The 975,175-nt window shown below is 39.7% G+C and overlaps 5 protein-coding genes, 5 long non-coding RNA genes, 4 other non-coding genes and 1 pseudogene across 50 annotated transcripts; 6 read left to right on the forward strand and 9 right to left on the reverse strand.

Annotated features, from left to right (window-relative positions):
• The first annotated feature begins 3,128 nt into the window (after positions 1 to 3,128).
• LOC111094310 lies at positions 3,129 to 119,685 on the forward strand. Of its 2 annotated transcripts, none has more exons than XR_005384561.1 (4): positions 3,129 to 3,308; positions 45,751 to 45,936; positions 116,376 to 116,460; positions 117,112 to 119,685. It is a non-coding gene; the product is annotated as an uncharacterized LOC111094310 (long non-coding RNA). The 2 variants fall into 2 exon arrangements; XR_005384562.1 differs by lacking the exon at positions 3,129 to 3,308 and adding an exon at positions 44,252 to 44,558.
• ACVR1 (activin A receptor type 1) lies at positions 114,824 to 241,305 on the reverse strand. Of its 4 annotated transcripts, XM_038584557.1 has the most exons (12): positions 196,049 to 196,824; positions 189,763 to 190,029; positions 184,162 to 184,242; positions 171,432 to 171,505; positions 154,565 to 154,828; positions 152,132 to 152,343; positions 148,702 to 148,801; positions 145,145 to 145,291; positions 138,640 to 138,915; positions 134,106 to 134,303; positions 116,792 to 116,922; positions 114,824 to 116,044 (listed from the first exon to the last, which is right to left on the reverse strand). In XM_038584557.1, exons 4-12 carry the CDS (start codon positions 171,496 to 171,498, stop codon positions 115,910 to 115,912), a joined length of 1,530 nt encoding a protein of 509 aa, XP_038440485.1. In that variant the 5' UTR covers positions 171,499 to 171,505; positions 184,162 to 184,242; positions 189,763 to 190,029; positions 196,049 to 196,824; the 3' UTR covers positions 114,824 to 115,909. The 4 variants fall into 4 exon arrangements, with proteins under 4 accessions (XP_038440485.1, XP_038440483.1, XP_038440482.1 ...); XM_038584555.1 differs by lacking the exons at positions 184,162 to 184,242; positions 196,049 to 196,824 and adding an exon at positions 241,226 to 241,305; XM_038584554.1 differs by lacking the exon at positions 184,162 to 184,242.
• On the forward strand, positions 209,165 to 210,539 carry LOC111094311. Its single transcript, XR_005384563.1, has 3 exons — positions 209,165 to 209,631; positions 209,737 to 209,800; positions 209,883 to 210,539. It is a non-coding gene; the product is annotated as an uncharacterized LOC111094311 (long non-coding RNA).
• Positions 241,306 to 269,144: 27,839 nt separating the features above from the next.
• On the forward strand, positions 269,145 to 278,293 carry LOC119877905. Its single transcript, XM_038585084.1, has 5 exons — positions 269,145 to 269,392; positions 269,964 to 270,078; positions 272,413 to 272,649; positions 275,456 to 275,587; positions 276,661 to 278,293. Exons 1-5 carry the CDS (start codon positions 269,145 to 269,147, stop codon positions 277,198 to 277,200), a joined length of 1,272 nt encoding a protein of 423 aa, XP_038441012.1. The 3' UTR covers positions 277,201 to 278,293.
• Positions 278,294 to 318,426: 40,133 nt separating this feature from the next.
• On the reverse strand, positions 318,427 to 342,273 carry LOC119867792. Its single transcript, XR_005384484.1, has 4 exons — positions 342,157 to 342,273; positions 330,995 to 331,051; positions 329,416 to 329,751; positions 318,427 to 318,531 (listed from the first exon to the last, which is right to left on the reverse strand). It is a non-coding gene; the product is annotated as an uncharacterized LOC119867792 (long non-coding RNA).
• On the reverse strand, positions 325,159 to 325,265 carry LOC119867873. Its single transcript, XR_005384923.1, has one exon. It is a non-coding gene; the product is annotated as a U6 spliceosomal RNA (small nuclear RNA).
• Positions 342,274 to 430,018: 87,745 nt separating the features above from the next.
• On the forward strand, positions 430,019 to 444,971 carry LOC106558297. Its single transcript, XR_005384568.1, has 3 exons — positions 430,019 to 430,223; positions 438,842 to 438,962; positions 444,831 to 444,971. It is a non-coding gene; the product is annotated as an uncharacterized LOC106558297 (transcript).
• CCDC148 (coiled-coil domain containing 148) lies at positions 433,433 to 718,836 on the reverse strand. Of its 18 annotated transcripts, XR_005384565.1 has the most exons (17): positions 650,377 to 650,496; positions 649,266 to 649,387; positions 642,158 to 642,261; positions 636,506 to 636,582; positions 636,148 to 636,299; positions 634,967 to 635,062; positions 634,707 to 634,888; positions 619,010 to 619,148; positions 616,631 to 616,837; positions 560,086 to 560,226; positions 531,551 to 531,669; positions 484,593 to 484,710; positions 482,174 to 482,314; positions 456,415 to 456,579; positions 450,075 to 450,195; positions 449,460 to 449,643; positions 433,433 to 433,643 (listed from the first exon to the last, which is right to left on the reverse strand). XR_005384565.1 is itself a non-coding variant. In XM_038584563.1 (16 exons), exons 3-16 carry the CDS (start codon positions 650,606 to 650,608, stop codon positions 478,378 to 478,380), a joined length of 1,797 nt encoding a protein of 598 aa, XP_038440491.1. In that variant the 5' UTR covers positions 650,609 to 650,610; positions 714,671 to 714,754; positions 718,565 to 718,836; the 3' UTR covers positions 478,230 to 478,377. The 18 variants fall into 18 exon arrangements, 16 of the variants coding, with proteins under 16 accessions (XP_038440491.1, XP_038440489.1, XP_038440490.1 ...); XR_005384564.1 differs by lacking the exon at positions 433,433 to 433,643 and having other exon boundaries at positions 448,586 to 449,643; XM_038584563.1 differs by lacking the exons at positions 433,433 to 433,643; positions 449,460 to 449,643; positions 450,075 to 450,195; positions 456,415 to 456,579; positions 650,377 to 650,496 and adding exons at positions 478,230 to 478,524; positions 650,557 to 650,610; positions 714,671 to 714,754; positions 718,565 to 718,836.
• On the reverse strand, positions 448,331 to 448,437 carry LOC119867866. The gene has a single exon (XR_005384916.1). It is a non-coding gene; the product is annotated as a U6 spliceosomal RNA (small nuclear RNA).
• Positions 451,588 to 465,879, forward strand: LOC102153153. 2 transcript variants are annotated; one of them, XR_005384566.1, is made up of 7 exons: positions 451,588 to 451,892; positions 452,907 to 452,922; positions 453,588 to 453,666; positions 453,745 to 453,857; positions 453,992 to 454,126; positions 456,427 to 456,598; positions 464,959 to 465,879. It is a non-coding gene; the product is annotated as an uncharacterized LOC102153153 (long non-coding RNA). The 2 variants fall into 2 exon arrangements; XR_005384567.1 differs by lacking the exon at positions 452,907 to 452,922.
• On the reverse strand, positions 511,339 to 513,635 carry LOC119867807 (annotated as a pseudogene).
• On the reverse strand, positions 606,130 to 606,993 carry LOC111094306 (TP53-regulated inhibitor of apoptosis 1-like). The gene has a single exon (XM_038584574.1). It carries the CDS (start codon positions 606,991 to 606,993, stop codon positions 606,763 to 606,765), a length of 231 nt encoding a protein of 76 aa, XP_038440502.1. The 3' UTR covers positions 606,130 to 606,762.
• A 403-nt stretch (positions 718,837 to 719,239) lies between the features above and the next one.
• Positions 719,240 to 951,672, forward strand: PKP4 (plakophilin 4). 13 transcript variants are annotated; one of them, XM_038584576.1, is made up of 23 exons: positions 719,240 to 719,367; positions 756,219 to 756,452; positions 791,053 to 791,189; positions 847,299 to 847,411; positions 875,141 to 875,175; positions 892,611 to 892,742; positions 892,855 to 893,045; positions 896,046 to 896,598; positions 902,071 to 902,259; positions 904,813 to 905,032; positions 912,127 to 912,259; positions 913,324 to 913,537; positions 927,621 to 927,804; positions 930,851 to 930,968; positions 932,275 to 932,466; positions 932,671 to 932,844; positions 936,505 to 936,655; positions 940,137 to 940,332; positions 944,279 to 944,363; positions 944,485 to 944,602; positions 947,107 to 947,235; positions 948,878 to 948,951; positions 950,664 to 950,912. In XM_038584576.1, exons 3-23 carry the CDS (start codon positions 791,058 to 791,060, stop codon positions 950,910 to 950,912), a joined length of 3,582 nt encoding a protein of 1,193 aa, XP_038440504.1. In that variant the 5' UTR covers positions 719,240 to 719,367; positions 756,219 to 756,452; positions 791,053 to 791,057. The 13 variants fall into 13 exon arrangements, with proteins under 13 accessions (XP_038440504.1, XP_038440503.1, XP_038440508.1 ...); XM_038584586.1 differs by lacking the exons at positions 719,240 to 719,367; positions 756,219 to 756,452 and adding exons at positions 791,310 to 791,406; positions 856,154 to 856,260 and having other exon boundaries at positions 791,052 to 791,189; XM_038584575.1 differs by lacking the exon at positions 756,219 to 756,452 and having other exon boundaries at positions 719,245 to 719,367.
• On the reverse strand, positions 844,960 to 891,018 carry LOC111094221. 3 transcript variants are annotated; one of them, XR_005384571.1, is made up of 5 exons: positions 890,874 to 891,018; positions 887,816 to 887,993; positions 866,253 to 866,456; positions 866,074 to 866,177; positions 844,960 to 845,308 (listed from the first exon to the last, which is right to left on the reverse strand). It is a non-coding gene; the product is annotated as an uncharacterized LOC111094221 (long non-coding RNA). The 3 variants fall into 3 exon arrangements; XR_005384569.1 differs by lacking the exon at positions 844,960 to 845,308 and adding an exon at positions 862,717 to 862,853; XR_005384570.1 differs by lacking the exon at positions 844,960 to 845,308 and having other exon boundaries at positions 865,814 to 866,177; positions 890,874 to 891,016.
• Positions 951,673 to 955,881: 4,209 nt separating the features above from the next.
• On the reverse strand, positions 955,882 to 959,733 carry LOC119867779. The gene is made up of 3 exons (XR_005384572.1): positions 959,613 to 959,733; positions 958,114 to 958,238; positions 955,882 to 956,372 (listed from the first exon to the last, which is right to left on the reverse strand). It is a non-coding gene; the product is annotated as a translation initiation factor IF-2-like (transcript).
• Between the last annotated feature and the right edge of the window lie 15,442 nt (positions 959,734 to 975,175).

Consider the following 975,175-nt stretch of genomic DNA (forward strand, 5'->3'; position numbering starts at 1 on the left):
TTTTTTGAGTGCGCACAATAAATAACAGATATTTCTAGTACTTACTATATGCTAGAAGTGTGTGCTGATGCTGTCCTACGTTCTTTGCCACACTGGTGTGAGGACAGCTACCATTCCCATTCTTTAGGTGGATAAACTAAGGCTCAGAAGGCTTGCCCTAGTTCATTGTTAAGAGTAAAGTTTTTATTTTTAACTCAAGTATGTCTGACTCTAAAAAGCCCTTCTTTCTCTGGCTAATAGAGATCCAATTAATTTCATGAGAACCAATGAAGGAACTTCATAAAATTGTGTATTTTTGAGATCCTGAAGCTTCTAATTCAGGAGATCTAGGTGGAACTTGGAAAACTGGTAAGGATTGGATTAATGGTATCTATTGTTAGTTGTTAGTTATGCTGCTTCAGTTTTTTTAATAGGACCAAGAACATTAGAGAAGAGGTTATTAATATTCAAAACATTGCATGAATATGCAAATGCGAAACTCTGGGAAACTTGCCATAATCTTGTTCAGATTCTCAATGAGGCCCTCAAACCAAGAAAGTTGAAAACTACTGCATAGAAGCAAACACAAGTAGGTTTGTTGTTGTTGTTGTTTTTAAACGAAGGTTTCTACTCACACCTAAATACATTTTTTTCACCCTTTAAGAATGCTAATACGCTCAGAGCAGGCATGCTTATTTTATATATTGTCGCTCTAACTCTGTAGGTCACAAAATGTCTATGAGTTTTTTGTTGTTCAAATCACAAATACCTTGGACCATTCCATTTTTCCCACTAATGCTCTTCATCTATCCCATAGACCCTTGGAATTTCTAAAGCCCTGGTCATTCAGATTCATAGCCAGTTTTGGGAACAACCAGTATTTACTGACTCTTTGGTGTAACATTAATCTTATTTACTAACTAAAACCTCTTTATTAACTAGCATCAGTTACTGGCCTAAAATAACAAAAATTTTCCTAAATATACCTCAACATGCACGGATACTAGGGCAGTCTTCAAGTAGTTAGGATACATCTTATTACCACAACCACGTTCAGAATTATTGCTTTTGCACACCTTTTACCCCCAAGCTATTTATGAACGTGAATGCCTAATCATTAAGAATGCCATCCTTGATGTGAGATAACATTCATCTCTGTGGCACTAGGATTTGTTCTTTGAATTCATTTCTATGTGTGATAAAGCACACAATGGTGGTTACTTTCTCATCACTCATTATCCCTTTCCTTCTGATTTGTTTGCTTCGGTGTTGATACCCATAGGATGAATTATCATTGGCCCAAGTCACTCTCCTTTGCCAATGATTAGTCTAGTGGTAGACATATAACACACTTCTTTTCATTAGCAAGGAAATTAAATGCAGGCAGTCTCAGTGTTCATTTCATAAATCAGCCTGTCATCAAGAACCAAGGTTCTATGCCATTTTCAAAGCTGCACAAATAACTTATGAACTCAAAAAAAAAAAAAAAAAGATTTAGGTTCCTGCCATACATTGAGCTAGCTCTAATTTAGCATTATTGTTTTCAGTAAAAACAAAACGATTTCTGTCAGCCTCAAAGCTGGAATTATCCCAAGACATTTAATAGATATCTATTAAAACTAATTTTAAAATAATTATTTAAAAATGATTAATTTATCATATATGATATATAGTCTATATCAATTTGTACATATATGATCAAATTAATCAGTTTCCAAAGAGTATGGCTAATATGAAATAATGTCTTAACGCCTAGATAGGAAATACCATAGGCAAGACAAGGAAATTGATGCCAGACACTTCACCAAACAGAACATTCTATATAAAGCTGAAGAGATACACAATTGGTTGCCCCACTGCAATGGTACAATATTCTTTGGTTTCTTCAGACACTTAAGAATCCTGAACAGTTGGTTTAAAAACAAGAACTTCAACAATGTGAAATGCTACAGATAATGTTTAGAAGAGTAATTTATTCTCACTATTCACAATGATTATGACTCAAATACTTGTCATGATTTTAGCAAGGATTTGCAATGCTGGCCATTTTATAAACACAGTGTCATTAAGAGGACATAGCTGGACACGTTTCTCAACACTTCACCTTGGATGACTTTTTTTTAAAGACTGTAGGCAAGCTTGATTCGAATGTATCTAGTAGCTTATGTACATGTTTTACATTATATATTACATGTGAGAAAAAGAATTTGTCGATTCACTCAGTCCAGACTGTTTTGTTGTTGTTCTCATTTTGTTTTTGCTAGAGAACTTTCCCATTACCTAGCATTTACTTTTAAAAGCTCTAGCAAAAAGCCCTCATCTGAGAAAACACACTAGGTATTAGGTGCTTGTGGGTAGGCCAATGCGAGAACTAGGAAACATCTAGTCTGCCATAGAAGAGAATCAATCAAATTGTTGAGATAACAAATTGAGTTCTCCTTCTGGCTCTTCCACTAAGTACTATTATTTTAGGGGCAAACAACTTAATTTATTATGACAACTAACATTTATTTAGTGTTTGGAACATGATAAGAATTTTACCAAGCACTTAAAGTAGGTTTTCTCATTGAACCAACCTATTATCCCTATTAAGGACCCAGTATTCTTGACCTCATTTTCACATCAGAATCTGAAACTCAGAATTTACGTCTAATTTCACAAAGCTAGGAAGTGTTGGAGTCAGAATTTGAACCCAGACAGTCTGATACCAGAAACCTCTTAGTTATAATTACGTGAAAAATATATTGATAAGAGAATTCCTAAGGCACTTTTATGCTTTAACATCTTTTTAATTCATCAAGAAAAGTCTTCAATGCAAATACAATACTACAAGGCTATACATAATAAAAATGGAATAGCTCAATTTAATAAATATTAATTCAGCACTGCAGTTGTACCATATGTTGTTTAGATATATAATCGATAATACACTGCACAGTTACACATATATGAATAAAATATTCAAGATGGGAAAGCTTCCAGTCTTGGAAGCAAATGGCAAGTGTCAACTGATCATTTCAATAATATGAAGCACGTGCTATGATGGGGGTATCCTTAGGATGCTTCTATGAGGAAGCACAAGGCACTTCATCCATTCTGAAATGAAAGAGGAGGCGGGAAAAGTCCTCCTCTGGGAGGCAGATGTCCAAGCTGGGCCTAAGCAGAAAGCCGGAGTCGGCCACGGGGGGCGGCGTGGGCGAGGGAGGCTGCAGAAGGAAGGCCGCAGGCCGGGCCGCCGGGACGCACCGGGAGCAGCGCGGACCCCGCTGGGGTCGCTGGCACCTCGCGTCAGAGGCAGGATGCAGTGGAGGAGGAGGCTGGAGCAGAAGGTGGGTCACACCATGAGGAATCGAAGTATCATTTTAAAAACTACAGATCCGGGAACCCTGGGTGGCGCCTCGGTTTGGCGCCTGCCTTTGGCCCAGGGCGCGATCCTGGGGACCCAGGATTGAATCCCACGTCGGGCTCCTGGTGCATGGAGCCTGCTTCTCCCTCTGCCTGTGTCTCTGCCTCTCTCTCTCTCTCTGTGCGTGACTATCATAAAAAAAAAAAAAAAAAAAAAAAAAAAAATTAAAAACTACAGATCCCCCCCCGGGGGGCACGGTCAGCCGAGAGGCCGCGCGCGTTCTCCACGCCCACCCACGGCCGGGGGCGCCCTCCTGCCCCCGCCGGGTCTCGGGGCGCCGGTCGGCCCGAGGCGGGCTCCACGCGGGCCCCTGGAGGGGCGGGGCGGCGAGGGTGCCCGGGCTCAGGGCGGGGAGCCGCGCCCCTCCCTCGTCCCGGGGAGGCCCGGAAGCCCAGTCTGCCGCCCGGAGCTTACGGCACTGATTTTCACGCACTATATTGTGTAGGTATGTATATTTTTTACTTCCCAGTGTCTAAACATTGGAAAAGGTCGCATATAATCAGGGCTTTTGACTTCTCTCTGGCAGTTAGAAAATCTGCAGCTCTGACCCGCGGCCTCCCTGCCCCGCGTGCGCGCCCCCCTGCGGCCCCCCCCTGCGGCCCCCCTGCGGCCCCCCCTGCGGCCCCCCCTGCGGCCCCCCCTGCGGCCAGCTCGCCCCTGGGGCCCTCCGCCCCTCTGGCCCGCGCGCCCTCCTGCCCGCCCCCGCACGCCCCCGCGGCCGCCCGCCCCCCTGCGGCCCTCCCGCCCCGCCCCGCCCCGACGGCTGAGCACTGCTCTGCACCGCCCGGGCTCGCCTTAACTTTGCTCAGACAGAGAGTGTGGACAGAGAAGACGCAAGTGGAATACTTTTTGGACTCTCATCTTTGTCAGAAGCTGGAAAACAAAGCACACACCGAAGGGGCCAGTCTTGGAGGCAGAACATGCAGGGATGTTAGGGCGTCAGTGTCCTTCCCACGAAATTTCAGGAAAGATTGACGACATCCTTGTGCAATGGCTTTGCCAAACAACTGCTTTAAGTCAGTTTCACAATGTTAATACGACCACGGGAGTTTCATTCCGCCAGCTTTTCTTATATGTTAAAGAGCAAAAGGGCAGCCGGGGTGGCTCAGCGGTTGAGCACCTGCCTTGCGCCCAGGGCGTGAGCCTGGGGTCCCGGGATCGAGCCCCACGCCGGGCTCCCTGCCTAGGGCCTGCCTCTCCCTCTGCCTGTGTCTCTGCCTCTCTGTGTCTCTCATGAATAAATACATAAAATCTTTATAAACAAACAAATCTTTATTTAAAAAAAAAAAAGAGCAAGAGTTGAGCAGAGGGCGGCGCAGAACGCGCTCCGGCGGGCGGTGGGGCCTGCATGCCGCGGGCCGCCCGCCGCCTCCCCACGCCGGCTCCGGCTCCGGCTCCGGCTCCAGCTCCAGCTCCATCGAGGGCCTCGGCGTGATCTTAGAATATGTGCGGTGGGGAAGCCAGTCCTGAATTTAGTTGTCGATGAGCAGTCCTGAGACACTTCCTGATTATTTGTGATCTCATATTTGAATTTCCGATTGTATCCTGAAAATATGAATCATCTCGGGTGAAATTTTGGAAGTAATCATGCTGGTAAACTTCAAAGCAAGCAAGACTAAGGATGACATTGATACGGGGTGGTTGGGTTTTCAAGTTTTAGTTACACGAGTACCTGTGAATACATTCTAGTCATAACCTCGACCAGGGGGCACCTGAGGGGCTGAGTTGGTTGAGCCCCAGAATCTTGGTTTCTGCTGGGGTCCTGATCTCATGGGAGGTGGGATCAAGCCACCCATGGGGCTCAGCGGGAAGCTGCTGCAGGACTCTCTCCCCCTGCCGCTCCCCCCACTCACGCAGCTCTCTCTCTCTCAAATGAATAGGTAAATCTTAAAAAATAAATAGATAAACAGAAAGGCATAGAGAATAAAAAGCGTAACTCTCCTTTACTTCCCCAATGCCCCCTCCCCCATGGATCCCACTCTCATTACCAAAAGCACCCCATGAACGTTTAGGTGTGCCTTTTTCCAAACATTTTTCTACATAATTATATATATGATACCTACTTTTGTCTGAAGGATTTATCATTTATGGAATCACACTACACATTTTGTTCTGCAACTTGCTTATTTATGTAATAAATGTTGGGAAATCTTTCCTCGTCAGTACTTTAACCACATGATTTTTAACCATTTTATAATGTTCCATATCAACTATTCTTTTTCTATTGCTAGATATTTAGATTATTTCCACTTTTCCTTTCTGATGTGGCAATTAATTCCCTTAAGCATATGTCTCAGTGCCCCTATGTGTGTAGAAAAGATATCCAGAAGTGGCATTTGCCGGTTCAAAGTATGTGTATTGCATAATTTTTTGGTACTTCCAAATTACAGTCTACCTGTGACGTACCCATCCTCTTGCCTTGTAAGTATTTTGAGTGTTTATCTATCTGAAGGGCAAAAATATGTCTCTGATTTTGCATTTGAACATTTTTAACATGTTTATTAACCATTTGTAATTGTTAAGATTTCTACTAGGATGCTTTTTCCTTCTTAATTTTCATGAAACCTTAAATATTCAGGCTGATATCTTTTTATGTATATATGTGGCAAGATTTTTTGTCAGGTTGACAGTTGCCTTTTAACTCTGCTTTTGACGTCTATTGAACAGAAATTCTCCACTTTTAAAAATTAAAATCAGTTTATGCTTTCCTCTCTAATATATGAATTTTGTGAATCCCCAGGAAGATTTTTAATATACTCTTCAGGGTTATAAATATACTCTCCTTCAGATTCTATATGTGTTACTCACCAGGCCTACTGATTTGGGTTTGAATCTCATAATTAGGTAAATGTAGTGGACACTGAGCATAAGCAAGGCTCTTCAGGGTCCAGGTGGCAATGTGCAATCAGAAACAGGCCCTTTCTCTATCTTCTAACATAATCCTGCTCTAAAATACTGTGGCTTTGGGAGTGTGGCTTGTCCGGAGACAGCATCTGAGACAAGATGCCCACTCTATGTACCTTTGTCATCACTCAGGCTCCTTTCCAGACCAGCAAAGGCAGCCTTTTCAATGGGACTGTACCTAACAAACTGATTTTAATGGTCATAATGATAATAATATCATTAATTTTTAATAACTATGTTAATAATGATGATAATGATTATCATGCTTAACATTGCCAAGAACTTTCAGTGTAACAGGGATGACATGTATCATCTCATCTCATACTCTCCGAAACCTTATGATGTAAGCATCACTGCTACTATGACCATTAGCATCGACTCATGTTTTCTGAAAGTGCCACAGCTAGTAAATAGCAGAGTCAGAATTTAAATCAAAGTCTGTTTGACTCCAGAAGCTATGATTATTGCCAAGGAATTATCCTGTCTCAAACTTAGATGATTCATGAAATTATCCCTTGAGAATATGCAAAAAACAATTGAGGGAGACTAATAAAGTGGCTAAGGTCCTCAAAACTAGTAAATAGGGGTATGTGTCTTGTAAGTTGAGTGTTCAACCTATAGAAGTAGAATGAAAAATTGATAGAGAAAAAAATAGAATGATCTCCAGAAGCATATAAGATCAAACGTGATTAAAAAAATAATCCATAGAAGTACTAAAAAGATCAGGTGATTTTTCAAATAACTTGGAAGAGGAAATAAACTTTCTAAATGTCAAACAAAATTCAGAAACCACTAAAAATTTTTTGTAAAAATAAGAACTTTCTGCATTGCAAAAATGACCAAAAGCCAAATGACAAATGGTAACTTCGGGGAAAGAATGGGCTAGGAATTTGCAACCAATGTCACTAATAAAAGACCAAAAGCCTTAAACTTATATAACTCAGTAGGAAGAGTCCAATAACCAAACTGAGAAAAAACAGAAGTCAAATATTAATAGAAAATCTTTTTTAAAAATTGGTTCTTAGACACATGAAATATTCCTCAGCCTCACTGATAATTTTTAAAAATAATAAAATGAGGTTATATTTTCATCTACCAGGTTGGCCATGATAAGAGAGAGAGAAGGAGAGAGAGAAAACTTATGCTGGGCAGAGCTGAAGGGAAAATGCATTATGAATACGTGTATTTCTTATACATTGTTGGTTGAAAACTATATTGGTATATCCACTCTACATAGGAAGCTTACAATTTTTAATTTTTTAAAAATAAAATTGCACATACTCTTTGATCCAACAATTCCACACTTAAGTATGATGCTACAAATAAATGATCACTTGTGAAAATGGTATTAATATAAAGATATTCATCGCATTACAATAGCAAAGATGGAAAACAGCTTAATAAGGGATCATATAATATTTAAAAGGATGAGTAAATTTCAATATATCCATATAAAGAAATACTTCAGAATCGGTAAAAAGAAATAAGCAGCTTAAACAGACTACATTTTTATTAACTTAAAAAGCAAAATACAAAGGAGTATATAGATTATGGCAATATTTGTGGGGGGAAATTTTGTATACATCCCCCCTTCCCTGCCACACACACACATAAACACATACAGAGAAAATCTCGGGAAGTAGTCACAAGAACAGGAAGGAAACTGAATGGTTGGGAAATAGGAGTCAGGGTGCAATTATTTTTCACCATATACTCGTATGCATGTTTTGAATTTTGAATCAAATAGAAATAATACCTATTAAGATTTTAATGATGAATGTTATTGGGAAATTTACAAGGATATCTTCAGCAGGAAGTATTTTTATAGAAAAAAGATATTGAAGATGACCTCAATATTTATCAACAAGGAAACGATTTTTTAAGTGGTACATGGAGTGGTCTGCAGTTGTGAAAACATTAATTTAGTCTTTATAAATGTTCACTTTTAAGATTAAAAAACACATACAATCAGTGTAATCTGATCCCAAGGTTTATAAAACAAAAACTGTGTATATGTATGCAAATGCACATATCTAGGTGTGTTCATGAAAGAGGGCCTTAGGCTTTTATACTCTATGGATACCTGAAAAATAGGAGATGGCAGTGTGTAATCACTCCAATTTTTATTCACTTCTGTGTTGTTTGAATTGTATAAGGCCATGTGTTACATTTATTGTTAAGTACGTATAGTCTTACAAATCAAGTCATTGAGACCTTATTTGTAAGTGGAGGATAGAGAAGTCAAGGACCTGGTGGTTATGTAACACCAAGCTATTTTATTATTTTTCTCTGAGTTACCCAAACAGGCATAGTTTCTGCTTCATCTACTCGATATACTCAAACATTAGGAAATACATTTAAATGAGAAATATGTACTTGTTTACAATATGCCAAAGTTTATATGCTAAAATTAACCTACAGTCTACACCTCGACCTCAATAAAAAAGAAGTGTTTGATAAGGAGCTATAAAGGTACTTGATTGGGTTAAAAAAAAAAAGTGAGGTTTCAAATTAAGTTAAGAAAACAGCCTCAATTTTAACTCTGAATTTCTTATGTATTTATTCTTTTGAAGCCCTATGTCAGGCCAATTTACAGATGGTCTGGTAAGCCACAGGAAAATAACCCCACTTAGCTCATGAATCATAAGCAGTTACTCTAAATAGTTATTAATGCAACTTCTCAAGGCATCTGCCTTGCCTCAAGGGAACATTTTACCCATAAGTTTGAATCTTGCTCAAAAGTAAAATGGGTAGATTGATGCCCTGCTTATAACTGAAGCTGCTTCCTAATGAAGTCCTTTGGGTACTTTATAATCTAAATTCTCCACCACAAAGAAGGATTAAAATGACTTCAATTTCATACAGAAATTCTGTTCTGTAATTAACAAAGTTTATACAAAGGCCCACGTTCAACAGAGTTTCACAGTTAAAACCACGGGCACTCTAAAATGCTAGCGGACCTTCACTTTCAGATTTTTTAGAATGCCAGCTACTAATGCGCAGAAAGCATGTTTTCCACATGTTCTTTAGTGTACTTGAATCTTTGGTTGTACTTAACAGATATTAACCAACAATGAGTTTTCCATTTTCAAAAAAAGTCACTTACCTTGCATGTGCCTAAAGAACTAGTCCTGGATGGGAATGAAACCCTCCAAGGACTCAACCGGGTAAATCAAGTTCTGTTCAGTTACTCGAGTACTGTTCCACTTGGTGTCAGGGATGTGGATATTTAACTTTATTGTTTTAGATAGGAAGGATGCATACTCTATGTTTTTGCAACATAACTCAACATGACTCATTTACAAATGACATTAAAGAGAATGGGTGTAGGTAGGGATACCTGGTGACTCAATAGGGTAAGTGATCTCAACTCTTGGTTAAAAAAAGAGAGAGAATGAGTTTAAAAATACTGGACTATAACCCTTCATGATTAAGTACATTGGCAATAAAATGGCTTTCCTAAAGGCTAACTATCGATGATATCCTATGCCATCCATGAAATATCCAGGTTAACAGGGCTTCACGGTAAGCAATGAATGTAAAAATATTCCCAGGGCTCTATTTTGATCAACAGGCTAAGTCACCGCCCCTACCAAACACTTTGTTTATGGAAAGCTTTGGTTTCTTTCTTTTCATCCTCTATGAAATGGACGTTCTGGTGAAGCTTGCATTACCTAGAAAACAGGGACAAATTATAATATTAGAAAGAGTACAGTACTGGAATTAAGGAATGTAAGTTCTAGCCAAAATTCTGTCAAGAACAGGCTGAACTATAAAGGAAAGTCAGTTTTCTACAGTCCTTAGTTCCCTCACTTTATATATAAATAAAGGGCTAACATTAAAATTTCCCTTGGGTCTCACCAGGTCTATAAGGCAATATAGAATCATGTTTAAGAGATTATCCTCAGGGGGATCCCTGGGTGGCTCAGCGGTTTGGAGCCTGCCTTTGGCCCAGGGCGAGATCCTGGGGTCCCTCCCTCCTCCTGTGTCTCTGCCTCTCTCTCTCTCTCTCTCTGTGTCTCTCTCTCATAAATAAATAAATAAATAAATAAATAAATAAATAAATAAAAATCTTTAAGAGATTGTCTTCAGTGATATGTACTGCTTGTGCAAATTTGGGCAGGATCATTAACTTTTTGTGCTTCAATTCCTTATCGGGAAAATCAGGATAATAATAACGTATACTACGTTGGATTATTGGTAGTTGTCCATGAGTTAATATGTGTGTAGAATCTAATCTGCTCCCAAAAATCACGATGGCAAAGATGAAAATGATAATGGTGGTGATGCTGTTAGTGATGACTATGATTTTATGGACTGAACATTATGAGAGAAGGTAAAGTACAAATATTTGGATCAGCTACAAGCTGTACAAAATCCTAAACAATACAAAATATGATTATATATATTAGTCAAAGAAGAAATTCAGTTGAGAAACTCATTTCCCTTTTTAGTCTCTCAAGAACAGAGCCACCGTTCGATAATATTCCTTTATAAAGCCACTCTCAGAAACATTGAGTCCCATATTCCTACACAAAAAGACTCTTCACAAATGAATCAACTAATCCCTGTACCACCTGGAAATGGAAATTCTTAACACCTAGATCATAATCCTTCTGCCCAGATGGCTAGCAGTTTCACCCCTGAATGTAGCTGGCCCATCGGTTCCCTCTGATTCATGGGGCCTCCTTTCTCATTAGTGGAGGCGTTCCCTGGAGGAGCCCAGTCCAGCGACTGACCACATGCAGCCACTTAGGCAAGCCTCCAGGAAGTACTGCTTTGCCAAAAGATGGTGAAACTCTTGCTTGATGTTTTCCGCCTCACATCCATGTCCCTGTGAAACTGGCAGGGGGCGGGGCGGGAGCAGAAGGGGGGTGTATGACTGAAAACCACTCCCCTTTGGTTTACAGAAACTGTAGTTAGTGACTGACTGGAGCCATTATCGATGCACTAGAGCCATGTCAGGGCCCACCAATCAGCGAGCGATGATCGAGCAACACCGTGAAGGATGCAGTTATTTTCAATAAAAAGGATGGTGGTTTTAAAAACAGACTGTTAAACTCAATCACGCTCTTCCTGGGAAAGTCTAATCAAATGTGTTTGTGTTGTTAAACAAATTTTCTATACTGTCTCCCAGTTCAGGGGGACAAAATCAGCCCTCAGCAGAATTATAATAAGTTTTGGGGGAAGTAATCTAATCTCTTCTTTTGTCCATCCAATGCCCAAGGATAAACAAGTTCCTTTTTAAATTTACTGTAAACTGCAAACAGATATCCAATCATGTTAAAATTTTGTGTGAGATTAGAGGAAATTGGCTCAAAGTGAGGGCCTGGATTGTTTTCCTGCAAATAAAGTATATGAGCTTGGTAAATAGACTTAGTGACTTCTATTTCGGATACTTAGAGGTTCATTTTTACTTATTGGATAGATGTTATTTTTCAAAATTTGAGATTCTTGAATTAGTGAGCTAGTGTTGCTAATGAGCACATTTATCATTGCTTTAGAGTCGCTTAGTCATCTCCATGTCTATTATTTCCATCATGAAATAGAAACATTGAAGGAGCAAAGGCTCTGCCAAAGCCACTTCACACAGGTCTTACACATGGGCCATACAGTTAGTAGAGTCCTAATGCCAAGTAAAAGCAGTAAAAGAGATTTAAAAAACAACAACGACTCAAATTTGTAATGAAAAACAAAATCCATATCTTCCAGCTTGGCATACAGCCCCCTGAGGGCTAAAATAGTGACTCATTTACCTTTTTATCCCAACACTGAATACAGTGTCTGGCATATTCTATAGTAGTTGCCTTAATCATTACTTGTTGATAATGAATAAATAAAGGAGGTCTTTTTAACTGACTCCTAACACAAGGCAGCCCAGTGTAATGGCTAGACTATTTACCCATCGTGAGTTTTTTTTCTCATCTGTAAATTGAGTATGATAATATAATACTCAGGAGGGTAATTGTAGGACCTATGCTGACACAGGACCCGGCCCAAAGCAGGTACTGTTTGCTGAACTGGAATCTTAGATACTTTAAAATAAGTTAATAGGCAAAGAGAGAACATGCATGCCATCCGTTCACAGAGTTTGTTTAGATCAGAACAGCTTGCTGCAAAAGAGGAGGTGGACTTTCCCTCAACATGGGGAACATTTATAGGTAGTCTCCGTTCCCTAGTTATGGAGATTGTATTTATCAACAGCAAGGGATTTGCTAAGAACAACTTGCAACAGACCAGAATCTTACATCTGTGTAATTGCTGGCTGAGCTATTGGGCACTGCGTCATTCAGAAACACGATGGGCACAATTGAAATTTGGGTCTGTAAACCCTCTTGGGCCAGCAACCCCAACCCTACTCAGTTAAGAGACTGACTACTTTAATGAATCTATAAGACCAGTTTCATATTTAAGGGCTTAAATATCCATTTTGGAACATCCAAGTCTCTCTTGTTTATCTTTTTTTTTTCTCTTAGACACAATTTTGATTTGATTTTTTTTAAGATTTTATTTATTTATTTATTCATGAGAGACAGAGAGAGAGAGAGAGAGGCAGAGGCAGAGGGAGAAGCAGGCTCCTTGTGGGGACCCTGCTGTGGGACTCAATCCCAGGACCAGGATCACGGCCTGAAGGCAGATGCTCAACCACTGAGCCACCCAGGCATCCCACAATTTTGATTTTAACAGACTCATTTGCCACTGCATCAAGAAAATGGTAAGCTTAGGTAAAGAAAACCATATCAAAATCATTCACATTTATTATTTAATAGCTATAGAAATGGGTTTAGTGTGGGCAGAAAAAGGTGACATCAAAACCATGGTTTCTAAACCAACCCTGTCCCCTATTATGGTGATGAATTGAAAGTGGCTAGGACTACTCTATTCAGGTTTCACAAAATCCAAAGTATGCTTTTATCCAATTAATAAACTAATAAATTTAGAGTGTATAGAGTGTTCCTCTTTTATAAAGGAATCTAAGCCCAAGGTTAGTGAAATAAACATCTTAGCAAAGCAATAGCAACAAAAACAGAGAAACCAACTTTTTATATATTCCTCACTGTGACAAAAGGTTACAGTGATGGAACTGATTAGATTGGTTAAATTTCCCAGGTTGACACACTGGAGCCACTCACCATAACAAGAGAGCACTCTATGTCCTCCAGATTTTATTTTGGATTGTTGGGGAAGGTAAACACATCTCCTGCTCTAAAGAGGAACACCATGTGCTGTTGGAGACATTCCTGGTCTTACTACCTAAATAACTTACAGAATATTCCACAAGTCTTACTGGAATTCATGCAGAAGCATTATTTAATGGTAATCAACTTATTTCTTGTGTTGGAACAAATGCTATCATGCTGTCCCACTGTTCACTATGATTCTCACAGGGTTCCAGGAATTATGCCCAGTGTGATGTCTCAAGAGCAATAGAAAAATAGCTTTGTTTTGCATGACTTTTTTTTTTCATTTTAGAGCCACCATAACAAATTATGGATAGCAAATAACTTTTTTATTTTTTATTTACCAAACCTCTCTCCATCAAAGCTATTAGTACTAACCGCAGCCATGGGGGGATATAAATCAGAAACAGTGAGGTGGACAAACAGAGACTGGGTATTTTGTCATCAACCAAATGGAGTACTGAGGCATGTAATAAAACAGTAACTGCTTTTGACTACAACCACTAATCACCCATAGCCACTCTCAGATTCGAAAACTGCTCAGGGTTGGCCTCTTCCTTGATAGTCAAAGTATGTGGCTGCCTAACGGTATCATTTGAGGAGTACTTCAAGTCTCTCTGACTGATAAATGTCCACCTTGTTAGTTTCTAGAGTTCTAAGACTCTATATTAAGGTTTTATTCATTAGGGTTAAGCCCCATGGCTTGTTAGCATAGTAATATTCCTGAAATCCATAAACAGTAGGCCTTGATCCAAACTCTCCGTATCCATTAGAGGCAATGCCTTCTGAAGAATGACTTCCTTTGGGCTTCTCCTGAGTCTCCCAAAGGCAACTAGATGAGTACTCTCCAACTTTGACATATATACAAATTATCTGGCCATCTTATTAGAATACGGTTTCTGATTCAGTAGGTCTAGGGTTGAGCCCAAGATTTTCTATATTTATAATACATTCCTTGATGCAGCTGCTACTGATCTGTAGACCACACTTGGAGTAGCAAGCTCCTAGACTTTTCCCAAGGTCCCCTAGGCTGGGACACAAGACCAGGGGTCAGCAGGACTTTACTGTAAAGGGACAGATAGTAAATATTTTAGGTTTTGTGTGCTATAGGGTCTTCGCTGCAACCATTCAACTTGGCAGTTATAGCAAGAAAGTATCCATAGACTATATGTAAGTGAGTAGGCGTGGCTATTAATAAAGTATTTGAACAAAACTTTATTTACAAAACCAGGCAGCAGGACAAATCTGGCTCACAGGCTATGGTTTGTGGACCTCTGCTCTAGCCATGCCTAATCAAGGCAAAGAAAAACAATGCAAACAAAAGAGCAACCAGGAAGCAAAACTGTGTGTTTCACTATCCTCATAGAAAATTTGGAGTTACCTTGAGAAGCCTAGCCTTATGCTCTAAACCAATAGGACATGAGAAATGGACATTCAAGAGTACCAAACCACCTACCACTTCACAAGTTTATGTGTAACTTGCCTTGTGCTCATTTTGGGTTGTTCCTAGCAGAATAAGGGATCTAGGACTAAGAAAGAGGCAAGGCAAGTTTATACCCTGTGAGCTCATACCCCTACCACCAGCCTTTTGTTAATACAGGTAAAATCACATAAAAAAAGATTGTTGGCAGCCAAGAGGAGAAAAGGTATTCCTGATGTACCGTGAGGTTCACTGTACAAGCAACACAGAGATGGCCCTCCCTTTTGTCTAAGAGATCTAACCCCTGCCCTCAGAGTTGATGGTGTAGTGGTGGCTTTGCTGTGAGAAGAACCATGAGGGCAGGAATTCTGGAGCTTTGAGCAGTTAACAGGACAAACATATAGCTCCACTGTGACTGCAGAATGAGCGGCTGTTACCCAGGATTGAAAAAGGATGCAAAGAGGCTCAGGAGGAAAGAAGTGTATGGGAGCAAAAGAATCACATATGTCAGAACTGAAAGGCCTTTGGAAAAACAGAGTATAAGTAGGAGATAGTGAGAAATAAGATGAAAAGGTATGCAAAACCCAAATAATAAAAAGTCTTATATATAGCACAACCCTATAATCTATCAACCAAAGCAGAATACATTTGTGAGTGAAAGGAGGGACTGTTAATTATGCTGAAATAACAAGCATAAACTGACACTATTCCAGGAAAGTGGATATATGGTCAGCTTACTTATAAACCATATGAAGGAAAAAATAAACATAAATAAATGATATGAAGGAGATAGGTCTATAAGTGCAATGGGAAGCTGTTAAATATTTAGGGCAAGTGGTGATATGACCGTATTTGTGTCTTAAAAGAATTATTCTGGCCACATTATACCGAAAATGGAGGCAGGACAATCATGAGGCAATTACTACAATATCCATGTGGGAGATATGGTAATCTCAACCAGAGACATGACATTAGGCAGGAAAGAAGTTAATAGAGCCAAGAGCTACTTGGGACTTAGAATCTGTAGCACTTAGAAATGATTAGGTTGGTCACTGGGGGGAGGTGGTAAGGAGAAAGAGAGAAGAGGGCGTCAAGGATGAATTCTTGGTCTCCACTCTGAGCAAATGAATTCATAGTGGTGACATTCAATATTAGTAAGCATAGAAGTCATTATAGATCTGATTATAGATAAGTATGAATGAAGTTTTTGTATATTCTAAGCTTGAGAGGTTGTGGACCATCCCAATGGAAATGTCCAGCAGGCAACTGGCTACATATGTGGACATGAAACACATGAGAAAAGATCAGGGTGGAGATATGATTTGATGATCATCACCTTATAGGTAGTAATTGAAATCATAAATTGTCCATGTAGAATGTGTAGTAAGAGAAGAGAATGTGGCCTCAGACTTAACAGATATGAATTTCACAGGCCCCAAACCAAGGCATGCAAAAAAACACTAACTTCCTTTATTTTGGGAAATATTGCATTACATTTTACCCCCTCTTAGATAAGCATCCTTGGTTGAGTGAATTCCTTTATAATCAGTTGCCATTTATTAAGTGCATGTTCTACAAAAGGCATTGGCATAGCCTGGCACCTAGTAGTCTTCTTATTGTATCTCTGATGCTGACACCCAGACCATGTATTACTCTTTTTTTTAATTTTAATTTGATTAATTAACATATAATGTATCCCTGGTTTCAGAGGTAGAGGTCAGTGATTCATCATTCTTATGTAATACCCAGTATATCAAGTGCCCTCCTTAATGTCTGTCACTCAGTTACCCCAACCCCCCCAGACCCCTCATCTCCAGTGACTCTCAGTTTGTTTCCTATGATTAAGAGTCTCTTATGGTTTATCTCCCTCTCTGATTTCGTCTTGTTTTATGTTTTCCTTTCTTCCCCTATGATCCTCCATTTTGTTTCTTAAATTCCACAGATGGATGAGGTCACATGATAATTCTCGTTCTCGGATTGACTTCTTTCGCTTGGCATAATATCCCCTAGTTCCATCTGGATTCTCTATTCTGTTCCATTGATCTAGTTATGCCAGTACCACTCAGTCTTGATGATTACAGCTTTGTAAAATAGTTTGACGTCAGGAGTTGTGATGCCTCCAGCTTTGGATTTTCTTTTCAACATTCCTTTGACTAAAAAAAAAAATTTTGATTAAAAAAAAGCATTCCTTTGACTATTTGGGGGCTTTTCTGGTTCTGTACAAACTGAAGGATTTTTGGTTCCGATTCTGTGAAATAAGTTGATAGTATTTTGATAGGGATTGCGTTGAATGTATAGATTGCTCTAAGTAGCATAGACATTTTAATAATATTTGTTCTTCCAATCCACGAGCATGGAATGTTTTTCTATTTCTTTGTGTCTTCCTCAATTTCTTTTGTGAGTGTTCTATAGTTTTCTGAGTACAGATCTTTTGCCTCTATGGTTAGGTTTACTCCTAGGTATCTTATGGTTTGGGGTACAATTGTAAATGGGATCAGCTCCTTAAAAACACTTTCTTCTGTCTCATTGCCAGTGTATAGAAATGCAACTGATTTCTGTGCATTGACTTTATACCCCGACACTTTGCTGAATTCCAGTATGAGTTCTAGCAATTTCGGGATGGAGTTGTTTGAATTTTCCAAATACAGTATCATGTTATCTGCAAAGAGTGGGAGTTTGACCTCCTTGCTGATTTGGATGGCTTTCATTTCTTTTTGTTGACTGCTGAGGCTAGGACTTCTAGTACTATGTTGAACAACAGTGGTGATAGTGGACATCCCTGTCATGTTCCTGACTTGAGGGGAAAAGCTCTCAGTTTTTCCCCATTGAGAAGGATACTTGCTGTGGGCTTTTCATATATGGCTTTTATGATATTGTGGTATGTTCCCTCTGTCTCTACACTGTGAAGAGTTTCAACCAAGAAAGGATGCTGCTGTACTTTGTCAAATGCTTTTTCTGCATCTATCGAGAGGATCGTATGCCTCTTGTTTTCTTTTATTAATGTAGTGTATCACATTGATTGATTTGTGGATGTTGAACCACTCTTGCAGTCCAGGAATAAATTCCACTTGGTTGTGGTGAAATTTTAATGTACTGTTGGATTTTATCGGCTAGTATTTTGGTGAGAATTTTGGTATCTATGTTCATCAGTGTGATATTGGTCTGTAATGCTCCTTTTTAGTGGGGTCTTTGTCTAGTTTTAGGCTCATGGTAATGCTGGCTTCAGCATTTAGAAAGAGTTTGGAAGTTGTCTCTCCATTTCTATTTTTTGAAATAGCTTTAGAAGTATAGGTACTCATTCTTCTTGAAATGTTTGGTAGAATCCATCTGGGAAGCTATCTGGCACTGGACTCTTGTTTTGATTACTCCTTCAATTTCCTTGCTGGTTATGAATATGTTCAGGTTTTCCATTTCTTCCTTTGGTAATCTATACATTTCAGTTTTGGTAGTTTCCAGGAATGCATCTATTTCTTCCAGGCTGCCTACTTTGTTGGCATATTGTTGCTCATAATATATTCTTATAATTATTTGTATTTCTTCAGTGATGGTTGTGATTTCTCTTTCATTCGTGATTTTATTTATTTGGGTCCTTTCTCTTTTCTTTTTGATAAGTACGGCCAAGGATTTATCAATCTTATTAATTCTTTCAAAGAACCAGCTCTTAGTCTCATTGATCTGTTCTACTGTTCTTTTTGTTTCTATTTCATTGATTTCTGTTCTAATCTTTATCATTTCTCTTCTCCTGCTGGGTTTAAGCTTTACTTGTTGTTCCTTCAGGTGTAAGGTTAGGTTGTGTATTTGGACCTTTCTTATTTGTTCAGAAAGGCTTGTATTGCTATATCCTTCCCTCTTAAAACTGCCTTTGCTGCATCCCAAAGATTTTGAACAGTTAACTTTTCATTTTCATTTGTTTCCATGAATTTTAAAAATTATTTTATTTCGTGGTTGGTCCATTCATTCTTTGGAAGGATGCTCTTTAGTCTCCATGTATATGAGTTATTTCCAAACTTCCTCTTGTGATTGAGTTCCAGTTTCAGAGCATTGTGGTCTGAAAATACGCAGGAAATTATCCTAATCTTTTGGTACCAGTTGAGACCTAATTTGTGACCCAGGATGTGATCTATTCTGGAGAATGTTCCATGTGCACTCAAGAAGAAAGTGTATTCTGTTGCTTTAGGATGGAATGTTCTGAATACATCTGTGAAGTCCATCTGGTCCAATGTGTCATTCAAAGCTCTTGTTTCCTTGTTGATCTTTTACTTAGATGATCTGTCCATTGCAATAAGTGGGGTGTTAAAGTCCTCTACTATTATTGTATTATTATCAATGTGTTTCTTTAATTTTGTTATTGATTGACTTATATAATTGTTTGCTTCCATGTTAGAGGCATAAATATTTACAACTGTTAGAAATTCTTGTTGGATAGACACTTTAATTATGATATAGTGTCCTTCCTTATCTCTTATAGTCTTTAGTTTAAAATCTAATGTCTGATATAAGGTTTGCCACTCCAGCTTTCTTTTGATGTCCATTAGCATGATAAATGGTTTTCCACCTCCTCACTTATGTATAGAAACACTCACTTTACAGGTAATACAATGGCACTAATTTCATATCTCTCAATAGTTACTCAGAATGTAAATGGGCTAAGTGCTCCAATAAAAAGACACAGGGTAACAGGTTGGATAAAACAGTGAGACCCATTGATATGCTGTCAGCAAGAGTCTCATTTTAGGACCAAAGACACCTCTGTTTTTAAAGTGAGGGGGAGAAAACCATGTCTGATTCTTAGCAATGGACCTAGCCTTGCTCAATCTAGAACCTCTGTTAACAGAGATAGTGATCTAAAATGGTCATTCTTACAGAAGTGAGGCCAAGAATGGGGCCTCTCAGACTGTCCAGACAAACAGGAGGTTTTCTCCCTCCTAACAGTCTGTATTGGAGATCCCTCTTTATCTATTTCCAGAGCAACACAAATGTAATTCCATCCGAGCCCTTGCCTCTCTGTACTGTATCATCTGCTTCCTTGTCATTTTCCCCATGAACTGGAAGTCTTTGATGATAGGAACTATATTTTGTTTGATGTTATGGCCCAAGGCCCAACATAGTGCCTGATGGGTAATAAGATTCCTTAAATATTTGCTGAATTAAGAGAGAATGGGCAAAAAGAAAGATGTTTATATCTTCTTCCCCACTGTTCTTGTTGGTATGTTTTTATTAACCTTTTCCTTTGTTCCTTGTAAGAAAGAATAATTTTGCTAATTAAAGAAGCCTTTGGATTCAGAGTGTGGTGCCTATCCCCTGTATATGTCATAGCATATGGTATCAGGATGTCGGAAACCTATGAATTGGAAAAAAAAACAACTATGTAGAAGAGAAACCCAGTGGACACTAAATATTAAATGGCCCTGAGAAAGAAGCACCTCAAACAACAAAACTACTCCTTTGGTATAGGATCTCATAACAGGGACTCACAAACACATTTCTAGCTTGTGATCTTCACAAGTTGGATAAGATGTCAGTGCTTCAATTTCCTTAATTGTAAAATGAAGGAAGGGGAGAAAGAGGGAGAAAGAGAGAGAGAGAGAAGCAAACCACAAGAGATGAGAACAAACTGAGGGTTGATGGAGGAAGGAAGGTGAGGAATGGGCTACATGAGTAATGGACATTAAGAAGGACACTTGTGATGAGCACTGGGTGTTACACATATGTGATGAATCATTAAATTCTACACCTGAAACCAATTTACACTCTATATTAATTAACTAGAATTTAAGTAAAAAATTAAAATAACAAAATAAAAAATATCAACAAGCTGCATATTTAAAAGCTGTGCATTTTGCTATATGTTAATTAGACCTCAAACTTTTTTAGAAAAAAAAAATTGTCCTTGGTTATCAGAAAGCATTTGGTGGGTAAGAAAACATTTAAATTATATTTTATTGATGAAATAAGCAAATCTCATCACCTGTGATATCCCATATGCTCCTCCCACCTTCATTCATGATTCACACCTGATTAACAAGAAAGCTAAAGTTATAAGGGTCTGGAAATTTATCACACCTGATAAAATAAAATAGCGTCTGAATAATGATATTAATACAGTTTAGTTCTTGGTCTTCAAAAAATAATAATGTAGTTAACATTTATTGAGTGCTCACTGTGTGCTGAGGAATATAGGACTCAGCATGCATTAACTCATTTAATATTTACAATACCCTGAAATATAGGTACTATTTTTTCATATTATAGATTTTTTTAAAACCTGAGACATAGTACATTTTCTAAGTTATATTCAATCTAGGCAGATTGGCTCTAGCACTGAACCTTTTACCACTATACTATATAGTCTCTCAACAAAGATGGCCATTTTCACTGAAATCCACATTTACATAAGGACTATAACATCGTCTTTTTATTGAGAAACATGGGTTTGCTTCTTCCACACTCAGGTCTTCATTGGCCTCTGGTTTGTACCTCCTAAATACACAGTATTTGGCAGTTAAACTAAGGCACACACAGGACATGACACCAAAAACACTAGCAACAAAAGCAAAAATAGGCAAGTGGGACTATATCAAGCTAAAAACCTTCTGTACAGCAAAAGAAATAATCAGCAGAGTGAAAGGCAACTTACAGAATGGGGGGAAATATTTGCAAACCATATATTAGATAAGGAATTAATATCAAAGGACATAAGGCACTCCTAAAACTCAATAGCAAAAGAACAACAGCAACAACAAAATTAATAATCCAATCAAAAAATAGGCAAAGGATTTGAACAGATATTTCTCCAAAGGAGACATACATATGGCTAATGAGAATATGAAAAGATACTCAGCATTACTAATTAATGGGGAAACGCAAATAAAAACCACAATAAGATATCGCATCACAATAGGATGGCTATTATAAAAAAGAAGAAGAAGAAGAAGAAGAAGAAGAAGAAGAAGAAGAAGAAGAAGAAGAAGAAGAAGAAGAAGAAGAAGAAGAAGAAAAGTATTGGTGATGATGTGGAGAAATTGAAATCCTTGCATCCTGTTGGTGGGAAAGCAAAGTAGTCCAGCCACTTCAGGAAACAGTGTGGAGATTTCTCAAGAAGTTAAAAATAGAACTATTATATGATTCAGCAATTCCATTTCTGCATATATATTCAAAAGAATTTGAATTCTGCACTTCCATGTTCATTGAACCATTATTCACAATATCTAAGCTATGGGAACAACTTAAATGTTTATTGATATAGGAGTGGATAAAGAAAATGTGGTCTACACATAGAGTGGAATACTATTCAGCCCTAAAAAGGAAGACAATGCTATCACACGCACCAGCCTGGATGAACCTGGAGGACATTGTGCTAAGTGAAGTAAGCCAGTCACCGAAAGACGCACAGTGCATGTTTATATGGGGTATCTAAAATAGTTAAACTCATAGAAACAGTAGAATGATAGTTGCCAATATCTGTGGGGAAAGGAAAAGGAAGAGATTCTGTACAAAGGGTATAAAGATTTAGTTATGCGAAATGAGTAAGTTCTAGAGATCTGCTGTACAACATAGTGTTTATAGATTACACCATTGTATTGTACTCTTAAAAATGTATTAAGAGAACGGATTTCATGTTCAGTATTCTTACTACAATAATAAAAAAAGAAAGGGAAGCCGTCATTACACAACATATAATTAGATTCATTCCATTTACTCAAAGCTTTATGTCTCGTCCTTCAATGTTCAATAATCTGCTAAACTACAGTAGACAAATTCTCTTTTTTTATCTCATTCTTCCTTTGTTTAACTACTTATCTATAAAGAAGCTCAGAATAAAAACAATAAAGAAGAAAAAAAGTTAAAGCCCACGGTGAATCAGGAGAAAGTATGAAACCAACAGTATTTAGTCAATCCTTAAAAGCCTGTCTCAAATGTCACTTCCTCTGCAAAGTTTTCCCCAAATCCCAAAGCCAGATGAATCTCTCCTTCCTCTCTGTTCTTAAAGTTCTGTGGCTTTGAGCTACATTAACATTTGCCATGGTAAAATATTACATTTCTAAGTCTAAGAGGAAATGAATCATAACCAGCCTTCTATCCCAGAACTTAGCATATATGGCATACAGTGGGTGCCCAATACATATTTGATTGCTGAAGAAATGAAAACACTTTTAGAAGTGCTTGGAAACTTTGTGTTATTTAGTATATAAAGTAGCATCCATAAGTTGATTGTATAGAAACTGAAATTGACAATACATTAAGATTAGGCAATGGTTAGTTATTAATTAGCAGTCTGCTGTAATAGCCCTTGCATTTGTTTGGTTATAAGCAGAAATTCTCTCTGAAAAACAAGTGATTTTTGAAGTCATTGACGTAATTTTTCCAATACATTCCTCCATAAGTTCTTGCAAACTCTACCTCCACCAATTATCTTGAGGAATCTGTTAATATATTTCTCATTTCAATATCTACAGTGCTTGACAGATTAAAGCATTTTATAATTCAGATTTCCTTTTGCATACAGCAATCCAAATATTTGTGGTTAGTTCTTTTTAAAAGCTTATTTTTTTTTAAATTCCAGTATAATTAACATACAGTGTCATATTAGTTTCAGGTGTAAAACTCAGTAATTCAACAATTCTGTATATTACTCCATGCCCATCATGACAAGGGTACTCTTAATCCCCTCTACCTATTGCACCCATCCTCCCACCCACTTCCTCTCTGGCAACCACCAGTCTTCCTTGTAAGAATCTGGGGTTTTCGTTTGTTCGTTTGTTTCTGTTTTTTCTTTGTTCATTTGTTTTGTTTCTTAAATTCCACATATGAGGGAAATCATATGGTATTTGTCTTTCACTAACTGACTTATTTCACTTAACATTTATACCCTGTAGGTCCATCCATGTTGTTGCAAATAGCAATATTTCATTCTCTTATGACTAGGATTCCATTGTATATATGCCACATTTTCTTTACCCACTCATGTATGGATGGACACTTGGGCTAACTCCATATCTTGTCTATTGTAAATAATGTTGCAATTTGAGTTCTGGATATTTCCTTAGACCATTCTACCAAATGCCTCTCAGAGAATTACTGAGGCTGTACGTCTGCTACCATTCTCAGCCCCTGGCTGATATTTGAACCAATTATAACCCTATTTCCTGCACCTTCTGAAACCTCAACACATTCTCAAGACAGTCATTACTAAATAACCGAATAAGCCTAAGCAGTATTTCTAATGACCAAGAGTCATTCTCCCATACCACTGGTCTGCTTTCCAAGCCATGTTTTCCCAATCATTGCCCCACTCACTGTTTCATACATACCCGAACCACCTAATGAATCTGAATCTGAAAACCTAAGCAGTTATCAAGATCTTCCTTGGTCCCAGGCTTTGAAGTTTCCCCACCCTTTGAGTTCTTGTACCTCTCAAGACCTTGGTCTCTAGCCTGAACTCTGAGCCACTTGCATTCTCTCTTCATGAGTATTTTTTCTTATGACATGGCATTCAGAATATTTGGTTCTTCAATTCAAGCTACCAAGGTCTTACACCCTGGACTTCAATAAGCACAATTTCTTGTGCTTGTGAATCTTTAGGAAAAAAAAAAAAAAAAAGAAAGAAAGAAAGAAAGAAAGAAAGAAAGAAAGAAAGAAAGAAAGAAAGAAAGAAAGAAAGAAAGAAAGAAAGAAAAAAGCTCAGAAGATTCCCATGAAATGTGAACAAAAAGTTCAGGAAAGAATTCTCAAGTCTTGCTGAATATAGCTTTTTCATTACCACATTATCATTGTGGGTGCCAAATTGTTAATGGCCATCATATAGGCTGGGTCCCTAAGGAGTAACGTATTCTCAAGGGTGGGTTCTTTGTTGATGGGAAATATCTAAAAGGTATGATAATTCATATCTAAGACATATAATTTTCCTGATTGCAACTCTCCATTCTTTCACTCATGTCCAAGTACTGCAAATCCAACTTACTAAATACGACCTGAAATTCAAGAAACAGTCACATTTGCTTATTGGCATAAATTAATGTGAAATGAGTCTTTTCAGATCTGTAACTTCCTTGACTTTCTGTAACTTTCTTGACTCTTCCTTCGCAGGGCACCTTTTCCTTTCTTTTTAAAAAGATTTATTTACTTATTTACTTATTTACTTATTTATTTATTTATTTATTTATTTATTTATTTATTTATTTATTTGTTTATTTATGAGAGAGACAGAGAGAGAGGCAGAGACACAGGCTGAGGGAGAAGCAGGCTCCCTGCAGGGAGCCCCATGTGGGACTCCATCCCAGAACTCTAGGATCACGCCCTGAGCCGAAGGCAGCCGCTCAACCACTAAACCACCCAGGCATCCCCCCGGGGCACCTTTTCACTGAGAAACTGTTCTTTCCTTATCCCGTGTGATAAAGACTGAAAGTGTCAAAATGGCCAAGTGGTCCTAAGGCACCAGACTCAAGCTCTGCTCCCCATGTTATTAAGCCTCAGCCGTCATCCTCTGTTCATCATGACTGGTCCACAAAGCAGTCACTAAGAGTCCTTCCCAGACATATCCTATATATGGGCACTAAGAATGAAGTTTCTCTAATGTGAAGTGGAAAGCTGTACTAGCCACAGAAGACCCAAGTTGATGACTATAATTCCCACAGAAAGAGATAAATTCCTAATGACATTCCTGATCCATTCTATCCCTGACTTTGTCAATCACATTGGTCAATAGAATTTTTTTTTTCTTAAAACAGTTTCAGTTGGGTTTGGGTTTTGGTCACCAGAAGAAATCTGACTAAAATATATACATATATGAAATGTGTATTATTTATAGGACCTATGATATGCTTAAAATTTGAGAAACTCAAACTATACATTGTAAATATGCTCATTGGAGCTGCCATTATATTCCAACTTGCTGTATCTAAACTACTCTCCTGAGTTCCTAGCACCCAAGACCTAAGTATAAGATAAGAAGGAAAAAGCAAGAACCATCTTAATTGATTCCTCCTCTGGCCTGGTGTCTCCACCTGCCTCCACTTGTCTTCCTACCTCAGTCATATTATTCCTAAAGCTACTAACATCCCTACCACTACATGGTATGTAGCCTCCTACTTTATATTTATATATAATGTTTTTCTCCTTGACTAAATTATAAGATTTTTAAGGAGAGAAAAACATTGTTTCACACTACTTTGAGTCCCCCAAAGCTCAGAGATGAAGGTCTGCCTCAAATTTGTTTTCTTGGGATTTTTTAAATTGCTACGCAAAGTATTAATTTTCCATAGAATATTGCTTTAGTTATTTATTGTGATTCTGGAAGTTTCATTAGAGGCAGCAACTGCAAAGTGATTACTAAAACAGATTCTGAGTGAAAAATAGTTGCTACTATTGATGTGGGCTCAAGCTTACAATTCTGTAGACTCAGCTTCTTCCAACTAAGCACACTCCCTAGTTAAATATTCTAGGCAATTGTCCATTTATTTACTTTTGTGCCAGGAAGCTAGAATAACTTTGCAGAATCAAACATTCTGATGAATGACTTACAGTTAACCTGAAATCTCTTCATGCTCCATTATCATTAAAACATTTTCTGAAATTTCTAAAGTTCCACCTTTTAAAGATAGAACATAATTTTTATCTAATAAAAATTACTACAGTGTCTTAAGGTTATCCTTTGGAACTGCAATTCTCTTTGTCATTTAGAAATAGAAAATGTAGACTGTGGGCTCACATCTCTATCAGAATGTTTATTTTGTTTTATCTAAATTCCTGATAGGTTTATTATGTTGGGATTTGTTTCACCTAGAAGTTGAGTGCAGAGAAAAACAATCAAATCAATTGAAGGATTTGCATATCTATCATACTCTGTTTGAATGGAGTTAAAATTCATGAATGAGGTCTTATTTTATGTACTGTATTAAGTGTACAATCTCTTATAACACCTCAGTAAGCCAGAGTTAACACATGAAACACAAATCTGTTATTATGCTACAAACACACTGTGGATGTAAATTTTTGAAGACACAAGAAACAGTAGAATTGCCTCTAGACTTAATGTGGTCAAAGTTTCTATTTGTTATGGTGGGAGGAAGAGTTAGACTTTCAGGAGTACATTTACTTTCCATGAGAAAGAGATTTGGAAAAGAATACCACAAAGAGAATGGAGAGGAGAGTCCACCCACAAATTTTGGAAGCTGGAAAATGGAAGGATGACATAGCAGACCCAAGAAGCTGTCTTAAGCTGGTAGTGAGGAGAGCAGAAAAGCAACTTAATTAACACTACAGAACCCCCAAAGACTCAGGAAGTACACACTAGGTACCTCTAGAGATGGTATGAAGGAGAGGTTGAAATCAGGCTGGTTGGTTCTAATTCTGTTTAAGAAACAGTTTACTTCCAAGATCCCCTCTCTCTTGGCAGAAGAGAAGAGTTTATTCTCTGGAGAAGGTAAAATAGAGTCTCACTGGGGGACTCTGGACTCAGCTGACAGTGGGTGTCCTAACCTGATTAAAAAACAGATGTGTAAAAGATTGCATATTAAATGTTGTGACTGGGACACCTGGGTGGCTCAGCGGTTGAGCATCTGCCTTCGGCTCGGGGCATGATCCTGAGTCTCAGCGATTGAGTCCCACATCGAGCTCCCTGTGAGGAGCCTGCTTCTGTGAGGATCCTGCTTCTCCCTCTGCATGTGTCTCTGCCCCTCTCTTTCTCTATGTTTCTCATGAATAAATAAATAAAATCTTTTTCTGTGTTTCTCATGAATAAATAAATAAAATCTTTTTAAAAATATTTAAAAAAAATAAATGTTGTGACTCTTAGCCTTTTGCTCCATTTGGATTCTGGAGCATTGGCAGCCTGTCATATACCCTCCAGGTCAAAGATTATAAGAGTTTTCTCCAAGGAATCTGACCAGCCAAAAAGAAAAGTCATCAAGATAATGATATTGGGGGACACGTGGGTGGCTCAGTGGTTGAGCGTCTGCCTTCAGCTCAGGATGTGATCTGGGGGCCTAGGGATGGAGTCCAGCATCAGGCTCCCTACAAGGAGCCTGCTTCTCCCTCTGCCTGTGTCTCTGTCTCTCTGTGTCTCTCATGAATAAATAAACAAAATCTTTTTTAAAAAAGACAATGACAAAAAAAAAAAAAGACAATGACAGTGGAAGCTCTTTAATTAAATGGCTCACCCCATACACAGAGAGCTTTCAACTGATTTCTCAGATCTCCACTCTTACATATAATCAGCAAACACCTGGAAAACAACTCTAACATGAATGCAGAGGTCAAAACTAACAAGAAAAAAATAAAACATAGAGGAAACAAAGAATTCATTCTCATGAAGAAGAAAACTACACATGAGCTATAATTAATATCCAGAGAATTAAAAGACATATGCTGTAACCATTGATATTGAACAGGAACATGTATGTGTGTGCACACGTGTGTGTGTACATATATCCATACTTACATATATTCAGAAACAACAACAATAAAGGTTCTTTGGAAATTTAAATGACAGTAGAAATTAAAAAGCCCAAAGAATCAAAAGGTAGAGTAGAGAAAATTTCTCCAAAAATCAAGCAATATGACACAGTATGGAAATAGGAAGCAAACAAGATTTCAGGAAGAAACCAGATGGTCCAAAATCTGATTAACAGGTGTTCCAGAAAGGGAATACAAAACAGCCAAACAAACGAAAAGAGAGAGAAAGAGAGAGAAAAGAGATAATTATCAAAAAATAATTTTAAGAACTTTTCCAAAACTGAACAACCTAAGTTTCCATACTAAATGGGCTCATGAAAAACTCAGCATGATGAAAGCAAAAGGACATACACTGTATCAGACATCTCTTATGTAATACATCAAATCCTCCTGGTCTCCCTTGTCCCTTGTTTCAGTCACTGTTATAACAACCAGATCTGCCAGGCTCCCACAAGCTTCACATATGTCTCACCTCCAGCCAGCACTGCATGCCTCTTGACTCCTGCCCTGAGGCTTTTCCATTGGCACTAAAGAGTGAGATGCCCCAAAACTCTATTTGACATGCACACATGTACCTACCCTGAAGCTCAGAGCAAACCTTTCACCAGTAAGAAATGGAAACTAATGGATAAACTTCTTTCCTTTCCTTTACCTAAAATGGATGATCCTGAGATGCATTCAATCCAAGAGGACAGCTCCATGATATTAAGCCATTAGCAATTCATCTTCATATTGGCTCTATTTCTTTTCTCCTTCACTCTTCTTGTTTCTCACCGTGACTTCTGGACTTGTAGTACCAGTAAAATAATTGCAAATAAGCTTTTGCTTCAAGTTCACTTTCTGGGAAACCAATATAAAACATACTAAGATACATCATAATGAAATTTTTGAACTCTAGAAATAAAGAAAAATGTCCTAAAGGCTTTTGGAAAGAAAAAAAGTAGGTCACATGCAGAGGACCAAATATTACAACAACAATAAAAGAAAGCTTGAAGAGAGTGAGGCAAAACTTTCCAAGTTCTGAGAAAACGATGTTCCAATATTTGTATCTATAAACAGAGGCCAAAAAAGCCATTTGATAAAATTTAACATTCATTTATGAAAAAAATTTTAGCAAACAAGGAAAAGAGGAAATATTATTAATCAAATAAAAATGTTTATAAAAATAGGGGCACCTGGGTGGGTTAGTTGGTCAAGCATCTACCTTTGGCTCAGGTCATGATCCCGGTATCCTGAAATCAAGCCCCATGTTGGGCTTCCTGCTCTGTGGTGAGTCTGCTTCTCTCTCTAGCTCTACCCATGTTCATGCTTGCTCTCTCTCTCACTCTTTATCAAACAAATAAATAAAATCTTTAAAAATATATTTATAAAAATGTAATTTGCAAATTATCAACCAAAAATCAGGTAAAATAAAGGCAAACAACTTCACAAAAAGCAAACAAATAATAAAATAAAACAAGAATATCTCTCATGTATCTATTCACAGGTAATTACCAGAGGATTTGCTCCACCAAAAATCAGGGGGTAAACTAAGAAGAAAGAAACCCTGGGATACCAGAAACAGGGAACCTAATCTAAGAGACAGGAAAAGGTAACCCTAAGATGATCATAAAAAGAGATATCAGGAAGAAGGTTGCACACAGAGCTCAGATGATAACAAAACCAGCTTAGATCCTCTAGGTTCTAGAAACTCCTTCAATAAGATGGTAGAGATAGAATATCTCAAAGGTTCAAACATAATAAAAGGATAAATACTTAACTAGAGGAAATTTTGGAGATGAAAAAAGCAAGATAGTTATGAACTCCAGGAAAACTAACTTTATTTATTGTATGTAATAAATAAAAATAGCATATTATGTGGTCCAGCTAAAAATACATACTATAATATAATCAAATATTTACACAATCAAAATTATGGTGTGATGATATTGGGAAGATGGAGAATGGGAAAGTTTTATGTATGGAGTAAGGGTGGAGAATAAATAAAAAGCCAAATTTCTGTACTCTCTCATGGAAAGTCAATGTTTAAAATAAGACTAAGGAAATAGCAACCTAAGCAAAATGGAAGTTAACATGAACAATCAACAAGAGGATTGAAAGTAATTGCATTTGGGAGTGAGCAATGGGGTCATGAACAGGTAAGTGCCATTGTTTTGTTTGCTTTATAAAAACAAAGGAAAACTATTTGACTCTTTAAACTGTGCATGTACAAATGTGAGTAAAAATTAAAATTTGGACTTTTTATCCATAAGGAAGGAACAAAGTTTAGACTTACTGTCAGCCCACAATCAACTAGAAAACTGTACAAAATATATAAAACAATAATTCTCAGACTTTGAACAACAGGTAGCACAGGACTGTGATGGATAAGAGATGGGAAGTTAATAAGGAGAACTCTGTGAATGCCTAGGATCTATGCCTGGAAGTAATTTCCAAAAGTCAGTGCAAAAGAAGGAACCTATCAGTTTCATTGGGTAAAGGAGACAGACTTCGGAGTTCAAGGAGGCTGAGGAATTATTTGTGCAGAGAAGAGTAATGAAGAGAAAAAATAAAGTGCATCAGAAATAATCATGGAGTCCTTTTTAATGTTTGGCTAAATATCAATCTGCACAAGCATAAGGCTGTACAAAGAACAACTTCTAAGAGGAGAACAATTGCCAAAGAACTGCAAACAACTCCAGAGTTTACACGACTGGGAATATTTTGAATTAACAATAGAAATTGAAAAGAAAAAGATAGTGGACTTACAGATAATGCAATACAAATTCACCAAAATGAAGCATGAAGAGGATGAAAATTAAAGAAGGAGGAAGATCCTCAATGGCATGCGAAACAGTATCAAAAAATCTAACATAAAATACGTGGGACTGGAATCCCAAGAAGAGTTAAGAAACAAAATGGGGGAGGGGAGACTCTTGAAAATATCATGGCCAACAATTTTTCCAGAATTAAAAAGACTATAAATCAAGTGCCTGGATGGCTCAGTCAGTTAAGCTTCTGACTCTTGATTCACACTGAGGTCATGATCTCAGGGTCATGAAATTGAGCCCTGTGTCATCAGGCTCTGCACTGGGTGTAGAGTCTGCTTAAGATTCTCTCTCTCCCCCTCTGTTTCTCCCACTCCCCACTCACTTTCACTCTCTCTCTCTCTCTCAAAAAAAAAAAAGAAAAAAGAAAAGACTCTAAATCAAGACTGAAGAAGCTTAATGATCCTTATGCAGGACAAGAATAAGGAAAACCACAACACATCATAATCAGAGTGTTAAAAAAAGTAGTAGTAAAAATGAAAATATTACAGGCAGCCAGAGGGAAAAGAAAAGGCAATAATAAAAAGTGGAACAAAGAAAAAACTACAGCAAGTTTTTCATCAGAAACTATGAAAGCCAGAAGTCAATATAATAATATATTTAAGTTCTGGAAGAAAATTTCAATCTAAGCTTTTATACCCAGAAAAAAAAAACCTTTCAAAAATGAAAGCACTTACATATAAATAAAAGCTGTGTGAATGCATAGCCAACAGAACAAAAAATTGCACCAGATGACAACTTAAATAAATAGGACCAGAAATGGTAAATGAGTAGATAAATAGAAAATATATTATTTTCTCATTTCAAGAATATTTTAAATAGCTGTTGAAAATAATAGTGAAAATAATGTATTTGGAGTCTCATAATACATGTAGAAGTAAAATGTATGACAATGATGCCACAGATGAGAGAAGAAAGGAAATAGGTTATACAGTTGTGAAGTCATTCATTATATGTGAAGGCTTTTAAAAAAGATTAATTTATTTATTTTACAGAAAGAGAGAGAGCACACACATGAGCAGTGGGAGGGGCAGAGGGAGAGAGAGAATCCTTGAGCAGACTCCCCACTGAGCACAGAGCCCAACTTGTGCTTGATTCCAGTACTCTGAGATCATGATCTGAGCTGAAATCAAGAGCTCATTGCTCAACTGACCAAGCCACCCAGGCATCCCACATCATATGTGAAATTTTGCATAATTTGGAGATAGGCTGTATTAATTTTAAAATGTATATTGTAAAGCTTAGAAAACACTCTAAGTGGTAAAACAGAAATATACCTAATAAGTCATTAGTGAAAATAAAATGGAAGAACAAGAATAATAAATTATTCTTAAAAAAATAAGACAGGAAAAGAAATAAGCAAGGAATAGGACAGATAAAAAGCAAGTTGCAAGTTGTTAGATTTAACCTCAAATGTATCATTAAGTACACTAAATATAAGTATTTTAAACTCTACAATTATAAGTCAGAGATTGTTGGACAGGATAAAAATGCAAGATTCAACAATAAGCTATCTTCAGCAAATTTACCCTAAACATCAAGACATCACTAGGTTAAATGTCACTAAATTAGAAATCAATAATAAAAATTCCCAAATGTTTAAAAATTATACAATAAATTTATAAGTAACCTATGAACTTAAGAAGAAATTACAGAGAAATTAGAAAGTATTTTGAACTAAATGAGAATGAAAATACACATCAACATTTGTGAGATGTGGTGATACGTAGAGATGTGCTACCCAATAGGGTAGCAGCCACCAGTCACAGGTAGCTATTTACATTTCACTTTTAATTATTTAGAATTGACAAATAAAAATTCATTTCCTCAGTTATAGTAGCCATATTTTAAGCATTCAATAAGCTTTTGAGGCTAATATCCACCTTACTGAACAAATCATAGAACATTTCTGCCATCACAAAAAGATCTATTTGCCAGCATTGTCTTAGAGGAAATGATCAATCATTAGATAATTATTTTGGAGGATAAAATGTCCAAAAACAATTATCTAAATGTAGTCTTTAAGAAACTAGAAACAAAATAAAACTCCAGCAAATTTAACTCAAAGTAGAAAGAAGGAAATAATAAAGATTAAGAGTGGAAATCAATGAAATAGGAAACAAAGAAAAGTCAATGAAATCAAAAGCTGGTAATTTAAAATAATCAAGTAAATTGATAAACCCCTAGATAAACCAAACAAGTAAAAAAAGAGCAGACACAACTTACCAATATCAGAAATGAAAGGGGATTTTACTATAGATTATACAGACATTAAAAGAATAATAAGGGAATATTACGAACAATTTATGTCACTAGATTTGATAAACTGGTGGGGAAAAAATTCCTTGAGGGTCCCCTGGGTGTATCAGTTCATTAATCCTCTGACTCTTGATTTCAGCTCAGGTCATGATCTCAGGGTGGTGAGATCAAGCTCTGCATAGAGCTCTGTGCTGCGTATGGAGCTTGCTAAAGATTCTCTCTCTCCTTCTCCCTCTATCCTTCCCCTTCCCTCTCAAATAAATAAATAAATAATGAAATAATAAAATGTTTTTAAAAATCTGTTTAAACTTCCTTGAAAGACACAAATTATCAAAATAACTCAAGAAGAAATTTTTTAAAATGAATTCCAATTTAAAACCTCTCCAAACAGAAAATATTATTAAATTTAATCAAGCAATATCTAAACAGCAAATGTGGTATCTAAACACTGTAACTAAGTGGCATTATTGCACAAATTCATTTCAGAAATGCATAACATTTTAAATATCAATTGACATAAATACCCAATAACAGAATAAAAGAAACAAACATACAACCATGTCAAAAGATATAAAAACAAACATTTGATAAATGTTAATAACCATTCACAATAAAAATTCGGCAATCTAAAATAGAAAGTTTTTGAGCTAAATAAAAGGCAGCTGTAAACAACCTACAGCTAACTTTTTTTAAAGATTTTATTTATTTATTCATGAGAGACACAGAGAGAAAGGCAGACAGGCAGAGAGAGAGAAGCAGGCTCCCTGCAGGGAGCCCGATGTGGGACTCGATCCTGGGACCCCAGGATCACGCCCTGAGCCAAAGGCAGGTGCTCAACCACTGAGACACCCACGTGTCCCAACCTACAGCTAACTTAATGGCAAGAGATTGAATGCTTTCCCTCTAAGATCAGGAATAAGACAAAATATCATTCTAACTAGTTCTGTTCAATTATTGTGCTAGAGGCCCTAGCCAGTGCAGTAAGGCAAGAAAAATAAATAAAAGCATATGTATTAAAAAAGAAAAAGTAATGTTGTCTTTATTTCCAGATGATATTATTATCTATTTATACATACTAAGAAATGTAATTTTTAAAACTCCTGCAAGTAATAAATAAATTTAGCAATATGTCAACAAACATTAACACACAAGTCAATTATATTTCTATATTCCAGCAATAAACAATTAGCATGTGAAATTTAAAAAAAAATAGTGTAACTTCTAAAGCATTTAGTAGTAATTTTTTCAAGACATATGCATGATATCTACACTAAAACCCAAATTATATCACTAAGAAAAATTAATAGGATCCAGATAAATGAAAAGATATATCATGCTTAGATAGGAAGACTCAATATTTTTATGATGCCAATTTTTCCCAAATATATTCAATGTAATCCCAATGAAAATCACAGCAGGCATTTTTGTTTTTAGAAATTGGCAAGCAGATTCTAAAATTCATATGGAAATGCAATGGACCTAAAGTAGCCAAAAGACTATATTGGGGGAAAAAACCCACAAAGTTTGAAGGCTGATATGCACCTGATTTTAAGACTTACTATAAGACCAAAATAATCAAAGAGAGTTTGCTACTGGTGTATGGGTGAACATATAGATAATGAAACAGATAGAACACGTATATATGGTCAGATGATTTTTGACCAAGGTGCTAAAGTAATTCAGTGGAGAAAAAGAAAGACTTTTCGACAGATGGTACTAGAACTGGGATATCTATGGATAAAAATGAGACTTGTATCGCACATCACATGAAAAAATTAATTTGAAATGGACTATAGGCCTAAATGTGAAACCTAAAAGTGTACTACTTCTAAGGAAAAATATATGAGCATCTTTGTAATGTTGGAGTAGGCAAGGATTTCTTAGGACACAAAGAGCATGATAAAAGAAAAAGTAATGAATTAACCTTCATAAATATTTAAAACTTCTCTTTGAAAAATGAACTAAAGAAAATAATAAGGCAAACCACAAAGTGGGAGAAAATTCACATGTCTACAAAAGGTAGACATCACCCCCCCCCAAAAAAAATGCCAAACTTATACATGTTTAAGAAAACAAACAAAATGGACAAAACATTTTAACAAAACCCTTAGGGAAAAAAAATACACAAAAGGTCCTTAAAGTATGAGACAATGCTTAACATCATTAGTCATCAAGGAAATGCAAATTAAACCACAATGAAATACTTTCACTTCACACCTACTAGGATAGCTAAAATAAAAGACTGACAATGCCGAGTGTTGGAAAGAATGTGGGCAACTGAAACTTGCATACTTTTTAGAGGGAATACAATGTGATATTGGCATGTTCTTATGAAGTTAAACATAAACTTAACATTTGACTGAACAATTCACTGCAGAAGAAATGAAGACGTTTATCCACACAAAGACTTGTACATAAATGTTCATAGCAGATCTATTCATAATAGCCAAAATTTGGAAACAATCAGATGTCTAACATCTGGTAAAAGTATAAAGAAATTATAATACATTCATACTATAAAATAGTGCATAGCAATAAAAAAAGAGCAACTTATTGGTGCACACAACAACACGGACAATCTCAGAAATAATATTTTGAGAGAAAATAAGGCAGAGAGAAAATAATACATTCAGTAGGATTACATTCACATGAAACTTTAGAAAAATCAAATCCAATCTATGGGGATAGAGAACAGATCAATAGTTATTTATGCTTGGATTGCAGGTGAGGATTGACTAGGAAGAGGTACAAAGCAATCTTTTGTGGTGATAGAAATGCTATCTTGAATGTGGTGTAGATTCAAATGTATATACATTTTTCAAAACTAATCACTCAGCACAGTTAAAATGTCTGTATTTTATTGCATGTGATTTATACCTCAACAACATTGATTAAAGGACTAAAAATTTCAAAACGGTGACAAGTGGAGAGACAGAAAAGGAAGAGGGAAAGGAACTTGGGAAGTAAGAGGAAAATTATGGCCAAGTTAGAAAAAGAAAATTGAAGAAAACAAGAGATTAAAATGGAGGGAGTTTCAAATTAGCTCTTACAGGACTCACGGCTATGGGCTTGGTACTTTACTATTTCCTTGAATTCTCACAAAATTCTGTAAGGTATAGATGATCACCTTCGTTTTTTGTTTTTTGTTTTTTGTGGGTTTTTTTTGATATGGAAATTGAGACCCTGAGAACTCATATGCTTTTCCAAATTTTCGTGTTCTGTCAATGCTCCCAAACTCTTCCTATCACATTACTAACATCCTTGGGAAATCAATTTTCATAGGGTCAGCTCTCCAGCTGCCGAGTTGGTTTGCGTGCAGAGTATTTATTAGGGATCAAGTCCTGTGGGAGGCAGAAAGAAGTAGGATTAGGCAAAAAGCGAAGTCAAACTAGAGTGCGGGGCCCCACAATGCCTCCACCACTGCTGGGCGGGGGATGGGGACCAGAGTGTCATGCAAGTCACCCGCCTTTCACTGAAGTGATTTCAAGACAAGAAAGGACGGGAGAAGGAAGGATATCCAGTAACTATAGTACAAAACCAGTTGCTAGTACATAAAACATATGTGCACCATACATGTTTTAACTTCATTTAGAACTCATAACAACCCTTTGAGGTAGATGCCGTTTTCTAATCTGTACTTGATATCATGGAAACTGAGGCAGATATCAATATAACTTCTGGCCTAGGCCACATAGCCACTAACTGCAAATGCTAGCACAGGATCCCACAGTCTGACTCCAGACTCTGTTTACCCAGCCTCAAAAAGACAGCTAGCCCTTGTGAGTGGCATCCTGTAGATATACTTGATCCAGTGCCACCTGGAGTCATATAGCTCCTCCTCAAAAAAAGCTACCCACTGAAGTCTCCAGGTTGCTCTTCCATTTAAAACAAGAACCTTCTGTTGGATACTCTTTCTCCTCAGGCAACTGGTTCTGATACACTTGGCCTTGAAGCCTTCTACAGTAGCTCAAAGCTATGAGGGAAAAAAGTTTTAGTTAAAGCAAAGAGCCACCTTGAGGGAAACTAGAGTGAATTTCCTTTGAATTTGAAATAAAGGGTTTTTGGGTGCTAATACCCTGCCTCCACGAAGCCCAGATTGGTCTGTAACACAATCTGACTCTTGAATACTTAAAAATAGAGATAATTGAACACCCCACGCTGTAATGTGGGGCCTTGAAATTCAGTGCTGAATTCGGTGGTGGGAGTGCTGATTTGCATTAACTTAGTCATGCCCACCTCATCAACTTAGATAACTGATGTTAGGTCCCCAGAGTTTCCTAGGAACCTAAGTGTTCCTAGGAACACATTAGACTAGGAATCAGACTAGGATTTTATTCCAAGTTCTGTATTTAACTAGTTCACTAACATTAGACAATTCACCCAGTTTCTCTGGGCTTCAGGTTCCTTCACCCATAGACTTTGGAGCTTGGATTGTAAGGTCCCTTAGTAGCTAATTCTGCAACTCCAAATAAACAAAAAATTTAACGTATCAGGTTATAATAGGTGCCATAAGGATAAATGAAGCAGGGAAAGGGGAGCCGAGAATGGTGGCATAAAGTACTATTTTAGAAACAGCAACTAGGAAAGATTCTTTGTTAAGATGAATTTTGAACAGAGACAGAGGTAAAGAAGGAGCTAGTTAGCTATAAAGAGGAAGAGTGTTCCAAGCAGAGGGAACAGAACAAACAAAGATCTTGAGATGAGAATATGCTTGGCATATTTATGGAACAGCAGAGAAACCAATGTGCCTGGAGTCAGCAAGGGAAAGAGTAGAATCTGGGATTAGACCTTAGAGGGAGCAGGTTATAAGGTTTTGGAGCTAAAGTAAAGACTTTGACTTTGACTCTGAATGGGATGGGAAGTCCTTGGAGCATAATATTAAGATGATGTAAAAAAAAATTAAGATGATGTGACTTAAGTTTTAGAAGGATCACTCTGGCTGCTCTGTGGACATAGACTAAGTTAAGAGGGCAGGGGTGGAAAGAGAGAAAACAGTTGGGGATCTATAATGATAATCCAGGGAAAAAGTGACGGTTGGTTGGTTGACAGTGGTAGTGAACTGGCAAGAAGTGGTCAGATTCTGAATACATTTCTAAGCTAGAGACTGCATGATGCGTAGTTGAATTGGATGAAGGGGGTTAGAGAAAGAGAAAGAGACAAGGATGACTCCAAGGCCCTGACCTGAACCACGGGTTGAATGAAGTTGCCATTCACTGAACAAGAAGAGGCCACTAGAGTAGTTTAAGCTGACAAGGAGGGGCCAGTATGATCACGTTCGTTGGTCCAAAGGAGCATTCTGTGTGTCATGTAGAGAACAGGTTGGAGGTAGGTGTCAGGTGTCTAGTCAGGAAACTAAGCAGGTAGTCTAGACAAGAGACCCATTAGTGGACCATCCACAAACTCTTTTTTCCTATTTTAACAGCTTCACTTAATACTTATATGTTTATATGGAGGAATATTAGAATAAATAAAACACACCAACCCTGTGACTTCAGGAAATCGCTTAGGAAACAGGGTAATATGGTACCTTAAATTTGATGTAAGAAATATATTTAGTAAATAATGAGATAGTTGGGACTCAGAAATGCAGGCAAATTTGTGATCATGATATGTAGATACTACAGTTTGAAGAAGATACTCTATCACACTGCCTGTTTAAAGCCTTATTGATTAAGTGAGATCCTTTGAGCGAATCCTACCTTGAGATATACACTCAGTCCACGAGCTAAATTATCCCACAATGCTCTGGGAAATTTCCTTTACTTGAACTGCAGCTGTGTCAGTCTGATGTGACCTAGCCACTGAGTATGGCGATGGGACCAGGCAGGAACAGACACTGTCTTCTGGAGTGCCGACTTAGGACAGTGACAGCCAACTAGCTTCTGTGAATGGATTGAATGATAGCCCGTAAGCTCAGGACCTGGGGGTGGTCATCATTTGTTCTGTGATATGGAGAAACAGGGGAAGCTGGCTGCAGTAAGAAGCAGAAGGAAGCAGATACAGGGAGAGGTGCCAGGATAAGACAGACAACTGACAGATTTTCAGCCTCTAGTTCTGGTTCCTTCCCGAGGCCCAGCGGCCTTTCTGCATTGGATCTGAAGGCAGTCTTCTACAGTGACAATTAACACAACTTTTTAATTTAGCTCTCTCAATAGTTTTTCTTACTTGCTAAAAAAGGGTCACACCTAATGGTTATTTTCACACTTAAGAAACAGTGTATTAAAAGCTGTATTTTTGTTTATGACTACCTGTGGGACTTTTAAATTTTCTATATCCAAACATCACTCCAACAAAAGAAAGTTCTAAGTTGTCTAGTTGGGGGCTAGAGGATTCATATGGCTCTAGACTTGTAGAAGCAGTAAAAAGAGGGGTTCTAATGGATGAAGGGAAGCCAACACCGGTTGAGAGAAAAATTAACAGAAGACACAACAATAGTCCCATTTAGGAAGAAGAAAGAATGAGAGAGCCCTAGAAAGACATCAGTGCTGAAGAATTACTTCAAGTGAGAAATTTGATCAAAGTATGTTGTAAAATTAATTTAAAAATCAGAAAACTTCACATAACCATCACTATTTGAATTCCTGCATTGTATGAAAGCATGGGACATCACATCAAATTGGGGAGACTGTTTTCACAGGAAGCAGTGTTTTGATGTTTTTACTTAAAAAAAAAACTATAAGCATAGGGTATTAGATTCCTTCACCTCATCCCTGATGCCACCTATTCCCCTTATCCATGGTGGTTTTCTCTCCTCTACCCTACAAATCTCAGAGGGAAAAAAATGTGTAACTGACAGAAATATTATAAGAGCCCACCAGAGTATAGGAAACTGCCCACAGGTTGCGAAAGGTAAAACACCGTGATCTGTTTCTAGACTGTAGGTAAAACAGTTTATTTTCTTTTGTTTGTTTAATAAGATGAAACAATAGAAATTAGAGAACAATATTAAACAGAATATTCCAGCATTCTCTTACTCAGGTGCTCCTCTCCTAATGCTCCTCTTCTTCTCCTCCTCCTCCTCCTCCTCCTCCTCCTCCTCCTCCTCCTCCTCCTTCTTCTTCTTCTTCTTCTTCTTCTTCTTCTTCTTCTTCTTCTTCTTTCTCTTCTTCTTCTTCTTCTTCTTCTTCTTCTTCTTCTTCTTCTTCTTCTTCTTCTTCTTCTTCTTCTTCTTCTTCTTCCTCCTCCTCCTCCTCTTCTTCTTCTTTTCCTCCTCCTAGTAGAAATGGTAGTAGAGTAATAGTAGAAAGACTAGTAGTAATAGGGGTCGCAGTAGTAGCAGCAACTACACCACCCTACAAGTTCACCACATTACACTTCAAGTACCACTACACGTACAACTACACCAATAAAACTGTTCCCATCATGTATTGTGTCTTTATTTTGTGTGAAGCACTTTATATGAAGAATTTCTAATGTTTCTAATGTTTACAACCATCCTACAAGATGGGTGCTAACTTATTTTACATACAACTCAATTAAATTAATCAACTTTCTTGATATCACAATCAGTGTGATACTGATTTATAATAAGAAATATGTATTTGGTCTTTCCTGGAACAGTGCTTCTAAAATCCTTGGAATTTCCTATAATAAGAGCAATACAGGTGGCTTTTGGAAAGCATGTAAGGACAGAGATTATTGACAGAAAAGCCAACCATGTGACTAAAGGGTTAGAACTCTCAGTCCCTGTCTCAGAACTGCCACCCTCACACATACACCTCCAGGGAGGTGAGAGGGGCCTGGAAAATTTGATCACTAATGACCAATAATTTGGTCAGTTGTGCCTATGTAATGAAAGTCTCCATAAAAACTCAGAAGTATGGATTCAGAGAGCTTCTGGGTTAGAGAAGACATGGAGATGCAGAAAGAATGGCAGCTCAGATGAGGTGTGGAAGCTCTGCACCTTTGCCCATACCTTGCCCTATGCTTCTATTCCTCTGGATGTTCTGTTTTATATTATTTTATAATAAACAAGTAATCTAGGAAGTAAAATGTTTCTCTGTCCTGTGAGCCGCTCTAGCAAATTAATCAACCCAAAGAGGGGTTTGTTGGAACCACCTATCTATGGTCGGTGGGTCAGAAGCACAGGTGGTGACCTGGACTTGGGATTGGATCTGCAGGAAGTGGAGGGCACTTATAGGATGGAGCCCTTAACCTGTGGGATCTGATGCTATCTCCAGGCAGTCAGTGTCAAAAATGAGTTGAATTATAGGACACCCAGCTCTTGTTGGAGAGTTAGGTTGGTGGTGGAGAAAAATCTCACACATCAGAATCTAATTGATGAATACATATTATAGTTAGTGATTAGTAAATACAAGATCATTGGAAACTTTATACCATGCTACTTTAGGTAACATCTACTGTCCAACTAAAATTTTCCACCTTGTGGCCCATTCACTTAGGATAAACTTGCCCTTTGGGTAATAAACAAACCAATTAGGTTTATTTGGTAGAATGTTACAAACTAATTGTTAAGTTATTATTTTTCCCCTAAATAATGTTTTAATAAGATTTTTCATGCCTTAATTTCCAAAAGTGATCAATGAAAGGAATTTTAGTCATTACTATGGCATTGTGTTTGCATCTGTAACACTTCTAAAGTCATGCCAAGTTTGTGGTCATATACACTACTGGCATCAGAATTACTCAGTTGATAGATGGAACATGGAATCTAGAGGTGGGGTCCGCAGATATTTTTTTTCTGCAAAGGACCATATTTTTTTATGAAGGGAGGAGCTTTTTTTTTTTTTTTTTTTTTTTTTTGGCTTTGTGGGCCATACAGTCCCTGTCAAAATTTTAAAATTTTTCTGTCATAACTAATCAATTTCTGTTTTAAGGCAATGGTAACCACACACAAGAGTATAAAATTGGGAGTAGCTATATTCCAATGAAATTTTATAGACATATTTGGCCTGAAGTCCGTAATTTGCCCCCCCCTTATCTAAGTTTGGCCTCATACCAGCTCTGTTGCCATGATGCGGATGGGGGGATCACTTAAACATTATTAACCCTGCTTTCTTCATCCATAAATATGAGGATATTGCTACTATTTCAACTAACTTGAAAATATGAAAAGGAAGAACCAAATTAGATAATTGACATAAAATCACCTTATAAACTGCCTAATAACAGATTGTTTAATAACTAATTCACAAACATTGAGGCTTACCCAACTAATATTGGGCTTCCTGACAAACTACCACCTTTTGTTTTCTTCCATCTCTCCTTCCAGTTCCCTACCTATTTATTGCTGTTCACAGTTCCTCTTATACACACGCACACACACACTCTCACACACATACATACACACACATACCACATGCCTAGAACTATATTCCTACCTGTTCCGACTGTACCCTAGAGCCCCTTTTTCCCACCCATACCCCCAGGCTTGATTTTTGCATGCTCCCTTTCAGCCCATGACTGAGCCAACATGCTTTCTCAAATGAATGATTTATGGATAAATGGCTTGTTCCGAGATGCCCTTAGAGCATCTCACAAGAAAAGTCTAGAAATTCAAGTGGAGTGTGTGATTCTTTGTAGAGTACATTAAATTACTTCTGAGAAACTCACTTATTGCCCAAAACAGCAACCCAGCTCTAGGAAACTAGAAGTTCAGGCTTGGAGGATGCCTGTGAAGCTCCTTGCACACAGAGTTGCATTTGCCGAGTAGAAGCCACTGGCAGTGTGCAAAGGCAGGTGGGCTAGGTGTGCTGAGTCTGGACCCGGCATACCACCTGCCAGTTGCCGAAATGAACAAATTAAAAGAAAGAGTGGATTCATGGCAGCGTTATGCTGGTCAACTGGGAAAGCAAGCAAGCAAGCCAGCCCTGTTTGTAGCATTTAATCAACTTCTATGATGTAAATACTCCCACCACAGATGGTATCGAGCTACCAGTGATTTAAGAACCAGCTCCACAAAATTGCCGAATATTTCACCGTTACTTGTTCCTGGCAGCTCTGGTACATCCCTGACTCCATGACTTAACTATTGAGCAGTTTAGATAAAACAGTTTAGCTCTAATAGTCCCTAGAGGAATGAAAGCCCCCCCCCCAATTTTCTGACCCAGACCAGATTAGTTCAGAGGCAAAGAATTTTCTCCATATCTTGATCTCAAGACAATGTATAGATAATAAGCTCTTCCTCTAAATGAAACAGCGTAACTAATTAATAAGCTATTTCATTTACACAGACACACACACCCCTTAGTATTCTCTTCATGAACTAATGGCTATTTTCTCCCCTAATTATGTACACCATATGTTCCTTTGTAGGTGTTAGGATAATTTTTGACAGAAATGTCACTTGTTGCTATTTAACGTACAGTCCTCAGATAAGCAGCACCACCTTACCTGTAAGTATATTAGAAAGCAGAATTTCAGATTGCACTCCTAATGAATCAAAATTTGCATTTTAACCAGATTTGTTTATGCAAAGTTTGGAAAATGCTGCTCCCTGCCCCATTCAATTTACACCCAGGGGATAGATAAAAACCTTGATGAAATTTGCTATTTATCATGCCACAAAAACAAATACTCAGTCTTGCCCTTTTGCAGTGATGACTTGAAAGATTCTGTATGAACATTTTTTCACTCAGATATAAATATATTCCAAAATTAGTCTTATTTAAAACATGAAAGCAAACTGCCCTTTGCAGAATCATAACAGTGTACTCTTAGGTAACTACCAAAAATAAGGCAAATTAAAAAGATGTTCTTGTCTTGGTTCCAACCTTCCTCTTCAGCCTTATGTCTGTCATTAAATGACAGCTCTGATAGAAGAATAGAGCCCCTCCCCCAAGATGGCCCCATTCTAATCCCCAAAACCTGTGAGTATGTAACTTCAAATGGCAGAAGATACTTTACAGATGGAATTAATTGAGAATTTTGAGATGCGGAGAATCTCCAGGTGTGCCTGATGGAATCACAAGCTTCTTAAAAGAGAGAGACAGAGCCAGGAGAGTCAGAGATGTGACCATAGAAGCAGCCGAAGGAGCGTTGCAGCACCGCAGACCAAGAACTTGTCCTGGAAGCTGAAAAATGGTAAAGCAATTCCTTCCTACAACCTCCAAAAGGAACGTGCTCCTGCCAACACCTCGATTTCAGCGCAGTGAAACTCAGTTTAGACTTCTGATCTCCAGAACTATAAGGTACCAAATTTGTGTTGTTTCAAGTCCTAGATTGGTGACAATTTGTTACAGAAGCAATAGGAAACTAGCGCAAATGCCGTTCTCCCCTTAGACTGTGAGAATTTCAAGGGCATGACTATATCCTCTCTGTATTTTGACTGACTACAGAGCCTAACCAGAAGGTTGTTTGGAGAAGAAATGAGTGAATGAGCTAGTAACTCATTCTCCTACGTTACAGCTAAGTCTCCTCTCATGCTTTCCCTACCTAAAGCGTGTCAGTGGTTTTCCATTATCCTTAAGCCCTTGACAGGACTACAAGGGCTGCATGCCAGACCTCTGCCCTTTGGCCTAGCCTTGCCTCCAGCACTTCCAGCTCTGTCAGCTTTTTTCATGTTTGAATCTCTCGCCTCCCTTTCCAGCTCCTCTGTATTTGGTTAACTTCCATTTCTTCCTTCAGATCTCTCTCAGGCATTACTTCCTGTGGGGAGCTCATCCTTCTTTGCTTAACAGATTTCTTTTATAGCACTTTCTTTTATAGCACTCACTTGCATTTGTAAATATAAAAAGTTCTCCTTCCAACACTAGCTTCTAGCTCTAGGAGAGCAGAGGCCATGTCCACTGTGTATTCCAGTACCTGGCATAAGGTGGGGACCCAGTAGCTTTTGTGTTGAATGAAAAATATTTGTTGAATAAAAAGTATAAAGAACATGTATAAAAGAGAAAATGCCTTAGTGATTTGAGCCTCTAACTCATAAAGAATTATGTGTTAGAAAAACAATTTTAAAAAAAGAATTTTGCAAGTCTCTGTAGTACACAGTATTGTTTTTACATTTTAGTAACTGACCCCAATTTAGAATCCTCTTCACTGAGCTACTGCACATATTTAATGAGACTTAATATATGTCTGTTAAGGGGCTGCTAAATGACTCTCCAAATCGGTTAAGGTCCTTTAATCAACATTTCCTTCTAGAGTTGGTCCATGGAGTCAGTAATATGCTAGAATCTATATCTTCCAAATTTTGTGTTCAGTCATTTTACTTTGGTAGCTTGAAATCTGCCTTGGTGACAGCCTTTATTTACCCCACAGAAATGAGCAAGTGCTTTAAATTGAGGCTCTCTTGATCTTTCCCCTTCTTCTCTCTGTCCACCCCCCACCATCGCCAGTTGTCAAATGTGTGCCTACACACCACTTACCCGGAGTCTTTTCTTTCAGAAGCTTATCATGGTGCCGAGCATGACATATGATGTCTTGAGGCGTTACAGGGAAATTCTACTGCAAGGACACCAACTCTTAGTTAACCATCAGGTCTCTTCGGTCACACTGCATTCTGTCAAGGAACTCCAACCTTCCCACAGTCAACATCAGCTGTGTTTATGTGGCCTTAGGTTCCCCTTAATGGTAAGTGTTTTTCAAATTAAAATACAACACTTTTCCTTGATGAAACTAGGTATCAGAGCTGAGGTCCGGAGGAAGAAAGATGATCAATCCCAAAGACTTACTTTACTTTTACAATTTGTGTATTTCCATCATTTAATATTATAATCTAATAGATGCATGAATATGGGCTCAAGGGATTTAGAACATATAATAAAAACTGTGCTTAAGTATCCCAACCTATATCTCTGAGGCCTCTGGTTTTGATCAAGCAAAAAGCAAATAATTGGCCTACCCCATAAAGGTCTTGCACACTCACAGGGATCTAGATGGGACCCCTGTATGAGCAACCAACTGTGTATAGCTTTAAGTAGCTACCTTCTCTTAAGGTGAAAAGATTCATGTAAGTGGTTTCCAAGGCTTTAGTTTACTAAAGATTCTGATGTCATTTAGTAAATGTTTAATAGGGTGATAAAGTACACAGTCTCTTAACAGCCTGTCAGTGTTCTACACATAGTGGGGTTTTACTAGATGATGGAGAGTGATTTTTAACCAATGTCTTATGTTTCTCTTAGTATCCATTAATATGATAACTACAGTTTTTTTTCTTTGTGTTTTACCATTCCTACCTGGGTTGAAAAATTTACTCTTCTAGCCAAGATATTTTGAATGCTGCTTTAACTCTTAGCAATGGTTAGACACAGAAAAGAGAATTTCATTGTTAATGAATTAAGCGCATGGAGGGAACATTGCACTAGTATGAAGTTAATCAATAGATAAAGGTATAAAGATATGTTTTATGTTTATAGAAGAAACCAAATAGATAAAATTAAAATCAAAAACATTTGTTAATAGTCTCACTTACACTTGAGTTAATTCCACCACTTAAAAAATGGACTGCCAGATGTTTCTAAGTACTTAGAACAAGAAATGATCAATAAACCGATAAATGATTTATTCAGTGCTTTAAGACTGGGATCTTGAACTTGAAGCTACAAAGAAGCTGATGTGGTGTGGCTTTCTCAAAGTAAGTTAGTTGAGCAATGGAAGGAGAAAAAAATGAACTCATTTGCTTAGATATCATTCCATTTTAAAGTAACTCTTTTATCCATTCATCTTTCGATGGACACCGAGGCTCCCTCCACAGTTTGGCTATTGTGGACATTGCTGCTAGAAACATCGGGGTGCAGGTGTCCCGGCGTTTCATTGCATCTGTATCTTTGGGGTAAATCCCCAGCAGTGCAACTGCTGGGTCGTAGGGAAGATCTATTTTTAACTCTTTGAGGAACTTCCACACAGTTTTCCAGAGTGGCTGCAATGGAATATTAGCCATTAGAAACGATAAATACCCACCATTTGCTTTGACGTGGATGGAACTGGAGGGTATGATGCTGAGTGAAATAAATCAATCGGAGAAGGACAAACATTACACGGTCTCATTCATTTGGGGAATATAAAAATTAATGAAAGGGAATAAAGAGAAAGGAGAGAAAAATGAGTGAAAATATCAGTGAGGGTGACAAAACATGAGAGACTCCTAACTCTGGGAAACAAACAAGGGGTGGTGGAAGGGGTGGTGGGCAGGGGGTTGGGGTGACTGGGTGATGGGCACTGAGGGGAGCACTTGGCGGGATGAGCACTGGGTGTTATTCTGTATGTTGGTAAGTTGAACACCAATAAAAAATTTATTATAAATTAAAAAAAATAAAGTTTTAGGAATGTTATTGATAGGTGTATACTTGGCAAGATATTGAAGGGTTGTTTGCTGATAACCATTAGAATTTAAAATTCCATTTCTAAAAATAATGACTTATACAAGTATATAAAAATATACAGATGTGTTCTAAACTTTGTAATTGTAAAACATGAATAGCCTAACTGTCCATTAATAGAAAATCTCTTAAGTAGACTATAGTGGCATCATCAGCTGTTTGAAAAGATAAGATATCCATATTACATTATGCTGTGATAAAGGAGGTTGCATAACAGTTTTTATAATTTTACATAGTGCTTACTTATGCACTGAAAAGTCCAGAATGATATGACAAACTACTAACAGTGAATATATCAAGAGAATAGGATTGGAGAAGGAAGCAAGATTTTCACTTTCTAGTTTATATACTTCTATACCCTTTAGGTTTTATTTTTAATTTTCTACTACAAAGATTAATGTAAAAGTCTTTTACCCTATTTGTGTGTGGACATAGGTTTTCATCTCTTTTGGGAAAATCCATAAGAGTGAAATCGATTGGTTGATACAATCCCATCAGCAATAATTAAGTTTGATGGCATTTGATGTTATTGTTAATGGTATTTTTTTATTTCTATTTCTAGCTGTTTCCTGCTGCTATGTAGAAGTACAACTGATTATTGTAAATTGATCTTGGTAAATTTGTTTTAGTTGCTGTGTAGTCACATTTCTTGGAATTTCCTATCTACATTTATTTCTAGACAACACATGATCATGTAGTTTTTTTAAGGCAAACATTTTAAAATGCATTATGTTAACTAGAATTTAAATAAAAAGTTACAGGATAATATTGGTTTCAGGTGTACAACACAGTAATTCAACGTTTCCATACAACACCCAGTGCTCACGACAAGTACACCCCTTAATCCCCTTCACCTATTTCATTCATCCCTCACCCACCTCCCCCCTGGTAACCATCAGTGTGTTCTCTGTGGTCAAGAGTTGGCTTCTTGGTTTGCCTTACTTTTTCCCCTTTTGCCCATTTGTTTTGTTTCTTAAATTCCACATATACATGAAATCGTATATTGTTTGTCTGACTCTGACCTGACTTATTCTGCTTAGCATAATATTCCCTACCTCCCACCGTGTCCTTACAAATGATAAGACTTCATTCTTTTTATGGTTGAGTAATATTCCATTGGATATACGTACCACGTGTTCTTTTTTTTTTTTTTTTTTTTAGGATTTTATTTATTTATTCATGAGAGAGAGGCAGAGACACAGGCAGAGGGAGAAGCAGGCTCCATGCAGGGAGCCCGACATGGGACTCCATACCCTGGGCTGAAGGCGGCGCTAAACCGCTAGGCCACCCGGGCTGCCCTGTACCACATGTTCTTTATCCACTCATCAGTCAGTGGACACTTGGGCTGTCTCCATAGATTTACTGCTGTAGACAACACTGCTATAAATATCAGGGAACATGCATCCCTTTGAATTAGCATCTTTGTATTCTTTGGTATATACCTAGCAGTGCAATTGCTGGATTGCAGGTAGCTCTATTTTTAACTTTTTGAAGAACCTCCATACTGTTCTTCAGAGTGGCTGCACCAGTTTGCATTCCCACTAACAGTGCAAGAGGGCTCCCCTTATTCCACATCCTTGCCAACACTTGTTTCTTGTGGTGCTGATTTTAGCCATTTTTGACAGGCATGAGGGGATATCTCGCTGTAGTTTTGATTTGTTTTCCCTTGATGAGTGATGTTGAGCAACTTTTCATGTGTCTGTTGGCCTCCTTTTTGTCTTCGTTGGGAAAACGCCTATTGTGCGCATTTTTAATTGGATTATTCCTTTTGGGGATGTTGAGTTTTTAGAAGTTCTTTATATATTTTGGATACCAACCCTTTATTGGACAGATCTTTGCAAATCTCCCCCCATTCCTTAGGTTGCCTTTTAGTTTTGTTGCTTCCTTCACTGTGCAGAAGCTTTTTATTTTGATGAAGTACCAACAGTTTATTCTTGCTTTTGTTTCCCTTGCCTCAGGAGACCTCTCTAGAAAGAAGCTGCTATGGTTGATATCCAAAAGGTTACTGCCTATGTTCTCCTCTAGAATTTTTATGGTTTCAGGTCTCAGATTTAATTTAAGTCTATTTTTAATCTATCTTTGTATTTGGTGTAAGAAAATGGTACATTTTTCTTTTGCATGTTACTGTCCAGTTTTCCCAATATCATTTGTTGAAGAGACTGTCTTTTCCCATTGAATATTCTTTCCTGTTTTGTCAAAGATTAATTGACTATATAGTTGTAGGTACACTTCTGGGTTTTCTATTCTGTTCCACTGATCTGTGTGTCTATTTTTGGGCCTGTACCATACTGTTCTGATCACTACAACTTGGTAATATAACTTACGGTCTGGAATTGTGATGCCTCCAGCTCTGCTTTCCTTTTTCAAGGTTACTTTGATTATTTGCAGTCTCTTGTGGTTCCATACAAATCTTAGGATTGTTTGTTCTAGCTCTGTGAAAAATGCTGTTGCAATTTTGATAAGGGTTGCATTAAATATGATCGTGTAGTTTTATTACTTCCAATCTTTACTTTTTAATTTTTCTTGCATTGAGACCTGGCTGGGATCTTTTATATAGTGTTAAAAGGGATAAAAGGTATGTATGCTCTTGTCTTGTTCAGAATCTTCTTTTTTCTTCTTGTTCAGAATCTTAAGGGAAAAGCAACTTAGTATTTCGCCATCAAGCTGTAGATTCTTTATAGATCCCATGTGTTAGATTGAGAAAATCCCCTGCTACTACTAGTTTACCGAGGGCTTTTATCACAAACGTGTATTAAATTTGTCAAGCACTTTTTCTATTTCTCCTAAAATGATCATGTATATACTTCTTTTACCCATTTAATATGATGAAATACATAGGGGTTTTTTGAAGTACAGTTGACACAAAATTCTATAGTTTCAGGTGTACGACACTTATTTGACATTTATATACAACACAAAATGATCACCACAGTGAGTCTAGTTACCATCTGTTACAGTATTATTGACTACATTCTCTGTGTTCTGCTGTATATCCCTGTGACTTACTTATTTTATAACTGGAAGTTTTTACCTCTTATCTCCTTCACCTATTGCTAAGGCTCCACCCTCCTTCACCCTGGCAACCACTAATATCTTTTCTGTATTTGAGTCTTTGTTTCATTTTTTTCTCAAATGAGATTCTACATAAGGTGAAATCATCCAGTATTTGCCTTTCCCAGTCTGATTTATTTCACATAGCATAATACCCTATAGGTACATCCATGTTATTACAAATGGCAAGATTTCTGTTTTTTTTTTCCTATGGCTGAGCAATATTCCATTGTGTGTATATATACCACCTATTCTATAATGTTATGCCCATCAAAGGACATAGATCGTTTCCATATCTTGGCTATTATAAATATCATTGCAATAAACATAGGGGCTCCTATATCTTTCCAAATTAATATTGTCAGTTTCTTTAGGAAAATATCCAGAAGTGAATTATTGGATCATATGGTAGTTATGTTTTTAGGTTTTTTAGGAACCTCTATACTGTTTTCCATGAGGGTTCCCTTTTCTACACATCCTTACCAATACTTGTTAGTTCTTGTCCTTTTGATACTAGCCATTCTGACAGGTGTGGCGATATCTCCTCGTGATTTTGATTTGTGTTTTCTTAAAGATTAGTGATGCTGAACATCTTTTGATGGGTCCATTGTCCATCTGTATGTCTTCTTTGGAAAAATATCTTTTCAGGTTCTCTGCACATTTTTAATCAGATTGTGTGGGGTTGTTTCATTTTTTTGTTTTGTGTATATAAAGTTGTAGAAATTCTTTACATATTTTATGTAATATGTTAATATAACCCCTTATTGGGATATATCCTTTGCAAATCTCTTCCCCAATTCAGTAGGTTGCCTTCTCATTTGGTTGATGGTTTCCTTCAATGTACAAAAGTTTTTAATTTGGGTGTAGTCCCATAAGTTTGTTTTCACTTTAGTTTTCCTTGTTTGAGGGGACCTATCTAGAAAAATGTTGCCAAAGTTGAAGTCCAAGGAATTACTACTTAGGTTTTCTTCTAGTAGTAGTAGTATTTCAGATGTCACATTTAGGTCCTTAATTCATTTTAAGTTTATTTTTGCATATGATGTGGGGGAGTGATCCAGTTTCATTCATTTGCATGTAACTGTCCATTTTCCCAGCACCACTTACTGAACAGAAGATCTTTTCCCCATTGTATATTCTTGCCTCTTTTTGTTGTAGATTAGTGACCACATTAGTAACTGTGGGTTTACTTCTGGGTACCTTGTTGTGTTCCATTGACCTCTGTCTTCTTGTGTCAGCAGCATACGGTTTTATTATAGCTTTGTAATTTATCTTGAAATCTGGGATTGTGATACCTATAGTTTTGTTCTTAAGATTGCTTTGAGTATTTGAGATCTTCTGTGGTTCCATACAAATCAGGATTATTCTAGTCCTGTGGGCAGTAGGGAGCAGTGGGTGGGAGGGGGGAAGCTGTTGGTACTTTGATAAGGATTGCGTTGAATTTGTAGATTGCTTTGGGTAATATGGGCATTTTAACAATATTCTTCTAATCCATGAGCATTGTACATTTTACCATTTATGTCATACCAAATTTTTTTTCATCAGTTTCAAAGTTTTTATTTTATTTTATTTTTTTATTTATTTTATTTTATTTTATTTTATTTTTTATTTATTTATTTATTTATTTATTTATTTATTTATTTATTTATTTATTTATTTATTTATTTATTTATTTATTTTGATGGGACAGACCAGAGAAGCCCCATATAACTACTGGCGGCTTCTGTAATTAAAAACTTTACTGAAGTAAGGTAGATTCACACGCAGTTATAAGAAGTAACACAGAGATCCTTTGTAAACTTCGCCCAATTTCTCCCAAAGATAACATTCGTGTAACTACAGTAGTGTCACCACCGGGACGTGGATGCTGACCGTCCACTCACCTCCTTCAGACTTGCCGCGTTTCCTGTGCTTATTTGTGTCTGCGTCACTGTGTGTGTCCTAAGTTTTACAAAACGTTTTCATCTGTGTAAGTTTTGGGTCCACCACCTCCACCACCACCACCACCACCACCCTCAAGACACCCAACTGCCCAACACCACGTGGATTCCTCATGCTGGTCTTTTGTAAGTGCACCACCTTACTCTTATTCCTGCAAACTTACCCCCACTGCTAACCCTGCAGCTATTACTTAACGAGGCCTCGGTCTCCAAAACGTCATTTCAAAATGTGTCAATGGAGTCATGCCTTCTCAGAAGTCATTTTCTCAGAGTGCGATTCCTTGTTCTTTTCCATGTCAGTGCGGGCTGCACTCCGTGGTGTGCACCGGTCCGTTTACCGCTCACCCTTTGAAGGACATCCTGCCTGATTACTCCAGTGTCTGGCTGTTATAATACAGCTGCCACAAACGCCCATGTACAGGTTTTTGTGGGGACACAAGTTCTCAGGGAAGAAGTCAGAGGTGACACAACAATGCTGCTTGAGATCTAGGTCAAGCTGTACATGCCGCCAGATGCTGCGCGCACGCACGAGGCGTGTGGGTTCCTGTGAGGTTTCCATCACTTGCTTTACATTGCTAGCCAGTGTGGACGTGTCGGGTATTACACACGATCTCACGTGGAGACTGGAGAGATTATGATTTGGGCGATGGTGTTTTACAAGCATACACTACATAAATGTGAATCATGTTAGTACCGTCTCACAAGTCATGTGATCTCAGGATAGAGCAAGTATCTCCCATTCATCCAGAAATATCCACTTTTTCTTATGAACCAATATTGAGTTTTCTCTCACTTGGTTTCACTGTTGTAGTGATCATATAAGCCGTCAGACTGGAGCTGGACAGAAGCATGAATTGCAGGATATTTATAAATGAAGCTCATCTGGAAGTGAACTCCCTGAATTTTTAGGGTATGTGTCTTTTACCTCAAGTTTATTCCTAGGTATTATATTCTCTTTTGGTGCAATTGTAGATGAATCGTTTTATTTCTTTCTGCCACTTCATTATTAGCATATAGAAATGCAGCAAGTTTCTGTATTTATATCCTATAACTTTACTGAATTCATTTGTTCTCAATTTTTTGGTGGAGTTTTTAAGGTTTCCTATATGTATCATCTGCAAGTAGTGACAGTATTACTTACCAATTTGGACGTCTTTTAGTTCTTGTCTGAACGCTGTGGCTAGGGCTTCTAGTACTATGTTGAATAAGATTGGCAAGAGTAGATATCCCTATCTTGTTCCTGATCTTAGAAAAGTTTTCAGTTTTTCACCATTGAGTAAAAATACAGCCATTATATGTTGAGGCATGTTCCTTCTAAACCCACTTTGAGAGGGTTTTTTTTTTTTTTCTGCCATCTACTTCTTACCTACCATTTGGATGACTCATTTTTCTATTTCTTTTCACTAAGGGTAGGACTTCTAGTACTATATAGAATAAAAGCTAGAGAGAGTGGGCATCCTTGTTGCTGTATAGCTGATAAATATATTTTGGTCATCTAAATGATACATTTGGTTGTCATCCACATGTTCTGAAAATATTTGAGTCATGAAGGTGAGGTGGGTGTCTTGATAGTAATGAAGGTGGCTTTTGGACCCCATTCAAAGGCAGAGGCTTGTTTCCAGGAGGAATAATAATGTGAATATAAGGTTAGAACTTTCAGTCCTCCCCTTCCCCCCCACCTCCAGGGAAGGGTGAAGAGCTGGTGTTTAAATCAACCAATAGCCATTGACGAAGTCAATCATGACAACACAATGAAACCTCCATAAGAACCCAAAAGGACTGGGTTCAGTGAGCTTCTGGTTTGGGGAACATGAAGTAAAAGAGTGAAGAGTAGATCCAACTCTTGGGGAGTTGATTCATTTGATGTATAAGGAAATGCAACCTAATAAGAAAAAGACAAAATATTCTTCCCCATGATTATCTGTAACAGCTAACCTAAAAAGTAAGTGTGCTGGATCAGACCTTGATGAGACCAAGCTCAGATTTCAGTGAGTCTGAGCTTAGGCCATTAGCATCAAATCCCCCTAAAAATGAAAAATCGTACAGGGACAACCGAAAGTACACCAAGGCCTTTTGTCAACAAGACACTTGATGTGGAAGAAGGGCAAAACCAAGAAACTATTGAAAGCAGAGGGTTTAGTGTGAAGGAGTGGTTTCATTTTGTCAGTTAATATCACAGGCTTCCTGAGAAACCTTTATTGAAATGAATTATGAGCACAACCAGTTTGGGGGCTGTGTCTTTGTTTTAAATGCTGCAAAGTACAAGAACATATTTGATGATATGGTTGATAGGTTGATACAGGACCTACATCTCATGAAGGAGCAGTCCCAGATGACTGTATGTTTTATGGACACATAGGAAGTTGTTCTGGAGGGAACAGCCAGCCTGTTGGGCTAGACAAAAGCCATGATTAAATATTTTTATCCTAAGAGGGGCTGTCCAACATGCCCAGTAAATACCAAATGGAATACCCCAGATGAAGCAGCTATGTTCCATATGCTAACCATGTAGGATTGGCTTTATAATGAAGGGGTATTTATCTGTTAGATATGCCAATGAACCAGGTTATGGCAAATGGTGTGATTAAGGAGACCCATGTTGCAGTAGCATACCATGTAACTTTCCTGCTACGAAATTGAAAACGGTTTGAGTAGTATCACATTTGCTATCTCTGCTTCCCTGTATGATTTTTTACTGATATCATAAACCTATAAACATTACAGTAAGAAAATTGGGGGTGGGGATGGACAAAGGGGGACAGTCAAAGGACTGAAGCTAGCAAAGTGAAAGTCTTCAGATTGTTATTGAAAAATAGGGATGAGTAAAGCAGGCATTGATGGAACACTAATAGAGATTGAATAGACCAGTGGGACCTCTGTTGCCCCAACATTACAGGGCCCCAAAAAAGTCTGTTCTATTAATCACTGTTTGGAGGAATTGAAAAAGCCAGAAGGCAAAGATGACAATGAGCTACCTCACCAGCAACCTCTTGGGGCAGTGTTTGGGCAGGCTAATCAAGTAAAGGTCAACAAAAGGGCCAGAGTCCCTTGGCTCAACCCCTCACTGGGAACCCAAAGTCTTTTGCAAATGAGTAGGTAAAATGGCCAAGGGTTGGGAGGTAGAAGGTGATATGGGGGTAGGGGAATGAAGAGGAAGAAAAGATTCCCGGAGTCTTTGATATGGGATTTCCATGGACCATTGTACTAAAATCCATTGGCAAGGTTCTGACATGATCTACAATTAGATTAAGATAAATATAATGGTTGCTAAGGATTATGAAGTTGGAGTGTTTAAGCAAATATTACATAAAGATGTATCTCTCCCACCTGAATGGTTAATTGGCAAAAGTACTCTGGCCAGCAAACACTTCCCCTACATAGTATTTGTAAAACCAAGTCTTGTAGTGACGTTCTAATTGAGGCTACAGTTAGGAATGTAAGAGTTGATGGAATTATGTTAAAAGCTTATAGAAGAATTATGTTTTTAAAAGGCTCTGTATGAAATGGTTGTATCTCTTATCAGATTGTATTATGGGGATGGACATTGTATTTCCCTGGGAAACCTTTCTCCTACCTAGTACTGTAAAACAGGAGGCATGTAAATCTACCCTTCAAGCAATATTAATTGAACATATTAATGGGAACCAATAGGACTGCCTGAGCCCACAGAGTGTAGAGTAGAAGCTGGAGCACTGAAGGGACAAATTTTCTACATAATAGCCCTGTGTGGAACCTAGTCTGGCGCCAGGCCTGTAAGTGCTTTTCAACAATGACTACTGGGACATCGGATGAGAGAAGTGCCCTTTGAGGGGCATTACTGCCTTGGTATTGAATATCATCAACTGAAGCTACCACTATTACTTAAAGACATGAGATACGGGTACTCTGTGTTTCAGGACCAATGCCTAAAATGGTGTTGGAGGGTGCCTGGGTGGCTCAATTGCTTAAGCATCTGCGCTTGGCTCTGGTCATGATCCCAGGATCCTGAGATTGAGCCTCCGTCGGGCTCTCTGCTCAGTGGGGATCTGCTTCTCCCTCTCCCTCTGCCTGCCACCCTACTGACTTGGATGCTCTCTCTCGGTCAAATAAAAAAAAACTAAAAAATAAATTAAAAAAATAAATGGCGCTGGAGGAACACCCTAATACGGACAGCAGTGCCCAGAAGAGTTCCATAATATAGAAATGGCTTATACAAAATCATGCTGCCTGGAAAATGAAAGGAGGGGATACCCCAAAGCAGAGAGCTTCTTTTCCTTTAGGACCAATTTTGGAGCCCCCCGAGAAGCTGCCAGAACTAACTGCCACATGAACAGCACCCTATGAACAGCTCTCCACTGAACAACAAAGAGCTGCTTGGCTTATGGATGGTAGTTTCAAGGTGAATGGACAACATTCTATTTGGAAGGCTACCACTGTCATTGAAGAAGGTAAAAACAAGCTTGGTGGGCCAAACCACATGCTGTTTTAAAAAGTTACTGGAGAACTGAACTGTGGTAAAAGCCCCTATGCTTGAGTTTTTACTGGCTTATGGGATGTGGCCAATGGCTTGGCCATATGTCAGGTGGATGTGCAATGGAAAACTGGGCTATTAAAAGGATTCCCTTGTGGGGCATGGCCCTAAGGAAAACATTCCAGGAATCTAAGGAGCATATAAAGAATATGCTGATGCCCATCAGAAGAAACCCTTCCAGGTTTGGAAGGTGAGTAGAACAAATAAGTAGATGTTCCTGGGGGCCCTCTCGAGATGGCCATCTGGGTCCATGAAATGAGTGGACATGGGGATGCTACAGCATTGCAGAAATGGGCTGAATGTGGGCATAGTCCTCTTGAACCCTCTGAGGCATAAAATGCCAATAAGAATGTTCTCTGTCTCATTTGTTGGCAGATAGGTTGCACATGGCCATGGGGCAGATTCCCTTGCGGAAAGGCCCTGCACATAGCTGGTGAGTCAAATGGAGGCTGGCAGCCTTCACCGGGCTACAGGAGTCCTGACAGGAGTAGACCCTGACTCTAGACCGGGCTTTGCTTTCTCCATGGTAGATGCAAATACTGAGGGTTTGAAAGCACCAGAACGATAGGTGATGGTCTGCTGTCCAATCGGTACAGTTATTTCTTCAGACCATGGGATTCCCTTCCTAGCCCATGATGTCCAACAACGGGAAGAGAGCTGGTCTCCTCCGAGTCCTGTTTGATAGAGAAATGGATACGGCAATTAAAATACTGGCCTTCTATGATGTGTGGGTGATGCGGGGGAGAAGAAGGGCTGAAGGTTTACATGCGTTCGTGACATGTGAGCACGCTGCACAGGAACACGAGTGGGCTCACAGGGGTGGCCCCCTGGATAATTTCTTTCTTTTTTGGGGGGGGCAGATCTGCAGGTGCTGGTATTCTCCTTTCCCCCACGTCACCTCGCCTTCTTTTCCCCTACCTACCTGATGCAGTGGTCATGAGACCAGGACTGCAACTACATGGACCATAAACAGGCATGATTCCTAAGCAAGAAACTGCAACAACACTTTTAACTTTTTTGTCAGAATTCCTAAGGGCCTGAGGGCAGGATGGGCCTTCGCCCCATCCGGCAAAATTGGGATTCACAGTGAATGCAGTTATATTGCCAGATAACCTGCTGGCTCTGTGCAGCCCCACTCTGCGGGATAGGAGTGGACTGAGGGGGCAGCACTTTCTAGACTAGGATTGCTCCTTGCAATCCACACCAGCGTGGTGGCCAACGTCCCTTCCAGAGATGGAAAATTGGGGATGTAAATTGAAAGAAAGAAAAATAGTAGCTGAGGGTGAGGGAATGAAAAGATGCGTTCCAATATTGCATTAACACCTGGGAGGAGACCTGAAGCATGAGAGGATCTTGTCTCTTAGACGGTTTCTCCCTTTCAGGCATCTGGTATAATCGAGCTATTACTGGGACCATTCCCGCTTTTGGAAACCAAAGAGATCAAATCTGAAGGGCCTTACCCTGGGTAACTTTTCATATGATACAGTGCTGGGCTAGATAGTTAATGGTGACTCTGTGAGATTTTAGTCACGGGCTAGTATCTTTTAATTTATGGCTGTATTCCTGTCTGTGTTTGAAGACCAGGGGTTGGACTGTGATGTAAAAAATTATAAGAAAATCATGTTTGGTTATTCCAATGACCAAAATAGATTTATCAGATTTATTGTTTTCATCCACATTTCCTAAAAACCCTTCAGATCCATTTAGGTGATGGGTGTCTTAATAATAATGAAGGTAGCTTTTGGACCCCACTTAGGGTAGGAGTTGGTTGCCAGGAGAACCAACCACAGAATTAGAGGACTGGGACTTTCAGCCCTACTCTTGACCTCCAGGAGAGGGAGAAAGGCTGGAGGCTGACTCAGTCAAGGAGTGTTGGATGATGAAGTCTCCATAAAAACCCAAAAGCTCAGAGAGCTTTCCGAGTTGGTGAATACATTGGAGGTATGAGGAGAGTAAGAGAAATGGCAAAGGCATGGAAGTTTTGTGCCCTTTCCTCATAATTTGCCCTATGCATTTCTTCATCTGGCCAGTGATTCATATACTTTATCACATCCTTTAGTAAACATAAGTGTTTCCTCGAGTTCTTTGAGCCACTATAATAAATTAAAAGAACCTAAGTTGGAAGTCTTGAGAACCTCTGATCTAACCAGTTGGTCAGAAGCATAGGCTACAACTTGGAGCCTGTGACTGATGCCTAAAGTAGGGGATGGGACACAGCCAGGTCGCACCGAAGCCTTATCTTGTGGAATCTGATGTGGTTTGGGGGTAAATAGTGTCAGAATTTGGTTGACATTCTCAGACACTTTGCCGGTGTCTGAGAATTGCTTGGTGTTGTGAGTGAGGGCACCCCCACCCCACGCTGAATTGGGTCTGGTATTTCTAAAAGAGATGGTATCAGAACATTTTCCCATTCCTGATCTTAGAGGAAAGCTTTCAGGTTTTCACCTTTGAGTAAAATGTTGGCTGTGAGCTTCTAAAACGCTGTTATTATGTTGAGTTATATTCCCTCTATATCTACTTTGTTGAATGTGTTTATCATTAATGGATTTTGAATTTTTCCAATGCTTTCTCTGCATCTATTGAGATGATCATATCATTTCTCTTTTATTTTGCTAATGTAGTATACCACAAGGATTAATTGTAGTTATAAAATCATCCTTACACCCATGGAATAAATCCCATGTTATGGTAGTTTATATACCTTTTGATATACTATTGATTCTTCCTTACTCATGCTTTACAGATTTTTTTAATCTATCTTTATCAAGGATACTGGCATATAATTTTCTTTTTGGAATGTTTTTGTCTGTTTTAGTGTCAGGATAATGTTGGCCTCATAGAGTCAGAATTAAAGTGTTTATTCCTTGCAAGTTTTTGGAATAGTTTGAAAATAATAGGTATTAATTTTTCCTTAAATGTTTGGCATAATTCACCAGTGAAGCTACCTCATTCTGGACTTTAGTATGGGAAGATTTTTATTATTGAGTCAATTTCACTAGTAATGAGTCTGTTCAGATTTCCTTTTTTTTTTTTTTTTTTTTTTTTTTCCTGATCCACTCCTGGAAGACTGTGTGTTTCTAGGAATATTTCTATTTCTCGTAGGCTGTCCAATGTGTTGGTATATAATTGTTCATAGTAGTCTCCTATAATCCTTTGTATTTCTCTGGTGTTGGCTATAATTTCTTTAATTTATGATTTTTGAGTCCTCTTTTTCTTGATGAGCCCGGTAAAGGCTTATGCATTTCCTTTCTCTCTTCAAGGAACCAACCCTTAGTGTCATTGATCTTTTCCATTGTTTTTAGTCTCTTTTTCATTTATTTCCACTCTGATCTTTATTTCAGTGGAAAACCACTGAAATGTTTTAAGTTTGTCCCAGTGACTGCTTAGTTGCATGTTGTTTAGCCTGAATGTGTATTTCGATCCTAGTTTTTTTTCTCATAATTGATTTCTAGTGTCATACTGTTGTCATTAGAAAACAATGCTTAATATGCTTTCAGTTTTCTTAAATTTAAATTGTTCTGTGGCCTATTAAGCGATTCATCCTGAAGAATGTTCCATGTACACTTAAATAACATATATTCTGCTGTTTTGGATGGAATGTTCTATAAATATCTGCCAAGTTTGTCCAATCTAATGTTTAAGGCCTACTGATTCCCACCCCCCCCCACCCCCCCCACTGCCTGGATGTCTATCCATTGATGTGAGCAGGGGATTCAAGTCCCCTTCTGTTGTATTTCAATTTCTCCTTTATGTTGGTTAACATTTGCCTTATATATTTATAAGGTGCTCCTTTGTTGGATACACATCATCTATAATTGCTATATCTTGTTGGATTAATCCCTTTATCATTATGTAATGCTCTTCATTGTCTCTTGTTATGGTCTTTGTTTTAACATCTATTTTTTTTTTCATATAAGTATCGCTACTTTGGCTTTCTTCTCGTTTCCATTCACATGGAATATTTTATCACAACCCTTTACTTTCAGTATGTATCTGCCTTTATGTCAAGAGTGAGTCTCTTGAAGGCAGCATATAGATGGGTCTTGGTTTTTTTATCCATCCAGTCACCCTATGTCTTTTGATTGGAGCATTTAGACCATTTACATTTAGGGTAATTGACAGGTATTGCCTATCAATTGCCATTTTGTTAATTGCTTTCTGGTTGTTTTTTATAGTTCTCCCCTGTTCCTTTCTTCTCTTTGCTCTCTTCCCTTATGATTCCATAACTTTCTTTGTGTCATATTTGGAATCCTTTTTCCTTTTGCATATCTATTATAGGTTTTGGTTTGTGGTTATACATAACACCCTAGGTTTGTAGCACTCTTCTAAGTTGATGGTCACTTAAATTTAACACCTTCTAAGAGCACTGTCTTATTTCACACATAGGCACACCACGCATCCACATTTGTGTATTTGATGTCCTATTTTGCATCTTTTTTTTTTTTTTTTGGTGTCTGTATCCCTTAACTAATTATTGTAGACATAATTGATTTTACTACTTTTATCTTTTAACTTTTATACTAGCTGTATAAGTGGCTTCAGTATGTTTTCTTTTGCCAGTGAAATTTTCCTTTTAACACTTTGCATGCCAGAGAGATGGCATGATATATTCAAAATTTCTGCTGAAAAATAAGCTGTTAGCCTTATGGGTGTTCTGTTGTATCTGTCTAGTTGCCTTTCCCCTCCTGGTTTTAAAATTCTCATTTTTAACCTTTTATATTTTGATTATGTATCTTAGTATACACTTATTTGGGTTCCTCTTATTTGGGCCTCTCTGTGACTCCTGGACCTAGATGTCTATTTTCTTCTCCCTGTGAGGGAAGTTTACCTGTTTCTTCAAATATATTTTCTCCCCCTTAAACTCTTTTCATTCTGGGACCCCTATAATGTAGATGTTAGTATATTTGTAGTCCCAGAGGTCCCTTAAAACTTCTTCATTTAAAAATTCTTCTTTTTGCGGATCCCTGGGTGGCTCAGCAGTTCAGCGCCTGCCTTTGGCCCGGGGCGTGATCCTGGAGTCCCGAGATCAGGTCCCACGTAGGGCTTCCAGCGTGGAGCCTGCTTCTCCCCCTGCCTGTGTCTCTGCCTCTCTCTCTTTGTTTATCATGAATAAATAAATAAAATCTTTTTAAAAAATAAATAAAATAAATAAAAATTCTTCTTTGTTTTTGTTGTTTGACTTGGGTGGTTTCTACTAACCTGTCTTTCAGATCACTGATCCATTCTTCTTCATCCTCCTTCTGCTATTGATTTTCTCTATTGTGTTTTTCATTTCAGTTATCATATTATTTAATTCTGATCAGTTCTTTTGTTTTCTATTTCACTGTTGAAGTTCTTGCTGTATTCATCCATTCTACTCCTGAGTTTGTGGAGCATCTTCAGGACCATTAGTTTGTACTCATCAGGTAGATTTCTTATTTCCATTGTATTTAGTTTTTTTGGAGGTTTGGCCTTGTTCTTTTGTTGGTAACATGTTCCTCTGTCTCCTCATTTTGCTTGACTCTATTTGTTTCTATGTGTTAAGTAGATCAGCTATGTCTCCCAGTCTTGAAGGAGTGGCCTTACATAGAAGGAATCCTGTGGAGCTCAGAAGCACAATCCCTCCTGACCATTACAACCAGATACTCCAGGGTACCCCTTGTGTGGCTGCATGCACTCTCCTATCATGACTAGACTGTGACCTGGCTTGGCCTGATGAAAAGTCTAGCTGTGGCTGCTATGGGTGTACTGGTTGGAAGGTCTAGCCCCCATTGTGGCTGACTATAAAGCCCACCCACAAATGTGGGCATGCTGATCAGCAGGCCTGCCCCCCCCACCCCACCCCAGCAGAAGCTACTTTGTGGAGAGCTGTTCCCAGGCACAGCTGTCTGCCAGATGTGGCAGGGTGGAAGTTGCTTTGGGGGGAGTGCACCATTGCCAGCTGATGCCACCCTGCAGGTTGGCAGGGCAAGAGCCACTTTGGAGGGCACTGGTCTGGGCCAACGCTGCCTGGTAGGCCTGAAGGGGTGGGAGGAGTATCTGCTATGGTAGGCCAGTTATGTCAGCACTGGCACCTGCTAGCATGGAGCCAGCTAGGTAGTAGTATGGCAAGAAAAATGGAGTTTTCCAACACTTCTGCTTCTGGAGAAAGTTCCTACAGATTCCTGCCCCTCTGTCACATGCCTTAAAATTTGTTCAAAAATCTCCTTTACATATGGCCCAGGTGCTTTTCAAACTGCCTCTGTACTGGGTTCCTTAGTGAGGGAGTTTTGTATGTGTCCTTTAAGAGTGGATTCTATTTCCTTCAGACCCCCTGCTCTCCTGGAGTTAAGTCTCACTGATTTTTCAAAGTCCCAGATGTGGGAGCTAATTTCAGTACATTTTCCCAGGGTGGGGAATGCCCAATGTGGAGTTTCAACTTCTTGCTCCTCAGGGAGAACCTCTATGCTTATGGTATCTCTCCTACTTGTGGGTCACTACTGCAGGTGTGGATCCCAACACCCTGCTACCATTCTCCACGTGACTTTTTCTTCACATCTTTACCTGTGGGATAGCTGTTATGCTTATCTCCAGGTCATTCTCAGAATTGCTCTATATGTACACTTGACCTTTTGAACAACATGGGATTGAACTACATAGATTCACTTAGAAGATTTTTTTTTTCAAAATATACAGGACTATAAATGTATTTTTTATGGTTTTCTATTTTCTATTGGAGTTCAATTTGCCGACATATAGCATATCACCCAGTGCTCATCCCACTTATGATTTTCTTAGTAAGCATTTCTTTAGCTTTATTATAAGAATGCAGTATATAATCTGAATACAAAATATATTAATCAACTGTCATCAATAAAGCTTCTGGTCAACAGTAGGCTATTAGTAACATTTGGGGGCGAGTCAAAAGTCATACACAGATTTTTGACTATATGGTGGGTAGGTACCTATAACTCCCATATTGTTCAGTGGTCAACTTGGTGCATCTATGGAAGGAAGTTGGCTCAGAATTCTCCTGCTCTGCTATCTTTATTTAGATCTGAAATTGATTGATTTTTGTAATAAGCCAAATTTGTATTCCTAGAATATACTCCACTTTTGATATATGACTGGATTCAAAATATATATTGCTGTATTAATTTAATATTTTATTCTCTCCTCTATTTTACTTAGATATAATTGACATATAATAGTAAAGGTATACAAGATAATTATTTGATACAGGTATGTATCATGAAATGATTACCACAATAAATTTAGTTAACATCCATCACCTCACATTCTTACTGATTTTTTTTTTTTTCTCTTGTGATCAGAATTTTCTAGAGCTACTCTTAATAGAATATTGTATATTTGGAAGTTACTAACTGCAGTAACCATGCTGTATATTACTCTCCTAGAACTTACTAATTTAACTGGTTGTAAACTAATTTAACTGGTTGCCTTTTCAGCGCCTTCACCCAATTCCTCCAACCTCACCTATGACCAACACAGATTAAAGTCTGTTTCTATGAGTTTATTTATAATAAATTTCACATATAAGTGAGATCATATGGTGCTATCTTTTTTGACATATTTCACTTACCACAATGCCCTCAAGGTCTGTTGTCATAAATGACAAGATTCCCCCCCTTTTTTAACAGCCAAATAGTATTCCTCTGTGTGTGTGTGTGTGTGTGTGTATGTGTGTGTGTGTGACATAACTGATTTTTAGCAATTTTTTTTTTATTTTTAGCAATTTGATTTAGCCATACCTTGGGGGATTTTTTTTCTTAGTTTTTATTGGGTTTTGTGTATATTTGGTTGATTAAGTTTTATAGGATTTCACCCACCTCTTTTGATCTCTATGTAGATAGCATTCATCATATTTGGTAAATTTTTAGGTCCCACTCCTTCAAATATTTTCTTCTTTCCCCTCACTTTCTGGAGCCTTTGACTACACCTATGTTAGACCTCTTGATGTTGTCCCCAAATAACTGAAGGAATCTTTTCATATTTTTTCATTTTTTCCTTTTGTTAATTTTTGTTGCTATGTCTTCTGAGTTTAATCACTTTTTTTCTTTCAGGATTTTATTTAAATTCCAGTTAATTAATGTATAGAGTAGTATTAGTTTCAGGGATAGAATTTAGTGTTTCATGACTAGCATATAACACCCTGTGCTCATTACAAATGTATTGACCTTTTGATCTTTCCCCCAATAGTGCACAAGGTTCCTTTTCACGTATATCTTGTCTTTTCAATGACAGCCATCCTGACAAATGTGAGAGGATATCTCATTGCGGTTTTGATTTGCATTTCCCTTGTGATGAATGATGTTGAACACCTTTTTTTCATGGATCACTGAGCCATTTGTCTTTATAAAATGTCTATTCAGTTCCTCTGCCCATTCTTTAATCATTTTTTCCTATTGAGTTTTATGTTTCTTAAATATTTTGGATAGTAACTCCTTAACAGGTATGTGATGGACAAATATTTTCTCCCATTAGGTAGAGTGTCTTTTCACTTTATTGATAGTTTCCTTTGCTGTGCAGAAGCTTTTTAGTTTAATGTGGTCTCGTTTGTTTACTTTTGCTTTTGGTATCAAATCTAAAAAAAAATCACTGGCAAGACACATACCAAGAAACTTACTGCCTGTGTTTCTTTCTAGGAGTTTTATGGTTTCATTCTTGCATACAAGTCTTGAATCCATTTTGAGTTTATTTTTGTGTATAGTGTAAAATAAGGGTCTGGTCTTTCTTTTTGCATGAGTCTGACCAGTTTTGTCAACACCATTTATTAAGGACTTTCCTTTCTCCACTGTATATTCTTGGCATCTTTGTTGTAAATTAATTGAATATCAGTGCATGGGTTTATTTCTGGATTCTCTATTCTGTTCCACGCTCTTTGTGCCTGTTTTTATGACAACACCATACAGTTCAAATTAAGCTTTGTGATACAGTTTGAAATCAGGAAGTATGATGTCGCCAGCTTTTTCCTTTTTCAAGAGTGCTTTGGCTATTCAGGATCTTCTATGGTTCCATACAAATTTTAGAATTCTTTGTTCTATTTCTGTGATATATAATTACTCTAATAATCTGATGGGATTTTGTTAAATCTGTAGATTGCTTTGGGAGCATGGACATTTTAATAATATTCTTTAAATCCATGGATTAATCTCCTTTGCTAAATTCCTAAGTATTATTCATAAGTATTATTCATAAGTATTATTCATAAGTATTTTTGATGCAATTGTAAATGAGATTGTCTCCTTAATTTCTGATAGTGTCATTGTTAGTATACAAAAATGCAACTTATTTTTTGTACGTTAATTCTTGTATTCCACATCTTAACTGAATTCATTGATTAGTTCTCAATGTTTTGTGTGTGTGTGTGTGTGTGTGTAGTCTTTAGAATTTCCTACATGTAATATCCTATCATTTGCAAATGGTGACCGTTTTACTTCTTCCTCTCCAATTTAGATGTTAGTCATAACCCAAACTTGCATTCCTGGATAGCACCCCATTTTTTATATATGTCTGGACTCAAATTCTATATTGCCAGATTTAATTTCTATTATCTTTTTATGAATTCTTGAATCTATTTCCATGAGAAATTTTGGTCTTTGTGGTTAAAGTTTTTTATTATGGCCAAATATTTGGCACATTAAATGTATGGACAGTCTTTATTTTTTAAAGAGTTTGCATAGGATTGGTATTATTTCTTCAAATATTTGATAAATTCATCAGTGATAACATTTGAGCATGAATTTTCTTAACAGTAATGATTTAAAATGCACATTCAATTTATTTAATTCATATAAGGTTTATTAGGTTTTATATTACTTAAACCAATTCATAACTTATTTCAAGAAATTTGCTTACCTTGGTTGCCAAATTTCTTGGCATGAATGTATTCATTTTTCATATCCTTTTGAATGTCTGGAGAATCTCTAGTGTTAACCCTTTTATGCTCCTGATACTGATAATTTGAGTCATTTATGTTTTGACCTTTTAACCAATTATTTACTTTTTACTTACCTTTTAAAAGGCAGATTTTAACTTTTTTGGTTCACTTTTATGTATTTCTGCTTTTATATTTCCTATTATAGACTTAATTGCTTTTCTTTTCCTAACTTCTTGAGGAAGTTTAGATCATTTCAGCTATTTTTCCTAACATAAGCTTTTAATGCTATGAATTTTTCCCTAACCATTATTTCATTTGCATCTCACAAATCTTGATATTTTGTTTGTATTCTCTTCAAAATATTTTCTAATTATCTTGTGATTTCTTCTTTGATCCATTGGTTACTTCAGTGTCTAATTCCTAATTTGGGAAATACTCTAATTTTCTTTTTAATTCTGTGAATGGGGAAATAAAAAACGTAATCTATAGTCCCTTCAATTATTTTTTAATCTACTGAGACTTTTGCGAGGCAGCATAGGCTCTCTTGATGAATGTTCCATCTGCACTTCAAAGGAATGCATATCTTATTGATGAGTGAAGAGTTATAAAAGTTGGGTCAAATTTGTTGATTATTTAAATCACGTAAATCTCTACTTTTTTATAATTACTAAGAATATTGAACTCTCCAACTATAATTATAAATTTGTGATTTTTTTTTTTTTTAGTTTTTCAGCATCTGTCATTAGGTCCATACATATTTATGATATTTCCCTTTTTAAAATACTTTTCTGTCTTGTTGCTAAATTGATCTCCTGTTCCTTTGTAACTCTGGATATTGTCCTTCTCCTGATCACTTTGATATTGCTAAAATTATACCAGGGATCTTCTAATTGGGATTTGAATAATTTCTACGCTTCTATTTTTACTTAATCTGATCTTAGTGAGTTTCTTATAAGCAGTGTAGGATTGGGTAATAAAGACTAGAGCAGCAATCAATGATATATAAGTCAAAAAACCAGTAGAACAGATCAACGAAACTAAGAACTGGTTCTTTGAAAGAATTACTAAGATCGATAAATCCCTAGCCAGACTTATCAAAACGAAAAGAGAAAGGACCCAAATAAAATCATGAATGAAGGAGAAATCAAAACCAACACTGCAGAAATACAATCATAAGAGAATATTATATGCAACTATATGCCAATAAATTAGGCAATCTGGAAGAAGTGGATAAATTCCTAAAAACATATAAACTACAAAAACTGAAACAAGAAGCAAGAGAAAACCTGAACAGATCCATAACCAGCAAGGAAATTGAGGCAGTAATCAAAAATCTCCCAACAAATAAGAGTCCAGGGCCAGATGGCTTCCCAGAGGAATTCTACCAAACATTTCAAGAATTAACACCTACTCTTCTGAATGTGTTCCAGGAAATATAAACAAAAGGAAAACTTCCAAACTCATTCTATGAGGCCAGCATTACCTTGATCCCAAAACACCACACTAAAAAGGAGAATAACTGACCAATATCCCTGATGAACATAGATGCAAAAACTTCTCAATAAGATACTAGCTAATCAAATCCAACAGTACATGAACATGAGTATTTACCATGATCAAGTGGGATTTATTCTTGGGCTGCAGGGGTGGTTCATTATCCACAAATTGATCAGTGCAATATGTTACTTAATGAAAGGAAAAGACCCCTATGGTCCTCAATAGATGCAGAAAAGGCATTTGACAAAATACAGCACTCTCTCCTGATAGAAACCTTCCAACACTTAGGGGTAGAGGGAACTATTGTAAATGAACTGAGTTGCTGGGGGGGGAGATGGGGCAATTAGGTGATGGGCACTAAGAAGGACACTTGATATAATGAGCACTGGCTGTTATATGCAACTAATGAATCACTGAATTCTACCCCTGAAACAAATAATACACTATATATTGACTAAATTGAATATAAATAAAATATAAAAAATAAAGTTTCCTGAATTATATTTTAAAAAAAGCTGTCAGCTTTTGTTTGTCTTAAAAAAGAGCTTTATTCAACTTCATTTTTGAAGGACATTTTCACCAGCTATCTTATTCTAGATTTACACAGTTTTTCTTTCAACACTAAAATTGCCATTCCAATGACTTCCTACTTGCATAGTTTAAATGAAAAGTTGCAGACTGTTGTACATATTGTGGGCTTTCTTAAAATCGACAATATATTTTTCACTGATTTTTAGCAATTTGATTCTATCTCATCTTGGTGTAATTTTCTTAGTTTTTATTGGGTTTTGTGTTTATTTGGTTGCTTAGGTTTTACAGCATTTCTTTCATCTCCTTTGATCTGTGTTCACCATGTCTGGCAAATCTTTAGACCTCATTCTGTCAAATATTTTCTTTCCCCTCACTTTCTGGGACCTTCAACTACACAGATGTGAGACCTCTTGATGTTGGGCCCAAATAACTGACGTATTCTTTTTTTCTTTCATACTTTGTCCTTTTGCCCTTTAATTTTTATTGCTGTCTTCAAAATTTAATCATTTTTTTCTTTCAACATTTTATTTAAATTCAAGTTAGTTAATGTATAGTGTAGTATTAGTTTCAGAGAAAGAATTTCATGATTCAACAGTGGCCTAGAACTCCCTGTGCTCATTACAATAAGTTTACTGACTTTATCTTTTTTGTCTAACCCATTGGCATCCTAGTAAGTAATATTTCCATTTTGTACATTGTCATTTTCACATCTAGTAGTTCAGTTTGATTTTTTATCTTTCATTTCTCTCATTATGTTCATATTTTAAGTCTATGAACATATTAACCATATTTTTAGCTGTCTTAGAATCTTTGCCTCCTATTTCTATCACCTAGAACTGTATTGTCTTTTGTTGTTTGTTTGATTGTTTATGTATTACATTTTCCTGCTTCTCTGCACAATAATTTTGGGCATTTTCATTGTTGAGCAAAGGGTTTTGTTAGATTTCTTACAGGAGTTTTGAACTTTGATCTCAAGAGTATTTAAATTATTTGTGAATGAGTTTGAAAATTCTAGTTGGTGGAGTTTCTTGTCGTTTGGGTCTTATTGGTTTTTGTGTGTGTGTGTGTGTGTGTGTGTGTGTGTGTGTGTGTGTGTGTGTGAGTTGTTTTGTTTTTAGAATAGGCCTGTGAGAGACCTTCTTCTAAGGCTAATTTAATCCTGCTACTAAGGCATAACCCTTCTGATGGTCTACATAGAATTTTTTATGTATTCAACAAGGATTCTTTACCCTAGCTATTGTGAATATGTTCTATTCCTGTTTGAGCATGGGGAATTTTTAACTCCATAGCTCCCCTATGGTTATTTATTCCTTAGGGAAAAGTTCATGAGGCTACACAATAAATTTTAAGCATATGCAAACTGTTATTCAACCAGAGATTTGAGCACACTCCCATAAATATTTATAATATTCTTTGGGACAGAGTTGTGGGGAGGAAGAAATTATGCAAATTCCAGCTGCCTTGGTTTCTCCAATCTGCTCATCCTGGCAATATTGCAGGGATTGTTCATTGTTGTTCCCCACCTCTACATCATTCCTACCTCATTTTTAAGACTTACCTCATTTGGCTTTCAGCTCTTTATAGCAGAAAGCAAGTATCATTATAAAGCTTATCTCATTTGTCTCCCACCTCCTGGGTGTCACACTCCAGTTTTGCCCATTGTGCTGCCTCATGAAAAATATTTCATATATTTCATCCAGTTTTCTAATTATTTATTGTAAGTAGGTAATACTGCACTTTCTTGCACTCAGGTCAGAAGCGGAAGTCTGGATCTTAAGTAAATTTTATTAACATTTAAAAACAATGCCTGGCTGGCTCAGTTGGAAAAGTATGCGACTTGATCTCAGGGGTGTGAGTTAGAGCCCCACATTGGGAGTAGAGATGACTTAAACATTTTTTAAATTTAATTTTAAATCTGTAATTTTAAACTTATAAGTCACTCATTTTAAGAATTGTTAGTTTCCTATGTCCTGCCATAACAAATTGCTACAAATTTATTGGCTCAAAACAACACAATGTATTATCTTACAGTCCTATATGTCAAGAGACAAAGACTAATCTTTTCTTGCTTACAGCATCTAGTATCTAGTGGCCCCCTTCCTCCATCTTCAAAGCCAGAAGCACTGCATCTGTTACACCTTTTTTCCATAGTCCCATTTCCCTATAACTCCTCTCTTCTTCCAACCTCTTCCATTTTTAAAAAACCTCTGTGAGGACACCTGGGTGGCTCAGTGGTTGAGCATCTGCCTTTGGCTCAGGTCATGATCTTGGGGTCCTGGGATCTAGTCCCACATCAGGCTCCCCAGAAGGAGTCTGCTTCTCCCTCTGCCTTTGTCTCTGCCTCTCTCTGTGTGTTTCTCATGAGTAAATAAATAAATAATTTTTTTAAAACCTCTGTGATTATACTGAGTTCACTTGAATGATCCAGAACAATCTCCTTCTTTTAAGCTCAGCTAGTTAGTAAACTTAATTCCACTATATCCTTAATTCCCCTTTTCCATGTATCCTATTTACAGTTCTGGGGACTAGGAGAAGAGCATCCTCAGAGTGCTATTAACTACTTACAGCAAAGGACAAATACACAATCCATCGTATCATCTTCCAATTTTGATACTGGATTTGGCTTAAGACCTAAATCTAAAAAAGTAATTTCTTATATAACATTAAACCCTACTGTTTACAGTCTTAAGAATACCATTGGCAACAGGCTTTCAAAAGCATAAAGTTAATTTCCATTTATATTTTCGTAAACTAGAATGTAAATGAGAAAATGAAAAATTCTGATTTATAGATTTCTAAATGGGTACTTTTTTCTTATAAGTTATAACCCGTACAAATCATAAATAGATGTAGACATGGAGATACTAAGGTACATCTCATTTATGGTTGTTGCAAATTTTACTATAAAGCCATGTACTTATATGAATACACAGCTCCTTTTCTAAGGTATGGGATCTTTGAGGTTTTTTTTTCCTCCAGTTATATTCAGATACAACTGATATACTGTGTTTATAAGTTTAAGGTGATAGGAGTTAATGATTTGACTCATATTGTGAAATGATTACCAAAATACGTCAATTTTGACTATATATTTACTGTTATCAGTGAGTTTTATACTAATTTCTTATGTTTTTATGATAGTTCATATCCTTTTATTTCCATTCAAAGAACTTCCTTTTAGAACTTTTTTGTAAGGGAAATCTAATGGTGATGAACTCTCTCAGCATTTATTCAGGAAAGTGTTTACTTCACTAATTATGAAGGACAACTTTGCTTGGCATAGGCTTCTTGGTTGACAATTTCTTCTTCCCATATTTTGAATGTGTCCTCCCATTCTCTCCTGGCCTGAAATGTTTGTTGAGAAATACACTGATAGTTTTATGGTGGGTTTCTTTTATAGAATTTCTCTCTGCATTCTTGGTATATTAATTTTTTTGTCTTGACTGTTGACAATTTAATTATAATGTGTCTGTGTAGCCCTATTTGGTTTCAACCTATATGGAGTCCTTTGGGGCCTCATGGATCCAGCTATCCCATTCTCCAGGGTTGGCCATTATTAGCCATTAAGTTTAGCCATTATTGCTTAAATATACCTTCTATCTCTGTCATTCTCTTCTTCCAGAATTTCCATAATACATATACTGTTTCTTTCAATTGTGTCTTATAAGTCCTGTAGGCTTTACTTACTCTTTCATTGTTTTTCTTTGTACTGCACTGCCTGGATAATTTCAGATTTCCTCCTTTTAGTTCATTGATTTCACCCCTCTCAGTACTACTCCACCCCGACCCCACCCCCATCTTTTCTTGCTTGGTGAATTCACTTTTGAAGCTCTTGAATGTTCTTCAGCTTGGTTATTATCTTTTTCAGTTCAAGGAGTTCCATTTGTTTTTTTTAATGGTCTCTATTTCTTTGAATTTCTCATTTTTTTCATACATTGCTCTGATTTCTTTTAGTTGTCTGTGTGTTCTTGTTCACTGAACTTAAGAGAATTATTCTGAACTCTTTAAAGCTCATAGATCTCCATTTCTTTAGGGTTAGTCATTGCAGGTTTATTTCCTTTGGTGTCATGCTCCCCTGATTTACTTTCATGATCTTTGATTTCTTACACTGATATTTACACATTTAATTGCATGATCCCCTCTTCCAGAATTTAGTTTTACTTTTCAGAGACTGTTATTTACTTTTCAGAGACTGTTCTTTTCAGAGACTGTTCAGTTTAGCCTTGTAAACATGTCCACTGGTAAAATTCCTGGGCTGATGCAGTTTGCTATTAGGGTCTATTTTGGGCAAAGCCACCGCCTGAGCTCTGAACTTGGGAGAAGTGCCACTAGCTGAGAATTGTATTGGCTTGGTTTCAGTCCCAGGTGAGGCCATAGGATGAGCTCCATGGTTTCCTGGGCTTTCTACCAAGGCTTACTAGATGGCCAGGACCAGGTGTGATACTCAGTAGTAGGTGGGGCTGTGAATTAGCTTCCTTGCCCTGGTGGAACAAGTTTGGGGCTCATGTTTGGGGAAATGAATTTAAGCAACACTGTGCACTGAATTCCCTGGCTAGACAAGCTATGAAGTTTTTGCTCTACAGATGGGGAAAACCACAGTCTATGCTTTCTGCTCAGTAGCCACTGTAAGTAGGGCCAGTGGCTGGTCCTTTTCATTAGGTTGCCTGGACAGACAAGCTGAGGGTGGCCATTCAGTAATGAGTACAACTATAAGTTCATTGCCTTGCCTGAGTGGAGCAAGAGAACCAGCCCCAAGTCTGACTAGTCATCGTCGTCTTTCCCCTTCCCCCTCCTTCTTCTTCCTTCTTTCTTCTTCTTTTTTTTCTTCTTCGTTGTTCTGCCTTGAGCTGACTAGCATTCCCTGGACAAACAGGGCAACCATCTACTCTGTGGATGATCAGCTCTGCCTGCTCTAATCAGCTCATGCACTGGGGCCTGTGCAGCTTAGGTATTCTGGTCCGCCTTTCTCATTAGGTGGGGCAAAGAGTTACACCCAGCAGTGGGGTGGACTTATGCCCAAGAGTAGGGGCAGAGTAGGCTGCAGGGATGGCAAGACTCTTTGTTTGAAGACTCAAATCAGGGAGACCTACATCCTACCAAATTCCCTGATTAGACTATACCACAACTTGGTTCTGCAGATGAGCAAAGCCACTGGCCGAGACTAATACTTGGTCATTGCCAATAGGAATTTGGTCTGCCAAAATTTGAGTGATGGTTATTGCAAGTCTCTCTCCCTTCTACACCACAATCAGATCCCCAGTGATGCAGCCCATAGATTTCCCTGCAATTCCTATGGAGTGAGACCAGAGTAGGGTTCCAAAGAAGTAACCCACAACGCTCTGAGAGCTGAATGTTTACCCTGTGTTCTTTTCCCACTGGAGGAACCATGGGCTCATTGGAGACCTCTAGCTGTGGTACTACCCTTGCCTGGAGGGGGGCAATGCAGTCAGCATATAGCCATCTTTCTTAGCCTATCCTGGTCTCTGTAGTACAAAGGGGCACTTCAGCCTCACCTCTGTGTTCTAGGATTTTCTCAATGGTGTCTCAACTATAAATAGTTGTTGTTCTTGTTGCAAGGGGAGAAAAAACAGGGATGAACTATGCCACCATCTTGTTGATGTCACCCTGGCTTTCACTTGGTTATTTATAATTGTTTTTTATGTATGTCCACTTCTAATCTTATCTTAAATGCAATATTTGCTGTTCAGAATACATTCTGAGGTTTATGTTATCTGGAGGCTATATTAAGTTTTTGCATTAATTGGAAGAAGCTACTAAGGCCTTGGGACCTTGTTGAGCTTTTCTTTTAAAGAAGAAAAAAATCTGACTTTGTTTTTGCAATATTAGATTGCAAGAGTATGAAAAAAAATAAGCCTTTTTGTGTGAGGAGATCTTGGCAGAGAAACTCTCAGCCAAAAGTCAGGATGCTTGTTCCCATCTCTGATTTCTCTCCCCTCCTTCTTCATATTTTGCAACTTCCTCATAAATACTCCTGTGGGGCTGGCTCAGTTTTCTTCCCAAGCCAATTATATGTTTCTGAAAACATAGACATGACAGCCTTTATTTCGTGTTAGCTATTTTTTCCTCAATGAATGTTGTTTATGACCACACCTGGTGCACAAAAGGTGTGGAAGAAACATTCCTAAAAATTAGCAAATGCTTCTCACTCTCCTGAAGATGGTGCCATCTTCCAGGAAATTCTTGACACATTCCATATGAGCTTGTGGTATTCTCAAAATCATGTTTTTTTTCTGTGGAAAAAAAAAAATCCTTTCAGACATTGCTTGTGTTATGGGTCTTGCTCAAAACAATGATTATGAGTATGACTGCAGGCAAAGGGAGTTTCTAGAAAACATTTCCACACATCAGCAGGTTCCCCAACAAGCAACCCAGCAAAAACATTACCTTAAATTCCAGAAAAAAACTCCAAGTTCCATCCTGTCACATGGATGCCACAATAACAAAGCATCACAACTTCTTAGTGATGTCCTATGAACTACCACTTCCCTCAGAGAACAGGTTTAGTGAAAATTTAGTCCAGTGATTAGATTTTCTACACTTCCCCTTTATCCTGGAGTTGTTCTCATCGCTATTTCTCTTCACCTTTGTTCTGTCTCCTTTTAAAATCCTTGCCTCCTCTATTAGCTTAATGATGACTTCATCTGGTTGGGCTCTGTTATGGATATCCTTATAAACTACCATTTGGGGTGCTTATATGTGTGTCTGTGTCTGCGTGCTAACCAAATCATTGTAAAAAAAAGCTGAAATTTTTTTTTTCTTAACTAAAACAGAACTCACTTAAAAATTTGAACCTCAGATTTTCTTGGTGTGGCAGCTTTATACTTTAATGGAAAATTTTATATAACAATACAAATTTCTGACTTATCTCGGAAAACTGGGAGATCTGGCAACATGAGAGGTCATCATTCTTACATGGCAGAAATTGGCTGAAAGTAAATTACAGTTGCCTCCACTGACCGAACCCATACTTTCTAGTTTGTCTCGGTCCTTACCACTGCCTCTTCTATTACCCTTAGCCCGCCCGATGGATTTAAATATAAGAGCCCTAGACTAGATAGTATCGCCAAGTAACACAGGCTCTACAGGAAGGCACAGCGACATTTAGGACACCTCCAGTTTCTGCAATAAAGGGAAGGGAAAAATCTTATGTATCAAGTAGTGCCAAGTGATCCCTGCTATTAAATAGCTTATATTGTATTAGGAGAGAAGCCCAAATAAACTGTCCAGGTACAACAAGACACGTACTAAGACCCAGGAAGAACTTCTTTCTTGTTTGTGATCAGCATTTTTCGACGCCAGCTGACAGCGTGATTTCAGCGGCGACTACAGACTCGGGCGTGGGAACCTGCATTTAGGACACAACTCCAAAAACTGAAGGAGATGGTCAATGCGAGGCAGGAATGGGAATTATCTAAATTCTTCATACATCATTTTTCTCTTCTCTAAATAATACTCTCTTTAGATTGTGGGAATTAAAGGAGTTGAAACAGTAGATGAGCTGACGTTAAGTCCTTAGAGTGCCTTGGAACGAATTAATTTCAAAATATTAATTTTAACAAAACTTTTATAATAACTTTTAAGACAGGGTTCTAAGCTTGGAATTTGATATGGAGATAGTGGTGAGGTGAGGGAGTGTAGGGACAGGAAACCAGGACAGACTCGATTATGAGAACAGGTGGAGAGCTCAGAGACTGCACCTAAACAAAAAGAGACTATAAAGACCTTGCAGCACTAAAAAGCTCGTGGTTCAAGATTCCTGTTTCCCCCTTTTTTTTTCCTAAGATTCTTGCTTCAGTGAGAATACACATTGCATTTTTGCACACCTTTCTTCTTTGAAAGCAAGATGGAACTTCTTGTTTCCTAGCACCTGCTACAAGCTTGCCTCTTAGTAGATCACCAATAAAAGTTTATCGAAACAAGGGTATGAAAGAAGTATATTAGCAATCCAATTTTAAGTCCTCGGTTGTTACCAGAGCTTTAGGAACTGCAGGGCTGAGGCTAGAGATGAGAGTAAAGGAGCCCCATCTGAGAAACTGAGTACCTCTATGGGCTAAGAATGTGATGCCAATTTCAACAACTCCTAAGTACTGAAAAATTTGTGGGTGATTGTATCAACTGTGTATATTGTCCAGCCATTAGCAAAATAAATTTCTTTATATATATCACTTTTTCACACTACCCAATGTGTTCCTCAGGCTAACAATCTTTTCTCAAATTAGGGTCTGTTTAGGAAGAGCCTGATTATTTAAATATGAATAAATTTTCCCTTGGGCAAGGAGGAGATAAACCACTTACAGAAACCAAGAGAGCAGCCACTTTTGTCTTCTCTTTTGTCCTTGTCCCATTCTTGATTGGCAGAGAGGAGAGGCAGGGGCCATTATGTGCCTAAGAGAGACAGTAAGAGGCTAGAGTGAGGCCTTCAGGACAAACAAATCTGCCTGCCTGGGCATCTGGCCCACTGCTGTTGAAAGCCTATTTTTTCTCAAGATAAATGCTTTTGCCCAACAGTGTTGCAACTCTTTTTCAATGCATGCTGCCCTGTGGCATGAACTCTCCCCTTTCTTTAAATGCTGCCAACTTCCTCTCTGGAGCCAATAGCCTGTTTACCCAACATGGCATTAGGGATCAAGAGATCCCAAAAGCTGGGGCTATGGTCCCTAAGTGTGGTCCCTTAGCTCATTTCCCTTGAAAGCCTTATGTGCATAATAGGATTAGTTACCACCAGTTCCCAACTCTGTACAACCCTCTCATTTCCCAAACTCTTTCTGCTATGAGGGAAGAGAAAATTTGGAAATAGTATTCCTAATCAAGAAGCTTTCCAAGAAGAAAGACTGTTTTCTACTTCCTATATTCTCTACAGCTTGAGTAATCCCTGTGTACTCAATTCTCTATCTGATTAGAACCAACCTGTATGCAAATGAGATTGGCAGCTGCCTGATACTGAGGACTCAAGGGCAATGGAAATGTTCCCTAGGCCTCCTCCTCTACTTAAACTGAATTCTAAGAACTTGTATCCCAAACATTAGCACCTATCAGAATTATCTGCAGGGCTTATTAAAACACAGATTGCTGGCTCTACCTAATGCCTCCCCATTCAGTTTCCAATTCTGTAAGTCTGAGGTACTGCCTAATTTGGAGTTCTAATAAGTGGTCAGGTGATGCTAATACCACTGATCTAAGAACCACACTTTGCCACCGTCCTAAGGTATCAACTCAAAATCCAAACTTAATTTTCAAGCACTAGAGAAAATTCATGCTGTGTATTATATGTGTAAAACAGTAACAAGATTTCAGATAAGGTCTTCTGGAAGTGAAGGCCTATACTGTATGAAGAATATTCAGCTGGGTACCGATTGTGCATAAGGAAAGTACACAAAGCTAGAGAAAGAACAGGCTGATCCTTTGATCAGAGGCAATTGTCCTTGGTTTTCACACATTTTTTTAAAAAAAAATAAAATGCCTATTTCTACTGAGGTTGAAAAATTTATGCTTTAGGGGGGCATTGGGCAAAGTACATAGAAGAGTCTTGCCTCAGTAGCAGGAATGACTTTCCCTAGGTGGAGTACAGCTCCAGGCCCACCTAATAAATCTTGAAAGCAAGAACCAAAACGCCTGAATTGCTTTAAAGTAACTTGAACTAAGAACAAAATTTAGAAATATTTAGAAGAATAGAAAAATATCTGGCACCCAGTAATTTTATAGAATTATAAAATTTATATAAAATTCACAATGTCTGGCACCTAATAAAAGATTAGCAGGGTTGTAAAGAAGAAACAAAATATGACCTATAGAAAAAAACCAATGAATGGAAACTGTCCGAGTTGACATGGATGTTAAAATTAGAAGACATGCACATGAAGCAGTCATTAGAACTGTATCCCATATAGGCAAAACTTGAGTGACATGAAAATATTTTTAAAACACTCAGATTAAAAAAAAAAAACTCAGAATGAACAAGAATTCTAGAAGTAAAAAACTACAATAAGTGAAATGAAAAACATTTACATGAGATTAATATCAAATTGGACATTGCAGAAGAAAAGATTGGTGAATTTAGTGTAATAGAAACTTTCTAAAATAAACCCTAGAAAGAAAACTACTAAAAAATAGCATCAGTGAACTATGGAGCAATTTTAGGTGGCCTAATACATAATTAAAATCCCCAAAGGGAAGGAGAAGAGGATACGGAACTGAAAAAAAATTTTAGTTGAAGAGCTGTTTTTTCCAAACCTTTTTTTTTTTTTTTTTTTTTTTTTTTTTTAAGATTTTTACTCATGAGAGACACAGTGAGAGTGAGGCAGAGACACAGGCAGAGGGAGAAGCAGGCTTCCCTCAGGGAATCCAATGTGGGACTCAATGTGGGACTCAATCCCTTACCCTCACACCTGGGACCAGGCCTGAGCCAAAGGCAGATGCTCTACTGCTGAGCCACTCAGGCATCCCTATTTTTTCCAAACTTAATAAATGATATATTCAGATTCGAGGAGCTCAACAAATGCCAAGAAGAAAAATGAAAAAAAGAAAAAACCACTAAGGCACATCATAATCAAATGCTCAAAAACAATTAGTAAAGATCTATTAAAAGCAATGAGAAGGGCAGGAAAACAGTTTTAGTATATATGTGGGTTTTTTAAAAAAAATTTATTTTATTCATTAAAGACACTGAGAGAGAAGAGAGAGCGAGAGAGAGAGAGAGAGAGAGAGAGAGAGAGAGAGAGAGAGAGGCAGGCTCCATGCAGGGAGCCGGACGTGGGACTCGATTCTAGGTCTCCTGGATCACACCCTGGGTGGAAGGCAGCGCTAAACTGCTGGGCCACCCGGGCTGCCATGTGTTCTTTATTTTGGGCTTAACTAAGGCCATACTTGATCATATCTGGCCAGCCATAATTTAAATACTTCTATATTATACATCGTGACACTGATAATATGCACCATGAAGAAAACCTTAGGAAAAAAATTTTGAAGTACAGTGAGCTAAATAGTATATGTGTATATTCTAAAAATACATAGTAAGCATTGATTATAATGCCAAAATGTAGAAGCAACCCAAGTGCACATCAACAGATAGATTGATGAATGTGGTGTATTGATGACTACAGCTGTGTAGTAGAACTTGAAGTCAGGAATTGTGATAATTCCAGTTTCATTTTTCTTTTTCAAGATTGCTTTGACTCTTCAGGGTCTCTTTTTGGTTCCGTACAAATTTTAGGATTGTTTGTTCTAGTTCTGTGAAAAATGCTGTTAGTATTTTGATTCGGATTGCGTTAAATGTGTAGATTGCTTTGGGTAGTATACACATTTTAACAATGTTTGTTCTTCCAATCTGTGAGTATGAAATGTCTTTCCAATTCTTTGTTCATCTCCAGTTTCTTTCATCAGTGTTTTATAGTTTAGAGAGTACACGTCTTTAACCTCCTTGGTTGAGCTTAATCCTATGTATTTTATTTTTGGTGCAACTGTAAATGGGATCATTTTAACTTCTCTTTCTGCCGCTTGATTATTAATCTATAGAAGTGCAACAGATTTCTGTATATTGGTGGGGTTTTTTTTTTTTTTGTATCCTCTAACCTTACTGAGTTTAGTTCTAATAGTTTTTGATGGAGCCTTTAGGGTTTCTATATATAGTGTTGTATCATGTGCAAATAGAGTTTTACTTCTTCCTTACCAATTGGATGCCTTTTATTTCTTTTGTTGTCTATTGCTGTGGATAGGACTTCCAGTACCATGTTGAGTAAAAGTGGTAAAAGTAGACATCTTTGTCTTATTCCTGACCTTCGGGAAAAAATTCTATTTTTCTCCATTGAATGTGATGTCTGCCGTGGTGTTTTTCATATAAACCTTTATAAATGTTAAGGTATGTTCCCTCCAAACCTACTTTATTGAGAACTTTTATCATGAATAGATGTTGTGGGACGCCTGGGTAGCTCAGCAGTTAAGCGTCTGTCTTTGGCTCAGGGCATGATCCTGGGGTCCCAGGATCAAGTCCTGCATCAGGCACCTTACATGGAGCCTGCTTCTCCCTCTGCCTGTGTCTCTGCCTCTCTCTCCCCCCGGCACCCTCTCTCTCTCTGAAATAAATAAATAAATTCTTCTTAAAAAAAAAAAAACAAAAATAAATTCAAAATGAATTAAAGACCTAAGTATGATACCTGAAATCATAAAAATCCTGGAAAGCACAGGCAGCAATATCTCTGACAGTGGTCATAGCAACATTCTTCTAGATATGTCTCCCGAAGCAAGGGAAACAAAAGCAAAAATAAACTATTGGGACTACCTCAAAATAAAAAGCTTCTGCATAGCAAAGGGAACAGGCAACAAAACTAAAAGACAACCTACTGAATGGGAGAAGATATTTGCAAATAATATATCTAAAAAAGGGTTAGTATCCAAAATATATAAAGAACTGATAAAACTGAACACCAAAAATTCAAATAATCCAGTTAAAAAATAGGCAGAAGACATAAACAGACATTTGTCCAAAGAAGACATACAGATAGCCAACAAATACATGAAAAGATGCTCAGCATCACTCCTTAGAGAAATGGAAATCAAAACTACAATGAGCTATTATTACCTGACACCTGTAAGAATGGCTAAAATCAACAACACAAGAAACAACAGATGTTGGTGAGATATGGAGAAAGGAAAACCCTCTTGCACTGTTCATGGGATTGCAAACTGGTGCAACCACTGTGGAAAACAGCATGGAGGTTCCTCAAAATATTAAAAATAGAATGACCCTACAACCCAGTAATTACACTACTATTTACCCAAAGAATATGATCCCTATATCCCTAATTCAAAGGGATATACTCACCCTTATGTTTATTGCAGCACTATTTATAATAGCGACACTATGGAAGCATCCAAGTATCCATCAATAGATAAATAAAGAAGATACGGTGTGTGTGTGTGTGTGTGTACACAGTGGAGTATTCAGCCATAAAAAAGAATGAAATCTTGCCATATTCAACAATAAGGATGGATCTAGAGAGTAAAATGCTATGCAAAATAAGTCTAAGAAAGACAAATACCATATGACTTCATGCATATGTGGAACTTAAGAAACAAAACAAATGAACAAAGGGGAGAAAAAAAGATACACCAAGAAACAGACTCTTAACTACACAGAACAAACAGATAGTCACCAGACAGAAGGTTAGTGGGAGGATGGATGAAATAGGTGAAGGGAATTAAGGAATGCACTTGTGTTGCTGAGCATTGAGTAATACGCTATTGGATCATTATACTGTACGTCTAAAACCAATATAGCACTATGTTACTACACTAGGATTAATATCCTAAAAACATTTTTAAAAATATTTAAATGTGGTACACACATTAAATATTATTGTATTAAAAATGAAGTTAAGAAATTAGATCTCAAATACATGCATTTATTGATATAATCTTTCTTAAAACTGCTTTTGCTGCAAGCCACAAGATTTGGTATGTTGTATTTTCACTTTTATTTGTTTTAAGATAATATTTTGCTTTGACTTCTTCCTTGCCTTATACACTGTTTGGAGGTGTACTTTGTAGATCTTGTTGATTTCTAGCTTCATATCATTGTGGTCAAAAAAGATAGTTGGTATGATTTCAATGTTCTTAAGTTTGCTAAGATTGGTGTTTTTGTCATATCATATGACCTGTTCCACAGAAGGATGTATATCCACTTGAAGAATGTGTATTCTGCTGCTGGTAAATATCCTGTGTATGTCTGTTAACTTCATTTGTTCTAAGGTATGGTTCAATTTTAACATTCTAATTGATTTTTGTCTGAATTATCGCTGTAGTGTTGTCTATTTCTCCTTTAAGATGTTAGTATTTGCTTAATGTACATCAGTACTAGTGTGTTGGGAGCATATATATTTACATTTATTAGATGACCTTGATTTGGCCCATTTATCATTGTATTATGTCCTTCATTGTCTCTTTGTACCATTTTGGCTCAAAGTCTATTTTCAAGTAGATTTGCTACTTTGGTTATGTTATACTCTTGGTTTCTACTTCATCCCTTCACTTTGTGCCTATGTGTGTCCTGCGAGCTGAAATGAGTCTTCTGTAGGCAACATATAGTTGGGTCTTATTTTTATCCATGTAGAAGGGGAAAAAAAGCCAGAGGTATTATACTTCCTGGTTTCAAACTATACTACAAAGCCATAATAATAAAAACAGTATGGTACTATCAAAAGAACCCCTATAGGTCTATGTGTCCAGGATTCCAGAACTAACTGTTAGCACATATAGTTAATTCATATTTGACAAGGGAGTTAAAAACACTAAATGGAGAATGGCTAGACTCTTCAACAAAAGGTGCTGGGAAAACTGGAGAAATGCATGCAATGAAATTGGACTCCTACCTCACACCACTTATAAAAATTAACCTGAAATAGATCAAGGGCTTAAACATACAACCTGGCACCATAAAACTAAAAGAAAACATAAGAACCAAGCTCCTCAACATTGGTCTTAGCAATGATTTTTTTGGACATGACACAAAAAGCATAAACAACACAAGCAAAAATCATAGCTGTGACTACCTCAAACTCAAAATCTCCTGAACAGCAAGTGAAACAACTGACAAAACGAAAAAAACTGCAAACCATATTTTGGATAAGGGGTTAATATACAAAATATACTTAAAAATCAAGAAATCTGGGAAAATGCTGTATGTAGATAAATGTCTGCCTAATTTAGGGAGGACATCAAAATGGCCAAAGGACATCTGAAAGGATGCTCAACATCACTAATCATCAGGAAATGCAAATCAAAACTGCAATGAGCTATCACCTCACAGCTGGTAGCCAGAAGACAGACAGTAGGTGCTGCTGAGAATGTGGTGGAAAGGAAACCCCTATACACTGTCAATGGGAATATAATTCGTTCCAACCAGTAGGAAAATAATGTGATGTTTCCCCCAAGTAATTAAAAACAGAATTAACTATAGCCAAGCAATTGCACAATTAGGTCTTTACCCAAAGGATACAAAATTGCTGATTCAAAGGGGCACAAGCACCCCAATGTTTATAGCACCATTAAAAGAAATAGCCAAATGATGGAAAGAACACAAATGTCCATCAGCTGGTGAATGGATAAAGAAGCAGTGGTGTATACATACAATGGAATATTACTCAGCCATCAAAAAGAATGAAATCTTGCCATTTACAACAATGTGGATAGAAATGGAGTGGATTACACTAAGCGAAATAAGTCAGAGAAAGACAGGTACTGTAGGATATCACTTACACGGAATTTAAGAGTGTCAACTCAAAAACAAACCCAGTAAAATGGTGGTTCCTAAAAGATGGGGGTATGGTAATAAAGTTGATGTTGTTTTAAAGTATAAACTTGCAAGTAAGCCGCAGCAAATCTACTGTGTGGTAGGTACGATGACAATATTGTACTGTAATTATATAATGTAAATAGCACTACAGCAACAATCATATTACAATATATAAATGTATCAAAGTAACACATTATACATCTTTTTTTTAACATCTTATTTTTTATTTTTTTAAATTTTTATTTATTTATGATAGTCACAGAGAGAGAGGCAGAGACACAGGCAGAGGGAGAAGCAGGCTCCATGCACCGGGAGCCCGATGTGTGGGATTCGATCCTGGGTCTCCAGGATCGCGCCCTGGGCCAAAGGCAGGCGCTAAACCGCTGCACCACCCAGGGATCCCCACATTATACATCTTAACTCTAAACAGTATTATATCTCAACTATATCCATTTTTAAATGTGTTATCATAATTAGAAATAGCAAAATTAATGTAAACTGAAAAATTGCAATGCAAAAAGAAAATAAAGGAAATTCTGACATATGCTACAACATGAATTGACCTTAAGGCTATTGTGCTAAGTTAAATAAGCCAGTTAAAGCATACTGGATGATTCCATGTATGATGTACCTAGAGGAGTCAAATTCATAGAGACCTATCAGTGGTGGTGGCCAGGGACTACGGGAAAGGGAAGGGAGTGGGAGGTTGTCTAATAGGTATGGTTTCAGCTTAACAAGACAAGAAGATTCCTAGAAAATCAGTTGTACAACAACTGTACTTAACACTACTGCACTTTACACTTAAATATGGTGAAGAGGGTAAATTTTATGTTATGAACATTTTGCCACAACTTTTAAAAAAGAATGAAATTCTGATACATGGAATAACAGGGATGAACCTTGAGAACACACTAAATGAAATAAGCTAGCCCTAATAAGACAAATATCACATAATCTCTATGTGATACATAGTATAGTCAGACTCATACAGAAAGAAAGAATAACAGCTAAGGGTTACCAGGGACTGGAAAAAGGGTAGAATGAGAAGAATTGTTTTTAAGATTTTATTTATTTATTCATGAGAGACACAGAGAGAGAGAGAGGCAGAGATACAGGCAGAGGGAGAAGCAGGCTCCATGCAGGGAGCCTAATGCGGGACTTGATCCTGGAACTCCAGGATCATGCCCTGGGCCGAAGGCAGGCACTAAACCACTGAGCCACCCAGGGATCCCAGAAGAATTATTATTTAATGGGTAGAGAGTTTGGAATAATTCTAGAAATGGATAATGGTAGCTTCCCAGCACTATGAATGTGCTTTATGCTGCTGAATTATACATTTTAAAAGAGTAAAAATGTTGTTTTATGTTGTATACATTGTATCACAATAAAAAGGAAAGCATGTGATCTGAAATTTTCCCTTTTTTAATAAAAATGGAGCTTATAATAGAAAACACTTAAGTGTTACATATTTTATATACACTGATTCTTAATTTCACATGTTGATTTGTACACAGGGTTCACGTTTTAAATTTATTAAATTCTTATCCCCAATGCCAATTTTTCCCTTCCTCAGGAGGTAGATGATAAGTTGCACCTATTAGCATTTCCTCCTTTTTAAATTACAGCTCCAAAACACATTTGGGGCTTGTTCCTAAGATGTGCCTACCTTTGCATATGATTAGCTTGAGATTATACAACTTGTTGCTACAGTGTTTATAGATAGATACAAGGGCAGAAGAATATCATAGGAAGGAAGCTTTAAGATGTAAGATGCTTTGCCAACAAAGGCTTAAGAGTATAAGCACTTTCCATTAAAGTTTGAGCAAGAATGTGAGAGCCAAGTGTATTCTTTTCCTTTTAATGATATATTTGTCATCTGTGGCTATAACAGCTGGAAACTGAAGTCTGAGGGGAAAGAATTTTTTAACGATAAATACAATTAGCAAACCCCAAGAAGGCAATTGCTTTCCTGAAGGCAGTTGCCTACACAAAGATCTTCTGGATGCTTCATGACCCTGACCACCAGATCAAGTACCACTGAGTCCTCCACAGGTCTAAGTGCAATCATAGTTCTTATAAGAACAAAACAAAAACTCTGAAAACTGCTATACTACTAAGAAAAAAAGGAGGTACCCCCCCCAACAGGTATAAAAAAACGTGATTTCATGAATTCTAATGGTCTTCAAAGAGTGCATTTTTCCCTTCACAGTGGGTTAATAAAGAGCATCTTATCAAATCAAATGGATTGGCTACAATTATGTAGTAGATCTGGCTTTATGATGGCCTGAGTTTTTTTATGCTATGCGTGAGAGGCATGGCAGTAGTTAAGGGTTCCTTAGACTGAAAATGTCCATATGTTAGATTTCTGTATTTTATAGGCCCCTCTGTCACAAGAGCCTCAAAGTACTATCTGTGGAGTCTGGCTGCCTCTTCTGCAACATCAGGCCCCAAACTGAACTCAGAAGGTACTCTATCAATACCCAGTTATGTGGGATTTTCCCCTGAAGTTCTCTAGCTCATTTCAAGTCATTAAGCATGAGCCATTGATGATGGGGTTCTTGCTAACTGCATCTCATGGGCATGTTTAAACTCCCTGTACCTGTCCTCACATTTCCGTCCCTCTAATAAGCCTCTGAGTCTCTATGTGTATTTGTTTTGACCTCTTTGTTCTTTAGGTTGCTCCATGCGGTGGTTCATTCAGGGCACTGCTCAAAAGGCACTTCTTGACCTGTCATTGTCAGTGTGTGCTGTTGTATTGAGGTAAATAAAACACGAGTTGATGGAAATTTTTAAAAATCTACCATTGGGTGATGAAAGATTGATGTCAGTAATTTCAGTCTGGGCTCAGTTCCTGACTAGATTGGTGAACGCTTAAGGATTATTTTCTCCAAACCTCAATTCTAAGTTTCTATAAGGATAGAGATCACCTGCTGCTTCAAACACCTGAGAGGATGGCAATGTTAATGTCAGTTTCTGAAGAGTTTTCAACCCATTTAGGGGGGTAAAAAAGACCCTTCTTGCCATGCGAGTGATTAATGAAATGTTAACACTGAGAAAGTCTTTTAAGTAGATTGTTTCTCCTCTAACCTTTTCATTTACTGAACGGAAGACTTGAAGAGAAGTCAAGTGCAATCTGGCAGTGAGGTACCTGAGCTTGGACCTCCTGATTCACTGCCCAGGGCTACTTTCCTGCCAGTCGTTCCAAAATGAGTATGAATGGCAACAAGTCCCTGAATCACTAAGACAATGTGAAAAATTACAAACTTACCATCAGAGAATCCATGTTTTGGCTCCTTACCACCAAAGAACCCTGCTATGGAGCTAAGTTTTTAATTACCGCCTCCTCCTAGCTGCCTGGGATCTGAGTTAGTGAGCCCAGTGATGACAATGAGAAAATGAATCTCCAAAAGATGAGACTCCAGGATCCATACATCCCAGGGGTGTCTCACATGATACGCTGGGTGCGGGAAGAAATCTCTGTGTATATGTATATGCTCCACGATATCTAGAGAAGATATTGTAAGTGTTATGAATAGTAGCTCAAGGGTGGTACTGGCAGCATCACATGGGTTACAAATCAGAAGAGTGGAGAGGCACCTGTGTGGTTCAGTTGCTCAAGCATCTGCCTTGGGCTTCAGTCATGATCTTGGGGGTCCTGGGATCGAGCCCCGTGTCAGGCTCCCAGCTCGGCAGCGAGTCTGCTTCTCCCTCTCCATCTGCTTGTGCTCTTACCCTCTCTTTCTCTCTCTCAACAACAACCAAAAAGCGTGGAGAAAGCCCATGTAGATAAGCCAACAGAGCACCACCGCTCCCCTCTCTGCCAAGCATTTGTTTGCTTTCAATGTATTAAAATGAATTGTTTTTTTTTTTAATTCATCTAGTTAACATCTAGTGTAGTATTGGTTTCAGGAGTAGAATGTAGTGATCATCACTTACATGTAACACCCAGTGCTCATCGCAATAAGTGCCCACCTTAATACCATCACTCAGCCCATCCCCACCACCACCTCCCCTGCAGCAACCCTCAGTTTGTTCTAACTATAGAGTCTCCTATGGTTGGTTTTTGCCTTATTTTTCCTTTCTTTCCACTATGTTCATCTGTTTTGTTTCTTAAATTCTACATGTAAGTGGGATAATATGATATTTGTCTTTCTCTGACTTACTTCAGTTAGCATAATACGCTCCAGTTCTATCCACGTTGTTGCAAATGGCAAGATTTCATTCTCTTTGACGGCCAAATAATATTCCATTGTACGTATATACCACCACTTCTTTACCCATTCATCAGTTGTTGGGCATTGGCTCTTTCCATCATTTGGCTATTGCTGACAGTGTGCTATAAACATCGGGGTGCTGTGCCCCTTCAAATCAGCACTTTTGTATCCTTTGGATAAATACATAGCAGTACAGTTGCTGGATTATAGGGTAGCTCTATTTTTAACCCTTTGAGGAACCTCCATACTTTTTTTCAGAGTGGCTGCCTCAGCTTGCATTCCCACCAACCTTTCTCCACATTCTTTCCAACATCTATTGTTTTCGGAGTTGTTGATTTTAACCATTCTAAGAGGTGTGAGGTGGTATTTCATTTTGACTTTGATTTGTATTTCCCTGACAACGAGTGATATTGAGCATTTTTTCATGTGTCTGTTGGCCATTTGTATGTCGTCTTTGGAGAAATATCTGTTCATGTCTTCTTCCTATTTCCTAATAGATTATTTATTTTGGGGCTTTTGATTTTGAGGATTTCTTTATAGATTCTGTATACTAGCCCTTTACCCAATATGTCATTTCCAAGTATCTTCTGCCTTTCTGTCAGTTGTCTTTTGGTTTTTTAATTGTTTCCTTCACTGTGCAGAAAAGTTTTATCTTAATGAAGTCCCAATAATTCATGTTTGCTTTTGTTTCCCATGCCTTCAGAGACACGTCTAGTAGAAAGTTGCTGTGGCCCAGGTCAAGGAGGTTGCTGCCTCTTTTCTTCTCTAGGATTTTGATGGTTTCCTGTTTTACATTTAGGTCTTTCATCCATTTTGAATTTGTTTTTGTGTATGGTATAAGAAAGCAGTCCAGTTTTCCCAGCACCAGTTGTTGAAGAGATGTCTTTGAAATGATTTATTCTTAATGTTAGGTGAATTTGTGAATTACGTATCTACTTTAAGCCAAACTAATTCCTAGGAAATGACAATTTAAAGGGAATTGTACAAGGAAACTTCAGGTTAAATGTTATAATGAAACCAAAAGCAAACAAATAAAAAATATTAGCAAAGATAACTCTTATCCAGTTCTTAATGTAGCTGGTGCATAACTTTTACTATCAGGTAAAAACATGATTATCAAATAATGTTTTGGCTAACTTTTTTAATCTTAAGACTCAAATATGGATTCACACATACTATTGTTAATGAACAATAATAAAACAATTATAGAAATTGATATAACTAAAATAATAAACTTTCTTAGTTGGCTTTCTAGTATCTTACTCTTAAATATGAATAGACAGTCAAGGACCTTCAGACAATTAAGGGATTGTTCTAGTGGAAAACACATAAACTTGAATAAGAATTAGGAAAAAACAGAAATGAAGGAGTTAGAGAAAACTTAATCTATAACATTCTCCAAAGGATAGGAGAATTCTACTTCCTGCATGAAGAAGAGTCTTTAAAAAGGTGCTTTCACAACTTCAGGATATTAAAAGATTGTGAACAAAAGAAATATGAAACATACCTTATGAAATCTATAATAAAAATATTAAAAATGGAAAACTGTAATAAATATTGGAAGCCAAAACTGATAGTGCTAAAATATTAAGAAATACTAATTGCTATTATTTGAGAGTTTACCATATACCAGGTGCTATTCTAAGTACTATCTAGGTACTAACTTAATCGTCACAACAAGCCTATAAGATGGGTACTACTATCTCCATTTTATAGAGGAAGAAAATAAAGCATCAAGAAGTAAAGTGACTTGGTCAAAATTGGACAGCTACTAAATAATAGGACTAAGTAGGATTAAGATTGAAGTGGATTTGTGTAGAGTCTATTTTCAGATCTTCATGCTAAGGCAAGTACAACAATCTGGAAAACAGAAGTTTTTTTAACGAGCAAACTAGCTAAGTAGGTCCAACATTCAAATAGCTTCAGATAGAAATGTGGGGACAAAGATCATATTCTAGAAATTCTGAGAAAAATAATCTGATTACCACAAAGACTGGTAATCAATACATGATACTTGCAACATCAATAGAAAAAGCTGGATGATATCATAACACCCTTAAAACTTAAAGAAAAAAATTAAAACATTGAATTCTACACCCAGGCAAACTCTTAATTAGGTGATACAGTAGAATAGATGCTTTCAGACCTGAAAGCTCTCCAAACATTTACTAAACACACTCAGAAATTTATTGAAAGATGCGCTTCAACAGAACAAAGGAATAAATGCTAAAGATACTAAGAACCAAGATTCCTACACAAGAATGAGCCTGCGGAAATTCATAGATAATTGTATGGGAGACCCCAGTGGATAGCTGTAACAGGTTTAGACAGCAGCCAGTTCAGACTGGTACAGAGGGACAGAGACTCCAGGGGTTTATGTTTGGGAGAAAATATTTTAGGTGAATGAACTGGGAGGATATTAACACAGAGGTAGCCTGTTTGGTCAGGAGTTATATAGTACATTAAAAACTAAACAGATGTGAAAAGAAAATCACCTCAAAGAAACCGAAGACTCATATAGGAAAGGAAATGTAATCATTGGTGAATAATATTTTGTTGATGACAAAATAAACAGTGGACATTGAGTCGACACAAAATTATATGCTGTACAAATCTGAGGAAAGGAGTTTTGCCTGTTTTGTTCATCACTGCTTTTTTTCTTGGCAGTCAGAGGTAGGATGAGGGTGAGGGAAAAGCTGGTAAGAGAAATGCTCATCTTCCATAGAAGCTGATAATATATACAACTAAAAAAATGGAAGGAAAATTATATTTAGAACAAGGCAAAAATCAGAAGAGACGGTTTTAGAAGTAATGGTTGCTGTTGTGGGATGGGAAAATGGGAAATAACAAAAGATTGCTACTATTCTAGTTTTATTGAGACCGAACACAGCACTGGAGACATTTCAGTTGTACAGCAAAGTGATTGAATTATACATATTGATAGTGATTACCACATAAGTCAACATGCATTATCTCAAATGGATACAAAAGGGAAAAAACCAAAAAGGAAAATAAGCCTTGTGATGAGAACTAGGATTTAGTCTCTCAACCACCTTTAAAGATACCAGATGGAAGTGTTCACTGCAGTCATCCTGTTCTTTGTTCCTATTACTTTATCTTATAACTGGAAGTTTGTACCTTTTAATCACTTTCATCCAATTTGCACTCTCCCAAACCCAGCCTAGGGAAATCAAAATCTTTTTCAATGAGGTTGCTTTGTGCATGTGTAAGATTGAACATGTAAGTGAGATAATACTTTGTATTTCTCTGCCTTACACATTTTACTTAGTGTAGAACGATCAGGGTCCATCTAGGTTGTTGCAAATGGAAGGATTTCCTTTTAGTGACTGCATAATATTGGTGTGTATGTGTGTGTACATATATACATATGTATGTAGAGGCATTAAAGGGACGTGTAGGTGGTTTTTATCTCATGGCTATTGTAAACAGTGCTCTTATGAAAAAGGCAGCGCCACTAGCTCTTTGACAGGACGCTTATATTTAGATATATTCGCAGAAGAGGAATTGAAAAATTATATGGTAGTTCTACTTTTAATTTTTGGAGGAACCTCAATACTGCTTTTTTTTTTTCTCAATACTGCTTTTTAAAGTGGCTGTACAACTTTGTTTCCACTAACAGTGCATAAGGGATCTCTTCTTTCCAAAGCTGCGCTGTATGTTACCTCTTCTCTCTTTAACACTATCAATTCTAACAGATATGAGGTTATATTTCATTGTGGTTTTGATTTGCATACCCCTAGTGATTAGTAGTGCTGAGCATCATCTCATGTACCTATTGGCCATTCATAGATCTCCTTTATAGAAGTATATATCCAGGGCCTATTGCATAATTTTAAAATTAAACTATATATATATATATATATATATATATATATATATATATATATAAATTTTTATTTTTATTTATATATATATATAAATTTTACTTTTAGGTGTATTTGCGTAGTGAGATGAAAACTACCAAGTTATGCTCACCTAAAGTGGAGCTACAATCTGGTACAAGACAACACTATTTAAACACCATTGGCTACATTACCTATGTTGTACCTTTCAAGCCCATGACATGACTGAAAGCTTCTGTCTCTCACTCTCCAGCACTCCTCGTGCCCATCAACTAGACCCTCCATGCAGGCCAATATCAACTCATTCTCTGTATTTATGGAGCTGGGCAGCTTTTTGTTTTTAGTTTATTCATTTGATTGTGAAATTCTGCATATAAATGAATTATATGATACTGGATATTTCCCTTCTAGCTCCTTTCACTTAGCATAATACCCTATCTATCCATCCATTTTCTTGCAAACGGCAAGATTTCATCCTTCATTTTATGGCTGAGAAATAATCCATTTGTGTGTGTGTGTGTGTGTGTGTATCACATTTTCTTATCCGTTCATCTATTAATGGATATTTGGGTTCCTTCCATACCTTGGCTCTTATAAATAATGCAATAAGCATGGGATGATGTTTACATATCTTTTGGAATTGGTGTATTTGTTTTCTTTGGGTATGACCGAGTGGTGGAATTACCAGATCATATATTATTATATATTATTTCTATTTTTAATTTTTTGAAGAAACTCCATACTGTTTTCTACTGTGGTTGCACCAATTTACATTCCCACCAATAGTACATGACCACTCTTTTTTCTCCACATCCTTTCCAACACTTGTTAGCTCTTGTCTTTTTGATATTAGCAATTCTGTGTGAAGTGATAACTCACTGTGGTTTTGATTTACATTTCCCTGAGGATTAGTGAAATTGAGCATATTTTCATGTGTCTAACAGTCCTCTGGATGTCTTTTTGGGAAAAACTTCTCTTCCGGTCCCCTCCCCTTTTTTTACCTGGATTGTTCTTTTACCATTGAGTTCTTTTAGCAAGCTCTTTATCTGTTTTAGATATTAACCCTTTATCAGATACTTCATTTGCAAATATTGTCCACCATTCACTGGGTTGGTGTGTTTGGTTGATGGTTGCCTTTACCATGCAAAAACTTTTAATTTTGGTGTAGCCACATTAAGTTTGTTTTTGTTTCTAATCCCCTTGCCTGAAGGAGCATATCCATAAATATGCTGCTAAGGACAATGGCCAAGAGATTACTGCCTCTACTCCTTTTAGGAGTTTTATGGTTTCAGATGTCATACTGAGGTCTTTAATCCACCTTGAGTTTATTTTTGGGTATGGTGTAACAAAGGGATTCAGTTGTGTTTCTTTTGCATGTAGCTGACTGGTTTTCCCTGAAGCATTTATTGGAGGGAAAAAGCCATTTTACTTTTGTATATTCTTGCCTCATTTGTCATAGATTAACTGACCATTTAGGAGAAGGTTGATTTCTGGGCTCGCTCTTCTGTTCCACTGATCTATGTGTCTGTTTTTGTGCCAGTAGCATACTGTTTGATTTCTACAGCTTTGTAGTATATCATGAAATTTGGGATTACAGTACCTCCAGCTTTGTTCTTTCTGAAGATTGCTTTGGCTATTTGTGCTCATTTGTGATTCCATTCAAATTTGGGGAGGATATGATCTAGTTCTGTGAAAAGTGCTATTGGTACTTTGATATGGATTGCACTGATTCTGTAGATTGCTTTGTGGAGTAGCGATCTTAACAATACTAATTCTTCCAATCCATGAGCATAGCATACTTTTCCATTTGCTTTCGGTAGTCCTCAACATCTCTCATCAATGTTTTATAGTTTTCAGAATATAGTTCTTTCACTTCTTTGGTTAAGTTTATTCCTAGATATTTTATTCTTTTGTGGTACTATTGTAAATGGAGTTCTTTGCTTAACTTCTCTATTATTTCATTATTAGTGTACAGAAATGCAACTGGTTTCTGTATATTAATTTTGAATCCTGCAACCTAACTAAATTCATCTATCTATTCTAATCATTTTTTGTGGTGTCTTTAGGATTTCCTAGGTATAATATCATGCTATCCGCAAATAGTGATGGTGCTGAGAGTGGACATCCTTGTCTTGTTCCTTATAGAGGAGTAGATGTCATTTTTTCACCAGTAAAGATGATGGTAGCTGTGGGGTTTCCATATATGGCCTTCATTATCTTCAGGTATGTTCCCACTAAACACACGTCATTGAGAGTTTTTATCATGGATGTTGAATTTTGTCAAACACTTCTGCATCTATTGAGATAGCCATATGGCTTTTATCCTTTCCCTTGTTGATGTGATATATCACATTGATTGACTAGCAAATATTGGATCATCCTTGTACCCCTGGAATAAATTTTACTTGATTACCATGAATGATTTTTTTAAAATACTGTTGAATTCAGTTTGCTAATATTTAGTTAGGGATTTTTGCATCTATGTTCATCAGATATATTGGCCTGTAGTTCTCCTTTTTTGTACTGTCGAGTTTTCGTATCAGGGTAACTCTGGCCTCATAGAATAAATATGGGAATTTCCCTTCTGTTTTTTGGACTCATCTGAAAAGAAGAGGTATTAAATCTTTTTAAAATAATTGGTAGATCTAACCTGTGAAGCCATCTGGTCCTGGACTTTGGTTTGTTGGGAATTTTTTTATTACTGATTCAATCTCATTGTTAGCAATTGCTCTGTTCAGATTTTCTATTTCTACCTGGTTCAGTTGTAGAAGATGGCAGGTTTCTGGGAATGTGTTCATTTCTTCTAAGTTGTCCAATTGGTTGGCATAAAACATTTCATAATGTTCTCTGATAATCCTTTGTGTTTCTGTGGTGTCAGTAGTTATTTCTTCTGTATCCTTGATTTATTTTAGTTCTCTCCCCTCCCACCACTACTCCTCTTTCCCTTCCTTTGCTTCTTTTTTCTTTAATGAGTCTGCTAAAGTTTTTATCAATTTTGGTTATTTTTTCAAAGAACTAGCTCTTAGTTTCACTGATTTTTTTTGTTTGTTTTGTATTTTTAGTCTCAATTTCATTTGTTTCTGCTCTATAATCTTTATTATTTTCTTCCTTCTTCTGGCTTGGGCTTTGCTTGTTCTTTTTCTAGCTCCTTTATGTAAAGTTAGCATGTATATTTGAGATTTTTCTTGTTTTTGAGGTAGGCCTGTATTGCTATAAATTTCCCTTTTATAGCTGCTTTTTTCTTCCCAAAGATTGGAGGCCATTGTCTTTTCATTTTCACTTGTCTCCATGTATTTTTGCATTTCCTCTTTAATTTCTTAGTGGCCCATTGGTTCTTTGGGAGCATGTTGTTTAGCCTCCATGTTATTTGTGTTCTTATCAGATCTATTCTTGTAATTGAAATGTCATTTCATACCATTGTGCTTGAACAAAAGTTGCTTAATATGATTTCAATTTTCTTAACTTTCTTGAGACTTGTTTTGTGGCCTAACACGTGACTTATCCTGGAGAATGTTTCAGGTGCATCTTGAAAAGAATGTGTACTCTATTGTTTTGGCCTGGAATGTTCTGCATATAGGTTAGGTCCATCTGGCCTAATACATTGCCCAAAGCCGTTGTTTCCATGTTGATTTCCTACCTGGATGATCTATCCATCAGTGTAAGTGGGGTGCTTAAGTTACCTGACATTGTATTACTGTCAATTTTTCCCCTTATGTCTGTTAATATTTGCTTTATGTAATGAGATGCTCCAATACTGGATGCATAGATATTGTTATATCCTCCTGTTGGATTGATCCTTTCTCATTATATTATGTAGCACCCTTCTTTGTCTCCTGCTACTCTTTGTTTTAAAGTCTGTTTTGTGTGGTAGAAGTATCGCTCCCCCAGCTCATTTTCAGCTTCTGTTTGCATGGAATATCTTTTCTACCCCTTCACTTTCTATGTGTGTCTTTAGTTTGGAAACGAGTCCCCTGTAGTCAACATATATACAGGACTTGCTTTTTCATCCATTTGGTCACCCTATGTCTTTTGATTGAAGCATTTAGATCATTTACATTTAAAATGATTGTTGACAGATGTGTCCTCCCTTGCCATTTTATTCATTGCTTTCTGTTTTTTTTTTTTTTTTTTTTTTTTTTTTTTTTTGTAATTCTTCTCTGTTCCTTTCTTTTTTTCTTGCTCTCTTTCCTTATGATTGATGACTTTTAGTGTTATACTTGGCTTCCTTTTTATTTTGGATGTGCCTATTATAGGTGCTTGGTTTGTGGTTAGCATGAGGTTCATATCCAGCCTCCTAAGTATACAGTAGTCTATATTAAGTTGATGGTCACTTAAATTCAAATACATTCTAAGAGAACTTCATTTTTACTCTTCTCCTTCACATTTTCTGTGTAGGTTGTCATATTTTACATGTTCATTTTGTGAGCACCCATCACCAATCTTTTAGATATAACTGATTTTACTATTTTTGTGTATCTATATTCATACTAGTTTTATTAAGTGATTATTCTACCTTTACTGTGTGCTTGCTTTTCCTCATAATTTTTTTTCCTTTCATAATTTTCTTGTCAGTTTATGCTAACTTTTTATGTTTTTAATGATGTTAATTAGCATCTTTTTACTTTTATGCACAGAACCTCCCTTAGCATTTCTTATAATGTAAGTCTAGTGGTGATGAACTTCCTCTGATTTTGGTGATTCAGAAAGTATTTATCCATTTCTGAAGGACAGCTTTGCTGAGTATAGGACTCTCAGTTAACAGGGTTTCCCCCTCCCATTCAATATTATGGCTATGTCATCTCATTCTTGGAGGGCCTGAAAAGTTCCCATTGAGAAAACTGTTGATTGTTATTAAGGTTCCCTTGTATGTAACTTACCTCTTTTCTTTTGTTGCTTTCCAAATTCTTTGACTTTTTACAACTTAATTATGTCTCTGTGTAGCCATATTCAGGTTCTACCTATTTGGTATCCTTTGTGCTTCATGTATCTAGATATTCATTTCTCTTCCCGGGGTAAGTTTTTAGCCATTGTTGCTTTAAATATATTTTCTAACACTTTCCTCTCTGGAATTTCCATTATATAGCTGTTATTTCACTTGAGTACCAGAGGCTTTCTTCACTGTTTTTTGTTTGGTTGGTTTTGGTTTGCATTTGTTTTTTCTCCTCTGGACAATTTCCAATGTCCTGTATTCTAGGTTACTGGTTCTTTCTTCTGCATGTTCTAGTCTGCTTTTAGAGATCTATTGAGTTCTTCCCTTTGGTCACTGTATTTTTCAGCTCTAGGGTTTGTTTCTTTTTATGTTTTCTATTTCTTTGTTGAATTTTTCTTTTTGTTCATGCATAGGTTTAATTTTGTTTAGCTGTCTGTTTGTTTTGACAAGTTACTAAACTTCTTTAAGAGAATTATTCTGAATTCTTTATCTAACAGCTCATATGCCTCCATTTCTTGTAGGGTAAGTTTTGGGAAATTGATTCGTTTCCTTTAGTGGTGTCATTTTACCTAATGTTTCATGATCCTTGATTCTTCAGATTGGTACCTGTACATTTTAATAAGTGGTCTCCTCTTCCACATTTTATAGGTTCATTTTGGCAGAGATGGTTCTTCACAATTCAGCTCAGTTTGGGTTTCTGGATGTGTCTGCCAGTAATTTTGGGGCAGGTGGGGCCCACCTTTGGATGAAGCCACTGCCCTTATTCTAGGCTGAGGGTGGGAGTAGATATTAACAGGTAGATAACTGCTGGCTTGGCCACCTGCATAAGTGAGACTGTACGATGGACTCGTGTTTGCCTGGGTTCTCTGGTTAGGCTTAACAGACAGTCATGACTAGGTACCATCTGTAGTAGGTGGGCTATGAATAAGCTCCTCCATCTTGGCAGAGCAGCAGGATGCACCCCGGGGTCTGCATAGCTCATTGTTTGGGGACTTAAATTAGGCAAGACTATGCATTGAATTCATTGGCCAAACAGGGCCACCAATTTACTGTACAGATGGGAAAAGCCACAGGCAGTGTTCCATTCAAGTGCCATTGTAAGCAGGACTTGTTGGATGGGATATCAGCTTTCTGGGATTTTCTTTAGGTTCCTGGCTGAAAGATGTATTCAGCAATGGGCAGGGCTGTGAATGAGTTTCCATACTTGGGTGTAGTGGGTGGACAAGCTCCAAGGCCAGTAAGTCTCTTTATTTGTGGTCTTGACTCAAGACAACACTTCTCCCAAACCCAAGCTCCTGGCCAAACAGACCCCCTTGCATTATTCTTTAGACTATTAGCTCAGCCTGCATGCCCTCTGCTTGAGAATATAGGCTATACAACTTCTAGGTGTTCTAGTTCACCTCTTTGGTCAGCAATGCCCAAAAGCTACGTTCAGCAATGGACTGGGTTTGACTCCACTCTCCTGCCTGACCGAGTCAGACTGGGCTCCAGCTACCTGCCAGCTATCCTCTTTGTTGGAGAACCTGAATCATGCAGACCCATACACCACCACATTCTCTGGTTAGACTGTGTCACCAGCTTCATCCTGCAGATGGCAAACCACAGGTAGGGACGACTGCTTGGGCATTGCATGAAGGAACTCAGTCTGCTAGATCTGAATGTTTATTGTCATCATGCTTCCAGCATTCAGATTCCCAGTGATCAACCCATAGATCCTCCTGCAATCCCTAAGGTGAACCAAAGCGGGGACTCCAAAAAAATAAAGTGATCCATAATGCTGAGGAAGCTAGATTCCTACCCTGAGCCCTCTTTTCCCCAAGAAACCATAAGTTTGGTAAAGACCTGTCTGTGTGCTGTGCCAGCCTGGAGGTGGGGGTGGTATAGTCATCACGTAGCCATTTCTCTTACCCTTCCAATGTACTTTGTCTTCGTATCTGTGGTGCAGTAAGTACTCCAGCCTCACTTTGTCTTCTAGAATTCTGAGTCGTGTCCAGTCCATGAACAGCTTTTAGTTGTTTTTAGAATATCAGGAACACCTATGCCATCATCTTGGTGATGTCATCCCCAATTGCTACTTTTTATTATAAACCTTGTAGAATCATCAACTTTTTTATATAATGACATGCATAGCTTAGGAAAAAAATAAAAGTATAAGTTCACTAAAATAATTATTAGTCATCCACTAAGTCTCATTAATTAGCTGACAAACCAAGTTTCTCAAACCAGCACAAAATTGTCATTTCTTTAACAGTCTGTAATACATCCTCAATAAAAAGATGTTAAATACAGAAAATAATGAGCACTTGAGCACTACTCAAGGTAACATCATTAAAAATTTTTGTATAATCTGATTTTTTTTCTAGGTATTTTTTTCTAACAACTTAGTTCATAACCCACCGTGGTAATTTGTGCCTCATGTTCATTTCTAAAAATATTAGAACTAAACAGGAGGAAAAAATCATTTGGGAAGAAAAAAAAAAAGTCAACCTCTCACTACTCATAATGTGGCAATTCAGTATGTATACTCAACTGAAAAGAAAGTCAATGACATCATTTTCATGCAAAAAAGTAGAAAAAATGAGTAATTTAAGAAGCAGCCGTGCATGGTATATTAAGAGCAAAGTACTGGAATCAGTCTACCTGGGTTTAAATCCTGCTTTACTGCTTCCTGGTTGTGGAATAGACACAGTCACAACTGCTCTAAACTTCAGTTTCTCTGTCAAATAAAAATTATGATAATGTCTACCCACTACTCTTGCTATAAGTACATATAAAACAGCACAGTACCAAGCACTCAGTAGTGAATGCTCAGTAAATGTTGATTATTATTACTTAAGTTATTATGACTAATAACCATCCAGAGCATGAAACTCACACTACAAAAAAATATACCAGACAGGATAAACAAAGGGCTCTTATAAAACCTTACACAACAGGTTATCGGTGTGAGAGGAAGGACAGGAGGGAAGCCTCTACTCTCTGGAGAGGCTTAGTAGACACTCAATGTTTGTTAAATAATGAATTGTGGACACACTTTAATGGCAAATCTTAGCACTTCTGGAGTGGCTTGGTGATATTATGACTTTGGGATTAAGAAAAGGTTGTCTGGGTAGGATAACAGCTATTTGAGGGTGATTCAGCAGGTGGAAACTATCAAAATCAGCGTGCAGGAATAAACTCAGAATAGAAGTCTTGCGTGGCACCACGCCTCCTGAAATATGTGAATTAATAAGGTTTTGAAAAACTGTATTGGGTGTCTGAGAGAGGGAGAAGATAAAGCAGGAAGCTTTGAAAAGAAAGCTTGGGAGCGATAGAAGTGTTCAATGATAATACAGATCTCTTGTAATTGAGAGAATCCTTAAAGGCATTCCAATTTAAGGGGAGATATTGTCATTTATTTTGGAATCGGGGTGGAAAAAAACCAGAACAGCTCCTCTGTATAGAAGTGAATATTCCAGGGGGAAAAGATTAGTTCAAGACGTGTGTTATTTGATCTTCCTGTGGAATACAAACACGGTAAGAAATCCGTAAACACAGGCCAAATGACTTTCCTCTTCTTGGTCTTTCTTCTAGGGAGATATATAAACTGGTGGGGGGCCGGGGTAGGCATCAAGGAATCACCAGGGTAACAGAGCTCTGGCCTCAAAATTTAAGAATCCAATCTTAGTTCTGCTACTGATTAGCTAGACAGTCACACTTTATTGCCTCAAGTTTCTGATCTGTAAATCGGGGTTGTAACAACCTCAAAAAATGTCAGTTTAGTCAGGGCATAGAGACCACACCAGACTTCTGTTTTTCAGTAGAGAGACTAATCAACTAGGTATAAAAATTATTAATAGGGTATAACTAAAGAGGCCAAGAATACACATTAAAGTATGGCCAAGGAAACAACTATCAGAGCACCTCCACCCCAAAGGGTAGAGCAATAAAGGGAAGAGAGCAGAATTGTTAGAATTTAAAGGTTTAAGAGGGAGGACCACAGAGCTGACATTCAGCTCTCAGAAGAGGTGGTGCTGTATTTAGAGGTGGGCCCCAATGCAGCGAAGACTCTACACCCTGACAAGTGAATGCTTGAGGGTTAGTTCATATCTTGAGGTGGGGGCACAATAAAACAACTTCTGCAAATATTAGAACAACCGCAAACTGGATTCACCTGCTTACTATACTAGAAGGGCCTGCCCCTGCTGGAACCATGTGGACAGAATAGGAAGCATGCTGGAAGGGGCAAGTCCCCTCTTTCTCCTCTGGCCTTTCAGTTTCCCTTTCATGCCTCTCCCTCCCACGGCAGAGCCACGCTGCGTGCTCCCAGCCCCACCATCACAAGGTGCTATATAAAGGATAGGTTTGGGGGCACCTGGGTGGCTCAGTGGTTGAACATCTGCCTTCAGTTTAGGCCGTGATCCCAGGGTCCCAAGATCGAGTCCCACTTCACGGGGAGCCAGCTTCTCCCTCTGCCTATGTCTCTGTCTCTCTGTGTCTCTCATGAGTAAATAAATAAAATCTTTAAAAAATAAAAATAAATAAAAGGATAGGCTTTCAACTGGAAGAGAACTGCTTCACACCCAGTACAATGCCCACAAGAGAGAGAGAAAACAGCCTGCCTGCCTGTCTTTTCTTACAGGTCCTTTGAAATAGGACATCTCCATTATACTAGAAGACAGCTGGGTAGGGGACCTAAGGAGGTGAGCAAGTCAAATATGCCCTCATCCAGAGCTTTCAATAGTATCTGCGCAGCTTGGAGAATGTGACTCCACGCAAGAGAAGGTAGAAGAGTTTGCTTTGGAGGACTGCAGTGTAGCCTGAAACAGTTTACGGTGGTCTTAGAGTCAAAAGGTCTAGTCCTGACTCACCAGCAAAACTCTTTGGACCTCAGTTTCCTTACTAGATACCAAGGTAGTGTGATTCTATGTAAACTTGGCTTTTTAGAGGGGCTAGTGTGTTTTGTTGTCTTCTTACCCATTCCCTGGCCTCTTTATAAACATAAATCTTAAATTGTGATTAGGTTTCAAGATCAGCAAATAAGGGGGGGGGGGGATGTCATATGTGGTCAAACCTGCCTTGAAATATGCCATTTGGGGGTGCCTGGATGGCTCAGTCTGTTAAGCATCTGCCTTTGTCTCAAGTCATGATCAAAGGGTCTTGGAATCAAGTTCTGACTTGGGCTCCCTATTCAGTGGGGAGTCTGCTTCTCCCTCTGCTCTTGCCCCCATTCATTCTCTTTCTCTCAAATAAATAAAATCTTTTTAAAAATATGCCATTTCGAAACCTACATATAACCTATCATCAACGCAGCCAGATTATCCTCCAGAGTTGGAACAACTTTCTCAAAAGATGAGTACCAGATGAAGTTGTTAGATTGTTAAAGGCTCATGTTGTATAAAAAATAACATGGATCACAAAATGCTAGACTCCAACTCAGCCAGCACATGGGAACTGAAATCTATATATACATCTTAGAACTTGTTCTCACATGTGTTCTACAGTCCCTGAGAATGGCAAGAGCTATTTAAACAGTAGCATTTACTCCACCCTTTCTTTGTTTTTTTGTGTTTTTTTTTTTTTGAAATATGTGTACAACACCCACCAGAATGACTAAAATGAAAAAAAAAAAAAAGTACTATTGGTGTTATAGGACAACCAGTACTCTCCTACATGGCTGGTAGGAATTTATATTGAACAATCCCTTTTGGAAAATGGTTTGGTAATGTTTACTAAACCTAAATCTGTGCCAAATCTTATAATCTAGTGATTCCCCCTTGCATACATACCTACCAGCATTCATACTGTATAATTCTATAAGTTCAATAAGTGAATATAATCTATGCTGTTAGGAGTCAGGATAGTAGTTACTCTGAGGGATTGATGAGGGAGACAGGAGCAGAAGGGAGGCTTCTAGGGTGCTGCTAATGTTTTGCTTTTTTAATTGAAATACATTTGACATATACATTGCATAAATTTAATGTGTACAGCATGTTATTTTGTTACATTGTATACTGTAAAATGATTGCCACTTCTATCACATTACATAATTATCTTTTTAGTGGTTGGAATAATTAAATTCTAGTCTCTTAGCAAGTTTGTTGCTTATAATGCAATATTGTTGTCTATATTCATTATACTGTGCATCACATTTCTAGGGCTTATTTACTACTACTAAGTTTTCACACTTAAACATCTGTCTTATCCCTCCATTCCTTGGTAACGACCATTTCACTCTGTTGTTACAAGTTTCATTTTTTTTAGTTTGCGCATATAAGTGATATCATGCAATACTTGTTTTTCTCTAACTTATCTCACTTAGCATATTTTACTCAAGGATAATTCATGTTGCAAATGGCAAAATATCCTCCTTTCTCATGGATGAAATTTATTCATGTATGTATTCAGGAATTTATATACCTAATTTTCTTTATTAATTCATCTATTGATGGGCACTTAGGTCATTTTTATATCTTGGCTATTGTGAATAATGCTGTAATAAGCATGGGAGTAGCTCTTCAAAATCCTGTTTCCATTTGCTTTAAACATTTACCTGGAAGTGAAACTACTAGATCATATGGTAGATCTATCTTTAAATATTTGAGGAAGCCCCATATTGTTTCCCATAGAGGTTGAGCCGATTTGTATTCCCACCTACAGCTTTATAGGGTTCCCTTTCCTTCCACATTCTGGCCAGCACTTGTTACCACTTGTCTTCTTGAGAATAGTCATTCTAATAGGTGGGAGTATCTCACTGTGCTTTCGATTGAATTTCCTTGATGATTAGAAATGTTGAGTATCTTTTCATGTACCTGTTGGCCATTTGGCTACATTCTTTGGAAAAATATCTATTTAGATCTGCCCATTTTATATTTGGACTTTTTGTTGATACTGATTTGTATGATTTTTTAAAATATATTTTGGATCAATATTAACCCCTTGTCCAATATATGACTTGCAAAAATGTCTTCTCATTCTGTATGCTCCCTTTTCATTTTGTTAACTGTTCAACCTGTGCAGAAACTTGTTTGATGGAGTCCCACTTGATTTATGCTTTTTTTGTTTCTGCTTTTTGTGTCATATCCAAAAAATCATTGCCAAGACTAATGTCAAGGACTTTCTTCTCTGTTTCTTTTTAGGAATTTTATAAGATTAAGTCTTTGATCCATTTAGAGTTGATTTTAGTGAGTAGTGTAACATAGGGGTCTTATGTCATTGTTCTGCATATTTTTCCAACACTATCTGTTGAAATAACTATCCATTCCCCACTGAATATTCTTGGCTCCATTCTCATCTGAGTTGACCAGATATGCAGAGGTTTAATTCTGAGCTACTCTCTTCTGTTGGTCTAGGTGTCTACTTTTATGCCAGTATCATACTGTTCTTATGATTATAGCTTTGTAGTATAGTTTGAAGTAATTAAATGTGATTCTTCCACCTTTACTCTTTCTTCAGAATTGCTTTGACTATCAGGGTCTTTTGTTCCTTACAAATTTTAGAATTTAAAAAAAAAAAATTTCTGTAAAGAGTGCCATTGATATTTGGTGGGTATTTTATTAAATCCATAGATGGCTTTTAGGAGTATGGACACTTTAACAATAATAATTCTTCCAGTCCAGTAACATGGACTTTTTGAGTCCATGGGAATGGACTCAAACATTTGAGTCATGTTTGATTCCCTTCAGCAAAGTCTTGTAGTTTTTATTGCACGCATCTTTAGCTTTCTTGGTTAAATCTATTCCTAAATACCTCATTGTTTTTGATGCTATTGTAAATGGGATCGTTTCATTTAATGAGGAAACATCTGAAAAAGAAATAGTGTATAGAAATGCAACTGATTTCTGTATGTTGATTTTGTTTCCTGCAGCTTTACTGAAATTGTTAATTAGTTCCAACAGTCTTTTGGTTGAGTCTTCAGATTTTCTGTATTTAAAATTACATCATCTGGAAATAGCATCAGCTTAACTTTTTCCTTCTGATTTGAATGCCTTTTATTTCTTGGTCTTGCCTAATTTCTGTAGCAAAGACTTCCAGTGCTATATTGAATAGAAGTGGTGAGACTGGGCACCTTTGAAAAACTTTCAATTTTTTTCCCATGGAGTATGATGCAGTTGTGGGCTTCTTGTAAGGACTTTTCTATGGTGAAAGATGTTCCTTCTGTTGAAAGTTGATATCATGACAGTATTTTGTTGTATGCATTTTCTGCCTCTATTCAGATGATCGTGTATTTTTTAGCTTTCATTTAATTAACATGTCTTAAATTTATTGATTTGCATATGTTGAACCATCCTTGTGTCTAAAGGATAAATCCCACTTGGTCATGATGTATAATCCTTTTGATGTGTTCTTGAATTTGGTTTGCTAATATTTTGTTGAAACTTTTGCATCTATATTCATCAGGGATATCGGTCTACAGTTTTCTTATGGCGTCTTTATTTGGTTTTGGTATCAGGGTAACGCTGGCCTTGTAGAAGGAGTTTAGAAGTATTTCCTTCTCCTCAAATTTTTGGAGGGCTTGAGACTGATTAGTGTTAATTCTTCTTTAAATGTCTGGTAGAAATCACCAGCAAAAGCTGTCAGGTCTGGGCTTTTTTTCTTTTGGGAGCTTTTTGATTACTTATTCAATCTCTTCACTTGTTAATGAGCTGTTCAGATTTTCTATTTCTTCATGGTTCAGTCTTGTTAGGTTGTGTGGCTCTAGAAATGTATCAATTTCTTCTAGATTATCTTTGTTGGCATATAATTTTGCAAATGTCTCTTGTGATTCTAAGTATTTCTGTGGTATCTGCTGTAATGTCTCCTCTTTCACTTCTAATTTTATTCATCTTACCTTTTATTCTTAGTCAATTTTATCCTTTTGAAGAACTAGCTCTCAATTTCATTCTTTATTATTTTTTTGGTCTGTTTCATTTATTTTTGCTGTAATCCTTATTTCCTTCCTTCTAACTGGGCCTAATTTGTCCCTCTTTCTCTAGTTGCTTGAAGTTTAAAGTTTGGTTGTTGGAGATATTTCTAATTTCTTCATATATGCACTTGTCACCATAAACTTTCTGCTCAGAACTGTTTTTGCTGCATTACATAAGTTTTGATATGTTGTATATCCATTTTCATTTGTTTTGAATAATTTGTCTCCCTTTTGATTTCTTTTTGACCCATTGGTTGTTCAGTATGTGGTGTTTACAAATATATTTCCCACATATTTGTGTATTTTCTAGCTTTCCTCTTGATTATTGCTAGTTTATACCATTGAAATCAAACCAACTACCTTCTCTGACCACGATCTTCTTAGATGTGCTGAGATTTGTTTTGTCTTTTGTCATATGATCCGCCATAGAGAATATTCTGTGCACATTTGAAAAGAAAGTATATTTTGGTTACTAATGGACAGAATGTTCTATAAATGTCTGCTAAGTTCTAACATTACCTTATTGATTGGGTGACCTATCTATTGCCAAAAGTGGGGTATTGAGCCACACTTCAAAACAAATGAACTTGAGTCCCCTACATTATTGTATGGTTGATCAATTCCTCCTTTTCAATCCTAATTTGCTTAATATATTTTGGTGCTCCAGTGTTGGGTGTGTATATATTTATGGTTGCTATATATTCTTCATGTATTGACCCTTTTATCATTATATAATGACTTTATCTCTTGTAACTGTTTTTTGGTTTTGGCTTGAAGTTTACTTTGTCTGATAAAAGTATGGCTATTCTTGCTTTCTTTTTGTTTTCACTTGCGTGGAATACACCCTTCCATCTCTTCATTTTGAGCATATGTGTGTCTTTAGAGATAAAATCAGTTACCCTGTAGGCAGGGTTGGGCTTTTTTCTTAAGAAAGAAATCTGGCACACCTGGGTGGCTCAGTGGTTGAGCTTCTGCCTTCCGCTAGGGCAGGATCCTGGAGTCCTGGGATCAAGTCCTGCATCAGGCTCCTCGCAGAGAGCCTGCTTCTCCCTCTGCCTGTGTCTCTGTCTCTCTCTTTCTTGTTCTGTCATAAATAAATAAATAAATAAAATCTTAAAAAAAAAAATCCCTCTAGTGACTTTGTGCCTTTTGATTGGTGAATTCAATCCATTTACATTTGGAGTGATTATCAATATGTAAGGAATTATTATTGACACATTATTTTTTTCCTTCTGATTATTTTGTAGCTCCTTTTCCCTCCCCCTTCTGTTTCTGCTTGCCTTTGAGCACATCACAGGGAAAACCACCAATTTACAATTTCCCCCTTATGATTTGTGATTCTTTTCTAGATTTTTGCTTTGTGGTTACCGTGAGGCTTACATAAAACATCTTGCATATAAAATGGCTTTTATGCCGATAGCAACCTATCTTCATTCACCTGTAAATTTTCCACTTTTACTTCTCCCTTTATATTTTTGATGCTACAATTAGAATATAAAGGTTAAAATAAGGAGGATTAACAAATTCACAGCATAAAAAGAAGTAAATTGTTTAACACCATTAATATAGTTTTCTAATGTTTACCTTCACCAGAATTTTCTGTATTTCATGCTTTTTGTTGCTAATTAGAATCTTCTCATTTTTTTCTTGCAAGGCAAGTCTAGTGGTGGTGAACTCCCCCAGCTTTTATTTATCTGGCAAAGACACCCTTGAGATATGAAGGGAGTTTCCCAAAGTGTTCTTTGCTGGCATTTTATATCTTTCGACACTTTGAATATTTCATTTTACTCTCTCCTGGCCTGTAGAGTTTCTGCTGAAAAAGTCTACTTCCTTCCCCCTGCCCCCAGAAGGTCTCTTTGCATGGAGATAATAGAGTATTCCACTAGTGTTGTCCACCTGTATGTCCAATTCCTTCCCCAGGTTTAAGAAGTTCTCAGATATTATTTCCTTAAAATCTGCCCCTCTTGTCCTCCTCTTCCTTTTTCTCTTCCTCTTCTTTTTTGAAAAATGGCATTTTTGTTTACAACTCTTTAGTTCAATTAACCTTCTGAACTTCTACAACAGTTTTATTTCCTTCTACTTTTTGGCTGTGTATTCTCTGACCATCTTTTCATATGGTAACAATTTTACAATATTTCCCCTATAGAATGTAAAGAATAATTCAGTCTTTTACCAGACTGATTGACATTCTTTAGATCGTAATTTTACTTTTTATATCTTTTAAGTTTTTAAATTCCAATTGGTTAATATACAGTGTTAAATTGATTTTAGGTATGCAATATAGTAATTTAACACTTCCATATATCACCATTACAAAAAATGCACTCCTTAACCATCATCACCAATTTCACCCATCCCCTCCTGGAACCATCAGTTTGTTCTCTACAGTTAAGCATCTGTTTCTGGTTTGCTTCCCTTTACTTATTTGTTGTTTCTTAAATTCCACAAGTGAGTGAAATCATATGGTATTTGTCATTCTCTGACTTATTTTGCTTAGTATAATAATCTCTAGCTCCACTCATGTTGTTGGAAATGGCAATATTTCATTCTTTTTTATGACGAATATTACGCTGAATATGTATATAGCACATCTTCTTTATCACCAGTTGATGGATACTTGGGCTGTTTCCATAGTTTGGGTGTTGTAGATAATGCTGCGATAAACATGGCAGGGGATATATCACTTTGAATTAGTACTTTTGTATTCTTCGGATAAATATGTAGTGGTGCAACTTCTGAATTGTCAGTAGTTCTATTTTTTAATTTTTTGAGGAACCGCCGTACCATTTTCCATAGGAGCTGCACAAGTTGCATTCCTAACAGTGTGAGACAGTTGATTCCGCTTTCCCCACATCCTCACCAACACATACTGTTCCTTGTGTTATTGATTTTAGCCATTCTGACAGGTGTAAGAGGGTATCTCCGTAGTTTTGATTTGTATTTCCCTGATGATGAGTGATGTTGAGCATCTTTTCATGGGTCTGTTGCCCATCTCTAGGTCTTCTTTGGAAAAATGTTCATGTCTGCCCATTTTTAATTGGATTATTCATTTGGGAAGGAGTGTTGAGTTTTATAAGTCCTTCATATATTTTTGGATACTAACCTGCTATGAGATGTGTCATTAGCAGATATGTAATCTCCAATTCCATAGGTTGCTTTTTAGTTTTATTGTCTCTTTCATTGTGCAGATGCTTTTTTTATGAAGTTCCAATAATTTATTTTTGCTTTTGTTGCCCTTGCCTCAGAAGACCTATCCAGAAAGACATTGCTAGGGCTGATGTCAGTGAAATTACTGCCTGTGCTTTCTTCTAGAATTTTTATCGTTTCAGGTCTCACATTTAGGTCTTTAATCCATTTTGAGTCTATTTTTGTGTATGGTGTAAGAAAATGGTCCAGTTTAATTCTTTTGCATGTTGTTGTCCAGTTTTCCCAATACCATTTCTTGAAGAGACTGTCTTTTTCCCATTGGATATTCTTTCCTGTTTTGTCAAAACTTAACTAAGCATTTAATTACGGGTTTATTTCTGGATTTTCTTTTTTGTTCCATTGATCTACCTGTTTTTTTTGTGTCAGTACCATAGTGCTATATGTTTTGATCACTGTAGCTTTGTGGGTTTTTTTTTTTTTTTTTTTATTAATGAAAGATACGGGGAGGGGTGTGTGTGTGTGGCTGAGACACAGGCAGAGGGAGAAGCAGGCTCCACACAGGGAGCCCGACATGGGACTCGATCTGAGGTCTCCAGGACCAGGACCTGGGCTGAGGGTGGTGCTAAACTGCTGAGCCACCGGGACTGCCCTCACTACAGCTTTGTAATATAACTTGAAGTCTGGAGTAGTGGTGTCTATAGTTTTGCTTTTCTTTTGCAAGGTTGCTTTGGCTATTCAGAGTCATCATGGTTCCATACAAATTTTAGGATTATTTGTTCTAGCTCCATGAAAAGTGCTATTGATATTTTGATTGGGATTACATTAAATGTGAAGATTGCTTTGGATAGTATAGACATTTTAACAATATTTGTTCTTCCAATCCATGAGTATAAAATATTTTCCATTTCTTTGTATCATCTTCTGTTTCTTTCATCAGTGTTTTATAGTTTCCACACCATAGGTCTTTCACCTCTTTGGTTAAATTTATTTCTAAGTATCTTGTTTTTGGTGCAATTGTAAATGGGATTGAGTCCTTAATTTCTCTTTCTGCTGCTTCATTATTGATGTATAGAAATGCAACAGATTTCTGTATGTTGATTTTGTATCCTGCAATTTCACTGTTTTTATGATAAACATAAATGGATGTTCTACTTTGTCAGATGCTTTTTCTGCATCTACTGAAATGATATGGTTCTTATCCTTTTAGTAATGTGGTGTATCACACTGATTGATTTTATGAATATTGAAACACCGTGTTTCAATATTCATAAATCCTGACAACTCAGGAATAAATCCCTTTGATTATGGTGAATGATTCTCTTAAAGTATTGCTGCTAGTTTATTAATTTTTGCATCCATGTTCATCAGGGTATTAGCCCGGAGTTTTCTTTTTTAGTGGTCTTTATCTGGATTTGGTGTCAGGGTAATGCTGGCCTCATGAATGCATTTGGAAGTTTTTCCTTCCTTTTCTATTTTTTGGAGTAATTTGAGAAAAATTAGGTATTAACTCTTCTTTAAATGTTTGGTAGAATTCACCTATGAAGCTGTCTGGCCCTAGACTTTTGTTTGCTGGGATTTTTTTTTTATTATTAGTTATTTAATTTCTTTGCTGGTTAGTAGTCTGTTCAAGTTTTCTATTTCTTCCTGTTTCAGTTTTAGAAGATTGTATCTTTCTAGGAATCTATCCATTCTTCTAGGTTATCCAATTAGTTGGCATATAGCTTTTCACAATATTCTCTTATAACTTTATTTCTGTGGTGTTGGTTGTTATGTCTCCTCTCTCATTTGTGATTTTATTTATTTGGATACTTTCTCTTTTCTTTCTGGTAGAAACCTGCCTCCTGCCTGGAGGTTTATCGATTTCATTAATTTTTTTCAAAAAACCGGCTCTTGGTCTCATTGATCTGTTCTATTGTGTATCTTTTAGTTTCTTTGTCATTTATTTTGGCTTTAATATTTATTATTTCCTTCCTTCTGTCAGCTGTAGACTTCATTTGTTCATTTATTTGAGATTGTCCTTGCTTCTTGCTATATGCTTCCCTCTTAGGACCACTTTTGCTACATCCCAAAAGTGTTTGACCGCAAGTGCCGTTGCGGTCATAGATGAGTGATACTGTGTTTTCATTTTCATTTGTTTCCATGTATTTTTGTAATTTTATTATCTGGTTGACCTATTCATTTCTTAGTAGCATGTTGTTTAACCTCCATATATTTGTGCTCTCTCCAAATTTTTCCTTGTGGCTGACTTCTAGTTTCATAGCATTGTGGTTAGAAAAGGTGCATGGTAGGATATATTTTAATTGGTTGAGGCCTGAGTTGTGACCTAATATGTGATCTATTCTGGAGAGTGTTCCATATGCACTTGAAAAGAATATGTATTCTGTTTTAGGATGAAATGTTCTAAAAATATGTTAAGTCTATTTGATTTTTCTCATTGAATCTAATAGCAACCATAGGATTTCTTCACTTTTAAAAAAATCTTAGTTCTCGTTTCAAGCCACCTATTTTCTTTCATCTGGTCTATCCTGTTACCTATGCTCTCTAATGCCATCTTTATCTCATTCATTGAATTCTTCATCTCCGTAACTTGTTTGAAATTTTTTTTAAAAAGAACTAATGTCTTTGGTAAAGAACTATTTAATTTATTTCTGAGTTCATTGAACTGCCTGAGTTTTCTTGTAGCTTGAATTTCTTCATAATGGCTATTCTCAATTCTATGTCAGATCACTATATTCTGTGCCTTTGAATTTGGTTGAAGAATTATCATTTTTTAGTAATACTGTATTTCCTTGATTTTTTTGTGTGTGTGTTTGCTACTTCAAATGCAAAAGCAGAGGTGCATATCCTTTCTTTAGTAAAGAATTTGTTCACTTCAGCTGTTATAATTCAAAATGCTGACAATTAAAAGCGTTTCTTTTGTGTCTCCGAGGTGATCCTAGAGCTCATGTGTTTGGTTCTCCCCTGGGGGCTAGAGACTGCACTCAGCAGCACCCAAAGGGAGCTGAAAGAAGGATCAGGGAGGCGTGGGTTTAGCATCTGGGGCTTTGCAGGTGCCCATGACTGATAGAGGCATTCTCCAGTGTGGGACTCCAAGAGGTCCATAGGTGGACCTCCTGCCAAAAGCCAGAAGTGGACAGCAGGAAACATTTCTTCAACACTCTTTGGTATCTTTGTTGGCCTCTTTTCCTTTTCTTTCTTTCATCTCAGTCATGGAGATCTCTCCTCCGAAGATCAGGGTCCTACTGGAAAGAAATTGGTCACTTCAGCTGCAACCCCTACAGGAGGGCAGCCATTTTTGCTTTCCATTTCTTCTAGCAGCAAGGTAGCCAATGCTGCTGACAAAAACCAGTATATTGCCATGTTGCCCTGGAGAGAGGGGCACCTGGGTTCCTATATAACTGTACCCCAACAGTCAAATATGGATGATGGTCCTGTAAGACCAAAGAAATGACCAGGAGATAGTGAGTGAAACACAGATTTACTGGGGAAACTTAAAGGGAGTCCAGGACTGGCTGACTGGAAAAGCATCCACTGCTAGAATCTGCGTGAAGCAACCAGCCTAGCAACTATCTGTAGCTCTTCTCCTCCTAGCAGGCCAGCATTCTAAGATCAAGGTCTGCCACCCAGACATTCTTTGTTACAAAGAAGATGCTCCGGGTTGGCCATTCCCAGAGCCCCTGACTTTGAATGCTAAACAACACGTTCTTCTGTATCTTCTGCTTAATGGGAATATAGAAGGAGAATGGGATCTGTATATTCTCAAGATAGTGATTAACAGGGGCAATCAGGATGTGCTTATATAAACCAGCCATCTAGCATGTATAGTTCCTCTTTCTCCTCTGCCTCCAACCTCCTCCTTGTCCCACTGGAGGACATGCTGGGATCTTCCATCAGGCTGGCTTAGACCGCTACAAATTCTCTGTCTCCTGTGAGTGTCCACCCAGTTGTGTACTCTCCAGGTTCCCCTTTCCCCCCCAATCATAGCAAGGGGAGAGGGATAGGCTCACTGACGCCCTTGGGTCCACAGTCTCTTCCAAGATCCTATCCACCTACTTTCAGATGCATGGGTGTATAGAAATTTCCCAGGTGTCCTGGTATAATGTGCAGAGGCACTTTTGTTTGATTTACATCTAACTGGACATCAATAACCAAAGATAAGAATAAAAAGGATTCATACCACCATAATGCTGATGCTGACTTCATTCTAGAGAAATCAAGGTTGTGCTTCTTGATCTGAGTGCTGTTTCCATGAAAGTAACAAATTTACAAATTTTTATAAACAACAAAAAATTTAAACATGCATCAAGCTCTACAGTTGGACATAGGTATACTTATATATGCAGGACTTCAATAAAAGTTAAATGTGATTCTATTCTACTTTAGGGTATACAACCAAAAGAAATGAAAGCAAGAAATCCGAGATACACACCCATGTTAATTGCAGTATTATTCACAACAAGAATAAGGTGGAAGCAACCCAATTCTCCATGAACAGATAAACAAAATGCTGCATAAATGTAACACTGGAATATAATGAGCCATAAAAAGAAGGAAATTCTGGTACATGCTATACCAAGGGTGAACCTTAAGGACATTAAACTAAGTGAAATAAGCCAGTCTCACAAATACTGTATAATTCCACTCCTATGATACCTCATTCAAGTAGTCAAATTGTAGAGAAGGAAAGTAGAATGATGGTTGCCAGGGACTGTGAGCAGTGAGGAATGGGGAACTATTGCTTAACAGGTAGAATGTTTCAGTTTTGCAAGATGAAACAAGTTCTGTGGATGGAATAGTAGAAATGGCAGCAAAAGTGTAAATGTACTTAACCACCTTTAAATGGACAATCCAATGGTATTAACACATTTTACCAGTGTTTTTTGAGTTAATATACACCCTTTAAGTAAACATATCTTAATGATGTTATCAACTTACCTCTGATGAACATTCCAAAAATTCACCCCTCTTCTCTTAACTGGGCTATTTTAAATCTTACCTTTCAAATCTGTTGAACACAAGAAGTAAAAAGGCCAACAGCAGACCCTTGCCAAGGAGTAAGGTGAGACATATCGATTTCCACTTATGCAGGACCACATACTAAAAATTGCTTGGATATCATTCCTTCTTTATACTCAAAACCCTCATGAAAGGAAAACGGATCAAACAGGTCTATCACCCTCACTTCACAGTGGGGGCATGGACCAAGAAAAAATAATCACAACCAAAAAAAAAATTCAAATTTTTGGATTCCATTTTCGAGCTGGATATCATCCTCATAGGACCCTCAAAAGATTGTTAGTAGATGTGAAAAGCAAATTTGATTTACAAATTCACATTATGCTCCTATTGTTTCCATAATAATATGCATTCTAGAATATAGATTTTTTTAATATGATAAAAAAAATTCACTTTGACTTGAAAACCTTTTATTTAATTTATACAAATAACTACTAAATACAAAAAGTAGATTAAAACAAAATAGTTATTTTTTTTCTGGCAGAGTTTAAATGCACATAATGGATAATTCCGAAGAAAATGCATTTTCCCCACAGCGTTCAGGACTAAAATTCTACTGAAATCTTTGCTTCTAAATCAGTAATATATTCGGTGGTGTCACATGGGTAATGGCTAAATACATTTCTGCATATGAACTGAAAAAAGTTACAGTCTACACACATACAAATGTGAAGCACTTAAAATGTGAATTTAACTGATAATAAAAGAAAAATGTCCATTTCAGAGTATAGTGTTAAAAACATTTCAGTAATAAAATCATAAGACCACATAAAAATAAGCTTTAACATATGCGCGAAGCAGTTTTGTAAAAACTGCTAAGTGCACAAGTAATAAATAATTTGCAAAGTTGTGTATAAACAATTCCTAATGTTTCAGCATCATTGTAAACATCAGCACATGTGTAAAATGCAGCAAAGTCTGACATTACATTTTGTTTTGCCAAATTGAATTCCTATTATCCAAAGACAGACCAGTGGAGTACGCAGCCAACGTTTTGGCAAGTTGGGTCTTTAAAATTAAGAGTAACAGTGCAAGTAAGGAATGCAAAGAATTCCTAGTGCAATAAAGAAGAGAAGCACAGGCAATATTGCTGATAAAAATTCACCACCTCCTTGAGTTTCCCATGGGGAGAGTCTAGGAGACCTGTGAAAGATATGCAAAGCCACTGTCTTAATGCCCAGATCTCTTTTAGGATTTCTCTGTGTTCCTCCAGTTCCCCTACCTTTGCAACAGTGTCTGTCCGACATTAGTCTCTGCAGTGTGAACAGTTTGTGAAATGCCCAGGTCACAGTCATTGAGCGAGGTTAGGGTGGTTTTGGTGTCTCCCCAACACACGGCTGGGTAGGATGTCTGCCTTGGCAAAGCAGCCATTTGCGGAGGGAGACAGATGGATTCTGTTCTGACAACCAGTCAGGCCAGCATTAGGTCCCAGCTGGACAATGACAACGTCAAATCTTCCTTCTTGACTCCATGAAAATGTCAACAGTCAGTTTTCAATTTGTCTAGGGAATTATCAATTTTGGTCAAAGTCTTTTTGATACGCAGAGCTGTGAGTCTTGCAGATGGATTCTGATACCAGCATTCTTTCATCAGCTTAGCCAGAGAGGTTAATGTCTGAGGAGAGAAAGAACAAAGACCACAGTGAAAAAAGTGGCTTTTTAGGGGCCCAGAAACTTGGCAGATGTTGCATCAACAGATTTTGCAGAACTCTGCAGGTATTGGGAAGTCAGTAAGGTTACTTACTGTCATGTTCTTTAAACAAATAATCAAGGCCTTGACCACTGAAAAGGAGTCACTCTGGCCTTTGGACTCGTAATGCTACCAGCTGACTTTATGAGGTAAATTACACAGGATGGACCTCCTGAGGTCTTTTGGGTGCTAAAAGAGATAATGCTACCCCACAGTCCATGACTTCTGCAGATGGTGTCATATCCTGGTATTTCAGGTTTGCTGCTACTAAAGAGAAGCAAGAAGAGCCTTCAGTTGAACAACTTCTGATGGGAATTGGAGATATGTAGAGATGGAAAGAGGTTAGTCTTTTGTTTTACCTGTGAAACTGCAGCCCTAGGTCTAGTGGCATAGTCTTGAGTCTCCTGACTCCTAGAGCTAGTCAACAGTAGAAATTCTTGTGAATATTGTCATTTATTAGCAAGATCGGAGAACTTCACTCTTTCGATGAGACTATTTTGTAAGGGAGACCATTTTGTGAACCTACTTAACTAGGTCCAGGGCCCCTCTACATAGGGCAGGAAGCAACGGGCAGGGCAGATCACTCAGAAGCAACGTTATCTGCTCACCCTTGAGTTTCACCCTAGTAAAAAGGGGAAGACAGCTCGGAAACTAGGAAACTGGTGTGCTTACCGGGTCTGAGAACCACCTATTGGGTATGTTTGGCCTCTGTTGATCCACACAGACCACCTTTCTCATATCTTCAAAACTTGGGTCATTGGGGACCACATCGTAAAATGGTGGCTTGTAATCCTCCACAATACCTGCACACACGGACAAGAATTAGGTTGGTTAGCAAGAGCGCGGAGGTTTTCCCCAGGCCTTTATTGTTATCACAGATTATAATGTGACAGGAGAAGGACTGAACATCTTCCTCACTTCAAGGTAATTCTGAAAGCAACACAGTAAGTGGAGAACACAGTAATAATTATTCTTCCTCCAAATCTCTGCAGGAATTACGTTAGAAGAAAATGTGGCTACTACTCACGTAATTACACTTACTGACAAATGCTCCGTAATACCCAAAATGTAATTGAGGGCAAAATTCCTTTGATGATCAAAAAGTGACAACATTCTGGTACAAGATGGCGACCCAGGAAGACCCTGAACTCCTCCTTCATGGATACACCAGATCTATATCTATTTATAAAGCAGTTCCTCCTGAAGAAGAACGGGCGGCTGAATGAACAGCTTCTGTACAACAAAAGACCATAGAGAGAATGGCAAAAACATAGAGACATGGTAATGATGGGAACCCCCACCCTCAACACTGTGGAACTGCAGTAGTTCACTGAGGGGCCGTGAACAGGTTTGTCTACCTGGGGCACAGAAAAAATGCTGCAGTTCAAAAGACCAACTAGTATAAAAGATTAGCCCTTACAACTGCCACCGAATGGCAGGGGAACTGCTACGAGTCTCTCAGTCAGGGGCTGGTGAACACCACTGCTAGGTAGCCTTGATAGTGCAGACAAGAGCAGGGTCTGAGCACCACAGCTGGCCTACTGCCTCAGTGAGCCCCAGGTCCATGTCCCAACCAGCCCCAGCCATCCACCAAGGCAGCCACTTGCAGCACACACTAAGACGCTCCCTGTCAGTGCTCACTATGGCTCCAGTCACCTTGTCAAGGTGACAGAGATACAAACTACCCAGGAACACTCCAGACCCACATCACTTCAGCTCCAAACAACTTGCCAGGGTACCACCAGTTTGTAGGGCCCTGGGACCCACAGCCTGCACCTAACCCAACAGGTTTCTCCTTCATGTAGCACCTCCACATAACCTGGCCTGTGCAACACTTCAGCTCCATTTGCCCTGCCAGGATTCCCTCTGCACAGAGCACCCTGGGATAACGTAGCTGACAGCTATTTCAGCTGTCCTGAAAGGATACCCTCTATGTAGGAGAGGGTCCCACAGCTGGCACACTCTGACAGGAGAGCCCCAGACTTCTCAGTGCCCAATTCAGCTCTGGCCATCCAGTCAAGGCAGCCCCAGCACCCCCAGCTCACATCAGCCATAGCTCCAGCCAGCTAACCAAAGTCACCAGGCATAGTCTCACAGTTGGGAAAACCACAAAAAAGACCATCCCTTCAAGTTTAGAATGAGCTTCTCTGCCTAATTCACAGAAACACTGAAAGCCACGCAAAGTGAAGAGATGAAGGAATATGCTCCAAAAGAAGGAATAAGATAATAGAAAAAGAAGTAAATGAAATAGAAATAAGCAATCTACTTCTACTAAAGAGTTCAAAGGGACAGTCATAAAGATGCTACCAGACTGGAGAGGAGAGTAGATAAACTCAGAAATAATTTCAATAAAGAAATAAAAAAACATAAAGAAGCAATCAGAATTGAAGACACAATAACTGAAATGAAATATACACTGGAGGGAATCAATTGTAGATTAGAGGATGCAGAAGAATCAATGATCTACTGGAGAGCAATCCAAGGTAATGGAAAGCATCCAAGCCGAACAGGAAAACAGAAGAAAAAATTTAAATATAAGGATAAACTAAGGCATCTCTTAGACAACATCAAAAAAAAAAAAAAAATCTGCATTATATGGGTCCCAGAAGGAAACAGAAAAGGGGCAGAAAATTTACTTGAAGAAATAATAGCTGAAAACTTTCCTAATCTAGGAAAAAAAAATAGACTTTTATGTCCAGAAGCACCAAAAGTCCTGAACAAAATGGAAACCAAGGTAGCCCACACCATGACAAATAATAATTAAAGCGTCAAAGAATAAAGGTAAGGACAGAAGCAAATAGTCACATACAGAGAAAACCCCAAAAGGCTGTCAGCTGATTATACAGCAGGAACTTTGTATATAACATGTCACTCCTTTCTGGCCTGCAAAATGCTGAAAGGAAAAAAACCTAAAGCCAAGAATATCTCTCCTTAAATTCTAGATGATAATCTTTCCGGGTAAAGAGTTCCCCAAACAAAAGTTAAAGGAGTTCATCACCACGAAGAAATGTTAATAGGACTTCTTTAAAGTGGAAAAGGAAAAGACTCCAAAAGTAGAAGAAAATTATGAAAGGAAAAAAAAAATTCATGAATTAAAAGTAAACACTTAAAAGCTAATATGAAGGGATCCCTGGGTGGCGCAGCGGTTTGGCGCCTGCCTTTGGCCCAGGGCGCGATCCTGGAGACCCGGGATCGAATCCCACATCAGGCTCCTGGTGCATGGAGCCTGCTTCTCCCTCTGCCTGTCTCTGCCTCTCTCTCTCTGGGACTATCATAAATAGATAAAAATTAAAAAAAAAAAAAAAAAAAAAAAGCTAATATGAAGGTTAAAAGACAACAGTAGTAAAATCATCTATACCTAAAAACTAGGTTACAGGGCATCATAAAATAAAAATGTAAAATCTGACAACATACAAAATGAGGAGAATAAAGCTCTTTAAGAATGTGTTCAAATTTAAATGGCCATCAACTTAATACAGACTGCTATATACTTAAGATGTTATATATAAATCTTATGGTAAACACAAAATGAAACCCTATAATAGATACACAAAAAAGAGAAAGCCAGGTAATGACTCTTTAAAAAGTCATCAGTTGGGATCCCTGGGTGGCTCAGCGGTTTGGCGCCTGCCTTTGGCCCAGGGCGTGACACTGGGGTCCCAGGATCAAGTCCCACGTCGGGCTCCCTGCATGGAGCCTGCTTTTCCCTCTGCCTGTGTCTCTGCCTCTCTCTCTCTCTGTGTCTCTCATGAATAAATAAAATCTTAAAAAAAAAAATAAAAGTCATCAGTGATAAGGGAAGACCAAAAAGAAGAACTACAGAAATCAGAAAGCAATGAGCAAAATGGCACCACAGGGTACATACCTATCACAACTATTTCAAATGTAAATGTTAATCTAAATGTGCCAATCCAAAAACTTAGAGTGACAGAATGGATCAAAAAAGCAAGTCCCACCTACAGGAGTTGCCTGTAAGAGACTCACTTCTGACCCACTGAAAGTGAAGGGATAGAAAGAGATTCCATGCAAATAGAAGCCAAAAAAACCCACAAAAACCAGGGAAGCAATAGTTATCAGACTAAATAGATTAAAACAAAGACTGTAACAACAGACAAAGAAAAGCATTTCATAATGATAGAAGGTTCAATCCAACAAGAGCATATAGCAATCGTAAATATCTATACACCCAACACTGGAGCATCTAAATACATAAAGCAAATATTAACAGCCAAAAGGGAGAAATTGACAGTAATATGCCAATAGTACAGGACCTTACCACCCCACTTACATCAAAGGGTAGACCATCCAAGCAGAAATCAACAAGGGCACAGTGACTTTGAATGACACATTCAAACACACGGACTTAACAGGTATATATAAAATATTCCATCCAAACGCAATGGAATACACACATTCTTTTCAAGTGCACATGAAACATTTTCTAGGACAGATAAAATGTCAGCCTACAGATCTCAATAAATTTAAGTAGAATGAAATCCTACCAAGCATCTTTTCCGAACACAACAGTATTAAACTAAAAACCAATTCTAAAAAAAAAAAAATCTGGAAAAAACAAAAACATGTGGAGGCCAAGCAACATACTACTAAAGAATGAATGGACCAACAAAGACATCAAAGAGGAGATACAAAAACACATGGAGAGAAACGAAAATGAAAATGCAATGGTCCCAAATCTTTGGGACACAGCAAAAACTATTCTAGAGGGAAGTTTATAGCAATACAGGCCTACCTCAAGAAACTAGAAAAATCGCAATCTAACCATATACCAAAAGGAACTAGAAAAAGAATAAACCCAAAGTTAGTGGAAAGAAGAAAATAGTGATGATCAAGGCAGAAGCAGAAAAATTAAAAACAGGGAAAGAAACGAACAGAAAATATCAATGAAACCAAGAGCTGGTTCTCTGAAATATCAAGAATATTAATAACCCTTGAGCCAGACTCACCAAGAAAAAGAGAGGGCCCAAATAAAAAAATTAGAAGTGAAAGAAGAAAAGTAAAAACAGAACACAGAAATAATCCCTCCCATTGGTAGAATGCAAACAATACGAAATATTCATTTCTTCATTCTGTGGGCAATGAGCAATCTCAGACTGCCAGACAGTTGCCTGCTTGATGGCTCTATTATTTACTCAGATTGAAGGCGCAAAAGAAAATGTAGAGAAAGACCGTCATTTGGGAAGACAGAAGAATGGCTGATAAGCATGAACTCTCTTCTTACCCCCAGGCAAAGATGAAAGCAGTTAATTTTGGCTTAGCGTGGCTTCCAATGTCTGAGAAACTCTTTTTCCCCAGAAAAATTACTCTTCCTTGTGAAAGAAATTGATGTAATTCTACAAATAGAGAAATTTTAAACTTCATCACTTAGAATTAGAAAATTGATTCTTCTCCTTAAAGAGAAGAAACTAAGAAATCCATTTTTCTTCTATCATCAAAGGCTTCAACAATGACACTGGGGGACTGTTTGGTTTATTGCCATCTTCCTTTCTCCATGTAACTTTCTTTTATTCCCAAATACTTAATAGGTTGTTTGGGGAAAAGAAAAAAAAATTGAATTATAACTTTTCTCACAGCCTTCTAATTCCTCTGGATCACCTGAAAAACTTCAATCCCCTTGTCATTGATCAAAGAAATTAAGTTACTTAACTGCAAGAATCCATTTCACAAATCCCAGATAAATACACACCATTTATGAAAAGATTAGCCATGAAAAGCAACATGTTAAAGAAACTGCATGGATCTTCTGAAACTTCATTGATTTGACTAAGTTGATTTATACTATATTCCATGTTCAGTAATGTAAAAGTAAATTTCTAGTTGTGTTTGTTTAAATAACTTACCCACATTGCATAACTGTAATCATAAAGTATATTAGTGAATGGATTAAAACCTTTCCTGGTAAAACACAAACCACTGCTTTTAGGAGATATGTGACACCTCATCTCAAAGGCCTTATCTGCTTTCATGAGGATCCAAAGAAACTTTTAAACAAAAATACTTCCTTCTAATACTAAGACATACCACACAAAATACAACTGGACATGGATGTATAAGATCATGTATACCTTTTTCAAGGACCACATGAACTTACAGGATATATAATATTTAGTAGCCTCCTTTAATTTCTTAGAATTTAATATAATGACGTTCCCTGTTCACATTCACTTAGCCAGTTATTTGGGATCATTGGCCTGGCTAGCTTGGGAAGGGCTAAGTGGGCATTATCTCTAGAAATGCAAAAGAAAAAGGCAAGGGTGGATTTTTAAAACACGAGATCTAGTGATCACCAGCAACAAATTTCACTGTACGAAGCTGACGTTCTCCCTCCTGTTTGTATTTCCCATCCTTTAATCTCATTAACTGCCCCCATGTTTTAACAAAAGGAATCAAATTCAAAAAGAAAGACCATCTAATTGATTATGCTTGGGATTTAGTCACACCTCTCTTTCTTCAATCTCTGGTCAATTGCTAATGATTTCCATCTTACTCTGGAGAAGCATGACCAGTGCCAGATAAATCTGAGATTAAAGTTTAGCAGTCATGTGGAACCTGCTCTAGTCAAAGAAAGCACTTATTTCAATCAATATAAAGTACATTAGGTACCTACTATGTGCGGAGCACCGTATCAAATGTTGAGGATAACAGAAGCGTAAGACGTGCTCTTGTCAAGGAACTCAAAATCCGTGGAAGACAGGGACAAGCCCTTCTTTCCTCAGATAATGGAAATCGTATAAAAAAAGAACCTCAGAAGTGCTTTTTACCCCACTACTATATTTGCCTTTGAAAATATATTTTTGTGTGCGAGTTCCTAAACCAGCACGTACAGTTTAAGGATCAGGATGGCTACTGAGTCAGAGGTCGTGCTTGGCACTGGGGATGCAAAAAATAAAAAAGATGCAGTGCTGGTAATAAGTCCCAGAAGAGCAAACAGAGAATATGACAAATTACAAACTAGGCATTCGAGGTAAGAACAGCGAGAAGGTGCAGGGATGTGGTGCTCAGCAAGTCTTAAAGAGAAACAAACAAACAGCTGGGTGCTTTAAGTACCAGACACATCCGGGTTTCCTAGAAGTAGAAGTAAGCTTTCTCGGAGCTAGGGCTTGAGCTGACTTAGAAAGATAAGGAGTTCGCAAGGCCAAGAAGAGGACAGGGATGAGAAACACCAGCAGGGGGAAGGGGAGGAGGGGTTACAAATGATCCTCACTTGTAAAGAGGGAGGGGAACTCCCTGGGGCTGAAATCAGGTGCTCACGAGGGTCGGTCGAGGGTCGAGGGTCGAGGGTCAGCAGAGAGAGAGGGCAAGGGCACTGAAATGATGATATGTGGTCAAGGCAGGAAGTTACTTTGAACTGTTCCTATTTGTGCCAGAAAGCTGGGGATCCAGGCAAAAAAGTGAACGCTTAGGTTCTTTAAAGACAGCACTCAATGAACAACTGCCAAATTATGAGCCAGCAGAGAGGACAGCAGGAAAAGTGACTAAAAATGCGCAGGACTCTGAGTGCCAGCTGAGTGGTGCACACGACAAAGGGTGCAGGAGCACAGGGGAAGAGGAGCTCTTCACAGTAGTCAGGGAAGGACGACATGAGCCAGGCCCGGCTTTCCCATGAAAGGTGGCCAGCGTGACTCAAAAGGCCACGAGAAAGGAATCAGATATTATTCATAACCTACTCCCCCACAACTCTTGGCATATGTATCTGATTTATACAATAATTTTTCCCCCTGGGCATATGTCTATTTGGAACTTTTCTATTCTCTGGTGCAAATATAGCTTTACCAACCAATATCCGTACCATTAGTTTGCTGCATGGTCCTGAGTCAACCCCTTAATTACCGTGCCTTAGTTCCAACACCTCCAAGTACACAGCACACAAAGCTGACGCACAGATCAAAAAGACAGAGCTCCAAAAAACATGAAATGCCAGAGCTGCATTTCAGACCACTCTCTGGAGAGAAAGCCTTCTCTGTGGTCCTCCCCACCAAAGCCTTAGACCGGGGTACCATCTCCTCCCCCTTTGACAGCTTTATCTGGGTCATACATGTATGTCTGCTTCGAATCCTCCCCTGCTAGCCATCTACCATAGCCCATGGCCCCTTGCTAAATCTTTAGGAGAAAACCAAGGGAAAAGCTCATTATGTCTCCACGAGCTTGTGCTCATTCCCCCCATGGCCCTCCTGGGCATCAGCCAACTGTGTGCCTTGCAGTCTAGCCAGAGGGCACCTGTACCATTCCCCACAGTGCTTCCGCTTGCACAGGGTACCACCTGTCATCATCGCCGGATTTTATTTCTCATTCCCAAATAAACATCCACCCAGGCTAGTCCAACCGACTAGGTCCTTTCATCTCATTTATGACTCCGTTCATGCTTTCTATCTTCTGAGAAGACCCTCCCATCTCACTGCCACAATTCCAAGCCCCTAGATGGAGTTCAGTGTCTTCCCTATACCTCCCTATAAACCTCAACCAGAGTTGCTACTAAAGAAACATTGAGGAGATAAATGACAATGTCTTTGTTCCACTGCTTCCCAGAGCCTAAAGGAATACCTAGTATCTGTATACATACTATTTGAGTGAATGTTGATTGTATGTCCACAATCCTTTATCCAAAGTCCTTTGAGTTGGATGTGTTTGCAGAATTTGAAATTTTTTTTTTTAATTTGAAATTTTTTATACTTTACAAAGGCAGTAAGAGGCCTACACCCTATTTATGTGACACCCTAGCGGAGTCTGAAGGATACCCCACAACTAAACACACTTCTGTAGTGAAACACATGAATAATGGGATAAATAAAAGCTATAAATAGACCCAATTCAAGTAAAGTCTGACTGCTAAATGAGTTCAGGTGTTCTGTCAAGTAAGTGAAGAACGGTTTGGATTCTCAAGTTTGGGGATTTCTCAGTCACAGATCAGGGATCATAGACCTGCCTATACTTTGAATAATCTGAAGGTAAGGAGAAGAGAGATCATGGGATGTTGGAACCACATAGATTACATCACAGTCCTGTTTTCCTTCACAAGAGAAACACTGAGGACCACAGAGGAAAACTTACTTGTCCAAATTCACAGGTAATTAATGACAAAGCTAATAACAACATCCGATTGCCCTGTTTATGTTCTAGAATTCTTCCCAACAAGACACAATGAAATATGCTCCACTCTGCATTAATCTCATGTCACAACATGTTAATTTCATGGTCTTTCTTCACATCCTCAACATGGGTAGTCCCCGTGATAGTCAGCTCTCAGGGACGGAGAATACAGTCCCTCACACCTACAGCCATATAGAGAGCTACTGTTACCAGTTAACGCCTACAGAAATTCTGAAATCTTTCAGAGGTTAGACCTTTACAACTGAAGTCATTTTAGTAAGAGAAAGAATGGTTTATGTTTGGCTTCTGAGAGAACTTTAAGATAATACACTGTTTCCTTCAAGAGTGGCATGTGAGAAAATTTGAAGTAGTTCATGGACAAAACTTTTTCATCTTCACAGCCAATATCCTATTCAATGGTGAAAAGCTGAGAGCTTTTCCTCTAAGATCTGAAAAAAGACCAGGATGTGCACTCTCGCCACTTTTACTCAGTATGATACTGAAAGTTCTAGCCACAGCAATCAGACAAAAAAAAATTAGAAAAGAAATAAATGGCATCCAAACTGGTAAGAAAGTAGTAAAACTGTCACTATTTTTAGATGACAAACTACTATACATAGAAAGTCCTAGACTCCTCCAAAAAATTATTAGAACGAATGAATTCAGTACAATGATAAAACACAGAATTAATACACAGAAATGTGTTGTATTTCTCTGTACTAATAATGAAGTAACAGAAATTAAGAAAACAATCCCATTTACAGTTACACCAAAATGAATAAAATACCTAGGAATAAACTTCCCCAAGGAGGTAATAGACTTGTACTCTGAGAACTATAAAGCACTGCAGAAAGGAATTGAAGATGGCACAAACAAATGAAAAGATCTATCATAACCGGAAGGATACTGTGAAAATGTCCACACTATCAAATCAATCTACAGATTCAATACAATCTTCATCAAAATAACAATGGCATTTTTCACAGAACCAGAATACATAATCCTAAAATTCATGTTGAGCCACAGAAGACTCTGAAGAGCCAAAGCAATCTTGAGAAAGAAGAAGCTGGAGGTATCACAATCCCAGATTTTAAGACCTACTACAAAGCTATAATAATCAAAACAGTATGATATCAGAGTAAAAACAGACACATAGATAAATGAAACAGAATAGAGAGCCAGAAAGAAACACACATACTTATATGATTATTAATCAAAAACAAAGGAGGCAAAACTATACCATGGGAAAAAGACTTCAATAAATGGTTCTGGGAAAACTGGGCCACTTTCTCATACCACAGACAAAAATAAATGCAAAACAAACTCAAGACCTAAATGTGAGACCTGAAACCACAGAACCTCCTAGAAGGTAACACTGGTAGTAATCTCCTGGACATCAGCCATAACAACATTTTTCTAGATATGTCATTAGGCACTAAAAACAAAAGGAAAATGAACCTTTGGGACTAGTCCAAAATAAGTTTTGCACAGTGAAGGAAACCACAACAAAATGAAAAGGGAATCCAGTGAATGGGAGAAGATATTTGCAAATTTTATGCCCAATAAGGAGTTAATACCCAAAACATAAAGAATTTAGGTAACTCAACACCAAAAAGTAAAAACAATCTAACTAAAAATGGGCAGAAGACATGAATAGACATTTTTCCATAGATGACATACAAATGGCCAACAGACACATGACAGGATGCTCAACATCACTAATCATCAGGGAAATGCAAATCAAAACCACAATGAGGCATCACCTGATACATGTCAGAATGGCTAGTATCAAAAAGACAAGAAATAACAGGTGCTGGTGAGGATGTAGAGAAAAACCCTCACACACTATTGGTAGGAATGTAAATTGGTACAACCACTGTGGAAAACAGAATGGATGTTCCTCAAGAAAAGTTAAAAGAGAAATGCCATTCAATACAGTAATTCCACTACTGGGTATTTACCCAAAGACAATGAAAATACTAATTCAAAAAGATATATGCACACGTATAGTTATTGCAGCATTATTTACAGTAGTCAAGATACTGAAGCAGTCCACATGCCCATCAACAGATGAATGAATAAAGATAATGTGTGTGTTACACACACATGCACATGCATACTATGTACACATGCAATGGACTATCACTTGTTCATAAAAATGAAAGAGACTTCACCATTTGCAACAACATGGATGGACGAAGAGGGTATCATGCTAAGTGAAATAAGTCAGAGAAAGAGAAATACCATATGAATTTACTTACTATGGAATCTTAAAAAAAAACAAACAAACAAAAACAAATGAACAAAAAGAAATGGACGAGAGGGGAGGGGCAGCTGGGGAGATGGGCAAAATGGGTGAAGAAGAGGTATAAGCTTCCAATTATGGAATGAGTAAGTCAGGGGAATGAAAGGTACGGCACAGGGAATATGGTCAGTGGTATTGTAATAGTGTTGTATGGTGACGGTCACTACAACTGTGTGGGCACAGCATAATGTAGAGACTTCTCGAATCACTATGTTGTACATCTGAAACTAATGTAACATGGTGTGTCAACTAGGCCTCGATAAACTAAGTTGGAAAAAACCCAAGTTAAAGAAAACATTAATAATGGTGCTAGTACCACTTGGATATGGAAAAAATCATGAAGGTAGTATGTGTATAAATGAATTTAGTCTCAGCAGAAAGAATGTCTTTCTGTGAACTCTGTTCTTCAAAATTCAAAAAGGTATATCCGATATTTGTGTAACTTCACTTAACATTCGTAACAGGAAGACTTTAAACATTTTTGTGCCATGGCCCACATCAGACATTACTGATAGATAAATGGATGCAGCTGCTCATGGCAGAGGTGACAACAGTGCAGGAAGTTCTGGTCCCCCTGGGTCCTGTCTCACTGCTGGAGGTTTCAGAGAACAGGTATCTCAGTCACTTCTATAATCTAACACAACAGACTTACCCCAGGCAAGTACTCCTTTCTGACATAGTAAGGGAATTGGAAGCACAGCTCTATTCCCTGCTAGGTAGGATACATGTGTAGCATGTCCTCATCCCTCCACTCCTACTGCAATGCATATGGAACCATGCACCTCACTCAAGCCAAGACTGACTCTATTCTCAGAGATCTGTGTTAAAATTATAAACATAATTTCTATTATTGAGATTCTCATTAACGTAACATAGCAAACGGTTTATATATTATTATGTAGTCAGGCCCCACTAAAAAAAAAAAAAATACATTAATACCACAGTTGTCAGAGGGAAGGACAAAAAGCCTAGGAGAGATACACAGCCATCCTCTAAACTGAGCTCTGAACAAGAGGTCTCTGGTCTGGCATAGTGCCAACACCTGGAGAGAGAGGTTCTACTAGAGTTTGAAACAGCTGACAGCTACATGGGTCTCATATGGGAGGAAGAAGGTCTTGCTCACTGAATGCTGGGCTGTTACAAGGTTTAAGACCCTAATACTTGGGGATCCCTGGGTGGCACAGCGGTTTGGCGCCTGCCTTTGGCCCAGGGCACGATCCTGGAGACCCGGGATCGAATCCCATGTCGGGCTCCCAGTGCATGGAGCCTGCTTCTCCCTCTGCCTGTCTCTGCCTCTTTCTCTCTCTCTGTGTGTGACTATCATAAAAAGAAAAAAAAAAGACCCTAATACTTGAACAGCACCCAATAATGGTCAGCCAGATTCAGGTTATTTTGTCATGAAGTCAGTTGACTACCCTCCTCTAGTCTGGATCTCTAAATTCTGGAAATCAGTAGGAAAATATCCTTCTTTCCCCCTCCACCTCCATATTCCTGTCCCCAGCCACTTAACTAAAGGCTAATAAAACAAAACAAAACAAAACAAAAAAACACCTGAAAGAAATTAATGAATATGAAAGAAAATTTCCCTAATGTTATGACTCTTCCCTTTGTTCAAACCTTAATATAATACACACTAGTGACATAAAATCATGAAACAGTGGATATTAACTTGCTCCAGGAAATAAAAGTTGTCAGGTTTCCATACACAAGGCCATTGTGCTTAGGAATTGAAGTGTATGCAGTTCCCTGGTAAGCCCAAGGATTACTTAGAAGTAGTTTATGTTTGACACACATCCTTTGGAAAACCTACTCTAACAAATATTTCCTAGTCCTCACCCCGTAAAAGATGCAGCTAAGCCAGCAAGGATTTTTCTATGATTATGTTTTAACACTGGAAGCCATCACAAAATAAGCAAAGCTAGAAACAGCGAAACAAGAGTGTGTCCACCCAGTCCTCCGGTGGGAAGTGAAGAGGGAAACAAATGTTAGTATCTGAATGAAGGATCAGCATAAGGAGAGGTGAAGGAAGGCCAACTGAGAAGCACACGAGCGGCCTCCAGCACTCATTGCCAATGAACAGTAAATACCCGTGGCTCTGTTACTGAACACTTACTACACGCCAGTCACACGAGGTGCCCAACACACGCTATCTCACTTCATCATCAGAACTCTAAAGTAAAATACTATTACCACCAATATTTTTTTAATGATGGAATTGATGGAAGTGATCAAATCAGGGAGTACGATCACAGAGCCTGAGACGTGAAGGAGTACACTGTACTGCCTGGAAGGGCCCATGAGCAGCAGCACACAGCTGCACAGAGGGCTAATTCACATCAGCTTCTGTGCGCAGTGCTCCGGCCCCGAGGAAAGCCACAGCAAGGACGGAGAAAAACATGTCCCAACAAGGTATTTTTTTAGCAACCAAACATAACAAAGGAACAGTATCTACCCTAACTTCTAAATGTATTTGCCTATACAATCTGAGTATGCTGCCTTTTTCAAAATTTCTAGAGTACTGATGATAGTGAAGTGTACCTGTCACATAAATGACAAACTGACACTAAGTTGCAATGAAACATAGGTAGACTGTGAGCTTCATGAAGGTGAACAGGGCTCATGCTGCTTAGGTGATGCAATATAGGTCCAAGAAGCGCTGGTTTTTAAATCCATGAGCAGATGACCACAGTCTGAGAACAACACAACTACAGTTTCTGCATATAGACATCCTAACAAGGTATAACACTGACAGCTGAGGCTCCAGAGAAAGGACTTCTATCCTGGAGAGGGGACATACTATGGGAGACGCTTGGGAGGGGCGACTAGAGGTCTTCTATCAGACCAAGGCTAAACAGTGCAAGGTCCACCCATGTAAGTTCTCTCCTCACACCACAATGAAGACCAGACACAAATATGTCCACAGAACTATCAAAAGAGGAAAAGAATACTGCCAGAGAAGTAGCAAAAATCTAAAAAGAAAGGCCAGGGACTAGATACAAGACTCTTTAAGAAATGAACCCCTCTTAAGCTTGCAGGAGGGAACGTCACCTAAAGCAAATCATCGGAAACAAATCATGGCATCCTGTTTGGACAGACTGTCAGCATCCTGGAGGCAGCCGATTTCCCCGCCTGGGAGGACTCACTGATGCCATTTCAATGTGAAATCTCAAGAGTATAGTCCCTGACCCGAGAGGAGTGTGGCAATCACCTGCGGCCCCGTTAGAAAAGGAGGTTCTCCATTCTGACCTCCTAAATCAGAAATTCTGGGGCAGCGGGCCAAGCATTCTGTATTTCTGGACTAATCTGACATATACTCAGGTGAAGAACTATTGATCCAGACAAACCTCTTCCTTTGGTTGACACAGAATTCACACAGGTAAGTTGAGAAAACCATTTTCCTTCTCACCAATTCCAAATTCAGTGTCAACCTAAACCTAAGAAGTAAATTCCGGAAGACACTACTGAGAAGTTTTCAGATGTGCAAATGGACTTAATTCTCATTTCCTGTACAGAAACAGCATGAAGTTCATTATTAGCAGCAAATAAATGTTCCATTCCAATGAAAATACTAAATGCAACATATTTTTATACTCATGGTTCACTAGAGGATCATATTGCTCCAGAACTATCTGGTCATCAATTTTTATCATGGACTCAGAAACTCAAAGGACGCATAATTATAATGACCTTCCTAAGATAAGATATTCATATATTTAAATGAGGTACATTTTATATGCAATAATTTCAAAAATATATATTCTTTTAATGACAGTTCCTAAAGCTGGTAAGAAAGGGAAATAGGTACATCACACCCTGGGGTGAGCAGGATATTGTAAATTAGTACAACTCTTATGAAAAGCAATTTGGCAATATGTGTCAAGCCATAAAAACCTCCACACTCTTTGACCTATCAGGTCTACTTGTTTTCAGATTAAGAATTAATTCCCCCAATGAAAAAGTTATGTGAACAAAGGTACCTACTACAGGCCCCAAATGGAAGAGATGGGATGTCTGAAATATGAGGATGGCTAATAAAAACATCATGTGACTACGTAAAATAAAAACAGACTATGTAACGTTAAAAGACACACTTGAAAGTAGAAGATGATACAGAAGAGTATCTCTACTGTGATTACAACTGAGGCAAAAACATATGCAGGGGTGCACCCAGGAGAAGTGGGAAGGCTCGCGGAAGTTAGAACATAAGGGCAAAATTTCTCTTCTCTCTACTCATTTCTGTTTTGGTGTAGTGATGACTGAAATATTAATAATAACCCTGAAGGGTTCAAACCTATTCTGAGTCCAGATAAAGTGATTTCCATTTGTGCGCGTGCGCATGCCTGTGACCATTCATGCAAGGAGGAGGACCACGGGGAGAAGGGGAAAATATCAAATTAGTCACTGCCAAGGGACAGTAACTGACTTAAAATGAGACACAACATACCGTTACCTCCCACTAAAACTCAAACCACACCACGGAAGAGAAGTTCAACCCACAGAATTTTAGAAACCACAGCCACCTCAATGATGACGTAACAGGAAGTCAATCAACCAATCAAACAGCCAAAAGTAGTCTCTCTTCCTCTACTCTTTATGATATTTTTCGGCGAAATAACATTAAACATGGGACAGGTGATACAAACTACCATTTGTTGAGCTCAATTTTAAACTGAGGACTCTAATTTCAAATGGACTCCTCTATTAAGTGCAACTGATCTTTCAGAGCCACTTGGGTTTATGCCTGTGACACAGTGAATGTGCCTGCAACACGAATTCTTACAAAGCCCAAATCCCACGTTTGTGCCAAGCTCGGCTTTCATCATGCAGGCTTGCTTGGAGCTGCTCCAGCACAGCCGCCGCTGGACTACTACCATCCTGGCCTCGGGGTATTAGTTTCCTCTTCATTTGGGGCAAGTTCTGTGTTGCATGGTTCATTATGACGCCAATCCTCCTCTAAATTGTTTGTTAAAATGAACAAATTAAAATCAGATTTTCAGTTCCAAGATGCTCAAGGATTATTGGGGAGGGGGTGAGTAAATGGAAGCCAATGTGCAATTCCAGGCAAAGTTCAGAAATTCATAAATCAGCAAAACAATCTCCCTGTTGCAGATAATTCTCAAGGCACTTGATGGCACAAAGTGCTAGTCAGTAAGCTCCCAATGATTGAGAAACAATTACCAAGAAAATGTTCATGACTCCATCAGAAGAAGGAAAAGAAAAAGAAAATTAAAAGAACGGTCAGGTAACAACGCATGTATGTTGACATTTAATCTAAAACATTGCTTTTAACGAACTCTCTAAGGGTATGGGAGCCAGATGCACTCTGCTGTCAGAGAAAAAGAAAGGGAAAAACAACATGAGCTACCACGAAGGCATGCCAATTTGAATTACTGCACACGAAAGCTATGGTAAATTACCCACTTTCCTCAAAGAACTTCCTATTCTCTGGCTATGTTTTTCAGGAAAATTATGATTGCCCCAAGAATCTCAATCCTTGAGAATTCACACGTTATTTCTTTCATACTTCAAGTCCAGGATTCCAACGAGTCCTAGGAGTGGAAAATATCTTTTGAAAATAATATATTCATCTAAATATATGGCATTTTCTTATTTTTCTGGAACAATTTCAGACATGTCCTCTGAAAGGAGACTTCCGGTTGAGAAGACAGAAGTTTATTTAGGTGATGGGAGAGGGTCTGCTGTAACATCCACTTTGTGGGTAGATGCGGGCATGTTCAATTTAAAACAACAGTATCCTCAATGCTTTCACAATACAGTGTGCTTCCAGTAAAGTTCAACAATGTGTTTGTGGCTGACGTGAATATATGAAAGTCAAGAGTAAGAGTTTACCGTAGGGGTCACAGGTTAACAATGACTGACCTATGCTTCTCTAACTGCTAAGATAACACTATTTCATAAAACTTGCTTATAAGAGGACCCGCATTAGCCTACTCTGGCCTTCCCGAATTTAAACTTGACTAATTCAGAAGGTACAGCCTGCTTCTTACAAAGAGGTGAATTCTGAGTGGGCAACCTGATTCTTTTCTCAATAACCTAAATTTAAGAAGTAAAAATATCTAAAATAACAAAATTCACCCTTAGATTTACTTGAGCATTCTTCTCATCTTAAATCTCACTTGTGAGAAGAACAAAGGAGGAGCGAGGGTGGGAGGAAGGGCAGGAGAGGAAGATGAAGAAATGAGGGAACGAAATATGGACCAATCAAAAGAAAAGCCAAAGAATAACTAGTCTTTTCCAAAAATACCCTTTTTTTTTTAAGTGTTTATTGGGGGCTTATACTCAAGCACCAGGGAGGCGGCGCCAGGAGCAGATGTCCCAGCCCAAAATATTCTTCTTTTTCAACCATCATTTCCTCTTGTGTAGCTAAAATATAATGCCATTACATTCCACCTACTAGCCATAAATCAAATATAGATGCTGATAGCTTGATGTATGATTCAAGGAATAAGTATGATTCATGGAACAATGTAGATTTAAATATTTCCCTTGCCCTTTTAAAGACAGCAGAATCAGGAGGACTCGGAGAGGATCTACTACGTTAGATCAGATACTTACCGTTGCTTACCATACGCCTGGCCACTTCCCACAAGACAAGACCAAAGGCCCAAATATCAACTCTCTTGTAAGAATCGAAACAGTCCACCTGGATGGTTTCATCTAGAACTTCAGGAGCCATGTAGCGTTTGGTGCCCACACGGGGGTTGTTCCCCACATCGAGCTGATTGGTACTCTGGGAATGCATGACTGCCAGGCCTACAGGGAAGAAGACAACAGGGTGGGTCAGGTCACTTGCTTTCTCACAGAGGGTTGCTGAAGAATGTCTACACTGACCCCAGTCAGAGGCGCCCTCTTGTGGTATTCGTGGTCACTGTGCCACTGCCCCCAAGTCATTGGTCTCTTGTAGGGGTGATGTCTGTGACAACAGCAAAAAGATCTAATGCCAGAAACATTCTGATGCCATCAGGTGAACACATGAGCCTCTGAAACAATAAGATCTGGATGAATAATAAGCCAAGGCACCGCACCAAACTGGTATGAGGCCAGCATTTCAAGTCCACAGGATAATAGACTCACAGCGGGACCCCCAAGGGTCTCCTTGAGAAGTGAAGCTCTCACGGTCTACCACAGCTCCCAACAGTGCACAAACTCAAATTCCTCACGCTGCGAGGCCCAGAATTTGAGGTAATACACCAATACTTCGGCAGCAGACTGCCACAGGTACCGCTCCAATCCCTTCAGGACGAGCTGCGCACCTGAGAAACCAACTCTGACCAGACCCACAGGCCTTTCTCTGCAGTCAGGCGGGCGGACAGCATTAAATGAGATTCAAAGCACAACTCTCATGCTAAACAGCTCTGAAGCACTTTCTGAAACCATGACTCATATCAGAATTCCTCAGTTAGAGAGACCTGGCATTCCTCGCAGACCGGGAGGGTTAGGCAGATAGACGCGTGATTCATTTGAGAATGAAATTACTTTGTGATGTATATGCTGACCAACTCAAAACGATTCCGTTAACACTCAGAATAATGAAAAGCGCCAAAGTGGAACAAGCAGCCTCTGTAAACCTTTGCAACCCAATGATCCTTTGAGGCTCCCTCAAGCCTTCTACGGAGAATGCTTCTCCTCCCGCTCCATGGCTTTAAATGTGTGGGAAGAGGACTCCTTATCATGCCAGGGAGATGGCACATGGTATCACACCCTTAATAATTAGCAGCGAAATCAGCAACTGCATTCACTGAATCAGTCTGGTTCCTCTTTCCCTGATTTTTATCATCAACTCCAAGATTCTATGGCCACTGTGAACATCTCCTGAAACACATACACCTCTCTACCCTTTCCAGCACCAAAGAAGTCAAAAATAACAGAATATGAAAAGGTGCAGCTTAAATAGATCATGGCAATACTAGCTGTGGTGGTTTAAAAATATGTCCACAAGTTCTTTGAAACTTCTCCCTTCAGGAGGTGAAGCTCAATTCCCCTTGACTTGAGTGTGGGCTGAACTATCAAACAGAACACGGCCGATCTTCAAAATTAGGACACCAACGACATCATGGCTTCCTCTCCGTTCTCTCAGTTCTCTTGTGTTATGAGGACACTCATGCAGCCCCGTGGAGAGGTCCCCCTGACAAAGAACCGAAGCCTCCTGCCAATAACCATGTGAGTGGAGCCATCCCTGACGAAGCCCTCAGACACTTGCAGCCCTAATCGACAGCTTGACTGTAACCCCCACAAGATCCTGAGCCAGAACCAGAGAGCTAAGTCATTCCAAGACTGATGACCCTCAGATGATTACGTGAGATAACAAACTTGTGTTATTTTAAGCTGCTAAGTTTTAGGAACAATGTGTCACCCAGTAATTGATAATTATCCCACTATCTAAAGACACAAAACATCCAAATGCAATGTATAAACCTTGGCTGAGTTCTTGTTTGAGAAAACTAGAAAAATATGAAAATGGATGTCCAACGATATTAAAGAATTATCAATTATTTTAGGTGAGAGAAACTGTGATTATGCAGGAGACACATTTTGAAGTATTTAGGAGTAACATGGTGTGATGTCTGCAACTTGTTTCAAATGTATGAGCAAAGACAGATGCACAGCTACATATAGATGAAGCAAATATGGCAAAATTTTAACAACTGTTGAATCTAGGTGTTGTGAATATGAATGATCATTATGCTTAGTATTCTTTAAGCCTTTCCGTATGTTTGATTTTTTTTAATAATAAACAGAAAAATAAATAGAATACTGGTATTTTTGCAGTATCAATAACAGAACATGATTTCTGGGACGCCTGGATGGCTCAGCGGTTTGGCACCTGCCTTTGGCCCAGGGTGTGATCCTGGAGTAGTGGGATCAAGTCCCATGTTGGGCTCCCCGCAGGGAGCCTCCTTTTCTGTGTCTTTGCCTCTCTCTCTCTCTCTCATGAATAAATAAAATCTTTAAAACTAAATAAAAAATAAATAGAACATGATTTCTAATGAGTGATCCTTAATTTCTGGGTGTGAAGTGAAAAATTACACACAAATGATGCTCTTATAGGAGCTGTCTTCTATACCAAGGAACCACTCCCTGAATAATAACACCTTAACAAAGATTTTTGTACAAATCCATGTATCTAATTGGAAGGCTACAGGCTAAAAGAAAGATAAATGAATAAATAATTAGTTGGACTTAATGAAAAACACCTCTGACTCCCTATCAAGTGCCATAACCAAATTTAACAGCTTCCTAATTTTCCATCTCCCCTAGACCACTGGACTATAACAGCAGCTACCATCTGAATGTTTATTATTTGCCAAGCAAGTATAATAATTTCTGAATTTTGTAAGAACCATGTGAGGTACATAATAATTGATTTTTTAGTAACATGAACAATACTTCAACACAGCGTTACAAACATTTGAAACAATACAGAAGTACAGTGCACAGTGTGAAACGCTAAAGTGTTCCTTGCTTAGCTCCCCATCCTTACATCAAGTTATAAGCAGTGTTGTACTTTAGGCAGGTAAATAGATAAAATATCTACATAGATATATGGGGAAGATAAAGGGGAAAGCCAGGATTCAAGTCCAAATCACCCTGCTCCACAGCCATGGCATGGCCATAAAAGTCCCCTAACCACAACTAAAACTGCCCACGAAGAGCTTTGGAGCCATACCCTTTCAATGCCATCCCAAATATTTCTCTTCTCACACTTGCAAAACTGTGTAAAAATAATACTCAGCATGAATGCAAAGACTTTAAGGAAATTCAAAAGAAATAAATTTTTCTGACATGTAAACTCTTTTGTGTTTAAAATAAGAATTGAATTTTATCATTTATATGAAAGAGCTAATACTGTTCAAACCTTTATCAGCCTAACAATAACTACAATGATATCAATATAATATAAACCATTTTTTTTTTTTTTTTGTTTTTTTTTTTTTTTAATATAAACCATTTTTTAATCAAATTGAGTGAGGACTCTCAATAGTCCACTGAAATGAATAACCAATATTACAATTCAGTTCTCATTAGCATAATTATTCAGCCAATACCCAAGTTGAATATGGTTTTATATACAATGTCACTATAAATGAAAAGAATCTTATTTATAATGCAATTAAAGTTACACTGAGCATTACCCTAACACCGCAGGAATGAGATATCTCAACAGGGGAAATTATAAATTGGTTTAGGAATTATTTTCCTCTTTCTTGACTGATAATTTTACCATGATTACAGAAAAACAACTTTAGAAGCCATTTTTAAGATGAACTCATTCCATAGGTTACTTTTTTTAAAAGATTTTATCTACTTATTTGAGAGAGAGAGTGAACAGGAGGTAGAAGGAGAGAGAATTTGAAGCAGACTCCACACTGCATGCAGAGCCTGATGCAGGGCTCGACCTCACAAGCCTGAGCTCATGACCTAAGCTGAAACCAAGAGTCAGACACTTAACTGACCAAGCTGCCCAGGAGACCCTCATTCCATAAGTTATTTATCTGTGTACCTATTCTGTGTAAAGGTTTGTGAAACCAGAATGCTACAGACTATTGGTTGCCTCTAAGGGTGAGGCTGGCCAGGAACTGACTAAATGAGCAGTTCACTTGGGAGTGACTTTCCAAGGTAATGTGAAGGTCTGAATTTCGATGGAGATTTAGATTTTACAGCATTTGTCAAAACTGTGAGAACGTATTACTTAGATTTGTTCATTTCTCGTGAAATTGAAATTTCACCTGGAGAGAGAGAAGTAAACAAATAATAGACTCACTCTAGTGAGTGACACAATATACAGATGCTGAAGTCTTTAGAAGAGCTCTCTTGTCTGCAGTTTACTTGGGAACATATCAATGATTAAAGATGGACGGATGAGTGGAAATGGATGGGTATGTGACAGAGCTTAAGAACAGTAAACTGTTGATGGGAGAATCTAGGCAGTGGGTACCCAGCTATTCACTGGGAAGTTCTTTCAATTTGCCTGCATGCTTGAAATTCTTCACAAGATGTTCGGGGAGGGGGCATAGATGTAACCTAGCTAAACAATGGAATCCAACAAAAGTTAAAAACTAAATAAAAAAATATTTTTTAAAAAATTTACCCAAATCTGCTATGCAACACTGTCCATTCTTCTTAACCAGGATGTTTTTGCTCTTTAAATCTCGATGAGCAATGGCTGGCTTTCCTTGGGTCCCAAATATCTCTATGTGCAAATGTGCAAGACCACTAGCTATGGACAGCACTATTCGCAGGCAGCTAACAGTATCCAGAGTAGTAAGCTGAAGATAGTCGTACAACGATCCCATTTCATGATAATGTGTGATTAACCACAACTGGGTACTGGAGTGTCTTGATGTCATGTCTGAAGCAATAAAACCTGGAGAGAGCAAGAACAAAAGGAGCAGACATGTAAGAATTTCACGTTATAACTTATAGTATACAGAAATAGTGACCCACACAATAGATACCACCTATAACCAAAAACAATCAAACTAACCAACTACCATGAAAGGAGGTTTACAGAGGTGTCAACAGAAAAACATAATACTATTAATACTACCATAAAAGGTACTGCCAATGAATAGGAAAGTTCCATATTCATTTTCATTATAAATAATCCTTTTAAAAAGAGTTTACTTTGCATTACAATTTGGATAGGAATAATATCTTTGTGTTCATCCATAATAATAGTATCAAACTCTTTATCATGCTCATATTCCAAGCACAGATTATTCATCAACCACTCAAAAAGAATAAAAAAACAGAACCTAAACACCTATGTTCTAGTATTGACTCTGCCTGTGATTTGCTGTGTAATCCTGAGCAAGCATTTAGGTTCTCTGGATTATCTGTGCTCAAATATAAGATAAAGGATAAGTTTTATTAAATGACTGACTACTCATCAAATAAAAAAGAAGCCAAATACAGTAAGAATCTGTGATGCTCTTTGTCATCACACAGGAAAACCAAGGGGATAGCGTCTGTCGGCTAGAACAAAAGACTGATATAGGAAGGGAAAATTATAGTATAACGTAATGAATATAATGAAAAGTACTGTTAGATCCGCAAAAGGCAGTGTGAGTCCAGAACAGGGAATCCTAATGATTCAGACTAGATGTTACAACAGGTTTCCATTGAGAAGTGATAAAACTGAAGCGGTCTTGCAAAGAAGTGAGACTTGAGAGATGCCAGTAAAGAGGTAGGAAGAGATTTTTCTAGACATTCTAAGGGGACCCTAGAGCAAACTGAATGAATTCTAGAACTTCCTAACCTACAAAATAAATTATGATGTGTGTGCTTGCCTTTCCTGCCATAGATGTGCTCTCCAGACCCTTGCTTGCACATTCGCTCTCCATTTGTGTGTATATAAATACACACACACACACACACACACACACCCCTAATGGGCACACAGGTGGTGACCTCTGGTCTTTATAAATTAAAGAATATTTTTTTAAAAAGACAGATGTGGCTTGGGCAGGATTAAAGGACTTTTCTGTAAAAAAAAAAAAAAAAAAAAAAAAAAAAAAAACAGAAATATGCGGAACATGCCTCACGCTTGCAGAGCCGGATACACAATTTGTGCCACTTTCACACATATTTTCTCCTAGGATTTTTCTCAATACACCAGTAACACAGATCTCATTATACTCAGTTTATAAATAATAAAATTGCTGCTAAGAATAAAATAAAATAAAATAAAATAAAATAAAATAAAATAAAATAAAATAAAATAAAATAAAATAAAATAAAATAAAATTGCTGCTAAGAGATGTCAAATTACATATCTATTAAGTTGTTGCTGACCTCAAGTTTGGTGCCAGCTACCTGGGCACACCATACCTTGTACAGGAAATTCTGGGAACAAAGAAAGGTCCCCTATTTGATCGTCATCATCATCAACAATAGAAGCAGCTAGTAATTACTGGGACTAACACGGTGCCAGGCAGAGTTCTGCACACTCCACATGTAATTGTCCAACACTCACTGGAAGGAGGCAGAGGATATCGCTGGCACAAAGGCTAGTAATGGTCCCCAACAGTCTGCTCTAGCACCCATACTCTTACCCACTATGCCAGACTGCCCCCAAACAAGCTGACTTCTAGGAGAAAGACAATTTGACACTGAATCTACTGCACATCTGTAAAGTGAACAAAGTGATGTTTCCACACTTTGATCCCCTACCTCTCTCTCCTTGCCCTCTGCGCCCCTTCCCCTGGGCAGTCTCCATCTCTCACTCCTTCCCTCTCTCCAGTCTGTCTCTGTGGCCCCGCAGCGATTTCTCCTGGAGCCCTTCACTGGCCACAATATGAATAATCAAACTGTGTATTTAGATATTTACTGTTACTAAAGAAAATGTTTCTGCTTTATTATTTTAAACCAAAGGCTATTAATCATTAATGACTTTCAAAAATAAATATCCTAAACTATAAGTACCACTCGAAAGGAATCAAATTACTGTTGTGTATTTAATGTCACCTCTACTGATTTCTCTGCCCAAGGGAAAGCAGCCTCTGATTAAATAAATAGATAAATAAATAACAAATAAATATTTATTCTCTCACCTTCCCTAAGCCTCTTAAAGTCTCAGAGAAGGATTTTTGTCTGTCCCGTTAATTATGCTCTAGATCTTCCAGAAAAAGGACTTTTAAAAAGGCAGGATTTTTTTTTTAACTGTTTATCTCCCAAGCATGAATTACAGAACTACATTTGTTTCAAAATGCTAGGGCATTTTTATGAAATTTCTCCATTTTCAGTCAAAGCACTGTACTGGTAGTGAACGCTGAACAGGTCCTTAGAAGCTGGGATGCTGGCATGGCCACTGGACGTGTTCATAATGGGGAGGGAAGGTGATTAGAGCAAAGGCTTCTTATTTAACAGCCAAGGTCATCCTCCCAGCCTCCTCAGGAAAGAAAACAAACCCCAAAATCTTAAGCAAGGTCATCAGTGGCCCTTGCGAGCCTCTTCCAGCGAACCTTCTCCTCCAGGAACCAGGCAGCTACAGCAGCTGAGGACTGAGGCCACCTCACAGTGGGGCACGGGGGTCCAACCCTGGGGACCCACATGAGCTCTCCCATTGCCCAGCTGGGTGATCTCACACAAGTCCTATGAAAGGTCCTCCTTGGCTTCCTCGTTTGTAAGATAAGGATAACGTCATGAGCAATCTCAAAGGGGTACTGTGAGAACAGAAGAGTAATTATAGGTACAGTGCTTCCCACCATGCCCAACCCAGGAAGTATCAAGAATAGCCGACTACTATTACATTCAGAAGAGCTCAGGGTTCAATTAAAACCACAACAATTCTGCAACATCATATCTTCTGTGGGTAACTTCCTTTACTTCCACGTGGTCTCAAGAAAGTCTGATTAAACGGTTAGGCATTACCTCTGAAGAGCCCGGGGCAGTTCTAGAGATGGAAGGCGGTAATGGCTGCACGATGTGAATGCACATGTGTCACTGCACTGTCCACTTAACATGATTAAACACTAAACTTTGTATCTTAGTGTAATTTTTTTAAAAGAGCCTAAGATGAGACTTTGGAATAAAATTCTCACACTAACTCAACTCCCTTGGTCTTAGTAATGAGGACAAGAATACTCCAAAACATGTAACTTTGGCCCAGAGTCACAGAGTGGGCCTGTTCGAGGCGCTGAGAGTAGAAACCAGTTTCTCAAATCCCCCGACCACTCTTCCTGCCACCACACAGCACAGCCACCCATTACCCCCTTGTCTGCTGAATTCTATACCAGAGCAGAAGGAAGAGTCAAAAGCCAACCTAGTCCCTGGAAAGATATTGCTGCAAAGGAGATAAAGAGTGAGTGTGCAGAGTTTTGTATGTATGCGTGTGTGACTGATTCATTCTGAGGGGCCAGAGTTAGCAATTCTCAACGGTGGAAGGGACATCATCATCCAACACTCGATACAATATGCTCCTTTGATAGAAAAAGAAAAGATCACAGAAAATCTTGAGGTCTCTATATCCAGAAAACTGGTAAAGCAAGGAAAGGACTTTAACCAAATTTAGCCCCCCCCCCAAAAAAAGTGTGGTGCATTTCTGTAAGCTTTCTTAAAGTTAAAAGAACTACACAGTAAAATCAGTCCATATAGCTCTAAGTATGATGACGGTGGAAAGACCTCATGAGTACAGAATTTCCCTGGATCACCAAGTAATAAGAAATGAACAATGTTTTGCTCTATGTGGTCACACTAAAGGAACCTCACCTCTCACATGAATCATATCGCAAAGGTGACTTTCAAATTCCTCTTATGATTACATCCAGTTTAACAGATATGTACTAAGCACCTAGCATGTGCAGGGTACTGTCCTTAGCACGTGAGAGCAAAACCAATGGAAGTGATCCTTGTCCTTGGCATACAAGGGAATGATATCACAATTCATTTAACTCAAGGGCACTGATAAAGTGACTATTTGCATAGCCCAGCAATATCTAGCCCATTTTGTTCAATGAACCTGTGAGCCCATAAGAGGGGTGCCTGAACATGCCCTTCTATTCATGTACTCAGACCCCGCATACTTCTTAACAGTATGTGCACCTGCCCAGTAAGAGTAATTCCACTGCCTAGGGACGCCTGGGTGGCTCAGTGGTTGAGCGTCTGCCTTCAGCTCAGGACGTGATCCCGAGGTCCTGGGATCAAGTCCCGCATCAGGCTCCCCATAGAGAGCCTGCTTCTCCCTCTCCTATGTCTCTGCCTCTCTCTGTGTCTCTCATGAATAAATAAATAAATAAAATATTTTTTCTTTTTAAAGAGTAATTCCACTGTCTAAAGAGTACTCCTGATACATCATGGCTTCTAACACAACTGACACTCTATCCGTTACTCCCCTCTCTATTCCAGTGTCAGAGGCAAAAGTGGGACATTTAAGGATAATTTTGACTGTGGATGAATCTTTACCTCATCCTCTTATTACAGAATCACAGAAGCAATTCCACTAGCTAACCACAACACAGAGTACAGAACTGTGGTTAAGAGACACACTGCCCAGTAGGATTCTCAGCTTTGCGATTTAACCTGATGGGTGATGCTAACCTCCCCACCCTGGTTACCTCATCAGTTAAAACTAGAAAAACAAGAGTACCTACCCACTTATGATTGTGGGGAAGCCAAAATGAGAAAATGCACATGAAGCACTTAAAGCAGCGCTTGCTGCACAGTAACGAGTCATTGTTGTTACACATGTGCATCTAACTGTGACACACGGTAGTGTGTGATCAGAGTTACAGCACAGCTGCAAAGTAGGGAGTGCAGAAAAGCACAGGTAAACCCACTGGGAGAGACTAGACGGGAACTGCGACATTTTGATGGAAGGAAGGGTGGTTGGAGTATAGGGTGTGGATCGTGGGTGATCAAGACTGTGAACAAAGGCACAGACACTGGAATGCTCACAGCGATCCCAAGTAATGGTAAATATCAGAAGTGGCTGCCATCTAGGGATATTTGTAGAGAAAGTCTGAGCCTCCTTGGGACCCCAACATATAAGGAGTCTGGAATGCCAGGCCCAGAAGGCACAAATGTGACAAGCAATGGAGGAGTCATCAAAGATACTTTGAGGAGTACCCAGCTACCCAGTGAAAGATAACTCAGTGTAGCAAGATGGACTGGAAATGGGAGACCAACAGCAATGATATGAGTAAGGGGGGCTGGGTGACAGCTGGGGCCCCACAGTAAGGCAAGGGGAGGAGACAACAGCAGAAACACACAAGTCTAAGATGGAACACACCGCCACACTGTTAAGGCAAAACTTGAGACAACTGTCAAAGCGTTCCTGGTAGACAACCTGACTCGGGTTTCATACTAAATTGGCAATAATGGAATCGAAATAAGTCATGGCCAGGGCCTTCTGATAAGCCAAATCTCATCCAATAGCCATGAAGAGGCCAGCACTATCCTAGGGAGTCAATTTCTCTATAAACTTTATATCCCCTATTTAAAAAGCACTCTGAGCAGCACTCAGCATACATGTATTGGTATAAACACACTGAGAGAAACTTTCCAAAAACAGAGAAGTCAAGGAATATTCTCATCCCTTATACCTCCTTAGCAGTATTTCGATGGGCTCTTCACATATTTCACAAATGGTTCTAAGCTTTAGTTTCCAAATTAAAATGGATGCTAAATCCCTCTGTAAATCTGGGCTTTAAAAACCATGCCTAGTTTGAGGGAACGTGCATTTAATTACGATGTCCCTGGGAGCTGTGAATCTCTAGGAAATCGTCCAAAGAGCTTTCTTAGTTTGATTCAATAAATATTCAAAAAGGGTGCGGTAAGTAGAACAACGGATGAAGCCTTGAAGTGAACAATATGGGGTAAATTTTTGTTGCTTAAATAACAACCTACAGAATAAGAATTAGCAATAATGATTTCATTTTCATCATCCAGAGAATCTTCAAACTTAGCTTCTTTGCAGATTTAAACAAGAAATTAGTGTTAAAAGAAAATTAAACATGATATAAATGCTGATGATTCCTATTATCGCTTTTCAGGGGGAGACTTGCAGATTCTCATACACCAAATCTGAGAGGGCAAAGGTAGGCAATTATTTCTTTCTAGATAAAATTAATGAGTGGGATTATCTTTGTACTTACCTAAAATATTTTCATGCCTCAGCATCACAGTGTTGTACAATTCTGTTTCCCTGAACCACGACTTCTCATCCCGGGAGGAGAAGATCTTCACAGCAACGTTCTCCCCTTGCCAGCTGCCCCTCCACACCTCACCATACCTGCCTTTCCCTGGGGGAAGCAACACAGAGGTGACATGGAACGGCAGGACAGGAGACATAGCCAGGACATAGCCTGCAGCTCTTCCCCCCCACCCCCCCATTGTTTACTCAGGGGAAAAAACTTAATCTGGGGATCTAAATATCACAGCTTACCTGTGAAGACATACAGAAAGGTGTGGAACCTGCCCCTCCCAACCACCCACTGTCATAACAAATCCAACACCCCCAGTATCTACACTGTACAATTAGCTGCTAATTACGAGGCTTACAGTTAAATTCTTCTATCAAAGGTCATGAAACATATGATTTTTAAAAGGACATAAAAGTTAGTAAAACGAAGAAAATAATACAGAGTATTAGGTTACAATGTGCTGAAAGCCAAAAGAAAAAAGGAAAGAAAAAGCACATGTGGCTACATTGAATAGCTTACTGGATCCCTTCCCTTCGCACAAGATCAAAGCGGACATTTTCTTGAGGAGTCCAAATTTGTGAATTTACATATGCATTTATGTTTTTCATAAGGGAGACTATTAGGTTTGAGATCTGCATTCTGAAGAATCCCCCAAAATACACACAAATACACAAGTACACACACACACACACACACAACAGTGCTGTGGAGGAGACCGACAAGCAGCCACTACCTTCCCTAAAGGATTTCTGGGCAGAGGATATATTTCAAAAGAGGATTTGCAGAGTCTTAAGACATAATCCCAGCACAGTTCTGATTCCTGACATTGGTCATGGGAATTTGCTTGTTAGCCCCTGTGATGCCAGAAGTGGGCCACATTGAAAGGGCCGCTTGGAGAAAGCATTTCCCAAAATGTGACTGGTTTGTGACCTGGCTCTTTGGGGCACAAGCCCCGTCCTGCAGCAGCAACACAACTCTCAGCCTGTCAACAACATGCTCCCTCTTCCATTCTTCTCCTTAATTACAGGTAGGGGTGATCAGGGAGGCTGGGGGGAGGAGGAGGTAATTACCATGAGACCGTGAGGATCAACTCGGGGGCTATAATCAGGGTAAAGACACACACGGCACCTAGAGAAGGCTGCAGCGGGAGACAGACCTTGCAGGGCTTTCTACCAGGCAAGGGTTGCTGGGAGTCACAGCTCGTAACAAGCAGCTGCAGCACCACCTGCGCACACGGGAATACAGCTCTTTGCTGAAAAACGAAGCCACGAGAACCCAAGAACCCAAACGTGGAGAAAGAAAGCATGCTTATCCAGGGGGTTATGTCCTGACATAGAATGAAAATGACACAATCAACACTCCCTCGTGATAAACAATGTCCTTGTGAAATACCAATGACTAATCCAAAAGGATGGTAAATGTGGCCAGTAAGTCATCACTGTGGGCTGCCGTCAGGTCGCAAAAATGGTATTTAGAGCAGGACTCATTTTAATACAGTCACAGCAATTGCCCAGCATTTGGAGTTCAAGACGAAGGCTAGTGCTAAGGTACTACAAAACAGGCTGCTAAAAAACAGTATGCTGATCTTTTCCTGCCTTTGGTGAAATTCTTTATTTGTCATTTGTCCTCATAGTCTTATTGGGAAGGAGAGAAAAAAATGTCCCAGAGAATTGTATACATTACTATAAAGTAGCCTTAAATCCTTTTAAAAGAAAGAAAGAAAGAAAGAAAGAAAGAAAGAAAGAAAGAAAGAAAGAAAGAAAGAAAGAAAGAAAGAAAGAAAGAAAGAAAGAAAGAAAGAAAGAAAGAAAGAAAGAAAGAAAGAAAGAAAGAAAGAAAACAGAGATGGATGTCAGGGTAAGCAGACATTTAAAATAGAAACCTACTTCAGTGGCTTTCAAATGCTTTTAAGTTGTCAAGTGCTTTTTAGAAATGCAACCTTATTCAAAAGTTCCTAAAAACAGAAGCAGAACTGCCCAAAAGTACAGGCCATGGAGCCCCCCACAGGAATCGCTAAGGTATCTGAAATTTGGGGGGTTCACAAATCACTATCTGGTAACAACTGATCTAGTCCAACTTCCCATTTTGAACCCAAAATGGCAACATACTATCCAAGCAGTTCTTCACATACATTTTTATTCAAGGCTGCATGCGTGAACACTAACTTTATAAGCTACTGAAATGGCATTGCTTTTATGAAAGTCTTTAGCACTAAACCAACAAAATGCTATAACTGAATTTATACTATTTCCGAAAATGCTCAAGAATATCTACACTAGCAGAAACAGTATGTGTTTTTAAACGGTGCAATACTGTTTTGCCCTTTGGACTCTGGGGTCGGTCTCTGAAAACTGATACTGACATTGGCTGCTCTGTGAATGGTGAGTGGCCACGGGACAGGGGGGTAGGGGTAAGCAAGACAGGTAAATGTCGCCTGTCACCGCCTTCTCACTCCTACCCAAATACCCCCGTTCATAATCAAACTGCATGTTAGGCAGCACAAGAGGACAGCCCTGGTTGTGTGTGATGAGCGTATTTGGGGCTTTTCTATTTGTATCTTCCCTGCTCACAGTCCACTGTGCAAGAGAAGCATGAAGTGTGGTTCCCAAAAATTACTGACACCTACCACATGACTCATAAATACCTACCAAATACAAGTAAAACTAATAAAACTCAGGACTCCCCCCCACCAAAAAAGGCATTTTGCACCATCTTCGTAGAGGGCAAATCAGCAATTTACAAACAAGCCATAAAAATGTCACAAATTTTGACCCAGGATACTCCAACTCCTGGGAATTTTTTCTGAGCACTCAAAAGAAAGATGCAATACGTGCAGAAGCTTTCTTGAGTGGTAGCGTTAAAATGAAACAGTCATTCAAGGGACCATAGTTACACTATCTTTTAAAATATTTGTGATGTGTATAGATATGTGGAAATGTGTACGAGCTTAAAACTGAAAGAAGCAACACAAATTGTATACACATTCTAATTGCATCTATATATAAACATGTTCCTAGATGGGGAAAATATGAGACCACAGAGAGAGATTGCTCTTGTTTAAACAAAGCAATTATAAAGGTAGCTTTGATAAATTTATCTCATTATTTTTAAAGACAGTGGGAGAGTGAGCGGGCTTGGAGGATTGCCATAAGCAAGTGTATTGTCCAAACGCCCACTCACCTCACATCACTCAATGCCTGCAGCCAGGAGCAGCCATGCTAATTCATTTCTCATGCCTTCCCATCATCCCAAAGGGTCTACTTGCAACTAAAAGCTTTTGACTAGCCATTCTTCAGACTAACTAGCGATGGACTCCTTTGACAAGAATTCCAACAACTTGAGGTGCTCCAACTCAAGTCACAGAGAACAGATACATGGCCACAGCATCTCCTGTTATTTCACAAGCAACAGGCAATGCAAGGCAGATTTTCCAAGTTCTGTCCTGCTTCTAGAGCCACTTAGCTAACATTGCATACAACCCACAAAGAGGAGGAAAAAAAAAAAATTACCGACACACTCCAACAGTGTGATCTGACGAGCCACTGTTCTTTGTACCAGAAAAGGGAGACCAGAGCCACTTCCTGATGTACACGAATGATCCAATAAATCCTGTGGTTCAAAACAAGGAGAAAAAGAAACTCCTGAGAAACAGTTCCAGTTTAGAGTATGAGCATGCATATCACTTTAACTTGCATGGAGACGGCGATCCTGGGCCTGGGGCCCATTTGTGTGTATGAGAGCCCCACTGGAGGAAGAACTGGTATTCTTAGGAAAACCAGATGCTAGCCCTTTCCCAAACATATGATAGGTTTTCCTGAGGGATAAGTAGTCTTTTCTTGCATCTAGAGTTTTAGAATACAAAATATACATTGAAAAAAAATATATATATATATATAAAAGCTGAGTGGACAAAGTCAAAGATGCAAATTAGAAAGTCCAAGAAGCAGGGCTGAGCACACGGGAAAGCAGCCAAATGAGGGACCGGCGGGGCAAAAAGAGGGAAGGGTCTTCAAACCCAAGGCCTGGGCATAACCAACCATGTTCTGCTCTGCTCCTAAGTATCTATGAAAGGATTCACTTTGGTTGACAGGCTAACTAAGGAACTCTAACAGGAACAAACAAATTAGGAACAAGGAACAAACAAGTCTCTAATGTTGTTTCTCTTGTAAAGACTCCAATGGCCACGTGGGTCATCTAGCTGGTACACTCAAGCAGAGAGGGGCCCCGGGATGGAGGTACCCTTTAGGTAAGTGAGGAACAAAAGGATCACAAAGGCTAACCCTCAGTGTCATTTCCGGATGTGAATTATTCACAAATGAGAGAGGGAAAAAAATAAAACTTTCATACAAAACATAAAACCATGCCCAAAACCTACTTCTGAAAATGAACATATTGTGCAAAAAAATCCTCAATTAGTTCATTCCTAAGTTTTCCCTTTTTATCCTCAGTGCAAGCCGAGGAGTAGACATCTCTTTGTATGGAATGGACTATTTGGAATACACCATATTATGCCCATGGAGGTAAGTTTGCAGCAATGTTGAGCTAACATTCCCCAAAGCTCATTCTTTCCCAACATGTTAGCTGGCCTGTTCAAGCAATACATTGATTTGTCTGAATTTCGTCTTCTTTTACTTACTCTGAGCACCACTGTGAAGTACTGTTGATCAGCAAAATTACCAAAATCTGAACATCCAAAGGAAGATATTTAGAATCCTTAAAAACCACAAAATGGATAATCAACAAGAAATTGAATGTAGATGAAGTAGTTTCACATCTCCCTAACCATCTCTTTTGCTGTTCTTTTTTCTCTTTATTCATTCAATTTTTTTGAGAGAATAATTCTGAAAATTAAACAAATGCGTTTTTTCATAATGTATAATCGTGATTTTAAATCTAGTTCGTAGACTTAAGGCAAGGCAGTGGCATCCACCAAAGACTAACCAACCTCTACTTCAACTCCTGGGTCCCAAGGCTTATTTTCCAAGTTAGGAAGCTGTTCAGTAAGTCAGGCTTTGCTGAACCACATAAGTGAACATAAATAAGCAAGTATAGAGACCGATAACGACAACTTGCTGTAAACAGTGTTCTTCACTGTGCTACTGTTACCGCGATACCCTGTCCTCAGACACCACGCAGTTGAGAAGACGATTTTAGCACATGCTCCCATTCCTCTTCCAAACTCAGAGAAGCTACATAAACAGTGATTTACGCTAGATAGTCCTGTCCTTGTCCATCGTGGTTAACGGTCCTGGGGAGCCAAGTGCTGACTAAACTACTTAAGAATCTTGCTTTGCTAAAGCTTTGTCAGGATTCAGCTTCATCTCTTGCTACTGACTCCAGAAACTCAGTTACTCTTCCTTGATGTTTGAAGCAAACTTCTGAGCACATTGCTAACGAAAAACTGTATTTCTTCACTTTGGGAAACAGACTGTCCTCACCTCCTCTTTTCCCCAGTTCTGCTATCCCGTAATCCAAATACGTAGGTGAAAGGAAGCCAATGAGATACTCTCCCGCCCTTCTTTGACTGGTGGCCCGATGACCGGGAAGGCAGGAGGGTGGGATATTTCCCAGCCTGAATCAGCCACCACCAAATGTCTTAACAACTCGCCAAGGTTGGTCCAAGAATTGCCCTTGAGCTACAAACACTGGTAAGGGCGTGTCTCCTCCAGCACAGAGGAAGCTTAGCTGCGACCTACCACACATTTGGAAGCTTGTTGTCTAGCAGAACAAGACTTAACACGAGATGGTCTTAAGGGATGCGTGGCCATGGCCATGACATAAAATAACACCAGATCATGTCAGAAAGGTACAACCTCGATGGTCTTCCATCAAATTATGACAAGGAAAGTCTTTAGTATCAGCATGTTTTTAACACCTAGCACACACTAATCTTCACCTTTTCCAGAGGAGGCATCAGACTCAGCATAGTACCACTTCAGAACTTCTCTCTTCTGCATTTTATGGTAACCTATTTATAGCAAGTGGCTCCCTTAAAGTTTCTTTGAAAATAACACTGGACAATTTTTAAAGGTAAAAAGTGTTCATGTGATTTCATCATTTAAAAACATGCAAAAGAACAACTTTAAAAACTGGTGTCTAACCCTGAGCTGTCCACGAAGGTAGCTACTGGCCACATGTTGTTGACTTTTAGCAAATTAAATGTAGTTACACTGAACTGGTATATGCTGTGAGTGTAAAATATACACCAGATTTTAAAAACTTAGCTTAAAAAAAAAAAAGAAATTAAGAAAGACATCACATTCATGATTCTTTATGGTTAATGATTATATGTTGAAAGGGTAATAACCATATATATTAGGTCAAATATGTTGTTAAAATTAATATCACCTATGGTGGGAGGTTTTTAAACTTTTTTTTTTGAGTGGCCACTAGGAAATTTAAAATTATATATGTGGCACATGTATTTCTATTGGATAGCACTGATTTAACAAATGACTACCCTCCACCAGGGGGCAGCACGGGAGCGTGAAAAGTTTAATAGCTGCTTTTTTGGATGTCAAGTTTTAAAGTCTTAAATTACAGGGTGTTAAAATAATCTAGAAGGGAAAGTGATTTTAATATTAAGCAAAGGTGCTTTTTTTGAAGGCACTTTCATTGCTAAAAATAGGGTAACTGAGTTACTCCAAGCTCCCCCCAAAATTAGAGGCAACCATTCTCTGTACCTTTTCCCTTACTCCCCAAGAGAAAAATAACTACCAAGAATCTATTAAAATAAATCCCCTCCCTCATTGAACATAAACATGTGTCTAAAATAAATGTGCTCACATAGGGGAGACTAAACAGGTGCCAACATGTGACCAGTGGTATGTGTGCACGTTGTCCAGCCACCAGCTCCTGGTTAGCATTTCAGGGTGGAAATAAGAAAGCATGTTTAGCCATCTTTGTCATGCTTGGGATTCCCTGGGGTCACAAACTCACTGCTAGAGTGCTGTCTCCAACATTGGTGGTGATGAGCCCTTCGATGGTGCCGTACTCCACATCTCTGGGATTGAGGCGTTCTTGATTGCGCCTTTTAAATTTTCGGAGAGCGACTCCCAGTAGGCAAGCTAGAAGGCATACTGCAAATACTACGGACAGAATAATGAGGCCGACCTCCAAGTGGAAATTCTGTGTTTCAGGAAAGGATTTCCCTGGAGATGAGGGAGAAAAGGGCAATTGGTGGTAAGGATCACGGTTTACTTATTATTTAGCATAACCAATACCTGACAAGTAGCTCCTGAGCCTGACCACACGGTCTCACAAGTCACAAACTGTTAAAAACTGAAATACTTCCCAATGCCTGGCCAGTGGCCTGGTCATTTGAACCATTATTCATTTAGGCACAACCAGAGTTTGAAAAAAATCCACTGAGAACCAACCATATAATTCACATACGTATGCATAAGCACTTTCAAAATATGAAGTACTACACAAATCTCTGGCTCTACTGTTACTAATGCAGACTTGATCTGTACAAATGTTTTATCCTTAGCCCTTCTAGACAGAGATGATGATGTAATATTCCTATGAGAAAGTGCTATCTGAGTTAAAAACAAATTACCCAATCTGTGGTCTCTCTCCTCAGTGTATCTTGGATGTCTACCACTGAATTCTCATTGATCTTTTCACATCACGATTTCTGCCTAGGAACCCATTCATTCATCTGTTCTTTTACTCACTTATTCAATATTCACTCACTTGAAACCCGCATTCACTGATTCACTCACTCGCCTAATCACTCATTCACCCCCTCGCTCGGCATTATCACATTACCCATTCAAACATCCCTGCATTCACTTCAACACTTGCATACCACTCTGGCAAATACAAAGACTTGCTACTTGCCTAGCGATCTAAATAAAAAAAATTCCTTGGTTGGATAGTAATAGTTCATAACTGAAAGGTCTCCAAACAATAATCATCTCTGAATGTCTAACCTCTAACGACATGGTGTCACCAAGCCCTGTTTTTCCCCACATAGGCCTTTTCCACATCCCTGCCTCCTTCCACAATCCAAGCACAAGCCTGACATCCTTTTTACATTTCTTTTAACTTTCCAAATCCAAATTAATCAACGACTTGGCACATAATACTCCACGGTACGTGTCATTTGTACAAAAAAGTGTAAAACTAATTATATACAACATTAAATTATAAATATGGTGTCTCCCTAATTGAATTAGAAATTCCTTAAGTAAAGAAAATAAATTTTCTATTACAACTCAGTCTTGCAGATTGTGCTGCAGATTAGGAACTTTCCGCACTATAGGTCTTACTTTTGCGTGAGTGCAGATATTTCTTCATGTCCATCCCCTCCAATAATTACAATTTAATTCACAAAGGTTAAGAGTAAAGTTTATTCCATCTGGGACTCTTTTAGTTTTAGCCATTTAAATACTTAATCTCTCTTTTAAATACCTTCTTTTATTATTCAATGATATTTGCATATCAGAATTAACATATGCCTTAAGGTCATCACCATAACTGAAACACTGCAAAGCATAATCTTGTATCAGTTTTTTTCCTTTTTCTTTTTTTCATTTTTCTGTCTCTTCTGCCTAGTTGACATTTCTGGCAGTGGACAATCCTAGTAGCCTTTTCACTCCACTTTTTTGGTCTGTTTATTCTTTTGCGAGGCCAAAATTAAGTAATTATGCCTATTAAAATGTTCTATAGGTTAAGAGAATTAACTTTGGCTTGGAGTGGGTCTACAAACACCAAGGAACATTAATATTTGTAGTGACTTTGAGGCAGCAAATTAGGGCTCATTTTATGGGGAAATGGTTTTAGAGGAAGACTGATTTCCATAGATATGGAATCCATCTAATACAACACAGATTCCACATAAACTACAAGGTTCATGTGAAATCTTACCCAGCTTCAAGCTTCAGTGATGGTTCACTGGGAAATCAGATATGGGAACAAAGGTCAGCGAGGCTTTGTTTCTTTCCTCATGAGGAAGGAAACATATTCCACTCAGCCACCAGAGTCTTCCGTCCCATTTTCCTTCCCACACACCCAATATAGAGATGAGTATTTACCAAGCAGAACTGTTTCAGAAGTTATGACATCATGGTTCCTTGATGGAAAAAGGAGCTATTCACATGCTCATGATCTAGTCAGCCAAGCAAGCCGTCTCTCCCAGATGGCCATTACCTTGCTCACTTACCCAAAGGTATTTATCCTCCTTTTAGACTCCAAAAGGCCATGCCTTTTCCTTCCTCACCTAGAGCTACCTTTCTCTGTCACCCATGGCCTCTAGTTCAAAAAGTAGGAAGAAAGCCTTGTGACTACTTCCATCTTTAACCCCCAGAGAATAAGAACAGCACCAACAGAAACCCTTGATCTAGCAATAGAAAAGTCAACGGGAACCTTTAGTGGGCAGCTGGGCCGTGATGTTCCTGTTACACCAGTCCCCTTGGCAGCACTCCACAGCTTGGCCAGGTGATGGCGGGGTCTTACAGGTCATCTTCCCCTGCTCGTAGACCTGGAAGCAGCCTTTCTGGTAGACATGGAAGCCATCGTTTATGCTCAATGAGGAAAAGCACTGCTGGCCTTCACAATGGTCCTCGTTCCCACAGGAGAGGCCTTCACACACACACATGTAAAGTTTGGGGTTTACCTTGGGCTTCTCATCTGCAAAGGAGCAAGACGAAGCAAAAAAAAATATCACTCTGTAGGTTTTACTCTCATTAGGGGAACAAGACAGTTTCTCCAAGACCATTTCAACACATTTACCAAATAGAAAGTCAGGCCAAGCATCATCACTAGCCGTGAGGTGCACATTTTGTTATCTCATACCTTTCACTTGATCAACCAACCACCAAATAACCATCACCTTTCAATATATGAGTACATTTATACAAGCTGTGTACTCTTTTAGATCATACCAGGCCAAAGAATGGTTATCATATACCCTCAAGGCTTCTGACATTGAACTTCCCCCACTGTGGTTTTCACATTATCTTCAGCCTGATGGGCTCTCATCCCAATTTTCTTGCATCAAAATAAAATATTATTCCAGAACATAATGTTCATCACCTTTATTTTATAGGATTTTTTTAAAGGCTCCTAAATACATGGCAATTGTTAATACCAGTCCCTGCTAACTCCATACTAATCCATCAACTAGTAATACAAGGGATGCTGGTGTTCCTGCCATTGTCTATAATATATCAGTATAATCAAGGGTTCCCAAGGATACAGCCTATAATTACAAATATCTCTTACCAATATTTGCAGCTAGATGCCTAATTTTTCAATAGGAGTAACACTGAAGTTCTCATGTTGAGTACAATGGAAATTCTTGGCGGCTTACACATTTTTTAATGGCAAAAAAAATTGGCACCGATCATTAAAGACGAGGGTACAAGAAGACAAAGAGAACAGAACAATGTTTTAACAGTAAGGTAACAGGTAGGACCACGGGAACAGTCCACACCTAGTAGGTCCAAGGTATGAGAGAAAGAGGCAGAAACGTATCATCCATCAGTGAAGCCTAATCAGACCGCCTAATTAACTTCTTCAGGAAACACTTATTTGTGATCTAATTTTTCAAACTGCTCTGCTCTTTCTTTTCCCTTCCCTTGTGAGGATGATCAGTTCATACTTGCTGGTCCCAACAGTTTGCACTAGTAGGGAAGGAAAGTGAAGATAGAATGTAAACAGCCAAGTCCTAGAGGTTCTGAAGCAACGCTCACATTAAAAAAAATTCAGCTTTTAGAAGCTCCCTCCGAAGGTCTATGGCACAGACTGACTGCCTTCTAATTCTTGAACCCCCTGTAGCAGGTCTGTGAGATAACTGCTTCTTTCTTAAAATAACAGGTTGGGTGGCTGTGCTTTCAAGAGGAGACCTTAAGGTAAGGTCTTTGAAAATGTCAAGTTCATTTACACAGATTTGTGTGGGTGTGTGTAGAGACGTGGGTTATCTCAAAAAGAGAAAAGTGTTCTTAATCTTTCTTCTTCCCTCTTCAAAGAAGTGAAAAATAGTTCACTACCCACTGTAATGTGGGTGCCTCATCCCACAGAGTAAGTGCACGCAGACACACAGACACAAGCCTTCTATTTATAATTGACTTGCTAGTTCTTTTGAAAACCACAAGGGGCTCATCCAAGAGCAAAGACATGCCTGAAAGCAGAAAATCCAAAATAGCCGCTGACAGTATATGTATGTCACCAGTCTCACCCCCGAGAATCAAGAGCCTCAGACATTTTTAATGAGTAAAAATTTTAATGAGCCAAAAGATAGTCTTTATTTTCCCTGCCTAGAGAAACTCCAGCACCAATCTATTTCTATGAGGATGAGAAACATATATATCTGTTGACATAATCCCGCAAAAAGTTTACACTTGCCAAAAGTGAGTTGAAAGATAATATTTCTAGGGAGTCTAGACTCTTCGCCACTCTTGAATGGCACAAAATTGGGCTGAGGGTTGCCAACTATGCTGCCCAACAGGTGATGATTCTTTGGAGGAAAATGGATAGGCAGGGTAAAAGGGAGAGAGAGTTAATGGTGTCATGTTGATTTGTTTGTGATCTACAGCAGGGAATTTAAAATACCGTATTTTAAAACTGTGCAAGAATGCATGTGTGAAAATTTGAAACACGAACATATATTTTAAAATCCTAAATATTTTCAAAGGTCATAGATATCCAAAGACACACACTAACACCTTATTATTAAAGAGGTTGTGTCTCCTGACACTGGGTTGGGGCTGACCAGTCAGTGTAAGGATGAAGGGGTAAAATGAAAATAAGGTAAGAGAGTAGCTGTTTGTGGACTGATAATGGACCAACGAGTGTGGATCCCTTAACTGGCTGTGCCTACGGTCCAGCAGGAGCAACAACAAACTGGTAACGCCAGACAACAGAGACCTCGCTCATCACTGATCCTATGGAAATAGTCCAGTTACAAAAGAATTGAGGACACCTTGTGGTTATAATTTAAAATGTCAAATTTAAATTAAAAAATAAGATAACGATAATTCACGTGCTCTCCGACTGAACATTGCTTTTTAAAATTAGAGCCCTTGGGGTGCCTGGCTGGCTCAGTGGTGGAACGTGCAACTCTTGATCTTGGGGTCACGAGTTCAAGCCCCAAGTAGGGGGTAGAGCCCCCTTAAAAATAAATAAATAAATAAATAAATAAATAAATAAATAAATAAATAAATAAATAGCTAGCCAGAGTCCAAACTGAACCCCTGCTCCACAGATAGAAGGTGTGGACTGCCCTTCCTAGGTCCCTATCTTTTGACAGGATGTGGGGACAGTCTGACAGATGTTTGGAATGTAACTGAAAGAATTTTGCCAGCACTGAGCACCTTCAAGTAAATACCATCTTCAGTAAAAGTCAACTCACCACACCCAACTATGCAGCACACACCGGCATCGCGGGTCATAAACTGTAATCAGAGCTTATCCTGGGGGGATCATAAACTAAGTCAAAGGGATTCATTCATTTATTAAACACTCTCCTTGAATCTTTATATTCTTCCCCTAGTTGTATACAGATGGCCACGAGTTGACTACTTTTAAATAGGTCATTCTTTTTAAGGTGTCAAAAACTAGAGTTTTCATATCCTCACCTCCACAATCCAGAAAAAGAAAAAAGGAGGAGAAAGATGGTTATTAATGATATGTGATATTAAATTAATCTCTGCTCTGAGGGCCCATGAGCTCAGTCCAGGGGTTAGCTAATGGGAAAAATACAAAACCTTCACCAGCTTCACTTCCAATTTTGCTTCTCACCAACATTCAACCTTCCTAATTTGTACATTTCCATATAACTAATTAGCAGAGCCCTTCATGAATCGATTTTTTTATATACCACCAAAGTTGAATGAAGACCCCCAATTCTAAGTATATCAGAATGACCACACGCAGCACACACATGCCTGCAGGCACACACACACTCATGAACTGCCACTTTGGCAGTTTCATTCGACATGTGTGGATTAGTCGAAGAGATGCCAGAAAGATTTCTGAGCTGGGATTACTAAGTCAACCAAGAAGGTTAAAAGCAAGGTGGTAACATTTTCAGATCTTAATATCCACAATTCTAAGAGCACACAGCAGGCCCCAAAATGGCTGTGACTCACTCTTTTAGTCTGATCAAAAATTTAGGAATAACCATAACATGTGTGGGCCTGTGATACTTTATTTGGAGTGGGGCTGGGGGGTACACAGGATGCAAGAATTATCACAAAATCCCTTGTAGGGCCCGGAGTAGGAGTGTAATCTCTCAGACAGTGATGTGAATTCAGTACGTACTGAGGTACACCGAGGCCTGGACAGTCACCTTCTGTGACTTTCGACAACACAAACAGGAAGCGCCGTATCTGACATGAAGTATTTTACACTTGCCTGTGCAAATAACTAGGAAGTGCCCTGGCAGAAAGCAGCAAGTCTACTCCACCTAATTGACACTCATTTAAATAATTCAGTAATTTAAATGTCAAGCCAGAGGTATTCCCTCTCTGTGAAGCTCACCCACATTGTTTGTTCTAAGAGGCACCTCCCAGTATTACTCAGTGTTATGGCTGGCACCGTGTGCCCTCTGTATCACCAGAACCAAGTCCCTGTGAACAGACTGGGAGGAGCGGGGAGTCCTCCACTCCCAGCCAGTCCTGGGAGGACTGGGGGCTGGCGCTACAACCAGAGGCACGGGCTCAGAATCTCAAATCTTTTAAAAGATCTTTCTTGTTCTGGGCGATGCTCTGCTCACTTCTGGACACAACTGCTCTCATCACCTAACCATAGACCGTCACAAGAAAAGGCAGAGCAAAGAGCACTGTGGACTTTTTAAGAATGTCCACAGTTTCACATCACCCTGTAGCTCAGAGTAAAAGTATTCACATCAAGGTTTTAGGGGGGACTTGAGAAATCTCAGCACAACACTATGGGCTCATCATCCACATTCTTAGTCATGTACTCCAGAACACTTGAAAGCATTTAAGCTGATTATCAATCTAAATGGTGCACAAAACCTCATATTTCCCACTAAAGTCTGACACAAAAGACAAATGAGAAAATGCCACAAGTAAACCAGCCTGCAGCCATGACCCCAGAGATCAGCAAAAGGAACAGACTTGAATTTCTCAGAAACTCACCGCAAAGCAGCACAAGTAACAATGTGGTGACTACACTACTACACTATTCTTACAAAAGTCATATAGCTCAGAACCTGATAGGCTAAAAAGGGAACCCCAAACATCCCTGGACTCCTTCCAACAGTATAAATGATTCATTCATTTGAAATGACAGCTTCTATTAGGCTTATTAGATGGGGGGGGGGGGGGGGGGCAGGGGGGAGTCCTTCCATGGCCTCCTAATCCATGAGTGCAGCTTGGCACTTCTCCAGAATCAGAAAGCATTTGAGATCTCTGGCATTAAACAAAGGCTCAGGGATGGATTTTGCAATGCCAGGTATCACTGCCAGAAGCCTGCTCCTAAGACAGAAACACAAAGGTCAGTCTGGAACGCCCAGGGAAGGGCATTTGATGGTCTGACAAGAAGGCAAGCTATATGCTTGGGAAGACAATACCCCAAGAGTCTAAATGCTCTCATAAAACACCCAGACAGGGAACCCAAATCACTGCTTTTTTGGGTTTGTTTGTTTGTTTTCTGATCAGAGAAACCCATACCCTGCAAAGTTGTAAAGCCAAGAAGAAAACATATTCCAGGAGTTAAGAAAGATCGAATAGGATCACATATACATTAGAATAACAACAACAGAACATGATTTCATGATTCCCAAGATTTCGAAAATGACAATAGCTACAAATATGTCCTATCCTCCAGCATTCTGGAACTGAGTAGATGGCATCCCCATTGAGATGTAGTCCTCTCTGCCTTCCATGATTGTTGAAATGGGTTAATGTGGCCACAAGTCCTGGTAGAGCTGATCCCCACCTCTTTAGGCTGCCCTCACCACGCCTCCGTTGTCAGAAGGCCTCTCTTGCTCCAGGATGTCAGGTCCTTTAGGTACAGAATTTCCCCCACAGGTAAAGCTTATTAGCTCCCTCCCTGCCGACTCCCCATTTATGTATTCACACTCACTTCCCCCTTGGAGAAACCTTTGTTAATACCCTCAAATTTCAAGTAAGACCCACCTGCATATACTCACATGCGTGTATCTGTCTGGCTACTGAATGAGCATGTCTTTCCTCTCGACTAGGAGCACCATGAGGGTAGGAACTAAGCCTATTCCGCCCACTGGTATATACCTGCCCCCCCCCCCCCCCACCTGCCTCAGTAATTGACAGGAGTACCAGCCTGATGAATATTTGCTTCAGAATGAATTCACAGAAAGGATTTAGAGGTGGGAAGAGACATGATACTGGTTTTCAGAGCAGACTGAGCCTATAAAGTCTTTAAATGTCAGCAGAGATCTTAAGGCAAGGCTTAGTCACTGAGCCAGCATGTCTGTGCAAACCACTTTTTCGTAGAGGAGCTCACCATGGCGTCACATCTGTTCACCTACTCCGGCTTACAAGTGTAGAAAATTAATACTTGTTGTGGTGCAGTAGGTGTTCTGTTTGCCTGTTTGTCTGTTGCAAGAAAGAGGTAAAAATACAAAAGTCCCTAAAAACAAGACATTATTTAATACATTAATAGAACAGCAGGGCTTTCAGGGATGGTCCTTCCTTAGATGGTTGATGTGAGGACTCTGGGCTACTACGATGCTCAGGTGACCAGAACGATCAATACAAAGTAAGCGCCTTGACTCCAGCCACGTGAGGGGGGTCATGCAGGACTTGCCTGCTCGGCAGTGAAAAAGATGCCCCTGGTTTTTGCTGCCACTTTTCTCCTCTCGGTGAAAGTAATGGCGTTTTCAGCAGGGAGTGGGGAAGAGTGAATTACATCATTTTCCCTTCCTTGCTTTGCTCAAGGTGATAAGGATTCCCAAGTCATCCTGCATTTGAACTGCTGAAGCTGAGAGGGGAAAAAAAAAGTGCCATCTGTTTATTTTGTGTCTGGGCTGACTCCTTGTCTCTGAAATAATCCCTGTAAATTAAGCCCTATTGCAGCAACCACACCTTCCATTTCAAAGCCAAAAACTTGGTCTGTGTTTAAGTGACTAACAAGTGAAAGAACATTGTCGGGTATTGACCTAAGACAATATCGGTCTGTCTTTTCCATGCTTTTTATGATTCCCAGAACGTAGCAAAGACACGGCTTTCACACTTGCACCATGTCTATGAAGCAACTCTTTAATAGGGGGAAAATAATGACCCCTTTCTTCATCGTGTCTTCAAACTTCTTGAATCTCTGCTTCAGAGAAAGAAATGATTACAAGGCCTAATGGGAATTACCTACTAAGGAATTCTTTTAAAGACCAGAAAACATCCCCACCCCATATACGGACAGTGCCCGGGTCTGAGCAAAGTTCCACTTACAGGAAGAGTAACAGTACCACAGTCTGGGGGTGAAGAGAAAAAGACCGGGTGCATTTCAGGAGGGACGCCTGTGTGGCTCAGTAGGTTAAGTGTCTGCCTTCGGCTCAGATCATGATGCCAGGGGTCCTGGGATCGAGTCCTGCAGCGGGCTCTTTTCACAGCAGGGAGCCTGTCACTCCTTCTGCTTAGACTCTCGCGCTCACTCTCACTCTCTCTCGCTCTCTCTCTGACAAATAAATAAATAAAATCTTTTTTTAAAATAACCAATTCAGAGAAGCCATTCCTTGTTTAGACTTGAAGAGAACCAGCGATATAGTCCCATCTAGCCAATGTTGAGACTGGAAGGTCTGTTCACAGTGTGGGAAGACGTGTGCCTGACTCATGTGGTTGTCTCTCAACGCTCCACCGGCTAACTGGGGAGCACGTGGCTTACTCCAGTGAAGGTTTCCTAGCCAGGCTCTGTATTGAAAATTCTGGTGGTAGGAAACCTCAACCAAGGGCTCTACGTGGGATAGGACAGTGGAGAAAGAACTACAGGGCGGCTTCGGCACCAAGCTCCCACCTCTATTTGCCCTTCTGTGCCCTACCAGTGACTGGGCCTTCAAGGTTGCCAATCTTGGCTCTACGTACCAGCAGCAAACCACCACCACACCCCACAGCCTTTCTGGAAGCTTTCAAACCACAGAGATAAATCCCTCAGAAGATGGGCAGGGCTACAATTTGTTGAACAACAGTCTTAGAATGCCAGCCTCCAGGCATCGCAGCACCCAAAGCCAAAGGTAAAAATGTCCAGAATTAGTTAAATTCCTCCCCTCTAGCTCCCTACCGTACCCCACCCCAGGAAAACCACAGAGGGATCAAGGTGCTCTCTAGACTATTTTCTGTCCAGCCTGGATGGAGCCCAAGAGATCTGGATATCCAAGGGTAGAAAACTGGGGCAATGATCAGGCCTCTGATACTGCTACTTCTCTATCCCCGGATTTCCCAATTCATGCCCTAAGGCCCTACCAGGTCCAGAAGGCTATGCAAGGTTCATTACGAGAGGAATCCCATGCCTTCAATCCCATGAATTGGGACTGAATTCCAACCTTTAACTTGATCTTTGCTTTGTATATCTTCTTTCTCCTATCAATCTAATTAATATGGTCCATAAGAATGCACTAATTCCCAAATTCAACACTTAAGAAGATTGGCTTATTAGTCATAGACTAAAGGATCCTACTGTCACCATGACATAGTTGAGTCTGGGTCATTGTGAGCTTATTCTTTTTTACCCCTGAGCCTGCAGAAAAGGCTCCAGGTACCTACACTCAAGGTAGAAACCAAGCATTTTTTGAGAGTGCTGTGACCCAGAGCTGGTTTTGCAAACACTCGTTCCCTCCCCCATCCCACCCCCCAATCTCTATGGCACAGCACACTGATCCTACTTCCACAATCATCTCGGACCTTGGCAGAAGAAAGGCAGCTAAATCTGAGATGTGTCACGAGGCCACTGGCTGGGGAGCAAGAATATCTAAACACACACTAAGGTGAAAGCAACAGGCCAGAGTTTCCACAGACTCCCACTGGCTCCTGTAGCTGCAGAGCACTGACAGCCTAAAGATAACCCAAGTATCTACGAAGGGTCACTTTTAAATAGTAGCTGTAATACCACCAGTCATTTCAGAAGTATTTCCTTCCAGAGCCCGCTTCCATCCACACTGACATGCCAACTGTGCCCAACAACGGCAAGCCCGCTGAAGAGATGAAAGCCCAGAAGGAAATGGAAGGAGTCCCAAGGGGGAAGAGAGCCCTGTAACATGCTGTGATTCTATTCCATGCCCACATTTGGACCACTGAGCAAGAATCATTTAGCAAAGAGACACTGGGTAGAAGTGATCTAGTGACAGTCATGGGCGATTAAAGGGCAGATAGAAAACCAAACCAAACAGTTTAACTCAAGGTCTCCCCATCCTAAAACTGAGCCAGTACAAACCACGGATATCTACCTTCCAGGAGTTTTTCAGGAAAGCTATTACCTCCACGAGAAAACATCTACCTCTCAGTCTCCTGGACCACAGCGTGGCTGGGCAAAGAGCACCGTAAGGAGTCTTCAGCTCGTACTGTACGTCCTACAGCCCCTGTGACCAGCCACCAGCTGGTCAGAAGTGCCAAAGGGAACTGCTCAGAAGAGGCTGCTACCTCTTTTCGTCCTCTTAAGCCAAGGTCACGGGTCCCAAGACCTTCCTAGGAACCACTGAAGTCCACTCAGCCCCCCACCGACCCACCAAAGTGAGTCCTCACTGTCCTAAATGGCAGTCGGCCAGGGGCTGGTGTACAAGGGACAGGTGCTCCGTGGGCTATTTTCAGTTGCTATCGGCTCAATCGGGAGCCGCACATGCTCCGTATGCAGGCCAGTCTGGGTTGCATTTCAAACTCCAGGCAGCCAAGAGACACACACCTTGCCCAGCTGCCAGGGAGCCAGCTGCCCGGTGCTCCTCCCAAGACGGGAGCAATGAAGACAGTGTAACCTGGCCAGCCGACATGCCAGCGAGCAAGCCCTACCTCGCATGTCACTGCCTGGGTTATTCTGAGCCGGGCTTATTGACACTCCATGGCAACACAGGAACAAAGGGCCAGCAAGAGGGATTTAAATGTCCTGCAAAAGTTGCTAGAAAAGTCAGCAGCTCAGGCTTCTGTTTTCATAATAATAAGAGTAGCTGCTGAATTATTATTAGATTATTATTTGGCTCTCCAGTTATTGTTATTTGTGAACAATAATCACCAAGGTCCCCTCTCGGAGCTACGGTTTTGTTTTCGTTTTGTTGCCACCCTTATGTTGCTATAGTTGGGACAGCTCCAAAAATACAACCGGCGGGCCTGTGCACCACCCCAGCAGCCCGGCACGGCTGGTTTGCCTCATCCGCTTACCGCTTGCCATACCCTGTGGTCCATGTCCACCATACAACTCTGAAAACACACCAACTGCCCCTCTTTCACCTTTTGGTAGCCCTCACTGCCCCCAGGATAGGAGGCAACCAGCTCAGGACGGCAGGACGGCCAGACCAGCAGGACCTTTAGTCCTAACCCATCCCCCTTCTTACGGCTGCCCTGGCCAGACTGGGACGGCCCAGGTGGTGTCCTCCAACCCCAGCCACCGCTTCTCTGGGGGAGGCCCTTCCCCACGCACCAAGTCTTTCCCAGTGCTTCCTCCGCTGCATTATGTGTCGATCCTGCTGGGCTCTGGCTCCCTGGCCCGTGGTCCCCAATCCCAGCCCAGGAGGATAGGAGGCCCTTCCTGTTGCGCCCTGGCACCGGCAAAACCCTGGCGTTGGGCAGCTAGACGGGGCTCCCTGACAACGCGACGCTCCCGCCCCGCCGACACCACAGCGCCCACCAGCTCCCCCTGCTCACCCAGGGGTACCGCGGGGCTACAGCGGTTTCTCCTCCCAAACCCACAATAAAGTCTTTGAAAGGGGGATCCCTGGGTGGCGCAGCGGTTTGGCGCCTGCCTTTGGCCCAGGGCGCGATCCTGGAGACCTGGGATCGAATCCCACGTCGGGCTCCCGGTGCATGGAGCCTGCTTCTCCCTCTGCCTCTCTCTCTCTCTCTCTCTCTCTCTCTCTGCAACTATCATAAATAAATTTAAAAAAAAATTTAAAAAAAAAAAAAAAAAGTCTTTGAAAGACGCGCTGCTGCCATCCCCTCAGGCCAGGCCAGTCGTCCCAGGGACTGCATCACACTGGCTGTGCCCGCGGCCCACGGGACAAGCCGCTCACTGCCAAGTGCCCCTGGAGCACCCACGGCCAGGCCTGCCGCAGGAGTGACGCTGCCCAGGGCAGGCCCCCCACGGCCAGCCACCCGCCACCGCCACCGGCCGCCCGCGGTCTCCATCGCCACTGCGGGCACAGCCCGGCCGGCCAGGTGACCCACACACACTGACACCGGGCGGAGTGGGGAGATGCCCGGCGTGTGTCCTGAGAAAGGCTGGGGCCTGCCCCCTTCAGAGGACACCCCTCGACCAGCAACCCCATCTGCCCGCCAAACGTCACCGTGCTCTGCACGACTGACACTGTGAGGCCCCAGGGCCAGGGCCAAGCCCCAGAGAAGCCACGACTGCCTGACCCCACACGGCACCTGGCACCACACCGCCACGGAACCCCAGTCTCTGGGGGTGGCCTCAAGGTGCCCTGGGGTGGCTCAGCGGGGGCTCAGTGGGGGGCAAGGGCCGCAGAGGCCTACACAGGGTCACCACCGGTTACAGGGGGGTGTTCACTCTGTCCTGTTTGGGGGGATCGTCACCTCCTCCTTCCCAAGAGCAATTTCCCTGCACCTCCTACCCCCGTCTCCCTCCCCGCCCCAGGCTCACACCCATGTCCCCGCATGTCCCGCTCGCGGAGCCCGGAGGCCGCCAAGCAGGGAGCAGCGCTGCGGCCTCAGCGCCCGGTTGCGGGGCACACACCTGCACCTCAGTCTCCCCGTCAGACCACCGGGGACCAGTGGGGGTAGGCTTCATGACCTTGTGGAAAACACACGAGGTCCGAGCCAGCGCTGCTGCAGGCCCCAACCGGCAGCGGCCGGGGCACTCACCCAGGGTGGCAGAGGTCACCGGGCCGCGAGCTCGGGAACACAGCACGGGCACCTTCTCTAACCACTGGGCCACTACCCGAGCTCGGGGACACACTGTGGACGCCTTCTCTGAACCGCTGGGCCACCACCCATTCCTGGGTCAGGAAATCGATTTAGTGGTTCAAGACCAGACCAGGTCTCTCGCTTTCTTTTTAAACAAAATAAAGCCAAATAGAATGGGGGGGGGGGGGGGGAGTAACATGGGAGTACATTAAACACCTTAAGAGTGACTACTGTGTTTTTCATGACTTTTTTTGTTTCAGATGCGTGTGGGTCCGACTCTAAAATTTTTCTCACTGTGAGTCACAGTGAAAAGTTTGAAAGTCACCCCGCCCTGGGTCTTACATGATCTTGGAACTGACAGGAGTTCTGAGTAATTATGACGACTGCGTATAATCATTATCCATGGAAGCTCGCCTGAGGTCACGCTGGGCTGCAGAAGGAAGTGCGAGGCCGCTTAACAGCGTTCGGGGAATTGCAAAGTCATTTTTTATTGTGTCTTGTTTTTCGTGGTGGTTATTTCTTCCCAAGAGCAAAAGTTGCATATATGACACACCTACAAATCTCCTGCTTCACTAGTCGTTCCATAAAGAGAAGATGGGATCCATCTTCTCCTTCTTGAGACCCATCTTCATGAAAGAGAAGCCTAGAAGCAACTGCACTGCCCTCTCACTGCTGACCACAAGGAAATCATTTATCGAGCGTAGGTCTTAGATTTTTCATATCTGTTCAATATTTGACTTAGATTGAATTTTTAGATTCTCCACACCCTACTGACACTACCCATCTCTCATATAAATGCACTGAATGTGAATGTTTTAAAATGTCCACTGGGGGGGGGGGGGGGGGCTGGTGTGGCTTTAGTTTAACTAACCACTGCCAAAACAAACGTTCCCCAAGAAGTAAAAGCTAAATGGAAGCTTTGTCATAGTTCACCTTACATCAACTAATACACCACCATCCTGTTAGATAAGAAAATCTGACAACAAAGAAGCAGTATCTTCAAAGGGTGCAGCTCCATCAGATATTTACAGTTTAGGTCCTAGTAGTGAGCAGCCAATAGCTCGGTATTTCTCATCTCTCTCCCCAAAGAGTCTCTCATTTGATGATGTGTTGGTAAAAAGATTTTATTCTGAACAAAAGGGACAAATTATAGGAATGAGAAATGAGAGCAACAAATTTAATAGAGACATTTCTCTTACATTCATTCATTCAACCCCTTCAAGAACTTCCTGAATCTTCAATAATGAGAAATTCAAAGAAAGGCTTATTCTATTCTTCTCCCACAGTGGCAAAGAGGGGCACCTTTGTGGACCCTAACAAAAAGTCTATTGAAGTTAGCCCCTTCCTTCCCTCATTGGGTAATTGGGGTGGAAAGTCTGAGTGGTGGTGGTTTTGGAAAGAGTAAAATCAAGTCAGCCCACAAAATAATTTAGAACTTGGCCATCTTCTCTAGGACAGGCCAAAATCTCTTACAACAAAACTCTGCACAAGGCCAGCCCTCATTGCTACAATCAAATCAAACTATGGCTCGTAAATTTGATAAAATGTGGGTCATCTTAGCTTAGAAATATTTCTGAAGCTATATTCCATTTTAAGTATTTGTGTCATGGACGTCACCTGCAAATGCTCTCAGGGACAAAGGGGAAGCCAAACATGGACGTTCTGAAACAAAAATGGACTTCTCCCCAGTGGCGTAACAGCAATATTAGAGCATGATTAGTTTTATTAATGGGAAGGGAAAGGAAGGATATACGGATAATTAGGACTCAAGTGCTCTTCTCAGTAAGAGCAAATAAAACTCTTGCTGCAGCTAGAATTGTGTATATATAATGAACATGAAAAATGAATATTGGTGTGAAAGAGGAGAAATAAAAAAACACAAACCCAGGTGAAGGAGCCTGATCATTTGCTATTACAAGCTCTCATCTCAGCTCTCAGACTGGACTGAGCTGGATTCTAGATGCACCAGACATAATGTGGATGTGGATATAGCTAATTTAAGGTACCCCCTGCCAAAAGAAGCCAAATTTTGAAGAGGATGGATAATGATTGAAACTCTTGAACACCATCTCTTAAAGTATGTGGTACCTTTTGTTGGCTGTGTAACCTCAAGCAGGAGTTTTAAACAATTCAAAGGCTCATCTCCCAAAAGCCTATCTCATTAGGGTAATCATGAGGATTTCAGGAAATGATGCATATGATTTAGGAGACAAAGGGGAAGAAGTCTTGCTTGCTTTTATTTTTTATTTTTTCCAACTAACTAAAAAGAGTGCATTACTCAACAAAATATACTGGAACAAAATCTCTGTGACTTTCTTATTTGTGCCCCGATAATACCACTTAGCTTCACTGAAGCATAATCAATAAGGTGCCATAACTACCCTGCAAACATCAAACATGGGCTACTTTCTTTTAAACTTGGTAGTCTAAAGGTCTGCACTAGACCATCTTTGGGGCTAGTATAAAGATTTTAGTTGTCTACCCTATTATTTACCTCTTTTGTTTAAGTATTTCACATTTGCTCTATGACTAATGTTGAATATATTAGAGTGTATTACAATTAGGGATTCTCAGTGTTTTTTTTTTTTTTAATTCCTAGTAAATATACAAAAACAAAGAGTCTTTTCATAGAATATGCTATTGACAGTTACCAAGGAGTTGAGTCATGGAGGGAAGACGGGACTACGGCAACTGTTATTATGATTAGAGTACTCTAGGCTGTAGCACTCTGGATATTCTGGTTTAAGGGGGAAAAAAATAGTTATTGCAAGTAGAGGATGATGTGTCCTTTTCCTTCCTTGTAAACATGCTAGTGGTGGTGGTATATTAAACAGCAAAACTTTAGTGGCAATCCATTTCCACTTCAGCCAGACTGACTTGCTTCATTACATAATCTTCACTGTGACATTAGAGGGTCATTTGCTGGATTCTTTGCGCAGCTTAAGAGCTAAAAGCAGGAAAAAACAACCAATGGCATGGTTGTTAATATTGATTCATAAATGTCCTTTTCCCCTTCTCTCCTCTCCATTCTTTCTCAACTTCTCCATCTCTATTTGTACCACATTTCCACCTCAATTTGTCATCCATTCTCTTTCTTTTCAATCATGCCCACAACCACAGCTCCACCCACGATATCAAATGAAACCAAATGGAACTGCTTAATATCACACAGAACTGGTACCCTACCTAGGGAAGGGAATGGAATTTGGAGAGACTTTATTCCGCCACATTCTGTAGATTTTTTTCTACTTATCATAGTGCTTATCGATTACACAGAGAAGGAAAAATCCTAGAAACCTGTCTGTTTTATCTCCAGATAATGTCAAATGTTCCTTGGGGAGTAAAATAAACCCCAGGTGAGAACCACTATTAACCCATCAAATTTTTCCAACTCAATTCTTATTAATTCCTACAACTTAGACCCAATCCCTCCTCTGGTTTAAACACCTCTAATTCTTTTAGGGATCTTTATTTTATATCTTCTTGGCACTAAAAGATTACAGCATTATTGAAATGTTTTTTAACAAAACTGCTTAGAGCAAAATCTAGACTGTGGATACCTAAATTGGTTATAATAGCACTATCCAATAGAAACTCAGTGTAAAGCCAATTACGTAATATTACGTCATGTAATATTATTAGATAGCATAATAGAAAACCCAGATGACCTTGGGTACAGCAATAACTTTCTAGAGGCACAATCCATGAAAGAAATAATTAATAAGCTGGACTTTCTTAAAATTAAAAACTTCTGCTCTGTGAAAGACAACGAAAGAGAGTAAGAGGGCGAGTCACAATGGGAGAAAGTATGTGCAAAAGACACATGTTTATTCAAAATATACGAAGAACCCTTAAAGCTCAAAAATAAGGAAACGCACAACCTGATTAACAAAAGGGTCAAAGATCTTAATAGACACCTCACCAAAAAAGACATATAGATAAGCATATGAATATGCAAATAAGCATATGAAAAAATGCTCCATATATCAGATGTCATCAGGAAAATGTAAACTAAAACAGCAATGAGACACCACTACACACCTATCAGAGTGGCTAAAACCCAAAACACTGACAACATCACGTGCTGGTGAGATTGTGAAGCAACAGGAGCTCTCATTCATTGTTGGTGGAAATGCAAATGGTCCAGCCCCTTAGGAAGATAATTTAGAAGTTTCTTACAAAACTAAACATACTGTACTATAACAGCCAGTAATCACAAGCCTTAGTGTTTACCCAAAGGAGATGAAAACTGAAGTCCACAGACAACCTGCACATGGATGTTTATAGCAACTTTATTCATAATTGCCAAAACCTGGAAGCATCCAATATGTTCCTTCAATAGGTCAATGGATAAATTGTGGTACATCCAGACAATGAAATATTATTCAGTGCTAAAAGAACTGAGCCATCAATGCATGAAAAGACATGGAGAAAACTTAAATGCCTATTAATAAATGAAAGCCAATCTAAAAAGACTACATACTTCATGATTCCAACTATCTGACTTTCTAGGAAACACAAAACTATAGAGGCAGTAGAAAGATCAGTGGTTGCTATGGTAAGGAGGGTGGAGGGAAGGGATGAACACGTGGAGCACAGAGAATTTTTAGGACAATAAGATACTCTGAATGATACTATAACGGTGGATACATGTCATCATACACCTGTCCAAACCCACAGAATACACAACACCCAGAGTGAACCCTAATGCAAACTACGGACTTGGGTGATAATGATGTGTCAATGTAGGTCCATCAATTATAATAAATGTACCACTTTGGTGGGGGATGTTGGTAACGGGAGAGGTTCTACATGTGTGGGGGCAAAGGGTATGAAAACTCTCTGTACCTTCCTCTCAATTTTGCTGTGAACCAAAAACATGACTTTAAAAAAGGAGTCTTGGGGCACCTGGGGGGCTCAGTTGGTTGAGCATCTGCCTTCAGCTCAGGTCATGATCCCAGGGTCCTGGGATGGAACGCTGCACTGGGCTCCCTGCTCAGCGGGGCACCTGCTTCTCCCTCTGACTTCCTGTTCATGCTGTCTCGCTGTTTCTGTCTCTCCCTTTCAAATAAATAAAACCTTTAAAAAAATAAAATTAAATAAATAAAGTCTTCACAAAGGGGGAGAACGGAGGAGTACTGAATGTGATAAGATTAAGAACAAACTTGTTTACAGACAGCCAGTCAATCCGCAGGAACTTAGCCTACTCCATATAGCTGGGAGCCACTTACCTTCCATACTAGGGGAAGGGAAGGCGATCATCATTAGCACAGGAAGCATCATCACTCCATCTACCATTGTACGACTGTGGAGGAAAAATAAGAACTATAAGTACAACAAAAAACTTAACTGCAGGATGACAAATTAAATTAAGCATACTATCTTCAAACTGCCATTCAAGGCCTTTCTTACAAATCCCCCTCACATATGTCGCCTTATTTCTTGCTAAATTTAAACATATACCCTTTACATAGATCTAAGCAAACGATCTTAAGGAGTCAATCAGATTTATCTCCTACTGGTGGCCACTCTAAGGTGATGACCCTTTCACAGAGAACTCAATAGGGACGTGGAAAATTCTCAGCTATAAGGCTAAGCATTCTCAAAGAATTTTAAGTTTGGAATTTTATCTGAGCCTATGAAATGCAAAATTGGCACTAAATTTAAAAACTCTGAGAAGCATGAATAAACTGTTGTAGCATCATGTTAAAGATTAAGTGACTGAATAATTCAAGCCAAATTACTGCGTTTGAACCTTACTTCTCCTTTAAAAGAACTAGAAGTGGAGTATCATCACACAGCCCAAAATGGGAATAACAAGGACAACCAAAAAAAAAAAAAAAAAAAACCCAAAAAACAAAAACACCTACAAAAAGTGAAACACAGAATGGTTATCTGGGTACAGAATGGCAGTCAGTGTATCGGTTGTTCACCCTTGTGATCCCATGGCTGACTGGGAGCCACAGCTGGCTGCCACTCCCAGTGTCAAGAGGGAGGGTTGTACCACACATCGCTAACCCAGGAAAGGATCCGAAGGTCAAAGATCAAAATCTGAAGTATGGTTTCTATTGAATTCTTTATCACTTTCACACCAAATGTTTTGATAAAAAAAAAATCATTAAACCAAACCACCGTAAGTCAGCGGCTGTATGTACTGCAAGTTGCATCTGATAAAAAATGTTTTAATCGAATAGAGCAATAAATAACTTGAGCCTTTGTTTGGTGTGTTCTCAGTTCCTAAGACTGTCTAGTTCAGGAAGTGTCTTCTAGAAAGAGTAGGAGTTACTAAAAAGGTGGACATGGTTTGCTTAGAGTACAGCCATGTACTATACTTTTGAGGGTCGATTTAAAAATGTTATGAGGGGCACCTGGGTGGCTCAGTGGCTGAGCGTCTGCCTTTGGCTCTGGGCGTGATTCCAAGGTCCTGAGATCGAGTCTCACATCAAGCTCCCCACAGAGAGCCTGCTTCTCCCTCTTTGTCTCTGGCTTTCTCTGTGTGTCTCTTATGAATGAATGAATGAATAAATTCTTTAAAAAATAAAAAATGAAATAAAATAAAATGTTATGAAACAAGCCCTTCCCAAATTGCAAGTGTTCTAAAGCCATTAAAGAAACTACAGATTGGATATATTATTAATGAAAGCACCTGAAAGAATAAGAAAATGGTGGAGCTGGTTATCTCTGTTCCTAGTGGTTCTTTGTTGATCACTTCATTAAGGGGGAAAAAAAGCAATTAACATTCACTTCAATCTGACAGGAAGCACGATCCCCAAATTCAAAATTAAAAAATACTTCAGGGGCACCTGGATGGCTGGGTTGGTTGGGTAACCAACTCATGATTTCAGCTCTGGTCATAATCTCATGGGTCATGGGACAAGCCTCTTGACCAATGTGCTCCATGCTCAGCATGGAGTCTGCTAGAGATTTTCCCTATCCCCCTCCTCACTCTCTCTCAATAAATATATCGGGGTGCCTGGGTGGCTCAGTCAGAGTCTGACTCTTGATTTCAGCTCAGATCAGGATCTCAGGGTCCTGAAATCAAGCCCCATGTTGGGCTCTGCACTCAGCATGTAGTCTCCTTATCCCTCTACTGCTCCCCCTGCTCATGCTCTCTCTCTCTCATAAGTAAATAAAATCCTCTTTAAAATATTTGAAAAATGATGTGCATCCAGTATCATAAACAATTAACATTATCCTAAATGACTTGAGATTCTCATTAATAATAATACAATAATAATGGTGTCATCACCATTTACAATACCTTAAATATTTCATCTTCAATCTTTTTTATATTTCCGTTTTATGTATGTCTTATCATACATGATTTTTATTTTAGATGAAACTTGTAACCAACATACATACTAAGAGTGCATGCTTAAAAAGCTTTTTAATGATGGGATATGTCATCAAAAGCCTTTGAAAATCACTGGACTATATTGTTCTTATCATTGAATTCCCAGTTCTTCTCTCCTTCCTTCCTTCAACCCCTATTAAGGGTTTACTATGTAGTAGATGTTAGAAACTTAAAATGGGGAACCCTGGGTGGCGCAGCGGTTTGGCGCCTGCCTTTGTCCCAGGGCGCGATTCTGGAGACCCGGGATCGAATCCCACGTCGGGCTCCCGGTGCATGGAGCCTGCTTATGTCTCTGCCTCTCTCTCTCTCTCTCTCTCTGTGACTATCATAAATTAAAAAAAAAAAAAAAAAGAAACTTAAAATGATAAAGATAACACAAACACGGTCCTTACTATCACAAACCTTACAAGATCTATGGTGGTAATCAAATAATCATCCAAACGATTAGATAATTAAAAAACAAATTAAGTATCAGTTATAAAGAAACATGTTAAATAAGACCAGTAACAAAATAACTTGAGATTTTCTGGAGGACAGAAGAACTTCCCTGGGAAGGTTATACCTAAATAGGGAGAAACAAGAGGAGTAGAAGGTACCAGAAAAAGGGTAAGAGTGTGTGAGCGTGCATGCATGTGTGCATCCGTGTTTGTGTGTGTTGGGGTGGGTAGCACCCTGTGGCAGAGGGTGGCATTTAAGGAAAAAGGCACAGCTTCTTAGCTTCCACAAAGGCCCTGCGACCCAGGGAAGCCTGATGTCCTGTGGATTTATGACATATTTCAGAAGTAAAGAAAAAAGCAAGGACAGGTCACAGACAGCCTAGACAGAGGAGGTAAAGAGGGTGGAGAGACCTAAAAAGACTGGAGGAGTAGGCCAGGGGCAGAACCCCAGTAAGCTACAATAAGCCCAGGCAAGCCTTCTGCTCACCTCTCGCCACTCCCTGCCAACCAATCACCTTTCGCTGGGTTCTCACAGCTGTTCCCTAACGGTGCATTTTCCCAGGCACTCTGACCAGCCAGCTTCCTAGCTTTGCATACATAATGCTCCTCAAGATTGGGCCCTTTTTTCACAGTCCAACCTGGCTAATTCCTATTCATCCTTCAAGTCTCTGATATTACTTCCTTCTAGACTGTCCTTGCCTAAACCTTCATATGCCCTCATTACACGCTCACATACCACTGTTAATTTTCATTCACAGCACTTATCATAATTAATAATTATGTATTCATACCTGTCTGTGCTTTTGAACATCTGTCTCCTCACTAGACTGTAGATTCCATGGTAGCCAATTCTATAGTTTATTTTATTAATCACTACCAAGTAGATGCACATTTAATATTGTTAAATTCAAAATTTCCCTGAATTAATCAGCTCAAGTTTAAATTCTAAAGAATTAGCAATCGCTCCCATGTTCCAACACACAAGCACATACACACCTGCAAAGAAATTGTAGGATTAAAATATTTATCATCTCTGGGACTTTAATCTCTACAATTTAGCTCAAGTACTAATAAAAGTCAGCAGTTAATAAGCTTCAAGCTTCAAGATCAAGAATCCTTTCACTATTGGGGAAAAGGAAAAAAAAAAAAAGAAAAAAAAACTGAAAGACAGTCACCAGCGGCATTTTTTCCTGTCATAAAGCCAACAAAAGCCCATGCCCCAAAAGATATTTTAACAGATTATTATCATGCAAGCAAAATTAAAACATTGATGTAGGCTCATAAATGGAAAACAGGAAAAAGAAGTTATAAATTCAGTCCCCCAAACCAGTCTGTTCATAAGATAACTCAAATCTGTCAAAAAAAATCTTTGGAAAAGTGTATCAGCATCACTACTAGTTGCCATTTTGTTCAGTGTCTGCAGTGTCTCTGCTGATGAGGTAATTCAGCTATTAAAAATACTATCTCCAAAGGAAAGGGAAAAAAGAATGTAGAAAGGAGAATGTTCTGGAACAAATTTCCTGGTCATATTTTAATTATGAAAAAAAAAAAAAACTAATGCTAATAAAGTCCCAATTGAAGCTCCAAGGGTCTATTCCCAATTTTAAAATACACTATAAAGAAAATGTTGTTTTTAAAGGTAAATTTTCATGGGGAAAAATTAGAGAGGAAGACAAACCATGAAAGACTCCTAACTCTAGGAAACAAACAAAGAGTTGCAGAAGAGGAGGAGAGTAGGGGGATAGGGTGACTAAGTGACGGGCACAAAGGAGGGCACTTGATGTGATAAGCACTGGATATTATACTATATGTTGGCAGACTGAATTTAAATTAAATATTTTTTAAATAAACGTTAATTTTCAACTATCTTGCTCTGAAGTATTTTTGGTTAAAAGTTTCAGATATAGGTTGGCAAAAAAGAGGGACTGGTGGTGGAAAAAAGAGTAGCAATAAATCAATAGTTCGGGGAATGACTTACACCAGTAGTTTTCCCACTTTTTGGTCTCAAAATAACTTTTAGTCTTATAAAATATTGAGGACCCTAAGCAGCTTCTCAATGTGAGCCACACCTATCAATATTTACTCTATTAGAAATTAAAACTGGAGAAAGGGATCCCTGGGTGGCGCAGTGGTTTAGCGCCTGCCTTTGGCCCAGGGCGCGATCCTGGAGACCCAGGATTGAATCCCACATCGGGCTCCTGGTGCATGGAGCCTGCTTCTCCATCTGCCTATGTCTCTACCTCTCTCTGTGTGTGTGTGTGTGTGTGACTATCATAAATAAATAAAAAATAAAAAATAAACTGGAGAAATGTTTAATATTGCATTTGTTTTAAAACAATAAACATATTACCCTGTTTTATAGATTTAAAAACTATTATTTTCTCCCCCAAAAAAGTAGTATTTTAGAAAAGTGCCATCATTTTCCATTTCTGCAAATCTCTATATGTTTAGCTTAGTAGAGAGCAACTGGATTCTTTTTTTTTTTTTTTTAAGATTTTATTTATTCATGAGAGACATGGAGAGAGAGGGAGAGAAGCAGAGATACAGGCAGAGGGAGAAGCAGGCTCCATGCAGGGAGCCCGACGTGGGACTCGATCCCGGGACTCCAGGATCGCTCCTTGGGCCGAAGACAGGCACTAAACCACTGAGCCACCCAGGGATCCCCGAGCAACTGGATTCTCATATATGAGAAGCTGCATTACATCTGGTCGAAGTGTGTATAGAAAATACAGCCTCACAGATATATGTCATTAGAAGAAGGACCTCACGGAACTACTGAGAAAATCATGGAAATTCCATGGGATTCTGGACATTCTGAAAACTATTGCCTTACTCTTTATATGACCGTTCCTCCTACCATACCAGATAATCAGATGGCACCTGATATTTTAGGTTGCACATTTACCTGATACATGACAAAAATACTACTGTTCTACAGGTTTAGAAATCTTATTAACTTCTCTAACATCAAAGAAGTCAACAAGTCTAATAGACAAGGAAGAAGGCATTAGACATTTTTTTAATGTAGGAATAATACTTTATGTACACAACCAAGTATTTCTTAAATAAGACTTAACCCTATGATAAAAAGGTTCTCAACTGTTCAACTACTTTAGGTTGAACCAAAATCTTTATGCAATGTTCTACAGTCAAAATGCCTAACTGAAAAACCATAGGCTACAGGGATTACAGTCTCTTATCTGAAGGGGTCAGAGTATAATAAATTCTTGCCTCCAGTATACACCATCTCCTTTCTGTTCTTGGATAAAGCCTTCTAACCCTAGTAATTGATCTGTTTTTTCTTCAGACACAAGGAAAATAGCTATTCAGAAAAAAGGTTAAAGACCTCCCATCTTAACTAAGGCACCCTCTTTAAGTCAGCACCATCTCTTGCAATGTTTCAGGACTACTCCCTTGGGAGATAGAACAGTCCCATGATATTCTACTACAAAAAGGTGTATCATCAGGGCAGAACAGAACCGCTTTCCAAATCCCATGGTACTTTTTAACTCCTTTTATAGACCAGACTGATATCCAGTTAAAGAGCCACAATTTAGCTCAGTTTCTAACATGTGTGGGCTTGAGACCAAGTTTGGCACTTCTTTTGCTCATCACAATTTTACAGCTGGATAAAAACCACAGATACATTGCAACACATTACCCCTACTGCTAAGAAATCAGAAAATATTTCGGTATTGGTCACAGAATAATCAAGAGTATAATATACTTCTGTATTCAATTTTTGGAACTCATATTAAGCAATCTAGTTGATAATCCACTATTTGAATAAAAGAGATTTCTAAAACCTAGACTACAATGTTGAAGATGAAGGAAAAATTGTAAGATGAATTAAGATTCTTTCCCATCAGAAAATTCTACAAAGTGTTCATTGTCTGGACAGCCTAAATTCATTTAGCTTGTCCATTTGTTCAACACATAATCTACTGAGTACTTATTCAATAGAGACTTTCTTGATACTCTCTTCAATTCAACTTCTAACGATATCTAAGTTAGAAAGAATCTTAAAAGACCAGGTTAGAGAACCCTGGTATCTCAGTCAGTTGGGTGTCCAGCTCTTGATTTTGGCTCAGGTCATGATCTCAGTGTCCTGGGATTAGCCCCATATCAGGTTCCACACTCAGTGGGGAGTCTGCTTGAGGGTTCTCTCTCCCTCTGCCCCTCCCTCTGCTCACGCACAATAAATAAATAAATAGGCCAAGTTGTATAGCCACCCCCTCCCAATTTTGAATGACTTTTACACCATCTACATGAAGTTGCCTGCTCATCATTGGTGAGGGCTGTCAGTACTTTTCCGGTTTTCTTCTTTATATTTCCATATGGTCTATGCTATGCCTTCCATAAGGAAAACAAATTCATTCTCTTTAATATAAAAGGTAAAGGCAAAGCAGGAAAAGGACTGAGAGCAATTCTGTTAATTATCCGTCAACATTACATCATTATCACCCAGCAGCAGTGGTACATACTAACCAGCCAGATACTGTGCTTAGAGATCACATGCATTATCTCATTCCGTCTCCCCACAAAATACTCTAAAATAATACTCACATTTATCCCATTTTTCACATAAGAAAATGGGTGGGTCAAAGGAACTTGCTCAAGGACACAAGGTTAAGCTCAAGACCATCTGATCAGAGTTCAGGTCTTATTCAACCACCATCCCTAACCTTCGTTAAACCAGCCAGCCACAGACTAGCAACCTGCTTTTACCATACTTAATATTTTATCCAAACTTCAACACATTCTGTGCTTTAACCATTTTGATTTTCCTCTTAGAAAATAATCTTTACTCATGATTATTTGGGCCACCTTTCAATCATGCCCTCTTTCCATCCCTCTAACCTCAAAATTAATTTCATATGTTCTGCAACCTGATCCCTGAAAAAAACGATCTTGATAGGACAGGAAAACCAAGAGACACCTGGGTGGCTCAGCGGTTGAGCATCTGCCTTTTTTTTTTTTTTTTAAGATTTATTTATTTATTTATTTATGAGAGAGAGAGAGAGAGAGAGAGAGGTGCAGAGACACAGGAGAGAGAAGCAGGCTCCATGCCAGAAGCCCGATGTGGGACTCAATCCCGGGACTCCAGGATCGCGCCCTGGGCCAAAGGCAGGCGCTAAACCGCTGAACCACCCAGGGATCCCCGAGCATCTGCCTTTGGTCCAGAGGTGATCCTGGTCCCTGGATCAAGTCCCACATCAGGCTCCCTGCGAGGAGCCTGCTTCTCCCTCCGCCTATATCTCTGCCTCTCTCTGTGTGTCTCTCATGAATAAATAAATTAGATCTTTAAGAAAAGGGGGGGGGGTGCGGAAGGAAAACCAAGCCACTCTGATATTGTTCATCAAGTGGTTTCTACCTCCCATCCCTCATCCCACTCCGTGGTCCTCTTGTAGCTCATATCTCAAAATAAAAAGAGGAATTAGTGTAAGTTGGGTACATTTGGGGAAAAGATCTATAAGACAAATTCTAAGATATAAAACTTTGAGGGAAGGTATCCTTAAAACAACCACCCCCAAGGAGGACAAAAATCATCCATTATATATCAACAATTCTCTTCCTTCTATGCTCAACAAGCAGAGAGAGAACCCCAGGGCAGCTTGCTCCAAACTCCAGCTACCTGGGCCTGTGGCATGGGTGAAAAGAGACAGGAGCTGTCAGTTACAGCTTGGGGGAAGAAAAGGCTAAACCAAAGCCATCATACCATATAAGTCAGGGTCTTTTCTCCAGTTCACAAATGACCTGTGAAATATTTTTAACACCACACTGTGTCTGAACTGGCAATGTGTAAGTTGCCAGGACTTGGTTTTATATAGACTTCACTGCTGCTGGAGGGTTTCTGGAGGGGTGTTACTTTCAGAATATTAGCATGTAATTTGATCTTCCGCGATAGATGAATACAAATAGCTTCTTGGACAAGTCCTATAGAACTGAAACCCAGCCCCTGGATCAGTTCATCCTGTAGTTAGAGGAAATAATTACAGATTATTTCAGGAAAGAAAGGGTTTTGACTGAAAGAGTTACACTACAAACATTCCAGCTGTGACAGATGGACCCAAGATAAGGCCTGGAAAGGAGGGGAAAAGAACAATATAATCTGTAAGGGGTGGGGGTAGAGGGGACATGAGGCTTAATTGAATGAAAACAAGTGAAAGGTTTAATTTAGGCTAGTATGTAAGAACCAAAGAACCCCCGGTACATTTATTTTAATTGTTGTATACAGGACAAAACTGACTTTACCGCACCCCTATGGATAACAACTAAGCAAAGCTTCTGAGATTCTGATGTTTTGATCACCCACTGCATTGCATGCTTTACTATCTAAAGACTAGGTTTTATTTCAACATGCTTGACTAGATGGAAACTGTCCCTCATTTTCCACTTCTTTCCCTCTGTATCAAATAGCCATGCCTCTCCTGCTTTGTTTCAACTGATAGGACCCCATCATCTCCCAGCTGTTTTGTTATATTCTCCTCAGAAACTCAGGGCTCATGCCTCTCCCTCCAGTTCACAAAGTGTGGCTGGAACAGTATTTTTGTTTTAGCCTAGTGATAGGAAGGACCCTGGTATTCCCCACCCCCATAACTCATGGATGCCTAACTACGGAGTCCATCTAAGATCCCACTGCCTCCCTAAGTCTTCAGGCAATGGCAGCCTTGGCCCTGTCTTCTCCTTTCTAACTATGCCCGAGGTTTCCCCTTTCACTTATAGTGCAGAACTTCCTACCCCTCCCGTTACCAGACGAATGATGTTTCAGGCTCCTACATCGGACACAACGGTCTCAATTCTAAGACCAGTATGATTAACCTATAGTAATTAAAAGGTGGGAGGCAGTGGGGGCAGGGGGATGTAAAATAAAAAAGATGTCAGCACCAGGAAGGTATCTCTCTCTCTCCTTCTCTCTTTTTTGTTTGTTAATTTTGTTAATGGGAGAAAGTAGAGCATACTTCTGTGGAAGTATTAAAAAAAAAAAAAAAGCCCACCCTTTGTACACTAGCTTGACCAAAGCCTTCCTTCGCATCCACACTACCTACACACTCAAGCCCATTCCTGTCTCAGACTTCCCCATCCCTACCCTGCATTATATTACCCTGACGTATCTTCCTCATAGCACTTAACGCCATAAAATTTGTTGCTGATTTATTAGTTCATTGATTTTTATTGTTTCCCCCTCTCCCACTCCTCCATCCCCACACATCAAAATATAAGCAGCACGAAAGTAAAAATTCTTCCTAGCTCGTGGCTACCTCGCCATGTCTGGCACATACTAGGCTCTCCACATAAACTAAAACACATTAACTTCTTAGTCTATGCTCCCCTTGGGTTTAGGTAGGGAGAAGGAGGTGAGGTTTAAGGAACTGTATACAGGCTGGCAAGGAAATGACTGGGGAAGGGGAGTGCTCCTCATCATCAACTTAATATAGTAGCAACCAGGTATTTGAGATAAATTAAAAGATATCATTTGTAACTTGGATTTCAGTTTTCAAGGGTGTCATCCAAGAGAAGCCGCCAAACCAAAAGACGGCTGGCAGACTCCGGGTATACCAGACAACTCCCTGGTGGACAATATCCCATTTGGAAAGGACTGCTTGGATCTCTAGTTGCAGACACCAGCTGATATGCCCAGAGCCATCCCCAGTGACCTCTGAGACAGCTTCTGTAGCTTGAAAATACATCTTCTACAAGTCAGAAATTGACATATTATCTCCTCCTCCAACCCCCAGTCTTCTAACAGTTATTGATGCTATTTGGAAAGCCATGCTTCCATGCCTATTAATAACCTTCAGAAAGAACCCCAAGGAAGTGTCAAGAGAAAAACAGATCTGGCTGGTGGAAGCCAAAGATTCAATCAGAGTTACAATTAGCAATTAATATATTTGAACAAAAAGAAAGTTGTAACATCTTCTGTATCATATGTTATCTGTCCAGGAGGCTTAAAACAAAACATTTCGCCAATGAATTCAAGAAACGTTCAACCAAGAACACTGGTCTTTACAGAGAGGAACACTTTTAAGAGGCCCCTTTATCTATTTAAATAGACCAGCACCAGCTACTAACTTTATCTACACATCAGTGATCCCAGGGAATTTTGCCTACAAGGTGGGTATCATTAAACCTCTATAGTTATTTATTTACCCCTTTATAAAGTTTCTTCAGGTGACACCTCAAGGAGCCCCGATATCAATCTCCTCTAAAATAACGGAGTAACGAATTAACTCTTTCCAAAGACTTTTCTCGGTGGTCGGTCTTTCTCCTCCCTCCTTCCCGACTAGATTAATGGAAGTGATTAATGGAATTCTCTCACAATTTCGCTTGAAATATGCTTTTGCCAGTCGAGCAGCTAGAGCAGAATCAGATAATTGTGGTATGACTCAACAAATGCACAGCTGTTCATTTAAATATATCCATCAAAAGTATAAATATGATCATGAGAAAGAAAATGAACTGTGTACACAGGGTCAGTGTACAAGTTGAAAGAGTTAGCACCGAAGTAACCACAAGAGAAAACACGGGGAAGGGGAGACGGAGCTAGGAAGGACTCCACAAACTGGCTAGAAAAAGACCAGAAAAACCAATGTAACTGAAAAACCACTCACCCAACCCAAACACTCACTGGCCTAAATAAGAAATTAATGGCAAATTAAAAGTAAAAATAAGTGTGCTCTACTCTGCGGGGAGAAAGAAATGGAATCTAGGAGAGCCTACAAGGCAGAAATGAAGAACCCAATCTGGTATTAAAAACAAAACAGGGATCCCTGGGTGGCGCAGCGGTTTGGCGCCTGCCTTTGGCCCAGGGCGCGATCCTGGAGACCCGGGATCGAATCCCACGTCGGGCTCCTGGTGCATGGAGCCTGCTTCTCCCTCTGCCTGTGTCTCTGCGCCTCTCTCTCTCTCTGTGTGACTATCATAAATAAATAAAAATTAAAAAAAAAAAAAAAAAAAAAAACAAAGGCGTTAAGGCCGAGGAAAACAGGAGGAACAGGATTCTCACCTCAGTCCTCTCTCCACAACCTCCAAAGACTGATTATGAAATCCTGCAATGTGGGAATCCCTCCAATAGTCCCAAAGCAAGTAACTGAAAAATACTGCCCCAGACCAGGCAACATTTTTGAGAGGCTCTGTGTACATGAGGGGGCCCCCTGAACACAAGGGAAAGGAAACCAAGAGGAGGAAAACAGAGGATGTGAAGAGGAGCCAAGGGAGCACTGATAAAGAGAAAAAAGTGCCTCGGGGGCCCTGAAGACCTTTTTCCTTCCTTGTTCCTCAGGGATGGGTCCCAAAGGCCCATCAGAACTTGAGAAGCAAAGGCATTGAAAAGACATGGGTGCCTCTCCTCTTTTAATACGTAATTCAAGATAACAACAAATGAGTATCTAATAATCCATGATGATGATTTCCAAGCTTTCCCTGAACTATCAAAAATCAAGTTCTTGCCAAAAAATAATCTCTCCGGGAGTGGGGGGCCCATGCTTAGCCTGACTACTCAGTCATCTTGCCGGAGAACCATTCACGGTCTCCATATTTACAGGCAAACCCCTCTCATATTCTATAAGCGACAGCTATTACAACAACCGCCCTGCCTCCTGCCTCAGCCCCTAGTCCTCCCACAGCTACCCTCCTTCCAGAAAACGTTCTGGAAAGAGCAATCTAGAGAGCTCCTTCCACATCCTCCCTCTCCTCCATCCAGTCCATCACCAAATACCTCTTTGTAACCCCACCTTATCCTTCGGGTCTATAAGGGAGCTTCTTCAAAATATGGATTCTCAAGCTTCAACCCCAGAGATTTTGATTCGGTTGACCTGAGAGGAGGCCTAGGAACCCCCGAGCCCACAGCAATTCAGGTGGTGCTGAGGATGCCGAGGGCGGGCTCACTTGCCCATTCTGCAGCGTGGTGTGCAGGAGCCCTTCTGTTCCCAGGCTCCTCCCTGGCTAGGATGCAGAGGCTCTCCTCTCTCTGGATCTTTACTTTTATGGTTTGGACTTTCTCAGTTTCCTTAGATGGGGTTTTCCCCTTCTGCCACCCATCCCTTAAATCTTAGTTTTCCTCAGGGCCTCACATCTCAGCTCCCTCTTCTCATTCAAGATGGTACCCAACTCCTTAGCTTCAAGGCCGCTGAGCAGAGACTTGAATTATCACGTGGAGAATGGAATCACCTGTTCTTTACTCATATCGACCCCTCCTCCACGCCACTGAATCCTGATGACAGTCTCCAACCGTATGTCCTTGTCTTTTCACTGTTTAAAAAATTAATTTAAAAAAAACTGTATTATGTATATTTCAAATTACATAGAAACTGAAAACTATTAAAAACCCTATTTTTGACCTCCCAGTTTTAATTATAAGCACCATCCCACTACCCAGTTTCAAAAATAAGCCATCTTATTTCCTCTAGTCTGCCCATTTTCTTCCTGAGGTATTTTAATGAGAATCCCAGATGTCACATCATTTCACCCACAAAATTCTCTCACGAATAAAGACTTTTTCTAAATACAACTATAAAATCAACATCTCACCTAACAAAATTAAAAGTATTCCTCCTCCAAATATCATCTAAAAGCTAATCAGTGTTTAAATTTGCCCAATTTTCAACTATAAACATCCCCCGCACCCCCCCCCCCAACACCCGCCCAAAAAAAATTGCAGGGAGAATGGGAACAGCATACCAATAAGAAGTTGTTTTCATTGCTTTTCAGTTATTATAACGAGTGGTTCAGTGTTAGGATTGTGGCAGTATTGAGAATACTCTGTGTATAATGTGGCAGAAAGCAAACGAGTTACTGTGGTACATTCAAATTCTATCATCTCCTGCTGTTCCGGAGAACCACAATGTTCCATGTGAAATAAAGGTAATATAGAAAAGGTTAAGTAAGAACCTTAGCAACAGAATTTGAATTGGAAGTATCAGTATGAATTCATGAAGTATTTTATATGTAGTTATCCTCTGTCCACTAAAAGGCCTAGAAACAATGACCTACCCAGGAACAAGTATTCTTGGTGCCCAGAGAGTGGTGTTAAAACACTGCTTCTCACTAAAAGAAAAAGAATAAGCTGAATTGAACTATGAGGTTGCAATCACCAAGTCCAGCCAGTAGGAAATTAGAGGTCACATGGATGGGTTCTTCAACAGATAAACCTTAAGGAAAGGAAAGGGGTTGCAGGGGGAACCTGAGGTTTAAGAGGCTTAAAAAAACATAAAAAGATGTGCAAGACTAAAGTACAGTGGCTAGGTATGCACACATGGGTGATAAAACCATAAAGAAAGGCAACAGAGCAATTACGACGAAAATCAAGAAAGCAGTGACTTCTGGAGGGGGAGAGAGGCTATGTCTGGCATGGGACATGCCAGCGGCTCGAGGGAGACTGCTAATACTCTGTCTCCTGATCTGTGGGGTAGTCACAAAAAATATTCATCCTATAATAATTAAATTATGTATGCTTTGTATGGACATCTGTGTCTGTGTCTTATTTTACAATATAAAGATAAAAAGAAGATAAAAACAGAATGTGTGCTGTTAAAAAAAAAGGTGCAGACTAACATTCGCTCACACACACACACACACACACACACAGGAAGTAACAACAGCACTGCATATAATGTATATACGCAAAAATCTGCCCAGATTTATGTCACAAATAAGTTTTTGTAATAAACTTCTGAAATATCGACTATTTTTTATCTCCAAAGGAGAACTGTTTTTTCAAGTTCCAAGTTTATCCATTTTTAATAGAGAAATAGGCATCAGTTACCTAGTCATAATTGGAAATCAAGTATTAAATAAAATTAACACAATATCTCATAAGTTGGTGCTTTTTCTCTTACTTCAAATACATAAGTTTGATGGGTCAAGAATATAGAAAGATTGTAGAGTCCAGATAATGTTTCCCAAACACTGCATAACATTATCATCAAACAAGAAAAATTAACATCACAAAGATGTGAGCACTCGAAAAGTATCTATACGTATAACACAACCCCAATCATAATATTAGCAGGCTTTCTTCTTAGAGAAGAGGGGGTGGTGACTAGATAGGAGTATTTTAAAGTTCATATGTTTTTTAAAAACCTCACACATGAAAACAGACCTGAGTATTCTTTAAAATGGAACTTTAAAATTCTGTTAAAGGAAACAAAATATGAAAATTTTGCAAAATGGAACTATCCCCATCACAAGGAAAAACACAAATAAGCTCCAAGGGTTAAAAAAAACTGTGATCCTGGCACACACTTGGGCAGAGAGATCAATGAAACTAAATGGATATCCCAGAAATAGACCAAAGTGTCTACAAGAATGTATATATAATACAAAAGAAATCAAAGGAGAAAAGCTGGGACTACTCAGTAAAATTGGAATAACTAGCCAATGTGACAGAGACCACTAATTTTCCACTAAATATTCCTTCTTGGCTGCTTCTTGGGTGCATGCTGACCTGCAGAGATTGCACTCCCCACTCTCCCTTGCAGCTAGATGTGCCCCCAAGACTAAGTTCCCACCAGTGGAAGTAGAAGTGGTGTGTGTGCAACTTCTGATCACCTACCCTGGACTTTCTCCTTTGTCCTTCCCACTGAGGGAGCCCAGATATGTTGCAAACCATCTATGACCATGCAGATAACTACAGTGACAAGCGAACAGAAGGAACATGAGTCTCAATGCCTAGTGGAAATGGGAGGTTCTGCTGACCTGGTTTGCTCACATGGGGACAGTTAAGTGAGAAAAAAATCAACTTCTATGTTCTTTGAACCACAGCATATCCCTTGGTTACAGCCACTCAGCATTATCCTAATTAACAGAGCACCTAGAGAAAAATTAAGTTGGATTCATACCTAACATTCCGGATGGATCAAAGATTTAAACCTAAAAACCAAACCACACGACATACAAGGAACCGTGAGATAGGTTTTTTAGCTTAGAAATGGAAAAGGTCTTTTAACTGTGATACAAAATCCTGAAGCCACAGAAAGTTTATCTATTTAGCTCTACAAATCCTTTTGAACATCTGTTATTGACTGTCTCTTCCACTACAATGTAAGCTCCATGGAACAAGAATTAGGATGGGTTTTCTTCACTGTTAAATATACTGCTACCTAGAACAAGTGCCTAATACGTAAGAGGCATTCAGTAAGTATCTATTGAATGAACTGGTAAATTTAAGTATATAAATTTTAAAATAATCTGCACAGCAAAATAATATTTTTGTACAAATGATAACATATAAATATCACTTATCATATTCAATTTTATTAATGCATAGGAGCCTCCTTTGAACTGATAATAGAAAGATCAATAACCCAATGGGAAAAGAGCCAAAGGACACAAACACAGGGGGAACACAACAGGAAATACAAATGGTCTTTAAAATTATGAAAAGAGGGACGCCTAGGTGGCTCTGCGGTTGAGCGTCTGCCTTCAGCCCAGGGTGTGATCCTGGGTCCAGGATCGAGTCCCAAATCGGGCTCCCTGCAAGGAGCCTGCCTCTCTCTCTGACTTCCTCTCTCTCTCATGAATAAATAAATAAATCTTTAAAATAAAATAAAACTATGAAAAGATTCTCAATGTCAATGAAAATAAAAACGCAAACTAAAGCTACATTAAACCGTCATTTCTCACCTATCGATTTGGCAAAGAAAAACACCTTGACAATCACCCTGTGATCAGCAAGGGTATGAAGAAGCAGCGTTCTCATCCACTGCTGTTGAAATCTAAAACTTCACAAACTCAATGAACTGAGTAAGTTGTCAATAAATTTCTACCAAATTTAAAATGTGTGCACCTTTTGATATACAGCAATTCTACTATTAGAAAAGGATCCTACAAATATGCTCATGAACATGTTTGAAACACTATTTGTACAAGTTTATATTCCCTAGAGCCTTGTTCATAATAATAAACAATAGACTAGAAGTGATCTAGACCGCCACCAACATGGCACTGGGTTAAATAAATTACAGCAAATGTCCACCGTGGGATAATAGGCATCCACTAAAAAAGAATGCAGTATTAATATGGAAGATCTTCCAAGAAATATTTTCTCAGTGAAAAAAAGGTACAAAACAGTATAAATTGTTATCATCTGGGTTATAACACACACATCCACACACACACACACACACGAAACTGCAATAATCTATAGGTTATGTGCTGATATAATATATATGCCCTGAAACCTCTGAAAGAATACACAAAAAATTAGTAACAACAGTTGCCTCTAGGAAAAACAACTGGGCACTTGGGAGATGGGAAGGACTAAAACTTATTTTTTCGCTCTTTCGTAGCTTTTTAATCTTACAAACACTGCTTATATCACCTTCCTAAAAATAAATATTTTATAAAGGAACAACAATACAAATATTCATCCCCAATCCCAGATATCTGAAAACTTCTCTGGCGATTCTCACTGTCACACACACTAGGGAACCACTGACTGAACAATTTTAACCCTGTTTCATAATTAAGAATTGCAGGGTTAGCAATTAACAAACCCCATCATCTCCTCCTCCATCAAACAAATACATATGCAAAAAAAGTCAGTCTCTTAACTCCATCCCTGTTATTCATTACTTCCTCTTAAAGCTAATTCAACCTCATGCCACCTTAAATGGGCATGAAAATCTCTCAAAATTCTCCAGGGATGGTAAGCCAGAACCAACAACTATACTAATATATTAACACAGCCTAGTGCCAAAGAAGTTCCTTCCAGACACCCAGAAGATGAAAATTTGACATAACTGACACCTCGGCAAGAGCCCAAAGCTGTGCATCATCTGCCTTGGAAATAGAAACTCACATCATTAAGCTAAAAAGTTCCAACGTCAACAGTCGTGGCTTTTGTTTTCTCCCTAATGGGAAAGGTCTCCCCCCTTGAATCCCCCTTTAAATTATAGGCTAACCCCTCACTTGAGGACTGGTTATTATGTTACAGCCTTATAAAGAACACTAAGCAGTCATTATTCAGACTGAGATTCTGCTTAAAAGGGAAAATGTCCGCAACTTATCAAATGGAAGGAAAAAGTAAGCCATAAAACAAAATGTGTACTCACGGTCTTCAATTTTTAAACATAATGAATATATATATTTTATTTGCAATACGGTAAGATTTGTAGGTGGAAAGTATGTGTTCCAAATTATTAGTTGTGTGTCAAAGACCAAAGGCAGGGAGGAAATACCGTTTATGTCTGTACTTTATACTGTTTTGTACTATTTGAAATTAAATAATCAAGGGGCACCTGGGTGGCTCAGCCCGTTAACCCCTATAGCCTGGGGTTGTGATCTCAGGGTCCTGCCATCAAGCCTGCTTCACGCTCAGTCTGGACTCTGCTTCTCTCCCTCTGCCCCTGCCCCTGCTCCAGCTTGTTCGCTCTCTCTAGCTCGTTCTCTCTCTTTCAGAAATAAATAAAATCTTTGAAGGAAAAAAAGAAAAAAGAAAAGTGGCTCTATAGGGGGGAAAAGAATAGCAAAAGTATTTTACACTTAGGGAAATATTTATAGTATTTGAATAAACTGGTCAATGGTAAAGAATAACTAAGCAGCTCCACCCAAAAAAAAAAAAAAGAGAGAGAGAGAGAGAGAGAGTGAGTGAAAGAAGAGGGGGAAGAGAGAGAGAGGGAGGGAGAGAGAGAGGGAGGGAGAGAGAGAGGGAGAGAGAGAAGCCCACCTCCAAGGCAATGCAAGACCTAAAAACACTCAGGCCAGGGTCCTACCCTTCTCATACTGGATTCGTATAAACCAACAAAATCATCACTGTGGCTAAGAATTTACCGTGTAGATTTGATCTCTGCCAAAGAGCATTAAAAGAGGTGATTTGTTGCAACGGCTCTGGGGCCGCAGTGGCAGCTGCTCGGGCGCGGGCAGGCTGACTCAGCTCCCTTGGGCCTGGCGCCGCATCATGCCTTCCCACGGCGGGTCCCGGCTCCCGCAGGCCGAGGTCACGGGTCCCGGGCACGGAGACGGGGGGCTGGGAGGCTGGCAGGCGCTCCGGGAACCAGGAGAAGCTCTCCAGCAGTTCTGCTCGCAGGCGGCTCAGGGCTGCAGAGGGGAAGAAGGAGGAAAACCAGCTAAGAAGAAAATTCTGCAGGTGTGAATGGGCTGGAGCCACTGGACAACTGGGGCCACAAAACTGATGCCAATCTGCCACTGAAGCGAATATGGAAGGGTTGACAAACAATGACATGTGGTACATTGAGGTCACAGATCCATGCTGGCCTTCAAATACTTTTCTATGGGGCACCTGGGTGGCTCAGCAGTTGAGTGCCTGCCTTTGGCCCAGGGCAGGATCCTGGAGTCCCAGGATGGAGTCACACATGGGGCTCCCCGCAGGGAGCCTGCTTCTCCCTCTGCCTGTGTCTCTGCCTCTCTCTGTGTGTTTCTCATGAATAAATAAATAAATAAAATCTTTAAAATATTTTTTTTCTAAATGACACACAACTCAGTAAGCTCTGCAGTTGGTAAATTTCAAAAGCAAGTTCCTTCAAAGCTATATACCACGGACTCCAGCCAATTACAAAAACAACCCCAAAACAGGCTTTGCATATATTAATTATATATACTTGGTTAAAAACAGAATAGTCCAACAGTACACAAGTATAGAACGAAAGTCTCTCTCCAGAACCTCCCCCACCCCTCCTCCTCCTAGAGACAACCCCTTGTACCAGAGGAACCAGTTTCTTGTGTATCCCACCCAGAAATGATCTGGTTTAGGTCCACTTTCAACCATCATTCTCAGTTGTAGATAGAACTAGTTCAAAGGCTCATAAAACAATGGTGGGGAAGGAGCACCAAGCGGAAGGGAAGGGGCCCTAGATAACTAACAAAAAAACAAAAAGCCACCCCAGCTCCCCTTTCCTTTAGGAAGACTTTAAAAACACCGACATTTGCCAAAGGAAGAGGAAATTTTTATTAGAATCAAACTTTTCCACTCAAATAAATCAACGAAACACTGAAGAACTTACTCCGTTCAAAAAGCAGCACTTTTTTTAACCTCGAGGAACATTTTGCCAAGAAAACGTTCATGTAAATACATTTAAGCAGAAAACAAACCCAACAACAACATCCCTAAATAATTATTTGGAAGAAAAATCACAACCCTGACATTCAAGGGTAATGCTTCATAAATAATATTAAACCTTTCCTTGCTTCAGTTTAAATGAAGGCTCGTAATCAATTTGAAAAGACAGTCTAGACATGTAAAAGGTACACTAAAAATAAGACAATAATATCCCTATCCCTCCTCCTACAAAAAAGGTCAACCAGAAATTTCACATTTGCAGCAATTGTTTAGTGAAATTAGAGAGGAATAATCCACTTCTAGAGTGGACATCCTTAAAAACAAACTCGTTAACTAATACGCAGCATCTACGACCTTGAGTTTCAGAATGGACTGCTGGAATCCTGGTATTCTCTGAGATGCTGGGGCCAGACCCACTGGGTGGCTTCACACTGAAGCTGCCTTCCCCTTTGCCACAAACCATGTTTTATCAGGGGACCACTGTGAAGCTGTCCTGCCTCGGGCTTACCATGTCTTTAAGTTACAGGTACTCGTTGGGAGGGAGCTTTAGATCGTATGGAAATAAGGAAACACTGGTGCATATTTTTCTGATTCTTTCAAAAAAAAAGAATCATCAGAAAAACTGTCAGAGTTTGACTACTTAATTACAAAGGTGCTTGTATTTCCTTTCCAACTTCCAGCCCTACCTATTACCTTCACTGCGTGGAATTCCTTCAACCCATGCTCTCCTGCCTCTCTGTTTAGCCTTCTCTCTAACGATCCTTATATTTTCCAGATCTTTCCATTCTGACTCCTCTGGTATTTATATTCTATATGACTCAACCTGGCACTTAATCCTCTGTCTTGAACTAGACAAAATTGGTTTGTCTCAAAACCAATTTAAAACTAGGAAAGAATCACATACTATCCTTCTGCTGTATCATTTCTTCCCAGTACCTAACATATAGCTGGTGCTCTCGAGTTACTGGATAAAACTCAAGTCTTCAAATTAGACATAATTTAATATTTGTTTTGGAATTCATCAGGTTCTCAAATAACCCATGGATTGAAGTCAAAACTGTGGTGTACTACGAGGAAGAACAGGTTGGCAAAAAAGGAGCCAAAGTGGAAAGCGAATTCCAGATACTTAACTCTTCAAATGTTCTACACAGGACACCCATCTCCCCACAAATACACTTCATGCCAATAGCCAAGCTTGGCAGATCCTGAAAGGTAGTGGAAAGCGGTTATGTTCAAAACCCCAAGAATGGTTAAAAAAATTAAAAAACAAACCAAAACAAAAGAGACGTGTGCCAATTAAAATCAGTGCTGTAAAATAAATATCTATGTAGCAAACTCCAGCATTTAGTCACAAAACTTTCATTGAGCTGAGTTTTTTTCTAAAATCTTAGCCGACTCCTTTGTTTGGCTTATTGTATTGAGGTTTGATTATTGGCAGCAAATCACGCTGTACAAAAATCTGACCCTTCATAAAGGTTACAGGCACATTCCTCTGAAGTGGTGGAGAGTAAGGGTAAGGAAGAGCGAAAAAGAGGAAAAAAAAATAGTTCTTACTCCAAGTGTAGGTTTAACATGGCAGTATGGTTTTCTTTAATCCAATTTAAAAGAACGTGCATAGTTTCTTAAAAGCTATTGTAATATGATGGGACCTGAGTACCAGGCAAGCATAAAAGGTACTTAAAATCAAACAAGTTCTTGGCAGTCAACATAGCAGCTAAGCAACAGGAAGAAAAAAAAAATTCAGGGCAAGTTTTCTCAACTATTTAATTATAACTGCATCCTTGGCCTCTAGAAATTGTAGCTTCCAACTACTGCAAACTTCAAGACAGCACCCTTTGTATGGAGACGGATGGATGTTCATTACACTTATTGTAGCCATCATTTTACAAGATACACAAATATGGAATCATTGTGTTGTATACCTGAAACTAAGATATCGTTATATGCTGATTATACTTCAAGAAAAAAAGAAAAAAACCTCATCCCATATCTTCCCTGTTTATCCACCCAGCCGCATAACCCAAATAAACCATGGTGAATCTTGCTGTAAAATTACTGCAATTACTTTAAGAAGCAGCATATGGTTGCAAGAACATGGACTTAGGAAAGAGCCAAACCCAGTTTTTCAACCTACTTAATATGATCTTCCACATATCACTGAACCTCTGTGAGTCTGTTTCCTTTCCCATGAATTAGGGTATAAGTGCCTTCCACCTTTGATGGTTACTAACAATGCCAGCTATCATTCAGTGAGCCTTTAGTTCCTGAACTGTGCTAACCACAAACTTGCATCATTTGATTCAATCCTAAGAGCACAAAAATTGAGAGGAAGGTACAATTATTCCCATTTGAAAGATAAGAAAACAATGTTAGAGAGATGACGTAACACTGCCCAAGATCACACTTTTTTAATAAGCGGAAAAAACAAGAATCAATTCAAGTTTTGCTGACTCCAAAATCTATGTTCTTAATTGCCAATAAGTAAAATTGCATCTTGACAGTTTGTAAGAACTGAACTCAACGCTCATAGTAAATATTCTTAGTTCCCTTTCCTGTTTTCTACTTCTCAGAATAATAGGAGTGCAAAAGCACTGTGGGAGGAAAAGCATAAAGCACGCCAATCCCAAACAATAACACAAATCATCTACAAATCACACTACAAATGTCCTCTTGTTCTGGCTCTAAAATAATATTCGCTATGACAAGCAAATAAATGTCGAGTATCCTTGAAGAATAACCTATTCCAGACACTCGAATATGTGAGAAAGGCAGGTATGATAGTTTAGTAATTCTGGAGAAAGGCAATGGGGATATCAGCTGGTTCCCAAGATCCCCAATCTCCCAGTGGAACAAAACTAGGCCACACGCCCCAGACAACTGATAAACTCGGGGGACACCGTGGAGCAGAAAAAACAGGGAAAGCCATACAAAGCTGAGAAAAAGATAAATGGTGACAAAACCGAGAAGTAGGGAGGAGCAGATCCCCTTCTCTGGGGGGTTTCCAAGTTCTCAAACAGATATTAATCTTTGGATTTAGGGATGAGAGATGTGAATTTCCAGGAATTTCTCCAGAATTCTCCCAATTATAGCTATTCTTAAAATACTTCCAAATATTCTTTACTCCCTCTTATGAGGATATCTTTTTTAAAATGTCACATAAGTAAGAAATAATGGTATTTACAAAGAATTGTAGCCTATAACAAATACTCAAACGCTAGAAAATGCCAGTGAACATTATTGGGTAGTATGCCAAGAGCTGGCCAAATCCAGCCCGCAGTCTGTTTTGGTAAATAAATGTTTTATTGGAACACAGCCCCACTTGTTCATTTTACGTATAGTCCATGGCTGCTTTCACGCTAAAACAGCAGAGCCGATGGCTTTGTCAGAGTCCATATGCCTTGCAAAGCCTAAAATATTTACTATCTGGCCCTTCAGAGAAAAAGTTTGTTGACCCTTGCAATAACTTGCATTTGAATCTTATGAGGAGGGTTTTAACAGCACTGCATAAAATCACATGTTGAAATTGCCATTTTATAGACTTCTCCTGCTTCAGAAACGTATTTCTTGGAATACCACGCGCAGGCTTTGTATACAATATGCTATGTATATAAACTTATTTTATTTGCAAGGATGACTCACCAGTAGCAGCAGACAGGGCCACAAACACATATTTATAACATAGCAACAGCTACACGCAATCACAACCAATTCTTTCCTCTGTACGCCGACCCAGTCCTGGCTCTGGGAAATGTCATTCTTAGCCTCCACTCCACAGGCTAGGGTGCAACTTGACATCCGCGGATTCCTTCTATCTACCCAGTGTTCATGGTTTCATTCTCACAGGAGAAGTCCACACATTTTCCCATTTACCTGATTTCTTGACCGATTGCTTTGGGGATCTGGAAAGACACAAATTTCCCAAGAAATCCTGGGCAGGAACCCTGCCATGGAAATAACTATTCTCTTCAAGTGTATAGACAGACACTGAGTAGAGATCAACCCCCCTGGCCTTGTAAGGAACAGAAGAAAAAGAGTTGAGGACAGGAGGCAGAAAGTGGGAAAAACAAAGTCTTCAGGATGTTTTCAGGCAAAGATTAAGGTCTGTCTCAAAGTCTGGAGAGAAAAGCAACCAAAGTGGAGATAAGATGAGGATGAAAATTCCTAATGCTATGGCCTCAGTGATAGGTTTAAGGCCCAAATATCAAAGCACCTTTCTCCTTCCAGAATTTAAGTGCTAATTTGGCTGAGATGAGAGATATTCACTGTGAATTATGACAGGAGTGAGTGTAATGAAGCACCAAACTATTCCTGAATATAACCTGCTTATAGTTTATAGTCTCAAACACCCTCATCTGAAGTGCCTGGATGGCCCACCAAAATCCCATTTATCCATCTGTCCAGCCAAAGATTCATTTATTTGTGCCACGAATACAAAGCATAAGGACCAAGGGTAAAACGCAAGGGAACAAAAGCCGTGGTATGCAGCAGCACCAAAAGGGTTCCAGGCTTAAATCAAAGGGTCCTGGGTCGAATCCCAGCCCTGCCAATCATGTAATCTTGGGCCAACTGTCTGAGCCTCAGTCTCTCACAGGCAAAATGGCCATCATGACTTCCTTGCAGAGTTGCCACATGTGAAGTCCACAGCATATGGTGGGTGCTAATAAATGGTAGCTATTATCATAAACAATATTAATGGAGCAGGTATAAGAAGAGGAGACAGTGATGAAGACAGAGAATCACACGGGTTGACATTATGTCGAGTCATTTGAAAATGTTATAATTTGACCATTTTGACTCATAAAAATAGCAATTTTTAAATAAATATTATAAAGGGCTCTGTAAGGAAGCCTGAAAGGAGACAGCATGAAAGACTAATACCCCATCCTCATTCCCCAACTGGTGGCAGCTTAGAAGAAATCCAGACACCAGATGGGAAGGCTGCAGACTAAAATAGAATACCCCTTAGTCAACTCCTCACTAGAGAGGAGGTGTGACTTCAGGGAAGAGAAGAGTCAACAAAAGACAGACAAACACACACACCTCACTCCTAGGTAGCCCACGTAACTCTCTGCTTCTCTCTTTCCTTCGCCGTTTCTGCCCTGTCCTTTCCTTTCATTACTGCTGTCCCGAGGCAAAGCCCAGTGGTGTCTTATTAACTAGTTTGGGAAGGAAATGGCATTTCTGCTCAGCTGATGTTACCAATTACACAGCAAGCCTTTGGTAGGCCTTGTAGGGCAGCTGGTAGCTCAATAAAGAAATCCAATGGATTTGGGGTGCCTGGCTGGCTCAGTCAGTTAAATAGCCGACTCTTGATTTCAGCTCAGGTCTTGATCTCACAGTCGAGAGATTGAGCCCATGCTGGATGTGGAGCCTACAAAAAAAAAAAAAAAAAAAGAAAGAAAGAAAAAAGAAATCCAATGGATCTGTTGCATTTTCCCTGTTATTTTTAATATCTTCCCTAATTAACCACAGGTGTTAATTTTTTCAAGTCCTGTTAACCCTCACCCAGCTAATGAGTCTGTGGTTGATCAATGTCATCATGTCAGTTCCTGGATGAGATCCGAGTTTCAAGCCACCCCACTCGCCCAAACCCAAGTAGCTCTATTCCAGCTATCTCTAAATCTCCAAAGGGTTCTAGGTGAGAAATCAGAACACCTAGTGTACAGAGGGATGAATAACAGAAAGAGGTAAGAATGGAGGAACATGTCATTTCTTCCACCCTCCCAAAACAGAATTAGACTTCCCAGGTAATTAGATTGCCTTTCTCAAGTCTGTTGGGTCAGCTTTCATGAAGGTAAATCCAATTCCTGCAGGACATCGGCAATCCCCATCCCCATGTTTCATCTGTTGTCTCAAAGCAATGTGGCAATCCTTGATGATTACCTTCACACAGAAAACTATGGAGGCTTTCATCAGCTGATGATCTCAAAGCACTTTTACAAGAGTTCGAGTTCGCAGGGATGCCTCCCACGTGGGCCAGAACCAGATTTTCTGGTTTTCTAATGGGGTGTCTGGCATTTTGTTTCTCCTGAACTTCACTCTGGAGTTCCTGTGTTATATGCTCACTAGATTGACATTAGCAAAGCTTCAACAGGGAAGCTTCTTGGAAGCAGGGACTCTGTGTGTCCAATATCCTGCTGGATCTCCACAACCTGGTCTAGCATCACACCAGACCGATTTAAATGTTTGTGGAATGAATGAAGCTTAAAACTAGAAAACATCTAAAGCATTGATAATTTCAAGCTCATAAACTTACTAAAGAAAACTTCTCTCTCACTAAATGGTTAAGTGTCTACCCTAGACTTTAATTTAAAACAGTACAAAATGCGCTAAATACTCTTGAGTGGGACAGACCAACACACACACACAAAATAAACATATAAAATATTGTAGAAAAACTACTGTTTCATAAAAGCAGTCTTAACTTTAGAATGGTAGTAAGTTTTCTTAATACATTTATTAACTAAACAGCTCCAAACTTAAGGTTAAGTTTTTCAAAATTGTATCTACAGAAATTTCCAGAAACACTGATAGGACTACAAAACCAGGGTACCAAAATAAATGAAGAGAGAACTAAAGCTTTTAAAAACCATTCTTCCAAAGCCCTCTTGAAAATATTTATGTCAACTACCAACCTAAATAAAATTTTTACCAGATCACTCTCCCTAATTAAGGTTTACCAAGAATAAACGGAATAAAAAGCAACCAACATTCTTTGTCTGTTTGGCTTAATAGATTATTTGCCCATAGGCATACTGGCATTTCTGAGGCTAGGAGGGGGAAAATGTTTGCCCCGTGCGCAGAAAGAACAAAGTAACAAAAAAAAAAAGACCCAGTAAAGTTTTAAAAAATTAAAGTGAGCAACATTTTTATGGCTTTCTTTTTTTGTTGTGACTGTATGCATACGTGTACGTATACCACATAGTCATAATTACGTCAGGCGAGCTATGCACTTTATAAGCAGTTGCCAGTCCTATAATGAGTCATCTGAAAAACTAACCTGCAACTTCTTAAAGAGAAACACAGCCAGCCACTTAATTATCTTCTAGTTTTATAATAATTGGGAACATCCCTTCCATACTAGTCAACAAATACTTGCTGACTGATGAACAGTGAGATTAATTTGAAGATGAAAATCAAGAATCCAGGTACCTCGGTCTACCAGAGACTGAGCAGCCTTGAACATTATACTTCTTCCAACTCTGTTCCATCATGCTGATGGGATTATTGCAGTCATCAATGTATGGTGGAGAAAACACTGAAGTGAGGAGCTAGACATCCCTATGCCACAGCTGTGTGGCACTGGCAAGTCACTTATCCTCTCTAGCATCCATTCTCCCTAATAATACATTGAGAATGGTGGCCCAAGTTGCTATGTTTCCCTCCAGCTCAAAAATTCTGTTTAGATATTTCTTTTACAATCGCTAGCAGGATTCCTCAAGAATTATGCCAAAGAGAAAGGCTATGTCTTTAATTAAAAATGGTTTTCCAGGGATCCCTGGGTGGCGCAGCGGTTTGGCGCCTGCCTTTGGCCCGGGGCGCGATCCTGGAGACCCGGGATCGAATCCCACATCGGGCTCCCGGTGCATGGAGCCTGCTTCTCCCTCTGCCTGTGTCTCTGCCTCATTCTCTCTCTCTCTCTGTGACTATCACAAATAAATAAAAAAAAAAAAAAAAAAAATGGTTTTCCAATCTACCCCTGTACTGAGATGGCACACAACCCACTCATTAAAAAAAAAAAAAAGTAAAAATAACATTTTTCATTTAATTTAGCCAATTGGTTCTTAACTCATACACGTTTGCTTTTAATTTAATTTGCTTACCAATAATATGTTTGCCAACTGAAGGATAATTGAGTAAGAAAATGCACAAAAAGAAGTAGAACAGTAGGGGGGGTATCTATCAAGAAGTTTCTCAAGAGGCATGAGAATATTCCCTGTTCCCAGGACAAGGAATCAAGATAAACAAAACTAAAGTCATCAAGTCCTCTTCACCCACCACTCCAAACCTGCCAGTCTTCCTTTATGTCGTATCTCATGCAATCGAACCACCAATGAACCCTGATGACACAGTTGGAAACTGAGAGGTTCACCTTAAAAACCCCACCATTGCCTTTGTCTCAGCTCCGATGATCTCCAACCAGCAATATTTCCAACCGCTTCTTTGGTGATCTCCTCTGGGTACCTGCCAACAGTTCAATCAATACCACTGAGCTCTTTCCTCTGCTTAACCATCAATGGCTCTCCTAAGCATGAGCAGATTCTTGATTTCCATGACCTGGCCTGTGTCCTCTCCAACCTCATTCAGTCATCACCCTACAAGTACTCTGACCCTAACTGTGCCATATAGCATCCTGAAGACACCACAATCTTATTCACCTCCTGCCTTTACCCTTGTCCCCACGAAATGTCTTTTTTCCATCTGTCAAATCCCTATGGTTCAGGATCAGGTCACCAATCACCCCTGATAGAAGCCTTCCCTGAAGCCCCCATGCCTACACCCTGTCTGGAGTAAATGCACCATCTGTTGTTCCAAAACTTAATTTCCATGGCACCTAAAAAGTACATTTTTTTTTTAATTTCAATGCTTAGTGAGTCTGTGATTCCTTAAAGATAAGGAGCATTTTTTTTCATCTCTAAAACATCAAGGACAGTCTTATAAACAATAGGTCCTTAATAAATGTTGATGGATGAATGGGTGAACCCTGATAATGGATGCAAAGCATAAGATGGATTCTCCAAAGGAAAAACGAACAATAAAAATTGAGAAATAATTATGCTAATGGAAAAAAAGAGGTAGGCCTACCAGAATCCACTTTTAGTGTTGTCATGGCTTTTAATTCAAGGCAAAAAAAAAAAAAAAAAAAAAAAACCCTCCTCAAATTCTAAATTATAGAAACTAAGAGAGAACTACAGTGTTTCTTATTTCATACAAAAAGATAATGGGACGATCCCTGGGTGGCTCAGTAGTGGTTTAACGCCTGCCTTCGGCCCAGGGTGTGATCCTGGAGTCCTGGGATCAAGTCCCATGTCAGGCTCCCTGCATGGAGCCTGCTTCTCCCTCTGCCTGTGTTGCTGCCTTTCTGTGTGTCTCTCATGAATAAATAAATAAAATCTTTAAAAAAAGAAAAAAAAAAAAAAGACAATGGGTAAGCTAAACATATACACCAAGCCATAGTTTCCCACTGACTTATGTACATACACAGGGAACTATTCCCTACTCCAACACTTTAGAACATCATATTTTCTAAATTATATATATAAAAAAGTAACTTGAAAATTGCAGTTGAATACTATGATAACACTGTAATACTATCAGAAACTGAGATGCGGTCAGTAAAATGTAAGAAGACGCTTCATCTTATAAGAAAAACATGCATTTTTTATCCCCGAAAATTCTTCCCAAGGTGGTCCCTTAGAGCCAAGCCCCTGTACAATTCCCAAAGCTAGCCTTTCACTCCCTGGCCTCCTTTCAGATGTCTCCAGTCAAGGAGCTGGGGGCCAGAGTTGGCAAAAGAGGAGTTCTTCTTACCATGACAGTGCTATCTTCTTAATGGTTATTCCACATCTCACTGCTCATTCCCTACCCCCTCAGCCCCAATCTTTTTATACCACAGAGCAGGAAGAAAAAAACATACATAAACTGCTATATAATGTAACTGAGCTTAATTTAATGACAGAAAGAAGGCAACAGAAAGGAGGAAATGGTCAAAGTTGAATATTAAAGAAAAGAGAAGGAAGATCCAAGGAATACTTGCCTATTAGTAGTACTCACTGGCTGGGCTTACTTTAAGTTTACGCATGAAATTGCTTAATGCATGAGTCATTTTAAATCAAGACTGTATTGATTCATTTAATATGTTCAAGCAAACCTGCAATGTAGAAGACCTAGAAGTCGGGAGATGCAGATGATTCTCCAATCCAAAGAATGGGTGTGGCATATATATTCTAGAAAAACCAAAGACATAATAAAGTATGTGTTTGGAAAAGAAAATTTTTTTTAAGATTTTTTTTTTCTTTATGAGAGAAAGAAAGAAAGAGAAAGTCTGAGTGAGAACATGAGCATGGGAGAGCAGAGGGAGAGGAAGAAGCAGGCTCCCCACTGAGCAGGACCCCTGGACCTGATGACCACACATAAAGGTAGATGCTGAACTGACTGAGCCACCCAGGTGCCCCTGGAAAAAATTTAAATCCTGTCGAGAAGGTGAGATAATTTATCAAAATTGAACACAGGTTTTAAAAAAAATAACAAGTTTAGAATGTACTATTCCAAAGGCTTCTGTGACACAGTCAACAAACACTGGTGCCCACTGGGGGGCTGGTCCAAGAGCTCAGCTTCTACCCTCACCCAGTGCACTGGATGACTGGGAGCCCGACCTTCAGCTTCTACCTCAATGATCTTAGCTGTAAAATCAGTCTTATATGCTGATGGTTTCTTTTTGGGGTGATGAAAATGGCCTAACATTGGATAGGTGACAGGTATACCACTCTGTGGATTTATTCAAAGCCACTGAATTGCACACCATGAAAGGGAGGGATGTTACAGTATATGAACTAACTCAACAAAACCATTTTGAAAAAAAAAAAAATTAGTCTGAAAACTCTTAGGACTTTTCTATAAAGCTTAAGAACCTGAGTAAGTGTATCCTGTGCTATTTACAATGTAGACATATTGTGTCTCCCAACTCATTTTTATGGACAGAGCTGAAGCTCTGGAATCCCACCGTTCAGTTTGGGAACTGAACCTAAGTCTGTCATTTCCTAGGCTCCGGAATCTTGAGCATGTTACTGTCTGAGTCGTAGTCCTCACCTACCTAACAGATGAGCAGACCAAATCTGCTCAAACTGATGCTAACTGGCAGAAAATTAAAACAGAAGGGGCTCTCAGAAAGGCCATGCCAGCTGTACAGAGAAAACTAAAGGGAAGACACAGAAGCAGAAAAGATATGGCAAGCGAAGAGTAGAGACTGAGGCCAGCCTACCTCGATTAAGGCAAATCCCTCTGGATTCCTCTTTTGGGTTCCAAGGATGCTTTGGGGTCAGACCGATATGGGGTAGGAGGGTAAGAGAGGTCTGCTCCCAGAAGCATGTGCTGCTATTATTATCAGACTACATTACGTATGACACCTAAATTTCTGGATCCCTTACCCAAGTAATTTTTATTTGAGGAACCACAAAACAGATTTTCTATACTTTTAATCACCTCAAGAGTCATTAAGCATTCAGTCCACTAATGGAATTATTTGGACTGCCATTAATTAGAACACATAGTTTTGCACCAGGATTCATTTTTTGTAGATTAATTCTATATAATAAAACATGCCTGAAGTTGATTGTGTTAGCAGCAGACTTTTCATCGCAAGCCTCAAGATTCCACACCTGTGATTTAATTTACATCAGCACAAGTTGAAACATCAGCTTTTCGATCATTTGTGATATCGCAACTCTTAAGAAACAACTTACCCGACAATGAATACAAACAATCTATATTTACCATCAATAACCCAAATTCCCAACTGGGCCAGAATTTGTAATGTGAAATTCATTCCTCATAGTGGTTTTAATAACACCATTCTCACTTAAAAGGGGCTCTATGTGATCAAGTAACTGACCCCTTCAACATATATACTGTGTATCTATTTGGGTACATGTGTATGTACACATGTGCGCGCGTGGGCGCGCACACACACACACACACACACATTTTAAAACATACCAACATTATGCTGCACAGGTTTCTACCCTGGAAAAACAAGAGCTAAGGAGGACTAGCGACAGTCGTCAGCTCTGCCCTCACCCAGGCAGTAGAAGCTTCAGAGCAAACTAAATTGTCACACTCCAAGACCCCGGAGGGACCCACAGGGTCACAAAGTAGTCTCCCCGCCACGCACAGAAGCACTGAGTGGCGACTGCTGTCTGCAGGCGCCGCACAGTGAGCTGAATACCACGGCGTGGAGAATTCCTTCAGGAAGACGATGGGACCAGGAAAGCCCAACCCGGGATTCACAGGAAATAAAACACGAGCGACCGCCTGTTTACCATCCGCACTGTCAACAATTCTGAGAAAACTCGTGCTTGAGCTTCAGGTCACTAAACCCTCATCCATTTTATAAATATTTGTCTCCCTGATTTGGATTTTTTTTTACTTTTTTAGATCCCAGAGGGAAATGACAATGTCCTAGAAGTTTTAGGATGGCTTATTTTGTAAAATCGGCAGGAAGGAAAAGGCTGGCTTCTGCTAGCTCTAATTCTGAAAGCAATAAGTATTGAGGGAGGAAACTCCTAGGTAATCATTTTTTTAATAAAATTTTAGTTGTTTCATGAGCAGCGTTTTTGTTGGTTCTACCAGCATTGCGGTGCAGTCAGGTTTAAGACAACACGCTCTAGCATAAACTCGACAGAGTCTCCGAGAACTCACGACCAAAATTTAAACTGTTTAGCAAAACACTGAGATGTCCTTCCATCATTTTTCACTTCAGATGTAGGAAGAATAGATCAAATACATGTTTAGAAACTCTTTTAAATATAATTTTGTAGGAAGTTCTCTAGCTTGCACGCGCGCACACACACAAAATGCTTTCACTTCTACTTCAGAGTTATACTCAACTTCTAATGCCTTTGGCAAAGGCAAGATCCAATATGTAAGGTAATTAAGGGGAAAAAAAGGCAAATAAATATGAATATTCCACAGAAGTAGTATGCCAGGTTTGGAAAAAGCTTCCAAAACTTCTGTATATGAATATGTTCTCTTTCTAAAGGGAGAGAGTGGTTTGCAACTATAGGGTTTTTTGGTACATCAAACATCAAGAATGTAAGTATCTCACACCCACATGTGTCATTTCTCAAATACAGTATGATTTATGGATACATATTGTATGAACATACATTTAATCCAGATTTAAAATGCGACTGCAACCTTTAATGCAGGTCCTATTATGTTTCATAGGAAATGACCAGCACTCCATACCCTACCCCAGTCATACCTTCTTCTTCCCCTACTTGTAGCTAAAACTTAGAATTAAGACAAGGGGCCTACGTTAGAACCGAGGCCCGGCAATTCGCTATCTTATAGCCTTAGGGGCATTAATTTAGTGGGCCACATTTCCTCAAACTATATAATTAAGATTAAAAAAAAAAAAAAGTTGTGCCTGCCTCAGAGTTATTAGAAGGACTAGAAGAGTGAAAATATGTAAAGCACTGAGAACAGAACCTGACATACATGTACCATTAAAGAGTAAGCCACTATTGCTGATGCTGTTGTTACTACTACAACCATTATTTTAACTTTTGTGATACTCATTTCCTTCCTTTTCTTTTTTTTTTTTAAGATTTTATTTATTTATTCATTCATAGAGATGCAGAGAGAGAGAGAGTAGCAGAAACACAGGCAGAGGGAGAAGCAGGCTCCATGCAGAGAGCCCGACGTGGGACTCGATCCAGGGTCTCCAGGATCACACCCTGGGCCGCAGGCGGCGCTAAACCGCTGCGCCACCGAATCTGTCTCCTTCCTTTTCTTTTCTTTTTTTTTTTTTTTCTCTCCTTCCTTTTCTTAATAGTTCTTACCTTTTAACAACTAAAAACTATAGTTACTTTGGCTTGTCTTTGAATTCCCTTCTTTTCTCACTCTAGAAGACATAACAGAAGCCGTAGGGGAGTGTGGTGCTGAATCTGCTCTAAAGTATGTCAAAACTCCTTTACCTCAAATAAATAATAAACGACCTGTGATACTCACAATGGACTGCCATCTAGCTCTGCCCACGGCAGAACTGAAAATCAATGGTAAATGCAAAGATCCCTTAACCAGTAGGGCTTATTGACAGACTCAAGAAAAAACTTCACACTGATAACGACTTTGCAGATTCTATCCTTCAAGGGTTATCTAGGGAGGAGAAAACTGAACGCAAATCACCACCAACCAACCAGCCAATGACACCTTTAACTTAATATACAGTGCTAGGGATGTCTGGGTGGTTCAGCCGTTGAGCGTTCAGGGCATGATCCTGGGATCCCGGGATCGAGTCCCACATGGGCTCCCTGCATGGAGCCTGCTTCTCCCTCTGCCTGTGTCTCTGCCTCTCTCTCTCTCTCTCTCTGTCTCTCATGAATAAATAAATTAAAAATCTTAAATAAAATAAAAACAAATAAAAAATAATAATAAAAAGTGTTTATCAAAAACACTATGGAGCCATTTATACAATAATATCTAAAAATGAAAACCAAAGAGTTCACATCTGGAACTCACCCAAGTCCTTTTTTTTTTTTTTTTTTTTTAAGATTTCATGTATTTATTTGACAGAAAAAGAGCATGCCCCCCCGCTGAGCAGGGAGCCCAAGGCGGGGCTCGATTCCAAGACTCTGAGATCATGACCTGAGCCAAAAGTAGACACTTAATGGACTGAGCCATCCAGGCACCCCACTCAAGTCCTTCAAAGATATAAAGTTAACATGGTTGTGGCCTGATATTTAGAAAAAGACAAGGTGGCACAATAGTGTAAATGTCCTATTTTAAGGGCCATTCAATCAATATTAATTGAATATTAATCATTGAGGAATCCTATTTCCTCAGAACAGTATCTCTAGTTTGCCATCTAAATAAAAATTATACTAGGAAAGGCCACATACCTTTTTTTAAAAAATGCCTATCATAGAAGTTTTACATAAAGGACACAGTTTGTCCATGAACCTCATTTTGCCATCCTTAGTCGCAAGAGAAAAGAGACCATGCTTGAGATGCTATGGCCACTGGCCCCTTGCCATGGCCTGGAAGTGGCCTGGGAGGGAGAAGTCTGTAGCCAGAATCCGTGAGACCACTATAATCCGCATGGAGCTTCCAAAAGGGAAGGAAACCAGATTGCACCTAAAATCAGATCTGCATCTCCTAACCCTGGCATGGTGCCTGACACAGGGCTTGCACACAAGGGAGTGGGACTGTCTCTCCTCTGCCACAGAGCCTTCCAGGTGCCCCCACGCCCCACCACCAGCATTCTGCTGGGTCTAGATACAGAGCTCCCCACGCTCAAATATCTGTTCTCTTCCCGTCACGTACCAGATATCAAAAAGTCAAAGTAACTTAGATTATAAACTTACAGGAAACAGACCATACTAGGGCACTGGATCACCTCTCTTTTGAATTCCCTGAACTGCTTTTCTACACCACTCAAATAGCATTTCTTTTCTTTCTCTTCTCTGGAGACGGTCAGAGCTCACCTTGTCTTGAGTCCTGAAACAGTAAGTTCCTAAAGTGAGGTCTCCTGCATACAGCCTTGCCTGCATGGCCTAGGGTCGGAGGAGAGGCTTTACTCAGAGAATGGGCTCAGAAGGCACAGAGAGCATGATTGGGACTAAACCAACCTTCGCCACTCTCCAAAACAAGGTACCTTGGGGGAAAACAATTTTTTTTTTTTTTTGCTACTAATTTTGGACATGGAAATTCAAAGATGTTTGAATTTTTTGGGGGGGGGAGGACTACAGCATTACCTCAGTGACAAGTGACTATTCTCCTGCTTCCTAAGCAGGTCTATCAAACTTTAAGGCTAGTAACCCTTGGATACACTTTATATAAATTAACAATTTCTATTGTCAAAAACTCAAACTAAGCCAGACAAATAGGCTTGGAAACTACCAGCCAACTTCGTTCTGTGAGTAACCATTAAGTTTTAATCAGATGTGGTCCAATTTCTGGAACAGCGAGCATGAAGAAGGGATCATCAAGGAAAATGGGCAAAAGTGGAGGCAGGAGGAAAGGGAGGAGGATGAGGACCAGGAGGAGGAGGAGGAGGAGGAGGACAAGGAGCAGACGGGAGGAGGAAGGAGGAGAACAAAAGAACCGCCCCCCAAGCCAGTCATGTAAGGCAGACTCTTGACTGAATACTTCTGCCCCTCTCTGCAGCTGTTGTCTCCTGCAGTTGGCATGAAGCGCTGCCAGTCTGGGACCGGCTTCCAGTGAGGACAGCATTGTTTTATTGGCTACTTAGGCAGTGCACACACCATTAATGGAGTTTTTATCTCTCCATTTTCCTGTCAGTACAGAACCAGCCAGTCTGACTCTGTTATTATCATTAAGAAAGCTTTTTTTCTCCCCCCCTCCCCACACACATCTTTAATCCAAACAACATCTGGGAACTTCAGCCTCTATCATATAAAAGGGAAACAGATTTAGAGGTGGGGGTGGGGGGGTGAGACAGTTGCATCCACACTGAACAACAACCAAATTCCAACAGCCAAACTTCTCTGGAGCCACTCAGTATCTCCAAAGTGCTCTTCACTTCAAAAAGGCAAAGGTATTTCCCACTGCATTGTTTTAAACGCCCTCTGGACCTTTGCTACATGAAAATAATATCATTTTGACATGTAGCTTTTGTAAAAAAAAAAAAAAGGGGGGGGGTGAGGGGGAGTTTATTGCTGCTTCCTTGGGGAGCAAGTTCCATTGTGAAACCAAAGTCAGGAATAATATTTAGGGAATGCCTGGGTGGCTCAGCGGTTGAACGGCTGCCTTCAGTCCAGGGCGTGATCCTGGAGGCCCAGGATCGAGTCCCACGTCGGGCTCCTGACGCATGGAACCTGCTTCTCCTTCTGCCTGTGTCTCTGCCTCTCTTTCTCTCTGTGTCTCTCATGAGTAAATAAATAAAATCTTCAAAAAAAAAAAAAAAGGAATAATATTTAAAAGAGGATTTTTAGAACACTGTATTTCTTTTTCAAAAATGAAAAAAAAAAAAGACCCTTCATGACACATACCAAGCAAGTACATCTCTAGTGTACAAACTAATAGGAAAAAACTGGCGCCATTAAACCCAGAAAATATGTCCCCTTGTAACAGACAGCTGTCTCCTCTGTAGTTTAAATGTGCTTTTTGCTTAGATCACTCCGTGAGTCATGGAATCAATACAGGAAAATGCACAGAGCCAGCCACACTGCAGATTCACGCGGCAGAGCAGGTTCAAGCCACAGGGCTCCGCTGTCCCGGTCCTGCCTCTGGCATCTGCACCGGTGGGGGTGCGGGGTCGGGGGCCAGGGGTTCACCCTACTCCATGCCTCAACATGCCTCAGGGGGTCCCCAATGCTGATCTTTTCATCCAATTCCTTCTACATAAGTAGAAACTAAAAGTTACAGACCTCAAAAACGCAGTTGTCAGGCAATCCCTCTTGCTCTGCGCCCCTGTCCTTTCCAAGTTTTCTAGAATGCACCAATAACAACTATACTTAGAAGGGATTTACTTCCCCAGAAATGCCCATCACCAAACAGAAGGCACAATCAGAACGTTTTGGAAAAGCCAAGATGTGAGAGTCAGCAAAGATTAATAGTTTATTTTTAATTTATCTTTTTGTTTCATTCAGCAAAAAAGAGGGGGAAATCACTGGCTGTCTGCGCCACAGGCTCCTGCTCACTGGAAGCTTTGCCTTAGAGCCCCTTGCAGTCTGTTGTTAATGACGGTCTCAGTAACCTGATCCTCCCACAGTGGGAGACTTGAGTAAGCACTGGCCTCTCTCTGCTCTCGCCTTTCCATTGTCCCACCCCGCAGGGCCAGCTGTTTCTGACAGCCAAATTGCTGCGTGCTAAGCAATGAATGCTGTCAGAGAAGGAATTTTCATTTCTATAATGCATAGGCCTCCGTGGACAAATTATACAGCTTATGGTGCTGGCTGCAGGATGCTGCTCCAGGCTTGAAGTCCTGCCAAAATGCAGCCTTTCCTCCCATCTCCCCAGCCCCTAGCTGACGAGACAGTCACTCAAAATGAATCTGAATGGCCAGAGAGAAACCGAACACGTGCTTTCAGGGACAAACAAAACATATGTCAAGAAGAGCTGTCCAGCTACGATCTTCGATTTAATGGCATACAGTGAAAGCTAATTGAGCTAATGTCACACTGTAGAGCCACCTAGCATGGCATCCATTAAGACCTCCTGTAATTTGACACCCTGCAGTGAGCATCCCTGGGGCATCAGCAAAATCACTGGCCCTCTGCTTCTAAGGGATGTCAGACTTACCTAGAAACCATACCAAGAACTTATGGCTTCCTGAAAACCAACGTCGTAACCATCAAGCAACAACCCAGGAGGTTCCGTAACAGTACTCTCTCATGGTAACAAAGGCTCCTCGTAGTGATGCACGGAATTCTTTTGGAGGAACTGTCTGCCTCCCCAACACCACCCCCACTTCCAGCAACAACCCCTTGACCTGGGTTGGAGCTACGCCCCTTTCTTTCCTGAGTGCTGGGGGTAGAGGGACTAGACCAATCGACACACTGCATTCCATTGGGGGATGTGACCTTGGCTGGTCCAGTCAGAGTGACTCCTGGAATTCTGCCGGAACTGCTAGAAGAGAAAGTCTGATTTTCTCATTATACTCGAACCTGAGAGAATATGCCACAGCCATTTTACTACCATGGATGGAGAATCTGACTAAGATTGGAGGCGGCAAAGAAAGAATTAGAGGGAAAATAACAGGGTCCCAGGGACACCTGCTTGAATCCTGGGTCAACCCAGATCTAAAACCTGCCCTACTCTAGGCTCCTGAGGATGGCAACCCTCGTATTCTCATCTTACTAAGGCCAGTCTGGGCTTTCTGTCACTTGCAAATGCAAATTAACAGATGAACCATCATTCCATCCTAAGAACACCCACCGGTTAGCACAAACACATATGTTATACCTTACCATGTAAGCAAGAAAAAGTTTTTGTATTTTTGGTTGTTTCCTGTGAGAACTTACTCTTTCACTTTTCCCTTCTAGTTCTTATACCCTAACGGGAGCCAAAATATGCAAAGCATCACCCTGATTTTGCCCCTTCGGCACAGTGAGTATAAATCTGCAACCTGAATTCAAGGAGAGTGGAGAAAACTAAATGCATGACCTGCACTTTCTTTTTGGTGTCTTAGATCTAAACATGACCTGGCCCATGTGGCACAGAGGAAGCGGAGCCTGGCTAGCAAGGGTCCACCAGCACTGTATCGACGATGCCATCTCAGAGAAAGGCCAGGAAATCATCGGAGCCCTGACCAGAGGATGGAGGGGGACACCTGCTCTTCCGTAGGGGTTCAGGTCAGCCAAAGCACAAGCACCTGCAGGCTGCAAGCCGCCAAGGCCATCACGCGCGCCACATCCTGCAGCCACCCGCTTTATCATTAACTACTGTCTGGCCAACAAGGGCAGGGTTCGGTTCAAGAACACCGGGAACTTTAAGGCAGGAGGCAGATCCAGAACCATGGTGGGCTCACAGCCACTCACTACAACTATAAATATCCTCCTGGCTGCCGGCCTGACAGCAACCACAATTCCTGCTCCCTTGTTGGTAATAGCACTGCAGGCCTTCTCCACCTCCATCCCCCCCCACCCCCCGCCAGAAATTCAGCACAACCAGCAGCAGCAAAAATTATGAAATGTGTGCATGAGCTTACTCAATCCCCAGGCAAGCCTTGTTTCCCCACCCTCCTCTCATCTGTACCTGACTCCTGGGCCCCAAAGATTAAAATGAGACTTTAAAGTTGAAACTCATATGATTAAGATCTCAGTTTGGCGCTTAGAAAATACTGTGGGAAAAGGGTCAAAATCACGAAAGATGGGAGAGAGGCAGGAAGGAACAAGATCAGCCCACTCTCATCCCCTTTGCATCATGATGATCATTAGGTTTGAATCCCAGGCCCCAAGAGTCATTCTTTTATTGGAAGATATGAAGGAGCAGGGTGCCCTGACTCTTCCCTCTCTGGTGCAGAACGCAGCACAGGAAGCCCACTAAAACTGCTTAGACAGGGAAATCATGTAAATGAATGACGCACTTGTCTTGCTGTTTCTCAAGGACAATAAAAAAAAAAAAATCCAAAATTCTCAAGACTGATTTAGGCTTGATGGTTGAAGATCCACCCAAAACCTAAATCAGAGCTCTCCCTTGTACTTTACGAGGGATCATTCTAGGGAAATATCTTCTGTTACAGCCCCCATGGAAGCACAGAAACCACAATGATCCAAATGCTGAGGAAGACCCTGGATAAGATCTTTTGTACCATTTCATCGTCCATACCTGGCACGACCCATAGAGCTGGCATCTCAACATGCCATGCCCCTAGGATGCATGGCTCTCTCTTCCAAACAACTTCTTGACCCGAAGGAAAGGCCAGTCCAGGAAAAAGCCAGCACAAAGTACGGAGGGTATTCTGAACCCTACACCAAGTTCACTGCCTTGCCCCATGCACTTGACCAATCTGTCCTGAGCGCCTACAAGCAGCCAGGGACTGTGTTCAACTCTGGACACATACGAGCAAATGTGACCAAGTTCCTACCCTCATGCAGTTTCCATTCAGGCAGAAAACTCCACATGGAAGGACCTTCACGCATCTAACCACATGTCTTCTGCTTAAGGACCTAAATCTGAGAGTTTCCCTCCATTAGAAGAACACATGCCCCTTTATATAAGGAATTCTTCATCTCATGAACCAAATAACTCTGGAAAAAGTCTTAGCCACTCACAAAAACAAAGTTCAGCATCAGATGATGGCCCAATTTACCCAATTTCTACCACTTTATGCCCCTTCCTTCTTTTTCTCCCTGAAATGATCTGATACACAGAGGGACTTATAAGGAAAATCATTTTAATCCAAAAATGTTGCCTCTCGGCAAGGGTCTGTTCCAAGGCTCATCTACTATGGTTTCTTTTTTCGCCCTGAAAATCAGTGAGGCAGTGTATGAACTGAAGCTTTCCTAGTACAAAAAACAACGTATTTAATCACATCTCTATTATATAAACCAAGTGATACAGAATAAAGCTCTCAGACTTTAACAGTCACAAGATTACTCCTAAAAATATGAATTTAACACTCATTGAACCATATTCTGTAGTCTACCCTCCCACTGACTTTGGAGGCAGAGGCCTTGGACTAAAGAAAAGTATAACTTTACAAAGCTAGCATGATACATGCCTCCATTCAGTAATAGTAAGCGTATTTTTATCCCTGCCATTTTTCTATCTTTCTACAAACAAACCAAATAAAGAACCTGGGCAAATAAAGAACCATACGGCCAGATTATAAGGACTGACATATTCAACACAGCATTACCCAACACACACTGGTCTGTGTCGTAAATCCTGCAAGTTAGGATCTTACTGCAGGGGACTTGGAAACATTGCTCGATACCACTAGAATCCCGGTTTTCCCCTGCAAGGTGAATAACAATAGCAGCCACAAGTTTTTGAACATTTCTCAGGGTACCCAGATAGTGCCAGATTTGCATGTACATTATCACTTGATCCCCCCAACATGGATAAAGACGCAACAGGAATTATGATCTCCATTTTACAGACGACAAAACTCAAGGAAGCTATAAGTAATGTCACAGCTGGAAAGTGACAGAATGAAATTCAGATCCACACTTGCCTGAAAGCATCAGGCATTCTTACCCATCCCATTAAAGTCTCTGCGTCATTGGGGGGGCACCTGGGTGGCTCAGTCGGTTAAGCAACAGACTCTTCATCTCTGGCCAGGTCACGATCTCAGGGTTGGGAGATGGAACCTGGTCAGGATCTGTGCTCCGTGTTTAGCGCAGAGTCTGCTTGTCGCTCTCCCTCTACACATCCATCCCCTTCCCACCCCCACTGTCCATGCATGCATGCACTCTCTGCCTCTGTTTCTCTTTCAAATAAATAAATAAAATCTGTTTTTTTTAATTTTTATTTATTTATGATAGTCACACACAGAGAGAGAGAAAGTGAGAGGCAGAGTCACAGGCAGAGGGAGAAGCAGGCTCCATGCACCGGGAGCCCGACATGGGATTCGATCCCAGGTCTCCAGGATCGCGCCCTGGGCCAAAGGCAGGCGCTAAACTGCTGCGCCACCCAGGGATCCCTAAAATCTGTTTTTTTTAAAAAGTCTCTGCATCACAGGGGAGGATCAGCAAGCACCTTAGGGAGCACCCTTGCCACAGACACTGCCACCACAAGCAATGGCTACATTTCACAGCCTCGAGCAGATATATCAGGATTCACAGATATAATAAAACTCCAAGTGAAGATATAACCACCTTGAAAACACCAAAAAAGGCTGAAAATCAGTCACCTTCAAATGCTTAGGACAAAAAAAAAATCAGCTTAAAGTTTAATAGGGTTGTACAGCCAGCATCCATTCAAAGTAAGACTGAGACTGAAGAAAAAAAGGTATTATCAGATAACCTTGAAATTACGCCCAATGAAGAAAATAGTGGGGAAGGCAGCTGTGTTTGTGGGGCAGGCCAAGGAGACCGAGCCTGTAGCCTGGATGACATGGCGAGGCTGGCCTTTGGGGGCAGCCAGGCGGAGTCGGTGCACTCCACTGTGCTCAGGGAGACCGAGGGGCGGCACCTCGGTCTGGGAAGAATCCACTGGAAAGGGTTCCGGTGAAGCCTAAGATTTCCAAGAGACCAGGTAAGACAAATTCCAGACAGTGATGGATCTGCCAGCCAAGTGGCCTCGGAGCTTCACCTGGCAGGGCTCCGAACGCACCATCCCCACCGGGCCTGCCCTGCCCCGCGGATTCCTCCGTTGTTTCAGAGCTGCCCCCCTCCCGACTACTCACTGGACATTTCTGAGATGTAAAAAGCTCCCCACACAACGTACCAGAAATTAATAAACCAAAAACACTGAGAAAGATGACTTGCTATATTTCAAAATAGCACCCTGACAATCACCATGCCAGGATGCTTACATGCTTCTGTTTTATTCAAAAAAAAAAAAAAGCAAAAAAAACTCCTCTTTATCATTTCTTAAGCTCCCTGCCAGGAGCTAAGGGTTGCTTGGCAAAAGAAACCTTCTTGCCTCCAAGGGCAGGAATTATCCATTAAAGCACAAAATAACAGGACAAAGATGGGGGGTTCCAAGTCTAAAGTTATGTCACTAATGTCAAGAGGTCAAGGAAATAAACCACAACTGCTGGCTGAGATATGTCATGGGTTGAATGGGGAGATACACCTCCCAAAAGGTGTATCCACATCCTAATTCCTAGAACTTGTGAATGTGACTTTATTTGGAAAAAGGGTCTTTGCAGATATCATTAAATTAAGCATCTTGAGATGAGAATGTCCTGGATTACTCAGGTGGGGCCTAACTCCAACAAGTGTCCTTCTAAGAGGCACAGAGAGTCATGGAGAGAAGGGAAGGCCATGTGCAGATGGAGCAGAGGCTGGAGATATGTAGCCACAAACTAAGAATCGCTTGGAGCACCAGAAAGCAGAGCAGGGAAGGATCCCCACATAGGGACATCAGAGAAGCATAGCCAGGCCCGACATCCTGATTTCAGACTTCTGGTCTCCTCAACTGTGTAGGAATAAAATTCTGGAGTTTGAAACCATCAAGACCGTGGCAATTTGTTCTGGAAGCCTAGGAAATGAACACAGAAGGTGAGGAAAATGCTGCTCAGGGAAGAGGCCTTGCAGGAATGGTACAGGACACCCTGGGCAGGAGGAGGAGGATGGCCCAGGGCACCATGGGCACTGAAAGCAGAGAGCCAGTGGTAGTGGAAGCACAATGAGGAAATGCATGCTGCTGCACTAGAGACCAGAGAGAGAAGCCTGAATGTAGAACATGCTGGAGAAAGCAAGTGGAATGTCGATCTAGGTCATGTTAATTTTATTAGTTAATAGGGGAGTCACCAAAGACATCTGAGCCAGGGAATAAAATGTGCAATGGAGTGTTCAAGGAAAAGTAACTTAATGTGAAAAAGGAGAATGAACTAAAAGCAACTATCCAACAGACTTTCTTGTTGTGAAGAAGGATTCTTTGAGGAACAGAAACCAAGTGTCCACGTCCTAATCCCCAGAATCTGTGGACGTTACCTTCTATGACAAAGGAACTCAGCAGATGTGATTAAACTAAAGATCTTGAGATGGGGAGATCATCCTGGATTATCCGGCTGGCCTTAAATGTAATCACAAGTGTCCTGTTAAGAGGAAGGCAGAGGGAGGCTCAACTACAGTGAGAAAGTGGTGTGACAACAGAAAGACTGAAGGAATATGCTGTGAAGACAGAGGAAAGGAGACACAAGCCAAAGGAAAGAGACTCTTCTCTCAGAGCCTCCAGAACTCTAAGAGAACACCATTTGTGTTGTTTCAAGATACTAAGTTTGTCATGACTTTTTACAGTGGCAATCCCAAACTAAGTTTTATGCTTTCTCCTCTGAAATTCAGATAAAACTTCTGAATTCCTCTGGAAGTGATTCTTCATTGTTCTTCCCCTTGGCTCACCTATGCTGGTCCTGTCTTATTCTTCAAAAATTCATATTCAACATTCTCCATCTTAACACTTCCTAACTCAATTGCTTTAGACCTTCATACACTTTAAAATTCAACATTATTACCTATATATGCCATAGGATTCAGAAGATAGAATCTACTAATTTACTCACCCACTCACCCACCTTGTTCCAGAAAGGATTTAAGAATAAATCTCTTTCTGGGACATCTGGGTAGCATAGTCAGTTGGCCATCTGACGCTGATCTTGGCTCAGGTCATGATCTCAAAATTGTGGGATGGAGCCCCAAGTTAGGGCTCTGTGCTCAGCGCAGAGTCCGCTTGAGATTCTCTCCCTTTGCCTCTCCCTGACCCCGTGCGTGCACATGCTTTCTCATTCTCTCTCTCTCTCTCTCTCTGGAATAAATAAATAAATCGTTATTTAAAAAAAAAGAATAAGCTCTGGGATGATAGAAATGTTTTCTATCTTCATCTGCATGATGCCTTACATGGATGAAATCAGATGTCAACATTCACTGAGCTGTTTGCTAGGGATGTGTGCATTTTACAATATGTGTGCTATACCTCCATAAAAACATAAAAGAGGAAAAGGAATTATCTAATTTCACCTCTTCTCCTCTTGAGGACAGAAGACTAGGCTTAAAGTCTCCAAAAGAGAAGAGAAAGCAATAGGTCACATTGGAACAGTGAGGTTTATTATAAAAAGAGGCTAGATAAGTGAAGAAAAGCTTGAGCATAAACGATGGAGTATACAAGGTCCTCAGAAGAGATCTGCAGATTAGCCTTTAGAAAAAAAACCATCAGGGGCACTTGAGTGGCTCAGTCAGTTAAGCAACTCTTGATTTCAGCTCAGGTTTTGATCTCAGGGTCCTGAGATAGAGCCCCGCCTCAGGCTCTGCACCCAACAGGGGGTCTGCTTGATATTCTCTCTCCCTCTGCCCCTCCCCCAGTATGTGTGCTCACATATGTGCACACACGCACACGCTCACTCTCTCTCCCTCTAAAATAATCTTTTTCAGAAAAGATTATTAAAAATATCAAAAGCAATAAATCTAAAAAGGGAAGGAAAGAAGGCAGGAAGGGAGGGAAGGATGGAATTAGAATACCAAGAGTTTAGAAGGCAGTTGAACAGTCTTTCAAGCTTTTTGACCCCAAATGTAGTAAAAAATATCTTACATTTCAACCCATTACATACATACATATGTAAAACCAAAACAAAAATCTCATGAGGCAATTCTTACTCTTGCAATACATGAGTTTTTATTCGAAATTCTATTCCCTTTTATTTCTAATGTTGGGTGTGACTCACTAAATTGATCTAGTAATAGATTAAAACTCACAGTTTGTAAAAACAGTAAGGCATGGGTAGCAGGGATTAAACTGGACAGGAAGAAGATAGTATCAAAAAGCTACTCTCCTCTAATGTTATGCTATGGGGAGAAAAGTTCATAAGTCTTACTTTTCAACAGAAAGCCAGTTTAAAAAAAAATCTTTGAAACAATCTGTATTAAAAGGAAAGTTTTTAATTTTCTCATTAAAATTTTCTACTTAACCACTGCCAAGTCCCAACCCATCTGGGTCCCAAATTTGAGACTCAGTTCGATACTGAATGTACAATCAAGGACTGTATCTGCTTAGATTACGCAAAGGTAAACAAGATATGGTCCTTACCTTCAAAGAGTTTATAATCTACGAATAAAGAAAAAAAATAATGAAGCACTTAAAGGACGGAGACACTGATTTTCACCAGAGAATGGGATATGGCAAAGGCGCATGGTAAAAGAAATGGCATTTGAACTGGGGTGGGAAGAGAGAGTGGAGGGGGGGAGGGAGAGATGGGGGGACAGCAGCTGACAGAGAAAATTAGACACAGTACAGAGGAAGGCGGCTAACAGTAGGCTGTGGTAGATTTAAAACATGGCCCCAAGATTCACTGGCCCTCTTCCCACCAAGGCGCAGGCACTACATCCCCTCCCCTTGAATCTGGGCTATGTGACTGTGTGAGCGATAGAATATGGTGGAAGTGACACTGTAACAGTTGCCAGGAACAATCCTCAGGAAACTAGAAGCTTCCATTTCCTGTTTCCTGTGACACCTGCTCTTGGAACTCCGCCGCCATGCTCTGAGGAAGCTCAGAGAGACCACATGTAGGCGTTTTAGCTGACAGACAGCATCACCCACCAGACATGTGAGTGAATGAGACTTCAGGTGATTACAGCCCCCAAACTTCAAACATTCTCAACTAAGACACCAGACACAGTAAAATAGAGACACACTGTCCTTGCTGTGCACTGTTCAAATCCAGATTCGCTAAACTATGATCATAACAAAATGCTTGGAATTTTATACCACCACATTTGGGATGATTTATTGTGCAGCAACAGACTGAATGAAACAGCACAGCCAAGAGTATGAGAGGTCGTGGTATAAGACAACCATGGGAAAGAGTCTAAAGGAAGATGCCACACATCTTAAAAGTCAACCTACACAGTTTAAAACTTCTTCTAAATGCAACAGTGAGTAGTTGATGGGTTAAGGGTCAAGGAAATTATATAACTGGATTAGGAAGATTACATTAGCAGCACCACATGCAAGGGATTTCCAGCAAGCTCAGAGAAACACTTGAGGTAGATATAACAATCCTGAGTGTAGCTCTCATAACATTCCCCATTTTACAAATGAAGTACTTGAGGGAAAGATAATCTAGAACACTCCAGCATCTAATCCAGTAATGAATCCCATTGGCTCAATCTTCAAAGCATTTCCTGATTCCAATCAACCTCTTCTCATGCTTCCAAGCCTGGTTGAAGCCATCACTCTCTCATTTAGACCAGTGCTGATCCAACTGAATTTACCATCTAGAATGGATCAAAACTGATGTAAGAAATCCTGTCCAGTGAGTTGAGTCCACTGATCACATGTCAATCGCGGCAACATCAAATTGCCTTAACAGTTTCTAAACTCTTAATCATAATTTCTGAACCTACCACATTTTAGATCAGGATCAAGTAGTTTTGGGAACAAGCACTATGGATTATTCCCTACGGACATCAACCTTTGGGATCTGAGAAGCAGCAATTGGGATTCCTGGGAATTCTTGAAATCACAAGCTATTTTAAAACATTCCCAATATTCTTCACTCTTTACTATTACGAATATATTTTTAAATGTTTAATAAGGAATGTTAAGCTTGGTAGTACTTACAAAACTGAAGCATATAAGAGTAAGCAAACACTAGAAAATGACAACAAATATGTAGCATTTGAATAGGTTAGTAGCACTATGCAGAATCACATGTCAAAATTACCAATTTAAGGATTTATTTTGCTTCCAAAACTTATTATCACTACCCACAGGGTTTTTATTTAAAAAATACTCTACATAAAAATTTATTAATATTTATTTGCAAAATGACTCATTGTTAGCAACAGACAGGGCAACGAATATACCATACATGGATAATCTGGCAATAGCAACAGGCAAGTCTGACTGGTTAAATCTTGGCTACTTCTCTCCTTGGTGCTCTTCTTCTGATTCCCAGAATAGTCAAACTTAACCTTCTACTCCATGTGTCAGTGTTTCCTGCTCTGGCTTTCAACTTGAAGTCAGTCAATTCCATACACCCGAGAACTTCTGTAGACTGTGGCTAGTGGCCACCTTATTGGATAATGAAAGTATTCAGAACTTTAGAGAACAAATGAGCAAAGGGAAAGAGAGAGAGAAACCAAGAAATTGGTTAATTATAGAGAACACCCTGCTGGTTTCCAGAACGGAGGTGGGGGGCGGGGAATGGGTGAAATAAGTGATGGGGAGTAAGGAGCACACTTGTGATGAGCACTGGGTGATGTAAAGAAGTGCTGAATCACTATATGGTACACCTGAAACCACTGTAACATGGTATGTTAACTAACTGGAATTAAAATGAAAAAACTGGGAGAAGAAATGTGTGGGAAATATCAGAAAGGGAGACAGAACATAAAGACTCCTAACTCTGGGAAACGAACTGGGGGTGGTGGAAGGGGAGGAGGGCGGGGGTGGGAGTGAGTTGGGGATGGGCACTGAGGGGGACACTTGACGGGATGAGCACTGGGTGTTATTCTGTATGTTGGTAAATTGAACACCAATAAAAATTATTTTATAAATAAATAAATAAATAAATAAATAAATAAATAAAATGAAAAAACTGTTTAAAAAAGAATCTTAAGAGGATGGAAATTAAAAGAGAGAGAAACAATCTATCTCAGAAAATTCCAGAATTTGGTGGAAAAGGTACAAAGAAGCCAGTAAAAAACTAAGTCAGAAAGGATTAAATAATCAATAAAAGCTCTAAAAAATTTAAACAAGGGGAAAATGTTAACAGACTATAGAGACACAGACCAAAGTCCTGGGCAAGATTTGAGAATGGATTTTAAACATTTAGCAGATGATAATCCCTGGGGACCCCAATACTAAGAGCAGGTCATATAAGATTAACCTAATTTCCTGTTTCAATAAGACTCTGAAACTGTGAGTTCAAGGAAACACACACTTCTAGATTTTGGCAAGGCATCTGTCTGACAAAGGCTCTTACGAAATACCTGTGGTCAAGATGGACAAAAAGATAAGCAGATGTATCTGTAGGTTAGTGCACTCAAAGGATGCATTAGGGAATCCAAAATGTTCAAGGTTATTGCCACATGTAAGAAATGACAAACTGAAAATTACTCCAGGTAAAGGTAAGGTCTTCTATTTAGTGAAGGGAAAAAAAAAAAAAAAACAGCACAAGTGGACACGTGGAATTGGAGGGAACCAGGATGTAGCAGCAGCACCTAGATATGAGGCAGCTATGACAGAACAGGATACTTTTTGAGATTCCTGTTGGTAGTCACCTCACCTAAGTAGGACTACGTGGCTGTCGGAATTACGGCAGTTTGGGCTGCACCGCGCAAGCATGGAAGTCAAAAAAATCGGAAGACAGAAAATCCAGTCAGATGTACCGCAATGCAATCCACTCTAAACACCGACCTTTAAAGACTTTCAAGCAGGCAAAGACACGCGCAACAGGCGGGCAAGACCACAGAAGCTCCAGAAACATCGCGCTCAGATAAGAGTGGGGGCGGGGGGGGGGGCGGCCCCTGGGTGGCGCAGCGGTTTGGCGCCTGCCTTGGCCCAGGGCGCGATCCTGGGGACCGGGGATCGAGTCCCACGTCGGGCTCCCTGCGTGGAGCCTGCTTCTCCCTCTGCCTGTGTCTCTGCCTCTCTCTCTCTCTCTCACTGCGTGCCTATCATAAATTAAAAAAAAAAAAAAAAAAATTTAAGAGTATGGGGGGGAAGGACAGTTCTAATCACGTAACTACAGTATTCTTCCCGATTTCTTATAGCTAAAAAGAGAACTATGGCCGAAGGATCAACAGAAGCTGCACTTTATTATAGGTGAAAACAAACAATCCGTGAAAAGACACAGTGTCTACAGGTAGAATGGGCACCTCCCGGCGCTGCATCCCTAACCCTGCAGAGGTCCTAACCCTGCAGAGGCGCCGCGGCCGAGGGCTCGCAGAGGGTACAAGGCAGGGCGGCCCGGGGCGCTGGACAGAGCCCCCCGCGCCTCCCCCACGCAGGGGCCCCTGAGGAGGCCACAGTCGGCCCTGAGGGCCCGCCTGGCGCTTCAGAAGCAGTGAGCGGGAGCAACTCGGAGGAATGGGGAGAAAGGGAATGTTCTGTCTCAAAGACCATGACAAGGGGCTTAAGCGGCAGCAATGAACGCAGACTCCTCTTTTTTGGAAACGCTTCCTCAGAAAGCAGCCCATGGAAGCTACAGCGCTCAAAACGCACTCGGGCCGGGGCGGCCTCAGCCTACGTCTGAGCCCAAGGCAAATGCCAACAGAGGAGGAAGCGGAGGAGGGAGGGAAAGGGCAGAAGAAGACACAAAGCAAGGCCTTGGGAGGGAGACCAGGCCCGGCCGGGAAGCCTCTGGGGCAGCGGAGGCGCCGCGGGCACGGCTAAGCCGCTTCACACGAACACACACTGTCCTGAGGTCACCGTCGCACGTGGCCGGCGCAGCGCACCCTGAGCCTCTGAGCGCAGTGGTTCCCCGCGAGCCCAGTTTCCTCATCGCCCAAATAACCAGGAGAGCCTGGGGGCCCCTCAGGAGGCCGGACCGAAGCGCCGCAGGCCGCGCCGCTCTTGGAGGCTCAAGCACCGCCGCCCGGTCCCTGAGGGCCCGTCCCGGGGCCACACGGCCGCCCTCACGCGTCCTCGCGGGGCACGGGGCCAGGCGGGCGGCGCCTCAGGACGGGGCCAACACCCGGGGCCTCGCCCTCCCCGCCTCGCGCTACTCCCCTGGGGCCCGGACGCCACGTCAGGTACCGGCGGCCTCCGCCTCACGCAGACCTTGCACCTTGCGAGCTCCTGCCGTGAGGGCGGAGCGAGCGCGCCAACCGGACCTCAGATTGCGTCGGGGAGACCCTGCCCCCGGCCCGGGGCCCCTCTCCGGGCCGCACGCACCGACCGCCGACAACTTACCATCACGGGGCTCTGGGTCACGGCGTCGTGGCAGCCCCGGGCAGGCGGGGCGGGTGTGGTAGATACTTCCCCACTTAGGGCATTGTCAACTCACAGTGCGTTCCTCAGGACCTGCCCTACCCTAAGCTCGGGGGGCCTGTACCGGGGTCCCCGGGGGCCCAGGGGCTGAGCGCCGCCTTCGGCCCGGGCCTGGTCCTGGGGTCCGGGATCGAGTCCCGCCTCGCGCTCCCTGCACGGAGCCTGCTTCTCCCTCCGCCTGTGTCTCTGCCTCTCTCTCTCCGTCCGTCTCTCTCATGAATAAATAAATAAAATCTTAAAAAAAAAAAAAAAAAAAAGGAAGCTCTGTACCATCACACTGGGGGGTCAGAGTTTCAACACACGAATTTGGGGGGACACCCACATTTCAGTCCATTGCCTAAATGAACAAATAAAATTATTAAAGATTATCTTCAAAACTGCTGCCAGTGAATGCTCCGAAATCTAAGTGGCCTCGGACCCCTTTCCTACCCAAAGTTCCCTAACAGGTTTGGGAGTAGCTCTGACTTGTGCAGCACAGAATAAGGAGTCCTCACAGCGTGGCCTCCAGCCGCCTCTCGGGCCTCAGGCCACATCAATCCCCTCAGGAACCCTACGCCATAAGCCACACGCGCTGGGGTCGCGCGGGCACCACGCTCTGCTCCTGCCTCGTAGCTGCCTGCGGCCGTTCGCCAGGTTAGGATAGGCTGCCCTGCCGGCCAGGCCATTTGTACTTATTTTTCAAGTGTGCACTTAGTACCTCCTTGGGCCAGAGACTTCCCCACATCCTTCCCCCGCGGCGGGTCGGGCGCTCCTCCTCCGGACCCGCCGCTACGGCTCCTGCACGCTTCTGTGCGGGCTGCGCGGGCCCCTCCGGACTGTGGCCGCCCACGCAGGGGTCGCGCTCCCAGGCCGCGAATACTCCTGAGGCGGGGAGCAGCGCTCTGGGATCAGCACGGGGCCTACCACGCACCTGTACCGAGTAAGTAAATATTTTTTTTAAAAAGAACAGATAAAAACATGAATCAAAATAGACCATCAATGGATCATAAAAGTTTGAAAGAAGAAAGATGACGGAAGCCCTTTTTGTTGTTATTCCTAACAGTTCGCATCCACCTTCCACAGACATGGCTCTACTCAGAAACTCACACAAAGCTTCGGTGATGATCTCGATCACCAGCGAACTGGAACACGGCACAGAAACCACCGGAAGGCCAAGAGCAAAGCCAGCGGGAAAGAACGACGGCGCTTGGCACAGGAGCGGCGCACAACGCACAGCAGAGGCTGCTTCTCCGTAAAACAAACTTGACGCTCCTCCCTTGGGTTTCCCGCCTTTTGGTCCTTCCGGTCAAAGCCGCCGCACAACTGACAGGCCCCTCACCAAAGCAAGGCCCGGCCCATCCATTCAGGCGGGCACATGGCCCTCTCAGGGCTGAACTGGCTAAAGCCCCTTCCCTAAGAGGACAACTCACGTGCACCTCACTCACTGAGCAGCAGGGACACACACACACGCACACACACACACACGCGCGCACACACGCGAGCCCGCAGGCGGCCCCAAGTACGGCGGGTGCCCGCGCCAGCAGGCCCTGCGGTCTGACGGAGGAGCCCTGTGGGTCTGTGCTCCAGCAGGAGGGAGGCGACAGCCAGTGGCGGGCACGACCTTCCGCTCTGACTCACAGTCGGCCTCTCTCTCCTCTCAAGAGAAACAAGCTCCTAACGGCGCATTTTCTGATGACCAAACAGCAACTCATCTGCCTAAATTTCCTCAGTGACTAAAGAGTCCCTCGCTTCACGCTGAACCAGTAGCTTGAAATTTTAACATAAATACAAAAAAGGGACTCAAAATTTTATGCCTCTTCCTCAATCCGCTGCAGTCTTAAAAAATAATGTATCTGGGGGCGTCGCGGTGGCTCAGTGGTTGGGCGTTGGCCCATGATCGCAGGGTGCTGGGATGGAGCCCCGCATCCCCCATCAGGCCCCCTGCTCAGCGGGGAGTCTGCTTCTCCCTCTTCCACTGCCCCTCCCCCAGATCATTCATTCTCTCTCTATCCCTCTCTCAAAGAAATAAATAAAATCTTTTTTAAAAAGTAAAAAATCAAAAAATTAAATAGAAGACATTTTAATGTGGTCTGAAGTGCAACTGCTTGGACGGGACCCTACAAAAGAGCTTACACCCTACCATCTCTTCGCAGAAGTAGAAACAAAGTGCTATAACGTGCTTTTGGCCCGTGGCTATAATTAAGCTTGAAAAAGACCTTCTTCAGTTTCTCCTCTAAGACATCATCAGATTAGAATCACTCCTGTCTCGTCCTCACCTCGCCTCCATGGGCTCCTTCAAAAGTGTCTGACATCCTTCCAGTTCCCCCAAGCGACTCCCTGCTTTCAACTTTTCACAGCTCACTCAAAACCTCTCCTCTCTTGTCCTAAAACTTGCTGATTCCATTTCTTCATTCTCTTTCATCATTCCCTTTCCCCAAAACCTAACATCGTATCTTTAACGACTCACAAGGAAAAAAAAAAGTCATTTTAAAAACATTGATGGGCAGCCCGGGGTGGGGGGGCTCAGCGGTTTAGCGTCGCCTTCAGCCCAGCGTGTGATCCTGGAGTCCCGGGATCCAGTCCCACATCGGGCTCCCTGCATGGAGCCTGCGTCTCCCTCTGCCTGTGTCTCTGCCTCGCTCTCTCTCTCCCTGTGTCTCTCATGAATAAATAAATAAAATCTTAAAAAAAAAAAAAATTGATAATGGTCCCTTGTGATAAAATGGAAAAAGTGTGATACAAAACAGCATCTCCCTTATTCAAAACAGTATTTATTGAGTGCCCACTACGTGCCCTGTAAGGACTACAAAACAAGACCAGCTCTCCTGAACTGCGAACGTGGTTAGAGAGGCTGACCCACCTTCACACCACTCTTCACAGCCCATCAGGGAACCTCAGACATAAAGGAAAGCCTCTCTGAAGTCCAGAAAGCTTTGGGCCTCTTCCACTAAGAGGACTTCTGGTATTAAAATATGAAGAAATGCCAAAACAGAGTGACAAAAACCGTGTATGTATTCAATGTTTACAAGCCATGCCAGGCAGTATTATTGGGCTGGTCTCAAGATAATTACATGGTTCAGTAATGAGACACAAGTTCAAAGTAACATGACCCATGATGCCTTCGTTCAATCCTGTTGTTATGTTTCTGAGGCCCTGTCATTCAAAAGTAATGTCAAGACCAGTGTGAGGTACCTCGTGAGTGGGAAGTTTGGGCCAACAGGCCTCCTGCCCACTACCACCTCCCAGCCCTCTTTACAGTAATGGGTGAAGGAGTCGATAAACAGCAGGAGCCACTGAGGGCAGCAAGTTCTGCCCTCAAAGAACTTACAGACTAATTGGAGGAAAAGGGGGGGGGGGTGACACTCTCCATCCCCACTCATTCCAGAATGTGATGGAAGAAGCATGGTGCCAGGACACCAGGATTCCAACCCCGCCCGATCACTAAGTCATCAATCGTGGGCAAGTCCTCCTCAATATATTAAACCTCAGAGCTCTTATTCTTCTTCCCTGTAAAACAGAAGAATTCTTTTCTCAGCCCTGCCTTCTGTACAAAGGTTACTGCAGCTCACATAAGATGGGGTGTTGCTTTGGGAAACTGCAAACCCTCCACAAACGTGAACTACAAAGGAACAAAGGTGGCATGCTCAATCACATGTGGCCGTATCATCAACATTAAAAAAAAAAAAGTCTAATGACATTTATAAACATATAAATTCAGAATTTGACATTGTTGTGTCCAGGGAATAGTAAAAGAAGGAGAGAAAATGTGAATGGTACGATTTGAAAGTTAAAGCGATTTTATGGAACCCCAGAGAGCTCTGGCAATTTGTCTGTGAATATCTGAATATTCGTTATGATCTTTGTGCCTTGTTGAAATAACTTCCATGAGTAACCAGAGGATGACTACTTCCCAAACAAACCCAGATTTATTCCCTAAGGTCCCATACGATCCCAGGCTTTTTCTTCAGTTAAAACTAGCTCTAGCAAGTCTCTTCCCTCTGGACCCGCTGTTATCTTGTGTCCTCCCTCATGCCAAATTTACACAAACATGACTAATGACGTCCTGAATAACCGAAACAAACTGCCCTCTGGAGCTCTTATCTATCTGGTTCACAGGACTACCTTCTTTAGGGTGAGTGCAGGAAGACACACTCTCCCGAGCATCCCTCCTACTCCTGGGGCCGTTCCCAGACTCTCCCCCCCACCCCAGGGCCTTCTCCCCGCACCCATCCTGGGCCCTGGCTGCAGACCACCCTCAACCCTGTCCCCAGGCAAGCTGATTCCCCACCTGGGACTTCACTGCCATAAGGACCTGGACAGGCTCTCATTTGTTTCCAGCCCAGCCCTTTCTAACTGCTCTTTTCTTCTAACAGGCCATTGGTCAACTCCCCCAGGATGTCCCAAGGCCTTTCAAACAGGGCTCGTAAATTCAGCCCTTCACCTTCCTGCATTCTTTACCCCTCCCTATCCTGTTACGGGATCACATCTATAACCAATGTAGCCAGAGACTCTCCTCCTGCTACCAAACCACACCGATCAGGATCAGATCAGTTTTCCACATCTCAACACCTCACTCCCCTCGACGGCTCTGAAACCTCCACCATCTTCTCCAGCCACATTTGTCACCACTGCTTGGCCAGTCTGGGATCCCCAGCCTCCACACAAGTGTTTCCCAAAGTGTGGAACACGTACTACTGGTGGTCCCCCAACATGATGCTAGATCAAGTTCTAGAACCTTTTTTTCTTTGATGATTAATGCTTCTCTTCTAGAATAGAAATTAAATTAATTCAATGAAATTAAAATCAACTCTTAAGGTGCATATCAATACTGCATTTTCAGTGATAGTTGTTTTGAACGAGCTTTCACGCCCCTAATCTAGGGGGCTATAAAAAAATCCCACGCCAGGGTATATCCAGACCAATTAAATCACAACCCGGTAGGGTGGGAATGAGCGCTGGGTTTGGAAATCCCTCTGGTGCTTCAAATGTGCAAGTAAATTTGGGTATTATCCCATTAGAATGAGCCTAAAATAGGTATTTAAGGTCAAAGATTGAGCCCATCTAAAGAAAATGAAGTAATTAGTCACAGGCACAGAACACGAATAGGAAGGGTACCCAACTCACCTTGTCTGCCCACAACTTCAGCACGGAACGTCTAGCAACCCTACAATGGCCCTCATTCTCTGGCAACCCCAGAGAGTTGGTCACCCTGAGTAAGGCAATGTCTCAAGTGTGGGAATAAGTGCTAGCATTTCCCAAAATGTGTTCTGCAAAATGCTATCCACCCTCCCCAGGGTGTTAACAAAGGGGTCCACGGTGTAATAACCTCAAAGACTAGGGATATCCGGGCTATCCCAGGGTAAGTGATAAGGGGTCCCTCAAAGCCAATTCTCAGAACTTTCAATTTACTATGAAAATTTATACTGGCAGAGAGAAGAGTGTAATGTCCTGCATTTTTCAAACTTACTTAAGGACTTCTTTTGTGGTGCACTTTTTGATTTCAGTTTCAAGAAACTTCTTCGAACATCCTGCCTCACTTCCAGATAACTTGGGGAAAAGATAAATCTGTTAAAGTTATTTTTCATTATCAATCCCATGTTTGAAAACAAAAGTCCAGGCTCCTTAGCAGGCAGTCTCCTTCCCCAGCTCTCGTGCTTGTTTCTCTAACTTCTAGAAGCATTCAAGTCACCTGGGGATCCTGTTGCAACACTGATTCTAGTTCAGAACTGGGTGGCCCTGACACTCCCCATTTCTGGAGAGGCCAGTGCCCCAGTGGTGCCACTCCTGCTGAACCAAGCACCAAACTTTTGAGGAGCAGAGCTCTGGTAACACTTGGTTCTGAAGGATGCTGTCTTTCCTAAAAGCCTCTGTGCCTCAAAGGCCCCTTTCTCACCTGCTACCTTCTTCCTCAACCTTCAAGATGCTCAAGAATATCCTTCTGAAAAGAGGACTTCAGATGCCCCCTCGAATAAAACTGCACACCCCGTCTTCAGGTTCAGAGTCCCATTCTGGTGTTTGCTCTGTTGTAATCTGGCTATTTATTTTTCTGCCTCTCCCAAGCTGAGCCCTCCGACAGCCATTCTGTCTATATACGTTCAGTGCCTGGCACATAGTAGCTACTCAACAAATCTATAGGGAGAGAAGGAATAGCCAAACAGAGGAGATAATATATGAACTTGGTCTAGGGAGACCTTTAGAAAGTAAGGTTGTCATGCAGAATCAAGTTTGTCGGTTCGGAGTTTCGTGGTTGGAGACCTTAGGCAAGAGAAAGAAGCAGAATCTAAGCTAACGCTGCAGAGAATCAAATCATAAATGAAGAGCATCACCTATTCTTTATACTATACAAAAAAATTAAATTCTCAGTTTTCCTGAAATGAAAACTAAATCCAGATAATCTTCTGATTAACATTTAACAGACAAAAATCACCAGGCACAGTGGGAAATAAAACACCATTTGACCTCTAAATCTGTGTTCATCTACTTCACAAAGATTCCTTCTGACAATTCTAAGTTTAAACAAACCTTTGTGCAGAGTGCTCCAGCAGGTTTAATGTAGTCACAGCTGTCAAAATCATGGGCAATGTATCATACTTAAGAGAGCATTTGAAAATGTGTCAATAATTATAATTAGACACTTGTACCAGATCTAATATACTTTCACTACCCTTTAACTTCATCTGATGTAAAATTAAAACCAGTTTCTTAAAAGTGCAACTCTCAGATCATAATTTAATTCTAAAGTAGATATAAAACCTGTCACACTACAGAGATACAGTACATTTTACTCAAGAGGAGAAAAGGCCACGGTGTTGTAATACATCATTTTAGGTAAGGTGACCACCTTTAATGCTGAAAGGGTAAAATACATTCCTGAGGTGACATAATCTTCCAATATTTACTTCACCCGTTTGTATTTAAAGATCTTTTTCTTCAAAATTATGCATGACCCACAGCTCAAAGACAGTAACTGTTAACAGGCCCATTTCCTACCAGCCTTTTTTTCCCCTCCATGTCCATATGTGTGTGTGTATATATACACATACACACACACACACGTATATACATATATATATATACACATACGTATATACATACATATATATGTCTGGAATTGTACTATTTTCTGTTTACTTACACTTATGGAATTACATAGAATTTATGGGTATGGAACTGGATAGTTTTTGTGTCCTGCTTTTTCTACTTAATGTTGTTTTGTATACAACAGCCTGTCCTATTCATCCCCCACATTTCTGCATGCCCACTATGGATAAAGCAGCATACCAAGCATAGGACACACATGCACACTCAGAGTACCAAACAGTCTTGGCTCTTGGTACTTACCCCACAGATATATACAGAAAAGAAGAAAGGATCTAACTAGATGGAATAGCCAACAAAACCCTCTTTTGAGAAGGTTACTTTGAAGGTGAGATCTGTTCCTGAAGACTCATGAGATAAAAAATTTTGATGACTATATAATGTTCCATTTCGTGAATAAAAATGTATTTTTATGTACCTAACATATGTAAAGGTTATATGTATAGGTTATTAAAGAACATTTAAGTGTTTTGTTTTGTTTTGCTACTCTACAGCTAGATGAATACATTTGTATATTTAAAGAGCTTTAGTAAGTAATTTTTTTTTTTTTTATGAGTAACCAAGGGCTCAAAATCTTTTCCAGGAAAATTACATTTATATTGGCAGCCCAAAATTTTTAAGTCTTTGAAATAAAAAATCTAAGTATGTTGCTTAATTCTGGGGGAGCCAATTTCTAAAGAAAAAAATGCAGCATGGGAAAAAACATGAATTTTATATTAAATTTTATTTACTTGAGTTTGAATTTTTAAATACATCTAATTTGGTAACGCCAGGAAACCCAACCATTTTATTAAGCTACACCAGCTAAATACCTCAAAATTTGCAACAATCCCCTAACATATCTTCTTCATATTATAAAAACTTTGAACGATCAAAAGCAGCCCACTCTGGTAGGCTCCAAAATCATAAATAAAATTTTGCTGTTTTTTAAAAACTGTCTATCATATGCTTATTGCTTTTTTAAAAAGCTATTACAAAAATAAAACTTTTTCCCTAAGTCTAAAAATCCATTGCCTCTATTCTTGATCAATAATAAAAAGCTGACTATACAAGTTTCTTGGTCACTAAATGCCTACTTACCACTCACCATATTTTTTCTAAAGATAATCAGCCATATAAGCTCTGCTTTTAACATAAAGCACAAACCAGACACAGTGCTTTAAAACAATCAAAGTAAAGCTGTGGTTAGCAAGGCTTCCAAAGCCCAGGGTTCTTCAGTCTCAAACTTACACAGGAAAAAAAAAAAAAAATCATCAGGTTCCATTTACTGGAAGTACTAAAAAGCAGGCAGACTGAAAGATAATCAACAAATTATTAAACTTCAGAAATAGCTGAATCTATGCTCTTTCCAAAGATGAAGAAAGTACCATGAAGAAAAAAGTCAAGAAAGTGACTTTCTTGGGCCACAAAATTGATTTACACCAGAGAACAGATTCCTGCTTGAGTCTCACGCATTGCTTTGTCATTTCCACCACGTCACTTTGCTTCATTACAACAACTCAAAAATCGAATTCTTGGTACAACCTATACTATAATTTAAAATGTAAATACCGGGATCCCTGGGTGGCGCAGTGGTTTGGCGCCTGCCTTTGGCCCAGGGCGTGATCCTGGAGACCCGGGATCGAATCCCACGTTGGGCTCCTGGTGCATGGAGCCTGCTTCTCCCTCTGCCTGTGTCTCTGCCTCTCTCTTTCTCTCTCTCTCTCTCTCTCTCTGTGTGACTATCATAAATAAATAAATAAATAAATTTTTTTTTTAAATGTAAATACCCAGGGCAGCCTGGGTGGCTCAGTGGTTTAGCGCTACCTTCAGCCCAGGGTGTGATCCTGGAGACCCAGGATCGATTCCCACATCGGGCTCCCTGCATGGCGCCTGCTTCTCCCTCTGCCTGTGTCTCTGCCTCTCTCTCTCTTTCTCTCTCATGAATAAGTAAAATCTTAAAAAAAAAAAAAAAAAAGAAAAAAGTAAATATCCTTAGATTCAGTAATTCCAGTCCTTGATATTTACAGCCAGCTACAGGAGACAGACAGATCTACATAGTAGCATATGTAAAGAGTCACTGCCACACTGTAACACATAATGTCACCTAAAATAAGTAAAAGACTACTTACATAAATTATAATACACCTACACGAAGGAATTACCTTTCAAAAGAATAAGAGAATTGTTCATACCAATAGGAAAAGATTTCCAAGAAAAATTCAGTGAAAAAAGTCAGGTAAAGAACCCAAATTGTACGATATACTATATTTATAAGAAAAACACATTAGTATGTGTTTGTAAATATAAAAATGATCCCTGGAAGGATACACAATCAGTTTTAATGATGGTTTTTCTCTAGGAAGGTAAAGAAAAAGCTGGAAGACAAAAGTTACCTTCCCTATACACCCTTCCTATACTTCAAATCTTCTACTGAGCACATGTAACACCACATATTGTCTTTAAAACATAAACTATCGTAAAAAATAAAAATATCTGGTTATTAAGAAAAAAAGAAAAAAATTATGGGAATCCACATCAATGTACTCACGTAATGAAATAAAGCTATGAATTAGAAATAAAAACACCAATTTGGGTTTGTTTTTGTTTAAGTCATGTGGCCCAAAAAGGAGACTGTAATGTCTGAGACAAAAGCATGAAAACGATAGAACACTGTAAGTTAACTATACTGGAATTAAAATCAAAAACTTAATTTAAAAAAAAAAAAAAGTATGAGAACAAAAGAAATTCCCTCCTGGAAGATTTTCATGCTCAAAGGCCACATCTGGGAAAGATTCACTCCACCTGTGCCTAGAATGTCCTAAAACAATAAGACCTTCAGGGATCACAAGGGGAACCAAGTGGGAGAAGGAGAACAGCTAGCTGATTAAGTAACAATGTGTTGGAGGGAATCCTAAACAAACAAGCCAAGATAAGACGAAGAAAAAAAAACTCATCTGTAATTTAAAAAGGACATTCCATTCTAAACTGGCTAAAAGAATAAATCTCAAAACAAATCATTCGCTCCTGGCACTGTTTTCCCCATCTCACAGGGCTAGAGTAACCACTTTTTCTGTCACCTGTGATGAAAGAAGAAAGAAAAAAAGGGAAAAAAGAAAAGAAAAGAAAAGAAAAGAAAAGAAAAGAAAAGAAAAGAAAAGAAAAGAAAAGAAAAGAAAAGAAAAGAGAGAAAGAGAGAGAAAGAGAGAGAAAAGAAAGAAAAAGAAAGGAAAGAAAGGAAAGAAAGGAAAGAAAGGAAGAAAGAGAAAGAAAGAAAGAAAGAAAGAAAGAAAGAAAGAAAGAAAGAAAGAAAGAAAGAAAGAAAGAAAGAGAAATCGTTAGGGTTCCTTTCACTTAATTTAGGCTCAGTGCAATAGGGCATAAACCTAAATTGCAGGTGTCAGCCATCAAACAGTATATGTGCCTTTGATTCTATGAGCAGATGTTTATCAGGCCCCATGGTCAAAAGTTGAAGACTGTAACGGTATTCCTTTATTAGGATAAACATTTGATTTATTTGCAAGATAAGGTGCTTGACCCAAAAAAGTCAATAAGAGACTTTGAGCTGTTTGTGTAGCTGGTTCATTTTATCATTCAGACCTCAGCCCATTTCTTCCTAGTTCCAAAAGGGACCTTTCTCCCCCAGATCCAAGTGCCCTCAGATGGCATTCTGTGACACAGATCGAATCCCCAGAGCTCCAAACCCTTATCTGCTGGGTCTAGGGCCGTGTTTCCAACTCCTCACAAGCCTCCAGGAAGCCCTCTTCTCTATGCTAACTCCAGAAGCGGAAACCCAATACCATGCCCTGCTCCAGACCAGCTCTTAACCTTTCGTTTTAAGATCAACACCATGCTCTGGGCCATCCAAGTTCCCCAGGTCAGATGCTTCTGCCTCTCACTTGCTCCTTCCCTTCTTCACAAAAATGATTTGTGCACCTTACAGCTTCTCCGGCAAGAGGCCCAAACCCGGATTCCATCCGCTCGTTTCCCTCAGCTCCTGGGCACCCACCCTCACCCCTCAGGGCGGCGACAGAGAAGCCTACCCACCAGGGGACCCACCCAGAGGCCCACAGGGACAGCGCGATGCCGGCCTCGGGCCTGGGAGGTCAGGTCCCCGCAGAGGCCTGGGCCCCGAGCTGCCAGGCCTGCAGGTTCGCAGAAGAACGTGCAGAGTTGAACATTTTACGGGAAATACCCCCAAGTTTAAACGACAGCAACTACTTCAACAATGAGAAGGAAAAACTGTCTTACGTTCGGGATCACACGGGACAGAACTCTGAGGGGTGCTGGGCCTGGGGCCACCGGTTTTCAAAGTCTGCGTTCGAGCAAGTGCCTTTGGGGTGGACAGCGTGGGTGCAAGTTCAGGCAAGTTTTGGAACAATAACTGTGTCGGGTCACCTCCGACATCTTCCATCACCCCTCTGAAGCCTCGGTTTCTCCTGCTGTAAAATGGGGGTAGGAGAGTAGGTCGGTCAGCAGGGGTGAGCCTCAGGGGAGAGCACACAGGGAGGGCGCCTGAGCAGGCCTCCCCACGGCCACGGGCTCACGGACGCTCTTTTAGAACCAAGTCTAAAATTTTGAGCCCGGCACTCAAAGTAAACCAAAATTTGGCTCTCAGCCTCCGTTTCCACGTTCTTCCACGGCGCAAACCCCACCGTACTCTACACGGTCACACCATGTCACCCGGCTGGTCGCTCCAGGCGCTGCCACATAGCCCAGCAAAACGTGACAGGACGGGCCAGCGTGTGCAACAGAAGGCGGCGCCGCACCGACCGTCCTACCCAGCTCCGCTCCAGAGCCCGAGTCAGCTCTGCCTTCCAGCCAGCCCAGGTCCCGCTGCCTCCCCGAGGAGCTGCACCTCAAGGCACGCAGCCCAATTCCAGGGGCAACAAATACGTGCAAATGCGTTTATACAACTTGGCCCTTAAACGAAAGCCAGCCACCTCATAGGCACTCGCCCGTTCCCTGCTTGGGCAGGGTGCCTAGTCCACATCTGTACGATGCTCAAAACGGTACCATCAAAGTGGTACCTTCTTCCAAGGCCAGCCTGTCACTTCCACAAGTGTTATTTGCTCCTTATCCCTCTGTGTCTCCCGACCAAGATACTTGGCCTCCTGCCATTTATAGTTAGATGTCCGATTCTTCAGTCTTCCTCTTAGTGGCCTCTTACTCCAGTGCAGCCTAAGATCAACTTAATTTTACTGTCCTTTCCATGCCCAGCCCCAAGTCCGGGAGGCCTTGATAAATGCTCAACAAATGAAGGAAGAAGAAAAGGGGAAACGATGGAGGAGCAGCAGCAAGGCAGGAAGGGATTTTAATGATAATGACAATGACAGCTACGAGGACTGCAGTCACCAATTCAGCTCTTACATCTTTCGATGCAAAGAGCTGGCCCCTACTAGCCTTGTTTTGTGTTTTGGAACAATAACTGTATCGGGTCACCTCGCCTACTTCTTGCCCATTCTCCTTTCGGTGCAGGTGACCTAAAAAGGGACTCCTGCTATCCCCTCATTACTGACGGCCACCATCCCATTTCAAGTATAATCTAAATAAACAGGGATCTAAGTGGCTCCTGCCCCCAGTTTAAATTAATTAGGCCCACCTTCGATGCCGATTAGGATCAAGACGAGCATGTACTTTTGGAGCTGATCCAAAGCACATATTAGTCACTTTAATCTGATATACAGAAACAAGCAAAGACCCCCTACACAGAGAAGAAAAAACAATGGGTGGGGGAATGGTGGGAGAGCAGAAGGGCACGGACCATCTGTAGAATAATTGAGACTCAACAAAAAGAAAAACAAAATTCTCATCCAGATTAGCAAATGTCCAATAAACAAATTAAGGCTGATTTCCACAATATCTCGAATAGTTGTGGGTTTTTTTTTTTTCCAAACTGCTAGTTAGAACCTATTAGCAAGTTGTGAAATCAATTTAGTAAACAGAAACCAGAATTAAAAAAAAAAAAAAGACTAGAAATTAGGAAGCATTGCTATATTGTGTTGTAAAAATTGTAATTCAGCTTTATTTTCAATATGCATGTGTGTATGTGTGTGTACTCAGTCATGATGTAAAATGTATTGCTGCGAGTAAAAAATGTTTTTAAAACACTGAAATAGAACATTTATGTTTATATAATCTCCAGGGACTGAGATTTTCCATTTTTTACTAGGGCCACACTCATAAAGTAAGAGAATATTTGTTCTTGCCACCTGTTGTGCACAACAGTTCAGTTCCTCAAGTTCAAAAACATCTAAAAAAAATATATCACTTGGCACACTTGTCCCTTACCATTTTCCTTATTCTCAAAAGGAAGATAAAGGTTACTCCAGATAACCACCTACACTTTTCCCTCCTACTGGTTGTCCTATGTATATATTTCTATCTTGTGTTAAGTCCCTGACATCAAGTTACGAGTCCAAAAGCTTCAGCTTCCTTAGTGGTACTCACTTATAAGTGAGTATTAAAGTATAACTTATAAGTATTAACCTATAACTTAAGGAGAGTGATCCATCAGGCACATTATGTTTTCACGAAGAGTACCCCACCACTCACCAGTAGCTACAATAGAGGAAGTTTGGCTTAAAATATCTCAACTCATCCCCTCTACACCAGAATGCCTTTTCTCAAGTTCTTTTTATTGCACATCTTTCTCAGTATCCAGTCTCTTCAAATTCCAAGTACCATCCCACACATCTAATATCCAGCTTTGTCTCAGACCACTCCTATGTTCCTTTATCTCCTCTGTACATTTCCCATCAAACTCAAGGTTATTTTTAGAAGTTCAATCAATAATTCTTCCATGATTGCTTTAAAAAGAAAAAAGAAAAACTGGAGCAATCTTGTTTTCTCTGTGTTACAATTTTTTTTAAGTAAGCTCTACATCCAATGTGGGACTTGAACTCATGACCCCAAGGATCAAGAGCAGCATGCTCTACCAATTCAGCTAGCCAGGCACCCCAGAGCGATCTTATTTTCAATGTCATCCATGCTGAGTGGAGGCTAGTGAGGACCCATCCTAGCTTTCACAGACGAGCAAGGCACCCAGCTACCAAGCATTCAAGCAGAAAAGGTCGACATGGCATGCCCACTCAAATCGGCCCTTAAAAACCTATCAAAAGAGAAGTTCACTCTGGAATCTCTCCATTTTCCAAAGAGGTCATCCATATTCCACCTCCACGGGAGTGTTGCCTACCATACTGTTTTCACTGTCAACTGTTTGTGAACATATGCAACAGGACAAAGTCAGTGTGAAGGAGTCAACTCACCAAGAGTCCCAGCCATGCACTCAGTATCACAGGATTCCATGCTCTGTAGGATATTAAATATGAGTTGAGATATTCCTCCCCAAAAAAGGTTTTGCCCTTAGACCCAAAAACAATAGGAAGCATTAAGTTTAAAAGAATTCAATAAATGCTTGTTGAATCCACTATGTTACAACACCAAGCTCTTATGTCTTTCATCCCTTCTTCCCAAACTTATGCTTAAGGACTTCTGTGTCTGGTATCCTCTGCTTTCAGGCTGCCTCCCTGACTCCCTAGAGTACTGGGCTTGTCTGCTTCTCTAATACGCAATCATACAGTCATTCTCTCGACAATTAAAAAACCACCTACTGACTGTGTAGTCGGGGCCAGGCACTGGGTTAGGTACAAAACATAGACCAAAGAATAAGACACAGTCCTTGCCCTCAAAGAGCCCAGTGAGAGAATTCTGAAAGGTCTGAAGTTGGTGAAGGAGAATGAATGGTGTCAAACAAATAGACGGAGGGGTGAATAACTTGAAGTCTCTGCCCTCAAAAAGATCAATCAGTACAGAATGAGTAGTAAAGATGATAAAATGCTAGGAAAATGCCAAAAGGCGAAATCCAGGACGCATTCCTGCACCGAGATTACCCAGAGCCCTGAGGATTTGGCCGTCCCCAAAAGTGGGGGGAAGGGCAACGCAAAAAGACCGACTCCAAGGCTTGGCCTCCATGATGAGAAAGTGCTGAAACTATGAGGACACCTGAGAGAAGAACCATGAGGATACCTATGCTGAAGGGGACCCCCTGAGCTGGCCCCATTGTCCAAAGATCAAACCCCACCTATGGCATGAACCTCCACAAAATCTGGAAAAACTAAAATTCAGAGTCACTTTCCTGATCGCAGAAATAAAGGCCAAGTACCCAGAGCAAACAATGAAGCAACCCGAATGGGCAAAGTGGAATGTTGGTCAGAGACTGAAACCCAAAAATCAAACAAATGAGTAGTGGTGGCTCTGGAAAACAAACTCTCATGGATCACAGAAGAGTCTTTAGACATATAAACAAGCTCAGATTTCCCTAAATGCATTTGAGAGCACAGGAATATTATTCAACTGGGCAGTTGGTTTGAATATTGGGGACAGGGAAGTATCTGTTTCAACTTCAAAAAGGAAGCTGCTGGGGGTCGTTAGTTAATTTGGGGAGCGTGAATGCAAACAGAACCACCTCCCATCTGAACCAAAGGCCACGGTTTGCCAACCACACCATCTTCGGGAAGCTCTTTCAAAAGGAGTCTTTGATTTGAATGCCCTTCCCAACAGACAAATCCTGCTTAAACTAGCAGGGCAAGGAAGAGCAGTCTAGGGCCAACCAACTGCTAAAAAAGAAGAGGTAAACCTTCCACTTGGTTCTTCGGAGAGCTGCAACTGGCCACAGAAAGAAACACAAAGTTCTCACTCCCGGAGATCAAAGAAGGCATTTTGTACCAGGAAACCGAATTCAAATTCTCATTTCCAGGAATAAAGCCACAGTGCCCAATATTTGCTTGGGAAAGTAAAACAGGAGACCATGTGGACTCCAACTAAAATCTCTGATGGCTTCACTTCTCAGCCTCGCCAGTTTAACGCTGTTAACATCTTACCCAGGCTTTGCTTTAACTTAAATCCCAGCTTCCCAGCCTGAATGGTCACACGTGCCCACTGGATAAAAATGAAAGCACTGTAACACTTCATGACAGCGTTTTCTGACCCATCCTGAGTACTAGATGTATGCGACGAGGTGAGGCTGACAAGTGCCAGCTTCCGCTCAGCCCTAGCCTCCCCTAACCACAGTCAGGAGAAACCACTGCAGCCCACGCTCTGATGTTGGTCACAGTATTGAAACGAGAGTGGAAGCAGGAGAATACAGAAAAGGGGGACATACCTCAATCTCCTTCAGGTATGACAACAATCAACTTGCTTTAAAATTATCACCTGGGGTCTTATCAATCAGCCAACAGCATTTGCGTGCCTACTTCGCACAGGCACCGAGCTGTCTACAGTCATCATAGTGCAGGGAAATATTCCCCAAGTAGTCATTATGTTAATAGTCATGTGTTTAATTTTCTTTATCTTTTTACCAAAAAATATGTATCATGTATGTAGGTTAGAAAGTCTAAAAATAAAATCAGCACCCTTGAACCCACCACCCAACCCAAAACCCCAGAAGGTCATCAATGCTCTATCATCTACCTACTTCTTCCTCCCTGAACCTCCCCAGGTCCCTGCAAAATACACACACACACACACACACACACACACACACACACGGTAATCATTTAATCATTGTCCTGAATCTGGGGTTTTATTATGAGTACAAATGCATCTTTATGATTACATCCTATTACTAACAAGGGAGTTGGCTTTCCAAATAAGGCAATGATATATTGGTTCTTCTTAAAAGATGACATCTTTTAAGTTTTTCTAAGGGCAATCACCACTTTAAAGAAAAACACTAAATAATTAATAGACTGAAACTTAGCCATAACAAACTCCTGAAGACAGTGTATGAGTGAATGAAATTTGTCAAACACTGGCCAAAAGGGGCTGAGGACACGCGTTCCAGAGTCCCACAAACTCCTGGTTCAAATCCTGACTCCACTGAGGACTAGCTCTACATACAACTAGGGCAACTACTCAATTTCAGGAAGCCTCAATTCCTCATCATAAGAGTGAAATAATAATAAAACATGTGGTTGCTGTGAAAATGTAATGAAAAATGCATGTGAAGAGCTGAGCACTGTGCCTAGCACATATCCGGTGCTCCCCAACATATCTGTCACCAAATTCATTCAAACATATCAAAGGGTTTTTGCTACCATTAACAGTGTACTTCTCCCCAGTGTCTAACAAGTTGTACATTAGACCCCTTCACATAAAGATAAATCAAGATGCAGAGATCCAATAGCAGAACAAGCATAGAGGACTGTTCCCAGTCCCAGCTCCTCTTTGTCTAAAGTACTTTTTGCGCACACGCACGCGCGCACACACACACACACACACACACACACATTGATTCAATCTTCACCTCATGACCTTGAATAACAGGATCATTTTTCAAGCGCATCCCTGCCCTGTCCCTTCCTCCCCCATAAGGCTGGACTACTTGATCCAACAACCCTACCTAGAAGTCTATCATGATTCTCACAGTATTGGTTCAGTGCAATCTAAGGTAAGTCATAGTCTCCACTGCTTCAATCACTGTTAGCTGTTTGGTGGACAGAGGCAGAAAATTTGGTAAATCACTACTGTGAAAAAAATCATTACAATGCTATTAATGGCATTAAGGTCCCCACTTCTGAAATTAATTACATTCCTGAAGAAGGCAAACTCCTCCATCTCAAAGCAGCATCCTTAATATTCTTTTAAATTACTCAGAGATAACAAGAAATTCACTCGGATTCAAATGATCACTCTCTTCCACGGTACAAAAGTTGTAACACCACTACCTAAATCGAGTTTTACTTATAACCCGCTCTCTCCATTTCAAGAAAAATTCACCCGAACTCCAGAAAAGGAGGGTATGAACCCATTCTAGCCCCCCTCCCAGCTCTTGAGTTTTGCCATTTATCCAGAATTTACTGCAACATCATTCACCACCTTCTGAGTGTTTGCGTGCATGTGGGGTGAAGCAGAAATGCTATTAACCCACCACACAATTCCGTCGATTTAAGACCCACACATTGCAGCTTCAAAAGACTTCCTTTTTGGTTTTTGTTTTGTGTGTTTAGTTCCAGGCCAGAAAACAGAAACGACTGCATCACAAAACAAAGTGATTAGGTCTTAGGAGCCAGGTGATCCAAGTCCCGTCCAGGCCTAGGACAACCTCTTGACCCCTCTGTCCCCACCAGCTAAACAGGGGAGGCCCCTATTTCAATACCAAAGCATACTGTAAAGCTGGATGGCGAGGCCAGTGTCTGAGGTCAGCACAAGTCTAGTGTCTGCTGGCTGCCCAAGCCCGGGCCCCCAGCCAGCCACCCACCTCCAGAGACAAGTGCCAAGACATACTATAGTGTTTCCATTTAAGGCCTGCCACTTGGATCAGCCCATCTCTGAAATTTCTTAACACCACCTTTCCAGGAAGAATTTTTTTGGGGGAAAAGGGAGGTGGTGTCTATTTTTTGCCACCGCCTTCCCTTGGGCTGTCAGAGCAGTCTGCATCTCTGGGACAGGATTCTTTAAAACCACTGGGTTATATCTAAGTCTCAATTAGACGGCCTCTTCTCAAAAACAATACAAACTGTGCATGAGGCCAGTCCTCTTTCCCATCCCCTACTTGCCATCACTCCTAGTCTCCTCTCTCTCCATCTCTCTGAAACAGACACACACACACAAAAGAAAGCCCAACAAAACGAACAAATCCACTGATTACTCTGCTACCACCTTCCAAAAGCCAAATTAAGCACAACTTTTTAACCATGACTTTCCTCCCGCAGTGTGTTTTCCTCCCTCGGTAGCTTCCTCTGCAGCTTCTCCCCCAGGCAGGGAGCGTTCAAAACTCCGGGGAAAGGGAGCTGCGGGCGCGGGGGGAGGGGAGCCACGTCTGGCGCGGGCCGGACAGACCGACGGCGGCCTAGAGCCCGGGGCGAGCGGGGCGGCCCCGGCCCCGGCCCCTGCGCGGCGCCCCCGCCCGGCCTCCAGCCTCGCTGCCGGGTTACGGCGGTGAGCGAAGGGCTTTAAACTTGGCAAAGTCTCGTGCAACATCTGTAACCACATTCGCCTTCTGGGGATCGGGAGACGAATCCCACATTCCTGGCTTTGAAGCTTTTTGAAACTGCAGCTCGGAAGCCCGGGGGGCGGGCGGGAGTTCAGCGGAGTTTACTGGCTGCGTCTCCGCAGAAAATTCCTCCTGGAAGCGCCCGGCGTTCGGCGGCGGGGCCGACGCGGCCGGGAGCGGAGACGCGGCCCCGACGGAGCGGCCCCGGGCAGGACGGCCGGGCTCCAAGGCGCTGGCCCCGCCGGCGGGGAGGCTGCGGGGAGGAGGCACCGGGGGCGCCCGCGAGGCCCCCGCCGCCCGCCCGCCGCCCGCCGCCCGCCGCCCGCCGCCCCGGCCCGGCCCCGCCGCCCCCGCCCCGCCCGCCCGCCGCCCGCCCTCACCTCTGGTCCCGCCGCGGCCGGGCTGAGCCGGGAGGCGGGGAGCGAGCCCTCCGGGCGCTGCGGGGCGGCGCGGGCGGGCGGGCGAGCCCGGAACTCGGCGGCGGCGGCGGCGGCGGCGGCGGGGCCGGGGCGCTCCTGCCCTCGGGCCGGCGCGCTGGCTGGGGCTGGGGGCAGCCCGGCGGCGGCGGCGGCGGCCACCGGGGAAGAGCCGGGGAGGGAGGGAGGGAGGGGAGGCGGGGGAGGAGGAGGAGGAGGAGGAGGAGGAAGGGGAGGGGGCGGCGGGATAAACTTCCCGAGGCGCGGGGGCGCGGGCGGGGCGCGGCCGGGGAGGCGGCGGGCGGCGGGGAGGCGGGGAGGCGGCCCCGGAGTAGGAAAGTTCCCGGGCGCGGAGGGGAGGCTGCGGCGGCGGCGGCGGCGGCGGCGGCGGCGGCGGCGGCGGCTGCGAAGAGCAGGAGCCGGAGCGGGAGGAGCGGGAGCGGCGGGAGGAGGAGGAGGAGGAAGTGGCTGCGGAGCGCTCGGCCAATGGGTGTCTGGAGCTGTGATTAACCAGGCAGCAACACATCATTTCCTCCCGGCGCGGATCCAGGAGCCGGGAGGGAGAGGGAGGCGGCGGGGCGGGGCCGGGCCCGCGCCCCCTGCAGGCGCCCGGCCGGGGGCGAGCCCGCCGAGCCCGCCCCGCCGCCCCCGCCCCCGCCCCGCCGGCCCCGCCGCCCCCGCCGCCCCCGCCGCCCCCGCCGGGCCGAGGACGCCGCGAGCGCCGGGCGCGGGGTCCTGGGAGGCGGGGCGGCGGCGGCCAGGCCGGAGCGGGGCCGGGCGGAGAGGCGGGCGGGCGGGCGCGCAGGTAGGCGCGGGGGGGCGGCGGGACGGCTCCCGGGGCGCGGGGGGCGCGGGCGGCGGGGCTCGGCGTGCGCCTCCGAATCCCCTTCCACGTTGCTCACTTCCCCGCGAGGTCCGGGGTTATGCAAGAGCTTGCCATCCTCGCAGTCGGCCTCCTTAGCGATAAAAATGAGCGGGGGACGGGGGAGGGGGCTTCTGCGGCGATCTGGCCCCGTCCTAGGCGCCAGGGCAGCTTACTGCGGAAAGGAAGGAACATTCCCCGCCGCACGGAGGCTGACAACCTCGGTCCTTGGATACGCGAAAACACTCCAGTGTGCTAATATTATCCAGAGCATCAAAAAGGCATGCGGGGATCAAATTTTGCATGGTGCCTGCTGAGTGCAAGGAAAGCACCAAGCCATTTCCTCTGCCCTCTAGAAGCTTATAATGTACAGTCCTATCACAAAGCAGAGTAAGAGCCTGAAACCAATAAATGGGGATACCATAAAGTATTTTTATCTCTACAGGTTCATTCATGCAGCAGGCATTTATTGGGTGACTGCAGTGCTGCAAAAGGTTGCAAAGGAAATGGAAGATCTGGTCCCTGCAGGTCAGGAGTTTACAATCCAATTAGGAACGTAAGGCACATATACGTGAGACAGCTAGGAAATAACCCCCAGGTGTTACATAAGCAATAGGTTGGAGAAGTCGGGGGGGGGGGGGGGGGGGGGGCGTTTTTTCGCAAGGGGACTCCGTACCTGCACGCTTGCTTGCCGAGAATCGGGAGAGGAAACTCCAGGTCAATCAAGCAAAAATGCCTACGTGTACCCCTGCTCTGTAAAACAGTACAACGGGGATCTCCGTGTCACTTGGCTGAAGCTCCGCCACTTAGAAACTGTATGACCTTGGGCATGTCTCTAACCTCTGGGGAGGGAATAAAGCCTGTCTCCAGGTTCGTCGTGGGGTTCAAACGAGATGACCCTTACTTGAAAGCCCGTCAAGGTGCTGTGTGAATGTTCCTCAGTCCCGTACATTTACAGAGTCCTCATTTTACCAGCCTCTTCTTGGTAACCTTCCCAGTCCTCCCTAGGCCGTAAGCTCCCTGAGGGCAGGGACCAGGTTGGCTGTGTTCACGTGTATCATCATGCCCAGCAGACTGGAACACGTGGGTGCCCAATAGACGTTTGCTGAGTAAGTGGATAAATGAACCAATGAATCCTGTTATGCTTTTAACTGTTGTATCCGTACCTTCAGTAGTGGCCTTGTGTGACTTTGTCAACACAAAACCCCCTAACCCAACCTCCCTGGGACTACCTTGCATTCCAGGAGACTATCTGGGAGGATTCTAGGTAGTTCTTGTGGCCTTGTAATATAAATTGATGATTGCACATGCATGCATGTATGTGTAAAGCAGGAGGATACACATGGATACAGCCTGTCACACAAGCCCTGTCCAAACAAGGATACAGCCCAGATACAGTCCTTTGGCTTGGACACCTTGATCCAGGGTCATTCAACCTTGGTACTGTTGGCATCTTTGGCTGGATAATTGCTGTGAGATGTGCCCTGTGCAATGTAAGGTGTGTTGCAGCACCCTTGACCTCTGTCCATTAGATGCTAATAGGATGCCTTCTCTCCACAGTTGTGAGGTTTAAAAAAAAACGCCTCCAGAGGTTGCTAAATGTCCTGTGGGAGCAAAATCTCCCCCTGCTGAGAACCAGTGCCTTACCCCACTGTCTAATCCACTGATTTAACTCTGGTGGAGAAATCATACATGTAAAGTAACTCGAAAGAAATACATCTTCTGTTATTCCAAGATTCTTAGATCTCTTCCATCATATGTTTCCAGGAGCACGACTCTTGTTAATTAATTGCCTGCTGCATTGTGAATTGGCATCTCTTCTGTTTTCTGCGTATCCTCCTCCTTTACACCCAGATCAACATGTTCATTTCTAAAAGTCAACAGCTTTCAACAACTATTAGGAAACAGAGTCTTGAGCAACCTAAGGGTCCTGTATAATATTTTCCTATAAAATTTGGAGAATTCATTCCATAAAATTTTGCAGAAAGCTTCCCACTTGTAATTAAGCTCTTAGACCTACCACCGCCTCTCTGCACTCAAATTGTAAGTAATACAGAATATAAATTGTGATTTTTAGAAATTATTGCATTTAAAATATTTAAGGAGCTACTTTGAGTGATTTTCTTTCATCTTGAAGCCATTTCTTTCTGGTTTTAGAAAGAGTTTCCCTTTCCTAGCAGTATAGAGAACATGGCTTATTAAAACCTATAAAGCAAAAATCAGCTTAGTTATACGTATCAACTTCCAGAAGCAAGTTCTAGAAGAATATTAGGATGTTTTAGAGCTGGTGTTGATGAGAATCCTGACGGTTGATGTGCTGCAGTTCAATTGTTTAAGGTTTCTTGAAGAAAAATAAAGATTAATGGTTGAAGGAATGAACTAATTCTGACAAGTCCGTTCCTTCAGTACAGGCATGTAGAAGCAACCAAAACAAACCCTCCTCCTAGCAGGCAACAAGACTGTGTTTGTAAGGTGAACAGACATTTTTGTTCAGCAAGACAATGTCATCTGTCTCATTAAATAAAGTTATTTGAAACATTGCTTTTATAGTCTTATTCATATTTCGTTTGGGCTTTACAGTTGTGTAATGGTTATGAGCATATGGAGATTAGTTTACATCTAGTTTAGTGATTATTCACACTTACGTTGAGCCTTGAAGATGAGGTAGGCATCCAAACTGCTTAGAAAAAGGGCAAAGTTTGAGGGTTGGATGTGGTTTATGGGAAAGCAATTTTCTGTTCTGTTAGACTGAAAATAGGACACATACTCCAGGGATCCCCAGGTTCTCTATGAAATCCATGAAATTTGTGTTTTTGCTTCAATTACAATATTTTTAAAAGAAATTAGTATCATGTTAAACTAATATGATGCATATTCTGGATCATATGAATATCACCTAGCCATGATCCCACTACCCAGTTTTGCTATGTACCTGTAGGACTATGCAGTTTATCTAAATGGTATCTTAATAAAAATAATTGAAGTCATCACTGAAGGTGTGTGGGAATTGTCTTCCCTTTAGAGGTGTCTACATATTACTCAAGTGTAAGAAATACTGATCCAGCTGCATCATTAACTATTCTTGGAGAATGATGAATTTATTGAATGATAATAATCTGGAATTTATTCCTAATCCTGAGGCCATAAGAAGCCATAATTATATTCCAAAGATGGAAGTGACTGGATCAGAATAGTAGGAGGTGGAAGAGAAAATCATAACCTGTAAGGGTCACTAAAAATCCTATCAGGCCTGGCACACTTGCCCCAAAAAGTAAACATTTAACCAGTCAGGACAGACATTTGTTTATCTTCCAGTTAAACTTTCCCAGGTGTATGAATGACTCATTAATTGTTCATTTCATACAAGACCTTATTGGCCATCTACCATATTCAGAGAACTGTGGGAGCTGCCCCGGGAGTCCTCAAACTGCCTACAGTTACTTCCCACTGGGAAAGTTAATCCAGACACTCCTAGCACAGCAGGTTACATGCAAACCAGTGTGCGACTCCCAGCCAACCATATGATAAAAGAGGCTTTACAAAACCATTGCAGAAAGGAAAGATTATTCATTAAACAGTGTTGAGGCACTTGGGAAAAAATCCTGTTAGTGCTCCCTCTCACACCATTCCTGAAAATATTTTCAGAAGGAACAAGCATTAAATATTTTTTTAATTATAAATTAACTCGAAGCAAATATAGGTAGATACCTATCTTTGGATGGGAGAAGGACTCTGTTAAGTAAAAGCTATGGAAAAAATAAATACAATTGGCTGACCTGACTATGTAAAAATTGTTCCCTAATTTTTTTTTTTTTTTTTTTTAGGAAACAAAAAAAAAAAAAAGGGGGGAAAAGCAAAGTAGTGAATCCAGCTACCTACAACCTATATGCAAAGGGTTAAAATCTTTAATATATAAAAAACTTGAATGAATCAACAAAATGTACTGTTTAACAGAAAGTTGGTTAGATGTTATGAATAGGCAAAAATAAAAATAAAATTATATATGAACATTATGAAAAAAGTTTAAAATTCAAAAAAAGGGCATGCAAACAAAACAGATAAAGTATTTCAGGGACACCTGGGTAGCTGAGCGGTTGAGTGTCTGCCTTTGGCATGATCCCAGGATCCGCGATCGAGTCCCACATCGGGCTCCCCGCAAGGAGCCTGCTTCTCCCTTGGCCTGTGTCTCTGCCTCATTCTCTCTGTCTCTCATGAATAAGTAAATAAAATCTTAAAAAAAAAAATATTTCAGGTAATGTGTCAGCAAATGAACAAATTCTTGGTTAAGACTGACTATAAAGGACACTCCGTTGCTGTCGAGAGTGTAAATGGGAAAACAACTTGATGATAATTAGATGCCAATGTATCAAACCCCTTAAAAATATGTATACCTTTTGACACTTTAATCCCACTTCAGGAATTTATGCTATGAAAATAATCATCAATCACTCAAAGATGTAAAAAAAAATCACTCAAAGATGTATATAAAATGATAATCATCTAGTAATTTTGGAAATGGCAGCAATAAAGCATAAGCTGAAAAAAAAGAATATAAAGCTAATATTCTAATTCAGTAACCCTTATAAACACATGAATCCCTCATGTTCACATGTACACTAAGATAAAAAACTAGAAGAAAATATTCCCAGAGGTACAGTCATTATTATCTCTGGATCATGGATATGGTTGACTTATATTTCCTTCTTTACACCAGTCTATGTGTTCCAACTTCTCTATACCATATTACTCTTATAAGCAGAAACTTTAAAAAACATTATAAAAGTAGAGCTAGAAGGCACCTGCCTGGCTCAACCAGTAGAGCATGTGACTCTTGATCTCAGTTCAAGCCCCACTTGGGCCTAGAAATTACTTAAAAATTAATTAATGAATTAATATAAAAGTAGAAATGCACATATTTGAAAAAGGTCTGACAATTATAGAACAAAACCTAACCGGTGAAGATTGCATATGAATTTATATTTGTGAAATGGGAGGTAGGGTGTAGAGAATGGGATTCAAATGTATCATTTTTGTGCTCTTGCAGGTAGGTCCATTTCTTTCAGAAAATCGTTTCCCAGAGGGCTCACAGCCTTATCTTTTTGCCTGCATCTCAGTCTGTGACCCATTTCCTTGAAACCTTGAGGGCTAGATGCTCATCAGGACTGTCCGTGGTCCTGCTCACATTCTGAAGCTGCTTGAGTTTCTAATTTACTTAACTATGGTTAATTTCGCTGCGTTGTGGAGATGTGGGTTTTAAAAGCTGGTCCTGTGGATGAATGCCCTGAGGACTATCAAATTAATTTCTTCCTCAAATTAAACAAATATATTTCAAATATAATTGTGTAGTTCTTGGTAGAATCCAACATCACAGAGGCTTTTCATTTTTAGGGAACATTCTTTTGCCTGATTGGTCCCTCTGAGCATTGGCATCATGAAGACATTTTCATGGATAAGAAATCAAATTAATTTTCCAAGTCCTAGTGTAGCTCCACTCTACAAATATCTAAAATCTAAAGGCTTCCTTTTTATTAACCTACTTTTGTTTAATGAAACTCCAGAGATCAGCTGCTAAGGTTAATTACATATAGCAGAGAACTAGCTGTGTGACCTTAGGCAGGTACCTTCAGATTGTAGAGCCTAGCTTCTCCTTACGTGTAGTAAGGTAAGGGGCGGGTTGCATTTTGGAGGTCTCTTAGTTTTGAAACTCCACGACTTGAGTTGGAATTCCTAAAGAAGCTTATCTGAAGTTGCTGGTGCTGCATTTGACATTTCTGGAGGTGGAGAGCTTAAGACTTCTAGGAAATGATGATCAAGGTGAGGGGAATCAAAGGACCATGTGGAGAAATGTCACAGAGAGGACTGAGCCTGGCCCGACCATGCAGGTCTCAGAAGGACTGTGCAAGGGAGGAGATTAAAGGGGTTTAGCAAGGGAGTGAGTGACAAGTTTGCCTAACACCACCTATCATTACACCGAGATATCTAGATTCCTTCATCAACAAGACTTTCCCCCGATGATTATTTTGTTTAAAAAAGAGAGATGCAAAATATGGAAGTGCAAAAAGATATATTGTATAATGAAAAATACATTCCAGGGACTCCTGGATGGCTCAGTGGTTGAGAGTTGGCCTCTGGCTCAGGTCGTGATCCCGGGGTTCCTGGGATCAAGTCTCACATTGGGCTCCCTGAATGGAGCCTGCTTCTCCCTCTGCCTGTGTCTCTGCCTCTATCTGTTTGTCTCTCATGAATAAATAAAATCTTAAAAAAAAAAAAAAAGTAAATTCCAGAACTACCCACTTCCCATTCACCAACTTCTCTGTCCTTGATGCCAACTTCTCTGTACCCTTACAGAAATGCAGTAGACATATGAAATTATACCCATATTCCCTTCTGCTTTAACCAACTGAGCCACCCAGGTGCCCCTGATTATACTTTCTGATTACAAAGTTACACATTTATAATTAAAAATATTTTTCAAATGGGGACACCTGGGTGGCTCAGTCAGTTAAGTGTCCGACTCTTGATCTTGGCTCAAGTCTAGATCCAGCCCCATGTCAGACTCTGTGCTGGATGTAGAGCCTGCTTAAGATTGTGTCTCTCCCACACTCTCTTCCTGTGCCCCTCCCATCTGCTCCCCATCTCTCTCTCTCTAAAAAAAAAAAAAAATCAATATGTTTCAAATGACATACATGGCGTGATCTGAGTTTTATTCTTTAAGCAAGTATGTATGATGCACAGAAATGAGTTAATAAGGCTATGCACCAAGATACGGGCAGTGGAAATCTTGGGATGGTAGCAAGTAATCTTTTTGTTTGTTTTAAAGATTTTATTTATTTATTTATTCATGAGAGACCCAGAGAGAGAGGCAGGGACACAGGCAGAGGGAGAAGCAGGCTCCTCGCAGGGAGCCCGATGCGGGACTCGATCCCTGGCCCAGGATCACGCCCTGAGCAGAAGGCAGACACTCAACCACTGACCCACTCAGGTGTCCCTCTTTTTGGTTTTTATAGCAGCTTTATTGAGAAATTATTCACATACCATACAATTCACCCATTTAAAGTGTACAATTCAATGATTTTTAGTGTATTCACAGAGCTATGCAAACATCACTACAATTAATTTTAAAACATTTTCCTCATCCCCAAAAGAAACCCTGTACACATCCCCATATTTATACTTTTTATTCTTGTGTTGTATTTCCAAAACATTTTACAGCGACTGTTACTTTTATAATAAAAAAATCAATTAGAAAATATTAAAATAATGCAATATTCACAATAAAAGCCTACAGAGGAAATACAGAAAAGTATTTCAAAGAAGGTAAAATCACTTAATTTATTATTTCCAGTATAAATAGATAAAATATTTTGGATAATTTTCTCTTGGTCTTTTCTATGCATATTCATATATTTTATATAAGTACACATCATTTTCTTTTACTCTTCTTGCTATATTACAAGCATTTTCCTAGGTCATTAGATATTCTCTGAGAGTATGATTTTTTGACTGATTTAAACCCCTGAATATACCACAAATTTTGACAGCATCTCATTGTTTCCTAGGATAGATTCCTAAGAGTAAGAATCTAGGTCATATTTCCAACTGCTAGGTGCTTTGAACTGTTTCCAGTGGCTTGTCCAGCTCCCCACACTCTTTACCATTTCAGTTAGGATCCTCCCTATCATCCTTGCCAACGTGGAAATTTTAAAATTTTTGTTTTAATTTGCATTTGTGTGGTTGCTGCTAAATTAGTACCTTGCTCATAAATATATCAACTGTTTGTATTTTTCTAATCTTCTCTTCAGTTAATGCCCTTTACCCATTGTTCCATTGGAATGTTAGTGTTATATTTATTGATAAGAATATAAAGAGCTTTCTTTTTTTCTTTCCTGCTGAGCACTAAGAAGGTAGAAATTCCAATCTACAAACAACTTTTAAAGATTAACTTGGTTTCTAGTCATTGTTTCCCACATCTCTGTAGTGGAGCTGGCTGCCTTTCTTTAGGGGGACTCTTCGTTTTTCATGCACTGAAGAAAGTGCTGGGGATGCAGTAGGGACCAGTCTGTGAAGTTCCTCATATTTCGATAAAATGGTTGTTTGCCAATTTCAGTCTGAAGTTCCCCAAAATAGGGGCATCTGACTGGCTCAGTCAGTTGGGCGTCTGATTTCGTCTGGGTCCTGACCCCTGCATCAGGCTCCCTGATCAGCAGAGAGTCTGCTTCTCCCTCACCCTCGCCCCTCCCCCTGCTAATGCTTGTGCTCTCACACTTGCGTGCAGGTGCTGCCCCCCCCCACCCCATGGATAAGTAAAATATTTAAATCTTTTTTTTTAAGATTTTATTTATTTATTCATAGAGACAGAGAGAGAGAGAGGGAGAGAGAGAGAGAGAGGCAGAGACACAGGCAGAGGGAGAAGCAGGCTCCACGCAGGTTGCCCGACGTGGGACTCGATCCCAGGTCTCCAGGATCACGCCCTGGACTGAAGGCGGCGCTAAACCGCTGAGCAATCCAGGCTGCCCTAAAATCTTTAAAAAGTAAAAATAAAAACAAAATAAAGCTCCTAAAAATATACTTACCAGCAATAAAATTAAAACTGCCTTAATAAGCTTTGATTTTCCCACGTAGCCAGACAGGTTGTGTTCAACCAAATTCATCCATCCCTATACAGGAGGACATCAATGCTGGGAAAACAGTGCCAGGGTGTGGAAGGTGCACCCAAGTCTCTCTTCACTTTTCTCTCTGACGAGCAGGAGTGTTTATGCCCATGAACAGTCTGAAGTTTAACTCTCAGTTCTCCTAGTGTTCCACCACAGAGCACCAAGGGTTGTCAGAGCCCCGAGTTTCTAACACACATCCCATCTGGAAGAAAGGGAGTAAATGTATCCCTCTCTAAACAGGTAAAGGTGTTCTACTGATCATATCTAAGAAACTGGAATTTCAAAATGTGAATTTTGAAAAAGTTTGAATCTCTTCATAATGGAAAGGACCTTGGAAAATAAAAGAAATACACAAACAGCAAGGAAAAACTGTTGATGACAGTGCTTATTAGATACAAAATAGCCAGTTAAGATTTTGATTTAAGTGGGAGAAAAAAAAGAGGCGGGGAACCTGGGTGGCTCAGTCCTTTGAGGTCGTGTTCCCAAGGGTCATGGGATGGAGCCCAGCTCTGGGGCTCCTTGCTCAGTGGGAAGTCTGCTTCTGCCTCTCCCCGTGCCCCTCCTCCCTGCTTGTGCTCACTCTCTCTTTTTCTCTCAGATAGATAATAAAATCGTTTTAAAAAATAAAATACATTTAAAAAGAGGAAAAAGGCAACTTTTTTTTTAATGATTTTATTTATTTATTTATTTATTCACGAGAGACACAGAGAGAGATAGAGGCAGAGGGAGAAGCAGGCTCCATGCAGGGAGACCAACGTGGGACTCGATCTTGGGTCTCCAGGGTCAGGCCCTGGACTGAAAGCGGCGCTAAACCGCTGAGCCACCAGGGCTGCCCTGAAAAAGGCAATTTATTGTTCCTGGTGAACACACAGAAACCTCATATGGAGCAGAGATGAGCTTTTGATTTAGACAAGCTTACTCTATTGCGGCTAAAGGTTGGGGTTCCCTCTTGACAAATCAAGTGTAGATTTGTTGACAAATCTGTTCTGTTCATCAGAACTTCTACTGTGAATTGTCTGCTTCTACTTGATTTTTCAGTTATGTATGAGGCATCTGTAAAATTTAATAACCAGAATACAGCCTTAATTCAATATTATTTGATTTTAAAAATCAAAACAAAAATGGCTTTAGATTTTTACAGCCATCACTACTCAGCCTTTGAAATAGAATGATGGAGTTTTCTTTTTGGAAGAAAATCTAGAAATAATTTAATACAGCCTCCATTTTTTCTTTTTCTTTTTTTTTTTTTTTTGGATTTCATGATATTAGTGTTTCTTTTTTTTCTGTGACGATTTTATTTATTTATTTATTTATTTATTTTAAGGAGAGAGAGAGAGAGAGAGACAATGCTTGCCCACATGCACCAGCTGGCAGAGGGGCAGAGGGGGAGGGAGAAGAAGAGGGAAAGAAACCCAAGCAGACTCTGCATGGAGTGTGAGTCAACTTGAGGCTCCATCTCATGACCCTGATATGACCAGAGCAGAATCCAAGAGTCAGATGTTTAACCGAATGAGCCACCCAGGTGCCCCATATTTGTGTTTCTTTTTAATGAAAAGTCTCAAACATAAGCAAAAAGAGAAAGAAACAGAATAAGGGACCCCCACATACCTATGAGCTCGTTGAGCAATGACCAAGATAAGTCTGGACATGTTGCCATCCCACCCCATCCCACCCCACCCCCTGCCCCCCAGCCTGACTTTTGGAAATTGTTTAAAAGTAAACTTGAGCCATTGTGTCCTTCCATTCCTCCGGATTTCAGCAAGCAGCTCTAAAACATAAGGACATTTTCTTACCCAGCCATAATGGCATTATCAAACCTAACAAAATCAATGATTACTCAGTACATTCAATTCCCAGTTCAGATTCTAATTGCATAGATTTTCTCAGAGAAGTCTTTTATCACATCAGAACCCGGACAATGACTATGTAGATCATTTGGTCCTTTGGCCTTTTGTGAAATCTTGAATTCTGATATTAGTCCTTCCCCCTCCCCCAACTCCACTCAGTGTTGTTGGCGGTGCTGGTGATGATGCCATTGATTTCGTGAAACCAGCTCAGTGGGCTTCACCTCCATTTTTCTTTCTAACTGTTGAAGAATACAGGCTTGGATGACTTGAGGGAATTCCCCCAGAAGAGGTAGTTAACCAATACGGAGTAGAATCTCCTAATCCCATTCTATCACACCTTTTCCCATGTCCTGTTGCCGTGCCATAGTTTTACAACATCTCTGATAATAGGGTTCTGGTGATTCAGAAAACGTTAGGAAGAGTTTAAAATTTAAATTAAAAAAAAAAAATTTTAAATTCTATTTACATTAGGAACATTTTTAAAAATATTTTTTTGTTGTTGTTTATTAATGAGGGACACAGAGAGAGGGAGAAGCAGAGACACAGGCAGAGGGAGAAGCAGGGTTCCCCCTAGGAGCCCGATGCAGGACTCGATCCCAGGCCCCAGGATCCCGCTCTGGGCCAAAGGGAGCAGCTCAACTGCTGAGCCACCCAGGTGTCCCTACATTGGGAACATTTTAAACTCAATCTCTTCCATGTCTGTTTACATTTAAAACTCCTAGTTATTTTCTAAAAGTTAGTCAGGATTTAGAATCTGCAGCTTGCTTTTCCCTAATACCTGGCCTGTCAAAGTTACTTCAGAAATGGTATTTTCTGAAAATATGCCAAAATGAATTCAGAAACTCAAGTTTCCAAAAACAAAACATCTCCTAGCAGACTGATAAAGAATACTACTGCTTTCCCTGAGAATGGGAAGCAAAACTACTCCAACAAGATTGTACAGACACATATACCAGATATTAGAATCAGGCATTGAAAACTTAGAAAACCTCCAAGACAAACCGACTTACCATAACCTCTTTTAGTTAAGCAGGGCTTATATTTTTCTATCAGTGATAAAATGAGTTCATGGAATGAAGTGTAGTCGTTGGTACTTTGTATGCTCCCAGGAAGCATGAAGGTGGAGAGGACGCTGGGGAATCCAGGGCAGAGAACACATCTTTCCTCATCCATTTCTTAGAGCCTCCAGAGAAGATGGAGAGAAGAAACAAAACCTTCAATCTATTTCAGTGGCTCTGGCTTTGTCGTTTTCTTTAAATTTTTTTTTTTTTTTTTTTTTTATTTATGATAGTCACAGAGAGAGAGAGAGAGGCAGAGACACAGGCAGAGGGAGAAGCAGGCTCCATGCACCGGGAGCCTGATGTGGGATTCGATCCCCGGTCTCCAGGATCGTGCCCTGGGCCAAAGGCAGGCGCCAAACCACTGCGCCACCGTTTTCAACAAGTCAACCAACAGATCATTTCTTTAAAACCAGTTTTAGCTATTAGAGACTTAGTTGCATATGCCCCATGCATTCCTTCTGTGTTCTAGAATTCTGATTAGGAATTGTTGCCTTCCAACACCACAACTTCCTCACATAAAAATGAAAAACTCGTGGCTACATGTTCTCCTCAGTCCCTTTTAGCCTGCTAAAACTAGGGGGCACCTACTACTTTCTGAAATCTGTTTATTTCAGCCCTTAAATGTATCTGAACAGAGATTTTAAAATATTACTTGTTACAGTGGAACGGATTCTGCATGGTTGCTGCTGAGTCTTTTCTTTTCTTTTTCTTTCCTTTTTTTTTTTTTTAGAAAGGAGAAAAAACCACATTGTTTTGAAAAAACATGTTTTTAAAATAATTTTATAGATTGCAGATTTTGTAAATGATCATGTTAATTGTTGGGAGGGGGTTCCCAACCTTGTTAATGTCCCCTTAGCATTAGGCTTTTGTTCCCCAGCCTTGAATATGTCATTTTCTCCCACAGACTGCATTTCTAGGGGTATAATTGCTGTCTCCATGTAAAAGACAACTCATGTGCATAAATTTCCACTCACTGAAACAAGACTCTGCCTCCCCTAATTTTAATGCAGATGTGATCCAGGGGGTAGAGTTACACTTACTTCCCCAAGCAAAATGAAACAGATTACACATTAAATATTGTCTTTGGAACCAGGTGCACAGAAACAACCAATTACCTAGACAGCTCATCAAGTCCTGATATGTTTACCACATTGTTTTTTGTTTTCTCTTTAAACATTTGGTGAATTATTCTGAGGCTTTCATTTCTCTATAATGAACAGAATATGCGTATTAATAAAGGCCCCTTTTGTGTGATTCACTAACAGTTGACTCATAAAAGCCTTTAAAACCATGTCTGAAAGTTTCTGAACTGAACTTGGGTTCCCGTGAAGACAAAGCCTTCTTACTACAAAGAGGCTATAATGCTTCTGGTTCATCTTCTTTGCTAAATAATGGGTTATCCAAAAATGACTTACAAGGGGAAGGGGTCCGAAGTCGCAAAAAAGAGCGATGAAGAGGGCACTTCTGTTCCCCCTTTAGATATTTTGAGTTGCTCATACTTAACAGTATCCATATTATCAAGTTTTGGTCACTGCTCATTATAGCCTCTTGAATCTTTGTGGGTATCATTATTTCTTTGGGGTTTTTAATCAATGGCAAATGCTGATGAATTCAAGGGCTCTTTCAAGACCTTGTTCCTGTTATTCCAAGAGACTTCCCACTTCTTGAGGAGGGGCTGTTTTAGATTTCCACAAAGTCATTAACCTCCTGAAGAATGCGAAGAATAAATAGAATGGGATGGTGCCAACTCTTGGGAAGGTGGAGGCAGGGCGCCCTGTAGGGGGCCCTCCTGACAGCCCACTGAGGGGAGGGAGGGCTGGGGGAGAGGGAAGAGGACGCTGTTGTTGGAAATCTTACAGAAAGCTGCAGGGGCGAATGGCCTAGAGATGGACCATCTGCTGGTTGAGTGGTGACACGGCGCTAACGGACTGAAGAGGAGCCCAGCTTTTAACCGTGCATCCTCTGAGCTTTCCCTGGAAGTTAGGGGGAGCTCTAAGCAACGTAGGTGAAAGTAGGCAACAGAAAAAATTCCCTATGTGTATGTATGTGACCAGGTTGCAGAAACTGAGTGTAAATTTTACGTTTTTCATTTTATTAATTAAACAATTTGAGACATTTTAGAGAAGATGAAACTTACAGGTGTGGAAATTGAAAAAACCCTCAAAATAGGGAGAATGCTGCACGTTACTCTCATATATTAGGGTCACATTGGAAGTTGGTACAAGGAGGGCATTTGACCTTTTATTGCAAAATTACAAATGCGGACACCCTATGACCTTGCAATTCCAATCTAGGAATACTTCCTCACCCAACTGTGAAATGATGTATGTACAAAATTTTCATTGCAGCAAAAGTAAAGGGTTGAAAACAACCTAAATGTCATCTGTAGGATACTGAGTCCCTCAATTATGGTATATTCGTACAATGCGACACTAAGCAGCTTTTCTTTAACAAAATAACAAAGTTCTTCATATATTGATATGATTGAGCTCCTCAATAGGGTGGTAAGTGAGGGGAAAAAAGCAAAGTTGGGGAAATTGAATTATAAGCTATCATTTGAGTTAAAAAGGAGAAATATACATCTAAATTGGCTAATGTAATTGGACAAAGATTCTCGAAGACAGTGGGGGGTGAGTGAGAATGGAAACAACAGAAAGGCAGGGGAAGATATTTCACTACTTTGAACAGGTAAAAGTGGAAAGTTTTGATGAAAAAATTGCTAGGTCTAGAGTGAGGCAGTCCTAGTTCCACGTAGGGGTTCTAACACTTTCTAACTATAAACTCGGGTTCCTTAGCAGAAAGTAGAGAGAATAATACTACCTGTCTCAGGAGGGAGCTGAAGAGAGTAAACAGGGACACACACAAAGCGAGGGGTAGAGGTGGTACAGTTCCCCGGGACATGTTCCATAAGTGCCAGGTGTTTCCACTACTACTATTAACATCACTGCCACCTTTCTCCCAAATCGCTGGGTATTTGGGCAAAAGGGAATTATGGAAATGATTACTAACACAGAACATTTTCAGCTCCAAAGGAGTCTGTCGTAGGAATCATTTGTAGACCACCTCTCTGTATTTGGCATTCTTCTCTGCACAACTAACAAAGAAAGGCCTTCTCCTGAGCTTCCCACCATGCACATCTCTTTCTAAGTTCCATCATAAACTTGTTTGCCTGCCTTGGGGCAGGTGCTTTTCTCTGGGCCAGGCAGTGATGGCCACACCATAAATGTCAGCTCTCCCAAGTACCACCACATTGTTGGATTGGGAAGGGCCAGATCCCAAGGAAAGAGGAAGAACTCTCAAGATAGCTGTTTTTGTAGTGTTTCTGATTTTAAAGGTGGGGGCAGGGGTGGAGGGAGAGGAAAGAGAGTGGATATTTTCTGTACTACCTCCGTGAGTTCAGGCAGCAGCCTGGGTGGTTTTGCCCTAGGCAGGCAGTGATGGAAGCTGGTGTTCCTCTCAGAAATATAGGTAAGGCTTAGAGGCTCAAATGCTGACCAAAGAAGTTCAGAAAGCAAAGAAGGAGGTCGCCAAGCAAATGGACCCAACCTTGAATTTATGAACTTGAAATCTCCAAGTCCATGGATAAACTCCAAGTGGCCCCCAAAACCCACAAATTATAAACAGGAGTTGATTTGTATATGAGAATATATATTTTTCTGGTGAAATCCATAACTTTCACCAGATTCTCAAAGAGGGCTATGATCTCAAAATGATGACAAGCCCCCACTAGACAGATGATGACAGAGTGCTGTGACCCAAGGAGTATGATTCATCCAACATGGGTAACCTGAGGCTCATACAATACGGCTTTTCCAAAAAAAAAAAAACCAGAAAGAAAGAATAAAAGAGCCACTGCTCTGCTATCGTTGCTTTCTAAGCCACCATTCTTGTACTTCTGCTTCCGTTTTGCCATATTCACTTTTAGTATTATTACTGAACATTCTTCCTTAAATTTGTTCACTTTTAAACTTAAGAGCCTAGTTTAGGCTCATCCTATGGGGGGAAAAAAAACTCTGGGAAATTGTGGGTATATTGTACCATTTGCAGGATTTTTTCCCCTAAAGTCTATTAGAAGAAATCTATTACATTTAAAATGTAAACTGATGCAACAATGTTTGTATCCTTTCCAAAAGCATTCACTACATGCACAGAGGTGGGCTCGTGGCACTTCGGAAACCCCTGTCTCCACGTATTCTAAAATTCACAACACAGAGTCCACTTTATAGAGAAGGAAGCCGAGGCGTGAGGCAATTAACGTACCTTCTTAGAGATTCCAAGCAAAAGGTGGAAAACCTTGAAGTCAGGTCCTGGGCAATACTGTATCTGCTAATGACTTGGCCACGTTGTCTATCCTATTGCTATGCAGCCGGTTTAGAGAGATTTTTAAATGCTCTCACGTTTCCCCACTGCCACATGAGGGGACCAACTAGGCTAGAGTACAAACTTGCTCGATTTAATACTCTGGTAATGATCCCAGTAACTGAGGAGGTGGGGGGAAAGCCAGTGAGTTTCTTTCTGCTGAAATTCCATCTCATTTTTATTTCTCTTAATGTTGTTTTTTTGAATCCCAAGTTCCAAAACCTGTCCCCTATTATGCAGTGCAAACGAGAACAGATGGGGAAAAGTTATGTTGGAAAGGGCTTTGGAGGGCCACCGAGAAGGGAAATATGACTACTCAATGTGTCACACACCAACTTGCAGCTGCCACCAGTCCTTCCACACGATGCACCGCGTATGGAACCAGCCCGTGGCGCTCAGAAGGCGCAGGCAGGCTGCAGGAAGGGAGCGCAATTAGGGAACAGTCGCTTGACTTGTGTTTCCTTGAAAATATGAATAAAGAGCAGAGCAGCGGCACAGCCAGTGAAACAGAAATCAGTCCAAAGGCCAGCCTGGAAAATGGGTTGCTGTACCCCTGAGTTTCTCGAATGTTAACCCATAACTGGCTTGATCCCCACCTTTTTGTAGCCAAGAGTTGCCTCAGAGGCTCTCAAAGTCACCACTCAGCTCTTCTCTGTCTAGGAATTACCCTTCTGGAAAGGTCACATGAGCCCACGTGCACGATGTGGCTTCCGACAAGGATTTTTCAGGACTCGCACAGTGCTGACGAGTTCACTGAACAGTTCAAGGGCCAGGCGGCTGGTCTGGTGTCAAGGGGCAGGTGTGCCAGGGACTAGCTGTGAGACCTTGGGCAAGTCACCTAGCTTCTCTGAGACTGGGGGCCTGCAGCTGGGAAACAGAGATCACCTGACTTACTTTTGAGGGTTTCAGTGTTCGAAGTAATGTATGTAAATTCCTGGTACAGGAGCATTGTTCAATATATAACAACTATTACTGCTGTGATAATCAAGAAAATTAGCATAGAAAATGCATAGCCCTGAGAATCCATGTTGAAAGTAATTATCATGGCTTACATTATGTTATTCAAAGGGTGATTCGGGTCATACAGATGGTATCAGTGAACAAATCTTCATGTTGTAAAAAAGTTGTGTTAAGTCCTGCGGAGATTTCCTCTGAAATCATGCCTGTCTTTGCAGAGTAAGTACACAAGAACTTCATGTCATGGAACACACTTTTCCTTCCCAGGGAGGCTCAGCCATTACCTAGGTCAAAGTACCTGTGGGAGGGTGTTCGAATGCAGTTCTCTGAGCCCACCCCACACCCTATTTTCAACATCTTTAAGGTATGGAGTTCAGGGATCCTCATTTTGAATAAAAACGATGGGGACCCTTAAGCCCAGAACCCCCTTCCTGAAGACATAGGGACAATGATCATTCTCATTGTGAGTCGTTTCCACCTGCCTTCCCTCTCTCACCACACACAGCCAGGCCCAGAAATGCGGCAACTGCTCACGGGGCAGGGGTTTGGGTAGTTCTAGCTTCTGTTCTCTTGTTTTGCACAGTATTTAGTTAATCCTGGTCTCTTCATATTCTCTTAATCCACAGGAAACATTAGCTTGGTTAGAGTTTGTCCTAAGAGGATGGCCATGCACCCCACTTTGCCCGGGGCAGCCCTCAGTAGCCCAGCATAGTTATTAATAGCACTTCTTTTCATTATCAAAAGTGTCCCAGTTTGTACGAGTAATTATATCATTCATTACCTGAGGTCTAGAGGAACTTTGATTAGCACATGTAGGACATGAATGAGGGCTGGCAAAATGTGTAACACATGCGACTCACTAGCAGAGGAGAGACACACCTCAATACCATCGGCAACAACGAGGAGGTACATCAGGCTGAAGTGACCTAGGGAGGATCAAAGAAAACTGTACTTTTTCAAGTTATTCCAAAAATTGGCGTTGGGAAAAGAAGGGTACGCAGCAACTAGGGATTCTAGACTGGTTGGTAGCTCCCCTCTCACCCAAGCGGCTGGGCAAGAAATGGATCTTGGCACCATATAGAGTTAGATATTCTCTACCTTTCTGTTTACTGGTTGTGACCCTGGGCAAGTTATTCAAAATCCCTGAACCTCACTTTACTCACGTGTAAAAAAGATAATAAAGGTTACTTTAGTTGTGAGGATTTAATAAAACATGTGTATAAAGCCACTGGCTCAGTGGGTAGTGCTCCATGACAGTGGTTCTGCCATTATTCTTTCCATCAGGGCCACGGCGTTGCAGTTCTACCAAAGACACAGGACTTCTAAAATAACAAGTCCTTTCAAGAGGAGTCGTGAAGGTGCTGTAGAAATGGGAATAGATTCCAGGGTATAAAAACTTTTTCTATCTTCTTTCTATTTTTCTTTCTTTCCTTTTTGTGGCAAACTCAAAGTCACACTCTTTTGGATGGAAAAAAAAAGTCAAAGGCCAGGGGCACCTGGGTGGCTCAGTTGGTTAAGTGACCAATTCATGATTTCTTCTCAGACCATGATCTCAGGGTCATGGGATGGAGCCCTGCATCGAGCCCCACGCCTGGCTTCACGCTCAGAGGGAGTCTGCTTAAGATTCTTTCACCTTCTCCCTCTGCCCCTCCCTTCCCTCATGCTCTCTCTCTCTCTCTCTCTCTCTCTCCCCCTCTGGAATAAATAAATCTTTTAAAACAAGTAAAAGGCTAATGAGATAAGTAGTGACTGAAGATGGATCAAGAAAAGCATAATTATAATCCCAGGTGAGAAAGGAAGGAAGGAAGGAAGGAAGGAAGGAAGGAAGGAAGGAAGGAAAAGAAAGAGAGAAAAACAGGTGATGGATTATGATCTCTAGCCAGCAAAACCTGAGTAGCATTTGACCTGAGAACTTCCATAAGAATGCTGCAAGTTTTTTGGGAGGATGGGGGGCGTAGTCCATCCTATGTTCCCAGGCTTCTGTTCATCTAACTGATGCCTTGCAGCCATCCAGACTGCTGTTTGGGTGGGCGGGATGGAGAAATACTATTCTGTTAAAACTAAGAGCTTCGAAGTGGAGACAAACACAATCTGGTAGTATTACAGAGGCATTATCCACCCTGATGACTCATTCTCTTTGGCTCCCACACAGCAGAAGCAAGAAGTAACATCAGTGACCTTGAAGATGTTGGCCAAGTATAGATCTAGCCCGAAGGCCTGATTTTTCAAATGAACACGTCTGTGTGTGTGTGTGTGTGTGTGTGTGTGTAGAGAGAGAGAGGTAGAAGGAGGCAGAGGATGGGGAATTCACGTTAAAGAGTAAGAATGTATGGAGAACAATTCTAAAGGCCCAATATAAAAACTCTTAATGCTTAGACAGCAAACAACTAAATAACAAGTACTTAAAAGGAAATAATCTCATGAGTAGGTCTCAGTTCGATGCTTTGAAAAGGTGGCTCAGTGTGGGAACATTTAAATTAAGCATTCTAACCTAGGAGTTGAATATGAATCCAGTCCCTATTCGTGGGCTCAGATCTCTCTCATTATTTCCATTCATCATGACTCCATGAATCCAGTTTGCTTAGAGTAATGTTTTCTATGTTCCAAGCCACACACGGCTCTATGCTCAGAGCCTACAAACAATTCAAACAGATGCAGTCCCCAGGTCTTTGACAACATGCAATGGAAAGCAGACAATAGTAAAAGGGTGCATCGGAACATACAGATGTACAGGCAGCTGCACAAATGGCAAGCAGAGTCATGGCCTTAGACCAGATGGTCCTTATGGTCCCGTAAAAAAAAATAATCAACATGGAACCCAGTAATCGTTTTGAGTTGGTAGAGACAGTTCTTGGAATTTTACATTGAAGTCTCAAAGAAAATAAAAGCAAAACCGTAAAGTTATTTGAAGCTAATATAAAAAATAGAGAACTGCAGTTGAAGCACTAAATAGAATAGAAAGGGTTTCTAGCTAAGGGGTGTGCAACACAGAAAAGCCAGGAGGTGATAGGAAGCATGGCATTATAAACCTGGAAGAGACTCAGACAGATCACCATGTTTGTATGAACAAACAAAAGGATTGGATTGGAAGGGTTGTAAATGATGGCTTAAAAATAGACTTGAGACAACTGGCCTCACATAGCTTGTTCTTGGCGTAAGTTTTCAAAGGTTTATGATTATGTTTTGAGTCATAATTTTCCCACGGTGTTTCTACTTTACGTAAAATTTTTACTTTTCATAGGTGCATATAAGTTACAGGAAGTAAGGTACAATTTGCTCAAAATTAAACAAACAAAAAAAACCCTTAAGATCTTTTTCCTGCGATGAGCAGAAGCCCAATTCAACATAGCCTAAGGACAAAGGAGACTTCAGTATAAGAAAATTCATGTGTTTCCCAGATCCAAGAACTGGAATCCAGGTGGGTCTCATAAACCCCTGGAGCCACACTTCAATACCGTGATCATTCTCTATCTTTTGTCTTTGTTTCTCCATCCATCTGCTTCATTCTCTCTTCGTGCTGTCTGCTAACCTGTTTGCGGTGCTCATGAGTACACACAGGAAATACACTGCCAAAAGGCCACAAGTTCACGTTTCTTCCACTTCAAAAAGCAGGAAGATGGAGCTTGACTCTTTTAGTCTAATTCCAAATTCCTGAATAAAAGCTAACTTTGGGTCAGGTAGTTATTGCTGAATAACTGTGGCCACAGAGTTGTACTGTATTACTTTGCCCCCCTCATATCCATGCTTGTTTAGGTGTAAGGAGACAGTGCCTCGAAAAGGATGGTACTGGGACACCAGGGTCACAGGATCGAGTCCCACATGGGGCTCCCCGCAGGGAGCCTGCTTCTCCCTCGGCCTGTGTCTCTGCCTCTCTCTCTGTGTCTCTCATGAATAAATATTTTCTTTTTAAAAGAAAAGGATGGTACTGTTTAGACACAAGGTATTGGAGTATCAAGATGCTTTGGCTATAAGGAAACGGATATTTCTTATCTCATATTACAAAAAGTCTTGTCTAAAATTTGGAGAATCTGAGATCCAAGACAATTCAACTCAACCAGTTTTCCTTGAGTACTTACTATGTGCCAGGACTGTTTTAGGTGCTGGAGATATTTGAATGAATAAAGTAGACAAAAATCTCTGTCTTCAGGGAGCTTATGTTCTACGATTGGTTAGTTTTGTGACTCAATAGTATTGACAAGTTTCCAAGGGTTTTTGTTTAAAAAAAAAAAAAAAAAAAAAAACCTCTTATCAAACCAGCATGTCAGCTATAAACATTTCTGACAAGAAGAATCAAACTGAGGAACACAAAGTTTTTGGAATTCACCTGAAGTCATACAACTACTAAATGAAGGAGTGATGAGCCCAGATGCTTACCCCGCCTGTGGTGCTGCTCCTTGCCCAAGGCCTGGAGAGGAGCCCAGCCTCCCTGAAGCACAGGGCTACCTGACTCCTGTACAAAATTGGGGTCTAACCTCCAGGAATAGATGGTGGATGGCTTCAGGAGGGGGAGCTAGGGTGATTTCTACAGCCTGCTGCATTGAGACTTCTTGGGTCAAACGCTTCTCTAAGTCTCAGGATTGACCACTTTACTTTTAGTCAGGTTTACTCAAGGTCAAGTTTAGCAGGTTGGTGGGAGAGAACCTGAGGTAGCTCACGCAGGATCAAGGTGCCCGTGGGTCAAGCTTTCTATTTGCAAAGGCAGTGATGAGCACAGAAAGATGGGGGCTGGTCAACAAGCACTTTTCCTCAACTGCAGAATAGTCAGTTTGACAGGCAGAAAGCATACAAACGCTGGAATTTAGAGGCTCTGGGCATCAGTCTCTACAATAGAATGGCCAGAAAGTTCTTAAGGTGTGTAGGGCATCCTTTTGGCAGAGGCTGATGAAAACTATCACCACTTGACTTTACCCAAGAGAGGAGCTTCTGCATCTCAAGTTCCCAACATTGGTGTAGGTGGAAACGAGGGCATTCTGGGGGGTGGGGGTGGGGGGGTGGAAAGCAAGTATTTAAACAGAATTTAGGTAAACTTCAATAATATAGAAGGAAGGGGAATCATAGATAATTACTTCTATGAATAAAAACTGGAGATGTAACATCCTATAGAAAGAAAACAATAATAAGCCTTCTATTGAGATAAGGAAATAATCAGAAATGCTGATTAATACACAGAACAGAGTTCAATTGTATTTGCAATATTTTACTTTAGGTACTGAGAGGTGGGTACATGGATACATGTTATATTATTCTCTATGCTTTCCCTTTTTTTCTGAGAAAAAAATATTTTTTAATATTTATTCATGAGAGACACAGAGACCCAGGCAGAGGGAGAAGCAGGCTCCCTGTGGGGAGCCCGATGCGGGACTGGATCCTGGAACCCCAGGATCGCATCCTGAACCAAAGGCAGACGCTCAACCGCTGAGCCTCCCAGGTACCCCTGAAATATTAAATTAAAAAATATTTTAAAACATGAAATATTAGATTAAAAAATAAATTTGGTATCATTCTGGTTTTTTTTGGGAATCTGCCATTTGAGATTTCATGAGTTGTCATTAGTGAGAGGGGTGGAGAAAAGAATCTGAGTTCTGAAGTCCTCTTCCTTCCAGAAAGAAGGACAAGACCTTGGGTTCCTGATTTCAGATTGTCCACAATATTCCTCACATCTTTGCAAGTCACCGGGTTGCTTTTCCCTCCGGGTCCCTTGCCCCCTTGCAATTTTTCCCTTCGTATTGGAAACTCAGTTGCCTCCTAAAATTTGCCACTGCCCCAGTTGTACCAAGGAGTGGGTGTAGTAGAAATTCAATATCCACTGCTATGTGTCATGTTCCTGAGTCAACTTTGCTTTTCAAAAACACAATATGTTATTAAACAAAATCTTTCCTCTGCTCTGAACAACAGACTAGCAGTTGGGGAGATATATATATATATATATATATATATATATATATATATATATATATATATTTAAGAAAATAGTATACATGTTTAGTCCACTCAGAGGCTAATCACTTGCCAGGGTTTATTGAAAGTTGCTAGGGTGGTTCCCCCCCACCCCCAATACCAGTTTTTGAGTCACATAATGGCAACATTTTGCTATAAAAATGCTAACTTCTCTTCTGTTGTGCTTCTGCTGTTATTCAAAAACAGCCAAATGGATGTTATTGAAATCCGGTCCCAAAAAAGGTTGAAATTGCTCCCCAGCTGGGCCTGAGACCCTGTGTGCCAAATTTCAGCCTAAAGAGAATTCTTATATTTGAGTCACTGTGAGCAGCTGAAAATACGAGGTTTGGGGTGGAAATGCTAACAGACTCTTAACTATCATTTTGCAAACCATGTGATTATAACACAATGCAAACCTCCTCTGGAGCAAGTCTCTGGCAAAAGCAACAGAAACAAGATGTCTGGGCCTAAAGTTCTGCCTTTACAAGCTTCTGCTGGGCCAGCAGGAAGCAGGGGAGGCTGGCGATGACATGGCCGACATTTCTGTTCTTGCGGAGGTTAAAAGATGGGTCCAGTTGGTGAATTTTCGTTAAAGAACAGAAGTATGTGCAGCTCATTCCTTTACAGGGCTCCTTGGAACATGGGTTTATGGTCACCCTTGCTTGTTCTGGAAGTGTTATCGCCAACACAGTGCTTGGTTCCAACCAGACACGAATTGTTTGCCACCTCTAGTCCCATTGGCTTAGTCACACTCGCTCCCATTCCAACTTGGCAAAAATGCCTGCACTGCTTGGCCACTTGCTTCTATCATCTGGCATTTAAATGTGGGCTGAATCTCTCCTCAGTAACGTCCAGGGCCACAAAGATGCTTTAGTTCCAGGCTTCGAACACATGTTCCAGGCGGCGGGTGCCCAAATGTAGGTAGAGTTTCCATAGGCCAGTCCATTCATGGACCCTTCAAATGACGAGAGGTGGTTAGAGCTTCTTGAGGACAGGCCCCCGGAGTACTGTTTCTAGAAGGGTCCTCATCACACTCCGTGCAACGCTCAGCCCTCTCTAGGGGCTGAGAGAGAGCTTTGTCCCCAAAAGCCTGGTCAGAATGCGGTTAATCCGTTTCGGCCACTTGGCAGCCAGTCTACTTTGGGCAGGACACTTCACTACACTTAGCCTCAGTACCTTCGTCTATAAAATGGGGATGGCACCTGCCTTCTATCCACTTGTAAGGATCATAGAATGCAAGAGTGTTTCCTAAATTGCAATGCACTATACACATTTTTGGCAGTGTTATTATCTCCAGAATCTCATTATAGCTGCAGAATTCTAATCTGAGTTAAAACTGTGGTTGAAGCCAATAGGAATGGATTTAGAAGATCTGCTCCTATTAGAAATAGCGGGCCACAGGGGCGCCTGGCTGGCTTAGTTGGTGGAGCATGTGACTCTTGATCTTGGAGTTGTGGGTTCGAGCCCCACGTTGGGTGTAGAGATTACTCAAAAATAAAATCTTAAAAAGAAAGAAAGAAAGAAAGAAAGAAAGAAAGAAAGAAAGAAAGAAAGAAAGAAAGAAAGAAAGGACTAGCAGGGCACAGTTCGAAGAATGAATATGTGTTTATCAGATATCTCCTAGGTGCTCAATTCTCTGTAGAGGCTAACAAGGATGTACAGAAAGAGAAGACGCGATTCTAAACTTTAAGAAGAATATAATTTAGCAGGAAGCAAAATATCTGATAATTAAGTGATAAATACTTTAAATACAGGATCAGTTTAGAAGTGGAGAGAAGGAACGAAGGCTAGACAAAAAGAGGTGGTTTCCCGGCCCAGGTGGTGTGGTAGGTCCTATTGTTTGTCTTTATCAAGATCCCTTCTTCAGGGGGTTTGATCTTCACCCTCCATGTGGTTTGACTGGGTTTGCCAGTCACAAGAGGACGTGATTATAGTGCAACGCAAACCCCCTCTGGAGCAACCATCCGGCTAAATATGGGCATATGCCCCAGGCTTGGCTACTGCCCAATCCCATCCCTCTAGCTAGAATGCCACTTGATTCAAATCAGGCCAATGAAAAATCTACCCTCCCCCACAAGGTATTATAAATGAAAGAGACGGGGGAAAGTTCTTTCTTGTGGGTTTTGCTTAAGAGGGGATGATGTAACTTTGGAGTTTTCTGCAGCTCCTTCAGTCTAGACGGATAGGGTGAGAAGGAGAGAGTAAGTCCAAGGCAGAGTGCAGTGCAGACCAGGCATGAGAAGAGGGAACCTCAAAGCACTGCTTGGGTTCCTGGCATCCTTGGGACAAGTTCTTCCATTCTTCTGAAGCCAGACTTCAATCTTGCGCCCACAGAAGTTTGGTTTAGATTTTCTTCCATTTGAACCAAGAGTCCCAGCTCTTATAGGGTGGGATTTGTGTTTAAATTATGTGTTTAAAAATGGATAGGATTTGGATATTGTCAGGGAAGGAGGCAGAGTGTTCTGGGCAAGGTCCACACGTGAATGTGGAATGAGCATGGTATGTTTGGGGAATCTGAGAAAATCAGGCTAGGTGGAGCAAAGGAAATGGGTCTAGAGTATAAACAGGGGGATTATTAAGGGAGAGGCCAGTTTGTGACTTTTTGCAAATTAGATAAGAGTTGAGGTTTGATTGGGAGGAAATCGTTCCTAAAAATAAACCAAAAAACCCTGCAATCTGTTTTTTTTTTTAAGATTTAATTTATTTATTCATGAGAGACACAGGGAGAGAGAGAGAGAGGCAGAGACACAGGCAGAGGGAGAAGCAGCCTCCCTGCAGGCAGTCTGATGCGGGAATCAATCCCAGGACCCCGGGATCACACCCTGAGTCAAAGGCAGGCACTTAACCGCTGAGCCACCCAGGTGCCCCTCCTGCAATCTGTTTTAAGGCAAAAATTAAAGTCTGCTCTATTGGTCTCCTTGGGCTGCCACTACAAACTACTGCATGCAGACTGAGTGGCTTCAACTACAGACATTTCCTTTGTCATAGTTGTGTCAGCTCAACGTCCATGACCAAGGTGTCAGCGAATCTGGTTTCTGGTGAGAGGTGTCTGGCTTGCAGATGGCCATCTTCTTGCTGTGTGTTCACAGGGCTTTTCTTCTGGGCGTGGTTGGAAGGAGAGCACTCTGGTGTCTCTTCCCCTTCTTATAAGAACATCAGTTTTATCAGAGCAGGGCCTCACCCTCATGATCCCATTTGACCTTGATTTCCTTCTTACAGACTCGCTCTCCAAATACAGTCGCATTGGGGGTTGAGACTTCACATATGATTTTTAGGGGAATTCAGTCCATAACATCTTTCAAAACTAAGACTAGGAGAAGATGAGGTTAATGAGACTCTGATACACTGTCATTGGCAGAGTAAATCTAAGGAGAGAAATCAGGTAAAATCTAGTCATGTTGAAAACATGCATGACCAAGATCCAGAAATCTATTCTGAGATTTAGAGTCTTTTGTACCATGAAACACATTCAGAAATGATTCTTATAGCATTGTTTTTAAGGGTCAAAAAACTCTGGCTAACCCGACCCCTACATGCCGCTCTCCTAAATGTCCATCAAAAGGGACAATAAATTTTAGTGCATTTATACAATCTTCAGCCCCATATGGCACTAAAGGTAAAAAATCCTAGAAATATGTGTATCAACATGAATAAATCTCAAATATAATGGTGATGAGGGAAAAAAATCAAGTTGCCCAACATATAGAGCAGTGTAACAAATCAGTGGCGTGTTGGAGCCTGCTCATACCTATTGGGCTCATCTCTTCCCAACTCCTTGTTCACTGACATCAGGTGGTAGCTTGAAATTGGCTGCGGTGGGAATACTTACACTGTTGTAATTGGCAGGAGCTTTAATCAAGTCTTTTATTTATTTTGAAATTTTTCTCCTTCCTTGGAGATCCAGTTGTTAAGCATTTACCAGGATACCAATGAAATAACATTTTTATAAATAGTAAAATATTTAAAACAGCACAGTATATCAAGGTAATCATATAAAGACAGAATTTGGTATGATAAGCACCACATTCAAGACAGCGATTACTTCTTGAGAAGAAGGGTCAGGATGTGATAGGGGAGTGATACACAAAGGCTTCAACTGATCTTAAAATGTTTTATTTCTTAAACTGAGGAGCAGGTGTATGAGTGTTTGTTAATTTATATTTTATACTTTGGGTTTTTTGGAAACATTTAGTAAGTCAGTGCGATATGGAAGCCAGTCTTCTCATGCAGCAGTGTTACACGGGCACGATGGGGGAGGCACCAGACTCGGTCTCTGTCTTTGCACCATTCTGCTGGTTCAGCAGTGATGGGACATCTGTGGCTCTCAGATTTGGCCACTGGGGCATGGGGGAGGCTCCAGATGAATCTGTAGTATCTCTGGGGCTGCACACAGGTGCCACATTTGATTCTGAAGTCCCAAGACGAAGAGGGAATAAATACCAGCACAAGAAGAGGTGAGATAATCTGAGGGAAATCTTCAGGTGGTTAGCAGGCTAGCGTGATCATTCCCAGATAGACGCCCCTTCAACTCTGGCTAACCCGACCCCTACGTGCCGCCTAACACACAGGGCAGCATATTCACATTATGTGTCACAAACAGAATTTTTTTTTTTTTTTGGTATGGGTGCTTGTTCCTAGTCAACTTGGGTCATAAGGGAATTCAGATTCTCCTAGAAAGGGGCATATCTTGGAGATGTTAGGGCAGATTTACAGCAAACTGGTTGGGAGATGCCAGGAGGGGATGACGCCATTCCTAGGGGAAAGACCTTTTTGCCTTTCTATTTGGATTTATGGCATATTTTCATTCCTAGGTGAGGTGGACTATAGTGTTCTATTTTAGTTACAGCCCCCTTCCCCTTGCAAGCAAGTCAATAGGCTGGTCTGGATTTTGGACCTCTACCCGACCTCCTTTCCTCCCCTTCACATTTAGCCATACTCAACAGTTTGCTAAACACACCATGCTGTTTTCTCTGCCTAGAATCTACTACCCCACTCTCACCCCCACAGTCCTTCTCTTTCTTTAAGCTCCTGCGTGAAGACTTTCCTCCCCACCTTCCACAGGAGCAGCATTTCTCTCTATCTCCTGTGGGCACCCCTCCTCCTAAGACACGGCTTCCGCATTCTCTGTACACTCGGAGTGGTACTCACTGCTCATCTACCCACCTCCTCTGCTGTAGCACTGAGCACCTTCATGGCAAGGACTCTGTGTTATTTTACTTTCTACCGTCAGGGCCTAGCATCCTCTCTTTTCTCTTTAAAATGATCTATGAACATGAACACCCCTGCAGAATCCAGCTGTAGGCAAGGAAGCCAGGCAAGGGCGGTGGGGCGTACCAAAGACAAGGAAACAGACACTAGCGGGCACAAAAGGCATGACTCCATGCATTTGTGAAACTTCAGCTGACTTTGTGCAGTTAGTGGAAAATAAACCAGAAATACACAAAGGCTGGAAGTGCAGAGAAGGCGGGGTCAGGGCTGACCAAGCTCCTGGTGCTTCTTCCTTCCCTTCAGCCGTGACCCCCTTCTCCTCCTTTTCTTGTGCCTCGTTAACCTGGTCTGGAATCTCCAGAACCGTTGTCAACAGCTAGTTATTCCATGTGTGTTATGCCCTGAATCCTGTTCTGAATACAACGCTAGTAGGTTCCACTAATTAATTAAATTGTACTTCATAGACTTGGAGTCAGGGCTCTTGAATACAAGATGCAAATTTATGCAACATATGCAAATCACTCATGTTCTCAAATTCCATGAACAAAATCTGGTAGCCTTGAGATAAAAAAGCCCCTGCCAAGCATCATCTCTTCTAATTATTTCTTAATTCTCCCCCCACCCTCCACCCCTTAGCACTGAACTAACACTTTCAGGCTTGGCAGAAACTGGTAGAAATACAATGAGTGTTGGTTATAAACAGGAAGTTCCTTAAGGGCAAAGACCCTCTAATCTACTTGATGGTCTCTGGTGGCTCCTAATTTACTGTTGAGCACACACAGCCTTGCACAAGGCACACCATCAACAGTCTTAACTACTAAATTCTGGATAATTCGGATGAACAAAAGTTGAGAGCCCTGTTTATAAAACGTGGCACAAAAATCTAGGAACAAGGAAATGATGACCTGTACAGTCTAATACATGTGGTTACATAAATTCAAATTAATTAAAATTAAAATTAAATAAAAACTGAAAAATTCCATTTTCAGAATAGCCACGTTTCGGGCGTCCGATAGCTACACATGGCTAGTGATTTTCTTGTTGGTCAGCGCAGACACAGTCCATTTCTATGATCACCGACAGTTGTATTGGACAGTGCTGATCTAGACTTTGCCACTCAAAGTCTGGTCCTGGGGCCAGCAGTATGGCATCACGCGGGAGCTTATTGGAAGTGATGAATCTCAGGCCCTAACCCAGATCTGCTGCAGCAGAATCCACATTTTAATAAATTCCTAGTTCATTCACGTGCATATCAGAGTGAGGCACATTGGTCTAGAGCTAAAACAGAGATCGGTGGCTCTCAGATTTTAGCATGCATCAGAATCGTCTAGGGGGATTATTAAAGCCAGATTGCTGGGCATCGATATGTGAGTTTCTGATTCAGTAGGTATGCTAGAGTCCTGCCGTAACAAATTACCCCAAGCTGGCTGGCTTAAGACAAAAAAAAAAAAAAAAAAGTCTATTATCTCTCTCAATTCTGGAGGCCAGAAGTCTGAGATCAAGGTGTTGGCAAGGCCATAGCCCCTCTGAAAACTTCCTTAGGTAAAGAAGAATGCTTTCCTGCCTCTTCCTAGCTTCTGGTGGTTTGCTGGCAGTCTTTGGTGATTCTTGGCTTGAGGCTGCATAGCTCCAACCTCTGCCTCCACCAGCATATGGTGCTTGCCTCTTGGATCTGTGGCTCTGGGTCTGTCTCTTCTTCTTAAAAGGACACCAGTCATATTGCATTAAGGGCCCACTCTACTTATGGTGTCCTCTTATGTAACTAATTTCATTTGTAATGATCTTGTTTCACGTTCTGGTGTCCTAGGGGTTAAAACTTCAACATAGCTTCGTGGGGGGCGGGGGGGGGGGTGCTCGATGTAATCCATCCCAGGAGTTCTGGGATGGGACCTGATAAATGGCATTTGTAACAACTTCCCTGGTCACCTTGATGTCACTCCAGGGACCACACTTTGAAGACCAGAGGTCTAAAGTATCTACAAAATGGGACTACGTGGGACTACAAATTGGATTATACTATAGAAATAACTGTGTTCAAGATTCTATTTTAAAGCATACATGAAAGATCGTCATCCAGTCTGCGTGTGAATACTTCCAATGACAGGGTTCTCATTACCAGCAGAGCAGCCTTCTCCACAGCTATTCCTGTGAAAATTCACACCCTTTGAACTTTCTAAATATCTGATATATCTAGATATATCTAGATATCTGATGGCAGCTGAATGTCTCAAGCCCTTACCCTGTCTACATTCCCTCCGTTTGACAGAACTCTCAGGCGCCTCAAGGTTCTGGCTTGCTCCCGACGGCACGCTTGCTAAGGCGCATAGGGGTGCTGATCACGCCTCCCACTGAGTATAAATTAGAAATAGACACTGGAATTGAACAGATAAAGATCAAAAGGTCAGCTTTATTTCCAGCAAATGTATGTTGGAGAGTAGACCTCGGACCTCGACTGCAGTCAGCCTTCCTCACAGCCCCCACCTACTGGGATTCATCTGACACGGTCTGATCCGGAGAAGCGGGACGACTGAACCCACCCCACTCTGCAAGGCTCTGAGGGTAAGAGTGGCAGTTATTACCACACGAAGAAAGGCTCCACCACTCGAAGACAGGTTTTCCTTCTTTTTTTTTTTTTTTTTTTTTTTTTAAGACAGGTTTTCCTAAAAGAGAAATGAAAACTACATCGCTTCTCTTGCCCCAAACCCACCCATCGAAGGAGACAGCCTTCCTCCCTGGTTGCCAACTGGCCACCCACTCCTGCTACTTTCCCCCTTTCAAACATATTCCCAAAGTTCTTTATAAAAGCCCTCCTCTCCCATGGTGCCCAAATGTCTCTGGAAGTTGACTCCATTCTCAGCTCAAGCCAATCATAGTACCTCTAATCCCCTTGCAAGTGATGGGTTCTGCAGCTCAGGCTTCAGCCAGTTGTTCACGGCATTGTTCTAGAGCCTGCTGTAGGACCAGGGATGGGCACATGACTCCAACTAGTCTAATGAGGATGAACGAGAACTTTCATGCAATGGTTGGAAAAGAGATTCATTTTTTCTTTTTTAAGATTTTATTTATTTATTCATGAAACACACACACACACACATACAGAGGCAGCGACACAGGCCGAGGGAGAAGCAGGCTCCAGGCAGGAAGCCCCATGCGGGACTCGACCCCGGGTTTCCAGGATCATGCCCTGAGTTGAAGGGAGGCGCTCAACTGCTGAGCCACCCAGGTGTCCCAGAAAGGGGATTTTCTAATGAGGAAGTATTTTGTTCCAGGACTAATGGTAGGTCTCTTCTAACCACAAGGAGACTCAGTCTGAAGAAAAAAGCCCCCACCTGGAGGCTGGAGGAGTTCAAAGAGCAGAGAAATAGATCTTCAGCTCCAATCATAGCATGTTGGCTCTATCTTTGTTTTTTGTTTTTTTGTTTTTTAATTATAAAAAACCCAAACCCAAGTTTCCGTATTGTTTAAGCTAGGTATATCAGTGTTTCTGTCATTTCCAGATAAAATGTTTCTTCCCAATAAAATATGCAAATATTGTTCCCATGAGCTAGTGAACATTGCCTCACGGAAACTTAGAGAAATAGGACTGCGTCTCCACCCGCCAATGCTCTATTTTAATTCATTAATGCTGCTTTTAAAGTATATGCCCTTCACTGGACAGATTACTCCAGACACTGCGCTGCTGCCAAGTCCCAGATCCCATCACAGTACCTTCCACAGAATGTACTCTAAGGAATCACCTATTGAACAAATGCACCTGGAGACCGCATCAACATTTTCAGCAGACACATAATAGTTGTCATATTAAGTTCAGATAAACTAAAAGCTCTAGAACATTTTTTATATGAATTGATGTCAAAGCTGTCCGTCTCCACCCTGTATCTGAGCAATTGCATTGTGTATGGAGTTTGCTTTTGAACATTTTTACCTAAATAAAGGCCTTGATACTTCTTGCTCGTCAATTATATCTAGGAGATTCCAGCTCAGTTGAGATAATTTTTAATTGTGGTTTCATCATTTGTCATGTCAGCTATTCTTCCTAGTTCAGTGTCAACTTCAAAAAGATAGACGTTCCTTCTCTATCTTCGTATGAATCAAATATCTTGTCTTGTGGAGCCACCCCCATAAACGACAATTCCTCTAAGATTTCTGTGGCTATCAAATGGCACTTGGATCTCCTCCAGTCCCAGGAAATGTAATTCCCAAGGTCCAGAGACTTGAATTCATAAAAACCAAACAGATGAACTCTTACCAAATCTTGTCTCTTGAGAAAATTCAAACCATAGCAATTGTCACTCTAAGTTGTCAACTGTCTACGAGACATTCAGAGATCCATGGTCGGTAACAATTTGTTACTTTGCTGGCCATCTGGCTCTGGCCCACTCTCGTAATGGTAAGTGGCATCGGTTTGCCTACTGGTGACAGCCTAGTCATCTGCCCAACATCCCCATCTCAACTGTGTGTTCTGTACGTGCTCTAACTCATCGTGGTGACTACAACTGCTCTGTCTTTATGAAAAAGATGCTTTAAAAAAGTGGTTTCTTATTGTTAGGATAGAAGTAAAAAAAAAAAAAAACTAAAGAAAAGATTGCATTCTTGAGTTTAAAAGTTTATAATGGTCTTGAATCAAATGTCTCATAATGCCAGTGAACTCATGTACGTTGGTGGCATGATGGTTTATTGAAATATTGATTTGTGTTGTGCTCTCTGTATTTTTCTTCTTTCATTTCAAGAGGGTAGTTGGGCCATTGGTTGGCTGAATCAGAAGCTGTTTCAGAATAACTTTGTTTCCTGTCTTCTGGGCAAAGCTGAGCACATTGAAAGGGTTACGCCAGGAGTCCTAGAGAGAGGTCAGAGAGGACAGAGGCCGTCCCCAGACAGAGGAGGGGTAGGATTTGATGTGTCCGTGGGGCCGGCTCCCGGAGAAGCGGCAGGGCCCCCGGGGTGGGGTGGATTCTGGAAGCCAGCAGCTGCCGCCGGACCATGTGGACTGAACAGGGAGAACAGCAGAATCCTGTGGCCTGAAAATTAGATATTTTGGAAAAGGTTGCTAAATTGTGTCGGTGTCTATTTGCCCTCTCCTTCCCGGGGACCCGGGCCCACCCCCGGCCCCGCCAGGGTCCTGCCGGCCAAGCGGAGCCGAGGTGTCCCGGCCGCCTCTGGGTGCCGCCTGAGTCAGGCAGGAGGCGAGGGGCTGCGAAGCCGAGGGGGGGGGGGGAGGGCCCGGGAGGGGGGAGGGGAGGGGGAGGGGGAGGGGCCCAGCCGCCCCGGGCTTCCCGGCCGGATGGCCACGTCGGGCTTCGGAGCCGAAGGGACGAGGTGCGGGAGGCGCGGTGGCCGGGGGCGCCTGGCTTCCCCAACCGCGCTGCCTGCAACGGCGCGACGTCCTGGGCTCAGCCTCTCGTCCCGACCCCGCATCGGAGCCCCGTCGGGTCCTGGAGGAGGTGGGCACCAGGCGCTTGGCCCTCCCGACACACAGGGGTGCCCCGGCCTCCGCCCCGGCCTCCTGGCCTCTGCCCCCGCCCCGGCCTCCACCCCGGCCTCCACCTCTGTCCCTGGCTTCTGCCCCGGCCTCCCCCCTCCGACCTCCCGGCCTCCCCGCTCCGACCTCCCAGCCTCCTCCACCCTGGCCCCCCGGCCTCTGCCCCGGCCTCCACCTCTGTCCCTGGCCTCTGCCCCGGCCTCCCCCCTACGACCTCCCAGCCTCCTCCACCCTGGCCCCCCGGCCTCTACCTCTGTCCCTGGCCTCTGCCGCGGCCTCCCCCCTCCGACCTCCCGGCCTCCTCCGCCCCAGCCTCCTGGCCTCTGCCCCCGCCCTGCCCTCCCGGCCTCCACCCTGGCCCCCCGGCCTCCGCCCCGGCTTCCACCTCTGTCCCCGGCCTCTGCCGCGGCCTCCCCCCTCCGACCTCCCGGCCTCCGCCCCCGCCTCCCGGCCCTTGCCCTCCCGGAGTGTGGGCCCGAGCCTGAGAGCTTCCGCCTTGCTCTCAGGGCCCGCGCTCCCCCCGCGGCTAACGGGCTCCAAATGTCCCTCGGCCGCCGGCCCTGGAGGGCGCCGGGGCCGGGGGTGGGGGGGGTGGAGGGGGACAGCGCCGCCCCGAGGCCCCGCGGCCGGCCCAGGAGCAACTGCCGGGCCCTGTTGAGCGCCCCCCGCTCCTCCCTTCCCACGGAAGCTGCTCTCGGTTCACCGCGAGGGATGAAGAGCTTCTCAAGGGCGAGGCAGAGCACGCCTCGGAGGGCTCCAGCCCAGCTGCCCCGGAGCCTGCTGGGGGGACACGCGGGGGGAAGCCCTGGGGGGACACGTGGCCGGGGGGGGGGGGAAGCCCTGGGCGCGGCCTCCTCTCCTGGGGAGACACGGAGGCAGGAGGCGGCCTTGGACTCCGGCTCAACCCCCGGGCCTCACACCTGGCTCCTGGCCCCGGAGCCTCCCAAGGGGTCGGGGCGTGCCCCCCCCCCCCCCCCCCCCCCGTCGGGGTTTGCCTGCTGCCGTAGGTTTCTCACATCTACTTCCTCCAAACAGGAAACAATCTGCTTGGTTCGCCTCCAGGAGCCCGAGGGGAGGGGCCGCCTTTGTGTCCTCTCCTGTCTCCGTCAAGCCATATGCAACTGGCAGCCGCCACGCTCCTCCCCGGGGGAAGAGGAGAAGCAGCGCCGGATTCCTGCATGGAAGGGCCCATGCGGGGGCACCGGGGGCCTGGACTCCCACCCCGGGGAGCTGGGCTCAGGCCGCCCCTCGCGCCTCCCTGCCCCGAGGCTGCGAGGGGACAGGGGCACGGGCCTCGGAGGCACCTGGGGAGGATGCCCCATCCCAGGTGGCACCCTGGGCTCCTCAGTGACCCGAGCGCTTGGCAAGACCCGCTCTCTAATTTCTTTCAAGAGCAGAAAACGGTGCTGCCGGGTGACGGAAGAGACGAGCCGACGGAGCGGAGGGTTCAGGAGGCCTGAGATGACTCTCCAGTGTCCCCTCCCGTTAAGCTTCTCCGAGAGACAAGGGGCAGGGAATGAAAACGAGCCCATGGTTCCGGCAGCTTGGGGAGTGAAAGGCCAGACCACCTGCTGAGAGGAGACCAAAACATGGACTAATTTCATGCAAAGAATGCCTAAAAGAAACATTTTCATTAGGATGCACCTTGCACCACCGAGGTACAGGGCTTACCGAGACACACGGCAGGGGCAGGACGGGTTTTTAAAGGCAACGGGACAGCCGGAAAAACAAAGACCTGGGCCTAAGGGCAAAGAGACTGCAGATGAACGCGTATAATAAGGTTATACTGAGACCGAGATGGGGCCACCAATTAGGCCCCGAGCTTCCAGCAGGCCAAAGCAGAAAGGGAAATATTATGTTACCAAATGTATATCTTTCATGAGGAACCCCCTACTGCTACCAGTTCCTCATCCTTTTTTATCATAAGATTCATAAGCATGGATAATTATCTTCAGGAAGAGAATACTTAGGGAGTTTCACTACGGCCTCTTTCAAGTATTTGATGGGCTGCCAAGTACAAAAAGGAAAGATTGCTTTGGGTAATTCCAAACCACAAAACTAGAATCAATGAGTGTAAGTTAAAGGGAACAGATTTTGGTTAAAAATAAAGAACTTTCTAACAATTAGAGTTGTCCATAAATGGAATGAGCTGTCTGGCAAAGAAGTGAGCTCCCTGTTACTGGAAGTGATCAAACAGAGGCTGGCTAACCATCTGTTAAGGATAAAAAGGATTTGTACATAATGAGAGAATTATGCAACAACATAATACAAGGCTCTTCATGACAGTTTTATTTATAATAGTAGGAAAGAAAATAGAATCAACCTAAATGTCCAACAATAGGGGATTAGATTATTATGGTACTCTTATCTGATTTATTTTATTTTATTTTTTACAGATTTTACAGATGTTAAAAATCAATAAAATGATGACATGGGAAATGCTTAGAATCTATTACTAGGTGGAAAAAAAAAACAGGCGACTGTAGCGTATATATCGTGATGCCATTTTGTAAAAAATATTTGTGTTTGGACAAATAACACTAAAAAGTACATAGGTGAAAACATTAATGGTGATTACCATTAGTGTTTGAATTATGGGTGATTTTTCTCCTCTGGGCTTCTCAGGGTTTTCCTGGTTTTCTATGTTGAGCACTTACTACTTATGTAACTAGAAAAAAAAAAAAAGTAAGAAGAAAAAAACTCCAAAGAGTGTCTTATTAATTAGTAGCTTCAACTAGATGATCTCTATAGTTTTTCAAACCAAGAGTCTATGATTTTTTTTTGAGTCTATGATTTTTATTTTAAATTTAAGTTGGTTGTTTTTCCTCATAAAATAACTTATCTTTCTAAAAGATTTTAATCAGGGGGCCCCTAGATGGCTCAGGAGTGTCTGCCTTTGGCTCAGGTCATGATCCCAGGGTCCTGGGATCTGAGCCCCTTCTGGGCTCCCTGCTGAACAGGGAGCTCTCCTCCCGGTGGGTGATCCTCCCAGTTGATGCTCCGTCTACTAGTTGGTGCTCTCTCTCACTATCCCTGTCCCTATCTCTGTCTCTCTCTCTCTCTCTCTCTCTCAATTAAATAAATAAAATATTTTTTAAAAAATATTTTAATCAAATATAAACACCCTCCCGCCAAAGAAATGTTGGCTAAAACCATAAAGTTTTTGATATAATCGAATGTATTTCTGATTGCTATGGCCATTTTCATCTGAAGTCTCTTTTGAAAATACATGGGATATAAATTTAAAAATCCACACGGTAGAGTAGAAAGAGCTTACAAATTAGAATCAGATACCTCTGGTTCTCAAATTTTGACTCCACTACATATCAGCCTTAATTTACTCAACTTTAATATGGGATAAAAATTATAATAATAATAATAGCTAAGATTTGTAAAAGATTCACTATGTGCCAGACACTGGTTAAGTGCTTTACATGCAATGGAATCCTCAATAAAGTCCTCTGAGGTGAATTCTCTATTTTTCAGATGATAAAATGAAAACACCGAGAATTTCCATGGCTTGCCAAGATGAGGCAGCTCTAAATGATGGAGTAAAAATTCAACCTCTGGCAGTTTAACCTTAGGAACCACGGTGTTAACCACTGTACGGTACTGCCTTGCAGCGTTGTGGAAGGACTAGTTAGTTGAACGTACCCAAAGTGCCTAGCAGAAAAGCAGGCCATCGGTATGTTAAGTTTCTCCCTCAACTTTTCCATAGCTATTTGGCCCCAGAAAGTCTTCTGATTATCTTCTCCAAGAATGCATTCAACGAACACACTGGAGAAATGAGGCTATGTGGTAGGTAGTCTTACAACAAGTTCGTTATCAATGGCATTCATGTCAAACTCAGAGATATTAGAAATCATGTCCCACAGGATTCCATTCTGGGACTGATTCTTTAATATTTCATCAATGATTTACATGGATAGAACAGAAAATAAGCTCCTAAAGCTGACAGATGATACATGCTGTTAGCAGATGACACCCATCGTCAGTTAGGAGGGCTAGCATCCAGGACAGGATTAGAATTCCAAATGGTCTGGCAAGATGGAGAAGAGGTGGAGGCAAAAAGAATGAACTTCATTAGCAACTAGCACAGAGTAATACATTTATTAAGAGGGAAAACGTTATATCGGCATAGCAAGGGCAGTGACTAACAATGAAGAATTGTTGCTGGAAAGAGTTAATGGTTAAAGTAGCTCACAAGCTGGAAACGAGACAGAGGAAGTCAAGGATGATTCTGGAAATGCAGCGAAAAAATAAGATTGTTGGAGTAAATCGATTTACCATTATATACCATATTTTAAACACTCTTTTGAGTTCTGTATTTTTTCCCTCAACATAGTTCTGGACAGTTTGGAAAAGGCATACAAAAAAACAAAAGAAATCTTTGCAATTACAAAACACAACCTGAAGGCATAGTGAAGAAACTGAGATCTTTCAGTTGAGGAAGGCAAGTCCATTGCTGACAATTCGTTTAAAAATTGCTTACTGAGCAGCATCTATGTGCCAGCTTTTGTGCTGGGTGCTGGGAGACAGAGAGAATCAAGATGTGGTTTTTGACCTTGAGAAGCTCAGAGACAGGAGGATAATCACTCCTAAGTTTATAAAGACTGTTATTTAAAACTCTGATATTTGTGTCATTCCTGCCTAATTCCTATGTATCTCTCTCTCTCTTCTTTTTTTTTTTTTTTTTGATTCCCTCTTCCTTCCTTCATTTCCTCTTCTTTTTCTTTTCCTTCCCTTCTCTAGATGTTAGGTCTGTGATTGGAGCCCACTAGCATGGCAGGTTAGTTAGGTATATTCCATAGGGTCCCATCTGAGACTTGGCCAGGATACTAAGCCTTCTTTTCTTAACATTTCAAAATATTTCTATAAACTTATCTTTCAACCTCCAACACTTCCAATAAAATTGCAGGTGATGGAACAAGGCTGGGAGAGAGAAAAATAGGTTTCCGGATACAAAATAAGGCAGTTTGGCTGGAAAAGATGCTAGAGTAGATATATTATGAATATTATAATATTAAGGAATTTGAACTTTCTCTTACTGATGACAGGAAGTCAGTAAAGTTCAGTGAAAGTGTGTGAGAAAGGGACTAACAAGATCAATGTGGGTTTTAGGAAGAGTAAACCTATGTGGCAGACAGAATGGATTGTTAGGGGACAGGCTGGAGGAGGGGTCATGTTAGAAGGTGGTTATTAAGCAATAAACAATGACCAGAGTTAGACAGTAGAGTTAAAAGAGGCAGAAGACGGGATCCCTGGGTGGTGCAGCGGTTTAGCACCTGCCTTTGGCCCAGGGCGCGATCCTGGAGACCCGGGATCGAATCCCACGTCGGTCTCCCGGTGCATGGAGCCTGCTTCTCCCTCTGCCTGTGTCTCTGTCTCTCTCTCCCTCTCTCTCTCTGTGACTATCATAAAATTAAAAAAAAAAAAAAAAAGAGGCAGAAGACAGGTGGATATGAGAGACCCTGTAAAAGAAAAGTCAATAAGATTTGATGTCAAAGTAAATACGAGCATCGAGGGAGGGGGAAGAATGGAAAACAACCCCTGGATGGTAGATAAGGAGTTTGGGAAATGAAAAATGTACCAAAGTGTGGCAGTGGGAAGGTGAAGATGGTTTGTGGCAAGGGCGTCATGATGGGTTCAGGGCCAGAAAGGTTGTATTTGTGTCGATGGAATATATAAATAAAAACCATATATCCAACAGGGAACTAGGAATAGATTTTCTAGAAGATCATCCTCACAGAGGTAATAATGTGTTTTGGACACCTCCACCTGTATATCCCACTGATACATCACACTCTGCATGCCTAAGACTAAGCTCTACTGTCATTCACAAACACAAATTTTAATTTGTGTTTCTCCTCCGGGTTAATTATGCTTTTAAACACCCAGGCTGCCAAACTCAGAGTCATCTCTGGCACCTTTCTTTCCCACCCACCAGCTCCCACAAGCAACTAGCCACTAAAACAATTGTATCTAAGAGCAAAATACGTTGTATGTCAATTCCTAGTGCCATAGTTAACGCTCACGTGATTTTCTTAACAATCACACAGTTTATAACAAATTTTCTTGTCACGTGAGTCTGTATTTTTCCACTGGCTACAGAATGAAATTCAGTCTTCCAGGAATGAACATACCTGTCCAGCCTAATCACTGAGAATATCTATACATACCCAACCTAAGAGTCGCATCAGCTTCCTTGCCTTTCTTTAATGATGTCAGGGATTTTTATGCCTGGTGTGCCTTTATTGATGATGTTCCATTATTTTGGGATAATTTTCTCTACTTAAGAAGAATATTTCTGAAGTTCTGAGTCCCATCCTAATCCCATTATGAGGGCTTCTCTGACCTCCTGTTGCTTGTCTTACTTCACTCATGTTGCTATTTTTTTGGAAAGCAAGAGCCTGAACCAGGGAGGTGGAAGTTGACATGGGAGGAAGCAAACGATGTAATACAAGTCTAAGCAAAGGATAGATGCACACAGAGAAGGGAGAAGTTCAAGATGAAATGACAGTCTTGGCCAGACCTGGATAGCTGGAGAGAATTACCATGAAAAAAAAGAAAAAAGAAAATAAAAGAAGAAAGGAGGAAGGAAAGTTAATTTGGCTTTGAGCATGTTTGGGTTGAGAAACCAGCAATGAACCCAAGTCAAGCCTTACAGAAATGAAAAGGGTAGTTGAGGCTAAAGAAAACTATTTGTAATTTATATGCAAAGAGATAATACCAGATGTGAGGGGGAATAAAGGAATAGAAGAGTCTGTTAGGGAAGATGTTGGTCTGAGGCTAGAGCTATAAACATGTTACCAGAGTTCCAGCCAAGATGGAGACTTAGGAAGACCCTGAACTCACTTCCTCCATGGACACACCAAGTCTACACCAGTTTATAGGGCAATTCTTTCTGAAGAAGAAGATAGAGAAAAAAAGAGAACAAATAGAGAATGAATGGCAAGAGAGACAGAGACAGCGAAACAAAGGGAAACCCCACCTGCCCACATGGTGACCTATAGTCGGGAGAGATAGTACTGAAGAACCGTGAGCAGATTCATCTGTGCTAGGGCACAGAAAAAAAAAAAGCTATGGTTTAAAAGGGCAACTGGAATATAAAGGGACCATCACTAGAAATCTGCCAAACAGCCAGAGAACTGCTGGAACTCTTTCCAGGTCAGAGGTGCTGGTGAGTGCCATGGTTTACATTTGGCCTCTACATTAATAGTGCAGACAGGTTCCAGGCACCATAGCCAGCCTGCCAATTCAGTGGGCCCCAGGCCCCTAACCCACATCAGCCTCAAATGCCCTAGGGCACAGGAAAAAAAGAAGTGGTTTATTTTTATTTTTTAGAAGATTGTATTTATTTATTTATGAGAGACACAGAGAGAGGCAGAGGCATAGGCAGAGGGGGAAGCAGGCCCCTGGCAGGGAGCCTGATGCAGGACTCAATCCCAGGACCCTGGAGCCACAACCTGAGCCAAAGGCAGATGCTCAACCACTGAGCCACCCAGGTTCCCAAAAGGTGTGGTTTCAAAGAACAACTAGAACACAGAACTAAGCCTAGAGCCCTGCCAAATGGTAATTCAGATTCAGCTGCCCTACCAGGCCACCCCTGCAGGAAGCACCCTGGGATGTCCCCACTTGCTCCCACTTCAGCTTCAGCTGTCATCCCAGGGTACCCTCAACTCAGAGAACCCACTTGAGCTCCAGCCATCCCACCAGGGCAGGCCCCTCACAGTGCCCCAGCATACTGAGCCAGCCAGCCCCAGCACCAGCCAGCCTGCCAAAGTCATTTGGCACACATAGTTTACATAGGGGATGATCATACACAAGGTCATGTTCTTAGGAGAAGTAGCTGTTCCATTCACAGAAACAAACAGAAAGTTGAGCAAGATGAGACAGAGATATATACTCCAGATGAAAAAACAAGACAGACCCTCAGAAATAGAACTAAATGAGATAGTAATAAGCAATCTACCTGATAAGGAGTTCAAAGTAAAAACCATGAAGATGCTCATCAGACTGGAGAGAAAAGTGGATGAACTCAGTGAGGACTTCAATAAAGAGATAGAAAGCATGAAAAAGAACCAAGGAGAGTTGAAGAATGCAATAACTGAAATGAAAACTACACGAGAGGGATCAACAGTAGATTAGAGGATGCAGAAGAACAGACCAGCAATCTGGAGGATGGGGCAATGGAAAGCCCTCAAGCTGAACAGCAAAAAGAAAAAGAATTTTTAAAAATGAGAATAGGTTAAGGGACATCTTGGACAACATCAAGTGAACAAATACTTGCATTATAGGGATCCCAGAAGGAGAAGATAAGGAGGCAGAAAACTTATTTGAAGAAATGATACCTGAAACCTTCTCTAACCTGGGGAAGGAAGTAGACATCCAGGTTCAGGGAGCACAGGGAGTTCCAAACAAGATGAACCCAAGGTCCACACCATGACACATAATAATTAAAATGTCAAAGATCCAAAACAAAAATGCCAACTCCACGCTTAAAAGTATGATATTAAAACCTGTGAGGGTAGGCATCAAAATCAGCATTAAACCACAAGCCCTCTGTGTGACCTTATGCTTACTAAAGTTTTTAAAGAGCTGCTTGATATTAGAATGACAGATTTTAAATTCCTTAAGGTCGCTGAATGTGCGCGCCAATATATAATTAAGTGTGTGTATGTATGGTGGGGGTGTGGAGTGATGGTGGAGTATGAAGAGTGCTGAAGTTTGACAGACCTGGTAGTCTGGGAATTGGTTAGGAAAACAGTTTTCTTGAAGGTGGAGAGTATGGCGATCAGATAGGATGACAGAGAGGAGGTGTGTGAGCAAACCCTGGCGACAGCGATGTCTTATATGAATGGGTGCTTGATGGCTGTGGTTCACTATGTAATTCCTGCTGTGAAACTCTGTTATGCTGATAGTTTTCAAAAACTATTGTGAGAAATAAACTAGATAGGCAAACATCTAAAGTATAACATGTATTTATGTTTGACCAATTCCTAAAAGATAAAAGTTGGTATTTTTAGGAGTATGGTATTTTAAAGCCCAAATATCACATGACTCATTATTTTGGATAACCTTTATCACTACTAATCACCCTCAAACCAAGTTATGTAACTTTAGCTTAATAAGCTACCACTACCAAGTTAAACAATATTAATAACTAGCAATTTACCTCATTTCTTAGTTTGAGTACACATTAGTCTTAGAAATTCTCTCTTCAGAAAGATAAGCTTAAAATATAGACAATATATAGTGAAAGCTTTGTACTCTATAAAAAATTGCCATCAGTTGTAAAGCTGTCTTTTTTTTTTTTTTTAAGATTTATTTATGATAGGCATAGAGAGAGAGGGGCAGAGACACAGGAGGAGGGAGAAGCAGGCTTCATGCCAGGAGCCTGATGTGGGACTTGATCATGGGACTCCAGGATCGTGCCCTGGGCCAAAGGCAGGTACTAAACCGCTGAGCCACCCAGGGATCCCCTGTAAAGCTGTCTATTAAAGAGAATGTTTATGAGGAAAGAAGAGAAATAATGAACACCCGTGTCACCCTCAAATACTTCATGCCTTTTGTGATTCCCTCCCTCTCATTCCTCTTCACCCTCCACTTGGTTCCAGGTGACTACTGAGTCTGCTTTGGTCATTGTCAATTAGATTACATTTTCTGGAATTTTATATAAATGGAATCATACAGTATGCATGTGCTCTTGTTTTTGTCTGACTTCTTTCACTCAGTATTTTGAGATTTCTGCAGGCTGTGGTGTTCGTAAATAGTTCATCCATTTTTATTGTTGAGTTGTATTCCATTGTGTGACCATACATTTATGTTAACACACCTACCGATGGACATGTTAATTGTTTCCAGTTTTTGGCTGTTACAAATAAAGTTGCTATGAACATTAAAACGCACACACACACACACACACACACACACACGTTACTCGTTTCTAAGATGAGAGGAGGAATTCAGTGTAGTAAAAGAGCCAGACAAAGACTGGCCACTGTGGTGAACTTACATATTTTAGTTTTCCTAAAACTAAAAACATAAATTTTTTTATGTCTTTAAACTTTTATGGGAACCTTCCAATCTGAGATGTTCTATTTGTGATTTGAGTAAACTGCCAATTCTCTGCTCAATTGGGTCCCTTTTGATTACAAATTTTGAAAATTAGTCATTTTCCTTTCAAAAGAGGTATTACATTCTTACATGAGAGTATCTAACTGAAAACAACCACCAAAGATCAGGCCATAGAATTTAAAGAGAAATGAGTTAGTAGGGTCTGTTTTCACACGATCTACTAACATATTGGGGGGGGGGGGGGCTGGACTAATATGTGTTAAAATGGATTCAATTTGACCAAATTACAGCTTTTGAAAGAACCTTTCTTTAGCACAGGCATTCTTTGTTGTTTTTAGAGGAATTTATTGAAATAAAAATATTGTAAAAATACATGCTTGTTGTATCCAAATAATAATAATAAATAATCCAAATTAGCCATAAATATAGAAGTAAATATGAAAGTCTCATCATAATAAGCAAGTTGGCCTATACCTTTATAGACTTTTCTGAATACATACATAATCATATATACCTATATCTTTTTCTGCATGTGACTTGTCCAACTTCTATCATCTCATTCCCCCTAAAAATAACAACCTATAACAATTAACAATTACATTAATAAAGATTACACTTCTGCAGGATGCTCACACACATTACATTTCCCAAGTGTTATATTCTGATCCTTACTCTGAGTGGCAAAAATAGAGAGGGTGGGATTATTGGTGTCATTTATGCAAAATCTCAAAGCTACCTGTGCTGAAGAAATTGTACTGGACTTGGGTCCTCCCTACCAAACAACATGTATCTTTCCTACATTACACGGTTCCCCACAGTGGGATTTCCAATCCAGGTCTTCTCAGCCTCAGCTAAAATATCCTACAGAGTATGTCAGCTCAAATCTTGAAATAGATATCATTTTGAACATCACCATGTAGTTGCTTAGTAGTTTTCCTTAGATAGAAAAAGAGTGGCCTTCTAAGTTTGATCTACCAAGATTTGGAGTACATCTTGATGTGATGACAATGGAGCAGACAATGAAAACTCTACAGGACCCCGCACGGATGTTTCTATATGGTTTTTTAAAAATATTTTATTTATTTATTTATTTATTTATTTATTTATTTATTTATTTATTTATTTATTTATTTATGAGAGACCCAGAGAGAGAAGCAGAGAGACACAGACAGAGGGAGAAGCAGGCTCCATGTAGGGAGCCCAATGTGGGACTTGATCCCCAGACTCTGGGATCATGCCCTGAGCCAAAGGCAGACGCTTAACTGCTGAGCCACCCAGGCGTCCCTGATGTTTCTGTATGTAATCCAGCTTTAGCCAGAAGTATTTCTGGCAATGGGCACATCCACCATTGAACAAAACAAAACAAGACAATGGGCCCAGAGTGGAGTCACTTATGCTAAGTCCAACATCACCAAATTGAGACTTAATTATAGTTTCAGCTTCCCCAGAAATGGACTCTTAAACCAGTCAATCAGGAATCACCAGATCAGCACTAGTTAGGGTATAGTGCCGGAGAGAGCTCCATCCTCTAAAGAAAAGTAAACATGCAATAACCAACCCACTTTTTTTGCCTAGTAAAAACTGGCAAAAAACACCTGCTTCCCTCAGCCTGTAAAAGGTTATCATTTTGTACAGCTCCATGGAGCGCCATCCTGTCTGCTAGATTGGATGTTGCTTGATTTGAATTTATTTTTTGCCCAAATAAACTCTTAAAATTGTTCATATGCCTGAGTTTATCTGTTAACAGTTGTAGTGAAGGGAAGAGATGCAGGAGGTAGTGTAGGGGAAAGAGCACTAGTATATTTCATTTCTGAGAAACACATTTTTCCCCACATCTTAGTGCTTAGAAATAAGCATTCATCTTACAAATCCATGAATCTTTGATTTAGTAAAGAGCACTAAATGGGGACTCACTGAAACTAGACCCTTGTCTAAATTCTGGTATTTCCCCATCTTGGGAAGGTCATTTGACTCCCCGATGTTGTGAACAAGAGGTGACATATATGTAAAGCTCACTACAGGCTACACGGGAGTTGCTCTTAATGATAACTAACATTTATGGAGGGTTTACCCTATTCCAGTTACTGTTCTTAACACAGTGAGAGGATTTTCTCATTTAATCCTCATAGCAAACCTCTTAGGAAAGTCCTATAAATATCCCAGTTTTAGAGATGAGCAAAGTGAGATTTAGAAAGTTCAAATGAATATAGCTATAGGTTAAAACTGGTAAGTGGTAGAGCTGGGAGTTGAACAAGGTAGTACGAGGCCAGAGGCTCCCCCACTAACCCCAATACTATTGACCTACTTGCTAGCTATGAGTTCACATCATTGTCCTTTTATTTTGCTTCTTCCTATTCCCTTCCTCCATGGTTTACTAGCTGATCTTGATTTATTATAAACTCAGATGCCTTCAGGATTATAAATGTAGAACTGGTGAGGGGCAGTAAATGTTAGAGATGGGAAACAATATGATTCTCAGCCTACAGGGGCGCACACACATGCGCACGCGCACACACACACACCGCATACCACACACCACACTGACTTTTGGATTACCTTTTGCACACACAAACACACAGATTAAACAACACATCAAATTAAACTGAGAATTGGACTGGCTTTTTAAAAGTAATACAAATTAGATTTATTAGGGATCCTTGGAGTGTCCCCCAAAATGTCTTGATTTCAGCTACCGGTGTGAGACCTTCCATTAAGTCTGCAAGTACTACTATGTATTCCAGGTGGAGGATAGCAACACCTGCAAAAACTTCAATAAAGCTAAAGGAGATACTGAAATGGAGAAGAAAGTAACCCAGAGTGGATCTATAATTTCCTAAAGAGGAGGTCTCCAGAGTGACAGTTTTATTGAGCACTTCCTATCAAGTAACACGTCCTTTCTTTCTTTCATGCATCTTTACTTTATAGAATTTCTAAGAAGGACTAGAGGGTCCTGTTTTACAGATTGCCCAATTAAGGCTCTAGGGGGTGAGCGAAGCTTTTTTTTTTTTTTTTTTGTAACGATTTTATTTATTCATTCATGAGAGATACAGAGAGAGAGAGGCAGAAACACAGGCAGAGGGAGAAGCAGGCTCCCTGCTGGGAGCGTGATTCAGGATTCGATTTGGGGACCCCAGGATCGCACCTGGGCTGAAGGCAGGCACTCAACCACTAAGCCACCCAGGCGTCCCCACCCAAGTCTTTTGAAGGCTCAGCTTTTCCAGTACACTCTGTGGTCAGAGGGTGTATGTATCATGTATCACGAAGCCCCTCAGTTCTTTCCAAAACCCTGAATGTGATTTTGTTCATAGTTTTATGTTCTCTGTCTTAAAGAGAGTCCTCCAAGCTGTCTAACATCAGGCTCCCCCCAAAACACAGATCCATGCTGTAGGGGAGGCAAAGGCTGTGCTAAGAGGTATCTTGAGCAAGGTACCCTCTGACTCCAGCTCCCTCCCAGGCAAAGAGAAAGCTGCAAACCCCAGGATCCCTGGCCCGCCCCAGGACTGTGGACTGTAGGCCTCCTGTAGTTCTCCTGGGGGGCCCTCCAGGAGAAGCATCTAACTCTCCCCCACTGGTCCACCAGGCAGAGACAATGATGACTATATTTCTGCAGCTCCAGTTTTTCTATTAATTGCAGTTGCCCCCAGCCTGCAGGAAATGAGATGCCCAAAGGAAGGGGGAGCGGATCTCTTCCAGACCTCTACAACTCTCAGATTATACTAAACCAGTAGCAAAAACCCTCGTTAGCATTTGAAAGGGAAGGCAATCGTATTACTAAGCCTCACTCTACCGCCTCCAGACTTTTCTCAGCCAGAGAACAAAGGGAAAAAAGCAAACACCACTTCACACTCTTATTCATTGGAGGTTAAAAGAGACCTCCCAGCACACAAAAGTCCCTGGGAGGGTCAGCTTGGGAGTGCACTGAGGAGGGCACGGGGGACGCGCTGTGCACCGGCTGGGCGGCTGCTCCTGGTGTTGGCCCAGTCCGGGGTGCAGCCGTCAGAATTGGGTGTTCTCATCCCCAGGTAGCTTGCTGGTGGCTGAAGTATATACTTCCTTGGCTTTCTTCGGTGTTTTCCAGATTCTGAATTCCAGTTGAACTAGGAAGGCAGGGCCCCCTGGGCTGGGCCAAGTCCCTGGGACAGTCATTCCTTCACTGTCATTGAGTCAGCAACCACTCATTGGGTACATAGCAAGCGCTGCAGCGAGGCAAGAGCTGAGGCCCTGTCTTAGAGCCTCCATTCAATGGGGGGGGAGGGGGGCTGACATGAAGCACACTCTCCATTTTTTAGGTGTGACTGTGACAACTGTCTGAAGGAGCACAGTGGGCAAAGAGTGGCTAACGCGACAGTGGCTGACCTCACTGGAGGAGAGGGGGCTTCTTTGAGCAAGTGAAAGTGGGAGTCAGCTGTGTGCCAGGGCAGTTGAGATCATGCTGCGTATTGCAGGCAAAAAGTCCCTGACTTGGGAAAAATCTGGCCGGGCACAGGAACTGGAAGACTAAATGTGGCTGGAGCCCAGAGGGCAGGCCAGAATGGGGCTGGAGATTTGGCAGGAGGGGAACTTCCATCGGGCTTTGTATTCTGTAGGCTTTTGCTTCCGTCTCCAAAGCAAGGAGGAGTGGTGGAGGGAACTAGTTATAAGATTTGATAAGTGACTTACGAGGTTTGTAGTGTCAGGAAAGAGTTTTAGGAGACAAGAGACTAATTTAGGAAGACCAACTAATAAGCTATATCAAAAGCCAAAATTAAGGGGCCACCTGGGTGGCTCAGTTGGTTAAGTGTCTGCCTTCAGCACAGGTCGTGATCCTGGGTCCTGGGATGGAGTCCCAAGAGGGGCTCCTTGCTTAGTGGAAAGCCTACTTCTCCCTCTCCATCTGTTGCTCTTTCTGCTTGTTCTCTCTCCCTCTCCCTCTCTCTGTCAAATAACAAACAAATAAATAATCTTTGAAAAAAATAAGTCAAGATAAGAATTCTCAAATTTTAATGAATTGCCTGGGAATACTATTAAAATGCAGATTCAGATCCGGAGGGTCTGCGGTGGGGCCTGAGACCTGCATTTATAAACCAGGTGCCCAGGTGCTGGTCTGTGCCACAAACGTTCTACTAGGAATTTTAGATTAAGGCACTTGTAATGCAGATGAAGAAAAGCCGAGGAACTTGAGAGGAGAGCCATCGTGTGGGAAGTCTCACGGGTCTCTGACTTGGGCAACTCCAGAGGAATTGCATTCATGGAGACAGGATGCACCAGACAAGAAAGAGCCGGTTTGGGTGGCAGGTGAGGAGCTCAGTTCTGGACGTGCTGAGTTTGATATGTCTTAGGAATCTCTAAAGAGGCTGTGTTACATATGAATCTGAAGCTCAAGAAAGAAGGGGAAGCTGGAGTTACAAATTTAGGAGCTATCAATATGGAAATGGTAAATGAAACTATGAAAATGGATGCTATCGGCCTAGGGAGAGGGAATGCAGCAGGTGGCCCAGACGGCAGTCTGACCTGCCGGCCATCTGTTGTCCTAAGTATCTCGGGAAGAGCGGAGGCCCAAGGTGAAGCAAGTATTTAACAACTGAGTGGCGAGGAGAAGCCAGAACGAGGATCAGAGAAGAAACTGTGAAAGATGAAAGAAAAACCATGTTGTTATCCAACGGCCATTGGCTTTCTTTCTTGCTGACAACAGCTCTGAGAGGTGGGGATGGCTCGAGATGGCGAAGGCCAGCCTTCCAGGGCCCTGAGTCGCGCTGGGACCTAACCTCATCACCTCTGCCGGAGGCTGGACCAGCAGGGGCTCCGACCAAGGGGAGGAAAGCGCAGGCTCTGAGTGGCATCCAGGGAGGCCTTTTGCCTCCTCTAAACAAGGACGGGGAGGAGAGGAGCTTCAGGGCCCTGCGGCACATCCTGCCCGCTGTGAGCTCAGACCTGGTGTCAGAGCAGCGTCAGGCACCTGGGGCTGCGAGCACAGGACATGAGGGTGAAAACTCAACAGCTAAGGACGGTGACATTGAAAACGATGCAGGACACAGGTGAGCTGCTCATCAGCCCCCCAGGAGCCACCTCCTCCTACTGTTTTCATTAGGTGAGATGATAAATGCTCCTGCTGGCTGAGCCACAGTTAGGGGACTCTATCACTTGCAGCTGAATGGATCTCCAGCCGTTGACTAGTGTATATTGTGTAGTGTAGACCGGGAGTTAGTTAGACACGGTTCAGATAAATATGGCGTTTCACTGCCGACGGTTTGTGTGTCTCCTCATCTGCAAAATGGAGATAATAGTGGTATCTCCCCTGAGAACCCTCCTATACTGTTGGTGGGAGTGCAAATTAGCAAAACTACTTTGTGATTTGGCAGGATTTACTGAAGCTGAAAATGCATGAAGCCTAAGGCCCAGCCATTCTACTTCTAGGTAAATCTTTGAGAGATTCTTGCCCAGTGCGTTGGGAGACATATATGACATTATTCATTGAAGCCCTCTTTGTGGTAGGAAGGAATTAAGGACAGTGTAGCTATCCACTGGCAAATACATAGGTGAACTATAGTGTATCAATATGATAGTGTACCATGGAGCAGTTTAAACAGATGAACTAGCTCTCTCTATATATATCAACATGGATGGATCTCAGAAACATAATGCTGAATAAAAAAAGCAAATTGCAGAGTTAGACATGCAGTATGATCCATTTATATATATTTTAAAAGCAGACACTACACTACATATTTTTGTGGATCTGTAAGTCTATGGAGAATAGATTGGAACAACATACATTAGATACACTCGGGAATGAGGGATAAAGAAGATAAGAAAAAAATAGGGGTCATGTCTAGACAGATGATTATATCATGCCAGTCACGGGAAAGAATGACTGACTGAATCAATTCAGTTCTGTGCATCTGCAGCTCAACCTTAGAAACAAAATAAAACCAAACAAAACATAATAGTATTGCTCTTCTAGGATTAAATGACATAATCGCTCAGTGGCTCATAGTAAGGGCTTAACAAATGGTGGTCATCATCATTATTATTATGCCCACTTGCTGTGCTCTGCCTTTTTGCTTTCTATAGGCTCTTTCTATTAGAACAGTCTTAGAAAGTTGGAGAATTTGGTTGGGTGCTGCTCTCTGGACCTAAATTCCCAATTCCCATTTATTGGGTTATTTATGAGGGTTATAACAGCAAAAGGCTTGGTTTGGGTCAGGTCTCGATGTGCATGAAGGCTACTCTAATAGATTAAAAAAAAGTGCCATAAAGCATACACAGTGGTAGCCCCAACCTCCCAGTGTCCCAAATAACCACAGAGAGGGGAACACATTGCTCTTGTGAATCCTTGCATTTTGCACACGTAGCTTCCTTTATCAGAACTAGATCGAGCAGGGCAGCCCCGGTGGTGCAGCGGTTTAGTGCTGCCTGCAGCCTGGGGTGTGATCCTGGGGACCCGGGATCGAGTCCCACATCGGGCTTCCTGCATGGAGCCTGCTTCTCTCTCAGCCTGTGTCTCTGCCTCTCTCTTTGCTCTCTCTGAATGAATGAATAAATAAATCTTAAAAAAAAAAAAAAGAACTAGATCGAGCAAAACAAGAAATTTATTGGTACATGTGAAAACTGCGAATTTCAAGAAAAAGAACTGGCTTCGACTTTTTCACCTGAATTGGGGGAAATTTTCGCTGCCCTGTACCTACCTGCAGCAGCCACTTCCACAGCTGAGATTTCTGTTGCTTGCAATGTTCATGTCCAGGTCCCAGTTTTTGAACCAGTTCCACAAGCAACTGAAAGAAGCCCTGATTCACATAGGTGGAAGAAGGAACTTAGTGGAAGCCTACCCTTTAGGTCACAGAATTAAAGGAAATGCTAAGAGCCGGGTCTTGGGAAGAGAGGGAAAGAAAGAAACTATAGGATCTTATTAAGGAATACATCTTTGTTTAGCCATGCCACAGGAACAGTACAGCTCCACCTACCTCGAGTCCCTCTGTATTTCTCCTTCAACAAAGAGTCTGAGTGGAGTAGTCTTACGGGGTGCCTCGTGACTGACAGTCCTATTAGGACTCCACAGAATTGGGAAGGAGTAGTCCCCTAAAAGATAAGCTCCTTCCAATAGGAGGGGAAGGGTGCTGGCCGAGCAAAAACAACAAATGTCTACTATACAGTTAAATGTTGTTTGCATGTAAGTGGGAATTTCAAAGGTCACAGATGGAAAGATAACGTCATTATCAGCTTGTTTAGTGACTTGGGGAGCTTAATTTCACGATTCTCTCTTTCATACTGGCAAAGCGGGATTCATGACACATATTCATTTCTTATGTCCCCAAATGTAAGTCTCAATAAATTAATAATAACCCTGAGTTGGAAAGGGTCTCAGAGCCTTAAGGGAGGGATTCTCAGTCTTGCCTTGGTTGCACATTAAAATCACCTGAGACACTATTTTAAAATGCACACCCCCAGAGATCCTGATTTAATTGGTTTGGGAGCGAAAGTTTAGGCATTAGTCCCCCCTTTTTGGCATCAATATATTTAAAAAGTGTCGGGATCCCTGGGTGGTGCAGCGGTTTGGCGCCTGCCTTTGGCCCAGGGCGCGATCCTGGAGACCCGGGATCGAATCCCACGTCGGGCTCCCTGCATGGAGCCTGCTTCTCCCTCTGCCTGTGTCTCTGCCTCTCTCTCTCTCTCTCTCTGTGACTATCATAAATAAGTAAAAAATTAAAAAAAAAAAAAAAAAGTGTCCCAGGTAGCATGCCTGGGTGGCTCAATCAGTTAAGCATCAGACTCTTGATTTCAGCTCAGGTCATGACCTCGGGGTCCTGAGATCGAGCCCTGCATCGGGCTCCATGTTGGGCGTGGAGCCTGCTTAAGAGTCTCTCTCTCCCTCTCCCTCTGCCCCTCCCATTCACACTCTCTTTCTTTAAAATAAATAAATAAAACATTTTAGAAAGAAATAAATGGAAAGTCCCCCAGGTCATTCTAATATGCAGCCGAGGTTGAGAAGCCCTGGTGGTTTGCTCTCGCTCCACTGTCCTTCGGAAAGTCCCTCTGTATCTCTGAAAGGTGACTGTCAGCTTGTTTGAATGATTCCAGGGAGGGGAGTATCTTAGTCTGTTCAGGCTGTGATAACAAAACACTATAGGCTAGGTGGCTTAACAGAAAGTGATTTTCTCACAGTTCTGGGAACTGGGAAGTCCAAGATCAAAGTTCTAGCCCGGCTCAGTTCCTGGTGAGAGCTCCCTTCTGCCTTGCAGAGAGCTGCCTCTTCCCTGTGTCCCTCCCATGAAGAAGTGGGAACAAGCTCTCTGGTGCCTCTTCTAACAAGGATACTAATCCCATTGGGTCGGGGCTTCACCTTTCTAACCTCACTTAACCTAAATTGCTTCAATAAAGGCCCTATTTACACATACAGTCACCTTGGGGTGGCCCCAGGTACCCCACCATCGTGATGGCCACAGGAAGCAGAACAGCACGTCAGAACGTGTACACTGTCCCCCCGGACACGGTCATTGGTCTAGCTTGTCTTCTGGCAGCTGATCTGTGAAGGGCCAGTCCGAAGCACCATGGATGCAGGGAGAAAAAGAGTTCTCCTTGCTGTAGCTGGCTGTTGCTGATGCTGGCAGCCACCCTCGTCCTCACACGGAGGGGGTCTGCCTGCAAGTGAAATGACCGTAGAGGGAAGGAGAGCATGAAGATGAAGAGCGAGAGAGACCAGCCCCATGGCACCGTGTCTAGGTTTGCTGACGGCTGTTTCTCCCTTAGGTGACCCTTTCCCTTGAGTCAATAAATACTGTGTGGGAGATCCCTGGGTGGCTCAGCAGTTTAGCACCTGCCTTTGGCCCAGGGCGTGATCCTGGAGTCCCTGGATCGAGTCCCACATTGGGCTCCCCGCGTGGAGCCTGCTTCTCCCTCCTCCTGTGTCTCTGCCCCCCTCTCTCTCTCTATCATAAACAAACAAACAAACAAAAACAAATAAATCTTAAAAAAATACTGTGTGGTATAAGCTTCTTAGAGTTGAGTTTTTACTTCTTGCAACCACACTTTAAGCTATAAAATGTGTTCATTTTGTCCAACACCACACTCAATACTTGCTCACAAAATATGCACCAAATGAATGAGCAGAGAGAGTTCTCACTGTACATTTACTTTCCTGGGTCTCAAAATTGACTGAAATACCACAGCTCTTGCTGGAACTTCATGCAGAAACTGCTTTGGAATCTGTTTTTGATTCCTGGGCTGCAGCAGATGCTGGGATGGGAATAGTGGTTGAGAATCCAGGATTTGGAAGCACCTGGGTGGTGCAGTCAGTTAAGTGACTGACTCTTGGTTTTGGCTCAGGTCGTGATTTCAGGGTTGTGAGATTAAGTCCTGCTTCGGGTTCCACGCTGAGTGCAGAGTCTGCTTGGGACTCTCTCTCTCTCTCTCTCTCTTTCTCCCTCTGCCCCTCTCCCCTGCGCTCTCACTTTCTTTCTCTGAAATATATAAATAAATCTTTTTTTTTTTTTTAAGAAAAGAATCCATGGTTTGGGTTGGCCAGAATTGCGTTCAAACTATAGTTTTACAGGTACAAAACTGTAAACTCTCTGAGGCTCAATTCTTTCTCATTTTTTAAATGAAGTAACATTATTTATGAAGCAACTGTCACTTTGGTTTGTTCCATTCCTCACGCTCACTCTTTTTGTCCCCCATAACTCACGCTTCCCTAAACATGCTCCTCTTGCCTAAGGTGGGCATTTGTCTCAGGCAGGGCCAACAATAGTGCCTTTATTTCAGCAGAGTCAAATTAAACTCTGCTTGGAATTCAAATTGTGAGTGAAAACCCACAGAGGGCGAAGGCAGTTTAGGTAGAGTCAGCTGATGATGATAGTGCCATAGACTGAGAAGAGAATCAAGAACTGGGACTGAGTCCCTGGTAACCTTTCTGTTTTTTTTTTTTTTTTTTTTTTTTTAAAGAATTTGTTTATTTATTCATGAGAGACACTGAGAGAGAGAGAGAGAGACAGACAGACAAACAGACAGACAGGCAGGGGGAGAAGCAGGCTCTCTGCAGGGAGCCCGATGTGAGACTCCATCCCAGGACTCCAGGATCACGCCCTGGGCCAAAGGCAGGCACTAAACTGCTGAGCCACCCAGGGATCCCCTTTTCTGTCTTTTCTAACACCGTTTGTGCAGCTCTTCTGACTCATGAGCCAGTCCAGAGGTCTTCTGATAAATCATTTTTTGGTTATGTAGGATACAACCAAAGAGTCATAGTCAGTCAATCCACCACTTCAAAGTTAGCTCTGATAATTAAATAAGATAATACATGTGAGGTAATTCAGTCAGTACCGGGGATACAATAAATGCGTAATAAATGTTAACTAGTACTCCAGTTTGACTTCCTGATTGGTTGGTGAAGCCTCTGTTGGTTAAACAAATAAATTCCTATTTATTACCCAGAAGTCAGCTCTCTGGAGTTTCCCATGTGAGAAGCAGTTTGACTATGACCTGGAGCCTACATACCAGTGTCTACTCTTATACCTTCAGTGATTCCGATGCAGTAACTCAGGGGTGGGAAAGTCCAATTTGAAGCCACCAATTATTTTCTCTACCTGTGGTGTCTTGATCCACATGGTGGTTTTCTTCTCATTGGCAGATACATGGAATTCCCCTTGTTTCTCAGTATTGGGTCTAGGAGCAGATTGGTCTTTGAAAAGATGGAGTCCCTCAAAGTGATTTCATATGTATTAGGTGTTTAAAACCAGTCTCTCTGTAGCAGGCTGAATAATAGACCTCAAAGATGCCAGGTCCTAATTCCTGGAATCTATAAATGTTAACTCATAAGGAAGGAAGGAAGGGTCTTTGCAGATGTGACTTAGTTAAGGATCTTGAGATGGAGATTATCCTAGATTACATAAATGCTGCTACAACGTCCTTAGGAGAGAGGCAGAGGGAGATTACACACACACACACAGAGGAGAGGGCCAATGTGAAGATAGCAGAATTGGAGAGATGTGGCCACAAGCCAAGACCTACTGACAGCCACCAGAAACTGGAAGAGTCCAGGAAGGGATTCTGCTCTCGAGCCTCCAGAGGGAGTGTGGTGCTGCCGATGCTTTGATTTCTGCGTAGTGACACCGATTTCGGATTTCTGGCCTGTAGAACTGTGAGAGAATAAAATTCTGTTGTTTGAAGCCACCAAATTTGTGATAATTTGTTACAGCAGCTGAAGGAAATGAATACACCATCCTAAATACATTTGTCAAATGTATTGAAAATATGTCTAACCAAAAGCTGTAAGAGAAACTTTATTCTGCTTATATAAATTATTGGCCCTTTCCATTCTGCTAACTTGCCAAAAAGCTGAGAAATGTTCTTTTTTTTTTTTTTTTTTGAAGTAAGCTCTGCACACAATGTGGGGCTTGATCCCACAACCCCAAGATCAAGAGTTGCATGTGCTACCAACTGAGCCAGCCAGATACCCCTAAGAAAAGTTGTTAGGGCAAAGATTCAGCTCCTCCTGCGGTATCATGTACAAACGGCCCCCAAATGAATCACCTTTCTTTAACAGGCACACAGGTTGCCCTGCTTCTGATGCAGTTTCCACTGGCTCCGGATCTCACTTGCAAAGTCCATCGGCCCCTTCTGAAAAGGAATGAAAGAGTAGGGCTGACCACAGATAAGCCCTTTCCCCTCACTTCTCCAGGAGCAAGAGACTGGTTCATCACACAATGGCCTTCAGACATCCCTTCTCTTCCCGTGGGGTGGGGTCAAGTGAGGTCAAACCTCTTGGGAGAAAATCAAGAGCATTGCTAAAGATGTTCTTCTTTCATTTCTCTCTCTCTCTCTTTCATTTCTTCTCCCTCTGTGGCAATGATCATTTTAATTTTTCTAGTACTTTAAAATATTGCCCAAATGTTTGTAGTAAAAATTCAGACAACAGAGAAGAATGTATAGCAAATAGTTCAGGTTCCTCTCTCCACATCTTCCCATTTTACTCCCTTCCATATATGTGACTACTGTTAAAAGTTTGATGTTTCCCTCCAGAAATTTCTTTAAATGCTTGTGTACTCCGTTAGCATGTGCCTGCCCATTTGTGTGTGCTTGTACGCATGTTGAACCAGAGTCCTTTTGGGGTTTTCTGTTTGTTTAAAATTGATATCCATAATGGGAAAAGGTTAAATGCTAAATCAAAGCAACTCTGTTATGCAAAGATTAGGGTCACGGTTAAAAAAAAATAGAACACTGACACTCAAGCTGGGGACATTTGGGTAGATGCTGTTTAAGATTTTGAACCCTTGACTTCTTTGAATCCTCCTGGCTTACAGATTACAGGAGTGACCACCCATCTCCATTAAAAGCTAGCACTCTTTCCTTGCTTGAAGACAATGCAGAGGTGTTTCTTTGCAGGGCAGAATGTGCCTTCTTTATGATCTGCTCCACCCCCCCCCCCCCCCACCGCCCCTGCCATTTTTCCCTCTGGTCATTGGGCCTCTAGCTAGGGTTAAGTTCCAACGTAACATAGCTGGGGACATGGTGGGCCTGATAAGGAAGGAAAGAGATTCTTACCTAAAGGAGTTATAAGACTTAATTAGAATGCATTGGTAGTAGCTGAGGGAACATTATAGGGACTGGATTCTGAGCTGCTCCATCAAGGCTAGAACAATGTATTGGATAGAGGAGAGTTTATTGACTTGTAGACACTTCCTAAAATATAACATTTAACAGCCTGCCAAGGATCTGAGCAAATAGTGTGAATTCACCAGTAGTATAGGTCCTGGAAGCATGGGAAAAAATGATAGCTCAGGCTAAATGAAGGTGAAATGTCAAAATTGCTGTGGTAGACAGTAGGGAAAGGGATTAAATGCCCAGGGAAATGGGCATGCTCAAAGAGATATATATGTAAGGCTGAAAGAGACACCAGATGATTATGAAAGGACTATTGGATACGTCATTGTCAAGGTCATAAGTGATGCACTCGTGAGACGGGTAATAGCACTACTAAAAAGTTCAGTGAGGAAACTCCTTTTTAAGACCGAGTTGACAGTGGGCAAGGCCGTTACAGAATTAGGCTCAATAATAGCAATAGCGTTGTTAGGACTCCAGAGCAGGAGAGAGTAGGTAGTGCCACTTAACTGCCAGAAGGAAGAGGGATGTAATTTTCTTTTTTTTTTTTAATATTTTTTTTTTAAATTTTTATTTATTTATGATAGTTACAGAGAGAGAGAGAGGCAGAGACACAGGCAGAGGGAGAAGCAGGCTCCATGCACCGGGAGCCCGATGTGGGATTCGATCCTGGGTCTCCAGGATCACGCCCTGGGCCAAAGGCAGGCGCCAAACCGCTGCGCCACCCAGGGATGGGATGTAATTTTCTTAATGAGTGGCAGAGTCATAGGGTAGCTAAGGGGTCCTGATCTGCAGAGAGTAATAGAGATGGTTAATGGAGCACAGTATGCCATGGGGCAAAAGAGATGGGCACCCAACAAGGGTACAACTCAGCTTATTCCGTTGGAAGAAATAAAAGATGGATGACTGCTAGATGGCAGGCAATTAAATGCTTTGATTTCTTGCTCTGCTCCTGGACCTGAATTGGTTTTCTGGTACAGAACCCGTTGACTGAGAAATCCCAAACATTTTGGAGACTGTGGGAAACAAAGGTCTGAGATAATATGGATATTCAGAGATCCAATGTATCATCGTGGTCTTTCTTTTAGAGTGGAGGCTCATGGAATCTTGACCAAGGTTCTGTTTACAGTGAACCTACTAGATCTATTGATCCACCCAGCAGTCATCTTCATCATCTCTGAGTGTATAATTGAGATTGACCTATGCACTTGTTGGTGCAACTCCAACTTTGGGTTCTCAGCCTTTGGAGTATGCGCTTTCATGGTGGAGAAGCCCCCCAAAATACTTTATCACCCCCTGTCCCCCACCAACCCTGGTCCCATCCAAGAACCAAAACCAGTATCACCACCCCAGCTAGGGAGATGACAAAAGTTAAGGATATGAAAGATGTAGGAATGGGGGACTCTATCATATCTCCATGTAATTTGTCAATCTGTCCCCCAGAAGAAGATGGATCTTGGAAAATGATAGCTTACTGCAAACGTAAACAAACTCTCTCCTTAATTGTAGCCACAGTACTGGATATGATGAATATATTTGCTAGAGGAAAATAGCATGGCTTCAGGTACATGATACATGGTGATTGACTGGGCAAACGTATTCTTTTATATTCTGGCAAAAATTGGCATCAGGAACAGTTTGTATTTACAGAGAGTGGATAATAATACATATTTACAGGTTTTCCCAAATCTATGTTAATTCTATGCTTTCTATAAGAATATAGGGCAAAGTGATCTGGACCATCCGGATGTCTCATAGAACTTCATATTGATCCATTACATCAACAATATTAGGCTAATTGGAGCTGATGAATAAGAATGGTTAATAGACTGGAAGACTTAGTAAGACACACACACTCCATGTGAGATAAGCTCTATCAAGAATAAGAATTCTGACACATAAATAAAATTTTTGTAGTCCTGTCGTCAGTGGTATGCCAGGGCATTCCTCCCAAAGTAACAGACAGATCATCGTACCTTGACTTCCCTCTGCAGAGTGGGAACTCCTATCTGCGATAGGTTGCTCTCAGTTCTAGAGACAGCATATTCCACACCAGAGAATACTTATCTAGCTCACATGCCAGGTGACAAGAAATGATGCCAGCTCTCTGTAGGTGCTAGCACAGAAAGGAGTTCTTCAGCAAATCCAAGCTGCAGTGCAAGCAGCCTTGCTGCTTGAGCCACACAGCCCTGCAGGTGTCATGGTATTAGAGGTAAGAGGCAGGACAAGATGCAATGTGGCGGCCCTGGTTTATGGCGAGCGCCAGCAGAATAGTGGCAAAGACTCCCGAGATTCTGGCCCAAGGAGCATTATATACTTAAACAAATAAACAAAAACTTCAGGCCCGCTAATGGACATTGGTACAGATGGAATGCCATGAGACACTAAATGACCATGCTTCCAGAACTGCCCATCAAGAGCTGGGTTCATATAAGGTTGCTTGAATCCCATAACAGTTTGTTGTAAGATGAGCAGGAGCTCATGCATGAGAAGGACGAGAGAGCAAAACCAAGCTGCAGAAGCCAGTAGCCCATGACCTTCACCACTGTGCACCAGCACCTCGCCCTCACCACACTATGATCATATCGGGAATCTCTTATCCTCAGCTGACGGAAGAGCAAAATCTACAAGCTCGGTTTACAAATAGAACAGCTTAGTATGCCGGTGCGTAAAAATGGAAGCAGCTGCACTGCAGCCTCATTCGGAAGTGGCTTTGAAAGACACTAGTTAGTGAAGGAGAATCCTCCTAATGGGCAGAGGTTTGGGCGATGCACCTGTTTACCCACTTTGTGCCCAAGAGTGGCCCGAGGTTTCAATAGATCCAGATTCACGGGCTGGCACAGAACAGAGCAAGGAGGTAGATGAGCATGACGGCAGTGGGAACAAAGTATGAAAATCTTTGCGTTGTACACTAATGCTCACCAGAGAGCGGCAAGCAGGCAGGAAGATCTAAATGGCCAAGTAGACACAACTGCTCCATCAGTCTCTGTCACCAGCTATTTCAGTGCTGGCTCAAGGGGTCCATGAATACAGTGGCCCTGGGGGAGAGAAGGATGCGATAGTTGGGTCCAACAGCTCACCAAGGCTGACTGAATTGTTGCTGTCATCAGATGCCCAGGGGGCATCAGAACACACCAATGCTGAGCCCCTGATACAGTGTTGTTCCTCAAGGACACCATTGGTGACAACTACGTCGAGTCCCTTCTATCCTGGAAAGGCCAGAGTCTTGTTCTAACAAGAAGAAACACATATTCTGGGAGCAGGTTTGCTTCCTGCCTGCAAGGCCTCGGTACCGCAACTATCCAAGGACTTACGGAATATTTTATCTCCGAGGAAGGACCCTAGATTACATTGCACCAGAGCAGGGAGCTTATTTTACTACACAAGATGGTGTGGGAGGGGAGCCCGACTGGCTCAGTTGGTAGAGTGTGTGACTCTTGATCTCAGAGTCATGATTTCGCTCCTCCTGTTGGGCATAGAGATTACTTAATAAAGTAACATTTTTTTTTTTAAAGAGGACTTATGGGAGTGGACCTATGATGATTGGGCCGACTGGTCATACCACATACAATACCAATCAGAAGCCACCTGCCTGATAGAGCATTAAAATGGTCTTTTGAGTACACAGTTGAGATGCTAGCTTAGACACAACCTTTTGTGAGAAAAGGCATCTACCTTCCAGAAGATGGAATCCAAGAATATTTATGTGACACTGTATCCCTGGGTAAGATTAATACATAGATCTGGTAACTGAGGGATGGAAATAGGAGTGATCTCAATTACTATGTCTCGCAATGATCCGCTGGGGAGTTTGTCCTTTTTGTCCCCATAATTCTAGACTCTGTAAGGTTAGAGGTTCTGGTTTCCAGAGGGGCACACTTTTGCCAGGAGACCTAGCAAGTGTCCCATTGAAATACAGACTGCGATTGCCACTACAAGTGCTGCTAGACACTCGAGTTTCCTCGTGTCCAGGGACTGGCAAACAATGAAAGGAGGCACCGTCTTGGAAAGGTAACGGGACCTTCATCTTCAAGGGGCAGTAGAGGTGCTTTTATAGAAGGGATGAGTATGGGTGGCATCCAGATAGTCAGTACACTTGAGTGTGTTTTTGTACTCCTTTGCTCAATTGTGATGATAAATGGACACGTCAGCAACCCTGGCCTCAAGAGGGCGTGGTGTCCAGGGACGAACAATGCCCCTCGGGTATGGGAGGATGGGTAACACCAGTAGATAATCAACAGAAGTAGTGCTGAGGGAAGAGGAATCCAGAATGGATATTGGAGGAGAAAGATGATGAGTGTCATGGTCCTAAGACCAGTTCTAGTGGTAGGGACTACAATTTGTCCCACTAACCTTTCCCTTCTAAGTTTCTTTTGGAAAGAGGGACATTAGAATCCTGGAAGAATAACTCTCCAAATATATACATATATGTTCTGGAGTGGCACTTAGGGGAGACGAGAATGGACACGGATGTGAGCTACAACGATCCCCTTCAAGGAAAAACTTTCCTTGAAGCTGTTCCGTCAGCTTCTTCAGACTTCATCTCATCCCTTGCTCGGGAACACACCGTTTGCAGGGTATCCTACATCCAATGCCTTGTCACTTGAGGGTGTAAAGGCCTAGCTGTATACTGTGGAACAACTTTGATATGTGTGTTCCGGAGTTCCCAGTGAAGTTAGTTAAGACTTTGCTAGAACCACATCATAGTTCAGCTTCTCCCTCTACTCAATCACACTTCCTTGCCCTGCTTTCCATGAATGTCGACTTTTAACAACTAGGCTTCTTATTACACTTTACCTCAGACTTTGCTTCCGGGGCTCAACCTATAATAGGGGTTAACCCTATTCCGAAGATGTGAGGAGAGTGTCCTCAAAGCGACACCACCTGGAATGGGACGCGCGAGCTGATCAGCTGAGGAAAGCATTTATGCGAAGTGGGAATCACAGCAGCATTCGGAGATTTCCTACACAGTGGAATTAATGAAACAAGTAAATATGAATTAATTCACTAATGAAAATAAAAGAGAAAGGGTTTTATAAAAAGTTTCTGGGTCAGAGAATTCTCCAGGTCAGGCAAAGAGGTTTCAAGGGAAGATAAAAGAAGACATTTAAAAAAAAGATTTTATTTATTTATTCATGGGAGACACACACACAGAGGCAGAGACCCAGGCGGAGGGAGGCGCAGGCTCCACGCAGGGCCCCCGACGGGGACTCGACCCCGGGTCTCCGGGATCACGCCCCGGGCCGAAGGCAGACGCTCCCCGCACCTCCCTTCAACCGCTGGGCCCCCGGGGCCTCTGAAGACAACATTCCTGCTTCCTGGTGTCACCTGCCCCTGGAGCCTGAGTAGGTTCTGGCAATCCTCCGTTGGCGGTCACTCCTGTTTATCCGACGGGTGGGGAGCTGGATGTAGCGGGGGTATCGCCGTGGGTCCAAGAAGACCTTTATTCTGGGGACAGTGTAGCCGGTCAGCAGGACCCCCAGGGCTCTCCGCCGTGATACCTCCGCCCCCCCCCCCGCCCTCCCCGCCCCTCCGCGGGCGCCGCACGGCGGCTTCGGGACCAAGCGCGCGGGCTCGGGCGCCTCGGGCTTGAGCAGGGCCTGAACCCCGGCCCCCGCGGCGCCCTGCGGCAGCGAAGCGTGACGGTGCTCGGGGCCGAGGGCTTGGGGCGGCCCCGGGACCCCTCGCCAACCCCGACCCCCAGGTCAGTACTTGAAAGTCGGTGGAAGCCGTTTTCTCAGGTCGGAACAGGGGGTGTAACTGCAGCAAAGACGGGGTGCGGGCTGGATGCGGTCGGGGCGCGCCCGGGGCGGCTCCGAGTCTTCATGCGCACGCGCCAATCCGACTAAAGACCCGACGCGGCCGCGTGTGTGCGGGGCGGGGGGTGGGGGGGTGCGGCTGCGGGGGCCCCCGGGGCGGGGGGAGGTGCGGCTGCGGGGCCCCGGGGCGGGGGGGGGGGTGCGGCTGCGGGGCCCCCGGGGCGGGGGGAGGTGCGGCTGCGGGGCCTCGGGGCGGGGAGGCGGGGTGCGGCTGCGGGACCCCGGGGCTGGGGCGGGTGCGGCTGCGGGGCCCCCGAGGCGGGGGGAGGTGCGGCTGCGGGGCCTCGGGGCGGGGGGGCGAGGTGCGGCTGCGGGGCCCCGGGGCGGGGCGGGTCGGGGCCGCGCTGGTGCTAAGGGCGCACGTAGCGGTCAGGTGTGCGTTAGGTGCGGGTCCGTGGGGCGCCTGCGGGCGGGTGGGCTGGGGCCGTGACTGCAGGGTGCGGGCATCGCGCCCACCCGTCGCCTGCCGCCCCCGCCGTGCTCCTGCCTCCGTCAGATACAGAAGGAAGAGCTTCGGGGCGGCCCGGGGCGCAGCAGGTCAGAGCCGCCTTGGGCCCAGGGCCTGATCCTGGAGACCCGGGGTCGAGGCCCACGTCGGGCTCCCTGCCTGGGGCCTGCTTCTCCCTCTGCCTGGGTCTCTGCCTCTCTCTCTCTCTCTTGCTCTCTCTCTCTCTGTCACGAATAAATGGATAAAATCTTAAAAAAAAATCTTCAAAATAAGTAAACACTGTCTTCCACTCTGGGGACCCCGGGCTCCTTGAGGAGCGGCTGACGCCTTGCGGAGAGCGGAGAGCGGCGCCCGTTTGCGGAGGGCCCTGAAGGCTCAGGCGCGGGGGCCCGGGGGCGGGGGGCGGGGGGGGGGCGGGCCTCGGGTCCCCCAGCCTGCGGGCCCCCAGGCGCCGTTGCCTCCCAGCTGAGGAGGCCTGAGCTTAGGGAGCCTCGGTGCTGTCGCGAATTCCCTGCCGCTTGCCTCGATTTGACCAACAGGGCTCCCCTCCGGGACCTTCCCGGCAGCCGCCGTCGGCCCAGGGAGCTCAGGCCCTTCTGGACGCCCGTCGCGGGCGGCTCGGCCTCGTCTTGGCACTTAGCTCCTTAGGGACACACGTCCCGGTAGGCTCTGAGCTATTTGATTTCAGAGACTGGATTTTGCTGATCTCTGCATTCCTCGCGCTAAGTCCCGTACCTGCAACAGAGTAATTACCCATTTAAGGGCTTTTGCGTGGGCACGTTTGAGTTGAACCGAACCAATAAAGGAATCACAGCTGGTAGCAACGTAAACTGCCGGGCTCATCCCATTACCGGGACCGGGACCGGGAGTGTCCACGTCGGGGAGGGTTAAAAGGGAAACGGTAACACAGATGCCGCCAGCCAGGGAATAGCTACAGAAACTATGATACAGTCATACTATGGAATAGTCCACGCTGATTTAAAAAAAGAGACGGCCCTGTATGTACTGAAACAAAAATCTACGAAATATATTAAGATTTTTTTTAAAGGGGGATCCCTGGGTGGCTCAGCGGTTTAGCGCCTGCCTTCGGCCCAGGGCGCGATCCTAGAGTCCCGGGATCGAGTCCCGCGTCGGGCTCCCCGCGTGGAGCCTGCTTCTCCCTCTGCCTGTGTCTCTGCCTCTCTCTCTAGATCTATCATGAATAAATAAATAAATCTTTAAAAAAATAAAGAAAAATATTTTTTAAAAGAACATTGAGATTGAGGATAATACCTGTATTTGCAAGTATGCGTGTGTATACTTATGTGGGCACATGTATACGTATATGACTGTGTAGTAAGCGTGTGTATTCCTTTTTTAAAAAAAGATTTTATGTATTTACTCATGAGAGACACAGAGAGAGAGAGAGAGAGAGAGAGAGAGAGGCAGAGACACAGGTAGAGGGAGAAGCAGGCTCCACGCAGGGAGCCTGACGTGGGCCTCGATCCCAGGTCTCCAGGATCACACCCCGGGGCAGAAGGCAGGCGCTAAACCGCTGGGCCACCCAGGGATCCCTGTTTATTCCTTTTTGTGACAGAGTCTGCTGTTTTCCCACCCATTGGCCTTTCTACCTTCTTCCTTGCAACAATATGTCGAATCCCAGGGCATGAATTCTATATGATTGGTCTAAACCATCATGGCAATTCCAATTCTCTTTGACTGTAGTTGGTCTAGAGGCATGTCACCAAGTTGTGCTCTGTTGAGAACTTTAGGAAATCATTATGTTCCAGGAGAAAGGTATGAAAAGAAAGTCTTTTGCCCACTCCTACTCCCTTCCTGTGTAGGTGTTACTCAAAGCTGATGTGTGAGACTTTTATGCTTGGAGTTCCAGCAGCCACTCTAGGACCACCATGGGAGACCTGGCTGACATACTGATGATGGCCCAGGAAAAGATGGGAAAAGCCTAGATCCTTGACTTCACCATGGGCTTCCAGAACAAGTAGGGACCACCTACTTCCATTTTGCTCTCAATTGAGGAAGAACTGTCCTAATAGTTGTTAATATTGGTTAATTTTTCTGTTCTTTACAGCCAAAATTATCCTATTTGCTATGTGCTATTACTATTTCACAGTGATACTATTTGAGCATTCCCTTTTGCGTTCTTTGTTTTTTAAGATTAAAATTTTTTTTTAAGATTTAAAAAATTTATTCATGAGAGACACACACGGAGAGAGACAGACATAGGCAGAGAGAGAAGCAGGCTCCATGCAGGGAGCCTGATGTGGGACTAGGTCCTGGGACTTTAGGGTCACGCCCTGAACTGAAGACAGATGCCCAACCGCTGAGCCACCCAGGCATTCTTAATTACAAAATGTATAATACATATATTCTTGTTCTCTTCAATTTCCTACCTTTCTGCCTTGTATTTCATCCACATATCTTCCACAAGTTTTCTTACTTTAGCTTTGGACCATCTCCATAAGCATAATAAGAAAGAGTCCACGTTGCCAAAGCCTTGTTGGATTCCCAGTAAAACCAGACCTATCTCTGTTTCCCTTTACTTTCCACCTGAAATTTCGGATAGCTTTATGGGTCCAGTGAATACCTGGGATTTTTTCATCCTCTTGTGGATATTTATTACGGACAAATAATCATAGATATAAAACTACGATGAATTGAAGTATGGTGACTTTCAGACGTTTGATCAAGGTTTTGGTGAGTCCAAGAGTCACATTGTATTTGAAATCTCTCATCTGATTCCAATAATTTGCTTAAATAAAGATGTATCTGGTAGTGCCAGATGGAAAGATCTCAATATGGGGAAAGAATCCTTCACCTAACAGGTATGGGAGAGCGGGTGTTGAATGAGTGGGGATGATAGATAGAGCCATAGGAGACCAAGTACCATTGGCTAATCAGGACATGTATGTATGTATGTATGTATGTATGTATGTATGTATTTATTTATTTATTTATTTATTTATTTATTTATAATCAGGACATTTTAAAGTCATAATAAGAGGTGCAGGTGCCTGGATGGCTCAGTTAGTTAAGCCTCCAACTCTTGGTTTTGGCTCAGGTCCAGACCTCAGGGTCCTGAGATCGAGCCCCTCATCAAGCTCCGTGCTCCACAGGGAGTTGCTTGAGAGTCTGTCTCCCCTCTGCCCCTCCCCACCACTTGCGCGCTCTCTCTCTCTCTCTCTCTCTCTCTCCTCCCTTCAAAACAAATAAATAAATATTGAAAGTCATAATAAGAGGTGAACATTGACTCCTTTCATAAATACTTTGTTATATTCAAGAAGTCAGGCTAGAACTTCAGGGAGCAGAGTCCCCACCTTGTCAATTAATATTTTTATGACCTTTGAAATTTTCCTTCCTTCCTTCTTACTTACAGAGTGGGATACCAGGATTGTTGTGAGGCCCAAAGGAAATTATGCATGTGAAATTACTTGAAAAAGAAAATTCGATGGGAGATGTTCACATGGAAATGTTAGCCACTTTCTTTTTTAAGTTATTAAGCTCCAAGAAGGAGAGAGATCTTTCTGACCATAAACAGATATTCTCATCTTCCTTCCCTTTTCCCCAACATACAAAATGTGTATACATTAGTGAATTAAAACTTATTTGGCCTCAGGAGTCAGAAATTTGGATTTGCGTTTTGGCTGTTAATGCTTACTCAGTTTTGCATGATCTTAGACAAGTCACACTTCTGTCAGTCTTTTACTATGTGTAAGGCAGGGGGTCCTCCTTACTTGTGCTCTTCCTTCAAAGGAAAGATGTCACACTTCAGTAGAAATAAATCCAAACTCTTGGAAATATTATCTCACAACCCTTCTCAGGAGACACCAGGAATGGGGCCAGTTGGTAGACGGGCAGGCACTTCTAAGTGATGTGAGTCAAATGGCCACAGGGCATAAACTCAGATACTTAAAATCTGCTGATAGGGGTGCCTGGGTGGCTCAGTCCATGAAACATCTGGTTCTTGAGTTTGGCTCAGGTTATGATCCCAAGGCCATGAGATCGAGTCCCACATTGGACTCCAGGATCAGTGGGGAGTCTGCATGAGATTCTCTCCCCCTCTTCCTCTGCCCCTCCCCTCTACTCTAAAATAAATAAATAAATCTTAAAACCTACTGGCAGAGAATCCTTGATGAGGGTCAAGTTTTCCAAACAACCAGAAGTTTTCTTTGTCTTCAGACATTTTCTTGTCATCCTAGTAAAAAAGTGTTAAATATCACTTAACGATTTCCTAAACAATGGAATTATTAAACCCAATTATTTCTTTTTTTTAAGATTTTATTTATTTATTCATGAGAGACACAGAGAGAGAGAGAGAGAGAGATGCAGAGACACAGGCAGAGGGAGAAGCAGGCTCCATGCAGGGAGCCCGATGTGGGACTTGATCCTGGGTCTCCAAGATCACGCCCTGGACTGAAGATGGCGCTAAACCGCTAAGCCACTGGGGCTGCCCCCAATTATTTCTTTTAAGTGTACAATACAATGATTTAACAATTGTATATATTACTTAGTACTTATCACTCTAATTGTACTCTTTATCCCTTTCACCTATTTCTTGTTTTTTTTTTTTTTTCTAAGATTTTATTTATTCATGGGAGACACAGAGAAAGGGAGACAGGTAGAGACACAGGCAGAGGGAGAAGCAGGCTCCATGCAAGGAGCCCGATGTGGGACTCGATCCCAGGTCTCCAGGATCACACCCTGTGCCAAAGGCAGACGCTAAACTGCTGAGCCACCCAGGGATCCCCTCTTTCACCTATACCCTCACCTCCCCTCTAGCAACCACTAGCTTGTTCTCTATATTTAATAGTGTTGTATTATCTTTTTTCTTTCTTTGTTTTTCTTTGTTAAATTCCACATATGATTGAAATCATATGGTATTTGTCTTTCTCTCACGTATTTCACTTAGCATTATATTTTAGAGATCCATTCATGTTGCCTCAAATAGCGTGATCTCATCCTTTTTCATGGCTGAGTAATATTCTATTCTCTATATAGCATATATAAAATGAAATGTTTTATATATAACATATATATGATATATATAAACGAGATACATATAATATCTTCTTTATCCATTCATCTATTGATGAACACCTGGGTTGCTTCTATATCTTGGCTATTACAAATAATACTATAATAAACATAGGGGTGCATATGTCTTTTTGAATTGGCACTTTCATTTTCTTTGGGTCAATATCCAGTGGCAGAGTTACTAGATCATACGGTCTTTCCATTTTTAATTTGCCATCTATATGTCTTTTTTGGAAAAAATATTTATTCTTGTCCTCTGCCCATTTTTAAATTGGATTATTTGATTTTTGTGATATTGAGTTGCATAATATTTTGGCTATTAACCCCTTATTGGACATATCATTTGCAACTATCTTCTGTTCAGTAGGTTGCTTTTTGTTTTGCTGATGGTTACCTTTGTTATGCTAAAGCTTTTAACTTTGGTGTAGTCTCAATAGCTTAATTTTGCTTTTGTTTCACTTGCCAGATAAGACTTTTCTTATAATGTTTTTATCTGGTTTTAGTATCAGGGTAATGTTGGCCTTGTAGAATGAATTTGGAATCTTTCTTTCCTCTATTTTTTAGAATAGTTTGAGAAGAAAAAGTATTAACACTTCTTTAAATGTTTGGTAGAATTGACCTATGCAACCATCTGGTCCTGGACTTAGGTTTGCTTGGGGCGTTTTGCTTATTGATGAAATATCGTTGCTAGTAATTAATCTGTTCAAATTTTCTATTTCTTCTTGATTCAGGAATATAACCATATATGAAGAGACATTTCTCCAAAGAAGACATCCAGATGGCCAATAGATACATGAAAAGATGCTCAACATCATTCATCATCAGGGAAATTCAAATCAAAACCACAATGAGATAACACCTCACACCTGTTAGAATGGCTAAAATCAAAAACATAAGGAACAATAAATATTGGTGAGAATGTAGAGAAAAAGAATCCTCTTGCATTATGCTTAGGAATGCAAGCTAGTGTAGCCACTGTGGAAAACTGTCGAAGGTTCTTCAAAAAGTTAAAAACCAGGTGGCACAGTTGGTTAAGTGTCCCACTCTTGGATCAGGTCATGATCACTAGGTCTTGAGAATGAGTTCTGCATTGGACTCTAAGTTCAGTAAAGAGTCTGCTGGAGTTTCTCTCTCTCTCTCTCTCCCTCTGACCTTCCCCACCCTTTCTCTCAAATAAATAAATCAATCTTAAAAAAAAAAAATAGAACTATCCTACCACCAAGTAATCACACTTGGTAGTAAATATTCCCCAAATACAAAAACACTAATTCAAAGGGATATGTGCACTCCTATGTTTATGGCAGCATTATTTATGATAGCCAAATTATGGAAGCAGCCCACATGTCTATCAATAGATGAATGGATAAAGATGTTGGTACATATACACAATGGAACATTATTCAGCCATAAAAAAAGAATGAAACCAAAAAAAAAAAAAAAAAAAAAAGAATGAAACCTTGCCATTTGCAACAACATGGATGGAGCTTGAGAGAATAATGCTAAATGAAATAAGTCAGTCAGAGAAAGACAAATACCATATGATTTCACTCTTTTGTGGCAATTAAGAAACAAAAGAAATGAACAAAGGAAAAAAAGGGAAAAATAGAGACCAGGAAACAGACTCTTAACTGTAAGAGAACAAACTGAAACTTACCAGAGGGGAGGCCGGAGGGGGAGTGGGTGAAATAGGTGGTGGAGATTAAGGATTCATTTGTGATGAGTACCAGGTATTGTATGGAAGTGTTGAATCACTGTATTGTACAACAGAAACTAATATAACACTGCATGTTAACTATAATGGAATTAAAATTTTAAAAATAATAAAATAAATTTTAAAAAAGGAATATAACCACAAAATAACAACCTAATAATTATAAGTATTTATGCACTCAACATGGGAGCACCCAAATACATAAAACAACTATTAACAGATATAACAGAAGAATTTTTTAAAAAGATTTTATTTATTTATTCATGAGAGACACAGAGAGAATGGCGGAGACACAGGCAGAGGGAGAAGCAGGCTCCACGCAGGGAGCCCGATGTGGGACTTAATCCCAAAACCCGGGATGACGCCCTGAGCTGAAGGCAGATGCTCAACTGCTAAGCCACCCAGGAGTCCCTAAAGGAAAAAATTAATAGTAGTATAATAATAGTAGGAGATTTGAACACCCAACTTACATCAATGGATAGATTGTTCAGACAAAAAATCAACAAGGAAACAGTGGCTTCATCTTTTTAGAAAATATTATTTTATTTTATTTTTTGAGAGAGGAAGAGAGAGTGCAAGCAGGGGATGGGGAGGGGCAGAGAGAGAGAGAGAGAGAGAGAGAGAGAGAGAGAATCTCAAGGAGGCTTCATGCTCAGTGTAGAGCCGGACTCGGGGCTCAATCTCATACCTCTGAAATCATGACCTGAGCTGAAATGAAGAGTCAGACATTTAACCAACTGAGCCTCCCAGGCACCCCGGAAACAGTGGCTTTGAATGACACATTGGACCAGATGGATATAGCAGATATATTCAGAAAATTCCATCCAAAAACAGTGTAATACACATTCTTTTCAAGTGCACATGGAACATTCTCCAGAATAGATCACATGTTAGGCCACAATACAAATCTCAACAAATTCAAAAAGATTAAAATCATGTCATGCATCTCTTCTGATCACAACTGTGTGAAACTAGAAATCAATCATAAGACAAAGTCTGGAAAGAACACAAATACACAGAGGCTAAATAACATGCTACTAAACAGTGAATGAGTCGGGACGCCTGGGTGGCTCAGTGGTTGAGCATCTGCCTTTGGTTCAGGGCGTGATCCTGGAGTTCTGGGATTGAGTCCCACATTGGGCTCCCTGTAGGGAGCCTGCTTCTCCCTCTGCCTCTGTCTCTGCCTCTCTCTCTCTCTCTGTGTGTCTCATGAATACATGAATAAAATCTTAAAAAAAAAAGACATTAAAAAAAAGAATGAGTCAACTAAGAAGTCAAAGAGTAGATAAAAAAAATAGATGGGGAGAAGTGAAAATGAAAACGCCGTGGTCCAAAATCTTTGGGATGCAGCAAAAGCTGTTATAAGAGGGGAGATTAATACAAAACAGGCCTGCCTCAAGAAGCAAAAAAAATCTCCAACAACCCAGTCTTACACCCAAAGGAGCTAGAAAAATAACAAAGCCCAAAGTTAGTGGAAGGAAGGAAATAATAAAGATGAAGGCAAAGTAAATGAAATAGAAACTAAAAAAACAATAGAACAGACCAATGAAACTAGTAGCTGGTTCTTTGAAAAGATCAACAAAATTGATGAACCTTTAGCCAGAGTTATCAGAGAGAGAGAGAGAGAGAGAGAGAGAGAGAGGACTCAAATAAATAAAATCAGAAATGGAGGAGAAATAACTGACATAACAGAAATACAAAGGATTATAAGAGAATATTATGAAAAATTATATGCAACAAACCAGACAATCTAGAAGAAATGGATGAATTCCTAGAAATATATAACCTTCAAAAATAGAATCAGGAAGAAAACCAGCAATGGTTAATTCTAAAAGCCCAACTCGGGGATCCCTGGGTGGCGCAGCTGTTTAGCACCTGCCTTTGGCCCAGGGCGCGATCCTGGAGACCCGGGATCGAATCCCACGTCAGGCTCCCGGTGCATGGAGCCTGCTTCTCCCTCTGCCTATGTCTCTGCCTCTCTCTCTCTCTCTCTCTGTGTGACTATCATAAATAAATAAAATAAAATAAAAAATAAAAGCCCAACTCCCTTTCCTTAAAAATTATTATTTTTTCTTTATTTGAGCCAGAGCAAAAGAGATCACAGAGGAGAGAGAGAAGCAGACTCCCCACTGGGCATGGAGGCCGATGTGGGGCTCGACCCCAGGACCCTGAGATCAGAACCTGAGCGGAAGACCAACTCTTTTTTTTTTTTTTTTTTGAAAGACAAACTCTTAATCAACTGAGCCACTGAGCCACACAGGCACCACCCAACTCCCTTTTTATTGATAGATATTTTATAACCTGCTTATAATTCTGTCATTAAATACATAGCTTAAATAATTTTTTTTTAAAGATTTTATTTATTTATCTATGAGAGAGGCAGAGACACAGGCAGAGGGAGAAGCAGGCTCCCTGTAAGGAGCCCAATATGGGACTTGATTCCGGATGCCAGGATCACGACTTGAGCCGAAGGCAGATGCTCGACCACTGAGCCACCCACATGTCCCTTAAATAAATGTTTAAATAAATATAACCGACATATGTATATAATTTCCAAAAAAGCAACACAGTGCTTAATTATAAATACAAAAGGGTAATAAAAGCAAAGTTGTTTATAATTAAAAAGTATTTACTGCAATATGTAAATGTCTAGGTGTAACTAGTAGACATGACAACACAGTGAGAGGTTTGCATCTATAGATAGAATCATTGTAAATGAGACCACAGTAAATGTTGACTGATAGAAATGTGCTATACTGGAGACTCAAAAACTATGTGCAGCATTGCCACTCACGATGTGATTTTCCTAAATGTTGAATAACATTTATGGTAAATTTCTAACAAAATATTCCTAGAAAATGGAAATCTATTAAATGTGTGCAGAAGATATTTGGTATTTATTTGTAGAATGGAGTTAGGTTCTAAGTCTAGATAGTTAAAAACCCACTTTCACCTAGATATATGTCTTGGTGGGTCTCAGAAAGGAAGCAGGAGAGGAGACAATTCTTACTGCATGAGACTGCACCATGCACTTTAAGAAGTGTTATATTTCCAGTACCAATCCACTAAATACTAGTAGCTCCCGTTATTTTGATATTACAAAAACCTTGCAACAAATGTCTGTAATGCTTTCAAATAGTAATATCATGCTTATTGCAAACTTCTGCTATAAGCACTATCTGGCACTCAGTGTGTGTTTAATTCCTGTTTATTGATGGGATGGATGAGTGAATGTATAAATATTATCCTTCAAAAAATAACTTTAGCTTCTGATGACAAGTAACAAAGAACTCAGCTAACTCTACTTTAGACAAATTAGGGTTTATGACTTCTTTTTTAACAAAGAAGTTTAGAATTAGGCCACTTAGTTTTGGTGCCACAGATCATAATGTTGTCATTGTCTATGGTTCCTATTTTCCTTCCATTTTGCCACTTGGCAAATCTGTTCTTTTATCAACTCATGAATTAAAGATCACCACAGCACCTCTGCATCTTATATGTGTATTCAAAGCAGAAAAAGGGAAGGAAGAAGAAAGGATCATTACTAGCATTGCTAGTAAATTTTCTTTTTTATCCTATTGGCCAGAACTGTGTCACATAGCTAGTGCTGGTGGCAAGGGAAGCTATGATCCTCCCGCTGAAAGTAATATTCTCATATAAAATGTAAAACACACAAAAAAAGAAACAAAATCTTCCAGATACATCACTGAGCTGCCAAGAAGTAAAGATTCTAAGGATCTAAAAAGTCAAGTGAACATAGAACCCCTAGTAGGTAAGGAAGTACTAGGCATGGCTTTTGCCTTGGACAAATGTGTCAAACCCCGGTGGTGTTGTGTCAAACCCCGGTGGTGTTGTTATTTCACTTCTTAGGTTTTACAGGAAGTGGGGGTTGGGGACAGATGATAACATTTAAGGCCCGCCCAATGTATGAAGTCTAATAGACTCTGACTCAAAGTTGGAAAATGAAAAGGCAAGGCACTGACTGGTAGAAAATATTCATAAAACTTTGTAGTCAGAATAAATAAAAACTACAAATCAGCATCAAAAAGAAAAATAATTGAATATTTTAAAAGGACAAAGGTATTGAAAAGACCCTTCAGAAAAAACAATACACTTACAGCCAATAAGCACATAGAAAGATACTCAACATCCTTAGTCATCAGAGAAATGCAAATTTAAACTATCCTACATCTATTAGAAGAGTTAAAATTTGAAAAAATTAACCAAACCAAATGTTAGTGAGAATATAGAGCAATTAGAACTCTCATACACTGCTGATTGGAATATAAAATATACAAATATTTTGGAAACCATTGGGCAGTGCCTTACAATGTTAAACATACACTTACTATATATCCAAGAGAAAGGAAAACATATATCTACACAAAAGCTTGTACTTGTGGGGCACCTGGGTGATACAGTTATTAAGGAATCAACTCTTGGTTTCAGCTCAGGTCATGATCTCAGGTCGTGAGATTGAGCCCTGGTTGGCTCCACACTCAATGTGGATTCATTTAGGACTCTCCTTTCTTCTGCTCTTCCTCCACATCCTCTTTCCCTCTGCATCTAAAATAAATTAAATAAATAAATAAATAAATAAATAAATAAATAAATAAATCTTAAAAAAAAAAACCAAAATCTTATTCTTGAATGTTCATAGCCACATTATTAGTAATAACCAAGATGTAGAAACAACTCAAATGCCCATCAATTGATGAATGGCATATCACAAAATGTGGTATATCCATATGCTGGAATATTATTCAGCCATGAAAAAGAAGCTGCTGATACATGCTACAACATGGATAAACTTTGAAAACATTATGCTAGGTGAAAAGAAGCCAGACCCAAAAGCCACATACTGTATGGTACTATTATATGGCATATGTCCAGAATAAGCAAATCCATACAAAGAGAAAGTAGATTAGAGATTGTTAGGTGCTGGGAGGGGGAAAAGGGAGATAACTTTCAATAGGTATTAGGTTTCTTTTTGGAGTGATGAAAATGTGGAATTGGATAGTGGTGATGCTTGAACAAGTATACTAAAAATCATTGAATTGTACACCTTAAATTGGTGGAGTGTATGATATGTGAGTTATATTCAATGATGCTGTTATAAAAAAGAACAACAAAATATATATAAGGATCAATGGCATTTCCATCATCCCAAGATTACCAGTGCCATCATCTTGGTGCATAGACTTTTAAACTCATTTCCATGCATCATATGTACTTTTTAAAGAATAAAAATTAGGTCATACCATGCAAAAAAAAGTATTTTTGACTACAACATATAATTTTAGATTTATAAAGTGATGTCAGACTGGAAGGTGACTATCTTCTTCCTGGCTCTTTGCAGGGGAAACCCATTCTTTCACCTCTAAGTAGGATGTTAGCTGTAGATGCCTTTTATCAGGTTGAGGAAGTTTCTTTCCATTCCTAATTTCCTAAGTGTGTTTTATCATGAAAAGGTGTTGAATTTTATACAATGCTTTTGCTGCATCTATTGAGATGATCACACAAGTTTATTCCCCTTTATTCTATTCTTATTATTCTATAATACATTATATTACACAGATTGAGTTTTATATGTTGAAATAATTTTTTGCCCCCATCATAAATCTCACTTGGTAAGGTATAAAATCTTTTTATATGTTTTGCCTAATTTAGTTTATCATTATTTGATTGAGGAGTTTTGATTCTATATTTACAAGGATATAAATCTGAAGTTTTCTTTTCTGATGTCTTTGTCTTGCTTTAATATCAGGGAGATACTGGCCTCAAAATATAAATTAGGAACTGTTCTCTCCTCTCTTATTATCTGCAAAAGTTAATAATGGCATTACTTCTTCTTTAAATGTTTGGTAGAAGTTACCAGTGAGACCATAAAGTCCTGGGCTTTTCTTTGCTGAAAGTTTGTTGATTACTAACTTAAGCTATGTACTTGCTACGTGTCTTTTCAAAATCTCTATTTCTTCATCAATTAACTTTGGTTGTTTCTATGTTTCTAGGAATTTGCCCATTCCATTCAGGTTCTCTACTTTGTTGGCCTATAATTGTTCACTGTATGCCTTATGTCTTAGCCATCTCAGGCTGCTATAACAAAATACTGCAGACTGGGTGGTTTAAACATCAGAAATTTATTTTATGGTTCTGGAGGCTGTAGAGTCCAGGGTCCTGATTTGGATCCTGGTAAGAGCTCTCTTCTTGGCTTACAGACAGCCACCTTCCCATTATGCTGTCACATGGTCTTTCTTCAGTGCACGCACATGTCGAAAGAGAGAAAGAGAGAAGGAGATCTTACTTTCTTCCTCTTCTTCTATGGTCATTAATTCCTTCATGAGAGCCCTATCCTCATGATTTAATCTAATCTAATTACCTTCCAAAGGTCCCATCTCCACATCCTATCCACCTTGCGGCCAGGGCTTCAACATACGAATTTTGGAAGGGGGGACACAAACATTTAGTCCATGATATTCCACCCTGGGCTCCCTCAAATTCATGTTTTCTCACACGCAAAATGTATTCTTATCTATTCCAACAGCCTGAAACATCTTAACTTGCTCTAGCATCAACTCTAAAGTCCAAAGTCTCATTTAAATATCTAAATCACACATAGTGGAACTCAAGTATGATTCATCTGGAGACAAATTCCTCTCCAGCTGTAAACCTGTGAAACCAGACAAATTATGTGCTTCCAAAATACAATGGTGGGACAGGAAGAAAGGAAGAAATACGATATAAGGAAAGGGTAATGGGTCCTAAGCAAGTCTAAAACCCAGAAGTGAGTTCCATTAAGGCTTGAGATTACTGTCTTTAGTTTGATGCTCAACCTTTAGGACCATTAAAGCAGAGATCTTGCCTCTGAGGCTTTGTTGGACTGGGGTTGTGCCCGAAAGACTGCCAGTCTCACTCCCAAGGCACCTCAGGGTAGCCCTGGCCCACAGCCCTGCAGGATGGTTCCAGTCCCCAGACCCCTATCAGAGGCCATCTGATCTTTTGAAACCAAGTGATGGCTCTGATGATCTCTGAACCACTTTTGGGTCATTTTGTCTTTTACTTAAAGAATAGCACATGTCCTAGCCTAATAGCACTATCATCCAGTCTTGTGAATTTATCATAAAGACCCATGGCCTTTCTTTACTTTGTCTCATTTCCATTCTCTTCAGTTCAAACTGGTAGTACTTCTCTTTGTATAACCCCATAAACTCCTTATCAAGAGATAGTCCAGAGGCACCTGGGTGGCTCTGTGGTTGAGTGTCTGCCTTTGGCTCAGGTTGCAATCTCAGGGTCCTGGGATTGAGTCTTGCATCAGAATCCCCATGGGGAGCCTGCTTCTCCCTCTGCCTGTGTCTCTGTCTCTCTGTGTCTCTCATGAATAAATAAATAAATTCCAAAAAAAAAAAAAAAGATAGTCCAGTCATACCCATGGTGTTCTCTTTAATACATGTGATCTAATTTTTTGTAATATGGACAAGTGGAGAGTTTTTCAAATCTCCAAATTCAGATTCCTTTTTGCTTAATAATTCCTTCTTCAATTCATTCCTCTCTTGTATTTTAGTATATGTGCTGCCGAAGCGAGCACTCTCTCTTGTATTTTAATATGAGGAGTCAGGAGGAACCAAGACATGCCTTCAAAACTTTGCTTAGAAATCTTTTCAGCTAATCCCAGATTTCAAGATATACTACAAAGTGGTAGTAATCAAAACAGTGTGGTACTGGAACAAAAATAGACACATACACCAATGAAACAATAGAAAGCTCAGAAATAAACCCATGATTATATGGCCAATTAATCTATGACAAAGGAGGTAAGAATATAGCATGGGGGAAAAGACAGTCTCTTCCATTAAATTGTGTTGGGAAAACTGGATAGCTACATGTATAAGAATGAAACTGAACCATTTTCTCACACTATACACAAAAATAAACTCAAAATGGATCAAAGCCCTACATGTGAGACAGGAAACCATAAAAATCTTAGAAGGAAACATGGATGGTAATTTCTTTGGCATTGACTTTAGCAACTTTTTCAAGACATATCTCCTCAGTCAAGAGAAGCAAAAACAAAAATTAACTATTGGGACTACACCAAAATAAAAAGATTTTACATGGCAAAGAAAAGCATTAACAAAACAAAAAGGCTACCTACTGAAAAGGAGATATTTGCAAATGATATATTTGATAAAGGGTTATTATCCAAAATATATAAAGAACTTGTATAATGCAACACCAAAAAAATCCCAAATAATCCAATTTAAAAGAGGCAGAGGACATGAATAGACATTTTTTCTGAAGGACATCAGATACCCAACAGGTGCATGAAAAGATGCTCAACATCACTCATCCTCAGGGAAATGCAAGTCAAAACCACAATGAAATATCACCATACACACCTGTCAGAATGCCAAAAATTGAAAAAGGAAAGAAATAACAAGTGTTGGCAAGGATATGGAGAAAAAGGGACAGTCTTGTGCTGTTGGTGGCAATACAAACTGCTGCAGCCACTGTGGAAAACAGTATGGAGGTTCCTCAAATATTTAAAATGGAGACACCATTTGATCTAGTAAACTCCACCACTGGGTATTTACCCAAAGCAAATGAAAATGCCAATTCAAAAAGATATATGCACCCCTATGTTTACTGCAACATTCTTACAATACCCAAAATATGGAAGCAACCCAGGTGTCCATTGATAGATGAATGGATGAAGAAGAAATGGTCTACATAAACAATGGAATATTATTCAGCCTTAAAAAAGAATGAGATCTTGCCATTTGCAACAACATGGATGGATCTAGAGGTTATGATGCTAACTGAAATTAGTCAGAGAACCACAAATAACATGACTTCACTTATACATGGAATCTAAAAAATAAAAACAAATGAATAAACAAACAAAAATCAGAAATGCTGCCATAAATACAGAGAACAAACTGATGGCTGCCGGAGGGGAGAAGGGTGGGATGGGCCAAATGAGTGAAGGGGAGGCGGAGTACAGGCTTCCACTTATAGAATGAATAAGTCATGAGGATGAAAGGCACAGCATAGGGAATATAGTCAATGATATTGTAATTGCATTGTATGTTGACAGATGGTTGCTACATTTGTGGAGAGCGCTGCATAACGTATAGACTTGTCGAATTTACTGTGCTGTACACCTGAAACTAACATAGTATTGTGTGTCAAAATTTTATTTTGAAGAAAAATAAATACAAAAAACACAAAATAAAATATATTAAAAAACCTTTTAAACTAAATATCTAGTTTCATAACTCACAAATTCTACTTTCCATAAAACACTAGGACACAAACAATTCAGCCAAATTCTTTGCCATTTTATAACAAGGACTTCTTTTCCCCCCAGTTTCCAAAAACATGTTCTTCATTTCCATCTGAGATTTCACAAATGGCCTTTCATGTCCATATTCCTACCAATATTCTATTCATGATTCTTTAAGTCTTTTTCAAGAAGATGGAGCTTTCTCTCTGAAAAAAAAAAAAAAAAAAAAAAAAAAAAGGGTGCCTGGGTGGCTCAGGTCATGATCCTAGGGTCCTAGGTTGGAGCCCCAAATCGGGATCCCTGCTCAGCGGGGGAGCCTGCTTCTCCCTTTCCCTCTGTGACTCCTCCTGTTTATGCTCTTTCTCAATCTGTCAAATCAATCAATCAATCAATCAATCAAACATCTTTTTTTTAAAAAAAAGAGAGAGAGAAGATGGAGTTTTCTCTTCAGCCCTCCTCTTCTTTCTGAGCTCTTACTAGAGTCTCCCTTAATGTCCATATGTCTGGCATGCACCTCCATACTCTTTTAGGTTCTTTCCATTATCTAGTTCCAAAGCCACTTCACAGGTTTAGATATTTGTTACAGCGGTGCTTACCAAATCTGTCTTAACTCAGGCTGCCATAATAAAATGCTATAGACTGAATGGCTTTAACCACAGAAACGTATTTTACATAGTTCTGGAGGTTGGAAAGTCCAAAACCAAAGTGCCAGCTAATTTGGTTCCTGGCGAGAGCTCTCCTTCTGGCTTACAGAGAGCCACCTTCTCATGGTCCTCGCTTGGTCATTCCTTGGTCGTTGCATTTGGGACAGGCGTGCGGTGGGGGAAGAGGGGTAAGGGGAAGAGAGGAGAATCTTTCTCTTCTTCTAACTTCACTAATCTCCTTGTGAGAGCCCCACCCTGATGACATAACCCAGCCTGAATTATCTCCCCAAGGCACCATTTTAAACCCCATCACATTGATTGTTAGAACTTCAAGGTATGAATTTTAAGGGACATGAACCTTCAGTCCACAACACCTTATAATCTTTTTTTTTTTTTTTCCTGTAAGTTTGGTAGATATGTCTTTTGCTGGTGATTTTAGCAAGTTCAGTCCTTTTTTTGTTTTGTTTTTTTGTTTTTTGTTTTTTGCTTGATTAGGCTAGCTAAAGATTTGTCAATTTTATTAATCTGTTCAATGAAGCAGCTTTTGATTTTTTTGATTTTTCTCTATTCTTTCTCTAATATCTATTTCATTTATTTCCCTCCTTCTGTTTGTTCTGGATTTAGTTTGCTCTCATTTTTCTAGTTCCTTAAGGCGGAATGTTACGTTATTGATTGGATTTTTTTTTTTTTTAATATGAGCAATTACAGCTATAAAGTTCCTCCTAGGGATCCCTGGGTGGCGCAGCGGTTTAGCGCCTGCCTTTGGCCCAGGGCGCGATCCTGGAGACCTGGGATCGAATCCCACGTTGGGCTCCCGGTGCATGGAGCCTGCTTCTCCCTCTGCCTATGTCTCTGCCTCTCTCTCTCTCTCTCTGTGACTATCATAAATAAATAAAAATAAAAAAAAAAACTTAAAAAAAGTTCCTTCTAGGCACTATTTTCACTATATCCCTAAGATTTGGCATGTTGTGTTTTCATGTTCATTCATCTCGAAGTATTTTCTAATTTCTTTTGTGATTTCTTTTTTGAATCTGTGATTATTTATGATTGTGTTTAATTTCCATTTGAAGTGGTGCTTGAATGCTGAGTCGGTTAAGCATCAGCCTTTGGCTCAGGTCATGATCTCAGGATCCTGGGATTGAGCCCCATGTCTGGCTCCCTGCTCAGCGGGGAGCCTGCTTCTCCTTCTGTCCCTCCTCCTGCTGTGTGCTCTCTTGTTCTCTCTCTAATAAATAAAAAAAAATATTTTTAAGAAATATCTATTTGTAAATTTGTCTCATTTCCTTCTGTTAGTAATTCCTAATTTTATTCATTGTAGATGGAGAATATACTTCACATGATTTCAATCTTTTGAAATTTATTGATGCTTGTTTCATGGCCGTTATAACATATGTTCTATCCTGGTAAATGTTTCACATGTACTTGAGAAGAATGTGTACTCTGTAGTTGTTGAATGGAGAGTTCTATAGATCCTTGTTAGCTAAATTATAGTGTTGTTTGAGTTTTCTCTTTGCTTGGTGACTTTTTATCTGGTTCTATCATTACGGAAAGTGAGATATTGAAATCTCCAATATTATAGTTGAATTGACCATTTTTCCCTTCAATTCTGATACTTTTTGCTTCATAAATTTGGTATATATATATATATATGTCTATAGTTAGATCTTCTTGATGAATTAACTGTATTTTTATCAAATGCCCTTCTTAGTCTCTGGTACTAATTTTTGTTCTAAGATCTGCTTTGTCTGGTATTAAAGTAGCCATTCTAGGTCTCTTCTTGTTGTTGTTTACCTAGTATATCTCTTCCCATACTTGACTTTCAACTTCTTTGTATCTTGGAATCTAAAATGTGTCTCTTACAGACAGCATATAGTTGGATTTGGAGTTTTTGTTTTGTTTTGTTTTAATTTGTTCTGTAAATTTCTGCACTTCAGTTCAATCCCTTTCCATATAATGAAATTTCTGATAAGGTCATGTTTACATTGGCCATTTTCCTATTTGTTTTCTACATGTCTTTTTTTTTTTTTTTCTTTTGATCCTTTCTCCATTACTGCTTTTATTTTAAAAGGTTATTTTCTAATGAACTCTTTTAATTTCCTTATTTCTCTTACTGTAGTTTTTTTAAAGGTTTATTTATTTTAGAGGGAGAGAGAGAGAGGAGAGGGAGGGGCAGAGGGAGAGAACATTCAAGCAGGCTCTCCAGTGAGCATGGAGCCCAAACATAGGGCTCAATCTCATGATTCACGAGATCATGACCTGAGCCAAAACCAAGAGTCAGTGCTTTAACAGACTGAGCCACCCAGGCACCCCTCTTACTATATATACTCTTTTAAGATTTCATTTATTTATTTGAGAGAGAGAGAGAAAGAGAAAGAGAAAGAGAAAGAGAGAGAGAGAGAGAGAGAGAGAGAGCATGAATGGGGAGAGAAGCAGAGGGAGAGGGAAAAGTAGACTCCTCAGCAATCAGGGAGTCTGACAAAGGACTCAATCCCATGACCCCAGGATCATGACCTGAGCCGAAGGCAGATGCTGAACTAACTGAGCCACCCAGGTGCCCCATTATATTTTTTGAGTCATTGTCTTAGTGGTTGCTATGAAGGCTCAATTAACATTTTAATTCATAACAAGCCAGTTCAGATTAATATCAATTTAATTATAATAGTATGTAAAAACTTTGTCCCTCTAGGACTCCTCCCCCTTCATTTGTGCTGTTATTGTCATGTAAATTACATCTTTTTTTTATGATTTTATTTATTTATTCATGACAGACACAGAGAGGGTGAGAGGCAGAGACACAGGCAGAGGGAGAAGCAGGCTCCATGCAGGGAGCCTGACATGGGACTCGATCCCGGATCTCCAGGATCACACCCTGGGCCGAAGGCAGTGTGAAACTGCTGGGCCACTGGAGCTGCCCTAAATTACATCTTTATAGATTGCATGCCCATAAACACAGAAAATATAAAGAATGCTTTACACATTTATAAGTTATCCTTGCTCAGGGGCCATTCTAGTCTTTTTTGTATTGTTCCAATTTTAGTATATATGCTGCCAAATTGAGCGCAACATAATCTAATATTAGCTTTAAAAATGACTCTGGCTTCACGGTGAAAAACAAATTAAAGAAGAGGCCAGTCTGGAAGTGAGATGACTAGATAAAAAATGCTGAAATATATCAGGTAAAAGATGATAGTGGACTATCTAGAGTTCAGTACCAAAAAATTGGAGAACAGATGTAGTCAACAAATTTCAAAGATATTAAGAAGATAATATTAACTAGCCTTGGCAACTGGATGTATAGTCGAGCAAAAGGAAAGAGTCAAAATGACTAATTATCTGTATCATGTAACTAAGAGAATTATGGTACTATTCACAGAGAAAGATAACATTGAAATAGAGGCTTTGGGAAAAAATACAATGAGCTCAATTTTAGACTTAAAATTTATGATGCTTGTAGGATATTTAAATGAAAATAGGAGATGTTCAGTAAAGATGGGATATCTAGTTTTGTTTTTTGTTTTTTTTTTTAATTTTTTTTTTTTTTTTTTTTTTATTTATGATAGGCACACAGTGAGAGAGAGAGAGGCAGAGACACAGGCAGAGGGAGAAGCAGGCTCCATGCACCGGGAGCCCGATGTGGGATTCGATCCTGGGTCTCCAGGATCGCGCCCTGGGCCAAAGGCAGGCGCCAAACCGCTGCGCCACCCAGGGATCCCGGATATCTAGTTTTGAAACTTAAGTGAGCAATATGAGCTGTGCATAAAGATTTGAGAGTGATTAATATGTAGATAGTAATGAAAGTCTTGAGAGTTTATTAGAATGTCCAATAAGAATATATAAAGTGATAATAAAAGGGGACCAAGGTTGGAATCCTAAGGAATAGTAATATTTTGAGTTTGAAGAAATGAAGACGATTCATCACAAGAAAGTGAGAATAGCTTTAGAAGTATTGAGAAGATCAGAAGAGCGTGTTGTCATGGAAGTTGAAAGAAGAGAATATTTTAAGAATTGAGATGTCACATAAAATAAGGAATGTATTGTTTTCATTGGATTTGCAATAAGGAAAACCATTAATTACAGCAGTACATTAAAGATAGCTGCAAATCCTTTGATTTAATCTGTTGGTGGGAGGAATAGCAATTGTCCTCTTCAGTCTGGACTGTATTTGGCTTGTATTGACCAATAAAATGCGGCAGAAGTCTGACTGTTTAACTTCTGAGACTGGACAGCTCCTACTTTCACAAACTTAAAACATTCCCTCTTAAAACTCAGCTTTCATGCTGTGGGAAGCCCACATATGGAGGAACCATGAGAAGAAGGACTCACTTCCAGCTAAGCTCCCAACCTAGAGCTACCACCACCTGCCCGCCATGTGAATGAGCCATAGTAGATGTTCTAGTCCAGTCAAGCCTCCAGATGACCACAGCTCCACCCAATGCCACGCAGAAAAAAAATGTTTTAAGTGACCAAGTTTGGGTGGCAGCTTGTTACTTAGCAATCGATAATTTTATATTTATTACTATTTTTTAACATTTTTTAAACATTTAAACATTTTATAACATTTTAAACATTTTAAACATTTAAACATTTTTTAAAGATTAAAGATTTATAACACAATGTTCTGTTAAGGTATTGCAGGTATAAATTACCATGGATTGAAGAGTGACTTGAAGGCATCTGGGTGGTTCAGTGGTTGAGTGTCTGCCTTTGGTTCAGGTCGTGATCCTCGTGTCCCGGGATCCAGCCCCGCATCAGGTTCCCCACAGGGAGCCTGCGTCTCCCTCTGCCTATGTCTCTGCCTCTCTCTCTGTGTCTCTCACAAATAAATAAATAAAATCTTAAAAAAAAAGAGTGACTCGAAGAATAGGAACTGGAGACAACTATTTTAGTAAGTCGATTACGAAAGAGAAAAGCTATTTAGAGTAGTATATATAAGAAAGTTTGAATTTGACAAAGGTATTGTTAGCTTTTAATATGAAAAGTTTACTTTTTTTTAATTTAGTTTTTTTTGAGAGAGCATGTGCACATGTGAGTGGTGTGGGGGAGGGGCAAAGGGAGAGGGAGGGAAAGAGAATCTCCAGCAAACTCCTTGCTGAATGCAGAGCTTGATGCTGGGTTTGATCTCACTGCCCTGAGATCATGACCTGAGCTGAAATCAACAGTCAGATGCTTAACCAACTGAGCCACGGAGGTACTCCTTCAATGTGAAAAATTTAAATGGTATTTAAGAAGGTGCATCCCTGTGCCACAGTAGCAATAGTAATATACCTATAAGACAAAAGGAAATACTTAGAAGTATGGTTCTCCAGTGACTTAGTAGAGAGGTCCTTTCCACAGAAAACGTTGAAGAAACAGAAGAGAGATGGGTTAGCTGATAGAGAAAGGTTCTGAGGAAATGAGAGAAAATGTTATCTTTTTCAGAGCCCTGCCTCCCCACCCCCCTCCACCGGCTGCAGCCCCCTCAGGAAGGATCTGATTAGTCTCCTTGCACAGGATCCATTATAGAGTCCCTGAGAGGTGGACTCTCATGTCCTGACTCCTTGGCACTCACCGTTTGCATAGCTGCTTTTAGCTCAAGCACTAATCCTTTTCTAATAATCTGTGGTTAGGGTCTTAGGTTGTATTAGTTAGAATACTATATTTTGGGCCACAGGTAACTGAACATATATTTCAAAGTGGCTGAAATATAAATCTGGAGTTTGATGATTAGTTAACTCAGCAGCTCAACTGCATCATCAAGGGCCCAGGTTCTTTCCAATATTTTGCTCAGTCATCCTCACTCAGACTTTTGTCTCCTTCTCTTAGGTTGGCTCCTGTAATTGTCTCAAGATGACTGCTGTAGTCCCAGGGCTTATACTCAGAAGTTCATGTCATGGGACAGAAACAGGCGTTTTCTCCTTGCATGTTCCTTTCTCATAAGTCACATAGCAGATTTCCCTTCTAAGGTTAGAATCTCATAATATGGGGCACCTGGGTGGCTCAGTTGGTTAAGCATCTGCCTTTGGCTCAGGTGATGATCCTGGGGTCCTGAGATTGAGCCCCATGTCAGGCTCCCAGCTCAGTGGGGAGTCTGCTTCTCCCTCTGCTCCTCCCCCCTGCTCATGTTCTTTCTCTCGTTCATTCTCTCTCTCAAATAAGTAAATAAAATCTTAAAAAAAAAAGAATCTCATTATGCATGCAGTCAATTGCAAGGATGATTTTAGATAGGCTATTTATATTTTTTTTAAACGATTTTATTTGTTTATTCATGAGACACACACACAGAGAGGCAGAGACCTAGACAGAGGGAGACATTCAACTGCTGAGAACCCAGGTGTCCCTATACTTTCTGAGCTTCAGTTTTCACATCTGTAAAATGGGTAGTATGGTACCTACCTTAAGATTATTGTAAGGAATAAAAGAGAGTATTCTCTTAAGTACATGGCACATTGCTTGGCTCACAGAGCCTCCTTTCTTCTATTCTATCCTCCATGCTGTGTTTAGAGTTTATTTTCTAAGAAGCAAACTTGAGATTCTCTTCCCATTTAAAGGACCATAACTGGCTTCAAATAAACTTGATTTGTCTTTTGGTGCTGGGGTCTACTTTTCTAAAAACACTTAGAAGAGTGGAAAAAATTGAGTGCGTATTAGAAAATAAAATGGCTAATGGGTGAGTAATAGTATCTGCCACACGGGACTACCAGTATACGAGAAACTCTTCTGGTTGCCTTGACTCGGGGGGTGTGAGGATTCCCATGTGCTGGGTAGAAACTGAGATGTCAGAATTTCCTTTTTGGGGTAAAGGGTGGGAATCCAGAGCACAGATGGAGTACAGGTTCTGTTATATGTGTTTGGGTGACAAAGTGGATGAACACTCAGCCTGATTTATTCTTATCCCAACTATATCCCTCATAGAATGGCCCTGGGCTCCACTACAGCCCTGCATCTGAGCCAGAATAATAAATCATAAAGTTCCTTAGGCTCCAAAGAGGGTGCTAACATGAATACTGAGTAGTATTCGTGTTATCACGTTACAAAGTAAAAAAAAAAAAAGCAATGCATTCTTACATGCAGTGTGCTTTCTCTAGAAACAATTAGATTTGCCATCTAGACTCTCCTTTCGCTTATCTCAATAGACACAGTGCCATCTACTGAAACTAAAGCACCAATAGCCATGACACCCCGAGGGATTCCCAGGAGAGCCCCCCTCTCTGTGGGCTCCCTAGCGCACCCACCTCCCAGATGGACCGAGGCAGTAGGCGGAATCCACAGGCTGTTCTCCTGTCACAAACTGTAATGCATCTGTTCCTGGTGCTTTCTGAGAGCAGCAAGAGGAAGACGTCCCTGTAGGGACCTGGGGAGCCGGCCAGAGACGTCAGGGGTCCGTGAAAGCTCCTTTAGGCCAGCTTCTCCCCTACGTCTCGCCAGGTGGAAAGTGAAGCTGGCCTGTACGGACGAGGCACGCTTTTCTCTTACAGCAGAACAGGGATTGTGACATGTTTTTCTTTGGGTGATTATGGTAGGTTTCTTCCCATGTGATAGCGTAGCAACGTATTCAAGTCTTTAGTTTTCTGTGAAATTCGTAGTGGGTAGAAGAGAGAAGAGATTAAGAACAGGATCCAGGAGCATTATCAGGACCCCTAGGTTTTGGGGGTTTGTGGGTAACCTAGGTTGCCATGAAAATTCATTCGTGCCCAATTTCGCATTCTAGTTAATTGCATTCTCTCCAGATTGCAGTGTCTCTTGGTTTCAGAAATGGAGAAATGGAGAAACAAAAGGAAGATTGTTGCTTACATTTAGCCACCACCGTCAGCAATAAAATAGGAAATGGAACTCTTTAAAATGCACAGCCTTCTGTAGGACACACTCAACTCTTGTCCTCTGTCCCTCACTCTACCATTCCTCCTCGCGAGGAATCCTGGCTCCGTGTGCTCGTAGCCCTTCAACGACCATCTATCATTTAAAGTTCTGCTTTGAATTGATTCTGATTTGGCTTTTTGTAGTCAGAGCTGGCATTCCTTCCCTTCACCCCTCCAAATCTGGCCCCATTTTCTGCTGCACTTGCTGCTCATTCTTTCTGTTTGCTTCTTATTAGATTTTCCAAAGCAAAACTTCCCACAGTTAAGTTTGTGGTCCGGCAATTTATCATGAATATTCTTAAAATCGCCTCATTAAAAGAGGCATTTGAAGCTGAAACTTAAGTGTCTGTTACCATGGTAACCAACAACAACTATTTAGAACTGCCTGCCTAAGAGGTAAGGGTTGCTGTTGGCGGAAGATTGAAGGTAGGCAACTAATGACTAGTGGGCAGGGAAGACAGACAAGGAAGGAAGAGAAAGACCTATAGAGCATGATGTGGAATTCTGAACCCCAAATTATATATCCTTCTACGCAACAGGCAAATCAAGTTGGTACAAGGCTCCCAAATTTTCCACATCACACAATTCAGGAAATTTGGAGATAGGAAGTCCTTTTCACCATCAGGTTCCTGAGGGGAGTTTGATTCAAAGTTTACAACCTGAAACTTATGGAATCATGTGTTACCTGTTCTTGAGCCAATCACTTACCTCTCTCTGCCTCAACTTACCATTTTTTTTTAAATGGGCAAAAACATTCTCTATGTCACCATGTTATATGAATATCAGTGAGGCAATAGAAGTGAAGCCTTTTTGCAAACAAAGTGCTGCATCCATGCAGACAAAGACCCATGTTTTGAGTCTACAACTGTTCTCTAGAAGTTCTTCTGGATTACCACCAGTCAACCTTTCTCAAAGAAAAGACAATTTCTCCAACAGTAAGCAGTGTCAAACTAACCTTATCGATTGCTTTTTCCAAGCCAGGACTCTCTAGGTTTTCCATTATTCACCAGGCCTGTAAAAGAATATCTTGAACTATTAGGCATGTCTTGAACTGCTACAAAAGTGGTTATAAAAAAAAGGTATATTTGATAAATAATGAAGGTTACAAAGAGTACAAATTACATTCTTTCATTTTCTGTTTTCTTGCCTTTCCAGTTGCAGTTTGGGGCAAAATGTTAAAGACACAGTCGAGAGTGGCAAGCATTGTACTTAAAAAGAGAAATGTCAGGTCAGGGAATATATATGGGAAATGTAGGAAGATTTACATTTAAAAAGTAGTTAAATGCTTGGGAGTCTTTTCTATGTATTGCTTTCTTGGCTGAATCAATAGGATTAGACAAATATGACAAACGGGAAAATACATCTTGATGAACAACATATGGAGGGATACAGTCATATAAAGAAGAAAATACTGCACAGTGTTGACATTCTTAGGACCACAAGAGAGCGGCAACACTTGGGTGGGGTCTTGGTAGGAATTCTTATGGAACATAATAACTAGGAACATATGGAGAAGGGTTGAGTTATAAATGTGAATGAATACAGTAAATCTGCCAGATTCTAGTACTTCTTGGGCATTGCCCACTTTTGTTGTTTCTCTTATTAGCACAACTGTCATCAGCATAAATAATAGAAATTTTAGTGAATTTTTGATGACTCATCTGTGTGCCAGCATGAAGGATCTGGGATAGGCAAAGCTCCTTCTCATTCTCTAGGTGGTCATAAATTGTCAATCTACTGCTTCAGGTGTTCTAATTTCTCCTTCCTACCGAGTAGAAAAACCAAACTTTCCCAGGGATGGGTGGGGTGTGAAGGATTTCCCTGAATGTTGAAAATAGTCAGGTGCTCAAATCAGAATGGGTTCACCTTCAGGGATGACTTGGTGGCTCAACTGGTTGAGTGTCTGGCTCTTGATTTTGGCTCAGGTCTTAATCTCATGGTTGTGAGTTTGAGCCCTGCCTTGTGCTCTGGGCTCAGCAGGAGTCTGCTGAAGATTTTCTCCCTCTCCCTCTGCCCCTTCCCCCCGACTGTGCACGTATGTATGTGTGTGTGCGTGCATGGGTGCATGTGCACTTTCTCTCTCTCTCTCTCTCTCTCTAAAAGAAATCAATAAATCTTAAAAAAAAAAAAAGAAAGAACGAGTTCACCATCAGAGATGTCTTGCACATGTTTTGAGAAAGAATAGACAAAACAATTCCACACAAAATCGTTAGTTTTATGATTGTTCATGAGAAATGTCCAAAAACATACTTCTTACTGTTTATGTTTCAGACCTTATAAATCATGAAATGTAGTTTCAAATTGTAGTGTAAGACCTATAGAGTAACACGGGTATTGCTGTTAGCTGTAAATACAGTTCTTTATTATGGTTACAGCTTGCTCTTCCTAAAATAAAACTCAGCATTTGCTGAATTTAAGTTTAGCTTGGCTTACTTCTCTGCCAAACAGAATATAAGTATACCGGATACAATACTACGTTAGCTTTCTTTTCAACATCAACCTCAAATCTGAATGTTCTTATTGTTTATTATTAAACTGCCATGCAAAAAGAAAAAAGGGCAAATTTAAGGGCAAAATCTTTGGCATCGAATAGACTTAGTTCAAATCTTGACAACGCTGCTTAGTTGATTGTTAATCCTTACTTTATCTGTAAAAATTGGGTGACAAAAATGCTTATCTCATAGGGTAATTATGAAGTTTAAAGGAGCTAATGAATGTAGACTGTCCTGGGGTGTTTGTACAGCTTCGATAAATAATACTCATTTTCCCCACCCAAGTTCTGAACCAATTAAGAAATCGACAAGAGGAGGGCAGACAGGAGACGTTGTCATCGAAAAAGCTGACATCGGTGAGCATGGGCTTCCTGACACTGAACACTGAAATAAACAGACTTACCACTTGGTCACAAGCAGTCCTAGACAATAGGTCTCCCACTGGGAAAAGGTATTTGCTACTAAGCTTACAGCATGCCTGAGATCAATTGAGAACACATGCTCCCTGTGAAAAGATTTGCTACAGAGAGAAGAGGCTGGATTAGAAGTACCTAGTTTCTTCCAAGCTCCCTAATGAGATAAATCACTCCTCCCCTGGGGGAGGGTGGAAGGTATCCAGGTGTGTTACAGATCATGGGGCTCTTCTCATGGGAAGAAACATCAGGAGCGGAGAATTAGCATTCCCGGCAACTGAATGCTTAGCACAGCATCTGGCACAAAGAAACATTTATTTTATATGTTATAGGATAAACTGAGGCATACAAAAAATTTTAAGAGTTTACTTGAGCAAAAACTGATTCACATGGGGCAGCCTCCTGGCAAGCGGGAAAAAAGGAGATCCAAGGAACTGTACAAAATGACTTATTGGCAGAAGGGAGCAGGAACAAGGAAGTTCCACAAGGCAAAAGAAGAGGGTTGGTTATTGTAAGGTCACTTCCCATTAAGGGATGACCTATCAGGCATATTACCTCCCTTAGTGCTGACCAGGCGAATCCTGACTGACTGGTTTGAGATTCCATTTCTGGGAAAGTTGAGCCTAATTAAGTCCCAGCTTGGTGATGTAAGCAAGTATGATGTTAGCATAAGCCTTTTGGGACTGATGTCCTGTTTTTAACATGTCATTTATGCCTATTATAATTATTGATCCTTAATGAATAGTGAAAATACAAATTATATTTCGGATGTTGGTACATGTGAGAGAGCGATAGGTGGCACGTCTAGAGAAGTGGGTAAAACCTGGTAGCAAAGATCTTCGTATGCCATAATGTGCATCTTTGTTATGTTTTGTAGACAGTGGGTAACCAAAAATAATTTTAAGTTGGGGAGAGACCCTCAAGCTAACGTTTTAGCCTATGATTTCTAACTGCATGCTACCGGATGGAGGAGACAGCCTCTACCAGCCAGGCACTATGTTATGTACACGTAATGATCTCTCTCAATTGTCACAACAATCTTGAGAATGCTGCTGTACTCTCATTACTCTGATCTTACAGATGAGAAAGCTAAAGCTTTAAAAGGTTAAGTGACTTCCTCAAGATACTCGCTCAGGTTGTCAATGGAAAACCTAGAATTTCATCTCATGCCTACCTGACCCCAAGACTGAGCTCTCACGTACATTCCCACCAGACTCCATGCTTAGAAGGGTCCCCTTCTTGCTTTAATGCTCTGCTGTCACCATCTTGAAATTCTTACAACTTTTAGAATCACAGGCCCCCCATTTTCATTTTGCCCTGGGTCCCTTAAATTATGTAGCCAGTCCTGCCATGACGTCTTTCCTTTCCACTGCTCTAGTCACCACTTTCATCAAATCTGGAGGATTCTGCACAAGTGAAACCCCTCTTTCAGTCAAAGAAACATGGAAAATTAATTCTACTATAGGTAGAATATAAATATGTGGACAATTATATATGGATGTTTTAGCACTTATACATATAAATATCCACAATTCAGAGCCACATCTCTATCACCAAATAATCCTTTCTCCACCAGAATTTCTTTGGTTCCTGAGCACCTCCCCAGTGCTACATGTGGGAGCCAGGCCAAGAAATGGTGAGGACAAGGTCTGAGGTTTAGTAGGGGGTAAATACATTCATGTCTAAGCACATGTGTCTGGTCATATTCCAAGTTCAAGTCCAAATTAATTTAGGATTATCTTTTTGATGTTTTCCATATTTCAGCTCCCATCAGTTGGCACAAATAATTAAGGATGATGGAACACATCCTGGCACAATTTCGTGACTTTTTTGAAGCTATAGGACCACTGAAGGGCAGGCAGCTATTATAGAAGATGAAGAAGGATATTTCAGAAGAGCATGCTATGTGAATAGCGCTATACAGATGCTCATTTTCAATCACATTATTTAATCATGGATTCATATAGTCTTTGAAGTAGTTGGCTATTCTTAATATCTTTTTGAAGAAAGAACTTTTTTAACATTAGAGAAAAATAAGAAAATACAAAAAGAAAGACTCTAGGAAAATTATTCTAAGTCCTTCCATATTTTTTTCATATGCACCCACAGATACACACACACACACACACACACACACACACACAGAGTTACAAAATTGAAAATAATGGGCACATGGTTTGGAACCTGAATTTTTTTATACTTAATGTACTGGGTATTAATAATTTTGAAAAAAACCTCAATGGTTTTCTTGGGCATTTTAATTATTTCCCTTATTTTTTATTCTTATTTTTTGCCATAAAGACCATTGTAAAAGAAATCTGATTATTTTCTTAGGCTAAAGTAAAATATCTTATTCAAAACACATGTTAATTTTTGAGGCCCTTGATATATATCGCTAGATTGCTCTACAGATTGACTTTACCAATACGTAAGCATGGTTTAGTGTGAGAATGCCTGTTCACATTAAACCTCTCTTTAAAGTTTGGCTCTCAATTTAGTTTTCTTCTAACTACTTGTCAACCCAAGGTACATCCTGTGAACCCTAGGAGAGCAGAAGATGCTCAGCCACTATACCACATTCCTCTCTCCCTTGGACAGAAGAGCTTTTCTTCATGATTTTACTATAACTTTGGCTATGACTTTATTTACCATCGCCCTGGTTAGGAGACATCGCTAGTTTCTAAATATACTTTTTTTTTTTTTTTAAAGCTAGGTTCTATTTTTCTCTGAGCTTTTCTTGCTAAATGATTTTATGATTAATTGATTTTCTCACATGATGCCCTAGAGCTTGTTTACCTGCTATCAAATAAGTGGAACTTTCCAATCTGAAGTCATTAGACCTGTTGTTGCATATTGTTGCCTAATTTTGAGCTCCTAAAAATGACTTTTAATGAGTATTATAGTCTAAAGAAAATAATTCTTCCAATGAATTCTAAACCTTTGATAGCCATTTTGATGCTTGAGTTGTGTTCTTTGGGGCTTTTCATGGCTATTAAGTCCTTCTAGAGCCTTCTAGAATTCAGCAGAAAAGAAGCAGCCTGAAAACCAACATTATGGGTAAGCTCAGACATTGCTTATAGGAACTTGCACACTTTTCCAGATCCTAGGTTTGCTTTACTGGAGGCCATACGATCAGGGCTCATATCAATAAGAAGTTTAGTAGGGAATTGTTAAAAAGAAATCCTGTCTAGGGGCACCTGAGTGGCTCAGTGGATTAAGCAACCAGCTCTTGATTTCTGCTCAGGTCATGATCTCAGGGTTGTGAGATAGAGCTCTGCACTGGGCTCTGAGCTAGGCATGTAGCTTCCTTAGGATTCTCTCTCTCCCTCTGCACCACCGTGTTTCTCTCCCTCTTGAGAAAGAAAGAAAGAAAACTTCTCTACCCAGAAATTGAGTAAGTACTATTAGGGCAATATGACATGCTTTGAATGATAAACTGCATTTTGCAGAGACATGTATTCAGTCCTACTAATAAAGTAATCATAATTCCTGTTTCCATCTCAATATTTTTCAGTCAGCCAAAGCCCCCAAAGAATAATAACACCAACTTGACCTTTAACTTTTAACCGCAGCAGTGAGTCTTCACACCACTCCAATAGCAGAGGCTGAAGGAAGGGCTGCAAGCAAGAGTCCTTCCCTCTTGTTCTCCCATTACATCTCTTTGGAATTGTACTCTAAGCCTGAAGGGTGATTTGTCTGCCTGTAACCTAAGGGGACTACTCTGATTATTAGGTCAAATAGGAAGGTAAACTAGAGAGCTCATCAGAGAATCAGGAAAACATATTTGGGACACCACAAATATTTGTTTCTGTCCCTCCTACTTTTGTTTTGCTGCCAGGCACTCTACTTGGAAAATCCTTGCTCATATTTTTTCTTATGGGGTTATCATTTTATAATACACTATTGAACATGTGTAAAGATCCCCACAGTTTTAGGTAGCTAAAATTGGACTTCAACATTCTTTGAGAACCCTGTTGCTCAATAGAAGACAAGACTAAGGACTAGAAATAGCTATTTTTAAATTATTAGCAAATTCTGGTTTCTCTAGAGGTAAAAGTTTGAATTCTCTTTTCAGTACACATTTTCCCTCTACTTCCACTCCTTAATTTCCAGATTTCTGTCTATTGGCTATGGGGGAAATGCCATGATGTCGTGGTCTCTGATTCAAAGCATATAATATACCTGGTAGGACAGGACTTCCATTTTTTTAGACTGTTGTCTCTCAAAAAACTCCATAACTGGGCAGCCCGGGTGGCTCAGCAGTTTAGCTACACCTTCGGCCTGGGGTGTGACCCTGGGGACCTGGGATCAAGTCCCACGTCAGCTCTTGCATGGAGCCTGCTTCTCCCTCTGCCTGTGTCTTTGCTTCTCTCTCTCTCTCTCTCTCTCTCTCTCTCTCTCTCTGTGTGTGTGTCTCATGAATAAATAAATAAAATCTTTTAAAACAACAACACCACCATAACTGAGTCTTCAGTAAGCCATTCTAGCCCTCAAATAGCCCAGCCATTTCTGAGAAGTGGGCCTGTGGTAAGACCATGTAATTCCATGAGCATTTAGTCCATTGTTGTACTTCCTTAGCTGGGAAAATCCTGGAATAACCTCACCTGGGGCAGATATCTTGAAAGGGGGTGTCCATTCTCCACAAGACTTACCACAACCATGTAACGATGGACCTATGGATTGAGTCAGATCTCAGCATGTTCCATGGAGATGGATAAACCTTATGATCCAGGAGGAAATAATTTACACCCCAAAAGAATTTCAAGACTTTGGGGCACCTTGGTGGCTTGGTTGGTTAAGTGGCTGTCTTCCGCTCAGGTCATGATCTCAGGGTCCCAGGATTAAGCCCCATATCCTGCTCCCTGCTCTGTGGGGAGTCTGCTTCTCCCTCTCCCTCTGTCTTCCTCTGCCTTGAGCTCATGAGTGTATTTGTTTTCTCTCTCAAATAAATAAAATCTTAAAAAAAAAAAAGATTTTCAAGATATTTCGAAAATGTATATCAATAGAAACTGGGGAACATTTGTGTATTCCAAAGGCATTTATCCAAATGTAGTAGATTGAATTGAACTTATTGACATACGTACACTTCCTAGAGATTCTGGATTTAATGTGTTAGTTCATGAAGCTGGAGGTGGTTCTAACATCTTTCTTGGTTGATCAATTAGAGCTTGGACTCAGTGCTGACCTACATTTCATGAGATGACATGTCAAAACTTCGTTGGCATCATGTGGAGGAGGAAATGCACAGGCTTAGGGGATAAGAATGTTGGACTGGATTTATCACATGCAAGTTGCGTACCATCCCCCCACCTTGTTCCATGAAGGCCCCTTCATTAAGCCATTGAGAAATAAATTAATGAAGGGAACAACTGCATCTTTGGATGCTCTTATTTGAACACCAGGTATGAATTGTTGGGGATGCTGTTACTGATTATGAAGTGCCTTGGTATGGCTTCTTCATTTGTTTTTTATTTTTATTTTTTTTTTATTTTTTTTTTTATTTATGATAGTTACAGAGAGAGAGAGAGGCAGAGACACAGGCAGAGGGAGAAGCAGGCTCCATGCACTGGGAGCCCGATGTGGGACTCGATCCCGGGTCTCCAGGATCGCGCCCCGGGCCAAAGGCAGGCGCCAAACCGCTGCGCCACCCAGGGATCCCCTTCATTTGTTTTTTAAATTAGGGTTTATTAAGTTTTTTGGATCTGGATATTTCTGTTTTCTCAACAAATTTGGAATAACTCCAGCCATTACTTTTTCAAACAATTTTTTCTGTCTCCTATTCTCTTTTCCTTTGGCGTACTACAATTACATGGATAGTAAATCATTGGAGGTTGTCCCACAGTTCACTGGTGCCCTGTTGATTTTTTTTCTAGTCGTTTTTCTTTTTTTTTAAAGATTTTTTTTTTTTTATTTTTTTTTTTATTTATTTTATTTACTTATGATAGTCACAGAGAGAGAGAGAGAGAGGCAGAGACACAGGTAGAGGGAGAAGCAGGCTCCATACACCGGGAGCCCGATGTGGGATTCGATCCCGGGTCTCCAGGATCATGCCCTGGGCCAAAGGCAGGCGCCAAACCGCTGCGCCACCCAGGGATCCCCGTTTTTCTTTTTAAGTTTCATTCTGAATGTTTCTATTGACATGTCTTTGAATTTACTAATGCTTTATTCTACAGCACCTGATCTGATTTTAATCCCATCCTGTATACTTTTTACTTCAGGCATTGTATGTTTTAACTCTAGAAGTTTGATTTGGGCCTTTTTTTTTTTAAAGATTTTATTTATTTATTTGAGAGAGAGAGAGAAGAGGGGAGGGGCAGAAGGAGAGGGAGGCTCCCAAGCAGACTCCCTGCTGAGCACAGAGCTCAATGCTGGGCTCAACCCCATGACCCTAAGATCGTGAAGTGAGATGAAATCAAGAGTCAGATGCCTAACCAACTGAGCCACCCAGGTACCCCTCCATTGGGATCTTTTTTATACCACTCTATTTCTTTCTCTAATACACTTTTGGTTCTCTCTACTTTCTTGAACATGAGGATTATAATTATAATTCCCTTAACTACTTAGTTCTAATATCTGTGTCATTCTGGGTCAATTTTAATTTAATTTAATTTAATTTTATCTTATTTTGTTTTGTTTTAATTGCAGTGTAGTTAGGACACAGTGCTATATTAGTTTCAGGTGTACATTATAGTGATTTCAAAATTCCATACATCACCCAGTGCTCACCACAAGTGCCCTCCTTAGTCCTCATCACCTATTTTACCAATCCCTCCACCCACTTTCCCTTTGGGAACCATCAGTTTGATCTCTTACAGTGAAGAATCTGTTTTCTTGTTTTTTTTTTTTTTCTCTCTCTCTTTTTTTCCCTTTTGCTCATTTGTTTTGTTAAATGACATGTAGGAGTAAAATCATATGGTATTTGTCTTTCTCTGACTGACTTATTTCACTTAATATTAAACTCTCTAGCTCCAGTGTGTCTGGCTGGCTCAGGCAGTAGAGCATGCAGCTCTTGATTATGGGGTTATGAGTTCAAGCTTCATAATGGTTGTAGAGATTACCTGAAAATAAAATCTTAAAAAATATATACTCCCTAGCTCCATCCATGTTGTTGCAGATGGCAAGATTTCATTCTTTTTATGGCTGAATAATATTCTGCTGTGTATACGTGTGTGTGTGTGTGTGTGTGTGTGTGTGTGTATCACATCTTCCCTTCCATAATTTGGCTATTGTAAAGAATGCTGCTATAAACATAGGGGTGCATGTATCCCTTTGAATTAGTGTTTTTGTTTTTGGGGGTAAATACCCAGTGGTATGATCACTGTATCTTAGGGTAGTTCTATTTTTTAACTTTTTGAGGAATCTCAGCTTTCTACAGTGGCTGCACCAGTTTGTATTCCCACAGGAGGGTTCCTTTATTTCCACATACTTGCCAATACTTGTTGTTTCTTGTGTTGTTGGGTTTAGTCATTCTGACAGGTATGAAGTGATATCTCATTGTGGTTTTGACTTCATTCACCTGATGATGAATGATGTGGAGCATCTTTTCATGTGTCTGTTGGCCATCTGTATGTCTTCTTTAGAGAAAAATCTGTTCATGTTTTCTGCCCATTTTTAATCATATTGTTTTTTTTTTTTTTTGATGTTGAGTTGTATAAGTTCTTTACATATTTTGGATACTAACACTTTATCAGCTATGTCATTTGCAAATATCTTCTCCCATTCAGTGGGTTGTCTTTTAGTTTTGTTGATTGTTACTTCTGCTGTGCAGAAGCTTTTAATTTTGATGTAGTCCCAATAGTTTATTTTTTCTTTTGTTTCTTTTGCCTTCGGACATCCAGAAAAATGTTGTTATGGCCAATGTCAGAGAAATTGCTGACATATGCTCTCTTGTAGCATTTTTATGGTTTCCAGTCTCACATTCATGTTTTTAATGTATTTTCAATTTATTTTTGTGTATGGTGTAAGAAAGTAGTCCGGCTTCATTCTTTTGCATGTAGCTGTTTCAGCGTCATTTGTTGGAAAGATTGTCTTTTTCCCATTGCCTATTCTTGCCTCCTTTATTGAAGATTAATTGGCAATATAATTTTGGGCTTTCTATTCTGTTCTATTGATTTATGTGTCTATTTTTGTGCCAGTGCTATACTGTTTTGATTATTACAGCTTTGTAATATAGCTTAAAGTCTGGATTTGTGATATTTTCAGTTTTGTTTTCCTTTTTCAAGATCGTTTTGAATATTCAAGGTCTTTTGTGATTCCATACAAATCTTAGGATTGTTTTTTCTAGTTCTGTGAAAAAGGTTTTGGTATTTTGATAGGGATATTCTGAGTACTGATATTTCTGAGTACTCTACCTGGTGTCTCATGTATTATAAGACTTTTTTTCATTCAGGTTTATGAGGTCACCAACTATTTCTGGATATATGTGAGTTCTTAAGATTGTTTCACCTGCTTCATCTGAGTCTTTCCCCAACCTTGGATGGTTTCCTCACATGCATGTGTTGATCACTGTTGAGCTGAAGGAGTTCTTACTTAGAAATTGTATTTATAGGATATCATTATATTTTTATATAAATATTACATTTGTGGGATACTTTTAATGATAAATAAGAAATTCAACTTAGATTAAGCAAAAAGGATTATAATAATTCAGATTAAGATAAAAAAGCATTTATTGACTCATTAAGAAAAATCTAGGGATAAAACCCACTTGAGGACAGCGGATGCAGGAGCAAATGAGGTCTTTTATCTTCTGCTCACTTTTGCTCTTTCTCCAGCTATCTCTTGTCTCTGTCTCTCTTTGTACAATATCATATGATTTCTTACCAGAGAAAGCTTTTCCAAGCAGATGGAAAGACGGCCCCAGTCAGTAGCAGCTTACATAATCATCCTGCTAATTCTTTCCCTAAGTCATATATCAAATTACCAAATCTCAAGGAAGACTTAATGGCCTGTTGGGTACATGTGCATGGGAAGTGGGTTGTTCTAACTGGCAAAGGCAGAGTTAGCCCTGAAACATGTAAAATGAAGTCCTTTCAGGAACTTTTGTTAAGAAGATATCGAGGGATGGATATTGGGTAGACAAAACAGCAGTGATCCCTAGCTCTAGTTTATTCATCTGCAAAATGATCTAAAATGTGATAATGTCTTAAGAGTTTAGCGCAGTATCTGGCCTGTAACAAAGGCACAGTACATCTTATGTTACTATGACTAACCTGAGCTTGGTATCTCCAGATGTCAGTGAATTTATTTGCTTCTCTGCATCCCTAATTTTCAGTGAAGAAGTTTCTCCTTTGTCTCTCTGGGTCAAGAGTGACTTAAATTCCTGCCTGTGGACCCCGGTTTCCAGGTAACTGGGTTCCTGATCCATTGTAATTTCTCAAATACACTTGTTTCTGCCTTGCTTATGCAGAGATCTTGTGTAAGTGTCAAATTAGTGGCAGGAAGCAGACAGTCCACTGGAATTGGGTAATTTGAAGAGAGTTTAATAAAGAGATTATTAACAAAGGTGTTGGCAGGTTATAGGGAAATCAGGAGGGTAATTCAGGAATCTGGGCTAGCCGAAGGGTACTCTTATGCTCCCAACTGGAAGGGACAAAGGACAGAATGGCAATTAGAACCAGAGACAGAGTGAGCACCTGTCAGGACTGGGATATTTAGCCAGCCTGTGGTGACCCCACAGACAGGGAGCTGGTGAATAAACAACCCGACCTCCACCTTTCCCTGGTCCCCAGTGCTCCCCGTGAGGTGAGTCCAACAGGCAGCCATAGGACTGGGGCCTGCTGTTACGGTCCAAGAGGCCAGCCTCCTGCGTGTGTCACAGACAGGGGCGGCAAGGGCTCGAGGGTAGACTGGAACCTGCCCCATATCCTAGATCTTGGACCCAGTTTGGCTATTTCTCCCTAGGTTTGTGCATCCTGTTGGATGATCTCCCGGGCCGTTTGGATTCAGAGTTCTGTCCTATCCTCAGAACTATTCCTGGTGGTATTCACAAAACCTTTGCACATCCAGGATCTCTCGGGTCCTGAGCGAGGGAACCCCGCACTTCCATAACCAGGAACGGGGAAATGGATGGAAGCCACCGCCTGGCATTCAAGGAAGCAAAATGCCATTCAAGGAATCTCCTGCCAGGAGGCTCAGTTCTTCAGCGGGGAGCGAAATCCAGCCAGTTCTTGGAAGGGGCAGTTTCAGTGGCTGCCAGGAGAGACCCTGCGTCAAGGAGGGCGCTGTGACCGCGTGTGGATTCACTCGGGCTTGGAAGGTCCGCTCCGCGTCTCCCGCGGACCCTCACTCACCTCATCTTCAGTGTCTTTGGAGAGGAGGCCCCCTGGGGCTGGGGCAGGGGAATACGAAGGGGGGACAGTGACCGTAGGAGAGAGGGAGGCGGCCGAGGGCGAACAGGTGGCGGGGAAACCCCGGATCTCAGTGCCGCGGGGCCGCGAGGAGAGGGCCCTGGACGGGCCGCGAGGGGCTTGTACCAGGCGGGGCTGCAGCTCGACGGCGGGGCCCGCGGGGCGGGGGGGGGGCGCGGGGGGGCGCGGGGTGGGGGACGAGGGGGCGGGGAGGGCCGCGGGGGGGTGGGGCGAGCCGGGCCTGGCCTTGGGCCCTCGGAAGCCCTCGCGGGGAGCCCCGGGCACAGCCGTCCAGGCCCGCGTGTTCCGGATTTATTAGCTAATATCCCAAAAGAAAACTCACAGCCCAAGCGCCCCCGGGCTTAAGTGCATGTTTATTTTCACAGCCTTTGTCTGCCGGAGATCAGCACTCTGTCGCTGTGTTGCTATTGTGAGGATGGAAAAAATAGAACCATGTTAATGTTGTGCTGTTTGCATTTCCCGACAGTTAAGGAGCAGCCCATTATTAGCTGGTAACGCTGTTGTGACATCAGTGGTGACTCTGCTGCTTGAGATTCAGCTCATGAAATATTTTCCTCCCTGGTGCAATTATTTTTCTTTCTTTCTTCTTTCTTTCTTTCTTTCTTTCTTTCTTTCTTTCTTTCTTTCTTTCTTTCTTTCTCTTTCTTCTTTCTTTTTTTTTCTTTGTCTTTCTTTCTTTCCTCTCTTTTTCTTTCTTTCTTTCCTTCTTTTTCTTCTTTCACCTTTGATGTTTCATTTTCATGCAAATGAGTGGCTGAACGGCCATCCATGCTTCTAGTCTTTTCAAGAATTGATGACCAGAGATGCTAACGTGTCAGACTTAATCCAATTTCAAAACATTAGATCCCCAGACACCACTTACTTTTATTTATTTATTTATTTATTTATTTATTTATTTACTTACTTACTTATGATAGTCACAGAGAGAGAGAGAGAGGCAGAGACATAGGCAGAGGGAGAAGCAGGCTCCATGCCAGGAGCCCGACGTGGGATTCGATCCCAGGTCTCCAGGATCGCGCCCTGGGCCAAAGGCAGGCGCCAAACCGCTGCGCCACCCAAGGATCCCCAACACCACTTACATCTATCTATCTATCTATCTATCCATCCATCCATCTATTCATGAGTGACACAGAGAGAGGCAGAGGCAGAGACAGAGAGAAGCAGGCTCCCTATGCGGCACCTGAGGTGGGACTCGATCCCAGGGCCCCAGGGATCGTGCTCTGAGCCCAAGGCAGATGCCCAACCACTGAGCCACCCGGGAAACAAGGACGCCACTTTCTCAGGGTCTTTCCATCAATGGACAAGGGAGCTGTCGCTGCCACGCTGGCATGAGTTGGGGCGGCGGTGGCGGTGGGTAGAGCGAGGAGAACCTGGCACGGAGGAAGGAGAGTGTCTGTGCTCTGTTCTGGCACAGGTGTCAGAGCCTGAGCGGGGCGAGGCTGTCCCAGGATGGGGTGGGAGGGGGTGCGGGAGTGGCTTGGAGACTGGTGGACAGTCCTGACACGTTAGCATCTCTGGTCATCAATCCTTGAAAAGACTAGAAGGGCGGATGGCCATTCAGCCACTCATTTGCATGACAATGAAACATGAAAGGTGAAAGAAGAGAAGGAAGGAAGGAAGGAAGGAAGGAAGGAAGGAAGGAAGGAAGGAAGGAAGGAAGGAAGAAAGAAAGAAGAAAGAAAGAAAGAAAGAAAGAAAGAAAGAAAGAAAGAAAGAAAGAAAGAAAGAAAGAAAGAAAGAAAGAAGAAAGAAAGAAGAAAAAGAAAAATCAGAAGGACACCCTGCCGGGGGTGGGGCCTGTGAAGGCAACAGGAAGGAGACTGGTCATTCGAAGGGGGAGTGGACCCAATACAGAATATATTGAGGACAATTGGAGTCAGCCTTCTCCTTATTGGAGAAGAGAAATACACATAAAAATAGGGGTGCCTGGCTGACCCAGTCAGAAGAGCAAGCGACTCGATCTCAGGGTGCTGAGTTCGAGCCCATGTTGGGCGTAGAGATTACTAAGAATAAATAAATAAACTTTTAAAAAAGAGAGAAAAATAAAACTCTAATTATAGAAATTATAGGCGTTCATAGATCTCATGGTTCGTATGATCTCAATGTATGGAGATACAGAAGTAAATGTAGACATAAAATATGCATATATGTTTTTGTGTGCTTTTCATGTTGTAACTTCCTCTAATTTGAGGTTGTTTCAAAATAAAAGCTAGAAAGCTGTTACTATTGGATGGTAGTACTATTTAAAATAGAGATAAGGGGATCCCTGGGTGGCGCAGCGGTTTGGCGCCTGCCTTTGGCCCAGGGCGCGATCCTGGAGGCCCGGGATCGAATCCCACGTCGGGCTCCCGGTGCATGGAGCCTGCTTCTCCCTCTGCCTGTGTCTCTGCGCCTCTCTCTCTCTCTCTGTGACTATCATAAAAAAAAAAAAAAAAAAAAAAAAAAAAAAAAAAAAAAAAAATTAAAATAGAGATAAGATGCTAACAGCATTTGACTGTTAAAAGAATTAAGTGATATAATTCATGGAGTGGGTATAAGATAGTACCTGGCACATAGTGAGCTCTCAGTAACTATTATTATAATTCCTGGGATAAAAGCATGTCATGAACACTATTCTGCATCTCATTTTTGTTTTCACTAAAAATACATCTTGGAAATCTTTTCATAACAGAACATACCTGTTTTTTAAAATTCATAAACCTAGCTTGTGTTCTTTACTATATTACTTTTATAATTAGAAAACAACAACAACAAAAAAAACCAATAATTGTGGGGGGATAATCTGCCTTAGTATGTCATCTGCCGATGACTCATAATTTAATTAATTCTTGTTGCTAATGGAAACCTCTGGTTGAACAAGGCGTAGTTGTATTTTAATAGCAGTTCTTTAGTAGAAAGAATAAGAAAAACATATCCAACACCAAATCCACAAACACATGGATATTTACACTAATTTTTCCTACTTTTGCACAGCTCTCAATCAAAAGCATTGGGTGATTAAACCAGCTGTCAAAATTCACTTCTTTATTCATTTTTTTTCAATGTATGGACAAGTCCCTACTTGAAAATTGCTCTGACCAGGTACCTTTGCTGCGTTAGGGGGGCAGCAGTGAATCACACAGACTCCCCACCCCCACAGGGCTCTCTTATTCTAGCGATGGGGAGAAAGATAATGAGCAAACACCCAGTCTTATATGATACATCAGTTAGTGATAAATTAAACATTAGATCAGCCCCTTTCCTTCATGAAGAAAGGTAATTTGGTAATTTTTAAAAGTTTATGCCTTACTAATCATTTGACTTTTAGTAACCTTTGGAGCTTCTGTTTCCATATATCAAAAATAAAGATAATAATATTTATCTTATAAGATGGTTGTAATCAAATATGTTAAATGCCTGGCATAAAGCCAGCCCTTAGCTGGTACTTGATAAACAGAAGCAATTATTATATGTAAGTTATACAATTTTGGGTTCTTGCTTTTGCGACTAAGATAAGGAGTGTTGCTTTGACTTATAGAGAAGCTGTTTCCTTCCCTGGGTTTGGTGTGTCACTGATAGATCCCCAGAACTTACCAACCTGTTCCTACATAATTAGTCACATTTCCTTTACTGTCTTTTCACACTTCTCCCTCGTAGGGATAGGAAGTCCATAATTCTATTGGGTCACCTTCCAGAAGGGATCCCAAGAAATTGGTCATGGTTTCTTGTCACTTACCCAGGAGTCCACACTTTGAATGGACATTTTGGCACTGTCCTATCATTAGGATTTTTAGGCATCTCTTCTTGGAAGCCAGGACTTACACTAAAATCTTCAAAGCATCAAGTTTAGATTTGGCCTTGTAAAATATGCTGAATACTTAGGTCTACATCCCAAGAACATTGAAGAAATGGAAAGGTTTTAGGAAGAGAATGACTTGACTTCACTTACATTTTAAGAATTCCCAGGTTGCTCTCTAAAGAAAGGAGTAGAAGAGCCAGGAGAAGAAGCAGGAAGACTGGGGCTGCTGTAAGCCAGGTGGAAAATGTGGAAGTTGAATTGGAGTGGGAGCAAGGACTAGGAAGGAGCATGGGCTTGGCATTTGGTCTGTTTGAAGCCAGGATAGATAGTACTTGCTGATGGATTTTATGTAGCAGTGGGAAGGAATAGGGGAATTTGTAGTTTAAACATTTGGGCTGGGACACCTGGGTGGCTCAGCGGTTGAGTGTCTGCCTTTGGCTCAGGGTGTAATCCCAGGGTCCCAGGATCGAGTCCCACAGTGGGCTCCCTGTATGGAGCCTGCTTCTCCCTCTGCCTGTGTCTCTGCCTCTCTCTATGTGTCTCTCATGAATAAATAAAATCTTAAAAAGTTTTTTTTGGGTAAATTTATTTTTTATTTGAGAGAGAGAGAGTGCATGTGCAAGGAGGGATGGTCAGAGGGAGAGAGAGAATCTCAAGCAGACTCCCTACTGAGCAGGTGTCCATTGCCTCTGGGCTTCATTTCATAACCCTGAGATTGTGACCTGAGCCAAAATGAAGAGTGAGATGCTTAACCTACTGAGCCACACAGGTGCCCCAAAACATTTGAGTAAATTTATATGGCTGTGCTATTTATTAAATATGGGGAAAACCTATGGCATCTAATAAAACCCTCCCAAGTGCCAAAGGAATCCCAAATTGAGTGCTTGACACTGCAGGGACCACGAGTACACTGAGGTTCACAGCTGGCCTGAAACAAACCTCTGGGTCCCAGCCTAGTCCCCAGAGGCCTCTGCATGGCCAGGACCAGCCCAAAGCCTCCAGTGCAAAGTGTCCAGGCCTCTGCAAGCTTCTGTCCCATGCCTAACCCGGTAATGCCCACAGAGCTAAGCACTTTCTCTCTCTTCTAGTCCAATGCAGTTCTATCTTCCAACTCAGGGTAATTAAGGTTGGGAAAAACCATCCACCACACGGACAACGTTCTCAGCTTCACTGTCCAGTCAAGGCAATCAGCAAGACACCCCAAAGTACATTTCACATAGACCGGGTCCTTCAATAAGTACAATAAATGGGGGGAGAGTCCAGTTTATAAAATTCTATGGCCAGAAAAAGAACTACTGAATTCTTTAAGAAAAAAATCTAGTTAAAAATGTCTGTAATTCCCATAGGAAGCACAACACTTCACATCTTGCAGACTGTAGCATCTGTACTTAGATGTCTGGAACCTCACCATCTTCTCCAAAAACAAGAGAGAGAGGTGCTTGCTTCACAGTTTTGGAAATAAGGGGGCCATTCGCATAAATAAAAAATGATGGTAACTTCCAATTGTAAAAAATGATGGTAACTTGGCAAACAAGCTAAAAACTAATTTCCAGTGGATGCCCTACCACGTGTGCCATTTCCATTCTTTTTTTCTTTTTAAAAGATTTTATTTATTTATTTATTTTGAGAGAGAGAGAGAGAGAAGAGGGAGGAGCAGAGGGAGAGGGACAAACAGATTCTGTACTGAGTGCAGAGCTGATGCAGAGTCAGTCTCACAATCCAGAGATCATGACCTGAGCAGAAACCAAGAGTTGGATGCCCAACTGACTGAGCCACCCGGGAGCCCGCCATTTCCATTTTTATTTAATATATGCGCTTGTAAGATAACTGGGTCTTGATCAGATATGACACTAGGTTTTCCTTCCAGAGCAGCTACTACAAATGACTGGATTCCAAGGTATCTTTAAGACACGGTGGGGATAGGTGGACATCCCTAGTGGGAAGATTTAAGTGTACAAGACTTTTGGAACCAAAAAAGCTATCAGCTCAACTCAAAGAGTCGTCAGGAAAGTCCTCACCCTCCTGGCTCCCTTTGCTTTGCTTCCCTCATCCCCCAGACTTGGACTTCTCTGAGGCACCCATTCATTTCCTTCTCTGAGGCTGGCACTCAATTCCACTTTGCCAGCCTCTCTGGCAGCAGCAGCAGTAAATTATAATGGCTCGCAACATTTGTTAAGCCCTTTCTGTATACCGTTAGGCAATGTGCCAAACACTTTACATGCATCATCTTACGACCTTGTAAGAATTCTGCAAGGTGGTAATATAATATCATTATGCTCACTTTATACACAAAAAGCACCAAGTCTCAGAGATTAAGTCCCTTGCCTGAGGTGACACTGTTGGTAGAGTGTCAGAAGTCAGGTTTTTGTGACTTCAAAGCCTGAGCTCTTTCCTCTTTGCATTCAGCCCTTTATTGCTCCCTTTCCTTGTTTCTCCTGGCTCGTGCTTCCTGTTACCAGCCTCGCTATTCAGCTGGCTTCCTCGCAACAGATTGATCTTGCCCAGTGCCCGGGTGTCCTGAGGGTTCCCTGGCAACCACCCGCTCTTGAGGTCCTCGGCTCACCAGTGTCTTTGCAAAGTGCTCTCTGCCGCCCCCACCTGGCAAGCCTTAGCACGACTAGAGGGCCTTGGACAACACCTTGGCTAGGAAGAGCATCACTTTCTCACACACTCTATTTTCATTAATCAGATGCCTACGTGTCACCATTTAAATCAAAATCAATTGTCAAGATTAGGATCTAAGAATCCATTTAAGGTCTCAAAAACGGATTAGAAAGAATGTAAATTTAACTTTAATTGGATACACAGGTCCTCAAAAAAAAGTTAATGGGAAATAAGGACATTTCAAATTCAAAATTCTTTGAGGCTTTTCCTAGAAATGAGAAATTATAATTAAAAAAAAACACTGTGTCTCTTTAACATGATTTCTTGCTTATAAATATGTTTGTTTGTGAAATTTGCTGGAGCGTTTCGGGCATGCCAGTCAAAAGTGTAAATTGACTGATTTGAGGTCATTGCTTCTTCAGCTTATTAGAAACAAGCCCGTGGGAGATTAGTCATGATCTCTTGGAGCACTATATTGCTTGCTTGACCCTGTTGTGTGCCGGGTATGCAGTAGGTGTTCAGCAAATGTTAGTGAATTATAAGGAGTATCTAAATAGCTTTTATAAGTTACAGAGGAGTGGAGAAGAATATTATTTAACTTGGGTTAACGCTAAAATTTTCCCTGACTCCACAGTTGTTTGGAGGGCTTTTTCAAGAAGATACTGTACTTGTACGATGAAATGGGTGCCCTGTTCCTCCAAAGTTAATGACTTTCTCAAGCATTTGGCTTTCTTGCCATACGCTTAGCACCATTATTTCTAGGCCAATCAATAGGCACAATTCCAAGATTAAGAGCAATTTGGATCATTATTCTCCTTTCATCACATATTCATTATTTTCTGTTTGAATAAGACCTGTAATCAGTGTTATTTACCAATCTTTACAGTGAAACTTTAAACCACTGATTGTTCCTGTCTTTGCAGGTATTAAATGCCATTTCAAATATCCTTTCAATAATTTTGTAATAGCTAATGAAGTCCATTTTTCCAGATTTTTCAGTCCGCTGAAGGAGCATTGAACCCCCCAGGAGTCTTTAAAAAGTATGTGTTGTTTAATTGGTGGCAGCTGTTCCTTAGAAAGTTACCCAAGTATATAAAAGTGTTTTTTTCCCCTGTTTAATAGCTTCGTTTTTTTTTTTTTTATCATGGTTTAAGTTATCCTTGAAATATATATGGAATACATATGAAGGTCCCCTGAAGTTTTTTGATATTGAAATTTTTCAGATACTATTAATTCCAACATATGCAAGACATTATAAGACAGTACCCTTTAATTTTGGATTTAATTACTAAAACTTAAATAAGTATATTCTCTTGGTACCCTGGATAGATTTCTTCAAGGCAAGTTAGTAGTTTATTGTGGTTAATTCTAAAACGTGTACATTCTGTGTTACTTGAATGCAACATTTTTCCTGCCTTGTCCTTGAATTCTTTCCAAAAATCATTAAGCATTGGATACATACAGCAATAGCAGATTTGCTTAAATGTCACTATTAATCCAGTTTATAACCTCCAACATTTTGTATGAAGAATTTTGGAAAGAAAGCCTCACATAGACATCTAATGTCCAGAATAAGCAGAGCCAAATATAATGATTTTACAGTTGAAGGATAGCCAAGATGCACATTTTCTGAGTGTGGTTTTACTGAGAGGCTGTGTGCAGATGAAATATGGCTTTTAAGAACATAATCTTCATGGAAAAGGTCTTTCTTGTCATAGCACTGGGCTGACTTTCAAGCCAAGGTCAAAGTACTTGCTGCAGGCCTATTTTTAGGTTTTCCATTTCTCAACAGGACGTTCTCGGTTTTGAGTTAGTGCAGCACAGACTGCACGGTGCTGGCGAGGAGGAGGGTGGCCTGGTCCCTGCGGCTTCCCAAGGCTTCTGTCCCTGCTTCGTGCATCTCCCAGGTCCTGGGTGGACTGGCTCTCTCCAGCTGGGCGCCCCGCCTGGCCCCCTGGCCCCACCAATCTGTGTCCTCTCTGAGAAGGCAAAGGCACACTGGGGCTCTCCTGCTTTTGTCTCTTGGATTTTTCTGAGAGTGGAAACGTTACGTAATCCTTATTAACCAAGAGCTGTCTAGATCGTCAAACTGTAAACCTGCAGGGAATGGAAGTAGTGAGGTCACCTGATTTCACCAAGACGGAGGTGGAAGGAGGTGGAAGGAGGCCGGGACACAAGAGCATGTTGCTAGAGGGTGTCAAATGCCATTCATTTGTTTCTGAAATTGAATACAAGGGCCTGGAAGTCTGTAACAAAAAAACAGATCAATGCATTTCCATTTTCTAGTATGGTTTTCTTTTTTTATTTACTTTATTTTATTTTATTTTTAAAGATAGTTTTAATTAATTAATTAATTAATTAATTAATTTATTTATGAATGAGAGACAGAGAGAGAGAGAGAGAGGCAGAGACACAGGCAAAGGGAGAAGCAGGCTCCATGCAGGGAGCAGGACGTGGTACTCGATCCCGGGTCTCCAGGATCAGGCCCTGGGCTGAAGGCAGCGCTGAACCACTGAGCCACCAGGGCTGCCTGTCTAGTATGGTTTTCACTGAAAGAGTCTGGGGAAGGAAGCTGAATGGACAGTGAAAAGAGCAGTGAGCCACCTGGATGGCCACAGAATCTCTGAAAGGAAGACGTCTGATGGAGTGATCATGTATTTTCTCCCACAAAAGGAATCAGTAGGTTGTGTCTTAAGGAGCACTTCCTAAATTTGTTACAAGCAGCGCTTTGATTTTACAGAAAGTTTAGAAGTGTGTGCATTCACAAAACATTTTCTTTCTTCTCTTTTAGTGAGGGAAGATTGAAATGTTCCATTCTGGATGTTGGAGACTATTGCTTCCCCTCTCCGGCCCCATAAAATTTTACTTTCATTGCGTAACAGCCCCATCTTGTGGTTATTTGCAAACTTTCCATTAAATACATGTTGCATTTTCACAGTTACGGGCATAAGTGGGATCCACTCTTTTAATTTGCCCCCTAGGCTGGATGACATTAAGCAGGAACGAGGAAGGAGCGCACATCGATTCAGTTAGAAGCCCACAGACCGGAGAGAGCACATAGTCAGCTTCAGTGAATGGGGGTTGAGTTGCTGTCGGGTGAAGGGACAGTAGTGCTGAGAGCCAAGAGGAAATGCGATGATGTCCCTGGGGGGAGGCACCATCAGCTGCCTCCTTATCTTGCCAAATTGTTTGACCTAGTACCTACCAGCTTCCCTCACCCCAGGGGGCTCGCTTCTCCGCCTCAGTATCCCTGCCACCTAACCCGAGCCTTGCAAAGCCCGGCGCTGCCCTTGGGGAGGACTCAGGTTTGGGTTTGGGTGGTGGAAGCACAGCGAGATCTAGCTTCTGAAGAGCTGGAAGGGAATGGCTCATGTAACCAAACAGCCAGAGGAACAGAGGAAGCGGCCAACTAGGGAGATCTGAAACCGGGATTTGAACGCCAGCAGGACTCTTTCTCCAGCTTGTGTATCTGAATATCTCTGCTTATTGCTCCATTTTCTTTTTTTTTATTTTTTATTTTTATTTTTTATTTTTTTATTTATTTATGGTAGTCACACAGAGAGAGAGAGAGAGAGAGAGAGGCAGAGACATAGGCAGAGGGAGAAGCAGGCTCCATGCACTGGGAGCCCGACGTGGGATTCGATCCCGGGTCTCCAGGATCGCGCCCTGGGCCAAAGGCAGGCACTAAACCGCTGCTCCACCCAGGGATCCCTATTGCTCCATTTTCTACTCTGCTTCTTAGGTGGCTCATCGCAGCTTCCAGGCCCAGATCTTCACAGCTCCCTAAACGGAGGGAAGAGGGGCCCCTGGGGGCTCAGTGGTCAAGCAAGTGCCTTTGGCTCAGGCCACATGGGGTCCCGGGGTCCTGGGTTCAAGTCTGGCAGCAGGCTCCCTGCGGGGAGGCAGCTTCTCCCTCTGCCTGTGTGTCTCTGCCTCTCTCTCTGGGTCTCCCATGAATAAAGAAATAAAATCTTAAAAAAATTAAATATAATGGAGGGAGGAAGCTCTTTTTTCCCAGAGAGTTTTGGAAAAAGCCAGGGAAGAAGCCTGACCTGGGGAAGAATAGGACCACACTTTGGCCAATTGCAATGGCCCAGTGAGATACACCGACTGATCTACCAAGCTCGGGTAATTGGCCACAGCTCAGCCGATCACTGTGGAGAGGATGTAGGGTCCTGGGAAATGATGGAACACCGAACTGGAGGGGGAGGGGAGGGGCAGTTTCTCTAAAGAAGGAGGGGAGCAGGTAGCTCAACACCCTTACCTGCAGCAGATTCTCTCCTGCCCTGTTCTGTCTCTATCATGTCACCCAATAACTATTTGCTCAATGAATGACAGATTCACTACATGAGTAGAAGACTGCAGGGTAGGCATTAATTGGTACTGGGGCAGGGTGACAGGCGTGTTGGCTATTTTCTGGAACTGTAGAAACCACACATTTTCTTCCTTATTAAGCCTTGCAGCCTTTCCCCATTGTTGGCTTTGGTCATGTATGTGCTTTCTTCGTCAGAGCTTAAACCCAGAATCCTGGCTTTTTTCTCTACTGGATTCAGTGAATACCTTCTTTATCCTTTGCATGTTTTGTCCTTAGTTCTGACGTTGGGGTCACCTTCACTTTTCTGAGCATTCCTTGCCACATAGAATAATAATAAAAAAAAAACAATAAAAAATAAAATAAAATGACAGAAGGAAGTTTCATAACAAATTGTTTTCCCTTTTAAGATATTTAAAGATGTGCCCAATCAAAAGGAGCTTTCCCCCCCATGATAATGCTTTGGTTTTATTTAAATACTGAAACAAGTTTGGTTGCTAAAATAACTTAAGTTTACTTTCGCTTTTTCTGTAACATTTTGTTTTGGTCATTTTTTGGGGGGTCTTTATAATATTTTATTGTATTTTTTTTCCATGACTGTGTAACTATTACCTTGTTCTTGGAATTTTAGTTATTAGCAATTTTTATTATTATTAATAACATTGTGATGAATTCCCTCGAGATCTTTAACCATGTGTTTGATTTTCCTTAGAGTTTCCTAAAAATGGGATTGTTAAAGTATATAAATATTTTTATTAAAAATGTATTTCATTTTTCCTTTGTTATAGCAGGTTTGAAAAATGCTAAAGATACATGCGAGAAAATACATATAATTCTTAATAAACTCATTACTCAGAGATAGCAACTATTATAATTTTATTGGATATTTATTTCATGTATACATTTACTTTAAATAAGAGTAATTATAAAGATACTTTATTTTTTTAAAAGATTTTATTTATTTATTTGAGAGAGAGAGAGAGAGAGAGAGAGAGAGAGAGGGAGAGAGAGAAGCAGACTCCCTGCTGAGTAGGGAGCCCCTGCAGGGCTGGATCCCAGGATCCTGAGATCGTGACCTGAGCCACCCAGGAGCCCCCAAAGATACTGTAACCACAGGGGCACCCGGGTGGCTCAGCGGTTAAGCGTCTGCCTTCGGCTCAGGGTGTGATCCCGGGATCGAGTCCCTCATCCGGGTCCCTGCGTGGAGCCTGCCTCTCCCTCTATGTCTCTGCCTCTCTCTCTGTGTCTCTTACGAATAAATAAGTAAATAAAATCTTTTTCAAAAAGGTACTTTAGTAATATCTATTCACCCAGCAAGAATTCACATTTTTCACATTATTAATAATTTTTAATGGTCCACTTTTAAGAAAATATTATTTATTTATTTATTCATGAGAGACACAGAGAGAGGGGCCGAGACCCAGGCAGAGGAGGAGCAGGCCCCACGCAGGAGCCCGACGCGGCCTGGATCCCGGGCCCCGGGTCACGCCCTGGGCCCCGCGGCGTCCCTAAGGGCCGGTGACGCCATCCTCTGAGATGGACGGACACTGATCCGTCGGAACGCCCCGTCGGACGCTTGCATTGCTTCCCGTTTGCTCCTTTCACCTTGGGGTAAACCTCGGAGCAGGTGCGCACGCGGCCGCGAGCCGCGGTCCTGGGCGCACGGGCGGGCTCAACGCCTGGGCTCCGGGGGCCCCGCGCCGCGTCCCGGGCTCCGCAGCCGCAGCCGCAGGGAGCGGCGGGCGCCGGGGCGGGAGGGCCCGGGCGGGCTGCGGGGTCGGGGCGGCTCCGCGCCTGCCCTCCTGGGGCGCACCGAGAGCGAGCGTCGCCGCGGCTGCTGGCGCCGCGTGACTTGGCGGCCCCTCGGGACCCGCGTGGGCTGCGGGACACGGGCACGGGCGCAGGGTCCCGGGGCGGGGGCGCCTGGCGACGGGGAGCGGGCGGCCCCCGCGGGCCTGCAGGGCTCTGCGCACGCGCACACTCGGGGTCCGCCCGCAGCACGTGGCGCGAGGGAGCCCAGGCCGCGGCTCGGTTCTCTGCGGCTTGCGGGGAGCGTCGTGGGGCCGCCGTGCGCTCGGCCTGAGCGCCCCCCCACCCCCCAAGGCCCCGAGCAGGAGCCGCGGGACGAGCCGCCCACCTGCTGTTCGGAGCTGCCCTGTGTGGCGGGTCCTTCCACTTAGGGAAGCGCGCAGCGCACTTGGCTGCAGCCCCCCCACCCCCACGAGCTCGAGGGGCCCGGGCTGCGGCCCTGAGCCCAGCGCTGACCCGGCCCTGGCCCCGGGGACCCCGCCTCGCCTGGAGCCGGCCCGGGGCTGGGGGGGTGGTCCGCGGTGGCAGCCGGTCTCCCGGACCAGAGGGGAAAGCGGGGCCCAGCAGGGGAAGGCTGGGCCCACCCGCCCCCGTCCTGGGGCCCTGGTGCGCTCTGGGGAATGGGCCTCGGGGCTGCCTGGAGCCGGCGGGGGTCCAGGCTTGCTCGGGGCTTGCTCTGGGAAGCCAGGGGTTCCCTAAGTGTCCCCCCCCCCCGCCCCCCCGCCGCACTCCATCCCTTCGTCAAAGGACAGTGAATCCGGGCTTTCTTCCCCTTTAATAGCAGAAAAGAAATGTGTCTCTGGTAGTAAACGTTCCCTTTACCGCACAGCTCTATTTCACCAGGGCTGTGGTCACTACATTGTTGCCGTGTGGCACCAAGCCGAGAGACGTGCGCCTCGTAGCATTTGCTCCTGACGGTCCAGTCATCCTCTGTTCTCCAAACCACAAAAGCAGCCCCGTCCAGAAGCAATCGCACCAAGTCCATCCCCAAATGCCCAAACCATTGAGTTTCCGAGGGAAATTTGGTTGCCAATGAGCTGTTGGGTCACCACTTCTTTGGAAAACCATGCTTGTACTCCAAAAGGATCCTAGGCTCTGGGGCCATACAGAGTTTCAGAATGAAACTTGATTTGTAGGAGGCGGAAATCTTGGGCGGGCAACAGGATGGATCATGAGAGCACCTGCCTTCCTATCCTGTAAGGAATCTTCTGGCCATCATTGAATTCCTCTTGGTTATGGTCATTTAAAACAAAATGAAAAAAATTTTTAGATGACTTTTTTTTTTTAATGTTAGTTGAGAAAAGATTTTTAATCAGTCCTTTCCACGAAGACCATCTTTGAGTGTCTCCAGCATACATTGAGCACCTTGGAGGGATCACGTGTTCTCTTAAAGACCTTACCTTGTGCAAAGGTTGATGGGCAACCTATGCTACCAAAACAATTCTTGTGAACCAGATAGTGCTGTGAGTTGTATACCACTGGTGTGTTTCTGCTATTTTATTTTTGAAAATTAAGTTTAATAAACAAATGCTGTAGGTCTAGGTCTGGATGACCCCAGCCCATCCCTTCTTCCTGTGGAATTTGAACTTGAAATTAGCTCAGGCAGCTTTGATGATTGCTAGGCCTCATCTGTAACCCTGGAGGGAGCCCAAGGATTTCTCAATTAATTATGTGCTGAGAGGGACCCCTTCCCTCCTCACCTCACAAGCTGAATCAGGTGGGTGATGGTTCAGGCATAAGTCCAATCCTCTTCAATTTTTCCCTCTGCACGGAAAGGAGAGCCGAAGAAGAATGAGTGACTAGACTTTGTAACTGCTCATTACGGGGCCATTCATTACACTTTTTAGTATGCAGTATGTTAATAAGCCAAGATATTATGGCAGAGGGTCCATAACTAATCTACTGTAATAAATAAGAGTAATGGCCATGGTACCAGTATATTCTATGGATATAATGTGCTGCTGGCAAAGTGTGACATTTTAAATAAACTTTATTCTTGAGGTATTTAAAAAAACATAAAGGCAGTAATGAAATATAGAGCACAACATTAGTTGACACAGCAATTCCTGCCTCCCAAGACCCTGCTAAATAACCAGAGTTTAAATCTTCATCTTGAAATACACAGCTCGTCTATGATTTTAAGTGAGTTGTAAAACTTTTATGGAGTGTGCCCTAACTTTATTTAAAAAATATTCTCCACTTTTATTGTAAAGGTGACCCAGAAGTACCTTGTGAATAATAGAACAACATATTTAAGCGATTAAATTCACCTCTCCAGACAATACCTGAGCCTTTGTGGTACTTCTGTCTCTTCCAGAAGGAAGTGAGAACAGGGAGGAATCTTGAATTAACAGTTTACCCCGAACACACTGATTTTTAACTCCAGAAGGGACAGAGCTGTACCTCAAATGGGCAAACTTCAAACTTCTGCCATCAGGTTGAAATTAGGATTCAAAAGCTAACACCACTTATTGTAGAAAGTCACAGAAAGTCAAATATTTGTATACCTGAGTGTTGAAATCACCAAAAGTTCATACCCCCCACACCTGGTTTTGAGCTGTTGTTTTTGGACTTTCAAAAGCTGGCTTAGGCCTGTGGGATGAGTTCATTCCCATATATGGAGAAGTAATTTTAAGTCCAAAAACTAATTAAGATACTCAAGTGCTTTTTATTTACTGCCAGTTTCATCACTGAGTTGCAATCTCCTAATTACATCAAACTCCTGTACAGTTCTCTGTAAAGAACAAACCGTTCATTTTCTACTTTCTTTGGTTTTTCTTCTTAAGCTTACAGTCTTTGAAGATACTTGCTGTCTATTAAATATATATATTATGTCTGTGGGTATTTATATACATACACACAGAAGGGTCTTGAGCCTAACAGTGTGTGCGGCCTCGTGTGGCTATGGCAATGGCTCACCAAAAATGAGGAAGCGAGGATTCGTCTCTTTATTTCTTCTTTTTTTCACTGAATCACATACAATAACTAGACTGTGTCATAACCAATAAAAAGCACTTAGCAAGTAGTTTCTTTTCTGTGGTGCCACATTGAACATTATTCAAATGACACGGGTTTTAGTCACTGCAAGTTCTGCTTTCTGTAAATTCCATCAAACATCCACTTCAAAAAATATTTGCAGGAAGGCAATTATTACAGAGTCTTGTGAAGACCACTTGGAGTTCATGAACACTGTCTATTGGAGTGTTTATAGAGGGCAGGGAACATGATGGCGCTGGGCCTTTTTTCCTCCATAGGACTCCCCTGTGTGAGCATTCGCTGCCTTTTTATCAGTGCTCGGTGGCACCTCTGTTCTCTCTCTGTCTCCACTTCCAGCCCCAGCTTCGAAGGGAAGAAGTCAAGGAGAGGCGCAGCAAGGCTCAGGTATGGCTGTCGCCCATGTGTCTTTGGGGAACGTGTGCTGCTAAGCCTGGCGGCCTGGAGCGAAGGTGGGCAGTGTGGACACATGTCTTGTATTTCAGGTAAGGTTAGGTAAGCGGTAGGTCTGTACTGGGGAAAGTCTTAGTGGGAGGGAAAAGGTTATCTTTTCCATGTTGCCAATACTCTTCCATTCCTTTTTTTTTTCTTAAGGTTTTTTTAAAAGAATTTATTCATGAGAGACACACACACCGAGAGAGAGAGAGAGAGAGAGAGAGAGAGAGAGAGAGAGAGAGAGAGGAAGAGTCACAGGCAGAGGGAGAAGCAGGCTCCCGCTGGGGAGCCCTATGCAGGACTCAACCCCAGGGCCCTGGGATCATGACCTGAGCCAAAGGCAGACATTCACCCAGGTGTCCCTAGACTGCTCCATTCCTAGCTTACTTGCCAGAGGAGGAAGAGAGTAGAGGAGTGGCAAGAAGTAGAGAAGAGGCCAGCAGGTGGGGTTTATAGGGAGGGAGGCATGAGTGGGGAAGAGCGGAGGAAGCTGGAGGGATGCCAGGAGCTGGTGCTGGGGAAGGGGTCTGGGAGTAGGGTGGGAATGGAGGAGTGGAGGTTGAGGCTCCACTGGGTGGTGGGGAAGGGGAATGCCGGGACGCCTACCTTCCTGAGAGGCTACTTTCCTCTCGCATGGTCCCACCACTGCCCATACTGCTCTGATGTCTCCTGTTACAGCCTGCAAAGTCAAGCCATCATTTTGCTTTTAAAAATTATTGAGGGACCTGTGTGGATTCTTTCTCAATAATTTTTGTATCCTCCAAAGTGGAAGGAAATCAAATCCTCTAAAGCACACACGAGTTTTGTCTTACAAACAAAATGTGTATTTCATTTTACAAATATCTTGGTGGCTTTCAATTTATGTGTACACCAGGATAACTATTTTGAAAATCATTTCAAAGGGCCAGTATTCAGGAGCTTTTAGGTGTGATGGATCTGTCTCCTGAAGGTGGTTACACGAATCTATACATATGTTAAAATTCGTGGAACTATATGCCAAAAAAAAAAAAAAAAAAAATCAATGATTTAAAAAGTAAAATAAAATACAGTATTTTACTGCCCCAAGAAAAGCCCAGCTCCATTGTAAGATCCAAGGTCTCTGTCTTTTTGTCTTTCTTTCCGTAATTAGCCTAAAGGCTAATGTGGCTGTTGAGAAGAGACTAGATTAACTCTAAAGGTCTAGACTCGCTCTCTACAAACATTAATGCATCCAATTAAACAACACTTACCAGACACTTGCTGTGGAATTCCCAAAAGGCCACTTTCCTGGAGGAGTGGGTGTTTTGTTTTCCCCCTCAGATGTTCGGCTAGAGCAAAGTTCAGGAAATCTGTGCTCTCCTTCTGACTTGACATCACACTTTTCTTGAACTTCACTGGTCCTCCTCTGCAGAATGGGCTTGATTCCTTTCCTCTCCTTAGAAAGGTTGGTATGAGGAAGTGGAGTCCTGGGAGTGAGCTGTGTGAATTGCGCTGTGCAACACAAGTGTGGGCTTTCTTAGGACCAGCTCCATGTACACTCACGTCCAAAGACCAGACAGCAGGGCTGAGGTAGCATCTCTGTTCTTTTGCTGAAAAGGAGAAACAGAAAAGGGTTTGGTTTTCCCTGTGCCCCAGGATACTGTAAGTGTCCTCCGGAGCATCTGCTAGATGGCACCCCCGATGCCCTGATGTTCTAGGAAGAAGGGAGGATGCAGCAGGGAATAATGTCCAGAGAGCTAGAGAAGCCCACTGGGGCAGCGACGAAAAAGACTCCAGGCACAGAGCTGAGGTTCAGATGGCACGCTCCTGAACTGTCTGCGTATAATTGGCATCCATTCCGATTGGTCAGTGGCCACACTCCACTGATGGTCGCTGATGTTGAACATAACCACCGCTGGGCAGGGACCACTGAGGCAGCATAAACAAGTGGGGCAGCTTACTGTAAGAATTTCAAGGCCCTCTTGGTTCAATTTTTCCCCCCAGCTTTTCAAAGAACATGAATACAGGGAAATATTTCATGACAGTGGGAAAAGCATTTCAGTGCAGCAGAAATTGGAAGTGAATGCATGGATGCGTGGCCGCAGAGCGAGTGAAGACTGATGATAACTGTGGCCAATTATGTGTAAAAAGGACAGCTGCTAGCTGGCTATAGACTAGGGGTTCTTAACCTTTACAGGGCCATCAGCCCCTTTGGCAGTCTGGGGAAATCTCTAGATCCCTTCTCAAGATGAGGTTTTTAAATGAAATAATATATGTAAGATTATAAAGGATACTATTATTTCAAAATACAGGGATCTCATCGGTCAAGTTTTTAAAAGCAATTGTACCCGTGTAGAAATATGGGCGGTGTGGTGCCAAATATTTTGATGTTTTAAGAGAAGCCGAGTGCCAAATTTTTAAATGAAGCTTTCTGAGTTTTAAGTGTCAACATGACATTCTTCAAACATTAAGCCAGTCTACCTCAGCAACATGTCTGGGTTGGGTTGGCTGCTGGCCACCATTTCGAAACCTCTGTGTTAGATGTTGTAGGAGACTCTGCACAAAAGGAATGGTGACAATAACACATGATGTCAACAGGTAAGAGTGGGAACAGTATCATAGCCAAACCAAGGAAAGCCTAACACTTAGCCATTGGTCCGATGGAAGAGTACAAAATATGGCAGAAAAGATGTATGTATCCCATGTGCTTGGATTCAAGTTCATAACAAGGTTAGTCATTATTTTTCTTCCTTTGTGATTTTAATTTTAGCATCCCACCTTCCACTGCGATTTCCCACTGAGATACTTAGATTTTGTTGTAAGTTTGGATTTGGAATTTAAGGTTTTTAATTTGCTTTCATCACTTCTTTCCACTGTTAGAAAATGGATTCTTTTTTCTTTTTTTTTTACCCTGATAGGAAAGAGGGGAGAGCTAGTCGGATGCTGTCAGTATAGAAAGGTAATACAGGAGTAGACACCAAAGGAAAAACAGAGAGGAAGGTTGTTATTTCAATGAGAATTTCTTACAATAATAATATCTAGAAAGGATTTTTGCTTGGTTGGAACTTAACTGAAATTAGGTAAGATCAGATAATTATATTTTAATATAATTAGAAAATACATTGATCTCTCAAAAGAGTTATGGAACCCATATATATTTACTTATAAATGGGTCCCCACATTCCAATAAATGGAAGCCATACCATGAGGCCAGTGAGTTATTTTTTCAAATGAAGTCAAGGTAGTATATAGGAATGACCTTTCCCAAATCAGTGGCTTCTAAATTTTTTGACTACCCCATGTAGAAGAGAAGTATATTTTATATCATTGTATGTGTGTGATTATATATATGTATACACATACAAATATTTATATAAAACAAAAGCTCCATAAAACAGTACTTGCTCTTGCCAAGAGATGTGTTTTCTAATTCTATTCCGCTCTATTTCATTTTAAAATGTTGGTCTGCGGCATCCCGGGTGGCTCAGCGGTTTAGCGCCGCCTTCAGCCCAGGGCGTGATCCTGGAGACCCGGGATCGAGTCCCATGTCAGGCTCCCGGCATGGAGCCTGCTTCTCCCTCTGCCTGTGTCTTTGCCTCTCTCTCTCTCTCTCTGTCTCTCATGAATAAATAAATAAAATCTTTTAAAAAAATGTTGGTCTGAATCCACTAATTGATTTCAAAACCTTCTAATGGCCTGTGACTTGCACTTTGATAAGCAGTGTTAGCATAAGTCACCATGTTTCTTCCATCCTCCGGGGTCCATTGGGTCTGGATCCGGTCCTTCTTTCTTCATCCAGGCTTGTTGAAGATTAGGTGTGTGGCTTCTGTATAATAATCCATTTCCATCTTCTTAATTCTTTAATTTACTCATTTTTTCATTTTTAGTTTCATTTATTCGATAACATATTTCTTGAATATTCACTATGTGGTAGACACAGGTCTTACATACAGGGCACCAGGAGTGTAAATTGATTATAATGTCATGTATTAAGAACTGAGCCAGGTAGTGTATGCACAGGTAGTGATGGAATCGCGGAGAAGTGGCACCTGCTGGTGGTGAGTTTGAAAGGATAAGGATGGGCTGGATAAGGTCTGACTAGACAGTCGCTTGCAGGCATCTGAGTGCCCTCTAAAATAAGCTCCCTGGTAGGAAGTGAGTCCATACACCTGAGGCCGGGGCATAGGCGTTGGCATGGGTAGGGAGTCTGGGATGACAGGGTGAGCTGAAGTCTTTGGCTTATAGCAGGGGGAGGGGAGAGGAAGTGATGAGATAATGGGGTTTTGGGAAAGTTTGGAGGTCTCTCGGCCTGGTGCTAAGTTTTTCTCCCACAAAGAGGTGACATTGCAAAAGTGTGTTATTTTCATGTTGACAGAAGGATCTCGTCTTTCACCATGATACTCCCAGAGAATGGATTCCTGCAAACTAGTAAAACCTAGTCCTGAGCTTGGAATGAACAAGAACTCTCAAGATCACTCCTCATGAAGAGCCCCTTCTTCCTCTGAAAGTTCAAAATGACAAGAGATTCAGTTAGAGCTGGAAGAAAATTCAGTAATGGTCCTCCAACCACTCCCATTTTGTAGAGGACAACTGAACCCAAAGACCCACCCACGTCCACAGAGCTAGTCAGTAGGAGAGTCAGGCCCGGAAGCCGGTCTTCTGCGACATGCCCCAGCCTGGGCCCCACCCCCGTAACTACCTGACGAGGAGCTTCTGGAGGGTTGGCCCCAAGGAGCAGGGCAGCCTCTCCTTTGCCTCCTTGCCTTTTGCTGCTTCCTGTGCAAGCCCAGGGAGGCACCTGCACACGTGGGCCACTCTTTTGGTAGATGACAGCTTCTTGTTTAGAGGGTCAGCTGCCGTCACAGCTCACTGCAGTCTTTATGGCGTCTTTCTTGTTCCAGCAGCAAACATTCTGGCCGGCAGGAACTTTGGAAACTTACTGCATCGGTGTCTTGAGCTCTGTTCAGCTCCAAATTCCCTCTGTCCCAGCGCCTGAGGGAAACTCCTCAGGGTCAAACCCAGTTTATTTGGGAGGCCTCTGTCTAATTTCTTCTTTGTGTAGACAAAAATGCAGCATTAACAATTTAGTGTGTGCAAAAGTCACCTAGTGAACTTGTTAAAAATGCTAATCCCACAACCTGTCCCCAGACATTCCAGGTCTTAGGTCGTGCTGTACGTGAGCCTTTTAAATATCTTCTTCAGGATGGGGATACACGAATCCCCGTAGGGCACATTTAGAAAAAAAAATACCAGAGGACAAGCATAGAGGATTAGAAGAAAATGGAGAGCTGGGCTCCCCTGAAGTTATTTCCTCTCTTGGCTGAGGTGAAGTTAGAAGACCAAAAAGGCCTCCTTCAACGAAACCACTGAGGCCACTTAGATTAGCCTCCTTTCCCCAAACTGCCAAGAAATCTACACAAATTGGCCCACAAAGAAGCAGGCTTGGGACGTGAGCTGCCCAGGGAAAGGGGACAGTAGGCGCCCTTCGCTGTGGGGGGCGGTGGGCCCCAAGCCCAGGACAGAGCGGCGCCGGCTGGTCACAGGTCCCACAGTGGCCACAAGGTGGCGATCTTCTGCATCCATTTGAAAACGCTCTGCGCGTTCTCCTCAGGTTTAGCTTATTTTCAGTATTAAATACATCATTAGTTTCAGAAGGACGCATTAATTTTAAAAGGATGCAAGGAGAAACGGTTTAACAGGCAAGCCTTCAAACTCGCATTTCAATCAAATACTGACATACTCTAGATGGAAGAATTTAGTCAGATTTCCACATCAAACCCCAGAAAGTTGATAAAAATCTGTTTGAGAAAAGGCTGTAGTCTTTGCAAAATGAAAAATGTCACTCAAAGAAAGTGTCTTAAAAGCTTTCTGAGAAGTTGGGTTTTTTTTTTTTTGAGAACTAGCAGGTCATTAAGAAATAAAAAAAGCATCATGTGGTAAAACTTCCTTTATCTTGGTCTGCAGTCAGGATCAGAAAAGAGAGAGAGAGAGAGAGAGAGAGAGAGAGAGAGAGAGAGAGAGAGAGAAGCTCTGGATAAACATAGTACCAGGGCAGTTCTGAACAAAAGTGACAGCGGAGCTGTGGCTTGGCTGGTGCAGACCTGAGTTACTCCCAGTGACACCCCCACCCCCCACCCAGGCCTCCTGGGAGGTGCAGCTGCAGGTGAGGAAGCCAGTGGGCCGAGAGCAGAGAGACGCTGTGAGGCACCACAGCACAACTCCAAGCCCACAGCGCGGCCTCAGACTACTGGAAGGGCGAGGCATCGGCAAGGTTGCACGCTGGGCCTGGGAGCTCAGGCACAGAGAGGCCTGGGGTTGGGTTTACAGTGAGAGCAAGACCACATTCCTCAGGGATAGGCCGAAAAAGATGGCAAAGGCCTCAGAGCCACTGGAGCATGCAGGGGACAGGGTGGCTGGTCACCTCGTGGGCTTTGGGCCATAGGTGTCCGTGTCTGTGCACACTTAGCAGGGAGCAGCCCTTGGCCGCAGCCTCACAATGAGGATGTCCCTGACACATTTGAATGTCGGAACAATGTGTCTAGGAGGTTAGGCAGGAGGAGAGCGTGAAGGGATAAAAACTCACTTTTCAAGGGCACATGGGAAAGGTGGCCTCACAACCTATCCTCTCATTTTAGCTTCTCCTGGAAGAAGAAACCCTGGAAGGCAAGAGGACATCACTGCCGGAGGTACAAAGGGCTGCCAGGACTACAGGGTGGCAAGGAGATAGACAGGCCTCCGTAGATGGGCCTTCCTTGCTCTCACTTTTCCTCATGTTTTCCCATTGCGCTCATGGTCAGGTTAGGACATGGTTGGAAGGGGAAAACTCTCATGAAGAGGAATGGCTGAAGGGACCGTTTTCCTAGGAATTTGGAGAGTGCAAGAGAGATGCCTGAGAGGTTGCCTTTTTTCTCTTTTCTTTACAACGTGGGGCTGGGGCAAAGGCCTTGAGGTCCTGGTTGTTTTAAGGGACAGCCATCCTTTGGTTATCCTCTGTTCAGGCCCACTCACCGCAGGGAAAATCAGCGAGAGCTTTGGCAGAGAGGTTAGACATTCTCTGCAGAGCTAGTGTGTCTGCAGGACAGTGTCCCATGAGAACCTTCCCTTTGCTGCTAGGCAGCTGATGGAGAGGCTTCTAGAGCTGAGGAGAGGGATATTTAAGAGACATTCCCTCGGTAAGACCGTTTTCCCACTGCATTATCTGTGGATCTAGGGAGATGGGCCTCTCGAAGCTGGGCCCATGGAAAGAGCTCAAATCTTGCCGTCATGAGACCTTGGGCCACGAGTAATGTCAAATACTGTAGGTGATTTAAGGATAAGCAGTTTTATTTAATGACCCTCGAAATGAAAACCATATCCCCTAGCCAGTGTGATAAATGCCTTACCTTTGGGGTACACGACTCACTGACCTGGGCTGATTTACTTACACTCGGGCAATCAGCTCGTAGAGGCAGGAATGGAGAAACATGGAAGTTGGTTTTAAGAAGTAAGGTTTTGAGTTTTTGTTTGTTGGGGTTTTCCTTGGATGGCAGATTTCATGTTTGGAGATGACGTTTCTGATCTACAATGAGGAGGGATGGTGCTTAGAGCTTATTTTCTGAGGAATGGGAATGGATTTGCATAGATTTGTCCTCTTCAGTCTCTGCATAACTGCATAATCGTGCAGGCAGTCAGCTTGACCCAAAGAAAGGGAGGAGAGCTCGCGGGCTGGCACAGGGGTTGGACTCCTGATGTGGGTCTCCTGGGCCTAGAGCTTAGGGCTGCTCCTCTACCTGCTTCTACCCCCCTCATTACACGTGACACCCTCACCTGCAAGATGGTCACCTGGACATGAATTTTGCCTTCATCAAGACATCTTTGTAAGTATGAACAGTTACATCATAAAATAAGAAATAAAGACAAGTTCCCTCCAAATATTTAGAAATATTAAACTAATAAACTAAATGCATTGTTCTCAGATCAAAGCAGCTGTTTCTAACTAATTGAGAGAGTTTCTTGTAATTAGATTTCTTTTAAAGATTTGCTTAAAAAAATAATGTTTCCTTTAGAAGCAGATGCTGTGTTGACTGGTAGTCAAATTACCAGAATCTTAGACATTTTAATATCACTTTAGATAATTAGCTGCGTTGCATTAATTTCCAACTACTGTGCCTTTGAGTTCTGTCTGGCAGCCATGTGGGTATTAGTCTCACAGGAAACTTGCTGAATGGCCAAAATGTTGGATGCCTTGGCAAGGCCGCAGAATTACAATATATAGTGTGCTCCTTGCTGTAAGTGGAGTAGTGTGTAATTTATTGTCCAAACTTTAGAGAATAAAATGAGGCACAATTAATAATCACTCCAGGAAAACAGATATAAACTGGGATTTCCTTGCCTATAAGGCAAGGTTTTTCCTTCAAAGTTATTTCACAGAAAGATGGAAGGTACAGCTATAATTATAAAGGTTATTCAGGTTCTCATGAAGTTATTCATATTTCAGGTCAAGCTCCCTTTTTTGTTGTTGTGAACTGGAAAATACTCTTTAGGCAAGACATCCTGAAATGATTCCACCACTGTTAGTTTTGCATTTCTGTAGGGATCAACTAATGGAAATCAGGTTTAAAAAGGAGGGATAGAAATTTGACACAGATTTACTAATTATTCCTGCTGGATTTTGCAAACAGTTCTAAAAGCAAAACGGTAAAATGGGTGGGCTGTCAACCTATAGGATAAATGGAAATTCCTATTGTTATGAAAATGTATGGGTTAGAAGAAATTTTTCAGCAACACCATCAAGCATGATTTTTAAAAGTACTATATGTCAAACAACGGAAGCGTGATGATATGTGCTCTGGATGACTCCGCAAAAGATAAAAAAAAATTGGCCATTGTGATGAAGGACACAATGAAAACAGAAAATGTGTATGGAGACTGAATGTATAAGAGTGGGCAAAATGCTAAATGAAGCATTATTTTATGTAATACCTGATATTTAATATCAGTATATAGTTTATTTAACAAATTAAATATTATGATTAGACACTTGAGTATTTTATTCATATCCCCAAAAGTTTATGTATGCAAATTGGCCAAAAACTTCCCTTTGGATTTTCTTAGGGGAATCACTTTATATTTGGAGTCAGCTTACATCCAGGCATATGTTGTAATCACCACGTGGGTTTCTGTTCTGTGTAGGTTTGTAGCAATAGGCTCTTGGAATTTAAGAGGGGGTGGATAAGGGAGGGGTCCCCCTGACTTCCTGACTGGTCAGAAAATTCATCAGGACTCCAGGTGATAGAGCAAAACATTGAGTTTGTGAGCTTTGTCTTTTTTAATCCTTTTTTTTTTTTTTTTTTTTTGTCTTTTTAAATCCTAAATCCAGTTGCTGTCTTTCAAAATACCACCATGCAGGGGGTAGGGGATTATGAATATGAGCAGGTCCTAAGATTAGTAGGTGACCAGCAGGGTCTCTGCAAGCTAAGTCTCTCAAGGCTACACTGAATGGCTCAGGGGCAGTTCCTTTCAATCACATGCTCTAAGAAGCCTCAGTCATGGACCCTTGGGTCCCTAACTTAGTTTGGTGTTAAGTACGTTTATCAAAGACCAGCCACTGTATGGCTCTGGAAAGAAGAGTGTGTCGTCCTGGTCTCTTCAGGCCTCCTGGGAGCTTAGAGTCTAGCTGGGGACAGGGGGGTGATAAGATGCACTCTTGGGATAACCAGCTCTGCAACTTCAGGCGAATCCCTTAAACCTCCTGATGGAGTTAGAGGAGTTTTCTTAGAAATGTTAACATCAATGATGTTAACAATGAAATGTTAACATCAATGGTATAGAAAATGAACACCTCCGAAATAAAAAGAAACAAGATCAGCGTGGCTGGGGTGATTGGGAAATCCTCTGATGTCTTAGGTCTTCATGATAAAAAGAAATTAGGCTTCCCTTCTCCATTTACTATGGGCTTAGTTCTACAGATCTTGGAGTAGAAGTACACTGAGGGTCAGGGAGGAGAGTTCACTTAGTTAAACCTATACAGATACATAAAAGGCCCTTAAGAACCAGAGAAAATAGTCTAGCCTCCCAAACCCTAACTTAAGGTATTACTCGGTAGAGTGAGTGGCTTGGGGAAAAAGAAATCATGTGATCCTGGTGATGACTCCATTCTCTTGATTGGTCCTCTAAGGGAACTTCAGAGATTTCGAGGTGCTGAGAGCAGGCTTAGGGATGAGAGAGGAGTGTAGAGATGGGGAGCCAGGGTATTGGAGCACCTCCAGGACTGCTAAGGTACTTGGTTGATCTGGCTGTTTTCTAAGGAAGATCTGGAGAGTCAGCCAGCGTCGGTTGGGGAGGCTTGCGGCTCTGATTCTCTTCCTTTTCCAACTTGCTCTAGTTACCTCTGTGGTTGGGAGCACATTGCTGGATAACCAGGTACATGAACTTCTTTGTAGAACTCACACAAACCACAACTATGCCATCAAAAGGCTGTGAGATAAAATTGAGAAGATGGATTCCATGTCTGTTGCAATCCAGGTGGTTCTAATTCCTACACTTTTGGTTTTCTTTAAAATTGGAATCCCTTGGTTGGGTAAAATACTTCCTTGCTTTCTTTAAAAAGAATTTCTTTCTTGTTTTAAGCAAAGATCATTGCAATCTGGTTCTGTTCAAGATCATCATGGTTAACATAAAAAAAAAAATCTCCTTCAGTGGGGTGCCTGGGTGGTCCAGTGGGTTGAGCTTCTGACTCTTGATTTTGGCTCAGGTCGGCTCAGGTCATGACCGTAAGGTCATGGGATTGAGGCCTGCATTGGGCTCCATACTCAGCATGGAGTCTGCTTGAAACTCTCTCCCTCTGCTCTTCTCCCCTCCTCTTTGAAATGAGTAAATAAGTTAAAAACAAAACCCAAAACACCCCAAGCCTCCCTCAAGTGCCTTCTTCCCTTTGTTTTGGGCTCATCACTCAGAATGCACATTTTCAATAGCCAAGTATTGTATTTAGTTCCAGGCAGCACATTTCATGAGGGATATCAGAAACCAGAAAGTTCCCAGGAGAGAGGGATACTTTAGGATCTGGAAACTATGACAAATGAAGACCAGAAAAGAGAACTGAGGATCTCGTCTGGAGAAACAAATCTCAACCTAAAAATTGAGAGCTGGTGCTGCCCGTTAATGCAAAAGTGGGACTAGATATCGCTCATTTTAGCTTTAATAAAACTTGGGGCTAGTCAACTTTGGAATGGGCCGGGATGAAGTCACGAAGTCATGAGAAATGTCCTTGGAAAGATGAAGTAGGCCTCTTTCAGGGGTGCCACATCTGGGACGCCTTGCTGTGTAAGGCTCTGAGTTTAAATCGGGGATACAGGTGATGTATTACAGAGTGCCTACCTTGGCAGTGCCTACTGTCTTCCAGAAGAAATGACGTCTAAATAAAACTACAAGTTAACAGTGTAGGAAGTGCATACCACGGACTAGGGACATACTGACAGATGCAGGACGGCCAGGAATCGGCAGACGCAGAGGGCTTCATTAGGAGGTGGGATATAGGATGGTTGTGAAATGTGGCTGAGATTCAGATAAGTGCTTGGGGAGGTTCTAGGGGTGCAGCTGGGGCTCCAGGAAGACTGTAAACAAAGGGCTGGGCTGGAACCCTGAGGATGCCTAGAACCAGGAGGAGGGTCTGTGAGGGGAGGACTCATAGGGATCGGAGATAGCTGGAAAGGCCACGTTCTGGAAATCCTTGAACTCTAGGTTGTTGGAGTAAATTCTCTGCTGGTACCTGAGTTGCTGAATAGCGATGTCTTTCATACTTGACAGGCAGTGTTGGCCTCTTTGTGAAGCACCTCGAGAGAAGACAAATGTTAGGGTAGAAAGCAACTACTAGCATGGCGTTTTCCTGACCTCTTTCATCAGTGGAGTCTCTAGCCTTAACAGGCTTTTAAGGGAAATAGTACATTCTTTCGGCATTTGCCCGTATTAGCCTGCCCACCCCTAAACCCTCAGAGCCCTCTGTATAATTACCCCCAGGAGGCCAGAGGTCATTTAGAATGGCAAGTGTAGGCAACACCCAGCTATTAGAACTCAAATTTCAGAGCTCTCCCTAAATTCTGGCCTGAAGCCTTTTGGAGATGGCAGGGGGCCCCAAAGGTGGGGAGCCTTTGAGGTTGGTATTTCCTGCCTGCAATGAAGGCGTGTGGTTTCTGAGGTTGGCATGGGTAGGCTGTGTTACTGTAGGGAGGGGTGCGGGTCCACTTCAGGGAGGCTCTGTCTCCTAAGCACTGGCTGCAGCCCTACTCTTGGCCCCTCTACTTCCTCAGAGGCACATATTTGTCTGTTCTCCCTTTTCCTGCATTTATTTAGCTACACTCCTAGGAAGTGTAGGAAGCTCAGAGGAGACTCAGGGCTGCTCCTGTGACCTGCTACCCCAGATGGGAGGGGTGTTCCAGACAGGGAGTGCTAAAGGGCAGCTGTTCCAGAACGGTTCTTCCAGTGAGTCTACAGGAAGCCATCCAGCTAGCCAGTGCTTCTCTGGTTTCCTGAGACAAGGAGAAGCTGGGAGGTGGGCAACACAGTCGTTGGTCTGCATGTGGGGCCTTTGCTTGGCAATAACCACCTTTCTCTGTATAAGAGCTGCCCCACTTGTTCTCATGGAGGGGCCCCAGAAGCCCCTCAGCAGCTTTGGCATTAGGCTATCCGAGGTTTAAAAAATGCTACCATCAGGATGGATTCACTGGATTTTAGAATAATTCTCACTCCGGGGTTCTCTTTAAAAATGTAATTTCACCAGATACAATAAAATTAGTCTATTGGGTCACTCCTTCCTAGTAAGAGGAGTGCATTGCCCTGGAGGCATTAGGAGTTGGAGAAGGCAGCCAAAGGCAGCTAAATATTTCGAATGGAGAGAACAGATAATACCAAGGGCCCTTTTACTTCCTTTAGGATTTGCCATGGGCCAACACAGACCCAGTTGAGCAGCATCTCTTGGCTCTGGGTAAGCTTCTCAGAGCCCAGGGTAAGGCTCTATACTCTAAAATGGATGCTTCTGAAGCCCTGTTTTATGTTCACTTTTCCCAGCAGCAAAGCACACGGGAACCCAGAGCTTAACCGTGATCTCTAATTCCACCCTTTCACCCCCGACCTGCTCTGTCTGGTGTCCTTGCGTTCATTTTCACCATCAGGGTCTTGTCTTTGAAGTTGGCTGGAGAGTCTTAAGTCTGTTTTTGGTGGGAAGGGGGCTCGTTTTCACTGAGCAGACCCAGCACTCATGAGGGCGTGGCAAGCTCTCCATTCCTACTCCAGGCCAGAAGCCAATGACCTGGGACCATCGCATGCACAGCAAAAAAACTTCTGCTCAAATGCTTTCCAGAGAGAACCGTCCAGCAGGTGTCAGTAAGTTCTAAGATGTGCAGTGAGCCTGGCTTGACGATCAAGTGTGCTCTTTTCCAAATCGGCTTAGCTTTCAAGGACTTCATAGGGGGATGGGACCCACCAAAGGGCCACGAGTAGTGGAGTTCCCAAACAGGAGAGCGAGGAGGGGAAATAGAAATGCCTTTCCTCACAGAGAAGAACTGAGATTTGTCGTGCGGCTGAGGATTCTAGAAGTCTGGCTGTGGAGCCCAGGCTGAGAAATGCATGCTGATTGACGAGGAAGAGATCCCAAGGCCCAGACAGCAGTTCATGCTGTCTTTTTTCACTGCCCCGGGGCACGTCCAATCTTACCTGGAGGCAGCCTGTTCAAACTAACCTCAGGTTTCTGGTTCTACTTGAATGAGGCCTGACCTGAGGTCATTGTGAAGAGCCCAGGCCCTGTCAGTTGGCCCAGGGGACTCCATTCTACACTAAAATGACCCTCCACCACATAAAATTGTGCACATTGGAAACCCAGGAGCCACTATAGCTTGAATGGGGGCCCTGTTTCTGGCTTAGCATCAGACCAGGCTCCAGGAGACATGAGGCAGAGGTGTGGAAAAGTCTTTACTTCTCCATATCCTCTTTGTTTGATCAGCATTTACTGAAAGACTGCTGTTCTCAGAGTTAGTGCTAGAAACTGTGGAGGATACGGAGAGATGCAATGTCAAGTGCCTGAGTTTAAGGGGATCGGTGTCCTGAAGTGGACTCCGGATTTACAATCATTGTCCATCAACTACTATCCTGTCCCTATTGTGCTGGTTCCAATTAGAGGAGCCCCTCCCCCAGCTTATAGAATCTTAATAGAGCGATCAATTAGGCATCATACCCTACTACTACTGGGGTGGGATTGTGACCTAACCTGGATGATCAGTCTACACTGACATAACTACAGGAGGTTCTCTTACAGCTAAAGGAAATGAAACTAATCCATAGATTGACGATATTTGAGCTGTCAAACTGTTTAACACTATATAAAAAACAGCGTGAAGTTTCCCAGAGAAAGGATTGACTGATCCAGAGATGTTCTTGTTTTACATGGGATGTAGTTGTTCAAATATACTGAAATTGGGTTTCCTCCGATAATCAGCGGATATCATCATAAGCTACTGGAACAGGGGATGTCTAGGAAGTTGATTTTCTCACTAAACTTAGATTAATGAGTTCTGAAGGACCAGGATTGTGTCAAATAGTTGGCCAGTAGTTTTTGAGCCCTTGGAGATGCTCTGACATGTGAGTCGGTTGGCCAGTGGGAGAAGGAACCTGAACATGGACCTTGAAGGAAACCAGGCTCAGTTTGAAAAGTAAAAGTGCCCATTTAAAAAAGGCAAAATACCAGCTTTGCTTCTTTATCCTGAGATATTAGATACATCATCATCAGAGAATGGCCAGGAAAAGTGCTTGCTGAGTTTCCTAAGCCATTCTCCAAGATTCATAGTGTCACACATTCTGTTATTAAAGTGATATTTTGTGTTTTACAGTTTTCCCTGTCAAAGTCTAACCTAAAGTCTTTCCACTTGAGCCTGAAAGGAAAGGGGGTGGCAACAAGTCCATTCACTACTGCTCTAGCCCCATGTGCTAAGCAGAGACATCACGTGTTCCTGCCAAGGCCAGGGATGGTCTTATAATTGACCTTAGTACAAAGCTGTCCGCCTTAGCATTCATTATGAATCCATTAGCGTTGGCCTACTGTACACCACACAAGATGAAAGCTGCTTTCCAGCATAAACTGTACCCAGTGATACATGTTTATGTAAAGACCATGAGCAGAAATTTTGCTAGCTCTTATCTGTTCATAAGCTGGTGTAAGGCTCAGAGAAAGACACAACTTCAAAATCAATCAACTATAGATTGTGACAGTGATGCTGTGAATATAAATGTTTATGGAAAGGCAAATGAAGATAAGACCAGTTGCTTCTAAGTACTCGACACGTCAGTTTCCTGTCCCTGTGGGCAGAAGATAAATATTCAATGAATGAGGCAAAGAATGGTGATCAGTTGAAAGGGGTACAAAGTTTCACATTTCCAGATGTGTTTTGCTTCACACTGACAGATCCCAGACAGTCAAGGAGACCCAAGGTCATCTGCGTGTGCTTTAAAGAAAAAAGTGACACAGCTTCCAACCAAACACTGGTCAGTCTCAAGCCTGCACTGGGTTGGGAAAGTTTCTGATCTTCAAGCTCATTTTGTTTCCTAAAATCTCAGATTCATTCTCACCTTACAGAGTCAGCCACAGTCTTTAACCTGACATAGAGGAAGGAAATGCAACAATCCCCATAAGGGGGGCATATTAGTTTCCTAGAGCTATTATAATAAGGTGCTACAAACTGCGTGGCTTAATGCAATCAATAGAAGTTTAATCTCAGAGTTCTGAAGGCTAGAATTTCAAAATCAAGGTGTCAGCAAGGTTAGTTCCTTCTGAGGGCCTTGAGAGACCATTTATCCACTGCCTTTCTCCCAGCTTCTAGTGACTGGCAATCTCTGGCATCCCTTAACTTGCAGATACATCTCTCTAAACCTCACGTCCATCTTCACATTGGTGTTCATTCTCTGTCTTCATATGACCATCTCCTTATAAAGACACCAGGAATATTGGATTAGGGGCTCTCCCTACTCCAGGGTGACCTACCTCATCTTAATTATACTTGCAACAACTCTATTTCCAAATAGAGTCACATTATGTGGTACTACAGGTTAGGACTTTGACATATATATGGAGAGAGAGAGAGAGAGAGAGAGAGAGAGAGAATTTTATGGGGCATAAGGGGAAACAATCCAACCCATAATAGGGAATGAGGAATTATCTGACCCTGTCAAATAATGAATGTTGCCAAAGCATATATGGTAACATCTTAGATAGTTTTGATTTGTGGTGGCAGGCCCAGGGGGCCTTTGAAACTTGGGGATCCGATAATGTATCCGCAATGGATAGAAGTGTTTGTTTCATTGTCTTTCCATCTCAGCTCTGATTAGAATGTCCACTGTCACCTAAAAGAGAAATTTCTATATCCCATCATGAATTTTCAGATCCATCTTATTTTTTGTTTCCCAAATTTGAAGATGTCAGGAACACATCCTTTGGTATTTGTGTCAATAATACGAGCTTTCTGTTTTGGTTCAGGTGGCTTCTCTCCCCAGAGCTTTCTACCTGCCAGATTTTCAATATAGCTTCAATACATGTAGAAACAGAAAAACTATCCCACAGAGGCTAAAGTAATATGAAGCTGATTTGTTAAAAAGTGTGTCTATAGGATAAGTGGATCCTCAAATAGTCGATCTCAAAGAACTAGGTCGATAACGCCTCATTATTGAATGAGGACAACCAAAGTAATGCTATTTGGTAGCATGCATTTGCTAGTTGTTTATAACTTCTCACTGGGCAGATGCTGGAATGATATATTTTGTATCATGCAGCAACAGTAGACAAACAGCTAATATTTCTTTTTCTAGTTCAGTTATTCATATCTCAGCACTGCTGTAGAAAGGAGTCATCTCGCTCCTTTTACCGCAGAAAAAGGAGTTCATACTACTCTTCGCCACTGAATTGGAATATCCTGTGGCTAATGCAAAACCACACTAGAAGAGAATTTTTTACTTTCCGCTTTCTGACCTCCCCAAAGATATCACTGTCAAGTATAGGCATTAAAAACTCTATTGAGGGTTCTTATAAAGATAATAGGGATAAAGAGAGGGCTGTATGTGTCCAACACTTGGACTATATATAACTTTATCCCCGGGGACCAGGTCAGCAGGACTAGTGCATACGTGGTCTATACCATAGGTTCCACTGGGCATCTGTAATTTCCCCTGGGGAGGAAATGCCTTCCCTTGAGAGCCATGGGGTTCTGCATACTGCACTGAGGAGATCTAATCCATTTTGGCTGGTTGCACTGAGATACTCTCTGTTCCCAATTAAATCAATTATCTGGGTAATCTTCATAACTAGCGGCAGAAGACTTGAGCTGTCAGGACTGGCTGTAGCAAAAATATTTGGGCATGTGGGTTAAGCCACAGTTGTTCTGTGGGTGTCTGAGGCTGGGGCAGGGAAGTGGGCTGAGTGCACACTGGGGCCAGCTTTCTCAGTTATTGTTGGGCTCTAACTAAACAGCAGAAAGGGCTTTTGCCTGGAAGTCAGGACGTAGTGTTCTCACTCCATCTCTGGCACATTAAGCGAGCTTCTTCACCTCAGAGTAAACTTACCTTTACATTTACAAAATGAAAGGGTGAAGCCAGACGGTTTTTGTTAGTTTTTACAAAGCAAATGCTGAATATCAGGCACTGTAGTAAGCATTATTTCATTTAACCCTTACAACCAATCTCTTATGAGAAATGAGGCCCAGAGATGATAAGTAACTTGTCCAACGTCACACAGCTAGTAATTTTTGATGATCAGAACACCCCTAAGTTCCTTTCTGACTATAATTTTAATGGCTATTCCTGGAGAAGTCAAGTGGAAGATCCTGTGTCCCAATAAAGACTTAAGTTCACTTAGATTCTTGCTCCTCAAAGTCCATGGACCAATCACATAGGCATCCCCTGCAATTTTTTTGGAAATTTGGAATCTCAGATCCCATTCCAGATTTGTGAATTGGAACTTGCATTTTTAATCAGATAACAAGTTGATTCCTATGCCTATTAAAGCTTGAGGGACACTGATCTAACTAAGGCTGACCAAAGGCCAAATTGAGACCATTCAAGGGATTTCTGTTTCCGGTCACCTCTGGTAAGCATTGAAGGCTCTATACTAAGGGGCCAAGAGAGGGGTGCTATGTCTTCCTTCCTGCAGCACCAAGCCATCTGCCCCGGGCAAGGATCTGTGTTTCTTCTTGGACTTTGTACCCAAGTCATATACTCCTGACTGTTGGCTTCACTCCCAAAAGGAAGCTTTCCGTAGCCAGAGGAGATCTTTGTATCTTTGGGGGCTGACTGCAGTGGGAAGGCCATCATCAATGGATTAACATATGTTCAAGATGAAATTCTCCAATGTCCTTTTGCAGGCGGGAGAAATTGCTCTTCTCACTTTCCCACTGGCTTCCCTCCTTTATTTAACAATGACTCCACACAAAAGCTTTCTATGGAAAGATAATTGGATTTCTAACTCTATTTGTTCAAAACTCACTTAACATTATAATGGCCCCAGTTATATTGTTTGTATCAACTCATCAGTAGTAAAGTACCAACTTCTGAATAAATATGTAGATTTTTGTACATACATCCAGCATTACTAAAGCAGGAAAGGAAAAGGAAATGAGAAATAGAAATCCATTAATAAAAACAGATACCAGGTACCTTGCTGCACTAGGCTTAAACATGCTGGATAAGTTAGATTTTCAACGTCTGAGTGCTATTTTTATCTTACCTATGTATGCATTTGCTTAGTGTTTAATCACTGTGGAACTTCTGGCAAACGGGTCACTGAAGAAGAGTATAGCCTGCTGTATTCAGCACTGAAGTGCCAATTTACCTCAATCTAAAAAGAATTAAACACACACTTTAACAGTGATTATCCCTCCCTCAGCATGGGGGTGCAACAGAACCTTGGTTTCCTGAATATCCTAGAGGTTTTCCTTTAACATCTTTAGGCCAAAGCAGAATGTATGTGTGTGCGCGCTTGCGTGTATTTCTAGGGCTTTCACTATGTAGTTGGACCAAGATTTTTTTCACCTTTCAAGTACACATAACAAGGCCTTTTTTCCATGTTTTTTCTTCACTGTTCTTTCCCCTGGACAAGGAAGAGGCTACCACTCAATAAATGAAACAAAGGGCAGAGTGTATCATCCGCTAGGCCCAAACCAATGATGTTCATAAGACATCATCCTCCAGAAGAAAGCACGTGGCTGCTCTTACGTGGGGGTCTGGGGAGGCTTGGCGCTCCGACAAGTGGGAGTAGTTGGGGTCGGCCAAGGGGAAGCAGCACTAAAGTGTGGCTGCTGCTGATGGGTTGGGTTTCAGAAGCCTCATTATGGATTCAGAGTTGTCATTAACTAATTGGGAAGGGTTAAAACTGAATCGGGTGGTTACTTCTTGAAGATCAACTAGCCTTCAGTCTTTCCTTGTTGAATTTGGAGTCTAGACACTCTCTATGTTCACCTCCTGTCCCCACCTGCCACCTCAGGCAGCCCGTGTACTCACCGTTGTACGAACTATTAAGGAATATATTTATGAGTCCACTGAATCTTAAAGTGCCATGCCTTGGCACTCTTCCCTAGGGAGAATAGGAAACACACGGCCCATGTGTGCACCCTCCCCTTCCAGGCCTGCTCAAAGCTCATGCCACTCTGCCACAGAGCCCACATTAAGACTTTGACTGCATTCTAGCAGCCTCTACTCATTAAGTGAGATTGCCAACTGAAGGAAGACGATTGCCATCTTTCATGGAGGAAGGCTGTCATCCCTGCTCTTGAACAACTTTGTAAATTTTTAAAAAAAGATTGTATTTATTTATTCATGAGAGACACAGAGAGAGGCAGAGACACAGGCAGAGGGATAAGCAGGATCTGGGTGGGGAGCTCAATGAGGGACTCCATCTCAGGACCCCAGCATCGCACCCTGAGCCAAAGGTAGACACTCAACCACTAGCACCCAGGTGCCCCAACCTTGTAAAATTTAATTATCCTGTGCCTTCTACTTTTCAATAAACCAGCTGAGGAGAGTTCCAGGCAATTTTCCTCAGAAAATGTAATGTGTTATGCAATGCATGGTTGTCCTATAACTGTTAAGGGCAGAGATCCTGAGTGTCACAATGTGGAATAGATCTATTCCTGCCTGAGAGGGCACGGTAGTGCGTCAGATAAGAGCACCAAGACAGATAAACACGTGGATTCTAATTCTAGCTGAAAAGTTTACCAGCTCTGGGACATTGGACAATCTTTTAAACCTCTCTGAGACTTACTTTCCTCTCTTGTAAAATAGGGATAAAGCACATAGGATTCTTGTAAAGATTAGGTGAGAGGAACACATAAGACACTTAGGACGGTACTTGGTAGACTGTAAGTGCTCAAAATGTTGGTGATAGCATAATTTGCTATTTTATCTGTAAAGAAATCCTGGACATGGGAGTCAGAAGGTCTGAATTTGAATTTAGCTAATATTACTAGCCCTGTGGCCAACAGTCACTAAAATTAGAACACTTGCAATGCCTACGTAATTGAAGCTGATGTGTACTAACTTTGTGGCACTGTTCAAATCACCCTTCCAGGGCCTCGACTATCTTCTCTGTACAATGGTGATAATAACTACTCAGTCTAAGAGATAAGGTGGCTGTCAGTATTAAATGAAATAATATCCATGACTTGATAAAGAACCATGGGTGGCACTCGTTTCTTGAGAATAATCGAGATTATTTAAAGAATAAAGGGGAAATAACTTAAACCAGGAACCAAAATTCCTCCATAAATAGTATTTTTAAAGTACTGGTTGAATTTTATTGTTAAAAATGAAATACATAGGGGCACTTGGGTGGCACAGTCGATTGAGTGATCTCTTCTTGGTTTCTGTTCAGGTCGTGATCTCAGAGTCCTGAGATTGAGCCCCATGTTCAGTGTGGAGTCTGCTTAAGATTTTCTCTCCTTCTCCCTCTGCTTCTTCCCTGACATCTCTCTCTCTCTCTCTCCACCCCCAAATAAATAAATCTTTAAAAAATGAAATGTATAAAAATAAGTTAGCTTATATTTTCCAAAATTTTATAGTTGTAATTATTTAGTAATCTTTAGAATTATAAAATGCATCTGATGTTCATTTTATTGGCTTAACTTGACAGACAAAACGTTTAGTCATCTTTTTCTTCACATTTGACTTTTGCTACACACTTATTGAAAGGGTCATATTTTGCAAAAATATTAAAGGACTTCACTCATTCTCCCAAGGGTCTCTTTTAATTCTGATATTTAAATGACTCTCTTTTGAAGCTCAAATTGTGTCCTCATCCAAGTCAGATGAAAGCCCGCATCGTTTGCAGGATATGCAATTTCACTTTGTTGCAATCAATTTGCATTTGATTTGCATTGTATTATTGACCACATGGGAGTGTCCGACAAAGATCTTGATACCATATGTGAGGGTAGACACCAGCTTAATGGGAAGTTATGATTAAATAGGAACTAATTATAAAAGTGGTCAGTTAATTAGTGAATCTTCTTCTGTCCTGAGAACTTTTGCTTCCTCACCAAATCTTGGCACTGCATAGATGTAGTTAATGAGTCTCCCTGTTCCCATTAAGACTGTATATGATCCATTTCCCAAGAATTTGATTTGGGATCAAATTCTTAAGAATCAGACTGTATTTCAAATGCCCTCAGATGGGAGATTCTATTTTAAGGCATCCTTTGATGTTTCTCAAGTAAAACGAAAAAGCTACCTAATCCCTGACTTAATCTTACTTTTCACAAATCTGAATTTCCAGGAATCACATTTTCTTAGAGCAGAGTGCATCCACATGGCTTCAGCAAGTTGGCGAGGGTGGGGGTGGGGGTGGGGGTGGGGGGGGTGGGATAAGTGTTGTTGCCTCAGTTTTCTCTCTGCAGGGAAGGGGCGAGGCCCAAGACCATTTTGAAGTAGGTGCAGGTGGACCAGGTATAGAAATAAATTCCCTACTTGCAAGGAAAGAGTGAACGCCCATGTGGAGCACCTTTCCCCTTCCCGGCTGCCCGACCAGTAGACGACTGGGGAACAGGACATAAGCAGGCGAGGGAAGCATGGCCCCATCTTTCCTCAGCACCTCCTGACCCTGTTACATCCCTTGACGTGTCTGGAAGGAGAAGCGTCCGGTGTTCGTCATGATCATAAAAGCCACCCTTTCCCCCATTTTTAAAAAAAGATTTTATTTATTTATTCATGAGAGACACAGGCAGAGGAAGAAGCAGGCTCCCTGGGGGGGAGCCTGATGCAGAACTCGATCCCAGGACCCCAGGATCACGACCTGAGCTGAAGGCAGACGCTCAACCACAGATCCACCCAGGTGTACCCCCACCCCCGCCTGTTTCCCCAATTTTGAACCAAACTCTCCTATCCTGTGGGATAAGCAGTGAGTATGGTTGAGATCAAACCGGATTTCATGGTGCTTTTGTTAGATTTCCTAAACAGGCAGCTGTGGGCGAAAATTTAAACAAACAACAGGTCTTTTAAGGGGATCCTGAAATGATCTTGTCATTGTTGACTGTGTTGCTCCCAGGCTGCAGTCTGACCTTAGTATGACAAGAAGCTTGCCCTCTGAAGAACCGGGAGGGCCTTTTGAACAGGCTTTGTTCTTTTCTTTCTCCCAAGGAGGACAGTGGGGTGGGTAGAGAAGGAGACAGAGGGAGAGACAGGGGAAAGTTGGGGGCAGGTGGTGAGGCAGAGGCTCTGGAGAAAATGCTCCGCTCCCGGGAGAAGGGAGGCGCCATATTGCTTGTTGGGAGGACGCCTGCGAGGATGTGGGTCTCCACCCGCTACCCCCACCCCTGGCAAGTTCTCCCACAGTAAAGTGGCCGCGGCTGAAACTTCTCCTGCCAGGCCTGGGTCTGTGAAGCTCCCACACATTATCCACGAAGACCCAAGCCAAATGTTGACAGTCTCCAAGCCTCACTTCACTACATCTTCAGGCAGTCCTAAATGCTTGTAGCTTCTCGTTTAGAGGAGGGGAGAGAGATCCCCTTGGGAGACTGCCTTTGAAGTCCTAAGCTCTAATGTTTAAAATCTGTTAGCAAACCACACATTTCTCCGCTCTCTCTGGAGCAGCTGGCTTCTCTCCAAATAAAGCACAGGGCTGCTGAGCATTCTAATGGGAGATCTTCGGGCTCTCCTTTAAACACTGCTCATAAGCCCCAGCTGCAGAGCGGTTGGCCTGAGACCACCTCCTACGGGCCGCAGTCCTGCTTATAAAGTCCTTTGGGACTGGTGTCTGGAAGGTGGACTTGGGACCATTGTGCGATCCCGACATTGCAAAACGGCGTCAGGTGGTGGCCAAGGCCCTGGGACATCAGAAGTCAGGCCTAGAAGATCAGCAGAGGGAAAGTTGAGGCCTCCATGAGGCATTAGATGGCTCCAACCTTCTGTGGATGGCACCTTAGCTGTGTGGGGGCTCACAGAACTTTCGCAGGAAGAAAGAAGAAACACAGCACCTAACCTCAGGAGAGTCTCAGTAAACCTTAGATGTAAAGGTCATGTTGTTCATATCTGAAAAATGGTGACTCAACTGGTTCGGGGGAGATGAGAAGTACCACTCCAGGGTCTGCTGTGTGCCCGCATGGGAGGGCCCAGAGGGCCCAGATGGCACCATCTGGCCATATGGGTGCTTGTCCTCTCGCTGGGGAGATGGATGAGGACAACTCACGTCAGAAGGAGGCATTCTCTGGCGATGATATGCCATACCAACTGAAAGGCCAGCGTCTGGAGTCCAGTTTCTTAGCATGAATCCCCCTGCGTCCCCCCACCCCGTGTACAATCTCAGTAGGGCCGAAGCTTGTTAAGGTTGTACCATAGTGCCCACCTCACAGGGATGCTGGGCATTTCAAGTGAGCAATCCCTGCGAGCCCATGGCAGGTGCTCAGTAAACATCAGCTCTTGACATTATCCATTACTCAAAGATGGACTATAACTAGGCTCTAAGTGGCGGAGTATGCCAGAGGGTGACCCACAGTTCGGAGAAGCAGAAGATACGTGGCTGTGAAGTAGGCCTGGAAAAATGGGCTGGATTTAACCTCTCAGAGGAGAGGGGCAAAAAACAGGACATGCAAAGGGCATGAGAGGAAGGCCCAGACAGCGGTGTCTATTGGGTCTATTGGGTCTAGACAGTCTATCGGGTGCCAGACTGGACTGGGGCTGAGCAAAGAAAGCACTGGGATTCGTTTACAAGGGCAGAGACAACCAGCGGGCTGGGGCAAATCGGACTGGCTAGGACAGGGAGGAGGGAGAGATGGAACTTCTCTGAGCAGGAGTGCCTGTGGTGATGGTGGAGTTTTAGGACTAGAATAACAGGACAGCAGAGAGCCTGGGGTCAGGCTGGCCAGCTAGGGTGCCGTAGGGGTGTATCGGGGGGTGCAATGACTGGTGGCATCTGGGGCTGGGTGGAGGGCTGCATTCGAAAGACCTTTGCAGGAAATAAGAAATGGGACTTGGCGACACTCACCTGGACGGTGGACACATTGTAGAATGTGAAGCCTTCGCTGAAAGCTTTCCTTCAGTCAGATATCTTGGCTTAAAGGAACAGAAATGCACTCAAGTTAAATGAAATGATTAAAAATCCGTACACAAGCACAAGGATTCGGGAGAAGCTAGACAAGCAAACTAACAAAAGGAGGCCTCAGGGAGACGCTAAGTGGAGAGTCTTCTCTAACCTAAATGGCTCCAGTGAAATGTTTGTGTTTTTGGGCTCTACCGATAACAGGCTTAATTTTGCTCCAAGTGTGTGCATCCATCTCAGTTTCTCACTTCTGACCCCCTCCCTCACCCTTGACAATTATATTTTGTAGTCCCTATAGTGTAACAGGGATACTATTTGCAAACTAATATGTTTTATTCCCCTCTTCAATCATCTTCTTTGTAGCTTTCCATCTCCGAGGCTCCACCGTGAAATCTTTTATTCTTTGAGAAAAGAGTAGTTTTGAAAACTGGGCTAGGGTGAGAAAAGCTTTTCTAAATGCCTTCAGAAATTCAGGAACTGACCTTGTTTGGGTCAGATCATAGAACTCCTCGCAGGGCCTGGAGATATCTTTTCCATCTAATCTAGCCAAGTCCCAAGGCTTGACTAGCACTGGTAGAGGGATCACAGGGTGCAGGTGAAGTGAGGGGAAAGCCATCCTCTGCAGGACCGAGGGAGAAGGGAGAGAGGCAGAGTTGAAGGAAAGGAGATTTCAGACACCTGTTTTGTTCTTCTTCTTATCTCCCACAGTTGCCTCAAGGCCAAATTTGAAGGGCAGCGGGTAGCTTTTGGACCATCTAGGTAATGCGGAGTGTTCAATAGCATGAAGATCCTGCTCCGCTCTTGCCCAGGACACCAGAAGGCCATCACTTCCACATTAGCTCTGGGACAGCTTCATCAAAGTGAACCCGGTGGTGCCTCCTGTTGCTTTAGTGTTTTCCAACTGCTTTTGGTGTTTCAGTGGTGTGGATTCAACACAGAGGAAAGAGTTCAGGGAGCTCTCTTTCTGAGCAAGAGTGTTTTGATGCTGTGACAAATGAATGGGAGTCACAGGCCTTTCACATGAGCAGGAGCAGAGGGAGGCCACAGGATAGGGAGGGCCACCAGCCATAGTCAGAGCTGCACGAGACAGGATGGCAGGTGATACCACCTGCCAGTGGCAGTGGTGTGTGTCAGCAGGGCCAGCTGTGGGGATGAGAAGAGACAAAGGATATCGCATGGCTTTTAGGGCTCTTCCCCATTTGCCCCATAGACTCAGATGCCATACTGAAATAGAGAAAAGAAAGAAATAAAATTCTAACACACTTCGTAATACCTAAAGAAATGTCAAAATTATTACTTCCAGCCAAGAATTGGGCTAAGGTGTTCTGCTTTATTTTGCTTTGTCCCTTTGTTACCAGTCAATGGGGCCTCAAGAAGATTAAAGAAGCTATAAATCAAATGAGGAAACCACATTTTCTCCAATGCTGTGGAATTATACTTCAAATAAATTTATAACCTTACCATGAGGGTGTCTGCTTGCTCATAGTTTCCACTTGAATATGGTCCATCATGATTTCCCAGCCAACTCCCAATTGCTCTCTAAATCAGTATTTACAATTTCATTTCTTACTAAGTGTCTCATTTGCCCACCATTTGTTAGTTTAAGGACCCCCCCCCCCCCCCCGGGCAGAGAACCTGCTTTGGACCAGATCATCCCTTTGAGCCAGATTGTACATTGGGCTCTGACGTTTGTGTCAGGAAATGGGAGACAGCTGTACATAGGGAAGTTCCAGGAAAGCATCTGAGGTACAGAAAGTAATAGCTTAGTGAATTCTTTACTATTTCACCTATGATTCAAGTCATAACCAAAGGAAAAGTTGGAAAAATAAAGGCATAAAAATGTTCTGTCTCAAAGACACGTTCCTTCCTCTGTGTCTTGCCAGTAGACCTTTGTAGTTGTGATTGAGTTTCTCCCCTACCAGAAATAAGTGTAGGGTGTCCTGTAAATTTCACCTTCTTCTCCCACATGGGGAACCGAGGATCCGTCCATTCTTTTTATTTATATATTTATTTACATATTCCAGTTCCTCAGATATTACAGTTAATATAATTTTGCCATTATATAAGTAGAATATGATTTTTCAAAGAATTCAAATATATTGGAACAGACGAACTAAAATCACGTATCGCATGCCCAAACACACTATTCTTATTTGAAGATCTGAAGATAATTCAGCATTTTGCAGTATCTCTGGGTTATAATTATGAAAGTCAGTTATCATTGTTCTTTATATGTGCATCTGAGAGAGTTTTGGCTAACAGTCTATGTCAGTTTATAATTCTTTCTCATGTTGGCATTTATTCCAAATTTCATTCTATCCAAAAGCAACTTTGAGGTGTCCTGTGGTGTATTTCCTCCCTTGTGAACATCTTTGTCAGGAGCTCCACATGTTCACACAGCAGGGATGTTGAGGATCATTTAAAGAGAATCAATCGTAAAACCCAGTCCAGGTGATACATACTTCATCATGAGCTCGGGGCTGGTGAGCTAATGAGAAGGCCACATGGTGACCGAGGGGTGTTTGGATATAGAGAGAGCTGCTGGTTTGTTTACTCATTAGCCTAATATCAGCATAAGTTTAAACTTGCCTTTTCTGAAATTTGTGTGTCAGTGGCAAGAGCAACATGCCAATATGAGGATTTGGTAGCTGGCATCAGTTTTAACCTGGGTATTATCACCTACTCACAGCCATGAGACCAATAGAAATGGACAGCCACAGAAAGTCTCTCTTATTTTTTCTAATTTAGTGCCATTCCTTAGTGTCATGTGGAAATAACATTCACTTCAATATCAGCTGTAATTGTTAAAAAAATAGGTTAAGATAGAGCAAAATTATAAACAAATGTACCTTCAATTATATTTGGAAGTAGGGAACAGCTGATCATCCTAATCCCATGCCCTTGTGGCTCATCTACTAATTTACTTTTATTCAACCAATATTTAGTGAACAGTTACTATATGCCAGGCTTTTTGTAAATTGCTGGAGCACAGATCTCCTCAGCTAGCTTTCCTCCCACCTCAGCCCTGGTATATTTGGGTATTTACTTGTTTTGTGGGATGTCCACTTCCAGGTCAGCTTAAAATCTGAAGAGAGAAGAGGTATGCAGGGTAAACAGTCTTGAGTAGCATTTGGTCAAGGGGAGATGAAAGGGTGAGGGCCTGAGAATCCATAGCTAGCTACTCAACCAGGGATAGATTAAGGGGTGAGGTGTCTGGGCTTCTGTCCCCAGCCACCTAATTGAGAAGGGGCACTCAGCATTACAGGACATCAAATAGGAAAGAACACAGGTTTTTGCAGCAACTGTTCTCAGACGTTGCCCTTCTCGTTTGGAAGGAATACATGGACAAGTGGGATGGGCTGGGCAGGAGCATTGTGAGACCATCCCCTGGGAAGGCTTTGGAAATAGTGAATGTTAAAGAGTGGTATTATTATTATTATTTAGAGAGAGAGAGAGAGAGAGAGAGAGCGACATAGAGGAAGGTTAGGAGGGAGAGAGAATGTTAGGCAGGTTCCACTGAGTATAGAACCTGATGAGGGGCTTGATCCCACAACCCTGAGATCATGACCTGAACCGAAATTAAGAGTCAGGGACTTAACCCTGACTGAGCCCCAAGAGTGGGGTGCCCCAAGAGTATTCTTGTGTTGCTGAGTAGTGGGTGTGGTCCCAGCCAGAGGTGAGCTGCTCAGGAATATAAGAGAGTTGAGGGAGGCCCTGGGTGGCTCAGTTGGTTAAGAGGCTGTCTCTTGGTTTCAGCTTGGGTCATGATCTCAGAGTTGTGGGACTGAGCCCCGTGTTGGGCTCTGCTCTCCACAGGGAGTCTGCTTGAGTCTCTCTCTCCCTTTGCCCCTCCCCCCTTCTCTTACTCTATCTAAAATAAAATTAATAAATCTTAAAAAAAAAGAAAAGACACTGAGGACCCCCCTCCTGTGTCTTCCCTCTCGGTTTCCCCTGATGTAACACATAGTCTGTCCTCTAAGCCAGGCAAGTACTTGAGTATTGGTTTAAAGGGGTGGCCGTTACTAGCTGTCCAAATTCCTGATTCCATGTTTAGCCATACTCTTCTAGTTTCTCTGGGACCTAAACCATTTGAGTGCTTTGAAAGGACATCAGAAAGCAGCATGAGGGCCTGAAGGGTGTTTGGAAATCGAGGTGAACTCCCATCCAATTTCAAGCCCTGCTCCTCTCCCAGCTAAGCCATGCAGGCTCTTTCAAGATGTGAGGTGAGTGAATATGTCCTCGGTCATTGCTCTTTTCCTCTGTAGCCCCCGCCGCCTTCAGGCACCAGTGCTATTGGAGTGCGCCCTGACACTTTAGGTCTCCCCGGTGGCTCCAGACACTCTGCTTGCCCACCTGCATCACAACTTAATTGTGAAGTGTTCAACACCCTTGGAGCTTCACCAGTGACTTTTACCATAGTATCATATTTCAAAATAGTAGTTGATTATGGCTCCATGTTGAACTTCTTCCCCAGAAGAAGACACCTTTTAACAGAGGTTAAAAGTAAAGTGTGAGAGAGAGACAGTGTATTTCAGAGGAATGCATGTGGCATGGTAGGCTGTGGGGACAGATAGTGATTTAGAGGCTTGTGCTGCCTGATAGTGTACCCCGGAAACCACAGCTCCTGTGGTATGAAAACTTCCCCATCCATGACTCGACCCTGCTCTCTTTCTTTGTCCTCAGCAGATCAGTTCCAAGTTATTTTCAGGTGCCATGCAAACCGGAGGACACCAGGTCTTATTATGTCTTTTCCCCATTTTCCTTTCTAAATTTCCTCATCCATCTGTGACTCAGCATTTCTTAGTAGCAGAGAAGAATTTTTCAGCCCCTTTTCATCTCAGGGTGTGACACAGTCGTGAGTTTTCTCTCTACTGTGAACAACAGGTGCATGGAAATCGTAGTTGGAGAGAACAGGCTGTAGCGATCAGACTCTGCAGGAAGTAGGGGCACCGAGCACTCCAACAGAGTCCTGTACTTGGGATCTAAAACCATTTCAAAAATCAGTCTGTACTAGAACAATCATCAGCTTTCATTTGGAAAGAAGTTTGTGTTTTTCATTAGTTTCTTATGATTATGTATTAGAATTCAAATGTATTTGTTTTAAGGCCTAAATCCTGTGGACAGTTTTTACCTGAAAGAGACTTGAACAAAATGGCTCAAATAAAGAAATTTAGCTGAAAAGACTTTTGAGGAGTAGACACTTTTATGCGCTGAGGCTCTCCATGAGCATATTCTGACATAGACCATCTCCTCAGACAGGGAACATAGTATTTTCTCGAATCTGCATTTTGAAGGAACTTGTGAAACTGTTAGCAACTCCTTGTTAAAAGCCTAGAGGCAAAGCCTTCAAGTGAAGACTAGGAAGTAAACAGTTTGGCTCCAATTTATTTATGTGGGTTACTTGCCTAAGTTTTTTTTCCCCTTCATGCTACTTTACTCTGTCCTTGTTTTCTGATGAGATAATTGATGAACACTGCATTGACTCCAACCAGAAAATTCCAGTCTCTAAAAGAGATCTTAGAGTAAGAAGGACCTGGCATTTACTGAGTGAGCAAAGAGGACAAAAATTCTATTATTCAAGAAATTTTTTAAGATGACATTTTATTTGCTGCTATCATATGTGAATATGGAATTTGGAAAAGGGTGGCAGTCAGAGCAGATAGTATTACTGGTCGTGAGCTATTAAAATTCATCGGGGAACACTCTAAGGAATATATGCGTGGAATATCCTTCATTTTATAGCAACCTGAGTTGATTAATTGATTTTTTTTCCTATGGAATTTATAAACCAAGGAGGATTGCTTAATATTTAAATCAACTTTAATGATGAGTGAAATTCCTCAGTCAGATGCTAGAAAAGAAGGAGCTTGGGGACAGAATCCACTTGGGCTATGCTGAAGGCATATTGAGGAATATGAATTGAATGTGAACTATCAGAGGAAATGATTAAAATGAATTAACAAATAGTGCTTGGGGAGAAAACAGTTACTACTCTTTACCAAGGACAGTGCTTTACACATACAACATTTTATTGAGTCTAGGAGGACACTGTTATTCCCATTTCATGGGCCTGAAGTATAGGTACAATGAAATGTAAGTATATGACCCAGTGGTCCTGGCCCATACTTCTTCTAACAAGAAATCATGTGTTCTTTTTTCTAACCCACAAGACCTTCCATGGAAATGTCCTGCCATTCTGCAGTGGATAATTCATCTTCTAGCTACAGAAATATAGGGATAGGGTTAAGGTTGCCAGATTTAGCAAATACAAACATAGGAGGTCCCAAATATTGTATGGGACAATTTTTTCCACTTAAAAGTTACCTTAATTGTGGTAAGATACATGTAACATAAAATTTGCCATACTAAAAAATTGTTGTTTATCTGAAATTAAAAGATAACTGATGTCCTATATTTTATCTGGCAATGTTATGTAGGGGACATGGGGGATTGTGAGCATTTGCCGAAAGGGAGGAACCTGAAGGAAAAAGCAGGCAAGAAATTGGAACCCAACAGTGAACCCCTAGAGTCCAATGAACAGCAAGGAATCTTCCTAAGGAAAAAAAGATGCACCTTACTGAGTCCATTTGCACAGGAAGCTGTGGGAGAAAGTATGATGACAGAGACACCAGAATGTGGTAAGCTTGGAAAAAGTTCACTTGTGGTAAGTAAACATTCAATAAACCGTGGCAGAATTAAGGGCTGCTGTTATCGAGAATGGACTCACTTCTTTGTCTAGAATAAGACCGACCATATTACCCCTGATGGCTCATCCTCTGGATACCAACCGTACCCATTCATTGTAGAGGTGTGGAGCTACTAAGTTAAGAGCACAAACTTTGGAATGATACTAGCTGCCATTATTATCTCCATCACTTTGATCAGGTTATAAAAAGTCCGTGGGCTCCAATGCTTTTATTTGTGTAATAGAGTTGATATTACTCTCTTTAAAATCTATTTTTACTCAATAAACAGCAGAAGTGGCTTTTCTTCATCACCACCACCACCACCACCACCATCATCATCTAGAATGGGAATTGGTAAACATTTTCTGTAAAGCCTCAGATGGCAAATATTTTAGGTGTGATGGACCATAATGTCCCTGTCACAGTTACTCAACTCTGCTATTGTAGTGAGAAAGCAGCCACAAACAATATAACGGATACGGCTGTGGCTGTGTTCCAGTGAAACTTCATTTATGAAAACAGGCGTTGGGTCAGATTTGGCCTGTGGGCCGCAGTGTGCCAATTCCTGATTTAAAGCAGGGTCCTCAGTCTCCTCCCAAATCTCATTATCATGAGGAGGGAAGGAAAGAGGTGCTTCAGGAACTGCTGGATAAATAGGAATTTATCTGTCAGGACATCAGCTCTATGTGGTGAATGGCAAGTGTGGTGAATGGCAAGTGTGTGTGTGTGTGTGTGTGTGTCTGTGATCTTATATTTTTACAGCAGTTTTAAGTTCACAGCAAAAATGAGGAGAAGCTAAAGAGATTTCCCATATGTTCCCTGCACCACTCATGCATCACCTCCCCCTTACCAGCATCCCTCACCAGAGTGGCACATGTGTTAAAATTGGCGAACCTACTGACTCATCGTAATATCATAACAGCCCAAAGTCCGTAGTTTGCATTAGGGTTCACTCTTGGTGTTGTGTATTCTGTGGGTTTGGACAGGTGTATGATGACATGTACCCATCATCATGGTATCATACAGAGTATCTTCACTGCCCTAAAAAGTCTCTGTGCTCCACCTGTTCATTCTGCCCCACAAACCCTGACCCCTGGAAACTACTGATCTTTTCACTCTCTCTATAGCTTTGCTTTTTCCAGAATGTCATGTAGTTAGAATCATATAGTATATGTAGCCTTTTCAGATTGGTTTCTTTTGCTTAGTTGTATGTATTTAAGGTTTCTCTATATCTTTTCGTGGCTTCATAGCTTATTTTTATTTTTATTTTTTTATTTTTTTTTCATAGCTTATTTTTAATGCTAAATAATATTCCATTGTTTGGATGCACCACAATTAATTAATCCACTCACCTACTGAAGGACCTTTCAGTTGCTTCCAATTTTTTTGGCAGTTATGAATAAATAAAGCTACCATAAACATCCATGTGCAGGTTTTTGTGTGGACATAAGTGTTCAGCTCCTTCGGGTAAACAGCAAGGAGTATGATTGCAGATCGTATAGTAAGAGTATGTTTAGTTTTGTAAGGAACTGCCAAACCGTCTTCCAAGGAGGCTGTACCATTTTGCATTCTCACCAGCAATGAATGAGAGTTCCTGTTGCTCCATATCCTCATCAGCATTTGGTGTTGTCAGTGTTCTGGATTTTGGCCATTCTATTAAGTGTAGAAAATCTCATTGCTGTTTTAATTTGGATTTCACTGATAACATATGATGGGAAACATCTTTACATATGCTTATTTGCTACCTCTATATCTTCTTTGGTGAAGTATCAAGGTTTTTGGCCCATTTCTTAATGGGATTGTTTTGTTATTGTTCAATTTTAAGTTTCTTTGATATTTTGATGGACAGTCCTTTATTAGATATGTCTTTTGCAAATATTTATTCCCAGTGCCCTGCCTTTTGAGAAGGCCTGATGTGGAGGAGTAAGGAAGAAACATGTACGCTCTCTGTCAAAAAACTCTAAGGAAAAAGTTGAATTTTATGTATTTTGTGATAATATGTAACACGTACTGGATGCTTATTGTGTGCCAGCAACTCTGTTAAGCATTTTATACACATTATCTTGTTTAGTATAGCTCAAGCTCTAAAAAGAACAGGTAGTATAACTATCTCTACTTTGCAGATGAAGAAACTGAGATTTGGAAAGATTCACAGGATCACACAGTTAGCCAGAGTTCAAATTCAAGCAGTCTTACTCCAGTGTCTGGATGCTCGACTCCTATACCATAATCCTAGTGCCTTGTCCTGGGCCTGGTTCAGTACCATTCTAGAATCAGTTGTAGAAGGAGCAAATGAGTGGGTGAATCTATGAAGCTGTAGATCACATCCTTCCAGGAAATTTGAAGCATTTTACGCACAAGTTGTTGAACTCATTGCCATTCCTTTTGAAGCCCAAGGGATTTATCCACTCTAAGTCAAATGTGGAGAGCTTGGCATAGACAGATTAAGGTCTTCTTAACTGGAGGTAGAAACAAGTAGTGAAGAAAGTAATAGGGAATAACACCCTATTATTATTCCAAAGAAGGTGTTTTGTTTACTAGGTGGTATCTGCTGTAAGCATTTGCACAATTTCACTGTGACTTACAAGCAAAATATTAGTAGCTATGTTGAGTAAAGATCTGTACATGTAGGAAAGTCACCAAAGGGAAAAATGCAGATTTGCAAATGATTAATAAGGTTTTACTTTATTTTTTCATGGTGTTGTTTTGTTTTCTTGAAGAAGAGAATTCTTAGAATGTCTGGGAAGGAAATTCAATATTGTATTTCTCTGTGTGTTTGCAGAATTGTGGGGTCTGCATATTGAGGTTCCTGATAACATGGGATCATGCTGAAATTGCTGTAGTGGGCCATGAAGAAGAGTGAGGTGATCAAAAATGTAAAAACTATTCCCAACCCAATGACTTGTGGGAGTCCAGTGTGTGCTAGGGGTGCTTGGGGGATAGGCTCTGCCTGCGGCTTTTTTGAAGCCTTCTCCAGAAACATTGCCACTTGTATTTCTGTTGCCTGCTTTCATCCCCATAGGCAATGAATTTCACATTATAGTGAGCTAAGAATTTTGTCCATTAACAATTATTTTAATTGTGGTAAAATACATGTAATGTAAAAATTTCCATCTTAATAATTTTTTAAAGATTTTATTTATTTATTCATGCGAGACACAGAGAGAGAGGCAGAGACATAAGCAGGGGGAGAGGCAGGCTCCTTGCAGGGAGCCTAATGTGGGACTTGATCCCTGACCTGGGATCATGCCCTGAGCTGAAAGCAGACACTCAATCACTGAGCCATGCAGATGCCCTATTTATTTATTTATTTATTTATTTATTTATTTATTTATTTATTTATTTAATGTTAGAGAGAGAAAGAGACAGAGAGCATGAGTTGGGAGAGGGGCAGAGAGAGAGGAAGCGTGAAAGAGTTCCAAGTGGACTTCACACTGAGCTCAGAGCCCAATGCAGGGCTTGATCTCACAACCTGGAGATCATGACCTGCGCTGAAACCAAGAGTCAGACACTCAACCAACTGAGTCACCCAGGTGCCCTCCATCTTAATAATTTTTAAATGTACAGCTTAGTGGCATTAAGAGCAGTCATAGTGTTGTACAACTATCACCACCATCCATCTCCAGCACAGTTTTCATCTTGAAAAATTGAAATTCTACTTATTCAATAACTGCCCAATCCCACCTCCTCTCGATCCCTGGCAACCACCGTTCTACTTTCTGTTTCTATGCATGCACGTGACTACTCTTTTTTTTTTTTTTTTTTTTTGCACGTGACTACTCTAAGTACCTTGTGTAAGTGGAATTATGCAATTGTTGCTTTCTTGCATCTGGCTTGTTTTCTTTAGTCCCATGTCCTCAATGTTCATCCATGTTGCAGCAAGTGTCAGAGGGTCGTTCCTTTTTAAGGCTGAATAACAGTCCCTTGTATGTATGCACCACATTTTGCTTATCCACTTATCTGTCAAGGTACATGTGGGTGGCTTCTGTCTGTTGGCTACTGTGAATAATGCTTCTATGAACATGAGTTGAGCTAATGATTTCTTAACTTTTTTTTTGAGTATAGTTGACACACAATGTTCCATTAGTTTGGGGTGTGTATTATAGTGATTCAATTTCTCTGTGTGTTACGCTGTGTTCACCACAAATGAAGCTACCATGTGTCACCATACAACACAATTACAGTATCATTGACTCTATTCCCTAGGCTGTGCCTTTTATTCCCATGACCTCTTCATTTCCTAGCTGAAAGCCTGTATCTCCCACTCTCCTTCACTCATTTTCCCACTCCCTTCCTTCTGGCAACCATCATGAGCTCATAAATTTTACATAACACTGTGCTAAGCTCTGTATAGAGGAAATGCAGAGACAACTCTCTTGGAGTTTCTGTTTTATTTGTTTTTTTATTTTTCATTTTTATTTATTTATTTTAAGTAGGCTCCATGCCTGGTAGGGCCCAACATGGGGCCCAAACTCATGACTCTGGGATCAAGACTTTAATGAGATCAAAAGTCAGATGCTTGGAATCCCTGGGTGGCTCAGCGGTTTGGCACCTGCCTTCAGCCTCCAGCCCAGGGCGTGATCCTGGAGTCCCGGGATTGAGTCCCACATGAGGCTTCCTGCATGGAGCCTGCTTCTCCTTCTGCCTGTGTCTCTGCCTCTCTTTCTCTGTCTCTGTCTCTCATGAATAAATAAATAAAATCTTAAAAAAAAAAGTCAGATGTTTAACTGACTGAGTCACCCAGGCACCCCTAGGAGTTTCTTTTTTAAAATAACATCACATTTAGCCAGCAAATATAATACCTAACTCTTAACTCTTTCATTTATTTGACATTTATTGAGAGCTTACTATGCACTCTTGTGTACTAAAGAATTTGGCCTTGCCAACGAGAAGTTCTAGCCTTTGCCTTTGACTTCTGGGAGGTAATCTCTGAGCCTTTGGAAAGTTATGCCTAGTAGGAGAGCTTTGTTTGCTTGGGGCCTTTAGGTCATACTAGACGTCTAACAATGTATTCAATCTAACAGTGTATTTATAGTGAGGGCTGCCTGCATTCATTAAACCTTAGGATGGGACTGACCAGACCAGGAAGATTAATAGTGTGGCCTAGGGTCAAGGAGTGAGGGCAATCTTGGAGACTTTATCTCTAACTTTGTACTTGGTCTAACTCCTTATACCTAGGTGTTGTGTTAGGCACTGAGTGTATCCTATTAGATACAATACAGCTTCCTCAAAGCAAGGGAAAGGAGAAGTTAGATTTCCAAGTGCTGAGGACAGACTGTTGGAAGTGCTGAGGCATGAAATAGCATGGTACATTTCAGAAATGGCAAGCAGTTTGGCATAACTGGTCTTATTTTGCTTTCCCATATTTTTCTGTCTTGGTGGATGACATCTCCATCTATCCAGCTAGTCAAACCAGAAGTCTAGAAGTCTTTAACTTCATGATGTATCCCATTAATTTGACTTTCTATACCTCTCAAGTATCTACTCCCCATCTCCTTTACCACTGCTACCACCACGTGGTCTACACTACCATCAACCTCCATCTGGATTCCTGCAATAGTCATCTAACTAGTATGCAAGATCCACCTCACCTCTGTCAATCCAGTCTCTACACTGTAGCCAGAGTAATATTTTAAAAGTACAAATTTGATGATGATGTTACTTATTCCACCACACAAACATTTAATCTTTTATGGTTTCTCATTGTTATTAGGGAAAGACCAAATCCTTGGTCTGGTTTCAAGATCCTGTAGGGTCTGGGCTCCAATTTCCTTCTCCAGCCCCTTTCTACATAAAATCACTTCACCCCACCTCACTCAGGAAGATGATAGGAAGAACAGATGTGTAGGCACAATACCCATGAAAAAAGGGAGAAAGGATGTTGCCCAGATCAAGCAAAGATTTCCTGACTAGTGGTCAGAGAAGTGAAGGAGGAGAGATAAGTATAGGGATATAAATGAAGAGGACAGGGGTGCCTGGGTGGCTCAATGGTTTAGCGCCTGCCTTTGGCTCAGGTTGTGATCCTGGGGTCCTGGGATTGAGTCCCACATTGGGCTCCCTGCAGGGAGCCTGCTTCTCCCTCTGCCTATGGCTCTGCCTCTCTCTCTCTCTCTCTGTGTCTCTCATGAATAAATAAATAAAATCTTAAAAAAATAAATGAAGGGGACAAGTACAGAGGGTCCCAAAGTCAGCTGGGGTTATCAAAGCAAATGGCCCTGTTATTAAGTGAGCTGTTGATTATCAGTCATTGAGGAGATCTTCAATAAACAAAAAAGAAAACCCTGGCTAGTGGTGAGATCATAGATTCCCTCCAAAAGGCCAAGCAAGATGGGAAAACACACGAGAGGGAAACTTTGCACTTACCGAATTTGCTGCCTAGCTCTAGCGATTTAGTGAACTTGACCATCAGGTAACAAATCTGGTGTTCTCAGCCAGCGTCATATTGGACACAAAGCCTATCGATATTTCAATCATAAGGCTATTTGATTGATGGTTAGGATAACTGTGAATTCCTTGGGCTTCTCTTGAGTGTTTTCCCATGTGAGGTCATGTTTTAACATAAGCGATATATCATATCTAGGCAGCAAGGCATGACCAAACTTGAGCACCTGGCTGACACAGAGACAGGTTTTAGTGACTGACTTTGACTATGGTGAGCAACGGGCAAATGTAGACAAACCTCTTTGAGGGAGGCTTTACACAGAGTACAGATTTTTTAGTTCAAATGTTGGCTATTTACTTGGTATGTAACTTGAGGTATCTTATTCAATAAGTTAGCTGTGAAATGCAAGTAAAAAATTCAATAGCTGTGAAATGCAAGTAAAAAAGTTCTACTTCAAAAGATAATTGTGGGCAAAAACAAAACAAACGAACAAAGGAAGAAAAGAAAGAGACAAACCAAGAAACAGACTCTTAACTATAGAGAACAAACTGATGGTTACCAGAAGGGAAGTGGGGGGGAGAATGGGTGAAATAGAGGATGGGGAGTAAGAAGTGCATTTATCATTATAAACACTGAGCAATATATGGAATTGTTGAATCACTGTATTGCATGCCTTAAACTGATATAACACTATATGTTAACTCTACTGGAGTAAAAATAAGAAACTTAATAAAAAATAAAAATGAGAAATTAAGATGTAAAAAAAGATAATTGTGGGGGTAAATGAAATAAAACATTTGTAACATCTTCAGTAGAGTATCTGGCACACAGAGATCTGGAGAGGGCACACCCCACTTTCTGTAGCCATCTTCCTAACATGGCTTCCTCTTTCTCCTCCATTCTTTTTCTTTCCCTCTTTTCTCCCTTTCGTGTCTTTGTCTGATACCCTAGTTGTTCATGGCTCCTAAATTCAGCCTTCTATTCAGGCCTCTCATCCCACAGTTGTCCCAAACCAAAATAGCTTCTTGCTTGTTAACATTCATCAAAGCTCTATTTCCTGAAGTTCTGACCTCAGCCAGATGTTAAGGAAAAAGCACTTTGATTAGTTGGTTAAAGTAGTTCATTACAAAGTGTAAATAGTTTATAGACATTAATACATTAATTAGTACATGTCACTAATACATGTTATTTTGTTCAAGCATATCTCTGGTGTGTGTGTGTGTGTGTGTGTGTGTGTGTGTGTGTGTGTGTCTAGGGACTCTCCCATTACTTGTGTCCAACCTGAGGCTGTACAGCATAGGTGATTAGGAGAGTAGGCTCTGGAATTAGTCTGCTAATGAATCATATCCAGACTCAGTGTCATATTAACTATGTGACCTTATGCAAGTTACTTAGGCTTTCCACATATTAGCCTCTTTATCTATACAATAAGTCTAATAAAATTGCAAGGTGAAATGAGATTATTCATACAACATACTTTGAAGAGTGCCTGGTGCACCATAAGTTCCCCAGTAAGTGTTAGTCATCGTGATAGTTGATCATCAGGCCAGTCATCCCTACATCATCCCACCTCTGCTTTGAATCTCAGAGAAAGTGGGACTCAATTTGATACTTCCTGCTCAAAAGTTTCCTAGTGATAAGAAGAGCTTCTCCTTTTGCTTTGTCCATGACCAGAGAGCAAAATTCCAGGAACTCAGCATCTAAGCATAAAGTCATTTCAAGGTTTGTGTGATGGACAAGGATTCAAGGGTAATTAGGTTCAGATGAGGTCATGAGAGTGGAGACCTCATGACGTTAAGTGCCCTTATAAGAAGAGACCCCAGAGAGTGCCCTCTCTTTCTTTTCCTGCCACGTGAGGACATCACTAAAAGGTGCCATCTGCACCCAGGAGGAGGGTCCTCACCTGGAATCAGCCATGCTGTCACCCTGATCTCAGACCTCCAGCCTCTAGAACTGTAAGAAGATAAATGTCTATTGCCTAAGCCACCCAGGCTGTGGTATTCTGTTACGGCAGCTCAAGCAGACTAATACACTTTGAGTGATAAGAAGATCTTATAATCATCCAAGTATAAAATGTCACAACTTTTCCGTGCCCTGGTAGAAACTTACTAATAAAGCTAAGACTTTGCTCATTGACCTGTGATCTTGTTCGCTACGCTAATGATAGTCACGAGCTAAAACCCCCGTCGGGTGTCTTTTAGATGAATCACAAAATTGTTGTCCGAGTTGGATAAGAACTTCGGAGTCATTGATTTACCTTCTTGTGTGGTGGGTGAGGTAATGAGGCCTAGAGGGGGTAGGAGCTTCGGCAGGAGCCGCACAGTGGGGGTCCGGCTCTCTCCCTCCGAGGCCTCTCCTCTCCACACAAGCCCATGGTACACATCATCAGTCACAGGAAGCCCTGGTGAGGCTGTAGAGACGAATTAGCTCAAGCCAGAGCTCCTAGGGCGTGCAAAGATTTCCTTTCCTGCTCTTCATGTGCACAGGAGGAAACACCGGGCAGCAGTGTTAACCGTTTACCTGCTCTCTAACTCAGAGATGCAGAGGGACTGGGGCTTGTTTCTTATAATAGGTCTAAGCTTCCTCTTGAGCCCCATCCCACCCCTCAGTGTGGGAGATGGGGTGACAGGGAGTGGTGTATTTGGGACAGTGGGTCGTGACACCTATATTTGCTATCAAACAGTATGGCTGCCTCTTCCACTTAGTCTCTTTTAGATCATTTGGCTTATTTGGGTTTATTATTCCAGTTTCTCCCCCCACCCCCACGCTCCTTCTCAAAATGGAGCACACCTTAAGTCAGTCTGTGCAAATCTGTGCGCTGTTCTGCGGTGCTAAGTCTGGTCCTTGGCTGGTGTCTGCTGAGTTGCCCCTGGACCTGCATCATCACCTTTGGGTGCAAGATCAGGTAATTTGGCCCTATCTCAGGGCTTCACAAGCCTGCCAGTTCTTTCTGTGGCTCCTGTCCCTTCTCTGAAGCACATGGGAGCTTTGGATCCTCTGGACCAGGGATGGGCCCGCTGTGGCCCTCTGGCCAAAGCCTGTTTTTGTAGATAAAGTTTTATTGGAACATGGTCACGCTCATTCATTTTCACACAGACTATGGCTGCTTTCGTGCCAGTATTGAGTAGTTGTGAATAAGACCGCGTGGTTCACAATGCCAAAAATGTTACTATCGGGCTCTTTAGAGAAAATGTTTGCTGGCCACTGGTCTAGATCACTAGAGCTGTCCAATAGGGCTTCCTACAATGTTGGGGCCGCTTCTTATCTGTGCTTCTCAGTACAGTGGCCAACAGCTGCATACAGTTATTGAGCACTTGAAATGTGACTAGTACAACCAAGGAATCATATTCAAGTTTTATTTAAGTTTGATAACTTAAAAATTTAATTTAAATAGCCTTATGTGTCTGGTGGCTACTATGTTGGACAGTGCAGCTGTAGACACTCCGAACAGGCCCTGGGAGCCAGGAGTTCTGCCTCAGGATCTGCCCCAGCCACTCCCGGGGTATATGTTCCTACTGAAGGCTTTTCACCAGGTGTACACAGCTTTCCTCAGGGAGTGGGGAGAAATAGGCCATTAGTCCCTGAGGTTCCAGATTCCTTCATTTCTATCAGATATCCTATAGAGTACCACCCACCCATGCTCTAGGTTTTGCCCCAGAGAAAGGTTGCAAAGAGCACTCTAACTCTCTTCCATGGCCCCTGGGTCCAGGAGGGCAGGTGTTTCCTCCTTTGTCCCGTGGCTGAGACTTCCCTTCAGTAAGGGAACTGCTCTGTCTTCCAAGTCCCCGAGATCACATTTGTTCTCTTGCCTTCCCAGGGCCATCTGATGGATGAGGTGCAGAGGAAGAAGCCAGCCTCACTATAATAGAGGGCCATCATGGCGGCACTTGAAAATACTGTTCTTAAAGGGCTGCTACATTAACTTGATTTATGTGAGGCTAGAAGCTTGACTGTGCTCAGGTCCAACACACATTTGTTGCGTACCTGATGTTTCAAGACCTCAACCCATTGCTAGAAAAAACCCTATCTGCTTTTCTCCCTTGGCTTTTTCTCTTCCACACTCCTAAACTGACAAATACAGTTTCACCACCATCCCTTTGAATCTGCTTCAACAGTTTTAGAGGAAATACCTGCAATATAAGCATAGTCTTTTCTTGAATAATCAACATATATGATCTTGAATAATCAATTATTAACTTTCCTGGAATGCCTTTCCTGATCCCGTCCCTTAAGGCCTCATCACTCGCCCACCTGTGGCAGCGCCCCCAATCCTTTCCCTGCTTCGCTGTTGTCCACTGCACTCATCATCACCTGCCAAACTCTGTGATTACCTGGCTCACTAACTTCCTGTCTCCCTGCTTAGCATATGGCTATAGTCTCTGGTTCACAACTGTATTCCTAGAACACAGAATACTGCCTGAGAGAAGGTAGGCACTCCAATATTTTTTAAAATTTTCATTCCAAAATAGTTAACATATAGCGTTACATTTGCTTCTGGTGTAAAATATAGTGGTTCAATGATCCTGTAGATTACTCTGTACTCACCAGGACAAGTGCACCCCTTAATTCCCATCACCAATATATTTCACTCACCCATCTACCCACCTCCTCTCCGGTAACCATCAGTGTGTTCTTACAATTAAGAGTCTTTTTGTTTGTTTGTTTGTCTCTTTTTCTCTTTGTTCATTTGTTTTGTTCTTGAATTCTACGTCATGAGTACAATCATATGGTATTTGTCTTTCTCTTATGGACTTATTTTTCTTAGCATTATACTCTCTAGCTCCATCCATGTTGTTCCAAATGGCAAGATTTCATTCTTTTTGATGGCTGAGTGATATTCTATACTACATCTTTTTGATTGTCCTAATTTTATTTTATTTTTTAGAATTTTATATAAATTCAATTAATCAACATATAGTGTATTACCTTTCAGAGGTAGAGGTGAATGATTCATCAGTCTTATATAATACCCAGTGTTCACTATATCATTAAGGAGGGCTCCTTAATGTCCATCATCCAGTTACCCTATCCCCCCATCCCTCTCCCCTCCAGCAACCCTCAGTTCATTTCCTATTTTTTAAAAAATATTTATTTATTTATTTATTTATTTATTTATTTATTTATTTATTTATTTGACACATGGAGAGAGAGGCAGAGACAGAGGCAGAGGGAGAAGCCAGCTCCTCATAGGGAGCTTGATGTGGGACTCGATCCCTGACCTGGGATCACGCCCTGAGCTGAAGGCAAATGCTCAACCCCTGAGCCACCTAGGCGTCCCACTTTGTTTCCTATTTATTAATTAAGAGTCTCTTATGGTTTGTCTCCCTCTCTTATTTCACCTTGTTTTATTTTTTCCTCTCTTCCCCTATGATCCTCTGTTTTGTTTCTTAAATTCCATGTATGAGTAAGTCATTCTCTGATTGACTTCTTTTGCTTAGCATAATTACCCTTTAGTTCCATCCACATCATTGCAAATGGCAAGATTTCTCTTTTTTTTCCATGGCTGAGTAGTATTTCATGCCATATATATATATATATATATATATATATATATATATATATATATATATCTCACATCTTCTTCATCCATTCATCTGTTTATGGACATCTGGGCTCTTTCCACATTGCTGCTATAAACATCGGGCTGCAGGTGCCCCTTTGGATTACTACAATTGTTATCTTTGGGGCAAATATCCAGTAGTGAAATTGCTAGGTCATAGGATAGCTCTATTTTCCACTTTTTGGGGAACTTTCATACTGTTTTCCAGAGTGGCTGCACCAGCTTGCATTCCCACCAACAGTGCATGAAGATTCCCCTTTCACTGAATCCTCGCCAACATCTGTCATTTCTGACTTGTTAATTTTAGCCATTCTGACTGGTGTGAGGTGGGATCTCATTGTGGTCTTGATTTGTATTTCCCTGATGCTGAGTGATGTTGAGTATTTTTTCATGTGTCTGTTGGCCATTTGTAGGTCTTCTCTGGAGAAACCACTATTCATGTCTTCTGCCCATTTCTTGATTGGATTATTTGTTCTTTGGGTGTTGAGTTTGGTAAGTTCTTTATAGATTTTGGATAGTAGCCCTTTATCTGATATGTCATTTGCAAATATCTTCTCCCATTCTGTCAGTTGTCTTTTGGTTTTCTCAACTGTTTGCTGTGCAAAGCTTCTTATCTTGATGAAGTCCCAATAGTTCATTTTTGCCTGTTTCCCTTGCCGTTGGAGGCATGTCTAGAAAGAAGTTGCTGCCTGTTTCTTCTCTAGGAAGAAGAACAGATTTTGATAGATTCTTGTCTCACATTTAGGTTTTTCATCCATTTTGAGTCTATTTTTGTGTATAGTGTGAGGAAATGGCCCACTTTCATTCTTCTGCATGTGGCTGTCCAATTTTCCAAATACCATTTGTTGAAGAGACTTTTTTCCATTGGACATTCTTTCCTGCTTCATAAAAAATTATGTGACCATAGACATGAGGGTCCATTTCTGGCCTCTCTGTTCCATTTATCTGTGTGTCTGTGTTTGTGTCAGTACCATACTGTCTTGATGATCACAGCTTTGTAATAGAGCTTAAAATCTGGAATTGTGATGCCACCAGTTTTAGTTTTAGTTTAGTTTTCTTTTTCAACATTCCTTTGACTATTCAGAGGGCTTTTCTGCTTCCAAACAAATTTTAGGATTATTTGTTCCGTCTTTGTGAAAAAAGTTGCTGGTATTTTGATAGAGATTTCATTGAATGCATAGATTGCTCTAGGTAGCAAAGACATTTTAACAATATTTGTTCTTCCAATGAGCATAGAACATTTTTCCATTTCTTTTTTGTCTTCCTCAGTTTCTTTCATGAGTGTTCTATAGTTTTGTGAGCACAGATCTTTTGCCTCTTTGGTTTACCTAGGTTTATTCCTAGGTATCTTATGGTTTTGGATGCTATGCTACATCTTCTTTACCCATTCATCTATTGATGGATACTTGGGCTGCCTCCATAATTTGGCTATTATAAATACTGCTGCAATAAACATAGGGGTCCATGTATCCCTTTGGATTAGTAATTTTGTATTTTTGGGGTAAATACAGTAATGCAATTACTGGAATGTAAGGTGTTCTATTTTTAACTCTTTGAGGACTCTCCATACTATTTTCCAGAGTAGATGTACCAGTTTGCATTCCCACCAACAGTGCTCAAGAGTTCCTTTTTCTCCACATCGTCACCAACACTTGTTGTTTCTTAAGTTTTTGATTTTAGCCATTCTGACAGGTGTAAGGTGATATCTCGTTATGGTTTTGATTTGCATTCCCCTGATGATGAGTGATGTTAAGCATCTTTTCATGGGTCTGTTGGCCATCTAAATGTCTTCTTTGGAGAAATGTCTGTTCATGTCTTCTGCCATTTTTAAATTGAGTTAGTTATTTTTGGCATTGAGCTGTATAAGGTCTTTATGTATTTTGGATACTAGCACTTACTGGGCATATCATTTGCAAGTATCTTCTCCCATTCAGCAGCTTGTCTTTTAGTTTTGTTAACTGTTTCTTTTGCTATGCAGAAGCTTTTTATTTTGATGTAGTCCCAATAGTTTACTTTTGCTTTTGTTTGCCTCAGGAGACATAACTAGAAAAATGTTGCTTAAAAAAGAAATGTTGCTAAAGCCCATGTCAGAGACTGCCTGTGTTCTCTTCTAGGATTTTTATGGTTTCAGGTCTCACATTAATGCCCTCAGTCCACTTTGAGTTTATTTTTGCATTTGGCATAAGAAAGTGGTCAGTTCATTCTTTTGCATGTAGCTCTCCAGTTTTCCCAATGCCATTTGTTGAAGAGATGGTCTTTTTCTCATTGCATTTTCTTGTCTCCATTGTCAAATGTTAATTGACCATATAATTGTGAGTTTATTTCTGGGCTCTTTATTCTGTTCCATTGATTTATATGTCTATTTCGTACATTGATTAATTTTGAATGAATAAAAACATGGGATTATACCTCATAGTATGACTTTGGTATTTTATTTTTTATTTAAAGGTTGTATTTATTTATTCATGAGAGAAACAGAGAGAGAGAGAGAGGCAGAGACATAGACAGAGGGAGAAACAGGCTCCATGCAGGGAGCCCGACGTGGGACTCGATTCCGGGTCTCCAGGATCCTGCCCTGGGCTGAAGGTGGGTTAAACCACTGAGCCACCTGAGTTGCCCCTGACTTTGGTATTTTAAAATGAATTAAACTCCTTCCCTTCTGGGAGTAAAGATAGTAAAGGCCAAGGGGGATGAAGACTACAGAGATCTTTCTTTACTGGAGGAGCAAAAATTGTAAAAGAACATGGAATCCCACTCACATCATGGGTTAAAAAAACAAAACTTTGGCAAGTTAAATGATGACTCATTGCTGGCAAAGAAGATGTAAACCCACCTGCTCTGTTTCCAAAATTCTAATTTTTCAACCATTCTTTACTTAATTATAAATACTGCAATGCAGATTAACTTCTAAAATTCATATTTACATAAAATTACCAACTTCTGGAGGTGTCTGTTCTTTTATAATAAAATAATGAGGTTGTGGAGATTACTTCAGTTTCTATTTGGAATTAACTAGAACATTTTCTGAATTATATTTCACCTAACATCTTTAAGCTTCAATGTATCCTAAATTAGGCCTCTTTCTTAGAAAATAAAAGGGTACTAGCAAATAAAATTTCTGGAGATTTATTTTAAATTAAATAATGTGTGTAAAAGCATATCATTAACCATGAAGTGTTCTGCATTAGTAAGACGCTGCTACTATCGTCATCATCAGCAATCTCGGGAAAATTTTGTAATACGGTTTCCTTTCTCACCCTGCCAAGAGTGTGAAATTATTTGGGATTAGAAATTGCCTAATGCTTAGATACTTAATGAAAGTAGCATATATTTCCCATTCTGGTGAAGTGATAGGAATCTGTACAACCTCATCACATGGAGAGTGATAGCTTTGAAAACACAGGACAAGAGAAAAGGGGGGAATCAATGGAATTGTTTTTGAGTAGTAATTATAGATTGTGAGGTGCTGATCTGGTTGTCAGGGATTGTGAGTGAGATTTTACATGAGGGCACACTTAATATCAGGGTAGTTAACCCAAAGAAAAACAAGTCTTGATAAGCCCCTGGGTCTTTTCTTGCCAGAGGATTACCTGAACACGTTTCTTCTAACAATCTCCTGATTTTAGGTAAATGAGCAAAATCTATGCAACTTACGCAGCCCAAATCCAGTGCAAGTGTTTGAGAAAAATCACTATTTAAGATAGGTTTATTTATTACCTCCACTTTGCCTTTTGTTTGAATATGACAGAGATGGGAGCAGAGGAAGGAGTAGCTAGTTTAAGCAGGCTGTTTCATTTCTCTGAGCCATGGTTTTCTCATCTGTAAGATGAAGCAGATAGATGGTCAGGGATCACAGATGATCACAGGGACCTGGTGTGTATTTGTATGAAGCCTGCTTGCTGCAGCTAAGGTACTAGGGAGTTCCTGAGAATTTGGTAAACCAGAAGGCCTTCCTTAAGGGATTCACAGTCAAAATGCTGTATGAGTTCTAGCTATCTTGGGGTGGAGTCTTTTGGGTTTTCTATGTAGAGTATCATGTCATCGGTGAAGAGGGAGATTTTGACTTCTTCTTTGCCAATTTGAATGCCTTTTATTTCTTTTTGTTGCCTGATTTCTGAGGCTAGGACTTCTAGTACTATGTTGAATAGCAGTGGCGAGAGTGGACATCCCTGTCTTGTTCCTGATCTTAGGGGAAAGGCTCCCAGTGCTTCCCCATTGAGAATGATGTTTGCTGTGGGCTTTTCATAGATGGCTTTTAAGATGCTGAGGAATGTTCCCTCTATCCCTACACTCTGAAGAGTTTTGATCAGGAATGGATGCTGTATTTTGTCAAATGCTTTCTCTGCATCTATTGAGAGGATCATATGGTTCTTGGTTTTTCTCTTGCTGATCTGATCAATCACATTGATTGTTTTACGAGTGTTGAACCAGCCTTGCATCCCGGGGATAAATCCCACTTGGTCATGGTGAATAATCTTCTTAATGTATTGTTGGATCCTATTGGCTACTATCTTGTTGAGAATTTTTGCATCCATGTTCATCAGGGATATTAGTCTCTAATTCTCCTTTTTGGTGGGGTCTTTGTCTGGTTTTGGAATTAAGGTGATGCTGGCCTCATAGAACGAGTTTGGAAGTACTCCATCTCTTTCTATCTTTCTGAACAGCTTTAGTAGAATAGGTACGGTTTCTTCTTTAAACGTTTGATAGAATTCCCCAGGGAAGCCATCTGGCCCTGGACTTTTGTGTCTTGGGAGGTTCTTGATGACTGCTTCAATTTCCTCCCTGGTTATTGGCCTGTTCGGGTTTTCTATTTCTTCCTGTTCCAATTTTGGTAGTTTGTGGTTTTCCAGAAATGTGTCCATTTCTTCTAGATTGCCTAATTTATTGGCATATAGCTGCTCATAATATGTTTTTAAAATCGTTTGTATTTCTTTGGTGTTGGTGGTGATCTTTCTCATTCATGATTTTATTAATTTGAGTCTTTTCTCTCTTCTTTTTAATAAGGCTGGCTAATGGTTTATCTATCTTATTAATTCTCTCAAAGAACCAACTCCTGTTGGTTGATCTGTTCCACAGTTCTTCTGGTCTCTATTTCATTGAGTTCTGCTAGAATCTTTATTAACTCTCTTCTTCTGCTGGGTGTAGGATCTATTTGCTATTTTTCCCCAGCTCCTTTAGGTGCAAGTTTAGCTTTTGTATTTGAGTTCTTTCCAGTTTTTGGATGGATGCTTGTATTGCGATGTGTTTCCCCCTCAGGACTGCTTTTGCTGTATCCCAAAGATTTTGAATGGTTGTATCTTCATTCTCATTAGTTTCCATGAATCTTTTGAATTCTTCTCTAATTTCCTGGTTGACCCTTTCATCGTTCAGCAGGATGGTCCTTAACCTCCACGTGTTTGAAATCCTTCCAAACTTCTTGTGATTTAGTTCTAGTTTCAAAGCATTATGGCCTGAAAATATGCAGGGGACGATCCCAATCTTTTGGTATCGGTTAAGACCCGATTTGTGACCCAGTATGTGGTCTATTCCAGAGAAGGCTCCATGTGCACTTGAGAAGAATGTGTATTCAATTGCATTTGGATGCAAAGTTCTATAAACATCTGTGAAATCCATCTGGTCCAGTGTATCATTTAAAGCTCTTGTTTCTTTGGAGATGTTGCGCTTAGAAAACCTGTCAATTGTAGAAAGTGCTACATTTAAGTCACCAAGTATAAGTGTATTATTATCTCAGTATGTCTTAACTTTGGTTATTAATTGATTGATATACTTGGCAGCTCCCACATTCGGGGCCTAAATATTGATGATTGTTAAGTATTGGGACTTCATCAAGATAAGAAACTTTTGCACAGCAAAAGAAACAGTCAGCAAAACTATAAGACAACCTGCAGAATGGGAGAAGATATTTGCAAATGACCTATCAGATAAAGGGCTAGTATCTAAGATCTATAAAGAACTTATGAAACTCAACAGCAAAGAAACAACAAATCCAATCATGAAATGGGCAAAAAACATGAACAGAAATCTCACAGAGGAAGACATAGACATGGCCAACAAGCACATGAGAACATGCTCCGCATCACTGGCCATCAGGGAAATACAAATCAAAACCACAATGAGATACCACCTCACACCAGTGAGAATGGGGAAGAATAACAAGGCAGGAAACAGCAAATGTTGGAGAGGATGTGGAGAAAGGGGAACCCTCTGCACTGTTGGTGGGAATGTGAACTGGTGCAGCCACTCTGGAAAACTGTGTGGAGGTTCCTCAAAGAGTTAAAAATAGACCTGCCCTACGACCCAGCAATTGCACTGCTGGGGATTTACCCCAAAGATACAGATGCAGTGAAATGCTGGGACACCTGCACCCCTATGTTTATAGCAGCAATGTCCACAATAGCCAAACTGTGGAATGAGCCTCAGTGTCCATCGACAGATGAATGGATAAAGAAGATGTGGTCTACATATACAATGGAATATTACTCAGCCACTAGAAACGACAAATACCCACCATTTGCTTCGACATAGATGGAACTGGAGGGTATTAGGCTGAGTGAAATAAGTCAATAAGAGAAGGACAAACATTATATGGTCTCATTCATTTGGGAAATATAAAGAATAGTGAAAGGGAATAAAGGGGAAAGGGGAAAAATGTGTGGGAAATATCATAAAGGGAGACAGAACATGAGAGACCCCTAACTCTGGGAAATGAACAAGGGGTGGTAGAAAAGGAGGTGGGGGTGACTGGGTGATGGGCACTGAGGGGGCACTTGATGGGATGAGCACTGGGTGTTATGCTGTATGTTGGCAAATTGAACTCCAATAAAAAATAAATAAATACAAATGTTTAAATTCTTTCCTGTCCTGGTTTGGTGGGCAAGCCTCTGGCTGGCTGCCCCTGGAGTGAGTGATTGCTAAGATGCAAGAAGTCATGTTCCACCAGCCTATATCTTTTCTTGTAGGAGAGTGCTTTTAATGTCCACCTGTGCAAGTTGTTATTGCATCTAGGTTTAAATGTGCCCTTTTTGCCTGCTCTGTGAAAACTAAGCTGGGCCGTTTATTTTTTTTAAAGATTCACTTATTTATTTTAGAAATAATGAGAGAGAGAGAGCATGAGAGAGAGGAAGGACAGAGAGAGGGGGAGAGAGAGAGTCTCCAGCAGACTCACCACTGAGCACAGAGCCTGATGCAGGGCTCAATCCACAACCCTAAGATTAGCAACCAAGCTGAAATCAAGAGTTGGATGCTCAAGTGACGGAGCCACCCAGGTGCTCCCAAGATGGGCCTTTAGATAGTTTTCTTATGTCAGGTGGCATGAGGTTAAGCTATGCTAGTAGGTGGTGCTGGAGAAAGATTATAGAAGAAAGAAGTTTACTTCTTGATTCTAGTGAACTCTCTTGGTGGGCTCCCTCTGTGCAAGCAGCTTCTCCAGTGTCCATGCCTGTAGATGCATATCCTCTCTAGCTCTTGGCTTTTGTAGCACGGGTGACTCCTCAAGCATTTGACTCCTGCATTGCGTGCAGCTACTGTAGTGCAGTGACTTCTTCAGTGCCCACTTTTACATGGAGAGTGATTTCTCAAGCATCTGGATTCTGCACCATAGCCATTTCCCCAACGTCCAGTTCCTATAGGGTGTGAAGCTTCTCCAGCACTCAGCTTCTACAGCATGGGTGACTTCTTAAGCATCTCTCTACTGTAGTGCATATAACTTCTCTACACCTGGCTCCTGGATGTCTTTGGTCACGTTAGTAGCAGAATACTTCTGACAAGACACCTCCCTGTAAACAGCTTTTCCCAACACCCTAGAGGGAGGATTTCCAGCAAGTTCCACTGGTTTAGCATCACAGCGACTTTTCTGACAATCTGTGAGCCATAGTCATGCACTCCAACAAGATCTGGATTTTAGCCTTAGGTAGAAGAGGTCTTTCTTGGGTGCTCTATCTCAGCCCTAAGTGTAGCACCTGACCTTATAGCTGCTGTTTCTATATTTGTTAGAGTTCTCTTCATTTCTTAGTAGCTAATCTCTTGTGACTTCTTAGATTTAAGAATTATTTATAGTAAATTGTCCCTTGTTTAAATTACTGTGTGGTTTCTGTCTCGTGAATGGACCCAAACTGAACTATCCTGGAGGTCTCAGTAGCTCTCCCATTTATGTTGGTGTCATTCAGATGGGGCATCCCTACCCATTCCAGGTAAGACACTTCTATCTATCTCTTTCTAGAAATTAGACATGCCTTACAATATATGCTTAGGTCTCTTGTCTTGAGTGAAGACTCTAACCTCATTTAATAGATAAGATCTCTGAGAACAAGAAAACTTACATAATTTCTTTATGATCATGAAGCCAGTTAATTATGGAGGTGGCACCAGAACCCATGGCCTGACTCCCATTCTGGTGCTCCTTCCTTTCTGCCCCAGTGACATTATTCACCAAAAATATTGATTAAGCAACTATTCGCACATAACTAAATTTGTAAGTTTTAATTAAAATTTGAAAAATTGATCCAATATCCTTCTTAAGTAGAAGGGCTGGGGGAAGTGTGGAATTTAGGATCAGAGAGACAGGGGCTATTCACCACTTGCAGGAAGTAGGGAAAATGGATGAACATTGTTGTAAAAAGGAAATATCTATATTAAACATTTGTTGTAAAGAAGAAACAAAATAACATACACAAATCACTTGTCATCATTAGACACATTTAGGGAAGCCAGACAACTGAAAAAGCACTTAAATCATGCTGAATCCATTTCATTTCACACAATTCTTTTCCTTGCTTGCTCATTTCTTTCATGTATATTTTACTTTATTTATTTTTTAAAAGATTATGAAAGGGTATGATTTTACTTATACTGACACAGGTATATGATTTTACACTAAGATAAAACTAAAGAAGCTAAACATGTCTTCAAGAGACAGGGTGCTTTTTGCAACAGTATATGTTATAAAGCTTCATTTTCTCCCTCATCCCCCAACTTCATTGAGGTAAAATTGACAAAGAAAAATTGTATATATTCATGGTGTACAACTTGATGTGATATAAGTATACACTGTGAAAAATTACCACAATTAAACTGATTAACACAATTATTGCCTCACAGAACTATCACTTTCTTTTGTTCTCTCCTTTTTTGTGTGTGGTGAAAAACACATAAGATTTACCTTTTTAGCAAATACCAAGTATACAATATAGTATTGTTGCTATAATGATATTGTTGCACATTGATCTTCAGAGCTTATTCACCTGGCATAATTAAGACTTTGTACCCCTTGACCAGACCAACCTTCTCTCTCTCCCCAGCCTCTGGCAACTACCATTCTACTCTCCCATCTATGAGACTGACTATTTTAGATTCCACATATAAGTGAGATCCTGTCATATTTGTCTTTCTGTGCCTGACTTATCTCAGCATAATGTCCTTTAGGTTCATCCATGTTGACACACGTGGCAGGATTACTTCATTTTTAAGGCCTAATAATATTCCGGTGTATATATATGTACCACATTTTCCTCCTGCATTCATCTGTTGACAGATACTGAGGGTGTTTCCATATCTTGGCTATTGTGAATAATGCTGACATGAACATAGGAGTACAAATATCTCTTCCAGGTCCTGATTATATTTCCTTTGGATATATACCCAGAATTCCATGCATATTTTAAGAAAAATAGTTTTTAAAAGGCTTTCCCAATTTTTTATCCTTTGTTTGTAACTATTTCTGCCCTCAAATAATGAGTGTACATCTAGCAAAGAATGGTCAAATTAATTAGAGTGAGTCACAATCATTGAGAGAGGGTGAGCTACATGCTACCTGATTCATTGCTCCTTCATGGAATCAAGGTGGGTAAGTGTAAAGTTAACTGCATTCAGACAAATATATCACAGGAATCACTTTTCTGTCTGTCAGGCACTATTTGCAGAGATATCTGGGCCATTCAGTGTCATCACCACCTGTGGTTGAAGTCTGATTCTCTAGGGCAGACGCCTGCTTAGGTACAATACAGCCACATCAACATGCCTGGCCTCAGCCCCATGACTCTCCCCTTTTGAAGCATTCTTATTTGACAAAGAGATTTGGATTCCATAAACCACACATCATTTCACATTTCTCTAGTTGCATGTTCCACAATTTGTAAAAAAAAAAAAAGGGGGGGGGCATAATAAGATAATAGGTGGTATTAAGGTAGAAATTGTCATCCTTTATTAAGTGCTTATTATAATCCAGGTGTTTAATATATATTTTCTCATTTTGTCTTCCCAACACTCCTGCGTGGTAATTACTATTATTTCCATTTTACACAAAACAACCAAACTAACTAGAGTTTGAAAAGATGATGAGCTTGCCCAATAATACATGGATCCACTTGACATAAAAAAAAAATTATCTTGGGGATCCCTGGGTGGCTCAGCGGTTTAGGGCCTGCCTTCAGCCCAGGGCATGGTCCTGGAGTCCCGGGATCGAGTCCCACATCAGGCTCCCTGCATGGAGCCTGTTTCTCCCTCTGCCTATGTCTTTGCCTCTCTCTCTCTCTCTCTCTCTCATGAATAAATAAATAAAATCTTATAAAAAGAATTATCTTTTCAGTACACCATATTGCCTTGGTAGGTGCAATTTGTTAGTCTACCATTATGAAACAAAACACCATTCATATACTGTGATAGAATTGTGCTTACTTTTTCCTTCTGCGTTCAGAGCCAAGAATATGGCTTTTCTCTGAATACAATGACTTTCCATTTATCCACACACTGATTATACTCAAGAACAATGCATCATTTGGTTTGTTGTTGGTCTATTTTTATAAATCTTGGTGTTCTACTCTCTTCAAGCTTATTAAAGCCATAGTTCTCTGTCCTAGCTAGCTTGACTTAAGTCAAAACTTGCCAAATTTTGCAAATTTTTTCCCCCTGCTTTGAAAAAGAATTGTGATGCTTGTACCAAAATCCCAGCCCCTGCCTTTTGTTTCCCAGGCTATGTCCTCATTGGTCTGTGAATGAAGAAGGGATTAAGGCAAAGAATTAGGGTATTTGAATCAGGGTGGAATATCTATATGGTCCTGTTTCCCTGCCCCTTCTCTCACCCTAAGAATGGAGAAGGAGCCAGGCTCTGACAGGAAGAGAGGGAAAATGTCCATGAATGTGAGTTGTTAGGAAACCACATGTAGCATTTTGAAAGTATTTATTTAAAGGCATGTATTTAAAATTTTTCGAAGAAAATTTAGTATTAAAAATAGTGAGCAATGCCTGTGTCCTATTCTAAATGTTGATTTGCAGTGTTGTCACACCTCAAATGAGTTAGAGACATAAGAATCAAGCATTACCAGGAAAATAAAGGAATAGATATATTCTTATAAAGTAAATCATAGAATATAGCAGAATTATGTGAAATGCTAGTATTGGGGAAAAAAAGAACACAAGTCCAAAAGCTGCTTGTGTCAGTTCTTTAGTGCTTAATAGAAACAGGCCATTTTTAGTGCTTAACAAAAATCAATCCTATTTTAAGAAAAACTTGTGGCCCTGAATTATATACTCTGTACTGAGCCATGTTTTTCTTTCACCTGAGGACTCAGTTGAAAAAATCTCCAGTTTTTATAGTATTATCTTTGCTTATTAAACAAAGCATGTGCAAGCAACATGGAAAAATGAGCCACAGCGACATGTCTCTGAAAGTAAACAAGATTAGTACTGCATAAATGTTAATGAGTGCCCTTTAAGGAATAAAAGGGCTAACCCTAAACTGCAGAAATGAAGACCATCAGCTCATGAGCTGATGCTATCACAGCATAGTGAGGATCAATCTTGGAAGAGACCCTTACGATGCCAAGGTACACGGGTTTTGCAGGATGCACACACGTGGTCCTGGCTGACCAGAGGTGGGACTTGGACCTGAAACCCCTGCCTTAAGTTGAGACCTTGGAAATTCTGTACCTAAATATTCTAATGACCCGTCTTGAAATGCAAAGGAATTTTGTTTTGTCAGCAAATGTCGATACAAATGCAGTTTCTAGTGAGAGACAAAGTATGACGTGTGGTTGTACCTGGTGCTGAAATCCTTGAATAGGAAATTTATATAAGCCTGGTGCTAGACTAGGGCTACCCTTGGAGCTCCTGGTAGGAACAAATACAAAACCACTGTCTAGGGACACCTGGGTGGCTCACTGGTTGAGCATCTGCCTTTGGATCAGGTTGTGATCCTGGAGTCCTACTATCGAGTCCCACATGGGGCTCCCTGTGGGGAGTCTGCTTCTCTCTCTGCCTGTCCCTGCCTCTCTCTGTGTGTCTCTCATGAATAAATAAATAAAATCTTTAAAAAAACAAAAAAAATCACAAACCACTGCCTAGGGATACTTTCATAAACCGGTGTGTATTAGGCTCATAGAAAATGGCTCAAAAATAAAATTTATAGGTAAAACTCAGAAACAATCCCTTATGAGGGAAAACAACAGACACAACAAACAGGAAGATTTGCACCTCCAAGGACTTGAGAGAATTAAGCAGTCTGAAAGAAGCTATAAAATAGCTCTGTTTAAAATGATCAAATAAACAAAAAGGTGAGATATAAATATATGGAAACAACAGGACACAACTTAAAAAGAATAGGCAAAGTTGAAAAATTACAATTAGAATATCTATGCATGGAAAACCACTCAGCGGAAGAGACATCTCAGAAGATGGTGTAGCTGGTATATGTTGCCACAGTAATGCTATGGCCTAGGACTTGAATGATTCACAATAAGCGTATGGTGCCCATGTGCCTGGGGTCAGCTGGGGCTGGCAAGGTGGCTCTGCTATCCTTGGCTGGGTCTACTTTTGAGGCATTAACTGGCTGTTGGCAGACCTAGGCTGGCCTCAGTTGGAGTTCCTGGGGTGACTGGGCTCTGATTTTCATGCTTTTCATCCTCCAGCAGACTAGAGTGTGCATGTTCTTATGGCAGTGATGGAGGTGCAGGGGCAGGAACAGCTGGCATGCTGCCTCATTTGTTTGATCAAAATAGTGACATGGCTAAGCCTGGTTAAGAGGCAGGGTAGGTCACTCCACTCGTGGTGAAAGGGAGGTCACGGAAGAGGGTGCAGATTCGGGAGACAGGAGGAATGGAGGATGTTGCTATAGGAGATAGTAATTGGGTGAAAAAGCTAGTTTAAGGACACCTACCGAGAGAATGAGTGAAGAGAGACCTGAGAAAATTTCTCAGTTCGTAGCAGACAAGTCAAGAGATAGAATATATGAACAAGGTAAGACATTGGGACGGACTGAGATGGCCCAACATATATCTAATCGGAGTGCCAGAGAAGACAGTGCATTCAAGGAAGAAATAGTGAGAAGTTTAGAGTCTATAACAGATCTGCTGTCTCTAATTTGGAAGCACAATGAGTCCTGAGAACTTTATTTTTTTCAAATGACACCTAAAATATACTTTAGAAAACTTGAGACTATAAAGAGAAAATTCAAAAGACAACAGAAAGAATAGTCAGGGAACTTACTAAGATAAAACAAGTAAATGAAAGCAAAATTTTCATTAGCAACAACAGGTACCAGAAGACAACAAACTAATACCCTCTGAGTGCTGGGGGAAAATAACCATCCATCCAGAACTTCATCCTCCTAAATAGTCACTCTAAAATGAGGGCAAAAATAAAGACATTTTTCAGATAAAATCCATGCTGAAGAACTATTATGTAATGTGTTTTAAATGAAAGAAATGAAACTCAGAAGGAAGGAATAGAGATGAGAAGCAACAGGAATCAAAGACATGGATAATTTAAAGTATTATTAACTGCAAATAAAACAGTAACCATAATAATGACTAATGGGGGTGGAGAGGCATGAAAACAGGATGCAGGAACTAGGATTAGAGTTCTAAGTCCTTGTGTTATTCAGAAGAGTAGAGGTATTAGTTAAACATAAATTTTATTAAGTCAGGTATGCTTGTTAAAATGTAAGAATAACCATTAACAGAACAAACATAGAATATATAACTTCAAAAACAACACAGAGAAATGGAGTCTACAGATAACCTATTCGACAGAAGGCAAGAACAAGTGAAAAGACGTACTGTCTGTCTGTCTCTCCGTAAACACACACATACAGAAACACAAAATAAGGCAAGAAATGAATTACAATATATCAGCGATCACAGTATTTGTAAATGCATTAACTCAGGTATAAAATTCTTAACCTTGGAACCCCTGGGTGGCTCAGTTGGTTAAGCGTCTGCATTCGGCTCAGGTCATGATCCCAGGGTCCTGGGATGGAACCCCTCATCGGGCTCCCTGCTGAGCAGGGAGCCTGCTTCTCCCACTGCCCCTCACCCTACTTGTGCTCTCTCACTCTCACTCTTTCTCAAATAAATAAATGAAATCTTTAAGGAAAAAAGGAAAATGTTTAACCTCACTAATAATTAGGGAAATATAAAATGAAGCAAAGAAACACCATTTTAGGACTGCCACCTTGTTAAAAGAATTATGGTTAATAAATAACACCTGATTTATTGCCAAGGCTATTGGGAAACGGGGCACATTATACACTATTGACGCAAGTATGACTTGGTAAAACTACTTTGTAGGGCCGTGTAACAACAGCTGGTGAAATTGAACATGTACAAACATATGACCAGAATTAGAGCTCATGTGCATACACAAGCAGATATTCGTAAGGAATCCAGAGAGAAAAATTGGAAGCAGCCTAAGAAAAAGGTAAGCTGTAAAGAATATTTATATAGTACATACACTCTCTCACGTTGTCTCTCCCCCCCCCCACCCCGTAGCTTATATTACCACACACACACACATGAGCACAGGCAGGTTTAAGGTACAGATATACATGTAACTCGCTCATGTAGATATAAACACATAATAAAAGTTTAAAATGTGCCCTAGAACAATATCCACCAACTTATCCTGCCTCTGGATAGAAAACAAAAGTAATGCAAAGGTAAGGAAGGTGGAAATCATTTTAATGGGTTCTTTAAAAAAAATTGTATTAAATGTGGCAAATATTAGTAATTGGTAAATTTGTGTATTAACTACACGGGCATCTGTTATAGCTGCACGCTTTTACATGATTGAAATGTTTCATAATGAAAACTTCAAGGAAATACTGAGAGAAAAACCGACAATCATCACAATAGAAAATGAGATGCAAAGCCAAGGTGAAGTGTTCAAAAAAATCACTTTAGAAAAATCATGACATTTCCAAGGATGGCATTAATAGAAATGTGAATGTGACCATGATGATGTACTCAAGATTTTCTACTGCTTTAGAAAAAATGTGAGTTCAACTCAGTGTATTGCACTTAGTAGGTTAGGAGAGTTACCCATGGAACACGCTGTTCGCTGGCACTCAGCTAAACCCAAATTAGAATCACTCAGCTTTGAAATTTCATGACTTTCTGGGCCTGGAATTCATCACCTCCACGATGTATTAGCATTATTTTCCCATCTGGGCCTTCTTGGGCAGCAGCAGTAATAACCTTGGATTTTGTTAGAAGTTTGGGCTGCACCTGCCTTGAGTTTCAAGGCAAATAGCGTCCTCTCTCATTTCAGGGTGAGATCTGTCAAACTCACAGAGCTTCTTTTCAACTGAAAGTCTGATTTCCTGATGAACTTCACTTTCCAGGTGGGGCATTTTCTTTTTTGAAAAGTAAACTCTACACCCAATATGGGGCTCGAACTCACAACTCTGAGGTTAAGGGTCACATGCTCTGCCAGCTGAGCCAGCCAGACACCCCACAGGTGGCGCATTTTCATCTGGGGCTGTGAAACAAACTCGGGGCTTTAATCTCCAAGGCCTCAAATCTCCATAATGGGCAAGCCACAGGGAGCTAAGAGCCTCTCAGGCCCAGGGCCTTTTAACTCCCTTTATAGAAACTGCTCAGGAGCACACAGAACTGGCTACAGGTAGGGTGTTAAATTGGACCAAACTTTTTTTATGGCTGAATAATATCCCATTGCATATACACCACATGCAAGAGGGTTCCTTTTAATCTACATCCTTGCAACACTCGTGGTTTCTTAAGTTTTTGAGTTTAGCCATTCTGACAGGTGTGAGGCGATATCTCCTTATGGTTTTGATTTTCATTTCCCTGATGATGAGTGATGTTGAGCATCTTTTCATGTGTCTGTTGGTCATCTGGATGTCCTCTTTGGAGAAATGTCTGTTCATGTCTTCTGCCCATTTTTAATTGGATTATTTGGGAGGCGCTTGGTGTTGAGTTATATCAGTTTTTTATATATTTTGTATACTAACTCTTATTGGACATATCACTTGCTAATATCTTCTCCCATTCAGTAGGTTGTCTTTTAGTTTTGTTCATTGTTTCCTTTGCTGTGCAGAAGCCTTTTATTTTGATGTAGTCTCAATAGTTTATTTTTGCTTTTGTTTCCCTTGCCTCAGGAGACATATCTAGAAAGGCATTGTTTTGGCCAATGTCAGAGAAATTACTGCCTATACTCTCTTCTAGGATTTTTATGCTTTCAGATCTCACATTAGGTCCCTAATCCATTTTGAGTTCATTTTGGTGTATGGTGTAAAAAAGTGGTCCAATTTCAATCTTTTGCATGTTGCTGTCCAGGTTTCCCAACACTATTTGTTGAAGAGACTGTCTTCTTCCCATTGCATATTCTTGTCTCCTTTGTCAAAGATTAATTGACCATATAGTCATAGGTTTATTTCCAGGCTCTCTATTGTGTTTCAAAGAGCAGTTATTTTCTTACAGAAAATCTCAACTTTATAAAGATTCCAGATGTCAGAGCTCTGTGGGTCCTGGAAAATATGTCATTTTTAATGTATTTCTAATCTCATACACAATTACTGAACTTTCAAAACCTAACTAGAGTAACTCTAGTATCCCATGGGACTGAACACAGGAGCCTCGGTCCTCTGCAAGGACTGGGGGATGCTGGCATCCACTCCGTGGTCTCAGTGTGGGTCAGTCTCCACTAGAATCCCCTTCAAGGGACCCCGCTCATGGCAAAGGCTTCATCCACTGCCCCTCTGCATGGCCCCATCTAGAAGAGGATCATATAGTTCAAGTACAGAATTCTAACAGAACTGTAGAGGGATAAGTACTCCAAAGAACAATATAAATACTGGTATTCCTGGCCTATGTGCCAACGCTTTAATTCTTATTGCTTAGAAGTGTTATGGAGATAGTGGCTTTGAAACATATTACCAAGCTCTTCTTTCCTTTCTGGGCACAAGACCATTTTCATAGTCCATATTCCTATCTACTTGCTGAGGTAGGTTGTACCTCGGGGAATTAGGACTTTTTTTTTAGGATTTTACTTATTTATGAGAGTGAGCAAGCAAGCATGAGCAGGGGGAGGGGCAGAGGGAGAGGGAGAAGCAGACTCCCCTCTGAGCAGGGAGCCCCATGTGGGGCTCGATCCCAGGACCCGAGATCATAATCTGAGCCAAAGGTAGATGCTTAACCAACTGAGCCACCCAGGTGCCTTGACTTAGGAGTCTTTTCACAGGAAGTCTGAGTCCCTAAGGAGGCAGTGTGAGGAACAATAAGATTTTAAGAATATTTGTTTTCATTAACTGTTAGAAGCTAGGTCCTGTGAACTTGAAGATGGGGATTTCCAGAAGCCAGGGAAATTTCAGTTTATGATACAAGGGTATTTTACTTTGGTCAGGTAGAAAAGATACAAAGAGGACCTCATCTCCCTGTGATGAGAAAGGTGGGCTTGGAAGCAGGGAGAAGTAGGGCAAGATGTTCAGACAGGGTTCCTGGCCATCATCTACCCCTGGGGATGAAATTCAAGGGAGACAGTACCATATAAGTATCCAGTTAGGCATAGGTCAGCCTGAGACCACAGGAGCAGGAAGTGTGCATTCTTCGATGAAGCCTGGGAGAGATTGCAAGTCTATAGGAAAATCTCCATCTAGCATGGTGTGGGGCTCCAAGTGGGCAGAGAGGAATCGAGAGAGACAGCTCAAGACAACACCAAAGCCTACATCTAGCATGCAGAGTACTCTCGCAAGGAAGCAGAAGTTCTCAGAAGCCAGTGGGCTGTCAGGGGCCTCAGGACTAAACGAAGAGGCCACCAGAAAAGGGAGCTTTGAGACAAATAGGCCTCAGACTTCAGAGGTGGGTGCCAGCATCATGTTCCATGTGCCAGATGGGCCCAGCTACATTTCCGTCACCCCATTCAGAGACCTATAGACCAACCCAAATAGCTATAGGTTCTTCCCCAGAACACAACGGATAGAGCCTGACCTGCCACCTCCCAGTGGAGCCAAAAGATGGGGACCTAAGAACATGGATCCCAGAGCCCTGATCTTCCTTCCTGTCAAGTAACCAAGTAAGCCTCTCCCCACCCATCCCATTCAGTGTGCGTCATCTCACATGGGAGCGGTGGGCAGAGGGAGGAAAACATGTACTTGAAAGAGATCAAGCCATTTAAATGAGACTGTCTAAAGCAAAGACCTGGGACACCTGGCTGGCTCGGTGGTCAAGAGTCTGCCTTTGGCTCAGGGCATGATCCTAGGGTCCTGGGATCGAGTCCCACATCCCTGCAGGGAGCCTGCTTCTCTTTCTACCTATGTCTCTGCCTCTGTCTCTCATGAATAAACAAAATCTTAAAAAAAAAAAAAAAAGCTTAAAAAGTAAAGCAAAGACATGAAGATGTTCTTGATTGGCAAGTTTAAAGTCACCATGCCTTGCCCTAACTTTCAGGATGGTGGGCATATTGGGAAAGATTGGATGGCTAATAGAAAATAAGATACATTTTCCTGTACATATGAGTAAAAATGTCAGGTTGCAACATGTCTATTCCATAAAGGAAACAATTGTGTGTTTTTTAATACCTCCCCTCTTCATTAAAGGATTTGAGGCAGCTGCAATCTATGTATTGGAGAGTAAACACTTAAGGAAAGATCCAAAGTTTCAATGAGCTTTAGTTATTAGGTATGAAGAAGAGAATATAATGCTGTATGTTAACTATACGAGAATTAAAAATAAAAATAGAATGTTGAATCACTTAGTACAAGTGATTCAACATACAGGTTTGCATGAGCAGTGTGGTAACTTGTATCTTTTCTATTTATGGAATGTCAATATTTTTGTGGAAGAAATCAGAGAAGCAAGAGCTCTCTTAATCATACCTGTAGCTCCAGCACTTTCTAGATTTCCTGGAGCGCAGTGTGTGCTCAGTAAATATTTGTTCAATGAATAAATGAAAAAATACACTGCTTAGCATCAGAATGGATAACTTAAAACATTCGTGAGCTCTTTCAAGCCATGGATGGTAGCATGGGCCAAATGGTGGAGCAGAGGAAACTGGGGTGCCAGGAGGTAGGCATTACCCCAAAGAGTTACCCCATCGTCACCATGAAAGACCAGCTTCAGAGAGAGGGACAAAAGAAAGGAGTAGAGGTGGGGCTTTGCTGTGCATTGCCACCCCTGTCTCTCACAGGGTGTGTGTGTGTGTGTGTGTGTGCGTGATTGTTTCCTGGGCAAGAGTGCTTGTTGCAGCCTTAGGAGAACTATAGGATCCTTTGTAGGCACCTCGTGGAGAGGCACTCTCAAGACAGACTCTGGGCCCAGAGCAGAAGGGGTTGGTCGGGAGAAAGGAAAAGAGCACCAAGCATGGCCTCAGGGAGGCAGGCCCAGCCTAAAGGTGGGACAGTGGTTGTTCTAAAATTAGACTCAACTTCTAAACTTTGTTCCATTAAACTTACAATGTGTGATGAATTAAGAAATATTTTTATAAGCCCTGCAATGTCTTGTGATGTAATTCGACTATATTCTTTATTAAAAGAGTTAAGATGCCAATTTGTTAAGTATAAAATTTTTTTATTAAAGATTTTATTTATCTATGTGAGAGAGAGAGAGATAGTGAGAGAGAGCATGGGCAGTGGGGCGAGGGAGAAGCAGGCTCTCACGTGGAGCTCGATCCCAGGACCCCGGGACCATGACCTGAGCTGAGGGCAGATGCTTAACCGACTGAGCACCCAGGGCCCCCATTAAGTGTAAACTTTTAATGCATGACTACCACCACCCTATTTTGGCCTTTCTTTATTTTTTAAAATGCCAGAATTTTAAAAGCTGAAAGCCACCATGCCCTGTCGGAGATGTTCTGCTGCCTATAAGTGGAAGCAGAAGCACATACTGCTACAAAAGGCTCCCTAAGTGAGACGCTTGCTCTATCACCTCTGTGCATCTCACACACTGGCCCCTGGGCCCTGAGCACAGGCCGCTCGTATTCACCCCTGACCCCCAGGAATAGTTTTTGGGACTACATCTTTCCTCAACACACAGCCCAGGAATCACATCCTCCCAGAAGGGCCTGCCCCTCCCTGACACTCACCGCCCCCCCCCCCCCCCCCCCGCCACTGGGCTCAAGGCCTCACTGAAGGGTTTCCATAGATCCTGTCATATTCTTTACTGCTCATCTCTCTTCTCTCCAGAGTGTAAATACCTTTAGGGCAGAGGCCACCCATCTCATCCTCTTTATGTCCTCAGAATTCAGCACAGGGGCTGGCATGAGGTAGCTGCCCAGGCCTCAGAGCACGTTTCTGGGAGCCCCAATTCCTAGCCATGCTCCTCCCCAGAATGGTAGGAGCACTGTTGTCGGGGGTGGGGATGGTCCTACGTCTACACAAGTACATCTCACCGATTAAGCAGAAAGCATAATGATCTTGGAGAGAGACCCAAGGTCATCCGGCTGCACACTGGGACTGATTTCTTTTCTCCAACACTAAAGAGACAGGGGCAAAATCGAGCCAGATAGAGCATTGTCATGGGAGTGAGAATAGGAGAATGCTGGCACCGCGGAGCCAGCCGGAGGGAAGTAAAGGCCTTTGTCCGGGGCCGGGCCCTGTGAAGCGTGGATCTGGCAGAGCCGACGCAGGCCCACCGACCTCGAGGCTGTGCCGGGTCACAGGGCTTTGCCTGGCATGCGGCCTTCATTTACAAAAGGCCCAGTGCTGGCCCTTGGTTGCCCCGTGCAGCCTGTGCACCTGCTTTCTACAAACGAAAGCTTTGCCCTTTGCCATTCAAGTGGTTGGCCTTTTGCAACACAAAAAATTAATACCATCCAGGAACAAGCTACCATAAGAGTAGGATGGAGTCTGGGAAGATTGAAAACTAGGGAAAATCATTTAAGTCCAGCTAGAAGACATTAATCAGTACTCTGCTTTCAAGGATTCCACAAAGCTATTGTGCAATTCACCCCAATGATGTCCACTTGCCTTAATGTCCTGGGGTCTTGTTCTATGGGGCCCATGAATCTTGGCTGGCACGACCTGGCACTACTGGTGATGGAGACCATGGCTGACGGGATTTGCACTGGAAACAGGCTTGTTAATTAGTCTAATGAAGTCACAGGAGTCATTAATTAGCTAACACGTATCTAATTAGCTCGCAGTGTCGCCTGTCAGAGCCAGGGGTAAATGCCAGACCGGAATTCGGTGGTCCTCCTCATTATCCCCTAAAATAAATTGAGACATGCAGCATGGAATACCAGGTAAAGGGTGGAGATGCCCTGGTGGTGAGTGGGCATGCTGCAGCTCCCACACTCAGGTGGAGCAGTGGGAGGTGGTGGGTCACCAGGTGGGACACGGATGTATCATTGTAAACTACCAACAGGTACTTCTGTCTCAAGTCACAGAAGCAACACCCCTGTTCAGGCTTATGTTGCCTCAAGGTTGTTATGACCCATGCGAAGATCAGTTTCTTCGAGGACTTCTGAGTACTTTGGGCAAAGTTACACACATCTATTTGGTGGTGGCAGCGGCAAGGTTTAGGCTGCTACTACGTTAGTTCTCCAGTCGCTTTCTGTCTCATTCTGTAAGCTCTGTTAGCTGGGCAAGTTGGACTGAAGGAGCCCAGCATGGAATTTGAGGAGTTTTTCCAGAGTGACTATCACCACAAAGAGGAGCATCCTCAACATGGAGATCCCAGGTAGGATATGAACACTTGATTATTGACTGTCGTGCACATTCTTAGAAATCCGTTCACAGTATGCAGTGCTTTGTATTTGCTGTTGTTTGGGCACTTATGGACATTTTGAACTCTGATTTGCTTGAAAGTGATGAGACTAATGTTCTCAAAGCTCTTACCAGCATAGGATTTTTTTTTTCCAGCATAGGATTTTAAGTATCATAGTTGATTGCCATGAAATCTGAGGCAAAAAAGGATCGAGATGAATTTCCTCTAAAATCTTTTAGATTTTCTATTCCTAAAGTATAAAGTGAGAAGCAGCAGCAAGGTAGTATATTCATGGATTTCTTTTTTTTGTTTTTGAAACAGTGAGAGAGAGCTCATGTGCATGTGCGAGCATGCAAGCTATGGCGGAGGGGCATAGGGAGAGAGAGAGAGAGAGAGAGAGAGAGAGAGAATCTTAAGCAGCCTGATGGAGCCCGATGCGGGGCTCGATCTCGCAACCCTGAGATCATGACCTGAGCTGAAATCAAGAGTTGGATGCTTAAATCCACTGAGCCACCCAGGTGCCCTAGGAATTCACAGATTTCTTAACACTGTGTTTTCTAAAACTATTGGACTATAGTTCATTTTTCTACCTGGATTAACCTCTGGCAGGTAGTTCACTGGATTTTAGCTAGGATTTAGCTAAGTGAAGAGCCCCTGGGAAATGGATTGTGTTTAATTATCAGAACTTCCATGTGATTTTGAATGGGCAAAGTTCACATGAAGTCCTGACTTTGAATGTTCTCCTCACTTCTGTTTATAAAGAATGAGACCAAGTTGGGGAGAGGTAGGGATGGGGGGTAAGAAAATGAAATGTTTGGAAAGGGAGACATTTTTGGGACACATTTTTGAGATAACCCAGTGGAGTTGCTATGGAAATCAATGGAGAACTCATATCCATGTATAGTTGTCTCAAAATAAATAAGTCAGTATGCTACACCAGACCCACACTGGGACTAAGCCAGATGTGAGAGAAAGGCTCACTGGTTAACAGTTGACAAGCTAACCAACTTGGTCAAGAAGACAGGATGCCACACTTTCAAAGAGAGCCTATCACCTTGGGGAAGTGCTTTTCTGAGAGCTGGATTGGAGTATAAAAGGCCATGTCAGGGAGGATATTTTTGAATTGATAAGGGACTTTAGAATGCGGAGGGAAAAGCTCCATTAGCAATTTTAGAAGAAAACATAGCTTATAAGGGAGGGTATCATTCTAACTTGGAGCTGAACTACTATGATTTCATCTATAATTTAATAGCAAATCACAATATTTTTCTTTTCTGACATCAACTTAAAAATGATGTAGTAAAAACTATGGCTTCAAATTTACTTGCTCAGAATAAACCCACAAAATCTGACAGGAATACATATGTCGAGTGAGTAATTTTGATTTTTTATTTGTTCTGATGAGATGGATATTCTTTGGATTTTATATTAAGTGTTATAAGATGGACCTCTGCAGTTATGGTTCTTAAATTTATTTATTTATTTATTTATTTATTTATTTATTTATTTATTTATTTTCTTAAATTTAGAGATAATACAGTTGGAACACAGCTCATAATACAAAACAGAATAAAAACAATTCACGTTTGCTTCCCAATGGCATTTTCATTTCTTGGTTCTTTATGGTATTTGGCTCATCTAAGAAAGTGGAGGAGTCTATCAATTATATCTCACTTAAAAAAAAAAAAGAAAATAGGACAGAAAAAAGTGTCATAAAAAACATGCAAAGGTTTAACCAACCTGCATGAGTGAACAAACTCAAAGTTCAGCCTGGGATTCAGCCTTTAATTCCAGGACCCTGGGCTGAACCTAAGAAATAATTAAAGGAGCTTCCCAATGCCTAAAGGAGATTTAACTGTGTTGCAGCCTATTATGAAGTGATTTCATGTGCTTTGTGATGGACTTTACATAGAATTCACTTCTAAAATATCATGTATGTTATTCATCTCAGGGGTAGACATAAATCTGCCAAAGCTGTCTACAAATTTAGCTCCAATTCTTGCCCCAGGTTCACAGAACATAATAGAGCATTAATCTTCATGAGGCTTAAGGAATTCTTGCGAGTTCCCTCTGATTTGCTGAGAGTTGTGTGAAACCTCTTGCTAACGGCCTTTATCATGTCAGCATTTCAGAAAATGCTCCACTTACTCATCCCAAACAGAGGTAGCCTCCTAGGTGTTCATTTCTTTAGGGAAGCCAAAGAGAGGGATAGGAAATATTATGAAGATGAAAGCAAGGGTAAAATGAAAGACTTCTCAGCCAGCACTTTCCTTTGGTTACCAATATTTAAAACTGACCATTCTGTGTAACTTCTCATGGTTTGCTATAAGACTTTATTCCTAATCCCACCTTTGACCCATGTTTTAGGAAAAGAAAATACAAAACAAGATTGAGGAGGAAGTGGTAAAAGCAATTCTACTCAGTAAAAATATATTTTAGAAAGATCAAAGTAGGGGTACCTGGGTGGCTCGGTCAGTTAAGTGTCTGCCTTCAGCTCAGGTCATGAGCCCAGGGTCCTGGAATCGAGCCTCACGTTCGGCTCCTTGCTCAGTAGGGGAGTCTCTCTCTCTCTCTCTCTCTCTAATAAATAAATAAAATCTTTAAAAAAGGAAAGGTCAAAGTACTACCGTTGCCAGATTCATACTGGGTGGAATTTGGTGGGATACCCAAACGAGTCTTTCCTTTGATCATTAATAAAGTGATCATCTTAGGAGTGCCTCTTGGTGAGCTCAATGGGATAAAAATCTTCTATGGATGTGTCCTCCAATAACTGACCAAGGGATTATCAGACATTGGGGCAGACATCAAGGAAAACTAAAGAGCAAAGTAAATGGTTGGCTGGCTTGAGAATTCTTGCTTCTTGAAGATAGGAAACACAGAGTAGATGGGTGATTTTAAAAATACCAAAGCCCAGATCTCCTTGACCAACTGAATCAGAATTTCTGGGGTTGGGGGCCCAGGTATCAATACCTTTTAAAGCACCCCAGGTGACTCTGAAATGTTGTTGGAGTTTAGAATCACCAGAGAAGATGAATGATTCCTCTTTTATAGAATAATGATTCATAGATTCTATTGGGAAATCTCTAGATAGTGAAAGCAGTTTTGTGGAGTAAAGCAGAAATTGTAAAAGTTGGAAGAGAAAGTGGATGGCAGTGTTCCTCAAACTTTGATGTGCATGAGAACAGCAGAAGAGCTGGTTAAAATCAGATTTTGATTTGGTAGATCTAGGGTGGGGATTGAGATTTTACATTTCTGACTCAATACCCAGGCAATGCAGCTGCTGCTGCTGGTTCATTGACCACACTTTGTGTAACAAGAGACTATGGGTAAATGTCCTCTTGCCCTTCACCAAGAGAAGAAAGGAGGTGTCCTTTTGCCTTGAGGCTTTGAGGCTTATTCTGAAATAGGAGAGTGTACTAACATCATGGAATGCTTTATTTTTGAAACCAGCTATGATCCACTAACTAATTAAGAATCTGTTACCCTAAATGTTTTTGAGGAGGAAGTTAATAGTACTTCTGTTCCACTTCCTGAACAGTTAAATTTAATTCAACAAATAGAATTTGTTAAGACTTAGGGATTAAAAAAAGATATATGAGACAGCTTGTATGAGGGAATTCACAATCTTTCTGGGGAAACAGAAAATTAACATGTAAAATGCTAAATCAGTGCTCTAGGAGCACAGCGGGGAGGAATCTGTATTGACCAGGGAGGAAAGATTCTTGGAAAAGCCTTCATGGAGGAGGTGATATTTGAATATGAGGTTGAAGAACAAGTAGGATTCTAATACGTGAAAAAAGGAAGGGAAGGGGAAGGATGCTTCAGGAACAAAGGCGTAAAGCAGGGGTTCCTAACTTTGGCTGCACATCAGACCATCTGGGAAGATCTAAAAAGTACTTTCAGAATCTAAATTAATTGGGGCCTGAGAACCAGTATGTTAAAAAGCTCCCTGGTGATTTTAATGGGCAATTAGGTTGAGGATCACTGGAAATATATAAAGATACTGGCTTTTTGTTAAGATTTTTTGAGGTATTTGGAGGAAAATGGGAGGAATGCAGAGCAAAGAGGTCCCAGATGGTTCTTGGCAAAGATGGCTTGACCCACTGCAGTGTAGGGAAGAAAACTTGTTATCACTAATAATTAAGGCAGTATATAATTATTACTGAAATAACCGAAGGCTGTGAATGATGTGCTTCATAAATATGGATTAAATTGAATTAAGGTCATTCCCATAGCAGCAGTCAGCTCCCTGTCTTGCATACATGGCTGACATTGTTTTCCTGAGAGAGGAGAAGGGCTAGTGGCCCAGCTAGCACCACTGTGCTGGAGGCCTGGGCTGGGCCAGTGGCCACCAGGGAGGAAAGGAGGTAGATTTAGCACAGGCGATAGAGGGAGTCCTCCATGGCAGTTCTCCTCAAAGCATGCTGCTTGGGCCAGCAAAATCAGCACCGATGAGGAGCTTATCAGAAATGCAAATTCTGACACATACACCCCCAACCTGTTGAATCATAACTTCTGGAAGAGGAGCCCACGAAGAATCCAGTAATTTTTACGTCAGCTAAATTTTGAGAAGCACTGAGCTACAGGGCTGAGGGACTACAGGACTCACAGATGACATGAACTTATACACAGAATTTCTATACACATAAGTTCTATGTATAGAACCCCATGGAAACCCAAGAAGGAGGCAAAGAAGTGGAGATGGAGAGTCAGGAGTGAGAAATGCCCCTCGGCAGGGCGTATGGAAGAATTGCCATGGGATCATCAAGCTGCCAGTTCAGGATGCACTGCTCATGGAGTGGGGGAGGGGACAGGAGGACTGGCGGCCATGGCAAGGCTAGGATGGATGCTGCGGCGTGCTGGGCCATCACAACCAGGGTCAGCCCGAGTGAACAGGTCACCACTGAACACACTGGGTGACGGAGTGATGGGCTAGCCCCCTGAGTGGCTATAGTCCTTTCTTTCTGGCAAGCCTGCTTTCCTTTGCTAAAATTTCCCATATTCTCTCCTGGGAATCTGGTGGAAAAATGCTGCTGGACAAATATTTTCTATATTAGAATGTCCTTCTTTTTCTCTTACCTTCTGTTTTTCAGTTTCACTTACCTTATGACAATAATTTTGTATTATGCTGTCACATGTTTGCTAAACTGAGGTCTTTGAGTCTCTAAGCTCTTTAGCCCTCATGTCTTCTTCATGCTTTTTCTTGAGCATTCCTTTTCTTGATAAACTCTAAATCCTGTTTCTACAGAACTTTGTGCCCATTCATTCTTTCTTTGCCCCTGTTATAACCAAATCCAGTCTCTCTGGTTCCTTCTCAGCTCTATGCTTCTACCCCATTTCATTTATTTCCTACTTAAATCTTCCAATGGCACAAAGATCATTTCCAAGTTGATAAAACTAAAGACCTCTTGTTGTTCAGGTAGGATAATGCTATTTACAAATATCAGTGGCTTCTGGGGTACCTGGGTGGCTCAGTCGCTTAGGTGTCTGACTCTTGATTTTGGCTCAGGTTGTGATCTCGGGGCTGTGGGATAGAGCACCATGTTGGGCTCTGGGCTTACCACAGAGTTTGCTTGAGATTCTCTGTCCCTCTGCCTCTCCCCCTCCTTGCTGGGTCTCTCTCTCTATTTCTCAAATAAGTAAATAAAATCTTAAAAAAAAAATCAGTGGCTTCTTGCTCAATCTAAAATAGTGATGTCTACCCTGCAGCCATTTGAGATCCAGGGACTTCCATCTCCTGCATTTTGGCCAGAAGGCAAAGGATTGGGTGAGATACTAGAAGATAAGTGTGTCATTTCCACCGACATATCATTGGCCAGAACTCAGTCAGATGACTTCACCTTACTGCAGGGAAGTTGGAACTGTGGTCTAGCAGTGGAAAAAGAATTGGCATTTGATGAACGCACTTTGCCACACCCTACTTTCTCAAGGTCAGTCTCTTTACAGCTGCTATCTTTCAGATTCTTCATGTGAGAGTTGTAATAATGAGAGCTAACAGAGTTAGTCTCTGTTTCGTGTACATCAGGTATGTCACAGACATTATCTCAGGCCTTATGGCAATCTTGCAAAGCAATTATTTTCATTCTACCCATTTTTACAGATGAGGAATCTAACAAACCAAAATAAAGTAACTTACCCCAGAACCCAGGCAGTCTGCTTCCAGACCCCAGTAGCTTATATTATACAGTCCCCCTGCAAAGAAAGAAAATGACCACTAGGGCCTGACAAAATTGGAGAAATGACTGTTCTGTAATCTACTGGTTGTATAACCTTGCATGAGTTTCTCAGCGTCTGTAAGCCTTGGCCTCATCATTTGTAAATTGCATTATTAATATTACTTACTTAATAGAATGATTATAATATTAAAATGTAACCTACTAGCAATGCTTGGGGATGTAAGGCTAAAACTATTTCTAACTTTAGGAAAAACAACTGAGTTTCCTCTGCTGCCGTTTCTTCTTATTTTCCTAAGAGAAAGTTTATACCTTTGGCTAGAGAAATGTCAGAGATCCCAATAGGAATCAAGCTATGTTCATACTCTGAAACCATTTAGAATGTACACATCATGAACAATCGTCTCCATCCCAACAAGACATAAAGTTTCCTAAACTAAATTGAATACAAATACGATTATTTGGCTGCTCTGGTCCCTAGAGATAAATACATTTTTATTGACAATACTGCTGGGTATTCGGAATTCGTTATGATGTTAGTGAACTTAACATCTACATTCAGAGCTGAACCTCATTAATTCTCATTTTATTAAATCATACACTAAATCAACAAAACTAACAATACTATCTTATTCCACTTCTTGAAAGTAACCATTATCCAATATTTCCTATTATTAAGATTTGTGTTATTTCATAAGAAATATTATGAGAAAATTGTTTATGTAAGACTGCTAGGAAAATTGTACTTCTGTATTATTTATTTTATCATATATATTTAAATATAAGAGCAACTCCTGTTGCTTATTTTAAAATTGAGAAAATACAAACAAGAACCAAACACACCTAAAATATACCCCTGACTATTTAAACACAGATACCATCAATTTATTTTCTTTTCTCTCAATTGTTTTTAATAAATATTTTAAACAGTTGGAATTATATAACTTTGCATTCTGCATTTTTCACTTAACTTTATGTCGTTAACATCTCCCCATATTACAACATTTTCTTTGAAACATGTGTATGAATGTCAAGTGGCTGTACCATCCACTCTCTAGTCTATGTTGATTTTTATGTTGAAGTATTTTCTATGATAAACAGCACTCAAATGGATATTTTTATAACTAAAGATTTTCCCCACTTACTTAGGATGATTCATAGAAATGGTCAAGGGAATAAACTTTTTAAAGAACTTTTGTTTTCCAAAAATCTGCACCTATTCATAGTACTGCCAGTAGGAAGTTGTGTGGTTTTCTTTTTTCTTCTCGGTTATTGTTATTATTTTTATTTATTTTGTACTTATTGACGTATAGTGACACACAGTGTACATTAGTTCCAAGTGTAGTACAACATCATGTTTCAACAAGTCTATAGGTTATGCTGTGCTCACAGCACATGAGAATTGTGTGAGAACTATCTGTGAGAATTGTGCAGTGTTCATCTGACTTTTATTCACTTCTTTAGTAGAAGGGAGCAAAAGTCAAAGTTCTTACATTCACTATCTTGCTAAAGCTTCAAATTAGGTCTTGTAGGTGAATTTAGCAGGTATTAATTTCCTCCATAAAACAAGGTAATTGTTCTGAAAGGTTAAAGGAGGTAAATAAGTTACATCATATAGTGGCAAAGCTAGGGCTGGGGCCAAGATCCTCTAAGTCCCATTTCCAGACTTCTTGCCCACTCTACTGGGTATACTCTGAGTCATAGTAACTGAGAACAGTCCATTAAATGGGAAGGGGTATTGAAGAAAAGGAAGAGGTTAGCTAGAGGAAGAAATAGGAGAAGAAAAGAAGATGAAGGAAGAAAGGGAGGGAAGGAAGGAGGGGGGAGGAAGAGAAGAAATAAATCTGTAATGTTCATTAATATTGGTGCTAAATTGCTTCCTTTCCTCCCATCTCTCCAAGGGCATCTGTGATAGGCATAACACAACTGGTAAATAAAAAAGCTGGGATTAAACCTTAAGTTTCTCTGATGAAAAAGGTCATGGCTCTTTCTCTATTTGAAAGAAGAAAGTACTCTACTTTGATATTCTAAAGGTAGTTTCTGGGAAGCCATTGGGATGGAAAGCTTTATTTTAGACATGAAAATTATGAGACTCACCCCCTCCACACACACACACAGTTGTCTCGTCTTTGCTACAATTCCAGGAATCAGACCTTTACCTTTCTACCCAAATAGATTTTCATTATCACTTATTCTCACACTTAGTCATAACCACTATCCAACTTTATAAACTTACATCTACTTGGTTATGGATGGACCTTTTCTGTAGATTGTCTTTTGGACAAAACAAAAATGAAAACATGCTGTATGGTCCCACCAGAGAACAACTCTTATTGAGTGGGTCATTTTGATGGCTAGGAGGCAAAAAGTGTGTGTGTGTGTGTGTGTGTGTGTGTGTGTGTGTGTGTGTGTGCGGTGTGGCTTGGGGAAGTATAGTCTGATATGATCAGAATTGGCTGTTTAACCTCTAGCAGGATTCTTTAGAGGTAGCAGGTAAAGTCAAGTCTGTTTTACACACACAGAAGGTTTTCTCAGAAACTTGCCTTCTTCCAGCCACATTTTTATCTTTGAAAGAGAACATGCCAGGTTCAATCTCGACTCCCTTGAATTCCTTCAATCTTCTTCTAGCTAAGAAGAGAGGATAAAATGCATCAGTATCTGAAAATTTAGCCTTGTCTTCATAAAGATGATAATCATTATTAATAGTATTATCTACAAAGGAAAGGAGAACTCTGGGTGTATAAAATTTAAACCTCAAAGTTTCTAATAAACATTCTTTTGTCCTTCATTTCCTTGCTTACTAGATTTTAAAAGGGGTTGCTAGCTGCTGCTGAAAAATATTACTTGCTTAACACAATGTAAATTTATTTCTCACTCTCATAGATAAAAAGTAAATGTTCCTGGTGGCTTTCCCCCCAACTAGTGATTCAGGGACCCAGGCTCCTTCCATCTGGTTGTTCTGTCACCTTCAAGGAGAGGCTTAGGAAGTTTCCCTGGGTGTCAATACTCATTCAGCAGACAGAAGAAGTCAATCTATTAGAGCACCAGTGGGAGATTTCTATAGGCTAGGATGGAAGTGGTACTCATCAAATTTGTTCACATTCTAGTTGCTGGAATTCAGGCATATGGCTTCATCCAACTGGAAAGGAGGCTGAGAAGTTGAATTGAGTTGTGTGCCTGGAAAGAAGGGAGATAGCTCTGGTGAATAGCTTAATCAGTTTTTATCAAACTGACTAGAAATAGGACCAGATTAATGCAACATGGACAACATGGCAAAGTTAAGTCCTTTAAGACACTGAGTAGGGGCGCCTGGGTGGCTCAGTTGGTTGTCTGCCTTCAGCTTAGGTCCTCAGGTCATGATCCCTGGGTCCTGAGATGGAGCCCCATGTGGGACTTCTTGCTCAGTGGGGAGCCTGCTTCTTCCTCTCCCTCTGCCTGCCACTCCCTCTGCTTGTGCACTCATTTTCTCTGTCAAATAAATAAAATCTTAAAAAAAAAAAGACACTGGGTATATTTGAAAGTGAGTTCATTCTGGTAGTCATTACTCAAAGTCCATAACATATTTTTGTAATTCTTCAGAAGGACTCCTTCCCGATTTATTTCCTCTTTGATAAAACCAGGAAAAATGATAATTTTGCTTAGGACATAAATCACAGAAGGTGCCACTTAAGGTCAATGTTGATTGGTGGTCTTCAGCCATATTTTACTTCTCATTAAAGCAGGCAGACTGAAAATTGTGTCTAGAGGTGATATTTAGTAAGTCTGAGTTAGGAATAAGTCCTCAAGAATGAAAATGTTTCTGTCTGTACATATTATCTTTGTGTCTCCAGAAACATTCAGAAATTCCTGTTGATTACAGCAGTATCTATAGTTCAAAGAAGAATTCAAACCACAAGCTATTCTAACATCTGTTTTGGTTATATGGTCAATCTGAAGAGTTGTAATTTATATTCACTGGCACCACATAATGAAGTTATTTTCAAACTACTGTATTTTGTAAAAAGAAAACAACAACAAAAATGACCTCTTTGTACTTAGATGTTGAGCCGAGTCCTAACTCTCCATACCAACAGAAGGAAAAAAGTCATGAGTTATGAATAATAACTTAAGACTCACCTTAGACCACAATCTTACCCTCTTTGCTACCCAGCCTTTATGGCTAACTTTCATTGCAGTTCATTACCAACCTTAGGCCCATCAGAGAAACCCGTAACAGGGCACTGAAAAGACAATAAGAGGGTAGAAGACTAGCAGAGGCCTTGGATAAAAGGATAATTATATCCTATAGTTGAAAATGAATGTGGAACAGGAATTATTGTTAAATGGAAACAGAACGCATCATATAATCAGACCACCCAATAGTCCTAGTAAATCTTTTGTGAATGAGGGGACCTACTCTGTAACCTCAGTTAGGTGTTTCCTTGGACAGATAGTCTTCATCGCTGGGAGGAAGCTCACCAGCAGTCCTTCTGATCCTGTGCCTAATGCTGCCCACACTGGTTAGGCGCCACCAACTGCCTTTTCCTTACTGGATTCCAACCAGCTTCATTTGTACTAAATTCTACAAGTACAGCAACAATAAGCAAGCTCAAAAGCAAGGCCAGGAAATTGCTACGTGATGTGAAAACTAGTAGTTGCCATTTGTTGGACACTTGGAAGTTACCTGGCTTTGTGCAATGTCCTCTGCCATATTGGATCCCATTTTATCCTTACCAAAACCCCCCAAAGGGTTCTGCATTTTTCTATCTTGGTGACAATGATCTGAAGCACATGGAGATTATGTACGTAACACTAAGCAAGTCACTAATCAGCGATAGGGTTGGGGTGCAAAGCCAGGTTTATCTAACCTCGGAGGGCAGGCCCTGAAACACTACATCCGTTGCCTTCCCCCTCTGACTTGGACCTTCTTTAGACTCTGTGCTCCTCACTGCTTAGCTCAGATTTCCAAGGGGCACCAAGCCCTTAGCTCAGATTTCCAAGGTGCCAAGGGGCACCTCTTCTGGTGCCCTTGTATGGGCAACTTCCCGGGGTCTCTGACATCTGCTACTGCTCATCTACTCCACTGCTGGCCCGGCCGCCCGCACTGTTAGGCTGCTACCCCCCTCCCTCTGGCCTCCGCCTCACCCATCCCCGAGGCGGGCTGCACCCCGATAGACCACTGCACACGCAACCACCAGACAGTTTCATCACCACATGGTTATTAGATTCGACACCCTTGACTACAGCACCTATAATTTCAGAGACGTTAAAATGTGAATAAAACTAAGACAAAAACAAATCATTGGAATTGATGAAATATCATAGTGAGATTTCCAGTCTACAACGATATGCTTATTTCACGAGAATTTCTTCTGAAGGAGAAGTTGGAAACTCTTGGTGTGATTTCTTTAAAGATTTAAGCTAACATAGCACATTTTACAATAAAGACTTATGTTGGGGACTGTGGAATGAGAAGACACATCTAAAACTCACTGTTCTTTTTTTTCTCCCCTCATGTTACTTATATTCCACATCCATGGTAAGCATATGGCCTGCTAATGCCCCCAACTGAACTGTCTGTAGCAAGTCAAGATGCTGGCTGGTGTTCACTGTAAACAAAATCACCAGGAAACACCTACCTGAGCAAAATCATCACTTACTTTGATTTGGTGATTATCTTTTTCTTTACTGATTAAGTACATCAAACTTGGAGTCAGGTTGCCTTATTTACAGGTCAGTGACACAAGTTAGCTAACTCATGAACATGACCCCTAGCATCTCTGGGCACCCACAAGGAAATTACTGAAAAAATAAAATAAAAACATTAAAGTTGAAAGCTGACCCTTGGTGCTTATACCACTTATAAGGTGGAGGTGTTTATTTTTATTCAGTTTGTCTGTGTTGGTGGGAGCCCGGGCACAATGAAAGAGTTTGCAGCGTTTATGCCCAAGAGGCTGGGATTGGAGGAAGAGGGAGAGGACCTAAAGGACGTCTGAGCTGGAATGGACAGATGCTGCGTGCCCAGAACCGGTGCTGTGTCCTCCCCCGGCCTAGGTCCTCAGTGGCTGCCCTCTGTAGTCCTCACAGGCTAGCAGAAAAAGGTGCAAAATCCTGAACACAGAGTTCTTTCTCCTCGCCTGCTTTGCATTTTCACACAAGCAAATTAAGAGCCCAGCTGTGGCATTCATTGTTGGAAGAAGTCCTAGGGGCAGGACATGGCTTTGGGGTCACTTTAGTTGAGTTTGTTAGCTATCACTTAGCTATTCAAGTTAGGGGGGACAAACCCCTCAAAACACACCTCCTCTCTTTAGTTTATTACTGATTAAGCCACCAGCAATTTTCTCTCTTCTCCCCCTTATCCAGCTCTGGGAATGTTGTATTCCGAAACAATAGCTCCATGTTGTCGTGTGTCTGGACGTGGGAGCCCTCCCAAGGGGCCCAGGCCGGGGTGGGGGGTGTCCATGCAGAGTTGTGACACTTCTGAGGAGCTGGTGCCATGCAGGCCCTGCACTGGGGAAGAGCCCTCATCTGTCAAGCACCTCATGGCACCTGTGATGGACTGATGGTGACCGGGGCGGGAGGCCTGGGCAGCGGAGGTGGGCTCCCCTCTGGGCCAGGAAGACCTTACACCTGCTTTTGGGGCTCAGATGGAAAAATCCATTCATTTAACCATTTGCTCATTCAACTATTACAGAACGTCTGCCTTAGAAGGAAACTGAATATTCTCCGATCTCGGCAGGTTTTGTTTTACTAAACCTGTTTTTGCTTGACTTTTAGACTACGACTGTTTATGCACAGTAAATGGGTAAGAACAATAAAGTGACATTTATATAAATGTGAAACTATCATAGACAAGCAGTAAAGCTTCCGAGTAAGAAATAAAAACAGCACTGGACTGATCCGCTGTCCTGTCTGGGAAAAAGACCTGAAACATGTGTCATGGCCAGGGCTCGGCCCATTAAAAGCAGCCTCCACTGGGCAGACAGAGGATTTCCAATGGGGACCCCTTCTTTAAAAATTCCTTCTCTCCAACAGCTGCTGAGGGTGTGTGTGTGTGTGTGTGTGTGTGTGTGTGTGTGTGTGAGAGAGAGAGAGAGAGAAGAGAGAGAGAGAGACTTTAGCAGGAATACATTAGCCCATTTGTCATTTTATCATCATGTTGCATAATAAGTGATAATCATAAACCTATCAAATATCTGATTTAGAAGGAACCTAATAGATCAAATAATAGTTCCTTCTTTTAATTTATAGTTGAGGAGAATGAGATTTAGAGAGTCTACCCATTAGTGGCAGAGCCAGTGCCAAAGCCCAGGCTTGTTAATCTTGGACATGCAAATTAATACAGGTTTGATTCATGTCTCCAGGAGGCTTACAATGCATTTGGAAGCCAGGACCTGTTCAATGGGAACCAAAAATGGCAACCTAGGGGTTCAGACTTTCCATAGTTTAATACTCTTGATGGCGAGAGAGGGGGAACTCAGCTGAGCACACGATGGTCAGGTTGCAATAGTTTCCCAGATACGTTAATGAGAGAACTAGTGGCAGGTATCACCTCATTGCCAAGATGCTTCTGGTGCTTTTCCACACACACAGTCTTTGTACCCAAGAGGAGAACACACTGAAGAACACGTTTGACTCTCGATTGTTAGGCACGAAATAGCCACCGATTCAAAACTCAGCTCCAGCTGCTACCAATTCCAGCACAGAGGATCTTTCTGGAGAGTTATTAGAACATACTGTAGCCACCAGGAGTCACTAAACGCTCTTACCTTTGGGGACCCCTATTTCTGGTGACATTGATTTTATTGTAGCAAATGCTGAGGAAAATACGGGCTGTGGTCATGAAGTACGGCGACATAGGCTCACTGCGCCCTGAAGGCCCAGGGGCGGTGTAGGCCGCTCCTCTACCCTCCCTCAGCCCACGCCGAGTTAGCAGCAAACGCATGAGCACGACGAAGCGGATTTACTATTCCATTTAGTACGTGGAAGAGGACAAATGACACGACAGCCAAATTTATATTTCCTCGGAATCAAGTCAGTCTCGCGAAAGGCTCTTTTCCAGAGGCTCACCGCGAAGAGCCCAGCAGGGCGAGGAGAAAGGCCGAGCCCCGACCCCAGGACGCCTCCCCGTCCCCATCTTCCGCTCTTGACAATGAGCGAGCTCCGTGTAACGGGCGGGGACACGGCTCTGTCTGGTCCTCACAGATGGACACATCTATCAGCGTGTCAGGTAGGCGTCAGTTAGAGCTGACTTACGTTTTCCTCAGCTTTGGCAAAGTCATAATGATTATGTAAATTTATCTGAGGGCTGCTAACTTGTAATGAAGGAAGAAAATATGTCCTGCTCGTGTACCAGTTTGCAGGATGTATAATGACTTTCTCTTTTCTCTCGACAGCATGGCCCTGGCAGTCCCTCCACTTCTAGAATGCTTATGCTCCACGAGCTCATCCAATTAGAGCACCAGGCCTGGTGCTGTGAAGTCACCGCTATCAGAATCGGTACCTGGAGGAGAATAGGTGAGACGGGCTGATTTCTATCATCAGATCCAAGTGACTGCTCCAGACAGGGAGCTGCCAAAGTACAGCAGCATGCTCCGGGCCCAGCAGATACCCAGATGGGCTAGAGAGTGTCAGGAGGCTGGGCCTGAGGAAATTTAAAGAAATTTAAATGAAAGAAAACTAAATCTAGTGGAATATTTCCTTTTTGTCTTCCTCCTTTTTTGTCCTCCATGGAAACCTGGTGTGAGAGATCACACTGCGTCTTGCCCAGATGGACTTAGGTAGTCTTACGGGGGAGGCTGAAAGAATTGCTAGCGAATATGCATGAGGATAAGTATAAGTTTTGGAGATAAGTATGAGTAAATGTTGAGGCTGAGGAATTTTGTAAGTGACAGAAACAAGTGCTTTGAAGGAAAAATTAATCACTAAGATTTGCCTTGTTTGTCAGCTAAGGAAGCAGATTTCAGAGCTTTTAGGAAAACATTGTTTTAGCTCATGTCAGTGACTACAGCCCTTTTCCTGACTGGCTCTTTTCCTCATCAACACACCAGAAGAGATCAGGCTGGGCTTTTGGGGAAGGGCCAGGTGAGGTTTCCTAAGGTTTGGCCAGGGCCCCTCCTCCTCCCTTCTTCCTTCTTCCTCAGCCGGTCAGGGGCTGTGCCTCTGCTTCCATCTTGGGTTGACACCAAGTTCTGAGGAAATCTCCTTATTTTCCAATCTTTTCTCCAGGAGCACACCGTGTGAGGAGGCGATTTTACTATGTCACCAAATTCAAATATAGACAGGACATCCTAACTGAGAAGGTTTGGTTGACAGAGTGACTGGATTGCATGGGAATTGTCAGAAGGCCTGTGACTCTGCTCTCAGAATTACACAGTAATTCTGGAGTAAGTTTGGACCTTAGCAAACTTCAGACAAAGACCTAGAGAAGTGATTTGTCCAGTTGCACAGAGCCACAGGTGGCTAAGCCATGCTTCACCAGAAACAGACATGTTCACAAAGATTATGCTCTTTCCACTGCTGTGGTACAGGGCAAAGTCAAGCCATGGCCCTCACAGGTGGGATAGAGAACATCTGTGGATGGCCATTCAGAAAGAGAAGGACAATGTTAGCAAACACTGTTAAATCAGGCACCCTTCCGGACTGTTGTTCATCCAATGTTACTCCAAATAACCAGTATTATGTAACAGTGCATTTGGAGATGAAATGGGTAATATTGTTATTAAGATTGCTTACAATTTGCGGTTGTGAGATACAAGGATCTGCTTGCATAGCCCACGCCCATGCAATGTACCATCCTTGCCGCTGTGGCTGCCACTTGATATGAACAAGTGTCCAGCATGAGCAAGGCACTCTGCTGACCACCCAGCTCATGGTCATGGATTCTAGTTCTTTAATTCTGTAACATGATACATCCGGTCCACAGGCAGTACCAGTATCACAATGAACGTCTGTGAATGGTGGGAAATGAAACCACCGTGCTGTTGTGTATACTTTCATTTCGAAGTTTTATCCTCACTAAGAACACTTTACCTATTGGTAGGATGCAAATGTTTGTCTTGTTTTAAGCAGCATTGCATTCAGAGATGAAGGAGGTAAAACTCATTCCTGTGCTGATGTTCCCACTCCTTAGATGAGCCAACGAAACTTGATGAGGATAAAATACCCAATTAAATGGTACTTTGACCTTTGAGTGACTCTGACCAAGACGTAAATGTTCTAACATATCTAAATTTTAGGATGGCATGTGAATAATATCATTTTTAAAAAAAGATTTTATTTATTTGTGAGAGACACAGAGAGAAGCAGAGACACAGGCACAGGGAGAAGCAGGCTTGCTCTGGGAGCCTGATGCAGGACTCAATCCTGGGATTCCAGGATCACGAGCTGAGCCAAAGGCAGACACTCAACGACTGAGCCACCCAGGCATCTCCTCCCTTTTTTATTTTTTATAAGATAATATCACTTTTGATGCCCACATTTTCAAATTCCTTCTCAATCACTTTCCTGTTTCTAGGATATTATGTATAATTCAAGGAACCTTTTGTTTTACTTATTTATTTTATTTTATTTGTTTTACTTATTTTAAAAGTGTCTGACCCACCAAGCTCTTTCATCGGAGCCCACTGTGGGTCTCTCCCTGTACCTTCTAAATTAATCCCATGTTGATCAATTTTGGAATTCATAAAAACCCAGAAGGTTATGGCTGTGCTCTGTGGCACGGTGAGATAAGCTTCTGTAAAGGGCCAAATAGTAATTATTTTAGGCTTTGCAGATCGTATGATTTGTTGCAACATCTCAACTCTGCCATTGTAGTGTGTAAGCAACCAGAGGTAATGTATATGTAAATGAATAAATGTGGCTGTGTTGCAATAAAACTTTATTTATAAAGACAGAATTGAATTTGGCCCATGGATTGTAGTTTGCAGATCTCTGCTCTATGGCATCTCTATGGAAGCATTCACTCATCCAACAAATTTTTATTGAGTACCTATAATGTAATAGGCAAAATGCTAGGCTTGCAGGGACAACGGTAAACAGACATTGCTCTTATCTTTATAGAGCTCACGTGTTATCCGGGCAATAGACAGACAATGAGTGAGGATGATAAACTAAGGATGATAAATGTTAAGACACAGAGAGTCTAGGGCACTATTGGTATATGTCCCCTTATCCAGGCTCTAAACAGAAATCAGAATGGATCAAAAATTAGATCCAAAGCTGGGCTGGGGAAATTTAACATAACCTATCCATGTTGCCTCAACACGGATTTTTCCCCCATTTCCCCCCCATCTTCCCCCATCATTTTTCCCCCTCCATGGATGCAGATGTTTTGAAAGAAGTGACTTACTTGCACACCTGAAGAATGAGTTGGAGGTAGTCTGATGAAAGACTATGGGGGAGGACAAGAGAGCATTCCAGGCGGGGAGAGTAAGAGTTGGCATAAAATGGTTTCTCGAGTCCCTAAGTCTTGAGTTCCTGAGTTCCATGAACAAGCCAGGCTTTGCGGCAATGGAAGGTCAGCCAAGAGGCCTAATTTACATGAGGTGGGGGTGGGGTGGGGGAATGATGTGACAAGAATCAGAAGGAAGAGAGGATAGAGATGCACAGAAATTACAGTAATCAAGGAGTTGCAGAGAAGATTAAATATCAAGCAGTCACATCACTTTATGAAAGCTACTTGCTGGCAGGCTCATTTGGTTTATTCCTGACCTAATTTACTCAAATTTGAGCCTGAAGGCCGATCCTAATTTGCATGTCCAAGAGTCATGTTTGTCTTGAAATCTAAACCTGATCACATTGTAAATGCGAATCTGGAAAGACAGCAAATGTAAATGCCTGTTCTGAATGTGATCATTTAATTGCATTTGGAAAAGAAAATAATGTAAAAGATGAAAATAGGGAGAATCATTAGCAACCAGCACTAATTAATGTTGGCAGAATAGATTACATATTGCATGTCAAAAGTAAACTCTAAGTGACATTCTTCCGTAAGCACTTTTGGAATCCCACATTGCAGCACTGCACCGGGTCGGGTGTACCAGCAGATGCGGCCGACTGCTTCCCGGAGCCCCAGTTTGAGTAGGTCACGTTGGACAACATCACCACCTGAAGTACTAAGCTTGACAAGGAACTGGCTGAGGAGCACCTCAGCTGTGGGAATTCCCACTTCCCAGCCCCCATCAGACATGTGATGTGTACCTAGGATTTTTATAAAGGTGACAAGAAGTTATAAACTGAGAGAGGGACAGAAAATTGTCAGTAACTCTTTGTTATTCAAAGCCATAATTTATATTAAAAACTCTGCTTTAGAAAGTTAAATAGTTGGGGATTAAAAAAAAAAAGAACTGAAACAGCCTTTTTAACTTATTAGAGCGTAGGACTGTAAGGACATAATAAGCAGCAGAGAAACATCCATAATGAATTTATATTGAGAGTGGGTTTAATCCTCCAAGAAAAAATCAAATACTAAAATACAATTAGCCATGTTAGCAAAATCTTATCTCTGTTTATGCCTTTAATTTAAATTGGTGACTCTGGGAAAAGAGGAAATGCTGATTATATGTTTCTGCCATTTTGTTTTGCCAAATGTACCTCAGAAAGGATCTGGTACCCAGGGAAGAATGGGGACCCAGAAACAGGGACAATTATTTAATTATTTGGGAGAGGGAGAAATCTAAAGGGATGGGTGGTCTCAGAAATTTTTTTTTTTTAATCTCTCAACCATGAAGGGTCCCCAAATTAGGTTTAGGGACAAACTGAAGGTGATTGCCAAGTAGTAGCTCTTGCTACTACTTGGTGAGGGAGGGGCCAGGGGAAAACACGCTCAGAGGCAGACCTTGCTCATTCCCGAAGAAAGAACCTAAGCAAGATTGCTACTGTTCCTTAAAGGGCCTTCTAGAAATCTTGTGGTGTTGTTGTGTTTGTGTATGTTCATCAAACTATCTCATTTTAAATTAGGTTTCTTTTCTTTTCCCTTGGATCAAACTTAGGGTATGATATAGAATTTTTTAAAAATTATGTATGGAGACAGGTTATACTATCTGTAAATGTTACTTCAGATTAGTAGAAGTGGTGTCAGTATGTATGTGTCATAAAATAGGAGGCATGTTGTGTCTGATAGGGTGGAGACTCTGTCATAGGCCCCTGGCTGCTTCGCGGGGAGGGTCATCGATAGGTTTCAGCCAGAGCCTGTAAATGGCAGCCTGTTGGAGCTGACGTTTTCTTTGGCCTGCACGGGTATTTTTTTTTAATGTGAATTATTTTGCCAACATTGAACATTTCTGGAGGTTTCGCATGAAAGTCCAGATTTTTGGCATCTTGAGATAACATAACATAAAAAATATAAAATAATCTATGCATGGCAGCCCTGGCAAGGCCCAGCCCAGAGCCAGGCTCCATTTGCTGAAGGTGAGGCAAGGCTGATCCATTCAGACCACGCAGACCTCATCGATGTTACCTGCTTGGCTTCTGGGACATCAGGGTTTGCATTGGCTCAAGTAACACCGTAGTAGAGGTGTTGGCAGACAGCAGGGAAGAGGGAGAAACAAGGAGAAGCAGACAGCCCGGGTGGAAGTAGTGTGTAAGAGGAATGGAATGGGAGGAAAAAAGGAGAAAGGAAGCCAAGATGGAGGCTGTGTGAATAATGGATGGTGACAGAGTGCATGGCCTCCCTGCTTCAAGCCCCCCCTTAATTGGGAGCAGTACACACACGGTGGAGGAGGCACAATAGCATCAGGCTTTTCCAATTCCTTCTGGCTTCACTAGTTGGCACAGGTGAAATTAAGTGCTAAATGAACACTGAGAGCGGCCTAGAAGGGAAAAAGGGATCACAGAAGGGTGGCATGCTGCCTGAGACACGTGGGGCCGGGAAGAAGGTGGATGAGTATTGGTTGTATACAGCTAGCACCGTCCTAATGGACATGGGGAGCTACAATGTCCGAACCCCCCTTCCTGATCCACAAGTAGCTTCAGGAGACTTGAGGCTGCCTGCTGCTTCTCCGCCAGCGCCCGTCCCTGAACCATCACCCAGTCACGGAAGCAACCTGAGATTTTCCTCAAAGGGTAGATCTCCTAGCAATCCTCGAGGTTATGCTGTCCCAGTCCAGTGCTAGCTGCTGTGGCCACTCAAGGATTACTTGCCCCAGAGCTGGAGTGCTCAACACCATGGAGACTCCTCTCTACAAGAGACTCTTGAGCCAGGCACAGCCTTGCCCCAGGCCCCTCGATAGGAGGATTCAGATGGCTGGGTTTATCCTATCAGGAGCGCAGACCCAAGCACTAGAGGTAGCCATAGAGCGCTTGGGTCCCCAACAAGCCCCTTAGTAATACTACTGTCACGCTGGTAGGACGTCAAGTTGCTACATGTTCTCCATTCTCTTTCAGGCCAGGGTTGACTAGATGGAACACTGTGGTCCTCTTCCAGAGAAGAAAAGTTACAGCGCTTGAAGAGAGCATATAAAGCCAGTGTTAGAAATACTGAAATGGAATCAACAGTGTTCGTGCCTGAGTGTAGATTTTGTGGTCTTAAAGGTAAGCTATTCATGAAAACCTCAGGTCCAATTCTTTTTCATGCAGTTATTTTCACTTTATAGGAGAAGAAAAAAGAATCCAACCATATATTACTTGGGGCTGAAGGCATGCCTTGTGATTGTTTATAATATGATAATGTCTTGTGGGAGGGCAGGACATTATTCTCACTATGAGATGAGAAAACCAAGCCTCAAGAGTCAAAAGTGAGTTGCCCAAAGTCATGAAGGTTATGTAGTCAAGACTTGACAGCAAGTTCTACTTTTTTGATCCTGGCAGTGGCTGCTATTTTCTGTTACAATTCAATTTATCAAGATATGAAACAAAATATTCCCAAGACAGTTTATCAAAGGACAAAACATTAGTGGAGTAGTATGTTTTTAAAGTTAATTTACATGCATTTTTGCTTTTCCCAGCTTTTTATTTTGAAAAATTTTCAGAATTCAGAAAAATTTAAAAATAGAATACCTGTGTGCACTTTACCAAGATAAAACAATTTTTAATATTTTGCCACATTTATGAATGCTTCCTAAATATTTATATACACCTATTATATGTATATATATTTATACTGGCATGTGTAAATTTAAGTATCTATACATCTATTTGCTCTTTTTCCTGATTCATTTATAAATGAATTGCAAACATGCCACTTAACTCTTGTACCTCAGCATCATTTCCTTTTTTTTTTTTTTTTAAAGATTTTATTTTTATTTACTCATGAGAGAGAGAGAGAGGCAGAGGGAGAAGCAGGCTCCATGCAGGGAGCCTAACGTGGGACTCGATCCCGGGTCTCCAGGATCAGGCCCTCGGCTGAAGGCGGCACTAAACCGCTGAGCCCCCCGGGCTGCCCCTCAGCATCATTTCCTAAGGATAAAGATACTCTCCTAATAACCAAAATACCATTATCAAACCAAAAACAAAACAAAAGAAACTAAGGAAAGTAAAAACAGCTTCATAACATCACTTAATACCTATTCCATATTTAAATTTCCCTAGTTTTCCTAAAGTACCTTTTATAGATTTTTTTCTTACTCAACATCAAAATAATGTCATACATTATATTACTTGGCTGTTATATCTCTGTACTTTTTACGTCTAGAATAGTCCCTCTACTTTTCTTTTTTTCCTATGACAATGGATTTTTTTTTTTTAAAGAGTCAAGGCTGTTATCTTGTTGAATATACCATGTTCTAGATTTGTCTGTGTGTTTCATCAGAGGTTCACTTGTTCATCTATACTGCAGATTTCCTGTAAGTGGAAGTGAAGTCCAGTGGCCTCCCTCAATCAGCTACATGCCAAGAATACTTTATGGCAATGTAAGCTTTTGATCGCACTGCCTCAGGGAGATGTAACATGAAGATGTCTCACTATTAGTAATTTAAAATTGGATTACATGGTTTAAGGGGTAACTGCTATTGTTTTCCACTGAAAAGTTAAAATTTTCCCTTTGCCTGGAATAAAAGAATCTCTGCAGGACACTTTGGCACTGCGTCAACACCGTGTAACCCAACCATCTTCTACCAATTATTTTAGCATGGGCTGCAAAATGGCTATTTTTATTTTTTTTATTTTATTATTTTATTTTATTATTATTTTTTTAAATGGCGATTTGTAATTCCATCATTCCCCCTATGTTTAATATCTGGCATTCTTAAGAAAAGTTTTTCTTTCTCACACTTCTCTTTCTTTTGGTAGTGGGGGGTGTAGTTATTTATGGCTTTCTGGATTTTGTTCAAATCAATGTGTTGTAAAGGGTTTCTGTCATTGTTTTTGATACTCAAATTATCCCAGTATTGACCAGGAAGAGCTCCTTCTAGTGTACTCTGTTGTCCTTTTGACATAATCCTTTCAACTCTTGAGAATTTTCTTGCTTTCAAACACAACAGGATTCTCAGGCACAGCTTGGGCTTTCCTTGCCTCGGGTCTGGAATGAGCCATTTCTCCAAGAAGCTCTAGTTCCTTTTGGTGGAGAATGGTAACAAGAAATCAAATATGGGTGTGCCATGCATTTTAATTTTTGGTGAAATTATTCCAATAGATTTATCTCAATTATTATCTTCTTAAATAAAGGAATTTCTTTTTAAATTAATTTATTCATTTTAGAGAGAGAGAGAGAGGACACACCCATGAGGGAGGGGTTGGGGAAGAGGGGGAGAGAGAATCTCAAGCAGACTCCCCATCGAGTACAGAACCCAATGCTGGGCTTGATCCTAGGACCCTAAGATCATGATCTGAGCCAAAGTCAAGAGTCAGACACTCAACCAGCTGAGACACCCAGGCCCCAAGAAGGACTTTCTTCTGTGCACCAAATAATGGCCTGAGTGCCCAGGATTTAGTAGAGGACAACACAGACAGTCTCTGCCTCTGTGGTGTCTAATGAGGGAGACAAACAACAGCAAAGAGTAATGTGTAGTAACAGTAATATGTTGAATGCTGAAGAGTGCTATGGCAAAAATTGCAGCAGGGAGAGGGAACATGGACAAACAAGTTGGGGAGTAAAACCATAATTTTAAATTGCATGGTCAGGGAAGGGTGCATGGAGAAGGTACTATTCAGGACAATGGCACATGGATATCTGGGGAAGAGCCTGGGACATGCAGATCAAAGGCTGCCAGGCAGGAGCACACAAGCTATGTTATAGGAACAAGGCCAGTGTGACTGGAGGAGAGAGAGCAGTGCAGAGTGGGAGGAGCTAGTGGGTGCAGATTGTGTGGTCACTGTGAGAACTGTGACTTTCACTCTGAGGGACATGGGCAGCCATTGGAGGGCTGTGAATAGAGAAGTGACCAGATCTGACTTGCATTTTAACAGGAGCACACTGACTACTGACATGGGGAAAGCCTACTGGGGGGTTCGAAGCAGAAGCAGGGAGAGGGGTAGGAGGGTAGAACAGTGGTCCAGGGGGAGACGATGGACCAGGGTGATAGTAGTGGAGGGAGTAAGAAGTAGTCAGATGCAAGGTACATTTTGAAGGCATATCCAACAAGATTTGTTGACAGTTTTTATGTGGATTTTGAAAGAAGACAAGAGTTAAGAATAACTTTGGGTTTGGTCCTGAACAACGAGTAGGATGAAGTTAACATAATTGGATTGGAGAAAATTAGGGTTAGTAGACATCAAACGGAGGCTAAGTAAGCAGGTGGACTTATGAACCTAGAGTTTAGATGAGAAGTTTGGGTTGGAGAAGCAAAATGTAAGTTGACAACATATAAATAGCATTTATTTTATTTATTTTATTTATTTTATTTATTTTATTTATTTTATTTATTTTATTTATTTTATTTTATTTTATTCAATTTGCCAACATATAACATAACACTCATTGCTCATCTCATCGTACACCCTCCTTAATGAAAAATATGGAGTGTTTCACAAATTTGCGTGTCATCCTTACACAGGGGCCATGCTAATCTCCTCTGTATTGTTCTAATTTTAGTACATGTGCTGCCGAAGAGAGCACTATATGTGGCATTTAAAGCCATGCAGTGGGGACACCTGGGTGGCTCAGCAGTTGAACATCTGCCTTTGACTCAGGGTGTGATCCTGGGGTCCGGGATCGAGTCCCACATCCGGCTCCTGCATGGAGCCTGCTTCTCCCTCTGCCTGTGTCTCTGCCTCTCTCTCTCTCTGTCTCTCATGAATAAATAAATAACATCTTAAAAAAAATAAAGGCATGCAGTGGATGAGATAACAAAGCAAATAAGTCTAGAAGCAGATGAGAAAAAGTCTTTGGTTAGATCTGAAAGCTAGGGGAGGTGAGGGAGATCCAGCCAGGACCAAGGAGGAGGGGCCAGTGGGATGGGCAGTACACCTGGAGAGTCTAGTGTCCTGGTCCCTAGAAACCTCCAAAGAAGTCAATAATTACAGCATGTTAATGTGTCTTTTAAACACAGGTAGAATTTTAATTCCAATATTTGACCTTATAGTCAATCAGCTTCAATATATAAAACCACAAACAAAATATATGGGGTAACATTTCTAAAAAGACATTTTAGAAAGAAGTTATAGTTCCTAAGAGATTAATTGCAAAACCACTGTGCCTAATACTCCCATCTCTCAGAATACAGCACACGCAGATCCCCGCAGTATGTGGGGGACGAGTGCAAATGCACCGCACCCTCTTTAGAAGGTCAGCAGTAACGCCCTTTTGTCTCCACAAGCTAGTGAGGGTAAGAGCCACAGGCGGGGGCCAGACGACCAGGAAACCACCACCAGGTGATGATGGTTAATGGCTTCACTTATACATAACTTTTTTTCTTAAAGATTTTACTTATTCATCCCCAAGACCCACAGAGAGAGGCAGAGACACAGGCAGAGGGAGAAGCAGGCCCCCGCGGGACTCGATCCCTGGACCTGGGGAGCACGGCCAGAGCCCAAGGCGGACGCCCAACCACTGAGGCACCCAGGCGCCCCCCCATACATGACTTTTTATGTAACAAGGGTCTCTAGAAGCCATTGTACTACCTCAAAGGAGTGACTCACTGAATTTGGACTGATGCGAAGTCGATCTTCCTGCCTCCCCCTGGGACAAGGAGGACAACCTTGTGTCCACGTGGATGGCCGCTTCCGATCTCTGTGATGAGCATCAGCTCTCGCCACAAATCTCACTTCACCAGGAAGACTTCCTTGTATGATGACCTCGACTCACCCACTGTACTTCATTTCCCTGAAGCACATTGACCACACTATAAATTAGATTTCTAGTTTCTTTACGTATTAAGATATGTATTATTTTACAGATATTAATGAGTGGAGGTACATACTGAGCATCTCTCTCCATTAGCACTGTAAGCACCGTAAGAACAGAGACCTTGTTTGTGGTTTTCTTGCTGTTTCTCCAGCACTGAGGCTAGGACCTGCCATAGGGGCGGTCCAGACGTATTTGCCACATCAATAAACGAATGAATGAAAGCAATGGCCATTAACTCTCATTTACCATGAAAAATGGCTACAGCAAATTCCTCTGGTTCTCTCATTCCCCGGCCCCACTAATGACTTGGAATTCCTAAAGGCCCTTAGAGCATCTCGAACTGTCCAAATGGGAAAAGGTAAAGCCTTAGAGGCAGGCCTTCCTTCGCTGTGAGGCGCATGCCCTACCTCTGCTGGATCTCCAGCCCCTGGACCCTTTTGTGCAATAGGTGTACAATAGGTGTACAAGCTGCTCGAAGTGTGGCCACGGACACCCGGACGTCGCTGTTGTTATGCTGATCTCGTTATCCTGAAAAAGAACAGCGGAAATCCAATGTTGCTTTAACAAAGATTACAGCAAAGGGAAATAGTGGCATTCACAGAATCATTCTCCACTGGAAGGCTAAACCTTCAGAATAATGTAAATCCACTGTATAATGCGGCATGAATGAATTCATCTATGGTTCTGTAATCTGCATACATCTGTCCCTCCCTTAAAGCAGAATGTACTTTAATTAAAGCCCTAACACTCTGATTAAAGATGATAATCCTTTTGCACTGTGAACTTGTGATAAGTATGTTCAATTTGTATCCATTTAAAAGACAGTTGCTGCCTTTTGACCCAAGCTTGCTTCCATGGCTGTCTGTGAAACCTAATATTTATCTAAGATTAAGTTCTGCTTAAATCCTCTTCTCTGTCTTTAGCTGTTTGCAGCACTCACAGTGTGGGTTTTTTTGTTTTTTTGTGGTTTTTTTTTGGGGGGGGGGGGTAAAGGAAGAAACCAGTGTTATTTCTTTTGACAGATGCTGGTAACTTTGGGGATATAGTCGATCTTCATAATATTATTTTATTACAATTCAATGAAAAGGAGCAGAATCTTGATTTTAATTCAATTTTATATTCTTCTGCTGGTCCCAGCCATGAAGGATAGTGGGCTCTGGGAACTGCACAGAGATCACTGATAAAGTAGATATTACAGCGATTAAAGATTACATCTGGTCTAGAGCTGGAGTATTTCTTAACTGCAAAATGGAGAAAAACAGGGTTTTAAAATATTATTACACAAAGTATGAGGCAACCAATTGCAGTTCTCTTCACCCTCCCAAGAGACAAACTGTGGCTCAGAGAGGTTCAATAACTTTCCCAATTCTCCCAGTTAACAAGCAGCTGAGCTGGGATTGGAACCCAGCTCTGATTCGAGACCCTTTTGCTCCACACTCTGCTACGTCATCCCAGCAGCTCCCCATGGATACACAAGGTTCATAGTCTGTTCAGAACAGCAACGACAACAAAAATGCAAATTTCCCTATTTTAAAGGCTGTGAGCAGATAGCTGTTCTACTTTGCCAAGAAAATCAGTCAGTGTATCCAGGAAATTAGGCATCAGTGGCAGGTAAATCATTTATTACTTTTACAAAAACTAGATTTTTAAAAATTGCTTCTGTGTTAGTTTTTACATACTTTTAATCAATTTGAGCCTCTATAGTTTTATTTAATTTATTCTAGTTCTCCTCTCCTACCCTCTATCCAACTCTCCCCCCTCCCACCATACCAATACATTCGCGTATAAGGGGATCATTTAGGGTCAATGACTCAACCATTTGCCTGGTTGGTATTGCTTGTGACCTGTTTTGCCCTCACTGTGACCCCAGTGAGTATTCCTGGGTGTCCCTCCTGGAGTCTCCCACCCGCAGCATATCAGGTACCATCCTCTACCCATCCTGATGCCTCTGTAGTTGGGGTCCAGCATCCAGCAGACACTCAAATACTCAAGGCTGCAGGTGGACCTCTTGGAGATGACAGCATGGTCCTCACACTGACAAGATGATGGGAAGCACATAAGCTGAGGGTGTGGACTTGGGACACGCCTCTGAGATCCAACTTGCTCCCATCTAGAGGGTGAAATGAGGCAACCTGCCTAAGGAAACCACTAGACAGAGAAAAACAGATGGACGAGAACCGAGATTTCCTGTCTCCTGATCTTCACTCTCTCCACTATTCCATAAGGTGAAAAGAATAACATTTATCTATTAACAGGTTACTTATATTCTTTTTTTTTTTGAATAGGTATTAGCAGCAGCTTTCTTTTTTAAAAAATATTTTATTTATTCATGAGAGACACACAGAGAGAGAGGCAGAGACACAGGCAGGGGGAGAGGAAGGCTCCTTGTGGGACTCAGGTTCCCTGATGTGGGACTGGATCCTGGATCCCGGGATCACGGCCTGAGCCGAAGGCAGTTAGATGCTCAACCCCTGAGCCACCCAGGCGTCCCAGCAGCAGCTTTCAATAAAGGATGAATGTTTAATGTAATTTAAGCAAAAGTAAAGAGAATTGAGGCATATATTTAAGGAAGTAGGTGAGCAGTTCTCAGTATGAAAGAGGCCACAAGGGAATACAGTACTAAATCTAAATACTTAGATTTAGATCTGAGTTTCCTGGAGGCCAAGTTGAAAATGGAAAGACGTCTGGGTTATATAGCACTCATCATCTAATAAAAGAAATATTCAAGGTTTATCATAAAAGCTTCATCCAAACGTTAAGCTTGAGTGAAGTTGTCAGCTATATTATAAGAGATAGTGTCTTCAATAAACTTTTATAAGTGATATGTGGCAATTCTTGATAGAATTCATTCTAAGTCTTGGTTCTGTCTAAAATCAGCATTTCTTTGGGAACCTAAAGCACTAGGGTTCAGATATGTTGTTGTAACTTGATTTGACTCAGGATAAAGTTTAAAGTCTTAAAAGCAAATGTGCTCAAATATCAATGTGAAAATAATTTACTGGTAAGGTTTTCTTTTTTAATGATATAAATCTATATTTTATTTTATTTTTTTTTAAGGACAATGATGACCGTTTTTAATGATTCTTGTTCAAAACATTGCTGATCCCCTCATGTTTGCTCCTCCAGGTTGAAGGAAACTTTGTCTCTAGAGATATCTGTAACTTACAGAACTTTTATGAAATGTTGTTTTGTAAACAAATTAAAATATTTATCTTTTCTCCCTACCTGTAACCCTCCAGAGTCCAGAAACTCTCAGTGAGTATTCTTTCTTTTATAGCAATTGTAAATCATCTGCGTAGATTGGGTGGGAATCTGTATTGTAACCAGATACCATTGGAAGGATTGGTGTGTATTATTTCTTTTTTTTTTCTTTTCTAATGTAGACTCACTGCCCTCTCTCACCCTCATCCTTCATTGTCTAGGCCTAAGAATCTGTATTATTAACAAACACTGGGGGCACCTGGGTGGCTCAGTTGGTTAAACCTCTTACTCTTGGTTTCAGCTCAGGTCATGATCTCAGGGTCATGAGATTGGCCCCTGTGTCGGGCTCTGCACTCAGCATGGAGTCTGCTTGAGATTTTCTGCCTCTGCCTCTCCCTCACCCTCTCCCTCTGCCCCTCCTCCTGCTCACACTCAATTTCTCTCTCTAAAATAAGTAAATTAACAAAATCTTTAAAAATACAAAAAAACAAAAAATAAGCTCTGGTTCTGATCCAGGTGGCCAGTGGGGCACATTTGAAGAAATACCAATCTAGAAGAAAATTATTCCTATGTTCCTTAGCTTTGATCCGCCTCTTTGAATATAAATTTTCCCCACTTGGTTTTGATTAGCAGCCAATAGCCTGAAATTGATGTTTCAGGGAAGACAGAGGAAATACATAGGCTCTGGGTTGTTGAGCCTCCTATGCTTTGTATTCCAGGCATACACGAAGTAAAGATGGGGTCTGCTTAATGAACTCAAAGCTTGAGGAGTGAAGGGGGCCATGAAAAAGGTTGAGGGTAAGTGAAGGAAGAGCAGTCATAAGGGCCAGCCTGGAAACTCCAAAGCTGATCTTTGCTGCTTTGCTATTTTCCAAGGCCCAGTCCTGCCTGGCTTCTGCAGTGCACAGAGGCAATCTGTGCCTCACCTCGCTGTCTCTGCCTATGGTTTATGCAAAGCCCTTCCGAGAAGTCCATTCTGAATCAGAGAGGTAGGGCTAAAGTGGGGGTCCACTGGGGTCTGCGGATTCCTAAGGATTCATGGTGGATTTCAGGGGCCCTGAACTCCCTGAAATCATACATGAATATTTTGTGTGTATGTGTATATGTGTATTTTTGTGAAAAGAGTTTCCAGTTACAACTTTCATCAGATGCTCAAAGGGATTAGAAAGGATCCCAAAGAATGGAGAATCGCTACAAATTCCTGGTGCAGCAGAGCTCCATGTTCACGTTGGTGTGTTCCATCATGCTGCAGCCTCAGGTCAGTTAGCTGACAACCTCCTTGGTGACAGCTAGGTCACCAAGTCTCTCTATATAGGAGCCACTCTCCCTGCCCAATCTGAGGATTATGGTAGCAAAGCTGTCAGCCTTAATTTTGACAAATTGTTTTGGGTAATTAGTCCCTTTTAATTGCTCATGGAAATAGTAATTTTAGGTGACAAGATTATTATATGCTGCTTGTTAATGGGTCCTCCAGGGTCAAGAAAACACCTCTGGGATTGCTATGACCTGTTCTCTTCCATCTTTGGCATTCCCCCTTGAAATCACCAGAAAAGACGTTTAGTAAAGTCAGTTCCCACTCTGTGAAAGGTACAGAGCACGAGTTTCCTTTTATCCATTTGCCAAGTGAAGGATTAGAGGAGGACTTTCAACTTTTCCCTGCTACTCACTGCCAGCCGATGCCAGGCTTCACAGACTAGCTGATCATTAACTCGAAGGGCTGAGGAAGTTTCTGGCCCTTCTCTTTGCTTATTTACCCATTCAACCAAGTTGCTTTACAAGCGAGTGAGTTTTAAATAAATAGAGTCCTAGGTGATAAAATATTTGGCTCTCAGCTCAAGTTGAGTATTTTCATTGCTTTTCACTTCACTGAACAGGAGGGTCGGTCTGACCAGTAGGTCAGGGCAGATCCAGGTAATGGTTCACCATGTGCCTGCTCAGGGGAGCAGTGGATGGAAGGCAGAGAACTCTTCTTGGCACTTTAGGAGGCTGGGAATTGACTGCCTGTTTACTAACTGTGTCATTCTGGGCCAGTTGTTTGACCTCCTTAAGCCCTCATTTCATCATCTGTCAAAGGGGATAAAAATAATAGCTAGCTCATAGTTCAACCGTAAGGACTAAATGATATCATAAATACCCAGCATATAACACGAACTGAAGCAAACAAAAAAGATAGCATCTATTATCATTACAGTCCATTTCTCCTTCCGAAATCCAGATCTTATTAAGAAGTCTGAATTAGTGGGGAGGTAAAAAAAAACCCACAAATATTACATTCATACCCAACTTATCTCCATGTCTTCCAAGCTTGTTAAGGTAGGCACACCTAATCCCATGTATACTGAAATGTATAACGATCTAAAATGATGCAGATGAAGGGCACCTGGCTGGCTTAGCTAGTGAGCATGTGACTCTTGATCTTGAGGTCATGAGTTCAAGCCCCAAGGTTGGCATAGAGCTTACTTACAAAAAATAAAATGATGCATATGAAGATAGAAATGACCACATTGCTATCTATTCAAGGCAGTTAACACGGATTTCAGTGTGCATAACCACGTTCCCTGAAATCAAATATTTCTTGTGAAACTGACAATAAAAGAATTTGCAGAGGACCCAATTTTTCTCTCTGGTTTTTCTTGATGGAAAAAACCCAAAGACACTACCTTCATGGTGACTTTTCTTTTTTTAAAGATTTTATTTATTTATTCATGAAATACACAGAGGAGAGAGAGAGGCAGAGACACAGGCAGAGGGAGAAGCAGGCTCCATGCAGGGAGCCCGACGTGGGACTCAATCCCGAGACTCCAGGATCACGCCCTGGGCCGAAGGCAGGCACTAAACTGCTGAGCCACCCAGGGATTCCCCAGGGTGACTTTTCAAAACAGTTTCTTTTTTAGAAAAATATGTTTGTTCTTCTCCCCTGGTTTCATATTTATCTTAAAAATTTTATTCCTAGTCTTTAGAAACTAAATTTTAACAAATTTGCTCCTTCACAGAGCTGGTTCTTAGGTTTATGCATTTCATTTCATATTTTCCTGATCAAATTTCATAAGGGTCAGGGATCACACTTATGGGTATTTCCTGATGTCTGCAATCATACCTCTTTCTCTATTTACTCTTCAGCAAGGGCTGCAGCAGGCAAACTCAAATATTGCATGACAGAGTAAAATGTCATCTCAAGAGTAATGGCTAGCTCTCCAGTAATACCCTCAAGTAAGAAGCTCCTGCTCTAAGAACTGGCAATAGGATAGAGAGCTGGAGCTTTGTGTGTCTAGGATGGCAAAGATCTCTCCTTTTCTTGTCCTGAACACTAAGCTTCCCCAAGCCTTAAAAAAGGGAAGGGAGAGTGCTTAAAATGATCCCAGCTAACTTATTTAGATAGAGGCTTGCTGGAGTCTCCAGAAATATGAATTATACGGAAGGCTAGAGGGTTCAGCAGTTTGCATCTATGTAACGGAAAATAACACAAAGCACATATGCTATGGAGATTGGAATATTTGTCTGGTTTCTACACAAAAGATAAACCCACTTATTCAGTAGTGATATTACCTGCTCTTCTAGCTCCTGTGATCCACATGACACATCTTGACCAGATCAGCTTGCCCCATGTATTCCGATGGAATGCCAGCAACGGCCTCAGCCTCTAATCTCCAACTTCCAACAGCAGCTTGGATTTCATGGCCAGATATCAGAACTGTGCAGCCCAATCCTTCCCTGAAAATTTGCAGTTCAGGTTGTAATGTTGAAATCATATATTATTTGTGACATTTTTATATAGTTCTTATCCATGTGCTAAAAGAGTAATAGAGAGTGGTTTTATAAAACCCCTTTCTCTTGAAAAATGAATTTGTTGTAAAGGAATTTAATACTTAACATTAAATTAAATTAAATTAAAATTTCATCTTGGAATAAGTTAGCTAAGTTAGTCTAATAATTAAAATTTTAGAACTCCTGGATTGTAACATTTGGAGTTTCATATGCAGCATTAATTAAGCTCACATCAAAATAGATTAGCCACTTGTAGATACAGTTACCAGTCACTCTGTTTCTGGAACCAATCCAGAAATGTTGGAACATTGTCAGGCACTTACTAGGTGTTGGACAAGTGACAGAAATTGATGATGCACATTTAGAATATCTACAGAAAAGAAAGTGTCAGTGTAAAGTAGGTGTATATGAGAAAGCCGCCCTCCAGGAAATTTGACCATACTTTTCTACCACCTGCATGATTTCAGTGTACCATAGAATAGGATTAGAGGCCTATTTCTGCCTATGTTCATGATTTTATCATGGAACATAACAATTCTAGACCACACATTTATAGTCAGATGCAAAAAAGGATCCTGATTTTTTTCAGAACTCACAAATGACTAAATTGCCTTCTAGCATTTTTCTTGTCTTTTGAGGAAATGTTCTGAGGAGGCTATATTTTTAAATCTCATTTCAATAATCACCCAATAGGCTGAGGAATTAGTAACAAGTGAGTTTAGACTTGAGTTCAAGATGTAAAAATCATCCTTTTGTGTGACTGTGCTCTGGTGGAGTTACTGCCTCCTGGGGGGTTTCTAAAGCCGTGTGCTTGGAAGTTGGGAAGCAGGGGTGGGTGGTGGGTGGAGGATGGCTGACATGCTTGTGTAGTGTGTAATGTTGTGTGCAGATATTTATATGGTTGTGGCTCAAATAAAGTTTAAGTCCAACTATAATAAAGGTTCTTTGCATCCTGAAACCACTGCCACATGAGTGAGGCGCAGGGTGGGGTTCCCTGTTGGTGGTCAACAGGGTCTAGTCTGGTTGAGTCTGAAGGGGCCTGCTTCTGCTTAGAAAATGATCTTATATTTTAATCAGTGACAATAGACAACTCCCTGAGAGGTGCATCCATTTGAGGACTTCTTTTGACAGTAGATATGCTTGAAATATGATTTTTAAGGTACCCCAATAACTGACCATCAAATACACAGATCAGAGCTAAAAGTAATGTAGAATAACACTGCAGTCACTAGTGAGGTTTTCACTTTGTTTCATATCCTTTTTAGACCACGTGGAACATTTCATAATGTTCTCCATAAGACTCTCAGCTCCTGGAAAATCTCCTTTATTTTCCTTTTTATGGGAGAAGAAGAGGTTATGAAAGAGGGAGAAGAATGAAATAATTGTAGTTAATCATCCTCTCAGTTCCTGATTAGGAGTGTGTATGTGCCTGCCCACCTAAGTTTGTAAATGTGTATTTTCCCCACTAGTTATTTCCCATCTCAGAAAATGGTATCAGCCGAACAAACCAGAAACCTAGTTTTTAAAAAAATATTTTATTTATTTATTCATGAGAGACACACAGAGAGAGGGAGAGACACAGGCAGAGGGAGAAGCAGGCTCCCTGCGGGGAGCCCAATGTGGGACTCGATCCCAGGACCCTGGAATCACAACCTGAGCCAAAGGCAGATGCTCAACCACTGAGCCACGCAGGGGCCCCTCTTTGGTGATTCTGTCTCCTTCCAGTCAATCACCAAATCCTGTTAATTGATTTTCCTAAATATTTCTTCAGTTCCCTTCAAACTAGGGTTACACTAGGAAGATACCAATTTGTTCTAATTCCTATATTATGTTGAGAACATTCATCATTTTTCATGAACTTGGGTTATGACCTCCCAGCTTGGCTTCATTTGAAAGACCATGTCTCCCATCTACCCACAGACTGCCATGGAGTAGTCCTCTGTAGGTAATCTGCTCACCCGTGCCTGCCCTATGTTGGGGTATTGGCTTTCACTTCACTAATTCCACCTTTCCCACTCATTTCATCTTGCCCTCCTTAAGCACTCTGCAAGAATCAGGCTCAAAAAACTCTCTCCTGGTTATTCCTAAGTATGGCTGTTTGTGTACAATTTTTAATATGTTTGTTCCTTTGTTCATTCATTCATTATAAATACATATCCCTCCTTCTTCCCTAAAATAATTAGAGTAGAGACAGGTTATAAGGATAATACGAGCACATCAAAATAGTATAGATTAAAATAAGTGGGAAAAATAGGGAAGTGTGAAGGGAGGGGACATCACTGGCACAGAGCCTGGAGCTGATCCCAAGATGCATAGATGATGCATCCCATACAGTCTATTCTGTATAGAGCCTGGAAGATGGCAGGCCCTAAACTGGCTTTGGGCTAGCTAGCACTGCTCCTTAACGAGAAAAGTTTAGTGTCTCTAAGATAAAATGTGAACTAATAATTAGGAGAAGAACAACTAGTCCCGATTCTAAGAGGTCACACTGTGTGGTATGGTGAGGAGCAGGGGCCCTGGAGCAGATGGCCTGGGCATGGGAGGTGGGGTGAGTGGTGGTCAGCAGTGGTACACATTAGGATCACCAGGGAAGCCTTTAAAAAACATCATCTGGGGCCCTTCCTCAGGACAACTAAGTACGAATCTCTGGGAATGGGACTGGGAAGCCCTATTTAAAAAATTTCCCCTGATGATTTGCTGCCAAGGTCAATGATTTAGAAGGATGGAAAGTCTGTGAATATGACAGGACATTCCTCCCGGAGAACTTCTACAAATCTTTAGGTGTGTCTCCCCTGGAATAGTTCTATAAAGATCAAGCTCTTTCATTTGAGTCTCAATGTCAGGAACAGTGTGTATACACACACACACAGACACAGACACACATATTTTAATTGAAGTATAATTGACAAATAAAACTATATATTTACAGTGTACAGGGTGATATTTGATATACATATACATTGTGAAATGATTAACACAATCAAGTGAATTGACACCATCCACTACCTTACATAGTCCCCCCCCTTTTTTTTTTTTTACAATAGTCAAGATATGGAAAGAAATCCTAAGTGTTGATCAATGAATGAATAAAGAGAATGTGGCATATGCACACAATAGACTATTATTCACCCATAAAAAGGATGAAATCCTGTCATTTTTAACAACAGGGATAAAACTGGAGGGCATCATGCTAGGTAAAATAAACCAGACAAAGAAAGACAAATACTGCATACTAATACTTATATGTGGAATAGTTAAACAAAAAGAAGTCAAGCTCCTAGACACAAAGAATAGAATGGTGGCTACCAGGGGCTAGGGTGAGGGAAATACAGATATGTTGGTTAAATTGATCTGAGGATACAAATTTTAGCTACAAGATGAATATACTCTGGGAATCACAGCGTGGTGATTATATTCAATAATGCTATATTACATACTTGAAATTTGCTATAAGAGTAAACCTTAAGTACCCTTACCACGGAATAAAATTTTTTAAGAGAAATTTTTTATCCCTTCTGAAATGTATGTGTTGAATTTCTGATCCTTAGCGTGGCTGTATTTGGAGATGGGACCTGTAAGAAATTATGAAGGTAAAGGAGATCATAGGGTGGGGCCTTGATTGGCTAGCAGTAGTGTACTTATAAGAAGGGACTCTAGAGAGCTCACTCCAGAATTGTGAGAAAATAGATTTCTGTTGCTTAAGCAACCTAATATTTTGTCAGCTTGAGCTGATTAAGACATGATTTATATGTATATAATTGTACATATATGAATTATATATGTGTGTGTATATGTGTAATTTATGTGTATAACTCATTCACTCTTAGAATATACCAGGCACAGTGCAACTGTGTGTGTGTGTGTGTGTAGTATATAATGATATATATACAAAAATAAACACCAACAAAGCCATCATAGATAGATGATAGATGGATAGATATAGATAAAAGCTAATGTATAGCTAACTGCCTGTCAACTTAATCTTGCCCAAATGTTGTTCTTAACCAACCTTTCAGAGTAATATGTGTATATTATTCAATGTAATGTGCTATGTGAATTCATTAACAACCATGAGCAGCTCGTTAGTTCCATGTTTCACTTCTAAGCAATAACAAACTCAGTAATTGACACACTTAAATGCTTAGTAAAACTAAATCTTTGGTCCAAAATACACCAAATAACCTCCTGGCTTATTTGTATAGAATGTTATTTAGTGCTTTGTACCCTGTAGATCCTTAACAAGGGCTATAAACCATCAAGCTCAGGGATTATAACAAAGTCAGCTTGAATTTTATTTCCATCTCTTAAAAATATAGCTCTTAACATTTGGGACTCATTTTGGAGATTGTTGATAAAATCTATGGGCCCATTCTGCAGGAGAAGGCACATCACACATATATTCCCAAATTTGTATTAAATTTCATGGATCCAGACACTTGCCTCTGGCTGTTCATGGCAGGATACCTCGTGTCCCCCATTCCAGACTTCCTGTAGGTGGCCCTTGCCATATTTCTGTCCTCTCCAGGTTCTGGCAATTGCTCCCCCCTATCCAGCTGTTCCCAGCTCACTATCCTTTCTTGTTCCTACATCCTGACCGCTCCCTTTGTAAATAGTAATTCTTCCAGTACCTCGGTTCCATTGTGCCACCTGATTCCTGGAATACAGCCTCCAAAATATATCTGGGGACCCCAAACCATTTTGAAAAACATGGACTTACAACTCCATTCCACATGAAGATCTTTCAGTTACTTTTTTTTTTTTTTACTGCAAAACAGAAGTTAGTTTTTTTCTTAACTGGTGGAACACTTTTTAAAAGATAATCTTCTATACAAGGATATTTACTCTTACATGTAAAAATTCTCATGGAATTACCAGGGCTTATAGCTTGAGAAACATGGTGCTTGACTTATTTTCTTAACTGGCTGCTGGGCATCACATGTATGAAAGAATTGAAAGCTTGAGTAAAAGACAGATAAATGGCCTCTGTTGCTTGCCTCTAAGCTACGGTCTCGTCATCCTGTCATGGAAGGAAATTAAAATTGTCTGACACATATTGAGTTTCATAAAGCCACACTGTTCCTCTATGGGATCCTGTGTGCCTGTAGAAGTCAGTACCACAAGTAGGTTTTTTGAGGATTTGATCTACAATCTTCATTGGGAATTAGAGCTAAGTAAATTCATATTTAGTTATCAGGGTCTCTCTTTGTCCCTTTTAAAAAATAAAAGAACTATATAAATGTTTCTTTCCTCAGTCCTTCAGGACTTTTTCTATCTTCAGAGAATCCAAAAATAATATTCAGTTCCTCCTAAGATGAATAACTGAAATACTTGTAATTTGCAACCTGCTTAATTATTAACTCCTCAACTGTTCTATTTCTGGTTTGCTTTTTTATTCTCCCCAAATAGGTATTGCTCAATCCAGAATCAATTTATAATTTGTTTTTCTAAGCACTGAGCATGACAGTTTTCACTAGCAAACAAAAGCCCACCTTTAAACCACTTTTCCCCCCAAAACTTTAAACTTGATTTAAATATTATTTTTTATAAGTATAAAAATCATCAAAGAACCTAGAAACCAATATTACATATTTTGTAGAGGATTAGTAAAGAATTAGCCACAAAAGGCAGTAATTTAGGATTGTGCCTATTTTTTCTAAATTTCTTAGAAAAGCTGTTACTCTACAGTAGCTTATAATCATTACCATCATGAAACACTGTAGACATTCCAGAGTTAGAGAAACCATCTGAGTAATGTGATTTTTTCTCCATGCCCTATCAGAATAAGATGAATGAATTATTTAAGATTTAGGTTTTTCTGGGACACCTGGGTGGCTCAGTGGTTGACAGTCTGCCTTGGGCTCAGGGTGTGATCCTGGGGTCCTAGGATTGTGTCCCACATCAGGCTCCCTGCAGGGAAACTGCTTCTCCCTCTCCCTGTCTCTGCCTCTCTCTCTGTCTCTCACAAATAAATAAATAAAATCTTTAAAAAAAGAAAAAAAGATTTAGGTTCTTCTTTTTCATATCACTTTATTTTTCTTCTGAGTTTAAGATCCTTTGCATTTACATGTCTTCCCAACATGGCAAATAACAAAAACTAATGAAGAGGCAAACAAAATGCTAGTTATGTTTTACTTACTCTGGGTAAATAATCAGCAGTGGAAACTAGTCCACTACTTAGATATATTTCCTACACTTCACTGTCCTGCCTTCCTCTTTCTTCCACTGGGCCTCTGGAGAAGTCACCTCTTAGAGAGCTGGTTCCATGATTGATTTAAGGTTGCAACACCATGGATCTACTCTAAGTCAACAAGCAAATGATAGAAAAAAATGTATTTATAAAGAACTTATTTTGTGCAAGTCACAGTGATAGGTGTTATAGGAGAGCAAAACACAGTAATTTCCTTAAATGACGTATAACCTACTAAGTTTGAGGCACTAAGACAAATGGGTGCATAGTTATAATTCAAAAGATAATCTGATAGACTCCAAAAGAGACATAGAAATAAAAGTGTTTGGGGAGTCAACAGAGGCAATGATCATATGGAGTGGAAAGGATTTGAAAGGGGTTCTTGGACAAGGTGGATATTTGAGACAAGCTTTATTTAAGAGCCACAATTTGAAAGAGTCTTTGGGAAGGGTATTTTCATCAAAAATAAAACCATGAAATAAGACAGAAAGAAAATAATAGGACATGGCTATTCTAGTCATATCCTATTTGGCTGAAAAGGTAACTTTTGTGGAACCCTACAAGTCAGGTTAAGGAGATCAGGCCTTGAGCCTAGGCAAAGGGAGGTGGCTGAGAGGCATAAAGTAGGACTGATGAGGAGGCTGTTGGAGGTAAATGGGAGGAGGGGGAGGAAGGTAGAGATAAGTGCCCATAGCAAGAAACTGCATCTGGGTGTGAATGACCAAGACTTGACCGCTACCTTCCAGAATATCAAGGTTGCGGGGAGGGCAGAGATGGATTAGAGACAAGTTGAACCTGCCAAAGACATCATTTTCTTGTTAGACTAGTCAGCTCCCCTACTTGTGAAGGTCACTGCCTTCACATTTTCACCTAATAAGTTAAGCAGCTTACATATTTCAGAATAAAAATTCCCTTTTCATGTGAAGATGATGTGTTTCCAAAGTCTTTCTTTTGCTAAAAGGCAAAGGAAAGTTCAAGCATAACAGAGCCAGGAGCAGCAGCTATGGAAGAGAATGGCATCTAAAGGAAGAGATGTCGGCCATGGTCTCAGTATTTGTGCAGATAAAACACTTTCTGGCTTTGTGACTAATAAAAAATTAGCTTTCCCAGAAAGAAAAAAATGTATGAATTCAATGTTAAAATGTAAGGACTCAATGAAATTCTGACACATTGTACAACATGGATAAAAACCTTGAAAACATTATGCTAGGTGGAGTACGCCAGACACAAAAAGGCAAATATTGCATGATTTTTCTTATTTGAGATACCTAGAGTAGTCAAATTTATAGAGAAAGAAAGTAGAATAGTGGTTACCAAGGGCTGATGGAAAGAAGACAAGGGAGTTATTGTTTAATGGGTACAGTTTCAGTTCGGGATGATGAGAAGGTTCTGGAGACGGATGGTGGTGATGGTTGCACAGAAATGTGAATGTACATAACACCACTGAATTGGATACTCGAAAAAAGGTTACAGTGTCAAATGTTATGGCATGTATATTTTACTACAATTTTTTAAAGAGCAAAGGTCTTAAAAAAAAAAAGAGCAAAGGTCTATTTTGTGTTTCTATGATGCCAAATTCCAGTTCACTAATTTTTAGAGAGAAAGTTCACACTCTGATCTGATAGGATCATGCCCGCAGGTTGGCCTTTCTACACGGACCTCTGTTCTATAGGAGAAGTCATGGTCTCTAAGAAGTTTGCATGGGGAATTAGGAATCAGAGCAAAAGGAGTTGGGTATGGTAGTGGCTACCAGAAGAGAGATTGGCCTAACATTCTTGTCCTCAATGTAGAAATATATCTGCCAAGGAGGTCTGAATCTTTGCATTAGCCAGTCTGAGTACTCTTCCTCAAGATAGTGTAGCCAACCAAGGTTATTTTTCAAAGCACAGTTCATCATAGTCACAAATGCAGTGAGAAAATATGATGAACACATCAATAGCTATCAGAAAGAATGATTAAATCTAAAATACTCACTAGAGAGAAAAGGAGTGACATCCGGGAATATTTCTACAGGATCAAAGTCTGATTTTAAAGTGAAATTTTCCTGTATCAACCCAATATGCATTGCCCTTGGCATAAATGCTTTGGTGTCTCAGTGACAGTAGAAGACCAATTAATAAGGCTGTTTATCTTTGCAGGTTGACATAGCACATACGGGACTCTGTAGGATTGAAATATGCTACCAAAGAAGGAAAGAACATGATGTGAAGTGGAAGAAGCTGATAAGAAAAAAATGAGAAGAAATGTTGAGAGGGAAGGGAGACTAGCAAGGAAGGAAAGCAGTTGTGAAATAATGTTATGAGAAGGAAGAGGTCTATTAGGGTTCTGCAAGATGGAGAGCTAACATATCCCCAAGGTGCTGGAAACAGCTGCAAAAGCTGTATGAAATAGTTTTAGAAGAGAATTAAAATATGCTTTAAAAAGAAAATTTAAAGTCAGAGTGGTGACCTGAGTGGATACCTGTCTATCTGGAGGCTAGGATTTAAAGTTCATGTAGGCATAAGCCTCATTTTGGGTGAGGCAAGGTGTTGGAACTAAGATCCCCAAAATCTAAGGCCCTCAGATCCAAAAAACACATATTTCCCCAAGTAATCCAAATTCCATGCTTGATCCTTATTCAGACTTGGAGCTTAAATTTATATCATATTCCAGGAAGCCTCACTTAAAAATATAAACAGAAAATTCGGTCAGGAAATTGATGCCCTGGCACTCCTTGCATAAGTAAATGCAAAACCCACACAGGAGAACACAGACACACCTAGGTGGCAAGGGATCCTCACAAAATGACAAGACTTACTGAAGATGAGCCCATGATAAAAAAGTCATAGAATAGCAAGTAACAATTTTTGTGTGAGGTACAGGCAGTGGACACAAGATACGGGAGGATTAGACCCAATAATGTGAGTTACTAGAATGGAACTTAGAAAGTAACAACCAGGGGCACCTGGGTGGCTCAGTGGTTGAGCGTCTGCCTTTGGCTCAGGTCATGATCCTGGGGTCCTGGGGTCGAGTCCCACATTGGGCTCCCCGCAGGGAGCCTACTTCTCCCTCTGCCTGTGTCTCTCCCTCTCTCTGTGTGTCTCTCATGAATAAATAAATAAAATCTTAAAAAAAATAACCACCAAAGAAAAGATCTTTAACATTATTAAAGCTATCACAGAAGTAATTAAAACACAGGAATGAGAAATGGAAAAAGACAAGGCCACTTTGAATAATGTTGATGCTGCTGCTGCTAATAATAGTACTAATAATAGTGCTAATAATAGTACTAATAATAGTGCTAATAATAGTATGAGGTATTAGTACTTTTCCATTTTATAGAAAACGCAGCATGACATCATCACCTCCCAGAAGCCCCTTCTCCTAATATCAACACTGTGGGTTTGGATTTTAACACATGACTTTGTGGGGGGTGAGGGGGTGGGGGAATGGATAGGCACAAATTTTCAGTCTATATTCTAGAGTACAGGGTCTTAACCACTACACCAAACCAAAGAGCAAATTTTATTTCCAAATGAAATTCCAGATTCCAAAAACTTTCAAGATTTCAAAATTACAAAAGTGAAAAAACTTATAAAGAAAACTCAGTGAATGAATTAAACAGCAGATTAAGCACAGGTGAAGAAAGAATAAGTGTAAAACAACTGAAAAAAAAATCTGAAAATATAGCACAGAAAGAAAAAAAGATGGAAAATATAAAAGCAAGAGTAAGAAATATGAGAATAAAATGAAAAGAACCAACATATTTCTAACAGAAGGTTGTAGTAGGAGAGGGTAGAGAGAACAATAAGTAGGCAATATTTAAAAATGTAATGACAGAAATTTCCAGAATTGGTGAAAGATATGAATGTTCAAGAAGTGCAGTGTAAGTAAAGGTAAATCACATGAGGACATTTTTTAGTGAAACTAAGAAAACTAAGAAAATATCAAAAGCAAGCAAAAAAAAAAAAAAGAGTGGGATTCCCTATAAATAATTAGATTAATAGCACATATCTCAATAGCAGCCATAAATTCTAGAAGATTCTTTATCTGAAAGATAATATCTTCCGAGTCCTGAGGAAAGATTTTTTAACCCTGAGTTTTATACTCAGGTAGAACATCCTTCAAGCACAAGAACAAAATAAAAATCCTACACTTAGATTCTTGCTGAAAGAACTAATTAAAGGATGTAGTTCCAGGGAAAAAATGAACTCAGAAGAATGTGTAGGATACAAGGAGCAATGGTGAGCAAAGAGACTGGAAAACATTGAGAAATCAATTTAGGGAATTAAACAGTGCTAGGTAACATTAAATGGAAAACTGAAATGTGATCAATTGAAGGTCCTCAATGCTCCCATCACCAGGGAGGAGAAGAAAGATATTTGGAACAGTGTTAGAGTTCACTAAGTTACTTGCGTGTATTAAAACATGAGGGCTTTATCAAAAGAATTGAGATTGAATGTTGAATTTTCAAATAATTAGAGGGGGAAAAATAAAGGAAAATTTGATTACAGTAGTAGAAGGAAAAAAGGAGAAGAAAGAGAAAGAATAGAAATAGCATGGGAAAGTGGGAACAAACATAAGGTGATGGAAATAAACGTAACAGTGCTCACAGGAAGTACGAATGAACTCCTTGGTCCATGAGACTGAGAAGTAAAGCCAAATCCAGCTATATTCCATATATGGGAGAACTTCTGAAACTTAATGACATAGAAGGTTGACATTAATGAGACAGGAAAAAAAATGTCAGATTTATATTTCCAACAGGATGGAGAAGTAGGTATAAGAAAACCCTCTGCCACCCCAAAACACCTAGATCTGCATAGATCGCTAAAGGACACTTTCAAATGTTTTATTAAACTCACAAGAAAATAGGGGAAATTCTTATAAGACAGAAGCAGCAAAGAGGAAGCCCGGACCACAGAAGCAGATGAACACAAACACAGAAACTGGAGCCGCTCTGGATCCGGGGTCAGCGGCTCCAGCTCAGGGGTCAGCGGCTCCAGCTCAGGGGTCAGCGGCTCCAGCTCCGGGTCAGCGGCTCTAGATCGGGGGTCCGCGGCTGTAGGTCGGGGGTCAGCAGCTCTAGATCAGGGGTCCGCAGCTCTAGCCTCGGAGCCAAGCCCAGCCTGCCCTCCGTGTTGTCAAGCGTTAGCGAACCGGGCCAGGCCCGGCGTTCACATGCTGTCTCTGGCTCCCCGTGCAGAACTGAGTGGTTTAGACAGAAATCATATGACCCGAAAACGCTGAACTATATCTATCCCTCTAGAGGAAAAGTTTGCTGACCCTTGCTCCCGGGGTCCAGAGACCTGAGGATTCATGGCTGCCGGGGTTGGCGTGAGGTGAGGAGTGAGAGCGGGAGCCCAGGCCTCCCGTCTGAGCACCGTGAGGACGATTACGTGGAGACTCCTCCAAAAGACACCATCGAAATGAATCTCCTCTCTGTAAAGGGGGAGTTGAGGGGACATCTGACTGTTTGCAAAGGGTGCAGGCCAGGAAACCTGTCAGCGCGCTGGGCGTTACTCTGAGGCTGGTGCTCATTGCCCACCAGGCCCCCCAGGCCCACCAGGCCCCCCAGGCCCACCAGGCCCGCCGGCCCCCCAGGCACGGAAGCCCACCAGGCCCACCAGGCCCCTCAGGCCCCCCAGGCCCGGAGGCCCACCAGGCCCACCAGGCCCCTCAGGCCCCCCAGGCCCACCAGGCCCACCAGGCCACCACAAAAGCAGCCGGCTGGCTCCGAGGTCCACTTCCACCGGTGTTTTCTCTGCATCTGCCAGCTGTATTCTAAAGAAGGTGTTACCAGCATTTCCTCTCTGTTGCTTCTGTGCATTTTAAAAAAACAGTTTATTTATTTGAGAGAGAGAGAGGGAGAGAGCGAGTGAGCAGGGGGAGGAGCAGGGGCAGAGGGAGAAGCAGGCTCCCTGCTGAGTGGGGAGCCCTATACAGGGCTGGATCCTGGGACCTCGACCATGACCTGAGCCGAAGGCAGGTGCTTAACTGACTGAGCCACCCAGGTGCCCCATTTCTGTACATTTTTTCATTCGCTGTGGAAGACTGACTAGTCTCAAGGGAATAGTTTCATCCTTCAGGGCCTGACAGGGCTGGCGGCTGCCTGCAGGCAGAGGACACATTGGGTTCTCTCCCAAAAGCAGGCCACTACGACATCATGGCACGACTACCTTGGGGCAAGCCACCCGTGGCCGGTGGGAGACCTCCTGTGGAAGCCAGGGCCTGTGATCCCATCTCATATATTAGTCCTTTATTTCTCTGCTCATAACCCCCCTTTAATCTCCACACCATCAATAAATCTTGTCACTCACTGCAGGCTGATCACAGCTATTAGGGTGCGGAATTAAGGAAATTTCCTGTTTTTATGCTTGTAGCCAAGCTTAGAGAGAGAACAGCAACTGCCCCTGGAAGGCCAAATGTGAGATGGCAAAAGATGGTCTTCAGAGCACGGGGCTGTGGTTGGAGCCACAGGACTGGCTAAGATGACGGGCTGCCACCAGGACACGTTTGTGTGACATGTAGCCATTGCCAGAAACCTGGAGAGCAGTAGCAGGTGAAGATACAAGCTGACGGTTATGGCAAGACTATTGATATATAAAAAAGAGGTGAAACTTTATAGTCACTAGCTGGGAAGTCATTTGGTACTTGAATAAATCTTAGGAAACGAGGTTCTATAGGATAGACAGATGGAAACAATGGCTCCAGGTAGCAGCCCTCACAGAGGATTCACATCTTCATAAATGCTTCACTACTGAAAGGGATTCAGCATCCATTGCAGATAATGAGAGATCACTGAAGGACACGGCGATTGCTGGGGGACTTCCCAGCACCTCTTAAATCACATTACTATGATACATTTGATTCCATATCCAGGTAAAAACCCAAAGAAGAGTCGCCACTACCTGACTTGCGGTTATGTCCCGTCATTTTCAGCTGAGGCCCAACATAGTTCTAGATATCTGGGACAACAGAAGGATGGCCAGGTTGGTATATCCTGAGAGTGGAGGCAGTAGTGTTCGGGGCTCAGAGGCCAGGTTACCTGCCTCTAAATCTAGGTTCTGATGAGATTAGGAAGACAAGCCACCTTACTGTACCTATTTCCCCATTAAGGGCAGCCTGGGTGGCTCAGCAGTTGAGTGCCTGCCTTTAGCCCAGAGCATGATTCTGGAGTCCTGAGATCGAGTCCCACGGCGGGTTCCCCGCAGGGAGCCTGCTTCTCCCTCTGCCTGTGTCTCTGCCTCTCTCTGTGTGTCTCTCATGAATGAATGAATGAATGAATGAATGAATAAATAAATAAATTCTATTAAAAATATATTTCCCCATTAAGTAAGAGGGCTAATGTTAGTGCGTAGCTCATAGACCTGTTGCTGATCAAATGACTTCATACACGTAAAGCCCCTAGAAGAGTGTCTGGGGTGTGGTTAGTGCTCAGTGCACGTCGGCTGATCTACTAGGTGTTCAGGCAAAGGCCTGAACAGAGTCAAGTCCGGGATCTGTTGTTCAAGAGCTTAGATTCAGGTGTCGGTGTCTGAGCAACGAACCCCCTTAAAGCAATAAGGTGCTGCCATGTCTCATGATTCCGTGGGAGAGTGGCCTCAGAGGAGCGGTTTTCCTGTGGCTCTCACTGGGGTTTCTTGTATGGCCACAGCCATACGGTGGCTGGGGCTGGAGTCACTTGGAGACCGGAACCTACTGGAGTGTCCCAGATGCCTTCTTCCCTCCGCGTGTGGTGCTTTAGTGCTTGTCGCCTGGCGTCTCTCTCCACGGAGCCTCCCATCCTCCCCCCAGCTCCCCCAGTCCCCGTGTGGCCTCCCTTCCAGCAGGGGCTGACTTCTCGCACCGTCTTTCTCCTCAGAACACCACAGCAGCAGCTGCCCAGGCCTTCCCTCGCGCTTAGGTCCAGGGCTGGCACGGTGTCCCAGGGGAGACAGCAGTCACAAGGTCACCTAGAGCCAGGGCGGAGGGAAGGGACTGCAGGCTCACTGGTATGGTCTCACGGGGCTTTGCAGAGGGGAAAGGAGCGATGCCTTCAGTTCCATTTTCCCCCTCATTTGACAAGGATCAGACTCCACTCCTCTTTATTTTCACATCACCTCACACCTAACTGATCATAAATGGTTCTCCCCAGTCCCAGTCTTCTCCCCACTTTCATCCAGCCTGTACCAACTCTCATGTTAGCCTTCCAGAAGCACAGTCTTTGTTTCCATGCCCAAGAAAGGTTAACTATTTAGTACTGTCTACATGATAAAGTGTGGACACCTTAGGCTGTTATTCAAAGGTCCACGGGCTTGTGTCTGAGAAGATGAGGTTGGGGATAGGTTGGAGAATGCCGGAAGCTAAACTCACATCCCAATAATTACTGCCTTCTAGCTTTATCAAGCCTAACAGGTGCACAAACAACACAAAGGAAACATATGAATAATGTATCATTTCTTTTCATCATGAGAACAGACCACAGAGGCGACAAGGGTCAGCAGCCTGCAGGGATGAAGAAACGGCCAGATTTTAACAAAAGGGCACCTGGAAATTCATTCCTTCCTCCTGGGAAGGGTCTCATTATCACCCCAAAGCAAACTGCTACCTTGTAAAGCCACTCAGCAAGCCACATCACCTAGGACAGTCATCTATGCCCAATGTCGGAGTTCTGGGTCCCAATATTCTTGTGGCACTATTTTCCTGTGCCTGTGCTATAGGTTATGCAGTTGCCTCTATTTATACCTGTGTAGGAGATTAGGGGGGTTTCATTTCTCCAGGAGGGAAGTTTGGGTCCTAGTCAACGACAGAATTCCTCTGCGATGGTTTCCCAACTTCATGTTTTAACTTCAGACTTATCTGTGCGCCACACAATGTTACTATAACACTCCCTTTTGCCCCTTGACACAAACCTTTGCAGCCATTCATACCGGTCTACCCTCTGTTTCTCCACTTCCTAGTCCTTTCTCATCTCTCTGCGTAAGATAGGAAGGGACCGCAGGGAAATAATGGAGAAAACTCAAGCTGTTCCAATGTCCCACAAGCCATGAAGGTAGCAAGAAGGATAAGAAGGTCTTGTTCTTTAGCCCTATCATATTTACTGCCTTTTACTTATATTTTTTTCTTAAATATAGATGTTTTATTTCCTCAGCCATATGATGAACATGTTCTAGGAAAAGAAGGGATTTATTTTATTAATTTTTAAGGATTTATTTATTATAAATCAGAGGGAGAGGACAGAGAGAATCTTAAGCAGACTCCACAGAGACTGACATGTGGCTCAACCCCACGACCCTGAGATCATGACGTGAGCTGAAATCAAGAGTCAGATGCTTAACCAACCATGCCACTCAGGCACCCTAAGAAGGGCTTTATTTTAGACTATGTCTTTCTACCTTATATATTTATATTTATTCAGAGCAGCAATATAAATAATTATCTGCTAGTTGATTATCCCATATAAAGACAAAGTTCTTACAGTTCACCTATCCATCCATCAACCCATTCTGTCATTGAGTCAATAATCATTTACTGACTGCTATGCACCTCAAATCTCTGCCGGGTGGTGCCCATCACAGGGCAGTTTATGCAGGTTCTGGAACTCTTAGATTCCTCAGCATCTGATACATAGAACCAAATAAAATATTCAGCTTTAACATTATAAAAATAAGGGGATGAAATTATGAAAATAGTACAAGCTCATGGTAAACATTAAAACAGCATAGGAGGGCATAAGGGCAAAAGTAAGACTCCGGTTGCCACTCCACACAAACTTCCTATTCTAATAGCCTAAAAGTAATAGTTGCTGAAGGATTCTCCTCTATCCTTCAGAAATTTGTATCTTTTTTTACAAAAATATCATTCTATATGTATTTTTCTGTTGTTGTCCACATCTCTCATCTATACAATGTATTTTGGTTATTTTTTCATATAAGGTCATGTAACTCTCCTTGTTCTTTTTTTTTTTTAACAGTTTTATTGAGGAGGGGCACCTGGGTATCCCAATCGGTTAAGCATCTGACTTTGGCTCAGGTCATGATCTCAGGGTCCTGGGATCAAGCCCCGCATCAGGCTCCTTGCTCAGACAAGAGTCTGCTTGTCCATCTCCCTCTGCCCCTTACCCACTTATGCTCTCTCTCTCTCTCTCAAATAAATAAATACATACATACATACATAAATACATAAAATCTTTAAAAAAAAGAATCCACCCAGTTTCATTGAAGGGCACCTGGGTGGCTCAGTTGGTTAAGTATTTGACTCTTGATTTCAGCTCAGGTCACGATTCTCAGGGCTGCACGATTGAGCCTACATCACTGGGCTCCACACTAGACAAGGAGCCTGTGTAAGACTCTCTCCCTCTCTGCCCTCTCCCCAACTTGCTCACTCTGTCTCTCAACAAAACGAAACAGTTTTATTGAGCTATAATTCATATACCATGCAATCACCTATTTAAAAGTATATTATTCAGGGGTGCCTGGGTAGCTCAGTGGGTTAAGTGTTGGACTTTTGATTTCAGCTCAGGTCATGATCTCAGGGTCCTCGGATGGAGCTGCATCCCAAGCCTGTGTGGGCTCTGGGCTCAGCAGGGAGTCTGCTTGAGGATTTTCTCTCTCCCTCTGCAAACCCTCCCATACCCCCCCACTGCTGCTCATGCTCTCTCTCTAAAATAAAGAAATAAATTTCTAGAAAAATAGTGTATCATTCAATGATTTTTAGAATATTCAGAGCTGTGCAGCCACCACCATAATCCTCATTCATTCTTCTTAATTGTTGCAGAGATTTTGTTTTATCTTATGCCACAATCTCAGTAAATATTTGTTGAATGAATTTAAACAGATTTGGATTGAAAAAGTGGGGGAAAAAGAAAATTAGAAACATAAAAATAAAAAGCTCCAAGGCTTCTGCTAGTCCTTTAAGACAGTTTTAAACAACTATGTCATAGTGATATAACAATATAAATGAAAAAATATTCTTTTCACATTATCTGAATCTTTTCTTTCCAAATAGCAGAGTCCTAATCCATGTGTACATAAATTCATTTTGCATTGTGCTGGATTTCCTTTAGCAAGTCAATTATTTTTGCTTTCAAGTAATGTTTTATTTCATTTTATAAGCTTAAAAACAAATATTACTTCCAATAATCTTCCAAATTAAGTTAGCTTATAATATTTCAACAGTAACAGGACAATTTTTCCAGCATTTGCTTCATATGTACTGTGAAGGTAAGCGTTTCAGATTAATACAATATTTATAAAACGTCTAAAGAAATGTAAGCAAATTGTTTTTGAAATTATTTATAAATATTAGGAGCTTTAAGCATATGTGGTGCTAAGTAATATTGACATGTCTGGGAAAATGTGCAAAACAGAGGGAAATAACACAACTACTCTTTCCCCACACTTACGTTCCCACATACAAAATAATACGTTCTGAGTGGGAAAAAAAGGCACTTGGTAAATTAGTAAGGCCTCCAGTGACATTAAAACATGCCCTTAAATCCAAACCTGAATCAAGCTAAGAATGAAAAATTTAGACTCAAATGCTGTTGAAGATAGGAAAGAAAAGAACACAGGCTCTTGTTCGTGTAAAAAGAGGAATTGTTGTCTCTACAGAATGTTGGAAAACATCTTTCTGGAGATTTTAAAAACATGACAAGAACACGACAGATATGATGCCACATTCCTCTCTAAGGATTGAGATTTGATTCCATGAGGCCATACAGCTCATGGATTCTATTATTATAATCCAGGCCACACTGAGGCTCAAAGTGCAATATTCATTGTTCCTAAACGCTTCGTGTCTAAATTCCTGAAAGCTCTCCCCTTCAGGACGGCTCTGGTGCTCAGCAGTAATCTAGCAAGTGCTCAACTTCAAATGCATCAGCAAGCATATACCATTTTTCCAAAAACAAATCGATCAGATGTCAGAAACAGAATTCTCAGATCTTTTTCTCTCCTTAAACTTAATCATTCCCGGGATTTGACGGAGATCTGAAGAATTCTCTATCTTAGATTCTTCAGGCAAACAGTCTTGATCTTAAAAAGTTTCTAATTTCTCCAAGTTTCCTTAAAAATGTCTCTTACCTTTCGAATGACTTTATACTTTGCCCCTGTGTCTTGGACTTAAAATCTAGCACAGGTAAGGAGATAATGGATCTGTTTTAATGAGGGCAAAATAAAACCCAAGAAAATACAGTCTCCATAAAAAATATCCAAATATATACCAGGCATAGGAAGCTCCAGCCTCTTCATGCTTTTTAAAAACACTGTACAGGACTTTGAATACGGGGAATTGGCTGAACTCTTTGAAAGTAGTTTTTACTTGGCCCACCCTCAGAGTGAAAATCATTGTTGTGAAAAACAGTCCTCAGGAGTTAAGGTGACCAAAAAGACGCCTGAAATGTTCTCTTCTTCCTACTTTCTGAAGAGAGGGGAGAGGGTAATAGAGAGGACAGATTACAGAGTCAGAGAAATTATCAGCGGAGGGAATGAGACTGTGCATGGTGCATCAGAAACCGCAAAAGATCAGTGTATTCCTGCAGCCATGGTAGCAAACTAACTTAAGGCAGTTTACATAGAAAAGCAATTTATTAAAGAGTGTTAGGTATTTCTGGTACACCAGAGAGTCTGTCTTTGAGGTTATCCAACTAGGGAAGATGCTCAACCTTTATTAGGAAGCTTCCTCAGGAGCCCCACTGCTGCTCTGGTAGTTCCAGCTCTACTTGCCTCACCTACCCTGAATGCTAGATACTAACAGCTATGCACCTATTACCTCCTAAGCTTGAAAGCCCCCACTGCCAGCCTTGCCAGAAAATGGATTCTTGCCTTCTCACATAGCTCTCTTATAACAAAATCTCAAATAGGTGCATTTGATTGCCATAGAACATATCATGAGAATGGGGAAAATTAAGCAGTTAGCTTCTACTCTGGGAGATGGGTACATGATGTGAGATAATCCCCAAATGTGAGAATGGTGTGGCTGGGAAGCTACAAAGCATGGTACGTTATCTTCCATTGGAAGAATGGTTCCAGTTATAGAAGCCAGAAAATCAGCAGGTCTTGATAGACTAGATATTACAAGTGAGGGAGAGGGGGTAGTATGAGTGACTCTCAGATTTCAGGTGTGCATATGTGGTGGATGGTGGCGCCATACTAAGTTGGGATGGGCATGTTTAGTGCAAGAAAGGCCATTGGGGTCAAGGATTCAGTTTGGGGGGATTCTGGGAAGACAATAGCAGAAGTGTCATATTTTTTAATCTCCTCAAAGCAGCCTATGAAAAGAAACCAAAAATAGAACAATAAAGCCAAACACTCATGGGGATAATCTTCAACAGTAGGCAACAAGGTGCTTATTTCCATCTACTACAAAATATGAACGGATGAGGAGTAACCGCTGACAGCTCTAAGACCTGCTTGTCCCAACACCTTTGCAGGACAGAGGGAAACAAGAGACATCAGATGGACTAGAGAACCCAAAAGAGCCAAGTATCCTCAATGGAAACTTCAGAAACCCGAGAAGGGTTTTACATTCTAAAAATGAGTGAGCACACCGTTTGCGGTGAGCTCTGAAGGGGCCCCAGAAGTCTGTCCCATCAGGTCCCAAGTCGTCAAAACTTACTTCTAGGACAAAGTTCTATCATGATGAGAAAATGCTGCAAGGAGAATGCAAATTGAGCACCACAGGAACAGTAGAGTCAAAGGAAATAGCAGGTCAAGATAAAATTACGGGAGGACACAGCTCCAGAAAGTAAGTTGCGAGATCTTTCGAACATTGTACAAATACAGCGAAAGAGAGAACTAGAACTGTGAGTTTAGAAGGATTATCTGGAGCCACACATATTTCTAGAAGTTAAGGAAAACCAAGGAAAGAATGATCTTAATCTTAATGTGAACAAAACGATTAAGAAGCAGAGTAATGTCTCTACAGAAAAGGAATGAACACTAGAGAGACGTTACCACAGTATGTCTTGCCAGAGAGAGAGGATGTGCTCTGACACAGCAGGGCTCTCATAGCTTATGGTCTGAAGCTTTGCATCAAATAGAGGACCCACAAAGGAGCACTGTGACTGTGGGAGACAACCTCAAGATAGTTGCCAAGGCTCACTGCCCTGAGTCTTGTTAAGGGTTCTTTCTCTTATGAGATGTGATGGTGCAAAAGGATGAACTGGGAGGGCATTTAGTGAATTGCAGATATAGGTAAGGGGTTTTGCCCATGGACATTTTTGTGAAAGTTTATTCTAATGAGCTGGGTTCACTATATTTTTTATTCCCACCATGTTGAGAATAATCACGAAGCCAAATATTCCACCAGTCAGACTGATCTTTGTCTTTTTTTACATTTTCCAGCAGCTGCAACCTCCTGGGTAGGAAATGGCAGGGACTTGCAGTGGAGAGAAAAGACTTCTGCAGTGGAGGTAGACTTCTGAATAGTAATAACAGCAACTTTCAACAACACTGACTTGTTATTCTGATTAAATAATCAAAATTTTTAAATAGTAAGAAATACATACTTGAGGGTTTTTTTTTTTTCAAAAGATTTTGAGAGAAAGACATGAGTGCATATGCACACACAATTGAGGAGGTGAAGAGGGGGAGAGGGAGAAGCAGACTCCCCAGAGCAGGGAGCCCAACCTGGGGCTTGATTCAAGGACTCTGAGATTGCAACCTACAGACTGAGTCACCTAGGCGCCTCTATGCTTGGGTTTTATTTATTTATTTTATCTAGTGCGCCTGGGTGGCACAGTTGGTTGAATGACTGACTCTTGATTTCCACTCAGGTCATGATCTCGGGGTGGTGGGGTCAAGATCCATGCAGTGAGCTCTGCGCTCATTGGGGAGTCTGCTTGAGATTCACTCTCTCTCTAAAAGTAGATAAATCCTTTTAAAAAATGCTCCTTATCTATAATACTATCTAGATATTAAATAGATAATTTGGAATTTTTGTTAGCATTTATAGATTTTAAAATATTCCTTCTAAGCAACCACACAAACACATTTTTTTCCCTAGCCAAAACACATATTCCCATGCTTGAAATGCTGTTTCTAATTTCTAATTTATTTTTACAGGCTAATTTGCAAAATGAAATTGTTTGGATGATTGGTTTGCAGTAAACATGGTATACCAAATTGGTTTCTAAATTTAGAGAAAGGTTGAATCTCCTCTTATAATAATCAAGAAATAATAAAAGTATTAATGATAATGGAGCTTCCATAATTAAAAAGTCAAATTCTGAAATAAGCAGAAATGAACTTTAGCAGGTAGTAGCAACATAAATTATAATTCTTGCAAATGGTTATTTTGAGCTCTTTTCATGGGATAATGCAATCTCCAATATGCAATTTACTAAATGATAATACATGTATCATATGTGTCATAATTATGTTCATAGTCTTGTTGAATTTAGTACTATTAGGCATAACAAAGACATAGGAAATAGTACATGAGAGTCTAAGAGTCATAAAACAAAGTTGTTTTAATGAACGCCTTGATTTCTATGTCTGATATTTAAAAAATTTTTAAAAAGTAGTAATTGTTATCCATAGAAATGTTTTCAAAGACAAATCTTGTTTATATATAATAGGATTTGCAGATGAACTCTAGATTTTAAATATAGTAGACTCCATGTCCTTTCTTGGAGGTTTTTGAGGGTTGATTTTTGGTAAGATCTCTTTGGCATAAAATGTTTTATGAAGTCCAGCTTCTCGAAGTGCTAACTCAAAACGGAGTCTAGGGTCAGAAATTATCTGTGGAAATAAAATACATTTAAATAAGTGGCAATTCAAACTAATTAAATTTTACCATTTAGTTCTATATTTCCTCAAGATGTTTAACTTATTTTTTTCTGGGTAGATGACTAGATGAGAATAAACTTGGTGTACACTGTGACTATATTATTGGTTTGCCTTTTTTTTTTTTTTTAAACTGAAAATGTCCAGGGGCACCTGGGTGGCTCAGTCGGTTAAGTGGCCAACTCTTAATTTTGGCTCAGGTCATGATCTCAGGGTCCTGAGATAGAGCCCTGAGTTAGGCTCACACTCAGCCAGGGAGTCTGCTTGTGGATTCTCCCTCCCTTTCTTTTCCCCTCCCCCAGGCTCATTCACATGCTCTGTTTCTCTCTCTCTCTCTCTCTCTCTCTCTCAAATAAATAAATCTTAAAAGATAAGGTCCAAATCTTTTTTTTTTTTTAGCATTTTTTTTAAAAGATTTTATTTATTTATTCATAGAGACAGAGAGAGAGGCAGAGACAGAGGCAGAGGGAGAAGCAGGCTCCATGCAGAGAGCCCGATGTGGGACTGGATCTAGAGTCCCCAGGATCACACCCTGGGCTGCAGGCGGTGCTAAACCGCTGCACCACCGGGGCTGCCTGTAAAGGTCCAAATCTTGATATCATTTTCCAGTGCATCTGTGGTTTCCAATATAATGTGTAGGGAATATCATACTAGATTAGTCAAAATAGGACACCTTGAAATTATTAAAAAAGGGGTAAAAAAAGCTCACTTTCAGTACTATCATTGATTCAAAATTGATAGCTAGAATTAGAAAATACAATCATTGATTAAACCACAACCTTGTGCATTGGTCTTTAAACATTCTAATTTCTCCATCATTCAGTAATATGTAAGTTATGTTTAAACGCATGGCCCCTACTTTAAAAACAAAAATCAATCGAGTTCTCCTTCCAAGCCTGAGATTTCTATTTCAAGCAGAATTAGAAAATGTTTCCACCAATGTGATCCTAAATGGGAATCGAAATATGAATAGCTCAGTTTCTATTTTCATTTATAGCCAATTGGAACTTATTCTTCTTCCCCTCCTTCTATGAATGTTAAATGTCAACAGACATTATTTGCAATGATAAGGTAGCCACATATTGATTTTAGCTAATGGGACATTTTATGTGGACTTGAAGTCCCCCCCTCCCCGCCCCAGAGGATAGGATAATAAGCTGTTGAATGCAGCCCCTCCTTCAAGAAACTCTTAAACTATTTGGGGTCATAAGAAAGTATGCAGATAACTACAGCTCATGGCACATGTGACTGATGTTCCAAGAATAGAATACAGAGGTACATCTCCTGGTGCGGGTGAGACTAGGATGATCTCGGGTAAGGCGGAGCACTTGAGCTAACTATAAAGCCCACCCTATTCTTCTATGAAGCAGAGTGGGGAGGAAAAGAGATGGAGCAGAAAAGGAAGTCACATGCACATTCAGAGGTCAAATAGGTCAACTTGGGAGCAGGGCAGTTTGGGTAGAATGCTGGAGTGACAGTCTACTACAATTGTCTACACAGGAAGTAATAAATGCTAAACTTGACTGGTCGCAAGGAAGAGAGAACCGTCAGAAACACTATGAAGAGAAGAGTCAAGTGATGAGGTACAGGAATGAGAGGCAGTGATGCGTACAAGTCAAAAATATGACAGAGATTTGTGTCTGAGAAGCAACATATATTTGAGCCTTAGACCTAATTTCTCCTCTTCTGGCTATAGTCTCTGTGCTCACTTCCAATGATTTATGCCCCACCTGTGTGCTCCCTAATTATGTCCTGGACTCACCTGTCTTCTCTCACCTTCTGGTTCATAAGGTTTAAAATGTCTCATTATACTATTTGTAAAATAGAGATCAAATGAAATGGAGACCTCTTTCGAAAACTGACCTCCATTTCCCCAATTTACCTCCCCAGAAGCAGCCCATCAGTTTCTTGTGAATGTGTCCTAGACATCTTCACCCTAAACCTGACAGGAACAAAACAAACTCTCTCCCTAAGTCTGTTTTTCACTTCTGTTTTCTTATATGGTTAATGGCAGCCACACCTAATGATTATAATTTACTGAATTACTTCAAGGTGTCAGGCAATAGCCTAGGCAATTGACATTTATTATCCTAATCCTCATAAGAACCTTACAAATTATTATTTTACAGATGAAGTAAACAAGACATAAAGATGTTAATAGCTTACACCAGTTCACACAGCCAGTAGATAGCAGATGTGGGTTTGAATCCAAAATGCAGGCTCTCCTCAGTGTCACTTGCTGCCTTGCTTAGGATCATTACTCCCTCCTCCCAGCCAGGGCCATCCGTGACCACCCCCCCCCCCCACCTCCCACTTTCAGGAGAGGGGCACCACCTGAAAAGGATCTGACCCCTGCCACCAAACCCACCAATTTGCTGTCCAGGACACGTGGCTAAAACACGCCTGATTGTATAATTCACCTGCTTCTGAGTTGCCTGTGCTCTCAGGATAATATCTCCGCAGGCAAGAGTTACTGTACTTTTTGGTCTGACCCTACCCTGTTCCCAATTTCACCTACCAGCACCCACCCTTGCCACGTGCCTTACACTGGAGACACGTCAGTAAGGGCCCCTTTCCACCCTCTTCTGCTTGGTGAAACCCTTATTGCCTTAGCCCAGGTACCCGAGAGCTTTCCAATTTCTGACTTCGACTCTTGGCCAACCCCAGCTGCCCTGCTCACTTCTCCAACAAAACAATGCATCTTGCTTGAGGAGGCAGCCCTGGCGACGTTGCAGTGCCAGATACAGTATACGTTCCATACATATTTGTCCAATTAGTAAATGAGTTGTTCAAGAAGAGGCACACTCAATTTGTTAGTAAGTGAACAAAGTTTCTTACTTTTTAATTAAATATTTAGCTTCTCTCCTTAGATCTGTAAAATTAAACTAGGGAGAACTTTCTCCCTTAATTTCAGCATTGACTATGTTTTAGTGTGTTTATAAATGTGAACTCAGTTTCTGAAATTAAACTTTTTATTTGCAATTTTCAAAAAAAAAAAATTCAGTGACATCCATTCATCTGTCCTCCTTCCCTGCCTTCCATCCGTCCATCCAAAAAGACTTTAAAATCCCTTCTCAGTAACAGGAACAGACTAAGAGGAGTCAGAAGTTCCTAGAAATGGTTAAATGACGCCTTAATACTTTTCCACAGAAAATGTTTTATCATTAGCTCTATTATCTTCATTTTAATTTCTGAAAGCTTCCCTCTGCTTTGTCTTATCAGTATCATCAGTTGTTGCTTTAATGGGATTTACATTATGAATTTAAACAAATTCTGAATGATAAACATTTAAACAATAAAATATGGTATTAAGACAACCTAAGTTTTAAAAATTATTTTTAACATAAAAATGTAAATTTAAAAAATAATTTTCAATGACAGATTCCTAATACCTTCAGATAAACTGTCCCATGGTCACCTATCAACTATTTTATAACATTAAGAATTGGGCAGTAATTGTGTGCTATCATTTAGCAGTAAAAATTATGCTAATCTATGTGGCATTCAAATGTAAATCTTGAAAATAATCTGAAACCCAAAACACTTCCATAAATCTTAACATCATGATGGCTTTTGCATCAATCATACTAATTCCCATAATTACCTGGTGTTCATTGTATGTATTCAGTGTAAAGAGCGGCTTTTGAAGAATAAATTCTTCTTCAATTCCAATACCCATCCTTGCTTTTGATGCCGCTGTGTCTGACATCATTCTAACAGGGTCAAACTGAGCAACAATAGCAACCTAAAAGAAGAAAAAGCATGGCTACTTCGATTAAGATACAAGCTTCCTACATCTGGGGAACCCTGTTAATGTTTAATGTCCATTAAAGATAAAACATCTTTAATAAAATTTCCTAAGGACAGGCAGACAGAACAGTGAAGCAGGCCAATCCTAGAGATCCTTTTTTTTTTTTTTTTCAATCCTAGAGATCCACAAAGGAGTTAATGGTTTAAAAACAGAGCGTATTAAAAGGCCATGATATTTATTGTTTGCTACTGACTGAATAATTATAGTTATTATTAAATTTATAATTAAATTTAGATAAAAATTTATCTATCTGGTACTAAGTCACAGGAGATCTGATATAGAAAACCTACACATTGACTTTAAAAGTAAAAAATATTAATGTTTAACCGCTAGCAACTTATGGCCATGGTAACAACCCCACAAAGCTTTTCAGAAAGTTTAATCTGATCAAGCTCAGTCTCAAATATATTACTCATGCCTACAGTTGAGTTGTGTTGGCATTACTGGGCAAGATGGGTGAATCCTATTAAGTAACTAGAGTTCCAGGGACTGTTGTAAACCATTGACACCCTTCTACTGAAAAACTACAGAGTCATTTTAACCTAACTGACCTTGTCCTTTATGATAATTGAAATCATTCAAACCTGTATCCTAATGAAAAGCCACTAATTTTGTAAATTATATGCACCATTAGTAACACCTGCCTGTTAATTCCTAAAGTCAAGAATTAACATTAAGAAAATGGCATTTTTAATGCCATTTAGAAACTGTAATGACATAACTGGGGGTTGAACATACTTTAATTATTATAGGTTTCCTAGTCAAAATGTCTTATACTGGTTCTAAACACTGATTACAGGTAATGGGCACCGATATTTCCTCTCTCAAAGAGTTCACAGATGGAAAGAATTCTAGTCATAGGGACTCTGTAAGCTATAAAAGTTACACTGTGATCAAGAATGTGTTTAGTAATAGTGACATTAAAGTTTTGTCCCCAGAAGGCCATGGTATGTAATTATTTGCTAATGATTGAATAATTTAAATTTTGTTGAATCTAGGATGACAAGGACTTACATTCCTACACTTTGAATTTATTTCTGTCATCTATTTTGTCGAAGAAGATGATATAACAGTTGTATGCATTTACATTTCTTCTAAATTATGCCATTTAACTAGACCTCCTTGGTTTGAATCCAGTCTGACAGTTAATAGCTGTGTGACTTTGGGGAACCCCTGTGCCTCCCCAGTTTACTCTTCTATAAAATAATATTGCTATAAAATAGAAATAACACATATCATGGGGTTGTTGTAGGTATTAAATGGGATAAAACCTAAGAGCATTCAGAATAGTGCTTTATACTTAGTATTTTTTAAAAAAATGTGAACACATTGCTACAAACCTCTGAGGCAGCTACTATTCTTATTCTCATTGTTCAGGGGAGGAAATGAGCTTAGGGAAATTAAGTAAAAGATCTAAGTTTCCTCTGCTAATAGGAGCAAACCAGGTTGTACCAGGTTTGACAGACACCAGAGGCCAAGTTCTTATCCGAGATTCCATGTTGCCTTCACTGACATGGATGGGAAATCAGAGAGTCATTTCCTGTCAGCCAGAAAATGGTGTCAATGGATTTTGGAGCTTATGAGTTGAATTAATCACTTCCAGATCAAATCTCTGAAAAATTATCAAGTAAAACTATTTTAATCACATTTCTCAAATTCTTATATTCCTGCTTTTGCCATCTACTGTCCACTTTAAAAACTTTGGTCTACTTTCTACGAGGCAAAGCAATGGGAGGCTCTAATTCTCTCACAAAAAAATAGTACTTTTAAAAAGTGGTTTTTCACGTGTTTGCTGATTGTAGGGTATTTCCAAACAGAGGTTTCTATCCCCAAAGAGGATTACCTGGCTCTAGCTCCACCAGGTTTTTTGAGACCATAAAATCCTTCTGGTAGATGCAAAGTTCCACTCCTGTAAATGGAAACTCTTCAGCTAATAAACTAGAGGAAATATGAATGCATTTACATCTTGGGAGAGCTAAAAAAAAAAAAAAATCTTGGGAGAGCTTTTTGAAAGGTGCTGATAAAATTATTTTAATATACTAAGAAACTGGAAACTGTTCAACATGAATCTAATTGTTCCCAGGAATGAAGACCGGTGTCCCAATTTGGCAAAGTTACATTTTATAATCACAGATGTTGTGAACTAAGCCTGCTAATAATGTTATTAAGGACACTTACAAACCACCCATGAAACTTTCCAAATTAAAAACACCTGTTTCCTCAGGGCTTCTAGCCGCCTCTCTCTCTCCTCTTCTTCATGTGCTTCTTGAAGGGCCACTTCTTTTTTCTCCACCAAACGCTTTTCCAGTAATTTTTGTCTATATTTCACCCTTTAAAAATAAATCACAAAGAAGTTGGGAAAATAATTATGGAAATTATATGAATAGGAGCACAGGGGCAGAAAGCATGTTGGGGGCGACATCATGGGCATAGTTTATTTTTACTTGTTTTTGGTTGATGTCTCACATCCACACGATAAAATGCAGTGGTATAAAATGCAATCTACACTAATTCGAATAGCCAGAGGACTGCAGATCATGAGGCAGGAAAACACAGAGTAAAATCCAATAAATCCAATCCATCTCTTTCTTCCCTAGAATCATTGTATTGACTCTCAAACTGTCTGTCGCCTGCCACAGTTGCAGCTCATTCAACCCAACTGATGACAGTCTCACTCTTTGATTATTCCAGCAGTTTTCTGAAGACGAGTTTTAACACAATTTGAGATGTTAAAAGGGCTGTTACCAGTTAAATACACTTGCTTTTAGAAAGAATAGTAAATAAAATACTATATTAATATGCCCAAAAGGTCTCAATTACTAGAACTTAAACCAAACTTTATATTATCACTCATTTTGTCAAGAATGCCTTCGGGGGTAGGGGGGCGTGTGTGCATGTGTATGAAGTTTAAAAATTGCACTTAGACTGTAGATGGCAGCAAAAACATGATTTTCCCATAGCATTGTTTCCATTCTTTTTAAACTCAGCAGGTACCAAAGCAGAGCACATTTCAATACCTCCAAACTCATTCGGTCCTCTTCTGCTGTTTTTAGACAGCCTCCCTTCCTATCTTTTTGCCCAAGCCACTCTTCTATTGAATTATAGAGAGGAGATTTATCTTTTCTAAAAGAGTAAGCACTTGGGTTCTCAAGGGAATAGGAGGCCATTGCCTGTCTTCCATTATTGATGGTTTAGATTTAACTTTCTTCAAGACATCAGTCACAAATGTGCTTTGCCCTTAGTGCGCCTACCTGGATTTTCCACAGAGGTACCTTCACTAAAACCTTTTAATTCTGGATCTTGAGGTTTATTTACTGAGGTAGGTGTTCACTATGCATCAAGTCCATTGGTAAGTGCTTTATGGGTTTTAACTCATTTAGGCTTCACCACGACCGGATGTTGGGGTACTATAATTGACCCTATTTTAAAGGCAAGGAAATGGAAGTATAGACTGATGATATAACTTGCCCATGTTCTCACGCCCAGCAAGTGGCAGAGCCGGAGATCAAACCCAGGCAGACTGACCCCAGATCTCACGCCAACCCTGACCTTCCCAGCTCCCTGCAATTAGCCACTAAGCTCTTCTCTCTTCCCTCCTTGATTGCTCCCCTCACCTCACTGACATGAATACTTACTGTGTGCTTACCCTGTGCTAGATATTATAAGCACATTGAGAGAAAGATAGCCCTTAGAAGTTTGTAGTTTAATAGAAAGACAAAAAACAAAACAAAAACAAGCCTAAGAACTAATCAAGGTATACAGTGCCTTCAGAGAGGTATAAACAAAGTCCACTAGGATTGACTGGGTTGTGGGAAAAACGGAGCAGATTCAACAAGAGCTTTGTGGAGGAGGCAGCATGTGAGCGGGGGCTCAAGGATTAGCATTTGGAGAGATGTGGTGGTGGAGGGGAGGCTGGCCTTCCTGGCAAACAGTGCCAGAGAAGTGGGACTCAAGAAGCACACTCAAAAAAAAAAAAAAAAAAAAAAAAAAAAAAAAAAAAAAGAAGCACACTCATACTCAGGCACCTGCAAATGTACGGTTGGCATCTAACAGTGGGCAGCTTTTTAAAAGATTTTATTTATTCATGAGACATAGAGAGAGGCAGAGACACAGGCAGAGGGAGAAGCAGGCTCCATGCAGGGAGCCCGATGTGGGACTCGATCCCCTGACCGGTATCACGCCCTGGGCCAAAGGCAGATGCTCAACCGCTGAACCACCCAGGTGTCCCAAGAGTGGGCAACTTTTAAGTTTTGCCCCTTGGGCAACTAGCTTGCCTTGCTGGTCACAGTTCTGAGAAGGGAAGAGGCCAAGGGGGCTAGAACAGAGTGAGTGAGGCACTTGAATCTGTGTCATTTGAACAGAGTGAGTGAATGAAAGACAAGCCCAGGGAAGTATCAGCAGGCTGAGCCCAGCAGTCACCTGGCTCCTTCAGGAAGATTTGCTCTTGGGGAGGAAAAGAATCTTTAAAACTAGGCTGCTCCTGAGGCTGACAGTAAGCAGCACAGGAGAGAAAGGAGGAGGGAAGCATGAAGTAGACGCTCAGAGTACAAAACCCACAATGGGCTTGAGTGGGAGAATCCTGAACTCCTCTCCTGGCCGTGGCTGTCCTCCTCCTCATCTGTGCTATCAGGAGTCCGTCATATACATGGGTTAAAGAAGACCTAGACCAGATCGCTTCCTTTCCTCCAAGGCCTCCACATCATGGAAACCTATTTCTCATTCTCTCCACTTCCACTAAGGCATGACACAACCTCCCTAATGAGGTTCTACTCGATTTATGTACTGAGTACAAGCTAAGTACACTACTGTGAAGGTTCAATTAAAAGATACCCTGGGATTTTATAACTACCATATGCTAATTCTCAGAACCTTTGAAAAGTTTCTATTCCTTTGGGATATATAGGTTGCTTTGTCTGCAACTAAGTTTTGTCTCCTGTGGAAGAGTAATACTCGATCCAGTTAGGGGAGCTTGACTAGTGAGGAAGAAGTTGCAAATCAGAGTCAGGCATTTAAACCTGTGTCTGAAGAAGCCCAGCTCACCCTTTACTCTGAGGCCCACTCACACATGCAACAAATGTTTACCAAGCACCTGCTCTGCATCTACCGCTGTTGCAGGCATTGGAGGTACAGTTTCAACACAGGAGACATGGTCTGTCCTCACAGAACTGACAATCTAGCGGGGATACATAGACCCAGCCAATTCTGTGAAAGGGTGGCCGTTGCTCTGAAGAGGCAATGGGACAGAGGCCTTGGGAGAAGCACTTTGCAGGCTTGGGGCATTCATTCAAGGAAGCATCCAAGAGAAAGTGCTCTAAATTTCAGACTTGAAAAACAGAGGGGGAGAGAATAAAAAGAATGTTCCAGGCTGAGAAAAATAGCATATGAAGTCCTAGAGGTGAGAGAGCACAATATTTTTGAAGAACTGAAAAATATTTGGAATGTCCAAGAGTGACGAGTTCCAAGAGCTAAGGCTAGAGAGACCAGAGGCCAGACTGGGGCTTTGCAATCATGAGGGCTTTGATAAGGGAAACGTGGTGATCCGAAAAACCTCTCCAACTCCTAACTCTGGGAAACAAAGGGTTGCAGAAGGGGAGGTGACATAGTCTCGACATAGACCAGCCTTTACAGATCTGGGCTGAAGACATAGACAGGGGGATCTTTATCAACAGCACAGAATCTCTCAGGGGGTTGGGGTAACTAGGTGACCGGCATTAAGGAGGGCACATGACGAGATGAGCACTGGGTATTAGACTATATGTTGGCAAACTGAATTTAAATATTAAAAAAAGGAAAAATATCTTCTCTTATATGGATATGGATTGTAAAGAGTCAAGACCAGGGAGGGGTATCCACATGCAAGTTGATGGTTTCCTAACCTAGGGAACTGGTAGGAGGTAAATATTGAGGAGATACTGAAGAAGACATAGATTTAAATTTTATGTAGGAAATAGAAAAAAATGGAATAATTTTTTTACAGGAGAGCAGAAGAAATAGAGAAATGAGTTAAGTTTTCCTTCTTGCATAATGAGCGACGGTGTCCCTCACTACAACTGGGAACTTAGAAAAACAGGGAAAAGAAAGAAATTAGGTTCAGTCTTGACATAGACCAGCCTTTACAGATCTGGGCTGAAGATGTAGACGGGGGATCTTTATCAACAGCACGGAATTGAGGCCATGGAGCAGATGGAATCAATCAGGAAGAGAGTGTAGAGCAATACGAAAAGTAGGTCTAGGAGTGATTGCCAAGGAAACATTTCAGAAAGGGACAGAAGAGGAAACCATTGAGGAGACTGAGGAAAAATGGTGCCAAAGCAGTGAAAGAAAATGACATTAACAATGTCAAATGCTACAGGAAAATCTCACATAACACCAAATGGTCACTGGACTAAATAGGGGGGAGTCATTGGTGATCTTGGCAAGAGCAGTTGGGAGAAAGGTGGCTGAACAACTCGTGGAGCAGACTAGGAGGAGGTGGAGGTGGATGAGGGAGTGGAGACAAGCCCTTCAGCAAGACTGGGGCCCCTGTAGGGAGGAGAGAGACGGGGGCACTGCGGGGAGCGTGCAGCTGATCACACTTGTGTTGGCTCCAAAGTGATGATCAAGATCCCTCTGGCCACCTCTGGGATTTGCCACGAAAAGTTTAAGCAAACAGGCAACACACTCAAACTCTTCATTTATACGGATGCTAGAGTTTAAACTCAAATAACAATTCCCTTTAAAGGGGGAACTCTCGGTGCCTCTTTCTTCTCTCAGTCTGGATAGAAACTTTTCTTTGCCTAAAGAGAAGTGATGCAGAAAAACTCCTGGGAGAAAGCCAAATACTCACATATTCATGGGGAAAGAAAATAGCAACACAGTAAAGTCAATCATTTGGAAAATTTTCCACATAAATACCTTTAGCTATTTGAGGTAGCAGATTTTCTCCAAATTAAACTGTTGCTATGAAAGTCAATGTCAGGAAGTGGCTAAGCTCAATAGTCTTTAAGTTGTGCACAGAATTCCCAAACAGGAGTCCTAGGTCTATCTCTCAGTCCATTTTATTCTCTCAGAGTCTACAGAAGTGGGAAGTGTGGCAAAATGGGCATTTTCAACTTCTCGTGGGGGAGGAGAAGCATCGTATGGTTCAAAAGCAACAGCTGCTGCAGAATCAGGCTCGGCATTAACAATAATCTGGAAAGGATTTTGTTTAAGCCTCCAGGCCTGAGTGTAGTTGAAGGTACAGGGAGCTTTCATGTCGAAAGGGAGAGTTTAGGTACCTTTAGGAGACTCTTTATTGTGTACTGCACTCTAAGAGATGAATGGACAAAAGCAAATGGCTTGGAAGCACCTGGAACTTTAGTAGCAGGGTCTCTTCAGTAAAACTTCAGTGAAAACTGGACAAAATATTAAGTACTGAACCTTGACCTCCCCCCTGTCTGTAGCCGCAGGTAATTTCAATCTAAATAAACCTACAGCAACCAAGGGGGTTGATAGCTGATAGTGGCAGGATCTGCAACTTAAAACAACATCAGAAGCTTAGGCAGTAAATAAAACAACATAAAGGGATCCCTGGGTGGCGCAGCGGTTTAGTGCCTGCCTTTGGCCCAGGACGCAATCCTGGAGACCCAGGATCGAATCCCACGTCGGGCTCCCTGCATGGAGCCTTGCTTCTCCCTCTGCCTATGTCTCTGCCTCTCTCTCTCTCTGTGTGTGTGACTATCATAAATAAATAAATTAATTAAAAAAATTAAAAAAATAAAACAACATAAGGACACCTCTTAATTAGGATACTGGAACCAGTATTGAACTCCCCCCAGAATTGTTTCAGGAAAGTGATTTGCCCTACTGAGTTAAAGGCAGTTTATATGCAAACTTGCTACTTGGGGTTGAGGTCACGTGGCTCACTCACTATTGAACAAGAACTCAGTCAACAGGCACCTGCAGGAGGAGCTGCTGCCAGAGGCTTTGGAGCGGCAGCCTGGTGAGCCTGTTCCTGCCTGTTGGGAAATCCATTTTTGGCTCAAGCCCACTCAGAAAGCCATTCTGCCCACCAAGTGGAGAGAAACCCCTCTCCTGGCCATGGGGTACTCCACCAGGGAAGAATCACAGATAGAAACACAGGCAGGCCAGGGGGCAGCACCTATCAAGAGTGGAAGGGGTGGGTAAGGGGAGAAAGGGAAGCCAGCCCAGAGAAAAGAAGGAAAAGAATGTAACTGGATGCTTCTAATAATATGAGCAATGAGATTAGACTCAGTGGGGAGCCCGGCTAAGGGCACAAGCAGGTGCCAATTTCTACAAATGGAATATGAATCCTGATACAAGGCAGTGACATCCTGGTACGGACAGGCATGGGGCAAAAACAAAGAGGATTCATAGTGTATCCACAGGACCAAGAGATGAACCCTTGCCAGCCCCAAACAGAGACTCTTCTTCCAGTTCAGAGCATTTCCTGGTCCCTTTGTGAGGTGTAAAGGCAAATTCCAATTGGAACTCTAGTCTTTAATTGATTCAGTTGGTCAACATATGGTTATTTGAGCACCTACTATGTGCCAAGCACTGTCCCCTGTGCTTAGGATATAACAGGGAAAAGATAAAACTAGACAAAAAAGATCCCCACCCTCTTAACTCTTACAGTATTTGTGGTTTGTCATAGGCTGCCTAAACTAACATTCTAATAAAATACGATTGTTCTTATTTAACTTATCACAAAGCCCTAAATTAGCCTCTTATATTGCTATAGAATAATGGTTTTCAACTATGACAGTCACTAGAATCACTAAAACTTATAAAAAGTTCTGATGCCAACCAAGGTCCCAAGCCAAACTAATTACATCAGAATCTGGGGTTGTGCTGTTGGGGCTCAAGCACTGGTGTTTTGTAAAAAGGTCCCCCAGGTGATTCTACTGTGCAGTCAGGCCTGAGAGCCAACACCCTTGGCCCACCGGTTCCCTAAGTTGAGCTAAGATCAGAACCACATGGAGGGCTTGTTAAAGCTCAGGTCACTCGCCCACCTCCAGGGTTTTTGATTCAATAGGAATGAAGCGGGGCCTGAAAATTTCCATTTATAAGACATTTCCAGATGATGCTGACTCTGCTGGTGTGAGGCCTACACCTTGAGAAGTAGAGTATAGATAAATATTCAGGTTAGAAGTTAGAAGGTTAGAAGGCCTCTGCCTGATTATTGTCACCAAGACAAAACCAGGAACAAATTACTACCCAGACAGGGCTTATTTCTGTTTGCAGGGGCCAAATAGCACACTTATATGCCTCCGGACTGACCCAAACTAGAAATTCCTGCTTTGGTGATACTGACTCTCAAGGGCAGCATCCTGCAACCTCACCTCCCCCTCCATGACCCTACCGCACACAAATGACGGGTTTCCCCAACCACAGTGGCCTCTCAGGCTCGGGTCAGTGTCAGCGACGAGCAGTTGCAAGAATGGCTGCTACTAAACCAATTTCTTTCTCCCCAATGGACGAAGTGCGGGTGTATCCTGATGACAGTTGAAGACTGCAGGCTACTGGACATATTTAAAGGGTATACTCAGAAAAATCAAAGAAGGAAGAAATAACTTGAAAATATTTCAGCCTTAAAAAGGAAGTATGAGACATTTCCTTTGGGAATAATTCTTGTAGCTCCAAGGGGGTGGATATTTTTCATACTGCAAGTGAAAACCCACAAATGAGAGTGAAGTACATTTTCCTGTTTGTGGCGACCAATTTCAACCTAGCGTCTGACTTCCCTTGAGTTAGAAACACAGACACATAAACAGCTGCGAAACAAGGACTTAAACCTGACAATCTAGAGTTGAACAGGATCACATGTGGGGAGAGGGCCACTGAAAGACTGTTGCAAATATCCTATAAGCTCCTTCCCCATATTAGTGCAGAAAGACATTTCTACCACAATTTGTCCCCCTTCTTCTTGTTAAATTTTATCTCTTTCCTTCTAGATTTCAGTTATCCTTTTATACCCTTAAAATTTGCCTAGAATACTGCTTTCTAATAGCATTTCCAGAGGTGCACCATTAATAAAGAATTAAGAATAATAAACATCTTTTTTAAGATCATGCACTAGCAAGAGTAAACAGCTTATTCCTGTGACCAAGCTTGGAGCTCGGCATCATCTAGAACCGCTTCCTGCCAGCATTTCAAACTGAAGAATTCTGTTCCGACTCCGATGTCTAAGGCCACCACATACACTGATGAAGACTATAGAACTCCACGCGTGGATTGCCTGCTAACTGCCTGTACTTTTTGTGTTCTCATCACTTATCCTTACTCAGCCTGCTACTTTAGCTCATCAGGCTCTCCATTTTTCTATGATCTATTTAAACTGTGTTCTGTGTGCCAGACGCGGAGCTAGATCTTCCCTCGTGAAGTTTGCTGTCCTACTTCTCCTCTCCCCTCCCCGCCAGGCTGTGAGGCACAGTCAGACTCCCTTTACCTCATTCCCTCTCCAGCTATGGATCCCCGGGTCTGTGTTTGTGAGGGTGTTATCACTAGTATCCTCTCATTGTCTTCTTTTCTTTCCACATATGCCCTGCAATTCCCAGCCCTGATCCTTTGCTGAATTTATTATGTATTTATAAAGTTGAACTTTACCTGGTCATTCAGCACTCCTCCAGATTAATTTTATTTACACCAGCTGCTTAAGATTCTCCCCCTTAGCAGAGAACCTCATCTCCTACTTTACTGGAAAGGCCATAAGCATTCATTTCCCCAATGTGCTTTGCCCACATCCAATTTTGTCAAGACTCATTCATATTTATCCTCTGCTTTTTAAGAAAAGTATGTATTCATGAGAGACACAGAGAGGCAGAGACATAGGCAGAAGGAGAAGCAGGCTCCTCTTGGGGATCCCGACCCGGGACTCGATCCCATGACCCTGGGATCATACCCTGAGATGGAGACAGATGCTCAACCCTGAGCCACCCAGACGTCCCTATCCTTTGCTTCTTAAATCTGGGCTTTTGTGCCATCAGCCTATTTGGTTCTAGGCTCTTGCTCCAGAAATGAATTTCTTCCTGTATTTCTTCAGTCTCTTTCTCATGGTCCTTTCCTTTATGGTTCTTTTTCCTCTACTTGCAAACTTCTTCAAAGGGGAAAAAAAATGTGCCTCTTATCTGAATCTCTTTTCAGCTGCCATCCTCTTCTTCATTTTCCCTTCACTGCAAAAATTTTTAAAAGAATAAGACATACTTTTGACATTAGTTCTTCACTACTCTTTTAATCCAAAACCCATGCAGTCTGGCTTCAGCCTCCTGCACTCTCTGGAAACTACTCTCCCCAGTGTCACCAGGGACTCCGGATTGTACACCTAGATTCTTTTAGAGCTTCTCTCTACTTAACCTGTCTGCATTGCCTGGGACTAGTGACCACCTCCTTGAAATGCACATCCTACCTCTCTGCTTTTCCTCTCTCTCTTTTAATGGCTCCTCTTCACCTGTCCACCCAGGGTCCCAACATGAATCCTCTTCTTAACTTACAAACTTCTTTTGGGAAATCTGACTCCAGCTACAATCAAGGCATCAGTGTCTGTAGCCTCTGCCTCCTTCAAACCCCCAAATACTCTGATCTTTTATTTTTTTCTTTATGTAAATTCAAAATTGGTTTCAGATAAATCTCTCAAGTGTAACTACATCATACTGATAGTTAAATACAGAGAGCATCTGCTTTACTGGGCATCTGAGGTTGGCGGCATAATTTTTTCACACAAAAAAAATCTTGGGAACAAACCTAATGACACATGCCTATGAGAAGTCCGGAATGTCTCCCCGCATCCTTGTAGACACGAGCCACCCTGGTACCATGGAGAGGGCCAATATTCCATCTCGTCTGTTACTTTAGGTTTGTTCTAATTCAAAGGCAGAGATTAAGTTCCCATTGCTTGATACCTTATAACACAGCTGCAACAATTTTAACCTGAAATACTTATAGCAGGGTTAATTTCAACTACTTAAACATCACAGAATGTATAACTTTGAACAATATGACTCCTTGGAGCCAAGAAAATCTTTCATATCATTAACTGTCTGAGGTCACAACATTTGGGATTATTAGCTACTAATCATTTTATAAATCAGGAGAGGTCTTCCAAATATAATAATTTTATTAGAAGAGTTGTTGTTTTAATTTTATTCCTGCTTTTTGGCAGTAATCGGATACTAGGGCTAACTGCCTATTATGGCCAAATCTAGGTTTTAATAATTAGACCACATTGTGGTAGACATCTGTCTTTTTTTCTTTTTTTAATCTTCTAGCATCAACCTAGTAACAATCAAACCCTTTCAAACTGCCTTTCCTCATTCCTTCTAGGTCTGTTGAAACCTTTAATCAGAGAATCCTCCCCCTGCCTTTCCTGGTGACTAGATATGGTTATAATAGCAGTTACAAATATGGCCACAGTGACTGGCCCTCAGCTTCAGCTGAGCCAATCAGAATCTCTCCTGGGGATTTATAAATGGCTATTGAAGAAGAAAAGCTTTCTTTTCTCCCTGATGTCACTAAGCTAAAATAATGTAATTAAACCTGGAGCTGTTCAAGCCATGTCTCTTTTCCCCCCAGTCTCCCCAGCCCAGGCATATGAGGAAGTCCATATCCATGCACAAATAGATAAGAGTAAAAAAGTAGGAAGGGAGTGAGAGGAACCTACAGATGTCACTTGAGTACCTGAGGCAAGACCCACTCCTAGATTCCCATTCGGGTGACTCAATCTATTCTCCTTAAGCTAGTTTGAGTTAGTTTTCTCTCAGTTGCTTCTGAGGAGTCCTGACCAATAAACATATCATCTATGTATAAGGGAATACTTATTTATCTGTACAGACTCTGGAACAGGAGGGCATGTACCACTCTGTTCCAAGTGATAATCAGTTCATTTCCCAAATTGATGGCCCATGGAATGTTAATAATCCCACAGGATGTTAACATGTGTGCCATGGATAATGTGCTGGGTGGTCAAGGAAGCCTGATAAAGATAAACAAAGTGAATAGGTTCCTTTATAGGAGGATCTCTCAGAATACTTATTAGAATACGGTGATACATGCATTATGAATTTTCAGAAAGGAGACTAGTGTGCTAATTTCCCCCAAATTATCTGATAATAGAAGCTTTTTTCTAATAGAGTTTAGTTTGGGAAATGTTACTTGCCTTCCACTGAACAAGCAGAGATATTCAAGTAAGCATTTTAACTAATAGGCATAAACACAGATATACTTATTTGTACTACAGTTATTTGTTTCCATGTGCTGTTTGTGTTAGACTACATTTCCTGAGTACATTGGCTATGGCTTAATTGCCTTTGTATCCATAACAACTAGCATAGTGCCTAAAACAGAAGGCAATATTCATTATAGACCAAGAAAGACAAGATAAATGATAAATTTTAAAAGTCATGGCAAACATTCAATCAAATTTTCTAAAGTATAGGTAAATAACAGGACATTAGAGTTGATAATATAAAAAATTAAAAATAAGTTGAATACACACTCTTGTTAAGCCTGTCTAATCAGTGGGTATTCCTTTGTAAGATCTGTAATCATTTGAGGAGTTGAAAGAGAAGTAAGAGAAGTTGAAACACCGGAGAACAAATCAGGTATCTAGTTCCTTTGATCAGTCAGGAACCATGGATGCTAAAAGGCAGACTTAATTGTGACATCCATGACACAGACCTGCTAGTCCTGTGATTTCGGATAGGCAGCAGAGGCAGGAATGACTTGTTTGCTTTTAGGAATTATTTATGATGATCTGAAATTTAATAGTCTACCCACACAGAGCAGCATTTATTTGCCTAATTGCCTTCATACATTCATTTATTCAACATATTAAGTGCCACATATGTAAATATGTAAAAGTCATAATCATATCAAGTCACATAAGAAAAGCCCAGAGCAACTAGAAACACCAATAATGTAGATGAAAAGATATATTTGAATCCATTCGGGAGCTTGCCACTTGCCATCACTGGAGTTCACTAAGAAGAGACATCTGGGGGCACCCGGATGGCTCAGTGGTTCAGCTTCTGCCTTTGGCTCAGATCATGAGTGATTCCAAGGTCCTGGGATCAAGTCCTGCATCAGTATCCCTGCAGGGAGCCAGCTTCCCCTCTCTCTGTGTCTCTGCAGCTCTCTCTGTGTCTCTCATGAATAAATAAATAAAATCTTTAAAAAACAAAACATCTGTCATTCGACACTAATTGGGTAATTTGCACAGTGACTCTTGAACTCACAAATGGTTTATGGTAGATAAAGTTTAATGTCACAGGTAATATGGATTGCATTTTAAAAATCTTCAAGGATCTATCCAATCATTTTATCAGTTTTATAAGAAGAGAACTCATGTTGAGGGTTTACCTCACAATATTAGCTTTCTTTAAATTATGTTTCCACTTTGGCTCGTACAGAAAAAGAAATAAAGGTAAGAAGGTGACAAGCACAGATATTTAGTTTTATTGGATTTTTTCCTGAAGAATCTTGTAAGATACATATAATTTCTGATAACCCTAGTTTCAAGAAGAGTGTTTTCAGAATAATCACAACTGAAAGAAGCATTGTGTTAGAATGAAATTTTAAAAAGCCTAACTAATGAAATACACCACTGGGTTATCAAGTTATAATAATTCAGTTTGGTTTTGCCTATTTTCAACTTCTGACTTTTATTGGTCCTATATTTCCAGAGACAGACTCCTGTGTCATTTTGATTGAACTGGTTTCTGTCCTCCAGGAATCCTGATGGAATGGCACAGAGAACAAAAGAAACCACAGTCCTCTCCCTCAAACAAATGCTTTAAGTAAATAGGATTAATAAAACTTGCCTTCTCTAATATTGTTTGAAAATCCCCCTTACATTCTCTTTCCTCCTTGCCAGGTCCCTCAGAACTTCTGTAGACAGCAAACATCAAAAGGACCAAAGATTTTTATAGTGATTCAACCGCCCACAGCAATGAAGTAAACCCTGATTTTCTTTCAGCCTAGGAAATGATCAGCAAAGAGGCTTCACAAACAGCCTCTTTAACATTTGAAGTTTAAAAAAAAAAATCAGTGTAGCAGAACGGTTACTTTCATAAACACCTTTGGGGCTTTGTTTTTTTTCTCTCCTCTCTTTTTTTTTTTTTTTTAAGTACCCTGCTAATCCCCCCTCTGCAAACATTATAGAATATTTACTTTACCATGACTTTTTGGTTAGGCATTTTAAATATGCTTTTAAAAAAACAAAAGATAAAAATATATTTCATTTTGGGCATGACTTTCCTCGTGCTTCTTTCCTTGGCTCCCTTAGGTGCTGATCTACTCCCCGTCTTGCCTGGAGTTCCTGCACGACTTCCTGCCCAGTCACGCCTCTCTTAGTCTCCCTTCAGCCCCAGAATTCAGCCTTTGGGGCTGAACTCTGAAATCACTGGGCGTTTTCTTTCTTTAGAGGCAGATCCCTCCACAAAGCAGGGCACCCTGCAATCCGGCCGGGTGAGCGCTGCGGTTGGGATCTGGGGGGAGGGCGCATCCCCAGGGCCAGCTCCCTGAGCTCCCAGGCCTGTACTGCGGTTTGTCCAGGTGAGACGCTGAAGCTCCTGTTCCAGAAAGGCTATTGCTTGAGGCCAAGGGAGAGATGTGTGGTTTTCCTCGGGGCTCAAGCAGATAAACAAGGGGGGTGCTCAGCGGTTTAGCGCCGCCTTCAGCCCAGGGCGAGACCCCAGATGCCTGGGATCAAGTCCCACGTAGGGCTGCCCGCATGGAGCCTGCTTCTCCCTCTGCCTGTGTCTCTGCCCCCCCTCCCCCGTGTGACTCTCATGAATAAATAAAAATCTTTGAAAAAAATTTACAAATAATACCCACAGGGGATGCCTGGGTGGCTCAGTCGGTTAAGCATCTACCTTTGGCACAGGTCGTGATCCCAGGGTGCTGGGATCTAGCCTCTAGTTGGGCTCCCTGCTCAGTGGGGAGTCTGCTTCTCCCTCTTCCTCTACTCGTCCTGGCCCTGCTCATACTCTTTCTCTCTCAAATAAATAAATAAACTCTTAAAAAAAAAAAAAAAAAACCTACATCACCAACCCTCAGCCTCACTTTTAAAGGATATATATTTTTTCTCAGCACTATTTAGGTACAGGCAGAAATAAATCTACAAAAACTCTGTATTTTCCTTTCTTATATTAAGCTAAAGATATCCACATCCATGTTCCTTGGGACCTCTCTGAGTGCAGAAATGGAGAAATGCCTAGAGGAGAGTCATGGACCAGAGAAGTAAAGTGGGTAAACAAAAGCACACAATTTGCACAATTTAATAGAATATCAGAATTATAGTTAAATCCCAAGCTTGGGGAGCAGCATGGGAAGCAGCTGGGGAAGGGTGGACAGAATAGAAGTAGGACCGAACTTCCTAAATAAGTTGTTGGTATAAACAAAACAGGTAAATTAACTTTTACGAAGTCCTACTTAAAAAAAGTTACCATGGGGATCCCGGGGTGGCGCAGCGGTTTGGCGCCTGCCTTTGGCCCAGGGCGCGATCCTGGAGACCCGGGGTCGAATCCCATGTCGGGCTCCTGGTGCATGGAACCTGCTTCTACCTCTGCCTGTGTCTCTGCCTCTCTCTCTCACTCTCTCTGTGTCTATCATTAAAAAAAAAAAAAAAAGTTACCATGGCCAAGCATTGGCCTCTCTAGAGCAGGAGATGGGTTGTCGCTGTTCACATTTTGCACAGCATGTAAAGCAACAGCACGAGAGCTTCCTTAGGGAGAAGAGCTCTCTCTAGTCACAAGACCTTCTTAGTTATCAAGCTCACAAAAGAAACAGACCCAGCTCTCTCAGGCACCTTATTATGACCCCCAAACAGTAAGCCCACAGGAAAATCCACTTAGTCCAAGTTAAACTAATGAAAGGGGCATTGATCTTGCTCCTCAAAGGTAGATTATTTACCCAAACTCAAGTCATTGGGTGATCCAATGGCCTGGGTAGCAAAAGAAAGTGATTTTATTTTGCCTAAAAGCTATAAGCTGAATGTCCTCAGAATTCTAACTTTTTTTTTTTTTTACATAAGGAATTACTTTGTGGTAAGGAAACAAAATTGATAAAACTGGAAAAATATTCTCTTTAAACAAAAATGAAATATGGCTGCCCCAAATGACTAGCACAACGGCCAAGAGTTACATTCTTTCTTCAAATACTAACACTACATGTACACATCCTTCAACCTAACTTTTTTTTAAAATTGAAGTATAGTTGACACTCGATGTTACATTCATTTCTGGTGTGCAACATAGTGATTTGACAAGTCCATATGTTATGCTGTGCTCTCCACAAGCATAGCTACAACTGTCACCACACAACACTATTTCCACACCATTGACTATATTCCCTATGCTGTATCTTTTATCTCTGTGGCTTATTCTATAAATGGAGGCCTGTATCTCCTATGCCCTTTCACCTGTTTTGCCCATTCCCCCTCCCTCTGGCAACCATCAGTGTGTTCTCTGTATTTACACGAAATTCTAATTTCTTAGAGATATAGCCAACCTTGTCACATATATGAAAGGCAACTCACATTTTCTCTCCAGGTAACTCTAAATTTCAATCTTTATTGTCCTCTCCCAGATGTCACAACTCCTCCTGCCAGATTCCCCATTATTTCAAGAGACAAGAATATTCCCTAAGGCCTCCTTTTAAATATACATCTTTCTGAGATCATGTTTCTGGTTTCCCTGAAGATTGTCACATCAATAAATCTGTCTTCTGCCTGGATCCTCAGTTTTGAAAATAATTTTATCACCTTAGCTAGGTACAGCCGACATTTCTCTCTTATATGTATTCTTCAATCCAAACAGAAGGATTGCACCATTTGAAGGCATAAAAACATTTATATGTAGACCTTGGCATAATTGTAGATGCAGATGAGACTTTCTGCAAATAGGCCAATTGCCAAACCCAGACCACAGGAAGACCCTATCTGAACCTGGCCCAACATAAAATCAGTTAAGTCCATTATGTGGAAGCCTTAGGAAAGTATGGTTTATGGAGCAATAGCCTGAGACATCATAAGGATTAACTTGCTCCCAGTATTAAAAAAAAAAAAGAAAAGAAAAAAAAGGCATCAAAAGCCTTGCTCCTTTAGAAACATTTAGAGCTTTCAAGCCCACACACACTCAGATAGTACTGATAATTCTCTCTCTGTTTGTAGGATTTGGAAGAGCTACAAAGAATAAAGAGCCACAATATTTTGACAAAGTATGATGTATTCTTCTCTTTAGGTATGTTTGTTAGAAAACCTGGACTTTTCCCCTTCAATTAATAAAATATCATAAGTATAAGAAGCTTTGAATATATAAAGACTTTCCAGGAATACAACAGATAAATACACATACTTGTTATATATAAAGCACTGATATTTTAAAAATCACCTAGTTGTATAAAACCACAGTTTTCAAGGTACTCTCACATACATTATTGTGAAAGATTCAGTATAAAACATTTTATTCAACTAATATCTAAACAGCATTACTCACTTTTTCCACTTCTGAGTACATGAGAGAGGCCATCAGCAATTAATTTTTAAAAATTTAATTAGGATTTATATCCTACCTGTTCCCAAACAAGATTGAAATGATGCAGAATATTAAACCCAAGGTAAAATGGCAACATTAAAAATCAAAGAACATAGAAAACCAAGTAAAAGAAGTAGATGTTTCCAAGCAATTGCAACAAGTTGTGACACTGGGGGCCGTGAACGTGAACTTGCCTCTCACAGGAGTTAGCCTTTGCTCACCAGCAGGGCGGGGGTTGGGAGTGGGGAGTGGGGGGTGGGATGCTGAAACACTGGGCTACTTAACAATATGTTTCCAGAACCATCTGACCATCAGGGCCTCTGGATTAATTATACTCCTGTATTTCTCAGAAAGTGATTGGTAAACCAACTGAAATGGGATTTTCAGTGATGCTTATTTTTAGAATGCATATTCCTGGGCTTAGCCTAAGATCACTGGTGGCAGGATTCTGGGATTATATTTTCACATACCCACTAGGTTCTATTTTTGCTCTGTAAATTTGGAAACCACTGCTTTTCTGGGATTAGTGCCTGTGATGTGGGAATAATAGAAAACTCAGGACCAGGAAGACAGAAAATAAGGAATGCCTGGGTGGCTCAGTCAGATAAGTGTAAAACTCTTGATTTTCTCAGGCCATGATCTCTGGGTTGTGAGATCATGCAGGCATGGAGCCTCCTTGGGATTCTCTTCCTCTTCCTCTGTTCCACTGCACCCCCCTCCCGACTCTCTCTCTCTTAAAAAAAAAAAAAAAAGTAGAAAATTGTTCTGTTCTGGTTCTCTATCTCTTGGATACTGCTTTTTGCCCTCCGATTTTTGCCCTGTGCTCATAGTACTTTCAAATGCCTGGTCCATTGACAGCTTAATGTTTTTCTTTGGATGTTCCCATATACTTGGCCTCTTCTAACTATAGTATTCTCCTTCCAACTTCCCATCCCATCCCCTAAAATTGTTGTCTGTTGGCCATTTGTAGGTCTTCCCTGGAGAAATATCTGTTCATGTCTTCTGCCCATTTCTTGATTGTATTATTTGTTCTTTGGGTGTTGAGTTTGGTAAGTTCTCTATAGATCTTGGATGCTAGCCCTTTATCTGATATGTCATTTGCAAATATCTTCTCCCATTCTGTTGGTTGTCTTTTGGTTTTGTCAACTGTTTCTTTTGCTGTACGAAAGCTTCTTATCTTGGTGAAGTTCCAATAGTTCATTTTTGCCTTTGTTTCCCTTGCCTTTGGAGATGTGTCTAGCAAGAAGTTGCTGCAGCCAAGGTCAAAGAGGTTGCTGCCTGTGTTCTTCTCTTGGATCTTGATGGATCCCTGTCTCACATTTAGGTCTTTTATCCATTTTGAGTTTATTTTTGTGTGTGGTGTGAGGAAATGGTCCAGTTTCATTCTTCTGCATGTGGCTGTCTAATTTTCCAAAAGCCATTTGTTGAAGAGACTATCTTTTCCATTGGACATTCTTTCCTGCTTTGTCAAAGATTTTGTTCATAGAGTTGAGGGTCCATTTTTGGGTTCTCTATTCTGTTCCATTGATCTAGTTTCTGATTTTGTGCCAGTACCACACTGTCTTGATGATTACAGCTTTGTAATAGAGCTTGAAGTATAGCTAAAATGTCTGTGCTACCTAGAGCAATCCATACATTCAATGCAATCCTTTTCAAAATACCATCCACTGGTTGGTGGAAAAAATAATCCTAAAAATTGTATGGAATGAGAAAAGACCCCAAATAGCCAAAGGAATGTTGAAAAAGAAAAACCAAAACTGGTGGCATCACAATTTCAGCATCTCTTTTATAGCTCTGCACAGCTACAATCTCTCCTTGTCTTGCTTGGGATTAATTTACTCCAGCACTGTTTAGGGGAACATGTAAGATACTCCCTTCATAGCTTCTGGCCATCAATAACCAAATATGGACCTATGTAGGAGGAATTATCTGTTCTCTGCTCTTTAATGTTATTTCCAGTTAATGGGCCTTATTGGATTATTCTCTATATTTGAGGTACATATCTTATGTTTTCCCTACTCTCCAAATGCTCTCACATTCTACTACTCTTGCTATCTTCCACTTTAGCTCCATATATTCCCTGGCTTATGTTATCTCCTCATGTGCCTCCTGTATTTGACCATTCACCTGAAGGTACATTCAACATCCTGACTAAACTTAAAGTTTATGGTCCTAATTTCTGCAGTATAATGATCAATCCTCCAGTCATACATCTGGGAATTCATCATCATTCAACACCCATTTAGTCCCAAGGTTTTGCTGCTCTTGTTCCCTGTGAATTTTTGCCTTTTCTCTTATAATTTAGGATTTTACTCTGCTCTCCCCACTATGCCCCACCCCTGACTTTTATTAGGATTGTTAAGACTGTTGTCAAAAATATTTGCTCCATCTTTAAGAAATATCTTTGTCCCTAGCTCAAAACTTCTCTTAGATCATGTACAGCATGTCCTGAGAGTTATCTATGTTTGACTCTGCTTCCTAAGCTCCCAGTGTTAATAAGAGCATTAGATGAAAACACCCCCTCCGTACCCAGCTCCTTCAGTCTTACACTAAAGACTTCCAAGTTTCTAGAAAACCTTCTACTTTTCTTCGAACTGACCAGACAAGCCAGAACAAGGGCAAGTGTCTGCTGGGTGCATGGGGTTTAGGACGTCACTTCAGATTTTGGGGAGAATTCACAAGAAGGCCGGACAGCTAATATGGCACAGCAGGTCTGCATACAGGCAATTCCATAGCAATCCACAAGAAATCACAATTATCTCTTCACGGGACCTAAGTCCTATTATTGCTTTCATCTGCTGGGGTGACTGTGCCCCTTAGTCAAGTGCCAAAGCTGTCTCATACCAGCTGGAGGGTGACAACTGCTAAATGTTTAGGACTTTTGCAAGCTAGTTCTTTAATATAGCCATTAATAAACATTAACTTATATTAACTTACAATGAAATAAATCGTATTTAAAAACAAAGGGAACATGGCTAACAGACATGTGAAAAGATGATCAGTATCACTCCTCAAGGAAATGCAAATCAAAACTATAATGAGATATCACCTCACATCTGTCAGAATGGCTAAAATAAAAACCTGAGAAATAACAAATGGTGGTGAGGATGTGGAGAAAGGGGAACACTTGTGCACTGTTGGTGTGAATGCAAATTGATGCAGCTACTGTGGAAAACAATATGGAGGTTCCTCAAAAAAGTTAAAAACAGAAGTACTCTGCATTCCAGTAATCGCACTACTGGTATTTACCCTAAAAATACAAAAACATTAATTCAAAGGGATATATGCACCCCTATGTTCATTGCAGCACTATTTACAATAGCAAGCTATGGAAGCAGACCAGGTGTCAATCAATAGATGAATGGATATGGAAGATGTGGTATATATGCAATAGAATATAATTCAGCCATAAAAAAAGAATGAATTCTTGCCATTTGCATCAACATGGTTGGAGCTAGAGAGTATAATGCTAAGTGAAATAAGTCAGAGAAAGGCAAATACCATAAGAATTCACTCACATGTGGAATTTAAGGAACAAAACAAATGAACAAAAGAAAGAAAAAAAGAGACGCAAACCAAGGAACAGACTCTCAACTAGAGAGAACAAACTGATGGTTACCAGAGGGGAGCTGGGTGGGGGAATGGGTGAAATAGGTTAGGGGGATTAAGGAGAGCACTTGTCATGTTGAACACTAAATAATGGATAGAATTGTTGAAGCACTATATTGTACACCTGAAACTGAAATAACACTCTATGTTAACTATACTGGAATTAAAGTTAAAAACTTATTACAAAACCAAAAAGTCAATAAAAAATAAAAACAAAGGTGGCAATAAAAATTCATCACTTCCTAATTATTTTACTATTATCTGTGCTCTTGGGGTTATTTACATCTGTTGTATCTGTACAATAGAAATAATATATAATGGCATACAACCACACATGTCCTCTCAATTCTGTGTTAAGTCACATCAAGTTGGTTGAAGTAAGCCATGGTGAAAGTATGTACACCAGAGAAAACAGCAAATGCTACAAATCAGGGCTTATCCCATCCCTTCCTTCAACCCCTAGAAAGCTGTTGAATACTGACCAGTACATTATTACTGTGAATCCACTTAGTATTAAAATGGAAAAATACAAAGGTACAGTATAGTTAGTGAAATTTCCCTACTTTAATTCACACTTTTCCATTTCTTCCAACCTGCTTTTCTTTCAAAGTGTTCCAACCTCTCCCAAGTCAAAACATGTGGAAGCATAACCTATATCAAACAACTGACCTGAATAGTGTTCATATTATTACTTTATTAATTGGCTCTCCTAAGATGAAGAGCCAATTAATAAGACTAAGACTTCATCTCCTAAGATGAAGTCAGAAATTCCTTTATATAAAGGAATCTGATTTTTCTGTTCAAAATCCCTTCTCCTTTACCTACATTGTCCCCAGATCCTTTTCTGCACATGTGTGTTTGTACCTGTGTTTGTGCATATCCATTTGCTCTATGTATAGTTACTTCTTAATAGCTAACTTGAACTTCAAATAACTACAGTTAAAGCTCAACTCTGTATCTAGGAAGACACTAGAAAGGGAGATCATTAAATGCCTTAGAATCAATACTTGAATTCTTAAGAGGGAATTCAGGAGGAGATCAGCAAATGTTATTAAAGGATCAGGAACTGACTCAAGAAAATATAAAGAAAGTAAGACTCCTTATATGGCAATGATAAGGCTAATGGGAAACTGAAAGTGATCTTAGAGAATGACTGGGAATTTTATACAGAGGAGTCATTGTTCTGGGTTTCCACTTAGGATAAGTTAAGAGAGATTTAACTTACAGCACTTCATAGAAAGAACTTGAGAAGAATTCAGCAAGAGAAAATTATCTTAAGGGGTTATTTCCCCCTAAAGTTCTTTTTAATCAGCCATTTTAATCAATGTTTCCACAGAAGCTTAATTCAGAGGTAGAGAGTCTTATTACTAAAAAGTCACTCAAAAACGCAATCAATGGAAGATGGGATGTCTGGATTTTCCCCAAAAGTAGATATGGACTTTAGCTTTCTAAATATTCTCAGATGTTCTAAGCTCACCTGAAGATCATATTTACTGAGGCTTCCTCGAATAGGTGGGTACGTATACATAAGGGATGAGGATATAAATACCAAAGACACATAATACCAAATCAGATTAAAAAAAACCTTCATTCTGAGACTCAGTTTCTCAACAAGATCCCTTTGTGGGAAGGCATGGGAGGGCCTTAAATAAACAAATTCCCCTAATAACCTACCATTTGTGTGTCTAATCCCATTTTGAACCCATTTACGCATTAAGTGCAACCTCCCAAGGTAGTTACTTCCCTGTTGTTTTTTTCTTCTAGTATTTGGGGATTTGTTAAATCCTATGCATATATTAAAACCCTTTTGGGATCCCTGGGTGGCGCAGCGGTTTGGCGCCTGCCTTTGGCCCAGGGCACGATCCTGGAGACCCGGGATCGAATCCCACATCGGGCTCCCGGTGCATGGAGCCTGCTTCTCCCTCTGCCTGTGTCTCTGCCTCTCTCTCTCTCTGTGTGACTATCATAAATAAAAAAAATAAAAATAAAAAATAAAAAATTATAATAAAACCCTTTTGATGGGGATCCCTGGGTGGTTCAGCGGTTTAGTGCCTGCCTTCGGCCCAGGGCATGATCCTGGAGTCCCGGGATCGAGTCCCACATTGAGCTCCCTTCATGGAGCTTGCTTGTGTCTGCCTCTCTCACTCTCTGTGTCTCTCATGAATAAATAAATAAAATCTTTTAAAAAATCCTTTTGAAAATAAAAAGGCTATAAATCACTAAATGTATTAATTAACTGCATTAATTATAATTAATAAATTAAAAGTCAGAATTTACCCTACTCGGGACACCTGGGTGGCTCAACGGTTGAGCGTCTGCCTTCAGCTCAGGGCGTGATCCTGGAGTCCTGGGATCGAGTCCTGCATTGGGCTTCCTGCACAGAGCCTCCTTCTCCCTCTGCCTGTGTCTCTGCCTCTCTCTCTGTGTCTCCCATGAATAAAGTCTTAAAAAAAAAAAAAAAGAATTTACCCCATTCAATCCCTATGAGATGTAAGACTTCCAATGACTTCCATAATTTGGCCTCCACTTATCTATTCAATCTCTTCTCTTACCACCATTTCCCCAGCCCACTCCAAACCCTATGCTTCAATGGTACCAAATCATTGCCAGTTCCTTTAAATTGCATGGGTATTTGGCAGAAAGATATTTCCCATTTCTGGAAGATGTTTCCTTCTACCGTGAAGACTTCCTGACTCCCCCTGACCCCTCCTACCTGGTTTAGGTACTGCTTCTGTTTGTTCCTGTTGTACTTGTGCTTGCCCTCACCAAGAGTATCTGAATTCCCCATCAGACTGTCAGGTCCTTGGAAACAGGAACTGTCCTTTTTGTTCATCTCTCTATCCAACGTAGCAAGCATTCAGTTATAATTGTTAAACTCATAAATTAGAAAGGTTAATAGACTTAAAATAACATCACCACTACATTCCATACTTGAGGCTCAGTATATCAACTCTGGCCTTCTATACAGAATGGGATGATTTCATGGTCAATATAGTCACCACTTTCTGAATTTCATTAGGAATCATGCAGTCTCCCAAATGCAAGTTTATGATGATTTTATACACATATCAAGTCAGTTTTTGCTTTCTTTCCTAGTAGTGTCTGGGATTTCATTCAATTTTTTGGCTTATATCTTCATGCAATGTTTGTGGTGGCATCAAGGTCTATTTTATAGGTCGGAAAAGATCATTTATAACTATCATCCTATAAGGATGGTTTGTAGGATAAAAAAGGCAGAAACAGTGAACTGCATTTAAATTTATCTTGTTTGATTTTGTATATTACTGGTAGCACGTAATTCAGCCCTTTGTTAAACAAAATTGAAAAGCCACTGTGAAGTTCAAAAACATCTCCTCCTCTAAGGAACAAAAGCAGGAGAAACTTTCATTGTAATGAGGGAAATTAAACCTTGATTTTGAAATAGCTTTGTCCTCACAAAGATGAGTTATTAAGAGAGGAAACCAAGAGTGGAAAGATAAAGGCAGAGATGATCAGACTAGTAAAGATTAGTTGAATGTACGGAAGTCTGCTCTAAAGCTGTGTATAGGCTTTACTGGGAGAATTAGAAGAGTGTCATGGTGGTGAGGTGTGAATTGGGGAAAAATAAAATCCTGATCTATAAGAAATATTACTTGGCTTTATTTGCTCAAAAGCATATGATACTTTAAGCTTGGAAACTTTTAAATAGTTTCAATTAAAAAGATATGTTGATGTTGATTTAAAACCAGTTTTCAGCTGATGTTATTCTTAAGTTATTTCTCTATAACAGAACTTAGGAGTTTTAAATGACATTTTCTGAAATAAATTGAGATTTTAATTCCAAGTCATGTCTCACAGGAAAATTGCAGGTGAATAGGAAGGTCACCTTATTATAATTATTAGTAAAAATATAGTTATCTGCTTAGATTGTTATCAGGAACAAGCAAAGTTTTCTTTCCCTTTGGGAATAAAAGGGGTCAGTGATACAAACCTCCTGTTTGTGACTGATAATTAAAGATTGGTGATTAAAGCATAGGCACTTTTTTTCTGCCTCTCTTGCTCTTCATAAACTTGCTTTCTTAATGATTTTAATCAAAAGTTTACAGAAAAATAGGATTGATTTTATGTCATGAGATTGAAAAGCAACCCAGGAGGCTTGAGATACTCTCAAACAAGTCATTCTGGTCATGATTACAAATCATTCTGATGGAGGAGAGAGGATAATCAAATGATCCTGTACATTGGTCCAAAAAATAATCTACACAAGAACAGGGTGTGGAGACAGGATTTAGTGGCACCGTGTTTAAAAAGGATGGTTGTTATCTAAATCCATACACTCAAACAGGTTTTTATGTCTCACTAATTTATTTTAGTCTAAATAGTCAACAGTTCCATCATGTTTTTAGCCATGATATTGACTTTTTTGAAGCATTTAAAGTTGTAAATAGCATATCCATCATTTTGGGTTTGTCTGATTATTTCCTCTTGGTATCTAATGCTTTCCCTTCATTCCTCTTCCCCCTAACTTTCCTTTAAGTTTCAAACAAGGTGTTAACCAACAATATACAACTCAGAGGCCAAATCCAATCCTCCATTTTATTTTTGTAAATAAAGCTTTATTGGAACAGAGCCACACCCATTAGCTTACATATTGTCTATCACTGCTTTCCTAGGGCAGGGTTGAGCAATGCTGAGGAGACCATATGGCCCACAAAGCCTAAAATAATTATAATCTGTCTCTTTTTAAAAAATCTTTGCCAATTCCTATACTGGAAAATTGTTTAAATTGAGATAAAGTATTTTTGGCACAAAGGTGATGTATTTCATATTGCATCCTCTCAGGATGCACAATGTCAGGTTGTTAGTCCACTACTAGTGATGTTGTTTGTTTACTTAAAGCGGTGATAGCCAGATCTCCCCAATGTATAGGCATGTTTTTTTCCCTCTTTTCATTTAGTAAATAATTCATGAAGAGATACTTTGGTTCTGTAAATATTCTGTTTATCATATAAAAATATTCCATCTAAAGACTTTATTATCTACTGATGGTCTTTACCTGAAATAATTATTACATTGGCGATTGAAAAGTGCCAGCTTCTAAATCTATTAGGTCTTCAACATTTATGAGATGACAAAATGATAATTTCTTTGCTCCAAATGTAGAATCAGCCATTTTCTTCTCAGTTAATCCTGATTCTTTTAGGTGAAAATGATATTTAGAAATCAATATCTAAATTGATGTAGGTGCTAGCCTGTATGATTTAGTACCTGGAGTGTATGGCCCATAGGCTGAAATATTTATTATCTAGCCTTTTACAGAAAAAGCATACTGACTCCAGGTATAGGGAAATAGCAGAAGGGAGGGCCATTACATACCCTAGTCCTGTTAACATTAAAATGTTCCTTTAAACGTTTTGTCCTACCACAAATGTAAAATATTTCAAGGTCACAATACCAATGTTCTCACTAATAGTAAACCACTGAGTGAAGTTTAAGATTTCTTCCCAGTACTTTTCCCCTTAAAATTCATCCGACTGGGATCCCTGGGTGGCGCAGCGGTTTGGCACCCGCCTTTGGCCCAGGGCGCAATCCTGGAGACCCAGGATCGAATCCCACGTCGGGCTCCCGGTGCATGGAGCCTGCTTCTCCTTCTGCCTGTGTCTCTGCCTCTCTCTCTCTCTCTCTCTGTGACTATCATAAATAAATAAAAATTTTAAAAAAATTTAAAAAAAAGAAAAAAAATTCATTCTTCGACGGAGGATGTATAGAGGCCAAGTTTCTTTTCTTTTCTTTTTTTTTTTTGAGGCCTCGTTTAACTAATATTTTCCTTCCTGTGGTTATATTAGTTGGGAGGGGGCTATAAAAACATTTAAATGATAATTAAGGAAATTAGAATATGGAGTCGATACTAGATGACATTATAGAATTTTTGTTCATTTTCTTAGCTATCCTAATGGTATTGTGGTTAAGTAGGTGATTGTCCTTATTAGCTAAATCATGCCAAAATATTTAGTGGTAAGATTTCATGTCTGCAATGTTCTTTTTTTTTTTTTATGTTTCAGTTTTTTAGAAAACCTAGATTTATTTGTTAAGCTATTACAAAGACAGGACAATTATCATCTGTAGTACTCTGAGGACTTCATCCCAATTTCACTGGTTGTTATGGAAACCAACCTAAGAGGTTAGAAATTAAAGGATATAAACCTGAGGTTATAACAAAACAGACTGGTGACATGTGGCAAAAGGCATTAAAGGCTAATCAGCAGCACTTGTGTTAGTGATAGTATATGTGGCTAAGATATTTCCCAAGAGGCTCCCTAAAGACACTTACCCCTCTGGAGAATGAGCAGCGGTCGGGATTTCTCTGAGATTTTTTTTTTTTTCTTTTTAAGGGGTAAGGGAAGGCCTAGCCTCTAAAGGGGGTAGATATTATACTCCACCTCCCTCTTCCCATCCAGCCTACCTACACTTTCAAGTGCCTGTGTATTCTCACCGTGTGGCCTGCCAGGTTACGGAAGATGCACGTAGTGAAGGTAGGAACTATAGGCCTACTCAGAGGGCACCTATATACAGAGAGTTTTAAGGTAGATGATAAACTACAAATACCCTCTTAGTTCATTCACCTTTGTTAATAAAGGTCATAGTTTCTTCGGTGACAAGTTTTTAATCTCTGTATAGTCTGTCTCATAAAAGAACTGGTTTAGGTAAATTTTGGAGAAGGAAAAAGACTTTTATCAACACTTACTCCACAGTAGAAGAGGCACCAAGTTCTTTTCTACAGCGAGGAGTAGAATCTCACAGCAGCATGAATCATTCTCAGTGACCACAATCTGCATCCCCGAACTATCCAGCAACTGTTGGAAGCTACCTCCATCCCACCTCATAGTCTCTTGTTGACTCTTCTGTCCAGACTCCAGCCATGTTACACTGGCTGCTCAGCCTGAGAAAGCCTGTGTTCTAGACTCTTCAATGTGGCCGGGCCTGCTGCTGCTAATTGGGATAATCCTTCTTCATGGGTATAAAATGTAGGGATGTCTGCCCACCCTTGTTCATGTGCTTCTGCATCCTATTCTTCTCCATCCTCGTCAGATGGTTATCTGAATCTTCATCCTCAGGATCTGGAGGCAAAGTTGGGCGTTCACACATTGCAGTGAACATTGCTGATTTATCACTAGGCACAAATCTAAGTTCAGCAATAGGTTCAACATTATCATCATTGTCTTATTCTTCAGCAACAGATACTTTTGATTCTTCCTCAAATTTGGCATTTACCATAACATGCAAATACTCACATGGATAGGCATCTAGGTGTCTGGACACTGTGCAAACTAATGGTGGCATATTCCATTGAGAATCCTAATCTAGGGCCATCTAACCAAGGAAGGTGGCTCTCAGTAATGTAAGAGGTGCCAAGATGCCAAAGGCCTTGCTGTTCAGCCCAGCCTTGATATCTGGCTGCTGCTGCCGGAGCCCCTCAGTTGAGCATGGCAGCAGGAAACTTTGGAGGAAGCTCACTGAAGCAGGAAGCACAGAAACACAGGCCTGGAGAGAGAACCAAAGCATAGCAACTCCACCACTTGCCTGAAACTTTTATTTTTTTATTTTATTTTATTTTATTTTATTTTATTTTATTTTTATTTATTTTATTTATTTTATTTATTTTATTTATTTTATTTATTTTATTTTATTTTATTTTATTTTTAAAAAAGATTTTATTTATTCATGAGAGACACAGAGAGAGGCAGAGACACAGGCAGAGGGAGAAGCAGGCTCCCTATGGGGAGCCTGATGTGGGACTCAACCCCAGGACCCCGGGATCATGACCCAAACCAAAGGCAGGTGTTCAACCACTGAGCCACCCAGGTACCCCTGCAACTTTCTTTTAAATAGTATGGTAGACCACAGTGTATGGGCGGGGTGGAGAGAAAGAGGGAAGAGAGCAAGAATACAAATAAAGGAAATAGGGCATAATACTTAAAGTTAGTATATCTGGGTAGAAATTCTTTGTACAATTTTTGCAGTTCTTCCTTAAACTTGAAATTTTATCAAAGTTGGGAGATAGAGGAAAAAGAGAGAGATGATTGTGAGTTCAATAAAGATTTTAAAAAGTGATCCATATACACATGCACCAATACTTTGTCTCCTTGGGCAAAATTAATTAACATACATGTTCTGCGGAAGAACCTTTTCTTGTGCTCTGCTTTGGCTGAGGGTCAGAGCATACCTAGAGCTCTAATTACTTTAATGTGAAAGGGAACTGACAAAAAAGAATGACGCCGTCGATTGAATAGAATTGTCAGGTTTTCTAGCTTTCCTTAAGATTCCAGTTCAATTTATCTAGAGGCTAGTTATGGATAGAACCCAAATACATAAGGATATTTTACACAAAGCCACAGAATTGATGCGCTCCCCTTCTACCATCCCACTAACCTGGAGTCAGCAAACGTTTTCTTTAGAGGGTGAGATAATAAATATTTCAGGCCTGTTGCTGTGCTCATACAGTCACAGTATGTCCCATGGTCATTGTTACACTGACACTGTGGGCCATACAGCTGCTGTACGTGTCACACTATATGTGCCATTGTGGCCTACAAAAGCAGCCATAGACAAATGAACGAACATGGTTGTGTTCAAATAAAACATTTCTTATGGGCACAGAAATTTAAATTTCACGCAGTTTTCACATAATGTGATTTCTTTTTTTCCTAGGCATTTAAAAATGTAAATATTCTTGGCTTACAGACAATACAAAAAATAGACAGAATGGTAGGTATGGTTCAACCTAGAAAACAAAAGGGAAGAACTTACAATTGCACCTTTGTGCAGGCTGTGTTTTAGCTGCCTCACTTGGCTCTGGTGAAGGAAAGGGGCTCCTCTGAATGGCCTGACAAGGCTAAACAGCTCTATGCTTTTAAATCCACTGAGCAGATACTAAGTCTGTTCCCAGACCTCTGAGATTCAAAAGGTCCGTTAGCTGCCCTAAATAGGAAGGTTTGTTCTAAGTTAGTAATCAGTATAATCGGGAGGAGTCAGTCATCATGTAGGTAAATAACAACTAGAATCTTGGTCTATCAGCTTGGAACTAGAGAGGTTTCTCATTCACTTCCTTCTGCAAGTGAAGGCACCTTATCCACTGTCTTTTTAACCTGGGGCTTTACCATGACCGATTGATCACATGTTAATACCTCTGTGCAATCAAATTAGTTTGCTTGTAGATGTAAATTTGTCTTACTTAAATAAATGTATTTAGATACTGACACAAATAGCGTCCTAAGTAATGGTTTTTATTTATAATAATCTCTATCCTTTGATAATATTGCCATAGTGACCTTGAACCATGATATGTGCTGAACCATGGTGGGCCCCTTTGGCCAGAGAGGGTTTTCCCCTATGCCTCTCCTTCATTGCAAATGACAAATGATTTGAAAACCTACCTCTCCAAAAAGAGCTTATGAAAAGAAAGGGCTTATAGGGATAGAGATGGAGATGGGGAAAGAGAAATACATAACTATCCTCAGTATTTAAATGGTTGTCAAGAGAAGGAAGGTTCAGTCTTGTTCCACTTGCTCTCAAGCAATAGAAGAAGGATTAATGCGTGGAAGCTGATAAGAAAGAGCTGGGCTTACTACCAAAAAATATAGAAATAACAAGAGGAAAAGAGAAAAATTCAATAGCTGTCCAAAGATGAAATGGACTGCCCTGGAAGACAGAAAGTTTAGTGTCTGGAGATACACACATACCTAGGATGTATGACCACTAAGTGGAGAGGTAGTAGAAAAGATTCAAAAATTGAAATCATTGAACTAGGTAACTTTAAGATCTATGACATTTAACACTTAGGCCTGACACTTTTGAGATGGCATTCTTAAGAAAAAAAGAGGCAGGGATCCCTGGGTGGCGCAGCGGTTTAGTGCCTGCCTTTGGCTCAGGGCGGGATCCTGGAGACCCGGGATCAAATCCCACGTCGGGCTCCCGGTGCATGGAGCCTGCTTCTCCCTCTGCCTGTGTCTCTGCCTCTCTCTCTCTCTCTCTCTGACTATCATAAATAAATAAATTAATTTAAAAAAAAAAGAAAAAGAAAAAAAAGAGGCAAAGATAAATAATCATAAGAGTGAGGTAATTCCTTATTCCTCTAGTTTAACCACAGCAAAGACAAACGTGGCTCATTCACCCACAACAAATTCAGGCCTTACCACTTTATTCTAGCTGTATGCATTCTCCCATTTAATGGATGTTTATTGAGATTGTGTGTTACTCTACAATTGCTAAATATGAGAACATTGTGGTGTAGACACAGATTTTGTTCTCATAAAATTAAAAATTTATTGGAAAAAATAAAAATCTAACAAGTAATTATAATTAAAATATGGGTGTTGAGATTGTGCAGATGTAGGACATTGTGCTGGTCTTTAAACATGATGACAGGGGCACCTGGGTGGCTCAGTGGGTTAAGCGTCTGCTTTCAGCTCAGGTTATGATCCTGGGTGAGGGTTAGTGGGATGGGCCTGGGATCCAGCCCCATGTCCAGCTTCCTGCTCAGAGCAGAGTCTGTTCTCCCTCTTGCTCTGCTCCTCCCCTCACTTGTGCATGCTCTCTCTCTCAAACAAATAAATAAAATCTTAGGGGAAAAAAAAACATGATGACAAATTATTTGATACTTCCTCTTTTTAAGAATTTGGAGCTAAACTCCCTTTACCTGAATCTGGTTAGGCTTATAACTACTTTGACCAACAGGTAAAATAGAAGTAACACTATGTGATTTCTAGGTCATATGGCTTCTGCCTTGCTTATTGGAAGATGAGTTTCTGGAGCCCTGTGGTACCTTGTAGGAAGTCCAGCTGCTCTGAGCCCACTGTGCTTTGAAGGAGTCAAGCTTCAGACAGAGACCATGTGGAGCCCCAGAGCTCCTGCTTCTCCTAAATTTCTAGTCAACCCAGTCCAATGAAAAGAGGAAGTCATCAAATTATTCCAGCTCCAGGCATTCAAGCCACTCCTAGCCATTGATGTCTTCAAAGGTCTGATAGTCCAGACATCATGGAGCAGAGATAAGCCATCCTCTGTGGGACTTGTCTAAACTCCTAACCCAATGAATCCAAAGCACAATAATAACATCATTTTTGTCCCATGCCAACAAGCTATGGGATGGTTTGTCACCACATTTCATCACAACAGGTCTACGAGAACATGTATTAAGACCTAACCTTGTTTAGGGGCCAGAGAAGGCCTCCGAGGAAGTCACATTTGAGCAGAGACATGAAGGAGTAAGAATTAGCTGTGAGAGTGTTCTCAAAAGATGCAGTCTGAAGAGCCAGTGGAGGCAAGTAAAATACTGGGGCCCTTCAGGAGCTGGTAGTGTTTAGGAGTCTAAAGAGGAGTCGGATGGGCAAGAGTCAGGTGGGAGGGGCGCCAGGGTGGCTCAGTGGTTGAGCATCTGCCTTTGGCTCTGGTTGTAATCCCAGGGTCCCCGGATCAAGTCCCTCATCAGGCTCCACACAAGGGAGCCTGGTTCTCTCTCTGCCTATGTCTCTGCTTCTGTGTTTCTAATGAATAAATAAATAAAATCTTAAAAAAGAAAATCAGTCAGGTGGGAGGTAAAAGATGAAGTAGAGTCTGACCATGGTCATCTCATAAGCAATATTATGGCATCTGAACTTTATCAGAAGTGTGAAGATGAACCACTGAAGAGTTTTTTGTATCAGAATCACATGACTGGATGTGTTTGCATTGCAGGCAAGGATGAAATAGTGAGAGTTATAGCTTTAATTCTGGTGAGAGATAACAGTAGACTGATGAGGATAGCAATAGAGACCAATATTCAAAAGGTAAATTCATGGGATTTCAGAAGCCTTTGGCTGCTGAAATGGGGAGTGAGAGAGGGAGGAGTCACCTGACTGGGCAGCAGGGTGAGTGGTAGTTTCCTTTACCCAAAAGGAAATAGTAGAAGAAGAACAGATTAGAAGGGTTGATGAATAGCTTCCTCTGAGGCATGGAGAATTTGAAGTGCCAGAGAGACATCCATGTGGCAGTCAGGAGACAGTTGGTTAAACATTATAGGTAAGGAGGAGAGTATGCAGAGGAACTAATATTGGAGTATTTTAATCCAGGTACTTTATAGATAGTATTTCCTTTAATTCTGATAACAACCATGTGGGACCTGCCTAAGATCAGAGAGACAGAAAGTATAGGGTCGAAATTTCAAGATAGATCTTCTTACTCCAGTTCAAAGTAAAAGACCTGTACTATTTTCCACTTATAAAAATCACAGTGCGGGCTGATAGCCTTTGGATTTGGAAAGCAGCAAAATCAGCATTTGGGAATGCCTCTCCAGTCAGTCTAGTGGGTGACCTGGAAAGCTACAGTTTGAAAAGGGACCAGAGACAAAGAAAGCTATCCAACTGATCTAAGCCACAGTGGAGACAGCAGTGCCGCTTGGCCCTATGGCATCACAGATTCCCTGATGTATTCTGGAGGGTCAGAATGTTCCATAGAGCTTGTCTAATACCCTCAGGACTGGATAGCACACTCAGGTCTTCTTTGCAGGGTTTTCTTTTAAGAACCAGCTCTTGGTTCACTAATGGACGCTGACAATCATTATGATGACTAGCATTTGTCAAGCAGGCGCAATGTGGTAGGCTTTGTGGTGAGTGCTCCCATGTTCTAATTTATTTATTTCTCAGAACAACCTTATAAGATAGTATTATTTTTTTAATCTACCTTTTATAGACTAGTGTAGCTACCAATTGGACTATTGACTTTAAGACACCAGGTGACAATAAGACTCCAGGTATTCATAATGAGCTGGATGTTATCTGAGCCACCTGGCCATAAAGCTGGGAGTGACTAGCAACATGGACTAATGAAATGAAAGTAGATTGAGCTTGACCATGAGCATGACCGGAAGACACAGATAATTTTTATGAACAGGTGGCTCACCTTCCACACTGACATCACTCCTTCAACCCACACATATGGCCCAAGGGGCATTCTCAATAACTAGCTGACTGGAGAAGAAAAAAAAATGAGCCAGTTTTATAGCCAGGTCTATACATATCCTGGCCCCAGACAGATGTAAACTGCTATGATGAGTAGCTCTGCTCTGAAATCTCCCTGAAAGATGGTAGAGAGAAGAGAAATTTTCCAAGTGGGTATAATTTCAAGAAGACTATCTTAATGTTCACTTTACTTGAGGCAAAGGATTAGGTAACTGCCACACATTAGGTACTTGAATATTCTTTTTTAATTTTATTTATTTATTCATGAGAGATACACAGAGAGAGGCAGAGACACGGGCAGAGGGAGAAGCAGGCTCCATGCAGGGAGCCCGATGTGGGACTCGATCCTGGGTCTCCAGGATCACGCCCTGGGCCCAAGGCAGGCGCTCAACCGCTGAGCCACCCAGGCGTCCTGGTACTTGAATATTTTTAAGTAAATGAATAAATGATGGATTAATAACAATTTGTAGGTGGTAGTTAATAGTTTGGCCAGCTGATTAGGGACATTGAAGGAATATGATTGGAGGATTTGTGACAGGAAGAGTCAGAGAGATTATGTGTGTGGGAAAGTTCCCCTAATGGAACTGGTTCAGAGTGTGGGAATAATATATGGGTGATTTTAAAGAATTAGATGGAAGAGATGATCTGCTATATGTGTGTCAGTCTTCTTCTCTAACAAATTAATACTTGTTCAGTGGGCTCATGGTAAAATTCTCCCACTGGTGGGAACAAAAGTTATACATTGCTCTGTTACATGAATTTACCCTCATCAAGGCTGATCCGATTTTGTCAAGGGCAAAATACAGCAGGGATTTAGACAGTGTTAACTCGTTACAACGTTATATCACACTCATTCCATCAGGGGAAAGGCAAAAAGAATTTGGATTTTCTTTCCCTGTACACCATGTTTGCACCATTTGTGCACTGTTGTTGCATTCTACAAGATGATGCTTCTTCCTAAGGAACTCCCTAACTGTGTAAGATGTAGGGAAATGGGCTGAAGCCCCCATGCTGCTGTCCTTATAAAACAAAGAAATGGCCTATTGAAGACTTAGATATATCATGAGCTGTGAGATAGTATTTTGTGAGGTTGGGTGTTATTTTACAGGAGGCGGTTTTGCTCTCAAGTAGTGGCTAATATATTATCCCGTTTCTCCACACAGCCAGATCATATAGAGTGGGAATGGTGCTTTTCACTATTAACCCTAAAGACCCATTTGCAAAATCTCTTTTTCCCCATCCCTGAGACTCTAGTCTCTGCTGGTTTTAACTTCTTTTTTTTTTTTTTTTTTTTTTTTTTTTTTTTTTTTTGTTAATATTTTTTTTTTTATTGGTGTTCAATTTACTAACATACAGAATAATACCCAGTGCCCGTCACCCATTCACTCCCACCCCCCGCCCTCCTCCCCTTCTACCACCCCTAGTTCGTTTCCCAGAGTTAGCAGTCTTTACGTTCTGTCTCCCTTTCTGATATTTCCCACACATTTCTTCTCCCTTCCCTTATTTTCCCTTTCACTATTATTTATATTCCCCAAATGAATGAGAACATATAATGTTTGTCCTTCTCCGACTGACTTACTTCACTCAGCATAATACCCTCCAGTTCCATCCACGTTGAAGCAAATGGTGGGTATTTGTCATTTCTAATAGCTGAGTAATATTCCATTGTATACATAAACCACATCTTCTTTATCCATTCATCTTTCGTTGGACACCGAGGCTCCTTCCACAGTTTGGCTATAGTGGCCATTGCTGCTAGAAACATCGGGGTGCAGGTGTCCCGGCGTTTCATTGCATTTGTATCTTTGGGGTAAATCCAGGCAGGGGCACAGCAGCTCCCCCAACTGCTAACACCTGAAAATCAGCACAACAGGCCCCTCCCCCAGAACACCAGCTAGATGGTTTTAACTTCTAATACTGCCAGCGGGAGGATAACAATGGTTACATTGAAATGGGAGCTGATGTAAATATTTGCCTTTGGGGGTTTATCATACCAGTTAGTAAACAAGTAGAAAAGGAGGTTCTACTTGTGGAACAGTTGACATCAGAGGTGGAACAGTTGACATTTGGAACAGTTGACATCAGAAGGAAATAGGACTGCTGTCATTTAACAACAGAGGCAGGAAGAAGTAGGTGACCTCTAAGGAACTCCTAGGATATCTTCTGGCATTGCATGGTCAATAGTAAAAGTCACCATACATAAGCCGGTATAGGTCAACCCATTAGGTAAAGAACTTCACCCAGCCAAGATGCTGGCTGAAAGCAAAGAGCAAATGTAATGCATAATAGAAAAGAAAAATTATAAATAAATTTGAATTATGATTTTCACCACATACACACATATACATACATACATACATTTATAAATACAGATCTTCCTCGACTTAATAAACATCTTAATAAACCCATCGTAAGTTGAAAATATTGTCATTTGAAAATGTCAATAACACACCTGACCTGCCATACATCGTAGCTTAGCCTAGCCTACTGTGAGTGTGCTCAAAACACTTCCATTAGACTACAGTTGAGCAAAGTTATCTAAAACAAAGCCTATTTTATAATAAAGTGTGGAATATCTCATGTAATTTATTAAATACTGTGCTAAAAGTGAAAAAAGGAATGGTTGTATGGGTATAAGTGTACCGATTGTTTACCCTTGTGTGGCTAACTGGAAACTGCAGCTTGCTGCCACTGCCCACTCTCAGGAGAGAGTATCACACTGCATATCAATAGCCCAGGAAAAGATCCAAATCCAAAATTCATTATATATAATTTATATATATATATATGTATATATATATACATATATATACACACACACGCATACACACACACTAATTTTCTGTCTGCTTTCTTCACCTCTCTTTTCCTTCCAATTTTACATAAGGCATGTTTATTGGTAGTAATCTAATATTTAGTCCATAAGTCATGGAATATTGGGATGGATCATAATAGAACCAGAGAACAAAAAAGCAAAAAGACATCATTTAGAGATCTTCAATTTAGAGCTAGACAAAATGTAATACATGAGACTTCGAGTTGATTCCCTTTAAGATGAGGTAAGCATGTTTTGAGTTGTAAAAGGTAAAATTACTGTGTTTGGTGGAAGGAAATTTATTGGCAATGTGGTATGAAAAGAAGGGTATGTTGATTTTTGCCAACTCTAACTGTGGACTATAAGAGACATCTTTTTAATCTTTCTTTCCTTTTCTCAGCTTCTGAGTCCTTCTTTTGAAGAAATTTCCCCTGTAAAGCGATGTCCGATACTTGCTTTCCCACCTTGGCAGCTGGCTCATGAGCATGTGATCTGAGTTCGGCCCATCAGCTGCCTCACTTCGAAGCCAGTAATGCAAAGAGGCAGGGCCTGTGGAGACACCGTGAAGGCTACTGGTGGCAGCAGTGTGCCAGGAGTGTGACTAAAAGCAGCACTGCCAACTGGGACATCTGGAGTCCAGAAATGGCAGAGGAGGAGGTGCAAACTGTGGCATCTAATGGACTGTGGCTGGACTTGCTGGGATGAGTCTGTGCAGGGAGTTGGAGTACAGTCTTGCCTCTTATTATCTTTCCAGCCTCTGTTATTCCCAGACATTTTCTAAGCTCAGTTCTGCAAATGATTCTGTAAGCTACCCTAATATGAAATGTTTTTATTGCAAAATCCAAGCAGAAATGATTTAGTTGTTTGTAAACTAGAACCCTAGTTAATACAAGGAGGCTAGGCTGGATGCTTTCCCAGCTCTAAAACTACATGACCCTATCAAACTCATATTAAAATACATAAAGTAAGAAAATAACCTAGATCATAAACACGTTCCTTTCACTAAGTAGTTACTATTTAATATCATCTGATAGCTGTGTGTGTGTGTGTGTGTGTGTGTGTGTGTGTGTGTGTGTGTTCCTTACAGGAGTAGTGCCAAGCAAGGAAGGGAAGGGTAAACAAGTGCTTGAAGCTATATTGTATCCTCATAGTGGTATTTTGAGGAGGTTACCATTACATTTCTCCCAGCCTGTGGCTTTATACATCCTTCATCTAACCATGCTTGCCAAGTTTCTGCCTGCCTAGCCCTGCAGCTTTAGAAAATCTTCCTAGAGTTTATGCCTAATAGGTCAGTGTGTCATTACCGGAAAGTGCTTAGTAAAACTCCCTTGCTAAGGAGTTGGTGATTAAAAACCTTTGTAACCTAAACAGTGGTTGCCTCTACTTCACTCAAAAGACCATGTGGGGCATCGGAGAACAAGCATCCCTTTGCTGTAGAAAAGACATAGCAAATCATTTGCCTCTCCATATTGGTATAAATGTTGAAATGATAGCATCTGTGGTCACTTCATTGACACATACATATGAAGGACAAATAGTGATGGGTACTAAAGGGAACCAATAATGCACATTTGTATAAAAATGTATTATAACAGGTTTCTGAATATTGCCAACCCTCAACCAAACACATACCTGCTGACATTCCATTTTATGTCCTAAACAAGTAACTGCAACAGACAGATCAATGTGGCATTTGGTAGAAATCCAGTAGCTTTTTTAATGAGCAAAGATTTCTAAAATCAAAAATCAAAGTTGTAAACAATAAATTAAAGCAGCCCAAACTCCTAAACAAATGGTACTCTCTGATTGCTATGGTTTGGAAAGGATCATAGATCTGAAGCTGGACCTGCCTACCTCAGGAGATAAATCATCATCCAAGACCTCTACAATGACCCTTAGCTGAGCCATCTATGCCCAGCTGGTGCTCCGTCTGCCCACTGGCACAAGATTGCTTATTTATATTCATATTAAAATTACTGTACATTACTTTGTTCATAAACTTCTAAGCCTCCCTCTGTCAACTATGCTTGTTCAGCTAAAATGCATTTAAGAACTATTACAATAGTCCTTAACAATACAATATTACAATTAAGTCCAAATAATTTTTATTCATTCTCCAATATATGAAAATACACACAATCACACACATACATGCCATAGTTAGTTATATTATACTGATGAGCATGTTCATTTTTAAAAAGATTTTATTTATTCATGAGAGACACAGAGAGAGAGGCAGAGACACAGGCAGAGGGAGAACAGGCTCTCTCAGGGAGTCCGAAGTGGGACTCGATCCTAGGATCCCAGGGTCACAACCTGAGCCAAAGGCAGATGCTCAACACTGAGTCACCCAGGTGCCCCTGATGAGCAGGTTCTAAGTATTATTATTTTTAGACAGAATTGCCTCTATGGGTTGGAAGAATGGTTTTTTGGTTACCAGTGGGGTCTATTTCAGTCTTTTACATTAATGCTAATTTGTGAAACATTTCTAATATCATTTAAAAGACAAAGCAAACAGTCTTAGTAAGAACTATATTTGTTTAATGTCTCACAGTGATCCTTGGTCGACATTATTTGGAACATCCACTTGGAATGGGGATTTGGTTGACAGAGATTTAATGAACAAGAGCATCCTACTAATTTTGGGAAATCTCTTGCTGAGAAGCAAAAACATAACAAATGCTGGTAAAGTTTCTGTTGAAGTCACTCTAATAAACATACTCTTTAAAAATCACAGATTAGACTGTGAACCCACTTTAAATGCCCTTAATGTCTTCCAATACAACATGCTGAATTTTGTATATTGTTAAGAAAAGGCATGGAAAATAGAAACATCTGGTTTTACTACTTAGAAAATGCAATAATTGTCAATTTCCTGCTGTTGGCAAGCACCCCAAAACACACACTAGATTTGTTAACAAAGGCAATTTAGTGTTAGGAAGGCAGCTGGCTCTAGTTTCTTCCTTCCCAAATGGTCATCACCATCTTAAACTTCAAATATGTACTGTGTTGCAACATAGAAAAACTCCCTTCTTTCAGAAACAATAACTAAAAACTAGTGTTTGTTATTACACAAAGCATTACTTTCTCCATTAAACACCCAGGCACCTGTATGCACACACACATACACACCTGCTTAGAGAGAAACCTGCAAGATTTTTGCTTACAGAGGATTCTTGAATTGATAAAATCCTCCATGAATATAAAGTTTCACCTCCATAACTTCCCTGGACTATTTCAATGAAGGAATAGCATCAGAATTTAAAAATTCAGGGCACATCTACAAAGGATGGGATCTTCTCAAGAACCCAGTAGATGATTTGGGTCCATACTTCAAAAAATAGAAAAAGAAGTCCTGTATACTGGTCCTCAAACTTCACTGCACTTTAGAATCCCCTGAAGATATTAAAAAAATGGTTGGGACCAAGATCCCATTGCTACAGATTCTGATTTAATTGATTTGGGGCCTGGCCTGGGCATTAGGACTTTCAAATACTCCCCAGGTGATGCTGTTGTAATCAAGAATGCAACCAAGAATGCAAAGTGCTCTAGGATTATATTAGCATTGACCAAAGAAGTTCTTACATCTTTACCTTCCAGTTGTTGGTCATGCTGGCTTCATTCAGGCATCTGGTTATGAAATGCTAGCCAGAGGAGCTACTTAGCCAAGAAAGTCTGTTTTAGAAATCTTTAAATTACCTTTTAGAGCATACAGTTAAAATTTTAAATATGTTAAAGTTATTACAAAGGAGGTAAGTGGGAAAGGCAGGCTTTTTATTAAATTACAAAGAACAACAGTGAATATAAATAAGTGAAATGTCACAATTACATCCATCCTTGTAAAAATAACAGTTGGCAAATACAGAGGAAGGAGAGTCTACGTTAGCTGCGCTTCAGAGAGCTGAGCTTCAGAAAAGTTAGAGACTGAACATTTTAACAAGCATTTACAAAATGTCATCATGACAAGAGGAGAGAGGGCCCTCTGCATGGAAGAATGATCTAATTTCTGCATATTTACTCTGCAACTTTCAATGGTAATGGGAAGCAATGATGCTTTCTGCTCTTCCCTGTGCATATCTGACGTAAAGAATGCTCAATAAAGGGGTACCTGGCTGGCTCAGTCAGAAGAGCATGTGAATCTTGATTTCAGGGATTTGAGTTCCAGCCCCATGTTGGGTGTAGAGATTACTTAAAAATAAAACCTTAGGGGTGCCTGGGTAGCTCAGGTGGTTAAGCATCTGACTTGATTTTGGCTCAGGTCATGATCTCAGGGTCGTAAGATCACACCCAGTGTCAGGCTTTGTGCTGTTAGATGTGGACCCTGCTTAAAATTCTCTCTCTCCCTCTGCTCCTCCCCATGCTCATTCACATGCATACGTGTGCTATCTCTCTCTCTCTCAAATAAACAAATACATCTTTTAAAAAAATCCAATTCCACCTGTCACTTTTTACATCTTTAAGTGTGGCTACAAGAAAATTTTAAATTGTATGTTTGATTGGCATAATATTTCTATTGGATAGTACTGCCTATACCCTGGAGAGATAGAAGGATGAGATGAAATTGAACAGGGTAATGAGGACCCTGAACAGTGTTAGAATCTGTAGGTTATCCAGTCATTCCATCATTCCATCGGAGACTGGAGTTGGTGTTTTACACGCCCCCCCCCCCCCCCCCCCCGCCAAATGAAGAGAGATAATCCAAAATGAGATCATTTTGAAATGAAAGAGCCTGAGATACTTTTATTTTTTTATTTTTAAAGATCTTATTTATTTAATCATGTGAGAGAGATAGAGAGGCAGAGACACAGGCAGAGGGAGAAGCAGGCTCCAAGCAGGGAGCCCGACGTGGGACTCGATCCCGTCTCCAGGATCATGCCCTGGGCTGAAGGCGGCGCTAAACCACTGAGCCACCCGGGCTGCTACTTGAGATACTTTTAATGGAAAAGTTTTCATCTTTGTTCACTACCCTGGATGATGGGGTCTCATTGAGAAGTTGAGATCAGTTATTATTCTTCACACATTTGGGAATGATGTGAGTAAATACTTCACCTCAATACAAAGTAAAGTCTTTTATAGAGTTGATATCATACTTTTATGTAAATTTTGAACCCTGCTTGGTTAATCATCCTGTATACATTAATCTCTTACCAACATGAAGAAACATATATTGTCCTAGCAAAACAGATCTAAAAAGTAATACTGAAATGGAATACCATTTGGAAATAAAAAGGAAAAAAACAATACTTGCTATAACATGGATGAGCCTCAAAAACATTATGCTAAGGAAAAGAACTCAGATGCATTACATTTATATAAAATGTCCAGAAAAGGCAAATCTATTGAGGCAGAAATAGATTAGTGGTTATTTGGGACTTGGGAGTAGGATCAGGAATTAATGGAAATGGGTGTGAGTGATTTTTCTGGGATGATATAAATGATGTAAAACTAGACTATAGCAATGGTTGTACAACTACACAAATTTACTAAAAATTATTGTACACTGAAAACAAGAGAGTTTGTAATATATAAGTTCTTCAATAAAGAGGGTTTTTTAATGTTAAAAGCAGTAAGATTAATAGATTTCTATAGAGTATTCTAAATTTTTGTACATTATTATGAAAAGATGTGGAAAATAGACAAGTAGAAAAAATTGAAAACTATAAGTAACCTTGCCTTTGGCAAATACCCCAATATCTACCAATTTATTGTTAGGACATCAAAAATGAGATGTAAACTATTTAGAAATTAGATAATGAAACGCTATTTCAAAACTTGTAGAATGCAGCTAAAGAGACAGGGAAAAAAGGAATCTATAGCTAAATATATTTATTAGAAAATAAGAGATTGAGAACAAACTAACTAAATCTTTCAACCTAAGAGGATAGAAATAGCTCAATAATATTCAAGACCATGTTTCTTTCTCTGTCTTACCTCAAACTCTACTCCTAATGAAACAAGTCCTCATATTTTACCTAATCTAAATACTTGATGGACATTTGTCACCTCTGTGTCCCTTCCTAGTTCATACACTTTTCCTCACACAGCTACTAAAGAAAATCTAGAATTCGCTTCTTGGTCATCAATTTCTACTTATTCCAAAATAATTTTGAAGCCTTCACCAGAAAAAATCCTATGAAATCTTTTGAAGAAGCTGAGAGAAGACTTGAACTGGAGAGCTATTCCAGAAGGATGATCCTAGATTAGAGATTAAGTTTGGTATGTATTCTTTAACAAAATTTCAATGCAAACAATCAACAGAATTTTTTAAAATGAAATTTGACATAAGAAAAAGATATTTTTGAAAAGAATAATGAGTGAACACTTGCTCTATCAAATAGCAAAACAGATTAATTAAAACAGCACAGTATCAATGTAGAAATATAAATATAGATCAGTCTTTATTTAATCTAATCGAGAGTCCATATGGATATGAAAGTATAATTAGAAGTATAATACATAATAAAGGTGGCATTTCAACTTAGTGAGTTAGGATGAATCATTAAATAATTGATGTTGAGAGAGTTGGCTATCAATTTAAACCAAAAAATGAAAGTCAGACACTTAGCTCATAGCATTCTTGGAAATAAAGTCCAGATGGCTAAATTTTAGAAGAAATGTGGATAATACTTACTATTTTCAAAGAATTAGGTACATTTATTTGCAGAGATGCTACATATAATTTTAAAGTTTGTGTTTTGCAAACGTGATGCTGGACCAGTATTATAAACAGGGAATGAGTCCACTTTTGCTGCTGCTTGTCAAGCTGACTGCTATGGTTCAGAAAGGGGTCTTTTCCTAATTTGTCTATTCAGGTAGAGAATCTGTGCAGTTTGCCATTAAAACAGAGCACCTTTTCTAATTGGCACAAAAATCTTAAATGCTAGCAGTAATCAAAAAATAGTTAATAATAAATAGGTAAACTTATAGATACATAAATGCTTTTATAAACACAAATGGTTTTTATAAATTGAACATGTCCCTCTAAAATTCATATGTTGAAGTCCTAATACCCAATGTGATGGTGTTTGGAGATGAGGTCTTTGGGAAATAATTAAATTTAGATGAGGTCATGAGGGTAGACCCTCATGACGGGATTAATGTCCTTGTGAGACAAGACATCAGAGAGCTACTGTCTCTCTCTACCTACGGACACAAAGCAAGAAAACAGTTGTCTAAAAGCCAGAAAGAATTCTCCCCAGAAAGTCACCATGCTGGCGTGTTGATCGTGGACTTTTAGTCTCCAGAATTGTGAGAAAATAAATTTCTGTTGTTTAAACCACCAGTCTATAGTATTTTGTTATGTCAGCTGGAGTTAATACAATAGTATTATATTATAAAATGTATTGGGTTTTTTTTTGTTTTTGTTTTTAAACTCATTTTTTATATAGGTACATATAGAATGTATGCATATATATCAGTAGATAACTGATAACAGAAAGGACTTCAAGAGAAGACATTATATGACAGTAGTGATCAACGGGCACTTTAGCTTGAACCTCGTGTTTTATTTTTAATAAAATGTCTCGTTATTACATGTTTTATCTAAAATGTTAAAATGCTTAAATATTTTGAGAAAAAAATTATTAGGAAGTATCTTATGTTTTAAAAATTTCAATTGATAGTAATCACTTATAGTTAATGTGTGCTACATTCAGTACTTCTTTAATCCTTGCAACACCCCTATAAAGTAGACACTAGATATGCCTTTACTGTACAGATAAAGAAATTTAAGCACAGGGAAGTTGAACAACTTACCCCAAAGTCATATAGTTATAAAGTATGGAGCCAGGATTCTAATGTCGACAACCTGATTAAAGAACCTTCCCTCTTAACTTCTCTGACATGTTCAGAAAGAGAACAGAGCTTAGGAAATCAGGAGGTTAGTGGAAACTTTGGCAAAGACAACGTCAATAAAATAAAATAATTCTTAACTATGGGAAACAGAGGGTTGCTGGAGGGGAACTGGGTGGGAGGATGGGGTAACTGGGTGATGGACATTAAGGAGGGCACATGATGTGATGAGCACTGAGTGTTATGTGCAAGTGCCGAATCACTAAACCTTACCTCTGAAACTAATAATACACTATATATTAAATTTAACTAAAAACATTTTTAAATGAGGGTGAAACACAGATTATAACTGAGAAGACATAATTAATAAATAAAATGAATCACTATATCTTTTTATGCTGAACCACATAAAACTGCCAATGCTTAACCATTTCTGACCTGCAGAAATGGAATTTTCTTACAGTTTGACCTAATATGTTTGGTAATTTATGGATATTGTTTTCAAGAAACTTAGAATTCAAAAATAGAAAAAGAAAATGAACAACAGAAGTTTTTAAACCCTCAAGGCCATAGGTGTGTGTTTTTAACAGATCTAGAAACTGTCTCAAGCTTTTATTCTGATGCGAAAATATGTGCCTTCAGTTAAAAAATTAAATATGAGATTTGTGAACTGTATTTAGTAGTAGAGAAAAAAATACCTAGCCAGATTTCTTAGTGTCAGGGTGGTTATTAGAGAACAGAACTTCTGGTTCTTGCCAGAAGCAAAAGCTACCAGTAGTTTTTACATGTTGAACTCCATCTCCCTAAGTCACAGAATGAGGACAATGCTTTCATTTACAACATTATCCAACATTTTCAGGAAACAATTTTTTGATACATTATATTATCCTGATGTTTTAATGAACTTCTCCACTGATTTCCCACTGGCATGCAAATATTAGGCTCATAACTATCCAAGTCTACACGTCACATGAGTTGAACCTACAGATCATAGACCCCTAAAAGTTGATAGCTCATTTAGCCCTCAGAAACGATCCAGTTCAATTTTACAAAGAACAAGGTAGAACTTCATAGAAGTTAAACGAATGGCTTTGGCCAAGTCATACACTATTCAATGAACATTTAAGACTAAAACCCTGGTCCCCTGATTTCTAGTACTTAGTACTCTTTTTGCTATGTGTGACATGCCTATTTTTTCCTGTTATGTAATGCAGATTAATCTGATTTTCCTTTTCTTCTTTTCAACTGGAGTTCTGAGTCAGCTAATCTTGATAATTATTGGAACAGGAAGCAAAAGACTGAAATGGCTCTGTAATCAAAGAAACTCCCTGGCTCTGAGGGGGAGATTCTATTAGAAGCATGCCTGCTAGATGCTGGGACCTCACATCTGTTCTGTTATTCCCACCCCCTTTAATTCCTATGGCTCTCTCTTGTTTTTCCAGCATAGCTTCAGACTACCTAACCAGCCTTTGGCCTCCACCATTGTCTTGTTCTTTAGTGGGATTTTTTGTCTCTGACTCATGGCATGACCTATTTGCTGGTATCCACCTTATCTTAGTTTGTGCTTGTTTGGCTGGTTTCTCATTGGCTGTTTTACCTCTTAGCCTTGAGCCTTGGCTTTTCTGTATTCTCAGTTTTCTCCATAACAGATTAAACTGAACTCTAAAATTCTGAGATATCTCAAAAATGACGTAAATTTCATCCAGAAAATCTTTAGGAATTGTCTGGCATCTACATGGAACTTCAGATTTACTCTGCAAACTTGGTGACTGGAGTTTGAGATAACTCCCATGGGTCACAAAGGAAGCTTCCTATATGTAAGTGAACCTCGTTGTATAAAATGGTTATATTTTCCAATATAAGTCTAAGGGGTAATTTTCATTATTTATTTTTTAAAAAGATTTATTTATGTATTTGAGAGAGAGAGTGGGGAAGGGGCAGAGGGAGAGAGAATATCCAAGCAGATCCCAAAAAGGGACTCAATCTCATGAACCATGAGATCAAGACCTGAGTTGAAACCAAGAGTCAGAAGCCCAACTGACTGAGCCACCCAAGCACCCCTATGAGGTAATTTTTAAATAAACTTTATTTTTAGAGCAGTTTTAGGTTCACAGCAAAATTTAGTAGAAACTACAGAGTTCCAGGCAAGTTTTTTACACTAACAGTAAAGTTACTGTGACCCCCTTTGTGAAACCAAAGAGCTATTCTTAATTTATCTCTTGTTAAAATCTACTCAGAAGCCAGTTATCAATTTATTATCTCATAACTCCAAACCTACCCTTCATTGCCTACTCTATGAAAGTAGAGCTACACCCTGTGACTATTTCTCCCTTTCAGCTGGCACAATGTTATGTCAGAAAGGGGTTCTGGAAAGATGGTGATGGAAGAAGTGGCCTTCTTTCCTGTTTCTGGTGTACTCCTTCTTGCTTCTACCATATGGCTGCCTGCTGCATGTGTGGGGTACACCCAGTGGCACCTGTACCCATGGAGTTCCAATGGCACTCAATGATCAGCTTCCCATCAAATTTCAGAGGCACTCCCATGGTCAGATTCCCACTGAGTTTTGCAGGCCTCCCAGTGGTTGACTTCTAGCTTTGGCCTCCTATACTCAAGCAGGGTGTTTCCTGCTTGCCCAGTGACTATGAACATATGTTGGTTGAGCCCATCTAAGAACTTCACTATGCAGTGAACCCCAACTGTGTCTTCTACAATGAGGTTTGAATCCCAACCATGGAGTGTGTGTGGGGGGGGACACTTCCACATTTGTTTCTGCTATGGGAACCTTCGTTCAGCCCTGGGATTTTCTTTAAAGTTCTCTTTATCTCTTTATATAACAGAAGTTTTCTATTAGAATTAGTAATTCTTTATCTTAAATTTTCCCTATTCAAATTACTATGTTGTCTCTGTCTCCTCACTGACCCTGATTGATACAGTAAACTTGGAAAAGTAATTTTAAATTCTCAGGGTACTCATTCATAAAATCAGGACACTGGGTTAGTTGATCTCAAATGTCCTTTTCAGCTTTAAAATTACACCATTCCAAGAAATCCTCTGTGTTTTTCTATATAGGGTGCATTCTAAGTATACTAGAACGAATTACATACAGGTATAATTGTGTACTGCCTTCCCCAGCCATCCTCACAGTAAATGGGTCTCCCTTCTTAACTGAATAATGGTTTCCTCCTTCTAGGTCAACATATTCAGTCACAGCAGCAGCCAATATCATTTCATGCACACAGTGGGCAATCAAACACTATGAAATTGTCTCTGAGGGTTTTAACTAGGAAGCTATCTAAGGAACTAAATGGCAAGCTAGAGATTTGTGTATGAATATAAGACTGAAATGCATTATAAATATCATTTTATCTATTTGTGAATATAAATATTGTAAGAACACATTAAGTATAGAAAAATCCTCCCTCTGCTACTGGTTACCCTACCATCTCCATCACTATGCAATTTAAGATTTTTCTTTTACCTTTCTCGGTCTTTCACTGATTGTTCAGCCATTAATTTCTTCAGTTCTTCCAGGCGCTGAAGATCTCTCATTTCCATTTCTTGCCACTTCTGCTCTTTTTTAGCCCAGTATTTTCTTATCTATTGTATAAATGATACACAGAATTTAAATTAACAACTGATAAGTCAAAATCAGGTGAAAAGTAATGAGAAAATATTCACTGGTTCATATAGCCAATATTGAATTTAAATGGCACTTTATCTTTTTCATTTCTTAGATCTGGCCACAGTATGTTGACAACAGAAAAAAAAATAAATGAAAACGTGAAGGTACATGTCCTGAGAAACTGCATGGTTTAACAATTTCTGAGGTGGAAACATAACTTATGCTGAGATCTAAAGTTTAAATCTAGGGCTAAAATAATTGACTTTCAGGGAACCACAATAGAAGCATGTTATTGTCTCTAAAGTATATGATCTACCTGTTACTCAAGAATATTTTTATCCCCTTATGGTAATGCAGTCTTTAACAAATATAGCTTTAAACCTATTTTTACTTTAAAAGCATGAGTTTATTTATGCTAATGGACAGCAGGATGTTGAAAGCTTTATGCTTCTGGGGAAGTGGCAGGAGATAGGTGGGAGGAAGGAGGAGAAGAAAAATTAGCAGAGTTGTGATATATAGTAGTTCTGACTTATGTGGTAAAATAAAGGACAAATTTATCCAGCTCAAAAAGGGTGAGAGCATTGTTCTTACTGGCCCTGATTTACTTCTGTTCTCTGAAAATGGAGGCAGACTGAGGAAACTGAAAGTACACATAGGGATTTTCAAGGGGATGAAACCATTATTCAAGGTCCCCTAGTGATGGGACAGTTGAAGTCAACCACTCTGGTTTGCCATGTTGTGTGTGACCCAAGAGACTGGATCTTGCTGGTAAAGAAAAGAGCAGAGCACCTCCATGGTGAATGATAGTGAGTAGCTGCCAGCAGAAGCTCTGTGTGGGGGACAGGTTAGCTTCACCCACAATGTGACATTGTCTCTTTTAAGAAGTAAATATGAGGGTGCCTGGGTGGCTCAGTTGGTTAAGCATCTGCCTTCAGCTCAGGTCATGATCCCAGGGACCTGTGATCGAGTCCCGCATTGGGCTCCATGCCCGGTGGAGAGCCTGCTTCTTTCTCTGCTTCTATTTCTCTCTCCCTCTCTCTCTTTCTGTCTCTCACGAATAAATAAATAAAAATTTTTTAAAAAGTGAATATGAAAAGCTAAGTGCTTTCAGACTTTCCCTAGCAAACATGGTCTCTGACCCCTGGGAGAACTAAAAGAAGCATCCCGAGCAACATGGCCACAGGCGTCGCAACTCCAACACCAGCAACCACAATGGAGACATCCACTCAGTGCTTAGTGAATAGATGAATAGACGCACAGTAATTTCACTCCAGACATCATGGAGATGTGGATTTAGGAAGAATGGAGACGAAGCTAGAAAGGTAGCAGAACCAAAGATGGGAAGTGAAAGGAGAGGGTAGGAGAGACAGACATAGGAAACACTGACAAGGTATGTTTCGGAGCCCTAACGGATAAATGCCGCAGCATTCTATCAGTGCCAGATATGGAAATGTTAACATGGTTATATCTTCTTCCTCAGGGGGTTTAAGTGGTCTTTTTTATGCTTTATGCTTTTCAGTGTTACTTTATTGTTTTACAATGAATATGTATTTCTTTTGTAATCAGAGAAAACCAACTTCAAAACTAAATGTTTAAAAAAAAAAAGCAGATATTAAAGAGCATTTTCCTCTGGGCTCCAACAGACCAACAATGCTCATTTACACTGGGTGTTGGCGTTGGACGGAAGTCAGTGGTCCTTTTGTCAACATCCTTTGACTACAAGCAGACCAACCCCAGGTTGCTGGTGTCTTCAGATTGCAGACATCATTTGGCCTGCTATCCTCTGCAGGCTCTAGAAGTAAGTCATACCTGAGGCATTTGTCATCTTTGGATCAATCATTTCCATTCCCAATTCTCTGCCATCTTCAGACATTGCTAGAGTGTGAGCCTCCCTCTCCATCTTTCTCTCTCTTTCTCCCTCTGACTCTTCCTCTCCCCCTCTTCTCTCTCTCCCCTTCTTTCTTACTTCCTCCCCCATCTCTCTCCCTCCCTCCTCTTATGTGAGCACAATTTATTCTCTCTCAGTGCTTTCTACTGGGCTCTCTGAAACTCCTGTATCATTATACATTTTGACTGTTTTGACTGCAATTCTCTTGAGTAAAGGATGATTATCTTCTGATTCCCCATGTGCCAGGAGGCTGGGGAATGGTTTGGGCATTTTCCTCTTTGTTCACTGCTGCTTTACACTCCAATGATATTCCTCTCATGTACAATGCTTTCTTCCTTCTGTGTTAACTGTATCTGGCTATATCACTTTCTACCTGTCCTTATCACTGGCATGTGTGGACTTCCAGGTCATTCACAGATATTCATCAAGAATTCAGATATGCGGGTCACAGCCACATAGGACTCATTGTCCAAAACAACTCTTTCCACTTTCCTACACAACTTCAGCATCTGCCTGAATGCCCTCCAATCTATTAATCTCACAGTTTCATGATTTCCTCCATTCCAGGGAGCCACCTCTTCCTCCAGGATCCTATTGTCATCAAGCACATTTCAGTTCCAATTCTGAAATTTTCAATTATAACCATCGATTCTATGACCCGAAACTACCCACTCCTTTTCTAACATCCTCTGTGTTCTGGTTGCATAATTTTATTCCTCTAGTAGAGCCCTCATCACAAGGCTTTGCTAATTAATATGCTTGTTTCTCTCTCCCACCAGACTTCAGAAAGTGGGATGTATTTATCTGGCATTTCCAACATCGACTAAAGGGTCTAGACCATAGTATATACCTAATAAACATTTGATTGATGAATGAATCACACAATTGTAGAAACTGGCACCAAACTTATGGTTTCAACTGAATCTTCATTGACAATCAGCGTTTCTTTTTTTTTTTTCTTTTTTCTTTCTTTTTTTTTTTTTTTTTAGCATTTCTTTTATGAACTCCTGGTTAATGCCTCTTAATTTCTCATGTCTGTATTCTAAAACCTGTTTACTATGTTAAGTTCCATATTTGCCTCTCCTTCTTCACTTTTATCAGGGGAAATGGAATCTCTAAATGATATTTTCCATGATGCCCTGCCCCTCAGAAGAAGAGATGCCTTTCTTTTGTTAAAGACTTATCCCTTTTGGGCTCTAGATCCTACTCCCCAATTCCATCTTCTTCATAACCTTTCTCCATCATCTACCTCTCTCCCTTGTACCTTCAAACTCTTGGTCTGTACTGCTTCCTTTTCCTCACATGGAAATATATACAGGTCTCACACATTTACAAAAATTTAAAAACTTTCTTTAGATCCCCAAGACTATACTTTCATTGTTCCCTTTTCAGTCAAGCATCTTAGAATACTTTTCTTCAACTTCACATCTCCCGTTTTACTCCTCACCCATGACATTCCTACCACTGCCTTCCCTCCAAATTCAGTACTCTCACCAGTGATGTCCAAATGAGCAAACTAAATGATCCTTTTCAATCCTTATTTTACATAATGTGTTTGTGTATTTAATTCTGTCAACCCTTATCTATAGTCTTAAGATATTACTGACTTTGGCATTCATTTGTTCAACAAATATTTATTGAACACAAGCTTTAAGCCAGATACTGTGCTATGTACTTGGAGTATGATGCTTAAAGAGAAATAAGGCCTCTATTTCACAGAGCTGCGACTCTCTAGAAAGAGAGAACGAATAAACATGTAAATGAAAATGAACAGAATATTACATCTCAAGTTCTAAGAAGGAAATAATTATAGAAATGATTTAGAAAAATTGGGGTAGAATTTTCATTAAGAAGGCATATTTTTGTAATGACACTTGAATTAAAACTTGAAAGATGATTGTGAGACAACTACAGGAAGAGATGGAGGGTGATCACCACAGGAAGTGGGAGCTCTAGGTCCAATAGCATTGAGTGGGAAAGACCTTGTGCATTTTTAAGACAGAGAAGAAGCCAGTACAGCTAGAGCATGTGGTATGAGTTAAGAATGAAGGTGAGATTGAGAAGCTAGCTGGGAGCTAAGTGGTAGGTGAGGATTTAGGTCTAGAAACAAGGAAAAGCTATTAGAGAGCTTAAAGCAGGGAGTGACATGATCTGACTTACATTTTTTTAAAAGTAGCTCTGGATATTGAGTGAAGAATGGATAGTAGAGGAACAAAGGAGAAACAAGGGGACCAGATAGAAGAATAAGGTAAAAATGATCACTTGGATCAGGAAATGAAGGGAAGTGTTCAGACCTGAGAAGGTTCTTGAGTGGAATCAAATTGTTCACTGAGGAATTAGATATGAAGATTGAAGAAAAAGGGAATCAAGGATGATTCCTAGCTTTTTGCTAGAGCAGTTGGTTGAATGATGGTACCAATAACTGGGATGGAAGATTGGAAGAGTAACAGGTTTGGGAAAGAAAGACAACCAGGAGCTCAGTAGAATATTAAACAGTTGATGTGATTGCAAGACCTTGAAGTGGAGATTCCAAATAAGCATACATCCGTACAGCTGGGTGGCTGAGGGTCAGTTCAGGGCTGGAGATCTAAATTAAGGAAATATCTATTTACAATGGTATTTGATGCCACAGGATTAGTAGAGATGTCCAGGGTGAGAACATAAATAGAAGAAAAAGGTGGCCATGTACTTTCATTCCTATCTGCCTTTTGTAAACTTTCTTAACTAGATCTATTGCCTTTCCCTCTTCTACCTGTCAGTTTTACTCTATCCTTATCATCAGGATAAATACTATCTCCTCCTTGACTCATCCTCTGAACCCTCTAGGAAAAAATCTTAGCTCTATCCTTGGCACACCGATGACCCTTGGTGAAGATCTGTTACTCTCCCTTCTTTGTCCTGCCTTGAGTTCCTGGATTCTTTTTCATGAGGCTCTGCCACTGCATTATTACTGATATATTTCGTCTTTCCTACACAGCTGGCATGGTCTGCCCTGCCTGTAGCCTGCTGAATCGCTCCTGTCCATCCTTTAAGATGCAATTGTAGCATTACTCTCTCAGCCTTTCTCTTTCTCCCTCTCTTCCAGACATAGGCGTACCTTCTAAGGCACTATTTAGGTATCCTTAGTGTAGCACTTTCCATATTGGTCTGCATTATTCATCTTGGTATTGTGGTACCTTGTATCATGTCTGACACAGGGCTTAATTGATTAGGTGAGTGGAAGCTTCTTCTGGTCTCTCATCCGAGAATAACAAAGTTGTGGATGGGAACAGGGCCAGCAGTTTTATTTGCAGGATGGTAAAGTCTGAACTAAGCACTTCCCTAAGGACAGTTCCATTCACTTTTTGTCAATTAATAGGAGCAGGAACTATGTGTCAAGAATTATTGGCTTTGAATGCCTCAAGCTAAAGTTAAGGCTAAGGATATTTAGCTAGCCCTTTGGGACATTTGTTGAGACACAGATTTCAAACACCCTGCTTTTCACTTTTTGAGTGATCCTTGTAACATTCCAATGATAGGGAAATCAGGCCCTAATTATGCCCCTATTTCTTCTTCTTATCTATGATTCATATTGGATGTTCCCCTTCCATAGTCCTACATTTTGCTCATTTTGATGAAGTTAAGCCAGTAAAAGTGTAAATAAACCAAATAATTTTTCTGTAACATAATGCTATGCTAACTTTTCAAAGAGCGGAGATCATTTTTATATCCTACTTTACCTTTCTAATCTTCCAAACAATATTTCTCCTATTAAAAACTCCACTAGGAAACAATGTTTACAGCATTGTAGTACCTCAGAGTTTATTCTAAAAAACTTGGACTGATAGTACATAGCCATTAAATTATATTTTTCACTCCTTCAGTCCAAGAATTATTATAATTTAGCATGAAATAAGAATTTTTTTACACATAGAAAGCAAAAAGTTAGGACTAAAACATTATGGAAGGAAGACAGTTTGGTTTCTGATTTGAAGCAATCTGTGTGATGTTGAATCCTTGAACAAATAAGCTTCTATACCTTGCTTCCAGGTCATTATTTCAAAGGTTTTAGTGACTCATGCAGAAGGAGGTCATAATTCTTAACTAGATACATTCCCTGCAATCAATTTGACAAGCATCTATATTTCATCATATAATTCTTTCACACGTTTGTGTGAATTTCTGAAAGGTAAAGAACATTCCTTACAGTATAGTATTTATTTGTATCTAGTATTGCCTCTTGCAAATGAGAAATACATGATAAACCTCTGCTAAATGAATCCAGAGAGAAATTATATGGAAAAGCAACATTGCACACAATACTTTTCTTATTTCAACTTATATAAATCCAAAACTATTAATAAAGCATCCAATTAGACAATAACAATAGACAATAAACAATCAGCAGTCCACCCCCTAAGTCATGTAGGGGTGGAAGTGCATTTAATTTCAAAAGAGCCTGGGGGGCTTGGTATTTCTCTAAGTCAGATTGTCCATGAAAGTCAGATTAAAGATCTTTTTTTTCTTCCAAAGATGGAAACTTTGTCACCTCTATCCTCAAAACCTTTCAGCCAACATTATCTCTTCTATACTCTGTGGTACAGACAGCTCTGTGGGCTTAAACCCAGGAAGCTTCTGATAAAAATTTGGCCCCCAAAGAATTACTTTGCATGGCATTCTTTATGCAAATATTTTGAACTCTCTATATGGGCAAGAAATCAAAATAGAAAGTCAAATTTGCAACCATCCTGCCTAGTTATTTGAATAGATCTCCTTTCAGTTCACAATTCAGACTATTTGTATCACAGCCCCTTATCAGTGCCCTAAACTTGAATATTTTTGCCACCAATCTCCAACTTGATGAACAAGTACATCCACCATTGGTAAGAGGGTAGGTTGTCATACACTTTCTGAAGAATAAATAAGAAAACCACTCGCAAAAGCCTTAAGGATTAAGAAACAAAGTTTAAGAGGGCCTGGGTGGCTCAGTTCTTGAGCATCTGCTTTTGGCTCAGGTCGTGATCTTGGGGTATTTGGATCAAGTCCCGCATCAGGCTCCCTGCAGGGAGCCTGCTTCTCCTCTGCCTATATCTCTGCCTCTCTCTGTGTCTCTCATGAATACATAAATAAAATCCTAAAAAAGAAAAAAAAGAAAAGAAACAAAGTTTAAGAATTAAAAAGTAGGGACATATGCAAAGATTTGGGTATCGGTATGTTTATTACAGCCTTAAAATGGCAAAAAGTTGAAAATAATTTAACATTCCAAAATAAGAAATTGATTAAATGCAACATTTCCCATAATGAAATACTATATAAACTCTAAAAATTATGTGGTAGGAAAACAGGAGAAAATATACAATTTATTGATAAATTTTAAAAAATAGGTTAAAAATATTATATGCAGTATGATTCCAGCTAAGTTAAACGTATATATATCCCCATGTATATAGAAAAAGGAATATAAGGACACTGTTAATAATTTTCTTTTGGTGCTGGTTTAGGAATTGGGGTATATCATATTATATTTTGAGTGCTTGTTTGTATCAACAAAGGACAAAAATACTTTACAATTAAAGTATGTTTTTTAAGTCTGGCCAAGAAAAATCAATAGTTAGAAGGAATATCTAAGGGACACGACTATTATTCATTCCTGAAGTTTCCAAACTCTATTTCTATACCAAGTCAGATGACAAGAATATTGCATATCCTTGTACAATAACATTTTCACTTTTTATCACTTTGCATGCAGCATTTTCACTTTCTAGAGAAAGTTTCATAGGACTACGGTTTAATTTTATATCATAGGCCTTATAAAGGTTGATGCAATATCATATGAGGATTGATTTAGATTCTTCTGTAAAGCAGTTCTACTAAAAATGCTATTCACTGCATGGTTTGCCTCCCTCCCCCAGTACATGCTGTCAGCTCCTGATGTGCTGGGATGTTGTCTATTATTAGCAAATAAGAGCTAAATGCTTCCTTTTAACTTTAACCATGTTCAATTACAGCACCCCTTTTTAGTCTTGGTTTGCTGACATAACTATATTCCCATCCTCTTAATTTTTTGTCTTACATTCTCTTACTAATTTTCTATTTTAATGATTCTTAATAGGAAACAGATGGCACACTCAAAATTAGAATAAATCAAGAATATAATAAGGGGACAATTGACAAAGGAGGGTTGGAATTCAGGGCAATCATAAGACATCATGCAATAGCTGGGCTGCTTTATCACCCATTGACCAGAGTCAGAGAAAGCTGTGTGAGGAGGGCCACCTGACAGGAGCTGAGAACTCTGGTGGAGGACGCAGCTGGTCATCACAACTCTGCAGGGCTAGGAGCTGGGGAAACAACTCTCCCAACATCAGTCTCCTTTCTCATCCCCACCTCCAGTGTACCATTTTGGCTGAATCTAACCAGAACCCAGAGGGCAAGGGAGCTATACAAGACAACTCCCTGGGCTACAGGAAAGAATAGAGAGTAGATATGACCCAAGGGGGAGATGTCCAGCACAATAGTACTAATGCCTCTTACTATAATTTGCTTGGAAGTAGGTGATGTCTATATGCATAAATAAGTAACATGAATCTCTTTTAGGTGGTGTTCACTTACAAGAGCATTTTTCCATAGCAGAGCTGTCTACTTGAATTGGCAATAGCTGTTTTCTGCTGTGATGTAGTCTTATGTCCTTAGAACAATGATGAGCCAAGAAAGTATTCTGGGGTAAACACATTAGTTATCTCCCTCCTAATTGAAATGCCAGGTGGATTAAAAAATAACTGTCATGTCTTCTTTAGAAGTAAGGTCTATTTTCAGTATGAGCATTGAAATACTACATAATGATCGTGTCATATGTTGATATTGCTAAAATGAATTTGTCTGTAATCTTGTTTAATTTCTCTCTTTTCACTATTCATTAGGAAGGGAGTATATATACCAAGGATGTTGTATTTCACAGCCTGAGGTGTCACAGAGAGTAAAAAGTGAAAAGTAATCAAACCTCAGAGTCATTCAATCATAACTTCTTAGAGCTAAGGTGATTTTAGCGATCATTTATTCCAAACACCTCATTTTACATTTGAGGACGCAAACCCTCAGAGGCTGCATAACTTGCCCAAGGTCATACACCTTGTTAGGGCCTCCTAGCTTGGCATATTCTCCTCTATATCTCAGATTTAAAGTACAGTTGTATACTGCTTGTTCGTTATATTCGTTCATTCAACTAATATTTGTTGAGTGCCTTGTGCCAGGCACTGGAGATAAAACAATAAAAATAGACAAACCCCTCTTTTGTTATGGGCCTTACATTCTAGAAGAGAAAGAGAAAACAGCCAATAAATAAGCAGATGGGTGGCAGGTGGAATGATAAATGCTAAGAAAAAAATACAGTAGGGTAAATGGACAGAGTGACAGGAAAGGAGGATGCTATTTGAAGTTTGGTCATTGAAGTTGAACTTTCTCTCTGATAACATGATACTGCAGTGGGATCCTGAATGAAGTGAGAGGGTGAGTTATACAGACATCTGGTAGGACAGTATTCCAGGCGGTGGGAATAGACAAAGCAGAAGCCTACGGGGACCTGTACCAGGGTCTTGGAAGAGGAAGAAGTAGGCTGGTATGGCTTGTGCAGGATGAGTGAGGGCAAAAGTGGCAGGATATAAGATGTAACAGACAACAGATTATAGGAACTGACATAATCTGACATGAATTTTAAAAACATTTCTCTGACTGCTGTGTGGAAAATAGCCAGGAGAAGGAGAATGGGAATGGAAAAGGTGGAGGAAGAGAAATTTAAGGGATGGAGATGTTATTATAATAACTCTGACTTAAAAGGTAGAACCTTTTATTTATGACGATAGGTGAGGGTATTGGTAGGAGATGTGCAGGGGAAAAGTAAGAGTCAAAGATAATACCAAGGCTTTTGGCTAGAGCATTGGGATAATAGGTTTCCATTTTTTGAGAAAAAAAAAAAAACTGGAGAAGGAGTAGGTCTGCAGGGAAAAACAAGAATACATTTTGGGCATACTAGATTTGAGGCAGTGGGGTGTGTGAATTTGGAGTTCAGGAGAGAGGCATAGACCAGGATCTTAATTGTATTTGTCAGCCTATAAATGACATCTAAATAATACCGCATTGATTGAGATCACCTAGGAAGTGTATATGCTTAGAGGATGGAGCCCCCAGGGCACTCCCAGGCCAAGAAATTAGAATGATGAGGAGGATCCATCCAAATTTATTGGAAGGAGAAACCAGTCAGGTCAAAAACAAAGGGAGATAAAAGCAGAGAGAGAGAATGGCTTCCTGGGAACCAAGTGTCAAGTTTTCCAAGGAGGAGGTGGTGATCACTTCCATCTTAATAGTTCAAGTAAAGTGAGGACTGAGATCTCCTGGAATGAACAAGATGAAGATCAATGATGACCTTGGTAAGCACAGCTTTGCTAGAGTGGAGGGACAAAATTGCCCATGAGAGAATGAGTAGAAAGAAGTTGGAGATAATGTGTAGGCCATAGAATGGTACATTTTCTACAGGAGGGTGCCTGGGGTCAAGGGAGAGTATTTTTAAAACAGAAGTCATAATGGCATGATTTGTAGGTTAATAGAAAAGATCTAGAAGAGAAGAGACAAGGGGTGGTGGGAGAGAGATTGAGATGACCTTGAATAGGAGAGAGGGGATGGGATGTAGCACATAAATGAAGGGGCTGGCCTTAGGAGTACAGATACTTTATGCATTGTAAAAGGGAAGGTGGGTAATGGGTACAAATTCTAATTGGTTGGTAGATGTGATATTGGAAGCCTGTGGAGATCCTATTCTTGCTAAATGAGATATTGATAGATAAAAAAAATCACATCAAAATCATTATTTTCTTCAGTCTACTCACCAAGAGAACAATGAAGGTGGCGTTTCTTAATCCATTCATAACACATCTTACACTTGACACTTCAACTATGATCAAACTATAATGGTATATGTAAGTGATGAATCACCAAATTCTACACCTGGAACTAATATTGTACCGTGTGCTAGCTAGCTGGAATTTAAATAAAAACTTGGGGAACAAAATCTATAATTGTGTGGTTTCTTATAAATTTCTCTCCCAAGGAGAGAAATCCTCAGGGAATATTAAGAAGAGTAAAGCGACAGACACAGTGAAACTGTTTGCACCCATAGAACAACAAATACTCCCTAGTAGGCAGACTACTAAAGAGTTTTAAAATTATCAGTTTCCAAAAAAAAAAAAATTATTAGTTTCCTGTCTATTTAACAATTTTGAACTAAACTAGGACGGGACCAAAGCCATGAAAATGACCCTAAATAGTTTAAAACTGAGCTTTCTCAAAATTGGTTAATCACAAAATTAACAGCAAACCGCAATCACAATGGTGCACAGCATAGCGTAGTGTTTAGAATCATGGACTGTGGAGTTAGGCTTCTTGGGTTCAAATTCTGAATCTCTTTATGGCAGTATGACTTTGGGGAAATTCTGTATCTTCTATGTGTCTCATTTTTTTCCTTGATAAAATGAAGATCATATTAATACCCAACCCTTAGGGTTGTTGAGAAGATTAAATGAACACAGAATAGTGCCTTGCATGAAGCAAGCACTCTATAAATGTCTGTTAATTAAATCAAATCACTATGAATAATCCAGAGCTAGGAAGAAAATATAGCCAAAAATTAATACCTGGAATTAATTTAAAAAAATTTTTTTGAAAACTGCCTATTGGAAAATCTCTTACAAGGAAACATGTATCTGATTCTTGATGACCCAGGCTGCTATTTTCCCGTCTCCATCTGACTTTTTCTTAAAACTGCGCCCTGACAAAGAGTAGGAAGATTCTCTCACCAACTTTTGTTTTTACTTTTTAAAGAGAAGCCCTAGTAGAAAACTCCACTATTTCCCTAAGTTTTATTGAGAAATAATTGGCATACATCCTTGTATAAGTTTAAGGCATACTGTATGATGGTTTGTTTTGTATGATGTAGTGTAGGATGATTACCAAAATAGGTCCAACTAACATCCAATTTCTCATATAGATACAATAAAAACAAACAAAGAAGAAAAGAATAAGGGAAAAAATTTTTTCTCCTTGTGATGAGAATTCTTAAGATTTACTCTCGTAACTTTCTATACAGCAGTGTTAGCTATGGTCACCATATTGTGCAATTAATACCTGTTATGCATTTATCTTATAACTGGAAGTTTGTACCATTGGACAATCTTACTCTACTTTTCCCTCCTGTCACCCTCTCTCTTGTGATCATAGTCCAATCTTTTTTTCAGAGTTTTTTTTTTTTTAAGATCGCACACATAAGTGAGATCACATAGTATTTGCCTTTCTCTGATTTCACTTAGCATAATTACTTTCTCTGACTACACTTAGCATAATGATTTCACTTTCTCTTATTTTTTTAGCATAATGCATTCAAGGTCTATCCATGTTGTTGCAAATGGTATATTTCCTCAGTTTTAATGGCTGAATAATATTCCATTATATATATACATGTACATAAACCATGACTTCTTCATTCACCCATTGATGGATACTTAGGTTGTTCCCATGTCTTGATTACTGCAAATAATGCTGCTTTGAATATGGGGGTGCAGATAACTTTTTGAGTTAGTGTTTTTCCTACCTTTGGATATAGTCCCAAAAGTGGAATTGCTGGATTATATGATAGTTCTATTTTAATTTTTTGAGGATCCTCCCTACTGTTTCCCATACGGCTGTACCAATTCATAATCTTACCAATAGTGCACAAAGTTTCCCTTTTTCCCACATCCATGCCAGTGTTTGCTACCTCTTGTCTTTTTGATGATGGCCATTATAAAGATCATTAGGTGATAACTCATTGTGGTTTTAATTTGTATTCCCTAATGACTAGTGATGTTGAGCATCTTTTCATGTACCTGTGGCCTTTTATATGCCTTCTTCATAGAAATGTCTATTCAGATCCTTTAAAAATGCCTAATTTTTAAATTGGGTTGTTTTTGTTTTTACTGTTAAGTTTTATGAATTCCTTATGTATTTTGGTTATTAACCCCTTCTCAGATATATGTTTTGCAAATACTTTTTCCTATTGCATACATTGTCTTCTCATTTTATTGGTGGTTTCTTTTGATTGCAGAAGCTTTTTAGTTTGATGTAGTCCCACTTGTTTATTTTTTATTATGTTGCTTGTTATTCAGGTATCATTCCTAAAATCCACGTCAAGGAGCTTTGCTCCTATGCTTCCTTGTAGGAGTTTTACAGTTTCAGATCCTATTTTTAATTCTTCAACCCATTTTGAGTTAATTTTTGTGAGTGGTATAATATATGGTTCCAGTTTCATTCTTTACATGTGAATATCCAGTTATCCCAGTTACATTTATTGAAGAGACTCTCTTTTCTTCAGTGAGTATTCATGACTCTCTTATCAAGTATTAACTGACCATAAAGAGTTGGGTTTATTTCTGGGCTTTCTATTTTGTTCCATTAGTCTATTTGTCTATTTTTTATGCCAGTACTATACTGTTTTGATGACTATAGTTATAATATAGCTTGACATTAAGAAGTATGATACCTCCTGCTTTGTTCTTTCTTAGGATTTCCTTGGCTCTTCAGAGTCTTCTGTGGTTCCATATACATTTCAGGAGAGTTTTTTCTACTTCTGTAAAAAAATGCCATTGGATTTTTGATAGTGATTGCACTGAATTTATAGATGACTTTCAGTAGCATTGACATATCAACAATATTGCTTCTTCTAACCCATGAACACGGGATACCTTTCCATTTAATTGAGTCTTCTTCAATTTCTTTCATTAGTGTCTTGTAGTTTTTAGCATGAAGATATTTCACTTCCTTATTTAAATTTGTTGAGTATTTTATTGTTTTTGATGCTTTTGATGCTACTATAATGGGATTGATTTCTTTGTTTTTAAAAATTTTATTTTTTACTGATCAGAAATGCTATTGATTTTTGTATGTTAATTTTGTATCCTGCAACTTTACTAAATTTACTGATTAAACAGTTTTTGGTTGAGTCTCTAGGATTTTCTATATATAAAATGTCATCTGCAAATAGAGACAATTTTACTTCCACCCTTCTAATCCTGATACCCCTCCCTCCCCCCTCCCTTCCTTCCTTCCTTCCTTCCTTCCTTCCTTCCTTCCTTCCTTCCTTCCTTCCTTCCTTCCTTCTCTTTCATTGCCTGATTGCTCTAGCTAGGATGTCCAGTACTATGTTGAATAGAAGTGTAAGAACGGGAATCCTATGCTGTTCCTGATGTTAGAAAAGCTTTCATCCTTTCACCCACTAAGTATGATGCCAACAATGAGCTTGGCTTATATGGCCTTTATTGTGTTGGGATATGTTCTCTCTATGCCTGATTAAGAGTTTTTATTAGGGGTGTCTGGATGGCTCAGTTGATTAGCATCTGCCTTCGGTTCAGGTCATGATCCCAGGGTCCTGTGATCAAGTCCCAATATCAGGTTCCCTGCTCAGCAGGGAGTCTGCTTCTCCCTGCCCCTTACTTGTTCTTTCTTTCTCTGTCAAATAAATAAGTAAAATCTTTAAAAAGAGAGTTTTTATCATGCATGAATGAATGGATTTTGCTGAATGCTTTTCATGCATCCTTTGAGGTGATCATATAATCCTTTTCTTTCATTCTATTAATGTGATGTATCACATTGGTTAATTTGCATATGCTAAACATCTTTGCATCCCAGAAATAAATCCCACTTGATCATGGTGAATGATACTTTTAACATGTTGCTAAATTTAGTTTACTAGTATTTTATTGAGAATTTTGTCATCATCAGTAATTCATCAGGGATTGACCTACAGTTTTCTTTTCTAGTAGTGTCCTTTTCTGATTTAGGAATCAGGCCTTGAAAAATGAATTTTGAATTTTCCCTCCTCTTCAATTTTTTGGGAAAAGTTTGAGACGGTTTGGTATTAATTGTTCTTTAAATGTTTACTGAAATTCAACAGTGAAGCCACCTAGTTCTGAGCTTTTCTTTATTGGAAGATATTTTATTCCTGATTTAAAATCTCACTAGTAATTAGTCTATCCAGATTTACTATTTCTTTCTGATTCAATATTGGTCATTCATATATTTCTAAGAATTTTCTCATTTCTCCTAAGTTGTCCAGTTTTTTGGCATGTAAATGTTCATAGTAGCCTCTGAAGGTCCTTTTCTCATCTGTGGTTTCAGTTGTAATATCTCTTTACTCATTTATAATTTTGTTGATTTGGGTCTTTTTTTTCTTTAGTTAGTCTATTTAAGGGGTTTGTCAGTTTTGTTTGTCTTTTCAAAGAACTAACTCTTAGTTTGTTAATTTTTCTATTCTCTATTACATTTATTATGCTCTAATCTTTACTATTTCCTTTCTTCTGCTAATTTGGGCTCATTTTGTTTTTCTAGTTGCTTGAGGTATAGAGTTAGGTTGTTTTCTTGGGCTATTTCTTCTTAATGTAGGCACTTACTGCTATGAACTTCCCTCTAAAAACAGCTTTTGCTATGTCCCGTAAGTTCTGGCTTGGTAAGTTTCCATTTTCATTTGTTTCAAGAAACATTATTTCTTCTTTAATTTCTTCTTTGAGCCATTAGTTATTCAAGAGAGCATTGTTTAATATCCATGTGTTTATGAATTTTCCAGTTTTCCTCTTGTTATTGATTTCTAATTTCATGCCATTGTGGTCAGAGAAGACACTTGGTACAATTTTAGCCTTGTTATATTTGCTAAGACTTGTTTTGTGGCCTAATATAAGGTACATCTTAGAAAATGTTCCATGTGCATTTAAGAATGTGTATTCTGTTGTTGGCTAGAACGTTTTGTATGTCTGTTAGTTCCATTTGGTCTACAGTATTGTTCAGATCCACTGTTTCCTTATTGATTCTCCATTTGGAAATCTATCCATTGTTTAGACTATTAAAGTGCCCAACTATTATTGTATTACTGTTTATTTCCCCCTTTTAGCTCTGTTAGTTTTTGCTTTACATATTTAGGTGCTCCAATGTTGGGTGCATAAATCTTTACAGTTATATCATCTTCATGTCTTAAAACTTTTATCATTAAATAATGATCTTCTTTATATATTTTTACTATTTTTAGTTTAAAGTCTATTTTATCTGATGTAAGCATAGCTACTTTTGGAATTTTGCTTTGTTTAGTTTTTTGTTGTGGATTGGTTGGTTGGCTTTGGTTACCATTTGTTTGAAACATCTCTATCCATCCCTTGACTTTCAGTCTATGTCTGTCTTTAAGACTAAAGAGAGTGTCTTTGCAAGCAGCATATTGTTGGGTCTGGGGTTTTGGTTTTTTTATTAAGTCCATTCAGCCATTGTATGTTTTTTGATTGGGGAATTTAATCTGTTTACATTTAAAGTAATTTTTGATAGGTAAGAACTTATTATTGCCATTTTGTTAATTGTTTTCTGTTTATTTTGTAGATCCATTTTTCCTTGTTTCTTATCTGTCATTTCTTTTAAGTTTTGATATCTTTTGGTATTGATATACTTTGACTTCTTTATCATATTTTTTTGGTAATTACTACAAGATTTTCCTTTGTGGTTACCATAAGGTTTACCAAAAAATATATTAAAGTATATAACAACTTCACTTCAATAGAATATATTTTACACATTTACTTCTTTTCCCCTTTCATATTTTAGGTTATTGCTGTTACAATTGACATGTGTTTTCTTTGCATTGTGTAATAAAAGATCATTGTATTGATTATTTTTTCCATGTTCTTTTTTTTAACTCATAAACTAGAATTGTGAGTTATGTACCACTATTACCATATTGCAGAATCTAACAATGACTATATATTTACCATTACCAGTGAAATTTATGCTATTTTGTGTTTTTATGATGTTAATTAGCATTCTTTCACTCCCACTCAAGAACTCTCTTTAGTATTTCTTGTAAGGCAAGTGTTGTAGTAATGAATTTCCTCAGCTTTTGTTGTTTGGGAATCTTTACTCTTCCTTCATTTCTGAAGGACAGTACCACTGAGTATAAAATTCTTGATTGACAGTTTTCTTTCAATTTAATTGGACTTCAATTTGCCAACATATAAAATAACACCCAGGGCTCATCCTGCCAAGTACCCCTCTCAGTGCCCATCACCCAGTCACCCCAACCCCCCCCCCCCTCCCTTTCTACTACCCCTTGTTCATTTCCCAGAGTTAGGTGTCTCCCATGTTTTGTCACCCTCACTGATATTTTCACTCATTTTCTCTCCTTTCCCCTTTATTCCCCCTCATTAATTTTTATATTCCCCAAATGAATGAGACCATATAATGTTTGTCCTTCTCCGATTGACTTATTTCACTCAGCATAATGCTCTGCATCACTGGCCATCAGGAAAACACAAATCAAAACCACAATGAGATACCACCTCACACCAGTGAGAATGGTGAAAATTAACAAGACAGAAAATAACAAATGTTGGAGAGGATGTGGAGAAAGGGGAACCCTCTTGCACTGTTGGTGGGAATGTGAACTGGTGCAGCCACTCTGGAAAACTGTGTGGAGGTTCCTTAAAGAGTTAAAAATAGAACTGCCCTATGACCCATCAATTGCACTGCTGGGGATTTACCCCAAAGATACAGATGCAGTGAAACGCCGGTACACCTGTACCCCGATGTTTATAGCAGCAATGTCCACAATAGCCAAACTGTGGAAGGAGTCTTGGTGTCCATTGAAAGATGAATGGATAAAGAAGCTGTGGTCTATGTATACAATGGAATATTTCTCAGCCATTACAAACGACAAATACCCACCATTTTCCATTTTCTTTCAATTTTTTGAATGTTATCATTCAATTGTCTCCTGGCCTAAAATATTTGTGCTGAAAAATCTACTGATGCTCTTATAGGGGTCTCCTTATATGTAACTTTTTTTTTTTTATACTGCTCTTAAAATTCATCTTAATGTAGCCCTATTTGGTTCAATCTATTTGGGGTCTTTTGGTATTCATGGATCTGAATGTTCATTTCTCTCCTAAGATTTGAGAAGTTTTTAACCATTATTGCTTTAAATATATTTTCTGTCCTTTTCTTTTTCTATTTTCATTCTGAAATTCCTATGTGAATTATTATATTATTATTAATTATAATTATTATAAGTGTAATTATTCTTACTCTTTTTTCTTTTTCTCCTCTAAGTTTTCTAATGTCTTATCCTCTCAGTTGCTGAATCTTTCTTCTGCATGGTTGAGTCTACTTCTGAAACTCTGTTGAATTTTTCAGTTCAGTTAAGTTCAACTTAAAGATCCCTTTTTGTTTGGTTTGGTTTGGGTTTGTTTTTTTTGTTGTTGTTGATGGTTGCCATATCCTTGTTGAACTTCTCATTTTGTTTATGTACTGTTTTCCTAATTTTGTTTAGTTGTCTACATTTTCTTGCACTTCACTAAACTTCCTTAAAAGGATTATTCTGAATTTCTTTTTTTTTTAAGATTTTATTTATTTATCCATGAGACACACCCAGAGAGAGAGAGGCAGAGACACAGGCCAAGGGAGAAGCAGGCTCCAAGCAGGGAGCCTGACATGGGACTCGATCCCAGGTCCCCAAGATCACACCCAGGGCCAAATGTGGTGCTAAACCGCTGAACCACCAGGGCTGCCCATATTCTGAATTTCTTTGAGAGTTCATAGATCTCACTATCTTTAGGGTAAGTTATAAGAATTTTATTAGTTCCTTTTGGTGGTATCATATTTATCTGATTCCTTATGTTGGCTTCTGTGCATTTTAGTCATGGAGCTCCTCTTACAGACTTTACAGGTATGCTTTGGCAGGAACAGTTCTTCACCAGTAGGCTCAGTTTGGGTTTCTGGGTGTGTCTGCTGGTAATGTCTTTGGGTAGGTGGGGCTTACTGTTATGGCCTATTTTGGGGTGAGGGAAATATTCAAGCTCTGAGGACAGGGATGGGGATATGCCATTGACTGAGAACATTTAAATAGGACTGCTAGCTTGGTTCTCTATACAAGTGAAGCTATAGGATGGGCTCCACAGTTGTTTGAATTCTCTGGTCAGGCTTACTAGATGGTTGGGACTGGATATGATATTCAGTAATAGATGGAGCTATGAATTAGACTCCCTGCACTGTCAGAACAGCAGGACATGGCCCAAGGTCTGTTCTACTCACTGTCTGGGAAACCAAATCAGGCCTGACTGTGCACTGAATTCCCTGGTCAGGTGAGGCCACCAGTTTGCTCTGCAGATGAGGGAAGCCATAGGCTGTGCTCTCTGTTCAAGTGCCACTATGTGAAGGGCTGTTGAATCATCTATGCAACTTCTCAGGTGCTCTGGTTAAGTTCCCTAGCTGGACAGGTTAAAGGTTATATTCACCAATAAGCAGGGTGATGAATTAAATCCCCTGCCCTGGCAGAATGGAAGAGCAGCTCTAAAACTGCTTTTGTGTGTTGTCTTAATGAAGCCAACCTCCACCCCAAGTTCCCTGACTACTGCCTTTGCTCTGTAAACTATCAGCTCTGCTGCCCTTCTCTCAACTTGAGTACCACTGGACCACACAGCTTTCAGGGTATTTTTACCTCTGGTCAGATGAGGCTGGATGACACTCTCCACAGTAGGTAGGCCTGTGTCTCAGCTCCCTTGCCTGAATATGAAGGAAGGGATGCTCCTGGCTACACTCAAATTCCCAAACAGGATCTCTACTGGAGAAGGTCCGGGACCTATCCTCAGACTTGTCAATGAATTATTCCCCCTACCTATGCATAGCATAGGAAGCTTCCATGCCCTGTGGCTTTGCTCTGGGGGCTATCAGTTTTGTCCACTCACCTTTTAATTTAAGTGTCACTGGACCACACAGCTCCAAGAAACTGTTACAACCCCTTCTGGTTAAAGGGGACTGGATGGCACTTTCCACAGTGGGTGAGGCTATGACTCAGCACCTTGACTGGACATGGGCAAACTAGGCTCCAGGGTGGGCAAAACTCCTATCTGAGGATCCAAATTAGGCAGATCTGCACCCACAACTTGGTGCCGCAGATGAGCAAAACTACTCTTGTGATTACTATTTGGACATTGTGGGTACAAACTCAGTTTGCCAAGATCTGTGTGCTGGTTGTTGCAAGCCCCACCTTCAGCCTTCTCCATTACAGATCCCTAATAGCTGGGCCCCTGCAGATTGCCCTGCAATCCCTGTTGTATGAGAGAAGAGGAGGGGCTCCCACAAAGTGATTCAAAATGCTAGGGGAAGCTGGTCATCGCCCCTGGCCTTTTTCCACTGGAGGAACTGGAGGCTCAAGGGAGACCTCTTTGTGTGATGCTGGGTGGAGGATTAATGCAGTGTCAATGTGTAGCCCCTTTTCTTACTCTTCTCATGCAGTATGTGATGTCTGGTACAGGGGCCAGCTTCAGCCTCACCCCCATGTTCTAGAATTCTCCCAGTGCTGTCTTGCTCTTGAAGAGATGTTAGTTCTTTATCTGAGTGGGAATGAAATCAAGAATGACTTATGTCACCATCCTGGTGACATCACCTAGAGATGTTAATTTTTAAATACAGTTGAAACTAGAAAAGTGAGCTGCTTGGACTACCATCCTACCTTCATGTCACCTGTTGATTGATAATTGTGCATTTGAATGTACATTCAGTCTCATATTGAAATGTTAGAATCAGTTAATTAATAAGCTTAAGTTAATGTCCATTTCTAAACTTTAATAACAAAATCAGGAACATTATGAATATTTTAAAATTATATGATCTTTGATTTCTTTTGGATAATTAAACCTCCCATATTACATTAATTTCTTTACTTAATATTATTCAGAGGGCCAATATTAAAAATTCAGAAAATAATAAACTGAACCCAATTTATTTGGAGTCATTTTTACAAAAAATATACATTCACTATCTTCTTCTTCTAACTATTATAATATCCTGATAGTTACTTTACTCATTAGGTTTTATAGCTCCCTCATTTGTGGTATTTCATCAGACTCTCAAACAAAAAGACCAATAATTAAAAGACAATCACCCCTTTTCACAAGAGTGCAACTTTACACTTCTGGGAGTTAGTAATTGAGAGAACTGGGAGGTAGTTCAACAGACTGGGCCTTAGCCAGATGGTGCTACTTTGGCTTTAGTGGCAGGTGGTTCCTTTAAAGAGAGGATGTTTGCAAGTGAGAAATTTAAGTGGGTGTATATTAAAGCAGAGATCAAACTGGAGTTCAGAGAGTTTCAAAGACATATTTTTAAGGTCCAAGGCATCAATCAGAATTTTTATATTCTATATTCTCCATTTTATGAAAATGTAAAAAAGTGCTCTAAGCTCATTTTAGATCACCTGAGTGTCATGGCATTACTATGCTGCTGAGTGCTGCCATAATGTTTTTTGTAAGTTCACAGTTCAGTTGGTCCCTAGTGATACATTAAATACATTTACAATATTTATATCTTAAGTCATTTTAGCCTCAGTGGGATCCAGTTATCTCTCTTTTACACACACACACACACACACACACACACACACACACACACGTGTGCATGTGTGCTGTTCCTTTAACCAAGGGATGTTGTCCAGGTAGTGTTCTTATCTTAAAGGCTCTTTAAGCCTTTATCCCACTACCTAAATCCTCAAATCTATATCACCTTCCCTCTGCAATAGCAGAGAATTCACTGGAAATGAAAGGCAAGCAGTCACAGGCATTTGAAAGAAATTGCATAGGACAGTTCTATGTCCTGCAGTTCAGGGCACAAATGCATACAGTAGCAATTAAAAGCCTAAACAAAAACAAAAAAAATTAATAGAGAGTTGGTGAACCTTATTGGAGTCAGGCAGGGCAAAATGTTCATACACTAAGGCCTGAACTTTGATCAATTATAGCAAAACTAATAACTTATTGGCATAAGAGGATTCACACTAGGAAGCAATCAGGCTAGCATGGGCCATCATGAGGATAGATACCAAAGTATGGTTTGCTGATACAGGACCAGGAAATAAGAGAAGAGGAGATCCCGACATGAATGAAGGCAAAGGCGCTATCCTAAACTCCTTAAGCTATCAGTACCACTGAGAGAACTGGGAAAGTCACACTGTAATTATGTGTGTGCATATGTACATACACAAGTATATCCATTTGTAAATACTGTGTATATATGCATAAATACTTAATTTACTTATGTAGTCATAATTTAATTGTAAACTCCATGTAGTCCATTTTGTATTTTTAATTTTTCTCTATTTAATTTTTCTTTTTGGTCTACTCATAAAATTTAAAGCTAAAAGAAACCCTTTTGTATTATTAGTAAGAGCTTCTACTAACCTAACCAAGAATTACATATTATCTTCGTGGTGGAGCAGGTAAACACAGCCCTTTAAAAAGATACCAGAGTGGTACCTGGGCGACTCAGTTGGTTAAGTGTCCAACTTTTGATCTCAGCTCAGGTCTTGATCTAAGGGTCATGAGTTTAGGCTTGACATTGGACTCCATGCTGAGTGTGGAGCCTACATAGATAGATAGATAGATAGATAGATAGATAGATACCAGAAAAGGGGCAATTTCTGTTTGAGTAGGGTGACCTCTTAGAATTGCATGAAGGATTGTGTATAATGTGTCTCACATTGAAGACACTTGGTACACACTTATTGAATAAATGAATAAACCCATGGATAAACGATTATCCTATTTGGACCTTTAGTGACCCCCTTGGGTTTATACACAGTTTTACTGTCAATATATCCTACTGAGAGCTGATACAACTATTCTATGTATAATAAGGTGGTGAGAAGTGAGGAGTAATTTTACCTGAGCCTAGATGGGTGGGTTTGGTCTAGTGGTGGAAGTATTAGAAATGCCAAGTCTCTGAGTAGTTTTATCAGCCTGTTTCCTGCCATGAGAATTTTGGGAGGTCCATGAGCTTCCTTTCATTTCGTATTCACTCTGTCCTTTTCAGTCCAAGCTGGCAGTATTTCTGATAAAATTTTCTCAAGAACCAAGTGAACCTTTGCAGATTTTATGGGGATTTCACTCCATTAGACAAAAGCCACACAACCACAGGTCTTTTTGAGATAATCCTTTCTCTCTCTCTCTCTTGGTTTTCTATTGAAGTGGCTGAGAGAAATCACTCTTAAACTTCCAGAGTCTCTCTAATTTGAAATCTATGAGAAGCACTCTTAATCTCTTGGAAGGGTCTTTTATATGACTGAATACTCTGACCCTGTGCTCTTTGCAAGGCTATAACAAAGGGCTGTATATTCACACTTTCAGCCTTTTCTGTATGGCATGATGATGGCAATAATCTCTTAACTCTGGAGCTGTTTGCCACTTAGATAGGCTGAGAATTTCCCAGAGCATCAAATCTCTTCTTTTTACTATAAGTAGCAATAAACCCTAGTGGCATCTTCAACACTTTGGAAATCTTATAGCTCATCACATATGAAGTTCATTACTCAGGAATGTTCTCCACCTAACTGCAGCACAGAATTAATTCCTTAGGCTCCTTGTCACCACCTAGCAGTGACCCTCCTTTCCCCAGTTTTCAAGAGTATGTTCATCTCTTCCTTCTGAGACTCAGCAGCCACATCTTTAACATCCATATTTTTACTAAATCAGTTCAAGGCATTCTAGTCTTTTTCCTATTATGTTCCTAAAATTCTTCCTGCTTCTTCTCACTTCCCAATTCCAAAGCTACTTCCACATTTTCAGGTATTTGTTATGGCAACAATTCACTTCTAGATACCAAAAACTGTACTAGTTTTTTAATTGCTCTGTAACAAATTACCACAAATTTAGCAGTTTAAAACAACACTCAACTCAGAAGTCCGACATGGTGTACCTGGCTCTCTGCCCATGACATCACCAGAATGAAATCAAGGTGCTGACAAAACTGAGTTCTAATATGGAAGCTTTAGAGGAAATTATGCTTCCAAGCTTATTCTTGTTTTTGGCAGAATTCAGTTCCTTACAGTTGCAGAACCATAGGTTACAGGTTCCCATTTCCCTTCTGGCTATCGTCCAGGGCCACTCTCAGCCAGTAGAGTCTACACACATTCCTTGCCATGTGACTTCCTCATCTTCAAGCCAAACTATTGAGTCATGGCTTTTTCATGCTTTAAATCTCTGATGACCCCTCTTGTGGGTCATCAGCCAAAGAAAACTCTGTACTTTTAAAAGACCCATGTGATTAGGCCAAGCTCTTACAGGTAATCTCCCTTTCTCGGGGTTATCTGTGCCATATAACATAACCTAACCCACAGAAGTTATAGTCCTGGTGATTATATAGGATATGTATCCCAGGAGGGCAGGAAATTTTGGGGCTCATCTTAGAAGCCTGCCTATCACAGGTGTTATTCATTAGCCCCCTTTAAGTCCCAACAATCCTGAAGAAGTAGAGTTTATAGTCTGGGAATTCATTTTTTTATCATTCTCTATGTCTACCTCCCCACCCCCACCATTCTTAGCTCTTTAGATCAGTACATTATTAGATTAAGAAACACTGGGTAAAAAAAAAAAGAAGAAGAAGAAAGAAAAAGAAACCTGGGTAAGGGATTTCATGATAAATTGTTCTCATAGGAACCCACAGATTCCCACACTGAGAGAATAGCTTTGATCTGAATTGAAAAGATACTCTGTATTCCCTCCTAAACACAGAGCTTCTTGAATCTTCTGGAAAGCAGTACTGTTCTAGCCTTCTAGCCTGCATTCTGTTTATGATAGCCTACCTTCTTTTATTTTAGACTTTCTGCTCTCCTCTGATTATCTGTGGAAGAATATAATTCTGAGTATTTGCTATATCACCTGAGGACAAGGGGGACCACCTAAATGCCAAGGTTCTACTGAAGTCTGGGTCTATTGATATTTACTGATATGATGTCACTTGAGGTTAAGAGATCACAAAATGATAGATTTCTCCCCAGAAACATCTCTGAGGTAAGACTGAAGGTCACATGGCTGATGGGCCATGGCTGGTGAAGTTATTCTGACTTTCCTGATAATGCTTCCCATCTCTTAGCTGTACAACATGGAGGCTTCAGTGCTGGATTAAGAATTAGTAAAACTGGGAGAAAATTTGTAACATGCTAGAGCAAGGAAGGAATATGTCTCCTTTTAATGTAAGCCTTGCTTGAAGTCTCTATTTTGGGAGTGAGGCTGTAACTATCTTTGCTTTGACCCCATAGAACTCCAGGCATCAAGCAGCAAAAAACCTCCTAAAACTCTGTGATGCAGAATAGTTTTTATATTGTTCAAGCCATCCAAAATCTACATCTAGTGAAAGGCTGGTACTGGGACCAATATTACATATCAGGCATTTTAAGGTTCACCTAGCACAGTAGTTTTGTTTCTTACAATAGCTTCTAGGGTTGGTTTATGGGAAGACATTATCTTTTGCTTTTATCATGACAATAATTTCAAAAGTGGAGAGATGCTTCTGAAATATTGCCATTATCACCAAACAGCCTATGAATCAAAACTTACCTTGAGTCTTGAGATAAAACTATGAAAACTGTGAATGCTATATTCAACTCAAGTTTTAAAGCACAGAAGAAAAAATGATCTAATAATTTAAAGGTCAATTTGAAAAGAGTTGGGCATCTACCAGGGTAAACCTTGGCACTAGATACAAATTAAAATGTTATTCCAGCAAAAAGACAGTGTCATTCCCTAAAAGATAAACTGCTGAGAAGAAGAATTAGGAAAAAGATTATTTGTTATTCAGAAATCCTTAGGTGGGGTTTTATACATGGAATAGTTTCTCTATCTCTACACCTGCTAACTTATAAGAAGAGAAGTCCAGGCAGGTGAAACAGTAGATGAGGAAAAACAGAGCACCAGCTGACAAAGCAATCAGTCTCAAGTCAGGGGGAGCTTCTGACTTGAGAAACTATAAGTGTGTTTCTGTCAAACTGCTGTTAAACACCAAAGAACTAAAATTGTTTCTAGCATAGAAAATAGAACAAAGAGAGTCTGGATTAGTAGTACATATAAAGGTAGCCAGAACTTTGGTCAGTTTGTCTGAGTTGACATAGAAATTTTGGATAAACTATAACACAACAGCACACAAACACACAGAGTCCCCAGTCCTGAAGATAAAGATGGAACTCAAAGTCAGAGCAGTAAGGAGCCAAAACCAAAGGACCCTGAGCAGAACTGGGCCAGATACAGACCTGAGGAGCTGGTGGCTGGGTCTTTAATATTAGCTGTGAGATTTGTGTACATGAGAGCTGAAATCGTGCCACCTAAAAAGAGTAAAAAGTCCTGTAAGACTTGTCCGTATACAAAATGGGAACAAGACACACCAGGACCACTCCCCGGAAAAGTGACATGAGAGCTAACTTTCTGCTTGGGACCAGAGGGAAAAAGGGATCATGAGCAGATCCCAGGCTGGTGCTGTGCGTGAGTGCTAGATGAGCACCCTCTGAAAGGTCCCAGAATAGGTTCCCAATCTCACAGGTAACCCACGTGGTCCTGGGCCAGTAAAATGTATAGGGCCCTAAGCAGAAGTGAACAAAACTCTCCATAAGGATGCTCTTACTGGGACGCCTGGGTGGCTCAGTGGTTGAGCGTCTGCCTTAGGCTCAGGGCATGATCCTGGAATGCCAGGATCGAGTCTCACATGGGCTCCCAGCATGGAGCCTGCTTCTCCCTCTGCCTGTGTCTCTGCCTCTATCTCTGTGTCTCCCATGAATAAATAAATAAAGTCTTAAAAAAAAAAAAGATGCTCTCACTATCGGGTAACGGTTCATAAAGGAAAACACAATTCAAAAAAGGAAAAAAGTTTAATAACTTTGATTATTTGATCATTTTAAATTTCTGTGAAACTCCAGACACTATAAACCAAATTTAAAGGCAGAGGACCATTGAAAGAAAATATATGGAACCCATATAACTGACAACGAGAAATAGTATCCAGAATTTATAAAGAACTTCTACAGATTAATAAAGAAGAGACAAACAAAAAGTATTAATTGGCAATGCACCGAGGAAGAAAATGCCCAATGAACACGAGGGGATTTTTAATCTCACAAGTGATCAGATGAATCCAATTTAAAATACTAAGAGGGGGAGGAATGCCTGGGTGGCTCAGCGGCTTAGTGCCTGCCTTCAACTCAGGGTGTGATCCTGGAGTTCCGGGATCGAGTCCCACATTGGGCTCCCTGCACAGAGCCTGCTTCTCCCTTTGCCTGTGTCTCTGTCTCTCATGAAGAAATAAACAAAATCTTTTAAAAAATAAAATAAAACACTAGGATACTGTTCACATTCATCAGATTGGCAAAAGTCAAAAAGAAGATAATATTTTTTTTAAGAAGATAATATTTTTATAATATTCTTATAAACTAAAAAAAAAAACTCTTATAAAATTGAAAGCATACAAATCATATCACATAGTAATTCTCTTCCTCAGTGTACCATAGAGAAAGCCAGGCACACATGCCCAGTCCACATGAACAAGGCAGCTGCTACAGCACGAACAAGAACAAAACTTTAGAAATGTAGTGTCAATCACTAAGAGAAGTGACGAATGGCAGCCTACTTCTCTAATGAACCAGTCTATAGCAGGGAAGGCTATAGCAGAGAAGGGCTGAACTATGTCTCCTGCTTATTCACATAGCTCTATCTCAAAAATATAAGGTTGAATGAAGAAGTACATGCCTCAGAGTGATATGAGAGTAATCACGAAAAAAATTCAAAAGTCACAAACCATACCTTAAAAGATGTCAAAAGCAATAGATGGCCAGAAAAGATAGGAATAAAATTTATAATTGAGTCTGACTTTGAGGAGGTAAGAAGTGGTACTGAGTAAATCCTCAAGAGAGGACTTCAACTTTATCTGTAAAATAAATCTGATAAAGAATTAAAAACATTAACAATTTCAGTGCTAGGTGATGAGTACTAATGTGTTCATTTTATCCATTTTTGTGGTGTAACAAACACAAGTAACTAAATAAATATCCCAGATATATTTTTAAAATCCTGCCTCAAATTCACTTTTTTTCCCACAGTTTCAGCAATCATTAAAGCTGTTTATAAGTGTTGTGACTAATATTTTGAAAAGTGGGAAGCAAACATTTGCTCAAAAGTAGAGTGATGCATTTGTATCAGCAAATGAAAAACAAACACTCTAACAAGTCAAGAAGTAAATTCTTGAAGAGGCCTTTTGGTATTCCATGAATTGCTCTGACTCTGGTACAATGTATTTTATCAGCAAAGACATCTCTTGACAGTCAGTTGCTCCACTGCAGTCAACCAAAATGCTATCCCAGTATCCTCTTATCTTTCCAAGTCCCTACTTAGTACAAGACTTGACAAGTCATAAATCCCATCCTTTCTTTACCTACCACATTTCTTCTAATTAAAAGTACCTGTGCTCCTGCAGGTCAGTAAAGTGGATTCTCCTCCATGTCCACAAATCTTTGAAGCTTAAACGAACTGAAGCAAGACGCCACTAGAACCTTATGAATCTTTCTAAGAACTGCCTCTGATGATTCCATGCCAAACACCAAGATCAGTCAAAGCTGAATCAGACAACTAAGCATTCGTTCACACATTCACAGCAACAGATTTCATACTTTCTTTTTCTTCTCTGCTCTTTGTAACAATTCTTTCTCCTTCCATAGCTTCTCTTTCTCCTCCTCCTTTTCTCTTCTTCTGGCAGAAATTTCCATTTCCAGTCTTGCTATCTCTTCCTGGTGAGCTCTCCATTGAAGAACCTGAAATAAATGGAAATTCATTCCAATAACTATACCCACTCAAGTGATTTTGCAGACATAATAAGACTACATTCTATATCAAGCAAAGGTTTTCCAAATACACATTAAAATTCTGTGTGCATATGACTGATATGTGCATGATATATATGCAAGATGTGTGTATTAGTGATAAGATGAGAAAGCAACTTTAAAATCATCTCATTCAGGGATTTTTCATTTAGATTCATGGCCTGAGACCCTAAAGAGTCTGTGAATTGACTTCAAAAAAATCTATGAATTCTCATAAACAGTATGTAAAAATTTTTGTTTTTGCATAGGTGTTTTTCTGTAACAACAGTTCTAGTTTCTGGTCAACAGTTTTCAAAAATTCTCAAATGATACTAAGCTCCTAAATAATTTAAGAACCACTGTTATATTTCATCCTTCCTATATTATAAGTGAGGGAAATGAGCCTGAATAAAGGTGAAGAAAAATTTTAAGACATTTAAAAGAACTTTCTGGGTACTGACAGGTATTATTGGTAGAAGCAAAACTGGTTCTGTACTTCTAAACGACACCGGGCAATATGTAAATAAATATATATCACAATATAAAATGTGCATAGCCTTTGACTCACAACCACATTTTGGGGAAGTTATTCAAAGATGATCAATTAGATAAGTGCACAAAAATATATCCACAGGAATGTTCACTATAGTGCTTAAATAGAAAAATTAGAAAGAGCCTAAGTGTCTGGCAACAGGAGGTAGCTTAAATTAATTATGGTACCCTCATGTAATGACTTCCATTGAAAAAGAATAGTCTATAACTATATTCACTGACATTAAAAATGTCTACAACATATTATTAGATGAAAAAAAGCACATGCTTTTACATGTAGTATGCATACATTAGTAGTATGATCTCCTTAATATAAAATATCATCTCTGTATGTATACATAGGAAAAGACTTGGAAGGAAGTTTACCAAAATAATAATACTGATTATCTCCTTATCTCTGAATACCATCATTTCATGAAAGTTTTCATTTTTCAAAGTTTGTTTTCTAAAAATATACTTTCCCCTATTTATCAAAATAATCAAGAGGGGTGCCTGGGTGGCTCAAGCCCAACTCTTGATTACAGCTCAAGTCATGATCTCAGGGTTGTGAGATGGAACCTTGAGAGGGGCTCCATGCTCAGTGAGGAGTCTGCTTTTCTCCCCCTTCCTCTCCCCATCCCTTTGCTCACATGTACTCTCTTTCCCTAAAATAAATAAATCTTCAAAAAAAAAAAAAAATAATCAAGGGGGCAGCCCAGGTAGCTCAGCGGTTTAGCGCCACCTTCAGCTCAGGGTGTGATCCTGGAGACCTGGGATCAAGTCCTGCATCGGGCTCCCTGTATTGAGCCTGCTTCTCCCTCTGCCTGTGTCTCTGCCTCTCTCTTTGTTTCTGGAATAAATAAATAAAATCTTTAAAAAAAATAACCAAGGAAATTCAGACTCTTGGTTTTCAGACACACCTAGGTTTCTCCATCTGCTGCATATCCTGGCCATTATATTTACATTCTTCTTTGGAAGCCCATTCCTAGAATAAGATCATATGCTTTCTATCCTGATCTCCCACTCCCAAACCATTCCTTCCTATAAACCATCTTCCATCTGTAACGTACTGTATTAAAATCAAGTGTTCTATCAAGTGCTGCTAGTGATGCTGCTACATCATGTTGGCCTGTTGACCATCTTTTCCCAATTAAAGCTCTTTACTTCCTGCCCCACAACATTGTTCTCTCTGCTTCTCCACCGATGGATAGCACTCTCTTCTTTTCCTGTTCTCTGTGTCCACTCTCCATCCTCAACTCTACTGCTATCCTTTTTTTTTTTTTTTTCCGAGAGAGAGAGCATGAGTGGGGTGTGAGAGAGCAGAGGGAGAGAAAGGGAAACAATCTTTTTTTAAAATTTTTTTAAAAAAATTTTTATTTATTTATGATAGTCACACAGAGAGAGAGAGGCAGAGACATAGGCAGAGGGAGAAGCAGGCTCTATGCACCGGGAGCCCGATGTGGGATTCGATCCCGGGTCTCCAGGATCACACCCTAGGCCAAAGGCAGGCACTAAACCGCTGCGCCACCCAGGGTTCCTGAAAGGGAAACAATCTTAAGCAGACTCCATGCTGGGCATGGAGCCCAACGTGGGGCTCAATCTCCTGACCCTGAGACCCTAAGCTGAATCCATGAGTCTGATGGTCGACCGACTGAGTCACCCAGCTGCCCCTATTGCTACACTTTTTCTTTGACCTCAGCCACTCTATACTTATTATGTGTGTCTCCTATGAGTTAACCTATCCTTCTCTGTGTTTGACTAAAATGTACAGTATCAGCTTTGTCTTTTTGCCTACAATCCTATCCTAAAAAATGCTTAAAGCCTTTACTATTTGCATGTGCACCCAAAATACAGTATTTTTAAAAATTAAATTCAACATCTTTAGCTCCACCACAGCTTCACAAGCCCTGTGCACCTGCTTCTTCTTTCAAATATCCTGGGTTGTCCTATGGAACCACAAGCAGTTTGTATTTTTTTATTACTGTATATACCTATCAAAATAACTAATTCTTTACATTTTATATCTGACTTGGGCTACCTTATATTTCTTAAGATTAGATGAGTTTTACTTATGACAAATCAATTTCTAAAGTATTGAATTTCCCTAGGCCACTTCACAGTAGGTTCCTAGATCACCCAAAGTCTATCTGCTAAATATATTGAGAAAAATACCAGAGTTCATGATGTGATGCCAATTTATCCCAATAGAACCTAAGTAATTTAGTTTTCTTACAATCAGTGTCCCATTTTAACTTAACTAAGTGTAATCTCGCATTATGTGAATATGTGGCTATTTTTGTTCTTAGCCTCATGGTATGGTCCAAACTATTGTCCTACCTGGAACACCCTCAGTTTCCCCCTATTTCATAGAATGCTCCTTGGGTCAGTACATGTCCCACATCTCCCATGAAACATTCTTCAACCCATGATCATTTTTCTTATTTCACTTACTAAACCATAGCTGCTCTCTAATCATTTTGAGCATAATGTTTAATTTTTATTTACAAGAGGGTCCATGATACACATGTATTTTGTCTTCCTCATACCATCTAGCAGAGTACTAACACATCATAGATGCTCAATAATTACCTTCTATTTAATTTACCAAAACAGACCTTTTTAAACAAAACCTAATAAATGAAGAAGAAATCAAGGCATTAGAATATACCATTTTGTAACATCTAATTAAACAAGGATCATAAATTCTTGTTTATGATCATCAATAGCTACTAAACACTTCACGTTAATAGCAGATGGGAAACTTTGTACTGGAAAAATCAGGCTGGTAACAACTGAACACACTGAACAAACAGATATTTTGGCTTCCTGATGGAAATATACAACCTTCCTTGAAGTATTCCTACCAAAAACTAAAAATGAATATCATCAAATCTCTAGACCTATCTATCAGGTTACAGGAAATTCAGCTAATGGAGAAATATATTAAACAATAGTATAGGGATACAATCAGCAAAACTAAAATTTGAAAAACTTTTTAAAAAAATATTTTATTTATTTTTTCATGAGAGAGAGAGTGAGAGAGAGAGAGGCAGATACACAGGCAGAGGGAGAAGCAGGTTCCATGCAGGGAGCCTGATGGTGGGACTCCATCCCAGGACTCCAGGATCATGCCTTGGGCTGAAGGCAGGTGCTAAACCACTGAGCCACCAGGGGATCCCCTAAAATTTGAAAAACTTTAAAGGAATTTAACAATTACAAGAAAAAAGGAAGGAGAACTATGGATTAAGAGATTTAAGAAACATATCAATTAGATGCAATATGTAGATTATATTTGGCTTTTATTTGAGTAAAATTAATGAAAAAATAAATTACAAAAAAATGTTTTAATATTGATTAATTAGTTGATACTATTAAGAAAATATTGTTGAAATTTTTAGGTATGATTTTAATATAGTTATGCTTTTTTATTTTTATTATTTACTTTTTAAAAGATCTATCCATTTATTTATCTTAGAGAAAGAGGAGAGGGGCAAACACGCTGAGTGTGGAGTCCAACCAGGGGCCCAGCCCCACAACCCCAAGATCATGATCTGAACTGAAATTAAGAGTTGGAAGCTCAACTGACTGAGCCACCCAAGCACCCCTAGTTATGCTTCTTTAAAGAGTCTTTTTGATTTTAGAGATATATATCAAAATATTAATAGATCAAATTGTATGATGTCTGGGGATTTGCTCACTCTTACCCAATGGTCATAGGTAATTGTACAGATGAGACAAATTTGACTAATGAATTGATAACTGTTGACATTGAGTGATAATAGACTTGTTTATGTTTAAATTTTTCCACACTAAAAACCTTGTAAAAATAAATAAACCATAAAATATAATGTATGTCCAAAGAGTTTTATGTAATAAAATATTGTAGTCTCAAGGTTCTCACACAGTAGAAAGGGAGATTTGAGACACACTCAACTAACGAAAAGAAAAGTAGCATACATTTAGCCTTTCTGAGTACTAAGACTATTTTTATAAATTTCAATAGAAAGAAGCTTGGATTTTAGAACTACTCTTCTTAAGACTAACTTACGGGAATTATCATTGAATAACCATTACATATGTGATATAATATTTAATGAAGCCTGCACATAAGCAAATATCTATAACTGGAAAAGATTCCTATTTCTAAAGACAAGTATAGCAAAATAATAATAATAATAATAATAATAATAATAATACCACCAATAAAACTAAGGCAACCCATTTTACCCATCAATTTAGCCAATTTACCCTTCCTTGTCATTTGCGAATCTAAATGATGTTTCTTACGTTCTCCAGAAAAAATATTATGGTAGTTTTTTAACTGGTTAAGTTCATATTAAATCTACATAAGTAAAAACTGTGCCATAAGAGGCTATGGTAGATTTTTAAAATATTTATTTATGATAGACAGAGAGAAAGAGAGAGGCAGAGACACAGACAGAGGGAGAAGCAGGCTCCATGCAGGGAGCCCGACGCGGGACTCCATCCCGGGACCCCAGGATCGTGCCCTGGGCCAAAGGCAGGCGCTAAACCGCTGTTCCACGCAGGGATTCCCATGTGGTAGATTTTTAAATGGGACAAACACTCTGAAGAATTGTAAAATAAAAGGAAGTTCAGTAACCAAAAGCCAATGGGTTAAGATGTCAAGCAACAGATGTATGTATGAAATTCTGGGGAAAAGACTCTTGAGCAAGTCAGCATCAACCTTTAGAAACTCAATTACTGGGGCAGCCCGGGTAGCTCAGTGGTTTAGTGTCTGCCTTCAGCTCAAAAAAAAAAAAAAATTTATTTACTTATTTGTGAGAGACACAGAGAGAGAGGCAGAGACACAGGCAGAGGGAGAAGCAGGCTCCATGCAGGGAGCCCGACGTGGGACTCTATCCTGGGTCTCCAGGATCAGGCCCTGGGCTGAAGGCGGCGCTAAACCGCTGAGCCACCTGGGCTGCCCAATAAAATCGTTTTTTTGTTGTTGTTGTTTTTTGTTTTTTGTTTGTTTTTAAAAGAAAAGAAACTAAATTGCTCCACTTAATGGAATCACAAGAATGGTCAGGGACCCTTAGAGTTTGCTTGAAATCAATAACTCACAATATCATCTGTAATTATAACCATACTCAAAAATAAAAAGTAAAGAGTAAAAGAAGAGAAGGTTGTTGGAGTAGCATTATATCCTAAGCAGCTAGAGTTGTGAGATCTTAACAAGAAACCGGCTCTGCAGCAATCGGTTTCCAGGCAGTAAGGTAAACCGGGCTTTTCAGAATGCACAATGGACACGGTGAAGAATCTGGTGGGAAAAGGGTGTCATTGAAAAAAAAATCCTTATCCCATGGATCCCCAGAGGCAGTCATGGGATTTTGATGGCTCCCATGTGGAGAGAATGATACCCAATTATTGTATTTTTGAGATGCCCAAGAATAAGAAAGCTGGCAGGTGGGCAAAGGAATCAATATTATCACAATAGGCTAAAGTATAGAAGACTTTGGAGCAAACAGTGAGTAAAAGGAAGAATAGTCCAGAAGAACATTTTAGTGGTTTTATTTTAAAGGGTTTGTTAATTATATAGCTTTAAATAGAGCATGTGAGCATAACTGTTCAGCAACTGTGCAGCAATAATAACCACGCAAGAACATTACCACAGTGGCAGTCAGGAGCATGTTGTAAGGAGAGCATTATTTAGATTATTAACTACAGGACATTTTTCCAGGTCTTTAGTTAATACTTTAATGTTCCTGCCAAAGGTACAGTCTGAATGAAACCTTAACCTAACAAAGAACAAATGGAGTTTAAAATGTTCATCTATTGCAAATAATAAAGCATTTAAGATAAAAATGGTTAGTAGCATTACATGTATTCTTTGCTTGAAATTAATAAACACATATATTCTCAGAGTAAATAAAGTACTAGAAAAACAAAAAACAAAGCCCATCAAAACTTCAAAGGTAATAATGGAAATTAACATCAAGGTAACAATATTAACACAATTTTACAACAAAGGTGAGTACATGAAAAATTCTATGATAAGTGGCAATGTGGTATAAAGGAAATGAATACTGAACTGTTGGTCAGAACACCTGCTTTTTTTTGTCTTATCTCTGCCAATAACCAATAATATTGTTACTTTGAACAAATGGCTAACCGTTTTCTTTCATGTGAAAGGGGAGGACTGGATCAGATGACTTCTATGATTTCTGCAAGTTATATTATCCTTATTCGATGTTATATTTTCCTTATATGGAGAGATCACAGTATATGATATGCTCTACAATTTTCTTCTACAAGCAAAAACGAATCGCAATGAGAAAATCAGTATTTTATAGGCCGGTTAAATAATAGACAATTGAATATTAATATAGAATTCTATCATTCATGTTTATGGAAACATTGTGTCATGTGTGTTGCCTTATACAGGAAAAGTTCTGTCTGGCCAATACCTATAACCAGCAACAATAATATTTTAAAAACTGCCATTTATGAGGACTTCTTGTGTGCCAGGCCCCTGCTACACAAAGGCAGTGAACACATGGTATGATGTAATCTTGGAAACAAGCAAGTTCTCTTTTTCACACTTCACGTGGCTGACTTCTACTTACACTTTTTCATGTCTAAGCTTAGAGATCATTTGCTCCAGGAAGCTTTCCCCAACTCACCATGTCTATGTTAGGTGCCTTTTCTAATTCCCTAGCACACTGTCCCTCTCTTTTATTACAACATTCATTAAACCATTTACCTGTACTTCCCACTTGGCTATGAACTCCTTAAGGGCAAGGACCAAATTGGTCTTATCCATAACCTTTCTACCGAGCCTATCATGGTATTTGGTACTTAATAAAGTTTCAAGAAATACTTGGGATATGCACAGAGAAGGCTCTGAGGTTTGCTTGGCAATTAGGTTGACATTTCCCCTTCCCTGCCACACTGGACTGGTCTTTAGAAAGAAAAGGCACCCCCCACCCCTACCATACACCACACATGCTACCATATTCTGACTCCTCCACAGGAGACTTCTGATTCTTGATTTCCCCAGTCCTAGTTGTTTCCATGCCCCCTAGGCTCCATCTCTGCTTGTCTCGACAGTGAAAAAACATCCAGAAAACGTTGTCAGGATTTTCAATAACTAATTCACATTGCTAGCAATATTAGAGGACACGTGCAAAGAAGTGGCAAGCTCTCTGTCTTCTCCTTCAATATTCCTATAAGTTTCTAGATTCAGTTGAGCTGAGTAAACTTCGAGTTTTCATTTTATTAAGTCTTAAACAGTCTGATAATTCCATCAAATTCTTTCCAGTTGTTCCACTATTTATCAATGTTACTTAAGCTTTTTAATCTCCTGTGTTTCATTCATGTTTAAACTTCATTCACATCATTACAGTACCTGTGGTATTGCCTATCTTACTTAAAGCTTTCTATTCTCTCCTTGGCATTTTTACTTAGCAGAAAAATTTGTTTTTTTCCTTTGGTTTCACAACTATCCCTTGGTTTCTTGGTTGAATCTGTAAGTGCATGTTTTATCACCTCACTTTGATAACCACTTTCCATTTTCTGTGGCTTTTTGTTAGTCTTTCTCAGAATCTCAAAGATTATTCACTATTATCTTGACTGTTTCATGTCCTTTACTTTTCTAATAAAGTCTTGCAAAGTTTCATTTAATTGGGTCCTATAGGGTCTTAACTTTAGTGTGAAATAAAACTTATGGAGAAAGAAGCAAACTAAATGTCAGTAAGCAGAAAACTACCAAAAGATATATTTTTTTCCATAAGAGGTGAAATCTACAAATCTATCACTCTGTTTTATATATGAAGCTGACAAAGCCAAATTGTATAATATTGTCAGAAAATTGTCAGGAAATCACTTGCCTGCTGGCTATGAGATCCAGGGGAATCCTTTCCTATTTGTAGGCCTCACATCCTCATTGAAAAAATGAGGAGGACTAGTTCAGTTTTTTAAATGAGGGCCACAACTCATTAGTAGATAATGAAATTGATTTTGTGGATGGGAACTAGTGTTTTCTTATGAAAGAAAACAGAACGGAAAATATCAGAGTGCATTTCATGTCATTATAGTAATGCCGTTGCAAGAAATTTTTGTTTCCATTTGTGTGTGTGTATGTGTGTGTGATCTAAAATACATTTCTCATTGTAGGCCATGGTCAAAGAAGCTCGAAAAATACAGCAGGAAGTTCTCTATAATCTCTTCCAATGCTAAAATTCTATGACTCTGTAATATAAAGAGCAAAGCTATTGTGTTGCCGTCATTAAGCCACAGTCCCTATTCCTTCTGTAATCAACCCAGAAGCGTGGTATAGATGAGAGAACCCAGGTTTTGAAATCATAAGCCAGAGCTTGAATACTTACCCCTGTAACTTATTAATGGCATTCTGTGGGGTACACTGCATAACCACCTAGAACTACAGACTAACAAAAAAGGGAGTAAGAGTGATGCACGCCTTACAAGACTGCTGTGCAAACACCATCAGTTTATACAAGCCAGAAACTCATTCTGCTTGTCCCTGACACTCTATTTATAATCAATTGCTAAGTCCTGCTGACTGTACCTCTGTCTCTCAGACCCATTCACTTCTCTCCATCTTCACAGCCCCCATCCTAATCTACAAGGATGCATCTGGCACCCACTCTTAGTTCATTCCATGCCCACATCCCCATCTCACTGCCTACGCTTGCAATGGTTTCCGTTGTTTCCAACTATGGACCCTAAGACCTCCGGGATTTGGCCCTGCCTATATCTGCACCCCAACTCATTACCTCCTACCAATAATAGACTCATCCTCTGGGGTCCAGGTGCACCTGGCCATCCTACAAATCCCTGAACAGGCCACATTGCCTCCAGCTATGTGGATATTGTACATGCTATTTCCTTTGCTTGGAATGTTCTTCCCTTCCTCCTTGCCTCCCCCACACCTTTTCCAAATCAATCCTTACACAGTTCCAATGCTGTCAGTGAAGCCTTATCCACCCGCCCTACAGGAGGTTAAGCCCCCCAGCTGCATCCTCCCATAACAGTTTTACTTTGCCTTCAAGATATTTCTCATAGTTTAAAAGGAGGTATCCAGTGCTGGGATTACATGACCACCATCTGCTTCCCCACCAGACTGTGATCTCCACAAGAATAGGGACCCTATCCAATTGGCTCCTCATTATATCTTCAGTGCCTTACACACCACCTGACACCTACTAGATGCTCAATAAATAAGGTTGAATGGATGAATAATGGAATAAGAAAGCAGCTACACAAATGTTAACTATGTTCTTAGATTGCTGCAATTGCTTTCCAGTTGACTTTCCTGACTTCAGTGTCACTTTGATTTAACCCATTTTGTACACATTTGTCTATTGGATGACTTCTTACATATCTCTTTGCCTCCTGCTCTGCTCAAGATTTGAATAGTAGGGTCTTTGCATTGGCTATCATTTCAAGTGGTTTTATAACTATTTATTTGGACACCACCTTATTCATTTGAATAATTCCTTATTCAAAAGGAGGATTCAATCCTTAAAGGTAAATTTGGACTTGAACCTATATGGCCTAATTTCCTATTACTCCCCAGAGCAGACAGGCCAGGCCTTTCTCCTTCTCCTCTGCCCCTTTCTCTCCCCACTACTCTTACACACTCATGCTTATCTCTGTCGCAGGCCTTTGCCTAGAAAGCCCTTACTCCTGTTCACCTATCCTTCAGGGTCATTCAGGGCCTCTTCATAACGATTTCACGCAATATTTGCTATCCCTCCCTCTGATCTGTACTCATGAATAGTTGTCTAAAATAGATACTATCCAGTCACTCTCTAACCTATCTTGATTTATTTTCATTTCACTTATCACTAGATAAAAATATATTATCCTAAGAGTTTTCAACCCAAGGAGAAAATTTTTTCCTTTCTTTTTATTGTTAGATACATTTAGATACATTGTAGATCATGAGATGGTGGATATTAATTAAACCTATTGTGGCTATCATTTCACAATACATGTAAATCAAATCATCAAGTTGTATGCCTTAAACTTATATGGTGATATACCAATTATTTCTTAATAAAATCGAAAAAAAATTATTATTAATTTATTTTCTTGTCTGTGTTTCTCACTAAACTTTAAGCTCCATGGTAACAGGGACTTGGCCTTATTTATCCCCTGCTCTATCCTCATTCCTGGAACAGTGACTTACTCAGGGTTAGGTGCTCTATGATTATTTCTTGGGTGGATGAATTAGTGTCCAAAACTCAGATTATAAATTTTATACTTGATTAGGCCGTAAAGCTCAGATCCAAATAAGTACCATCTAGCATGTCACTTCCGCGAGTCCATACTTAAGGTAGGAAAACTCAGGCTGACCAATTCCTTCTATGCGGCATAATTCCTTCCACGTATCCCCGGTCTCCCTCTGCTCTCTGCCCTTTTATTAACAAGATACGCTGAAGTCATTAAGATCTCACACCGCTTGTGGGACCTGAACTCGGCTTTGAACTTTCACAAGAAAGAAGGAGGATTAGGCTGTAAAACAACGGAAGACTTGAGAATACATTAAGACTAGTTTAGGGGAGGGAGGAGCCAAAGTGGCGGAGGAGCAGGAGACCTTCGTGTCCTCTGGTCCCGGGAATTCAGCTGGGGAGCTATCAAATAGGGCCCCCGGGTGGCCCAGCGGTTTAGCGCCGCCTGCGGCCCGGGGCGTGACCCGGGGTCCCGGGATCGAGTCCCCCGTCGGGCTCCCCGCATGGAGCCTGCTTCTCCCTCTACCTGTGTCTCTGCCTCTCGCTCTGTGTCTCTCATGAATAAATAAATAAAATCTTTAAAAAAAATGCTGAACACCCAGGAATTCAACCAGTGACCTAAGGAGAGAATAGCTGGGAGTCCACGGAGAGAAGTGACCCCTCTCCGCAAGGTGGGAGGCACCGGAGGGTGGATGCGAGGGGACACCTGGGGGAGGGAGCCCTGGGGGAGGGACACCTGGGGGAGGGAGCCCTGGGGGAGGGAGCCCTGGGGGAGGGACACCTGGGGAGGGACACCTGGGGGAGGGGCCCTGGGGAGGGACACCTGGGGGAGGAGCCCCTGGGGAGGGACACCTGGGGGAGGGAGCCCTGGGGGAGGGACACCTGGGGGAGGGACACCTGGGGGAGGGAGCCCTGGGGGAGGGACACCTGGGGGAGGGACACCTGAGGGAGGGGCCCTGGGGGAGGGACACCTGAGGGAGGGGCCCTGGGGGAGGGAGCCCTGGGGGAGGGCCGGCACAGCTGACAGGTGCTGGGCGGGGCGGGAGTGGCCCAGGAGGAAGGTGAGGGCGCCGCCTGCGGTCAGCGCGCCCCGCGGGGCCCTGGCCCTGGGCCGGGGCTGCGGGGCGGGACCGGGGGTCCTGGGCGGGGTCTCCGCAGAACCCGCGGAACCCCCTCCTCCCCGGCGGGCGTGGCCTGGCGCGGGCCGCGGGGGTCTGCAGGGCTCGGGCTCCGTGGGGTGGGCGGGGGGACACGGCCGCCGGGGGGCGGGGGACCCCGAGGGCGACAGGGCCCCGGGCGCCGGGCGGGGGGCGGGAGCGACGGGCTGCGGTTCCCCGCGTGGGGCCGCGGCTCTCGCTCCAGAGCTCCGGGCGGGACCGGGAGCCGCCACGTCCGCCCGCAGGCTGGGAGCAGGGGAAGGGCCGCCGGGAACAGCGGCCGCCGAGGCATCCCAGCGCCCTGCGCCGCGCGGCCCCCGGCAGGTGGACGGCCCCCCGCAAGCCCGCGCCGAGCAGCAGGTGGGCTCCCCGCTTGCGACCGCGAAACCCCAGCGCCGGGGGGGACACCCAACTCCCGGGGCTCCCCACGATCCTATAGTCCCGCCATTCAGGAATTCAACAAATGTCTTATTTTATCAACTCTTTTTTAAAATCTTTTTTTAAAAGATTTTACTTATTTATTCATGAGAGACACACACACACACACAGAGACAGAGACACAGGCAGAGGGAGAAGCAGACTCCATGGAGGGAGCCCGACCTGGGACTCGATCCCGGGTCTCCAGGATCACGCCCTGGGCTAAAGGCGGCGCTAAACCGCTGAGCCACCCGGGCTGCCCTAAAAATCCTTTTTAATTTTCATTTTTATAGTTAGTTACATTATATCCTTTTCATTGTATTTGATTTTATTTTTGAATGTATATATACGTCTCTCTTTACAATTTTGAAATGTAGTTTCTTCTAACATATTGACCAAAATATACTCAGGATATATTGTATTCTTCTGTTCACCTGTTTTTATTACTTTTTCCCTTGTTTTTAAATTTTCATCTTTATAGTTACATTCTATCACTTTAATGTATTTAATTTCATTTTTGTACATATACAAGTTTTTCTTTCTTTAAAATTTTGGGATCTGATTTTCTAACGAACAGACCAAAATACACCTAGAATGGTGTATGATGGATCTGACCTCCTCGCCTGTTTGATTATATTCTCTTTTAAAAAAAAAAAAAATTCGGTTTTGGGTCTCTTCTGATTTGTTTAGTGAATATTTCTCTGGGGTCATTGTTGTCATTTCAGTATTTTGTTCTCTTGTTCATCTATTATTCTCTGAATAGAATGACAAGACAGAAAAACTTACCTCAAAAAAGAGGACTAGAGGGGCACCTGGGTGGCTCAGTAGGTTAAGCATCTGCCTTCAGCTCAGGCCATGATCCCTGGGTCCTGGGATCAAGTCCTGAATCAGGCTCTTTGTTCAGCTGGGAGTCTGGTTCTCTGTACCCCCCCTCCCCGCCCCATTCATGCTGTCTCTTACTCTCTCTCTCTCCTTTCCTCTCCCTCCTTCTCTCAAATAAATGAATAAACTCTTAAAAAACAGAGTGAGAACAAGAGGCAGTATTGACTGCCAGGGGCCTAATTACTATGAACATAAGTAGTATGTCATAATTAGAGTTCAGAATAATGATAAAGTTACTAGCTCGATCTGAAAAAAGCATAGAAGACACTAGAGAATCCCTTTCTAGAGAAATAAAAGAACTAAAATCTACTCAGGTTGAAATAAAAAAGACTATTAATGAGATGCAATAAAAAATGGAGGCTCCAACTGCTAGGATAAATGAGGCAGAAGAGAGCATTAGTGACCTAGAAGACAAAATGATGGAGAATAAAGAAGCTGAGAAACAGAGATAAATAACTATTATATCACAAGGGGAGAACTCAAGAGATAAGTGATACTTTAAAGCAAAACAATATTAAAATAATTGGGATTCCAGAAGAAGAAGAGAAAGGGGGGCAGAAGGTATATAGTAGCAAATTATAGTGGAGAACTTCTCTAATCTGGGGAAGGAAATAGGCATCTAAGTCCAAAAGTCACAAAGAACTCCCCCCCCCTTAAAAGCATAAAAATAGGTCAATACCCTGACATTTAATAGTGAAACTTGCAAATCTTAGACAAAGAGAAAATCCTGAAAGCTGTTCAGGACAAGGGGTCCATATCCTATAAGGGTAGAAACATTAGACTGGCAGCAAACCAATTCACAGAGACCTGGCAAGCCAGAAAGGACTGGCATCATATATTCAGGGTACTAAATGAGAAAAATATGTAGCCAAGAATACTTCATCCAGCTAGGATGTCATTCAAAATAGAGAAATAAAAAGTTTCCTGGACAAACAGAAACTAAAAGAATTCGTGATTATTAAACCAGTCCTGCAAGAAATATCAGAAGGGATCCTTTAAGAGAAAGCCCAAAAGTAACATAGACCAGAAAGGAAGAGACAATATACAGAAACAGTGACTTTACAGTTAACACAATGGCACTAAATTCATATCTTTCCATAATTACTCTTACTCTGAATGTAAATGGGCTAAATGCCCCAATCAAAAGACACAGGATATCATACTGGATAAAAAAAAGCAAGACCCATTGCTGTGCTATCTGCAAGAGACTCGTTTTAGACCCAAAGACTCCTCCAGGTTGAAAGTGAGGGGGTGGAAAACCATTTATCATGCTAATGGACATCAAAAGAAAGCTGGGGTGGCAATCATACAAATTAGATTTTAAACCAAAGACTGTAATAAGAGATGAGGAAGGACACTATATCATAATTAAAGGGTCTATCCAACAAAAAGATCCAATAATTGTAAATATTTATGACCCTAACATGGGAGCTGCCAATTATATAAATCAATTAATAACAAAATTTTAAAAACATATTGATAATAATACAGTAATAGTAGACTTTAACACCTCACTCATAGCAATGGACAGATTATCTAATCAATAAGGAAACAAAGGCTTTGAATGACACAATGGACCAGATGGACTTCACAGATATAGTCAGAGCAACAGAATACACATTTTTCTGGAATGCACATGGAGATTCTCCAGAATAGATCACATACTGGGTCACAAATCAGGTCTCAACCGGTACCAAAAGATTGAGATCATTCCCTGCATATTTTCAGACCATAATGCTTTAAAGCTGGAACTCAATCACAAGAGAAAATTTGGAAAGAACTCAAATACAAGGAGACTAAAAAGTATCCTACTAAAGAATGAATGGGTAAACCAGAAAATTAAAGAAGAATTTTAAAAATTCATAGAAACAAATGAAAATGAAAACACAACTGTTTAAAACCTTTGGGATGCAGCAAAGGTGGTCCTAAGAGAGAAGTAGATATACTTAATATTTTTTGATATACTATATCAAAAAGAAAAGAGAAAGGTCCCAAATAAATAAAATGAATGAAAGAGGAGAGATCACAACAAACACTGAAGAAATATAATTATAACAACATATTATGAGCAACTATATGCCAACAAATTAGGCAATATGGAAGAAATGGATGCATTCTTAGATGTATATGAACTACCAAAACTGAAACAGGAAGATATTGAAAACCGGAACAGATCCATAACCAGCAAGGAAATCGAAGCAGTAATCAAAAATCTCCCAACAAACGAGTCCAGGGGATAGATGGCTTCCTAAGGGAATTTTAGCAAGCATTTAAAGAAGAATTTCTCCCTCTGCCTATGTCTCTGCCTCTCTCTTTCTGTGTCTCTCATTAATAAATAAAATCTTAAAAAAAAAAATTGGATGCCTAGGTGGCTCTAGCAGTTGAGCCTCTGCCTTTGGCTTGGGCCTGATCCTGGAGTTCCAGGATCGAGTCCCACAGTGGGCTTCCTGCATGGAGCTTGCTTCCTCATTGGCCAATGTCTCTGCTTCTCTCTCTGTGTGTCTCTCATAAATAAATAAATAACATGTTTTAAAAAATAAAGAAGAATCAATACCTATCCCTCTAAAGCTGTTTCAAAAAATAGAAATGGAAGGAAAACTTCCAAACTCATTCTATGAGGCCAGCATTAGCTTTCCCAAAACCAAAGACCCCACCAAAAAGGAGAATTACAGACTAAAATAGCTGATGAACATGGATGCCAAAATTCTCACCAAGTTACTAGCCAATAGGATCCAACAGTACACTCAAAGGATTATTTACCATCACTAAGTGGGATTTATTCCTGGGCTGCTAAGGTGGTTTGACATGCACAAATCAATGTGATACACTACCTTAATAAAAGAAAGGGCAAGAACCATTTGATCCGATCAATATATGCCAAAAACATTTGATGAAGTACAGCATCCTCTCTTGATCAAAACTCTGCACAGTACAGGGATAGAGAGAACATATCTCAATACTGCAGAAGCCATCTATGAATAGCCCACAGCAAATATCATTCTCAATGTGGAAAAACTCTCAGTTTTTCTCCTAAAGTCAGGAATGTGGCAGGGATGTCCACTATCACCACTGTTGTTCAACATAGTACTAGAAGTCCTAGCCTCAGCAATAAGACAATGAAAAGAAATAAAAAGCATTCAAATTGGCAAAGAAGTCAAACTCTCATTGTTTGCAGATGACGTGATACTCCATGGAAAACCCAAAAAACTCCACTCCAAAATTGCAAGAAATTATACAGGAATTCAGCAAAAGTGGCAGGATATAAAATCAATGTACAGAAGTCATTTGCATTTCTATACACTAACAATGAGACAGAAGAAAGAGAATTTAAGGAGTTGATCCCATTACAATTACACCCAAAACCATTTAAGATACCTAGGAATAAACCTAACTGAAGAATCAAGGGATCTGTACTCAGAAAACTATAGAACATGCACTAAAGGAATTGAGAATGACACAAAGAAATGGAAAAACATTCCAGGCTCATGGATTGGAAGAAAAAATATTGTTAAAATGCAATCTATATATTTGGTGAAATCTCTATCAAAATACCATCAACTTTTTTCACAGAGCTGGAACAAATAATCCCCAAATTTCTGTGGAAGCAGAAAAGACCCTAAATAGTGAAAGGAATATTGAAAAAGAAAACCAAAGCTTGTAGCATCACAACTCTGGACTTCAAACTATATTACAAAGCTGTAATCATCAAGACAGTGTGGCTGGCACAAAAACAGACGCATAGATCAATGGAACAGAATAGAGAACCCAGAAATGCACCCTCAACTCTATGGTCAACTAATCTTTGACAAAGCAGGAAAGAATGTCCAATGGAAAAAAAAGACAGTCTCTTCAACAAATGGCATTAGGAAAATTGGACGATCACATGCAGAAGAATGAAACTACCATTTCTTCACACCACACACAGAAATAAACTCAAAATGGATGAAAGACCTAAATGTGAGACAGGGATCCATCAAGATCCAAGAGAAGAACACAGGCAGCAACCTCTTTGACCTTGGCTGCAGCAACTTCTTGCTAGACACATCTCCAAAGGCAAGGGAAACAAAGGCAAAAATGAACTATTGGGTGAACTATCTTCACCAAGATAAGAAGCTTTCGTACAGCAAAAGAAACAGTTGACAAAACCAAAAGACAACTGACAGAATGGGAGAAGATATTTGCAAATGACACATCAGATAAAGGGCTAGTATGCAAGATCTATAAAGATTGTTGTTTTCATCTACTGATTGGTATTTCTAATTGCTCTAAGCTTTTCTTTTTTTTAAATTTAAAAAAAAATTATTTATGAGAGACACAGAGAGAGAGAGGCACAGACACAGACAGAGAGAGAAGCAGGTTCCATGCAGGGAGCCAACATGGGACTCGATCCCAGGTCTCCAAGATCACAAGGCGATGCCAAACCACCAAGCCACCCAGGCTGCCCACTCTGGGCTTTTCTTATGTGACTTGAAATGATTATGATTTTCACATATTTACATATGTGGCACATAATATGTTGAATGTATGAAGGCAATTAGGCAAATAAATGCTGATCTGCGTGGGTAGCCTGTTAAATTTCAGATCATCATAAATAATTCCTAAAAGCCAACAAGTCATTCCTGCCTCTGCTGCCTCTCCAAAATCACAGGACTAGCGGTCTGTGTCATGGATGTCACAGGAAAGTCTGCCATTTAGCATCCATGGTTCCTGATTGATCAAAGGAACTAGATACCTGATTTGTTCTCCAGTGTTTCAACTTCTCTTACTTCTCTTTCAACTCCTCAAATGATTACAGATCTTTTTTTTTTTAAAGATTTAAAAAAAATTATTTATGATAGTCACACAGAGAGAGAGAGGCAGAGACACAGGCAGAGGGAGAAGCAGGCTCCATGCACTGGGAGCCCGACGTGGGATTCGATCTCGGGTCTCCAGGACCGCGCTCCAGGCCAAAGGCAGGCGCCAAACCACTGCGCCACCCAGGGATCCCTGATTACAGATCTTACAAAGGAATACCCACTGATTAGACAGGCTTAACAAGAGTGTGTATTCAACTTATTTTAATTTTTTATATTGTCAACTCTAATGTTCTGTTATTTACCTATACTTTAGAAAATTTGATTGAATGTTTGCCATGACTTTCAAAATTTTATTCATCATTTATTTTGTCTTTCATTTCTTGGTCTATAATGAATATTACCTTCTGTTTTAGGCACTATGCTAGGATACAAAGGCAATTAAGCCATAGCCAATGTACTCAAGAAATGTAGTCTAACACAAACAGCACATGGAAACAAATAACTGTAGTACAAATAAGTATATCTGTGTTTATGCCTATGGTTAAAATGCTTACTTGAATGTCTCTGCTTTCAGTGGAAGGCAAATAACATTTCCCAAACTAAATTCTATTAGAAAAAAGCTTCTATTATCAGATAATTTGGGGGAAATTAGCACACTAGTTTCCTTTCTGAAAATTCATAATGCATGTATCACCGTATGTCTTTTCATTTAAAAATTTTTGCAGTGAAGGGAAAATGAAGAAGAGGATGGCAGCTGAAAAGAGATTCAGATAAGAGACCCATTTTTTCCCCATTTGAAGAAGTTTGCAAGTAGAGGAAAAAGAACCATAAAGGAAAAAGGACCATGAGAGAGAGACTGAAGAAATACAGGAAGAAATTCATTTCTGGAGCAAGAGCCTAGAACCAAGTAGGCTGATGGCATAAAAGGCATCTTAAAAATACGGCATCTTAAAAAGGTTTAAGAAGCAAAGGATAGGGATGCCTGGGTGGCTCGGGTGGAGCATCTGTCTCCATCTCAGGGTATGATCCCAGGGTCATGGGATCAAGTCCCACGTTGGGATCCCCAAGAGGAGCCTGCTTCTCCTGTCTATGTCTCTGTCTCTCATGAATAAATGAATTTTTTTAAAAAGTAAAGGATAAATATGAATGAGTCTTGACAAAACTGGATGTGGGCAAAGCACGTTGGGGAAATGAATGCTTATGGCCTTTCCAGTAAAGTAGGAGATGAGGTTCTCTGCTAAGGGGGAGAATCTTAAGCAGCTGGTGTAAATAAAATTAATCTGGAGGAGTGCTGAATGACCAGGTAAAGTTCAACTTTATAAATACATAATAAATTCAGCAAAGGATCAGGGCTGGGAATTGCAGGGCATATGTGGAAAGAAAAGAAGACAATGAGAGGATACTAGTGATAACACCCTCACAAACACAGACCCGGGGATCCATAGCTGGAGAGGGAATGAGGTAAAGGGAGTCTGACTGTGCCTCACAGCCTGGCGGGGAGGGGAGAGGAGAAGTAGGACAGCAAACTTCACGAGGGAAGATCTAGCTCCGTGTCTGGCACACAGAACACAGTTTAAATAGATCATAGAAAAATGGAGAGCCTGATGAGCTAAAGTAGCAGGCTGAGTAAGGATAAGTGAGGAGAACACAAAAAGTACAGGCAGTTAGCAGGCAATCCACGCGTGGAGTTCTATAGTCTTCATCAGTGTATGTGGTGGCCTTAGACATCGGAGTCGGAACAGAATTCTTCAGTTTAAAATGTTGGCAGGAAGCGGTTCTAGATGATGCCGAGCTCCAAGCTTGGTCACAGGAATAAGCTGTTTAGACTTGCTAGTGCATGATCTTAAAAAAGACGTTTATTATTCCTAATTCTTTATTAACGGTGCACCTCTGGAAATGCTATTAGAAAGCAGTATTCTAGGCAAATTTTAAGGGTATAAAAGGATAACTGAAATCTAGAAGGAAAGAGATAAAATTTAACAAGAAGAAGGGGGACAAATTGTGGTAGAAATGTCTTTCTGCACTAATATGGGGAAGGAGCTTATAGGATATTTGCAACAGTCTTTCAGTGGCCCTCTCCCCACATGTGATCCTGTTCAACTCTAGATTGTCAGGTTTAAGTCCTTGTTTCGCAGCTGTTTATGTGTCTGTGTTTCTAACTCAAGGGAAGTCAGACGCTAGGTTGAAATTGGTCGCCACAAACAGGAAAATGTACTTCACTCTCATTTGTGGGTTTTCACTTGCAGTATGAAAAATATCCACCCCCTTGGAGCTACAAGAATTATTCCCAAAGGAAATGTCTCATACTTCCTTTTTAAGGCTGAAATATTTTCAAGTTATTTCTTCCTTCTTTGACTTTTCTGAGTATACCCTTTAAATATGTCCAGTAGCCTGCAGTCTTCAACTGTCATCAGGATACACCCGCACTTCGTCCATTGGGGAGAAAGAAATTGGTTTAGTAGCAGCCATTCTTGCAACTGCTCGTCGCTGACACTGACCCGAGCCTGAGAGGCCTCTGTTTTGGGGGGAACCCGTCATTTGTGTGCGGTAGGGTCATGGAGGGGGAGGTGAGGTTGCAGGATGCTGCCCTTGAGAGTCAGTATCACCAAAGCAGGAATTTCTAGTTTGGGTCAGTCCGGAGGCATATAAGTGTGCTATTTGGCCCCTGCAAACAGAAATAAGCCCTGTCTGGGTAGTAATTTGTTCCTGGTTTTGTCTTGGTGACAATAATCAGGCAGAGGACTTCTAACTTTCTAACTTCTAACCTATAGTATTTATCTATACTCTACTTCTCAAGGTATAGGCCTCACACCAGCAGAATCAGCATCATCTGGAAATGTCTTATAAACTGAAATTTTCAGGCCCCACTTCATTCCTATTGAAATAAAAACCCTGGAGGTGGGCGAGTGACCTGAGCTTTAACAAGCCCTCCATGTGGTTCTGATCTTAGCTCAACTTAGGGAACCGGTGGGCCAAGGGTGTTGGCTCTCAGGCCTGGCTGCACAGTAGAATCATCTGGGGGACTTTTTTACAAAACACCAGTGCTTGAGCCCCAACAGCACAACCCCAGATTCTGACGTAATTAGTTTGGCTTGGGACCTTGGTTGGCATCAGAACTTTTATATAGTACTAAACCATCAAAAAATGAAATATTGCCACTTGTAATGATGTGGATGGAACTAGATGGTATTACGCTAAGTGAAATAAGTCAATCAGAGAAAGACAATTATATGTTCTCACTCGTAGGTAGAATTTAAGAAGCAAAACAGAGGTTCATAGCAGAAGAGAGGAAAAAATAAAACAAGACAATCAGAGAGAGCAACAACCCAAAAGAGACTCTTAATCATATGGAAACAAACTGACGGCTGCTAGAGGGGGAGACGGGGAGGGGATGAAGTAACTGGGTGATGGACATTAAGGGGGGCACATGATGTAATGAACTCTGGGTATTGTATAAGATTGATGAATCACTGACCTTTACTTCTGAAACTAATAATATATATATAAATTCATTGAATTTAAATTAAAAATAAGAAAAAAGTAAAATGGAGCTAGAGGAATTGTTTAATTTCTTCATGAGTGAAGATATAAAATCCAGTGCTCTTCACATATTACTGGTAGGAACATAAAACACTACTGCTACTTTGGAAAATAGCACCTCCTCAAAAGTTTAAATATAGATATACAATGTGACATAGCAACTCTACCGCTACTCATATATCCAAGAGAAATAAATATATAGTCACAGAAAAACTTGTATCTGAATGTTCATGGCAACACTATTAGTAATAGCCAGAAAGCAGCAACATCTCAAGTGTCCATCAACTGATAAATGGATAAACAAAATGTGATATATTCCAATGGTATGGAATATTACTAGTCAATAAAAAGGAAGGAAGTAATGGTTCATGCTACATGGATGAACCTTGAAAATATTATGCTAATCGAAAGAAGCCAATCACAGAAAACCATATACTCTATGATTCCATTTATACAAAATGTGCAATATAGGCAAATCCATAAGAGACAGAAAGGTTACTGGTGGCTGGGGTAGACAGGAATGATGAGTGACTGCTAAATGTATGGGGAGACTGAGTCCAGTCACAGAGCTGTGATTAAAGCAGTCATATCTATGTAATAATGAAACCTTGATAAAAACTCTGAAGAGGTTCAGAGAGCTTCCTGGTTGGTGAATTTATGAATGTACTGAGAAGGTGGCACAAGCTCCAGACTTTCCCATTTCAGACCTGGCTTTATGTGTCTCTTCTATTTGGCTGATCCTGAGTTGCATCCCTTATAATAAAACAGTAGTTAAAAGTTAAAAAAAAAAAAAAAAAGGCTACTTTAGGGTATATATGATGAAGGTCTTGAGAAAGATTAGGCATATATATGAGCTTAGCTATCTTCTCCCAGTGGATAAAGAATACTGACTTATTCTCCTTTTAATCTCCCCCAGAAATTATCTCTGCCTGAACCACAGTAAATATTTATTATGTGTATGTTTAACATGATTTAGCACTTTATTATCTTACATAAAAAGGTTTTGTTTATATAACCACAAAACTGTCAGAAGAAAACAAAAAACATGAAAGCTCCTTCATATCTGCTTTGGAAATGATATTTTTGACACAAAAGCAAAGGCAACAAAACAAAAACAAAAACAAGTAAGACTATGTCAAACTAAAAAGCTTCTGCATAGCAAAGGAAACCATCAACAAAACAATCTACCAAATGGGAGAAAATATTTGTAAATTATATATCTGATAAGAGATCAATATCCAAAGTACATAAAGAACTCCTACAACTCAATAGAAAAAAACAATTAAAAATGGGCAGAGGATCTGAATAGATATTTTTCCAAAGAAGACATACAAATGGCAAATAGGTACATGAAAAAATGCTTAACACCACTAATCATCAGAGAAATGCAAATCAAAACCACAACGAGATCTCATCTCACACCTATTTAAAAAGCTATCATCAAAAAGACAAGAAATAACAAGTGTTGGCAAGGATGCAGAGAGAAGGGGAATCCTTGTGTACTATTGTTGGGAATGTAAATTGGCACAGCCACTATGAAAACAGTATAAAATATTAAAAATAGAAATACCATATGACCCAGCAATTCTGTGTCTGGGTGCTTATTTAAAGGAAATGAAATCACTATTTTGAAAAGACATCTGTAATCCCATGTTCATTGTAGCATTATTTATAATAGCCAAGACTTGTGAAAAATCTATCAATGGATGAATGGATAAAGAAAAGGTGTCTTATACACATATATGTAAATATGCATATATATCGTATATACATATATGTCATATATATACATATTTTTAAATATATAAATATTATTCAGCCATAAAAAGAAGAGAGGACCTGAGGGTATTATGCTAAGTAAAATAAGTCAGAGAAAGACATACTGTATGATCTCACTTACATGTGGAATCTAAAACAAACGAACTCATAGATGCAAAGAAAAGATTTGTGGTTGCCAGAGGTGGAGAGGTTGAGGTGAAATAAGTGAAGAGAGTCAAAAAGTACAAAGTTTCAGTGATAAATAAGTCCTGGGTATGTAGGTATGCAGAATGGTGAGTATGGTTAACAACACTGTATTTTATATTTGAAAGTTGCCGAGAGAGTAAATCTTAAAAGTTCTTACCACAAGAAAAAATAAATAACAAATATGTGTGGTGATGGATGGTACCTAAATTTCTTGTGTTAATCATTTAATGCAATGTATATGTATTTTAAATCATTATGTTGCACGTCTAAAACCAATACAATGTTATAGGTCAATTATATTTCATTTTTTAGAGGAAAAAAGGTTTTGTTTATTAACCATTTCAAATGCATATCTCACTTTCAAACTAGATTATATACCACTTATATTCTGAGATCAAGGTTTATGCAGTTTTTGTAATCCATAAAATCCACTACAGTACAAACTCATAGAAGGTACTCTATGAAATACATTATAAAGATATCTGTGACCTAAAAAAAAAAAAAAAAAAGATATCTGTGACCTTTTAAAAAATATTTATTTATTTATTTATTTATTTATTTATTTATTTATTTATTTTAGAGAGAGTGCTCGCATGTGTGAGTGGGGAGAGGGGCAGAGGGAGAGAATCTTCAAGTAGACTCCCTGCTAAGCACGGAGCCTGACAAAGCTGCATTCGAGGACCCATGAGATCATAACCTGAGTTAAAGCCAAGAGTTGGATGCTTAACCCACTGAGCCCTCCAGGTGGTCCAAAGATATCTGTGATGTTACATATATCCTATAAGAAAGTTGAGACAACTTTCTGCTGAGCAGTAATTGTAGTTTGGAATCAGGGATTTTCCATATCGCCACCAACCCCAGAATGATTTCACTTTTTATTCTGCAATTCTGAGCTTTCTTAACTTGGGCTCTGGTTAAAAATAAAATACAAATAAAATTTGCCTAATAAGGCATTTGCTTAATTAATGAAAGTGAAAGGGACTTCTGAAAAGAGGAGTTATTTAGAATCCTCTCCTGTATTCAGGATGCTATAACGTCTAGAGGGAGAAAGTGGAAGATGTGTATTATAAAATGTAAGTAAGCATTATTAAACTATTCTTAAATGCACAAGTTTACACTAGCATAGTCATATACCTCACAGCTCTGATATTTCCCTCAGAGTTATTATTTTAATGAACAGAACCTCAAGAGAAATGCTCATAGATCATTAATCACTGGAATAGGGTTTTTTTTTTATGAGAATAAGATAATTTTGGAGTTACGATATGGAGCCCACTGCTGAGAACAAAAATTAAGGAAAATGATTATAGAGTGTGATAAAAGTGATTACAGTTTATGGATTTCCTAACTCTTAGGACCTGAACAGGAAGCCTACAATGAGAACATTGTTTTCCCCCATCAGCTCAGTTCTTTTTAGATATAGCACAGAATCAACAATAGATAATTCACAGAACTTGGCAGTACTTTTAATCTCTTCACACAAACTCATTATATCTTACCTATATGGGGGCCAAGAAGAGAAGTCAAGCAGAGATCACAGAAAGATTAACTGGGAAAAATCATAAAAGAAAGTGACTTCCATTATCATCAGCAGAATCCCCTTCACTTGGGATGTTATTTGGCAATAAATATTTCAAACTAGATAGTGGATGTTGATATATGCATATTGCCTGAATGCCTTCCTGCAGAAAGTACAGTCAGAACATATCAGGGAAAAAAAAAGCAATATCTTCTTATGAGTAAAAAAAGCAGAAGGAAAACAGGAGGATTGAGGCAGACTAAAGTTAAAATACAAAATTAAGGTGCCATTATACCTATGCACAGGAACCTCACCCAGATTATCCTCCAAAATGCTAATGCAAGTTACACACAATAATTCCTCGAATAGTCACAAGATGATAAATCCTGTTGTCTTGAACTTTTTCCAAATAGATACTAAAGAAGAAACAGGATGCTATACTGATACTACAATATGTTCATGGAAATGGGAAATCTTATTCCATTCCATAAAGTCTTAGTAAACCTCTAAAATGAATGTTCTGAGCAGATAAACACTAGAACAATGTACATTATTTTGAATTCATTTATTTTATGTTCAAGATTTAACCAGTTTTACTTCTAAACGACAATTACACTGAAGCTCATTTACATATTCCTCTACCTTCCCCAAACTTCTAATTACTTATTCTGCATATGTTTCTCAGAGGAATAGCTATGACCTCTTACATAAAATTCTATACTACTCAGCCAAGGAGACAAGTCTGTCCTAATCCATAAAAACATATTAAATAGAACATATAAAGCATGATGGTGTGAATCTAATTGGCACTTAAACTAAAAAATTCAGAAATTTGAATTTGGTCTTTCAAGTCTACATTCTATCACAAGTTACCTGCTTATAGGTAATTGCTCCCAGTTAGGAAAAAAAAGATCCTATCTGTCACAACAGAGCTAATGCTACTTACTGATAATTCTGTTCATCATTATTTGCAAATGTCTTGGGGATTTTTTACATTTAAAACAAATTTGCCTTTTATAAGAGTCAGATGAGTTATGGCAATCCAGATTTCTCATATGTGTGATTCCTCTATGTCATGCACATTACATGAATCACATAGAAAGAGGCTCTAATCCTTGAATAATATTATCATTAGCATTTAAATTGATGTATTCCATGACATTAACAAGAAAACATCTCTAACTTATAATTGAATAAAAGCACATTTTAAAGAGTAACATGTCAGAACTAATAATGCCGATTGTCCATCTTCACTGGCTGGCTGGACCCACCCCCTGAATGTTCCCTCTGTGTTCCCAGGGTCTCCTTTTGGTTCTTTCCTTTTGACTCAACCCAGTGGAACTCCAGTACCATGAACATGCTCACAGCTCCCAAACTCATGGCTCCAGATCCATATACACAACTACCTGAAGGATAACCTACAGCCCTCTAAAAGTAATGCATTCAAAAAAAGAATTACTATTCTTCCCTCAGAACCTATATTCCCTATCTAGGTTGATGGCATCATAGATAACCTTGTTGTCCAAGTCACTCCAGACTCCTTTCTTTCCTTACACCTCACATCCTGTCCCCCAAATCCACCTTAACATGTCGAAGATTCTTTTATCTCATCTCCAGGACCAAAGATACTATGTTCAGTCAAACTTTCATCATCTTTTTCTTATATCATGAGAATTATTTCCTAGGTGGGATTCCCACTTTTGATTTAGCCCATGTCGATCCATCCTCCACATCATGTCTGAGTAATCCTTTTATAATGAAAAATCTGATTGTATTACTCCTCTGCCTCAAGGCTTTCAATGGTTCACCACTATCTCTAGCAGAGGCACAAGTTCAAACATCTATTGGGGCCAGGCAAGTATTGAGTTAGTAAAGAGGGGGTGGGATAAGATACCAGGTGGTGGCTAGGGCTGTACCCGGATGTATAGGCACATGCCTATCCAAAAGATACTGAAAGGAGGCAGTTGCTTTTGACCAGCTAGTTGTTGTCACATAGAAATGTAGGTCCTGGGACACCAGACATTCCAATTTTTCAAGAGATGCTGGAAGTCTGAAGTTTTATGGCCATTTGCCTAAATTATAATGTTGAAAATACACCTACTTTCTTAAAAACAAACATATGAAGACCTAATTTAAAACTTAGGCTATCAGTTTCAATCTCTCATCTACTAGATAAAATTCAACTCTTAGCATGACATACTAAATACCTCACTATCTGTCAGAGAACATTCCTTTCTTCACCCTCCATGCTCCACTCAAACAAACTACATGCCATACTTCTTTAGCCTCCCATGGCTTTAAACAGCCTTTCTACTTCTGAAACACCCTGCTACCCCTACTCACTTCTTATTTTAAAAGAAAATTGTTATTTATGCTTCCAGACTGAGCTCAAGCACTCTTTCTCTGTAGAGCCTTCCCAGACATAGCTACAGTAAGACAATCACTTTGTCCTTGGTGTCACTACCATTCTAAAACATACACTTAGGGCCCCTGGGGGGAAGGGGGGTTCAGTTGGTTAAGCGTCTGCCTTCAGCTCAGGCCATAATCCTGGAGTTCTGGAACAAGTCCTGAGTCCAGCTCCCTGCAGAGCATAGAGCCTGCTTCTCTCTCTCCCTCTGCTCCTCCATCCCACTTGTTCTCTCTCTCTCTCTCTCTCTCTCTTTGAAATAAATAAATAAAATCTTTTAAAATATACACTTATTACAAAATTAATCACAGTTTGAAATTAGTTATTTTAAAGTTGTTTCTCCTATCAGATAATGGAGCTCTTTTAAGGCAAGGACTTGTTCAGCTTTTTACATCTATTCACAGCCTACAGCCTGTTATTGAATATATAATACTTTTGGAAAGAAATAAGACTTCAGTGACTATGCCATTTTTCCAAGTTATAATAAAGTATTAACAGTAGGAAAACAGAGACCTTCACTCCTGTCTGAAAGAATTTAACTCTGCTTTCATATAAATATAACAACTTTAGCTTTAATTGAAAAATGCTGACAATCTGTCTCTTCTCTCAGGCTGGTCAGTCCTTCACACATGTGCAGTAGCTTCAGTCCTGTTTTCTGAGTCTATAATTCTGCCTTTTCCAGAATGTTGTACAAAAGGAATTACACAGCATGTAGTCTATTGGGTTTGGCTTCTTCACTTATCATAATGCATTTGAAATTCAACCATGTGGTTGCACGTTTCAGAAGCCGATTCCTTTGTATTACTGAGTATTCCATTGTATGGATGCACCACAGATTGTTTATCCACTCACTAGTTGTAGGACATTTGGATTGCTTCCAGTTTTTTGGTGGTTATAATTAAGCTGCTATAAACATTTGCTGCAGGTTTTTGTATAAACATAAGTTTCATTTCATTTGCATAAACACCCAGTAGGATCAGTGAGTCATATGGTAAGTGTATGTTTAACTTTATCAGAAATTGCCAAACTGTTTTTCCAAACTGGCTGTACCCATCTGCATTTCCATCAGCACTATAAAGAGTTCCAGTTGCTTCACAACCTCTTTAGGTCTTGATGTTGTCAGATTTAGGGATGGTGAACTTTTTGAGGGGAGGAATGATTAGAACCATCCTATCTGAAGCGTAGTAGTGTCTCATTGTTGTTTCAATTCACCTGCCCTCTCATAAATCATTTTATCTTTACTCTCACATATTAGCTAATACATCAGACATCTCTACGTCCCACCTCACATCTTCTTAGCCAACTTTTTAACTGTAGCTGTTGTTGTGGAAACCAGCTGCTCACAGGTATGACCTGAAAGCAACTCAATTCCACCTCATTTGCACCATGGATCTTTCACTTTCTGCCCCACAGCTTCTCTGTCCCCACCCCTCATCTGAAATACACGCAAAAACCTTCTCATTCTGATGCATGCATAAACATAGAAATGTAAGAAAATGTATACTCCATTGGGCAACTTTTGACCAAATGTGGATGGCAGCTGGTGAATACATACTCCTTCCTTTGGAAGAATGGTTCCATCTCGATAGCACCTCAAAGGATGCCAAGTGAGAATGCACAGACTGAACATTGTGCTGCCCGCAGCGGTGGTCAGCAAAATAATGTATCTTAGCAATGGCTTTCCCTCTTTCTTTGTTTGACTCTTTTGAAGCCCCTACTTTTCTTCCTTGAGGTTATTTTCCAAAATAACTCTCTGTAAGAAACACAAGAACAACACTTTTTTTTTTTCTCTTTGGTGGGTACTATTTTTAGGCATGTCTTCAAGCCTAAATCAAGCACAAGATCACTAAGTTATATGATTAAATGGTTGGACTTTTAATACTTAAATATGTCTCTTTGATTAGAATTTCCAGGAGATATGTGAAGATAGTATTTCAGATTTACTGAAAACAATAAAACATTAATGTCAACTTGCTAAACATTAATATTTAACTTTTATTTTAAATTTGTAAATTTACATTGTTTTACTTTATTTACTTGCACATTTTGTGACAGAGCCTCATGGAAATAATGAAAAACAACTGAGGCAGCTTATTTAGATGTGGTTTCTTATGGAAGGGTGATGTTACTGGTACAAGAGTTCACATCAGGTCTGGAAAGAGGACATGAGTGACAGTGACCCTTGTGTCATTTAAGACAGAAGCAAATAGCAAAGGAAGGTTTTACTTTATTTTGTATTAGTACACAGTCTTTGATCCTGATAACTCTGGCCACTAAAAGCATAGTCAAGTGGCTCAGATAAATCTTATGCTTAGAAGTGTTCACATGGGAACTAATTTATAGGTAAACTTGAGATCTTACCAAGGTTTGTATTATTATCATTGCCTTTGACAACAGATAACTATTTTTCTGGTTGCCCATACAAAAGTAGCTTTTGTTAGCAAGCAAAAGAAAGCTAGTCTATTCATAAGGTTAGATCTCTAAATTTTCTTGATGACAATACAAGTATAACTCAAAGCTTTTTGGCATAGATCTTTCTGGCACACATACATTGTGTGTGTGTGTGTGTGTGTGTGTGTGTGTGTGTGTGTGTGTGTGTGTTGATTATATCTACAAGCACTCTTTGTGTGGGAGTTTTTTTCCAATTATAGAAAGTATTCTTAGTATCCTCATAAGAGGTAGAAGCTACATACTAGTAGACAGAAGCCACATATGTGTACTCTATTAGAAGATAGCCCGTGAATTTCATTCACAGTGTTTAGGCTTCATAGATGAATTCTGAAGGAAAAGCTCCTGGGAAAAATGAGCAATTTGGGTGTTATGTGATTCCAGATTAAAAAATGCATAAGAGAAAATTATACAAATAACTGCCTAGGATTTACAGTAATCAAGCATTGTAAATATTTACAACATACTCTTTGTGAAACTGACCTATCCTGTCTCACCATAATCATCACCACCTTCTCTTTCACTAACTAATGGAATTAATGATGCAGATTTTTACAGTTAATAAGCTATTTTGAGGGTTTTATATGTACTCTTTTAAACTTTTCAGATAATAATTCACCAGTATATGAGTGACTTGCAACATATCTATTTTATTAGAAAATGTTGACTGCAAAAAAAAAAAAAGAAAAGAAAGAAAGTTGACCGCTGATTATATTTATTTAGGAGTACAACTATGATTTAAACAACATACCTTATAACCGAACTTAGTGATTTTGCCATGAAAGTAAATTGCTCTTCTCTTTTCTCTGTTATTCTAAGACACTTCAGATTGGAAATTTCAGGCCTCTTACCTCCTCTTTGTCTCCCTATAGTAAATTAAGTTATACTAATTCATCCTTTGTGTTATGGGAGTCTTTTTTTCTGTTCCCTCTCCTCCTATTCAAGCCCAAAAGACTAGGCCGATGCTCGGTCAGGATCTATCAGGACCAATTATAAGTGAGTTCTAAGACAAAAAAATTACCTGACAAGCTTAAATACAGCACTCCAAGAGGTTTTCATAAGAAGATGTATAGTGGGAATTTCTATAGTGGGAAAGCACAAAGAGCTGTAGCTCAGCTTCAGACTTATGAATGATCATGGAACAAGTCCCAGGGACAAGTAGAGCATATGCTAGAGGTGGAGACAAACATACGGGTCCTAAATCCAAGTTAGTCTCCTTTAGAGGAGGAGGCTCCTTCTTAAAAACAAAAAAAAAGATTGTATTTATTTATTCATGAGAGACACACAGAGAGAGGCAGAGACATATGTAGAGGGAGAAGCAGGCTCCCTGCAGGGAGCCCGATGCAGGATTCGATCCCAGGACCCCAGGATCACACCCTGATCCAAAGGCAGATGCTCAAGCACTGTGCCACCCAGTGCCTCAGGAGAAGACATTCATAACTCCTTCTGCATCTCTGGTTTATGGAAGGTAAAGTATAGTTCTTGGATGAACAGATAAAGCATCCTTGAACAAAAGTCAAGAAGAAAAAGAATGCAACTACTTCAATGCTTTGGCAATTCTTATCTTTGACACAGAGAAGAAAAAGAGGAAACTCTATAATGCCTTACCTCTCCATCAAGTATGAAACCCTCCCCAAGTAGAGTAGATTCAGACCTTCCGATGTCACTGCAGAAGCCTCGTCCAGAGTATAGAATGCTAGTACTGCACAGGCATGAAGGCGTGGGGCTTACTGCAGAGGACAGGACACTGAATGCAAGTCTGACGTGGGGAATCAATCTTCCTGGGGTACTGAGTCAAGGTTCAAGAAAAGCTTGCCTAGAATCAAACATACCAACCCCTACATCTCTGCTTATTCACTGGGGGGAAAATGAATTAATGAAACCCAGCACATATCTCTGTCTGGGGCCTGAAAACCTTGTCTCCCAAATTGAAGCCTTAGAGACAAATGAAGTAGATTAATTTTTCTTCTAATTGGAGATTATGTATTTGGAAGGGGCCAGAGAATGTGAGAAGTAAATAGCTGGCTCTGAACAAAGAACCAAGGAAAGATTTGCTTTCTCCACCACAAAGTAGGATTCTGGATCAGCAAACCCCTACGTGAGCATTCCATAAAGATAAGGAAGAAAATATAGGTGGGAGTCATACAGACCTGACATAGAAGATGTTGAACTGAGAGGAGATGAAGATGGGTAAGAAGTGTACATCATGGCGATGACAGGCATGATATACAGAGAGCAGCAGTAAGGAGGTATTTGATGATTATCAATAGCAAATGACAGTGTATCCAGTCCCAGTAGTAAATAACAATGTCCTCAGACTTCTTCAACCTGTGACTACAAATAATGTCATGTTAGCATTCGTGTACGAATTCTACTGCCTCCTTATGCTCACCTCCTCCATGGGACTTCAGCCCACTGTAAAGTGCTCCCAAGTACTTCTAGAAATTAACAGAGGGTATATTAACAAGCAAATGTCTGCTGGACATTTGCCTCTTTCTTAGACGTCAGGGAGGATCGGCCATCTCTCCTCTCATCCACTAAGTCTGCAGCTCTTACAAGGGATTCCCTTGCAAGTCATCTCCTGGTGCCGGCAAAGCCACCAAATCCTAGGGAAGTGCTAACGAGCCCTGCATTCCCTAGTCTCTTTATACCGCAGGGGTCTAGGCTCCTCACAGAAATGCATCATGTTCATTACTCCCTGCTTCAAGGGACTCAGATGCCATGCCGTTCCCTAACATCATCTCTCATCCATTTGTCTCAGGCACCGAATACCCAAATAGAGATACATGGCATGAGATTATATAATGGTTAAGTTTGGAAGGATCTATCTTGTTCCTCTGTACTCCCAGCAAAATACTACACTCCCTTGGAGAGGACTCCAGCCTTAACCACTGACTTTCTCACAGAAGGGGAGAGTGTTTTCTCTGCAGTTTCCTTGCCCTTGCTTTGGGCTCAGAGCTTAAGGTTGCTGAACTCCATGGCTATGGTCCAGGATAGCGGTTACTCCAATATAGAGATGACCCCCAATTCATAAAGTCTTGCGTGGGACTTCAACATTTTACTGGAATATCCCTAAATGTTATGAGCCTCTGCATACAAGTGAAGTCCCCCTGGTCTAGGCTCTGGCTATTCAACATGTGGTCCATGGACTTGCAGCATAGGCATCACCTGGGGGGGCTCATTAGAAAAGCATAATTTCCAACTCCATCCTAGAATGTGCAGTTTGAGGAGACCTCCAGGTGATTTATGTTTACATTCAAGTATGAAAAGATAGTGTTACAGACTATATCATTAAATATTACCATTTTAGAAAATTACGTCACTGATAGCAACACTGTTCATGAATGAGTCATGAATACATACATCTGTATCCACCTACATCTGCAGCCTTCACAGTCACTGTGATTCTACATATAGATGCAAGTATCTGACGATTGTATCTTCTTTTTTTTTAAGATTTTATTTATTTATTCATGAGAGACAGAGAGAGAGGCAGAGACACAGGCAGAGGGAGAAGCAGGCTCCATGCAGGGAGCCCGATGCAGGACTAGATCCAGGATCACGCCCTGAGCCAAAGGCAGATGCCCAACCACTGAGCCACCCAGGTGCCCCTGACCATTGTGTCTTTTGGTGGTGTGACACCCACACATTTACACACTGAAATACATATTATTTTATACCAAATTATTTTATTTTACTTCCTTTTCGCATTATTGTTTGGGCATTTTATTTATTTCATTTTCAAGTTATTTATTTCATTTTCAAGTTATGTATGTAGGCTGACTGTATTTTCTGTGTATTTCATTTTAGGACATTGAGATTTCATAGAACAGTTTTTGCAAATAGAGGGCATTGTGTCTGAGGGCATTGACGACCACTGCCCAGGTCCATGGGAAGACATTCACAAGTTTTAAGCAGGGAAGTAACATGGATAGACATTTTGCTCCAAGTAAATTATTCTGTTGGTTGTTTGGAGGATATATTCAGGTCCATAAGGCTGGTGTTGGAGGAATCAATTTGGGAAACTATTACTGCAGTCCAAGAGAGTCAGGAGTGGCCATAGCCCAGAAGAAAAACTTGGACAAGGAGGATTCTCAGAAGCAAGGATGGGAGAATTCCAAGAAGAAAGAGGTAAGTCAATAGAGTCAAATGGAGTTATATGAATTTATTTAAATTGGTAGCTAGGTGGCCATAAAATGTTCATAAGGCCAGGAAAAACAAGGCCAACTCACTTTGCCATGGCATGAATATTTAAGGAAACTGACATAGAAAAGGAGAAAGAGGAAGGAAGACTTGCTTTTCTCAGAGCAGCATTTTCCCATTTATTCCTATCTCCCTGCAAGTGACCCTGTAGTCTTTAGGAAATGGCAGTAGTAAGACTGCAGAATTAATTCTAGTCTCAAATCAAATGCCACATATGTCACTTCTGACAGACCCATTTTTTTGACTCAATGTCCTTATCTGGGGCTTAGGGGTAATAATTTGTCTTCTCTCTTAAGATAACTTTGATGGCAGAAATATACATGTCAAAGTATTTTGAAAAATTAAGGAAGATAACTAAATCGTGATTGCTATATTGTTCAGATTTCGACAATATAATAGGTTTCCATTCAGAGCATCAGTATGCATGAGTGGGAGCCACACCACTCACTTCTAGGTAGTAATTAGGTTTTCCTTTCTCAAAAAAGAAAGAACTTTCTGATATTAATAATTCTCTATGGCTTCATACTAGGGAATTTATGTGAACAAAGGGGCCTAACAGTTCTGTGGCTTTTTGGAGTCTCTATCTTTTTTTAAAAAAATTCCTGTCAGCCTAGTTTTATAATCAAAGTACATTCTTTGGAGACCTTTGGTGACAGCTGGAAGTCGGAGTTGCAGTTCGTTATATTTATTCAAGTATTTTGTAAAAGATTCTTGATGGGGAAATTTTAAATTGAAAAAATTCTCTGGAGAAATTATTATTACTTTGAAAAAGCATAAGTAGTCATGATGACTTTGAAAAGGTACATATTAGGGTGAGCGTTTTTCCTGCAATGTAAGTTCCAGACAGAATCACCCATGTACATCATCAGCAGTCCTTGTTAGTATCCAAAGAAGTTTATGGCTTGAGCATATATTCACTTTAAAATCTAAGTATAACTATTATACCTATAAATTCCTGACAAGCTTTCTTTTTCTAGAGAAAGAGAAAGATGCCTAATGTCTCCAAAAAAATTATTTAGTTAAAAGGATTACTGTAAAATGGCAATATTTAGTTGTAAATTATTTATATAACTTGAATTTTTTTCAAGAATCTTATCAGACAGAGTGAGGCATTTCCTGGGTTTGTGTTCAAAATTACTTAATTGTACCTTGAGCCAACTTTAAGATTGAGTATGAAGGATTACATTAGGTGAGATGCAGCTCCATTCACACACACAAAATGGCATTTCCATTATCATTGAGAAGAGTTTTTTCAGCCATATGAAACACTGTGAACTAAGCAGGCATCCAATATGGTCATTTATACATGGATAATCATAGTTCTGGATCAGACTTTGAAAAGGTCTCTTGCACCTAACTCTGGGAAATGAACAAGGGGTAGTGGAAAGGGAAGTGGGCAGGGGGTTGGGGTGACCGGGTGATGGGCACTGAGGGGAGCACTTGGCGGGATGAGCACTGGGTGTTATGCTATATGTTGACAAATTGAACTCCAATTTTAAAAAAAGAAAAAAAATGAAAAGGTCTCTTGGATTAAACCCCATTATTTTAAATTTGTTCATAGATGCTCTGTTAATATGACAAATGGGAAAAGTATGATGCTTCATACTAATTATCAGCCTATAAACAGAAATTCGAACCTATGTATCTAATACTAGAAATTCACTCAAAGATGCAAATTCACAGCAGAGATATTAAAATTGCATATTAAACGCAAATCCTAGAATTTTAAAACTGGAGATAATTTAGTACAACTTTTGTCTTTGAGAGACAAAAAAATTGAAGCCTGAGAATATTAGGTCATATCTTTTCTAGATTACTTATGAGCTTGTTAAACAAGTTTACTTAACCCCTCTAAGCTTCTGTTTCCTTGTTCATAAAATAGAGAAAATTAAAGATCTAACTTACTGTGTTATAGTAAGTATTAAATGAGATCATGTATGTAAATCATGTGGCATAGTCTCTAAATTGTAGTAAATGTTTCATAAATGTTAGTTTTTATTTTCCTTGTTTGTGAGTCAGAGAAAAAAATTATAACATCAGCTTAATTTGGAACATTTGGTAGGTGTGAATTGTTAAGTATCAAGAATGACCATCATCACCTCAAAGAAGTGTAGGACATGTTAGAGTGGCTCTCCAACTCCTCAAAAGACTTTTTGCATGAAATAGTCAATCCTGCTGTGATGAGTCATTTAGGTTGTGCACTACCCAATTTTAATTATTGTGCATGTCACCACCCCTTGAGTTGTGCTCTATATTTACTTTGCACAACTAACATGTAGTAGCCCTGGGAATAGTTTTCAATAACGAAGGTCTTAACACATTCACAATACTCGATTGTGATCTATAATTGGACTTAAGGTATCTGTTGTAATTAGTCCTAACAATTTTTTTAATTTTAAAAAGATTTTATTTATTTATTTATTTATGAGAGAGAGAGAGAGAGATCACAGAGGCAAAGGAGACAGAGAAGTAGATTTGCTGCTGAGCAGAGAGCCTGATGTGGGACTCAATACCAGGACCCTGAGATCATAACCCGAGCCAAAGGCAGATGCTTAACCAACTGAGCCACCCAGGTGTCCTATAATTTTTTATTTTTAAGAGAATTTTTTTGGATTCTAGTTTCTGCCCTGGAGATAGATAAAAATGTTTTACACAAAATACAAAAGCATTAACCATGAAAGAAGTTGATAAATTTATTATTACTTAAAAATTAAAAACTCTTTTATGTAGTAAGTTATTACTCAGACAATGAAAATGAGAGTTACAGAGTGGGAAAATATATCTGAAGCACATATAACCCACAAAGAGTTTATACCCAAAATATTTAGTGAACAAGTATAAACCAATAAGAAAACGACAGACGGCCCAATAGAAAAAAGATGAGCAAAAGATTTGAACAGGCAATTCTACAAGAAGAAATAAAAAGTGTAGTAGTACCTTACAAAGTTGTAAATACACATATTCTATGACCCAGCAATCCACTCTTTAGTATTCTTCACAGAAATGTAGTACCAGGGAACATGTGTAAAAATGTTCATAGCAACATGGTTCCAAAAAGCTCTAAATGTGTAAATGGCTCAAATGTCATCATTAGCAAAATGGATTGATAAACTGTGGTATACCACAGCCACACACAACAACAAAATATAGAGGAAAAGATGCTATGCACAATACAAGAACATACTATTTGATTCTATTCACAAAAGTTGAAACACAGGCAAAACTAGTTTGTGTTGTTCAGGGATGCATATCCAGTGGTGAAAGCAGAGAAATGATTCTCACAAAAATTTGCTTATACAATTCAGAGGCTGAGGGCTGATGTTAGGGTAGAGCCTGAGGGGGAAAGTATGGGTCGAGGCTCAAAGAAATGGACTAAGAGAAGCACACAGCCAGGGACTGGGGTGAGGCAGAAGTCTTGGAGAGGAGGGGGGAAGAATTACATGGTGTGTGATAGACCTGGAAGGACAAATAAGATGCAGATATGGAAGATGAGGTGAGTCACAGAGGAAAGGGAGCTGAAGCACAGCAGCAGGCCAAGGAGGGGATAAACTGGGGTCACCACAACAAGCTAGGGAAGAAGGAGGCTACCAGCTGGCAAGAAATGGGCACAGGCATATACGGTTGTTGTTATATATTAACATTTCATACTATCATCTCAAGCCTGGCTGACTGCAAAAGCCTCCAAATGGGTCAGCCATCTTCTTCCCTTGCCCCTCTAGCCTATTCCCAAATCAATAGCCAGGGGGATCCTGTTAAACTGTTTATGTCAGATCATGTCACTCCTTGTTCACTATAGCCAAGTATTCTCACTTCTGTTCCTCAACTATAGTAGGCAGTCTTGGCACTTGCTACTCCCTTTGACAGATTTGTCTGTTACCTTTCCTCTAGATAAATAGCTTTCTCTCTCAACTCTTTCAGGTTTTTACTCAACTGTTTTCTTCTAAGGCCTTTCAATGACAATCCATCTAAATATTCAACAGCACACATACCCCAGTTTGTATCACTCTCTCACTAATACTTACTACTCTCTTGCACTATATATTCTACTTATTTACCTTGGTAGGCATTGTGACTTTTATTAGAATGTAAGTACTGACATATATACAAGGGTTGATATTTATGAATCTTTTTCATGTTTGACTCCCTAGTACTTAGAAGAATGCCAGTATATACTCAGCTTAATATTTGTAAAATGAATGAACAAAGAATAAATAAACAAATCCATCCATCTAGTAATGAAAGCTAGAAACCTGGGCACCTTTTGTTCTTTCATTTCCATCATTCAGTCTTGTCCATTTAATTTTCTAAATATCCCTCTACCCCTTCCTTTCCATCTCTATTTCCATCGCTCTAGTTCAAACCACTGTCATCTTTCACCCAGACTATGACAATACATAACTGACTTCCCTCCACTCCCCTAGTCTATGTCCCATAAAGTCCATCCTCCCCGAAACTGTCAGATTGATCTTAAAATATGTCGATATTCTGCTAAAACCCTTCGATGGCTTCTCATCACATACAGTGATTACAACTCCAGCTCCTTGACATTGCACATTCCTGTAAGATCTAGCACACACTTACCTTTCTAGCCTTCCTCTCATTACTCTCTGGAACACAATTTACAATCAGGAAACACCAAAATGCTTTTGTACACTAATATATTTTTTATCTATGGGAGACTGTCTCAGTCTCGGGTTTAGAATGTCTTCCCACTTCTCACTTTACCATAATAATAAACACCATTCTTTAGGATTTAGTTCAAATGCTTGCCACTTCCAGGGTTTACTATTGTTGCCCCCTATGCCCCCCATACCCTCCTCCATTATCCCATAATTTTCATATGTACTCTCCTATGACCTCACACTCCATAATAACTATATTTATACACCATTGTCTTCTACTGGAATCTAAGATCTTTGTGTGCATCTTAGTCATCTCTGTATGCCTAGTGCTCATATTAGTGCTTGGCATAGGCAGGTGCTCAAAAAATATTTGGTGATTGAGTAAATGAGTGAGTTGTGCTATACATAAAAGTAATTTTTATAATAATCACTAAGGAAATTGGTAACAAGCAACTTGTGTCGCTTTCAAATACTCAAGCATTCAACATATGTCTTTTACAAATTTCATCTTTTGTGAAAGTAAAGAAATAGGCACAGAGCCCAGAAGAATCACTTTTAACATGTCTCTTATGGTTCTTTCATGCCCAGAAATTTGATTCTCTTTATTATAAATGCCTCAGGCACCAACAGATCATTTTTCTCATTTTTTGTTCAACTGTATCCCTTCGCTACTCTGCCTCTCTCACCCACAAAAAAGAACTTCCAGTGAACCACTATAACCAAACATAACATTTGTTATAATAAGACAATATAGGAGAAACTCAATATACATTATTTTAGACATTTGCAAAATGGGGATTTTCTCAAATAGTCCTCAGTGAAAATAGGCTAACAGGAATTCACTGGATAAGATTCAGCTTCGTAACAAGAGACAAGCAATCATTATGTTCAGAGAACTAAGTGCTCCATTAGGTAGAAATATACCTATATACCATAGACATCACAACAGAGATTTCCTTTAACAACTAACATATTTAATTTCTTCATTATTACCTAGAGAGGTCTATGAAGATACATGGCACATTAAAAAGATGCCCTCATCTGTCCGTTTATCAACTGTTAATCCTAAACTTGAAATTCTTTTGATAAAAGATTTCCTGTTCCATCTAGAGCTAAGAGCAAGGAACCAGGACTAGATTTCTCTACCCAATTATCCTCTCATTCACTGCTTAAAGTTTCCCAGTCAAACAATGCCAGGGTAAAAGGGCAAACTATAAAAGGCATACAGATCTGCCCTCTGAGTTTCTAGTTGGAGAAAAGTATATATAGTAGCCAGAATAAGCTTTATAGTTATGAAAACTACGGAGATTGTCTCAAAAAGACTTGGATGAGTTAATACCACAATACCATACCATACCGTTTGATTTTAAAATGCAAAATATTGGGGCTTCTGCGTGGCTCAGCTGGTTAAGCATCTGCCTTGGGCTCAGGTCATGATCCCAGGATCCTGGGATTGAGCCCCACATGGAGCTCCCTGCTCAGTGGGGAGCCTTCTTTTCCCTCTCCCCCTACCCTTTCCCCCTGCTTGTGCTTGCTCTCTCTTTCTCTCTCTCTCTCTCATGCTCGCTCTCAAATAAATAAATAAGATGTAAAAAATTTTTAACATTGAAAAAAACATAAAAGCCATATGTGAACAATATGAAATACAAGCAGATTATCAGAGAATATAAATGGATAAACAGGATTCTTCTCCTTGCACTTTTATTTTTATTTTTTTTAAACATATACTTGAGTATAAGTTGGGAATTTTTTTTTAAGATTTTATTTATTTATTCATGAGAGACACAAAGAGAGAGAGGGAGAGAGAGAGAGAGAGAGAGAGAGAGAGGCAGAGACATAGGCAGAGGGAGAAGCAAGCTCCATGCAGGGAGCCTAATGTGGGACTTGATCCTGGGTCTCCAGGATCACGCCCTGAACCAACAACGGCACTAAACCGCTGAGCCATCCGGGTTGCCCCCCCTAGCACTTTTTAAAAATAAAGTCAATTTTATACAAATACAACTTATTCAAGGGTATATAAAATCAATATTGGGCTTTTTGAGTACCTATTATGGATTGTAACTGATGTTAGGCATTAGTGATATAAAGATGAATAAAAAAATGTATCTTTCACTTGTTGTTTAGAGTCCAGCAACAGATATACAAACATTAAGTTCAGATGGAATAAATGTAATGTGGAAGGGGAACATGGGGAGAATAATGTGGAGTGGGGGAGGAAGAGCACATATGCCTACTGCAATACATGTAAAAATTAGATCTCCAGAGACAGTTGCACTATTAATATACCATTATATATAATGTAAAAAGACCCAGCACCCCTTATACTTACCTATATATTAGGATGTGCCTGCCATAAGAAACTACTAATATTCAACCTTTTCTGACCTACAAAAACAGCAATTTGATATGATTTAACCTGTGAGTTTCAGGACAAAGTTTCATGTATTTGTTATACTAATATTTGGTCATCCCATATCAAGGGCAGGGTGAAGAGGCATGGAAAGAAGAGTAAATGGCACCAAAGGGATGAGAGAAGCTTACTATAGAGAGAAACTGACTATAGTCATCGTTTAACCAAATCTATTTTTTTCCAGAGTTTTCCCCTAAAAGACAATAGACAGCTCTTCAAGAGAATGATGTGTCTCTGAGGGTCCTGTGTTTGTTCTTACAGATAATAAGCTTTTGTGAGAATGTCTGAAGCAGAAGTAGAGTCTTAAGGAGGCAGGGACCCCAAATCCCTTGCTGATAACTCATATCCATAGTCTGCTGTTTTTTATCCCTCTTATTTATTCTCCCCTTTTTTCATAGTACTGACCTCTTAACTAGGGTGGGACATAAATCACCTGAAACAGACCACATTGTTCACATTGCAGTCATGTATGGCAGGTATTAATAAGTGCTTCATGAGAAGCTAAGTGGAATCAGGGTGCAATTTCTGGAAAGTTAACTTGAAGCGAAGTGGCCTTCTCTGGCCTTCTTTTCCTCTTCCTGCTGATTAGGAAAGTCCCCCATTCCCCAGTTCCTATAGTTTTTTCTTTGCAAGAAGATTGTATAAATGAAACTACACACTATGTCACCTTTTGCATCTGGTATTTTTCACTTAGCATAATACCTTTGAGATTTGTCCATGTTGTTGCATATTTCAGTACGTATTACTTTAATTGCTAAGTAATAGTCCATTGTATGGAAGTATCATAGTTTATTATCCCTTCCTCAGTTGAGGGCATTGGAGTCTTGGAGTTGCTTCCAGTTTTAGCAATGACAAAGCTGCTGCACACGTTCACTTACAGGTTTTTGTGTGAACACAGGTTTCCATTTTAAATAAGTAAACATCTAGGAGTAGGACTGCTGCAGGACTCGATCCCAGGGAATGTGGTAAGTGTATATTTAATAGCATGAGGAACTGTAGAAATGTTTTATGAAGTGACGCTATCAGTTTGCATCCCCCCAGCAATGTGTGAGATTCAAGTTGTCCCACATCTTTGTCAATATTTGGCATGGTCAGATTTTTTATTAGACTTTTTAATAGATATATAGCGATAGCCATTGTTGTTTTAATTTGGATTTCTCTGGTGACTAATGGCATTGAATATCTTTTCATGTCATATTTGCCAAATATCTTTTTTGTGAAGTGACTGTTCTTTTTTTATTGAGTTGTTTACTTATTATTAAGTTTTGAAAATTCTTCATTAACTCTGATGTGAGCCCTTTATGATATATGTAATTTGCAAATATTTTCTCCTAGTGGGAGGTCTGTCTTTTTATTGTCTTCACAGTGTCTTAAGTTCTTTATTTTTCTAAAGATTTATTTATTTGAGAGAGAGAGAGAGAATGTGAGCAGAGGAAGGGGCAGAGGGAGAGTAAGAGAGAAGCAGACTCCTTGTTGAGCATAGAGTCCAACAGGGTAGGGGGGCAATCTTACCACCCTGAGACCATGACCTGAGCCAAAATCAAGAGTCAGACACCGAAGCAACTGAGCCACCTGGGAACCTCAAAGGTTCTTAATTTTGAGAAAATCCAATTTATCAACATTTTTTCTAGGGATATTGCATTTGATGTGAAGAAATCTTCCCTATCCAAGGTCAAAAAGATTTTATCTTTTACTTTTTCATGTTTTATAGTTTTCAGTTTTACATTTAGATCAATGATCCATTTTGAGTTAATTTTTGCATAAGAGTACAGGTATGTATCAAGGTTCATTTCTTTTTGCATCCGGATTTCAATGGCTCCCACACCATTTGTTCGTGAGACTACTCTTTCTACATTGAAATGACTTTGTATCTTTGTTGAAAATCAATTAAGCATAGATATGTGGGTGTATTTCTGGAGTCCCCCTTCTGTTAAATGAGACACACTTAAAATTTTCTTAATGTATGTACATATATATATTTATGTATGTATGTATGTATTTTAAAGACTTTATTTATTTATTTATTTGAGAGAGAGAATGCACGACAGTGAATAAGCACAAGCGGGATGAGGAGCAGAGGGAGAAGCAAAGGGAGAAGCAGGTTCCCTGCAGGTAGCCCAATGTGGGACTCGATCCCAGGACCCCTGAATCATGACCTGAGCCAAAGGCAGATGCTCAACCACTGAGCCACCCAGGCGTCCTTATGCATTACTTTTAATAGGAATTTCTAAAAGGCTGGATTTCGTAACCCCAAGTTGCGGCTTCTTCTCTTAAATTACCCAGTCCTTGTGATTATTTTGCCTAAAGTTATAATGCATAAACTCACTCTAAAATGCAAACATACAATATATGTCACAACAAGTATCCTCATTTGTAAAACATCTTATGAGATGTATTTTAAAGAACATTGAAAAGTACAGCCTCTTTAGACTTTATTAAATAGACCTCAATGCAGACAAATATGCTTTTTAAAACTAAGACATTTTAAGAGTAGGGCTAGTTTGACTATTTTACTTGGAACTAATACATTGATTCATCAAGTCCCCAAGCCCTGTGGAATTTCAATTAGCTACCTGCCAAGAGCCACAGATAGCATAATATAGCTGTATAGAGGAAATACCATCTGCTTCTGTGAACAAAAATCACTCTAGTATTGATGCCTATGGTTCCTCAGGGCTCCCTTGATTCTGCCAATATCATACTCATGGTTAACCACAGAGGACTTCTCTGTGAATGTCCCCAACTGCAGAGACTACCTTGATTCTGCCAATATCATACTCATGGTTAACCACAGAGGACTTCTCTGTGAATGTCCCCAACTGCAGAGACTATAGGGAAACCAGTAATGCAAGGGATTCATCAATAACACTGATTATGCCGATGGTGCACGGCACAGTTGACCACACTAAGACATTCATAAACAAATGCCCTAAATTGGCAGAAACTACTGAATCTTGATAGTTCCTGTGATAAACTAGACATCTAAGTTTTTCCAATTATATTGTTTTTTTTCTTTTCTGATCAAGGAAGCATGTAATGTGAGCATCATTAATGCCCAAGAAGAAACTTCCTTATCTCCCATTACCAAGGAAAAACTCCCTGAGATGATATCAGATATATAAATAGAAATTAATTGCAACTATGGAAATTGATAGATTGTTATCATGTGGTGAAATTAACTTTTCCTTTTGTCATCTAGTCACTCAAGCCATGTGACTTATGGGTAAGCTTTTATTGGCCACCTCTCTTTTAAGATGATCCTATATAGAGTCTTGTGTACCTATAGAAGCAATTCTAGCTTGAACCAGGTAAGTGCTGGGTCATTATTGATTCTGACTTCTGTTCATCTTAGCCTGCAGTCAGCAAGCAGACAAGTGAGAATAGCATAGCAGAACCCAGACATCATCTATCTGGGTTTGAGTTATTAGGTGCATACATCAGAATCCACCCTACTTAGTTCAAGAAGGAAAGTGTGAATTGCAGGGAACTTCACGTCTTTGGAAGGGTCAGAGAAGCAAGGTCTAGACTAAGCTTCCAGTAATAACATCTAGAACCACATAACACAGACCTGATCAGGTCATATTGACTCTGGCATGACTGGAAAGTTGCTGCCATCATGACTGATCCCAGGACATGCTGCTTTTGCTGTTGTTCACACCAACAAGATGTATCTCCATGCCATATCTGTCTCTTCACATAACTCTCTTTCCCTTCACCTTTTGTTTCAGTAGTTTGATTACCATGTGCCTCAGTATTATTTTCTTTGCATTTATCCATCTTGGGGTTTGCTAAACTTCTTGAAAATATACACAGATGTTATTCATCAAATTTGTGAAGTTCTTGGATATTGTTTCTTCAATACTGCCTGTATTTCATTCTCTCTCTCCTCTTCCTGGGCTTTAATTACATGTATATTAAACCTGTTTGCTATATTCCATATCTCTCTTATGCTCTCTATTCTGCTTTTCATTTTATTATTTTCTCTTTATGTGCTTCAGTTTGAATATTTTCTGTTAACCTGTCTTTAAGTTCATTAATTCTGTCTTCTGCTATGTCTAATCTGCTTTTAAAGCTCATCCAAAGTGAAATGAGTCAATCAGAGAAGGACAAACATTATATGTTCTCATTCATTTGGGGAATATAGATAATAGTGAAAAGGAATAGAAGGGAAGGGAGAAGAAATGGGTAGGAAATATCAGAAAGAGAGACAGAATATAAAGACTCCTAACTCTAGGAAACGAACTAGAGGTGGTGGAATGGGAGGAGGGCAGGGGGTGGGGGTGACTGGGTGATGGGCACTGAGGGGGCCACTTGACAGGATGAGCACTGGGTGTTATTCTGTATGTTGGCAAATTGAACACCAATAAAAAATAAATTTATTATAAAAAAAAGAAAAATTGGAAAAAAATAAAGCTCATCCAAGGAGTTCTTAATTTCAGGTATTATATTTCATATTTCTAGAATGTATTTTTTCGGTCTTTTTTAAAAAACTAAATGTTACAATTAATTCCATCTTCATGATTACAGATATTGCAAGGCTAGGTGGGTACACAAGGCAAATAAAACAAACTCTTGTCCCATTTAACCAGATGCAGCATTTTGGCAGTTTTATGATAATATAGGTAGACCTAAATAATTGACTTGGGCTGAAAGCTGGGAATAGCAAATCTCTGCAATTTAGGATCTTCTTCCATTGTTACTCCAAGGATCTTAATTCCTAGGAGCTCTGAAAGGTGTGTACTGCGACATTCTTCAAGCTTTCACACCTTAATCAGAAATCTGACACCTTTTCTTAAGGTAAGGAACTCTTAAGGCTGTCTTCCTCTTGGCTAACCCAGTCCACCAGCAATCTTAAAAGTTGTTATATAAAAATAAAACCATGTCCCAAGCATTGATTAGAACCATTGTGCTGGGATCCCTTTTCAGAGCCTTAGCTCCCTGAGAGAAAAGACAGATCCTAACCAGTTGCTTCCATAATAATAATAATAACCCTGATACAATCTACCTAATGTCCTTTGAAGCAAACTCAAGAGGTCAGGCAACCCTGATCATCCTGACAAGTTTAATCAGTATTTACACACAAAGGATATTTAAAGCTGATCCTAGACCAAGTATTGCAACCATAATCCCAAGAAATCATTCAGTTTTAGCAGGTGAAGTTCCAGCAAGATGCCACAGCACAAGTGAGAAATCATCTCAAAGCAAAGAGTGATGGTTCATCATCTTTTACAAGTGAGAGGAAATCAAGGAGAAAAGAAAACTCCCTTCTGAACTCCTCATCAATTCAATGGCTATTTTCACAGCCTTAATTGATGAAATCCAGTGTCCTCAATTTCCTGATTGGAGGAGTCAATTTTCAAGGTGACTGTCAAGTTCAAGAAGAGCTTTCAGGCTTTTCTTTGCCATGGCCCATGAGTTCCAGTCCTTCAATGGGAATCTCCTTCTCCTTTATTGCTTTCTGAACACACTGCTGAGAGTGCTTGAAGAGGTCGGTGCACGGATCTCTGGAGCCGTCCCCCTTAAGGAACTTCTCCGCAAACCAGGAATTGAAGCACTGGTTGTACTCACGCTTCATGTCGGTGCAGGCCTCCCCTACGCTATTCATGGCAGCGGAGGCCTTTTTTATTGGTCTTTTAACTACAATGTCTATATCATTTCTGAGTCTGTTTTATTCCTTGATTATCTTTCAGTTACTTTTCCTGTTTCTTTGAATGTTTAGCTATTTTTACTATGTGAATATAGGGCTCAACTTCAATTTTTTTTTTCATTTCAAGAATTTTATCTATGCACTTTATGTCCAATGCCTACAAACAGGTTCTTAAAAAATATTTTGTTCAGTTTTTATAGTTGTTTACCATTTTCAACTATTCTTTATCACTGAAATTGGACCTCAAAAAACTTCCTACTTTTAATGAAAGTACCATTTACCATCTGATTTGTGAAACCTAAGTCCAAGTCTGTTCTCCATCAGCAAAGGAGCCTGAAATCTGTGAAGAGGGGACTTTGCAAATGGAGTTAATGCTATGAGAAACTATCAAAATGTGAAAAGCATGTCCAAATAATATTTATTCAAAAAAGAATCTTCTACCCTATTACTATCTGATTCTGTAACTACTATGGCTTCTTGATAGGTAAGCAATCAGCTAGAGGTGGGATAAGGAACACAAAAGTAAGATGAAGTGGAGAAGAGTAGAAGACTGCCTGGTAGCTTTATTCATGCCTAAAATGTACCTCGGTTTTATAGATTACCAGGTTTTATTTTTAAAGCCACATTTGAGAACAGGCACCCTGATGTTTATAGCAGCATTACCAACAATAGCCAAACTATGGAGAGAGCCCAAATGTCCATTAACTGATGAATGGATAAAGAAGATGTGATACACACACACACACACACACACACACACACACACACACACAGGAATAGCAATAAGTCAGTGAGAGAAAGACAATTATCATATGATCTCACTCATCTGTGGAATTTAAGAAAGAAAACAGATGAATATATGGGAGGTGGGGGAGAGAGAGAGGAAAATCAACCATAAGAGACACTTAACAATAGAGAACAAACTGAGGGTTGACGGAGGGAGGTGGGTGGGGGGAATGGGATATATGGATGAAATGCATTAAGGAGGCATTTTTTATGATGAGCACTGGGTGTTGCCTGTTACTGATGCATCACTGAATTCTACTCCAGAAACCAATATTGCACTATATATTAACTAAGTAAAATTTTAATAAAATAAAATAAAAATAAATAAAAACCATGTTTGAGATTTCAGCATATTCAATATTGACAATTAAGACTTATACGTTACTTCTTAATGATTTTGCATATCCACGTACCTGTTTCTACAGCTAGCTTTCTCATAAATAAGGTAGAAAGAAGATAGTGAAAATAGTACTATATCAGGAGGTATTGAGAAAAAAGAGGGGGAAAATGCCTACGGCTTATTATATACTTCATTTCAGCAAAAGTTACTGAGTACCTACTATATTCCAAGCATTAAAAATCTGTGACAGTTGCAGGGAATGGTGGATTGGGATGGGAGGTGAAGGCATAGAGGAGTTGGAGGAAGTTTATGTTACTCAAGATGAATAAGATGAGGTTCCTGCTTACATTTGTGTAGGAGACAGAGATTGTCCAGTGTGCCATAATCACTGTCAAATCAGGGTTATGTACAAGGAGTGATTGAATCTGACCAAGGACTCAAGAAATCTGCTACAGAAGCTTCTGCTACCTTCTGTAGCAGGTAATTTAAGCTGAATCTTGAAAACGAGTGAGACTTAGCCAGATGAAGCAAAGTAGGAGCGATATTCCAGGCAAAATCAATAATAGCAGGAACAAATGAAGAGTAAGGAAACAAAATGTTGTATGGTGCAATGGCAGAGGTAGAGGGGGAGTGGGTTACAAAGGGTTTTACATTTCTAAATAGTAAAGTGCGAGGTTTAAGAAAGGAGGCTGGAAAGTGAGTTGGGGCCCATGTTAGACCTAGAAAGCTATGCCAAGAAGTTTGGCCATTATCATAAACAAAGGGTGTCACTAAGGAGTTGTCATCATGGGAGACCATAACCCTAATTGCATTTTAGATAGAGCATTCTCCCTATCTAAAATTCAGAAGGGCAAGATGTGCATAGCCATTAGAGCATGATTGCAACAGTCCAGGGACAATGCCCAGGGCCCAGTGATAGGAAAGAAGGGGTAGAAAGTTAAGAGATAAAATGTCCAAAGTTGGTAAATGGCTATGGGGGTGAGGAAGGGAGAAGAGGAAGCTAAGATAAGATTCAAGAAAAGAGTGCAAATTTACTGGAGGGAAACAAAAATTCCTATTTTGGACACAGGCTTTGAGATAATCAGTATGTAGCTGGATAAATGACATTCAAGAGAGAGAGGCTCAGAGATGGGAAAAAAGATTTGAGAGTAACTAGCATATAAAATAGGTAAAAACATAAGTGGGGTTAGGAACCTGTGAAGTAATGAGAGAAGGGCAATGAGCAAGGACAATAAATTTGAGGATACCAGGGTTTTAGGATTGTGCAGGCAATGACAGATGCACAGGCAGACTAAGATATGGCAAACAGATAATATTTTAGAAACCGAAATAATACTTTAGAACAGTGCTTGGTCAACAGTGAGAAATGGTCTACCAGCATAAGGATGGAAGAGCACTGACAGGATTAGATAATTGGAAGGTCACTGGTGACTTTGGGGAGAGAAGAGAATCTTGGTAGAGTAGAGAGGTCAGAAGTCCTGAGAAAATATAGATTATTCTTTCAAATGGTTGATTTCAAAGAAAGGGATAGAGATTAGAGACTTCCCAGAAGCTAGAGGATAACTTGGAGTCAAGGGAAGTTTTGATTTGAATAAGAAAGACTTAACCATATTTATAGGCTGGGAAAAATGCAGAATAAGAAAGAAAAATCATAATAAAAGGAGATAATCAGTAGAACCACGTTCCTAAAGTGGTTTAAAAGGTTTAGAAAAGGTTTAGAGTCCCAAACACTGCGGGAAGGACTGGATAGGAGTATGCAGAAGGCATCACGTCTTGGAGGAAAGCAGGGGACTAGCATAGAATGGGGTAGGAATTCAGGACCTATCTCACACTCCATGACTTCATTTTATTTTGTTTTATTTATTTTATTTACTTATTCATGAGAGACACAGAGAAAGAGGCAGAGACATAGGCAGAGGGAGAAGCAGGCTCCCTGCAGGGAGCCTGATGCAGGACTCAATTCCAGGACCTCAGGATCATGACCTGAGCCACTGAGTCACCCAGGCGTCCCTCCATGACTTCATTTTAGTGATAAAGTAGAGGTGGGTTGTCTCCTGGGGGCTGGAGGGGGAGGGTATATGGCATCAGGTTAAGTATTTATTTAAAGGACATATGACTTTTGAAACAGTCATATGAGGAATAGGGGAGAAATGGTGAGCTAAGGACAGGACTAAGGCCTCCCATGTGGGATTGAGAGTCCAAGTGAAGCTGAATTTTCCTTAATAGCACTTGGCCACCCAGCATGGATGCAGAGAAAGTCAACTGTAAGACAGATCTGGGAATGAAGTTCCCCAGCCATGGTGTAGACAAGCAGGCAAAAAAATCAAGGGCACAGCTAACTGAGTGGTTAGGCTGGATGCTGGGGAGGGGCTGGTAGTCCAAGAGACCTTCAGGGATCAAAGAGCAAGGAGCAGGAGAATGAGAGCTCTACTTCTCTGCTTTCTTCTCACCACTCTGGTGAGAGGCCTCTACTTGCTACAGCATTCATTATGGATAGAAAAACCAAAATAAAACAGAGAAGGAGAAAACGAGAAAACTCATTATTTCAAAATTCCTTTAACACTTTTCTTAAAAGGTACAAATCATCTAAATCATCCCCCAAAAGCCTTTTTAAATTCCAAGACTAGGAACAAAATTATGGTTAAATGTTTAATTAATGTTTATTATAGCTAGCATGCTAGTTTTAGAAGGTCAAATTTATGATACAATAAAGTAATATTTTTCACATTTTGTGGGTCTATTTTATAGTGCATTGGGGCTCCTCACAGTATAATAAATATCTTCTATTATTTTGTAAGATTCTTGTATGCAAAGCTGTACAGGGCTGAGATAATATTGAATTTCAAGTCAAATTAGCTGGCATGAACATGAGGCAAGTCACTTTATCTTTCAGGACTTCAGCTTTTAGAGTTGTAAAATGAAGGATGGGGATAAATCTCCAAGTTTCCTTCCAGGATAAAAAAAAAAAGAGCATAATTTAGTATTTTAAATTACTATAGAACTGATAGGACTACTCCTTTTCTTTTATGATAGACTTTTGTTTCAAGCTATAATTTATTGAACCTCAGTCCTTGATCACGAACACATACTCCATGATAACACCATCTCTATGGGAAATTGAATCCAATTGAATCCATTTTGCATCACAATCTACTCTATGTTCCACCATTCTCTGCTCACATTTATTCTTTGGAAGCTTCATCTTCAAAAGTTCAGAGAGACTTTTTTCACCACCTTGTGACCATGGGTCTCTAAGGAGAGGCCATATTACATTGCTTCCAAAAACCAAGCCTCTGATTTCCATGGGTGGGTACTCTGCAGCAACGCCTGCACATCTTGGATTTGTCACTGAGGATAATATGATAAAATGCCTATAGAGTATCTATTAGAATGCTTGAGATGTGGGAACACTCCATAGAGTATACCCAATACACTGAACAGCATGATACACGGGAAATCATCAAAACACAGCATTATTCTTGTCCCATTTAGGTATTTCTCCTGCTGCTCAGTGAAAACTAAGCAGAAACCATGACTCACTCCTGGGTTACAAAGGGTCCTAAAGTCACTTTAAGACACAAAGTACAGCCTTGATTCAAAATTAAATTGCCCAGTTCCAAGAAATGAATCAACTCTTCCCTCTTTATTCATATGATGACATCTTTCATTCCCCAGACGCTTAGACCATCAGAGTCCATGGGTAGAAAGGAAAAGGGGAAAACTGCTTAGTGATCCTGGATGGCTCAGTGGTCTGCTCAGGGCATGATTCCAGAGTTCTGGGATGGAGTCCCACACCTGGCTCCCTGCATGGAGCCTGCTTCTCCCTCTGCCTATGTCTGCTTCTGTGTGTGTGTGTGTGTGTGTGTGTGTGTGTGTGTCTCATGAATAAACAAATAACACCTTTAAAAAAAAAAGGAGGGGGTAGATATATATAGGAGAGGCCAGCAGAATTCTCATTAGACTGGTGACTGGTGCTGTCCCAAGTTAACCTGGCAGGTGGCTAATGCTGGCAGGTGGCTAATGCTGACTCTTGCCTTCCTACCAGTTTTGTTGCCTTGATTCCTAGCTGGGAAACATTTCTGGGAACATACCCCTGATGTGGGTCATTTACATTTTCCTTTGTCTAGGTGCTTCTCTTCCACCTATCAGGTTCTGATTTATTGCTATTCCACCCCTACTTCTGGGGGGGGGGGTCCCCCTTCCCATTGGCAGGAGTCCTGTTGGGCAGAAAAATCTCAGGCAGGCTGCCTTTGAAAGTGACCTTGTGCTACTAGGTAATGATTTCTTAAGTAGGGCACATAAAAGATTGATAAATAGTATTTCGTGAGGACCTTCCAGGTTCCATTTAGAATATAAGAAGCTGGAAAGAATGTCATCTCCCACTTTAAGCACAAGGAAAAGCTGCATCAGAACTTTTCTCAAACCCATCAGAGAGCCGAGGTCACAGGCAAATAAACCGGAGATTTAAAGAAAGGCAGATGTTTCCAAGGAGACAGGCAATATGGAAACTTGCTTACTTGAGACAGAGCATCTGGGAAAGACAAGGCCACCACAGAAGTGGGTAACAACACTTTGTAATTAGTCAATGAATTTTTACAATTTCCTGCTGTTGTAGAGCCTGAGAGTGTAGAACCCATGGAAGTTTCAGAGACAGGGGAATTTACATGCCCTTACAGGTTTTTCTTTATAGAAAGCTCATAACAAAGATCAAGGTCAGGGGAGAAGAGCAGATGAAGCCTCTAAGGTCTAACAGATAAGAACAAAAGCCCTACGTGAGTGGCAACTCTTGCTTTGGGCTCAGGTTGTGATCTCAAGATCATGAGATCAGGACCCCCACCCAGTGTCAGGCTCTACATTCAGTGGAGAGTCTGCTTGAGATTCTCTCCCTCTGCCCTTCCCCCTAACCCCCCCCCTCCAAAACAAATAAATGAAATCTTTTAAAAAGAAAAAAAAAAAGAACAAAAGTCCTACAGAACAAAATCTGTTGGGGGTAGTGAGCGGTGTCAAGCAGCAAACCCACCAGGGCATAGTGTAGACCCATTACAGCTGGGGGGAAAAAACAAAAACAAACAAAAACAAAAAACAAAGACACCCTCCTCTTCTAGGGGAGGGGGAGGAAGCTCTCTCCCACACAAGAACCCCCAAGACAGGAGGCACAGTTTGTCTACCATGGGGAGGAGAACAAGATCACTGAGCAGGTTCTAGCCCCAAGACCAAGTGACAACAATCCTGCCTGAGACTGAGGCTGAACCAAGAAAGCAGAATGCCTCTTGCCTTATTAGATAGATACAGGCCAGCAAGTGTCTAATAAGAATCTTCTGAAGGGGAAGGAACAACAGGAGCAAGGCTCTCTGAGGCACAGGCTCCCAGGGAAAGCCGAACCCTATGTCCACCATAAGCTATGCAATACTAATTGCCAATAACTGAAAATAGCTGGTGAATGGATAAACTGTGATTAACCCCAATCATGGCATACTACTCAGCAATAAAAAGGAACTATTGATACACATAACAATGTGACTAGATCTCAAATGCATCATGCTAAGCGAAAAAAGCCAGACCCAGAAGTCCACACACTGTATAGTTACCTTTATATAACATTCTAGAACAGCCAAAAGTATAGGAACAGAGATCAGTAGTTGCCAAAGGCCAAAGGTGGGTATGGGGTTGAATACAAAGGGGCATGAAAGATTTCTTTTTTTTTTTTTTTGGCATGAAAGATTTCTTAAGGGTGATGAAGCAGTCTATATTTTGCTTGTGGTGGTAGTTAACATGTCATGCATTTGTCAAAATTCATGGAACTATACACTAATTAAAAAGGGTGATTTTACTGCATATAATTTATATCTCAGACATTTAAATTTTAAAAAAAGAATTTCGTTAAAATTAAGAACTTTATCAAAAGACACCATTAACAAAGTGAAAAGTCACAGAAAGAAAGGAAATAGAACTTGCATACAGAATATATAAATACACAAATGAATAAGAAAAAACAGACAACCCAATAGAAAAATGGGCAAAAGTCTTGAGTGGACATTTCACAGGAGCTGATATCCAAACGGTCAATATGCACAAGAAAAGACACTCCTATGAAAAAACATTCATCAGGACACTGGGGTGGCTCAGTGGTTGAGCGTCTGCCTTTGGCTCAGGTTGTGATCCCAAGATCCTGGGATGGAGTCCCGCATTTGGCTCCTCTTAGGGAGCCTGCTCTCCCTCTGCCTGTGTCTCTGCCTCTCTCCTCTATGTCTTTCATGAATAAATACATAAAATCTTTAAAAGAAACAAACAAAGAAAACAAAGAAAGAAACAAAGAAAAGACAATTCATCATCTATCCTAAATGTATATGAAAACCTTGTTGAGGTACCACTACACATACATTAGATGAGCTAAGAGTAAAGACTGGCAACCAACCAATGTTGGTTAGGACATGAAGCAATTGAAATTTGTGCTGCAAATTTGTGTAACCTCTTTGGAAAACTATTTGGCAGTGTTTACAAAAGCTAAACATACCTGATCCAGCCATCCCACTCTCAAGTATAAATCCTATAGAAATGAGTGCATATGTCCACCATAAGACATGTTCAAGAGTGTTTCTAGCACCATTATCATAAGAACAAAAACCCGGAAATAACACAAATTTCTATTAACAGGGTAATATATAAGCAAATTGTGGTATATGTCTACAATGAAATACTACCCAGCAACAAAGAAAAACAAATAATTGCAACATGCAACAAGAATGAAACTCACAGAAATGACAAGTCAAGGAAGTACAAGAGTATATACTGTATGATTTGAATTATATGAAATTTATGAATAAGTAAAACTAATTTATGGTGATGAATTCAGAATAGAGGTTATGGGTGCAGGTAATATATACTGAGAAGAGGCATGAGGGAAACTGAGCTTCAGGAAACGTTCTATATTTTCTTTTTTGTTGTTGTTTTTTATTTTTTTAGATTTTATTTATTTATTTATTCATGAGAGACACAGAGAGGGAGAGGCAGAGACACAGACAGAGGGAGAAGCAGGCTCCTTGCAGGGAGCCCGATGTGGGACTCGATCTCGGGACTCCAGGATCACATCCTGAGCTGAAGGCAGATGCTTAACTGCTGAGCCACCCAGGAGTCCCCGTCCTATATTTTCATCTCAGTGGTTTTTACATGAGGCAATATATGTCTGTAAAATTTCATTCAGTCACACACTTATGTTCTCTGCTCTTTACTGCATGTTTACCTCAATACAATACAATAAGAAGAAAATACCCCCACAGCACAGTGGAAAGGCTAATGATAATGTGCACAAATTGAATATCAACAAGACTAAGGAGTATATAAAGACTTGTCCTAGTCTCTGACCCTAGTGTGTTTTCTTATCAGCTGCAGACGAAGAAATGTGCCTTAGCTCTATAGCCCATTGTAGATAGATCAGGCTTGGATGCAGCCTCTCTCCCTTCTAGGGCCCAAGCTTATGCAATGCCCAATATAATATCTTTTTGTTTAAAGCACTGCAGAGCAGGCATTTTCCTCTAATGTTTTAAGAGATATTTGTTTTTATACACTATTAATTGCTGTAGTATAACTATTAACTGCAGGTTATTTTTTTTCTACCACTAGAATAAAATTTCTTGTTGCACTATCATTCTCCTACCATGTCATTTACCAATAAGTAAAGATTTGTGTGCTTTACTGTATGTGATGCTGTACCTCCATAAAATCGGTTTTTAATGGTCCTGCCAACACTCCTAGGGAGGCTACATCCATCGACATAGGGCCTCCAGGACTCATGCACTGGCGACCAGTCTGGGGAATGCAGTTATTTGCAACATAGCAGCCATCCTTGTTTTCAAGTCTGCCACAGAAGCAGCTCCTCTAGTTCCCTGTGAGCATCAGACACTGATCCTCAAGCCCCAACTGCAGGGCTTCCCCATTAAACTTTCCAAGTCAAACTGGAGGCCGCTCACTGGAGCTATAGAAGAGGAATAACCCATCCACTCCACCTTTTGCTTTGCCCATCGGGCTCTTCCCAACATATCTCTTCACAAATCCTCTCCCCTCTTCGTAAATGTACCCTTTTTTTTTTTTTTTTACATCTTTAATGTGAATGAGAGGTCCAAGAGTGTGGGAGCCAGAATCAGACTTCACTTTATAGCTACTTTCTGCTTTTTCATCCAGCACCTTTCCCTGGTGTGCAGCATTTGTGGTTTACGTTGGGTATCTCTCAATCCAGACTTACATACTGACCTCCTGTTGCAGGAATTTCCACTTGAACCATATTAAATTGTTGATTGTTGACTACTGTTGATCTACAAGAATTGCAATTTCATATGGTTCAAACTAACAGTTTTATTCAAAATAAAAATTTTAGAGAAACCAAACTTTAGGTTGGGTTTGAGCAAAAGGGAAAAAGGGTTCTTAAATGAACACCAGGGCAAACCCTGAAACACCATCAGCAGAGCATCTCACCTTGGCTTTCAGATGAGCACACAGTTCCTGTTGCTTTCTTCTGTCCTTAGCCAAAGTACCCTCTATTGCATGTGCTGCGCAGGCCTCCGCAAGGGTCAGCACAGCCTTCTGGATAAAGTCTCTCCTGTTCTTATTCCAATTTGATATCAGGATCCTTCGCTGCTCCCTAGCAAAGCGATATTGATCACAATATTTCTCATGCTCCACCTGAAAAGATAACAGATGGCAGACACTTATTATGAAACTGAGCCTATGCTTTATGTCATTGTTATTAAAATGAATTATAATCAATGATTTAGAAAAACTGGGGACAAACATCTTAATTGTGAATGTAGTAACCAGGACCAGGTACCAGTCTGAAAGTTATGAGCTGATGGTTAACTGGTGACTAAGGACCAGTTATTTAATGTTTGTAAGTCCTTAGTTTCCTTGTATAGGGTGGACTCTCACTAGGCAGTCCTAAAACAACTTCCACATCTACACAGCAATGAAACTATTCACAAAAAGCATTATTTCCCCTGTATATAATTTCAAAAATGTTCTATCTTTAAATCAGTTGGGATATTTTAACAATTACTTCAAGTGCTTCACCTAGACACATGCCAATAAAAGTATATTCCTATCATAATTCTTAAAACCTCAGTTTGCCCTTGATTACTGAAATATTCAGGTGATAGGATGTCTAAATTTAAAGGAATTACAGCAATTATGTTAGCTTTTCCCATCCTGCAGTCCTGATGGACATGGACAGTCTAACATGGGTACTGGTAGTTCCTGCTGGCAGTAAATCTCAACCATGAGAGATCTCAGAGTCTTGAGGGGAAGAACAGGAATGGAGATTGCCTGAGCAGTTTGAAAAATCTTTGTAGGTGATTCTGAGATGCTCCTTATATAAAGTTGTGTCTCCTGAAATTGAGAGCCATTGACCTACATAATTCTTTATTTTGCCAGTTTAGACCACATCTCTGAATTTAATATATTATTTAACCCCTAAGTGGAGTGACAAAAGAATCTAGCAAGCAAGATAAGGTTGTCCTAAAACAATAATTTAGTTATGGTTAATTAGGTACAGGATGAAACAGGCTATGGATTCACTTAGACCAAATATCAGTTACTAAAATATGTTCTGGAAACTTCTGAGCTTTGTTTCCAAAAGCTAAAAATATACTTAAAATCTGTCAAACACTAAGAAAGGAAGCATACACCATGCAGAAATGAATACTAATCAACCTAATGTAAGAAGTGAGTATAAAAATCTTTATCATGTCAATAGCAGGTAAATACAAAAACTTACAAAGTTAAAAATGACAGCTGGTTACAGAAATAAATAGAACCAACGGGGAATAAAAATAATGATCCAATTTAATAAATTAAGACTTTAAAAATCTAGAGTGAATTATTTATTACATAACATGTTTTTTACATAACAGGTATCTACAACAAAATAAAGATCAGAATTAAATAATTGTTGGCGGGGGAATGGGGGTAGGAGAGAATGGTCATCTGGATAAGTGACCTTTGCTTAAGTTTCTTTATCTGTAAAATAGGATAAAAATAGTACTCTTTCATCCACTGTTATACGTCTTATAGGAGCTTACACATGACTGCTATAAGGTAAATTCTACTTGCTTAATTTTAAATAATTACAGAAGTGCAGAGTATGTGATAATATTTTGTAGCGTGGCCCATTTAAAAGTTAAGAGTTCACATGTGTTTGTTTGCATATGTGTCAAGGTGAGTTATGGTAAAGTTAATTGGTGACATGGTAACTTTTGTTTACTTGTCTTTGTGGCCTTATGAACTAAAGAATGAAACAATAATTTCCCAGGACTTTCTTGGGGAAATTTCATTCATGACTCTGAGCTCTAATTTGGGGCATTTGTGTTTCGGACTCACCAAAGGGGATCAAGTGGAATCACTGTTGTGGGGATGACATAGGTAAGCGCCAGCCCCCAAGGCAAGTGCTGGCTTCCCCATGACCAGAAGGGCTCAGATGTGACAGGCTCTGTGGATAGATGAGCTGTCACCACTTTCAAGACCCAGAGATTCCAGAATCTTTGAAGATGAGCAGGTGAATGCACAGGCACCCAGAGGCCAAACACTGGTAGAGGAACCCAGGAGATCACAGTAAAGATCTTGGTGCAAGCAAGCATGGAAGAGAATAAATATTGCTTAAAGGGTTTTCCACCTTCTTATGGACCATAGGATTTGACAAATGAGAGACTTTCAACCTATAACTCTGTTATTTGCTAGAGTGTAGGAAAAAAATAATTTAAAAAATGTATATATATTTTAAATTTATATCTAAAAATATAAATTTTGCCTAGTAATTACTGACCACCAGAATTATTTAATTTGCTGTTATAGTCCAGCACTCACCAAATCATGCCTAGATTTGTGAGGAAAATATCTTTGTAACATGTTCAGATACAGAGTCCTTCTGCCACAGAGATCTCCAGGATACTGATCCAAAACAGCCTGGTAAATCCAGTGGTCTTCTTCACTTAACTGGAAATTTCTGGAAGCAATAAAAAAGTCATAACATATTGTTAAGCAACCATGGAGTTACAGAGAATTCAAACTGCTCAAGCTACTAACAAATGGTACAGATTACATAAAATGAAGCCTGGTGTTTGTTTATTTGTTTATTTTAAATACATTAGCCAAATTAAATGTTTGCTATAGAAAAGGTTCTAAATTCTAATCCTTTATTGGTCTTGCCACAAATTCCAGGCATTATTTCAAGAAGTTTGCCAAGTGACATAATATTTTAAAAATATTTATTCTATCCTTCCTATGATAATATTTTTTAAATCATGGCCAATGAGAGAAATAAATGAACATGGGGAAATAAATTATTGAGACATACAGAATAAAAAGAATTTTTATTCCTGGAGGAAAGCACAAATGTAGACAGCTAAATGAACAATTACACAAAGGAAATTAAGGCCTGAGGAAAGCACTTATTTAAAGTTTCACTTTAAAATAAGTCTAAAATTGTCATTTACTTTACCCTTTCAACTTCTCACTATGGAATTAAGACTAGATAATATTAGTGAGAAGATTACCAGTGGTATTAAATTTCAGATCACTAAAGAAATAATTTATAAATAGGAACAACTCTTCAAGGCCCTACCTAAAAACATGTCCACCCTACACCAAAAATGCCTTTATCATTTCAGGAAACTCCTAGGCACTGGCCTGGTTTGTGTTCTACATAAGGTTTTAGCAAAGCCCTGTGCAGAGTGGAAAGGTTGCAATATCAGCTTGAAGTATAAACGGAATTAATGTCTCTTTATCATTCTGGGTTTATTTGCATATTATTATTCCTGCTTAATAAATTGGAATAATCAAATACAGATGCAATCAGAGAGAATATTATTAGCAACAAGTATTTCTTTGATCCAAGATGGAGACTTGCTATTGTTTATTTCTACTATATCAATGATCTTCTACTTTGAAGTTAATTGTGCAATTCAAAGAATTTCTCATATGTCTTCTATGCCCTTGAAAAATATTTGACAACTTAAAATAGAATAAAAAGCTCTTTAAATCAGTGATACTAATGGGAATTCCACCGTCCTCATACAAGGTTACCTAGTTTTTGTAAAGCATTTCATTATTCCAGTAAGTAGCAAGAAAGAAAAAATTCTCTTTCAAAGAAGATAATCTTTACTAACAGCTCTATAATGGGAAGAAAAAAGAGGGTTGGAGGTGCTCTGCTAGGAAGCATACTCCACACTTCTGTATGACCCAATAATCTATGGCAGAGAAATACTTTGAGAGGAGTTGTTTCATTGAACACACCAAGTGTATTGGTTCTGTCTGAATCAGTTATGAATGCATAGACAGTCGAAGCCTTCTGCAAACAAAGCATTTAAAATAGGGGTATGAACCTGCAGAAATTCTTGCCTGAGTGTACTTGGCATTTAAAATACTCTCAAGTCTAGGGCGCCTGGGTGGCTCAGTCAGTTAAGTTTCTACCTTCAGCTTGGGTCATGATCTTAGGGTCCTGGTGTTGAGCCTCGAGTCAGCCTACCTGCTCAGCGGGGAGCCTGCTTCTCCCTTTCCTTCTGCCCCCCACCTCATCCCACTCCATCCCACCCCCCGCTTGTGCTCTCTCTCTCTCAGATAGAGAAATAAAAATCTTTAAAAAAACGAAACAAAACACCACCCTCAAGTCTTCACGGATAATACCTAAGCTCCTCTCTTGAACTCATTTTCATTCATGATAACAAAAATGTATTTTAATAGCAGTTAGCCACATAAATTCTCTTTTACTGCACCACAAGTAACAAAAAAAAAAAAAAATTGACCTGAAGTCCATGTCTTCATTCATACTTTTAAAGTGTTTCCTAATCAAAGGGACTTGAACATGGTTTGACTTTCCACCTTTATTTGATTATAAATGTGGATGTATGTAGTAGGGTGTGTGCTGAGGAGGGGAAAGTAACAGAATCAAGGTCCAATAAATTGTCCAATCTCTTAAGTTGTCATTCATCTATACAGTGGATGCTGTTGTGTTATGCCATATCTCCCTTATTGGCTCAAAGTCCCATCACCAAAATGCTGATAATTCACAGATGTACCTCCATTCACTGGAGAATTGTCCTGGACCAAATGGGAACTGCCTCACCCAAAATGTTTCTCTCCTACCTGTTTTTGAAGGCCAGCTGCAACCAATGTTTGGCTGACATTGGGTATAGAACCGCCAGCTCACTTACCTCCTGATGGAACTAATCCCATGATACCATTCATGCTCTAGAGTTTCACTGTGGGAGCAAACTGCAGCCCATTTCCACTGAGATCACCTCCATACATAGACATTTTCCTCTCCTCTTTCCTTCTTCCCCTTACCATCCTTCTGAGAGTATTTCCCAACAAATCACTTGTTTTTACCATTTCTGTCTCAGCTTTTCTTCTACAGAACCTGACCTAAGATGATCTCTAAACTGTCTTACCTATAATTTTCAAAGATAGTTTTAATCCTTTGGTAAATGGAGAAGTACTTCTAAGTTAATTGCTTTGATGATCTTTCATATTGAATGGTGGTACAAGATTGCGGCTACACTCAAAAAGAAAGTATAAATGGCAAACATTTACAAAAATGCTTTTCAAATAAAAGCACACATTAAGCAGTGTACATTGCTATAAATAAATGCAACAGCAGGAGAATTTGTGGCACTGAGTGCATTTTAATGTATTGTGTGAATGTATTAATTAGGTGCCATTTTAGCGACAACATCAAAACCACTTAAACATATGAAATGATAATACAACATCAAAACTATTTCAAAGCAAGCATGCTACAAATGATCACATCCATTTTGCTCTTCTTATTGATTTTAGAAACCTCACATCTCAACAGCTTTTTCCAATTACCACAATTACACAAATTGTAAGTCATTTTTCTAGAATACATGGAATAGAAACAAAAAACATACTTAAAATGATACATAAATACTCACAATGTTATTATTTTAGAGTATTTATAGCAGTTTCCAGAGCCACAGGCCTAAATTTTGAGGCAAATATTCACACTGGCAATAGATAATGGCACCGTCATACATCATCTCCATTAGGATGCTGTTTGCAAGGGAGAAAGCTCCCACCATTATATATACACTGAGTCTTCTGGATAGTAAAAATCTAAAGGAATATTCAAACATAATAGCCTCTTCACAATAACAAAGTAGCTGTTTCCTACTTGGCCCCTAAAATAAAATCAAATTTAATAAATCTGTATTTCTAAATTCCAATCTGAAAATTTATCTTTACTAATCGTCTTTTCATTGTACAGGAAAATCTATATAAAAAGCTAAGCTATATAGAATAACTAAGGTTAGCTTTTACCTTCCAAAGTTCCTGTTTTACCTTCCAAAGTTTTCTGTTTAATTGCTTTGCTAGTGATTCCAATAACAGAAGTAGCTAAATTATGCAGCTATTGAAAACTATTCTGATCACTTATCCAGATTTCTAAATTTGAAAAGTGACTCTATAATTTTAAAAAGTTTAAAGAAGGCTTTAAAATTATCCTAAACTTCTGCAATTTTTAAATTATCTTTAGACAAAAAAAAAAATCCTTGGCAGGTCTGTGCAATTTCTTTTCTTTTTGTCCACCCAAATTTTCTAATTTAAAATGTTTCATAATTTTCATCTTTATAATAGCACAAGATTTTATAGTTTCCAGGCTTCCTGGGCACTTCTAATACTTCAGGGAATTCCAGACTCTAAAAATGTGAAGTATCTACCATTCAATCTCCACCCACCCCCCCATCCCTGCCCCATAATGAAGTCCCATGATATAATTTTATCATGATATCCCAGGATGTGAGACAAAATAGGTAATTTAGAAAAGGAGAATGTCAGCTGTGAGAATCAAACTACACCAGGGTTGATAAGTCTCCCTAATTCTACCCGTTTGGATCATCCAAAAATCCTAAACTGACTCACAATTAAATGAACTACTAGTTTTCTTCTTAGTCATGCTTAAGTCACTTCCTTAACATTCTGGTTCCATCAAAATACATTTGTGGTGGAGGAGAGGCAGAGAGGTAGCCAATGATGGCAAACAAGGTACATGAGGCTAACAAAGTATTTTAATAGCAGATATAAGTCTATGAAACTAAACGTGGTGTTCACAAATGGCTGAAAATTGTTTTATACTTTTCTCAGAGTGAAGGGAGTTTTCCAGCAAAATGGTAGCACCTCCTTAAGCTGCCTGATACATCCAACAGCTAGCTCGAGATTGGCAACTGGCCATAGTGAATCTAGCCTAGAGAAAAATTCTTAACTCTTCTAGTATAACAGTGGCAGGAGACATCTAGTGCTTCTCACCACTAAGAAGCAGGATTGGTTCACTGATGGATTAATGTGAATAAAAAATAGTTCTGATGTAATCGGCTTATTTGGCTACACTGGGTCTGACCTTCTAGGAAATACAACTTGATTCTACATTTTAATGTTGTCTTTCCGACTCAGACTCAAACACTGAATCTAATCAGCCTGGTTCCTGAAACTGTCTCCTCACTCCACCCCACTCCCTTTATTCAAATATAAATCTATCTTTGATTTTTAGCCTGGTTTACAGGGGGCTCCCCAGCCTTACACTTATTTCTGACCAACAGAATCTCCTCCTTGGGTTTTGTTTGAGTAAGTACATTTCTTTCCAGGAAATCTATTCTCACTTAGTAGTTCTCACCTTCAGGGTCCCAAGCTCCACCCAGTCTGCCTACTGAGGTGGGAGCTGATGGCTAGAATAAAGTAGGCTCTCAGAAGTATGACCTTTGCTTCTCAGCCTTTTGGCTAAAATGAAATGTAGAAGCATGGCCAAAATCCACTGAATTAAAGAATGAACAACAAAATTGCCCATAGGATAAAGCAAGAACTTGCATCAGCATCCAAAGCCATAGTCTTTGAGAGGTGACAGGAAAGTAAAACTATGGCAGAGTTCTAAAATTGATGACTCCAGAATTTTTCATAGAAAGGTTTAGGGGTATGAATCTGTCCAGAAGAGGAGGTTTAGTGACTTATTTGGAAGTTGTAATTGCTATTTACGTAGCAAGTACAGTGTTTTTTCTTAGATGGGGGAGGGTGGTAATAGTTGTCATAGAAAGCTTGATTTTTTTTTTTACTACCATGTGTATTTTTTAGAAGTGGAGTAGCTGGGTTGATGGCAAGACTCCTAAACCACCTTATCCCTACATCCATCTACACAATTTTAAGAGGCAATATAACTCCTAGTGGAAGTTTTGAGATCAGGGGATAAAACAGCCTGTTAAAAGTAAAATATAATAGCTCAACCACTCCATGTGTTGGGTTTTAAATAATTATATTCATCATAAGAAGTATAAGGAAAAGGTAATTGTAGCAAACATTGCCCCTACTCCTGCTTCTGCCCACCAGAATCCTAATTTTATTCAAGATCTACCTTCTTCCATAGGGCGCCCTCTCCAGGGAAGGTGAGCACCATCCCCATCCCTGAGATTGAATCTTGATTGATTTAATCCATTAACAATTATCTATTTACAAGCATCCTGTTCTTCTGGTCAGTGTTTGGTATAAGCATGGATGAAAGACCCAATTCTGGCCAATGAAATGTAAAGAGAAGTCTTCTAAGGCAAAGTTTTCCTAGCTTACAAGGAAGAAATGGTCCTTTTCTGCCTCTGAATATTATGGTGGGAACTGCTGCAGGAAGCATCTAACTTGTAGGAAGGCAGGGCACAGAATGCAGAAAACCCAGACTTCACTGTGCTTGGACTTCTCTACTTCTGCACTTTTTGGGAAATAAGAAAAGAAATCTCCTTATTGCTTAAGTGGTATTGACTTGTGTTGAGATTTTCTTACTTATAGCCAAAGATACCCTATTTGATAGCTAACTGACGGAAAGAAAAAATGACTTTTTAAATATGGCATCCTAATATTGCTTTGGAAGGAAAGTGCTATGAAGGATATAGAGATTAAAGAGATGCAGATCCAATATGTCCAGAGACCACTATCTACGGTAACATTCCTCAGATGATTAGCAACTGTCAGGTGTTCAACATCAAGGGCCATTTTTAAGACAAAAACCCAAAACTAAACATAACCAACTCAAACTCAAATGTATAGAATCAGTAAAGACAAGATCATGGGATCCCTGGGTGGCGCAGCGGTTTAGCTCCTGCCTTTGGCCCAGGGTGCGACCCTGGAGACCCGGAATCGAGTCCCACGTCAGGCTCCCGGTGCATGGAGCCTGCTTCTCCCTCTGCCTATGTCTCTGCCTCTCTCTCTCTGTGTGTGACTATCATAAATAAATAAAAATAAAAAAAAAGACAAGATCATCTACGAGCATGTTATATGCTCCATTTTTAAAATTCTGCTGATCCAGAATTTGCAACCATGTTACTATTTTATTTTTCATTTTGAGGAAGTAAGAATATTTTTAAGTGCAATAAAGTTGAAGTGAATAAAGTTACCTGTACAGACATTAAGACTCAGTTTTAAGAATAGTAAAACTGGTCTACTTCTTTGGGATGGCATGAGGAAAAATTCAATTAACCATTGAGGGCTTTTGAAATTTTATTTACTTATTTATTTTTTAAGTAGGCTCCATGCCCAAAGTGGGGCTTGAACTCACAACCCTAGGATCAAGAGTAACATGCTGTTATGACTGAGCTAGCCAGGTGCCTCAGGCTTTTGAAATTTTAAATGCCACATAAAAATAGGAGAATATCACTTCAAATCAACTGTCAGTAATCACTAAAAAATTATAAGAATTGATTAGTACTGACAGTCCTCTTTCTCAGTTTATTATTTTTTAGACATTATCAATATTCAACTTTATTTTCTTGCATAGGCACTAATATGGCAGATAGACATAAGTCTGAGCATGTTGATTATAATTTCTTACATTACTGGTTCTTCATAGCCTCAGTTCTAATGATATGGTTTCCTCAAAGGATTGGGCCTCAAGGTATAAGGAATATGCTACACATATTTTATTATTTTAATAATAAATTCTATCTGTATTAACCAGGTTAAAATAACATATGTCAATTTTCCTGGGCACAAATCTTTCAACCTGCTGTTTCCATTTTCTCCAATCTGATTTACTCAGGATTAATTTGATTTCACATCCAGCAAAGAAGAGAAACCTCTCATAAATGACTCCCACTCCTTCATCCTGCAAAACCCAGATTTTTCAGTCTTCAAAAGTATTAAAAATGTAGCTTCAGACAACACTACACTGTGTAGTTTCTAGCTGAAACAATTATATCAAGAAGGCAGATACGGGCTGCAGTGATTTTAACAATAAGGATGGTTGAATCTAGAAACTTATAGCCACTATTCTTATATTTTCACAGACATATTTAAACAAACATCTGAGTAATTATACAAGCTGAATTATTAATTAATCAAGCAAACTTTAAGATTAGCTTTTGGGGTACACTACAGAAACTGCATCCATTTTTTTCCCTTGATAAAATGCATTCCACCTTAGCCAAAAGAACTTAAAATATACTTCATTCCCATAACAAACCAAAAGAAGGTTGAACAATTGTCAAATATGGCTTTTAGTTCAAGAGTCATAAAGTAATTAAGTATTTTCAATGACATATTTAAGAGAAAGCTGTTAAATATATGTGACAAAAATAAATCATAGTCTACAATCATGGCTTCTCTCTAGCAAAAATTGCGAAGTCAGATTGGACAAACCATGTTGGAATATGCCAAGAGAAAATGAGAGTTACCGTAACCTAGGATGCTGTACAAGTGGGTCATATAACCAATGTGACTAAGTAAACATGCTAATGTTCAAATAATTATGTTCCTAATTCTGAGCACTTCTCCCCTTAGGGAAGCAGAGGAGAGCATGTCTCAACCTTGACATACAACCAGCCCAGATCAGACATGTAGAACATGAGATTGGACATCCCCAGGCACTGAAATTTTCTAAAATTTCCAAGACTACATTCTCAGAAAAGAATCCCACCTGGTAATTAAGGCCCCGATGTTTTAACTTGTTGTAACATCATCAAGTAAGTAAGTATCAGTTATTCTGTTCCTTTCCCTCTCTTTCCTCTATCTTGTATTTATCAAGCAACACCCTCATGTGTAAATATTTGTTTATTAAAAACATTTTAAAGAAAATTACATGAAGCCACTCACTGTTTATTGAGTGCTGGCTTCTGATGCTGGCTCTTATCTTTTTCATCTTTTTTTGCCAATTCTGTTGGCAAAACTTTCACATAAAGATAGTGACAGAGCTATGCTACGTAAATAAGTATTGAAAAAGAGAGAGAAAGAGCATATGAGCAAGACACTGGTGATATTCACACATGATTGCAAAATCCAATGAAGCCCAAAAGATGAGCCAAACAATGGAAAGTCTGCTGGTCAATGTATAAATTTTCTACTTTTCTGGAGAGCAATATAGCAATACTCTTAAAAACGTTAGAATTTTTCAGTCCTTTTGACTCAGCAATTCACTTCCAGAAATTCATGTTAAGTGAATATCATGGGATTACTCAAAATACAGCAACAGAGTTATTTGTTCCAAGGTTTTTAAACTTTTTTTTTTTTTTTTTTTTAATTTTTATTCATTTATGATAGTCACAGAGAGAGAGAGAGAGGTGCAGAGACACAGACAGAGGGAGAAGCAGGCTCCATGCACCAGGAGCCCGACGTGGGATTCGATCCCGGGTCTCCAGGATCGCGCCCTGGGCCAAAGGCAGGCGCCAAACCGCTGCGCCACCCAGGGATCCCTGTTCCAAGGTTTTTAAACAAATATCAAAATGAATCCAAAACCAGGAAATGGGTTGAATTTATCTGGTACAACCACATATTGTAATATCATGCATATAATAAAAAATATGTTGTAAAGGAATATTTAATACAGCAACCTAAAACATAGGTTAGTAAACATTGATTGGAAAAATGAATAATATTGGACTTCATTCACAAACAGGAAAAACAATGAGTACGTGTAGAGTATGTTTCCATTTTTATAAACAATATACATATAACTTAAATATATAAAAATGCTACCAGAGACTATCTCTTAGTGTTGGGAACCTAAGACTAACTTTCACTTCTCTTTGCTTGTCTTGATTTTTAAAAAAAATTTCTGTAATAAATGTAATTATTTCTGTATTAAGATAAAATATATATATAAGGAAACATGTATATAAGGCAACCAAACAGTTATCTTGAAATTTACTAACAAGTAACTTCACAGAGTAAATTAAAATAATTTAATTGAAACTACAGGCCTTGATAATGTACACACAGAGGGCAAAATTGTTATAATCATTGTGAATTTTAAATAGTACTCAGATTCTGATCTCATAAAATAATAGGATAATAATTATGAATCAATATTTAAAATTTAATATACCTATCAAGCAATAAAGTAGAAATTATTTGTTATCTCTCTATAGCTTTTGCTGCATATTGGCTTCAGATCTGACATAGCTAAATGGAGCATCAGACAATTATGTCTCATCTATATGATTAATTCATCCAAATATTAGGAAATTAAAGCCACAATCTCATCTGAGTCTAAAACAAGCAATTAAACTTGTCTTCATGTTACTAATGAAATACAGGCTAAATAGAATCTAAATAGCTTTATACATATTGAATAAAGAAATAGGTTCAACTGTAGTCAGATTTAAAATATATGTAAGTTAGAGTAGAAGACAACATTCTTTAAAGCTGTGCTATCCAAGACAGTAGCCACAAGCCACATGTGACTATTCAGGACTTAACACATAGCTAGTCCCAATTAAGGTGTGCTGCAAGGGTTATCTGCAGACCAGATTTCAAAGACTTCATGTGAAAATGGAATGTATTGTATCTCAATAATTTTAAAATATTGATTATATATTAAAATTATAATGTTTTGAAGTATTGAGTTAAATGAAATATACTATTAAAATAAATTTCATCTTTTAAGGAATATTTTAACATGGCTACTTAAAAAATTTTAAATTATCATTATATGAGGTTCAAATCTGTGGGTCGCGTCATACTTCTATTCAACAGCACTGATCTAGTAATCAACGCATGACCAACACAACTGATATATGTACATGCTTGAAGTGGTATAGTGTGAGGGAAAAGCTGTCAATTCAGATGAGCAGAAGAAACTCATTCCTGTTCAACTATCTGCTACCTCAGAAACTTTGGAGAAATTCTTCACTTTCCACTTAGCTGCAGTTTCTTCATCTGTAAAGTCATTTTTTAAATGGGCTGTATTGAGGATTAAAATGGCATATACCTGTCATGTCATTTAACAGTCATTAAATATCAACAGTATCCCCTTCACTCTTTAGATTTAAAAAAATCTGTGTTTTTGTTTTACAAAAACAACAGGTATGCCAAATTATGTATAATTTTACCTCCTGGAGATAACTGTTGTTATTGCTTGTTTAGATAAACTTCCAGTCTTTTTTCTGTAGCTTTATAAATGTAGATGTAACACTTTCAGAAGGAAAAGGAAAAAAAAGAGAATCCACTATTTTTCAGACTAATTTCTAATTGCATAGCAACTTATTGCAGTTATTTGTACCATTATAAATTGTTTAATATAATTATTAATGAAAGTGGATATATCATAATTAATGGAGATAATCCTCTAATTGTTGGCTATTTTGTCACCTTAAGGATTTTGCTATCACGAATGAAAGGAAAAAAACAATGTTGAATATCCTTGAAGCCAACTATTTATTTCACATCTATGATTGTTTTCTTTAAGATTATTTCTAAACAATTACTCACCTTTATAAAAATTTTTGATGACATAGTGTCAGATTGCTTTCCAAAAGAATTTATATACCATTCATGTATGAAAATGCCCATTTCTTCTATATTTTCAACTTTGGATAATTTTTTATGTTTTACCATCTTATAGGTAAAAATCCGAGTATTTTTAAAAAATGTAAATAATAGTGAAAGGGAATATAAGGGAAGGGGGAAGAAATGTGTGGGAAATATCAGAAAGGGAGACAGAACGTAAAGACTGCTAACTCTGGGAAACGAACTAGGGGTGTTGGAAGGGGAGGAGGGCGGGGGGTGGGAGTGAATGGGTGACGGGCACTGGGGGTTATTCTGTATGTTAGTAAATTGAACACCAATAAAAAAAATGTTTATTGCTTTGATGAGTAGAAAGGTTTTCATAAATTTCTTTGTCATCTGTATTTGGAATTCCTACCCAGAGTTCCATGGACTGCCACTATGACATCTATTCACCTCTCAGTACCCGCACCATGTACTGTGTGTCTCTACCTGTTACTGGGGTAGATGAACTATCTGTTTGTTCCTCTATTTGTGTACCAAATCCCATTATTGGATTATTCTTATCAGTATCAAACAGAGTAATATTTCCCCCATTTTAAGCAAAACAAAAGACAAATCAACAACATAAAAGTCTGGCCCTACTTTCTTGCTCTCATTTACAAAGAACTTCTCAGAAGAGCTGGTCTATACTCATTGTCTTCAATTCTCTCCTCCCATTCACTTAAATCAAACCCAATTGGGCATCTGTTCCCACTTCTTCAATGAAAATGGTTATCAATGACTCAACAGTTGCTTATCATCTCGAGCAAACAGTCCATTATCAGCCATATTTATTTGACTTAGCAGCATTTATTCAGTGATCATCCCTCCTCAACTCACACTGCTGACCACTTCTTCTCCATTTGCCTTCCAGGACAGTATAGTTCCTTGGTTTTCTTCATATCTAATAGACCTTTCCTCAGCATACAGTATTGGGTTACCCCTCTCCTTGCTGATGCTTTAATGCCAGCAGACCTAGGGATCCATCTTTGATCTCTCCTTTGTCTCTTCACTCACTATTTTGGCGATCACACCCATTTTCATGGTGATGACTCACCAATACGAATCTCCAGCTCAGATCTCTCTCCTGGACTCCAAAGTCATATAACTGACTTCCTTCCCAGAATCTGTACTTGGATATCTGACAGGAACTCAAACCCATGTCTAAACCGAAACATCTGGTCTTCCACATAGCACAACCCTACTTTTCTTATAGTCTTCCCCATCTCAGTTGATGGTAACTACATCTTCCCAGTTGCTCAACCTCAAAAATTTTGATTATTCTTTTGTTACTCTTTTTCACATGCCTTTTGAACTCTTCAGCAGATGCTGTTGGTTCTACCTTTAAAATATGTTCAAAAGCTGGCTATTTCATAACACCCCCACTTCCTGATCCAGGCCACCATTATCTCCCACCTAGGTTACTTTAGTAACCTCCTAAGTGTTCAATCTTTTCTTGTCCCTCTCTACCTCCATCTTAAACACAGCAACTCCCAAAGTGATCCTGCTAAAACACGTTAGGTCTTGTTATTCCACACTGCTCTCACACTTTTACTTCCAATAGTTTCCCATGTCAGAGTAACATCTAGTTGCTGTAGCTCAGGGGAAATAAGGTTACTGACTGGTACAAACTCCCATCCAGAGCCTACCTTTGGATATGGGGATAGAGTCTTTCCAACCCAAACCAATGAGCTGCTACAAAATAGAAGGAATTAAAATAAATGTTGGGGTTAACCATGCATCCACTGCCTTTAGCCCAATGAAAATGTTATAATTTAAAAATGTCCCCTCAATATTTCAACTTTCTTATGTCATAGCACCACACATCTGTTTAAAATAAGCATCCACTCACTTGTGTAGGTATGTACATATATGTACACAATCTATATGAATTCTCATAAGGCCTAATAGCTAGAAGCAAAATGGGAAATGGCCATATCAACATAGTGGCAGACACTGGCAATCTATAAGTCCAATTAATATTATAGCTAAACATATCATTCATTTTGCGAATTAGAATAGTACATTTATGTGACTTACTGCCCAGCAGTCACAGATTGCTGATGCCAACCACCTCTGTATTTATTCAAAATAGTCCATTTACTCTTTTTTTCTCCTCAAAGAAAGTACTCCTGAAAACTCAATTTTATTGATGCTTCATCATTCATTACAAGCATTTTTATAAAATAGTCTCTTCAGTTAATGTTTACATGTAGTTCTTATTTGGTCGGGATACATGTGTATATATGTTGCTTCCCCTAAATATTCTAAGCCTTCTAAATGGCAAGGACATATTCTAGTCTAGTCTGTCTACTGGTGCCCCTACCAAGGAGTTTAGCAGAAATCACTCTATGTTAAGGATTACTCAATAAACATTCACCAAGTAAAAATATCAGTAATTATATAAAATTTATTTTGGACAATTACATGTGGCAAGCAGACTTTAAACTAGAACTTATGAACCTATATTTCTCCAGAGTGGATTCCTACTGCTCCCATAACATGCCTTGCCACTCTCACCTTCATTGTTTTCACCTTTAATTCAACTCAACTGAACAATTATTTATTTGAAAGCTACTATGTGCCAGGATGTGCTAGGTGCTAAGGTTCTGCTAGGTGTTAAGGATACAAATATTGCTAATAAATTATTTTGTCTTCAAGGGGTTTACAGTCTAATCATTTAATATCCCTTCTTAGAATGTCCTCCCTGCTTCCTTTCTGCCTTTTTCTAATTCTACTCAATCTTTAAACTCTGTAGTGAACTTTACTTCCTCCACTAAGCTTTCTTAAGCTATTTTTCCCTCAGTGTGTCTTCCCACTGCAGAAATCTTAGCATGTAATATATTTTCATCTTATTCTCTATTTAACCTTCAGTAATGACAATGGAACTGTGAATCTCAACTTTTTCTGAGTGGTACAGCACTGTACAAAGGAAGAGCAGAAACTGAGTTCACATGACAAGGGAAGTAGGAAAATGAGCTGTGAAGGATAGGTCTTAGTGGAAAGTATCCACTTAGGCTACCAAGGCAAACTTGTCCATGTTTAGGAGCTACTAACTCAGAAACACCAGTCTCAGCCAGATTTCCTAGTGGGCCAAGACGCATCTGGGAGGAAAGGTAATAGGGCAGTCAGCATGCTTAAAAAGGAAGAAGTCAAATTTACCTAGCCACAAGCAGCCTGATTATAATCCATTCCCCAGAAAAACAAAAGAATAAAATTTTAAAAAACATCTCCTTCTTACTTGATAAGCTCTAAAATCTCTTCAACAAGGTTGGGATGGGGAAGGAGAGAGGATGTTTATTTTACAATTAAAGACTTCAACTAAGTTCATGGTTGAGTTAGCATTTCATTGTGACTGAGTTTCAATTAAAGTGTAATTAATTAATCGATCCGCACATATAAATGATATATTATTAATTTCTTTTCTGAGCTTTACTGCAAGGTAAAGGGATGGAAAAAAAGAAGGCAGAGAGACAAGGGAGGACCGGGGCTCTTATAAGCCTAAAAAGTGTCTGCCCAAGAACACGTGACAATCCCCACAGAAATGTAAGAAAAAGTGTGGGTCAGGAAAGATTCAGGCTTCATCTGAGATTGCCTCTCCAAGTATGTGAAGACAAGTAGAAGCTGTACCCAGAGGCTATTAAAGTAAAGAACTCTACTTAGTAGGATTTAAGGTTTTCCTTGTTGTTATTTCTTAACACTAGCAATTTCATATAAAGGAGTTTCATTTATAGGCAATTCATTAAGAAATGTAAGGAATTCAAAATATTTATTTATTTTTATTCAAAATATTTATTATTTTAATATTTTATTCAAAATATTATATTAGCTTCAATATAATAGAATTTATATTTTGAAAAAGAGGAAAACTATTGAAGGGACAGATTTATAGTAAATTAAAGTAAACCTTTTACTAAATTCCTTACATTTTTTTAAACTCCTTACATTTCTTAAAAAAAAAATCCTTACATTTCTTAGTGAATTGCCTATAAATGAAACTCCTTTACATGAAATTGGCTTCAATATTGGCTTCAATATAATAGAATAAAAGGCATATTTTCCTATGAAATATTCCTCAGAAATTCATATATGAAACACATACATGAGGTAAGCTAATGATCTAACCTACAGTGGCATTTCTGGCTTTGTTCACTTATTTAATTAAAAGATGACCCCGCCAAAACTGAATTTTAAATCCCCTAATGTTGTATTTGACATTCAGAAGAGGACTTGTCATTTTCAGGATATATCCAAAAGTCCATTTTCTAAAAAAAATTTAATATGTTTTTAAAAATTTATAAAACATATTTTGTGTTTGCTCTAGAACAAAATCACAGTGGATTATAGGTAACATAATTCCATGGACACATTTTCCATTGAAACCAACTATTACTAGTAATGATTTATAAATTTCCACTAAAGAAGAGTTTCACATCTTAAAATAAAAATTCATAGTTGCTGAAAATTCATGCTTGAAAACTATTTCTTAATTATGTAGGAAAGAGCTCCGTGAGGGGCATATTTTCATCATGTTTCAATTTTATAAAAATCTTTAAAAATAGTGTTCAGGAAAATTATTTTGGAGGAAAGAGAACCCTAATTAAACAAATAATCAATCTAAACATTTATTGATTGACTATATTCTAACCACATAGTAGCTATGAAAACAGTAAATCAGAAGTATAGTAACCCTTAATACAAAAATAAAAATTTAGTGGCAAAAATCTACATAATTCAAGTAGTTTTATCTTATCACCTGGATATGTCTTCTAACTGCAAATCAAACTCTTGAAGTTTCTTTTTATATTTCTCTGTAAAGTTAAAGAACTCATGAAGAATTGAAGATTTCAAATCAGGGTATGGGCATTCCAATGTTTCTAATTCCATGGGCAGTTCACTAAGCAGGTTACTTCTTTCTTCTGAAGAATAATCTAGTATCTGAAAAAAATTAAATGACTGTTTTATTTAACACAAGTGACAGATTGATAAACAAATTACTATATGCATCACACTTACCTTCATATTCCAGTCTGAAAGATAGTTTTCTATTTTCTGTTGCTCCAGACTAAGTCTTTCAAAGACAGCTTTCAATTGTTTCTTCACGAAATCAACCTATAGGATATAGATAAGAGAAAGTCTTTTTGAGGACATGTGGAAAAGGGTTCAAGAGATGCCATAGCCAAGCAGTGTTTATCAGAGGGAGCTTCCAGAAACATATACTAAAAATGGGCCTAGGAAGTATGTATAGTGGAGTCATAGCCACTCTGCACCCTCATTTGGATTTTGTTTGTGGTAAGGCAGAGAGCTTACCAGATTATCTCCGGTTCAATCACCCCTTCCTCCCCTTGCATCCTTGCCTCCAATCCCCAGCTGGGCATGAGATTTTTAATGCCTTTTAAAAATATATATTATTTATGAAAGCAATATAACAACACTACAGAATAACTGAAAAATAGTAAGAAAAACCACCTAGAAGCATACATCTAGTGCCACTATGACTATGGAGCTTTTGCTGTAGCTGGGGGAGGTAGCCAATAAAGTAATAAAAAAAATAGATAAGACAATTATCAAGAAGAGGTAAGTGACATAAAAACAGGGTAATGTAATAGAGAATGACTATAGCTTCTCTCATGTGGGTGATCAGGATAGGCCTCTCAAGGGAGAAGACCTTTAAGCTAAGACCTATGTGACAAAAAGTGCCATCAGTGAGACAGATAAAACAGGTGATACAAAGGCCTTGAGATGAGAAGGAGTCTGGCACGTGTGAGGAATAGATGGGAGGCCAGCCCTAATGTGACAAGGCCCAGGGGAAGGTGAGAGTGTCAGGTAGGAGAGGAGGTTTGAGAAAGAGACGGCCAGGTGTATAGGGAAGAATTATGGGCCAGCAGGAGCCTTGAGGGGATCTCCCAGGTTGATGAATGATCTCTCTGCACTGAGAGTAGAATTCCAAAATGCACTGTGAAGAGGGGCAAGAATGAGTGCAGATGCAGGAAGACTATTCATGGCCATTGTAACTTTTCAGGAGAGAGATAAGCATGCTTGGATAGATTCAGGGGTATGTTTAAGATATTGAAGAGATAGAATTTTCTATGTCTTCTATTTAAAGACAAGGCACACATTTGTTTCTGACATCAAATGGTTCTAGTTGGGACCAAAATGAAATATTACATTAATAGAAGTAAAGGTAATATACTGACCTCTTCCAGTACTTTCACTGCATTAAGCTCAATATGTGAGTATGAGTGCTGTGAAATATGATGCTGTCTGTATTTTAGATCTGTTCTCAACTGCTGAATAGGATTTATCACATTTTTAAGATACATGCACCATTGTTCTGATAACTCTTGTTCTATGGAGAAACGAAATTAAATCCAAGTAATACATTATTATTTTAAGTTTCTTTAAGAACAGGTCCTTAGAGCACAGATTTAGCTTTGGATTCCTTTAGAAAAAAGCAAGCAGTTAATAGTAAGAAAACATAAAGTGAGTGGCCCACTTTCATCTTCAAAACAAAACTTCCCTTTAAATATAGGATCAAAAAGGAAAACAACTTACCAAAATTTATAAGGTCAGACAGACATTCATTTCCAATGTTCTTGAGAAAAGATTTTATTTCAGATTCCATTTTACATCTGAAATAGACATTTCCTCCATCAATTTTTAAAAAAATAATCATAAACATATATAGATTTTAAAAACATGTAGCAGTAGAAATTTAATCTAATGTGGTCCCATTCACCTGTTCATTTATGCAGACCATATACTAAATTCCTAATGTGGGTTGGACACTTGCCAGACACTGAGATAGAAAGAAGCATAATGAACACTTCAGGCAGAAGTAACAGCATGAGCAAAGGCAAGCATGTGGCACATCCTAGCATTGCTTCACATGGAAAGAGCTTAGGGCACTGGGAAGCCACTGAGGGATATTAAGCTGACCTCACCTGCTTCAGAAAGATTCCCAAGGCAGCAAATGGAGGGTGGGCTGGAAGGAAAGGTGGTCAATAAAAATAGAAAATGAAGAGGAGGGGATCAGGTAAAGCTGGACCAACGAGGTGTTATTTCAAAAGTTAAGAGATGATGAGGTCCTGAACTAGGGAAATGGGAGTAAAAGTATGTTTTATTTTTATACACTAATATAAGTAATAAATCTTAATGACTTTTTGTCATATTATTTAAATATGGTCATTTTTAGAATAAAACCATAACCAGCTCTAAGTGGACAACCAAAAACATTGTAGTCTATCCCTTGCTTATAGCAGATTTAATTAAATATTAGAGGAGTTTTGATGTATCATGATTGTTAAAATATAATATTAGAAATGCCATAAAATAGGGGCCTCTGCATGGCTTAATTGGTTAAGTGTCTGCCTTCAGCTCAGGTCATGACCCCCAGGTCCTGGGATAGAGCCCTGCATGGGCTCCCTGCTCAGCGGGGAGTCTGCTTCTCCTTCCCCCTGCTCTTGTGCTCTTGTTCTCTCTATCCCTCTCAAATAAATAAATAAAATCTTTTAAAAAATGAAATAATATAAAATAAGAAAATAGCATAAATTGCAACACTTTAATACAATGATTATTTTAATTTTTGCATATAAGTCCTTGTCTACATGCTTGTATATCTTAAATGACTATAATTATGGCATATTTACCATTTTATGCTGTGGTTTTTCAATAACACTTTAAGATATGTCTAAATAATTCCCACAATTACCATTCATTTTAATGACTGCACAGGATTCTATTTTATATATGTGCCACCATCTTCTAAGCCAACTCACTTACCTGGGAAAGAGGTTTTATTTGTATCTGTAAAGGACGGGTGTTATTGTAGATGAAACTTCACTATCTACTTTTTTAATATACAGTTTTTTGCCAGAAATATATTTGAAACTGTTACATGGGAGGATAGGTGCATAATAGTGGAAAAAAACACAGAAATTATTTCATGGTTGAATTGTTTAAACAAAAACAGTACTTCTCAAACATCTAGCCAGATCCCTTATATTTCATCACCAAGAAAACCATAGTAAAACATTCAAGCCAACTGGAGAACTGGGTTTGTTCATACAGGAGACCAACCTGCTACTTGCCTGTAATAATTCTAATAAGTTCCATCTTGGCTTCCTAGATGGACACCCAATCCATCTGCCAAGACTAGGCTTTTTCTCTGATTGTTCTACTTTCCTGACAAAATCCAAAACCATTTTACCATGCCCTCACGAACCATGAGACTCTGAAACTAGCTGTGAATATAGGCTAACATTTCCCAGATTGTGTTGTAGAAGACAATAATGTCAATGAGATGCTGGAGTTGGGGGGAATGACATGTTTCTACAGTACAGGATTTCTCAAAAACTTGATTATGCTAAAGTACACTGAGGTTATCCAAAAAGGGTAGGAAACATATTTTCTAATTTATAGGAACATGAAATTCATTATTCTTAATGGAGTATCTTGAAGAATATTTCTGTTTTGTAGAGCATGGTTTAAGAAATATAAAAATTGTGGTCTAGGGTGCCTGAGTGGCTCAGTCGATTAAGTGTCTGACTCTTTCAACTCAGGTCATAGGATTGAACCCCATGTCAGGCTCTGTGCGCAGCATGGACTTGGCTTAAGATTCTCTAACCCTCCACCTCTGTTCCTCCCCCTAATATAAAGAAATAAACCTTTAAAAGATAAGAGCATTAAAAATGGTAACTGGAGAAAAGAATCCTGCCCTATTCATCACTGACATGCTAGACCAGGTCCTGGATGTTCTCCAAGTTGGAACTTTGTATCACATACAATGTCCTCCCCATCCAAAGAGTGAATAAATGTAAGGCAGCTCTCCGTGCCCAAATTTGCCAATTTAAGTACCTCCTAATGTTATTTGGCCTAGCCTCTGTTACCAACAAATTTGATGGTACTACAAAAAAGCCTCCTGAGTTTTTGTGAGACCATTTGCCAAGATGATATGTTAACCTATTTCCTAGGTCAGCCTAGTTGCAATGCAACCACCTGCAAGGTAAACCAGCCTGGTGATGGGTGTTATTGAAATCTCAGAGTCTACTGTCATACAGGTCCTCATCCTTCCAGGATGGTGCCAAAGTTAGGTATAGACTCCGTCTCCTCAGAATATCAAACATCCCCAGAGCTGCCTGAGATTTCTAGAATAACCATTTAGTTACAAATTTGGATAGAGTAAGCAAAACATGGGGCACAAGAATGGTAGAGTCAGAAACCATAAGCAAATAATAAGCAAAAGGACATGGATCACAAAATGCAGAGCAAGAGAATATGTTAAAGTTCCATAATGGAACTAACAGCCAGGAGACCTGTAGAAAATTAGGTACCAGAGCAGGCTAAAGGTCAGTCAAAGCTCTATCCCTCCCGCAGGGAAGGAATTCAGCAGGTCAGACAGCTTGGTTCCTTACACTTGGCTATTTGATCCACTTCTCACTTGAAAGAGTCTCACTTGAAAGAGTGAGCCTACTAGAGGCAGAGAAGGGAGGAGTCTCACAACCAGCAGCGAGGGAGGGCACTCAGGAGCTCAGCTTAGAGCGTCCTCGGAGGCTCTGAGTTGCACAGTATGAATACTGGTGTCAATTTTATCTTTAAGGATGCATGCACAGACATTTAATGGTTGTTGGCAAAACCCCATGATATCCTCTGTTAAAAGGAGATATTTTCAAAATCATATTTTAAAACTAAAACTGTGAGCAAGAGACTGCATGTATTTCTAACAGAGATTTGGTTATAAAGCATCCCTTGTAGGAATCATCATAGAAGTAGTGAAGCTTACAAATAAATCCTCCAAATTGTATGATTCAACAATACTGATTAAAATAAAAATTGTAAAAAAAATAAAATAAAATAAAATAAAAAAATAAAATAAAATAAAATAAAAATTGTAATTCTTTACCACATGGCCAATACAAATAATTCCCGCCTTAGCCTCTAAAATCAGTCATTTTGAAACAGGGAAGCAAGTGCCCCTGTGAGAGTATATCAAGTTCTCCGAGGGATGTAGTTTGAGAAAGAATACTAAATACTAAATGTAATTTTATAAGTTTAAATATTAAATTTTATAAATTTAAATATTATATATTTTAAATAATATATACTTGGAAATTTTATGTGTCTAGTTTCTTTAGGACAGATTTCAAAGAATTAAAGTTCAGCAAAAAAATATTTTTTTTCTAGCAAGATCAGACCAATTAGACCTTTGGGTGATATGAATGGAACTCTGTGGGGGGAAAAAAGCTTCTCAACTCCAAGTTCATGGAACACAGGAGTTAAAGGCAAGTACTCCAATGCCACCTTCACATAAACTAGCTGATTTGCCTTCTGTTAATAACTTTAATCCTCTGAAACTCACAATTGTCACCTGTAAAATGGGGATAGCATTGATACCTACTCTGTAGGGTTGCCGTAAGGACTTAATGAAATAAAGCATATAAATTATTTATCATATTACCTGTCACACACTAAATAACCCAACAAAAGTTCAATGTCATTGTAGTCCCCTACCTTCCGTGGGCCTGAGATTCTCAAATGGACTCTCTTACAGTTAGGCATAAAAATATTTTACTTTTAATTTTCTATTAAAAGAGAGTACAGGGGCACCTGGGGAGATTAATTGGTTAAGTGGCTGCCTTCAGCTCAGGTTGTGATCTTGGGGTCCTGGGATTGAGCCCCACATCAGGCTCCCTGCTCAGTGGGCAGTCTGTTTCTCCCTCCTCTCTCTGTCCCTCACTCAACTCTCTCTCTCTTTCAATGAATAAATTTTTTTAAAAAATATTTTTTTAAAAAAGGGGGTATAGGTTTTTCTTTTTTTCTTTTTTTCTTTTTTTTTTGTGGTGAGAGTATATATTTTTAAAGGTTAGAGTCAAACTCTCGATTTTCTGGTGGTCTCTAAATTCTTCACAAATCCAACCACTTCTCTAACTTTTTCTCCTTTCACTACTAGTTTTTAATTTCACTGAAAACATCTTGAAATGAGTCTATTTTCTAGACTAACACAGAAAATTATCTTAGAATTCTTCTTTTTTGCCCAGTTTTCAGTCCTTCTAAGTTTCAAGACATTAAGAGTATTGCTTGAAAGCTTCTCCCTTTCATTGCCTTTGTGTCATTCCAGGTCACCCAGAACTATTTTCTATATGATATGTATATACCTCTTTTATCTAGCTCTAGTTATGCAAATTTTGAAAAAAAAATTTCTAATGAGCTTAATCATACTCTCCATAAAAGGTGACTTTTTGAGAGAGAGTCTGATTTGTTTTTATAGCAGCATGGTAACAAAGTCTATGTCATTTTGTTTTTCGATATTTTAAGTTATACAATGATGTAAAACTATTTCCAATCATGAACCTTTTAGTTCACAGGTATGAAAATCTTGCAAGAATAAGAAACTCCTATTAATTTGAAAAGTACCTACATCAAAAGCAAAGCTAATGATCTTTGAAAATTTGACTTAGAATAAGATCACAAAATGATCTAGTTTGATATAAAACATGTGATTAAAAATATACATTTTTAAAACCATACTTAATAAATACCACTATCATTAAAACTAGTATATATCCCAAATGGAGGAGAAACACTTCTGTCTTCTCTTTTTGCTCTGACCTTTGAAAGAGATTTACTTTTCAGATAAGAATTAAGAACAAGGATAAAATCATGATTTTGTTACTTCATCTTGAAACAAGGGCTGGAAATAATAACAAAAGTAAAAGATGCAAACTGACCAAGCTAGTCATGATGCAGCTACATCTAGAAAGCAGTCAACAACTTGAACCCCTTCATTTGTTCATTTATTCATTCAGTGAAAGCATTTCTATTTCTCCTCCTATGAATCCTGTGATGAAAAGATGGAATTGATGGGATGTTGGCCCTTGTTTGCCACTTCATAGGGATGACAAACATGGAAACAAGCAGGATAATTCAATGTGCTAAGGGCAACATGAATAATTACAAGTGTGACAGATTGTGTAGAAGAGTAAATGATCAGCACATAGAGAAAATTATCTATTTTTCCTAAGGAAAGCAAAGGCCATATTAATGTCTTCACTAGATTCCAAATTAAATTGAGGAAGTGAAGGAATTTTAATTTGACTTACGAACTGTGTTTTTATTTTAATAGTTTAATTAACATGGAAGTCCTAGAACATCTAAATAGATGTAACTCTTAGCAAGTCTCATCTTATAGAGATTTCCCTCAGTTCTTACCTGACATCAGTTAGCCTTTGATGCTCCTGCCACCACACTTGCTTGTGTTGTTTTATTAGTGTTTGTTCCTTAGATATCTTTGAAATCTGCACTGCTTTTCTGATCTAGATTTAGAGGAACAAAAAAGGAGCTATTCCAATGTTTTCTAAATGTGTTTTCCACAACGAAATTGTTTAAGTTAAATATTTATCCTTTTTTAATCGTATCAGTGCAACACAAAATCCACCTTAAAATAAGTAATTCATTAGACAAAAAGCAGGAAGGTGAAAGAGAAAATGATTTGGAATACCATCCAATTTAAGTTGTTTTTAAAGTATTTATGAAAAGAAAGGTGAAGTAATTCTATTCTCCTTACATACAATAAAAAATACCTTAGTTCATATTCATATAGTCTCAGAAAATTTTTCAAAAGCTTTCCATATATTTTCTCATCTTTTTCATACATCTCCCCGGCCAGGCATTATGGGCATCATTATTCCCATTTGACATATGAGGACACTGAGGATCAGAGAGGTTAAAAAACCTGGTCAAAATCATAAAGCTCATAAACACCAGAAATACATAGAACCTTGGTATTCAGGTTGGCTTTTATATGATCCTTCAGCAGAGGATGGGGAAAAGTCATTGGATAAGTTATTAGAAATCCTGGGCTTTAGTCTCAACTTCAGGACCTGCTAGAAATATGACCTTGAACATGCAATTTTAATTTTCAACTCCATGACTTCATAAATAAAGTCTTTAAAAATTTAGGCAAATATTTTTAAAATTTAGGCAAATATTTATTTGAAGGAAATTAACAAAGAAATAGTGGGAAAAAAATCACATAACCTTGAAACCCACATTTTTAACTAGATGTAAGTTTTTCCCAAATTTTATGGCTTTTAAAAAAAATGTAGCATGTAATTAGTGCTTTGGGGTTTGTTGGCGAGTTGTATCAGGCCTGGGTCAGCTTGCCTCGACATCCATTCTTGGCCATCTCCCTGGTCTGCTCCATATCACAGAGCAGCCTTTATTTCCCAGACAACCCAATTCACTGGCTGCCAGCTGGTTTCAGCCAAAGGGAAATACTGGTTGTAGGAGATTGAAGGGAGGGAGGAAAGGAGAAGCCAAAGGATTACTCTGCCTGCCTTCTCTCCTCTCAGACTGGTCTCCAGGAGCATCTGCATCTTCTCCATTGCTCTAACTATTCCTGACGGTTACACTACAGTTCCAACAATTTCTGAGTAAACTCAACCCACAGAATTTTGTACAGCCCTGCTTTTTATAATGTCCCTCTGACCCTTTTTATAATGTCCCTAAGCATGGCAGTGACTTCTGCTGTTGTTAACCTCTGTATTGCTTCATGGCAACCCGGTTTGGCTTCTCAGCTCTACACCTGTGTAGCCAACCATTTCCTGCATTTAAAACCCCTCTACTCAAAAAAAAAAAAAAAAAAAAAGATCCTTCTACTCTAAATCCTCAATGTCTGTTTACTGGTTACATTGATATGCATGTGTTCATTGAATTCACATATTCCATATTAATACTTCTAAACATCTACAAAAGTGCTACTCTCAAATCAGAAGTTTGATGAAATATGCATATTTTATTTTTTCTGGGTTACTAGAATACTTAGTACACAGAAAGCCTTAACAGATCAATGCCAAAGATATAAAAACTTCAGAAGACAAGTCCTAAAAAGACTCTTCATAATGCATGCTATTTTGAGCTGTCATTCACTGATTGCTTTAACCTTGAGTTTATCTTTCCACTGTTCTGGTTACTGATTCAAAATTAGGGATATAAGAAAACAAAAACACGGAGTCAAAGTCAAATTTTTCCCTCAGGAGGTCTTAAGAATGCCGTAATTATGAAAAATACATTTAAATAAGAACAGGACACTGCATAAAAACATTCAGCAATCCTTATCCTAACCTACTGAAAACATACTGTCCATAGTCCATAGTGTTTCTAAAATCTGACACTCTAATGTTTGCTTTAAGAATGTCTGAAACCCATTCCAACTACTTGCCACCTACAGCCTCTAAAGTTTGTTGCAGCAGACGCAACTTTTAAAATTAGATTTCTCTGACATATTTGGTCCATGTTGTACAAAAAAATTAAAACACATTGGTGAAAGATGTAGACACATTTTTACAGCTTAAAAAAATCAATGCTGTTGCTTTGAGCCCAGGGAAAGACCAATTAAATAGACTATAAAAGTCAGAATAAAGCTACTATTTTTCACTAGACACTTCCAATATTTTAAAGAACATCTTGATTTTTTGTAAGTTCACTCATTGACTCCACTTCTATCCTCAGGCCAAAAATGAAGAAACATAAAGTCTTAAAAGAACAAAAAGATTTAGAGTTGTATCTTTATCAATAGATTTCTAGGTGATTCCAATTCATTTTGCTAGGCAATAAGCCATATGAAATCAATATTGAAGGTGCATGATGATTTATGCAGAATACTGGTGAATTAAAAATAGCAAAAATAATAAATTCATTAAGGAATAAGAAACTAGAGGTTTTCTATGTGGTTTCTTGTGAGATCCAAGATGATAAGACTCTATATAAACATCTTGATATGCCATGAAAGCCCTTTGGGCCAGATGACCCATCTTTAAATATTGGCAACAGTAACTAGTGGACCACTTGAGTGTTGGTACATATGTACATACATTTGTCAAGATTCATTGAGATATATACTTCAGATCTGTGCACTTAACTATGTGTGAGTCATACTTCAATAAAGGTAAAAGAACAGTTAAATACATAAAGAACTGTTAACCTAAATAAAAAGAAAAAACTCAACTACGCTAAGATGCAATTCCTCATCTATCAGGCTAGCAAAACCTCAGATGTGTTACAAAACACTCTGTGAGGCTATAGGGAAACATATTCTTTCTTATGTTGCTGGTGGGAATGCAAAGTGGTACAGCCTCCCACAGAGGGGAATCTGGAGGTGTATAGCAAAATTTCATATGGATTTACCCTCTGACCTAGCAATCTTACTCACATAAATCTATCTGAACACTATACCAACAAAAGTATAAAAAATAAATGAACAAAACTATTCACTGCAGCACTATCTGTAATGGAAAAAGACTGTAGTACAAAATTCCATCAATAAGTGATCCTGCCAAAATAAATTGAACCCAAATCTGACCAAGTTTCCAGATATAACTACCAATTTACTAGAAATACAAGAGACAGAAAAACATGTTAAATGACACCACCAGGATGTAGTCAGCAAAATCCAGAATGTTAGAAAGTAAAGAAGACAAACAATACAATTTCTTCAAAAAATAAATTATACAAACAAAAGAAGATAGAGGAGGAGACCTAAAAAAATAAAAATTAATTGTAATATATTGACCTTACTTAGATACTGATCTGAACAAACTTTAAGTAAAAAAATTGAAGACATCATGGAAATTTAACACACTGGATCTTTGAAATTAAGAAATTATTAGTACTCTAATGGTAATGGTATTGTAGGATGTGGGGTGGGGCTGTTTAGCCCTAATCTTTTAGAGATACATGCTGTAATATTTATGGTTAAATATGATGCCAGGGCACCTGGGTGGCTCAGTGGTTGAGTATCTGCCTTTGGCTCAGTTGTGATCCCAGGGTCCTAGGATGGAGTTCCACATCAGGCTCCCCACAGGGAGCCTGCTTCTCCCTTTGCCTGTGTCTCTGACTCCCTCTGTATCTCTCATGAATATATAAATGAAATCTTTAAAAATATATATTATGATGCCTGATATTTGCTTCAAAATAACCTGGCACAGGGGAAAGTTGTGGTAGAGAGTATAGAAATATAGAGAAAACAATAGCCAAGAGCTGATCATAGTCAAGGCTGAGTAAATTACATAGAGATTAACCATTCACTCTAATTTTGCATGTGCTTACAATTTCCCATAATGTTTTAGAAAAAAGAATTAGTAGACAGATACTTAAACACCAAGAAATATTCATTTTTGGTAAGCAAAGCAATTCAAAAAAATAATTATAAAGATCTCTTTAATACTTAAATTAGAAATGAATACTTAACATATAATATACCAAAAACTGGTCTGTTTCTGGCCCAAATCTACTATTTGGCTTCAGGTTCAATCTGAGCCTGTGAAAGACTAGATCATTCTATGTTCACATCAGTGTCTTATCTAGCAGCCCAGAACTCGTGCATGATCGGTGACATTGACACATCTGATCAATATAACAATATCAGTAATAGAAACTAGGCAAGTCATCTGAATTTACTGTTAATTAATAATTATTAGAAGAAATTAATAATCATTATTAGTTAAATGTTATTAATTATTAATAATTAAGTGTTAACATTCTATCATTCAGTTTAAGTATGCTTACATTTAATATTGCCAGGGTATACTGCTGTAATAATTAACAATGATTGTTAAAGCTGTTAATTTCCTGTGCTCCTTAATTAGGAAAAAAAAAGTAGGAAATGAACCGATCTTTAATACAAGTATTGAAAGAATGTATGAACTATATAGCATTAAGAATAAAATATATTTTTCATGAGCCAATGCATATTTCATAAAAATAAAAACAATATAAGAGTAACAAAGATGATATTATAATCATAATCCTAGTTAGTGTAGATTGATTGATATATATATATCAGCATTCATAACATTAAAAAAAATAAACTGTAAGAATTATATTTCAATTCCATTTAAGCCACAAATCTTTCAAAGAAAAGTCTTATTTGGAAATTGTTCACATTTTGTAAGAGTCAATTAAAAGCAAAATGTCAACTTGCCATCTTTAAATGAGAAGGAAAGGTCAAAAGTCATGTAAAACAACATTCCCAATACATCTTTCTTAATCCAGCTATACTAAAAAATGAAAACTATAGAAAGAAAGAAGAAAGTATTAGAAAATGATGAGGTATCCGGGACACATTTTGTTCTCACTAACCAAAATTCAAAACAACATATACTATAAAAATGCTTTAGCAGGACAATTCTTCATCATTATGAATCTATGGAGACTAAAAATGGAAGCAAAAAGCTTATCGAAATGATTGCTACAGACTGTGAGCCATTTTCGGTAGTTGAAGACAAGGGATTTTTTTAGATTTGCCAAGCTATAAATCCCAGGTACAGTTATTTCCAGAAAGTATGTAACTAAAAAGCTTCTTCCTGAATTATATTCTATGAACAAAAAAGTTACTGATGTTATTTAAAATATCAGTTGAAAGAGATCATCTGTTTAATCTCACAAATATGTAACACATGAACCAGAGAAGCAATCTAGTAGCAGACAAGGCTGAGAAATTACTGCCCTTGTACTTAATATCAAAAAATGAAAGCCACATCAATAATTAAAATTTTTAAGCATATTTATTCTTTGATAGTGATTCTATTACCATAGAGAAATTCACTGTGACCAAGCACTGATTTTTGATACTCAACTATTCCACATTCAGCTAAAAAAAAAATTTTTTTTTGGTATATGATGGATGGATAAACAGATATAGAGATGATAGTTAAGATATATGTATACATATATAAATATATATGTACATATTTCAATACTGACAGGGTATAGAGAAAGTGTCTGTGGTGGTATCTTTATTAGAATAACACTTTGGGAAAGAACTTTTAAAAAAATGCATATTTTTTGGCCCAAACATTCCAATCATGGGAATTTATCCTATGTATGATTTCCAATATTGTAAAATTGGAGACAATCCAAATATCCAAAACTCAGGATGTGATAAGGCATGTATCTTTTTCTATTTGAAGTACTCATCACGCTTGCTTTTGCTTAATTTTTATCAGCCTTGAGATCCCAATTCCAATGTCATTGCCTCAAAAAAGCCTTCCCACTCAACTAGGATCAAATCCTGTTAGTATACATCAGACAGCATATCTATTATTTGATAAACACTGACTTTCCTCCTCCTCCTCTCCTGCAAACAATATATGCCATGAAGCTAGGGAATGCATTTTGCTCACTATTGTATCATCGAGCCATGTGATAAATATTTATTGATGAGAGTAATTAAATATTATATAATAAATATCATAAAGACTACGTGGTAAATTGTTAGAGAGAAAGTACACAGGATTTCATGTCTATGTTTATCATGGGAGAAAATAAAATATGTGTGTATATGTTTATATCTCTAAATATGTATGTGTGCATATATACGTTATACATACAATGGGTCAGAATAGAAGTCAGAAACATGAAAATAGTTTCATTAGGATAATAATTATATAAGTGATTTTCCCATAAAATTTCTTTCAATGTTCTGAAAATACCAAATTCTTTCAAAGTCATATCTGAACAGAATAAATAATGCCCTTTATAAGAGGCCTCCTTAATTTGAGGGGATATATCTCACTGATAGACAGTCATTTATTTGTAATAGGTACAAAATGTGCTTTGGAATCATGTTTGCCTTTTTAAAAAGATATTAACCATAAAAAAGCATGCAAAACTAATGCAACACAAAAATATTAAATGGAAGTGAAAATTTGTAAACTACTTAATATGTCACTTTGCCAAATCAGATTTTTAATGCAACCGAGCAATGATAATGTTGTTTGTAAGATGCACAAAGAGAGAAAGATATTGCATGAGTAATACTAAATCATTATTGGTCCTAAAATACTGTGCACACTTACAAATAAACCCCTTTCAAATTTAGTCCAGGTTCACCTTTTCTGAGATCAAGGCAAAAAAAGAGAATTGTAGAAAAAAAAGGCACCTGAGGGCATATTTATATCATATTGCAAAAGGAGCCTTAAATCAGATGATAATCCATGGCTGGCATTTATTTGCAATTCTTATTTTTCAGAGTAAGTTAGAAATTGCTGAATGTTAATAAAATGGCTATCTTTCTAAAAGTAAAGACCTCAGGATTGTTAGGACCATTAACTGAGGAATGCATATAAACTATACAGCACAGTGTCCCAGAGCACTCAATAAACATTAGCTGCTATTCACTATTAACAATAGTGAATAGTGGAAGATTCTAAAAACTATTTAGAATGTCATTTAATTTCACATTTACATTGTAAACATCATTTTACTTTCTGGAAACACAATTTTCCAAAACTAGAAAACACACATACACACTTCTAACCTTAGGCTCTATAGAGGCAGACGCTAATTTTTTTGCTTCTGTTAATGCATGCAACTGTTGATAGTCTACTGGTTTATACTTGATGCTTCTCATTCCATTTTTCATTTGGAACACCAGATTATCTGTTTTTCATCAAAAACAGAAAATGACAAAAAATAGTATCATATTATTGGAAGTCTAAATATAGTTATGGCAACATTTTGACTGCAGGTCTTATTTTTAAATATTTTTAAGCAAAACCAAGAAATAATATTACAACATTCATATTATATTTGAAACTCTAGCTCTAGAAACTTTAAAAATAATTACCTCTATATACTTTGCATAAAATGACTTCTAACAGAACATAAAGGGAATATTTCCATTTAAGTAAGTATATTGAGAATTTCAGAAAATTATAATGCCAAGATAGAAAGCGTGACCATTCTTTTTATTTAAAAAGTTTTAGGCATCAACCGTGAATATTTAAGTATCATCTTATTATAAATTAAGTTAAGTAGATTTTTAAGTCATAGTTGTATTTTTTTTTTTTAAGATTTTTATTTATTTATTCATGAGAGACACAGAGAGAGGCAGAGACACAGGCAGAGGGAGAAGCAGGCTCCATGCAGGGAGCCTGACCTGGGACTGGATCCTGGGTCTCCAGGACCACACCCTGGGCTGAAGGTGGCGCTAAACCGCTGAGCCACCTGGGCTGCCTCATAGTTGTATTTCTAACAGAAAAATTGAAAATATTTCAATTAAACTTGAAAAAAGGTTGAAACTGAGAGCTAAAAAACTTAATAGGTCAAATAAGAATAAAATGATATAAAATGATCAGGTAAGCATTATCCATTCAAATACATAAAATGTCCTAGTTTAGTATGATATTCACTGTTCTGATCAAGTAAAACATAAGTAGAAGGTACTCAAAGACCAAGTAGATTAAGTATAATAATCTGAGTAATTCAAGCAAAAAATAAAATAAAATAAAATAAAATTTAGCCCCAATTATACGAATACTTATTCTGTGCCATATAAAGTAATTGAGACTAAGTATATCATGGATCACATAACTTTAAGTAGACTCTAAATGATTGAGGACAAGCACAGTAAAGGAAAGTATGGTTACCTTGACCACTATTGAAGAAGATTAAAGCATGCATTGTAAGGCAACTGGAGACATCTTCAGTATGACCAAACAATGAGCTTTCCAATAAAATTTTGAAAATCAACATTCCAACTTTACATCATGCATAATCCACAATAAGTCATAGAACACATTTGGAAGTAGGAAAAATACCTAAAATACCGTTTTTCTGAACTGCCATGAATGGTTGGTCTCTTTTATTCAAGTCCTCCATATCTGTCAAAAAAAAAAAAAAAAAGCTAAAATTTCACACTGTTATTTTCCAAATGTTTTTAAAGATGTGTTAATCATTGTGTTTTTTTAAAACAAAGCCCAGGACTGAGTGCCTTAACTCTTTGTATTTACTAAAATTTGCTTCTCTGAGTTTTAGAAGCTGCCTTCCATTAGTTTTTTCCCTCTATGCTTTTCCTGTTCTTGGTGTCTCCTTCCAACCTCTGAAATTTTAATCTCCTTTTCTTGGATTGTATCAGTGACCAATAAATATTTTGTGATTTAAAAATTGTGTAAGTTTTATCTTGAGTTCCTAGGAGGAAAAAAACTACATAAATTAAAGAATAAAGTCAAGTAACTCACTACTACCATTAAACCAATCAGCCTTTGTGGCTGACTTCTAGAAAGCACTCAACGCACAGCTGCCCCTTCTTTCAGAGCTGGACTCAGTTTCAGAGAGTAGCCTTGTCCTAAGGTATATCATGGCTGGGGCAGCCTGTACCCAATGACTAAGCAAGGAGGGACTATAAATCCTACCAGTTTGGGCCCAATGTGGGTCATTCTGATGGACAATATTTCATCCAAAGCTCCCTGCGGGGTTGACCCAGACTTTGTTGGACCTGCATTGAAACTGACTTTTTCATCTGCTCAATCCTGCTTCTTCCTTCTTCCTTTCATGGGTATGGATCTCTAATGAATTTCCACCCCAAGCTCTGTCTCAGCATCTCCTTCCTGAGAACCCAACCTGCAGTAGCACAAAACTAAGTTAACATATTTTTAGGGTGCCTCCAGGGCAACAGATTGGTCAAGTGGTGCTTTAAGTAACTGTAACATTTTTCATAAATTTTTGTTCCATATCCACTAGATTGAACTACTCATGTCTAGTGACTTTTGCAGTAGCTTAAGTCTTCTTAAAGGGAAGAGAAAGCACAAGTTCATGACTTTTGGAAACTCTCTCTCATCCCATTCCTTTCCTCCCATGATAATTTATATCTGTCTTCACATCTGCATGTTTACTGGCTCAAAGTCTGTCTTCCTCCACAGACTGGTGGCCTATGTGTGTCTTACTTCTGATTGCATTCCCAGTGCCTAGCACAAGTAGTAAATGTTCAATAAATATTATTTGATAAAATGGATGAAAGATAGCTGAAGATAGCTTGATGTGTTCTAGCCTCGAGAAGGGCTGCAATACCAATTCCTTAGTCTGTACTACAGCTTCCCTCTCCCAACAATAAATTTTCACTTTTCAAAAGTCTGACTTAATTCTGTAGTCTACAGGCAGAAATGGCAAATTTACATGCCTTAGAAGGTCATCAGGTCAATGAAAGAGTTACAAGGTACACAACCACAGGGAATGCAGAAATGAGATGAAATGAAAAATTAAAGAGCATTTCATGCCCACAGATAATCAAATACATTTTTTTTTCTTTTTATTAACAAAGGTATTCCACAAATAAAGCCAGTATCCAAAACAAATGGTTGCTACATTCAGCAGCCAGTTCATGAGTTCTGTTCTCATCTCCATTCCCACCTGGAATTTGTCTGAGCTTGCTATCTCTTCTTGGAGAGACCTTGTCAGTTCCCTCATTGATTACCTTTAGGTTTTCCTCAGATTTAGGATTCATTTTGGGGGAATTTAGTTTGCAAGACTGAGGTCCTGAAACAAAGTGGGGTTTTGCAGACTTCCTTTAGGTTACCTTGGTCTAACATTGCTTAGATTCTCAGATTTTCTGAGGAAAGTCAGGACTTCCACACAACATTTCTCACTATTTCTACATGATTCAAATAAGAAACTTATAATAGAATACATTCTGGAAATCAAAATTGCAAACAAAAACTACTCTGTCTTCATGAACTTGAAATCTAGTTTGGTTGCAACTCTATAGAAGACCAAGCAAAAACACTTCTTGACCTAAATTTTTTAATATTTATATATAAGTCATAAATAATTACACTTATCTTTCAGGGATGTTGAGGATCCCTGAACTAAATAATTGTTAAACTGAAATAGTATAAAATTGACAATTGTAGTTTTCTAATATTGGAGAATTAGATAGGCATTAGATTTAGAATCTGAAAAGTTCACATATAATTTAGTCTAACTTCTCATTTTAACGTATAAGATGATTGCAGCCCAGAAAAATGACCAAGATCACAGAAAACTTCAAGACCAAAATCTCATATTAATAATACAAAAATCTCTGAAAATGAAGATGTATATCATAAGCAATATAGTGGCCAAATCCAATCTGAGCTGAAATCATTTGGCAGCAAATTTGACCCAAATCAAAGTTCATTTTATTTAATGTGGACATTCATACATTTGTCCAAAAATGTTAATGTGTTTAATTTTGGGGTGCTACCCAGATATCATCAGTTTTAAGTAATGTAGGGCATATGCTCTATATCACATTTTTTTAAAAAAATCTGAAAAATCAAAACTACATATCAAAACTACATCTGGCACCACAGCCTTCTGATAAGATATTATGAAACTGTACTAAAACAAACAATCCCTGATTCCCAAACAAGCATATGTCATCTAGGCCATTTCAATTTTATGCTTACTAGTGAACTTCAAAGTGGCTACTTCAGCCTAGAGTTAAAATGCTTTTGGCTGAGTAACGGCTATTTGAACAGAATTTTCCATGTTAAATAATTTTAAAGCACTTAGTTCTAAAAATTATTCCATGTTCACATTATGTGACATTTTAGAAATCGCTTATGAGTATTATCAAAATGTTAGACCTTTTAGATCTACTCAATTACTGAAAATATTTTAAAATAATATATTTTTATGAGAAGTTTCTTATGGTTTAGGAAGACTGTTTTGATATATAATGTAACGATAGCTTTGCAGTAGCTAGAGGATTGGATAAAGATTTTAATATAAGGTTAATTTTTACAGATTTGATAGAGAATCTAAACTTAAAAAACTACATGACCTCAACTGGTCTCTATGGGGTAGTTAAGCAAGAAGGACTTCTCTAGAGATGAGAAAAAATAGCAAAGAGATCATTTATATAACAAGGCAATCTTTTTACAGTGATAAAATTTGTATTATTCTCTTTCCTAAGAAAATCTCTTTTAATACACCAAGGAAGACAATGTCAGTTGTACTTAGGCTTAGAATCGTACAGCACATAGCTGGTTTGTTAGCTCTAAACTGCCTGACTGTGTAGACATGTACATTAGCCAATCACCCCATGAAGGGAAGTTTTCAGAAGTGTCAGGAGTTTTGCTAGGTCAATTAGGGTGAGAACAACATCAATATGAAAAAATATCTTGGGTGTAACATCATATTATAACCTTTTTTCATATGAAAGATCTCCTTTCAAATGTGACTTCAAATACTACAGCCAAAGTCTGATTTAAGCAATACTTTTCTAATATGCAGTATTCTCTTTTTAATTCTAAGTAGAATGGTGCCCATTACTTCCATTGTGAAGCATTATACATTGTTGTTGGTATAAGGTAAAAATATTGTCCTGGAAAAATTAATGGAACCAAAGCAAACCTATTAAAGTTTAACAAAAATAAAGTGTTCAGTTACATAATAAATATTTCACAACCAATTCAAACATAATGGGGGAAGCTCTCACTCAAAAGAGCAACTACAACAGAACAAACAAAAACAAAATATCTGGGAATAAACTGTACAAGAAGTGTGTAGGATTCATACTCTAAAAAAAACCCAAAAAAGTTTGCTAAAGGAAACAAGACTTAGATAAAGAAAATCAATTCTGATTCTGTGGACCAAATATTTAACAGTGGCAATTTGGGGATAGTAGGATTATAGTTGATTTTGATTTAGAAATTCTGTTCAAACAAAAAGAGAAAAAATATTTTTTACAGGAAAAGAAATACATTTTAAAAAATACTAAGCAGGGGCAATAATTATTTCACTATATATTAGGGGAAATGATGCCACAGTTTCCGTATTTTGCCAGTCAGAAAAGAAACTGGATTTCATGACACCAAGAATCCTTTAAGTTGTGAACTTGTATATATAATTTTCCACGCTAATATTGAACTGACTTATTTCTCCTCTTCTATTAAAAAACAGGATATGCTAAATACATTTGTAGAATTTTGTAGAATTTGAAAACATTACCATTAAAATATTAACAAGTTCGTTTTTTAATGCTATATGTGGAATAAATATATTAAACTATCCTTTCAATTATAAAAGTACTGGTTAAATAATATGAAACTGTATAGAAAAATATAAGGTAAAAATTAAAATTTCCAGCCCTACTTAGCCCTAATACTCCAAATTTTTTAGCCCTGGCAGTCATTTTCAATGTTTTATTGTATATTCTTTCAAAGATTTTCTATGCACATGAAAGTACATGTGTATATTATGATATATGCAATTATGCATATATCATATGCAATTATGATATATGGACAGTTCTACAAGTTGTTTTTCATCTATAACTTATCTTTCCACATCATTCTATTTATATGTCTAAAGATATGTACAGACATATGCATGTGTCTAAAGGTATATATAGACATATCTTTAATGGCTGTTAAATAACTAATTCACATACATATCACTATTTTTAACCAGTACAAGAATTCAAGAATGAAATTTTTCAAAAAATACTTTACCCTTCTACAGCATAATAAAATCCAGAAGCAGAAAAAGGAAATCTATAAAATTTCTGCCCTTTTTCTAATTCATATAAATTTGCTTATGAAGCAAATTCTATATAAACTCACCCTTTATGAATATCCCTTTCTTTATTTCTATAATAGCTCAAGGAGGGAATCTATTTAGATTCCCTCAACTTCACTAATGAAAATGATATAAATAAAAATTTACTTTTCCTATATGCTTTTCCAATAAAAGTCTGGGGAGCAAAGTCAAGTAGAAAGAACAGAATTAATCAAGGCAAGCAACCCACAAGTTTCTGAGGGACTTCAGAGTTCCACAGAGAGTAGAAGTAACTTCAGTAGAGCCTCTCATGCCCTTGTTTCTGCTACATCCTCAAAGCTGTTCTCATCATTTCAAAAACACAAGAGAAGTTGCATGTGTACCTAGTTTAAAGCAGTACATAGTAAAAACAAAGAGTGGGGAGAAGAGGGAAATATCAAGAAGAGGGAATAGATAAATTCACAAAACTCATATTGATAGACTCAGAAATTCTAACCAGAAGCCATGACTGGCGATTTTAAGCTCTGCAAAACAACATTGGGAAATTAAATAATTATTTATGAAGAAATATTACTTTATCCCTAATTTTCTCCCTAAATGTGCAAGCCATAAAAGAAGAGTATTAAAAGTGATCCTCTGTTGTGAAAAGACTCACCACTTGCCCTTTCTGACTTGCAATTTTGGACATGCTTAAACTGGACACTTCGTCAACCTTCTTCTGACACCATCTGGGAATCCAGTTCCTCATCCTATACACCTGGACTTGAAGTTAGAGGCTTGTCTGCTTCCTCCTGGTCCTTTTAACTTCTAACTTCTCCATCAGTAGAAGAGCATCATGAAATTCAGCCCCTCCAAATCTTTTGTTTAGATTTTTGCAGTAGCATTTTATCTGTTCTCTGGCCCTGGCTGCCGTCACGCAAGTGCCTGAATAAGCGATGTCTCAAAAACCCAAATATTTCTAATCCCCCAAATGTTTTCTCATGGCCTTCCAGGATGAGGTTCAAATTCTGCATACCAGGACCTTTTATTTTTTTAAAGATTTTACTTATTTATTCATAAGAGAGACAGAGAGAGAGAGGCAGAGACACAGGCAGAGGGAGAAGCAGGCTCCATGCAGGGAGTCTGATATGGGACTTGATCCCAGGACTCCAGGGTCATGCTGAAGGCAGACACTAAACCACTGAGCCACCCAGGGATCCCCACTAGGACCTTTTAAATCTAGCTCTTCTCTTTTAGCCCCTTCCTTACCCATTACCCATTACCCCACATGCGCGTTACACTCCAGCATTCCTAAAACATTTGCAGATCTCAGAATACTCACAGCACATCTGCTATGGTAGGCAGAACAACGGCCTACCAAGGATGTCCTCATCCTAATCCTCAGAACCTGTGAATAAATGTTATGTGGCTAAAGAGAATTAAGGTTGTAGCTAATTGGCTAACTTTAGCTATGGAAATTACTCATGTGGGCCCAATGTAATCACAAGAGTCCTGGAAAGAGAAGGCAGGTGTGTCATAGAGAAGGAGATGGGAGTGAAAAGCAGAGGTCAGAGAGAAGATAGTTTTGAAGATGCTATTCTGCTAGCTTTGAAGATAGGGACCAGACTCAAAGAATGTAGGCAATTCCAAAAAGCTGGAAAGAGCAAGGAAATGGATTCTCCTTAGAACCTCCAGAAGGCATGCAGCCCTGCTGGAACCTTTATTTATTTATTTACTTATTTATTTATTTATATTTATTTTTTTGGAACCTTGATTTAAACCCAATGAGACCTACTATGGATCTATGACCTCCAAAATTATAAGATAATAAATTTACGTTGCTGAAGCCATGAAATTTGTGGTAATTTGTTATTTAGCAATAGGAAATTGACAGTGCTCTTTCATACCTCCCTACCTTTGCATATGCTGTTACCTATGGTTGGAATGCCTTTCTCAACTCCTGCTTCTCTGGCTAATGCCTACGTACTTTTCAGTCTCGTTTTAAGCATCTTACTAGAGTTTCTCTAAATCCAGGTACAGATTATTTGAATCCTTTCTTGTGCTACAATTATACTTTTGTAAATCTGCTGATGCAATTATTCCTTTGTTTAGTGTTAATGGAACATCTATAACAGACCAGACTAAGGAATATGGATTTATTCAGGCTCTGCAGAGAGACCTGCCCTGAGTATCTCATCTTTAGTAGCCCCCTTAATCCCCAGTCACTCTTTATTCCTCAACCTAATCATTTCCCTTCATAGCACTTCTCACTATGTAGCATTATGCTATGGACTCGTTCATTTATTTGCTTATTGTTCACATCTACAACTAGGATGTATGCTCTAGAAAAGCAAGTCCTTTGGCTGATTATCTCTATTTCTCTTGAGTGCCTAAGATAGTGTGTATTATATACTAGACATTCAACAGATATTTGCTGAAAAAGCACCAGGTGATTGCATTACAGGTCATGTCCAGGCCCTAGGCATGGTACTATTAGAGGCAAACTCATAGTTTCCCTTCCTCTTTCCCAATTTTTAAAATCTAGGCTTGCTTGTAGGAAATGAAAATTATTATCAAAAACAAACTCCAAATCAAAATAGGCAGTGCACTGAGGCATATGCCAATAAGTAAGAAAGGAGAAACACCCCCACTTGACCTTGGTGAGTTTCAGCACTGACAGTAATGTAAGTTCCTGTTAATTACAGTTGGAGGTGCCCCTTGACCAGCTATTCAGCTGCCAGTCACAGCACATAACACATCTGTGTCATCTTACCTCTTCAAGAGTTTGAGGATAAGAAGGACATTTCTTGCATAGTACACACAGATTACCTGGCTTTATCTCCAATATATATTGTTCAATGAAAAAAGCAAGTTGCACCATGATACCATTACATAAACATGCAAAGACACCAAAAAAACGTTATGCATATTACACACACACTCCCCCATACATGCATCCTACAAAGGACAAAAGTCTAAAGGATATACAAATAGATCAAACTAGGGAGGATACTGCAACTGGAGGTTAGTTTTAAAGGGGACTCTATCTGTAATGAAATCTTGGCTTTTTTACAAAGAGAATGTATATATGTATACTTATGTAAATAAAAACAGCAAACATTACCTCCCAAGGTCTTATTTCTAAATAATTATATTATCTATTGTAGAATAAATACAATTATATTTGAGTTTATAAGGGATTATCCAGTAGGTTCTGTCGGTGAGAGCCCCACAGCCTACTAACCCGACCACGCCCATTTCTGAACCTCCTGAACTTGGACTCCTCCAAAGGACCTTTATCCTCCCAAGTTGTGACAACTCTGTGAAGCCAGGCCTGAAATACCCGGTTAACTTTATCTTTAGTTTTGAATATAATCTTTCTTTTTTTTTTTGAGAGAGAGAGAGAGAGAATGAGAGTGAATATGCACAAGCAGGGGGTAGGGAGGGGCGGAGGGAGAGGGAGAGAGAGAGAATCTGAAGGTCCAGCATGGAGTCTGAGGTGGGGCTTAATCTCAGGACCCTGAGATCATGACCTGAGCTGAAACCAAGAGTTGGATGCTTAACCAACTGAGCCACCCAGGTGTCCCAATCAAATAATTTTATACAAATTTGTTGTGCCTTATACAAGAAATTTCTTCTGACATCTTCTTTAACTAAATGATTCAAAACACAATATTTTAAAATTTTACTTAATGGTCACAAATGCACTATTCATTCTTTTGATTGTAATTTTGTTCACTAAAGGAAAACTATTAACATCAAGGCCACAAGCAAGGTTAGAGAGTTCAACAACTAAATCGAACTTTTCACTATCCCACTATGACTGCTGAGGAAATTCTATCACCTTCATTTTAAAACTATGGCAGATATAACTAGGTGTCAATATCTATTCCCCCGTTTTTCCTTCCTAGCAGAATCCAATTTTTTTCAGGATTAAAAGATTGGCCTTCCTTGATATCCCTGAGACTCAAAGTGACCGTGTGACACAGTTCCAGCCAATGTGACCTAAGCAGAGGTCTTCTGGGAATTTGAGTACAAGATTTGTTTTTTTCATATGAGCACTGGTCCTTTTTCCCTGTTCTTCCTCATTTCTTCTTACCTGGAAATGTGGATGTGAAACTGGACATGGATAGGCCATCTGTGACTATGTAGTGAGTATTAGGATGAAAGATATATACTAAGTATCGCACAGAAGAAAGCCAAAAGGAGCTCAGCACACTGATGATATCAAGAATCTGCTATACCAGCTGTGGACTACTTCTCTCTGGGCTTGTTATGAGAGAAATAAATCCCAAGCTTCTACAAGCAGTTTCTGTAACTTTCAGTCAAACAAAATTCCCAATTGATACACAATGGGAAAATATGAAGCACCCAGAAAGTTTTGATGCTTTTCCACATAAAGCAGAATAAAAATTCTTCTAGAAAAGAACCCATCAATACAGCACAGGATAAAATACTAGAAAATATTATTGTGGTTGCTTTTCAATAATAGCATGAGAAAATCACAGCTAGAAAAATTTTCTGTTTGAAAACTCCAATAGAGTTTCATTTGCAGTGTAGGTGGTTCTGGAAGGGGAAAGAAAAACATCTTAAGAAACTTAATTTCACCATCAAAAATAACACAGAAGAATGTATCTGTGGGGTTCAATACTCTAAAATAAATAGTTTTTCCACAAAGGATCAACTATATGAGGAGAAATAAATCGGGTTTTAAAATTTTTTAATAAAAAGTAACAATTAGCCACTCTTAACAATAAAGACTATAGCACTCTGTTAAATGACAGTGCTTGGAACACAGTAGCACTAATACATTTTGAATGAATGAAATATAACGAGTAGGAAATATTTATTTTTGTGTGTAAGAGAAAGATCTGTAGGTGAAGATGTGAAGAAATTAAAGGAAAAGATTAAAGGAATTAAGATAAAGTTTAGAAGAGGAAAGAAAGTGTGAAGAAAAAGAAAATTAAAAAGAACAAAGAGAGAAAGAAAAATGTGCTCATTTCCTATTTCTACTTTCTAGTTCCCTTAAGTTTGGCCAAAAACAGACAGCATCTTCCTCCCTATAAAGGCAAACTCACAGTTTTGATCAGCTACACTGAAGTGGCTAGAAGTTTTACTGCAGAGGAGGTAGAGAAGGTAATTTTCAAACACAAAGGTGGGCCCTAAGGCAGGTGTGGTGGGATTTCCATTGGCAGGAGGCAACTAATTCAGGAAGAGCAGCTGCACTCTGAAGGAGACGGAAAATCTATCTGATGTAAGCAGATAGGCTGAATGCAGAAAGGGTAGTGAGAGATGTCACTCTTGTCTCAATTTTTGTTTCAATCTAATTCTTCACCCAGAAAAAGGGGAAGGAAATCCTCCACTATCTTCTATTTCATGTACTCCTTCCACAGGGATCCATATTCTCTGAATAAAGTTGGAAGTCCTTGTATGAAAAATCTCAATAATATCTTATGAAAATCTCAAAAATATCTTAGAAGAAAAATAAATTTCTCTCCTTTAACAAAAAAGTGAAAGAAGAGTTCTTTCTGCCTGGGATGGTGTGAAAGGAGGGTAAGGGGGAAGGTGGTGGGAGGCCAATTGTCATGTAACACAAGGACAAACCATAAGAATTTGGCTGCACGTGGATTTTCCACTTGGCTTTAAAAACACCATCAGAATAATTTGTTCTAAAATATAATGGTCAATAATACATAAAATAGCCACTAACTACTTGTCAGTGGCAATTGAAGACATGAGATGCAAGAAATATCCATGCAATGGGAGATTTTAAAAACCTGCTCCTGTAGAAAACATTGCCAACAACATGGATTTGTTTAAAATTTAATTGATATGAGAACACTACATTCTCAAAACTAAGATACACCTTAACTCTAAAGCAGTGTTGGGCTTTGGAATGAGACTACAGAAGAATGAGTTCCAGCACACTATTTTTAAATTATGGAACTCTCTCAGCAAATGACTTAAATGATAAAAAAGACCTAATATTGTAAATGTCAACTCCTTCAAATTAATTTATATACTTCAATTGAAATCCTAAGAGCGGAGGTGGGCGGGGGGTTGGGTGACGGGCACTGAGGGGGGCACTTGATGGGATGAGCACTGGGTGATATGCTATATGTTGGCAAATTGAACTCCAGTAAAAAAAAAAAAAAAAAAAAATCCTAGGAGATTTTTTGGTAGAAATTGGCAAGCTGATTTAAAATGTGTATAGAAATGCAAAGGACAAAGGATAGCCAAGGAAATCTTGAAGAAGAGAACAAAGCTGGAGGATTTATAGTATTATATATCATGATCCATTATGAAACTGTAGTAATTAAGACAATGTGTTATTGGCACAAGGATGGACAACTAGGCCAATGAATAGTACAGAGGGGCAAGAAACAGATCCATGCATAAATGGTCACCTGATTTATAAGTTACACTGAGTAACACTGCAGTTTGCAAAAAACAGTCTTCAAAAAATGGTTTGGAGATAGCTGGATGTCCATATGGAAAAAATGAATCTTGACCCCCTACTTCCTAACATTCACAAAAATCAATTCCAGATGTATTAAAGATCTAAATGTGAAAGATTTTAAAAATGAAACTTTTAGAAGATTACATAGGACAACATATTCATGACCTTGGAGTTGGCAAAGATTTCTTAAACAATTCACCAAAAAAGCTAATCATAAATGGAAAATGTAGTAAGTTGGGAAATACTAAAATTAAGAACTTCTGTTCATCCAAATACACCATTAAGGGAGTAAAAAGGCAATGCAGAATGGGAAAATATATTTGTAATATACATATTCAACAAAAGACTTGTATCCAGAATTTAGATGTATTTAAATGCCTACAAATTAATAAGGAAAAGTCAGGGAACCCAATAGAAACTAGGGCAGACTCCACAAAAAAAAAAAAAAAAAAAAAAAAAAAAGTCTCCAAATGGCCAATAAACATATTAAAAGGATTCAATTTTATTCATTAGGAAAATCCAATTTATTTTTTTAAGGATTTTATTCATTTATTTGAGAAAAAGAGCATGAGTGGGGGAGCAGCAGAGGGAGAGAAACAAGTAGACTCCCCACTGAGTGTAACACCATCTTGGGGCTCGATCCTACAACCCAGAGCCAAAACCCGGAGTCATATGAGCTGTGTTATAGTTAAACACCTATTGCATGGAAAGATAGGTATTAGCTTCCTCACATTGCTGTAGGTTAAACAAGGTTTCTGGCAGCTCCTTAGGGAGCCCCAGCATGTTTCCTAGAGTGTGAGGTCGCCCTTTGGCAAGACAGGGTCACCTGAAAAGGGAGAAAACATTCCTTGACAACATCTCTCTGGTATGCCTCTTTGCCAAAGCAACAAGGGCATCCTGAAGAGGAAGACTCTGCATTTTCTCCTCTGCTTTTTTCTTTTCTTTTTAAAGATTTCATTTACTTATTCATGAGAGACACAGAGAGAGGCAGAGACACAGCAGAGGGAGAAGCAGGCTCCCGCAGGGAGGAGCCTGGGATCACTAAAGGAGCCAAAGGCAGACGTTCAACCACTGAACCACCCAGGCATCTCTCTCCCTTGCTTTTCTGTACTGCTGCCTTACCCAAGTCCTTAAATTGCAAAAAGTGTGGCCTTGCCTCTTATTCCTAATGTATAGCTCCCTTTATGCTAAATGGGTTAAATTATACTCTCAGCTTAGATTCTATATACTCAGAAATAAAAATTATACTCATTTTTATTTGGTTTTAGCTATAATGAGAGGCATCCAGGAGTAAGAAATACGTATGAATTGAGGTAAAAGGGGAACAGAATTTACCACTTATTGAGAGAGCATCTGTAATACTTTATACACTATAAAATAGCTGCTATCAGTCCCATTTTACAGGTTAGAAAACTGAGGCTCAGAGAGGTTAAATAAGTTGTTCAAGGACATGCTTTTAGGAAATGGTTAAAATAGGTTTTAAAGCCACTGACTTCTTTTTACCAGTCCAGTGATTCCTGGTGATTTCTTAGGCTTCATTCTTTCATTCATTCATTTTAAAGCTCGCTAAGAAATGTCAATGATTAGCCCAGGTTAAGACCTACTGTAGTACATATCACTGCTTCCCTAAACCTGAAAGCAAATTAGCCATATACAATATGATTACAGCGCAGATTATTTTTTTTTCATGAGCTTTCATCAGCTCCAGCCTCTCAGAATTTTACTCTCAAATTAGGAGATAATGCTTTTAACTGGGGCATCCAGATATCACCATAAATTCAGATTGAAACAATTTTTCCCCTTGCTCTCTCAACCCAAAGACAAATACTCCGAATTCCATGTTTAGAACTAGCATCTTACCATAAGCCCCAAACCCAAGGACAGTTTCTTCTACCTCTTTCTATTACACAATTCTTGATAAAAAGTCAACCTAGGTCCCTAAAGTCACCAGGTGTCCATTTTTTCTTCAGGGACTCCCCCAACCCCACCCTTCCCAGATTCCTTCCCACATATTCTATTATCCCTCATGTTCTCAGGACTGGTCACTATGCATTCACCTTCATTTACTTTTAGCTTACGTTCATCCTTAGCTCTAACAGTCTGCCCCACTCCCATTCTAGTTTTTGCTAATCTATCTCTGGTAATCAACTCAAATCCATTGTTATAACTGAGCATCCTTGCAGGGAACAAAAAAGTATGTAAGAATACATATATGGTTAAGTTCTGTGTCCTTTTGAAATCGTCCTTTGAGTACTTCCTTGTCTTCTGGAATAACATATTTTCCAGTGTCATCTTGTGCTTTACTTGTCACAGTCCTGGAATCAGCTATTTTTTCCAAGGAGCTCTGGTTTTTTGGAGGATGGTATTTAGAAGTCAAAATCTGGACATTAGATGTACTCATGGCTATTGGGATGTCACTCCTCCCTGATCCTCCCTATGAGCAAAGCTAGAAATACACACACACACATATACACAACCCTCTATATTTACTTCTATCTCTATTTCTTCTTAAAAATTAGGTAGATAGTGCCACCTGGGTAGCTCAGTGATTGAGCATATGCCTTTGGCTCAGGCTGTGATCTCAGGGTCTTGGGATCAAGTCCTGCATCAGGCACCCTGCAGGGAGCCTGCTTCTCCCTCTGCCTATGTCTTTGCCTCTCTCTGTGTGTCTCTCATGAATAAATAAATAAAATCTTTTTAAAAAATCAGATAGATAGATAGATAGATAGATAGATAAAGAGACTATACGATGCACACTGATATGTCCAACTGCAATACAACAGCATGAAATTCATTCTCATTTTCTCCCTTTCTACATTTGTAACTCATTCTAATAGTAAGAAACCCAGCCCCTGTTATGCTTTATATTTTTTTTAACTCATCAACACTCCGTATATAACCAACCTCTCATCTCTGATGACAGCATTCCTCCTCTACACCAACTCTCTCTTCAATCCATTTGAGTTCCAACAATCCACAGCAATACCTTACCACTACCACATAAGCTCCAATATCCCAATGCAGACTAGAACCTTCTAAATAGATTTTTTCCTCACTCTGACTCCCCATCTGTCCTGCAGCCCTCTGCATGGACATTGCTTCCCCTCTGAGTTTCAAAACTTCATGTGATGTATATATTCACACTCTACTCACCCCACTTGAGCTCTAACACATTACACTGGATTACCCCCATTCATAGGTACTTCCTCAGCTTCACTTGAGTTCTGACACCCTCATGGGCTGCCCTTGCACATAAATGCAGTCCTTATCTTGGTTGATCTCTGACATCAGCACTGGTCAGGCCTCCCAAATGAATCCTCTCTTCCCCTGTTCTGGACTCCAATGCCATGTCCTGAGCCACTGACGTTCCTTCCTCTGCTAGTACAGAGACCAGTCTTGTTCTGCCCCTTCTAATGGCTTCAGAACTGATCATTCAGGAAGGGAAGAAAAAAAAGAAGAAATTGGGTAGAGGAAACATTGCTGTCTTCCTAAATAGGTAATGTACCTCAACAGAAATTCTCTACTTTATTCTTACTACAATTTGACAGTTTGCTATTGACAACTCTAAAAATATCTGATATACAAATGAATTTATCCTATAAACAGTGACACTCTTAAAATAGGAATCAGTCAGTGGAGCATCTGCATGACTTAGTTGGTTTAGCATCTGACTCTTGATTTTGGATCAGGTTATGATCTCAGGGTTGTGAGACTGAGCCCCACTTTAGGCTCTGCACTCAACAGAGTCTACTTGTCCCTTTCTCTCTGCTCCTCCCATCACTTGCTCTAACTCAAATAAATAAATGAATGAAATCTTTAAAAAAAATAGGAATGAGTCAACATTTTCTGCATTTTCTGAAGTCACTTTATTCTAAGAAATTAAAGTTTATAATCCTTAAATTAATGAAAGTAATTATCTTTTAGTGATTAGAAGGATGGGTAACCAAGGACAAAAAAAGAGAATAATATCCATTTTTCCTTCCAGAGAAGGAAAATATCATACTATTCAAGAGTGTGAGCTCCCAAGAGTGATCCCTGGGTGGCGCAGCGGTTTGGTGCCTGCCTTTGGCCCAGGGCGCAATCCTGGAAACCCGGGATCGAATCCCACATCAGGCTCCCTGCATGGAGCCTGCTTCTCCCTCTGCCTGTGTCTCTGCCTCTCTGTCTCTCTCTGTGTGACTATCATGAATAAATAAATAAAATCTTAAAAAAAAAAAAAAGATTGTGAGCTCCAGAGCTAGAATATTAGGTTCAAAATGAACTCTGAGGCCTTTGGCAAATTCCTTAATTCTTTTATGCCTCAGTTTTCCCAACTGTAAAAAGAGGATAACAGTGGTACTTCTTAGAGTTGTGAGGACTATGGCAGATAATATACAACAATTCCTTAGAAGAGCATCTGGCATCAAAAATATCATAAAATATTACTTATTAATGTTATTACAAGGGTACTCCCAAATACTTGAAAATGTGTCCATAGGGTTTGATTCTTAGACCCTGATTTGAACAATATATTAAAATGTAGACTCTGAAACTTAGGTCTTAGCACTTATGTATCAAAAATCCATGAACATACTAAAGAGGGCACTTGATGGGACTAATACTGGGTGTTATACTATATGTTGGCAAATTGAATTTAAATAAAAATAAATTAATAAAAAAATAAAAATACATTTTGCTTAAAAAAAATATCCATGAACACAAAGATAGGCACCAAATTTTATGAATGGATTTAAGACTGTATATTTATCTTCTTCCCTTAAAGACTGTGTTTGAATTAAAAACATAAAAATTTAAATTTTCACAGAAAACTTCTAAATCTCCTAGCATATGTTGGTGATCTCTAGTGTGGCAAAAATTCCTTAGAACATAATATATTTTCATTCTCTCTATAACTTGAGGTAATATAAACAAAGATGAAATAGCCCTTTTAATGAATTTTAGTTTAGTTTAAATAGGCAGGACTTGTTTCAATTATTCTAAATAAGAATCACCTGAAACAAACTAACCGGAAAAAAAGAGAAAGAAGAAAGTTTATGTATGATGGACTCTGCACTAATCAACTGCAGAACATGATAAGATTATGATGCACTTAATTGAGCAGATCCTAGATCAACTCCAGTTTTCAACCATAGTCTCTTATGGCCAAGATCATTACTCTTTCAAAAACATTTATCCACATCACATCTTCATGAGCTCATTAATGTAAAACTGTTTTTTTTTTTCATTTAAAAATAATTTGACCAAAGAGATAAGTGTAGAATGCTCTGTAGGACTACTGCCCTAACTAGGTTCATTCTGCTCTCTGACTTTATTAGTAATTATTTTCTCAAGATTTAAAATGTATTTCCAGAACAAGTTTCTCACATTTTCTAAATTCAGTGCAAAAGTTTAAATGAAATAGTGAAGATGAAATATCCTGCTCTAAAAAATGGCTGGCACCTCCTTGGTCATAGTCAAATAATGTCATCGTCAAACCTTGACTCAGGTTAGGCTCTGCTCATGATAAAGGAACTTTAACTGTCCAGAAATAGACAGCAAACACTGTATTGTTCATTCTCATGCTTCAATATGCATGTAGCTCTTTACTAATCAAGGTCATTCCTGAGCACTTTTTCAGAGAAAATTCTAGTTGTCTGAGGATTGAAGGTGTCCCACTTTACAAAAGAAGTTATTTTAAGAACTTCTACCCTATTTACATGCTGCTTGGGAGTACAGTGGATATAAAATAACTGCCCTTTGTCCTTAAGTGAAAACCTTTTAAAAGCAGCAGAAAGATTTAATACAGCTATGGTGTGTGTACTTTTGAAACTTGTACATTATATGGCTCAGTTCCTCCCAGATAGAAAGCTGGAAGGGGATTCCCTGGCCAGGGAGTCTTCACTCAAAACAGGAGGATAGAAAGACTCAAACACGTATTAAGCCCAAGGAACAGAAAATCTCAGAGCCAAACATGCCAGGAGGAGAGTTAATAAAGAGGGAAAGACAAGGCAGGGACATCCAAGTTCACAATGAGGAAAATGATGCTGAGGAAAAGCACTTGGGGATGAAATCAGAAGAGTTAAGGAAAGAGTGGTGGGATTACGAATTAATTGCTTAGAGCAAAAATTTTCAGACACTTTTCAATAGCCAAACTCTTTTGTAAACAAAATTCCTTTTCCAAGATTTTAAACTTAAAGCCAAAGAAAGCTTGAAGTTGGTCTTTATCCATGACTAAAGTTCTAAAACATAAAGCTTAACAGCTGTCACAAACCATGTTTCCCACTAAAAGAAACCAGTCTGCAGTGAGCACGTATGAAGCCAGTGTGCTGAGAGATGGAGGTGATGAATTTTTCTGAGGCAAACACTGAATCTTGCCCTTGGCTTCATTTGTTCTAGCTTTGTTGGTATATCTGAGCAAATGTTTTTTGGTTTTGTTGTGCTTAAGCTATATTGCATTGTAACTAAGAATCCTGACAAATATGCTCAGGCCTTGTAAAGATTTGGCAGAAAGTAATTTACTCTGTCCAGAATCCCTCAGCATCTCCACAGAGCACCAAGGTTCTCCAGATCCGAAACTGAAAGTCACAGCTCTAATAACTATTATTTGAGACTTGTCTTTCTGTACAGAAATGGGTTTAATATGTGGCTGGTGTCAGGGATGAAACAACACATATTTCATTCATTCATTCAACACATATTTATTGGATTCCTGTTAAGTGCTAGGCACCATCCGGTGCCCCTGGTCCACTACAGTAGATGAAAGAGACATGCTCCCTGCCTTCATGGTACTTACTAATGGCCTGATGTGCTCAAGGGCAATGAATTACAGAAGGCAAGCTCTCCTGGCTATTGATGGTTGCTACTCTTTCATAATAATGCAATGAAAAACATTAGTGCTCAAATGAATTGTCTGTATTTATCATGAACATTTAATTAAAAAATCAATATTATTTGTGAAATGCCTATATCACTAGTCCTAAGACATGCTAGCTCAGCTTATAACTGCCATAAAATCTCACAGAACATTTAATCAAGGTGACATAAATGAATTAAACATTTGCCACAAAGTAATGAGGCTTTATTTTATACTAGTTATTGAAACTATTTTGCTCTTTTAAAATACTGAGAAAATATCTTTCTTTACTTCTGAAAACATGTTAATTGCTAGCCCATATTGCTTTCCTTAGCACTTAATATGATTACTTATGCATAGAAATGGTTGAAGAATCCTTCTATTACAAACCAAGATCTCCTAAGGATAACTAATTCTTAAACAGTAAAACAATTAAGTCCTAAGGTGAGATTTTTGGTGTAGTATCATGACATGAATTTGAAAGGTTTTTGCCACTATTTTGAAAGACAAGCCTGGGTTTGTAGGGTTACGCAAGTATAGCTGTAATCATTCATCAGAAGATACTTTTGGGACTGTGACCAACTAGAGACAAATAAAATCGTTCAGGAATGCAGGTGAGTGTTTCAAAGTTCCACAAAGTTTCCACAGTCACAGAGGCACAAGTGGAAGGTGTGAGAGGACAAGACCTGGATGAGAATCTGAGCAATGGGATTCAGTTTTAAGATAAAACCACAAGGAGAATGATCCCAGATTCGTTCCTTTAACTGGCAGTCTCTCTTTCCCCATGAGACAGGAAGTGCTGACCTCACCAGACATATCACATTGCAGGGTCATAATTTCGCTGCATGTACTCAGATATAAATTCACTTCCTGCATCTGAGTCATCTGATTTTTTCATCTTGGTTTCTCACCTCTAGTTTGAGGTTGTACCAGTACCAGTTTTAAAAAAGAGAAATGATTTGGGTTTCTCTGCAGAGCATTCACCTTCTGTATTGATCCTTCCATTGATTTACTCCCTCACTCAATATTTTCTGAGCATATACTGTGTTTCAGTTGCTGTGCTAGGTGCTGGAGCTACAAAGATGAGCAAGACATAGTCTCTATCCTCCAATAGCTTTGAGCATATGGTCTCTAAACTCATGATAGTGCTCTCTAAACTTTTCAAATCCATATTCAAATCCATATTCTTAATAACATTTTTATTATGTTCTGTCAATAACAGAGATTTACTATTTGTAAATTATTACAACTATTACAGGTTATTACTATTATTCTATTCCTTTCATCTAATATCTCAGGGCAAAATAAACCCTTAGGATAATGTTCTTAGATAGCAACAGTCGATATAAATCTATTTTTAAATTTTTAAAAATTTTTTCTTTTTAAGGATTTTATTTATTTATTTGAGAAGGACAGAAAGAGAGAGAGAATGCCAGAGAGAGAATGCCAGAGAGAGTGTATGGGAGAGGGACAGAGGGAGAGGGAGAAGCAGACTCTCCACTGAGAAGGGAGCCTGGTACAGGGCATGATCCCAGGACCTGGGGATCATGACCTGAGCGAAAGGCAGATGCTTAACTGACTGACCCACCCAGGTGCCCCCTATTTATTTTTTTAAAAGACTTATTTATTTGAGAGAGACAGCACGCAAGCAGGAGGAGGGGGAGAGGGAAAGAGAATCCTCAAGCTGACTCTGCTCTGAGTGCACAACAAGGGCCCTGAGCCGAAATCAAGAGCTGGCTACTCAACCAACCAAGCCACCCAGGTGCCCCGATGTAAATATATATTTTAAGTGATCTTAGTAATTTAAATCTTCTTCCAAACACAATCAGGGTGCTACTGTTATTGGGTTTACTTATAATGGGTTTAATAGCAGGGCCACTGCATATTGCTGCATCCAGTCACATGCCATAATGCTGCCTGGGAAATCCTCATAGAGGTATAGAGAAGTCAGCTCTGATATTTTCTTGTTACTTGTTATACCTACATTATACATATCATTAATAATCCAGGGATTTTGTAGGAATATATTTAAGGCATTTGTCCATTTTATAAAGGTTAATTTTGATTTTAAAAAATGTTAATGTAGGGTAGCCCGGGTGGGTCAGTGGTTTAGCGCCGCCTTCAGCCCAGGGCGTGATCCTGGAGACTCGGGATCGAGTCCCATGTCGGGCTCCCTGCATGGAGCCTGCTTCTCCCTCTGCCTGTGTCTTTCCCTCTCTCTCTATCTCTCTCTGTCTCTCATGAATAAATAAAATCTTAAAAAAATTTTTTTAAAAATGTTAATGTAATGTGTAAAAAACCATATAAAAGTAATTTATAACATTTCAGAATATGCTGAATATGAGAAAATGAGAGCAAACTTGGCATAATGGGGGAACTGAGCGTAAGTACCAGGATGCATCCATGCATTAAAGATAAGAAAAATTTCCTCAGATTTGAAATAAATATAAAAAGAAGATCTAACATTGCCTTCCTGCACTCTCCAGCAATGGATCAACCTGTGCTCCACCTGGAAGAACACTGGTCTGCAGGGTGAGACAAAGATGCTGACATCTGAGATACCAGAGCACAAAGGGCAGATAACCTCATTTCACTTGAGATGGAAGAACAAGGTGGACAAAGGTAGGGCTGGTGACGTGTAAAGTGAATCCTAAAGAACAGTAAGGTGGTTTCATCATATATAGGAAGAGAGAAGGCCTTAGAAGACATGGCTATTGAAATCAGGGAGCACAAGAGCAGGATATGTTTGGAGGAGTACCAGCAGGCAATTATGCGTACCTACAGGTGAGGGGGCCAACTGGGCAGCCTCAGATATAGGCAGAGAAATAATGGATGAGAAGAGGATTGACAGAAATCTGCTGGTGCCAAGAACACTGATGACTTCAATTTAGAAAAGGGCAGCCAAAATTAAATAGATGAGCTGATGAGAGAGCAGATCACAGAGGTGGATAGGTTTTTAAAGAGAAATCATCGAGGAGCATGTCATATTAAAAGACATGGCTGTAGAGCAGCTCTCTTGGTAACTAAATAAATGGCCCTTATCTCCTGGAATATCACAGAGAATAGAGCAGTTATCCAGAAGAGCCTTTCCTAGTACCAGCTATCCGTGAGTTAGACAAATGGAATAATTACATAATACATTTGATTTTAAAGGATATCATGATCATTTTGCCTTTAATGGCCAAAGAGCTTTCTGAATTCTTTGCCTCTGATATTCCTCTTTGTAGCCTCGTTACTCTTCAAAAACTCTAAGGGACTCTGGGCTTGACCAGTGAGAGGTGTGTAGGTTCAAACAGCCAAGTGAGTCCTTATCAATTAACTGCTTTCCACTTACAATCACTGTCTACCAGTTTTGAATTTATTTATGAAAAGTAAAGCTTAGCTATTATACATTAATATATGCATACATTCAAACACCACTCTTTTTTTTAGAGAGAGAGATTTTATCTATTTATTCATGAGAGACACAGAGAGAGAGGCAGAGACATAGGCAGAGAGAGAAGCAGGCTCCCTAAGGGGAGCCTGATGCGGAACTCAATCCCAGAGCCCGGGGATCAGGACCAGAGCCAAAGGCAAATGCTCAACACTGCCCCATTCAAGCACTACTCTTATTAGGTGAAATTGTATCACATTAAATACCTTAAATATCTTACAGTTTTGTCAATTATTCCTTAACAAAGCTGGAAAAAATATTACTCTTCTATTCCCAGAAAACGCAAACTTATACAGAAAGACAATATACTAGCAGAGGCCGGGAGGGCCCAGGACAGCAAGGACGCTCCTGCCCCAGCTGAGCAGATCAGCGGCCCCGCCCCGGAGCCCCCAGGCCCTGCAGACGGAGTTCCTGCAGGAGCTGAATCCAGGTTTCCAGAGCTGCCCGGCCACTGGGGCTGTTCCTCCTGCGGCCTCACGGGGTAAACAGCCCCCACTGAGCCCTGCACCAGGCAGGGGCACAGCAGCTCCCCCAACTGCTGACACCTGAAAATCAGCACAACAGGCCCCTCCCCCAGAACACCAGCTAGACTGACAACTTCCAGGAGAAGCCAAGGGACTTAAAGAACACAGAATCAGAAGATACTCCCCTGTGGTTCTTTTTTTTTTTTTTTTTTTTTTGGTTTTTTTTTTTGTTTGTTTTGTTTTGTTTTTTTTGTTTGTTTGTTTTGTTTTGTTTTGCTTTTTGATTTGTTTCCTTCCCCCACCCCCCCTTTTTTTTCTCCTTTCTTTTTCTTTCTTTTTCTTCTTTTTTTTTCTTTCGTTTTTTTTTCTCTTCCCCTTTTTTTTCTCTTTCTCTTTTCTTTCCTTCTTTCTCTCCTCTCTTTTTCTCTTTTTCCCAATACAACTTGCTTTTGGCCACTCTGCACTGAGCAAAATGACTAGAAGGAAAACCTCACCTCAAAAGAAAGAATCAGAAACAGTCCTCTCTCCCACAGAGTTACAAAATCTGGATTACAATTCAATGTCAGAAAGCCAATTCAGAAGCACTATTATACAGCTACTGGTGGCTCTAGAAAAAAGTATAAAGGACTCAAGAGACTTCATGACTGCAGAATTTAGAGCTAATCAGGCAGAAATTAAAAATCAATTGAATGAGATGCAATCCAAACTAGAAGTCCTAACGACGAGGGTTAACGAGGTGGAAGAACGAGTGAGTGACATAGAAGACAAGTTGATAGCAAAGAGGGAAACTGAGGAAAAAAGAGACAAACAATTAAAAGACCATGAAGATAGATTAAGGGAAATAAACGACAGCCTGAGGAAGAAAAACCTACGTTTAATTGGGGTTCCCGAGGGCGCCGAAAGGGACAGAGGGCCAGAATATGTATTTGAACAAATTCTAGCTGAAAACTTTCCTAATCTGGGAAGGGAAACAGGCATTCAGATCCAGGAAATAGAGAGATCCCCCCCTAAAATCAATAAAAACCGTTCAACACCTCGACATTTAATTGTGAAGCTTGCAAATTCCAAAGATAAGGAGAAGATCCTTAAAGCAGCAAGAGACAAGAAATCCCTGACTTTTATGGGGAGGAGTATTAGGGTAACAGCAGACCTCTCCACAGAGACCTGGCAGGCCAGAAAGGGCTGGCAGGATATATTCAGGGTCCTAAATGAGAAGAACATGCAACCAAGAATACTTTATCCAGCAAGGCTCTCATTCAAAATGGAAGGAGAGATAAAGAGCTTCCAAGACAGGCAGCAACTAAAAGAATATGTGACCTCCAAACCAGCTCTGCAAGAAATTTTAAGGGGGACTCTTAAAATTCCCCTTTAAGAAGAAGTTCAGTGGAACAGTCCACAAAAACAAAGACTGAATAGATATCATGATGACACTAAACTCATATCTCTCAATAGTAACTCTGAATGTGAACGGGCTTAATGACCCCATCAAAAGGCGCAGGGTTTCAGACTGGATAAAAAAGCAGGACCCATCTATTTGCTGTCTACAAGAGACTCATTTTAGACAGAAGGACACCTACAGCCTGAAAATAAAAGGTTGGAGAACCATTTACCATTCGAATGGTCCTCAAAAGAAAGCAGGGGTAGCCATCCTTATATCAGATAAACTAAAATTTACCCCAAAGACTGTAGTGAGAGATGAAGAGGGACACTATATCATACTTAAAGGATCTATTCAACAAGAGGACTTAACAATCCTCAATATATATGCTCCGAATGTGGGAGCTGCCAAATATATAAATCAATTATTAACCAAAGTGAAGAAATACTTAGATAATAATACACTTATACTTGGTGACTTCAATCTAGCTCTTTCTATACTCGATAGGTCTTCTAAGCACAACATCTCCAAAGAAACGAGAGCTTTAAATGATACACTGGACCAGATGGATTTCACAGATATCTACAGAACTTTACATCCAAACTCAACTGAATACACATTCTTCTCAAGCGCACATGGAACTTTCTCCAGAATAGACCACATATTGGGACACAAATCGGGTCTGAACCGATACCAAAAGATTGGGATTGTCCCCTGCATATTCTCGGACCATAATGCCTTGAAATTAGAACTAAATCACAACAAGAAGTTTGGAAGGACCTCAAACACGTGGAGGTTAAGGACCATCCTGCTAAAAGATAAAAGGGTCAACCAGGAAATTAAGGAAGAATTAAAAAGATTCATGGAAACTAATGAGAATGAAGATACAACCGTTCAAAATCTTTGGGATGCAGCAAAAGCAGTCCTAAGGGGGAAATACATCGCAATACAAGCATCCATTCAAAAACTGGAAAGAACTCAAATACAAAAGCTAACCTTACACATAAAGGAGCTAGAGAAAAAACAGCAAATAGATCCTACACCCAAGAGAAGAAGGGAGTTAATAAAGATTCGAGCAGAACTCAACGAAATCGAGACCAGAAGAACTGTGGAACAGATCAACAGAACCAGGAGTTGGTTCTTTGAAAGAATTAATAAGATAGATAAACCATTAGCCACCCTTATTAAAAAGAAGAGAGAGAAGACTCAAATTAATAAAATCATGAATGAGAAAGGAGAGATCACTACCACCACCAAGGAAATACAAACGATTTTAAAAACATATTATGAACAGCTATACGCCAATAAATTAAGCAATCTAGAAGAAATGGACGCATTCCTGGAAAGCCACAAACTACCAAAACTGGAACAGGAAGAAATAGAAAACCTGAACAGGCCAATAACCAGGGAGGAAATTGAAGCAGTCATCAAAAACCTCCCAAGACACAAGAGTCCAGGGCCAGATGGCTTCCCAGGAGAATTTTATCAAACGTTTAAAGAAGAAATCATACCTATTCTCCTAAAGCTGTTTGGAAAGATAGAAAGAGATGGAGTACTTCCAAATTCGTTCTATGAAGCCAGCATCACCTTAATTCCAAAGCCAGACAAAGACCCCGCCAAAAAGGAGAATTACAGACCAATATCCCTGATGAACATGGATGCAAAAATTCTCAACAAGATACTGGCCAATAGGATCCAACAGTACATTAAGAAAATTATTCACCATGACCAAGTAGGATTTATCCCTGGGACACAAGGCTGGTTCAACACCCGTAAAACAATCAATGTGATTCATCATATCAGCAAGAGAAAAACCAAGAACCATATGATCCTCTCATTGGATGCAGAGAAAGCATTTGACAAAATACAGCATCCATTCCTGATCAAAACTCTTCAGAGTATAGGGATAGAGGGAACATTCCTCGACATCTTAAAAGCCATCTACGAAAAGCCCACAGCAAATATCATTCTCAATGGGGAAGCACTGGGAGCCTTTCCCCTAAGATCAGGAACAAGACAGGGATGTCCACTCTCACCACTGCTATTCAACATAGTACTGGAAGTCCTAGCCTCAGCAATCAGACAACAAAAAGACATTAAAGGCATTCAAATTGGCAAAGAAGAAGTCAAACTCTCCCTCTTCGCCGATGACATGATACTCTACATAGAAAACCCAAAAGTCTCCACCCCAAGATTGCTAGAACTCATACAGCAATTCGGTAGCGTGGCAGGATACAAAATCAATGCCCAGAAGTCAGTGGCATTTCTATACACTAACAATGAGACTGAAGAAAGAGAAATTAAGGAGTCAATCCCATTTACAATTGCACCCAAAAGCATAAGATACCTAGGAATAAACCTCACCAAAGATGTAAAGGATCTATACCCTCAAAACTATAGAACACTTCTGAAAGAAATTGAGGAAGACACAAAGAGATGGAAAAATATTCCATGCTCATGGATTGGCAGAATTAATATTGTGAAAATGTCAATGTTACCCAGGGCAATATACACGTTTAATGCAATCCCTATCAAAATACCATGGACTTTCTTCAGAGAGTTAGAACAAATTATTTTAAGATTTGTGTGGAATCAGAAAAGACCCCGAATAGCCAGGGGAATTTTAAAAAAGAAAACCATATCTGGGGGCATCACAATGCCAGATTTCAGGTTGTACTACAAAGCTGTGGTCATCAAGACAGTGTGGTACTGGCACAAAAACAGACACATAGATCAGTGGAACAGAATAGAGAATCCAGAAGTGGACCCTGAACTTTATGGGCAACTAATATTCGATAAAGGAGGAAAGACTATCCATTGGAAGAAAGACAGTCTCTTCAATAAATGGTGCTGGGAAAATTGGACATCCACATGCAGAAGAATGAAACTAGACCACTCTCTTTCACCATACACAAAGATAAACTCAAAATGGATGAAAGATCTAAATGTGAGACAAGATTCCATCAAAATCCTAGAGAAGAACACAGGCAACACCCTTTTTGAACTCGGCCATAGTAACTTCTTGCAAGATACATCCACGAAGACAAAAGAAACAAAAGCAAAAATGAACTATTGGGACTTCATCAAGATAAGAAGCTTTTGCACAGCAAAGGATACAGTCAACAAAACTCAAAGACAACCTACAGAATGGGAGAAGATATTTGCAAATGACATATCAGATAAAGGGCTAGTTTCCAAGATCTATAAAGAACTTATTAAACTCAACACCAAAGAAACAAACAATCCAATCATGAAATGGGCAAAAGACATGAACAGAAATCTCACAGAGGAAGACATAGACATGGCCAACATGCATATGAGAAAATGTTCTGCATCACTTGCCATCAGGGAAATACAAATCAAAACTACAATGAGATACCACCTCACACCAGTGAGAATGGGGAAAATTAACAAGGCAGGAAACAACAAATGTTGGAGAGGATGCGGAGAAAAGGGAACCCTCTTACACTGTTGGTGGGAATGTGAACTGGTGCAGCCACTCTGGAAAACTGTGTGGAGGTTCCTCAAACAGTTAAAAATATACCTGCCCTACGACCCAGCAATTGCACTGTTGGGGATTTACCCCAAAGATACAGATGCAATGAAACGCCGGGACACCTGCACCCCGATGTTTATAGCAGCAATGGCCACGATAGCCAAACTGTGGAAGGAGCCTCGGTGTCCAACGAAAGATGAATGGATAAAGAAGATGTGGTTTATGTATACAATGGAATATTACTCAGCTATTAGAAATGACAAATACCCACCATTTGCTTCAACGTGGATGGAACTGGAGGGTATTATGCTGAGTGAAGTAAGTCAGTCGGAGAAGGACAAACATTATATGTTCTCATTCATTTGGGGAATATAAATAATAGTGAAAGGGAATATAAGGGAAGGGAGAAGAAATGTGTGGGAAATATCAGAAAGGGAGACAGAACGTAAAGACTGCTAACTCTGGGAAACGAACTAGGGGTGGTAGAAGGGGAGGAGGGCGGGGGGTGGGAGTGAATGGGTGACGGGCACTGGGTGTTATTCTGTATGTTAGTAAATTGAACACCAATAAAAAATAAATTAAAAAAAAAAAGAATGTTTTTAAGCAAAAAAAAAAAAAAAAGAAAGACAATATACTATATAGTTGAGGCAAAGCAGCAATTACCACTTAACAAATAACCAGGAAATTCAGTTGGGGATTCCAGGTTGCATTTGAACCACAATAAAAGGATAAAAATATTTCATAACTGGTTTCCCAAATGAAAGAAAAGGGAAAGAAAACAGAACTCTTCTGGGATTGCTAAAAAGGAGAAAGGATTCATACTGGAAGGAAGCATGAGAAAATTCTACAAGAATTGGCATGCTAAATATTAAGGGGATGTTTGGGGCAAAGCTGTCTAATAAATAACAGTCAGTCAGAGAACAGGTGTCAGGGAATTCTTAGCATCAAATCTCCCTGACTTCTTTCAACCCTTCTCACTCTTGCAAGCAGAAGGGAAAAAAGTCTGAGGAAACTCCATGCTCCAGGACTAGGGAGAGAGAGAAAAACTAACAAGGACTTTGAGAGCCAGCTCCTCTGCTGCTCCTTTTCATGTGTCCTACACCCTCACCCAGAGTCCCTCTCATTAAAGTCATTCCCGATTTAGCTCATAAGCAGTAAAACTTGCCCACCTATTCTTACACACCTTGACAGCTAAGAATGAAAGTTTCCATTTACTGTACTTCCATAACATAACTCTGTTGTTTGCTCTTCTTCTAAAATGAGTTATCTTATTATAAAAAATTCAAATAGTACATAAAATGTCCATCATAATCCTATCCCTTAGAAACAGCCATTTTGTGATTATTTCTTCAGCTTTGTTTTCTCTTTCATTATTCATTGGGTCTGTTCCTTAATCTGAACAATAACCAAAAAACCCACAATTTTTTAAAGATTATATTTTTATTTTAGAAGTATAAAAGATGTTCAAAATATTTTCAAAGCAAAAATTCTGTGTTCTTTTTTTTAACTTAGTTGAGTACAGTTGACACAGAATATTACATTAGTTTCTGGTGCACAATCGAGTGATTCAACTTCTTTATATGTTATGCTATGCTCACCACAAATATAAAAATGCTGCATTCTTGTAGTATGAATGTAATAGAATAAAAAGCACAAAGCAATAATATGGTCTCATCTGTTTGAGGGGATAGCCCTAAAGTAAAGTGGCTAACAAACTTCCCTGCCAGAAGCCTAGCCCTGACACTAGGGGCCTGTCTCAAGTCACACTACACAGTCCCTCCACCAAAACATTGACCCATACCTCAGAATAGACCCTTCTTCTCCCTTGTGTTCTAGGAAAATCCCATGATCTCAGCTGGTTGTTTGAAGAATATTTTCTGCTTAATTTCATGTTAACATGTGAATGAAAGAAAGGTTGCTTAAGCAGGGGCCTTCCCAGGAGAATGCTTGTTAACACAAAAGAATCTCTATAGGCTAGAATTTCAAGGTGTGTGATAAGGTGAAATGGAAGAATTTCTGGTAGTGTGCAAAGATAATTTTGATTCAAAGAACTATCCCCCACTGAAACTGAAAACCACATGGAAAGACTGTCCCACATGCTTGAGTTCCAGCATAATGCTCATCTCATTGGAATATTACACTATAAAGACAGGAGAGCCGAGAGTAGCAAGATGAAGGGCTTTGGACATAGGTACATGTGGATTCAAACCCACACTGCCCCTAGCTGGAGGAATGCCTTTGGTGTGATGTTGTTGCTCTTACCATTGAACTTTCCAGACTTATTTCATCACCAGTGAAGCAGGATTGTTTTGGACAATAAAATGAATAAAAGAGCATATATAAAATGTTTGGCACACAGTAGGTACACAAGAATAGGAGTTACTGTTCTTTATGATGTTTCTTTCAGTCTCTATACAACATGTGCTAAACTGGGATTTTTCCAGTCTTCTGTTAAGCGATTGTTGATGGAGTGGCCAAGGATGGTCCAACTACTGGCCAAATGGGAACAATACATCTCTTATTGTACTGTACATTGAAATGATTAGAATGTTGCCAAATTTTTCCCCTAAGAGAGGTCACAAACCAAGCTAAATTTGGCCCACAGATATAATTATTTCAACCTTCACAGTACTGTTTAGGTTTCTTATCTGAGTTAGTTGCCAGCATTTCATGATCAGGAAATACAACACAAAATCTATATTTCCATCTTTTTTTTTTTTAAATCATGTTTCTGGGAGGCCTGAGTGACTTAGTCAGTTAAGCATCTTACTCTTGGTTTTGGCTCAAGTCCTGATCTCAGGGTCCTGGGATCAAGCCCCACACTGGGCTATGTGTTCAGCGGGGAGTCTGCTTGAGATTCTCTGCCTTTGCCCCTCTCTCCATTTGTGTGTTGTCTCTCTCTCTCTCAGATAAATAAATAAATCTTTAAAAATTCATGTTTCAAAGCTTATTCCTTAATGAAAACAATGGCTGGAGTAAGTAGCCACTAGCTTTTTTAGGTAGAACATAGGCTCTCCTTACCATGCTTATAGCACCCCAACATGGTGGAAGAATGTCAATTGCCATTTGTCATCTGGCTTGCACTGCTGCCTTGCTAACTCCGGGCTTTCCCCACTAATTTTCATTTCTGGCCTAGTTCCTATGGGCATTTGAGTTAGTGACCTCTGCCATAAAAGCTGATGAACACATTCCACAATACATAGCAGTATATTCAGGTTCCAAAATCCGATAATCTGGGTTTGAATACTCATTCTCCAGATTACTATGTGACCTCAGGTAAGTTACTTTACTCTCAGAGCTTCAATTTCTTTAACTCTGCAAGAGAAAGAGTAACTGGCTCATCTGACAAGATCATTGTGAGGTTTAAGTAATGTAACACATATGGAGAACTTTTCACGATATTTGGCTATAAATGTCAACTACCACAGTGACAACAATGACAAGGACAATGTTGATGATGCTGTTACTATGACTCTCACCATTACTGCTAGTAGTAATTGTACCACTACAATTATACTAGTGTTCACAAACACACTTCTGGGCTTTCTTCATTCACATTTCTGTTTTCTCAAGCTAGAAACTGAAATTATTTAGAAAGTCCTAGGGAACATGGAGCCTTTCAAAAGATGGGAAAGAGCAATTTCTTTTTTTCAAGATTTTAATTCATTTATTTTTGCAAGAGAAAAAATGATCATAAGCAGGGGGAGAAACAGAGGGAGAAGCAGACTCCCCACTGAGCAGGAAGCCTGAGGTGGGGCTCAATCCCAGGACCCTGGGATCATGACCTGAGCCAAAGGCAGATGCCTAACTGACTGAGCCACCCAAGTGCGTGAAAGAGTAGTTTCTATCTGGTGCTGTGCATGAGCACATTGAAAATGGCTGTGGGAAGAAAGGAGAGAGCTTCTAATCTCAAAGGCAGTGAGATCACCAGCCAGCCAGACTCATGATCAAGCCCAGGTGAAAAAGGCAAGAATCTGGTGCAAAATCCCAGTTTAAAGTATGTTTTAGGGCAGCCCGGGTGGCTCAGCGGTTTAGCGCTGCCTTGGGCCCAGGGTGTGATCGTGGAGACCCGGGATCGAGTCCCATGTCGGGCTCCCTGCATGGAGCCTGCTCCTCCCTCTGCCTGTGTCTCTGCCTCTCTCTCTCTGTGTGTGTGTCTCATGAGTAAATAAATAAAATCTTAAAAAAAAAAAAAGTATGTTTTAGAAAAGCCAACCAAGTAGCCATACCAGAAAGGGAAGATAGGACCTCTAAAGTCTTGAGCTAGAAAGCTTTAGAGGGGCAAGGGAGATACACAAAAGTTGGAACTGACCCAGGGAAGACAAACCTTTCCCTCTGAGGAAGAGGTACTGGGGCAGAGCAATGGAGGAAAGGAAGAGAACACAGCAAGAGAACCAAAGACAAGACTAGAAGAGAAGGGAGATCACGTAGACAGTGCAAATCCCACCATGTGTGATGACACATAATCTGAAATTACTTCTCTTTAGGGCCTCCACAAAGTGGAGAAAAATAACTAGGCTGTACACCTAAAGTACCTAATAGCCCCAAGGCGGGATTTTCATCATCAACACAACAACTACCATCCATCTTGTGCAAAGTACTTTCATGTTTATCATTTGATCCAAGACTAGCTATATGAAGTCCTATACTCTTATTTTACAGATGAATAGTGAAGAAGAGATTAAGTCAATTGCTTAAAGGCAGAAAACCAGTAAATGGTGATGATTGCTAGAGCTTAATTCTTCTGAAACCAATTACTTTGCACTGCTCACTGCACAGTCTTCAGAAATTGCATTTTGATCACTGTGTAGTTTCCAGGTTTGGTTTTTTCCTTTATAATTTTCCTAATCTGCCTAAGGAAGTTTGTTTTATTATTGTTTATTTGTTTGTTTGTTTGTTTGTTTGAATGCAGGTAAGACTTGGTTGAATACAGAAGAGAAAGGTCAGGAAAAAGATATGTCAAAGCCTGGACCAGCATGCCTAAGGAGATCAGTTTCTCTGGGATGTCAGGCATAGGGTCACCAACAGTCCCAGCAACAGATTAGGATAACCCAATTTTCCTACCATCACCCAGCTCCAGACCAAAGAAGTTGGAGATTACAATGTAATAACATCCCCATAAGGGGATTTATAGTAACTTCATCCAAAATATCTTTATCCTCCCAATGGATAGGTTAATCTTGTATTATTCTAGTCAGAATGAAGATTTTAGTCAAGAAGAGACTTTAAAAATTGTAGGAAAATGTAACTCAAAGGAATATTCTCTGCCAGGATTTGGAACTTCCCTGTTTAGATAGTATAAGTTTGCCAAGGACTTTCCAGTTAATATTATGCTTTCAACAATGATTAGAAAGTAAAATGTATTATCTCAAACTGGACTAATATTTTTTTGCAGGTCATGTGATTTTGCCTTAAAAGATTTTTCCAGAGCTGAGAATAGAACATGTCTCTAAGGCTCCTAGTCCAGGGAACTAAACAATGTGGTTTCCTCACTTTTAAATGGTCTGTTTTGAAATGAGCACATCTCAACACTTCATCAAGCTAAGAAAAGAAACAAAAGGAAAGAAATAGTCTCTTAGGCCAGGAAAAGCTGAGATCGGTTTGAAGATGCAGAAGCTGAAGTTACCTGTAAGGCTGCCAAACTAAACTGAATCAATTGATTCAATTTTTTAAAATCAAACAAAACTCCACACAAATCTATTTTTCATCTTCTTCTGGCCCAAACTCTGCCTTTCAAAATTAGACAAAATGCCTGTTAAATCCATTGATACACAATAGATTGGGAGATGTTGATATTTTGTAAGATAGGGATTTAAGAATCCAGTTTTTAAGTTTGTAAAATGGGGCTTTCAAACAAGGTGTGCATGTGTGTGCGCGCACACACACACACGCACACATTCACATGCCACACCTGCATATACCTTCTCTCCAGAAGGCATAAAGATACTCATTTCAACCACTGAGGGAAAGCACCTGCAACACATATAAAATATCTATTACATCACCCATTAAAGTGTGTATTTTTAGAGCCACTGTGACCTTTATGTGAACTGAACAATAAGCTGTTCACAAACCTGACAGAGAGCAGCTTTTCCAAAGTAAAACAGTGAACCACTGTCCCTAATGCACCCATCAAACTAAACAATTAAATGGCATCTAGCACAAAATTTAAAAAGCCATTGTAACAAAACACTGCCAAGATTATTGGTCCTATTTCAAAAAAAAAAGAAAAATCATTGTTTTGTTCTGGCATTTATTTTAAAAAAAAGAAAAAGAACTAATTTATTTATCAGATAAATGTCTTGAATAAATTTAAGTCCCAGCAATTCAAGCTGCCAAACTAATTTGAGTGCTGGTAGCCACAGGCTAATCCTAATAACACTCTCATAACAAATAGTTATTGGCTGGATGAATACAACTCCTAGTTCCTGGGTTACTAGTTGCATGACCTTAGGTAAATTACTTAACATCTTAGTTCCCATTGTCTTTTCTAATACAAGTATCATAATAACAGTTGCCTATTGGAAGTTACACTATATGCAGTTATAAATGAAATCATATGTGAAGAGTTTAGCACAGTGCCTGATATAGAGCAGATGCCCAATAAAGGATAGCCATTATTACAATTGAGAAGTCTCATAGAGTGATTATGTAATTTCTTATTCAAACCAAGACACTTTTGAGATTGACAGGGAGCTCTATTAGCAATATAGTGCTAGGGATGGAAAGTCAATCTAATCATTGTATAGCACAGTCTGGTAGCATGGAATATAGACTAGGAGCAAAGTTTTAGTGATAAGCAACATGAATATAAAATTGCATTAGTAAAGAAGAATGCCTAGCTACCTACCTATGAACAGGAAAGACTCAAGTTAATTAAAAATTTCCAATCTTGTGCAGCAGAATGGATGGAACTAGAAAGTATAATACCAAGTGAAATAAGTCAGTCAGAAAGACAAACACCATATGATTTCACTCATATGTGGAATTCAAGAAACAAAACAAGCAAAGGGGAAAAAAGAGAGAAACCAAGAAACAGATTCTTAAATAAAGAGGACAAATTGGTGGTTATCAGAGGGGAGGTAGGTGGAGGAATGGGGGAAATAGGTGATGGAGATTAAGGAGTGTACTTGTTGTGATGAGCATCAGATGATGTGTGGAGCCATACAATTACTATATTATATATATATATACACCTGAAACTAATATAACACTGTATGTTAATAATACTGAAATTAAAAATGAAAACTTAATAAAAATAAATAAAAATCTGCAGTTTTATAATTAGCTGATGATAACCAGAGACAACTGTCAATATCAAAAATTTTTTTAGCATTCTAAATTTAAACAGGTCAAACCCTTTTGCACCACTTTACACAACACTTTGAACTTAAGAGTTTTTAACATTTGCATTTATCACAAAACATTTTTAGCCATTTTTAAGTCTATATATATCTTCCCATGTGGTGTTTTTAGCATAGCTTTTATGCTAAAAATTAAACTAAGGTTTAAATTATGGAAGAAATAGCACAGCAATTATCCAAATAATCAAACCAGAAAGGCAGTAACCTGGATAGTGCACCAAAATATTCCAGTCACTAAAGAGGACAAGTTTCCTCTCTGACATCCTTAATTCAAGCATTGTGCTTCTAGCAAATTAGTCAATCAATTTGGAAATTTATAGAAGTACAATCCATAAATGTTTACTTAAAATCATCCTGTTAATTTTGATAATTTTATAGAGATTTTTGTGAATGTGTATGTAGATGATTTCATCAGCCCTCTTTAAAAGAAAAGGTAAATTACCAAATGACAAATGAGTTAGTAGCAATATTAAAAGGACATTATGGGGGATCCCTGGGTGGTGCAGCGGTTTAGCGCCTGCCTTTGGCCCAGGGCACGATCCTGGGGACCCGGGATTGAATCCCACGTCGGGCTCCTGGTGCATGGAGCCTGCTTCTCCCTCTGCCTGTGTCTCTGCCTCTCTCTCTCTCACTGTGTGCCTATCATAAATAAATAAAAATTTTAAAAAAAAGGACATTATGGGAATTTGTATGGAACTACCAAAAGGTTCCGAATAGACAAAGCAATCTTGAGAAAGAACAAAACTGGAGGTATCACAATCTCAGTTTTCAAGATAGATTACAAAGCTGTAGTAATCAAAACAGTATGGCATTGACACAAAAATAGACACACAGATCAATCGAACAGAATTGAGAGCCCAGAAGTAAACCCATACTTATATGGTCAATTAATTTATGACAAATGAGGTGAGAATATATAATAGAGGAAAGACAAGCTTTTCAATAAATGGCATTGGGAAAACTAGACAAAATTTACATTCAAAAGAATGAAACTAGACCATTTTCTTACACCATGCACAAAAATAAACTCAAAATGGATTAAAGACCTAAATATGAGACTTGAAACCATAAAACTCCTAGAAGAGAACACAGGCAGTTATTTCTTTGACATCAGCCTTAACATTTTTCTAGATGTCTCCTGAAGCAAGGGAAACAAAACAAACTGTTCAGATTACCCTAAAATAAAAAGCTTTTGTACAGCCAAGAAACCATCAGTGATCTACTGAATGGAAGATATTTGCAAATGATATATCCAATAAGAAATTAATATGCAAAATGTATAGAGAACTTTTTTTTACAGCTCAGCACCAAAAGAACTAACAACCTAATTTTAAAAAATGGGCAGAGCACCTGAAGACATTTTACCAAAGAAGTCATCCAGATGGCCAACACACATGTGAAAAGATGCTCAACATCACTTATCATCAGGGAAATGCAAATCAAAACCACCATGAGATATCACTTTACATCAGTTAGAATGGTGTAAATGACAAGAAATAACAAGTGTTGGTGAGGATGTGGAGAAAAAGGAACTCTCATGCACTGCTGGTGGGAATATAAACTGGTACAGCTACTCTGGAAAACAGTATGGAGGTTCCTCAAAAATTAAAAATAGAAATACCACATGATCCAGGAATTCCTCCACTAGGTATTTATACAAAGGAAATGAAAACACTAATTCATAAAGATATAAGTACCTCTATACTTATTGCAGCATTATTTACAACAGCCAAGATATGGAAGCAACCCAAGTGTCTATTAATAAATGAATGGATAAAGCAGATAAAGTATATATATATGTGTACACACACACACACACACATATATATATATATATATTGACAGACACTGAAACATTGCTCATCCGTATAAAAGGATAAGACCTCACCATTTGCAACAACATGGATGGACCTAGAAGGTTTTTTGCTAATTGAAGTAAGTCAGGCTGAGAAAGACAAATACCATATAATCTCACTTGTATGTGGAATTTAAAAAACAAAACAGGGATGTCTGGCTGGCTCAGTCAGTAAAGTGTTTGACTCTTGATCTCGGGGGTTGTGAGTTTGATTCCCACATCAGATATAGATATTACTAAAAAAAAAAGATACATCAGTAAAAAAAGATAAAAAAGAAAATGTGTGAGAGGTTTTTCAAATTTAATAATTTGATTTAACAAGCTAGTAGTATAAGATATCAATATTGGGTAGCTTGGGTGGCTCAGCAGTTTGGCGCCATCTTCGGCCCAGGGCATGATCCTGGAGACCTGGGATCAGGTCCCGCATCGGGCTCCCTGCATGAAGCTTGCTTCTACCTCTGCCTATGTCTCTGCCTCTCTCTCTCTCTGTGTCTCCCATAAATAAATAGGTAAAATCTTTAAAATATGTATATATATATATATATATATATACCAATATTTTAGGGACATTTATCTGGCTCAGTCAATAGAGCATTAGACTCTTGATCTCAAATCATGACTGTAAGCCGCACGATGGGGGTAGAATTTACTTTAAAAAATTAATAAAATAAAATTAAAAAATATATCAATATTCTGAATAAACAATATATAATGTAATTTTCCTTCTTAGCAAAAATAAATGAACACATTTAAAAAAAATTTTGAAAAGGGGCATTATGGAAAGAGTTTTTAAATTTTGCCTATTTTTGAGGCACAGCTGGGTGGCTCAGTTGGGTAAGTATCTGCCTTGGGGTGAGGTCATGAATCCAGGCAGCATCCTGGGATCGAGCTCCCCAAGGAGCCTCTTTCTCCTCTCCCTCTACCTGCCATTTCTCCTGCTTGTGCTCTCTCTGCAAATAAATAAATAAAATCTTTTAAAAAATAAAATAAATTTTATCTATTTTTGAGAGAATAGGAGAAAAACAAGAATGCATATTTGTGTTTTCTTGTGTATTCATTAAGGAACACAGAAAAGATTAAGAAGAAACTACTAAAAATGATTATGTACAAGGCAGGAGAAATAGGGGAACCAGGAATGGAATGATGGTTGGATTTCTCCTTGCATACATTCTGACATCATTTTAATTTTTGAACCATATCAAGTATTAAAAAAAAGAATTTTAAAACTGTCTATTTTAAAAAGTAAAAAGCCTTTTTATTTAAAGTAAAAAGTTTTAAAGAGACCATTTTGAATCTACAAACAATGAAATGGAATTTAAACACTGAGGAAGAAAAAATACCTCCCTAGCTCTTACAACTATAAATTTTATTAGTCATGACAGATGATTAGTAAGTCTAATTAAAGAAAATAGTCCAGCCTTATAAGGATAATCCATATAAAGACAATAAACACACAGACACAATTCACATTTCATCAGCAATATTTTATTATCCAGATTTTCAGTGACTTTGCAAAAGGAAATAGAAGCAGAGGAAAAATTGAAGAAAATATTGTAAATATGAGCAAAATATTTTAAACAATCATTAGCATGAATAAAATGTTAGATGTTTAGTTAATTAGCATTAAACATTAAATTAACAGTTTAGTAAGATTGAATCGTGTTTTCTAAAATTCCTCAGGCAAGTTAATGACTGCCTTATTTACATATTTCATATTTTGTTGTAGTAGACAATAGGCATTATTTACAATATTTGAACTTATTGGATAGTATTTTTTGGATAGTATATTTTTGGATATTGTAATAGTTCAAAGTAAATCATACGGAAGAATAGCTAGGATTCACGAATATATGATGCATGTATATGAATTGTGTCTGAATATGTGTATGTGCATATTTTATAAGGTATATATGAATTTGATGACTTATGAAATGATTTTGATGATTATTTGTAAAAACATAAAAATTATAACTAGCTTTTGAATGTGAGAGCAATCTGGCCTAAACATCTGCCTCTTTATTGATTGTCAGGGGTTCTGTGTGATGTCACTGGCTAGACCAGCACTTCACTTCCCCACTGATTTCTCAGTGTAATCTGTCCCAAGCCAGCCTGATCTGTGACCTTGCTACCCTGATTCACATTTCATCAGCCAGTTTGAATCCTAGAAACAAATCACAATGCTGTAGAAGCGCTGGCTGAGACCTGAAATGTCTTTACACAGTTATGAAGGCTCTACTGCCCAAAGCCTAAGGAGAAACTCAGTTCTTTGTAACAGGGCTGACACATAGGGTTGGGCAGGCAGTTCACTACACAAGTGGTTCTGGCCATGAAGAGATATGGTGTCTGAAGTCTCGACTGTGCTTGCTGGCTTGGCCGCATGCCGTGGTATGGACTGCACGTCTGTTTCTAATTTACACAGAAGTGTCCTGTGGGCTAGTATAAGCCCTGAGTTAAAATCTGACATACAGGTGAGAGACAGGCCCTTTTGTATTTGTTTTCTCTGATACTCTTCCCCTCACAGTGAGGCCTAAAACACTACAATGTACACTTTCAGAAAGTCATTTTAAAGTACACCCTCGAGATTACAGCCAGGTAGGCAGATTACATTTGCAGTGTATGGATGAGCCCACTTTCGTCTAGTTTAATATAAGTGTGTTTTCTTTCCTGAACTTCTCTGTCTCACTCCCCTCTTGCTCTTCCCTTCTCTTCTCCCCCCCCCCCCCACTCAGTATTTCTCTATCTCTCCCCCTCAACCTCATCCCTAAGACCTTGAAGAAAACAAGATACTTTCTGCCTGCGTTTTTGATACAATGCTCAAATTTGGGTTGAAACAGTTCTCTCTAAAGCCATCTGCCACCCAAGCTGTTTGCATCCTTTATTGAATTCTCATTTCTAAAACTAGGGAGGAATCAAGAGCCCCATGCTGCCAGCTTCCTCTAAATTCACCCCTTTGACTCCAGACTGCCCTATGGTTTTCATTGCTGGTTTCAGGTTACCTCAGCTTTCCCCCCAGGCATCTTCTTTTTGATCACAAGGTCTATTGGGAGTCACTCAGTCTCAAGGTATCCATTCCTCTTTCATTCCACCAACAGACTGTCAACTTTTGCTCTTTACATAAATAGCATCCCCCAAATATACAACTGTATCAAAACACATGAATCTTTTAAAAGGACGTGGTAAGCAAAAGAAGTACAATGACAATATATGTCCTATTCAACTGTAAAGAGAGAGATATGCAATCAGGGTAGCAACACAGTTATTAAAGTTTTGGCTATATGGCATCTGACAGAGTTTTTCTAAAGACATCTAGATGTAGAGGAAAATTTAAAATAAAGTGGGTTTGGGACGCCTGGGTGGCTCAGTGGTTGAGCGTCTGCCTTTGGCTCAGGGCATGATCCCGAGGTTCCGGGATTGAGTCCTGCATTGGGCTCACTGCGAGGAGCCTGCTTCTCCCTCTGCCTATGTCTCTGCCATTCTCTTTGTGTCTCTCATGAATAAATAAAATTTAAAAAAAAAATAAAACAAAGTGGGTCCAACTAAAGAACAGACCTTAAATTGGCCTATGGTTGGAGTCCATTATTTATATGTCAGGGTTAGTAAAAACCTTCTAATTAGATGCAAAATTTTTGTGTGTTAATTTTCCTGGGGAGAGATTACACAGATTTCATCAACTTCTCAGAGGGAATCTGTGACCCAAATAAGCTTAAAATATTGAAGGAGAGTCAGTGACTGAAATATCAAAAGAACCTCAAAGTAATTGATGAAATTAACTAATATTTAGCCAATTTTAAGTGCAAATATCAAATTCTATGTGTAAATATTAAAATGGCCTCATTATTGGTGGGAGTATATTAAAGGTCCAGATAAGCTTTTTAAGCCCATTCAAATTACTTCATACACGATCAAGAAAATGTGAAAGTATTCTTTAAAGTAGCATTTCCTAAACTTCTGTGATTATGTGAGTCACTTGGGGTGCTTATAATTAAAAAAGAAGAAGTCTTTGGTCCCACATCATAAACACTGAATCAGAATTTAGAAGGGAGGGGCCTAGGAATTTTTTATTCAAGTTTTTTTTAAGAGTAGAATTAGATTCACAGAAAAATTAAAAGGTACAGAGATTTTCCATACACTCCCTGCCCCCCAAACATACAAACAAGTCATTATTAATACCCACCATTATCAATATCCCCAACCAGAAAGGTGCATTTGTTACAATCCATGAACCTACATTGATATATCATCAGCCTTCAAAGTCCATAGCTCACCTGAAGTTCACTCTTGGTATTGTACATTCTATGGGTTTGGACAAAGGTATAATGACAGAGTAGTTTCACTGCCCCCCAAAATCATCTGTGCTCTGTCTATTCATCCCTTCCCTCTGGAAATTTTTTTCAAGTGCCTCTGGTGATTCTTATCAACAGGAAGCATTTTATGGAAATTTTCCAAAGCTGCTATCAATTAATGTCCTTGTTAATTACACAAAACCAAATGGACAAAAAAAACAAAAAAAAAACAAAAACCTGCAAACCTATGCCCTACTTTTTAAAAAGTATCATTTATTTAAAGTTAGATTACTTTCTTTATGAAATTTTGAATACAAATGATTAATAAATTATAATAGTTTAAAACATTTTCACCTCTATAATAATACAAGAAGTATTAATTTGGTAATCTGGATACAAAGGTTTTTCTACCCAATTTTTCCAAACCAGGTACTACAGTACACTTGCTGAAATATTTAGAAAGCTTCATGCATGTGAGTCTAGGAATTTGATGAACTATCATGCCTAAAGTATTTTTTTTTAAGATTTTATTTATTTATTCATGAGAGACACACACAGAGAGAGAAAGGCAGAGACACAGGCAGAGGCAGAAGCAGGCTCCACGCAGGGAACCTGACGTGGGACTCATCCCAGGTCTCCAGGATCACACCCCAGGCTGCAGGCAGCGCCAAACCACTGCGCCACAGGGGCTGCCCAACTATCATCCTAAAGTATTAAGAAATTACAAAAGGAATCTTAGTATAAAAAGCAAAAAGTTAAAAGAAGCAGCAGGGGGCCAAGTATTCTCTTTCAAACATATTATTTCATTAAACTAATAGTTTATTCACAAATGGAATGTTTTTCTAATGTATTATAAATCACCCCAGGGAGGTTATTTATAATGGTCACTCTAACGGGCTAGCCCAGCTAGTTTATTCTATAGTGCCAACTTTATTAATTAAAAAAAAAATACCAGAAGGAAATTTCTTTTTAATTTATTTAATTTTTAAAAGTAATGCAATCAATTCAATTTCACAAATATTTGTTTAATATATACTATAAGCCTGGCTCTTGGCTAGCTGCTAAAGATAAAGCTATCCTGTTCTAGATATATTTTTTATTTTTATCCTGCTTTTTAAAATTTTAGGTAAACTAAAACAGAGGTTGACAAACTTTTTCTGCAAGAGGTCAGATAATAAATATTTTATGCTTTGTGGCCCATATAGTATCTGTTGTAACTATTCAACTCCACTAAGTCGCATGAAAGCAGCCAATATATAATCTAAAAAGCATCATTCCAATAAAACTTTATTCACACAAACAGGCTGCTGGCCAGATTTGGCCCTTGGGCTTTTGTTTGCCAACCACTAGACTTAATAATTTGTGAATGCTTATTTAACCTTTCAAATCTTACTTAACCTTTTATCGTACCTGCCTTACTTAAAATGCTTATGCCAGGAATAGTGAAAAGCAGGTATATCAAGGAGATAGGTAATTAAAGAATTACAGAAAACATAGGCTGAGAAAAATCAAGGAGGTTGTTAAAAGAGGAAAGGCAGTGTCACCTAAATAGAAAATGATTCATCAAGAAAGGTAAAGACCTAGAATGCAAGTATGAAAACTTTGATAACATCTGTGTAATAATGGCAGGAATAATAGTATTATACTATAGAATAATCCACTTCTACGCAAAATCACCTCTATAGCTCTAACTTGCTTTAAAAGGCAGAGGATTAAAGAATTGGGCATAAAATTAAAAATGTAATGCATATTCATTTTCTAAATTAAAAATACAAATAAGCACACACAAAAAATATTGTATCTCCTCAAATGCTATCAACTCAGAGATACTACTTTTCAACTGAATAATTTTCAAATGTGTTAAAAGAGCTCACTTTTCAAAGGATCATTCTGTAGCTTGAAGAATCAGTGCTTCAGGTATTCATTCACTCTTAAAGTTCACGTTTTAGATTGCCCAATCTGCTCAAGAGGGCATACTGCAGTGCTCGGCACTCAAGGGTCTATCACCATAGGAATAGTGTGTGCCAGACATTGTATGAGGAGCTTTCTGGAGATCATCTTACTGAATCCTCCCCACAATCCAAGGAAGCAGGCACTGTTACTATGTCTGTGTTAGAAATGAGCAATCTGAAGTACAAAGAAGTAATTTGCTCTTGGTCAAGTAGCTAATTAGTGGCAGAACCATACTATGAACCCAGGAATTTTGTCTCTAACATCCATACTCTGAATCTATAGTGCTTCCCCTAAGGAAAAATAAGTACATACACAGCACATCATATATCCTACCATCAGTATTTCTGACACTAGTTGCTTTGATTGTGATAAACATAAATATGAAAAGTATGAATGTTTCTGCCACTCATGAAGAAATGATGGGGACAATGCCACAATTTTCAGTGATTTGATAACTCCTTTTATTGACTTGTAGTAATAAATCTGAGTCTGTTGTTCAGTTGCTGAGGGCCACAATTTATTATTTTTATTTTTACTTTTAATTTTAATGCCACTGTGGTTAACATACAATGTTATATTATTTGTAGGTATACAATATAGTCATTCAATAATTCCATATATTGCTTACTGCTCATCAAGATAAATGTACTCTTAATTCTCAACACCTATTTCAACCATCTCTCTATCTACCTCTCCTCTGGTAACCATCAGTTCCCTACAGTTGAGTGTTTTTTGGTTTGTCTCTTTTTTCCCCTTTGTTCATTTGTTCTGTTTTTTAAATTCCACGTGAGTGAAATCATACGGTATTTTTCTTTCTGTGCTTGCCTTATTTCATTTAGCTTTATGCTCTCTAGATCCATCCACATTACTGGAAGTGCCAAGATTTCATTCTTTTTTATGGCTGAATAATATTCTGCTGTATATATATCACATCTTCTCTGTCCATGAATCTATGGATGGACATGGGCTGCTTTCATAATTTGGCTATTGTAAATAATGCTACAATAAACATAAGGGTGTATGTATCCCTTTTAATTAGCATTTTCATATTCTTTGGGTAAATACCCAGTAGTGAGGTTACTTGATCTTATAGGAGTTCTATTTTTTATTTTTAGGGAAACCTCCATACTGTTCTCCACAGTGGCTACACCAGTTTCCATTCTTTGAGGGCCACAACAGAATCAGATAGGTGTCAGAACAGTCAGTGGTTCAGAACTTTTGGGGGGGAACCTACCCTCTTTGCAAATATGACAGAAGCCATAGATGCTTTTTTCCCAAGGGAATGCATGTAAGCCTAGTGTGATGGTCCTGGAAATGCACCACTCAATCTCCTTCCAGAGAACTGTTGCCAGGAGCAGAGTTGACAGACAGCCCAGCTGTGGCCCCTTTGGATCGATGATAGCATTCACAGCAAAACCACACTTCCCCTGGGGCTGCTTGGAGCCAATAACTAAGCATAGCAGGACACTAGTGCCAGTACCTTTCTGCTGGACACAAGATACTTCAAATTAGCAGTTTTTCCATGGGGATTTCCCCATCAGCCTTGCTGACGTTTTCTTGGAACTGTACTGATGTTTGAGATTTTCTACCCAATATTCCTTCCCTTTTTCCCTTCACAAATGTCAGACCCACCTTGTGGTCTCATTGCTACCTATTCCTGCTCCCTCTCTTTTATCCTCCATTGGCATTTTCCTATAAATTGTCTAAACCTGTCTTGATGTCTATTTCTTGGAAGAGCTGAAATCATATTCACAAGCATGTAAAATGTGCAACTTTCCAGAGGGTTAATAGAACCTTGCAGCCCGTTTGTGCATTCCTTGGAGTATAAGAATACCAGGTTAGAAAACCAATACAGATGGTACAATGAAAGTCATATGAAAAATAGATACTAATTCAACATCTGCATTATTCTGTTCTTATAAGAATGTGGCCAATGATTTTTTTAAAACCCTGTGAAATCCTAAATCAAAAAGGTTCCTATATACTGGTTAAATTATGGTAATTTACTATTTTTTTTAAAAATCTATATTATGCTGAGTGAAGTAAGTCAATCAGAGAAGGACAATTATCATATGGTTTCACTCATATGGGGAATATAAGAAATAGTGAAAGGGATTATAAGGGAAAGGAGGGGAAATAAGTGGGAAAAATTAGAGAGGGAGACAAACCATGAGAGACTCCTAACTGGGAAACAAAGAAGGGGTTGTGGAGGTGGGCAGGGATTGGGGTAACTGGGTGACAGGCACTGAGGAGCTTGATGGGAATGAGCACTAGGTGTTACATATATGTTGGCAAATCGAACTTCAATAAAACAAAAACAAAATGAAAAAAAAATCTAATGGAAAAAAGAAGAGCCATGGAAATGCCATAAATTTGAAAACCTTTGAATATTTTGTTTGAGTGTTTTCTTAAAAACTGGTTTCTGTAAAGAACACTGGACTCTGCAATACTGAAGCCTGAGCTCAAATCCTAGTCTGCCTGGGCTTGCTGAGTTTTCTCCTGCAAGTCAACCTTTCTGGGCTACCATTTCCTTATTTCTAAAATGAAGAGGTTTGACTACAGAATTCCTAAGGAACTCATCAACTTAAAATATCATGATAATATATATTTCAATTAATAAGTTGTTCCAGGGAGATAAAGTCAGTTTAAATATAATAATATCAATAATGTTATTTCAGAAGAAACTGATGGTAACTTTTTATCTGTATCCTCACGATCTGGCCCTACTTCTTTTTCTAGTATTATGAACTGTGTCCTAGCAACACCTTCTTTCTGATACCTCCCAAGATCATTCTTGTCTCTAGGTCTCTTGCATCTGTTTGGAGAGTAGTTCTTGTAACTTTTCAAATTGATGGCTCCTTCTCATAGTTCAGGCCTTGGTTCAAATGTCACCTCCCCCCAAAAGACTTTATATGACCATCCTGTCCAAAATAAACCTCCCAAACCCTTCCCAAGTCTTGTTATTAGAAAAGCCTGTATATTTTCTTATCAGCAGTTACCATCACTTGTTTGGTTGTCCATTTCTCCCCACTAGAATAGAATCTCTATGGGGAATACATTTTGTCTGTCTTGTTTAACATTATATCTCCTAGAATGATGCCTGGCATGTAAGAAGCTCTCAATAAATGTCACATGAATGAACAACTTAGCAACTGAATAAATGCACCCTTAGAGAAAACATACATTATAACCTTTAAGAGAATGAAAGGAATTATAAAAATCATAGCTCATTCAATTTTCCAGAGTCATATAAAAGTAGAATATAAACTTGGCTCTCTGTGTTGTTTTTCACAACTAGGAAAGATTATACCCCAAATGTGAGCCAGAAGTAGCATTAGTTTTAGCTTTCAGCTAGGTATTTCTGCAGAAGGTCAATAGAATTATATGCTGATCAATATCAAGATGATGTTCTAACTAATTGAGCAAAAAGGCTTAAATTACTTAGCTTTTAATATTTGGAAACAAGCAAGTATCAAAATAATTCTATTGATTTTCAAAGAATTGAAAATCACAATACCATATAATAAAGTTATGAAATAGCTCTATGAAAATTTAATCATTATAGAAATGTTATATTAAGAATGAGTCATAGAAATGTAAAGAAAACATTTTTCACAAGAAAATCCTTTAAGTGAATTTGATATTATAAAGTATAAGGAGCAGACAAAATTGAAGTGAATTCTCAATTTTCCATGATATAATCAGGAATTGGCTCATGAAGAGGTAGCAGATTTAAATGGTATAGGTTTTGGAGCTTTGTAAATCCTGGCCCTGACACCAAATGGCTTTCAGTAGCTCACTTAATTTTTAATTTGTAAAATCATACTACTAATGCATGTTGCATTATTAGTAATAAATGTTTCAAAGATTCATGATACTGAACATGGGATTAGGAACATATGAGATAATAAATGGTAGCTAAGCTGGACAATGAAAAGGCACTAGCAATTTAAGTCCCTGGTGCTCTAGAGTATGTGCGTGTGAGAGAGGAGAGAAATGTCAGAACTACTTCTTTAAGCCCATTTCCCTCACTAGAAACTAGCTACCTTTGCCTTCTTTGTGAAAATATACAATATGTAGAGTTGAAATTTGACTGAAATATTTTGAAAGTAGGCCTTTTTCTCCTCTCTAGAGATATGAATGGCAAACAGCAACCATGAGGTGAATCTTTCAGCCATATTTTTAAAAAGAAAAAAAAAATTTTGCCCTCATAATAAAAGTTTACTTGAAATTAAATTCCTCTATGCTATTATTTTCAATGAAATATGAATCTCATTTTTTAGAGACTATAAATAAACTGTCATTCAGAATATATGAAATGATGCATATTAGGCAATAATTCATAAAGTGGTCAACAAATTTTCATTTAGGATCTATCATGCTCATGATTCTATAAAAATAAAAAGGCAATCATTGACTTGTTCATTCAACAAATATTTATGTAGTGCCTAGTGCTGAAGACGTGAAGCTTATTTCCACTGGGGACAAAGAGGCAGTGGCATAATTAGTTTTATACAATTATACACAAAGTGCATGTTTAAAGGTAAAGGAAGGCTTTCTTGAAGAGGTGACAGGAGCTAAAAGTCTATAGATAAATAAGAATTAACCCAGAGAAAGGTATGATTTGAATGTGAAAAAGTACATTCCAGATGTGACATCTCCCAAGAACTGAAAGAAAGCCACTGTGGCTGGATAAGAGTAAGGGTCTTATGGTGAGGGAAAAAGAGAAGTAGACAAGGGCCCTTTAGACCTCACTTAAGATTAGGGTCTTTATGTAAAATCAGTATGAATCCATTGAAATGATTTAAGGAAGAAGGTGACATGTGTAGATCTGCATTCTGGAAGATACCACTTTAGCCTGAGGTATTGGGTGGATAGTTAGAGGGCATATACAGAGGCCAGTTAAGGGACTGTTACAGTAGTAAAGGTGAGAGGCAATGTTTAGCTTGAGCTAATTCAATGGCAATCATGAGAAAAGGATGGAGTCAAAACAATTTAAGAGATAAAACGAGCAAGACTTGCTGATAAAGAGGCTACACAGAGACATAGCTAGGGATGGCAGAAGAATAAGGGAAAGGAAGCTAAGATCTCTCCCTGGTTCTGACCAGCACAACTGGATTGGGTACAGGTATAAAGTACTGAAGTATGAAACACTGGAAATGGGTCAGGTTTGGGGGCAGGGGTCTGTGCAGGTGAAAGGATCACAAGATAGACTGATCAAAAAACAGGAAGATACAAATTATCAATATCAGAAATGAAAGAAGGGCCATCACTACAAACTATACACACCTTGAAAGCATAAACAGGGAATATATTATAAACAACTTTATACCAAGAAATTCAATAACATAGATGGAATGTACAAATTCCTGAAGGTTATAAATTATCAAAGATTACTGAAGAAAAGAAAACATGAATAGCCTTTTATTTATTAAATTAATCGCATTAGTTGTTTAAAAAAAAACAAAAACCCAAGACCTCTTGTAGGTCAAAATTCCAGGGCCAGACCATTCTACTGGTAAATTCTATTAATCTTTTAAGGAATAAATAATGTTACTCCTAACCCAACTCCTTCTGACATTAAAGGAGAAGGGAACACAGCCCAACATTTAAAAGGTTGGCATTACTCTAATACCAGAACGAAAAATGAAATTATAGGAAAAGACAACTAAAGACCAATATTCCTCAAGAACAAAAACAGAAAACTCCTTTATAAGAGAGCATATCGAATCCAAAAATATATGTAAAGAACAGTACATTGACCCAGTGGTGTTCATCCTAGGAATGTAGTTATTGGTTTAATATTTGAATATCAATCAATTAAATTAAAGATATTAACAAAATAAAGCAGAAAAACCATTTGATCATCTTCAGATGCAGATATATTTGACTACATTTAACATTACCTCATTACTGAAATTTTCAACAAACTTTGATACAAAGAAACTTCCTTAACTTGATAAAGGGCATTTGTAAGAAACTGACAATTATAATCATACTGTATGGTAAAAGAATGCTTTTCATTTTCAATCAGAAACAAAGCAATGATGTATACCTTGACAGCTCCTAGTCAACACTGTTCTGGTCTTCCCAAGTACAGATGAAGAAAGAAAAATGACATAAAATGCTGAGACTTTGGAACTATAACCACTATCTTTATTCAAAGACAGCATACTGTGCCTATAGAAAATACCAAGTAATATACAAAAACAAAACAAAACAAAACAACAACACCATCTACTGAAACCATATGAGTTTAACTAAGTCATGGGATATAAGAACAATATACAATATTCAATTGTATTTCCACAATATTCAACTGTATTTCTACCATTCAATGAATGGTTGGAAAATGAAATTTAAAATACCATTTAAAATAGCATCAAAACTATGAACTACTTAGGAATATATAACAAAATACTTTGAAGACCTCTATCTTAAAAATTGTAATATATCTCCAAGAGACATTCAAGAAAATCTAAATTAAAAAAAGAGTATACTATACTCATGGATCAAAAACTTGATGTTATTGTCAGCTTTTCCCATAGTAATATCAAAAGTAATGCCATCTCAATAAGCTTCCCAGCTGGCTTCTTTAAAAAATAGAACTTGACAAGCTGATTTTAAAATTTATCCAGAAAAGGAAAAATGACTTTTTAAAGATTTTATTTATTTATTTATTAGAGGGAGAGAATGCACACAAGTAGAGGGGAGGGGCAGAGGCAGAGGGAGAAGGAGAAACAGACTCTCCACTGGGCAGGGAGACACAGGGCTCAATCCCAGGACCCTGAGATGATGACCTGAGCCAAAAGCAGACACTTATCCAACTGAACCACCCAGGTGCCCCCCAGCCAAAAGAATTTTGGAAAGGAACAACAAATTATCTCATCTTAAGACAATATAAAAAGTACAAATATCAAGACATTGGGGTTTTAGCAGAAGTATAGACATACAGAACAATAAAACAAAAGAAAGCCTAGAAATAAAATCAAGGGATCCCTGGGTGGCGCAGCGGTTTGGCGCCTGCCTTTGGCCCAGGGTGCGATCCTGGAGATCCAGGATCGAATCCCACGTCGGGCTCCCGGTGCATAGAGCCTGCTTCTCCCTCTGCCTGTGTCTCTGCCTCACTCTCTCTCTCTCCCTCTCTCTCTCTCTCTGTGTGTGACTATCATAAAAAAAAAGAAATAAATAAAATCAACAAATAAATATAGTCAGTTGGTCTTTTAAATTGTGGTAAGATATATACAACATAAAATTTACTATTTTTGAGTGTGCAGTTCAGTGGCATTAAGGACATTCCCATTGTTGTGCAACTATCACCACCATTCATCTCCATAATTTTCTCACTTCCCAAACTGTATCTCCATATTCATTTAACACTGACTCCCCATTGCCCTCCCCTCTGGCCTCTAGGAATCACCATTCTACTTCCTGTCTCTATAAATTTGACTACTCTGGGACCATACAATATTTTTCCTTTTGTGACTGGCTTATTTCACTTACTGTAATGTCTTCAAGATTCATCCATGTTGTTGGGGCACCTGGGTGACTCTGTGGTTGAGTGTCTGCCTTTGGCTCAAGTCATGATCCCAGGGTCCTGGGATTGAATTCTGTGCATTGGGCTCCCCATTGAGAGTCTGCTTGTCCCTCTGCCTATGTCTCTGCCTCTCTATGTGTGTCTCTCATGAATAAATACATAAATAATAAATCTTTTAAAAAAATTCATCCATGTTGTAGTATGTGTCAGAATTTCCTTCCTTTTAAAGGCTGAATAATATTCCATCGTATGTATATAACACATTTTATTTATTCATCCATCCATCCATAGACACAGGTTGCTTCCACCTTTGGCTATTCTGAATAACACTGCTGTCAACATGGGTGTACAAATAACTGTTTTGAGTCCTTCCTTTCAACTCTTTTGGATATATAACTACCAGTGAAATGCTGGGCCATATGGAAAGTCTATATTTATTTTTTGAGAAATGGACATATTGTTTTCCATTTTATTTCCTACCAGCAATACATAGGAGTTTTAATTTCTCCATATTATTGTCAATACTTGTTATTTTGGGGTTTGCTTATTTTTATCTCTTTAATAATGGCCAACCAATGGATGTAAAGTGATAGCTCATTGCAGTTTTATGTTCAGGTGATTTTAACAATTGTATGCTGATAAATTCAGTGCTGACAGGATGGCCTTTTTAACAAATGGTGCTGGATAGCTACTGAAAAAAAAATGAAAGTCAAACCTTGTTTTATACCATATAATGAAATTAACGTAACAGGTAAAATTATAAAACTTCTAGGAGAAAACAGACATAAACCTTCATCACTTTGGAGTAGGCGATGAATGTTCAGATTAGACAGCAAAGCCCAACCATAAATGAAAAAATTGATACAGTGGACTTAATCAAAATTAAAACTTTTGCTCTTCAAAAGACACTGTTTAGGAACTTAAATTGCAAGCAAAACACTAGGAGAAAATATCTGTGATACATATATCTTACAAAGAACCTAAATCTAGACTATATAACAACCTTATAACTCAATAAGATAACCCAATTTAAAAAGGCAAATTATTTGAACAGATAATTCACAATACAAGATGTACACATGCCCAATAAGCACATGAAAGGATGTTCAACATCTTTAGTCACCAGAGAAATGCAAATTTAGATCACAATAAGATACCACTACACATATTTGAATAGTTAAAATTGAAAATATTGACAGTACCAAGTATTGACTAGAATATAAAGCAACTGGAACTTCATACATTGCTGATAGGTATATAAAATGGTATAGCTACTTTGGAAAACTTTGGCAGTTTCTTCAATAGTTAAATTTACCATAAGACCCAGGAGTTCCAGAGAAATATAAATGTATGCCTATGCAAAGACTTGTATACAAATGTTCATAGTAGCTTATTTATAATAACCACTGAAACAATTCAAATGTCCATCAATAGGTAGATGAATAAACCAATTGTAGTAAATATATATAATACAACGCTCAGCAATAAAAAGGAATGAACTAATGATACACACAATATGGCTGCATCTTAAATTGCTATACTGAGTGAAAGAAGTCAGACACAAAAGAGTACATGTTATATAATTCCATTTAAATGAAATAAATCTAATGTATAATAACAAAAAGCAGATCACTTGTTGCCTGGCAAGGGATAGTTAGGAAAATTTTCAAGTGATAGAAATTATTCTATTAGTGCTTATGTGGATGATTGATCTGTCAATACTCATCAAACCATACTCTTAAAATAAATACATTTTGTTTTATGCAAATTATATCTTAACAAAGTTGATTTTAAAATAATACGAATCATCTCCATCCTCATGTTCAATATTGAAAGAGAGAAGAAACATGAAACAGGAAAATAAATAAATAAAAACCTATCAGGAAATTGGATGCTTTGGTAATTGGAAACTCAACTCTGAGTCTTCCATGTAATACAGTGCATATAAATCCAGACTCCAGAATTAGACTCAAGCTGGTTCAAATCCCAGCATATGCCACTTAGTAGCTGAGTAATTTTGGGCAAGTAACTTATCTGTGCCATAATTTACTATGAAGTGAAGATAATAATAGTATACCTACCTCGTATATTTCTTACAGAGACTAAATGAAATATACATGAAGTGCTTAGCACTGTGTCAGGTAACAGTAAATGCTATGTGTTAGATATTATGGTGCAAATAAAAATGACTACAAATCTACTTCATACTGCTTGTATCTGAATGGTTTTTATCTGACAGATGTTCCATATTCTAGTAAAAAGAAAATGCAACATGCTTAACAGTGAAAACCACCTCCTATGAGCTATATAAGCAGACCGCCCAAAGATTTCATGGAAAGAAAACTTGGAACAAAATCTGAAGTACTATTATAATCCTGAGGTGAGTAGATTAGCATATAGCCCCAAGTCTGAACAAATTAAACATCTCTTTTAAACTTCTCTTACACGGATCCTAATAAAAAATGGGATTTGGAGGCACCTGGGTGGCTCAGTTTGTTAAGCGTCTGCCTTTGGCTTGGGTCATGATCCCAGAGTCCTGGAATTGAGTTCCATATCAGACTCCCTGCTCCTCGGGGGGAACCTGCTTCTCCTTTTCCCTCTGCCTATCACTCCCCTTGTTTGTGCTTGCTCTCCCCCGCACCGTCAAATAAATAAATAAAATCTAAAAAAACAAAATTATTTAAAAATGGGATTTTGATTTCTTGAGCTATCAATTGGCCAAATTAAACTGTGAAAAATCTAAATGTACAATACATAAGAAGCAAATGAAGAGATTCTCGGAACTAATTATATTACCCAAAACATTTCTAAACTAAATATCACACCAAAAATCTAAGATAAATCAGAAATACCTGATTATAAGGTTGCAAACTAAGCATAGAATTTAGTTACCTTATACATCCTGGAACATCTACTGATTTTTTTTTTTAATTTAAATTCAATTAGCCAACATATAGTGCATCACTAGTTTCAGATATAGTGTTCAATAATTTATCAGTTGCATATAACACCCAGGGCTCATCACATCATGTGCCCTCCTTAATGCCCATCATCCAATTTATTTTTTTAATGTAATTATAGCTTCTTTTTACTAGTAGGAGTGGTAATAATATAAATTTTTATTGTGATAAAATATATATAAAATTTACCATTTATCCATTCTTTCCAGTTTCTTGAAATATCTGACATACAATGTTGTATTAGTTTTACGTCTATAACATGATGATTTGATATATGCACTTATTGTGAAATGATTACCACTGTATTAGTTTAGTTAATATCTATTAAGTCACATAGTAATTTTTTGTGTGTGTATGACAACTTTCAAGATCTACTTTCTTAGCAACTTTCAAATACACAATATAATATTTTAAACTTTAGTCACCATTTTATACAGTACATCCCCAGGACTTACTTATAACTGAAAGCTGGTACCTTTTGAACTCTTCACTCATTTCACTTTCCTCCCTTGCTTCTGGCGACCACCAATCTGTTTTCTGTATCTGTGGATTCTGGCTTTCTATTTTTATTTATTTATTCATGAGAGACACACACAGAGAGAGGCAGAAACATAGGCAGAGGGAGAAGCAGGCTCCCTGCAAGGAGCCCGATGCAGAACTCAATCCCAGGACCCTGGGATCACGACCTGAGCCAAAGGCGGATGCTCAACCACTGAGCCACCCAGGTGTCCCTCATTCTGGCTTTTTAAATTCCACATATAGATGAGAATCATACAGTATTTATCTTCTATTGTCTGCCTTTTTCACTCAGCATTAATGCCCTCAAGGTCCACCCATGTTGTCTCAAATGGCAGGATTTCCTTCTTTTTTTATGGCTGAATAATAGTTCAGCATGTGTGTATCTGCATGTTTGTGAGTGTGTGTGTGTGTATTACAATATCTTTATCCAATGCTTAGGTTGTTTCCATATCTTGACTATTGTATATAATGCTGCAATGAACTTGGAGGCTGCAGATATCTTTTCGAGACAGTGATTTTTCCCCCCTTTGGATAGATAGCAAAATGTGGAATTGTTGAATTGTATGGTAACTTTACTTTTAAGTTTTTGAGGAAATGCCATACTGTTTTCCACAATAGCTGTACCAATTTACATTCCCACCCAATGCACAAGGGTTCTCTTTTCTCCATGTTCTTACCAATGTTTATCTCATGTCTTCATGATGACAGACATTCTGACAGGTGTGAGGTGATATCTCATCGTGGTTTTGATTTATATTTCTCTGATTGATTAGTGATGTTGAGCACCTTTTCATGTTTGTGCTGCCCATTTGTATATCTTCTTTGGAAAAATATCTATTTAGCTCCTCTGTTCATTTTTTAATCTATTTTTTTGTTGTTACTGAGTTGTATATACAGTTTCTTACGTGATCATGTGATGTGACTTTTTCTCTTATTTTAGTATTTGAAATAAAAATATGCTGAGGATATTTTATTAAAAGGCATATTTTTTTGTCAAGTGACATCTTATGACGTCACTTCTAATTTCTACTTTTGTTGATATATTTTTTTGAGCTTCAAAAATAATATTTGTGACCTGACAAAGTACATGTACTAATAACATTTTCCTTCTTTCCTAGAAAACCATGAGGAAAAGTAAAGTATTCATTGATTTATCCAGATTCAATATCTTCCATGTTCCATCAGGCATGTGCAGGATTACAATTTTCTAAACACTATACAACTTTGGCTTCTCACCAGTCAAAATTATCTCTTGTTTTTTTTTTTTACATGACATATTTGTCATGCTAGCTCTACAGAACATTATGTATAATGGACTCCTTAATCAAAATGGATAAGCCCCTCCCCATTTAAAAAGCTCATGTGGTTGAATATTGAGGTGGAAAATATTGTACCCAAATGAGAATCTTGCTATTAGATTTGGCTGCCTTTTTCTTATCAAAAGAGCAGTTATATTTTTAAAACCTGCTTTGATAGAATAGAAAGAGAGCCCCATTATCAAAAACAAAGATTTGTTAAAGGTAGTATTGAAAATAAATAATTGGCTTTTGTTCATGAATGGCTAAATCTATTTTGTGGTTTAAAGAGCTAAGAACAGATTGCTTCCCTTAGACTGTTAGCAAAGAAATGTTTTCATCAATTAACATTCTTTGCTAAGAACAGTTTTTTCCAGTGCTATTTCTCAAATGGAGCATTACATAAATAGAGCTGCCCAAAGGACAATTCTTGGGCTTTTTTCTTTAATGTTTTAGAGTATAATAATTATGGCATGCCAGTTCAAAATGCTGGCAGAAAACAAAACAAAAAAAAAATCACATTTCAAACAGATAATTTACTTGGAGGAAAAAGTTGCCATTAGGTAGCCATTCCTGCAAATTAGATAAAAGGTACATCATCCACAAATTGTGCCAGTCTTCCTCTTCATCATGCTTTTGCCCAATATTTACATCCCAGTAGGATGAAAAGTAAAGGGCATTTATAGAATGGGTGCAATAATCATGAACATTTGTTGAGCAAGTTCTTACAAGTCAGGCACTATTCTAAACGCTTTATCCATTTTGATTCATTTAAGCCTCACAGTGATGTTTGGGTAACACTGTTGTTCCTGCTTTGCAGAATAGGAAATTGAGAAAAGGATCATACAGCTAGTGGGTGGTAAAGACCAGATGCATACCCAGGCTCTGGAGCCCATGCCCCTAACCTCTCTATTCTCCCTATCAGTGATGGGAGACCACTCACAGGCAGTGCTCCTGCAGAAGTGGACCTCTGTCATGCTTTTTTTAGTAGACAGCTACTCCCAAAGGGGAAGAAAAGGGGAAGGTCCTAGAAGGAGAGAAAAGAAGGCAAGATACAAGTGGGAGTTAAAGGGAGAGGCAGCTTATTGAATCAAGAAAAAGAAAGAAGCGTATTCAAAGGCAGTTTATGGGAACATGAGAACAAAGAGGGTGATGGAAACAGACTTAAGCGCTGAAGCAAAGTGATAAACGTTTGTGGTAAATTTCCTTCAAGAAAATAAAGAAAACAAAGCCAAGATTTAGAATGAGATCATGCAGCATTTTATTTTATATACAAATTAACCTAAGCCCAGAAAAGATTTGAGTTTGACTGATACATTTTATAGATCAGTAAACACAGGCCAGAGAGATTAAATGACTTGTCTAAGACATGAAGAAGCAGATAGCATACATAGGCAAGGCTAGAACCCAACCAGATCTTCTAACTTTGAGCTCCGTGCTCTTCCACCAGCTCTATCAGCTTTTAAAACACAGAGGTGGTGGTCAATAGTTTTTGACTCAATTTCAGAACCATAAAAAATAATTATAGAGTATACATGTTGAAGATTAGACACAAAATACCTCAAGTTATCATCTTCTCAAGAGTCAAATAGCATTGTAGAAGAGCAATGTAGATAAAGTAGTCATTTCTAAATGCAAGGAAGAGAATTCTTGGCATAAATTCCTATTTTTTTTTTACCTCTAATGTTTTTCCCTTAAAAATTTTTAAATTGAAATTATTTCAGCTTTAAAAAATTTAATCGTATATGTATATATGGCAAAGAGTGAAATGAATCATATTAATTTCTTCTTTACTAGAGAGACTGAAAAGGTTGGATAGAAAAAGAATCTTAGGTGGCAGTTACATAGCCAGTTTAGATACTGGTTTGTCATCCCTAAAGTTCTTTCCAGCTTGAAAATTCTATACTTTTAGAAAATTGGTAATTGAAATAAACATTAGATGAAAATATTATAATTTAAGTATATTTGACCCTAAGATTATGATACATCACCTAACATAAGCCTCTGAGAAAATTGCTTATAGTAGCTTCCTAAGAGGTAGATTAATGAGTTAATAAAATGCCAGTGGTTGTTATCCATGGCATTTCAGACACGATAATTGATTAAAAACCTTTTTTACCTATTGAGAAATAGAGGGAAGAAAGCTAAAAGGAAAGGTGAAGTAAAGGAGAAATGAGGAAAATTTTTCTTATATAATCTCTTAGATACCAAAGACCCTGGTATTTATAGTACAGTACTATATGCATACGAAAAGCCAGTAAGATTAAATATTTCACATTTTTTTAAGTTTAAAAGTTAATGAGTAATGTTTGTGAGAATGGAGAAGTATATTATGAGTCATTTTCACTAATATGGGGCAGTCAGTGGAAAAATTAATGAGTTTTCCAGAGCCAAATAGTAAATCATTGAAAGCCTAGTGTTTTGAAATCAGGTTTTCTATTGACTGTAGAAATGAATTAATTCGGGTGTGGGTGGAATTTTTTTCTTATCTCAAATTCTCTACTTTATGGCAATTTCCTTGCCTTCTTTCCACTATATTTTGTTATATATGTCTCACTTTCACATCATTTGGCTATGTCAAAAGAATAATCTTCTCAGTACCACTTGGGACTTCATTGATCTCTCTCAAGTTGGATCACAGTTATGATTAGGGACTCTGATGATGTTAGAAATTCAAATGTGACTTGTTAGAGGTAAATGATCTAACTGATCTTCAAGACAAAGAGAACACTGAAAAGTTAGAGTGCAGTCTTCGAAAGATTTATTTCTACCACTTGAGGTAGATAGAAGAGAAAAACAAAAACTGATAGAAACAAACCTAACAAAAGGGAAAAACAGTCTCAATCACATACGTCTATTACTAAATGTAATTATAAATTGTTTAAATGTCATACTGTGTTAATATTATATAAATTATAAAACACAAATATAGGACACTCCATAAGTACAAAAAAGATGTATTAAATATATAGTATGATTTTTTTTAATGATTTATTTATTTGAGGTGGGGAAGGGCAGCGGGAAAGGGAGAAACCAAAGCAGACCCCCAGTGAGCATGGCGCTGAACATGGGGCTAACTACAGGGCTGGATCTCACAACTCTGAATCATGACCCCAGCTGAAACCAAGAGTCAAATGCTCAACCCACTGAGTCACTACTCAGGGGCCCCTATAGTATTGATAATTTAAATAAAATTTTTTAAAGGTTTATTTATTTATTTATGATAGACATAAGGAGAGAGGCAGAGACACAGGAGGAGAGAGAAGCAGGCTCCATGCCGGGAGCCCGATGTGGGACTCGATCCCGGGACTCCAGGATCGCACCCTGGGCCAAAGGCAGGCACTAAACCACTGAGCCAACCAGGGATCCCCAATTTAAATAAATTTTAATGACACTTTTTTGATGGAAAATACTGCATTACCTTGAAAATCATGGTTTCATACCCAGTCATGGAAGGATTCAAGTTTAAAATCAGCTTATTCCCATATTTGGCTGTAAGGGCTATAAAAGCTAAAATAGATACCACAAAAAGATATGGAAGAAATACAAAGTTGGCTTCATGTACTCAATTATGACACTCAAATTTCAACTCCAACCAAGAGTTATAGTAAGGTTGTAATTTAGCCTTTTTCTCTAACAAATTTCTGACTTCCCTATCAATCAGTTTTCCCTGAAAGTTTTCTTGTTTTCTTTAATGTTTAACAAATAGCATCTCAATCCACTGAAATGCTATTTGGAAAATTTTCAATCATGTTAGAAAATTGTTTCCAAATTTACTAAGTATTCATATATGAGAGTTTTAATATTATATGCTTTTATCACTTTTGAAGTTTTTGTTTGTAATAGCTTTATTGAGACATAATTTACATTCCATGAAGATACATGCATTATAAGCATACAATGTGATTATTTTTAATAAATGTATAATTGTGCAACCATCACCACCATTCAGTTCTAGAGTATTTCCATCACATGAAAATCTTCCGTCATAGCCACTTGCATTCAATCTACACATCCAGCTCAATGCAATCACTAATTTGCTTTTCATCTCTACATTTTTTTCCTTTTTGGAAGTGTCATACAAATGGTATCATGTAATATGTGGCCTTGGGGTGCCTGGGTAGCTCAATCTGACTCTTGGTCTTGGCTCAAGTCATGATCTCAGGGCTGTGAGATCGAGCCCCTGGTCAGGTGGGGTGCTCAGCCCCCAGAGTCTGCTTGAGATTCCTTAGCCTCTTCCCTCTCCCTCTGCTCCTCCCTCCAATCAAGCTCTGTCTCTAAGATAAATAAATAAATAAAATCATGTAGCCTTTTGTGGCTCTTTCTTTTTGGCATTATATACTGCATGTTTATCCATGTTGTAGAAAGAGTCAATAGTTCATTATTTTTGTTGTTGAATAGTATTCCATTGTGCCACGTTTTATCTGACCATTAATTGATAGACATTTTGATTATTTTGGGGTTTTTTTTGGTTACTATGAATATACTGATATTATGATGTAAACATCTTTGTGTGGACATGTGTTTTTATTTCTTCAGTAGAAATCTAGAAGAAGAATTACTGAGTTATATGGTAAGTTTATACTCATATTTTAAAGAAACTGTTAAATGATTTTTCAGAGTGGGTATATCAATCAGCAATTTATGATAGTTCTAGTATTCCACATCCTTGCCATCACTTAGTATTATCAATCTTTTTTTTTTAAAGATTTTATTTATTTATGAATGAGAGAGAGAGAGAGAGGCAGAGACACAGGCAGAGGGAGAAGCAGGCTCCATGCAGGGAGCCTGATGTGGGACTTGATCCCGGGTCTCCAGGATCAGGCCCTGGGCTGAAGGTGGTGCTAAACCACTGAGCCACCTGGGCTGCCCTGTATTAATCAATCTTTACCTTATACCCATTCTAGTGGTTGTGTAGTTATATTGTGGTTTTAATGTCCATTTCCCTTATGATTAATTATGTTGAATATCTTTTCTTGTGATGATTAACCATTTGCATAACATTTTGGTGAAATGTCTATCCAAATATTTTGCACATTTTATTTTTTTTATTTTTATTTTATTTTTTTAAATTTTTATTTATTTATTTATGATAGTCACACACAGAGAGAGAGGCAGAGACACAGACAGAGGGAGAAGCAGGCTCCATGCACCGGGAGCCCGACATGGGATTCGATCCCGGGTCTCCAGGATCGCGCCCTGGGCCAAAGGCAGGCGCCAAACCGCTGCGCCACCCAGGGATCCCTATTTTGCACATTTTAAAATGGAGTTCTTTGCCTTCTTACTTTTGATGTTTAGAAATTCAATATATATTCTAGATAAAAGTCCTTCCTCAGATTATGATTGGAAAATATTCTTTCCCCAGGCACCTGGCTGGCTCAGTTGGAAGGTATGTGACTCCTGTTCTTAGGGTCGAGTTTGAGACTGATATTGGGTGTAGAGATTACAAATAAATAAATAAATAAATAAATAAATGTAGAAACCTAAAAAAATATTTTGAAAGACAAAACTTTTATTTAAAAAAAAAACCCTTATTTTTATTTAAGTCCAATTTATCAATTTCCTCCTTTATGGATCATGATGTGGTATCGTAGCCAAGAAATTTTTGTCTGAAGCAAGTCACAGAAATCTTGTACTATGTTTTCTTCTAGAAGTGTCAAAATTTTATTAAGATTTTATTTTTAAATTATGTCTAAACCCAACATGAGGCTTGAACCCATGACTCAGAGATCAAGAGACCTAGCTCTTCCAATGGGGAGCTAGCCAGGCACCCCAGAAGTCTTATGGTTTTAGTTTTTAGGTCTATGATGCATAATGAGTTAATCTTTCTGTGTGTTGTAAGGTAAGAGGATAAATTCATTATTTTGCATATGGATGGATGTCAAATGTATTTCTTGAAGAGACAGCCCATTCCCTATTGAACTACCTTGGCATCTTTTTTTTTTTTTTTTTTTTTTTTTAAGATTTTATTTATTTATTTATGAGAGACACACAGAGACAGAGAGGCAAAGACAGAGGCAGAGGCAGAAGCAGGCTCCATGCAGGAAGCCCGATGTGGGACCCAATCCTGGGTCTCCAGGATCACGCCCCGGGCTGAAGGCAGCACCAAACCACTGAACCACTGGGGCTGCCCTACCTTGGCATCTTTAATGGAAATCAATTGACCATAAATGTAAGGACTTATTTCTGTACCTTCTATTCTATTTCATTGATCTACATGGCTATAATTATGCCAATACTAGTTAATAAATTTTGAAATTGGATATTGTAATTCTTCATACTCTGTTGGGTTTTGTTTGTTTCTTTCTTTTTTGATATTCTTGTTTCTATGTATGTGCTTCTTAAAGATTTTATTTATTTGACAGAAAGAGTACAAACAGGGAAAGTAGCAGAGGGAGAGGAAGAAGCAGACTCCCCGCTGAGCAGTGAGCCCAAAGCAGGGCTAGATCCCAGGATCTCAGAATCATGAACTGAGCCTTAGGTAGACACTTAAATCTCTGTATGTGCATTTAGGACTGGCTTCTCGATTTCTACATAAAGTGTTTGTTTGGATTTTGTAGACAACTAATCTAGGGATCACACTGAATCTACAGGTCAGAGTTCTTATACTTTTCTAAAATATATTCCTATGTATCATATTCTTTCTCATGTCATTATTAATGGAATTGTTTTCTCAAGTTTATTTTTAAATTGCTAATTTCTAGTATATAAAAATGCCACTGATTTTTACATAGTGATCTTACATCTTGTGACCTTGTTACATTCATTACTTCTAGCATTATTTTTATTGTATATTCTTCAGACTTCTCTATGTATACAATCATGTCATCTGTAACTATAGCTTTAAATTTCCCTTTCCAATTTATATGCCTTTAATTTTTCTTTCCTTATTATAATGGCTAACCTCTAGAACAATGTCAAATAAAAAAGATAAGAGTATATATCATTTTATTCTCAATCTTAATGGAAAATATTCAGTATTTTACCATAAATGTGGTGATAGCTGCAGGTTTTTCATAGATGCACTCCATTACATCAAGGAAGTGCCCCTCTATAGCTATTTCGTGGGACATCTATATCATGAATGGTGTTGTATCTTGTCAATTGCCTTTTCTTCATCTATTTTCATCATTTTTCCTTATTTTTAAAAGCTATTAAATAACAGAAAAAATATGGCATTTCTTGATTTGTGGTTCCTGACAAGATAATGTACCAGCCAGTGCTGTTGACTTGTCCACCTAGGCCAGTCCAAGATGCACAGAAGTTGTAACCAGCTGTGTGGAAGCCCTGTGATGAGTTAGCTGACCTGGTATGTAAAAGAAACAAGGGTCTAGGAATGGGAAGGGTCAGGTGCCATGGTGGGAGGATAGGCTATATAAGGAGTGCTCTTATGTGTGATTTATGTTCTCTCTCCTACTATTCTAATCAGCTTACTGCCACCTTTATGAAGCAGACAGTTCTGGAGTTAAGAAACGAATGAAGTTATATTTTCACAGAATTTACCTAAGGAAAATAACTTCAAATCTAGTACTTTACACAACATTTTGGTATGATGACATTTGATGTCCCAGGGTTGGCACTGAGTCTAGAGCATACTTTACAAATGGAGACTATTGACTTTTCAAGTGCCCTGCATCTGACAGCCTTCTTTTGCTTTGGGCTTCACTCTAAGTTGGCAGCTATATGGATTCTATCAGTAATTACTTCTAACATAGATCCATTAATGAGGACTGTCACCTTAATTTTTGACAGATCATTTTGCTTAGTATAGAATTCTTGATTCATAGATTTTTTTTTTTTTCTTTCAGCACTTCAAATCTGTTCTTCCATTGTTTTCTGGCTAATTTGTTTCTGATGAGAAGTCACCTGTTAATTTTATTGTGGTTTCCTTATATTATAATGAGTCATTATTCTCTTATTGCTTTAAAATTTCCTTGTCTTTGTCTTCTAACGTCTTGTCTTTGTCATGTTTTCATGTTTGATGATGATATATCTAGTTTTGGTTCTTATGTTTATTCCACTCCGGACTTACTGAGTTTCATTGATCTCTACATTAAATTTTTTTATACAATTCAGGAAGTGTTAGAAGTTGCTGCTTCTTCAAATATTTTTAATATATCCTTCTATTCCTCTTTTCTTTTTTTTTTTAATTTTTATTTATTTATGATAGTCACAGAGAGAGAGAGAGAGGCAGAGACATAGGCAGAGGGAGAAGCAGGCTCCATGCCCCAGGAGCCCGACGTGGGATTCGATCCCGGGTCTCCAGGATTGCACCCTGGGCCAAGGGCAGGCACTAAACCACTGCGCCACCCAGGGATTCCCTATTCCTCTTTTCTTTGTGTATTCCTAGCTATCTCAAGTTTCTGGGGCTCTGTTCATTTTTCTTTAAACTTTTTTTTCTTTCTGTTCCTCAGATTGGATAGTTTCCATTTCTTTTTTATCGTTTCTACTTCTTTATTGAGAGTCTCTATTTGTCGAGTCAATTTACTTTAAGGTTTTTAAATATATTTATGGTAGCTGTTTTGGATTAGTTGTCTATAAAATCCAATGAGTGGGACCACTCAGCACGTCCATTGGCTACTTATTCTTCTGAATTTGGGATATGCTTTCCTGTTTTTTTGTTTTGTTTTTTGTTTTGCAAGTCTCAAAATTTTTGGTTGAAAACTGAATTTTAGCTAAATATTATTGCAATATTGGATCATGTCTAGTTTTCCTCCTGAAAGTTTTTTTTTTTTTTTTTTTTTTGATTGCTAGAAATTAGGCTTTAGGATTTGTTTCTTCTGAGCTGTGGGGCACTGATAACTCTGGTAAATTTTCCTATCCCATTTTTATTTTTAAACCTAATTTCTAAAAAGTTAATATACATATATATATAATAAATATACATTCTAATATTTTCTTCCTACACCAGTGGCATGGAAAATGATTCTACCTTGAAAAAGCAATCATATTGCTCATCTTCTTAAAGTTCTTCTCTTGCTCCCAATTTCACAGGAAGAGAACTAAGTTGAAGAATAAAAGGCTTTGATTGGGGAGTGGGGAGGAATAGACACCACACTAAATAAAGCTCTTTTACTCAAATGAGACTGGCAATACTTGGAACTAGACAGATCATTCATTTTTTTATAGCTTGACAGTTTTAGACTATTACTCTTCATAGTTCAATAAGAGGTCATAATACGTGCTCTGTTTTCTTGTCATATACTATATTATTGTCATGAAACCTTATTATAAGAAACAGAGCCTCATTAAAGGCAAAACAGGAAAAGTATGTATTGGGGTGACTATAACAAACAGCTCATGGAATACTAAAAAATGAAGTGTATTCTGGCTTTGTGAGGAGAATAGGAAAAACATCAGGGCCATGGCAGCAGTTCTCTCTGGCTCACTTGTTCTCTCAATTCTCAATTTCTAGGAGATGAATCTGATTGGCAGTATTATAGGTTATGGTCAATGGTCTGCAATGAATTGGTTAATTTTGAGTCAGGTCTCCCCTAGTTAATACAATGGCCAGATGCTAGGTCTGAAGCTTGCAGGGCTGCATACTTCAAGTGTTTTGTATATGGGTACTTGGAAACATGTCTATTACACTCACCAGATGTTGGATGCCCTTATGATGTTATAAAGTTGTTACATTCTCATGACTCCACCGTGTTCCAAAAAACAGAGCAAATGGATGCTTTAGATGAAAAGAACAAAGCACAGAATTTTAACTCTGAATATGATAACTTTATGCCAAAGCACATACAGCCGGTCCTTCTCACATTGGTCTCTCACTCATAGAGGTGTAGGGATAGGTCCTCTTAGATGTAAGATCTAACTAAGGCTTTTCTCTCTTGGGAGGCTGCATGGCGGAAACCTATACTCTGCTCTGCCATATGTTATCTCAATTTTCTACTTTGATATTCTAGTCTCGTCTTTTTGTAAGTACTTCTCAACCTCACTGATTCTATGCTTTCAAACTTAGAAGTCAAATTCTTCCAAGGACTAAAAAAGGATTAATGAGTGTTGGCTTTTCTTAGTAGAGGAGACAGTTTAGTAGTCCAAGGCACTATGGAGGATACAGTCATGACTATTCATGTATCCTACCTTCAAGGAGAGAAGGCTCACACAAATGACTACACCATAGGGTAGAGAGTATTAAATGCCACCCTCTCCAGAGGTGTGGGTAAGGTCGGGAAATTTTCAGAAAAAGCTTCAGAGGTAACTATTGGGCTGTGCCTCTATTCAGAGAATGGTCTGGAGGTGGGACACAGGTCGGGAACTCTGAGCAGAACGATTATTAAGCTTTAGCAGCCATTCTCAGGACCAGTTTATTCCAGGGCTCTCTTTCCCTCACTTGCCACCAGCTTTTGTTTTAACATTCCTTTTTAAAACAAACAAAATGGGCAGTCCTGGTGGCTCAGGGGTTTAGCGCCCCCTTCAGCCCAGGGTGTGATCCTGAAGACCCAGGATCGAGTCCCACGTTGGGCTTCCTGCATGGAGCCTGCTTTGTCTCTGCCTCTCTCTCTCTGTGTCTCTCATGAATACATAAAATAAAATCTTTAAGAAAAATTAAAAATAAAAACAAACAAAACAAGCAACTATCAATTAGTGTGTTTTTTGGAATTCTTGTATTCTCCCACCTTCTCCATAGGCTTCTAAGAATGAGAAAGGAGGCAGTGTTTCTGCTCTCCCCCTTTTCCTTGTGGCCTCTGCTATTATTTTTCAGGAATACTAATCATTATGAATTATTATGAAAACGACAAACATTGGAACATTACAAAGCATTCATAATCATGAAAGGTTCTGATCGCCTTCTTTCTAAGATGGTAACCAAAAAAAACATCCCTTTGACTTCTGCTGTTTACTTCTGTTCTAGAAGGTGGTGCTCACCAAAATTTGTAAGTCTTTTGAACTTTGCCCTAGGTCCCACAATCAGCCTCAGCAGAGCCCCCACTTCCGATGTCTACTTCTCAGAGTTAGACCCACCTACCAAGGTGGTAGGATAGCAGGTTATATGCTTCCTCTTCTCAGGTTGTTCATTTGCATTTATATGGAACCTCAGAGTGGGAGACAATGGTTTCTACCCATCACTGGAAATCTGGAATTAAGGCATTGCAATTTGCAAATAAAAGGCCCTTTTGTAGGAGAGAACTTTACTAGTAAAATGAGTTAGGATTTTGAGGAGACAGTGCACAACAACTTTCAGAATTTTTTTATCGAAGGTTACAAAATAAAAGCCTTAAGAAATTCCTTCCAGGCTCTTTTTTGGTGTAAAGAGAAGCCAAAAGATAGAGAGGGAGGTAGACTGGAAGGAGTGTGGTTTCACAAAGGGTCAGATATATGTCTCCCATCCAACTTCTAACCAGGCCCAACCCTGCTTAGCTTCCAAGATCAGTCGAGATCAGGCGCGTTCAGGGTGGTATGGCGGTAGACAGGGCCAGATATATGTAAGGAAGGTGTAGAGAAAAAAAATTTTGAGAAGAAAATAACATATAATCTAAGAGAGAAATTATAATCAATGGAGGGGAATCTTGAGGTGGGAACATGGCCCACGTTTAGGAGTAGAAATGGAGTATGAGTTTAGAACAGAGAGTGGCACCCCTCCTCGATCAGGACTGAAGTAAGTGATCAGGTGTAAAAACTGAGACAGGTTTAGGAAAGTTAAATAGAGAAACCTCATGATGGATGCCTCCATCAAGTACGTGGCAAGATCATTTCCAGAACTAGAAGAAGACAAAGTACAGTGGGGGCTGGAAGAGAGCAGAACTAGGACAGGTTTGGGAGAAGTGCCCTGGATAATCACCCTCCTGATGAGGAAAGGAATTTAGAGAATCAGTGAAGACCCAGCCAAGTCTGGATAGCATAGACTTATACTGGAACAAAGTGATTTCTTGGTCTTATCCAGGAATGCTTGTTAGTACAGGAGCAGGTTCAAAAGAAATCTTTCAGCTGTGTATAAGAATTACGAAAAATAATAATGATGATGTCAAATGGCAACATTTTAGGGGACTTTATTCATGGTAGATTCCAGTAACATCTTAATTATTATAAACATGAAATACACACTATCAAAATATTCATCACGCATGTGATCTGAGAAAAATACAAAAGGATCATTGGAGTAAAAAAGAATTAATTCTTGCTTTTTTCTTTCCATGCTAGCCTAAGGCAAGAATAAAGGAAATATCAGTGTTGTTCATTCCATTAGGCACATCTTCTATTCATTCAGTGTTATTAAATATTTTTTAAAAACAAATCCTTGGCATCTTCTTAGAACATTAAAAAATAAGTCATAAAAACTTGCATTTTACTTTTTCTGTTCTCCAAAAACAAACACACACACACAAAAGCCAGAAATGAAAAGCATGATGAGCAAACTTCCATGATGGCAAGACATGAGACAGGCACGCACTAAGGTCTCCGCTGCTTCCCTCCCAATTCTGGAAAGAGTTAGGAGGATTTCTGTATAGGATCACCAACAAAGTTTAAATTTTACTACAAATTCTAAGAGATGTTTTTCCAATCAATGCACCATATTAACAAGTCTTACCTATTTTTGTAATTTTCAATTATAGTAAGACAAAAACTAATAGCAAAGCATATTATTCAACTTAAAATTCAGGACAGTGGTTAGACATAATGTAGCTTGCACACACATTCATTTGTTTCTCACAATAAATATTTATAATTTCCAAAATCCTATCAGCTTTTTCACAAAATATGGTCCCTCTACTTGAGGGGTGGTAGCACAAACATGGTCTTCTTATGTCTTACTGACATGCCAAAATCACCAAAATAAGGAACTTAAGAATGTCAGTGGCTACATGACAGAGCAGTATCATGCTTAAAGCCTAATATTTTCACGTCGAGTCACCTGAATAGCCAGTATCTAAATATGAAAGTTGTTTACATGAAACAACTGTTTTGACAAACTAGCACAAAGTGACTAAATGAAAGCAAAGAACTTGTGATTAAAGCTCAAGATCTTTCTGTGTACTGATTGCACGTCTCAGTTCACTTAACAAATTCGAGGTAAACTGGAAAATACCCAGAAAACAGCATCTATCAACTGTAATCTATTCCCTCCGCTCTCTGAGATCATCAAAAGGCATGGAGAACTGACTTTGTCACCTGTCTTTCCCCACCCTGTAGACTCTTAGGGGAAAGAGCGTGCACCTGCCAGGCTCCCGGAGCAGAATGTACACACAGGTGGGTCTTTAATAAATATCCTTCCATGGAGAGATTAGAGGTTTGCTTGGAGAAGCGGGGAACACGCTATCTTACGTGACGACTCACTGTCAGCCTGCTTCCTTGCCAAAATATCATTCAAAGGAAATCTTGTTTGAGTCTCCTTCAGGTGGGGCTTTAAGTTTTTAGACCCAACATTTTGAGGCAAGGTCTGCCTCAGGGACAGAGGGGTGCTTGGATGCAGACCAAGTAGAATTCAGGTGGGTCAGTGACGTCAGGAAGAAGCAGCGAGTTAATGGGTAGGGTGCAAACTCACCTGGAGTAGCCGAAGCTGCACACAGGTCAAAGGTCAAAGGTCAAAGTCTCGGGGGCTCCCGGAGGCAAGACGAGCGAAATGCCCACTCCTAGGCTCTCCAGGGTTCCTACAAAGGCTCAGCGGTCGCCGCCTTGGAGGTGAGGCGAGGAACGAACCCTACGTGCACAGCTGGGCTTGACAGGAAGCCGAAGCCCCAGCTGCCTCGGGTTCCCGAGCCTGCTCCCGGGAACCCACGCACCTCCTCCCTGCGCCCCCGCCCGCCCCCAAACCCCAGGCACCTTCAGCCTCCCTCCCCGCCTGCTTCGGGCCCTCTCGCTCTTAACAGCATCGGTCTCTATGGCGACCTGAAACCGCGGCTCTCATTGGCCCGTTCAACGTGAGGGCCGGGCCAATGGGGAGGGCCGGCCTGCCGCGCCCGGCCAATGGGCTGCGCGGGGGGGCGGGGCGGGGACGGCGGCGTGCTGACGTTCCCGGGAGCCCGGGGCGGGCTGGGCGCGCGCGCTGGCGGCCGGGCGGGCGGCGGCGGCGGCCTCTGGGCAGCAGAGGGGGCTCCGGCGCTGAGTCCGGGTCGACGCCGGCCGCGCAGGCGGCGCCATGGGCACCGGCTAGAGGGGCCCGCGGGCCGCCGCCGCCGCGGGGGTGGTGGGAGAGCCGCTCCGGGGGCGGGGGCGGGCGGGGGAGGGGGGGCGGGCCGCCGCTGGGCCGCGGCACTTTTCTAATTTCCTCGGGTGCCGCAGCGGCGACCCCTCTGCGCGGATGTCCCCGGGCCCGCGAGCGACGGCGGGCGCAGCCTAACCGGGAAAGTAAGTGTGCGGGTCCGGGGGGCGGGCTCGGGGGTGTGTGGGGGGGGGCGGCGCGCCGCTCCGGGCCCCAGACCCAGACCCAGACCCAGACCCCGGCCCCAGACCCCGGCGCCCGCGCCCGAGCCCAAGCCCGAGCCCGAGCCCGCGCCGGCCGTGCGGGGCGCGGGGGTCGGCGCCTCCCTCCCTCCTGCCGCTCGCTGCGTCCCAGCGCCCCGCGGCCGCCCGGCTTCCCCGCCCCGCCGCGTGCTCCTGCCCGCACTCGCCTGCCGGCGCCCCTCCCCCCGGCGGCGCACAAGTTTCCCCCGCATTGCTCTCCCCGGAGCCCCCCGCCCCGCGCCGGACGCCGCGCCGGAGCCCCCCGGACGGCTGCCCGCGCCGGGCCCGCGCCCCCCAGCGCTCGGGGCGGCGCGTCGGGCCCTCCGGCCGCTCTCCTGCCTCCCACGCCCGGGTTGCCTGCCCCGGTTGCCTGCCCCGGTTGCCCCCGAGCCCCGCGCTCCCGCCGGGCTGCCCGCCGCCCTGGCCGGCGCGCCCCGCGCCCTCGGCGGCGCAGCCCCCGCTCCACCCGTCGCGGCCCCCAGCCCGGGGCTTCCCCGGTGCCGCCCTGCGCCTGCCAGGAGTTGAAGCGGAGCTGCGGCACCCCCAGCCCGGGCGGCTCCGGGGTCCCCCCCCCGCCCCCGGCCGGGAAGCGAGGGCTGGAGCGGCGGGGCCGGGATCGGCGCGGCTGAGTGCGACAGCGGCGGGCGCGGGCAGGGGAGGCGCCGCGGCCGCCCGGGGCGCAGCGATAGGCAGGTGTGTGTGTCCGGGGGAAGGGGGGGCGCGCAGCGGGCTCGTCGGCTGGCGACAGATTGTGCAGGAATGCGAGGAATGCACCAGGGGCATAGTCCGGGCGGCCCGCCGCCGCTGCACTAGCGCCTTCCCGGCCCGGCTCCCGCCGCGCAGCCCGAGGTCGCCGGAGCATCCTCGGAGCTGGTGAGCGAAGCTGCGCTCCCCCGCGCCCGGCTCCCCGCGCCTCGCTCCCCCGCTCCCGGCTCCCGGCTCCCGGCTCCCCGCGCCTCGCTCCCCCGCTCCCGGCTCCCCGCGCCTCGCTCCTCGCTCCCTGCGGCAGACGGCGGCGGAGGGGAAGCGCGGCGGCTGTGTCGGGCTTCCGCTAGCCTCTAGCCTGGGTTTTGCTGCATTGGTCTCCAGGACCGGGGTTTTGAGGCGGAGGGTGGTGTAGCCAAGGTTATTCATCATTGCACAAGGTTCTTGGCAAGTTTGGTTTGCAAGGTTTGAATAGAGCCTGGTTTTTACGAGGGTTTTTTGAAAGCCTGCAGGAAAGGTGCCCAAGGTTCTTGGAGTAGTGAGCTTGCAGCCAACGCATTTTAGCTCTAGCAAAAATGTCTGTTAATGCTCATGGGTAGGCATGTGTTGCAAGAGAACTCGAATGCATCACTTTGCTATCATAAGAATTGTAATTTTTTTCTCGTCATGCTGGGTTGTGTTTAGACCTCTTATAATACATGATGAATAGAAACAGAGAAGCAGTGTTTGGTCAGCGATGGGACAGATAGAACTGTCTGGTACAGCTAAATTCGGGGCGTGTCAGTTACCACTGGAAGTAACACGGGGACAACACAATCATGTATATTTCAAGATGTAATTTATTAGTTGAGGTCGTCGTTCTTTTTGTTACCGAGTTTGACTGAAAAACATAAATAGAACCCTCCAACTTTTAAAGAATTGTAGTCATGTATAAAAATCATAATGATGCATATATATTTTTTGGTCGAATTTTATTTTCTTTAATGCAGAAAAGCAGATTTTTGACAGTGCTTTTCTAGAATTGGACTTAGATTATTTTATTTTAAAAGGGGAAGTAGAAGACAGCTTCTCTTCTTGAATGCAGTATATTGCTATAGAAGTATCTTCTTGTGCCTGTGAAACAGTTATGGAAATGGTAACATGAAAATGAGAACAACTGAGGTCCAAAATAACATTTCTGGATGTTGAAAAGCATACTATGTGTGCCTTTCTTTGACACAGTTTGCTCTGGAGGTTGAGTTTACTATAAGCCTCTCCACACTTGGTTATTTTGTATCAGATTCAGGAAAATAATAAGTTGATTGTCTAGCTGTCTTCCAATACCTACTTTGTGTGGAGCAAATGCATTGAATAGTATAAGATGAGAACCTTTTAGTTAGGACTCAACAGAAAGGAAAGATAGAAGGGGGGAAATAAAACCCAAAACTTTGCACCTGGAAACGTTGCGTCTTTTGCCTGCTACATTGTTTTTTAGGTATGTCCTTAATCTGTGGATCTTTTAATTTAGAGGCTTAACTCTAAATTAGTAACACTGTATTGGATATTGGGACGTGTTTATAGATGCCAACAGGAAACTTGTTATGTAACAATATCATATTACAACAGAGTAGAGCACCTGCTTATTTGATTTGATGTGAAGATTAGAAAGTAAAAGCACTTTCAGTTTCTCTGCTACATTAGAAATTGAAACAACTGGTCTAAGTGTATAGGTTATGTATATACATGATTGGCTGTACAAATAGTTTTACTTGCTTCAAGTAAAGGTAGGCTTTTAGTTAGAAATATATTTTAGTTGTTATAGATATTTGAAGGGAAGTTTCAAAAATAGTGATCATTCACAATCAATAACTGTGTTTTGGCCAAAGTCTATTCCCTCACCAACCCCCACTATTACATAAGAAGAAGGTGCTGCATTTCACATATTGTATGTTACCACATATTGTATGTTATGCTGAAGATTCCAAAGATTGTGGAACTAAGTGTCTAGTTACCTTAATTCTTACCTACGCTATTTTGAAGGGAGATAGTGGAATAGGATAGTGATGGAAAGCATAAGAGAAGGTAAGCAGAAAATAGGAGCAGCTGGCATTCATCCAGAAAAAAAAATGTTAATGCTGCATTTACAAGCTGAATGAGCCAAATCTACTTTTGTAATTCTGATATATTTTGACTTAAAAAAACTATTCCCAAACTCAATTTAATAAAGACTTTAGCAGTTGTATGACCTTGAGTATTTGAATTAAGTGTATATTAAGTCAGAATTGCAGTCTTTTTCCTTTACTATACAAATTGGGAAAGTAAATTTAAAACTTTTAAATTCACTTAAAAAATTCAGTTATTGATAATTTAAAAATTGAATTATTTCCTTATTGTTGGTTAAGAATTGATTTGAATAGAGAATTTTTATATCCTAGAAGATGCAAATCACTTGGGAAGTCCAGTCTCTCACCTGACCAATCCAAAATATTAAGATATTTTGATAATGCTCTATAATCTATTGTTTGTTTTTCTATTTCAATCAAAAGATAAATCCCTAATTTGCTTAATTCTAAAATGGAATCATAATAATGAAGTCATATCTTCATTATTAACTGAAAGATAAAAGGTTATTCTAGGGTTATTCTAGGGCATTAACATTCATGGAATTGTATGTCACTTTGGGAAGTTGCCTTCACGCCTTCAGTGTACTGGGAGATAATTACTTCTTAAGTGTTAAATGGTTTTGTAGTGCCTTTCCTGCACTGAAGGTGGAGGAAGAATCTGATACAGAACACCAGTGGACTGGTTATGTTTGGAAAATTAGGTAACTATTTCATGCCCAAACTGTAACTACATATAGTTGCAGCGAGAGAGAGAGAGAGAGAGAGAGAGAGAGAAAGTAAAACTTTAAGCATAACTGGATGTAAGGCTTCATAAACTACCGGTAAGTGGTGATAGCAATCAACAGGTCAATTTGACACCCAGCTGTGAGAAAAACACACTTCTTTTAGGATAAGGAGATAACGACCCTAGCTCACAAAGATCAATAATTCATGTGCTTGCTGGTTTCAGTTGAGAAGTTGTATGACATTCAAATGTTGCTTACATTATCACTTTAATAATTCAGTGGAACTATCTTCATCTTTTGGGGACTATGTTATAACTAAGTTGAGGATATTAAATGATGGTGCTCTTCAGTTTGCTGCAGGCATTCTGTTTGTCATTCGTCTAAGTTTTCTTTTTATAATTTAGATTTACTTTTATTTGGTACACTAATATATGTTAGCTACATTCTTGATCATTTTATTATTCATAGTCTTGATAATATAGTTTATTGTGATTAATACATAATGATTCACTGCAGATGATAAAATGTCATTAGATTGTAAATGTTTAATACTATAAAATATATAAATTAAAACATGGAAATGTCTGAATTATTTTAAGTCATGTCATTGTGAAACATTTTTCTTGAACTGAAAAATGCCTCCCAATTGGGTAGATGCCAGTCCCTCAGACAGATAATATATCATATAGCCCTCATAAAGTCTAGAACTACCAAATGAGAGGTGGAGAGGGAGAGGGCAAGTGAATCAATAACCCTCTTTCTTCAACAGCCAAGACATGTTTGACTTCTATAATTATTGTCTATGTTAAATATAAATTTAAATATAAATTTAAGGGAGTTGTAAATATGCAAGGAAGTCTATTCTGTTCTTACCTAATATGGATTCTCTCCCTTACCTCCCTCCCCCCAAAACACACACACCACCACCCAATGCATCTGTCTGTTTGGAGAGGCAGAGAAAGTTCCACTTTCCACTTTATATAGAATTTGGTGCTTAGTATTCCAAGTTGAATTTAGAGTGGATGGAAGTTTTTGTCATAAAAATGGCATTATATATGAAACTTAGGTAAAATGTGTAGTTGAAGAGGGGTTATCAAAGTACTCTATAGAATTTGGGGGCCTGGCCTGTTTTTCATAGACACCCACAACTGACTTACAAATAGACTTTTAAAACATTGAGTAAGTGGTGTCTGAAATTCTAGGCCATTGTAAGCTCTCTCTTAAATTGCAAACATGAGGGGGAGGTGAAAAGCACCCTAGTCCAGAAATTAGGAGATCTAAATCTTATGGCGATAAACCATTTAAGAACATTCAGGTTTATAGCCTCCTCCTTTTGAAAATGCAGTGTTTGGATTGCATTGATCTTAGATACATTTCAGCTCAAGATTTCCAAAGTCCTCAGTATTTTTTTTTTGTTGTTCTTTTGTTTTCTATGAAAAGGTTTCCTAAGCATTCGTTTATTTACTCAGTCCTGTTTCTCCTTCTATTGCAAATCATATCAGCAAGGAAGTTGAGGTTCTCTTTTGAGACTTTTGAATTTCCATCATGCTCATCTTAAATTGTTTTGTTTTCCTTTTTTAAAGATACCATTTTGGGGAGGTGAGGAGAAAAGGTATACAATGTTTTCAAGGTCTTGGCCATCTACCCTCACCCCTCATCCAGGATTCACCGTGGTAGTTTAGGCCAGAAAAAGTCCCTGGGCTTTCACCTTGACACCAAGTGAAATACATAAAAAGTGTCATTAAGGAAGTGAGTGAGGTATTTGGTTAGTAGCCAGACTGTCATAGGTGAGTTCTGTTTGCTAAGTCTGTGATTTGGTAAATTATTTATCTCTCTGGATCTTGTTTTACTCATTTATAAAACAAAGTAATAAAAATATCTACTTCAAATGGTGGTTGTGAGGATTAAATGAGTTAATACATGTTAAACACTGGAAGCTCCAGGGCAGCCAATACCTTTAAGTCATTATTTTTGAATTGTGATGTTTAATGATACTTTCTTTTTTTAGGATTTATTTATTTATTTTTAGAGAGGGGAGAATGAAGGAGAGGGAGATAGAGAATCTCAAGCAGACTCCCCACTCGCACAGAGCCCAAGGCCAGGCTGGATTCCAGGACCCTAAAATCATGACCTGAGCCTAAAGGAAGAGTCAGACACTCAACCAAATTGAGCCACCCAGGTGGCCCCTTAATAATATTTAATATTTTTGTAGCATCTACCATATATTGGGCAAATTATTGACTTGCTTTCACCTTAGTCAACATAATTATGAATCTAAACACTATTTCAGGAAAGAAATAAACTACTAAAGAGAAATTATGAGCTTGGTAATTTGCAAGAGATTGCCCATAAGGAAGAGAATCCAGCAAAATAAATCAAAGAAGGGCCCTTTTAAAATAGGGAACTTAATACTTTTTTTCAGGTAGGCAATACGTAGAGGCATGTAAAACACCACTATCCAATGCATGTAAAAAGTTTGGTTAAACATTTCTTAATACACTCATGTTTAAAAGGTAAAGTCTGGTAGCATTATATTGCAGGGGTCAGAGTGAAAATACTTGCAAAATGTAAAACGTATATTTTAAATATGTATATAACTATGGCATTTGTAATTCTAGTCATTTTATGCAATGTCTTGCTTGTCAATACATGAAGAAAGTGCTAGTGTTAATCATTTATGAGCTAATATGCAGATTGTAAGTTAACTCTTTAAGCTGCCTTTTCTGTCCAGAATTGATCACCCTTGAAATTGGTAGGAAACTGCCAAAGCAAGAAGGACTAGAAGAGAAGTTTGGAAGATAATTGATGTAATAAACCCAACAGTCAGACAAATGATTTAAGAGATATGAAGAGTCTCTAGTTCTAGACCTAGCTGTACTACTAAGCTGTGTGTGTCCCATGAGTAAGTCATTTAACTCCTGGGCTCTAGTTTTCTCATGTGTAAAATGAGGGAGTTGGACTAGATGCTCTCTAGAGCCCTACTACTTATATTTCACTACTCTTAGAGTATTACACATTCCAGTCCATTTCATTATTTTCCCTCAGCAGTAATGGAGACCATCTTCTCAAGAGTTTATTACAATTTACTCTTTGGGATAAGGGGAGAAACTTGAAGTTGTATACCTGAAATACTCATAAAAATGTGTTGTGGCTAGACAGGTATTTGACCCCATACTGGCTGAATTAGTAGCTAACCTCTTGTATTTGTTTGTTAAGTCAGTCTCCTGTGTACTTTTGAGGCTTAGCCTCTAATTGAGACTAAATTTTCTGGAAGTGGGATAAAAATAGAAGGGGATTTAGGTAGTGGTTAGAGGGACTAGTCTTGTTAAAATGAGAAAAACACCTACCATTTGCTTTGGTTTGATTTGTTCTCAAAGAAATTAACTGAGACAGAGTTGTTCCTCTGAAAGCATCTTGCTTTTCCATAAATACTTTATGTGTGTGGCCTAAGAACTCACTAATTTGTATATCATTATAGAATATAGGTATCTTTCATTTAGTTCTAATCTTTGCACATAGACAATGTACCATTGTTCACAAACTGGTGGATCTCGACAGAATGATACTGTACTTGATTGAATTTGTGCTCCCGGGCTCGAGGGTCTCCCTTTTTGCTTTTTTTTAAACAATTGAAAACTCCATTGAGGAGAGCTGCTCTAGATCCTGCTCCCCTACAAAGGGGAGAAAAAAAATCCTTATAGAACTTATAAATGTATATGTTCCCCATAAATAGTAGTTTAAAAATAATTGGGATTGACTGTTTTTCTTTGCTAATCCAATAAGTACATTATTTTCAAAAGGAGAGTCAGTTATACTACTAATGCATGCAATATTAAATTAATTTTCAATGTCATGATCAAAGTAAACACTTGAATAGGCTTTTCAGCTTCCATACCTTCACGAAAATTAGAAACACTCACGTAAAATGGAAACCAGTAATAACCACTTTGAAGTGAAGTGCATCATATTTTCTGACACCTGTACCCTAGATTGAATAGGAAAAAAGTACTGATCTAGTTAGAAGTAACTTGTTATTCCTGAGTACCACCAGGAGTCCAAGCAAGGGGACTGAACACAATTAGTGCTTCATTTATTTACTGGAGCCCTACTGTGTGTGAAGTATTGTGTTCTGTTTTGGAAACCTCTTATTTAAAAAGATACAGGATTCATTTTCACTCCATTCAAGCAACTTTCATTAGTCCCCTACTCTGTATCTTCAGACTTTGCTAGGCCTCATGGCCAAATAATGATTTCCCCCAGGAGTTTTACAGTCTGTGTTGGATTCAGTATTGAGAGTCTCCATCTTTAAGGAATCTGTGATTGATTTTACAATGTAGTTGGGAAAGATAAGATACATGAACTGGTAAAAAGGTGTCCTAGAAAACTTTGGTTTATAAATAAACATGCAGATTTTTTCTGTGTTAGGAATGAGCTGTAAAATGACTTTGTATTAACTAGGTTTTAGCTAAATCTCCTTTTTAGGTATGTGTTACTTGATAGGTGCTGCATTAACCACTGTCAGTGACTTTCTTTGGAAGAAAAGACCTTCATCTGAAAAAGTGCTCCCTTGCCAATAATAGAGCTTTCAGAAAATATTTTAATCATGAACCTGATTATTTTAGTTATATTTCTTGGAATACTTTACCACATAGCCTATATAAAATAATTGATTACAGTGAAAATGAATTATTTATGAAATACCATAATTCTTCAAGACTTGCATTTTAAGGAAGTTCTTACTTTCGTACAGTAGTACTTTGGTTTATTGTGCTTTGTGTTCTTTATTCTTTATGCAATTTGTGTGCCTTTATAAGTCCAAACTTATTATCTATTATTGAAAATATTCCCTTCCGTTGGTATGAATAAACAGAAGAATGTTTTGAAAATCTCTTGTGACATCTGCTAGAATAAATAGTCTCATTGAATCTTACCTTGAATTTCAGACTGATGCACTGATGGGAATTTTCCACTTATTGTCAATTTGTCAATGACTGAATAAGCAGAAAAGTCAGTTTTTCTTAAAGCACTGAAAAAAGAATCAGAAAACTCAGTTGGACTTGCACAAGAACTGCTATTATTTTGAGACCTGTGACAAAAAACTCATCTGTTAAATGTCTAATTCATACTGTCAGCAGATGAAAAATATATGTTGGTCTGAAATCTTTGGACAGTATATTGGCAGGTGTCAGTCTTCAGAAATATTGTTTGTGGGTCATTTGTTTGGAGCTCTGAACACAGTTTTCCACAGAAGCAACATAAATCCAGAAATTCACCATCCTAAATGTAACTGGAATGTATTAGTTCCAGGGTCCCATCCTCTTCCTTTTCCTTTGAGCTATTCAGCAGCAGGGACTTTGTCTTTTTGTGTGACTCTAGTCTTTCTAGATACCTTATATGAATAAATTAGTTTTTAAAAAAAATATTTTTATTTGGGCATAGCTGACACACAATATTACATTAGTTTCAGTTGTACACCATGGTGATTCAACTTGTCTATATGTTATGCTATGCTGACCTCAAATGTAGCTATGATCTGTCACCATGCTATGCTATTGTAGTATCACGGACTTTATTCCGTATGCGGTGCCTTTTGTTCCCATGATTTAACTCATTCCATAACTGGGAGCCTGTATCTCCCTCTCTCCTTCACTCTTGTTGCCCATTGCCCCCCTCCTTTCTGGCAACCATCGGTGTGTTCTCTGTATTTATAGGTCTGATTCTGCTCTTTGTTTCTTCTTCTTCTTCTTCCTTCTCTTCTTTTTCTTCCTCCTCCTCCTCTTTTCCCTCTTCCTCCTCCTCCTCCTTTGATTCTATATAGGAGTGAAATCATGGTCTTTGTCTCCGTCTGACTTCTTTCACTCAACATGATACCTCTAGATGGATCCGTGTTTCTGCAAATGGCAAGATCTCATCCTTTTTTAAGACTATGAAATATGTCACATATATCACATCTGCTTTATCCATTCATCTATTGATAGACACTTGGATTGCTTCCATATCTTGGCTGTTGTAAATAATGCTGCAGTGAGCATAGAGGTGCATATATCTATGAAGTAGTGTTTTCATTTCCTTTGTATAAATACCTAGTGGAGGAACTCCTGGATCATGTGGTATTTCTAATTTTTGAGAAACCTCCATACTGTTGTCCACAGCAGCTGTACCAACTTACATTCCCACCAACAGTGCTTGAGAGTTCTTTTTTCTCTACATCCTCACCAATACTTGTTATTTCTTGTCATTCTGATGTTAGCCATTCTAACTGGTGTAAGGTGATAATCTCATTGTGATTTTGATTTGCATTTCCCTGATGCTGAGTGATGTTGAGCATCTTTTCACATGTCTGTTGGCCATCTGGATGACTTCTTTGGAAAAGATCTATTGAGATACTCTGCCCTTTTTTTTTTTTTAAATCAGATTGGTTTTTTTTGGTGTTGAGTTGTATGAGTTTATATATTTTGGACATTAACCCCTTATGAGATATATCTTTTGCAAATGTCTTTTCCCATGAATGAATGAGTTTTAAATTACAATTTTTTTTTAAGATTTTTATTTATTTATTCATGAGAGACACGCAGAGAGAGAGAGAGAGAGGCAGAGACATAGGCAGAGGGAGAAGCAGGCTCCATGGAGGGAGCCCGATGCGGGATTCGATCCCTGGTCCCCAGGATCATGCCCTGGGCTGAAGGCGGCGCTAACCGGTGAGCCACCCGGGCTGCCCAAATTACAATTTTGAAATACCTTCACCTACTACTCTTGGGTAAACAAGAGTTTATGCAATCCTCTTTCCTTTTATAAACTGTCTTAGACCCTCAGAACTGTTTATCACGCATATTTCAATGGGAAAAGTGCATTTGCTTTTTAAAAATTACCTTTGTAATACAACTTTCTAGGTAAATAATTCATTATGGCAAATTCCTTATTAAAAACCATCAATTAGAAGATTTGTAAGAGATTTATAAGAGATTGATTCATATTCATATTAATTGCCTGGATTATAACCATAGTGACATGAATTTTTACATAGTGCTCTTTCTCAAACTATTCATATGCAGCCATCAAAGCACCAAGACCAGCTTGGTCAGGCTTTGGCAGTATGACTTTGGGCAAACTTTCCATCTTTTGTGAATTAATAATAACTTTTACATACTGAACTTATGAATTGAGGTCAAAAGTATATGTAATTTAAAAAGTATATGTAATTTTAAACGTGAAGTTTTTCAAAGGAAAAAATATTACTAAAAAAAATTACTAAAATGGTATAATTCATGCTATAAAACTACATAAACATTAAAAGTATTAAAACGGATTTCATAGCTTGTTTTAGCCCAGTGGGAGCCACAAACTTTTGTTTGATTTAAATAGTGTAGTTAGAAATACTCTTATACATTTTGGTGGTGCTTCCCCCAACTTGAAGTAATCACAGTGGTAAAATTTGAATAAATAATAATTTAAAATTAAGTTTTATTTGTGAGATTATTATGAATTTACATGTGGTTTTAAGAAACAGTAAGGAGATCCTGTATACCCTTAACCTAGTTTACCCCAGTAGTAACATTTCGTAGAACTATAGTACAGTGTCACAACCAGGATACTGACATGGATACAATCACAATACAGAACATTTTCATCACTACAAGCATCCCCCATGTTGCCGTTTTACAGCCAGGCCCTTACTTCTCTTTCACTCACACCCCCTCCTTAATGTCTAGCGACAACTAATTGTCCTCCATTTTTATAACTTGTCATTTTAAGAATGTTATATACATAGAATAATATAGTATGTAACTTGGGGGTTTTTTTGCTTATTTTTTGTTTTTACTCTGCAAAGTTCTTTAGAGATTCATTCAGGTTGTTACATGTATGAGTATCTCTTCTGTTTTATTGCTTTGTAGTACATAATATGATGTACCACAATTTGTTTAATCATTCACCTGTGGAGGACATCTGGGTCATTTTTAATTTATAATAATTTTCAGTTTACAAATATAGCTGCTATAAATGTCTGTGTCCAGCTTTCTATGTTACCATAAGCTTAGATTTCTTTGAGGGAGATATCCAGGAATGCAAGTGCTGGATTGAGTTACAATTTTTTTTTAAGATTTTATTTTTAAGTAATCTCTACACCCAACATGGGGCTCAAATTCACAACCCTGAGATCACAAGTCACAATCTCCACTGACTGAGCCAATCAGGTGCCCCGAATTATAATTTTTTTTAAAGCTTTCTGTAATTATACATTGAAATACATCAAAACTCAGTAATTTAAAAGGTAAATTATAAAAGCATCTATAAAATATACAGACAGCTTGTTTATTAAATATATATAAATTATTTTGTTACTGATTATTTGTTGCTGAATAAACTCCTATGAGTTTATTTTATTTTTAGGAAAACTCCATTCATTTTAAGTGGAAATCATGAAGTTGCTTTGTAGCAACTTCAGTGTTTCTGTTTTTCTGTTTTGTTTTAAGGAGCAGGTGTATTCAATTTCTGATAATACTATTTTTAAATGCAGTTTTTAACATTGAATTTTTTTCTGAATTTCATCTATGTAGGATGTGAGTAATCATAGGTAATATTCCTTCAAAAAAGATGTTTTTTTGTGTACCATTCCAACAGGCAGAGTAGATATACAGTGAGGACAGCAGTATCCTTGTGTGATTGGAATTGATCCAGTTCTCAGGTAGAAGATAATAAGCATACCTGATATTTTTAAAGGCAGGGATTCTTTCTTTACTAGAAAAGAAGACATGTTTTTTTAAAGCACAATTCTCTTACTTTCTCCCCTTTTTTTCCCACTGTCTGCTTTTTGCATAATTATATACAGTTTCTGCCAGAGAAAAATGTTGAAATTGTGTCTGGCCCAAATAAAGTCTTTACTATTGATAATTTGATTTTTTGAATTAATGTCCTTTCTACCTGGAATGTCAAATATGTTTCCTTTTTAAAAAATACTACCAGATAATTTAATTAGTTTTATATAATTTTCTGTATTATATATTTAGTTTAATATTTTTATCAATGCTTTTAGCATTCAGAGTCTTCTGATATCATAGCTGGGAACATAACTAATGACCACTATCAGTCCTAAAATACAACTTCTACAGTACCATTTTTTTAACACTGTGCTTTTTTAAAGCTTTGATCCTTTCTCTGTATTTGAACGGAATAACCTCAGTGCCCTTTAATTTCCCAGTATGATCTTCCCAACAATTTGTATATTTCCCGAAGGTTTTTCTCTAGGTAACTAGTATGCCCTTCTCTGCCGAGTGACCCCGTGGTTTTCTTTCTTCGAGGTCTCAGTGACCCTTCCTTAGTGAAGCCACCTTTGGCCCTTTGTTTCTTACCACTTTGCGAATAACTGCTACAAACATGTGTTATGTTGTGTTCGAGTGGTTTCTGTGTCTCTTCATGGCTATGTTGTAAGCTCTGATCAGGTTGGAGCTGTGTCACAGCCATCATTGTAGCTCTCACCTAGCAGTGTGCCTGCTGTTCATTATACACCAGATGCCTGCTTTGGGTAATGAACAATTAAATACTTTGTTTACAACCTTAGTTGTCCCTGTCTCCCCTAACTTTCAGTAACTCCCAGTTGTTTACCCTACAGTATGGCTTCAAACCCCTTAGCCTGCCTACCATTTAAGTCCCTTTACAATAATTACTCTCCTTCCCGAACCTTCCACATCAGCAAAACTAGTTTCTACTCACTGTTCCTTTCCTTCCTGCATCCTACATTTAAGTCTTTCTTTGTCCTCAAAGACCTAGTTCAAATATTGCCTTGTGTGGGTGACTTTTTAGGATCACTCTGGATGACCATCCTCTCTCCAAACGTTTTTACTTGTGCTCTGGCTTTTAATAATAAACTCTCCATGATGGTTTTTCTCTTGTTATATTTGATTGTTAATCTCTACCTATTAACTTTTCTCTTGTCTCCTTCTCCCAAGTAGATTATAATCCCTTGAGGGAAGGGTTCTTGTCTTGCACATTTGCTACCCAAGTGACACTTTTCAAGTAGAGGTGGTGCCTGTGGTGGTGTTGCCAGGCAGACTTATCCTCTAATTTAGGCATACCGAAATGTCCATGAAAAGGCAGTCTCTCATTTGTCCTTTCATTAATAGTTATGTGCATAGCACCTACCATGTAGCAATCTTTAGTATATGCCCCTTAGGTATATTAGTGACCTCAGTAGCCAAATAAGCTACTTATTTTGATGGCTGATTGTGAAATAAGCTGTATTAAGTGAAATTTTGCTTCTCTAAGTTACTGCCGTCACATTGAAAAGAGTGAAACCTATGGCTAAGAAAACAGACTTACCTCTTGAAATTTTTGTTTAACAACAAAAAGACTATCTACTTCTGAAGCTACAGAGTTGGGATGTTCACTATAGTAGCTACTGACCTCATGGGCTATTTAAATTTTTTAATTAAAAATCTAGTTTCTTATACTCACTGGCCACATTTTAACTGCTGGATAAATACACATGACAAGTAGCTATTATTATTATAATAGGCAGAAACAGAATGTTTCTGTCATTGCAAAAAATTCTGTTGGAACTTATATAGAGTGTAACTGGGACCAGTTATAAAAAAAGAACATTGTAGATGCTTTTACAGTAACAAAGCAAAATAGTCTAGCTTTATAGTCTTCAGAGCACTTATATTAATACTCATTTAATCTTTTTAATAACTGTAAAATAGGTGATATGCTACCTTCATTTCACGTGCAAGGAAATTGTGAGCATCACAGTGAGGAATAAAAAGAATAACTCTTAAAGGGCATCAAAATATACTTTTAGTTTGTGGTTCAGTTCTTCATACTGAAACATAGTTGTTATTTAGTAGTAAATATTTGATTAATGAATTATGGAAAACATTTGATGTACATGACTGTATGTTATTTTTGCTTTCACTTAAAATCTCACCAAGTTAAAAAAAATCTTGATTGTCTTTTGAAATTTTCAAGAGAGCTCAGTGAATTCTAGTCAATAACCATTTTCTTCTGAGGCTCTGTGCTAGGCATGAGGAGGGATGTGGAAATGATGCAGAAAAGGTCTTATCCTTTGTTAATGTTCTACACTAAGGATATTAGCTCTTAGAAGTGATACTATAGTAGCATTTGAGCCTCAGAGATTCCAGAAATGTCATTATTGATTAAACAAAGGCTTGATTGTCTTCACTTATGTAGCAATTTCAAGTCCACCGGAGCCTTTTACTCTCCTCCATTTTATCTGTACGCTGAGACCTAGAGGGGTGGCAAAGGTATAAAAGGCAAAGAACTTATTTTTGGGAAGCTTGTATTAAAACTCTCTCCATAATTCTAAGGATAAAAGAAGGAAAACAGTTGTGCCATTTGTAGTTTTGCTTTGGAAATTTTAAATTAAAATTGCCTGGAACACTTAGAAATTTGGGTATATGGAATAAGTCAACCTACATGCAAAATATAGTATTATATTCATTTAGTATATAGACTGAGCCCTTGCTTCATAGTCATCTGGAAGTTAAAGCAGAGTCCCCCTTCTCTTGTTTCTTCCTTTAATGCTGACTTAAGACCCAGACATTTCTTTTTTTTTTTTTAATTTTTTCAATTTTAATTTAAAATTTTTTAAAATTTAAATTCAAATAATTAACATATAGTGTATTATTAGTTTCAGAGGTAGACTTCAATGATTCATCAGTTGTAACACTCTGCTCATTACATCACATGCCCATCATCCAGTTACCTCATCCCCCAACCCCCAAAGACCCATACATTTCATCTGATTTTAAATGTCCATAAATTAACTTCAAAGCAAAAATGCTGACATACAATTTGATTTGCTTTAAATTGATATATAACTGGGCAGCTCGGGTGGCTCAGTGGTTTAGTGCCATCTTCGGCCCTGGGGCATGATCCTGGAGACCCAGGATCCAGTCCCACGTCAGGTTCACAGGATGGAGACTGCTTCTCTCTCTGCCTGTGTCTCTGACTGTCTCTCTCAAGAGTAAATAAATAAAAATCTTTTAAAAAAATGATATATCTTAACATTTCATGTTTTTAATGTTTAACATATAACAAATCTATGCGATACAGACTGTGGTTTTATTTTTCACTGCTTTTATTTTTTATTTATTTATTTTTTCCACTGCTTTTAAAAAACAAGGTGATTGTCCCTCCTCACATGAACACGTAGGCTGTAACTAGTATCCAGGCCACCTCCCTCTTCTGTCTGACTCGGTTTGATTGTAAAGACATGAGAGCTGATAGAGTCCATCTGAAGATAGTTTTTCATTCACTTTTTCTGAGTTCATTGTAACTTTCGGTTTTGAATTAAGCTGCTTAAAGCTTTTTGGAGCAGAGAAAAGAGCTGAGGAAGAATGCATTTTCATTCTGTATCTTTTAGAAACCATTTGATAAGCTATGTTTAAGTTTTGGCTATCTTGTAGAATAAGCCTGAATAATTTAAGCATGTTTAATTTTTCAATAATCAGAAGTGTTTAAATGCTTTTGTTAAGTTTAATGCAGTAACTTAAATGGAACTACTTTTCAATGACTAGTGCTGCTTTTCTTTGAAAGAATGCTTAGTTCAGTAAATGGCAGTTAATAGAAGGAAATTATCCTGATTTTGTAGCTGTGAATAAGATTGGAGAAATATTAAAATAGGCATTCATTGATATTTAGGTTGGATACTACTGCTTATGTCAAATCAACTAAATGAAGAGATGAATCTTACTTCCAGTATGTCTCCTCTCATATGTGTGATGAGCTTCTGTTACTGCAGTGATGTGCACAATTTGAAATAAAGCACAGTTCTTCGTGTCAGCACTTGAAGGCTTTTTTTTTTGACAACAAGCAAAATGTTAGACATTTCAGTGTGAATAGCTCTCATGATCCAGAAAATACGAGCAGACAATTTAATTGTTCTTGACTGTAAAAATTAAATCTGATACTAAATTTAATCCAGGAATCTATTCATGTAGGATTTTTCCCTTATTTTAAACAAAAATTAAACTTGCATGTCTAAGCAACTACATTGATGTAACATTCAGAAGAAAATCCATGCTAAGTGATTTATAACCCATCTTTACTCACCCGTTATTATTAATCATACCATCTTTAAAACTTTCCTTCCAGGAAGCCCACTCTTGGGCCATTATTATTTCTTCTTGATCTCTAAGGCTCTGAAAAATTCCTCTGTCCTGGGTGTTCAAGTAGTGTTTGTTGAAAGGGGCTTAGACTCGGCCTGGGACTTAGGGTAGGACCAGAGTGTGAAGCTCTGTTAGAAACAAGCATAGTGTCTTGAAGTTAGGCTGCTCATAAAATAGGATGATTTAGTTATACTGACAAATTCCTAGCTGCAATGGGCTTTCAACCAAATGTCCTGAGAAAGACAGGCTTTTTGCCCTTCCCTCAGCAGTTTGAGGCTTTGTTCCATAGTAAAGCTGAGAAAGGATGATCTAGGCAAGCTTTCGTGCCTTTCCCACCGCAGCTGCTGTTTCCGTGAATCAGGCTTGCACCCACTGGGAGGCTGTCTGAGGACTCTTATGTTGGCCCCTGGGGAGGTTCATGTAGAAGAACCTGAGTGTGTATTTGCCACCTGTCAGTGGCCCTGCAGGATTCTGTGTTCTCTTGCTTGCCCACATTCAGGCTTTACCAATTTGCTAAAAATTCTAACTCATTTCTTACTGGCATTCAGCAGCATCTGCCCAGGTAAGCCAGTCTGTCCTTCAGGGTGCCTTTCATCCTTTAATTCCAGGTTAGTTGTTTTTACTGAGGTTTCAGCTCTCTGGTGGATTGGAAGAAAATTGTGAATTAGCAGATTGTGTGGTATTTTTGTTGGTGCCATCAGGGTGAGATCTCTGTTCTTCCTTCCTCTCTCCTGGAAAAAATGTTACAAGTACTTTTATAGCTGCTTTGTAGAAGATAATCTTCCTACTTGAAATGCCGAGAACCCATGCCCTATTTTTTTAATCATTTTATTGGAGCTTTTTCATTTTTTGATAGCCTGTGGTCCATGTCCCTACTAAGTAGTGGACTAAATGTCATGAAATTGACTTTGTTCTTATTTTAACCTTTAGCACCCAGCAGAGTACCTGGCACAGAGTAGGCACTCTGTGTTTGTAGACATTGGAGTAGCATTTTAACTTAAGTAAGTGCATTTTTCTTATTCTTTTTTTTTTAAGATTTTATTTATTTATTCATGAGAGACACAGAGAGAGAGAGGCAGAGACACAGGCAGAGGGAGAAGCAGGCTCCATGCAGGGAGCCCAATGTGGGACTCGATCCCGGGTCTCCAGAATCACACCCCAGGCTGCAGGCGGCGCTAAACCGCTGCGCCACCAGGGCTGCCCCTTATTATTCTTAATAGTGGCAGCATATTCTGTGTCCTGCCCACATCCCGTGGAACTCCCCATCAGTTCAGTGTCTCCTGACCCCACAGTTTCCTAGCCCCAAGCCCCTGGGACATTGTGCTTGAAGGCCTTCTCTGCGTCCAACATGGGGTCAAAGTGAGAAGTGCCAGGAGGTCCTTACCTGTAGGAGCCCTAGCAGCCTTCAACCATTAAGGAACAGGAGCTAGGCCAGTAACCTCTTACATGAAGTATCTCTGAAGCCTGCCCTCTGTAGACTTCAGAGTTCCCAGCAACCATGTGATCTCCTTGCTCACAGCACTAACCTGCTCATGCTATGCATGTTCTATTGATGTCCTTCTCTGGCCTGTCTCACTTGTCCACTTCCCAAGTCAGTTATTGTACTTAAATCCTTGGTGTCTCATTCTGGGGAAGTTCAATTCACTGCTTATGTTCTGTTTTCTGATTATGAAAGTGATCCATACTTTCATAGAAAAATCTTTAAATGCAGAGAAGCACGAAAGAAGAAAGTAAAATCCACCTATATTTTCTTGTACCCAGAGGTGACACTGTTGCCATTTTGTTGTGAATAATCAAATTCCTTTTTCAAATTTATGGTGATATTAAAGTTAAGCCACAGATACCATGATCCATACTCACTCGAGGGTAGCACTGCTGTCAAGGTTAATGCTTACAGAATCAGACTTTTTTTTTTTTTTTAAGATTTTATTTATTTATTCATGAGATACACAGAGAGACAGAGAGGCAGAGACACAGGCAGAGGGAGAAGCAGGCTTCCTGTAGGGAGCCCGATGTGGGACTCCATCCCGGGGCTGCAGGATCACGCCCTGGGCCAAAGACAGGTGCTAAACTGCTGAGCCACCCAGGCATCCCTGTCAGTGCATTTTAAAAAAGATTTTATTTATTTATTCATGGGAGACACAGAGGCAGAGACACAGGCAGAGAGAGAAGCAGGCTCCCTGCAGGAGCCCGACTCTAGACTCGATCTCAGGACCCCAGGGTCATGCCCTGGGCCGAAGGCAGGTGCTCAACTGCTGAGCCTCCCAGGTGTCCCTTAGAATCAAAGACTTTTAAGACCAAGGAAGGCGGTTAAGAAATCACCACATGCGGTCCCTTCCTTTTCCGGGTAGATGACCCGAGTTCTGGAGAGGTGGTCAGTCAGGTTCGTGTGTGTGCCTGGATCGGGAAGCCTAGGTGTTCTCCTCAAGTATTTGTGTCTGTGTTTATCTGCCTGGTCGTCCTTTGTCAGAATAGTCTTTGCAGACGAGGCCTCCCAGGCTCCTAATGAGGCCTTCCTGTGACAGCTGCTAGTTTGTTCTCTGTGTGCCATATCCCTCCTTTACTTCTTCAGGTAGTTAGCTTGCTGCTCCAGTGTGGTCACCTTGCCTTAGCTTAACTGTGGCGGAGTTATTTGGGAGACTAAACTTCAGCTTGAGTTGCAGGAAACAGTGGCTGGGGTGTACCATCTTCGGAATCTATGTTAATGATATCATTTTTGTTATCCAGTTTGCCAGACAGTTCTAAGTTATAAAGCAGAAAAACAGTGAGACCTAAGCCTTGGCCTGAAGCCCAGCCAGACACCATGTTAGTAACCCAAAATTATTAGCCAGGTCATAAAAGATACGTTGACCTTAATGAGAGTTAACATCTCTTTTCTGTCATTTCATGGATTAATTTCATGCATTTAATTATGATTATTTTTTTTTGTTTTTAAGATTTTATTATTCAGGAGAGACAGAGACAGAGAGAGAGAGGCAGAGACACAGGCAGAGGGAGAAGCAGGCTCCATGCAGGGAGCCCGACATGGGACTCAATCCCAGGACTCCAGGATCACGCCCTGAGCCAAACGCAGTGGCTCAACCACTGAGCCACCCAGGCGTCCTTAATTTTGATTCTATGTTTTAGTTTCTAGGAGTTCTTTTTTTAGCTTTCTATAGTGATTGCTACATTATGCTGTTAAATTTTAGGAAGTACTGAAGAAAAAATGAAGAAAAAAACATGTACATGAAAGTGGTATGGAATACACATGTGGCCTCAGATTTTACATTCAAATGTTTTCAAAAAGTGGAATCAAGCTACTTGCATATTCAAAATATACCCTTTTCTTTTTTTTTTAATTTATTTTTATTTTTTATTTATGATAGTCACACAGAGAGAGAGAGAAAGAGAGAGGCAGAGACACAGGCAGAAGGAGAAGCAGGCTCCATGCACCGGGAGCCCGACGTGGGATTCGATCCCGGGTCTCCAGGATCGCGCCCTGGGCCAAGGGCAGGCGCCAAACTGCTGTGCCACCCAGGGATCCCAAAATATACCCTTTTCTAAAAAGTAAATACAGGGTACACAGTTTCCAGAATAACTCACGTGTTCAGTGTAAGATGAATCAAGTAGTATTGATCCCTAGATCATTCATTCTCACTGGGTTACCAAAACATTTAAGTGGCCCTTGTATCTGTTCTTGGGCTTATCTTGATGTAATAGCCTAGCCAAGAACATCTTTCTGCTTCATGAGATAGCTGGCTGCAGTACATAAAACTTTGACCTACTAGTACATTGTGATGATACTATTTACTGTTTATTGATAAGGGACCCTTAGCTAAATCTTAGGTTCTAGAAGTTACAGAGAAGAAATTAGTGAGGTGGCAGTGACTGATATGCTAAATTTGCATCAGGATTTGTCTTCTAGGGCAGCCGGGGTGGCTCAGTGGTTTAGCATCGCCTTCAGCCCAGGTCCTGATCCTGGAGACCTGGGATCAAGGCCCACGTCGGGCTCCCTGCATGGAGCCTCCTTCTCCCTCTGCCTGTGTCTCAGCCTCTCTCTCTCTCTCTCTCTCTCTCTCTCTCTCATGAATAAAGAAATCTTTAAAAAGAAAAAAAAAAAAAAGGATTTGTCTTCTACTCATGTAGTTCAATTAATTTGTTGCTTCAAGTATCATATCTTATGGTCATTTTATTTAAATCTAAGAATTAAATTCAGAGTTGGGGGGGAAGGCCTATCTATGCTATCTAGCTAGCCAATTTAAAAATAATCTCTTAAGTGGCATGGTCAAACCCTTCCATAATAGTATTAGTGGGATACAAAAAATTCAGTTCTGTGAAATGTGGAGTTGGATCAGTGCAAGGTTAATGAGGTCACCAAAGTAAGCCTGCCTACAAAGCTAGCCAAGCACAAATTGTGGGAGTTTGAGTGTCAATTTAGTTAATATAGAAGTTTTTTGTGTTGTCCTGATTTGTATAGTTGTGAGGCACTTATCAGAAGATTTTTGCTTTAACTTGTTCATTACATAAAGCCTTTCTTTCATAGGTTCTAGACTTGTTCCTATCCTGCATTTGTTGGTGAACAAAAAGAAATTCAGGATAGGGAGCAATTGGTATTCACTAGTCATTGTAGCAAGTACGGCAGTAAAACCATCATCAGTAATTACAGAAATCTTAAGTGCTTGGTTAGATATCTCTTATTTTGGAACACTGGCAATGGCCAAATATTTAGGTCTAGAGTATGAACCTGACTCTTGGTTTGGCCAGAACTTGTCTCAGACCTTTAGATGTCTACATGAACAGCTCTGTGCCTCATACAGAAAACACACATGGAAGCTCAATGCACTATGTGAGCTTTTAATCTACAGTCAGCCTCCACTAGTGTACCAAGGAAAGGAAGAGAACTTGTTGACAGCAAATAGATGATGGGCCCAGTTGTTTCAAGGCCACAGAAAACTTTCTCAAGCTTCAGGTCCAGGGTGATTACATAGCAGCATCTTGAGCAGGGTACCATGTTTCCCATTAGCTAATTTAAATGAGAATTTAGGACTTTAATCCTCCTCTCCCCTCCTCAAAAATTTAAAAACAGGAATGATCTAGGCCAACTCAGCTGGAGGTGTGCTTTTTACAAATAAAGAACTGGAAGAAAATCATGCCAAAGTGAATGAACTACTTGAGTGCAGCAGAAATATCAGCTCTTATAACCCTGAAATATTAATTATGGCCTGATTTTTGGAAGCCAAGCAGTAAGGGATGACATTGTAAAGAAAAGTGAAGTAGCAGTTTTATAGCAAGGATCCCTAAAATTCTATTGTCATATTGATCAACTGAGATTCGACTGAGGTTCGATTTCCTGGTAATAGTTTCCTGATTAAAAATGGCTAGAACTCCATGCTGGCTAAGCCATAGGGACTGGCTTCTAAGGTATGCAAATAAATAATCTAATAACTATGATAATGCTTCATATATGTAACAGATAAGCCAGGGACAAAGTTTATTCTCTCAGCTCTTGTGTTCTAGAGAGAAATTTCTGGTTCAGGCTGAAAACATTTCCAGTGTTCTAAAATAGACTGGCAAAAGTTAGAGATCTTAAATTTGCAGTTTTGTTTCTGAAAGGGTGTGGCTTGGAATTTAACTCATGCTAGCTACAAGATGTGAGGTCATTGAATAAAGAGGAATTTTAACTTTTTCCCAGATTCTAAAAAGTCATTATTTAGATTGCTTTGAGTTTTTTTTTAATTAGAAGTATTAAAAAAAAAATTCTGCACCTTAAAAGTAATCACATTATGTTGTATACATTGTTTCTCCTTTCAGTGAGTTAGAATATTTTAAGATGCCATGGTCACAAGCTGATAACTTGCTATGACTTTGACTTTCAAAGTTTAATAAACACTTTGGACCATGCTGACAATGTGGTCTTTAAATTCTTTGTACTAAGAGATAGTCACATATTTCAGAAGTATTGTGCCAACTACAATACTAATCAAGATGAAGATGAATGGCATCATCAGCAAGTGTGTGTCATCTGCCTGCTGTCCACTGCTCTTCCTTGGCATTATTTCATCTTTTTCTGTTAAATAGCTTTGTAAATATTTTTTATTGAATCACCTAAGTTATTAGTAATGGCTTAAACCTCAGTCAACATGGTGAAACACAAAATATGAATTATCTACATAATACTTTGGTAGTTGTACAAAAATATAGTTTGAAGTATAATAGGTGAAGGGGGGTCAACAGATACCAATTTTCTAGTTATAAATAAGTCATGGGAATGTAGTGTACAGAATGTTGGCTATGGTTAATACTACTACATTACATATTTGAAAGTTGCTAAGAGTAGATCTTAAAACTTCTTTATCACAAGAGAAATAATTTGTGACTGTGGTAATAACTGTTAGCTAGATTTACTGTGGTGATCATTTCCCGATGTATAAAAATATCAAGCCCATTATACTGTATACCTAAAACTAATATAATGTTATATATCAATTATACCTCAAAAAAAAGAAACCCATAATTTGAGCTTTTGGGGTAAATGAAACTGGCAGTCGCTAATAATAATGAGGCTTTTTGTTTAAGGTTTTTATGGAATATTTCAAGTACAGAGAATAATGGAATGAATACTCATGAAACTAGCATTTAAACTTAAATCTTGTTTTGCCAGTTTTGCTTAAGGTCTGAAGTTGGTGTGTGTCCTTTTCATTATGTTTTAATTTTACTATGTACATTTTATAAATATGACCAGGCTTTTAGATGCTAAAAATCTTTGTTATGGTTATATGATTAGAGTTATAGTAAATTAAACCTATTAAGTACTTCAGTCGAAGTACTTGCATTCTTTTTCTAGGCTGGGCTGCCGCCAAGCCAGCCCTCTCCAAGAAGTTTCTATTATTTTTGTTTTTCCATTAGTAGGAGTTACTTAAACAACATTAATTTTTTTTCAGCACTCCAGCAATTTAGATGTTAAATGTTAGGTAACTTTTAAATGCAGCATAATTTTTAAAATGTCAGGGATCCCTGGGTGGCTCAGTGGTTTAGCGGCTGCCTTCGCTCAGGGCAAGATCCTGGAGTACTGGGATCGAGTCCCACATCAGGCTCCTGGCATGGAGTCTGCTTCTCTCTCTGCCTGTGTCTCTGTCTCTCTCTGTCTCTCTCTGTCTCTCTGCCTTTCATGAGAAAATAAAATCTTAAAAAAATAAAATAATTTTTCCTTGATATATTCATTTTTAAGCTTCTGTAAGCAGTTTGACATTTTTACACTGAAATTGAGAATCTTGGTATATTTATAAATTTGGAAAAGAATTCAACTAATATCACATAATCACAGAAAAACTTTATTAACCTGCAATAGGCAGTAATTTGGTTTTTTAAAATGACAGCTGAGTAAGAGTTTGTAAGTATTAATTACTCTGTGATTCAGTAATCTCTTACTATATGACCCAGGAAAGCAACCCTTTTTCCAAGTCATGAATGAAATAAAATGCATTTTTAAAGCATTTGTGCTTTCTCTTTTGGATCTATGCAGATTTTGTACTTCTCTGTTCTTACTTGCTTTATTCTTTACGCTTAATTTCTCTTTGTATCTTTAAGGAGAGAAATTTAGCCCATTTCTTATGTTTCCTTGCCTTAATTTTGAAATCCAGGGCTTGCCCGTAATGTGGCTCCAGTTTTGCCTTCAGTTCTAGTGTCAGCCACGGCTGCCCGTATGACTTAAATCTTCACCTTACATATCCATCCTTTGTCAGCTGAGGAGGATGTCAGAAAGAGGGCCACTCAGTCTTTCTTCTCAGACTAAAGTGTAGAATTCAGTGTTTTTTAGTACATTCACATAGTTACATGGTCATCATTACTCTTTCTTCAGAACATTGCATCACCTCCAAAATAAGCCCTGTACATGCAAAGCAGTCCCCTGTTTCCTTTTCCCTCTAGTCCCTGGAAACTACAAATTTACTTTGTGGATTTACCTATTCTGGACATGTCACATAAATAGAATCATACAAAATGTGGCTTTTGTCGTTTTGTCTACATCTTTTACTTGGCATAATATTTTCAAGATTCATCCATATTGTAGTATGAATTAGTACTTCATCCCTTTTTATAACTGAATATTCTTTTGGATGTATCTACCACATTTTGCTTATCCATTTATCAGGTGATGCTCATGTGAGTTGTTTTCTTTCTTTCTTTTCTTTTCTTTTTTTTTTTTTTTTTTTTGACTATTAAGAAAATGCTACTGTGAACATTTGTCAGGCTCCATGCTGGATGTGGAGCCTGCTTAAGATTCTCTCCCTCACCCTCTCCCTCTGCCCCTCCACTCCCCCTCACCCCTCCATGTGTGTGCATGCATTCTCTTAAATAATTAAAAAGAATAACTTTATTTCTCTTAAATAATTAAAAATATTTAGTAGCTTTTCTCTATCCAGTGTGAAAATAGTAAATATTCATAACTAGGTCCTGAAATTTAGGCATTAAAAAGTCTCTTGGCCCATCTCCAAGTTACCAGTGAAGCTATCTGCTCACTAGTATGTGCTTACAAAAATCAGTATTTTGAATTGGGGAAATTACTAGCTTTTAAAAAGTTGAAGTAAGTGTTGGGAACCTATAATAAGTTCTGTTTTATCCAGTTCTCATGGTAGAGTTAGTTTTTTGTCCTCAGTTACTTGTTCTATTCTTTGTTAATACAGTCTTCTCAAAGGCTCCTCCCTAACTGATCTCTGTTATTTCATATAAATTTCGTGTGTTGGTAGAGCCACCTGGAGATTAATTAGCTCTGGCTGGACATTAATGATAAAATATGTAATATGTTACAAAGACTCTTAATGTGGCATGTTGGAGAGAAAGTAATGTTTTGTGCATTGAGATGGTGTTTGGGGAACCTACCATCTAGAAGAGTGATTTTTGTTTGTTTTATTGTTGGTTATATTTTGAAACTTTTTAAAGCCCTTAACATTAAAAATACTAATAGTTTTTATTAAAGTTAATTATTGTTTTTAACTCTTGAATTTATTAATATTTTTAAGACCAACGGACTTCAGAATTATGTTGTCCTCTAATAATATGTATAAAAAATAAAATTAGAAGAGAAATTAACAGATAATCTGAAAAGTGTTGCTTTTCATCAGTTCTGCAAAGTATTTTAAAGCTAGTAAAATTTATTGTCCATTAATTTGAGCTTTGTTTTCTCATCTTTTGTCAATCTGACCGATGAATCTGTATAAGGTATATGTGAACATTAAAAAGTTAACCATAACAGCATGAATAATTACATATTTTTTCCAGATCTTTTGATCCTGGGCTAATTACATCAGTTTTACTACTTGCCTCTGAGAATTGAGACATTGAAGTTCTGTTGTTTGAACTACCCATTGCAGTTTTGATTTAGTAAATATGTTAGAGATGGTTTGTGGTTCAAGGTTAGTGTTTCTTAATATGTATGTTGTTTATTCTTAGGAAGAATTCCTTCCTTTGACAGTCACATGTGCATATATGCCTTTCTCAAGGAAGACTTTACCTAATGAGGCCACTGGTGTTTTTTTTTTATTTTTATTTTTTTCAAAAATTTATTTATTAGAGAGAGAGAGCAAGCGCAAGCTGGGGGAGGGCAAAGGGAGAGAGAATCCCAAGCAGACTCCCCTCTGAGCACAGAGTCCTATGTGGGGCTCAGTCTCCGGCCTCTGAGATCATGACCTAGTCCAAAATCAGGAGTCAGACACCTAACAGTGTCTTAACACTTAACACTTAACTGAGCCATCCAGGCACCCCCCCATGAACGTATTTGAAATGTAGTTACAGGTGAGAGATAAACAGAAGATTACCTGGTTCTATAAACACTGCTAATAAGTGGGGTGCCAGCACAGCCACACGCAGAATTGTTAGAAGGGAGTAGTTAATAGTAGGAATGTTCTGCAAGGGGCAGTCAGAATGAAAGATACTACTAGGATATTATTACTAAACCGTCCAGTTTGGCATACTGAAATCTCACCTCAGTGTACCCCACTTGTTGTCCCCAAGTGCCAGATCTTTGAAAAGAAAAAAAAAAAAAAGAAGAAAAAAATCAGTGCCATTCGAATAGGTCACTTTTCTCTTTCCATGACTTACACCATTGCTCTATGATAAAGATTGAAAGCCTGACCAGATCCTACCAGGCCTTGTATGACCTGCCTTCCTCTCTATGCAGAGGTTCCAAACTGGCACAAGTCCAGATTTCCAACTTCTCTTCAAAATAATGATCTTTGCATATTGAGTGCTTACATATGACAGGAACCATTTTAAGCATTTTATGTGAATTAATTCTTTTAATCCTTACAACCACCCTACAAGCAAGGTATTATTAGCTGTGTTTTACAGAAGAGAACATAGAAACGGCAACAGTGTAAAGTATGTCATATAGTCAAACATGGCTAGGAAGTGACAGAGCTGGAATTTTAGTCCACACCCCTTCATCCTAGACCCGATACTCATCACACCTTACTTTGCTGAGATAGGCTTTCAGTGTGACTCATATCACCGCCATTGATAATTTCACATTTATTTGTAGAATGATTTGATTGAAGTCTCTTTTTCCTACAAGACTACAAGTTCCATGAAAGAGGAATTCATGTCCTTTCCCCTTTTACCATTGTTTTTAGAGCTCATTACAAGCATCGTACTAGGTGGCCCATGTATATTTGTCAAATGAATAAATGAACATGATTTGATGTGACCCATCAGTAAGCTTGAACAGGAGACTAACCTCTTCTGTAAGCAAAATTATCTAATTCTTTAGTTCATTATCATCTGTAAAATCAGAAAATGATCTTGAAATGTCTACAAAGCATGTTGAATTCTAATACAAAAAATGTGTAAGTTCGTAATGGCCAAAGCTTGTTTTTGTAGTTTTGTTTTGATCACAAGTAATGAGAATAGGTATTAGTTTATGCTCAGTTACATCCATCTGGGACGCCTGGGTGGTTCAGGGGTTGAGCGTCTGCCTTTGGCCCAGGGCGTGATCCGGAGATCTGGGATCGAGTCCCGTATCAAGCTCCCTGCAGCGAGCGTGCTTCTCCCTCTGCCTGTGTCTCTGCCTCTCTCTCTCTCTCTCTCTCTCTGTCTCTCATAAATAAATAAATAAATCTTTAAAAACATCCGTCAGTAATCAAAATATATTAGTAAATGTAATCTAAGATTATGTTTATAGTAAATTATTTCAATTTATTTAAAACATGACAGCATATTTTGTTACAGAAAGAAAATGTACATCTTAAGTCCCATTGAATTTTTTATTTTAAGATTTTATTTACTTGAGAGGGACAGAGAGAGATGAGCAAGAGCACAAGAGCAGGGGGAGGGAGAAGCAGATTCCCCACTGAGCAGGGAGCCCAAAATGGAGCTCCTCCATTCCAGGACCCTGGGATCATGACCTGAGCTGAAGGCAGCTGTTTGACCAACTGAGCCACCCAGCACTCCCAAATTTTTAATTCCTAATTGAATCTATGTAATCACTAGTGGTGGAGTTCAAATTAAAAGAATTACAAAAATGGAATTTGATAAGGAAAATTGTATTTGGTAACATTTAATTTATAATCACAGTGAAATTATTTTGGAGATGCTTGGCAGCTCAATTTCTAAATTCTTATTTTTGTGATAGGCTATAATTAAACTAGTTTCTATTTGAATATGTAGATATGATATAAGAAAATTTTATTAAGTTTGAAATGTGGAGAAAAAATTGTCATAAAAAGTAGAATTTTTTTCTTTGAAGTTATTATTAATAAATCATGATGAAGTCGAGAAACTTAAGCAATATATGGCCAAACCTTTTCCATTGTATCAAATCTGACCCTTTTTGAAACCTAATGCTTCATGGCAGTGTAGAACTGCGTTTTAGGTAAAACAGAACACTTAAAGGACAAAGTTTTAAATGACTGTGTGAAACCCTGCAGCTTTCTGAGCAGTGTTTCAGTTTACTAAGAGTTGTGGAAGGTCAAATAAAATGTAGGATTTAGAACCAAGTGTCCCATATTCCAAACCCAGCTCTTCTTGGCTAACCCATAAAGCAGAGAATTGGTTAAAGCACAACAAACTAGTACTTGCTACATGGCAAACATAAACACTTGAAAGATGTACCCCAAGTATCACTAGCAGCACATTGTCCTGAACTATAGAATAATAGCGATTGAGAGTTAGTGTTTTTGCTTGGGATGGTTCCTCTGGAGCATGAACAGCTCAAGGCTAGATCATAGATAGTAAAATGTTTGATTCTAGTGACTTTCTTTTTAAGTTGAATAAGCCTATTTGGGGACTGGCCATTTTAGCCATGGCTCTGCCTGTGAAGCATGGCTATTGTCAGAATTAAGGTTAATGTTTTAAACACAAAGTATATTCCATGTAACTTATATGTAACTTCAAGTACCTGTTTCCATCCCTGAGATGTATTCTTTATGAAATGTTACATCAACATTATACATTATATAAAGTATAACTATAAACAAGGGAAGGATAGAGAACATAGGAAAGTTCTGTGGCTCATGGGCCAAAGCATGGAGTTCATCCTTTAGCAGTGATTTCAGCACTAGCCTGTCAACTTTGTGTGATACTTAAAAACAATTGCAAGTGCCATAGGCCTTAAGGGCATACATAAACAGGACATTTTCAACTGGCGCAAAGCCCTTTTAAAATTGCATTTGTGACACACCTAGGTGGCTCAAGTGGTTAAGCATCTGACTCTTAGTTTCAGCTCAGGTCATGATCTCAGAGTCATGGAAATGAGCTCTGTGTTGGGCTCCACATTCATCGTGGATCTGCTTCAGATCCTCTCTCCCTCTCCCTCTGCTCCTGCCCCTGCACACTTGCTCATGCTCTCTCTCTCCAATAAATAATTTTTAAAAATAAAATTGCATTTGTATAAACCATACAATACTTATGTATATTTTCTAATTTACCAGTTGTCATAACTATAATCTTTGGAAATATGTCTTAACTATAATCTTGGGAAATAATAATAATATACATGTTTTAAACACCAGGAAACAGACAAGAAAGATCTTTGACTTGCCTAGGCTCCTGTAACTAGTAAGTAATAGACGCAGAATCTAAACCTTAGTTTTCTGTTGTAGAGATAAAAAGCCTCTCTAACCATGCTGATCTCTGAGTTATCAATTTGGGCTATGTCGTATGTAGAAAGAACCCATCAATTTAGAGTTTTGGTTTGTTCGGGTATAATGTTTAGATAATTATTCACATTAAATTTTAATAGACTTAGGGATCCCTGGGTGGTTCAGTGGTTTAGCTCCTGCTTTCGGCCTACGGCGTGATCCTGGAGTCCCAGGATCGAGTCCCACATCAGGCTCCCTGCATGGAGCCTGCTTCTCCCTCTTCCTGTGTCTGCCTCTCTCTCTGTCTCTCATGAATAAATAAATAAAATCTTTAAAAAAAAATTAATAGACTTGTGAAAGAACGTAAACTTTAGAATAGTTTCTACGGGGGTGCCTCGGTGGCTCAGTCAGTTGAGCAACCAGCTCTTGGTTTCAGCTCAGGTCATGATCCTCGGGGTCCTGGGATTGAGTCCTGCATCTGGCTCTGCATTAAGCAGGGAGTCTGCTCAAGAGTCCGCCCCTCCCTCACGCTCTACCCTTCCACCCACTCCTGTTCATGCTCTCTCTCTCTGTGAAATAAATAATAAAATTTAAAAAATAATCCACACTTTTTTCTTTTTAAAATTTTTTAAAGATTTATTTATTTGGAGGGGGAGGGGCAGTGGTAGAAAATCTTCAAGCAGACCCCCTGCTGAGCACTGAGCCCCATGAGATCATGATCTGAGACAAAACCAAGAGTCAAACACTTAACTAACTGAGCCACCCAGGCACCCCCCCACACACACATTTTTCTTTATATTGTTTCAATTGCTCAATAAGGACATTGTACTCTACTACTGCCACACATAGCCCTGGCTCCTAGGGACTTCGTGAAGTTGAATGAATGAATGAATGAAGTGAATGATTGAAAGAAAAATAAAGATTTGGCAGATATTTGTGTCTTATAAGAGCAGCTCTTTTGGGAATAAATATGGTGGTGAAATATAACATTGCAAAATAAGTAGAGAACTCCTGATAGGTGCCTAAATCATAAGAGGAAATGCTGATTTGTTTCTCCCGTTATGGAATGATTCACTTCTGAATTCTTCCAGAGGATCAGACCATATTCTATGTAGACCTTCCATTTTTTTCAATTTCTTCCCTATTTACCCACAACTTTATCACTGCCACCTACTAAGTTATTTCTAACCATTGTCTGTGTGATCCTACAGATTTCTTTACACATGCACTACAAATCAAATTTTACATTCTAATAAAACCAAATTATAAAAATTTGGGGGAGGAAGAGGTTTAAGATGCAGATAGGATATAAACTTCAAAAATGTATAAAGGGGGCAGCCTGGGTGGCTCAGTGGTTTGGCGCCGCCCTCAACCCAGGGCATGATCCTGGAGTCCCTGGATCAAGTCCCACATCGGGCTCCCTGCATGGAGCCTGCTTCTCCCTCTGCCTGTGTCTCTGCCCCTCTCTCTCTCTCTCTCTCTCTCTCTCTCTCTCTCTGTGTCTCATGAATAAGTAAATAAAATCTTTTAAAAAATGTAGAAAGGCTAAATTTAACAAATAATTTGTGTGCTAGGAACCACATCCTCTTTAAACTCTAGCACATGCTATCCCTGCTAGAATCCCTTTGCTTTCTTCTCCTCATTCCCCACAGAGATGAATCTTCATTTGGTCTTACTCTGACTACTGAGGCTTTTCCGGTGATGGTGCCTTGCTGAATTCACCCAATCTACTGTTTTTTTTTTTTTTTTTTCCTATATTGCTTATATTTTCCCACTACTTATAAAGAATGTGAGGAAGCATTCACAAAGAAAAAGAGGTCATCCCCAACCCTTTCTTGACTCTGGTACTCACTTATCTCCTCTCACTTATATCCAGGTATAAGTATATGGCAATATGTGGTAGACAGTTCTTAAGATAGCCTTCAGTGATGTGGAATGCATGCCTTTGTGTAATCCCCCTAGAGCATGGCCTGAATTTATTATTCAGTTCTTATGAATAGAATATTCCTTAGCATGATGGAATGTCACTACCAAGAACAGCAGAGTTACCAGTATCATAATTCTTGATACCTTCGGTGAAAGAACTTCCAATCCACTCCTGAGTCAGGGAAAGAACAAGGCCTGCGACTACTTAAAAAGAGCTATCCAAAAGGTTATCTAGAAATATATAGGAGCAGGTGAGAGAGGCACTAGGCCTTCAAGAGTAGGCTTGTCTTCATTTCTGTGGACTACCTTAGTGGTCTGGGAAAGGCATTATTACATCTCTCTGAGCTACTATTTTTTCCTTTCTTCAGTTGGAGGGAGTTAAACTTGAGGGTTTTGATAAATCTCTTCAGTTCACATTCTGTACACCCAGAAATGTAACATTTTTCTTTTTGATAAGGAGGTTTCATTTAAACAAAAAGTCCCATCCAGGTAGAGTGAACTTTTTTCCTTCAGAAACCATGTCGTGCATATGAAATTTATGTGTACTGTCTTAAAACTTCTGATATTATTTCACCAGATATTAGCTTATCCAGGCCTCTCATTTTTGAGTTACTATTTATAGTAACTTCTTAGAGTTATACCTTTTATAGCTATGAAGGAAGTTTTAATGTGGTCACACTATCTTAATCTTTTTCAGCTTGTGTTCCTGACCAACAGGTTTCTAAAACTAAAAATTACTTGCTAGGGGGAAATGATGTGTCTCTGTCTTTGCTGCATGTATTTTGTTCCTCTTGTGGATTTAATATGGCATGCCTGAAATCATCTTCTATCCTCTAAAATGTTCCTGGTATCTAATGATGGCACTCAAAATGCAGATATGGGGTTCCCTAACCCTTTGGCTTCCTGCCTTAGCTGGATGCTGGCAGATGGCTTTTTGCTAAGAGCCCTCTTTTTAGAGTCCCTTCCCGCTCAAGTCTAAGGTTTATTAACCCTTTTCAGAGTATAAGAAACTAAATTCCACCCATATAACATAGCCGTATGTTATTCATATGGTTTACAAAATTTTCTTGCCACTTGGAATCTGTGGAAATAATTTTTAAAGCTACGTCTATCAAAGAAGACAAGAAGTATGTATGTTAAAAATATAATTGTGTCCAGCAAAAGTTTAAGAAGATATAGTAGGAGGGCATTGAGATGAGTGGGGTCTGGCTTTCACAGGTCTGGCTCTCATGCCAAAACCCTTGTCACACCCCTGCCACCTCCTTTAAGAAAGCAACTAGGACTATAAATCCTGTTTCTTTAGCTGCTGGTCATTAAGGATTAACAGGAGAAACTATTCTCAAATTTTTATTTGAGATAAAATATTTATTCTCAAATATTTTTATTTATTTTTAGTTTATTCAAATTATATTTTTAAATGGACAAATTAGAGATAGTAGATTAAAGAGTTAGATTTATTTAAAATATTGTCAGTCAATTTAAAGATGTGCAAATCATTAATACCAGATGGCATCTACCTAGGATATTTGAGAGGATCTAGGACATTAATTGATCACCTTTCTTTCCTTCTAGGCTACTAGTACCTCTGTGATAACAGACACGGTTACCAATCCAAATTTTAAAAACTCTGGAGAGAGAGCAAATGTGATAATACAAGGAAAAACACGGGGTACCTGGGTTGCTCAGCTCAGTTGGTTAAGTGGCTGCCTTCAGCTCCTGTCATGATCCTAGGGTTCTGGGATGGAGCTCATTCATTGAGTTCCCTGCCCAATGGGGAGTTTGCTTCTCTCTCTCCCTCTGCCTCCTCCCCCTGCTCATGCTCTTTCTCTCTCAAGTAAATAAAATCTTTAAAAACAAACACACACACACAAACGAGGGAGGGGCACCTGGGTCATTCAGTGGTTGAGTTTCTGCTTTTGGCTCAGTCATGATCCCTGGGATCAAGTCCTTCATCAGGCTCCCTGCAGGGAGTCTGCTTCTCCCTCTGCCTGTGTTTCTGCCTCTCTCCTCTCTCATGAATGAATAAATAAAATCTAAAAACAAAAACAAGGGAAAACATAATAGCATTTTTTGAGGAGATTAAAACATAGTATTTTTTGTAGATCTTCAAAAAACTTGTAACAAATTCTGTTCTTTTTTCTCCACACCCAGTGTGGAGCTTGACCTCATGACCCTGAGATCAAGAGTTACATGCCCTACCCACTGAGCCCAGCCAGGTGCCCCCAAATTTCTGCTTTTAATGGCTATAAAAGTTGCCGTTGGGCGTTAAGTGGCGATAATAGCTGATGTGTCCTAGATGGCTGAAATTTGGAAATGGGTGATAACAAGTTGGAATACTGAAACATTTTCCCTGGAGAAAGAAGTGCAAATAGCAGTGTTCTCTAGGAACCCATGCAGGGAATGGTTTTCAACACCTGTCTAATCTGTTTTGAAGAGGGCTTGAAGTTTTGGGTTTTTAGTAGTGGACACCCTAGAAGAATAGTGAAACTGCTTTCATTTGTTGTTTTCACTTTTATTTGTTCTCCCTACTTTGTTTGCATTGCTAATTTTTATTTAGTAGTAATTGGACTGAAGTGAGGGTTGAGTTGTTCATACATTTCAGTTGGTGATACTTTGTCATCATTGGACTGGGCCAAGCCAGTGTTTTATTTATTCCCTGTTATCTATCTCCTACATATACCACCCCCCACACACACTACCACAGGCACTTATGTGTTTAGTGTGGGGGTTTTTTATTGTATGTACTCTCTTATAATATATATTTTATATTATGTAAATTGTTACATAAATGGTATTATTCTCATTTAGTTTATATTTTCACTCAGCAATTTCATTTAAAGAGCTGTCCCTGGGCCTGTGTGAATATTCATTCACTTGTTGGTTTTTTTTTAAGATTTTGTTTATTTATTTGAGAGAGAGAGGGAGAAAGAGAGAGATAGTGATAGAGATAGCAAGAGAGAGCAAAGATGGGAAGAGAGAGAGAAGCAGGGTCCCCACCGAGCAGGGAGTCAAGATGCTGGGCTTGATACCAGGACCCCTGGATCATGACCTAAGTTGAAGGCAGATGCTTAACTGACTGAGCCACCCAGGTGCCCCAGCTTGTTGGTTCTGACTGCAGCTGAGTATTTTATGATACACATTCATCTAATTTTACCTCTCTACTTCTTCACTGATAGGGATGTAGCTTGCTTCCACCTCCACACCATCACAAAGTGAGATCCAAATCCCCTGGAATCTGCATGATGATTTGTTTTGGAACTATGCAGATCACTCTGTCATAGACTATAAGTACATTTAATCGGCATTGGCAGCGCCTGATGGTCCCTGGGATGGCTGCATCCATCTATATATCCCCACACCACACCAACATGTGGTACAGCTTTCTAACTTTTGCCAGTCTATCAGATATAAAATACCTATTTCCCTACTTGTGAACCTCATCATCTATTCATCTACTTGACTTTTTGGATATCCTCTTCTATAATTTTTTTTATTAGTAGATTTGTTGGGGCTCCTAACTTCTTATGTTGATTTGAGGGATATTGTCATATTCCGGATATTAGTCCCCTATCAGGGTATTGCAAAATTCTGCTAATCTCTCATCTGACTGTATACTTTATCCTTTGAAAAGAAATACTTAAAATACACTATCAAAATGGGGGGTGGTTCATTTTATTCTTTTTGTTTTGCCTTATGACAAGTAGGTACTGAGTTCTTCCCTACTCCTGGGCTTCAAAGATGTTTTCCAACATTTTCTTCTTTTATACTTTTTTTTTTTTTTTTTACATTTCACTATTAAGCTTTCCTTCCTCTGGAGTCCACATCGTGTCATGGCCCTGATTAAAAGCCTTCATAGTAAAGCCAGAACCCACAGAGGGCATATGAAGCCCCTCAGCATTTATCTCATACCTTTTCTCCCATTCAGATGTGCCCACACTGCCTCTTATTCACCTTTGTACTACAAGTACACAAAATCTGATGTTTTCTAAAACATTCTGTAGCAGAAAAGTGAGCATTGTGACATAATTCAGAAGTATTTTCCCTATTTAATTTAAAACCTTAGAAAGGGACATTTCTTTGGTTAATTTTTTTTAACAGAAATACTTCTATTTAAACTATAGAAGGTAGTACATTCCAATTATTTCAGGAGTCAAGCAGTATAGAATTGTACAAAGCATTAAATGAAAAATTCTGAACACCAACCCTTTTGAACTTTTCTCTTTGGAGGCTAGAGGGCCAGGGAGGGATGTCAAGAATTCTAATGCCCAGGCCATGTTCCAGACCAAATAAACCAGAATCGCTGGGGGTGGGACCCAGGTGTTGGTATTTTTAATAGCTCCCTAGGTGATTCTAATAAGTAGCCAGTGTTAGATGTACAGCAGTTCTTACAATACTTTAAAAAATCAAAATGGCTTATACCAAACGTATTGTTCAGCATCCTGCTTTTTTTCAGAAGAATTTGCTAAGTGAGATTTAAAACTCTACCTTCAGTTTAAAATTTAACTATAATTTATGAAGAATTCTGTTAATTTTGAACATGTTCTCAAGTATGCCGGCCTTGTTAATCAACTTGTACAGCATTATAGAGTAACTATTTTATTTTTTAAAGATTTTATTTATTTGAGAGAGAAAGAGAGCATGAGTGGGGGGGGGGGGGGGTTGGGGCAAAGGGAGAGAGAGAAGCAGACTCCCTGCTGAGCAGGGAGTGGGACTCGACCCGGGACCCCGGGATCATGACCTGAGCCCAGGCAGATGCATAGCCGCTGAGCCACCCAGGCGTCCATTGGGTAGCTATTTTAAAGTGGTCGAGTATCCTTGTGAATAATGGTAACTTTTGGCTTATACATTAGTGATAGTGTGAAGTTCTTCCCTTTTAACATTAGAATTCAGAGTTGTCAGCATCCATGATGGATGGCCAGAGCCCTTTTGGGTTCTTTGTTTTTATTGGGCCAAATGGCAGAATGTAATCGGGCACTGAGTAGGAACTAAGGTGTATAAAAATTAAAAGCCAAAATAATAATAATATAATAATAATAATTTACTCAAAGTTTTTTTTTTTTTTTTTTTGGTTTTTTTGGTTTGTTTGTTTGTTTTATACTGCGATATCTTTTCTCTTATCCTCAGTAACTTCCTTTCCACCGCCTTCTCTTCAACAAGTCTCCCCGGATTTCAGCAGCCTGACGCCTGCCCTCGTGCCTCCACCTCCTGCGAGCGGGCCTGCGCTCCGGTACCTTCCACGGCCCGGGGCCCAATGCTGCCCCCTCTTGCTCCGGCTCCTCTCTCTGCTCAGCTTGGGAAGATTCTCTTCTCCTCACTGAAGTTTATTCTGCTTCATCTTGCCCGGCAGGGCAGCATTCGGTACTAGTGACTTCCCGCTCCCTGGGGACATGTCTTGTCTTCCTCCCTTACCTCTTAGGATACTTTGTTTTTCTGTGTCTCCTTTTATCTTTTCGACTCCTATTTCTTTTTCTTTTTTAAGATTTTATTCATTTGAAAGAGTACAGGGTAGGGGTTTGGCTAGTAGGGGGCACGGTAGGGGCAGAGGGAGGGAGAGGAAGGGCAAATCTTAAGCAGACTCTCTGCTGAGCAAGGAGCCTGACCTCGGGCTCCATCCCAGGAGCCCCAAATCGAGATCATGATCTGAGCCTAAATCAAGATTCTGCCGCTTAACCGAGTGAGCCACCCAAGTGCCCCTCCAACTCCTATTTCTTAGTTCCATTTTCTGCTATTTGCCTCCCATTTGCTTAAGTTACCTTTCTTCCTTCTTAAAAAAACTTTCTATATGTTTGCAGTAAAAAATATGGAAACATTTTAAAAGACTATCAGAAATCTTACTGTTTAAAAATAACCTTTTGGTTTTGATTCTTTATGAAAAATAGGATCATGCATACTGCATATGCAGTCTTTATAAATGATCTTTATTTTCTCCCTACCTAATAACATATATTTACTAAACTCTTTGTTTTTAATGTTGGTTTCTGTTTGAACTTTTAAAAATTCTTTTATCAGTTATGTATATAGTTCAATAATATTGAAAGGCATATAATAAATTAGAGTAATCCTCTTGCCTTGTTCTTTTCCCCAGAGGCATATGCTTTCAATTATTTTAGCTACTTTTCCTGATATTTATCTCTTCATTTCTAAATAACGTGGTTATACCATTTCTTGAATAATATAAGACGTTATCTACTTACTTTTTTTAAATGTAAGTGAAAATTTATACCTTATACCTCTTTACCCTCTTTCCATTTTTCTAATACTGATAAATTACAAGTATTTAAAATAAAATCACTATTCATTGTTTACATTATTTACACTGTGTAAATGTCATCCATCAGTGAGCCCAATAGTCTTTTTCTTTTTCTTTTTTTTTATTTTATTCATTTATTCATGAGAGACACAGAGCAAGAGAGAGAGGCAGAGATACAGGCAGAGGGGAAGCAGGCTCCATTCAGGGAGCCCGACGTGGGACTCGATCCTGGGTCTCCAGGATCAGGCCCTTGGCTGAGGGCAAGCACCAAACCGCTGAGCCACCCAGGAATCCCCAGTGTTTTTCTTTCTGGAGAAGTATTTATCCTCCAGTGGAAATGCTTTCCTCATTTTCCATTTCCTTACTTTTTTTTTTTTAATCTTTTTTTTTTAAGATTTTATTTATTTATTCATAGAGACAGAGAGAGAGAGAGAGAGAGAGAGAGAGAGGCAGAGGCACAGGCAGAGGGAGAAGCAGGCTCCATGCAGAGAGCCTGACGTGGGACTCGATCCAGGGTCTCCAGGATCATGCCCTGGGCTGCAGGCGGCGCTAAACCGCTGCACCACCGGGGCTGCCCCGTTTCCTTACTTTGGTTTTGATTTATGGCTGAATCTTTCCACACCCTTCTTTAGTCTCTTAGTACCATTTTCCATATGGCAGTCAGTCTAGCAGATATGTGAGTTTCACTGTTTTCTTTTGACCCACAGTCTTTGGGCCAACCCTATCTTCCTGCTCCAGACTGGGTTGGTTGCCCTCTAGGCTTGCTTCACAATTGAATGTCATTGCACCTGAGTAACCCTCATCAAGGGCGTGAAGGGATCTCTGACACTCCTGCATGTCAAGGGATAAATTCAACTATATAATGAGGTTAGCAAATCTGGAGACTTGTGAAGGTCTCAGAAGGTCTCTAGTCCCTATAGATGTCAAGCACTTAATGCTGACAGTGAGCAATGGTTGACCCTGGTCTTATGATTTGTATGTGCCGGCTCATTGGTCAGCACACTTCCTGATGTTTCATTCGAGGTCTGACCATTGATTTCCTCCTTCCTTTTCCCCTTTCCTTGCCCCTTGAGATCCCTTCTCTCAATCTTATTTCATTCTTCCATGTGATTATTGATTGCGCTGCCAACATTTTTTTGGTCTTTTGGGAAGAAGAGAATGGAATTCAGGGGTGCAAGATTTATTTAAAATAAGTCTGACATTTTCAGACTTCAGGAAGTAGGCACACTCTTGCCATTATAAAAATTGGATCATTTTCTTTTTAAAATTTAGGAACTTTAAACGATTCCCTGATGAAGAGGGAAAAGCTGTTTGCACTCAGCATATTTCTCATTATACTTCAACTCAAGATACTCGTCTATTATACTACTTTAGGCATTTGCTCTGTTTTCAGCACTCTAGGACAAGAGGTTATATATTTCCATTATGTGCATCCTGAAAATCATTTCATCTCAGCACTAAAATTGTTTTTTCAAATTGTAGAGGAGGAAATGAGTTCTGTTTAAAACAAAAAAGATATCTTAGTAGCAAAAACTGTAACCTTTATACAATCTTACCTAAAGTTCACTTGAAATATCAACTGTGCCAAAAATACTCTGTGAACTAGAAAGTTCCTTGCAATACTTTAAATAAGTGACTTAAAAAATACCTTACAGAGTGCTTGGTGGCTTAGTTGGTTAAGCAGCCATCTCTGAATTTCAGTTCATGTCATGATCTCAGGGTCCTGAGATTGAGCCCTGCATAGAGCTCTGTGCTCAGTGAGGAATCTGCTTGAGGATTTATTCTCTCTTTCTCTCACTTTCCCCCCTCTGTCCCTCTCTCCCTTCCCCTCTTCCCCCTGCCCTTCAGCTCACTCAGACTCACTCTCTCTCCTTAAGATACACAAATCTTTTAAAATATATATATATATCTTAGTTATTTGAAATCAGATGAAATTATGAATCTGATAAGTCTGAAGTGATGATTAATAACATTAAGGATGGTTTCCTATAGAATAAAATATTTAAACTAGGCAATCACAGATAGTAAAAACACTTTAAAACATCATAGCAGATTACTTTCGTTACTTCATTTTTTAATTTATATTTTTAAATAAATTTTCTAAACAAAACCGCAAAGACTTTTTTGAGGTACTAAATATTCTCATTATAGATATAATGCATTTAATATTTCTTATAATTTGTAAGTAAACAGTTATGATTTTTTAAAGCAAGTAGAAGTTTTAGTTTTGCTATTTGCTTGTCCATTAAATTTAAACAAATATTTAAACTGCTTTGAACCTGTTTCCTTATCAGTGATGTCAAAATAATTCCTACCTTTAGGGGTTTTTGTGTTTTTGTTTTTGTTTTTTAACTGAATGAGATGAAATAAATAGCCGTTATTTTGTTTTAAGTTCTGCCGTTTTAGTTGTAACTATTAAACCAAATGGTATCATTTTTTTCAAACTCACAAAGACTGGCAATAATGAATAGAACCTTGTACAGATGAGGCTCACTGAGTTGAGCTCACGTTGCTGCAAGTGTTCTGGAAAGGAAATTGGTACTAAGCATCAGTAGCCTTAAAAAAGTACATTTGGTCCATGACTTCTAATGTGCTGAAAGGCAATAATCACTCAAAAGGACAAAGATTGTTTTCTGCTGAGTTGTTTAGAGTATTAAAAACTATAAATCTAAATATTAAGTTAATACATCATATAATAGACTTCTGTATAGCCATTAAAGATAGACACATTTTTTTTGAGAGAGATGTTTGTATTTTTAACCTTTCATTATGGTAAGTGGATATCAGTTTGAACATATTTTTTAACTGACTACAGGACTGGCTAACTTTTGCTATTCTGTGTTGGGCTATCTTTGCATTTATGCATTTTTGAATGCCCTTCCTTTTTCCCTGGCTCTTTGCCTAGTTTAAAGTTCCTAGTTGTCTTCCCTCTTGTCTACTTTTTCAACTCCTCTTTAGTTTCTTTGCTTTTGCTTGCCCAATGCTAGATATAAGGCACATGGAGAAAATAAGTGCTGGGTGAGGAAAAGCTACCTTCTCTTAAAAAAAAAAAAATCCAATTCTTTACATTGTGGTTTTAAAAATGGTCTCTCAGTTTTACTGGAAACTTAAGAGCTTAGGAGACAGGTAGACCTGGGCTTGAATCCAGACTGTTTCATTTGCTAGGTGTGTGACCTTAGGGCAAGTTATTTAACTTCTCGCTTCTGTATTTTCAACAGTTATGAACCAGGGTTAACTTGTGCCTCGGTTTTGTCTTGAAGATTAAATGAATTGTATGTAAAGTGCTCATTATGATTTGACTTATGGGAAGTGTTCAATAGATTGTTGCTGATGTTGCTATTATAACATTAACTTTTCAGAGATGGAGACCAGACACCTTATTTCAAGTGCTATGTCAGTGTTTAAAATGCCAATAAATATTGCCTATTTGGTGTGTAGTCAAAAGCCCAAAAAACAAATAAACAAAAGTTTTGGGTTATAGTACTCAAAAGTTCATCTGATGTTTTACATTTGAATATTGTATAAACTTAGATGTGGAGTGTGGCAGAAAAGGATTATGGGGAAGGAGAAAAAAAAAGTCTTAGCTCTCACCTAATTTAAAAAAAAAAAAGAATGAATGACTGCCTTGAGGCAATGTGAGGATGGGCAAAAAGGGGAGAGGGAGAAGATTCTAAATTGTGCAGCTTTTCACACATTTTTAAATGAATGTGAATATAAAATTAGAAGGTGTAGGTGATTTGAGATGGACAAAAAACCTCCTCAGATATAAAAAAACATTTTTACAGTCTTCACTACATTCTCGTGATAGATTCTGTATATGTTACTAGTTTTTACCTAGTGTTCCAGAAATGTTAATTGTGTTGTGAATAGTAATTTTGTTTCTTGGGCTGCATTTTTCTTTTCAGCATTAATTTAGTGGTAAAAATCATTGGGAATCTGGTTTATTATGTTGATATTGGCCATATAGCCATCTCCTCCAGGATACTTCTTTAATATCTGGGGATACTGCACGGATAAGCCGTGGAAATAGGTTGATAGGGCAGTCTTAGGCTGTTCTGGAACTTACTCTGCTTTGCTTTGCTCTTAAATATACTCTTGCTCCTTTTGTTCAGATAATGCTGTTGCCCCTGTGCCAGCAGTAGAAGGGCTGTAAATGGATTTTTCATTAGAGGTAGGAAAGTTGGGGAGATCCAGTTGCTCTGCCTCTCCTGACCACTTGACTTTCCACAGCACAGCTGGTGATGGTAACATCATAGCCTGTGGCTACAGAAAAGAGCAGAGCTGCCTGCCCATGGATTGAGCCCATGGGGCTAGTGCATCAGCTCAGTGCTCTGGAATCCAAAAGTATGTAAGCATGTACAATAAGAACTGTAAAATTACCTTACATGAAAGGGTGCCTTCAGGGGTACAAAGTAACAATCACTTTAGATTTCCTACATGTTTGAGCAGTTTATAGTAGTGGTTAAGAGAGAAGCCTTTGGAAACTTCATTTTAAATGCATATGACCAAATGATCTATTGGGCTTTTTTAAAAATTAGAAAATGAGCCCCTTTTACATCAGCACTGTAGATGTGTACGTTGCCTGAGGATGCCTAACTGCCAACCCAAACAGGCATCGGTCCAGCCCGCCACCCCCAACCTTAATGCACAGCAGGCCCAGCAGCCTCCTGCTGAGCAACCTGCCCTGTCCGGTCCCCACCTTCTGTCGTGAAACATGCTGTTGACCCACCTTGCTCAGTTTCTGAGCTTGTTCTTGGGAGAAATTCATTCCTTGTGACCCAGTTGTATCTCTAGCTCTAGAGAAATCATAACACCACTGAATTTTGACCAGATTTTTTTTTTTTAAAAGATGTATTTATTTGAAAGAGAGAGAGGCAGAGGAAGAGGGAGAGAGAAACTTAGGCAGACTCCCCACAGACCTCAGAGCCTGATGCAGGGCTCAATCTCACAACCCTTAGATCATCACCTAAGCTGAAACCAACAGTCTGACTCTTAATTGACTGTGCCACCCAAGTGCCCCTGGCTAGGTAATATTTATTTAACACATATCTTCATTTAAGTTAGAATAGCAGAGGTCAGCGTTCTGATAATTCTAAAGGATAGTTGGTCATTTGTCCACTAGCCTAAAGGAAAATTTATATTTGTGTGGTGACAGAGCAGAGCATCATTGACCCCTACTACAGCTTGAAAGCTCAGTGGCCTGACTTCATGGCATTGTGTTCTAAATCATGCCATTGTCTTAATACTTGTTCTTCAACTACTTAGTTACAAATGAGGTTAATTATTTCTGGAAAAAAATTTGGTAATGCATGAACCAAGTTAAAAAATGCCCTTGCCCATATATTTGTCTAGTTTTCTTGAATAAAATGAAGGATATCTGAACATAAAAAGTATAGAGATTCAGAGTTTAAAGTACAGAATGCATGAATTGATCAAAGTCTCACCTCTCCAGACTTGAGTTTGCAATTTATGATTCTATTATTATGCATCTAGTATATATCAGGAGTCAGATGCTAATCTTACAGAAATGTTAGTACAAATTATTAAACTAATGCTAGAGAAAGTAGTTGTGAAAGTCATCTTCCATAGTAAGTTGTTGGCACTTGTAGGGTTAGTATATAAGGTAATTTAGTATGTTTTACATTCATGAATAATCAGGGCAGACTACTTTTGCATGTTTGTTTCCTGATTATTCTATTTTTAGCACTTCTATCATTTCTCTTTCTACTGCAAGAAGCTGGAACATTCTAACCGCAGTGCGGTGCACACACCCATAGCGCAGTGGCAAACTTGAAGGCCCTGGTAAACTCAGTTGCTTCTTTAGAGAAAGCAATCATCCTGATAAACTGCCAATGATGACAAGCTAGTTGATTATACCAGTCAAGGTTTGTTACTAAGCATGCAGAAATTTTTATTTTTGCCTTACAAATAATGTTTTTGTTTTTGATAAACGTGTATAGTAGAAAAATAAAGATAACCCTTTCTTTTTTTAAATATTTCATTTATTTATTCACAAGAGACACAGAGAGAGAGAGAGAGAGAGAGGCAGAGACACAGGCAGAGGGAGAAGCAGGCTCCATTCAGGGAGCCTGATGTGAGCCTCGATCCCAGGACTCCAGGATCATGCCCTGGTCCGAAGGCAGGCGCTAAACCAATGAGCCACCCAGGGATCCCAAGATAACCCTTTCTTATTAAAACGTGAGTTCATAAAGAAAAAGGCACAAAAGGCTTCCCTGTTCATAGATATTTTCCTTCCCCAAGCAACAGAAACAACAGTCCTTATTTAACTTAGCAGCATAAGCCTGCAAGTGGTATTGGCCTCCATTTTCTCCCCACACATGTGTCTCCTAAGCAATCTCTGGCTTACTTCAATCATGGAGACCGTGATAGCGTGTATGCAATTGAACCAGCTTTCCTGTGTTGTTGACCTAGGGCCCCCCTGGGTTGTGGAACTACTCTTGTAGAGTTGGCCACTTTGGGCCTTGAATCTGGCTGAGCAAAAGCAATTTGTAGCAGCTGATGAAGCTGTGGATCTCGATTAGGTCCTTTCTGGTTTTCTGCTGGCCTCCCTCAGAGTGACCCATCAGGTCTACAAACCTGGTGTGTCCAAACTGAGAGTCCTTATTGGCTCTGCCTCTCGTGTTCTCTAGTTTCATCATGGTACCAGACAAAACCGTAGTTCATGCTTGAATTGTCTTTTTCTGCTGCCCCCATGTCCAGTCAGCTATCTTTGTTTGATTGACTTGTGTAAGATTTCTCAAACCTGTAGTCTGTCCAATTCCCACTTGTATTTTTCTTCCTACCTGAATTGTTAGGATATGCTCCCAATAAGGCCTCCTGCCCTCTCTTCTTCCCAGCCAGCCTAACATAGTAGCTAAAGTGATCTTCCTGAGATATGAAAGTGATATCATTCTCCTGCTTGAATATTTTGTTGGAGTCCTGCTGCGCATCACACAGGGTCAGGCTTCTTAGCCTCGCCTAGTAAGACCAACAGCCATCCATGTGTTTCCCAGGATTTATCACTGTCTCCCTTCAGGGACTCTTGTCATTCAGCTGAACCCCAGTGATCCTCAGATCTATACATATCCTGCAGTATACCACCTCCATTCTTTCTGACCATGCATTCCACTCTCCCTTGAGTTTCTCCTTCCCATTTTTTACTCAGTGTCTAAGGGCTGTGTACCCTTCAAAGTCCTGCTCAAGTATTTCTTCCACAAAGATATTTCCGATCACTAGCACCTCCTTCTTCCTGCCTGTATGTGTGCATATACACCATTGCCCCTTTATTTATACCTCTTTTAATTACCTCAGGTACTTTTTGACAATGTGTTTATAGCCATATATCCTGTTTCCTTTTTTTTTTTTTTTAACTTATTTATCCATGAGACACACACACAGAGAGAGAGAGAGAGAGAGGCAGAGACAGGCAGAGGGAGAAGCCGGCTCCATGCGGGGAGCCTGACCTGGGAATTGATCCCCGGTCTCCAGGATCACGCCCTGGGCTGAAGGCGGTGCTAAACCGCTGAGCCACCTGGGCTGCCCTGTTTACTTCTGAACTTACTTTGAGGTTAGAATTAGCTTCTGATTCACTCTTGTATTCTCCTTGGTGCTGAGCATGGTGCCACACACATCCATAAGTGAATCCACAGATCTTGATTTTTAAGATTCCTGCTTATCTGTGTTTTGTTCTCTACAAATTGCCTTTGATATTTGGTAATATTTATAAAGTTGTGTAGGAAGTAATGTTAAGAAAACTTATCCTTGACCATTTATAAGAGAATTTGATTGACATTCCTTTGTTTTAAGCAATTTTATGAGGACTTTGTGGTAACATTTATTATACTCTATTTATAAGTGGGGAGAGACAGCCTTATAATAGGAGGATGGAGAGATCTACTTGTTTATACTTTGGAGTAAAATTCTACCAGTCAATTTGATAAGATATTAAATGTATTTTTAAATATTTCTAATAAACCATGGGAGTTTGTGTATTGGTGAAGAAGTCATGAGGATTGACTACCATGGGAAATGACTTCCATTCTTCTGTTAATTAGAAAAGATTTCCTATAAGAGAGAATCTTTTAGACTTTCCAATATTAGAAAGAAATTCAGAGATGTAGGTATCTGGGAGAAGACATGGACTAATGTAAAGGTATTTATATTCTGAGTTACCGTGACAACTGTGCCTTTAGGAGCCATCCTCAGCAGCTCTGCTCCAGGCAGAATGAATACCAGAGAGCTACGACAGATTCCGAATCACCTTGCCCAGTGTCCTTGCTTTTACTGGGCTGCTGGAGGCTGCCTCTAACTAGGAGCCATTTTGTAGAACTATTGCTTTGTCTGAAACCTGGCAAAATATAGCATGGCTGCTAGACCTAGGCACAGATGGGTTTTAGATTGAACTTGGTGAGGACAACAAGCATCTTCAAAACTCCCTAAGGAAGGGTCCAGGCTCAGCAGCAATCTGGGAACACTGTAATCCCTGGGGCGGGCTTCCCTATTCTACTGCAGCAGACCCTGGGGCCTGGTGGGCTGTGGCCTCAAGTGGGCTATGTGACTTCAGAGATGTGTTATTAAAAAGGCTAACATTACCAGTGATAATGTCTCATTTAATAAAGCGAAACAACCATAAACCCAATGTTTATTGTTGCCTTGCAACTCTGCCCTTCTAGGTATCCACTGATGTCACTTAAAATGAGCCACTTTATTTCTAATTGCTACATGCCAGTTTGGTTTATGTGCTTCTGTTTCTCAGCATTCCACAGATGCCACATTACTCAAAGCTGCACTTTAGTGCATCTTCACAGATTTCTCCCTCCCTGCCCTGCACAGCCTCCCTGCTTGAGGTTCTCATGTAGCAGCTGCTTGCATACCCTGCTGATACCCATCCACTGCACATGTCCAGACAACTGAGCTAAATTGGAGTGAGCATGGCTTCAATGCTGGTGAACTGGCTATGCTCCAGGACTTTGCCACTATGTCTTGTCATCTGATACTGTTTTGTTAAAGAGGCAGATTTAAATACCCGAGTGAGGGCACAGCCAAGTTTATAGTTGTGTGAAAGGTGCATGATTATTATTTAAGTCTCTGTTAAAATGTATGGTTTTGATTCATTCTCATACTGTCTTCTTAGCACATGCACAATATCACCATGCAGATGTAAGATTTTCTCACCTAAAACAGGTTGTGACTTTGATCTTCTTACTTTTCAGTCCTTCGTATCTTTAGAACTACCAGATATGTTGATGTTGGTTCCTGGAAATAAGGTACTGGACTCCTTATTAGTGACCTCCAGGTCCATTAGAATCCAGATTCCTGCCTTGTAGCTTAGGGTCCATCTGAACTCTGGTTCTATTTCTTCTGAGATTGGTATCTTCCTATTCCTAGTGTGGGAGCTCCCCAGAAAGCTTTCAGAGAAGCTAGAGCCCAAGCTAGTGCCCTGGGCTGGAAACCTTAAGTTTCAATCATCTCTCAAGCCCCTTTGAACTTTAAAATTCTGTTACAAAATGCCTCACCTTTAGTTCCTAGTTCTGCACTTTGCCTGCCGTCTTACTTATCCCCAAGTCCCATCTGGTCTGTAGCTGAAGTGTCTTCTCTTCACCCCTCCCCTTTAGCACCTCCTTTCCTGTTCACCTTTGAGGTGAATCTCTACAGTTGCCTGTAGCTGACCTCCCACCACCAGACTTCTGCTCCCTCAGCCCAGGTAGTCTCATGGCAAACAAAAAGCATTTCCAATGCAACACTACCCTTGAGATTCACTTGGTGCAGTTGGAGACATTGGTTCACAAAGTTGTGTTAAGTCACCTGCTGATAGGTGCTGATGGTGATACAGAATGTTTATGTGTGATATAGTGTCTACAGTGTGTTAGAAATAGTTTTTGTAAGAATAAAAGTAGACATTCATAAAAGCAAGAATAGTAAGCTCTCCCTGTTTTAAAATAAACTTTTGGCACAAATCCTTGAGACTTTCTGCTCCGTGGTCTTCTATTTATATGTTTAAGAATGCTGTGGGAATTCTTGGTAAGAAGTGTTAAAGATTTTAGGGCCATCTTCTACCTCTCTTAGCTTTGCTATCCACATCTGTTTTGCATAAATCCAGTTAGAACCTCCCCTCATAGGAATTCTTTAGCCTAATTAAAACTTTGAGCCATAACACATATGAAGGAATTGGAAAAACTCCTGGAAGCGACATTTGTCAGATGAAATAAGCAATATCCAAATTGTTAACTGTACTTGTATGCTTCTGATGTTTCATAGATGCATGTCGTCTCATGTAGAAGATATGTTGAGAGGAATTTCAGTGATGCTTTAATTTGTTTCATATTTAATTTAATTGGTAGCCAACTCTAATCTAACACTTTAGCTTCAGATGCCATTGATTCTCCTTTTACCTCTAATTTCCTCCTCCCGTGATTCAAAAGTACTGTGATAACATATAAATAAATGCAATGCAATGGTTTGACTAAGAGAATTCACTACTAAAAATGAATCCCATAAGTAACTTCATGAAGAATGTTTTTGTAAAATGAAATTCTATTTTCATATATATATACAAACATTTTATCTTATATTTTCTTACTGGGGATGCACTCGTAAGTTTTTTAAATTGTGCTTTTAAGATCTTACATTATTGAAATTTTATGTTAAAAATTTGAACACTCCAAGCATTTTAAATATCTAATTTTTAATTGAATATTTTAGCAGCTTGGGGCATCTGGGTGGCTCAGTCAGTTAAGTGTCCTTGATTTCTGCTCAGGTCACCATCTCAGAGTCGTGAGATCAAGTGCCCTATAACGGGCATGAAGCCTGCTTAAGATTCTCTGTCCCAACATTATATGGTCTCATTCATTTGGGGAATATAAAAAATAATGAAAGGGAATAAAGGGGAAAGAAGAGAAAATGAGTGAGAATATCAGTGAGGATGACAGAACATGAGAGACTCCCAACTCTGGGAAATGACAAGGGGTGGTGGAAAGGGAGGTGGGGGGGGGGCGGAATGGGGTGACTGGGTGATGGGCACTGAGGGGGCACTTGACGGGATGAGCACTGGGTGATATGCTATATGTTGGCAAATTGAACTCCAGTAAAAAAATAATTAAAAAAAGATTCTCTGTCCCTTTCCCCCTGCCTATTCCCTCCCACTCACATGTTCTCTCTTAAAAAAAAAAAAAAAAATTTAACAGCTGGGCAAAGTTTATACTTTACTTGGAACAATTTTTTAATTTCAAGCCCAATAAATAATTTCTGAGTTATTGACTTATCTAAAAGTTCAACATTGATTCTATAGTTAAGAAATTGTGTTCTTTAACATTTTATTGTAAAATTTTCTATAAATATAAACCCAAACTGTATTTTTTATCTTTATAGAGTTATGAAAACACTGTTTTATTATGTTACTTCTGATTTGTTATTTTGGCACAGTGATTCTCAACCTTTCATGTGTGTGTCTGAAACACCTGGAGCAATTGTCAAAAACAGTGACTGTGATCTCCTCCCAGGAACTCTGATCCAGTAGGTCTAGGTCTTTGCTGAACCTGCTGGACTGTTTACTCAGAACCACTGGTTAGGAATTCTAGTAAAGAGTGATCTTTATGATTTTCAAATATAATGAGTCTGAAACACAGAAAATGTAAGAAAGTTTCACCAGAGATCTCATGGTTTGTAATTATATTTAAGACTTGGAGCCTGACACAGGGCTCCATCTCATGACCCTGAGATCATGACCTGAGCTGAAATCAAAAGTCAGTCACTTAGCTGACCACCTGTGTGTCCCTAAGATGCTTTTTAGCCATATTCCTTTTCTTGCTGTTCCTAAGATACTGCATTCCACATATTTGGATTTAAATATATGTAGTGCTGACAGTATGACTGCTATTACTTGGTAAATTACCAAATGTACATTTGCTAGTTTTCTTTAATTTGAGAAGTGGCGATTTACAGCATTGCAGTGACTTTTAAGCTGTTAACTTTGCATCAGTGTTAGAAAGTCAATATAAATAGGTTTTTATAAAGCACATGGCCCAGTGCCTCATACACAGTAGATGCTCAGTAAATATTGGAATGGGCAATGAATGTACATGCAGCCCGTTTTCTTCCACCATAACAAGAGTTACTCCTTGAAAACTTGGCTGATCCAGCTTTGAATATCTGAGACTTATCTGGTGCATTGACTTTACCATTTTTGCCATCTTTGCTTCTTATGCTTATATTCCTAAGAGATGATTATCTCACTGTTAATTTAGCTCTTCTAGTAAGAGTGGGAGACAAGTTAAAACATAAAACTAAGCCCTCACTTTTCTCTTAAATGTTAGTAAAACTTACTAAAACAGGTAGTGTTAAAGTTCCTTTGGGGATGATTTAGGTTCATTAATCAGGTTTATTCTTCTAAATACATTTTTTTTAAATTTATTTATTTATTTATTTATTTACGATAGTCACACTCAGAGAGAGAGAGAGGCAGAGACACAGGCAGAGAGAGAAGCAGGCTCCATGCACCGGGAGCCTGACGTGGGATTCGATCCCGGGTCTCCAGGATCGCGCCCTGAGCCAAAGGCAGGCGCCAAACCGCTGCGCCACCCAGGGATCCCCTAAATACATTTTTTTAAAAAAACTTTATTAGCTAACCTGGAATATAAGTGACAGCAAGTTAGATGCTATTTTTGTCTTTCTTACAAGTACACAGGAATTTCCAGTTCTTTATTCTGACCAAATTTATTATAATTCCCAAAATATTAAATATATTGAATATCTAATGTTATATTTTCTAACAATTTCAATGATGTTTTTAGCTTTTTTGATGGCTGTGCTATTGATTATAACATACGAAGAGTCACTGTAGACTGCTAAACTCCTGCTCATACCAGTGTTCACAAACATGATTCTTTCCATGAGAAAATGGACAGAAGAGCTTAATAGTGTCTTCAAGTTGAAATTAAGAGAAAGCTCCATTCCTGTCCTGGCTCTGATGCCATAACATCATGGACTCTACCTCATAAAACATTTGCTTTAAAAAAAAAAGATTTACTTATTAGAGAAAGAGAGAGCATGTGCACATGCACACACATCTGAGGGGGCGGGGGACTGGGAGGTAGAGGAGAAGCAGAGATTCTCAAGCAGGCTCAGTGCTGACCATGGAGCCTGATGTGGGGCTCCATCTCACAACCTGGAGATCATGACCTGAACTGAAATCAAGAGTCGGACCCTTAACTAACTGAGCCACCCAAGTACCCCCTCATAAAGTATTTCTGTACTGCTCCTCCTTAGTTCATAAGGATATTATAAGAATGAATTGGGTAACTATTTTGAATGGCTTTAGATACTGGGAAGAAAGGTATTCCATAAACCATACAGATTTAGGAAAACAATGAATTCAGCTGTGGACATGATGAATTTGAGGGTCTGGAAGGACACACCTGTTGATGGCCAAGAAACATGAAAATTGAAACTGAACTCATGGCTACAGAATTGTTTTTAGTGGTTACAGGAGGCTCATCCTTCAACTGCTAGTGCAAGCAGTCCTCATTCTGAAGCATTAAAACATTTGGAAAACAATAAATCCCAACTTTTTCTCTCATAGCTATACTGCAGATTTTGAAATTTAAAAAGGTTGCATAGCATTAAGAAAGTACTTTTGAGTCAGATGGTAGCTCACTCGTGTTCCTTTTAGGACTGCATTGCTTTGGTTGCATCCTGCAATTGAAAGAACGCTGCCTTGTGAACCAGCAGATGCATTATTAGCTAGACCTTGGGTAGGTTGTCTCCTGGCTCAGAGCCTCCCGTCACCTCTCTAAAGTGCCATTCTCGATGATGGTTTCTTCAGAGGAGCAGCCTGACCAGTTGTGGCAGAGGAGATAAAGAAGGTCCAGGAAGAGTAGCTCCTGCTTTTATTGTTTTATGTATTGGTATTACTTTTGGAGTTTATTTAGAGAAAGGGGTTAAGAAAATAAGAAATTTGAAAAACTTATCTTGTTGATGATCTTCAAGGTCCTTCCTGTCTCTAGAGTTGTGTGAGGCTGTTTTTATTAGTCCTCAAGTATAAGTTGCTACCACAGAAGTTAGCCCCAGTGTTTGGTGTCTGTTGGTGATCTCCAGCATTTCTGACCAAAGTGCTTCTTGACTAATCTTGTATTTGGTTAAATGGCTTCCTTAGAGTTTGTTGCTACTCTGTTTAATACTATTTTGTGATTTTTGAAATCTGATCGATTCGACATAATTATCTCTTCAAAATTTATACTTATGTCTATTTTTTCACTATTAGTAAAATTTTATAAATTAGAATATTATAATTATCTGAAGAGAATAGGAAAGAAACATTAGAGTGGAACTTTCCCCTGTTCTGTCTGACTAAAATGCTTTTATGAACTGTTGCCAAGAAATTCCTGTAGATATAATTTCGCCTTGTATACTCTTAGGATGGATGGGCCAGCCAACGCTGGTAAAAATATTTTGGCTAGGGAAGATAAATCAAAAGCGGTTAATAAAAGAATGGCTAAGTGGTTTCCAAAAGAACCATATTTAGTTAATGGTTTTCTTCATGGTTGCACTCACTTTTGAAGACCTGGTCTTGGGAGTTGCTGTTGCTACTTTGTCTCTCTTGGTTGACAGTACAGAATTACAGAAAGTCAGAGGTGAGAAATGGTCAGTGATTCCCCTGGTCAACCTAAAGCCTATTCCATCCAGCCATAGGCTGTTTTGTACTTGGTTTTGCTTTGAAAGCCGAGATGACATGCCAGTCACTTGGACGTTTTCATATTTTGTACGTTTCTCATGACATATATTTTGCAGTGGTGCACATATGTTGATCCATAAATGATTGGTATGACATACTGAATCGGAATAATGAATTCAAGTCTAGAGAGAGACCTGTGTATTTCTCAGTGTTTCTTTCCATGTGACTGACAACTGTGAAGGTACAAAGATGACTTCATGTTGTTAACGTAGTGGCTTTGTTGTGATGTAATTTCAGTAGCTGTTCCTGGCAGCTGTTAGTCAACAGTAAATTGAAAGCCAGCTGGTTTAGATATCACAGTGGTGAAGCTCTACAGAGGTCTGTGAGACTGGGACTCAGTTATGGCAATGTGAGACTGTCCCAGCCGACTCTCAGTTGTGTTTCATCTGTTGCTTTCCCAGCTCTATCTCTTGCCTGTCTTACTCCATTTGAAAAACTCCACTTTCTTCAAAAGGTAAATTGCAGGCCTTGATAGGACAGACTTTGGGCTTCTTGACAGTAAACACTGATTTTCAGTTTGTTTGTTTTTTCAAGATTTTATTTATTCATGAACGACATGGAGAGAGGCAGAGACACAGGCAGAGGAAGAAGCAAGCTCCCTGCAGGGAGCCTAATGTGGAACTGGATCCCGGATCCCGGGACTGCAGGATCACGCCCTGTGTCAAAGGCAGATGCTCAACTGCTGAGCCACTCAGGCGTCCTTGTTTTTCAGTTCTTTCGTGACCATCAGATTATTAAAGTTAATGTTGATGTCTTGCTCAAACTTCTTTTGTTTTTTTCACAGATACCAAAAGAGCAGAGGAAATGTATTAAGCAATCGATAAGAAAGTGATGCTTAGGGTCACGGAATTTCTTAGGCTACTACTTGAAAAAGCTCTCTCAATCTTTATTGCCAGTTGAATGCAGGGTAATGTGAACACAGTGCTCTCCGTGGTGATCTTTTGTCCATGATTTAAAAATTCCTGGATCCATCCCCAGTAGTGGACTTTCTTCACCTCTGCTCATTGTGGCTCTACTACAAGGTGCCTGCTGCCTTTCTCCTTTCATAGACATGTGCATTTCCCCACCCAAAGAGTACTCTGTCCCTTAGACATTCCATTGAAAACACGGAAAACAGAAATGAAGATGCCAGTGAGAGAAGATTAGAAACCACTTCAAGTCCTAGGCACTTCCAACTCCCACTGACAGTTCTTGCATGTGTTTTAATAGTTTACAATTGATATATAGGTAGGAAATTGATAGTGAGAGATCTGCTACTTTCAGAGTAGTAGTAGTGACTTAGAAAGAAGAGAGAATTGTTAGGCTATAAGATAAGCAGATTGCCTTTTCAGTGTCTTTTTCTACTCCATCAAAGTGACAGCTTGCTCCATCTTCATCAAACGTTAAATTAAATGTCTAATTTATCATAATACCTCTGATGTTCAAACTTATATATGTTGCTGTAATTCTTACAGGTTGTGAGGGTATGTGCTTCCATTTAGACAGATGGTATTTTTGACACAGCCATTATACTCCTGCTAGGCTGATTGGACATCAAAATTTTATATTCACACTATTACCTTAATTGTAGAGAGATTCTGGGGTGGCTGTGGAAAGTCATCTAACATGTGGTCTTCTTTGCACTGCCAAGGTTCTAAATATTTATCAATCATTATTTATTTATACTCGGTAATGCCATACTTTATTGGTGAATGTTCTACTTTTCAGAGGGCATTAGGTAGGTTCTCTGCAGTATCTAAAAGAAATATGAGCATATCCCTGTCAACCTGTCAGTGAACTTCAAATCACTATTTATGATCTTCAGATTAATAAAAGCAAGTCTTCCTGCTACCCCTACCCCCCAAATTAAAATGACATTAAAATGCATCTAGGACACAGTATTTTAAATTCAAAATGCTTATGTTTTGAGACTTGGTTATGTCACATTAATTTAGATTCTGAATTTGTGATCAGTTTGATAAACTAAAGTTACCTTTACATTCTGAAAAAATGAAATATTAAGCAAAAAAAAAAGTAAAATTTTAAGAGATGTAGATATAGTTCCTCTTTGAGGCATCCTGTCACATTGTTTTAGTATCACTAAATGCTGCTTTGGTCCGCTCATTAAATCAGGGCACAGATACCTTTATTTTTAATAGTGGCAATAAGAAACATGTTTTTATAATATGGAATAATCTAATTATTTCATTTTCCTGCCCATTTAATCTGAACAGGTAATGTTTTAGTATATGGAGACATCAGGACTTTGATAACAGCTTTCTAGATTATTGCAGGGATCAGAATTAAGAAATACCAGAGTGAACACATCGTGACACGGGATGAGTTATCTCCTGCTAGTGGAATGTAGCATTCTTGAGTTGTGGTTATTCTTCCTAAATTCTTCCTTTAAGGAAGTCAAAACTCTCACCTAAAAAGAAACAAGTTACCTAACTAGGAAGATAGAAAATGAAATCTGATTCGTTTTGACATTTTTAGTGCCAGCTACTGAACAAAGAACTTCTTTAAGGAAGTTCATTGTTCAGGGGTTCTTTTGCTTTGAATAGGAGCCATCTAATTTATTAAACATTTTTCTGCAAGTGCAGTAGTACAAGCCAGTTTCTGTTTTCAACTCCTCACATAGTAAAACCAGTTCTGTCAGGAGGCATTGTATGCAGTGCCCCAGCACACATACTACGTACCAGAGAAAATACAGATATATATACACTTAACTCTAAATAGGTGAGGGCATTTTAAGGAACAGATACAAGTGGGTGAAAATGAGCACTGTGTGTTGTTAAGACTCTAACTAGATTAGTTGGACTAGAGAGATGAGTCATCCAAAAAAAAAAAACAGTTGCAGAACACATTAAGGAATGCCTTCTTAAGGGTGAGGCACTTACAAAGTATGTGTGCAGGAGGAAGAAATGGTTCGGTGAAGCAGAGGCAGGGAGCTTGGTTTACACTTGCTTGTGGAGTTATAAGGACAGAGGTGGAGGGGCTGTGTTCTGGAAGCAGCAAGAAACAGGACTGGACCTCTGCTGGGGAGGGGGAGGCAGGAGGGCTGAGTTGAAGGCTTGGAAATCCTCACCCACAGAGGGATGTGTTGAGAAGGAGCTGCTGTTAATAAGGATACCCACAGTGTGGGGACAAGCAGACACAGAGGGCCCCCTTCCAAATTTCCACCTAACTTTGGCCTCTGAGTTTTTTTTTTTTAAGATTTATTTTTATTTATTTATGATAGACATGGGGGGAGGCAGAGACACAGGCAGAGGGAGAAGCAGGCTCCATGCCAGGAGCCCGATGCGGGACTCGATCCCGAGACTCCAGGATCGCGCCCTGGGCCAAAGGCAGGCACGAAACCGCTGAGCCACCCAGGGATCCCCTGGCCTCTGAGTTTTGTAGTGATCTGTACTGATATATCTGCCCCATCATTGTCTTAGAGTTCTTCATTCCTCAAGGTCCAGCACAATTCCTGTTGTCCCTTGGGAGCCAGATCTGTAAGCCTCAGTGAGTTGAGGAAGGAGAGCCCTAAGAGAAATGTAGGGGAGAAGGAACATTCAAAGGTCTGTAAGACCCATGTTAGAGTCCTGCTGTGTCACCTGCCCCACAGAACCTTTTCTCAAATCCTTTAAATTGAAGGTCTTTATTTTTCTCACACATACTGTATTAGGTTGATCAAAAGTATACTTTTCGGTTAAGATACACAATTTGATTTGAATGCTAAAACTTACCAGTACCTCCAAACAAATAAATGTTTGGAAGAAATTAGCAAGTTGAAGAATTTGATGTAACTTTGAACAATTTAATGTATTATTTATCTGATGAATAACTTTTGCTCAGTTAACTGTGTCACCCGATTGAATTTCCTTCTGGAAATCTGATAGTGAGACGTGAGGAAGACAGACACACTGAAACCAGTTAGGAAGACATTTTCAAAGTGAAACTTCCATTGCAGTTTTATATTTGTTCAAGTTTTCAAACCAGAACACTTATTTACCTTTCCTGTGACTAAGACACACCATTTAAATTTTACACATGAAATAGGAGAATATGTAAACACAAGCTAGCCAATAATAGATACCTACTCTGAATCAGCCCCACTGAGTGTTTCAAAAATCCTGAATAAAACATAAAAATTTTTATAGTCATAAAAATGGGGGTAGGATTAAAGCCAGTAGAAATGGTATGGTATAAATTATAAAACACAAAACACTGTGAATTCTAATGATAGGCTTTATTTTAAAATGTATAAAACAGACATAATTGCCTAGGTGCTTTCTAGATATGTGTGGAATACTGAGTCATATTATCCTGGTTCTTGTTTTAAAATTGTTTGCCCTTCAAATAATGCACTTCTTTTAAAGCAAATTTTAAAACAGATTACTAGACATAAATGATATCTCAGAATTAAGGTAAGCTTCTGCAAAAGTTGACTTAAACTAATGAATGTTGAAAGAATCTAGTTTAATTAACATGCATATGTTGGAGTTGCAATGCATAGGCATTGCAAATGCACAGCAGTGGTAGAGATTTGTGGAACAGTTGGCATGGAAAACATTCCTAGGCAGCTCTGTAAGTACATAGCTGTTTTCATCCTGTTGTAGAGTGACTAACAGATGTATATTACTCATGGTGACTAACCTTTTTATTTATGTGAGTTTTGTGTCACCCTTTCTTAAATTTCTGAATTATAACGAGTCACTAGTCAGCTAGATTGTTGTCTAGAGAGAATGAGATAGTGGTAGAAATGAGGCTTCCCCTAAATCACACCAGAGCTTTGAAGTCACTGTAGTCCTGAGCCTGGCCTCAGTTTTTTTGGTTCTAAGAAGGAAGACTAAATATAAACCAGAGTGCTAATTTGTTAATTCATAATTATGAAAATGTCCATGTTTACCAGACAGACTTTCTTCTGGCCATCAGGGTTTCTGGGTGGAAAGAGAGTTTCAAGAGAGAATTCATTTCAGGACTGTTGTCCCTCATAGATATAGAAGAGCTCATATTTTTCACTTCCCCAGGCAGAGCCAGGATCTAGGTTTTCCCTTCCTGGGATTCATAATGACTGTTCCCTTCTCCAGTTTTGATGGTAATAACACATGATGGGTCACAATCACATTCTCATTCTGGGCCGGATGTTAGGATCCTTTCCTTGATTATTTTATAAAGTTATTTAGAAAAATGAATTTACTGATTCTTAGTTTATTTCTGCCCATATCTAATCTTACCCTTATTTTATTGAGTTTTCTAAATCTCCTGGGAGCGGCTCTATTTTCTTTCTCTCTAGATTTTGAGGATCATCTCCCTGTAGCATCTAAGTGTGCCCTGTGAGGATATTGAAGCCAAGAGGATAGTGATACTCGAGGACTTCTTTGTAGTCTCCTTAAACAGATCACCTGGACAATGAAGGACAAGTTTTCCCAGGATTACATTTATCATTGTATTCCCAGAGACTTGGGCACATTATGGAAAGAAGACTTGTTTTCCCTTACAGGTCCTGCATGGCATGTGGTGGTGGTGGTGGTGGTGGTGGTGGGGTAGTGTTGTTGTTCTTCTTCTTCTTCTTTCTTCTCCTTCTTCTTCTTCTTCTTCTTTTCTTCTTTTTTTTTTTTTTTTTTTTGGCATATGTTCTTCTTGAAGTCTTCTTTGGTGAAGTTGCTCCATTCCCCGCAGTTGCTTTCTAGCTCCTCACGGGGCTTTCCAGATGTTTTCCCACTACTACAAGTTGACACCATCTAGCTTCTACTCTCTTCTGCTGCTCCTCCTCCTTGGTATCTGAGTCCAGGTTATATTCCCACCTTCGCTGGTGCAGAGTGCATCTCTTCCCTGCCTTCGTGGTTCCTTCATCTTCTCATCTCCAGAATTTTCTCCCCTGTTTTCTCCACCCCCCAGGTTAGACCATCAGCATTCTCTGCACACAGCACATTGGGCTGTTTTCTACCTCTCTGTCTCTACAGTAACTGTCATCTTCCCCGATGATCCTCCTACTGGTGGACCTTTTATGCATCTTTACTGTTGGAGTCATTTCGTTCATCACACTGTTTTTATTCCTTTCTTTCCTGCTAGACTGTGAGCTCCTTCAGCATCTTGATGGTTCTGAAATCTAACACTACCTAGCATGTAAATGTTACTTCAATGGGAACACAATATGCTGCCACTCTTTCCCTCTATTTTTTTTTTAAGAATGTATTTATTTATTTGTGAAAGACACACAGAGAGAGGCAGAGACCTAGAGGGAGAAGCAGGCTCCTTGCAAGGAGATTGATGTGGGACTCGATCCCTGGACCCAGGATCATGCCCTGAGCTGAAGACAGATGCTCAACCACTGAGCCACCCAAGCGTCCCACCCCTGAGCTACCCAGGCAACCCTCTTTCCCTCTGTTTAATTCTTTCACTGAACAAACTGTTGAACACGTACTATGTTTCAGGCGCTGAGAATACAGTGTTGATCCAGATGAAAATAGCCCCTGCTCTCACTGAACTTAGAGTGCATGGTTGAGGGATATAGAACACTGATTCAGAACAGTGGTTCACTGATGCGCCATCTGTAATCAACAAAATTCTAGAAACTTTGTAATGGTTGGTATTTTTTCCTATGCTTTCTTCAGAAAGATGTTTGGAGATGTTAAGTGTGAAAATGTGTTTGTCTTCTTGGAAACAAACTACGGCATTAAACATACAGAATCTAAACTGAATAAATGAGACTAAAAGATAATTATCAGTTTTCTAACTTCAAGTTGCTGAAGACAGGGACAGAAAGAAAGGATTGTTTATAATTATTAATCTCCTGTACTTTATTTTGGATGCCTAAAATTTTCCCTTTTACACTAAAGAGCTGCTTACAAAGTTGGAAATCATTAGATGCATCATTGCTTAAATCAGCATTATTAAAAGTGACTTTAAACATGTATAAAATCAGTATTTTTTGAGACTCTCATTCAAAACTATCAGCTTTTCTTTCTCATCTGGGCTTTCAGTGAGAAATCTTATAGATTAACATCTGTCCCAAACTGGACACCTTAAGCAAATTGTTATAACCTAGATGGAGAGTTGATCTCTACAACCAAAGTACCAGTATACATTCTGTTTCCATGTAAGTATTCATGAGGCAAGCATTAAAAATATAATTAAAAGTCACACCTGGCCTGGAGTGGGCCAGGTTCTTTTTCTGGAAAATCATTTATTCCTTCATTTAGAAACTAAGTTTTCCAAGAAACTGGTACCCAACTTACAGCCAAAACACAATTTTGTGGTTAATTTTGTTGGCAGGAATCTTTATTAAAAAGACTTAAATTTTTTCTTTCTCATTTTCTTAAGAGTACTTAATGAATGTTTTTCTTTTAATAAACTGACATTACTGGAAAAGCTGGGGAGAGCCCAATTTTAATTGTAAAGGTTGGAGCAATACCTCTTTTTAGCTACATTTGCCCATTAATAATGATTATTGTGGAAGTTCTCAAAGTATTAATAGGTGACCCTTAAAAAGCGTAGGGGTCAAACAAATATGCGATACTAAGATGAGATTAAACAGGTTCATTTACTTTAAGATTTCTCAGAGTTTTTAAATGGCTCTATACTATTGCTTAAACTTGAAGGTATGTATAGTAGGGATCTTATTCATAGGAAGATTCTGATTCAGTAGGTCTCAGGGCCTAAAATTCTGCATTTCTTACAAGCTCTAATGGGCTGCCATTAGGCAGTGTAACTGGTCCACAGATCACCTGTTAGAACACAAGGTTTTTAGGGATCTTCAAGAGGAAGCAGGCTCTGTAGTATTTCCCACATGTATAATCATAGGAACCTTGTTTTTGACATACTAGAAATTATCTAGGCAGCATACTTTTGAGAATTTTAAATTTTAAATGGAATCTTTCAAATTACAAATGAATGTATAATTTAAATAGAAGTCTAATGCAGAACTTCTAAGAAATCTAATACAGAACTAGATTATTATCAGCTAGACAGCTTAGTATAAATCCCAAGACACTGAAAAGTCATTTAGCTAGTCCATGTAAAAAGAAAAATCAATATAATGAACTAAAAACACAACCACTGCATAAGATAGCAGATTGTTACTAGGTTGTATACTTTTTATTTTTAATAGACCTTATAAATATTATTAAATGCCCAAGTCCTTAATTAAACAATTTTACATTATTTTTATTGCCTCTAGTAATTCACTTATAAATTACCATATTTCTGAATTCTCATATGTACTGTTAGTGATTTCATTAGTTTCTAATCTTTGTTAATGCTAGCATTTGATATGAAAAACTAATGATAAAAACAAATCTTTTATTTAAACAGCTTGAGATTTGATATGGCTTAAATATTCTTAATTGCAAATGATGTGAAACAATAGTCTAGGGAGGTTTTTGAGAAATCTATTGGACCTAAAGCAAAGTTTTAAATGTAAATAAAAGCTTAATAAAATTAATTAATACATTATAGGTGGGCTTTTCCCCACATGGGTCCTGCTGCACCTGGAATAGTGTCCCCATTTATTCATGCCTTTCGAAACCCTACTTTGAACACCTGCCTTCCATGTTCGAGCTCTTACTGCCTTCTTGATCTCAAGCTGCATTTTATTGTAATTGCTTTTTCATTTGTCTTCCCTTTTATGCTGTAAATTGGATTGGAGGTCAGGGTCTTACTCATCATTAAACTCGTCAATAACATCTAGCTTATAGTGTAGTACATAATAAATGGAAGATCAGTAATACTTTAAATTATATCTTATAATTCGGCATGAAAATTTTAATTTTTTAATCTTATGATTCTTAAAAATAATGTAAGTTAAATATTTTCCCCTGCCCTCATTAATGGCTGTATTAGTTTCACTTGCTCATCATGTAATAACAAGTCATCTTAAATCTCTGTGGCTTAGACAATGGTTTTTTTAAATTTCTCACAAGTCTTGGTTGGCAGGGAGGTTCTTCTGCTGATCTTGCCTGGGCTCACTCATGCAGTAAGCTGGAGACTTGGTCAGGGCAAGGCTTTCCAAGATGACCTGGGTTACATGTTCTCAGGTATTGGCCATAAGGGCTGGGAGTGCTGAGCCTCTGTCTCCATGGCATCTCTTAATCCTGAGCTCTTTCACAGCATAGTGATTTCAAGATTCCAGAAGAAGCTGCAAGGTCTTTTAAACCTCAAAGGTTGCACAAGATCTACATTGGCCACATTTTGTGAGTCCCAGGAGGCCAGCCCCACATTCAAGTGTTGAGCAGTGGTTCTTCCTCTTCCTTAGGGGAGCAGCAAAGGCACACTCACCTGCTATGTGTTTCTTCTCACTAGGTTAAATAAGAACATCAGTACAATTTGATTTTCTTCAGCTTCTCACCCCTCTCATGTTGATATCATGGGGAGTTTATTTAGACTTTAATCTTCATTTGTCTGAATTACTTGCTTAGCACTGTTTGTTGTGTTCTAATCCTTCTATTATATATGTTATTTGGTTGCAGAACTTCTTTTAAAGATTGTTGAAGCCAAACTTTCCCTAGTACCAGTACTATTACTAGTAGATAAACATAACCTTGGACTAGTCTCAAGTCTCCAAATGTCTTTTACCTTTTTCATCTTTTTTTCTTATTTTTTAAATTTTTGAATTATTTTGATCATTCTTATGCAATACCTTTTTTCTAAAGTAATCCTTCCACCCACTTGGGACTCAACTCACAACCCCAAGATTAAGAGTCACATGCTCAATAGACTGAGCCAGTCAGGCACCCCTCTTATGAAATACTCTTTAAAAAAAAAAAATTATTTATTTATTTTAGAGAGAGAGAATGCACCTGTTTGCACCTGCTTGCACCTGCTCATGCTTTAGGGGAAGAGGGAGAGGGAGAGAGAAACTCAAGTGGACTCTATTCAGGTCTTGATCTTACAACCTGAACTGAAACCAAGAGTCCTACGCCTAACTGAGCCACCAAGGCACCCCAGAAATATTCTTTATAGAAAAAAAATTGTTCTGCTATTTATTTCATTGATTGAGATTTTTTATTTATGTCATAACTTTTTTATTTCAAGGTCTCTGGCTGTTTCTCCTTCATGCACACAGCTTTCAATTTAAAAACAGCATTGTTCAGGGGCACCTGGGTGGCTCGGTCAGTTAAGTGTCCAGCTCTTGATTTCAACTCAGGTCATTATCTGAGGATTGTGAGATCGAGCCCAATTGTGGAGCCTGCTTAAGATTCTCTCTTCTTGGGACACCTGGGTGACTCAGCTGTTGAGCGTCTGCCTTCACCCCAGGGCATGATCCTGGTCCAGGGATTGAGTCCCACATCAGGCTTCTTGCATGGAGCCTGCTTCTCCCTCTGCGTGTGTCTCTGCCTCTCTCTCTCTCTCTCTGTGTCTCTCATGAATGAATAAATAAAATCTTTAGAAAAAAAAAAAAAAAGATTCTCTCTCCCTTTCCCACTGCACCCCACCCCCGCAATAAATAAATAAGTAAAGCTTCGTCTAATGTTATTTCTACATACTCCACTTTTCTTGCTTAGAGAATCAGTCCCTTTCAGACATCAGTAGTTGACCAGGGCCCTACTCTTTCTGGATCGACTTCTTTGCCTGTAGCAACTGTTTGAACATGTACAGGACAAGGGCAGACCAGCCAGCTGCACTAGTTCTACTCTTGATCATCTGATCTTGACCCTGACTGAAGAACCTAGAATCTGGTATCTGAGTAGCCTGAGCCTGCATCCTGCCCCCCGCCCCGTGTGCTCCAAAGCAGGCCCTCTTCTGTTTGGTACTATGGGGGTTTTTTTGTTGTTTTTTTGTTTTTTGTTTTTTTGGTGCTATGGTTTTTTACCATAGGTTTACAGTCTTATTTTTCTGACTTCACACTAAAGCCATTTTCTAAATTTCTAGACTGATTTTCTTATCTTGAAAAATGCCTTTTCTGTAATTTTGTGGTGTTTTGAGTTGGAAAAGAGAAGAAATGTGTGCTCATCATGCCTTTTGATCCAGTCATCACACCTCAGCTTTATTCTTTTTTAAGGATTTTATTTATTTATTTATGAGAGACACAGAGAGGCAGAGACATAGGCAGAGGGAGGAACAGAGGGAGAAGCAGGCTCCCCACAGGGAGCATGATGCAAGACTTGATCCCTGGACCCTGGGATCAAGACCTGAGCCAAAGACAGACACTCAACCACTGAGCCACTCAGGCATCCCTCTTTTTATTAACTCTTAACATTCCAGGCTTCTCCTTTTTCCTCATCTGTGTGTTGTAACCAATCCCAGATCCTACAAGGTGAGCCTGTAGAACTTTCCAAAAAGAGATTTCCATTTCTCCTTCTTTGCTGTTTGTAACAAATAAGATACTTTTGGGATTTATTAACAGTTTTTCAGTGTTTCCCTATGTTACAGGAACCATGTCCACACTTTGCACACTCCAAGGAGCATCATTCATATAGAATACAATGTGAACTGCTGCCTATAGGTATGAACAGAGTTGACCCTGATGTTACATATTAACTGTGGGTTTTGTTCTCAGAAACTATTAGTGAATGGTAAATGGGGTTGCAGATATTTTATTTTGTGATGTAAGCCCCTTTTTTATTGAAATAAATACCTTCAAGACACTTATGAGTTATAAAATTTAGTGTAGGTTTTTTTAGTGTAGTTTTATAACCAGAAGTAAACCATAGTATTTAAGCTGTTATACACTATTGCATCCTATTTATAAATACTCAAGTTTTTCTATTTATAGATCACATCTAATAATAATTTATCGGGGATCCCTGGGTGGTTCAGCTGTTTAGCACCTGCCTTTGGTCCAGGGCATGATCCTGGAGTCCCGGGGTCGAGTCCCACATTGGGCTCCCTGCATGGAGCCTGCTTCTCCCTCTGCCTGTGTCTCTGCCTCTCTCTCTCGCTCTGTGTCTCTCATGAATAAATAAATAAAATCTTAAAAAAAAAAGAATTTATCATGTTCTGCATTTATATTTTTCCTTTTTCATGAGAAAAACTATAGAAGAGTGCAAAAAATGCATATACAGCTAAAAAACATTAAAAACCAAAAATATCCATTGATAATTACCCATACCAGTCCAGCACTCCAAAAGTTCTTAGTGTCCCCTCTGAAATCTCCCCACAGAGGAGATTCTACTCCTTGTAGAAGTAACCACTCCTCTGACACTCCTCTGACTTTTTTTTTTAATGACTATTAAATGACTTTAATAGTCATTTCCCTGGTGCCTACAAATGCATCCTTAATAAAGTTTTATCTTGCCTATTTTTTAAACTTTACTGACCTGGAATTCTACTGTTTGTATTCTTTTGTGACTTCCTTTATTCAACAATATTCTTGTGAGAGTCATTCTTGTTGTATAGTGCTGTTGTTTACTTGTGTTGTTATGGATGAAACACGATGTGTGACTGCACAATTTATTTACCCATTTTACTGTTAATTGTCATATAGCTTGTTTGTGTTTCAGAGCTTCCACAGAGTGCTGCCATGACCTTATTTCTGTGACTCTCCAGATGTTTGTGTGCGGGAATGTCTCTAATCGGGACTGGAATTACTGGCCTATAGAATATATTTATCAGGAGCTTAACTAGGTATAGGTAGATGTCAAAATGTATTCCCAAGTGATGGCTCCTTTACATACCGATCAGCAGCCTATGATATTTACCAGTGTTCTATATCTTCACCAAAATTTGGTATTGAAAAATGTTTTGTCATTCTGAGGTTTGTTTCATTGATATCTCATTGTAGTATGGATTTGCATTTTTCTAGTTACTAGTTGTCTAGTTTTGGCCATCTAGATATCCTCACCTCTGAAAAGCCTATTTACACCTTTTGCATTTTTTTTTATATCAGGTTATCTTGCACTGATCTTTTGGTTGTAAAAATAAATCCAGAAGCCAAAACACTTAACTGCTATATATAGTTTATTCTCTAGAATTACTATGCTGTTTGGCATATATATCTCTTCTAAACAAATTCTTGCCAAGAAGTTTAAATTTTTTGGATGAACTGTCTGATTAGAAGTTTAGTATGTAACTATCTGTAAGCTTCCTAAAGAGTTGCAGATTTTAGAAATGCTTCTTACTTCTAGGATATTTTAAAACTCTAACTGTGAAAAGTTCATCTAGTACTCCTTTTAGAATTCTAGAATAGATTCCATATGGTCCTGAAGGTGTTTAACTTCTGAAGCATATTCCTGATTTCCCAGTACCTCATTCTTCTATAGTTCCAGTTTTGTTATAAGTAAAGCAAAGAAACTTGTCTTTGTTACATAGGATGCTCAGTGATTTTTTTTCTGTTTATTGTTAGAGTATTTTGTTCATCTAATGCTTATTCAAAAATATTTATTATCCTATATTATTAATATCTTAGTTTAAATCAAATTTGAATATTTGTGCATTTTGAAATGGTTGTCCTTAGTCATCCATAGCATTTTCTGAGTGTTGAAAATGAAGTCATGAGATATGTTATAGTTCAAAACACTATGCAAAAGAGAGAAAAAAAATATATGGATTCCAGTTTATATCACTGGATAAAATGAAACAAAGTATATTTAGTATACTTTGGCCAAAAAATCGTCAGTAAGGACAATAGAAATGAGTAAATAGAGGAAAATACAGTATGTAGTTGATCTTGTATCCCAGAGAGATTTATCACAGAGATAATTTTGTGGATTGGTATCATCTGTGGTAAAAGTGATTATAGATACTGAGTCATAGGTTTTGTGCATGTACATTACATGCATAGCTGTTTGTTGCATCCATACCCTGCATTTATTACATCCACAGCCTCAAGATTCAGTATTCACTCTTGAATGTATATGGCCTGCAACCTTGGGCAGGACAATTTCCCGTTATTCAGTGATAGTTCACTCTAAGATTGAGATACACACACATACACAATTATACTACAGTTGCACATAAAAACTTCTTTGTCTTCAATAAAGATTATAGTGAAAGTACATAGTCTGCCTTCCAAAAAGTATTTTTACAAGGCACAAAAGAATGCAGTTCAACAGAATGATAAAAATAGACCTGGGCAAAGAGGAAATTTAGTATAAGTAAAGCCTGGGATGAAATGAGAAGATACTTGTAAGAGTTGGTCATATATTCATCTCAGCTTTGTATAGCCAAACAGAGAAACAGCACTAAGATTTCTGCTGTCCATGATGCCTTCAGGAAAAGCACAGCTTCCTAAGCTCCAGGTGCCTTTTTACAGATAGCGGTGATATGATAGACAGCATTATGAAAACTGAAGAACACTCACATCAATTCAGAATGTAGAAATTGTCTTATCTTAGTGTCTGCCTCAGACGCTTGAATGTTTGCTTCAAAAGGAAAGACCTTCCTGAACTTGCTTTCACTGTTCCAACCTTTAATTTTAATTAAAAAGAATACAACCATTAGCCAAATTTGATTAAAAGTATAAAGACAGTAATAATAAAAGCAAATACGAGTTTGTTACAAAACTGTTAGTTTTTGATCTATAGCTCTTTGGATCAGAACCTAAAATGTCTAACTTTGTTTGTTAATAGCAGTCCAGTAGAAGTTTATAGACATCTGCTTGTCTGCATAGTCCTTCTCTTCTTGAGGTCAAACTTACTCTTCTTGTTCCATTAACCGCCCTTCCTGTGTCCCCCCCCCCCCCATCCCACCTCCCATTAAGGTCTGAGCTCATAAGGAGTAGGAGGTGTCATTCATTTTGTCCCCATTCCTGTGACTGATAGAAATAACTGAATCCCTTCACCATCCTGCTCATCCCCTCCTGAAGGGATACATTTGTATCTGTTCCTGTATGTGTACATCTGTAACTGGATGTGGACATGTCCCAAGGAGCCTGAAGATGAGGTGTACACTCACACGTCCCTCTCTCCTATCATCTTAAGTACCGATAACAATACAGTATAAAATCACCTTGACTTAGGGGCAGCTTTGTCTCCTGCATGGTTCACTCATTCTGCTCTTAACCTGAAGTGCCTAAATCTTTTCCCCAGTGTGCTGCTAAGCTAACCTCAATATAAGACCCCACATTTATTCCTGTTGTTTTTATCTCATAGAGGCAGCTCATTACAGCAGTATAGCAATGTTTTTTATATTTTAATTTATTATATGAATTCAATATTCATTGTCATTGAAGAATTTGAGCATGCCTTTGTATTCTTTACATTATAGCTAAAGTTTTTGGTTAAGATTGGGTCAAGATCAGAGTTCTCTGGCATTACATTGGAAACCTTTATAGAATGATCTGTTTCCTTCAGCTATTTACAGACTGTGAGAGTCAGCAGTTGCCCTGTACCAGACCCATTTCTCCGCTGATTATAATATCATGGGGACTTCTACTATACACGCCTCACTGGAGTCTAGACACACTGCATTTCCATGGTTACGCTGCCAAAGACAGAAATTAGAACAGCTTAACGTGACTTTTCTTTGGTGTGCCCCTTTCTGGTTCTCACAGATCATCTCTTGGATAAAATCCTTATAAGAATCTCACCTAAGATCTATGTCTAGCTCTCTAGTTTCTGATGTGAAGAGAGTCTACTTTCTTCTTTTCAAAAACAGCAGTGGCATTTTCCTGCTTCCAGTTTCCTGGCACCTCTATCATTCCCTGTGATTCTCCAGAGAGCCCCCCAAATGGTTCAGTTTTCTAAGGTCCGTGGAATGTGATTGTCCAGATCAGGCAAGCTGAGGTCATTGAAGGAAGCATAAGGCCTTATTTCTCATGGTCCCTTTGCTATATAAGCACTCATTGTTTTTTGGTGTTTTATTTTGTTTTTTTCCTTTGCTAATGGGAAATAGCAAAATCCTGTGACTCTAGTTTTAGCTTGATTCCTATGACTCCTTAAATTGTTATGAGGACTACAAGAAAGTGGCTAGAAGACCTTACTAAGTTTAGAACTTGTCAGTACTGTGACATCCCTCCTCTGCCCATTGTTGGTTATGTTATTTGAGGGCTGTTCCAAGAAATGAGGGGCTGCGAAGTGTCTCACCCTCAGGCATGCATGGGCACCGTGGTCATTCTTCAGCCCAGCAGTGTTAGCAATTGTCTGCAATGCCTTTCAGTCTTTGAGGAATCAGAGAATAAAAAACATCATCCCTGCCTATGAAAATCTCTCCTGCCAGGTACTAGTTTCTTTTACAAATTCCTAAGTGCTTCACAGCCTCTACCTGTCAACTTTGGTGGTGTTATACCATCGCTTGCATCTTGCTGTACATGGCCCTGATCTGATTGATATTTTGCTGCCTCAGCTAGATGATGAGGCACTAACGGTCAGTGACTCTGCTTTATGCCCACACCTCTTATCCCCCTGCACATTATGCGGGCAGAGTGGTATTCGGAAAATGGTCATCTGATATTGATCCTGGACAGTAGGAATCATCAAAATAACATTGTGAAATTAAAGTGTGGTATACCTACAGTGATGTAATAGAATTACAATAATACAATTATATATTTCAGTAAAGCTCCTCCTATTTATATAAAGAATTAATAATTACTTCCCCAGTGATATTTGTATTTTCTCCTTTTCTCAAATTCTTTTTGTTCACTGAATTTATGTTTCTCTTTTCCTTACACATTGGTATTTCATGATATTATACTCTTGACATTTAAAATTTTTGATTCTTGGCATTATTTGTTTCACTGTTGCGTAGTAACATTTTTGTTCTTTGCCACCATCTGCTTATTTTAAGGTGTGTAGTTTTTCAGTGGCATAGAATACTTTCATATCTTTACTTGCCTTAAATATTAATCTAGGATTTTTATGTGAGGCATTTTTTTTCTTCACAGACTTCATCTCGTTTCTAGTGAGCACCCAATAAATTAAAAAATGGTACATTTTATTCGGTTGATGATATTTTAAGTATATTTTATATCTCAGTAAGCTTACCACATAATACTGAAAAATAAAGATTCCCATAAAATCCTTCCATTTTGTTGTAGAAAGTATTAGTAAGCCCTTTTTTAAGGGGGAAAGTAGGACTCAACAAAGTGGTAACTTGTTTTGGGGCACTTAGGTTTTGATCCTAGACCCACTTATCTAAGACTAAATGAAGTTCCTCTTCTACTCATACCTTCTCCTTGCAGGTGAGCTCCATCTAAGCTTGGGTACCATAAAAATGAAAAATAGAGAATTCATGTGCTAGAATAGGTATATGGGCTCTTAATGAAGCTGGCATTAGGGAAAATGTACAAATTCATCATGTTCACTGCCCATTTTGGACTATTAATATGCAAGAATATAGCAACTACTGTTAGAAGCCTGGAACCTAAACCCTCCTTCACTAATGTGAAAGTCAGAAGAGTGAGGATGATAGATGGAGAGAGGTCCGGTGGTATACATATCTTCCCCTGTCTTACAGATGGTGATTTTAGAAATAGCAAGCTGATACTGAAATTTAGGAGAATGGGGGGAAAATCCTCAGATCATACTATGGAATTGAACATTGTAGAAGTTGATTTTAAAAAATCAAAATATAACTATAGAGTAATAGGAGAAAACTATGAAGAACATCAAGAATAGTATTTATGATCTGATATATCCATATGTGAGTATACAGAGTAACACATTGAACAAATAAGGTCTCATAAGCATCATAGCACGTGGTGAGATTAGCTTGATGACTGCAGTGAGACAGGGAGAAGTTGGTCAGTCCTTCATTTGTATATTCATTTATTCAGCAAACATGGATTGAATACCTATTACATATGCCAGGCACTAGGCTAGTCTCATAGATGATAGACTGCTCTCAAGGAAACAAACTGCTGTGTAAACTAGTTATTAAAATATTTACAAAAAAAAATATTTACAACATCTTAGGTAGGAATCTTTTCCCAATCTTCCAAATTTATGAAAAGTCCATATCAGGTCACTGGTCTAGCAGACACACCATTCTCGGTGTGTTATCTTAGGAGAGGCGCTCTATTACTTGCTTAGGACTCATTCGTCTTTCACAAGTTGCAGGCCTGAAAAATAGACCCTCTTTTTAAACACCATCTCCATAGCCATTGTCATTTTTGGGTAATCAGATTCTTCTAAGGAAACCACGTTAGCTATAATACTCCATCAAAGATATCCTTATTCTGGTTATTAATGCCTTCCGTTTCTTTTAAATACAGGAGACTTTTGTTTATTTTCAAGCCCAAGTTTTAAACCTTTTTTTCCCTGTTGCATAAGCCTCTTCTGTAACTGGTAAAGCCTTTGTGTATTTGTAAACGTCCTCTTGTATGTATACTTTACAAACTGGCCCCTGTTGCAGTCTAGAGGATTTATTATTATTTGTTTCATGATATGATCATATTTACTTACTGTTTTTTTTTTAAGATTTTATTTATTTATTCTTGGGAGACACACAGAGAGGCAGAGACACAGGCAGAGGGAGAAGCAGGCTCCAAGCAGGTCCCCCACAAGGAGCCTGATGTGGGACTCTATTCCAGGACCCCGGGATCACGCCCTGAGCCAAAGGCAGACACTCAACTGCTGAGCCACCCAGGCATCCCTACTTACTTTTTTCGATTTAAAAAATCAGCAAATCAACAAGCTTCTAATGGCTTTCTTGTCCTTGGTACATTTTTAACTAAGAGCCTTCCCCCACAACACTTTTATGTCATTTTTTTGCTATGATGTTGTTCATACATTTTCTTAGTATGTATTTTATTATTACTATTACTATTATTATCATTTCAGTGTTTAATCATACTAGCTGTATGTTTGGTCTTAGATGTTATATTTTAAAAATCAGATAGCTAGGATACCTGGGTGGCTCAGTAGTTGAGAGTCTCCCTTTGGCTCAGCGCATGATCCTGGGGTCAGGGATCGAGTCTCACATCAGGCTCCTTGTGGGGAACCTGCTTCTCCCTCTGCCTGTGTCTCTCATGAAGAAATAAATAAAATCCTTAAAAAAAAAAAATCAGATTGCTGTGAGGAGTTGTGTGTGTAGAAGTGTAGTATTTCCTAGGAGCCATCTGCAGATCCTGTCCCTGTCTGTTCCTGCATAGGAGCCCAGGAGCAGGTGTTAACTCTTTGCCTGCTTGTTTGCAGGAGGAATGCCCGCTCCCGAGCAGGCCTCACTGGTGGAGGAGGGGCAACCGCAGACCTGCCAGGAAGCTGCCTCCACTGGCCCAGGCATGGAACCCGAGACCACAGCCACCACTATTCTAGCTTCCGTGAAGGAGCAGGTACCTCCTCTTAGTGGAATGTGCAATCAATTATTTCTTCAATGCCTTTAAAAATTAATCTTTGGTTGTGTTTTAAATTTGTCTAACGTCCTTGATGCCTTCACGTTTTTTAATTATAAGGTGTTTACATCCCTGAGTACATTGGGATGACTGGCACGTAGAGCCGCTCCAGGTGCCAGTCAGAATCGGAACATGCAGGATACTTGTGCGTCTGCAAGTAAGGACAATATCGATGGTGATTGGTGTCTCTGTCTCTCCCACATTGCAGAGTGTGTGCATGCACGCAAGCCTTGTAAAGCATATTTTACACTGCTGACTTCTCTATCAGGACTCTGGCAACTTGAGGCCTGTAGTATCTTAGAGATGTTGAACATTTTAACATTGTAACATAGGTATTCTGTAGGGTTGTCTCTGTGATTTTTGGATAAAGGCTGTATTTGTTGTGTTTGTCTGAATCAAAATATATTCATTTTGTGAGCTAGTGTTCTAAAACTTGTCAAACTGTGCCAGTTTGCTTCAATGTCATGTTTATGTTGACTTTTCTTAAGGTACTTAATACCTTGTATCCTTCACATACAAGTAGCCTTCTAAATTAGATCTTATCAGTTGTGCTGAGAGAAATTGGAATGCCTGAATTTAATTTCTTTAGACTTAAAAGCTTAATAAGGTGAATGTAAGTTTAAAGCTCCAGGGATAGTTTTCTTTTCTGCCCCCTCCCTCAAAAACAAAACCAAACAAATGAAGAGGTGTTCTATGAGAGTTTTTCTGTTGGAAATAAGTTAATAATACATTTTTTTTGACCTTATGATTAAACCACTGGTTCTTTTTTTCTCAAGAATTACAAACTTAAGTGTATATTTGCTGGAATATCCTTTCAGAAATCAGTATCAGCAATTCAGATGACTAATGATGAGAGTAAAGAAATATTTCATACCTCATTATTCTACTGTTTGCTGTAACTTAAAGCTAAACATGCAGAATAAAAAAATACTCCAGAATGATATTTGACATTAGAGCTATGTTTTCAAGAAAAATTATTTCATAGCTTACTCTAATAGCAAGATATATTTTCCTTCCCCCACTGAAACTTGAAGTTTCCAAAACATTCCACAAACTAAAAATTTGAGAAAACACACAAAAAAATTATAGTCAGGATTGTTTTCGTTTTCTACCAAATTATAGATTATCCAAGCTTTTCTCACCTCTGAGGTGAGAAAATGAGGAAGAAAGGACTCTTTTCTTACTGTACTTCATAGTTGTAGAGATTTGACCCAAGGAGCTGTAAAATGAGACTGATTTATTTGGAGCTCTTAGCATATTTTGCATTTTAGTGAAACATGATGGTAAATTTATCAAAATGCCCAGAACTGACGTAAAGCTAGAAACTGTGTTCAGTAAACACAGCTACAGGAACTTTGCATTTGTACCTTGAAACCAGATGATACCTTACATGTTGAAGAAAATTGGAAAACTATCATGATTTTGGCACTGGAATTCCTTGACAGTCTCAAATGACTTCAACATTCTGTCTTTTGGGATAAATAGTGTTCTGAATGAGTATGTGCTGGGAAATAGCATGAAAGGTTCCTGTTTCTGAAGATAGCCTAAAGAATGCAGGTATTTGATATTTATGAGAATTACCATATATATCCCAAATTATTTAGTTAGTGGGAGGATAAACTCTACTCTGATACTCCTGTTCTAAGAATTTGAATCCATTAATATGTTTGCAGTTTTCATGCTTAATTTCTTTTAAAATTGTTTATCAGTGCTCAGTACTAAGCATTTCGTTTAACCCAAGACACCATATCCATCTCTTGTTCCAAAATAGTCACCTGATTTTAAATAGCCAACTTGAGCTTCTGTAGAACTTTTGTGCTGCCATGCAAGATCCTCTAATTTCTTTATAGTTGGGGTAGAAATTTCCTTTTTTGGGGGGGAGGAGGGGGTAGAAATTTCGTAGGGCTTTCCTGAAATGGCACTCCCTATCATCTGCCCAATGAGACAGCACAGAAAAGTCAGGAATAAAAAGCTAGTTAGTATTCACCTTATATATTTGATTTGAAAATAATCAGAATGTGACATTCTTAATTGTATTAGGCCCAAGTGAAATAGTTAATGTCCTTGATCATGTCTTATGTCAAAAGAATAATCTTCTGGGTGGGATATATAATTTTTTTTTAAGTTTCACTACAATCTAATGTTCACAGCCATGGAGTGAAAACATGAACTGCTCTGACCTCAAAGAAAAGACCTTGTTTGATGGCAGCCATGTCTCAGGAAGGATGTTTTATTGGGGTGCAGAAAGAAGAGACGTTTAGTGCAACTGAGTAGATAGCCTGGGTTCCTATCCTGCACGTACTACTTTCTGTGTAATCTTAGGAAGATTACTTAACCTCTCTGTTCCTTCGTTTCTCATCCATCTGTAAATTGGTGACAATGGTAGTTATTGAGGATATTAAATTAACCATTATAAAATGCTTACAGTGATGATTGACACTTAGTAAATGCTCACAGTAAAGGTTAATGTTATTATTTTTTTTAAGATTTTATTTATTTATTCATAAGAGACACAGAGAGAGAGGCAGAAACATAGGCAGAGAAGCAGGCTCCCTCCAGGCTCCCTCCCAATCCAAGACTCATTCCTAGGCCCCAGGATCATGATCTGAGCCGAAGGCAGACGCTCAACCACTGAGCCACCCAAGTGCCCCCCAAAGGTCTAATATTACTATTTTAATCGGCATTTCTACCTAAGAAGAAAAGGCTTCTCTTAGGAGGAACTGGTATTTTTGTTTTTAAGTATATATGGGGATTCCGTGAGCCTTCTTTGGACATTGATATGAAGATAAAACAACTTTGTCAAGGTTGAGCTATGTTTATGCTATGACAGTATTTTAATTCTACATGGCATTCAACTTTCAAACCTTCACCTTGCTGGTCTCACAAATTAGAACAGTTTTATGTATGTATTATAAGAAATCAAGCATGTAAAAATAAATTTCACCAGCATGCTGATTTAGTGCAACCCAAACATGATGTCAAAGCACTTAAAGAATTGGAAAATAATGTCTTTTAACACACACCTGAATTTTGAGAGGAAAAGTTTGGGTTCTTCTTGAGTAAAGCAGTCTCATTAGCAAAGCATTAGTCTGTTAATATCTGAAATTGGATTTTGGGTGTCAAACCACAATTATATCTTACTCTACTAGGCCACACTTTCCTTAGGATCCCAAAGACAGAAGCTGTTCCTTATTCCTTGACAAAATGTTGACATTCACATTCTCTCTCTTTTGTAAAGTGATAACCTTCTATGTTGATGTTAGTTACTTAAGTGCATACCTGCCCAGTGACAGAAAAAAATCCTTGCTCTTTGGCAGATAGAAAGAAGGAGCCTACTTGTGTTCGAGCATTGTCTCTTTGTGAAGCCACTTGTACCCCAGCTGAAGTCAGATCTCTTCTCCTCTTTAGCACTTTATAACAGTGCTTTGACTCTTATTGTATGCTCCCTTGGATTATATGATCAGCTACCTGATGACAGAGCCATGTTTCATACATTGTTTCATGCATATGTTACAGGCTTCTCCTCTAGAGCCTTTAATAATATTAGACTTGCAATAAACGATTGCTCAGGAAGGGTGTGGATGAATAATACTGGCTCTCAGGTTACTTCGTAACCAACCTAACTGTTTTGTGAAGATAATAGGACCTGTAGCCACATTCATAGAACATTACTGAGCAAGAGGAGCTCACAGATAGCACTGAGAAATGGAGCTACTCAGCCATATATTCTTATCCTTAAGACAATTTGAATGGAATGTATCCATATTGACCTAGGAATTAAATCTGATCTCTACATGGAGCAAACTAAAATTTTATTTGCTATTAGTTGTCAAATAATGACATAGATGTTATGAATTTCACCTCCCATCTGTCCAACTTAGCTGAAAATTAAGTGTGCAGAAAGGAGGACGTGGTTTATCTTGGTGATGTCACAAAATATCCACCAGCATAATATTTACCAAGTGATAGAAGTAACCCCTGAGGAAATCTCTTCAAGGATCATGCTTTAAGAGAACTAAAAATCATCCCATGGGAATAACAAAATAATGTGATCTTTGAATTCAAATCTGAAATTACATGAAGTGCCAATTAAACATAAGCCACTACTTGGCTATAATCAGAATCAGCATTGGTCAGGTTCTCCTGTTCAGCTCAATTCCAAATAAAGATCCAGGAGTCCATGATGAATACAGATATTGGAAACAAGAAATATTTTTGTGTATCGCAATAGTTTTCAAGTATCTGGCCAATTTAAGAATGGTCTGGGATCCCTGGGTGGCGCAGGGGTTTGGCGCCTGCCTTTGGCCCAAGGCGCGATCCTGGAGACCTGGGATCGAATCCCACATCAGACTCCCGGTGCATGGAGCCTGCTTCTCCCTCTGCCTGCGTCTCTGCCTCTCTCTCTTTCTCTCTCTGTGACTATCATAAATAAATAAACATTTAAAAAAAAAAAATAAGAATGGTCTGTGCCTAGCTTAGTATCTTACATGTAGTAAGACAAAGAAATACGGCCAAATGTGCCCTCAAAGGGCCCTGCTTCCTTTGAAATCCTTAGACTTAAATGATTGAGTTCTCCTTGAAGTGGTTGGTAAATATTTGGATGCAGTAGAATTGGAATTTGATAAGACACTGGCTACTCATCCAGAGCTCTGCCACTAGCCCTGCAACTTAGATGTGGCAGTGTGCTACCTTCATAGGTACAAAGAGCCAAGGGCTGAGTATAGGACCTTACCATCAACTGGTAGAGTATATTGTAGTTTTGTTTTGTTTTAAGGATTCTATCTATTTATTCATGAGAGACACAAAGAGGGGCAGAGACACAGACAGAAGGAGAAGCAGGCTCCCTGCAGGGAGCCCAGTGTGGGACCTGATCCCTGGACCCAGGGTCACGCCCTGAGCCCAAGGCAGACACTCAACCACTGAGCCACCAGGTGTCCCGATATTGTAGTTTCTATAACTGATAGGATGTAATCAGGATTGTAGAAACACTCTTTGAAAGACTATATGGCCTATCATAGGGTTAAAAAGCATATTTCATGGCTCTATGTAGGATGCAAGTTGGTTTGTATTCTGCAGAATCACACATAATATTTATTACAGTCTTTTATCTTGTCATAAAATAGCTTGCATAATTGAAATCTCTATTTGAACTTGGCCATAGTCAGGCACTCTCCCATTCAGCTGTTCCCTCAAAAACCGCACTCTCATATTTTTGGTTTCTGATTTAAGAAGTTTGGAAATGACATTTAAGGTCTAGGCCAATCTAGGTAGCATGAAATCGTAAGCACAGAAGAACAGATTTGGTAAAACATGCTCATTTTATGTATGCTTTTCTTACTCTGGTGAAATCCTGAATTAGGTACTAATTGTTATTTTTGATGAGTGAAAATTGCATTGTTCTTTACTGGTGAGGCTCTCAGAAGCCTCAAGACAATATTTTCTGACTTCAGTGAAAATTTCAATTCTACCTTCGGTGTATCTGTATTAACTTAAGTGATATTTAAATATCAAAGGCTGAAAGGAGAGTCATTAAAGATCCTTAATTTTTAAAGATAGAATAAGGAACTTTGGAGCCAACTGTGCCCTATTGATATCACTTCATTTTTACGTGGATATGTTAGCTTCAGTAATTACACACCCTTCCTGTATGGCGGAATGCCCAGAACTGAACAAATTCCAGTGCAATTATTTACTTTATTCCTCTGAAACTGAAACAACTCAACTGTTGTGCACCTGCCTTTGCAGCTTCCTTTTATTTGGCCCCTAAGTTTATTTACAATGAAATCATTCTCTGACACACCTCAACCACATGCAGAAGACGGAATTTTTATTTGAACTGTAAACAAGCATAGTTTTTTGCTTAGCTAAAAGCACTGTAAGTACAATGCCTAAAACTTCACATTTTTCCCGTTAGTAACTTAATCATTTTCCTACTGGTAACTGAATTATCCTGGGAGTTGTAATTACTGTGTAACATATAATGAAGTCTTCCATGCCTGAACTGCATCATCAAACACAAGGTAAGATTGGATCTTTTCTTAGCGATTTCTGTAGGATCATCAAGTTTTACAGCTATACCTCCTTAATATTATGGAAATGTGGTTCAACATGAGGTATGAGGTCAAGTGGCAGAGCTCTTATGACACTATTTGGCTGTATTCAAAAATTCTGAATCCTGCCACTCGGTTTTCAGATCAGTCCTCTTAAGTTGTGTGTGCTGTGGTTAGAATATAACGTTTCTCTTCCGTGTGTTGATGGTGAGGGTATCTTCCATTTCAGGTATCTCTGTGGTTAAGGAATACAACAGAATATGGCCAACAGGTTTATTCAGGATGTGAATGTATGCAAAAAAAATTGCCCGTCAACAAAAAATTAGACTGCCAATTTAGCTAGCAACAAGTTTATACACTTTGTGATAGCTTGATAAATGATCAGCTGGACCTGTTCACAAAGTTGCCCAGTCTTACATGTCCCAGGAGTACATCCTGAATAACTAAGTATTTGTTCTGTTTGATTCAGTTGGAGACATCTTAGGTTTGTTCAGACTTTAGTTTTTTAAGTTTTGTTTTGTTTTGTTTTGTTTTGTTTTGTTTTGAAGAGCTCTTAAATCCTAGGAATTTGAACAGACTCCGTCTGGCTTTTCACACATAGCTAGATCACATATGCAAGCATGAAATATATAGTAGGTGCCCAAAAATATTTATTGGTTTAATGAAATGGGAATGTAAAAATGCTTACAACTCCCTGTAAGTTAGCTTTAGTGATTGCTTTTAACTAAATAAAAAAATGTCGATTGAAAGCCTACTGTGAGCCAAGCACTCTGTCCAGGAAAGGGAGGGGAAGGATAGTAAGGAGGCCTAAGAAGATGATCTGTAGATGATCTCTTCTGATTCACTCAGAAGAATGAGAGGCACAGACCATATTTATACTTCTATATGAAGTAATTGGTACAGTATGAATATTCATTAATGGAACCACAAAATCCAACAATTTGTGCTTTTGCTCCTTTTTTAAAGCAGGCTATAGATGTGTATTATATCAGTTTTATGTAAATTTGCTAACTTAGGCATTTTTAACTTCAATTTTTACCGTCGAATTAGCATTACCTTTCTGTTTACATTTGAAAGTAATAGAGTATTTTTCCTTTATTAACACTGAAAGTTAAGCCTGACTTTGTATACTTAAAATGATAATTTCCTTTTCAGTTGAATAACAATTCCTGTTCAGAGTTAAATTATGAATATATGAAAAATTTTTTCCCCTGTACATGCAAACCTTATGCTATTAATGTTGAAATGAGTGACTGCTGAGTTGGTGAGATTAAATGGGTGACAGGATCGTTCAGCACTGAATTCTCTGCACTGTGTGATTGTTTTTCTTTTTAGAATCATTTCTGGAGAGAAGAATATGTTAGAAACATTCTTTTTCCCTCAGGTCTAACCCTGCAGTTAATCCATAGCTATAGCAAAACAGTCTGTCTTCATGTGCAAGTGCTCTCAATTTCTCAATTGCCATTTTTGTTACTTCTGCAGAAATGGGCCCATATGGTCTTACTGTGTCTGTTTATATATTATGAATATATTGTTTCCAAAGTGATCAGATATGCTTGTACGTCAGCAAAGTAATTTAGGTTATGATTATTTCACTCTAGACATTCCTAAGTTTTTTTTTTTTTCAAGTAGTTCAAAGACAGATCTTTGTCTTAGCTTATAGAGTCTTAAGAGTTTTTATGTACTCAAACCTTAATACAGGGGTTGCATGTAATAGAAATAGTCTGCAAACACATTGAAAGACCACATTTAAAAAAAAAAAAAAAAGAAAGACCACATTTTTGAAACCTGAAGATAAATGTATGTTATCCAATTAAACTCTATATAAGTCATATTTCAGATATGAATGTGGCTATCATTAATTGATAGATAATTGATAGATAATTAATTGAAAGATAGTTTTCTTAGAATTGAAATCTCTTGGCTCTTGAAAGAAAATGTAATTTTCCTTTAAAAATTGGAGTTCAAAAAAAAATTGGAGTTCAAGGCATTTTTCAATGTATAGGCTCTTTAATTTATGTTTTAATTTGCATACTTTTACATAGGAAAATTGCTAAAGAGCAGCATAACATCAGAAAAGTATTCATCATATGGTATCATCCTCTGTAATGGAAATATATCTGATTTGCAAGTTCTTCTAAAATCATTCCTAAACCCTAAATAAAGATAAACCTCCTTAGCTTACTATTAAGGCTTACTATTTCCTTTGTACTTAGCATATGTGCATTCTGTTATTCCTGTAGAAATTCCTTTCCATCATAAAGTTGATGTAAACTATCAGTTTTCCTCTTTGCAAATATTTTCATAAATTGTTTTATTTAAAAAATAGCCTGCCTTGCACTTGGCACCTCCTTTTTTTCATTCATGACCTTAGGTGCCTCCTATGTTTCCTGCTTGAAAACCATAACTGCTATAAGGGGAGAAGCTTGTTGGAGTATTCCCATTGCCCTGTTTTCTCATTTGTTTCTTAATAAGGTGAATATTGTTTCCTTTACATAATGGAAGCGCTTCACAGCAGGATCTTGATTTTTCTCTTATTTCAGTTAGCAAAGTATAATGAAAAATGAAAAAGTGAATTCTTATTAAATTATTTTGTAGAGAAATGTATCTTAGTAATTGCTACTGTTGGCATTATTTTAAGTTGATTGATGAGAAGATTTGATGGTCTGTAGGTAAGAATAGGAAGATTTAGATTTGTATAACTAATGCATACTGAACAGAATGCTGTTATATGTGGCTTATTTGATTTGCAGCACAGAATAAAGAAAACATATTTTACTGATGTGAAACTATTTTATTTGGTTGAATTTTTTTTAAATTTCTGAACTCTTGATAAAACTTTTTGATTTCCCATTAAAACTATGAAGATATTCACCCTATTCTCAGAGTTCTCCTCTTGTAAGGCCAGTAGAACAGCATTGAAAAGAATAGTCAGTGAATTATCTATGCCAGTTCTGCCTTTATGATCATATAGACTGACCCAACATCGGTTTAGGGGGTTTGCTGCTTTTTAGTACAGCCAGACTGCTGTTTTCTTCTCTTCCTATCATCATCACTGCTAACACTACCACTACTGGAAACAAATGAAAACTTTAGAAAAGATTTTGTCATACAGGTAGAATGTAAGAATCAGTGAACTCTGTGGAATAGAAATCTATTAGGAAACTAATAGCTAACATTATAATTTATCATGTGCCAGGCATTGTGCTAAATGCTACATATGGAGGATCTCCAATGTTCTTTATCCCAACTTCATAAGTTAATGCTTTGAAAATCTCCATTTTTTGGCCACAGAACTCTGGTCCAAATTTCTTTATTCCATGCATTTTTGTACCTTATTAGACTTGGTGGGAAAATATATAGTCTTAAGTGATACAGGTAAATAGTTTCAGTAAATTTTTTTAATCCTTAAATTAGCCATGGCATTTTCTGTTGCTTTTAAGTAAAAATCCTGAATTATTTAGATAGTTGTTACTATTGCCCCTACTTAAAGGGAAACTGAAACTCAGGAAAGTTGATTAACTTGCCCAAACTTATGCAGTTAATAAGCAGGGAATCTGGGATTCGTATTCAGGCAGTTAGGTTACAGAGATGCTTACTAGGCAATTAAAATCTGCAGTGGAAGCAATAAAGAGAAGAATGGATACAGAGGAAAAGTGAATCACTGACAGTCACAAGATTAGTTGAGAAGTTATCTTGGAATATAAAGGAAAAGAACAAAAAAGGATATGATAAATGTTACTAGACATGGAGGATATGGAAAATAAATCTAACATAAGCATTGTGAATGTTCTCAAGAAAGATTTTATAGTAGCTAGAACAAAGACAATGCTTAATTTTAAAACATTTTTTCTAAGCTGAAAGTAAAGCTGTGAATGTCCAGATTTGAAGGGGTCATCACATTCCAGGCATCACCTATGAGACCAGTCTAGGAATAACCTTGACAAAATTTTATATTTACAAAGATACAGGAGAAACACCTACAAGAAGCTATATAAAAGAAATAATTTATCTGCAAAAGATAAAATCAGACTGAGAACTAGCTTTGTTGAAGCAGTAGATATAAGAAGAACATAGAGCAATGTGTTCAGAGTGTTGAAGGAAAAATGCTTTTAATCCAGGAGTTTTACACCCAGCTAAATTGTCTAATATGTGAAGGATTAAAAAGATATTCTCAGATATTCAGGCTCTCATGAGATATAGTCACCTTTGTACCTTGGTATCCTTTCTGGTAATTAAAGATGTGTTTTCTTCAGAGAGTAACTGAATTTAAGACTCACAAATGAGAAATTCATGTTATAAAATAACTAGTGCATCTTTCTTTATTAAGACTCCAAACCAAGACTCCAAACAACCCTTGATTAAGACTCCAAATCAAGACTTGTTACATGTTATCAATTAGATTTTGCAGTTATTCTCTTGTGCTCACCTGCTGCCTGTGGTCCACAAGCTACATACTCCTTGGATGGATGGATGGATGGATGGATGGATGGATGGATGGATGGATGGATACATACATACATATGCTATTCTGGTGACTGCCATTTTTGGCCATTGTTACTATTCTGATTCACTTTTGATAATAGTAGCTAAGCTGCTTACATGTTTAGACAGTCCACAGGGAGAATACCCAGTCAGTGCAGAGTTCAAGGAATTCAGTGGCATTTTTCATTGTCTCAGCACTTAACAATGTTTTACAACCTGTAAACTTATATTGAATGACTTGAGTCATGGTTTATTGGCTTATTGAATTTGTAAAGACAAAAAAGAGAGAGAAATCTGCAGTTTGAGCTGGAAACAAATTCCTATTCTTATCATATTTCTTGGGCCTATTAAGTAGTATTTTAATTGTACTTAAAATATCAACGTTAGTAATATGATCTTAGTTATGTTGATATATACTCACTTAGCAAAGGTCTTGTAAGGAAATTCCCAAAGGTGTTCTGGACTACAAAGGATAGGATTTGTATCCTTAGCACCAAACAAGGTAAGCAACAGAAGTTGAGTGGATACCTGTTGAATGTGTGAATAAAATAAATGTAATCTGTGTAGAGTAATTACAAATGAGTAAGGAACAAGGGGAGTATTTGATATTAACATAATTGACAACAAAAGGAGTATAAATGACCAATATGCACATGAAATAATTTTCTCAACTCACTAGTAATCAGAAATATGAATTAAAATAATGGGAATATATCTGCTTTATGTTGCCAACTATTAAAGATAAAACAGTGCAAGTGTTGTGATGTTGGCAATTTCATGTAGTTTTGGTCGGAGTAAATTGACATAACCATTTTGGAAAGCACTTTAATAATCTGTGGTAAAGGCCTTAAAACTGGTTCTATCTTTGGTTCAGTAATTCTGATTCTGGAGATCCAGTCTAAAGAAATATTTACTGTTAACACAAAGATATTAATTATAGTGATGTTTCTAATATCTAAAAATTGACAACCTAATTGCCCAATATGAGTAGAATGATTACATCATAGTATATGTATATGATGGAGTTTGCACAGCCATTAAAATCACATTTTTAAAGAATATTTGATGACCTGCAGGGTGTTCATAATACAAATGAAAACATAAGTTATCTATGTGTGTAGAATCTTGTTATAGAAATACGTATGTATATATGCACATGTGCACTCAATAATACAGGAGGTACTCGTAAGTAGATACGCTTTTCCCTTTGAATTTTCCAAATTTCTTATAAAACACATGTAGTGCTTAATAAAAATTCTAAAGTCACAAAATAATATGACCTAGGAAGGAGGAAGCCTTTATAAAAATGACAATAAAAAGTTACTATAGATTATGGTTGACAGAGAAGGAAAGAACAGACATTTTTATAGGTTGTAAGATGTGGAAAACTTGTCAGATCAATCATATTTGAAATGGAAAATTTTGCATGATTGTCAGTTTTCAGATCCAGAACAGTATCAAGGCAGTGGTTACTAAGCTCAGGAGCTCCCACTTCTACCCCTGGCTATGTTGTGTAACTTTGAACTTTGAGTGAAAGCTCCTGTGTCCTAATAATGTCTTTAAGTCTTATTAAAATAGTAAGTACTCAACAAACATTCACTACAATTGAGATGATAAAAAAGTTATGGAAGCAACATATTCTAGCCCAGGGCCACTTAGGAGGGTCCTGGATCCAGAATGAGGTATACTCAACAGGGTGGTCATAGGCTAAGACTTGACCCATGGAAGGAGTTCCTAGCAAAGGACCAGTCAGGGGTTACGTGCTGAAGGGCCCTTATGTCATGCTGACAAAACTAATGGGAGGGGTCAGTGTCTGTCTGGATCCGCGGAGATATGTGTTGTATCATCTTAAAATAATTTTGCAAATTCAACTATTTGCAGCTATCTTTAGAGTAATTTTAGGAATGTCATTAAGAAATTCCTTAGATGGGGGATCCCTGGGTGGCTCAGCAGTTTAGCACTGCCTTCAGCCCAGGGCGTGATCCCGGAGTCCCGGGATCGAGTCCCACATCAGGCTTCCTGCACGGAGCCAGCTTCTCCCTCTGCCTCTGTCTCTGCCTCTCTCTCTCTCTGTGTCTCTCATGAATAAATAAATAAAATCTTAAAAAAAAAAAAAAAAGAAATTCCATGGGTACATCTTTACTAGTTGCCTCGGAGGGAATTCTACCGAGTGTCATTAAGTAAAAGAAGGAAGATGCAGAGAGGTGTAATAAATACCCATGTTTTTGGACTGCCCCCCTCCAGGATATAAATTCCAAGGATGCTTTCCACTGTATTTCCAGAGCTTAGAATAGTGTCTGGTACTGATCAGCTCTCAAGACTTGTAGAATACATACTTGTTGAAAATGTTTGAATGTTTGTGGAAAAGAAGTAGGAAACAAGACACAAATACACTAGGCACATCAGACTCACATTAATTACCTAGGAAAGGTGAGGGAGTAACTAAGTACCCCTGCCCAAAAAGCAGTGTAGGAAGGGCATTTCCGGAGTAAATAGTCTCTTCCTGACATGTTTATGATAGGTTTTACCTGATTATCTTTTCCTCGCTATTAGAAAAATCAGTTCTGGAGAAAATCAGTAGTCAAAAGAGATTGTTCAGAAATGGGTTTGTTTTCCAGAGTAATAGTGGTCCTTGATCTTAATCAAAACCACACTACACTTAGGGTTCTTCTGCACATGCAGATAGATATACAGTTGACTCCAACCCCACAGCCTAGTGACAGCAGACTGACTATATCTTGAAGTGATGTCACACGTTTTTGTGGGGGGTGGAGATCATCTGTACTGATGTGACTATGTTTCCTAGCTTTTAAATGCTTCTAGCTATATTTCATTGAAAATGTAGCTTTGGTGAGTCATGTCTAAAACCGAAGAAATACTGTGCTTTTACAGAGAAGTTGAGAATTTGTCACTGCTCTGGTCTCGCCTTCCATAACCTGAATGCGGTCCAAAGCCACTTTCCATCACTTGGGCTGATATATTTGACCTGGCAAACTCAGGCTGGTGTACCCCAAATGTTCTCTCATGATATATTCCTACACAAAAAGGTAAATGTAGTAATTAGGACTGTCTTATTTTATGACTAGAACTATGCAAAAAAATATGGAGCCATACCTAGTATAATTCTTGTGTCTGGAAAATAACCCAATTTCAGAGTTGTCTTTCCCAGGCAGACTAGAAATGCACAAAAAATGAGTAGACTGGCCACAAAATATTGCAAAGCACAAGATCCAGTTTGTTATTCTGTGGTTATTTTAGCTAGCATTTCGACTGCCCTGAATAAGTTTTTAAACATCTCGAGGAAACCATGTTTCATTACAAGTACCTTGACAGCTCCAAAAAAATGTCAAATGGCCACCTGAGAGCCCAGGACAGGGAGTAGGTAAGGGGTAACAGCAAGGAGAACCGAGCTCCCATTACCTTCAGTTGGATGATTTGGAAGGTGCTCCTGGGTAGGCTGATCATGATCAGCCTATCAACTAGAGCATCCTCCCAGCCTACCTGCCAGCCCACCCCTAGCATCCTCTAGAAGAGGCACACAGAGCCCTGGGAGCTTCAGTTTGTCCTAAGGACATATGTTTAAATGAGGTTACCCTCATTATTTATGGTAATAATCTGGTAATCCTAACTCAGTGAACTCTTAATAGAATTTCACTGTACTCTTCTAAAGATTTGTTTATTTTTTTAAGATTTTATTTATTTATTCACGAGAGACACAGAGAGAGGCAGAGACACAGGCAGAGGGAGGAGCAGGCTCCCTGCAGGGAGCACGATGTGGTACTCCATCCCAGTACCCTGGGATCATGCCCGGAGCCAAAGGCAGACAGACGTTCAACCACTGAGCCACCCAGGTGTCCCAAGATTTCAGTTGTTTTAGAATTCCTCTAGGAATTGGTGGGAAGAATGTAGGTATTGATGTCCAACCAACCTGGCTTCAAATCCAGACTCCCACAAATAATTTTATGATATTGGGCAGACATCCTTAACCTCTCATAGTCTGTTTCCTCCTCTGTAAAATTACAGTAATAATGTATAGGTTGTTGATTGTATATTTAAAATGCGGATAATGGTGGGTACTTAATAGATGGTCAAGTCCCTCCTTAGAAGCAGAGCTATCTCAGGTGTTTCATGAATAATGACACTTTCTCTTTTGGGGAGTTTTTAGTGATAAAGCTGACATTCAAATCTAATTGCTCTTGAAATTGTTATAGCAAAATGAAGCCTCTCACCCAGTGTGGAGTATTATTTACTCTGTTGCTCTTTATTTCCTGCAGAGCATTACATTTATTTTCCATCTTTATCTACCAGAAATTTTTAACTCCCAATCTTCCAGTTTTGTTTGGTGAGTTGAGAAAATCCCCATTTTTTTTTTTTTGTTAGAATCTGCCTTAAGACTCTTCTTTACCTGAAATAAATTTGACATTTTGTAGTCTAAAATGATGTGATATGGTTATTGCACAAGAGCTCTCTGTTGGATCTGAGGAGCCATTAATTGTTTTGAGAATATGAGCTGTGACTGGGTAGAGGCAGTAAGTTCTGATTCACAGTGCAGGATGATGTGCTCAAGCAATCTGGTGTGCTCCATCATAACATCGTCACAGAGAGATGGCTAATGTTCTATTTTGAATCCCTTAAAGAAGATTCCCAGCCTATCCTATCAAAAAGAATCCAGGAATTAATTTCCTGAAAGCTTTTAATATTTTCTATTTTTTAATACTAGATCCCAAGTGCTCTGTTGAGACACATTATGTTCAGTAAGTCTTTGTCTATAAGACATATACACAATTCCTATCAAACAGATGGCAGAGATAAGAAAAGTTAAAACATTACAAATAAAATGAATACCAAACTCTGATTGGACACAGCAGTGCTGACTTGTGTTTCTTACTGAGGGCTAAAGAATAGTGCTCCAGTGCTATGGCATTTATTATCTATACACCAAGCACAAATTATTGACGGTTCTTAACCATCATTAATATTTATTGAGTACTAATGTGCATGTTAAGTACTTTGTACATATCATCTCACATAATCCTCACAACCATCCTATGATAAGTCTGTTGCTATTGTTATTCCTGGTTTACAGATGAGGAAGGTGAGTCATAAAAGAGCTTGTGGAACACAGGTCCTCCAGAATGTTAATACCATCATCCACAGTAGAATCCTTTGTTCCTAGAATGGGACCTGCTGCATAATAGGTACTGATTTTGTTTGATGACCAAACTTGCTTATGTTCACAGTCTGGTTAGAATCCAGAGACTGACAAAAGGTTCAGTTCCAGGAGACTGACCATAAAGCCTACAGCTTGAACTTACTTCATTATTCTGCTCCTCTCCTCCTTCAGTCAGCCCTGTATTAGACTGAAATAGAGACCATGATCCCAGCCCATTGATCACCATCCAGTGAAGATGCTCAAAACCCAATAAAGGTGTTCAGAATAGCCTCTGCTAAGCTTTAGAACAGGAGTTGAGGCAGGTACGCACTAACAGTCAGCTCTGTCATAAATATGTATTCACTGGGCTTCAGGTTTACCTGATAATATAATGAGACAACATAATAGTGTGTCCTAAACAAGATAGAAATATAATCTCTCTCATGAAACGTTACAGAGAGTAGCAGTCCAGAGTTAGCCAAGACAACATTGCCACACAGTTGCCTTCTCTGGGTCTGAGTTAGCTGCCAGTCTCATTAGGACCTGGCTGGTAAGTAGGGGTAAAGAACCAGGGGGAACGTACATTCCCTTTGGAGAACACGATCTAGACAAGGCTTGGTCTTAAGAGCAAGCAGCCCCAAAAGCTGGGAATGCATGCTCCAGTTGAGCAACAATGGGATCATCGAAAATAATTATTAACAACTGTCAGTCTCCCTGGGAATAGGGTGGGTGCCCTGGCACCTGGGCCTTGTTGGCTCCTCACTCTTTCAACCTGCCTTACTGTACCCTTAGACTCGGCTGTGCTGTACTAGATGTTTCATGGTAGGTCCATAAAGGACCAGAATCAGTCATTACATTGATTTTTATATTTCTTGGAAGATGATTTTGTTTTTCTATTTAACATTTGTAACAAAGAGTAGCTATGAAGAATAGACTAAAACTTTGTTCCCTTGTGTTCTCAGTAAACTTTTAATATGCTTCAAGTTTGTTTCTCCTGTAAATACTGCTTAAATTTTTAAAAATCCTCATATTGAATTTTTCATGATATTGCCATTCTTGTAAAATGATAATAGAAATTAATTTTTTTTAAAATCTCATTTTAAGCTTTTCACGTGTAGGAGAGGAAAAAGTTTTTCCTTTTTTTGGTGAAGGTTACTCTAGCTGGCTTAGGAATTAAACTGACCTGAGACAGATTAATAGGAAAAAAACCCAAAGTTTTATTACATGTATGTGGAGGCCCAATAATGAAATTGAGACCCAAAAAAATGACCAAGGCAGGCAGGTTTTAGACATTTTAGAAAAAGAGATGTTAAGTAGTGAGGAATTGGCAGGATAAAGAAGGCAGATGCTTAGGAACCTTAATTAGTAAGGAATTCAAAGTGAAATTTGGGCTGATGTAGTAGTGGTAGTTCAGTAGAAAAGTAACAAGGTTTATTTCTATAGCCTTTATAGCTTTAAAGTCCCTGTCTCTGGTCATTTTTCTTCTTGGAACAGGGTGGCACTTTTCATATGGAAGACATGTTTCCTGTTTCAGGAAGCAGAGTCTGAGTATCCTTGCACTGTTTCCCAAGTAGCTTCAATTCAGAATGATCACTATGCACATTTTGCCCTGGGCTACTATACATGCTGTTATCTTGAAAAATAGTAATGTAAATTGCTGAATGTGCCCTCTGTGATAATCAATGTTGCTATGAGATCCTAAATGTTTTGTATCTGTTTCTTTACTTCCATTCCTTGCTTTTGGAAAAATCATTATATTACCACAGCGTTTTAAATTTAAGTATTTTTTATAATACGATCAGGTTTCTCTCCAGAGAACTCGAGTCTCACATTATATTTGTAAGTACGTTGAATGTACTTCCCTCATTACTCAATAATTCCCTCATTACTCAAAAACTTTTTCCTTTACAATTTATTTCCTTTTTCCAATTTATAATTGGAAATGAGTAAATTTCAAAGTATAATCTCAAATAAAGCAAATTGCTTTTAAGAAAACAAGACATTGTTTAATTCAAACATTTTAATCCATAAGAGTAAGAAAATTATCTATTTTATTCAACTTCTTATTCCCAGTACCTAGAATAGTGCCTGGTACATGGTAAATACAGTACTCAAATATTTGTTGACCAAATCATATTTAACTTTTTAAAGTTTCCCATTTAAAAAAATAAAAAAAAATAAAGTTTCCCATTTTTAATCTATATGCCCCAAACTGTAACATAAAACACATAAAATATCTTGAATAGCAACTACCCCCCCAAATACTCAGTATGTCCACATACTGCACTCATGCGTACACATACACCCCAGTTATGCACGTACCCATGCATTTATTTAAATGTCAGGCTACTGGCAAATTCAGCCCTTTGAAACATACTAAAAATTACAATTAAAATGTCTCTCAATAACTACATGGATCCTATATTTTACTCTTTAGCCCTTCAACTTCATTCATTCTAATTTAAAGTATTTAATTTGGTTATCTTTGTATTTTTGTAGAATATGTTTTAGATATGCAAATTTGGGTAAAGGATGGGGGGAGGGGTGATGAGAGGGACCAAATGTCAGGAACAGAAAGAGTGGAGATCAAAATTAGAAGGGGAACAGTGGTAGCACCAGCTGACATTTCTAAGTCAAGAAAGGAGACAGCAGCTTACAGGCATGTCCAGTGATTAATAATGTCTTCATCTTGTGAGTGTTCATAGTGATGCTCTTAATTATCAAGAAAAGTGTGTATGTTCTATATATCCTATTTAACAAGTTAGGGAAAAGTATAATACCTTAGGAATATTTGAAATTAGAAAATAAATTGGCATTAGAAGGATAAGCTTTGGATACCCAGAAGTTTTAATCCTGTCAACAGCTTTTTAATCAAAGATGACAGAGAAATGAAAAATGATTACATAGTACAAAGGATCCAAATAAACAGTTTTTCAAAAGAATGCATTAGGAAGCCATAACTAGGGAAAAACTCCACTGAAGGACTAGATTAGTTCTACCCATCTGGTTATCCTCACCAATAGGCAGGGTAAGATTTTTATGAGAGAAATATAATTAGTGCTTACTAAGCACTTACTATGGGTCAGATGCTGTGCAAGTGCATACCTTAATTCCCCATGGCCCTGGGATGCCTGGGTGGCTCAGCAGTTGAGTGTCTACTTTCGTTCGGTTCAGGACATGATCCCAAAATCACCGGATCGAGTCCCATATTGAACTCGGATCGAGCTCCATGCTGCTTGCATGGAGCCTCCTTCTCCCTCTGCCTGTGTCTCTGCCTCTTTCTGTCTCTCTCATGAATAAGTAAATAAAATCTTTAAAAAAAGAAATTCCCCATGACCCTGTAATTTAAGCATTATAGGGATTATTTCATTTTAAATATGAAGAAACTGAGTGTAAACGGGTTGAGTTGCTGCTAACGGTCACACAATTCATAAGCATTTAACAGACATCTTCCCCTGTCCCTCCACTCCCATTCCACCACCGGTTGCTGAGCTTTTGTTTCTTGTCCAGGGTTCAGGAGAGCCACATTTAGTTGAAACATAACCACTTTGTAGTTGTGTGACCCAAGCCAGACCATGAAGTGTTCCCAAGCCTTAGTCTGTTGAATGATGGGGATAAGAGTAATTAGTTGACTGCCTACTGCAGAGGGCATTATGAGACTCATGAGAATAAAAGTATGTAGAAATCCTCCAAGCTGTAAAAATTATTGTTCTAAAACTTTGTTATGATATCCTTATAGTCCACAAAATGACAAAGTTACTTCCATTTAGGAAGTAGTATAATATAGCATTGTGGACTAAGAAATAATGGGTAATTTAGGCCTCAAATATTTTCAAGTTAGAAATCTTAATTTGGTTCTCCCTACCATAAACACTCTCCTATTCTACTTTCACCACCACTACCCTTAATTAAAAAAAAAAAAAAAAAGTCCTGGTTATATTTGTTTCATTCCATTGATATGTAGGCTGCATAAAGGAGACAGTGACAGCAATGAAGAATTTGCTTTGATTGGTGATTCCTTTTGCTCTGATTAGTGAATGTGGTTTGAATTGAACATGCCACCAGAAGGCAAAAGGTCCTGTATTCACATGCAGTCATCCATCCAACTCAGTATATACACATCTATTTTCCATATATAACTAAATGTCAGACAAGTGCACATTCATCATCTGTTGGAACTTCAGAACAGCAGAAACCATGTCATGAGAAAGCCCTCATTGCCTGCAAGTGGAAAGAGGGAATGGTAACTTTTAAGGAAGTTGGAGCTTAGTGATTGAAATTCAGCTGTCCGACTAGGCTCCTTCTGCCCTCAGGGCTTTTCATTCAGAGGACCAGGATCTAGTTCTGTCCTATGTACATGAATACACAGTATGATTGGGCACCTAGAGTTCTGAAATTTGTAGTCTTCAGTTGAGAGCATGAAAGAGAGCTGACTTAGCTTTCACATTTATTCAGGAGCCACAGGACACAAGACAGTTGAGAATTACTTCTGATCTGCTCTTTGTTTCCTCTGGAGGAAACCCTTATTCTCCCTTTGGGGGCTTGGCTTCCTCGCCAGGCGCCTGGGCCTCCTCACCCTCGCCCTGTATTCCCTCACTTTAACAGCTGTTTCCTTTTCCTGCTTCCACAGTTTTGTCCTTTTTGCTCTTCCTCCAACTCTCCAACAGCGTTGTTTCCTATTGTTTGTTCAAAGAAAGGGAGGTAGAGAAGAGTTTTTAAAATTTGAGGTTCGGGTGAATCTGTTCTTTTAAGTTGAAAACTGATAGTTGGCAAGTGCCCTTGTTACACGTTGCAGAGCACTGATAAAATCTCATGAGTTTAACATCACAACTATTATGAAGTCTAAGCGTATTCAGGGTTAGGATTTTCCTAATTATACCTGCATTCAGTTTACAGCCTTCATACTTACTTAAACCCACCTCCAATAGTTCATCATCATATCTGAGAGCAACTAGAGCTATTCATTTATATATATTTGTGTGTGTGTGTATTTACTAGCTAGGATCATGTTTGATTCAAACCTGATACTGTAGCTTTTCCTGTCTTTAACTGTTAATGAAATTTTGTAAGTGCATTGCATGATTTAATTAATGTTTATAAAAATTCTTTGAAGGTAAAATCTCTCCATGAATGTCAAGAATTATGATTGCTTTCTTCATGTAATTCCCAGGACTCAATTTATAGTTTCTCACATGATCAATCAAGAAAGGTTTATATGTAATACTTTTGACAGTATTTCAACTTAAAAGCATATTTTTGGTTGAGGTGGATGCTGGATTATTCTTGCTGCTTTTAATCCTGAAAAAAATGAACTGTGTAAACTCAGATTAAATTGATATCTCTTCAGTCCTTTATACTGGAATACCTTTTGACGTTTGAATACTACCCATCAAACTTTCCGCATTAGACTGTCAGATTACTTATTAGTTATATACTGAATTTGTGTCACTATTCTGGGATTTATTTGAACTAAATTTTATTTTAGAAGAGAATTCTGTGATACTCTAAATGGTATTAAATAAAATGAATAATGAGATTCAAATATCTGTCTTTTTAGATTCCTTTGCTATGTGAAGTTTTTGAATTTTGTTTTTGGTTTGTTTATTTTTTGAGATGAGGGGAGAGGGCGAGAGAGACTCTTAAGCAGGCTTCACGCCCAGCACAGAGCCCAATTTGGGGCCTCATATCAGGCCTCTGAGATCATGACCTAAGCCAAAATCAAGACTCGGACACTCAATCTACTGAGCCACCCAGGCATGCCTCCTGCCCAGTTTATTTTTTGATATAATTTTGTTCAAACATCGTTTTTCGGGCAGCCCCAGTGGCGCAGCAGTTTAGCGCCGCCTGCAGCCCATGGCGTGAGCCTAGAGACCCTGGATTGAGTCCCACGTCGGGCTCTCTGCATGGAGCCTGCTTCTCCCTCTTCCTGTGTCTCTGCCTCTCATTCTCTCTCTGTGTCTCTATGAATAAATAAATAAAATCTTAAAAAAAAAAAAAAAAACATCGTTTTTCTCCAGATTTTTGTTTTATTCTCCTTGAAAGATTGTAAGAACTGTCTCTTTTATCACTATATTCAGAGAACCCTGCAAATAAGAAATGCTTAGGTAAAGATGGTTAGATGGAAACAGTCAGCACTGCACATTTAAACTTGATACTTTTGAAGTCTTCTTTACTATGTAGTCATAAAATACTTGGAAATTTTGTCGAACTTAGTATAAGAGGAAAGGAAAGTGAAATTTTGGGGGGAATAAATAGGTGCATAGATAGGGCATGGGCCAAAGAGCCACGCAGTAGACAGCCTAAATGAAGTATTATATTTAACCTAATTTCACTTTTGAAAAAAGGATTCCCTTTAAGGCAGTGCAGCTTGGTGGATAGAAGATAGGCATAGAAAAACATCATGGGGAGCAGGAGGGGGAAACAGATAATAAATAAAACGCAATGGAGTACAATTTATGGATAAATGGTATAAAAATAGGTCTGAACAGAAATGGAGAAATGCAATAATGGCTGAAAAAAATCAAAATTGTGATGGTTAAGGGTAAGAAACGAGTTGGAATCACAAAGCACAAGGCCTAGAGTAAGACATGGACTGCTTTTATTTAATTATTTATTAATGTTCATTCTGTCACTGTACATTGAGTAATTTTAGAAAAGACATGTGACTTCTTAGCATTCCAACTTCCCTACTGACAAGTGACTGACCCAGGATGATATGGCATGGCAGTTCAGAGAATAGCCTTTGGAGTTTGGCCAATCATGAACTTTGAACTCATTTTTAAATGGTAAGTATTATATCAGGGTAGTAAGTTATATATAGCAAGTATGTTTCAGGAATTTGATCTAGAGAAGTGCTTATAAAATGCAGATTTGTATTTCTTTGCATATTTTATTTTATTTTTAAAAGATTTTATTTATTTATTCATGAGAGTGTGTACACAGAGAGAAAGAGAGGCAGAGACACAGGCAGAGGGAGAAGCAGGCTCCTCGCAGGGAGCCCAACATGGGACTCGATCCTGGATCTCCAGGGTCACGCCCTGGGCCAAAGGTGGCACTAAACTGCTGAGCCACCCGGGCTCCCCTCCTTGCATATTTTAAAGAAGACAGATTATTAAAGAACTTCAAATATATCTAAACTTTTGAATAGTACATGCAACATTACTCTTAAAGCAAAATCAGCAAACATTACAAGAAAACCACAAATCACTATCTCAGATAAATATAAATGCAAAAGTCTTTTTCAAAATATTAAGTCCAATCCAACAATATGTAAAAACTTAATCTGTGGGGCTCCAGGGTAGCTCAGTCAGTTAAACATCTACCTTCGGCTCAGGTCATGGTCCCAGGGCCCTGGGATCAAGCCCCATGTGGGGCTGCCTGCTTCTCCCTGTCCTCCCCACTTGTGCTCTCTCTCGCTATGTCTCTCTGTCTCTGTCTTTCTCAAGTAAATAAATGAAATCTTTAAAAAACACACACACAATCCATTATGACCAAGTGTGGTTTATACCAAGAATGCAAGGTTGGCTTAGGATTTGAAACCTAAGCAATGTAATTCACCACGTTAATAGAAGGATGGAGAAAACCTGTGTTATTATCTCAATAGATAAGAAAAAACATTTGATAAAATTTGACACTCAATTATAATGAAGTCTTTCAACAAATTAAGATAAAATGTAAATGTGGAAAAACTAAAATTTAATGATGAAACACTAACGACTTTCCCTTTTAAGATTTTAGCCAGTCGGGGATCCCTGGGTGGCGCAGCGGTTTAGCGCCTGCCTTTGGCCCAGGGCGCGATCCTGGAGACCCGGGATCAAATCCCACGTCGGGCTCCTGGTGCATGGAGCCTGCTTCTCCCTCTGCCTGTGTCTCTGCCTCTCTCTCTCTCTCTCTGTGACCAAGAGAAAGAAAGGAAGGAAGAAAGGAAAAGAGAAAGAAAGAGAGAGAGAGAGAAAGAAAAGAAAAGGAAGGAAGGAAGGAAACTAGCAAATCTTAAAAAACAAAAACAAACAAAAAAAAAAAGATTTTAGCCAGTGTAGTAAGGCAAGAAAAAGAAATAAGAGACACATAGATAGGAAAACAAAAGTAAAACTTTTTTTCCCCCAGAAGTCCTGATTTTGTATGTATAAACTCCGAAGAATGAGAGTCAGCAAATTATAGCCAAATTTGGTCTGTCACCTATTTTTGCATGACCTGTGCCTAAGGTGGCTATTACATTTTTTTTGCTGGTGCGGGTATAAAATGGATACAACCATGTTGGAAAACACGTTGGCAGTTTGTTATAAAATTACTTATATGCTTATCATATGACCTAGCAGTTCTTCTGGGTGTGACCCAAGAATGAATGATATATGTCCACACAAAAACTTGTGTGTGAATGTCCATAGCACCATTCTTTACAGTACTACCAAATTAAGATTTTATCAGTAGGTGAATAAATAAGCAAAGTATCTTATGTTCATACTGCTCAACAACAAAAAAAGAAATCACAAACAACATGGGTAAAGTCTCAAAAATATGCTGAGTTAAAGAATTCAGACGTAAAGTACATTGTGCATTATTACATTTACATAAAATTTTAGAACAGAGAAAATTAATCTATAATGATAGCAAATCACAATTGCCAGGGAGCAGTACCACAAAGGAGTTAAGGCAGTGTTTAGAGGGTGACGGAATTCAATGTTATTTGAATTGTGGTTCATTGTTGTGTACATATAGTAAAACCCATCAAACTACACCTTTAAAATGAATGTGTTTTATTGTATGTAAGTTATATTTCAACAGAGTTGGCTTTAAAGGTAAAAAAGTAGGGCAGCCCCGGTGGCCCAGCGGTTTGGCTCCGCCTTCGACCTAGGGTATGATCCTGGAGACCTGGGATCGAGTCCCACGTCAGGCTCCCTACATGGAGCCTGCTTCTCCCTCTACCTGTGTCTCTGCCTCTCTCTCTCTCTCTCTCTCTCTGTTCATGAATAAATAAAAAAATAAAAATAAAGGTAAAAAATATTAATCTTTTTTATTTTTTATTAGTATTTTTTTAAAGATTTTATTTATTCATTAATGAGAGACCCAGAAAGAGAGGCAGAGACATAGGCAGAGGGAGAAACAGGCTCCATGTAGGGAGCCTGACATGGGACTCGATCCTGGGACTCCAGGATCACACCCTGAGCTGAAGACAGTCATTTAACTGCTGAGCCACCCAGGGATCCCTATTAACCATTTTTAAAATCCCACATGACTTAGCTTAAACTAGACACTGAACTTCACAAGGCACAGATCCTTTGGTAGACTTTTTTTTTTTTTTTTTTTTTTAAACCTCCAACATGCAGCTTGGTACCAGGCACCCAATAAATATTTTTGAGCAAATGCTTGAGTGAAAGATAGGAGCAAGGTGACATAATAGGCTAGGACTAGAAGAACAGAGTTCAAGTCTAGCAGAGGCTGGGTGAAGCTTTTGGATATAAAATTTTTGTTTTAGATTTGTTCATCCTAACATTTATTTTTCTATTGGAGAGGAGTGTTTGCAATGTAATCTGCAATGGCTGAAATCATAGATAAAGTCTTTTAGATGGCAGACAGGGATTCAGACGATTAACTGTGGAGTACTATATATAAGAAACGATTTTATTGAAATAACGTAAAGAAGCTTGTGTTGTAGTTTTAATCAAATCAAGCCTGACTCATCCATTTGAGGGCAAGATTACGGAAATAACAACTTATGTGCTTCAGGAGTATTTTAAGTATGAAACAGTTATATTCATATTTACTTAGGAAGAAACAGAATTGGTGGATAAGTAAAACTTTAACCCTGTGGGAAAATTTAATATTTGTATTTGGCTTCTCTGTGTTAGCGCTAAAGAAATTGCTTTAGGTTATACAACTCCATAAATGTTACATTTCTAGTATTACCAGAAGGGTATTTTTTAAAGGGGAGAATCGTGTTTTATTTTACATCTGAAAAATAAACTTGAATCAGTGTATTCTGCTTTTTAATCCTTTAAAATGTTATTGTAGTACTTTTCTGGAGTTTTAGGAGAAAATTCTCAGTGGCCTCACACCTACATCCTTGTAAGGGCTGAGTGGTTTGGTTGAAGTTATCCATATTTCAATCTTTTATATTTTTTACTGTAAAAACTCACTGACTCATCTTTGCTTATCATGAAGTATTCACCTATTTGGTTTCATAGGCTTGTTTGGATCAACGAATGTGGTTAATCTAGGGAATGCATCATTGTGTTTTACCTAAAACACCCATGTCTTGTAACTGAACATAGATGTGTCCTTGGAAAGAGAAGAAAATTAACCCCACCCCAACCTCATTCATTTATCTGTAATTTTCCTATGCAGTGTTTGTAGTCATTTGGTACTTAATACTTAACCAAACCTAGTATTTTGACAGATGGGACTGTTTCCTTCTGGTGGAGGGTCTTAGTGGGGTTGGTCCAGCCTTCCTCTCGCAGCCTTACTTGAAGGTAGTAAAAACCAGATCCAGATTTCTTGGAGTGTGGTTGATAGACTGTCTTCCTCAGAATCATCCATTATGTTTGCTTGTGAAAAATTAATCCTAAAATGATAGAACTGGGGTGGTGGTTGCACAACTGACAGTCACCACAGTAGTAATTGTTTCAGGCAAGGATCACCAGTGGCTGTGAAAACTAGTAGGTAAGTATGAGAAGCAGGGTATTATTTACATGATCTGTTTACATTGTCTCAAATTATCTCCTCACAAGATATTATTAATTACCAAGAAAAATTAAGAGCAGAACAGTGGAGAAACCTGGCACAGACCATCTAAACCCAGTGATGGAAGTCCAAACCAACCTTGATGGGACAAATCAGCCTATGCATTTGCCCTCCCCCTTAGTTTCACATGCATATAGATGAATTTGAATAAGCTAAAATTTGTCTTTCCTCTGGTCCTTCCTGTGTATAAAATGTCCAAACCAGTATCTGTAGACCATGATTTCCAACATGGAACAAAAACTGTGGTTACCCTTCAGACTATGCTACATGCCATTATATTTCAATGCTCTGATGTATTTTTACACCTTGAAAGCATATAGACCTCTTTGGTCTTACCTAGCTAGGTGTATTTGCTTAGCTATTTGCCTCTCTGTACAAATACCTGTTTTAATGTTTCAAATAGTATTATTTTTTGGTTCCCAGATGGAGCTCTTGGAAGGAACACAGCCCAAAAATAGCCATACAGACTAGCCATACAGACCTATATTGGATTTGTTAAGGCTAATTGGCAGTATATTCCTATATTGCTGTAAGACCTCCATGTCTCCCAGGATATATTATTCATCACCAATACTTGATCCATTTCCTTGATGAACTTACTATGCAAACATCAGTGCTTTCATTGGTCTAGTGTTTAGTGTGAGATTCTGCAGTCACCAACAGCTCTCTGTTCCTAGAAGGGTGGAGGCCAGTGTCCTCTCCCCCTGTGAGTGGCCCTGCATATAAGATTTTGACAGAATCACCAGAGACTAGCTCAAACAGGTAGAAAACAACTTTTTATCCTCCTATAAAATTTGTTTTACACAGACTAATTGGGAATTGAAAACAAACAAATTTTTTACCCTTCCTTTTAACATATTACTAAGCAAAGGAAGAAGTTGGAGATTGACTTAGGTACATAGCTCAGTATTTTATTTTATTTTTTTTTAAGATTTTATTTATTCATTCATGAGAGACACAAAGAGACCCAGAGACACAGGCAGAGGGAGAAGCAGGCTCCCTGCAGGGAGCCCAATGTGAGACTCGATCCCAGGACCCCAGGATCACGCTCTGGACTGAAGGCAGATGCTCAACCGCTGAGCCGCCCTGGGATCCCCATAACCCAGTATTTTAATCTTTTGTGTTAACTAGTTTGGAAAGAGTAATTAATATTCCAGTGCCTATGTTTGCATTTATTAACAAAATTTAAAAACTTTTCCTGATTTAAATGTAACACTTTTATCGAAGATCTAGTAGCTTATTTTGATGAAGCTTATTTTCTCTCAATCATTTCTTTAAAAGTTGTATGAATTTATAGAAAAAAAATATCGCAGTTGTGAAAAATACTTATGAGTATGCCTAATATATATGGTTATGGTTTTTTAAAGAGTTCTAAAATGATTCAACATAATGTAAGTGATATTTTACTTCAGAGCAGCATAGCTTCAACATTTTGGAGGAGAAGACACAAGAAGGATCAGGTACAATGAGGACCGAAACCTCACTCTCTAGAAGCCCTCTTTGTGGCACTGTTCCAAAGTTGTATTTATAGATCTCTCAGGAAAAAATTATTCTATAGCCCAGGAGAAGTTAAATTGGACAATCTATTAATGAGGGGAAATGTTGCCTAAAACATACTGTGCATCAAGGTGTATTAGTGAGTAAATCTCAGCAGTATTGCCAGAAACATGAGAAAGCAGCGTCTGGGTGGCTTAGCCTGTCATGCGTCTGCCTTTGGCTCAGGTGATGATCCCAGGGTCCTGGGGTCAAGCCTCGCATTGGGCTCCCTGCTCAATAGGAAGTCTGCTTCTTCCTCTCCCTCTGCTTCTCCCCTGGCTTGTGCTCTCTCTCTCAAATGAGTAAATAAAATCTTGAAAGAAAGAGAGAGAGGAAGGAAGGAAGGAATGGGAGGGAGGGATACCTGTACATTAAAATGTTGTACCTTAATAGAAAATAGATGTGGTTCCTGTTTTTAAGGCAAGTTTACTGAGGTCTTATTTACATGCAATGGAATATACCTTTTCGGTGAGTAGTTCTAAGACTTTTGACAAATGAATACAGCCGTGGAGTCACAATCAAAATATAGACCATTTCCATCACTCCAGAAAATGTTCTATAGAAGGTTTTCCAAAAGGTGATTGAAGCCTTTGGACAAGCACAGTGTGATACAACAAGCACTTGCCACCATAGCTGTGACTGATAGGGTGATCTCCAGTCCTCTTTGGCTGCAGTGTCTGCAAGGGTGTCAGTTTGGGATCTTTTCAGTGTAAGAACTTTTGTAGTTAGGCTCATAAAGTCTGTCTGCTTCTCAGTCAGACCCAACTGAGAATTTCTGGCACTCTGTGTTCCAATGAAAACCAGTGTTTGAAATTGCTCTTACCACTGAAGTCTGCAGCTGTGAATTTTTAAGTTTATGCAGGACTGGGCTTTTATATTTTACGCATTTGACATTTATTGTTGTTTTGTTAGTTTAGGTTTGCAAAATAAGTAATTAAGAGAAGGCTTATAAACTTCTGGGAAACAAATGGTATGCCCTACCAGGGAGCTCACAGGCTAAGCAACCTGGCTTTTTAACCACATGAATAGCAGAGAAAACAGATTAGATTGCTTTGCTGCTTATTTATGCTTCTTTACATCAAAAATACAACTATATGCTCAAAGTGATCTGCATGAATCTGTTTTTGTGAATAACATTTTACAAATGCAATTACTTGGTGATCATTATTCCTTTCACTATTAAGTATTAATGGCCATTCTCTAACATACCTCTGGTTTGCCTGCTAGCTTAAATGGGAAAGAAAAATATCCTTTTTTAGTGTAGAAATTTGTACCAGTCCTGTGACCTTTGGGTTAACTTTACCAAAGCAATTAAAACTGTTAATAAGGACACAGTTTTTATTTGCCAGTTAACAGCTCTAGAGGGAAAATCCCAAACTGTTTGCTTGTAGGTTAGAGAAAAAGCATTAATTTGTTTAGCACTACCAGTGCTTCTCTAAATCTTACCTTCTTTCCTATAGCAGTAAATATGGTTAGGGAACCAATTTCTTGGCTGTGAAGCCACTCTTTCGACAACTGATCAAATTAGCAAAGACTAGTTGCCTGCTCTTCTACCATAACCATCTCAGCCAGTATTCTCCCATCTGTTATTTGATCACCATTGGCTCTTCTTTATCCCAAAGAGTCGATGTATAACCTAAATAAGTTTTAAAAGAGAGATGTCAACCACTTATTTAGCCACTCCTTAAGTGGAGAAAACATTTTCCTAAAGAGTACTTTCCTGAAATAAAGGCATATCTCTTCCTAAAATCTTTTGACTCTCTGCAGAAGTTTTTTTTTTTTTAATCTTTGCAACTATTTATATTTGCTAATTTACCAATGCTTACTCTATTTAGCTGTACTATCAGCCTCATTTTAAAATTATGTTTGCAAAGTTAATTGCAGTTATCTGTAAATGGAAAAATCAGAATAAGTATTTCACATTAACATAATAGCTTTAGAAAAGTAATTTTTGCAGCTTTTTATTGCAATATTAAGTAACAAATGGTCACTTTGAAAGAGCCAAAATTAATGTGCTTTTCTTCTATAATGTGAGTGTGGTGAGCAAAATAATGCTCCCCTCTCCAAAGATATGAGGTCTTAATACCTGTAGCCTGTAAATATTACTTTATTTGGAGAAGAAATATTTACAGATATAATTAAGGGCCTTGAGAGTAGGAGATTATCCTAAGTTATCCAGGTCAGCTCTAAAATGCCTTCAAACAGTCCATGGAAGAGAGAGACAGAGGGTGATTTGACACATACTCAGAGGAGAAGGCAATGTAAAGATGTGGAGACAGAAATTACAGTGGTGTGGCCACAAGTCCAATAAGCCACCAAGCACCAGAAGCTATAAGGGAACATATTCTTCCCTTCATCTTCTGGAATGAGTATATCCCAATTTACAACCTTGATTTCAGCCAAAGCCAAGTGAAACTAATATCAAGTTTCTGATCTCTGGAACTGTAACAATATAAACTTCTGTTGTTATAATATACCTGATTTGTGATGATTTCTTCCACACCAGGTTTGGTTGTAGGAGTTGAGATGCTGATGTAATGCTGATGTAAAAATGTGGAAGTAGCTTTGGAATTTACAATAGGTAGACCCTAGAAGAATTTTAAGGGATACAGTAGAAAAGGCCCAAACTGCCTTAAACACACTTGTGGTAGAAAGATGGACTTTGAAAGATGGACTTTGTAGGTGTGTCTGGTGACAGCTCAGGGGAAATGAGGAAGATGTAGTTGGAAACTAGAAGAAAAGTGATCCTTTTTATATAGTGGGAGAAAACTTAGCTAAATTGTCTACACAGTTGTGTGGAAAGCATATAAGCAATGAACTTAGATATTTAGCCAAACAGACTTCCAGCCAGAATGCTGAATATACAGCCTGGTTTCTTAGGGTTTGTGGTGAAATGTAAGAAGAAAGATAGAAATTGAGGGAAAAACTCTCAGGGCAAAAATGAGCTGCAACTTGATGGTTTGGAAAATTTCCAGTCTATCCAGATTGCAATCAACACTAAAATTAGGAAATGTATTGTTGGGAAAGTGTGCTCTGGAGAGAAGGCCAAAGGTGTAACTGGACAGTCTTTAGTGCTGACAGAATGAGATGTATGACTCTTAGATGCCCTCAGCCATCTCAACAGGAAATAGGGATGGAGATGGGATTTTCCAAGAAAGATCTATGGAGGACCCTCTTGTTTAATGGCATAGATACACAGGAGATCCACATGGTTTTTGAGAATATCAAATTAGCAGAAACCATGACAGCTTGACTGAAAGGGACAGAGACAGGATGAAATGTAGGAAGGCTGTGGGACTTTCAAAATTCTATAGGCAGAAAACAGCCTTTATAAAATACTCAGATGCAAATATGTGCTACCCTTTAAAAGAAAAAAAGGAAAATATGATTCCAAGTGTAGAGCTTCAAGCCATGGAATATTACTTTCAGGCCTTGAAACCTTGCCCCACTGGATTTTAAAATTACTTGAGCTGCATGACTTCCATTTTCTACCTTGTGAAGTTGGGGATGTCATAGCTTTTATCCTATGCCTGCTTTACCATCTTATTTTGGAAGCAGATAACTTGCCTTCTAGTTTCACAGATCAACAGATAGTGAAGAATTGTGCCCCAGGATGGATCATACTCAGATCTCACCCATACCTAATTTAGATGTTTAGATGATGAGATTTGGGATTTTGAGCTGATGAGGTTTACATGAGACTCGGTTTTTCTGGTTGATGTTATTTATAATGGGCTTAGATTTAGGATTATGTTGGGATGGGGTCCACATATTTTGCACATGGGACAGACACAAATCTTTGACTGCCAAAGGATAGACTGTGGTAGGCATGATAATGCTGTGGTCCATATCCCACCAACCCCTCCCCCCAAAGATATCAAGTTCTGATTCCTGGACCTGTAAATGTTCCTTTATTTGGAAAAATGTCTTTACAGATATGATTAAGTATCTTGCGATGGGGAAATTTTCCTGACTTAGACAGGTTGAAGCCTAACTGCCATCACAAGTGTCCATGTAAGAGAGAGGCAGAGGGGGAGTTAACACATAGAAGATAGTATGAAAGTAGAGGCAGATAGATAGTGGCGTAATGAGACCACAAACCAAGGAAGATATGAGAGGCAAAGAATGGGTTCTCCTCTGGAGACCCCCACAGGTATTGTGGCCCTGTGGGCACCTTAATTTTGACCTGCTGAAATTGATCTTTAAGTGCTGGCCTTTAGAATGGTGATAATAAAGTTTTGTTGTTTTAAGGCATCAGGTTTATGGTAATTTGTTAAAAAAGACAGAAGAGACTAATACAATGACCCTTATATATTTGGCCCTTAGTAAAATTTTCCATTTCAATTTGATCTATCCCAGGTTATTACTAAGAATTATCTAACATTTTGAGGAAATACTTTTTTTTAAGATTTTATCTGTTTAGAGAGAAAAAGTGCATGCACATGAACAGGAGGAGGGGCAGAGGAAGAGTGAGAGAGGATCTCAAGCAGACACCATGCTGAGCACAGAGCCCAACTCCTGGCTCTATCCTACCATGCTGAGATCATGACCTGCGCTGAAATCAGGAGTCGTCAGACACTGAATCGACTGAACCACCGAGGTGCCCCTCGAGAAAATACTTGATTGTACTTTTAGATGTTTTTTCCCCTTTTTGTCAAAAAAGAATTTAGTAATTTCTCAGCTTTATTGATTTTTTAAAATGTGATGCTTGGTTTTGAGCTATATATATATATATCTTAGAATGTTTACTCATTTTTGTAGGAATTCTTCGTTATTCTTCTTATATCTTGGGGAGAAGTAATTTTTAAGTGTTACCTTGATTTATATTTATCTTATGAGTATTTCAGATACTAGGATAAAAGAAGAGCTTTAAAAGATATTGAAATTATTTTAGCTGTTTTAATCAGAAGTGGACTTCAGTTATTAAAATTTAAAATGATTGTAATTAAATGGCAGTGTTAGGCAATAGTTTGAAGTCTAAAAATATATTGACAAATAACTATACATTTATCTTTCAACCTGTGTTTGGTAGAACGAATACTGGTAAAAATACAGTGAGAAAGAAAAATCTAAAATGCATGCTCCCTACCCTCATGGAGCTTATATATACTTGAAACTCAGATTCAGCAATTCTAATCATTAGAATCTATACTGTTATTTAATGATGGTTCCATTCCCAATTTTCTTTTCTTGTTTTTGATCATGTTGGGATTATAATCTCAGGGGAGAAGGCACACATTAAACAAATAAACTCAAAAAAAAGTACATATATAAATTGATTTTTGAGAAGTATTGTAAATGAAAAGGATGGATATTATAGGAGAATATCTAGGGGGAACGTACTTTTAATGGATGTTCAGGTAAGGCCTTTTTCAAAGAGGTAGCATTGAAGCTACAAAATGAAGAATGAATATTCTTATCCTCATGTTTCCCACTGCTTCCTTTATGCTAGTTAGGAAAGCTCCTTGAACTAGAAGAAGACCCATGGGCTTCCGTCATCAAAATACGTCCAGAATCCAGCTACTCTATTTCCATTATCCAGTCACTCCATGGTCCACACACCACCCTCGTCAAACTGCAGCCTAGACTTGTGCGGAAGCCTCCTAACGTGTCCTCCTGTTTCTACCCTTTCCTGTATAGTCTAGTCTCAACAGAGGGAAAAAATTAAAATGGATGCTATCACCCTCCTGGCCAAATTTTTTCTAACAATTTCCCATTCTTGGTATAGAAGCTAAATGTCTTTACAAGGACCTCCAAACACCTCCATGATCAGACCCATGGTTTCTCCTCTTTCTCACTTGCTGCTTCAGATACACAGGTTCCTCAGTGAACCCATGCCAAGTGCATTTCATGGCCTTTGCACTTGTCCTTCCTGCTGCTTGGAATACTTTTACTTCATTTATGCCTGCTTTGTTGTTGTTGTTTTTTCCACTTCTTTCTAATTGTGATGCATTTGGTAATCACTGAAGGATAGTGTCTGTGTACAATAAGCAAAATTTGGAAACAGAAAGGAGTTGCTGGCTGAGGTTGCCATGTAAGAATATTTAGAGTAGGGTTTTCTTTTGGCTCCAAAGTCCAGGAGTCTGCAGATATGACCTGATGATGCTGTGGATCAGGATCTACTTAACGCTCAGGCTGTGACTACCTGCACACTGGATATAAGATCTGTCACACCAGGAACAGATGACTGCCAATTCACCCACTGAGGCCTACGACCATTTAAAACCTGGAGCACCTACCATACCTGTACCTGAAGCTAAGAGAGCTGTACTCAGTTATGTACATCCCTTTCTCCCAACAATCCACAAGTTCCTGCCCTGTACTTCTAGAGATATTAAGGGACTCATCTTTCACATGTCACTTTTCTTTGATTCATCACCAGATGTACACTTCTGTCTGGTTATCCTGTCAGATGCCAATCTCCCATCTCCATCTTTCTCTTTATTCTCTTGCCCAGTCTAACCCCCATCCTCCCTCTCAAACTCTTCTGGGTTCTCTGGAACCTCTGCTCTATGGCCAGCCACTAACCCCACATTCTCAACCTCCTCTTATCATCCCTTCCCCAATTCTTGCCTTTAATAGTGGTCTAGCTGTCCCCTGAAGGGACTCCGTATACTCTAAAATTCACCCTACAGACATCTGATTATTCTCTTAACCTCTGAGGTTCTCAAACTCAGGAAATAGGATCATTTTTCTCCTAGATCCCCAGTCATTTACATATATGCACCCTGCACAAGTCCCTGCTCCTTTGAGATTTCACGCCTGACTCTGTCACCCTTTCCTTCTCATTACTGTCATTAAACAGCCTTCTGGTTATTCAGCCTCAGTCATTGAAGATTCAACTCTCAGTTCATAGCAACTTCTCCAGTTCACCTCTGCTGTGCATCTCTAGGTGACTTCAGTATCCACCCAGACATCCCATCCAGTCTCTGGTAAAGCAGTCCCTTGGCATGCTTCTAAAAGTGACCTTTTCCTTTGTATTCCTAGACCAGATCCCACTGTCCTCTAGCTCACTCCCAGAAATAATTTATCATCTTCATTAAAGGTTCCTTTTCATTGGTCTTGCCTTAACCAACTCTACTCTTGATACACCAACCTCACACAGTCCAACAATAGGGAAGGTAGCAAAAATCAGATTGCCATATCTACAGGAACAGTAAAAAAATGTTAAGTGGCAAATCAATAAGGATCCACTATGTAATCCTTGCAGCATTGCATGTTTTCATTGTATTTTGGTCTATTTTTTATTTTGTTTGAAATAACTAGTCTGAATATTCTAATTATATGTATAGATGCTAATGAAATTATCTCTTCAGAGCCGTGTCTAATCAGTTAAATATACGTACATGTTTATTTAGTGAAATGATCATTTCTAGTTGTGTTTAAGGTACTTCTCAGTTTTCTAAAAGATAAAATGCAACATCAGCAAAAATGGAAGAAATAATTAACTTATATCAATTTTCTGTAGACTCTGGGTGCTTATAAAGTATTGAGGTTTGAGATTGGCCACTTCTTTCTTCTCTAGAGCCTGTCTGATATATTTGTAATTGTGAACCAGCTGTCCTCCTGCCCAGCAGTTTTCTGGGACACCACCTTTCCCAAACAGCAGGTGTATATTAAGGACATGTAAACTGATTTGAATAATAGAGCAAAATGCAATTAGAAAGGTAAATCTGCCACAGAAACATTATACCATGCATTGCAAAACCAAATGTAAATAATTTGGATTAGATTCACACCATTGGGTGTCTCTAGTAGCCTAAATAACAGAATTGGTTGTACAAAATAATACGTCATGAATGCACTTCAGTCCTTTGATTTGAATGTTTGTAAAATGTTTTACTCTGTCTCTAGCACCCTTTACAGCCAACTGCAAGACAAGTTAGTTAAATGTGTTCTATTTGGACATGAAGATGGATGGGAATAATTCACACTCCTCTAGATTTGCTTTGAGTTGATTTTCTGATGGTTATGATGGATCTTGTCCATCCCATCTGTATCTTCACCTGGTCTTAATTTGATCATGACCTTATTTGTAGGGTGGCTGGCATTCTGTGATAATACACAGACATAAACTGTTTTTTTTTTCTCTGCAGCCTACTTTTTTGTTATCGATGTACTCTCCTAGCTAAGCCACATAGGCTCAGTAAAATCTACTATGAGACTGAGGTGGTTTTAATGTCAGATTGTTTCTTCTATAATTATTTTGGCCACTGTTTACCTAACTCAAGGTACTTTAATACTCTTGATCAAATTCTAAGAACAGTACATTTATATCCTGTCATAATAACAATAAAACATTAAACAAATATTTATGAACCAGAATAAGAATTCAGTATTTGCCTGTGATAAAGGGTAATGCCTTATTTATCACATTACTACACTGTGACATTGGCAAGTTCTGAAATAGTTTAAAGATGTCTCTCTTATTTTCCAAATAAAAGGGAAGTAGGCTGTGTGCAATTAAACACATATCAGTGTGAATGTATGTGTGAAAAATATCTTCACACAGGGTAGTTTATTCTTTAAAGTTCCTTCAATACACTAATGACATACAATTTAGTTTAACAGCTCGGTGTGTTGTAATCAAGAGTGTGAATAGGCAATCAAATACTTCTGTGAAACTCTCCCCAAAGAATTCATAGCAAGCCTGTTGCTATGGTGCATTCTCACCTGGGACTTGTTTAGCTTCTTTCTCAATCAGATATATTGACAATAATGAGCTAAAAAACAAAAATCCTCATAGAAAATTCAGAGAGAGAAATCCAGATAGATAGATGAAGCAAGGCGGCTCTTCTTGTTCTACTTGCACTTAGGAGTTTTTATCTATGATCCCAAGAGTCTCAAGATCCACTGAAGACATTACTGTCTCAAAGTGAGCTGGATGTCATAGAAGTCACTGTTTATCAAATGGAAACCATGGAGAAGATCATCTCTGAAAAGTGCAAACTAGATTTTCTCCATCCGCAACTGCTTCCCTGGAACTTTAGAAACTGTTTGTTGTTTGAGACCATCAAACTATTCAGACTATTCAGTAGTGCCATTTTAAATATTTTTTTTTAATTTTTATTTATTTATGATAGTCACAGAGAGAGAGAGAGAGAGAGAGAGAGGCAGAGACACAGGCAGAGGGAGAAGCAAGCTCCATGCACCGGGAGCCCGACGTGGGATTCGATCCCGGGTCTTCAGGATCGCGCCCTGGGCCAAAGGCAGGCGCCAAACCGCTGCGCCACCCAGGGATCCCAGTAGTGCCATTTTATTTAGATAATGCCAAAAAAGAGCTTGTGAGTTGCAGTTATTAAATTGAAGGAGATGATCACATTAGAGTTAAATAACAAGCGAGGTGGTGAGACCTTTGATGGATTATTTAGGCTCATACTGTTTTTTTCAGAGATTGTTATCTTCCCCTCTCCACCTTGAAATCAATTTCATTGCTACACTGTGTAGGTCATGGTGTGAGGCTGAAAGACAGTGAAGAGCACTGACTCTGGAGTCACACCTCTTACCTTCATATCCCTACCCTGCCATCTACCAGGTGTATGACCTTAGACACTCATGATCTGCATCTCAAAAATGAAAATAATAATACATACCTCGTGGAGTGGTTGTAGAAATTAAATAAGGTGCTTATTAGCACATAGAGATCATTGTTTGGGTATGGGTTGTACTCACCACTTATAATATGCAGAGAAAGCATTAGTACAGTAGCTAGTTCATAGTTAGTGCCTATTAGATAATAGCCAATAATCCTAGTGTCATTATAACTCCTTAAAATGAATCTGTGCCAGATACAGTCTCTTTATAAACATAGGAGGAAATATAAGGAAATGGTTAAAATTTGATGTAATTCAGTCATAAAAATTTTTAGTCATGTGAATGAGATGGGATAGGGAGCCAGAAAACATTGCAAGCCATCCTTTATACTGTCCTAGAGCTACAAGGTTGCTGGATCTAGAGTCATCAGCCCTATAGCCTTTGCAATGAAAGTGTCACTGTTGTTAAATTCAATCCATTCGGCCAAATATGTTCTGTTCTAAAACACTGTTGTTCAGACCAACTTAGTATATACTACTGAGAAAATGCTGATTTGCCAAATCATGTATTTTTACCTACTGTTTGATGTTCCTGACACTCATTACCCAATGCTATTATAATGTTTCAGTTTAATTATATATACATTATTTTAAAAGATAATGTCACAGATATTGATTTAAATTGACAATTTAGGGTTAGATTCAAGGAAAGCGAGTAGTAGCCATAGCCTGCCTATGGTGATCTTCTCCAGAGCCCTCACATTCACTGTGCTGGTCGGTTCAGGTTTCCTACAGCAGACTGTGTTATCCTTTCTGTCCGATGGAAGCCAGTCTCCATATCCTTGCTCACATACACACACAGGCATGGTCCCAGGACCTAATGCTGATGGCACCTCTGAGGCAGGTGCAGGCCAGCATGCTGGCCTCGGTTTACCTGAGCCTACAGCCTTGGACAGGAACACTGCTGACCATTTGCACCAAGCAGTCAGTTCAGAAGAAGCATCCTCTTGACAAATCAACTTCTTGCTTTTAGGAGAAAAGACAAATAATTCAGCTTGATATTTTTATGTCTGTCCGTTAGAGATATGAGCTTTTGGCATGAAAATGACTGGCGAAAGGACACCTGGGTGGCTCTGGGTCTGGACTGGAGATGAAGCCCCGTGTCTGACTCTTTGCTCAGCTTCCCCTTCCTCTTCCCCTCTCCCTTGATCCCTCCCCAGCTTAAGCACTTGCTCTCTTTTTCTCTCTAAAATAAAAAAATGAACCTTAAAAGAAAAATAAAATTACTGGCTGAGATACCCTCAGAAAACTGCTATTTTCAAGTATGTTTATAAAGATGGACATAAGGAAGGAATTCTTTTTTTAGAAGTTTGAGATTTAATTGACATATAACATTAGTTTCAGGTATACAACATAATGAGTGTATTGCAAAATGCTCACCATAGTAGTCTAGTTAAGGAATTTCTTAATGGCATAAGATGATAGAGAAGATATTGAATAAAGGCTTTATGCCTTAACTCAGTATCTGAATATTAAAGAACAACTCCATTTATTTACCCACCATCCCCATACTGGTTTTTGGCATTGATATTTTGATATCTGCAAGCTGGCTATATAAAGAAATTATGCGTTTTAATTTTGTGAGAGTCATGAGAGCCCCTAAATTTGCTAAAATTGCTTGTTCTAAAATTTAAGAAATAGAAAATAGGGCATATGATAGTAGCATATGCTCTTCTCTAAGTCATTTGTTATGAAAGGTGCTTCAGCCACTGCTTTCTTCTTGTGATTTTGTATATAAAATTGGATCCTCTTAAATGAAGATTAAGAAGAAAGAACAAAAAAAATGACGAAGCAGAGCTATTGAGAACAGAATATGATCAGATGATGAAAGAAAGATGAATTATTAACTGAGTGGTATAACATCATATAATGCTAACAACTTAGTTAAAATGGAATCCAAGACATCTATCTATTGTCCAAATTGCTTCATTTTTTCTTCTACTTAGAAATTGAAAATACATTCCCAAATTTTTGGCAAGTAATCCTCAGAGGAGAACATGGTGCATTTTTTAAATGTATATTTTTACTTTATAATGGCTAATTCTTTAAAAACAGCTTGACAGTTTTCACAGCATTTAGCATCTTATTCATATACTCATAACCAGCTCCTATGTGATGTGGGTGTTATCCCCATTTAACAGATGATTAAACTGGGGTTTATAAATGTTAAAGTGATTGGTCCAATATTATACAGCTAGTAAGTGATAGAGCCTAGATTCAGATGTAGGTTGGACTCCAAATCCTATAATCCTTCCATCTTTGTTTCTGAAATCATATGCCTTTAAAGAAGCTTACAAGCCTTTAAACTAGGGTCTAAAAAAAAAATAAAAAATAAATAAAAATAAACTCTAGGGTCTGGGTTGGCAAGCTGTGGTCCATAGGCCAAATCTGGCCCTCCACCTGTTTTTTGTTTGTTTATAGCTTACAAGTAAAGAATTTGTTTTTACATTTTTTAGCAGTTTAAAAATAATCAGAAGAATATTTTGTGACACTTGAAAATTAGATGAAGTTCAAATTTCAATGTCCATAAATAAAAATAACCACACTCATTTTATGTTACTTTCCATGGCTGCTGTCGTACTACCAAGACAGTGGTGGCTAGTTGTGACAGAGACCTAGCTTACAGTCCACAAAGCCTAAAATATTACTATCTAGCCCCCCCCCCCCACTTTTTTTTTTTTTTTTTTTTTTTTAGATTTATTTGAGAGAGGGAGAGCTTGGGGAGGGGAAGAGGGATAGGGAGAATCCTGAAGAGACTCCCCACTGAGAAAGGTGCCCCATGTAGGGCTCTGTCCTAAGATCATGACCTGAGCTGAATGAAACCAAGTCAGCCTCTCAACCGACTGAGCCACTCAGGAGTCACTATCGACCCCTTTATAGAAACTCCTGCTCTAGGATATTAGTACCAAAATCTGTGATTAGTAAAAGTTTTTTGTGGAACATGAAAATTCCTTAAAGCTTTCATGCACCTTAGATCTTTTGATGGTCCCAACAGCTAGTGAGGCAGATGGTGTTTGCCTTCTTGTACCAGGCAACCAGGAAATGGATGCCAAGTCACATGGTCTCATCAGCACCACACAGCTTTCCATGTTCACTAGCTTTCTAGGTACTTAATTTTATTTGGCATCCTGAAGTAGGGGTTTATTTTGATATTTCAGCTTGAATGTTATAATCCGATTTCTCATTGTCATAAAAAGAAACTTCATGTCAGATTTTGTCCATTCTGCTCCTTTGGCTCCCACACAGACCTCCTAGGGCCTATTGTGAAACTCATGCATTCATACTCTCTCTGTTTCTCTCCTTCCCCCTCTTCCTCCTGGCTCTCTCTTCCTTTCTTCCCACCATAGTGCCTGTCACGTAGTAGGCACTCAAAGTTTAAATGAATGAATGTTTAACCAAGTCAGTCTTTTAAATTACAGAAGGAAAAGCTGTAATACTAGTTTTATCCTTGTAGATAAAGCCTTTCACTACTGAATTTTGTGAAAGTTAATAGGATCTTGACAAAAGAAACTAGTAGAAAAAAATACAAATGTGAACTTCAAGATTTTTTTTGTGAAATTTGACTTAAATTTGATGTAGAATTCGGGGTTTTTAAAAATATATAGTAGCAGCCCAAGTATCCATCAATATAAACAAAAGGTGGTATAAACCTACAATAGAACATTATTTAGCCCTAAGTAGAAAAGAAATTCTGATGAATGCTGTAACATAGATGAAACTTTAAAACATTGTATTAAATGATACAAGCCAGTCACAAAGAACAAGTATGATTCCACCCAAGTAAGATACCTAGAGTAGTCCAATTCATAGAGACAGAAAATGAAAAAGTTATCAGGGGCTGGTTAGAGGGAAGAATTAGAAGTTATTATTTAATAGTTACAAGATTTCAGTTTGGGAAGACAGAAAAGTTCTGGGTGTGGGTGGAGGTGATAGTTGCACAACAGTGTGAATATACTTAATGCCACTGAACTGCACACTTAAAAATTGTTAAAATGATAAATTTTTATACTATCTATATACTATAATATTATAATAAAAATACTATATAATCAGCTACTTTAAAAAGCCATTTAGAATACCTATCGATTACATAATACAATAAAATGATTACTCTTTCAAACTACTAAAATTCTTAGTAAAATTTTACTATTTAGTAAATGAAAAATTTACTATTTAGTAAATGAAAAATTTACCATTTAGTATATAATACCTTAAATGATTTGGCCCTAAAGTTATTTAAAGTGTAAAGTGTAGCATCCTCTTTCATGTTTTATTCCAAAAATTATGTTGACATAGAGGATTGATAAGAAAAATCATGTAAATTTGATTTTATGGCTACACTGAGAATAAATTGCTCTTTTCTTCCTTATTAGCAGTTTATGGAAGAAAATTAATTAAAACCATAGTACAAAAAAAAAAAAACAAAAAAACCACAAAACCATAGTACAAGCTGAGAAAAGCACCTTTCCAAAGGTACCAGTTCTTTATTGAAGAGTCCTGTGGAGTTTTCAAGAGAAATATATTCCGTGGAATCCGTTAGATCAGTCAATTCATTATACAGCATATATTTTCAAATAAGATAATTATTATTGTTGTCATGTATTTCATGCCCTTCATGAAAACTAATTCTTAAACATTGCCTTCTTTAATAGGTGAAAATTGGAACATTTAACTAATTGTGAAAATTAGCATCTTGGTGTGGTTTTACATGAATAGACAACTCTTATTCTATTTTATTTATACAAATAATTACAAATGAATGCCCAAGCTAAGAAATTAAATATCCAAAGAAATTAAATATTCAAAAAAAGTATAAAATTAAAAGTAAGCCATCCTATAAATGTAGGTTTCCCTTTCACAACCATTAATACTTTCCTCGAAATTAAGTTTCTTGAGCATATGTCAAGAAAAAATTTTTCTGCATACTCTAGCAAAAAAAAAAAATTTGTCTTTTTAAAAACAAGTGTGTGGCTCTACTTTCCTGAATAATCTTTCTTGGAGATTATTCCACATTAATGCATGTGGATTTACTTCAGTCCTTTCTAGCAATTGCATGCAGTTCTGTTAATATAGATGTATGTAATATATTTAATCAATTCCTCATTGATAGGTGTTAGATTGTTTCCAGTTTTATTTGATTGGTTGGTCTGTGTACTTTTCCAAGTATATCCAGAATTTCAGCCTTTGAGCTGGTGGACCAATAGGTTGTGGCATTTTTAAGTTTTTTTAGATATTCTTAAATTATCCTCTCAGAGTTTGCACCAATTCACATTCTCACAGCACCTTTTCTCCACACCCTTACCAGTGCTGTGCACTGTGAAATCTGCCAAGTCCTGTTACTCATTGTTAAAATGGGACTAAAATGGGCACTTACAGGTCATCAGAATATTATTGAACCCCTTAGAGTACCTTGATAGCTTCAAAAAAGTAAATATAACTGTTCTCCTTTCACTCAGAACACCATTTTCAGAACATAGTTAAACAGGATCTGCCCTGATAGTATTCAAACAATACTCCATTTTTCCCTCTCTCCCTTTCTTTTTCTTTTTCTTTTCCTTTTCTGATTTATTTTACAAACAGTGAGTGAGCAGAGGGTGGGGCAGAGGGAGAGGGAAAGAGACTCTTTTTTTTTTTTTTTTTTTTTTTTATGATAGTCACACACAGAGAGAGAGAGAGAGAGAGAGAGAGAGAGGCAGAGACACAGGCAGAGGGAGAAGCAGGCTCCATGCACCGGGAGCCCGACATGGGATTCGATCCCGGGTCTCCAGGATCGCGCCCTGGGCCAAAGGCAGGCGCTAAACCACTGCACCACCCAGGGATCCCATGGAAAGAGACTCTTAAGCACACTCCATGCTGAGCATGAAGCCTGACACAGGACTCCATCCCACAAACCTGAGATCATGAAATGAACTGAAATCAAGAGCAGGACACTCAACCAGGCCCCCAGGCCCCCAACAATACTTTATTTCTTTAGCGCTCTTTTCTTTCTTAATTTTCTGAATTAGATTTTAATTAAAGAAGTCCTATGCTAGTTGTAAAAATGAAATAATGTAGAGAGATAAAATAAAAACGTAAATAATCTCTCAGTCCCTTTCTCAATCATCCCCTCCTAAAGTTACAAATTTTACTGACCTGCTGCATTTCGATCACACTTTTCTTCCTGCTCAAACTCATGGAGTATCTTTTATTTTATTATTTTAGTGTGTTTTACTCAGTTCCCCAATTGGCTTTTTCTCTTAATCATGTGTAGTGGTTTTTCTGAGGGAGCAGATAAAGGTTCAGCTTATTCTTTTTAATAACTACAGATTAGTCATTATATGTAGTGTGGAGATTCCGTAGTTTGTTAAAGTATTGCCATGTAGATGGACGTTCAAATTGTTTCTTACAGTGCTGCACTTAATATTTCATATATATGGTTGCTTTTATTTCTGTAGGGTAGATATCCAGGAGTTGAATTGCAAAGTCATGGGGAATATGTATTTTTAATTTTAGTAGATGTTATCTGGTTGTTTTCCAAAAGGGTTGTAGCAAATCACACTAACATGGCTCTTCCCCAGCCCTGGATGTTACCACTTTTTAAAATGTTTGCTTACATGGGGGCACCTCGGTGGTTCAGTGGGTTGGCCTCTGACTCTTGGTTTTGCCTGGGACCATGATCTCATGGGCGGTGGGATCAAGCCCCCTGTAGGGCTCTGCACTCAACATAGAGTCTCCTTGAAGATTCTCTCCCTCTGCCCCTCACCTCACTTGCACTCACATGTGCATGCATTCGATCTCTCAGAAGAAATAAATCTTTTTCTTTAAGTATTTGCTAATATGATGAAAATGACATCTCATTGTTTTTTGATTTTCTCCTTATGAATGAAATGAGCAACTTTGTCTAATATTTTAATTAGCATTTACGTTTCATCTTAGGCCATTTGTTTTGTTTTGGGTTTTGCTTTTTTTGGTTTTTTTTTTTGGTTTTTTTTGTTTGTTTTGTTTTTTTTTTTTTAGATTTTATTTATTCATGAGAGATACACAGAGAGGCAGAGGAAGAAGCAGGATCCATGCAGGGAGCCCAGTGTGAGACTCGATCCTGGGACTCCGAGATTACACCTTGAACCAAAGGCAGACTCTCAACCACTGAGCCACCCAGGCATCCCTGGCTGCTTGTTTGATACCCTTTGCCTATTTTATTGTATATTTTGTAAAATTTGTTTATATGAAATTTTAAATGTCTGTTATGTGTTACAAATATTATTTCTCTCTTTTCTGGTCATGTTGACTTTGCATGATATTCTGGCATATGAAGTTTTATTTTTATGTAGTTAAATATGCCTATTTTATCCCTTATGATTTCAGGGTTGCTTGTCTTATGGAGGGCTCTATCATCCTAAGGTTATAAACATATTTTCCTAGTTCATCTTTACATAATTGGGAGTTTTTCTTATTGATTATAGGACTTGTATATGTGCGTGTGTTGCAGGCACATGTGATTCCAAGATAGTAATCTAGCTTTGTTTTCTCTAATTATACCAGCAGTTCTTTTCTCATTGAATGAAATTCTACCTTTGTCATAATTAGGAAGTTCCCACATATACTAGCATCTGGCTCTTTAATTCTGATTACATTCCAGGGCTTTATTTGATTTGGGAAGAAAGTTTTGAAACAGGAAAACCTATTACAGTTCTAAATACAACTACAGGAACAGAAAAGGAAACAACCTCAATTTTTTCAGTTTCCTATAATGGAAGGAGCAAGAATTTAACATTCCATTCTTGTTCTTCACTTATTAATTATATCACCTTGAGCAAGTCCTTTATTTTGCCTCTCCCAACATAAGGTTGCTCAACTCAATAGTGGCCTATACTTTTATAAGGATTAGAGAAGATATGTAGAGTGCCTGACCCACAGTTGGCATTCTTCAGTGATACATAGCATATAATGTGTTATGATTTAATAAATAAGGAAGTAAGATACTTATATCAAGTTGTACCTTTTCTAAACTTAAACAGATACATTTCTTCACAAGTATATGTTATTATATACAAAGAAAAAATTCTTTTTTTAAGAAAAAGAATTCTAAATATGGTAATTTAATTATTCTTTCAGATAAATATATTAATCTGAACAATAAAAATAACATATTCAAATCTGGCACTTTTTTCCTAAAAACATTTCTTGTTTATTTTTTCCTAATGAGAGCCACAGAGACTTAACACAATTAAAAAGCAACAGCATGTAACTTTTTTTTTAGGTAAGTGGGGGAAATACAGCTATTAAAGGTAACAAAAAGTAAGTGAAAATTGTGTTTATAAATGGAAGGAGCAGGATGTTTGAGGAGGAAGCAGGAGAGGCAGAGAAAGAGAGATGTTGAGATAGGAAGACGAGGAGGCACATTGTAGACCTGGAGACAGCAGCAGGCATGAGTCTGGATGCAGACTCATGTTGGCCTCAGCCTGTGGCCAGACATGCCCTAGCTCTTTCCTAAGGCTTTCATGCTCTTTGCAGGTTAGATGTATCCTATAGTTATCAGTAATACAGTGATTTTCTTAACCTCATTTCTCAAGAATCCCAGGACAAGTTAGGGAGGTTTCAGAAGGAAAGATCATGTTAGCGGAGCCATATGAATAAAATGTAAAACTAAAAAGTTTAGAAAGCAGAAAAAGTTGATCACCTCTTACACCTCTTGAGCCAGGTAACAAGCCTTCACAGGGAACCATTTATTGGTTAGGGCCCAACCATTAAATATACATTTTAGTTCTACTAATTACTCACACACTTTAGCCATAAAATATTTGCAAAACAGAAAGAACAGCTATAAACTAAGCTTAGTAATGAAAAAAAGTATCATCATAAGAAAAGATCTACCTACACTGCTTGTTGTTTCCTTTTCCCATTACATTTCATTAAGTTACTAACCAAATCTTAAATTAATCATTCTTTAAATTAGCCTTATTCCCTAGTGCTATTTATTAGACCTACCAAAGAAAGGAAGATTAAATTTAGCCTCGTTTTTGTTCCTTTTACCGTTTTTATGGTTTTTGCTATGCTTGCTATAACTAGTCCACGTGGAGGAAGTGGAAGATTGGTCATTTATTTTTCTCAGTTTTCCATTTCAGGAAATAATGATTTATTTCCATTATTATCATCTTCTGTGCAATTAACTCTCAAATGAGCAACTCACATTACGTGATATGCATCATTGGTCTTACTAATTTTGAAATATTTATATACTAGAAAACCAGATAAATTGTTAATGTTAAGTCATTATTATCTTTCATAATTTCTTAATGAATTTTAAAGTATTGGCTAACAGAATTTTCAAGGTATTATATTTTAAAGAAAAATTTCCTTGTGCTTTTGACATTTCGATTCTACCAAATAACTACCTGGTTGGAAAAATGACAGCAACAGTTATTGTCACCTGCAGTTGACACTGGCTCCGGGTATCAATTTTCCATGTTGCCTCCCTTTCTCAATATTTTACTACTAGGACTTCTCCAAGTATACATAATTTTAAGCACTAGTGAGAAACTCCTCATTTCCTCAGAGCCAAGGTAGGAAGCTCAAGAGATCAGAGAATTCAGCTGGTGGACAAAGGTGTAAGAATGAGGTGGCAGGGGGGTGGGGTGTAAGCAGTGGCATAAGTCATATTAATGGTAGTAAACCACAGTGCCACTGAAATTATGTACACATCATTTATTTTTAAAAACAAAACCTTGGGGTATCCCTGGGTGGCTCAACAGTTAAGCGCCACCTTCAACCCGGGGCCTGATCTTGGAGTCCCAGGATCGAGTCCCACGTCAGGATCCCTGCAGGAGCTCCCTGCTTCTCCCTCTGCCTGTGTCTCTGCCTCCCTGTGTGTTTCTCATGAATAAATAAATAAAACCTTAAAAAAAAAAAACCTTAATTTGCCCATGTCACCATGAAAAGAGGAAATTCCTGCTAGAACTAATTTGTTAAAAGAGTAGTCAACAAAATTATGGGAAACCGAGGTTCTAGTCCCAGCTCTGCCCCCAAATATCCCTAAACTTTAAATAAAAGTAGAACATATTCTGTACCACTGATGACCTATATTTTTTTTTGATGACCTATATTTTAAGGACATGATCATTATTGTATTCAAAATGCTTTAAGAGCATAAAAAAGGATCAGCCATAATATATCAAGTCTGTTTCTGATACAAATACTCAGGAATTAATTAGTTTAAAGGTTTATACAATAAATTATAACATACAAATAAAATGTACTGTATGAAATCCAACCTGCATGAATTAGCAGGGTTTTCTTGTTTTGCTTTTGCAGAGAGCTAGAAGGATACTGAGATGAATGAAATAGATTCCAATTCTTTAAGAAGAATCAAGCTTAGTATTGAGCACATGTAATGGGCCAAGCACTTGTCCAAGGGCTAGATAAAGGGCTCTAGGCATTTAGGGGAGGGTAACATTTCAGGGTTATGAAACATGAGAAAAAGCTTTGAGCAGTATGTATAGGAAAATCATTAATAGTTCAGTCTAGTTACATGAAGGAGAGTGATAGGAAACAAAAAAAAAGTATTTGGCTGGAGGGGAGAAGGAGGGCACACTACCCTTGGTCTTAAGATACAACTCCGTTGACTTCATAAGTTATGTTATGGGTGGGGCAGGCAGGTCATGGTGCACAATGGTTAACACTATGAAATTAGGAATCAGGTTGATTTGATTTCATATTCTGGTTTTGAATGACCTAAGGCAAGTCAGCCCTCTATGGGATGAGGGCAACCCTGACTACTTTGCTGGCTGAATGGGGGAGTTAACCAAATAGTGCGTTTAAAGCACTTGGCAGAGAGCCTGGAGCCCAGATAGCTCTCAGTAGAAGATTAAGATTATTGATGATTAGAATTGTGCTTTCAACAGATATAGCAGGAAAAAATGTTAAAAGGCAAGGCCTTTGACCACCATGGTTGGAGGAAGACTGAGAGAGGGGTTACTGCTGGAGTCCAAAGTTAATGTGAGCCCAAATTAGTGGGGAATGGCAGGAATCGGAAGAGAATGGACCCAACCTATGTCAGAGAAGCGGAGTAACAGGATTTTGGAAAGCATTTATCATGAGAAGTATAGGGAGTAAGAGAAAGGAAGGAAATGGTGCAAACACTTATGATTTGAGCCTGGGTAAGAGGGGAAGGGTGGCTCCATTAGGACACTGGTCCTTGAAAATCTGCATGCATGAGAATCTCCTGGAGGAATTGTTCAAGTACAGATGGCTAGGCCCCACCCCTTCTGATCCAAAGAAGTTTCCAGGTAGTATGGGTGCTAATGCTGCTGGTTCAGAGCACACACTTTGAGAACCACTGCAGTAGAGGAAAAACACAAGAGGCCAAGTGGAGGACACATCTTTAGGTATAGTCACTTAGCCAAACACTGAATCTGATTAAAGATAGTGAATTTGTGTATCAGCAGTATGTATGGACCAGTGTGATGGTCAGATTGCCAAGTGAGACACTGAAGGGGCAATGGCAATGAGTTACCATTAAGGAGACAGTTGTTTCAAAGCCATTAGTTGTGCTATTGAAAATGCTTGGACTTTTACCTTGAGTTCTCATCTGCATCTGGTTTGAGGCAAAAAGCTTTCCTTGTAGGTTTTAATGTAAACCTATCTTCCTTTATTTTGACTTCTAATAAAGGAGCTTTGGTGACAGCATTCCAAATATGAGACCTAAGCTTTGGGATAAAAATTTAGAGCATCTGGTAAACTTTGCTGTTTTCTCTCTGCTTCATTAAAATTGAAGAATAAGAAAGATATCAAGGCTAGAACCTGGTATAATCCTGTGTGTTTTGGTGGGAAGATAAAACAATAAATATTTTAATGTTGCTCATCCTTATTGGAATGTTAACTAGTATAATGAAAAATTAGACTGGCAATTTTATCTTGTATTTTTCTTTTATCTTAAGCAAGATCTAAATATAAGCAATGGGCTAGTGTCAGGCAACTAGTCTAGCAGAGGTATCCTAATCAGGTGTACCCTTCATATCTTCAGAGTGGGATGAGGTCAACAGTTTCCATTTGAAGGTTAACCCTTTGTGGTGCCCTGCCTTTTGTAAATATTGTCTGGACACAAGTAATTAAAATTTTGTTTTCCAGTGTATAAAATACATTACTTCAGCCATCTCTAATTATAATAAATGAGCTTTATTTTTCAGTATTGCCTAAGTCATGTTCTGCAGGACAGTATTTTTTTTTTCTTGAGATTTTAATAGTTATTCCTTGGAAAAGAAAAAGTGTGCTTAGTTTCAGTAAATCAAAGAATTGCTAGGTTATACAAAGGTAAGCTGATTTCCTATGGATAGACTTCTCAGAATTTTGAATATGCTAGTGTTGCCATGAATACCTAAGATTTAGAAACTTCTGGGCAGCATTTCCCAAACCTTGTTGACCTGGAATCTCTTCCTTTCAGGGCAAATTTTATGAGACACTAATGTTCTCGGAACACAGTTTAGGAAAGGCAGTATTATTTAATTCTTTTTAATTTTGAGTTTCCTTTTAGCAAAGGGAGCTAGCCAGTGCAAAGGAGATGGATATGTTATGCCTAGCATTTCTATAATTATGTACGATTTAGGGACTGCCAAGTAGACCTTATAATGATTTGTCAGTTATTAAACTGTTATAGGAAGTCAGGACGTGGGACGCCTGGGTGGCTCAGTGGTTGAGTGTCTGCCTTCAGCTCAGAGCGTGATCCCAGACGCCCGGGATCAAGTCCCACATTGGACTCCCTGCATGGAGCCTGCTTCTCCTTCTGCCTATACCTCTGCCTCTTTCTCTGTGTTTCTCATGAATAAATGAATAAAATCTTTAAAAAAAAAATTAGAAACTCATGACAGTTAATCTCCTCTACATTACTGACTTGGTAATTTTGAGGCTGAGAAGTTCAAGGACCCTTTAAAAATGTGGCTCCTTTGCTTTTAGTACCAGCCTAGATTAAAGAACAGCATTCAGGATGTTTTTGAGGCTTTCTTATTTGCTCTTAAATAATAATTTTTAAAATAGTTCCCTAGGCTTGGCTCAAGACTCTCGAAGGTATGATTATGACCATAATTTGCTCATATTTTGAACATGAGAAAGAGGGAAAAAAGGCTATAGTATGTCCTGAGAGCGAGAGCAGGACCTATCCAGCACAAACCTATATGTACTTTAAAAATCTAACATATTATTTGGTGATAGTCTCTTAGTGATACAAAACTCTTTCTTTCAGCATACTAAGGCAGAAAAGTAAAAAATTTTTTGGAAGATTTTTAAACAAAATTGATTGAAATAAAAATGCTTTCTTGCTTAGCCACTGATTGCACCACTAATAACCATGTCCATTTTCTTCTTTCAGTATAACCAGTATTCAGGACTTTCCTGCTGAGATTTATGGGCATGGCATGTTACCCCCGTGTTGTACATATTCTGATGTGAAATGATTTTTAGTACGCCGATGAACCTCTTTAAAAATTATTATGTATTTTAATTTATATTAAGAAAATTATAAAAAGCCTTAGAAAAGAAATTATAAAAAGCATTAATAACTGAAATATTGTGTTTTCAAAATAAGTCAATTTAAAGAAAAATAGTTGGCAAAAGATAGTATAGGTCAAAGGGGAAGAAACAGAGATTGATAAGAAGGGAAAAAGGTAGAGATTTCACTTCCAGTGAGCATCAGAAACAGATGGATATGTTAAAGAACCAACTAGAAGTCTCAGAAATGGAAAATATTATCATTAGAAAACAAGTAAAATCAATGAGAAAAACCCTTAATAGGGCACACAGAGAAACAATGAATTGAAGGTAATACTGAGAAATTTCCCCTGAATATAGCTCTGAGAAATTAAGAGAGAATATGAAAAATTTGTTTAAACTCTCGTCCTTTCCCTGAAGGAAATAAATATGCTGAGTAAAATGTTTGCATTTTTTTAAAAGCAGGGCTAAGCTGGAAAGAAAATAAAGAATTCACAGAGATCAAAACTGAAATGAAAGTGGGAAGTGAGTAAGCAGTGAGTAAACCTTTTACCTTGAAGGTACCTGTCCAATCTAGGTGAGCTTGAGCATGCCATTTGATAGCTACATGCTACGTGCTATTTGAGGGCTGTCCAAAGTGGGGATTCTAATGGGAAATCCCTTGCCCAAAGCTAAAACTTGGCCAAACTACATTAGTAGAAGGGTAATAAGAAACCTATCCCACAGAAGACGACAAGCCTGGGTGCTGGAAGTAGGGAAACATCCTTCCCCTGAGAATTTATGATACTTAAGATTTTCAAAAATCCGAATAGCCAACAAACATACAAGAAGATGTTGGCTATCAGGGAAATACAAATTAAAACAAATGCAAGGTAGGTTCCCATATTTATCAGATTACCAAAAAGAGAACTGGGGATTTAAGCCCCCAAATGCAAATTGATGTCCATGAGAAATGTGGAGAAACTGGAACTCTCTCATATACTGCTAGCTGGAATATAAATTGGTACAACTGCTTGGGAAAATAACTGTGGCAGTCATTATCCAGTATCTCACAGAATTTAAAAATTAAGAGTGAGAGAAAATTTCTTTCTTTACAGAAAAGGAGACCAAAAAACAATACTATCATAGGTTGAGTTCTCATTGAGATGGAGTTTGGGGTGCAGAGTATTAATTGCAAATTGACACCTGTGGAGGAGAAGGGAAGGAAAAGCAGGATTGGGTGGAGTTCAAATAAAATACTCTGCAGACTGGCCCAGCCCCCAGCCGGGGGGAAGGGTTGGGAAGCAGGGGAGCAAATCTGGGCTCTGCCTTTGTACACCCACCTCCATCAGTGTCTGGCTGCAACCTGCCCAGCGGGCTTGTCCTTGAACCAGGCAGTTTTCTGCAGCTGAGTCACCCCTGAAGTGACTGATAGCAGAGGCAGCAAGTCCTGCCTCAGGCTCCCTGTCCAGCTCGGTCCACCATACAAAGCATGAAAATTAAGCTTTGTTTTCTTCTATTCCCTTGGCTCGCTGTCAGAGAATATTTATCAATGTATTTACTGAGAGATGAGGTAAACATAAAGAAAAGCTTTCAAACACATGCGAACAGACTTCATTTTATAGCATATTAGTAGCCTTGACTTCCTTTCTAAGTTTGTTTATGGTCTTGTGTGCCAGAATTTAAGAGGAAGTTGTCATATGCTAAATCATTGGCAAATGCTTTTAATATTATTTTCCTCGTTGACTCAAAGGAGAACAAATACTGGGTCCCCTTATAATTCAGATGCCCAGTTTTGGATACTGATTTCAGGATTAGCCTTCACAATGTAAGTTCAGATGATAAAATATGAAGTTTAAAGTTATAGGTGGTATCTGTGTGGTCATCTTAATGAGTGTTATTTTAGAAATGATGAGGTGTGTTTTTATATGACTGTGTAATAAATACTGTCTTCATCAGGCAGTCTAAGAAGCTGGAAGAGACAGAATTGTCAAATATTTATATCCTGCTCCCCCATCTTGGTGCTAGTCCCATACGGCTGTTCAATTTATATTCTATAGGTGTAATATTAATAATTTTGCAACAAAGCACACATACGTTCTACTTGTAAATATTCACAGGTATTAGGTAACCTTTACAAATTTCGTGCTTTATATCTTCCTGATGTTCTGGTTTCAGGACTTTAGTGACATCCTGCTTATGAAAAGTGTGAACAAATAATGGGCAGAATGATTCTGATAAAAGTAGCTGGTGATGTCCAATATTCTAAGTCCATGGCCAGTAGTGATATAATGTGAACTTTACTCAGTAAAATGAGTATGAATGAGTATGAAATGTATGAATGTTGAAGTAATCACCCAACTTTTTTTTTTTGGTTTTATTTATTTATTTATTTATTTGAGAGAGAGAGAGAGAAAGCAGAGGCAGCGGGAGAGGAGGGGCAGAAGGAAAAGCAGGCTCTCCACTGAGCAGTGAGCCTTATACAGAGCTCCATGCCAGGACCAGGCTCTGTCCCAGGATCCTGGGATCATGACCTGAGTTGAAGGCAGATGCTTCACCGACTGAGCCACCCAGGCACCCTAGAATCACTCAACTTTTAAATGAAAAATGTCGTTACATCATGGGTACATAGGTTCTCCTATCAACTCAGCTACTGTAAATGGTTTCTGTAGTTGCTTCAGTCAAGATTTCTAGTTGCAAGAAACAGAGACTGACATGACTAATTAGCAGAAAAAAAAGCATTTATTAAGCAAGTATTTGTGAATTCCCACATTTTGTTGCAAGAGCTGGAGAACAAACCTTGAGATTTAAATTCCAGAAACAGTGCCACAAAATTGGTTAGAAAAAGAAACCACCTATACTGCTACCAAGCATCAACTTAGCAGTTTGTGTGGAGGCCATATCTGTATTAGGAACTTGATCTTGACGTCTGTTGGAGGGATTGCAGCAAGAAGGTGAAAGAGAGAAAATAAGCTTCCTGTTTTCTGATGTCAGAGTCTTAGCTTCAGCATCTCAGTCGCAGTCTGACATCTTCTTGGCAGAGCCAAAGTCACCATATCCCTGCTTCTGAGGAAAGGAATTATGGGACAATAAGTTCCAGTTTCTGCCTTCAAGGGGGAAATTTCCCGATTACTTCCTTGAAAGGATGCTTAAAAGGTCATAGGCAGCCAGAACATAATAAAAATCCACTGAAATGGAATTTTTTGTATGAATGAAAATTTTTTTTATGTTCTAATTTGAAATATACTTTAATCCTACCCTGGTAACTTTTGGCCATCCCAAAATGAAGAAAACACAGCAGCCCTCCATCCCTAGTAGCCACTGAACTCAGAACACAAAGGTAATGTGATGGCTCTGAGAATATATTTGAATTCACAGATGGTCCCTTTCTGGCCCAGCATGATACAAGCAACCAGTCTTCCGGGATTGAGTGTATAACAAACAATTGAGTAAAATTATTGAAAGAATGGAAGTGTGTCACAAGAAATATGATGCTGTTTAAGGGCAAAGAAAGACCAAATGTGAGATAAGCATAATACTATTTGCTCTTAAAATCAATTATCTTAGCCTAATACTGAATGTTGCACAGTTAATATCTATCAAGTCTTTCGTTGGTAAACATTTTTTTTCTCCCGTTGGTAAGCATTTATCAAGAACAGAGGTCTAGGAAATGTTAAGCAGGGGCAGGCAGCGTCCCACTTTGATCATATTGTACAGCATTACTGAGCCAACTATTATTCATTCAGGCCATGCCCTATATACGCACACCACCTGGGCTCATTAGAAAAGTATTCTCAGTATCAGAAAGCATTAAGGAGTTCAGGGACTGTATCTTAAAAATTATTCTAAGAATAGTTTGTAGAATTTACAGAGCCAGTATTGTCAAGTAATAAATAGCATGTTTGCCTGACTCCACAGGGAGCTAATACACTTCAATTAAATTGATTTCAATTTTGGCAAACAAATAGCACATATTGTCATAAATAATATTTAAGATAGTTTTATTTCTGACTAGTTTCTAGGTTTAGGGTTCATATGCGTGGTATTTTTGACTTAGCAGTCATTTTCCAATTAAACTACTTAGAGTTCATCATTTACTTTGAGTAGATTTGTAAGGAGATGATATGGTACAGGGGAGCTTGAGGTATTATTGAGGTGTTACTTGTGGCTTAAAGCCTTTGCAGTATACTTCATTTGATCTATAGATGTTTTATAGCATAGCATACTTCCTATGCTAAAATTAAAATTAAAATCTTGTTGAGATAATAATGAGATAAGTACAAATAAAGTTAAAATCTTGTTGAGATAACAATGAGATAAGTACAAATAAAGTTAAAGCATCTTCTATGATAGAATTTCCTTGCCTTCATAATGCAGCATAGAATGAATAAGATAATTTCTTTAGACCTCACAGCTTTTAAATACAATTTTAAATTCTATATTATGGCTCAGACTTCATTTTTTTCTCCCCTTCACAATGACACATGAACAATGAACATGTTATTTCCTAACAATAGAAAATTTTTTTGTTTATATTGCAGATAAATATAGCAAGACTTTTTCTGTAGGGTAGGAATGATTTTTTTTTCTTAATGATTAAAAGGCTCTGTGTGAAATATGATAAAGTGATCTCATCATGGGAATTTACATTTTTTCAGTATAGTCGGAAGAACATAAAAATTAGCTCTTGAGGCTGAAGAGCTTACGTTGGTTGGTGGGCACCTGATGTAGACACATCAAGGATTCTGCAGACCTTATATTTAATACAGCACTGTAGCAGAAGTACTATTTGCAAACCTCAGAAGAACAAACAAAGCAAATATCTATTTTTCCCATATCAAGCAAAGGCTAATATGCTAGTGCCTTTAAGTTTGAAAAAGGTACGTATGAATCAGTAGGTTATGTAGGTCAATAATTCCACCGAAAACTTTTTAATTTCACAAAGCCACACCATATATAGTGCTGTGTAATGGGTATGTTCCTGTTTCCTATGACATACATTCATGTATATATCTGTCTTGGCACCTTATATGCCTTTTATTTCCTTGAATCACAGGAGCTTCAGTTTCAGCGACTCACCCGAGAACTGGAAGTGGAAAGGCAGATCGTTGCCAGTCAGCTAGAAAGATGTAGGCTTGGAGCAGAATCACCGAGTATCGCCAGCACCAGGTACAGAGCTGATGGCTCTATCTTTTTACATGCTTTCATGTTACATGCCTTATTAAGTTTTCCTGGGTGCAGCAAATGATTCTGTTGGTGTTGTCAACTGTTAACTTGCCTTTCTGAATTTGACACCAAAAATGTCAATTTATTCAAATTTGAGAAACCTCTTGCAATATTGATTATCATTCATCCTGTGCTTGAAGTATTTTTTATGGCATTGGGAAGTTTCTGTATGCTACCTTTAGAAATTTTATTTCTCATATGTAGACATAGTAAATGATATTTTTCACATCATTTACTACTATGTTTTGATGTTTTTCAAATCATTAATTACTAATAACATTTAAGCAGCTTTTAAAAATGTCTTCAGTTGACCTTGAGTTTTTCTAGAACTCTGTAAAAATGCTATACAAAGTAATTACTATATGAAATAATTCAGTATATTCACATACTAAATTCAAAACCAATATATTACTGAAAAAAACTATATTTAATCAGAATTATTGTTTTGTGTTAAAATAGCCTCTTAAGTTATTTAAAAACATTATTATTATAAAAAATTACTGCCATGTTACCAAATGGTGAAATCACTGCTGATCCTATTTGTGGATTTCTTTCTTGTTAATTACATATTCTAGTAAAGCCAACCATAAAATATCTTCTATTGCTTGCATTTTTAAGTTTGGTTTCTTTACTACTGTGTAAGTATGTGCCAACAGTAACTTGTCTCTTAAGTCATTTCTAACATTAGTATTGTTCTGCTTGTCAGTATTGCCTATTACTCTTAGCCAAGAAAGTCTTCTTAGTGAATAGAGTGCTGTCTGTAGTTCCTCCTTCCTGGCTAATTATTGCTATGGATTTAAAAATATTAGGCTAATAAGTTGTGTTCTTGTGAATGTTTTCATCTCTGACCCTTAAGAGTTGTGCATATTGATGTGTTATTAAGACATAAAGTATTCAAATAAGATTAATAAAACTTCTAAAACACAAATATCAAGCTATGTGATCATTTTTTAGTTATCCAAGCAGGTTTTTTTTTTTTTAATAGGAAGGGAAATTGTAAGCAAAGAGTAAAAATGTACATCAAATATTTCTAACTCTGGCTTTGTACTTAATGAAATAATTTATCAAGGAAGTTAAAATTGTTAAAATCAATTTTAATTCTATTCAGTATTTTTATTCAATATATTTTTTAAAAAACTATCTCTATCTTTAGCACCAAAAAGAAAACTCAATACTATGATATTGTATAGTTCCAAAGACATAGACCAACAGATTTAAAAATATATAATTTTACACTAACAGAAAATTTAATTCAACACTTAACGAATTCAGTTAGGACTTTTATTCTGGCAATTTGGCTAATTAAACTAACATAGAAATTCTCTTGATAAACCCCTAGAAATACTTGATATATTGATAAAATAAGTCTAATAGAGAGGAAAATCTCCAGGTACTAGAAATAGGAAAGAAACTCAAAGGCAGAGCCAGAAGCATTTGAGCTAACTCTGGAGGAGACCTAGGGACGATCAACTCCTCCCCCCTTGAAAGCACTAGTCTTAGATTTAATACCCATGCACATGTGAACTTAAGATTACTATATTAAGCTCTGACCCTCAGTTGGCTGCACCCATGGGTAAACTCCAAACCACATGTGGGTTTGGAGCTCCAATGTAATTCTTCATGTTGTTCAGGATCCCCATCTGGGAAACTGGCATCACTAAGGATGAGCTCACAATCAGATATTATAAAACTTGAGTAAAAAAAAACTCAACAATGAGTGAGAATCAATTGGCAGAAGAAGACAATTTAAAACTTCAAGAACATGCTATTCTTGGAGAAAGTCTGATTAGGTGTGTACAGGATAACAGACACAAGGATGTTCATTATAATATTATTTGCAAAAGTAAAATATGAGAAAGAAAGTATCCATCAGGATGAAAATGGGAAATAAACTGGGTAAGTGGACTCAAGAACAGTTAAAATGAAGTAATTAGATTACATGTATGAACATGAACATCTTTGCAAAACAGACCTTTTTAAAAGATTTTCTTTACTTATCTGAGAGTGAGAGAGCATGAGCAGAGAGAGGGGCAACGGGAGTGGCTTCCCACTAAGCAGGGAGCCCAACACAGGGCTCGATCCCAGGACCCTGAGATCATGACCTGTGCTGAAGGCAGGTGCTTAACTGACTGAGCCACCCAGGAGCCCTGCAAAACAGACTTCTGAGTGAAAACCACAAATTGCAAAAGAATAAATATAGGAGGATATAATTATGAATACTTTAAAAATATATGTAGCAGCCCTGCATAATTTTTAAACAGTGTTTGATAGTGTTCACAGATATATGCATGTGTAGTAAAAGTATAAAAAATATTTTGGAATGACACCAATTTAAGATAGTGGTACCTCTAGGAAGAAAGGGAAGAGGAAGCTATCAGTAATTAGGCTTTAGCCAAGTCTGTAACATGTTATTTAAAATTGGCATCTAAAGCAAATATGACACAATAGTAACATTTGTTAAATGAGGGGGGTGGTTGATATGTGCGTGGCTATTAGATTATTTTCTGCACCTTAATTTTTAAAATCTTAAATAATTTTAATTGAATTAGCTAATTCCATAGGTTTAAAAAAGTAAAAATACATGTTATATAACATTTACTCTGAGTGATTTTGGTGTTTTGTCACTGGATCTCAGGGCCTAGTGTGATGTGTGACATGTCACTGGGCTTGGTCAGTGACTTTTGTCTAAATGGATGGTTCTGCAGCAAGGGAAGCCGGGTTGACCAGAGAACAGGGGAAAGCATGCACAGAGGTAGATGGGATTCCTCACTGTGGTTGTATTGAAGCACACCAAGAGGTTCAGGTACCTAGGATGTGTCCTAAAAGGACCTAATGACTTGTGAAGTTGGAAGGGTACAGCTGGCATCTGGTTGTGGAGAACTGGGGACAAATGTGATGATAAGTAACCTTCATGAGGTCTTAAAAGAGACCCATTGAAAGTTATTTTTGGAAGTGGTTGTCTGGTAGTGTAGTCCATGGGTCAGAATGAGAGCAGCAGGCCAGGGATCTATTATGGAATATTAGGGTTATGAGAAAAGCTGGTTTTGTCATTCAGTGAACAGTGTTAAGAATCTTAAAAGTTCCATTTTGCTTGCCCTACTCACATCTCACATTGGATTCTCATGTATTCTCAATGCCCCCAACATAATGTTAACACTTCCTCACAGCCTTTCCCTAGTTTCTCTGGGAAGGTCATTTCTCTTCATCTGAACTCAAAACTGTTCATGCATTTGTCAGCTCTCCCAGGAGATGGTAAGGCCCACCTCATCCCCACAGCCCTGGCACAGTGCCTGGTGCTCAGCAGGCAGGCACCCAGACAAATACTCATCGAATGAATAATGAACTTCAATGAAGTCTCGTGTGTTTTAAGCTCATCAAATAAGAATGCTTCACCATGAGGTTTTCTATTTGGCATCTTTGGATATCTGTCTGCCCTTTCTCCGTATCTGTTCTCTTTCAGTGTGCTTCTCAGTGGACCTCAAGAAGACTATTGACACAGTTACTTTGTTCTGTGACCACCAGGTTTTACACACTAGCAAGAAGCCCATTAGATAACAGTGTTAGTGAAGAGGGAGCATAGGTTTTTGTCACTTGAGAGATCCTTCTTGTGTCTTCTAGTCCCCACCAATTGTCAGTCTTAGAACAAGAATCTAAAGATAAGGAAAAACAGAAATTAACTCTCATTCCCAAGCCCTCTTTCCTGTCAGCCATTTCTGATTTGCTCAAAGGAAATTAAAAGCAGGACTACTGCTTATGACAGAATTCTTGAAGCTCCATGAATGAAACTTCCTTTGGATTCAGGTCATTCTTACATGAATTGAGTTTAGTTAGCAAAACGGGGATTTGATAACTAGTTATCTCTCATATTGTTTTATTTAGACCCTGTGTCCGAGTTGGTAAGGTGATCTGTAAGGTTTTCTTAGGTTTCCTCATCCAATGATGACATTATAAAAACCCAAAAGGAGATGAAAAGTACAATTTTTTTTACTTTTTCTGTTGTTCAAAGCATTTGCTTTTATTGGCCTTACCCCGTGAATAAGAAGGAGGCTGTGGCATGAGGTCCTATTTAATAAATGATTCTTATATTGTGCTGAATAATATACCATAGAGCCCTCTCCCAAAGGAGTGCCTCTAAAACTGAGCAGTTTGTTTCCCTCACACTGGTAGTACCATAGGTGAATTTTTATTCATTTTATTATTTTTTTTAAGATTTTATTTATTCATGAGACAGAGATTGAGAGAGAGAGAGAGAGAGAGAGAGAGAGAGAGAGAGGGAGGGAGGCAGAGACACAGGCAGAGGGAGAAGCAGGCTCCATGTGGGGCGCCCGACGTGGGACTCGATCCCAGGTCTCCAGGATCAGGCCCTGGGCTGAAGGCGGCGCTAAACTGCTGAGCCACCCAGGCTGCCCCATAGGTGAATTTTTAACCCATGCCATGAGATGTTGTTCTTCATTTCTAGGTGGAGAAACTAAGCCTCTGCTTTTTATTTAGAAAGTGTCCTCAAATGTGAACAGTTGCCATTGGCAATTTGTTTGCCATATGCCTTGTTGAGAACTTAAAAGCAAAAATCATTAAAAATCATTTTAAAATCTTAATGATTAAAGTAATTGCTTAGTTTTTCTATTAATGCCTCTTTGGAACTCTGGTTCTAAACAAGGTTAATAAAAACCCCATTTCTGATTTGATTTCTCATTTGCTTTATTTACTACAAAAAAGCACTAATAACCCAAGCAATATCAACATATAATGATCCTTAATCTACAGTTGATGGTGCTAATATCCTAAGATGAAATGTCAAGCCAAAAATAATCATTATAACTTTGAAAAACCTGAAGGTGAGTTATGAGATTAGTTAATAGAGAAGTTTATCTATGTATTTAATGTTTCCCCTCATCGAAGGTAGGCTATGGAAATACTTAATAAGGAACTTATAACTTTTCTCTATTAATACTAAATATACTTCTTTTATGTACTTAATATTCACTTCATTTAAAGTAGGCTGTGGGATCAGTTAATAGAGAACAGAAGATACTACTTTTCTTCATTTGTTTGGAGTATACTTATAGTTATCTATGTATTTAATATTTTGCTTCATTCCAAAATTATTTGAAATATTTCTTAAAATACAAAAATCAAAAACAGAGTGAGGAAATTAGAGCAAATGGAAGATAATGATTAGAACCATAAGATGAGACCAAGGTTAAAATAGTATAAAAATGTATGTTGCTAACATTCCATGACATTTGCTAAAAGTAAGGGAGCCATTTTGGCTCTGAGTATATAGATTTAGCGTATATACATGGGTGGGCTAATTTCAGGTCCTTCAAGCAGGCAGTGTGCCGTGATGACTGTTTCTGTCTGCCATGCTTTTTATTATGGTCATGGGTAACAACGGGTGCTGAGACGTGAGGTGTCCTGTATTACAGGTCACTGTGCAACTACCTGGTGTGCATGTCTTAACCAAGGGACCTGGCCCTCATGCGATGCTAAGGTGTGTACAGCTCATCTCAGGAGAATCTCAGCACAGTTAACTCAGAGGGACATTTGCCCTTTAAATCTCTTGCCTCCCATGGGCTAAGCAACATCCTTCAAATCCAAATCTGACGAGCATGGACTTTATTCTTTTTCTCATTGCAACATCATCAGTGGGGTTTCTTTCTGACATTAGTCTAGGTTAGATTTCAAGCGATAGGGTGACAGTAGACAGTCCCTGTAGCCCACTGTGAGGGGCCCAGCTCCTCACCCTGAGATTTCCCCTGCCCACCTCCACTCCCAAGGGCAAAGGAATGGGCAGGGGTGGCCACAGCTGAATTCTTCCTCTGTTTTGGGGTCTGGGTTTTGTTTTGTTTTTTACTGACTGTGGAGTTAAATAATGCTCATTTTAGACAATTTGTAAAATTCAAATAAGTATAAAGAGAAAAACCCATAATTCTACCATTCAGAGATAACCATTTTGTTTTCAAGTCACACTTACTGAAGTGTAGTTTACTTACAGTAAAATTCACCCTTTGTCACATACAGTTTTCTGATTTTTGAGATTTTTGGCATGTGGTTGTATAACCACCACCACATAGAACATTTCCACTAACCCCACAAAAGAGGCAATCACTTTTATGTTTCGTTCTCTTCAATTTATTTTTTTAAGTTTGAGGTAATTCCCCCTGGCTAACCTTTTGTCTTGTTCCTAAAGTCCCACTTTGACATGCCAGACCTAACTTTTAATGGCTCCCACTTGCCTGAGGAATTCCCAACGGGACAAAAAGTTTGAGGCTGAACCAGTGACCTAGGGATGCTAATTCAGCAGTGGTTGGAGATCATTACAGCCTCCCAGTGGCAAACAGCACAGTGTGGGTGGAAGACTTGGCCAGAGGAAATACTACAGGGCAGATCAGCCTTCAAGTGTACAAGGTGTGGCCTGCGTTTCACGTAAGCAGAGAAATTACAAGTAGTGCAACTTGGTGGGTAAAAAAACTTGGAAGGAGAAGAAAATGTAATTTGAATTGAAAAGTCAGTAAATGAAAATATGATCATCTTCAACTTAATGAAACTATTTCTGAGATTCTATTATACAGAATTTCAAAATTATCCCTGGTTGCAGATTTGGAATCTTGCCATTCATTGCCCAGAAACAAAGTTTCTAGACAAGTTGTAGATGGTGAAAGAAAAAGCTTACTTCTTCAGGGCACATAAATTGGTTCTACAAATTTTATCTTGTAAATCATAGTTTCTCCACTTATTAAGAGGAAACACTAAGTTTTCATGTACGTTGAAATAAAAAAAAAAGATTCTTAAAAAATGGAACTTTTAGTATTTGTAGGAAACATTAATTAATGGCAACTTTTGGAATCAAAATACAATTTTAAGTTTTCATTTTAATTTGTGTACATTGTCTGCATTTGGAAACAGTTGGTCCCTTCACATTGCCTGTCCTTTAACTGACTACTACTGATGCTGGAAGTTAGTCTAGACTGAGAAGAATTCTGTCCATATCAGCTGAATAAGGGGGAAAATGGGTGACAATATTGAAATTAAATAACTTTACACTCTTCCCAAGATTATCGCTCCCTTTCAGTTAGTTTGAAGCCCTGCTAAAATAGAATTCTTTATGGTTTCAAAAAGGTCATACAATCTTGACAAATAGTCTTCTTATCGCCACTTAAGAAAAGAACTGTGTTATTTTTTAATGAAAAGATTTTATTCCCCACTGCCATTCACATATTTTTTTTACACTTTATAGGGTCATCTGCTAGTGCCCATCAGGCTTCCATTGATACTATTAAAAATTCTAAAAATATTTTAGGCTGACAGTAGCAGAAAAGGCTTTTTCATGGTTCAGGTCTTTTCTTCAGTGAATATTTTTAAGTCATTGTGAAATAAACCTCCTCAAATGATACATTTTTAAAAAATGAAGTCTTTGGAAAGATGGAATGTTTATGCCTTGACAGTTTATTACTTATTTAATGTACCACTTAGGAAGATGCTTGATAAAGTTCTGTCCATTTGACCTCCAGAGCTCTCACCAGACAAAACCCAAATTTTAAAATAATAGTTTTATTGAGATATATTTCACATACCATAAAATGCATACTTTTAAAGTGTACAGTTCAGTATTTTTAGTGTATTCACAGCATTGTTCAGCTCTTACTCTGTTCCATGTCAGACCATTTTTGTCACCCTAAAAAAGAAGCCCTCTACCCATTAGCACTCCTTTACCATTCTCCCCTCTCCACAGCCCGTGGAAACTGTTTGTCTCCTTTCTGTCTCTGTGGATTGATCCTTTGGACATTTTCTACATACGGTATCAGACAATCTATGGCCTTTTGTAACTTGGCTTCTTTCACTGAGCATGTTTTTAGGGTTTACCCATGTTACAAGCATGTATCTGTTCTTCATTCCTTTTTATTTCCAAATAATTATTCCATTGTATGGATAAACCAACTTTTATTTATTCATAATAAACAAACATCTTATAGACATTAGGGCTATTTCTACTTTTTAACTATTGTAAACAATGCTATGTCTCAGGTATCAAGAGGATAAGATCCCAGGAGGTTTGCTTTAGGTGTTCTTAGTCTGGGGGTCATGGAGAGACACAGGGAGTGATAGAAGTTTTCCTTAGCCTCTTCACCCATCCTCCTACTCCCCCCAAGAACTTGCCTTCTTTCCTTTTTCCTCTGCTTTCTGTTATGGTAAATCTCTGTATCCTGCTGAGCTACTCAGAGCTACTGGTCTGCGTTCAGTTACTTTCAGTACCTAGTAGCTAAAGCTATTTGGGAGTCCTGTAATACTCGTCGGAATATAGTTCACCAATTTCCATTCCTAAGTATTGCCCTTTGGTCACTAGTGTCTCTCTTAATGGTCAAACAAATAAAAGTTCTCAGATATCATTTCTAATGGAGATCAAATGAGGAATAAATTATTTGATATTTGAATGTAATTATCAGAAACTCTCTTGAGGATCTGTGCAATGAATATTTATTAAATGGATGCTCTTACGAGCAAATTTAGTAACACTGAATTTTTATGATGCAACTCCTATTGTAAACACAGTACCACATCTGAAAGATATATAAATGAGTCTATGTCTGACCTGCAGCTCTACAGAAGTCATTTATCTTGAGCAGTTTACTTAAGCACAGTTCTTCCAGAAGGCATTTTAATTACTGCTTCTCATTGCCATTCCAGTCACAAGCCAATTTCATCTGGGACATACAAATCCAAGTGGCAAGTGTTTCTGCTGATTTGAATTAAACTTGTCTAACTAGGTCTTCTGCAGGGCATGTGAGCCCAAGGTAATTCAACCAATATTACATTAAACTAACCTATTTTAACCTAAGAATGTTACCATTGAGAATGTGGATTTAAGACAAATAGTTGTCATAAGTAATAGTCTTTATGGATATAGAACATTATACAATAAAATGTGTTAATCATAGCAAATATTTCAAAATGAATTGCCTATTTCTTAGACTGAACATTTAAAAATGTTAATTGCATGATATCGTTAGAAGGAACCACAAAAAGAGATCAAGTTTATAGTTTGCATCAGTTTCATATTATCTTAAGACTATTTCAATGTATTTGGTTAAATATGGAGGCAGCCCAACTATAATAATTTTCCTAATTAATGAAGAGGAAAATGCTTTTTAAAATTCAGAGGCCTCTGCTTCTAAAATATATGTATCATGCCATTATTTAATTGTCTTTTAAAGCACCATTTTAATTAAAATAACAGTATTTCATTTTCTGTAATTTTTCATAGTTCACATTCTATAATTACTATTTTCAAGATATGTAACAGCAATAAATTATTCAGTCAATACAGAAATTACATTACCAGCCCCCACTCTTAGTCATTAGGTTTTTTTAACTATGTGTATATATTGATGAATTACAAAGTAATTTAAATAGACCATATCATATATTTCAAGATGCTTCCTGAAAAAAAAATTACCTTTACTGTTTCATAAGAATTAATAATTCCTTTAATCACGTATCTTCTATTTACTGTCATTTTGGGTTTTATCTGCATTTTTTAATCTTTAAGAAATGTTGGAAATAGTAAGCACAAAGAATAATATAACAAAAGCTCAAGTACTTATATCCCATAACTGAATATTGTTGATAATTCATCATATTGGCTTTTATTTAAAATATCTTTATAATGCAAGCCCTCCTTGCTCCCATTCTGTCTTCCCAATAGCTGACCACAAGTATATAGTTTAGTTTACTTTGTGTACTTTTATATCATTATTCATCCTTGGCCAATATTTTGTGTTCCTTTTTTAACCTACACAAAATGGTATAGTGTGTATATCATTGTGCACTCAGTATTTTTCTACTCTGTATTTAAAATCTATCCATGTTGATGTGTGTAGATCTAGTTTATGTTTTTAGCTGCTGTTATATATATTTCATAGAATAATCAATTGTTTGGCCATTTCCTTATTGAAAAACATTTTACTTCCACTTTTCAACACTATAAATAATGCAGTTGTAACCATTTTTGAACCTCTATCTTGGTTTATACATACAAGATTATGGAAAATACATCATTATAAGTTGAATATTTGGGTCATAATAAATATTTCAATATTTCTAGATCTTCCTGAATTGTTTCCTGAAGTATCTCAACAATTGTACCCTCTCAAGCAGTATGTGGAAAAGTTCCAGGGTGTGTGTGGGGGGGGGTGTCTGTCTGTCTCCCCCTCTCTCTCTTCGTCTTTTTTTTTTTTTGCCAACATTTAAGATTATGCAGGCTCTTTATGCCAATCTAATGTTATCTCATTTTATGTTACATTTTCTTGATGACTAATGTGTTTGAATATTTTTGTGTCTTTATGATCCATTTGAGCTTCCTCTTATTCATATTCTTTGCCCTTTTTTTTTTTAAGATTTTCTTTCTTCCTTTCTTTGAGAGAGAGAGCAGTGAAGTAAAGTGAAGGGATCAGAGGGAGAGGGACAAGCAGACTCTGCACCGAGTGTGGAGCCCAGCAGGGGACTCGATCCCACAACTCTGAGATCATGACCTGAGTCAAAATCAAGAGTCGGACACTTAACCAACTGAGCCACCCAGGCACCCCTCTTTGCCCACTCTTTAATGAGTAATTTGGCTTATTGTCTTTGGTTCTATCATTAGTTTTTTTGCACTGAAATAGCTCTGGGATGTATATGTTAAAATAACACAGGTCATGGTGTATTGTAGCACTAAAAGTACACAATGTTAATCCATTTTTAGAATACAAGTTCTTTAGTATCATTACAAGTACATAGAAGATACAACCTGTATATATTATATATAGTAATAGATACCTAATTTCCAGATCTGCAGTTGAGGGAAGGTAAAAGCCCAAGCATAATACTAACATTACTTTCTATTTCCAAATTTCCTTTTGTGATTTTGCATTTATTTATATATTTTTTGCAAATATTTATGCTGTCTTCTCTAAACCCACTCAGTAAATACGTATACCTTTGCTATATTGTAGAGATACAAAGATATTAAAGCCTGGAAATTTCCAGTCTAGCAGAAGGGACCATTTTGTAACTAACATAATATGACAAATATGCTTAGTAGCAGCCTAAAATATATGTTTATATTTTATTATTTCTAATTTTATGAAGAGCTCCATGGTGATCAGATTATACTGTCCTAGCTCTGTGCCAGAAGACTTTACCTGTGTCGTGGATTGTCATATCCTTAGCTTAAAATACTTTATAGTATTGAGGACCTAATCCATAATAGAAACCTGTGCTAACAGATGTTTTATACCCATTATCTTCTTAACTGTTAAACAGTATTTCCTTGTTGGTGTTGTGTGTTTAATTTGCTTTGATTTACTCATTACTGTACATCTGAATTTATCATTAGGATGATATTGTCCCCTAAAGATAGTATATTCTATTGGTTTTTCCAGTGGGATGTCAATAAATGGTTTGAGAAGACTTAAGCCTCCCACTTATATCCACTATACCAATCTAAATAGACACAACCTATATAAAATGGTGTTTAACATACAAAGACAATTCTAAAACCCCTAGCCACTAGCTCCATCTCCACTACCACTATTTTGCCTCTCCTTTATGGAAACTGCTGTGGCTTCTATTTATATTCTTGGTTGATCACAAACATTTTTAAAGAAATCATGTAGACATTAATTCAAAAATTCTAGAAAACAGTCTTGAAAAATATATTTCCCACTAATGTGCTTTCTGAAGTTCATTATTTTAGGGGGAAAGTTTACCATTTCTTCATCTAATCATTTTAATCTCCATGATGAAATAAAAGGAAGTTAGTATTAAGTTCACATTCTCATTACCATTTGGTAGGTTAAGGACATGGAGTGGAAAGGCTGATGAAAATATAATGAGATGTTTCTTTAACCCTTCAGAGAACTGCTACTTTATCTAGGTCTAAACCAATGATGTATGGAAAAGAAAATAGAAAATATGATTAGCTACCTAAAAGTGAGTGCCATCCATTAGTGCATTTTCAGCAGTTAATCAGCTCGCCCTAAAAATGAACATGGCTTGTCTGCCAGGGTGGGGAGGGGAGGCACCCGACAAGTTTGCCAGACTTTGTAGTGACGGAATTTTTATTATGGCTTTCCTCCCTGAGGCTTCACAATCTACTTAATAACAAATCAGTCTAATTTGTTTGTTGCATGGATTTTTCTATTGTTTCTCCACTATTAAATAGGGGGGAAAACACTCTAAAACTGGAGAGGAAAAAAGCCTGTCGGCTATATTTTCACAGCTAAAAAAAAATTATATTAAATAATCATGCATTTTAACCACTGTCATGGAGTTTAGATATAACATTTGGTATGCATTAATAGACCTTATCCAAGGAGGAATGTCTTTAGGTTATATGAGTGTGTTTATTTCTTTTAGCTTTTTCTTTATTGCAAAAGAACAAGTAACAGTTATTCTAAGGCCCTGTGATGTGTTGTTTCTGCTTGAGAACAAGTCAGTTAAAGGTTGATCTACCCCCACCTTTCGTTATAGTATCAATACTGGAGTTATTTGAGCCACAGAGGAAATTCAAATGAAATTATCAACCATAATACAAGAACCCAAGTGCTTAGGAAGGACAAAGCATAGATCTACATCTATTTTCTCAGTGGCATTTACAAAGTACTTCCCAGTAAAAACTTACTTGTAAATAGTGAGTAAAGCAGTGCTATATTTCTATGAACATAAATACAAATACATAGGTAGAAATTATATTATTGACAGTAGTACATATGTCTAGAAGTTAAAATATGAGTGAATTTTGCAACCACCAATGAAATAATTAATGTATCTAGATAAGTAATCATCAACAGCAGCTAAAATCATTAGCTGAAGAGATGATGGGAAACCTTACACTAAATGCATCAGGCTGAAGGCATCTGAACCCATCGATCTATCTTATGTTAATACTGCAAATCAAGAGGGGATCCCTGGGTGGCTCAGCAGTTTAGTGCCTGCCTTTGGCCCAGGGCGTGATCCTGGAGTCCCGAGATCGAGTCCCACATCAGGCTCCCTGCATGGAGCCTGCTTCTGCCTCTGCCTGTATCTCTGCTTTTCTCTCTCTCTCTCTCTCTCTCTGTATCTCTCATGAAGAAATAAATAAAGTCTTTAAAAAAAAATACTGCAAAACAAGAGACGGTCAAAATTTATATTATCCTGATGTGATGCAGTGGATGTACATGATGTCACTTGTGACGAATTCTTGCCCAGGAATTGCTAGTCATCTAGATATAAATACCAAGTCATAGGAAATACGAAGCCAAAGGAACATGTTAAATGACAGTGTGCTGATGCATTAGTCAGATCCAGTCTGTTGGGCAAATGAAATAATTTCAAACAGGGAGGAAAAAAATTAAGAGAGAGGGAAGATGAAACTAGACATCATTAACATCATTAAGAGAGATGTTTAGAGACTAGTAACCAGATACAGCAAGTGGACCTTGATTTGGTTAGACTCAAACAAACCATCTGTTTTTAAACATTGAAATAGGGAATTTGAACACTGACTAGATATTTGTTGTTGATATTAAGCATTTTACTTTTAGGGGCACCTGAGTGGCTCAGTCAGTTAAGCATCTGCCTTTGGCTCCAGGGTCCTGGAATCCAGCCCCATTTTGGGCTCCCTCCCTGCTCAGTGGGGAGCCTGTTTCTCTCCACCTGCCTCTCCCCCAGCTCATGCTGTCTTTTGCTGTTTCTCACATTCTCGTCTCTCAAATAAATAAAATCTAAAGGGAAAAAAAAAGAATTTTACTTCTAATATTTTAGGTATGCTACTGTTATTGTGATTCTGATCTTTTTAAAGTTTCTATATTTAGAGGTACATCTTATTACTGAAGTGATAAGATGTCTGAGCCTTGCTTCGATATAATCTAGTAATCCAGAGAACGTAGTAAGTGAAGGTATAGATGAAATAAATGTGACTACATGTTCCTTTTCTTGTTGAAGCTGCGTAATGAATACATAAGGGATTTAATATACTGTTCTCTTTTTTTACATATGTGTGTTTTAAATATTGTATAACAAAAAGTTTTTTAAATGCTAAGTGATTCAGCTCTTTATTTTCTGACTGAAATTATGTTTAAAATTTGTTTCCTTTTTATAAAATTGGGATGATTCTACATCTTATCTGAGTGGTGGATGTTCTCTTTAATTGTTTAAATAAAGACTATTTAAGTTGCATAGACTGTGAATCTATAGAGCGCTCCGCACACTTCATGCCGCTGTTTCCATCAATAAAGTTGGCTCACTATGGCAATGCATGGGAAGGAGGAGTAAAAGGGAAAAAGAAAGATAAAGCTGATCAACCACTTCTTCTGTCATGTTGCCAACCATTGTTATTCTTTTCATTCATAGCTCTCAAAAGGAAAATGCTGGCCATTAAAGCTAGGAATTTAACACAGTCTTGCCCACATACTTGCCCTGTCTCTTTGCCATGAGGGTGCTTATTCAGCCACTGAACATTGTGTATGGAACATTCCATATCCAGAATACTGTTTTAAGAGCTTTACCCTGACCCTCCATTATCATGATAGTCCTTGCTTCCATTTGTTCTAATAGGCTTTTTTCTTTTTCATTCCCCTAATTTGGTAGTTTGGAAACCCTGTGCACTGATGTGTGGGGGATAAAAGAGAAGGAAACGAGGGTAAGAGAGGGGATAGATGTGTGACAAACTGGGGATCCATGAGAGCTTCCAGAAGATTTTAAAGCATCCTAGAACCATTTTCCTAAGTTCCATAGGTCTTACTACATAGACACGTAACATATGCTATGCCAAATGTTGACTGTATCCTTGTGTCCATTCTTTTTCCAGAACAATTATTGCTGATCCTCGCTCTGTACTCTATCCCACATGTGAATTCATTCTTCCTTCAGCGCTAAAACAGCGATTTATGGTGCTTGTCCGTGAATTAAAAACTGAAAATGCTGTTACAGTGAGAAACACCATTTTTTTCAAAAAACAGATTTAAGAGATATGCTCTTTCTTTCCACACTTACAATAGGAATAATTTTTTTTTTGAAAATTAAAGAAACTTTACTGTTTATAAAAATTTTTAAATAAACATATTGGGTAATCAACGGAAAGAAAGTAAATAGCATTCTTTAGACATATGCCAAATTTGATAGTGTCTTTATATGAGTATAAAGAATTGTATGTGAATAAATCATTTGCTTTTTTTTTTTTAATATTTTATTTATTTATTCATTCATGAGCGACAGAGAGAGACAGAGACACAGGCAGAGGGAGAAGCAGGCTCCATGCAGAGAGCCCGACTTGGGACTCGATCCTGGGTCTCCAGGATCACACCCTGGGCTGAAGGTGGCGCTGAACTGCTGAGCCACCCGGGCTGCCCAATCCTTTGCTTTTGAATGCCTAAAAAGGATAAGTAATCAGCGGAGTACATGTTTAATAAAAAAAAAATTGAGGCTTATAATAACTTAAAACTCCTTGTAAGTAAATTTTTACATAGGCTTCTCAAAACATTTAAATTCTAAAGTAAAAAAATGAAATTGTATGCATCATAAACAAAGCTATTTATAATGACAAATTTTAATGGGTTTGGATGCCAGTCAGTGTATCTCACTACAGATCTCTACAGTTTTATCCCATGTTCACTCTGCTCAATCTCATGCAAAACCAGTAGAAAAAACAGGACCCTTTTCCTGCTCCCTACCAGTGCCAGCTTCTTAGAAAATATACATGATTTAAATTGTTTTACACATTTCTTTTTTTTTTTTTAAGATTTTTATTTATTTATTCATGAAAGATAGAGAGAAAGGCAGAAACATAGGCAGAGGGAGAAGCAGGCTCCCAGCAGGGAGCCTGATGTGGAACTCCATCCCGAGACCGCAGATCCCACCCTGAGCCAGGGGCAGGTGCTCAACCGCTGAGCCACCCAGGTGTCCCATCCCGTTTTACACATTTCTAAAGAGAGTATATTTGTGTGTACTCTTTCTTTTTTTATTTTAAATCTTTAAAAATGATTTTCATTTCTGTTTTTTCACCTTTAGAGGGGCTTTGGAAGAAAATAAGCGACAGAAACAGCAAATTTTAGATCATAGATACAATTTGCAATAGCCCATCTATTCCAAGACTGACCTTTTGCCTAACTAGGACCCTAAGTTATGACAGAGTACTTAGGGAAGAGAGCCTGGTGTTGTAGTTAGCCATTCTACTATTGTCATCTAACTTGCTTTCACTCTTTCAAATGTCAACTGAAATGTTAGAAAACCCTTCTATTCTGACTTCTACTTTTACTGGTTGGAACACCTGTCATGGGCTGGGCTTAAACAGAAATCATGCTTCCTGTATAATTTATGAGGATACCAGAGGGAACTGTTTGTTTCATTTTTGTGTAGTACTACATCCTTTTTGATCTTCCCCTTCCCATATGGTCTTTTGGATCTTTTATTCATAGATTTAAAGCACTAACACAAAATGCTTTTGTCAGAGAATATTTAACATCTTCTAAAATGTGTTTACCTCCAGTCCCTATGAAAGTTACTTGAATTGTGAAAAGGACTAGTATTTCCTGTTCCTTTAATCTTTTTGCTTTGTATTAGGTACATAATTCTCTCTTTAGGAGACTGGTTGGAATACTATTTATTTATATCTTACCTTTTCCTGGAATTCATTTTATACAGCTGTTATAGAATCCAAAAATATGCATGGGCAGAGTAGCATAGGGAAAAGTGGAATGAGAATTAAGAAAACAAGGGTGAGAGCCCATAGAGCCAGTAATGAGACCAAAAATGTTCATGATGGTGGCTGGTTATACATCTTACTTTAGCCTTGCTAACAGCCAATGGAAACCAAGACTTTGCTGTCCCTTCACTCATGATATTTTAAAGACTAAAATTGTAAAGCATATTCTGAGAGCATGGGTAGTTTTTCCAGGTAAAATGTCACTGAGAGGGAATGTATGCGTCAGACCATAAGCCTTCAATCTTTTCCACCTTGCATGAGGTGTTGGTCTGCCCTTCCACGGCCACCTTGTTTGCACCTTCTGTTAGTCATGCAAGTGACTGGGTGTCAATTGCAGATGGGTCAGCCCAAATCCATCTGCATGAGTGAAAGGTGAATCAGGGCTCCTGTCCTGGTACTGACAGGTTGGGGACAACTACATCTTAAACGAAGCACATCATTTAAGTGCCCTTTCTTTTCTCTAACCTCAGTATCACTTTCAGATCATATGAACAATTATGAAAAGAGATTCTTTACCCTGTCTCACTTGTTATGACTTGCTTAGTCCAAATTATAGGTATATACTATTTCAGGGGCAATTGAGAGCCATAACACACAAGAACAGTAATAAGTTATCATTATGAGCATGTTGTCATGGTTTCCCTTTTCCTGACTCCTGAGTTCAAGTGGTCTTCTTTTAGGAAGAAGGCATCAGTTTCCATCTAATAGAGATTTGTCCAGGGTCTGATACCGTAGTAAAAAAACACAGAATAGAACCTCAGTCCTAGAAAAAAATCATAAATTTAGAGGAAGAGTTTTTGTTTTTCTTGGGATTAATTGTGAATAGACAATAAATAAATTTGGAAGAGATTTTTTTTAATATTTTTTTTTGTTTATTAATGAGAGACGCGGGGGGGTGGGCGGGACAGAGACACAGGCAGAGGGAGAAGCAGGCTCCATGCAGGGAGCCCAATGTGGGACTCGATCCTGGATCTCCAGGATCAGGCCCTGGGCTGAAGGCGGCGCTAAACCACTGAGCCACCCGGGCTGCCCTGGAAGAGATCTTTTTTTTTTTTTTTTTTAAGATTTTTATTTATTTATTCATAGACATAGAGAAAGAGAGGCAGAGACACAGGCAGAGGGAGAAGCAGGCTCCATGCAGGGAGCCCGACGTGGGACTCGATCCCGGGTCCCCAGGACCACACCCCAGGCTACAGGCGGCACCAAACTGCTGCGCCACCAGGGCTGCCCCCTGGAAGAGATCTTAAAAGTAGTTAGATACCAAGAAGGATTGCTTTCTGAGTATTATTACTAAGATATCGTTATTGCCTGTAGACTAGTGATTTTTCAAACTAGAGTCCTCAGAGCCCCGTAAGAACAATAATGTAGTAGATGGACATAGCTTTTTGCCTTCTGCCTCCTCACCTCTGCTTCAGCCAGGCAAAGCAGTTCACTTTCATTATCTGTCCTACATATTAGCCTTCCTACTTTTGACTTACTGAAATAGCGTAGTGGAGGAATGTAGAGCTATCCGCTCCCATCTTGGGCTGAATAATCATTAAGTATTATAGTTTAATTTTTTCTAAGTGCTCTGGTTCTGGTGGTAGGACGGAGCAGAAGTCTCTTTAATGTAAAGGATCTATTTCCCAGTTTGTTTACTTTTGTTTGTTTGTTTGTTTGTTTGTTTGTTTGTTTAGAGAGGGAAGGGGGAGGGAAAAAGAATTTTAAGCAGACTCCATCCCCAGCCCCAAGTTCATGACCGGAGGAGCTAAAATCAGGAGTCAGATGCTTAACCTACTGAGCCACCCATGCACCTCTATCCTAGTTAATTATCTAAGTAAAAGTGAGAGATGAGATCCTTGTTTCCCAAATACAGGAAAAATTAAACTAGTTAGAAACTAACAGTTACCTTTTAGTAGGTGGTATGTGTTCTTGGAACATCAGAAGCTGGCTTGTACATTAGAAGGGTCTTGATTCCATCGCAGTCTTCTGGACCCCCCACTTTTCACCCTGCTAATTATGAGTGTAAAATAAGTTCAAGAACATTCTTGTTAAGGGTCACAGTAAGAAAAAATTTGACCTACTTACATGGTGAATGTTTTTAAGAGTTGGGACTTCCAGGTTCCTGGTTAGCTCAGTCTGTTAAGTGTCTGCCTTCAGCTCAGGTCCTGATCCCAGGGTCCTGGAATCAACCCCTGTGTTGGGCTCCCTGCTCAGTGGACATTCTGCTTCTCTCTCTGGCCCTCCTCCTACTCTCGTTTACTCTTTCTCTCACAAATAAATAAATAAAATCTGGGGGAAAAAAAAAAAAAGACTTGGGACTTCCACAGACATTATATTCAACAAGTAGCATTCTCAAGCACTCAAGAAAGCTAAAGCACAGAATGAGCTCTACCTACCTAAGAGCTCACAAGAAACTAGAATATTTTGTAAATGTATTGGGAGAAATAGAACAAAATTTTAAATATACTAATTTTAAAGGATGTCAAAATGATACTAATGAGAAATAAAAAGACTTAAAGTATATTATGATATTGGGGCACAGGGTGGCTCAGTCAGTTAACTGGCTGACTCTTGATTTTGGCTCAGGTCATGGTCTCAGGGTCATGAGATGAGCCCTGTGGTGGCTCTTTTGCTCAGCAAGGAGTCTGCTTAAGATATTTTCTCTCTCTCTTTCTCTCTCTCTCAAATAAATAAATAAACAAACCTTACAAACAAACCTTTTTAAAAGTATGTTATTATATTATCTCCATATCACAATTGAATATTTAATTATAATTAATGAAGATATAGAAATTTGTGTTCAACAGAATGGTTACTCATTTAAGGGCGTTTAAATTTATCTTGTAACATTACCAGGTAGAGACTAAAATTTAACAGTCATTAGTAGTTATTTTGCTAGATTCCTAGGGTAGAAAATCCTAGGTGCATAATAGGAAACATGGAGTGACCTGGGAACTCTGGAGCCCAGAGTCCAAATCTAAGAAGATTATGATGCATTTCATTAAAAAGCAATTTGTAATGCCTAGAGGATAACAAGGTGCTAAGTAATTGCAGTATGAATTCATTGCCAAAAAATAAAAACCCAAACAAACCATTTTTCTTTTTAACTGAGAAATGGACCTTGGAATCAATTAACAAGTAGACTTATAAATCTGAGAGCAATGGATTATAAAGGAAATTATAGCAAACTAGTTAGTCACCAGAAGTTTTCACAATGGATTTAGAATCCAGAAGACCTACACACTTATTAATAGAATAACTCCAATTAATAGAATAATAAAGCCCACCAATAACAAGTGAAAAAGTTGAAAGGTAATTTTAAAATGAGCAAATCACAAATTGGAAATAAGACAGTAATGAGTTGGTAGAAAAAAAGAAATGCTGTTTAGAATTTATTTGAGCTACTGAGATTTCATCTGTAAACATGTGGTATTCTTAAATTCAAGAGTTAACATATACAGAAGAAATACAGAACTTTTCGGGTGCTTGGCGAGCTCAGTTGGTTAAGCATCTGCCTTCGGCTCAGGTCATGATCCTGGGGCCCTGGGATTGAATTCTGCATTGGGCTCCCTGCTCTGCAGGGAGTCTGCTTCTCCCTCTGCCTGCCATTTCCCCTGCTTGTGCTCTCTCTTTCTCTGTGTCAAATAAATAAATAAAATCTTTAAAAAATACAAAACTTTTGTATGGAACTCAGAACTTAAGGTCAGAACTCAAAATAGTAAAACTAACAGTAAAAATAGTTAATGAACATATGATTAATGAGTGTTCATCTGTTAATTATCTCCTTTCAGTAAAGGAAGATCACCTAAGAATCATTTTAAAAACATAGTGAAAGAATATGTTGTAATAGTGAAATAAATAGATCATGTAATGCTCCTAAATTGGGATGGTTTAAACAACCATTTCAAGACATTGTCATAACACAGAAGGGAGAAATGTTCATCTTACTTGGACATGTAGAATATTAATGTTGGTGGTCTCCCAAACTGGCTGATTCCCAACTCTTCACAATTTTTGAGCTGTGGGAATTGAAGCGAACTCTAGAATATGGCAATATATTTCATACTGCTACATATCTCTCCCAGTGGAGCCTTCACATTCAAATTTCTACCTGAGTGGTCCCAATACTAATGTACTTTCTCTTGATAGGTGAGTAGGAGAGCTAGATCTTGTTTTTTGTTTTAAGACAAATGTTTCACACTTTGGGTTGTGATACATATGTAAATGCTTCTTCCATCAAACACTGCTGGGCCCATCGGAGTTTTCTCACTTTAAGTACAGCCTCCTGAAAATCTCTTGATACCTTCATGACTTTGGGCATGTGATCCAGTGAGGGTACCACACAAGTACTGTATTAAGTATTTATAAGACAGTTTAAGCACTGGAAGACATGGTTTTTGTGTCTTTTCACTATTACCACCCACCCTATAATAATGTCTTGCACTCAGTAGGTAATTAACTGGATTCATGTTATATGTACAATAAACATCTTTTTTTATAAGATGTAGAAAAAGCCACATTGGGGGCTAAGGCATGGTAGAATCTGACACCTTCATAAAATGATTGAAACAATTTCTAAAATTACATAGGAATTGCCTTGAAAAGAACAACCCAAAGAGTTAAGATGAATATCAGGTATCATTTATTTATCATCCTACTCACTACTAGTTATAAACATAGAATTAAAACACAGTCTTGGGGCACTTGGGTGGCTCAATGGTTGAGCATCTGCCTTCAGCTCAAGTCATGATCCTGGGGTCCTGGGATCAAGTTCCACATCAGGCTTCCCACAGAGAGCCTGCTTCTCCCCCTGCCTGTGCCTCTGCCTCTCTCTCTCTGTGTCTCTCATGAATAAGTAAATAATCTTTAAAAAAAATACACAATCTTTATCCTCAAGAAGATGGTCATAGTTTGAAATAGTAAGCAACCATTGCAATTAAAATCATATGAAAAGTCAAAAGTTGAAATGGGTTATTGGGCACATTCTTGACATACAAGAGGAAGTAATCAAATGTCATTGAGTTAATTATTTTATTGTTGTTGTTGAGTTAATTCTAGAAGGATAGATCACCAGGGAGAATGTGCTGTTAGGGTACATAGTCTAGACAGTGACACATGCTCATGTTCTTCATAAATAAAAATTTCTAAAATAATTCAGTCCAGTGATTCCTCTCCATTAATAGAAGTGAAATTTGTTATTGACTATGCTTACTTTTTTAACTATTAATGAGGGTTCTTTATATACATATATATGTATGAGTAGGTATAAAATTTCTTAACACAGTGATTTTTTTTTCTATTCCCCTTCTCCCATTTTGTCCATCCCGCACTTCCCTCCCCTCTGGCAACCATCAGTTTGTTCTTCAGATTTTTGGGTCTGTTTCTTTTTGTTTTTTTTAGATTCCACATATAAGTTAAATCGTATAGTATTTGTCTTTCTCAGATTTATTTCACATAGCATAATACCCTGTCGGTCACAAATGGCAAGCCCTCTCCTTTTTTTCCTTATGGTTAAGTAATATTCCTTTGTGTATTTTTACACCACATTTTCTTTATCCATTCATCTCTTGATGGACACTTGGGCTGCTTTCATATTTTGGCTATTGTAAATAATGCTGCGATAAATATAGGGGTACATATATATCTTCAAATTAGTGTTTTCATTTTCTTTGGGTAAATACCCAGGAGTGGAATTACTGAGTTGTATGTTAGTTCTATTAATTTTTTGAGGAACCTCCATCCTGTTTTCCACAATGGCTGTACCAATTTACATCCCCACCAATAGTGCCTGAGGGTTACTTTTCCACCTCTTCACCAACACTTGTTATTTAGTGTCGTAGTCTCCTGTTTTTTCGCCTCTGCTTCCGCCTCCTCTTCTTCTGTTCTTGCCCATCTTTAATTAGATTATTTGGGGGAGGGAGGTTGGTTTTGAGTTGTATATGTTCTCTCTATATTTTGCATATTAGTCCCTTAGCAGATAAATATCATTTGCAGATTATCTCCTTCCTTTCAGTAGGTTGCCATTTTGTTTTGTTGATAGTTCCCTTTACTGTTAATACAGAGATTTTTTTTTTCAATAAAGCAGTAAGTTTTATAGTTTGACTGTGTTCTACTCTCAAGCTGTGGCCTGGTTTTCTTTTCAAAAGAGAAATAACTCTTGGGTTCTGTTCAATTCAGTGTGTCTTGTAGGAGAGTAAAGGTAGTAGCCTGCCCCTGTTACTAATAGAAAGAACCCCATCTAGACCCAGAAGAGAGGGAAAGGGCATAGTAACACTACCATGTGGCTTCATCAAATTCTCCACTGCCCCATTAACTACTGCTTACCTACTAGTGTCCACTAATGCAGGCTAGCCCACATCAGACACAGTAGAATCAGAAGGAAATTGAGAACAAACTTATGTAGACCATTTTTCAAAAATACTCTTAAGTGATACATAGTAAAGGTAAACTTTATTAGAGTGTTTAATTTCATGGGTATATAACAAACATATTGTAACATGGTACCTGCGTATGCCATTCTAGAATTTTGGTAATTCTGAGTTTCAAGACTGTGTTTCTATACATTCTATCCCCAAAGTAGCATTGGAAGCATGAAGCAGCATAGCCTATGAGGGAACCTCAAGAACTAGAAGTTCCTAGAATGTAGGTTTGTGTGGAAAAGGGCAGACTAGAAGGAACCAGGTGGCAGAGGGCTGTCCGAGGCATACTAAGATGTTTGAATTGTTCCTCTGTGGATCTCTTCTCATTAGCATCATAAGAATGATGTTGGACCTAAGGATTGGAAAAATCACTATAGTGGCAGCATGGAAGAAAACCTGAGAAAGTGAGAAATTCAAAGCCAGGAAAATAGGTAAGGAAAGTCTGAAAGGATGGTCCAGCCAAAAGACACTGCGAAGGTGAAGGCCTGAACTGTCTGTGCTAGTAGGGATGAATTCAAAAGATACATGTTTTAAGTGACTGCCATGGGCCAGATACTACCTTAGTTTCTGGAAGTCCATCTGTGAATGAGGCAGATTTTTCTGTCCTCATGGATCTTGCCTCAGTAGTGCATGGAAAACAATAAAATGACTCCCATGTTCTTCAGTTTGAGTGACTAGGTGGTCATAATTAAATGGGAGTTGGTTTGCAGGGAAAAGAGTTTCAATATGTTGAATACAAAGTGTGTTATATCCAGTATGCAGTTGGAAGTACAGCTCGGGAGTTAAAGCCTGAGGTTTTGGCTCTTTGCAGAGGACCTATTTGTACTTTTCAGTCATAACACTTCATTTTATGATAACATCAGTCAAGGCTTTTGGTTGCAAATAAAATCCTCTCTGGCTTGTGTAAGCACAATAGGATTACTAAGAGTTTTTGGGTATCAACTTGGTGGAATCTCTAGGAAGGCCAGACGACCTGATTCTGAATCAGGGTATCCAGAAACAGTGCCCGCTGCCACCGCTGGGTCCGCTGTAGGTGTCTTCCCCAACCCCCGCCCCTCACCTGGCTTCTTACAGACCCTCAGTCACTGACCGGCCCTCCCTGCAGAGGAGTATGAACAGGCTCATTCTCTGCCTTGGGGGACAATCTCAAACTGCAGGGTTTTGAAGACACTGCATAGCCATACACGTCTAGCAAACATTTTTGCCTCCATTTATGTCTTTGAGATGAAAAATAAACTATTTAATCTCAGAAGTTTGTAGAATTTTACAATGGTTTACTACAAATCTTTTTGTAACATTGTGGTGAAGGTATGGTGTCTTCCTTAAAAGAAAACTAATACTGTTCACATTAATTTATTAATTTGCTGATGAACTTGCTTTTAAGGGTTCACTGTATGACTAGACAGTCCCAAACTTATGAATGGATTTCATTCTAGAAGGTTGTTGATAATTAAGTTATTAGAAATTGTGAATGCATCTTTCCACTGAAAGTTATTGTGGATGATTCAGTTCTTGTATTTTAAAATGTGTTTTACATTCCAGCGGAAGCTCCTAGAACACAAGCTACTTGGCATCTTCAGAGAAGAAGTGAAAGGGAATGGGATGGCATCATTTGTGGGCACAGTGCCTGTAGACACATTGTAGACAGTCAATTAAACTGGGGAAGTGTTTCTAGGATTAGATGGTTGGAGAGAAGAAGGGAAGAAAGGGAGAATAAGCCTGTTGCTAATAAGGAACTACCTCTAATTGTTCTAATAAAAGCAGGTTACATTAAGTGACTTATAACAGCATTTCAAAATTGCACGTATTTATTGTCTGATCCCCAAATCCCAGAGTGGTAAACAATTTGAGAATCATTTAAAGTGAATGCTTCAAGAAAATGGACTGTTCTGAATAACACGTAGTGACCAGTTATAACACAGAATTGTAAGATTAGTGTGAAGTAATTGGGCTGAATATACAGTCTTCAAAAAATACCATGGAACTTTTAGCTTATATTTAATCCTAGTATTAGCTTATTTTCCTAATGATTTTCATCTTTTACCTAACTAAGAGTATAGAAAAATATTAATTGAGGCTTTCATTGCCTTTACCTAGGATTGGCTGCTTGTGTTTTGATGATCAAAGGCCTTTTCAGCAGTAAAGATGCTGTTTGCCTAATTGAGGCTACTGGAATTTCCTACCTAGAGTGAAGTTAAATAGTTGACCTGCTTGAGCCCAAGTAATAAAATTTTATATACATCTGATCATTCAGAACAATTGAGAACTCTTGTGAGTGCCTGAGTGGCTCAGTCAATGAAGCATCTGCCTTCAGCTCAGGTCATGATCTTAGGGTCCTGGGATCAAGCCCCACATCAGGCTCTCTGCTCAGCGGGGAATCTGCTTCTCTCTCTCCTTCTGCCACTGTGCCCCGCTTGGGCTTGCTTGCTCTCTCTGTCTCTCAAATAAATTAATAAGAAATAATATTTTTAAAAACATTTCAATAAAAAAGAAGAACTTGATATTACTTCTACACGGTTTGTTGCAACAACATATATTAAGCACCTGCTATGTGTGAGGCAGTATGGCAAGGTCCTGACATAAAAAGATGAGTGAAAGAGCCACAACATTTGCCCAATTTGAGCAATAGACATGAATTATATTCTGTGACCTATGAGTATAAAAGATCTTGTAAAGGTATTTCATTAAAAATTTATGTAAGTTTCAAACTCAGAAGATAATTTTCAAGATATTCCCACATAACCTGAGGTATATTAAACATTTCTGGGTGGCAGTTTAGTTTATCACGTATTCTAATAGTGACAGACAATATTAACATTTTGATAGGAAAACAGTTGAGTAATATCAACATCAGTATTTAGAAAACTAATTTAGGTGATCAAATGAAATAAAAACACATTCAAGAGAAGTTGAAATTCAGTGTAAGAAACCACTTTTAGAGTCACAGAATGTGATAAGCCACTCAAGAGCAAGACAACAAATGTGCCCTTATTGGTATTTGACCAAATTTGCATCTTTTCCTGACCCATCAGAGCCTCCTGCAATCAGTTAGGAGTCCATCAGATAAAGGAACATCAGCGAAGTGCTAAGGATTTGCATTAACTGATTGACTGTTCACTGGGAGCATGCCCCCCTTGCTTGGAACTAGTTCAAGGTCCTGGAATGTGAACTGCTGTGCCTCTGACAGAGGAAAAGCAAATTACATATGAGTTGAAGTTCAGGGAGCTCTTACTGAATCTGGAGTTACATTAACCACTTAATGAATTGGGGAAATATCAGGGGGTTAACAAGAACTTAAAACTATAGCACTGAAAGCAATTTTCCCTTCTGTTCCAACTCCTTTATTTTATAGTGTTTTCTTACACCCAAAGTCACACAACTTTTCCTTAAATTTAATAAATATTCCAAAAAAGATGTCAATATCTGCTGTTTTTCTGATTTCAAAAAAGTACAAATGTTTAAGAAGGAAAAGAAAAAAAAAACTTCTAGTTGTACCCCACAGAAATAATTTAGTTTTTATTTTTCCAGACTTTTTTCTGGGCATATTGTGGGTGTGTGTGTACATGTGTAATGCAAAAACAGGATCATAAGCCATTCTGCTATATATATAGTAGTGGGAAGCCCTGACTTTGGAATCAGGCCATTGTGGGTATGAATCTCAGCAATTCTGTTTAATAGCAAAGACTTTGGCCAGTTTCTTTACCTGTTAAATAAGGATGATAATGTGTCTATTCATATGGTTGTTGTGAATAATATAAAGGGGATAATTTATGTGAAGTATTTCATTAAACAAATACTTAATAATCTAGCCTCATGTTCTCTTGTTCCTATGTCTACCACACTGTCCCTGTAGCACCATGATTCCTTCCCTGTATTGGGGGAGGGGGGGCATACAGCGCAGGGGGGCAGGGATGAACATGTATGCTTTTATGTACAAATTTATTAGAATTTAAATTTATTAAACTCTATAAGAGACGTGTATAGCTAAAATATTCTCCTGGATTTTCAAACCTTGTATTTTTGATAGAAGGGTTTGTTATATGATTTAAGTTTTATAAGGTAGCTTGCAATTCAAACTAACCCCCTTAACTTCTGTGTCTATTAAACAATTTCTAGGGCTTCTTTTGAAAATGACTAAAAAGTTCATAACCATCTTTTGTGTCCTTTTTAATGTGTTGTATTCAGTGTATACATATATGTCTTGTGTATCATGTAGATGGTCTTTTTAATGTGTTTTCATATTAATTATCAAAAAAAACCATGAATATCATGCATAATTGTTATTTTATTTGTCTTATCCAAGGAGAATCTTTTATCACTTTATAATTTGCCTTAATTTTCAAGTAGAAATATAGTTTTGTCCTAAATTGATATGGAAAGTTAAATAGTGCCTAAAAATTAACTTAGTTAGAAGAGTAGCTTTAAATTTTGAGATTTTTATACTTTCATGTAATAAAATGTGAAAATTAAATGTTTATGTACAAAATAAGCCCACAGTTAAATTTTATGACAAAGGAAGTAAATGTTCCTTTTTTTTCCTCCCTTTTTCTCTAGCTCAACTGAGAAGTCATTTCCTTGGAGATCAACAGGTATGAGTTTTTATCATATAAAAAACTCCTTTTTATATCTTGCACACACAAGAGTGGTTTCATAGCCTGCTTTCTCAATTTACTGCCTTTTGGTGAAATAAGCCAAGCAAAGCCTTTACTAGTTACAATATTGAGCTACTTTGCTTTGATGTACTTAATCTGATTGATTTTTTGAACATCATTGAATAGGTTTGTATATGTTAGTTATAAAGAAAGTTAAAGCATTGGACATCAACATATCAGTACTATAATCATGAGACACTTTTAATATCAGCATATATTATCTGAATATTTTCTTTTCTATTATAAGAAAGTACAGCAATGCCCTCACAAAAGTTACTGCATCATCTGGATAAGTTGACTAATTGTTTATATAAATCAAGGTCTTTCCTTTCATAATATTTCCCACACTCAAGAGTTGCCAGAAACATTCATATTCTTTATGTATCCAGATGTAAAATATGTGGTAGCTTCTAATATTAGTCCAGAAGCTTCTAATGTAATCTCCTTAACTTTTTACCCCAAATTCATTTCATATAAAGGATGAATTACATTAAGGAGACTGTCTGCCACATTCATAAATATTTGATGTCTTCATACTCAATGTTCATTCATTAAATGATTGCTGTGCATGTACATCATGGACCCAGTACTATATACATGTGATGGGCACAACAAGTACACATTCGTGCACTCCACATGGCATTTATAATGTGAAGGATGATGTCATCAATATATAAATGGTAGAATAAGCCTTGATATCTAAATACTTTGACCACTTTTTAAAGATTTTATTTATTTATGAGAGACACACACAGAGAGAGGCAGAGACCCAGGCAGAAGGAGAAGCAGGCTCCATGCAGGGAGCCGGCCTTGGGACTTGATCCCGGGTCTCCAGGATCACACCCTGGGCTGAAGGTGGCACTAAACCACTGAGCCACCCGGGCTGCCCTACTTTGACCATTTTTAAACGAGTTTTGAACTTGAATAAAATTCAAAAATCACCAAGTGCCTGGTATCCTAGTTTACCAGAAACTGGTACCAGAATTCTAGATTATTCACAGTGCATTCAAGGCACTCTGCTATTTTACAAAGAAGCTATTCCCAAGAATTTGTTGTTTATTCAAACCATAGATTAGGTAAAGACATATGAAAAGCTACTTAACAATAAGATTAGCAGTAGTTTAATATAAGGAAAATCATGCCATGAAATAATATGCAGTTAGATTCCAGAAATATATTATGTGGGAAGTATTGTTGTAAATGGACAGCCTATTTCTGAGATCGCTTTGCAAGAAGATGGGCCTGGAGCCTAGAACTTGACGGGTGGCCAGGGTCTGGAGAGCTCTTTGTCATTGTGCAGTAGAAGAGACAGAAATATCACATCCAAACATTTAAAACTCTTTGAGGAGATGATAAAATATGCAAAGTCTGGATAGCCACTTTGGGTCAAATTATAGATATCTGTAAATACAACTCTAAATTGAACTCTCCTGCAGGTCAAGGGGAGCCACTGAAAATCCTTTGACCAAAAACTCACCTGATTTAAGTATTCCTCAGGAGAAGCAGCAAAACTGTGAATTATTAAAAAGTGATTTGAAAAATTTAAAGAAAAATGCAAAGAACACAATAGTGCATTTGGTACTTGGTTATGGCAGAAATTTACATTTGATATAAAATTTGATAAATTCTTCTGTAAGTTTGTCTTTAATAGTGCATCATTAATTTAGTTCCAGAAATATTTCTTGAGAGCCTTAAACAGTTGTCTGGCACATAGTTGTTAATGTTTAAAACAAATATCCTTGTCCTCTTATATGCTTCAAGTCTAGCTGAGTTGTGTATACTCGAAATTGGGAGGGAGGAGAGCTCTAAAGGGAAACTACAGGTATATATCAATTTATTGAGGTCTATTTCTAGCCATTCAGGTTGTTTCTAATTTTTTACCAATATAAATAGCATTTTGGTAAACATCCCTGTATTTAAATTTTATCTGCACCTTCGATTTACCTTTAGCTAGACTTCTAGAAAATAAAATATCATTTAGAGTATATGAATATTTTAAGGCTCTTGATACATGTATTCAGGTTACTTTCCTGAAAAGATTGTATGATTTCTCCCTCCCTTTAGGTATGTAACATTGATCCTCTTGTACTTCTTCATTTGATATCATCATTTATATCTCTATCTACAGAATATTAACATCTCCTATATACTGCTCTCTTCTCTTGAAGTGGCAGTGTTTGATAGGCAAGAGCTCTTTGCAGCCCAAGGATGATAGCTCTGTCAGTCAGGTGGAGAATACCCAGCCCATGTCAGGTAGTTCCATATGAGGAATTTGATGCTCAAGTGAGGATTGCAGGGTTTGGGAGGATTAAACAGCATGCTGAAACACTCAAGAGACTGACCATTGCCCAAAGCCACTATCATTTCAGGACCGAAGGTGCAAAGGGTTAGGTGGTTTTGTTTTTAAACTGGAATACTGGTGGGGGGTGTGGCAGGGTGAGATTTCCAGCACTAGCTGGAACCAGGAAGGAGATAAAGCCAAGCCAGAAATACTGCCTAGAGCAGAGCTGGAGAACATCTGGCTGAACAGAACTGGAACATGCAATTGGTGGTTTCTCACTACCAAAAGCCAGCCAGGCACAGTGTCTAACTATGTTGATTTACATAGAGAGAGGATGAACTTAGATTAGGAAGGACATATAATAGAAAATGAAATATTGGATCCTTGATGTCCTTTTCTGCCTCCTCTCCCCTCTGGTACATTTACTCAAGTTCAGTCGTTTCACCCCCCCTTTCATGATTTACTAATGAGTTAAATAAAGATAAAATGTGTGTGTGTGTGTGTGTGTGTGTGTTGTCCAAGTAGCTCCCCAAATACCTTAGTGCTAGGGAAGTACAACTCCAGTAATTGATCTGTTTCCACCACAGCTACATTGATAAGTCACATCTAATAACTCTGCTTCATCCTTTACTTTTGTCAGAATACACTCTTATCCAAACTCTTATTCAAACCTGGCAGCTGTTACATTTACTTACCCTTTTTTTTCTTTGGGGGGAATAGGAGTGTATGAATTTTCAGCCGCTGCAATCACAACTGCTATTTACTTCACTTTGTATTATTTAACTGTATTAACGTTACTTGTGTGTTTTCTTAAATTTGCCTACTTTTCAGCCATACTTATGACATTTAAGCTGTAACTATGGCAATAAGCTAGCTACAAAGATAAGGAGAGAACATTGAAATTTGTATGCATGAAAGAGTAAAATCTGATTTGTTTTATGTTTCTTTTTCTAAGTAGTTATAGATGTCTTTAGAAGTTGGAATGTAAGTAAATAATGGCATAAAACGGCAGTTTTGCTGCTACTTTTGCTGTAAAGCTTAACTATTATCTTCTCTTTACCAATTGTATGCAGAGATACTAAACATGAAAGTCATCTCACCTTTAGAATTTGGCATTTCTGACCAGAATAAGGAGCAGGAGTGGCTTAAAAGTAAAATATATATTATATTTATATGTTATAAATAAGTACATATATAATATAAATATATATATCAGACCGAAGACCTTTTAGGTAAGTCTTCGGTCTAGCCCGTGTTTAGCTAGATTTTGACAAAGGAACATCTTTATTGAATTTCCTTGGTTTCTTAAATAAGAAAGGATTACATGAGAAGATTTAGGGTTGAAAGTCTCTTATTGTTCCTCATTTTTCTTTAACATTTTGAACATTTTCTTAAAGACAATTTCTCTGCCTTTATATGTATACTAGAAATTTGACTTGAAAAGCTTGGCTCTTTAAAAGCTTTTTAGCATTCAGGTAAATTGTTAGCAGGGCAGTGGTTTGATCACTACCTGGGAGAGATCCCTGCCTACTCAGGTATTTTCAGGATGGTACATTCTGTTGAAATGCCAAAAACTGAGGCCAGCTGCTGAATTTTGTTTCTAAATAGCTAACATACTGCAGAGGCATTTTCTAAGGAAGAACTCAGGGTGCTCTAGGCAGAAAAGATTTCCACTGCTTCATGATTCAGTTCAGGAGAATCCCTTTGCTCCTTTGCTTGAGTTGATTAGTTGATCTGATTAGTTGGTTGGTCTGTCAGTCATTCAGTTAATTTTTGTATGAGGGTTAGTAGGCTGTTTGAAAGAGAAAAGCCAAAGCTTTTTGAGTTTGGTGCTCAAAGAGATGACTTCCCAAAGCATAAGGAACAACATCCACTCTACAAAACACTTCTGTGTTTTCTGGCTTGTTGGGAATGAGTCTTTAAGGAGAAGCTTCCCCTGAAGAAATACAGTTGTTTTGAAGCATTTATGCTTTATTGTTATCTCACTTTATTGTTCCCCCTCTCTTCATTGTTTTGTGTTTTTTAGTTTACCAGCATTTCATATCTGCTCCCTAAAAACATAAAATGCACGTCCTTTTGTCTTTTGTGAAGAGAGCTTATCATTTTCTGTGTTGGCTTTGTCTCTTCCTTAGCCTTACATTTCTTATAACCTTGCATTTGTGGGACTTTTTATGTATGTTCTGCTAAAAAGGAGGAAGAAATGTTATCTTAGTGTTCCAGTTTTGCATCATTCACATCTTCATACTTCTTAAAAACATAGATATTTGTACCATCTCTTACGTTCTACCAAAATTTGAGGTAGCTTTTGAAAACACATAGAATAAAATAGAAGATAAACACCATAATCATGAAAATATATAATAGAATTATAGGTAAAGGCCTGAGGAAAATGAGAATGCAAATATATGCACATGTAATTATAATTCTTCATGATGGAAAATATTATATAGAGTAGCTTTTAAAGAAAAGAAAAAAGGAAAGAAAAAACCTTGGGCTCACATCTCTTTTACAAAAAAGCAAAAAAGCACACCAATTCACTCAACAAAACAAAACAAAACAAAACAAAAACAACACCATACATAGTGTGTGTTACCCACCAGAAAGAAGTTATTGAAGCCATAAATTGAGTTCTTTTGTTAGAGTGTTCATTGGTTGTTACTTAAATCCTCCAGCCACATCCTGTAAAGTGAATTGTGCCACAAGTCACAACTTCACAGTTTTTCTGTTCCAGGAAAAAAAAATTACTAGAGACTAAGCAGTTTCCAGTTTTAGTACTTATGTGTAAAATGAGAGGAGGGGAGCAGCATGACATCAGCCTGAGAATCCTTCCCTCTTCACCTCCAGCCCTGTCCCCCCTTCCCTGCAGATGAAGAGAAGGAGCCTCCTTCTGAACCTGAGTGCACTGTCTCTTCCCACAGGCCAAAGAACAGGCTCACTTGCACTTGAGAGAAACAGTCACAAGAGCAGATTTTAATGTATATTAAGTAACTGATTGCAAATTACTACGCCTAAGAAAGTAAAGAAGGCAAAAGGAAAAAAAAAAAAAAAAAAAAAGCAGCAGCAGCCAAAAGATCAGAGTCTTTCCTAAAGCAACGAGTTAGCAAAGGACACAGGAGAATGAAAGTAAGGGGAATTTTCTGGTTGACCTAGAAGGTATTTAAGGGGTAAAGAAACTTGGTTGGGTCTTTTACAGTAAGTAAAGAGAAGGAGAGAAAATAGTAATGACTTCATATAGTTGAAATAGTTGATGTTTGATAATAAATATGAAAGGAATGAAAAAGATTGTGGTAAAATAGGAGTTTTAAACTGATACGATTATTTAACTTCACAGTGCTACATCCATTTACTGTGGAATATGTACTGAAGTGCCACAATTTTCACATACTGTCCATTTAAATCATTATGGTTTGGTATGTCCTGACAGTAGTAGTTCATGTATACTACAAAATTTAAGACTTTAAGGGTTAGGTTTTGCATTTTGTTTATATATTTAAATTTTGTTCCTAAAATGAATGAACACAACTTTCTTCCACTGTGTTGGGTTTAAAAAATATATAAAAAACACGTAAATAAGGAAGATAAAAGATAAATGAGAGACTAGTCCTGAGTCAATTTATCTTTCTTTTTTCCTCCAGCTGGAGTAAGTAATTTACAACACAAAAAAGCATCAGCATATCATGAGATAAGACGCAAACTTAAATGGGAACACTTTATGCCTCAGTAGAAATGTACTGGATTTATAAAAGAGATAGAATAGGAAGCTGTGTTATACATGTTCATAAATAGGATATTAGATTAGCAATCATGTATAAAGGACCATCATCTTATTGAGGATTTGGGGTGTTATGATTTATTGTGGCTTATAAATTGCACAAATGATAATTTCATCACACATTCATTCCTTCCTGTTTCTCTTCTAAATAACAGGAGGATGTGACTTTCTGTGAAAACTGGCCAAGTTTTTCCTCCCTCATTATTTCAGGCCTTTTGAGCAACATAGTCATGATAGTCTCCTTACCACAGCTGTAGCACCGTAGCTTTCCGATCGCCACTGTAAAGGTTCTCTTCACTTTTTAATGTTTTATTACTAAAGGCCTTCTCTTATATTTTACAAAAATTAAGTCCAAAAGAACTTGGAGTAAAGGTAAAAATTTCCTTCATTCCCACATCTTTCCACACCATGGCCATTGCTACACACACACCTGTACACACACACCCACACACACATATACGCACCTTTGAGCTTGTTTTGTTAATTCAGTGAGAACATATTATGCATTATCCTATGCTTAAGTTTTTTTCCTTAAAAGCATTATAAAACACGTTTTTATTAATATGTAAAGATCTGCCTCTTTTTTAATGGCTCAGTAGAAGAAAATTTACTGATAATAATATTGATAATAAGCAGTCCCTTATTGGTAAATATTTTTATTCTTTCCAATTTTTTCCTTTGACAAACAATGGTAAAAGTTTTCTCTGCACATGAGTGTCTTTGTCGATAACATTTTTTTTTAAAGTGGAACTGCCTGGTCAAGAGTATAGACAGGGGCTTTTTTTGGCAAATATTCTCAAGTTGCCCACCAGAAATGCTTAACAATATGTGGGAGGGGGTGAGACTTTTCCTCTGCCTTCTTACATTAAGTGACTGGTTGGGGTGGGGACAGTGAATTTAACTGACAAGAGTTAAATTAATAAGAGAATAATCACAAAGTATTCATCTACACAGAGGAAGTCACAAAAGTAGTTTACCTAAATGGATAAAGTTAGGAGTTATTTACCTAAATGGAGTAGAGGAAGTAGGCAGAAACGTCTTCTGTGGGGAAAAACAAATGGGTTTCTAGGGGAACAAATGGATATAAGAAATTTTGTTTTAATGTTTATTAATGCAGGTGCAAGTGGTCCTCCTGTTTTTTTCCTTCATGCCATAAATCTCCCCCAGAGGGTATCTGTGGCAGCCTCACCCCCAGAAATTTCTGCTTTTAGTGAAATAAGGGATGTTCCAAGAAGGCTTCTTTCTACATCTGTTGAATCTCAAATGTCTTTAGTTTAAAATAACCTGCATGCCAACTGTCAGAGTCCGAGTGGGTCCCTGCAAATACATATTCCTACCTATACCAGCTGCTATGTTTGTCTATGCTTATGATGTTGCCAGGGGATAGGAGTGTACATTTTCATGAATATATAAAATTTGAATGAGTTATTAGACTTCTAAAAGGCCATTTATTTCCAGTTGCCCTGTATCATAAGCTTTATGGACAGATTAAACAGTAAAATCACTTAATGAAATAATTCTTAAATATTCATTAAATCAAACGTCACGTGAAGACCAGCATGCCACCAACCATCCTTAAATTTGGTTAGTTCTTACAGAAGTTGGAGGTCAACCTGCTCTTGGGATTTGATAAGATTGGCATGTTTCTTGTCCTTCTTTACTTTTCATATCTGGCTCAAAATGATCACATACATTTTTCTGTTGGCAAAAGTGCAACAACCACTAGCAGAACAAGCAAAATACAAACTTTTTATCACCATTGGAGGTAATTCAAGTATGAGCATCTTGTTCCAGAGGCTCCCAACTTCACTGTACATTCAGACAGCCAGCAGGGCTGTTCAGGTTTGAGGCTCAAACCAGGCATCCACGGTGTTTGAAGGCCCCCTGATGATCCCAACACTGCAGTCTGAGAAGACTGCCTTACTCATTAGTAAATTAATTTAATTACAGGTAATTAAAAAGAAGAATTAAAAGTTTATCCTGCCAGTCCTGTACAGATTATATTTTAGGATAACCAAATAACCCTGGCCATGAATAGCTACTGAAAGATATCTAAAATATACCAAAGGAATTCCTGCTGATAAATGTAGAAAGAACAATAAAATTTGAAAAATCACCGATTTGCATCCTCTAATGAAATAACTGATTCAAGCAAAGATTGTCAGTGTATGCAAAAAAAAAAAAAAAAAAAAACCCTCTGTATTTTCGATCCTGGCTGCACATTAGAATCACCTTGGGAGTTTTTAAACTCCTTCAGACCACAGTTTAGGCAGATTAAATTGGAATCTCTGGGCGTGGGACTCCGTCAGCAATAGTTTCTAAATTCACACCCACCTCGCTACCCCAGGCGATTGCCGTGTTCATCCAACATTGGGAACCATTGCATTAGGAGAGAGGTTGATGATGAACTTGAAAATACGGAATGATCAGGCTGTCACTGCTTGAATTGACTGACTGATTTTAAAAGTTGTAAAAGTCCTAATACATCATGATGTAAAAACTACACCGCGCCATCCGTATAGTATTCTAACCACAAAAGTTTGACCTGAAAGCTTCTAGCTCTAACTTTCTGCTTGAAAGACATACAAAGGTTAGAGGATATATAAATGCCACCATGAGAAACCCCCACACTCATTCAGAATGTGGAGCATTCAGAGTTTATTGCTGTGGTTCCCCCAGAGACCCAAGAACATGAAAATGAGGGTATGGGAGCCCCTTTTTAACGTACTAAATAGCAATCATGGTCCCAGCACCATCAGTAAATCTTATTTCAGCCTGACTAGCACAAGCCAACTAAAGAAAAATTTTTCAGATGTCAGGAAAATTTGACTATGAACTCATTATATGGTATGATGGAATAAATGTAGTTTTTTGAAATCCTTGTTTTACAGAACCACATATGGAAGTATTTACAGTCAAAATGATCTGATATGAAGGGTCTGTTTTATAATTCTAGAACAGAAGAAAGGAAAAAGATAAAATGGAACATAAAAAGTATGGCATAATGTTGTAACTATTAAATTGGGAAGGTGGTTAATTATACTACTCTTTCTTTTTTTTAAAGATTGACTTATTTATTTATTTTAGAGAGAGGGAAAGAGTCCCAAGCAGACTCCATGCTGAGCATGGAGCCTGACGTGGACTCAATCCCACCACTCTGAGATCATGAACCTGAGCCAAAATCAAGAGTCGGGCACCCCTTCTCTCCCTACTTTTATGTTTGAAAACTTTAATTTTAAAACACTTAAATATAAATTCTCTAGACAAAGGGGTCAGCATATTGGGTAAAATAGTACATCAGAGTGACACATGTTAAAGCCAAACTGCCAGTGTGAGCCATGACACATGACAGTTTCCCAGCCAGTAGATGTTATTTCATGCATATTTACATATGGGCAGGATTTTGTTAAATGATTCTTGATTGAAGCTGAATTACCTATAAATGTGCTAGCCTTTCTGCTAGTTTAGAACTATACATTTATTGCTGTGTTTGTGCAAGTTCTAGGTAGTTTCACTGTACACATCTTAGCTGCAGACACTTTCATAGCATAACTAATTCACCATAAGGCAGCTGTGCTATAAAAGATAAAAAATCATGAAAAATAAAAGGGGGACATTCATTCAAAGGACTTAATGAAATAAGAAAAATGAGTAGCAAAATGTAGAAGGCTAATGCAAAATATTTGAATACATTCAAAATGTGTAATGTAGAATCACAGCAATACTGTTTTTATTTTGTGGATTGTACCTAAGCATTTGTCTTCAAAGTCTTTTGTTTTTTTTTTCTTTTGTTTTTTTCAGTCTTTTGTTGATAGCATTATTAACTTTTGCTTGTTGATGTGTCTCCTCATTTGACATCACACTTTCTCTTTTTTCTTTGTTAGGAGAAACATCAGATTTCAAATATTAGGATGCATCTTTGAAACTGAAATTTTGTGTTGTGCTGTGATAAGCCTTCTACACAGTTGTTTGTTCTTGGCATATTGTCATATATCCATTGATAGATGTTCCAAAGTTCTTTGGGAAATGTGTGTTCAAAACTCTGCATCACTATATAGACCTTTATGAGGGCTAAGCTTTATGTAATATAAGAATAGAAGTACTGCATCACTGAAGAAAAGAAACCAAACTCAACCAGTTTGTTGTTTGGGTTTTTGGGGTTTTTTTAATCTTTTATGACAAGATCGCTTTATCGCCAATTAGTTTCTAAATATTCCTACACCATTTACACATACTATATGGGGATGTATATAATACATTCCCCAAAGACTTAAATACAGTGAATTAGGACTTTTTTTTTTCTAGAGAGAGAGAGAGAGAGAGAGCATGCTCATGGGGTAAGGGGTAGAGGGAGAGGCAGAGAGAGAGAATCTTAAGCAGGCTCTATAATCAGCACAGAGCCCGACACGGGGGCTCAATCTCATAAATCTGAGATCATGACCTGAGCTGAAATCTAGCTTAACCAGCTAAGCCACCCAAGGAGTTAGGACTTTGTATTAAAATCATATATCCAGTTTCAGACCCTAACATTTTATGTTTCATATAAACATGTTAAATAAATATTTACGTGTTCTCATACTTTTAGTGATATGTGAACAATTATTCTATTAACTACCTAACATAAAATAGAACTTTTTATAATAAATTTATTTTTTATTGGTGTTCAATTTACCAACATACAGAATAACACCCAGTGCTCATCCTGTCAAGTGCCCCCCTCAGTGCCCGTCACCCATTCACCCCCACCCCCCGCCCTCCTCCCCTTCCACCACCCCTAGTTCGTTTCCCAGAGTTAGGAGTCTTTATGTTCTGTCTCCCTTTCTGATATTTCCTACACATTTCTTTTCCCTTCCCTTATATTCCCTTTCAAAAATAGAAATTATCTATTTTAGTTTAAAAGCTCCTCTTTTTCCATTACCACCTCCTCAACATACAGAGCCACACTTCCTCAGTTTACAGTTGTTGCTTTGGGAAATGTCAGAAAGACTACCATCTCTAACCCCATATTTCATTCTTATGCCAAAGTTACCCTGCATTTCACTCTATCTTGATAATCTACCAAAAAAGATAACCCAATAGAAGATTATAGGAAAACCTGGTTTCAGAAGACCTATCTATTCCTTTTGATAGGAATATCATCCTACACCTACATATTTTTATGTGTTTTTGTTTTTGTTTTTGTTTTAAGTTTTCTTGGGATGCCTGGGTGGCTCCATCCGTTAAGCATCTGCCTTCAGCTTAGGTTATGATCCCAGGGAACTGGGATCCAGTCAGGCTGCCTTCTTGGCTGGGAGTCTGCTTGTCCTTCTCCCTCTGCCCCGTGCCTCTCCCTACTCCTTGCTCATGCTTTCTCTCAGATAAATAAATAAAACCTTTGGGGAAAAAAAAGGGTTTTGGTTGTTTCGTTTTGAGGGTTTTTGTTTCATTTTAACAGAGGGGATCTATCTTATATCTCCTACTATCAAATATACCCATTTCTATATTTGGTAACATTTTTTTCCCTAAAAGGAATAAAGTTTATCTTTGAAAAAATAGTTGAATGATTTTTGAGCACTAGTTTTTTTTTTTTAATATCACAGCAAGTCCTTTATTCTTTTTTCAGCTTTCTCTGTAAGAAGCAAGAGACCCATGGCCTTTTATGGGTGTTGGAAACTTGACATGTGTGATCCATTTCTTTTCATTTTTATAGTTCTAAACTCCTTGTTTTTCTAGTTTTCCTCTTACAGATATAAATTCTGTATGGTAAGTAGGACACCTGTATTTTAATTCATGCCTAGACTAAAAATACTTGATAAATACCCATTTTAATATGACTATTTGCAGAAAGACCTTTTTTTCCTAACAATTATTTTTAATCATTTTGTATTCCTGAACAGAATTCAGGAATTTTAAATATTTATGAACAAGAAATCTCTCTGGCGACATATAAAACTATAAAATAGTTTTTAGATTTGCATTAGAGAAATTAAATAAAGTGCTTTATACCAGCTTATACAGAAACTAAGTTTCCTGAAACCACAAAATTGAATCCAGGAAGATGAGCTTTTGTGGTAGATTTCAAGGCAGCCTAATTGATGTTTAGAGCAAAGTTTAAAATGAACTAGAAGATACTTCATTAATGGTTTCCATTTTCCAAGACTTTTCGCTCATCATTTTCTAGATGAGTAAAATTTTTAGAGCTACTGTCTTAATATTTAAAAGATAGCATAAGACCCAAGAATCTAGATATACTCAAAGAGAACCAGACTAGAAATAGTTTCAGTAAACAAGATCGTCTGCCCGTTATCTCAAGTTTTTATTTCCATTAATACCCAGCTTAGAAGGATATCATATGTATACAGTAATCTGGATTTGAGTAAATACTCCAGGTATCTGTAATATTCTTAAGATATCAGTCAATGTCCAGCCGTGTCTTCTGTGGATCAAAGAATGTTTTTATGATTCCTGTTTCTGTCACCCTATTCACATTTCCGCTCTGCAACAGTATTTCCAGATTATCTTATTTCCTCTGATAATAGGGTTACCTGCTGTAGAAGTGAATCATGTACATTGAAGAAGTTACTGAAGAGATGAAGTCTTTTCAAGGCCATCATCCGTATCCTCTTCCAGAATTTGGTCTAGAGCTTTTCTTCTTAGCCATATAAGGCACTGGAATATATCTGTAGCTTTGTGAAATGTAGATTCCTTCCTGAACCTGCAGCCCTACAGGAAGCCAGAGTACCATAAGCCATTCAGGAAGTTGAGTCCCCATAAGATAAAATGTTCTACTCATATTTTCATGAAGTGATGCCACTCAGAGTATGAAAGCCTAACCTTGACTCACAGGCCAGAGTTGGAAGAAAAGTGAGATACTCCGTTCCCTTAACTGTCAAAGACAGCATCATCTGCCGTAACACTGCATTCTGTTACCGTCCCAGGAGTCCTGCCAAAATTCACATTGCACTATCTTTTATGTAAGGGCAAACCTTAAAACACCATAGCAACTCAAACAAGCACAAACAAGGAGACTCTAGCAAAAAATTATAGTATGCTGGACTGTGAAAGACTAGCTACAGAGTTGTATATACCAAAAATCTCCTTACTGATCTCTAAGTTCCTGTTTCCATGGTGATTTTACACATAGTACAGACCTCCATTTCATATACCATAAACAGTTAGACACAGATTAACAAAGCAGAGGAATTTCAGTAATTTCAAGTTCTTTGGAAAGACCTTAGCCTTTTTCCTGAGCATATTTTTATGCACACTTGGTGTGTATTTGGGAGGTATATCATAATACACTTTGTACTTTATCTTTCACTGTGAGCTTAATGGTGGATAATAATGAGATTTACATAACCCTACAGCATAATTGTCCCTTACTCACTAGTATTTTCTTAGCTACAGTCTTCTACTTTTTCTAATTATTTTCCTTGTTTAGGTGATATTGGGGCACTCAGATGAAATGTAACAGGCAAGAAGGACCATGTTTCCAATAATCTCCCATTCATAAACACAAATGGAGATTATTTCATTCTACCTTGAAGTTTGTCCAAGTTCCATATTTTTAGACATGCATTTTCATGGAAGATGCTAATTTGATGTTTGAAAATACTCCATAAGATATTTCTGATGTCCCACAAAACATGTTTGTGGAAAAAGTAACATGTTCTTCAGCACACAGATGAAAGAAGTAGCATTAACATTCTGTTTGCCATTTTGTTCATCAAAATGTCTCAATTTCATGTTCTCATTGCATTAAATCACAACATGCCAAATATTTAATTCTAGTTTATAGCAGTGATTGTGAAGTGATCCCATCCTGTAAGGCTCTGTGGTTTCTCTGGTAAATGTGACTAGTGTCTTCTTTCATTCCTCATAGCACATTTTTGAAAGACAATCATTTTAAAGTAAGACTGCATAAATAACAATAGGTGATCATCTCAAACCTTAATCCTACTACAATAAGAATGCCTTCTACAGTAATTAGGAATTGGGTCTTACCATAGGTAGAGACTATCTGTGTATAATTTATGTGTGTGCATGTAATTTGGGAATTACAAGTTTTCAAGGCAACAGTAAATAATAGTAAAACAATTTGAAAATAATTTAACTTTCTTTCAATGATTGAGAAGAAATGTTGGTATCTTTTTGTCTTTGCAGATATACATTACCATTGGGCTTCATTATAGAGTAGAAAAATGACTGAAGACCTCCTTGATAGTTAAGAAGTGGTTGCTTTATAGTTTGTATTAGATTAATCTCACTTATCAACTTTTTAAAACTCAAACTTTCATATTTACTTAAAGATAGGGGCACCTGGGTAGCTTGGTTGGTGGAGTGGCAGCTCATGATCTTGGGGTTGTGGGTTTTAGCCCCATGTTGGGTGTAAAGATTACTTAAATTCTTTTTAAATCTTTAAAAAAATAAACTTTGATCCTGCTATCTATGCTCAGTTATTTAAATCTACAAATTGGATTTGGAGGACATAGGAATGTAGTATTTTAGTCTTCACATCACTATCTTACTCTCTTTTTCTGCATACTATGTTTTTGAAGCTTTGTGTTTAAGAGTATAAGAAACAGTGGTGCCCGGCTTGGTTAAGGAGGATCCAGCTCTTGATTTTGGCTCAGGTCATGATCTCAGGGTCATAGGATCAAGCCCCACATAGGGCTGTGCAATCAGCAGGAAGTCTGCTTGAGATTCTCTCCCTCTCCCTCCATCTTTCCTCTTACTCTCTCTCAAATAAATAAATAAATCTTTAAAGGTATAGGAAACAAGTACTAACATTTAGAGAGGATTTATGGTTGTATTATTTTCAGGGTAATTTTTAAAATTTTGTTTGGGTTTTTTGTTTTGTTTTGTTTTGAGATACTAAGTCTGTTTTTATTATTAGGATGACCAGTATGGAATCCTATATCTCACAGTTTGTGCTTGCTCTGTTTAAGATTATTTATTTTAAATAGCTTCTCTTAAAGAAGAGTTTAAATAAGCACAACTGTCACATGATTTGTGAGAAAATATCCTACTGGATGAGGAGACACAATTGCTGAGGTTACAGATTTTTAGGGTGCCTCTTTCTATTTAAATACTAGCTCCTAATAGTTTAAAACAAACAAACAAAAAAAGGCGTACATGGAACTCTAATGGGTTTCAGTTTCCATGGTGATAAGTTTTCAGCTCCTGACACTGCATGCCACCTAGTGTTTCCAAGGCAAAAGCTTTGATGTATTGGTGTCCCACGTTTTATCTTGTACTAAAGCTGAAGCTGAGAACTATCTGAACCTCCTTTTCTTTTAAAAAATGCTACATTTTCCATGTATGAGAAGTCGTGGAGCTACCACGGGGGTGCTGCCGTATCTACAGAAAGTTGTCGTTTCCCATTTGATGTTTGAGAGCTCCATTTTGGATGAAGCCATGGTGGACTGCGGCACAGCCTGCTCTCTGCCGTCCTCGGTGTCACTATTCGCAAGCACACCAATTCCTTGCACAACTCTTCTAGCCTAGCTAACTACGTATTTTAGTTAGTCCTTGATAAAATTCCATCCCGAAGTGCTATGTAAGAATGTATAGAACCCTAGAAACTCCTACCAGAAGACTTACAGATGAAGCAGATCACTCTCCAGGATTATTCAGCCTGCCAGAGCCTCAGATCACGTTTCCATGTGTACCCGGGAAACCATAGACAATCTGTAATCTGTATTGAAATTCCAAACTTAAGAATTCAGAACTGCCTCAGAACTCCACCACCTAGAAGTGTACTGTCAAATAATAAATCAGGAGACAGATCGTTAAAAATCTATATTAAGAATGTCAGCGAATCTTTCTGGAGGCTAGGAAACAAAACCTTGGATTGAATTTGGCATCAAGCTAAAAATTTAGAATGCAGTTGGGCTCCCAGCTCTCCTATAAACTTTATATTCACTTTCCAAACTAGCTTGATCAGCAATGCTTACAAGTTTTACTTTGCTTTACATAGATAAACTTTACTGAGTATAATAAAGCCATAGCACAATGCCAGGCGTGAATCAGCACTCAATAAAGAAGCTGCTCTTCTTACTGCGAATTTGTTTGTTAGATATTACTGGTCACCGACTGCACACAGTCTACATGTCCTGGGCACTTAGGAGATACCAGTAAGCAGACCAGACCAAACTCCCTGCTCGCCCTGTTCCTACACTCTAATGGAGAGAGAGTTCAAGTGTAGGATAGAAGGGACACACTTTACCTCCCTTGGGAAATTTTTCCTAAGCTCCTTTCCCCCAGGTGCTCCCTGTGTCCCACACACACACGCGTATCTTTTCACATAGCTGCTTTCTTAGGGCCATAATAGTTAAAGGAAGAAAGTTAGAAAGGAAAGACAAATGAGAACACTGAAATCCTTAGGATTGTACCTTGGACCAGAATGTGATAGACTTCATGTAAATCTTTAAAGAGAGAGTGAAGCAGTGTTCTTGAAAATGTTTGTTAGCAATCTGAGGGTTAAATTTGAGGAAAGAGACTTCTGAAGATAATCAGAACGTGGGCAAATATATTTTGAAAGTACTAGAGAAAAGAGGTCACGTTTGAATGGAAATGGGGAGACGCAGTATGATTTACACCACTTCAATTTACGGCATACAAAATGGAAGTAGGAATAGAGAAGGAGAGAAATAGTTTTAAGATCAAGATGACAAAATGATACTGTTGAAAGTAAGAGATAATGGGAGAGATGGATTTGGCTAGAGGAAACGAGGATAAGGTTTAGATTTGTCTATATTGATTCAGAAAAAAACTAAAAATAAGGAAAGGAAATGGATAAAAAATTAAAGTTTCCATCATTTGTAATTCTGTAGACAATGTACAGAGTTCCATTGATTTTATATAACATGAAGTATAACATAAAAACCTAGCTCTGCCTTCAGAGGTTTCATTACCAAGCTCAATAATATAAACATGCAAGTTTTTATTTCAAACATTTGGAGGTATGGAGGATCTTTTATTAAACATGTGACCACCATTCTTACTCAGAGTCTTCCTCTTGGAGGAAGTCACCCGAGAAGTGAATCTTCCAAGGAGGAACAAAGTCAGTTTTCAGATTTTAATTTTGTATAACATGTAAGTTAACTTGGGGTGGTAATCAGGATAGACAATTGCCATAAAATTTAGAAAAATATGTTAATAAAATGAGTCTATTGAACACTTTCGTGTAGAAAAGAGTCTAAATGATTGTGCAGTTTACAATGAAAATAGTTTTGTATTGACTTAAATTATAAGAAGTTACAAATATCTGAACCTTTTTAGCAAGTTTTAATGTAATACTGTCATTAGATTTAGCTGATTAAATTTATCTTCTTACAGATGTGCCAAATACTGGTGTAAACAAACCTAGAGTTTCTGACGCTGTCCATCCCAACAACTATCTCATCAGGACAGAGCCAGAACAGGGGACCCTCTATTCACCAGAACAGACATCTCTCCATGAAAGTGAGGGTCTGTTGTATTATCTTTTAAGTATTGGATTTGCTTTTAATTTGTGTGCTATTTGAAAATGAGCATCAGAAGTGTAAAATAAAGATATTTTCTGCTGGTTTCATTCCTGCAGGATCATTGGGTAACTCAAGAAGTTCAACACAAATGAATTCTTATTCTGACAGTGGATACCAGGAAGCAGCAAGTTTCCACAATAGCCAGAATTTGAGTAAAGCAGATAATAGACCCCAGCATTCATTCATAGGATCAACTAATAACCATTTGGTGAGGAACTCAAGAGCTGAAGGACAAACACTGGTTCAGGTAAGGCAAGCACATCAAGATCCTTGTGAGGAAATACCCTCCTAACTGAATACCTGTTATAAATATTCTTTATTAGAAATAAAACCAATACTTACTTACATTTTTATTTTATAGAATGGGCAAAGTAGCAAAATCATTTTAACACTTTTCAGGTCTGTGATACTAAAAAAAAACTTGTAGGAATTATTTAGGAGCTCATATTAATGAATTCTGATAAATTTCAATACAAGAGAATAATTCTCCTAGAAGAAGCAAGTTTGGCATAAAAGGAAGAGTCCAGGGCAGGAGTGTGAGAAAACTGGGTAGAATATTGTAATCCCATAGGGATGTGCGTTCCTAAAAATACTAGAGCTCCAGTATGTTCTAAAGAGTCCTAGAGGCCTAAGCACTATTCCAACACCTGAATAAAATGGGACTGGCCCCTTCTAACCAAAGATTTTTGCCTTCACCTGTGGAATTATTCCCTGAAATCCCATTTCTTTGTTAAAATGTGGATATTCTTGCCTATAGAAAGGTATCATGTACAAGTGTAGCCATTCTGTTAAGTTAGGATTTTCTAACTTGTGGGTCAAAAAAAGAGATGGCCTGTGTACGTTTTTATAAAAACTCATTAGCTCCTCACTCATTGCCACTTCATTCCCATCAGTCCACTAACATGTGCCAGAATTAATGGAAGCAGGGTGGCAGTAACCAGTGGGGATAACAGTCTGTCCAAGTACCCCAGTGGTTTCTCTGGAGCTAAAAAATGGCAAGATCATCAAAGAAGTTAGGCAGACACTAATCCTCCCATAATGTAATAGAGGAAGCCCTGCGTATAACACTGCAGTGGGCCAGGCTTCCCTGCACCAAAGGAGAAACACAGGAGGACTTTGAAACTTCGGCTCAACAATTTAGGAGAAATTCTTAAGTAATGAAAAATAGTTCTGTATTAAGCAAAAATATAGTGCATGAATTTTTAAGCCAAGCTGCACCCCTAGTCCTTAGAGTATACATTTGTTCCTTTGCCATTAGGGATGGTTTGATAGGAAAGTTTGAGAAGCTTTGGACTAGGTACTTACAGGAGTTTATCCACTTGGGTGAATTTTTATGTCAGCTGGCTTGAAGTCACACTTTAGAATAATAATTATCTTAACTAGAAAAATTGTCTTAACTAGAGAAATTGTCTTTTCTCCCTAAAAGTGGGGTACTTGGTACTTACCTCTTTTTTTTTTTTTTTTTTTAACTTACAGTAAGTTTATTTTGTTCCTAGAGCTGAAGAATTAGGTTGCAAGGGGGTCTCTAAAACTCGATTTGCATGTAGTCTGGGCAACACGTTTCTAGCTTTTGGACCAAGTATCCCATTTTGGTAGGAAACCGCTCATATGTGAGATCTTCTTCACTTATTTTTAGCACTATTTCTAAACCCCAAGCACAGATTTTAATTTTCCAACTGTCTACTAATTTGCAAACTCCCTCTTTCTTGCCTTGTTGTTTATTTACAATTGCTTTCCTACCCCAGATCTTCTCTCCATGGCTGTTGCCTTCCTAGAATTGTTGAGTTTGAACACACTTGAGGTGTCAGAGCAGGTGTGTCAGCTAGTTCACTTGCTTATGATGCATGGAGACAAAGCATTCTTTCCCTTAACGACATCTAAGAGTCTATAAAATCCTTGCCTTATTCCTGTTTCCTTAGAGCCCCAGCTAAAAGTGAAAGGGAGTTGGTGGGAACTGTACTCCAGCAGCCTGGTCTTGGGCTTGGAATTCAGTGCCCTACTGTCTCATCCTATGCCTGTTCCTCTCAGGCCAGTGCCCCCGTCCAGCCCCCATCCCTCATTGTTGTGCTGCATTACAAAAGGCATCTGAGACCTAGTGCTTGCAGGAGTGAGTCTACAGATTCATAGAAGGACCAGCCATGGCAGAAATGTTCTTCATTTCCCATTCTGGTCTTTTCCAGCTGGCTAGTGAAGAACCCACCAGAGACTTTGAGCATTTTCCTTGCTGCAACAGATTTTGGGGTACTTTTTTGCATCTCTCTAAATCCACCAGCTAAAGATAAGAGCTTATAGTTCAAAAGGCGGTAGAAAGAAATGGACAAAATCACTAGGAGCCACACTTGAGCTACAGGAAGAAATTTGGCTAGAGCACCTGTGCAACCAGGCTGTCCCTTGACAGTAGATTCACCAAGGAGAGCTTTGGACCCCAGGCCCTATCCAAACATTCATTTATTCCACATTGAAAGAACACATTCCTTTTGTTAATGGGGCCAACCCATAAAGATGAATTAATTATAGACACTCCTCTAGTCACATTTAGATTGATGCATTCAAATACTGTTTTGTTTTGTTTTACATAAATGCAGTACCTTGGCCAAACACACAGTGTTATATTAGTTTTAGGTATACCATATAGCAATTCAACAATTCTGTATATTACTCAGTGCTCATCACCGTGTTTTCATAATTCCCTTTATCTATTTCATCCACCCTCCTACCCACCTTCCCTCTGACAACCACTAGTTTGTTCTCTATATTTAAAAGTCTGTTTTTTTTCTTCCTTGGTCTCTTTTTTTCTTTGTTTCTTCATTTGTTTTGGTTCTTAAATTCCACATATGAGTGAAATCGTATGGTATTTGTCTTTCTCTGTCTGACTTATTTCACTTAGCATTATGTCCTTTAGATCCACCCATGTTGTTGCAGATGTCAATACAACATTTTATCCATTGTGAAAAATGCATAGGCAGGAGGGTAAAAAAAATAAAGGTGAAAGAAAAATGAATATTAAGTATCTTTGGATCTCTCTTTACTGGTTGATTTAGTATTCTGAAGGGGAAAAGGTAGAGGTTAAACTACCAAAAGAAGGTAGGCCAAGAAAAGCACAGTAAGAACAAATACCCAGCTCTAAAGCATAAAAAGGAAAGGACAGTGAATTCAGTCTTTAGTGAGCTATGTGCATTTTTTTCTGTAATGACAGTGGACACAAAACCCTGGATAAACCCGTTCTCTTTTTTCCCCCTTTCATCAGCCATCAGTAGCCAATCGGGCCATGAGAAGAGTTAGTTCAGTTCCATCTAGAGCACAGTCTCCTTCTTATGTTATCAGCACAGGCGTGTCTCCTTCAAGGGGGTCACTGAGAACTTCTCTGGGTAGTGGATTTGGCTCTCCGTCAGTGACCGACCCCCGACCACTGAACCCCAGTGCATATTCCTCCACTACCTTACCTGCTCAGCGGGCAGCCTCTCCGTACTCTGCACAGAGACCCGCCTCCCCTACAGCTGTGCGACGGATTGGGTCAGTCACCTCCCGGCAGACCTCCAATCCCAACGGACCAACCCCACAGTACCAAACGACCGCCAGAGTAGGGTCCCCACTGACTCTGATGGATGCACAAACTCGAGTAGCTTCCCCATCCCAAGGCCAGGTGGGGTCGTCATCCCCCAAACGCTCAGGGATGACCGCTGTACCACAACATCTGGGACCTTCGCTGCAAAGGACTGCTCACGACATGGAACAATATGGACAGCAGCAGTATGAAATTTACGAAAGAATGGTTCCACCTCGGCCAGACAGCCTGACAGGTGAGTGCAAGTGACAGCACGACATAAAGCCGGATGAGGAAATCTTGTGCGTGATCGTCACTGAAACAGAGCATGATAACATGGGAAAGCTTATGTTTTTATCTCAGACTTTACACTGCTAACTTCACACTGACTTGTCTTTCAGGCTCTATAATTCTTAGTGCATGAAACTATATACATTTATATCAACCAAAAACCTCCCCCTCCCAACATTGGGTACAAAAAGTATGTTTTTGCATTTTAGAAGCACTGGTTGTAATTCTAGGCTGTTTATCCAGTTTTGTTTTTGTTTTTTAGTGAAAGATTTTTCACTAGATAAGCTTACTCATATCCAAACCCCTAAATGATGTTAAAAGATGGCATCAGAATATCTCTTTAAATATTTAGCTTTTTTAAAAGAAAAGCTATAATGGTATAGAATATGGATTTTTCTCACCTACTGCCTTGATTTTAGCTTCCTATTGGGAAATTCACAAAGCTCTTATGATTACCTTCAAATGCGACTCAGATTAAATCAGAAAGACACCAGCAAGGTGCCTGATACTATAGCCATTTCCTTCAGGGTAGTTTCATGGAGGATTTCCCACATAATGTATAGACATAGTTCTTTTTATCAAAATGAAGTTTATCTTTAGTTAGTGTTTTAAGTTGCATTTTAAAGTAAGTTGCATTTTTCCCCATTTTATACACAATGGGGAAAAAATTAAAACTATGTAAGAAAATGTGAAATGAGAAATGAAAAATCTCAGGCTCCTCGACCCTTAACCAGTCCCACTCATCAGTGGAGGGTTCTGTGTTTACATATATAAGTTCATATATTACATACAAATGTGCACACATTGTGTTTTATACTGATGGGAATTCTGTTATATATTTATATATATTAAATACCTTATACATATGTAAATATGTGTAATATATATATCTTCTTTTTTTAATATGTCTAAGAGCTCCATTCTGTCAAGAGATGCCTATGACCCCCATTTTTATAGATAAAATTCCTTTTATCTCTACTTTATTAATGGACATTTGGGTTGTTTTTTCATTTTTAGATAGTAGAGACAACCATGCAATATATATAGTTAGTTCTATTTTGTTCTTGCATATTTTGCACTACTCAGATAACTATGGGATTCATTTCTTTAAGTAAAATTGCTAAGTCAAAATATATGTGTATTTGTTCTTAAATATTGTCATACCTCCTGCCTTCCAGGAAAGTTGCATAAATTTCTATTTCCACCACTAGTTTTGAGCCTATGTATTCTCCTAGACCTTCACTAGCACTGCACATTGTCAGAGTGCTTCGTCTTTGCCAGTGTGGTAGGTTAAAAGCTGCATCTCATTGTTTTAAATGCCCTTTATTGAGTTATGACTAAGATTGAAGATTGTACATGTTTATCAGCCATTCTGTTTCTTTTCTGCAAACCACAAGTGTAGGATTTTTTACTTTGTTTTTGGTATTTCTTATTTATACGAGTTTGTATTATTTTGTATAGTAACATTAATACCTTTTCCTATGGCTTCTGAGAAAGATAAAGCCTTTATGAGATTTTCTAGTTGAATAATTTTGCATGAAGAATTAAAATTGAACTAGAACTTGAGCTCAGATAAAGTACTAGTGGAGAAACCACCTTTTTTTCATTCAATCATCAGAGGAGAGCACTTGGCTTAGATATTTTCTAGCATGCCTCTGAAAGTCTGCAGCAAAGTGAGGTAGGAATCATTTATGAAATTCTGTCTCCCAAGGAAACCTTGAAAGATAAATCGTTCTGAGAATTTCTGTATTCCCCCCTGTGTATGTATAGAACAGCTATGCAGAAATCTATGTTTGCAGTAGAGTGAAGTAGAAACCGAGGAAAGGAAGTGAGCACATAAATTACTGTCTATGTTTAACCCCAAGACGGATGGTCTCCTTTGGTTTAAAACGCCTGCCTTCTGACATTGCAGGTAAAATTAGACTGTTTCACGGGGGGAGAAAAGCAGACCTAGACTATCACAGATTTTTTTTTTCCCTAGTCGACTACAGTCTTCAAAAGAAGCAAAGAGTTTCCTTATAAAGGTTCTAGAAAAAAAAAAATGAAAACTAAAAATAAAAAAAATTAAATAAATAAATAAATAAATAAATAAATAAATAAAGTTCTAGAGAAGCTTTGCTTCTCATCATCTACCTGCCCACTTATTCTGAATGTGGGTCCTATTTTGTGAATTCCTTTCTTTTATTCTTACTTTGGAAAGTGTTGTGCTTGTCACGATATTTACTATGGTTCTTGACTTCAGAGGATTAATAACCTTCTAATTGATAAGCCTGAAGCAATATTTTATAATAGATTCAGACACTTGCATATTTGTTTATAATAATTTAAGTGATGATATAATATGTGTATAAATTACTTCCTACAACAGAAAAATATGCCTGCTCTAAAATATTCATTTTAGTAAAATCAGAGCATGTCAGGAAAAGTTTCGAGAATACAAAGAATACCATTTGGGAGATAAATTTATGTCTATTTCCAGTGTCTTAAATATAAAGATTTTAAATCACAGAGTATATGTCACTGTAATAGGTAAACTGATATGTATTTGTGGTATTGCAAATAGAAACTATTGGTTAGGTAAATAATATTGTGGAAGATCAGTCTTTTCCATTATTTGGAGGGAGAGAGAAGGCTATTAAAAATAAATTTGTGTGAATACTTCTGGAAAAATTATTTCTAATAATAGTTAAAGAAGAAATTATTTGTCTTCCAATTTAAAAGATACCTAAGTTATAGTGGATTTTCTACACATAATCATTTTAGTTATTCTATAGAAGCAATGCAATTTTGTGATTCTTTTTAAATGTAAATGTATAGGACATTTGAGTTTTATTTGTGTGTGTACACGAACAGGTGAACAAAGATAGTAACCATCGCTGTTTTGTTATTCAGAAAGATTTCTAAAATCAAAAAGTACTATATTTCACTCTAATTCTAAGGCTTTTATTTTCCATTATCGTATGCCACATATAGTAATTTCATCTCACTAATAATCTTAAAACAAGTGAATATTTGCTGGATGCTTTTTAGAGTTAACAACAACCTCATTTTGTTACCTTTCCCATGAAATTATAGTAAATATTTACAAATACTTAAAAATCATATCATACCTCATAGTTGCCAGCAAAGAATCTACCAGATGCTTGCACCGTGAGATTGTAACATTCTGAGAATGATGCAGAAGGCTTTGTTCTTATTTCACATTACCAGGGAGGGTAGTGGGGCCATGGGAGCTCAGGCAATTTCAAGAGCATCCGGGGCTTGGCTTGCCTACAGTGTTGAGTGATTTACAGAATCCCACAGCAAATCACAAGTATTTGTGGCTCTATGGAGTGTCAAAATAGCACCTTGTATTGAAAAGATTGCCAAGGACCAGGTGTATTTAACTGCCCACTTTATATCACCATTAACAAAAACAATGTCTGCACCTTTCTTCAGAATACTCATGGATTCCGTAAAGCAATGGAGCTTTCCTCTGCTAAGAACGAGAAATTTTTTTAAAGATTTTATTTATTTATTTATGAGAGACACAGAGAGAGAGGCAGAGACACAGGCAGAGGGAGAAGAAGGCTCCCTGCAGGGAGCCTGACCTGGGACTCGATCCTGGGTCTCCAGGATCTGGCCCTGGGCTGAAGGCAGCGCTAAACCGCTGAGCAACCGGGGCTGCCCCAGAACAAGAAATCTACAAGTGAATAAAAAGTTGGAATCTCCAAATGAGAACTTTACAGTAACAATCCTAATACCATCTTTAGAGTTACGTTGGCTTCCACGTACCCCTGGTGGGCTAACTTTGCCCCTTAATTCTGTGCTCTTTGAGGGCTCTGCCAGGTTCAAGACCTCTCACGCCATGTCTCCTTGAACCTTGAGGATTAGCTGTAGCCAGTGTTGTGTGTTCCTTCTCAGCCCTACAAATAAGTAGTTCTCTGATGGAGACAAATCACATTTCCTTTTGGGCTCTCAGTTTCCTTGGTTTTGAAATGAGGTTTGGCCAGATAATCCCAATTGTATGATTGTTTAAGCCCATGATCTTGTAAGTGGAGAGCCAGTAGCTAAAACCTGTATTGGTCCATTTAGTTTCTTTCCATGTCACATTGCTGTCCAGGGTAGGTAATAATCATTCATCCCAGAAGTTCTGCGTATTGGGACGCCTGGGTGGCTCAGTGGATGAGCTTCTACCTTCAGCTCAGGAAGTGATCCTGGAGTTCCAGGATTGAGTCCTGTGTTGGGCTCCCTGCAGGGAGCCTGCTTCTCCCTCTGACTGTGTCTCTGCCTCGCTCTCTGTATCTCTCATGAATAAATAAATTAAATATTTTTTTTAAAAAGGAAATTCTGCATATTAAACTTTCTTCCCACTCCTCACAAGCAACATTATCATTCATGTTCAGGCCCATTTGCCTTTAGGTATCATGTGATTAACTGAGCTAATAGGAGGTGAATGATCCTATCTTTTTGTAATTAGTTACTGTGTTAATTATTTGCAGTCATTTTAAAAGCAAGTAAATGCTAACTTCAGATACGTTTGTGCTTTCTTTTGCTCATATTTAGAACATAACTTTAATGTTCTTACCAAGTGACAGATTTTACTTACTGATGATGATAAATCACAAACTTCTGAGCATCATAATACAGACTGTTACCAATTCAATTTCTTTAATATTTGGGTTTGAACTGTGTACTTTTTTTTATCACAAGTCCAATCTGTAAACTTCCATTATTAACAGTTTGAATGAAAGAATTTTTCAAATGATTTAATATTAATGTACTAACTTTATGCTTTTCTTTTGTACTAGAAAGAAGGTAAACCAGAATCTAGTATGTGGGTTCCTGCCAAAACAACTATGTTTAAAAAGCAGAGAAAAATACAAAGCCAACAAATAGTAAAACAATACCTCATAATAATAAATGTTATTGGTCCACTGATAATAGTCTAATTTTATAACAGAAAATTTCATGTTTTCCTGTAAAAATCATGAGTGAGTTGAAAGACATATTTCTAAAGTGTTCTTAAACATTAGCCTTTACTAAACACTGTTATGTAGACATTGTCTTAGATGTTGAGATTTAAGAGGTGTGGGACATGGTGGGCCCTGCTGCAAGAGCTGGTAGTCCAGTCCTGCAGAGCAGCAAAGAGAATGGTATAAACCAGTGTTCTTATGTTTGAACAAGGGAAATTGTGTAACAGTAGAAGAGGGCATTCTCTTTTCTGTCACCGCGATAAAATAGCTTACCGTTGGGGAATGAATTTCAGAGTATCAAACCATCTAATAACTTATTTTTTCTTAGAAAATTTACCTTTATCTGGCATCCTCTTGTAAAACTCAGTAGGTTTGGTGTTTAGACTTAACATTTGGTCCTATTGGTAAGGTCCTATTAATAAGGCTTTTAACCTCACCAGAATTTTCTCAATTTCTTAATGATGTGATTTTCCCTCCTCTAGGCTTACGAAGTTCCTATGCTAGTCAGCACAGCCAGCTTGGGCAAGACCTTCGTTCGGCTGTGTCTCCCGACCTGCACATCACTCCGATATATGAGGGGAGGACCTATTACAGCCCAGTGTACCGCAGCCCAAACCACGGGACTGTGGAGCTCCAAGGATCACAGACAGCGTTGTACCGCACAGGTTCAGGTGGGCCTCGGCACCATTCAGCTCGTTTCCCAAATGCACAGGCCCAAGAGCAGAAGTTCTTCTTGAGATTGGATGCTCTGGTAGTAAGAAATCACAGTGCCCATTTGATTGTCAGATGAGCAGCTGTGACAGCCAATAGATAAGCAATAGCACAAGTTCGTATTGTACCTGTTTATAAGTGACATATTTTTTACCTTAGTTTAATCTAATCAATGAACATATTAATTGGGATCCCTGGGTGGCACAGTGGTTTAGCGCCTGCCTTTGGCCCAGGGCACGATCCTGGAGACCCGGGATCGAATCCCACTTCGGGCTCCCGGTGCATGGAGCCTGCTTCTCCCTCTGCCTGTGTCTCCGCCTCTCTCTCTCTCTCTCTCTCTCTCTCTCTCTCTCTCTGACTATCATAAATAAATAAAAATTTAAAAAAAAAATGAACGTAGTAATTATACTGTTGATTCACAAATAAGTTTGTAGAGCTACGAATCTGACTCTCCTTGGATTTGAAATATATCGGATATAGAAAGGAAAACCTTTGTTGGGATGTTCCTTTGTGCTTTTGTTTCCTGGAACGTGTATGTAGAGAAGATCCCTTGATAAGTTATTTGCCTATCTTTAATTTAGCATCTGTGCAGCCCAAGTACATTTCGTATTACTCCTTTTTAGATACTAGATTTCCCCTGAACGTCTAAGTGTAGAATGTGAAATATATATTCCTCATGATGGACTCAGTCTGGGACAGAATACAGTAATTGTATTTATAAAAATATGGAGCTAGTACATCACACCCTTGCATCCCCACTGTCACTTTTATACCACACCATAGTGGCTGGTAGAGCAGAAGCTATAGCCTATGGCCACATGACCCGTCAGATTATACTGCAGGTCTGGCTCATGGAATCCCAAGAGGCCCCCTTTTTTTTAAAAAAAGAGATCATACAGGGGATCCCTGGGTGGCGCAGCGGTTTGGCGCCTGCCTTTGGCCCAGGGCGCGATCCTGGAGACCCGGGATCTAATCCCACATCGGGCTCCCGGTGCATGGAGCCTGCTTCTCCCTCTGCCTGTGTCTCTGCCTCTCTCTCTTTCTCTCTCTGTGACTATCATAAATAAATAAAAAAAAAATTTTTTTTTTAAATTAAAAAAAGAGATCATACAGAGGTGCCTGGGTGGCTCAGTTGGTTGAGCATCCCACTCTTGGTTTCAGCTCAGGTCATGATCTCAGGGTTGTGGGATCAAGCCCTGTGTCAGGCTCTGGGCTCAGTGCAGAGTCTACTGGAAATTAACTCCCCCTGCTCGCTCGCTCTCTCTTTATCTCTTTCTCAAATAAATAAATAAATAAAATCTTTTTTAAAAAAAAGAGAGATAGTAAGATTTATTAACATGCCCACAGTGGTAACCCCACAAAGGCATAGCTCTAGCAGACGTACCTCCCAGAACACTAGGAGGGAAGAGACTATCTGAATTGATTCTTTGCCAGAAACTGATGGTTTGGTCCACTGCAGGATTTTTCTTCTAATAGAACGTACCAATTTTTAATAAATATGAATGAAGAACTATTGCACGTGTTACATGCTGTAAATTGAGGAATTTTTTAAGATCTGATTGGCTTTATTAACTGATTCATGATTCATCATCCTATCTAACAAATGGAAAGGAACTCCTAAGGAATTTCTTTCATAGGATTAAGAAAATGATGTTAATAAAATCATTTAATTGTGGGAAGAATATGTTTGCAGTCATTGGAGAGATACCTTCTGCAATAATTAAGAAAAAACTATTATATACAGCATATGGTACCTTTATACATAGCATGATGCAAAAATTTAAGGGAGTAGCCACAGAAGAATTTGCTATATCAGTCTTCTTTCTTAAGAAATAAATTTTCCAATATTACCAAAGTTCAAAGGTCTATAAATAAAATACATATCAAAATAACCTGTTACACTACGTGTTCGAAGTTTGATGATCTCAATTATCTACAGATTTGAATAATTGTTTTTATTGCTAAAATGAAATTATGACATTTTACCATTTATTTCTCAAATTAATTCCTTTTCCTATATTTACCTTTCACTTTTGTTACTAAATCTTAATAAGTAAGATCAATCATGTAAGCAGATCTATAGTTTTATTTTTGCTCTTTTCAAATAATAAAATTGACACAGTCTTTGTGTATATTAAAAACTTAAGTGCCAGGACGCCTGGGTGGCTCAGTGGTTGAGCATCTGCCTTCGGTTCACGGCGTGATCCTGGAAACTGAGGATCAAGTCCCACATCGGGCTCCCTGCATGGAGCCTACTTCTCCCTCTGCCTATGCCTCTGCCTCTCTCTCCCTTTCTGTCTCATAAATAGATAAAGTCTTAAAAAAACAACTTAAGTGCCTTTTTTAGCACTAATGAGCTAGATTGGTAAAATCTAAATTGTTAGTATTGGTAACATTAAGCAATTTATGTAATTGTTAAAAACTGTAATCCTTAAAATTAAAAATAGTTTTACTTTGAAAAGTATCACCTTGTAGAGAATATACTAATCATTTTTTAAATGTTGACTTTCTAGTAGGTGTTGGAAATCTGCAAAGGACATCCAGCCAACGAAGCACCCTTACATACCAAAGAAATAATTATGCTCTGAACACAACAGCTACCTACGCGGAGCCCTACAGGCCAATACAATACCGAGTGCAAGAGTGCAATTATAACAGGCTTCAGCATGCAGCGCCAGCTGATGATGGCACCACGAGATCCCCATCAATAGACAGCATTCAGAAAGACCCCAGGCAAGTACTGGTTATGAGTCTCCAGAATGCTACAGTATCACGAGCATCAACCGTCCCTTTATTCTGTTTGTTTGTTTTTTTTCAAGTTGCCAAGTCTATTATAGTATCAGTTAACTCCTTATCTCTAGTATCTCCGGTTGTATTTTAGCACTGTAGGTCATTGAGGTTCATTTCATGATAGATTCCTTCTTTCAATGCTTTAATAGTAAGTTAGAGAATGCACAAGTCTGTGTAAGTATCTGCAGCGTTCATCACTGACCTGCTTCACCAAAACAACTCCCTGGGATAGCCTTCTTGGTCTGAATTATACGAAAGATTTTAAAGGATCATTTTACCCCTTTCCCTTTATCCTGACTGACTCATTAGATGAGGGCCTCAGAAAAAAATGTATGGTGATTTAAACTGGAAAAAATCCATGTTGTGTACATTTTAAATCCTACTGGTCAATGCTGTGTTGTGCTTTTTTTAACTAGGTCCTTTGAAAAGCTTTCTGCCATTTAGGAGAAGATAGTTTACAAGAAATTCTCATATCTCATAAGCAAAAAATATTTGGCTAATAATACATGTCTCCTACTTTTAATTTTATTTCGCCTTGTAGAAAGCATGTTTTATTAAGATAAGTGTGAGTCATTTAGTACTTGATTGATTTTGAAAAATAGCCTCATCTGTAATGAAAGCCATTTAAAATATTCAGGAAATAAAAAAGATATTTAGAAACTGAAAGAATTTTAATTTCCGAAAGAGTGGAATTATTTCTAAATTTTAAGCAGCTTGAGTGTTATATGAAGGCATATATTAGCAAGATTTCATTCACTCTTCGCCTACGAATTGTTGTTTTACTGGAAAATTGTTATAATTATCAATTCATTTTTAGCAACCTACCAACCTATTCTAATGAAACGTGAATTAAAAACATGAGTGAGATTTTGCTCATTAAAGCAAAATAAAAGTACTTTTGAGTTGAATGGGAAGCCCACCGCTTCACTGAAACCTTTGCATCTAGTCACTCTTGCCTACAGTTCTTTATAGTTCATACATACATTTGGTTCTGCTAGTCCATGTTCTTGCCATTTTAAGGGTTTTTAAGTGATTTGTTTTATAGTACCTCCAATATAATTAGGTCAAAAATACTTTTATATGATTTCATTTTTTAAAACCTCAAAATGACAAAATACACACCCTAATGGATGCAGAAAATTCCCAAAAGGGGTTTTGAATTATAGGCAATTTAGACCATACCTCACCTGAACCTGGAGAGGAAAGAATAGCTATCCAGAAAGACAGTGAAGTGTGATTAGAGTTTTGAGCTTAATCTGTGTCTCTAAAGACTTCAGTTTTGACCTCTAGAATGAGTTGATTCACCATAAATGAGGATTTCATGTATGATAATACACTTCAGCTATTCATAGTATGATAATTTTGTAGTCTAATGCGTAAAACTGTTATGGCTAGCTTTGATTATGTGAAGCTTTACTGATAATGCATTTTGTAAGATGAATAAATGATTATTTTATAATAATAAGTGCATTTATTCTAGACAAAACTGGAATCCAGGTGAATCTGAACTTTAAATATTCAAACCAAAATAAAAAGCTCCTGACAGCTTTTAATTTTTAGTTTTGAAAATAGCAAACTTGACGTAATATTTTTATTCACTTCCAAGCCCACGTTCTTTACTATTAATGCTGCATTATAATTAGCCTGGAAAATTTCTTCTAAGACTTTAGCAGTTATTGATGTTTTCTACATAAATGGAAATCTGTGATTTTTTTTTTATAGTTATCTAGTGTGGAAGCAAAATTTATTAGTAGTATACATGACACATCTAGAAGGAGTAACAAAGTACTTACTATGATAGTGTTAGTGACATAAAGAATATTAGCATTCGTGGTGTTCCTTTTGAACAGGGCTTATTTACTGTCCTGTTCAGCAAAATAATTCCATTTACTATCTCTTTGACCTCATAATTGTCATTTTATAGCTTCATCCATCATAAAACTTATAATTTAGTGTTACTATTTTTATGTAAATATTCAGTTTACCTTTTAAAGAAATTAAGAGAAGAAACAATGATTTTCATATTCACTACATGTTTACCATGTATAGATCTTCTCTTCCTGTATATTCTTATCATAAATTCAAGTTTCCATCTCAACCCATTTCCCTTCCACCTAAACCCTTCCTTTAGCCTTTCCTGTGTTGCTTGTCTGCCAGCAACAAATTCTCTTAGCTTTAAGTTATCTGAAAATGTTCTGATTTCATTTATTTTTAAAGGATATTTTTACTAGATATAAAATTTGGGACTGGCAAGTGTGGGTTTTTCCTTTCCTACTTTAAAAGATGTCATTCATTGTCTTCAGACCTCTATTGTTTCTGATGAGAAATCATCATTCTTATTACGTAATACATCTTCTGATCAGCCACCTTTCAGGTTTTTCCCTTTATCTTGGACTTTCAGCAATTTTACTGTGACAGGCCTAGGGTGGGTTTTTTTTTTGGGGGGGGTGATTTTTTTTTTTTTTTTTTTTACATTTACCTGCTTGGAATTCAGCTGAGATTCTCTGAATGTTGGTTGATGATTTTTACCAAAACTGGGACATTTTTACCCATAATTGCTTTAATTTTTTTTTTTCTGCCCCAAACTCATTCTCCTCTCCTTCTGGAATAAGTTGGCATTATCCTACAGGTTACTAAAGCTCTGTTTATATTTTAAAATCTTTTTTCCCTATATTCTTCATATTGGATATTTTTTATTGATCTGTCTTCGCATTTATTATCTTTTCTTCTATAGTCTCCATTGGAAAGCCCATCCAGTGAATATTTTATTTCAGATACTTGACCTTAGTGAAGTTTTTTTATAGTTTCCATGTTTCAGAAGACATTCTTCATCTATTCATTCCCTACGTACATCTTTTCCTTTATTTCTTTGAGCAAATCTGTAATGACCTTTTAGAGTCCCCCTCTGATAATTCTAACATGGGTTTTCTCTGGGTTTGGTTCTGTTGTTTGGAGGGTTTTCTGTTTTGTTTTTGACGTCTTTGTAGGTTACATTTTTCTATTTCCTTTTATGTGCAGCAGCTTTAAATCCTTTGCTAACTATTATGGATGATACATTGTAGGAACTCTGGATTCTGCTGTCTCCTCTTAGGATTCTGAGTTTAGCTGTGGCAGACAACTAAATTACTGACAGATGCTTCCGATCCCATCAAGATTGGTTTTGGTCTTCTAGGATGGGTCTGTTTCAGGTTTGTTTTACTCCTAGTGTATTCTTCTACTCTTTCGCATAGTTCATTGTGGAGACCAAATCCTGAAATGCTCAGTAAAGTTTGCACTCCGACTGGCCTGGCAGTCGAGCATCACCCAGCACGTGCTCAGCTCTGTCCTAAACAGCTGCTCCACCAGACCCATACATCCATTATGGCCATGGACAGCCCAGCCCTCAACTAAGGACTTGTGAGCAATCTCCTGCATAGTTCCCTCCCTCCAGTACCCTGCCCCACAAATTCTAAGCACTCTGGCATCCCCAAATTCTAGTGCCTCCCCCTCAGTTCAGTAAGTCCATTGCTCTACTTCATGGACTCAACTTTGTGTGTCATGATTCCAAAAATGCCCTGCAGAAAGCCAGGGAATACAGGGCTGATGATTCCTGTCTCTCAAGCATTACATTCTTGTGTTACCTGTTGTCCAGGACCTAAAAACAGTTCCTTCATACATTTAGTCTGGTTGGATAGTTGTGTTTTATGGAAGGGCAAAGTCCAGTACCAATGTATTCTATCATGGCTGAAAACAAGTCTGGGCCTAGGTTTTAGTGAAGAAAACCCTGGCAGGCATTGATGCCATCCAGCCAGCCCATGAATTGATAGCAGTCTTTTCAGGGTAAATTTCTACAGAAAATCAGGGTTGGAATTGATGCCAACCAAACCTAACTGCCCATCTCCAGCTGGAGCCCACCTTTTGTGTTGTCGGGCCCTCATGATACCCAATGGTGCCGGAAATCTTGATCATATCTGTGCCATTTAAGGAGGAGAAAAATGTGTATTCGTAATGATTGTGAGTCATCTAGGAAAGATGAAGTCACACTCCTTGCACTCTGTTAATTACAGCATAGATTTACATAATAGGCTTTAGACAGATTTTGACCAGAAATAATTAACATAGTTTCAGTGCATAAAAGGGAATTTATTTGTTTTAGAGAGAGTGACCCAACTTAGAATAGTCCCCTTTTTTAGGGCTGATGATTAAAACACTCATATCATATTTCAAAATATATAACTTATTTTAATAAATATCGGCACAATTTAATCATCACAGCCAACCTAAGAAGGTAGAGATGACCATTTTATTGTTCCTACTGTACAGGTGGGAAAGATAACATTCCAAATAATTAAGTAGTTTTCAAAATCACATAATAAATAAAGGTCGTACAAGTTCAACAGGGGCAATCTAGTTATGTGTTTCTGCTGTGTTAGCCTGCCTCTCTTGGCATTTGTGGTATTCTTCATTTTTTTTAAAGATTTATTTATTTATTTATTCATGAGAGACACAGCAAGAGAGAGAGGCAGAGACACAGGCTGAGGGAGAAGCAGGCTCCACACAGGGAGCCCGATGTGGGACTCAATCCTGGATCCCAGGATCACACCCTGGGCCAAAGGCAGACGCTCAACTGCTGAGCCACCCAGGCGTCCCTATTAATGATACTCTCCTCCAGTTTGTTCCCCAAGCCAGAATTCTCCATCTCACCTTTGGCTTCAGTTTTCCGAAAATGATCTAACTGCTGTGCAGAGTGGATGAGGTGAGAGAGTGATATTTGAAGCAGAGAGAACATATAGGAGGCGGTTAGATGTGCCAAGCAAGATGGGGAGAATGGATGGGTTGGATTAATATGAAATATTTTAGAGATAGTCAACAAAGCTTGCTTTTAGGTTGGATAAGAAGGATTTAGGAAAGAGAGGTCAGAGATGGCTCTATTTTGTTTTGAGCAAATGTGTGGATAGTCTTCTTGTCACCAATCTTTTCTGATTCTAGTACATTCTCTACTTGGCCACCAGAGTTATCTTATAAATGTGACTTTATAGGGCAGCCCTGGTGGCCCAGCAGTTTAGTGCCACCTTCGGCCCAGGGCGTGGTCCTGGGGACCCGGGATCGAGTCCCATGTCGGGCTCCCTACTGGAGCCTGTGTCTCTGCCTCTCTCTCTTTCTGTCTCTCTCTGTGTCTCATTAATAAATAAAATCTTTTTTTTAAATGTGACTTTATAAATGTTGCATTCTCTCACTCTTCTACATCAAAACCTCTGCATTCGATTCCTTATGTGTAGGGTCAGCATACAGGCTACCTGGGTTTCACCTACCTCCAGTCACTTCATTACTAATCCCAGTTCATTGCCTCTATCAAATGTTATTTAATAGTGCCTACCTCGTGGGGCAAGTCAAGGTAAATGAGGTAATGCATATAAAGCTTGTGACACAGTGCCTAAAGCAGACAAACTCAATAAATATTAACTCCCTGTTATTAATATTAAGACTAAACTTTTTTAGTTGGGCATCCAAGAATCTTTACATGAAACTGTGTCTTATTCAATGCTTGTATCTCTCTGGCACCTGCTACAGCACCTGCAGCATAGTAAGGATTCACTATTCGTGTGAATGGATATGTATGTGTGTGCAGGTTTAGATTACCCCTTTGTAGTGACAAGCAAGTTAATACATGGAGCCTTCCCAGACCAAGAACGACTCTAGGCCTTTATAAACTAGGCAATAGAAGTATCACTGCCTTGCTAATTTAAAGAGTTTTTCTTAAGGTTTATTCAGTATCAATTCATTTTTTATAACAGTTTATTCTGTAATCAAAGTCTGCAAATTGATTGTCTTGTGAACCATTTCTAAGAAATTGGTCTTCTTATATGTAATGTAAGCATATGTTCATATTTAACAAGGATCCCAGTGAGCCAATCAGTTGACATCAGAAAATTCTAACAACGTGATATTATCTAAAAAGGCACAGTGTAAAGGTGTACATGCTTAGTAGGATTGTACATTCATTATACAAGAAGTTGGGGTAGCATAGGGGTTGATGGTACAAACTCTGAAAGCAGACTGCTCATGCTAGTTGAATGACTTTAGGCAAGTTGCTTATTCCCTCTTGTCTCAATCTCCATTTCTATGTGGTTGCATTAAGAATAAGTGAATTAGGGGATCCCTGGGTGGCTCAGCACTTTAGCGGCTGTGTTTGGCCCAGGGCGTGATTCTGGAGTCCCAGGATTGAGTACTGCATCGGGCTCCCTGCAGGGAGCTTGCTTTTCCCTCTGCCTGTGTCTCTGCCTCTCGCTGTCTCTGTGTCTCTCATGAATAAATAAATAAAATCTTAAGAAAAAAAAAAGAAGTGAATTAAATACATAAAATGCCCAGAATACTGCCTGGCACAGAATAAGACTCATAAAATATGAAGTGGTATTTAATATGATCCAGTTCTTTGAAAAAGAAGTTCTTTATGCACATGTGCACATTTGCACACCTAATAGGAAAAAAAGACCAGCAGGAAATGTCAGCAGTGGTTTTCTCTGGGTATAGGGTTATTGATTAAATATTTTTTAAGTAATTTGCTATGCTTCTATCTTATAATCAAGAACAACCATAAAAATTAAGTTTCTTAAAAATCTTTGGTCCCACATTATTTGCAGTTTCCAGGCTGACATCAGATCTGCGTATTCCCACCAGCGTCCCTTTCTCTCTTCTCACCTGACTAAAGTGTACTTGTTTACCTGAGCCTTGCACCTGCAGATTTCTGACAGAGGCAGAAAGGCATAAAATTAGAATCGAAGAGGAAAATGAGAATGGAGACGTTTTTCACAACTTCCTTTGTTCTCTCGAGTCTCTTCCTGCGCATCTGTTTATTGTGATTTCTTTAAAATCTAAAGCATCCAGGCCTCTGCATGTGTTGATCACGGGGAAAGGTTACTTATATTTATCTATTTTAGGAGTCCTATAACTTCCAATTCTGGTCCCGGCCAAGCTTTTTTTCTTCTGACAAACACTTCCCTCAGTGCATTGTTAAAACCTGGTCCTTCCCTCTCTGAAACAGCATTTTTCTCCCCCAGGGAGTTTGCCTGGCGTGATCCCGAGCTGCCTGAAGTCATCCACATGCTGCAGCACCAGTTCCCATCAGTCCAGGCGAACGCAGCCGCCTACCTGCAGCACCTGTGCTTTGGCGACAACAAAGTGAAAATGGAGGTACAGCCCCCAGCACCTGGCAGGCCCCAGGAGGCAGCACCTTTCTGTTGAGCAGTCACGTGCTTGCATGCTTAAGAAATTACCAAATGCCATCCGGAGGCCCTTTCAAAGGGATATTTAGATAATCAGATACCCCTCTACTTCCTAACCATGCCTTGCAGTATTTCTCAGGAGAAACCAGGATAAGTATCCTTCTTGGAGCGCTGTTAGCATTTTCAGATCATGTGTCCACTGTTAGCTGATTTACAAAACATGAAGCAAAACTCAATTTAACCTGCACTTTTTAAAGCATTTGCCAAAATTCTATTCGATAAAAATTATGTATGAAATTAGTGAGCTCATATATTTGAGGAGGTTCTGGTCAAGACTGGGTCAAGTTACAGACCTAAGTTACTAATACTGAACCTATATGAATATTTCAGATGAGTCATTGGTTATTGACTAGTGTCCTAGGACATACAGGTTCTTTGTTTTAACATCTTAGCATTTTCCCCCTGCAATGGCATATGGAACTTGGTTGTTTTTCATCAACTTTTACTATACAAAACAACATACCAGTTACTGAGCCAGAGGTGGGTGAAGGAAATAAAGCCCAGAAATATCCATGTAATATACTGATTAACTGACAAATGGAAGATTAGGGAGAGTAGTCTAGAGAAACAATTCTGTAATCCTGGTGACTTCAGCCAGAAATCCTTTCCTCTGTGTTACCTCTGATCCTTTATACAGCTTTGTTGTGTTTGTGTATTTGCCCATTGCCCTCAGAAGTGGAAGTATAACCCTTCCATGTGTTTAGGAGGTTGGAGAAGGACTCTGCTGGCTTCCTGTGGCCATTAATACACCTACTTCTCCCTTCCTTTTCTATGCCATGAACCCAGGAAAAGAGCTTCAGCTTGGAGAGTGCCCTTAATGTTTGTAAAAGATATGTTATTTAGAATAAAAAGCAACCTTTTGAAATGATCTGGAGTTGTCCATTTCCCATGATCTTTCCATAACAGGCTTCTGTTTGATCACTGATTAATCATATGTCACTCAGGCCTGGTACCTTATATTTTTCATTCTAGGTATGTAGGTTAGGGGGAATCAAGCATCTGGTTGACCTTTTGGACCACAGAGTTTTGGAAGTTCAGAAGAATGCTTGCGGTGCCCTCCGAAACCTTGTTTTTGGCAAATCTACAGATGAAAATAAAATAGCAATGAAGAATGTCGGTGGAATACCTGCCTTGTTGCGACTGTTGAGAAAATCTATTGATGGAGAAGTAAGGGAGCTTGTTACAGGTGGGTAAACAACGTGATCTTGTCCTGGAGGAAATGTTGAAACCCATCTAGATGAGGTCTTTTTGCGGGGGCAGTGTGAAGAAGTTTGAGGTTCTGGGTAGGAGACGTGATGCAGTGGTCACTACAACAAAGGCTGAATCTAATTTAATCTAGTGATTCAGAAAGCACTTGCGGTGCTACAGGGTCATCTTGACTCGTATCAGTTATTAATGCATAAGTTTCAGCTAACAGATATCTTGTGCATACAGGACTGAATATATTTTTTTTAATTATGTATTCCATAGTAAATATCCTTTGTTTTCAGTAAACTAGCTCTCCTTTATTATGAAAGAAAAATACACTTAATGGATCGACTACCTTCCACTTGAGTTCAGCCAGGTTTTAAATGCCCGTCAGAACCTCAGATGCCTTCCTAGGTACCGGAGATGTGCAGGTGAATACAACTCCGTGCCTGCCCTCATGTAGCAGTTCAGCTCAGGAGGAACACAGGTGGTTCTCTGCCAGTGAAATGTGACAAGTACCAGGACTCAGTGGAGGCTGCATTGGGAGCACAGAGGACAGGTGGGGAAGTTCCCTGGTCAGTGAGAAACCAAAATTGCCCTAAAGGAAGGGGAAGCATTGGCTGGGGAGATAATTCCAGTCACAGGCAGAGGCTCAGAGCCAGCATGGAATATGGGGTCAGAGCTTCTAGCAGAAGAGGCATGCTGAAGGAAGACAAAGCCAAAGAGAAATGCAGGTCTGATTTGGGGAACTTTTATGAGGAACTTGTGTCCCATACACAGTGAAGGTGGTTATAGGGCATGGCGTGACCGGTTTGGGCCTTTAAGTGCATTCTTCCAGCAGAAAGCAGGGTGTGGGATTGATCTGAAGTAGATGAACCAGTGTCTGGGAGGCTGTAATCTAGAGGTAATAGCTTGAGCTGCATCAGTGATAGAGGGTTGAAAAGAGGGAACAATGAGAGAAACATTTCATGGTGAGGGCACAGTGAGTGGTCCAGGGGGGGCAGTGAGAGAACAAGAGGAAGTGAGTGATGTTTTGTCTTGAGAGACTGGACCTTGCAGCACTGTCCATGGTTCAAGGATGCTTGAGGTCCAGACGAGAGACTAATTCTGCAGCACAGCAAATTATTGACAGCATTATTTATGATAGAGAATTAGGGGGAAATAGTGAGTATTCCCTGGTAGGAAAATGGTTAAATAAACGGCAATACATTCACACAGCAAAACCACATACAAGGGTTAAAACCCACGCGCATTAAAGCTACCTATGGCAACATAGATAAATATCTAGAAACAGTGGGAGAATGATAAGCACAACATGACACTATTGGTATGAAGTTCCATAATATGTAGGCTGAGGCCATACATTAGTTTTCGATATACGCACATGCAATAAAATTAAATTTTTTCATTGGAGTAACAGAAGCTAGATCAAGGTTGTGTCTAGGGGACACTGGTAGAGAAAATGGGATCGAGGGGTATCCTCCAGCCCTGTTTCTTTAAAAAGAAAAAGAAACCTGAAACAAGACAAATGTTAATATTTAACAAAACTAGATAGTAGTTACTAGATAGTAGTTACCTGGGTGTTTTATATTTGCTATGCTATTAAAGTAGAATTAAAGTAGAATATACTTCATGTATAACCCTAAACTCTGGAGTGGGCTGCCTGCCTGCCTTAGTGTAGTTTGAATATTAACGTTTTAACAGATCTAAATTACATATTGATTTATTAGTATTTCTCTTTCTCAAATACTTTGAGGGCATCAAACCGTCCCACACCAAAAAATAAATTACTTGCACTTACATAGGTCTGGCGTATGTAACGAATGTTCTAATGAGAGTTAGAACAAGCTAGATAGAATTAAGAAGGAAGAATATAGACAAACCCATTCTAGAAGTCAACACACTCACTGTGATTACGCCCCCACATTAGCATTAAGCTCTGTGGTAAGGGAGGCTTAGAGGAACCTGCGTGTATGCGGCATATGAGTGCTCTCTCTCCTTGCCTGGTGTTTCCTTCCTGTCACTCTGAACTTCTGCGTAATTGTCCAAATACCTTCTTCCAGTAATACCTGTGCAGCCAACGAGGGTGCAGGCTGATGTGTGTGGGCTTCCTGCAAGATCCATGGACATCCTGATGTTAGAAGCACAGCTTCTACTCAGATTTGATTCTCTTGATTAACTAGTCACAATAAATGTGCAGTCTTTTTCTCTTCTGTCATAATTTCTCACAGGAGGAATGTCTTTACGGGATTTTTGTTTCTTGAGGTTTCATCCTTGGGTAAAATGGCTGCAGTGCTTTTCCTGAGCTAAGCTCAAGGAATTCGTAAGATTTAGTGATAAACAAGAAGCAAGTACATGAAAGTTTGGTGATTTCTTTTTCATTTGAGAATAAATCTGGTTTATTTGAAGTATAGCCAGGCTTCACTACTAAGAGCTTTTATGTACTAATTTACCTGGCGTACACTCTAGATGTAAGTGCTAATTTAGATGCTTCCCTCCATATTTCACTATTCGTGTGTGGGTCCAGTATTAGTTGCTGAGAACACAAGATGTTTTAAGATATGGGCCCTAGCCTTGAAAGGAGGATACGAGTGTTATTAATTCAAAAAGGCCCTGTTCCTCCAAAAGATTTTATTGCTTCTAATGTAAAAGCTAGCAAGAACCTGATTTTTTTTTTTTTTTTCTGAAACAACTGCCAGTAGCTTTTAGGCTTTAAGTATTTTTGTCCATACTTGTAGGAGAGGGAAAATTAAGAATTGCTATATAACTCTGTACTTTTTCTCCTAATAATTCATACTGATATAAGAGCTGATTGCTTACAAAACATTCTCTTCAAAAGTAGTCTTTGCTTTGGAATGGGAGTGGTCAGTTTGTGAACACTTCACTCAGTTGACATATATAAAGGAGTTGGAGCAGAGGACTTCAAAACTGAATTTCTAGCTCCAAAATGCTGAATGCCTGAGTCTGATTTGTATATAAACATTATCTAGCTAATATGAAATTACAAAGTTGTAATATAAATCTAGCATAGTTCTGTGTATGTGTTACATGTATGCATGTATTTATAGACCAAGATTTATGAAGATAAGAAAAATTATATGTTCATTTTTCAGTTCCAGAATTTAGTGGTACCACCTTTAAAAGCTGTTCAGTAATTTTTGTTACTTTTTAAAGAGCATTGCAAATTAAGACATCCTTGAGCTCCTTCGTTAACTCTTCCTTGAGTCGAATACTCATAAGCCATCTATGAACCATAGAATCAGTTCAGAGGGGTTGAAGGGGATCTCAAAATAAATTTTGTCCCATCATCAGCTATCCAATGCATGTATCCCTTATACAGCTTCCACATAAAATAGCCGCCATGATGTGCTTGGGCCCCAGGGACAGGGAACTCACTGCTTTGTGGGGTTAATACTGAGCCTTGGAGCTGTCCAGAGAACAATAACAAAACATTAAGTATGGCTCGAGAAGGCAAGAAAGATAGGCCCTCAGGAGCTTATTTGGGCTAGGAAGAGCCCTCTAGGAGTCCATTTGACCCTAAATCCTGCATCCCAACCTCTCCTAACCAGGAACGTGTGTCCCAGTCCAAACCATTCTCATTAAAGCATGTCTGTTCCAGATGTGGGCAGCTGGGTGCTATGTGACCACATCACCCAGCATGCCCTATGAGCTGCCTGTCTCCTGTAAAATCCTCTTTGAAAACAGAAAATTATCCCTTCAAACCTCAATGTTCGGCCAGCAGCTCTACAAATCACTCTGGCCCTGGCCAGCCTCGCACAACTCTGGCCCTTCGCAGCCATGGTGTAGGAGCTCCTCGGTGGGGACTGTAGTCGGCCTAGGATCGTGAGATGTTAAAGCACAAATGAACTGCTGTGTTTGAAGTATTATATTATCTGAAAAAAATATTATCCCCTTTTAAAAGTAAAAATACTTTTTATCTTAATAGTAAGTAATGCAACCTAGTTATTAATTCAAAGACTTATTTTTTCTTCTACTCCCCTTTGTTTCATTTTGGCATTTTTATGTACATACATGAAGAAATTTTAGCTATTCTTTTAAGAAGATGCTTCACCTTTGCTTTAAATATAATAATTGCCCAGCACCTGCATTTTGGGGCCACATCTTTATTTGCAGGGAAGAAAAGGAAAAGTGCTTTTTGCCAGGTGTATTATCTCAAGACAGTATGGCTGTCATCGTTAATTAAAATGGTCCTCTAATAATGTAACAGGTTCTGTGTGTTCTCTTCGTTGTGTTGAACATTTTCCAGGTTGAAACCTAATGAGCTTTTCTTTCAGTATTTGCTGATCTATATGAGTGGTTAGGGTGGTTGTTTTTGTGTTCGTTTGTTTGTTTTTTTTAATCACAAAGATACTTTTTGCCTTTATTGTGTTTAAACTTGAAAGCTGTATAAAGTATGGTTGTTCCCAGTTGAGTTATAAAATGAATGTCTTCTAGGCCACACATTATGGGTGGAAAGTGGGAACATCTTGTCACTAGAAAAGATATGTTGAACTCATTTGCTTGAGATAATTAAATAGTGTTTCTAAGCCAGGAAATATGAGTTTCGAGTTACTGAGCATCCTGAAAGCATCATTTTTTAAAAGCTATAGAAATTGATATTTCACAGAATCCAGAGGCCTGCCTTTTAATGAATCAGAATGGCCCAAAACTACCAAATTTCTATTATCCCTATTAATGCTGATGTTAAATATCAAAAAGTAGCCTTTGTTCTTGAATAATAATAGACATTGTTTAAATGACTGCTATATTCACATTCTTTCCAATTTAGCAAGTGATTATTCATCCATATGGCTAAGTAAAATATTCCCACACTGTTTATTTAAAAATTTTTGGATGCTAGCAGTAGATTTCAGATACTATGCAGAACATGAAATTAGGTTTATTCCCTTACTGATCATTAGTGCCATGTTTCTAATTAGGTAATAATTAAGAAGAAAATGATAGTCCTGCACTAAGGAAGGGTAGATGGGCCAGGCTAAAGTTTAGCAAACAAACAGTAGGTTGTTCTATAAAGAGCTTAGTGGACATGCACTCAGCCATTTGGACTGTTAAGTGCCATTACAGGATGAAATAATTTACTAAACATGTCCCCATGGTCTAATTATTATGCCTTCAAAAAAGTCATTTGTTCTTTGGTCCAGAGAGGAGTTGGCCTATTTCTGTCCTGCTTTTTGTGGACCATTAGAGGCATCAGGAGTTGCATGGGTAATTTTCAGAAATCTAGCAACATCTCTTCCCAGTTCTCAGCCAGCATCCGTGGGATCCTTACCACGTGCCCTAATTTATAAAACAGGAACAACAGAATCATGTACTTTCTTATTTACTGAACATTTCACACCATAAAAATTGGTAATAAATAGATAAAATGACAAAGAAGTTTAATTGGTAACAAAAAAAAAAAAGGTGTATTATAAATGGGACAACTCCTAATTCAGAGTCACAGAACTTTGAGCTAGAAAGGGCTGTCAAGAAATCTTCATAAAGCATCAGGTTGCTTAGAAAACGTGAAATGTGATTTTAGTCTTGTGAATATTTCAAGGTTTATAGTCCAAGTATGAGAAGATTAAACCTTGTAAGTAGAATATGACCTTCTATACTATATGTAGGCTTCTACATGCCATGCAAAATGAGACAGTCAAGTGGGGAGTCTCAGAGGTCCCTAGAGAACTCAGGTGGTCAGCTGTGGGTCAGAGTAGAATTTTTTGGCACAAGAGAGACCCCATAGTGACACACTCCCTCAGGTGATTAGACAGCCAGTATATGTGAAAAATATGAAGGCCTATAACAAAAATATAAAAAGAAGATGCCCAAGAGACATGAGCCCAGGTCCCTTGAGTGCTTTGCGGTTTCTGAGTCTGTAGGACTTCTCATGTCTTAGTACCGGAGGTACTTTTGTCTCTAAGCTTCTGCTGGTGCCAGACAGCTGGTTGAAGATTCAATGCACATGAAGCAGCACATCCCTGGAACCCATGAAAGTCAACTGTGGAACACAGAACTTCAGTGACTTTTTCTCAGGCAGATCTCTAAGACAGTGTAAATGACCTAATTCTGAGCCAGACGCTGAAGTAACCAGAAGAATAACAAGGGTGGCTGGGTCACTGCCCTCCTGCCACCTTGGCATCACTGTGTTTCTCTCAGGAGAATTTCCCTTTGTGTGACCCGTTCACTTTTACAAATTCCCCTGACAGAAAGAGCCATCTTTTACATCCCTTACGGGCAGTTCTCAATCAGCATTTCTGAATTGTAAGCTGATTTGTTTTCAGCAGAAATGCCTTTCCAGGCTATGGAGGACTCCGTGACTACATTACATAATTAATCCTCTCAACCTACCCATGAAATTGCAAAATTAACTGAAATAAGACTATGCTGAAATGTAAATGTGAGTCTGTAAACGGATCTCTAGAAATTGATAGATCTTTTCAAAGATGCTGTGATCCACCTTTGTACCTGAAAAATCACAGAGACATGGGCTAACCCTGTGTTCTTTAAAGACTCTAAAGATCTATCACTCGTGTCCTTTGGCAGGGAAAGATTTAAACAGCAGGAACAATCTCCTTCAACTTGAATTTGTAGGCTGGAGCCCCACTGTGTGCAGCCTCTGCGGCTAGCCCAAGCCATCGGCTCCACACTGCCACCTCCAGGGAAGTTTCCTTCTCCCACATCACCTAAGTGTCTTCTCACTACTGCTGCTGAAACCAGAGGTGGTGGCCACTTTGCTCACAGCTGGACCCAAGTGAACTTTCCCATGCCTGACTTGGAGTATGCATCAGCTGTGTGCAGGAAACCACAAGGAGCAAGCAGGCGAGCAAGGCCAGGCCCACCCAGCTGGCTGGGCCAGGCCTCCCAGGGGACCCAGCCCTCGGGGCAGCTGGACTGCCCATCACCTAAGCAGCCGGCTATGCTGGCCGGCAGGGAGGGCAGGAAGAAGGAAGACATGAGAATCCATGATGGCATGTTCTGGGAGTCCCCACACATGGTTCAGCAATCCCTGCTGAGACGGTAGCATCTGAGGAACCCTGGGAGCGATTATACACCACCATGAGTGTTGTTCCCTCAGCATTTAGCCAGAGCAAGAAAGGCTTTTCTATGAGTAAAGATAGTACTTCTGTCCCACTCTCATAATAATCGCTTTCCCATTATTTCAGCTCCATTCCAGTTTCATAATTTGTTCACAGCATTCCAGTCCTGGTGAAAAGCTTGAGTGATTTGCCTGAAGCCACAAATGGTAGGCATTTTCTACTGTACTGCTCTCTTCCTGCTGCCCCAGTTGCCTCATTCCTGTTACAGCTCCAGGTTCTCAACAGATGCCGAGCTGGGGCTCAGCTGGGATGGATCAGCCCTCACCTTGCATCAGGCTCCAAACTGTGGTCACAAGCACTTGCCCTTCCCCTTGGCCTTCCCATCTCCTCCTCACTCACTCCTCAGGCCCTCATCACATTCCCCCTAAACTACTTCCTAGGACATAGGCTCTGCTTCCCTTGGTCCATCAGCCCTCCATCATCATCCATGGGATCACACTTATCCCTGCCTCGCACACTTCCCCACTTGGCGTATGACATCTACAGCCCCCTTCCTTCCCTTCTCGGCTAGCCCAAGCCTTGAGATCCCCACTAACTCCTCCTCCCCCAAGGCTGTGGCCCACCTAGAATGGTTTCCCCGACCCTAGTGCTTCTCCCTGGCTTCTGCCCTTCACACTCCAGCTCAGATGTGGTGCTCCCCAATCCTACTGGACAGGTTCCTATGCACAGAAAAACATCTGGGGAGAAGCAGCATGGTGTTGGGGCTGAATGGGTCTTGGGGTGAGATCAACTTGTTTCCTTGCAGCTCTGTGGCCTCAGGCAAATTACCCATCCCAGTGCCGGCTTCCCCAGTGATCAACGCAGTACCAGTTGCTTGGCGTGAGGATAGCTATGGAGTGCCTATCACAAATGACATGGAAGCTGTGCTTGTTGCTTCTCATACTCTTGGGTTCTTTGTGATGACTGCCCTGTGTTATAACTATTTGTGGCGAGGCCTCTTGAGAGCAGAGGACTCCCCTCCATGTCTCCCGTAGATGCTGGCATGAAATGAACAAGTATCTTTACAAACACTTCCCAGTAGAAGTATAATGTAGGACACGTATAATTCTGAACTTCCTACTAGCCACTAGGAAAGGAAAAAGGAAAGAGGAGCAGGTATTATTTATTTTGACAGTGTGATTTATTTAACCCAATTCTTCTACAATAATCAATTTATAAGCAATATAAAAATTATTAATAGGAGGCTTTACATTCATTCCTTTCATACCAAGTCTTCATATTCTACTGTATATTTTACACTTCTAGCATGTGTCGATTTGGACTACCCACATATGGCTGATAGCTCATCTCTTGTACAGCACAGATCTGTACCATGCTTGGGTGTATCTGAAAAGCATGAGCTGCATATCTTTAATGGACAGGGATATAGGAGACCATATTGTGACCTAACATAGTAACCACAGAGTCATGACATTACTATCTTCCCAACAAAAAGCCTCAGAGTTGTAAAATCCCTACAGGGGTTAGGGGAGAGCTTCAGGGGCAGCTTCAGTGAGAAGAAATGGAGAGGTGTATTTGCTAGATCATGAGTGTTTCAGCCAATGACTATCTACTGGGGAATAATCATGGAGGCACGTGCTAGGAGCCCCAGTGGCCCTAGAGCTTCAGAAGCCCACGTTCCTGCCTTGTCCACGGACTGAGTTTGCAAGATGCACACATACTCTGACCTTCATATGCGATCTAAAGCCTTGATGTTTTGTATTTTCACCATTAGCCTAATATTTCTATCCCCACTTGTCAAAAATGTTTGCAGGGTGGGTATCCCAACACCAGTGTGTTCCAGGGAGCACCATAGATGGAGAAGCGCCGGCGGGGGGGGGGGGGGGGGGGGGGGGGGAGTTGTGAACACATTCTTCTGAGCTGAAGCATAGTCATGAGAGTGACCTGTCATGACGCTCACTCTGTGCCAGAACAGCAGGGCCTTAGCATCTGTTCTCTGCTATAATAAGGCTTGGGCAGTTCTACGTACCTAGTAGATGCCTTGTGAAAGGAGGACTGATGGAGGACCACCAACAGACCCCAAGAATAAGGATGCAGGAACATGCCCAATAGTGCCGTTTAAAGTGCACTACTTCTTTTGGCTATTTTATTTTTCTTTTTGCAATATCCACCAGCATTTTTTTTTATAATTAGGAAACTGGACATAAATTGAACGCTATATAAAAATTAATGGTTTTAGATTTCTTTCATATCACAAAGAAAAACAATTGTGTAAGCTGTTACATATTTATGCTAGCAGAGAAGTAACATTTTCCAAATGTTTTGTTGGTTTTTTCCATTAAGAAACACATTTTTCAGATAGTGCCATTATTTTAACTAATCAGTAAAATCAGTTTCTGATTTGACTATAAAATTATCAATTGGTTGTGAAAACAGCTTTATAAAGCTACTTTTAAATATGAGCTCTTTCAAAATTCTGCAGTGTAGGATTTATGTGAAAGAGTATTGTAATTACTTTACTCATTCTTTGGGGGGAAAATGAACTTTCATCTTTCATGGGAGTATTTCATTGCAATTATTGGCTACTGAAAAATGTGTGCACTTTTTTCTGCAGTAGAGAAGAAGCAGCTTTTTCTACAATAATATGCATGAAATTCTCTAATATTTTCTAAATTAGTTTGTATGTGTATATTCTTAGTCCTCACAACAAATAGCTAATTACTTTAAGTTAAATAAAATATGTAGGCTTCCTAAACCAAATTATGATTCATTTTTAACTTTCTCTTTAGAAACCAGGGGATAATGGAGTACGCCACTAAATATTTTTGAAGCAAACTTTGCATGAGGACGTAGAAGCTGGAGGTTTATCATGTTGATGAGGATGCTAATCCTATGGCTCTCTATTTTCTCTGCGGTCTTGCTACATCTGGGAGTTGGTGTATTTACTATTCATTACTTACTGCTCTAGCAACATTCTTCCGGACCCATTAAATGAAGGCCTAGACAGACTAAGTGGAGAGAACATTGTTTTATTACTACTTTAGTGAGGTGGAGTATACATAGGTATTATTAACTGGTCTTAAGAATGGTGCTTTTTACTTTGAATAGATAAGCCAAATTAATCATTCCACAGCTAAGGCTTTTAAGTTCAACTGAACCTTCTTCATCCAATATTGGTTTATCAGAACTGGTTGTTTAGGCTTTCCATAACCTTATTTTCGAAATAGAAGATAGGGGGAAAAAATATTAATGTCTTGAGACTTGCTTTGAGATTTGAAGTGGCTAGTTTAAATCCACACCCAGTGCTATAGCTCTTTGTGTTACGTGGTAAAGTGCAGGATTAGAGGCATAACATAACTCAGTGCAAGATGATAAAGCTGCCTTGGTATGGGTCTCCTGAATGCAACAGACTTAGCAAAAATAGTATCTTTTCTTTTTTTCTGGTCAAGAATAATTTTGAACATTTTTTGAGAAACGTTCACAGAAAGCCTGTGATTTTATGATCAAAAAGCCATCTCAACTGACCAAAAGATAACACAGTCACCTTGTCTATTAAAGGGTTACATATTTTCAAACAATTTAACATTTTTTAATTGGGCGACACTGATCTTTTCCATTTTGCGGTTTTTAGGGGTTAGGATTCTAGCACACTGCTATAACTCTTAACTTCTGGTTCTAGACATATAACAGAAATGTGATTCTCCTATCCTCAGAGCTAAGATGATGGTTTCAATAACCATCTCTTTTAGTCTTCATAATGAAAGGCAAGCAAAACTATGCTGGCAAATTTCCTTTAAAGATCCAGGACATTGTTCTGACCTCTCCCCATAGTTATAAACCTTAAAGACACTCCTGAATACTCAGCTTAAGAAAAGCAGGTAATAATTATGAGCTAAGTCTGGCAGAAAGGAAATCCAAAAATAAATATGTGCTATTAAATTGGATCCATCAACAAATATTTTTGAGCACCTATTATGTGCTCTGCATATGTGTAACAAGACATGTAAGAGAATGGATCATGATAGAGTATTTGTTCCTCATTATACTTGCCTAATGATATTAAAATTAAGAAATACAAACACTCATCCTTTAAAAAATCAACATATAGAATTCATTTTGTGCAGCCTGACTCTGTGTAAAGCCCACAATGCCTGGCACAGAGTAAAATCATAATAAATGATCATGTTACCATAGTTTATATTGATTTATGACTGTTCAGTCCCATGTAGATAAGGGCTAAAAGTAAACTACAGAATGGCATATAACTCCACTGGTCATTCTAGATGCCTGATGAAAGAAAGGGCAGGACAAAATTCTGGTACCTGCACAGAAAATTGGGGAAATCTGCAAATCTGGAAAATCTCCTCTTCACAGAAGTAGGTCCTACAGGAGCCAGGAGTGGAGGCAGGAACCATAAAAAACAAGATTTTCTGCCAATGATCAGAGACCTTCTAGGCATCAATTCCTAGATCCATCATGGCAAAAAACCATCCCTGTCCTTAGTTATGTTTTCACCTGAAGTCTGTGACTCACGCTGTCTCATTTCTGTAGCTGTGGATCTGATTTTATACCTATAGCCTATAATGTAATAGGCTTTCCTTTCCAAAAGCCTTGCCTTAAAGTTAACTTTACAAGAATACATTTATTCTGTGAAGTACAGCCTAGCGTTTTAGAAAATGCAGCCCTTCCCCATGTGTTGAATTCTGTGGAGTGAGGATTTTGAAAACATGTCACAAAATTGTCAAGGAAGTTAGGAGATGACCCTGCCCACCAACAGCATCTGGGCTACATGCTGTCCTGTGGCTGGCACAGGTCCCAACAGGCCCCAGAATACCCTAGGTCGAGTCTGTCCTCATTAGCAAGAAATATTCAAGCCCCATTCGTGGCAGCCTTTATCAGCCACAGTTTTATGCCTCAACCTACTCTTTCTTCCATCTTCTCTCCCTTCCCCTGTCTTTGGATCAGGACAGACCTCCAGGGACTTTTCATCCTTAGCTCCTGGGCCCCTCCCATGGTCATCAGTCCTCTGATATCTTTCCCCTAAAACAATGCTTTTCAGATGTCTTTTAGACAGGAAACTTTTTTTCAAACAGAAACACACAGTACAGCCCAGTATTGAGAACAGGTAAGTATGGAGCCACTCTGGGTGAATTGGTGTGGGGATCTGGCAACCTGCTGCCAGTCCTCCCTCCGCACCTCCCGTGGCTGCCCTTGAGAGAGTCCAGCGAAACTTCCAAAAAACAGGGAGCACAACCTCCCTAGATTAAAATCTCCTTGGATGAAAACCATTTTATATAGAAACTTATGGCCAATTCTGTCAGAATCCATGGAGAAATAGCTCCACCTGAGGAATTGAAGTTCCTTTCATAAGCACCCCCAGGGTATGCCGCCCTCTTGACTAGAAGCCATCTGTTGTTTGCCACATGATAATCATATAAGCAAAGGTCTGTAATGGTAGATAGAACAGGCTTTCAGAGACAAATCAGGGTCTTTACGTTTCCTGATCCCAAACTGTCTCAACCTCCCTCCCATTTGGGGTCTAACTAGATGAAGCACTGCTGAGGCTGAGATCCTTCGGTTATGGTGAGCTAACCCACCCCAAAGGGTAGAAGCCGAGAAAGAGCGAAAGTCCTTGGGAAACAAGGGTAAGCCAGGTCCAAAAGTCAAAGGCGAGTGAGAGAGGAGCGGACCCAAGCATCAGCTGCCACCAGCAGCCACTCCCTGTGCAGCGCGGGGAAGCGCTGGCCCTCTCCGGGCTGGCCAGAGCATGGGGGGGGTGGGGGGGTTGCTGCCGTTGGTCCGGCCCTATGCTTGTACTTCTCCTTCCTGGAGAAGGAGGGAAAGGCTCCTATCGGCCCTCTCCCCCCTCCCTCCTCTGTCGAGGGCCCTGCAGTTTGTCCAGGAGAAGGCTGAGCAGAGGCTGGGTTGCCTTGCCCTGGAGCAGTACTTCCCCCCATACTCTTGATCAGTCATGTTCGGGGCTTGACCCACTCCCCTGGAAGTGGCCAGACCTTGCCAACCCCCTCCCCTCCACACGGCCTCAAGCGTTCTTGTATGTTGATAATTCTAAAAGCACCGTCCAGGCTTCTGAGCGTCTCAAGAATCCGTCAGGAGCGCAGGGCTCGGAGGGACCCCGGACCTCGGCGCCAGCTGCGCCGCCTATCTTCGCCCCACTTTTCTCTAACTTGGGGAAAATGCGTTGATGTGAAAAGGACAGAGAATAGGTATAATCTTGAATTTGCTCTAATTTCTAAAAGAATAAATCTTCGAAAATCTGTGTGCTGAAGGCGCTCTAATATGCTGACAATTTAAATAGCACTCTGGTAAGGACGCTTGAGGTCTGCTGGCCGCGGCCCGATGCGAGGCTTAGTGTGCTGAGAGTCTCGTCTCTATCCAGAAAGGAATGGCAGTGACCCGCACATGGAAATAAAGCTCATCACCTGAAAACAAAAATCTTTCAACCTTACCTAAATGAGGGAGACGAAGCACGTGTAACCACCCTCTATGTATTTTACTGCAAGCATATTTAAGCGTGAGCTTCCCAGTGGCAAAAGTAGAAAAAGGAAGCATAATAAAAAGAAACATGTCAGCCTTTTGAGAAAGAGAAATGTCTTCCAAGTACTAAATTCTAAAAGTGGTTTGTCACACAGAACATTGAACGTAAGGGATGAAGGAATGAATGACATCTTTACAACAATCAGAGATGCGTTATATTTATGACCGTTGATTGGATTGTGCCCCTTCCCCTCAGAGAGTAGTTCTAATTTGCTTTGCAGAGCTGCAGTCATCTTGTCTGATAGATGGATAGGCTCTAAAACTTAGGAGAAGGACTGTTACAGCTTTGTAATACACTGCCAGAAGCTCACATATGTTCACTCAACGTTTATTAGAAGTCCATCCCCTGCCTGGTTGTAAATTCAGGCCATAGATTAGATTTGGAACAGACTGAGTTCACATCAATTAGGGCTGATAGGTTTGTTGTATTACTAAACCTGCAGGATCGTTAATTGATAATTTGATTTTTTTAATCTCATTTTTTAGGAGTTCTTTGGAATTTATCTTCATGTGATGCTGTAAAGATGACAATCATTCGAGATGCTCTCTCAACCTTAACAAACACTGTGATCGTTCCTCATTCTGGATGGAATAACTCTTCTTTTGATGATGATCATAAAATTAAATTTCAGACATCACTCGTTCTACGTAATACGACAGGTTGCCTGAGGTAAATTCTTTATTTCTTCTTTCCAATTAATACTTTGATCAAATAACATGTGTCATGGGTAAGTTGATTTTAGAAGGATTTACTTCATTTTATAAACATTTACCTACATTTCCAAGTTTGTTTCAAAATTTAGGCCACTGGACTCTTATCCTGTGAGGAAAACACCATGAGCACAGGCTAGTGGCCTGAAAGACATTATCTGATAAATGACTCTTCTGTGGATTAGTAAAAAGGGCCCTTTCAGTCTGAAATTACTGCCAAAATTCCAGTGTTTTCTACTTTAACAGCAATTTTCTGGGTTCATCACATCCTGACTGCTAATGTGTTTGTGAGCCTGGTTTTTGTTTAAATTCAAAATGTGATGGTTAAAACTTTCTTGCTTTTAAAAGGTAAAAAAGGTGTATGGCTTAAGCAATCATTGGGTTTGAGTTTTATAAATAAATGAAGATAAACTCAAATACTATTTGAGCATGTGAAATTCATAAAGGCTCCTTCAAGTGTGGACAGTAGTGCTTATTATTTGCCATTAATACTCATCAGCACAGTTTCTACCCAGTGTCCCAAGCATACAGTGCTCTGGTAACTTGAGGCAGAAGCCTTGGGGCAGAATGGTGTGGTGACGCTGAGAGGCAGCCTGGCTTCCTGTCCCACTCTGAGCCTCAGTCTCCACATCTTTACATCTTTACTGTCTCACACTTACGAAGAATCAGCTCATATAAAGTGCTTAGGGTAGTGTCTGACACACAGCGACGCGATCTGACATTTAAGTGTCCATCCAAGCATCTCAGTAACAGCTTGAAAGATAAGGAGGGAGCCTGGGCTGCTGCTCTGAAGCAGCACTATTGTGACAAGTGAGTATCGGCCCCTTTGCTATGGGTGGATGACAATCAGGATCCTGGGAAACAGGCCAGCTCCCTAACTCAGATATGTGCATCAGAGGGCAGATTATAGCACCTACTGTGGAAGGAGCATCTCATCCTTTCTCAGTGCCTGGTTCTAGGGAGCTAGCCTGCCAGGCTTCCCAGAGACAGGACACACCAGCCCGGCTCCCCCAGTGGTTCAGGGCTAAATGTTCTTGGCGCATGCCCTCTGTGTGAAATCCGTGATGAACAAGACAGGCCCCTGCTCAGACAGAACGATATTCTATTGAGGAAAACAAAGAAGAGAATAACAGTAGGTGCCACAGTGATGTGAGTGATGTGAGAGTTCCTAGGAGATGATTTTGATAGTCAGGTGGCCCCTCATAAGAGGTGAAATTGAAGTCCAGATCTGAAATACCACCAGGAGCTGCTTATATGAGGGTGAGGTAGGAGTCAGGAGGAGGCATGTTCTTAGCAAAGGGAACAAGTAGTATAATGGCTCCGGGCAAAAAATGGGCTTATGGCTAGAGCTTAATGGGCAAGGCACAGAGTGGTACCAGATTACGTAGGATTTTTAAAGTTAGGGGAAGGAGTTTACAGTTTATCCCAAGTGCCTTTCAGAGGGCTTTAATCATGGGAGTAGTAGGACTGGCTCCTGGCTTCAGTGTGAAGACCAAACAAGGGCAGCAGTAGAGCTGGGAGGCCGAGGCTGTTGGAGTGATCCAGGCAGACCATGTGGCCTAGACCAGGTGCTGGAACAAGGTAGGAGATACTGAGTATTTTTGTGGAGGGGGAGCTAATACCTAAATCTTTGGCTGAATCAATTGGGAGCACAGGAAGAAGAAAGGATGGAGGCATGAGCAGTTGAGAGTTTTGATCACGTCATTTTGAGATGTCTAATTAGCCATCCATGTGGTAACACCAGGAAAGCAGTTGGATAAAGGAACCTGAGTTTTAGAGGGGTCAGCCTAAAGACAGACCTTTGGGAGTCCTGCATGGGCCCATGGGTTGTATTAAAGCCAAGGAGCAGAAGGAGACTACCCATGTAAAGATAAAAACAAGAAGAGACCAAAGTAGTCCTGGGCACTCCAGAGGGACCCACCAGCAGAAACAACTGAGGAAGGGCAGCAAGATGGGAGGAAAAGCAAAGGAGCGAAGGGTCCCAGGGGCTTATGAAGGAATGGAAGACAGCAGCTGTTGAGGGCTGCTGCTGAGAAGTGAACTCAAGATAAGAGCAGAGGAGGGAGGGACCATGGGTGACATTGTTTCTCTGGCCCCAGAAAAAAAGATGAAAAGAAAAATCATTCAAAATTCCCCGTTATTTGGCTTGTGTTTGGAAAATCTCAGAATTTGCTTAGAACCCTTGTTAACAAGACATAAAGTAGATCTTCAAAATTTGTTTATCAATTCATGAAGACAAACTGATATCAAAAGTTTCAATATGGTGGCACCTGGCTGGCTTAAGTCGATACAGCCGGCAACTCTGGATCTCGGGGTTGGGAGTTAACATTGGGTGTAGAGATTTTTTTTAAAATAAAATCTTTAAAAATATATATATATTTATATAAAGTTTCAATATGGATGAGACCTAAGACAATCTTCAGGGTTTTTTTATATTTGAAAAAAATGAGAAAAATCATAGCATAAGAAATGTCCATATTTAACTTGAATAGTTCTACAAGAAATGACATTTCTCCTGTTCATTCAGGAAGCATATATGACCACCTACCTACTCTAGGCAAAACATTGTAATAGGTGCGGGGGGCTGCCAGACTGGTGGCCCAACCAGGGAAGTAGAGCATGTCTAGAAATAACCACCCTGGCTAACAGGCGTTGCAGGCACTTTTCCAAATGCTTTTTATGGAGCATCTCTTCCTCAGCATGACCCTCTGAGGTGATCAGTATTCTCCCCTTTTTGCATATAAGGAAACTGAGGATAGACCCCAAAACAATTTTTAGGAGGTTAGAAAAGTGTGCCATAGTTTTAGGGCTTCAGAGTTCAGAGGCCCTGCTCCCTTCTATTTGGGTAGATAATGGGGAGCTAGTTATTGTGAGTTCTCGTGATGTTAAACTATCTCCTCTCCTGGGACCTGCATGGCCACTGTCGTCCGACCTCTCAGATGTAAGGTCAGGCTCTGTGGCTAAGGAGTGAGCTCAGCAGCTCCTATATGTCTCTGCCCGTGCAGGAACCTCAGCTCCGCAGGGGAGGAAGCCAGGAAGCAGATGCGCTCCTGCGAGGGGCTGGTGGACTCGCTGCTCTACGTGATCCACACGTGCGTGAACACATCCGATTACGACAGCAAGGTCAGTGCTGGCTGGCCTTGCGAGGGCCACGACGGCAGGTGACAGCGGCTGCCTGACGCTGCTCTTTGCATGCCATTCATTCTTTCTGGAATTCTTGAGCCTTTCCTACTCATCACGCTATACTCCAGATTAAGGGGAGTCTCTCTAAAAGTTACAAATTAACAGCGACATGACAATTTAAGAAAATAGCCTTAAAACCAGGAAAACTGAGTGACTCCATGTAGCCAAGGACTTAGCACAGGGTGGCAGGGTCTCGACTTCCTTCGTGGTTCTCTTGGGCTAACGGTCACTGTGGTTGCCCCTGCTCTGCTTCCTCCAGTTGTGTCCTCTGTGGCTCGAATCTGATCCATCTGTATTTGCGTAGTGAATAAACCTTCCTGGTCGAGGCCCTGTGACCCACCGACTGCTCTGCCTTTCTAGCCCCAATGCAGGCCACAGCCTCCACCCCGCACCCGCTCCGATGCCCTCCTCTACAGCCCCTGCCTTGCCCTCTGACCCCTCCCTCTGTTGCCCTGCTGGTTAGTCTTTCCATGAACAGAGGTCTGCGGTAGAAAAGGATGATGAGTGGTGGGCTCGGGGAGAAGGGAGGGGAAGAGTTCAAAGCGATGGCCAGGTTTTTGTTTGAACTTCGTTGAACCAAAAGATCTGTAGATAAAGTTGAGAGAAGTAAGCAGGTTGGAAGGAGAGCTTCCTAGGAAAGAGCGGAGCTTGGTTTTGGGCGCTCTCACTGAAGTGACGGCCGCCCAGTCAGAGGTGTGACTCAGTCTTTAAGAGGCAAAAGGAGGTACAGGAAGCAAAATGTACGGGAGGCAAAATGTCAACAGAGAAGGAGATTGTGGAGCTTTCCAGAGGGAGGGGAGGGTTTGGAGATGGCTGGAGAGGCCAAGGATGGGGCCGGGGAAGGGGCTTCCCCAGAGATGGGGCTAGTCACACCTCTTGTCACATGAGGACTTCCGGTGGCAAGGAGGAGTGAGGGTGCGGCAACTGGGTGTGTCTGCTGCTGCAGCAATCCTGAGGCAGGATCTCTCGGCATCTCCCCTTCCAGAGCCTGGCACGTTTTAATCAGCATGACATGAGATCCACAAATGTACTTACAGGGATGGCTCTGCGCTCTGTCATTTGGGTATCCCACAGAAATTCTAGAATCGTGATCCTCTCCTTAGATTGTTTCAGGTTCCTATAAGTTTAAAAAAAAAAAAAGTTCTCTCATATTCTGCATTTACTTAAGATCACGGCTGCTCGGTACAGAAGCATTTTGCAGTAATGTGCCTCAATGGTTTTAATTATACGCTGTGTTGGTTTTCAGACTGTGGAGAACTGCGTGTGCACCCTGAGGAACCTGTCCTACCGGCTGGAACTGGAGGTCCCACAGGCCCGACTGCTGGGGCTGAGCGAGCTGGACGACTTGCTAGGAAAAGAGTCGCCCAGCAAGGACTCAGAGCCAAGCTGCTGGGGGAAGAAAAAGAAAAAGAAAAAGAAAACACCCCAGGAGGATCAAGTTAGCATTTTATTTGACATGAAACTCTGAGGTTTCATTTTTCTGGGAATAAGAAATCACATATTTGGCAAGAAAAGAAAATTTCTCATTATACAGTTTTTCTACCTCACTGTAGCTGAATCCAGCAGAGAGGAATGTTTTCAAGTATTGGAGAGTGTAGTGTGTTCATTTGCTTCCATTTCACGTGTGCTCTTTGTCTTGCAGTGGGATGGAGTTGGTCCTATCCCAGGACTGTCAAAGTCCCCCAAGGGGGTTGAGATGCTGTGGCATCCATCAGTGGTAAAACCGTATCTGACTCTTCTAGCAGAAAGTTCCAACCCAGCCACCTTGGAAGGCTCTGCTGGATCTCTCCAGAACCTCTCTGCTGGGAACTGGAAGGTATGATGTCCTCCGGGACCCCACACTTCTTTCCATCTGTGCGGCCAGCCCAGACCAACAATGACGGTGAAAGGGACACAGCCGTTAGGACAGACCTGGGGGGGGGGGGGGGATTGACAGCAGTTGGCTCTGGGGATCCAAAGATGAATGTGACACAGCCCTCCCTGTAGAAACTGGAGGCTAGAAAGAAAATGTACAGATCAAGTCAGTACAGTGTAGACTCCACAGGATCTGTGTACTGTGGGGTCTTAAAAAGACATCTAACCCAGCCTGGCAGGTGAGAAAAAGGCAAAGAGGAGAGCCAAGAAGTAGGGAAGGATTCTGGGAAGAATGGTGCTGCCCAAATGGAGTATTTCAAAATGAGCGGAAGTAAGCCCGCAGAGTCTGAGGTTGGTGCTACAGAGGGAGTGATCCAGAGAAAGGGACAAGAGGAGAAAGACCTTGAGGTGAGGAAAGGACAGTGTGGCAGAGACTACAGGATGCTTGCTGGGGCATCACAGGCAGCTCACACGTGGCCCAGGTGGGACCCAGGCGGTGTAGACAGGCCTGATGGCCAAGGATGATGGCCACATGACCTGCACCAGAAGGGCCACTACAAGGGTTGAAGCGGACAGGCGACACAGATGTGGATACTGTTGGGTCCCCTTAGCCGCAGTACAGAAGACAAACTCAAAGAAGTAGAAAGTAGAGGCTGGGATTCTGTGCTGAACGTGCCAGGGGCCTGAATTAGCGCTGAGCTAGGGCAGCACTTGCAGGGCAGAGGGACCACTGTTCCTGTCTCAGACTCTTCCAGAACATACGTATAGCAAAAGTTACCCCTTCTCCTCAAAGCTGTGTGGCTTCTTTATGAAAATTCAAAGTGGTTTCTTACCGTTACAACTGTAAGAGGGTCTCAGGACTTTTTAAAACATCATCTACCAAGTTCCCAGACAGTCCTTTTCTGAAATATTTTCAAACTCTAAAAATCTCCTGACCAGTGTATTTTTTTTGTTTCAAGTTTTTCATTTAAATTCTAGTTAGTTTATATATAGTGTAATATTGGTTTCAGGAATGGAATTTAGTGATTGATCACTCACTCAACACCCAGTGCTCATCACAAGTGCCCTCAATGCCCATCACCCACTTAGCCCTTCCCCCGCCCACCTCCCCTCCAGCAACCCTCAGTCTGTTTTCTATAGTTAGGACTCTCTTATGGTTTGCCTCCCTTTTTTTTTTTTTCCTTCCTTCCCCTTATGTTCATCTGTTTTGTTTCCTAAATTCCACATACACATGAAAAGTGGCTGCACCAGCTTACATTACCACCAACAGTGTAAGAGAAGAGGGTTCCCCTTTCTCGGCATCCTCACCAACCCCTGTTGTTTTCTGTGTTGTTAATTTTAGCCATTTTGACAGGTGTGAGGTGGTATCTCATCATAGTTTTGATTTGTATTTCCCTGATGATGAGTGAAGTCGAGCATCTTAACCATGTGTCTCTTGGCCATTTGTATATCTTTGTTGGAAAAAGTCTATTCATATCTGCTGTCCATTCTTAACTTGATTATTTGTTTTTTGGGTATTGAGTTTAATAAATTCTTTCTAGATTTTGGATATTGACCCTTCATCAGATACGTCATTTGCAAATATCTTCTCCCATTCCATAGGTTGTCTTTGAGTTGTCTGACAAGTGTATTTTAGTAGAGTTATTATAATGCTTGTTTTTGGCTGCTTCCTCCACCATCACCTCCCAAAATGGGAACCTTGTGGCCACTGTATTATCCATGAAAGAGAAAAGCATTGGTAAGGCTAGGTGTGGTTTGTTTCATGCAGTCAACTGCTATAATGAATGTATACAAATGTTTATGGCCTAGTGCTAAGCCAGCATGGTTAGTTTGTTATTATTGTTTTTAATTAACGTTCTAATAGCTTGGTATCTAAGGGCTGTCTCTGGAGTCAGACCCCTTGGTTTCAAATCCTGGCCCTTACATTTATTAGCTAGGGGGCTTGGATCTTTCCATCCTGTTTCTGCATCTGTAAAATGGAGGTAATACCTACCTCACGAGGTGGTTGTGAGAGCTAACTTAGACAATAACATGAAGGACCTACGACTGTGCGGCACATAAGTAGTCATAAATATATTTATGTTGATGACTCAATGTTCACATCCAGTTTCTCATGACCCGAGAGACACATTCGATGATAATAAAAAAGACAATAATTGAAATAGATGTGATATGAGTTGTGTTTAATTACACTTCTCGAGTCATTTAGTGAATGAAAGTTAGATGGCAGGCTCATTTAAAATATAAATACTGTATTAAAATAATTTCAAAAGTATCTAAAATCAAAATATTAGATCCTCATTAAGAAAACAAGATAATCATCACCACAGATGTTTTCAAGTCAAGCTATTTTGGGAGTAGCGATGACTATAGTGCCCCAGAAGGGAAATGCTCTGGGCTGGGCTGAGCCAGGTGGTCTCCAGGTGAGACAAGTGTCGACTCTGTCCTTGAAGATTTCAGAGAGAAGTTGAGAAAGTGCTTTAGTCTACAGCAAGTCATGTATTCCATTTCCTTCCCCTCCCCTACCCATAGATTTCATTTGATTTAGAAAAATAGGAGTATTTGTTTAGGAAGAATGTTACTAGGACCTTTGAAATGCATCTTTTCCTCTTCCTTGTATTATTAAAGTAATCTATTCTGTTGGTATGCAAGGAACCCAGTGGTCAATCATATATTTTAATGTTCAAAGTAACACAAAAGGCTGGCAGATCTTTGTCCTCATGCCTTGACCACAGCAGGAAAGTATTAGATGTTTTATGAGCAACATTTTTCAATTATCCTAAATTTTGAAAAACAATTTGCATTGGTAAAAAATGTCAATAAAAACTCAAAACAAGATGAAAGACCCAATTTTCAAATGCTACCTTTTTTTGGTTATTTCCCTGATGACTTAGCTGGCGTTCATTTCCAATTCAAATGGTACACACGCTGACTCGCTGAACAGACTTGCCTCATAGTCACAAAAGAATTTCTTGACTATGAATTTAAAAAAGCAGCAGCAGCTAACTAATCTTGCATAAGAAAGCACTCTGCACGCAAATATACTTTTTCACTAGTCTGTATGAATTACGATGCTCGGTGTTTCTGGAGAATTCTTTTTCTTCTGAGGCAAGGGCTTTTTTTCAGTCAATCTCTTTGAAAGGTTACTGAACTCTAAATATTGGTGCAGAGAATATAGGAAAAGAATGTATTGATGGAGACCGGTTTTTCTATAATGTGCACTGATCAGTTACTGTCTCTGCGATCCTATTTATAGCCTCTGGACCTGGCATGGGGCCAAGTACAGAGAAGACCCAAGATCCTTCCTTAATCATGTATATGTATCTGAGGTAGAAAGCAATCACTGCCTTCTCTTTTCTGCAAAAAATGTATGGCAGATGGTGGTTTGAGATTTCCAGGCTTTAAGATTTCTTTTTAAATCAGTCATCCTAGCCTGTCTTTATCCCTAACTATAGTTGTTGTTTTTCTTTTTCTTTACTGACACCACAGATTTAATCTCCAATTGAAAAGAAAACATTTAATCTATTAGTTTATCTTTTGGAAACATCTTTTTTAGGTGACAGTAGCATTTGAGAGTTGAACTCTGTTTTACACTACTCTATGGCTTGTTTTTACTCACTAGTTTGCAGCATACATCCGGGCAGCTGTCCGCAAAGAAAAAGGGCTCCCCATCCTTGTAGAACTGCTCAGAATGGACAATGATAGAGTTGTTTCTTCGGTGGCAACTGCCTTGAGGAATATGGCGCTAGATGTTCGCAACAAGGAGCTCATAGGTATGTTCTGGTGACAAGGTAAGCTATAAAGAAAGAGAAACTACATTTATAAAACTAGGGCTGCCCGGGTGGCTCAGTCCATTAAGCATCCGACTCTTGATCTCACTCAGGTCTCATCTCTGGGTTGTGAGTTCAAGCCCCGTGTTGGGCTCTACACTGGGTATGAAGCCTACTTTAAAAAAAAAAAACTATTCTTTTGACTTATAAAAAATATGACATTTAAAATGATTAACTGAAGTCTACTCTCTAGTGTCTCGGCAGATCTGTGTACCCTTTGTGCTGTCTATACTTTGTGACCATTCCTTTTCAGCAAGAGGCAAACTCATTAATTAAACCTTGATCAAGAAAGGAAAATCTTCAAAAAAGGTAGCAATTTCAGTTACACATTACAACACTACTTGATAGAGTTGGTGTCTCTATTTCCTAAGAGAGGTCCATTTCCTGAGCAACAAAAGAAGTTAATTCTCGCTTTCTGATTTTTGAGACTGATAACTGCTAACTTACCAACACCACCATGTTCTAAATAAAAAAAGAAATCACATAAATGGTTTGTAGCTTTTCCCTCTCAGATCTGTGCAAGTGCTCACGCCATGGCGGGACCACTATCCCAGGCCATCTCCCCACCAGGGCAGGGTCAGGACGAGGCTAAAGCAAGTGAGGCACATAGGGTACAAAATGGTAGGAGGCACCCTCCACCCGGGGCTGCCCAGATATAGGATTGGCACTTGCATGAACCTGACGCTGAGCACTTCTTCAAGCTTGCCACCCTCGGCAGCTTAGCTTGCTTGCCTGCAAGGCCATTGCCACACTCAAGCAGAGTATAGGAGGGAGGGAAGACCAGAGACTCCAGCTGACCTCAAGTTAAACCCTGACCTGCTGCGCACCGGCTGTGCCACTGGGGGTCCTGTGGTGAGCCCACCAGCCTCGATTCTTTCATCTAGATATGAAGACTCTTCTCCAGCCCTGCCTCTGAAAGGGAGCCGACCACCCTGCGGTCCTCACCATGGGTTTGCTGTGCAAATCAAACAAGAGGATGGACGATGAGCTCCACGCCAGCCCCACCGCCGATGACAGGCCAGGAGGGAGGGAGGGGAGGTTTGACAGGATGTGGGTTAGTGAATAGGTATTAAACTCGATCAAATATGCCTGCCCTGAGAGAGGGGGAAGACAGAGGGAGAGAGACCAAGAACAAGGGCAGCAGTGCTTACCTGCAGGAGTCGCCGTGAGGACTCCCTGGCAGCTTCCGTGAGCGCTGCGATGCGGAGCCCGGCAGAGCTGCTATTTTAAATTATCACTGAGATTAACCTGCTCTTAACACACCATTCCTTTGAGCCAAATTGTGCCCCCCCAGGAGAGAAAAGGAGCTTCTTCCACACCCTGTTCACAGGCCAGCAGGTCCTGCTGCCAAGATGCACTGTAACCCTTAGTTCCCACATTTCCTGGAGAGAAATCCTGTAGTTCCCTGAAGAAAGTTTTTTAAGTTATTTTTGTTACATCTATAGTGTTTCAATTTCTTATAAGATGTACATATAGCCTGGGAGTCCCTAATGCTAAGAAATAAACAGTTGACCACATATGACGTGTGGCCCATATTGCACAGCGGGGAGGGGGCACAGAGGTGCAGGCCCCATACCACCGAGGGCATCTGGCCTTCTGTCAGTGCACCCCTGTGTTCCCCGTGAATGTCCTGACCCACTTGTAAACTTCTGTGAGCATTTTTTTACCCAACTGGAACACTCTAAAATGGTTTCATGAATCCCTTTCTTGTTTCTCTATAAAGATCCCTTTTTCCTGAGGCCTAAACCCCTCCCAGATTCAATATTCGATCCTAATATACTCAGCACTTCTGTTCCTAAGAACCATCCCCTTCTGAACCATCCCCTTCTTGGACACCCCCACTCTCTGCTCATGCCCGTCATCAGCTCTAGCAATGGCCTTTCTCTCCAGAGCCGTCCTCCACAAGGAAACCAAGTTTTGTCGCCCCACGGAAGTTCCCGCGCTTACCAACCTGAGTGGGACCGAGCCAGCTGTCCGAGCCGCAAGCTCCGAGGGAACCACCAGGCTCACTCACAGGCACACGGAGCTGCCTTCCCAGTCTCGGGGGGCAGTTTAAAGTTGCGCCCAGCAAAAGGACAAAGGGCGTGTCGCGGACATTGTGGTTTTTGCCAGTATTCAAAATCACCAGTGCTAACTTCCATCTGTTCTAGAAACCACATTTATCTTCTGGCTTATAATGTCAACATTGTTTTTCTGTTATTCACACCAGTGTTCGCTGTGAGTGAGCCAGAGCCTTCCCTGTGAAATGCTGTGAATTACGCAGCGTATGGTCAGGGCCTGTCCGCTGCTGCTTACTATTGTATATAAATAGGTCACTAATAAAAGCCCCATTTTGTATCCACTCAATCATTAGCATAGAAAAAAAATAAAATATTTACTCGAGCTTTAGTTCATTTCTTTTGTGTGTCATACAATTATTCTAGTTTGTCAGTTGGTAATTGACATTGAACAAGCTAGAGAGATTTTGGTTTTGGGGAGAAGTAAGGGAAACTGAGTATTTGTAAAGAAATGCTTCAGTAGCTCGGGGCTCCCCAGCCTGTCCTGTCAAGAACTCTGTTATCTTTGCATCATCATATCAGATAATACAGTCATCATTTTAATGCCAAATGTCACTTTTGTCTCTTTAAAGAAACTAACATGTTGTTATCACTACTGATGTCAGATCAGCTGGTATTTATCTTCAACTTGATAAAAATGTGCAGTGGTTCCCTGTTCTCACATTAAGACCCAGAAAGATTTAATGAAAAGTATTGTGTGGCAGCCTTACTTGGTCCAGCTTTAAAACTTATTCAAAGATAAGTTTTTAAAGGCTTTATAAGGAACTTAAGGTATTGTTGATGTATAGGAATTCAATTGAGAATAAAACCATTGTAATTTATGTCTCACTGTTAATGAAAATAGTTCAACTGAAGCAACTGGTATAACCAGTTTTATACACTGATTTACATTTCCTTTCAGTGGCTTCCTGTAATGTTTTATAACCCAATCATTTCTTCAAGTCGGCATTGTAGTAAACATTAACTTCCCCCCTAAAGTTCTGGTATTTGTCACTTTCCATTTTGTCATGTTTTTTCTTTGTGTTATTGCCTTCTGAGGTTTGAGGCGGGGGCGGGGGGGGGGGGGCGGCGGGATGGATTGTTTTGTTTTGTTTCTTTTGAAGATTTTATTTATTTATTAGAGAGGAGAGGCAGGTAGAGATGGAGACGCAGACTCCCCCGCTAAGCAGGGATCCCGATGCAGGGCTCAACCCCAGACCCCTAGGACCATGAGCTGAGCCGAAAACAGATGCTTAACTGACTGAGCCACCAGGTGCCCCTGAGGTTCTGTTTTTAAGAGAGAACACATTGTCAGGATCTTGCGACAGCAGCAAAAACAAAAACCTAGTACCTTTTGAAAGTGGAATGAAATCTTTTACATTTGGCAGGTAAATATGCCATGCGAGACCTGGTCAACCGGCTTCCCGGCGGCACCGGCCCCAGTGTGCTGTCTGATGAGACCATGGCGGCCATCTGCTGTGCTCTGCACGAGGTCACCAGCAAAAACATGGAGAATGCCAAAGCTCTGGCCGACTCAGGGGGGATAGAGAAGCTGGTGAACATAACCAAGGGCAGAGGAGACAGGCAAGTCTGGTGCAAGGACATGGGAACACGAGGCTCTTCTCCTTAGAATTGTCCTGTGATGAGGGCCTTTGAAGGATATTCTCTATTGGAAAGGATTTATTTCCAATAAGCTAAACAGTCTCCGCCAATTAAAATCTATGTTAAGAGGCATTTGCAGTCATGTGGCCCCCTTTTCTGATTTTTGCTTTGTTCTGACATCCCTGCATTCATTTTTGTCTCTAAAGCCATGTTTGCTTGTGCTGACCCTGGGAAGAATCAGAAATGTTTTGATGAGGAAAATCTGAGGTCACCTTCCCTTTCACCTTTGACTCTACTCCAGGCTCTAGAGCCTGTTCTGCAAGAACATCTTACTGAATCCTCAGCTCTGGGACTGATTCCTCTGCCAGGTGCTCAGAAAGTATTAAAATCACTGCTCTGCAGCAGGGCCTGCTGTGTGGCCTCAGGATGTGCCCTGGGCTGGGATCATACATTTCCCTTTGCTTCTGGGTGAACCTAACTGATGAAGCAGCAGAAGTAGGAATTAGAGAGTTGGTGGCAAAAATAGAAGGGTTTTTTGGTCATAGAGCTATAGCAGTTGACTATAAATTTGCCTTAGTATCAGATCAAAGAATCCTTCAAGGAAGTGGGAAGTAGGGCTGCTTAGAGCCTTCTCAATACACAGGACACCTGATCCATAAAAATGGCACCTGTCTCCCCACTCTGCACCCCCTTCCCCTGCTCTCCTCTCCTTCACAGCACTGATGAACCCGATATATTACCTAGGGCTTTCTCTGGCCTCTGACTCCCCAGTACCAGGGACTTTGCCTTTTCTTAACTATTGTACCCTCTACATGCAGAACAAAACCTGACCTATAATAGCTGCTTGGTCACTGTTTATCACTTGGCTGAGTGACAATGCTAGAACTCACATTATTTCTTGTCTAATCTTTTAATTTATACTTTTGTAGGAATTTCTAAAATAGAAAAATAATGTAGCAAAGCATATTCTCATCCTCCAGAAGTCACACCTATCAACATGAACCATATTTCCTTTCAGTCCTTTTTTCTTATGTATCTTTTTTATCTCATTAGTAATAAATGCACACACACCTTATTTCAAAAGAAATTAAATGTTACAGATAAAGCTAAAGTAGCCATAATCACTTTTTGTGCTCTTAAAATTTCATTAAAGGGCCTTCATTGGTGAAAGGCATAAGAAGAAACTAGAAAGATGCTGAACCAGTGCCAGAACCTTTGTATATTTAAAAAAAAAAAAATCCAGTGTAATTTTTTTTTTTTTTTTTTCAAAACAAAGACTCAGAAAGTCCTAGATCAATTCAGATTGCCCTCTGAACACACGCTGACGTTCCTGGAGTCATTCCCCAAGTTTACTGCCTACCTGCTATGTACTAGAGCAGCAAACAGATCACCCAACAACCCCCTGGTAGCTTACATTCCTAGGCAAGGTAGATGAGGTACTAGTGAGTAAGAAACACAGCCTGTCAGATGCAGATGGAGCAAATAATAAAATCGGGAAAGGTGATGAGAAAATGGAAGGGCTTCATGTGTGGTGGACGATGGGAAGCCAGTGGGAACAGAGTAAGGAGGAGCTGGAGGAAAGAAATATAACCAGAAATACAGGATTCTGTGGGTCAGTGTAAGGACTTTTATTTACTCTGAGGAAAACCAAAAGCCACCAGAGATTGTTCAGCAATGGGGGGGACACAGCCTGACTTCCTTAAAGGGGTCATCGTGACTTAGTGAACCTTCTCCACCAAGTAGAGGCTAATGGTGGCAGCAACTGTAGTGGTGAAGAAGTGATCGATTCTCACATGGTTGAAAGAATCAACAGAATTTGCTGAGGGGTCAGATGAGCAGCAGGAGAGGAGGAAGATGTCAAGGATGACCCCAAGGTCTTTGGCAAAAAAGACCACAGGATGAAACTGCACTTACCAACATGGGGAAGCCCACAGGAGCGGATTTTTTAGGGAAGACCAGGTGTTTGTTTTGGACATGTGACATCTGAGACGTCTATTGGACGTCCACATAGACTGCATGGTCAGCAGAATATATTTGCGTTCAGGATAGAAGTCCAAGCTGGAAATATAAATTTGGGAGTCATTAGTGTATAAATGGCATGCTTCGAAAAGAGAAATAGGCTGAGAAGGAAGAAAATATAGACGGAGAAAAAAAGAGGTTTCAGGGCTCATAGCTAGAAGCCAAGGAAATGAGCCAGCAGAAGAGCCCAGGAAGGGGAGCCAGAGCACTGAGAAGAGGAGGCACTAAGAGCTAAGGGAGGAAGGGTCTCACAGCTGAGCTCATGGCAGGTGCTCCTGCTCAGTAGGATGAGGATTGAGACTTGTCCAGTCGAACACTACTGACGTCACACATTTCAGAGAGGATGAGAATTAGAGTTCTGAAAATCCGTAACTTTTCCAAGGAGTTGTGCTGTAAAGGGGAGCCCGGAAACATCCTTGCTTTTCTCAAGAGTTAGGTTTCCACTAAGAGAACTCCTCCGCAGATATCCAGCCCACCTGTATCAAGGTGTGTAACTGGCACGCTCCCGCTGTGTCGAGTGCTGCGTAGTCCTTGGAGCCCACGTCCTTTCCTGCCTCCCGGCTGCCCAACAGTTACAGACAGGAAGGTGAACACCAGCAACAGGGTCAGGACCCAGCTGAGAATGGCATGGCCGTGAGGTGTGAAGACTGCAAAGCCATCCTGGGTGTCAGAAATTCCATCTCTGCTTTTTTTTTTTTTTTTTTTTTTTTTTAATCTCCTTGTTCTGTGGTCCGTTTTGAAAATCTAAAATTTAGAATAGCTTTGGGTCGGTTGGTCTGACCTGGTTCTACCCTTGACTCGTGAGGAACACTGAGAAGGAGTGTAGGGTAGGAGGGAGTAGTGGAGATGGATGCAGAAATGCCCCACCTCTAGGAGCAGACTCAGCCGGTGGGGGTGCCTGTACCCCACGGCCTTGCTGAAGCCCTTGGAGGTCATTGCGACCCATCTCCTGTTGTTTGGGGCAGAGAAAGTGCCTCCAGGCTGCTCGCCTCCCTACTTCTCCCCTTCATGAGAGTTTAATTGGGGGGATAAGAAGAGGAAATCAGATTTTAGATCCTGTGATATATATTTGAAGTCAAGTTTTCAGTGTTGAAATGAATTGTGAAGAGGCATTCCCTCATCCTTACGGCGGACTCCCCAGCTGACTCCGCAAGCGCCGCCCCAGCCCTAACGGGTGATCTGGGGGCCTTTGTTGAGGCAGGAAGCTACACTTCCCTCTTCACTCACCACTGAGGCCACGGTGATTTAGAGGAGCAGCTCCCGAGCTGAAAAGCAGTGACCCGTGGTCAGCAGGGCTTGAGCAGAGTGCCAATATTCAGCAAATGCCTTCGGAGAGAACTTCTAACCAACCACGTTTCCTACATTGAATGTCAGGGCATATATGTACATTTGTTTACACAGAGACATAAATGATAAGAAGGCAACGCAGGTATTTATATGAAGACGGAATAATGGGGGGAAACAAATTAACTTGGGAGGGTCATCCGACACTCGGGATGCAAGGTCATAATGTAGCAAAGCGTATTCTCATCCCCTAGAAGTCCCAACATTCTCCATTACTGCCTTTTGGTTAACCGTGTTTCCCCTCGTAGATACGGGGGAAGGCTAAGGGCGGGCAGCCGACAGGCCCCAGCTAGGAAGGTCACTGCTTATCCCGATCACAGCCTCTCCCCACAGACTTGACCGCCTGAGAGCATCACCTTGGCCCTTGCCCACCCCGACCAGCCCTGAACTTGCCCAGCTCCGAGGTACACCTGATTTCCTTGGTTGTATTTTCCAACAGCGGCCCCTATGCCCTCTGGTCCTTGGAGAGATGGCGTCTTGGCCACTGGTTTGCAGCCTGAACCTCTGCAAGTGGAGCCTGTGGCTGTGCTGCCCACGTTCATTAACATCTTTGCTCTCTCCCCAGATCATCTCTGAAAGTGGTGAAGGCAGCAGCCCAGGTCTTGAACACCTTATGGCAATATCGGGACCTCCGGAGCATTTATAAAAAGGTAACTTCCAAGAACAGCTCCGGCATAATTAGCGTTCATCAGAGCACACATTCATAATCATTTATTGTAATGAAATGTCATTATTCATTCTGAGAGGTTTCTTTTTCTCTTAACTCCACAGGATGGGTGGAATCAGAACCATTTTATTACACCTGTGTCGACGTTAGAGCGAGACCGATTCAAATCACATCCTTCATTGTCTACCACCAACCAACAGATGTCACCCATCATTCAGTCAGGTCAGTGGGCAAACTCCACTCCTTCGCTAGAACATTTGTGTGACAGGCTTTCTTTTCCAGCCAGAGAAGACTGAACAGAGACAATTAAGCCTGTCACCTCCAAACACTCAGGAGGTGTAGTCGATCTTCATGCCAAGAGCCTCCTCAGATGCCATTATAAACCACAGGCCCGCTCTCCTCCTTTCATTTTAAAAGTTTATGCAAGTTTACACATAAATGTATCCTGGGGCCCTCCATCCCACCTCCCCCAAGGTCCTGCCCCCTCGGTGTGAGAAGGGGCGTGGGCCGCTGTTGGACAGGCTGGCCAGGTGGATGCAGGAGTGGAGGAGCACACTGAGAACCACAAGCCGTGCTTGAAATGAGCTGCCCTGCCTGCCTGCTGGCCAGAAGTTTGGAATCTCCTCCAAAGTGATTTTTTAGTTTTCTTGGTGAGAACTCTTAGAAACAGGGTCCTTTAGACGTGATCTTTATACCTGCATTCTGGGGGGGCTACAATCTCCCGCACCTTCCTCCTTCCCAGTTAAACCTCCATGCCCTGGCTGTATTCCAGACACTGACCCCCCCCCCCCGCCCCCCATTCACGACTGGTGGGAACAGGCCCTACAGGTGGGTTTCAGGAATTCCCTTTGATCTGTAAAGTGGGAATCTTGGCAACCACAGTACCTACTTATTAGTGTCTAATTTGGTAGAAAGAATGTTCTGAGACTCAAACTGTCTTTTACATGTAAGAGCAGAATATTACTACCAAGCCAAGTTAGTCCGATAAATTTAATTATTAGCTAAATGACATAGGAAAAGTAATAAATATCTTTTTATTTGGCTTTAAATCTCCCATTCTGACATATAAATATTATATGTTGTATTTAACTGTGCTACTGCTGGCAGTCTTATTTCTCTTGTGGACAAACGTGGCCAAAAAGACAAATATAGGACTGGCGGTTCTTGCCACATAATTGGATGTCTCCACTTGTACTAGGATTTTTTTTTAAATTATCTGTGCCTACTGTGTATGGTGTATATTTTTATCTTAGTTTTTAAATTATGAGTTGTTTTCTTCAAAGAGACTTATGCTCGGTTTTTGACATCCTTGCTGAGCTCCCAGGTGTAGCCTGAGGCTGTCTTCTTTTATAAAAATGCTCAGAATCCTTTAGGGACTCAGAAGTAGGGGTGTCAGGGGAAACAAGAGATTTGGCTGCTTAACAAAAGGTACAGGCAAAAGAATAATTTCAGACAGATGAGGCCATAGTTACTAAGCAGTGAACTTATTTTGAGGACCTCTTACATATACACACTGGACAGTGTTGATGAGCTCATCCAAGTGCCTGGGTACCTTTTTGGATTCTGTTTCAGAGGTAAGATGTAATCCATACTTGTTGCTCCAGTTATTCTAAGGGCTAATCCTCTGTCTCTCCGCACTAATGTAGCATTAGCTTACTGGTACTTCTGATGCCTTGCTAATGTACTTGTGGGAGGTAGGTGGGCACATTCTTTGTCCTCCTACCTTCTAGAAAATAAACAAGAGTAGTAGCACACAGACACTGCCCATGCATGCTCACCTTTGTTTAACACACAGCAACCCTACGTCAGTGAAATGACCTTTCAGGGAAAATATTTCTGTGTCCGTCTGCCTCTGAAAGCATCAAGGCATGCAGAACCACTGGTGGCAAGGCTTGGGGGCTGTTGCTTTCAAATGGATCGAGTGAATAAGTGACCACTTTCACTTACAATTAACCTTAGTGCAAGCAAGATGACTTTTTAATGAGAAAAAAAAAGGATGTGTGGTGCTTTCCTTCTGTGCAGAAATGCTCAAAAGACTTATGGCTAGATCAGTTATTATTAAATGTTTGGCTCCAGCTGGGACAAAAAATTTTCTGGGGTTTTGTGAGGCTCAGTTTATTCACACTGTGAACTTCTTGAGGAGCCAGGCTTACTGACAGCTGATCACCATAAAAAGAATTATAAATTTTATGGGCTGGGCACTCTTATTCAAACGCATTTAGAGATGCAAATATTTTTGAAATAATTAAAAATCAAAATAAGCCATAAAACACCTACTTACTAAAGAGCTGTACATAAAGGATAATAGATGGGTGTCTTACAAGCAACTGAACTGAGATCATAAAATAGCAAGTGTAACTCTTACGTGGCTAATCAGTCACTTTCACTCCGTTGTAAGAGGTGGTGGGAGTCCCTGAGGCCACTAGTGAGAAAGCCCCGTGGTTCCTGTGCTGCGCCCCTAAGCCGGCAGCCTGCACCCCCGCTGGGGGAGGCTCTGGCAGGGCCACGCTGGCCCTGCCTCTCGCAGCAGCAGGCCTGAGGGTCGCCCCCCCTCCTCAGCACCGGCTGCCCGTCGGCTCACAGTAGCTAAGAGCTGATTTTTAGCACCAGCTGCGTGGCACTTCTAATTGCTGACCTTTATTTTTCCAGAGAGGATTTTGCAGAGCCACTGACAGTGCTTTCTCTTCTCCTCCTTTCTCTCCCTCCTGCTCCGCCTCTCCCCCCAGTCGGCAGCACCTCCTCCTCACCAGCACTGTTAGGAATCAGAGACCCTCGCTCTGAATACGATAGGACCCAGCCACCTATGCAGTATTACAATAGCCAAGGGGATGCCACACATAAAGGCCTGTACCCTGGTAAGACGCCACCTGGGTGTGTGATAGAGTATCTCGAAAAACCACGTGCTTCCAGGCCCCCTGCCAGCAGCCTGGGAAGTAGCCCGTGCCTGTATTGAGACGGTCCCCCAGCAGCCCACCATGTTCCAGTCTCTCCATTTCCTGCCCCCGGGGCTGCTGCCTTTTCCGCTTGTTATAAGGAAAACAAGCCAAGGGAGTGGCCTAGTGACCACAAATAAAGAGGGCACAGTATCCAAGAGAGGTGGTTCTGGCTTCCCCCAGGCAGTGCCTTGGCTCTGCTCGCGCCACGCCGTGTCTCCCCGTGTTCCCGTGTGTCAGAGCTCTGAGCCTGTGACGCTTGCAAGGCCACACCTCCTAGACTGACTCATCTCTTAAATTCAAACCTGGGAATGGAGATCAATTTCATTTACATTTTCATGGAAAAGAGTTTGAATGAATGACGAAATGTATAATGTGATTCTTCCCAGGGTGATTATATTTTAAGAAAACAGAAATAATGTTGCATACTATTAATATAAATTTTGATGTCATCCAGAAAGCTGGGCATGTAATTTAAAGGATGCCAGCGCAGAGTTACCAAGATTTCATATTATCCCCATTCTCAACTCTCTTGCAAATTATAACTACTCTAGAGGTTTCAAATAAGGCAGTGTGACTGAGCTATCACAAAAGAGTACTCCTTCCTCAAAAAAACCTGTTTATTAAAAAGAAATAAATAAAACCCGATGGCAACTTAACAACTGCTGGGGGAGCCGTCTCAGTTGTGCTGTTGTCTTTGAAATTGTGATTTCACAGGACTGTTTACTAATCGACTATTGTTACTATGGCAATTAATAGCTCAGAAAATTGCAGATGCTACATTTCAAACACCAAGCTCTTTGCAAAGGAAATGCACAAACTGAAGCGCATTGTTGCTTCAGATTTGCAGCAGCCTGCTTCATTTTAAAGACTGCCTCTTTAGCATGCATGCCCTTCTGTATCTTCTTCGCTTGCTTCAATAAACTAATTTGCCTCAAGTATGTTTCATTTTCCTCATTAAAAAAAAAAAATCTTTGCTAGCCCTAACAATAGAAGGGTAGCCAATGACATCACTGGGAGTCTGCCGTGAACTCTTGAAGACAACCCTCTGATTATCAGACTCTTTTTGTTTCAAAATGTACTTAAAAATGGCAGAGGCAAGACTGTGCCTCACGTGGCCAGCCGCCTAGAGCGTGCCTGTGCCTGTCCTCCCGCCCGGGCCTCAGTCCCAGCTGCTCTGCAGGCCTGGAGCTTGTTCTGATCGGTTTCCCGTCCCCGTCTGACCCGGGGCTCGGGGAGCAAGGCTGCCGGTCAGAGCCAGCTCAGAGCCGGCCGGGACATCTCCGCTGCCAGCGGCTCCCCCACGGTGAGCAGAGGTCGAGAAGGAAGCCTCTGGGCTGGTGTCGCGTTCTGGGGAGACCCACGACTTCCTGGGGCCGTGTGCACGATCCCCTGGTGGCCCGGGCGACCGCCGCTACGCGAGAGCCAGGGAAGCCCGGCCCCTGTCCCCTGTCCCCGGCCCCTGCCCCGTTCCCCCCCACCCCCGCTAGGGCAAGAAGCCCGCGCAGCCGGAATGCCGGAATGCCGAGCGCTAGTTTTAATTTCACAAAATATTTTCTTACAGGCTCCAGCAAACCTTCACCAATTTACATCAGTTCCTATTCCTCACCAGCAAGAGAACAAAATAGACGGCTACAGGTGAATTTGCAATATCATTTTTACAGAAGGTCATTTAGCAGGGATGGAGCCAGGAAGGGGCCTGGCCGCTGGAGCCAGCAGGGCCGGCCAGCGCAGCGGGGCGGAGGAGCTTCCCCTGGGCATCGAGCTCCCCAGAAGCTCGTCTGTGGCTTGAGCAAATCACTTCCGCAGTAGCCTCATGTGCTTGAATATTCAAACTGGTGCTACTGAGACCACCAAGCCACTGATGGGAACAGCTGAGAAGTCTTTACTCCTGTTCGCCCACCAGTCTCCTTGTCCCACTCCTTTCCGTTAACCTCTAAAATCTCTTCCATCCTCTGAGTGGGGAAAGGTTGGTAAGCACGCTTCATTCTCTCAGCTCATTGTTCTCTTTTGTACACCTCATCCTCATCTTCGTGACTCCTCCACATCCAAACATCCATGGTTTGAAAACACTTGGTTGGTGGCAAGTCTCCACTAGTCTCCGAAGTCAAAGTGGACTCAGCTGTACTGGGTGGACCCCATTCTCCATCAGAGTAGGGACTAATGGTTGTAGCAGCCAATCTCTGCTTTCACGGGGGCCTTAAATTTATTTCGGTCCTTCCGGATGCCATGCCCACAGGGGTCATGTGATCTCTTCCAATAATACCTGAGCAACTGGGGTTTTCCAAACAAGCCCGTATCCTAAACTTGCAATAAGGATACTCTAAGACTTTCCTCCATTTCATCATTTTTTCTCTGTAGATGAAGAAAAAAGAGCTTCCCAAATTACTTAAAATTTATGCTGTAGTTTTTAAGTCAGGGGGAAGAAAACCTTAAAATCATAACTCTAACTTAAAAAGAGAATTTTGTTCTGAAATGCTAATAACGTTAGAACGAATTTAGTTCCAGAACATGATGGTGATATGTATGTGATAAATTTATTACATCTTACATCTTACTAAGTGGGGGGATTTGGGCATGAGCAAAAGGGAAAAAAAAATATAAGAGCCATGACAGTTTTTCTCCAAACGTATTTGAAGAAATTAACATGAGGTCAGAGATGAGATAACAAAAGAAAATGGAGGCAGTGTCCCCTGAGGTGGATGCCCACATGGGTGTCACCTTGCTTCTTTACAAACCTATTAGTCCTGGCTTGGGAAGTCTTTCCTTCAAAACTATTTGCTCACGTGTCTCTTCCAATTTTATTATTCTGCTGCCCGGAGATTGTTTATCACTCCTTTAATAGTACCTCACATTTCTTTTTAAACTGAGGGATGGACTCCATCTTCACCTCTGAGGTAAATGCTTTAAAGGATGGCTCTGTCTACACATAGCTATCTGAAGCATGAAAATCCAACCTCCAACCAAACTCATGATGTGCTAATGGTTCCCTGGTGTCAAAGCAAAAATCAAGGCCCAGGGAACAGGCCCCTCCACAGCAGAGCACAGAAGTGGACCTCTAGTGGGGAATATGGCAGCAGGGGCAATCTTGGGTGCTCTGGAGACACCAACTTCTAGACACCTTAGAACAGGACTTGAGTGAGCTTTGCCAGCCCACTTGTAAACACAGTTTAAAATCCTTACAATCTACTAGTAAACATACATCATGTACCAGAAAGAACTTTGAACCATATGTTCAGAAATATTAAATACTACTTTAAAATATGAAGCAGGAAACCCACATTAATTTCCCTTAAACACATATTTCCAAAAATTGCCTTGATTTATTTGCTTTTTCATTTCATCAACAGCATCAACAGCTGTATTATAGTCAAGATGACTCCAACAGAAAGAACTTTGACGCATACAGATTGTATTTGCAGTCTCCTCATAGCTATGAAGATCCTTATTTTGATGACCGAGTTCACTTTCCAGCTTCTACTGATTATTCAACACAGTATGGACTGAAATCGACCACAAATTATGTAGACTTTTATTCCACGAAACGACCTTCTTATAGAGCAGAACAGTACCCAGGGTCCCCGGACTCATGGGTGTAGCGTCAAGATGCTCGGTTGAAGAACTCTTCTTTCTAACCTTGTTTGGATTGAGATGAAAAAAATCCGTCTTGCTGATTTGCTGATGAAATGTGAAAGTGAAATGGAAGGACCGAGTGAAGAGCATATTTTTTTTTCTTTTTTGAGGAATTATCAGGGAAGTAAGGAAACCTTTGGGAGAGAGGACTTTCTAAGCTCTATTTAGGTGTTAGATCTAATTACTTGTAGATTCTATAGTCTGGTGAAGGTGTGGGCGATGTGATGAGAGGTTTGAGAAATGGGTGAAATGAGATGGGGGATGTGTAGGTCAAATCAAATTAAAGATGATTTTTTTAATGTGAATAAAGTTATGTTCCGATAGTTTGTACAGAAAAAAAATAATAAAATGGATGCCCTTCATGTTTTATTGCTATTACTAAATGTCAAGATTGTATGCTATTATGTCTTGTAAATTTCTTTTGTTGGTGTAAATATGGAAATGCCACATTGGTTAAGTGCCATCATTTGTAATGCAGTGTGTCATTTGAAAAGAGATTTGAAGAAGCTGACAGCTAAAAAACAAATGGGAAACCCAAGGAATTCTTAGCAATTAAAAACAAACTATAACATCCTTTGTTTTCAAAATGAATAGTGTACCTTTGAAGCACAAAGTCCAGTCTGGTATAGAAGCGCCATGCCCATTCCCTGCCTCTTTCATAGGACACTTCACTGCCATTTTCTATGCACATGAAAGAAAAATAAATGTGGAAATTTCATCCTTGGAGATTTGTTCCCTGTTCTTTTTTTATTTTCTGTGTGTAATACGGGAAAAGCACATTCTATAAATGTGAATATAACTACATGTTGGAGACAGCTTAAATATACCCAAGTTTTATGGACTTTTCTAGTTTTATACACTTTATGAGATGAACTGTACCAAAGAATGAAACTATGAAATTTCCTCCTCGTTATCTACCTTAGTATTTTTATTTGGGGGGGATCTGTTTTGAATCTAATGTACATTGTCTTTTTTTTTTTTTTTTTTTTTTGGGTCTTCAGACTGCCGTATGTATCAACACTGCCTTTCGCCTGAATGCAATTACATCTGGCAAGACCAGCCCTAACTGAATTGACAAAGACTCCTTTTGGCAATTTTTTAAAGAATTCAATAACTACGTAAAAACAATGGTTGAGCGCTTACTGGTAGACACCAATGTAGGAAACCAAAACAAATACTAAGTAACTATTTTCCTGAATGATCCCATAAGACAATAATCCCTAGATTAGAGACCGTGGAGGAAGCCCCATATACATGATAGGAGTTCCAGTTATACCAAGCAGCATTACTTGTAAGCTTTTCTCCATTTGTTGAGACCAGGGGCACCAGCCCCAGGAGACCCAGACAGGCCTTCCCAAGTCTTGAGGTTTCCAACTGGATCTTACATGGGAAACAACCTGTATGGCAAGTGAAACCCAGAGCTGTTGACTGGGCTCAGTATATTCTGCAAATGAGGCACAAATCATAGGTTATAATGTGCGCTTATATTTGTATTTGGAAGAAGATGTAGGAGAGAAATGCTTTCCCTTGTTGAATGGACTGCAGCCCAAGATTAGAATCCAAAGTGAAATGGAAATACAAATACAAACTGGAATATACCTAAAGTCTGTCAGTGGGGGGGACTTTCTGACACGCAGGCTTTCTCAAATTCTCCTCATAGGCCCTGACAGCTCAGCAAACAGCCCTCTGGGTGGCCGAGCTGCCAGATTTCCCTGAGGAACTGCCAGCAGGACGTTTGACCGCTCTGGTATCCATCTGAGCTTTGAATCGCTGACTTCTTTGAACTGGACATTTTCATGTCTGGGTTGCAGGCACTCAAGGAGTCAGGAGTACGAGAGAATCTATAGTTGGCCTGACATGAGTGACAGTAACTGACTTGCTTTTAGTGACTTCATATGTCTTTGGGGTAACTTAGTGGACCCAGGCCCCCAACTCTGACAGACAGCATTTCAAAAACAGATCTAAATTTGGGTTACAAAGAACTCACTTGGGCATCCACTTGGATCTCCTAATGGGGCCAGAAGGCCTGTGGGTGAGGCCTGAGCAGATCAGATGCCCTATAAGGCTCCTTCCTTGTGACCAAAGAAAAGAAGCTTATGGACAGCTTGAAAGATACAAAACTGTCGCTGATCAAAAAACTAATCCCAGTCTCTCTTCCAAGGTATAACGAGCTCTGCTATAACACAGTTGACTTTTTAATTGCTGCCCTTACGTCACAAGATAGGATGCAGAATTCCCCTAGAGGTGGTCTGTGGTTCTGCTCAGTGCAGGTCCACCCCATCCTGCAGGGTCAAGGCAGAACTGAGCCAATGTTGATGAGCTAGACCAGTGTTTCTTTACCTTAAGAGTATGTTAGAACCAACTGGGCAGTTTTCACAACTAGGAGGGCCCTATCCTGACCAATCTAAAGTACAAGAGGTGGGGTCCAGGCCAGCTCTTGAAAAGCTCCCTGTATGACTGATATGCAGCCAAGGTGAAAGCCACTTGGCCCACACACCATTACCCTCTACCTTCCTGCCCTGTGACATGAAATTTTGGTGGGTGGGGTTTGAGGTGTAAAGTTTGCCTGGAATAGTGATAGAGATTTGGAGTATTATAACAGATTCTAAACTTGAAATGTGAGAGGTATTAAGTGTGCTGTTTAAAGTATGTCCTTTTGAGCCCAAGGACATTTCATGAGTATCAGAAATGATGACCTTGCAGTCCAACAATTAATCCCTGGCCAATATTTGGTTGTCCACATGACTGCTGATTATTGCAATGAAATACCAATAGTTCACTTTCTCAAGCACTCACTTTGTGCTATGAGTATCACAAATATTATCATTTATCCCTCATGGTCAATGTATGAAATCTGTACTAATACCCCATTTTATAGATCCTAAAGCCAATGTGGAGCAACTTGCTGAAGATGATACAGTAAGTGGCCAAGGTCAGGTTAGTACTATAGTCTGTCTTAACTATGACACCAGTGTTTTTAAAATTCAGTCATTTGAGTTCCAACTGAGCTATTCTTTAAGGAAAACTGTTCATATTTGTCTTTAATTTTCCAAAGGAAACTCTATCACTGAAGGAAAAAAATGTCACCTGCCATAAATAGTCACCACGAAAATGAACATTTAGCTATTCAACATACAAATTTTGAGGGACCAAGAGAATTCACTGTCCACCACCTCTGGTATTACACGCACCTCATTTTGGGAAATGTGGGTCCTTACCAGTTTGCTGTGTATGATGGTTTAGGTGAGCTGAGAACTCCACTTAGGACATTCTGAGTCATGCCTCTGACTACAGGCCCATTAAAACAAAATCTGCCAAGGCCCTTTTGTTCAGAGGCCTCAGCAATATGTTTAGAGGAACACACATTTGAATCCACTGGATGGTGGTGTTATTTCTATGATCATATCATATTATAAGGAAAAAAGTATTTGTAAACTTGGCCACCTCTGTTCACTTCATTAGATTTTTTTGAAAGTTGTTTATAACAGCATTATTCATAAGAGGCAAAAAACTGGAAACAACCCAAATCTCCAACAGGAGAATGAATAAACAAACTGTGGTACATTTATGTAATAGAATACTAGTCAGCACTTAAAGAAAAACCACAGATACAATAATGGATGATCCTATTTCAAGACCAAGTAAAACTTATCTATGGTGATATATTGTTTCCTATAGGAGTAAGTACTGACTAGAGAACTTGTGGAGATGATGGAAATGTCCTGTATCTTGATTGGGGTGGCTCTTACACAGGTATGTACAGTTATCAAAAGTCATCAAAATTTTCACATAAGATCTGGGCATTTCATCACATGTAAGGTTTATTCCAAGTTAAAAAGTTATTAACATTTGTTTTTAAAGGCACTAAAGAAGTATGTGATGACATTGTCTGAGGTTTAGTTTTATGACTTAGAATCAAAGTGATTACAGAGTTGAGAAAAATCCAATTTATATATTTTAAACATTCCAAACATCTACTTAAGACTGGTCATGGAGAGGATGTAACCACCACTTGACTTGAGAGCTGAAACTAGGCAGTCAGAGGCTCCCCATCCCCTTCCCTGTCCTTAGAATGCGCATTCTGCTTGCCTTCACCACCCTAGAAGCTGCCACAAGGAGAGAGCCCTGAGACAGTAATGTGGCGTTGAGGCCATCTGGATGGCATATGTTACTAAACCCAGTTAAGGCTTCAACATAAACTTTTAAAATTCTGGTGGGCAGGTGCAGAGATATACTCACCAAGACAAGCCTCATAAATTCTCTTGCTTATTAAATCTGCCACCTACAAATCTGATTGGTCTGCCTCCTCTCTGGTCTCTCCTGGCCCTCTGTCTACAGGGCCCCTTTTGCAGACCAACAAGTGGTTTCTCAAAAGATTTTAGCACAAAATTCTTTGTAGCTATATGCACAAAGTTTATTTAAAAGCTGACAGCTTACCAAATTTAAATTTAAACAGAATTCTAGAAAACACATATTTGAAAAGCAGTATATGGGAGTGTCTTTTGAATGAGCTATGCTTGTACAGATTTACGTGTGTGTGTTGACAAGAAAGTAAGTTGAAAAGTAAAACAGGCTCATGTTTAAACATGTTACCAAGAGAGAGAAGTGTGTCACCCCTTTTACCTAATGATCCAAAGAGATGTGTAAATAAACACCTCAAGCCACAGGGAAGGAGTGTGGGAGGGAAATCCTTTCAGCAAGTTACCAGAGAGGTGTTAGCAGCAAAACAAACAGGTCAGTGAAATCAGAGGCAGAGCAGCTAATGGGACTTTTAACTCTACAAATGCAGAGCAGACTTTGAATTCTAAGAGGATCTTTGCTGTAGGTCAAGGAAATCCTTGTTGGAGAAGAGAAGTCTTACTCTTTTTTTTTTTTTTAAGATTTTATTTTATTCATTAGAGACAGAGAGAGAGAGAGAGAGAGAGAGAGAGGCGGAGACACAGGCAAAGGGAGAAGCAGGCTCCATGTAGGACTCCAATGTGGGTCTCGATCCTGGGACTCCAGGACCACACCCTGGGGCAAAGGCAGGTGCTAAACCGCTGAGCCACCCAGGGATCTCCCAAGAACAGTCATACTTTTAATTAGAGTGGATCTGGGGAGGGAGCTAGAAGACAGAAAAGGATGCACACCATGTTTGGAATTCCCAGGGCAGTTTCCATCCTGATGGACGGCTGCCCTTTGCTGACCTGTGCCAAGGAATGGACTCAGCCTCACAGAACCGTGTGTAGCCAGGAGCTGCCATCCATACGGAGTAATACTTCTCAGCTTGTCTCAGAATCTTCTCAATTCTGCCTCACTTTAGAAGATTTTGACTTTTGTCTCCAGCCTCACTCATCCTGTGATAACAGTTGACTGTTCATCTGCCCTACGGTTTGACTTAACTTGTTGTCTTTATGAATTCACTTATTCCGGACAATCCTTCAAGCCTACAGACACAAAAATGAAATTATTAGCAAGCAAACTATGACTTGAATTGTATCTGTTTTAGTGCCATTCCCCGTTTTAATGTCAGCAGCTTCGCTGGAAACAGCTGGCATGTCCCTTAAGTGGCTGTTTGTGTCTATTGCTGTTGCCTAATTCTAACACAAAATCACTAAAAACCATTTTGTGCTATCATAATCGTTTGCATGGGCCATAACTAGCTCTTTCGTTATTAAAGCCCAGCCAATGGTTGGGGGAATTTTGATAAAGACTTCATGATACAATGGACTATTTCACCCTCCATTCACATCCCAGTGATTCCAGAGCTGACCAATGCATTGCCTTGTAAAAAACAACTAAACAAGTTGCACTGGGTCAAAGGTGTAATTCTGAGATCAGTGGGAAAATATCCAATTCTTCCTTCAGAAATGCCCTATAACTGTTCATTTGCTTCCCCAAAGGCAACACCCCCGAAATCTGCCTTCATTTGCTGGCAATAAAATGTAACATGTTGAGCTTTGGCCTTGATGAGCTGCCATCCACTGAGTACTAATCCAATAAAATGACTTCAGGGAGGATGACATCCCTCTAGCACCTCTCTTCAGGGTTCTTCAGAGTCAGTGCTGTCCCAGCCCAATCCCAGGAATCTCTCTTTCCTTCCCAGGTATGAGAATGAGTTGAATGAGGTATGCCGGGCTTCCTGAGGACTAGAGGAAAGAATTCAATCCAGATGGGCTCCAGGTTGGAAATTACATCATAGGAGGAGATCTGGCCATTGTAGGGATGGTTGTGCTGTGAGGAATGTATTTCAAGCCTTTACAAAAAAAAACTTGTAAAGACAAACCAGGAAGCACTTCCATAGCTAAAGGATTAAAATATTTACATGCCCACCAACATCACTACAATTATGTCTCTGGCCTCAGTGACCAGAAGGAAGGCTCATTCTTGCCTGTAAACTATGGTCAAAAGATAGTGGTGTATTTATTCAGTTTGCAAATAATTTGGTGCCTCTTTTTTCATTTTCCTCTCATGTGCCTACTTTTTTTAAATTTTTAAATTTTTATTTATTTATGATAGTCACAGAGAGAGAGAGAGAGAGAGAGAGAGGCAGAGACATAGGCAGAGGGAGAAGCAGGCTCCATGCACCGGGAGCCCGTGGGATTTGATCCTGGGTCTCCAGGATCGCGCCCTGGGCCAAAGGCAGGCGCTAAACCACTGCGCCACCCAGGGATCCCATGTGCCGACTTTTTAATTGTTTCTTTGATAATTCTTTTATGAAGAAAAACTATCAAAGGAAATGTGAGATTATATTGAAACTCTCCAAGTCTGCCATTATAGAACATCTTCACTGGAGAAAAGCTGGTCCAATGCCACTTGAAACTAATAATATTGTCCTCTAGGGATGCCTGAGTGGCTGAGCAATTGAGCGTCAGCCTTCGGCTCAGGGTGTGATCCTGGGATCCTGGATCAAGTCCCACATCGGGCTCCTTGCAGGCAGCCTGCTTCTCCCTCTGCCTGTGTCTCAGCTTCTCTCTCTGTGTGTCTCTCATGAATAAGTAGAATCTTTTTTAAAAAATATTGTCCTCTAGGTCCACATTACTGGGTCATAGTAGTGATGTACCATCACTAAGGAATTATACTTGACTGATAATAACAAAGTTTCCCCAAAGTTGTGGCTTCAACAAGATGAGTTATAGAAGGTTTTGGGTTTTCTCTCCTTCATATATCGAACATAGGAAAACAGACCAACACTGGTTTGGTGGCTCTATAAGGTCCTCATGGATCCTGGCTCCATCGTAATCTCGGGGCATGGGCCTCATCCTCGTGGTTTCCCAGCTGACTGCTGAAGCTCCATCCATCACATCTTCAGTCTTCAATAAGCAGAGAGGAGTGGGAAAGTAGAACCTTTAAGGTCATTCTCTTAAAAGAACTTTCCTATAAGCCTCACCTGTCCACCTTATTTTTACCTGGGCCCATTGCCATCTCTACTCATGTAGGGGTTCTGTTGATAAGGAAAACGAGGAGATTGGATAAGGGGAAGTCACAATCAGTCTCTGTGTAGGATGCAGGTGATTCTATGAGGTGATCCCTACACTCCCATTACTTTGGCTCCTATGTAGGCTCCAGGCCAGACCTGTTGTTGTATTAATTCCCTGCCTGGGGAGAAACCATTATACCCATCCCTCCTTAGACTTGAAAGATAACCAAAAATGGATGAAATTTCTCAAGTTCAGGTTGTCCCCAGCAGGTCATTTTCAATCGGCTGTTCCATCTCATAGCTTAGAGGTTAACCATCAAAAGCCAGTTACCATCAGTACTCTGTGGCCAAAACCCTGCCCTCATTAGGACTTCCAATCTCCAGGGGTAAAGCCGTGAGAGTCCACAAAAGCACCTCAGGAGTCAAGCGGAGGGACTCCGGACCCATCTCCCCACTGTACAGACAGCAGCGCACCATCAGCAGTTTCTATGCCCTATGTCCACGTAGGATTATATTAAAAAGTTTCCACGGGTAAAAGCTGGCAAAGTAGGGACAGCCACCGTATGGTCCATGACTGGCCGAGGCGCAGGCCTGCAGCCCAGTGTGCTCCTGACTCCCAGCAGCAGCAGCCTTTCTCGGGCGTCACCTGAACTCACTGTGAGTCTGGGGGGCATCCCAGATAAACCTGGAGGCTGGGGAGGCTGCTGTCCCCCCAAGAACCTGAGCCTCCCTGAAGCCATCAAGTGGGAGTTGGGCTGCCAGGGAAGGCCTCAGAGAGCAAGAGGGACTCAGCTGACCTTCAGATTAATTCTAAGCAGAGGTGCCAGGAAATAAATAGCAATGGCAGGGGGTTAAGGAGAAAACCCTCTGAACCCAGCACAGAAGGAGGTCAGGTGAGAGACGGAGAGACAAGAGAGGGTGTCTCTCACTGCTTTTGGGTCAAAACAAACCCAAAAATAACCCTCTGCGGAGATTTTACTAGGGTCAAGCCTGTGCTAAGGGCCTCATCCCCGTTATTCCGCTTAGTGTTTGGGATAATCCTCCGACATACAAGAGAAAAACCTGCCGGATTCTGGAGCCGCCGCCAGCGCCCGGGGCCTCGCTGCGGAGACCAGGAGGCTCGGGGCCTCTCCCACTCGGCGCTTACGCCCCTGACCCCATGGGACAGCCGCCTCGGCGCCGGGCACCCCCTCCCAAGTCCCACCAGCTCCGGGGCCAAATCGGGCTCAGAACGCAAACCAGTTTTAACGTTTGCCTTGGCAAACACCTGCTGTGCTCAGACGAAAGCCGATGTCCTGAAAACCACAGAGAAGTACCGAGCGGCCCGCTCACGAAGCGCTCGGCGCGCGGCACGGCCGCGGCTCAGGACCGGGTCACCCGCCCTCCGCGGGGCGGCCCGGGCTGGGGGTGGGGGTGGGGGCGGGGGCGGGCCCCGGGCGGCCGTGCAGCCTCCGAGGGAGAGAAGGGCCTCCCGTGGCCCAGCTTCGGTGGAGAAAGACCTTCCCCAACGACGGCCACTCACTGCCTGCGAGTCTGGAGAGGGAGCCGCGGACGTCCGGGAAGGCGCCGCGACACACCTCCACACCTCCGGCTGCCCTTCGCGCTCCGCTCCCGCCTTAGTCCTCACTCCTCTTCGGGAAGAGGCCACGTGAGGAGAGGGCGGGAGGAAGGTGGCCCTCGAGGCCGCTCCGCCCCCGGGAGGCCCGAAGCGCTGCCCGGCCGGGGCCCCGCGGCCCCCAGCCCCGCTGGCGGCCGCCAAGGCTGTGGGCGCGTCACTACGTACACGTGCCCGCACTCCAGACAGAGGAGGACCGCGTCCGGCCGCCCCGCCTCAGGCCACCGCCTCAGCGCGCGGAAGTCCCGCCCCCCGGCCCGGACGGCTTCCGGGACCCAGAACCGGCTTCCGGGAGCGCCCTGCGCGGCCGGCGGGGTCGGCTGTGGAGGCCGCGTCCCCGCAGGGACAGTCAAGTCCGCCGTGCCGGCCGGGAGACCGGAGAGGGGCGACCGTCGAGCCCAGCGAGGGGTGCGGCGCGGCCCTGGAAATAACGCCGCCGTCCTTCCGCCGAAGGTCAGGCCCTGCGAAGAGCCCTCACGTGCGCCAGGCCACCCCGAGGCTGAGGCGCGCGCCGCCCCTGACGCCATTTTACAGCTGAGGGAGGCCTCGCGGGTGACCGCGCAGGCCCGTCCCCCCGCCCTCTCGCATTAGCGAGGGCCCCTCCGCACGCACCGAGGCCTGCCTGGTTTCCACCCTGGTCCGCAAACTCCAGCTTCCTGCGCTCGGCCGCTGGGCGGCCCCAGGCCCGTGGCTCCCGCCGCCCCTCCCCGGCGCCCCGTGCTCTGCGCCCGCGCCCGAGAGCCTCCGGGCCGCTCTCCCCAGGGCTGCCCTGGCCTCCAGGTCCCTCCCACCCGTGGGCCGGGTGAGCCCTGCGCAGCCCCGTCACCCCAGCCCGACTCCCGGTACCAGGCCGACCCCCGCGCTCGGGAGACCGCGCCATCCTTGTGCCCGACGCAGACCTTTCCCATGTTTCTCGGAAGATCGGTTCTACAGATTGTCCCTAAGAAGAATTTTATGGTCCGGTGAGTCTGGTACAGGCAGCACAGTGTGTCCCAGAGAGTCACGGTATCTTTAGTGCTTGTGCTGAAGGCTCCGAGAAGTTTGTAGTAAACACTGGATTCGGAATCCAGGGTTTCTCAGCTTTATTAGACCAAAGAACCTTCTCTTTGGGGGCGGGGGTACCTATTTCACTAAGAGTTTTCAGCAGAACTCCGTGCAGTGTGAAAGTAGATAACAGTTATTTTTCCTCACTCAGGTGATGCTTCTTTTTTACTTACATATTATATACTTTCATGATCAAAGTTTATCTTATTAGACTAAGTTTTCTTTAAATATAAGGTACCCTAATTAAAATCTAGACCCATTTATTTTATAGCTGTAGGGAATAGGGATAGAATAAGATCACAGGTAGTGATACTAAATGATGTAAGGGTGTTCTTTGTACTCAGTAGCTTGAGTAGTTCTCAACCTTCTTGGTCTCAGGACCCTTTTCTTTCCTTTTTTTTTTTTTTTTTTAAGAGATTATTTATTAGAGAGAGAAAGCACAGTGCAGGGGGCTGGAGAGGAGAAGCAGGTGCCCCGCTGAGCAGGGAGCCTGATGTGGGGCTTGCTCCCAGGACCCCAGGATCACAACCCAAGCCGAAGGCAGACCCCAACTGACTGAGCAACCCAAGCACCCCTGAGGATCACTTTACATTCTTAGAACATATTGAGAAACCCAGAGTATTCTTGTATATGTGGGTTATATCTATTGAAATTTATGATGTTAGAAATTTTAAATTCTGAAAACTTTTACATATTTAATAACTTATTTAAAAACAAACTCATTACATGCTAACGTAAATTACACATTTTAGGGAAAAGAACTATCATTTCCAAAACAAAATGAATCAGAAGAATGGCATTGCTTTACATTTTTGAAAATCTCTTTAATGTCTGGCTTAATAGAACATAGCTAGTCTCATACCTGCTTCTAGATTCAATCTGTTCTGACATCATACATCATGTCTTCATGTGCCATTGTATGCTAGTGAGAGAATAAGAGTGAAAAGGGAAAATGACATATTAGTATTATGAAGAGAATAATTTTGGCCTTGTGTTCCCCCTGAGAAGGTCTTTCGGACCCTGGGGTTCCTGTAACAATTTGGAGAACTACTTCAGATGATCAGCCCGGTTCCTTCTTACTCTGCATATACCTGAGGGGGCGGAGGGCTGACCGCGACTCCGTGACCCTGGGGGTAACATGTCTAGCATCAGGAGGCTCCACCTGTCAGGGAGCCCCAGTCCTCTGGCCTGGCCAATACCCATTCCACTCCACTGCCTAGCACTTCTCACTGTGGTTCCTGGAGCCCAGGGAAGTAGAGGTCAGTTTGTATGTTCTTGACTCAGAAGTTTTTAAAAAGCTTTGATGTATAGAATTTCATTAAAGCCATAAAGGCCCCAAGGTAGCCATTGTGGAAACACAGATATTGCCTTCATTTGTAAGCCGCATAATTCCTGCAAAAATGGATTTAAGCTTTATCTATAATCCATGTCCTGTTCTCCTGCAGGGTTTGAGTGGGTCCATGATATGAATGAGCCAAGAAGAGCTATCTTTTATTTTTCTTCACATGTGGGAGGAGGATGAAACAGTCTTTTATCTTGGCCCAGGGGAGGTTTGAAGCCCAGACACAAAAGAGAACAGAGGGAAAGACAGACACCAGCTCTGGTAGATCTGAGCATAAAGGTGACATACTGCACCTGTGCCAGAGACGCTCCCTTGGGCCGACCTCCTAAGACAAAGCAAGAGATGGGTTTAGATGAGTAGGACCCGAGTGGGTCCTTGTTCTGTAAAGTCCCCAGATGAATCATCAGGCATAGCTAACAACTTTTCTGCCTTGGGCTAAAATGAGAGAAAATGAAACCCTGAGGATCTGGCTATGTACCATGGCAGAAGCAACTACCCCTCCTTCCTCTATAAGAACCTGTATTTATGAGGCTCAAGTTAGAAGTTCTGATTTTGGAGTGATGTGGATAGGACATTGTCGGAGCTCATCCGCTAAATAGGGTGACCTTGGGCAAAGCACATGGCCCACTGAGTCTTAGTTTCATCACGTATAAAATGAGTTATTGCAGGATTTGCTGAGATAGTGCATGTAAGCACTTCACATAGTGCCTGGCCTACAATAAGCACTCGATGCTTGCCATTAGTTTGCTTGCCCTCTAACATGATTAGAGGCACAAAAAGTGCAGGGCCACCCTTAACATTTGCAGTGAACAGGGAAATACAAACGAAGGCCACATATCATTTAAATATATAGACATTTAAAAGATCTAAGTCTTGTAATATTGTTATATAAAATGTTTCATATATTTATCTCAATGAGATAATCTTCATAACAACAAAAATTTTAAACCATGCCTAAAGATATGGTTTTTATATGACCAAAAGTTTATAAAATATCAGATATGACTGATTTTAATTACTGCACATATCTGGAGGCTAGCATTATTTGGATGAATAATAAACACAAACATAATTCATTATTGTAAGTATTTCTTCATATAATGCTTTTTTTGCTTTCATTTTGGCAAAATCATTAATGATGTAGTTATGATCAGTATTTTTACATACAGTGTATTCTATTCATATTAAAAATTATATAAGAAAATAATTGTCTTTAAATGTATATTCAAAGTGTAGGAATATATTTTTACCAAAATTTAAACTAAAGTGCATGTAAAAATCAAAAATATAAATTACTTTTCATGTTTCCAAAATATTCTAATCAAAATTATAAAAGGCAAAATATAGATTCTAATTAATACCATATTTTAAACCTAAGAATTTAAATAAAGCTGACATTAATTTTACTTTCAAACTTGATTAAACCTTATTACCCATTTCAATAAAAATTAAACTTTACAATTCTAGATGCATGTCCACCTGGTTACAAAAATAAAAGATGCATGGTATAACTTCAGTCTTTCCAAATTTGTTGGGACTTGTTTTATGGCCTAATATATGATTATTCTGGAAAGCATTCCATGTGCATACACTTGAAAAGAATGTGCATTCTGCTGTTTCAGATTGGAATGTTATGACTAGGTCTATTAAACCCTTCTGTTCCAGTAAATCATTCAAAGCTACTATTTCCCTGTTGATTTTTCTATTTGGATGACCTGTCCATTGATGTAAGTGGGGTGTAAAGTCCTCCATTGTTATTGTATTATCATCAATTAGTTCCTTTATATTTGTTATTAACAGTTTTATGTTTATGGGTGTTCCCATGTTGGAGGCATAAACATTTACAATTGTTATGTTTTTTTTTTTTGTTGGATTGTCTGCTTGATGATTATATAGTATCCTTTGTCTCTTGTTACAGTCTTTGTTTTATTTTTTTTAAGGTTTTCATTATTTGAGAGAGTGAATATACAGGCAGGGAGGAGGGGCAAAGGGAAAGGGAAAAGCAGACTCCCTGCTAAGCAAGAAGCCCGATGTGGGACTCGATCCTGGGTCTCCAGGATCACACCCTGGGCTGAAGGCAGGTGCTAAACCGCTGAGCCACCCAGGTGCCCCAAATAACCATCTTAATGTCATGCATGTTAACTGTATGCCATCATATGTACAAATTTAAGGTAACATAAATTGGGTCCCTGGATGGCTCAGCGGTTTAGCACCTGCCTTGAGCCCAGGGCGTGATCCTGGAGATCACTCGAGATCGAGTCCCACATCAGGCTCCCTGCATGAAGTCTGCTTCTCCCTCTGCCTGTGTCTCTGCCTCTCTCTTTCTCTCTCTCTCTCTCTCTCTGTCTCTCATGAATAAATAAAATATTTTTAAATAAATAAAGTAATATAAATTAATACTGCAAAAGTTCCTCAATTACCACATGCAACTGTTGTGAATACACTGCTCCCTGTTGACTATTGTTAAGAACCACATATCAGGGGATCCCTGGGTGGCGCAGCGGTTTGGCGCCTGCCTTTGGCCCAGGGCGCGATCCTGGAGACCCGGGATCGAATCCCACATCGGGCTCCCGGTGCATGGAGCCTGCTTCTCCCTCTGCCTGTGTCTCTGCCTCTCTCTCTCTCTCTCTCTCTCTCTCTCTCTCTCTCTCTCTGTGACTATCATAAATTAAAAAAAAAAAAAAAAAAAAAAAAAGAACCACATATCAGAACTTACAAAGATGACAACAACAATAAAACAAATCAAATAACCCAATTAAAAAATGGGCAAAAGACGTGAATACATACTTTTCGTAAGATGATATACAAATTGCCAACAAGCATATGGAAGATGCTCGACAACACTAATCAAAGAAATGCAAATTAAAACCACAATGAGATTTTGGCTCACACCCTTAGGATGGTTACTATCAAAAAATAAGGGGTGCCTGGCTGACTCAGTCAGTAGAGCATGTGACTCATGATCTACTCTTAGATTTTAGAGTCACATGATCTTAGAGTTGTGAATTCTAGCCCCGTGTTGGGTATAGAGATTTCTTAAAAACAAAATCAACGGGATGCCTGGGTGGCTCAGCGATTAAGTGCCTACCTTCGGTCCAAGGCGGGATCCTGGAGTCCCAGGATCAAGTCCCACATCGGGCTCTGTATATGGAACCTGCTTCTCCCTCAGCCTGTGTCTCTGCCTCTCTCTCTGTGTCTCTCATAAATAAATAAATAAAATCTTAAAAACATAAAAAATAATTTTAAAAGATAAATGTTGGCAAGGGTGTGGAGAAATTGGAACCCTTGTACACTATTTGTGGGATTGTAAATTAGTGCAGCTCCTATGGAAAACAGTATGGAGGATCCCCCAAAAATAAAAACAATTACCAGATGACCCAGCAATGGCGCTTCTGAGTATATATCCAAGAAAATTGAAAGCAAGCTCTTGAAGAGATATTTGCACACTATATTTATAACAGCACTATATATAATAGTCGAGAGATGTAAACAATCCAAATGTCCATTGATGGGTGAGTTGGTAAACAAAATGTGCTATATATATGATGGAATATCATTGAAACTTTGAAAAAGAAATCCTATCATATGCTACAAAATGGATGAACCTCAACGACATTATGCTAAGTGAAATACATGAATCACACAAAAAATACTGTGTAAATTAATTTATATGATGTATATAAAGTAGTCAAATGTAAAAAAATGGAAAGTACAATGGTGGTATTGGGTTAGAGGGAAGGAGAAAGGAAAAGTTGCTTAATAGGTGTAGAGTTTCAGATTTACAAGATGAAAAAATTCTGGAGATCAGTTTCACAAAAATGTGAATATACTTAACACTATAATGATGTTAGCTACATATATGATGTTAATATATATATTAATAACATGCTAATATATTGAACCATACACTTAAAAATAGTTAAGATAGTAAATTTCAAGTTTGTTTTTTTTTGCCACAGTAAAGAAAGTGTGGTATGTGTGTGTATAATTTCATCTAAATATTCATGATCAACGAGTGTCCCTTTGATATTTGGAATAAGCACTGTTTATCTGGCCAAGGAGATACATGCTGAGAATTTTAATTTTTTAATTTTTTTTATTTTTTAAGCATGCTGAGAATTTTAAAATAAAAATATCTCAGGACACCTGGGTGGCTCAGTGTTTGAGCATCTGCCTTCAGCTCAAGGACATGATCTCGGGGTCCTGGGATTGAGTCCTGCATCAAGCTCCCTGTAGGGAGCCTACTTCTCCCTCTGCCTCTCTCTGTCTCTCATGAATAAATAAATCTTTAAAAAATTAAGTTATCTCTGCAAACTACGAATAGAGAGGAACTTCCTCAAATTAATAACACCTACAAAAAACATCTATAACTTAATAGTGAGAAACTTGAAGATTTCCCACTAATGTCTGGAACAAGATAAGGATATCCACTCACCACTGCCTTTTAACATCATACTGGAAGTCCTAACTAATGAAATAAGACAAGAAAAGGAAATAAAAACTCTTTAAGATGACATTTTGTCTATGTAGAAAATCTTAACAATGACAAAAAAATTTGGAACTTATAAATGATTATAGCAATGTTGCAGGATACAAAGTTAATACAGAAAGCATTTGCATTCCTTTATACCAGCAATAAACAAGTAGAATTTGAAATTAAAAACACATTGCCATTTATATTTAGACCTCAAAAAATGAAATACTTTCAGTATAAATTGAAGAAAATAATTAAAAATATCTGTATGAGGAAAACTACAGACTCTTAAAAGACATGAGAGAAGAACTAAATAAATGGAGGGAAATTCCACGTTCATGGTTAGGAATACGAAATATTGTCAAATGCCAGATCTTCCCCAACTTGATCTATACATTCAATGCAATCCTATTCAAAATCTTAGCAAGTCATTTTGTCAATATCATTAAACTAAAGTTTATATGGAGAGGTAAAAGAAGCAGAATAGCCAACTTAATTTTTTTAAGATTTATTTATTTGAGAGAGAGGGTGCGTGTTGTGGGGAGTGGGGGTGAAGAGAACCAAAAGGAGAGGGTGAGAATCCCAAGCAGACTCCCCGCAGAGTATGGAACCCAACACAGGGCTCAATCCCATGACCCTGAGATTATGACCTGAGCTGAAATCAAGAGTTGGATGCTCAACCAACTCCCAGGCCCCCTAGCCAACTTAATATTGAATGAGAAGATGAAAGTCAGAAGACTGACACTACCCAACTTCAAAACCTACTATGAATCTACAATAATGAAGACAGTATGATATTCAAGAAGAAATGGACAAATAGATTCAAGGAACAGAATAGAGAGCTTTCCCAGAAATAAACCCACATAAATGCAGTCAACTGATCTTTGACAAAGGAGCAAGGGCAATGCAATGTAGCAACAAAGATAGTCTTTCAACAAATGGTGCTGGAATGTCAGAGCATCCACATGCAAAACAAAGAATCCAGACACAGGCTTTATACTCTTCACAAGAATTAACTCAAAATGGATTATATAATATTACTAAGTTACATAATGCACAAGGAAATAAGCCACCCTGAATAAGAGTCACCAGAAACTATAAACGAGAAACAGGTGAAAAAAATGCATCAAATGTTGACATTATCAGAGAAAAATTCCAAATAAGCATTTAATATCATCAAAGATAAAATGTTTAAACATGCACAGAGAAATATGCTTTCAAAAATGACTACTTATATCTTTTAAAGACCCAAGTATATTTCCTAGAAATTAAAAGTAATATAATTTAAATAAACAATGTCAATCACAAGGTTAAATAGCTTACTGGAGCTGAGGTATGAATTACTGAATTGGACAGTAGTTCTAAACAAATTACCCAAATACAGCACAAAGAAACAAAAAGGAAAAATATGAATAGTTCAAGAGACTAGACAATAATTCAGAAGACAGTTGAGCTAGGGTGTGCAATAGACTGAATATTTGTGTTTCCCCCAAAATTGTGGGAACCTAATCCCCAATGTGAGAGTATCAGGAAGGGAAATTGGGAGGCAGTTAGGTCATGAGTGTTGAGTCCTCATGGATGGAACTACAACCATTATAAAAGAGACACCAGAGAACACCCTGACCCCTTCTGCCATGTAAACATAGCAAAAAGATGGTCACCTAAGAACCAGGAAATGGGCCTCACCAGTCACTGAACCTACCAACACCTTCATCTTGAACTTTCCAGCCTCAGAACTGTGAGAAATAAATTTGTTTATAAGCCAGCCAGTCGCTGGCATTTCGTTATAGCAACCCAAACAGCCTATAGCAGACTGGATCTAGATTTCAGGCCATCTCTCCTACAAAATGTGTACAACCAGATTTGCAGACTGAACTTCTGTCCCCTGAAAGGTTTTCCATTCATTACTACTTTTCAGAACCATACTTGTACTAGACTCTAATAATCATTTCAGAATAAAGTGCAGACCCACAGGGGGTGGGGAGAAAACTTTAAGAGAAACAATAAGTGGGTGCCTCTCACAAGTGGGGACTTTGTGATAGGACAATCTACTGCACTCACACTACCTGAGGATGAAGATCTGACACACTACTTTATGACTTTTCTTTTTCTTGAGCATTCTCACTATTGAAATTCTCCCTGCACTCTGAAACAAGATCTGTCTCTGACCCAGGCCATGGTTCTACCTATACTTTCCTGGCCTTCTGTAACACTTTTAAGTTTTAAATTCATAGTGCAAGAGGTATGGAGAAGCTTCTCCATGGTGCCTCAGCAGTATTGATCTGGAGAGCAGTTGTTGAGGAGTTTGAGTCTAGACTCTGCCAGCAAAACAGGTTGTGCATGACCGAGGGGTGTGTATGTAGTGTACAGAGTCTAGAACAGAAATCCCTTTTGCCCAGGTCTAAGGGCAGGGCCGCAAAGGGCCTTGGTGAGTTCTCCTACCAAATATGGGTCAATGTCTTATTGTCTCCTGGACACTAAAACCCTGAGAAAGGGCAGAGGTGCCCCAAATATTGCCCAGAACCAGGTGGTGTGCTAACTGCTGACTCACTTTTATGCATGGCCTTCCCACTCAAAGAACCAAGGCAGAAAAAAAAATCAGGAAATCAAGACAGATAGCTGTTTTCAGGTTATTCTTGTGAATCGCCCAGGTATCTTGCTTCCCTTCCTTGTGGTTTGTCTTTGGGCCCATCTCCTCTCCCTGCCGGTCCCACCCCCTGAAATGTTAAAGCCATAGTGAGGGATTCCAGTGAAGGCAGGGATCATCTGTAGTTCCCGCTAGCTACACAGTAGGGACTCCTGTCATACAAATAAAAAAAAGTCAACTACACCTTAACAGTTACTGAGCTGACTCTAGCAATGAAAACGAACAATGTCAAGATTAAAGGAGGAAAAAAGTCAATGGATGTAAAAGTATGGTCTTAACCAGATGTCTTCTGAAGAATTGAGCCTCTGAGAAATCGAGGTATACCTACATACAGCGTTTCTCTCCCTTGTCCCCCATAGCTATTCCCCAAAAGCCAAATTAGGTTCATATGTGTGACTCCTCCTCCCAGCCACAAAAGCTATGGCCCCAGGGGAAACTAATTTCTAATATGGCCTCCTAGGAGGGCCCCAGCCAAGGCCTGGTAAGGCCATGTTGGGCTCTGCAATCACCCAGTCTCTCTCTCTCTTTCTCTCTCTCTCACTGACAAGACAGCCTTTGGAGAAGATGAGCTATAGAATGTGCCACAGCAGAAAGAGAAAGAAATCAGCAGAAGAGACAACCAAGAGCATCATCAAAGCAATTTTATTACCTCTTTTACCAGCCTATAGGACAACCCAAAGGTAAGAACTTAAGTGTTTGTTCTTGATTCTTCAGAGCAGTTGTCTCCATGTCACATGCTTCTCTCTCTAATGCAGTAATTCTCAACCAGGGAGCTGTTTTGCCTCCAGGGGACAGTTGGCAAACTATACAAATTTTTGGTTGTGACAACTGAAATGGGGATGCTATTGGCATCTACTGGGTAGAGGCTGGGATGCTGCTAAACATCCCATAATGCACAGGTCAGCCCCCTACCACCAACAACAAAGAATTATCTATCCAAAAATTTCAGTACTGCTGAGGTTATAAACTTTGCTTTAATTTTTCTGAGTCCAAAGTTCCTGTCAATGGGTTTTCTTCATTTACCATATATATTAATTTCCTAGGGCTACCATCACAGAGTACCACAAATGGAGTGGCTTAGAACAACAGAAATTTGTTCTCATTGTTTTAGAGGCCAGAAGTCTAAGTCAAAGTGTCAGCAGGGTCATGCTCCCACCAAAGGCTCTAGGAGAAGATACTCCCATGCCTCTTCTAGTGTCTCATGACCCCAGGTGTTCTTGGCTTGTACCAGCACAACTCATCCTCTGCCTCCTTCTTCTTCAAGTGTCTCTCTTTGTTCTCTCCTCTTCTTAGAAGGACCTTAATAATTCCAGATCCTTAATAATTACATTTGCAAAAGGCAATTTACAAATAAAAGGACATTCTGAGGTTCCATATAGAAATGAATTGGGGTGGGTGCAGATACTATTCAACTCAATATACCCTAGAATGGAGTGACCTTTTAGCTGAGAGTAGTGGAGGTTAATTTAGAAAACAAAAAGCCATAGGTGCCCACCCTTCTTAAGTATTCAGACTGCAGCTGCAGGGAATGAAAAATAAAGGAGGTAATGAAGCCCATGGATGATTCAATTGGTTTAGCTTCTGACTTTGGCTTAAGTCATGATCTCGGGGTCCTGGGATAGAGCCTTATATCAGGCTCCCTACTCAGTGGGGAGCCTACTTTTCTCACTCCATCTACCCACCCCTACTCTCTCGCTCTCTCTCTCTCTCCCTCAAATAGATAAACACAATCTTCTTAAAATATAAATAAATAAATAAATAAATAAATAAATAAATAAATAAATAAATCAAGCAGGTAAATCTGGCAACATCCTGCTCTCTACTACCAGTGTTAGTTGCCAAAATAAATAAATAAATAAATCTGTCCCCTTCTGTGTGTTCCTCCTGCTCAAAGCCTTTTTTTCTCCCCCAAAGAATAATAGCATAGAAAAATGAACTTCATAGGAACATCAGGACCTATATGGAGTCTTGGTATCAATGGCAGTTATAAACCATGGTAACAAATTCTCTGGCACTCCTCCCATTGAAAGGTGGAGCTTATGTTCCTGTCTTAGTCCATTTGGGCTGCTATAAAAAATGCCGTAGACTGGATGCCTTATAAGCAAAAGAAATTTATTTCTCACAGTTCTGGAGGCTGATGATCAAGTCATCAGCAAATTTGGTGACTGATGATGCTCTGCTTCCTAGTTCACAGAAGACCATCTTTTCACTGTATGCTTACACGGCAGAAGAGGTGAGGGAGCTCTCTGGGGTCTTTTTTATGAGGGCACTAATCCCACTTGTGATAGCCCCACCCTCATAACCTAATCACCTCCCAAAGGGCCCACCTCTAACTACCCTCACATTGAGGATGAGGTTTCAACATATGAATTTGGGGCAAACACAAACATTCGGTCCATAGCAGTCCCCTTCCCTTGAATCTGGGTGAGCTTGTGTCTGCTTTGTCTAATGGAGTAGGTGAAAAATTAAACAGTGCAGATAGTGGAGGCCTGGCCTGGGAGCCAATCCAGTCCAAATCTGTGGCACTTGCTCCTTAGTCTCTACACCACCTTGCCTTGAAGCACAGCCTATCTGGAATGGTTACTTACACACTCTTCAGGTAAATTAAATTTTCTCAAAGTTTGTGCTTATGAGAAAACTGAATTAGGGCACCATTATAAGGGTCGTAGCATCTCAGGAAGGATGAATCAAATCAGAACATCCCTGGGCATGCTTATCCCCAAGATAGCACAACCAATGTTCATTTGTCTCCCTTGTGTAGATGTTTTCTTTTAAGCTCACAGCAAATATTCTTCTTGACAGTAAGAGACCTTGCAAAGAACAGAGTCCTGTTTTCTAAGTGTAGGCTCTGGGGTTTCTCTTCAGATCCCTTAAGATCAGTTTGTCCAAAAGGAAAATAAAAGTAGCATGTTTGGGAGATCCCTAGGTGGCTCAGCGGTTTGGCGCCTGCCTTTGGCCCAGGGCGTGATCTTGGAGTCCCGGGATTGAGTCCCACATCAGGCTCCTGGCATGGAGCCTGCTTCTCCCTCCTCCTGTGTCTCTGCCTCTCTCTCTCTCTCTATGTCTATCATAAATAAATAAATCTTTTTTTTTTAAAAAGTAGCTTGTTTAATGTGTGACTTGTGAAATACAAAGTCAAAGAAACAATTTTATATTAATTTCTTTTTTTTTTTTTAATTTTTATTTATTTATGATAGTCACAGAGAGAGAGAGAGAGAGAGGCAGAGACACAAGCAGGCTCCATGCACCGGGAGCCCGATATGGGACTCGATCCCGGGTCTCCAGGATCGCGCCCCGGGCCAAAGGCAGGCACCAAACCGCTGCGCCACCCAGGGATCCCTATATTAATTTCTTTTAAACAACCCTTTAGACTACTAGTTTCTAGTCCAGCACGTAAGGAAGTCATCACTCCATCCTTACATCAACAATGAGTACAGAGCTGAACAAATGAAAATCAACAACTCTTCTTAGACCCACCAAGAAAGAGAGGTCACAGGATAAACTGCTGCCCTCAGAGCAAAACTTCTGTGGGAACCATTACTGGGGTAGAAAAACCTAAACTGTAATGAACTGGTGGAGGCTCAATAATTCATCAATCTCAATTCTAACAGTTAAAAACTCCAAGGAGGGGATCCCTGGGTGGTGCAGCGGTTTGGCGCCTGCCTTTGGCCCAGGGCGTGATCCTGGAGACCCGGGATCGAATCCCACATCGGGCTCCCAGTGCATGGAGCCTGCTTCTCCCTCTGCCTGTGTCTCTGCCTCTCTCTCTCTCTCTCTCTCTCTGTGACTATCATTTAAAAAAAAAAAAAAAAAAAACCTCCAAGGAGGCTTAGTAGAGGAGGGGAGGACTCCCTTTTTTGTGAGCCCTCTACATATTTTGCGAGCCCTTAGTGGAGGAGGGAAGGACACATTTTGTGAGCCCACATGAAGATCCCCGTGTGCTTCTAGGAAGAGGGGATGTGTATCATTTAAAAATACACAAGAATATTCTGTTCCTAACAATGCTTGCCCTCAAGGGAAACTATTTTACCAGAGCCTTACCTATTAAGGTCCTAACAGAGCCTAACCAGCCTGGGAGAAGACAAATACTTAACTCCATACCCCCCCTTGACTTCCTGTCCCACCTAAACTAGGGGGAAATTGAGAAGCACTTGTGAAGGTCACAGCCCAGGGGCACAGGATCACTAAAAGACTGAGTTCTTTAAATTTTTTTTTTAATTTTTTTTTTATTTATTTATGATAGTCACAGAGAGAGAGAGAGAGAGGCAGAGACACAGGCAGAGGGAGAAGCAGGCTCCATGCACTGGGAGCCTGATGTGGGATTCGATCCCGGGTCTCCAGGATCACGCCCTGGGCCAAAGGCAGGCGCCAAACCGCTGCGCCACCCAGGGATCCCAAGACTGAGTTCTAATCATAAGACTATAAAACACCTCTCTCCCTCCATACCTCCCCACTACATTAATGGCCTATTTATCTCAGTTCTTTTACCCAGTACATCATGTCTGGCTTTCAACAAAAAACTACAAGGCATACTAAAAGCCAGAAAATACAATCTGAAGAGACAGAGCAAGTATCAAAATCAGACTCAGATATCTGAGTTGTTCATGGGATGTTGTTTATGTCAGGTGTTGAGAGACAGGTTGTGAGGTGTCCTACTATAATCATAGATTTGTCTGTGTGCCTCAGATATTTTGTAGCTTTGTTTGGAGGGTATATATTGGATATTGCTAAATTGTTTTCTTGGTGAATTGTCCCTTTTATCATGATATAATGGCCCTCTCTGTCTCTAGTCATTTTTCTGTTCTGACATGTATTTTATCTAATATTAATATAGCTACTCCTTTCTCACTTTCTTTCTTTTTTTTTTTTTTTGAGATTTTATTTATTTATTCATGAGAAACACAGAGAGAGAGGCAGAGACACAGGCAGAGGGAGAAGCAGGCTCCCATAGGGAGCCCAATGATGAACTCAATCCCGGGACTCTGAGTGGAAGGCAGATGCCCAACTGCTGAGCCACCCAGATGTCCCACCTGCTTTCTTTTGATTAATGTTTACATGATACATCCTTTTCTGTGCTTTGACTTTTTTTTCACTATTTCAGACATTTGTAAGTGTACAAGTCAGTGGCATTAAGTGCATTCAAATTGTTTATTGTGCACCTATCACCACATCCAGAACCTTTTTATGTTTCAAAACTGAAACACCATACTGATTAAACCACAGCTCCCCATTTCCTCTCTCCACCAGTCTCTAAAAACCAACATTATACTTTCTGCCTCTTTGAATTTGACTGCTCTACCTACCGCACGTAAGTGGGATCCTACTTTACATGTCGTTTCATGATTGGCCTCTTTCACTTAGTATAATGTCCTCAGGGTTCATCCATGTGTTAGCATGTGACAGAATTTCCTTCCTTTTCAAGAGCTGAATAACATTCCCTGATATGAATAGACCACATTTTATTTATCCACTCATCCTTCAATGGACACTTGGGTTGCTTCTGCCTTATGGCTATTGTAAATAGTGCTGCTGTAAACATGGATGTCCAAATAGCTGTTCAAATCCTCACTTTCATTTCTTTTAGGTGGAATATCCAGAAGTGGAACTGCTGAATCAAATAGTAATTCTAGGGCAGCCCGGGGGTGGCTCAGTGGCTTGGCGCTGCCTTCGGCCCAGGGCCCACATCAGGCTCCCTGCATGGAGCCTAC

This window comes from Canis lupus, chromosome 36, assembly GCF_011100685.1.
Source record: "Canis lupus familiaris isolate Mischka breed German Shepherd chromosome 36, alternate assembly UU_Cfam_GSD_1.0, whole genome shotgun sequence".
In the NCBI taxonomy this organism is placed as follows: Eukaryota; Metazoa; Chordata; class Mammalia; order Carnivora; family Canidae; genus Canis; species Canis lupus.

Coding starts and splice junctions, on each gene's coding strand:
- ACVR1 (XM_038584555.1), bottom strand. CDS start 171,498: ATGGTAGATGGAGTGATGATGCTTCCTGTGCTAATGATGATCGCCTTC. Junction 145,292..148,701: donor CACACTGTTGGAGTGTGTCG/GTAATTTTTTTT, acceptor TGCTTCCCCCAG/GGAAAGGCAGGTATGGTGAG. Junction 116,045..116,791: donor ATAGGTGGTTCTCAGACCCG/GTAAGCACACCA, acceptor TTCTCTCCTCAG/ACATTAACCTCTCTGGCTAA.
- LOC111094306 (XM_038584574.1), bottom strand. CDS start 606,993: ATGAATAGCGTAGGGGAGGCCTGCACCGACATGAAGCGTGAGTACAAC.
- PKP4 (XM_038584576.1), top strand. CDS start 791,058: ATGCCCGCTCCCGAGCAGGCCTCACTGGTGGAGGAGGGGCAACCGCAG. Junction 927,805..930,850: donor AATACGACAGGTTGCCTGAG/GTAAATTCTTTA, acceptor CTGCCCGTGCAG/GAACCTCAGCTCCGCAGGGG. Junction 944,603..947,106: donor GTCACCCATCATTCAGTCAG/GTCAGTGGGCAA, acceptor CTCTCCCCCCAG/TCGGCAGCACCTCCTCCTCA.
- LOC119877905 (XM_038585084.1), top strand. CDS start 269,145: ATGGAAGCCAGTCTTCTCATGCAGCAGTGTTACACGGGCACGATGGGG. Junction 269,393..269,963: donor AAATACCAGCACAAGAAGAG/GTGAGATAATCT, acceptor TCTTTCTTTAAG/CTCCTGCGTGAAGACTTTCC. Junction 270,079..272,412: donor TTCTCTGTACACTCGGAGTG/GTACTCACTGCT, acceptor TCCGTTTGACAG/AACTCTCAGGCGCCTCAAGG.
- CCDC148 (XM_038584558.1), bottom strand. CDS start 650,482: ATGTTGATTTTCAAAATTTTATTGGAAAGCTCATTGTTTGGTCATACT. Junction 636,583..642,157: donor CAAAGGCTAACTGATGTCAG/GTAAGAACTGAG, acceptor TGTCTATTTCAG/ATGTAAAATGGAATCTGAAA. Junction 482,315..484,592: donor TAGAAGCCCTGAGGAAACAG/GTGTTTTTAATT, acceptor TTCTTCTTTTAG/GTTGCTATTGTTGCTCAGTT.